The sequence below is a fragment of the Podarcis cretensis genome (assembly GCF_951804945.1).
Source record: "Podarcis cretensis genome assembly, chromosome: 1".
NCBI lineage: Eukaryota > Metazoa > Chordata > Lepidosauria > Squamata > Lacertidae > Podarcis > Podarcis cretensis.
Window position 1 is genome coordinate 12454711 of NC_137170.1, and position 1153433 is coordinate 13608143.

At 45.4% G+C, this 1153433-nt stretch overlaps 15 protein-coding genes and 6 long non-coding RNA genes across 51 annotated transcripts; 15 read left to right on the forward strand and 6 right to left on the reverse strand.

The window, feature by feature from the left end:
- Positions 1–26136: 26136 nt before the first annotated feature.
- Positions 26137–82474, forward strand: NUDT14 (nudix hydrolase 14). The gene is made up of 5 exons (XM_079963207.1): positions 26137–26406; positions 51844–51887; positions 70166–70230; positions 72445–72682; positions 81612–82474. Exons 1-5 carry the CDS (start codon positions 26326–26328, stop codon positions 81853–81855), a joined length of 672 nt encoding a protein of 223 aa, XP_079819333.1. The 5' UTR covers positions 26137–26325; the 3' UTR covers positions 81856–82474.
- An 84359-nt stretch (positions 82475–166833) lies between these two features.
- JAG2 (jagged canonical Notch ligand 2) lies at positions 166834–254121 on the forward strand. Of its 2 annotated transcripts, XM_079984585.1 has the most exons (26): positions 166834–167185; positions 168040–168360; positions 204521–204575; positions 209314–209568; positions 211100–211160; positions 219706–219836; positions 220688–220807; positions 221479–221592; positions 222852–222965; positions 224050–224163; positions 224628–224674; positions 227504–227677; positions 229948–230098; positions 230586–230750; positions 232032–232145; positions 234268–234381; positions 234994–235107; positions 236145–236261; positions 238839–238866; positions 241595–241680; positions 242386–242499; positions 242675–242790; positions 243668–243916; positions 245781–245912; positions 248627–248783; positions 250332–254121. In XM_079984585.1, exons 1-26 carry the CDS (start codon positions 167105–167107, stop codon positions 250802–250804), a joined length of 3717 nt encoding a protein of 1238 aa, XP_079840711.1. In that variant the 5' UTR covers positions 166834–167104; the 3' UTR covers positions 250805–254121. The 2 variants fall into 2 exon arrangements, with proteins under 2 accessions (XP_079840711.1, XP_079840712.1); XM_079984586.1 differs by lacking the exon at positions 224050–224163 and having other exon boundaries at positions 166835–167185.
- On the reverse strand, positions 211274–592012 carry LOC307208969. Of its 3 annotated transcripts, XR_013835277.1 has the most exons (5): positions 591892–592012; positions 578484–578549; positions 576448–576554; positions 303361–303688; positions 211274–211563 (listed from the first exon to the last, which is right to left on the reverse strand). It is a non-coding gene; the product is annotated as an uncharacterized lncRNA (long non-coding RNA). The 3 variants fall into 3 exon arrangements; XR_013835278.1 differs by lacking the exons at positions 211274–211563; positions 303361–303688 and having other exon boundaries at positions 576403–576554; XR_013835279.1 differs by lacking the exons at positions 211274–211563; positions 303361–303688; positions 591892–592012 and adding an exon at positions 578645–579130 and having other exon boundaries at positions 576403–576554.
- Positions 404827–431010, forward strand: GPR132 (G protein-coupled receptor 132). Its single transcript, XM_079957837.1, has 2 exons — positions 404827–405057; positions 429468–431010. Exon 2 carries the CDS (start codon positions 429499–429501, stop codon positions 430498–430500), a length of 1002 nt encoding a protein of 333 aa, XP_079813963.1. The 5' UTR covers positions 404827–405057; positions 429468–429498; the 3' UTR covers positions 430501–431010.
- Positions 449024–460348, forward strand: CDCA4 (cell division cycle associated 4). 5 transcript variants are annotated; one of them, XM_079962412.1, is made up of 4 exons: positions 449055–449151; positions 451039–451082; positions 454503–454587; positions 457141–460348. In XM_079962412.1, the coding sequence occupies exons 3-4, from the start codon at positions 454549–454551 to the stop codon at positions 457888–457890; spliced, it is 789 nt and encodes a 262-aa protein (XP_079818538.1). In that variant the 5' UTR covers positions 449055–449151; positions 451039–451082; positions 454503–454548; the 3' UTR covers positions 457891–460348. The 5 variants fall into 5 exon arrangements, with proteins under 5 accessions (XP_079818537.1, XP_079818538.1, XP_079818541.1 ...); XM_079962411.1 differs by lacking the exon at positions 451039–451082 and having other exon boundaries at positions 449024–449151; XM_079962415.1 differs by lacking the exons at positions 449055–449151; positions 451039–451082 and adding an exon at positions 449253–450185.
- On the forward strand, positions 476097–497971 carry LOC307206937 (SERTA domain-containing protein 2-like). 9 transcript variants are annotated; one of them, XR_013834541.1, is made up of 6 exons: positions 476248–476441; positions 482303–482432; positions 483954–485049; positions 485860–485988; positions 486249–486321; positions 486422–486786. XR_013834541.1 is itself a non-coding variant. In XM_079960444.1 (3 exons), the coding sequence occupies exon 3, from the start codon at positions 494378–494380 to the stop codon at positions 495230–495232; it is 855 nt and encodes a 284-aa protein (XP_079816570.1). In that variant the 5' UTR covers positions 476097–476241; positions 482303–482432; positions 494374–494377; the 3' UTR covers positions 495233–497971. The 9 variants fall into 9 exon arrangements, 2 of the variants coding, with proteins under 2 accessions (XP_079816570.1, XP_079816569.1); XR_013834542.1 differs by lacking the exon at positions 483954–485049 and having other exon boundaries at positions 485886–485988; XR_013834544.1 differs by lacking the exon at positions 483954–485049 and having other exon boundaries at positions 485897–485988.
- On the forward strand, positions 501397–502309 carry LOC307199521. Its single transcript, XR_013831989.1, has 2 exons — positions 501397–501853; positions 501888–502309. It is a non-coding gene; the product is annotated as an uncharacterized lncRNA (long non-coding RNA).
- Positions 502591–520492, reverse strand: CLBA1 (clathrin binding box of aftiphilin containing 1). Of its 2 annotated transcripts, none has more exons than XM_079947448.1 (6): positions 520334–520492; positions 514052–514756; positions 511928–512076; positions 510088–510217; positions 505902–506012; positions 502591–502874 (listed from the first exon to the last, which is right to left on the reverse strand). In XM_079947448.1, the coding sequence occupies exons 2-6, from the start codon at positions 514526–514528 to the stop codon at positions 502707–502709; spliced, it is 1035 nt and encodes a 344-aa protein (XP_079803574.1). In that variant the 5' UTR covers positions 514529–514756; positions 520334–520492; the 3' UTR covers positions 502591–502706. The 2 variants fall into 2 exon arrangements, with proteins under 2 accessions (XP_079803574.1, XP_079803575.1); XM_079947449.1 differs by lacking the exon at positions 520334–520492 and adding an exon at positions 520116–520273.
- On the forward strand, positions 502883–507497 carry LOC307199525. Its single transcript, XR_013831990.1, has 2 exons — positions 502883–505030; positions 506097–507497. It is a non-coding gene; the product is annotated as an uncharacterized lncRNA (long non-coding RNA).
- LOC307200656 (inverted formin-2-like) lies at positions 523305–557575 on the forward strand. The gene is made up of 14 exons (XM_079949372.1): positions 523305–523367; positions 536331–536778; positions 537088–537230; positions 537943–538004; positions 539167–539269; positions 541054–541139; positions 543386–543486; positions 544940–545010; positions 547816–547923; positions 549101–549171; positions 550343–550463; positions 553197–553361; positions 554811–554910; positions 556952–557575. The coding sequence occupies exons 2-13, from the start codon at positions 536343–536345 to the stop codon at positions 554904–554906; spliced, it is 1563 nt and encodes a 520-aa protein (XP_079805498.1). The 5' UTR covers positions 523305–523367; positions 536331–536342; the 3' UTR covers positions 554907–554910; positions 556952–557575.
- Positions 562973–589943, forward strand: ADSS1 (adenylosuccinate synthase 1). Its single transcript, XM_079952244.1, has 13 exons — positions 562973–563253; positions 572472–572574; positions 573522–573584; positions 574971–575021; positions 576048–576114; positions 579299–579406; positions 579769–579850; positions 580807–580933; positions 581722–581876; positions 583320–583444; positions 584349–584446; positions 585087–585236; positions 586176–589943. Exons 1-13 carry the CDS (start codon positions 563053–563055, stop codon positions 586226–586228), a joined length of 1383 nt encoding a protein of 460 aa, XP_079808370.1. The 5' UTR covers positions 562973–563052; the 3' UTR covers positions 586229–589943.
- SIVA1 (SIVA1 apoptosis inducing factor) lies at positions 591974–599416 on the forward strand. Its single transcript, XM_079963393.1, has 4 exons — positions 591974–592230; positions 596746–596934; positions 597638–597794; positions 598906–599416. The coding sequence occupies exons 1-4, from the start codon at positions 592113–592115 to the stop codon at positions 598961–598963; spliced, it is 522 nt and encodes a 173-aa protein (XP_079819519.1). The 5' UTR covers positions 591974–592112; the 3' UTR covers positions 598964–599416.
- Positions 599417–603057: 3641 nt separating this feature from the next.
- On the reverse strand, positions 603058–726241 carry AKT1 (AKT serine/threonine kinase 1). The gene is made up of 14 exons (XM_079951285.1): positions 725809–726241; positions 705731–705893; positions 639515–639643; positions 633210–633321; positions 630382–630529; positions 629230–629361; positions 629014–629079; positions 624338–624406; positions 623062–623187; positions 619335–619463; positions 610335–610549; positions 609025–609112; positions 606214–606316; positions 603058–605180 (listed from the first exon to the last, which is right to left on the reverse strand). The coding sequence occupies exons 2-14, from the start codon at positions 705774–705776 to the stop codon at positions 605101–605103; spliced, it is 1443 nt and encodes a 480-aa protein (XP_079807411.1). The 5' UTR covers positions 705777–705893; positions 725809–726241; the 3' UTR covers positions 603058–605100.
- Positions 726242–757619: 31378 nt separating this feature from the next.
- Positions 757620–768726, forward strand: ZBTB42 (zinc finger and BTB domain containing 42). 3 transcript variants are annotated; one of them, XM_079949986.1, is made up of 2 exons: positions 757620–759024; positions 762445–768726. In XM_079949986.1, exon 2 carries the CDS (start codon positions 762459–762461, stop codon positions 763896–763898), a length of 1440 nt encoding a protein of 479 aa, XP_079806112.1. In that variant the 5' UTR covers positions 757620–759024; positions 762445–762458; the 3' UTR covers positions 763899–768726. The 3 variants fall into 3 exon arrangements, with proteins under 3 accessions (XP_079806112.1, XP_079806111.1, XP_079806110.1); XM_079949985.1 differs by lacking the exon at positions 757620–759024 and adding an exon at positions 760151–760681; XM_079949984.1 differs by lacking the exon at positions 757620–759024 and adding an exon at positions 760709–761766.
- Positions 768727–816638: 47912 nt separating this feature from the next.
- On the forward strand, positions 816639–909874 carry CEP170B (centrosomal protein 170B). 7 transcript variants are annotated; one of them, XR_013840024.1, is made up of 22 exons: positions 816639–816939; positions 822782–822918; positions 834434–834523; positions 840046–840124; positions 850358–850416; positions 853821–853959; positions 868907–869023; positions 869565–870041; positions 870895–871664; positions 872570–872749; positions 874401–874536; positions 875644–877416; positions 884942–885188; positions 889314–889473; positions 893853–893876; positions 895473–895511; positions 898633–898779; positions 900120–900208; positions 901448–901541; positions 902433–902484; positions 903790–906899; positions 906944–909874. XR_013840024.1 is itself a non-coding variant. In XM_079981264.1 (21 exons), the coding sequence occupies exons 2-21, from the start codon at positions 822814–822816 to the stop codon at positions 904026–904028; spliced, it is 5016 nt and encodes a 1671-aa protein (XP_079837390.1). In that variant the 5' UTR covers positions 816639–816939; positions 822782–822813; the 3' UTR covers positions 904029–909874. The 7 variants fall into 7 exon arrangements, 6 of the variants coding, with proteins under 6 accessions (XP_079837390.1, XP_079837395.1, XP_079837393.1 ...); XM_079981264.1 differs by having other exon boundaries at positions 903790–909874; XM_079981269.1 differs by having other exon boundaries at positions 885047–885188; positions 903790–909874.
- On the reverse strand, positions 889370–895466 carry LOC307208995. The gene is made up of 3 exons (XR_013835285.1): positions 895134–895466; positions 893797–893874; positions 889370–889493 (listed from the first exon to the last, which is right to left on the reverse strand). It is a non-coding gene; the product is annotated as an uncharacterized lncRNA (long non-coding RNA).
- Positions 909875–911227: 1353 nt separating the features above from the next.
- Positions 911228–928115, forward strand: PLD4 (phospholipase D family member 4). The gene is made up of 11 exons (XM_079949512.1): positions 911228–911526; positions 912134–912223; positions 914797–914984; positions 917477–917660; positions 918180–918300; positions 919332–919459; positions 921893–922093; positions 922275–922414; positions 922966–923131; positions 924740–924836; positions 925916–928115. Exons 2-11 carry the CDS (start codon positions 912137–912139, stop codon positions 926140–926142), a joined length of 1539 nt encoding a protein of 512 aa, XP_079805638.1. The 5' UTR covers positions 911228–911526; positions 912134–912136; the 3' UTR covers positions 926143–928115.
- A 3589-nt stretch (positions 928116–931704) lies between these two features.
- Positions 931705–1038138, reverse strand: AHNAK2 (AHNAK nucleoprotein 2). Its single transcript, XM_079963686.1, has 10 exons — positions 1038069–1038138; positions 967059–967126; positions 965168–965263; positions 963578–963640; positions 962118–962259; positions 960812–960993; positions 952896–954693; positions 942705–952511; positions 942055–942248; positions 931705–939165 (listed from the first exon to the last, which is right to left on the reverse strand). Exons 1-10 carry the CDS (start codon positions 1038121–1038123, stop codon positions 934243–934245), a joined length of 17328 nt encoding a protein of 5775 aa, XP_079819812.1. The 5' UTR covers positions 1038124–1038138; the 3' UTR covers positions 931705–934242.
- On the forward strand, positions 969323–970398 carry LOC307208798. Its single transcript, XR_013835237.1, has 3 exons — positions 969323–969523; positions 969692–969831; positions 970000–970398. It is a non-coding gene; the product is annotated as an uncharacterized lncRNA (long non-coding RNA).
- LOC307208984 lies at positions 1011607–1025281 on the forward strand. The gene is made up of 2 exons (XR_013835282.1): positions 1011607–1011797; positions 1025077–1025281. It is a non-coding gene; the product is annotated as an uncharacterized lncRNA (long non-coding RNA).
- Positions 1038139–1078442: 40304 nt separating the features above from the next.
- Positions 1078443–1148576, reverse strand: INF2 (inverted formin 2). 7 transcript variants are annotated; one of them, XR_013840667.1, is made up of 25 exons: positions 1148188–1148576; positions 1112229–1112637; positions 1109714–1109829; positions 1108193–1108352; positions 1106129–1106162; positions 1104467–1104608; positions 1103085–1103226; positions 1100798–1101487; positions 1100726–1100761; positions 1100525–1100689; positions 1099594–1099739; positions 1098105–1098166; positions 1097609–1097711; positions 1097406–1097491; positions 1095165–1095265; positions 1092056–1092126; positions 1090894–1091001; positions 1090687–1090757; positions 1089895–1090015; positions 1089614–1089778; positions 1088395–1088497; positions 1086394–1086555; positions 1084942–1085694; positions 1080581–1083465; positions 1078443–1080200 (listed from the first exon to the last, which is right to left on the reverse strand). XR_013840667.1 is itself a non-coding variant. In XM_079983719.1 (23 exons), the coding sequence occupies exons 2-22, from the start codon at positions 1112620–1112622 to the stop codon at positions 1083389–1083391; spliced, it is 4080 nt and encodes a 1359-aa protein (XP_079839845.1). In that variant the 5' UTR covers positions 1112623–1112637; positions 1148188–1148576; the 3' UTR covers positions 1078443–1080055; position 1083388. The 7 variants fall into 7 exon arrangements, 3 of the variants coding, with proteins under 3 accessions (XP_079839845.1, XP_079839846.1, XP_079839847.1); XR_013840670.1 differs by lacking the exon at positions 1100726–1100761 and having other exon boundaries at positions 1148188–1148575; XR_013840668.1 differs by having other exon boundaries at positions 1080581–1083462; positions 1100525–1101487.
- Positions 1148577–1153433: the final 4857 nt, after the last annotated feature.

A 1153433-nucleotide genomic window follows, 5' to 3' on the forward strand; every position in this document is an offset into this window, starting at 1 on the left:
TCTGCCACTGAACTACAACCCTTCTGATCCCTACTGGATCAGACCAAGAGACCAGCATCCCCTCCTCACAGTGGCCAACCACACAGATGCCTTTGTGAAGCCCAGAAGCAGACCTTAGCTGCAACACTGCTTTCCCACTTACGACTATGGAAATTACCATCTCTTGCAACCAGTTGAATATGGGTAAACTGGTTTCCAGGCTAGGAACTGACACATCCCAAAGTAGATGTCAGGGAAGAAGTGGAATTTGACAACCCCAAGGACAAAACCCATGGTGGGACAGATCTTCATGAGACAAGACTGAAGTCTGTTCCATCCTATTTCTGTATGGGAAATGAAGAACATATTCATATACAGTCATACCTCGGGTTGAATGTGCTTCGAGCTGAGCGCGTTCGAGTTGTGCTCCGCCGCAATCCAGAAGTAACAGAGCGCGTTACTACCGGGTTTCGCCGCTTGCGCATGCGCAGATGCTCAAAATGACATCACGCGCATGCGCGGAAGCGGCAAAATGCGTCATGTGCAGACGCACTGTCACGGCTTACGTTGCGTTCAGGAGGCGAACGGGGCTCCGGAAAAGATCCCATTCACATGTCGAGGTACCACTGTAAATACTTTAAAAGCTGGGTGAGGACAAAAGTGGGTGAACCAGGGCTAGTAGAGGGTGCGGTTGGGGAAAGCGGGGTGGCCTGGAAAAAGTCCCAAGGACCAGATAGAGAAGCTTGGAGGGCCACACCTGGCCCCTGGGTCTAAGGTCCCCCCATCCTTGCCTTATTAGGATCTCTTGTTGTTGTTGACATCCGTCTGTCTCAAGAGACACCTCCAGGGATGAAGTTGAATGGCTGTGAGCTCCCTGGGGCACAAGGACAGGCAGTGTGTATGGAGGTCCTGGGCTCCATACACAAGACCCCTCTCTTGGCCTCACTGATGTGGTCCAAAGGAAAGCAGAGCAAGATGTTTGACACCAGCTTGGCTGCAGGAGTTACTGGAAAGAAGAGTTCAAGGTGCCATCCCACTATCTTAGGGACTCCACTCCAGATTTGTGTAGGTTTTACGCCTTAGCCTTTTATTCTCCTGAAGATTTCCCGCAAAGCAGCGGAGGTTTAGGATAAGAGTTTTCTTCCTTCTACTAGATGGGGATGGGCTCCCTTCCCTGGTTGATGAGCCCCATCTGCTTCTGTAATAGTAACAGTCTGAAAAAGGAAGGAAGGAAGGAAGGAAGGAAGGAAGGAAGGAAGGAAAGAATCAAGTATAAAATAACTCTTGTTATTCAAAAAGGTTTTTCTTCCTGTGGTAGAAGTTGTTTGCCACAGGTCAGGTTGCTGTGACCCACATTATTCTTATGATCAACTCTTAAAACCTTTTGAAAAATGACCTTGTCTAGAAGGATGAAAACCAAAGACAGGTTTCTTGGCTTCCGTGTAATAAAGGGACTTCATAAAAGTCAAGGTTTCCTATTACAAAAAAAGTCGACATCACAAAAGGGGGAAATGGCATAACTCAGAAAACAAAGCCTTTGAGATCCAATTGCATGTATTATTCAGAGATTTTACCTGAATTCAGGGATGACTCAGGCTCTGTTGAGCAAGCAGTTAACTAGTTGGGAGTTCTTAACGGATGAAGGTCTCTTAAATGCATTCTTAGATCTTGGTGTGATATTGACACCCTTAGGTGAGGTAGGGCTTGATGGAAACATGTTGGTGTGGTGGTTCTTTAGCAGTATCTAAATTTTGTTAAATAAAATAAAAATGAGTGAAATCTTCAGACAGAGTTATGTATGTTTGAAATATTCTCTACCTGGCATAAATGTTTTTTTGGAGAATTTCCCGTATACTAGATCAAAGCAGTCATTTTTTAAAAAACTGCTAATAGCTTAGCTTTAAATACCATGACTTTTATTAAATGCTTGCCAAATCTACTTGGACAAAGCTATTAACTCGGAACTATTAAGCATTTTAGAGCTTTGTTTCTTTTCATTTTTTTATTTCATCATTTCTTATTTATGAAGTATATGTGCTTAAGGTACAGAAACTATGCAAACAAACAAAGAAACCAAAAGTCCATGCCTCCGGGCTTAGAATTAAAAAATTCCAGTGAACAGCAAAGTTCAGGGCTGTGTGCCATATTGTGTTAGTCAAAATTGCACAACCCAGGAAGGAGTGAGAAATGTTACGAAGGGCTGCCACATGGAAGATGGAGCAAGCTTGTTTTCTGCTGCTTCAGAGGGTAGAATCCAAACCGATGGATTCAAATTACAAGGAAGTAGGTTCCGCCTAAACATCGGGAAGAACTTCCTGACAATAAGAGCTATTCGACAGCAGAATGGACACCTTCGGCAGGTGGCGGACTCTCCTTCCTTGGAGGTTTTCAAGCAGAGTTTGGATGGCCATCTGACATGAATTCTTTAGCTGTGATACCTGTATCGCAGGGAGTTGGACTAGACCAGGGATCAGCAAACTTTTTCAGCAGGGGGCCGGTCCACTGTCACTCAGACCTTGTGGGGGGCCGGACTATATTTTGTTGGGGGGGGGAGGGGGAGAAATGAATGAATTCCTATGCCCCACAAATAACCCAGAGATGCATTTTAAATAAAAGCACACATTCTACTCATGTAAAAACATGCTGATTCCAGACCGTCTACGGGTCAGATTTAGAAGTTGATTTGGCCGGATCTGGTCCCCGGGCCTTAGTTTGTCTGCCCATGGACTAGACCCTTGAAGGTCCTTCGAACTCTGTGATTTTATGATCCAGTTAACCAACGCATCCAGAGTTTTCATGGCTTCTCCTGATTTGGAAGTTATTTATTTTTTTTATTTTATTTCTTAAATTTCTATATAATCCTTCGTCTGAAGATTATAGGGTAGGACGCGGGTGGCGCTGTGGGTTAAACCACAGAGCCTAAAGCTTGCCGATCAGAAGGTCGGCGGCTCAAATCCCCATGACGGGGTGAGCTCCCATTGCTCTGTCCCAGCTCCTGCCAACCTAGCAGTTTGAAAGCACATCAAAGTGCAAGTAGATAAATAGGTACTGCTCCGGTGAGAAGGTAAACGGTGTTTCCGTGCACTGCTCTGATTCGCCAGAAGCGGCTTAGTCATGCTGGCCACATGATCCGGAAGCTGTACGCTGGCTCCCTTGGCCAATAAAGCGAGATGAGAGTAGTACGCGACTGGACCTAATGGTCGTGGTCCCTTTACCTTTACCTTTAGAAAGGCACAAAAATATATAACATAATAACAAACAAACCAACCCTCTTCTGTTTCAAAAGGCCATAGTTTATTTAATTAGCGAAGGGCCTGGGAGAAGCAGAACATTTTCAACTCCTACTATACTCCAGTCAACGCAACTTGTGCACAAGGATAAGAGCAGATATACTTAAAGTACATCAGGATATAACATATACATAAACGTTTCTAACAAACCATTTCACAGCACCTTTTTGAAGTCCACCTCCTCCTTTCCCATTTCAGTGGGGTAGGAGAGCTGAAAATAATACCAATATACTTCACACAACATATGTGTGTTATGGAGAAGTAGAGCTGTTTGGTTGCTGTTGTGTGCTTTATTATTTAAACAGAAGAAGAGGTGGAAATACCCCAAGAAAAGGTCCAGATGAATCATCCGAAGCTGTAAAAGTATCACCGGAAATATCCTGACCATGATGTATTTTAAAGAGAAATAATAATGAACCGATGCCATTAAAAAGAAAAATCCTGTCACCTTGTTCTTTTCCTTCCTCCTGTAAACCATACAAGATGAGTAAGGCACAGTCTAGACAAATAGTAAATCATGATGAAGAAGATCTTCCTTTTCGCCACTGTGAAAACAAGTGCGTGGACTAGAGAGGCCTGATTCAACAAGGCTCTTATGTTCCTGTGTCAAAGTGTACATGTGTGAAAATACCGTACGTTTCTGTGTATAAGACTATGTTAGTTTTATCAAAAATCATGTCCAAAATTAGGGGTCGTCTTATACATGGGTAGTGCGCTTTGGGGCCGTGGGATTGGTTGTTATTGGTGGTGAGAGTCAATGTTGGTCTGGCAGGTGAGCGATTTTTGGCATTTCCCCCTAATAAAAGCTCAACAACTCTGCCTCCTCCCCGCAGAAAGCTCAACAACTTCGTGAAATCTCTCCCCCCCCCCCAATTTTCTAAATTTTGAGTCCCCCAAAATGGGGGGGGGGTGGTATACACTGAAAAGTATGGTAATTGAAAAATGTGTGAGCTCTCTGAAGCTTGTCTCAGATGGACTTGGAAATTAGCTGAGCTTTTCTGGTGGAGATTATTTTTCTTTCTTTTCTTTTGATAGCTCAAATAATTTCTCTGAGCCAGTCCAAGGGCTCAGGGAAATTGCATTAAAAGATCGCAGGAAAAGGCAACAATGGCAGAATCCTATGGAGGTTCCATGGAAGGTGAGCTTCATCCCCACGAGATTTTTGCCCCTAAAGTATCTTCATTTTAATATCATGGAACCGCGTTGTTTTATCACTTTAAGGAGGGAAGTGAGAGGATGCTAAAATGTGACACTGTAGCCTCCAAATTATGTACAGTCGTGCCTTAGAAGCCAAACGGAATCCGTTCTGGAAGTCGGTTCGACTTCCAAAAAGTTCGACATCCAAGGAGCTTCCTGCAGCCAATCAGAAGCTGCAGAAGCTGCGCTAGATGTTCAGCTTCCGAAAACCGTTTGAAAACTAGAACACTCACTTCCGGGTTTCGATCGTTTGGGAGCCAAAACGTTTGACTAGCAAGGCGTTCTGGGATGTGGGTGGCACTGTGGTCTAAACCACAGAGCCTAGGGCTTGCCTATCAGGAGGTCAGCGGTTCGAATCCCTGCGACAGGGTGAGCTCCCGTTTCTCGGTCCCAGTTCCTGCCCACCTAGCAGTTCAAAAGCACGTCAAACTGCAAGTAGACAAATAGGCACCGCGGAAAGGTAAACGGTGTTTCCGTGCACTGCTCTAGTTTCGCCAGAAGCGGCTTAGTCATGCTGGCCACATGACCCGGAAAAACTGTCAGCGGACAAACGTCGGCTCCCTCGGCCAGTAAAGCGAGATGAGCGCCGCAACCCCAGAGTCATTCGTGACTGGACTTAACTGTCAGGGGTCCTTTACCTTTACGTTTTTGGCTTCCAAGGTACAACTGTATTGTGGAATTGCTTTGAGGTGCTTTCAAGGGAGTGATTCATAAATGAAATAAATAAATAATACATTATAATTTCATTTTTTTCTTTTTCTTTTTTGCCTCTCACACTCCCCCTTTCTTTGCCTTTCCACCCCCAAACATTCAATGAATTCAAATTTCGAAAGAAGAATCTTGATGTGGCCTCTGCAACAGCTCTTTCGCCGTCAAGCCCTCATCCAAAGAAGTCATGATTATGGGGGCTCAGAGAAATACATTGTTTTAAAGAAAATTGATATGTGATTTCCCCCCCACCTATTTTATTCCCCCCTCCCAAACCTAAAAAGATGCAGCTCGACTTTCACGAAAACAATTGGCTAATAACTCAGTCAACAATATTCTTATCCCAAACAGTAGTTATCAGCCGAGACAGCTGTTATGATCTTTCACTGGGATACTTTAAAAAGCTAACAGCCCAATTCAATAACTTATTGTTTGGGTAGCCGTGTTTGTTTAGAAGTAAATCACTCATAAATGTGTAATTTCCTGCCCATACGTAATGGCGCTTGGTGACAGGAAGGCATTTGGAGCAGACTGAAAAGCCGAGATATGCCATTCTCAAAACTGACTGCCAAGCCTTGACTCCATCCTCACTGGTACAGACAGCATTTTCTCACCCAAATTTGCACCTAAAGCTGGCACGCTGACAATTTAGGTAGGCCCCTGTTTGTTTCGGGGAAGGGGCTTGGATGCTGGAGCAACATGAGATAAGCAAAGTTCCTGAGCGCGACATCCATCAGCTGCCTTTTGCAACGATGCAAAAAAATAAGCCTCTCTCTTCTTTTTTTAATTCAAAAGTTTTAAGTGATTCCCTCCCAATGTGCAGAGGATAATAAACTCCTTTGCATCACATTCCCTTCCCGACACAAAGGCTAGCGGTAAAAACGAAAATACGCGGTCAAAAAGCGAGCCACATCTCTCCAGCGATGTTTTAAGATGTTTGCAAAAGCTGCGTGAGTGTTTTCCTCTGGAACATGGGACTCAGGCAAGACTGCTCCTGTCGAGAACGCTTACAGGAAGGGAAGGGAAGGTGGCAAGCAGGCCAAGTTTGCAAGACCTGTGACCTCAGGAGATAGCCCCATAAATTCTACGTGCCCCTAGGAGTTGCAGTACGGAAAAGGCCGTCCTGAACCATCCTGAGGTCAGCAGCCAGCCTCCTAATCCTCTCACACACAAAACCCCGCTACCCTCTCCCTTATTTGCATACTTGGAAATTTCCAAACTCTATAAACTGTCCCAAGCTGGGGTTTACAAACTTTATCTCCGGTGGGCAGACATTTTGCTACTTCAGATAACAATGAGCCACAAAGATAAGAGAGTTGGTAGGAATTTGGTAGGAAAAGAAATGGAGTGAATGGCTTTGCATTGCCATTTCCACATGAATAACTGTATCCAAAGAGACAGACTTCCTTACTTTGACTCACCTTATCATAGAATCTTAGAACTGGATGGGACCCCAAGGATCATCCAGTCCAACCCCTATGCAATACTGGAATCTCAGCTACAGCATCCATGACAGATGGCCATCCAACCGCTGCTTAAACACCTCCAAGGAAGGAGAGTACTTCTGATCCTGGTATCTTTTACATTGGGAAAATACCATTCTATCAGGGGTGGGGAACATCTGTGGCCCTGCAGATGTTGCTGGACTACAGTTCCCATTATCCTTGACTATTGACTGTGCTGGCAGGGGCTGATGGGAGTTGTAGTCCAACAACATCTGGAGTTCCTCCTGCTCCCCATCCTTGTGTTATATGGTGGTAACCTGGCTTATTGGGGAACAGGGTATTATTATTTATTAAATTTGTATACTGTTGTTGATCCAAAAATTGAAAACCCCCCACAAAATACATAATAAAAACAAGAAGAAAAACAAACCAATAACCCCCCCCAACTCATTTAAAAAGGTAAAGAGGTAAAGGTAAAGGGACCCCTGACCATTAAGTCCAGTCGCGAACGACTCTGGGGTTGCGGCGCTCATCTCGCTTTACTGGCCGAGGGAGCTGACGTTTGTCCGCAGGCAGTTTTTCTGGATCATGTGGCTAGCATGACTAAGCCGCTTCTGGCGAACCAGAGCAGCGCACGGAAATGCCGTTTACCTTCCCGTTGGAGCGGTCCCTGTTTATCTACTTGCACTTTGACGTGCTTTCAAACTGCTAGGTTGGCGGGAGCTGGGACCGAGCAGTGGGAGCTCACCCCGTTGTGGAGATTCGAACCGCTGACCTTCCGATCGGTAAGCCCTAGGCTCAGTGATTAAGACCACAGCCCACCCGCGTCCCTATTTAAAAAGGTATCAGATGTTAATCAGCGAAAGGCTTGGTTGAAGATGAATGTTTCCACCTGGTACCTAAAGGTGTATAATGAAGGTGCCAGCTGAACTTCCTTGTGGAAGTTCATTCCATAGATGGGGAGCCACAGCAGAAAATCCAATTCTCATGTTGCCACCTTCTGGACCTCTTGTGGAAGAGGCACATGAAGAAGAAGGGCCTCATATGATGATCTCATGATCCAAGTAGGTTCAAACGGGGAGAGGCGGTCCTGATCCATTTAAGGCCTTATAGGACAAAACCAGCATTTTGACAGTTGGGTCAGGATTGGTTTAATAAGTTCAAACAGCCTTGCCCCAGTGAGCAACCTAGGTAGGATTAGCTGGGTTTTTGGTTGCCTTCCTTCTAACTCTGCAAATATTCCATGGAGGTTGAGAGAATAGTGCAACTGAGACGGCTGCTCTTTCCGTGCCAGCTTTTCAAACTGTGCTTCCTTTTCATATTTCCTGAGCAACTCGTGTAAAAGACAGCCTGGTTGTGGCTGTTTTTCAAACTCCCCCACCTCCCCGCTACGGCCAGGAAACCCTCTGACAGCCAGAAGAAAAATAAAATATCCCGGGGCTGCACATTTTTGTGACTTTAGTGTGTTGCTGGCTGCTTAATTTGGATAAAGAATGCCAAACCTTGGCATGGCATTTGCATCATTCCACATTCCAAGTTTGGCATCCGATTTGCCTTGCAATACCAGAACACAGGTTGTGTCCAGGCCCACGGCAGGCAGCCAATTGCTCCTTGCAGGTCAAAGGTGGGACATACAGGTGAGGGAAATCCCTGTTGTTTCCTCTCCCCGCCCCCCAAGACCTGGTAATGATGAGGTCATGGTGGCTTTTTTCTTGTTAACTATCTGAGGGCCGCCTTCCACTATGGGGAACCTTCTGGGGGCCACATGCAAGTCCAGAAGCAGAGTGGGTGGAGCAACTGATGCAGGCTAGCTTCTGCATATACGCAGAGACTCGTCTCTCACCTGCATCCAGGCCAGTTAGAGGAGTTCAAGGACAGAAATGCTCAAGGAGAGCATGAAGCAAGGCCGGTGGGGAGGGGGTGCCCTCGGGATAGAGGGTGTGGCTGGGGCAAGTACCAAGGGCCAGAGAGATATGCCTCGAGGGCAGAATTTGGCCCCTAAGCCAGAGGTACCCCAGCTCTGGAGTACATGAAAAAAAAGGTGTTTACGAAAATAGGAAGGTGCCTTATACCGAGTCTGACCTATCTTCCTAGTTCAGTATTGTCTGCACTGGCTTTGCAGTACAGTGGTACCTCAGATTAAGTACTTAATTCGTTCCGGAGGTCCGTACTTAACCTGAAACTGTTCTTAACCTGAAGCACCAGTTTAGCTAATGGGGCCTCCCGCCGCTGGAGCACAATTTCTGTTTTCATCCTGAAGTAAAGTTCTTAACCCGAGGTACTATTTCTGGGTTAGTGGAGTCTGTAACCTGAAGCGTATGTAACCTGAAGCGTCTGTAACCCAAGGTACCATTGTACAGTGGTACCTCTGGATACGAACGGGATCCTTTCTGGAGCCCTGTTCACACCCTGAAGTAAACACAACCTGTGTCTGCGCGTCTGTGCGGGTCGCAATTCGCCGCTTCCATGCATGCATGATGTCATTTAGACCGTCTGCGCATGCGCGAGCAGTGAAACCCGGAAGTAATGCGCTCCGTTACTTCCGAGTCGCTGTGGAGCGCAATCCGAAAGCGCTCAACCTGAAGCAACTTCAACCCAAGGTATGACTGTAGATCTCCAGGGTTTCAGACAGGGAGATGCCTGGGTTTGAACCTATGACCTTCTGCATTCAAAGAAGACACTCTACCCCTGAGCTACTGCCCTTTCCTTAAGGCACTTGAGTTGCCCATCCAAGTTGAATAGGAATGAAGCAGAGACAATAAGAACATACAAAGATGCTCTCAAATGAATCAGGCTGCCACAGGTCTGTCGCTTGACTTAGTGCTGTCCATTTTGAGCAGCAGTGATCCTCTAATTCTTTTTCATGCCCCGGATCCTTAGCACAGGATCTGCCACAGATTGGAAGTGGAACGTTCTTCATTCAAAGCATAGGCTCGGTCATTAAACTAAGTCTCCCCTGTTCCAGCAGAGTAGCATCTGGAAGTGGGAGGTGTGTGTCACAATCTTTCCTTGGTTGTGTGCTTTTGTACCCAGCACCACTTCCTGTCCTTGCACATGGCAGCTTATCAGAACTTCTTATTTCCTATTTCCCTCCTTCCTCCCCATGCGTATTTTAATTTCCCATCCCCCTCCATCCTCTCCATGCGCTTCCTCTGTCCATCTGTCCTTCTTACCAATGCATTCCCAAATGAAAACTCCATGGGGAAATGGTGCAAATTGCAGAAAACCATGCAAATTTGGGGGTGGGGGAACAACACACAAACGATTCTCACGCAAACACACATTTTTGGGGAGAGCATAGTAAACCCAGACCCCAAGCTGTCATGGCCTATAATAATCAGATCCCCTGGATGACATAGATGGCGATGATGGTTTTTTTTTTTTTTTACGAGTTGCATAGTTCACATCTAAATATATCCCCCTTTTTGTCAGCACTTCCTCTCCGCTGGAGGAAGAGGAGCCTGTCTATTGATTTCCACTTGAGTGATGCTGTTGCTAAAATTAAAAGAAAACTCCTTTTGTATGGGAATCCAGCCCCTCCAGTTGCACTCAGGTGCAGCTCCTTCTCAAACAAAAGAATAATAAAGGAAAGGCATGACTAGTAGGCAACCTTGTCACTCAGGAGCAGAGGAAGAACTACAAGGCAATCACACATTTCCTCTGTTTCCTCAAGGACAAAAAAAAAGGAACATCTGTCAGATTGTAGGTAACAGGATCTCACTCATATTTTCTTAAAGAACAGGCTTATTGGAACGTAGGGAAAGAGTGAAGTGGATAATTGCTTTAGTTATAGAGTGAGTGGGGGAACCTCCACCATGTGGCGCTGAATGTAGCCCTCCATCCCTTTACATCAGGCCCTTGGAACCTCCCCAGGCCACCCACCCCCCACATTAGGTAAAGGTAAAGGGACCCCTGACCATTAGGTCCAGTCGTGGCCGACTCTGGGGTTGCGGCACTCATCTCACTTTATTAGCCGAGGGAGCCGGCGTACAGCTTCCGGGTCATGTGGCCAGCATGACTAAGCTGCTTCTGGCGAACCAGAGCAGCACATGGAAATGCCGTTTACCTTCCCACTGGAGCGGTACCTATTTATCTACTTGCACTTTGACATGCTTTCGAACTGCTAGGTTGACAAGATCAGGGAACGAGCAATGGGAGCTCACCCCGTCGTGGGGATTCGAACCGCCGACCTTCTGATCGACAAGTCCTAGGCTCTGTGGTTTAACCCACAGCGCCACCCGCGTCCCTACCCCCCACATTACACAACTTAAAACAGGCATGGCTTTCTCCAAGGGAACTTGGGAACTTTAGTCTGTTAAGGGTGCTGGGAAATATAGCTCTGGGAGGGGTCTCCTAACAACTGTCAGCACACTTATCAAACTCCAGTTCCCAGGTTCTTTTTGGTGGGGGTGGGGGAATGCTATGACTGCTAAAAGTGACATGAGAGTGCTTTTAACAGTATGGATGCCTACTCTGCTCTGAATTGGGGTAGCTTCCACGGATAGAAGCAACCTTAAGAGATCAGTAGTTTTTGCAAAAAGCATCGCTTGGACTGCAAACTTCACTCTTGGCTGCTCAAGTGATGACTGCGGTTAAACACCCATTATCTAACATCACTGAAGGGGTTTTTTTTCGTTGTTTTTTTTCAAAAAGCAACATGCTTACTGTTGCTCCCCTACAGAGATGGGGACCTCTGTCCACAAGGCCTCCAATGCCGTTCGCAGAACTTTTCCTCTCCTATTTTGGTAAGGGAAAAAACAGTGCTGGAAAAAAATCTAAAATCCAAGGCAGATGAGAGGTGGTAACGTAACTAGTGGTTTTTGCCCCCCCCCCCCCTTTTACCCGCCTGATGCACGAGCCAAGAAGTCTGCCTTTTCCTTTCTTTGCGAATGAGCTAGATAAGAATTTTCTCCAACGCTACCCTCAGTTCTTTTCTCTTCCCAGGATTCTCTTTCTCTCCTCCCTAGAGAATCTTTCTGTCTTTCACACATGGGCTCTGGTTACTGCTGCAGCAACCCCCCCCCCCCCAAGTTGCAGAGGTCCGGATGGGGACTCGTAAAAACGCGTTTACTGTTAGCTGGAGGGCTGCGTTTCTGCACATAGTATGCGTTTTCCAAGAAACCCCTTATTGTTTCCCGCTTAAAGAGTCTCCTGTTTACAGCACGGAGTGCTTAGTTCTTCGTGGAGAAATTTACAGCCTATTGTTGCACATGCCATTGTACCGAGGAGGGAATAATGAAAGGGGTGGGGTGGCGACATGCAGCAAATCTTGGACACCAGCTTTAAACTGCTGGTGGCATAGTGGAGATGCACATGGAAGACTTCTTCTGCCAGGACTTACACCTCCTGCAGGACTTGAGGCAAAGATTCAGCTATACACCAGAAGTGACAATCTTTTTGGCCCACTCTTGGCCAGTCCTTGCTAGCATCGGGCATGGGCAAAAGTAGGTGTAGTCACAACACACTTAAGCCCAATGCAAACACATACAGACATTCAAATTTAAGTTTGCACAGGCCTTCCCTTGATCTCTCGACTTGAGTCTCCTGTTTCATAGGGTTGCGCCTTTTTAATTGCAGGTATTTATATTTCATGATTGCGCAATTGGCTTTTATACCTGTGAACTGCTTAGACACCTATTTTAGCATGAAGCATTATGTATGTTGTTGTTTAGTCGTGTCCGACTCTTCGTGACCCCATGGACCAGAGCACTCCAGGCACTTCTGTCTTCCACTGCCTCTCGTCAAACTCATGCTGGTAGCTTCGAGAACACTATCCAACCATCTCATCCTCTGTCGTCCCCTTCTCCTTGTGCCCTCCATCTTTCCATCTTTCCCAACATCAGGGTCTTTTCCAGTGAGTCTTCTTTTCTCATGAGGTGGCCAAAGTATTGGAGCCTCAGCTTCACGATCTGTCCTTCCAGTGAGCACTCAGGGCTGATTTCCTTAAGAATGGATAGGTTTGATCTTCTTGCAGTCCATGGGACTCTCAAGAGTCCCCTCCAGCACCATAATTCAAAAGCATCAATTCTTTGGTGATCAGCCTTCTTTATGGTCCAGCTTTCACTTCCATTATGTATAAAGGTAAAGGTACCCCTGCCCATACGGGCCAGTCTTGACAGACTCTGGGGTTGTGCGCCCATCTCACTTAAGAGGCCAGGGGCCAGCGCTGTCCGGAGACACTTCCGGGTCACATGGCCAGCGTGACATCGCTGCTCTGGCGAGCCAGAGCCGCACACGGAAACGACGTTTACCTTCCCGCTAGTAAGCGGTCCCTATTTATCTACTTGCACCCGGAGGTGCTTTCGAACTGCTAGGTTGGCAGGCGCTGGGACCGAGCAGCGGGAGCGCACCCCGCCGCAGGGATTCGAACCGCCGACCTTTCGATCGGCAAGTCCTAGGCGCTGAGGCTTTAACCCACAGCGCCACCTGCGTCCCTTCCATTATGTATACAAACAAACAAATAATGCACAAGTATGATGCACATGCAGGGCACACACACAGACACACACACCCATGCCGATCAGTTGAGGAAGCAGCTTTGCACCCCCTCTTCACTCACTAAATGATGGATCTGACAGCTCGGGGGGGGGGGGGTGTTGGAAAATTCCATTCTACCTTTAGTTGCAGACATGGAACTGTTGCATGTCACATGTCTGTTTACATACCAGCACAGCTTGCTGGGAACTTCCGTTGTGTGTATAGCTTTTGCTTTTCCCTGTCTCTCTGAGAAGAAGACAAAGAGGCAGACGACTTGTTTCTTTCTCCTGATTTATGATTAATAAATCCGTAGTTGTAGTATGCTTCCACAAGCCTCACGCCTATTCTGTGTGCACAGTTCGCTCTGATGCCATAGTGTGCCCTGGCTTTGAAGCCTGGGTCGCTGATTTACGTCGGATCAGAGGCCGATGTGTCTTTGCAGCCGGACGGCTGGAAGGAGATGACCCAGCTGCAGCTAGCCTGCTGACCTTGCGACCCTCTGCATGCCGACAACTTGCACCCACATGGGCACACTGGGTTCTGTATGCTTTAGTGCTTTTTTCTGTCTTTTTACCCCAGCTGCCAAAGGTGGTGAGGTCTGCCCTACTCCCCACCGACCCCCCAGATATTGCTTGACATGTGGGCAGATCCCAAACCAAACCTTGACTAGCCCTTCTGTGTGCGCAACACACTCATCTAGCTCAGCCAAGGGAGGCTACTGCCGAGTGACCAGTCAGATGGACACCCTTCAGAGTAGGTTCATAGAGTCACTGGATGGGGAACCTGTGGCACTCTAGGTGTTGCTGAACTCCAACTCCCATCAGCCCTGTCCAGCAGGGCAAGGGATCAGGGATGATAGGAGCTGTGGTCTAACAACATCTGGAGGACCACAAATTCCCTGCCCGTGATCTAAGCAACTCTGGGATTTGCCAAGAGTTTGGGCCTAACACTGCCTCAGCTCTGATAGACATTAGATTGTGATAGGCCTCCAAATCTCTAAGGCAGAGCTGGGTCCTAGGGGGGTTATTTAGTGGTGGTCAGCTGCCATTTAAATTCCCCACAATGCCTTGGAGTAATGCTAGACTAGATGCATTGTGGGAAATTAAAATAGCAGCTCCCAGACCAGTCTTCCCAAGGAAACTGAGGAACATGGTTTGCATTGCATTTAAACTAAGAGATACCATTTTTGTTTTAATCCTTCAGAGAGAATTACTGCCCATCTTAGCTGAAGGGAATAGCCCATTGGCAAGGAAAATTCAAGGCACTGGGGCGGGGGAATGAATTCTCCTATTATAAAATGGGAACTCGATGCATGTTAATTTTAAAGTCCCTCACTGCAACTCTTTCCAATAATTTGAAAGCAGTGAGAATTGTGTAGAAAGAGAGATCTGGGGATTTCTCCAAGCTCTTATATCTAATGTAACAAATTTGATGTTAGATAGCACTGCCTTTTCATTTAAGATATCTTTGAAATTAAGAAAGGAATTAAATTTCTGGGTAATTAAAACTAAACTGTCTTTCAACTTGCCTTTCAGTCATTCCCGCATCCCACTCTTGAGAAGCTTCACATCTGCCAGCGGTTGGAGGTCTAATGTGCAATTTAATACTTTAATTATTTTGTAACTGCAAGATCAAAGGAAGCGAGTTTTTTATTACAGTTATATTTCAGTTTATAAATTAACCACTTAACATCAGGGTTTGTTTACTGCACTGCAGTGATTTTTAAGAATGTATCAGGCATATGTTGTTATGCTGGCTAGGGAGTGGCGTTTAAAATCAGTGATCACTTTAAAGAGAAATCTGTGCAGGACCTGTCAAGTCACTTTTTTCTCATTTTGCTGACATGGACGATGGGTTACAGCCAACTACGGTAAGTTTTACTCAGAGTAGATGCATTGAAAGCAATGAGCCAAAGTTGGGCATGTCCATTGATTCCAATAGGCCAACTGAGTAAATTGGCTACAACCCAGATTTGGGGGGGGGGGCGGGGGGCGGGGGGCGGGGGCAGAGAAGAACTCAGTTTCATTTTAACAACCAATCTCTAGAGCAATAGCTATCAACTTAAAGATTTGCAAAATGTTTCAAGTTCATGTCACACACACACACACTTCTTCTTTGGCGATCACTCGTAGCTGAGTAAGATTGTCTTCCATAAACAAAGTTTTAACAATGAGTCCGAAAGTGACTGTGGAGGCCAATTCTGGACCCACACATCCTTCCACAGTGAGGACATTGGTTCCCAGGCGGGAGTTGATCATGGTGCAGATTTGCCAAGCATGCCTTCCTCTTAGCACGTTTATCCCTTGCGTTCTGAGTTCGAGTGTCTTCAAAGTCCATGACACCTTTGGTAAAGACTGTTCTCCAACTGGAGCGCTCGCAGGCCAGTGTTTCCCAGTTGTCGGTGTTTATACTACATTTTTAAAGATTTGCCTTGAGACAGTCTTTAAACCTCTTTTGTTGACCACCAGCATTATGCTTTCCATTTTTAAGTTCGGAACAGAGTAGTTGCTTTGGAAGACGATAATCAGGCATCTGCACAACATGACCAGTCCAACGAAGTTGATGTTGAAGAATCATTGCTGCAACACTGATGATCTTTGCTTCATCCAGTACACTGATATTAGTTCGCCTGTCTTCCCAAGTGATGTGTAAGATTTTTCGGAGACACTGTTGATGGAATCTTTTGAGAAGTTGCAGATGGAGTTTATAAGTGGTCCATGTTTCACAAGCATATAGTAAGGTTGGAAGTACAATAGCTTTGTAAACAAGCATTTTGGTTTCCCTGCGAATGTCCAGGTCCTCAAACACACAAACACACACACAAACACACACACACCCCACTCCCTGCACTCAGCAGCTCTCCTTCATTTGGCTTTACTTGAAAAAAGAATGTGGCTATATTCTTATGGGAAAGGGCAGACCTCATTCTTTTATACATGAACACAATTGCAGGATACAGGAGGCACCATAGACTATCAAGGACACAATTTTAATCAAATTGCCTAGCACCAAAAATTAACTCCCATGCCAATAGTGCATGACATGTTTGTGTGTTAGTTCCCATCCACATTTTAACGAAGCAAACCAACTGTTCTCTGCGGCTGAACAGGTTTTATAGGTTTAAATCTGCATATGGGCACCAACGAGATTTTTCTCATGACACTCAATATAAATATACTTAAACCTGTGTGGCAAACTGTTGTTGCTATTATCATTAATATTACATTCCATTATATATTATTTATTATCCACCCTTCACTATGAAAACCCAGGGCAGGTCACAAGAATGTAAAATACAACATTAAAAACCGTTTAAAACAAATTACAATCAGAAGTTGCATTACTTTACACAGAAGGCATTTAAACAAAAATGTACAGTGGGACCTATTCAGGCCACTGTATACAAGTCTACCATACAAGTGTACAAGTCCTATACAAGTCTACTCAAAAGCCCTACTGAGCTCAACAGGACCTACTCCCAGGTTATGCAAAGGGTTGCATCCATTCTTAGTACATTTGCAATCTACGCATCTCAAAGCATCATCAGTCCTTCTAGTAGCAAATACAGTTGATAACTCAAGCAGACCCTGTGCGAAAATAGATTTTAAACTCTCCACCTTGCTTGGGGGGCAAGGCTCGCTCAGCGTGGCAACTCTGGGGTGCTCTTGCAAGATCTTGCAGGGACACCTGAGTTCCCACAAGATAGAAAAAGCTTCACCAGTTAGCTTCTGCCTGTCTTGCAACTGCGGCCCTGCAGATACCATTGGATTCGAACTTCCAACAGCTCCAGCCAGCTGTTGTGCCTCCAACAGCCAGAGCAATTTCCCCCTGCGGAATAAGGGTTTATTTTGAGGATATTAAGAAGTTGGCACTGATGGCCACCAACTTGGATGGTTTTAAAAGAGGATTAGACAGATTCATGGAGGAGAAGGCTATCAATGGCTGCTAACTACAATGGTTATGCTCTTCCTCCATGGTCGAAGGCAGTAATCCTTCTGAATACCAGCTGTTGGAAATGGCAGGAGGGGAGACGCTCTTGTGCCCAGGCAGCCCTGCTTGAGGGTTTTCCACAGACATCTGGGTGGCTAATGTGAGAACAGGATGTTGACTAGATGGGACATTAGCCTGGGTCTTCTTATGTCCTTATGTTCCAGCTAGTCGCCTGCAACATTATTGTAAGCACAAGGTTAAAAAAAACCAGGGGTTCCAATCTGAGTGACTACCATGCAGGCAAAAGGTGGTATCTAACCAGATTCTACTCAGAGCAGAACTAACGAAATGACTGGGTCTAATTTAGTCATATCTATTCATTTCAATAAGGGTGGCGCTGTGGGTTAAACCACGGAGCCTAGGACTTTCCGATCAGAAGGTGAGCGGTTCGAATCCCCGCGACTGGGTGAGCTCCCATTGCTCGGTCCCTGCTCCTGCCAACCTAGCAGTTCGAAAGCACGAAGTGCAGGTAGATAAATAGGTACCGCTCAAGCGGGAAGGTAAACGGCGTTTCCGTGCGCTGCTTTGGTTCGTCAGAAGTGGCTTAGTCATGCTGGCCACATGACCCGGAAGCTGTACGCCGGCTCCCTCGGCCAATAAAGCAAGATGAGCACCGCAACCCCAGAGTCGGCCACGACTGGACCTAATGGTCAGGGATCCCTTTACCCTTTACCTTTATTCATTTCAATAGGGACGCTGGTGGCGCAGTGGGTTAAACCACGGAGCCTAGGACTTTCCGATCAGAAGGTAAGCGGTTCGAATCCCTGCGACGGGGTGAGCTCCCGTTGCTCAGTCCCTGCTCCTGCCAACCTAGCAGTTTGGAAGCACGACGTGCAAGTAGATAAATAGGTACCGCTCCAGCGGGAAGGTAAACGGCGTTTCCGTGCGCTGCTCTGGTTCGCCAGAAGCGGTTTAGTCATGCTGGCCACATGACCCGGAAGCTGTACGCCGGCTCCCTCGGCCAATAAAGCGAGATGAGCCCCGCAACCCCAGAGTCGGCCACAACTGGACCTAATGGTCAGGGATCCCTTTACCCTTTACCTTACATTGGATGCAACCCGACGGGTCTCCTCTGGTGTTTGAATCTGACCCATTGAAAGCAAGAGTTTTAGGTTAGTTATAACTTGAGTCCGCTGAGTACGACCCAAAGGAGGTTGCCATCTCTGCAATGGTTGTCCCTGTATGACTTTTGTAGTTAAACAATAAGTCCTACGGGCAATGGTGGCAGTTGTTGTTTTTACCCCTTAAGGAAGCGTGCCTTAAGCAGGAACAGGGAACGAATGATTCAGGCAGCTCTGGTGAAAAGCTGCAGTAGCGGAAGGGAGAAGCGCTGCAAGGGACATTCCTGTGTCCAAGGTAAACACCGGGCTGCTGCCTGAGCAGATGGGCTGGGCTGGGCTGGGCAGGCAGAGGAGGAGGAGGAAGACTGACTCACTGGCTCCACACGCTCACACAGGTGCAGCCAGGAGGGTGTTCACTGCCCTCCACAGCTGCCAGGCACAGGAGCAGGGCTGAGAGAAAGGGCGGCGGCAGCGCTCTCCAGCAGCCAGCCTCCAAAGCCAACAGGAGTTAAAACAAACACTGCTAATCGGCAGGATGACATTCTGGCTTTGGCTGAACACAGAACTGCACAGTGGCAGCTTGTGTGGAGAGAGAGAGGGAAGCAATCTCAATCTTTCTGGCCGGGAGTAAGGAACCCAGAGGCCACATTCCATTCTCGCCAACCTTCTGGGGGCCGCATCCTGCCCGAGGTGTGCGGAGCTGGACACAAATTGGTCCGAGCATGGCAAATGTCACACACTTGCACACACCCTGGGTTGTAGTCACGACTGGTCCTTCTCAAAGTAGGCTCACTGAAATGAATGGATATAAGTTAATCGTGGCTGCTAATTTCAGGGGGGGGGGGACTGGCTTGGGAAGAGTCCCAGGGGCCCCAGAGAGAGGGTGGTGGGGCTGCATTTGGTCCCCGGGGCTTCTAACAAATGATTATCAGGCAACTGCCCCCTTCTTCACGCTGGGAATAGTTTCACCGGTTGCATTTTTGTTTCCCATGTAGTGGATGGAGATGTAGTGGATGGGCAGGTTACTACATTATTATTATTATTATTATTATTATTATTATTATTATTATTATTATTAACACAGTACTGCACAGTGGCAGCTTGTGTGGAGAGAGAAAGGGAAGCAATCTCAATCTTTCTGGCTGGGAGTGAGGAACCCAGGGGCCGCATTCCATTCTCGCCAACCTTCTGGGGGCCACATCCTGCCAGAGGTGTGCGGAGTTGGGCACAAATAGGACCAAGCACGCCAAATGTCACACACTTGCACACACCCTGGGTTGTAGTCACGACTGGTCCTACTCAAAGTAGGCTCACGGAAATGAATGGACCTAAGTTAATCACAGCTGCTAATTTCGGGGGGGGGGACTGGCTTGGGAAGAGTCCTGGAGCCCCAGAGAGAGGGTGGAGCGGCTGCATTTGGCCCCCGGGGCTTCTAACAAACGATTATCAGGCAACGGCCCCCTTCTTCACGCTGGGAAAAGTTTCACCGGTTGCATTTTTGTTTCTCATGTAGTGGACGGAGATGCAGGTACCCCTTTGCTGGTCGGGGTGGGTGATTGTGGTAGCCCTCTCTGGAAGGAATCCAGCACAGTTAGAGAAGTCACTCAATTTTCCATTACAGTGAACACAGAGGCAAGAGTGAAACTTTGCAATGTTGGGAGAAGGGGGTGTTTCTCTTATTAAGGCGAACCTGTGGCCCTCCGTGCCAAAAGCAGCCACGTATGTTGGTGAACTACATACGTTGGCAACCCAGCCAGATGGGCAGGTTACATCATCATCATCATCATCATCATCATTATTATTATTATTATTACACACTTCTTTTCCTGTCACCTTCTTACAACAGCAACAAAAGAGGAGATTGCCAAGCAAGCCACAACATATGGCTGGCTGTTTCATGCATCTTGGTGAGTCACAGGTTGCGCAGACCTGTGTTAAGACCGCACAAAACCCAGATAACTCTGGGATGTAAAGACCTGCTTCACATGCCACTGAAATCCGAGAACGAGCTGTGTTTTAACTACCCCCTATGCCTAAGCCAGCTGCAAGGGTGGGTGACCCATCAACACCTTGTGTTGTTTTGCAGGACAGGGAGAAGAGAAATCTGCCTGGATTCGGAGACCCTAACCTTGACCTAACCTAAACAATAAGGAAAACAGCAAATATCTATAATTCACTGCCATGCTTGAACAAATGGGAAGAAAGAGCCAGTCTTCAGTGGCACTCCCTGCCCCATAAGAGACTTGCGAGCAAAGGAGAATTTTTTTTTACCTTTCCATTGACGTCCCTCTGGCTCACCCACACTGCTTCAAGGGAAAGGAAATTTGTGCAATTATGGGGAGAAGAAATATTTTGTCGGCATTGAATGGCAGATGGATAGTTTCACAGGGGGAATGTCTTTTACAAAAAGGAGTTACCATACCAGTGTTGAGTTAGACATAGAGAGTACTTTAAAGCAAATTTTATGTCTGTATGGGAATTCCTTCTTTAGGCTACGAGTGCATTCAGTTCGATCTGTGGCGAGACCAATTTCAGGGAATTATTTGGATAACTCATCTGCAATATCACCATAACCTTGTTTCTTCAGACCTCCTTCCACTCGTCGAGCCCTCAGATTTGGTCTGCAATATCTGTTTTCCAGCTCCTGGAGGTAGGCATCTATTGAAAGGACAGTCCATTCCATTCCCCCCCCCCAAAAGACTTTTTAAAGAATTCTTGCACATATCAAACACTTCAGAAGCTATCTTAGTTACTCCTTGTATATTTCCTGTCAGCTCTGTCACTTTTCCTTCTGAACATTTTATTGCTTCAGAAAAGTAATCTTTAATTTCTATTTTGAGATCCTGTTTTAATCGAGATATCTGTAAACTGATCTCAAAGACAACCTCTGGGCTATCTTTTGGCTGCTTCTGTTTACCTGCTGCTTTGCCCCTTATACCCAATGCCCAGAGAATTTTTTTTTATCACCTGTTCTTGACTGCCTCTCAGGCCGATCTCCCCCCCCCCCCCCGGAGGTGACAGTCGAGGTCCTAGCTGACAAAGATCTCCAGATTACACACCTGTTAGCCAAATTTGCTCTGACAGCTAAGAAGCTCAGTTCTGGATATGTCAATGCTCTCTATTTTAAAAATGTTATGCTGTAAACTTTTTATAGGGTATGTTGTGCGATTCCAGAGGAAAGCCTTGCCTTGCCCTCTGCTGTTCACTGTAAAGGCCTTTGGCTATGCACTATAAATTGATTGATTGATTGACTGCTTCTGTATTTTGGGTGCCATTGTTAGGTCACTGTCTGAAAATTTTCTGTGAAGCAATCACAGCCCATGAGTTCTTTAGCTTAAAAATACGTATCCAGACTCCTTTCTTTAGATTTTAAATAAGTACCTTGCATGTCCTAGAACAGGCCCACTTGTTTTTGCTCTATTTTCTTTTGGTTTAGTTGGTTTTATTTCATCATTCTGCTGGATCAGGAGAAGAGCTAAGGGATTAAGCTGTCATTTTAGTCAGCACCAGCTCTGCCACCCTTACCAGTTAGAGTAGACAATACTGAGCTAGACGAATGAGTGGTATGATTTGGTATAAGGCACCTTCCTAGGTTCCAATTGCCCCCATTTCTGGTTTCAGTAAGCCACTGGGAGTTGAGATGCTCAGATAGGGCTAACCACTGCTTGCCTCCAAAGAAGAATCAGAATCTACTGTTTGAATTCTTCTGGATTTCAGTTCTGGTTTGGAAGGAAAGGAAAGCCCTGTACTCAAGACAACATGGCAAAATGCCGATTATTCAAACGAGGAAAGGAGGGAGAAAGGAATCTGAGGAGGGAGAAGGTGAGCCTAAAGCCCTTTCACTACATCTCTAAACCCTAAAGGGGGTTACTTTTTATCTCAGTGTAGGTAAAAAGGTAAAGGTACCCCTGCCCGTACGGGCCAGTCTTGACAGACTCTAGGGTTGTGCGCTCATCTCACTCTATAGGCCGGGAGCCAGCGCTGTCCGCAGACACTTCCAGGTCACGTGGCCAGCGTGACAAGCTGCATCTGGCGAGCCAGCGCAGCACACGGAAACGCCATTTACCTTCCTGCTAGTAAGCGGTCCCTATTTATCTACTTGCACCCGGGGGTGCTTTCGAACTGCTAGGTTGGCAGGCGCTGGGACCGAGCGACGGGAGCGCACCCCGCCGCAGGGATTCGAACCACCGACCTTTTGATCGGCAAGTCCTAGGCGCTGAGGCTTTAACCCACAGCGCCACCCGCGTCCTCTCAGTGTAGGTAAATAAAGCAAATACTGCGAAACAGCTATGGGTCTCCTTCTCCAGCGTTCTCTCATTCAAAGGCCACTAAATCCGGTAGCATTGCCTAAATATTTTCAGATTACTCACAATGTGAAATGCAGGGTAATTAATGTCCTTCCTATGGATTACAAAATATCCTTTTGTTGAATAGCTCATGCTTGCAACACCTGGAACGGAAGCAGCAAACAACAAACAACCCTGGCAAAAATGAAACGGAATTTTTTATTACAGTTCTTCTACTATTATCCTCATTTTGCTAAAAAATCTAATCCCTTTATGTGCCTTTAAAAAAAACAAAAAACTGCCCAAACCCAGACTCCCTCTTCTGTAGATCAGATAGCTTGATTGCCTTTTCCTGATACTTGGCTGCCAGTAAGCAAAACGTCTCTCTAACACTCCCTAACACTTGATAGGGCAACATTAGATTCTCGAACAGAAGTTCCAGATTTGTCACAGTCATTTCGTCTCTGGTTTGTATTCACTTTCTAGGCAACAGCAAGACTGATGAACACAAACGCAATTGTTTGCTAATCACTACTTAAGCGAATGTATCGATTGTACTAAAACATTATTCTGAAATTCCGGCCATCTGCTGCTTTGCCTTTTAATGTGATAGTGACATCATCTAATTGGCATTTCAGGTCTTAGTTAAAGATTCACCACCGAGATTACAAGCAAGGCACCCGGTTACCCATATATAAACATAATTATCACATGCAACAGAAGATTTAATACCTATTCTTTTCCTTTTTTAAAAGCCACCTGTGGCTTGTTAAGTCATAGGTTAGGGCAGGGATTCTCAAACCATGGCTTACGAGAGGAGGAATACAGCATGAAATGTTAAGTCATCATGGATGCACTGACTGATTCTATGGCTCCTTTAAGCAGAAAGACCCCGTGTGGTCACGATTCTTCTGCCCCTGACCCGGGCGATATATGGGCAGTGATACAGTCTGGGGTTCGTGAGGGGAAAGCAGCACTCTGGCTAACAGGCATGGAGGAATCTCAAAAATACCACCTTTGTCCACAAAATACTGTTATAGGATTTGGCCGGGACAAGGGTGCAGCAGAATGAGTGTAGCTCTCCTCCTAAACCGTGGTTTTATTTTGGCAAGGTGGGGATTTGTAGAAAGAAAAGCAGCTGAAGAGGACAAGCTAGTCCCTTTGTTAGGATACTGGCTCTGGCCCAGCCTGTTATGTATCCCTTTGCATGACTAAAGAGCAGAAGGGAAGTGGTTGCCACGGAAACAACTAGATGGACATGGTTCCAGAAGAGGATTCCAGTTGTGGAAACCCCTCGCCACCCAGGTGTGTCTGGCACTTTTGTTATGTAGTTTCTGTCATACGATGAAGAGGCACCTCTTTACACCCTGGCCTTTGACCCCTGAAAGAGATATTTTGGGGGCCAGCCCAATTCTCTCGGTTGATTGTACCCCTTCAAAACTTATTTCAATACAGTCATACTCCCGCACGGATCACGTTCGCAACCCGAGCGTCCACTGTACAGTGGTACCTCGAGTTACAGATGCTTCAGGTTACAGACGCTTCAGGTTACAGAATCCACTAACCCAGAAATAGTACCCCAGGTTAAGAACTTCGCTTCAGGATGAGAACAGAAATGGCGTGGCAGCGGCGCAGCAGCAGCGGGAGGCCCCATTAGCTAAAGTGGTACCTCAGGTTAAGAACAGTTTCAGGTTAAGAACGGACCTCCAGAACGAATTAAGTTCTAAACCCGAGGTACCCTACTGTATTTAAATTGCAGCAACCTGCCCTGGGATCCTGCAGTAAAAGGCAGGCAAATAATCAAACAAATAAACAAGTGACGTTGTGCAAAAGTGGAAGTTATGGGAAATGGTTAAATTTACTCAATTTAGAATCACAGAATCATAGAATTGGAAGTGACTCCGAGGGTCATCTAGTCCAACTCCCTGGAATGAAGGAATCTCAGCTGAAGCATCCATGACAGATAGCCATCCAACCTCTGCTCAAAAACCTCCAAGAGAGGAGAACGGCTGCAGAACCCAGCTATTCTTGGTGCATAATTTTAAAGGAATGGAGTTCATCCAGACCCTGGCCGTATAACTACCACATTTCTCTCTCAAACACAGTAGGGCAGTGGTGTTCAACCAGTGTGCTGTAGCACACTGGGGTGCCTTGAATGATGGTCAGGGGCACTGTGGGCAACACTGGCCTCTGTCCCTCTTTCCTTCCCTCCCTCCTCTGATGCCCTCTCATGTCTCTGCCTCCCAAAGGCTTGCACAGCTGTTCGCTGCAACAGTCCTGGCTACAAGCTCCCCAGGCGAATGGTGCCCCTGGGGCTGGCCAGGGGGTGCTTCCCAGGCCCCTGTGGGGCAGTGTGAGGAGGCACCTCTCTTTGGGGTGGGGTGGGGGGCAGTTCAGAGACCAGGGGCGGCAGCAGCAGCGGCTGCCCAGAGGACTCCCAAGGAGAGGAGAGAAGAGACTGAGGGAACCCTCCCCAAGGTAGGGTGTTCAAAAAGGGGTGAGGGGCTGGAGGCAAGGGGTGACCTAACTGGGCTCCTGAGCCCCACAGGGATGCCGCAGACAGAAAGTAGTTGGTCAAGGGAGCCGTGGACCCAAAAAAGGTTGAAAGCCTCTGCAGTAGGCTGCAGACAAACAAATAACCTGTATGGTTCCTGTCAATATATGGTACCTGCAATATATATTGCAGAACTTTGTAAACCAAGAAAATCTTTAATAAAAATACTACACACACACACACACTTACATATATACAGTGGTATCTCTGGTTGCGAACGGGATCCATTCCGGAGCCCTGTTCGCAACATGAGCAGAACGCAACTGCCGTTTCTGTGCATGTGCGTGACGTCATTTTGAGCGTCTGTGCATGCGCAAGCGGTGAAACCCGGAGGTAACCCTTTCCGGTACTTCCAGGTCACCGCAGGACACAACCTGAAAAGCTTTAACCTGAAGCAAACGTAACAAGAGGTATGACTGTATATATATATATACACACACACATACAGTGGATGCTCGGTTTGCGAACGTGATCCGCATGGGAAGCACGTTCACAACCTGCAGCGTTTGCAACCCGCAGTACCGCATCTGCGCACGCGCGGGTTGCGATTCAACACTTCTGCGCAAAGCGCAATTTAGCGATTCTGCGCATGCGCAAGCGCTGAAACCCAGACGTAACCCATTCTGGTACTTCCGGGTGCGGTGCGCAACCCGAAATCACACGACCCGAAACGTCTGTAACCCAAGGTATGACTGTACACACACACACACAGACACACACATATATGATACCTGTCAAGTTTTGCCTGTGATATGCTCACTAGATGTTCTGAGGCTTGCCTACTTGCCTCTTACCTGCAGCACAGAGCTAATATACTGTGCTTATTATATTCTGCTGAGATTGTGCTTATTATATTCTGCTGAGAGCCGCCCAGAGTGGCTTGGGTATAAATAATAAATTATTATTATTGTTCATGTTATTATTATTATTTCAGGAAGGGCGTTTTATGCTCTCTCAGCTGGAAGCCTCCCGGAGAAAACGGGGACTTGCTATATGCCAAGCACTCCGATCTCTTTCTGCAATTCCGTGTGTAGTTTGTGAAGGGTGCTGGGAACTGTAGTTTTCTCTCTCTCGTGTGTGTGAGGGAACCATAGTTTCCAGGATTTCGGGTGGGGGAGAAGAGGGAGAAGCTGGGTGCGTGATTTAGAAGTCTCATGGACACGCAGCCACAGGTGCATATTCCAGTCAGAACACCTCCGGCATATCAATATATATGAGAGAGGCAGCTCACCCGCTCTCCTCTCTCTCTCTCTCTCTCTCCCTCCTCCTCGCTCCCCTCTCCGGCTGCATCTCCGAGGCGAAGGCGCTGCTTCCTCCTCCTTCTCCTCCTCGCCCCCCATGGAATCCATCGAGGACTTAGCGGTGGGGCCCTGCGACCACTCCCAGTATCTGAGGCCTTTTCGCCTCCGCTACCGCCAGGTAAGCCCGGTGAGGAGGGTCTGCGGCCCAGCCTGGAGGAAGCGCCGCCGCCGCCGTTGCCGCCGCTTTCTTTCCGCCCGGACTAGGCCTCGCCGGCCGCCGCCTCCGACGCAAGCCCGGCGCTTCGGAAACGGAGGCTCCGGCGTGAGGGGGCGACTTGCCTCCTCCTTTGCCCCCCTCTCTCCCCTGCCCCAAAAGGTTCCCTGAGGTTCACGTAGAAGTGATGGGGGGGGCGGGGGAAGCACTTTGCACATGGGCAGAGGACGTGGGCTTTTTTCGTGGCTGAGGGGGTTCCTGGTTGCCGAAAGAGATGGGCTGCAGCTCCCTCCCCCCCCAAAAAAAGCATTGTTTTATATATATTATAAACTCGGATGTGCAAATCGTGTAATCGGACTTTGACTTTAATTGCGATGTTCAGCTATCTATCTATCTCTCTCTCTCTCTACTCTCTCTCTCTCTCTCTCTATCTATCTATCTATCTCTCTCTCTCTCTACTCTCTCTCTCTCTCTCTCTATCTATCTATCTCTCTATCTCTCATCTATCTTTGTTGCTTTGTTAACAGTGTTCAATAGGTTGTGGCAGTTTCACGGATGATTTGTGGGGGTTTGATTCCCCCCCCCCCCGTATGATTTACGCTGCTTGTTTTTGTTCTTTATGGTTTGTAAGCCGCTTTGGGGTTCATTTGAAAGAAAAGCGGCGCAGAAATAGAATAAATCGAATCCGCTGAGTGGCTCTGGGCATGTGCAGAGTTCCGTACCTGCAAAAAAGGGGGGATGGGCGGGAGAGACGGCACCATTTTTACTTTAAAAATTATTGTATGTTTATTTTCCCCTGACGGGACTCTAGGCGGCTTGCAGATAAAAATAAGAATCACTAAAAGAATAGGAGGGAAACCAAGCACTGATCAAATTAAAACCATATACATATATATAATCTGTTAAAACCATACCAATAATTACAAGAAAAGGAGCACAGCACCAGCCCTTTAATTAAAAGCAGAAATATAATCATAGAGTTGGAAAGGAGCTTGAGGGTCATTTAGTCCAACCCCCTGCAATAGGGGAATCTCATCTCATTCATATATGGTGGCCATCAGTTTCCAAAAGCTTGTTGGAACAAGAAGGTTTTCACCTGCCAGCAGAAGATCAACATGGAGGGAGCCGGTCTATCTTCTCTAGGGAAGGAGTTTGGGAGCAGCCACCACCGAAAAGGCCCTGTTTCGTGTCTCTACCAAATAGCTAGTGATATTGTGCACCAAGTGATTTTATTTTTGGAAAGGAAATGCTTCCCATTCTGAGACTGCCCACGTGTGCTGTGAGCTTCCATGCCCTGAGCACACACCTTTCTCTCAGCTTTCCTGCTTATGGGTACTCAGCAATGCTGGTGGGGAGCTGTATCCTCTGCCCCACAGCTTCTGGAGCCTGAGGAGTGCCTTGAGGTAAAAAGGCAAGCAGTGACTCCTCTGCTACACACACAACAGATGCAGCCATCTGTGCACAGGCAGCATTGTGTCATCAAACACAACGCACACTCCTAGCAAGAATGGCCCAGCTGGAATTTTCTGTCTGCCTTTGCTGCATTCGTTTCTGGCAACTACCCTAGATGGGAACAGTGAAATTCTGACTATTACTGCCCCATCTGTACTATGCATCCAAAAGTGCATCATACCACTTTAAACAGTTGTGGCTTGCCCCAAAGAATTCTGGGAGCTGTAGTCTGTCAACAGTAATGAGAATTATTAGGAAGACCTTTACAGAGCTACAGGTCTAGAGTTCTCTGGGAAGAGGGATTATCTGTTAAGCCATTCTGAAAAATATAGCTCTGTGAGAGGAATAGGGGTTGCCTAAAAACTCTCAGCAGCGTTAAGAAACTAGACTTCCCAGGATTCTGGCATGCCTTTTTGTTTTGTTTTGCCCAAAGTTGCTGAGTTGTTTTTTGTGTGTTTTTTTGAAAAATCTCAACAAGAATGGAAAAGGAGTTTTTGAGCTACTTTAAATGAAAATCGCCTAAATCTACTACCAACATGGGTTGCCTTAGGTCCGGATTTTCAAAGACATTTCAGCAATTTTCACCGGGACACTGCTTAAGTATGATATGACAACCCTAGTTTTACAACCATGATAGATGGGGGCATTTTTTTATTTGTTATTTTTAAAAATCTGCATAGTGATTGGGAAAATGTGTTGCTGGGGGGGGGGGGAAGGTTGATCAAATCAAGAAGCATATCAAAAGACCTTCACTAACACGCAGACTATAAATAAATAGGTAGACACTATTTAGATACAAAAAAGAAGTCTCATTCATCAGTGAACGTGTTCTTCTTACCAATTAGACATCCCCTTTATAAATAAATAATTATCTCACTGCATTTCGGAATTGCAGATGGGAGCATGGTGCTAAATTATGAATATCATTATAATCAATTAACATTTCAGTAATTTAGTTAATTAGTTATTCTCAATCAATTTTTTTGTTGTTGTTGTTTAGTCGTTTAATCGTGTCCAACTCTTCGTGACCCCATGGACCCGAGCACGCCAGGCAATTTATTATACTTATTTTAAAGACAAGTGTTACTATCCAGAAAGAGGACAGAATCAGCTTGATGCCTCTGGGAAGCCCCCAAATCAAGGCATCATCTCAGCATTATGTGTTCAGATTCCTGCACTGCAGAGGGTTGGATTGGATGACTCTCACGGTCCCTTTCCAACTCTACAGTTCTGTAATTCTATGACTCAGAGGTCTACTGTCCCCGTATGTGGAAGATCGATGGCTAACAGCGCTCTTAAATGTCTTGCACAGTTTTCACAGCTATTGCAATTTCAATATAAAACACCTTGCTGCAGGGTCAGTGTTCTTGCAAATGGAAAAATACAAGCACAGCGCCGGGTTAACACTGGTGGTGGCCACCAGATTTAATAATATATTGTCACTTATTAAATGTTCCCTTCTTCTGAACTGATGAACAATTAAGACATTTTAACAGAAGCTCCCTTTTTACTCATACAGTCTGGGTTTAAAATAGTGTTGACGAAGTTTTCCTCAAATTGCTGGAAATTCAAATGTTCTCAATTTGCTAGGCTGATGATGAGATCTTCTCTGCTGGTGTGTTTGAATGAGCCTAGCTGTCAATTGTCATTATTCCTCATTAGCTTCCAGTGGAGAATAACCGAACATTTTAACATACATTTTTTTAAGGCTGCAGTCTTATTAGCGAACATTCCCCACTGAACTCACTTGGAGGCGTTTTCCAAGTAGACAAGCATAGGATTGGACTGCACATTTATATTACTAGCCTTTAGGCATGGGGCAGGCTTGATATTTCCTTCTCTTTCAAATACTTATAGGAAGTACGGCTCTCCGTGTTTTGGGGATCTGCCAGGAGGAGGAAAAAGGAACAGGTGGATCTCATGGTTTAGAGTTGACTTTTCAATGGTGAATAGTGGTCATGTAGTGCTGCTTCGCAGCTGATTTTTGCCAAGCTGTTGTAATACTTAGACACATTTTTTTAATAGATCCTATTCCTCAAGGCCATTTTTAAAAGGTGGTAAAAGCACAATATGCCCCCCAAATTTTCCTTTAAGAACATCAGAAGAATAGACCAAAGATGAATCTAATCAAGAACCCTCTTTCAGATGCTTCTCATAAGCATCATCGATATCTCTTGGAAGCTAAGGCTTTAAAGCATTGTTGTTGTTGTTTAGTCGTGTCCGACTCTTCGTGACCCCATGGACCAGAACACGCCAGGCACTCCTGTCTTCCACTGCCTCCCGCAGTTTGGTCAGACTCATGTTTGTAGCTTTGAGAACACTGTCCAACCATCTGGTCCTCTGTTGTCCCCTTCTCCTTGTGCCCTCCATCTTTCCCAGCATCAGGGTCTTTTCCAGGGAGTCTTCTCTTCTCATGAGGTGGCCAAAGTATTGGAGCCTCAGCTTCACGATCTGTCCTTCAGTGAGCACTCAGGGCTGATTTCCTTAAGAATGGATAGGTTTGATCTTCTTGCAGTCCATGGGACTCTCAAGAGTCTCCTCCAGCACCATAATTCAAAAGCGTCAATTCTTCGGCGATCAGCCTTCTTGATGGTCCAGCTCTCACTTCCATACATCACTACTGGAAAAACCAGAGCTTTAACTATACGGACCTTTGTTGGTAAGGTAATGTCTCTGCTTTTTAAGATGCTGTCTAGGTTTGCCATCGCCTTTCTCCCAAGGAGCAGGCGTCTTTTAATTTCGTGACTGCTGTCACCATCTGCAGTGATCATGGAGCCCAAGAAAGTAAAATCTCTCACTGCCTCCATTTCTTCCCCTTCTATTTGTCAGGAGGTGATGGGCCCAGTGGCCATGATCTTCGTTTTTTTGATGTTGAGCTTCAGACCATATTTTGCGCCCTCCTCTTTCACCCTCATTAAAAGGTTCTTTAATTCCTCCTCACTTTCTGCCATCAAGGTTGTGTCATCTGCATATCTGAGGTTGTTGATATTTCTACCAGCGATCTTAATTCCGGCTAGGGATTCATCCAGCCCAGCCTTTCGCATGATGAATCCTGCATATAAGTTAAATAAGCAGGGAGACAATATACAGCCTTGCCATACTCCTTTCCCAATTTTGAACCAATCAGTTGTTCCATATCCAGTTCTAACTGTAGCTTCTTGTCCCACATAGAGATTTCTCAGGAGACAGATGAGGTGATCAGGCACTCCCATTTCTTTAAGAACTTGCCACAGTTTGCTGTGGTCGACACACAGTCAAAGGCTTTTGCATAGTCAATGAAGCAGAAGTAGATGTCTTTCTGGAACTCTCTAGCTTTCTCCATAATCCAGCGCATGTTTGCAATTTAGTCTCTGGTTCCTCTGCCTCTTCTAAATCCAGCTTGCACTTCTGGGAGTTCTCGATCCACATACTGCTTAAGCCTGCCTTGTAGAATTTTAAGCATAACCTTGCTAGCGTGTGAAATGAATGCAATTGTGCGGTAGTTGGAGCATTCTTTGGCACTTCCCTTCTTTAAAGCATTAGCCCTCTGTGAATTGTGGATAACATCATGTCTATATGGCTACAAAAAATAGCAGCAGGGGTATACTGGGTGTGAAATGGAGAAGCTGAGATATACAGATATTTTAAGGGAGGGGGCCTTGGCTCCTTCTCATTTCCTGGCTTCTCCAGTTTGAAGGATCTATGAAAGGTCCTGCTTCAAGACCTGGGAGCTGCTACTAGCCAAACGCAATGCTGAGCCAGTGGTTTGTCTTAGCATAGGGCAGCTTCATATGTAATGTTCTCCTGAAGTCAGAGTTTATGCTTCTCTATAAAACACAAAATAAATCAGTGTATTGGTGTGCATTGTAAATTAGCGCAAGGATTAAAATTAATGAAAAGTTATTTGGAGTGAAAAGTTATCTGTGAGCATGTTATTATCTTAAGCTAGTCTAATGTGTGTGTGTGTGTTTGTGTTTTATATATGCATACCCAGCGTCATCAATATTCACTCTTTAGAAAGGAAACAAACCATTCTCTAATTTAAAGTCATCAGCTCCAGGCCCTAAATTGGGATCCTGTACCTTTAAGAGTCAAGGCCTTTTTCTTCATTGCAACACCCTAATGGGAACAGACACACCTGGAAAAACGTTGCCTTCTCAGGGTCTGGACCTGCCGGACGTTAATTTCAGTTATCTGTCATATGAATATTTTTGCGTACATCTCTATGCATTCTCAAACCCTCCTTGTTTAATTTTCCTTTAAATTCCTGTACAAAATGAAAGCAGTTGAGCCGTATCTGATACATACAATGCAATTTGTGCACTTTTCTTTAAAAAAAAAAAGAACTCTCTAAATTGGTGGAGTTAGTATTATACTAAAAAAGAAAAAGAAAAAAAAGGTCAGATACTGAGTGCAAATGGAGTGTATCATCCTAGAAGAGGCTTTTCAGTGCTTCTTAAGAAACAGCAAGCAATCTGCTCAAAATCTTTACAGAGAAGGTTAACTGTCATAGAAGTTAGCATTCCCACCCTGAGAAATCTGAAGGAAGGCATATTTTCTAACAAGAGTTGCAGTTTGCAAAGATCCAGTCCCTGTACTTTCAAGGTTCACAGAGAAGGAGGAAATTTCATCAGGTGTGAGGGTATCAGCCACCATGACAGAGTTTTGATGGTTCCTAAGAACTTTTAAAAATAGATAGGTTCCCCCTGGCTCTGGGAACCACAAGACTTAATTTTGTGCTTTATCCCAGGTGGAAATCCCCCATTTCTATTTTACTTTTACTAGCCTTTCTCCTGTGCAGTTTCAACAGATGAAACTGTTCCCACCATCTGGTCTCCATGCCAGGAAAAGCTTCACCTGCCACAGAGCTTTAAAAACGCACTGCAAAAAAGGTCTGTAAAGAGGGGAGGTGGGAAGCAGCAACCTTCTTGCCTGAGAAGCAGGGGGACACTGAGTTTTTGCAGTGCTGTAGCAATGCATCTTAACCACCTGCTCATGTTTAATGTTCATATTTTACACTTAGCACGAGGAAAGTTCGCTGCTGAACATTTGCTCTGCAGTTCTGCCTTAAAGCTGCAGGTGTGCAAGGAAGTTCTGTCCAAATTGGGAGGCTTATATGCAGATTTGCTTTTCAATTAAAAAGCATCTTCTCACTGCCTTCCTCAAGACCTTGCTTGTCCTCAATCATGTCCCTTAAACATTGACCAGGGTTTCATTAATACATTAACGCCCGAGTTTAAAGCAACTTTTAAAAGTTTACTTTCCTTCATTGGCGGGGCGCTTAATGGCACACCAAAGTCATGAGCGCAGATAGAGATGACATTAATTATTTGCCTCACGTTTTCCTTGCTGGGCCAGAATCCCCTAAAACCATTTCAGATGGAGTCTGGGAGAGAATCTTGGAGCCTGGGACAGAGCAGCTGGCTTGGACATGGGCCGATGCCCCAGTTGACAGGTTGTTGGATTAGAAAGAATATCAAAGGGAGCAAGCGAGATTAGGGATAAGTGAACATCTGACAGCAGTTTCCAGCAGGGGAGAACAGATGATAAACAATGGGAATGGGGTACTTGCTTGGGGAGAGGAGAGGTGAGAAGGCCATGGGAAAAGTGTGGCGGCAATCTCTAAAGCTCCAGGTTGCTGCACCTCATGAATAGAACAGGAAATAGGATTTGCAGGGACAGATGTGATGAGTGGTGATGAATACATTACAGGCAAAAGAAGGACCAAACTCCGCAAGGTGAGTGATGTCCTTTCCTTGAATCTGCTCGGTGTAATTATGGGAAAGTTTCTGCCTTTCAGAAGGTAGAAAGAAATGACACCAATGCTTGCTTGCTTGCTTAATTACATTATTATCAGCGAAATCCTTATATTGCTAAGAGGGTTTTTATCAGGAAGCAATAACCAAAGATGGGTAGGGAAGATTGGTGGGTTTTCATCGGTTGTAGGCTGTGCTTATTTGCAGGTTTACGCATTAAACTGAAACAACAGCAGTGTACAGTCTGAAATAACACAAAACAAGAAAACAGCAGATAACATCTTAAAACAGCTTAAAACTTGCTCAATTAATCTATTTGAGATTTCCACCTCCTGGTTTAAGTGATGCCCAGGAGGCAGATTTTTCCTTTTCTCTTTGCTATCATGGTGTTGTTGCCAAAGGAGCAGTTTCATTTGGTGTATGTTCCCTTCTAAGCAATGCTTAAAGGCATGAAAACCCTCTTGGAGGGCTGCGGACCTTATAGTGGCTTCTGTGCATGCTCAAATAAACATGATGTGGTGTGATATTCATCTGCTGCTTCTGATTCATCTTGATTTGAAAAAACAACACAAAAGAGTTTTCTGCTCATTAATTTATAGCAGGTATAGGCAAACTCGGCCCTCCAGATGTTTTGGGACTACAACTCCCATCATCCCTGACCACTGGTCCTGTTAGCTAGGGATGATGGAAGTTGTAGTCCCAAAACACCCGGAGGGCCGAGTTTGCCTATTCCTGGTTTATAGCTTTTATTTCAGTTTCTTACACATGTCTAAACTACTTAACAAGAACATTATACACTATGGGGTGTGTGGATGGAGAGGCAGAGATATATAAATGCCTTATCTTCCAAGATATCAGAGTGGGCTAGATCCTCAGCCTATATCCCAGGTCTTGATGCATCAGCTTTGTGAAACGAATTTTAGGTCTGGTTAGTGCATGGCTGGCAGGCTGGAGACAGTATGTGTTCTGCCTTGAGTTCCATGGCAGAAAGGAGGAGTGTAAATGAATTGAAAACCAAACCAACACCAGAAGTGCCTGCTGAATCGGAATAGTGGTCTATGTAGTCCATTACAGTGGCGGATGAGATGTCTGCAAGGAGCCTGCAAGCCGGACATGAGTGGTGTGAGAAACTCCGATATATAAGCTTAAACCTAGGTTACGGTCACCACAATGGAATGTCTATTTGCCAGTGGGTTAGACTGGATGATTCTACGACTCTGTGATCTCAACTATATTGTTTGACTGTAGCTTGCTCTTAGAAACCATTCACTTGTCCCAGTACGCAAGAAGGAGAAACCCACACAGTGGAAACGGAAATGGAATAAGGCAGAGGTTTTAAAACCGTGGTTGCCAGCCTGGAGCCCAGAAATCTCCACATAGGTGCCATTGGCCGTGTGCCAGTAGCAAAACGCACCTGGTGCCTGGGGAATTTCAAGCACTGGATGTGAGTGCAACACCCTTTACTGCCAGCAACTGCCAGAGGCACAATCGACATAATGCTTAGGAACTCTCTTCCCCCAGTGCTGTTCCAGGATTCTGCGGAACTGGGAATGTTTGTCATATGAAACAAAAGTCAAGTCTGCTTGCTTGCACCCTTCTCTAGACTCTATGGCACAGTGCCCTTTGTGTGCTAACAAAGATGAGGTGAAACCACTCTCTTGGAATATTCTTACTATTTTATTACAGTGGTAAAGGTAAAGGTAAAGGTACCCCTGCCCGTACGGGCCAGTCTTGACAGACTCTGGGGTTGTGCGCCCATCTCACTTAAGAGGCCAGGGGCCAGCGCTGTCCGGAGACACTTCCGGGTCACGTGGCCAGCGTGACATCGCTGCTCTGGTGAGCCAGAGCCGCACACGGAAACGCCGTTTACCTTCCCGCTGGTAAGCGGTCCCTATTTATCTACTTGCACCCGGAGGTGCTTTCGAACTGCTAGGTTGGCAGGCGCTGGGACCGAGCAGCGGGAGCGCACCCCGCCACAGGGATTCGAACCGCCGACCTGGGTTAAAGGGATGCCACAGAGCCCAGGACTTGCCGATCAGAAGGTCGGCAGTTCAAATCCCCGGGACGGGGTGAGCTCCCGTTGTTTGGTCCCAGCTCCTGTCAACCTAGCAGTTCGAAAGCACATCAAAGTGCAAGTAAATAAATAGGTACCACTCTGGCGGGAAGGTAAACGGCGTTTCTGTGCACTGCTCTGGTTCACCAGAAGCGGCTTAGCTGTACGCCAGCTCCCTTGGCCAATAAAGTGAGATGAACACCGCAACCCCAGTGTCGGCCACGACTGGACCTAATGGTCAGGGGTACCTTTACCTTTACCTTTACCATACCTTGGGTTAAGAACTTAATTTGTTCTGGAGATCCATTCTTAACCTGAAACTGTTCTTAACCTGAAGCACCACGTAAGCTAATGGGGCCTCCTACTGCCACCGCACCACTGCTGCACGATTTCTGTTCTCATCCTGAAGCAAAGTTTTTAGCCCGAGATAATATTTCTGGGTTAGCGGAGTCTGTAACCTGAAGCGTCTGTAACCTGAAGCGTCTAACCCAAGGTACCACTGTATTTGGTAAACTTACCTAAAAAGGCCTCCAAGCAACATCAAAAATAAACAAGCACTGGAAGGGTGCTTCTGTGCTCTCTATTATTAATTGGTTTCTAAAAGTCTTATTTATAGCGACATCAGAGAAACTAGCCCACCAATGTCGGGTTCTCAGATGGGACTTTGCAGCTATCTGTTTTTTTTTTTTAAAAGCTTATTTAGCTTATTTAGCGACGCAGTCACACGGATGGCGAACTCCGTCCAAATATGATATCATCTGGTGCTGCTTTTGATAATACAAGTTTTTGACCCATTGTTTGTGCCCTATCTTAGAACACTGCAGCATTGCCTCTTTTGAACAAGTTTCTTTCAATATTTTTATCCCTTTTGTCTCCTCAACCTATACCTGTCCATACTCGATTGTTGGTTTTCTTTTCTTGTCTTGAATTGCTGGACTACTCTGTTTGTCCTGTTGGTTATACCATTAATATTTTTTATTTTTTTAAAAAAAGAGAAAACAAACAAGCATACATCACAAATAGCTTCTGGCCCAGCTACTGCTTTCAACCTTTTAGTGTCTGGGACCGCCACATCTTTGAGGTTTCCTCTTCCTATATGGCCCCTCCCCTCAAATCAAGAATGCCCTCAAGTTTTCTGCTTTGTTTGCCATCATTGCGGGAGGTAGAGACAAGCAGCGCAAGAAGCAAGGCATTCTCAGTCACTGCCCCAGGGTTGTGGGATAGTCTGCCAGAAGATGTCTGCTGGAGCATTCTCTTGCTAGACTTCAGGGGAGGGCTGCAAAACCCAGCTTTCAAGGAAGGCTTGCAGATGCAGTTGTTGAATAATGTTTCTATTGATGGCTTCTAATCTGCCTGGTGTCTTGCCCTGTTTTGTGGACTTCGTTTATTTGTTGTGAGCAGCTTCGAGCCTGGGTGGGGCTGGGTGGAAAACCCCTAAGTCTGAATGCGCTTACCAACTCCAGGTGGAAGACAAGCCCCTTAGCCTCTGTTGCAAAGTGAGTCTGTGTGATTCAGGTGCACAATTGCCTCCCAATGAGCTGGGCTATCTGTGGCAATTAGCATAGGGAAAATATTGTTGTGAGTTTGTGGGTACCAGACCCCTCTAGTCTCTGGATCAGGCAAGTGTTGGAATTTAATCAAGCCAAGCTATCTTCCCATGGTGAGCCATTAAGGGAGATTAAAGATAAAGGTACCCCTGCCCGTACGGGCCAGTCTTGACAGACTCTGGGGTTGTGCGCCCATCTCACTTAAGAGGCCAGGGGCCAGCGCTGTCCGGAGACACTTCCGGGTCACGTGGCCAGCGTGACATCGCTGCTCTGGCAAGCCAGAGCCACACACGGAAACGCCGTTTACCTTCCCGCTGGTAAGCGGTCCCTATTTATTTACTTGCACCCGGAGGTGCTTTCGAACTGCTAGGTTGGCAGGCGCTGGGACCGAGCAGCGGGAGTGCACCCCGCCGCAGGGATTCGAACCGCCGACCTTTCGATCGGCAAGCCCTAGGCGCTGAGGCTTTAACCCACAATATAAATGTAGAGTTGGCAGGCACCCAAAGGGTTTTCTAACCCAACCCCCTGCAGTTCAGGAATCTCAGCTAAAGCATACATGGCCATCCAGCCTCTGCTTTAAAACCTCTAAGGAAGAAGACTCTACAACAGATTTCCTCAAACTTGGCCCTCCAGATGTTTTTGGCCTACAACTCCCATGATCCCTAGCTAGTAGGACCAGTGGTCAGGGATGATGGAAATTGTAGTCTCAAAACATCTGGAGGGCCTAGTTTGAGGAAACCTGCTTTACAACCTCCTAAGGAAGACTGTTCCACTGTTGAACAGCTCTTACCGTCAGAAAGTCCTTTCTGATGTTTAGTCAGAATGTCTTTCTTGTAACTTGAAGCCAACAAACTGAAAGTCATTCCAGATAAGACTGGGGGAGACTTTGCTTTTTGAAAAAGCTTATTTTTCTCCCCTATGTCACCAGCTGCCTCCTTCTTCTTCTTTCTTCTTCTTTTCACCCTGAGTTCTTCTAAGTCCATGACACCTTTGATTGGAGCGCTCGCAGGCCAGGGTTTTCCAGTTGTCAGTGTTTATACTACATTTTTTTTAGATTTGCCTTGAGAACATCTTTAAACCTCTTTTGTTGTCTGCCAGTACAGTGGTGCCCCGCAAGACGAATGCCTCGCAAGACCGAAAACCCGCTAGACGAAAGGGTTTTCCGTTTTGGAGGTGCTTCGCAAAACGAATTTCCTATGGGCTTGCTTCGCAAGACGAAAATGTCTTGCGAGTTCCTGTGGGTTTTTTTTCCTCCCCCCCCCTTTTTCTAAGCCGCTAAGCCGCTTATCTGCTTATGCGCTAAGCCGATAAGCTGCTAAAAGCCGCTAATAGCACTAATCCGCTAATCCGTCAATGGGCTTGCTTCGCAAGACGAAAAAACCGCTAGACGAAGAGACTCGCGGAACGGATTAATTTCGTCTTGCGAGGCACCACTGTATTTTGCTTTCCATTCTTGAGTTTGGAAAAGAGTAGTTGCTTTGGAAGATGATAATCAGGTATCCAAACAACATGACCAGTCCAACGAAGTTGATGTTGAAGAATCATTGCTTTCCCCCCTATGTAACCCAGCTGCCACCTGAATGCAGGCACACCCCTCCTCCCATGGCGGCCTTTCCCAACTGTGGCTGCCTCCACGTTAGGGTGTGGAGCCCCCCAAAGGGCAGGGCTGAGAGTGGTCACTCTGATGCCCCATTGTGTGGGACAACCCTGGACGACTGACTAAACAATCCATGGCCTTCTAAACTGGGAGGTGGTGTTCTTGTTTGTTACTATGTCATGCATTTTTGTGTTTTTATATTGTAAGATGCCCTGTGATCCTCAAATGAAGGGCAGTGTAGAGATGGAGATGATGATGATGATGATGATGATAGGCTCAGTGCAAGATGGCCAATGGGTGGCGCCCTGTCCCTCAACAGGTAAAGCCAGAGTTTGGAGAAGAGAGTTTTTGGAGCAGTGATGTGACTGAGAAGCACAGCATAAACGGAATCTACACTGGGTGACCAGATTAAGATTACCAGATTTTTTCCCCCCAATGAATCCGGGGACACTTTTCAACTTCAATGGATTTTGTATGGGGACTGATTTGTAAATCCGGGGACTGTCCCTGGGAAACGGGGACGTCTGATAACGTTAGACCAGATGCATGACAGAGAGAGAGAGAGAGAGCAGGGCTCCTGTATCTTTAATAAAAGCATAGAAGAGGGAATTTCAGGAGGTATAGTTTGCAGTGCACCTACTGAAATTCTATCTTCTGCACAACTGTTAAAGGTGCAGCAGCCCTGGCCTGTTGGCCACCTGGTATCCTTAAGCCTACAGATGATTGGAGAGAAACCTAAACCTCATTTAAGCAATGCTGGAAAACGCAAATATCATTACATATGCTTTACCAATGGACTGGCTAGATCTGGCGATTCTGTTCCTTTTAAGAATTGAAAGCGGAATTGCCGTCTCAAATGGGGCTTTTTCTTGCACGTCACTGAAGTGATGAGAGGAAGCACCAAGGGTAGTTCCTCCTTCCGTGTTGCTCTTTGGTGTGGTTCAGACTGACATGCACACTGCACGGCTCCTCAACAGCTAAATGTGGAGACATCACCTGTTCTCCAAGAATTCTCAAAGATAATAGACAAAGGCTCTGAAATTACATCCGCAAGCTCCTTTGGTGCACTTGGATGCAGCTCATCAAGCCCTGGAGATCTGCTGTGCTGGTGTTTTATTGGCAGGGATCTCCTAACATCAGGAAGCGTTCAAAACTGTGAGACACATGCAAAACTCCTTACATTCTAAAGTGATACAGGTCATTCTACCAGCCCAGCAGTCTACCACCCCATTCTTCCTCAGGTGTTGAGATCTAGGTCTGGAAAATGGTGGTGCTTGAGACTGTGAACTCACATGACATTTAATATGTGATGGAACATTTGTGCTTCCCTGCAAATCACGAATGACAGGTCTTCTTAACAGCTGCTAACCATGATAAAACTAATCAGAAGAAATGTTATGCTTCTAAATACAAGTTGCTGGGGGTAGGGATCATATAATCATAGAAGTGCAGAGTTGGAAGGCACCCTGAGGTTCATCTAGTCCAACCCTTGCAATGCAGCTGCATATTGGTGTTATCAGCACCTTCGCACTCTGCTTGTGAACTTCTTATATCTCAGGGTTAGGATCTTTTTTGTTTCGGATATTTATCTCCACCTCACCCATCAGGCCAGCTTTGACTGGTGGGTGGGGCTATACACCTGTCAGTCACCTGGTGTCAGGCGATTGATAGGTGGGAAGTCCTGCCCTTCTGTCAAAGTTCATCTGCAGGTTGGGGGTCAGCTTCAGCAGTGCGTCCCCTGCAGGCAGGGGTCAGCAATCTTTTTCAGCCGTGGGCCGGTCCACCGTCCCTTGGACCGTGTGGTGGTCCAGACTATATTTTGGAAAGAAAAATATGAACAAATTCTGATGCCCTACAAATAACCCAGAGATGCATTTTAAATAAAAGCACACATTCTACTCATGTAAAAACACCAGGCAGGCCCCACAAATAACTCAGAGATGCATTTTAAATAAAAGGACACATTCTACTCATGTAAAAATACACTGATTCTCAGACCGTCTGTGGGCTGGATTGAGAAGGTGATTGGGCCGCATCCGGCCCACGGGCCTTAGGTTGCCTACCCCTGCCTGCAGGCAGCACCCTGCAGGATTCAACTCTACCCATCAGGTGATTTCACCCAGTGATATCAACTAACTGGCAGGGGTGTGTGGCCTGGGGAAATCTGCAATCCCAATTCCAGCCATATCTAGTTAGCTGCTGCAGGAAAACAGGATGCTGCACTAAATGGACCGTTTTAGAGTGATCTAACAGTGTTGCTCTTAAAGGTAAAGGGACCCCAACCATTAGGTCCAGTCGCAGACGACTCTGGGGTTGCGGCACTCATCTCGCTTTACTGGCCAAGGGAGCCGGCGTACAGCTTCCAGGTTATGTGGCCAGCATGACTAAGCCACTTCTGGCGAACCACAGCAGTGCACGGAGATGCCGTTAACCTTCCTGCCGGAGCGGTGCCTATTTATCTACTTGCACTTTGACGTGCTTTCGAACTGCTAGGTTGGCAGGAGCAGGGACCAAGCAACGGGAGCTCACACCGTCGCGGGGATTCGAACCGCTGACCTTCTGATCAGCAAGTCCTAGGCTCTGTGGTTTAACCCACAGCGCCAGCCGCGTCTCCTTACCTGGCCCTTAAGTGATGGGCGTGTGTGAACTGGCTTTCAGTGCAGAAGTATTCTTGTCCTTCGCCCAGCCACTCTATTTATCTTCAATAGGTAATGAAAGTTTACCCGTGAACTATTGTTGTCCATAGCATCCTGTCTACTCCAAGTTTAACACATGCACACGGAAACACCGAAACCCGCCATCCTTTTAAGCATATGTTTTGTAGGTTCACGATTGGAGAGAGGGAGAGGGCCGCTCGCTATGTTATGTAAGACATAATTTAAAATCTGGGGCTTGGTAGCATCTGTCCATTTTGTATTGATTTTTGCAGGGGACTGGAGGGAGGTGAAAGGTCCTCGTGATTTTTGTAAGAAGTTCCTGTGAGAAAGTCTTCGGGGGAAATCTAAAGATTGTGTGTAAGCCTTGCCTTCCATTAACCCCCTGCTGCTGCTGCTCTTCATCAAGTTATTTTAATGACTTTCAAAGCAAGTGAGCGGAAAATGGCTTCTCTGGAACTTTGAGGAGGCTGAGCTACTAAAACGGTTGTTGCTTTCAAAGTGAAACATACCAATGGGAGGATAGCTTGTTAAAAAGACTTTTGTGATTCTGTTTTAAAATACGGAGATATTTTAAATAAGGCATTATAGTTACAAATCCCACAAAAGTGAAAATCCTCACCTGCTAAATGCTCTCTATTAGTGCTTCTCATTCTGGTGGTTCCTTTTTCTCTTTTTAAAAAAGCAAGAAGGCTTGGGAGGTTGCTAGAGAGGAATAATGATCTGACCCTGGCAGTTTCTGTCTTCAGGTTTTAGTGGAGAGGTTGGTTGCATATTCTTCAATTCCCCCAGGTTCCACTGGGGGAGTTAGTATAGAGCTTCTACTTGTCCATTTTCCTCTGCCTTCCCTATAAAATATCATCTCTCTTAGCCATTATTTTGAGTTGTGAATTGCACAGAGTGCTTTGGCGCACCAGTGTAGTAAACATGGCTAAATGGTGTTTATTTTAAGGCCTCTTTCTCCACACTACAGTCACATCGCTGCTTGCTTTCCCCTTCTCGTAGAGGGAAGGGTTGGGCCAAGATTGACTGTGGATGTTTCGGTAGAAAGCTGGCTATTGCTGGAAGATTTTTCCCTTGGGAAATAGAAGTGGGGGACCCAACTCAGTGCATCCTAGTTTACCTGCAACCTCACACAATTATTTTATGAGCATCATTCAGTCTTCATTGTGCGGCATGTAGGAAGTGTTGGACTGTACCCAGAATGCATAGCTGGGGCCTGTCTTTTTTTATTATTTTTTAAGCAAATTAATTATTGGGGAAAGGGCCGTAGCTCAATGGTAGAGCATCTGCGGAAGATCTGTGGCTGAATTCCCCTTCAGAAACCTCGGAGCGCCGCTACCAGCCAGTGTAGATGGCACTCAGCTATGTGGACCAAGTATTCTCACTCTGTGTAAGGCAGCTCCCTATCTGCAATGCACTCTACGTGGGGCTACCTTTGAAGGTGACCCGGAAACTACAACTAATCCAGAATGCGATGGCAAGACTGGTGACTGGGGGCAGCCGCCGAGACCATATAACACCGGTCCTGAAAGACCTACATTGGCTCCCAGGACGTTTCCGAGCACAATTCAAAGTGTTGGTGTTGACCTTTAAAGCCCTAAATGGCCTCGGTCCTGTATACCTGAAGGAGCGTCTCCACCCCCATCGTTCAGCCCAGACACTGAGGTCCTCCTCCAAGAGTCTTCTGCTGGTTCCCTCACTGCGAGAAGCAAAGTTACAGGGAAACAGGCAGAGGGCCTTCTCGGTAGTGGCGCCCGCCCTGTGGAAAGCCCTCCCATCTGATTTCAAGGAAGTAAACAACTATCTGACTTTTAGAAGACAGCTGAAGGCAGCCCTGTTTAGGGAAGTTTCTAACGTTTGATGTTTTATCGTGTTTTTAATATTCTCTTGAGAGCCGCACAAAGTGGCTGGGGAAACCCAGCCAGATGGGCGGGGTATAAATAATATATTTTATTTTTATCATCCCTTATTTAAAAATGAGCCATATAACACTAAGTGGTATAACGTCCATCTTTCAGCTCTTTCTTTTACTGAAGCACCAAGTTGCTCCCCCCCCCCCAAATCAATTTGTGCCAGTTCCAGTTGCCTCACATCTGCATCCCAGGTTATAACCTTAAATGCAGTTGCTGACCTAGCAGTAAACTGAAGGTGGCAGAAAAAGCCGTAGCTTTGACCCCTGAACCTATCAGCTTTCCTAGTGCCGGCGACATATCCTCCCCCCTTTCAGGTATCAAGTTCAGCATACTACTGTCTGCTTGCTTGAGGAAAAGAGTGGGCTTTATAGACAGAATGCGATTGCTTTGGATGACAAAGCAATATACAGTGGTACCTCAGGTTTAGTACTTAATTCATTACGGAGGTCCGTTCTTAACCTGAAACTGTTCTTAACCTGAAGCACCACTTTAGCTAATGGGGCTTCCTGCTCCCGCCATATCGCCGGAGCACGATTTCTGTTCTCATCCTGAATCAAAGTTCTTAACCCGAGGTACTATTTCTGGCTTTGCGGAGTCTGTAACCTGAAGCGTATGTAACCTGAAACGTATGTAACCCGAGGTACCACTGTATAGAGGCATTCTGTGGCTTCCTTCTAAGGCGCTTAAGATGGTATACTTGGTTTCCTTCCTTTCTGTTTTATCTTCACAGCAATCCCATAAGGAAGGTTAACTCAGAGATCGTGCCTGGCTCAAAGGCCACTCGTTTAGCTTTGTGGCTGGGTCAGGGATTTGAACCCAGGTCTCCCTGGCCCAAGCCTGAAACTTTCTCTCCATTTCCACATGCTGGCAGAAATAACTCATCTATTTAAAATTTGGCGGCATTGGTTGCCTCATCACAAAGTAAATCAAGGGTTTATAAATCCTAGGAGTAAAAGCTGTGTCAGTTTGTGCCTACAAATCCACCTTGCGATGCTGTCTTAAAAATAAAGGGAAATTTTGTAGATTTTAGCTTACCTGTCCTCGGAGCTGATGGGTTTGAAATAAACATAGTGGCCTGGCCCCCTGTATCACATGAACAGCTGAAGAATGTTTGTTTTGCCTCCTAATAGGTAAAAACGACACCTTTTGAACAGTAAAACTATACTGCCATCACCATCTGGATGCAGTTTCATTACAGTCTCCTGCCAAAATATAACCCTTGCTTTGAAGACTAAAATGGATACGGTTTGTAAAAATTACAGTGCGACTTTTGGATTGTGTACCATTCTTGGGAGGGCAGGGGGAGATAGTTTCTACTCGTCCCTGGACTGGTTGATTTAAATGTCTTTAGTTCAAGGTAGCCAACTTACAGCTGAGATACAAACAGGATTCATTCTTGGTGCCTGAAGCAGAAAATACCAATTAAACCCTCTTTGGTGGTATAACATTAATACAACAGCAAGTGAAAATAATAATGGCAGCCTTAAATCTGTTTACTGAAGCTGGCTGCCTCAACTTGCCCAACAGTAGAGCCGGCCATGATGCTTACCAACTCAGGTGAGGAGAGAGCTAGATGCAGAGGTGAGTGGGGTTTTTCTTATAGTAGCCTGATTTCATCCATCCCCCCTGAAGTTTGGGGTTGTCCTCAAACACCTCAGAGCTCCCAATGGACACTGGGAAGCGCAGTATCACAGCTGAAGATAACAGTCTCATCCAATTATTCAGTACCAACAGTCATCTGTTTACTGATCACATTCGCATCCCACTCTTCCTCCAAGGAGCTCAGGGTGGTATTATATGGGGATTATCCCATATTGCCCTCATGGAAACCCCGAGAAGTTTAGATTAGGTGGACAGGCAAGGTTGTCAAGAGAGGTAGGCAGATGTTTGAGCGAGGGGCCAAGTCTAGTTCTGTATCTGCCACACCAGACTTCCTCTCCATAGTTTTGGGAAACGTCTTTTGAAAGGGGAGCCATATTTTTCGCCCACTTCAGGGGGTGTTGGAATGCCATTCTTCTTGCAACGGGGCGTAGAAAGGAGCTCAGTTCAGTTTGTTCCGTAGAAATCTGTGCAAGCCCAAACGTGCTGCCTCTGTTTTGCGATGTACAATTTATGTTGATAATTCCGATTTCACAATATCGCATGGAGAATAGACTTGTGTGCTTCCTTTCAAAATCCCCTCCTGGTTTTAAGCGGCAATTGGCACAGAAGGCAAAGCCTTGTTTTCTCTTCCTCGTTAATTCTGTTTACATGAAGGCCATGCTCAAAGTGATGCCCTAAAACAGTGCTAATTGAAACAATGCAGGGGTGGAGGCATGCAGATGGAAATGCACACTAACGAATCGCGCCAAGTTCAGATTGACCTAGAGGTAAAGAGCGTGCCAGGGCATTGCCATAGTCCCTGGAGATGTTAGCTATTGACTTCACATGACAGTAGCCGGCATTAATAATGCAGCTCGCAAAAAGAAAAAGGGAAAATCCAATCCAACAACCCCAAATTATGAAATCTCCCGTCATCTTTTCTTGCAAACCACATGGATGTGAAATCAAGCTAAAATGGAAAATGGATAAACAAAGTGCGAGCGAAAAGTGCAGCAGACAAGGAGATGGTTCATGTTGAGAATGATGGTTAAGCATTTTCCTTTTGTTTTTGTGCAGCTAGCACAGCTTGGCTTAGGGAGAAAGGTTGTCTGCCTTATACTGAGTCAGACCCATTGGTTCATCCAGTCCAGAATGGGGACCCTGTCTGCACTGATAGTAGTCAAAGCTTTCCCAGCCTCCCTACCTGAGAGGTTTTTAACTGGAAATGCCAGGGGTTGAATCTGGGCCCACCTGAATGAAAAGCAAGTGTTTTGCTATTGAGCTTGGAGACAGTACATGTTGCAGATCATTTTCAAATGTAGATAGCTCAGTTTGTTACAGCCTAGTGCTGATAAAACCAAGGTTGCAGAGGTTCCGTCCCCATATGGAACAGCTCCATATTGCTGCATTGCAAGGGGTTAGGTTAGATCATAGAATCATAGAATCATAGAGTTGGAAGAGACCACAAGGGCCATCGAGTCCAACCCCCTGCCAAGCAGGAAACACCATCAGAGCACTCCTGACATATGGTTGTCAAGCCTCTGCTTAAAGACCTCCAAAGAAGGAGACTCCACCACACTCCTTGGCAGCAAATTCCACTGTCAAACAGCTCTTACTGTCAGGAAGTTCTTCCTAATGTTTAGGTGGAATCTTCTTTCTTGTAGTTTGGAACCATTGCTCCGTGTCCGCTTCTCTGGAGCAGCAGAAAACAACCTTTCTCCCTCCTCTATGTGACATCCTTTTATATATTTGAACATGGCTATCATATCACCCCTTAACCTCCTCTTCTCCAGGCTAAACATGCCCAGCTCCCTTAGCCATTCCTCATAAGGCATCGTTTCCAGGCCTTTGACCATTTTGGTTGCCCTCCTCTGGACACGTACCAGTTTGTCAGTGTCCTTCTTGAACTGTGGTGCTCAGAACTGGACACAGTACTCCAGGTGAGGTCTGACCAGAGCAGAATACAGTGGCACTATTATTTCCCTTGATCTAGATGCTATACTCCTATTGATGCAGCCCAGAATTGCATTGGCTTTTTTAGCTGCCGCGTCACACTGTTAGCTCATGTCAAGTTTGTGGTCAACCAAGACTCCTAGATCCTTTTCACATGTACTGCTCTCAAGCCAGGTGTCACCCATCTTGTATTTGTGCCTCTCATTTTTTTTTGCCCAAGTGCAATACTTTACATTTCTCCCTGTTAAAATTCATCTTGTTTGTTTTGGCCCAGTTCTCTAATCTGTCAAGGTCGTTTTGAAGTGTGATCCTGTCCTCTGGGGTGTTAGCCACCCCTCCCAGTTTGGTGTCATCTGCAAATTTGATCAGGATGCCCTTGAGTCCATCATCCAAGTCGTTGATAAAGATGTTGAATAAGACTGGGCCCAAGACAGAACCCTGTGGCACCCCACTAGTCACTCTTCTCCAGGATGAAGAGGAACCATTGATGAGCACCCTTTGGGTTCGGTCAGTCAGCCAGTTACAAATCCACTGAGTGGTAGCATAGTCAAGTCTGCATTTTACCAGCTTCTTTACAAGAATATCATGGGGCACCTTGTCAAATGCCTTGCTGAAATCAAGGTAGGCTACATCCACTGCTATGATCCTCAAGGTCCCTTCCAACTCTGATTCCTTGAACTAAAAACCTGATTGCCATAGAGGGAGCACCTTCATACCTTGCCTTTAAAGATCTAATGGCAAGATCTTTTTCTGAGTTTATGCCGGGCAGTGGTGGTGGGGAGTAGTATTTTGCAGGCTTTTGGAGCAGGGCCTTCTCAGTTGTGGCATCCATGTTATGGCACCCTCTCCCTAAGTAGGCCAACCAGTTTAGCATTGCTTGTGGGTAACAGACAGGTGGAAACATGTTTATTTAAACAGGCCTTTGGAAATGGGTTACTACGAAAGAGATGCTGCCGGAGGCTTTCCGTTGTTTTAGCTATTTGCGCGCCGGGGGGCGGGGAGAGAACGTGCATGCAAAACATGGATCCACTTGATTACATCACATTTAAATGTTCAAATTCACAAACTGGTTGCAGTAAGAGAAATAAACAAGCCTGTTGTTTACTTTGCAAACCCTGAAAAGTCGAGCAGTTCCTAATGAGGGGCTACGTTTTACATTGGTGGAGGCTACTGACACAGAGCAAGCCAGCAGTAAATCACACACTGCTCAAAGTTGGCGCTAACTCTTCATTGGCAAAAACACGATCTTCCCAGACTTGGCTGAGTTTCAGGCCTAATGAGCACAGCTGCCCATCCCCGGCAGGTCTTACTCCCTGAATCAGTTGCCGAGACTGAAAGTCCCCAACTCTCCACAGCCATCTAAGGCCCCTCAACTTTCAGGGCTTTTTTCAGGCAATCAGAGACTGCACCTGCATGCAGCCTGCCACTGCTATGCCCATTTCAGCCCTCTTCTGATTCTGGGAGACATGGGAGAGGGGAGCTTGTCTTAGCAGGAGGGGGAGACCCCCGTGACTCTTACCCAGCCTGATTCATCTCTGCCTCTTGACCTCCCTCTTCCCACTTGCTTGCTTCATATTCTGATTCTGATTCTGGACTTCTCTTCCACAGACTCTCCCAGCTCACTAAGCCCTGTCACCTCTTCAGCTTCCGACATTTCCTCCTCCCAGTCTGCTCCCTCTTCTCCTTCTGACCACTCGTTGTCATCCCACCACCACTCCCCGGCCTCTGAGCCTTCGTCCCTTGATGGTTCCCCAGCTGGTGCCTTTCCACTATTCCTCTATGCCCAGCCAGTCCATGACAGCTACTGACTTGCTCCCCCATAGGTTGAGACACAAGCAAAGGGATCTTAATACTCTCGCTAACATTTCTCAGTTGTTTCTCCCAAGTAGCAGGCAGAGGTTGGGATGCATAATAATGGTTGCAGTAGTTGCAGTTGTAGGGCTATATTAGGGGCCCTACAAGACCCCCACACACACAAACCAGTGGATTCCCATTTGTCCATCTCTTCATCATACTATGAATATGCAGGTTTGTTGAACAGGAGAAAGATAAATCAATGCCACGAACTTGCCCATTTCTTGATAAAAATCACTATAAGCACAGTTGGATTTATTGTTCTGCAAAGTACACAGAGTCATATAACCATTGGCAACTGTTTACCTGGAATTAATAATTAGCAGCCTTCTTAGCAAAGAGCCAGGCATTTGGCACAATAGAAACTCGGCTGCATAGAGCCGAGTTCAAATTGTATTACACAGGGACAATGGCAGCAAATGGCAGTCATTTGAGTTTCTGCCACAGCAAACAATGGGATGCTGGACACTTTCATTTGTTTATTGCATTATTTATTTGGACAGGTGCAAGCTGGCCATGCAAAATTGAATCTTGCTCCTAGATATTCCTTTGCAAAGCTTTGTTGGACCAGTACATAGGGATAAGCGAAAACATGCATATCCTAGCAGACTCTAAATCTATTTATGTCTTCATTATTGTAGATTAAACAGTCCACAAAAGTGGAAAGCTCTGTCTCTGTAGTGTGGTACTAAATGAAACTGTTTGGGCCAGGTACAGTTATGAGTTTTCTGGAAAACTTTCGAATTGGGAATTTTTCTGCAAATTTTTACATTACCTTATGCAAATTTGAATAGGATAATTTACGTTGGAAAGCTTCCAGCTTTCTTCGGAAAATCTTCTGAAGGCCTAGCTTAGTGATCTAATCTAGCACATATATTTTTCTTGTATTTGGTAAAGAAAGATAAGCACTTTGAAATTGTGCCAGGCTTATGTAACACAGCAAGCCTGCAATTTAACACAGGGATTATGTTCCAGGGATCGCACCTAAAGCCAAAATTGCATATAGTGAAAACACATTGGGTTCAATGGCAGGTGGGATTGCCAAAGTCTGTATTTGCACCCAAAAGTAATCTACTTGTGTTTTCTTCGCTGCTGCATGGAATAATGCATGAACCAGACCTTTGGCTTTAGTAAGTAAAGCATTTTTAACTTACTTAAGGTCTGTTCATTGGCAGAGGGATAGAGAGAGGTTGGGGCAAGAGCTTTAAAATAGACTAAACGGGATTTGGAAAACAGTTTAACAACATATATTCCATGCTATACTGTTGCCTAATTCTGAGAGGGTTTTTAACCCTGCTGAGTGCTCTCTCCCACTGGAGAGTGCAAATTCCTGCATTTTGAAAGAAAATACACCCCCCCTACAATTACCTGAAGCCTATTTGGAAGGTTGTGGGGCTTTTGTGAACTACGTGGGATGGGGTGAATCTGTGCAGGGAGTGATCAGGCTTGAACCCCACATTGTTCAGGAGGGACCCCCTGTCTGCCAAAGAGGCTTTTCAGGGGTCACAAGTGATATCTGGGCAAAGGGGGGTGAGGGGGAAGCTTTCCCTCTGTGAATACCCTTAACGTATCTTAGGATCCAAGCCTGCATATTTAACTAAATGCACACACCCCCCCCCCCGTGACATCTCCTTATAGATTTGGTCAGTTTTAACTGCTTTTAGAGCTGCTTACGTTTGAGGAGAGTTTCTCCTAGGATGAGCAACCACTTTGTAATTAGCCCTGTGGAAATGTCATATAAACCAGCCATTGGACAAACAGTCAGTGTCAACAGCAGCAAAAAGCTTATTATCCAAGGCAATGTTGCAGTCGCCTAATCCCCACCAACTGTTCTGTGTTCAGTTGCCCTGACAAATTCCGTATATAAGCCTTCAGGCCTGCCTTTGTTGTGTTGCATCTTCACCCACCCAGCGACTCAGTTTCATCCTTTTTCTTTTTCTCTCACCTGGCTTAAGGTTTTCAACATGCTGCCAAATGAGCCTTGTTCACACATTGCGACAATTTATTTATGTGAAGTATTTCTTAGCTGCTGTTCATCAAAAGATGAACCAGGGCGTTGTGCAAAAGTGTGAATGAAATTCTGCCTATGTACAGATACGATTTTAAACCAACAAATAAACATAACACAATGAAACAAGGAGGCTTTTGCCACCCGAGGCCCTTCTCCCCCGGCTTCCTTTGAGGGAGTTGAGCATGGTGGCAATGCAAGAATAGACCTTTTCGGTGGTGGCTCCCCACTAGTACAGTGCTCTCTCCCAGAAAGCAAGCCTGTTGCTAAATGCTAAAATATTGCTGTAGATTCAGGCCTTTGATCATTAATCTGAAGGGCAGTGAGTGAGTGGGTTTCGGCCTGTTTCGGTGCTCATTTTCCTAAAAGGATTTGCCCTTTCATAATTAATCTTGGATGAGCATGCTTAGCTGTTGTGCTTTATATGGGTTTTTTAAGCTTTATGTTGTAAATTGCTTTGGAAAACTCCTTGGTGTGAAATGGCAAATAAATGAATAAAAACTCAAAGGCTGAAAATAGGTTGTAGCGTAATTCCAGAAAATACAGGGGTAACATGTGACTTATTTCCTTCATTCTCACAAGGACTAGATGGTGAGAAATGAAGCCTAGAGTAGGTACATGTGTTTTATGTGCAACCATGATAAAGTGCAGGAACCTTGCCCTCTCTTGCCATTGGTCATCCAGCTGGGAATTTTTAAAGGAGACCAAGTAGGTCAACAGAAGCTAGGATGGTGGTTCTAGACCCCATGAAGTCCAGTATCTCTCCCCCGGTGGCACCAGTTCCCCACCCTCACCCCCCAGCCCCAGCATTGCTTTCCCTTTACCACCATAGTTGGTAGGCAAAATATTCTAAACTGATCAAATGTATTTATTGTAACACTAGTTCTATGCCACCTTTGTGCCAAATACAAACCGTTTCCAACATAAGCTACAATAGCATTTAAACCATACACATGTATGGAACAATTGATTGATTGATTGATTGATTGATTGATTGATTGAAGACCATCATACTGTACTAATTGTTAGGGATGGCTTTTTTGTTTTGCAGAATGGCATTTCAAAGAAATGGGATTTCATGAGGACACATGACAGGTAAATTTTGCAGCATTTTTTTTCTTTTACATATTCCTTCAACCAATCAATTTTCTCTCTCATCTTATCTGTCTGTCTGTCTGTCTGTCTGTCTGTCTGTCTGTCTGTCTATCCACTTAACAGTCTTATAGCACTTCTGATTGTTCCCATTCATCATTTTTGTATACCAAACCCTCTAAGGTGAGCCGGTTGTCCTATAAGGCCTGGCATAAACTAAGACAAAATAAAAAAATTCCTTCCAGTGCTACAGGAAGGAATTTTTTTATTTTGCTTTGACTATGGCAGACCAATACGGCTACCTATCTGTAACATAAACTAAGAGTTAGAGAGAGAGTATTGCTTAAGGACATTTGGTGAATTCACAGCAGAGGCAAAATTCAAACCAGAGATTTCCTGAATTATAGCTCAGTCTCTTAACCAGTTTGATCTAATCCATGCATCCATTTGGTTGTGTACAAACAGCAAATCTCTCTGAAAGGTCTGGCACTTATACCATCCTCTCAAAGGGGAACAGTGTATCAGGAAGGAGGTTTCAGCTAAACTAGAAGAGATTTATGTGTTTGGGTTTGGGCTGATATGTTGGTTTTAGCCATACAGGGAAATTCAAAACACAGTTATGCATTCAAGCATACCATCCACCACCACCACCCCAAATGTTCGTTCTGACGCAGTACATTTTCTATATGAACCATTCCTCATTCCCCTCCTAATAGTTTGAATTGGCTTTCTGGACCAAATCAGATGTGATATTAATAGACTAATAGATTGGGGCTGCATCACACGGAGAGGGTAAGTTTAACCCTTCCTGGCTGCATTCCTATTGAAACCCCCCACACTGCTGTTAGCCATATACTGTATTGAAAAAAAAGCTTTCCCCTGCCTCCCACGCATCTATTATTAAATTTCAAAAGCCCTGACGTGTTTCCAAGTGATGCATTTAGTGTCACGTCTAGTTTGACCCTTGGTTTAGACTGTTTGTATGCCCACAGAGGAAGGGAGTTACAAGCCAGGGAACACACTTCAAAAACATCACTGTTCAGCTTGGAGAAGAGAGGCCAGTCTCCAGAGGTTTCCTTTGGGGGATTAGAGAGATCAGTGAATTGCTGGAAATGCAGTACCTCGCTACGCCTTGCTGTTCTCGAACATAATAACTTCATAAATTGTTTCTCCAGCATATAACACTTCATAAGTATTGCGGCTATGATACCTAGCAGCCTTTTAAAGGAGGGGGGATTACAGAGAAAAGCTCACTAAATATGTTTTCTAGAAGGGCTGGGTGGGTTTTTGGGTTTTTTTGCAATTATAGTTTTTAAAGGACTTTTTCACAGGACGTTTTTAAAATAGCTGCTTGCTGTTTTACATGATTGTATAAGGTGCACGTGTCACACCAGTCATCTCTGGTCACAAAACATTTGTTGCCTTTGCATGTGCAGCAGCTGTCATCCTGCAACTCTTTTTGTGACTACAGAGCACAGCATTCAACCGTGAGCGTGCCAAGCCATCGTGCTCTGCACTGCAGCCTTTCTACCATCGTAGGAATACAAAGGCTTCTTCACCCCAGGCCCCTAAGCTTGTCATCTGGAACTGCTAATGCAGAGATCAATTTTATTTTGGGGTAGAACTCACTGTGGATGCCTCCTGCGCTGCAAGCCTCTTGCGTTCTTTTTTTATTTATTTCTTGGCTTGACCAGTTTCGTAATCTGCCCTTTCTCAAACGTGCAGCACACATGGGGGGTCGCCCGATTTGCTTATCCTGGCAACATACCCAGATCCTTCAACCGTTCCTCATAAGACTTGGTTTCCAGACGTTTGATCATCTTGGTTGCCCTCCTCTGCACACCTTCCAACTTGTCAACATCCATCTTAAATTGTGGTGCCTGGAACTGGACACAGTATTCCTGGTACGGTCTAACCAAAGTAGAATAGAGTAGGACTATCACTTCCTTAAGGGACGCAGGTGGCGCTGTGGGTTAAAGCCTCAGCGCCTAGGACTTGCCGATCAAAAGGTCGGCGGTTCGAATCCCTGCGGCGGGGTGCGCTCCCGCTGCTCGGTCCCAGCGCCTGCCAACCTAGCAGTTCGAAAGCACCTCCGGGTGCAAGTAGATAAATAGGGACCGCTTACCAGCGGGAAGGTAAACGGCGTTTCCGTGTGCGGCTCTGGCTCACCAGAGCAGCGATGTCACGCTGGCCACGTGACCCGGAAGTGTCTCCGGACAGCGCTGGCCCCTGGCCTCTTAAGTGAGATGGGCGCACAACCCCAGAGTCTGTCAAGACTGGCCCGTACGGGCAGGGGTACCTTTACCTTTACCTTATCACTTCCTTGATCTGGATACTACTGTTGAGGCAACCTAGAATAGCACTAGCTTTTTTTTCTTTTCTTTTCTTTTTGCTGCTGCATCACACTGTTGACTCGTGTTAAGCTTGTGGTCCACTAAGACCACTAGATCCTTTTCTCATGTTGAAAGCAGTCAATTCCAGGCATTAGAGGAAGGATTGTGGGTGACGGGCGAACTGTTCTGGCCTCTAATACAGATGCTCCATGCACTGAACAAGCAACATAACGCTCACATATTAACTCAACTCCCTTGCATTACAAAGCTATACATGCCACCGGCATTGAAAACTCATGTTCATTTCATTGGCACCTATGCAAAAGACGTTGCTCCTCTTGGTCAAATTGGCTGTGGCTAATGATGTTGAGATTTGAATTACTGAAACCATTGTACTACTTTTTTTACAGATTCATTCATTAGTCTTTCCACGTTGTTTACTCCTCTTTTCCTTTCCTTTTTAAAATCACAACTGGAGATCAGTTGCCTTTGCGGTCTCAATTGTGACGCAGTGCGTTAAGCTGTGGGACCATGCTAAAAGAAAGTTTCCTTTTTTAGTAGTGATGCATTAAGATCACAAAATAAGATATTTTGAATGCGCTCATAATATTCTAAATTAAAGTAATCACTAAAGATAACAGGATTCCAAAACTACTTGGCCTTCAATCCCAGGTCCATGCATGTGGTAGAAACTACTGAGCATTTTTTTTAAAGAACCAAGCTCATTAAATTAGCCATTGTGAGCATATACCAGATCAGTCTTTCCCAAGCTGGTGACCTACAAGTGTTTTGGATGAAAACTGCCATCAGTACCAACCAGCACTGCTGTCCTAGATAAATACACCTTTCTAAGATAACATTCATAGGGTAGTTTTAAAGCACATGCCCACCTCTGAAGAATTTACCATATTTTCGCCCTATAGGACGCACTTTTCCCCCTCCAAAAATGAAGGGGAAATGTGTGCGTCCTATGGGGCGAATGCAGGCTTTCGCTGAAGCCTGCAGAGTGAGAGGGGTCGGTGCGTACCGACCCCTCTCGCTCTCCAGGCTTCAGGAAGCTATCTGCAAGCCGTGGGAGAGCTGCGCGAAGTCGTGCAGCTCTCCCACGGCTTGCGGAGAGCTGTCTGTTCTGGGGGCTGGGGTCGGGGGAAGCTCAGGCTTCCCCCGCCCCAGCCCCGCGCCTGGGGGGGAAATAATTTTTTTTTTCTTTATTTCCCCCCCCCCAAAAAAAAACCTAGGTGCGTCCTATGGGCCGGTGCGTCCTATGGGCCAAAAAATACGGTATATTATAAACTGCCCCTTGCTCTGCCCTGTAATAAATAATAATAGTGTTGTTAACTGCAGTTTGTTAAGGGTGCTGGGAGTGGTAGCTCTCTGACAGAGGCTGTGTGTGCACCATAAATTTAAAGCACATGATTATGCCCAAAGAATTCTGGGAATTGTAGTTTATCCTTTACAGAGCTACTCTTTCCCAGCACCCTTTAAATGTATGCAGGTGTGTCTCAAATGCATGTTATATATGCAGCTGAAAAGAAAGAAGTCATAAGATCCTTTTGCAGGTTTGGGAGGTCTGAGTCACACTTATTTCACGTCAGCCCTCAGGCATAGCACCCTTAACCTTTGTGGGCTTAATGATCACGTACAGAAGAGTGCCCGCAAAAACGAGAGGCAAGCCTCAGACTCTGAGGCAAGGTAAAGGGAGTTTTTGCAGAGTCAAAACGAGAGAAAAAAAAACCTGTAACATGTTTCCATAAAAACTTCATGCTTTAAAGAATTATTATAGGAACCTTCCCACATCTTTCAGGAAACCTGTAAACCAGAGCTTCCCAAACTTTATTCATGTTGGTGACACACTTTCTAGGTGAGCAGTTCAGTTTTACTAGCAAACCAGAGGTTAAACTCACTCGTTTTCAGCCCTTGGAGGAGCACGGGGAGCGTTCGCATGACATACCTGCATACTGCAGCCGACACATGTCGCAACACAGTTTGGAAAGCTCAGTTGTAGACCAACATATTTTATGCATCATGTCTGTTTGCTTTTAATTGCGACTTTTTGGATGCTGCCACAAAATACCCATATTTTAACTTTTCGAGTACTAAATTTAAACAACAGCTGCACACAAAGGAAACCTTTTGTTCTGTTTTTGTTACTGACGCTTCTCCTAGATCTCCTGCTGTCATATTGTAAGGCCAAAAGGTTCTGGGTGGCCTCCGAACCCCCACCCACTATTTGCCCAACTGTGTATTATGCAATTCACACAAGACCCTGCAAAATAGCCAGTGCATGTGATAACCCACCTGGGAACTCAATTCATGTTGAAAGCATTGAATACACTGGGCCTGCAACTTGCACTCAGTTTACATATATGTGATCACTACCTTACATGGATGGAGGAATGAATAAATAACAAAAGGAGAGCAGGGGAAGCCTGCCATTCCCTGTTCTCCATTGATTTATTCCCCCCAGCCAGCAGGTTTTCCTTGTTTACTGGGCTCTGGGAAGGTCACTGATAAGCTGCCAGAGCCCTCATGATGCCCTTCCCGGAGCCCTGTAACTGAACAAATCAGGCTTTTCTATCGGACATAGTGGAAGGAACCAGCCGCAGTACCTCTCCATCATGCAGTGGGATTTGGCAGCCCAGTGATTACATGAGCCAAAATGATAAAAAGAGTGGATCTTTAAGTAACGCTAAATATTTTCAACATATTCTGAATTTGCGGGGGGCGGCGGGGCGGGTTGAGTTCAAAGGAGACCAAGCAAACATGCTGAATGAAAACCAAACAAGGGGAATTGTTACAAGAGGGAGGCTTGTTCATACTTGGGCCTCGAAGGCTTACAGGGAGACAAGAGTGCTCTTTATAAACATGTAAAGAGATCTTTAAAAACAGACAGGTATCAATTATCTTCCTTGGCCACCACGAACAGAACAAGTAGACATCTGAAGCTGAAGACAGAACATTTCAGGTTAAACATTAAGGAAAAGCTTTTTGAACAAGCTGCGAAGGGATGTTGTGCAATCAACAGGGTTTGGAAGCTGATCGAGTCTGGACTTGACACCTCTTTATCAAGGACGATGCAGGGAATAATGAATTTCATCCTGCCTTTGTAGAGAGGAATGAGCCAAAGAACCAAATATCTTTCAACTGAGATAACTATCTGATTTGTATGTATCACATGTTCATAATTATCCTTTGGACGGGACCTTAATTGGAACATAGGGAGCTGCCTTAAAATGAATCACATGCGGCTCTTGGGTCTTCTCAGCCTTTGGGCTTCCCCCAAGCCATGCCTCTCCCCAGGCCACACCCCTTTTCCCTAGGCCACACCCCAGCCCTGCCCCACCCCGCCCCACACACTTCTCAAGAGCTTTTTGCCTGTCTGGAATGTGCCCTTGAAACATGATGGTGCCTCTTACTCACCTGAAAGAACGGAGGTGTGCATTTATAGAACCATCTGCTTTTTGTGTGTGGTTGAGACAATGCCTCTTTGACAAAGGTGAGATTCTCATCCATCGCACCACAGGTTGGATGGAGGCTAGCAAGTAACACAGCCTGCTGGGTTGGCCCTCCTATAGCGTATAAATTTATTTTCAATTAGAGTCCAGTCCTAAAAGCCAGGTCCATTGGATTATTACACTACTCTGAAATTCAGGGGAATGGACTTTAAAGGCCAGCCATTGCCAGCATGGCAAGTAACTCTGCAGAGCCATGCTGTTGCCATAGATTTGGTTGGCATCAAAGCACTGGCAATGACCACTCTTGGCAGATGTGGATGTGCAAAATTGTATCATGGCACAAAAATATGGATGGGTGGAAGACTGAAAGATAGGGCAGTGCTTCCAGATTTCTGAAAGCTGAGAAATACCGTATTTTTCGCTCTATAAGACACACTTTTTCCCCTCCTAAAAAAGTAAGGGGAAATGTGTGTGCGTCTTATGCGTGTGCTCTTCGGGGCAGTGGGAGCCTTCATCCCTCTGCCCTGAAGAGGCTTTGCGCGGCTATCCCAGAAGCCAGAACAGCAAGAGGGATCGCTGCACAGAATATTTTTTTTCTTGTTTTCCTCCTCCAAAAACTAGGTGCGTCTTATGGTCTGGCGCGTCTTACAGAGCAAAAAATACGGTACCCTTTTTTTCTGAATTAAAATGGGAAGCTTACTTCTCCTTACTCAAAATTCAAGTAGATGGATCAGGTAGCAGGTGATGTGAAGACCTTGTCTGAGGCACTGAAGAGCCACTTCCAGTCAGAGTAGACAACAGAATAGACAAATGAACAAATAAGGCAACTACCATGTTCCTACTTTTTCATGGCACACTAGCGTGCACAGCTTAGGAATTACTCTTAGAGAGTGTTTAGGGTGTTTTGCCAACAGACCACATGAAAATCATTTCTGCTGAGAGTGTGCAGTGGTTCTTTGTTATCCTGCATAATGAGGCAAACCAAGGTGAATTGAGTAATGATATCATGTTCCTTGGATTGCACCATTAACAGGATGCCGTGAGTGGGATCAGGGACCCTCTAAACTTCCAAGTCACTTTGTGGCCTTGCTTTATCCAGAAAGTTAGATGCACAAAGTTTTCTTCCATCCCTTTTCTGAGAAGTTATACCAGACTCATTAAAGCAGACACTAGCATTCAAAAGGAGACAGAGTAAAGAGGAAAAGAAGGGATCTTTTGCTTTGATGGACTGGTCTAGTTTTTATCTCCAGTGAATTATTGTCCACCCAAATAACACATCTAATTGGAACACCACAGAGCGGATCCAAAACAGACACAAGGTGAATCTTGTGTTCGCGGCACACCCTTAGTTTCTAAAAAGCTGTCTCCACATGCACGGCACAGATTGCAACCAGCAGGCAGGAGACCGGGTCTGCCATTGTGGCAACCAGTGCAAGTTGTTCTGTGTGCCATCACAGTTTTGGATTCCTTCAGGGTTAGGGTGTTAACGTAATGCATTGGGGGGTGGGGATGGCAAGGCAGTTTTTACAAATAATCAAAGGTCATTGCAACACGTGTCACAAGCGACATCCCCCCAAAAAGCTGAGTGAAGCTATAAGCACAATAGACTTCAAATTTTATTTAAATATTCCCTGCGCCTCCGCCTTAAAATGATTTGGAACAGTGAGGTCTCCTTACCTTGCGAATCCTGGGATGTGGGCCAAAGTATCTCACACAGAGAGACAGTATATTGTACTTTAAAATGCTGTGACTGATGCGGTGTATTGTATACAAAATGTTGGCCCGACAGCCCACTTCCCTTTTTTGTTGTTGCTTAATTTCTTACACTCTATATTTTATCCATTATTACACACAAACCCATGTTGCTGAGCGTCTGTTTGTTTTAAAAAATGTCCTTCGGCACCTCATTCTTCTATACGCTGATTAAATAAAACACCGTAGCCAGCTCAAGCCAATGTAATAATCTGTAGCTGTGGTTTATGTTTCAAAGATAGATGCTTCTGGGATTGTTAATACGCCTTAAAAATTATTGCTACTCCTCATTCTCTTGCAAGGCTGATGGTTAAAGGAGCAGGGCTTGTTGCTTGTGACATCACAAGGAATATCTTGCTAAAGGAACTCCCCCCCCCCCCCAATTCAGGCTGTTGTTGTTTTAACCCTGCAGGTGCATAAATATATACATATAAAAAAACAATTTCCTTTTGCTCTTCTTAGTTCATATGTCATGCATGTTTTGTACAATAAAGGGGTTCTGTGGTGTTTCAACACAGATACATGGACACACACGCAATGTGAATGTTTAACTAGAAGAGTTTTGGAATCATTTAGGCTTCAGTTAACATTAATGAGGGGCAGGAAACCACTGTAATTAAGTTATTGCAGGGGTTGCATTAAAAATTTTGATTTGTTTTTGGCATCCGTCTGTCTCTGGAAACACTGCAAGAGTGTGCCTTCAGGGGTGAAGTCAAACAATCGGGAGTGTTAAGAGTGCCTGCTTTGGGAGGAGAGACATGCTTTATTGCAGGTTATATTATAATTTTGATTATAGCATTGCTATTCCTACTGTATGTTGATGCAGGATTTCAGATAAGGAGGTGTTAACGCTTCAGTATTTTTTATTCATGTTTCCAGAAGGTATTTAGTGAAATGGAAAACTGCAGGAGGAAGGTATCAGGAGTCCATGGCCCAACCTGGAAGTGAAATGCAAACTATGCCCCCCCCTTCTTTGCTGGATACAGTGATTTGATATATTGGTTTCTTGAGTAACTATGTTGTGCATAAACCATAGTTTCCTTTATTCAGATTAAAAAACAGGAAACTGTAGCTTGTTCTCTACAAACTGAATGGTTTAAACCAGAGTTTTCCAAACTCTGTGTCGTGATACGTTAGTGTGTCGGCTGTAGTGTGTAGGTGTGTTGCACGAACGCTCCCGGCGCTCCTCCCAGGGCTGGAAGGAGGTTAGTTTAACTTCTGGTTTGTTAGTAAAACCGAATTACTATGTCACAAAATGATGCATGTCTTAAAAGTGTGTCACTAACATGAAAAGTTTGGAAAGCTCTGGTTTAAACTTTCTCCCTTCAAGTGTGGAGAAAGAGGGGGATTTGTTGTTCTGTTTGAATTAGGCCTCTAGTACCCCATATAAATTAAAATTGAGGTCCTTAAGACCCCAAATACCATCACTGTTATAAATTTACTCCTGCACAATAAGCTATAAACCTCAATATAATCTCGTAGCACTTGCATCAAACAGGAGTCATTGCCAAATATATCTGATACTGGATTGTGGTTTAAAAAAGAAAGGAGCCCTTTGACCACAACGTCAGGTTAGTAGTGTTTTGCATCACCGCAGAAAAGTTAAAATGTACTTGCCAAATCTACGATCGTAATGCATTTTTTAAAAATGTACATTGCATGTTGAATTTCTTTTTTTTTGGGGGGGGGGGTGTTGCAAAAACCATTTCTTTAGGGATAGCCTTTTAGACCTCTCTAATTATCTTCCTTTTTGAGGGGGAGAGAGTCCACTTGGCTATTAGTATGAAAGGCTGAGTGTTTTTGTCAAGAGCTTATGGCTTTGCGTCTCTGAGGGGCTGCATCTTAAGTAGCCATTTGGAATGGTATTGGCCTTTGGGGGGGGGGCGAGATGCAGCCTGCTTTGAAGGAGCTCTCAATGAGCCAACGAAAGATTGTGCAGGCGTGCCCACATTTAATCCAGGGCCTGCCTGCATTAATGGTTAAAGCTCTGGGAAAGGAAAGGGGTTGCACCAGAAAATAATCAAAAGGCTGTAGCTTTAGTGCAACTGCCCTGGAGTAGAGTGGCTGTGTTTTCTCTTGCCTAAGCTGCTTAATCTGCCTGCCTGATTAAAGGAGGTTAATGTCACTCCATTTATCACATTGTACGTTTATGGTGTGTTGTTCTTAGTAGCCTTCTTCAAAAACTGTGCATTGGTTGTAGTTGGGAAGTTAGTGAATATCTGTTTTGCTTTTTACCAGTTTCCTTTCCCCCTGGCTTTTCTCCATTTGAGTCGCCACTCAACCAACTCGGTGCTTCTACAATCTCAGCACTTGAGAGTTTGTGTATAGGGCTGTTTTAGCTCTACATCCAGTTTCATCCTAAGGGAGACGAAGGCTGTAGTCCTAACCCCACTAACTTGTGAATAAGCACCATTGAATTCAGTAATACTTGTGAGTTGACGTGGTTAGGACTGTGCTGCAACTGGTCGTCGTCCCCACCACCACCACCAGTAATTCAGTAGCTTATAAAGATACAACTGTCTCATTCAGATTTCTTTTTCTGGCAATGGTTTCTGTTAATGAGATCTGATGTTTGGGTGGAACATTCTCAAGCAGAGGGTAAGAAAATGAAATTCGATGAAACTGTCATACATTGGGTTGCAGGTAACTCCTGGCTGCTGCTGCTGTTGCCAAGAGTGCTTGCAAAATCAAGATCCAAGTCAAGGGAGGAAGTGGGCAAAGTTTGCAGAGTTCTAAAGTGAGAAGCACTGATTCTTCATCTGTGCTGGAAGAGAATGGAGATGAAGTCTGGGCAGCATCAGGTCAATCACAAGGGCCCATCTGAAACTTGCGGGAAGCAATGTCAAAGGCTAGATGAGGTCACGAGCTAATATGGGGGTGCAGGTAGCGCTATGGTCTAAACCATCAAGCCTTTTGGGCTTGCCAGTTGGAAGGTCGGCGGTTTGAATCCCCTCAATGGGGTGAGCTCCCATTGCTCTGTCCCAGCTCCTGCCAGCCTAGCAGTTCGAAAGCATACCAGTGTGAGTAGATAAATGGGTATCACTGCATCAGGAAGGTAAGCAGCGTTTCCGTGCGCTCTGGCACTCGTCACAGTGTTCTGTACGCCAGAAGCAGTTTAGTCATGCTGGCCACAGGATCCGGAAAAGCTGTCTGCGAACAAATGCCGGCTCCCTTGGCCTGAAGCGAGATGAGCTCCCCACCCCTTAGTTGATTTCGACTGAAGCACCCAGGGGTCCTTTACCTTTACCATTACTAGCTAAAAAGGAATCTGCCCACCCATGAGGCTGGAAAGGAGTAAGAATTGAAGAAGGGAACAAAAGTCGAGCATCAGCGATAGGACGCAGACACACAGAGCAAGACGAAGCAGGGAGAGCTGTCCTGCGCCTCTCAGCTGATCAACCCCCAAATGTGCCTCCAAGCTAGTCACCCGAATGCGCCTTCCAAAGCTTCTTAGATCGAGGAACAGAGAGCAGCACTGCGCCCCAAAGCTGACCTGTAAACGCGCCTTGGAATAGGTCGCTCACGGAAGCCGGCAGAGAGGCTGTGAACACCGCCCACTGTACCAAGCCCAGAAGGAACGGCAGCCAACACGGGGAGCAGAAGAGATCCAACGGAGGAGATCCACGAGCAAGGAAAAACAGGAGCTGTTAAATAATTATCAGGCTAATCACAGCTATCGGCCAATCACCCATTCCCACCACCCTTCTGAGTAATACCCCTCCCCACCTTCTCACTATATAGAAGGGTCTGGTGACTTCTGTTTCAGTGTATCTGAAGAAGTGTGCATGCACACGAAAGCTCAGACCAAGAACTAACTTAGTTGGTCTTTAAGGTGCTACTTTAAGGTGGGACGCAGGTGGCGCTGTGGGAGACGCAGGTGGCGCTGTGGGTTAAAGCCTCAGCGCCTAGGACTTGCCGATCGAAAGGTCGGCGGTTCGAATCCCTGCGGCGGGGTGCGCTCCCGCTGCTCGGTCCCAGCGCCTGCCAACCTAGCAGTTCGAAAGCACCTCCGGGTGCAAGTAGATAAATAGGGACTGCTTACCAGCGGGAAGGTAAACGGCGTTTCTGGCCACGTGACCCGGAAGTGTCTCCGGACAGCGCTGGCCCCTGGCCTCTTAAGTGAGATGGGCGCACAACCCCAGAGTCTGTCAAGACTGGCCCGTACGGGCAGGGGTACCTTTACCTTTACTTTAAGGTGCTACTGGAAGGAATTTTTTTCTTTTATTTTGTTTTGACTATGGCAGACCAACACGGCTACCTATCTGTAACTAGGGGATAAGGGTTCATCAAGAAAGACCTGGTTATGTTTAGAATGATACCGCATAGGGAAATGTACCCTGATACCAAGATGAGGGATTCTATGGAATGCATATAGAATTGATAAGAATAATGATCTGTTGTGACCTTGACAGAAGCATACAAAAATGAGCCTTCTTGTGTTTTGGCTCATCTTCCTCTTTTTTTCTTTTTCTCCTCCTCCTCCTTTTTCTTTCCTTTTTCTTTTTTCTTTCCCATAATGGCTTATGTTCTATGCCATGTACTTGGATTTTTTTGTAGTTTTTTAGCTTTTTTCATTATTATTATTATTATTATTATCATTAGTAAGGATTTTTCTTTTGTAATTTTGGTTGTTTATATTTACAGTGGTACCTCGGGTTACATACGCTTCAGGTTACAGACTCTGCTAACCCAGAAATAGTACCTTGGGTTAAGAACTTTGCTTCAGGATGAGAACAGAAATCGTGTTCCAGCAGCGCAGCAGCAGCAGGAGGCCCCATTAGCTAAAGTGGTGCTTCAGGTTAAGAACAGTTTCAGGTTAAGAACGGACCTCCAGAACAAATTAAGTACTTAACCCGAGGTACCACTGTATCTGTATTTGTTTAAAGCAAAATAAAAGTATTTTTTTGTTGTTGTTTTTAAAAAAGGAGCTGGTGAGAGACGAAAGAGGAGATCTCCCGGCTGCGTCCCATTTTAACTGAGCGGGCCACGCCTCCAGACCAACCGGGTTGGTCAGCCTGGGCATGACACAGCCAGAGCCCCCCAATCGCACAGGGCTGACCACACCCCTGAAGGGGTCTTGAGTGCCTGCAACCCCACCTCCTCCTTAAGGCGGAAGTGGCTGTGCTCAGGGGAAAGGACTGCAGGCTACTCCAGAAGTATTACCCTGCTGGGAACTGCTTGGATCAATTGGCTGTCTCACAGGGTGGAGCATTGCAAGATTACAATGCTGTTGTATCAACTCCTTGATGAGCAGCATAGTTTCTGGAGCAAAGTTCCCAGACGAGCAGTCAGTCAGGGTCAAATCTGCTGGTTCAAGCTTTGGGATCCCTGACTCAGTGACTCGAGCAATTGCAGCGCTCCTCTGAGCTCTCTGGTGAAAGCACTGATCTCCTGAGTATGCAGGATTCATTGGGGGGGGGGCGGGGAGGAGATGCCCCGGCCAAAGGGATGAGCTTGGGAATATTCTCTTGACTTGAACGGGCGAGCCTTTGCAAGTGAGGGAGCAGTATATGCAGGTCAGAGGCACCCTCACTTCCCAAGGAGTTTTCTCTTCCCATCGGCTCTTTCTGTCGTCTCTCAGCATCCCAATGGACCCGAAACAAGGTTTTGTTGACTGTATTCTCCAGGGAGGGAGTAAGAACAAAAACAAATTGTATGCATTTCTGGCATGTTTGCACATGAGACCTATTGTTCGGGGCCTTTTGATGTCAATTTCAGATTAAATTCTTGTGTATGCTTCATACATTCCAAGGAGACTCTTTTCCTGCCCTTGTGTTCTGCTTAGGCATTCCCATAACACAACACAGTGGCCGGATCTAATCTTTCATCCATTATGGTGCCAAATATGTTGTCACTACAATACGGGGGGGGGAATATAAAGTCATTTCATTTGTTCAAATAAAGCTTTTAATAACGCTTGTGTGTGCACTTTCCAATGGTGAAAGCCCCCTCCTCGTTATCCGAAGAAATCAAGGACAACTGGAATCCACGTAGCACCAAAATGGTTACTGTGTTGTCAAATAAGGGTTTGACGTCCATTAAAATGCAAACATGCCTCTGCCCCCCCCCAAAAAAAAACAACACTTGGCTGTACAGTATTCCTAATTGGGTGTTGCTCCCTTGGAGCATCTCCCACATCAAAATAACGTTCACACACACACACACACACACACACACAAACTTTCACTACCTAGCCTCGCCCCCCCATGCCTAGTCTTCACTATCCTCCCCAAGCCTCCCTCATTGGGGAGAGAGCAACAGATGCTGAGGTCTCAGTGCCAAACGAGACACAAAATAATTATTATTTATTTATTTATTTATTTATTATACACCGCCCATCTGGCTGGGCCTCCCCAGCCACTCTGAGTGGCTCCCAACGGAATATTAAAAGCTATTAAAAGCACGATAAAACATCAAACATTAAAAACTTCCCTAAACATGGCTGCCTTCAGGTGTCTTCTAAAAGTCAGATAGTTGTTTATTTCCTTGACATCTGATGGGAGGGCTTTCCACAGGGCGGGCGCCACTACCGAGAAGGCCCTCTGCCTCGTTCCCTGTAAGCTTACTTTTCGCAGGGAGGGAACCACCAGAAAGCCCTCGGCGCTGGACCTCAGTGTCCGGGCAGAACGATGGGGGTGGAGACCCTCCTTCAGGCATACTGGGCTGAAGTATTCAACCACAAGGCCAAGGCCCCTCCAAAAAAGTCAATGAAAGCTGGTATGAGCAGGCCCATTACTTATTTCAGCTTGTGTCCCCCCCTCCCCATTTATCTTCTCATTTGTCTGATATTTTGGGCAGCCTAATGAAGTTTCGCTGCAGCTATGTTTGCATATTACGCTATACCATGGTTTAGTGTGATGCGCTTGAGCTGGAATGAGCCCAAGCAAGCGTCAGACTTGTGCAGTCCCCGTGCCTTCCTCTCACATAGCCAGGAGAAGGACTGGGCAGCATTTACCTTCCGTTTCCCTTAAACGCAGCTTGTCATTGTGTGAGAACTGGGGGCAATGGTTTACAATTAGCTGTTTGAACAAGCCAGTTTCCATAAACCATGGTTTGAAGTTGGCCTGGAGTCAGTAGCAAAGCTGCATGCTCTGGCACCAGGGGCAGAGAGCAAGCGGGGGCGTGGCTGGTGCGCGTCCTGGGGGCGTGGTGTGGGGGGTAGCATGTGTTGGGGGCGGCCATGATGGTACCCCCCCCCCGATGGTGCCGGGGGTGGTGTGCTTCCTCCACCAGTGCCTGGAGTTAGTGATAAGCCTCAACCCCCCCAAGTTCACAAGGGCTTGCCACTTTTAAGGGAAACTGAAAGTAAATTATCTGAAGCCTAGTTCTCTCAACCGCCTTAAATATCTGACAGTAAACAAACATTTCTAATTTAGAACAAGAAAACCCCTTTCCTCAGTGTTCAAGGAAGCTAAACTATTAATTGAACTAACAACTAATTTGGCTTTTTGCAGAGACTTTTTGTTAAGTTTCACAAATCTTCCGTGTTTCAACGTTCCCCGTTGTCTCAAGATGGCACAGAAAGGAGACAGTTGTAATGAAAACACTATTCCATTCAAGTTTAATTTGATCTTGTTCCTTAACTTTGACAGCTTGGTTCTGATTGTTCCATCTGTTCTGTGTATGTCTTTAAGTGTCTGAATCGGGCGGGGATGATAATAACCCATTCTTCAGTGAGTTGACACATGCTACTTCGTTTTCAAGTCATCGTTATTCTCTCTTTCGATCTCTTTGTTGGAATATAAATTCTAATTTTGTGAGCCTTTTGAAAATGTATTACTCGTGTAGTATCCAATCATTATGGCCGTGATAAAAAGCAGGAACACATATTAAAAACCCTTGAGAGGCACATAACTCCTTTGTGAGATCAGAAATGCAAAATTTCTGAAAACTATGCAGCCATTTATGGGGAGAGTATAGCCCCTCCCCCCATCTTTGAGAGAAGTTGAAATATTGGCAATAATTTCTTTCTTATAATGCATAAACTTCCTTTATTACTTTGTTTGCTTCCCCTAATCCCAGACTGCACTCCAAGACTTAAAACCTGAAGATCTTCTGCATTCTACAATATTTGGAAATGCTTTTTCCAGCATCGCCTTAAGAGTGTTGCCTGCTTAGCCATCCAGTCGGAAGCAGCAGCAATGTTGCAAAATTTCATTTTAAAAGCCTTCGTTCCTCATTCCGAAAGAGAAAATATTTCATCGGATGGTTTTAACCCTCCCCTCGAAATTTCGCATTTTGCCATTTCTGGCCCGTCTATGTGTGGAAAATATTTTTTCCTAGCTTTTTCTCCGGTTCTGTCATTGGCTTCTCACTGGCCATTGGGGGCAAAACGAGACAGGATGTGCCTCTTGCCATGACAATATTCATGACTTCCTCTTCAAATGTCCTGCATCCCTGAGAGATACTCTGCAGGCTACCTGTTGTGTAGGAAGGCGACATGTTCGTAGGGCAGTTGCCTCTACCCCTGTTTGCACTCTGCAGAATTCAACTAGAATCATAAGCAAGCAAATTGTATTGTTTGTGTTGACACCCATTTAATTCTGGACAGCTTGGGGGGGCCTTTGGGAGACTGAATGGACTGCTGTTATCAGAGACCCTGATTCCTGCATGGTCAGGTCCTTAGGCTATTAGCGATTTGGCTCATAGAAAGCAATACCCCATGTCATAGTGGGGGTTTTTTATAAGGAAAAAACACTGGGGGGGACACCAAAAAAATAGCCTTTGGGAAACAGAAGAGGCAGAAAGGGGGGGAGGGGGGAAGCAGGGGAAACAATATCATTGAAGTACAGTGCTATGGAGGCTGCTTTTTATTTTTTATTAAGGTTGTGGTTAATTTTAATAATATCAAACATAACCACATTTCACATTGTGCAAATCTCGCAGATGAAGTATTAAAAACAAGCTTTCTCAGCACTATGGCATTGTATAACTCCTTGATAATCACCTCTCTCTTTTATGTTCTCCGTAACCCTTCAGTCGCCTTGAACAGATTCCTGGGTCTTTGAAACAGGGCAAGGTATCAATCAAAATTAATATTCGGTAGTCAACAAGTTATCATGGAACTCTAATATATACTTCAATTAACAAATATGCTTGACAGTTAGTTGGCATTAAATCCGGCTAGAAAAACCAGGATAAAATCTCTTCCATATAAAAAGCATGGAAAAAATTTGTAAGAAGCTTTATACCTCCAAATTTCCAAAGGGAAATGAGGAAGAACAGGTTGTGAGCGTGGAATTTCGTCAGCCCTTCATTTTGTCCCATCTGTGCTTGGGGAGGAAAGTCGCTCTGGGCTCAGTGGATCTTACTTTTATGTAGACTTTTATGACTGGGCTGGGTTTTGCATAGATCATGTCACCCTCAGATACACAATTATTTGTCTGCCTTTCAGAAACTGCCATAACTTACACTGAACCCATATTATAGGGAGAGGAAATTGTGTGTGTGTGTGTGTGTGTGTGTGTGTGTGTGTGTGTGTTGCTCACAGCATAATTTGTGTTAAGTGTCGTAGCCTCCAATTCTTAGCCATTTTGCATGTGCAATGCTTTTAGGCCTTTTAGACTACTTGTGGAGGGCTTCTTGAGATTGACAAGATAATTCCAAGGCACTTAGAATTGGTTATGGGATGTTATTTAGAGTCAGTTGGGGAAATGAATTTAGAAAGACGGAGAAAAGGAGAATATTAAAAGCTTTCTATAGCCTCAAATAGTGTATACCTCTTTGAGTTTTCTTACAATCAAGCATTGTGTACATTTTATGAATTTTGATTGTTACTTATTATTAACATGTGATAGGGAACAATTTGATTAATGAGATGAAGCTTCTTGATTATTTAATTTTTCTGTGATTATTTGCAAACCTTTTTGACTACAACTGTCTCTGATGCTTTCTTGTCTCTGATGTAAAATAACTGCCAGAACCACTTGCCCATCTTGATAATAAGTTTCTGTTCACTTCTGTGCGTCAAAGCGACGGCACTTGCTCCAGAGAAGTTTCGCAGAAATCAGCAAAGATGGTCCCAAATGACTAATTGACACGCCAGTCATACACATGCCATTTCTTTTGTTGATGGCAACTGATTCAACATGCCGAAAATGTTGGCGGTTTGGCATATGATGGAAGTCTCAAACAACCAAGCCTCTGTTTCATACCCCATAAGATGTACTGATTGTATAAGAGTTGGGGGCCTTTATGCAGCCAAGAAACGATATCACTAGCAACAAGGGAATTGCAAGGTCTGCAGAAAAAGCATAAAAATATTTAGGAAAAAGAACCAGGGGCAGCTGCTTGGAAAAGCCGCCCCACGAGGACGGAGCATGCTCAGTGAGCATGGAATGCTGGGAGCAGGAAACAGGAAACAGAAAGGCGGAGTCCTGGAAGTGGGTGTGGCTGACCGGAACCCTGGACAGGAGCCACACCATGACATTTTCTTGCAGCCCCACTTAGGGTCATTATAACTATCATTTCCATCTGCCCCCGTACTACTGCATGCCATGTGTCCAGACGACTTTACAGCTTTCTACCTGAGTTGGTGTGCAGAAACATAGAGTCATGCCAGAGACTTATCTCCGAAATTAAATTATGAATTTAACAACTTTGTCCTTGTTTTCTTGTGGCTAGCTCATCCTGCCTTCCAAGGCCAAGCCCCTAAACCCATTAAAGTCTAGGGATGTCTCCTTGCTTGCAAGTGCATTGATCTGTGTTTCCTCCTCCCTTGTACTTTTGTCTCCTTCCTCAGCGTGGCCATCCTGATCTTTAATACTTCTCGGCGGTGCTTTGTTGTGGTGAAGCAGTTCCGTCCAGGTAATCCCCTTTCTTTGCTTTTAGTTCTTGCTCTCCAATGAAGCACAGCTTTTGAGGGGCTTTAGCAGTAAAAAGCAGGTGGCCCTTTGAATACCTGTGGTGTAATATTTTGTGATGGAGATGGGGGAAGATGCACTAGCCTTGCTGGTGAATTGTAGAATCATAGAATTGTAGTATTGGAAGGGGACCCCAAGGGCCATCTACTCCAACCCCCTGCAATGCAGGAATCTTTTGCTCAATGTGCGGCTCGAACCCATGACCCCAAGATTAAGGGCCCCATGCTGTACCAACTGAGCTATCCCAGGCCAATAGGGTGCACTACACTTAGTTACAAACATGCTTTAGAGTCCCAACCATTTAGGCTTTGAAACGTGTGACCCACTAAAGAAAGCAGCTGCCTTTGCAGAGTGCTTGATAGCTCAGTTGGTTAGAGCCTGGTGCTGAGAACGCCAAGGTTGCAGGTTCGATCCCTGTATGGGACAGAGGCATATTCCTGCATTGCAGGGGTTTGGACTAGATGATGATAATTACTTAGTTTGTTTGTTTGTACCCAGCCCATCTGGTTGTGTCTCTCCAGCCACTCTGGGCGGCTTCCAACAAAGATCAAAAATACATTAAAATGTCACACTTTAAAAACTTCCCTAAACAGGGCTGCCTTCAGATGTCTTCTAAAAGTCTGGTAGTTGTTCTCTTTGACATCTGGTGGGAGGGCATTCCGCAGGGTGGGTACCACTACCGAGAAGGCCCTCTGCCTGGTTCCCTGTAGCTTTGCTTCTTGCAGTGAGGGAGCTGCCAGAAGGCCCTCGGCGCTGAACCTCAGTGTCTGGGCAGAACGATGGGGGTGGAGACGCTCCTTCAGGTATACTGGGCCGAGGCTGTTTAGGGCTTTAAAAGTCAGCACCAACACTTTGAATTGTGCTTGGAAACGTGCTGGGAGCCAATGTAGGTATTTCAGGACCAGTGTCATATGGTCTCGGCCGTTCCCAGTCACCAGTCTAGCTGCCACATTCTGGATTAGTTGTAGTTTCCGGGTCACCTTCAAAGGTAGCCCCATGTAGAGTGCATTGCAGTGGTCCAAGGAGGAGATAACTAGAGCAAGCACCACTCTGGCAAGACAATCTGCGGGCAGATAGGGTCTCACCTGCGTACCAGATGGAGCTGGTAGACAGCTGCCCTGGACACAGAATTGACCTGACCATCAGTGGACCTTCCAATTCTAGGAGTTTCCTTTTGCTTTGTTTTTGTTCACCTGGGACACCTCTCCCTCCTCCTCAGCCCCCCTCTTTCTGCACCAACTTTTTAAAAAGGACCCCCACTCTTTGGGCCAACTCCAATCCTTTCATGGCAGCCTACATGTAGGTGTGACCTACCCCTTATCCCCACGGCATGGCAGATTTCATCTGCTTAATTTATATATTACCAAGCTGCTATTAAAGGCTAAGAAGCAAGGCCGATAAAAAAAGGTGGCCTTCCTGAAACAAAGGCTTCTCGTCGCAGCAGCCTGCCTTTTGGCAGTCTGCGCGCCAACATAGACCGGATCAACCGTGCAGAATCCAGCGCTTTGTGTTTCCTTTGATGGTATTACATGGCTCTTAGCATTTCCTTTAGGAGAGTATTACCGCAACAGCTGTTTCTAGATTAATGCAAAAGGTCTTTTGCAAATTCCACTCCGCAATCCACTCTGCACAGGGGGGGGGGGGGGAGTATGTGCTCAAAAGGGGCTTTCTCAAACAAACACGCGTGCTTTTCATAACTCTGCCGAAACAGCAGCTGAGTTGACAGGCTGAAACACTCGTCATTGCACACATAGTACATCATGTACAGCCCAACATCCCAGCGAGTATCAATGAATCCTGTGAAACATTGGCTGGCAGACGGAAGTTGCCTTGAGACAGAAGTTGCTCCCAAAAGTAGAAGTAATGCTGGAGGGAGATGGAGAGAGAAATCTTGCAGGAATCTAAGTTTCTAAAGCATGCGGGGTCTCTCCTGTTCTGCTAATTAGCACTAATTGGATGTCCACACACAAACTTATTTTTAAACAATGCAGCACAGTAAATGCACCAGGGACTTCTAAGTGCAACTGTAATAACATGCATCTTATAATAAATACATAGATGCCGGAGGTGTTTGATTGCTGTGTTGGCTTGACTATCTCTTGTTAAGGTAAGGTGAGTGCCAGTCTTACATTTTACCTTTCCCCTCCCCCCCCTCCAGCTGTCTACATGTGTGAGATGGAGCGGCTCTGCCCTCAAGTCTTTGAACGTGAAAACCAGGGGAGCTGGTGCCCTCTGCCAGGTCACTTGCCTGCTTCAACGGGAGTGACCTATGAGCTCTGCGCTGGCATTGTAGACAAGCCAGAGCTCTCTTTGGAAGAGACAGCTTGCATGGAAGTCCTGGAAGAGTGTGGGTATGAGATCCCTACAGCCAGCCTGAAGAAAATTACTTCGTGCAGGTAAGTCGATCTGGGCTTGGTGGCTTTCGGAGAGCAGCTGGCAGGGTAGACCTGGATGAAATCAGACAAGCCGAACATTACCCGAACATGCTGTTAGTGTGGGAATGTTAGGGATAGTAGGAAAGGATCTACTGAATAAGTACAGTGGTGCCTCGCAAGACGAAAAGAATCCGTTCCGCGATTCTCTTCGTCTAGCGGTTTTTTCGTCTTGCGAAGCAAGCCCATTGACAGCTTAGCGGATTAGCGCTATTAGCGGTCTAGCGGCTTTTAGCGATCAGCTGCTAAGCGGCTTATCAGCGGAGCAGCTGATAAGCGGCTTAGCGGCTTAGGAAAAGGGCAAAAAAAGCGGAAAAAACTCGCAAGACATTTTCGTCTTGCGAAGCAAGCCCATAGGGAAATTCGTTTTGCGAAGTGCCTCCAAAACGGAAAACCCTTTCGTCTAGCGGGTTTTCCGTCTTGCGAGGCGTTCGTCTTGTGGGGCACCACTGTATTATACTTCCTTCACTCACACTAGTAAGTGATGTAGCACAGCAGATTCCCCTCAATGTAGCTGGAAGCTAGTTTGCAGATTCATTTGAATCTCTTAGTTAAGATTCTTTCCTGGTGTCCCCTTTGTGTAAAAGTTTTATTAATTTTCAATACAATATACATTTAATACCATATCAAAAGTTTATCACAAATTATATATTATGGAGTTCCTTCAGCTTTTCTGCCAATCATCTGTAATTAAATCTTAGTTACGCATTTCCTAAATTTAATACTGCCTTTTTATATACCTTCCTAATCTTGTTTTCTTTTTTACAATACTGTTCAACCTTTCACAGAGCTTCTTGAAATCCCATGAACGTTGTTCGTTCATCACATATATTTTGCAGATATTCTACAAATTTTCCCCAGTCCTCAATGAACTTATGGTCTCGTTGATATCTGATCTTCCCAGTTAATTTATCCAGTTCTGCATAGTCCATCATTTTCATTCTCCATTCTTCCAGGGTCGGTAATTACTCCTGTTTCCATCTTTGGGCCATTAATATTCTCGCCGCTGTAACTGCATATTGGAAAAGTTTACAGTCCTTTCTATTTATTTCATTTCCTACTATTCCTAACAGAAGAGCTTCTGGGTTCTTTACAAATGTATATTTCAACATCTTTTTCAATTCATTATATATCATCTCCCATAAACTCTTCACCTTCTTACATTCCCACCACATATGGTAAAATGTCCCTTCTTTTTCTTTACATTTCCAACACTTATTACAGGTTTTATACATTTTCGCTAGTTTGACCGGTGTAATATACCATCTATATATCATTTTCATAACATTTTCCTTTAACGCAGTACATGCTGTAAATTTTATATTTTCTTTCCATACTTTTACCCAATCATCTAGTTGTATATTATATCCAAAATCTCTAGCCCAATGTATCATAACCGACTTGACTTCCTCGTCCTTCGTATGCCATTCCAACAACATTTTTTACATTTTAGATAAAATTTTACAATCATTATTTATAATTTCTATTTGAAATTTTGAATCTTTTTCAACATATACATTTTTTCTAAGATCCTTTTTAAACATTTCATTTACTTAAAAGTAATGCAACCAATCATATACATACTTTTTTACTTGTTCATAAGGTTTCATTTTCCATTTTCCTCCTTCTTTCACTATCAACTCACCATATGTAATCCAATTCCCTCTCATATTGATTTTCTTTACACTCATAACCTCTAACGGGGATAACCAGTGTGGAGCTCTTGGTTCTAATAGGTTTTTATACCTATCCCATATTTCAATTAAAGATCTCCGGAAGATGTGGTTCTCAAAACCTTTATGGTTTTTCTTCTTCTCACACCATAAATACGTGTGCCATCCAAATCTGTTACCAAATCCTTCCAAATCTAACAATTCTGTGTTTTCTAATTTTATCCACTCTTTCAACCAACGAAGACATGATGCTTCATAATATAATTTCAAATCTGGCAGAGCGAAGCCTCCTCTTTCTTTCGCATCTGTTAATAACTTAAATTGAATTCTAGGCTTCTTGCCCTGCCAGATATATCTTGAAATTATTCTTTGCCACTCTTTAAAGATCGCTACCCCCTTAATAATTGGGATAGTCTGAAATAAAAATAACATCTTTGGAAGCACACTCATCTTAATCATTGAAATTCTACCCCAGAAAGATAACTTCATCCTTTCCCACACCTCCAGGTCTTTTTTTATTCCATTCCACATATAATTATTTTGAAACAAGTCAATATTTTTGGGAGTTAGCCATATTCCCAAATATTTCACTTTCTTTGCCACTTCTATCACTGTTTGATGTTGCATTATTTCTGACATACTTTGATCCATATTTTTTACAATTATTTTAGTTTTTTTCTTATTTAATATAAACCCTGCCACCTGCCCAAATTGTTCCATCTCCTCCAAGACTTCTTTTACACTTTTTGTCGGTTCTTCTAATGTTATTACCAGATCATCGGCAAAGGCTTTAACTTTATATTCGTTCTGACCTACTGTCACCCCTTTTATTAATTCATTTTGTCTGATTGACCTTAAAAAAACCTCTAGCACCAGTATAAATAACAATGGCGAAAGAGGACACCCCTGCCTAGTACCCTTAGATATCCTTACTTCTTCCGTAGTCACATTGTTTAGAATCAGCTTTGCTTTCTGTTCTGTATATATTGGCTTTATTCCATTAGAAAAATCTCCTGGTGTCCCCTTTGATCCCTCTTAAAACAATAAAGACCCAAGAGTCTTTCTGAGTAAAGTAACAAAAAGTTTACTCACATTTCAGTTCACGATTTGATCCCTGAAAGGCAGGCTTTACTTAGGAGTTGCACAAAGAAACTGTGAGTTCATCTCATATGGAGACTGAACTCATGTGCTGCTGGCTGAGAACCAGCAGACAGCAAGATTACATTAATAGAACAAAATGGCTGCAGGAGAGCAGCATGGCAGCAAAAGATCACCAAGCAAGTGAAGACAGAACTAGAGACTAAGAAAATGGCTGCATGACTTGGCTCTTTTATGGAGTCAGCCAGAGCCATGCCCTTCTCCCAGGTCACATGCAGGGGGAGGATGCTCCAGACCAGTGGAAGAGGAAGTTACACTGACTGGATGTCCCCCTGCCTGTGTCCACTCTAGGGAAACAAGGAATGTAGCATTTGACTGCACCAATGGATTACATCCCACACTTAGGTACTCTGACAACCCTTTGAGCCAGATCATGGGCTTGTGTTCTTTAATGCTCTCCACCATAATCTCTCAAAGGTCTCTGGCAGAGATCTTTCCTAGCCCTGCTCCTGAGATCTTTCTTTCCCCCTTAATCTGGAGATCTGAAAGACTGAACCCAAGACCTGCAGGCTAACTGTGCTGTGCCCCTTCTCCAGTCAGATAACAGCCATCCTAAGCCCAGCTAAGTCATCAACAACCGCCATAAAACAAACAAAATAGAAAGCTGGAGAAGGCAATAAAAGCTTTGACCCTTCCTCAATAGTAGCCTGACAAGGGAAGCCTTTACCTGCCTTCACCTGTTGCTTCACTTCCTTGGGGGTTGAAGAGGAGGTGGATTGCAGAGGAGAGATAATATCTCTTCCTGCAATTAGTTTGCGGGGAAGTCTAACCATGCCCACCTAAGTTCCGGACAAGTTATTTCCCCTTTTGTTTTTTTCTTCAAAGCTGCACAAAGTTACTCAGGGCTGAACTAAAATGTCACGTTTGACACGGCTCCACCACTGGAAATAATAGCTCCATCTTGTGTCCCCTTGTCCCACTCCCATAGAGCATGAGACTCTTAATCTCAAGGTCACGAGTTCAAGCCCCACTCATGTTGGGCAAAAAGATTCCTGCATTGCAAGATGCAGATGACCCCCGTTCTCAGTAGGTGGGGAAATGATGTGGGGGAAACTACCTGATATGGGGCATTTTTTTGGCACAGACACAATCACACTGTTGGATATATAACAACTATTCTTGTCCCCTTAACATCTGGTCATTTTTTCTATATTATTATTATTATTATTAGCCCAAGACCTCTCCAGTCTTACCTCCTGTCTGAGTGGATTGGAAGAATGCAGTGCCGGAACAACAAATCATGCAGAGACACACCAGGCAGCCTCCTTAGAGAAAGTACACTGAGCGCTTAGGAGAGTTGCATTTTCAATTTGTTTGTTCCGCACAGCCCACCGGTGTGCCCCAGCAGATCATTTAGGAATTACTGGAGTGGATCATTTTTCCAACCCTTGGGACATTACATGCTGATTTAAATCAAAATTATTAGATGCAATTTGGGATACATTTTGTAATCCCAACTATTTTAGAAGGATTTTTTTTTTTTTTTTTTTAAAAGCACATTGAAATTCCACCAGAACATAGAAGGGAAGCCAACTGTGTGTATGCAGAATGCGTCTAGTATTTGGAATTAAGGAAATGTCAAGAATTAAATAATCTAAAATGAAAATGTGTTCAGAGCCTTCTGCCTCCCCAGATTGCAGCTTTGTGGGGGGGGGAAGCATCTGTTCCCCTACTTGGAGATGCATGTCAAAATGTATGGAGAGTTGGGACTTTCAAAGAAAGGAAAACTTTATTTGCTTTTCCTCTTGACAACTCTATTGAAGTGGACACTGACATGCTTTAAGAAAGAAGAAGAAGAAGAAGAGGGGCGGGGGACTGGGAATTAAATTCAGATCCACAGCTGTCAATCCTGGCAAATGTCATTTCCTGCTGGATTAAGGAGCTTTTGCTAGGGGGAGGAGAAGAGGAACAGAGGAGCTGTCTCTTACAACTCCTTGGAGCCAGATTATGCGATTGGTTTCCCAGATGAAAAGGTGCTTTCTTTGGTGTGAAAGACAGGCTGCAATCCTAGGCCTGCTTACATAGGAATAATCCTCACTGGACTCAAGGGGGCTTACTTCTGAGTAAACACGCTGGGAATTGCCCCCCCCCTGCATTTGTATTATCATTCCATCAATGTTATTTGGAGTGGGGGGGGGGATAATTATGGATGCATCTGGGTTTGCTCTTTTGAGGCAAAGAGAAGAACAGGAGGTCCCTACAGAGATTGGGGACAGGCAGAAGAAGCAATACTACACCAGTCACAGCCCCCTCCCCTTTTACATTTGAGTTTTGCCTCCCTCTCTGCCAATACCTTAGGCCTTGGAGGGTCATTTAAACGGCAGTCCATGTTATGTGCTGCGTAGGGATGGCTGAACCGGTCACAGAACCAAAATCACAGATTTGTAGAGTTGGAAGAGGCCACAGGGGTCATCTAGTCCCACCATAGCTGTCAACCGTCCCTTATTTGGCGGGAAAGTCCCTTATCCCAGCGCTGTGTCCCGCTGCTGTCCCTTATTGATGATGTCCCTTAAATTTCCCGGGTTTCAAAGGAAGCAGCTCCTCTCCCTCCCTCCCTGCCGGCCAACTGTGTTGCTTGGCTGCGTTGCTCACCCAATAAGGAGTCTATAAGAATGACTGGGGGGTGGAGCTTGCATGCCTTGTGCCCATCAAATCGGCCACGTTGCCTGGGAACTCGCCTTTGCTCAGCGCTTCCCAGCGGAGAGGTGACGGTGGTTTTCCTTGCTGCATCCCCTTTGCCGGGTTGCTGCGCTGTGGGAACCACTGCTTGAGGCTTCGTTTGGCTGCTGGCTGGGCTTTCTGCCTTTGGCTCGGAGGGGCTCAGAAGTTGAACATACAGTGGTGCCCCGCAAGACGAACGCCTCACAAGACGGAAAACCCGCTAGACGAAGGGGTTTCCGTTTTGGAGGCGCTTCGCAAAACGAATTTCCCTATGGGCTTGCTTCGCAAGACGAAAATGTCTTGCGAGTTCCTGCGGGGTTTTTTCCCTTTTCCCCCCCTTTTCCTAAGCCCTAAGCCGCTTATCAGCTGATCCGCTGATAAGCCGCTTATCAGCTGATCCGCTAAAAGCCGCTAAACCGCTAATCCGCTAAGCTGTCAATGGACTTGCTTCGCAAGACGAAAAAAACGCTATACCAAGCGCCTCACAGAACGGATTAATTTCGTCTTGCGAGGCACCACTGTACCTGTGCTGGGAAAATCCCTTATTTTGGCTGCTGATCTCTTATTTCCGAGGCTGCTGATCCCTTATTTTCAAACCTGTAAGTAGACAGCTATGTCAATGAATCTTTTACCCAGTGTGGGACTCGAACCCACGACTCGGAGATTAAGAGTCTTGTGCTCTAATGGCCGAGTTATCCCTCAGGGTCAGTTCCTCATTTTTCAGATCTTAAAAGTTTTGTTTGAAAGAACATAACATGAAGCGGACGTAACATGAGGTATGACTGTAGTAGTAATAATAATAATAATAGTTTTCATGGAAAGTCATCACCATTTTAGTGCAATTTCCCCTGAGCTAATGTATGTCTGTACACCGTTTTCACTAATATGAGGAATGGCAAGCAGAAAACAGTTTACTATCCAGAAGTTTCTTATCTAGCACATTTCCCAGTACATTTCCAAGCCCATTTCAAAGTGTTGGTGCTGACCTTTAAAGCCCTAAACGGCCTCAGCCCAGTATACCTGAAGGAGCTTCTCCACCCCCATCGTTCTGCCCGGACACTGAGGTCCAGCTCCAAGGGCTTTCTGGCAGTTCCCTCACTGTGAGAAGTGAAGTTACAGGGAACCAGGCAGAGGGCCTTCTCAGCAGTGGCGCCCTCCCTGTGGAAAGCTCTCAAGGAGATTCACAGCTTTTAAAAGACATCTGAAGTTTTCGATGTTTTACATTTTATTATGTTTTTATATGTGCTGGAAACTGGCCAGAGTTGCTGGGGGAACCCAGCCAGATGGGTGGGCTATTATTATTATTATTATTATTATTATTATTATTATTATTTCGGACATATGGTTTCACTTCATTTGTTTTTAATTTTGCCAATGGGGTCTTTTAATGTTTTCCCATAAAAAATACAGTATACTGGCCATACCAGGTAGAGTTAATGTTGTCTCATGCTGTACTCTCCATGGTAATCTTCGCATAAATACAATTTTAACCTTACTGCTCTGGTTAATGGCCACAGTACAATGACATGCTTTGTAATTAGAGGGAATCACCTGCCAGTACACCTGTCTGCAGATAGTATAATATAATATAATTTTGTGTCAATTGCTTCTATTCTTTGTGTGTGTGTTTTTCCTGCACCTGCTACTTATAACCTCAGAACTGTGTAAAGGTCCAAATCAATTACCTTGGGAAATTACCTTAATCGCTCATCAGCTTACCCATTGTGTGTGTGTGCACGGAATTGGCGTGCAGTACAAAGAGCGTCGTGATTTTGGATTTGCTTATAAAAGCAGTATAATACGTTCCTCAGATGCCGCATAGTGCATTTGCTTGAATTTCCTTTTATTAATGAATCGATTTCATAATTTGACTGGAGGGTTTGTATGCTTAAAAGCACAGGATGATCAATAAGTGTCAATTTTTGAACGTCGATTCAGAAATGTAAGAGTAGATTATTTCACTATAATTATTATTTATTTATTATTTATTAAATTTCTATACTGCCCTTCATCTGAAGTTCACAGGGCAGTTCACAACGTAGAAATACAAAATGAGAACACAAAATTAATTGAAATAATGGATGACAAATAAACCTATTGCATCATATATCTGGATGAAGAGAGAGAGAGAAAGAGAGAGAGAGAGAGTGTGTATCTCACTTGGAAGAGTGGCAGAACTGTGATGGATTAATTAGCAGCAACATTTTGAACTGGAAACCCCAAGACTGTGTGTTATATATCAGTTCGGATCAGTTCAAAAGCCCATCTAGTAGCCAGTCTCAGGGGAAGGTCCACAGCAGCACCTCTGCAAATGTTACTGAACCTCTGGCTGGCATGACTAATAATCTTTTGCAGACGTTCCCTCTATGAATTTCTCCCACCCAAGTTGGCGGGCATCGCCTCATCCAGTTACAACAAATTCCATACCTTTAAATCCTGCATTCATTTTGTCTGCCCTGAATCTACTTCAAATTAGTTTTGTTGGAGGAGCCTACATTTCCGGTATTAAGAGCTAGGGAGAAGATTTTTCTCCCTTTCATTCGACACCATGCATAAGTTTATAAAACTTTATCATCTCCTTCTTGGCTCACCAAAAACCCAAAAATAATGTAGCATTTCCCCAGAGGGGATTTCTTCCAACCACCAGATCATTCTGACCACCGTTCTCTGAACCAAGAAGAAACACAGGGCTGCTGTGAGAATGGCAACCGTCTGCCTTAACCCAGCCAGCTGATTTCTTCATACAACTTCATACCTTCATACAACAAGGAGCGTCTCCACCCCCATCGTTCTGCCCAGACACTGAGGTCCAGTGCCGAGGGCCTTTTGGCAGTTCCCTCCCCCCAATAAAATATTTGAGGGGGCCCCCCAACTGATGGGCATTGCCATTCAAATAGTGTGCATGCACTACATCGGTCGATCAATTATGTTGGATGGGGCTTACCTGCCCACCCCCCCCCAAATTTTATTCAAGTTGGCACCCCTGCAAAAGATATTTGGGAACTGACTGTTTTTGAGGAAAGGGCTGGTGCCGTGATGTTTATATTGTTATTGTCTGTGTTTTTAATGGATCTTTTTATGCTATTTCAATTCTCTTAGTGTTTAATTGCATTTTCATGCATTTCTGTGTTTTAGCTTGTTCTAGTATAGCTGTGTAAGCTGGGTGTAAATGTGTAAGCTGGATGGTAATAATAATAATAATAATAATAATAATAATAATAATAATAATAATAATATACAGATTACAGAAGTGCAGGGCTGCCATTCAGCAACACCCTGTGTTTCTCACACTGTGTCGTTCTCCTCTCAGTTGCAGAGTGCCCCTTATTTTGACAGGTGTTCATGTAAGGTTTCCTTAAATATGTACTGGTTTCTCCCCTCTCCCTCTCTCACCCCTAAAGATCTGGTGTTGGTGTGTCGGGATCAAAGCAGACCTTGTTCTACGCCGAGGTAACAGATGAGATGAAAGCCGGCGAAGGTGGAGGCCAACCACAAGAAGGGGAGCTGATTGAGGTGGTGGAAATACCTCTGCAGGACTACATGAATTTTGCATTTGACGAAGCTCTCCCTAAAACCATGGGCTTCATCTTCAGCTTTATGTGGTTCCAGACCAACGTTGTGCCAAAGCTGCTAGAAAAAGAATAACTATTGCTGAGATTTCTGGAGGGGTGAGGTTGGGATTTTTTATTACATTTAAAAAAAACAACAACCATCAAACCATTTATAAGATTTTTTCCCCGTTCTGAATGTATATATTTCAGGAAAGAGTCGCAAAAATAGAAATTAGGAAACTGCTGCTTTCTCCCCCCTCACCCCGGGCAAAGCGGGCGTTAAGCATTTGACATCATTTGCAGCTGCAGACATAAGTCCTCGCCCACCATTGGCAGTGAGTCTTGACAGCCATGAGTTCATTATTGACTGGTTGAACGTAACACTGGACAGCATGGAAGCTGCTAAAGCTGGGAGAGCAGAATCCTAATTTGCTAGGACAGACACGCATTTGCAGCAGCAGCTGTTTGGGGAGGGCAGTTTGGAATGACAAAACGGTGAGGAAGGGAAGGATTAAGCCCTTGCTTCCCCCCCTCCCCTCCCCGCCCCCTGGCCTCTGTTTCATGCACTGCAAGAGGGTCTTTTATTCGTTTTTTTAAAAGGTCCTTTGGATTACTCTACATATACATGCATTTAATGTGTAATTACGCCGTGCAAACCCCGCTGGCGGGAAAAGCATATTAAAGGATAGAGCAATAACCGCCACAGGCACCCCCTTGCACTCCAAAAGTTTGACTTTTGGAGTAAGAATTACTAGCCTTTCAGATGACACATGAAAGCACACACTTCTGCATAAGCCGATGATCTGGCTGTTCCTCCCCATTGGGAGGAGACTGGCGCAGAGCTGTGACTCACGCAGGGATGCAACGAACAGCCCCCACAGAGAGAAGGAATTCTGCTATGTCTCTGCAAAAGGAGGTGAAAGCTCATTGGAAGGAGGCAAGGGCAGAGCACTCTCTGTGGGCTTTGCTTTAAGGTACCAAATGTGTTTTGCCTTCTCATTGATGAGCTCTGGTCCAGTTTGGGAATTGCTGAGTCAAAGTTGGCTGCTGCAGAGGAGACCAGTCAGGGGACCGGATATGGCTGGTGGTCTCTGTTTTGGCCAAGCCACACATACCTGCCATACACCCAACTTCATATATGACATCAGTTAAGGACGGGGCTTTGCTAGCGCCATAGATTGGCATCACACACAACCTCCTCGATCTGTGCTTGCTAACCAGCTGGTCGTTGGTTGCTTTGGAAGCCCGGCACAAGGCTCTCCGCAGCCCCGGGGTGAACACTTCTCAAGCGCCAAGCACAGAACTTGAAGGACATGCTCAGCCCTCTGCAAGTTGTTTCTCGCACACCCTAAAATCAGCTGGTTTTGGGGTGCCTGGGAAACAGTGCACCTTTTGAACTTTGACAGGTGTCAGTCAGCTGGAGTCACAGCGACATCATTTGATTGACAGGCATGTGTTTCCTCCCACCTATCAAAGTTGGCCCACAGGCGTGGGAGAGATAAAATCTGGCCTTTGGACCAAGGAGGTCCAAGGTTCTTCTGTGCCCCTTGGGAGCCTCTCCTGGCACTTATATTGTGTCCTCAAACCTGATTGCAAGTTGCACCGGCTTCTCTGTGACAGCTCTGCCAGCTTACCGTATATTTCACTCCATAAGACGCAACTTTTTCCTCTTAAAATCTAAGGGGAAATGTCTGTGCGTCTTATGGAGCGAATGTGTGGTCCATAGGGCTGGGGGGGGGGGACTGGGCTTCCCCCGCCAGCCCCAACCTGCTCTTTGAGGCTGGCGGTGGGGGAAAGTGCGCTCTCCAGGCTTCCAAAGAACTCCCGCTGCACTCCGGAGGCTTTGGGTTGCCTTCACTGAAGGCGACTGAACGCACCTTGAACACACCTTGTTTTAGAGGGGGAGAACAAGGGAAAAAAATATCCCCCTCTCTGCGCAGCTCCCCTTCAGCGAAGCGGCAGGAGAAATGGAAGGGGCTCCGTTTCTCCTGCCGCTTCGCTGAAGGGGCGCTGCGCAGAGAGGGGGAGAAATTATTTTTCTTGTTCTCCCCCTCTAAAACAAGGTGTGTCCTATGGTTGGGTGCATCCTACAGAGTGAAAAATATGGTAATTGCATATCTGAAATGTCCCCTGCAATGAAATCTTTCTCCTACTCATGAATCTGACTACTTTGGGGCACATCTTTGCTTGATTCCCTCCCAACGAAACTAATTTGTGTTCCACTGTAAGGTTATTATGGGGTGGAGGGTGCATAGTTCATAGAATCATAGAATCATAGAATCATAGATTTGGAAGAGACCACAAGGGCCATCGAGTCCAACCCCCTGCCAAGCAGGAAACACCATCAGAGCACTCCTGACATATGGTTGTCAAGCCTCTGCTTAAAGACCTCCAAAGAAGGAGACTCCACCACACTCCTTGGCAGCAAATTCCACTGTCGAACAGCTCTTACTGTCAGGAAGTTCTTCCTAATGTTTAGGTGGAATCTTCTTTCTTGTAGTTTGGAACCATTGCTCCGTGTCCGCTTCTCTGGAGCAGCAGAAAACAACCTTTCTCCCTCCTCTATGTGACATCCTTTTATATATTTGAACATGGCTATCATATCACCCCTTAACCTCCTCTTCTCCAGGCTAAACATGCCCAGCTCCCTTAGCCGTTCACCTAGGTGAACTTAGTAGTTCACCTAGAAGCGTCACGTAGCAGGTGATAGGGAAGAAGACCCCCTGCCAGAGATCCCAGAGGATCACTGCCAATCAGAGTAGGCAGCATTGGGTTGGATGGGCAGGTTGTTGCTGATGCTGGAAGTGGCTTTGAGCCGTGCTCTGCTTTTCACCATTTTATGTTGTGTACCGATTTGCTGTTTTATGGTCTTTTTAAAACCTTAAGCCTATTTGAGAAATTGATTCACATTGAATATTTCTGTTACCTTGGGCTTCTAAAGCAGGTGTGGGAACCTCTGGCTTCCAGATTTCTCCCTGCCCTTTGGCCATGCTTGGAGGCCCAAAGATTACCCACCTCTGTTCTCATGGGATCTCGTTTTCTGATCCTGCTGCTCTTTTTAGAATTGGTCCGTATCGCTGTCTAAATTTACTTTTTAGTCATCATTTTAATACTTGGTCATGGCGTTTTTAACATTGGTGCTGCTGCTGCCGCTTTAAATTCTGTTGTAAATGGCCTCTGTAACTACAGCTATTATTTTCATTAATAAGACTGCGTAGAAAGGCTTGGAAGATCACAGAAGCTGGAGATCGCTTTAAGAGGCTATTTATCATGTTGTTTTGTATATCAGTTCGATGTTGTTTTAAATCATGTGTTTTTTTAAAAAAAAATCTTAATTTGTTAGCCACTTTGAGAATCTTATTCAGAGGCAAAATCTGTCTAATAAAGAAAAATAAAGTGTGATGAAAGCAAAGTGTTCTGGAGTAGCACATGATTCTGACAAATTAAATTGCATTGCCTGTTCTCATTTCCAAATGAATCCGCATGCCGATACGTAAAAGGCTGCTCCAGCCTTAGAAATGCAGCCTTCAGTAATGCTGTGAAAGATGACTTCACTGTCGATGGAGAGCAAATCAGCCATCCTCCAAAGAGCAGGGAATCTAAAATAGGAAATCTCCCACCGCCACCTTAAATGTGCCGTTCCTCGCAGTGTTAGCATTAATTACCATGGCAATGCTATCTGTGTCAGTGGGGCGATTTAAAATGCATGTTCCGAGGCAGCTAATCTCAGGAGGTGCACACATTCTGCAGCAGTGATGCTGATTTAAAGCCATGCGGATGTGAACATATTTGGGGGCTGATAGTGCTGCTGTGGACGCAGGTGGTGCTGTGGGTAAAACCTCAGCGCCTAGGACTTGCCGATCACATGGTCAGCGGTTCGAATCCCCGCAGTGGGGTGCGCTCCCGTCGTTCGGTCCCAGCGCCTGCCAACCTAGCAGTTCGAAAGCATGTCAAAGTAGATAAATAGGTACCACTCTGGCGGGAAGGTAAACGGCGTTCCATGTGCTGCGCTGGCTCACCAGATGCAGCTTGTCACGCTGGCCACATGACCTGGAAGTGTCTGCGGACAGCGCTGGCTCCCGGCCTATAGAGTGAGATGAGCACACAACCCTAGAGTCTGGCAAGACTGGCCCGTACGGGCAGGGGTACCTTTACCTTTTTAGTGCTGCTGCAGGCAGCGGCTTCACACAGGACTCCCATCGAAGCTCGCCACCGTATGCTGCTGCTGCTGCTGCCCTTGTGTGCGAAGGATGATATAGTTGGGCAAGCTGGCTTCAGTGGACAGAGCAACAAGCTGCAGAAGACCAGATTGCTCCTGAGGTTACCTGGTCCCTGTTGGGCTGAAAGCTGCAGTACCCCCTCTGGCCTAAGGTGGTGGTGGCGCTGCAGCAGCGCCACACAGCTAAGGCTACTGAATTGCCCAGGAAGCAAAAAGGAAGCTGGACAGAGGAAGCAGCTCTCAATGTGAGGGTTTTTTTTTCGGGGGGGGGGTATTGATGTTGGTTTCTGCTCTCTTCACTGTGCAGCGAAATGTTTGTCACAAGACAATGTTTACATTCCACAGTCTGTGCTGTTGGGTTTTTCCACGGGAAAGGAGACTGGATGTGACGTACACTGGTTTTCCTGTTTTTCACTGTTCTCACAGTGTTCTCTCCGTGCTTTAGAGGAGAGAGGATGCTTTCTCTGCTCCGGCAGAGGCAAGGTGTTTTTCTGTAATCTACCAGCTTTGAAGTGTAAATGAAGTAATATAGAGTATGTGGCACGTACTCTTCATCATTCCGCTGTGCTTGGGACACTGCAAATTCAACATTCCTGGTTATGGGCCCAGAAGAAAGACGCAGTCATCTGAATGCCGGCAAAAGGATCGGAATGCAGAGGGACGAATCGGACGGTATCTGCCGTCAAGATGATTGATGAGGTATGTGCTCATGCTCCGGGCAGCCTGCCAGCTTCTAATTAATGGCTTTATGGCTGGACTCTGAACATTTATGGCCATTTTGCCGGGCACAGGCAAAGGCTCAAAGGAACAAGCTCCTATGCTGGGGGAAACCGAAAGTAACTTTTCAAAGTGCTTTTGGAATAAAGCAGCTGCAGAAAACAGTGACACAGCTTGATTTAAGGCAGCAGAGAGAAAGCACTTTTGAATTTGCCTTTGGATTGAGGTTTGAAGCAGCAGAGACGCAGCTTGTATAAAGCAGCTTGTTTAAAGCAGCAGAGATGATGCAGAAGGCTAATGCCAGAGTCATGATGGCTAGCTGCAGAAGGCTGGCTGATGCAAGTAGGGAATCTGATGCCAATCAGCCAATTGCTCAGCTCAGAGTAGCCTGTGATACTGCCATGATTCAGAATGAAGCAGACCGCCAGGGTGATAGCTGAATGGGTAAGGGGGAGTCTTCACAGACGTCATCCCAGAGTGCAGTGGAACCACAGATGGCGCCAAAGCTTTGAAGGCAGTGAAATGCTACTCGTGTGGACGTCTAGGCCATATGAAGAGGGAATGCAGATATCCCAGGGCCAAGACAGAGCAGCGCAGCGAAAGCTCATCGCGTGGAAAAGGCCGAGGCAAAGGCAAAGGTCCGGTGTCCAGGACAACGCAGCACAAGGCAATGGTCTCACGCTTCGCTCCAAAGGTTGCAAAGGTCCAGAAGACGTCTAGATCTTTCTTCGTTGTTGATTCGGCTGCAACGCACCACATGTGCAACGATAAGCGACTGTTCGTGTCTTTTACACCGCAGGAAGGTGCGATTCACCAGGCGGATGACCACACAATCCCCAGTAAAGGCTACGGAACTGTTGTTCTTCACAGTTTGGATTTATCGATACAGGATGTGCTTTATGTGCCGGATGCCAAACATAATCTGCTCAGCGTTGGACAGCTGAATGAGCGGAAAATTGACGTTTCCTTTAAGAACAAAAAGTGCATCATCACAAAGAAAAATGATTATGTATTGCATGCTGAATATGTTGATCGTTTGTATGTTTTGTATTTTGATGGTGATGTGCAGGATGAAACTTTTTGCATTGCAGGTTCTAACAAAAGTTTGCATGCAGAATGTATTCATGATTTTCACCGAAAATTTGGTCATTTGAATTTTGAGGCAGTATCTAAAATGCCTGCCTTGGTTGAAGGTATGACTATTAAACCCTGCAGGTACCACATGAAGTGCAAGGCATGCGCAGCAAACAAGGTGAAAATGGCTGCGAAAGGTAAGGTGTCTAGTAGGCAAGCTACAGAACCATACCAGGTTGTTCATGCTGATTTGGTTGGACCACTAGCGCCCTCTTTGGGTGGAAATAGGTACTTCATGGTTCTCATTGATGCATTTTCCAGATATATTTATGTGTACAATCTCAAGCAGAAATCAGAGGCTTTTCCAAGGTTCAAGGAATTCTGTGCTTGGTTAGAAAATGTGCATGGTAAGAAGATAAAAATTCTTTTCACTGATCGTGGGCGGGAACTCACTTCTCAGCAGTTTGAAGCTTTTCTGACTGAGAAAGGAATTCAACACGATTTGTCTAGTCCTCGCTCGCCATGGCAGAATGGACTGTGCGAGAGGGCAAATCAAACATTGCTTCAAGGGTTAAAAACCTTGCTACATGATGCAAATCTTCCAGAGAGTTATTGGGCCGAATCTCTCGTGTTTTGTTTACAGTTATAATCGCAGGTTATCTTCAGCGATTGGTTGTACCCCCTATGAGAAGATGTTTGGCAAGAAGCCATACATCAAACACATGAAAATTTTTGGTTCTGACATGTGGGTTCACTCACCACAAAACTCCAAGTTAGACAAGCGTGGTTTGCATGGTATATTTCTAGGTTATCAGAAAGGGTCTTACAGAATAATGATGACTGACTCTAAGACAATTAAGCTCACAAGAAGTGTTGAGTACAATGCCAAGTGGGGGGAGAATGTGGGAATTTTCCAATGTTATCCTGATGACAGTGATGAGACTGAGGATAGTCAAAAGCAGCCACAGCAACCCACACCCACTGATGAAGGTTCTGATTCTGAGTCTGAAACTGAATCGGGTGATTCAGAGGATTTCAAGAGTGCGAAAGCCTCTATGCGACCCTCTGAAAGCTCTGATCAAGAATTGGAGGAACCATTGTTCACAATAGGTCACTTTTCTCCTAAGAAGGAAGAGGAGAGTGTTGAAGACTTAAGGCTAATTCGCAGGTCACAAAGAGCAACAAAAGGCAGACCTCCAAAGAGATTTGCTGATGAGTTTGCTAAGATAGCAGTAACAGCTGTTAAAAGCTCCAAGAAGGTATTTGAACCTTCAAGTTTCCAAGAAATCCAGGATTTGGATTCAAAGGAAGCTGAGCCATGGTTAAATGCCATGAAGGCTGAGCTTGATTCCTTAGAAAGGAACAAAACATGGGAACTTGTTCCAGTAGTTCCAGGAATGAAACTGCTTGGAAGCAAATGGGTCTTCAAAGCGAAGACTGATCAAAATGGCAAGATAGTCAGACACAAAGCCAGATTGGTAGCCAGAGGTTTTGCACAGGTACCAGGTGAAGACTATCACGAGACCTACTCACCCACAGTGAGGTATGAGAGCATTAGGCTTATGCTCAAGCTAGCTGCAGAGGAGAATCTACACATTAGTCACCATGATGTGAATACAGCTTTTCTGTACGGATCTCTAGATGAATCACTTTATATGCTTCCACCTGATGGCGTACAGGTAAAACAGGGATTTGTTTGTGCTCTGAAAAAGTCCCTTTATGGTCTCAAACAAAGTGCACGGTGTTGGCACACAAAACTCACTGAAGTATTGTTTTCTCTAGGTTTTAAGCAAGGGAAAGCTGATCCATGTGTATTTGTCAAAGAGGAGGGGCAAAAGAAACTGTATTGTTTGTTTTATGTTGATGATCTTTTATTCTTTTGGGATGATGTCACAATGTACAATAACGCCCTAGCTCAACTGAAAGAACACTTTGACATGAAAGATCTTGGTGAGGTAAACAACTACCTATCTCTGGAAATAGAGAGAGATCAAGATGGTAACATTCTAGTACACCAGTCACAGAAAATTGCTGATGTGTTAAGCAAACTAAACCTGATGGATGCTAACCCTGTAGACACACCGATGACAACAGGTTATCAGGTAGATGACACTGAAGAAGCATTTTCTGACACTACACTGTACAGAAGTGTGCTAGGCAAGCTAAACTTCATTGCCAGATGTTCAAGACCAGACATTGCTGTTAGCTGTAATTTGCTAAGCAGACAAGTCAACAATCCTACTGTTAAGGATTGGAAAGCTCTGAAACGCATAGCGCGGTATTTGAAAGGCACTATGCATTACAGACTGAGATTTAACAATCAGAAGTCTGGTGGTCTTGAGATATTTGCAGATGCAAGTTTTGGAAGTGACACTACAGACAGGAAAAGCACGTCTGGAGTTTGCTACATGTACAATCAGGGTCTATTTGATTGGTCATGCAAGAAGCAAACAACAGTTAGCTTAAGTACTTGTGAAGCTGAACTGAATGCACTGTCTTATTCACTCAAAGATTGTGAATGGTTGTTACAATTGTGCAAAGACATGAAAATTCCTGTCAAATGTCCAATCCAGGTTTACCAGGACAACAAAGCATGTTTGGCTTTGCTGAATTCTGAAGGTTGTAAGCAAAGCACGAAGCACTTGCAATTGAAGTTGCAACATGCTAGGGAACGTATTCAGAAGGGACTCGTAACGGTGTCCTATATGCCAGGTAATGAAATTCCTGCTGATGTATTGTCCAAGATTGTATCAAGGGATCAACACTGTACCTATGTGCAGAAGTTGGGTTTGTACTGATATTGTACGAACACGCTGCCCAGTGATGTTCACAGAAAGGGGGAGGACGTTGGTTTCTGCTCTCTTCACTGTGCAGCGAAATGCTTGTCACAAGACAATGTTTACATTCCACAGTCTGTGCTGTTGGGTTTTCCCACGGGAAAGGAGACTGGATGTGACGTACACTGGTTTTCCTGTTTTTCACTGTTCTCACAGTGTTCTCTCCGTGCTTTAGAGGAGAGAGGATGCTTTCTCTGCTCCGGCAGAGGCAAGGTGTTTTTCTGTAATCTACCAGCTTTGAAGTGTAAATAAAGTAATATAGAGTATGTGGCACGTACTCCTCATCATTCCGCTGTGCTTGGGACACTGCAAATTCAACAATTTCATGATCAAGGGGAGCTTACCTCTAAACATAAATCCAGCTGTGTAGATCAGGCCCTATAATGCTGACTAGGAATTTATTTCGCTCAGTTAATGTGGAGCACAGCTGTGTGTTAAATGGTTGCAGTTCAAAAAGAAGTGGGACCAGTGAATAGATTTGCTCCTTTTGTCTGAGGGGTGAATGGGAAGAATAGACAACTATTACTATTTCCCCTTCATCCGAGTCAGTTATGTTGAATAACAGGTCCTGGTCAATTCCTGTGGTAGTAGTCCACTTTCCCCTTTTCTCCAGGATGGTGAAGAAACATTGGTGAGCATTACAATGGTACCTCGGGTTACAGACGCTTCAGGTTACAGACTCTGCTAACCCAGAAATAGTACTTCGGGTTAAGAACTTTGCTTCAGGATGAGAACAGAAATCATGCTCTGGTGCCACGGCAGCAGCAGGAGGCCCCATTAGCTAAAGTGGTGCTTCAGGTTAAGAACAGTTTCAGGTTAAGTACAGACCTCCGGAACTAATTAAATTCCACATACGTAACCAGGGGTACCACTGTATTTGGGTTCCACCAGTCAACCAGCTACAAATTCACCTAACAGTAGCACTGCGTAGCGCACATAAATTGTGTAATTTTGTTGCAGCAGACAGCAAGATGAGTTACGTACTTTTGGGCAGGAAAAGGACTGCAGCAAAACAGAAACAATACTGCATGCGAGAAATACGGGGCGGAAAAGGATGCCTTCTTACACCCTTATTGGTGGTTATTTCTGGTGCAAAGGAGACACCCGGGAAAGAAGGCCAAGATGAAAACCAGCAAAAGCAGTTCACATCAGCAGCATTTATAACAAGCAAATCAGGGTTGCCGGTTTTGTTGGGGACAGGCAGCAAGAAATCAAGACTAGAAAACAGAGATAGAAGGTGTGATTGTTATTGCTAAATTCCAGAGACCTGTGTTTTGTTAACCGAAAGTGGTGGTTTGGAAAGAGCTCGTTGTTTAAGAAATCAGAGACAAATCACGTTGTGCAAAAGAGGCACTTAGACATCCTTGCACACCGTTGCCTCAAATTAGCATTCTTTTTAGAAAGTGTAATTAGATCTAATTAGATTTGCATCTGCTGGGTTTGGGCAGCAGACCATGATGATCAAGGAGCTCTGTGACTGCAGATCTCCCAAGTCACATCTGTAAATAACTTTCCACCTTGCCTTTCCTTCCACCTGCCACGCATACAGCTTCAAGCTCTAAAGGTTCTTTTAATGCAATAAACCTGTTGGGCAAAATCCTTTGGGGAGCTGGGGCACCATTGAAATGAATGGGAGCTACACCAATGGGGATATAAATGAGTGGGTTGTGCCCATTAGCTATATTCATTACTTTTTTAATTAGTTATTCGAAATCTCCACATTGCACTTTGTTTTGCATATCTAATCTAATCTGCTGATCACACGCCAGCCAGCCACCATTCTTTAATAAGGGCAAATGTTTTTCCCATTCTAATTAGCATCCTAATTGGGCTCATCTTGAACTATGTTTAATATTTATAGCCTTGCCCTTGAAAATATGCTGTCAGGGAACTGCCATCGGAGCCCAAGGAGGAGGGAGGGCTCCAGAGGGATTCCGGAGAGCGTCCCAGGAGGGAGAGAGGCAGCCCATCTTCTGGGGAAGGAAATCAGCGTAGCACCAGTGGAGAAGGGGGGCAGATGGGGGAATCGGCGAGGGGGCTCCATGACTCCTCGCCGGAGACCAGCGGGGAGAGCACGGGTCCTCCGCTGCCCACACCCTCCTTGCGCAGAAGGCTTCCGCACAGGGAGAGTAGGCGGAGACTAGGCGTCAAAGAGCTTCTTTGCTGGAAGAAGTTCAAGAAACGCCCACTGACGGATTCTGCCAGTGATTGAGACAGCCACGGATGAGTGGCTCTCCGGAGAGAAAGGGTTCACCCAGGTAACCCAGCCAAGCGTGGCGCCGATTTACGCACAAGCAACCCTTAGAACCATTACATATGCATAGGCTTTTTTCTGGGCTATATAATCAGGAATTTGGGGTTCAGTCCCAGAGCCCTGTTTCCACACATAGTTCATGGATGTTGCTTCCAGGTTGACTATATAAATTTATCCAGGGTGGCCTGAGTCCTGTTTCACAGATGACTGTCCTCTGTTTGGAGGGCTGTCAGCCATCGTCCTCTGTTTCAGGAGAGCCCTTTATGTGAAAGGCAAACTGGTCCAAGACTGGTTTAAAGACAGTGAACTTTCAGAAAAGAGAGCAGGAGGAGCCTTGAAGTTGCCCGTCAACGGTAAGCAGGTTCCCAGGTCACGCTTCCTCACCATGGTGAGATGCATGGTGTTCTTTCTATTTATATTACAGGAATTGTTTTCCAAATTTCTGCATTTGCACACTAAGTGAGCCTGTGCAAATTTTGTACAAGTTTCTCTCTTTTCCTCGCAATGTGTAAGGTATAATCTCTGTGACACAATACAGTGAATTTGTGCGTGTTGCTCTAATCGCAATCAGTTGACAACCGCTCACACGCAAATCACTTATCGGAATGGGCACAAATGTGGATTTTCCTGCAAGCAAAATAATCCAGGAACAACAGCTCATCACCTATGTCAGCTTTACAAGTGAAGATGAACTGTTTGCACTATTTGTTTCAGCTGTGGAGTGGATAAGCGGCCAATGGCAAGCATGCTCTCCGAGCCTGACAATCACCTATATCTCCTCCTATATCTCCTATATCTCTCTTCTTGGTTGAGAGAGCTAGGCTCCAGGGGCAGCATAAGTCCTTTTCCCACCTTAGGACAAATCAGAATCAGAACAAAATATTGCAACTTGAACATATCACTTGTGGAATTCTGATTTTCCTCCTATAGAGATTTTTTTATATATGTAGGGGCTTCTTTCCTTCTTTTAATGAAAAAGCCACACTATTCCCCCAGGAAATTATGAAGGGTAGCATACCCCCGTCATACTACAACTCCCACCAGCCCTAGGTAGCGGGACCAGTGGCCAGGGATGATGGGAGTTGTAGTCCAAGAACAGCTGGGGACGCAAGTCTGAGAAACGCCGGCATAACCCAACACAGAACTTTCAGCCATGCAAACTCGATCACTTTTACTGACACCCAGGATTCCCACAGCCTGCGCTGCAGACGTTTATGCAAGGGTCAAATGCAAAAGGTGAGGGGGGACTGTTTGGGCCTCCTTTTGCTGTCGTGAAAACGACCAAAAGCACAAATGTGTGTGTACATTCACTTGTGTACGTGCTTCACTGAGTATATTAGTCAGGCACAGATGTTTCGCTCCGTCAAGCTTCAAGAACCCACGATGCAAAGGGTCGACTCCTGGATGACCGTGTATATGTGCAGAACCAGGAAATAATTACATAAATCCATTTAAACTGCAAAGCGGGCCAAAACGGCCCCTTCTTCTTGTTTCCAAATCATTCTCCAACAATGAGGAAGACTGAGAGCCACCTTTGCCACCATTCATGCCAGTCTGGTAAGTGTTGCTAATAATAATAATAATAATAATAATAATAATTTATTATTTGTACCCCGCCCCTCTGGCTGGGTTTCCCCAGCCACTCTGGGCGGCTTCCATAGAACAAAAATACACTAAAATATCACAGATTAAAAACTTCCCTGAACAGGGCTACCTTAAGATGTCTTCTGAATGTCAGGTAGTTATTTATCGCTTTGACATCTGATGGGAGGGCGTTCCACAGGGTGGGCGCCACTACCGAGAAGGCCCTCTGCCTGGTTCCCTGCTGGTTTCTTTAAGGCTTTTGCAAAGGTTTCCAGAGGTTTAGAGGGTGTTCAGATGGTGTTCCCCACCATACACGATTTCACGTATATGTGCACTACCTGGGAGTGTAACCCCAACATAAGTGGGGAGCTTGAAAGCAAAAGAAGACGTCTGTAGTGCAGGGCTTGGGGACCAGTGGACCTGCCTGATGCCATTGGCCTCCAAATTCCATCATCTCTGATGCTTGGCCATGCCAATAATAATAATAATAATAATAATAATAATAATAATGCATTTCTTATTTATATGCCATCCATCTGGCTGGTAAAGCATTAGACCTTAAAATTTTGCCTAAACAGGGCTGCCTTTAAGTGCCTTCTAAAAGTCAGGTAGTTGTTTATTTCCTTGATATCTGATGGGAGGGCGTTCCACAGGGCGGGTGCCACTACCAAGAAGGCCCTCTGCCTGGTTCCCTGCAACCTCACTTCTCGCAGTGAAGGAACCGCCAGAAGGCCCTCGGAGGTGGACCTCAGGGTCCAGGCTGAACATTGGGGGTGGAGACGCTCCTTCAGGTATTCTCAGTGCTTTTTTCTGGGGGGGACGCAGGCGTACACATACCCCTAAACATTTTGTGAATCATTGTACTTCTGTCCATTTACTGTATTTAATTTTCCAGATTTGAAGTATAAAATGGTGATTTTCGTGAGTCAAAATGAGAGTATCCCTAAACATTTTTAAAGAAAAAAAGCAGTGATTATATTGAATTCAGAGAAGTGCGAATATCAGAGGAGAGCTGTGTTCGCATATCGGTCTGAGAAACGCAGATTTTGTAATTCCACACTGAAATGCAGACCAAACAAAATTCTCCCATCTGTAGATTCAGGGCATCTCAAGAACACCACTGATGGAGTCAGATGGGCACTTATAGATTGCCAAAGGGGGGGTGCATCCCTCTCCAAAAAGAAGAAGAAGATGCAGATTTGCATGCACTGACTAATATGTAGCCTTGAAAATTTAGGCGTAATTACTAGAATTTAAATAGAGATAAAACACACCTCACCATAGCAGCAAACCTGCCTGCTCGCTCAGTCTGCAGTCTAGGTGGTGACGGTTAATAGATCTTCCTGCTCTCCTCCTTTATAGCTTGGAACGAACAGGCTTTCAAATAGGGGAAACCTTCACAGAGAGTGGGCTGTCTTCTGATAACCCTTAAAGGAGAGAAGTGCCTTCTGTTAAGGAAGCCCCAGGCCACTCTGATACAGAATCGCCACTGTGGGCTATCACGCCTCCAAAAATACACCCGCGACACACCCAGCAATAAAATCTGTCGAAAACGGCGCACCTGGTGCTGTCTGCAATCTTCCTCCAAACAGTTGGCAGGTGTGAATTGGCCGCTGCAAGGTCATGTTCTGCGTGTCGGTTCCCTGACTTACAATGAAGAATAAACCAGCCTTGCTAAGATACATAGACTGCAGCTTTTCTTCTTTACTTCCCCCCCCCCTTCTTTTTCTAAATTACAGGACAAGGATAGAACTTCTCACTGTAAGTCTGATGGGCCTCTCCATTGGTTGTTTAGAAAAAAAATTATGGCCTGCCTTTCCGTTCCAAATGTCAACCAGGTTTAAAAATTTCAAAAATCAATCAATTGACAATAATAATAAATCCAAGTAAAGCAAACAGAAACAGAGGGTCAGTTGCACAACAGAAGTGGCTTGTAGCGGGGACAACATAATGGGGAGATTCTCTCTGGTTTCTTAAAAAAAATCTGTAGCATCTAGAAAGGGGATCAGGAACGAAACTCTTCAAGATTCCCCATTTATCCTGATTAAAATCAACCCCGTCCCCACACTTGCTATTTGCCCTATGGTGGTGGGGGGAATATCTTATACAGTGGTACCTCGGGTTAAGAACTTAATTCGTTCCGGACGTCCGTTCTTAACCTGAAACTGTCCTTAACCTGAAGCACCACTTTCGCTAATGGGGCCTCCTGCTGCCGCTGCACAATTTCTGTTCTAATCCAGAAGCAAAGTTCTTAACCCGAGGTACTATTTCTGGGTTAGCGGAGTCTGTAACCTGAAGCGTCTGTAACCTGAAGCGTCTGTAACCCAAGGTACCACTATAAATGCCCACATGACAGCTGTAAGCTTTGAACAGCAGCGGAAATGCCAGCTGTTGATTTTAATTGGAAAACACAGAATCGTAGAATTGTAGAATTGGAAGGGACACCAAGGGTCAGGTTGTCCAACCCTCTGCAATGCAGAAATCTCAGGTCATCCATGACTGATGGCCATCCAACCTCTGCTTGAAAACCTCCAAGGAAGGAGAGTCCGCCACCTCTGTTCCACTGTCGAGCAGCTCTTACTGTTAGAAAGTTCTTCCTGATGTTTAGTCAGAATTTCCTTTCTTGCAACTTGAAGCCCTTGGTTGGAGTCCTGACCTTCTGAGCAGGAGAAAACAAGCTTGCTCCCTCTGACTAAACAGCAGGAAGAGTGACTTGGCTTGTTGTTGTTTAGTCGTTTAGTTGTGTCCGACTCTTCGTGACCCCATGGACCAGAGCATGCCAGGCACTCCTGTCTTCCACTGCCTCCCGCAGTTTGGTCAAACTCATGCTGGTAGCTTCGAGAACACTGTCCAACCATCTCGTCCTCTGTCGTCCCCTTGTCCTTGTGCCCTCAATCTTTCCCAACATCAGGGTCTATTCCAGGGAGTCTTCTCTTCTCATGAGGTGGCCAAAGTAGTGGATCTTCAGCTTCACGATCTGTCCTTCCAGTGAGCACTCAGGGCTGATTTCCTTCAGAATGGATAGGTTTGATCTTCTTGCAGTCCATGGGACTCTCAAGAGTCTCCTCCAGCACCATAATTCAAAAGCATCAATTCTTCGGCGATCAGCCTTCTTTATGGTCCAGTTCTCACTTCCATACATCACTACTGGGAAAACCATAGCTTTAACTTTATGGACCTTTGTTGGCAAAGTGCTGTCTCTCCTTTTTAAGATGCTGTCTAGGTTTGTCATCGCTACAGACACCTAATTGGTTCACAAGCCCTGGCCAGAGTTGACCGAGAGCTTCCTGGCCTTCTACGCTTGCTCTAGACCTCATGAGGACTAGCTTCTTTGTGGCTCCTCCCTACTTGCAATGTTGCTTTCCTGCTGGCCCCCCTCAAAACAGGCCTGCAGGCCAATGGGAGGCTGTATTGCTCTTCCTGCCTGCCTCCTGTCCCCCTGCCACCTCACGCCACACAAAAGGCTTCCCAGGTGGGAGGAGCCACCTGCCGCATCCAGAGCAAGCTTTGCCCCTTGACCCCTGAGCAGGTGTGCTGCCATGGCAAACGCCGCTTTTGGCACCCGAGCCAGTTGGGGTTGTTTTTTTTTCCAGTGCTTTGAACCCTAGAGCGGCTGCCATGCCAAATTCTCCCTGGGAAAGGGAGCGTTCCAACTGACTGTCTCTCTCTGCAGAAGCTGCAGCTGTTCCACCTGCTCCTGTGAGGCGAGAGGGATGGGTCCTGAGCTCCAGAGTGGCCCATAGAATTGCAGATGAACTTGGCAGAAGGACACAGCCTCGCAAGATGTAGGCAGCAGCAGCAACAACACATGCTCCAAGCTGGGGGCGATTCAGAGGTTCATCAATGGGGGAAAGGAGCCAAAGGCTTGGGCAGGCCAAGTTCCACCCCTCCAGCCCCTGCCAACACAAACACTTCTCCTCCCATCCCCAGACCACTCGAAATGTCCCTATTTAGGAGTTACTTATACATCAGTCCCCCATTATTATTCCTTAACTATGCATTATGGTTCATAGTACAAACACCCGACCTCTAACAATATCCATGAAAGTAAATGCATCTATTCCAGGGGTCAGCAAGCTTTTTCAGCAGGGGGCCAGTCCACTGTCCCTCAGACCTTGTGGGGGGCCAGACTATATTTTTTTTTTGGGGGGGGAATGAATTCCTATGCCCCACAAATAATCCAGAGATGCATTTACAGATAGGTAGCCGTGTTGGTCTGCCATAGTCAAAACAAAAAATTCCTTCCAGTAGCACCTTAAAGACCAACTAAGTTAGTTCTAGGTATGAGCTTTCGTGTGCATGCACACTTCTTCAGATACACTGAAACAGAAGTCACCAGACCCTTCTATATAGTGAGAAGCATTTTAAATAAATATAGTGAGAGATGAGCAGGTAATAACTTGTGTTAGGAGACTCTCAGGCGTTGAGCTGCAGAGTTCACTGCTAGGTAGACATGGTGTATAATCTGATGATAACTCTTCTCAGTATGTATGGCACATTCTTATTATTTCATACCCTCCAAGTGTCCCTATTTTCCAGTGACAGTCCCGGATTTACAGAAGTCGCCCTGGTTTCTGATTTGATCCCGGATCGCCCCGCTTTCCCTTAGGACGTCCCTATTTTCATTAGGGAAATGTTGGAGGGTCTGGAGTTAAGCAGCCAAGGAGATAAGTAATTATACAACCTTTAGAAGACATCTGAAGGCAGCCCTGTATAGGGAAGTTTATTTTAATGTTCAGTGATTTATTATGTTTTTATATATGTTGGAAGCCACCCAGAGTGGCTGGGGCAACCCTGTCAGATGGGTGGGGTATAAATAATAAAATCACCATCATCATTATGGAATAAGACGTTCCAATTTTCATCAGAGAAATGTTGGAGGCCATGAAAGGATGATAGACCAGATGGACCTTTGGTTTGGTCCAGCCAGCTCTTATGCTCACCTGGGTACCTGACACAGCAGATGAGGAGAGAGAACTTGGGATGGCAGCTGAAGAACCAGTTGGCACCCTTAAAGGTAAAGGGAACCCTGACCGTTAGGTCCAGTCGTGACCGACTCGGGGGTTGCGGTGCTCATCTCGCTTTACTGGCCGAGGGAGCTGGTGTCTGTCCACTTCCGCAGACAGTTTTTCCAGGTCATGTGGCCAGCATGACTAAGCCACTTCTGGCGAACCAGAGCAGCGCACAGAAACGCCATTCACCTTCCCGCTGGAGCAGTACCTATTTATCTACTTGCACTTTGACGTGCTTTCGAACTGCTAGGTTGGCAGGAGCAGGGACCGAGCAACGGGAGCTCACCCCATTGCAGGGATTCGAACCACCGACCTTCTGATTCGCAAGTCCTAGGCTCAGTGGTTTAACCCACAGCGCCACCCCGTTGGCACCCTTAATTCCTGCCAAAAAGTGGAAGAGCTTCATTTCAGATTGCCAATTGCTGGCCTCCACGTTTATGTCTTGCACAGTGTCTGTGGCGGAAAAAGTGAACATTTGTCTATTTTATTCTCCTTTCGTTATTTCTTTTTTTTTTAATGCATTGTTTGGTCTGGCTCCCTTTATTGGCTCTTCTCAGCCTGGCTGCTATTGTTTTTTTAAAGACTCCATCTTGCTTGCGTGGCTGTCAGCCTTGATTCGTAGCAACATTTATTTAATAAGTGGGGGGAATAACAACTGGCCAGGGGAAAGAGGAGATTTAAAGCTGCCCTGCTGCCAGGTGGCGATTCGTGGCTTATCCTGGCGCCTGGCCCTTCGTCCGACCTCAAGATGGATCGGCAAAGCTTTTTAATTCAAGTCTGTAAGCGGGATGATCAGCGGTCTACTTAGTTAGCCTGTGGCTTCCACGGTAGCAGTCTGCCGTGCAGTGAGATATCATCCGAAAGGCCAAACCGTCTTAGGAGAGATAAAGAAATTGAGATGCCAGCATAACCTTCTAATAGCCCTCTGAATCTCTCTCATCTCGCTGTGCATTGTGGCATAGCCCTGGGAGACTACTGCGTGTCATCAGACCTAGGCTGCATAGACACCATGCATTTAAAGCACACCCACATCCCATAAAAGATTGTTGGGAACTGTAGTTTACCTTGGCCCCCCCCAAAGAACTGCAACTCCCAGCACCCTTTGCAAAGTACCATTCCCAGGATTCATTGGGGAATATGACTGTGTGGAAAAATGCTGTAATATACTGCTTACAGGGATGCGGGTGGCGCTGTGGGTAAAACCTCAGCGCCTAGGACTTGCCGATCGCATGGTCGGTGGTTCGAATCCCCGCGGCAGGGTGCGCTCCCGTCGTTCGGTCCCAGCGCCTGCCAACCTAGCAGTTCGAAAGCACCCCCGGTGCAAGTAGATAAATAGGGACCGCTTACCAGCGGGAAGGTAAACGGCGTTCTGTGTGCTGCGCTGGCTCGCCAGATGCAGCTTGTCACGCTGGCCATGTGACCCGGAAGTGTCTGCGGACAGTGCTGGCTCCCGGCCTATAGAGTGAGATGAGCACACAACCCTAGAGTCTGTCAAGACTGGCCCATACGGGCAGGGGTACCTTTACCTTTATACTGCTTACACATGGCTGTGTCCGCCTCTTCTGCTGTGAGAAGATTTATTCGCTTTGCTGATAGAGCGTGCACGGGTCTCTAAACGTATCTGAGGCTCGTGTCGCTGATTGATGCTGTTTCCAAGGGAGACCAGTGATCGTTCGGCTGCCGGCCGGTGGCTGGAGCCAGCTGGGGGCCTGCCTGATGCCCCCGTCTCCCTGGCAGTATCCCAACATATATCACCTCCAATATCAAAATAACTCTGAATACCACTTGGTATCTGCTTGGCCACTGTCAGAGGAGGATGCTAGACCAGATCAACCATTGGTCTGATCCAGCAGCCAGTTTCTTCTGGGGTTCCCATTGTTGAGAGGAATGGCAGGACCTTTGTGTCCCATCCCTCAGCTTCATAGAGTTGTAGAGTTGGAAGGGACCAATGTGTTGCAATGCAGGAATCTTTCATCCAACATGCGGCTTGAACCTACCGCCCTGAGATTTAGAGTCTGTTGCTCTACCAACTGAGCTTGTTGTTGTTTAGTTGTTTAGTCGTGTCTGACTCTTCGTGACCCCATGGACCAGAGCACGCCAGGCACTCTTCCACTGCCTCCCGCAGTTTGGTCAAACTCATGCTGGTAGCTTCGAGAACACTGTCCAACCATCTCGTCCTCTGTCATCCCCTTCTCCTTTGTGCCTCCAATCTTTCCCAACATCAGGGTCTTCTCTTCTCATGAGGTGGCCAAAGTTGGAGCCTCAGCTTCACGATCCATCCTTCCAGTGAGCAACTGAGCTACTGGAACCATTATTGAATTGAAATATTGAAACTGAAATACTTTATTGTCACTTATACAACTTGTATACAGTGAGATTACATGAGCACCCCCAATCAGCTCTCTTAGTCTTAATTCCCCTCATTTACTGACGCACACAATCCCGAAATTCAGTTGCCCTGTTGTTATCTTCTCATTCAGCAGCCTAACAGCCCACAGATAGAAGCTGTTATTTACCCCGTTGGTGTGACTAATCATGCTTCTGTATCTTCTGCCCGAGGGCAGGAGATCAAGAAAGTGCTGGCCAGGGTGTGAATCATACCTGAAAATTTTCCTCACTCTCCTGAGGCAACATTCTCCTGCTATTTCATCCAGCGGATTCACGGGACAGCCCATAATTATCTGAAGCGTGCCACCTCTGGTGGAGATCTCTTCCCCAACGCTCCCTTCTGACCGTGCCCTGTGATTCTGTTCAATGTCATGTCCAGGCCTGGAAAGTGAGTGGGAGTTCTGGGTTCTGAGTATCCCTGCAAATCATCAGCTTCGAGGTTTTAAGCACAATAATCTCATGTGTCACTTATAATTGGCTTAACCTCCATTACATTTTTCTTTTCTTTTCCACTGTCAGTGTTTTCAACAAAGGCAGCAAAGGAAAAGATAGTCGAGGCTCCTTGGCTTCATGAAAGCCGGAGAAGGGAGCACATCTTTGCACAAATCGTTCTTATTTTTTCCCCTGACATCGAAGCGCCTCTTTGTCTCTGCCTCTATGCAGAGGTCTGCCAATAACATTGCCTATGGCTCACATGTACATATAAATTTTAAAAGGACTCTGTAACGTGACTCTGGTTCAGCAGGAATTAGAATCAATGGATGCCATCTGGGCAGGTTAAAGCTGCCTCTCTCCCTCTTTTTGAGCCGACCCTTTTATTTGAGTTCACAAAAGTGTAACAGCCCCTTTGTAGGCAACTTGGGGGAATCCTGATCCATTGCACCTGCAGCAACAGCAGCATCTGATAAAAGCCTTGGCTGGACCAAGGTATTCAGTATCATAAAGTGATACAGTACTTAGCACATCCGCCAGCCATCTGTATGCAGATTAGCAAGGGCTCCTATCAGATTAGCCATTGCAAATATCCTGTAATTTTAGCATGGTTGCATGTACACAGAAAGCAGCATTTCCCAGCTGACATTGATGCACACGTTGGAAATTTGAAGGTGGGATTTGGGGGCGGGGGGGGAGGGACGGCCGGAAATGCATTCCGTGTGAACTGAATCAGCCCTTCTTAATTATGGGTTTTGTCTTTCATCCCTGGCTAATTTTTTGCATCTCCCTTGCAGAATTAAACTGCTAAGATGCTTATGGATTTTATCTGGTCGGCAGTAGCAATGCCAGGCTTGTTTTGCAATATTCCTTTTAAAAAAAAATAAAAATCACGCCTGATCTCAATTCCCTGAAAGTTACCCTCCGCTGACTATTTAATATTTTAGTTTAAATCATCTGTGGGTGATGTGAACTGCCTTTCTTCATTCTGTCTCCCAGAGACCCAAAATGTTCAGTGCTGCATTGCTAAGCGCCAAGAGCATTTCCCATAAATGTGCCTTATTAAACCAGTCTGAATTCTGGTCCTAAGAAAGCTGCTTATCTCTTTCTTGAGGCTTAGACAACTCAAATGCCTTTTAATTATTAAAGGAACTGAATGATTGCTTGCTCGAAACCAAAATAAGTCACCGGGCTGGCGGGGCGGGGGCAGGGGGGGGGCAGGCAGATGAGTGGCAATGTCCTTGGAGCTTTTTCTTTTTGAAACAGATTTAATGTCATAGTGCTGCTCAAAGAGTAAGTTGTTGCTTTCCTCTGGTTGTTGCTGGGCAGAAATAAAAATAGCACTTCTTTAAAATTAATTGGGAGGCGGTGGTAGGGGGTTCCCAACCTTTTTTGGCCCCAGGGGCTAATTTGGAAATTGGAGTGGGGGGGACAGTATTGTGGGCACGACAAAATGCCCATTTCACAGAAGCAATAGGTGATGCTGAGAACCTCCCGTCCCACAAGAAACAACAGGAAAACACCTACAGCAACACTCACCCAAAGGCAACTCCACTCCGCGTTTGTGCAGGGTTTACTCCAGAAATTTAGGACCAGAGTTTTCCTTCTCCTAGATGGGCTACCTTCCCAGGTTGACAAGCCCCATCTGCCCCTCACTTCCTTCTACAGCACGTGCAGAAACAGCCTTCTTGAGAGCCAGTGTGGTGTAGTGGTTAAGAGCGGTAGTCTCGTAATCTGGGGAACCAGGTTCGCATCTCCGCTCCTCCACATGCAGCTGCTGGGTGACCTTGGGCCAGTCACACTTCTCTGAAGTCTCTCAGCCCCACTCACCTCACAGAGTGTTTGTTGTGGGGGAGGAAGGGAAAGGAGAATGTTAGCCGCTTTGAGACTCCTTAAAGGGAGTGAAAGGCGGGATATCAAATCTAAACTCTTCTTCTTCTTCTTGACCGTTGGACCCACAATTGTTCTTGTCTGCTAAATCCGACAGAGTCAGTCTTTGCATGCAGGGCCAGAGGGTTGGAGACCCACCGGAGCCCCTCACCTGGTTTAGCCAGTCAGTCAAAGCCATTCCTGGGTTGTGGCCGTTGTCAGATGCTGCTGCCAGCTTCTAGGAGCCACAGGTGAGAGCTGAGTGCAGAGCGGGGACCAAAGGTGCACAAACTAGGGTTACCAGACGTCCCCGGTTCCCGGGGTCAGTCCCTGGATTTGCAAATTTGTCCCCAGACAAATCCCGTCCCCGGAATGTCCCCAGATTTGCAAATCTGTCCCCAGGAAATGTGGCAGTGGCAGCCTCAGCAGCCCGGAGCCAGCCTGGTAGCGCAGTTGGCTCTGGCTGGCTTCAGGAGCTGCTCGCTGCCGCCGCCACTGCCAAAGGGGAACCAGGGACGTCCGGCGGTACAAATCTCCTGCCCCTTTCCCCATTTCTTTTGACAGATCAGGTGAGGCTCGGGAGTCACAAGCGGGTAGGCACTGCCCAGGAGAGGCACAAGGCGCGTGGTTTCTCTGCCAGGCAAGGTGCAAAGCCCTTCTTTTGCACCCTGTGAAACATAAATGTGCAGAGTTTTTTTTATTTAAAAAAAAACCTGGGCAACAGCTACCCATCCGTGACTCCCAAGCCTCCCTCGATCAGTCAAAACAAAGGGGGAAGGGGGCAGGAGATCAGGGGAGGCTCGAGAGTCACGGGCGGGTGTTGCCCAGTTTTTAAAAAACTCTGTGCATTTATGTTTTACAGGGTGCGAAAGAAGGGCTTTGCACCTTTGTACAATATGCATGTGTGCTTGGGCCCAGGGTCTTTTGCCTCATCATTCCCACTACTGACTCCCTGTTGCTATTCAGCTTCAAAAAAAAAAAGTATACCCAGATTAATTGAAAAGAATCTGGTCACCATAGCACAAACTACGCCAGAAGGAGCACAACGTTTCCCCCACCAGAGGTACGGCCCTTCCCCTAAAACCCCATGCACCCGGAGAACAAGTGAGGGCAACATACGTAATCAGCTAAACATTTTCACGAGAGACACACACACGCAAATCACCGAAAGGGAGAAACGTTTTCATTCCTTGAATTAAAAATTATGTCAGCTCATCTGTCAACATACCTATGCAAATGAAGCGGTGGCGTGACATCACATGAGATGCTGTTGATGAGGAAAAGGATTTGCTTCATTCCCTCGCCCCCAGTTTGCAGACTGAGATTTTACCCAAATTTAATCTGCTTCCCAAATCCGACCTAGTGCGCTAATGTAATCCTGAGGGATCCTGACATCCAAGGCAATCATTTCACTTACAAGCTGGCGTGTTCTTGGAGCCAAGAAGGGTTGGCCTGCCATGTGGCTCTGGGCAGCAGGAAACAACGGAGCGTGCCCTTCTTCATTGCCAGGATTATATAGACATTCGAACTAGGTTTATCCAACCCATCTTATATAAATTTCCTGGGCGTTCAGAACAACACAACATCTTCCTATTACTACAGGACGAGAGCCCAGAAGTCACATATTCAGCCGCCAGATTTTGCGCTACCATGATAGATATCTGACAAAGAATGATCCATGCTACAGCTCAATCCTAAACTGAAGGCACATATTGTTAGATACACACTTCTGAAGCTCACCCCATATAGCTGTGTTAACTGATCTTTTAATTTTTCTTATAAATTTTTAGTCACCCATTATCTACGCTTAAAGGTAAAGGTAAAGGGACCCCTGACCATTAGGTCCAGTCGTGGCCGACTCTGGGGTTGCGGCGCTCATATCGCTTTATTGGCCGAGGGAGCCGGCATACAGCTTCCAGGTCACGTGGCCAGCATGACTAAGCCGCTTCTGGCGAACCAAAGCAGCGCATGGAAATGCCGTTTACCTTCCTGCCAGAGCGGTACCTATTTATCTACTTGCACTTTGACGTGCTTTCGAACTGCCAGGTTGGCAGGAGCAGGGACCAAGCAACGGGAGCTCACCCTGTCACGGGGATTCGAACTGCTGACCTTCTGATCGGCAGGCCCTAGGCTCTGTGGTTTAAACCACAGTGCCACCCGCTTAATTAAGTTTAAATCTACTTTTGGTTCTTGCTCCCATTTATTTAATAATTATTCGCTTAGATACATACTGTTATGCTATTTATTTAGTTGTTTTGGTTATGCTGGTCTATGACCATAATAAAGTAATAAAGTAAAGGGTTGGCCAGGGATTTCCCACCCCACTTCGTTTATTTATTTTTCCCCTCAGGCTAGAAACGATCCGAAGGGAAGCAGGCAACTCCGAGAGGCCTTACGAGACAACCAGGCCCAGGCGGCGTTTGCTGGCAGTGGTGGGTGTTTCTCATCACATCTGCCATCTCAAGTGCTGCGTTTGACAGGAGAAACTGTGGAAGCTCAAAAGTGAAAACCGCAAGAGAGGCTGGCCTGGACTGACTTGACTTTGTTTATTTTGAGGAGGCTGCTGCCGCTGCCATCAATTTCTTATTAGCCCAGAAATCTGATGCAGGAGAGCAGGGGAGTCAAAGTTAGATGGAAGGGGAGGAAAGGAGAGACCAAAATATGGTCTGAAGCTCAACATCAAAAAAACTAAGATCATGGCCACTGGGCCCATCACCTCCTGGCAAATAGAAGGGGACGAAATGGAGGCAGTGAGATTTTACTTTCTTGGGCTCCATGATCACTGCAGATGGGGACAGCAGTCATGAAATTAAAAGATGCCTGCTTCTTGGGAGAAAAGCAATGACAAACCTAGACAGCATCTTAAAAAGCAGAGACATCATCTTGCCAACAAAGATCCATATAGTTAAAGCTCTGGTTTTCCCAGTAATGATGTACGGAAGTGAGAGCTGGACCATATAGAAGGCTGATCGCCGAAGAATGGATGCTTTTGAATTATGGTGCTGGAGGAGACTCTTGAGAGTCCCATGGACTGCAAGAAGATCAAACCTCTCCATTCTGAAGGAAATCAGCCCTGAGTGCTCACTGGAAGGACAGTTTGTGAAGCTGAGACTCCAATACTTTGGACACCTCATGAGAAGAGAAGACTCCCTGGAAAAGCCCCTGATGTTGGGAAAGATGGAGGGCACAAGGAGAATGAAACGACAGAGGACGAGATGGCTGGACAGTGTTCTCGAAGCTTGTTGTTGTTTAGTTGTTTAGTCGTGTCCGACTCTTCGTGACCCCATGGACCAGAGCACGCCAGGCACTTCTGTCTTCCACTGCCTCCCGCAGTTTAGTCAAACTCATCCTGGTAGCTTCGAGAACACTATCCTGGCAGCTTCAGAAGTAGATGTCTTTCTGGAACTCTCTAGCTTTCTCCATAATCCAGCGCATGTTTGCAATTTGGTCTCTGGTTCCTCTGCCCCTTCGAAATCCAGCTTGCACTTCTGGGAGTTCTCGGTCCACATACTGCTTGAGCCTTCCTTGTAGAATTTTTAGCATAACCTTGCTAGCGTGTGAAAAGAGTGCAATTGTGCGGTAGTTGGAGCATTCTTTGGCACTGCCCTTCTTTGGGATTGGGATGTAGACTGATCTTCTCCAATCTTCTGGCCACTGCTGAGTTTTCCAAACTTGCTGGCATATTGAGTGTAGCACCTTAACAGCATCATCTTTTAAAAATTTAAATAGTTCAGCTGGAATACCATCACTTCCATCACTTCCACTGGCCTTGTTATTTGCAGTGCTTTCTAAGGCCCATTTGACTTCACTTTCCAGGATGTCTGGCTCAAGGTCAGCAACCACACTACCTGGGGTGTACGAGCCATCCATATCTTCCTGGTATAATTCCTCTGTGTATTCTTGCCACCTCTTCTTGATGTCTTCTGCTTCTGTTAGGTCCTTATCACTTCTGTCCTTTATTATGGTAATCTTTGTACGAAATGTTCCTTTCATATCTCCAATTTTCTTGAACAGATCTCAGGTTCTTCCCATTCCGTTGTTTTCCTCTGTTTCTTTGCATTGCTCATTTAAGAAGGCCTTCTTGTCTCTCCTTGCTATTTTTTGGAAATCTGCATTCAATTTCCTGTATCTTTCACTATCTCCCTCACATTTTGCTTGCCTTCTCTCCCCCGCTATTTGTTAAGGTTTCATTGGACAGCCACTTTGCTTTCTTGCATTTCTTTTTCATTGGGATGGTTTTCGTTGCTGCCTCCTGTATAATGTTGCGAGCCTCCATCCATAGTTCTTCAGGCACTCTGTCCAGCAAATCTAAATCCTTAAACCTGTTCCTCACTTCCACTGTGTATTCATAAGGGATTTGGTTTAGATTGTATCTTACCGGCCCAGTGGTTTTTCCTACTTTCTTCAGTTTAAGCTTGAATTTTGCTATAAGAAGCTGATGATCTGAGCCACAGTCAGCTCCAGGTCTTGTTTTTGCCGACTGTATAGAGCTTCTCCATCTTTGGCTGCAGAGAATATAATCAATCTGATTTCGATGCTGCCCATCTGGTGATGTCCATGTGTAGTCATCTCCTGTGTTGTTGGAAAAGTGTGTTTGTGATGACCAGCTTGTTCTCTTGACAGAACTCTATTAGCCTTTGCCCTGCTTCATTTTGATCTCCAAGGCCAAACTTGCCTGTTGTTCCTTTTATCTCTTGATTCCCTACTTTAGCATTCCAGTCCCCTATAATGAGAACATCCTTCTTTGGTGTCACTTCTATAAGGTCTTGTAACTGTTCATAAAATTGGTCAATTTCAATTTCTTCAGCACCAGTAGTTGGTGCATAAACTTGGATTACTGTGATGTTAAAAGGTCTGCCTTGGATTCGTATCGAGATCATTCTATCATTTTTGAGATTGCATCCCAGTACAGCTTTCGCCACTCTTTTGTTGACTATGAGGGCCACTCCATTTCTTTTACGGGTTTCTTGCCCACAGTAGTAGATATGATAGTCATCCGAACTGAATTGGCCCATTCCTTTTTTTAAAAAAAATAATATTTATTAAAGTTTCAATTGTTACAAAAAGAGAAAGAAATAATTCCAAGTTAAACAAAAACTTAATAGCACATCACAATAAAGAAAGAAGAGAATAGGAAAAAAAATTATAAAAAACAGAAAAACAGAAAAATAGAAACAATTAAAAAACACAACGAACCTTCCCATAACTTATCTTTCATTTACTTGTTTCCTTGACCTCCTCGCACCTCCCTTTTTTGTATTCTAGTTCGGTTAGCTATTTCAGCAAATCCTTTCCACTGAATTGGCCCATTCCTGTCCATTTTAGTTCACTGATGCCCAGGATGTCAATATTTATTCTTGCCATCTCATTTTTGACCACATCCAACTTACCCAGGTTCATGGTTCTTACATTCCAGGTTCCTATGCAATATTTTTCTTTACAGCATTGGACTTTCCTTTCGCTTCCAGGCATATCTGCAACTAGGCGTCCTTCCGGCTTTGGCCCAGCCGCTTCATCAGCTCTGGATCTACTTGTACTTGTCCTCCGCTCTTCCCCAGTAGCATGTTGGACACCTTCCGACCTGAGGGGCTCATCTTGCAGGGTCATAACTTTTATATGCCTGTTGTCTTTGTCCATGGAGTTTTCTTGGCAGGGATACTGGAGTGGCTTGCCAGTTCCTCCTCCAGGTGGATCACGTTTGGTCAAAACTCTCCACTATGACCTGTTCATCTTGGGTGCTCTGCTCGGCATAGTTCATAGCTTCTCTGAGTTATTCAAGCCCCTTCGCCACGGCAAGGCAGTGATCCATGAAGGGGGTTCTCGAAGCTACTAATACAAATTTGACCAAACTGTGTGAGGCAATAGAAGACAGGAGTGCCTGGCGTGCTCTGGTCCATGGGTCACGAAGAGTCGAACATGACTAAACAACTAAACAACAACAATGCACTTTTGTGAAAATTGCCACATGTCTTTGGTACAGCTGCCATCTTTTTCTTGTTTTCGTTCCTGACAGAGCCCTGTGACGACGCTCCTTTCTTTTTGCCTCTCTTTTAACTTGTGGCAAGGGGGTAGGTTTGAAACAAGCATTTTTTGGCAGGGGAGGTTTAGCAACCCTTGGGATCCGGTGCTGTTACCGAAGGAAAAACTGGGTGTTGGAATGAAATGCATCTTTGAAAGTCAAAGAGAATTCAAAAGGTGCAGTTTTGTCTAGCATGGTAATTGCCCAGCAATAGGGGGATGGATGGATTTCTGCCTGTTTCCAATGTGTCATAGAGAGAGAGGAGCCCTGACAGAAATTTAAGCATTCCCCATATGTTTATTTTTAAAGTATTTGTGGTTATTGCTTTGGGACAGATAAAAGGAAGAACTTCTCCACGCAGTACGTAGTTAAACTTTGGAACTCGCTGCTAGAGGAGGCGGTGACGGCCACCAAAAGGAACAGATTTAAAATAGGGCAAATTCATAGAGGATAACTCTACCAATGGCTACTAGTAGGACTGGCCCAATACATTTTGGTACCTGAGGTGAATCACAAAATGCCTCACCGCAACTAGGAAAGAAGGGGTATGTAAACACATCAGGAACAAGGGGAGGGGGGCAAGCAAGGAATAAAGATAGGGGCGGCCCAAGACCTTTTGGTGCCTGAGGCAAGATGTGCCACTGATGCTTCCTGCCTACTCCCCACTTATCTGGGCCCATGCTCTGGAGGGGGAGGTGTGAGAGAAGCTTGCCACCCGAGGCAGGTTGCCTCAGGTCGCCTTATTGGCGGACTGGCCATGCTAGGGCAAAAGCTAGCTTACGGGATGCAGAGCAGACCACATGGCACACCTTGAAGGTCACTTTCCACCCCTCAGAATTGGCCGCCTGAGGCTGCTGCCTCTGCCTCATGGTAGGGCCGGCCCTGGCCACTAACCAGAATGGCTTTGCTCTGCTTCCAGGGTGAGAGGCAATCATGCTTCTGAATACCAGATGCTGGAAACCAAAGACAGGGGAGGGAATTCTCCTGTGCTTGGATCCTACTTGCTTCTCGTTTAGGTATCTGGTTGGCCACTGTGAAAACAGGGCGGTGGTCTAGATGGGTCTAATCCAGCAGGGCTTTTCTTATGTCCTTATTGTGCACCAAGACTCTCTGGTATATCATGATTCCTGTGCCATACGATGTTCTGTGACAAGCTACGCCCTGGCACCCTGCCACAACCGGGGCAGTTCAAAGTACTTTGATGACAGCATATCAATAAATGATCATCTTCTGTACACGGGTCCTTTCTAGCTAGGGATGCAGGAGAAATTCGGTTCGGTTTGCATTTAAAGGTGAACAGACCCAATTCATGCTTTTTCCAAAAACGACACATGAACCAAAGCACAGCTGTCCTTTGACATCTGCAGTGTTGTGCAATGAAGTCATTTGAACGAAGATGCCCATAAGCGGAGTAAAGTGAGTGTAAAAATGCACATATTGCTTGAAAATAACATGCAAAAAAAATGCATTAGAGTAGGGAAAACTGCTTTGCAAAAATTATTATTATTATTATTATTATTATTATTATTATTATCTGACAGCAGCCCTGTATAGGGAAGTGTTTAATGTTTGATGTTTTACTGTGCTTAATGTTTCAATTTGTTGGAAGCCGCCCAGATGGGTGGCTTATTTATTTAATAATATAAGAATAAGAATAATAAAATTTTATTTATATTCCACCCTCCCCAGCCGAAGCCGGGCTCAGAGCGGCTAGCAACAATAAAAGTAACACAGCATTCTAAAATCAATTCATTTTAAAATCAATTCAAAATCAAATTAATGGAAACCATTGGGCTAGAGTTCTGTGAGGATTACCAAAGGAGGGGATCAGACTGTGCCTCAGCCAAAGGCCTGGTGGAACAGCTCTGTCTTGCAGGCCCTGCGGAAAGATGTCAAGTCCCGCAGGGCCCTAGTCTCTTGTGACAGAGCGTTCCACCAGATCGGAGCCACAGCTGAAAAAGCCCTGGCTCTGGCTGAGGCCGGCCTAACCTCTCTGTGGCCCAGGACCTCCAAGATGTTTTTGTTTGAAGGTCCTCCATGGGACATACCAGGAGAGGTTTTATTATTATTATTATTATTATTATTATTATTATTGAAACTCCATACAAAAATGTGCGTATTAGGATAAATTTGCTGCATTTTTAATGAACATTTTTAACCATCATCACCGCCATTGCAGGTTGATGTGGAAACGAACTCACCTTAAATGAAAAAAATGAGAAAGTTAAATTGACAGATTCTCCCCCCTCTACTTCCAACCCAACCTCCCTCATCACCTCTTCTAAAAGGCACAAATCCGTACTTGGAAGTTGCGGCTTGAGGGCCATTCCAGAGCCTGCGTCCTACTGTTCCTGGAAGACCAGAAGAGGCATTTCCCCCGCGTTTCTTTGAAACATTCTTACTCACCCAGAACAAGGAGCGGACATGCCTTCCACTTCCTGTTCAGACATGCCCTTCAGAAGGCACCCCTTTGCCTGCACAACCTTCCACCCCTTCACATTCCTCGCTGTGAGCGCATGCCAGGAGATGCGCGGACTGACAAGTTTTACTGTCTCCATCCATCCTCTCTAAGTCTCCTTCCTTCCTCCCTCTGCATTCTCCAGCCCTCCTGGGTGAGTCATGTGTTGCAAATGCACTGACATCTCTCTCTCTCCCTACCCATCCCAGTTCGTTCTTCCTTCTCCTCCTTGCAAAGTTTTCAGGGATTCCCACCCTCCCCTTGAGGGGGAAGCGACCTTCACTGCTCTCCTGCATTATGAAAATGGCAGGATGATGGTCAAAATGCATAAGAGAAGGTTAGGTCTGTCCTACCAAGGAACCTAAAGAAAATTATGCTCTACTTAAAAAAACAAAACTAAATAAAATGAAGGAAATGCTGAAAGAGTTGCAGTCCCAAACTTGGTATGCTGGGAGAGAAGACCAGTAAGCAACACTCGGGCAAAGATCACGGCAAGTAAAATCTGAGGTTGCGTCCATCCATTTTAAGCAGATTTAAAACACATGGCTTTCCCCAAAGAGCTCTGTGTGGGGTAAGCTGAATCTGTTAACATCAAACTTAATAAGTCACAGTGTTGCAACTGGAAGATGTTGAGCCCAGAGGTTCTCTCTGCACTCTTAATCAATCAATCAATCAATTAAATTTATATACCGCCTTTCATCTGAAGGTCATAGGATGGTTTACAGTACAAAAATACATAACATAATAGCAAAAACAAGAACTCACCCGCCCAACACATTTGTTATGTACTGAGTTGAATAGGATCCAAAAGGCAGCAGTCTGATTGGTCCTAGAACAATAGGATTCAGAATGCAGCAGCCTGATTGGTCCTAGAGCAATAGGATCCAGAATGCAGCAGTCTGATTGGTCCACAGGAGCTACCCAATCCAGCTCCAGGTGGAAGTGAATCCACAACCTGATTGGCCTACAGGTGAATCCTGGAATGAGTCAATCACGTGGGGCCCATTGTGTCAATAATGTATATAAAGCAGACATCCTGGGGGGAACTTCCATTCCTCCTCACCACTATGAGCTGAATAAAGAGCATGAACGAGTATATTTCAACTTTTATATTAGTTTTATAGCAGTTTAGCTTATTATTAGTATTAATACCCCACCCATCTGGCTGGGTTGCTACCATGACTTACCCCAGAGGATGCTGGGAAATGTAGTTTTAGTGAGAGTGCCGGGTGTCCACACTGAAAGAGCCTTAGCCCTCCACTCACCAGCATTGCCAGATTCAAAGACAGGGGCCATTCGGAAACCTTTAAAGCTCTTGACGCAACAGGCGGCAAGGCAGAGGCAGCTGCTTCTGCCTGTCCCTTGGCCAGACCACTTCCCTGAACTGATGCAAATGATCGAGGCTCCAGATAAACCACAGCACATGGGCAAAAGCCACAGATAACTTATCGGGAGGCGTAAAGGCTCTCCAGGGTTCAGTCTGGTAACCCTACCTTGCACAGGCTTTCGCTTATCAGAAGGATGCTCCCTCAGCTGACCCGTTCCTTCATCCTGATCTGCTTGCACAGAGATTAGACTATATCTGGTCTTCATGGAACATTTGTTCCGATTTGTTGGCAGGGGACGTAAGGCCATCAGAAGAGCCTGCAGGATCAGGCCAACGGCCCGTCTAGTCCAGTGTCCTGGCCTCACAGGGGCCACCCAGATACCTGTGGGAAACCCTCAAAGAGAATCCAAGCTCAAGACCCCTCCTGTGGAGGCAGAACACGGCCATTCTGGTTCGTAACCATCAATTGCCTTCTCCTCCCTGAATTTATCCAGTCCTCTCTTAAAGCCATCCGAGATGTTCGGCAGTGGAACGGTCTCCCTCAGGAGGTTGTGGGCTCTCCTTTCTTGGAGGCCTTTAAACAGAGTTTGGATGGCCATCTGTCACGCATTCTTTCCTTTCTTTCAATATACCGTATTTTTCGCTCTATAAGACGCACCAGACCATAAGACGCACCTAGTTTTTGGAGGAGGAAAACAAGAACAAAAATATTCTGAATCCCAGAAGCCAGAACAGCAAGAGGGATCGCTGCACAGCGAAAGCAGCGATCCCTCTTCCTGTTCTGGCTTCTGGGATAGCTACGCAGCCTGCATTCGCTCCATAAGACACACACACATTTCTCCTTACTTTTTAGGAAGGAAAAAGTGAGTCTTATAGAGCAAAAAATACGGTATGTTTTATTAAAGATTTCTTAGTTTACAAAAAATATGTGCATTGTCTCTTTTTTTCAGTTTATTTGTGGTGTTACATAGAGTGTTAGGAAGAAAAGAGGGGGAGGGGAATGGTGAGTGGGGTGGCAATGCTCCTATTCTTCTATTTAGTGTACAGTGGTACCTCGGGTTAAGTACTTAATTCGTTCCGGAGGTCCGTTCTTAACCTGAAACTGTACTTAACCTGAAGCACCACTTTAGCTAATGGGGCCTCCTGCTGCTGCCGCGCCTCCAGAGCACGATTTCTGTTCTCATCCTGAAGCAAAGTTCTTAACCTGAAGCACTATTTCTGGGTTAGCGGAGTCTGTAACCTGAAGCGTATGTAACCCAAAGCGTATGTAACCTGAGGTACCACTGCATATGTGAGGTTTTGCGTCTGCTGGTTGTGTGGGTTCTCTTTCTATTCACTTGTTGTATTTCCTTAGGGGTGAGAGAGGTTGGGGGTGGCCTAGGGGTGTGGTTGGCTGTCTTTGGTTGGCTGTAGTGAAATTTGTTTTTGTGTGTGAGTCGGGGAGAGTGTTTGGCAGTGTGGGATTTAAATACAGTATAAGCTAAACAAGCTATAGCTTAGGGCCCCACTCTCTTGGGGGCCCCAAAAAAATGTAAAGGGGAAAAAAATCTAGATGTACATTTCCAAAATAAAAGATAAAAAACAAATAAAATAAAACCTACATACAGCAACAGTTTTGTGTTGTGTAGGCTCCTGTGATGTAAGTAATGGGCCCTGCCTGCTAGCCTGCTCCCTGTATACTTCTTCTTAATTGCATTTCAGTTCAACAATTACTTTGATAAAATACATATTTTGTTATGAGCAAATGGCTTTAGATACCTATTAGGTCCATAAATTACCATATAACATATCTTCAACACAAAAAAACAGAGACAACTTCTTGTTGACAAAGGACAGCTGGACATATAAAGGGCCCCATTACCTTCAGTAGCTTAGGGCCTCATCAAACCTAAATCCGGCCCTGTTTTTTGGATCAGGTGAGCCAGATTGATTCGTATGTTGCCGGTGGATTCTTCTTGTTGTCTTGCTGGGCTTTGTATGTGATAAAGAGGAACCATACCAGGGTGAAAGCATCTTCCTCTATCTGTCTTTAGCTGTGATACCTGCAGTGTGGGGGTTGGACTAGATGACCCTGGGTGTCCCGTCCAACTCTACAATTCCATGAGTCACTTGGGTAGCCTTGACCACTTCCTGGAGGAATGAGTTCCATAGTTTCAATATGTGCTGCGTTACAGGGTGGCACTGTGGGTTAAACCACAGAGCCTAGGACTTGTCGATCAGAAGGCCGGCGGTTCGAATCCCCACGACGGGGTGAGCTCCTGTTGCTCGGTCCCTGCTCCTGCCAACCTAGCAGTTCGAAAGCACGTCAAAGTGCAAGTAGATAAATAGATACCACTCCGGCGGGAAGGTAAACGGCGTTTCCGTGCGCTGCTCTGGTTCGCCAGAAGCAGCTTAGTCATGCTGGCCACAAGACCCGGAAGCTGTACGCCGGCTCCCTCGGCTAATAAAGTGAGATGGGCGCCGCAACCCCAGAGTCGGCCACGACTGCACCTAATGGTCAGGGGTCCCTTTACCTTTACCTTTAAGAAGGTCTTTTATCTGTCCATGCCCACAAGTCCTAGTACAGTGGTACCTGGGGTTAAGTACTTAATTCATTCCGGAGGTCCGTACTTAACCTGAAACTGTTCTTAACCTGAAGCACCACTTTAGCTAATGGGGCCTCCTGCTGCTGCCGCGCTGCCGGAGCATGATTTCTGTTCTCATCCTGAAGCAAAGTTCTTAACCTGAAGCACTATTTCTGGGTTAGCGGAGTCTGTAACCTGAAGTGTATGTAACCCGAAGCGTACGTAACCCGAGGTACCACTGTATACTTTAAACATGCCATTTATCAGCTTCTGTCATGTCACTTCATATTGCCTTTTCCCAACTCTACAGGACTTCTCCCCCCCCCCTTTTTACAGTGGTACCTTGGGTTACAGACGCTTCAGGTTACAGACACTGCAGGTTACAGACTCCGCTAACCCAGAAATTGTACCTAGGGTTAAAACCACTGGAACGAATTAAGTACTTAACCCGAGGTACCACTGTACAGTGGTTAGCATTTCCAAATTCATCATACCTGTTGCAGCACAAAGCAGGCAAGCTGTGAGCCCAATTGTTCCCCAGAACTAAATCAAAGCAGTGTGCCTTCGTTTGGTGAAAGGCCACTTGAACACTTGAATGTTTAGCTGAGCCCAACCCGTCCCCACACTCCCTGCGCCAGGCTGTTAGTCGATCAACTTCATTGCACCTGCTGCACAGGGCAGCCTCTGTTTGCTTTAGACCAAGGTCATGGAATGAATTGCCTTCCCCCTGCCAGGTTTGTCTGAAGGCAAGGGAGATGATGAAATGCCCTTTTAAAAAAAGCATTTATCCAAAGTGCACACCGCAACAGCATAAAAGGTCTTTATTTTCAGAAAACATGCCTTCCACCACGAAATGAAAGCGGTTAAAAAGGAAGCTGGGTCTGTAACGTGTGTTTTCCTCGACAGGAGAGAAAAGTCTTTACCCGGTGCTTAAAGATAGAGAGAGGTGGCACCAGGCATGCATTTCTGGGGAGAGCATTCCACAAACGGGGCCACCACTGCAAAGGCCCCTTGTTGTGTTGCCACGTTCCAAATTTCCCATAGATGGGGTACACAAAGAAGGGCATCAGATGATGACCACAGGGTCCAGGTTGGGTCCATGTGTGGAGAGGCGGTCTTCATGCTACAGGAGTCCTGAGCCCTATAAGACTTTATAGGTCAAAACCTGTACTTTGAAACTAACTGGTAGCCAGTGCAGTCATACTAAAATTGGTGATGTATATTTGGACCACTGGAAGGACAGATCGTGAAGCTGAGGCTCCAATACTTTGGCCACCTCATGAGAAGAGAAGACTCCCTGGAAAAGACCCTGATGTTGGGAAAGATGGAGGGCACAAGGAGAAGGGGACGACAGAGGATGAGATGGTTGGACAGTGTCTTCGAAGCTATCAGCATGATTTTGACCAAACTGCGGGAGGCAGTGGAAGACAGGAGTGCCTGGCGTGCTCTGGTCCATGGGGTCACGAAGAGTCGGACACAACTAAACAACAAATATTTGGACCATCCCGCTATCCAATTCTGTGCCAATTGTGGTTTCTGAACCGTCTTCAGAGGCAGTCCAGCTAGTTATCCAATCTAGTTATCCAATCCAGCGGTTATCAGAGCACAGACAACAGAAGTTAAGACAGTTGCAGCCCAGATAGGGGCGCAGCTGGGTCACTAGCCAAAGAGGATGGAAGGTGTGGGAGGCACCAAGGCCACTTGGGCCTATAGTGATACTGATGGATTCAGAAGTGCCCCAAAGCTACATACCTGGCCCTTCTGAGACAGTGCAATCCCATCCAGAGCAAGTCGCATCCATCCATCCAGTCAACTGAGCCAGCAGGGCTTCCGTGGGTTAAGTTTCAGTTCACTGACTCTCCTCTGGCCCATTACTGAGGCAAGACATTGGTCTAGTGCTTCTACTGCCACACCTGCAGATTTAATGGAGGAAATCTTCATCCCAGCAGCATCTCACTGACAGTATACTCAAGAACTCCTGATGACCAACATCAGGAATAAAACTGAACCCTGAAGAAGCTCACATTGCAGGCTCCGTGCACTGAAAATGACCATCCATTAGAAGGCAAAAGACCCTGCGTGAGAAGCAGGGAAGGGAAGATCTCCCAGGCTGGGAGGCTGGGAGAAGAAAGGGAGGCTCCCAGGTGAGGGTTCAGATCTGCCTCTGACAGAGGACTCCCCCCCCCTTGTTCCTCCCCTTTCCCTTTCCCTCCCTCTTCTATGCTGTTGTTTAGTCGTTTAGTCATGTCCGACTCTTCGTGACCCCATGGACAAGAGCTCGCCAGGGTCCATGTTACTTTCTTCTATGTTACTTTCTTTTTTTCATTCAGATTAATTTGTTTTTATTGTATTCTATGCTGAAAAGTTCCAATAAAAATAAACTGAAAAATTAAAATGGCCATCCAGGTAGGACGGGAACAATCACAAAGCAGTACCACCCCACCCCACCCCCAAGTGAGGTTCCAGCCCCAGCAGAATACGATGGTGGGTGGTGTTTGAAAGCCCATGAGAAACCCAGGAGAATTAACAGGGACACACTCCCCACCCCCCCAGTCTCTCTCTCTTTCTCCCATCAAAGGGTGACCAAGGAAGCCTCCCTGCCAAAACAGAACCTAAACCCTGATTGAAACGTTCTAGAAAATCACCAAGCCCAGATATCCATATGGCTTATATCAAAACCACAATAACAATAAACCAAACCATAAAAGACTCCAATGAAACTTCGGCAGTCAAAACAACACAGAAAATTGAAAAAACAATTTGAATTGAAAAAGAAAATAGGACACATCTCCCTAGGGATGGAATATTGCGAGCATGGGGCTGTGTCCAAAATATGGGGCTATGTCCAAAAGTGTCTCTCGCCCCCCCCCCCCAATCGCATTCTCTCTTCCTCTGTCCCCCAGGACTTGTGGGTTTTATTAAGGGCTTCTCACAGCACTCAAGATCTTCAAGAACTGCCCAGACTTTTAGCTAGCAGCTTAAGGGGAGCAGGGCACTGGTCTAGACTGGATCTTCCAGCAAGGGAGTGATTATATTCTTGTTCCACTATATGCTGTTTTGATTTTACAGGGGGCTCTTTTTCTATTTGGCTTGCATGTTAGGTTGAATACGCTCCATAGATGTTGCGGTGTGTGTGTGTGTGTGTGTGTGTGTGTGTGTGTGTGTGCGTTTAGTGCCACTCAATGCATTTAAACACGGCAGAAACCGAAGCCAGTAATGAGAAACTGGTTGCGTTTTACAGAGAGTGTGCCGCTGGAGTGACATTGCATGCCGTGAGAAATCATGTGAAACGGAGCCTCGAGCAAGAATGCTTAGCTGTACTATTTTGGTTTCCTCATCTGTTGCATCACACCTGACCAAGTATTTTATTTCATAGCTGTCATTGTTCATCAGCGGCTGAAATTCATACTGCAATAATACATCTGAGCTTTGCTTCTCCTTCAAGCGCTCTGGGATACTGGTGCAAAATGCATATTTCAGCGTTTATTTTTTTTGCTTGCCTTCTGTAAGCTCAAGATCAACCGAGCAAATGAGAAGTTACCATTTCTCTCCATGGCAGCTTCCATCTACCAGGTTCCTTTCGGCACCCTCAGTCCCAGATTTTAAAAACTTTGAAGCTGAAACAAGAGGAAGGCGGAGAATGATGAATTAGAAAGAAGTTTAAAACTGGACCAGAAGGAAATGGGACGGGGGGTGCCTTCCAACCCCCCACCCCCCGAAGATTACCCTCTTCCCTTCAATCTGGGCATTTTTAGACTGTTACTATTTTGTAGGGGACGCGGGTGGCGCTATGGGTTAAACCACAGAGCCTAGGACTTGCCGATCAGAAGGTTGGCGGTTCGAATCCCCGCAACGGGGTGAGCTCCTGTTGCTCAGTCCCTGCTCCTGCCAACTTAGCAGTTTGAAAGCACGTCAAAGTGCAAAGAGATAAATAGGTACCGCTCCGGCAGGAAGGTAAACAGCGTTTCCGTGCGCTGCTCTGGTTCGCCAGAAGTGGCTTAGTCATGCTGGCCACATGACCCAGAAGCTGTACTCCGGCTCCCTCGGCCAATAAAGCGAAATGAGTGCCACAACCCCAAAGTCGGTCATGACTGGACCTAATGGTCAGGGGTCCCTTTACCTTTACCTTACTATTTTATAGGAGTGGGATGCAGGTGGCACTGTGGTCTAAACTCCCCAGCCTCTTGGGCTTGGTGATTGGAAGGTCGGCGGTTCGAACCCCCACGATGGGGTGAGCTCCCATTGTTCGGTCCCAGCTCCTGCCAACCTAGCAGTTCGAAAGTATGTCAAGTGCAAGTAGATAAATAGGTACTGCTCCAGCGGGAAGGTAAATGGTGTTTCCGTGCGCTGCCCTGGTTTCGCCAGAAGCGGCTTAGTCATGCTGGCCACATGACCAGGAAGCTGTACGCCGGCTCCCTCGGCCAATAAAGCGAGATGAGCACCGCAACCCCAGAGTCAGTCACGACTGGACCTAACGGTCAGGGGTCCCTTTACCTTTATCTTTTATGTCTTATAACATACATTTGCCAAGATAATGAGGCAGAGAGCTTGCAAGGATGGATCACTGTGGGCTGTGGGAGAGCTTCTGCAAGTTTCCAGAAGTTCTCAGAAAAGTAACTTGGAGCAGGACTTCCAGTGTGGCTGCCCCTGTTCTGTGGAACTGCATTCCTGCCCAGACATGGCAGGCAACCTCGATCTTCACTCTGTAGAAACAATTGCTGACATTTCTGTTCAAACACCCCGTCTGGGTGAATAAGTCTCTGCCGTGGGCAGGGCCGGATTTAGGTTTGATGAGGCCCTAAGCTACTGAAGGTAATGGGGCCCTTTATATGTCCAGCTGTCCTTTGTCAACAACAAATTTTCACTGTTTTTTGTGTTGAATATATGCTATATGCAGGGCCCGCTACTTACATCATAGGAGCCTACACAACACAAAACACTGTTGCTGTATGTAGGTTTTATTTTATTTTATTTGTTTTTGATCTTATATTTTGGAAATGTACATCCAGGTGTTTTTTTTTCCTTCAATTTTTTTTTTTTTTTTGGGGGGGGGCAAGAGACTGGGGCCCTAAGCTATAGCTTGTTTAGCTTAAACATAAATCCAGCACTGGCCGTGGGTGTCAGCTTTGCCTTGCTTTTGAAATATATCTGCTTCATGTCATTTTTGACTGTTTTAGCTGTTTTTATTGAATTCTGAACATCTCCTTGAGACACGTGTGAAAGGCAGTAAAATAAACAAAGCAAATGACCAAAAACTAAAGCTTCACTTTAACGGTCTTTTAATCTAATAGCAATGTTTTAAATCTTTCTTTTAAGTGGAGACTGATTTTGACTTTCTAGGAACATACTACTGCAGGGTTAGCCAACCCAGGGCCCTCAAGAGCTTGTCAGATGCTTAGAAAGTTGAGGTAATTTTGTTGAGGTAAGTTAAGGTTAATGTGTCTCAGTTTTCTTGAGAAAGCTGAGGTAAATCTGTTTTAGTATTTTAACTTTTGCATGTTTTAAAGTATGGTTGTGGTCTCTCTCCCCCCCCCCCCCCAATTTCATTTTTTTTGCTTTTCTGGAAACCCCTCTGAGGATTTTGGTTGGTTAGTTTTTTAAAAAAACAATCAAGTGGTGTGTAAATTTTATGAAATAAAATAATTATAACCTCCCAGCAACCCCCAGCAGCAAAGTCTATGGCCGAGGATGATGGGAGTTGTAGTCCATCAACATCTGGAGGGCTCATTGGTTGCCCTTGTACTATGGCAAAGTCTAGCTCTCAGTTGCATAAATGAGTGATTTGCCTGCCATCCTCCTGACTGCTATTTTTTTTTTCTTGAAAGCATGTCAAGACCATTTTGTTTCAACTTTTATCTGAAGTTGATGGAAATCTCCTTTCGCGGAGTTATTCCCTTTCACTCTTGCCTTGCGTGGCATTTTATGGCTGGTGATATGCTTGCTGTTTCATGAACTTTATTGTTTGTTTGGCATTGCTGATTTTTTGTGTGTACTGTGAACATCTCAGAGGGTGTCGTTTTTGAGCTGCTCACAAAAGAAATAAATGATATGAATTTCCTTAATTCCCCCCCTCTCTCTTTGTGTGTGTGTGTGTGTGTGTGTGTGTGTGTGTTGGGTGTGGGTTGCCTTAGCACTCAGTAACCTCTTTCTTTGGAGGCTTTTAAGCAGAGGTTGGATGGCCATCTGTCATGGATGCTTTATCTGAGATGGCTGTATTGCAGAGGGGGTTGGACTCGATGACCCTTGGGGGGGGGTCTCTTCCAACTCTACAATTCTACGATTCTATGAGAAGACTCCCTGGAAAAGACCCTGGTATTGGGAAAGATGGAGGGCACAAGGAGAAGGGGACGACAGAGGACGAGATGGTTGGATAGTGTTCTCGAAGCTGCCAGCATGAGTCTAACCAAACTGCGGGAGGCAGTGGAAGACAGGAGTGCCTGGCATGCTCTGGTCCATGGGGTCACGAAGAGTCGGACATGACTCAATGACTAAACAACAACAATAATGAATGGGAGCCAGACCCAGTGGTGGAGGAAGAGGAGTGCAGGGAGAGGGCACTGCCGCTGGCAGTGCGATCCTGGTGGGGTGCCATCATGGCTGTGCCCCTGCCCATGCTGGGTGCCATGCCCCCGCAGGCGGTGCACCACGCCCCCAGACGGTGTGCCACACCCCTGGGGCAGCTCGACATGACCCCAGGATGCCCGCCATGCCCCCGGGATGCGTGCCAGCCCCGCCCCCACCTGCTCTCCACCCCACCCCCCCGGGGTGGCAGCCCCATCTGATTTCTATTTTGCAGTGTAACTCCCTCTGATCTTTCAACAGGAAGAAAGCTCCGCCCATGTTGACGCATTCCTGCTTAAACTTCCCCATGTCTGGGTTATCTTTCTCTCGCCGCCCTGAACCCCTCCGCCAAATGCGCTTTGCAGAAGCTGCCTGTGCCTGAGCATCAATGCCACCTCTGGCTTAGCCTCATGCTGCATTTGCAACTCCATCTGCAGGCGCCACAGAGCCGGCATCCTGGTGCAAAGCCCTTATCTGGAATATAAATTGAGCAAAAAAAGGCAAGTAAGCTAGTCATTTAAATAGAAATATAAACCCTGTCTCTCTCTCTCTCTCTCCCTCTCTATATGTAAGGCCAGTGAAAGGAGCACTTTAGTGGAAGAAAGAATTATACATATGCATACTGCTGAATTTTTCCAGTAAGCCAACTAATGGAGATTTCATTGATTTCTCCCCCCCCCCTTCCATTTACTGTAAGGTAACTTGGAGCAGGACTGTAACAGGAAACTTACAAATGCTCTTCGCAGGAGCTATATTTAGGCAGACGCACTGACATGATACTGCAGAATAAAATAAACATGCAGGAGATGGCCGCTCCTTAGGGACTCGCTGCTTCGCCCTCGTGACACACGAGGAATGAGCACATTATTCTGCAGCCTCCTGGGTGACCTTTGCTATAGGAATGTAGAGAAGTCAAGGCCGTTGTGCGAACGAGCAGGTAGGCGCCCACCTATTCTGCCCCCTCCCCAAAGGCCTGGGATGAAGGCTAAAGCTGCGTCCGTTTCCGCCGATTGCAATTTAAGGGGATGGCGAGCCAGCTCTAAGAACGCCCGGCCATGCAGGGTTGCCACCGAACAAGGCATTGCCCAGTGAGCTGCGCATGGGATAGGAATGCGCATGGCGGTTGTTGGCATCCGTCTGTCTCAGGAGACAATGGGGGAATGCGCCTTTGGGAGTAAAGTCAAACTGCTGGAAGGTTGCAGTACCTCCCCCTGGCTGTAGAGACTGATACAGGAGAGACATGTTTTGTTGCAGCCAGGGCAGATGAAGGAGTTCGGTTGTGCTTCTGCAGATGAACATGTTTCTTCTCTCTGTGCTCCTCCCAGCACTCGTTTCTCTTCTGGTCACTGCTGTAGACGCACACCCTGACTGCAACGCCCTCCAACATTTCTCTGATGAAAACAGGGACACCCTATTCCAGCCTTTCTCAACCTGTGGGTCCCCAGATGTTGTTGAACTATAACTCCCATCAACCCTAGCTAGCAAGGCCAGAGCTCAGGGATGAGGGGAGCTGTAGTCCAACAACATCTGGGGACCCACAGGTTGAGAACCGCTGCTCCATAATAATAATAACAATAATCATTATATTCTGACTGGGTTGCCTCAGCCACTGTGGGTGGCTTCCAATCTATATAAAAACAAAACAAAACATTAAGCATTAAAAAAAACAACTTCCCTATACAGTGGTACCTCGGGTTAAGAACTTAATTCGTTCTGGAGGTCCATTCTTAACTTGAAATTGTTCTTAACCTGAGGTATCACTTTAGCTAATGGGACCTCCTACTGCTGCCGCACCGCCGCCGATGCACTGCCGCCGCACGATTTCTGTTCTCATCCTGAAGCAAAGTTCTTAACCTGAGGTACTATTTGTGGGTTAGCGGAGTCTGTAACCTAAAGCGTCTGTAACCCGAGGTACCACTGTACAGGGCTGCCTTCAGAAGTCTTCTAAAGGTCGTATGGTTATTCCCTCAGCTCAGGGGTTGCATAACTTCATATCCTCCAACATTTCTCCAGTGAAATTAGGGATGTCCTAAGGGAAAACAGGGCATTCTGGGATCAAATCAGAAACCGGGACGGCTTCTGTAAACCCAGGACTGTCCCTGGAAAATAGGGACACTTGGAGAATCTGTGACCTCCTGTCTCCAGGCCCTGTAGTCGTCTGTAAGGGATTCCCACAGGGTGGGGTTGATGTTACCAGCCTTCTTGTCATGTTTGCAGACATCTTTGTAACACAGAGTTGGTCTGCCACCGGGCCTGGAGCCAGCTCCCCCCAGAGCATAACCTTGGGGGTCCTGCCATCTTCCATTCTGACCGAGCAGTCAAGCATATTTATTGCATACAAAAAGTCTCAGGTTCAGAGATCTCCAGGTGGCTCACACCAGGGTATCTGCTTGGCCACTTTGAGAAAGGGACGCTGGACTAGACAGACTTTTTGTCTGATTCCACAGGGATGCTCTTAAAGGAGTTGAGCCAAGTGTTTGGGGAGGGGCGGGTGGAAATGCAGCAACTGGGCCAGGATTAAATATGGCAATCAGTCAGACCCTCCAGGACCATGGCATTTCCGAGCACAATTCAAAGTGTTGGTGTTGACCTTTAAAGCCCTAAACGGCCTCGGTCCAGTATATCTGAAGGAGCGTCTCCACCCCTACCGTTCTATCCGGTCACTGAGGTCCAGTGCTGAGGGCCTTCTGGCAGTTCTTTTGCTGCGAGAAGCCAAGTTACAGGGAACCAGGCAGAGGGCCTTCTTGGTAGTGGCACCCGTGTTGTGGAACGCCCTCCCACCAGATGTCAAAGAGAAAAACAACTACCAGTCTTTTAGAAGACATCTGAAGGCAGCCCTGTTTAGGGAAGCTTTTAATGTTTGATGCATTACTGTATTTTAATATTTTGTTGAAAGCCATCCAGAGTGACTGGGGAAGCCCAGCCAGATAGGCGGGGTATAAATAATAAATTTTGATGATGATGATGATCATGATGATGCCCCGAGACAGAAGAGTGGCTCTCGAACTCTACATATATCTTCAGCAAATGCACTTATGTAAGCCATGTACCGGGCCGGATTTCAGGCTGTGTGAGCAGGGCACACACACTGGGCACTGAGCCAAGGTGGTACCATCTCAAAGCCAGGTAAATAAGGCATTGAGAAGGAGGCAGGAGGCTTCCCCACCTTTGGCAAAGAGGCAGAAGGGACCTTCTAGGACCCTTTGGGAAGGCAACTCAAGGTCTGGAGAGGGCACCAAACTTTGGCCTCACAAAGGGCACCATAGTACACAAACCTGCCACTGCAAATATGCTGCAGGGGGTTAGATTTTTTTTGGGGGGGTGGAGGACATTTTGGGGGCTTCCTGACCTGCTGGGCCTGGCTGCTGTTGCTCATGTGACCTGAGCCTTCCCAATACCCTCCCACTGTTGAACATCATGTTGGGTCAGGAGCAGTGATGCTGCTGGGCTCCAGCTCCCATCAGCCTCAGCCGGTGTGGCCAATGGCCAGGGATATGATATGAGTTGTAGCCCGAAAAATTTCTGGACAGCGCCAGGCTAGGGGAGACAGGATTGGGGATTTCAGACACCCCAGAACAAAGTTCTCCCCAGACTAGCTGAGGAGCAGCTGGCTTTCCCTCCCACAGCGAGTCTCGTATCTTAAGCTTTCCGAAAAGCTAATGCAGCGAATTAGCATGAGATGTCTAAACAAAATGCCAGACAATTAGATGTGTTTGCTGATACTGCTCCGTCCTTACTATATTTAGCCATCGGAGCACCAGGTGGGCCAACCAAGGACTGGCCCATTAAAAATAATCTAATGAGTGACCTCACTTCACTGCTTCCAGAAGATCTTGCACTCCCTTATGGCCCAACAGCAGGCGTTTGGGCATTGCAGCCCACACTGGGTAGTGACTTGTTGGCGAGCCCTCAGTTTTCCAGCGTTGATTCCAGAAAGGCACACGTAGGTGATCCATGAGGGGGGAGCCAGTTTTCCCTACACTATTCTAACCGCTTTTGAGATGACAGAAAACCGAGCTTTTTTTTTTTTTTCGTCCCCCCCCCCCGCATGCAGCCATTCCATAATATAGAGGGGTGGGAGGGGGAGAGAGGCGTGGGGACCCAGGCGAAGAAGAAGAAGAAGAGTTTGGATTTGATATCCCACCTTATCACTACCCTAAGGAACAAGGGGGGATATAAATGCAATAAATTGCGCGTGCACACCCCACGCATCTAGCTTGCTTTGGGTGAGGGTCCTCAAAAAATCAGTGAAGTGTGGATTTTGAAGCACGGCTGTGTTTCAATGTGGGTTTAGGGCGCTTCACCTTTAAAGGCAACCTGAATCGAATTGTTTTGAGACTTCTGTTTTGAGACACGCCCACAAACCCCACACACATTTGGAGGGTGAATGTGCTAGGTCTCTTTTTTTCCGGGCAGGTAGAAAGCTCATGGCCTCAGCCCCACATCCTCCTTCCCACATCCAGCAGACATGGGCTGGGGAGTGGGGAAGTCCCCCTGCACACCATTTCAGTTTGAGGACCAAGTGTTGGGACCTTGTAGTCCTCCAGGTATTCTTGGACTTCATTTCCCATCAGCCCCAGTCGGCGTGGCCAACGGCCAGAGATGGCAAAACTGTAATTCAACAACCTCTGGAAAGCTGCTGGTTCCCCATCCCTGTTGCAGATTCTGCTGTTTGGCTAGAAATGCAGGTGCTCCTCAGGAGTAATCACATCAATCGATCTGAAACACACATGCACTACTCACCCTTTGCAAATACACCCAAAAGCTTACAAACACTTTCAAAAAATGTTTTCTTTTTAAAACATCAGCTTTAAAGCAGCAGCGCTTTCCTGAGAATTATAAAGGTAAAGGACTCCTGAGCGTTAAGTCCAGTCGTGACTGACTCTGGGGTTGTGGTGCTCATCTCGCTTTATTGGCCGAGGGAGCCGGTGTACAGCTTCCAGGTCATGTGGCCAGCATGACTAAGCCACTTCTGGCAAACCAGAGCAGCGCACAGATTTGCTGTTTACCTTCCCACCTGGCGGTACCTATTTATCTACTTGCATTTTGACGTGCTTTCGAACTGCTAGTGGTTCATAAATGTTAACTTTTTTTGGCTTAAACCTACCCATCTGCAATAGATTGTGGTGCATGCAGTAATTTTGCATTGCACAGCTAATGCCAGCCTCCAATCAGTTAAGAACTACACAACTCAAGAAAGGGTTAATTAATGTCCCAGCTTGTGGAGAAAGGGGGGGGGGGATACGAAGCACAAACCTTCTGTTTAAAATTATAGCTGTAAGCAAAGGGTCCATTGAGCAGGCCATATTAGGCAAAGTGCAATCTTTTCTTGTAAAAAGTCGAGGGAAACGGAGCTCTGCTGTCCCCACTTGCAATCAGCCCACTTGGATATCTGGAATAATGAAAACAAGAAGGGCTGAGCTCCCCACTCTTCTGTGTTGGGAAAGAAGTCCACAAGCCTTCAACAAGAGGGTAACACAGAGTGAGATGCCCTTTGCCCACTGAGGGCTTAATTGGTGCATTCGTTTAACTTAAAGCAAATGCACAAGTTGCCTTTTCAGCTACAGCTTCGCAGTTCTCAAAAGAGACATCAAGGGAAGAAAGTACAGTGGTACCTGGGGTTAAGTACTTAATTCATTCCAGAGGTCCATACTTAACCTGAAACTGTTCTTAACCTGAAGCACCACTTTAGCTAATGGGGCCTCCTGCTGCCACTGCGCCGCCGGAGCACGATTTCTGTTCTCATCCTGAAGCAAAGTTCTTAACCTGAGGTACTATTTCTGGGTTAGTGGAATCTGTAACCTGAAGTGCATGTAACCTAAAGCATATGTAACCTGAAGTGTATGTAACCCGAGGTACCAGTGTATGACCCAGCTTCATGCCGGGTCATGGCACTGAGACTGTGTTAGACGTCCTCATCGATGGCATTCATTGGGAGAGAGATGGAGGGAGGGCCACCCTTTGGGGTTGGAGATAATGTATTTCAGTGGTTCCACTCCCACTTTCAAGGTCTATCCTGCTTGATGGTTTCCCACAGGCATCTGAATCAGGAGAGGCAGTTGGGTGCTAGACCAGTGCTTGGAAGTGGGCGGTGGACGGGAAGCAGGCCAATATATCGATCCTGAATCCTGTTACGACAGGTGTGATGTGCGTTCTGAATTCTTGGGTCCAAGAGGCTGGGAGAAGGCCCATTCTAGACTGCCCTTCACTCCCCTATAAGGAGTTTTGGGATACTCCTGGATCCAACATGGTCACTGGTGGCCTGCTTAGAAGAAGGGATGGAGGAGAAATTAGAGTCAATTCACATGAAAAAATATGGTTCCGGAATTGAAATATTAATAGAGAATGTGTAAAACATGCAGGGGTAAGCAAGAAAATAAAAATAGAATCAACTGAATAATTATTAAATTATAACAACACAACAAATTGGAAGAAGTAAAATATTGAGATCACACATGGGTGAAGGGGAGTGGGGGTATATGGGAACCTATAATATCATTTATAATATAATTTGTTAATTGCGTTGTATTTACATATAGCAAAGGGAAGCCTAGAGCAATTAGATATATTTTAATTTAGGTGATCTATGTAATAGGCTTATGTTAGAAAATGAATATGGATTTTGAATTTGATGTTTGTAATTTTTTTTTGGTTTTGAAATAATTTTTTAAAAATAGAGTCGATTCACATTTAAAGACGAACCTACCTAATTCACATCTGAGAACCGAAACCCCTCCATCCTTTCAAAATTCGCAACTATCTGAGTTTTGTGGCGCAGCTCTCCAACCAAGTAAATGTGCGCAGAAATGCACGACTATGGTGTTGTGTGAAGAAGTTCTGACTCTTCTGAATCTACTACCCCTTTTAAGTTTCTCTGGGAGGATCCTGAATTCCAGCTCCGGAATCAAAGTGTGGAGCACTTATGTGCCTGGGCAGGGGCGTGTCAGCAGTGCACAACCAATAAGTGCACCTCATTGTGCAGAAAAGGTTTGTGTGGAAACACCCGGCCATTCGCACTGGGCTTTCCTTTCTTCCTACCTGCAGAAGGTCCTCCATTCAGAGCCTCACATGCAATGCGTTAAAAGTCTGCTATTGTATAATGGGAATAAACAACGGCCTGCCGCCTGTTCTTCATCCACTCGGCATTCACTCTCAAGTGTGTTCTTCTCCAGCCAGCCTCACATGTACAATTGCACATTAAAAAGTGGCTGCATAAACAAAAAGTAAGCAACCTTCCTCAGGAAGAGGGCGAAAAAACATAAATTACCAGCCCTTTAAACAAATGGTAAAGACTTTCCTTATTAGGCTTTAGGGTCTCATGTCTGCATACGTACACATCCCTTGTTTTTTTTTCCCTTTTCTTAAAAAAACCTTGTCGTTCCAGAGACTGCAGATATGCATTTTTTTATTTTTTAGTGTTCTTCCCTCCCCCCCTTTTGCACAGATCCAAGAGCCTGTTCTAGAAATCCCCAGGACTGCCTGAATTTGAGAGTCAGTTCAAGGTACTACAGTACACGGCAAAGTTATGATCTGGATTGATTCGTGGGGAGAAGGGTTGGGAAGAAATGCTTGGAGACTGAAACTTGTGTAAAATTCCTCAGGTGGGAATGCAGGCATCCACTGAAACCACTACCTTGTGTGTCTCTTGCATTCTTCTATAACCAGGCCTTTGGCTTTTAAATGTGCTTCTGGGAAGGGGGCTATTGGTTTGTTATTGGTTTTTTGCTATGCATTTTGTGTTCTCTTTTTATGCTGTAAATAACCCTGTGATCTGCAGATGAAGGGTGGTATAAAAATCTTAACAACAACACTGTCCCCAGTTCTGGGCACCACAATTTAAGGAGAATGTTGACAAGTTAGAATATGTGCAGAGAAGAGCAACCAGGATGATCAAGGGTCTGGAAACCAAGCCCGATGAGGAACGGTTGAAGGAGCTGGGTATGTTTAGCCTGGAAAAGAGGAGACTAAGAGGAGATATGATAGACATCTTTGAATATCTCAAGGGCTGTCACATGGAAGATGGAGCAAGCTTGCTTTTTCCTGCTCCAGAGATTAGGACTCAAACCAATTGATTCCAAGTTACAAGAAAGGAGATTCTGACTGAACCATCAGGATGAACTTTCTGACTGTAAGAACTGTTTGAAAGTGGAATGGACTCCCTCAGGAGGTGGTGGACTCTCCTTCCTTCAAGGTTTTTAAGCAGAGGTTGGATGGCCATCTGCCATGGATGCTTTAGCTGAGATTCGTGCATTGCAGGGGGTTGGACTAGATGACCCCTAGGGATCCCTTCCAACTCTACAATTCTATGAAAATAATTTGATGACATTCTGAATTTAAGGGCCTATGACTTGGATCATCCTCCCCTGCCGCCAAGATTCAGTGCTTGGCTCTTACCAAAGACGGTGGAGAGATGCTTTATATCTGCATCTTGATCCCTACATAGCAGAAGCTGTGGGAGGAAATTTGGAGAAGGAAAAGATTCAGTACTCCCTTTCCAGGCTGCTAGTTTTCCACTCAAAATTCCAGTCCTATGAATCTGTTTTCCATACAGGGGGGAGGGGGAGAGAACAGGATTTTGTTACGTTCATTTGCCTACAGAGTGTGGCTTGCCCTTAAAGCACTGTAAATATTGAGGTTATGTAGCTTCTAATAATTACTCAAACAAGAGGCAAGGCATTAAGGCAGGCTCCTGATATTGACAGATTAAACATAGCCTTGTTTTATGTCCTAATCGTGGAAAATGTAAACCTTCCTGTGGAGATATTATGACTCCCCTGAGTTGTGGCTGCCTCTGTTGTGCCATGGCATTGCCATCCCTGATCTTAAGCATTCTGCTTTGCATGCCAAAGATCCCAGCATCTCCACATAGGGCTGGGAATGTCCTTTGGCTGAAACCCTGGAGGACTGCTGCCAGTCTGGGTAGACAACAGTGAGCTACATTCAGTAGATGGACCAATGGTCTGACTCAATGTAACATAACCTCCAACATCCTTCAGATGAAAATAGGGACATTTCTCACTCCACCCACCCCAATTGACCCTCCTCGATTCCCCCATTTTTGTCCCTGACCTGCAGAACATTTCCAACCAGAGGAAGGGTCACTTGGGAAGACTGGCAATATCAGTGTACTGGAAGAAGCAAAGATCCCCAGTGTTGAAGCAATGATTCTTCAACATCAACTTCGTTGGACTGGTCATATTGTGCGGATGCCAGATTATCGCCTTCCAAAGCAACTACTCTATTCCAAACTTCAAAATGGAAAGCGTAATGCTGATGGTCAACAAAAGAGGTTCAAAGACTCTCAAGGCAAATCTATAAAAAAAAAGTAGTATAAACACTGAGAACTGGGAAACACTGGCCTGCAGGCGCTCCAATTGGAGAACAGCCTTTACCAAAGGTGTCATGTGTTTTGAAGACACTCAAACTCAGGACACAAGGGAGAAACGTGCTAAGAGGGAGGCACGCTTGGCAAATCCACACCGTGATCAACTCCCGCCCAGAAACCAATGTCCCCACTATGGAAGGACGTGTGGATCCAGAATTGGCCTCCACAGTCACTTACGAACTCATTGTTAAAACCGTGTTTATGGAAGACAACCTTACTCGGCTACAAGTGATCGCCAAGGAGAAGACACATGCCTTATAGGTTTTATTTTGTTCTTTGGTAGATCTACAAAAAGGGGAAACAAATAAATTTTAGAAACGAGCAAGATTAGACGTGGATGCACAAAACAATTTTTTTAAAAATAGAGACTCCTTGCACTCCCAATTTCTTCTTGCAGCCTCTCCTCCTCCTCACCTCCTCTCCAACAGCTGCTGTGAGCTGCCCAAGGGAGGAGGCCAGCGGTTGCGGCCAGGGAGAGGCAAGGAGATGCTCCCTCACAGCCTCTTCCATTGTCATCGCTCGGGATGAGCGCTGAATCTGTCTCCTCCGTGAGTTCGGCTGCGGCAGCCCTGGCAAGGGAAATAGGGACATTCTGGGATCAAATCAGAAGCCAGGATGCCTTTCATAATTCCAGGACTATCCCTGGAAAATGGGGACACTTGCAGGGTATGGTATAGGACACGTTCCTAGGTGGTCGTCTGGGTCTGCCATCTTCTCCCAGCCTGGGCAGCCTTCTGAGAGGAGTGGGGAAATTCTGTGGCCTCTCACTCGGACACCAAAAACATGGTGCTTATAGCTTAACCCTGTCTGCTGACCCTCCTTCCTGCCTGTCAGCCCCTTTGCCCATCCCTTTCCTTCCTCTGTGAAATGCTGCTCATGTCAAATTGATTGCTGCCACGCAGCCTTTGAAGAAACAGGAGACCAGCAAGCAAGAAAGTGGAGAGGAATGACCACAAGGTCTCTCTATACAGTTCTGTTGGCTGACTGCAGGAAACAGCTTAAGCCCTGCAAACACAGAGCTTTATCTAGCTTCCAAATGGTTATTTAGCTAAGTAAGTAAGAGGCACTCGGGGGCTCCCCTTATTGACAGATTAAACATTGTCTTATTTTATGTCTTCCTCTCACCCTGTTGGCAGAATAATACAAATGAACAGCATACAAAGCAGTTAGATGCACAGCTGAACAACACCACACCACCAGCACCACCACAACAACAACATATAGATGCACAGCTGGGCAGAACAGGGTGGTCACTTCTGTATCATCACAAAAAATAAAAGGGACGCAGATCATGGGTGCCCAAAAGATTCTTTAGCAGGGAGGTGGAAAAAGTAAATATTCCAAATATTGGGGGGGGGGGAGACCTGATCCAGCAAGCAGAATGGATCCTTATTGTTTCCTGTCAAACCAAATGCTATAGAAGAATGAAAATCTAATAAGGCCAAAATTTTGCCTTCAGAATTCCCAATATAGTAATACTAGTGTGGAGTGTCTAGCGGCGCCCAGGAGTTTTGAGAAACCCCTATATATTGTGGATAATGTCATTTGTGAGTTTGGACCCATCCTGCCAAAAAGTGAACAAAGTCACGCCAAAGTCACATTTTGGTCAGACACCAGGGCCTAGTGTCAAAACATCAACATGGACTGTACTGCCCCCACCTGAGGAAAACCTCATGCTGAGCTTGGTGGTGGTATCTTGAGAGGCGGATGAACCCATGCCCCCAAATGGGCAAAGTCACACCAAATGACTTTGTTTTGGTCTGCCATCTTGATTCAAAATGGTGGACAGCATCTCTATCAACAAAAAACGCTGCTCCCACCTTGGGAGCCCTCATGCTATGTTTGGTGACAAACTCTCCAGAGAGGGCCAAACCTATAGAAAACAATTTTCCAAAATGTCTAGCAGAATTAGGCCAAATCTGCCCAACCTGCTTTGGTTGCTGTTGCGATTGTCTTTGTTTTATATTTTTAATTCTATTCGTATTTTGCTACATTTTAATGATTTGTCATTTCTATATTTTTAGCTTGTTCCATTTTATCTGTGTAAGCAACCTTGAGTCCCAGACTGGGAAAAGGGCAGGATAACGATAACAACAACAACAACAACAACAACAACAACAACAACAACAACAACAACTGTCCCTCTGAATTCCCCAATTGATCCTCAAAATTACCTTTCTCCTCCAACTAACAGCCGTGGTGATGCAGAGATCCAGCACTTGAAGGACAGGGCTTTTGATAGCGAAAAATGTGGCTGGCACAAATTGAGAAGAGATGCAAGCTCTCTCCATTGATGCAGCTGGAACACCACCAATCTTTGATTCCTCCTCTGCTTCAATTGTGTCCGTCCCATGTAGTCATTGGACAAACTTGTGCCTAAGAACTGGCATCCGAGTTTGCTTATTTCCTCCCCGCTTGCATTCCTTTTTCCTTTTGTGCCGTGTCTTTTTAGACTGTACAACTGGGTTGCAGGGACTATCTCACTTTCATTGATCTGGAAGCCATTCTGTGAGCCTTTATACGTAAGGAAAAAGTTTCAGGGTGAAACCTGGCCTTGAAACCTCTACCAATGTGCGAGACCTATCCCACCGTCAGAACCAGATTTAGGGCAGTGTGGGTGGTTCCCCCACATAGGGTGCCGGAGCCAAGGGGGCAGAAAATGATTATGATGATGATATTTTTTAAAAAAAATACTTAAGTACAGAGGGTACCTCGGATTAAGAACTTAATTCGTTCCGGAGGTCCATTCTTAATCTGAAACTGTTCTTAACCTGAGGTACCACTTTAGCTAATAGGGCCTCCCACTGCTGCCGCCACGCCGCTGCTACATGATTTCTGTTCTCATCCCGAAGCAAAGTTCTTAACCCGAGGAACTATTTCTGGGTTAGCAGAGTCTGTAACCTGAAGCGTCTGTAACCTGAAGCATCTGTAACCCGAGATACCACTGTATTTGTTTGGGGTAACTTGGACCATTTGGTTTCCAACCAGTTGGTCCTGGGTCTCAACAACAACAACCATATTTATAGAGGTACCCTATATGTATACAGGTACCTACTCAAAGTTAGGGGTTGTCAAATTTTGTCCTCACTTGGGGCACCATATTACCAAGGTCTGCTTCTGTCATTCTGTATGCAGCCTACATGCTGGGAAGCCATTCTGAACTGCCCCTAACCTATCAGTGACTCGGGTTATTCCGCCCCAATCTCGCCTTTGTTGGCCTTTGTTGGCAACAAAGGTCCGTATGGTTAAAGCCATGGTTTTCCCAGTAGTGATGTATGGAAGTGAGAGCTGGACCATAAAGAAGGCTGATCGCCGAAGAATTGATGCTTTTGAATTATGGTGCTGGAGGAGACTCTTGAGAGTCCCATGGACTGCAAGAAGATCAAACGCATCCATTCTTAAGGAAATTAGCCCTGAGTGCTCACTGGAAGGACAGATCCTGAAGCTGAGGCTCCAATACTCTGGCCACCTCATGAGAAGAGAAGACTCCCTGGAAAAGACCCTGATGTTGGGAAAGATGGAGGGCACAAGGAGAAGGGACAACAGAGGACCAGATGGTTGGACAATGTTCTCGAAGCTACAAACATGAGTCTGACCAAACTGCGGGAGGCAGTGGAAGACAGGAGTGCCTGGCGGCTCTGGTCCATGGGGTCACGAAGAGTCGGACACGACTAAACAACTAAACAACAACAACAATCTCGCCTTATAAAACCATAGTTGTTCTTGCCATACTTCTTTAGTCTCAACAACTACTCTGCCCACCCAACCACTTCTTCCTCAGCTTCTGGCACATGCACAAGCTCTCCCTCACCTTGCCCCATATCACAGCTCTTGTCCCTATGGCAAGAGCTTGCAAGGAACCCTCCGTTTTGGTGTGTGGGGTTATGGCTGCCAGATCTCAGCCAAGATAGCAAGGTTCGGTGCATCTGCTTATCACATAAGCAGCGATAGTTTGTGAAAGCATCTTTGCCGCGACAGATTTGTCTCTCCCAAAGTAGCGCTGACAAATGCAAATGAGGGCTAATTAATGTTTTCCTGCAGTCATGTTGGCAATGATAGCCCGGTATTCATGTCATTTCATTGCGGGTGACAATGTTGCTAATGGAACTGGGTGCAGATGGGTGGAATTGTGTTGCGAGCCCACATGGTTATCATGGAAAAAAATCATTCCTCCAACAGAGAGCCCAGTTTGTGCGTTGCTGGGAAAGAGGTGCGGTTCACATACAGGAGGTGTGGGGCGGGTGATGGAGAGGGGCGATGGGAGCTAGATTCCGGTAACACAGAGCCTCGTGTGTGCTCTGAGAAACAGGACCCCTGACAAGGCCATGCTCCTTTGCAGAACACCTTTGCCGATGAAACAGAATTCCCCACACAAAATGCCTCTGCCAAACAGAACACCTGCTGCATCAGAAGAGAACACTTTATTGGATCTTTCTGCATCCTCCTCAGTCTGTTCTGTGCTCTGCTGTCACCTAAACCATTGCATTGCTCCATCTTGCACAAGAGAGTTCACCATAGTTCATATTAAGCATCCTCTTAAAATCATATTTGCTATACTGCAGCCTTACCCAGAAAACCATGTTTCTGGATGACCAAAATATTTGTGGTCACCAGGTCATAGAATCATAGAATCATAGAATCATAGAGTTGGAAGAAACCACAAGGGCCATCGACTCCAATCCCCTGCCAAGCAGGAAACACCATCAGAGCACTTCTGACATATGGTTGTCAAGCCTCTGCTTAAAGACCTCCAAAGAAGGAGACTCCACCACACTCCTTGGCAGCAAATTCCACTGTCGAACAGCTCTTACTGTCAGGAAGTTCTTCCTAATGTTTAGGTGGAATCTTTTTTCTTGTAGTTTGGAACCATTGCTCCGTGTCCGCTTCTCTGGAGCAGCAGAAAACAACCTTTCTCCCTCCTCTATGTGACATCCTTTTATATATTTGAACATGGCTATCATATCACCCCTTAACCTCCTCTTCTCCAGGCTAAACATGCCCAGCTCCCTTAGCCGTTCCTCATAAGGCATCGTTTCCAGGCCTTTGACCATTCTGGTTGCCCTCCTCTGGACACGTTCCAGTTTGTCAGTGTCCTTCTTGAACTGTGGTGCCCAGAACTGGACACAGTACTCCAGGTGAGGTCTGACCAGAGCAGAATACAGTGGCACTATTACTTCCCTTGATCTAGATGCTATACTCCTATTGATGCAGCCCAGAATTGCATTGGCTTTTTTAGCTGCCGCGTCACACTGTTGGCTCATGTCAAGTTTGTGGTCAACCAAGACTCCTAGATCCTTTTCACATGTACTGCTCTCAAGCCAGGTGTCACCCATCTTGTATTTGTGCCTCTCATTTTTTTTGCCCAAGTGCAATACTTTACATTTCTCCCTGTTAAAATTCATCTTGTTTGTTTTGGCCCAGTTCTCTAATCTGTCAAGGTCGTTTTGAAGTGTGATCCTGTCCTCTGGGGTGTTAGCCACCCCTCCCAGTTTGGTGTCATCTGCAAATTTGATCAGGATGCCCTTGAGTCCATCATCCAAGTCGTTGATAAAGATGTTGAATAAGACCGGGCCCAAGACAGAACCCTGTGGCACCCCACTAGTCACTCTTCTCCAGGATGAAGAGGAACCATTGATGAACACCCTTTGGGTACGGTCAGTCAGCCAGTTACAAATCCACTGAGTTGTAGCATAGTCAAGATCGCATTTTACCAGCTTCTTTACAAGAATATCATGGGGCACCTTGTCAAATGCCTTGCTGAAATCAAGGTAGGCTACATCCACTGCGTTCCCTTCATCTACCAGGCTTGTAATTCTGTCAAAAAACAAGATCAGGTTAGTCTGGCATGACTTATTTTTCAGAAATCCATGCTGACTATTGGTGATCACAGCATTCCTTTCTAGGTGCTCACAGAATGTTTGCTTAATGATCTGCTCCAGAATCTTCCCTGGTATTGATGTCAGACTGACTGGGCGGTAACTATTTGGGTCCTCTCTTTTCCCCTTTTTGAAAATAGGGACAACATTTGCCCTCCTCCAGTCTGCCGGGACTTCGCCTGTTCTCCAGGAATTCTCAAAGATGACTGCCAGTGGTTCTGAGATCACATCTGCCAGTTCTTTTAATACTCTTGGATGCAGTTCATCTGGCCCTGGAGACTTGAATACATCTAAACTAGCCAAGTATTCTTGTACTATCTCCTTAGTTATTCTGGGCTGTGTTTCCTCTGCTGAATCATTTGCTCCAAATTCTTCAGGTCGGGCCTTGTTTTCTTTATCGGAGAAGACTGAAGCAAAGAAGGCATTGATGAGTTCAGCCCTTTCTGTGCCCCCTGTTTGCATTTTACCATCTTCTCCTCTGAGTGACCCCACTGTTTCTTTGTTCTTCCTTTTGCTAAGAACATACCCATAAAAGCTTTTTTTTGTTGCTTTTAACCTCTCTAGCAAGCCTGAGTTCATTCTGTGCTTTAGCTTTTCTGACTTTGTGTCTACACGTGCTGGCTAATTGTTTGAATTCCTCTTTGGTGGTTTCCCCCCTTTTCCATTTTTTGTACACATCCTTTTTTAATCTTAACTCAGTTAAAAGTTCTTTAGATAGCCACCCTGGCTTCTTTAGGCACCTTCCATGTTTCCATCTCATTGGTATTGCCTGAAGTTGTGCTTTTACTATCTCCCTCTTAACAAACTCCCAGCCATCATGAACTCCCCTTTCCTTTTAGTATTACTGTCCATGGGATCTCACCCAGCACTTCCCTAAGTTTTATGAAGTCGGCTTTCTTAAAGTCAAGAAATTGAGTCCTAGTATGCTTGGCTGCTCCTTTCTGCTGTATAGTAAACTTCAGAAGAGCATGATCACTCGCGCCTAATGATCCTTCCACTTCTACCCCACTAACCAGGTCATCAACACTGGTTAGGACCAGATCTAAAATGGCTGTTCCTCTTGTTGCTTCTCCCACTTTCTGGACAATGAAGTTGTCTGCAAGGCCAGTGAGGAATCTGTTTGACCTTATGCTCTTGGCTGAGTTTGACATCCAACAAATATCCGGGTAATTGAAGTCCCCCATTACTACTATCTCCCTTCCTTTTGCATGCTTGGCCATCTGTTCCAGGAAGGCATCATCTATGTCCTCCGTTTGGCTTGGGGATCTATAGTAAACTCCCACAATGAGGTCACTGTTATTCTTCTCTCCCTTAATTTTGACCCAAATGCTCTCACTTTGGCTTTGAGGTCCACTCTCCTAATCTCATCTCTGACCTCGTGCTTCACTTCCAAAATGCAACTCGACACCGGCGACAAACCCAAGAGTTTGGGGAGTAAGGGGATTGCACCTGGAATTGAAACGAGACCCACAATTCATGTTTTGCTAGATAGGCACATGGTAGAAGCTGAAGCCCAGAGAGCTTTCCTGTAAGTTTGCTAGAGAGAACTCTGTGAGAGACACTCCCACTCCTAGTAAAGGTAAAGGTACCCCTGCCCGTACGGGCCAGTCTTGACAGACTCTGGGGTTGTGCGCCCATCTCACTTAAGAGGCCAGGGGCCAGCGCTGTCCGGAGACACTTCCGGGTCACGTGGCCAGCATGACATCGCTGCTCTGGCGAGCCAGAGCTGCACACGGAAACGCCGTTTACCTTCCCGCCAGTAAGCGGTCCCTATTTATCTACTTGCACCCGGAGGTGCTTTCGAACTGCTAGGTTGGCAGGCGCTGGGACCGAGCAGCGGGAGCGCACCCCGCCGCAGGGATTCGAACCGCCGACCTTTCGATCGGCAAGTCCTAGGCGCTGAGGCTTTAACCCACAGCGCCACCTGCGTCCCACTCCTACAGCATAGCTATACAGTCATAACTCAGGTTAAAGACGCTTCGGGTTAAATCTTTTCAGGTTGCGTCCCGTGGCGACCCGGAGGTACTGGAAAGGGTTACTTCCAGGTTTTGCCACTCGCGCATGCGCAGGCACTCAAAATGATGTCACGCGCATGCGAAGAAGCAGTGAATCACAACCAGCAGACGCGGGTTGCATTCTGTGTTCTGGAACGGATCCAGTTCACAACCAGAGGTACCACTGTATATACAATGGTACCTCGGGTTACATACGCTTCAGACTCCGCTAACCCAGAAATATTACCTCGGGTTAAGAACTTTGCTTCAGGATGAGAACAGAAATTGCGCAGCGGTGGCACAGCAGCAGGAGGAGGCCCCATTAGCTGAAGTGGTGCTTCAGGTTAAGAACAGTTTCAGGTTAAGAACAGACCTCCAGAACAAATTAAGTTCTTAACCCGAGGTACCACTGTATTCTCTTACCTACCTGGGCACATCCTTTCTGTTTCATCACTTTCCACCAAGCAAGCAATGTGAAAATGTGAGTCCGAGCTACATGATGGAGCTCAGACAGCATCTTAAGCTAGTATGTCTTTGTAACTGAATTACCATTTTAAGCCCCCCTGATCAAAGCTGCTGTATCTGTTAATTAAATGTTATATTTACAAGGCTGTTTGTGCAATTATTGTTTTTAGGGGGAGAAAATGGGGAAATACCAGGAAAATCCAGTCTGGCTTAAGGCATCCTGGATAACTTAAACTAAAAGCCTAACACTAACCTATCTAAGCTTCCTTTTAAGCTGCAAATGAATGCACTCTGCCAAACTCACAAACATGAGGTAGGAAGGATAATATCTAATAAATATATCCTCCCCGGGCATCTATTCACATCCCCACATCATTTCTATCTCAACAGTCAGAATCGCCCCTTCCATTGCAATAGGCTACTGAGATTTTCCAAGCCCAGCAGAATTGCAGGGACAACTCCCAATCTGAATAACTACAACTCCCAGAGTTTTAGATGCAAGTATTTCACAGATCTATCTGGAAATGCCAGGATTTGAACCCAGGGCCTCCCAGTTGCAGACTGTATGTTCTACCACTGAACCATGGAACCATCTCCAAATGGGCACTGGTTTTCCGAACACGGAGTTCTTGGGAAGCAAATCAGTGGTTCCTAAATAAGGGGATCCACAATAGTGGGTGGCTTTCATTAAACCACAAACTTGGCCACCACTACAGTATGGTGGATCTTCCCTTACCAGGCAGGGTGTTCAGAGTGTTCTAGAGTACTGGCCTTCCAGTGTGAGAGCCAGTGTGGTGTAGTGGTTAAGAGTGGTAGTCTTGTAATCTGGGGAACCAGGTTCGATTCCCCGCTCCTCCACATGCAGCTGCTGGGGGACCTTGGGCCAGTCACACTTCTCTGAAGTCTCTCAGCCCCACTCACCTCACAGAGTGTTTGTTGTGGGGGAAGAAGGGAAAGGAGAATGTTAGCCGCTTTGAGACTCCTGAAGGGGAGTGAAAGGTGGGATATCAAATCCAAACTCTTCTTCTTCTTCTTCTTCTTCTTCTTCTTCTTCTTCTTCTTCTTCTTCTTCTTCCAGGAGTTGGTTGGGATTCCCAAATGGACCACTCTCTGCCCTAATGGCTCTGTGTCTATTGTGCAACAGATTCGTTCAGTTGAATGAGTTCTTCCACATAATCAACAAGCAGGAAATGCAAAGTCAGTATGTATTGGGAAGGGGGAAACATTTTATAACATTTGCCTCCTGAAGCAAAAAAAAAAAAAAAAAAAACCCTCTAGCCTCTCTCCTTTCCTGGAACAAAGTGGATTGTGCATTAGTCATGGTATATGAATTATTAGACTATTACTGAAACAAGGTTATAGAGGGAGGAGAGTGCAATTTAAGAGGAACCCACTGCTGCTGTAATTTTGTTATGGAGCGTGGTTGCAGTTAAAAGCCTTTTAAAAGTAGGATTCTTTACATCCTTCCTCTTGATGGGAACTTTCTTTGATATCAGGTTGGATCCAAATGGCTGCTTCTAACACATTGGATAATAAAGTCAAGCCACATTATAAGTCTGATCTTTGCCACATTGACTTTCTAAAAGATGTCGAGCATTATTTTTAATTGTATATCTCCCGTGAGAGATTCCTGTGCCGAAAAGGAATACAGAAAGCAAGAAGTATGCTCTGCATCAAGATGACAATGCTGGTACTTTCAGCTTAAAGTAACACATTTCTAATTTATCAAGCTCAGCATAATTTACCATTTTAATCTGCCAGTCATTTATGCTGGGGATGGTTTCCACTTTCCAGTATTGTGCCAACATAATTCTCGCTGCTGTGGTGGCATAGAGGAATATCGTCTTGTCTTCCTTTTTGATTTCTTTGCCCGTCATTCCCAGCAAAAAGGCTTCAGGTCTTTTGGGAAAAGTGTACTTAAGTATTTTTTTAAGCTCATTATAAAGTGATTCCCAAAAGCCTTTCACCTTTTTACATGTCCACCATAAATGATATAGATCACCCTCCACCTTGATAAATTAACAGGTAAAATAAGAGATCAAGATGAACAGAAATATCTGAAAAATTGGAGTAAATACTGGAACTATATTGGAATAAATGTCTAATGTGAACTGGCGGGGTTAGAACAATACTACCAGCGAGTGAATTTAGGATTATAGATTAAAAATCAAATACGTAATGGAAGTAGATATTCGATACTTACCAAAAGGGTGGAAGGGAGTCTAGGGTGTTTTTCTTTTCTTTTCTTTTCTTTTCTTTTCTTTTCTTTTCTTTTCTTTTCTTTTCTTTCTTTCTTTTTTTTTTTTTGCACATTGTAGCTAAATTATTTTCTTTGTATAGTTGGAAAAAGGAAAAAGTTGGCTTGTATATCTCTGTTGTAGTGACCCCTTTTTTGTAATCTTTTCTGTGTATATATATATACAATCCAGTCACCTGTGGATGAGTACAGAAAAAAATAAAAATAAAAATAAAGTAACACATTTCAGTCAACATTTTAGCAAGATGATATTTCCTGTAAATGCATGTAAAAATAATAACACACAGGGCATGTTGTTGTTGTTGTTTAGTCGTTTAGTCGTGTCCGACTCTTCGTGACCCCATGGACCAGAGCACGCCAGGCACTTCTGTCTTCCACTGCCTCCCGCAGTTTGGTCAAACTCATGCAGGTAGCTTCGAGAACACTGTCCAACCATCTCGTCTTCTGTCGTCCCCATCTCCTTGTGCCCTCCATCTTTCCCAACATCAGGGTCTTTTCCAGGCAGTCTTCTCTTCTCATGAGGTGGCCAAAGTATTGGAGCCTCAGCTTCACGATCTGTCCTTCCAGTGAGCACTCAGGGCTAATTTCCTTAAGAATGGATGTGTTTGATCTTCTTGCAGTCCATGGGACTCTCAAGAGTCTCCTCCAGCGCCATAATTCAAAAGAATCAATTCTTCGGCAATCAGCCTTCTTTATGGTCCAGCTCTCAGCCAAATACCCAGTACAAATGATTGAGTAATATCCGAGATACAATCCATAAACGCTTGGTTAAAATAAATTCACAATGAGTTCTACGTCTTCCTTGGATTCTCCTTTCTTCAATTTCATTCTTCCAGCACCCATTTCAATCCTGGATTTTCAGGTCACCTATTTTTCCCCACCTTCTTCTACCTACCCTTTTTCTTGACCAGCTGCCCTAGCAACCCCTTATCCCTCCATCACAACCTTTCCCAACATGATTCCCTACAGATAATAGAACTAATCTAGAATGCGGCAGGTAGACTGTTGACTTTGGGCGGCCGCCAAGACCACATAACACCGGTCTTGAAAGACCTACATTGGCTCCTAGTACATTTCCAAGCACAATTCAAAGTATTGGTGTTGACCTTTCAAGCCCTAAACGGCCTCAGTCCAGTATACCTGAAGGAGCATCTCCACTCCCATCGTTCTGCCCGGACGCTGAGGTCCAGTGCCGAGGGCCTTCTGGCGGTTCCCTCATTGCAAGAAGCAAAGCTACAGGGAACCAGGCAGAGGGCCTTCTCAGTAGTGGCACCCGCCCTGTGGAATGTCCTCCCACCAGATGTCAGAGATAAACAACTACCTGACATTCAGAAGACATCAGGGAAGTTTTTAATGTGTGACATCTTAGTGCATTTTTGGTCCTTGTGGAAGCCGCCCAGAGTGGCTGGGGAAACCCAGCCAGATGGGCGGGGTACAAATAATAAATTTATTATTATTATTATTATTATTATTATTATTATTATTATTATTATTATCATCATCATTATCATCATCATCATCATCATCATAATTATTATTTGGACTGCAACTCTCATCATCCCATGCCACTGACCACATTGGCTGGGGCTGATGGATGTAGGAGACCAGCAACATCTGAAGACTCCTCTCCTCCCGATCTTCTTCCTGTAAAATTTCTTAAGGCACCCTCTCCGAAGGTCCTTTATCTCCTCTTCTCCCATTTTAAAGAAGCCTAATTTTACACCTACCCGCCATTTACTTTCCTCTCTCAGTTAGTTGCCTACCCTGCACTAATGCCTCAGCCTCCTTGCCTCTAAGCAACCTACCCCTTCGCTTTCCAAAGTCCTGGGATCCCATCTCGGATCTCAGCCCCGCCGTGTAAGGCTTCGACCCTGGCAAACTTGACAATTTCCCATTCTCTAGCAGAAGCTGAATTGAAAAGCACATTGTTCCCTGATCAGCTGGGCATTCCATGCCACCACAGCAGCTCAGCCAATCAATGACCGTCAAGGCCCAAGCGGGTCAGAGAGAAAAAGCATTGCCCAAACATGTAAATGGTCAGATTCCAAGGACTAAGATGGCAAGAGGCAGAAAAGATAGTCCAGGACAGGTTGGCCATTGGACACAAATCAAGACGCCTTGACAAGTGGAAAGCCAAGTCTAATAAAGGACCAGTGGACCACCAGATTCTTCTTAGGGAGACTGCATATAGTTTATTCTTCTTGCCATTATCAAGGGAGGATCCTGTGGTGCCGTAAAGCTCTGGTCAGGCAACTGACATCTATAGCTGCCCCTGTGCCACAGAGATTAGAAATGCTAGTCCCTTATTATTATTATTATTATTATTATTATTATTATTTATACCCCGCCCAACTTGCTGGGTTTCCCCAGCCACTCTGGGCAGCTTCCAACCAAATATTAAAAACAATACAGCATCGGACATTAAAAACTTCCCTAAAGAGGGCCGCCTTCAGTTGTCTTTTAAAAGTAAAATAGTTGTTTATTGCCTTGACATCTGCTGGGAGAGTGTTCCACAGGGCAGGTGCCAATACCGAGAAGGCCCTCTGCCTGGTTCCCTGTAAATTGGCTTCTCACAGCGAGGAAACCGCCAGAAGGCCCTCAGAGCTGGACCTCAGTGTCCGGGCAGAAAGATAGGGGTGGAGACGCTCCTTTAGGTATACTGGGCTGAGGCCGTTTAGGGCTTTAAAGGTCAACACCAACATTTTGAATTGTGCTCGGAAACGTACTGGGAGCCAATGAAGATCCTTCAGGACCGGTGTTATATGGTCCCGGCGGCCGCTCCCACTCACCAGTCTAGCTGCCGTGTTCTGGATTAATTGCAGTTTCTGAGTCACCTTCAAAGGTAGCCCCACGTAGAGCGCATTGCAGTAGGCCAAGCGGGAGATAACTAGATCATGCACCACTCTGGTGAGACAGTCCATGGGCAGATAGGGTCTCAGCCTACGTACCAGATGGAGCTGGTAAACAGCTGCCCTGGACACAGGCTGCTCTGTGCCTCCATGGACAGCTGTCTGACAATCCCTACCGCAGGATTCTCTGGTTGGAACCAAGTGGCCCTAACATTAGATAGATGGTGGCCGCAGTGGATGTTGGGAGGAGGCAATGGGTATTATTGTGGGTCTAATTGAGGTTAGACCCACAATACAAAAGCCCTTGACTGTGTTGACCACATCAAACTATGGCAAGTTCTTAAAGAAATGGGAGTGCCTGATCACCTCATCTGTCTCCTGAGAAATCTCTATGTGGGACAAGAAGCTACAGTTAGAACTGGATATGGAACAACTGATTGGTTCAACATTGGGAAAGGAGTACGACAAGGCTGTATATTGTCTCCCTGCTTATTTAACTTATATGCAGAATTCATTACGCGAAAGGCTGGGCTGGATGAATCCCTAGCCGGAATTAAAACTGCCGGAAGAAATATCAACAACCTCAGATATTGACTGATTCTATTTTTATGCCGCTTTTTATTCAAATAAATCCCAAAGCGGTTTACAAACGAAAGATAAAAATAACATAATGGAACATCACAGCATAAATTGTATAGAATACTTTACAAATCGTCAGTAAAACAATCACAAATCTTAAATAAAACAATTACCATCTATGTAACACTATTAACAAAACAACTAAAAAATAAGCTAAACATCACAGTTACACCAAGAATCATATTATAGGATTCACAGAGTATGACAGAGTACGATATCTATAAAACAGTATTAACATTAACAGAACAGCAACAGAACGAATTTGTACATGTGCTCTCCCCTCCTCTATGACTCATAAACTTTCATTCTATTTTATGCATCAAAATACACCTGCACATGATGTTCCTTGCGATGGAGGTGGTCAGCACAAAGACTGTCTCCCCTCACATCCTTTCTGCCACTATGACACTTCCATTTTCATAACTGAAAAATGGAATACCAGAATAAGACTAGGCGCAATTTGGAGGCTAGATATGCAGATGACACAACCTTGATGGCAGAAAGTGAGGAGGAATTAAAGAACCTTTTAATGAGGGTGAAAGAGGAGAGCACAAAATATGGTCTGAAGCTCAACATCAAAAAAATGAAGATCATGGCCACTGGTCCCATCACCACATGTCAAATAGAATGGGAAGAAATGGAGGCAGTGAGAGATTTTACTTTCTTGCGCTCCTTGATAACTGCAGATGGTGACAGCAGCCACAAAATTAAGACGCCTGCTTCTTGGGAGAAAAGCAATGACAAACCTAGACAGCATCTTAAAAAGCAGAAACATCACCCTGCTGACAAAGGTCCGTATAGTTAAAGCTATGATTTTCCCAGTAGTGATGTATGGAAGTGAGAGCTGGACCATAAAGAAGGCTGATCACCGAAGAATTGATGCTTTTGAATTATGGTACTGGAGGAGACTCTTGAGAGTCCCATGGACTGCAAGAAGATCAAACCTATCAATTCTTAAGGAAATCAGCCCTGAGTGCTCACTGGAAGGACAGATCCTGAAGCTGAGGCTCCAATACTTTGGCCAGCTCATGAGAAGAGAAGACTGCCTGGAAAAGACCCTGATGTTGGGAAAGATGGAGGGCACAAGGAGAAGGGGACGACAGAGGATGAGATGGTTGGACAGTGTTCTCGAAACTACCAGCATGAGTTTGACCCAACTGCGGGAGGCAGTGGAAGACAGGAGTGCCTGGCGTGCTCTGGTCCATGGGGTCACGAAGAGTCGGACACTACTAAATGACTAAACAACAACAATTGAGGTTTAAAATGTTGGTGTCTCACAACCAGGCCCAGAGCTCTGCTCAATGGGTTGCTGATGGGCACATGGGAACTGCAGAAAAAAATCTGACAAAGTCCTATCCCAAAATTATCTCGCAGGCACTGTCGAAAGAAACTCTGGAATGCCAGGAGCATTCCAACCGTACCAAGTATAACGGTGTCCCTACTGAGCTGAGCTAGCACAGCTGCTCCTCCAGATCAATGGCAGATCGTTCATTTGGAAAGCTAGGGATTCTGTTCTGCTTCTCGGAGGGACTTCCTTGCATACCAAATGCACATATTGTATGCAGGCTGGAAGGCGGCGGAGAGATAAAGATGATTTGTGAAGGCCTCTGGACAGAGTGAATGGCCCTCGAGGAGCAGAGAGCTTCCCTGACACATATAATCTTCGGAAAAAGAGAGTGGCACCGTGGTTTGAAATGAGGCTGGATGACGCATCCAGCCGTTGTTTGCACACAGCGCTTGTTGCACCAAAACGTGGGCAGATGCAAAGAAGTCAAAAGACCGTGGCAATAGATGCCGTCAGGAACCAAAGTGTTCTGCAAGCAGTTGTAGGTAGGGAAGTACTTCTGAGGAGCCCCAAATAAGAAATACAGTGGGACCTCGGCTTCAGGTTACAGACTCCGCTAACCCAGAAATAGTACCTCAGGTTAAGAAGAAGAAGAAGAGTAGTAGTAGTAGTAGTAGTAGTAGTAGTAGTAGTTTGGATTTGATATCCCGCTTTATCGCTACCCGAAGGAGTCTCAAAGCGGCTAACATTCTCCTTTCCCTTCCTCCCCCATAACAAACACTCTGTGAGGTGAGTGGGGCTGAGAGACTTCAAAGAAGTGTGAAGTGTGGAAGGACACTGGAAGGACAGATCCTGAAGCTGAGACTCCAATACTTTGACCGCCTCATGAGAAGAGAAGACTCCCTGGAGAAGACCCTGATGTTGGGAAAGATGGAGGGCACAAGGAGAAGGGGACGACAGAGGAAAAGATTAGTCTGACCAAACTGCGGGAGACAGTGGATGACAGGAGTGCCTGGCGTGCTCTGGTCCATGGGGTCACGAAGAGTCGGACATGACTAAACGACTAAACAACAACAATCCTTATTTAATCCTTATTTAAACCATACTGGACATGCTAGTCACATAGACAAGAAAAAACCTTCGTTGTCCGATGGACTGTTTTTTTGGTTTGGGTTTTTAGTGAAATACAGCCTTGGGGAGGAGGGAGCTATGAATTCCAATTGCAGCTGCAGCGCTAAGGGATGGCATGCAAAACCCTCTCTCTGCAAGCCAATTCTGCAACCCAGATCACCTCCAAGCTACTTTCTCACCAGTGGGCAGTTTTGATCACATAACTATCCAGCAGAGAAAGGTTTAAGGAGCTTATTTTTCTCCGTGCCGCTGCTATGATCAAACGTGCAGCCCCCCGGAGATGCATTTCAAGAAAGAAGTCTTAGCATTGCACGCCCCAGTCTTTTTTGCTGGGTTATTTATAACGTATTTGCAGCAGCAAGTACTACATTGTGGTCTTACTGGGTTATAGCCCTTGGCATGGTGACACATCTAGGTTGTGTCTAGGGAACCTACTGTGAACTGAATGTGAGTAAACTTATTACTTTTAAAGAAGATTGTTGTGTCTGTATTCTTTATAGGGGAATTTGCCAGGAAAAAACCCCAATCTGGACAAAGCCAGATTGGATTGCTTAAGTAAAGAGATTCAAACGAATCTACCAACTAGCTTCCTTCTATATACTGGGGAATGTACTCTGCTACTGACTCACTAGCGTGAGTGAGGAAGGATAATATTTAATCAATATATCCTCTTCTAGTATCCACAATATTCTCACACCTTGCACCCAGCAGCAACCTTGCAAAGGTCACAGAACCATCGCATCCATAGCTGTCAAGTGTCCCTTATTTGGCGGGAAAGTCCCTTATCCCAGTGCCGTGTCCCGCTGCTGTCCCTTATTGATGATGTCCCTTAAATTTCCTGGGTTTCAAAGGAAGCAGCTCCTCTCCCTCTCTGCCTGTCGGCCAGGGAGGAGGGAGGCTCCAACTGTGTTGCTTGGCTGCGTTGCTCACCCAATAAGGAGTCTAAGAACGACTGGGGGGTGCAGCTTGCATGCCTTGTGCCAATCAAATTGGCCACATTGCCTGGGGACTCATCTTTGCTCAGCGCTTCCCAGCGGAGAGGTGACAGTGGTTTTCCTTGAGGCTTCCTTTGGCTGCTGGCTGGGCTTTCTGCCTTTGGCTCAGAGGGACTCAGAAGTTGAACATAACTGTGCTTGGAAAATCCCTTATTTTGGCTTCTGATCCCTTATTTTCGAGGCTGCTGGTCCCTTATTTTCAAATCTGTAAGTTGACAGCTATGATCGCATCCCATTGCCAGCACCTGGTGCAGTGGTCCAATGCGTGCAACAGCTCTTTCCGACTGGCGTCGCTGCAGCCGGGCTGCAGTAGCAGAGCTGTCTGATGCTGTTCAAGACCTCAGATGTCTGGCCCACAGCCCAGCTCAGAAAGTATCAGGTCTCTCTGCAACACATTTCCCATTATATGCCCCCCCCTCCCACTGCACCCTCCTCTCTCACTGCCAATTTAGATTTTAAAGCATAGCCAGGGTTGCAATACAACCAGCGTTGTTTTTAAGGCCATCTCGTTGATCTTCAAGGGGGGGGGGGAATCCCCAAGATTTATACTAGGACAATGACTTTATCAAGTTAAGCAAAATATCAGAAAATAGTGAGCAAGCTTTGAGTTCCTGAGAACCCTTCATCAGGTTATCAGTGTTTCCCAAACTTTGGTTTCCAGCTGGCTTTGGACTACAACTCCCATCGTCCCTAGCTAGCAGGACCAGTGGTCAGGGATGATGGGAACTGTAGTCCGAAAATGGCTGGAGACCCAAGTTTGGGAAACACTGGGCTAGATGGTAAACAGGGTGATTGTACAGGGGCAAGGAGGGGGAAAAGGTTGGTCTACAGCTCAAAACTGGATTGTAAACCGCCTTTGAAAAATAGGTAGGGTGCAAAGTAAGTAAATAAATAACCGATTGAATGGATGGGTTTGTGTATCACAAGGGCCTTAATATTGTATGCACTTTACTTGGAGAACAAAGTTGTCTGGACTGAGATGTCTGGGTACTGATGTGGTGTACTCCAAGAAAGACCCACTAGACCAGTCTTTCTCAAAATTGGGTCTCCATCTGCTGTTGGACTACAACTCCCATCGTCCTTTGCTGGCATGACTAGTGGTCCTACGTGAAAATAATAATAATAATAATAATAATAATAATAATAATAATGATTTATTTATATCCTGCCCATCTGGCTGAGTTTCTCCAGCCACTCTGGGCTGCTCCCAATCAAATGTTAAAAACAGTACAGCGTTAAATATTAAAAACTTCCCTGAACAGGGCTGCCTTCAGATGTCTTTTAAAGATAGGATAGCTGCTTATTTCCTTCACATCTAAAGGGAGGGTGTTCCACAGGTTGGCGCCACTACTGAAAAGGCCCTCTGTCTGGTTCCCTGTAACCTCACTTCTCGCAATGAGGGAACTGCCAGAAGACCCTCGGCACTGGATCTCAGTGTCCAGGCTGAACGATGGGGGTGGAGATGCTCTTTCAGGTATACAGGACCGAGGCCGTCCTCTTTAAAGGCCATCCAAGTTGGTGTCCATCACTATGTCAAGTGGGAGCAAATGATCCACATTTTGATGGGGGCTTCTGTGGCCTTCCAAATGGTGCTAGACTTCCATCCACCTCCCTCAGTCAGGGATGATGGGAATTGCAGTCTGGAGGGCCACCACCCCTGCAGTAAAGGTAAAGGTAAAGGTACCCCTGCCCGTACGGGCCAGTCTTGACAGACTTTGAGGTTGTGCGCCCATCTCACTCAAGAGGCCAGGGGCCAGCGCTGTCCGGAGACACTTCCGGGTCACGTGGCCAGCGTGACATCGCTGCTCTGGCAAGCCAGAGCCACACACGGAAACGCCGTTTACCTTCCCGCTGGTAAGCGGTCCCTATTTATCTACTTGCACCCGGCCTGCAGTAGAGAGGCCTAAAAGTAACAATACAGTGGTACCTCGGGTTACAGACGCTTCAGGTTACAGACTCCGCTAACCCAGAAATAGTACCTTGGGTTAAGAACTTTGCTTCAGGATGAGAACAGAAATTGCACGGTGGCGGCGCAGCAGCAGTGGGAGGCCCCATTAGCTAAAGTGGTACCTCAGGTTAAGAACAGGTTCAGGTTAAGAACGGACTTTCAGAACAAATTAAGTTCTTAACCCGAGGTACCACTGTACCAGGAAAAAATATTCTGCTTAATAGACATCCAACTATTAAAACTTTGTCATATATTCAAACACAGCGCCTCTTAAAGGATCATCCCTCAGAATGGCTTTTGTTTTGTTTTGTTCCCATATTCCAAGTACTGCAATCTAGCACAGAAAACGCTCACCATAGCAACTACCAACATTGTTAGAATTTTGCCACTTATAAAACACACACACAAAGGGGGGGGGAGACAAAACAACAGAACCCAGGCTGTTTGTTTACCTCTCGGGGATGAAAGAGCAGGCCAAAAATTGCTAGTGGATTGCTGTAAAAATGAAGATTGACAGGCTGACTCTGATACATAAGGCACACAATAATTATTATTGTTTTTGTATTAAAGAGACTGCAGGGTGGCCAAAAAAATATATTTACAGAGGCCAGTGCATCCTCCAAGCCAGTCACTTTTGGCAGGCAATAATAAACAGAGCAAAAAAGGTTTCATGGTTTCATACTGCATGCTATCATGTCTATTGACATAAACACAGAGCAAATGGTGTAGAGCCAAAATGCGAAATATCCCCAACTCTTGCAACATAAAAGCCGCTTATCTTTTCCTTACAAGCAAGGACAAGCTTTCTGCCACACCTTGAATAAAACAGAGATGTCACTGGGGCTTGCGATTGTCCTAGACCCTGTCTCTCTCAGAGGCTCTGTTGCCACCGGCTGCAGACCTGGACCAGGTTCCTGTCTCCAAGCCTGACGCTGTTGATGAAGACCCAACGGAACCGGAGCTAGGACTCCCATGGGTGTCTCCCCTTGGACCCAAAGAACTGAGTGCGTCCCACCCTGTTCTGGCTGGTTCAACAAAGCAGGGAGCACCACAGGCTTGAAGCCATGGAGTGAAGAAGCGGCCATTTTCAGGCCAGAGGACTGGCATTTTAAAGATTATCAGATAGGTGGGAGAGGAGAGGAGAGGCAAACCGGAGGCAGAGGGCCAGACAGCCTCTGTTCATCCTCCAGGCTCCACTGAGGCAAGCTGCTCACCTGGAGAGGTTGTGCAACTGCTGGTATCCCTTGATGCATTGGGCTCCCCTTGAGGATCAGGACGGAGCAGCGGTTAGCTGGCATGGAATTTGTCCAGCTCATAATGCTCAGCTGCATCATGTATATATAAATCTCAACAACAAAATCCTATACTCTGGCTAAAACTCCTATCGACTGCTATGGCCTACATGGCTGCCCCAACATGGCTTTATGATACAATCACATAATTGTAGGATTGGAAGAGACGCCCCCCCCTCCCTTGGGTCAACTAGCCCAACCCCTGCAATGCAGGAATCACAGATAATGAATCTGATTAATTCCTGAAAATTAATCACAAGGGAGACAGGCAAACCTCAACAGTAAGACCATTCCAATATGGGGAACCACAACCAAGAAGACCCTGTAAGAGGTCAATGCCAACAGGGCAGCCTCCAGCAGTGGCACCATCACCAATAAGGCCTCCCCCATAGAGCTGACATGGGGTGTGTGTAAGCAGAGAATTGTCCTCAGACAGCCCTTCAAACAGAAGACTTTGGCCACCCTGTTTGTCAGCAGTGGCAAACCTTGGTAATATGGTGCCCAGAGCAAAGACAAAAAAAAATGGCCCCTTAAGTATTTCTTCTTTCACAATAATTCCTTTAGGGACAGTTGCTTTTTATGGATCTTCTCAGTAGTTATATAGGCTTTTAAATTATTATTGCTATTGTTATTGTTATTAGTGCTTCCTTAGCTTGGCAATTCATATGCTTGCACAGCCTTAAATCCTGCACAACTCACACAAATAGAGGGACAGAATATTTGCAGAGAGGGAGCGAACAAGCACAAGAGGGCTAGTTCATCCCATGGCCATTTAGTCCACCCTGCAAATCACACACAGATACAACCAGCCAAGCTTAATAGGAATTTCAGAGCCTGCTCTGCACAAGCGGTTAAAAATGTGGTCATTTGCAGTGGAGAGTGATCAGGCAGATGAAAAGACATGTGTGTGTAGAAACTAGTCTGGTTTACCAAGGTAAGTAAAGGTAAAGGGACCCCTGACCATCAGGTCCAGTCGTGGCTGACTCTGGGGTTGCGGCGCTCATCTCGCTTTACTGGCCGAGGGAGCCAGCGTACAGCTTCCAGGTCATGTGGCCAGCAGGACTAAGCCGCTTCTGGCGAACCAAAGCAGTGCATGGAAACGCCGTTTACCTTCCCGCCGGAGTGGTACCTATTGATCTACTTGCACTTTGATGTGCTTTCAAACTGCTAGGTTGGCAGGAGCAGGGACTGAGCAACGGGAGCTCACTCCGTCGCGGGGATTCGAACCGCCGACCTTCTGATCAGCAAGTCCTAGGCTCTGTGGTTTAACCCACAGCACCACCCACGTCCCTTTTTACCAAGGTAAAATTAACGCTAATTCCTCTTCCCACTTTTGCCACTGGCATGCGGCCCTCTATAGACTGCAGTGTGGCCCCCAGGCTTATACGCTTCTCTGGCCCTGCTCTTCTCTCTCTGGGATCACACCTCTTCTTCCCTGTGATGTAAGGAGCGCTCAGAGGCGCTCTACTTTTTGCTTTTCCCAAAGAAAACAGTCTGCGCAGACTCTCGAGAGCTTTGTTCAACTCTTTTAGCAACATCTATGAGCAGAAACCCACAGATGCTCCCATTGAGAGCAAAGTACTTCTACATATGGACTGGAAGCTCATATCCAGAGCACAGCTTGCCTTCAGCAAACGACAGAAATCCTTATGCATTGTGGAAATGAATCTAGTATGAATCACTGAATGGTTCCCTCTGCCGCAAGTTGTTATGTTTTTCATCTTGGGCCTCTGCCAGAGATTTATGAAGCCTCATTTTTTTTGTATATTTGGTCTTTGGCAGGTGGAGCGATCTGTTTCTTCCTAAGTGACTGCCTGCTTGTTCCATGGCGCTGCCTGAACCATTAATGTTTTCTCTAACCACATGCTGACATTTTCCCAGCAATCTGGCCTTGTGTAAACACCTTCGCGAGACTGTTATCCCTCTCGCGAAGGAGAAATCATTACAATAGATCAGGCGCAGGTCTCAGCAGCCCTGCTGAGATGTGCAGCCCGATCCTAAGTGCATTGCTTCAGATGTCAACTTGCTAGAGTTCAGCGGAGGTTAGTCTAGGGGGATGAACAGATCCGTTAGATTACGTTTCCAATTTTTCCAATCTTAAGTCCAGTTGACATTTCCACATCAGTTTGTCATTTTTAAGTCATCGCAAAAATCTGCCAGCATTTTAATGAAAATTTCTACTTGCATATTTTTGTATGCATTTTCCCCAAATATAAAGCATAATAATATTAATAATAATAATAATAATAATAATAATAATAATAATAACAACTTTATTTATACCCCACCTATCTGGCTGGGTTTCCCCAGCCCCTCCGGGCAGCTCCCAACAGAATATTAAAAACACAATAAAACATCAAACATTAAAAACTTCCCTAAACAGGGTTGCCTTCAGATGTCTTCTAAAAGTTTATTTCCCTGACATCTGATGGGAGGGTATTCCACATGGTGGGAGCCACTACTGAGAAGGCCCTCTGCCTGGTTCCCTGTAACCTCACTTCTCGCAGTGAGGGAACCACCAGAAGGCTCTAGAAGCTGGACCTCAGTGTCCGGGCTGAACGATGGGCATGGAGACGCTCCTTCAATTATACTGGGCCAAGGCCGTTTAGGGCTTTAAAAGTCAACACCAACACTTTGAATTGTGCTTGGAAACGTACTGGGAGCCAATGTAGGTCTTTCAGGACCAGTGTTATATGGTCTCGGTGGCCGCTCCCAGTTACCAGTCTAGCTGCTGCATTCTGGATTAGTTGTAGTTTCCAAGTCACCTTCAAAGGTAGCCCCAGGTAGAGCACATTGCAGTAGTCCAAACGGGAGATAACTAGAGCATGCACCACTCTGGTGAGACAGTCTGCGGACAGATAGGGTCTCAGCCTGCGCACCAGATGGAGCTGGTAAATAGCTGCCCTGGACACAGAATTGACCTGCACCTCCATGGACAGCTGTGAGTCCAAAATGACTCCCAAGCTGCGCACCTGGTCCTTCAGGGCAGTGGCGGAGCTTCATGCTCCAGCACTGGGGGCACGGGGGGGGGCAGAGAGCAGGAAGGGCTGGCGCACATCTCGGGAGCGTGGCACCCAGTGCAGGCAGGGGGGGGCAGCCGCGATGGCACCCCACTGGGATCACGCTGCTGGGAGCCGTGTGCTCCCCCCACACTCCTCTTCTTTTTCGGCCAGTGCTTCAGGGGCACAGTTACCTCATTCAGGACCAGGGGGTCCTCCACACCTGCCCGCCCCCTTTCCCCCCAAAACAGTACTTCTGTCCTGTCAGGATTCAACCTCAATCTGTTTTGGTATACCTGTGCGTTTTTATCTACTTCCCTGCCCCTAATCTGTGCACTGTTGTACACATCCATATGTAACTGGAAGACTGCACTGCAAAACTTGTAGGAGTGTGTTTCATTTCAGAAATTGTTTCAGGAACTCTGAATTAGATAGGCCTGTGTTAAAAGTGTCAACTGAATCGAACCTTGCCCTCACCCCTGTGTCAGACTACTGATCAGGTATATTTGAATCTTCTTCCACATAAAGAGTTCATTGCAACCAGAACAGCAGGGAGAAGGCTGGCCTTGAATTATAATATGTTATTTATTTATAATTACAAGGCGTTTGTTACCTGGAGGAGAATTCAAAAATGATACCCCACCTGTAGTTTGAAATAATGCCATCTACAAATTCCATTGCCTCAGTCTACCACCTCATCCCCCTGCATGATATAGACCAGGTCTGAGACTTCAGATGACAAGCAAAGCTTCTTCAGGTTGGAAGGCATTCCAATTTATTATCATTCTGCACACATATTGTTTTCAGGTTGCCTCGCTTTGGTTTTACTATGTCAACCTTCTTTTTATAAAATGCTTTAATGCAAGTTGCCTTGAGCAAATGTTCTCTGGAAAGGCTGCTAATACATTCTAAAATCAATAAATAATATTGTGGGAAAGCTTACTGTCAGCCACAAACTTACTTAGAAATCAGATTCCATAGTTGCTGCAGGATGCCTGCAGGAAGCAGTGAACCAGAGGAGGCCCAACAAATTGAAACCCAGCCCTGACAAGATGGCGGTTTAGGGTGCCCCCCCTCACACATTGCCAAAAAAGGAGAAATTACCTCCCACCAAAAGGAGCACAGATTTGCCTGTTTTATACTACAGACTCACATTGCTAATTTATACTACAGGCTCACATTTAGAAAGGTTTATTGTATGAATCAAAAATTTGCAAAAAATAATCAGTGAAAATTGCAGTATGAAAATAAACTATGACTAAATCAACCTGGCTTTGTCTGTGGCTGAGATGCTATGCTTCTGTTTGAAAAAGGTACCCACAGAGAGAATATACATCCCAAGTTCTGTTTTTTTTTAAAAAAAAACAAAAACAAAAACCTTAATACTTGTTTTGTATATCAGGCACTCTGGACAAGCTTAGTACACAGATAGGGGTGTGAAACATTTTGAAAACAAAAATAAAAAACAAAAATAACTGGATCTTCCTTTTTAAACATAGTGCATGCCGCTTTGTGGAGGATTTCTTCAAAAAGTGAGCTAAAAATTGTGGGATAATGATTAAGTCTTTCATATCCCCCACCCCCATTTTTAAATATCCCCCCCCCCCGACACTCGTCACTCACAGGGATGAGGCTGAAAATTATTATGAAGCATCATGCCTCTGTTGGCTAAAGGAATGGACTAAATTGAGGAATGGAGAGTTGTTGGATTTAGAAGGATTTGACAACAGATTTGGGTGGCATGCATATCTATGGTATGAAAAGAGGAAAATTCATAAAGGCTTTGAAAACCACATCTTCCGAAGATCATTGATAGAGGTGTGGGAGAGGTACAAAAATTTGTTGCAACCAAGACTCCCCTATTGGATTTCACCATTTGAAGTGATGAGTGTGAAAAGATAAATATGAGGAGGAGGTGGATAACATGGAGAATTGATAGTAAGAGAGGGGGGGAAATGGAAAATGAAAACTTATGAAGAGGTGAAAGAATTTGTTTATGACTGGTTGCATTACTATCAGATCAATGAAATGTTTAAAAAAGATTGTAAAATGTGTGGATATGAAGGGAAAGAGTCAAAATTTCAAACTGAGGTATTGAACAATGAATATAAAAATTTGTCTAAAATGTATAAAATGTTGCTGGAATGGCATACAAAAGATGAAGAGGTAAAATCGGTAATGATACATTGGGCCAGAGATTTTGGTTATAACATATAATATGATGACTGGATGAAATTATGGAAAGAAAGGTTCAAATTTACAGCGTGTACCGCATTGAAGGAAAATGTAATGAAAGTGGTCTATAGATGGTACATAACGCCAGTAAAATTGGCTAAAATGTATAAAACATGTAACAAGTGTTGGAAATGTAAAGAAAAAGAAGGAACTTTCTATCATATGTGGTGGGAATGTGAAAAGGTGAAAGGCTTCTGGGAAATGATATATAATGAATTGAAAAAGATGTTGAGATATACATTTGTTAAAAAACCAGAGGCCTCCTTATTAGGATTGGTAGGTAATGAAAGTAATAGAAAAGACTGTAAACTTTTCCAATACGCAGTAACAGCAGCAAGAATACTTCTGGCGCAAAGATGGAAGCAGGAAGAAATTCCAACAGTGGAAGAATGGAGAATGAAACTGACTGAATATGCAGAATTGGATAAACTGACTGGGAAGATTCGTTATCAGAAAGACCAAAAGTTTACTGAGGACTGGGGGAGATTTACAGAGTATCTGAAAGGCATATGTGATGTATAATAATAATAATAATAATAATAATAATAATAATAATAATTTATTTGTACCCCGTCCATCTGGCTGGGTTTCCCCAGCCACTCTGGGCGGCTTCCAACAAAGATGAAAGATACAGACAATGCTTGTTGGTTTTGAAGAGTCTCTGTGAAAAATTAAGAAATATTGTAAAAAAGAAGTAAGTGAAAGGTAGAGGAATGGCTAAAGGCAATAGTAACTTTAGAAATGCGTTAACAATAGAAATTTTAACGAAAGATTGGCAGAGAAATTGAGGGAAGTCAAAAATTGATGACTGTGTGATAAAGTATAAGTAGATTGTACAAAAATGTTTGAAAAATGAATAAAAATTATTTTTTTTAAAAAAGAGACTGAAATTTGTTTTGGTCCACCAAGTCTATGAGAAAGTAACTTACTTGCACTTCTTGAATCAATATGCCAAAACAATCATACAAGACTTACTTACAGAAATATAATAGTGGTATAATATCTATGGCAGCATTTGAATGACCCTTGTTTAAAGTAATTGTTAAGAAATAAGGTAATGAGTACAAACTGTTGTAAGAAGGTATTAGAAAATACAGAAAGAGTAAGGTGATAATGTTAAGTACATTCAACACTAGAAAGAAAGTTTACATTGGGAAATGATAGGAAGTCTATTTTATGTTAGTAAAAAGATAGTTTAAATTTATACAATCTCTTTTTTCCTAAGTTTAACTTTTGTGAATCCAAAGAAGAGTATTAGTACATGGATGTTTTCATTTTTGTTGAATTAAGAGTGTGTATATTATGTATGGGACGCAGGTGGCGCTGTGGGTTAAAGCCTCAGCGCCTAGGGCTTGCCGATCGAAAGGTCGGCGGTTCGAATCCCTGCGGCGGGGTGCGCTCCCGCTGCTCGGTCCCAGCGCCTGCCAACCTAGCAGTTCGAAAGCACCTCCGGGTGCAAGTAGATAAATAGGGACCGCTTACCAGCGGGAAGGTAAACGGCGTTTCCGTGTGCGGCTCTGGCTTGCCAGATGCAGCTTTGTCACGCTGGACACGTGACCCGGAAGTGTCTCCGGACAGCGCTGGCCCCTGGCCTCTTAAGTGAGATGGGCGCACAACCCCAGAGTCTGTCAAGACTGGCCCGTACGGGCAGGGGTACCTTTACCTTTACCTATATTATGTATATTTATGTTATTTATGAATTTCAATAAAGTTATGTTTTTTAAAGAAAATCAATACGCCAGCTGTGAAACAGCCACCGTTCGAAACTCATGCTTCTCTGAATTCCACAACAGGTTTCTCCAAGCATTCACAGATTACGGAAGAGCATGCATGTAAACGCCTACGTCTGTGAATTTAACAGTGCACCTTGCAAGACACAAAAAAAGTGAACATTGTTCAAGCTGCATACCAGGAAAAAAAGGTGTTTGTTGGGAGAAAGATGTACTGAAACATGACAGATCTTCCAGAGGATTTACTTTTAAAAAATCACAAACTGCTGTGGAAATGAAATGAAGATTTTGGGGGGGGGGGTTGGAGGGTGATGCAACCAGAATTGACAGATTCCCATCCCCTCTCAGCCCTAAGCTCTAGGCAGCGAAGACCAGCTGCCCCAGAAAAGCACGAAGGTACGGACAGTGGGAAAAGCAAACAGTATATATAGGTATTTAAAACCACACACAATGACAGCAGATATGGTTAAGGTGCTGAGGAAGAAGAACTGCAGCAGCAGCGTGCGAGAAGCTGCCATCGCTGTAGCGGAGGCCTGGGTGAGCAGCTGGGCAGCTGGCTTCCATTTAGCAGCTGCCACGGTCTCAGCTGAGGGAGGGGGCTGCAGCTGCGTGCTGGCCATGAATAGCCAGAGCGGTGTGCCGGCTGGCGAGGCTGGGGTGTCAGGCTGGGCTTCTGAAAAGGAGTGGGGAGGTGGGGCGGGGGGTGGGGGTGGCTGGCTTTGTGAAAGGTTTCCTAGCCCAGCAGGGAAGCTGCAGTCCTTTGACTTCTGGGTTATTTGTTCCCAATGAGGCTTTTCAGTGGGGCATGGGGACGGAAGGGTTAATGGCAAAAGGGGAACGTGGGGGGGGGGCGTCCCATGGCCTAAAAGGTGAGAGCTGAGTTGTAACACACACACACACACACACACCTGTTTGTGTAGATGGCATGGATCAAAGTCGCTGTTTTCTGCTGCTCTGGAGAGGGAAGGAAAAAACCCCACCTCCGAACAGCTGGAGCTAAAGGGTTTTGCTACAGGTGCCTGAGCAGCTTTTGAAGAGGATGCAGATGTCGCTGCCCAACTGATGATTAGGATGGCCAGGTGGAGGAGGAGGAGGAGAAGGGGGCTCTTGCACCTTTTAATGACAGTGCAGAAGAGGGAATTTCAGCAGGTGTACCTGTTTAAATTCCCTCTTCTGCACAGCTATTAACCATTCCTCTTCCACAGCTGCCCCCTCCTCCTTTTGATGATCTCAACAATCACTCCTAACAGCATAGTACCAAAGGGGGGGGGGCTGAAGCAGAACTACTAACAAAATATTAAACTATTCAGACGGAACCCTGAGGTTTGCGCATCTGTAGATGACTGACCCCCCCCTCCAACCCAGAAAAAGACCTTGCTCACAGAGGACTGACCATGCTCCGAGCATCAGTTGGGGCCATCTCTCTGAAGCTCAGTATCCAATGAGCGTTGCGATTCAGCCACAACCGGGAGATGTTCTTGGGATGACAAATGCGTAAGAGGACAGGGCTCCTGCGCTTTTAAGCATTGTGTACTAGATTGAATTCCAGAAGGGGCAGTTTCCCATGCAAGGGACACCTGATGAAATTCCTTCTGGGACACAATTATTAAAGTTGGCAGCAGCCTTGCCTTCATCGGCTTCTGGACCTCAGCTTCCCATCACTAGCACAGTACTGAGCATAAGACCAGGAAAAGCTAGGGTCAGATACCCAGTCAAGTCATTAAGCCAATCACGATCTTTTGGTCTACCCTACCTCACATGTGTAGGGGACGCGAGTGGCGCTGTGGGTTAAACCACAGAGCCTAGGACTTGCCGATCAGAAGGTCGGCGGTTCGAATCCCCACGACGGGGTGAGCTCCCATTGCTTGGTCCCTGCTCCTGCCAACCTAGCAGTTCGAAAGCACGTCAAAGTGCAAGTAGATAAATAGGTACCACTCCGGCGGGAAGGTAAACGGCATTTCCGTGCGCTGCTCTGGTTCGCCAGATGAGGCTTAGTCATGCTGCCACATGACCTGGAAGCTGTACGCCGGCTCCCTCGGCCAATAAAGCGAGATGAGCACCACAACCCCAGAGTCGGCCACGACTGGACCTAATGGTCAGGGGTCCCTTTACCTTTACCTCACATGTGCTCCTTGAATGAAGAAATAAAATATATACATTGATGCATGTGGATGATAGGTGATAAACAGAAACTGAACCAGGACAAGATGGAGGTTAGGAGAGTGATGGACTCTACAATAGGGATTCAGCTTGTTTTGAACAAGATACTGACATTTCCTTTTTAAAATCAGGTGTGTTGTTTTGGAGTACTCTGATCTAGAAGCTGGGACTGTCACTGTGGCCAGCTGGTGTCTTTGCTTGCACCCTGGGACATGTCTTGGTTATGTTGAGACTGGATTACTACAATGCGTTCCTCCCTTCTGAAGACTCTTTGGAAAGGAAAGGATGTTAATGGGCACTCACCCAGGTGATATGTTTATTTCTATTATACAACAGCTCCACTGGGTGCCAAATTGTTTCTGGGTATGGTCCAAAAATTTGACTGGATTAAATATTTGTATGCCACTTTCCCAACGACACAGTTGACCTCAAAACAGCTTGTGACAGCAGCAGAACATTAGAAAGGTACATTGCCATCAATATAATATCACAGCTCCATTACCGGAGAAGCAAAAACAGTTGAATGCCGTTCAATAGAACCACGTAACTCAAAATAGTTTATCAGAAAATGGTCTGAGCACCAGCTGAATTTGATTACCTTTTAAGGTGACCGGTGACTCCCCTTGAAACTGTGAATCAGGGAAGGGCAGAATCAAAGAACTGAGTTCCTCTGAACATGTTCTAAGTCTAGGAATTGATTTTCAGTACCAGAACTGAGCTAAGTCATAGGTAACTAGGAAGCAGCATTATACTGAGCCAGGCCATTGGTCCATCTAGCTTTGGATGGTCTACACAGACTGGCAGTGGTTCTCCAGAACTTCAGAAGGCTCCTCTCTCCCAGCCCTACCTGAAGATGCTGGGGACGGAACGAGGGACCTTCTGCAGTTCAGATGCTCAACCACAGAGCTTCTGCAATCCTTTCACACAGAAGTCCACACCTGGTAACGCCCAGCTTTCTTCATTTTAGCATCCAGTGATCCCTTCCAGACTCCTGAAGGTTGTTGTTGTTTTGCAAGTGTATTATGCAACAGCATCCCATTGACACAAGAATAGTGCATTAGATTTATAGCGGACGGTTTGCACATCATCCTGCTTTAGGAGTTATCCTGCGATGCTTCGCCAATGTTCCCGCAATATTGTCGTCTCAAGGGGAACTCTTACGTTATATAGAGCAAGGAAAGTGGGGCAAAACCACCTCCAAACCATTGGTGGTATAGAAACTTGCAGGATTTCGGCAAAGAGTTACAGAACACGCACTGGTGGGAAACGAAACAGTATGCGCACCCAGAAACTCTTGCAAGTGCAAGCAAACTGGAAGTGGGTTCTCATGTAACCGCCCCGACACCATCATCAGCACAAATAATCATGAATGCAGAATACAAAGGACATCTGGAGGGGTCCTAATTTAAGGAGGAAAAGCCTTGTCAGTCTACATGCAAAAAAACTACCATTCTGACCTGCTTCTGCTCACCCTGCCATAAATGGCTCAGGTGCAAGACACCTGACAGACCATCTCCTCTTGGACCAGGTTGCCCTTTCATAGAATCATAGAATCATAGAGTTGGAAGAGACCACAAGGGCCATCGAGTCCAACCCCCTGCCAAGCAGGAAACACCATCAGAGCACTCCTGACATATGGTTGTCAAGCCTCTGCTTAAAGACCTCCAAAGAAGGAGACTCCACCACACTCCTTGGCAGCAAATTCCACTGTCGAACAGCTCTTACTGTCAGGAAGTTCTTCCTAATGTTTAGGTGGAATCTTCTTTCTTGTAGTTTGGAACCATTGCTCCGTGTCCGCTTCTCTGGAGCAGCAGAAAACAACCTTTCTCCCTCCTCTATGTGACATCCTTTTATATATTTGAACATGGCTATCATATCACCCCTTAACCTCCTCTTCTCCAGGCTAAACATGCCCAGCTCCCTTAGCCGTTCCTCATAAGGCATCGTTTCCAGGCCTTTGACCATTTTGGTTGCCCTCCTCTGGACACATTCCAGTTTGTCAGTGTCCTTCTTGAACTGTGGTGCCCAGAACTGGACACCAGAACTTTCCTGAAGGTGTACTGCAGACCCCTTTCTCTGTGACCCACCTATTGCTGAAGCGTGATTGGTAGAGATGTGCAAGAAAGGAATTCTTGGTGGTTGTGCCCTGATTTTTGGATTACCCTATCCAGCAAGATCTGTTTGGCTCTCACTGTTTTTCTCGGACTGGCTAAGACCTTCCAGTTTTTATCTAAGCCAATCCAAGCCATGCAAGGGCAGATGTTATATGTGGATGGCATTTGACTACTCAGAGCAGACCCACTGAAATTAATGAGCATGACTAAGTTTGGACCATTCCATTTCTATTGGTCTACTCTGATCAAAGCTTAGTTGACCGCTACCCTAAATAAATGCACACTGGAGACTCAAGGGCAGATGTTTTGGACTACAGTAACCATCAGCCTTGGGAAGAGACTTAAAAGGCCTTAAGGTGCATGGGGTATACAGACCAGTGTGTCGGTGCCTGTAGAAATTAGCCTACTGTACAAAGGGACTTCTATCATTGCTTTCTCAATCTGGCCTCTGGCCCCTGCTCACCTCTAGCATGTGGCCCTCAGGAGGCTGCTTAGAAAGAAATGTGGCCCTTCAACTGTAAAAGATGCTCCCCTAAAACAGAATTGATTTGTATGGCTCTTTTGGACTTTTGTGGTCCACCACAGAAGGTTCAGGGTAGGGTCAAATCCTGCTGGATCTGTGTGCCAAATAGTCAAGGAGAACAATGTACGTGCTGAAGACTCCCAGCAGTTGATCACACAGCCTACCTCCTCAAACACGAGCCAGACTTTCACTCTGGTTTAGACTATTCCACCTCTGCACTTTTTTGAAAGGACCAGGCTGCAAACCTGCGTTGACTTACTTGGGAGATGGACCGACGGAACTCTGTGGATGCCTCTCCAGAGTTGGCATCGAGGGTTTGGCACAATGGAGAACCCATATCCCCAGCACACCTGCTCCTCCTCTTTGCCACTGCATTGCAACCTGCCTGCTCCATCTTTCTCCTGCTCTAGCCAGAGGAGATGAGGAAGGTGAGAAAGGGGTACTGGTTGCTACCACCAGCAAATTGCTCATTGGCTCCATCTGGCAAGCAGGCAGATGGAAGCAACAATGCAGTAGAACAGCAGCAGCAGCAGCAGCAGCAGCAGCAGCAGCTGGCAGTCATAACACTGAGAGGGTGGGCTCACTGAGCAAGGAGGGGCCATTAAGGGTGTCTTGCTCAAGCCCCCTCCCCCCCCCCCCCCGCACTAGGACTGGGTTATTACTCACTGCAAGTCAGAGTTACCTCAGGCCATGCACTAAACGTTGCTACACTTTGGTAAGTGGGGGGGGGGGAGGGTATTCCTGTCTCATTAGGATCATTTTCTAATTTATTAGGCCAAGGCCCTCTTAGGAATGATGTGTGTACTTCTGCCAAAAAACTTTGCAGTTTGTTGGGGCTCTAAAATACTTTGTGGGCTTCCTCCACTGACCTTATTTGACACAGTGTGATATTCCTAATTCCCCCGAAAAAGCCCATACTCCGATGCATGCTTACTTGGGAGTAAGCTTTATTATTGTACCAAAGGCCTTTCTTCCAATTCCTACTTTTCCTGCTGGGAGAGTTCCGCTGCTTATTCGAAGGCTCGACACTTAAAAAAACTCAGAGTAACAACAGTGAAACGAGACGTTGGTCGCTGGAGTTCAGAGGGGATCCCGGATCCAAAAATGGATGACCACCGCTTGGTTCGGGAGCCGATCCTAAGGCCCCTAGCGAGAGACGTTCCCACTTGAATAAAATATTGGGGTGGGCGCATAATTGATCACAAGACGTGGCTCAAACATGCCATTTGAATGGCAATGCCCATCAACTTTAGGGGCCCGGCCCAGCCTGCTCAAATACTAGAGTGAACCAAGGGACCACGGCACCTTGTTAGGTATAAAGAAGCTTAGGATCGCGTTGCGCGCGCCACGCAACCATCAGCGCGAAAGGCTCCACCTGCACGCGCGGGAAATGAGAAAAAAAAGAGGGCAGCCCCTTTCCCTTCTTGCTCCCTAGTTCGCGGGCGGCGGCGCGAGCCGACGTGCCCGGCGCAAGAAGGCACACGCCCGATCCGCACCCCCGTGCAGCCGCGCACGTGCTGGGTCGGGCCCGGCCCACGCGCAACAAGTGGCTTGCGCAACAGCCCGCCGCGGGGCGGACGGCGAGCGGCAGGTCGGCGGCTGCGGCGCCTCCGACGGCTCGCTGGGAAGCGCGCACGCTCCGGCGTCCCCGCCTTGGCCCGGCCTTGCCGCTCGCTCGCTCGCTCGCTCGCCCAGCCCTTTCGGGAGCCGCGTGGCCACACCCGCCCGCCGCCGCCGCCTCCTCCTCCTCCCCGGCCCTTCCCCCTCATGAATATGAAGGCCGTGGCGGCGCCGTCTAATGGGCAATGAAGCTGTCACTCCGGCACCTACTTGTTGGCTGTTCGCGCAGCAGAGGCGCACAGAGGAGCGAGCGCAGTGGCGAGGCTGAGCTGCCGGCGGACCCGCGCTTCCCTCTGGCTGCCGCTGCGGCTGCAGGAGCGCGCCAGGCGCCCGCCAGGATCTGCCCTGCCTCGTCCGTCAGCCCGGGGCTTTGGCGATAAGGAGCGGCGGCGATCTGCAGGCTCCGGCCGGAGCTCTCCACCTTGCGCGCGGCGCCCGCCCTGCTGCCCTTCCCGCCGCCGATGCTCCGAGCAGCGGCCGGTCGATGGATTGTCTTCCCTGATCGACGGCGTTCAGCTCGGGGTAGCAGGCATGCTGGATTCTGGCAGGCGGCACTGGGTTCTGCTCGCGGCGGCGCTTAGGCTGTGGCTGCTCCTAACTTTATGGGTGCAGGTAAAACAACGCGCTCTCTGTTTTTTGCGGAGGGGGGTTTGCTGTCTTGCAAATAAAAGGGAACAACGGGAAAGGGATAGGGGAGCGGAGAGGACCTTTATCGCAGTGCGCGCCTTACCTTTCTTCTTCAGCCGCCTGTGCTGCAGCGGGGATTGCCTTTTGGATAATATTTCCCCCCTAAGAGTGTGGCTATCTGGAGCGCACCCTTTTTGCGAAACTTAAGCCCGATCTCGCTTAAGGGGAAGAGAGAGAGGAGAGCGTGGCTTCTGCTGCAGATCTCAGCCAGCCTCCCTTTCCAAACGCGTCGCTTCCAAGCCGGCGTGTTTGCTTTGGAAGAGCGCAGGCAAAGTTGCCGTGTGCAATGTTTGCATGGAGAATTTCGCTCCTCTTCTCTCTCTCCTCCAATTATGATTTATAATCCATTTATCTGCCCACCCGCGGAACGCTTTCCTTTTTTTTTTTTATAACAGAAAACAAAACCGGTTTGCATGGTCTCCCTTACGACTGTATGAATCCCAAACCATTTTATTTGGGAGTTGCTTATTTCAGTTGCAAATGGGAACATTCTGCAGTTCCCTTGCACGGCTTGTGAATATTTTCCCTCTCTCTATTGCCACAGCTAGCCGGAATTGCGGCACCGTGTCCCCGCACCCCCACCCAAATAGCTCTCGATCTCATCTTTTAATAGCACCGTCTAGTTGTAATAGTTTTTTGGAAGGCTTGCTTTGCCGTAGGAAACTCCGGAGTGGCTGCTGCCTTGTAAATCTCCGCGCACTTTTTCTTCCCAAGACACTGTAGTAATGAGGTTGTATGTGTCTGTCACCCCCCCTTCCTTCCCTCTCCCTTATTTTTAGGTGTCCCAGTCCACGGGCTATTTCGAGCTGCAGATTAACTCGGTGAAGAATGTAAACGGAGAATTGTTGAATGGGGAGTGTTGTGATGGCATGAAAAAGCCCCAGAACCTGGACTGCGCGCGGGACGAGTGCGACACTTACGTGAAAGTCTGCTTAAAGGAGTATCAAGCCAAAATCACGACCACTGGAGCATGCAGCTACGGCTCCGGATCTACTCCTGTTCTCGGTGGAAATACTTTTTATCTCAACAACCGCAATTTTCATCAGGGGAAAAGTCACGACATGGGCAGGATTGCTATCCCTTTCCAGTTTGCGTGGCCGGTAGGTCAACTTTCCTTTTAAAAAAAATATATATGTATAAAAATGTGTGCGCGTGTTTGGAGATTTGCTCATCATTAAGCAATAGGCATAAGTGGTTTTGTGCACGGTATATAGGCTATGCGCTGAATGGTGTTTGGTGGGGGGGGGGGCGGAGAATTATTTGAATGACCTTCCCTTTGTGGCTAGCTGCAGTTCTGTAACTTGAGGTGCTTTTCCTTCCGCCCTCTGTGGTTTTATGCGAAGTGCAGGCAGGGACTGGCACAACTTGAATCGCGGTTCATTGCTTGGAAAATGCGAGGCGTTTTATTCTAACTGACAGACGAGAGGCGCGCACTGATCGTTTTCTTTCCGCTTCTCCCCCGGAAAGGAGAAACGAGGAGCGGTTGTTTGTTTCCTGGGGGGTGGGGGTGGGAGAGAGCAGCCCCGATGCCGCTAGGCTTACATTATGGATTTGCAGAGCAGCGACAGACAGTAGCAGACAAGTGACTTGCACCGCGCGGATCTGCAAGGATGTGGCAGCTGTTGGTGCAAATGGATGGTTATTTACTGCGAGCGGGGGAATCGGGCAGTGGAGATTTTTTTTTTTTCAGGGAGCCCCAGGTGTTGGGGATAATGAACTCCTAGCAGCGTGTTGCATGGAAAGTGGGGAGGGGGGGGGGCGATTTTGCCTAATAAAAAAAACCTGGGAAAGGGCACACCCAGAGGCATCTCCTCATAGGGGCGTGCCTGCTCCTCATAGGAGCAACTGCGAGCGGCGGGGAGGAGGAAGTGCGTTGCGTGACAGCCTCCTCCCCGCGCTTTGCAAGATCCAGGTGTGAGCGGCCGAGGCTGTTTAGGGGGGGGGGTACTGTAGATGCGAAGGTGCTGCTGGCTTGCACGAGCTTTGATCCATACCCTTGGGTGTTTGGGGGCACAAGGCGCTGCTTGATTATTTTTGTTTTCTTAAAAAAAAAGGGGGGGGTGGAAATGCTGTAAGCAATTCCCGCCCGCTGTCGTCCCCCCCAAATGGGGCGTGTATTTGCAAAATAAAAATAAAATGAAACGGTACCATCTCCAGCAGGGGGCGCGTGCGGCTAGCCTTGCGCTCGTGCCGTTTAATTGCATAGAATACATGCATATATAAAATGCACAACACCATCCCGCTCTCGGTGCAATGCCTAGAGTACATAGGGCGGGTGTGTGTGTGTGTGTAGAAGTGTGCCGGCAGGGCGTGGAAAGAGGCGGCGGCGGCGGTTTCGCAGTGCAAAGCAGCTGCGCTTTAGCCGCGGGCTACGGGGAAGCGCGGGGCGCGCGTGCTGCTGCTCGCTTAGGGCGCGAGCGGCTTGGCTCCTGGGACCAGACCTGGCGGGGAGGGCGGGGGCGGGGCGGGAAGGGCTCGCCCGCCTGGCGCGCGCCTCGGCAGCGACCGTTGGAGCGGGGAGGGCGCGAGAGGGAACCGCCAGCCTCTCTCCCTCCTCCCTCCCAGGCTCTGGGTTCAAGTAGTGCGCGTTGTCGCAGTAGGGCGCACTTCTCTGAGGGAGGAATTCTGTGGAGAGAGCAAGGCACCTCTTCTCAACTTTTCAAAATGCATCCCTCCATGCCCAGAGTTTAAACTTTTGCCCATGAAAACCACATGCAACTGCCCCTGCCTTCTGATTTTATTTTTTTTAATAGGAGTAACCAGAGAGGCGCGTGCCTAGTGAGGTAGTCATGGCACAGTGTGGTGGCCTACAAATGTATACTTGGGGTGAACCTGTTGACACTGACACGCTACTGACTGACTTAGGGATGTTAATCTCGATGGGTTATTTGTACGCAAGCCCCGTGTCTCTGAGCAAGTGCAGAGTGACTTGTGTCCGATACAAAACGACGCTTTCCTCAGACGTTGGGTGGCAGGTGGAGGATGCAACCTGAGAATTTGTCTGAGGCCACAGGTGTCTTTTTTATGAATCTTAAGCCTGGATTGAATCTGCTTCTAAGTTTATCCATATGCATACAGCGGGGGGGGGGGGGAGAGAGGAAAAAAAAACCCAATTCCTTCCTGTCTTAGGATGACAGAAAACATCCTTAACTCCAACAGCTGCTATTATTGCCACGATGTGTGATTAAGAGAGGTTATTCTGATCCGGTGAACTTTGGCGTTTTGGAATTACCAGAGTTTTGGAGGTAGAAGTTTGGCATACTTCATTTTGTGTTTATAAAATTGTGTCCCCTTTTTGATCTCGACCTGGTCTAAATGGGCAGACCATGTGAAAGCTCATGAGGGTTTGGGTCTGGTCAATACCACATATACACAACCTTGGGTTCCATGATTGAAGGAAAGTGGGGCTAAAATATAAGTAAACGTTCATGTGTTGTAGCCTTATGAGGCTTTGCCCTCGGGTGGGAAAAATATTGCGCCCGGGGTGATTATTGAAGCCTGGGGTGATTTCAGACAGGATTTGGGTATCCTGTCCCTTCAGTGTGACTCAGAGTTTTACTATGTCTTCCCAAAAAAATGCGCACATCAAGTACACAGCAACTGTATGGGTTTTTTAATTGCCATTTTCAGCCTCTCAACAGCTGTGTGATAGTCCATTTCTCATCAGCTGGTGTGCACATGTGTCAGTCAAAGAGACCTATGGAAATACTGGTAGTCATGTAGTTTGGTCTTCTCTTGCTGTGTCCACAGGATGACATCGCAACTCCACAATAGCAGGTAATAGAACAAGGTGTGTCCTGTGTGCTATGAAAAGGAGTTGTCTAAAACACGTTGGTTGATCTTTAGAAGAGCTTTGGAATGGATGCCTCTGGACTCTTATAGTACATAACTGTTAGCAGTAAGCCCAGCTGCCAAAGACAGACTGGTAGATGGTTTTGTATATATTGGAACACATCTTTTTCATGCTTCTAGATAGAAGTATGTTCTGTTACTTAGAGAATTTGCTTTGCAGACTCTGGGGTGGGAGTTAGGCAACTAAGTGTTGTGGAAGAAACTTGATGGCAAGCTGTGTTTGTTCTAATAGTTCTAATTTCTGTTTTAATGGTTAAACTATTTTAATGGGCATATTATATGTTTTAATGATGGATGTTTTATAGGTTTGATGAAGTTGTTTTACTGTGTATCTTGTACATGCTCATTATTATGCATCTTAATTATGGGCGGATGTATTTTTGTGAGTGGCTTTATAGTTTACTTTGCTGTTGGCTTTTTTATGTTTGCGAACCACCTCTGTATTTCTTCTTGAAAAGAAAGATGGTATATAAATTCCAATAGTAATGCTGTTTGTTAGGGGCCAGGCTCTGAGCTTAGAAATCTGAAGAAAGGATTGTGTATTGAGTCGTTTCAGCGCTAACAAGTACAGACCATGCCACCTTCTGTATTCAGCAGAGTGTATGTAGTAACTTGCTCAGTCTTGTGGCAATCCTCTGGACAAACATGCCAGTGGGGCTGATTGAGAGCAGCGCATCCAATATCCGTCTCATACCCAAATATTTGTTGCTGGTATTCATTTTATGGATTGCTAGTCTGATTGCCATAGTCATTCTCTTTAAAGGATACCTGGTTGAATAAGACTTGTGGCTGGCCTTCATATTCTGTCGAATACAGTTGTGTGAATGTGATGAAAACCTGTTAGGTTGCCTGCTACATTAGTAGAATTGCCAAATACACTGTGTGCCATACATGCCCTTATGAATTTTAAGAAGCTGTAGTTCGGTCTAGAGACTGAACGTGTACCCCTCATGCCTCTCATGGGGGAGTTCATGTAGCCAGGGGTGGGGGAAGCAAATAATCCCACCGATAAAGCTTCTTATTCCCCACTCGGCAAAGTCCCATCATGTTGTAAGACAGGCATAGCTTAAGAATTTCTGAGACCATCTTCCTAAGTCTCAGCTCCACCTATCCACACTGTTTATAAGCAATAAACAGGAAGATAGCCATACCTCTACAGCTCTACTATGGAATACCTTTGCACTGCAGTTAGTTTCTGCACCTTCTAAAGAAATATCCCAGAACCTAAGCATACCTGTTGTCTTGCTGATATTCTGTACGTATTAACTGTGTTTGTGCCTTAGAATGCACCATTGCTCTCCTGTAATAGCCCATTGAAGATTAAGCCCAGTAGTGGGCAACAACTGATCCAAGTCAGAAATCTCTGAATGGCCTCAGTGGAAGCCTAAGGCACCCTGGGAAATAGACAGAATAGCCTTTTTGTAGAGCAAGTGATTTGCATTCTCTTGCACCTGCACACTTTTATTATGTAGGTGCCACAGGATGTCATGCTCATCGGGGCTAGGATGAATTTAGCATTGAAAGAGAAGTGTGTTGTTTAGAAGTGTTGTGTCTTTGTAGATATATGTACCTGAATATTTCAAAGTGGTGAAAACAAGTCTTGTTTGTCTGTTCTTAACTTTGCTCCTCCTCTGTGTTTTTGAGGACTTCAACAGAACTATAACTTTTACTGAGACCTCTGGGTATAGGGTAGTATATAAATTCAATAAATAATAATAAGAGTGCCCTAATTCATGATCTCTAACAGCCCCCACCCTGAGTCCTCTTTTGCAAGGTGATTCAGGTGAGGAGAGGTGCTGGCTCATGTTGCTTCTGTTTCAGCCCCACTGAAATGGAAACAAGCCCAGTTTCTCCTCTTCCCAAATTTTCTGATCTGCACAGAGGTAATGGGGTGTGCTTTCACCTCTTGCAGTGCTTTCCAGTAGGCACTAAATGGCATGGATTTCTCTTCTGTCAAGGCTTGGACTGCACCACAAGCCTCATCATCTTCTGCAATGCTGGTATGAAAAGGAAATACCTTTCCCTAGTGCTGTTGAATTCCTGGAGAACTTGCAGGAGGGGATAGCCACTGTTAAGCAGTTTAGGGGTTCCTTAGAGCACTAAACGCAACTGGTTATTGTATTTCCATGCTTGTATCTTACGTTTGTTTATATTAACATTTAGCCATTAAGGTTACGTTTGTCCCTTGGTCTGTGTTGACTGTGACTACAGCTATTGCAGATAAATGAGTATAGAACAGGCAGCTTCTCAGATACCAGAGTCCCAATCTCTTTGGACTAGTCTGGAAAAATTGGTGTATTATTGCAGCTACTGTACTTCTTGTATGATTTCTGAGTTTTGTTCCCTTTCTTCTTTGTAATTCAATAAGAAATATTGAAACTGCCTTTGGGTCTTCTGTTTCCTTGTGCATAATGTTGCAGAAACACTTATTCCTAAACATTTGATGTATACCTTCTACCCTTTGATCTTACCCCTATTTGATTTCAAAGAGACGAGTGCTACATTTATGGTTGTAGGTCTAGTTCTAGTCAACAGAGTGGGATAGAACAGCATTTAATTCTTGCATGGTGCAGCCAGCTACAGAAAATTCCCTTTCTTCAGCTTGGATAGAGCCTACCCTCTGCTCTGATACTAAAACTATGGCAGTTAATCTAAAGTACATGTGTGTTTTTATTTTAATCCTGGCTTGTAAATCACCACTTGCCTGGTCACCTGTGGAAAGTATAGTGCATTCAACCAGGCATATTGCTTGCCAGTTCTTTTCCTTCACCTGTCCTCCAGGCTGTTGGTATGCTACAAAATAATTTACATGGGTATAAGTTGGCAAGACGTCGTTATATTTGTAGGTGAGTAACTCAGTAGACTTACTAATAGGCTTCTATTATGTCTGAAAGGTGTTTGCAATGTTTGGGGCTGTCATTCCATGCAAATTTACTTAAGGATAAGTTCCCAAGTGACACTTCCTTCAGAGATAATACATCAGGGTCAGGCTCCCAAGTTATGCATCTAGAACAGTTAACTCTCAGCTCTTCAGATCGTGTTGTACTTAGAACTTCTACCAGCCCTACCAGCCAGTAGTCAGTGATGATGGCAGATGCAGTCCTGGCTCCTTGCAATTCATTTCTGTTTTACAGCCCTGCACAATCCGGTGCTGTTAGCACCTTGGCTGCCTTGCTGTACAGCTTTAACTTTAGATAATTTATGTGTAAGTTTAAAAGCACATGTCCCAATACTGATCCTTGGGGGACCTAACGTCTTACTTCACTTAAGTTGCAATCCTAAAAAATCCCATGGATTCAGCGGAACTTATAAGTAAGCATTCTTTATGTTGCACTGTCGGTGATGGTGTGCTCTTTTTCTGTTGTCATAAATCCAAAGCCTTTAGCTGTTGAAACATCTTGATCTCTTTAGAAGTGCTTAGACTGCTACCTTGGGGAACATTTTGTAGAAATCTGGTAGAGTGAGTCAGGTGTGGTTTGTATATGCAGCTGTCCTTTCATTACCGCTCTTCCATACTCCTTGCCCTAAACTTCGTTTAAAGTTTTCTTGCTTGAAAAGCTTTAACTTTAATTGACACTTTATTAGCTACTATACAAACACTGCGGACAAACTGTTAGATAAGCAAATGACTAAAACCGGCTCTTAGAACACCACACGGTTGGTTTACTATGGTTTAAATGTAGTTTAAATGTGACTTGATCTAAAATCAAAGCTTTAGTTGCTTTTTAGTTTCTTGGCTTTCATAAACTTTTCAAGTGAAGTTAATGGTCCTGCAAATGGCTTATAGTTTGAAAGCCATCTACATGGCTTCTGGTTTCATAGTTGGCACAGAACTTTACTGAATGGCTACAATGCAGTCTCCTTTTATGTTAGTTCCATACTTGGCAGGCAAAGAGTTTTCTGGGAATTTCTGGACCTCAATTGCTAGGGAATGCATTTTTTAAAAAAATGCTGTCAAGATCTTCACAAATTATACTAGAATAAAAGTTGCTATAGCAACCAGTAAATGACATGCTGCCTGATACCAGCACTTAATTAGGGTTGTTTATCCTTTACTTTGTGTAATTTGGCTTTTAACATCCTTTCTTCCCTATTGAGAGGAACCTCTTAATCTTAAGGGCATGTTGTATTTGGTATTACCTGCATTTGAGTTGATGTCCATAATTCAGGTGGTCTGATATATCACTAATAATTTGAATTACCCCTATCATTAGGTACCCTTTTTGCAAGGGATACATCCCGCATTTGTATTGTTTTCAAGGACAAGTAAAGGGTTGCTCAAGAGAACCCTTGGAGCACTTGGCTTTTACTACTGTAAAATTCCAGGGCTTACTCTTGTAAAGGTCAGAAACGATCTTGTTGTCTTGTTCCATTTAACAGGTTTCTTCAAGCCTGCACATTCCTCTTAGATCATCCATACAATAGAACACATCCTCTGACTCAGGTTAACGTGATGCTAACAGAGTGCAGGAAAGATGAAGGGGCACAAAGCCAGAGGTGCCTAAGGGGCAAGGGATAAGTTTTAACAAAGCCACATGACTCAAGCCAGCAGCATCATGAGCTGCAAAGGGAGCTGGAGGTAGCATTTTACAAGTTGTCAGGCAGTTTGACATGAGAGAGGATGGTGGGGTGAAAAGGGGAACCTTTTCCATTGTGCAAAATGAAGCAGACCGATATTGTGTGTACTACTATAAACAGCTTCACTGGTATTGTTTACAGCAATATTAATTATCGCTATCTTTCCTGATAAAATCTTAAGATTGGATTTACTGTCTTTTATGGCTTTTACTTAACCTCTTTTTGGCCCTCCATTCATGATTGCCTTGTACATTCATTCTGATGAGTAATAACTCTTTTGACAAGTCTTTCCAGATGCATTGGGACGCGGGTGGCGCTGTGGGTAATACCTCAGCGCCTAGGACTTGCCGATCGTCAGGTCGGCGGTTCGAATCCCTGCGGCGGGGTGCGCTCCCGTTGCTCGGTCCCAGCGCCTGCCAGCCTAGCAGTTCGAAAGCACCCCCGGGTGCAAGTAGATAAATAGGGACCGCTTACTAGCGGGAAGGTAAACGGCGTTTCTGTGTGCTGCGCTGGCTCGCCAGATGCAGCTTGTCACGCTGGCCACGTGACCCGGAAGTGTCTTCGGACAGCGCTGGCCCCTGGCCTCTTAAGCGAGATGGGCGCGCAACCCCAGAGTCGGACACGACTGGCCCGTATGGGCAGGGGTACCTTTACCTTACCTCCAGATGCATTGCATTACAGTTAATAGAAATGGGCCATAGAATAGTTTGAGTCTGCACAGCCAGGCCCTAGGTTCCTTCACCTCTCTTGGCTCATTTAGACAAGTGGGCACCTATCAATCACATGATATCACAATGACGACAGGTCACCCAAATTAACATTTTTCCTTAGTGGGTATGATAGAGCCATGCCTGCAAAGGAAGATCCTTTGCATTGCCAGCTTCGGTTCAACATTAAGTGTGGGCAGGTGGACATGGTTTGGGGAAACTACTATGGGCCAGATTGGGACCTGTGCTAGGTCTAATTTGGCTCACAGGCACTGCTATACAGTATAGTATTCATTCTTCTTTTTCTTCCCTTTTTTATTCCTAATGTATTTTCTTCTGGCTGTTACTACCAGTTGGAGGGTGTCTGAGCTGTGAACCTTATTTCTATTTACTTATCTGATGACAAAATCTTCTGATTGCATACTGACTACTGTTTCAAATCTTCTATAAGCCATTGCCCTCTTTTTCTAGCTGTTACAATCTCTCCCCCCCCCTGAAAATTCAAATAGGTGGTGGGGCAGCATTATTCCCTCACCAAATACCCTGTCCCGGATGTGCTTTGGTTGGGTCTCTACTAGTCTGTGAGAAACTTTATGTTCAGAGTCCTTTGACTGCTAGATTTCTCAGTCTTCAAGCTTGTCTAATGTGTCTCGACTACATGGAAACCAAATGTCAAGTTTCTATGCACTTTTGCAGTTCTCTTAAATGAAAGTTGATGGTTGCTTTTCAACTTCAGCACTGCAAAATATTCCATTTGAAATCAAGGGGGAAACAGATAATAGAGCTTTTTAGCCCCCAATTTTAAACTGTTTTAATGCAGCTCTTTGAAAAGACCTTAAATTAAGAAGATAAACATTTGTATTCTGTTCATCACAAAGAGTAGATTTCACCAGCAGAACTGAGTCCTTTTTAAGACTTTAATTTCACATTTGTGGATTCTTCACAGCTTATAGATTCCTAAAAAGTGCATAGAAATTGAAAATATCTGGAGGCTTTAACTTACCTTGTGTGATCACATGTTCATTATCATTTATGTTTAGAACCATCAGAATGAAGATAATGAATTTCAGTGAAGAGAAAGAGCATGAATGCTCCATGTTGCTAACTCTTCCATGACTCATCTCCAAAGATCACTTAATAAGAGATAACCTTTGCACATGGATAGGGCTTGGTTTGAGAGAACCACAGGTCTATGAGAATATGACACACATGGTCTATAAATACGACTTTTACAAGTCATATCCACGTAGTAAAATTCTTGTTGCAGCTTGGAGTAATTGAGGATCCACTGGAGTTGTGTGAATCTGAACACAGAACTCTTTCAGTAAGAGCTCATGTTTAAGTAACAGATTTGCATGTTTTCCCTGGGTGGATGTGGTGGTGATGGTTGTTTATGTAAGCATCTAAATTTATTTAGCTGCCTGGTGGCTTCTTTTCAAAATAGGAACACGTTCTCTCCTTCCAGTAATAAGTAGGGATACCGGTAATTGAGCTTTTCCTAAGTTTTCATTTTCATTGCAGCAGTCAACTCCTCATTGTAACGTGGCAATTGGATATTATATTGTAGTTCTAGAAATTGGAAAATTGACTCTTCTGCATAGGAATGAAAGATGGGGGTACAAAGGAAGGGATTAAATAAATTGCAGTTCTCAACATGGGCGCTAGTGACATCCTTTTAAGTATGGTGTTTATGCTTCTGTCCTCTTGCTGAACTTAGATAGTGGCTTCCAGTATCACAGAAGTTACTTCATTTCCTCCCTGAAGTTTCCCATTTGTTTCTAGATTTCAAGTAGGAGTCTTCTGATGCGTCTTCATTGAAGGACACGTGTAGGGGAGATTTAACCCTCATCCTTGTACTGCTCTCAGGTTTTTGAAAAATGTAGTAACTTTTAAAAGCATACACCAATAAGCTGAATTATGTCAAAAGAGTATGAAGACATTTGCAACACCTTACTAAGATACTTCATAGGATCCAGGTAGGATTGTGTACGTGCAGGAAATCAACACGTTAAAATAAAGAGGTACTGGTAATGATGAAAGAAGGAGCAAGGGTCGGTGGTCACGATGATGAGCATTTGAGACATTAGTACATAAGCAAGGTGAAGTGTGGAAAGGCACATTAAGATACTAAATTATAATGAAAAGAATCTGAGTAAATCAGCATAAGTTGTATAAAGAATAAAGGAAAGTATGGCTGCTTTATTGAAAGATACGCATTGGGGACCCTAAAAGGACCCTAAAAAGCTCAGCATCAAGGACCCTAAAAGCTCAGCATAATTATCATCCAGCCTCTACTTAAAGACCTCCAATGAAAGAGAGTCCACCGCCTCTATTGGGAAGCTGTTCCATTGTCAAACAGCTCTTACCGTTGGAAAGTTCTTCCTGATGTTTAGTTGGAATATCCTTTCTTGTAAATTGAATCCATTAGTTTGAGTCCTTTCCTCCAGAACAAGAGAAAACAAGCTTGTTTCATCTTCCATGTGACAGCCCTTTAGATATTTGAAGATGGCTGTCATATCAGTCTCCTCTTCTCCAGACTAAACTTACTCAATTCCCTCAACTGTTCCTTGGTTTCCAGACCCTTGATCATTTTGGTTTCCCTCCTCTGCACATGTTTCAGCTTGTCAGTATCCTCCTTAAATTGTGGTGCCCAGAACTGAACACAGTATTCCAGGTCTGTCCAAGGCAGAATAGAGCAGTACTATGCCTTCCCTTGATTGTAACAGTAGACTTCTGTTGATGCAGCCTAGAATAGCATTAGCTTTTTTTGCTGCTGCAATTGCACTGTTGACTCATGTTCAGCTTGAGGCCTACTCAGACCTCTAGATCCTTTTCACATGTACTACAGGCAAGCAAGGTGTCCTCCATCTTACATTTCTGCAGCTAGTTCTTCCCACCAGACTTTGCTTAATCTATCACCCAGCATCTCATTACAAGTATTAAACATGCACCTTAATAGACTATATACTATGTGCAAGCACAGTTTAATCATTCCTCTCTGATTGTGTGAAAGGAGGAACAAAACAGGGGGAGCAGTCAGGCAGTGTGTGCAGCACTATTCATCCCAAGGTTCACCACTTGTCATTTTATGCAAATGTGCCCATTTCCTGTAAATGGAGATCTGCTAGGAAGTCAATGCCCCCCTTCCTGCATAAACTCAAGAACATAATAACATGGGAATGTGTGGCATTATGCTTGTATGCTGAATTAATGATGGACACTTCCTGTTGAGTTCGGGTAGCAAAAAAAAAAGGGGGGGGAGAGAGCACCAGTATGCTTTACCTTTTTACAAGTTACTGTTTACCATCAGTTTTGTTCTCGAAGAGTCTAGACTCTGGTGGGTGAACATATTTGCATTTTTAGATCTCCTTCTTTGCTCTATATACACTGGGTTTCTGATATGTGCCACCCCACCTGTGTTTTTACTGACCATACCCTATTTGGATATTTCTGGCTTCATTATTTGCCTTGCCATAGATTTCCCTATAATATATCTTTAAAAAAAGTTGTCTGATATCCGCACTCCTGTAAGATCAAAGGTGTGCTTTATGGCCAGTGTTTGGATTTCTAACTGCTTTTCTTTGTAAAGTTTAGTGAATACAGAAGTACACTATCTACATGTGAATACAAAGCAGGTTCAGTTGGAATTTCTGACTTCAACTTTGTGCTACTGTAAATGAAATAGATAAGGGAGCTGGGCATGTTTAGCCTGGAGAAGAGGAGGTTAAGGGGTGATATGATAGCCATGTTCAAATATATAAAAGGATGTCACATAGAGGAGGGAGAAAGGTTGTTTTCTGCTGCTCCAGAGAAGCGGACACGGAGCAATGGTTCCAAACTACAAGAAAGAAGATTCCACCTAAACATTAGGAAGAACTTCCTGACAGTAAGAGCTGTTCGACAGTGGAATTTACTGCCAAGGAGTGTGGTGGAGTCTCCTTCTTTGGAGGTCTTTAAGCAGAGGCTTGACAACCATATGTCAGGAGTGCTCTGATGGTGTTTCCTGCTTGGCAGGGGGTTGGACTCGATGGCCCTTGTGGTCTCTTCCAACTCTATGATTCTATGATTTCTATGATTCTAAACTGCACCATATAAATATGTGTTAAATCCATGCAACTGTTTGAGTTGTTCTGCATTATATAATGTTTATGTAGTGCCACCTTATGGCATTATACTATCCCGGGGGGTTACAGTCTAAAAATAGATGCAACAGAGAGAAACAGAGGCAGGGGTAAACAGTAGAGAGAACTAATAGTGCATATATATTTGTAGGGTAGGCACCTACAAATATAATAGACATGTGTGTTCATACACTAACAGAGCATTGGTGACTTGTCAAAGGCCACCTGTTGAGTTGATGACAAAGACAAGGGGTGGTATTTAACAAACGTTTTACTATTCAAATTAAAGGACCTCACTTAATCATGTTTTATGATTAATTCAGTGGATTAATTTCAGTGGATCTTTTCTGAACAAAACTTAAGCAGCATTCAATTAAAATTTTGTCTTTGGATTGCCAATGCACCAATATTGCAATGCCATTATACAAATTTATGGTGTGGCTCTATTTGGAGTACTGTATGCAGTTCTGGTAGTCTCACCTTGAAAAGGATATTGTAGAGTTGGGAAAGGTTCAGAAATATGAAAGGGCAACTAAAGTGATCAAGGGAATCGAGCGACTCCGTTATGAAGAAAGGTTGCAGTGCTTGGGACTTTTTAGTTTAGAGAAAAAGCAAGTATGAGGCAACATAATAGAAGTTTATAAAATTATGCCTTACATGGAGAAAGTGAAGAGAGAGAGAAAAAAAAGTCTCCCTTTCTCACAACACTAAAATTCATGGATATCCAGTGAAGTTCAATGTTAGAAGATATGAGATATGTAAAAGAAAGTGCTTCATGCAGCATTTAGTCAAACTATGGTACTCCCCCAGGAAGCAGTGATGATTTAAATGCGTTGGGAATTTAAGGTGGGTTAAATTGATGAAAATAACACACACTTTCACTTTCTAGATTTTGGAAATGCAGCTGGAGAAACTTCCTGAGACCTGTCTTGCTATCAGAGTAGATAGTACAGAGTTAGATGGACCAAAGGTGTGCTACAGTACAAGACAGCATCATGTAGGCGGAAGAAATTGGAGGACTAGGGTCAGATTATGCAAAATGATCTGAAGATGTGTGAAGAGTGATATGCAATAGACTTCCAATTTGTGTGCATTAAACTTGCACAATTGCAACTTTATGTGCTTGGTGGCTGGCCAGATGACATCTCACACATTAAACACATGTAGGGCAGAGAGCTTAAAAGCTCTTTCCATGATGGGTTTTCCCGCCTTGCTTGGTAGGCATGGCCTGCTCAGTGTGTCGGCTACAGAAAGATAGGGATGGTCACGTGAGGGCGGTTCCAGGGTTCTGAGTAGACATGGTTCGGGGTTTATGCTCAGTGCCCCAGAATGTAATGCCTGCACAAGTTGTGAGTCTACTGTACTCAAGTTTGGAAAATGATTCTAGTATTTAGAATAGCAGAACACAAAACAAGACAGGATCCAATTAGAATGGGCACCAAAATAGTGGATGAAGTTAAAATTGAAGTTCTAAGCAGCACATGTTATGGCAAGTAATCCTGGACTCATAATTTGTTTGCAAATTAACAAGTTACTAGAGACAGTTTTCTAGTAGAAAGCTCATTGAGCACTTTTGTCTTTGCATTGCGCATTACTGTAACAGACGCTTCGGGTAGAAATAATTAATTGGAATACTATTACGTGAATCTAATGGCCACTCATATTTAGAATGTTGTTTGCTTTCTTCTTCTCAATGATTAGAACTGTTGTTGATATACTCTCTTCATTAGATGTACAGAGGCCAATTAAGTATCAAAGTATCTGTGTATGGGTAGGATTATAAACTTCACTGGCTTATGAAAGAGGTCCCCCCCCCCCCGAGTTTTTAATGTACATCATGCAATAAAACTCGCCTTCCACACTTTGATTTATTCTCTCGACTTGCTTATTATATAGACCATGGAGAAAACATTACCAGCAGGCCTCCTGGATTACAGTGTCTTGTTTTAGTAAATATCTGCCTTAAATATTCATAGTCTCTGCTATGAAACTTTGAACCTGTAGCCTTGTTTTGGTTGCTAACTTGGAACTTTAATTGTTTGAAAGATGTTCACCCTGTTTTCTGCTGTTGGTTGTATTTTGGAGCTGTTCTAAGACCATGAAGTATGCTTTGAGGCTTTCACTAATTCTTAGCTAGCTGAAATCTATAGGGGTCCGCAGAGTCTGACTTACTATCCTCTCTCCCCATAGTTTTGCATTGTCCTGGAACTTGGCAGGTAGTAGTTCTGGTTGCAGGTATTGCTCTGACTGCATGTGTGACATATTTTAGTATCCAATTTGAATGTTTGCCATCAATATCCAAGTTGGGAATCTACTGTGTCTAACTGAATAGCTCTTATTGAGTCATGGATCATGTGAATGTGGTTGGATTCTGGTCAGCTGCTTGCAGTTAACCCCATAAACCACAGTATATGTGGATAGTACACTTGTATATGAAGAGATATCACTCACTCAATGAGCTGCTGTGGCGAAGAGGTTGCTGCACTGCCACTTAACAGTTCATTAACAGTCATATTTCCATGAAATATTCACTGCATTGTTGCTACTACCCATGCCTAAAACTTATCCTGGGGTTTGTGTATGCACATGTATAATAAATAGTGAAATGGAATATGAATTCGTATAAAGGAATGTGCTTTGAAGGGTTTGTTGGTGCCTGTTAGTATGATTCATCATTAAAATTCTGTAACCTTTTTACTGACCTACTAGCTGCTAGGTATAGGTGCTGGCAATAACCTGACCTCATTCAAACATCACTTGGAAAACTATGTTTTAAATGTGAATGTACAGTGTGTTCATGCACACTGCTGAAATTATGGAAGCTTCACTCAACTGCTACTGGGGAACGAGCTATAATCCAGTTTAGCATTTTGTCTGAATCTCCAAACAAACCCATCATTGGCCAAAGTCTCATATTGGCTTTCCACAAAATAAATCACAAGCCTGGGTTTGGACACAACACTAAACCATACCAGGGCTTGTTTCCAGCCAGGGTCGGGAATGAGTGAAGCACCGGCAATTTTGTACTTTCTGCATGTATGCTGCATGTTCATACTTAAATGACAGTTTAATTGTAACCCTGTGTGAACTAGACCTGTCTTTTTGAGCCTTTGGCTCAGTGAATAAAACTGTTAATACTAAATCTTTTAACTGGAAAGATCATGTTGGAGGACTGATAACTAAATTATAAACTTAGGCTTGCTTCATGGGGAGGTTGCTAAGAAACTGATGAATAGTCTCTAGAGTAACCAGTTATGTGTTGTCTGGCCAGAGGCATGAGCTTGCTCTCTGAAGACTTTAGCTCTCTTGCTGGCTCATAGCTTGCTTCATATCTAAGCACGCGCCTAGCTTTGCATGTTTTAAGTAGCTTTACATATCTTTCTGAAATAGGAACCTCTGTTCCTTAATACTGATTCTGGAGCCTTAGCATTTAATGTTCAGCACTGTTTTTTTTCCCATAACATAACTTGCAAAATCTAAGAAAAGATCTTGCGTTAAGAGCTAGAAATTGAGATGCTAAATTTAAATTTTTTAAATTTCTGCCGATGCAGAAACTACAGAACTGAAATAGTTTCTTTTTTTCCAGTAATGCTCAGTGTTCAATCCTGCACATGCCACTTTCCTGCTGGAAATGATACTTCTGATAGTTTTGGAAAAAGAGACTTTCAGCTGGAAAATGAGATGGAGAACAGTCCTCCCTCCTCTTGCACCATAGTCTTGATCTGTGAGTGGGGGCTGCTCTGATCCATCACTGGGAGGCCCTGTAGAGGAAAATAAATGGGGAATCCAGAGTATGTTCAGGCATGCTATTAAAATGACATTTAGTGGCTCTGCATATTGAAGAATCCCACTGATTTCAGTGGAGCTTATCAAAGTGAGCTTTAGTGTCTGTCCAACTGAACCATGACTTCCGCAGACCAGTTAGGTAGAGTATATGGTTAAAAGGGAGCCAAGTCTTTGCCCTGCAGATTGATAACACTCTTGTCCATCTGAGCCCAGCCTGTGAAAAGCAGACTGTGAGGAGAGAAACTACTGCATGCATGCATACTGGTGTTTTTCTGCAGCAAACAAATGGGAGACACACATCTGCTGTGGGACATAGCTGTGTACATGTAATTTGGCTTGCTGTGGGAAGTGCAAAGTTGCCTTAATCTTCATCTCTTGTAATTTATTCCCTGTGATCTAGAAATATGTACATTCAGCCCCCCTTACCTCTTCTAAATTATTGTGAGATTCTTCCTGGCTTTACGTCATCCTGCCACATACCAAGAAACTACTGACTTCAATTGTCCCATCTGCTTGCTTATCCATTGATTCCCATCCCCTCAGTTAACATCATCTTTTGTCCTTTCTGTTTAGAGCAGGCTCCCTCAACCTCGGCCCTCCAGATGTTTGAGATTACAATTCCCATTATCCCTTACCATTGGTCCTTCTTGCTAGGGATCATAGGAGTTGTAGGCCAAAAACATCTGGAGGGCCAAGGTTGAGGAAGCCTGGTTACCTTATTGGTCCGAATATAAGCCACACCTTTAAAATTGGAGGGGGGGAATACCCAAATATAAGGCACTCCCTTCCTCGCTGCTCCTGGCTACATACTAGGAGGGGGGGAGCCATACGGCATTGCCAACGGCCTTTCCCCATCCTCGCTCTCTTCCCAGCCTTGGGGGAGAGGATGGGGCACTACGCGTGGGGTGGGGTGCCACTTTGCCACGCTCCTGGCGCTGTTTGCCCTGCGCTCCTGGCTGCATACTGTAAGGTTGCGAATATAAGCCACACTTTAACTTTTCATGGTTGGAATTTGGGGGGAAAGTGTGGCTTATATTCAGGCCAATATGGTACATGGAGCCATGCAAGGCACACTGGTCCATCATACAGGGCCAGCCCAAGTTAACTGTTACTTTAATCACTGTAAATTTGGTGTTTTAACACTTCCATATGCACACCCATTATATAGCAATACTACCAGTTGTTGTTGCTGTTTAGTCGTTTAGTCGTGTCCGGCTCTTCTTCACCCCATGGACCAGAGCACGCCAGACACTCCTGTCTTCCACTGCCTTCCACAGCTTGGTCAAACTCATGTTAGTAGCTTCGAGAACACTGTCCAACCATCTCATCCTCTGTCATCCCCTTCTTGTGCCCTCAGTCTTTCAATACCAATTGTAGTTACCCCATTAGAATTGTTTGGAGTTTTCCGTAGTTCACTTGGCGCTTCCTGCAGTGGAGTGGGAATGGAAGGAACTGAGAAACAAAAATCTTATATGACATTAAAATGTGAAAAAAATGTGAAGTGAACATTTGTACCTTCAAAGGTATTGTAGAAGTGAGACAAGAATAGCAGGCATTGGCAGACTAGACTGGAATCCAACCTGCATTCCAGTTCTTTACACTAAGTGAATCCTGATTGAAATGAGCTCTATTGAAATAGAGTAAGTGTGCTTAGGAGTCCACCTTAAATGTGAATTACCAGGAATGGAACATTTTCAAATTCCTACGAGCCGTCAACAAATTTAGGGACTATTGAGACATGTTTTAGAGCCTAAATTTATTTATTTGTTCTAGGAGTAAAATGTTGACACTTGCAGTTTGCCAGTATTTTAATTCTTTTGTACATGCATGCATGTGGTATTTCAGTTCTGTGTTCTGAATGAAGATGTAACTAAGTTAGAACAGCTTATGGTAACGGTAAATGGCATGCGTGTAACTCAATATTCTGGATAGTTCTGCAACTTACATTGGCAGTAACAGATGGCTTCCTTTTTTAAGGTCCCCTAGTTGGAGGCATTAGATTGAAATGATCTTGCAGAATTGTAGAACAAGATTTGTTAGATACAGAAACAGTAGATCTCTATTGTTTCATCCCCTGTCCTGCTGTGCTGCTACTGAAGAACTATCAAATGTTCTGTGCTTCTGTGAATATATTACTGTTTGAGTGACATGTGGCATTATTTCAGTCCTGCAAAGCATTACAGTATATTAAAACGAGTGAATGAAGCCTGGCACTGAACTTTTGTCCATAGTAAAGTAGCTAGGAATGGGGGAGAAATTTTATTGAGTTCACACGTCCATCCTTCAAAATTCACATCTCTGAATTTTGCAATATGATTACCCAGCCAACTAATTGTGTACAAAAATGTATGTACTATGGTGCAGTGTAGATAAAACAATATACAGTAAAAGATAATATACAGAAATGTATTGTATTGGGGAAACTGAATACAAGTGTGTAGATTAGGCAAAATTAGCACTAAAATGCTGGTTAATTTTCACGATGAACACATTTTAAATCTTGAACTTATGTGAAAATGAGCTGAATTTAAGATTGGAAAAATGAAAAACAAATCAACAGTCCCTAAATGTAATGAGTAGCTTAAATATAGTTCTAGACCACACATGCCAAGTCCTTTAAAAAAATTCATTCGTCTCCAGGCATGATGATACTTTGCTGTCTTAGAGATAACCCATCTCAAGCCTGGAATGAACATTTGCTTTGGGAGACGCACTGTGTGTATATGAATGCCCTGTCCCAGCTGCACACAAGGTCTTCTGGGCATATCTAGTCTTGGTGATAATGCCTTTTCCACCCTAAGGTTCTTCCATGAGGAACACTGTGGGGAAGGCTAGCATTTTGTCAGTGAGGAACCAACTATTCCAATAACACATTCTGGATATGGTCTTAGTCAGACCTAGCAATTGAGACTATAACACTGCTTATTCGCTGTATATATTGATAAACTGATAGTACCTTTTGATCTCCAGAAGTCTCTGCAGGGAAGCATGGAACTGTATATTGGAATATGTGTTTTCTTCTCCATTCTCTTCTTTCCCCAATAACTCTGTAGTCAAGGGAACCCTGGGTTTTGTCAGCATAAATTGCTTTCACATTTTGTAATTGCAGTCAGTATAATAACACGGCCTGCTGCTGCATAGCTCACCAACACACATCACACACACACACCAGTGAAGGTGAGGAAAAGAGAAGTGGTGGATGTCAGCAGTGGCAAAGCAGAACTGGGGTGTAGCTGTTGGAAAGTTGGCAGGGAGGTCAGTGAGCTGTTATTACACTGTAGTTTGCAGTGCCACCTGTCAGCAGACATGTGAACTACATGGTGATGACACCCTTAACAATTTTATTATATGTAGTAGGGGACTATTCTCCCCAGACAAGACACTGCTTGCTGAATTGTCCACCCAATCAAGAAAGCTTCCCAGCTTCTCCCTTCTCTTCTGTAGACCCATTTTCATCTTCATTCCCATATCCATGCCGCCTTCTCCCCCACCTCCTTTTTTTGAAACTCTTCTTACATGTAGACCAGAATTGTGATTCCAGAATTGGCCTCCACAGTCACTTATGGACTCATTGTTAAAACCGTGTTTATGGAAGACAATCTTACTTGGCTACAAGTGATTGCCAAAGAAGAAGACACGTAAACCATCAACATCCTACATATTCTTCCTCTCACACATTGTAACTCCTCACCACCCTTTTACCTTTTGCTGAATTATGAAGCTAGTATCCTCTCCTACTCTACAGCCCTCCTGCTTCAGCAGTTAATAGTCAGAGCAACCCTGGAATTGTCCATTTAAGCTCTCCACCTTGCATACCAGGCTCTGGGAAGCATAGGCTCTGGGAGGCTCCATCAGGAGACCTTCCCAGAACCTGGTAAGCAAGCCTGAGAGCTCAAAAGCTCTTTCTGTGGGGGGAAACTTGGTGCATACAGAGCTTTTAATTTGTGCGATGTCAGCTGGCCAGCCACCAAGAGTGTGTAAAGCTGTGATCACACAAGTTAAATGTGCACATGCTGCAAGTCTGCTGTATGTGGGCGCTAGCTTGTTAATAATAACCTGTGTTTTAAATGACTGAATTGAATCTGGAGCTTCATATTGAAGACAATACATGCTAACAGTAGTAAAATAATATTTGGGGGAACTGAGAGGGAAAGGGGCTGGCAGCTGTAAAGGTTTGAGTAGAGCAAGCAGAGGGGAACATTGAGAGGAAAATGTGGTTTAAAACAAGGTTTGAGTACAGCAAGAAGGGAGTTTAGAGTTTGTTGTGCTAGCTTTTTGGAGTTGGCTTCTGTATTGTACCTATCTCTGCTATTGCTCCTTGCAACTTTCTTTTAAAGCACCCCTCAGTGTTCCTCTCTTTCCAGCCTATTCAAACCCTTCTTGTTGTTTTAAACCACCATTTCTCTCCTCTGTGTTCATCCCTTCTTGCTCTCATGTCACATTCACTACTACTGTGCAACTTTCCTTCTCTTTTGCGCACCTTCCCCATCCTGACTTCATGCAAATGCAGGCTTGTGATGTGGCACTACAAAGATTCCAGCGAGGGCTGTGCAGTGATGGACAGAGATAGACAAGCTAGAATGGAAATCATTCAAGGGAGAGGGGAGGCCAATTAAAAGTGGACATCTTTTGCTTCAGTGTCTGTGTCTTCCTTTCTGTAGCCTGATGGAATACTGTAGCTTGTTTTTAAATTGCCTTACTCACCAGCATATCAGATTACTTGTATTGAGGTTCTGATGACAATATGTAAACTTAAAGGATTTTGTTTAATTGCTTTTGTTTACTGTAAACACATTGTAAAAATTGTCAGTGCTATATAAGCCATTTCAGGCTAAATGAATGACCACTGGTTCTATATCATCTGAATAGCTGACCCACTGTTTTTTTGTCGCGATTCTTTGCAAAGATAGGAGTGCATGAGATATGAGCATGCAATGTGATTGGCGTTTCTGTTTGGAAACATTGGGAAGAAGATTGTGTGTGGGCTTGTGTGCGCACACACACAAATAGTTCATTTGATTAACTAATGGTTTTGTTATTTAAGGCATTAGCATTTCTAAGTGGTGTACATAAAATACAGGGGGTAAAAGAAAAAATAATAATCTAAAAAAAGCAGATATTGCCTTAAAATGCTTCCTGGAAAGGGAAGTGTTTGTCAAGTGCCTGAAGTTAAGGAAGAAGGGTACCTATCTAATCTCAGCCGGGAGAGCTTTCCCTAAACTTGGGCCCCACAACACTAGATGTATGGCTTCTGGCAATTAGGAATCACACATCTGAGCCAAGGGTGACTACCAACAGAGACTCCCACTAAGATCTCAGTTGATCAGGCAAGAATATAAGGGAACATGTGGTCTTTATGATATCATGGACCCAAGTTGTTTAGGGCCTAGTAACATATGGGCAGCTAGTGCAAGCTTTTATTCACCACAGTTATGTGCTGGCAGTAATCTATCCCCATCAACTGTCTTTTACCAGCTGCAACAGCTGAACCAGGTGCAAGGATCCAGATGCAAGGGTATCCAGACATATAGAACACATTGTAATAATTCAGTCTTGAGATTACTAGTGCGTGAATCATCATGGCCTGACCAAGAATGGCCATAGCTTGTAAAAGGTGCTGCTAGCCCTGGAGCATGGTTCCAGGAGCACTCCCAAAGTATGAAACTGTTACTTCAGAGGGTTATTAAACCCTATCAAGGATGAGCAAAATTCCTGGACGTGGGACACACACATCCTGGGGCCTCCACCTTCTCAAGCTTCAGACTCAGTTTATTAGTCCTCATCCATTCCACAACTGCACCCAGACATCATTCTATCTAGGCCATGCCCAGTCTCTTCTGACTCAGATGTTTTGAAGAAATTAGCTGTATATTGCCCATGTTAACCTCAAGCAGCAGGGGTTGGTGGAGATGCTGACCAAGGTTTCAGATATTTTAAAAAACCTATTCTACTTTGCATAATATATACAAGTGGTATAATTCTTCTTTTCTTGATGGACACACAGCAAGGTAACCTGAACTGAACTTGATTCTGTATTTGAGGCATCTGAGAGTTCTTCTGTCCATACACAGATTCCTAATGGTGTCATGTGATGAGGATGCAAATTACCTTGAATGCAGGAATGCATATGACACCCCTTTAGTATCAAGAGCACAAACAATCCCAAATGAGTATTAAAAGACCCATATCACTGTCTAATTCTGAAGACTGTTGTGTGTAAAATATTCATACTGCACATGTTGGATGAATAAAACCTTGTTTTTAAAGTGTTTAATTCCAAAGGAGAAAATACTTTATATGGTTTATTTCCCCCAGTGTTTTCCAATTTTTCCAGATTTTCTAATGGGGAAAAATGAATTTTTTTCCAATCCTTCACATTTCTTGTGAAGAGCTGAAAACTATTGTGTTGCACTTTCTTCTTCAAAAGTGGGTCTACTTTATTAACAGGAAAAGAGTTGGTCGTCCTCCACTCCCCTCACATGTTTTACTACACAGGAATCAGTTTGTCAAACTGGTTTCCTACTGTGGGTCTGGGAGGTGAGAGTGATGCTAGTGATAATCTCTGGCCAAGATTTAATAAAGTCTGAAATGGGGGGGGGGAGCCCCACTTCTGAAACCTTGATATAAATTGCTTTCCTTTCCTGACCAGTACAGAATTTATCGGGGTTCAGTTTGTCTCTAAGGTTCTCTACACACTTCAGAGTGCAAAACCTGTACATTCAGGACAATTTCTCCTTCATTCTTCAACTTACATGTGTGTACTGTAATGAGCCGCACATGAGCAGCAGCATTGGGTAGCCTCTTCATTGGTTTACTGGCGAGAGGCTTCAGATGTCACCCACCCTAAACTGTGTTTCCTCCCTTCTCTGATAACTGAGAGACTCACTGCTTGTGTGCAAACATGAATTAAACCAGCAGTATCAATTAATCACTCTTCCATCACCAGTATCTTGCTCAGTTGAACAGAGATGATTCATTCCCAAAAACAAAATGTTAATCTTTGACGATGCATTTATCCATTTATCATAGGAATATCTTTCAAAATATGTTCATTGTAATTTCTGACTCGGGACATACTAACTTACACAAACTTTAAAATCATGAATACTAATAACCTGGTAGTCTGTTTTGTGGTGTTACATCTTAGCAAAGAGAAATGGCTCTGCTGTGGACACACACGTGTTTCAGGCCAGAGGTTAAGTTTCTAGCTCAATATCTCTCTGGAATATTTGTTGGGAGCCATTCAGATGGACCACATGGACTTGTGCAGTTAGGCATTTTGACACACACACAATCTAACACACAAGGCATTATTAAACCTGGCCAGTTTTGTGTTCTATTAACTGGAGTACATGTGGGAGAATAAAAACTTTTGCAATCAGAGCCGTAGCTAGGTGATGTTGTGCCCCTGGCAGAACCGTTCAAATTGCGACCTCCCTAGCCATGGACAAATTAGCTCTTTTTATGCCTTTCTTCCAAATCCCCACCCCACCCATTCAATTCACCCTCTATTTAAAACCTTTTCTCATGAGGCAATAATGGATATTTTACTTGACATTATGGACAGATTTTTGCCAATTTTGTGCCCCCGCCTGTGCCCCTGGCGGGCACCCTCCTCACCACCCCCTAGCTACAGCCCTGTTTGCAGTAGACAATGCAAAGCTTGTGTATTCAGGTTGGTAGCTGGAAGCATGTAGAATACGCTGCAAGTCAATAAATTCCTGGCCTAACATGGTGCTATATATGTCAACTACATATTTATTTACACCGTTCATGGCATGCCATTCTATCCATTTGAGACACTCATTGTGGCTTGCAGTCCTAATTATAAAACCGTATTTGCATTAAAGTGACTGCTTCAGGCTCAGGTTAATGGGGCCGCATCCTGTGGATCCAGACGATGGTGCAATCAGTTTTTCCTGTTTAGGTGTTTGTGGACAAGACCTGAGGAAGTAGTCAGCCCTGATCAGATAGGCCGGCATGTTGTGATGCCAGTGTCGCTTACCTGGAAGATATGAACAGCATTCACATATAAAACAGCTCTAATGACAAGTTAATAAGGTTGAGCAACTAGATGTGCCATTCTTACTTTTCCGGTAGCGTATAGTCCTTGTACTCCTTCGTGTTGCTAGCAGTTACCTAACAAAACAAGTATAAAAATGGCAGTTCTGATAATAGATATACAAACCCCTCACCTTGGTTTAATGGTCAGTGTTGTGTGTTGTGAATATTTTTGTGAGTTTCTTGCAGGAGGCTGAGCTGATACAGACGCTATGCCTGGTATGACTTGGGGGGGGGGGAAGAGAGGAATTGGTCTCATGAGTGCTCTATGGTTCCCCTTCTATGAAATTAGAAACCACAACCAGCAATTCCACATACCCCGCCCCAATATTAATGCTTACTTCATGGCTCCCATGTTGTGCTACTCAGGAGCAGGGATTTTTAGAGTGAGTCCAGGCCTGTGGTAACACAACTGACCTTTTAATCCACTTGACTGATTCTGAAATGATTGGCTTGCTTTCATAATAATACGCTTACAAAATGAGGTACGAGAAGCATTAAAAAAAAAAAGAAATTTAAAGCTCTTCTATCTCTGCTCATCACACACACACACACACACACACACACACACACACAAAACCAATTCCATAGTGGATGACAACTAAAATTTTTATATATGTACAGCAGAAAATTGCAACCAAATAATAAAGCACAACAATTAAATTTGACATTAAACTTCAGTCAATGCCTGTGTAAATAGGCAGGTCTTTTAACAGATGCCAAAAGCTGCCATTTGTTCTAATTGTACCTCAGGAGTTTTAAAGCTGGGGTGCCACCACTGAAAGGTTTGATCTTGATTCTAACATTGCGTTATATTCTAGTGCTTTGTAGTATTTTAAACAGGCTCTTGCCCTCCTGGCTTAGGCCATCTGAATTGTATATGTTTCAGTAAATGTGGGTTGAGTATATCATTGCATAAGCGCGTACAAAGAGTGGGGAAATACATAATGAAAATGTGGACTTTGTTGGATGCTGCCCAGTGTAAGCATCAGAAGAAGAAAAAAATCTGTATTTGGCCAGGGCTGTATGATAGATGTATGTTCACTTGGCGAGACTGATTTCTGTGTTGCACGATAATATTCTAAAATGTGGTTTGAGGTGTGCTTCAATCTTGTGTGGATATTTCATGCCATTATTTGTGACCACTGCTAAAGCTGGCAGATGCAAGAGTCATGGAAAGTCAGCTGTCGAGAAGTTTTGGAGTAGGGACAGCCTCCAATCTCTGCAGTTTTAGCAGAATTCATGAGAGAGGAAGGGGATTTGTTTACTGCTGTGTGTTCTATCCAGGACTGGAGCTTCTGTCAGTGGGCCTGGAGGCTTAGTCTCATCTGATCACCGCATTTGTAGAGCCCTTGATCAAAGGAAGTATTTGTGCAGGGAACCACTACAGTCAGGACTGGTAAAATTCCCTGGGTACCAGAATCAAAGTTCCTAGGCACCTGGGCCTTTGAGCCATTCGGCAGCTCTGGTTGTGTACATTCATTAGTGCTGGTCTTACGACTCAAAACTAGTGCTGCAAGAGCTGCTACACTTTTGGAATTTGTACTTGATCCGGGATGGCTTAGTGCCAATTCAGATGTATGCACTGCTGCGGGGAGCCATTATTCCAAGCATCCAATGAGAAGGGCCAGCATTAGGGGTACTGTAAACATATTTAGAATTCACAGGAATTGCTGCCAACAGATGAGAATACTGTGCATAACCAAATGTTAAAACTCCATATTCCTTTGCAAAGTTGTCTATTATTGTCCCAAATTGTTGTTAGAATGAAGAATAGGGAATGGAATGGGAGAGTAAAAGCAGGTCGTTTCTGCAGCTGATCTGCTACAGCAAGGATTATCCACTATTCTGAGGTGTCAGACCAGTTCGTGGAGGCATTGATAGGCTGGATGTGGGCCAATACATTGAGGTTATATCCTGCATAGCCAAGTATGTCTTGAAGTTGGACGTCTGGGAGGTGGGGAGATTGCCAGTCCTGGACAGGGTTGCACTTGCCTGGAAGGAACAGGTCTGCAGCAGGGGGGTGCTCCTGGGTCTAGCTGGAGACTCAGGTGTCCTTTATATTGAGATGGTGGATTTAGGATGCTTTGATCAGAACCACTTTAGCTACTATGCAAGTCCTGAACATTTTAAATCTGTTGGCTATAACAGCTTATGCAGGCAGAAGATGTGATGTCATTCTCACTGATATTAACTCTCCAAGTGTACTTTGCGAAGTTTGACATCGTAAAGAGCTTTGGGTGGCAGCTTGAACAGTGCTTTAAATGTAATATTTGTATACTATGCAGAGTTGGAATTGTTTAGATTGGTAAAGGGTGTGTAGAGGAGTTTTCATTGGTGGCCATTCTGGAAGCTAACTTAAAATTTACATTTTTATGGTTTTGAGTAGCTTGAAGCTGAATTGCTATTGTGTTGTAAAAGTTGGGTATTACAGAGATTATGTTTTAACAGTGAAAGTTTCAAATTGTGTTGCATACTCCTTTTAGATCTTCACTTTTTTATCTGAAAGAAGGCTTTCCTCCCATTCATCACCATAGCATTTTGTTTTCTAACATACACAGCCTTAACTTTTTAAGGTCTTCTTTTTAAAAAAGGAAAAGAGGAATATTCTTGAAGCTTAGTTTGCAATGTATTTCAGAGGAGGCTGAAAATATAACTAGAATTAGAAGGTGAGAATCGTGATTATTTCAATAAGTAGGAACTACAAAGAGGAGCCATATCTACAACTGTCACTTCTGTGGAGGGAGGGGAAAGTTTATAATCCGAAATTGGCTGTGTTAAATCTCTAGTAGCAAGTTCTGTAAACTAACTGGTCTTAACATCTGTAGAACCCCTATTGCTGAGTCAACTTTGCCATATTTTCCATATGTCTGACAAGGTATAGGTAGAATCTGCAAGACATTTAGTCATTGAATTCCATACATTCCTCAGGCAATAGTCATCTCCCACTTTTGGTTCCCAGCAATTCAAATACATTCTTTATCTGAACCTGGTAGCCATCATGATGTGTAGCCATTTATACTTGAGACTGAGGCCCACCTCCATGCAAGTATATGGAGGGTATCCTTTTTCTGGAAGCTATCATGAAAAAAAGACTGCAGGGAGGATTCTGTTAATGCTCATTTGGGTGCTTGGTATAAAGAGTTAATCTGTTTTAGCAGGAATAGCCAACATATAGTCCCATGATCAAGGATGATGGCTTTGTAGTCTGTAAAATCTGGAGGGCACCAAGTTTGTGGCCACTGCTCTGGACTGCATTGCATGATATGAGGAGCACAATGAGTTCTAGAGGTCTCTTTGATTCTGTATAGGTCCTGTTCAAAATGGGCCTCCAAATAAGATTTAATAGGAAGGAATCCAATATGGGATGGTCTTCTCACTGGTGCTCTCTACTACCACATGGCAGTGGAACTACAGCTGTGTTATATATGTGCATATATAAAAACCCTTTATTATGTGACTTACAGGAATGGGAAGGAAAGTCAGTGTCGTTTCTGTTTAAAACAATAAGCTAGCTGAAGCAGCCATTCACCAAAATTGTTCTCCATTCACCAAAATTATTTGCAGCGCAATTCTCCAGCCAGGTAATATGTACAAAAATGCATATTTTAGGGAACATACAAAAAGGTGTTATATTTGGGGGGGGGTTAAAGCAAAACTAGGCTTTATTTCACCCAGGTCAAAGACCCAGTTGTCACCCCCAAAGTGCATCTGCATACACAAACACACACACACACACACAGGCTGAAAGCCTCAATGGCGCCCCTCTGGAGGCTTCACCTGGGGCAAAAAATTGCTAGCCCCCCTGTAGCTACAGCTTGGGGAGGGGTAGCTTTGCAAAGAATGTGTGTTAGAAATTAGCACTAAAATGCTGGTGGGAAAAAATAATAAACTGATGTGGAAAACTGAATTTAAGATTGAAATAATGAGAAGCAAAAACGAACAGATGTGTCCCTCCCTTAGTGACTTACCTCACCTACTTGAGTTATCTGCTTCAGATTATATGTACTTGTGACACAGCTGTCTCCGATTGTGTTGGGGCTGTAGTGGCCCAAGATCATTTGTGGATGGCATTGCTTGGCAGCAGGAGCTTATGGGCACATGTAGTATTGATAGTGCTCAGCACCATGTACACAAACAGATTTGCAAAGTGCAGGTTTTGGTGAACTCTGGTAATGCAGTAAAAGAAGAAACCTACTAGCCATTTATTCTTGGTAATATTCATCTGCTGTGGCATTTGTCTCTGGCCACCAGTGTGATTGCCTTGTGCATATTGTCACTGCTGTCACGCTTGGTAGAATTGAAAATGGGTAGAATTCCCTTTTCCAGGCAGCAACATCCTTTTCCAATGCAGGGAAGCATGAGGTGACCCAAGCTTTTTCCTTCTTTGTATGGAAGCAAAAATAAAACTTGGAGCAATAGTTTAACTCCACCTCTGTGTCAGCTGCAAAAATAATAACAGTTGTGAATTAAATTTACTTTTCACATCTTCATAAATACTGGTGGGAGAATAAATGTGAATGCTTCTGTCTCCTCAGTAACTTTGTAATAAGCCTTGGGAGGCAACAACAGTGGGTTGAAGTTGTACATTTGTATAGATCTTATTGCTGTTTCAAATGAAAAAGCAGCCTTGATGCCTCACCATGACTTTGTCAGTCAGAACCATTTAAAAACTTGATGTTTCTGTCTGTTCAGACTGTTCAGTGTCACACTTTAAGTTAAAGTTCTATGATGGAGGAACCTTTCCTGGACTTGGAAAACAACTTGTCCATGGCACACTGAACTGTTACCTCTGTGAAGCGAGTTTCCCCATTAAAAAAATACCAGATATTTATAGTGAAACCTGAGAAGGCTGGTTGTTAGTGTGTGAGGCAGGGAGGATTTAGTAACCAGTACAATCTGTGGCATCTTAAATTAGCTCAGCCAACTACTCCGGACGGCCGCCAGTTGCCTGCACCCGTGCCATTCTTCCTCCCCACCCCCATGCTACTATAACAGTTGTGCCAATCTCCACAGCAGGAGAGGGAAGGGACAAATAAAACCGCATGTACTGCCCTCATAGTGTTGCCTTGTTTATAACTCTTCGCCCTCCTTTAGGGTTGTTGGCTCTGAAACGAGAAAGACCAATGAGAACCATGTGTGTACAGTCATACCTCGGGGTTGAGTGTTTTCAGGTTACGCTCCACAGCGACCCGGAAGTAATGGAGCGCTTTACTTCCGGGTTTCGCCACATGCGCAGGCACTCAAAATGACGTCACGTACATGCACGGAAGCGGCAAATCACAACACACGCAGACGCGGGTTGTGTTCGCTTCAGGATGCGAACAGGGCTCCAGAACGGATCCCGTTCGCATCCAGAGGTACCACTATACTTTCATAGAGCTGCCCTGCTTCAGATGGAGCTATGTAATGATCTAACCTGCTGAGGTAGCCTGCTGTTCTCAACAAGCCTGTCACAAATAAGTCTGTAGTGTGCTGCTAAAGGACATACTCACCCCCCTGTTCCTTGTTGCGCATTTTTGTTTGTTATATTTATAAACCTCCAAGGAGTTCAAGATGGCATACACCATTCTCCCTCTCTTCATTTAATCCCCACAACAACAACCTCTTGAGGCAGGTTAGGTTGGGAGGCTCAGTGACTGGCTCAGTGTCGCCCAATGAGTTTCATGGCTGAGTTGTGGGGGGCGGGGCGGGGCTGAACTCTGGTCTTCCAAGTCCTAGTCAGACACTCTCACTTAGGTTGGTTCAACTTTCCATACCAAGTGGGCCACAGTAGACACAGAACCTGTAGGCCACACAATGCTTTGCCAACCAGGGGGGAGTGAGGGCTAAATTTGATGCCCTCCCTTGCCCTTTCATTGCCTTTCCAGAGGGCTTTCCTAGAGCCCTCCCATCTCTTCCCCAAAGCTGGGAAAGTGCTAACTAGGCTTTTGGAAGGACTCTGTCAGAGCCCTCATATCTTCTTCCCAAAGCCCAGCACCTTTTGCTTACCCAGGCTTGGTAAGGTTGTGGCAGGGGGTGTGCGTCAGATGTTGTAGAGTAGGCATGTCCAACAGGTAGATCGTGATCTACCGGTAGATCACTGGACGTCTGTAGTAGATCACCAGTAGAGTAGGCCCCCCCAAGAAGCTCATCAACTTTTGCTCCCCTAAAAAAAAGCTCAAAAACTTTGGTGTATGAGGCTGGCCTTGGAAAGCAGAGGGAAGAAGGGGGGGACATGCCAGCAATTGGGAGCCAATTTTAACAAATCTGGGCTGGGCAACCAGTATTGCTCCTTGTTCGCTTCCTGCCTGCTAGTCCTTAATCAGGCATCCCCAAACTCGGCCCTCACGATGTTTTGGGACTACAACTCCCATCATCCCTAGCTAATAGGACCAGTGGTCACAGATGATGGGAATTGTAGTCCCAAAACATCTGGAGGGCCAAGTTTGGGGATGCCTGTCCTTAATAGTCACTAGCTAGTTATTCACCTCTGGAGCCATCGGTGATGTCTAGCAGGAGCAGCAGCAGCAGCCTTCACCCAAGCTGCATTGCACCAATGCTTCAAACAGTGTCAGAGTCAGCCTGATAGTGCATATACCTGCCGACAGGATCAGCACAGGTGACTATTGAAGCAGATGTGCACTCAGGAGGGCCATCCCTCAGTGGCGGAGTATCTGCTATCATGCAGAAGATTCCAGGTCTGAAACTTTGGAGAGGCTCTGCCAGGCACTGCAGGCGATACTGAGCTCTGATGAGTCTGATGTTGGTGCAAGGCAATTCCCTGTGTTTCCGCACTTTGATAGGAAACGGGGGGCCCATCGAAACTGCAATTCTGGAAGTCTCAACAGCCGTGTTTCAGCAGATCCACTGGTGTATTTAGCTTGAAGCTTTGATGTGATTCTGGGCCACACTGTATGGTGTGTTCAAAGTGGGTGCCCTTGATGGAATAACGTCACAGACATAAAGTGTACTAGGAAGCAGTATGTGACACTCAATTTCATCCTCTAAATGACGTCTCAGGGCAGGGATTAGTGATTACCTGGAAAAATTAAGCAAATTTTGCTGCTTTCCAGGTGATGCCGATATTGCGTTGGCGTTACTAATAGAGAAGTATTTATGCAGTCATTACTGTTTTCCCTGTCACTATGAAGTGGTGATCAAGGTTGGATGTTAGTCATTAATGGGTGGAATCAGGGATGTGGGGTGGAAAAAAATCAAATTATATTTTTCAGGGGGAAATTTATAAAAATGCCTCTTCATAAATGAATGGCTAGTTGCAATACCAGTCAAATCGTGCGGTTTTCACACAGACTTGCAGATTATCCCTATGAAGCACACAGGTGTTGTTGTTTTTAGTTGTGCTTAAATGTATACTAACGCACCCTAAAAGTTATGCATGATGTATCTGTTTTCTATGCATTTGTTTTGCTTAAATTTTAAGCAGTGCAGGGAAGTATATACGTTGCTGCTGCTGCTGCTGCTGCATTTGTCTTGTGTCTTTAAAAAGATACATATTAGCTTTTAGTTTGTTTGAATATAGCATTTAAACCACTGTAAGTGCACTTAATTGATTTTTTTTTAGCACATACTTTAGTTCAGCTCCTCTCAGCATTTTGAACATTTTTATGGATTTATACAGTGCATAAACTGAACATGGTGTACTTTAAACAAAATTAGTATTGGGGGTTTGGAAAACTTATGGGTTCAGTTTTTTAAAGAGAAAAAAATCACTGGGGAAATCAATCCAAAATGGCCTAGCATTCCAACCCTTTTGTTATAGGTACCATCAAACTTTTAGACACTATGATTGATTCTGATACCTTGGGATCTGATCAGAAAGGACTTGAGAGCCTGCAGTGTGCACTCTCTTGCTTTTGTAAACTAAAAGCCAGTGCTTCTGTAGAGGGGGGTCAGCCTGCAACTGTAATTGCCTTTTAATGCCTATGCTAGCTGAAAACCTTTGTTTTTAACTTTTTATGTTTTTACTGTATGGTTTTATGCATTTTGTTATAAAGCGCTGTGATACTTTTCATGAAAAAGCAGTCTATAATTTTTTTAAAAAAGAAAATGCATGAATGAATAATGCAGTCTTTCATTTCTGGAAAGCATATCTGCTTTACTGAATTCATCCTGATCTACTTTTTCCTAGTGAACTTTCGGTTAATGAACTTTCAGAAGAATACCTGGGCCTAGTTACCTTTTATGCATACCATGTGTGTATAAGGAGATTGCTCTTGAAGTCTGAACCCTGATGAAAACTATCTAAAATTGCTTGACAGCCAAGAATGTCTTTATTTGTTCTGGAGTTGTCCTCCAGGTAACAGCTTAACATATTTGTATATACAAAGAGCAAATATTAAAATACTCAACGGGCACTGTAAATTGAAATGAAGCGCTGGCTCCTTTGAAATCCAATAAACTCACAATAGCCAAATCTCTGCATTAAGGTAGCTGAAGCATAAAAAGAAGTTTTGATATGATTTGGGGAAAACTTCAAGACTGAACAAGACACCATAGTTTACTTAAGCAGAACAGTCCTCAGTGAATAAACCAGGCTTTGGGTCATATGTCTTCATTTTATAAGCCTGTGTTGTGTTGTGTTGTGTTGTGTTGTGTTGTGTTGTGTTGTGTTTACGTGCTCTGGGAATGCTTTTATATATTCCCAGTTCGAGAAATATGTAACTTAGCTGTGTGCTTTTCTAGTGTAGCACAAGATTGTTAATGTCAGTCTTGCTGGAAAATGCTCCTAAAATTGATCAGGAGTTATAAAATGTTTTTCTGTTTTAACAGCTGACAGTGCACATATGCTTTTGGGGGGGACATTGTTTACTGTGCGCAGAACATTTTTCAGTGAGTTATGCATGTGCTGTTGCAATGCACGTTATGTTGTATGAGCACCGTGTTTTGAAGCAAGCACTATTTTGCCCCACAGAAGCAGTGGTTGCTAGAACTAAAGCTAATAATATGTTTTTAGTTTTGCAAATGGAATTTTCTAATATTTTGAATAAACTCATACAGTATTCAGCTACGCTTGCCAACAAAAAGATATTCTAAATGTTAGCTTCTTAAAGTTCAGCTTTAAATTAAAAGTGTTTAAATAGTTTTCCTAAATCAACCTTCCTCCCTCGCACCCCAGAAATAAAAATGTTGGAATCCACTCTTTTATTTCTCTGGAAACTATTATATTGTTGCACAGAGACATGTGTGACCCACTTTTTTCAACAGAGTCATTGCATGAAAAATTAGGGCTCATGTCTATCCACACTGTCTCCTAGTTTGATTTTGGCTTGGACGCTAACTCTTAAAACTGGTTTATCCCCTCTGATTCATAACATTCCATCATTAAAATTTTTATTGCACCAACTAAGACAATCGTGAATATGTAACTCAGATATTACACATGTTACATCCTCATATCCGGTCATGTTTGACCACTGAGGACGCAGAATATGAGTGGCTTCAGACGTTGAACAATTGAGGGAAACGGAAAGTGCAAATGAACTTGTGCTTCCTGTTTTTATGCTTCTGTTTTAACACGTAAAGCAGGGGTTCATTCATATCTTCCTCATGAAAATGCATGTTCCGTCTTCATTTGGAGCTCTCACTTGATCCCACAGGGGAAGAGGTGCTAATTCCACTTCAGAAGTTACACAGAATTATGGAAAAACAGAAAGCAAAGCTGGACTCCAGACAGTCCAAAGGAATGAGGACCAGTTACAAGTATACTCTGAGAAGTAATGCAATCCACCCAGACATTTCTGACCCAAACCCTGGTCATTCAATTTGTTTGAAACAAAACTTTAGCCCAAAACATGTACTAAATTCTACATTTCCCTCCTTCTGTCCTCCCCCTGTAAGAAAAGAACGTGTTTTCTTCTTCTTCTAGGAAATATAGGTGCTGGTACTCACCATGAAGTTGTTACAATAAGTGCCACACTTTTAAACGACAAAAAGTGGTGCCGGTACTGCGTACCATTGAGTACCCCCCCCCCCCCCTTTTAAAAAAAGCACAGCCTAGGATCAAGGTAAATGCAGAAACCTGATAGAGCAGGTCTCCATTTCTATACGGTTGTCCCCAAACAAATCTTCTGAGCACTTGTTACATAATGCCTTACTTTGCATGGTTGCCAGCTTTGGTGTGCGGATAGGGTTCAGTTTGGGTTCAAGGGGAGCAGGCTTAAAGTTAGACTGAGTTCCAGTTTACTGTATCTCTGACCTAGCTTTTGAGTTCAACTTTGTGATTACAAGAAGGAACCCAATTCCATGCACTCAGTCTTCTCTCTCTTTCTCTCTCTCTCTCTCTCTCTCTGGGTTTTCTCTCTCTGCACCAGCTGGGAGGGATTGCTGCTCGCGGGATTTGTCCAAATAGCAGAGCAACCCAGGTGCTAAACCAGCTATGTCCATGTCAGCCGTGATATTAACACCCCATTCTGGGAAAGAGGCAACACAGAAGCGATTAGGAGTTACGGCATTTATTTATTTATATTGCCTTCAAGCAATATATAATGATACCATGCTTGGTAGTGTCTTAGATCCTCCTTAGAAACACCTTTCAGGTGAATACCAGTGGCACCATCGAGATAAATAACTTGCTTGAGGCTGCTGTCACTCAAGGAAACTGTTACGCTAAAACTCCTAGGTCCCAATATGTGTGAAGACTTTCTTATGAGCAACTTTGAAATGACTTCACGTAGACAATTCATGCAGTGAATGAATAGTTGTGTGCATTCATTTTTTGCAAAACTGAATATTTGCATTATTTGTGTTTATCTAGTGCACAAAGGTTTTAAAGATTTTTCTTCTCTCCTTGTGTGAAAAGGAGAGACATGTTGTTAGATATTCTCCACTATCCTTTATGGAACCTGCCACTTTTTAATCCACAAGGCCCCCAAGATGATACTTAGTCTGGGGCATTATGAAGGATAGAAAATATAGGCCCAGTTATCAACTCAATTCCTGCAATGGCAGCAAAAAAGTAAAACATTGGGAAGGAAGCAAGGGTTGTGCTGATGTCGCTACTAATGATGAGCCTCACCCCCAATAAATTCTCTCTGGCGAATATTTAGCAAAATGATCCCCCACAAATTGGGTGAAGAATTTGGGAGGCCGTATTTCCTCAGCTTTCCTCCCACTTTTCATTGAAAGGAGCTCGATTAACAACATATATGGGCTTCCAATGTAGTATATCCCGGCCATGACCAGCCCACCTAGACATGGTAAAGGCAAAGGACCCCTGGACAGTTAAGTCCAGTCAAACTTGACTGTGGGGTGTGGCACTCATCTTGCTTCAGGCTGAGGGAGACGCCGTTTGTCCGCAGACAGCTTTCCAGGTCATGTGGCCAGCAGAACTAAACCGCTTCTGGTGCAACGGGATACTGTGATGAGTGCCAGAGCGCACGGAAATGCCGTTTACCTTCCAGCCGCAGCAGTACCTATTTATCTATTTGCACTGGCGTGCTTTCAAACTGCTAGGTTGGCAGGAGCTGGGAGAGAGCAACTCAAACTGCTGACCTTACGATCTGCAAGCCCAAGAGGCTCAGTGGTTTAGACCACAGCGCCACCCGCGTCCCTCTCCCCCCCCACCTCCGCCCAGCAAGGTTGAAACAAGTGGTATGTGCTTTATGGGAAATTTTGAATTGGGAAATTTTCCATTTCAAGTGGCTGACCTGTGGCTCTCCAGATGTTGGTGGACAACTCCCATAATCTGTCACCAATAACATCTGGATGGTCACAAGTTAGCCACTGCCCTCGTAATAATAATAATAATAATAATAATAATAATAATTAATTTAATTTAATTTATTTGTATCCTGCCCATCTGACTGGGTTGCCCCATCAAGGTATTATCTCCTACATGGTTGCAGTGTTAAATAGCTTTCCTTTAAATAGAGTCTTTTTGACCATATGTGACTTGGGTTTCTAAAATATAATAAATTTGGTTACTACACATATCAACACTTAAGTGTAACTGTAAAACTTGCTTTACAGTATGTGAGATTCTTGATGATTGCCTTTTCAAGCTTTTCTTGCACAAATGACTTGTATGTTGTTGGAAGAAGCAAAATAACATTTGTGAAAACAATAGATGCTTCGGCCAAATCAGATTCCTGCCACTTTCAGAATTATAATTTATTTTGTTCCTCTCCAGTAATTAATTTGTGTTTTTGTTTCAGAGATCGTTCACGTTAATAATAGAAGCCTGGGATTGGGATAATGAGACAAAAGCTGGTGAGTATATCATTAAAACGTTAACATTATGAAACGGACAAAAGTAGAAAAACTGCTGCACGCCATTTTTAAAAAGCTTGGGGTGACCAGTTAGATAGCATATGAAGTGAGGGTGTCATTACAGATTAAGCTACAGCACTTATGAATGCATCAATATACTTCCACTATAACTGGAAATGTGTTCTCTAACACATTTGCAAGGGGTTGGACTAGATGACCCTTGGGGTCCCTTCTAACTCAACGATTCTATGACTCTTCGATTCTAAGAGCCAGTGTTCGAAACTCCCATTGTTCTAGGCGCATTTTGCCACAGGGAATTTCATTAGTGTGAGCAGCTTCTGAGCTCTGGGCAGTACAGCGCCTAAGTTTTCAGATTAAAACTGCAGAGTGGAAGGAAAGGAGGACCTTTTTCTGCCTCCCCACTTCCAGCTACTCTCTGAAGACTGGAGAAGAGACTCTCTTAAGAATATTAGAGGGGTGGACAGGGGAAGGACTAGACCATATGAAAAATGAACATAATATTTTAGCTGCAGTTCATTCATTTTCAGCTTTGTATTCTTGTTGTTAAAGAAGCGTGCCTGGACATTCCATTGTTGCGCACATAACCTGGGCTCCAGCTTTCATATCTCAGTTTCTAACACAGCTAAGAGCAGCTGTTGCTCTCAAGCTTGCAGCTTGGTGGATAGTGAGAATGACATTTTGTGTGGGGCTGATTATTTGCCTAATTTTTGTAATTGAAAGTTATGCTGGGAATACTGGTTGGGGCTGAAGACAAGGTGTCAGTTAATGCATGCTGTGTTGCCTTTAGATTTATTCAGTCTGGCCTGTATTGTATAACCAATGTATGATCCCATAAATGTGTGGAGAAACGAAAGTAGATTCTGAAACATCCTTTAGGCCACTGACAGCACTTTCCACTGGTGCTTTGGTTATGGACCTCACTGCATCGGTTTCATTGGTGTATAGATTCATTATCTGTTGGACATATACCTAGAGACATTTGGGACTCATAACATCTTCTGTGAATCAACACGAGTGACGCCTTCAAATATCTGAAAATAGGAAATTTGCCGAGAGGTGTTTTTCCTTAAATTCTTCTTTGCCTGCTAAAGTTATGGCTCAGGACAAGGAAAATCTGGTTGATGCATATATTTATCTAAATGTTAAGCAGCAAAAAAATAGCTGTTCTGGTTTGGAAACTGCTAATCTGATTGATCCTGGTTCTGCAATATTATGGTTCACTTTACTTCCTTAGCATTAAATTGAAACCCCTGCTACTCCTTTCTGTGCTGATTGTCGTTGACTTCTTGTACCTTGGTAAGGATCAAAATAGGAGAATGCATCTCTTCTAGAAAAATGGTTTTTCTTAGGAGTCCTAAAGAACCATAATTACAGTGTGCCTGCTGGTAAAGCTCGCCAAATTTCCAAAATTGTGTGGTAATTCTTCTCTACCAGCTTTTCCTTAATTTCATGCCAGCTTACAAGGTGTATATCTTGGTCAATGTACAATGTAAATGGGATTTCACCTAACAAACCCCACCAGTATAATCCCTGCAAAAGGGCTTCCACTTACACAATGAGGCTATCCTGCAATGCCCTTCCTTTCAAATTGGCTGGGGGGGGGCATCAAGAGAACACCCAGAACAGCAAGTGGGGCGAGGGGGGGGGGAGGGTAATAATCAAGCTTTAAGCATGTGCAAAAAGAATCTTTGTAATTGCACAACGTTGAATTCCACTCAATACATTTTTTTTAAGGCTGGCTCAGTAGTTTCTGAAAAAGTAGTATTCAGAGAAATGGCTTTCTGTAGACAACTTGTTGCCTCCAGTCTCTTTCAGAATTTTGGCTAATACTACTAAAACAGCATACGGCTTTCCCTGTAAAACAATGCTGGTTAATAAATCATTTTTAGTGAGGGCACTTATGTAGCAATGGGGAACCTGGGGTTTTTAATACGGAGGTGAACATCCCATTGAAGACAAAGCAGTGCATCTTTAGTTGGCTGTGCACCTGATTTATGAGCATGGTTCTTTATCGGGCAAGTTATCATATTTGTGTGCTTGGGTGCTCCTCTATTGCTGGCCTTTGGAGAACTGCAGCAATCGCTTGCTTAATATCAAGAACCAATGTTAGCAAAACAACTACTGATCCGTCAAAAGTTAGCTTGTTGTCTATGAACAAAGCCTGTGGCTTAATAGTCAATGGTGACTTGTGGGCTTAAAACACCCCAGAAGGTGTAAGGGGGAAAATTATATAATGCCAGTTGTTCCTCACCCCCAAAGGCACACTCCTCCATTGTCTCCCAAGACAGACGGATATCAGTGAATGTTCCTAGCCAGAGCAAATAAGTGCTTCCTTTGTTTTCTACCAAATTGGCACATGCAGTTTCTGAATCTGAGCTCTTGAAGCAAAGCTTAAGCAGTCCAAGGTGTGGGAGGCATAGGACGCTGACAGTTGTGACGGGGGTGGGGGGTGGGGTAAGTTATGGGCACCTGCGTCCTAGCCAAGATTCATTAGCAGAAGCCTGGTGGATACCTCTATGTGGGGAGAAGTTAATTACCAGTGCCTAGTCATGTATCATTAGAGACGGAAGCAGGGTGATGGGTAGGATGTAAGCAAAAACTAAGGGTAGCAGCAGCGTATGCCAGGCCTTGTGTGTGTGTGTGTGTGTGTGAGAGAGAGAGAGAGAGAGAGAGAGAGAGAGAGAGCACCTCCCAGTCACCCCCGTGCAATTTAGCACCTGCTGGTTCTCCCCCAAGGCTCCTTCTTTCCTTCCCATTCAAGCTGCACAGGTTTCCAGTTTCAGAGCTATGAAATTATTTGCAATAAGAAATCACCAGGCAGGAGAAAGGGTAAGAATTCTCTCTTAAAATGACCATTTACCCCTACATTTCCTTTGAAAACCCAGTGTTTGCTCTTAATGGCTAGTTTTCCCAGTAATGTCTAGGTGGCTGCCTACATCTCTGTGCTTACCTTCACAAACTCATAGAAATCCTCCCTCCAGCAAAGCACTTGTAACAAATGAGGTTCTGGCAAACAGGATGCTGAGTAATATACCTAATAAATATTAAATGAATGGAACCATAATGCTTATCAGAGTACTGCACTTAAAAGCTTGAAGTATGCAGTACCTGGAGTCATCTGGTTTCAACTGCAGGCGAGGCAGTTTCCACGCAGGCTCCTCCACCCATCCCTTTATTAGTTATACATCTGGCTACGGATGTGATTGGAAGTTGTTTTGAACTGTTTTTAATACCGTGCCTAGATGATGGTGACGCACCCTGGGAAGTTAGGGTGAAGGATGGGTTATTAATAATAAAGGTATGAGCTGGGATTTTGATGATAGCCTTATGTGAATCTTCAAAAAAACAAGCATGTATGAGAAGTGCCAGCTCTACAACAAAGCCCATCTGGAAGCACCCTTGCTGAAGGGAGTAGTACCCTAATATGTATTCAGGAGGTATATGCAGAAGGCCTGGTGAGAACCCTGCTAAGCTGTACTGCTCGGAGTAGCAACGATGCTGCCTTTTGCCTTGCATACAAAGGGCTAATTCTAGCTTCCCTTCTCTGCTTGCACAGGTGCTGGGTGGGTTGAAGGGCAAAATGCCAATGCAACAAGAGAAGGTCAAACTGGAATTAACCCTCCTATACTGGAACATGCAGGAATCCTGAAGTTTGGAATTGCAAGAGCATGTCTTAGTACAGTGGATATTTTACAGGGTTTTAAAAAAGGGAAAAAAGCTTGCTCGCTGTAAGCCATTGTTCTTAGATTTTGTGTTTACTGCGTATCTGAGAGAGCAACACAGAGACTTCCTCACTGCTGCCCTTCTGCATTTTTGATTTCAGGATTCCCTTCTCTCTGACACTGTCCAAACTAGCTGCAGCTTCCTGGTTCACAGTACATTTTTAAGCTGGCCCTTTGTAGTGAACAACATGCCTCTTCTTGCATACGGGAGAGAATTTCCTCTCCTCCCTTCCCCCAAACAATCTAAAATAGTTTGAGATGAAATTTGAGTTCAACTCTAGCAGAGGCTAGCAGTGTATTCTCAAGTGGGTGTACTTCTGAGAAACTGGCTACAGGAATGTACCAACTTATTCATGCCTCTGGTATTTTCTCTTTAATGTAAGTAAACCCCGGAGGACTGCAAATGTAAAGGCTAAACTATAGCTGTGACGTTGTTAAATGCATTTAGCCCTTACGTGCATGCATTTAGTTTTGTTTTAAAAGTTGGTTTGGAGGGCAGGAGGTGAACTGGATAGAGACTGCTGTGTGTGTATAGAGGTGTTAAAAATCAAAGCATCATAGAACTATAGAGTTGGAAGCAACTGGGAGAGTCATTTAGTCCAACCCCTTGCAATGCAGGAGTCTTTTGCCCAACATGGGGCTTGAACCCGTGACCGTGAAAGTAAGAGTCTCATGCTCTACCAAATGAGCTATCCCAACATGTCTCATCTGTCCTGGAGCCCTGTGCTTTGAATTCTCATGGGGGGGGGTGTCACACAATGGTATCATATTTAGTTCAGTTTAGCAGCAGCAACATAGCAGGATCGGGATTGTTGATTTGTTAATGTTGTTGATGATTGTGCAAATCACCATTCAGAGTCAACACCTCCTGGTGCAGAGTCCTGCCAACAAGCCACAAGTTGACTTACGCTGACCATTTTGTCCCTATGATAGGAGCTACTCTGTGTCAGAATGGATATGCACACTTTGGATACTGAACTCTCTTTGTTTTTCAGATGAAGAACTGTTAATTGACAGAGTGCCATTTGCTGGTATGATCAACCCGGAAGATCGTTGGAAAGCGCTTCAGTTGAATGGTCATGTTGTTCATTTTGAAGCACAAATACGAGTTAAATGTGATGAAAACTACTATGGCCCCCAGTGCAATAAATTTTGTGGCCCTCGTGATGACTTCGTGGGCCACTACACATGTGACCAAAATGGAAATAAAGCTTGTATGGAAGGCTGGATGGGTGACGAATGTAAACAAGGTACCACACTACTCATTCTTAAAACTGAATATTATGCTCAGATCTTAAAATTCTTGATTCTTTGTTCATGACCTGATCATGCCACAGAACATTGTATAATAATGTTTAAAAGGCCCAGGTTTGCTGTATACAGAGTCAGACCACGGATTTCTCTAGACCAGCCTGACATCTTCCAGATGTTTTGGACAGCATCTCCCATCAGTAGTGCTGGCTATGCTGACAGAACTTGTAGCCCAAAACATCTGGAGGGTGCCTGGTTGGCAAAGGCTGAACTAGTTTACAATTGTCTTCTCCGACAATGACCATCCAAGCTCTTGGAGGACTTATCTGACCCTACAGTCTTATATCGTTTTAAACTGGAAATGCCTGGAATGGAGCCTGCGAAGGTCTGCACACAGCAGAGATTAACTTTCATGTTCATTCAGTGTTCTCCACCAAATCTGAAACTCCTAGATAGGCAAAGAATCCCGGAATTTTGACTGCATGCAGTCCTTCTCTTGAGTTCTTTGCATGCCCATCATCTACCTTCATTAAGCCATTTATTAAATACAGTGGTACCTTGGTACTCGAATGGCTTGGCTCCTGAACGCCTCAAACCCAGAAGTGAGCATTCCAGTTTGCAAACATTTTTCGGAAGACGAAGATCCAATGCAGCTTCCGCTTGAGTGCAGGAAGCTCCTGCAGCCAATCAGAAGCCGCTCCTTGGTTTACGAACGGTTTTGGGAGTTGAACAGGCTCCTGGAACGGATTAAGTTCGAGAACCAAGGTACCACTGTATTTTTATCTCACCTTTCAATTTAAAAAATGCTCAAGGCAGCTTGCAAGGTAACTTCACTCGCCTTGCTGTACCAACGATAATCACTTTGTATTTTTCACATACCCTGGTTGTAGCTGGGAGTTGGGGTTTTTTATCCAAGGACATTCTCCTTTCAACATACTTCAGCCTCAGCTTTAACAACTTGAACACGTAAACTGATGGTCAAATGAGAGGCTGGATTGCTCTACAAGCTTAATCTGAGGGGACAACCTGAAGTCTGACTGTGGTGCAGCAACTTAAGATACTTATGGAATGGATTTTTGTGTAGACAGTTCTGGTTGATTTTTTAAATTTTTTTTAGAGCTATGCATATTTTAAAAGCTGCAGAGCTTCAATATATAATAGTTTGTAGGAGTTCTTATATCATTGAATATGTATCTTTCCAGAATTAGAAAGTGTTCATGGCTGTATAAGAACAGAGATAAATGCCACTTTAGACATGAAACTCCTGTAGAGGAACAGGAAGCACAAGTATCTTGTGCTTCCTTTCCCTCTGCACTTCTTGTTGTGTCTGAAATACAACTTCTGCATCTCTCCTGCCTAGAGAAAACAGCTTTCATATTCAGGAGATGCTGAGAAGTAGTTAAAATGCTTGATAGGTGTGTTATTGAGGTTTGTTCCATGAAGAAAATGCAGTATTCAAAATGAAGCCATTTAACTAAATTTTCTAAAGTGTTGGCATTCACTGATGTTTACCCCTCTTTCTGTTGATAGCTGTATGCAAACAAGGATGTAATTTAGTCCATGGGGGCTGCACTGTACCTGGGGAATGCAAGTAAGTATATACGCAGATTTGGGGTTGGGGGGTGTATTTTTTTAAATCTTACCTTATGCTCCTGAGAAAGATGCAGGATGTAAATGCTTCTAGATTCGGTATATTGGTTACAGGTGGGTCTTTTGTGGTCCGACCAGAAGATGCCAAGGATAGAACATGGACTTTCTGTACTCAAAGTAGGTGCTCAGCTACTGAATTACAGCCTTGTACTAGCACCGTCTGTTGTCTTTGTCCATGGAGTTTTCTTGGCAGGGATACTGGAGTAGCTTGCCAGTTCCTACTCCAGGTGGATCACATTTGGTCAAAACTCTCTACTATGACCTGTCCGTCTTGGGTGGCCCTGCACGGCATAGCTCATAGCTTCTCTGAGTTATTCAAGCCCCTTCACCATGACAAGGCAGCACTGGAAGAAATATCAACAACCTCAGATATGCAGATTGCACAACCTTGATGGCAGAAAGTGAGGAGGAATTAAAGAACCTTTTAATGAGGGTGAAAGAGGAGAGCACAAAATATGGTCTGAAGCTCAACATCAAAAAAAGTTAATGGCCACTGGTCCCATTACCTCCTGGCAAATAGAAGGGGAAGAAATGGAGGCAGTTAGAGATTTTACTTGATTGGGCTCCATGATCACTGCAGATGGTGACAGCAGTAACGAAATTAAAAGATGCCTGGTTCTTGGGAGAAAAGCAATGACAAACCTAGACAGCATCTTAAAAAGCAGATACATCACCTTGCCGACAAAGGTCCGTATAGTTAAAGCTATGGTTTTCCCAGTAGTGATGTATGGAAGTGAGAGCTGGACCATAAAGAAGGCTGATTGGCAAAGAATTGATGCTTTTGAATTATGGTGCTGGAGGAGACTCTTGAGAGTCCCATGGGCTGCAAGAAAATCAAACCTATCCATTCTTAAGGAAATCAGCCCTGAGTGCTCACTGGAAGGACAGATCCTGAAGCTGAGGCTCCAATACTTTGGCCACCTCCTGAGAAGAGAAGACTCCCTGGAAAAGACCCTGATGTTGGGAAAGATTGAGGGCACAAGGAGAAGGGGACGACAGAGGACGAGATGGTTAGACCATGTTCTCGAAGCTATGAACATGAATTTGACCAAACTGCAGGAGGCAGTGGAAGATAGGAGTGCCTGGCGTGCTCTGGTCCATGGGGTCACAAAGAGTCAGACACGACTAAACAACAACAACAACCATCACCATCACCTGCATGTCAGTAAAGGCTTGTCCACACTTCTTGTTCTTTGCTTAGTAGGCACGAGCCCAGGTGGTTTCCCCCTTGCCCTGCTCCTTTCTCAGGGAAAACCTGCTCTTTAGTGCTAAATTGGAGCAAACGTCAATCCATAGGAAACAGGAATTGTCATGACAAGAGGAAATGTGGATTAGCCCTAACTCAATAGTAGTGGCGGTGGTATGTTTTGAACTGGGTGTGTGTTTACCCCTTCCTATGATGCAGTTGGCTTCTGAAATTGAGATATGCACACGCACATCTCCACTAGTACTAGTACTAGTCCTTTCCTGTCTGAAATGTTTTACCTAAATTTTCCAGTGCAAGCATATCTGTAGGAGTTTGCTTTCATTAGGCTGATGGCCGTGGTAGTTCTTTAAAAAAAGATAATGTGCATCGGATGCAGTTGTGTACTTTACAGGTCCACCAGCAGTGTGGAGTATTTCGTAGTTTTTTTTTTCTCGTTTAGCCTCCACCCTATTGAATGCATTATGGCTCTTATTTTATGCTAGAGATGGGGACTCTGTGGCCCTCCAGATGTTGTTGGACTACAGCTCCCATTGAGATCCACCATCATGGCCAGTGGTCGGGCAAGATGGGAGTTGTAGTTCAGCCACATCTAGAGAGCTGCAGGGTCCACCATCCCTGTTTTATGCTGAAGTGCCTTCTCTTCAGAAATCCTTGGATTCATTCTGCTTCTGAAATGTTTTGAATGGAACTCTGGTATATCCGTTCTGATCTTTGAATGGGGATGTTGAAGAATCCTGCTTAGTCAGAGCTCTTAAATGATTCCTAAGGGAATATTATGCAGAAAATCATCATATTAGAAGTTAATTGTATGGTGAAGAAAGCTCTTGAATTCATGAATAGGTGGTTATGTGTCACACACAAACGCACGCACCAAAGTCCAATTGTTTTTTATGACTGCTGGCAAAATAGTTTGGGGCTTTTCAGAGGCAAAGGGGAATTTGTGTGACACTGTATTTGTGGTGCCTTGGTGATACAGACGTTACTCTTTTAATTCTTCATAATAAGGTTCGTAATAAACATTTTGCAGTAGCAGTTTTTATGTAGCCAATCACAGAACAGTCCTATTAGTTCAGCAGTGAATTAAAGCTGCAATGAGCTCAGACTCCCATTTTTCTTTCTCCTTTCTTAGTTTCAGTCATGATGAAGAACTGTTCTCTTTAGACATCCTCTTAATTTTCCCTGTCAACATTTTTATTTTTCAGCAGGTTCTGGGGATGTGTAGTAATTCCTGAACAATTTCACATACAGAAATGAAATTAAGCTGTTCTAGCTTCTATTCATGTTGAATATGACCAGACTTCCTGTTAGGCAGGAAACCTTCAATTTATCCTTCCTTTATAGATGTGACAACTAATCAGCTTGCTGTACATAACCTTTTGACTTGTAAACACTGTGTTCCTTTGGTTAGGCAATCATTTTTACTGGTACAACATTGTAATAGGAAGCTAAGTCTTTTCTTGCAATAGGATCACATGCAGTGGCAAAATTTGGTAGCTACCAAGGGCCCATTGGTGCTGATGCCTTCTCTGGATTGGACCTTGACTTTTCCATCCCCACCTCCAACTTTGGTTTTGTGAGTTGCCTGTGATTTTAAATTTCCCACAGTGCCCACAAGCTGTGCTATGTTGGGGAACTGTGGGGAATTTAAAATTACAGGTGGCTCATGGCCACCTGATTTTAGAAAGACAAGGCACCAGCCCCCTCAAAACCTGGAGCCCCCACCCCAGAATGTATTGTAGGATGCAAGCTCTGCAGATGTTTATGTTCAAAACTAGCTGCTTCTTAAAAGTTGTGATATATATTATGCGCTTACTGCTTTCTTGGTTAGCGTATCAGCCACAGGGGCAGCAATATTTGTTTTTACTTCCTTTTGATAATCGAACTAGGTTGAGAAAATGCATTTTTGTAAAGCAGCAGCATGTTTGGATAACAAGAACCCTTATTTAGCCAAATGCTTTCTAAATTAAAGTAATGGCATTAAACTGAACCAGTTCTGATGTTATAAAGCTAAAAAACCAGGGAGATAGTTGTTTCTGCATTCCCCTCCTAATATATAAATTAGCATAGAAGTGGGCTGTTGTGGAATATTGTGGGATGTGTGACAGTATACCAAATCTGCTGTAGTGGTGAAGTAAACTGAAATATTCCACTTTAATTATATCCTATCTCTTAATTTTCAGCTGTATTAATGTGTATCTTTATCCGCATTTCAGTTACATATTCCTGTGTCTAACTTTCCATTATTTGAGTATGCAAATAATATTAGAGACAGTGGGCTGAGGCAGAGACAATAGCTTGGTCAAAGATACTTAACTGAGTTTATGGCTGACGTGAAATTTGAATCAAGGACTCCCTGGCCCACGGGCACATTTGCATAGTGGCAATTACTTGTTTTTGATACAGGAACATCATTGTGAGGAGTATCTTTGAAGGCATTGAGGAGAGTGGGTGGATGGGGAGAGAAACACAAATTCCCATTTCCCCATACGTCCTCTTGCATTATTTACAGATGTTGCCTTTCTGATGTGTGGGCAGAAAAAGAGTTAGCAGGTGGGAGTCTCCTGAGCAGTTCTGAAATTCTCTGCACGTTGGTGCCAGACCAGCAGTGCAAACTCCCAACCCTTTTCCCATTTTACTTTATACCTTGTGAAGTGTCAGAAATCTGCAAGGTTAATAGATAAAAAGTGTGAAGGGTTTCTGGCATTTGCTTTGATAGCAAATTTAGATACTGACATACACGCTGACAAAAGGGTTGTATTAAGGGGATAGGAAGGGCAGCTCAAGCTTGTGTCCATTACTCCCCCTCCTTTTTTATCTTCACAACAGCCCTGCGAGGTAGGACAAGCTGGGACTTTCTAGTTCAGACACCAAAATGGTGAAATTGCACTTATTTAGATTATTTTTGGCTTGTTATTTATCAGGGTTGGCAAACTTTAGGAAGTGGGTGTTTTGTGGTAAATATCAGGACTATGAAATCTTACAGTTAAAGCTAGAGGGGTTGCTTTCCTCGCTTTGTGCTTGTTTGTTTTTCTTTACATTCATGGCATCATATATTTGTGTTTCGTTTTTCCTCCCAGTAGCTCAAGGTCGCATACATTACCGTATTCTCCCACTTTTAATCTTTGTAACTGTCCTGCAAGATAAACTAGGCTAAGTTAATACATGTACGTAGGCAGCAGTTCTTGGTGGGGATTTGTGGAGGTCCCAATCCACACACAGCCTAAAGGGCCTAGGAAATCCTGTTGGCATCCCTGAAAACAATTCCCATAACTCATCTCCTGATGTTGCAGCATGCAAAAGTTGGTTTCTTTCGAATTCTGGTGTTCCTGACACTACTGCTCTTGCAAGGCCTGTAGCAACTCCAGGAAAATAGCTCCACATGCACAATCAAACTGTCACAAGGCACGGGGATTGTCTCACAGGCCAGGTGGAATGGGGTTCCTGGCTTATCTTGGTGGCTTGAGCCAAGAAGTTTACGGACACTGGGAGAATATGGTGTTAAAAGAGCCTCTGCCTTACTCTTTGTTTGGATGGGCAGCAATGGCAAGGACAAATGAATAGTGAGGGAGAGGCTGTTTTAGCACCCCATTCCCTCTGATCAAATGCCAGGGTTGCAGGTTTGGTCCCCGTATGGGACAGCTGCATATTCCCACATTGCAGGGGGTTGAACTTGGTGGTCCTCAGGGTCCTTTCCAACTCTACAATTCTTGGATCAAGGGAGGGAAAATGCAAGGGGAAGAGACATTCCATCTAGTGCTAAAAGGTAAAGGACCCCTGACAGTTAAGCCCAGTCGCAAACAACTCAGGGGTTGTGGTGCTCATCTCGCTTTACTGGCCGAGGGAGCCGACGTTTGTCCGCTTCTGCAGACAGTTTTTCGGAGTCATGTGGCCAGCATGACTAAGCCGCTTCTGGTGAAACCAGAGCAGCGCACGGAAACACCGTTTACCTTCCCGCCATTTATTTATCTATTTATCTATTTATCTACTTGCACTGGTGTGCTTTCGAACTGCTAGGAGCTGGGACCAAGCAACGGGAGCTCACTTGGTCGTGGGGATTCAAACTGCTGACCTTCCAACCGGCAAGCCCTAGGCTCAGTGGTTTAAATACTTGAAATGATGCCCTAGATCTTCAGTTCCTGGGTGTAGAAACCTCACAAGGCATATTTGCCTGGCTTCCCTCCCTCCATTCACTGTGCCAGTTCATCTTGCACCTGAAGCCTTCAGCCTCAGCAGTCAAGAAGATGCAGCTTCATTCTCCCTTTTCAGCAGTCTCTGTGGGAGGTTGCACTTTGGGAAAACCCGTGCTTTGTTGTTTAGGTTTATGAGGCGCCCAATTATATGCCTGCCTCCCCCACCCACCCACATTTGAGGAAAACCTTCGCAAGGATCCCTTGCTGTTCTAGATTGTAGTCGCAAGGACGCATGCCGCGCTTATACAGCAGGAGCTTTTGTCGTTTAAGCACCTAGCAACCCCTGTTTACCAAAACTCTTTAATTATCCAAATGAACTCGCTGTCCCTTGAAACATGTTGATAGTGCAGCACAAAATCAACTAGATCTTTACAACTTGCACGGTAAGGGAGCATGGAAAATGTGGATACTGTAGATAGTCACGGGCTTATTTATTTGGTTCCTGCAGAAATTCAGCAGTTAAACCATAAGCCTTTTCCATGTGCAGGTAGCTGGTTTGCATGTAGGCAAACAAAATGAATGCAAATGAACCTCTCTCTGGTTTGCTTTGTTCTACTGGGTCTTTAGCTTTATATTGCCACCGGGTAAGTTCCTGATAACAATACCTGTTTCTTAAATGGAAAGACTGTTCCCCAAAGAAATGAGATTCCTCCACGACTCCTCCCACGTGGCTTCATAATGTTCCATTTGCCTTCCACGTTTCAAAGCCAACTGTGCTTTGTGGGATAGACCCATGCAGTATTTTCTCATTCCATTCATGCAATCATTCATGTAATCATTTCCAGTTTGGGGCAGGGGGGGGGGGGAGAGTGCTGTTGTTTACATACAGCCAAAGCAGCACTACCCCTGCACAAGAGGAGTGACATTGGCAGACTTGCAGGAGGAGGAGTGTTTGGAAATCCCAGGAGATTGCACAGAACAAAACTCCAGGATGAAAAGAGGGGTTTTTTTTAAAAAAAAAGCCAGAAAGAAAAACTTGAAGATACATGTTTTGGGGTGGTGGGAGGGAAAGGGAACGAATGAGGCAAGAAGACTGGTCTTGAAAAGCTCCTGTTCATAGCAAAATTGCATGTTAGCTAAGAAGCAGTGTGTTCATTGGGTCTTTCGGGGAGAGGGAGGCTAAAGCAGAAAGGGCAGTACAAGACGTGATAGGGAGAGGAAAGAAAGGAAAGAACGCTGTAAGATAAAGGAAGGAGGAAGGGAAGAACACAGCAGAAGCAAAAAGGAAAGGAATTAAATAGGAGCTACAGCAAGAAACGGAATGACAGAGCGAGCTGTAGCTAGGTGGTCTTGCGCCCCTGGCAGAAGCGTCCAGATTGCGCCCCCTGGCCATGGACAAATCAGCTCTTCTTTCCTCCTCTCCTCCAACCCACCCCCCTTCCACCCATTCAATTCACCCTCTATTTAAAACCATTTCTTATGAGGCAATAATGGATATTTGTGGACATATTTTTAGACAATTTTGCGCTACCCCCCAACGCTTGCGCCCCTGGAGGTGGCCCACCTCGCCACCCCCTAGCTACAGCCCTGGTGACAGGTGGGGGGAAGGGAAGGGAAGCCGGAGACAGAAATGAAAAGTTGCCTGCTTAGCAGCCATACACAACCTAAGCGGGCAGGAGCAAATCCTCATGGGACTCTCTGTGCCCCACATGTAGCTCCACAACTGCCCTCCATCATTCCATTCTTCCCAACTGCTCTTCATGAGCAGATCACTTCATTGGAAGGGGTTCCATGTCACCTTCATTTTCTGTTTTGTGATTGAGTTATTGTTGTGCTCAAGCTCTTGTAGGGGGAGTGAATAGTTTTTTTGACCAAAAAAAAAGGCAAGCTGTAATGAACCAAGTATTCCCGAGACCGGCAGTGCTCAAAACTGGGCCAGGGACTGCTAGTTTTTCTGCTCGCTTTCAGATGCAGCCCATCCCCTCGTCATTCAGTAGCCTTTGGATTAGACAGTCTAGCTGCAGCTCCAAGAGTAATGGTAATAATAAAATGGAAATAGACAGGAAGTGAGTAAGAGATGGGAGCTTCATAAGAGCAAGAATTGAATGTAAAAGGGACAGCAAATATCTGTTACCCTATGCCAGCCTCCCAAGCTTCCGGTTTTAGTGCAAAAGGAGAATGTGAGAAGAAATGAAAGGAGATGGGTAAAAATGCTTTGAGGAGCATGTGATGAGGAAGAAAAACATAAAGCAGAAATCCTTCTCTACTCAGATTCGTAAAATCAATACCTCCAGAACCAATAACGGTATATAGCTTGAGGAAAGCTGAACTACCTGCTACAAGAAAAATTCCAAAAGGGATTAAATAGAAAACAATGCCAGTAATTTCCAGTTGATTAAGCCAATCTCTGCTTCCATCTGCCTCCATTTTATTTTATTTTATTTTATTTTATTTATTTTTTTTACTGCTCTGCCCTTGTACTCCTGTTTTGTGACTGGTTGGCCTAAGCCATTTTTAGGCCTCTCAAATGAGCCCTGGGGTTTGACTATCTTGTAACTTACTGTAAGTAAGCAGGGACGCTGCTGTAAGCTTAAAGAGCGTTGTGACGACAGATTAACGTTACAGTCCTATGCACATGCAAGCCTCATTGAAACTGATGGGATGTATTAAGCAATAAGTATGTTTGGAATTACAGCAAATCTGACACAGTCTATTGAAATGCCATCGAAGTAAATGGAGTTTGAGCATCATAATGGCAACTTAGAGAGCTTTTCATTTTGGGCCATTTCTGGGTCTAAAAAATGAATCGCACATCTTGGTACAAATAAGCTGCTCTTGCCTAAAACAAATTCCGCTTTGTCAGTTGTTTCGGCTGTGGTGGAGCTATATTTCTTTTATATATGGAGGTTTTTCTGGGCAGAAGTCCTTTATTCACCTGGGAACTGCCAGGTTGTTTTTTTAATCCTTGTAGAGTATGGCTAGCACATCATGAGATGCGCATTCTGACAGGGGAACACTATAATACTCCAGTATTCTGTTACATGTGGAACAATTAGCCTGCTTTAAATAATAAATGCAGTGCTCTGAATATGTGTATTATAGATAATTAAGCATCATGTTGCTAACATTTAACATGCACTTATGTCTAGGTGTAATTATGGTTGGGAAGGGCAATTCTGCGATGCGTGTGTCCCCTACCCAGGCTGTGCTCATGGGAGTTGCAACGTCCCCTGGGAATGCAAATGTGAAACCAACTGGGGTGGTCTGCTCTGCAACAAAGGTACTGAATTTCCATTCATAGTTAAAATTTAAATCTCATTACTAACTAGTAACCTGATATTGATTGTTTTTTTCCAAGCATGTGCTCACTACAGAGAGCATCTGTCTTCTAACTCTCTGGTGGCACTTGCCTATTGCATTTAAGCAAGCAGGCAGGTTTTGCCATTTGCAAGCTTGCCCTTGCATGGTTTGCATGTCACGCCATCCCTAACCATGGCTTAACATGAGCATGTGGGCTCCCAGAGAAGAAATGTATCCACTTTGCTCCTCCCCAGTTGTTTTGCTGCCACACTAACAGTGAACTAACCCATGATTTGGCTTACTGTGTCATCCTGGCCCAGCTATGTGGTTTAGCTTTCTCCAGACAAGCCACAAACTCTAACCAAGGTTGTCCCTATGGTTTACAGCTTGTGGATTGTCCAGAAAGCTAAACCACAAGCCAGAGTCAGGACAAACTAAGCCCAAACCATGACTTAGTTCAGTGTAGCACAACACCAAAGCAGCCAGGAAGGAGCAAAGCAGCTGTGATGTCCTCTTCTGGATCCTTCAGTCTCACCCTAAGCCATGGTTTGATTTAGTGCGGTGTGCAAACCAGGCCAGTGTGAGTGTAATGCATTTATTCCTAAGAGATTTGCTTTATCTTGTCTTTTACATCACAGATATTGGTTGAGATGGCAATATACCCAGTGACTGATATGAAGCCAAAATGAATTAAAGGGGGAAAGTGGGCACAGGTGTATGGGTGTTAAAGATACTCTGCCTGCCTCTACCCTTCTCTTGAAAGATCTCCACGTAGTAGTTCTGCATCTTCTTGTGTCAAATAACCCGACTCCACCTTCGCCCTCTGTCTAGATTTAAACTACTGCGGAAATCATCACCCATGTGTGAATGGTGGAACCTGCATGAATACGGAACCAGACGAATACAGCTGTGCTTGCCAAGATGGTTACTCTGGAAAGAACTGTGAAATTGGTACTGACAAACAATTGCATGTCTTTTTGTTGTTGTTGTTGTTGTTGTTGTTCTTGTTCAACTTTCTACGATGACAATAATGTTCCTCCATATACCTTTCATGATTAAATGAAACATAGCTGTTGGTGATTTTGTCATTATTGTCACCCTTGATGACTAATCTAAAATCAGTTTTCTTCAGATGGCTAAATACCAAACCTGTGTGCAGATTGATAAGACTTTGGGCCCCTTTAGATATTAACAAGCCTTGAGGAGCTTTGTTCCTTCCTCTTGTTCCTCTCCCCCATCTCCAGTGCTTGTTTGAAGCAAACCACAGTTTGTTGTTTCATATGGATAGGCAAAGTAGGGTCAGAAGTAGGGAATCACTACCCATAAGTGAGGAGAGCCTAGGAGTGCATGCGCCGAAAGCTTCTGCTTATGCCAAACCAGGATTAGGAATCTGAGTAAGCCCTTTATGTTGCATAAGGAAGTTCTAGTTCAAGTGCAAATAGCTTACAGAAGCAGACAAATTTCAGAGTCTGTAAATGTATTCCAGATAGAGCTTCCAGTAAACTTGGGAAGATGGCAAAGGGCTCTTGTGAAGGAAGGGCAAGGCCTTCGTTACATACTTGTAAATAAAAGTGTTTAAATCTGGATTTGGGTACTAAGGATAAATTTTCTTTTCTTATTAGCTGAGCATGCTTGTGTATCAAATCCCTGTGCTAATGGTGGAGTTTGCCACGAAATTTCATCAGGCTTCAAATGTCAGTGCCCAGCAGGCTGGAGTGGACCAACGTGTGCTATTGGTAGGTACAGCTTGGTTTCAGATATATTATGACTTGTATGTGCACATGAAACAAACTGATTATGCAAACGCCCCTCTTAGGTGCTTGTAACTATAGCAAATGAATGTTCATTGAGTGAACTGAAATCGCACTTCCACTTTGATACAATAACAGGATTGTCACTTAGCTAATAAAATTTTAGTTGTATGAGTTTGTCAGTCGATGGATCAAATCTGCATGATAAAGCAACACATCTGGAGGAGAACATCTTCTACATCTTTAGTCACGCGTGCATGTATGTATCACAGGCGTCACCATCTTAGAAATCGCATTGGTTCTATCATATGTGAGAAGAGCAGAGGCTACTTAAGATGTCGGCTGCCATTGTAGTTTTAAGAATTTTTTTGTGGTTGTCCGGTTATTAACACCTTTCTTGGTCAGTCAGAAGCTTAATTGGTTGATGTAGCAGATTAATAGTTAATCGAGCATTGCACAGTACCTAATGAGTGCAAGTGCTTCAGAGCCTTGCTAACATGCTTATAATCAAAAAGTTCCTGGCAAAGTAACTTTCACTTCAAGTGTTATCTGGGGGCTGTTCTCCTTTTCCTTGTGGCCTCTGCAGCACCACATTTAGGATTACACATGTATAGGATCAAAACAACAGAACTCTCTTGAAAGTTGAGGCAAAAAGCAAACTGTTTGATTTCTTCATGCAGCAGCACATTTGCGTGGAGGTGCGGGAGGAGAGTGGTATATTTTTGGAGGTGATGGGTAGCAAAATAATCAGTAGAGGCGAGTTGTGTTTTTCTGTTTCTGCTGAGGGCTTGCATCGCTATTCCTTGATGTAATACTTTGCTCTCAAAGGCATATGGTAAGGAATTAGGCCCCAAAATGGACTTTGGACATGCTTTGATTAATACCACAAATTGTAAAGATATATTTACACTTAAGCAAATGGTTAGTGAATGAGAGCTGGTTGCCTTTCTTTTTTAAAAAAGAATCGGGATTGTTCTTAGAGTTCTCACGCTTAATATCATGGAAGGTTTAAAACGTGTCTGTTTATGAGTTGCACTGCAGTGGAACTGCTTTAGGATCTTAAAGAGGGATGATCACTTCCTGACGGGGAGCACTTGAGCATAAACACTTCAGATCTTGAGTTGGTGATTTCCAAACTGTCCATGAGATTTGATAGCCTTTTCCTAAAGAGTTATGGTTATGCCCATTTATCTGCATCAAAAACAACATGTACGGTTGTCTCAGACCATTCTTTTCCTCCCCAGATATTGATGAGTGTGCCTCTAACCCATGTGCTAGTGGTGGAACTTGTGTTGATCGCATTAATGGGTTTGAATGCATATGTCCACAGCAGTGGATTGGGGCAACCTGCCAGCTTGGTAAGTCAAGACTGTAAGCTATCTTTAAAATTAGTCGCATTCATTATTGTAAGTATATTGTTGTCATTTTGTGCAAATGGTTCCTTTGATGTTTTAGCTGCTTCTGAGTCATTTTGTATAAATGCTTCCTTTGATGTTTTAGCTACTTCTGAGTTAATCTTGTGAGAATCAGAGTGTGTGATGCTTTTAAATGCCTCTGAGTGCAGGAACAGGCTATGTTGCTGCAAACTTGAGCAACGTATGAAATTGTCTTCAGCATGATAATAGTGGTGGACTTAACTCCTAGGGTGGCTAAAATTAGGGCATGCTTGCACTGTTAAGCTACTACACTTGGCTCCTGTTGCCTCGGGGGGTGTGCTTATCGACTGCTCCCTTATTCCTGCACGTTGCTTGACCCAAAATATTTTTTCCTGTACTACATGCATGCCTCAGGGCTATGCAGAAGCATTTAAGTAGTCTCTGAAGATGAGTGGGCAGGCTAGACCTGTCCGTCACTCCTTCGGCACAATCCACCGTTAAGCACTCCCCCAACCTGGATTGTATTGTGCCCAAGACCCATCAAACCACGAGGGAAGTCACAAGAAATGGGCAAGGACAGCAGGGGAACAAGTCAATGGATGCACAAGTAGAAGCTGCTGGGCCCTCGTGGTAACCAACATGGCAGATTTCCAGTATCATTCTTCCAATCTGCTGCATTTCCTACCACTTCTATACAAATTCCTAGGCATTGTCGATGCTGGATATCATTTACATATTCTCCACACCTGGAAAAACTCCTACGGTAGCCGTCATTGCTCACAGTTCCCCAAACTAGTATTTATTATACTTTTGCTCAAAGACTTGGGGAGCTGGCCTGTTCAGATAATCTCTTTTAGCTCCATAACTGGAGTTTAATAGAACCACAAAGCTTATAATCATTGGTGCTTGCTTTATAGGGAAAATTATGCAGCATGCATGTTGAAAATATCAGCAAACGTGTCACCGTGACGTGTAGCTGATATTTTGGAGGCTCTGCTTTGGTGCAAGGGCAGTCTATTTCTGGGTTTGTTCTTCACTCCCTGCTTTTCTTTCTCTTCTTTCACAGATGCTAATGAGTGTGAAGGGAAACCCTGTCTTAATGCTCATTCTTGCAAAAATCTTATTGGTGGATATTACTGTGACTGCATTCCAGGATGGAAAGGAGTAAATTGTCACATCAGTCAGTATTTAATCTTGCGTGTATATATATATATATATATATCTGACCCTAAAAGAGCTTTTATTTATAGAATATATCAAAACATTCCTAATTCCTAATTTAAGACATCTTTAGAAATGATAAAGATATCTTTAAAGCCTTTCAAAGAACCATGTATGGTGACTCCCTTAGCAGATGTTTCCTTGCATCTAAAGCCTTAACGTTTGAGTTGTGGAATGAACTAACTTGGGGAGTAGCTTCAGTATTCTGGTCTTGGGAAGACTAACTTGACGTTTTTGCTTGAATATTGCCTGGTATTCAAACCTTCATCACCCATACAGCTTGTATTTTCCTTGCCTCTGGAAGACTTCAGATTGCTTATTAAGAATGAACAGACGTTGCTAACTCATCTTCAGTCTATTCGTTGCAATTGAGTTCCAGTCTTTTATTTTTTATTTTTAATGTCATTTGTATTTTATCCCTAGATATTAATGATTGTCATGGGCAGTGTCAAAATGGAGGAACTTGTAAGGTAAGATTAAATGCATTTGTTTTGTTTTCTTGTTTTGAGGTGCTCTGGAGCTGCTGCTCCTTAAAATTCAACCTATGGCCCAGTTCACATGTTAATGCTAATCCAGGCTTCCTCAACTTCAGCCCAGCAGATGTTTTTGGCCTACAACTCCCATGATCCTTAGCTAGCAGGACCCAGTGGTCAGGGTTGATGGGAATTGTAGTCTCAAAACATCTGGAGGGCCAAGGTTGAGGAAGCATGCGCTAAGCCATATGATGGTTTAGTTATATGCTGGAAGTCGATCAAAGTGACTGGGGCAACCAAGTCAGATGGGTGGGGTGCAAATAAAAAAAATATTACTATTATTACTACTGTGAATGAGCAGGTGTGCGGGCTCCTGGAAAGAAAATTGCAGCTGCTTTGCTTCTCCAATTCTGCTGCTGTGCTGAGTGAACTCATGGTTTGGTTTGAAATGTTGCCTTAACCCAGATTCCTGGTTTCACTCCCCCAGACAAACCGCAAGCTATAGCCAAGGTTTATCCTATGGGCTTACAGTTCATGGTTTGTCTGGGAGATTTAAGCCATGAGCCTGGGTTCACACTAAGACAGGCATGGCCAAACTTGGCCCTCCAGCTGTTTTGGGACTACAACTCCCATCATCCCTAGCTAACAGGACCAGTGGTCAGGGATGATGGGAACTGTAGTCCCAAAACAGCTGGAGGGCCAAGTTTGGCTAAGCCCTCACTAAGACAACCCATGGTTTCACTCAGTGCAGCATCAGAACAACTGGAGGAGGAGCTAAGTGACCATGATCTCCCCTCTGGAAGCCCACACGTTGGCTCATCTTTGCCAAGCCATGGTTTAGCTTAGCTCCGCATCTGAATGAGAACACGACAGAGCAGGTAGCACTGGTTGTCAGATTTGGAACTGCCCCTCACCTTCCAGGTGATGTTTCCCTGTAATTCCCCACTCTCCTCTTCTCTCCACAATAACAGCTCCTCAGGAACAGTTTGAGTGTTTGGGAGGTCTGCAATATATTTGAGCTGTTTTTCTTCTGGCAGCATTTAGCCTTGCATTGATTATCACAATATATTTTAAGTTGCTTGTTCATTGCTAGTTTAAAGAGTAAATCAAGCCAGCCTACACAAAACCATATTTGAGGGCAGTGACTTGTCTTTTTTGGAAATTTTGGATAATTTGCATGAGATTTTTTTCAGATGCCAAGATTGTTTTATATCATAATTTGCAGTTAGCAGCCATTCGTTGTTGCTAAAGAACTTGAAAAATGGGGGGAACTTCCATCCCCCGTCACTGAGGACCTCCTTGTATCATGCTGCTTGTTGTGCTTCACATCCCATACACGCATGTTTCTTTTTTGGGAAGTTGAAAATTATGCTGATGAAGGGATAAAAGCCACAAACAATCTAAATAAATGGGATACTATGTAGCCAACCTGAGTGCTTTTGAAGCACAATTGATTTCAGTGGGAGCAATTCATATCCCTTCCATTGAAATCAAACGGACAAATGTCTAAATTTGGTGGATTGTACCTGAGTAGTTATTGAACCGTATGTGCATACTATTTTGGTTCAGACTTGTTTCTTCGAGAGCAGTTAGGTAGAACTCTGTCCACACTGACCCCTTCCCTTTCTGTTAAAAAAAAAAAAGACTGTTGACTTTATGGTACTAAGATTAGGTAGGAATGCTGCTGTTAAATGATTCTTGGAATAATCAAGAACATTTGAAGTATGGTCCACATGTTAGCATTTTGAATAGCAAACGGGAAGAACTGTTCCTCTGAAACGTTCATAGGATGGCTTTGGAGCCAACTGATTAAGTTAGTAGTACTAGGTGGCATTTGTCCAAGAATTCTAAAAATTCAAACATGAAACTGCTGAGCTACTTACTCTGGTATGTTTCTCTGTGTCATCAGTCTCTGTACTACAGGGTTGGAAAGCAACTTTCTTTTAAAAAGGTTCTAGGAATTTATCCTGGAATAATAAGCATGATTTTAAAACTTAGCTTTTTCACTTTTAACCAGAATAGCTATGCTAGGGGGTTTAAAAGTGAGCATAGGTTTGGTAAAAGAAAACACCTAATGTGATTTACATGGATAACCAGTTTGGATATGTAATGAATGTAGCCATTTCATAGGTGCAGTTTTTTGGATGCACTGCAAGTTGTCTTCTCCTGAGAACATAGTTATAAAGAAATGAAATCTAGCAGCGGCTCATCAGTTTGTTAAAAGGCAAGAGGCAGAATGTAGGCCTATAAGCAGTCACTTTTCACAGTGTGGAGAAGTGAACATCCAGCAGGCTCAAAGGAAGCAGGTAGCCCCCATGGGACTAGATTTAATCTCTATTGGAGAATAGCCTCTACCAAAGGCGTCATGGACTTTGACAAAGCACAAACTCAGGACGAAAGGGAGAAACATGCTAAGAGGAAGGCATGTTTGGCAAACCCTCACCTTGATCAACTCCCTCCCGGAAACCTATGTCCCTACTGTGGAAGGATGTATGGATCCAGAATTGGCCTCCACAGTCACTTACGGACTCATTGTTAGCACCATATTCATGGAAGACAATGTTACTCTGCTACGAGTGATCACCAAAGAGAAAGAAAGAGATTAAAAGCTATAGGAGAATGGTCTTAGGAGCCACTCCTTCTGTACTAAAGCATAATTTCGTTGTTAATCCAGATGAATCTTGCCTCTCTTGTTTAAAAAAAATAAAATGAAAATTTGTGGTTCTGAGATTCTAGTTTCATTTTATTTGAAGAAAATGAGATGAAAGTCTGTTCCCAGTACCTTCTGACATAAGTGCTCTCCTTTCGATCTTTCGTTTCCCGTAGGATGTCGTGAATGGTTACCACTGCATGTGCCCCCCTGGTTTCATAGGAAAGAACTGCGAAACAGAAGTTGATGAATGCATGAGCAACCCATGTCAAAATGCAGGACGTTGTGAGAACTTGGTGAATGGATTCCGCTGTCTCTGTCCTCAAGGCTTCTCAGGAGATCTCTGTGAGGTGAAGGATCCTTTGGCCTTCTTAATAGCTTTGATGGATTGAATTCTGGAAAGAGTCCTGTTATAATTTAAGCCCGAGCAACCCATGGCTGTGTAATTAGATAATTGCCACTCAGCTGTTCACTTTACTGTCCCATGTAGACAGACAAACTTCTGCAGTAAAATCCCAGTAGCTATAGTATTTAAGGTCATAATATATTTGGAATAAGCACCTATTAGTTACTGAAAATATCAATGTGATGCTTTTTTATAGGGGTCTGATTTTTACACTATGCGCCTGCCACATTCATAAATGCTAAACTTTCATATGGGCTAGAAATCAGATTCCAAATTTAACGTGGCCAATTTGTGTGCATTCATACTGCTGTGTGAATTTTCTAATGTGTTTGGACAAGTATATTCTATTGTGATATGTTCCAGAGATAAATAGTGTAGCTTATCATATCCTGGGGGAATAACTAACTGCTTCATGTCTGGGTTTCGCTGCAGGAAAATAAATTTTTCATTAAAAGGATACAAATGCCCTTGCAATATTCCCCACTAGGGAGTGTTGAATTTCCCCTCTTTCATATTCCGAAAATGATATGTGATAGTTCTGAAAAAGATAGTTCTAAATCAAGAGTAGGTCAGGGACAACTTCCGATGTCTGCAAAAGGACTTTTCAGGTGGACATAGAATAATAGAATTGTATATTTCATTGAAAGTTTTCATCCAAATTTCAAATCTAGGAACTTTTATCAGATAGGTGCCATGCTTTTTCTATATCTGCCTTGCTGACAGGTAGATGGTGCTTAAAGTAAATGCAGTTGATATTAAGATTAATAATTTCCTTAAAAGGATTTGTCTTTGTAAATGCTTACATGGTGCAAGGCTTGTTTAAGTTTGTCCCTTTTCATCACCATAATAGTAACAAATCAGCTTTAAACCACCTTGCTTAAATGTACACACAGAATTAGAAGAGCGAGCCTTTTTTCTCTCCCTACAATCTGAATCATCTGCTAAAATCTCCCAACGGCTGTGTCGGCACATGCTTTTCAAACATTTTCCCATCTTGCAGAGAAGATGCCAGCCCAGGGGGAAAAAAATTGTTGGGAGATTCTCTGAAAATGATACATGTAATCCCTATCTGTATATTGCACTTTGCATAATACGGGGGGGGGGGGAGAAGTCATTCTTAACGTAGCAATACACCCTCTCATCTTAGCAAAAGTGACACTCCGTAATTTCTGCTTCTGGTGTAAACAAAAACTTGATTTGGACTGGAAAATGCTTTTGCGTGGACAGGCGGAGCCCCCAGATCCCGCACGGTCCCCCCGTCATGTGGAATAACGACTCAAGACAACGTGCTATGGGATTAAATTGGCCACAACTTTATTAAATTTCAAATGTGGGTAGACCTTGGCTCAGGCATTGGGCGTTCTCCCTCCCCAGTCCCCAGCTGGGGATCTAGGGAGCATCAGGGTTATCTAGTGTGTGGGGGGGGGGTGGGCCGGCTCTGGAGAACATATGTTCAAGCAGAGATAGCCGCCTCCGTTACGCCGCTGCAGGGGAGAGCAATGACGACCTTTCAGCGTACGGCCAAAGCCTCCCTTCAAAAACCCCTTTAACGGGGAACCCTGGTATCGCCGCCGCAAAGAGGAAGATGGACTAAAGGATTCCGCCCAAGGCCTGATACCGCCAAAGTTGTGACGTTTTGCTACGGGAAAGGTGAAACCTGCCAATGCAGGGAAATTCCTTTCCGGCCCTTTAACAGCGACCTTAACGTAGCAGCGCCCGCATACCTGTGAAGCAAAATTAACCTGCGAAACCTGTGAAGAAAAGTTAACCTGCAAAATAAGACATTAACTGAGGGTGGGTAGGGTGGGAGAAGCTCTGGAGCCAAGTGAGGATTCCCAGGTAAGATCCTCCCTCTATTGTGTGGGCAGGTAATCCCTCCCCTACCTGGCCTGGTCTCCTTGGCAACACTTCCCCCAGGTGGGATTGGACAACTGACTGAGGTAGGCGGAGACCTCCAGGTATCCCACCTGGGGGAAGGCAAAGCCAAGCCTATGCTGTTGGGGCCGCTCCAGATCCAGGGGCTGCACGCGTCCACGCAAAGGGCGCCCCCTGTTTTAAGCGGGGAGCGGTCATTGTTACTGGAAAGCTACATCCCTTATAATTGTGTGCAACCAATTTGTAAAGACTGAAGTAACTGCAACAATTTTAACATGCAATGTTATGTGTTGGCATACTTTAGGAATGTTAACCCGTGTTGTCTTAAACCTTTTGCAGCTTGATATTGATCTCTGCAAGCCTAGCCCTTGCCAGAATGGAGCTAAATGTTATGATTTGCGAGAAGACTATTATTGTGCTTGCTCCGATGACTATGATGGAAAGAACTGCTCTCACCTTAAGGATCACTGCAAAAATAATTCGTGTAAAGGTATATTTGTCCTGTAAACCTGTTTACTTGGTAGTAGCTAAATACCTACTGTAGAAGCCATATAAAAATGGACATCTTGCAGGAAAGGTGGCTGTTGGTTAAATTCCTTTTTTTCTTAATTAGTGTGACAAGTCTTGCAAGCTTAAAAATGTAAAAGCAAGCAATACAGTTTGATTTTAGCAGTAAAACTAAAACTCTAGGAAGGAAAATAGAACAAGGTACAAAAACTAGAATGTGCCATCCTTCCTATGGAAAATTAAATGAAAGGGGGAAAACATTGCCTTCTTTTAATGTACACTTGTAGGCCCAGCTCTCAAATCTGCTTGTGAATGAAGTTTCTTAGAGCATTCTAAATATGCCTACTAAATATTAGGAAGACTTAGTTTAATGAAATGCTGTGCGGTGCAGGTGAAAAAGCTGCGTTGGAAGGTGGACTGTATGAAGGATTTGTTTTGTTTTATTTAAAAGCCATATGTCTTATTCTTAGTAATAGACAGCTGTACAATAGAGGTCTTCACAAATGCTACCCGGAAAGGCGTCCGATTAATTTCCTCCAGTGTATGTGGACCCCATGGACAATGTGTCAGTCAACCAGGAGGCAATTTTACTTGTGCCTGCGAGAAGGGCTTTACTGGAACATACTGTCATGAAAGTAAGTGGCAGCGGAAAAAAATATTTTATTAAAAACTAAGCTGGTATGTACGTTGTTGCTGTTGCTGCTGCTGTTATTTCAATTTATATGCCAACCTTTATCAAAAGATCTCAGGGCGGTGTACAGCATTAGAAACACATTTGTTTTGAAACCATTTAGAGGGAGAGCTTAGGCTCCTAATGGGATTTAAAGGATTTCATTCCTAGGTCATTGGTTCAAGATTCAAAGCTTGATCATGGCAGACCATTTCTATGAACAGGAAAAAGGCAGGTGTCATACCACAGACAAACATCATTGTAGTGCAAATATTAAATGGCAGCTACTTCCTCTTGAATTCTTGAAGACTGATTGGATAATTAGTCAAACGCCATGGTTCACTGGGTGGTTGTTTCTATTTCTTTAAAACATGCCTGGGTACCATTTCAGCAGTTCACAGCAAAACAATCACCTGTTACATCTACACAGAAGGCATCTTGTAGTCAAACATTGGTTCTATTTGGCCACCACCCTAAAAAAGTGTATTAGTGGGTTAAACCACAGAGCCTAGGACTTGCCGATCAGAAGGTCGGCGGTTCAAATCCACGCAACGGGGTGAGCTCCCATTGCTCGGTCCCTGCTCCTGCCAACCTAGCAGTTCGAAAGCATGTCAAAGTGCAAGTATATAAATAGGTACCGCTCTGGCGGGAAGGTAAACGGCGTTTCCGTGCGCTGCTCTGGTTCGCCAGAAGCAGCTTAGTCATGCTGGCCACATGACCCAGAAGCCGTACTCCGGCTTCCTTGGCCAATAAAGCGAGATGAGCACCGCAACCCCGGAGTCGGCCACGACTGGACCTAATGGTCAGGGGTCCCTTTACCTTAGATCAGAATCTACAGGAAGATCTTGGGGAGATTTGTAGTAGACTAGCAAGGGTTTCCAGCTTTCAAATGTTTAAAAATAGCAACTCCCCCCAAAACCAGCTGAAACAAAGTTTGGAGAGGACTGGAGATTTGTGTGGCAGAACATGGAGGTTAGTTCTGGCATTGAATATATTTTGGACTGAGCATGTGCGCAGAAGCATCCTTTTCCTTTAATTGTGTTCTTTGTTCCCTGATCCACAACTTTACACCTTTCTCCAGTTGAGCTCCTGGTACCTAAAAATTATTCCCATCTCTGTTCTACAAGCTGACACACCTTTTCCAGCTGGAGCAATCATGACTTTCCTCAATAGATGAACACTCTTGTGGTGGCTTGTCACACCAAATAAAATGGTTCCAGTGGTGATTGTGCATTGTCTTTCTTAGATATCAATGACTGCCTTGGAAATCCATGCAAAAATGGTGGGACCTGCATAGATGAAGTTAACGATTTCAGGTGCTTCTGCCAGACAGGCTGGGAAGGAAAACTGTGCGATATAAGTGAGTACAACAAAATGTTTAAATAGCAGATGTAGTCATGAGTAGGGATGAGGCAGAATTTTGTTTTGGTTCACATTTCAATGCAAATCTACTTAATTCACATGTCCTAAAAATGCAAGCTGAAGTACAGCTCTCCTTCAGAATTCACACTTCTCCACATTTTACACACTGCAGTTCTTCAATCAGATAATCTGTGCAAAAATTCATAGTTTAGGGTAGGTGCATAAAATGCCTTTTACTACAAACAAGTGGTGTGTAAATTTTGGTAATTGTAAAAATAAATCTAAAAAATATGTGGGTGAAAGCAGTGGCGTAGCGTGGGGGGTGCAGGGGGGCCAGCTGCACCGGGCGCAACATTTGGGGGGGCGCTCGCACTCGCAGCTCTCTGCCCCTACCTGGCTCACTCACTCTCTTTCACTGCAGTGCTGGCCGTGCGAATCCGATCCGAGCTGCCGGGCTGCCGCCCACTGTGGAGGGGGAGGGTGCCAGGCATGCGTTGTGGTGCGGAGTGGAGAGAGAGCGAGGGAGGGACTATCTGGGGGAGGGACAGTGCAGCGGCCACCCAGCGCAGCGCTGAGCGCGGGAGAGAACCACATCTGACCAGCCCAGGCAGCAGCAAGAAGAAGCTGGCAGCAGCGGCAGGTTAGGGGTTAGGGGCGCAAATTACGTGCCTTGCCCCGGGTTAGGGGGCACAAATTACTTGCCTTGCCCTGGGTTAGGGGGCACAAATTACTTGCCTTGCCCCAGGTTAGGGGGCGCAAATTACTTGCCTTGCCCCGGGTGCTGACAACCCACGCTACGCCGCTGGGTGAAAGTAACAAAAATGCATTAGGATTAATTGCTTGCAAAATGTGTATATCAGGGAACATTAAATATAAAAATGTGCACAATAAAATTCTGATGAATGTTGACTGGAGAACTGAATTTAAGATTGGAAAAGTGAGAAACCTTGAGAAGCCAAAACTGACAACCTTGTCTATGCCTAGCCAGCAGACTCGCCCTTACCTGCAGCCCAAGTTTTACTCAGAAGTTTACTGGAGCTTATTTCAGGAAAATAAGATTATAGCCGTAAACTTGTTTTTCATTTGACCAAGCGTTCCAGAGTGCATGCCTAATTTAAAAACACACACACCCCTAAAGAAAGAGGAAAATGGCTCTACTTATCCACTATAATTCTTAAGAAGAGTTTGTCTCTGTGATCTTGTTTGATAGCTCTCAAAATAGAAAAGGTTAATTCAGAGAAAACATCTCCTAAGTGCTACAGTACAATTTGTATCTTTCTAAATATGAACTGTCCTTTATATTGACTTCTGTTAATTAAACGATATGTTATGACACCATAAACAATTCATTCTGGAGCATATAAAATAATTACCATTTGAGCAGAAGCCTGGGACCTAATTTTTACTGTTCCACTTTAAACACTATAAAGGTGTTGTGTCTAGATCAAACTGATCAGATTCTTTATGGATGTGAGTACATGAAGACACTGCCTTTATATCGAATCAGGTTACTAATCCCTGTTGCCCATTGTTGGCTGCTGACTGGCATTGCCTGTCTACTGTGTCGGGCAGAGTTTCCTTTTCCAGCTCTACAGCATGAGATGCTTTAACTGGAAAGGGCAGGGGTTCTGGATGTGAAGCAAACACTTGTCTTACTGAGCTGTGGTCCTCCCATAGAATTAGCAGGGTTGGGAAAAGGGGGTGATGTAAGGTGCTGAGATTTCAAACGGTGATTTGATTCAAAAGACTTTCTGGTTTGGTGCCCAGGAGTCAAAAGAGCCTAGTCTATGGTTTAAAGTAGGATTTGCCTTCTGATTAAACTATAGTACTATATAAATACTGAGAGTCTTAATCTCAGGGTTGTGGGTTTGAGCCCCACGTTGGGCAAGTGATTGCTGGATTGCAGGGGTTTGGGCTAGATGACACTCCCGTCCAACTCTGCAGTTCCATGATTCTATTAATCTCATCTTGGCTTCGTAGGTCATTTAATACTGAAAACAGTTTCTAATTGCTCCTGCACAAGCCATGTTACTGAGATAGGCATCTCTCTTTTGGTATTCTTTTCAAAAATTAATTTCTGCCTCTTTTGCTAAAGTACTTCTTCCCTTGGAATTTTTCAGATTTCAATGACTGCTTGCCAAATCCATGTCACAATGGAGGCCGATGCATTGATTTAGAGAATGACTTCTATTGTGAATGTACAAGTGGCTGGAAAGGCAAAACATGCCATTCAAGTAAGTATGCTTTAGATGGTATGGTTCAGCTCAAACCCAGAAGTTAAAAGAGGAAAGTATTGTAAAGTAACTGAAGTAGCTTTGAAGGGACTCTAAAGAACTGCAGAAAGGGATTTGATGAAGAGAGTCATGTAGAAACAAGTCCAATCACTGTCTGCTTTTCCCCAAATGAAACCACTAAGTTAAAAAAAATTAAAAATTGGCACACTATATTGAAGCTGAAGAAAGAAAGTTTGGAATCCTGTCATATCAAAATGAAAACTGCAGCTCTGCCCAATGCTTGTGGCATAATTTTATGAAATTAAAACTAATTTCAAACTGTCTTTTGGAGCAATTACTTCCACGGATGAGTGAATCATTTATATATATTTATCTACTCATTTAGGTTTGTTAGCTCCATGCAATCCTGGAACCCCCTGAGTTGTTCCAGTGCATAAAACAAACACCCTAAAGAATAAGCTCTAAACATTTTGGCTCGTAAGATTCCATAGTAGTGTATCTGGCTCTAACAAAACATTCGTCTCTGGTTCCTAAAGCAAAAAACAAAACAAAACAAAACAAAAAACTTAGACATGTGATTAGCTGCTTAAATTTGTTTTCATGGCTTTTTAGGTGAGTACCAGTGTGATGCGAATACTTGCACAAATGGAGGAACATGTTACGACGACGGGGATACTTTCCGGTGTTCTTGTCCTCCGGAATGGAAAGGAAGCACTTGCAACATTGGTAAGTGCTTAATCTGCTCAGGAATATATTCAGATTGGATGTACGTCTGCTTTGCTCAGGAAGCTAACTATAAACAGCCTGTGCTTTTTTTCCCCCTTCCCCAATCTCATTAGTGATCGGGAAAACATGGTTAGAACATATTAGTAAACGGGAACCCTTTCTAGTCTTGCTTTTGCTTAGTGAGCTCTCCTCCGTCACAAAAATCACAGGCGGTTTTGACTATAACTGCACAGGAGAAGTAGAAGAAATGTTTTTCTTCAAGTTGGCTACTCTAGAATCATTTTGAAGCCAGAGCTGTGGGAGGAACCGTCATTTCTCTGAACAGACACAGTATGGGTAAAAACATATTTTGGCAACTTCAAGCTATCGTTGACACATTTAGAATATAGTGGTACCTTGGTTTATGAACTTAATCCGTTCCTGACATCCGTTCTTAAACCGAAGCCGTTCTTAAACTAAGGCACGCTTTTCCTAATGAGGCCTCCCGCCGTTTGTGCCCTTCCACCGTTCGGCTTCCGTTTGTAGACTGAGGTAAAGTTCGCTAACCAGAACACTACTTCTGGTTTTGCAGAGTTTGTAAACCAAGTAGTTCATAAACAGGGCTGTTTGTAAACCGAGGTACCACTGTATATAAGGTTGCAGGTTCAATGCCCATAAGGGATTGCTACATATTCTTCCATTGCAGGGGGTTGGACTGAAACATAGCACACACATGCTTGCAGTCAGAAGTGTGGTTTGTTGGTGCCAAGGGGGGCAGTGCCCAGACTACAGAATTCTTCCTGAGGGAGGCTCGCCTGCCTTTTTTTGATACTGGCTTTTAAATAACCTACAAAAGCTCATTTCATTTTGGCAGACTTTTGCTGACAATTGTAGTGTTAGGTTATTGACTATTTGTATCGATTACTGTTGTAACCATCATTGGGGTCTAAAAACTAAAAGGTGGGATTAAAATACGTTTCATAAGATTGATGCAGTACTAGGACTTTTGGCTTTCATATTTTTAATTTCCTATCTTCTTTTTTTTTTAAACATTAAAGCTAAAAACAGCAGCTGCCTTCCTAACCCTTGTTTAAATGGTGGAACCTGTGTTGGCAGTGGAGATTCCTTTTCTTGCATTTGTAAAGAAGGTTGGGAAGGACGTACGTGCACACAGAGTAAGTGCTTTCCTCTTTTGTGTCAAGACTGACACTTCTAATGGCTGTAGATTATTCCGATTTGGGCCCAGTTCCCAATGGCTTTACTCACAAGGATCACGGGAACATGCAAACCCACTCACCACAACAAGGTGACAATCCAGTGAGTGAGTGGCTTTTACAGATAAAGCCCTAAATGGACTGCGGTATCTCAAGGACCTCCCCCCCCCCCATGCCCAACGTGGACCCTGCAGTAATCATCTGAGGCCCTTCTTTGTGTACTTCCTCTATGAGAGGTCCAGAGGATGACAACATGAGAACCGGCCTTTTCTGTGGTGGCTCCATGTTTGTGGGAGGCTCGCCTGGTAGCTTTGGTACATATTTTTAGGCACCAGGCGAAAGCATTTCTCTAACCAGGCCTTGGGCTGATTCTCTGACCTTTTAAATGTGGGGTTTTGAGGGGGAGGGGCTATTTGGTTTGTTTGTGTTTTTGTTTTGTTATGTATTTTGTGTTCTCACTTTGCATTTTTATGTTGTGAACTGCCCTGTGATCTTTGAATGAAGGGCAGTATACTACTACTACTACTACTAATAATAGTAGTAGTAGTAAAAAGGTAAAAGGTAAAGGTACCCCTGCCCGTACGGGCCAGTCTTGACAGACTCTGGGGTTGTGCGCCCATCTCACTTAAGAGGCCAGGGGCCAGCGCTGTCCGGAGACACTTCCGGGTCACGTGGCCAGCGTGACATCGCTGCTCTGGCGAGCCAGAGCCGCACACGGAAATGCCGTTTACCTTCCCGCTGGTAAGCGGCCCCTATTTATCTACTTGCACCCGGAGGTGCTTTCGAACTGCTAGGTTGGCAGGCGCTGGGACCGAGCAGCGGGAGCGCACCCCGCCGCAGGGATTCGAACCGCCGACCTTTCGATCGGCAAGCCCTAGGCGCTGAGGCTTTAACCCACAGCGCCACCTGCGTCCCTTAGTAGTAATAGTAGTAATAGTAATAATAGTAATAATAGCTCTTGTTCAAAATATCCAGAAAGCTCATTATTGCTTATGATTGGGAGTCCTGCATATCACCAGCTTTTGAGACTGAACTATATAAATCATGTCAGAATATTTTCCTTAGTACTACCTTGGGAGACTTTAACTAGCATGCCAATATGCTGATTTGCTTAGGTGTGGCACAGTTTGACTTTGTGGCTCAAGTCGGAACATGCACAAAATGTTATACCTAGTCAAAAACTTCAACCCTGCATTGAAATTACATTTAATTGCCTCTGTCTTGGTTAAGTTGATAGCCCTCACCACTGTTTATAGTGCATGGAGCTACCATTTATTTATGCCTAAAACAGCTGGCTAGGAGAGAGAGGGAGGCTGTTCTGGTAGTGGCTCCATGTGAGGGAGCAGTCTGTGGTACCTGGAAATGACTTCTTGCTGTTCTTCATTCAGCAGCTATTCTAGAGCTGTTTAAACTGTTTCCTTACGCACTTCACAAGTTGATTAGATAGGAGAGGAAGTTTCCTCAACACACTTCAATCTGGAATTTAGCTGCGTAGTCGAAAGGTCAGTGGGAGGTGGAATCTAGTTGAAAGCAAGAAATGGAATCCTTAATTCAAATATTGTCTTGTGTTAAATGGTCATTACACAAATTACAAGCCCAAAGTTCTAAATATGGGATCCAGCCCTGATTACTTCTACAAGGTGTGGTTTACGCACATAGCCTTATATAGTGGGAAATGACATAAAAGCTGGTACTTGCTCAGCATATCTTGAGACATGAATTCAGAGGTCCCATCCCTCCTCTTAAAAGTACATTTGTTTTCCCTCATTATATTTTGATGGGCCTTACAATACAGTTCTCCTATATTGCTGATAGCCACATTTAAGAGTTGAAGTGGTGCCTTTACTGTCTAAAATATGTCATTTTTGAGGTTGGTAACTGATGTTTGTGTGCCACCTACACCTGCAACAGTCATGTGACATTTCCATAGCGCTGTCATGTGATAAGAGCACATGTAATGACATTGGACACACACAACAGAAAACCATGGTTTAGTGGTACTCAGCAAGCTTCTAGGAGCCCAAGCAAAACCTTGGAGTTGCATGCTCTCCCATTTTCCTCCTGTACATCTTCTCCTTCTACATATGAAAGGAAGACTTCTGAGTTTAGTTTTACTTTTAACAAATCACTGTTTAACGTTTTTAATGTTTGAGGTTTTATTCTGTGTTTAATGTTCTGTTGAAAGCCGCCCAGAGTGGCTGGGGAAACCCAGCCAGAGGGGCAGGGTAGAAATAAATAATAATAATAATAATAATAATAATAATAATAATAATAATATTACTATTACTATTACTATTACTATTACTATTACTATTACTATTACTATTACTATTATTTGTTGTGCTTCTTCTTGTTGTTGTTGTTTATTACAGACCAGGGATTCTGTTTTAAAACTCTATAGTTTCTAAATAAGCCAATAAATTAATACGGGTGGCATGCAAGAAAACTGTGTATACATATACCTGCTAGATCAAGGTACAGTTTTTAACCTGTGTACATAATTCAATGCACTGATTCAGTTTAATTTTCTTTATTCAGATATTAACGACTGCAATCCACATCCATGGTAAGTACTCATGATCATTCTTTTTTCAAAATGTCCTAGTACAATAGCTGAATGCGAATAATCCTGTTAATCAAGGCTACTTAAGCCCTATACTCTAAACTATTGTGCTGGTCTTTCCAATGAACTTCCTGTATTTCTTTGCTAACTGGCAGCTCTGCCAATACATATGCTCCTATGGAGCCTGGTTCCTGCTCCGTAGTGGTAATATGAGATTTGTAGTTTGAAAAGTTCTATAAAATTAGCCTTAAAAATAAATAAATAAATCCCACTAAAGCTATTAGGCTCATTCAGTTATAGGTATTTGGCATTTGTGTCAAGAGTAGGAGTTTAAAGTGGGAAGACGGTAACAAAGCAGAAAGCGCATAAGTGTTAACCGTAATGAATATTGACATGAAAATAATACCAATGGTCTTATAATTGAGCATTTGAGGACACAGTGCATACGAAAGATTCCTGTGCCCATTTTGACTAAATCCTTGCATCTGAAGGACTGAAAAGGACCTCTGCCATCTAGTTGAACTTGTTCTGCCCCACATTTTTAGAAGCCAAGTTGTGAAGGTTTACGTACATGCATACCCATAATTGTCGTCAGTGAGACAGTGTGCTATGGATGGAAGATCTTAGACATATCTGGCTTCAAAAAAATAGTTCATACCATTTCAGATAAGGGTAGAAAGCTGCCTGCTCCGGAAGAAGTCTCAATGGCTAACTAGCTCGGTATCCAGTCTGACCCAATCAGCAGGACTTCCCAGCAGCATATATGAATGGCTAGTTGACCCTTAAGTGTGAAGAACCACCTGCCCATCCTCTTAAAAGCTGCCTTGCAGATGTTAGGGATGAGGAGAGAATCCAGAAAGCTGTATCTCCAAAGTGGACACACCCTACCCAATTACTCTGAAACCCACCCTTGCCAGATTTCTATCCTCCTGCAGATTTGCACATGAGGTGGTCTGACAGCTGCTTGTCTGTCATCAGCTTTCGCTGTTTTTAATTTCAACTGCCTAAGGGTGGCTAGCTAGCACACGGGGCTCCTCTCACCTCTCACTTTGAAATCAATGTAGAAAGCCCACCTGGAAGTAGTTGGTCTCGACAATATGCTGTTGGTCTCAGTTAACTTTATGTTCAATTTCCCCTGAGACTCTATAAGGGGGATTGGATGTAAAATGCACATATAATTTCTCCTGAGAGCCAAGGTGCATCATCAGAACTTCTCTGCTCGGGCGACTTGCTACATTGATTTCAATATAATAATAATAATAATAATAATAATAATAATAATAATAATAATAATAGTATCATCTTTATTGTCATTGCCCCCTCTCAGGGACAATGAAATTTACTACAACGAAATTTACTATGTGAAGCAGTAGGAAGCAGTAGGAGCCTTGCACTGTCACTAGCTTACCTTAGGCTGCCAAAATTATGTTTTTAAAAACAACAGAAGATAGGCAGACCCCTCGTAATCTTTTTATTAATTTGTACATTTAAAAAAATCTGTGCACCGTTTTAGGGATTTATATGGATTTGTCCTCAAAAGCACACCTGGAAATGAAATAGGAGAGACTTTAGTCCCATCCCATTATGAAGCAGACTGACACAGATTTTGGCCCTGTGTCCATCCATGGCTGGGGAATACTGGTCCCGTGTCCACAGTGTTGTCCTCATATCTCTGTCACGCTTGTCTTGAAGCGAAACAGTACAGACATCTAGGGAATGTTCCTGGGAGTGAGCCGCAACTGGCCAGTGCTCACTTCATATGTGAAGTTTTGATGTGTTTGCGTCTCCACTCTTTCCAGTCAAATATTACCAAAAGGATGCATGTTGAGGATGCAAAGGCAACACATGCTTTCCCCTTGTAACGTGCGAAGCAGCCTTCAAATTATTCAGAGAAATAATTTCTATCCCTTCCTTATAGTCCTTATCCAGTCTTTTTTAAAAGTACATTGTTCCTTCCACAATCTCAGGAAAGCTGATTGCTATCTGCTTATTGAGCAGCACAGTTCTCCAATGCCTCTTTCTCTTTCAGTATTCCTGCCCTGTGTATAATAATTCAGACTTTGGTGTACTGTACTTTGTCTACATGTTGCAAAGCTTCCAAGTCTTGTTCCCGGCCCGTGATGGTTGTAGAGTTTCTGGAACCTGCTATAACTGCATTCAGAAGCTCTGCAGTCATAAGAACTTGGAACATGACAACCTTTTTTGATGCAGTAATCTAAATGTAATGAAAGCATGTGGATTTTAAAATGTCAAGTTAGCTTTGGAATGAGTACACATTTCTAAAGCTGTGTCTTTGCTTAAAAAGCAATTGGTCTATGAATTATTCTATATTGCTCCTTGTATTCTTTAAAGCATGTCTGTCCCATTGTCTTTCCATTTTATTAGAAAATATGGGGTTTGAATGAAAACTGATTCAATGCTATCCTTAATATGCTGCTTCTCTGAATGGGAATAGACCCCCTCCTCTGTGCCACTGATTATTTGATTAACAATGTTTAATTGGAGAAGTTAAAACAATGCAGATGGTTTATTAAATGGGCATACATTATGAATTAACTAAGCATCTTGAATCCTGCATGACTGAATAGTGAGACAATGTCTGTTGATACAAATAAAAGAAATTTGCATTTGAACAGGCCATTATGTACACAAACCCAAAGGTTCTTATCTCTCAGCTTGTGAAACTACCCTGACAGCCTTCATTGCAATGATAGGTTTATTATTTTTACAGTTACAATGGAGGCATCTGTGTTGATGGTGTGAATTGGTTTCGTTGTGAATGTGCACCTGGGTTTGCTGGTCCAGACTGCAGAATTAGTAAGTACCTGCGTAAGGAAAGGACCGAGGAGGTCGTGCCGTTGACCTGAACTCTTTGTTGCATTGTACCCTTTGAGTTTCAATGCATTAAGCATTCATCATCTGTATCCCAAATAATGAAGCAGAAGCTAACTGAATTATTCACAGATGCTGACCCTTACCTTGTAAAGAATGGTGACTGCTTTGTTTTGGGACAGAATTCCTTTCTTCATTTGACAAATGCAACTAACAGTGATTTGGTGTAAATTGTATTTAAGCTGTACACCCCAGCCCTTAGTGAAACTTTTCCTTAGACAGTATCCATAAACAAAGCATTGGTATTTTTTGTAATAGGACTTGCCCCTTGAAGTGTATCTTTACATGCATTTCACATGCTAAATATATGCTGCTTGAAAGAAGTAGTAATGTTCTGATATCTTCCTCTAGTAAGAATGCACACTAAAAATGGTGTAACCTATCCTGAATCTTTTAGAGGCAATACAACTCCAGTAGAACATCTTAATTCCTGGAATGCTCAGCAGTGTTGCTAGATCATCGGGACATAAATGTTAGCTAGCACGGGGAAATGCAAACAGAATTATCTGGGGGCATTTTCAGTGCACAGCCACAGGTTACACAGGATACTGACTAGTGCTTCTACAGATGAGTCCTCTTACTTTTTAGCATTCTGTAATACTGTATAAAGCCTGTTTTCTTCCCTTTCAGATATTGATGAATGCCAGTCCTCTCCGTGTGCATACGGTTCTACGTGTATTGATGAAATAAATGGCTACAGGTGCATTTGCCCCCCTGGGCGAGCTGGAACTAGATGCCAAGAAGGTAACTTAATGCTTTAAACTGAGAGCAATAAATATCAAATGCTACTTCGCAGTGTCTTGCACAGCAGCATGTGCTATAGCTTATCTGTAAGGTGAACTTGGTATTCTCTTTTGGCTTGATCCAATACTTAAAATGAAAACTATTCCCTGTTCTTTTTCTCCCCCCCCCCCCCAAGTGATAGGATTTGGAAAGTCTTGCTGGCTTAAAGGAACATCCTTTCCCCATGGCAGCAGATGGGATCAAGAATGCAACAACTGCCACTGTCTGGATGGCCACATTGACTGCACCAAGGTAGTTACATGAAGTTGAATGCTAAATCATTTAAATTGCCTATTCCTTCAAACTTTTCAACCCTCACCGCACTCACGTGTCAGCTTCATTAATTTACTTCTATGACATTTTCAGCACATGGTTGCATTGAGAACTGCTACTCCCCCATCCCTTTGCTCCCTCCAAGTTTCACCTGATATGTACCTGATATCATAAGCATTTAGAAATATTATAACTTAGGCTTGTTATCCATCTTGCTTGGGAGACAGTGGAACAGGGGTCCCCAAACTAAGGCCCACAGACCGGATAAGGCCCGAGGGACTTGTTTATCCGACCCGCGGCGACCCCCACCGCCCACTCTTACCGGCGCTACGCTGCTCAGCTGCCCACTTCCAGGTTGGAGGAGCACCGGAAATAGCTTGTGCGCATGAGCAAGCATTATTTGCACATGCACAAGCATTATTTCCAGTGTACATCTGGGTCGGAGGAGGCCCATGCACATGCGCACAAGCTATTTCCAGTGCTCCAACCCGGAAGTGCGCCAGAAATAGCGTATGGGCACGCACTCTCCAGCCCGCTGCACAATCGGCCCTGGAGACACCGGCCCGAGGCGCGGTAAGTTTGCTGACCCCTGCAGTGGAATAATTCCTGTAATGATTGTATGCACAATGTAAAGAAATCAGTTTGATTTGAGTGGCATTGCTGAGCCTAGAAGTGCAAGTCTCAGTGCTTTGTAATAATCACCTGAGATAGGAAATGAGCATTACAGTCTCCAAAATCTTCTGTGGCTTGGATTAGCTAGAAGAGAAGCCTCCTTGTTTGAACTACAAGCTACTCCATCCCTCACTTTCATGATTGTCCATGTTACACGCTAAAAAACCCCTCTGCTACATTCTAGGTGTGGTGTGGGAGAAAATCTTGTTTGTTGACCAAACATGGGGACCATGCTAGTCACCAATGCTCCAGAGGTCAAGAATGCCAAGAGAAAATGTACACCAAATGTTTCCAACCGCCTTGTGCTGACTGGGGGGAATGCAGTGAATCAGAACCTCTTCCTGTCAACATCAAGTGTCCCCCCAATTCGGGTTACTTGGACAACAGCTGTGCAAGAATCACTCTGATTTTTAACAGAGACAAAGTACCCCAGGTGAGAATTTGAAGTCTTACGAACATCTTGACAGAGTTTCTAAGCAATGCACAACGTTGAAACCTACAAATCTTGCTTGAAAAATGTGCTTCTTTATCACTTCCAACTGCCTCAGTTTTTCAGACATCTGCCATGGAGTTCAGCTGAGTGATCCATAAGAAGGTACCTTAGACTGAGTTGGACCCATTGGTCCATGCAATGGGCTGATAACTGACTGACCCTTGCTTTCTCGGTTTTCAGATAACAATCTTTCCCAGGGATTGAACCTAAGGACGTTCTGCGTGCAAAGCATTTGCTGTACTGCTGAGCCCTTTCCCCTTTGAGCTCCACTGAGCAGAGAAGGAGAAGTGTTGCTTCTAAACACCAGAATTATTCAGCACTAGTTAGTTCTGAAGGGACGCAGGTGGCGCTGTGGGTTAAAGCCTCAGCGCCTAGGACTTGCCAATCGAAAGGTCGGCGGTTCGAATCCCTGCGGCGGGGTGTGCTCCCGCTGCTCGGTCCCAGCGCCTGCCAACCTAGCAGTTCGAAAGCACCTCCGGGTGCAAGTAGATAAATAGGGACCGCTTACCAGCGGGAAGGTAAACGGCGTTTCCGTGTGCGGCTCTGGCTCGCCAGAGCAGCGATGTCACGCTGGCCACGTGACCCGGAAGTGTCTCCGGACAGCGCTGGCCCCTGGCCTCTTAAGTGAGATGGGCGCACAACCCCAGAGTCTGTCAAGACTGGCCCGTATGGGCAGGGGTACCTTTACCTTTAGTTAGTTCTGAAATAAAGGCTTTGTGTGGGTGCAGATTAGGGTGCAGCTGGTTTCCTCCGAGGAAAATCCATTGAGACTCCTGTGTCTTGGTTTGAGTTAGCTTTGGATTTAAAGAAAGGTGTGAATTGTTTGTTTTAAATGCTCTAATGCGTTTCAGTGCACTGCCCCAAAGAACGAACATCAGTGATAGATTGCAGTGTAGAGCTTTCGGAATGATGCAAGGAAGCAAGCCAGTTTTGTGAAGGTTAGGTACAGGTGCTGTGGACCTTGGACTTTTTCCTGTATTTGCTTTTTGAAGCGTCTTTTAAACAAGCCACCAGCTTTCCAGTCTTTCAAAACTTGCCTTGCTTGTTAGGCCCTTATCTGCACTATGGAGTTTTCTGCAGGATGTTGAGTGTCCTCTGACTTGCCAGTGGCATCTTCAGTGGGCTACCATTCCTCCTGCTCCTAGTGAAAAGGAAATGCAGCAATCCCAAAGAGCGAGCACAACTTTAGGAAAGCTTTGGATGCCAGTCCATAGAAATTATTTATTATTGTCCTTTATACTTTCCCATCCATCACCGTCATCAGTCAGTGCAGCAGTTTGGAGTTGAGGTTACTTTGTAAGTAACCAAAAGACCATTTCACATTGGATTGACCTGTAAAGTAAGTCAGTGTTGTGCTTTACCTTTTCTACCTATGAATTCACAAGACAAACACTTTTGTAGTGTCAGATTGTTTCCTCCCAGCCTCGAGAATGAATTATGTGGGGGAGGGAGGTCATCTTGGGAGGTGAACCCCCCCATTCCTTTTGTTCAGGTCTTCATTAATACCGCCTGTGATTTAAGGCTAACTTCAGTTCCCCTCCTATCTTCTCAGAATGCTCCAAGAGAATACAAAATGGTCCAATGAGAATGCTGAACATTGGAGCAGTGCTTCTAATGTTTTAAGTCCCTTGTTTGTGTGCCTGTGTATCAAATGACACTGGGAGATTTGGAGCGAGCCTTTTTTCTACTTTACTGTTATATCAATTTATCATTTCTAAATTGTTCTGAAATTAGTGTGTACTTTAATTTTTATACTCCGGTTTTCTAGAAGAGTTGGTCTTGTTTTTTGTTTTTTTTCTCACAGGGCACTACTGTTGAAAATATTTGCTCAGAAATCAGATATTTACCAGCCACTAGGTCCGTTTCTAGTGAGAGAATGCTACTGGTGTTGTGTGATCTATCGTACTCCATAGAAAACGCCGTGGAAGTTGCTATTGTAAGTATTAAACTTATTTCTAAGTGGGAAAAATGTGTTGTCTGTAGTAGCCTTGATGAAAGCAGGTGTCAGAAAGACTCAAGACCCTGCACTATGAGCTTAATCAGGAAACCAGTTGAAGACTTACTTATTAAAATATTTCTGTACCACCATTTCATAAAATATATCAAGGCAGTATACACTGAAACGAAACATCATTACAAGGTTTCATCGCTTAAAAAAAATAAAATACCAATAGTCAATTCAGGTGACAACTATTCAAAAGCTAAACAGATGTTGAGATGCATTGTTGAAATGCGGCCAAATCTATCAAAGAAACTGGCATAATGACAAGAGCAGAAGGGTTGGATGTGTGAGTGCATGAGGCAGAGGGAGAATAGGGTTGAGACCTTCCTTGGGTGAGAGACAGAGGAGCAGAAGGCCTTCAGTTCACAGTTAATGCAATTATGGAAGAGGGCAGTGGATGTCTTGGGTAGGTAGAAGCCAGGGAAAGACTGGGTTTAACCCGGTAGCCACTATACAAAAAAATTAAAGTATTCCCCTAAGCGATCTTTTGCTGCTACCCTGTACAGATCCAGCCCCAAAACTCCATTGTAACATTGCTGGTTACACTAAGACAACTGCTTGAGCGAAACAAAAAAGCATCAGAGAATGAAGAGAAGTACTTGAGATTTGTCTTCAGCCCAAGAGCTCATCCATACTTTTAACCCATATCTTGATCAGATTGTGTACCAATCAGTTCCCCAGGTACAAGAGCTTTTCTCATCATAGCTGTGCCTTGCAAAAACCCCATCTGATCTGCTCGGTTAAAGCAAAATCTCTCTTCCAATTTTACACACATCTGATACGATCTGATTCAGCAGGTAAGATCTGATTTTTGCAAGGCAAAACAAGGAAAGCTCTCAGATCTTGGGGGGTTAATTGGTACACAATATGGATCAAGTGAAAGTGTGGGTGACTCATGGTACTCTGCTGCTTTTCTTAACTGCCATCAAATTGTTTTATGAATTGTTTTACTGATTGTAACATTAAAGTTGCCATGTATGCCTCTTTTGGTCGTGGAACAATGGGATACATGTTTTGTGTGGTGTTGGTGGTGGTTATTTGTACCTCGTGCATCTGACTTAGCTACTCCATAGAATCATAGAATCATAGAGTTGGAAGAGACCACAAGGGCCATCGAGTCCAACCCCCAACTCCAGGCTGCTTCCAACAAATATACAAACATAATGAAATATAATATATATATATAATGCTAGAGTCAAGCATGAATTGAGAGGAAGGCTGCTACCTTTTCTTTATTTAGAAAGAAAACATTGCAAGTAATGTAACAGGTCCTGGCCCATTGTTTTCCGTGTGGCAAAACAGTTACGATTACAAACACAGCTCTATGTCCTCGCTGTTCCTCTGAAATTGGAAAGTGACTTAGAACCAAAGACTGCTGTTGATGGAGGAGATCCTATTTTGTTTGCGTGTGTGTGTGTATGCACGCACGCACACACACAAGAGAAACACTTAAAATCATGTGTGGAAGTCTCCAGTTTTTTTTATTGCGGCAGTGGTGCCAGGGAAGAAGGCATTTAACCCTTCCTGTAAAGAATTAGCCATAGGGTGAAGAAACTGTGTGAGCCTCTGTTTCTTCCCCCACCCCCGCTTTTGTGGGATTAATAGTAGCTTGTGGGGAGTTTGCACAAGGGAATATCTTCAATTACTCCCTTCCCCCGGTAAAACTGCTCTGACACACATATACACCACAGCTGTTTTCAACAAACAAAAACCAGATGGGATAGCCAAGCACGCATCTCTCGTGCCGCATCTGTTTCAGGATTTGATGAGTAGTTGGTAGGCTCATTGGGAAAGCTACATAGTTGGCCCTCTCAATACATGGAGCTGGTCAGAAAATAACAGATCCTGCTTGTCTCTGTCAGCCCTTAGTGCCTTCATAGGTTGGAGAAGGGAAGAGCAACGATTATAGGATATACACGTGAGCAAGCTAGAGGTTGCCCTCCTAAGCTTGGTTTCTTTCTACTTGCAACATGAATTGCCTAGGAAATAAACAGTTACCTACAATTGTGCAGTTCAGAGTTTGGTTGTAGACTTCCCCTGCTGCACTGCTTCTGTTTAAAAATTGGTTAGTGAAGTCACCATGAAATTGCCTCTGATGCCTCTGGCAGAAAGGTAAGGTGAGTTCAGCTTGGAAGAGGGGAATGAACTTGGATTCCCTAAGGGCGGAAGGCTGTTAGCTGTCACCTTCCTTGTTATTAGGGCAAGGGAAAGAGGTCCTCGCGCCAAAAGGTGTAGTATTGGCCAGATATTCTTAGCTGCTCTGCTACATCTGCAACTAAAGAATACTCTGTGCTATGATGCAAACTGGAAAGCGCACGGTTATATATATCAGATCGTATCATTAGTGTAGATGCCTAGTTGGATACCTTAAAAGCCTCCAAACGATGACTAAGTTTAGCTCAGAGGTGTAAGTAACACGGAAGTTTGTCATGTGTAACTTATACATACTGCTCTTAATGGGCAGGGCGCACAATGCTAGCATAATATTTCTATACTGGCGTCAAACCAGCACTCATCCTTTAGCAGCAAACTGGGATTCTCAGGTTCTCAGACTTGAGTCTGTCCCCTAAATATAAGGTAACATGGCTATTTTTAAAAAAACACTTCATTGTAAACTTAAGTTTCCTGTCTGTCTTCTCTGTTCCCAGTCTTTCATCTCGCATCAAGAGGAGACCGATAACAGCCTTATTCAGAATGCAGCCAACACTATAGTAAACACCATTACAAAGCGACAAAACAGTACAGTTATGCTGGCAGTAACTGAAGTCAAAATAGAGACCATAGTGGTTGGGACTTCTTCATCAGGTGAGTTGTGTGTGCCTTAAGTGTTGGGTTATTTGATGGCATAACTCAAAAGTTAAGCTGTGCATTGCATGCCATTCCACGAGGCTTTTGTGAGACGGTTTTTGTTCCGTTTTTACACAATATAGCTGCTGAGGTTGCAACTTTGAAATGGAAGGCCAGTGGGGAGGAACCTCTTGCATAGTCCCCCCCCCCCGGCGCGCTAAAAATAGTTTCCTGGAGGCTATTTTTACCTCCACTAGGAAAAAGATACCTGTGTCTTTTCCCTATTAGGGGTAAAATTAGCTGAGGGGGGAGATTATCAGCAGGAAAATGGTGCAGGGTTTAAGAAGCACCACTCTCCCCCACTCCAGCTGGTTTTCTACCTCAAATTGAGGGGCTGCATTGTGTAAGTGGTGTGGGCAAGGAAGACCAATAAAGAATCATAACGCATAGCATTATGCTTCGCTTTTATGCAGTGAGCAGTGTTAGATGCAATTTCAGCCCGCTCCCCCTTTCTGGAACAAGGGCCGTGTGATTCAGAAGAGGGCCTGCATAACTCTGCAAGATTATTCTTGCTAGCTGTGCCAAATGTGGCTGACTAGTACAGAAGTACCTTGGAAGTCGAACGGAATCCATTCCGGAAGTCCGTTCGATTTTCAAAACGCTTGGAAACTAAAGCACAGCTTCTGATTGGCTGCAGGAAGCTCCTGCAGCCTAGTGGAAGCCCCGTCAGACGTTCGGCTTCCAAAAATAATTCGCAAACTGGAACAGTCACTTCTGGGTTTGCAGCGTTCGGGAGCCAGCTTAGTTTGAGAACTAAGCTGCTTGAAAACCAAGGTACAACTGTATTTGAAATACTAACAAATTTGATAACTACCGTATTTGGCCTTTCCTCTCCCCCCCCTTTTTTTTAAAAAAAATAGTGTTGAAGTCTAGGCTGGCTATTGAGGGGTTGTTGTTTTTACGTCCATGTCACTTCTATTTCCTACTGGCTAGCAGATACCATTGCTTGGGCATATTGTGTCCATAAAGGTTAGATTTTGTGTTTTAGTAAACTGAGGCAGGCGCTTTACGTGGAAGCAAGTTCCAAATGGGACAGCTGTAGGCACAAGGGGTTTGCGTTGTTGCTTTCTGCTTTCCACACAATGCTCTTGGAGGACCAAAATGGGCAAAACTTAAAGAAAAAACCCAAAACCTCCGGGATCGTCCACACTCCTATTCGTCCTGTGCTTCGAAAGCATGGGTCCAGATCCGAGCAGTTTCCCCCTTGGCCTGCTTCTTTCTCAGGGAAAACCTGCTCTAAATCGGAGCAAACAGTCAATCCAGAGAAAACCCAAATTGCCATTTTTTTGCTCCAATTGAGCGCTAAAGAGAGGTTTCCCCCGGGAGAAAGCAGCAGGACAAGAGGAAGTGTGGAATGAGACTTCAGTTGAACAACAGCTAGATTGTTAATGTCCCCTTGGAGCAGGTATTTATCACGCCTCTTGGAGACTTTATTTGCACATGCTTTCAATTCTGTCTTGCTTAGCAGTTGCTCACTAAGCTGTGTGTTTGGCTTGTGTTTTCTAGATTACCTGGTTCCAATCCTTTGTGTAGTTTTTAGCATTGTGTGGTTAACCTGTATAATTATCTGTGTGTGGTGGACGCGAAAGAGAAGAAAAGAGAGAGAGAGAAATCGCCCATCCATAGAAGAGGCTGCAAATAACCAATGGGCGCCTCTAAATCCCATATGGAATCCTATTGAGAGACCTTGCAACCGCAAAGGCATTCATTATGAACCCAAAAATTTTATAGCTCCTCAAAAAAGAACTTACGACGGAGTAGAGGAGTACACAGAGTATGAGGAGGAGGAGGAGGAAGAAGAGAGAGAGGTCATGGAAATGGACAAATTCCTCTCTCACAAACACTCTAAGCCTTTGTCAGCAAAGGCAATGGACTCCTTAGAGAATAGTCCTATTAAGAAATCTCTTCAGACAACCAAAATGGACAACAGATCTGTAAAAAATGTGAACACAGCAAACCTTGAAGGCGGAAGAGACTAAATCTTTGTTCGGACCATATCCGCGCTGTCAACGTTGAACAGAGTTGGAGAAATTGGCGTCTCCGCTTTGCACCAAGGACTTAATTGTCTGGAGTCAAATGTTCATAGTTACTTTATTTTGAATAAAAAAAAGTTAAAATGATAAAAACTTTATTTTGTTTCTTTTAGCCTTGTATAAATTATTCAATGACTGTCAGATGATAGAGTAATCTTTGATAGTTGCTATTTTTGTAAACCTTACGTGGAGAACACTTGCTGTGTTGGCAGAGGAGGGAAGTTTGTATTTTCAATTTCATAAAAGTTTATCACCCAAGACTCTACACTGTTTACAGAACGTGTTTCTTTTTACCTGTTGTAACAGTAGCTTAAAAACCTCCTGGTTGAGGAAGTTACTGGACTTAAGGGGTAAAAAAAAAACCTCACATGAACTGTTCTTTTGAATCCATACTTAGAAACCACTCCCTGCGCTTAAGTTCTGCAAGTTTCCCCCCACCCCCCCAAAAAAATGCCTTATTTTTTTGGAACAAAAAAATCCTATAGAGATCTTTCAAACTGTGGTTGGAAAAAGTGGCCTTTTTAATTTGACTATGTAAATTTGTTTTAATTACCTTAGGATTGCAGTATTGAAGCACGCATCAAGTGCCTTGAAATTTCAACTTCCTTTTTCTATAGCAACTGTCAAAGGCTGCCATGCCCATCTAAGTTTACCATAAGAGGGTACCATATTTGGTATTCTCAAGACTGACAACAGTTTATTTTCAGATTGCGAGAGTGTGTTTTTGTAAATATGTACATATTTAAATGAATCATTTCTGTATATTTGAGTTAATAACTTAAAATATTTTTGGTCTTTTTTTTTAAACGTCATTCCTTTTTAATTTATGTCACAGAAAGGGAAGTTTTATGGCAGTTTCTAAAAAAAAATGAAAAAAGAATACAAATAAAACTTATTTTGGTATTATGTGCATATTAGTGATGTTAATGCAATCAATGTTGGGAATCTGTTGATCACTTTTTTTTGTACTTTTCCAATGTATCACCATCATTTCACATGTAAATAGATCCAGACTGTTTCCTCCCATCTCAAGAACGCAGAGTAAGTATACTGTACAGTATAAAAACAGGGCAATATTTTTCTTTCTTTCGTGAATGTCTTACATGTGGTATTGCTTTTTTGCATTTTATTTTATTTTTAAATACAGGCCTAATGAAGGGAACAATATTTTTTTTTTCTCATTTCTTGTTTCTGTTTTGCTTATTCACCTCTGTGGAACAAGGCTGGCAAACTCAGATTGGAGCCAGGCATTTTGGCAGATCCCACCGCTGACACCAAAACAGCAGTCCTGGCACCTCTTTTGTCTCCCTCTTTCCTTTGATAGCAAGTCATGTTTTGACATGACAATGCCCCCACCGCGCTGAGTTTCCCTGCCTCTGCTCCACTTCATTGGCTGCTACTAGCCGGGGTTGGGAAACTTGTAGCACATCGTGCCACACCTTTTGTGTATTAGATGTCCGGGGGACTGCTCTTCTTGACCCCATAATGCCCAGGCTTCCACTAACATGGACTCCTGGCTTGGTTATTGTTAAAGGCTTTGTTCCAGAATTCACTGCAGCGCCCGAGCATAGATCAGGTTGCATGATTCAGAAGTCACTGCAGAGCAGGGGCAGAGGAAGGGGGATGCGGTAGGTGTGGGCCGCCCCGGGTATCACCACTGAGGGAGGGGTGACAAAATGCCAGGTGGCACTCACCATGGGGCCTGCAGCGCGCCCAAGCCACGCGTCTCTTTCTCTTTTTTAATATAATTTTTTATAAAGTTTTCCATATTTTATTACATTTCAGTATCAAAAAATAACTTACGATGTTGCTTAAATAAAGCACCGACCTCCTTCCTCCCCTCTAACAGACTTCCATATCTCATTACCAATTTCTCCACATTCCTAAATTCACTTTTTTACGTTAAATCAATCTTTTAACAATCACCTACTTATAAGTAAATCAGCTCCTTAATTTCCCATTACCAAACATTTCAACTTAAACCTACAAACGTATTCAACTGTTTGCAATTTTCTTTCATATAGAGTATAAATTTGCCCCAGTCCTTTTGGAACAAATCATCACAGCGATTCCGAATCTTCCCTGTCAGCTTCGCCAGCTCCACGTATTCGACCATCTTTACTTGCCAATCTTCCAATGTGGGGAGTTCTTGTTGCTTCCATTTCTGGGCCAGGAGCCACGCGTCTCTCTTGGGAGAGACACAGTGGCTTGGATGCCCGCAGCCTCCACGTTCCCCAAACGGTCCTCCCGCTGCCTCCCCCCAGCTGTAGGGCGGCTGAATGGGAGGAGGCAGGCAGACCCTGGCGGCTCCATGGTGCACCCTGCCCCAGGTGCCCGAGCAGCTTCCCCTGCCGCTGCTGCAGAGCTCTAAGCTGTGTGGCTAGGTGTAAGCTAATAGGCCCCAACACTTGAACCACACCCTAGGCTCCGCTTTTGGAGACCGGGCCAGTCATCCACGCGGTTCCTTTCACAAGCCTTGGGTCTGGGCAAGCAAGTGGGGACTCCCGCAAGAAGGCCGAGTCTGCTGCTGCAGATGTTGCCGTGTCCTCGGTGACACAGCTGGTGTGGCCAGCTCTCTGTCCCTTCTCGTCTCAGCTCTCTCCCTGGAGGCAGGCAGTGCTGCCCTGACAGGAGACAGCAGCGGCAGGCAAGTCAGATTGCTCCTTGTGACAGCCAGGGTTATGTGCTCTCACCAAGGCAAGGCCTCCTCTCTCCTAGCCTGCTCTTCTCCCCAACTCCTAGACCAGCGTCTCCCTGGGAACCCCCGTTCTGCCCTCTCATTCCATTCCTCCTCCTCCTCCTCCTCCTGGCCAGTCCTGCCAAGATGTCTCCAACGGGGGCCATGGCACAACATCTGTCAAAATGCCTGTTTCCGTCTCAGAAGGTGGAATGCCTTGCAAGAAATGGTTATTCATAACGGAAGGCTTGTGCATTATTTGTGGGGTGGTTGTTAATGATTTTTTTTTAAAAAAAAAGGAAAAAAAGCTTTATTATTAAAGAAATGAGCTATATCTTTATTTTAATTACTGGGAAAACTTAACCCTACGTTACTTAGCTATCCTATCATTGCAAAGAAAATTGATGTTTCTCTCTCAACGTTTTGGCCACTCAATGTAACCCTGAATGTTTTTTTGAATCCACTTTTATTTTATACAGTACATGAATGCGGGAATTTGCAGGAACTTCTGTGCAGTACATTTTGTTTGACATGTTCTTCGATAGCTTTCGGAAGAAAACTATTTATTAAAGCATTTTATAACAAATGTTGCCAGTTGACACTTTTGTTCCCCCTTACTTGGCTCTTTAAATGTTCAAAATGGTTTTGGGACTATCATCCCATGTGATCTCCCTTCTCATTGGTTATTACTCTACCCCCCCCCCCCAAAAAAAATGCAACTTTGAATGGGAACCATTAAAAAAAAACACATTTCTTGCCCTTGTATAGCAGTGCCACTGCCTTCCAAAACCTAGTAAGATGGTTTCACTGGTGTAACATTTCAAACTGCTTCTCCAATGCTTTCTGCTTTCCTAGTCCCTTGGACCCTGTGGTTGTTCAGAACTGGAAGGCAAGATGTCAAGCTGGCCATGCTAATAGCAACTCAATTCAAATGCTGAGTCCCAAAAAGACATGAATGCACAGGTGCTTGTAACTGCAAATCACTTGAGGGGGGAAACTGTTCTTTACTTAATCCACCCAAAGTGTATCAACAGTGGATTCTGAAAGGGGGGGATTCAATCTGCACCTCCTAATCTGATCATGCAGAACTTTGGGCTGGCACTGCTGCAGCTATTATTATTATTATTATTATTATTATTATTATTATTATTATTATGATTATTATTTATTAATGCAACCTCTTTCACTCACCAAACGCCTCTGATGTTCCAGCACCAATTTATACAGCCTGTAGTTCTTTTGGCCATTTGCCGTTTTCTGTGTTTGTTTGTGTTCTTTCCCCAACCAGGATAATTAACCCTCGGGAGATCAAATAATACTTGAGTGAGACTCCTGCTGCAGAATGAATCTGAGGGAGCTGGCCTGCTCTTACAAGAGGATTCTTGGGGTGTTGTGAACCTCTTGGATTTCCATGTCTTCCCCCATCCCACCCCCCACCTTCAGTGGGTCTCTAGCTTCTGTGCTGTGGGCCTGGAGATCCGTTTCCTAATAGAGAAATCCTGTGAACACTCTTCAAAAGCCAGCAGGGTCCAACCCTTTGCAGAATCTTTGGACTGGGCTTTTAGGGTTGTATTCTGGATACAAAATGGATTTTTCTGTTGCAGCTTGCAAGCAGCCACTTCCTTCTCTCTCTCTCTCTCTCTCTCTCTCTCTCTCTCTCTCTCTCTCTCTCGGCATTTTGCAGGCAAGTCCTGGCAAGATTTGAGTTTAAGGTGGAATCTGGGCCAGGAACAGTAGAGTGCAAAGGCATGCAAGTAGGCCAGAAAGAAGAGAAGCATAGGAGGCAACAGGCAAGTAATGGCAAAGGTCCTATGTAGACACTGTCAGTTAAGCACACACAGAGAGAAAGGATAATCTCTGGCTTCTGCCCCTTCTGCTTTAGGATGTAACTTCCCAGGCCATTGCTGCAGACCATACATGATTATTTGGACCTGTCTGCTGTGTACAGATGCCAAAGGTACAATTTCTTTGCCTTAAGGGAGGAATGACTTGTATGTTGAAATTAGCAGTTGGTCGCCAAACATCTGGTCTTCCAGATGTTGAACTACAGGTCACATCATTCATGACTGCTTTCCATGCTTGCTGGGGCTGAGAGAGGCTAGAGAGACCCCAGACATCTAGAATACCACAAGTTCCCTACCCCGGGTACAATGAGGTGCTCTTCAAAGATGCTGCATTCTCAGTGGTTTACTTGAGATCTATCAAGGAGTGGTAGTTGGAGAAGGATCTTCTCCTAGATCCACTCCTTCTGGAAGAGGGCCTTAATAGAATGCGGGTGACCATATTAATCCCTGGTGTGCATCATTTTTTTAGCTGAGCCAGGGAGAGGTTGATGGGGTGGCAGGTCAGTTGGCAAAAGAGCACATTACTTCAGTGTCGCATATAAGAAGAGGGTGCTTCAGATAAGTGTAAAGTCCTGCACTAGAGCAGTGGTATGGTGTAAAGCAGGGTCTCCAGCTGTTTTTGGACTACAACGCCCATCATGCCTAGCTAGCAGGACCAGTGGTCAGGGATGATGGGAATTGTAGTCCGAAAACAGCTGGGGACCCAAGTTTGGGAAGGTAGCTATACCACCTTAAGTGCCTCTGATTCAGCCCCTTGGCCTGTTTGGGGATCTGGCAGAGTTGGAGAAGGTTTGGAAAAGGGCAAACGAAGTGATCCAGAGGCTGGAGAGAGACCCACCGATGAAGGAAGGTTGCAGCGTTTGGGACTTCATGGTTTATAGAAAATGTGAGTAAATGATGACATGATAGAAGTTCCTAAAATGATACGTGGCATGGAGAAAGTGAATAGAGAAAGGTTTTTCTCCCTCAAACGTCAGAACAGGGGACATCCCGTGAAGCTGAACGTTGGAAGATTTGGGGCAGATAAAAGAAACTCCTTCATGCAGCACATATTTAAAGTTATGAAACTTGCTACCAAAGGAGACAGTCATGGCCACCATTCCCAGATGCCTTTAAAAGAGGATTGGATGACTTCGTGGAGGAGGGGGACTACATTTCTACATTTTCTTTAAAAGGAATTTCTTTCAGCAATTTCGTGAGGATTTCTATTAATAAGCAAAATTGCGTGTATATAACCAACACAATTTTTGCAATGCAATTTCCCCTAACATAATGCATTTGTTATATTATTTTCACTAATATATGCATTTTATAGACACTTTTCTGCAGTGTATGTGTGTGTATTTGTGCACAATACTTGGCTGGAGAACTGCATTGCAAAATCTGAGAAGTGGGTTTTTTGAAGGACACTACAGTTTACATCTTGCTCTGGAAAGTGAGGATTAGGCAACTTCCCTTTAAATGCAAAGTGGGTGGAATCCCTGCGCCCCCCCCCCCCAAATCCCCATTCTGGGATTGCCTGGGCAATGCAGAGTGGTTGAAACTTACTCAAGTAGCAAAATGTCTTGAGCTGGCCTTGACCTGGGCACAGCACAATTAGGTGCATATTTTATGGAGAGCAATCTCTTCTAGCTCCTATTGGTGATTCTGCCTTCCGGTACAGACTTCCTTCTAGCTGAGGGCAGGACAAAGGAGCTGCAGGTGGACCTCAGGGTGGGCTCCTGAGGGTGTCAATCTACAGAAGCTACCTTTCCATTGGTATGTTGCAGGGGCAGCCAATGAGGTGCTCTTCTGATGTTGCTGAAATACAACTCCCATCATCCCCACCCATTGGCCATGGGGACGATGGGTTTGGAATCCATCAACATCTGGAGATCATAGCACTCACTGCCCTTGATATATTTAGTAAAACAGTATGGAATTTGCAAACATACCCACTCGGTAAGTTTTGAGGAACTGACTCAGCAGTTCGGATGGGATGAAATGTTCACCAGCTCAGGTTGTAGATGTTGCATGTGCGCATGCATATGAATATGATAGCATCTTAACGCTCGTTTATCTTGTGCAGTTGAAGTCCAGCCGTCTGAAATTGCACCAATTAAAATGTGCACAAGGCAGAAAGCTTAAGAGCTCTTTTTTTTCTTTTTGCTCTGGGTTTTCCCAGTGTGGGAAGAGTTTTTAAGCACTTACGCCTCGCTTACCTGGCAAGGCCCACTCAGCACACCGGCTCTGGAAGCCTGGGAATGGTCACGCGAAATCTCATGGGAATTTGGAGGGCTCTGCAAAATCTCCCAAGCGCATCCCAGAGCCCATGTACTGAGCAGACCTTGCTTGGGGGTCCAGGACCACTTGTGCACCAGCTGCAGAAGGATAAGGATGCTCATATGAGGGGCACGGTTCTAGTGTATGCATTTTTGCATATACATGGAACCCTTGGAATGCAATGTGTGTGTGTGTGTAGCAAGATTACAAATGACGATGCTCAGTTCCCCCACAAAACCATCCCCATTAAGCTTTTAGGAGGCTCCACTTTACAACCGATTAAACTGCTCTTCATTTATTATGGATTAGTGCTGATGGAGGAAAACGAGTCCCAGCAGAACGGGCAGCGGGAATTGAAGAGGACCTCTGAAAAGGGCAGAGCATTTTCAAGCTGAAGGGCAAACAGAATAGGCTACCTTAACCTTACAGTGTTGTAAGGTAAAGGGACCCCTGACAGTTAGGTCCAGTCGTGGCTGACTCTGGGGTTGCGGCGCTCATCTCGCTTTATTGGCCGAGGGAGCCGGCATACAGCTTCTGGGTCATGTGGCCAGCATGACTAAGCCGCTTCTGGCGAACCAGAGCAGTGCACGGAAATGCCGTTTACCTTCCCGCCAGAGCGGTACTTACTTATCTACTTGCTCTTTGACGTGCTTTCGAACTGCTAGGTTGGCAGGAGCAGGGACCAAGCAACAAGAGCTCACCCCGTCGTGGGGATTCGAACTGCTGACCTTCTGATCGGCAAGTCCTAGGCTCCGTGGTTTAACCCACAGCGCCACCCACATCCCTTTTTTCCAGTGTTGAGTCCACATCCAATTACTATGGTGGGCTGTTCCTTTTTTGAATGGCTGCCCCTGAGGAAATGATGTTCAAACGCTTAGAAGTGGGATCGCATCCATCATGATTGGGTATATTTTGCCAAATTAGTTTAGGGCATCTTCCTTTCCTCTTTTGAGGACTGCATTTAGAATCCAACATTCACCTGTTGGCCTTCTATAACTATGCATGCACAATCTAACATGTCTTCTGGCCTCTCGGAGTGTCGGGGGAAAATATCGCCGTACTCCAGATAGCAATCTGCAAACAATGCAAGAGTCTGGACTTACTTTTCCGGGCATCCAGGAAATTCAGCCGGTTACTCTGAATTATTTCTAAGCGTAACAACAACAAAAACGAATCCTTTTATCACAATCGGCTCTACTAGACATTAAACAGCCTTTTCATTTTCCCTCAGTCCAAAGCTAGGTTGAGAAAGGAAAACCCTTTATTTTGTTTCGGTGAATATGAAAAAAGAGGGGTGTGGGAAGAATAGCTAAATAAAAATAGCCGACAAGACTTCAGGGGATTCAGCAACAATTCGGCTCAAGGCGCTGGGGGGGGGGGAATGTTGTTCCAGCCACGAAGAATGTTAGGCCAAGTTAACAATGGACACAGTTTACATCGAACTGTATGATCTGCTGCCAAGATCATCCCTTGGAAAGGAACTGGGAAGGCAAATCTGCAGAGTGTGGCCGTGGAGATACCCCACAGCATATCCTGCTCCCTGTCTAAGTCTGCCTTTGGAACGGAGTGTGAAATATTTAGCTTACAATAGCTTTAATATCTAAAAGAAACCTAGAGCGGAGGGGGAGGCCCACCCCTTCCAGCAGGTTGCTTAACCCACAAAGAAAGCAGATGGATTTTGTGCTGGGTATACAAGAAAAGGATTCTGCATAACAAAAAACACACCCCCATACCTAGCCTCGCTGGAGTGGGCCTATATAACAGGTATACTGTTTTTTCTAAAGTGACTTCATTGTGGCGCTTCCATGCCACCAGTGGCGTAGTGTGGTTTGCCGGTGCCCGGGGCAGGTGCACACACCAGTGGAGTGGGGTGTGGAGGGTGAACGGGAGCCTGCTGCACAAGCCCTGCCCTTGCCGCCAATGCCCCAGAGCGGTGCCAGCCCCCAGATTCTTTGCAAGGCTGGGAATTGGCTTGGGCCTGGCAGGGCAGGGTGAGAAGGACACAACAGACATGCGCCCTTCGATCCCAACCTCGCCAAACAGGGCTGTCAAGGCGGCGTCACAGCCCTCCCCGAAAAATGCACCCAGGACCATTGCCCCAGCGGAACGTCCCCCCAAACTATCTGTTATATCATCACACAAATGCAATAGAGGGCCTACGAAGGGGGAGAGGAGGCAGAACGAAAACCTGCCACTTAAGAACGGGGGATACTTCTTCACGCAGCATTGTTGAACTGCGGAACTTGCTCACCACGGGAGGCAGTGATGGCCTCCCAACTTGGATGCCTTTAAAAGAGGACTGGAAGGTTTCGTGGAGGAGAAGTGTAGAGGGTGGCTATGCTCTGCCTCCACTGTCAGAGGCCGATGTGGTGTAGTGGTTAAGAGCAGCAGACTCGTAATCTGGTGAACCAGGTTCGCTTCCCCGCTCCTCCACATGCAGCTGCTGGGTGACCTTGGGCTAGTCACACTTCTTTGAAGTCTCTCAGCCCCACTCACCTCACAGAATGTTTGTTGTGGGGGAGGAAGGGAAAGGAGGTTGTTAGCCGCTTTGAGACTCCTTTGGGTAGTGATAAAGCGGGGTATCAAATCCAAATTCCTCCTCTTCTTCTCCTCCTCCTCCTCCTCAATGCCAGGTTCTGGATGTCACAGGCGGTGAGAGGGCTCGCCGGCTCAGACTCTGCCTGAGGGTTTCCCACAGGCGTCTGGTCGGTCACTATGAAAACAGGATGAGCCATTGACCTGATCCAGCAGAATCTTATGTTTTCATGTTCTTGTGAACTTTCTGGCGGGGAGATGCGATGGAGGCGATGGTCCGATACCCATTGCTTGCTTAATTCTCAATGTGACACCAACCAAGATAACCGGTTGCTTTGTAAGGTTATATAGATCCAGACAAATTTCATAGAGCTCTGAAAAACACAAGCTGGTTTGCAACGAAGTTTTGGCCTGTTCAATTTCACTCCTAGGGGAGGAAGGGTGCTGAATAAGAAGGTTATTATTTATATGCCACCCATCTGACCAGACTGCTCTGGGCAGCTCCCAACAGAATATTAAAAACACAATAAAACATTGAACATCAAAAAAACTTCCCTATACAGGGCTTCAGATGTCTTCTAAAAGTCATATAGTTGTTTGTTTCCTTGACATCTGGTGGGAGGGTGTTCCACAGGAAGAGTGCCACTTCTTAGAAGACCCTCTGCCTGGTTCCTGTAGCTTCACGTTTCACAATGAAGGAACCACCCGAAGACCCTTGGAGGTGGACCTCAGTGTCCAGGCTGAACAATAGGACACTGGAATGGTTGTTTTCTTTAAAGGTCTACATGAGCTAAAGGGTGGATAGGAACTGATGGATCAGAACACAATTCTTTCCAATACTTTTTTTAAAAAAATGCATCAGCCATTGGCCTAGTGGGGACATGTTGATCATTGTGGGTAACTGGACCTAGATCTGAAATGACTCTCCCCTGGCAAAATGGCAGCCTCTTCTCCCCTTTAGCCCATAGGAGGCAAATGCACCAAGCCTGACCCAAGCATAGTTGTCGCAATGAAAAACAATGCATTTCTTTTCTTCCACTCCAGTAACACATCTGGAGCACTTTCAACTCTTTGATGTGTTTGTGTGCTTTTAAGTACTTGAAGGAATATGGGCATCCTCTGTGCCATTGAGAGCCAAGATCGGGGACATACCTTGGAAGGACACACATTCCTGAAAATAATGGATTTCTTCCAAAGATGCCCAGGATCACAAGAAGCATTGTTCCGATAGTACTTCAATGTGCCTTTGACAGTTGCCCCTACAAGAAGAGGCAAAGAGGAATGGGTGAAAATTAGGATTCAGTTTCCATTTAAAGGTGAACCAACCTAATTCACTTTCTCTGAAAGCAAATTTCTGAATATTCGCTTTCTGAATGTAATTTCGCTTTCTGAAATTCGGAGAACAGAATTGAAGATTGGAAACGTCAGAAACGGAGAGCGATCAAAATTGACAGCTCCTTCCCTCATTGATGCAGCATGATTTTGTGTGGGTGTTTTGCGGTGAAGGAATATCAACAGGCTAAGGGACATGGGTGGCACTGTGGGTTAAACCACAAAGCCTAGGACTTGCCAATCAGAAGGTCGGCGGTTCATAGAATCATAGAGTTGGAAGAGACCACAAGGGCCATCGAGTCCAACCCCCTGCCAAGCAGGAAACACCATCAGAGCACTCCTGACATATGGTTGTCAAGCCTCTGCTTAAAGACCTCCAAAGAAGGAGACTCCACCACACTCCTTGGCAGCAAATTCCACTGTCGAACAGCTCTTACTGTCAGGAAGTTCTTCCTAATGTTTAGGTGGAATCTTTTTTCTTGTAGTTCGAATCCCTGCATTGCAGGGTTCGAATCCCTGCAATGGGGTGAGCTCCTGTTGCTCGGTCCCTGCTCCTGCCAACCTAGCAGTTTGAAAGCATGAAGTGCAAGTAGATAAATAGGTACCGCTCCAGCAGGAAGGTAAACGGCGTTTCCGTGCGCTGCTCTGGTTCGCCAGAAGCAGCTTAGTCATGCTGGCCACATGACCCAGAAGCTGTATGCCGGCTCCCTTGGCCAGTAAAGCAAGATGAGCGCCGCAACCCCAGAGTCGGCCACGACTGGACCTAATGGTCAGGGGTCCTTTTACCTAATATCAACAGGGGGGCTCTTTCATATATAGAAATTGTCAAAGTGTGTCTTCTGCTGACATGGAATATTTTTGAGCTACTGGGAGAAAGTTTAATTAAAACGAACCAGCCTTTAGCTCTTAAGGCGTTTTGCTTTTTCTCACCAAACACTGGGAAGGCGCCTTTTCTAGCTCCCTCCCAGAACCAAGTGGGAAGGGAAGACAAGAAGAATCTAAGGAGCTGGAACTTCTGTTCCAAGAGCTTTCCCCTTCTTTTTGCACAAAATAGGATTGGCAAAAAGAAACGCAAGAAAGAATATATAACAGGGCTATTTTCCCACCCACCCCCCACCTCTTAAAAAAGAAGAGAGAAATAGCAAGCCCTTTCTCTCTGCTTGAAACCCTGCTACATACCCAAATACCACTCGCAAGAGTGAATGCTGGCTATAATAAAGGAGATAAGATCTCTTCGTGGAGGCATGGCAGCAGGTTAGAGCTCAAGGGAATTGTGCACATCTATCAGGCAGACTGGTTAGCATTCCAGAAAAGAACAGCTCTGCCCCACTGCTTCCTGGGCTAGACCAGACCAGGCACGCTTGCCCAGGGAGGAATGCCCTGTAGTGGCAGCTTGTGTGCTAGAGAAGAAGAATGAAGCTAAGCAAAGAGGGAGGATGGTTATCTCATTTCAGCAGGATTACAAGACGCAAGCTCCCATTGGGCCTCCTTTAGCTTTTGGCGTGTGCTTGGTACGTCCACCATGTGCCAGCGGCTGACTCCTTTAATTAACTTTCTCCTGGTATTTCATAAATACCCCACAATCACCAGGAGGAAAGGGAGGAAACAGTTGCCCATCTTTGGGAAGAGTGAGACGTTCCAGGGAGAGAGGGATGAGGAAGGGTTGCAATGTTTGGGGCTTCTATGTTCAGAGGTGGGTAGGAGGAGACATGGCAAGAGTTTGTGAAATTATTCTTGGCATGGAGAAAGTGGCTAGAGGAAAGGTTTTTCTCCAGCTCTCATAACCCCAGATCTCGTGGACACGCAATGAAGCTGAATGCAGGAGCACTGTGGACAGATAAAATAGAGTCCTCCTTCGCGCTGTGGTCTAAACCACTGAGCCTCTTGGGCTTGCTGATCAGAAGGTTGTTGGTTCAAATCCCCGTGATGGAGTGAGCTCCCAGTGTTCTGTTCCAGCTCCTGCCAACCTCGAAGTTCGAAATCACACCAGTGCAAGTAGATAAATAGGTAGCACTGTGGCAGGAAGGTAAACAGCGTTTCTGCACGCTCTGGTTTCCATCACGGTGTTCTGTTCTGTTCTGTTCTGTTCTGTTCTGCTCCAGAAGCGGTTTAGACCTGCTGGCCACGTGACCCAGAAAGCTGTCTGTGGACAAACGCCAGCTCCCTCGGCCTAAAAAGCAAGATGAGCTCTGCAACCCCATAGTCTCCTTTGACTGGACTTAACCATCCAGGATTCCTTTGCCTTTAGTTTAATGACTGGGGGCAGTGATGGCTACCAACTTGGACATCTTTAAAAGAGAATTAGGGGGAGGGCATGGAGGAGAAGGCTCTGTGACTATTAGCCATGATGGCTATGATCTGCCTCCACAGCTGGAGGAGGTAATGCTTCTGAATGTGAGTTTCTGGAAACCACTGGAGAGGAGAATGCCTTGTGCTCTGGCCCTGCTTGGGGGTTTCTGGTTGGCCACTGTGAGAACAGGATGCTGGACTACATGGGCCATGGGCCTGATTCAGCAGACTCCTCTTACATTGTGGACACTTAGATCTTTTGGCTTCCTTTAGAGGAGAAGGAGCATATCGATATCTATAATCTGAAAACAGGCAATCAGGAGAAGAGAAGGTTTGCTTTGAGCTGAAGACTGAAGGCACCCAGGAATTCTGGAAGTAGCTTGCCAAATGAGGTGGGTTCGCTGTGCCAGCTTCCCTGGTTGCTGTTGCTTTCCAGGAGGAGGGAGGAGGGATGCACGGGTTTGTGTGTAAAGGAACCAGTAGGAGCACCAGTTGGGCTCTACCACTGCATTTGCAGATGCTTTTTGTTGTTTAGTCGTTTAGTCGTGTCCGACTCATGTGACCCCATGGACCAGAGCACGCCAGGCACTCCTGTCTTCCACTGCCTCCCGCAGTTTAGTCAAACTCATGTTAGTAGCTTCGAGAACACTGTCCAACCATCTCGTCCTCTTTCGTCCCCTTCTCCTTGTGCCCTCCATCTTTCCCAACATCAGGGTCTTTTCCAGGGAGTCTTCTCTTCTCATGAGGTGGCCAAAGTATTGGAGCCTTAGCTTCAGGATCTGTCCTTCCAGTGAGCACTCAGGGCTGATTTCCTTCAGAATGGATAGGCTTGATCTTCTTGCAGTCCATGGGACTCTCAAGAGTCTCCTCCAGCAGATGCTTTACAGCAGTCCTTTAAAGGGTGATTAGACAAATTCATGGAGAATAAGGCTTCTCAACAGCTGCTACTTTATATCCTACTTCCATGATCGGACACAGCCTGTCTCTGAAAACCACTGGCTGGGAAGCAGCAGCAAGAGAGGTCTATTGCACTAACATCTGGCTGCCCAAGATGTCAGACTTGAAAAGCCATTGGCCTGATTCAACAGGGCTCATGTCCTCCTCTGGCTCAATTCCAGCTTGTGTGCATTTATCAAGACGCACCCTCTGAAAATATCCCCTCTACTGGGGCTCCCATTTTTGAATACCAGCTTTAGCTCATCGGAAAGGCCAGAGACCCACGGCTCTCATGACAGCCTTTGACTTAGATGGCTGCCGACAGCCTCTCTGCAGGCTGCTGTCATCACACATTCCATGCCTCTTCCTTCCTTGGATAGACTCTGCAGAAAGCATCCTGCAGGAGGATGAAACCTCAGCCTGAAACATACAAGCCCGTTCGTTCCGCACCACTTCCTGGGTGGCTGCCTGCTGACTGGCTGCTGTGTTGGCCTTAGAATGGAAGCGGGATGGAGATGGGAAATGAACCATGCAAGGAATAAAATGATGGAAGGGTACCTGAAGAATGAATGCTTAATTTTGCAAAATGGCATGGTTGCCTCTGCCACTCCTCTTAATCAGAAGGAAAGTCATGTTTCTCCACTGCAGCAAAAGCCCTGACCTGAGAGCAGAGCTGCCACTGGGCGTGAGGGGCCTGGCTCCAATGAAGGAGCCTGTGGGAGTGTGTGCCTGGTCACTGTTGTTGTTGTTGTTTAGTCGTTTATTTGTGTCCGACTCTTCGTGACCCCATGGACCAGAGCACACCAGGCACTCCTGTCATCCACTGCCTCCCACCAGTTTGGTCAAACTCATGCTGGTAGCTTTGAGAACACTATCCAACCATCTCACCCTCTGTCGTCCCCTTCTCCTTGTGCCCTCCATCTTTCCCAACATCAGGGTCTTTTCCAGGGAGTCTTCTCTTCTCATGAGGTAGCCAAAGTACTGGAGCCCCAGCTTCACGATCTGTCCGTCCAATGAGCACTCAGGGCTGATTTGATATTCTCAAGAGTCTCCTCCAACACCATAATTTAAAAGCATCAATTCTTTGGCGATCAGCCTTCTTTATGGTCCAGCTCTCACTTCCATACATCACTACTGGGAAAACCATAGCTTTAACTATACGGACCTTTGTTGGCAAGGTGATGTCTCTGCCCCTCTCAAAAATGTGCCCGGGCCGTTGCATGCCTGCTGGCATGTGTGTGTGACATCAGCACACCACAGGGGGTGCCGACATCAGGTGTGCTGATGTCAGACACCCTTGTACCCATAGTGTGCATAGCCCTGGGCACTCACAGTCCCGGGCCCAAGCCAGCAGGCCTGGTAACCAAAAATGGATGTAGCCCTAAACCAGATCCAGCCAAGGTTTCATTTAAACAGAACATCTTCAGCTGGTGCCCAAAAAAAGACATGAGCGAAGAACGCGAGAACATAAGGCAGGGATGGGGAACCTTTGGCCCTCCAGATGTTTCTGAACTACAACTTCCATCATCCCTGACCGCTGGTAATGTTTGTTGGGGCAGATGGGATTTGTAGTCCGAAACATCTGAAGGGTCCCACATTGGTTCCCTGGCATTAGTGTAAAGGATTTACTTGGAAGCTCATGGGAGTGGCAATGCTTTTAAAAACTGGAGTGGCAGGGAGGCACTGCTTTGGGCAGCAAAATGTCTTCTGCTAACACCAAACCTTTTGGGATGGAAGAATCACGTGCAGTAACTCTCTTTGCCTATTGCAATTCAGAAAACAAAATGTGCTTCAAGGGAAACCTCCGTTTACATTTCCTACTATGGGGAAGGAGTCTCAGGAGCAGAGAGGGAGAGTTGCAGTAGAAAAGCGATGGGAGGGAAATGGGTTAAGCACACTCACCCCTGCTTTTTCTCTGCTGTAAATCCACACACACCCTGGCTCCTTTTTCTCTTAAAAAGAGGCAGAGAGAAAGAGAGAGCAGCCATCTGGGATTTTAAAATGTTTGCATCTAATGTGCCAAGCCTATCAGAGTTTCAGGGGATGCTGAGCTAAGCAGATCAGCCCTGGCCTTGCAAGAACATCCTGTGCCCCACCTGTGTCCTCTGTTCCAGGGTCACTGAAGTGTTCAGCTCCTCTGTGAAGCCAGGCCTGCTCCCTGGCCCCCTGTGTATTCGTGCTGCCATGCCACCAGTCTCCTGCGTTGAGGTGCTGCTATGCTTTCTGGTCTCCTGAGGGCTACGGCTTCCCTGCTGAGCAAATGTAGGCTTGTTTTCTTCCCTCTTCTGTAACAGAGTCTACCCTGGATAACCCCTAATGCGCCTAAATAAATAAGCAAAGGGGGTTGTGCCGGTTGCTTGCTTCAGCACGTTGCTGCGCTCCTGTGCTCAGAATATGCGCCGCCTTCCTGGATGTGTGTTCGGAACAGAGGGGGCCAAGGAGGCTGGACTTGCGGGTGGGGAATCCAGCTTGAGTTAGCAGGAGGGTGGTTGGAAGCAGGTGAATATTGGGATGTTTAGGGCCACCATCAGCCCCAGCAACTGTGCTCTCTATCTATCTATCTATCTATCTATCTATCTATCTATCTATTTATTTATATTAGTATTTTCCACACAACAGCAACAACACAAAAAATACCAATACAGTGGTACCTCTGGTTACATACTTAATTCATTCCGGAGGTCCGTTCTTAACCTGAAACTGTTCTTAATCTGAAGCACCACTTTAGCTAATGGGGCCTCCTGCTGCCGCTGCACCGCTGCTACACGATTTCTGTTCTCATCCTGAAGCAAAGTTCTTAACTTGAAGCACTATTTCTGGGTTAGCGGAGTCTGTAACCTGAAGCACATGTAACCCGAGGTACCACTGTACACAAAACACAAAAACCAACATACAAAAAAACCAAATCCACATTTTAAAGGTAAAGGGACCCCTGACCATTAGGTCCAGTCATGGCCGACTCTGGGGTTGCGGTGCTCATCTCACTTTACTGGCCGAGGAAGCCAGCGTACAACTTCCGGGTCATGTGGCCAGCATGACTAAGCCGCTTCTGGCGAACCAGAGCAGCGCACGGAAACGCCATTTACCTTCCCGCCGGTGCGTTATCTATTTATCTACTTGCACTTTGATGTGCTTTCGAACTGCTAGGTTGGCAGGAGCTGGGACAGAGCAACAGGAGCTCACCCCCTCAAGGGGATTCGAACCGCCAACCTTCTGATCGGCAAGTCCTAGGCTCTGTGGTTTAACCCACAGCGCCACCCATGTCCCCAATCCATATCTTACAATATAAACACTAAAAAGAAAAACATTGACTTCATTCTGGACCATCTGGACCATTCAGGATAAGAAAGACGAATTTATATCTAGATGTTAGGATAGAGACGATAAGGAAAACAGGAAGACACAATGAGAGGTAAAGGAGGTGTTGTGGGATAGGTGGAAGTCAATGCAACTGTGCTCTCTCAGCACATCTGAATGGCACTTTCTTGCAAGCTTCCCAAATAGGCACATGATTGGCCACTGTGAGAACAGGGTGCTGGTCTACATGGACCATTGGCCTGACTCAGGAGGCTGATCTTATATTCTTATGTTCTTAACCCACTCTGGAAGCCAAGAGGTACAATGGATAGAAATATCACCCAGTGTCATTAGGGTCCATCTAGGGTCCATCTAGCCATAGCTGTCAACCGTCCCTTATTTGGCGGGAAAGTCCCTTATCCCAGTGCCGTGGCCTGCTGCTGTCCCTTACTGATGATGTCCCTTAAATTTTCCGGGTTTCAAAGGAAGCAGCTCCTCTCTCTCCCTCCCTGCCGGCCAGGGAGGAGGGAGGCTCCAACTGTGTTGCTTGGCTGCGTTGCTCACCCAATAAGGAGTCTGAGAACAACTGGGGGGTGGACTGGCAGCAGCTCTCCAGGGGTTCATGCAGGGCTCTCTCCAAGCCCTACCTGGAGACACCGGGGATCGAACCTGGGACGTTCTGCATGAGAGGCAGATGCTCTTCCACTGAGCTACAGCCCTAGATGATTTGGAGGTCTGGATGCTTCAACCCCTGGTGCTTGGGCAGCAGCCATGCATGGAGGACTTGCAGTAGGGCTCAGTTCCCTTCTTTCAGCACCGCCAGCATCTCTGCTGCACAAACGCCAAATCATGTCATCTGGGAGGTCAAGGCAGGAGGTTTGTGTGCACGTCCCTCATACCCATCTGGCTTCCCCGCTCTGCATGAGGTAGGTTAACTCAGGCTTGGAGATCGACTCAAGTGTATGCAGGAGAGAGGGAGGGCTGTGTTGAGGATAAGGGAGGCACACAGAGACATCGGACGAGCCAGTGTAAGAATAAGGAGGGCACCAGCTTGATCCAGCAAAGCTCGGCTTATGCTCACTAGCATGATTGCACCCTTCAGTAGTTCTCCAATGAAAATAGGGATGTCTTATTCAATAATAATACAGTGGTACCTCTGGTTGCGAACGGGATCCATTCTGGAGGCCCGTTCGCAACATGAAAAGAGCGCAACCTGTGGTGGCGCATCTGCGCATGCATGGTTTGCAATTTGCCACTTCTGCGCATGTGCGTGACGTCATTTTGCGTTTCTGCACATGCGTGAGCGGCGAAAGCCAGAAGTAACCCTTTCTGGTACTTCTGGGTCACCGTGGGACGTACCCCGAAAGAACGTAACATGAAGTGGTTGTAACATGAGGTATGACTGTAATAATAATTGTTGTTGTTGTACATCAGCCATTGAATGTTACAAAACATCCCTATACAGGGCTGCCTTCAGATGTCTTCTAAAGGTTGTATAGTTACTTTTCTCCAATTCTCGGGGGTCAGATGACTCCATTCCCTCCAACATTTCTCCAGTCAAAATAGGGCCGTCCTGAGGAAGAGCAGAGGGATGTGGGTGGCGCTGTGGGTTAAACCACAGAGCCTAGAACTTGCTGATCAGAAGGTCGGTGGTTCGAATCCCTGCAACGGGGTGAGCTCCCGTTGCTCAGTCTCTGCTCCAGCCAACCTAGCAGTTCAAAAGCACATCAAAGTGCAAGTAGATAAATAGGTACCGCTCCGGCGGGAAGGTAAACAGCGTTTCTGTGTGCTGCTCTGGTTCGCCAGAAGTGGCTTAGTCATGCTGGCCACATGACCCAGAAGCTGTACGCCGGCTCCCTCGGCCAATAAAGCGAGATGAGCACTGCAACCCCAGAGTCGGCCATGGCTGGACCTAATGGTCAGGGGTCCCTTAACCTTTAAGGAAAAGCAGGACATTCTGGGATCAAATCAGAAATTGGGGTGGCTTCTGTAAATCCAGGACTGTCCCTGGAAAATAGGGACGCTTGGGGAGTCTGTCCTCAGTGCTTTATGGTGAGCAATTGTGGGCAACCACAATGGCAGCTGCCCAGGACACATCAGAGCACCAGTAAGGGATGTCCCGGCAGCTGTAGCTTCAGCAGCAGCAGCTGTGGGCCCTTGGCAACTGTTTGTGGATGCAGCTTGCTTCCATACAGAAAGGTCCTAAGCCAACTTTTCACTTGCTGTGTTGTCGCTTTCAATTTACAGGGCATTCTGGGCAGGTATTATTATTATTATACTTTATTCGAAGAATTTCTGGGGAAATAATTATCTGCAAGTAAAACAAAAACTCCCTTCGGTCAACCTAACCCCACCCTTCTCAGATTCTGGGCTGTCCCTTGATCAACTTGGTTTCATTTCCGGGATGGGGAGAACGGGGAGGGCAAAATGGTTGTGTGTTTAACTGAGGTAAAACAAGAGGTTTGAAACTCCCTGCACCACTGCGACAGCCTTCGTTAATTGCACCATCCAGCTCACTAAACATGAAAGACGACCCCAAATCACCGCAAATCACTGTGCCTAATGGTAGGACCGGCTCTAGGGACGGCATCGGCCAGGTAAACAACATTGATCCTGGTGAGCTTTCTGATCCAGTCTATGGACTAACACAATGGACGCTATTCTGATCCGGGTTTTGGTGAGCTGCTTAGCTGGCGCTGCTTTGTGTTACGACTTGTACATAAACACACACACAGACACAGAGAGAGGCATGTTTCGAGTAGACACAGGTTTCCAGAGAGACTATCTTTCTGCTTCCCCTCAAAATGTCAGCCTTAAAGCAGGATGTACCTTGGAATTCCACTCACGCGGGTGCTCTCGCGACACCTCTGCCAATCTGCCCGGGCATTTATATAGTGGCTAACCTGATCCTCTTCCCAGAGCACGCTTATAACTGTCCTAGGGGCGGACGAGGCCTTATCTAATAATCCTCGCATTCCCCCACCATCAATCTAAACTATAAATGGTCAGCAAGGAGTTATTTTAGGGCCAAAAGTTGGGTGGCAGGTTTAAAGGCTTGCCTCCCAACGGGCTCTTTATCTCCTCCCTTAAGTCCCCTTGTCTCTATCCTGCACCCAAAGCGACCAGCCGTGACATATTTGGTGTGGCTGCTGTGGCTTCTCCCTTGTGCTCAGCTGCACGGAGAGCCGTCAAGTGTGCATTGGACACGACAAAGTAGAGACACGAGGGAACAGGTGCCGGCTCCCATCTGCGATGCTCCAGATCCCTGGAGGGTCACAAAAGATGAAGCATGGCCCCAGAGGGATAAAAAGGCTAGGAGCCAGGGGCCTGCCTAGATCCTGGCATCCGGTGTAATTCTACCACCTTGACAGAGCAGAAGGGAAGGCTGGCTGAAGCTCTTTGGCCACAGCAAAGTCCCGGCAGAGGCACCAGATCAGTGCAGGAACTGGGAATGAGATTCCCTCCCCCTTTTAAAACAAGCAAGCAAGCATTTTATTTAGTTAACAAAAATATATGCCGCTTGATTGTGAACAGGCCATCTAAGCAGCTTGCAGAAACAAAACATAAAATTATCAGTGAGAAAGGGTTAAAAAGAGCTCCTCAGAAAGTTTATAAAGTAAAGCAATAAAACAGCAACAGATTACTTTTTTAATTATACTTTTCAAATTTATACATTTCATTAGTTTTACAATCCATGCAAATGGTTCATTGAATATTACAGATAACTTGTAAACAGATAAAAACATTAGCAGGATTGTTGTTAATAACCTGCAGTTGTAGAAGAGTATATATTTACAGTAGATAATTAAATGAGCAAGTTAAATGATTTTGGATATGCAGAAGATATTAAAAAATAAATTTAAGGAGCCGCAGAAAGAGGGGGAAAGGAAGTCAAATTTTGAAATGTTAAATGGATTGTAAAAAACAAAACAAAGAACAGGTGAGAAGACATTTAGACTTCTGCATTTCTGGATAGTTTTGCCTGATCAAAAATGCTTCTTTGCAGAATTATAGTGACAGCATCTGCCTGCGGGTGTCAATAAGCAGGGAGTTCTGAAGCTTCGATGATGACATGCTACAAGATCGATTTCTTACAAGTGCGGAACAAATATAATAACTGCTAATTCTGCAGATCGAAGTTGTCTAGTGAGCACATATGGAGTAAGGCAGTTTCTCAACTAAATTGAGGGCTTTATGTATTAATGGTACCATCACCTAGAATTTGTTATTGTAACAAATAGACAACCAGTGGATTGCCATCTATTAGCGATATCCTGCACACCCACTCTCCCTATTTATCAAGGAAACTCCCTGTTTTGCAGGGGGGGTTCCCTATAGAGCTGCATTAGCACCTTTGTTCCCTGGGCTTTGGCAGTTATGGTATTCTGCTTTGTGGAACCCACCACTTTAGCTGAATTTACGCTGTTCTGTTCTCACCAGAGCTGTTTTGTTTGTTTTTCTATATTTTACTCTTCAATCCCTTTCTGCAATTGTGTTGTAACTGGGGATGGGGCAGAAATCTGATTTTGCTTGCATTGCAATGAGAAACGACCTAATTCACAGTTCTCAAACCCATACGTGAACCGACACCCAGCAATCCTTTGAAATTCACACTTATCTGAATTTTGCAGTGTGTCACCAAGTGAAAAATTTGGAAAGCTCTGTGTTAGGGTGAAATTGTGCATAGAACTCATCTATTCGTGAAAATAACCTGCAAAAATACTGGTAAATTTTCATGAGAAAATTGTATTGTGAATATGTGCATATTGCTCAAAACTTCATCCAAAAATGTGTTTATTGTGAGAAAGCCACATTTAAATGCTCATGAGGATTTTGAGGGTGGAATCCACAGATCGCTGCACAAATGTGCAGAATAGATTCTTAAGACTGGAAAAATGAGAAACATGGTGGAAGACATGGAGAGATCTGTCCATTCCTAGTTGTGACATGCCCTGGGACCTTTGGTGAAGGGCAGGTAAGAAATCTTATAAATGAACAAGTAAAATAACAAATAAATCACATGCCCTATTTACCCCTCCCTCTTTGGAGATTCCTTTTGGTTTAGTGGTCACAGCAAAGTAAGAACTTCAATTGAATCTCCCACAAGTGGCTGGAACCACGCCTGATGCTGAAACAAATAAAAAGGTACATTAGATTAGATGATAGATAGATAGATAAATAGATAGATAGATAGATGATAGATAGATAGATGATAGATAGATAGATAGATAGATAGATAGATAGATAGATAGATGATAGAGTCATACCTCATGTTGCTTCAGGTTACGAGATTTCGGGTTGCGGACCAGAGGATACCCGGAAGTACTGGAACGGGTTACTTCCGGGTTTCGCTGCTCGCACATGTGCAGAAGCCCTAAATCACACTTCACACATGTGCAGAATAATAATAATATAATAATAATTTATTATTTATACCCCGCCCATTTGGCTGAGTTTCCCCAGCCACTCTGGGCGGCTTCCAATCGAGTGTTAAAAACAATACAGCATTAAATATTAAAAACTTCCCTAAACAGGGCTGCCTTCAGATATCTCTTAAAGACAAGATAGCTACTTATTTCCTTCACATCTGAAGGGAGGGCGTTCCACAGGGCAGGTGCCGCTACTGAGAGGGCCCTCTGCCTGGCACTCTGTAACCTCACTTCTCACAATGAGGGAACCACCAGAAGGCCCTCGGCGCTGGATCTCAGTGTCCGGGCTGAACGATGGGGTGAAGAAGCGTCAAATTGTGCCAGCGCCTGCGCAGACGCGGCACTTCAGCTTGTGAATGCTGCGGGTTGCAGACGTGCCTCCATCACAGATTACGTCCACAACCCAAGGTTCCACTGTAGATAGATGATAGATAGATAGATAGATAGATAGATAGATAGATAGATGATAGATAGATAGATAGATAGATAGATAGATAGATAGATAGATAAAACCCAAAATTAGCACCAGGAAAGGGCATTCACTGGTTAGAATCATAGAACTGTAGCATTAGAAGGTACCATGCAGGTCATCTGGACTTCCTGCAATGCAGGAATCTCTTCGTTCGACGTGGGGCTGAAACCCACAACCTTGAGATTAAGAATCTCATGCTCTACCAGCTGAGCTATCAATTGTGGTGCCACAGCCCAAAATACACTCTCTCCAGTTGCAAACTGTTTCACCTGCGGAGGGTGGGTGCCACATGTATGTCCTTCTGGACTCCATTTCCAAAACTTCCAAAAGAGAGAGAAGGAAATCTCAAGAGGAGGGAATACCTGCAACAGGTTGCAACTCAACCCACAGTATCACCCCATGTAACTTTCCCTAACATGAGAACATCAGAGCCTGCTGCATCAGACCAGCGGTCCACCTTGTCCATCACCCTCTTCTCACAGTGGCCAACCAGTTAAAGGTAAGGTAAAGGGACTCCTGACCATTAGGTCCAGTCGTGGCCGACTCTGGAGTTGCGGTGCTCATCTCGCTTTATTGGCCGAGGGAGCCAGAGTACAGCTTCTGGGTCATGTGGCCAGCATGACTAAGCCGCTTCTGGCGAACCAGAGCAGCGCACGGAAACGCCGTTTACCTTCCTGCTGGAGTGGTACCTATTTATCTACTTGCACTTTGACGTGCTTTCAAACTGCTAGGTTGGCAGGAGCAGGGACTGAGCAACGGGAGCTCACCCCGTCACAGGGATTCGAACCGCCGACCTTCTGATCGGCAAGCCCTAGGCTCTGTGGTTTAACCCACAGCGCCAACCAGATGTTGCCCGCCAAAGCCCAATGGTGACTGACTCAGGGGCCATGAAAAGCTGACTGCGATTAAAGACAACAAACTGGAAATCTGGGTGCGATGGAGAATGGAATGGCTTGTCCTGGGGGTGTGCACTGGCCTGAAATACCCCACACTGTGCAGGTCTCGCTTATATATTTAACACAGCTCTTCCATGGTGCCCTTAAAGCAGTGGTCCCCAACCTTTTTTTGGCCATGCCCCACCTAAGCATCTCTAAAATCCTGAAGCCCGCTCCCCCCCCCCATGACAGATAATTCTTATTATTCAAAAAGTGAACTATTCACGTGGAGGAAGCCTAAAAGGCTATTCACTATTGTGGCGATCACACAGGGTCCCCGGACGTTTCACCGTCTATTGATCCCTGTGCCACCACTCAATTTCACGCTGCCACCACCCAGGCCCTACCTGGTACAATACTGAGTCCAGTCAAGGTTAAATTGGAACATATACTTCTGTTTATTTATTGAAGTTTAACAAGCGTGTGGTTTCATAAACGGTCTCGGTCAATTACAGTCATGGGGTGCCTATCCAGACCTATAACTTCTGCTACCTGCTCTTACTCACTAAACCACCTCTCAGATATTTACTTGTCTTCCTAGCCCCTAAGTGTTCTTGACTCAGCTTATTTCATGACACTAACTCAATCTACCCACAGACTCTATCCCAATTCACTCCCACTCCAACCAACCACCCAACTTCCAACAAACTCCTCCCTTCGCCCCTCCCAGAGCTGGTTTTATAGTCCCTCTGACTCCACCCCCCTGGGTTCTGATTGGGTACCTATTTAACTATTTCACCTCCAGCACTCTCATGTGCTAACGTCACAACTGTTAATAACTCATTCTTGTATTGCCCCCCTTAAAAATCATATCGCCCCCCTGTGGGGCATGTACCCCACATTGGGAACCACAACCTTAAAGTCTGCGGGTGGCCTTTTCTTGGGGCACTGACCCCTCTCAGACCTGCTTAGCTTCTGCAGTAGGATAGCTCAGTTGGCAGAGCACAAGACTCTTCAATCTCAGGTTCGTGGGTTTCAGCCCCATGTTGGGTTGAAGATTCCCACATTGGAGGGGGCTGGACTAGATAGTCCTCATGGTCCCTTCCAACACTGCAATTCTATTATTCTGCAAGGTTTGCTGCAACGCTTGCTTTCCAACCACACCCTGGGCTCTGGCAAGGCAGCCGGCTATAGCTCATCAAGATGATCTATTCCCTTTGCCCCAGCCCCCTCCCCAGACCTCTTACGCTGGGATTATGACATGCTTGTAATTTACTATAGTGGGAGACCTCCAAAGCGGCAATGACATGGAAAGAATCCCAGAGTTTCCATCTGTTGGATTCCCAAATGACAGTAACCCGACTCCTGATGGCAGGGACGCGGTCTGTGTTATTATTGGGCCAGCGGATTGAGCTGCCTCGGCTCCGGGTTATGCATTATTAAGTGAGCTCACCAGGAGAGGGGAGAGCTGGAAAGCAGAGACCCTCGCATGGGGGGAGGACAGGAGAGGGAGGAATGTCTGTCACGCTCATCTTTGTGGGGCTGCGTTGAGATGGCGAGGCAGCCATTTTGATCGTCCAAGCTGAGCCTTCCCCTCCTCCTCCTCCTTCCTGGCTGGAAGTGTTGAATCAAAGAGGCTGTTGGGCTCCTGTACACATCACACACACACACACACACACACACAGAGAGAGAGAGCATTTCAACCATTTCTTCTGCCAGATGATGGGCCCTTGCACATGAGTAAAAGACCTGCTAGTAAAATGCACCAATTGCTCCCAGCGAATACTTCTGTTATACCGAGATCAAATATCTGGCATGGGAATGTTTTGCAGTACTGTGCCTGTGCCAGCAAAGGTTGTGTAACCCCATCCTGCAGCAGAAAACCAGCTGCCTGATGGACCAAGTGATCCCCCGAGTGGCGTTTGCCCAGCGCTGGATGGGGAAGGGAAGGGAAGCAGCGAGGGAAGGTTGGAATCTGGTGTCAATCTATCTTCTGTCCTGAGTTAGCACTGTGGGCAGGAGCGTCTGCCCAGGCAGAGTGAGCCACGCCGAGGGCTTCGTGTAGGTCAGGCGTGGGGAACTGTATCCGGATTCCTAAATTGCCCACCCTAGCCAACTCTGAAAGGTGGGCAGGACCACCCACCTGTCAGTCACCTGGCGTCATCATGACATCGGGTGATTGGCACCAGTCAAAGGTCAAAGGAGGTCACTGTCACCATCGGGGAGCTGATCATCAGTTGCAGCAACGTACTTCGGAGACAGGCTTTCAGAATCGACCAGGTGATTGACATTGGGATTTTGCCTTCAAGGCAGCTTGATGGGTCGCATTCTGTATCTTGAGCCCATGGGAATGGTGGAATTTTGGGGGCACACAGCCCTTTGCTGTGCTTGGGGAGCGGATAAATGCCAAATGATCTGTGCCTTCTTAGGATTCCTCCAAATCACCTGTTTATTAGCACTCATCCTGATTTGCTTGCACAAAGTTAATAGTAGTATTAGTAGGATACTGCCATTCTCCCGTAGATCTCAGGGCACAGCATAAAAACACAAGATAAAAACACAAAATGCATAATAAAAGCAAGAACAAGAGCCAAACAAACCAACAACCCCTCTGCCTGCCCCTCACTCAACAACTCCACTCAAAACTAATAACTTTCCACACCCAAAGCTTTTGTGTGCAGAGGTTAGATTATTTCTGGTCTTTATTGATTATTTGTTTTGATGTATTTATGGGTCAGTTATACAACCATGAGCATTCATCCTGATCTGCTTGTGGGGTGTTTTCACATCTACATATTATTCATTCATTCATTCATTCATTCATTCATTCATTCATCACCAGCACCTGGGAGACCAAGGTTCCAATCCCCACTTGGCCACAAAACGTAACCTTGGGCCAATTGCTGCCTCTCAGCCTAACCTCACAGGGTTGCTTTGGGGATTATCAGAGGAAGGAGAGAACCATGTATGCCACCTTGGAGAAACAGTTGAGACATAAATGCAGTAAATAAATAGTCTCCAGCACCAAAGTGAACCCTACGATCTGGAGACAATCTAAACCAGCCTTTCTCAATCTCGAGTCCTCGTATGTTGTTGGACTACAGTTCCCATCATTCCTAGCCAGCATGGTCAGTGATCAGGGGTGATGGGTGTTGTAGCTCCAGAAAATCCGGGGACCCGAGGTTGAGAAAGGCTGGCGTGGCGGGTTGGTCATTCTGGCGCAAAGGCTGAAAAGTGAGTTGAACCCAGAGGACTGCCCTCCAGGACTTCAGAGTGAAACAATTCACAATAGAACTTTATGTGACAATGCCATCCCACTGTGCATTTTCAGCTGACTTCTTATGCTTCTGCTCTGATAGCCCTGCAGACTGCTGCAGGAATTAACAGCGGACAGATCTAACGCAAGGTCAACTTGGCTTTGATTTTCCTTGGTGTCGTTTTCCTTTGGCTGCGAAATGCTTGCTCCTGAATTTTACGGCAGCCGCGATCAAGAGGATTTGGGTGGGGAAGAGAGAGTGGGACTATTGCAATGTGTGTTGCGGGTGGAGTGGGGGGAATTAGGAATTAGTCTTAGTCTAGATCAGCGATGGCCAATGGGCACTTTTATAGCCCTACCACATTTGAAGCAGAGAGCCCTGACTATCTTTCACTTTTATAAGTCTAGGTCAGTTTTGGTTTACTGAATTTACATGTCACTGCCCAGAACAAAAGTCCCTGAGTAATTTATAGCAGCAGTAAAATACAAGAGGGAAAATAAAAAAGCATATGAAAAAGGTACGAGTAAAAACATCCAGTGATTGGTGCTGCCCAAATGTCCAAGGAAACAAAAATGATAATAAAGTTGTTGCCTCCTTGGGGACAGTGGCGTAGTGTGGGTTGTCAGCACCCGGGGCAAGGCAAGTAATTTGCGCCCCCTAACCCGTGGATTTGCGCCCCCTAACCCGTGGATTTGCGCCCCCTACCCCTAACCCCCAGATGTTGCGCCCGGTGCGGCCGGGCCCCCCTGCACCCCCCACGCTACGTCACTGCTTGGGGAAAGCATTTCATAGACAGAGAGCTACTACAGAAAAGGTGTTCAGATTGGTGATTCTCCCAAAAAACTTGAAGTCTTTCTGCAAGCAATAATTGGGGGTTCCAAAGAGGTTGACTAATCTTTTTTATCTCTGCAACAACTGCAGCCAGATCTTATATGTGCAGAAATGGGAAAAGGAAGAGACTTCAACCCAAGAACAACTTAACAAATGAATGGATTTATATTGAAATGGCGAAATTGACTGTAAAACCAAGTGAGTGAAATGATGAACTGTTTATGGAAAACAGGAGAGGCCTTTTGGGGGACTATCTGTCAAAATATTTTAGCAACATGAAATCTCGTGCAGGATTTGAGATACGAGCGGAGCGGGGGGAATGATGTTAAGATGGAGTTGGGGGGGTTGTAACAAGTATAGTGCAGGATTTATGCATAAGAATATAAACATAGGCATGGGAGGGGTGGGGTGGGAGGTCAAAAAGAAAGATATAAGTGAATAATGTATGCGAAGTAAATTTGTTTTAAAAAATTATTATTATTAAAAAAAACCCTAATAAAATTAATTTTTAAAAGGGAGCTACTACAGAAAAGGTCACATGGCGTGGGCCTGATCCCGTGGGGGCACTTCTTATGCTCTAATCCATGAAAGCCTCCACCAGCCATCCTTCAGCCATCCCATCATTTTTGAACCCTGAGTTGCAAAATTCTTGCCCTGGGCAAGGGGATGGACTGCCCGCTGAAAGACCAGCTCCCAGGGTCAGACTGCACACTTTTCCTTTAGCGAGCATTATGCCACACTGGAAAACAGCCAGAGTAAGTAAGACAGAGGCATTCATAGCTAGAACACGTACACATTTCTTTTAAACCCACCCCCCCCCGCCGCCAAAAAAAGGGAGGGTGTGTAAAATAGTTGAGCCCTGGAGCCACCGGTATTTTATATCCAAAGACAAGATCGTACATATAATGCTTAAGCAGTTATTTGTTTGCATGCTCAGTAACAAAAAAACACAGTAGTCATGGTAACGGGGGCTGGCTGCCCCTGTTCCTTCCTATCATTTCCATTAAAATGCTCAGATTCCTCAAATGTCTCCTATAGTGCTTCCCCCCCCCATCCCAAAATCCCTCCAGAGCACATTTTTCCGGTCTTCCGTTCAGTTCTCCATGTTTCCACAACACTTTGCCATATATATTTTTTTAAGACCTCATGAAAATTCATCAGCATTTTGGTGTGAACTTCTCTGAATATTCACATTTTTGCAAAGCAACATTTCCTAATATAATGAATTTTTTTTGGCTATGCCATTACATGGATATAGGCATTTTTATGCATGCTTTGCCCTAGTATATGAATTTTTGCACGCATTCTTTTGCTGGAAAACTGGTGGTTATGAGTGGCTTTAGCCATAGGGACTACTGTGATCCTCCCAAAGGCCTCAGCAATCAGGTGGGTATATAAGGAATCAGGCGGTCCTTAAAGTATCCTGGACCCAACTTATTAAGGGCCTTAGGTTCAACAGAGTTGCTGCATGAACCGGATGAAGGTTGGGAACCCCAAAATAGATTTAAGCGGTGGATGGGGGGGACTCCAGTTGCCTGAGCAGAAATTAATACAAGAACTTTGAATTTACCCTAGTCTCATTTGGGCAGCCTGTGCAAAGTTTTAAGCTCTTGAGATATTATTATTATTAATTATTATTATTATTATTATTATTATTATTTATTAAAATTTGTATGCCACCTTTCATTCAAAGATCTCAGGGCGGTTCACAGAGTTATGAGAAGTTAGTTTTTGACAGTCAAAATCCAGTAATCATTTTTTAGTACAGTGGTACCTCTGGATGCAAACAGGATCCGTTCCAGAGCCCCATTCACACCCAGAACACAACCCGCATCTGTACATGTGCAGGTTGCGATTTGCCACTTCTGCGCATGCGCATGACATCATTTTGAGCATCTGCGCATGCGAGAGCAGCGAAACATGGAAGTAATGCATTCCGTTACTTCCAGGTCATCGCGGAGCATAACCTGAAAACGCTTAACCTGAAGTGACTTTAACCCAAGGTATGATTGTACAGTGGTACCTCTGACTGTGAACGGGATCCGTTCCGGAGGCCCGTTCGCAACCTGAAAGGAATGCAGCCTGCGCATCTGTGCATGCGCGAGTGGCAAAACCTGGAAGTAACCCTTTCCGGTACTTCCGGGTCGCTGCGGGACACAACCTGAAAATGCGCAACCTGAAGCAAACTTAACTTGAGGTATGACTGTATTTAACAACTCTTGCTGAAACTCTAACCGATTGAATTTCATATTCAACAACCAATAAACACAACAACAACAACAACCGGACACTAAAGGGACTGACAATGAGTGTGTAATACTGCATATTGTGACTTTTGAGGTCCAGTTTTGAGATCTTGACAAATTGTGCATGGAATTCTTTCGTTCTCTTAAGCAAAACGGCAGGGCTGCGGCCTTCAAAGTACTCTGTTCTCTCCTCTACACAGATGAGAGACTGAAGGCCAGATTTTGAAATGGTACGAAATTCTGTGTCCGCCCCAAGTATCGATTTACTTGGAGACACTTAATGATGAGCCTCAGTGCCTCATCATTTATTAAACAACAGACAAAGGGTTTTTGCTAACAGTTGCTGCTTTTAGTTACAGATAGGTAGCCGTGTTGGTCTGCCATAGTCAAAACAAAAAAAATTCCTTCCAGTAGCACCTTAAAGACCAACTAAGTTAGTTCTTGGTATGAGCTTTCGTGTGCATGCACACTTCTTCAGATACACTGAAACAGAAGTTTCCAGACCCTTCTATATAGTGAGGTGGGGAGGGGTATTACTCAGAAGGGTGGTGGGAATGGGTGATTGGCAGATAGCTGTGATGAGCCTGTTGACGACTCTTAACGACTGCAATAGGTCTTACAGGAAAAAGCAAGGGGTGAGAAGGTGAAAAATGGCTTTGTCATGTATAATGAGATAAGAATCCAAGGTCTTTGTTCAGACCAGGACTCTCCATGGTTTTAAGTTTGGTGATAAGTTGCAATTCAGCAGCTTCTCTTTCCAGTCTATTTCTGAAATTCCTTTGTAGTAAAACAGCTACTTTGAGATCTTGTATAGAATGTCCTGGGAGATTGAAGTGTTCTCCTACTGGTTTCTCTGTCTTGTGATTCCTGATGTCTGATTTATGTCCGTTTATTCTTTGGCGTAAGGTCTGGCCTGTTTGTCCAATATAGAGAGCTGAAGGACACTGTTGGCATTTGATTGCATACACAATGTTAGACGATGAACAATTAAATAGTCCCGAGATGGTATGTGTGATGTTGTTGGGGCCAGTAATGGTGTTGTCCGGGTGTATGTGGCAGCAAAGTTGGCATCTGGGTTTATTGCAGGCTCTGGTGCCAGTGTCCGTGTTAGGTCTGGTTGTAGTATTATTGTGGGTTAGGAGTTGTTTAAGATTGGGTGGCTGTCTGTAGGCAATGAAAGGTCTTCCTCCCAGAGCTTGAGAAAGAGAACTGTCATTGTCCAGGAGAGGTTGTAGATCTCTGATGAAACAGGAACATAAGATGCTTATACTGAATCGCACCACTGGTCCATCTAGTTCTGCAGTTCACTGATGGTTGAAGTGGGTCTCAAAGACCGTGGGCAGGGAGGGGCCTGCTTCAGACCACGCCAGGCGGGTGCAGAGCCAAGGAGACCCCAGAGAGAAGCTCCTGGCATTTCCTCCCTGGTAGGTGAAGACCACCAGTGCCTTTTATTTACCGAGAGACCACTCTGGAGGGCAATTTCTCGGAGGCCAGATCAGTTGCTCTTGTGGATCCTGCCACCTCACCTTGCTTCAGGGGTGGGCCAGCCCTGCCGGCCACCCAAGGCCATTCATTTCCCCCATGGCGAATGCATTCTGGTCCAAATCACCCAATTCAAGTCCCCCGAACAGTTGTTTCAAGCCAGATCATCATCCCTTACCATTCCTGGTGATGTCATCTGACAGACATGTCTCCAAGCCTCATCAAAGCCTCCTTGGAGATATTATTACTCAGATGAGCTTATGGCCCGGCAGAATAATCAGCTGCCATTGTCCCTTTCAGCTATGTCAGGGTGGGAAGCAGGGGTGGAGGAGAAATCGAATGCAGTTTGCATTGAATGCAAAACACTTTTCGAAACAGGAGGAGAACCAAACCACAGACATCCTTCGAAACGTGTCCATATCTGAATTTTGTGATGTGGTTCTTCAGCCAACCAATGTTTGCAAATACAGTCATACCTCATGTTACATTTGCTTCATGTTGCGGCTTTTCAGGTTACGAACACGGCAAACCCGGAAGTGTTTACTTCCAGGTGCACTGTGTGCACACGCACAGAAGTGATCTGTGCACTTTGCGCATGCGCAGAAGCACTCTACCACACTTCATGCACACGCAGTAGCGGCGCTCTACTTACAGACTTTTGAGGGTGGGAACGGCACCCCAAAACAGATTGAGGACTTCCGGTTCAGCGCGATTCCGACTCAGGCGGGGATTTCTTCACTGCGGAGAATCCCGAGCTTCTCGGAGGGAAATAGGGGTTCCACAGGGCGCAGTGGTCCCCTGAAAAGTATCTGGAGGGCGTGCAGATACACTGGTTCCCGTGGGCCAAATCGCGGACCTCCCGGCCGTCAGGTAACTCCGTTTTCGGAGCGAAGAGTACGGCGGGGGGAGAAGCGGGCTGAGGGAAGCCATTGCTGCCTCCGAGAAAGCGAAGCCCCGAGCCTGAGGGAGAAGCGCTGGATTCTCCAAAAAAAAGTAAATTCGAGCTCAAATAAGGAGGGGATAAGGCGGATTTGATTTAAAGATAATTCGAACAAAAAGGAAGTCAAAGAGAGCTCAACTTTTAGCTGAAATCATTGAAGACGCAGAGATCTAAGCAAAGCGGTGGAAAACGTGAGTGTCGCTAGCGGTCAAACTTCTCTCCCCTTGGAAACTTTCCGGACTATTTGTAACTAAGTAATTGCTAAAAAAGGAAAGTAGAGGGGAGCAAAAAGATACTATATTGCTATCTTTTTTTTTTGTTTTGTTTTTTTTTGATTCCTTCAGCCCTCACTATAACGGTGGGAAAAGAAGGGACGGTAGTTTCACTTTTGAAAGTTCTGCGCAACGGAAGATTCCATTGTGTTAGAGACTCCATTTTTTTTTCCTTCTTTGCTTTTGTGTGCCAGGAAGAAGAAGGAGGAAAGAGGCTGTCTGTTTTGCACGGCGTTTTTATTTTATTTAAACCCAAATATACCCAAATATACTTAAATCCAAATATACTTTAGATACTTAAGGCAACTGTATCACCGGTATCTTTGAGGAACTAAATCTGAAGCTGGGAAACTTTTGTTCTTCCTTTCTTTGGTACTTTCACTTCGCCTTTTTTTTTTTTCTCTCTATTTTTTTTTGTTATCTCTTTTTGCCGGACTGTGGCCTCCTGGTGGCGGAGGAGAGAAATTTTAAGCTGTTTTTTCTTTTGCCTCTCGGGCCTTGGCTGGACTCTTTGGGCTGGCTTGTCGTTATCGAAGGGGGATCTCTGGCTGATAGGAAGGAACTTTAAAGAATTTTAATTTGTCTGAGTGCAGCTCCCGGAATATCCCTTCAGCTTGAGTCTTTATGGGAATTAGCCCAATTGAGGGCAAGAAGATTAAGATTAAGTCTGTTGCTGCATGCAATTTGATATGGAATAGCCTAAATGGTGGCAGGAAGATTTAAGATTTAAGACTAAGGTTCGATCGGGTTTATATATTGGATTTGAAACTAAAGTACCTTATTTGGTGGATTAGCCTAATTGGTGGCAAGAAGAAGCGAAGACATTGAAAATTGAAATTGAAAATTGAAATTGGATATTGGACATTTATTCAAAAGGCCTGCTATAATTATATTAGGACTAAAAATATTTCGAATGTGGATGTATGGAATGTTGTTGAATGGAATGCTGATGGTTTATAGAATCTAAGGGTACAGTGGTGTTGTGGTTTGGGAAATTAATCTGCTCTCCTTTTTGGGGGGGGTTAAATAACTGAAATATTTGAAATAGCGAAAGCAGGCTTGATATTTTAATTAGTGGATTACCAACAAAATTGTGTGAAATGTCGCATGCACAGAAAAAAAGTGGGGAGGGGGGGACTCCGGGAGAAAGAAAGGGGTCTAAGCAAGAATCAGATTTTAGATCTGAAATACTAAGAATGTTTGCAGAAATTAGGCAGAGTGAGAAGAACCTAGAAACAAAAATTGAACAGGTGGATTCAAAGATTGGGAAAATGGATAAGAAGATAGATGAAACAGTAAATGAACTGAAAGGACAAATCAAAGAGGTATCTAAAAGAACTCATGTGTTAGAGGAAGGAATGAAAAAGACAAAACTGGAAATGAGGGAACTGAAACGTGAAGAGGACAAAATTAGGGTTGGTCTCCTGGAAACGAATAAATCACAAGAAGAAATGTGGGACGCCATCTCCATGAATGAACTCCGACAACGGGAGGTTAACCTAAGGCTGAGAGGGATACCAGAAACTCAAAGTGAGAACATTAGACAAAAATTAATAACAGAACTGGCACAATGGTTGGAACTTCAAGAAGGGGAGGTGGCAAATTCAGTACAGAATGCTTTCAGAATGAAGGTAAGAACGACTAAAGCAAAGAAATTTCCTGGAGACTGCCTGATAACCTTCAAAGATAGAGATATGAGAAATTTGGTCCTTCAAAAAAATAGGGAAAAAAGATTGACTATAGATGGCTGCTACATAATTATTTTTAAAGATATACCAATCAGGTTGTTGAAGCGGAGAGACCCCTACAAAACACAGGTACAAATCCTCAAGAAGAATAATATAGAATTCAAATGGGAATTTCCAGAAGGGATCTCCTTTACCTATAAAAACAAGAGACACCGACTGACCAGCCCGGGGGAGATAGGCAAGTTCCAGAGAAAGTATAAAGAATTGACAGCAGAAGAAGAAGAGGAAGTCAAAGGAGCAACCGGAGGTGTGGACGTAAAGACGAAAAATGGAAGACAACTGGATGAAGAGGAGGAAGAAGAAGAAGAAGAGGAAGAAGAAGAGGAAGAAAGATTATAATAACTTAGAAAAATTTTTTATATTTATTAATTGGAAACAACATGGCTCTAAAGATTTGGAATTGGAATGTGAATGGTCTGAACGAAAAGAAAAAACGAAACAAGGTGGAACAATTTTTAAAGAAGAAGAATTTAGATATAATTTGTATGCAGGAGACACACGTGGCAAAAAGACACAGGAAAATTTTGATTAATAAAAGACTTGGAAATGAATTTATATCTTCAGATAAAGAAAAAAAGAGGGGAGTGATTTTGTATGTAAAAAGTAAAATTGAAGCCCAGCAAATTTTTAAGGACGACGAAGGAAGAATCATTGCAGTTCAAATTAATTGGCAAGGCGAAAAAATAATGATTGTCGGGATCTACGCACCTAATGGAAATAAAACTGATTTTTATAAGAATTTAGAAGAAAAGCTGTTGGAATTTGCAGATCAAAAGATAGTTGTGATGGGAGATATGAATGGGGTGGTGTCATCAGAAATGGACAGACTAAGGAACAATGGATCAAAAGAAGGAAAACTACCCAAAACTTTTTTTGAAATGGTCAAAAACTGTAACTTAATAGATATTTGGAGGTTAAGACACCCGTTGGAAAAACAGTTTACATATTATTCAGAACCAAATCAGTCAATGTCCAGAATCGACCAAATTTGGATATCAAATGAATTAACTCCAAGAATTCTTCAAGTGGAAATTCAACCGAGAGTTATCTCAGATCATAGTCCCATTAAATTAGAACTTAAAGGCTTTGAAGAAAGAACATTTAGATGGAGAATGAATGACTATTTACTAGATGACCAAAAAACTGTGCAAGAGGCACAGAAGAAATTGAAAGAATATTTTGAAGATAATTGTAACAGAGGAACGAAGATGAGTACAGTTTGGGATGCAAGCAAGGCGGTGATGAGAGGGTTTTTTATACAACAGAATTCGATCAAAAAGAAAAATAGAGAGAAAGAAAAGAAAGAAATTTTAAAACAAATTATGGAAAATGAACAAAAATTAATCAAGAAACCAAATAACGTAAGAATCAAACAAAGTATTAAGGTTTTACAAACTCAATTTGCAATGATAATAAACAAGGAAGTGGAATGGAACATCAAAAAACTGAGACAAAAGAACTTTGAATTCGCAAATAAATCAGGAAAGTGGCTTGCTTGGCAGATCAAGAAAAGAAAGGAGCAAAACACAATAAATAAAATTGAAATGGGAGGAGAAGAGATAACTAATCCCAAAGATATTAGAAAAGGATTCTTGGACTATTATAGACAACTGTATAAACGAAAAGAGAAGAACAACATGAGAAAAATAGAAAGATATTTAAAAGAGAAAGAGGTGCAAAAGATCCCGACAGAAGTACAAGAAAGGCTGAACACCCCAATTGATACAGAGGAGATGAAGGCGGCGATAAAAAAATTGAAGAATGGAAAAGCCCCAGGACCAGATGGTTTTACAGCAAGGTATTATAAAGAATTGGGGACAACCCTAATGTTACCATTGAGAGAAGTAATGAATAATATATTAAAGGAGAGAGAAATTCCAGAGACGTGGAAAGAAGCATTTATAACCTTTATTCCAAAAGAAGATGCGGATTTAACTCAAGTAAAGAACTACAGACCAATCTCTCTCTTAAACACGGATTACAAAATTTTTGCAGGAATAATTGCAGAAAGATTAAAAAAGGTTCTACAAGAAATCATTCATGAAGATCAAGCGGGTTTCCTTCCTGGCAGACAGATGAGAGACAATGTGAGGAATGTCATAAACATTTTAGAGTATCTGACGGCCAGGAATGAGAAACAAGCAATGTTGATGTTTGTGGATGCCGAAAAGGCATTTGATAACGTATCATGGGACTTTATGTTGAAAAATATTGAACAGAGGGAAATGGGGAATGATTTCTTTAATGGAATAAAGGCAATATATACGGAGCAAAAAGCGAAGTTGATAGTGAATAATATGATAACAGAAGAAATTAAAATCTCTAAAGGTACCAGACAGGGTTGCCCGCTTTCACCATTATTATTCATAATGGTCCTTGAGGTCTTTTTAGATTCAATAAGGAGAAATGAAAGTATAAAGGGGGTGACAATAGGCCAAAACCAATATAAAGTTAAAGCCTTTGCTGACGACTTAGTTTTGATGGTGGAAGAACCGATGGAGACTGCAGCCGAGATACTGGAGGAAATCGAAAAATTTGGAGAGGTGGCAGGTTTTATAATAAACAGGAAGAAAACCAAAATTATAGCCAAAAATATGGAAAAAACAACGATGGAAGTATTGCAACAGCAAACGGGTATTGAAATTGCCAAAAAGGTGAAATATTTGGGAATATGGTTAACTCCAAAAAATATCGATCTGTTCCAAAACAATTACGTCCCGGTGTGGAATGGAATTAAGAAGGACCTGGAAGTATGGAGAAGACTAAAACTATCCCTTTGGGGTAGAATCTCAATGATTAAGATGCTAGTGCTACCAAAGATGTTATTTTTATTTCAGATGATACCAATACTAAAAGGAACGACGATTTTTAAAGATTGGCAAAGGATGATTTCAAGATATGTCTGGCAGGGCAAAAAGCCGAGAATCAAATATAAATTACTAACAGATGCAAAAGAAAGAGGAGGCTTTGCCCTGCCAGATTTGAAGTTATATTATGAAGCATCATGTCTTTGCTGGTTAAAAGAATGGATTAAACTTAAAAATACAAAGCTCCTGGATTTGGAAGGATTCGATAGCAGATTTGGATGGCACGCGCACCTTTGGAAAGAAAAGAAAAAGGGTTATAAATCATTTGAAAATCATATCTTCCGGAGATCGCTATTGGAAGTTTGGGACAGATACAAAAATATATTAGAAATGGGGGTCCCACATTGGTTATCCCCATTAGAGGTTATAGGTGTCAAAAAAATTAATATGAGAAGTGACTGGATCACCTATGGAGACTTGGTGGTGAAGGAAGGGGGGAAGTGGAGACTAAAACCATATGAACAAGTAAAAGAACATGTCTATGATTGGTTGCACTATTATCAAATAAGTGAAATGTTTAAAAAGGATGTGAAAGAAAAAGGGTACAAAGAAAAGGATTCAAAATTTCAAACAGAAATTGTTAATAATGATTGCAAGATAATTTCTAAAATGTATAAAATTTTGTTGGAATGGCATACAATGGATGAGGAAGTAAAAGTGGTTATGATTCAATGGGCCAAAGATTTAGGATATAACATAGAAATAGATGATTGGCAAAGAATATGGAATGAAAATCTGAAGTTTACAGCATGTATCACATTGAAAGAAAATGTAATGAAGATGGTATACAGGTGGTATATGACACCAGTAAAATTAGCAAAAATGTACAAAACTTGTAATAAGTGTTGGAAATGCAAGGAGAAAGAAGGTACATTCATGCATATGTGGTGGGATTGTAAGAAAGTAAGGGGGTTCTGGGAGATGATACATAATGAATTAAAGAAAATGCTAAAATATAGCTTTGTTAAGAAACCAGAAACCTTTTTGCTGGGAATAACAAGAATGGACATAAATAGGAGAGACAGTAAACTTTTTCAGTATGCAATCACCGCAGCAAGAATACTGTTGGCCCAAAAATGGAAACAAGAAGAAGTGCCGACTTTGGAAGAATGGAGGACAAAACTAACAGACTATGCAGAACTGGATAAATTAACTGGGAAAATCAGATTTCAAAAGGATCACAGGTTCTTTGAGGACTGGGGGAAATTTACGGAGTATTTGAAAACTGTTTGTGAGGACTGTACAACGCTAGTGTGTTTTAAAGAAGCTTTGTGAAAATACAAGGAATATTGCTTGTAAGCAAACAAGGTCAGAAATATAGTGTTTAATGGCAATATTAAAATTAAGGAATGTGAAGATAGGATTTGAATTACGAATGATTGTCAGAGAAGTTGAGGGAGGTCCAATAAGCTAAAATATGTGATGTGTAATTTGATATGATTGGAGTTTTTCATGAAAAATTTTATAATAAAAAATAAATATAAAAAAAAACAAAACAGATTGAGTTCGTAAGTAGAGGTACCACTGTATGCACATATTAGGGGCAAATGAAAATGCATTAAACTAAGATAACTTGCTTGCTAAAATGTGTGCATTACTCAGAACCTCGTATAACGAAATTTGCACTAAAATGCTGGTGAATTTTCATGAAATTCATTTCATGAAAATGCATTTAAAAAATGCAAATTGCTGCAGAAATGTGGAGAACCGAATTTAAGGAGAGGAAACCAAGGAACTGAGAAACCCAAAACTGACAGATCCTTCTGTTCCTGGCGGGAAAGTTGGACGACAACATCCTCTGGTCATGGTGGCAGGCTTAATGGCTCTTGAAGTCCAACCACAATCCAGAGGACCATAAGCCTCTCCCCCATCTTGTGCTACACATGTGTTCTCTGGAGGCCTTGCCAGAACCCTGAGGGCTCTCAGCTTGGCTCGGCTCGACTTGAAGGAGACAGGAAACGCCGGTGCTTGCCAGGTATTTTTTGATGGCACCAGACCGCAGGAGAAGATGGGGATGTTGAATCTCTGTGCAAGGCTGGGATATGTGATTTTCTTCTCCAGTATCAGAAGATACTGCCCCTAGGTCCCAGCTCACAGAGGACCAACGCGAGGCTGTCGTTATGTACAAAAGTCTTTATTGAGGTTCAGTTTCCATTTCAAAGCCGCAGCGCGCAGCTCTACGTCTTAAACCCTAGACCGGCGAAGTCCCGTCTGAATCTCCTCCCCTCTGACACCAGTTTAAGATCCTAGCCCTGCTCCACCTTTTCCGCTGCTTTCTCCTCCTCTGGGTCCTCCTGCCCGCTGGGGCATCCCCCTTTCTGGACTCTTCTGACGCTGAGTCGCTTAACTCCTCCCCCTGCCTCCGGCGGGCTTTAGGACCCGGTTCCCAATCCTCATTCTCTGCTGTCCCGCGCTCCTGTACATTTGAACTTGCCTCTCGCGCCAACCCAGTGACCTTCCTCCTGACCGTTACACTACTTCTGTCACTGCTTCCCTCTTCCGGGATACTGGCCGGATCTGACCTCCCCTCCGTTGTCTGACTCTCCGATGGAGGTGTGGTCAGCCCTGCCTTATCTTCTCTCCCTGGTGGGGAATGCACTGGCCCCGATCCTTGGGACTCTTCCCCCCCACTCTGCTCTGGTGGGGAAGCTGGTCCTGATTTCCAACTACTGTTCTGGGAGTCCCTGCTGCCCCCTTGCTCCTGGGGCATTCCCCTTGGGAACCCCTACCCCTGGCCACTGGCGCCCCCTTCTGTGAATCTTCCGATTCGCTGGAGAGGCTCATGGAATCCCTCGGTCCACTGTCCTCTTCTCCTACGCTCCCCTCGGATTCTTCCCCTTCGCTCTCCATCTCCTCTCTTCCCTGTGCCTCTGCTCCTGAGCCCCTGACAGATATAGATATAGAAATGCACACACATGCGCGCATACACTTTTAAGCTGTGTGTTTGCACACTCAGCCCAAGCGTTTTGCCAAGAAACCTAGAATTTCTGCCGTTCCAGGGCACCGCGTCTTCCATTTTCTTCTTAATTACAGGGTTGAACACGCAATTAAACAGCAGCTAAGCCCCTACACGCATGGAATGTAACACAGCATTACTTTGTTTCACCTGAAAGACAACTTGTAAAAGCCACAAATGAGCAATTAAAAGAAAGAAAAGAACAGAAGAAACAGGCTGGAAGGGAGGTAATAAAAGGAGAAGCGAGATAAATGGTTTTCTCCCTCCTTTGTTCCCCCCCCCCACTCCCCCCCAGTCAATAATTAATCTTTTTGCTATTCTGTTAAAAGACAACTATCTCCCCATCAGGAAGTGCTTGTCCCTGAAAACAGCTTCTGCAAAATTCTTAAAATGCGGCTTTTGTGGTCTAAAATGTAATGAATAATTTCCCGTTGGAAGGACTTTTGCTGATGCTGCTGCAGATTCCATAAGAAGGACTTCTGTAAGGCATACAATTAGGAATTATTTGCCATGTTCCTATTTCAACAAGTCCTTTCAAGGTGAGATCTTTCCCGGTCAGCATCTGTATTAGAATAGTTTTAAAGGTGTTTTATTGTTTAATCACATGTTTTTCGCCGCCCTGGGCTCCTTTGGGAGGCGGGGAGGGATGTAGAATCACAGAATCATAGAGTGAGAAGGGACTCCAAGGGTCACTGACCTCCCTGCAAAGCAGGAATCTCAGCTAAAGCATTCATGACGGACCCTTGAATTTAATAAAATAAAATTTCAAACAATTGAAGTTGTTTTTCCCTCCTGTTGTTTTTTTATATATGTTTCTTTCCCAAGTTTGTTCTTTGTTATCTCTTTGAGTTTGTCTTTTTGAAAACAGCAACCAATAATTATATTGCTGGCTGCAATATCAGTCTTTGCTGATTTCTACTAGTTATCGTCCTATTGGAATCAATATTGTATTGTTTTTGTCTTGTGAACTGCCCTGAGATTTACAGATGAAGAGTGCTATACAAATTTAATTAATTTAGTAGTAGTGGTAGTAGTAATATTGTACACATACCTTCACTGAAAATGTAATTATTTAAAAAATATTGCTCTTACCCTGATGTTTTTGTGAATGAACACACGACATGTTTTTTGACAATGAACACACTACATGTTTTTAAGGAACTCTGTAAATAAAGAAAATAAGTGAGATATAAAAGTTGACTGATAAAGGAGCAGGTTACAGCTGGATGGTCTGACACGTGTGTGTGTGTGTGAAATCTCAGGGCAATTCACAACATAAAAACACAAAATACAGTGGTACCTCAGGTTACAGATGCTTCAGGTTACAGACACTTCAGGTTACAGACTCCACTAACCCAGAAATAGTATCTCGGGTTAAGAACTTTGCTTCAGGATGAGAACAGAAATGGTGCCGCAGCAGCAGCAGCGGGAGTCCCCATTAGCTAAAGTGGTGCCTCAGGTTAAGAACAGTTTCAGGTTAAGAATGGACCTCCAAGACAAATTAAGTTCTTAACCTGAGGTACCACTTGTTCTTGGTCGCACCTTGGTTCTTGAACGGAATCTGTTCCAGAAGTCTGTTCGACATCCAAAAATGTTCAAAAACCAAGGCACAGCTTCTGATTGGCTGTAGGAGCTTCCTGCACTCAATCGGAAGCTGTGCCAGATGTTCAGTTTCCAAAAATAGTCACTTATGGGTTTGCGGCGTTCAAGAGCCAAAGCGTTCGAGAACTAAGCTGTTTGAAAACCAAGGTATGACGAAGAAGAAGAAGAAGAAGAAGAAGAAGAAGAAGAACAACAACAACAACAACAACAACAACAACACTGACCATAAATTCAGAGCTTTCCTGCATCCAACTGCACCTTGGAATGGGCAGTCTGGGATGGGCAACGTATGACCTTCTAGATGTGCTTGTTCTAGAGCTCAGCTCTGACCACTGGCCCTGCTGGTCCTGCTGATGGGAGTTGGGAATCCAACAACATCTGGATGGCCACAGGGTCTGCTTTGGGGTGGCCAGAATGCTTGCAAATATTTCCTACAAGGAAGAGGGAAATGGCACTTGGATGCAGTAGGGGAGGAAGAGCAAGAAAGGGAGATGAATATCAGGAAGAGCTAGGAGAGGGGGAACATGAGAGCCGGCTGCTGGGGTAAGACAGAGAGCATCAGAGATGTGGGTAATATCTGGCATTAGTCCCTGGTACCCTTGGGCAACTGCTTTGGCCTCATCACATTGGCAAGCGCCCACCACTAGGCACCTTAATAATATTTTTTTTTCTGGCCTGACACTCCCAAGTAGCACCAGGGAGACGGATCTAGCTGCAATTTCCCACAATGCCCAAGTGTGGTTTCCCTGAGGAATTGTGGTGGATTGTGGTCTAAACCACAGAGCCTAGGGCCTGCCGATCAGAAGGTCAGCGGTTCGAATCCCTGCGGCGGGGTGAGCTCCCGTTGCTCGGTCCCTGCTCCTGCCAACCTAGCAGTTCGAAAGCATGTCAAAGTGCAAGTAGATAAATAGGTACCGCTCTGGCAGGAAGGTAAACGCCGTTTCCGTGCGCTGCTATGGTTCACCAGAAGCGGCTTAGTCATGCTGGCCACATGACCCGGAAGCTGTACGCCGGCTCCCTCGGCCAATAAAGCGAGATGAGCGCCGCAACCCCAGAGTCGTCCGCGACTGGACCTAACAGTCAGGGGTCCCTTTACCTTTACCTTTAAACCCAGCTCTGACTGGGGTGCTGCCCCCCTTCCGTGCCAGGTAAGCCCAGAGAAGGGACCCCACCATAGTCTGCTTTGGCCACAGCCCTGTCAAACTCGGAGCTGGCCCAACATAGGGACTGAAGACAAAGAAGGAGAGCCAGAAGACTTTTGGAGCAGGTAGAAGAGACAGAGTGAAGAGAATAAAAGTCAGAAGGGATGGCACAAGGTGGCTTGCCCTTCTGCCACCTTCCTCCAAAATTCCAAAGGAAGCTACCATCTATCAAATGAGAGTGTGAGTCCATCCACTTCAGTACACAGGCTGGCAGGAGCTGTCCGGGATTTTAGGTGGGGTCTCTCCAAGCCCTACCTGGAGATGCTGAGGTCTGAACCTGAGATCTTCTACACTCAAGGCATATGTTCCATCAGTGCCTTTCCATAATGAACCCTTTGCTGAGGATAATGTTAAATGATCATACTGGCCTTAAGTGACCCTTCTTCCAACTACTCTGACCCATTTCCTGAATGAAGAAGCCCCCAAGCAGTAAATTAAAATCTACCAGCTTCTCTTTAAGGGTATTCTTATGTTTAAAAAGATTCTCACCCCCCCCCCCCCGTTCTAGCAAAGGAAGAATTTCCATCAAAGCTTTGAAGGAGCCGGTATAAAAACGAGCGTGGTCCCTGTACAGAGCATATAATCTTCACTTTAACCTGTAATTTTTCCCCCTACTGGAAGATCAAATTTAGTTCTTTAAGATACAGGCCTAATTAAGTGTTTTTCTTCTGTCTTTCTTCCCTAGTCACCCTCCCCCACTCCTCCCTCAAACGGCAAATTCCTGCATAATAAAACAAGTTATATCACCCTGCAGAATTATTATTTTTTTAGTTGGAACATGCCTGTCATTCCAAACAAATTAGATATAAAAGGGTGGGTTTAGGCACATCTCTGAGCAGTAATAAAACAAAGCACTTTGCAGTATTAAGAGGACAAAGCTGGTTGTTTTCTCCAACCGCGGACCAAGGTGTTAGTTAGGTCTGGGAATTATAGGGCAACTTGAAGAAAGATGTGCTATTTTAAGAGCTGTGGGGTCCCATTTGACCGCAGTCTTGCCAAATTCAATACAAATATAGACTTATTCTGTCCAGGGGAGAGCTCTGAAAAGACAGGATTGCAGGTTCTCAAATCTTGAACCTGGAATAGTTGCCTTTAGAGCTCCTGGTTGTTGTTGGACTAAAACTCCCATCATCGGTGGAACATTGGCCATGTGGCTGGGACTGATGTGAGTGGGAGTCAAACATCTGGAAGGCGCCTATTGGCTAGTACCTGTGGGACACAGAGCTCATCCACACTTCTGCTTCTCCTCTGCCTAGAAAGCATAGGTGTAAGCAGTTTTCCACTTGACCCTTGCTTTTTAGGAATGGGTCCAAGCACTGCTCCTTTCCCATCATGGAAAACCCTCTCATTACAGCTAAATTGGAACAAACATCAATCCAGAGAAAACCCAAATTGCCCTGGATCATCTTTTGGACCCCAGCCGCCTCTAGGCACTCGAGTCGCCAAAAGAAACTCACGTGCTGATTTTTAACATTTGTCGGAAAAATTAACAGTACTTTTGTTGTTGAGGTTTTTGTATGTGTTGTGTGTTTCATTTCTGTTTCTGTCACCACTTGATTCTACTCATCCTAATCCTAGACTTATTTTTATTTTTATTTTTAAAAAGCAAGAAAGCACAGAAGAAGAACCAAAACAACAAGAACATGGAATGATTCTCTTGGCAATTTTGCATTTGATCTCTTTCCTTTCCTTTCTCTTTTCCACCAATGGGTTTTCCTCAACAGATGCTGCATAATTCTTCTGCAGCAACTGACAGATCACTAATCATCTCTTTTAGGGGGGCAGATGTGGAAGATCACACCTTCGAAGGTGTTGATTGAATGACAAGCTGACAAGCAGCCAAAATTTCAGGAGGAAAGGGGGCGGGGGCTCAGCTCCAAAGAGAATCGAAAACAGCTCTGAAGGCCAAAAGATCAAGGTGAACGGTAGAAGGCAACAGATCCCAGGGAACCTTAGGGCCACTCTAGGAAAAAACATATATTCCACAAGGGATGCAAAGTTGCAATACTGAGCTGGGATGCATCTAGCTCATCAACGCTTCAGGATTTCTACGCCACCACAAACAAACAAATAAATAAGTTGCTGTGTTTAACAGAGCAGAGGAGTTTTATTTATTTATTTATTTGTTTGTTTGTTTGTTTACATGGCAGAACATTTCTGCTTCCTCCTTCATCAACTGCTCTGATAAAGATGAAATGACAGCTGTTTCCAAGGTGGCCGTTGTAGAAAACCTTGAGGGTGGAACACTCAGAAGGGCTTCATTTTTGGTGATGCTAAAGCAGTGCTGGCTAGCGGGTCCAATGATCTAAGCACAGAGGGATAACTCCTGGATGCACAAACTGGACACATCATCGCCTGGTCTCAACCTGGATGATAGGCACAATCGTCATTTTTATTTTCAATTTTTTAAATTAAATTTTCCAAATTTATAAGAAATAAAACACACCAATAGAAAAGAAAAAAAACATTACAATACTAAAATGGAAAACAACAAAAACAAACATATAATTACTTAATACCTAATTTAATTTTCATTATTAGCTGACTTCCTCGACTCCCTCCTTACTGAATTTCATTGAAACACTTTTTTAACAGCTTTCCAATATCTTCTTTCTAATCAAATTATACTCCTTTAATTTACAATGTTTTTCTCTTTTCATAATTATCCAAATCCATAATATTTTACAATTTATTCTTACTATAATCCTAAACCCATTTGGTACTTTCAAGTAATTTCTACATACCGTATGTATGGCACCATCGTCATTTAGGCATGCTACAGAAAGCCTAAAGGTTTTCGTATCTCAGGTAGCAGAAACCAGTAAACACCAGCAAGCTTATCTCCGTCACTGAACAATTCTGGGGATCAGCACCTGGCAACCTTGAACAGCTCCCAGTGGCCCAACACTCTTTAGGACACATTGGTGCTACCATTAAAATGGCAGCCCTCAAACACACAACCATGTAAGCCAAAAAGGTCCACTAAACAGAGGAAAAGGCCCGCCAAAGCGCCTTTGAGCCATGAGCCCTTCAAACCTGGAGCTCCCCTGAATGTTCCTCTGCCATTCCCTGCCCTCAACCCCCCCCCCCCATCCCAGCACTGACACACATCTCTACCTTAGAAGCAGCGGTGGGAAACCTTTTCCTGACCAAGGGCCACACTTCCTTCTGGGCAGCCTTTCAGAGGCCACATGCCAGAGGCAAAAGCAAAGGGAGCATTAGATGTCAAGTTCACAATCTAATAAATAAATAAGATTTCTATACTTCCCTCCATCAAAAGATCTCAGGGCAGTTTGCAAGATACAAAACACAAGAAAAAAAGCACAAATAGATACTGCCAGGAGGAAGCCAGAAGCCAATCACACAAAAGCAAGTGGAATTAACTCTTTAGTAGGGAAAGCAGGATCTGCACAGGAGTGCCAGGCACAAGGAGAATAGCAACTCTTATTTGGTAGGTCTTGCAAGTTGGCAAGACTGAAGGGCCCCACCTCCCCACAGTTTACTAAGACCTCTCCTCTTCGGGGTTTTCCCCAAGCAATCTGAGACTGTGCCGGCATGCCTGCCTTTGCTCCTCTCACTTCATGCCTCTTCTGGTTCTGGGAGGCTAGAGACAGGGCCTAAGAGATTATCTAAGCAGGAGGGGGAGACACCCATGACTCTTCCCCAACCTGGATCATCTCTGCCTCTTGGCCTCCCTCTTCGCACCCTCCTGCTTCAGCTTCTGCCTCTGATTCTGGACTTCTTTCTGCCACAGACTCCTCCAGCTCACTAAGCCTTGTTACCTCTTCAGCTTCCAACACCTTCTCTTCCCAGTCTTCTCCCTCTGACCACTCATCACCATCCCACCACCAATGGAGCACTTATAAACAGCATCTCCAACTTCTCCAAGGACTCCATCAATGGTATCTCCAAAAATTTTACATATCACTTGGGAAGACAGGCAGACTAATGTCAGTGTACTGGAAGAAGCAAAGATCACCAGTGTCAAAGCAATGATTCTTCAACATCAACTTCGTTGGACTGGTCAGGTTGTTCTGATGCCTGATTATAGTTTTCCAAAGCAACTACCGTATTCCAACTTAAAAATGGAAAGTGTAATGTTGGTGGTAAACAAAAGAGGTTTTTAGAAGGCATCTGAAGGCAGTCCTGTTTAGGGAAGTTTGGAATGTTTGATTCTATTTTTAATATTAGTTGGAAGCCACCCAGAGTGGCTGGGGAAACCCAGCCAGATGGGTGGGGTATAAATAATAAATTATTATTATTATTAAAGACTCAATCAAGGCAAATCTAAAAAATGCAGTATAAACACTGACAATTCAGAAACCTTGGCCTGCGAGAGAGAAATGAGCTAAGAAGAAGGCACATTTGGCAAACCCTTACTGTGACCAACTCCTGCCCAGAAACCTATGTCCCCACCATGGAAGGACGTGTGGATCCAGAATTGGCCACCACTGTCACTTACAGACTCACTGTTAAAACCGTGTTCATGAAAGACAATCTTACTCGGCTACGAGTGATCGCCAAAGAAGAAGAAAGAAGGCCACCAGTCCCTAAGCTCTAAGCTTTCTTCCCTTGGGGCTTCCCCAGCTGGCTTCTCCCACCATTTCTCTGCATCCAACCAATGCATGACAGCTACTTTCTACACAAGCTCCCATGCTGGCTGGGAAGTCTGGAAGTTGGCATGAGACTGGCAAAGACTGTCATGGTGTTTCATATTCCCTCTTCCCAGCTAACAAGCATGCCGCAGCTGCAGATCCATCCCAGGACCTGATATCATCTTAGCGCAAAATGCTTTGCTGGGAGATCCCAATGCTTGCTGTGAGAACATTCTGCTGTGTCAATCACGCTCTGTCTCCTCTCCCCCCGTCCTTTGGGTTCTCTCACCAAACCCAGGAATTTGTCAGTTCCCCTAAGATATGGGGACACGTCCCACCCACTCTGATAACAGGGTGCACAGCGACTAAGAATAGCTTGTGCCTCGGTTGTCTCCCTCAGACTCGGGAGTGACAAGAGTATCGCCGACTCAGAGGAACAAAAGAATCATGACGGCTATTAACCGCAGCGCCAAGAATATTTCATTTCAAAGAAACTCAGCCCACAACAGCTGGGGGAGCCCAGGCTGCCCTCACGTCCCAAGATCAGAGCTTGTGGAGGATAAGACTATCAACAGCTTCCAGATATGGTGATGGCGTGCTACCTCTCTCAATACTGCTGGCTGGGACTCACAGGTGGGGCGAGGGCTGCTGTGCTCAGGTCCTGCTCATGGACTTCCTAGAGATATCTAGTTGGCCACTGTGAGAACAGGGTGATAGATTTAGCTGGGATAGCTCGGTTGGTAGAGCATGAGACTGTTAATCTCAAGTTTGTGGGTTCAAGCCCCACATTGGGTTGGACTAGATGACTCTCAGGGTGGGTTTGCCATATTTCAAAAAGTGAAAATCCGGAAAGAAAAGTTGTGGAGATTTTTCTGGAAAAGCTGTTGAGCTTCTTTTCTTTCTTTCTTTCTTTCTTTCTTTCTTTCTTTCTTTCTTTCTTTCTTTCGTTTTGACCAAAGTGATTAGGGCTAGATCTAGAGCTAGGACAAGGCTTAGGGCAAGGGTTGGAGGTAGAGTTAGGGTTAAGGTTGGAGGTAGGATTAGGGTTAGGGTTGTGTTCAGGGTTAGGGTTAGAGTTAGGGTTGGGTTTAGTGCTAGGGCTAGGGCTAGGGCTAGGGTTATAGGGTTGGGTCAGGGTTATGGTCAGGGTCAGGGTCAGTGTTACAGTTAGGTTTGGAGGTGGGTTTAGGCCTAGGTTTAGGTTTAGGCTTAGCTTTAGGATTGGGTTTAGGGTTAGTGTTTGTGTTACACTTACATTTCAGGGTAAGGTTGGGTTAGGTTTGGAAGTCTGTTTAGGGTTAGGTTTAGGGTTAGGGTTAGCATTAGGATTAGAGCTAGGGTCAGGGTTAAGGTTAGGCAATGCTTTTCTTCAGGGGGTACTCAATCATACACTGTTCTGGCACCTCTGTAACAACTTCATGGTGCCTACCAGGACCTATTTTTCTACAAAAAACCCCCACTGTTTTCTACCATGGTCCAGTGCACGGAATGATTCCTGCAAGGGAAATGCAGCCCTCCAAACCTTCCCCATCTGACCCTCAGTACTCACACCACCTCCCATCCCTGGGCCACCCCCCTCATGAACCCTGCTTTGCACCCTCCCTTGGTGTTTCTGACTGGCTGGATTCTCAGGATATGGTCCTGCCTATTGCTTGCTTGCATGAAGACCAGAGACATGTGTGTAGAAATTAGCATACTATATACCAGTAATATACATTTCTTGCACTGGGACACAATCTGCCCCCCCCAAAAAAAAAGCAAAAGAAGAAGTCATGACTTCCCAATCATGGCATTCCACCTCCCACTAAGTTCTGGGGCAGGTCTCCTTGGTTCAGTTCCCAACTGGCACCATTTCCCAATTTCTCTAGCACAGGACTGAGGAACATGCTGCCCTCCAGCTCTTGCTGGACTCCAGCTCCCATCAGCCCCAGCTAGCCTAGCCAATAGTCCGGGATGATGGGAGTTGGAGTCAAGCACCTGGAGAGCCACAGGCTGCTCACCTTCACCCCTCCTCTGAGAGATCCTCACTTTTCCCGATATGGAAGTGTTGCCTGATGTCATGGGCAATTCTCAGGAGAGCTTGTGGTGGAGGCAGAGGACCAGGGGAATGACCCAGGAGAGGGGACCAGTGATTTATGGGGTGCAAGGCAGGAGGCATGGACATAGCAAGGTCCTCCAGTGGTGGAAGAAAAAGAGGCTGTTCAGCTGACAGGTGGGTCAGTAGACTCTCCACCTTTCCCTGCCCCACTGAACCAGGGGGGCTCGAAGTTGGAAGAACAGCAGTGATTTCCGTGCAGGAGAAGTCTCAGGTTATGAGCGCACAACCTATCAGAGGAGGGTTTGTAAGCGGGAAGAGGGATGGAGTCTCCCTGTTGTTGCAACTGACCCAGACCTGTGGATACCTGTCTAAAGGTGGGAAGTGTATGGGCACGTGTATTCGGAGCACTGTGGAAGCTGCTGTGTTTCTTTTGACAATAAAGAGTTAACTATCAGATGTGTGCCTTCCTTATATGGGACAGGCCGTGACACCTGACCAGGTTTTTCCAAGCACCAAGCACATCAATTCAGTGTGCATGTCGCTGTCAGCCAATACAGTCATGCCTTGATACTCGGATGCTTTGGCTCCCAAACGCCAAAAACCCGGAAGTAAGTGTTCCGGTTTTCAAACGTTTTCCAGCAGGCGAACATCTGATGCAGTTTCTGCTTGAGTGCAGGAAGCTCCTGAAACCAAACGGAAGCCGTGCCTTGGTTTTCAAACTTTTTGGAAGTCAAACGTATTTCTGGAACAGATTACGTTCGAGAACCAAGATACCAATGTACAATCATTGTGGTGGTGCCATCTTATTCCTGCTGCTCTTGATGGCAGACGGGGAGCTAAGAGGAATTGCACGGGATTTGTCATGAATTGGATCCCTCCAAACCAACCAGCTCTAGATTTCCATGGCAGTTCCAAGAATGAATATACTGTGTTTTTCCGTATAAAAGACACTCCCATGCATAAGACGACCCCTATATTTTTAAACCCAAAAAATATTAAGAAATCAATATTTTAAACATCAAACAGAACAACTCTGAGCTTTTTAAGGGAGATGTTGCCCAAAGCTGTTCAGTTTTTTTGAAGGAAGTTGGCTAAAGTTGGCCCAAACCAGAACCCAAGTGCATTCACCATTCATGTATAAGATGACCCACAATTTTTGACTAATTTATTTTTTTAGCAAAAAATGTTGTCTTATACAGGGAAAAATACAGTACATCATTTTGAGTGGAGGGTGTGTGTGTTCTGTGTCAGCAAACTCGCCGTGTCTTGCTCAAAATGATCTCCTCTCCAGCATCAAGCTCAGGCCAAATCCATTTGCATTTTGACATCAGTAATCAACTGTGCACAGTGTTGGCTGGCTAGCATCTGTGCATCACACACCCGCCATCCCTGGAGCCGCTTTGATACTGTTGAAAAATGATTTCAAAATATGGCTTTCTTTATTCGTTTTGCCTTAATTTTTAACTTTATTTCAAAATTAAATTCTGGGAGTGGAGGGAATAAAGTTTTCAAATAAAGCGATAAGCAGCACTTTAAAACAACTTTCAAAGGCCTTGAAGTAATGTGAAAGGTTCAAGAAGTACAACTGAATCAGCATTTAAATGTCTGGTTGGTGCATCTCTCAGATGTGCTGTGAAGAGAAGGGGCAGCTGGACTCAAAGGGGACAGACGGACGAGCAAATCTTCTTTTAAAATATGTCTTTATGCATGTAATGAGCATGGATGGCTTGAAGAACCAAAAGAGGCAGGCAATCTAAAAATAAAAGAAAAATTCCTTTCCCCTGACGAATATTTTCTGGTCCCTAATGCTCCCCTTCTCCCAAAATACCACTGCCTCAGCCCCCACTTCCCTTCATCTGCAATTGCAGCATGGAAAAGAGCAGCGATAGTTAGCCCCTATCATGCTTTCGCATCATGTTTCCATGCACCTTAGAGTTGCACCATGCGGGCTTGCCCTGTACAAAAACAGGCTCCCGTGCGCCTGTGAAGTGGACCTTACATTAGACAGCCCGGCTCTAAGACATAGTGCCATGCAATGTAATAAAATATACAATACAGCAATCTACGTTGCAAGCCTTTTAAAGCTGCAGTATCCTGCATTGCAAAAGTCGTAGAATAATGGAGTTGTAGGAAGCTGAAGCTGAGGCTCCAATACTTTGGCCACTTCATGAGAAGAGAAGACTCCCTGGAAAAGGCCCTGATGTTGGGAAAGATGGAGGGCACAAGGAGAAAGGGATGACAGAGGACGAGATGGTTGGACAGTGTTCTCGAAGCTACCAGCATGAGTTTGACCAAACTGCGGGAGGCAGGGGAAGACAGGAGTACCTGGCGTGCTCTGGTCCATGGGGTCATGAAGAGTCGGACACGACTAAACGACTAAACAACAACAACAACAAATATAATACTGAACCTGAACAGGTGAAGGAATTCATGATTAAAGAGAGAAGTGAGATTTGGACCATGAAGAAGCCTGATCGCCGAAGAATTGATGCTTTTGAATTATGGTGCTGGAGGAGACTCTTGAGAGTCCCATGGACTGCAAGAAGATCAAACCTATCCATTCTGAAGGAAATCAGCCCTGAGTGCTCACTGGAAGGACAGATCCTGAAGCTGAGGCTCCAGTATTTTGGCCACCTCATGAGAAGAGAAGACTCCCTGGAAAAGACCCTGATGTTGGGAAAGATGGAGGGCACAAGGAGAAGGGGACGGCAGAGGACGAGATGGTTGGACAGTGTTCTCGAAGAGACCAGCATGAGTTTGACCAAACTGCGGGAGGCAGTGGAAGACAGGAGTGCCTGGCGTGCTCTGGTCCAGGGGGTCACGAAGAGTCGGACACGACTAAACGACTAAACAACAACAACAACAGAGTTGGAAGGGAGCTCAATGGTCGTATAGTCCAATGCAGAAACCTCCGTGAAGAGATGGCCATCCGACTTCTGCTTAAACATCTCCAAGGAAGGAGAGCCCACCACCTCCTGAGGGAGACGGTTCCGCCGTCGAACAGCTCTTACTGTCTGCAAGTTCTTCCTGATGTTGAGTCGGAATCTCCTTTCTTGTCATTTGAAGCCATTGGTTCAAGTCCTACCCTCCAGGACAGGAGGAAACAAGCTTATTCCATCTTCTGTGTGGATCTTCCTTGAGATCTTTGAAGATGGCTACCATATCTCCTCTCAGTCTCCTCTTTTCCAGGCTAAACATACCCAGCTCCTTCAACTGTTCCTCATAAGGCTTGGTTTTTCTCCTGCCAGAGGTTTCATGGGGTAAGGTGAGGTAGTACCTAAGCCCATTTAATTACTTACTTAATTAATTAATTCTCTGAGGAACTCAAGCTGATGTATTTGGTTCTCCCACTTCTCATTTAAATCCCACGACAACCCTGGGTGGTAGGTTGGGCTGAGAGGCAGTGGCAGATCTAAGGAGCGTCTCCACCCCCATCGTTCAGCCTGGACAATGAGGTCCAGCTCTGAGGGCCTTCTGGTGGTTCCCTCCCTGCGAGAAGTGAGGTTACAGGGAACCAGGCAGAGGGCCTTCTTGGTAGTGGCACCCACCCTTTGGAACGTCCTCCCACCAGATGTCAAGGAAATAAACAACTATCTGACTTTTAGAAGACATCTAAAGGCAGCCATGTTTAGGGAAGTTTTTATTTTTTTGGTGTTTTTATTGTGTTTTAAATATTCTGTGGGGAGCTGCCCAGAGTGGCTGAGGAAACCCAGCCAGATGGGTGGGGTAGGAATAAATTATTATTATTATTATTATTATTATTATTATTATTATTATTATTACCGAGCGAGCTTTTTGCACAAGTCTCCCAGGTCCTGCTTCAATGTTCTAACCAGCCTACCACACTGTCTCTCCTGGAAATAGACAGGATTGTGGCAGAGCAGGTGGGGTGTGCTGCTGCCAGTCAGTTTCAACAATACAGCTCCCTGTCTGCCTATTTAAATCAGCCCTTTGTTCAGAACCATGAGGGCCAGGACCTCATTATTATTATTTAAGGGCCGTGTCGTGGCTCAGTGACAGAGCATGTAGACGGCAAGCAGGATTTCCCAGGTTCAACCCCCAACACCTCCAGGTAGGGGTTGGGAGAATCCTCCAGCCCCAAACCCTGGAAAGTCGCTGCCAGTCAGTGTAGACAAGTTCTGCGCTAGATGGACCAAGGATCTGACAGCATCCTATGCCCCTATATGCTTTCACTTTGAGATATGACTCTGTGGCTCAGACAGTAGTTGAGTTAAAATGAGAAGAGCCATAAGCATGCATTCTGTTTAAAAAAACAACAAAAAACTCATGCCAGCAACTCACAGGAGCCCATGAGCTGCTCAGGAGGTTCCGAATTGGCTATTTTTGTGTAAATGGCAACACGGCGGCTGGCGTTACAGCTTTCCTTCCCAGCTGTTCTGCAGAGTAAATCTGTTCTATATCGGTTTGTTTACCTAGTCTGCTGTAGGAACAGTTCCCATGACGGTCTCTGTTAGCCGGGAGCCAAGAGAGCAACTTCCCGAAGAGGTGGAAGGACCCTTGTGTGGAGGGATTGTGTGTGTGTGTGTGTGTGTGTGTGTGTGTGTGTGTGTGTTTCAGAGGGCGAACACCAAGATGTCTTTGAATTTTTGCAGCATGTTCTCATTGAGGCTTCAAAAGAGAACGGAACTCTAGCTCTCTCTCTCTCTCTCTCTCTCGGTGTGTGTGTGTGTGTGTGTGTGTGTGTAAATGGAAGTCCAGATCAGGAGCTCTCGGTTTATTGAATTATTTGCACCGAGTACTCGGATGCATCAAATATTTGGAAACTGGCGCATTTGCCTTCCAAGGGTTCTTTGTGGCATAAGAGGACTCACGGCAAGGAATGCCATTTATGCCAAGAGGGTGCTTTGTGGGATCAGAAGCAAAGACAGGACACGGCAGTGGTGGGTGCAACACGTCCCAATATAGCCCCTTCCTTACCTCGTCCCATTTATGAATCACTTCCTAAGGAACACCTCAAAGCGATTTAACAATGGAAGCAGCAATGATGACCAAAGAAGCCTACAGGAAACCATTTCAAATATGAAAATAATTAAAACAATTCCACATATTTTACTTAGTTAACTTTAAGATACTGGTACCTGGTGTTGCTAAGTACTGTACAAAGGATTTAATTGCCCATGATCTATCTGTTAGGACTAAATCTCACTGGCTGGGAACCAGTTTCCCTGGATGGGTGTAGCATAGGAAACCCAATAGGTGGGCACACCCCACGTTCAAGAATCTGCTTCCCTCCCACCTTCCGAAGGTTGCCATCTCACCAAAGTTATATTTAGCCCAGGCATCTGTGGGGACAGTCATTTTTATTTTTTTTAGTATTTAGGAAATGCTAGCGCTGCCTCCTGGTTGGGCGCCAGGTGCTACCAGGAAACATTTGTTGGAATTATTTTGGGAGCTCCCAGACCACGGCGGCTATCAATCACCCATGTGGAAGCCATTCAGATCTGTCTGGGTCGCTTCAGCTTCCCATGCCAATGGTGACAGAGGAAGGAGGGGCAAGGAAATCTCCACCCCCTGTCTAATGGGCGAAGGTGATTGTAACTCCACCATCGTCAATTTTGAGAGTTAAGGACTGCATGTATCAGGGCTCCTTATGTTACATCTGTGTTACAACAGAATAATGGGCTGTAGATTTGAGCCACACTTAAAGGCAAATCTATCTAATTTGCACTTTCTGAAATGATACATGGACCAAAACACAGCCATTCTTCAAAATTTGCACTTCTATGAATTTTGCTCCAGCCAAGTGGACAAAAATGCATATATTAGGGTCACATGCCCATAAAAATCCACATATTGGTAGGGGAAGGGAACATTAAATCCATTGTTTTTTAGGCTGGCAAAATTGCATACAGACATGTGTATATGAGAAGACACTGAATGCTCGTGAATTTTTGTTAAGGCTTTTCTTCAATGCAAACAGATGTGGAAAGGTAGAGAACCGCTGCCCTGAAGATTGAAAAAGAGAAAATTGGAGAGAAATCAAAATGGGCAGATCCACTCACCAAAACACAGATGTTTCATCAAACTTTGGTGTCCCTTGTTGGTTGAAGGCTCAAACAGACCTTAGAACATTAGAAGAGCCTGCTGGACCAGGTCAATGGCCAGTCTAACCCACCATCCTGTTCTCACAGTGGCCAACCAAATGCCTGTGGGAACCCCACAAGGAGGACCTGACAAAAGGAACGCTTGCCCCTCCTACAGTTTCCAGCAGCCAGGATTCAGAAGCATCTGCCTCTGACTGTGGAGGCAGAACATCACCATCGTAGCTAGTAGTCATCGATAGCCCTCTCCTCCACGAATTTGTCCAATCCACTTTTAAAGCCATCTGAGTTGGCGGCCATCACCCGCCTCCACAGAGAGCCTGTTTCCAATACAACCTGAGCTGGAATCCAATAACTGAGCTGAAAGCATTTCTGCTGGTTCTTGGGAACAGCTGAATAGCGATACCTACATTTAGGGAAGCTTTTAATGTTTAATAGATGGTTGTATTTTAATATTCTGTTGTAAGCCACCCAGAGTGGCTGGGGAAACCCAGCCAGATGGGCGGGGTGTTATTATTATTATTATTATTATTATTATTATTATTATTATTTCTGATAAGGGACTGATGCTTCCCCACCTTCCCTTGATATAAGATGGCTCTGTGCACTGGCCTTCTTTTGTTTTGTTTTTGTGTTAAGGATGGGTTTTGGGTATTGGTGAGGTAAGGACTGGTTGGGTTTTGTTTTGTTTTTTTGCATTTAGGAAGCAAATGTAGTAAATAATAGATATGTCTGAAAGGATCCAGAATTGCTGACTCCAATGAAAGCGCTGATTCAATTCTGCAAAGGCCCTTCATATTTTATTCAGCAGATAAAAGCTTTCTCCCACCCACTACACATTAACAGAGTCACAATGGAAAACACTGTGTTACAGAAAGACGGGGGGGGGGGGGCGCCTTAGGAAATAGGAAGCTGCCTTATGCCAAATCCAGTCGTTGGTCCATCAGTTTCAGTGTTGTCCACACAGACCGGCAACAGCTCTCCAGCTCTGCGTGGAGATGCCAAGGTTTGAACCCGCAACCTTTTCCATGCAAAACTTTGTTTTGTTACTTATTTTGTTTCTTATCTGCCTTTTAACATAGAGTGCCAGAGCAGGTTGTGGCTGCGTAAGATGCAATTAAGAAAACAGAGGAAACATTTGCAATTGTAAAAGAAATAAAACGGTTTCAAAAGGAACATTCAGCAAAGGAGTCCCACAGAATAAAGTACTGTGAAAGAGGTGCATCTTTAACATGCAGCTAAAGCTGTAGAATGAAGTTGCTAGAAGCACCTCTGTGAGGAGACAGTGTCATAATTTAGGGACTGTCACCAAGAAAGCCCTCTCTATCGGGCTGTCGTTCCTCATATTTCTGAGGGTAATGGAAGAACCAAGAGAGGCCCCTCTGCAGAACTTAGCACCCAAAAAGGTCAGTGGTGATGAGGAGAACATACCCTCCAACATTTCTCTGAGGAAAATAGGGATGTCTTATTCTATTACAGTGGATGCTCGCGTTGCGAATGTGATCTGTGCAGGATGCACGTCCGCAACCCGCAGCGTCCGCAACCTGCAGCGGCATGCCTGCACACGTGTGGGTTGCGATTCAGTGCTTCTGTGCATGCGCAAAGTGCGATTTAGTACTTCTGCACATGCATAACCGCCAAAACCCGAAAGTTACCCATTCTGGTACTTCCTGGTTTTGGTGGTCCACAACCCCCAAAAAATGTAACCTGAAGCATATGTATGTATGTATGTATGTATGTATGTATGTATGTATTATTATTATTATTATTATTATTATTATTCCTCCCATCTGACTGGGTTGCCCCAGATATTCAGGGAGGCTTCCAACATATATAAAAGCATAAGAAAATATTACACATTAAAAAGTTTTCCAATACAGGGCTACCTTCAGATGTCTTCTAAAGGTTACATAGTTACACATCTTCACGTCTGATGGGAGGGTGTTGAACAGGGTGGGCGCCACTACTGAGAAGGCCCTCTGCCTGCTTCCCTGTAGCTTCGCTTCTCACAGTGAGGGAACTGTCAAAAGGCCCTCAGTGCTGGATATTAGCGTCCGGGCTGAATGATGAGAGAGGAGACGCTCCTTCAGGTATACTGGGCCGAAACCATTTAGGGCTTTGGAGGTCAGCACCAACACTTTGAATTGTGCTCAGAAATGTATTGGGAGCAGTGCTGGATTTATGTATAAGCTAAACAAGCTATAGCTTAAGGCCCTACTCTCTTGGGGGCCCCAAAAAATATACTTCTTAATTGTATTTCACTATTAATATACTTCTTCTTAATTGTATTTCAGTTCAACAATTTGATAAAATACATATTCTGTTATGTGCAAATGGCTTTAGGTCCATAAATTACCATATAGCAGATATTCAACACAATAAACAGCGACAATTTGTTGTTGACAAAGGACAGCTGAACATATAAAGGGCCCCAATACCTTCAGTAGCTTAGGGCTTCATCAGACCTAAATCCAGCCCTGATTGGGAGTCAGTAAAGATCCTTTAGGACTGCTGTTATATGGTCCCGGGGCCACTCCCAGTCATCAGTCTAGCTGCCACATTTTGGATTAGATGTTTCCAAGTTGCCTTCAAGGGTAGCTCCATGTAAACCACATCGCAGTAGTCCAAGAGGGAGATAACCAAAGCATGCACCACTCTCTGTTTTTGGGATTGGAACTGGCTGCCAATCTGCTACTGGGCCAAGTTCAAGGTGCTGGTACTAATATATCAGGCCCTATACAGCTTGGGACTAGGTTACTTGAGAGATGGCCTTAATTATCCCTTCTATCAGAAGTTTTCAACCTTTTTGGGTCCACGGTTCCCTTGACCAACTACACTCTTCCTGCGACAGCCCTGTGGGGCTCAGGAGCCCAGTTAGGTCCCCCTGCCTTGCCCACAGAGCTGGCAGCCCCTCACCCCTTTTCGAACACCCTACCTTGGGGAGGGTTCCCTCAGCCTTCTCAGCTTTCCCCTCTCCTTGGGAGTCCTCTGGGCAGCTGCAGCTGTCGCCCCTGGTCTCTGAACTGCCCCCCACCCCACCCCAAAGAGAGGTGCCTCCTCACACTGCCCCACAGGGGCCTGGGAAGCACCCCCTGGCCAGCCCCAGGGGCACCATTCGCCTGCGGAGCTTGTAGCCAGGACTGCTGCAATAAACAGCTGTGCAAGCCTTTGGGAGGCAGAGATGCGAGAGGGCATCAGAGGAGGGAGGGAAGGAAAGAGGGACAGAGGCCAGGGTTGCCCACGGCACCCCTGACCATCATTCAAGGCACCCCAGGGTGGCACGGCACACTGGTTGAAAACCATTTGGTCTGCGGGAAATCTACTCCTCATTCCACAGTCACTCAGAGCAGGCCTTTTAGTGTATAAGGAACAGCATGTGGCTTGAAAGGCAAGATGCACCCACTGTCTGCGCTTTCCAGAAAACAGTCGAAGACACTTTTGCTTTGACGGGCTCTACCAGCTGGATGGTACCAGCTGGATGGTAGGGACGCGGGTGGCGCTGTGGGTTAAACCACAGAGCCTAGGACTTGCCGATCAGAAGGTTGGCGGTTCCAATTCCCGTGACGGGGTGAGCTCCCGCTGTTCAGTCCCAGCTCCTGCTAACCTAGCAGTTCGAAAGCACATCAAAGTGCAAGTAGATAAATAGGTACCGCTCTGGCGGGAAGGTAAACGGTGTTTCCGTGTGCTGCTCTGGTTCGCCAGAAGCGGCTTAGTCATGCTGACCACATGACCCAGAAGCTGTCTGCGGACAAATGCCAGCTCCCTCGGCCTATAGAGCGAGATGAGCACGCAACCCCAGAGTCGGTCACGACTGGACCTAATGGTCAGGGGTCCCTTTACTTTTACCTTTACCTTTACCTTTACCTTTACCTTTACCAGCTGGATGAATGGGTCTCTGCCATGGGTGTCTACTTTGTGTTGCTTTTTAAATGCATTTGCTCTGAGGGTGCAGATGTGGGTTTCTCAAACCGCTATCAGCTGTTTTTATGGCATCCTTTCGATTGCCTTGAGACCCGTGGGCAAAAGCGGGGCTTAATAAATAAAAAACAGATCCCAGTCTTCGGTCTGCCCATCCTCGGGACAGTTGAACGGTCTGACTCTGCATACGTCAGCTTCGTGCGCTCGTAGGCCCTGCCCCACCTAAATATTTTCCGCTCTGTCTCCCAAATCTCTTCTAGCCTGAGACCCAATTTGGATCTTATCTCTGCTTTGCTCAGTCAGTTTGACCAAGGAGAGCTCTCTTGGTTCAGTTTCTGAGAGTCTTGCCATCATAGAGCCTCCAGGACTAGAACCGAGTCTTCCAGCTCTTTCCAATTTCAAAGCGCTTTCTAAAACAATAATTAATTCCCGCAGCCTCCCCTGTGGGGCAGAGAAAATACTATCATCTCTTTACTTGGAAGAGACTTCCAAGAGACTTGGAAGCTGAAGCGAGGAGTTTGGGGGACTTTCCCAAGAAGGAGAAGACAAACCGAGGTGTGGGGTGGGGGAGGGAAGAATTTTAATTGGGTGGTAATTAAAAAGAAGGATCATTAGAATTAAGAACATTCTCTCCCAGCAGGTTTTTTTAAAAAAACATTTTAGAGTAATGGGCCAAATAACCATCACTGTCTGTCTTCCTTGACATCAGAACATGGCAATATTCTCTGCATTGTTGTCTGGAGGCAAAATGAGGAAATGATGAAAAGACTTTTGGAGGAAGTGGGGGCTAATCTACGCAACAGTTCAGGGCCACTTATTTATTGCTGCTTTCTGCCCACCTCATTTCCCCCCATATATCCTGGCTTGTCTTTTAATTATTGTTTTTAATAAATTGCCTCCCATCTTTCTCCATCTTTCATGGACCCAGAACAAATAACAACTTTCAAGTTGAAAACACCTATGATTCCTTAAAGGCTGTCTTCCTCCTCCTAGTAAATAAATAAATAAATAAATTGTCCAGTAGCACCTTAGAGACCAACTAAGTTTGTTCTGGTTTGTTCTCACGAAAGCTTATACCCAGAAAAAACTTAGTTGGTCTCTAAGGTGCTACTGGACAATTTTATTATTATTTTTGACTGCATCAGACTAACACGGCTGCCTACCTTCCTCCTCCTAAGTGTGTTAGGGACACTCTGGGCAGAAAATGAGAGCATTCCTTTTCCACACTGCCTCCGCTGCTTCTGCAACCGCTCCTCCATTCTGCCTGCCCTGTTTCCTCTGTCATATCTGAGCTATTCAGCCAACAGCAGCCAGAAAACTTTCTGCCCATCCACCTCTCTGTGACACTCAGGTGGCGCAATGGGACAGCACATCTGGCTGCTAACCAGAGGGTTGGTGGTTCGAGCCCACCCAGGGATGACTGTGGGCAAGAGCCGTGCATTGCAGGCATGAAATATACTTGGAGTCCTGTAGTGAGTGATTTCATGCTCTTTATTGCAGCTTGTAAAACAGTGACTGAATTGCCCTCCAAACCTCAGGCTTTTATATACATTACAGTGGTACCTTGGAATGCGAACGGGATCCGTTCCGGAGCCCCATTCACATCCTAAATGGAACATAAGACGCACGTATGCGGGTCACATTTTGCTGCTTCCGCGCATGCACATGACGTCATTTTGAGCGTCTGCGCATGCGCGAGCGGCGAAACCCGAAAGTAACGCGTTCCGTTACTTCCAGGTGGCCGTGGAGCACAACCCGAAAGCGCTCAACCTGAAGCACATTCAACCCGAGGTATGACTGTATTTACATAATGAGTCCTGTCTGATTGGCTGATTCTGCTTCCCTCCTGAAGCCTGATTGGTCTTTTCCTGCAGGTCAATCTGTTGTTGCATTCTAGGATCCTACTTGCCTATTGTTCTAGGATCCAAAGTTAGTACATAACCGGGCGGTTGGACTAGATGACCCTCAGGGTCCCATAAAAACTCAAGAACTGATTCTATGACATCACGGCAGTTCAGCCAATCATGTCAGAGGCTTCATTGCCGTTGTGACTGCTGAATGGCTGATTAGTCCCCTGCAGGATGGGTTAGCTCCAGCAGACGAACGTTAAATAAAAGTAAACATAAATAGGTGCTTAATTGCCAGCCTGAGGGGTAGGGGTGGAGGTTGTGTGTGTTTTAATTTGTGTTTGCGATACTGCTGGGTGACAGTTTTAGCTGGAGACAAGACTCTCGCTTTCATATTCAGCTGGAAATAAAAGGCGAGGAGAAGAAAAGACGTAGCTGGAAGGTGAGGAACAAGGAAGGAAAGCCAGAGGCCACACTTTGAAGCCTTATTATTAAAAAGCAACCTAGCAATTTTTCATGATTCATTCAGTATCGGGAGGAAATATAAGGGCCAATTACTTCAAAAGGAAAGTTTTGCACAGAAAGTGTGAATGCTTTTAAATACCTAATAAACAACAAGTGCTTTTTATTATTATTCTCATAACTTTTCTTTTTTGAGGGGGAGGGGTAACTTATTAAAATAATATATTTGACACATTGATTTCTGATAATCAATCAAAGCACTTGCTGTTCAAACAAAGATCTTCATAAGTTAAAACAGAAGGCAGAAACGTCTTTAAAACGATTTTTTTCAAAAGTAGTATAACTGGAATATGCATACAGTAAGGTAGGAATGGGGAAACTTTTTTCTGTCAAGGGATTCATTTCCTTGGGGGTGATCCTTCAGGAACCACAAGCCACTGTTTGGATAAACCAAAGGCAGTGGGGGGGGGGCAGGAAAAAAAACCTCCAAATGGGTGGGGCACCCTCTGTCTCCTTCTGCCACACCTTCTCTCATCTTCTCTCTGCCCCACCCCCTTTTATGCCTGCGGGGTCCATTTGTACTGGAGAAATGACTCAAGGGGAAGAGGTGAACCACAATCCCAGACTAGCTTAACAATCAATCCATCTTCCCAAGGAATTCTGGGGATTGCAGCTCAGGTAACAGGGGTTTCCTAGCAACTAACACTCTCTCTCTCTCTCTCTCTCTCTCTATATATATATATATATATATATGTTTTTTAACATACCGTATTTTTTGCTCTATAGGACGCACCTGACCATAGGACGCACCTTGTTTTAGAGGGAGAGAACAAGAAAAAAAATTCTCCCCCTCTCTGCTCAGCACCCCTTCAGCAAAGCAGCTGGAGAAACGGAGCCCCTTCCATTTCTCCTCCCGCTCCGCGGAAGGGGCGCTTTTCAGCTCTCCCTCTCTGCTGAAGCCAGAAGAGTCTTGCTCTCCTGGCTTCAGCAAAAGGAACCCAAAGTCTCTGGAGCGCAGAGGGAGCGCTCCCTCCACGCTCCGGAGGCTTCGCGTTGCTTTCGCTGAAGGCAGGAGAGTCTATCCCTGAAGCCTGGAAAGCGGGAGGGGGCGTTGCGCACCGACACCTCTCGTTCTCTAGGCTTCAGCGAAAGCAACGCGAAGCCTCCAGAGCGCAGAGGGAGAGTTCCCTCTGCACTTCGGAGGCTTCACGTTGCTATCGCTGAAGCCAAGGAGCCTGCATTCGCTCCATAAGACGCACACACATTTCCCCTTAATTTTTGGAGGGGGGAAAGTGCGTCCTATAGAGTGAAAAATACGGTATCATTTTCAACAACTATTAAACATACTTTTATATCTTACACAATTTTTTGACTTCCATCAATCACATCTGAAAATTTTCCAATCTTTTCTACTTAATATGCATTTCTTACTTCCACTATTACATTTAAATATCATAACTCATATCTCTCTTCTTTCTCTTCTTTGCAATATTTCATATATTTCTCCTTACAAAACTTATTGTAGTCCTACTAGCGTAATTTGTTGATTACAGTTGCTCTTCAAGGGTTTCCTAGCAACTCTCAGCGCCCTTCACAACCTACCGTTCCCAGGATGCTTTGGGGGAAGCCATAACTGTTTAAAATGGTGGGCTACTGTTGTAGCTGGGGCCAGAGGCCACCACGACAAGGATCGCTATGGGATGCCTTGTGGGAAGCAAGTCATGGATGAAAGAAACAAATAAATAATTGGTAAACAAAGTAGGGTTCCCATATTTCAAAAAGAAAAAACCAGGACACCTTGAAAGTTGCAGAACTTTGTTTTAGACAAACACCAAAGTTTTTCAGCTTTTCTTTTTTCAAAAATGCCAGGGATTTTGCCACTTTTGAAATCCCAGTAATGTCCGGGGGGGAATCCAGAACCCACCACTAACCATCAGTTCAACAGGCAAATGCCCAGTCCCATGTTCTGCATTTTAGGGTCTGAGAACTTGCATACTCCTCAACTGTCCCAATTTAATTGGGACATCCTGTTTTCGGGTGCTGTGCTCTTGCATGACATCATGGTCCTGAAAGATGCATGTTTTCGGGTGCCGTGGTCTCACACGGGTCATGTGACTTGCACAGGAGCACGGCCCCGAAAGATGGGCGTCCCAATTTTCTGCTGGGACATGTTAGGACATGGGACATGTTAGAAGACTAGAGCAAGGCCCCTTGAGGATCTCTCCTAAAATCAACTACCCTTGGAAGGAGGCAGGGGGCGCTGTGTCTTTAGGCAGAAAGTTAATCACTCTGGTTTCACTCTATGTTAGGACTTCCTGGATTTTTTCAGGAAGTAGAAGCTGTAAAACATGGCCGCCATTTGGAAAACAAATATCACAATTGGAGAGAGACCTGTTGGAATGTACGTAATGTAAAAGTGCTGTTTAAAATGTATAAAATATTATTGGAATGGGAGAATAAGGATGAGCAAGTAAAATCCTCAATGATACATTGGGCAATAGATATTGGTCATAACAAAGACGTAGAAGCATGGGAACGATTGTGGAATATGGGTATAAAATTTATGGTCTAAGAGAAAATTATATGAAAATGATATATGATTATATTTAACACCAAGTAAATTGGCAAAAATGTATAAATCTAAATCAAAAAAATAAGTGTTGGAAATACAAAGAGAAAGGTTCTTTTTATCATATGTGATGATCTTGTAGTAAGGTTAAAGCTTACTGGGACATGATATATAATGAATTGAAGAAGATGTTTAAAATATCATTTGTAAAATAAAAAAAAACCCAGAAGCTTTTCTTTTGAGAATTATAGGGACAGAACTAGAAACTTATTCATATTCAGTGGCAAGAAGAAGAAGAAGAAGAAGAGGAGGAGGAGGAGTAGTTTGGATTTGATATCCCGCTTTGGAATATGCAGAAATGGCGAAACTTACTGGAAGAATAAGAAATCATGATAACAAACGTTTTATAAAAGAATGGAAATGATTTATTGAATATTTACAGATAAATTGTAAACAGATAAGAACCTGCAGTCTTATAAGAGTATATATTTAAAGTAGATGAATAAATGAGCAAATTAAGTTAATCTGGATATGCAGAAGAGATTAAAAATAAATTTAAGGAACTGCAGTAAGAGGGGGAAGGAAGTCAAGGTTTGAAATGTTAAAATTATTGTAAAATTATTGAAATGTATAAACCTAAAAAGCATAAATATTTTTTTTAAAAAAATAAAACATGGCCACTGGATTGTTGCTGTTGTTGTTGTTGTTGTTTTAATCATGGCTCTGTAATACGGATCTCCTGAGGAATGTGGAAGCGGATGCGCTCTATAATAAGAGCGATACGGTATCAACGAAGACCGGTGTGCGATGTGTTGGCTGCAGTAAGGACATGAGAAAGTGACACTCGGATCGCTGACACTTTTTATCAGGGCGCCAGAAGTGGTTGCTGCAAATGTGACGCAGTTAAAGGAGCCCAAGTACTTGAGCTTCATTAAAGAGATTTCCATGGCGAGGAATGGAACCTGCCAACCATTTCTCGTGTCACATCTGAGGTGTCCCTGAAGATGCTCGGCATCTGCTTTTGGCTAATCGGAGCTTTGTGATTACTAGAGACCTGACGCTGCGTGTTAACAAGAGGGGCCTCGTCTCTATGGCGTCCCACAATGCTTTGCAGCTGATTGATGTATTGCTGAACCTAAGGACCTGGCGCTTCTAGAAAGGCTTCCTGTTTTGCGAAAAGTTCACATTGGAAGAAACACATTCATTTATTCTTTCATTCGTTCAGCCTATTTTATAGCCTGCGCTTCCTCCCAAAGGGGGACAAGGAAGCCGCGCAAATAATGAAATAAGCCATTAAAACTATATAAACATCAATAAAAACATCATTAAAATGACAGTTACTGTGCAGAGGCCTCACACCCGTTTATGTTCCAAAGACCTGGATACCAGTGAAAAGAATACAAAAATGTGTATGTTTCGTAGAATCAGCGCTTTTTTCCTGGTGGTACTCAAGGGTTCACAGTTCTGGCACCTGTTTTCCAGATGTTAAAAGTGTGGCATTTGGATCATTGTTTCTAAACAGTTTGTTTTTGTTACGTTCTATTTTATCATTGTCGTTTTTAAATGTTGTAAGCCGCCTTGAATCCCAGCCTGGGAGAAAGGTGGGATATAAATTCATTAAGTAATAATAATGATACTAATAATTGGGGGAGCATGTCTGGATGCAGATATGTGCATGAAAGACTCCCCCAGTGTGGACTGATGCCAAATGCATGGACACCGGACGATGTGTCCAATATCCATGAATACCGAGCATCTGAATAAGGTCTGAAAAGGCCCTGAAATCAAAAAACTCGTGCCTGATTCACAGACTTGAGAAGCGGGCCTCATCTCAGCTCTCTGTTACAGGACCCTCATCAAGCCAGCCTTGAAGATAAAGGGGCTGCTTTCTTCTTATCATTTCGACAACAAAGTAGCAGGCTGAGTGCTGACACCATTTCCCAGAGCCCTGGGGGCCATCAAAGAGAACCAGAGGGGATGTTTGTTGTCTCTGAAGAGCTTCTCACTCCCTAGCAAAGAGTAGGGGAGGGGCGCTGGAGGTCATGGCCCTGGGACCATTTTTGAAGGACCACGAACCAGGTGACCCCACACAGGCAACCCCAGCACGGCCCTCTTCTCTGCCCACCAATGGCAGTATCGGCCAGCCGGTCTCCCTCCTGCGAGGGCAGGCAGACAGCTCAGCACAACCCCGTTTTGCTCCAGTGGCGGTGAGGTCACTCTGGCAGGGTCGGTGGTGAAGGCTGGGCAGGGATCCCTCCCTGGCATGCATATCCCCCACCTCATGTGCAAGCACACACCCCACCACTCGCCTATACGGCATGCAAGCAAGCACCCCGGGCAGCAGCAACCCACGCTCTGCCACTGGTTGTGCTAGATGGCTTCAGTCAAGGGAAGCAGCTCTGTACCTCTGAGATGCTCTATTCACCACAGTGATTCTTTCTAGGAGAGGGCTGGCCCTACCATTAGGTAGAGTGAGGCAGCTGCTGTAGGCAGGAAATAATAATAATAATAATAATAATAATAATAATAATAATAATAATAATTTTTTATTTATACCCCACCCTCCCCAGCCAAGACTGGGCTCAGGGCCGCTAACAACCAATAATAAAAACAAGTTGATTAAAATACAATTTAAAAGATTAAGATACAACATTAAAACATTAGGGTGCAATCTCTTCATAGGAGGAGAAAGGAAAAAGAAAGAGGAGGAGGGAATCAAACTGATTCTAAGCCAAAGGCCAGGTGGAACAACTCTGTCTCACAGGCCCTGCGGAAAGAGATCAGATCCCGCAGGGCCCTGGTCTCAAGAGACAGAGCGTTCCACCAGGCCAGAGCCAGTGTTGAAAAGGCCCTGGCTCTGGTTGAGGCTAATCTAACTTCCTTAGGGCCTGGGACCTCTAGGGTGTTGCTATATATGGACCTTGAGGTCCTCAGTGGGGCATACCAGGAGAGGCGGTCCCGTAGGTACAAGGGTCCTAGGCCGTGAAGGGCTTTAAAGGTCAAAACCAGCATCTTAAATCTGACCCTCTACTCCACCGGGAGCCAGTGCAGTTGGTAAAGCACTGGATGAATGCAATCCCATGGCAGAGACCCCGTGAGGAGCCTCGCTGCAGCATTCTGCACCCGCTGGAGTTTCTGGGACAGCTTCAAGGGCAGCCCCACGTAGAGCAAATTACAGTAGTCAAGCCTGGAGGTGACCATCGCATGGATCACTGGGGCCAGGTCGGGGCGGGAAAGGTAAGGTGATGCTGCAGGGGGACAGGACCTGGTCCCAAGGTCATTCACTCCAAGCCATTCCCATCCTCATCTGAGTGACCACCTGATGACAAGGACCCTTACCCCTTGCAATCATGGGCTGGCTGTTTCACCCAGCCACCTTCCCCTAACGCAGAGCTTTCCAAACCGTGTGTCATGAGACGTTAGTGTGTCAACTGCGTTGTATGTTGCACGAATTCTATCCGCACTCCTCCCGGGGCTGGAAGGGGCTTAGTTTAACCTCTGGTTTGCTAGTAAAACTGAATTGCCATGTCGTGAAATGATGCATGTCTAAAAAGTGTGTTGCTGACATGAAAAGTTTGGAAAACTGGACTGCAGTACAGGCACACATTCCCCACTTACATGTGTTTTACCTGCGCACGACTATGTATACGCATGGCGCCAGGAGGTCCAGAAACACATCAATAGGTCAGATTGTTGTTGTTGTTTTAAAAAAGAAATCCTATTGAAACACCCTTCCAAAGCACTCCTGAAGCTTCGGGAAGCACCTGCTTCACTTTGGACTAGACTTGCATTGCTTCAGGGGAGGTCATAGAATATATAACCATAGAATTGTAGAGTTGGAAGGGACCATAAGGGTCATGTAGTACAACTCTCTGCAATGCAGGAATCTAAACTAAAGCACCTCTGAAGCAGCCCTACAGAGTAGGAGCTGGGCTTCCTCCAAAGCAAGTGCACACCCGGCAACTTGTGATGCAAGACGCAAGCAGACAATTTTTCACCAAACGTAGCACTTAACTAGGGTTAACTTGTCATGCCAGCAAAGACTTAGGATTCCTAACTGTGTTGTTACCATCAAAGGACGTTCAGCAGACAGGAGAATTCCAAGCGAGGAGCGACGGTGTGATGGCCTGGGACTCGGAACCAGAGGAGACTCAATCTGTACCGGATCCTTTGCTTCAGGCGGCATCTGAACCAAGTCTGGGGCCTGATTCTGAAGAGCCCCAATCTGCACAGGTTCCCCTGCAACAAGCACCAGCTGGGCCGAGTCAGGGGCCTGAGCCTGCCCTGGCTCCAGATGCGGGGATTACCTCGTTGCCTTCAGCTGGGCAATCACTTACAGCTGCTCCACTACCAGTTGGGTCAGGGGAGGCTGAGGCGGCCTCTGGGTCTGGTAACCCACCGACATCTCCCGAGCTGCAGAGACTGAGGTCTAAGAGGAGAGACCTGAGTACTCGCAGGAGGAGTGCTCACCTTCGGGCGAGACAGGGAGGTGAGTCACCGGGGGATCAGGACCGGCCGTTACTCCGACACAGATAAAAGGCTGTCGGACCCTGCCCTAGGTTGCGAGAGCAACATTGCTGTTTGCTAGAACCTGCCTGAGACCCTGTGCCTGACCTAGCCTGGTTTCCTGCCTTTGTGTCCTGCCTAGGCCCTGTCAGACTCACTCCTCGTGGAACTCTTGGATTCGAGACTAGACCTGGACCACGTTGCTCGGGTTAACCCCCAGGCCCAGCCCAGATGGATTGTTAAACCACTCTGAGAATCGTAGCTCTGTGGGGGGAACCAGACTCTCCCAACCACTCAAGAAACTACAGTTCCCAAGATTCTTTTGAGCAGGGACAGCCATGGCTGTTCAAAGTGGTGTAACAGTGGTTCAAATGTGTAGTCCGCACGGGGTCTGTGAGAGTGGAATGCACCTGCAGAACCGGGAAGGAGAAAATTATTGGAGGTTAATATCCTTCTGGCGCTCCAATTATCTACAAGCCTGGGGGGGGAGGGGGGGAGGATGGGCTATTTTCTGTCACATGCACTCTGCACCTCACCCCAGTTGCTTTCTCTCTTTCCCCCTATCATCTGTTACTGTCTCACCCCGATGCATCTAGTCTGGCGATTTTTAAGCCTTAAGAAAACAATCCCAGGCCACTGTCTTCAGCCGAGGGGGGAGGGAGAGAAGGAGACCCCCGTTTTGTCCCACATAGCTCCTGTGTAACTTGAACTCCACTGCAAGATTAATAAGATTCTTTTTGGGAGGACAGACCTGATAGAGCGAGCGGCAGCAAGCAGGTGTGCCTGTGGCAGGGGAGAAAAGAGAAAGCGTGGATCAAATATAGCCTTTGAACGTGGCTGCTCAGCCGTGTATCAGATATCTGCCAATTCCCTTAAAATCTTTCACTACCCAGCAGTTGTTAGGCAGGGCGAAGTCCGTGGGTCTTAATTAGGCCAGGTGGGGTGACGCCTTTGGGAGAAGAAAGGAAGGAGAAGGGTCTCCGCTAACACCCGGCATTAGCGCACATGTCGCTCGCCCGGAGAATAAAGAGGTGCAGATTGCACAGATGTAACCTTGCTTTGCAAAATGGGACTGCGGAAGGGAGGGGGGAGGATTTCCACACAAGGGAAATGCCTCGCCCATTGTCGATGTTGCCGTCCACCTTGTTGAAGGGGCTTTAGCTTTCTCTCCCCCCACCCCGGTCTCTCACCCCTTTGTTCCCCCTGCATTCAAGTAGTTTCCCCCTACAAAATTGCAAAAATACTCTATTGGCCCGAATATAAGCCACAACTAAATATAAGCCACGGCTTTAAAATTGGGGGGGAGAGAAAAAAATATCTAAGCCACACTTTAACTTTTCATGGTTGGAATCTGGGGGGAAAGCGCAGGTTATATTTGGGCCAATACAGTACAGTGCTACCTCGGGTTAAGAACTTAATTCATTCCGGAGGTCCGTTCTTAACCTGAAAGTGTTCTTAAGCTGAGGTACCACTTTAGCTAATGGGGCCTCCCACTGCTGCCGCACCGCTGGCATGCAATTTCTGTTCTCATCCTGAGGTAAAGTTCTTAACCCGAAGTACTACTTCCGGGTTAGCGGAGTCTGTAACCTGAAGCGTCTGTAACCCGAGGTACCACTGTAGGTTCCTTCCTCCCTGGCCCCTCGACAAACAAGCAAAAGGAAAAACAACCTCCATGTCTAGGGACAGGGAAGAAATTTAAATATTTTATTTATTCACATTTCATAGAACTTATACAGTGGTACCTCGGGTTACATACGCTTCACTTTACAGATGCTTCAGGTTACAGACTCCACTAACCCAGAAATAGTACCTCGGGTTAAGAACTTTGCTTCAGGATGAGAACAGAAATCGTGTGGTGGCGGCGCGGTGGCAGCGGGAGGCCCCATTAGCTAAAGTGGTGCTCCAGGTTAAGAACAGTTTCAGGTTAAGAACGGACCTCCAGAACGAATTAAGTTCTTAACCGGAGGTACCACTGTATATCGCTTGATTGTAAAAAGCAAAAGCAAAACCTTAAACCTCGAGGGAGGAAGAATGGAATGGACTTTCCTAGGAGAGGGCATGGCTGGCTGGTTGGCACCCTAAACAAGAGCACTCCCCATCACAACACTTTGTTTCAGGTTGTACTTGTCCACTTCATGTTTCAGAAAATAGTTTCCACATTCATCAGACTGTTGTTTTTAAGGGCAAGCAAATAGATTCACTGCGGACACTTTCCATCTTCTGTATAGAGAAATATTGTTTTACCTGCACGGGGGGGGGGGGGGATTCATTATGACATCCATCGGTTTGAATGCTTTCCTACCAGCTTGATAATTAATCCTGAAAATTTGTTCGTTGACAGCGAAAGTCAACACTGGCACCCAGCATCAACACAACTCCCATTTACACAGCTGCTATTTGATGGAGAAATTATTTGTCTGTAGAGTGACTAGTGGGGTGCCACAGGGTTCTGTCTTGGGCCCGGTCACAGGCCCAGGGGTCTGTGGAGGGAGGCCTTCTTAGGGTCCCATTGGTGGGCATGAAGGGTGTTATGGGATAGAGTCAACACTGCGGTCCCACGCAAGTTTGTGGGGCCCCATCTCTCTGTCCCTCTCACTGACGGCTTTAGATGTCATAGTAGAACACATCTTTTCTCAAAGGAACTTGGGGAAGTCTGAATAGGCATGGTTATTGTGATGTCTTCTGATGATCTGTTTTATTGGTTCGATGTGATGTTTTAATTGTCTTTCTAATTATTTCTTTTATTGTTTTCTCTTGTGCGGTTACCACACAGGGATCTTACAGGAAGAAGAGCAGCCTGGAAACATCCCGTCATCAGAAAGAAAGAATTTCTGTATTAGAGCTCAGCAAATATTTCTGAAAGAGGTTTGTTCTGAGATCCTTTATGAAGCAAACATCCTTGACTTTGTTCGCAAACCTCTAGAATCATAGAATCATAGAATCATAGAATCATAGAATCATAGAATCATAGAATTGGAAGAGACCACAAGGGCCATCAAGTCCAACCCCCTGCCAAGCAGGAAACACCATCAGAGCACTCCTGACATATGGCTGTCAAGCCTCTGCTTAAAGACCTCCAAAGAAGGAGACTCCACCACACTCCTTGGCAGCAAATTCCACTGTCGAACAGCTCTTACTGTCTGGAAGTTCTTCCTAATGTTTAGGTGGAATCTTCTTTCTTGTAGTTTGGAGCCATTGCTCCGTGTCCGCTTCTCTGGAGCAGCAGAAAACAACCTTTCTCCCTCCTCTATGTGACATCCTTTTATATATTTGAACATGGCTATCATATCACCCCTTAACCTCCTCTTCTCCAGGCTAAACATGCCCAGCTCCCTTAGCTGTTCCTCATAAGGCATCGTTTCCAGGCCTTTGACCATTTTGGTTGCCCTCCTCTGGACACGTTCCAGTTTGTCAGTGTCCTTCTTGAACTGTGGTGCCCAGAATTGGACACAGTACTCCAGGTAAGATCTGACCAGAGCACTATTACTTCCCTTGATCTAGATGCTATACTCCTATTGATGCAGCCCAGAATTCCATTGGCTTTTTTAGCTGCCGCTAAACTGTTGGCTCATGTCAAGTTTGTGGTCAACCAAGACTCCTAGATCCTTTTCACATGTACTGCTCTCAAGCCAGGTGTCACCCATCTTGTATTTGTGCCTCTCATTTTTTTTGCCCAAGTGCAATACTTTACATTTCTCCCTGTTAAAATTCATCTTGTTTGTTTTGGCCCAGTTCTCTAATCTGTCAAGGTTGTTTTGAAGTGTGATCCTGTCCTCTGGGGTGTTAGCCACCCCTCCCAGTTTGGTGTCATCTGCAAATTTGATCAGGATGCCCTTGAGTCCATCATCCAAGTCATTGATAAAGATGTTGAATAAGACCGGGCCCAAGACAGAACCCTGTGGCACCCCACTAGTCACTCTCCTCCAGGATGAAGAGGAACCATTGATGAGCACCCTTTGGGTTCGGTCAGTCAGCCAGTTACAAATCCACTGAGTGGTAGCATAGTCAAGACCGCATTTTACCAGCTTCTTTACAAGAATATCATGGGGCACCTTGTCAAATGCCTTGCTGAAATCAAGGTAGGCTACATCCACTGCGTTCCCTTCATCTACCAGGCTTGTAATTCTGTCAAAAAACGAGATCAGGTTAGTCTGACATGACTTATTTTTCAGAAAACCATGCTGACTATTGGTGATCACAGCATTCCTTTCTAGGTGCTCACAGACTGTTTGCTTAATGATCTGCTCCAGAATCTTCCCTGGTATTGATGTCAGACTGACTGGGCAGTAATTATTTGGGTCCTCTCTTTTCCCCTTTTTGAAAATATGGACAACATTTACCCTCCTCCAGTCTGCCGGGACTTTGCCTGTTCTCCAGGAATTCTCAAAGATGACTGTCAGTGGTTCTGAGATCACATCTGCCAGCTCTTTTAATACTCTTGGATGCAGTTCATCTGGCCCTGGAGACTTGAATACATCTAAACTAGCCAAGTATTCTTGTACTATCTCCTTAGTTATTCTGGGCTGTGTTTCCTCTGCTGAATCATTTGCTCCAAATTCTTCAGGTCGGGCATTGTTTTCTTTATCGGAGAAGACTGAGGCAAAGAAGGCATTGAGGAGTTCAGCCCTTTCTGTGTCCCCTGTTTGCATTTCACCATCTTCTCCTCTGAGTGACCCCACTGTTTCTTTGTTCTTCCTTTTGCTACGAACATACCCATAAAAGCCTTTTTTGTTGCTTTTAACCTCTCTAGCAAGCCTGAGTTCATTCTGTGCTTTAGCTTTTCTGACTTTGTGTCTACACGTGCTGGCTATTTGTTTGAATTCCTCTTTGGTGGTTTCCCCCCTTTTCCATTTTTTGTACACATCCTTTTTTAATCTTAACTCAGTTAAAAGTTCTTTAGATAGCCACCCTGGCTTCTTTAGGCACCTTCCATGTTTCCATCTCATTGGTATTGCCTGAAGTTGTGCTTTTACAATCTCCCTCTTAACAAACTCCCAGCCATCATGAACTCCCTTTCCTTTTAGTATTACTGTCCATGGGATCTCACCCAGCACTTCCCTAAGTTTTATGAAGTCGGCTTCATTTTTGCATTCGTCTAACCAAGACCTCTCCAAACTGGTCTGCCCAGATGTTTTGGACTACAACCCTGTTGTTGTTGTTTAGTCGTTTAGTCGTTTCCGACTCTTCATGACTCCATGGACCAGAGCATGCCAGGCACTCCTGTCTTCCACTGCCTCCTGCAGTTTGGTCAGACTCATGCTGGTAGCTTCGAGAACACTGTCCAACCATCTTGTCCTCTGTTGTCCCCTTCTCCTTGTGCCCTCCATCTTTCCCAACATCAGGGTCTTTTCCAGGGAGTCTTCTCTTCTCACGAGGTGGCCAAAGTACTGGAGCCTCAGCTTCAGGATCTGTCCTTTCAGTGAGCACTCAGGGCTGATTTCCTTCAGAATGGATCAGTTTGATCTTCTCGCAGCCCATGGGACTCTCAAGAGTCTCCTCCAGCACCATAATTCAAAAGCATCAATTCTTCGGCGATCAGCCTTCTTTATGGTCCAGCTCTCACTTCCATACATCACTACTGGGAAAACCATAGCTTTAACTATACAAACCTTAGTTGGCAAGGTGATGTCTCTGCTTTTTAAGATGCTGTCTAGGTTTGACATTGCTTTTCTCCCAAGAACCAGGCGTCTTTTAATTTCATGACTGCTGTCACCATCTGCAGTGATCATGGAGCCCAAGAAAGTAAAATCTCTCACTGCCTCCATTTCTTCCCTTTCTATTTCCCAGGAGGTGATGGGACCAGTGGCCATAATCTTCGTTTTTTTGATGTTGAGCTTCAGACCGTAGACTACAATCATAGCAGTGTGCAATTGTGCCGGTTGCAGAAGAGGGAAGTTGCCCAAAACATTTGGAGGGCACCAGGTTGGGGAAAGCTGATCTAAGCATACTGTGATCCCTCTCGTTTGCTTGATGTTATTGGTGTATGCCTACTTTATTCCAGCAAATGCCAGAGGGATGGGGAAATTGGTGCTTGTGTTTTTGTCTTCACCAGCAGGAAAGAACTCCGTCATCTGGAATCAGTGGGCTTTCATGGGCATGGGAGCCCCTAGAGGTATCTCTCCATGATAGGAACCAGCTCTTCCCGACAACAGGCAGACCAGCTCCCTCCGCTGGAAGAGAAGAGCTCTGGTTCAATGTCAGCACTGCTCAAAGTCAGGCAATGTTCTCTCGGCTCGCGTTTGGCATGTGCCAATGGGCTTGCCTGGCCATGCTTGTATCTTTATCATTTTAATTAAACTCTGGAGGAGGGGGAGAATCCCAAGCAGTTAGTTTGAGATTCATGTCTTTGGTATGTGCTCTTGGCTCCAATCAGGATGTTTTCCCCCTTCCCTCTCTTCATTTCAGGTAAAGGGAAGGAGGCTACAAGAAGGTCCGAAATGGCTCATCCTGGCCTTACTCACTGTGTTTGTGAAAGGCTGGTTGCCTGGGGAGGTCTCTCTCTGCCTGCCTCCCATTAAGGGCCTCCTCGCTTTTGCAACCCTCGTCCAATGAGTTGCCATTTGGGTGAATCAGTGCAATGGATCTCATGGGAGACAGGCATGTGCAGGAGAGTTGGGGAGGCAGGGAAATATTTCTGGAAAAGTCGTGTGACTCTCTGCAAAACTCACAACTTGCATCTCCACGCACACACCCCTGTGGCTGCCTCGTCGCCAGTGTATTATTGTGCAGTGGCCCCATTTGTGTGCCAACAGCAAAGAATAACAGAATTCTAGCGTCAGAAGGGTCCCAGGGGTCATCTAGTCCAACCCCCTGCAACACAGGAATCACAACTAAAGAATCCTTGGCAGGTGACCATCCAAACTCTGTTTTAAAACCTCCAAGGAAGGAGAGTCCACTATGTTTTTATTTATTCGTTCCTGTCCTGCCTTTTGACCAGATATGGGATGGAATGCAACATAGAACTAGAAGAGTTTGGATTAGATATCCCGCTTTATCACAACCCTAAGGAGTCTCCAAGCTGTTAACAATCTCCTTTCCCTTCCTCCCCCACAACAAACACCCTGTGAGGTGAGTGGGGCTGAGAGACTTCAGAGAAGTGTGACTGGCCCAAGGTCACCCAGCAGCTGCATGTGGAGGAGCGGGGAAGCGAACCCAGTTCACCAGATTATGAGTCTACCGCTCTTAACCACTACACCACACTGGCTCTCTAAGGAGGTTGTTCCATCAGCGCAAGGATTTTGTCTGCTTCTTCTCTCCTCCTTCTGTTCTAGGGTTTTCCCCAGCCCTCTGGAACAGATTTTTGGAGGATGCAGGGCACCTGGGGGTGGAGGAGAGGGAGAAAAACAATCTTTTGCACAAGCAGAAATCCTTGCACTGACAGGATGCTTTAGTGGAAAACCACAACATAATAACGATGACAAAATCAATCAACAGATTAAAGAGCAGTTGAAAGCCATTGTGGAATTCAATCCTAGTTAACCAGAATCATTGGAAAATATAAATATACAACCTAAGATATAATACCAGGAAAACAAACAGCATCAGAAAGAATAGTTTTAAAACATGGGCTGCCCCCCAAACCTGAAAGCAAACAGGACAGACTTCACTTAGCACCTAACATTCAATATCGATGACACAGGTGTGCACACTCAGGAAGGAGATCCATTATTCGAGTGCAACCACTGAAAGGGTTCAGAGTTCAATTAATGTCCACACGTGGAGAGGGGCAGGGGGGAAATCCAGAAAAGGACTTCCACGGAGGATCTTGGCTGACAAGAACGTTTGTGAGATATAAGACAATAGCATACAGTGAAGCCTCACAAGTGCCTGTAGTGGCCTCTTTCTGACAGCCACAACTGGCAGCTGTGTGAATGTAGAGCCTCTTTCCTTCCTTCTCCTTGCCTCCATGCTCCCATCAAGGTCACAGGCAAGAGGTTTTTCAGCCCTGCTACCTGTGTTCCTTTCAACTGGAGACGGCTGGGGATTGAAGTTAAGGTCTTCTAGCTCTGTATCCTATGCTCCACTACCAGATCCTAGCCTGTTCCACTCTATTTAGTTATGGCATTTTTACAGTTCCATCCCTTCCCTCCATAGGTGCCTGGGTCTTCCATAAAGATTTCAGAAGCTAGCTAAATCACTTGATTCTGCCATTGTTGACTTTCTGGAAATCACCAGCACAGATCTTTATTTCAGGGCCGTTGTTGAAAACCCCCGCTGTGTTCGGCGCTCTTGATGGTTTCTGCAAAAGGAAGTCCGCTCACCAAAGTCTATTTTTTGTCAACAAAGGGCTGATTAGCTCCAGCCAATGTCTCCTGAACAATAAGTGACAAAAACCAAACTCCAGGTCTGTTGAGATGCTGATAACATATAGCTGCTACGTAGGGGCTGTTGTTGTGGGAGAGTTTGAGGAGGGAGTGCCTGTAATGTTTGTTGCTTTCTGCCTTCTGTGTTCTAAACCGATCTACTGCTAAACAGATTAACTTGCAAAGTCGCAAACAAAAAGGAATTTTGCATGAAACAATAATAAGTTGTTGTGCATGAAAGATGGCTGCTATTTCGGGTCGCATCCTGTCGCGTGTTCCTTTGATTATAAACACGGCTGTGTGCATAAATGAAGTGGGTGTGCACACAAACAAGGATATTGAAAACTCTGGTGCTAGGCAATCTATATCCCTGAGATGAACAGAACGCAGCATCCCACACAAGTTGCACAAATTGAGCAAGCCTTCATTGTTTCTCTTGCACAGTCGCCGGAAGGGGCACAGGGCTTTGCCTCCATCATGGCTTGCAGCCACTGTTGGATCTCCTCACTCCTGCCAGTGTAGCCCATCGGAGGCCCACTTTGCTGAGGGCTCTCTCAAACCTATCTCTACCAGAAGCCACCAGGCACCTCAGCTCAAAGTACCTTACCATAGTAGTTGCACTTAGACCATATGAACCTAAGAAGAGCCTGCAGGATCAGGCCAATGGCCCGTCTAGTCCAGCATCTCACAGGGGTATCATGGCTTGCAGCCATCAATAGACTGGTCCTCCATGAATCTGTCTAATACTTTCTTCTTCTTTTCCCCAAGTGACTTGGTTCACCTTTATTGCATATGTGGCACACACAAAGACACGATTGGCAACCACTCTCCATACAATGACATCTGTGGAAAGGCTGTATAAGATTATTTTTATTATTTATTCAGTTTATAAACTGCCCTGTACCCAGAGGTCTCAGGGTGGTTCACAAACAAGATAAACCCAATGGAAAAAGAGAACAAGGACCATCAACAAAAAAATTTGACTTTTCCCAGTACTACAATATGACAGTCAATCACCCATCTCCTACTACCCTCCTGAGAAAAACCCTCACCCTCCCACTATATACAGTGGTACCTCAGCTTAAGAACTTAATTCGTTCTGGAGGTCCGTTCTTAACCTGAAACTGTTCTTAACCCGAGGTACCACTTTAGCTAATGGGGCCTCCCACGGCCTCCACACGATTTCTGTACTCATCCTAAAGCAAAGTTCTTAACCTGAGGTACTATTTCTGGGTTAGCGAAATCTGTAACCTGAAGCGTCTGTAACCTGAGGTACCACTGTATAAGGGTCTGGTGACTTCTGTTTCAGTGTATCTGAAGAAGTGTGCATGCACATGAAAGCTTATACCCAGAACAAACTTAGTTGGTCTCTCAGGTGCTACTGGACAATTTTTTAAAAATTATTATTTATTTTGACTACAATATGACAGATGCTCTTATCTTTTGTTTCTTTGTAATGTGGTTATGTGCTGTTTTATGTTATACAGTGGTACCTCGGGTTACAGACGCTTCAGGTTACAGACTCCACTAACCCAGAAATATTACCTCGGGTTAAGAACTTTGGTTCAGGATGAGAACAGAAATCGTGTGGCACAGCGGCAGTGGGAGGCCCCATTAGCTAAAGTGGTACCTCAGGTTAAGAACAGTTTCAGGTTAAGAACAGACCTCCAGAACGGATTAAGTTCTTAACCCAAGGTAAAGGTAAAAGGTAAAGGTACCCCTGCCCGTACGGGCCAGTCGTGTCCGACTCTAGGGTTGTGCGCCCATCTCACTCAAGAGGCCGGGAGCCAGCGCTGTCTGCAGACACTTCCGGGTCACGTGGCCAGCGTGACGAAGCTGCTCTGGCGAGCCAGCACCAGCACAGCACACGGAAACGCCGTTTACCTTCCCGCTATAAAGCGGTACCTATTTATCTACTTGCACTTAGGGGTGCTTTCGAACTGCTAGGTGGGCAGGAGCTGGGACCGAAAGATGGGAGCTCACCCCGCCGCAGGGATTCGAACCGCCGACCATACGATCGGCAAGTCCTAGGCACTGAGGTTTTACCCACAACGCCACCCGCGTAACCCGAGGTACCACTGTGCTAATATTTACATACCCAAAATGAAATGAAATATTGGGTAAGGGGTAAGGGGAGTCTAATCCTTTCTTAAAGTCAAGTTGGTGGCCATTGCTACCTCCTGCAGCAGCGAGTTCCACAGTTTAACGATGTGTTGAATGAAAAAGTACTTTTTTATTTTTTAAAAAACTGCCCTGACTCCTCCAACAATCGGCTTCATTGGATGATCGCAAGTGGTACTATATTGCGAGAGGGAGAAAAACTTTTCTCTATCCCCTTTCTCTTCTTCCTTGGGGGTTTTTAAGCAGAGGTGGGGCAGCCATCTGTCACAGATGCTTTAGCTGAGATCCCTGGCATTGCAGAAGGTTGGACTGGATGATGCTTCCAACTCTCAGATTCTGTGCCATGCATAATTTTATGAGTTTCTGTCATGTCACCTCTTACCTGTTTTTTCTCTTTAAAAAACCCCCAAAGTTGCAAACCTTCCCATAGGAGAGTTGCTCCATTCCCTTGATAGTTTTGCTCGCCCTTTTCTGAACCTTCCCCAAATCTACGCTATCCTTTTTGCTCAGCTTGTATTGAAAATACTGCAAAAAAGTTGTTTGAACCACTGTTTGATCCTTGCAAACAAAACAAACCTGTATAAAGGCTGTCTTCCTGAGCTTCCCCACTGCTGTGGGAAGTGGGGTAGGGGACATGACACAAAAAAATTCCACTCTATCTAGCGGATAATCAGTTCACTCAGGTGTAATCTGATTTGCCTTCGGTTTATTGATGCCAATTCCAAACCCACATGCGGTATATGTGAGGAATGCATTCCCTACAGATTAAAATGTCACCAGAAGAGGTGTGGAAAAAGAGCGTCTGCTGATAGCGCTGAGAGGAGCCAAAGCTGTGATGACTTAAAGGCAGACCTTTGCTTCAGCGACTCCTCTTCGAAGCACGTGCACCAGCAGGCAGTCGTTAATGTGCAGAGCTGGGTTGTTGCAGCTGAAACTTTTGAAACGGGCCCAGATCATCAGCTAGGGTCTGAACGCAACCTGCTAGCTCTGAACCTTCAAACTGCTCATTTGCATATACTTAAGCATTCAAATGAATGCAGCTTTAAAACGCTCAGGCTTAATACTCAGACTGTCCACACACACACACAAAGGAGAGGGGTCCCACCCCCAAACAAATATAAGTAAAAACTCATGCTCCTTATAGCAGGTTATTCAATGGAGGAAGAAAGGAGAAACTTTGTCCCTCTCAGTAAGACTCCCCATCTAGGTTGCCATATTTCAAAGAGTGAAAATCCAAACAGAAAAGTTGTTGAGCTCTTCCTTCCTTCCTTCCTTCCTTCCTTCCTTCCTTCCTTCCCAAAGTTGTTGAGTGAAGTTGCAAAATTATTTTGACATTTTTGAGCTATTTTTATGGGAAATCGGCAAAAACAACATGGAAATACATCCAGATTTTACTAGAGTGTTCTGGATTTTACCAGAGTATTCTGAATATGTCCAGGAAATTCCAGGTCTATGGCAGCCCTACATTACCCCTACTCCAGAACCATAGAACATCAGTTCCACTTCACCTATTCTGCTGCCCCCCAATTATATTTTTTAGTAATTGCAAAGTAATTTTTAGTAATTGCAATGATTTTTATTATTAAAAATGATGAACTAAACTCAGGGCATCTCTCCTATACTTAGGCACAGAGCAAGGGCCCAGCCAAACTCACAATTCCCTTTCCTCCCAGAGACGGCACCGTGTGCCACAAAGCTAACTGCAGGCCCATTCACTCTGGTGCACTCGTTTGTTGGTGGATATTCCATCGCACAGCCACTCAATCAATGGGTGGGTGGAAGGACTCTCTCGCTGGAAAGCAGGCTGATAACAGGCAGTTGCCAGCTTTCAGCCTCTTCAATAAATAGCTCCGGTTTAATTCGCATCTTTAGATTCACTTGGGAGGTGGGCATGCCGAAACAGATCCCATTTTTCCACTGCGGCTGGTTGAGTTTCAAAAAACAGCCACCCCAAGAACACCACCTCCGCAGTAGTTCCTTTTCCCAGATTAAACCTAGCACCAGTAGGAAGTGTTTTGTCAGCTACAGAGTGCTGACAGTGGTGTGTGCCCAGAACGAGGCTGGCAGCAGATTGCCCTGCATAGTTTGTGCACTGCTTAAACTTGCTCGCTGACGACTTCTTGCAAAATTACTGGAATCCTGACAATACATTCAAGGTGGTAACCCACGCATTATGCAGGCGCAGATATTTTTAAAGATAGTCATTCCTTTAAACAAAGAGCCATAGGCCATGCTTTGCTTCGCCCTTGTTTTCCAGCTCATTTAGATGGAGCCAGATCCCCCTTTTCTTTATCTTGTGTTTCCTAAGGTTTAATCCAGCTCTTCTCCTGTTCGGATCTCCAGGAGACGGACTGGATTCGCCCCTTTGCATTTGTGCAGTGCTTTCTCTCCATAATCCTTAAAAAAAAAACCCACCTAGAATGTGTGTGGCTCTCTCTCATTGTCCCCATTTTACAGATGTGCGGATGAGAGAAGGAGAGAGAAAGAAAGAGAACATTTGCCTAAAGCCAGCCAGAGAATCTGTGGCTGAGGCGAGATTTAAAAGAGGGACTTCCCACCCCACAGCTTGTTTACGTTAACAACATGCTTACAACATTAATTACATCTGCGTTCCCAGTGTTTAGGAATCTTCTGAATCCCAGACTATAAGATTAATGGGTGGAGCTTGGGAGCTGATGGGAGGTGCCTAGCAGATGAGGGGTGGAGTTTAGGAGCTAAAGGGAGGTGTCCAACAGATCAAGGAGTGGTTGGGCCGGATTAACCGTTAAGCAAAATAAACATGTGTTTGGGGCATCAAGTGAAGGAAGGCATCACAAAAATTTTCCATTGCCAGATTTCCAAGGACCATATGTTGCCGCTGAACCAGGTTCCACAAAAAGGCTCCTATAATAAATGAAAGAATCACATACATATATATACGGCAACAACAATAATAAAAATAATATACTAATAATGAAATAGTAATAATAGAGATTAATGATATACTTTAATCTTGGGAATACAACAAAATTAGAATCTGGTAACTGGTAAACTGCAACAATGCCTTATCTAAAAGCAGATGTGTTACGAAAGATTAGTTTTGAGGATCTGATCAAAGACTTTGCAGTTAGAAAAAGTAGGAGAGAATCTTTCAGATAGAAATAAAGTGGAAGTATACATAAATAAACATCATTTTCAATCTTACAGTTTTGTTTCATTTCGAAAAATAAAAAAAAATATTTTACAGTTTATTACAGTGGTACCTCAGGTTAAGTACTTAATTCGTTCTGGAGGTCTGTTCTTAACCTGAAACTGTTCTTAACCTGAGGTACCACTTTAGCTAATGGGGCCTCCTGCTGCTGCCATGCCGCCGGAGCACAATTTCTGTTCTCATCCTGAAGCAAAGTTCTTAACCTGAAGCACTATTTCTAGGTTAGTGGAGTCTGTAACCTGAAGCGTATGTAACCTGAAGCGTATGTAACCTGAGGTACCACTGTATTGTTTATATTTTGAGTTAGATATATATGGGGGAACTCAGTTCCGGCACCTCTCAGGTGGGTGCCATTGCCATTATAAGACAACAAGGGAAGTATTCATGGTGAGTTGAATACTGGATTGATATTAGATGAAAATTTGAAGTTATAATAGGTGAAGACAAAGAACTAAGAGTAAATAAAGAGGGTATGGATTTGCTGAACTAACTATTAACTGGAATACAAAAAAGGGAGGAGTGAGGAAGTCATGAAAATAAGCAAATGAATGATAAGATATCAGAAAGGGATTTTTATTTTTTCATTTTTTTCTCTATGTTAAATTTTGGTTTATTGTATCCACTTTGTGTGTTTTTTGTTTACTGTGTATTGTTTTGTAACCCTTTTTCTTTTTGTTAAAACTTAATAAATATGATTTAAAAAAACAAAAACAAAATCTTTTAGTGCAGAGTGCCTCTGAAGGTCTTAATTCGGCCCTGAGGAGTGGTTTAGGAGTAAAAGGGTGGTGTTTGACAGACCAGGGTGGTTCCTGATGGTGACCAGGCCTAGAACCTTCTTGACAAAGAGAGGGAAGGGTACAGAATGAATGACAAAACCTCTGAAATCAAAACAGAAAATATCCTGTCTGCCTTGAAGCTGACTCCCCGTCCTGAGATTTTGCACCTTATTCTTATTCTTATTAATTAGTTTTGTATACTGCCCTACACCAGTTGGTCTCAGGGCAGTTCGCAACACAAAGTTGCAATATGCAAAGCACAAAATACATAATTAAAACAATCAAAGCACAAAAGATATAATAAAAATAATCAAAACATAATAAAAGTAGTTAAAACAATTAACAACGCTAATATATACACACTAATAAACAATACACACACACCCCGCAACAAAAGCCCCTAAACAATACAACGAAAAAAATCCAAATTAACATACAGTATTTAACAACAATTTAAAACAACCCCACCTTTGAAATAAAACTACACATACCCAAGTTAAAACCCCATCCCCGTTGAAACAATAATTTTAACACAAGGGGGCTGGCCCACACCCTCATTCCACCCCCCAAAGTGCCACCACTAAAGGGACAACACCCCTTTGGTGTCGTCCCTTTGGGGGCAACCCCGCCCCCAGGGCAGACAGCTTTTCTAGAACTGCCCCAGCAGCTGGTGCACACCTAGCGGAGGCAGCAGGTGTTCCCATGCTGCCTCCTGCCTGCCCAGGGTGTTGATCCCTGCAGCCGTCTCCACAGTCAGCTCAGGTGGAGGGGCGTGCCAGTCCTCAGCCAGCTGCTGCAGAAAGTCATGTGAGGAGTGGGGAGATGCCAGTCTTCAGGCAGTCAACTACAGGTCCAGGTAGACTGAATCCCCCAGGCAGGTGTTGTTGTTTAGTCGTTTAGTCCAGAGCACTGTCTTCCACTGCCTCCCGCAGTTTGGTCAAACTCATGCTGGTAGCTTCAAGAACACTGTCCAACCATCTCGTCCTCTGTCGTCCCCTTCTCCTTGTGCCCTCAACCTTTCCCAACATCAGGGTCTTTTCCAGGGAGTCTTCTCTTCTCATGAGGTGGCCAAAGTATTGGAGCCACAGCTTCAGGATCTGTCCTTCCAGTGAGCACTCAGGGCTGATTTCCTTCAGAATGGAGAGGTTTGATCTTCTTGCAGTCCATGGGACTCTCAAGAGTCTCCTCCAGCACCATAATTCAAAAGCATAAATTCTTCGGCGATCAACCTTCTACATGGTCCAGCTCCCACTTCCATACATCACTACTGGGAAAACCATAGTTTGAACTATATGGACCTTTGTTGGCAGGGTGATGTCTCTGCTTTTTAAGATGCTGTCTAGGTTTGTCATTGCTTTTCTTCCAAGAAGCAGGAGTCTTTTAATTTCATGGCTGCTGTCACCATCTGCAGTGATCATGGAGCCCAAGAAAGTAAAATCTCTCACTGCCTCCATTTCTTCCCTTTCTATTTGCCAGGAGGAGATGGGACCAGTGGCCATGATCTTTGTTTTTTTATGTTGAGCTTCAAACCATATTTTGCATTCTCCTCTTTCACCCTCATTAAAAGGTTGTTTAATTCCTCCTCACTTTCTGCCATCAGTGTTGTGTCATCTGCATATCTGAGGTTGTTGGTCGGCGGGCTTTATAGAGCTGCTCTAGAGACCCCAAAGAAGACTGGAACCTTGGAACTTCAGCTCAACCCTGAAAGCTGTCCAAAGCTCTTTTCCTCTCCTGTGTTCAGTCTTTCAATACCCGCCTTAGTCTGTTCTGAGAGTTAATTAAAACTTGAGAAGCGCATTTCTTTGACAGCACGCATCCTGGCCTTTAGGTGCCATCTTCCTTTTTTTAAAACAAAACAAAACCATCAAGGCAAGTTTCATACAATTGGCTATTCCACTTCCTGTTGAAAGCTGAATTCACCAAGAGCTAGTATTTGAAGCCCTTGCCTCTTGTTTGCAGAACACTTTATGCTCCGGACATGAGGCTACATGTCGATTTCATAAATCACCTAAAGAACAAGGTGAACTTTCCAAATGAAAAGGACAATATTTTCTAGGAAATTCCTTTTCCCCCTCCCCCCCCATAAATGTATTCATTGGCGTAGAAAATTATTTACATATAGTGTGTGCTTTTGGGGGTGGGGTTGTACACCCACATACATTTCACCAAAAAAACATTTCACCAACTAAACAACTCCCCCCCCCCATGCATTCCAATTATAAACTGTTAATCATGCTGCCCTTTTGTGGGCAGAAAGCACACAACTTACAAAAAAAACAAGCCTCCATCGTACTACACAGTCATAATATCAGAAAGGAGACAAACTTGAAAACATAGACCTATTGAATAGTGAACATGAGACAACACTTCTATGTTCTTTTAATTTCAGTAGGCAAGTTTGGAAAGTATTAGCTGGGTGTGTTTAGCCTGGAAAAGAGGAGACTGAGAGGAGATATGATAGCCATCTTCAAATATCTCAAGGGCTGTCACATGGAAGATGGCGCAAGCTTGTTTTCTCCTGCTCTGGAGGGTAGGACTCGAACCCATGGCTTCAAGTTACAAGAAAGGAGATTCCAACTAAAACTTCAGCAAGAACTTTCTGAGGGTCAAAGCTGTTTGACAGTGGAACGGACCCTCTCGGAAGGTGGTTGGCTCTCCTTCCTTGGAGGTTTCGAAGCAGAGGTTGGATGGCCATCTGTCGTGGCTGCCATAGTTGAGATTCCTGCCTTGCAGGGGGTTGGACTAGATGACCCTCAGGGTCCCTTCCAGCTCTACAATTCTATGATTCAAATCTTTACCACTGAAATGAAAAGAACTTCAAGGTGTTGTGGTACGAGCACTTTCCCCCAAAGGATCTCAGGAACTTAGGCTGGGGTAGACCTGTGCCTGAGTCCTGGGAGAAACCTGAGAGAAACCCTCCAGAAGTTTTTGGACTCCAGCTCCAATCAGACCTGGGCAGCAGGGCCAATAGGGATGGAAGGTGCGTGATAAGAGCATCTGGACATAAGAAGAGTCAATGGGATCAGACCAAAGGCACACGGAGTCTAGCATCCTGTTTTTATAATGGCCAATGTTTGTGGGAAAGCCTGAAAGCTGGAGATGAGCAGAACAGCACTCTGCTCACCACATGTGATTCACAGGAACATTGGCTATTCCTGGAGTAGATGATGCTAGTCTTGATGGACCAGGGTTTTGACAAGGTTTTGGCCATGCCATTCCTTGCCTGCATTCCAAAATGGTACTGTGTAAATAGCTATCGCAGTTTCCCACATTCTTTTTATAAGTGGGTAAAGGTAAAGGGACCCCTGACCATTAGGTCCAGTCGTGGCCGACTCTGGGGTTGCGGCGCTCATCTCACTTTATTGGCTGAGGGAGCTGGCTTCCAGGTCATGTGGCCGGCTTCCAGGTCATGTGGCCAGCATGACTAAGCCACTTCTGGTGAACCAGAGCAGCGCACGGAAACGCCGTTTACCTTCCCGCCAGAGCAGTACCTATTTATCTACTTGCACTTTGACGTGCTTTCGAACTGCTAGGTTGGCAGGAGCAGGGACCGAACAATGGGAACTCACCCCATTGTGGGGATTCAAACTGCCGACCTTCTGATCAGCAAGTCCTAGGCTCTGTGGTTTAACCCAAGTGGGTAGGACCAGCCAAAATGGGTTTAAGTACCAGAACAGAGCTGAGCTCAATCATTGGAAACTGGGAAGCTGCCTTATACCGAGTCAGACCATTGGTCCATCTAGCTCAAGAAGGTCTACACAGAAAGGTGGTGTTTCTTCAGGAGGCTCCTCAATCCCAGCCCTACCTGAAGATGCTGGGGACGAACCAGGGGCCTTCTGCATGCCGTTACCCCTAAGCTTCTTCTGCCGTTACCCCTAAGCTTCTTCTGCAATCTTTTCACACAACAGTAACCCGGTAACTTCAAGCTTTCTCAATTGTGGTATCCAAGGGGTCCTTCCAGATTCGGTTTGTTTGTTTTTGCAAGTTTATTCTGCAGTAACGTGCTATTGACACAATAATGGTGCATTCGATTTAGGTAGGACCAGCCATTATTCTTGTTGTTGTTTGGTCATTTAGTCATGTCCAGCTCTTTGTGCCCCATGGACCAGAGCACGCCAGGCACTCCTGTCTTCCACTGCCTCCCGCAGTTTGGTCAAACTCATGGTGGTAGCTTTGAGAACACTGTCCACCAATCTCGTCCCCTGTTGTCCCCTTCTCCTTGTGCCCTCCATCTTTCCCAACATCAGGGTCTTTTCCAGGGAGTCTTCTCTTCTCATGAGGTGGCCAAAGTATTGGAGCCTCAGCTTCAGGATCTGTCCTTCCAGTGAGTACTCAGGGCTGATTTCCTTCAGAATGGAGAGGTTTGATCTTCTTGCAGTCCATGGGACTCTCAAGAGTCTCCTCCAGCACCATAATTCAAAAGCATCAATTCTTTGGCAATCAGCCTTCTTTATGGTCCAGCTTTCACTTCCATACATCACTACTGGGAAAACCATGGCTTTAACTATACTGACCTTTGTTGGCAAGGTGATGTCTCTGCTTTGCTTTTATTCTTAGTGTTGAAAAAAACTGGTCTGTGACTAGTCGGTTGGCCACTTTTGCATGATGAGTTCTTATCAGGAGAAAAGAAGGAAAAGGGGTGAGGGGTGGGGGTGAAGTGGAGAGAGGAGGTGGGGGAAACTCTTCAGCTGCTATCTTTCAAAATGACACATTTCCAAGGTGTGAACATCTTGTTTGAGTGCTTATCTTATCTGGCAAGTCCTTGTCTTTCTCTGTAGAGCCGATCCAGAAGGAGGCAGAACTTGCTTGGTGACGCCAAGTCAAAAAGCTCTTGCGTCCTTCTGCTATTCCCTGGTTCTCCAGGAGACAGAAAGAGCGAAGGAGGAAACAGAGACTGTTCCTTTCCTTCTCACTCACAAGAAAAGTTAGCATATTGGACAGTTGGTGACACTTGGCAAGTTCATCTGGATCAAGTTCTAGGCAATTCAATTCCCAAGAAACGATGTTAGATGTAGACGTTCCCTGAGGCTGTCAAAGTTTAATGAATGGAACCAGGCATGCTTTGGCCTCCATTCATTAGCCTTGTGTGGAATGCAACTTCCCAACAACTATTTTATAAGAGAATTATGACGGCGCTTGGTGTTCGATTCATCGTGCAACAGCTCCCCTACTCTGACAAGTGGTTTCACGACCTGAACGTGCAGCAACGTGCAAGTCAGAAATTTGGGCCAAGAATCCGAGGATGTGACGGCTTCAGGTTTTCAACCACTTCCTTCCGACGTTGGTGTAGCCATGGGTAATGAGCGGGAGGAGGAAAGTAGCTCTTGGCTTGGCTCTTGCATCTCGCAAATGTTGGAAGATCTCTTTTCATCTACACACAACATGGGCTGATAACCAAGGGAAGTCTGTGCATTCTCCCTTGGCTTTGGTCCAGGTTTTTACATGTTCTCACCAGCGAAGAGCCTTACTCAATCTCCCAACCGGGAGGTTTAAAGCTTTGAACAAGGCTGATCTTAAGTCTTCTTAGATTGCGAAAACCAGGAAATAGTGGACTTTATCTGTAGCCACATGGGCAAACTGTCTCTTCACAAGGGATCTAGCATCCTTCAACTATGGCAGAGCACATAGACAGGAGCTGCATAGCTGTAAAGGCTTTTTACTCCATCTGATATTTGTAATGCTTGTTACATCATAAGGGCGAGGAGACTGAATGGGTAGTTTGGAAGCACATCTGGGCACATCTGGGCAAGCAAGAAGGAATACAATCAACACAAAACCCATGCTTTAAAATAGGAAACTTTGTGTAGTGAGATGCCATCTCAAAATCTAATGAACTCAGAATATCCCGAGAAAGGCCATACTTTCAGTGTGGAGTAGCTCTATTGTTTAGACTCTGCATCTCCTTGAAAGCAGAAAGTACTAAAATGGGCCCTATCCGCATTTTTTAACTTCAGCCAATATCTAAAGACAAGGATATGCACTCTGGCCTTCACTGAACAAAGACCAGCTTCCAAATGGAGATTGGAAGACTTGGTTGCTTCAGGGAGCTAAAAAAATGGCACAGGTATTTATCCTGGGGTATTTCCAGATTCCTTTTTTGAGGTGATCCCCATATTTGTGTGCCATAACAGATTTGTGGGATGACTTTGGCTTCAAAAATGTTGAGAGCTAGGGGAAGATTGCAATGGTACTGTTGTCAATTTTATTTTATTTTATTTGGGGGGGGGAGGCATAGATGATTCTCGCCTTTGTTTTTTAAAATCCACCTGCATTCAGTTTTATTTTTACAATCAATGCTCTTATTTCCCCCCGATAAAATGTATACACCGCTTAACTGTAAAAACTGCTCAAAGCAGTTTACAAAAAGAATAAAATTACAAAATTACAAAAACAACTAATGACAACAATTTAAAACATTCAAAAAACTGAAATCAGCAACAAGCTGAAAACTGATTAACACATCAGCATTCTGTACACCTGAGCAGGCTTGTCTAAACACAAGCGTTTTTAACAGTTTTAGGGGTTGCTTGCTAATTGCAGTTGTGTACCTGGCTGTGTGTTGCGTCTATCAATACCGGAGAAGCAATGAATCAATTAAATAAGTGCAAAGGGCAATGGCGTAACAGTTGGCAGGGCTTGGCTTCGAGATGCTACAACATGTGCCCTAGAGGAGGCTTTCATCGCAGTGACATTGCCCAAGACCTGATGCCTTCCTAATTGAAAACACAGCGAAGACAACTCATTTGGAATAGCTCGTTCCCCTGGGAGCAACTCTGCCAGGCCTCCTCCCCATCCCTGCTAAAGGAATGGAGCTGGGTGTGGCAAGCTTGCAGGTATGCGAGGGAGGAGAACCGAAGAGAAGCATAATAAACCTGAAAACATAAGGTGGCATAGATAGATAGCTAGAAAGATAGCTAGAGGTAGCCCCAAGTGTCAGTCAACACTGTTGAGGCAAATGCCGTTCACTGATTGGACGATGGAATGGAGGGCAGACCTGGGCTTGCCCTTCTGAGCCAATTGAGTTCTGTTAGAGTGACTGTGTTGTCCTGCCTTACAGAGGACAGTGGCCTTTATTTGAAGGGCTTTGCGGTCCAAGCCTGGTTTCTAGATGAAACAGGAGAGCATGAAAGTGGTCTTGAAGTTGAGGACATAAGAAGAGCCAGCATCCTATTGTCACACAGTGGTCAATCAGTTGCCAGCTGGTATTGAGGAGAATTACTGCTAATAATAATAATAATAGTAATAGTAATAGTAATTTATTTGTACCCTGCCCATCTGGCTGGGTTTCCCCAGCCACTCTGGGCGGTTCCAACAAAGATTAAAAATACACTAAAATGTCACACATTAAAAATGCCCTGAACAGGGCTGCCCTCAGATGTCTTCTAAATGTCAGGTAGTTGTTTATCTCTTTGACATCTGCTGGAAGGGTGTTCCACAGGACGGGCGCCACTACCAAGAATGCCCTCTGCCTGGTTCCCTGTAGTTTTGCTTCTCGCAATGAGGGAACCGCCAGAAGGCCCTCGGTGCTGGACCTCAGCGTCTGGGCAGAACGATGGGGGTGGAGACGCTCCTTCAGGTATACTGGACTGAGGCTGTTCAGAGCTTTAAAGGTCAGCACCAACACTTTGAATTGTGCTTGGAAACGTACTGGGAGCCAATGTAGGCCAAGACCGGTGTTATGTGGTCCCAGTGGCCACTCCCAGTCACCAGTCTAGCTGCCGCATTCTGGATTAGTTGTAGTTTCCAGGTCACCTTCAAAGGTAGCCCCACGTAGAGCGCATTGCAGTAGTCCAAGCGGGAGATAGCAAGAGCATGCACCACTCTGGCGAGACAGTCTGTGGGCAGGTAGGGTCTCAGCCTGGTACCAGAAAGAGCTGGTAGACAGCTGCCCTGGATACAGAATTGACCTGCGCCTCCAGGGACAGCTCCCAGGCTGCGCACCTGGTCCTTCAGGGGCACAGTTACCCCATTCAGGACCAGGGAGTCCCCCACACCCACCCGCCCCCTGTCCCCTAAGAACAGTACTTCTGTCTTGTCAGGATTCAACCTCAATCCAGTAGCCGCCATCCATCCTCCAACCGCCTCCAAGCACTCGCATAGGACCTTCACCGGTTCTGATTTGAAAGAGAGGTAGAGCTGGGTGTTTGCTTGGTTTTTTGTGTTGTTGTTGTTGTTGTTGTTTTAAAAAAAGGGGATGCCAGAACTGGCCTCTTTCCCCTCCCCCCGCACCTCCTGTGCCCCCTTTTCCCTTCCTTCATCCACCCTGCAAGCCATTCCACCGTGGCCGCGGTGGGCTTCTTGATGGGAGGGTGTGACGGGCAGGGGGAGTGGGCAGGGGCTGCCAAGTCAGAGCCAGCCTCTGAAAGGCTGGGGCACTGGGAGCAAGGGGGAGACGGAGAAAGATCGATGCTCTAAGTCTAAACGGATTTGCAGCATGCAGCTGCTTGCTGATGCTTCCCCCTCCCCCCCCATAAAGGAGTGAAATGAACATTTTCCCTTGGAAAAGACAATACAGAAATGGGTTTGGAGCACCAGTTCTCACAGAACTTGTGTGTGTGTGCTCAGATATTTCCTTCTATTATAATTGACAGTAGAGCCCATATGGCAGAAAGGCCCACGAGCAACGGAGGTGTTTGTGAGTTGTTTTACCATCACAACTCAGTGGGGGAGTCGTTATTCCCATTTTACAGTTGTAGAAATTTGGCATGCCACAGCTTTTAGGGGGTGGTGATGGAATGGCAGAGCCTGAACAAATATATTCTTAAAACAACTGTGGTTGCTATTGGTCGGGAAATCCTTCTAAATCTAAGGAGGCTATAGCAATGCTGTCCATCTGATATAGCCCAGTTGCTAATATGCTAGCTTTGAATCAGGATTCAGAATCAATAAGGGAAAGATAACCAACTCTCTTTCCCTGCCTCCCTCAGACACACACACTTGATATAGGCATATATTTCCAGATTCCAGGAGGCTGAAATTAAGATTTCTGATTAACATCCTTAAGAAGGATGTTGACAAGCCAGAACACGTGCAGAGAAGGTCAACAGAGATGATCAAGGGTCTGGAAACCAAGCCTGATGAGGAATGGTTGAAGGAGCTGGGTATGTTTAGCCTGGAAAAGAGGAGACTGAGAGAAGATCTGAGAGCCACCTTCAAATATCTCAAGGGCTGCCACATGGAAGAGGGAGCAAGCTTGTCTTCTCCTGCTCTGAGGGTTAGAACATGAACCCATGGCTACAAGTTACGAGAAAGGAGTTTCTGACTAAACATCAGGAAGAAATTTCTGAGGGGAAGAGCTGTTCAACAGTGGAACGGGCTCCCTCAGGAGGTGGTGGACTCTCCTTCCTTGGCGGTTTTAAAGCAGGGGTTGCATGGCCATCTTACTGGAGATTCCTGCACTGCAGGGGGTTGGACTAGATGACCCTCGGGGGCCCTTCCAACTCTACAACTCAATTATTCTATGATTACCCATTCCCTCCATTTCAAAACAGAGTACTTGTTTACCCAAGAATATACTCTGACATGAGATAATTCTTCATAGTTTTCATACGTTATCAGTTCCATATATATATATATATATATATATATATATATATATATAGTTTTTTTAACCATTTTCAACAATTATTAAACATACTTTTATATCTTATACAGTTTTTTTGACTTCCATCAATCACATCTGGAAATTTTCCAATCTTTTCCACTTAATTTACATTTCTTACTTTCATTATTACATTTAAATATCATAACTAATATCTCTCTTTTTCTTCTTTGCAATATTTCATATATTCCTCCTTACAAAACTTCTTGTAGTCCTACTAGCGTAAATTGTTGATTACAGTGGCTCTTCAAATAATTCGTATATTTCTTCCAATCTTCTGTGAATCTCTGGTCCCGCAGGTTTCGAATCCTTCCTGTCATTTTATCCAATTCTGCGTAGTCCATTAAGTTCGTCTGCCATTCTTCTTTCGTCAGTATTTCTTCTTGCTTCCATTTCTGGGCCAATAATACTCTTGCTGCTGTTGTTGCATATAAAAACAGTTTAATGTCCTGTCTATTAATGTCATCACTTATATTCATACGTTGTCAGTTCCTATATATCCTCTCGACCAAGTGTAGCACACCTGCAAGTCGTTAGCTATTGCAACTCGTTAGCTGTGATCCATGGAGGGGAAATCCTAAATTGCAATTACTGAGCTTTTCCTCCATTGTGTGTCTCTTTAATTGCACATAGGTGGAGTCGTCTTCTTCAGAAGCTGCTTGCCAGTGAGATAATGTGCGGGGGTAATGATGCTAGTGGAAAAAATTATTCTCAAATGATATGGCCCCTGGCTCTTTAAAGGAGGCCAAGAGAGAGACAGCTAAGGGAAAGCAGGAAGAAGGGAGCATCTTGTGGCCACATGGAAGATGCATGAGGGGCCTGAAGGCCTCTGAAATTTCCCAAGGTCGGTTTTTCCAACATATCATGGGAATGGAATGGAAGAGAAGGAGGAAGGATGGCAGCCTAGCTGTGGAGGTTTTCTGGTTTATGAAGAGCCCCATTGTTCGGGAGATCCCCACTGGGAATTCTCACTGGATGTGATCTCAGCTGTAAGGGAAATGCAATACCTTCTAGCACTAGGAATCAACAAACACAAACACAGCAGTAAAATGAAACCCAACACTTTCGGATTAGAGATGCCCAATTTCTTCTCCCACTCCCTGGTCAGGTCTTAACTGGCAAGGAGCAGGGGAAGTAAAATTCTGGGGGAGGTGGGATTTTGGCTTAACTGTACCGTATATTTCAGACACTGAGCAGCGGCTGAGAGAAGACCGAGCCAAAGGTCTTTTTTATTGTGCATTCATGAATATTTGGGCTCGTGGTGGTATCTGGGTGATTGTACGCAATCTTCCTTTTGATACCCTTTGCATCTGCAAAAGATTTGAGGAAGAAATGTTGCTTTGTTTTCCGTCGGTGCATGTCCTGTAACTTCCTACTGAAATCCTGTAACTTTTCACGTTGCACGTGTTCTGAGCTGCTGCTGTTGTGTTGTCCCACTTTTGTTACAAGAATGCCCCTCCAGCAGTAACTGGGGAAGCATCACAAAACAGAGTGCAGTGAAGAAGAAGAAGAAGAAGAAGAAGAAGAGGAGGAGGAGGAGGAGGAGGAGTAGTTGTAGTAGTAGTAGTAGTAGTAGTAGTTTGGATTTGATATCCCGCTTAACACTACCCGAAGGAGTCTCAAAGCAGCTAACATTCTCCTTTCCCTTCCTCCCCCACAACAAACACTCTGTGAGGTGAGTGGGGCTGAAAGACTTCAGAGAAATGTGACTAGCCCAAGGTCACCCAGCAGCTGCATGTGGAGGAGCGGAGACGCGAACCCGGTTCCCCAGATTACGAGTCTACCACTCTTAACTACTACACCACACTGGCACCACACAGGTAGATGGCCCAGTATCAATCCATCGTTAATGCACTATTATAGCATCAATGACTTGTTGCAGAGGGCACCTGCAAAAAAACCAAAAAATCAGTCTGGAAGGGCCACACTGTGATCATGACACCCTGTTACAGATGTGAGTACGCAATAGTGGCTTCTAAGGTAGACCCACCAAGCTGTTCTGGGATAACCATGTCCACCTTTCCCAGGTCTGATGTCATATATGATGTTAAGCATAAGAAAGCTCAAGTCACAGCTGACAGGAAGAAGAATCAGAAGCATACTCACTGGGGTAAATTCAACATTGCACTAAGGCAATTGTTCCATATGATGTCAACAGGCAGGGGGTTCAAAAATGTTGGTTGATTTCTTACAAATGTGGAATGAGTGACAGAGCCACAGACAGAAGCGGTTGAATGAAGAAGAAGAAGAGGAGGAGGAGGAGTTTGGACTTGATATCCTGCCTTTCACTCCCCTTAAGGAGCCTCAAAGCAGCTAACAATCTCCTTTCCTTTCCTCCCTGACAACAAACACTCTATGATTTTAAGAGGAAAATGTGTTGGCATCTGTCTGTCTCAAGAGACAATGGAGTGCATCTCCTGGGATGAAGTCAAATTGCTGCGTTAGCAACACCCAAATGACCTCTTTGGGGAGCAAGCCTGGGCAGTGTGTATGGAGGTCCTGGGCAGCCCAGATGACAAGACCCCCCTCTCAGCCTCACTGATGGGGTCCAAAGGAAAGCAGAACAAGACTTGGTGCCATCCAATCGCCTGAGGGATTCCATTCCGGATTTGTGTAGGGTTGACTTCTTAGCCTTTTCTTCTTCTGAAGACATCCCACAAAAGCAGTGGAGGTTTAGGATCAGAGTTTTCCTTCTCCTAGAAGGGCTACCTTCCCAGGTGGACGAGCCCCACCTGCCCCTCACTTCCTTCTCAGCACGTGCAGAAACCACCTTCTTGACCACTGGACCCACGATAGGTCTTGTCTGCTCAATCCACCATAGCCTTCCATACAGAGGAAGTCCCTAACTGAGGGTTTGAGACTCATTGGCTGTCCTCACTTGGTTTAGTCAGCCAGTCAAAGCCGTATCCTGGGATTTGGTCTCTACCACGTGCTGACAGCTTCTAGGAGCCACAGGTGAGAGCTGAGTGCAGGGTGGGGGCCAAAGGTTCACAAACTACCCCAGAAGAAGCACAGAGTGGCCCCCACCGGAGGTACTACGCCTCCTTTAACACCCCATACAGCCCAGTCAATGTGTACAGAATTCGTATTTTAGGGGGATGCTACCAGAAAAATGCAAACTATTTGAATGTAATGGTAATTTTCTTTCTTTGTTCTAAATCCACAGAGAACAAGGCACAATGGACTAGAGAAACTGCAGCGGAATGGAAGTAAAAAATTGCAGGACAACATCATTTTTTAAAAATAATATTTTTTATAAGTTTTCAATTACAATAATCCAATAATAGCCTCATTATAACAATGCCAAATTATAATACAGTTACTAATACCAATCATTCAGATGCCAAATTATACAATTTAGGTGCGCGCACCCCCCCCCCCGGGTGCTAGAATTATAGTTTGGTGGTTTACTTTATTTCAGCGTTCTAAAATCTTATTACAGTAGTGCCTCTGGTTATGAACTTAATTCATTCTGGAGGTCCGTTCTTAACCTGAAACCATTCTTAACCTGAGGTACCACTTTAGCTAATGAGGCCTCCCGCTGCCACTGCCGCGCAATTTCTGTTCTCATCCTGGGGCAAAGTTTTTAACCCAAGATACTACTTCCGGGTTAGCGGAGTCTGTAACCCGAAATGTTTGTAACCCGAGGTACCACTGTGATTTCAATTGCACTCCAAATACCAATCCCTTATACAACAACTGAAATATTGATGACTTCCATTCGTATCGACACGATAAATGATTTATAAACCTACAGGTGAAGCATTCAAAATAGAAAGATAAAACTACAAAATATAGAATCAACATAGAAAACAACCACCCAATAAATGCCCCCCCCCCAAAAAAAAAACCACCCACACATTTTTAAAAGGGCATACATAGGATGTCCCTCACCCAGAATTGGAATGCAGAGAGTGACTGAAGATTGCTCAGCAGGAGGGGGAATGAGAAAGGCTTCCTTAACCAAGTTCCCAGAACTGCCTCCTTCTGGAGGCTCAGTGGGCCAAGCCTGTCGCCCAAGGAGACATCTACCCCCCTCGCAACACACTTGGCTGCCGTTAGGAGCCAGGAAGGGCAAGGGTCAAATACACAGGTGGTCACTCCTCATGAAAGCCCACAGTCATCACAGACTGGCTAAATTTGGAACTGCTTCCTTCATTACATTACTGATTCATCTCTTCTGTCTCTCTCTCTCTCACACACACACACACACTTCTTCTTCGTCTAATTTCACGATGGTGCTGCTTTGCAATGTGCGACCAGTTTCTTTACCTCTTATGTGCACAATAATCAGCCTCTTTGGTCAGCGGAAACTTGTCACTTTTAAAGGTGCTGCATAATACCGCAATTGTGGAAACTGATCTTAAAACCCCTTTCTTAAAGCAAGGCTATCCACACATAGAAAGCTGGCACGTGCTGTAATCTTTCACTGTTCATTTTAACTATCTTTAAAATATTTTGACTATACTTTTAATTGATAATTTTAACAATTTTCTCATAAAGCGCTTGGAGGTTTACATTTTCTTAAGTAAATAAAATAAATTTGTTGTTGTTTAGTCGTGTCCAACTCTTCGTGACCCCATGGACCAGAGCACGCCAGGCACTCCTGTCTTCCACTGCCTCCCGCAGTTTGGTCAAACTCATGTTGGTAGCTTTGAGAACACTGTCCAACCATCTTGTCCTCTGTCATCCCCTTCTCCTTGTGCCCTCAATCTTTCCCAACATCAGGGTCTTTTCTCTTCTCAGGAGGTGGCCAAAGTATTGGAGCCTCAGCTTCAGGATCTGTCCTTCCAGTGAGCACTCAGGGCTGATTTCCTTCAGAATGGATCGGTTTGATCTTCTTGCAGTCCATGGGACTCTCAAGAGTCTCCTCCAGCACCATAATTCAAAAGCATCAATTCTTCGGCAATCAGCCTTCTTCATGGTCCAGCTCTCACTTCCATACATCACTACTGGGAAAACCATAGCTTGAACTATATGGTCCTTTGTTGGCAAGGTGATGTCTCTGCTTTTAAAGATGCTGTCTAGGTTTGCCATCTCTTTTCTCCCAAGAAGCATGCGTCTTTTAATTTTGTGACTGCTGTCACCATCTGCAGTGATCATGGAACCCAAGAAAGTAAAATCTCTCACTGCCACCATTTCTTCCCCTTCTATTTGCCAGGATGTGATGGCCCCAGTGGCCATGATCTTCGCTGAGCTTCAGACCATATTTTGCACTCTCCTCTTTTACCCTCATTAAGAGGTTCTTTAATTCCTCCTCACTTTCTGCCGTCAAGGTTGTGTCATCTGCATATCTGAGGTTGTTGATATTTCTTCCGGCAATCTTAATTCCAGTTTGGGATTCATCCAGTCCAGCCTTTCGCATGATGAATTCTGCATATAAATTTGCATCAGCTAAATTCTCCTTTTCTTCAAAATGTTTGTTTGTTCTCTTCTCACTGCTTCCCTCCCCAGCAGGTAGTCTTCACTTCTTCTGAAAGTGAAGGTTCCATCTAGCGGTCACAACTAACAGAAATTGCCAGACCTTGCAATCTCTTCATCTGTCTGATCCCCATAAAAGTTGGAAAGACCTTTTCTCCAGGCCCCCTAGAGACAGATGAACTGTCCTGGAAACCAAATTGTTTGCCCCCATCCCCTGCTAACCCACGAGCTGCGTTATCGTGCTTCCACCATCATGTACTGCAAGTTCCAACAACCGCCTGCATCTTAGAAGAATAACATTTAAGGTGTTGTTTTCCCCGCCGTTATAATGAGCCATAGAATCGGTAATTTAGAACTGGAATGCAAAACAACTCTGCCGCGTTTCAACAGGGCAGCGACTTTCAAGTCCGACGCAAACTAGAACACGGAGACATCCTGCTTTTGTGTGTGTGTGTGTGTGTGTGTGTGCGCGCACACACACACACACACAACCTTTAAAGAGGTGTGGATGTCTCTGAATTAAAAAGTTTGGGATAGGATTTCAGAGGCTGAGACGTCCCTAACTGAATGTGGACTGCAGCTGTTAATATGGTTTCTCTCAAAAGAGACAATTCCATTACACAATAGCTTAAAAAAAAGTTGTGTTTTCTGCTGTGGAATACCTTTTATGCTTGATTTATGGTCTTAAGATTAAGACACTGCTTAAACCTCTGAAATAGGTTTCCTGCATGGCCTTGAGCAAGTCACTTAGCGCCTGGATTTCACCCCCTTTCTGTGATTCTTCTTACTAGGATCCGTTTCAGACTGTCACTATTTTGGAGTGGAATTCAATTACATGGTGGCCAATTCAGGTTCTGCGGTTAAAGCTGATTTGGTCCAGTATTCTAACAAATGTGACTCCTCACCAAAAACAAAAACAAAAATCAGATGAGGAACTAGCAAAAAGTGTGTTGCACAGGAATCCCAGGGCTTTGGGTTTGGCGAAATCCAGTGTAGAAGCCTACTAGTTTTACACAATAGCATGCTGTTCTGCATAATAACATATGGTGGTATCCAAATACAGACAGATATCTTATATAGTGGACAGATGAAGAATCGGAAGCTCCTTATTTTCTGAATCTTATTTTTTTATCTTTCTCTTTTAAACTGTTTTATACTCTTAATTTGTTTCTTTCTCTTTCTATATTTCTTTCTCACTTCTCTTTTTTGTGTTTTTATTGTATCTAGATAAACGTCTTGGTTTGGTTTTAGGAAACGGAAGAGATAGTAAATTTTATATTTTTCTCTGTAAACCTTAATAAAAAATAAAATTGGAAAACAGACAAAAATCCAGTCCCCATTTCGACAACAATCATGCCAACATGGGTTACATTTTCTTCAGATGTGTCCAAATCAGGGCACCTTGGAATTGTTCAGCTTGCCATCTTGATTCAAAAATGGGAACCGACAATATCCAAAGTAAATCAAAATTGCTCCTCCATCTCAGGAACATTCACAGTGAATTGAGTAGCCATATTTGTAGAATCATTCAAATCAGTGCCGTTTAGAACCATCCTGCCTAACTGAGGATCATCACACCAAATTGGGTGACAGTATCTTCACAGGCGTCCAAATGGCCACAGCTTGGAGCCCTCATGCTAAACTGAGTGAAGTAATGCCAAGGTCGCATTTTGGTCAGCCATCTTGATTCAAAATGGCGCCCAGCAGCATCCAACATAGGCAAAAGCAACTGCCTCCGCCGCAGGAACCCTTGTTCCAAGTGGGAGCTGTCGTGCCATCTGGATTCAAAATGGTGCTACATGCCCAAATAGAATTGTAGAGCTGGATGGCAACCCGAGGGTCATCTAGTCCAACCCCCTGCGATGCAGGAATGAGAAAGAGCAGAACAAGCTACATTGAACCCGCAACTGCCGCTTCCACCACAGGAACCCTTGGGTTGAGTTGGAGCCATATATATATCTCTTTCTTTATTTCATGAAATATATATACTGCTTGGTTGCAAGAAAGAAAGAAAAAGCCTCAAAGTGGTTTACAAATAAGTGGTACCTCGGTTTTTGAACGTAATCTGTTCCAGAAGACCGAGTTCTGAAACTTTCGAAAACCGGGGCTCGAAGGGCGGTCTGCAAATTCAGTAGAGAAAATTGGGGGGGGGGGCCTCAATGGAAGCCGTTCGACTTCCAAGGCATGTTCAAAAACGGAAGCATTTACTTCCGGGTTTTCGGCATTCAAAAACCGAAACGTTCAACTTCCGAGACGTTTGGAAACCGAGGCACCACTGAACATATATTTGTTGTTGTTGTTGTTTAGTCGTTTAGTCGTGTCCGACTCTTCGTGACCCCATGGACCAGAGAACGCCAGGCACTCCTGTCCTCCACTGCCCCCCGCAGCTTGGTCAGACTCATGCTGGTAACCTCGAAAACACTATCCAACCATCTCGTCCTCTGTCGCCCCCTTCTCCTTGTGCCCTCCACTGAACATATATACCAAGTTGGAAAAACGAAAAAAATACTCTCTCCCCTTATCTCTGGATACCATATTGTCTTACACTGAATGTAACCAAAAGACTTTATAATCTGAACACGAAAAAGAGACATTGCATGTTCTTTTGTAGTTCATGAAAATCCTAAATATTTTTTTTAAATGGGGTTTATGAAGAGAATAAAACGATAAAATTACCAATTGAAAAACCAGCAGTAAACTAAAAATAGCCTAGAACTAACGTCCACATTCTACATGTTTATATAGGCTTGTCTAACCAAAAATGTTTTTAGCAGGTGCCGCAAAGCGTACGGTGAAAGTCCCTGCCTGCTGTCAATAGGCAGGGAGTTCCAAAGTTGATTTCCTGAAATGCAGAACAGGTATTGTGTGGCGCTTGTAATAGCGCTGTATGGAAGGTTTATACGATCTCTTTTCTATTACATCCTAGTTCACAATATATTTATGCACATGTTTTTCAATGTGAGCCGCTCGGTGGCCTGTCTGGTGGCAAGGGACTAATAAGTTTGATTTTTAAAAAAAAAAAATAAGAATTGCTTCTCCGCATCAGCAGAGCACATTTTGCACAACAGCTTTGCTGCAGAGACCCACATGCCCATCGCCAAGACTCCTCCGAACATCTCGTTCTGGCCTCAAGACAGATTATTTTTCCCTTCCAGCCTCGGGTGGGAGTATTCCGAAGGCCTGTGCTTGGGCCAACTGCTTGTGTCAGGCTGACAGTGACGCACAGTTTGTCTCCAACATCCTTTGTTGGCTATTTTAAGAGGTCCCCATTTCTGGAAAACACAGGAAACGGAAGCCAGTGGATCTTCGGTGCATTAACCAAGAAGGGGATTTGCTGGAACGGGGCCTTTGATCCTGCCTCCGAGATGCCCACCTGCACGTTCAGAATTCCTTGCTATCTTAGGCGAATATCTCTGATAGGTAAGCAGAAACAAATGGGTACCCTATGGGGAGAGGCAGAAGGGGACTCCATATCTGAGCCAAGATCACAGCTTAGCAGTAGAGCATCAGTTGTCTCTGCTTCAAACCTCAGCATCTCCATGTAGGGCTTGGAAGTACCATGTCTGAAACCCTAGAAAGACGCTGTCCATTTTTGTAGACAACATTGATCTAGATGGCCTCATTATAAGTAGGCTTCCTATGTTCCTATGATCCAGATTCACCCCATCCATCTCACCCAGTTCTTTCAGGAATGACAAGGCGTGAAACTACACCAGAAAAAGGGAGCAGGATTCGGAACCAAATTCCTCTACCTTCCTGGTCTCTTTTCCAGCTGAGGCTAAACATCTTTCTACTTTTATGCAAGAAGAAACAGGATATGCATCACCCACACATAGGCAAACACTCAGATGCCTGGGTCAGGCCTCACTGTGAGCAAGCAGCATGAAATTCAGTCCTTTGATAAAGATATATTTATGTATTTATTGAATTTATATACTGTGCTATACCTGGAAGTCTCAGGGCGGTTCACAGAAAAGATCACAATATATAAAATCAAAATAAGAACAATACCACCCCCACACCAAGAGCCACATTTTAAAAGGGTATAGGATGTCAATCAGGTCAACCAAAGGCCTGGTTAAAAAAGAATGTTTTTGCCTGGCGCCTAAAAGTGTATAATGAAGGTGCCAGTCAAACTAAAGTGTTGGTGCTGACCTTTAAAGCCCTAAACAGCCTTGTATATCTGAAGGAGCGTCTCCATCCCCATCGTTCAGCCCGGACACTGAGATCCAGCGCCGAGGGCCTTCTGCAATTCCCTCATTGCAAGAAGTGAGGTTACAGGGAACCAGGCAGAGGGCCTTCTTGGTAGTGGCGCCCACCCTGTGGAATGCCCTCCCTTCAGATCAAAACAAAAAAATTCCTTCCAGTAGCACCTTAAAGACCAACTAAGTCAGTTCTTGGTATGAGCTTTCGTGTGCATGCACACTTCTTCAGATACCTATGCACACGAAAGCTCGTACCAAGAACTGACTTAGTTGGTCTTTAAGGTGCTACTGGAAGGAATTTTTTTGTTTTGACTATGGCAGACCAACACGGCTACCTATCTGTAACTCCCTTCAGATGTGAAGGAAATAAGCAGCTATCCTATCTTTAAAAGACATCTGAAGGCAGCCCTGTTTAGGGAAGTTTTTAATATTTAATGCTGTATTGTTTTTAACACTTGATTGGGAGCCGCCCAAAGTAGCTGGGGAAACTCAGCCAGATGGGCGTGGTATAAATAATAAATTATTATTATTACTATTATTAGTAGTAGTAGTAGTATTATCATCATCATCATCATCATCATCATCACTGGAGAGAGCCTTCCACAGACATGGAGCCACAGCAGATAAGGCCCTGTTCTAATGTTGCCACCCTCCGGACCTCTTGAGGAAGAGGCACAAAAAGAAGGGCCTCAGAAGATGATCTCAGGGTCCAGGTAGGTTCATATGGAAAGAAGTGGTCCTTGAGGTATTGCGGTCCTGAGCCATTTAAGGCTTTATAGGTCCAAACCAGCGCTTTGATTTGGGCCTGAAAACTAATTGGTAGCCAGTGCAGTCAGACCAGGATCAGTGTAATGTGCTCAAACCGTCTTGCTCTAGTGAGCAACGTGGCCGCTAAATTCTGCACTAGCTGAAGTTTCCGAACCGTCTTCAGAGGCAGCAGTAATCTAACCTTGGAGTTACCAGAGCATAGACAACAGTAGTTAGGCTATTCCTGTCCGGATAGGGGCTTAGCTGGGCCACCAACCAACGCTGACAGAAGGTGCTCTGGGCCACTGAGGCCACCTGAGCCTCGAGCGACAGCAAAGGATCCAGGAGTAACCCCCAAGCCGTAAACCTGCTCCTTCAGAGGAAGTGTATCCCCATCAAGAGCAGGCAACCTCCCAGCTACAAGAAGAGTCCTGCTGGATCAGGCCCAAGGCCCATCTGTCCAGCATCCTGTTCTCACAGCCGCCAACCAGATGATGGCCCCTCTCCCTCATCTTTTCTCTAACAACTTGTTAAAGTGGTTGTAACGGTTTTGTGCATGACCCTGGCCCCAGAGCAGGCCGCTTTGCTTAACACTTCCCCAATGTTACAGGTGCTTTGTTTGTTTCCAATGCTCCTGCCGCTTTGGCACAGCTGAATTCTTAAAAGCAGCAGCCAAGCTCTCCCTGAGCTTGTTTTCCTGCACAGGGTGGGCGTGCCATGGAGCCAGAGTGTCTGGGACAGCAGCGGTCAGAGGAAGCCGTTTGCTGCTGCTGCTCTTAGGAGAGGAAGTTGGCGTTCCAAGGCTGAGGCAGGGTTAGTGCTGATTTTTCTTCCTGCAGGCGGGGGGTGGGGAGAGGGAGAGGAGGCTAAGAAATGAGGGAGGAAGGAAGAGGCTCTGAGGCACAGGCCGCTGATGTCACCGCAACAAAGCAGCCTGAGAAATTCTTGAGGATTTTCTCAGAGTGGTGCAGAATGCTCGTTGAGGTAGGGGCAAACGAAGGCGTTGTGACACCCGGGGCGGGGCGTCGCCGCGTAGGGCGCATGTGTGGTGTCGCTACATACGACACATGCGCTGTACATAGCGGTGCCGCACATGCACTGCACATAGCGGTTTGCCGCGGGCGCGGGGATCCTCTGCTTGCGGCTGCAGCCACAAACGGAGGGTCCTCCACATGTGGCTGTGGCTGCGCAATGGCGGCTTGCACCGCCGCGCCTGGGCCAGGGCGGCAGGGCAGGCACCCCACGGGGTGCCGCCTTGTCACCCTCCCAGATGTGGAACCCAGGGTGCACCACCCACCCCACCCCAATGGCGACGCCATTGTGTTGAGGCAGGCAGGATGGTGGCCACAATGGCATAGGCTCCAATATTCTGCCGATAAAAATTGGGGCACAGGCCTCGCACCTCTTTCCCAAAGCCCTGTTAGCTTCTGCCCGGCTTAGGAAGAAGGCGCAATGCTCTGACAGGGTGTGAGAGCCCTCCCGCCTCTTCCATGACACTTGGCAGGTATACACACACACACACTGAGCCCAAAAGAGTGTGTTAGGATGCTGCTAGCATGGCTGCCAGCAGAACAGAAGGCAAGTGGTCCAGGCAAGGGATCGAATAAGCAGGCATGTGGGTGGGTGGCCCAGGAGCTGCTGCTTTACTGCTGCTTCCTTCCTCATACCAATGCCGCCATTTGGGCCTCAGTAGCATTGAAGCCCAAGGAGGACAGAAGCTGGACGGCTGCAACGGAGCCTGTCTCTTTGTGGCTTGTGTGGGGCTTGCTTTGGGTGTGAGCTGTAAGGCAAGGGGAGCAAGGCTCTGGGCAAGCTCCAAAGTTGTCTTTCCTAAGGTTCAAGGGGTGCTGGAGTGCTGAGAAGGTGTTGGGGTGGCAAGGTGTAAAGGAATGGGGGAAGAAGGTTTGGCAAGTTGTAGTGATGCAAAAACCCAGAAAGTTATTCTGCGAAGCTAGCCTCAAATAGCAAAGCATGGCTCCTTAACCCCACTGCTGTGCTGCACAGATGCAGCGTCTGCTGAAATGCATTTTCTCCCTTGTTGTTCTTGGTTTTTCTTTGCATTGTGCCAAAAGTTTGAGGCATTCCCCACCCCCACCCCACTGCCTTTCAGGGCTGCCCTTGCTTCAAGTTGAAACGTGAACCTGGCAGCCTTTTCTTTCAAGCAAGTGATGGCTATTCATGCCGGCAAGTCCCATTTTGACTCCCCAAAATCAATATACTTTATAACCCAACCTTTGCTAACCTGGTGCCTTCCAGATGTGTTGGTTTCAAACTCCCCCACCAGTTGGGGCTGATAAGAAGCAGATTGGCAGGGGCCATGATAACAGGGCATGTGCCTGTGTATATGTTATGTGTTATGTTATGTTATGTTATGTTATGTTATGTTATGTTATGCTTTTGTAGCACAGTCACCCCTGATCACTGCCTTGCTGTGGCGAAGGGGCTTGAATAATTCAGAGAAGCTATGAGCTATGCCGTGCAGGGCCACCCAAGATGGACAGGTCATAGTGGAGAGTTTTGACCAAATGTGACCCACCTGGAGCAGGAACCGGCAAGCCACTCCAGTATCCCTAAAAAAGCAGAGACATCACCTTGCCACCAAAGGTCCGTATAGTTAAAGCCATGGTTTTCCCAGTAGTGATGTATGGAAGTGAGAGCTGGACCATAAAGAAGGCCAAAGAATTGATGCTTTTGAATTATGGTGCTGGAGGAGACTCTTGAGAGTCCCATGGACTGCAAGAAGATCAAACCTATCCATTCTTAAGGAAATCAGCCCTGAGTGCTCACTGGAAGGACAGATCCTGAAGCTGAGGCTCCAATACTTTGGCCACCTCCTGAGAAGAGAAGACTCCCTGGAAAAGATCATGATTTTGGGAAAGATGGAGGGCACAAGGAGAAGGGGACGACAGAGGACGAGATGGTTGGACAGTGTTCCCGAAGCTACCAACATGAGTTTGACCAAACTGCAGGAGGCAGTGGAAGACAGAAGTGCCTGGCGTGCTCTGGTCCATGGGGTCATGAAGAGTCGGACACGATTAAACATTAACAAGCGCAGTCAGTGGAATATTTCACATACAGACCCAGGTTCAAATCCATACCCGGGATGGATCTGAGCTTACTGAATCAACCTGAACCATCATTACCTCTCAGCTAAGCCTACCTCGCAGAGCTGTTGTTAATTATACAGGGGCAAAGAGGGTGAAAATTATGCATGCCACTCTGTCACCCTTGGAAGATGACGAATCCAGAACAGCCCGAAACCACAATTTCTGTGCATCATCTCCATGCACCTGAGTTAAGGGGCGTGTGTGTGAAATGCAATGTGTGTATTGAGAGATGAGAGGTACATTAGCAAGAGAGGGAACCATGCTCAGGACAGGTATGCTATAGAGACGACAACCCGCCCAAGCAGTTTAGCTGCCCTGTTTTGCATTTTCTATATAGCCATATATATATTCAGTGTGTTTTGACTGTCAGCCGCAGAACGTGCACACACAAGCCGATCAGCAGCAGCCATGCACATTGCGTTTTTGTTATAAACGTAGCCTCAGGTAAGGCGGAATCCATGCCAAGCATACATTAGCCCAGCGAAATGAGATTCTCAGCAGGCGGGTCTGGGCTGTGAGCTTCCTTGTGGGCAGAGCCACTCTTTGGCAGGGCTTGCCTCCCTCCTCCTTCGCAAGCGAGGCCGAAGACGCTCCGTGATCCTATCTGAACAGAGAGTGAACTGACGCAGCAAGCCCCAGCTTGTGCCCCTGAGTGAATACAGCGTTGGCGGCGGATGCCAGAGCAGCCTTAAAACAAGCCCTCTCTGCCTCAAAAAAAAAATCTCCCTGCCCCCAGTCCTATTTGAATGGACACAACAGGCTATCGTGCGAGAAATAAGAAGCCCAAATGCTAAAGTGTGGGATAAGGAGGTGCCTAAATTTTGTACACTCATCCATCCATTGCAAGCTCCCTGGCCCTACAAGATTCCCTATTTTCCAGGGACAGTCCCAGATTTACAGAAGCCATCCCAGTTTCTGATTTGATCCCACAATTTTGATCCTACCTTTCCTTAGGATGTTCCTATTTCCAATGAAGAAATGATGGAGGGGATGGAGTTAGGTGACCCCTGAGCCAAGAAGATGAGTAACTACGCAACCTTTGGAAGACATCTGAAGGCAACCCTATGGAAGTTTTTATTTTTTAATGTTTAACATATTATTATGTTTTTATATATGTTGGAAGCCTCCCAGAGTGGCTGGGGCAACCCAGTCAAGTGGGCGGGGTATAAATAATAAAATTATTATTTTTGAACAGGACGTCCCTATTTTCATCGGGGAAATGTAGGAGGGTACAAGCTCCAGTTAATGTGAGCTTCATTCACCCCTAGAAAGCTGGTATATAGCATAGCAGCTGTGGAAATAATTAGGCACCGCAAGGAAGCAGAGGTTACGAACCACATGTTTTTCTTGCTCAGCAAATGTAGCAGTTTGGGCACACAGTTTTCAGTCGAGAACCGGAAGATGGATGTGGGACATTTAATGTGTGGAGGTTGGGTCAGAGACCGCAGTGGAATTATCTCAATCTGCATCTTGCTATGTGCCGAGTGTCCGTTGGGGGTGTCAAGCCGGGGGAGCCGAACAGAACTTCACGGGCAAGATTTTCAATTGTGGTGGGCGCTTTGAAGATGTCAAGGAAAAGCGACCCGACCTGGAGATCCCTTTGGCTCGGCAGTTGAATTTAACGGGAGACTGCTAAATCTCAGCAAAGGTTCTAAAAAGGTTGGGCAAACTGTGATGTTATTAGAGAAACCAGCTAAGGCATATCAAGAGGCTGAACACATTTTAAAATTAGCCGAGAGGGCCAGATGGCATGCACCCTGAGGGGTTTAAGGGAATTAGCTGCAGAAGTCTTAGCCATTATCTATGATATTCATTTGTTCCTGGAGGCCAAGAGGAATCCCCAAAGCCTGATAAAAAGTGGGGTGGGGGGAGTGAGTACAGGCTTTTCCCCCCCTCCCAAGGGGATATTGCAATCCCAATTAGGGGCATGTTCATCTGGGACTGGTGCATCTGAGAAATTATTGGGTGGACATTTTTGGGGGGGGGCGGTTAGAGGAAAATTGCCCACTCATAGACCTAAAAAGCTGAAGGGCACTTTTAAAATAAAATATATGGATCTATATGCATCGTTAAAGGTAAAGGTACCCCTGACCATTAGTTCCAGTCGCGGATGACTCTGGGGTTGCAGCGCTCCTCTCGCTCTATAGGCCAAGGGAGCCAGCGGGTCATGTGGCCAGCATGACTAAGCCACTTCTAGCGAACCAGAGCAGCACACAGAAACACTGTTTACCTTCCCGACAGAGCAGTACCTATTTATCTACTTGCACTTTGACGTGCTTTCAAACTGCTAGGTGGGCAGGAGCAGGGACAGAGCAACGGGAGCTCACGGGGATTCGAACTGTCGACTTTCTGATCGGCAAGTCCTAGGCTCTGTGGTAGGCTCTTGTCCAGTAAAGTGAGATGAGCGCCACAACCCCAGAGTCGTCCGCGACTGGATCTAATGGTCAGGGGTCCCTTTACCATTAGGAGGCCATCTGTCACAGATGCTGCAGTTGCATTCTGAATTGTGGTTCCTGGTTTGAACAGGGGGTTGGGCTAAATGACCTCCTAGTGTACCTTCCAACTCTATGCTTCTATGGTTTCTAGCTTTGTCTACCTAGTCTCCACGCGTAGCAAAATCAGCTGGAAGAAAACTGAAATGGCACAATGGATGTCGTTAAAGGAGGGAACACTCTGTTGTTTCCTTTTTATTTTTTAAATGCTCCTATACTTGACTGTTCTCTTGGTTGTAAGTGCAGTAGTGGGGATCATCCAGTTGGTAAATTAAGGGTTAATTCTGTTAATGTCAGCTAGCCAAGGGAGAGGCAGGTGGAGATGTTGCTTGGCAACCAAGCAGAGTGGCATGATAGTCACAGAGGTATGACATGCCCTGATTGGCTGTGTAGTTCTGAGGTAGTTTTCCAACTGTATGTTTGGTTGAATGTCTTTCTGCTCTCTATAAGGCCTGTCCTAAGAAAGACAAAACCTCTCTGTGTCTTTCTTCTCAAATTATGCACTCTTTATGTTCAGTTTACTCAGTGAGGTGTTACCAGGTTTCTTTTCTCTCTGGGCTCCGTCTGTGTTATTCAACTGGCTTTGTGAACACCCCTCAACTAGAAAACTAGCAGATCAGGAAAGTACTATCAGCACCAATAACAGCTTCTCTCTCCCAGGCCAAAAACCACTGGGGGGGGTATTAATTGGGCAAAAGGATTAAACCCTCCACTCCAAATGCCACAGACCTAATCCTAGTCAGCCCCCACCTTTTGTGAAACTGCTATTAAACACACACAAAGAGAGAGAAGTGTGATCACATAACATTTAATATGGCTCTCAACCACTCGGATGAAGTATATAAAATATCCTGTTTGAAAAATGACTCCAAAAATACAGCTGGGGTTGTGTTGCAGAGAGGAAATTTACATAAACACCATTTTGTTTGGTCACACCGTATTTATCTGGTGTGAGTCCTCCTTGGAGGCTATTTTCAGCAAACCGGTTACCATACTCTCGTTACCATGGAATCTCTGGCAGAGGAGCCATGAATGGTTGCTAACCGGTTGCCAATGTCTTGAGGAAGCCATGTGCTCTCTGGGATTCTGCCAGGGCCACCAGGCCCTGAGTGGAGAGGAGTGAATCCCAAATATTTTGATGGCTGCTGCCTACGAAGGCATTGAAATCGGAAAGCCACCAGCCCACAGACATCCATGACTACGACGAAGCATCTTGACTCGAGTCCAACTGGCAGCCCACGGAGCAAAATACCGGTGGCTGGTTTCACACACCCTCCCTCTCCACTTCCATGTCTAAAAGCATCCTCTGTGTTGTGATGAAAGCCCACTGGTGACTCCTCCACTAGAGATGTAATTGGAACATTTGCAGGGTTCGTTCTTTCTTTCTTCCTTTTTGGAGACAGGGAACTAAAAACCCCAAACCAGATCATTTTTAAAAAAATTGCCAGAATGTTAAAAAGCTTGGAAATCCTTGGGGAATAAACCCAGCTGCAGGAATACCAAGCAATCTCTCCAGGCCAAGCAGTTATCCCTTGCCATAACTCCAGATGCATGGCTTGCAAGCCAATATCTTGATTTGGAGAACATGTTGATTGTTCTAGTAGTAAAAAATGCAGTCATGTTTGCCATTGGTGGATGTTTATTGAAATGTATGACTAGACCTAGGGACGCGGGTGGCACTGTGGGTTAAACCACAGAGGTTAGGACTTGCCGATCAGAAGGTCGGCGGTTTGAATCCCTGCGATAGGGTGAGCTCCCGTTGCTCAGACCCTGCTCCTGCCAACCTAGCAGTTTGAAAGCACGTCAAAGTGCAAGTAGATAAATAGGCACCGCTCCAGCAGTAAGGTAAACGGCGTTTCCGTGTGCTGCTCTGGTTCGCCAGAAGCGGCTTAGTCATGCTGGCCACATGACCCGGAAGCTGTACGCCGGCTCCCTCGGCCAATAAAGCGAGATGAGCGCCGCAACCCCAGAGTTGGCCTTGACTGGACCTAATGGTCAGGGGTCCCTTTACCTTTACAACTAGACCTGCTCGAGCTCACCAAAGGCCCATCAGACCAAAGCTACCCAGAGTTCCTGGGGCAACCCTGTCAGATGGATGGGGTACTGTCAGGGAACTGCCATCGGAGCCTAGGGTGGTGGTAAGGCTCCCCGACGACGCTGGAGAGGGAACCAGCAAGGAGAGAGGGAGAGCTTCCGCTGGGGAAGGAAATAGGCGTGACGCCAGGGAGGAAGGGGAGGCTGAGGGAGCTTCGGAGGGAAGGCTCCAGGACTGTTCCAGCGAGACCAGCGGGGAGAGCACAGGACCTCCCCTTGGGACGCCCACTCTGCGCAGAAAGCTTCCGCGCAGGGAAGCTAGGCGGCGACTTGGTGTCAAGGAACTTTTATGTTGGAGGAAATTCAGGAAACGCCCACTGACGGATTCTGCCAGTGATTGAGACAGCCACGGAGTAAGGGCTGTCCGGCCAGGGAAAGGTTTAACCAAACTACTCAGCTTGGAGCAGTTTGGCGCTTACGCACAAGCAACCCCATATCCCATTACAGGTACATATAATAAAATTATTATTATTATTATTATTATTATTATTATTATTATTATGTCCCAACATCCTGCTTTCAAAGCAGCCAACCTGACTCCCAGGAAAACTGCAAGCAAGACCTGGGGCCAATAACACTCTCTGCACTGGAGACCCCCAGCATTCAGAAGCATACTGCCTATAACATTTGAAACTTCAACTACTTAAGAAAATAGTGTTTTTATTTAAAAGGGGCAACGCAAAATCTTTATAGTTTTAGGATACTGCAGGTCCATGTCCTGCTTCTGTACCTCTTGAAATTGTGTGTCATTATTATTATTATTATTATTATTATTATTATTATTATTAATTTGTACCCTGACCATCTGACTGGGTTGCCCCAGCCACTGGGCTTTTAGACTGTACCCTGCATATATTGCTGTTTCCTTGTCCATTTTTTAAAAATCTCAATAAATAAAGGAGCATTCAAAGAAAAGAAAATATAGTTTTCATCAACCGGAAGAGGGGTGTCCCTGCGCCAAATCCATCCCACTGGGAGCCGCCATCTTGGACCTCAATCGCTAAGCTAGAGACCAAATAAATACTGGCAAAGACGTATCAGTGGGAACAAGACTTGCTAGCTGGCCTCGAGGCGGTTGGATAAGGGGGGAGAGGTTGAAGTATGAGAGATTGACCATCCCTTCCCTCGTTCCCTTTACGAAGCGACCCTTCAGGAAAAGGACCCGGATGGTGATGATGCTGATGATAAAGATAAAAGGGGATACAGACTTAGCAAAGCCAAACAGAATATACATATTTATTTATTTATTTATTTATTTATTTATTTAGCCATATGTTTGGACAGCGCCTTGTTAAGCAACGCAGAGAAGCAAAACGGCCATGCTGAATAAACAAGAGATAAGAAGACTTCAGGTTATTGCTCTGCAGCAAAGGAAAAGATGAAAGGGATTGAAACAAGATGCAATATGGAAAAATGCACACAGGAAGACCGATTATTATGATGACAATGCACACTTTGCCATGCAGTAGGGGAAATGTTCCACCGTACGTCAAGCTTTTGAAAGCCCGGTGCCCTCCAGATGTTTGGGACGCTAACTCCCACAAGCCCCAGCCCCGATCTGGGTCCCCCTATCCATGGGATGTGGGTGGCACTGTGGGTTAAACCACAGAGCCTAGGGCTTGCCGATCAGAAGGTTGGTGGTTCGAATCCCTGCAACGGGGTGAGCTCCCGTTGCTCTGTCCCTGCTCCTGCCAACCTAGCAGTTCGAAAGCATGTCAAAGTGCAAGTAGATAAATAGGTACCACTCTGGCGGGAAGGTAAACGGCGTTTCCGTGCACTGCTCTGGTTCGCCAGAAGCGGCTTAGTCATGCTGGCCACATGACCCGGAAGCTGTATGCCGGCTCCTTCAGCCAATAAAGCGAGATGAGTGCCGCAACCCCAGAGTCGTCTGCGACTGGACCTAATGGTCAGGGGTCCCAGGGCAAGTAATGAGGTGCCTGGATTTGGGATAGAGACACAAGGCTGTAGCAGGGTCCTAGAGCCCTTCCACCACATTCCCAAAGCTGGGAATGCTTTGAGAAGGAGGAAGGAGAACTCTAGGATCCCAACAGAGCCTCACACGGCCTTGCTTACTGGGCTTTGAGATGGCTCCATTTTGGATCAGCATCCAGTGCATGCACCATTCACACAGCCCTAGAACCACCGCTGCCTTATTTCATCTAGGACCTTGGGAAAGCAACTGAGCAGAAGTGGCCTGATAGTCACAGAGGTATGACATGCCCTGAATGGCTGTTCTGAGGGAGTTTTCCAACTGTATGTTTGGCTGAATGTCTTTCTGCTCTCTATAAGGCCTGACCAAAGAAAGACAAGACCTCTCTGTTCCTTTTTCCTCGAATGATACACTATTTTTGTTCCATTTACTCAGGAAGGTGTTACCAGGTTTCTTTTTTGCTCTGGGCTCCATCTGTGTTATTCAACTGGCTTTGTCAACAGCCCTCAACTAGAATACTAGCAGATTGTGAAAGTGCTATCAGCACCAATAACAGCTTCACCATTCGCACAGCCCTAGATCTACCCCTGCATTATTTTGTCTAGGACCTTGGAAAAAGCAGCAGCAACAGATCTGAGCCAAACCTCAAGTCCAGCGGCCTAATAAGAAGCTAGCAGTTCAAGGCCTCCCCACCGCTGGGACTTCCCAGTCTTGCGTTTTTTAAAAAAATAACATTGATCGGTTTAGAGCAGATTTAATAGCGCCTGGAAGCTGGAACTACCCAAGAGATATTATTCCATTCCAGACATATGTGTTAATTCTGTTAGTGTTAAAGTCAACTAGCCAAGAGGCGGGAATGGGTGGAGGTGTTGCTTAGCAACCAGACACAGTGGCATGAATTCTCCTGAGGTAGAACACACTCTCATTGGCCGCCTAGTACTGAGGGAGTATTCCCTCTGTATGTTTGGTGGAATGTCTTTCTGCTAGGAACAAGGCCTGCGGTAAGGAAGACAAAACCTCCTTGTCCATTTCTCCTGAAATTATATGCTGTTTTTGTTCAGGATTTCTTTTCTCTCTGGACTCCATCCTCATCCAGTGACTTTCCTAACAATGAAATGTATGAAGTGTCAGGTTTAAAAATCCCCCTGGCCTTTTTTATTTTATTTTATTAATAAAAGCTCAGATTTGGAGACCTATGCTGCTGAGAAAATGCAAAATTGATTTCAACAATGAGGTTTATCGAGAGAGACAACACTCGCACCGATTTCATGAATTGCGGCTTCGCCGTTCATTCAGTTTAGCTTGTGTAAACATATATTTCGAATCGAGGTACTTGACAGTCAATTGTTTCTGGCTATCAAAGGTTTTCTCTGAGAAACAACACATGGTCCGAGAGCTTGAGGGGTATTGCTTTGTGGTGGTGTCTGTAGTGAGGGGAAAGAGAAGTTTTGATAATGTGAGAAAAATAAACATGAGAGCTAAACATCAGCCAAGAGAAGGAGAAAATAGCAATGGTGTGGTTTAAAATGTGTAATGGGGGATTGTTTTAGCACAGAGAGAAAGGAAAGAGAAGACATTCAATTTATTGTGATTCTGCCCCCCCCCCTTTTGTAAACCACCCACCCCCGGGAATCTGTTGCAGGGCAAAGTATGAATCCCTTTAAATAAAGAAGAAATGATGTAAAAACACACACTTCTAATGAAGCAGAGTAAAAATTAATTAGACCTGCGGGTGATTAATGAAAAAGCTGGGCTATGTTTTTCATCTACGGTGAGAAATTTTGAAACAGCACCAAGAAAAGCAAAATCTCCTCAAACAATATTCCAGATGCCTGTTGGGCACACTAGGCCCAGAATGGTGTAGTGGTTCGAGTGCTCGACTAGGACCTGAGAGTCCTGAGTTTGAATCCCTGCACTCAGTCATGAAGCTCAATGGGTGACCTCGGACCAGTCACTGCCTCCCAGCCTAACCAACCTCACAGGGTCGTTGTGAGGATCAAATGAGGAGCAGAACCATGTACACCACCCTGGGGTTTTTGGAGGAAAAGGTGGGATATACATGCCAATAATTAAAAATAAAAATAAGTAGGCAAGACGAATAAATGTGCAATCGCAATTCATTTGCTTGCTTGTTTTTAAAAACTAAATAGCGGGCATGGGATTGGGGCCACAGTGGGCAGAGTGTAATTAAAATGTGAAGGGCTGGCAGAGGCCAGTCCTCTGTTCAAAGGTGTCCTCTGTTTAAAGGGGTTTGGACGACAGTCTTGTATTTGCATGCACACCAGTGTGATGTAGTGGTTAAGAGTGGTGGACTCGTAATTTGGTGAACCGGGTTTGCTTCCCCACTCCTCCACATGCAGCTGCTGGGTGACCTTGGGCTAGTCACACTTCTCTGAAGTCTCAGCCTCACTCACCTCACAGAGTGTTTGTTTTTGGGGGAGGAAGGGAGAGGAGAATGTTAGCTGCTTTGAGACTCCTTAGGGTAGTGATAAAGCGGGATATCAAATCCAAACTCTTCTTCTTCTTCTCTTCTTCCCTGTTTAAAGGGCTGCATGGTCCAATCCAATTCAAAGAACCAAAAGAAGGCAGATGAGGAGCCTTGAAGGTGCCCATCAACAGACAGGTCACTTGCTCACAAGTCTTCCCCAGTATGTGCTGTATATTTATTTAAGTTAAAGGAATCATAGAGTTGGAAGGGACCCAAGGGTCATCTAGTCCAACCCCCTGCGATGCAAAGCATCCATGGTATATGGCCATCCAACCTCTACTTAAAAACCTCCAAGGAAGGAGAGTCCACACCTCTCCATGGGAGACTGTTCCACTGTCAAACAGCTCTCAACAGGAGTTGTTTCTAATTGTCCACCTATGTCATATTAATTGACTTACTATGCAAATATTCTTACCCCTTCATAGGCCGCAGCCTCTACCTATTCATTGGATGTTTTGTACAGGGTCTTACATGGGAAAGATAAGGAGGGTTCTGCAGCTGAGGTTGCATTTTAATATACTAAACTACATGCATATCTTCATTGACCACCTGTACTGGGCATATGCTGGCTGCCACAGTTAATCACATTGCTATTGTAGCCTAGTAACTGCAATTGGAATTGTGGGTTATTGGTGTGTTTTTTAACTGTGATGGAGGGTTCTTCTCCATCCTATCAACGTTACTTGAATTATTCACTCCTAATTCGTTATCTGGTTGATGTTTAACTTCCTCCCATTCGCGAATTGTACATAAACCGATTCCAACTTCAATAGTTATATTTGTCATTCACAAGCACTCTCCAACCTGTTTTCTCCTCCTACATTCCTGCCCAGTGATCAGCTGCCAGCTGTTCCCCTGTGGCTGTTTATCATTCACCATTCCCTATTTATAGTTATGTACCATGCTCTTGAGCTTCAGGTAAGTTAGCCGGTCTTTTCCTGAACAACAAATGGTTTGGAAGGCACCGGATGAAATGTTATTTTGGCATTTTCAGAGCATGTTCTGTTCTCCTTGGGAAAGAGGCTCTTGGTGCTTCTCAGAATAAATGGCAGTCCCCTGGAATTTTCAACCATGTGCACATTTGATTTTCCAGTGAACACCTTGATTTGGTTAGTAGGCTTACAGAGTTCCATGAAGAATACTAAGTCCAGGTCTAAATTACAGACCCTTTCACATACTATGCTTTTAGTTGGGCAGTACCTTTCCGCAGACTGTCTCGCCAGAGTGGTGCATGCTCTGGTTATCTTCTGCTTGGACTACTACAATGCGCTCTACGTGGAGCTACCTTTGAAGGTGACCTGGAAACTACAACTAATCCAGAATGCGGCAGCTAGACTGGTGACTGGGAGTGGCCGCCGAGACCATATAACACCGGTCCTGAAAGACCTACATTGGGCCCCCAGTACGTTTCCAAGCACAATTCAAAGTGTTGGTGCTGACCTTTAAAGTTCTAAACAGTGTCGGCCCAGTATACCTGAAGGAGCATCTCCACCCCCACTGTTCAGCCTGGACACTGAGATCCAGCACAAAGGGCCTTCTGGTGGTTCCCTCACTGCAAGAAGTAAGGTTACAGGGAACCAGGAAGAGGGCCTTCTCGGTAGTGGCGCCCTCCCATCAGATGTCAAGGAAATAAACAACTATCTGACTTTTAGGAAACATCTGAAGGCAGCCCTGTTTAGGGAAGTTTTTAAAGTCTGATGTTTTATTGTGTTTTTAATATTCTGTTGGAAGCTGCCCAGAGTGGCTGGAGAGGCATGGCCACAAGGGCGGGGTATAAGTTGTTGTTGTTGTTGTTTGTTCACCTAAAAATTAAAGTGACCAACACATGTATCATGCCAGTGGCTTCAACTTGAATAAAATATTGGGGAGGAGGGAACCATGGCAGTTAAATAATTAATAAAAAAAAAACTCAGATAAGTTTGCAATGCAAAATATGCCCTGGCCCTGACATTATATGGAGGGTAAATTTTGGGGACGGGGACCGCACAGCGAGAAAAGCAATAGCTGACGCTAGCAGCTTTGTTGTTGCAACCTTGTTTGTCAATGAGCTTTTTCCATTTTGTGGTTCCCTTGTACCCTGCACTGTTTATAACCATGTTTACACACTTCCCAAAATCTCAAGCAGGCCTTAGAAAAGACAGGCCACCTTTCCCCCCAAAGCCCTGTTGCTGTGGTTCACCCATTAATGAGCAGCTTATGACGAGTTTGATTTGGCCCAAACCCTCCTTTGCTTCCTAATTACCAGTTGGTTTAAATGTTGCCCGTGGATTTGGGGTTGTGCCGCTGTCAGTTTTTTGTTTCGGAAGTCTCAAGTTAAATAGTCCTCCAGAGCTTTTGATCGGGGATGGATTTGGAAGGTTCCTGAAAAGCTCGGAGCGAGATCGCTCCCCACCCCCACAGCTCTTTTCTCTTCTTAAAGCCAGCCCCATTAAACTCTCTCCTTACACACCGGTGAGTATGCAGCATTCAATACTGCGCACTGCCAAAGGCAGCTCGTTGATGGTGTAATTGGTGTCGTGCTACGCTAATCTGACGGCCTGTTTCCAAAGCATCCCCCTAGGTGCTTAGCTCACAGGGCGAATTGATACAGGCACCTATCGAGACTGAAAGGAACCTGAATGGCAGGAGGAGAATCTGTTCCCAGAGCTTCCGTGCAGGACCTTCGTTGCTATGGAAATTACTCCATCTGCCTTGAAGCGTTTTTGTGGGAGGCTGACACTAAGCCATTGTGAAAAAGCTTAAAAACAAAAAGTGATGTTGAGATATTTCCTTAACCTGTAAACCGAAAGTATGTAAATGTAACACTTTCTCTGTTGTCAACAGATGCCTCAGAAGAGTGTTCTTCAACCTTGGTGGGGCTCCAGATCTTTGCTGGACTGCAACTCCCATTATTCCTGACCATTGGCTAAGATGGCTGGGGATGATGGGAGTTGTAGTCCAACAAAAAGGTTGAAAAACCCTGCCTTGGAGTGTGCTGTATGGGGCTTAGAATCATAAAAGACTGGGGGAAATTTGTGGGTTATCTGAAATGTTTTTGTACACATATAAGTTCATTAGCAGGATTAACTTAAACCAAACAGTTAATGTTAAAAACTAACTAGGGAGTAATTATTAATTGGAGTGATGAAGGAGATGGTGTGCTATAAATTTACAGTGGTACCTCAGGTTAAGAACTTTATTCGTTCTGGAGGAGGTCTGTGGTTAACCTGCAACTGTTCTTAACCTGAAGCACCACTTTAGCTAATGGGGCCTCCTGCTGCCGCTGCGCCGCCTTTGCACAATTACTGTTCTCATCCTAAAGCAAAGTTCTTAACCCGAGGTACTATTTCTGGGTTAGTGGAGTCTGTAACCTGAAGCGTATGTAACCTGAAGCATATGTAACCCGAGGTACCACTGTAAAAAAGAAACCACAAAAGGAGTGAGGGAAAGTAAAAACATATATTTTTGTGAGGAATATTGCATTGTATTTAAAATATGGGAGAACTGAAAAATTATATATATAAATCATAGAGTTGGAAGGGACCTCAAGGGTCATCTAGTCCAACCCCATGCAAAGCAGGAATCTTTTGCCCAACGTGGGGCTCAAACCCACAACCCTGAAAGTAAGAGTCTCATGCTTTACTAACTGAGCTATCCCAGGTCTCTGTGTGCATAGGAAGCTGTCTTACCTTGTGCTAGACATTAGGTCCATTTGGCCAGTCTGGCAGTGGTTTCCCAAGGTCTGTGACAGAGGTCTCTTTCCTAGCCTCGAACTAGAGATGCCGGAAACTGAGACCTTATACAGGAAAGCATAACCTCCTTTGGGGGGTGGGAGAGCTGCCACACACACACAAACACCCAGAATGCCCTAGATGTCATGCTATGTAGATTCTGGTGGAAAGGGGGAAGCTACCAATAAAGTAAGAACAGTTTGGCCTGTTTCCATTGGGGTCAATTTTGCATGAGCTTTATCAAGGCTTAAGTTGGGCGTAGGTCAGCAATGAAAAACAACAAACCATCTGAAGTTCAATCTTTATTTAAGGGCACAAACCATAGCTCAGGCCTAGTGGTCTCAACAATTCCAATGATGCAGTTACGAGGACTCAAGGTCCCCCCCTCCCACTCTACAGTTCCTCTTCTCCAGGGTTTCCCCACACACAGTCTCAAAACTGTGTCTGAACACATCTAATCTCAGTTCTGCTCTTTTTGTTTCTCTGTCTGTTCTTGGAGACCAGGGGGGAGGGGAACTGGTTGCAGCAGGAGGGGGGACTCCCTGGATTCTTCAGCAGCCTCCTGACCCCCCCCCCACTCCTCTCCAGCCTCTGCTTCAGCTGCAGAGTCTGAACTGCACTCTGCCACAGACTCTTCCTGCTCACTAAACCCTGTTGCCCCTTCAGGTTCCGACACCTCTTCCCTTCCCAGTCTACCCCTTCTTCTCCCTCTGAGCACTCGTCGTCGTCCCACCACCATTCTCCAGCCCTGAGCCTTCTTCCCCTGGAGGTTCCTTTGGGGGTTCCTTAGCTGGTGCCCCCCTCCTCTGCATCCAGCCAGTCCATGACAACATCTCAGCATGTAGTCTTGGGTGGGGGAACACCAGAACTCCAATCTTAACTCACCCACAGACGTCTTGGGTGGCCTCAGGCTAAGCCCCATAACTTAAGCTGCACCCTTAATCACTGAGCTCTGCAACAATAATAAAGTCCTACCTCTTAGGGCTGCTAGGAGAATGACTAAGATAAGGACTGCAAATCATTTTTGCTCTCCAAAAGATGAACAGAATAGCTTTTTATCTTGCTGACACTCCTGTCATCAGGCAGGGCTTTTCCAGAGGGGGAAATAATAACTGTAGAGATTTCCAGGGATCATTCACTCCATCAATGCAGATTGGTTTCTGGGAATCAACCATTATTTTTGGAGAGGGCAAAGTGTTCCATGGTTAAAGTAAATAATAGAAAACACACCCTCAGGTGTTGTTTTTTAAGCTTCTTCAACTAACTAGACTTGCCCTGCTCTGAAAGAGGAAGAACACTACCCTGTTATTGCCAAGTGCTCAAACTGAAACTCCGAGGATTGATGGCTTTGATTAATTCAGAGGGATCAACTCTGTACAAGAAGGGAGGAGTTTTGGCACAGGAGTGGAGAAGCATCTCTGAATGTTATAATCTATAACTCACGCTTGCTGTTTCTCTAACATGTGCTTTGTCAGGTATGGGGAAGACTTCCTTTTGAGTGCCAAAAGGATTACTAATACGACTAACATTTAAAAAAGAAAGAAGAGGGCTTGAAGCAGACAACCATCAAGGTAGTTGATGGTTGATTTCAGCCGTGCAGCCGCCAGAATTTTCAGTGAGTCTGAGCTTCCTGCAAACTGCTGCCTCTTTTGATTGCTGGAATCAGAAGTGTAAAGAGACAGAGATTTCCATTCCATCCTGCATTTGTCACAATCAGCTCTGTTTCTGTTCTGCTGCAGTTCGGCTTCTGCTAAAACCTACATCAGTCGTCTTGTTGTCTGCTATGGCCAAAACAAACACAATTAATTGCACAGTTAAATGCACAATCAATTTCAATGCATTTCGATGGGAGGGAAATGTCAAAAACAGGGCAGAAAGTAACGCATATGTGTAATGTTTGCAAACTAAAATAAAAAAAAATGATAATGAATACTGCCTGTCTAAAAGAAGGCAGGAACGATTCCTGCCAAATATCTAGTGGCGAGGAGTTCCACAGGGCAGGCTAGCTGACTCTCAGGAGCATGAGAAACCACCAGAAGTGACTCCAACTCCAGGTAATGAGCAACATTCATTGCAATCCTCTCTTTCCCCTGCTTTTTTCACTCATCCTTTGTCAATTGCCTTCCTTGTCTTTCCAGGGCCCTGATTTGCCTTTCCCAACCTCGCCTTCTTTGCTCCTCATACAAAACCCGTGCTACATAATCTTATCTTGTTGGAAGTTCAACAACAGAGATCATCCCATGTGTAACTTAAGGGTTAATCCTGTTGTCTGCAATCCAGTTAACCAAAGGTTGGAGGTGTTGCTTAGCAGCCAAACAGTAGCATGATCCTCACTGAGGTGGAATGCGCTCTGATTAGCCGTACAGTTCTGAGGGAGTTTTCCCTCTGTATGTGCTAATTGAATGTCTCCCTGATATGTACAAGACCTGACCTAAGATAGACAAAACCTCTCTGTCCCTTTCTTGTTAGATTATAGGCTGTTTGTGTTCAGTTTTGCTCAGTAAAGTGTTATCCGGACTTTTCTTAAATTATGCTTGCAATAATTAAGTGACTTTGCTGGCAAATCTAACCTCTCACCGGTTTGGGAATGGAGGCAGGGGCGTAATCTGGTTTGACAGGACCTCGCACTGTGGTTAACGTAGGTGGAATTCCCTTGTTCATTTGGACAAAGGAGCAACTCCCCTGTCTTTCTGTTTGTTCTACTTGGCTAAACCTATTTTATGGAAGGAAAAATCCCATATACGTTTTTTAATGTACTGGCCCATTACATAACTGAAACGGAATTAAGGTGGAGTCGTTCCCCATTCCATTCTGGTTCCCCTCTCTAGGCAAGTATGAGCAGAGGCTGGAAGACTTAAGGAGATGGTCCAATTAGCACTTGGCTAACAAAACAAGCTCCCTTGCAAACATTTCACAATAGTTTACGTAATAATTGCCACTAACATCCATGTGGGACACGCAGCTCCCGCTTGTAGCTACTACCCCAAGTCCTCAATTAACAAACTTTCCATTCTTAAGCGAATATGGCTCAAAGCTACAACTTCCCATTCCTGCTTGCGGAAATTTCAGATTCAGAAAACGCAATGGATGTTGATGAGCCATTGTGAATAATGGGTCCCAGATTCAATGGTGGAGAGTTTTGTATCATTTATTCATCCATACATTTGTGAAGGTTCCTGGATGCTTTCTGGGAAGGATCCAGGAAGTTCTTTTTAAAAATGTTTGACATTTTATTATGTTTTTATGTGTTGGAAGTTGCACAGAGTGGCTGGGGCAACCCAACCAGATGGGTAGGAAATAAATAACAAAAGTGTTGTTGTTGTTGCTGTTGTTGTTGTTGTTGTTGTTGTTCCAGCTGACTTTCCTGAAGCGAGGCCAGAAAAATTATCAAATAAAAATAATTAAAATTGCAGCTGATTTTTAAAAAGGAATAAAAATAGAAAACATTCGCAGAACAAGCAAAAGCAACAACAGCAAATGTAATTTTCTTTGCTTCTTTCCAGAATGCAATAAAAAAAAAGAAGCTGAATGAACAGCCTGTAAAAGTTGAGATGGATGGATCAGTCTATTAATCTATTTAAAAAAAAAAAAAAATGCGTAGAAATCCTTATTTAAATTTGTGTTCTGTCCCACAGTAAATATCTCAATAAATAAGCTCTCTGTGTGAAACGATGTTAATAAAACACACTCTGTTTATATTAAGTAAGGAGCTAGTCCTTTGCTGAATCATAGAATTCTAGAGTAGGAAGGGACCCTGAGGATCATCTAGTCCAACCCCATGCAGGGATCAAACCTGAAACCTTGGCGTTATCAGCACCAGGCTCTAACCAACTGAGCTATGCAGGAGTGAGACTGGCAGGCAAGCTTTTTATTAACTGTTCTCTGGCATCACCATGTCATTGCTGCCTGGAAGGGCACACCAGCACTATGGCGCAACAAAATCAAGACCAACACACACCCCGGAACATTTGTGGAGTGGAATTTTACAGGATTGCTGTGGGAAGTGACAGGAGAAGCCTTGACTGGAAAAAGTACGTCTGCCCTGAAACCTTTGCAGGTGCTAGCAATATGGAAAGCCAGATCATTTAATAACACCAGTGCTTTTGTTTCTGGGTGGGACGCAAGAGTACACATACCCCAAAACATTTTGTGAACCTAGGTTTGGCCTCATTGAGGGGCAGTATTTCAATATGCCCCTTCATGGATCACTGCCTTGCTGTGGCAAAGGGGCTTGAGTAACTCAGAGAAGCTATGAGCTACGCCGTGTAGGGCCACCCAAGATGGACAGGTTATATTGGAAAGTTTTGACCAAACGTGATCCACCTGGAGCAGGAACCAGCGAGAAGATCAAACCTATCCATTCTTAAGGAAATCAACCCTGAGTGCTCACTGGAAGGACAGATCCTGAAGCTGAGGCTCCAATCCTTTGGCCACCTCATGAGAAGAGAAGACTCCCTGGAAAAGACCCTGATGTTGGGAAAGATGGAGTGCACAAGGAGAAGGGGACGACAGAGGACAAGATGGTTGGACAGTGTTCTCAAAGCTACCAACATGAGTTTGACCAAACTGCAGGAGGCAGTGGAAGACAAGAGTGCCTGGCGTGCTCTGGTCCATGGGGTCACAAGGAGTCGGACACGACTAAATGACTAAACAACAATTTCAATATGAGTAGGAAAATGAGAGTACCTCTAAACACTTTTTAGGAGGAAAAAGCACTGAATAACACTATTCCCAGCCCCAACATTTCTCCAGTAGAAATAAGGACATCCTATTCCATACCCTCCAACATTTCTCCAATGAAAATAGGGACGGCCTAAGGAAAAGCGGGAGATTCCGGGATCAGATCAGAAACAGAGGCAGTTTCTGTAAATCTGGGGCTGTCCCTGGGAAATAGGGACACTTGGAGGCTCTGCTATCATGAGCTAAAATCACCTTGACTACACAATGAAAAGGGTGTCTGGAGGGGCCCTTAGTGAGGTTAACAGGTGTGGCTTCCCCCAAAGAATCCTGGGAGCTCTAGTTAGTGAATGGTGTTGGGAATTGCTAGGAGAGCCTTATTCCATTAACAGAACTACACTTCCCATTTGGGGGAAGCCATGTCTGTTTAAAGTGGTGTCGAAGTACTTCAGATGTATGGCATGGATGTGGCCTAATGTGCCAGTGCAGTGGGTTCTTGCCAGTGACGCAGGTGGTGCTGTGGGTTAAAGCCTCAGCGCCTAGGGCTTGCCGATCGAAAGGTCGGCGGTTCAAATCCCTGCGGCGGGGTGCGCTCCCGCTGCTCGGTCCCAGCGCCTGCCAACCTAGCAGTTCGAAAGCACCTCCGGGTGCAAGTAGATAAATAGGGACCGCTTACCAGCGGGAAGGTAAACGGCGTTTCCGTGTGCGGCTCTGGCTCTGGCTCTGGCTCTGGCTCTGGCTCTGGCCAGAGCAGCGATGTCACGCTGGCCACGTGACCCGGAAGTGTCTCCGGACAGCGCTGGCCCCTGGCCTCTTAAGTGAGATGGGCGCACAACCCCAGAGTCTGTCAAGACTGGCCCGTACGGGCAGGGGTACCTTTACCTTACCTATGCCTGTTTAAAGTGGTGTCGAAGTACTTCAGATGTATGGCATGGATGTGGCCTAATGTGCCAGTGCAGTGGGTTCTTGCCAGTGGGCCCCTACTGGGCTGTGGCCCTTAACAGATGACCAACTCTGCAACAGCGGACTTAAGCAGTATACCTGAAAAAGCATCTCCACCCACATCGTTCAGCTGAGGTCCAGCTCTGAGGGCCTTCTGGCGGTTCCCTCACTGCAAGAAACAAAGTTACAGGGAACCAGGCAGAGGGCCTTCTCGGTGGTGGGGCCCACTCTGTGGAACACCCTCCCATCAGATGTCAAGGAAATAAACAACTATCTGACTTTTAGAAGACATCTGAAGGCAGCCCTGTTTAGGGAAGTTTTTAATGTTTAATGTTTTATTCTGTTTAATAGCCTGTTGGGAGCCGGTCAGAGTGGTTGGGGAAACCCAGCCAGATGGGCGGGGTATAAATATATGATGATGATGATGATGATGATCCTGGATCTCGGACCCTCCTGAAGCAAAAGCAATTAAAGAGGGCCATTCGTGTTTATTCTGCAAAATATCCCTAGATAACAGTCAAGCGTTCTAAGGCACTGCAGTCATGATGGATCTTAGACAAAGGGGCACAATGCAAGAAACGAAGGGGAGGAAATCCTTGTTTCTTTTGCTGTAAGCAACACCATTTCCATGCCCTTTGTACCCTGCATCTCAACGCGAAACAATACAGCGGAGTTAAGCAGTTTTGCCTCCATCCACCGACCACATCACACAGCTAAAGGGGCAGCTTGGTTTTTCCCTAGATCAGCAAGGAAGCGATTTATTTGCTGTAGGTACATCCGCCTTGGACTCTCCCACCCTAACCCAGACACTCCCCGGTGCTCTTTTGTTTATGCAAAACGAGAGCTGGGGACACGACGGGTCAAAATCAACGTTGAGAGTTGGAAATCTGTGTTTGCAAATATCTGCCGCTGCAAGTTCCAGGGAGGTGGTGCATCTAAGGGCTTTTCTCTATAGAAATTGGAGGTTTGGCCTACAGAGGGTGTGTGTGGAAACCTGTTTTTGTGTGAGGCTTGAATGTAGCCTTACAAAGGTACAAATCAAAACTGCTGCCCTGCCCGCATTTTGCCCCAGGCCCCACCCACCAATGGCCTCCGCCATTCGAGAGGCTTGCCCACCAACGGATGTGGAAAAATGGAGAACTGAACTTGGCATTGGAGACGCAAGAAACTCAGATAAAGCAAAACTGACAAGTTCACTCATGCCTGCGTTGTTTCCGAGGGTCACCCAATCCTCTGGGAAACGTTTTCAGGAGTCGCAGTTGCGAGGGTGAGTGGGCAAATATAACCTCCCCGTTCCTTCCTTTAGTTAGTGAAACCCTCCACAACCTTCTGCTGCATAAAGAAGGGGAACCACAGGAAACAGCCCTTCGGTCTTCTGCATGCCATGTCAATGTCAGCAACTATATGTGAGGCAGGAAGTGACATCATGTTCCTTGCAAGCCTATGTGAGATAGAGGTCTTTTTCTGAATGATCTGCCTACTGAACATTCATCCTCATTTGTCTGAAGGGAGGTTAGACGGTGCTGCTGCTGAGCATCCATTCTGATTTGTTTGTGGAGAGGTTAGATGACACCCGCTTCAAGCAAATGTTATCCCATGCTTTTCCATGCATTTTCCTTCATGCAAAATGCCCATTCAGGGGAAAGGAAGAAGGTCTGTTGCTCAAGGGCACCAAATCAACGAGAGCTCAGTTGGTAGAGCATGAGAATCTTAATTTCAGGGTCACGGGTTCAAGCCTTATGTTGGGCCAAAGATACCTGCATTGCAGGGGGTTGGACTAGATGACTCATTCGGTCCCTTCCAACTCTACAATTTGATGAATTCTACAACCTGGCACATGGGTGAATCCCACTGGAAAATAGAAATGGCCAGGAAGTGTTTCCAGGAGCCAACACAGGGGTGGCTACCATCTTAGCTCATAACATGACATTTGAGCTTCAGCCAATGTCGCTTAATAGGGGATTGGTTCAGAAAACCACGAAGGGGTTTTGTTGATTAGATTCTGTACAAATCCTAAATACAGTGGTACCTCTGGTTGCAAACGGGATCCGTTCCAGAGGCCCATTCGCAACATGAAAAGAACGCAACCTGCAGCGGCACGGCTGCGCATGTGTGGGTTGCGATTCGCCGCTTCTGCGCATGCGCGTGACGTCAGTTTGTGTGTCTGCGCATGCGCGAGCAGTGAAACCCAGAAGTAACCCTTTCTGGTGCTGCCGGGTCACCACAGGATGTAACCTGAAAGAACGTAACATGAAGCGGACATAACATGAGGTATGACTGTATAACAAAAAAATGATTGTGGCTGATAGCTTAACAGAATCTCCAGGTTCCATAAGGACACATGAAGAGCTGCAGGATGAGGCCAATGGCATATCTAGCCCTGCACCCTGTTCTCACAGGGAGCACCCAGATGCCTGTGAGAAACCTGCAAGCAGAACTAGGGCACAAGAGCTCCCTCCTCTCCAGATGTATGGCAGTCCTATCCCCACCGTTCAGCTCCGAGAGCCTTCTGATGGTTCCCTCACTGTGAGAAGCGAAGCTACAGGGAAGCAGGCAGAGGGCCTTCTCGGTAGTGGCACCCACCCTGTGGAACCCCCTTCCACCAGATGTCAAGGAGATGAGTAGCTATATAACCTTTAGAAAACATTTGAACGCAGCCCTGTACAGTGGTACCTCGGGTTACAGACGCTTCAGGTTACAGACACTTCAGGTTACAGATGCCGCTGACCCAGAAATAGTACCTCGGGTTAAGAACTTTGCTTCAGGATGAGAACAGAAATCGTGCGGCGGCAGTGAGAGGCCCCATTAGCTAAAGTGGTGCTTCAGGTTAAGAACAGTTTCAGGTTAAGAAGGGACCTCCAGAACAAATTAAGTTCTTAACCCGAGGTACCACTTTATAGGAAAGCTTTTCAATGTTTAATGTTTTATTGTGTTTTGTCTCCCAGAGTGCCTGGGGCAACCCAGTCAGATGTACAAATAATAAAGTTGTCGTTGTCATTGTTGTTGTTGTTGTTGTTATAGCACTCATTCACATAAAGGGAACCCTGACCATTAGGTCCAGTTGTGGACGACTCTGGGGTTGCGGCGCTCATCTCGCTTTATTGGCCAAGGGAGCCGGCGTACAGTTTCCGGGTCATGTGGCCAGCATGACTAAGCCGCTTCTGGCGAACCAGAGCAGCACATGGAAACGCCGTTTACCTTCCCGCCAGAGTGGTACCTATTTATCTACTTGCACTTTGACGTGCTTTCAAACTGCTAGGTGGGCAGGAGCAGGGACCGAGCAACAGGAGCTCACTCCGTCGCGGGGATTCGAACTGCCGACCTTCTGATCGGCAAGCCCTAGGCTCTGTGGTTTAACCCACAGCGCCACCCGCATTAAACCATAGCACTCACTCCCGCCAACTAGGAGAGCTTTAAAAGAAGGTTGGACAAAATGAATGGAGATAAAGGCTGCCAATGGCTACCAGCCATGATGGCTGTGCTGAAGTCTCCAAAGTCAGAGGCAGCAACACTTCTCGATACCAGTTGCTGGAAGGAGAAAGGGCTCTTGTATTCGAATCCTGCTTGTGAGTTTCCCACAGGCATCTGGTGAGCAGCTGCTGAGAACAGGATGCTGGACTAAATTGGCCTTTGGCCTGATCCAGCAGGCTCTTCTTATTTATGTTCTAAAAAAAATGTTAAAGTGGATATTAAAGCCTCGAGTGCAGTATTGTGTGTTGGTGTGTGTGTACCTTGCACAAAACCCAAAGGGCTTTTTTTCTCGGTGGTAAAGATATGATCACTAAACTATCTGCTTTGCTGTTTGTTCCCACCGCTGCCCCCAGCCCCTGCCTCATAAGCTAGGGTGCCTCAAGCCTTCCTTAACATGGTTCGTTATACTTCTGAACCATGATGCCTCCTATATATCTGGGAATGTTTTCCCAGGCCGAAAAGCGTGTGTGTGTGTGTGTGTGTGTGTGTGTGGAAAGGCTGGTAAACAAAACGAAAGTGGCTATTGCAACCAGCAAACAACCCAAAGCTCTGTACAGATCGCCCAGTAAATATAAACTGAGGAGAAATTTCTTGTTATAAATTCTTGTTACAAAATTCCTGTTCCTTGCACTATGCTGCCACCTACAGGTCAATGACTCGGTCCTGCCAAAATGTACTGAAAATTCATAAACCCCGTTCTATTTAAACGATCGGGTGTCTTGTCGGGCCAAGGATGGGGAGGGACAAACTAAGAGTAAAAGTACTCTGCCAGCTTCTCCCTTACTGCTGTACAACAGCCCCTCCCTCAGCCCAACCCTCAGTTATTGAAAATACAAAAAAACAGGCTTTACGTGTGCAACTTCACTTTTCAACAAGAAATTGGGGGGGGGGGCGCATGGTTCTTGAAGACTATGCATATTGCCCAGAGAATGTACAAAATGCAGTCTAGGTTTGTATGTTGCCCAGAGCCTATTATAGGGTTGCCATATTTTGAAGAGTAAAAAAGAGGACGCTATGACGACTCTCATTTTAAATACCCCTACTATATGTAGGCTATAGAAGCTGTGGTATATTGCTGAGGGGGGCAGGAGAAAAGAAAAGGAAATCAAGTCTTCAACCACCGGTTATGTCTATGTCTCATCCAGAAAGTATAGCCAGACAGACATTTTGGCAATTTTTTTAAAAAATACACCCGGACAGAAATTTTACCCCTGGAAAAGAGGACCTGTCCTGGAAAAAGAGGACACATGGCAACCCTAAGAGCATACAAAGACCAGTCAATATATGCACACTTCCCAAGCTCTCCTTGGGATTATGTATGTGCAGAAATGTGCAGAGTCACCTTGTCATGGAAGGATTATGTGCACATCCTCCAATAAGGCCCGGCAATTGTGCACATTAACCGCCCAACTTACATTCCCACCCTCTCTCTAATACACCACCAAAGAGGCACAACTGATTTGGCTGGGAGACATTTTCCTGTACTTTCTTCCCCTCTCCATAATGTCCCCCCCCCCCAATAGTTACCCCGGAAACCAGCTAGGCTACCACCAGCGAGACACCATCGAAGATGTTATCATTCCAAGTACAAGGGAAACGCCATGCGTATCCCTAGCATTTTGGCTCAGTCTGAGGCTGAAGGCATCCAACCTCTCTAAGTAAAGAATCTCTTCTATTCCTGTGGAATAACTGCTTGGGCTGCTCGGAAAGTGGACTTGGGGCTTCTCATCAATGCTCTCAAATGAGGACTAATCTTCACCAACAGGCAATTCCATGGTAAAACTGTTATAGGTATAAGGGGCATGTGTGGCAGATCTGAATGTTAGTTCCCCCATAAAAAATAAATAAAAAAAATAAAAGTATCTCTCAGGGATGCTTCCACTTGCCTTTATGTTTTCATTTTTGTTTCTGTGAGATCTCACTCTTGATATTGCACCTCACTTTTCTAGGGTTGGAGATGATTTAGGGTTTTTTATTTTATTTTATTTAACAGGCTAAGGATGGCAATTAATTATACCAGGCAGCAGAGCCTCAAGAAAGAGCTCTACATGAAAGGGCCGTAAGCCAGCCCAGAACGCATTAATTTATAAGGTGTTAACTTCCCCAAAATCTGATCTGTCTGGAATCCGACTTAAGCCTCTCTCCAGAAACCCTACCCCACGATGGCTCCCCTGAAGTTAAAAATAAATTCTGGATTCTAGTGCACACCACCGCCAACTGAGAGCAGAGAAAGTGGGATACAAGCTGTGTGGACAAGCCTAAACAAGGAATAATTAATAGAGAAGCACAAATAAGTGAAAGATGAGCTGAAGATGTGCAGTTCAGCTAATAGCCGCTGAATTTAGCTGAGTTCAGAGAAGGCAAATGGTTCTGGCTTTAAGTTTTTGGTAGACTGATCTGTCGAAAAACAAGGAAGATTTTGAGAACCCACAGGGATTCTGACTGACAGCCCAGCAGCAATCTTGATGAGGGTGGGAGAGCCAAGGGAGGAGAGGGGGAGAGTCCCCACAGGAAAATACTGGACGATATGGGTTGCACTCTCTTCCTTCTTCTGTCCACCCCACAGCCGTTTTCCTGCTTTCCACTTCCTTTTCCCAGTCATTCACAAAGTTTTGTGTCTCCACCACTAGGGATTGGGGCGGGGGACAAATTCAATTCAGTTCACATTCACGGCTGAACTTACCTAATTTGCACTTTTCAAAACAATACACAGATCGAAGCCCAGCCATCCTGCAAAAATTCACACTGCTCTGACTTTTGCAGTGCAATTCTCCAGCAAAATCGCATACATAAAAATCTATATACTAGATTAAAGCGTCCATACAAATGCATATTTTAAAACAAAAAAACCAAACATCAGTTTATTGCAACACATGACAGGATCTGATTTCCTTGCATTATTTTGATTGATGTCATAAGGAGGTCTCCTGGTTTAGGTGAGGATATGTAATAAAAAGAGAGCAGAAAAGTGAAGGAAGAGTGTGTGAGAAAGTCTTTTAACATTCCCCCCCCCCCCATTTTCCTCATGATGACTATCAAATTATTTTTTTTAAGAGAAATTCTCAATTTTGGAGGATGCCCCTGTTGCTAGTGCCCTAAGCACATGCTCAGTCTGTCGTAATCAGCACTGGATTAGAAACAATCTGTGTCCTAATGGGTACCTTAGCTTTTGATCAGCGGCAAAGGAAGGCAGCTTAGCACAGGCCCTTTACCACTCATTTATGTTGCTGTTGGTCTTTAAAGCGAAAGCAACTTTCTCCCCTGAGCTGTTTATGGACTACAACTCCCATCATCCCTAGCTAGCAACACCAGTGGTCAGGGATGGTGGGAATTGTAGTCCCAAAACAGCCGGAGACCCAAGTTTGGGGTACATTGTCTCCAGCTACAATTCCCATCATCCCTGACCACTGGTGTTGCTAGCTAGGGATGATGGGAGTTGTAGTCCATAAACATCTGGAGGGCCGAGGTTGAGAAAGCCTGATCTAGATTCCTATATTCAGAGGAGAACAAAATAAGGGAGTACACACACACACACACACACACACAGAGAGAGAGAGAGAGAGAGAGAGAGAGGAGAGAGAAAGAGAGAGATATGTCTGTCCTTAAAGGCATAGTTTACATATGGCCCATGTATTCCTCTAGAAAGGCAACTTATCAAGTAAAGTCCCTTCATGACTTTTCCAATGACCTGCAACCAATAACCTTTCTTCTTACAGCAAACAATGGCCTCTGGCAGTCTTTCTCAGTTTGTATTTTTCAATGGCTTGTATATATACCTTCTTCTTGTCCTCACAATTAAAATACCCCATTAAGGACAACCGGCAAGCCTGGACTTGCCTGGGCCGATACCGGCTGCTGTAAAAATCCAAACCTTTGGCTAATAAACCAAGGCGGAGAGGAGAGACAGTCTGTTCCTCGAAGCAGAGACTGGCTTTGCTGATCTTATTTCTAACATGAAACTCATAGTTCCAGTTACAGATAGCTCATCACAGCTATCTGCCAATCACCCATTCCCACCACCCTTCTGAGTAATACCCCTCCCCACCTTCTCACTATATAGAAGGGTCTGGAAACTTCTGTTTCAGTGTATCTGAAGAAGTGTGCATGCACACGAAAGCTCATACCAAGCACTGACTTAGTTGGTCTTTAAGGTGCTACTGGAAGGAATTTTTTTGTGATGAAACTCATAGCTTTGTGTTCCTTCTTGGTCAGCTTTCAGATTTCCTAGCGCTGGGTCAAGTTATCTTACGCTGGCGTTTCAAAACTTTCGGTCCCCAAGGGCTGACTTTGCATATTGTGGTTGGTCTGAGTCCAGACTGAACCTACTAACCTTTAAGGTGCTGCAGGACTCTGACACAAGACCAAAGAGCCATTCAGCATCCTAACCACAGGTTCAAAGTAGGACAGCACAGAAGGGGAACAGATGTGGCTTAGTGGTAGAGCATCTATGACTCACCTGCTGATCATAGGTTGCAAGGTGACTGATATTGCGGAAGGCACTCTTTTAGATACTTGAGTCCCAAGACATTTAGGGCTTTATAAAGAAGATTCTGATTAAAGATTAGGAAGAACTTTCTGGTGGTAAGAACTGTTTGACGGTGGAACGGTCTCCCTCAGGAGGTAATGGACTCTCCTTGGAGGTTTTTAAGCAGAGTTGGGTGGCCCTCTGTCACGAGTGCTTTAGCTGAGATTCCTGCATTGCAGAGGTTTGGACAAGATGACCCTGAGGGCCCCTTCTTACTCTTCAATTTTATGATTCTATGATTTATATGCTAGTACTAGCACGGTAGTGTTCTCTCTGTCTACTTCTACCTCTCTCTCTCTCTCACTGTCAGGGCAGGTGTCAGGAGCAGGCCAGGAATAACTCAAAAGGTGTCCGTGAAGTTAACTCTTTATTCAAAGAAACAGCACAGCTCGGGTCTAGTGAGCACAGCAACTCTTCCCAGTAGGGCTTGCCCCAATGAGGCAGTTGTGGGGACGGAAGGTCCCTGCTTTCCCACAGCCCCCTAAGTCTCCTCTTCTCCTAGTTCCTTCCCAAGCAATCTGAGACTCCAATGCCTTGTTTATCTTTGCTTCACTCTCTTCATACCTCTTTTCATCCTGGGAGACCGGCAGGGAGGGGAGCTGGTCGTAGCAGGAGGGGGAGACTCCCTGGCTTCTTCAACAGCCAGTCTCCACTCTTGGCCCCCTTCCTCTCCAGTCTCTGCTTCTGGGCTTCCTTCTGCCACAGCTTCTTCCTGATCACTAAAGCCTGTTGCCTCTTCAGCTTCCGACACCTCCTCCTGCCAGTCTTTTCTCTCTTTTTCCCTTGACCACTCATTGTTGCCCCACCATCACCACCAGTCCCTGGGGTCAGAGCCTTCTCCCTTGTGGAGTTCCCTTGGTGGTTCCCCAGCTGGTGCCTCTCATCACTCCAGCCAATCTCTGAGATCCACGATGTCACATGTGCATGTCGGGGCCACTTCAATCTTGGGGGCAACCCATGGTTGTGTTAGAACAATGTGTACGAATTTTCATGTGCCTTTTTTTTTTCAACTGATGCAGAAACGAGGCAAATGAAAGACCTGAGATACGGAATTGTACAGATTCACCCAGTTCCATTCTTTTGCCATGCTCACAGCTCTGGGAGAAAAGGTTCTCCCTCTCCACCCCCATGTTCAGTTCAGCATGCTTAATATCATGTTCACTTCAGCATGCTTTGGAATACTTGCAATTAGACGGCATTTATTTTGCTTAGGAACAAAGCGAATTCCAGCAACCCTTTGCAGTCCTTACAGAAAGGCGAATCAGATGGGCAACAGAGAGCTTTTGATGGGAACAGCAAGCCCGCCCTGCACAGACTTCGCGATACCCAGCTCTTAAGATACTCTTTGCTATCATGCCTTCAGAAATATGAAAGCCTCCGCTTTCAACAGCCCGTTACATCTGACTCTGATCTTGATTGTGGTGAGAGCCGTGGGGGCAGGAGTCCAGGGAGCTGTATCAGTGGGGTGAAACCTGAGAAAACTGCTCCGAGCATCGGTGGGGGTCTATCGCTGAAACGACGCAGGCAAGATGGAGTGACAGCAATGGGACAGCAAGACCAGCCTTACTCCTTAATTTGCCTGTCTCGTCTCCTTTGCAGAGAGTTTAGGTTACATTTCATTACATGAGAACAGAGACAAAGGGGGAAATTCTTAAGGAAGCAAACTGGAATCGAGAACAATCCCGCTTATCTACAGATCGGTCCACCAACAATTTAATAAGTGTGTGCAAGCTTTTGTGTCCTTCATAAATGGACTGCGCATTTGAAAACGGGCCGTCAAAGCACTTCTCTCTCAAAGCAAAAGACCAAAAGGATTCCATTGATATAGAGATTCTTTGCTGGGTTCTTTAAAAAAACAAAAGCAGAACTGAGGAAACAAGAATGAAATTCACCACTTTCATATTCAGTCTCAATGGCCCTTTCTGTTCCCAAGAGAACATGTACTCAAGGGGCCCTTCCATTCAACGGCAGACTATAGCTATTTGTTCTTTTGATGGCAGCCTCTTACATCAGGAGAGATCGATATTTACTCTGTGAGCATTGAGTGTGGGTGAGGAGGAGCCCTGGCTTAGTGGCGGGACAACTGTGCTGCATGCAGAATGTCCCAGGTTCTATCCTGACATCCCCAGATAAGGCTGGGTGTAGGAACAGAGGAGAAATTCAGTTCTATTCGCGTTTAAAGGTGAATCTACCTAATTCACACTTTCTGGGGGGGGGAATACAATTACAGAAATGCAGCCGTCCTTTGAAATTCACACGTCTCCAGAAAAATGAATGACCCTCATCTTCAGGGAAACAAAACAGGTGAGTGTAACATTAGTTATGAACTCTGGAAACAGGGAAAGGAGAATGGTATAAATTTATCATCTTTCATTAGAGCGATCCTGCACTTGGATGAACAGAAGGAGACCAGAGAAAGAGAATGCCTTGAGCTCAGTTGGTAGAGCATGGAACTCTTAACCTCAGGGGTTCGAGCCCCACGTTGGGTAATAATAATAATAATAATAATAATAATAATAATAATAATAATTTATTATTATTTATACCCCGCCCATCTGGCTGGGCTTCCCCAGCCACTCTGGGCGGCTTCCAACAAAATATTAAAATACAGTAATGCATCAAACATTAAAAGCTTCCCTAAACAGGGCTGCCTTCAGATGTGTTCTAAAAGTCTGGTAGTTGTTGTTCTCTTTGACATCTGGTGGGAGAGCATTCCACAGGGCGGGTGCCACTACCGAGAAGGCCCTCTGCCTGGTTCCCTGTAACTTGGCTTCTTGCAGTGAGGGAACCGCCAGAAGGCCCTCGGCGCTGGACCTCAGTGTCTGGGCAGAACGATGGGGGTGGAGATGCTCCTTCAGATATACTGGACCGAGGCCGTTTAGGGCTTTAAAGGTCAGCACCAACACTTTGAATTGTGCTCGGAAACGTACTGGGAGCCAATGTAGGTCTTTCAAGACCAGTGTTATGTGGTCTTGGCAGCCACTCCCAGTCACCAGTCTAGCTGCCGCATTCTGGATTAGTTGTAGTTTCCGGGGCACCTTCAAAGGTAGCCCCACATAGAGCACATTGCAATAGTCCTGCATCGCAGGGCGTTGGACTAGACATCCTTCCAATACTACAGTTCTATGATTCTATGACCCAAGTTAGGATTGAGATTTCTAGGCCTGAGTTCAGCCAGGCAGGGCCAGCGCACCTATGAGGCAAGGTGAGGCAACCGCCTCAGGTAGCAGGATGTGCAGGGACAGCAGACCCGTCCTCTAAGGGAACGCATCACTCACTGCCACTGCTGCCATGGCAGCAATGGCCGTGGTGCAACTCCTCGGAGGCCGGATCTGCCTCCTCCTCAGCAGAATTTGAACCTCACAGGGTGCATGGGAAGGGGAGCAATGACACAAAAGAAGGAAATAAAAGTTTCAGGGGACACACAAGATGTTAAGTTGTAGGTGAACATATCAGACGACACAGCAATTCTTCAAACAGCTCTTGTTTATTCACAGGCCCAGAACAAAACTGGGCTGAAGGGTTCAGCCAACCAGCTTGTATAGAGCTCAACTACAAAGCAACAGTAACAACTTTCTGTAACTATCCAATCCCTGAACATCACTTTCAATTCCTTATTTGCATATGTGGACCTGAGTGAAAACTACCCTCCTGCTGGCCCAGTGTGAGAACTTCAGTACATAACACAAGAGTTGGTAACTTTCCTGCCAAATGTGCCTAAAGATTGTCATCTAGTGAGATGTCTGGTGTAAATTCCTGCGTTTGGAGTAATCAAGCTTTGTCTTTCTAATTCTAACATGTCGTGAGTTATATCTGGGCTTGACACTTGGTGGAGCCTGTTCTCTGAGGGACGGATAAATTACTGACTGGGGAGCCTTTCCCAATGGTGTTTCTGTTTTGCCAATGTTATCAATATTCGCCTGCTTGCAGTCTCTGGAGTCAGAAAGTCAGGTGCTGCATTCTAGTTCACAAACAAGAGTCACACACTCTCGCACGTCTTTGCAGCTAAGGTGAGCTGAGGCTCCGGTTTTTCATTTAATGTATCACGGACTGCTGCCTTTTGAACTGTGAAGCAAAGAGGCAGGTACTGTGCCTGGCCTTTATTTCTTCCACCAGGGACTAGCAAAAGCTCAAATGCAGAGAGGCCAGAGGTCAAGCAGGACTAACGTGATCCTCTCTGTTTGTTTTATGGCACTTTTCTCCAGCCGTTTCACAACACAAAACTTCGGGCAGCCTGGAGCCATGTAGCTTAGCAACTTGCAACACACATGATACAACCACCACGAATGAGTTTTGTGCTTAATTGGGAACAAACGAGAAACAGCAACAGGGAACTTTCAAGACAACACAGCAGAAAATCTGGTTTTTCTTACAGGGCGTGAGCCTTTCAAAACAATTGTTGAATTATACGGTCATTGTCCCAAAGCATCTACAGTAACCCACTTGCCATTGAGCCCCTAACTGATTAGCCTTTATGGCTGGAGAGCCAGTGTGGTGTAGTGGTTAAGGGCGGTAGTCTCGTAATCTGGGGAACCGGGTTTGCATCTCCGCTCCTCCACATGCAGCTGCTGGGTGACCTTGGGCCAGTCACACTTCTCTGAAGTCTCTCAGCCCCACTCACCTCACAGAGTGTTTGTTGTGGGGGAGGAAGGGAAAGGAGAATGTTAGCCGATTTGAGACTCCTTAAGGGAGTGAAAGGCGGGATATCAAATCCAAACTCTTCTTCTTTATAAACTGGACTGTGATATTTATTTATTTGTTTATTTATTTTGCATATTGCCTTTCATCTGTAGATCTCAGGGTGCTTCACAGCATAAAAATGCAAGATAAAAACAAGAAAAAGAACAAAAGAAAGCAATAATTACCAATACAGTGGACGCTTGGGTTGCAAACGTGATCCGTGCAGGAGGCACATTCACAACCCGCAGCGCCGTGTCTGCACATGCACGGGTTGCGATTCGGCCCTTCTGCGCATGCGCAAAATGAAATTTAGTGCCTCTGCGCATGCGTGTCCACCGGAACCCAGGTTTCGGCGGGTCCGTAACCCAAAAAAACACAACCTGAAGCATCTGTAACCCGAGGTATGACTGTAATCCAATCAGGAGAGTTTATGTTTTAGCTGAAGCACCAGTGAATCTGTTGGAGACACAAGTGCAGTATCAAATGTGGAGCTCAGAGGCTCTTGAACACTTTGGACATTTGTGTCTCCCAAAAGGCTGGGGGGGGGGGGTATCCTACTCCAAAAAAAATATGATCTAGTTCCAGAGTCATGTGATATAGAGACAAGTCTACAGACTGATAGGGCCAGCCCTCACACATTGTCAAGGAGCCGTCAGGTGAGCACAGGTCATCCACAGGGCAGGAAAGAATGCGAGGCAAGAAATGCAACCAGCTTTTATTCACAGAAAGCAAACAACACAGCAGAGTTCCTCTGGCTCTGGAGACATTGCCTTCCCCATCTAGCCTCTCACTCCAGATCACTCCCAAGCAGACGGAGGCTGCAATGAGGGGGTGGACTTGCCCTCTGAGCCCGTCCGGCCCACTGCTCAGCGATGTGCAGGACCCTCCTTGTTCTGGGTGTCTGGGACTGCCCCTATGCATCCCGCAAGATCTCGCGTGATTTCAGGTGAGATCTTGTTAGAGTAAGTGTGAGAGGATCATTCATTTCCAGAAACTGAAAGATTCTTGAAGATTCTTGAAGCATCAAAGTGAAATTTTGTCTGGTCTGCAGCAGCCTATTAATAGCCGTGGAGCACTTATCTGTGGGTATGCGCAATTCTTACAGGGGAGAGACTGTGGCCTGTGTGCAGGCAGCATGGAGGACAGAAATGTGCCTTACTATCTGTGTGGTAATAAAGTTGTAAATTGCCTTTCAAGTAAACAGTGCTTGACTGAGCTTTATTGCTTTCGTGAGTGTTTTATTGACATCGGCCGACAACGCAAAGCTGTGCGATTACTCTGCTAACTAGCACACACACAAGGAAGTATGCTGGACCACCCTCAAGATTTACGGTTGGAGATTGCAAAATCTTCTTCACACCTTGCCCCAAATCAGCACGATTTTGCCCCAAATCGGTACCAGTTGACCATTATCTGCCTCCATCCTTATGGTTTCATGAGCTCATGGTCCCCTAAGCCTACAGATGAGTCGCTTACCAATTCTGACTATAATAATAATGATAATATTATAATAAATTGCTATTTATACCCCATCCATCTGGCTGGGTTTCCCCAGTCACTCTGGGAGGCTTCCAGCAAAATATTAAAATACAATTATTCATCAAATATTAAAAGCTTCCCTAAACAGGGCTGCCTTCAGATGTCTTCTAAAAGTCAGGTAGTTGTTTATTTCTTTGACATCTATAAATCACATTTCATTATGCTATACAAATAAGATCCCTTTTCCAAAAGCCAACAACGTTTAGTCATAAATTCTGAACCCTTCTGGAGTTAGAGAGCTTGTGCGTTACAATGTAAAATTGATCAAGAATTAATGAGCTGGGCTCTCCGTTGCAGCATAGAAAACTTGGCCTCAGGCACAAACAGTTCTCAGCAGGGCTTGTTTGGGTTTGTGTTGTGTTTTTTCCCTAAAACACACTTTTTAATTTGAGTGGGAAAGTGCCCTAAAATGGCAAACTTCAACTTGCAAATGCCTAAAGCTCTAAAGAATTGAAGTAATAAAGAACTGAAGGCCAGAATTCAGCTTATGATGATTAAGTTCCTCCCGTCCTTTCACATTTTCCCCAAAGCCGACAAGGTGCCACGTTGCTCCACAACATTTTTCTGAAGAGAAAATCAAAGCTGCTTTCTACAAAGTATTCAGAGCAGAATACATCAGAGCTTCCCCCATTTCAGCCTTAGTCACAAAAACCCTTTGAGATAATCCTATGTGTTTTGTGGCTTTCTCACTTAAGCACAACACACCATCCCCTGCTCCACACTGGCTTGCTGTCAGATTTCCACTTCCGTTATCATGGCATCACAACGTCCCAAATGATATGTACATTGAAGGAGCGAGGAGCTAAGGCTACAGGAGGTCATTGGCAAACCTTCCAACATTCCTCTGATGAAAATAGGGACGTCCTATTCCATCATCATCATTTTATTATTTATACCCCGCCCACCCGACTGGGTTGCCCCAACTCCTCTGGGTGGCTTCCAACATACAGTGGTACCTCAGATTACATACGCTTCAGGTTACATACGCTTCAGGTTACAGACTCCGCTAACCCAGAAATATTACCTCAGGTTAAGAACTTTGCTTCAGGATGAGAACAGAAATCGTGCTCCGGAGAGCAGAGAGCTCAGAGGCAGAGGGCACATCTCAGCACCCATAGCGATGGTGCATAATGAGAGGGAGGGAGGGGGTGGAGATTCACTCAGAGTAGCGCCTCTATTTCCAAGCCTCTCTCTGTGAATATGGAATAAAAAGCAGTTGGTAAGAACTTTTCCTTGTCTTATCCGTTCCTGGTGACCTGCCGTGGGGGTTGGCTCCTCTGACGCCTGACACTATACAACCTTTAGAAGATATCTGAAGGCAGCCCTGTACAATGAAGTTTTTTTAAAAAAAATGTTTAATGTTTTGTTATGTTTTTATATACAGTGGTACCTCGGGTTAAGTACTTAATTCGTTCCGGAGGTCCGTTCTTAACCTGAAACTGTTCTTAACCTGAAGCATGACTTTAGCTAATGGGGTCTCCCGCTGCCGTCGCTGCACGATTTCTGTTCTCATCCTGAAGCAAAGTTCTTAACCCGAGGTACTATTTCTGGATTAGCGGAGTCTGTAGCCTGAAGCATATGTAACCTGAAGCGTCTGTAACCCGAGGTACCACTGTACTTTATTTTATCAGTCCTCTATCTTCCAACACTCAGCTTCATTGGGTGTCCACAAGTTCTGCTATTAAGACAAAGGGAGAAAACCTTATTATTGCTGTTCTTTGGGGTTTCAGGCAGGGTCTCTCAAGCCCTACCTGGAGATGATGCAGACTGAATCTGGGACCTTTTCAGGAATTGCATTGATCCCTTGATACAATAAGGGACACGGGTGGTGCTGTGGGTTAAACCACAGAGCCTAGGACTTTGCCGATCAGAAGGTTGGCGGTTCAAATCCCCGCGACAGGGTGAGCTCCCATTGCTCGGTCCCTGCTCCTGCCAACCTAGCAGTTCGAAAGCACATCAAAGTGCAAGTAGATAAATAGGTACCACTCCAGTGGAAAGGTAAACGGCGTTTCCGTGCACTGCTCTGGTTTGCCAGAAGTGGCTTAGTCATGCTGGCCACATGACCCAGAAGCTGTATGCCGGCTCCCTCGGCCAATAAAGTGAGATGAGCGCCGCAACCCCAGAGTCGGTCACGACTGGACCTAATGGTCAGGGGTCCCTTTACCTTTACCTTGATACAATAGAAACTACAGATATAAGGCATCAAAAAACACTCGAGATTTTTTGGGTCTGCAGATCTGGCTTCAACCTGTTAGGATCTGCCCCTTCTAGAGATGCTTTGATAAGCTTTCATGCCGCTGAGCAAGTTCAACAGGGGCACAAGCAAGTGACCCAGAAAATAGTATTTCTCCAATTGCATAAGGTTTGAAAGGGATCTCCCGCCCCACCCCCGGCACCCTCCACCCCCACCTCTTTTCTCTTTTTAATCAGTCAATTACCACATCCTTCTGCGCATCACCTGTGGTTTGTCTGCATGAGATAATTCCTGTCAAGTAAGAACAAGAACGAGTCGAGGTCATCCATGCTAACATTCATTATGAAAATAAGGTTTTCAGCAAAACCAGCCAAGGGTGTCACGTACGAGGAGCAGATGAACCCAACTGAACGGAGTCGCTCTACATTCCAGCTGCAGCTGACTCCTAATTCATTTTTGAAAGGGAAACATTAAAAGCCTGACTCATGCTCCATGGGGCTGCATGACGGGACTGCCCTTCTGTGTCACTGGATTCATGTTGCTTACTCCCCCAAAAGTTGGTTAATTGCAGGGTAGCTGGTGGGGGAAACCTGTGCCTTGCCAGCTGTTGCTAGACTACAATTCCCATCAGTCTTAGCTGGCATGGTTAATGGTCAGGGGTGACAGCTGTCAGTGTCCAGCAATTCCAAGGAGGGGCACAGGTTCCCCCTGCCCCCTAGTATAGTGGTTAAAAGTTTCAGGAAACCCCTACATCAGAAATTGAAACTGCAGCAGAGTGTTGCAGCATGGAACATTCTCCTTCTGCAAAATTCTAGGCATTCTATTCCATACCCTCCAACATTTCTCCATGCCTAAGCTTGAGGAAGCTGCCCTGGTCTTTTATTTCCTAGTTGTCCACATCTGCCAAGGCTTCCTTCTGAATTGGACACCAAAACTGGGCACCTGGAGAGGAAGACATGGAAGGAGAAAGGGCTAGGAACCATAGTTTGTTAAAGGTGCCAGGAGCTGTTAGGAGACACATATTCCCCTCACAGAGTTACAATTCCCGGAGTTCCCTATGAAGAGGGATTGATCGTTACACTGCTACAGAATCTGTAGCTCTGAGGGGAAGAGGAGTCTCCTATCAACTCTCGGCGACCTTAACAAACTACAGTTCCCAGGATCCTTTGGGGGAACTCATAACTGTTCAAGTGGCATAAAAGCGCTTCAAATGTACAGGGCAACTATGGTCTGTCATTACTGTAGCAGCCAGCTATGAAGAAAGCTGGAGCGATCTGCTTTTGACAAAGCCAAGTTATGGCCCACTATTGAAAGATGCCATCTAAAAAGATGTTTCAGGGAGATAGGGAAACCAAGAGACTTGTTTTTGATGCTGAAACAATATTTCTGAGAAAAACACTTCCTTCGAACTCATATTGTGAACATCACACAAATCACAGCTCCACCCTTCTGAAACGGAAGATGCAAACTGCATTTTCGGCATTGATTTCCACTTAATCTAGGAGGAGCTCACCCACATCCCACAAAGTGATAAGGGGATTGGTTTAGCTACATGAGAAGTCTGCTGGGTTCAGAGCAAATTTTTCATTTGTCTTCCGTGCCCCAATTTTTGAGGCTTACCAAAAACAAAAAACAGATTGGCCATAGTTGCTTCCACAATAGTATGGAAATGACATCCTTTCATCATCCACTTTCTTTGGAGAATTTGAACAGTGCCACTCCCAATCAGTTTTGTCCTCTCGCCTTTTTCTTAAAACAAAAACAACCAAAAAAAACCAACCTGATTTGCAGTGATTTTTAAAACATAAAAAACAATTGTAACATCCAACTGTCCAGTGACACGATTTATTTATTTGTGGTATTATATACACTGCTTTTCAGGAAGACCTCACAAAGTGGGTTTATATACTATTATAACAAGAAGCATCGCTTTTCAAAAACAAGTTACAGGAAGACAACTGGTTTGTTTACAAAAAGCTGTTATCTCCCCCTTCATATAGTTGCGGGGAGGAAAGGGCCACTTTTGGAGCTGGGTGGTAGAAGTTCCTCAAGCTTCTTCTCCTCTCAAAGGCTCACTCCAATATCGAGTCTTTGGGGGCAACTGTGCGTTTAATTAAAAGCTTCCTTCTTGAAGGTTATCCTATCCCTGTTCCTATTGCTTTAATAGGACCGGGGTAACCCAGTGAGATGGGTGGCATATAAATAATATATTATTATTATGTATTATTATTATTATTATTATTATTATTATTATTATTACGTTTTTATTTCCTTTTTAGTTTTGTGAAATTCTTTTTCTTTCCTTCTTGAAAAATCAAGTTAAGAAAAGCCACCTCCAACTCACAGTGTGTCACAGGTGTGTCTCCCCCTTCCCCTCCCCAGACCACTTTTCTTAGCTTGATCCTTGATCTCCCATAGTGCTGTGGAGATGTTTCGAATGCCTCTTGAAGCTCAGTGTAATATCAGGGGTGCAACCCCACACCTGCCCTGAGCAGCCATCCCCTCCAGATTCGGCAGCCAGACACAATTTGGCATCATCTCCTTACAACGCTGACTAGAGGCGCAGAATTATTCTTCAGATTGCTCCATGTGGATGGACAGAGGCTTCCCTTCTGCGTACATCTTTCATTTGGCTCCCTTTCAGCTCTGGACAAACAGGTGTGTAAGGCTTGTGAGATCATAGAAAAGCCAGCACAACCGGTTTGATCAGGCACAAAAGCAGAAAAAGCAGCAATCCCTCTTCCAAACGGACTCGGCTTCCCAAAACAAAAATGCCTGACTGCCTCCATTGCCGAACCTTGCAATCTGTGTTGCGGCTCTCACCCTCTCCTCCTCCTCGTCTGTTTCCTTTTCCTGTTCTAGACAGCCATGCTGTGCCTGCAAAAGGAACAGACCAGACCATTTGTAAGCAATTGCCACCAACTACTTTATCAGCTTTCAGCAGACCACTTCCTGGCATTTTATTTTTATTTTTATTTTTTTGGGGGGGAGGGTCCATTAGAAAGTCTCCAGAATCTGTAACAATGCCTGGAGACAGTCTATCGTTTATAAGAGAGTTCAAAGCGCTTTGAAAAAGGGGACTTACTTCATTTTCCATGATGCACACACCAATTTCCTTGGCCCCAATTCACCCCAGCTCCAAGAGGTTTTTGCAAGCTTTTAGGAACACCTTCCAAAACTTGATTGCAGTTGGGAAGAGGAATTAGACGTCATCTAGCCTGCCGGCAGCAGTTCCATGCAGGATTTTCAGGGCAGGATGAACGAATACAGCAGTAGTCTCTTGAACCTTTGCAAATCCAGGGACAACCTTTAACTCAAACATGAACTTGGAGACCCATTGCTAAATGTTTACCCTCTATTTGTGTGGTGGTAGTGTCCCTGCTACAAGGGACGTGGGTGGCGCTGTAGGTTAAACCACAGAGCCTAGGACTTGCCAATCAGAAGGTCGGCGGTTCAAATCCCCGCAACGGGGTGAGCTCCCATCGCTCAGTCCCTGCTCCTGCCAACCTAGCTGTTCGAAAGCATGTCAAAGTGCAAGTAGATCAATAGGTACCGCTCTGGCGGGAAGGTAAACGGCATTTCCGTGCACTGCTCTGGTTCGCCAGAAGCGGCTTAGTCATGCTGGCCACATGACCCTGAAGCTGTACACCGGCTCCCTCGGCCAGTAAAGCGAGATGAGCGCCGCAACCCCAAAGTCGGTCACAACTGGACCTAATGGTCAGGGGTCCCTTTACCTTTACCTAGTGTCACTGCTGCTGTGGCACACCTTAGATCAAGCTACTTACTACTTGGTATCAGGCCCTGACCCACCTGTTGTGGATCGGTGAGCCACAGTATCCCAGATAAATGACTGCGTAGCCTCTGCTTAGTACCTTCAGTGAAGGTGTGCTCTAATTCTGGCTCAGATATGGTTTCTGCCAAAACCCTTAACGCTCAAATCAGAAGGCAAGGAAAGAGTTAAGAGGCACAGTCAGCAGGGTAAGAGAGCAAAGACATTGGTCCAGCAATCGACATGACCCCCCCCCCCTTGGCTTTTAAGGAGCAGGGTGGGCACAGTTTTAGTGCAGAAAGTGAGAGGCGTCTTTGTGCTGGGGAGCAAAATGAGCACTTCTTCAATCAGGCTGGGCCTGGGCATTCTGTTTGTGCTTCCAGAAATAGGTGCCAACTCTATGGGGCCCTGGGTGCATGAGCACCCAAAAAATTCCCCACAAATTTCGGCACCAGGGCCATGCACGCTGCATGGCACCCACCGAGTCGTGATGCTAAGTTGGCACTCGTGCTCTCAGATGACCGTTTATTGAGCATTCAGCCTGTGTCTGTGTGTCTTTTTTGCTGGGATATCAGAGGACATTCCCACACACTGTGGTGCACTGTGGTACATTTCCCCACCACTTTCCTTCTTGCAAAAAGTCCAATCTTTGGGGGATGCAGGTGGGTTGTGCAAGGTCTCTCAGCCAACCCTAACTGCACAACCTGAATTTGCTGGCACAGGACTGAATCCCACCTGAAAACAGCAACAGTCTAGAAGCCCCCAAAGCTTATCTGGTAGTTATGTTCTGTCCCAGGGGGTCGCTAACATCCACCTGGGGGCACCACAGTCTACTAACGCTTTTATTGCCCCATAGTGCAGGGCCTCCTGGCTCTGAACTTGCATTTAAAAGAAAAGTAAGTCTCTAGCCTTCTTACAAAGTCATAAAGTAAAATGTACAGGTACCCTTCTAAGCAATTTCGGTAAAATGAGGAAGACTAGCTGCTTCTGCCTATCTGTGTTTTTAGCCAATGAGGAAAGTCAGAGTTGTGACCAATGAAGAATTCCCAGGAAACCCTGGGGTGCTAAAGAGCTTCTGTTTCTGCCTTCTCTTTAATGCCCTCTTCCTGCTTCCGTCTTATTTTTGAGGCAGAAATTCAACAGGTCAAGCCTTTTCTCATATGGAAATACAGCTACGGGGGAAAGCTTCAGCACAGTTGTTCTAAATTTGTGTTATGCCCTGCACCCCATGGCAGCCATTTTGTGACTGGAGCCCCCAGAACCCTCCCAAAATTCAAAATGTGACCTTTGGTCCAAAAAAGTTCTATCTGGCCCCTGTTCTATCTGGTATTTCTGGTATTGAGCATTCACTCAGTTTTGTTTGCAAGATGGTTATACAGTGGTACCTCAGGTTAAGTACTTAATTCGTTCCAGAGGTCCGTTCTTAACCTGAAACTGTTCTTAACCTGAAGCACCACTTTAGCTAATGGGGCCTCCTGCTGCCGCCGCGCCGCCGCCGCGCGATTTCTGTTCTCATCCTGAGGTAAAGTTCTTAACCTGAGATACTATTTCTGTTTTTTTAAAAAAATAATATTTATTAAATTTTTAACAAGAAAAGGGTTACAAAACAGTAAAAGAAAAATACAAAAAAACAAAAAACAAAATTAAACATAAAAAACCAGAGCAGCGCACGAAAATGCTGTTTACCTTCCCGCTGGAGCGGTACCTATTTATCTACTTGCACTGGTGTGCTTTCAAACTGCTAGGTTGGCAGGAGCAGGGACCGAGCAACGGGAGCTCACCCCATCACGGGGATTTGAACTGCCGACCTTCTGATTGGCAAGTCCTAAGCTCTGTGGTTTAACCCACAGCGCCACCCGCGTCTCTTGGTATGAGACATCCCGTCTCTCAAAATACTGGCAGCCTCTGCAGGTCTTTCAGGAGTGGGGCATCCTGGGAGAGAATTCCTGGCTGTCCTCTGGAGCTCCTGCAACGACTCCTTCAAGGAAGCACAGGTCCAAAAATATAGCTGATTATAACTACAGGTAGCATTTGATAATACTGATTTGATGTGTCCCTTTTCATCTGCATCAGCAAAACTTACAGTCCTCATTTCTTTTAACAGGGGTAGGTTTTATGGCTCAGCCTTGCCTGGGCTTCATGATCTCTAGCAAGAAAACTTCATCCTCCAAAAGCTGACAGTTGTTGCTCAGTACTGAAGGTGGAGCTTCGGCCAGTTTCGTTATGGTTGAGCAAGGGTGCTTTTTTCTTCTGAGGCTGAAACCTGAAGGTGGGCTGGGCATGAGGTAGCGTTTCTTAAGCCTTCATAATAATAATAATGATAATAATATATGATTTATACCCTGCCCATCTGGCAGGGTTTCCCCATCCATTCTGGGTGGCTCCCAACAAAATATTAATAATAAGAATCAATAAAGCATCAGGCATTAAAAACATCTGAAGGCAGCCCCATTTAGGGAAGTTTATAATGTTTAATTAAAACATTAAGACCTGCAGGTTTTAATGTAAAACACACAGGTTTCAGGAAGATAATGGGCTACAAGTTAATGTTTTATTGTGTTTTTAATATTCTGTTGGGAGCTGCCCAGAGTGGCTGGGGAAACCCAGCCAGATGGGTGGGGCATAAATTATTTATTTATTTATTTATTTATCATCATCATCATCATCATCATCATCATCATCATTTATTTATTTTGTTGTTGTTGTTGTTGTTGTATCCAACCAGAAGCCTTTGGGGAAATCACAAACAGAACCTGAGCACAATAGCTTTCCCCCATTGCTGGCAAGGGGCAGATGGGAAACGTAGCCTCGCAGTGAGAAGTAGCTGATTCTCTAACGCAAAAAGGCAGATAATCTAGAATCATCGAGTTGGGAAGGGGTCATCTAGTCCAACCCTCTACAATGCAAGGAATCTCAGCTAAAGCATCCATGACAGATAGCCATCCCACCTCTGCTTAAAAACCTCCAATGAAAGAGAGTCCACAAGCTCCTGAGGGAGACTGTTCCACTGTAAAACTACTCTCACTGTCAGAAAGGTTTTCCCTATGTTTAGTCAGAATCTCCTTTCTTGTCATTTGAGTCCTACCCTCCAGAGCAGGAGAAAATAAGCTTGCTCCACCTCCCATGTGACAGCCCTTGAGATATTTGAAAGATGGATTTCATATCTCCTCTCAGTCTCCGCTTCTCCAGGCTAAACATACCCAGCTCCTTCAACCGTTTCCTCATCAGGCTTGGTTTTCCAGACTCTTGATCGTCTTGCTTTCCCTCCTCTGCACACGTTCCAGCTTGTCAATATCTACGGTTGCCCTCGTATATACACTTACTTTGCTTTTGAATTATCGTACTGGAGGAGACTCTTGAGAGTCCCATGGACTGCAAGAAGATCAAATCTCTCCATTCTGAAGGAAATCAGCCCAGAGTGCTCACTGGTAGGACAGATCCTGAAGCTGAGGCTCCAATACTTTGGCCACCTCATGAGAAGAGAAGACTCCCTGGAAAAGACCCTGATGTTGGGAAAGATGGAGGGCACAAGGAGAAAGAGATGACAGAGGATGAGATGGTTGGACAGTGTTCTTGAAGCTACCAACATGAGTTTGACCAAACTGCGGGAGGCAGTGGAAGACAGGAGTGCCTGGCCTGCTCTGGTCCATGGGGTCACGAAGAGTTGGACACGACTAAACAACTAAACAACAACAACAATACACTTACTTGGAAGTAGGTGTCACTGAGCAATGCATCAGCAAGTGGTTAAAGACGCCGCTTCCACACCGTGGTCCAGATCAGTCTTCCTCCACACACACATGCACCGCTGTAGCTGTTACACACACACAAAATCTGTGTAACCCCAAACTACGTGGCAAAAGTCACCTCTAGTTTAGCCCCAAATGAGACTTCCTTTTGACTCGGCATATTCATCTAAGATAGGAGACATCTGAAACCCTTACAAGATTACCATGATGGGGAAATCCTGAGACTCTTGCAACTTTGAAAAGCTTATTTTCTGGTGAGAAATCCAGATGACTCAGCCGGTCGTGAAATGTCCTTTAACGTCTCATGCACCGCCGGCTTGTAACACCCTTTCAGCTAAGGGTTTGAGCAAGAGAATACCCAGTTTGAATCGGCCCTCTTCATTATGAACTCATTAGGCGGGTTTGGGAAGCCACTCACCACTTCCTCCGGACCTGAACCCTCCCCCCTCTCCACCTCTCTGCAAAATGGAAATAAGAAATAGAATCTGCAACAAAATGTTGCAGCGTGGAGTGCTCCTATGCAGGATACTCCATTCCATTCCTGGTTTCCGATTTCACACACTTACACATCAGTGAGCATGCCACGTCCACCAAGAATGCACAGTCCTCGTTGAACTATTTTTTTCTTTCCCGTAAGCATGCCAAGAACGAACTTTGCTTCCACAAACTTGATGTACACTGAGAGTCCCAATTTTGGCTACAGGGAGAACTTGGTACTTTAGAGAACTGAGATCAAGACTGGCATATATGATGACACTGAAGATGCTTCTGGTCTTCCTTGCAGGGTTGGTGTAGAAGTTTCTATGGTAATGTACGTGGAACACACTTGAAAGTTGCCAACAGCGGTCTCCTAAAATAATCAAGTTATACTGATATTATTACCGCCATTCTGCAGTCGACGGTCACTTCCAGACAGCCTGTTAATGAGAATTCGGCCTGATGTGTTTGCAGAGACTGTTGATGACATTGGCTATTTAATGAGGATTTATCCTGATCTCTTAGTGGGAAGATTTTATTATACATTTATTATTTATTTCATAAAATTCATACGCCACTTGGTTGTGGCGGTGGGGGGACAACCTCAGAGCAATTTACAAAGAGAATAAAACAATACAATTATCAGTAAAAAAACAGTATTAAAAAACCATGACTCTTCCAAACATTCCAAAGGTGAAATCAGCAATAAAGAAGAAACCCGAAGCAATGTACACCTGTAGGAATGGTTTTTACCGTTTTTAGAATTTGTAGGAATTGTTTCATCGTCTTTAGAGATCCAGGCCTGTTGCTGGCTCTCAAATTTGTAGCCGATAACGAGAATTCGCTCTGATGATGATTGCCATTTAAAGGAATTTGCATGCCCAGGCCAATGGAGTGGCAGGCGAAGGAGCTGAAATTCTGTGCTCTCAGTTATGCAAATATTCCTTATTTTCTCATTGGTCAGGATCTTTGAAATGAGGCATCGGCTTCCCACTTCCCTTCAGCCTGGCCTAAAAAAGTGAGTCTCCAAATGTATCGCTTGAGGCCTCTCTGTATTAACTTCCGTGTTGTTTTGTGATTTGGTTGCTTGCTTCTCTTCCTTCTCTACTCCTTATTTTTCCCAGCTGCTCTCTTCCCTTGTTTGAACTTAATTTCATCAGACCTTTGGATGAGCAGCCACTTCTCCTTTTTTTTTAAGTAAATTTTTATTAAGATTTTAAAGATTACAGAAAAAACAAGAAAAATAATAACAATCAAAGAAGAAAAAAAGAAAAAACAACACATATAAAAAAGCAAAGAACATCATCTAAAAACAGAAAACAGTAAAAGAAAAACCAATCCAACATCACTTGCTTATATTCACTTATTTCCTTGACCTCCTCACGCCTCCCATTTTTGTATTCTAATTCAATTTGTTATTTCAGCAAATCCTTCCAACCCTATTTTTATCTTAATAATTTATCTTAATATACTTTAATTTAACATTCTCTCTTTCACCAACTCATTTTTACTTAATACTTTATATCATTTCCACTAAAACCACATAATTTTCTTTTCCCAACATCTTTCTAACAGTCCTTAATTTTACAATATTTTTGAAGATAAACTTTAAATTTTTTCCAGTCTTCTTCCACCGACTCTTCTCCTTGGTCCCGGATTCTGCCAGTCATCTCAGCCAGTTCCATGCACTCCATCAGAGCAGCCACTTCTCCTTTTCCTTTCCTTTCCTATCTTTCAAGGTGGATCTGCTCCTCTCCTCTTCTAAAGAGCAAAGGAATGACCCTAAATCAGGGGTGCCCAGACTTTTTTATTTTTTCCCCCTTTTTTCCAAAAAAAATTAAAATTAATTTTTATTAAGTACAAATTAGAAAACATACATATTTACAACAAAAGAAAATACAAAGGAAAAATAAAATACATATAACCGAGGAAAAAAATTAGAGAATACTTTGCCTCTTCATATTTACAGTTATTTATACCTCTATAAAATGCTATTCACAATAAAGGAGTGAAATGAAAGATATCAGAAAAAAGAACAAAGAAAAAATAAAGAAGTAAAAGAAAAGGATCACAAATTTAAAAGTAGATAAGTATTCACTATACATAGCCGTAAATATAAATATAGATGGGAAACGGCCCAAACTTTTTTCAAAGAGGGCCAGATTTGATGACATGAACATGCATGAGGGCCGACCAAAGTTGTTCAGCTTTTTTTTAGGATTGAAGTTGTTCAGCTTTTTTTAGAGTTTTACCCCAGGACATATACTGCCACGGGGGCTGGATTAATTAAATCAACCAGCGGGCCGGATTAGGACCCCGAAACGGACTTTGGATATGCCTGCCTTAAATGATCTGGAGTTGAGGTGAGGAGCCAGTTGCCATGGGGCAGCCCTACCACCAGATGACGAGCAGAGAGACATGGATTGTCTGGGGTGGGAAAGTGGGGCAGTTCCCCATTCCCCCATGTGTGTTTTTCCCTATTTCTTTGTGAAAAATTGGGAGAGGGTTTTTGTTATGTACTGAAGTTCTCACCCTGGGCCAGCAGGGGGGTACTGTAGAGAGTTTTCACTCAGGTCCACATATGCAAATAAGGGATTGAAAGTGATGTTCAGTGATTGGATAGTTACGGAAAATGGTTACTGTTGTGTTCTAGTGGAGCTCTATATAAGCAGGCTGGCTGAACCCTTCAGTTCAGTTCTGTTCTGGCCTGTGAATAAACAAGAGCTGTTTGAAGAATCGCTGCGTCGTCTGATATGTTCACCCACAACTTAACAGTTTTGGAAAATTTGGGAGAAAGCTCCCTGTCTTTCCTCCCAGTTTCCCCCCATGCCTTCACATCCCCTGCCAGGGGGAGCCAGCCTTCCATATGTCTTGGCTAAGACCTCCCACCATCCTGTGTAAGCTGGCACTGATGGGAGTTGTAGTCCACAACATCTGGAATGAAACCGCTGGAGTGAACATCTGGAGTGAAACCGCTGCCTCAGGCAGCAGATTTTTGGTGTCGTGAAAGGGCAGCAACATGTAAGTTATTTTATTTGTTTGCTATTATTGCAACTTTTGGGTAGGTGGCCAAGTTTGCCAATGGCACCAAATTAACCAGGGTTGGTTACAAACGAAAAGGGATTATTGCAAAGAGCTCCGAAAGGACCTTTGGAAACACGGCGAATGAGCATTAAACCGGCCAGTGTGCTTCGATGTAAGTTTGTGTGAAAGTGATGCCTATCAGGGCAAAAGATGTACTGATGCAACCTTTTGGTGCATCTACTATAGCTTGGCACTCTCCACAAATGCACTGCAAAATTTACTTGCTTCTTTAAAAAGCATTTCTAACCCACTTGATATTTAGAAACCTCGGAGTGGAATACAAAAACACAGCATGAAAACAGTAAAACAGTATTCCAAAAACAAATGACGGGCCAATCTTATCGGTCAAGGAAAGACTAGGCAAAAATGTGTGCCATTACAGGGTGACTTGAATTGATGGGCAGTGCATCATGTTGCGTAGAAGGAAGGATAGCAGTAACATTGGCAGAAAATGTTTGTTTTGGGTTCGCCACCCTATGACATTTTATATGGTGCCACGAGGAAAATTTTCCTGCAATATTACATAGGTCCAAACATATCCCTGTGGGATAGCTCAATTGGCAATGTATGAGACTCTTAATCTCCAGGGTTGTGCGGCAGCTAGACTGGTGACTGGGAGTGGCTGCCAAGACCATATAACACCGGTCTTGAAGGACCTACATTGGCTCGCAGTATGTTTCTGAGCACAATTCAAGGTGTTGGTGCTGACCTTTAAAGCCCTAAACGGCCCAGTCCTGGCAACTCTCAGGTGGGTGCCATTGGCATTCTAAGAGAACAAGGGAGGCCTTCGTGGCGAGTTCCAGCACCTCTTTTTCTAGAAAGATAGCTCTGATTGAATGTCCACAAGGCCTTGTTTTAGGAGAGAGGGGGCGGTACTTTTCTCCATCCCCTTTCTCAATGCATCATTTTACAGTGGTACCTTGGGTTAAGTACTTAATTCGTTCTGGAGGTCCGTTCTTAACCTGAAACTGTTCTTAACCTGAACCACCACTTTAGTTACATGGGGCCTTCTGCTGCTGCCACGCCTCCAGAGCACAATTTCTGTTCTCATCCTGAAGCAAAGTTCTTAACCTGAGGTAATATTTCTGGGTTAGCAGAGTCTGTAACCTGAAGCGTATGTAACCTGAGGTACAACTGTATAGAGTTTATCATGTTGCCTCAAACTCGCCTTTTCTCCAAACTAAAAAAAAAAGCACAGTCCTCTCTGTTAGAGATTATACTAACAATTGCAGCATGCAGTTAAGATCCTGGGAAATGCCGCTGTTTTTTAAAATTTATTTCTCACTCCTATTAAGTGGGCAGTGTTGAAACAATTGAGTTAGTTGTGTAGGGTTCTTTCTTTTTCTTCTTCTGTTTCCCCCCCCACCCCTCCCTTTGTTTGGAGCATGAGCTAACACCACAACTGACTGTTACTTCCTGGCCCCGGTTTCATGCATGTTGGGGGAGAGAGACAAGTCGATGCCAGCAGTAGCCGGAGGACCTCAGCTTCTTCTTATACTCCTTCGCGAAAAGAGAGCTCCAAGGCACTTGAGAAGAACCGGGAGCTGCTGATCGCAAAGGTAAGCCATCGCTTGTGTTTTCTGGCACTGGCATTTTTTGACACGGACGCCCCATTCGGTGCTCGACTGGGGTTGCCCATGTGGCGAAACACAGCACCACCCTTTGCAGCTTTACTCAGAAGCCTGCCTTACTGGGTCCAGTGAGATTTACTCCCTCGTAGAGAAAGCAGCTGTAGGATAATGACAGGCAATTATATGCACACATAGATAATACATAGGTAATAGAGAAGCACTGTTGCTCAACATTACCACATGCATCCTCGTGATCACGCTGACCGAGAGGTTTTTTGTGACAGTTCAAATACCTTCATAGCAGAGCACGTGTTTCATTTGAGACTGGGAATGTTTTCTTTGTAATTCCGTTTCACATTGGTTTTGCATGCCAGCTTTTGGGGGGGTGAGGGGAGGAGAAAAGATATATATATAGTGCTATTTCCTAGGAAAAGTGGTGAACTCACCATGAACGCCTCCCTTGTTCTGTTATCGTGGCAATGGCGCCCACCTGAGAAGTGCCAGAACTGAGTTCCGGTGAGTTCCACCTGAAAAAAGCCCTGGGTATACATTTTTGAATACAAATATATAATACAAATATATAATCACGGGTGGAATGCAAGAGTAGGACCTCACAGTTCAAGGTGTTTATCACAGGAAATAATGTCACCTACAATCAGCTCTCATAGAAAGCCACTGCCTGCCTGGAACCAAGAGCTGGTGTAATGTAGCGGTTGGAATTCTCAGGAAAAAGATCTGTGAGACCCAGGTTCACATCCTCACTCTGTCCCAAAACCTGCTGGATGACCTTGGGCCGGTTTCTATCTCTGCCTAGCCTACCTCTCAGGGTTGTTTGTCATGATCAAATAGGTGCATGGTTAGAACATTTATTCAGTACGAATTGTAGTGGCTGCAAAATCCAGATTGGGAGAGTGAGATTGTGATGGCTGGGTTTGTGCATTTGGCTGAGGAGCTGTAGCTCAGCAGGAACTTCCAGACAACGTGTTTGTTGATCGTTCATCCTGATTTTGTTTTGAGGAAGGTTAGATGAAGCTGTGTGGAAGAAAGTGAGAGCCCACACTTTCCAGTGCATTTTTGCGTCACTTTCTTTATTGCAAAAAGTCCGATACTTTGGGGAAGCGGGTTTCTTCTGCAAGACTTCCCAATCAACTTAGACTTGTTTAACCTTAATTTGTCGGCATGTGATTGAATCCCTTACAAAAACAGTGACATCGGTGTCTATTTATTTACATGCACAAGATCCCAAGTTTGATCCCTATTTAAGCATTTTAAGTGTCGGTCTGTGCTGGGATGTTAAAAATCTGCTTAAAGGTAAAGGCAAAGGGACCCCTGACCATTAGGTCCAGTCGTGGCCGACTCTGGGGTTGCGGCGCTCATCTCGCTTTATTGGCCAAGGGAGCCAGCATGACTAAGCCGCTTCTGGTGAACCACAGCAGCTCACGGAAAAGCCATTTACCTTCCCGCTGGAGCGGTATCTATTTATCTACTTGCACTTGACGTGCTTTCAAACTGCTAGGTTGGCAGGAACAGGGACCGAGCAACAGGAGCTCACCCCATCGCGGGGATTCGATCCGCCGACCTTCTGATTGGCAAGTCCTAGGCTCTGTGGTTTAACCCACGTCACCCGCGTCCCCCACATCTGCTTACCAATCAGCAAAGACTGTGCTGGGCTAGATTCAGCAGTTTCAGAAACCCAGTGTAAGTACCTTGGTTTGCGTATCAGACCAGGGAAGTCTAGCTTCAAATTCCCAGTATTCAGATTTATTCAAAAGGCGGCAAGTGATTCAAATTCCCACTCAGCTACGAAACTTACTAGGTCAGCTGAGGCTAGTCATTATCTCTCAGCCTGCCCTACCTGACACGGTTGTTGTAGAAGAGAGTAAAATGTAAGAGAGAAATACATGTGTGCTGCCTCTAGCTGCTTGGAGGAAAGGCAGAAAATTCCTGCAGCAAATAACTAAATCTGTATGCTCACATGTTTTCAGGCACGAGATCTTATAGCCATCTCTGTACTTTGGATATCTGCTTGTTGTTGGGCTTTTGAACGTAAGGTTTGTATGTAACTTGCTCCCCTTTTGACCTGTGACATCAGAGAGCCAGGACGATCTGCTAACGGGACAATGGGTTTCCCACCCACTCCTTTTTTTTCCTGAGGGTGCAGGGAGGTAAAGAGTCTATGGTCACATCCACAGCATACATTTAAAGCACACTTACATCACTTTAGGAGTCATGTTTTCCCCACCCTCAGAAGAATCCTGTGAACTATAGTTTCTTAAGGGTGCTGGGAGTTATAGCTCTGTGAGGGCTCCCTTAGCAACTCAAAGCACGCTTAACAAACGACAGCTCCCAGTATTCTTTGGGGGAAGCTGGCGGCGGGGGGGGGGGTTGTTCAGGGGGTTTCATTGGGGTTTTTTGTTGCTGTTCATGATGTTATTTCTTTGTACCGTTATTTTTAGATCTTACTATGATGGAAACTGTTCAGTTTGGCTGTGTATTTTCGATGTGTTTTATGTATCGTTCTTGACCACTTTCCTTCTGTTTGCAATTATGTGAATCTTTCAATGTGGTAAATGGCCTGGAACGTGGTTTTAACTATGGAAAGGTACAAATAAAATGATGGTGATGACTGTTTGAAGTGGTATAAGAGTGTATCTTGTGGATGTGAGCTTACTGCGGGCTGACCCTGTCTAATTCCAGCTCTGAATTAAGAGTAATAATAATAATAATAATAATAATTTATTTATACCCCACCCTTCCCAGTTCAAAAACTGGGCTCAGGGTGGCTAACAACAAATTTAAAACACTTAATTGTAAAAGCAGCATAAAATACAATATAAAAAACATGAATAATAATAAAATTCAAAATTCAGATGGCTGTGACTTCTCTGGAGCTCAACAACACAGGGATCCTCTTTCGTTGCCTCATCTTTATTTCTTAACCGGGGTTGCTTTGTACATTCCACCCATTCCATTAGCTTTTTAAGAAAATGTGAAATTGAGAGTTGGCAGGAGGCTTTTTCATTCTTCCATCCTCCTCCCAGATGCACCTTGCCTTTCTTCCCTGTGACTTTGCTAAGGGCTCTGGATGATAAAAGCCCAGCACCATGATTATTGCTTCTGTGTCCCACTTCTCATTTGTGGAGGGGCCTTACCCTAGAGGTCAGGGACAAACTTTGCACATCCCTTCCTTGTTGGACGGTTGCCTGTTTCTCTGCTCTGTAAGTTGACTTGCTGCTGCTTCCTTTCCCAGTCCATGGTTGCTGTAAGCTTTGTGTTTTCATTTTAATTTGGGCGTGAGCTAATTTGCACTTCCTTTGGATGATTTAGATCTAGGGACATCCACAATATACACATAAACACAGAGAGAAAGAATTGCCTTTATTCATATATTTTTAAAAAGTGCATATTTACACAGGCATGGCTTCATCCAAAGATTCCTAGAAAATGTAGTTTACCCTTCTTCTTCTTCTTCTTCTTCTTCTTCTTCTTCTTCTTCTTCTTCTTCTTCTTCTTCTTCTATCACTCATAGCCGAGTAAGATTGTCTTCCATAAACACAGTTTTTAAAGTGAGTCCGTAGTAAGTGACTGTGGAGGCCAATTCTGGACCCACACATCCTTCCACAGTGGGGCCATTGGTTTCTGGGCGGGAGTTGATCACGGTGTGGATTTACCAAGCATGCCTTCCTCTTAGCATGCTTCTCCCTTGCGTCCTGAGTTCGAGTGTCTTCAAAGCCCACGAAACCTTTGGTAAAGGCTGTTCTGCAATTGGAGCACTCGCAGGCAAGTGTTTCCCAATTGTTGGTGTTTTATACTACATTTTTTAAGATTTGCCTTGAGACCTCTTTTGTTGACCACCAGCATTACACTTTCCATTTTTAAGTTCAGAATAGAGTACAGTGGTACCTCGGGTTAAGAACTTAATTCATTCTGGAGGTCCATTCTTAACCTGAAACTGTTATTAACCAGAGGTACCACTTTAGCTAATGGGGCCTCCCGCTGCCACCACACAATTTCTGTTCTCATCCTGAAGCAAAGTTCTTAACCCAAGGTACTATTTCTGGGTTAGCAGAGTATGTAACCGGAAGCGTTTGTAACCCAAGGTACCACTGTAGTTGCTTTTGAAGATGATAATCAGGCATCCGCACAACATGACCAGTCCAGCGAAGGTGATGTTGAAGAATCATTGCTTCAACACTGGTGATCTTTGCTTCTTCCAGTACACTGATATTAGTTCGCCTGTCTTCCCAAGTGATGTGTAAAAATTTTCAGAGACACCATTGATGGAATCTTTCGAGGAGTTGGAGATGGCGTAGTCCATGTTTCACAACCATACAGTAAGGTTGGTAGGACAATATCTTTGTAAACAAGCATTTTGTTTTTCTTGTGGATGTCCCGATCCTCAAACACTCTGCACTTCAATCGGGAGGAAGCCACACTTGCAGAGCTCAGGCGGTGCTGGATTTCGGCATCAAACTCTGTTGCAGGGGTGAGGCAGTTCTCCATAGACATTGGTCAGTGTAGCTTAGGTTGTAGCGCCAGGGGCCTAAAGAAGAGATGAAGAACCTATGGCCCTCCAGTCATAGTTAGACTCCAACTCCCATCAACCCCAGCTGGTGTGGCCAATGGTCAAGGATGATGAGAGTTGTAGTCCAACAGCATTTGGAGGGCAACGGATAAGCCTGGCATAACAGGATCTGGCATCAGGGCTGGACCAGGCCTTTGTTGTTGTTGTTTAGTCATTTAGTCATGTCCGACTCTTCATGACCCCATGGACCAGAGCACGCCAGGCACTCCTGTCTTCCACTGCCTCCCGCAGTTTGGTCAGACTCATGCTGGTAGCTTCGTGAACACCGTCCAACCATCTCGCCCTCTGTCGTCCCCTTCTCCTTGTGCCCTCCATTTTTCCAACATCAGGGTCTTTTCCAAGGAGTCTTCTCTTCTCATGAGGTGGCCGAAGTATTGGAGCCTCAGCTTCACGATCTGTCCTTCCAGTGAGCATTCAGGGCTGATTTCCTTCAGAATGGGAATGGCCTTTAGCCAGCCTAAAAGGTCAAGAAGGGGCAGTTTATTCCTTGTTGGCATCCATTTGTCTCAAGGGTCAGTGGGGTGCACCTCCGGGGGTGAAGTCAAACCACTGTGTTAGCAGCACCAAAGTGACCTCTCTGGGGCGCGAGTCTGGGCAGTGTGTCTGAAGGTCCTGGGCTGCCCAGACAATGACACCCCCCTCTTGGCCTTGCTGATGTGCTTCAAGGGAAAGCAGAGCAATACATCTGGCATTAGCTTGGCTGCAGAAGTTGCTGGAAGGAGACATCTAAGACAACCATCTTAGGGACTCCACTCCAGATATTTGTAGGGTTTACTCCAGAGCCTTTTCTTCTCCTGAAGATATCCTGCAAAGCAGCCGGGGTTTAGGGTCAGAGCTTTCCTTTGCCTAGATGGGCTCCCTTCCCAGGTGAATGAGCCCTCTCTGCCCCTCACTTCCTTCTACAGCACATGCAGAAACCGCCTTCTTGACCACTATTGGTCCTGTTTGCTCAATCCCCTGGAGTCTGTCTTCGCATGCAGGGAAAGTCCCTAACTCACCAAGGGTTTGAGACCCATCAGGTAGCCTCTCCTGGTTTAGCCAGCCAGTTTAAGCCCTTTCCCGAGGTGTGGCTACTTTTGCATGCTGACAGCTTCTAGGAGCCACAGGTGAGAGCTGAGTGACCAAAGGTGGTGACCAAAGGTGGACAAACTACCCCAGAAGGGGCATGATGTGTCTGTCCCCCAACAGATGTACTATACTTCCCCTAACCCTTATGTAGTCATCCCTATGTACTCATTCATGTTTTACTTACATTCATTAAGGATAATAATGATCATTATTGCAGTTACCTGTACAGGCTCTGTAGCGGCTGCAGGCCAAGTCAGGGAGCCAGTGTGGTGTAGTGGTCAGAGTGTGAGACTAAGACCTGGGAGACCAGGGTTCAAATCCCCACTGGGCCATGAAACACACTGGACAACCTTAGGCCATTCACTGCCTCTCAGCCTAACCTACGTGACAGAGGATTAAGTGAGGCAAGGGAGAACCACATAGGCCACCTTGAGCTCCTTGGAGGAAAAGTTGGGCTATAAATGCAATTAAATAAAGTAATTAAGTAATTAAAACACTGAAAGGAGCAAGCAGGCCAACCTCACATCTCTCAGGTTCTGTAAATGATAGAAACTTGCTCTTCTTTTATCAAAATGAAAGCTGGGGATCTGGAGAGTATGGTTCATTGGAGAAGGGAGTTGCAATGAATATACTGGCTTCTTTCTAAATTCCCATTTCCCCAAATTTTGCTATGCAGTTCTCCAGCCAAGAACTGTGTACAAAAATGTACCTGCTACAGTAAAGTGTACATATAAATGTGTCCATATTAGTAAAAATGACATATAAAAAATGAATTACATTGTGAGAAACGGCTTGTAAAAAGGTGTCTATTCGGCAAAACTGCCTAGGAAAATTTCAGCCTATAATGTGGATGAATTTTCGCAAGGGACTTTTTTTTAAAGAAATTTGAAAATTGCATTGTGTCAGGTGTGATGAGGGTGAGAACGGGGCTTCAAAGGAACAATCGGAAGCTTAAAATTCCCAGTTGTTCCTTTGATCGAGCAAGGTGAGCTGGTTATTTCCCTGATCGAGCAAGCACACCTCCCAGCATCCACCCAATGTGATTCTCTTTCAAACCTCCACAGTTTAAAAGCAAAACACAGAGGGATTGTTTGAAAGCGCAATCCCACCCCATCTAAGTGCACCTTAACTCAAGTCTTTCAAATACCCCCATCCCAAGCTTTGCAAGCCGATCAGGACAATGCTGAAGGCTTTAAAATGAACCCCCATCCTCAGATGTTTGTAGGAGAAGCACAGAGTAGAGGGCATCTGAAAGCCCTTGATAAACATCACCATGTTATGATGTTCCCCAAGGGCTGTTTGAAAGCCCTGTGATTCCCGACAATGGGGGCTTCAAAGGGAAGCCTCACCTGATGTAATGATGACATTTGGTGATTGACAGATGGGCGGCTCTGCATGCCTGTCAACTTTAGCTCACTGGGATGTGGGTGGGGCTAAAAATCAGGCTTCTCCGGCCAGAACAGGTTCCCTTAGAGCCTCTTCATTAGTTCTTGACATTCCAAAAAGAAGGTGATTCATCCCTTCCACCCACCTTGGTGCATTACTGATGCAGCAAGCTGGGAACTATCTGCTTTCACTTTTGATATGCTCAGCTCTTCTGTCTGTGGGTGGAATGACCACTAGATGTGAAGCAACCGCCATAGCTATGGTTTGTCAGATCAGACATCCCACCTAACCATAGGTGGTGCGCAAGCTACAACTTGCAAAGCCACTTGAAAGCATGGTTTCTAAGTCTGGTTGGAGAGCAAATTACAGAAGCTTCTGAGAACTGCGCACATCTGTCCTGTGTGGCAAACCACTGACCTGCTTGTGGTAGTAGCCTTCTCAGTGAAGGGCATTTAGATCCTCAACTTCCTCTGCCAACGCAAGTTGCCCATTGGATCCTCCTGAGAAGGACAAGGTATAAGAGAACTTCCTGTTCCAGACAAGCCTTTCTTGATCAACAAGGTATGAAGAACATAAGAAGAAGCAATGGCCCATCTAGTCCTGCATCCTGGTCTCACAGTGAACAACCACATGCTCTGATGCTGACCTTTCAAGCCCTAAACAGCCTCGGCCCAGTATACCTGAAGGAGCGTCTCCATCCCCATCTTTCAGCCCGGACACTGAAGTCCATCTCCAAGGGCCTTCTGGTGGTTCCCTCACCACGAGAAGTGAGGTTACAGGGAACCAGGCAGAGGGCCTTCTTGGTGGTGGAACACCCTCCCTGTGGAAAACCCTCCCATCAGATGTCAAGGAAATAAACAACTACAGTGGTACCTCGGGTTACATACACTTGCAGGTTATAGACTCCGCTAACCCAGAAATATTACCTTGGGTTAAGAACTTTGCTTCAGGATGAGAACAGAAATCGCGGTGCGGCAGCAATGGGAGGCCCCATTAGCTAAAGTGGTGCTTCAGGTTAAGAACAGTTTCAGGTTAAGAACGGACCTCCGGAATGAATTAAGTACTTAACCCGAGACACCACTGTATCTGACTTTTAGAAGACATCTGAAGGCAGCCCTGTTTAGGGAAGTTTTTCATGTTTGATGTTTTATTCTGTTTTTATGTATGTTGAAAGAAGCCCAGAGTGGCTAGGGAAACCCAGCCGGATGGGTGGGGTATAAGTAATATATTATTATTATTAGGTAAAGGGTAAAAGGTCCCCTGACCATTACGTCCAGTCGTGACCGACTCTGGGGTTGCAGCGCTCATCTCACTTTATTGTCCGAGGGAGCCAGCGTACGGCTTCCGGGTCATGTGGCCAGCATGACTAAGCCGCTTCTGGCGAACCAGAGCAGCGCATGGAAATGCCATTTACCTTCCCGCCGGAGTGCTACCTATTTATCTACTTGCACTTTGACGTGCTTTCAAACTGCTAGGTGGGCTGGAGCTGGGACCGAGCAACGGGAGCTCATCCTGTCGCAGGGATTTGAACCACCAACCTTCTGATCGGCAAGTCCTAGGCTCTGTGGTTTAGACCACAGTGCCACCCGCGTATTATTATTATTATTATTATTAACCCACAAGCAGGACCGGAACACAAGAGCTCTCTCACCTCCTGTGGTTTCCAGCAACTAGAATTCAGAAGCATTGCTGCCTCTGACCATGGAGGCAGAGTATAGCTATTATGGTTAGTAGCCTTTGCTAGCTCACTCCTCTGTGAAAGCCATCCATGTTGGCGGCTATCACTGCTTCCTGTGGCAGTGAGTTCCATAGTTTAGCTATGTGTTGTATATTGTAAAATGTATTGCTTAATCAGCCCTACTGCATAGCTGTCAAGTGTCCCTTATTTGAAGGGACAGTCCCTTATTCCAGCGCCATGTCCCACTGCTGTCCCTTATTGATGGATGTCCCTTAAATGTCCATTAAATGATGTCCCTTAAATTTCAAAGGAAGCAGCTCCTCTCCCTCCCTCCCTGCCGGCCAGGGAGGAGGGAGGCTCCAACTGTGTTGCTTGGCTGTGTTGCTCACCCAATAAGAAGTCTAAGAACGACTGGGGGTGGAGCTTTCATGCCTTGTGTGTGGCTAGTTAATGCAAGCTGAGGGGGGTTTTGAATGCTGGACGCCATTTTGTTGCACGTGCTGCTGCAAACTTTGCAGTGCAAAGCCAGGCTGGGGAGCCATCTTAAGTTGAGGCTGCATAGGCCTTGTGGTGCATGTGATTCAGATTCTATCCAGTTGAACCTCTGGTTACAAAGTTGGTTGGACAGTGTTCTCGAAGCTACCAGCATGAGTTTGACCAGACTGCAGGAGGACAGGAAGACTGGAGTGCCTGGAACAGGTGAGGTTGCAGGTCCCTTATTTTGGCTGCTGGTCCCTTATTTTCAAGGCTGCTGGTCCCTTATTTTCAAATCTGTAAGTTGACAGCTATGCCCCACTGCCCCCTCCTCTAAGCAGTGTACATAGAATCATAGACTTGGAAGGCACCGCAGATATCATCTAGTCCAGCCCCCTGCAATGCTGGAATCTTTCGCCCCACACGGGGCTCAGATCCCAGGACCTTGAGATTAACATTCTCATTCTCTAGCGACTGAGCTAGCCCTTGTGGAACAGTATCAAATATTCAATAGACAACACTAGTAAAATTAAACTTGGAAACAGATAGACATAATTAAATGCATCGGGGTATAGACAAATAATCAGCAGTTTTAAAAAAACAAACAGTACGATGCAATAATCTTTATTGTCATTGTCCCATACAGAACAATGAAATTGAAAAAATCTACATCAGACATTCAAAAACCAACAAGCCTGCTATCCCAGCTATCCCAGCCTGGTTATCCCCCTAAAAACTCTGATACCCCATCATTAAATACAATATACTCCTATAGAGACTACCTTACACTACGTTTAAAACCAAAATCGCATTTGGATAGAAACTCTTTCTCAGGTGGGTGGGTGGCACTGTGGGTTAAACCACAGAGCCTAGGACTTGCCGATCAGAAGGTTGGCGGTTTGAATCCCTGCAACGGGGTGAGCGCCCGTTGCTCGGTCCCTGCTCCTGCCAACCTAGCAGTTCGAAAGCACGTCAAAGTGCACGTAGATAAATAGGTACTGCTCCGGCGGGAAGGTAAACGGCATTTCCATGCGCTGCTCTGGTTTGCCAGAAGCGGCTTAGTCATGCTGGCCACATGACCTGGAAGCTATACGCCGGCTCCCTCAGCCAATAAAGCGAGATGAGCGCCGCAACCCAGTGTTGGTCACGACTGGACCTAATGGTCAGGGGTCCCTTTACCTTTACCTTACCTCCTTCCAGAAGGCAGAAGATGAAAGAGATCATTTCTGGAGTGTGCACTATCCTGCACTGTCTCTGCAGCTTTCTTGTGACACCTGGAAGCATAGATTTGATCCAAGGTGGGAAGAGTGCACACCTAATAACATTACATTTCTGGGTAGGATCACTTAAACTTTTTAACAGTTGTCAAGAAAAGCACAGCAAAGGCACCAGCCTAATATCAAAAGGCAGGGAGTTTCAGAGAACAAGTGTTGCCGCACTAAAGCACTGGTGGTCTCTGGCAAGTGCAGAGATTTGGATAGAGATTATATGGTGCTTGCAAAAGTACTGGTTCCACAGATCACAGCAGTCAAGTCCTACTCAGAGTAGACCCACTGGAACGAAAGGCTATCTTTGCCGTGTTCATTAACCTATGGGTGTACCCTGCAGAGGATTAAGCATTGGTATCAACCCCCAGATCCTTAAAATACATACTGTTGCCAAGTATTACTTTCCCCTCAAGATGGTAGGCAAATGAGTCCTTCAGCAACTAATATTCTCAGGTACCCTTTAAATGTTACAGAAACTAGACATGACAGGGGTTTGGCGTGGGATGGAACCCATGAGGAAGACTCTCACTCTCAAGGTTCTTTCGCCTTGCTAGCCTGTGGGCAGCGGAACCAAGCTGAAAACACAATTTCTTTGCAACCAATTTGTGGTTGCTGAGCTTTGTGAAGAGGAAAGAAAGAGTTTTGCTAGCTGCCTTGTGGTTTGGTGTCTCCAGGGCCACCCATGTCCAACAGAGTGCAGAATACCACAGGCCATTGTAGAGGTCTAGAAGACATTCAGGTATCTACAGTGGTACCTCGGGTTACATACGCTTCAGGTTACAGACTTCGCTAACCCAGAAATAGTGCTTCAGGTTAAGAACTTTGCTTCAGGATGAGAATAGAAATCATGCTCCGGTGGCGCGGTGGCAGCAGGAGGACCCATTAGCTAAAGTGGTGCTTCAGGTTAAGAACAGTTTCAGGTTAAGTACAGACCTCCGGAACGAATTAAGTACTTAACCCGATGTACCACTGTATCCGTTTTGCTCAGGAACTGGACAGAGACAGCAGAAGGAAGAATAACTGGGTATTACCTTGGAGTGATCATTTCAAATATTTTCAAGAAGTCTTGTATATACAGCTGACAGACAGATAGTTGGATAGTTTTATTCTGTATTCCTCTCTGGTCCTCCCCCCACCCCCCACCCCGGTCCTTTTAAAATTCTTTATACCTCTCTGGTCCTTTTTTCTCCCTGTGTGAGAGGCAGGGAAGGGGAGATCTCCCAGGGTGCGAGGCTGGGGCAAGAAAGGGATGCTCCCAGGTGAGAGCTGGGAGGACACACCTTTTTCTGCATGGGACAAAAGTTAAGATACAGTGGTACCTTGGTTGTTGAACTTAATCCGTTCCAGGAGTCCATTCAATTCCCGGGACTGTTTGAAAACCAAGGCGCAGCTTCCGATTGGCTGCAGGAGCTTCCTGCACTCAATCGGAAGCTGTGTCAGACATACAGCTTTGAAAGAACGTTAAAAAACCGGAACACTTAAGTACAAGTAACAAAGCGTTTGAGAAACAAGGTATGACTGTATATCTGTGAGAGAGGGCTTCACATTTTTCTATCTCTCTTTCTTTAGCTCTCTTTTATTCATTTCTTCTTTGTTTAGATTAGTTTGTTTTTTATTGTACTACACAAAAGTTTTAATAAAACCTCATTTTTTTTAAAAAAGGAACTGGGTAGAGATGGTAGCAAGCAAATGAGAACAATCTAATAACCCTGGAATGTATGCTACTTTGTCATGTTAGTTTCCCCTGTAATTTTCATAGTCAACAAAGATCAAATTAATTCCCCATTGTCATCATCCTGTGTCTATACCATTCTATAGTAAACTACGCTCAAGGCGGATCACAACTCGGGGGGGGCGGAATTTCCCCACAATTCATAATTTACAGAATACAACAAGCTGCTTTCTTTTTGCTTTATGTTTATTTTTATTTAAAAGAAAGAGGGGGAAGTAACTCAGGGTCCCTTCTACAAATCTATGATTTGATTATTCAATGAAATAATTGGTAAGTTAGTGAAAGTCTCTCACCCAAAAATATTCCACAAAATTGAACTATACCCTTAATAAGGTCTAACAACAAAATGCAAAAATAAAAATAATGCATCACCAAAAATTAAATCTTGGTGTCAACAGAAGCCTTGAACACCACACCACCCTGATCACAGAGCAGCTCACAAAATATACTATTACTATAGCGCTTGCCAACCTGGCACTTTCCAGATGTTCTGGACTGCAAATTCCCATTAGCCCCAGCCAGCGATGGTGGGAGTTGGCATCAGAAGGGCACCAGGTTGACAAATGTTGGAAGACGAGGCGGTAAACAACTAAAAACTGGATCAGTTCATAACCCACTAACCTAACAGTAAAGTCAACAGGAAATTTGGTTGCCATTGTTATTTCTTCACACACCCTGTCTGTTTTTATCTGCTCTCCCACCCTGCTTCTCCCACACTGGCAACCCGCGTTACCACGCAGACATGCATGGCCTGGTGTGATTTCCTGCTTGGTTCAGTATCTAAACACCTCCGTTCTTTTCACTTTCCCCTGCAACAACAGGCCTGACTCTAAGTTTGAGCCAAGCTGGCACCCTTACCCAGAGAGGCAACAGGCAGCAGCAACCTAGCCCATGCTAGCCACTGTTTAAATTTCCCACAGTGCCTATATTTCTCAAGAATATTGTGGGAAATTAAAACGGCAGGTTCCAAAGCCCAACTGGGAGGCCCCCATCTTTGTTTCCCACAATGCCCCAGGAAACGTTACGTTAAGGGCATTGTGGGAGATTCCTGGAATTGTACCTGGCTACGACCTTCTGCATGCAAAGGAGATGCCTCACCATTGTGCTACGGTCCCTCCCAATGATTTGGGAATCACTGCCCCTAAGGCGTTAGGAGATAATATCGTTACAAAAGTTGCGTGCCACCCACACCCTCTGCCAAGCTGTAACAAGAGCCCATGGGGTGCCAGGCATTCATTCAGGGTCTGTGTTACTTTGGAGAATTGAGACATGGCAGAAACTGTTGTAGTTTTAAGAAATATGGCTTATTCACCTATTTACACTTCAGTCCAGATCTTACAGCATGGTCATTTCAAGAGGGGCTTGTCCCTCACAGCAAAGCAGCTCTGGAGTCCAAGGCATCTCTCCCAGCCAGCCTTCAGCCAGTCTGCCCAAGATGAATCCCAGTCTTTATTCTCCCTTCTTCTTCCCAGAACACCCTGCTAAAAAGTCTCTTTTCACCTCTCACCCAGTTAACCCTAGGGTTTAGGAATGCCCCCCGTCTATAACAATACAGTGGTACCTCTGGATACGAACGGGATCCGTTCCGGAGCCCCGTTCGCATCCTGAAGTAAATGTAAGATGCAACTGCGTGTCTCCACGGGTCGCGTTTCACCGCTTCCACGACAGCGTGTGACGTCATTTTGAGCGTCTGCATGAGCAGCAAAACCTGGAAGTAACGCACTCCGTTACTTCCATGTCACCACGGAGCGCAACCCGAAAATATTCATCCCGAAGCTACTTCAGCCCGAGGTATGACTGCATTATGCAGTTAAGAACTCTCCCAAAGAGGAGCTTTGGGGCATTTTTGAGTGGGCTTTGAACAGATGTTTCTACTATTTCCACATCCTCTTTCATAGAACGAGATGCCTGTTCTCAGATCCTCTTTTTAAAACTAAACAAAACATAGGATCTGCTTCCTTAACACTGAAGAAAGGAACCCAGACATTGGGTGGAACTGTTGGGACCATGTGACTTTTTAGTCCAGGGAAAAGGCAAGTAAGAGGGGACAAGACAGAAGTCTATAAAAGTCTTGTGAAAGGGAAAGTGGTGGGAAAATGCACATGAAAGTGTGGAATATACCTTGCTTTGACACAGCTCCATTTAACCACTTTGTAAACAAATCAAGATAAATGCTCATCAAATAAGCAACGTTGTATAATCTGCAGACCTATCAGGAGGAATGCTCATAAACAGCCCCACATAAGCAAATCAGGACAAGTGCTCATAGGTGTATAACCTCCCTGCAAGCAAATCAAACAAATATAAGAAATGGAAAAAAGGTGAAATCACAAAGGAGTATACATGAGTAGCCAGTGGTTGCAGGGTGAAGGTTGGGCTGGCTAAAGCTCAGAATGAGCTCGGGCTTGCAAGAGAGGCCAGCAATAATAATAATAATAATAATAATAATAATAATAATAATAATAATAAAGGTTTCATCGGATATGTCCGAAACAAGAGGAGGAAGAGGCAAGTGGTAGGTCGTCTGCGTGAAGAAGATGGAGAAAGGTTGTTGGGTGACAGCGAGAAAGCAGAACTACTCAACACCTATTTTTCCTTTGTCTTCGCCCAAAAGGAAAGCAGTGCCCAACCTGGTGGTAACAAAATAAATGATGGAAGGAGTGAGTGTGACGTTAACATATGAGAGTTCTGGAGGTGAAATAGTTAAACAGGTTACCCAATCAGGACCCAGGGGGTGGAGTCAGAGGGACTATAAAACCAGATCTGGGAGGGGCAAAGAAAGGAGTTTGTTGAGAGTTGGGTGGTTGGTTGGAGTGGGAGTGAATTGGGATAGAGTCTGTGGGTAGGTTGAGTTAGTGTAGTGAAATAAGCTGAGTCAGGAACAGTTAGGGGCTAGGAAGACATGTAAATATCTGAGGTGGTTTAGTGAGTGAGAGCAGGTAGCGCAAGTTATAGGTCTGGATAGGCACCCCATGAATGTAAGTGACTGATACTGTTTATGAAACCACACACGCTTGTTCAACTGCAATGAATAAACAGAAGTTTATGTTCCAATGTAACCCTGACTGGACTCAGTACAGTGGTGCCTCGCAAGACGAATGCCTCGCAAGACGAAAAGCCTGCTAGACGAAAGGGTTTTCTGTTTTCGAGGCGCTTCGCAAGACGAATTTCCCTATGGGCTTGCTTCGCAAGATGAAAACATCTTGCGAGTCTTGCGATTTTTTTCGCTCCCCCCCCCTTTTTCTAAGCCGCTAAGTCGCTAATAGCCGCTAATAGCTGCTAAGCCGCTAATAGCCGCTAATAGCGCTAATCCGCTAAGCCGCTAATAGGGTTGCTTCGCAAGACGAAAAAACCACAAGACGAAGAGACTCGCGGAACGGATTCTTTTCGTCTTGCGAGGCACCACTGTATTGTACCAGGTAGGTCCTGGGTGGTGGCAGCGAAAAATAAAGTGGTGGCACAGGGATCAATAGATGGTGAAACGTCCGGGGACCCTGTGTGATCGCCATAGGGATTTGCAGCCCAAGATAGGAAGAGAGGTGGTAAGGGAACACCCATCTACTTTAAATGAATTCAAATCTCCAAGGCTTGATGAGCAGCACCCAAGGGAACTAAAGGAGCTTGCAGGGGTAATCTCAGAGCCTTTGTCTATGTTCTTTGAGAATTCTTGGAGAACAGGTGAGGTCCCTCCAGACTGGAGGCAGGCAAATGTTGTCCCCATCTTCAAAAAGGGGAGAAAAGAAGACCTGGGTAAATACCAACTGGTGAGCTTGACATCAATATCAGGAAAGGTCCTAGAACAGATAAGTCAACAGTCGGTCTGTGAGTGCTTAGAAAGGGATACTGTGATTACATGGTTTTCTCAATGCCAGGTGAATCTCATTTCTTTTTTTGATGGAGTTACAAGCTTGGTAGATTAGGGGAATGTTGTGGACATAGTGTATCTTCATTTCATTAAGGCTTTTGACAAAGTCCAACTCTATGAGTCTATTATTCTATGAAACACACGCTAAAGACTGACCATAATCTATCCTTCCCGTACACTTTGTTCAAGCAAATCAGGATGAACACCCAATAAATAGGGCAGCTGGAGGAAACCATAGCTGCAAAACCTGGCCATTTCAAAGATGATCCTAGCAAAACTAAATACGTAAACAACAAAAGCATCACAAAGAGGACCCATAGATATGAGTACACGAGTGCCCCCCCCCTTTTAATACCCCTGTTGTTTCAGCAGGCTTGACTATCCTACCCACTCCCTAAAAGCCTACCCAACCCTGTCAACATCCTGTCCTGCACTGGCTTCTGAAGCAAGGTGTGTTAGCAACCTGACCGCAGTCTGAAAAGCAGGTGTTTTATTTCACAATGGATCTGGCTATTCTTAGTATAGAATAACCACAACTTAAAGACGCACAGCAACCGTTGCTTTTTGAACTGGAAGTTCCCGCCAGGGCTAAGAAGAGCAGTAGATGTGCATTCGGTGTCCAGGCGCATTGATCTTACTTTTATTTACTCATAACTTTATTTATATGCCACCTTTCTGATTCTGGTCCAGCCAAAGACGCCCACAATATCGCAAAGAGCACAATGGATGCTGTTGCGAACACCCTCGTCTCCGAGTGGCAAGAGATTCCAGGAGTGCCTGCACATAACCAGGGTTTGGGTTTCCTTGGGGTTTTTCCACAAGTGTTTTTCTAAGGGACTCTGAGCAACTTGCAGAGTTAATGATTAACTCTTTCTCTGCCACCCACTTTTTTTTGTCAAGGGCCACCTGAAATCAGGCCAAGGGCTGGTGTTTGCTCACACCTTGTCTTCCAAGAATGGACTGCCTTGCAGCCAGGCTGCTTAGGACAACTTGATGATAAAGATCATGGGTGGGCAAACTAAGGCCCGGTGGCCGGATCCAGCCCAATTGCCTTCTCTATCTGGCCCACAGATGGTCCAGGAATCAGTGTGTTTTTACATGAGTAGAATGTGCCCTTTTATTTAAAATGCATCTCTGGGTTATTTGTGGGGCCTGCCTGGTCTTCTTACATGAGTAAAATGTGTGCTTTTATTTAAAATGCATCTCAGGGTTATTTGTGGGGCATAGGAATTCGTTCATTACAGTGGTGCCCCGCAAGACGAATGCCTCGCAAAATGGAAAACCCGCTACATGAAAGGGTTTTCCATTTTGGAGGTGCTTCGCAAAACGAATTTCCTATGGGCTTGCTTCGCAAGACGAAAATGTCTTGCGAGTTCCTGCGGGGTTTTTTCCCTCCCCCCCCCTTTTTCTAAGCCGCTAAGCCGCTTAACAGCTGATCCGCTAAGCCGCTTAACAGCTGATCCGCTAAGCCGCTTATCAGCTGATCCGCTAAGCCGCTTAACAGCTGATCCGCTAAGCCGCTTAACAGCTGATCCGCTAAGCCGCTTATCAGCTGATCCGCTAAACCGCTTATCAGCTGATCCGCTAAGCCGCTAAGCCGCTAAGCCGCTAATGGGCTTGCTTCGCAAGACAAAAAAACCGCAAGACGAAGAGACTCGCGGAACAGATTCTTTTCGTCTTGCGAGGCACCACTGTATTATTTTTTCAAAATATAGTCTGGCCCCCCACCAAGGTCTGAGGGACAGTGGGTCAGCCCCCTGCTGAAAAGGTTTGCTGACCCCTGATAAAGATTTTCCAGAGATCCCTGGGATACCTCTGAAAGGTTTTCATTGAGGGATGCTTGAAAACCTTAGGAACATAGGAAGCTGCCCTCCCCTGTGTCAGACAATTTGTCCATCTAACCCAGTATTGTCTACACTGGCTGGCAGCAGCTCCCCAGGGTTTCAGGCAGGAGACATTCCCAGACATACCTGAAGGTGCCAGAGACAGAACTTGGGACCTTCTGCATGCAAGGCAAATGCTCTGGCACTGAATCATCGCCCTTCCTTCAGAAGAAACTCCTTGAACATAGTTTCAAAATCTAGATAATCAAATTGCCCAGAGTGGCTTACCTGAAAGGCAGTACATTCCTAGAGTACTGCAGATTTTAATATTGTTCAGCTTGAAGCAAATGGATGCATAAAAACTGACTCCTCTTCTTGGAATAAAACATTGTCCAGACAATGTACTAAGAAATGCATTAATGTGTTAGGTATTGTTCAAAACTTTACTTGCAGAACTTTCTTCCAAAACAGGTACAAAACAATCAAAGATACATCCAGATAGTTCCATAAGACACATGTCTGTCCAAGGCATACGTTCATCTTCTTCGAAATAAAATAACATAACCAGAGCTGACAAACATAGCTCTCTCTCTCTCTCTCTCTCTCTCTTTCACACACACACACACACATACACAGAGGCTCCATTAGCCTGCATTTGAGCCCAAGACTATAAGCTCCTTGGAGTGAGTAATTTGCACATCCTTCACTCACGGAGCCTGGGAACAAAGAAACAGCCACCAGCCTTCCAAGATGGCGATTTGCAATTGAATACCTTGATTATGTGATCTAAGGTTAAACACTCATATGATAGAGCAGAGAACATTCTCAGTTAAGTGTTAACTTAATCAGAGCTCAGAAAGCTCTTGGTATGCTGCTATGGAAAATCTCCAAAGTCAGCAATACACATTCAAGCATTCTCCATTTTGGTGTCAGTTAAACAATTATACTTAACATGGAGGGTGGGGAGTAGGCAAATTTCAGCCCTCACATGGCCCTTGGTCTAATTTCCTGGGGGTGGCAAAGGGGAACAGCAGGGAGAGAAAGAGAAGGAAGTGAGCACCTCCCCTTCTTTGGATCTGGCTCCTTCCACCACTTCCCTGTAACCCCTGGCAGATAATCCCCAGAAGATATGTCACCCTTAGCAGGAAAAGGTTCCCCAGCCCTACTGTAGGGCAACAGTTAAGTCTGGCCAGTGAATAAGCCCTCTACAACATTCCCCATGATCCTTTGCCTCATGCGAGGGTTCAGTGGATGGTGTGCCAAGCAGAAGGGCTCCTTGTGAGACAAGTTGGTGCAGAAATGCAACAGGCTGCAAAAACTTTCCCTGAAGCTGGAAAGTATCAAAACCACAAGCCCAATGCAAATTCTAATTTGTCCAATCCTCTTTTAAAACCATCCAAATTGGTGACTGTCATGGAGCGAGTTCTCTAGTTATCTATGCATTGCATGAAGAATTTTGTCATCTAGATGCATGGAACTGAAGTGTGGGTAGAGATGGTTTCTCTAATCCTAAACTTACTTCTCCACATTTCCACATCAATCCTTGTGAAAATTCCCCTTCATTTTAGTGTAAATTCCTCCTAATATCCTAATTTTTTATTTTCCTTTTACACGATCTTGCCTAATCCACACATTTTTGCAAAACAGATTCCCCTAAGATAGTGCAATTTTGTATGTTATTTTCGCCAGCATGTGTATTTCTGGAGAACTGCATTGCAAAATTTGGAGAACCACAAATTTTGACAGTGGACATCATTTGGGGGTTTTTTTGCATCATTTTGGGAAGTGTGAATTGGGTAGGTTCACCGTTAAATGTGAACGGCTTCAAACGTTGTGGTGCAGTTCTCCCGCAAAGTAATGTGTAGAAAGTCATGCATAAGTAAAAATAACATACAAAAACATTCCTCTTTGGCTGATTGACATCCAATGCCCTTTTAAAATGTGTTGGGGAAAGGGGGTTTATTGGGTTGTTTTTGTTAGTTATTTCTATTATGTATTTCGTATTTTTATATTGTGGTTTTGAGACCTGTGGGTGTAGGGCAGCATATGAATTTCTTGCACACACAAAAGTATATTAGTCAAAACTTCATGCAAAAATCTGAGTACTAGAATAAATTCAAACCAAATGCTGACAAATTTTCATGAGGCTTATTTTTATTATTATTATTCAAATTTCTGCTGAAAGGTAAAGAACTTGAATTTAAGCCTGGGGGGGGGAATGAAAAACAGGGAACCAAAACAGGCAAATCTGTCCATCCTTAATCTATCAAAACGTGTTGGGTTTGGCCTTTAAGGTGCCACAGAGGGTATTCTCTCTTTCTCTCTCTCTCTTTCTCTCTCTCTCTCTCTCTCTCTCTCTCTCTTTCTTTCTTTCTTTCTTTCTAGCTGGTGCCACTTGCATAATTTCTTACACATAGCGGCACAGGAAATATAAAAGGCAGAAGGAACTGAGAAAAGGGGGCGGGGGCTCGCTGGGAGGGATAGGGCTGTTTACGTTAACTGAGGCCCCAGCCATTTACAACTTTCTCTCGACGGCAAGGCTTGCAGTTGGTTTCTGTGTTAGCTTTGCAAGAGGCGATGGTGAAAGGGCTCTTGCGCCATGCAGACGCTCTCGCTATTGAGCTCCAGTGGGCTTCCAGAAGTGGAGCAAGACCCAGGCAAAATGTCTGCTTTGAAGCAGATCATGAAGCTCGCCAAGGAAGAAAATAAAAGTCCCCACCAGAGAAGAATCCCTGGGACGTGGGTGGCGCTGTGGGTTAAAGCACAGAGCCTAGGATTTGCCAATCAGAAGGTCGGCAGTTCGAATCCCCGTGACGGAGTGAGCTCCTGTTGCTCGGTCCCTGCTCCTGCCAACCTAGCAGTTCGAAAGCACGTCAAAGTGCAAGTAGATAAATAGGTGCCACTCTGGCGGGAAGGTAAATGTCATTTCTGTGCACTGCTCTGGTTCGCCAGAAGTGGCTTAGTCATGCTGGGCACATGACCCGGAAGCTGTACGCCAGCTCCCTCGGCCAATAAAGCAAGATGAGCGCCGCAACCCCAGAGTCGGTCACGACTGTACCTAATAGTCAGGGGTCCCTTTACCTTTACCAGAGAAGAATGGCAGATCAAGTTGATGGATTACGCGGAAATGGCTAAAATGACCGGAAGAATCAGAAATCAGGAAGACCAAATTTTTAATAAGGAATGGGGGGGGGGATTTGTAATTTATCTTAAAAACCATTTTAAACCGTTAAAATCATTAGTGGGATTGAAATAACACTTGTAGTTTAATGGTGAATTTTCGACACAATGGAGAGGTAAAAAGATTTGGATTATTATAAAAGATGCAGGAGGAAATGATTAATAATAGGACCCAGAAAGGGATGGAGGGAAGTCCAGGAGGTTCTTTGGAATCTGGTTTCTATGTTGTATGTTGGATATGGGACTGTATGGGACTGCAAACATTTATTCTGAAAAACCATATATACAGTCATAACTCGGGTTGAAGTTGCTTCAGGTTGAGAGCTTTCGGGTTGCACTCTGCGGCGACCAGGAAGTAACGGACTGCGTTACTTCCGGGTTTTGCCACTCACGCATGTGCAGATGGTCAAAATGATGTCACGCGCATGCGCGGAAGCGGGGAATCGCGACCCGCACACACGCAGATGTGCAGATGCGGGTTGCGTTCACTTCAGGATGTGAACAGGGCTCCGGAACAGATGTCGTTCGTATCCAGAGGTACCACTGTACAACCAAATGCAGACGGGCTGGCCAGGGCGGTTTGCAAATCCACTGCAACCAGGATAGGAAAAGAAGCAATGCAAAGCTGTATTGGGAAATAGGAAAAGAGAAGGGCCATATAGCTCAGCAGCAGAGCATCTGCTTGCATGGAAGGAGTCCCAGGTTTAATCCCCAGACAGGGCTGGAATTTGCCCCCGCCTGAAACCATGGAGAGTCACAGCCAGTCAATGCAAATAATCTTGAGCTAGATGGGCCAGTGGTCGGACACAGCAGAAGACAGCTTCCTGTGTTTCTGTGAAAGATCAAGTGTAGCCTTCATTTGTGGGGTAAACCAGCATCAGAACCACAATGGCAGACAGCTCATCCCTCAGTCTCTTCTTGTTCTCTCTTCGCTTGTTGTTGATGTCAGAGGTTTGAGTCCACGGCTCCCTTGACCAACTGCGTTCTTCCTGTGGTGCTCAGGAGCCCAGTTAGGTCCCCCCCCCCCTTGCCTGCAGAGCTGGCAGCCTCTCACCCTTTTTCAAACACTCCCTTGTGGGGTGTCTCCTCAGTCTCCTCTCCCCTCTCCTTGAGAGTCCTGCAGGCAGATGCTGCTGCCGCCCCTGGTCTCTGAGCTGCCCCACCCCACCCCAAAGAAAGGTGCCTCCTTATACTGCCCCACAGGGGCCTGGAACCTGCCTATCCATTCCCAGCAGCAAGGGCTGGCAGACTGACTGGCTGGGCTCCCTTGTCCGCTTGCTTGCTTGCTTACTCCGAGGCCAACTCAGCTCCTGGCAACCAACGGCGTAGCTACCTGCTTGGGTGCCCGGTGCGGCGCACACGTCCTGCAGGCAGGGGCGGAGCGAGCTGCCCAAGGGGGCGGGGCAAACTGCCCACAGGGGCAGGGTGAGCCAAGGCAGAGTGCACTGTATGGAGCCTCTCTGGAGCGTCCCCCTCAGCTGTAGGGCGGCTGAGGCTGTGGGCAGACAAAAGCCCCACGCTGCTCGAAAAAGTAGCACGGAGTGTGCAGGAGAGATGTGTGGCTCAGGCACACTGCAGGCGCCCAGTGCCCCCCACCTCACCTAGGTATTAGTGGTGTAGGATGGGGGGGGTGGCAGGTGCAGGAGTTATTTTTCCAAAAAAAAAAAAGTGTCGAGAGCCCAATTTTTATTTACTTATTTTAATAACACATATTTTTGCCATTTTGTCACCCCCCTCAGTGATGACACCCGGGGCAGTCCGCACCCACCGCACTCCCCTTCCTACGCCACTGACCAGCACCACCTGACCAGCCACAAAGGCACCATTCACCTGCTGAGCTTGTAGCCAGGGCTGCTGCAACAAACAGCTGTGCAAGCCTTTGGGAGGCAGAGATGCGAGAGGGCAGCAGAGGAGGGAGGGAAGGAAAGAGGGACAGAGGCCAGTGTTGCCGTGGCATCCCTGACCATCATTCAGGGCACACTGGTTGAAAACCACTAGTTTATGTATTTAGTTTTGCTTAGAATCGGTTTATCCAATTATCTGTTGCTTTATTGAAATCGTTTTTAAAAGGCAAGATTACTCTACAACAGGGTTTCCCTAACTATGGTCCATGAACTTCATTCAGATGGTCTGCAAATTATCGTGGGATTTGCAGTTGAAGATGGGAGACAGCACTTCTGTTGCATTTAATATTCATAATGATCTTTAACCACATTTCATTGCTTCTTTTATCTTTTTTATTGTACAACAATTTGCATTCCATTTATCAGACAGCATCTAGCACAGCACTTTGGAATAGCTACAACAAGCAGAAAAATCATTCAGTGGTCTGCCAAGAACCTCAGTGCTCGGGGTGAGGGGAGTTGAGGAACCCCTGCTCTAGGAAATTGGGTTGAGAGGAGAGAAACAAATAGACAGAGATTCTTGGTGACATCACAGGTGCTGGCCAATCAGCACTATACGCAGCCACCATTAAGCTGGACGCAAGATAGGAACAGTATGTTTGGGGTGAGTGCAGTGCATATTGTGCATATTAAATTTGAGACACACCCTTGGCTTGACACTCTGCAAGAATTTTGCAAACCTGAATGTGCTTTTAGCCTCTTGAGTCATTTTCAAAACTAAAAGGTGGAGAGCTAGAAAATTCCCCAGGCATGCTCTGTTTAGGTATTGCATTTATATTCCATACTTGCAGGGTTCAAATAAAAACAAAATCCTTCTCAAGCTGCCAGGCAGCCTCCCTTCCTGCCCCCATTGACTGCTACACATGGGCTTGACTGAGGTGTAGCCCTGTGTTATGTACTGAAGTTCTCACCCTGGGCCAGCAGGGGGATACTGTACATAGTTCAGGTCCACATATGCAAATAAGGGATCGAAAGTGACGTTCAGGGATTGGATAGTTACAGAAAGTTGTTACAGTTACGTTGTACTGGAGCTCTATTTAAGCAGGCTGGCTGAACCCTTCAGTTCAGTTCTGTTCTGGCCTATGAATAAACAAGCGCTATTTGAAGAATCACTGTGTCGTCTGATATGTTCACCCACAACTTAACACCCTGGCTGCCATAAAGGTGGATTGGGGCCTTCTTAAAGGGGCATTCGTGCAAGGCAATCCCTTGCAGATCTTCTCAAGGGGCCCGTCCCAGCCCTACCAGGCAATGCTGGGAATTGAACTTGGTACCTTCTGCATGCAAAGCAGCTGTCCTACCACTGAGCAAGAGCCCTTTCATTAGGGGCTTTGCATAAATGGTGGCTTTCGAGGGGGGCTTGAAGAAAGATTGCAGGCAGCATTGGCCTGTTCCCATTCCTTAGCACATCTAACTTTCTCCGTTTTGCTTCCAGACCTTCCAAAGGCCCAGATGAAGGAGTCCAGATGAGTAACGCCATGTGCAATTCCACGGCCATGCCGTACAAAGACAGCCAGCATCTTCTGGTTGCAGTATACAGCATCGTCTTTATCATAGGCATCCCAACCAACTGCTTAACTGCCTTCTTGACGCTCGTTCAGATTCGCAAGGGAACCATCGCTGCCATCTACCTCTTCGGCCTCTCCCTTTGCGAACTGATGTACCTGTGCACCCTCCCTCTTTGGATCCTCTACGTGCAAAACGGCCGCGATTGGAAGCTGGGGGACCTATCTTGCCAGGTGACCGGATACATCTTTTTCTGCAACATCTACATTAGCATTCTATTACTGTGTTGCATCTCCATCGACCGCTACGTGGCGGTCGTGTACGCGCTGGAAAGTAGAGGGATACGGCGCCAGAGGACGGCTGCGATAGTCACCACCTCCCTCTTTGTCACAGTTGCTGTGATCTATTGCCCCGTTTTTTTCCAGGAAGAAATACAGCAAACGCACAGCAAGATCTGCTTTGAAACGCCGCTCAACCGCCGTATAGCCCTTTACAACGTGGCACGGTTCTTTGTGGGCTTCCTCGTTCCATTCACTCTGCTGCTTTTCATGAACTACCGGATCTTCCGGTGTATCAAGAGCAGCTGCAGCCTCAGCCCACCCCAGAAAACGAAAGTGAAGCACCTGGCAATTGCCATCATTGCCATATTCCTGGTCTGCTTTGCCCCTTACCATGTGGTGCTCCTCATCAGGTCCGGAGTCTACTTTCTCCGCCCAGCGGAGAGCTGCAGTTTCGAGAGAGGCATCTACACGATCTCTGTAGTGTTCCTCTGCTTCTCCACCGCCAACAGTGTGGCCGACCCCTTCATCTACGTGCTGGCTAGCGAGAACGCCAGGCGTGAAATTTGCCGGGCTTTCGCGGCGTGTGGGATTCAGCTGTCCAGCGGCTCCAAGATGGACAGCAGCAAGGCCGACGATTCCCAAAGGCCGACGAAGGAGACAGGAAATAAAGAGGGCAGGTAGCACCACCTCCTCTGCAGGACTTGTGTGTTAAAAAGCAAGTGGGTGGGAGGCAACGCCTTCATCTTCCCCTTGTGTCACTTGGGCTGAGTCACAACTTGCCCACTTTGGGGGATAAGCACTGCCCAGTGCACAGTGCGGTCTCATTTGCATTGTACGCGATGAATAGCCCTTTCAGCAAATCCTGGCTGTTTTGCATATCAGGATGATGTCATGATGTCGTAACTTGCAGCTGAATCTGGGGAATGCTTGTTGATGCACCAGTGAAGGACCCCACAACACTAGGAGACCCTGCTGGTGAGGAAGCTGGCGTCGCTTGTGCATGGTTTCTTATTTATTGTCCCTTGTACCAAGAGGAAAGGGTTGGATTACAGCAGTTCAAGAGAATTCTAAATGCAGAGAGGAAACTATTGCATTACCTCTTTGGGACATCCTTTTTTTGGTGCGATATTGGACCTTGTACAAAAACTCACAAGTTTGTATCTTGAATAAACGACCCACTTCATCACTGCATGCTCCACGTCTAATGTTCACAACAAACGCTGCACGGAAAGCATGTGGCTCTCTCTCTCTGCATGTGGGGGTTAATTGGGGGGGGGGCAGTCACACTAGAGCAAGCGTGGCCAAACGTGGCCCTCCAGCTGTTTTAGGAGTACAATTCCCATCATCCCTGACCACTGGTCCTGTTAGCTAGGGGTGATGGGAGTTGTAGTCCCAAAACAGCCAGAGGGCCAAGTTTGGCCACCACTGCACTAGAGCAACTGTTTCACACAGTTGTTGATGGTGTCGTCATTTAAGATGTCTGTGTCTGCATGGCAAGATCCTCGTTCTGGCTCCCAGTTGCCAAAGAACAAGGAGGATTCTTTCCAAAGACTTTCCAACATTCTTTCCAATGTTTAGATTGCTGCAGTTACATATGCAGATAGCAGGTATCAGGCAATACATATAATCAATCCTAAACACAGCTGCTCTACCTGCCAAAGTGTTGATTTGACACTGTTACCCCTCTTTGCTATCCTATATACAGGGATAGGGCAGGCAAACTTAGATATATAAATAAGTTTGTAGAGAGAGGCTCTGCAGAGCCTATCGCCTTCCCTCCCTCCCGCCTCATGGCTTTCAAAATTAACCTTTATATCATTGCATTTTGTACATTTTCCAGTTCTAATTATACTCATTACAAAATGGCTCAAAATTTATCATTGCAACTCTTTAGACAACCCTGCTAGTGATGTTAATTGTTTACAATAATCTTTCAGATATCATATAAATTTACTCCAGTCCTTTTGGAATACTTGATCATGCTGGTTTCGGATTTTTCCTGTCAGCTTCGCCAGTTCTGCAAAGTCCATCATCTTCATCTGCCACTCTTCTTTCATTGGTATTTCTTGTTTGCATTTTTGGGCTAAAAGAATTCTTGTTGCAGTTGTTGCATACATAAGCAGTCTTTTATCTTCCCTCGGAATCTCTTCACCCACTATACCCAGTAAAAAGGCTTCTGGTTTTTTAACAAAAGTATTTTTAAACATTTTCTTTAACTCATTATAAAGCATTTCCCAGAAAGCCTTTACCTCTTTGCAAGTGGTAGAAGATACCTTCCCTTTCTTTACATTTCCAACACTCATTAGTGTTTTTTTTAATAATATTTATTAGTTTTGAAGCTTACAAAAAAGAAAGAAAAGAAAAAAGAGAGGAGAAAGAAAACAAAAAAGAGAAAAAACAATACAATACAATATATAAACAATACAAAACACAACCTTAACACATTAAACTAAACACAATAAACTAAACAAAACAAAACAAGAACAATTTAAAAGCATACATCATACCTTTTCCATACTCTATCTTTCATTCCCTTGTTTCATCGACTTCCTCTCACCTCCCTTTTTGTATTCCACTTCTATTAATTGTTTCAGCAATTCCTTTCCATCTTTCTCTATTTTCTATCATATAAATGTCTTAACATATTTTTAATCTTATTTCCATTAAAACTAATATACATATTTAAGCTTAACTCCTTATAACATTTCTACTAAGGCCATAAAATTTCATTCCAACATTTTTCTATCACTCATTAATTTTACAGTATTTCTATATACAGACTTTAAATTTTCCAATCCTCTTCCACCATGTCCTCTCCCCGGTCTCGGACTCTGCCAGTCACTTCCGTCAACTCCATACAGTCCATCAACCTGGAGATCTTATGTCCGAGGCTCTTAACTCTTTTCCAAGTCCCTTCTGCAGGTCTTCTTCATATTCTTTGATGCTATAGAGCAGATCTCGGGGAAACTCCAACCTAACAATATTTTTATTCCTTCTCGACAGGTCAGCCAGATTTCCATAGTTAAAGCTAAGATCCATAAAGTATTTCAGGACATGTTTCAAAATTCATCCAAATCCAAAGGCCCCCAGAACTCCAGTCTCCTCCTGACCCAAGTCCATGTCCCAAAAGTCAGTTAATCCCTGCATGGAGGGATCTTTCCAGCTTTCCTTCTCCAGTCCAGGCCGGGCTCCGAACCTCAAAATCTGACTTTTTCTAGATTCAGTCATAAAAGGCCTCAACTTATAGTCCTTAATTTGCCTCTGTAAGGCTGAGGCTCCCACTTGTATTACTTTAGGTTTGACAACAACAACTTTCTCCTCCTCCTTCTCCACAATTTGTTCTGCTGAAGTAGATTCCTGTACCAAATCCTGAATAATTTCTGTATTGGTGCTCACTTTTTGTCCCAAATTAATCGCTTTTTGTCCCAAGTTATCAATTTTAGTAGTCATAACATCGGTCTTCTTGTGAAGCTGTTCCAACAAATAGCTTATCTTACATAATGCAGTCACTAAGGCTTCTCCTGTCGACATTCTTAAATGGTCCAAGGTCAATCCCTGATTCTCACAGTTCTTATCCTGCAGCTGGAGATTCCCCAGCTCCACTCTTGTAACAGTTTCCAAAGTTCCCTCTAGAGGGAAACAGTCTCCACTTGTATCAATCCTTTCAAGCACAGTTCAAAAAGTAAAGTTAGTTTCAATTTTCAGTTACTTTTCCTCCTTTTTAAACGCAGAAGAGGACAATGGAAACAATATATTTCTCTTATTTAACTAACTGTCAACATGTTTTATTCACAGTCAATGAACTATCCCAAAACGTCAATCTACTGGCAGCCCGTTTCCAGGTTCAGAGCAGTGGTAATTTAATTTTTATCACTCTCTCCTGCAGGTTTACACGATCCAAAATTTCCCCCCTCTTCTCCTGCTTCCAAGGGGGGTTTAATTATTTTAATCGATGGAAGTTTAATCCTTTACATAAGGCTTTCCAAGACCTTAGCTTGCAACTTCTTTGCTTCAATCTATTTACAAAAGGGGAAGGCGGACTTCCTGTTTGAAACCTTCCCATTTCGGTACCAAATTAAGACTTTTGTAAATCCAATTTTCCGTTCTACTCACGGGTAGTTGTTTAAAGTCAAATTGTCCACAGGAAAAAGTCAGCACTCTCCGGCAACAGCAATGCGGCTTCACTCCGTGAAAAAAGCAGTCAATTCGAAGCACCGCGCCACTCACCCCACGTCGCTCCGGATCCCCAAAACTGGGTTTCCCCGTGAGCAGGGGAGACGCAAAGGGTGCCAGCTGAATCCCACCTTCACAGGCTTCTCCCGCCTGTGATTTTAGTGGGTCTCCGCCTTCGCCGTGGCGGTCAGACCCTGATTTCCACGGAGCAAATTCCTCCCGATCGGAGGAACTCCGCCATTGCCGGAGGCGCCAACCCGGAAGTCCCAACACTCATTAGTTCTTGTCTTGTACATTTTAGCCAGTTTGTTGTTGTTTAGTCGTTTAGTCGTGTCAGACTCTTCGTGACCCCATGGACCAGAGCACGCCAGGCACTCCTGTCTTCCACTGTCCAACCATCTCGTCCTCTGTTGTCCCCTTCTCCTTGTGCCCTCAATCTTTCCCAACATCAGGGTCTTTTCCAGGGAGTCTTCTCTTCTCATGAGGTGGCCAAAGTATTGGAGCCTCAGCTTCAGGATCTGTCCTTCCAGTGAGCACTCAGGGCTGATTTCCTCCAGAATGGATAGGTTTGATCTTCTTGCAGTCCATAGGACTCTCAAGAGTCTCCTCCAGCACCATAATTCAAAAGCATCAATTCTTCGGCGATCAACCTTCTTTATGGTCCAGCTCTCACTTCCATACATCAGTACTGGGAAAACTATAGCTTTAACTATATGGACCTTTGTTGGCAAGGTGATGTCTCTGCAGTTTAGCTGGTGTTAAATACCATCTGCACATCATTTTCATAACATTTAGGGCAGGCAAACAGTGAGCATTCCTGCAATTTCTCACAGGCTCCTCCTCTACCTTTCTACCTAGGTGAAAGGGAAAGTGTCTCTGCCTCCCCAGAGGCTGCCAGGACTGGCAGAACATTCCCCTGTGGAAAGGCAGAGTAGCTCCCAGCATCTTATGGTGCTAGGGTGGGCGCCATGGACAGGAACCATGGAAGCATCAGAGGGAGACCCCGACAGCAGTGGAGAGGGAGATGGGGGGCTGGAGATGGAAGCAGGGGCCACAACTCTCATTGCACAGACAGTCCTTGGCAAACCCACCATCTGAATTTTCCCGACTCGGCCAGCCCACGATAATAATCATGGTGGTGGTGATGATTATTAATTACATTTGTATACCGTCCTATACCCGCAGTTCTCAGGACGGTTACGACGCAATGAAAAAACACAAAATACATAATAAAAACAAAAACAACCCAGTAAAAACCACTGACCATAGACAGAGCAGGCATTATCTGTGCAAAGTTTCCCAGTGTGGGCAATGGCATTGTTGGCAGCCGTCAAGTCATGATTCCAGTCGCCTGGCTGCTAGTTCTGGACTCGGTTTGTATTAGGGAAAGAATGGAAGTTTCTAATTCATTTACTTGTCTGAGGTGCAGTGTGTGGTTACGATCACTAGAGGGCAGAAAAGGCTAGGCTATTTCAGCAGCTGAAGGGAGAAAAAAATCAACAGTTTAACCACTCACCTTAGTATAAAGGCAAAGGTAAAGGGACCCCTGACCATTAGGTCCAGTCGTGACCAAAACTGGGTTGTGGCGCTCATCTCGCTTTATTGGCCGAGGGAGCCAGCGTACAGCTTCCGGGTCATGTGGCCAGCATGACTAAGCCGCTTCTGGTGAACCAGAGCAGTGCACGGAAACGCTGTTTACCTTCCCGCTGAAGTGGTACCTATTTATCTACTTGCACTTTGACGTGCTTTCAAACTGCTAGGTTGGCAGGAGCAGGGACCGAGCAACGGGAGCTCACCCCGTCACGGGGATTTGAACCACCGACCTTCTGATCGGCAAGTCCTAGGCTCTGTGGTTTAACCCACAGCGCCACCCGTGTCCCTCACCTTAGTATAGTCGTATCTAGAAACATAGAATTGCAGAGTTGGAAGGGACCCAGGGGTCATCTAGTCCAGCCCCCTGAAATGCAGGAATCTCAGCTAAAGCACCCATGAAAGATGGCCCTCCAACATCTGCTTAAAAACCTCCAAGGAAAGAGAGTCTGTCACCTTTCATGGGATTCCGTTCCACTGTCAAACAACTCCTACTGTCAGAAAGTTTTTCCTGATGTTTAGTCAGAATCTCCATTCTTGTAACTTGAAGCCATTGGTTTGAGTTCTGGGCATGGGGACAGTTATTTTTTTGCTTGTTTACTTAAATGGCTTCTTTCTTTTTTGCTTGCTTACTTAAACGACTTCCCACAAAATATCTCAAAGTGATCTCATAGTCAAAACAACCAGCAATTAAAAGAGTTGCACATATATAAAAAAAGCAATTAAAAACAATTTCAAATCCAGTACAGAGGCAGACTGGAATAAAGATGTGCGCTTAAAAGGCTTGTTGAAACAGGAATGAAAAGGATTTCCAAAGGGGGGGGGGTGCCACCATGCTGAAGGCCTTGGGTCTATGCCCACTCCCAGGCTTCTGCCACCCGAGGCAGCTGCCTCACTCTTGTCTAATGGTAGGGTTGGCCCAGCAGTAATACTTCTTCCATTGTTCTCAGTGTAGCAGTGGGGCCATTCATAACTTGTTTTTAAATATGTCCTTTTTGTCCAGCCCTTTCAAGGCGTCAAGAGTGATGTTCATAATCTTCCCCTTCTTTGATTTTTATCCCAAAACCAAACCTGCAAGGTAGGCTGAGAGAGGCCTAGGTTCGGCCAGTAAGCTTCACAATTCTGTGGGGAGCCAAACTCCCCGGTTTTAGTTAGCAACACGCTAAGTGCTGCACTGCAGAGGCAGGCAAGGATTTACGCAGGCAAAAATGGCAGGTTCCAACAAGTGTCTGGCGGGAGTGGGGAATCAAAAGAATGACACTAGATATATAATATGAGGCCCAGCTGCAACTGTCACAAAGCAGGCTGGATGTTAAAGTAGGAAGGGGAAGGGGGGGGATGATTATGTGATTTATTTTATTTCTATGCCACTTTTCATGCAAATAAGTCCCGGAGTCGTTTGCAAACAATACATAATAAGAACATGTCAGAACATAGCAGAACATCACAAATACATCATAAATCATATTTTGTTGGGTGTGATGGAAAAGAGACCCAGTCTGCTCATTGCAACAATCTGGAAGAGCTGCTTTGCAGACAGAATTAGGTTCCTGTTTTTAAAATACCAACCAGAAATCTCAGATTGCAGCAAGGCATGCTGGGTGAAGCAGCCTTTGAAAAACCTAAGAGCTACCAGCATCCACATTAGAGAGCCAGTGTGGTGTAGTGGTTAAGAGCAGTGGACTCATAACGTGCGTTTGTGGGGAGGGCTCTTCCCCCTGCTAGCCCATTCTCCATCTTGGGCTTGGGGACGGGCCCATACTCCACCTCAGCGTGAAGGACTCCAAGGAGGCCCGGGACACTGCTGCTGCCGCTTTGCCGGTGAGTCTTGGGGAGGACCGCTCCCCCTGCAAGCCCATTCTCCACCTTGGGCCTGGGGGCGGGCCCCAGACTCCACCTCAGCATATAAGGCTCCACGGAGGCCTCGGAACATCGCTGCTGCCGCTCTGCCGTGCGTTTGTGGGGAGGGCTCTTGCCCCTGCAGGCCCACTCTCCACCAGGCCAGGGGGCGGGGCCCACGCTCACCACCGACGCAGCCTCGGGGACACTGGTGCTGCTGCAGTGGTTGTTGGAAGTGTTTTTATATGTTTTAAACTGTTTTTATTTTTTTTTGCTTTGTTGTACCACCATAAGCGGTGGTTTTTATCCATGTACTTTTATTTTGTTTTGATTTATTGTGGGTTGGGGTGGGGTGGTTGGGGAGTGGGGTGGGGATTGGTTTTGTTTTTATGTAATTGTTTTTGTTTGCTTGCTTTTATATTCTGTAAATGGAGGCAAATATGAGGCTTGGGATTCCTACTGTGGAGGGGCGAGGGAGGTATGGCGGTGGGGGCAGATGTCATAGGCGAAGGGGATCGAGATACGGATATGCTCGTACCCCTTCCAATCTGCGCCCCATCCCGAGAGACGAGGGTAGGGTGAGCAAGGATTACTCACCTCCGTCACTGGTGTTGTGCAATGCCAGGTCTATAGGCAACAAAACCGCCACCCTGCGAGATTTCTTCACCTCGCAGGGGGTTGACCTGGCATGTGTGACTGAGACCTGGGTGCGCAAAGGGGATACTGTTACCCTACGAGAGATGGCGCCCCCGGGTTTCTCCGTCCTTCACCAGTCGCGGACTGTGGGCCGGGGGGGAGGGGTGGCGTTATTAATCCGGGAAGATTGTTCTTTCAGGGCTCTACCATCGCCATCGATCCCCGGCATTGAATGTGTTGGCCTAGTGTGGGGCTCCGAGGTGAGCTTGGCTGTCTGGCTGGTGTACCGGCCACCTAGCGCACCAGCAGCCACCCTGTCAGGCCTGCTGGAGGCGGTGGCCGGCTGGGCCTTGGAGTTCCCTAACCTATTGGTATTGGGGGACTTCAACATCCATGCTGATGCCACTCCCTCCTCACAGGCTCTGGACCTGGTGTCTTCCATGGCGACACTAGGGCTCTCCCAGTTTGTTTCGGGCCCCACACATCAAGCAGGCCACACGCTGGATTTGATCTTTGGCGTCGGTATAGATGTGATCATGTTTCCTTCGATGAAGGTGCCATGGTCTGATCACTATGCTCTGAAAGCCAGGATTGACGTCCCACCCCCACCCTGCTTGGGTGGCGAGCCAATTTGGGCTCGCCCGCAGAGGCTGATGGACCCTGATAGATTCCGTCAAGCCTTGCGGGACCTTTCTCCCCCTGGCGACTCATTGACTGAGCTTGTTGAGGCCTGGAATACCCAGCTCCTGGCAGCCATCAATGAGATCGCACCTAAGCGCCCTCTGCGACCCCGCAGAAACCGGGCTCCCTGGTTTACCGAGGAGCTCCGGAAAATGAAGCGGGACCTCAGACGGCTAGAGCGAGTATGGCGGGGTGCCCGTGACGGAGCCTCAAGAACATCTTATAGGGTTTTTATGAAAACCTATGAGATGGCAGTGAAGGCCGCTAAAAAGTCCTACTTCTCGGCCTCCATTGCATCCGCTAGCTCTCGCCCGGCACAATTATTTAGTATAATTCGGTCTTTAACGTCCCTCGAAGGACAGCTAAATTTAAATAACAATTTGACACACAGCTGTGAGGCATTTGCGAGCTTTTTTGCGGAGAAGGTCTTGTTGCTCCGCCATGACCTCCCTGCCAATTTGGATACAATAAAGGAACTGGAGGCCCCTCGACTGTCCTCGGGTTCAGTATTGGACCACTTTGACTGGATATCCCCAGCTGATGTAGACAGATTCCTCCGAGCTGGAAAGCCCACCACCTGTCCTCTCGACCCGTGCCCGTCCTGGCTGATTAGAGCGTGTCCAGAAGAGGTGCGGGCCCCCCTGGGGGATATCATCAATCTGTCCCTTGGCACCGGGATATTCCCAGGGGAACTGAAGGAGGCAGTGGTGCGCCCGCTCTTAAAGAAAACATCATTAGATCCCTTAGATCTATCCAATTACCGCCCGGTTTCGAATCTTCCATTCCTGGGTAAGGTGATTGAGAGAGCGGTTGCTGAACAGCTTGGTAGGTTTCTGGATGAAACATCAGCTCTGGATCCATTCCAGTCCGGCTTCCGCGCTGGTCATGGGACCGAGACGGCTCTGGTCGCCCTAACAGATGATCTCCGCAGGCAGCTGGATCGAGGCGGGTCGGGGCTGCTGATTCTTCTAGACCTGTCAGCAGCCTTCGACATGGTCGATCACGAACTCCTGGACCACCGCCTTGCCGACGTGGGGATCCAGGGCACAGTCCTTCAATGGCTACGCTCGTTTCTCTCTGGTCGGGGACAGAGGGTGGCGCTTGGGGGGGAATTGTCATCCCGCCACTCCTTGGTGTGTGGTGTGCCTCAGGGTGCAATACTCTCCCCGATGCTTTTTAACATCTTTATGCGCCCCCTCGCCCAGCTTGTCCGGAGTTTTGGGCTGGGCTGCCATCAGTATGCTGATGACACCCAACTCTATTTGTTGATGGACGGCCACCCGGACTCGGCCCCAGACACACTGATCAGATGCTTGGAGGCTGTGGCTGAATGGTTACGTGGGAGCCGGCTGAAGTTAAATCCTTCGAAGACAGAGGTCCTCTGGCTGGGACGGGACGACATGGGACTGAGGGGGCAACTCCCATCTCTTGCGGGGGTGCAATTAGTGCCAGCACCGTCCGTTAAGAGTTTGGGTGTAATCTTCGATACCTCCCTCTCCATGGAGGCGCAGATTGCAGCTACAACAAAGGCGGCATTTTTTCATCTCCGCCAAGCTAAGCAGTTGGCTCCTTACCTCTCTCGCCCTGACCTAGCCACTGTGATCCACGCGACGGTCACCTCCAGACTGGATTATTGTAACTCGCTCTACGTGGGGCTGCCCTTGAGACTGACCCAGAAACTCCAGCGGGTGCAGAATGCCGCAGCGAGACTCCTTACGGGGTCCTCGCTTAGAGATCACATTCATCCGGTGCTATACCAGCTGCACTGGCTCCCGGTGGAGTACAGGATCAGGTTTAAGGTGCTGGTTTTAACCTTCAAAGCCCTATACGGCCTAGGGCCCTCGTACCTACGGGACCGCCTCTCCTGGTATGCCCCACAGAGGAACTTACGATCTTCAAATAAAAACACCTTGAGGGTCCCAGGCCTCAGAGAGGTTAGGCTGGCCTCAACTAGAGCCAGGGCTTTTTCGGCTGCGGCTCCAACCTGGTGGAACGCTCTGTCACAAGAGACAAGGGCCCTGCAGGACTTGACATCTTTCCGCAGGGCCTGCAAGACAGAGCTGTTCCACCTGGCATTTGGTCAGGGCGCAGCCTGACCCCCTCCTCTGGCAATCTTTACAAAGCTTTAGTTTATGGTTGCCATCAATTTTGATTTTAATTCATTTTTATAATGTTTTATAATGTCACACTGTTTTAATGTTGTTAGCCGCCCTGAGCCCGGCTTCGGCTGGGGAGGGCGAGATATAAATAAAATTTATTATTATTATTATTATTAATCTGGGGAACCAGGTTTGCGTCTCCGCTCCTCCACATGCAGCTGCTGGGTGACCTTGGGCTAGTCACACTTCTCTGAAGTCTCTCAGCCCCACTCACCTCACAGAGTGTTTGTTGTGGGGGAGGAAGGGAAAAGGAGAATGTTAGCCGCTTTGAGACTCCTTCGGGTAGTGATAAAGCGGGATCTCAAATCCAAAAGTCTTCTCCTCTTCTTCTACATCTGCTGTGGGAAACGGCATGCATTTTGTTTGCCTCGCCAGAGAGGTGCATGCTCTGGTTATCTCTCGCTTGGACTACTGCAATGTGCTCTATGTGGGGCTACCTTTGAAGGTGACCCGGAAACTACAACTAATCCAGAATGCGGCAGCTAGACTGGTGACTGGGAGCGGCCACCGAGACCACATAACACCGGTCTTGAAAGACCTACATTGGCTCCCAGTACGTTTCCAAGCACAATTCAAAGTGTTGGTGCTGACCTTTAAAGCCCTAAACGGCCTCGGCCCAGTATACCTGAGGGAGCGTCTCCACCCCCATCGCTCTGCCCTGACACTGAGGTCCAGCGCCGAGGGCCTTCTGGCAGTTTCCTCACTGCGAGAAGCCAAGTTACAGGGAACCAGGCAGAGGGCCTTATCGGTAGTGGCACCCGCCCTGTGGAACTCCCTCCCACCAGATGTCAAAGAGAACAACAACTACCAGACTTTTAGAAGACCTCTGAAGGCAGCCCTGTTTAGGGAAGCTTTTAATGTTTGATGCATTACTGTATTTTAATATTTTGTTGTAAGCTGCCCAGAGTGGCTGGGGAAGCCCAGCCAGATGGGCGGGGTATAAATAATAAAATATTATTATTATTATTATTATTATTATTATTATTATTATTATTACAAGCAAAGGAGGCAGGCAAGGGTGAGGTTCATGGTCCAGACAAAGAACTAAAAACAATGTTTCTTGGGACCAAAGGAGAGGAAGAGAGAAGACACATGTCAGCTGGAGGGAGGAAGCAAAGACCAAAGAATGCAGGGCTAGACTGGCTATGCTGAAAAGCCAGCCAGGAAGGTCTCCTTATTAGGGAGTACATATGGCAGGAAGTGGGCTGTGATTGGCTCTTTTATCAGTCACCTGACTCCTGGGCTCAGAAAGGTTGGTCAGAGCATGAAACTCCTGCAGCTCCATCCTCTGACCAGTGGTGGCAACAGGGAGCAGAGAATCCTCAGCAGGGCTGAAAGGCAGCTGCTCCAAACTCGTGACTCACTTGCAAGATCTGCAAAAAGTTTCCTACAGATCTGGTGGCCTGGAGGAGGAGGCCGGAAGCATTATGTGTTTCCGTTAGCAAACGTGCAAGAGGAAAAGAAGGTTGCAGCTCCCACTAGAGCTATGGGCAAATCTCGAGGAAGTGTCCCTGCCATCTTGAAGTCAGGACACAGAAGGAAAAAGGGTTGAGGAGGGAAGAGGAAGTCAAGCAAATTCAGGCGCTGGTTCTAAAAGGCTGTGTACACATATTTTATTCCAGAAGAGAGAGAAATGGATGGGGGAAAGCAATAGGAGGGGTGGAAGATTCACAGCACGCCACCTTCCTTTAAATTGTTCACTAGCCCTTTGTGGAAGGGCTTTCAGAAACCCTTGAGAGCTGCTGTTATTAAACAGTACTGAGCTGTTGTTGTTTAGTCGTTTAGTCGTGTCTGACTCTTCGTGACCCCATGGACCAGAGCACGCCAGGCACTCCTGTCTTCCACTGCTTCCCGCAGTTTGCTCAAACTCATGCTGGTAGCTTCGAGAACACTGTCCAACCATCTCGTCCTCTATCGTCCCCTTCTCCTTGTGCCCTCCATCTTTCCCAACATCAGGGTCTTTTCCAGGGAGTCTTCTCTTCTCATGAGGTGGCCAAAGTATTGGAGCCTCAGCTTCAGGATCTGTCCTTCCAGCGAGCACTCAGGGCTGATTTCCTTCAGAATGGAGAGGTTTGATCTTCTTGCAGTCCATGGGACTCTCAAGAGTCTCCTCCAACACCATAATTCAAAAGCATCAATTCTTCGGCGATCAGCCTTCTTCATGGTCCACTTCCATACATCACTCCTGGAATACTGAGCTAGAGGGACCATTTTTCTGAACCAGGCTATGTTCACATTACCACTGTGCTCTCGTCGCTGGTGTTTGAAACTGTGTGTAGGGATTATAACTGGCAGGGCTGTGCCCTAGCCTGCACCTTAATGGGGAAACCGCACAAGGCAATTGATTGTCTGTGTGAATAAGGTTACATCCTCACCAGACCTTTAGAGTGCATGGCTTACCTGACTCCCCCCACCCTCCCCCACCCCGCAATTCACACTCATGCAAAGAAACCTTGGAACTGCAGTTTGTTAAAGGCACTGGGAAGCGTTGCCTGTACGAGGGGTAACCATTCGGGCTTCCCACAGGCACCTGGTTGGTTACTGGAAGAAGAGGATGCTGGAATAGATGCTCCACTGTCCCCATCCAGCAGGCTTGCCTTATGCTCTTAAAACCACAGCTCCCAGGATTCTGTTGGAGAGTCATGCGTTTTGCATGCATGGTGTGTGGATGTGATCTAAAAGTCATGATTACCAATGAATATCATTTATCCATTTTGCACGAAGGCATTTCTTGCCTGGTTTGTCTTTGTTTTGTCTCCAACCCTTTTGGCTTAGGTTGAGTGACAATGACACAGAGCCTCCAAGCAAATAAGACTTGCAGCCCCCACCATTCTTGGCTTGCCCAAAAACTTTTTATTTGCACTTAGGCAGCTCAAGGTCCTCTCTGTTGTGTCTCTCCTAGTAGTTGGGCCCTTTGTCTAACCCTGCTGTTCAGAAATCCCTCTGTGTGTGTGTGTGTTTTGCTTCTACAACAATTCTCCTTTCTTCATTTTCTCTTTCCAGGCTCCAGCCCTGCCTTCCCCCCTACCCAGCTCCTTACTTGCCTTGTCTATAAAGATCCTTGTTCTGCAGGAAACTGCAGCTTTGCTACTGCTTCTCTGGCTGCATTTCACTCCTTTCTCCTTTGTCGCCTGGAGCAAACCTGCCTTCTTCCCCTTCCCCCTCTCCTGAAAACTGAAAGGCAGGCAGGCAGCCAGCACCAGTGAGGAGCACCCGAGGCTTTTAGCAGAGCTCAACACAAGGATTGGCAAAGGTGCAAAAACAGGCTAGGCGAGCTGGAAAGCAAGAGAGAGGAAACAAAAAAAAACGGCAAAGAGGGAAGGCATCAGGAATAGCTGGATACGATGTTTGCCAGAAGCGCCTTACTAAAAAGGTTGCCTGTTATATTTGCAGAACCGTCCTGGGCCCAAATAGGTAGGGCTGCCCTCTCCCTCCCCACCCCAGGGGTCAGTTTTGCAGTGCTGCCAAGCTGTACAGCTTGAGCAAAATGGCAAAACCTTGCAGAGTAGCCAGCCCCACTGCTCGCCAGGATTGGTGTTGTTTTTAATTACATTTACATCCCACCTTTCCCTCCACGGAGCTCAGGGTGGTGAACATGCCTCTCCCTCTCCCTATGTTATCCTCACAACAACCCTGTGAGGTAGGTTAGACTCAGAGACAGTGACTGGCCCAAGGCCACCCAGTCTCCCAGGTCTTCGTCCAAACCCCTAATCAAGAGCTTTCCAAGCTGTGTGTCGCGACACGTTAAGTGTGTCGGCTGCAGAGTGTAGATGTGTCGTGCAAACGCTCCCCGCGCTCCTCCCGGGGCTGGAAAGGGGTTAGTTTAACCTTTGGTTTGCTAGTGTCGTGAAATGTGTCGTGAAATGATACGTGTCTAAAAAGTGTGTCAGTGACATGAAGCGTTTGGAAAGCTGACACCTGGCTTGAGAGCAGTACATGTGAAAAGGATCTAGGAGTCTTGGTTGACCACAAACTTGACATGAGCCAACAGTGTGACGCGGCAGCTAAAAAAGCCAATGCAATTCTGGGCTGCATCAATAGGAGTATAGCATCTAGATCAAGGGAAGTAATAGTGCCACTGTATTCTGCTCTGGTCAGACCTCACCTGGAGTACTGTGTCCAGTTCTGGGCACCACAGTTCAAGAAGGACACTGACAAACTGGAACGTGTCCAGAGGAGGGCAACCAAAATGGTCAAAGGCCTGGAAACGATGCCTTATGAGGAACGGCTAAAGGAGCTGGGCATGTTTAGCCTGGAGAAGAGGAGGTTACAGGGTGATATGATAGCCATGTTCAAATATATAAAAGGATGTCACATAGAGGAGGGAGAAAGGTTGTTTTCTGCTGCTCCAGAGAAGCGGACACGGAGCAATGGATCCAAACTACAAGAAAGAAGATTCCACCTAAACATTAGGAAGAACTTCCTGACAGTAAGAGCTGTTCGACAGTGGAATTTGCTGCCAAGGAGTGCGGTGGAGTCTCCTTCTTTGGAGGTCTTTAAGCAGAGGCTTGACAGCCATATGTCAGGAGTGCTCTGATGGTGTTTCCTGCTTGGCAGGGGGTCGGACTCGATGGCCCTTGTGGTCTCTTCCAACTCTAGGATTCTATGATTCTAAGCTCTGCCCTAATCACTACACCCCCACTGGTTCTCGCCAGTGTCTGTGAACGGAGCTCACCTCTCAATAATTTGCTGCCTCATTTCCAGAGCTTCAATAGTAGTTTTGAATCAGAGGTTTGAAAGCAGCACATCAGTCATAGGCACCCATGTGCCTGGAGATGCCTTCTCTGGCACCTTGGACGGCCTTTCTACCTCTGAAACTGGGCTTGGGGGGGGAAGCATTCTCTTGTATTCCAGACTATCAGAGGTAGCAGGCCTTTGAATATCAGCTGTTGGGAGTCACAAGTGGGGCAAGAGTGCAGTACAGTGGTACCTCAGGTTACAGACGCTTCGGGTTACAGACTCTGCTAACCCAGAAATAGGTTAAGAACTTTGCTTCAGGACGAGAACAGAAATCGGGCAGCGGCGGCAGCGAGAGGCCCCATTAGCTAAAGTGGTGCTTCAGGTTAAAAACAGTTTCAGGTTAAGAACGGACCTCCAGAACGAATTAAGTTCTTAACCTAAGGTGCCACTGTATCTCAAAACAGATGGATGCCAATAACATCCTGATTTGCTTACAGGGTGTTAAAACTCTGCCCATTAAATGATTCATTCATCCCACACTTTTCACTGCGTTCCCCCCTCACTTTCCTAACCACAAAAAGTCATGCTTCTTTTGAAAGTGGACTTGTAGCACTGATGTTGTTGTTGAGTCGTTTAGTCGTGTCCGACTCTTCGGGACCCCATGGACCAGAGCACGCCAGGCACTCCTGTCTTCCACCGCCTCCCGCAGTTTGGTCAAACTCATGCTGGTAGCTTCGAGAACACTGTCCAACCATCTTGTCCTCTGTCGTCCCCTTCTCCTTGTGCCCTCCATCTTTCCCAACATCAGGGTCTTTTCCAGGGAGTCTTCTCTTCTCATGAGGTGGCCAAAGTATTGGAGCCTAAGCTTCATGATCTGTCCTTCCAGTGAGCATCAGGGCTGATTTCCTTAAGAATGGATGGCACTAGGGTGTCTTGTGGCACTAGGGTGCCTTTATTCTACTAACCCAGTTTAATTGCATGAACCTAAATTTCTGGTGAGGGGACGCGGGTGGTGCTGTGGTCTAAACCACAGAGCCTCTTGGGCTTGCCGATCAGTTGGTGGTCCTAATCCCTGTGACAGGGTGAGCTCCCGTTGCTCTGTGCCAGCTCCTGCCAACCTAGCAGTTCGAAAGCACGTCAAAGTGCAAGTAGATAAATAGGTACCACTCCAGCGGGAAGGTAAACAGTATTTCCGTGTGCTCCTCTGGTTTTGCCAGAAGTGGCTTAGTCATGCTGGCCACATGACCCGGAAAATGTCTGCAGACAAACGCCGGCTCCCTCGGCCTATAGAACGAGATGAGCGCCACAACCCCAAGTCATCTGCGACTGGACCTAACGGTCAGGGGTACCTTTACCTTTACCTTTAAAGTTCTGGTATGCGCTTGAATACCTCCAGCAAAATACTGGCAGTCTGGAGGTGACCTAAAACATTGCAGCCATTTTCTTCTCTTTTGCTTTCACACTTTACAGAATCCCTTTATATTGAATATACAGGCACTCCACAGGGGAATTAGCATGAAACCAATGTGCAGATCTGAAAACCTCACATGCAGGTTTTGCTACCCTGCTTAGCTTTGCAAATACACTAGCAGTTTTATTGCTGCACCACTAGGATTAACCCTTGATTCTTGTAAACACCCACAGACAAGAGCACAAGGTAATGGATAGCTGATTCTGAAAGCAACCTCTGAGAAGAGGAAACAGAAAATAGGCAGATGAGTTGCACAAAGAAAGTCAGACCACAAAATGACAGTGACATTTTAACAGGTCACCAGCAACGCTGAACACAAACCCCTTGATTCTGCCCCAGTTACTTAACCCCACTGCTTCTTTCTGTACCAGGGCAATTAAAGCTGAAAGGTTGCATGGTCAAAACCAGAAGAGAGCAAGATGAAGATGATTATAATTTGTACACGATTTGTAGCAGAAAACTCATGGCATACAAGCAGTGCTTTTCTTCAGGGGGCACGCAGGGGTACACATACCCCTAAACATTTTGTGAATCTTTGTCCATTTACTGTATTTATTTTCCCCAATTTGAACTATAAAATGGTGATTTTCTTGAGTCAAAATGAGAGTACCACTAAACATTTTTTAGGGGGGGGGGAGCACTGCATACCAGGCCTTCCTCTGTTTCCTATTGAGTGCTAACCATAGCTTGCTATGGCGTTCAACAGGGGTGGGGGGCTTTATTTCACCCTGGTCAAATAAATTTTGGCACCCCCTATGTGCATTTGCACATAGGGACGCAGGTGGCGCTGTGGGTTAAAGCCTCAGCGCCTAGGACTTGCCGATCGAAAGGTCGGCGGTTCGAATCCCTGCGGCGGGGTGCGCTCCCGCTGCTCGGTCCCAGCGCCTGCCAACCTAGCAGTTCGAAAGCACCTCCGGGTGCAAGTAGATAAATAGGGACCGCTTACCAGCGGGAAGGTAAATGGCGTTTCCGTGTGCGGCTCTGGCTCGCCAGAGCAGCGATGTCACGCTGGCCACGTGACCCGGAAGTGTCTCCGGACAGCGCTGGCCCCTGGCCTCTTAAGTGAGATGGGCGCACAACCCCAGAGTCTGTCAAGACTGGCCCGTACGGGCAGGGGTACCTTTACCTTTACCTTTTTGTGCATTTGCGCACACGCACGTGCGCGCGCACACACACACAAAGCTGAGAGCCTCAATGGTGCCCTTCTGGAAGATTCCCCTGGGGGGAAAAAAAACCTGTCTAGCCCACCCCATGGGTCCAGCCAGGATTTTTGTGGGGGGGGGGACAGGCTTCATGTTGGGGGGGCAGAACCTCAGTTAAGTATTTTTACTTGAGGGGGGGCAGCTGCCCCTTGGCTACGCCCATGGCCCCTCCCCGGAGTTACCGTTCTGCATTAACAGCAACTATGGTTAGTACGTGGGCCAAATACGGTAGCCCATGGTATCTGAATTAAACCACAGTTTGCAGGTTCCGGATATCATAGTAAACCAGGGTCAACATTTAAAAGGAATCGAAGAGGGAGTCCACGGAAGTAATGCGTAGGGTTGCAGCCCGAAGTTCGGCGAGGCTTACTCCCATGTAAACGCGCGTGGGATTCCCCTCCGAATCCTGCCCAGCCTTTGGCAAGCGTTTGAAACTTCGCCTGCCTCCCGGCCAGCCACTTACAGCCGAGGGGCGGGGCTGGGTTCCATGGCAACGCCCTGCACCAATGCCCGGCCGAGGGCCCAAGAATGAGAAGGAAAGGCGGCTGGCGGGTGGGCGGGACTAATCTCCGTAGCGATCTCCACTCCCCCTCCACACCAGCGCGAATGATCTCAGCGGAGAGCATCTCCCCCGCTTCCCTCGCGACCCAATGGGAAGGCCGAAGCCTGCGACGGGCGGTGCCGAAGGCCTCCCACGTGCCTCCTCCGCGCCAATAGCAAGGTGAGAGAGGGAAGAAGGAGGCGTAGGCGACCGTTTCTTTGTGGGGTTTGACAATAAGATGGCGCAGGGGGAAGGGGGAGGAGCTCCCGGGACCGTTGGCCCCGCCCCTTTCCTCTCAGGCGCGGAGCTCGTCGAGGCGGGAGCGGGAGCTCGTCAGGGGCAGGCGGCGCGGGCCGGCGGGTAAGAAGAGCCGGGCGGCGGGCTGGACCACGGAGGGGGTCGCTGGCCCCGGGTCGGTGACTCGCAGGAGGTGGGGGGAGGAAGCGGCGGGGCCGGGCCGGCCGAGGAGGAAGAGCCCGCGGAGGGTCACGGAGCCGCGGCTCCAAAATGGCGGCCGAGGAGGAGGAGGAGGAGGACAGGATGAATCATCCCGCCCGCTTCCCCTGGCGCCCCGCAGCAGCAGCAGCAGCAGCAGCAGCCCCGTCGAGTCTTGCCCCACATGCGCTACTGCCCCGTCCGGCTTCTCTCGTCGCCGAGAAGCAGCAGCTTTTGCTATCCTCTCCTTCCACCCGCTTTGGCCCCGCTCCAGCAGCAGCCTCGCTCCCCGGCCGGAACCTGGTTCTACCTCCTTCGCCTCCTTTTCTTCGCCCCCCCCCCCGCCGCCACATCATCCCCGTCTGATCATCAGGAGTGGGGTCGGCGGGGGGGGGGGGTTGGCGGCGGCTGCAGCTCCTGTTTCCCTTCCCCACTCGCGCCCCGAGCCCTTTTGAAACGCGCTCATCCCCCGCTTCCAGGCACATGCACGGGTGTTTCCACACCCACGCGGGTCCCTTTATGTTTCTTACATCTTGCCCACGTTTTCTCTTTTCTGCCCGCCCCCGCTGGAAAACCTCTGCTGCTCCTCTTTTTCTCTTCCTTTTTTCTAGTGGGGGAGGGGGGAGCAAGAGAAACATCATATGCATACACACACATATCTATATCTCTCTCTCTATATATATATCTATATAGATAGATAGATAGATAGATATATCCCCCCTTTCATCCATAGATCTCAGGGCAGCTCGCAACACAATGTTTCTCTTGCTCTCCCCCTCCCCCACTAGGAAAAAAATTGCCCCGATTGAAACCTGGTCTCCTGGTCCCATCAAGCCCCTCTTCCCCGCACCCTGCAAGCGTTATAGCGTGTTCCTTTCCTTTGACACATGCACACGTACATGTGTACCTTTCTTGCAAGCAACCGTGGCATGTCTTCTTCGCCCGCCCATCAGTAATAGGTGGGTCGAAGCTTTGGAGGTGTATGGGTACAAGCAGGAGTCCTTGGAAAGTTGGGTTCTCATATCTCTTAAGACAGCACGGGGGGGGGTCTCTTTTTTGGTAAGAGGCTTAGGTGGTCTTGTATGTGGGATGTGTGTCTGATGATTTAGAATAAAGATGTGTCAGCATTTAACATCATCTACCTGCCTGACTCCTTTATATACCTTGACTGCTGTCCTTCATCTCCACTTTTGCCCTGCACCCTTTCTTGAGTATTGCCTCTCAAAGCAAAGTGTAATATTATCTGTGTTCCTGCCTTTTTATCCCTACCTTTGACTTGAAATTCTTATATCCTCTTCGGCTTTTTCCTCACAGCCATTGCATGCTGTCTTCCCTATTGCCAAAGAATTTTTCCCATAATTACGTCATCATATTTATCCATATATAGTTTTCATCTGAGACTTTCCATCTTTTGGAGCAGTTTCTCACTTCCCCATGAATTCTTCAGTTATCCTGTTCTTTTTGTCCTTTCTGTTACACCATATTTTTGATTCTCTGGTCTACCTGATATTCTGAACTATCTTGAATATTATGCACTGTACTATCCCTTTTACAGAAACAGTTTACAACACAGTTGTAAGAATGCTTATTCTGAAGTCAGTCCAAGGGGATTTGCTTATTAGTAATTGTGTTTAGGAGTACAACTTTAGTTTATTACAATTGTCCAAGGCAGAAGTTTTCAATTATCTAACTTCACAGTATTTCAGTTAATAATTCTGTTCTATTTGCATAGATCTCTTTCAATTGTTCAACCCACATTTCAGTTGTTTTTATAGCCTTATAACATAGGACATTATTATTTCAATAATGCAGATAAGAGCCTGAAGCTGAATTGTTGGTTGCTTAAAGCGACTGAGGTAAGATTTGATATATGGGACTTCTCAGTTTTTAAGCCTGCTAGAAGGTTCAGACCTAAGGCGACTGAGGTAAGATTTGATGTGTGGGACTTCTCAGTTTTTAAGCCTGCTAGAAGGCACAGACTTTGATAAGCCAGAAGAAGCCAGTTTATAGGGAGATGCCTACCGGATCAGATCAGTCCATCTTAGTACAGTGGGCAGTTGGATGCTTCCATTAATCCCACAAGCACAGAACAAAGGCAAAAATACACTGTTTCCATTCCAAGTTAGTGGTATTCAGTGGCATGCTGGCTACTTTTGGATACATTGCCAAAACATGGTTTTTAACATCAGAAGCACAAACCTAGCTGCACCTCTCCTCTGGGGCACCAGTGAAGAGAGAATTGGGTTGTTCTGCTTCTATTCTATATTAACCACAGTAGTGTATAGTCTGAACCCTGACAATGGTTAACTTTAACTATGTTTAATTAAAACAAGTTAGCTGAATAAGCTGTGGCCTGAAGTCGGCATGTTTCCACTAACCATAGTTAAGATTGGCCACAGTTTGTCAGAGTTCAGATAAAATAGCAAGCTGTGGTTAATCCAAAATTAAATGTAAAGTTTCTAAATTCCAAATCAGAATGAAGAGGTATATGCGAGCCTGGGGGAGGCTAGGTTTGTTCTTTTATCTGTAAACTATTGGTTAACATTGTGTCCTAACCAACTATTGATAAGTATTCACCATGAGTTTGTCTAAACCCCTTCTATAGCCATCCTAAACCAATGAGCATCACCCATGTTTTGTGGCAGGGACTTTAATAAAACCATGTTGCATGAAGTACTTTTTGTCTCTCCTACATCTACTACACATCAATTTTTATTAAGTAAAACCTTGGTTTATTAAGGGAGGGATTCTATTTGGTTTCACCACACAGTGCATGATTTAAGCTGTTGCTCTTAGCTGTCTTTTTCTGAACCAAAAAGCTCCACACGTTAGCCTTTCCAAACATTGTCCCTGTACTTAATTTTGCAAGACTCTTCAACAAGCCTCCCTTTTTTGTGTCTTATAAGTTCACTCAGGGCTAGAAAAAGTTCTAGGCATTCAGTTGCCCTAGCACCCAGAAACTTGATCTTGGCAGCCCTATGCATGGCTTGTGCTTAACTTCATCTTAAAAACCTTAAAATAGTTTTCCAGCTGGACCAGCCCTTGCCACGTCACTTTGGTAACTGTGTTATCCACACATCCTACATAATCTAGTAATTTCTTAGCCTCTTGTGTCATCCTCCAATCCTTCTCATCTCAAAATTGGACAGAGTTGTCTTTACCATCCTGTACACAGAAACATTGTTTCCTGATTTTTATCTCTATATCTCACACCAGCATCCCACCCTATCCATGCAACTTACTGCAGTCTGTAAAGTGCCACCTATTTTTCCTTACTGTAGTAACTTGAAAGAAACTAGTCTCTAGTTTTTGATGGTGATTAAGTCCTAGAGACTTTAGCTATCCAGTTTAATGGTGATTACGTCCTAGAGACCTTAGCTATCCAGGCCCCCACAGCCCATCTTGCATTTTATCAAATATCATGTAGCAGATCACAGATAAGTCCTCTCAAATATCTTTCACAGTTACATTTAAATATGGTGACATCACCTTAGCCCTCCTGTAGTTAGCTCTTGAATGAAGCACTTGGTATCCTATGCAGGGCACATTTGTACAGTACTGTGGATTTTCTACTTTGGTAATCATGTTGTCTGCTCGTATTATGTGGGTTACTTGGATTCGATCCACAGCAACTATATCTTTTTTGCAGGAAAAGGGAAATTGTAGAATAGCATCAATAAATATTAATAAAGTAGAGAAGTGCAGATGAGTAAAGGGACAGGTATCTTGGCATGTAAAGAAGCAAATACAGTGGTATATGCTAACCCAGAAATATTACCTCGGGTTAAGAACTTTGCTTCAGGATGAGAACAGAAATTGTGCTCCAGCAGCGCAGCAGCAGAAGGAGGCCCCATTAGCTAAAGTGGTGCTTCAGGTTAAGAACAGTTTCAGGTTAAGAACAGACCTCCAGAACAAATTAAGTTCTTAACCCGAGGTACCACTGTAATAAGCTTTGAAGCACAATAAAATCTGATAAGTAACTGGTTCATACCCCAGGTTTCAGAGATCCATGAACTATACATGAGCAGTAGCTAAAGGGATTAGCTGACTGCATCTAGCTGGTAGATTTTCATTTCCCCATTGAGGGAGAAAGTAATTAGCAATTGTCAGGACATACAGCATATTTCCAAGGGATGCAGGTGGCGCTGTGGTCTAAACCACTTGCCGATTGGAAGGTTGGCGTGATGAGGTGAGCTCCTGTTTTTCGGTCCCAGCTCCTGCCAACCTAGCAGTTTGAAAGAACACCAAAAAGTGCAAGTAGATAAATAGGTACCGCTCCAACGGGAAGGTAAACAGTGTTTCTGTGCGCTGCTCTGGTTTTGCCAGAAGCGGCTTAGTTATGCTGGCCACATGACCCGGAAAAACTGTCTGCTGACAAACGTCAGCTCCCTCGGCCAGTAAAGTGAGATGAGCACCACAACCCCAGAGTCGTTCATGACTAGACTTAACTGTCAGGGATCCTTTACCTTTTTACAACATATTGCCAGTCTCAGCAATATTGGTGAGTGGGCAGGGGGTCACCCAATGAAATTGATGGCAGTAGATTCAGGACTGAAAGTACTGTATTAAAGGCTGTATTTTTAACATGTAATCTATTAATGTTTCACATTCATATGTTCTAACAAGAACATTAAAAAATTGAAAATCTTATTAAAATTAGCAGTAGAAGTGAGTTCCTTTACCCTGGGATACCACAGCTGGAGTTGAGGGCATTGGACAAGAAGTACCAGCCTTGTTGACAATGATACTAGCTGCTAGCTCCTACTGTTGCTATGTGAGACAAACATGAGTGAATTGACAGTTTCTAATTATAAGGTCACCTACCATTGAAGTCCGTGTCTGTATTCAAATCAAGCATTTTGAAATCACATCCCTAATTAATAACAATAGGTGCCCTTAGACAAGTGTGGGCCGCCACCAATGCTTTATCCTTCACCACCACCCATCTAAAATGTGGGAATAATACTGATCTGTCCTGCTGGGTGTTTGCAAGGATTGCAACACTGTAATATATGTGAAATGCTTTGAATGCTTGGAAGCGCTACATAAATGTTTCAAGTTTCATCAGCCATAGCTGCAGGGGCTGATTTGGGAGGTTTACTGCATACTTTCTGCGAGCCTAGTTTTCACTTCACATTATTTTGTCAAATGGGAGAGGGAATGCATATGGGAAGAGAGGAAATAAGTTTGCTTTGAAAATGTTTCTGTCATATTTTCTGTGAATTTTCTTTCTAACTGACGGAATGCATATTTATTTTTTCACCTGCTGCTCTCAGGTAGGTGGTGTTAGAACACTTGCTGTATGGAATCTTGCTCTGTAATATGGGGGAAGAGGAAGGACTGCATCAGACACAATTATTGGTAAGTACGGTAACTTGTGGATTAAAGTTTGTCTGGTAAGCATTACTGGACTTAGTAAGTGCTCTCAAGTCACAAGGTGCAGGGACTCAAGGAAATGGGAATTTAATGGGTTAAATAGTTACTTGTGATAATCTCTGCCACCATATATGTCTTGACTTTAGTAGTCTTGTATTTGAAGTAGCCCTGAATTCAGGTTGGTCATAATGCACTCAGCTCTGACTTGCCCTGGTTTTTCTCTTCTATATAATCTGCATGGAAGTAAATCTTCTTTTTCTGTTTCACTGGAAAAGGAAGACAAGAGAGTATGGTAGGGGTGAAACTAGAAGTCTCCTGTAATGGTAGAATTGGAGGGTGCATATTGCTAAACAAAATCACAATAGTCGCTGGATCCATGTGGTGGCAGAAATCTGTCCATATCTTCCTCATTACAACCAACAGATATGTGGGATGAGTTGATTTTGAGAAAAAGGTAGTGATTATCTTTGGCTCTATGATCTCTCATCTTGCTTGAATCTCAGGCTTGCCAGTTCCCATTTCCCCTATGGTTTTGCAGTTGCCCTTGAACTGGGCAAACTGATTTGTCCAAATTATTTTGCCTTTTTCGGATACACCCTCAAACCCTGGTTTGATTAGTTCATGAAGTCTGATTGAATTGAGCATGTGGGCCTGAGAATTGGGAATGAACAGGCTCTGTGCCACCAACTTTGTATTTTGGTGCACTCATCTGGAACACACTTAACTAGCCTTGCTTTGGATGTATTCCCTCACCTCCAATGTCTGGGGGACATGTCTACTCAGCTATTGTGAGAAGAATAGTTTTGTTGTGGCGCCGTGATGAGCATTCCCTTCCATGGTGGATTTCTGCCAGAACAACCACCATAAGACACAACTTCAAGTCACCAGAGACAAGACCAAGAGGGACGCTGCTTTATTTGTAGCAGCATATTGATATTTAGAGTTGGCAGGAGGAGTTTGAAAGAGAAGAAGAGAAAATCATTGTTTATTAGAATCATAGAATGTAGAGTTGGAAGGGGCCACAAGGGTCATCTAGTCCAATGTCCTGCAATTCAGGATTATTTTGCCCGATGTGAGTCTTGAACCCACAAGCCTGCAATTAAGAGTCTCGTGCTCTACCGACCGAGATGTTTGTAGTTCCTAAGTGGGTCAGAGAGCTGCTTGATCTCTTGCAGTCTTGCTTCTTGTTAAACTAGCAGGAAGATGAAAGCATTCGCACAAGTATTTCTTTCCTACGGAAGGGGCTACAGCTCAGTAATGCTTTGCATGCAGAAAGTCCCAACATCTCCAGCTGTGGCAGAGAGAGATTCGTGTCTGAAAACCTAGAGACTCACTGCCAATCAGTGTACAGAATGCTGAGCTATACCAATGGTCTGTCCATTTCATATGTTTAAAACCTTGCTTGTGTTGAATCACAACGCAATGGTGCTAAATGTGATTGAGACTCATCTTCCTAGCAAATATGCCTGACACATTTAAGAACCTCCTTTTTCCGCATTGCAAACAGCAACAGGAGCTTTTCGACACCTCAGTCACGTAATCCAAGATTATCTGGATGAGGGTTAATAAGGTGAAGCTTAGTCCAGGCTATGGAGATTTTGATGATAAGCAGCACAGAAATCAAGAAATAGGTAGGCTGCCACTTCTAGGAAGAGTCATGCTCCCCCTGAAAAAGCAGACTGGAAACTTGGTTCTGCATCTTGTTGCTGAAATGGCACCACCAGTTTTGGTTGGTCTGCCAACTGCAGACTTCCTTTAAAAATAATTGTCTGACAGCTAGACTATAGCCATTGACCTATGCCTGGCTTGGAGTCCAGGATCCCTTAGGGAGCACTTGAATCTCTCCCCCCACACACACACACCCCCATGGATGTGACAAACTGGATTTAGCTCTGCTCCTTATGGCCATCTTCCTTTCTCAACAGTAGTATCTGTGCTCTGTAGCACTTTCCATCGGCAGACTCACAGGGCTCCTATGGTCTTTAGGAAATCTTTTGAAAACCCCTCTCATTCGGAATTGTAAATATTGTGATGTTGTATGTTGATTCTTTCCATACCAAGAAAAAGGAATATAGAATCAGCTTGTATTAGCTACCCTCTCATGCAGAGATGCTCTGCTCTGGTGCCAGGATGTCTGAACGTACCTTGTAGCTAAATAATTCAGAACATTTATTTACTGGTCCCAGGTTAATTGTCCTGGAATAGAGTGGCTGTGCACAAGCTATCTCATGAAGACAGTACCTATTCTGTATTGATCGAATGTTAGGTGTGTGCGAATCACATTTGAAAATGATTTTAACTCAAGTTTTATTTAGTAAGAGGAACCTGCAGATTATTCACTTGTCAAAAGCTGGTTTCACCTGGGGTGCCATTGATATTACTTTGTGTCAAATGCAGAGTTTAATTTCCAGGGTACAGACTAAAGGAATGCCTTATTAATCTCAGTTTTGTAATAAAGCTGTTTGATTTTAAATATAAAACCTTAGAAGACAAGCTCTGGATTTGTTATCTAATAGCATCTTGCTCTGTTTTCAACAGGACACAATGTTTGTACGTGGACTGAAGAGGAAATGTATTGATGGAGAGGAAGATATTGAAGGAACTTTAGCTGGTTTTAAAGCCATTCCCTCATATAACCTCCAGCGCCAGTCACTACTAGACATGTCTTTGGTTAAACTTCAGCTCTGCCACATGCTTGTTGAACCTAATCTGTATCGTTCAGTACTTATAGCCAATACAGTACGGCAGATTCAAGAGGAAATGACCCAAGACGGAACTTGGCAGATGATAAATGCACAGAGTACAGGACCAACCTCTCTTGATCGGCTGGTTTCAACAGATATTCTCTGTCGGTCTTCGAAGGAGCAAGCTGAAGAAAAGCTTGTTCAAGGTTATAGTGGCTTCTCAAAAGACTTTGAAGACGCACAGTCAGAAGAGAGTTCAGAAATCTTAAGACCTGCTCCACTACAAGCTCCCAGAAACCTGCAGAGTAATGTGTGGGACATGGAGAGCCCTCCAGAAAATAGAGGAAACTTCCACAAGTCATTGGATCAAATATTTGAAACCTTAGAAACAAAAACTCCTGACTCGGTTGAAGATCTCTTTTCAGAAGTTGACAGTTCCTATTACAATCTAGACACAGTATTAACGGGAATGATGGGCAGTACAAAAATGGGACACTGTGATGTACTTGAAACTTTTCCTCAAGCAGCCACAAATTCTAACTCTAACTGTAAATCTGACCTTAATGAGCTTGATCATTTTGTGGAGATTCTTGTTGAATCTTGAGACAAAGAGTGAAGGAGACATCCTTTAAAGAAGCCAGATCCCGAGTAGTGAAACTTCCAAATAGTTTATCTTCTCAAAGCTGCACATGATCTTCCAAAAAAGAAAAAAGAAAAGAAAAAGAAAAGCACTTCATTTTGCAAAGTTGTGTTAATGTCTAAAGTTAACCTGCAACTTGTAGTGTTTGAACTTTACATATTTTCAGCAGCCACAATTCAGGGAGGTATTCTAGGCACATCAACCAGTTGCCAGCCTACTGATTTTGAAACCTTGTGACACCCCTATGCCATGCCACAAACTGCGTTAGGAACTTCCTGGGGTTTCAGTCGTGGCTTCTCATGTCAAAAGACTCCTGGGTGCACAAGGTTAGTCACACCATTTCTCTGTCCTGAACCCATACATTCCCCAGGCTGCCTCCTTGGGGCCCAACACTTCCAACACCAGATCCTTCTAGTATTTAGAAGGAGCTTAAAATGGTGTAGCAAGATTCCTCCTCCCTCGACCATCTCATCCTCCCCTGTAAGGTGCAAATGCAAGATAGATTCCAGCCCTCAGCATGCAAAAGGTGGGCTGTAAGGCCTCTGCTTAAGTTGAAGCCCATATTTTATCTAGGCTGGGAACCTTCCACCAATCCTTTGCATTTGCTTTTGCTGGTTTAATCATATGACTTTAGTGGGACTACTTTTGAAGTAATTGGCCTGAGGACCAAAGGTTTGGTTTACCCTCCCCACTCCTTTATCCCAAGTAAATACTTCAAAGACTTCTTTACATTTATTTGCCGTATAAGCTCTTGGAAGAGCCAAAAAAGCAGCGGTGCCCATTATCCTAGCTAGCTTTCTCTGTCATTCTTTCTTTTCTGTTTTTAAATAGTTAATAGATTTGAAAAAAATGTTTATCAGTATTCAGAACCTTTCAGCTATTTTCTGAAGATATATTTTTGCTATAAATCTTCTGCCAACTGCTTATTTAAAACCTGAAATATTTGCAGTTGTATTTTTTTAAATCACTTTGAAAAAGGGATTTTTTTTTCTCCATACCGTGGGCCTCTCTCCACAGCTCAGCAGAAGTGTGTAAATATCTGACTTCTTAAGGTAGGAGCAGTTGACAGCAATCAGTCTTGGGAATACTATGAAAAGCAGCTTTCTCCAATCTAGTGCTCCCCAGACATTTTTTATTTGCAGGCGTTTTAGATTTTAACTGCCATTAGCCCCAGTCAACACAACCATGTTGGCTGGGGCTAATGGAAGCTGCAGCCCTAAACATCTGGAGAGCACCAAGTTGAAGAAGGTTGGAGTAAAGAGTTAAGTTAGTTTTGACATGTGAACATCAGAGAAGGAGCATTCATCAAGCTGCAGGAGCTCTTGATGCCTAAGTTCAAGCCATGTTTTTGTTACCTTCAAGCATAAATTATGTGGGTTTTATTTATAAGTATTTATATGTTTGTGTCATCAAGTGAATTATTTGGCTGAAGTTTACCATCCTACTTCTCTGTGTCTGGGGGGAAAACACCCCCTTCACTTGCACTAATTACTACAAGACTGTTACAGAGGCCTTTCAAGAGTGTTCTCCAAACTTAACTTGCTCCACTCATGCCAAGTGTGAATAATGCGTTCAGCTGAGTCATGATTAACAGATGTTACCATAGCAGGTTAACATTGAAGAAAAAGATGAAATTGTTTGAGTGCATATGAATTGTCTTAACTCCTAGAAGCGGTTTCCAGTGAGAGGGTGTGTTATATGTGATAACCTTTGCAATACAATTGCCCAACTTTTGCCTTGGTAAACTGGTAATACAGGAAACAATACTGCTTGTGGGAAAATAGAAAGCGTTGTGAGTACTTTGATTATTTTGAAAAAAAAAGTTTCATTTAACAGTTAAAGGAGTATATCTGCCACCTGGCAAAGCAATTTTAGCTACCTTGCATCTGTTTGCATAGCTCAATGGAAATGTTGCTTTTTAAAACTCATTTTGATTTCTGCAGCTGTGACACTGTATGCAAAAGACACATGTCAAAATGTTGGACGCCTTATCTCCCAGCAAAGAGTTGTAATATCTTTGCAATGGGAATTACCATAGCCCTCAAAGCCAATATGGCTGCGCACCATGCACAACCCGAACAACTCTTTCAAAGCATAAAGATCCTTGTCATTGTGTATGTATAGCTAAATGTCTTTGTCTTAGTTTAGGTTGCAATTTGAAACCACTTTGCATAAGTAGCCCCTCCTGAGGTTAATGGGGCTGCTTTCAAGGAAGTGGTTTCATGATTGCGGCCTTAATAATTTAAGTGCTTTTGAAGCACCTGATTTGAAAACAGCAGTGTATGTTTTCCAGACCTGGCAGGTAGATGCCTATTTCTGTAACTCAGTTTTTGTGCCAGATCATGCAGTTTGTAAGGGGAAACTTTCTAATGCATTTGAAAGTGATTAATGTCTTTTTATATTAAAGTTGAATATGAAGTGACTACTTTGCTTAGTAGGTTCTTTTCAATCTGGATAAATTCTGTGCCTGTTGGTAACTTGTACTTAAAGAACTGGACTCATGAAATTGCTTCATCAGTGCTAGCTGAAGGGTCATCTTAAACTGGAAAATCCATCACCATTTATTACAAGTAATCAACCCCCTGCAATGCAGGCATAAACAGATGTCCCATAGGGGTGCAGCTGATCAATGGCAAACAGATTTAATTGGTTGGTCCATAATAGTATGTTTGAAAATGCCAATTTCCAGCATTGCAGGTACCTTCCATTCCCCCTCATAGCCCTACCTTTACTTTAGCCACTGCCTCTTCTCTCGGCACCTGCTCAATATTTCCTTTTACATCTTGATTGTACCTCAGGGATGAGGAATCTACAGGTGTCAGATCATGGATGATGGGAGCTGTGAACTTTCAGATGTGTTGACCTGCAAGTTGTTCATCTAAGTTTTTGCTCTCACTTGAATTTTGGCATGTGCCTGGGAGCCCAACACTTTTATGTGTGAATGCTTGTTTAAGATGACAGCTACCAGGAGGAGTTGGCCATATTTAGTCAGTTGGAATAAAAAACACAGCTCTTGCAGCTGATCAGACTCCAATCAATGAAAGTATATGCCACAATAACTTAAAACAGGCATAGGCAAACTCCAGCTCTCCAGATGTTGTTTGGGACTACAATTCCCATCATCTCTGACCACTGGTCCTGTTAGCTAGGGATGATGGGAATTGTAGTCCCAAACATCTGGAGGGCCGGAGTTTGCCTTTGCCTGACTTAAAAGCTAAGGTGAGACCCCCAACATTTACTTGGTGTGTATACACTTAAAAGTGCATTAAATAGCAGCACTATATAATTTTTGGAAAAGATGGCTAAAGCAACTATGAAAGCAGTAGACTTATGTCATCTGAAAACCAGCCACTCCAACATATCAGAGGAGCTCAATAGTTGTCCTGGGAGAGCAGGAAACTGCTCAAGTGGTGCAAAGGAGGTTTTGATGGTGGTCTGCACTACAAGAGCAGGGCTACTATTCAGGGTCTACCACCAGCCTTGCAAGATACACTGCCACCACTACTGTCCAGCCAGCCTGGGACAGGAGACTCTCAGACCTTAGCAGACACCCCTAAGACTCTAGAGAAATGGCAGTGGCTCTTTACTCCTTGAGCCTCAGGATCACTAACTTAACAGCAAGTGACCAGGAACTTAGGAACTGCGTTCGGTACAAAGGCTTCACCCAAATAGACACACGCCAATTTTAAATGAAGTGGATTAATAAGAAATAACAAAATAAACGATAGCATAAAATGGAATCAAAATTCTCATAAAAACTATAGAGTTAGAAAATCCAGTTGTCAAAGCAGCTTGGAATTGTAAACCAGAACAAAATAGAAAATTTAATTTAGTCTAACTCTATACATATTGCCAAGCATTGAGGCTACCAGATATAATCCATGGCAATTCGCTGGTGTATGGGGTGTTACTAGGGTTTAATAAATCTGGTGGGGGACGGCACATTATCCTCCTCCTGGGGTAGTTTGTCTAGCTGTAGTCCCCATCCTGCGCTCAGCTCTCACCTGTGGCTCCTAGAAGCTATCAGCATGCAACAATGGCCACACCCCAGGAAACATCTTTAACTAGCCAGCTAAACTAGGTAAGGTGGTCTCAAGCCCTTGGTGAATTATGGACTTTCCCTGCATGCCAAGACTGCTAATGTAGTAAAAACAACATGAGAGGCAGCAGCACTTGCGAGTTATAGGTCTCTGAAGCCACAGCAGGCGCAGTGATACTCCAATGGTTTGACTTTGCCCCCCCCCCCCCCGAGGCTCACTCCATTGTTTTTCGAGACGGGTGGATGCCAACAATAGTAAAAAATAAATATATTAAAACTGTGGTGAATGCCCTGAACCCATCAGAAGGCTTCGATGCTAGAATCTCCTGGTACTTTTGTTTTCCTGCAGCAGAAACTATTTCCAAATCACCAAGCCTCTTCTCCTGCCCTTAAAACACAGGAGCTTTAACTTGACAAGATCATTCTAATTGCAAAGAAGCAAATCTCTGTCCGAATGCCACCTTTTACTCAGATGCCTAAGCAAGGGGACAATTGTCTCGACACCCTCTTTTCCCCCCATTACGAATTGCCACCCAACACACTTGAAGCTGATTTTGGGGAGTCATGAAAAGGCAAGGCATGGATAGCTGCCCTTACTGTTGCTGAACTGTTCCTTCCAAAGAAGGGCAAGAGAAAATTGTGAGATTTTTCTATCCCAAATATCAAAATAACTTGGTTGGCCTTTTGCAGTAGGCACCTTGACTTGCACAGCAGGTGGGAGGCAGAGAGGGAGACAGCACACTATTTGCTGCTCTGCCTCCAGCAGCAAAACGCCTTGGTCACACCCTGGTGGCTTTCGCTGCAGGTTTCCAAATGTTTGTTTGCCACCCAGGGTAGGGAGCAGGGAGTGGCTCTGAGGATGATTGGGAGCAGAGAAATGATTGACAGAGAAAGATGAAGCAACTTCTCTGTGCTGCTGTTCTGCTCCAAGTTGCTGTCTCTCCCATGATGCTTTTGCAGCAAAGAAGGAAGCCGCTGGGCTTTTCATAGAATCGTAGAATGATGGAGTTGGAAGGGACCCAAGGGTCATCTAGTCCAACCCACTGCAGTGAAGGAATCTCACCTAAAGCATCCATGACAGATGACCATCCAACCTCTGCCTAAAAACCTCCCAGGAGGGAGAGTCCACCACCTCCCGAGGGAGTCTTTTCCATTGTCGAACAGCTCTTACTGTCAGAAAGATTTTTTCTGTATGTCTAGTTGGAATCTCCTTTCTTGTAACTTGAAGTCATTGGTTCGAGTCCTACCCTCCAGAGCAGGAGAAAACTAGTTAGCTCCATCCTCTCCTATCTCCTCTCAGTCTCTCTTTTCCAGGCTAAACATACCCAGCTCCAACTGATTCTCATAAGGCTTGGTTTCCAGACCCCGGATCATCTTGGTTGCCCTCCTCTACACGCATCCCAGTTTGTCAACATCCTCCTTAAATTGTAGTGCCCAGAACTGGACACAGTACTCCAGATGTGGTCTGACCAAGACTGAATAGAGCGGTGCCATTGCTTCCCTTGACCTCGACACTAGGCTTCTGTGGGTGCAGCTTAGAACAGCATTAGCTTTTTTTTGCTACTGCAAAGCCTGTTGCCCACTAAGACCCCTAGATCCTTTTCACATGTAAGCCAGGTGTTCTGCATCTTATATCTCTGCAGCTGGTTACTCCTGCCTAAGTGCAGAACCTCACAGTACATTTGTCCCAATGGAAATTCATTTTGTTAACTTGCGCCCAGTTCACCAATCTGTTAAGGTCATTTTGAATTGCTTCTGTCTTCTGCAGCATTAGCTACCCCTCCCAGTTTGGTGTCATCTGCAAATTTGATGAGCATCCCCTCAATTCCTTCATCCAAATCGTTCATGAAGATGTTGAACAACAGCGGGCCCAGGAAAGCCCGCGTCACTTTTCCCCGGGATGATGAGGAACCATTAACAAGTATTATTTGGGTTCAGTCAGTCAACCAGCTACAAATCCACCTAACAGTTACCGGTACCTCATTATTACAAGAGTTTTCATGTACCATGTAGCTAAGTTTCTCAGCACCCTTGGCCAGAACCAAGGAATAAGGTTTTGTACTAGACTGCACCATTTAAAAGTGCAGGAGGGAATATACAACACACACACACACATACACACACGGTTATTTATTTAAGTTGTCCCTCTGTACAGAAAATCATTTTTTTGGTATGGGGTGTTCAAAAACACACGTGCACATAGATACCTATGCAGCCTTCAATGGGTACAGCAAAGAGAAAGGCGCTTTTGCTTTTTATATGATCTGGACTTTAAAGCTCTGTGGTGCATAGGAGTGTTTAATGCAAAAGGTTAATTATGAGCAGCTCCCTTTGAGTACGTAAAACTGGAACGACTGTTGCTTAGCAGTGATTTACTCTGAGTCACAGCATTGTTTAATTATTGACTTGACTTATTCTCCACCGATTTCGAAAGTGCACATGCATTTTTTAAAAAACAGGCATAACCATTTTTGCCAGCCTCTTTTGATTGCGTAAGGGAGGCAAGTGCCATTGGGCCACAAACGACCATGGTAAAATTGCTGAAATTTGTAGGTTTGCGCAATACTGCCACCCCCCCCCCACTACCCTGCAGCGTTGCGGGGAGGGGCAAAGCTAGAAGAAGGAACAGAGGACCCCTTTCATACAAAGGATCCCAGGTTCAATGCTTGCCATCTCTAGGTAGGGCTCACCCTCTGAAACCCTGGAGCAGGGGTGTAGCGTGAGAGGGATGCTTGGGCAATCACCCTGGGCACATATGGGGGGGAGTGCGCACAGCTCCTGCCGCCCTCCCTGAGCCAGCCCTGCACCACTTAGCGAGACCACGTGGGGAGAACCGTGTGAGAGGGACGGAGCAACTGTGCACCATTCCATTATAGCCTCACATAAGACTGGGACTGAGGGATCACGGCTGCCTACCAGGTTCCCACACTGCCCTCCCAGCACTGCCTTGCAAGACTTGGATCCGGGCAGGGTGCCAACTGGAGAGCCATGCCACTCAGGACTGGTGTCACTCCAGCAGTGATGGGGGCTGGCAGGCAAATCTAAAGAAAAATGTAGTATAAACACTGACAAATCTTCCGGAAAAACAATCTCTCAAAGGACCTGTTGATGGCATTTTAACATTGTACTGTGGAGAGTGTATTAACTTATGGTCTGTGTGTGTGGTTTGGGAGCTGCACGGCCAGGGGAAAAACAATGCTGTCCAGGGTTGTAAAGACTGCAGAGAGAATAATTGGGTGTACTCTTCCCACCTTAGATCAAATCTATGCTGTCAGGTGCAATAAGATAGCTGCAGAGATAGCGCAGGATAGTACGCACCCTGGAAATTATCTCTTTCAGCTTCTGCCTTCTGGAAGAAGGTATAGGATTATAAAGACCAAGACTAGCCTGAGAAACAGTTTCTACACAAATGCAATTCTGGTTCTAAACGCAGCATAAGGGGTCTCTATAGTATATTGTATTTTAAAATGGCGTTTCAGAGTTTTTAGCGGTTTTTGAATGTCTTATGTAGATTTTCAATGTCATTGTTCTGTATGGAACAATGACAATAAAGATATCATATTTGTATAACTGGGAAACACTGGCCTGCGAGTGCTCCAATTGGAGAACAGTCTTTACCAAAGGTGTCATGAGCTTTGAAGACACTCAAACTCAGATGAAAGGGGAAAACGTGCTAAGAAGAAGGCACATTTGGCAAACCCTCACAGTGATCAACTCCTGCCCGGAAACCTATGTCCCCACCTATGGCCTCCACAGTTACTTACGGACTCATTGTTAAAACTGTGTTCATGGAAGACAATCTTACTCGACTACAAGTGATTGATGAAAATGAAAGGTGGGGGCTGGGCAGGTGCAGTGGGCTCCATTTGTCCTTCACCCCTGGCATGGGTATGCACACACACCCCACCTGAGTGGCATGGAGACATGCTCTGCCGCTGCCCTGGAAAACTGCTGCCTATCAGCGTAAACAATAATGGACTGGATAGACTAGTGCTTTGACTTTGTATAAGGCATCTTCCTGTGTTTTCCCTAGTCAAGGAAGCTTAGCTCCTTGGTACACCCGAGCTTAGGGCAATGACACCAGCTGGGAGATGGCTTGAACGGAAGCAGAGGAAAGCTCCAGTTGAATGCAATCGAACACTGGTGAGGGCTCATTATTGAACCTACTCAGCCGCCCATGTGGTCGTGTTGTGGCCAATGCTACCATTAGGCCAATGAGGCAGCCGGCTCTGGTGCAGACCCTAGAGGGATGCAATGCTGAACTAAGGGAGGCACAGTTCGATACAGATTAGTTTTTGTCATATCTTATGGATTTCTGACAATATGTTACTTTTATATTTTGAAGAATTTTAGCATTTTTGGAGTAATTCGTACATGAGAATTGTTTTCTAGGTATATATAGCAATAGCTTGAAGACTTCCGAAGTCTATGCTGTCACAAGGAGTATACTTCTCTTCATACAACAAAAAAAACTCCTGTATAATTTGCCTAATGTTTCCGTTGCTCTAAGGATCCTTCTCACATTCCGGGGTCAGTGACAAGTGGTGAACGCCGTTTCTCAAAGCTCAAACTTACGCTCAACTATGTTGCAAAAGAAACTAGTTGAACATGACCAAGCATCAATGCTTGACCTGAAGGAATCGGAGACAAAATTTGCAAAGGGAAAGTTACAGATTTTGATGTGCCCGGAATTGAAACTTTAAAGAGACTTAAGTTTTAACATCACAGTTATCAAGATTATTTGAAATGGTTTGCATGCTAAGACTTTTTCTTTTGTATTTGAGAAAGGTGATAAAAGTTTGTTGTATTGCTTATTCTTGTGATGCAAAATAAATTTAGTCACTTCCGTTGTTTAAAAATATGTTGATTGTCTTTTAACTGATTTCATTGAAAGTTGATTTGGTGTCCCCAAAGAAAAGCAGGATCTACTGTATATTCCTTCTGGTTCTGATTTAATGCACTATGGAGCTGGCGCTGAGAGAGAATTGCAGTGCTGTTCTTCCCAAAAGTAAAAGATTAACAGAAAATGTGCTAATGTGGTTGCTCCTGACGTTTTATCTCTTGGCAGCTGTCCTGGCACGTCAAAGGTTCTAGTAAATGGTAGGACACAGCTTGAGGCGGGGGGGGGGGTATTGCAGTCGTTCTTTTAATAGAAAGCCTGAGGAAAGAAGCCCTAGAAACACATATAATACTCACTTACCATACCTGGCATTTGGGTAAAGGGATGGACTGGCAGCCAATGCATGCATGTTTCCTGTGCCACAGCTGGGCAACAACTTTGTCAGAAAAGAAGCTGTCGGCCAACTTCATGCATACGGAAAAGGAGTTGAAATAAACGTGCAGGAAACTGTTCTCGTACACCTATGCAAAAATCATAAATCTACTACAGACAAATTTGCCGCCCAACAGTTGTGGGGATTGAGCAGATGAGGGAGCCCAGAGCAGGCCCGAGCTGTCTGTGAGTGCAACCTACCACCCAAATAATCAACATGTATGTATGCTGTTATTTGGCCCCATATCAACTGGTAATGTGCTGGGCAGGTGCTGGGCACTGGACTTTATTGTGGTGCCACCACAGCTCTGGAACACCCTCCCCAGGGAGACCTATTGCACATGCTATTAAGTGAGTGGTCAACCTTCTTTTTAAGTAGGTGTTTGGTGTGCCTACACTACTTTTTAATAATTTATTAAATCTCCTCACTCCCTCTAGTGTTAGGCAGCATGCTTCCTGAATGTATTTGGGATCTCTGGGTTTGACATAGCAGACGACACAGCGATTTCTCCAAGTAGCTCTTTATTTTGTAAGCTGGAATAGAACTGACTGCAAACAGCTCAGCCGGCCTGCTTTTATAGGCAGCCGGCTGTCAACATTGTAGCAACAACAGCCCAGCGTTTCCCGCCTAAAATAACTGACGTGGACCTGAGTGAAAACTATCTACAGACCTGAGTGAAAACTATATACAGTATCCCCCTGCTGGCCCAGGGTGAAACTTCACTACATAACAATTAAGTGAGTGGTCAACCTTCTTTTTAAGTAGGTGTTTGGTGTGCCTACACTACTTTTTAATAATTTATTAAATCTCCTCACTCCCTCTAGTGTTAGGCAGCATGCTTCCTGAATGTATTTGGGATCTCTGGGTTTTCAACCCTTTTTTTTTTATAATAATTTTTATTAATTTTCCAATTTTAGAACAAAGCAACAACAACAACATAAAAACATCAACAAATACAAACAAACACACAAATATAAGTTCTTAACCTCATTTTCATAAACCTCCTTTCTCGAACTTCCCCATACCTCACCCTTTTTGCATCCTTATTTTACAATTTTTCAGCAACCCTTTTTGCCAATTAAATTTACACTTGTTATCTTTCTCAGTTTCACCTTAAGTTATCAAACAATTTCAGCTGTAATTCTGCATCTTCCTTCCCCTTGACATTTTAGCACTCCTCAATTTTATAACAGTTCTTAAGATATACTTTAAACTTCTTCCAATCTTCCTCCACCGTCTCTTTCTCTTGGTCACGGATTCTGCCAGTCATTTCTGCCAGTCCCATAAATTCAATCACTTTCGTCTGCCATTCTTCCAGTGTGGGTAATTCTTGTGTCTTCCAATACTTTGCTAGAAGAATCCTTGCTGCTGTAGTGGCGTACATAAAAAAAATCTTGTCCCTCCTTGACACCGATTGGCCGACCATGCCCAAGAGAAATGCCTCTGGTTTCTTATGAAAAGTACATTTAAGTACCTTCTTAATTTCATTGTAAATCATTTCCCAAAAGGCTTTAATCTTTGGGCAGGTCCACCAAAGGTGAAAGAAGGTGCCTTCAGTCTCATTACATTTCCAACATTTATTATTGGGCAGATGATAAATCTTCGCAAGTTTGACTGGGGTCATGTACCACCTGTAAATCATTTTCATAATATTTTCTCTTAGGGCATTACATGCCGTGAATTTAATACCGGTGGTCCATAACTGTTCCCAGTCAGCAAACATAATGTCATGACCAATGTCCTGTGCCCATTTAATCATGGCTGATTTAACTGTCTCATCTATTGTATTCCACTTCAGCAACAAATTGTACATTCTTGATACATTCTTAGTATTGGGTTCTAACAGTTCTGTTTCCAATTTCGATTTCTCCACCTGGAAGCCAATTTTCCTGTCTTGTTTAAAAGTTTCCATTATTTGGTAGTAATGGAGCCAATCTCGCACCTTGGGCTTTAATTTCTCAAAACTCTGTAGTTTAAATTCACCGCTTTCTTGTTCTAAAATTTCAGAATATTTTGGCCATTTGGATTCCATGTTAAGTTTCTTCACCTCCTTAGCCTCCATAGGTGATAACCACCTAGGAGTTTTATTTTCCAACAAATCCTTATATCGAATCCAAACATTATATAGTGCTTTCCTAACAATATGGTTTTTAAAACCCTTATGAACTTTAACCTTGTCGTACCATAAATATGCATGCCAGCCAAACCTATTGTCAAATCCTTCCAAATCCAGAATATCTGCATTCTCAAGAAGTAGCCAATCTTTCAACCAGCAGAAAGCTGCCGATTCATAGTACAATCTCAAATCCGGCAGGGCAAACCCCCCTCTTTCTTTTGCATCAGTAAGTATCTTAAATTTTATTCTGGGCTTTTTGCCCTGCCAGATAAATTTAGATATATCTTTCTGCCACTTCTTGAAACAATCTTGTTTATTCACAATTTGTAATGTCTGAAACAAAAATAACATTCTGGGCAATACATTCATTTTGATCACTGCAATTCGGCCTAACAAGGAAAGCTTCAGATTCGACCATATTTCTAAATCTTTCTTTACCTCTGTCCAGCATTTATCATAATTGTCTTTAAATAAATTCACATTTTTAGATGTCATGTTAATCCCCAAATATTTTACTTTCCTTGCCACCATTAACCCAGTTTCGTTTTGGAATCTCTCTCTTTCAACATTTGTTAAGTTTTTTTCCAGAACTTTAGTTTTTTGTTTGTTCAACTTGAATCCTGCCACCTGACCAAAGAATTGAATTAACTCTAAAACTCTTTTTGTACTAGTGTCTGGCTCTTGTAAAGTCAATACTAGGTCATCTGCAAATGCCTTCAATTTATAGTGTTTAGCTCCGACCTGAACTCCTTTTACCAGCTGGTCCCCCCTAATCATGTTCAACAAAACCTCCAGGACTGATATAAAAAGTAATGGGGATATCGGGCACCCCTGCCGTGTCCCTTTTTCTATGGAAAGTTCATCAGTAACCACGTTATTTACAATTAGCTTATTTGTTCAGAATATATTGCACTTATACCATTTTCAAACCTTTGACCTACCCCCATCCCATGGAGATTCTTCTTCATGAACTTCCAAGAGATATTATCAAAGGCTTTCTCCGCGTCCACAAAAATTAGGACTGCCTTCGTATTAATATTTACAGTTAGCAGTTCCATAATGTCAATTATGTTCCTTACATTATCTGATAAGTGTCTTCCTGGGAGAAAGCCTGCCTGATCCTTATGAATCTCCTCCATTAACACCCTCTTCAGTCTTTTTGCTAAAATGTCAGCAAATATTTTGTAATCCACATTAAGTAATGATATAGGGCGGTAGTTCTTGATCTGGTTTTTTTCAGTTTCAGTCTTTGGTATAAGCGTGATGAAAGCTTCTTTCCACGATTCAGGTGCCTTTTTCCCCTCTAATATTTCATTACAAACCTCCTTAAGCGGCTGTATTAACCATTCTTTCAATGCTTTATAATATCTGGAGGTTAGTCCATCTGGTCCTGGAGATTTCCCTAGTTGCATGTTTTGAATGGCACCCTCCACTTCTTGATCTGTTATTTTTCTCATTTAGAATCAACATACTTTGTTGCGAAATTTTTTGTAATCCATATTTCTTAAGAAAATCTTCTATGTCTCCTTCATTTTCCGGCCCTTGTGCATATAATCTCCTGAAATAACTCTGAAAGCAATTGCTAATCTCATTTGGTTTAAAGATGTTCTTTCCATCCACCTCCAAGCTTGTGACTGTATTTAATTTCTGTCTCTTCTTCAATTGCCATGCTAGGAGTTTCCCACATTTGTCCGCTGATTCAAATGTCCTCTGTCTCATTTGCTTAATTTTCCATTCTATCTCCTGGTTCATCAATTCTATATATTGCATTTGATAGAACTTAATTTCTCTCAGAATTTCATGAGACTTTGGTTTAGACCTCAGTTTCTTTTCTCCTTCTTTTATTTTTTCCAGAATCTTATCCTTCCTTTCATTTTGTTTCTTTCTCTTTAAAGAGTTCTGTTGTATCAGAAAACCTCGCATCACGGCCTTGCTTGCGTCCCAAATCACTCTTTTCTCAACCTCTGTCCTCAGATTTATCTCAAAGTAGTCCTTCAAGGTTTTTTGGGCCTTTTTGTAAATCTCCACCTCTCTGAATAGGGTGTCATTCATTCTCCATCTGAAGGATCCAGCTGTTGTTAGTTTCATTTCCATCTTCACTGCGTTATGGTCGGAGCATGTCTTTGGGCAGATTTCCACCTTTTTTATCCTTGGAGTCATTCCACTAGTAATCCATATTTGATCTATTCTTGTCCATGTCATTTGTGCCTCTGAAAAGAATGTTCCCTCTCTCTCAAGAGGGTTTCTTGTTCTCCAGATATCAATCAGGTCTATGTTTTCAGTCATTTCAAAGAAGGTCTTAGGTAGTCTCCCATCCTTAGAGACCACCTGTCTTTGTGCTTTATCCATATTTGTAGAGACCACACCATTCATATCTCCTAATAAAATCACCTTATAGTCCAAATAATCCGCTAATGTCTCATGCAATTTCTTGTAAAATTCTGCCTTCCCTTCATTTGGTGCATAGATGCCAACTATCAGGAGTTTTTCTCCTTGGATTTGTATCTCAATTGCCAAAATTCTTCCATGTTCATCTTTAAAGATCAATTTTGGGGCCAATTTTTCCTTTGCATAGATCACCACTCCTCTTTTCTTAACTTTATCTGATGAGATAAATTCCTGTCCTAGTCTTTTATTTATAAGTAATCTTCTGTGTGCCCTTGTTACGTGGGTTTCTTGTAGACATATCAAATCCAATTGTTCTCTTTTCAAGATGTGGAAGACCTCGCGCCTTTTTCTGGGAAGGTTGAGTCCATTACAGTTCCAGGTTAAAAATTGCAGAGACATTATTAATTAGTTACCTCCAGCTGCTCCCTGCAGCTGTTCTTCTTCCGTTGGTGACTTCAGTCCAAATGTCAAGTTTCCAAGGTCTGTGTCAGAAGTCGAGTCTAGCACTCCTTTCACAAGGTCCTCCTCATTTCTGTCTAGGAATTGTTCTTTATCTTGCACTGTTCTTATTTTGACTTTTTTTCCTTTGAAGTTAAAAGACAAACCTTGTGGAAATTCCCACCTAAAAGGTATGTTATTCTTCTTCAGCAGGTCAACCAGGTTCTTAAAGTAAGTTCTTACCTCCAGAATGTATTTTGGGATGTCCTTGTAGATTTGAACAGAAGCATTTCCAATCTGAAGGGTTCTCTGGTAATGTAAATTTAAAATTTTATCTCTTTCCTCTTTGGATCTCAGAGTTATCAGACAATCCCTTGGGATCTTCCTGCCTTGCCTTCTGCCCAATCTGAAGGCGGTTGTTATCTTAAAATCTTCTTCCTCTGAATTTACCTGCCAAAATTCTGATAATTCTTTTGTGAGAAAGTCCACTAGGTGGTCCCCTTCACTTTCAGGGACCAGCCTAAGTCTCAAATTCTTCTCTTTCCTCTGCATCTCCCACAAAGACAAGGCCGCTTCATGCTGGTCCAACTTCTTACAGACTGGTATTAAACTTTCCTGTGTGGTTTCTGCAGTAACTTTAGCCTCTTCTGCAATTTTTCGAATTGTGGCGTTTTCTTGAACCAATTTGTTTATGGTTTCTGTGTTAGATGTAATGCTTTTTGTATTTAAGTCCAATTTTGTTGTAAGTTCTGTCAGTTGTTTGGTATTCTCCGTGCTCTGCTTAGTCAAATTTTCTAAAGATTCATTTATTTTGAATAATGCTTGAGTCACTGAATCCATGAATACGTTTATTCCTTTCTCCTGTCCAGCTAAGCCTGATATTGAGCCTCTTTTCTTTTGTGCAGCTTTGGCCTTAGATCTTGTTGTTATGTCTTCTGCGGAACCACTCATGTCCCAAGGTCGTTCCCACAGGAACAGCTCTTGAGTGGAAAAATCCAGTGACTTGTTTTTATTTGACAGTCTATGTTACAAACTGTGGCCTTTCAGCCCTCTAGAGGGAGCAGTACATTGTGTCCAATAAGCAGAAGAAACAAAGAAACCAAAAGCCCTCTTGGAGGAAGAAACTTTCAATCTTCCAATTGCAACAGTATTTATTTCTGTAAAGTCCCAAAAATTGTATCTGTAAAGTCCCAAAAATTGTATCTATTTAAGCTCTCCGCTTTGCAGCAGGTTCTATCATACAGTTCCTGTCAAAGAGCTTCACCCAGGCAGTCTGTTCCCAGAGTCAGAGACAGCAGAAATTAATCACTTAAATTTCCTCTCACGCAGGTTAAGCCAAGTTTCCTTTTCTTCCCCCCCTGCTCCTGCTTGCTGGAGGGGTAGTTAAAGTTCAATGCCAAAGTTAAGTAATTCAAAAATTCAAAGTTACTTTTCCTTCAATTGCAGCTTTCCAGTTCCGTTACTTTAAAAGCCATGCAAACCGGGGGAGGCAGACTTCCTTTATTTACCATCCCCGTTTTCAGCCAAATTTCAAATGTTTTTTTTTATAATCCCAGTAGGTTTCCCAATCCTACTTACGGGTATTTCAATTTCAGTCAAGATTTCAGAAAGGAATCAGCGCTCTCCGCTTATGGCGACGTGGCTTCACTTCACGGGCTGCGTAGCGACTCTCAGCACCGCACGATCCCCCGATGCTCCTCCGGAGCCTTTAAAAAGGCTCTTTTGCAGTAAAGGGGGGCACAAAAGGTGCCCACCGAGTCTCCTTGTTCACAGGCTTCCGCGCCTGTGATTTTAGGGGTCCCCGCTTCGCCGTAGTGGTCAGACCCGAACTCGTGAAGCAGCCCTCTCTCCGGAGATCGGGGAGAGAGCCGCCATTAAGTGCTGGCGCCAACCGGAAGTCTCTCTGGGTTTTCAACCCTTTTGCCCCAGGTCTACAGATTAAAGGGAGGATGGCAGGAGGTCAGCTGGACTAATTAAGAATGATACTCTTTTGAGTTACAAGACTACCAATGTTTCTCTTATCCATCCAGAAGATAGGTGCTTCCTGCCAGGTTGTAAAGTGGACAGTGTGAATATTATTCACTTTTGTTGTTGTTTAGTCGTTTAGTCGTGTCCGACTCTTCATGACCCCATGGACCAGAGCATGCCAGGCCCTCCTGTCTTCCACTTGCAGGAGAATAAAAAAATCTTGATTTGGAGTAAGTTCCTAATACAGAGAGTTGGCATGGTTGTTTTAAAAAATACAGGAGTATAATTATGGATCTGTTATTTTATATGCATTCTGGTGTTTGCAATGCATTCATCAAAACATACCCCTGACACCCAGCCTCTTAATAGTGCATTACATATCCTTAATAAGTTTGTATTCCAAGTATCTGAAAGAAGGGAGCAAATATCTTTATTTCCTAAGTTCCATCAAAAGTTATCTCTGAAAAATGTATTTTTTGGCCAGAAAATGAACATGGGACCTAAGGGTTTTCCTGACATAGTTGATTATTACATGACAGCTTTTATCAATTTGGTGCTGACTGGGGCTGATGGGAGTCATAGTCTAAAATATATGGAGGGCACCAAGCTGATGAAGGCCTAGTTGTTATTATTATTAGTTGAAGACTGATTTTTCAAAACCCTTACCCTACCACACAGACAGTGCAATCATATGCATGACGACTCAGAAGTAATCCCCACTGAGTTAAATCACTCCCAAGTGTGTTTAGAATTGCAGCCTAAACCACATATTGCACACTAACCTATATGAATTCCTGTCTCTCTTCCTTTGCCTACCTACCCAACTAATGCACAGGTCCCAAGGAAAAGCCTTACACCAGAGATGGGGAATCCTTGGTGTGGGCAGGGTTGGAAGACCTTCAGTGATGGCCAAACTTGGCCCTCCAGTTGTTTTGGGATTACAACTCCCATCATCCCTAGCTAACAGGACCAGTGGTCAAGGATGATGGGAATTGTAGTCCCAAAACAGCTGGTGGGCCAAGTTTGGCCATAGCCCTTCCTTCAGTTTTGTGGATTCAAAAGCTTTGGCTTTCAGATCGGGTATGATCTCAGGAATCAAAGACACCCTGAAAGGCGGCAGACAAGGCTAATGGGAAGCAAGTCATTAGATTTAGAGTTTGTAAGGAGAAAGGGAAACCGGATTGCATTTAACTCTAATTTGTTCTTCTGTTTCATTGGGAATGTTCTGTGGATTTGTTACCATTCTTACGTAAAACCTCCCCACCCCCCCTTATGAACTGCCTTTTCATCCTTTCTAGTAAACTTGCAATCTTGTTTCACAGAAGGTTTGTGGTCTACATTGATTATCACCTCATATCTATGTTTTTCAGCTGCAAAAAAAAGGAAGTCCTTGGAAATAAAACCCACTGAATTAAACCGGGGGCTTCCGAGGAAGCAGGCGCGCGTGCATTCCCCGCCTGCTACCTTGCGGGCAACAGTTACTCGGCTGCAAACATCATTTAATAAGCCTCGGAACGAATCCGCCCCGCCGCCCTTTCCTTTGCAGGGTTACTCGGCCGCGGATCAGATTCACCTCTCAAGGACTTAACTTCCCAGGAAACACGCGCAAGTCGCGCCAAGTCATTTAGAAACAAGTCTCAAACGAATGAAGGTTCGCTTTCCACTAGAACGGCAGCCCTGCCACGCGCATCCAGCAGCAGTCGCCCTCGCGGACAGACCCTGCGCGAGAAAAGCCTCTTGGCAGAGTTCCAAGAAGGGGGCGGGGAAAAGAACGGAGAAAGAAAGAAGGAAGGAAGGAAGGAAGCAGCGAACGAGCACCTCATTGGACAGCAGCCCCGACGGGCTTCCTCATTGGCCAGCCGGACGAAGCGGACCCCCGCGAGCCCGGCAGCGAGTCAGAAATCGGTTGCCGGGCAGGGTGGGGCGGGGCCGGCCAATGGGCGAGAGGAGAGGTGCAGCGGTGGCGGTTGAAGGCGCTCGCGCAGGCGCGTCCGCGATATGTAGCAACGGCCAAGGAGGAGGAGGAGCCACTGCTCTTGTTGTCGTCGCCGAGATCCGGCGGCGGCGGCGGCGGCGGCCGTGGAGGAGGGCAGGTGGGTGGCGCCTCCTCCTCCTCCGCCTTTTCCCCTCCCAGCGCGCAAGCAGTTGCCCGTCGCCAGCCCCTCTGAGGGAAGCCTGGCTGGCTGGCTGGCTGGCTCGGGAGCCGGCGGCGCGGTGCCCCCAGCTGAGGGAGAGCGGCCGGGGGTGGAGGGTCCCGGTCCTGGCCTCCGCCCTCCTTCAGGAGCCCCAGCAGGTGAGCGAGGCTGCTGCGGCTGAGGGGGAAGCGGGGGCAGCAGGAGGGCACGGCGGCGGGGGGGGGGAGGAGAGAGGGAAGGTGAAGGCCTGAGGAGGGGGCGGCGGGGGAACCCGGGGGGGGGGGCCAGATATATATATATATTTAGGGGGTATATATGTATATATGGGAGGGTTAAAAAGGAGCCAGGGGTGGGTTTTTCTTTTGCTGAGGTGGGGGGCGAAGCCTCCTGACTGGGTCTAACATAGAGGGCTGGATTGGGGCAGGTGGTGGGGAGGAGTGGGGGATTTGGGGTGAGTGCGTAGGATCTACGTAGGGGAATGAAAGGGTCGCGGGTTGGGTGGGGGAAGGTGGCAGCTGCACACACACAAATACACCCCCCCCAATTGTGGGGCTGGGGTGTGGAGGGAAGCAGGACACATATTGGGGATGGGGGGATCTGGTAGGAAGGGGCGGAAGAAACAAGAGTTTTTGGGTGGGTGGGTGATGACTGGGGCTTTGGGTTATAAATCGATAGGGCGGTTAATGTTTAGTTTTTTTTGGGGGGGGGCTGTTAAGATGCGAAGGGAAGAGATGGGCGATGCAAGTAGAGTAGAAGGAATCTGGTCGTTAGGGTGCCCAAGGGGAGGATGGGGTGCTGGCTGGGGCTCAGGGTGTGTGTACCTAGATGTGTGGGGAAATCAGGTTCGTGGTGAGATGTGAACTGAGGAGTTGTGGGGCTGGCAGAGAAGATGAGGGGCTGCAGGCTTATGCCTCCTGGCTGGTCGATGAGTCTTTCTGAATACAGCCCACTGTAGCTGCACCAGTGCATTAAAAGGTAAAGGGACCCCTGACCATTAGGTCCAGTCGTGGCCGACTCTGGGGTTGCAGCGCTCATCTTGCTAGGTTTGGGCTATTAGTGGTGCAGGATATATATATATATATATATATATATGTATAAGCAGTACTGTGTGTAGAGAATGGGATGGCGGGAGAGCAATGGGGAGAAGGGAGGAGATGTTGTTTGTGAGACCTGTCTGCTGGGTGAACACTACTGTTGGGGAATATCAAGAGCAAGTGGGAGGAGGAGAGGTGTTGGGAGCTGACTCACATTAATACCTGGATAATTGGGAGGGGGAGAAGTTGCTTTTAGCAGATTCCCTGTTTGTGGTGGGGTGAGTGGCTGGTGCTCCTTAGACATGAGACTGTATGGGAGGGGGGGAAGGTGAACATTATAGATCAGTAAGAAGTTAGGGGATTGGGGGGAGGTAGGGTATTGGGTAGGGGATTCTGGTGGAAAAGAGAAAACAGCAAGAGTTGAAAAAACTTGTTCAGTTACATTCAGGGTAATACCTGGGTATGGGGAGATTCTGTATTTGAGCTAGCTGAATAAGGCTGAGATGAAAATTTGTGAGAAAAAGATGGGCTATCATTTTATTTACTTATAAAAGTATTTCTGTACTGCCAGTTCATACAATACTATGTGGTGGTTAATGCTGGTACATATGTTTAGAGAGATGATCTGAGGAGGGGATAATAAGTGCTTGGCTGGGGATTGAATTGATTCGGTTTTGAGCAAAGTGTTAGAGGTAAATTGATTAGAATTTATGAGTGGTGCTGAGAGTGACAGCACAATATTGCGTTGTTGAACAGAGGTCATAGGTTTGGGGTGGTGGTCATGGAAAATAAGATAATTGTGTATGGCAAAGGGAGGAATTTAGGAGAACCAGAGTAGGGTCTGTTGTTCTGTAAGGAAGTGAGAGTCTAGATGGGTTATGTAAGAATGCCAGTGTGGTATAGTGGCTAAAGAGCCAGAGTAGAAGCCAGATTCAAATCTGTTCAGCAGTGAACATCACAGGATGATCTGGGGTCAGTCACTCTCTCTCAAACTAAAACAAACAAACACCTCTCAAGTTTGTAGTGAGGATAAAATGGGAATGGGAACCAGGTATGCCACACCGAGCTCTTTGGCAGAATAGCAAAATATAAATGGTGATGAATGAATGTTCTTAAGAATTTGGGAGACAACATTTGGAGTGGGTTGTGAGGGGTATATGGAGTGGTTGATGTTTATGGTAACTGACCTGATTTTGGGAATGAGCTGGGGATAAGGAGAAAGAAGAGATGCATGGAAGAGGAATCATTGGAATAATTTCATGTAGGACGTGAGGAGTTCACTCTGAGAAGTAGAAACTGGATGGTGGCAGGGGAGCTGTCTGTGAATGAAGGAGTATGTTGAAGAGGAGAATTGGGTGAGCAACTGGCACCTAGTTTTAAGAAATTAGGTCTGGCAGCTGCCTGCCTTGGATCAGGCTGGTTGAGTGTAGTCGTTGAGCAAATCTAATAGGCATAGGGATGTGGGGTTGGTCACTGTGGCCAAAAGCAGTATTGGTTGGTTGATTTTTTATTTTATTTTTGTCTGAACTGGTGGGGAATGATTGGCCTCAGTTTTAAACAGATGGCAAGAAGTTACAGACTAGCTAGTGTGGTTGGTAGGACAAAAGAAACCAATTTGGTTTATGTTCTGGAAGGAAAGTGGATGTGGGTACAGGTAGTATGAGTGAAATATTTTTTGGCACTAGTAAGAACAGGATATGGTTGATAGTGTGGAGGAAAATGAGTCTGAATTATCAAGTAAGCTTCATACAAAGGTGATCAGTTAGAAGCTGCACAGAGTGTGGGAGCTAATTGGAAGCTAAATACTGGTAAGGGACTGGTTGGGAATGATGAAATGCACAACTTGAAACAGTCAGAGTTGGGGCATTTAGGAATCCCTAATATTTTTTCAGTTCTCACAAGAATCAGGAAAAGCGGCATTTACTAGAGCAGAATCTTAGAGCTGAAGGGAGGGACATACTGAAGCTGAGTGTAGACTAGAAGGAAGAATTGGTTATTGGGTCCAGTTAATGCCTATGTTTGAGGAGGACATGTAAGGATTGTGCTGCGCAGAAGAAAACACTATGAAATTGCAATTGTTGTGGTAGGAGCTGGATATAGTCAGAAGGATTAAGTTTGGGTGGAGCTTGTTCAAAACAGAGTGCTCTCCTTCCCCCTCCCCCACCTTTGGAGGGCTAAAGATATAGAACTCATTCAGCCTGAGGCTGAATATTGACTCCATGTGAGGCAGCCTGGGAAGGGAGCTATCATTTGGACTGCTCTTAAGTTAAGGGAGAGGCTTGGATATGAGGGGGCTGACTGTGTATGTCACTTAGTATGAGGAGGCATCCAGTGTGAAGAGTGAGAAATGTGTGATTGGATGCAAGAAAGAGCAGGCTAGCTCAGGATTAGACATGTCCAAAGTGTAAGATTGATAGAGGATTTGAGAGTCTCCAAGGACTGCTTGGAATAAGAAGTATTCTTTTGGAAGGTGACAACAGAAGTACCATTTTATGATAATAATAGGTCATATGGACCATATAGCTCAAGTCAGGGTTGGGGAGTTGACTATCTGTGTAGGGATTCCTCTTTGCCAAAAACAGTTTTGTGAGTAATTTAAAATGATTTTCTAACATTGCTGAGTTGTTAAGCTGGGTATAACTAGGTGCTAGGATAACACTGAGCCCTTATAGTGCTGGGTGAAATGTTTAGAGAGAAACTTCCTGTTAACACAGTTGTGAGTATTACAGTACTCCCACTCAGGAACTGGGGAGGCGTGAAAGAGTGCAATGAATTTGGGGCGGGGGCTGTTATTTGGCTACATACCTGAGGTATAGTGTTGCTCTCTGGAGAAGCTGCTTGGCAGCTTGCAGCAGAATTGGGATGAGGTTGTCTTTTTTGTTATAAATAGCCGCTGAAGGGAGAAAGAAGGAGACTGAAGGGAAAACTTCACCATCCAGCGAACACAAATGTTATTGCAAGCTCCTGTCTTGCTACTGTGGGAGGTTCAGGCAGCAGCTTCCAGGAAGTTCTGTCTGGTTTCTTTTTTGCGCACACTATGTGGAGGCTGCCTCCCTTGTGTCTTATTCTTATAGGAAATGAAATGCAAAGGGAGGAGAATCTCTCACTGCTTTAGTACCTTATTTCAGAATTTATGAACACATAACTGCATTAATGCTTGCTTTAAAAGAATACTCTAATTGCAGCTAACACTAAAGTGCTTTATATCTGTGCCATGTGTCTTGAGACTTCCTGAATTTCCTATAAAGAGCTAGGCTTTGATCTGATCTTAATCATTTATGTCTCTCACCAGCTTTGCTAGTAGTAGACATGATCAGTCATTTCTATTCACAAGAGTCATGACATTTATAGGTCTGGCTTTTGACATTAACATAACTCGGTAAAATAAGCTTCAAAATATAGAGGATAGCTCAGCAAAGCAAATACTGTACCTCGGGTTACAGATGCTTCAGGTTACAGACTCTGCTAACCCATAAATAGTACCTCAGGTTAAGAACTTTGCTTCAGGATGAGAACAGAAATTGTGCGGCGGCGGCAGCAGGAGGCCCCATTAGCTAAAGTGTTGCCTCAGGTTAAGAACAGTTTCAGGTTAAGAACGGACCTCCAGAATGAATTAAGTTCTTAACCCGAGGTACCACTGTACAGTCAGCTTTGCCCATTCAGCTCTTGTAACATGGTGTACAATATTTTGGGGTCAGCTCTTCATGCCTTTTGTGAGGATCCATGTGCAGGAAGCCATGGTCACCTTTTTCCTATCTGGTGCCAAGTACTTCAGTGTGGCACACAGGGATTTTCTTGAGTGCTAGCTGTTATAAATTCAATACCATTTTAGGATTTCTGAAAATTGTGGTGTGGGGCTTGGCAGCAAATGATTCTGCAGTTTCCTCATTCGGTGGTTTCCTCATGTGAAGTCATCCGTGTTTCTTTTCTATGTCTCTGTCTGCCTGTCTTTATAATTTTTCTAGACCGAAGTATAGTCTTGGTACAGTTTTCATTTGGTCTGTCATTTCCACTCTCCTATGGAAAGAGAAAATCCAAGAGTCCACAGTTTAGGACTGACTACCTATTTTATTTATAAAAGTATTTGTATAGCACAATCTCAAAAAATATCAGGGTGGTGTCATATAGTAGTGAGCAGCCTTTTGAGTATTGTTGGCTGGAAATAAACAAAATAGCAAGAGGAGTTGAGAGGGAGTCGAGTGGAGGAGCTGGACATTATGGAAGACCCAAAGTCTGCATCAACAGCATGTCCATTTTTCTGTCTTCTCTCCCCCCACTCCTGTATTTTGCTTGACATCCAGCCCGTAAGAGTGTTTTGGAAAACTTGAAAATGGTGATAGTTTAATTGTTGCTAATAAAGGTATTACCCTACTGTGGCTTTTGATGATTTTTCTAAGGGACCAGCACAATTTCCTATGCTTTTTGAATGGGTGAATAGAAAACTACTAGTAAAATTTGATTGTCTGTTGAAGCTTTCAGTTTTTAGAGGCAGAATACTAATAGAAGTTTGTAGATTTCTCCTGGGGCCAATAACCTTTGTTTCCTGGCATTCACCTGAGTGGTACAAGTGTGCACACAGCTACCTTAGTGAAACACAGTACAGAGCTACTGAGGGTGCATGTGCAGCCAGTAGCCTTTTAAGACTTGAAGAAAGTAGTGAGCAACTTGTGCAACTGCCATAGTCTTGTGTTGTGTAAAACTTAATGCAGTACTATAGCAGCTGTGCACATCTTTGATGCCGCTACAGTTACTTGGCTCAGAAAGATACATGGAATCACCCTTGTTAATGGGGATACATTTCGCTTGATAGCTTTTGTGGGGAAGAAGATGCAGAACAAGGGAGGCGCAGTGGTGCAGCAGCCTCTGAGCAATTATATGCAAGTCTTACAAAAATCCATAAAGCAGTAAATTATAATTGGGATGTTGCAGCTAATTATTTGTTACATAATACCATAACCAAATGATTCTCTAATTTTTTCTTGAAGTTGGATCACTTGACTGAAAAAGGATTACTTCAGCTGTTATCAAAGTTGTGCTTAACCTCTGCTTTGAATGAGCCCTCTTCACACCATATCTGGAACATTCTGGCCTGAATTCACTTTTTCATTTTCAAGGGTAAGATTTTCTATATTTTAAAAATATTTTTATATTTAAAAAGCACCTAGTTACTTGGGATTGTCTGACATCACAAGGGATCCATCTTTGCAAACTAAAGGATAGTTCAGATGTTGCAATAAATGGAAGTTGAAATTTAACCAGCTACTCTTTCACTAGGAGAGTAACTTATCTTCTCCTGCTAATGGCCCCAGAACAATACTCTCCCCCCACACTTTTTAATTCCTGCAAACACCAGTGTGAGTCAAGAGAAGGTGGGGAGTGGCTGAAAGCTATCCCTGAAACTAGCAGCATAAAAGAATTCCTCCAGTGTGACTATAAACCAAGAGGTAAGAGAGCAAGGGTTAATAACCAGCTTTTCCCAATTTGTAGCATTACCTGAATAGCTTTTACTTGTTTACCATTACGATTGCAAGGTTTTATGGCACAATAAAGATACAGAAGCTCTCCTTCAGACATTTTCAAATCTCTTCATTCTCGTTAGCCTTTTTTTTTTTAAAAAAAGGTTACATAGCAGTAGCAGCTCTGTTTATTCCATTGTAGTGTTGCCAAAGGGTTGGGAACATTTTAGACAAATTAAAAAACAACAACTGTGTACCAACTGGTTAAATATATTCTGGTTGATTTGAGGAACAATTCCATACCTCAGTTATGCTGGCTGTGAGATGACACATTTTGGCAGAAGCCCTGCTACAGTAGCAGGACATGAAATATACCACTGCCGTGACAGATAATACCAACAGAATGTTCTGCCAGTAAATATATGGTAGTGGGATGGGCAAAACAAAGTGGAGTAGTGAGCAGAGGAAATCCTGGGGGAGTAGTTTGTATTTATGCTGTATCCTGTACTCAGACCACGACTGTGCCCTTGTAATAATAATTTATTATTTATACCCCACCCATCTGGCTGGGTTTCCCCAGCCACTCTGGGTGGCTTCCAACAAAATGTTAAAATACAATGGTCTGTTAAACATGAAAAACTTCCCTAAACAGGGCTGTCTTCAGATGTCTTCTAAAAGTCTGGCTGTTCTTCTGTTTGACATCTGGTGGGAGGGCATTCCACAGGGCGGGTGCCACTACCGAGAAGGCCCTCTGCCTGGTTCCCTGTAACTTGGCTTCTCACAGTGAGGGAAGGCCCTTGGCGCTGGACCTCAGTGTCCGGGCAGAATGATGGGGGTGGAGACGGTCCTTAAGGTATACTGGACTGAGGCTGTTTAGGGCTTTAAAGGTCAGCACCAACACTTTGAATTGTGCTCAAAAACGTACTGGGAGCTAGTGTAGATCTTTCAAGACCGGTGTTATGTGGTCTTGGCGACACAGTCTGCGGGCAGATAGGGTCTCAGCCTGCGTACCAGATGGAGCTGGTAAACAGCTGCCCTGGACACAGAATTGACCTGTGCCTCCATGGACAGCTGTGAGACCAAAATGACTCCCAGGCTGTGTACCTGGTCCTTCAGGGCCACAGTTACCCCATTCAGGACCAGGCCTGCCCCCCCCAAAACGGTACTTCTGTCTTGTCAGGATTCAACCTGTCTGTTAGCTGCCATCCATCCTCCAGCTGCCTCCAGACACTCACACAGGACCTTCACCACCTTCACTGGTTCTGATTTGAAAGAGAGGTAGAGCTGGGTATCATCCGCATACTGATGAACACCCAGCCCAAACCCCCTGATGATCTCTCCCTGCGGCTGCATGTAGGTGTTGAAAAGCATGGGGGAGAGGACAGAACCCTGAGGCACCCCACAAGTGAGAGCCCAGAGATCTGAACACTTGTCCCTCAACACCACTTTCTGAACATGGTCCAGGAGGAAGGAGCGGAACCTCTGTATAACAGTGCCCCCAGCTCCCAGCCCCTCTAGATGGTCCAGAAGGATGTTATGGTCAATGGTATCAAAAGCCTCTGAGAGATCCAGCAGAACTAGGAAACAGCTCTCACCTTTGTCCCTAGCCTGCCGGAGATCATCAACCAGTGTGACCAAGGCAGTTTCAGTCCCATGATGAGGCCTGAATCCCGACTGGAAGGGATCCAAATGCTCCGCTTCTTCCAGGCATGCCTGGAGTTGTTCAGCAACCACTCGCTCAATCACCTTGCCCAAGAATGGAATATTTGAGACTGGGCAATAGTTGGCCATATTGGCCAGGTCTAAAGATATTTTTTTTAGAAGTGGTTTAATGACCGCCTCTTTCAGCAGGTCTGGGAAGGTTCCCTCACAGACAGAAGCATTCACCACCCCGCAAAGCCCATTGCCCAGCCCTTCCCAGCTAGCTTTTATAAGCCAGGATGGGCAAGGATCAAGGAGACAGTTGGTTGGTTGACCATTTGGCTTTACACCACCACCATAACTGGAGCAATTGATCTCCTTCTCTACTAGTGGGGGACAAAGATAGCCATCAATGTTCAGTCCACTCACGTTCCTGCAGCCGAGCAGAAAATATGGTGTAACTTGGTGCCCAACTGCAGCACACCAGTATGGGGAGCCCACAACTTGGATATTAGAGCATGGGGCCTATATCTCTCCAGCCCCATGTTGTACACACTATGGAGGGGGCACTTTAAATAAAATGGCAGCACTTCACAAAAAGCAGCCTGCCTGCAGAACACTCATAGAATCATAGAGTTGGAAGAGACCACAAGGGCCATCGAGTCCAACCCCCTGCCAAGCAGGAAACACCATCAGAGCACTCCTGACATATGGTTGTCAAGCCTCTGCTTAAAGACCTCCAAAGAAGGAGACTCCACCACACTCCTTGGCAGCAAATTCCACTGTCGAACAGCTCTTACTGTCAGGAAGTTCTTCCTAATGTTTAGGTGGAATCTTCTTTCTTGTAGTTTGGATCCATTGCTCCGTGTCCGCTTCTCTGGAGCAGCAGAAAACAACCTTTCTCCCTCCTCTATGTGACATCCTTTTATATATTTGAGCATGGCTATCATATCACCCCTTAACCTCCTCTTCTCCAGGCTAAACATGCCCAGCTCCCTTAGCCGTTCCTCATAAGGCATCGTTTCCAGGCCTTTGACCATTTTGGTTGCCCTCCTCTGGACGTTCCAGTTTGTCAGTGTCCTTCTTGAACTGTGGTGCCCAGAACTGGACACAGTACTCCAGGTGAGGTCTGACCAGAGCAGAATACAGTGGCACTATTACTTCCCTTGATCTAGATGCTATACTATTGATGCAGCCCAGAATTGCATTGGCTTCTTTAGCTGCCGCATCATACTGTTGGCTCATCTCAAGTTTGTGATCAACCAAGACTCCTAGATCCTTTTCACATGTACTGCTCTCAAGCCAGGTGTCACCCATCTTGTATTTGTGCCTCTCATTTTTTTTTGCCCAAGTGCAATACTTTACATTTCTCCCTGTTAAAATTCATCTTGTTTGTTCTGGCCCAGTTCTCTAATCTGTCAAGGTCGTTTTGAAGTGTGATTGAGCACGTTGCAGTAATATTTCTGTCTAGAATCCCTACAGGTACCTTGCCATGGGACTTCACATGCAAACACTGCAACAGCAATTGTCATTCCACTCCAACTGGGAATACCAGGATAGAGTACCCAACACAGGTAAGCAAAGGAAAGGGGGAATCATGCTACATTGTCTTAATTGCTTAAACTCTCACCCATGCCCACACACTTTGTAATATGGGAATACTATGTCTTATCTAAGCTATATTTTTCTAATGTGTCCCTCACAACAGTGGGAAGCCATATAGACAAGGGTGGTACTCATTGCCACACACAAGTTATCTATTGACAGAGGCAAGGCACTACACTTTAGCTATTACTATTGTTGGTCAAATACTCATGAACACTCTTGTCTTGAGGGTCACAGTTCAGTTGCATGGAGTAAATCAAGCTGTCACTATAGACACTGAGTTTCACAGCAATTCTAAATGGGTGTGTATATTCACAAGTACTGCACACACATTCAGGAAATATGTGCTCCAATTGCTGACTTTTCCTTATTGCTTTCTGTGTCTTCTCTTACTTTCCACAGGACAGTCTCCCACGTACAGGATCCATCCCGCTCCCTGCTGTTTGCAGGCCATTAGAGACGTCCATCTCATGAGCAACAGCTATGACCAGACTCCTGGTTTTTCCTCTGTAAGGTTGTTACAATCTACTTGCCCCAGAGAGGCTCCTGCATCACTGTAAGCTGACATACAGTTATGCAACAAGTGAAGAAGCTTCTAGCTTGGAGCTGGTGCCATAAGCAACAGTGTACTTCCTACCCTAACTGTCTGTTGAGCCAATTTCCAAGACCCAGGGGCCCTACTGGATTGACACCCCTACACTTGAATTTTTCTCCTTCAGGATTTCGTCTATTCTGGATGCTATTCAATAAAAGCTATGACTTTGTGACGAGTGGCGTTTTATTGTTGCTAGTGAGTAGGAGATAGGGATCACTTTGCCTTTCGTAGTATGACTGCTTCAGCTGACCTCAGAACATGACTCATGGGCGTGAGCATTTGATGGGCTTTCAGGGGCAGTGGTCCTCTATCCACTGCTTGCTGACTCTGGTCTGGACTACAAGAGGCACACAAATGGAATGACTGCTGCTGTCAGAGTGTATGAGGCAGTCTCCTATTATGTCTGAGTGGTTAGGACAGTGTTCTATGTTGCTTGCAGTGTGGGTGCAAGTCTCTGGAGCTCCTCTCTTGCCCTTGACATGGCTGGCTTTGGGAGGCATTCCCCCTTCTCCACAGTGTGTCCTGAACATCCACCACCTGCTTCCCAACTTCATGCCACTTGCAATGAACGACTGGAAGTTGCTGCCTTCTGTATGGCTGTACTTGTGTGTCCAGTGTCCTCTTTTTGATGGCTAGGCAAAGGGTGTTTTCTTCCATGGGTTGTCTGTTGTCTTCAGTTCTGAGCTCCCTATCAGCGAACTATGTACCTTCTTTTCCTCTGTGCATATGTATTGTGCCAGTATCTGTGGACATCCTTGGAAGTGGCACTATTTATGTATTGCCCAATAGTGGGTTCTCCGATGACTTAAATACAAAACAAGATAATTAAAACTATTACAGCAGGAAATAAAATAGTCATGACAAAACTCAGTGCAGCACCAAAGTTACATATCTTGTAACACTCCACAAATACCCCAAAGATCTTTATTAAGACTCAATAGCCTGGGAAAAATCAGGGTCATTGGTAACTTTGTGACTGGGCATGCTATGGAATCATTTTGTGTGTTGTGAAGTAGGGGTGTATTTCAGGGCCTTTTCTTAATATTGTGAGCTCATTGGCTGTTGCAGAGTGTAGATAACATGTGAGTATTATCTCTGGCACATTTCCCGATTGGGTGAGCCTCTATTTGTCCATAGAGCTAACCATTTGTTGTCATCTACCACACTGCTAAAGTCTTTTCAGAATCATTTTTTAAACTCATCAGATGTCCAGTTGTGATATTCACCAACTCACCACCATTCCCTTTCCATTTGAGCCAATAGTGAAAATTATTCTTCATCACTTGCAAGGGGCTGAGTGGCCTGGGCATGTATGTGAGGCCCATTCAAAAGGTGGAAAACCTGATAGAAGATTCAACCATCCTCTTTCAAGACTTCTGGGACTCACCCATAGTTGTTCCAGAGACACTGGTTTGTTTTTAAAAGTCTCATTTGGAAATAACCTTTGGTCTGTCATTTCAGTAGGATCCCAAGAAGTGTTGGGTCTGACCCTGATGGCATAAAAGTACTGTAATAGTAGTTCTTAGTATTAAACATTCTTCAATGCACCTCTCACCTAAGGCTTCAAGGAAAACATCCTCCCTGCATATGCAGGACTCGTTAATTGTTTACCTGTGACTTGAAATAAATCTTCTGCATCTTCTGCTTCAGATGGGCTGTTTCCTGTTGAACTCAAGATCTTGTAAACAACTTATGAGCACAGCATATTGAAAGGGACAAAGCATAGAAATGGCATTCTGTGTTTTGATTGTATCCCTGACCATAGGCCAGAATAAGGAAACCTAAATGCTTATTGCTGCTACATTTAGTACCAATCATAGGTTTTCCAAACCAGTAACGTGGGTAACTTTCTTAAACCTACAACTACATTTTTTTTAATAGGAGGAAATTATGGTTGAGCCACAAACTAGCCTATCCAGTAGTATGCACTTACTATTCATCCCTTGATACTGAAAATGTGTCTGATCCATGCAGGCGTCTTTAGAAATTCTGAAGAAGGTGAGTGTTGGAGCTAGAGAGTAAGCTTCAACCAGAATTTTCCTAAGCCATTTAAAGCAAATATTTCAGTCTCAGTTATCCTATGGCTAATACGGCGAGAATTCTGACCTACAGAATTGTTGTGGATAAGTGATCTAAAGTAGTAAATGGGAACCTGTGGCCCTCTAGAGGTTGGCTCCATTTCCACTCTTAGCCTCAGCAAGTATGACCAGTAGTCAGGCATGACAGGAGTTGTGTCCCTCCAGATGTTACTGGACAACAGCACCCAGATCTAATTCACCATATGACCTGAATAATGTAGTTCTGTTTCTGTGTGAGGTGGATAAAGTAGGCTCCCGTAGTGTTTATAGGCTGAGAGAGAGATTACACACAAAAATGGTATTCACACTCCTTAGACTGTGGTGCTATTTCTTTGTCAAGTTGATTATTTGGATTTTAAATGTGGGGAAATTATAATTAAAATTAAAAATCTGAAATAAGACATTGGGTAGCTCTGTCTGACTGTTACAAACAATTGCTTGTAAATACTTCGGGAATTTGAAAATAATTTGAAATGTCTATTCATACTAACAAAGAATACTTATAACTAACCTGGAAGCTGCTGGTGTTGATCTCCTGGCTTGCCAAACCTGTATAGTTTAGTAGAGTTGCATACATATTACTTAGAGTAACAAGCTTACTTATCCAGAGTTACTGGCTGCTTTTGGGGATGAATTTAAACAGTCAGGGGAAGTTTGTAATGTCTTGTAGTAACAAGAGAAAGCAAGGAATCTGAGTCCCCCATTGTGCTGAACATGGCAGGCTTTTCATTTCAGTTTGTATCCAAAGTTCAGAAACAGCAATTTGCTTTTCCAGCCAAGAATTAGCTTTGAACAGAGCCACGGGCAAGTGAAGCTGATTCTCTCCAGTCCCTCTTCCTTTATTGAAGTCTTGCAAGATGTTGGTTTTAGAAGTGGATGCTTACTTTCCTTAGTGATCAGCTGAGAGCTGAATGACCAAAGTAAACACCTGTGATCAGCTACAACTGTGCCTGGAAAATAGAACAAGGAAGCAGTTTAGGAGCAGTGGTTCTTGGGGAAGTGCTTCATGAAAACGAGAGAGAATGAGGCCCTTAAAAAAAAGGGTAACAAAGTGCTTTTGCTTTAAGTGCTTTCTTCTGCATGAAGAGTCGCCTTTGTCCTTGCTTCATGTGTTGGGAGAGGCAGCTGTTTCTCTGCAACAGTTGGTGCCTGTGTCAGGTGTCTATCTCCCTTGAAGATGGTGGCTCAGGAATTGCATTGCTGCCACTTCATAGTGAGGGGCTTAAGATTAGCACTTCCAGTGGTTTAGAATGTTTCCAGTCCTGACAACATTCACTGGCTCTCTTGAGCTCCTGTGCACAGATGGAGCTTTAGCCGTCAAAGGATGGACTTCCAATACCAGGCTGCCTTGAACGTCCCATCAGTTGCAAGTACTGCAGCTTGCCAGTCAGAATGTTTCCTTTTCTTCCAGGGGTTCTTCTGACACCCCGCTGAGCCAATTTTGGAGGCCATGTGGGGGGGGGGGGAACCCCACTGTGCAAGCGGAAGCTCTCATACAGGTTTTGCACTGAAAGGACTTGTTAGGGGGATCCTACCCGAAGTCTTTCACTTAACAACCATTCCATTTGTTAATAAGTGCTGTGCTCACATGAAAAGATCTGCATTAACCAATTCACACAGTTGTGGTTACCATGCATGCTCCCTAAATCTGTTGTGTCTGTACCAGACCAGTGTGTATCTTGTACACTTGCTACCCCCCAATCTACATGTCCTGTGGTCTCCAAGGTGCTTCTGGTTTCTTTCTTGTGCCTTCTGCAAAAAGGGACAATTATGTAGTCAAGATGGTCAGGATTTATGGTATTGGGATGCATTTTGTGAGGTTTTAAGTGGTCTTTATGTGGCACTTTTGTGGAAAGATAGGGGAGCATCTCAGTAGATCAGTGCTGCATCTGAGCATCCTCAGATCTTGTTGAAGCTGCAGTGTTAGGGGAGGGTGTGTCTGCTTATTTTCCAAGCTGGACAAAACAGTAATTCAACATTTGTAATCTTAATAAGTTGTGCAAATATCCATGTACTTACTTACCTTTGCATATTTCTGCATTTGTTGGGAAGGGCACAGATCTGTGCAGAGGAGAGCAGCAGAACGTAATATTGTATGTATTTCAGGGAGGGAGAAGGGGTCCACTCGGTCATAGGAAAATCTTCATGTGGTCCTCTTTAGTTTAGAAAATTTGCCTGGCCTGAACTGCAATGTGGAGCTGGCAACCACTACTGTCAGCTGAACAGCTGTTGGCTGAACTGAGACGAAAAGGAAGTTGGGAGGCCCTCTGCAGTGTGCAGGGTCTACAACATTCTTACGTTCCAGCCTTAATGTGCCTTTCAATCTTAAATTTATGCATCCCCAACACCACCCCTTTCTGTGTGTGTGTTGAAGCATCTCCAAACGGTCACCTATCAAAAGCAGCTTTGCAAAGCCCAGATTTCTATCTGCAGTAGTCAAATGCCCAGTTAACTTGTTTTGGTGTTTCTGGATTCTCTCTTCTCTCCAGTACCAAACAAGGACATAATCCTTTTTCTGGACCCCATGCCCCAAATTGTGGGAGGCTTGAGCACCACTCAGACCTTATTATTTCTAAAGCAGTTTTAAGCACTATCCAGAAAAGGGGATGCATTAATAAGATTGCCAATTACTCATTTACATATTGACACATCAAATGATATTTCATACCAGTTGATGAGATTATCCATGAAACTTCATGCCACAGTAAACTTAGCCTTCAGTGTGCTCTCTCACTAAGGCCAACTGCTTCTGCGTGAGAAACCTACAGGCAGATGGTTTGGGATAGTAAGTGTTGTGAAACCCACATTGGTATGGATTTAGTGGTAGAAAAACAACTCAGCTAGTGCAGTGGAGGTTTCCTGGTGCCTCCCTCACATTACAGCCCCTTCACCCCTTGAAAAGCCACTCCTGAGGGGGCTGTAGCAGGATGGGGAAATTAGGAGAATTTAGTGGGGGGGCTGCCTAATTGAAGTGCTTTTCTGCTTATGCAAAACATTTCTGGATTCAAACCATTATCTTCAGCTGCAGAAAGCAACGTTTTTGTTCACTTTGAAGACTATATGATGCAGTGTGGCATAAGCTTTTATGGACTAAAGTCTGGGGTCTCAACAAATATTTCTTTAACATACCACAACACACTTTGTTGTTTTGGTGCAACATAGCTACCTTTCTCAAATTTGCCATTTGCCTTAGGTACTTCAAAACCACATCCAAGTACGCCAGTGTGTGATCACAACATAAAATGATCTGCATGTGAATTGCAGGTTTCTTTCACAAAAGTGTTTTCTGTGTAGAAAAACCTTAATTGCTGCTCCCTTTTGGTATGGCACTTAAACTGAGAGTGTCCTAAGGAAGTTGGCTTGAGGAATCATGCTTTAGGTTTTTATCGTTATGAAGTACAAATTCTGTGTTAGGTTTTGAGATACCCTCTTTACCCAGCTACATGCCCACAACCTCCCAATTCTTCCAAGATTGGAAGGGATCCTGATTAGAGTACTGTTTAAAGAGTCTTGCCTATGCTATTTTTTTCTCATTTTCATTTTAAAAAGCTCTTGTGCCAGATCTCCACACTACTACTGAAACTTGGCAATGTAAGAGTTCTGTGGGAACAGCTGTCAAGGGGGAAACACTGAGGAATTTAGTTACAAGGGTGGCTGGTGTGCACACCCCTTGCTGGACTTTGATCTACGATTGCTGTAAGAACTGCTGTTTCCTGCCTGACTTCATTTGGGAAGATTTGGCAAGATCATTCCTCTCTCTCTCCCACCCAGCTTTCCTCGTTCTGAAGGACTTTCTTCTTACGAGCCAAGAGTTCTGCTTAAAAAGTCTCTCCCAAGCACCTCATTGTCTGGAATTTTGAGCAAAAGCACTTCTGCTTTGAAATACATTACCGTATTTTTCGCTCTATAGGACGCACTTTTTCCCCTTCAAAAATGAAGGGGAAATGTGTGTATGTCCTATGGAGCGAAGACGCCATAGCCCCGCGACCCTCTCCCGGCTGGAGAGGTGACGCGCAGCTATGGCTGGAGCCTCTATAGCCGCGCGTCACCTCTCCAGCCGGGAGAGCGCACGCGGGGAAAAAGAAGCCCCCCGCGACCCTCTCCCGGCTGGAGAGGTGATGCGCGGCTATGGCAGGATCCTCTTTAGCCGCACGCCACCTCTCCAGCTGGGGGAGCGTGTGCGGGGCTAAAGAAGCCATAGCCCCGCAACCCTCTCCCACCTGGAGAGGTGACGCGCGACTATGGCAGCAGCCTCTCCGCTGCGCCTTTCCGCTGCTCCCCGACCTGCTCTTTGGGGCTGGTGGTGGGCTTCCCCCCGCCAGCCCCAAAGAGCAGGTCGAAAGGAACCTGAAGCCTGGAGAGTGAGAGGGGTCGGTGCACACCGACCGCTCTCCAGGCTTCCAAGGTAGCTGCTGCCTGAACGCACCTTAAACGGCACCTTGTTTTAGAGCGGGAAAACAAGAGGGGGAAAATTCTCCCCCTCTCTGCGCAGCGCCTCCTGCCGCTTCGCTGAAGGGGCGCTGGGCAGAGAGGGGGAGAATTGTTTTTTCTTGTTCTCCCCCCTCTAAAACAAGGTGCGTCCTATTGTCCGGTGCGTCCTATGGTGCGAAAAATACAGTACGTTGTTTATAGCCATAGAGAAGCTGTTGAGTTTGTAACAGGAGCAGAGTAGCAAGTCTCCAACAGCTTCTCTGAGAGCTTTTTTCTTTGTTTGCCAAGACTAAAAGTCTATCTTCCAAGTTGGGAGGAAAGAGGAGAGAGTATGGTCAAAATCAAAAAAATTATTGGGAGAACCCAGCTTTCCTTCAGCGCTCAAACCAGCTTTTAGATCAAGCAGCCTAAAGTGAATACTGAAATCTCAATGTTTAAACCATTTTTTGCGTGATTCGGGGGGGGGGGGGTTATTGAGAAAGAATCTTTAGTCTCTGAATGTTGCCACTGAAAACTCAACAAATCAAAATTCTCTGACCTGTTAAGATTAAGCAAATGAGTGTTTTTCTTATTTACCTAATTTAATATGTAGTGTTTGCTCTGCTGGTTTGGGGGAGGAATAAGCAGCAACATGGCCACTGTAGCCCCTCACTCTGATATCCGAATCATTAACTTGGGCTTCTAGAATTGCACTAGACATTGCCCACATGCTTCCAAGCATATATCGGCAACTGTAAGGGCTAGAAAACTTTTGTTTACAAAATTAAAGCTGGGCTTCTTGGGAAGTTGAGGTCAGCAGCTTTCTTCATGCTTCATGTTTGTGGCTATCCTTGCATTTCCACCTCCTGTCCAGTCATTGGCCAGTTTGGAGCAGATTCCTTTCCACCTCCAAATACAGCAATCCGTTAGCTCTATGAAGGCAGTGATGGCCAAACTTGGCCCTCCAGCTGTTTTGGGACTACTATTCCCATCATCCCTGACTACTGGTCCTGTTAGCTAAGGATGATGGGAGTTGTAGTCCCAAAACAGCTGGAGGGCCAAGTTTGGCCATCACTGGTATGAAGAGACCTGCCATAGCACCCTTGTTGAACACAAGTCTGACTTACATCTGGAAACTCTACTATAACACCTGGACTTTCATGGTAAAAAAGGATATATAACACATAAAACCTAGGAGTGTTGTTACAGCCGTATACTTGACTGTGTTATACCGCTCCGCAGTTTTATCATTTGTTTATGCTCTGTTTCAGGTTCATGTTGGGAAGAGGTCTGAAACGCAAGCTGAGTGATTATGAAGAGAACATGGCAGGTGTGTCAAGTGCCTTTGATTCCAGCCGAAACCTGCCATATCCACTCAAGAGGCAGCTGGTGCTTAATGTGTGCCTCACCAAACTACAGACCTACAAGATGCTGGCAGAGCCAAACCTGCACCGCTCTGTCCTTATCGCCAACACAGTCAGGCAAATCCAGGAGGAGATGAGGCAAGAAAACAGCCAGCAGTTCATTCATATGTGCAGTGGCTTCAGCACCAGCCCTTCCAGTTACCTGGGCTTGGATTTGTTTGGAATGCCATCACACATTTTCCCAGGCGTTCATCAGCAGGAGTCCAACGGTCATGAGCCACGGCCTGTGGAAGGCCCAATTGAAAACAACTTGCTGGTGGTTTCAGATAATGACATGTCATCTGCCATTTCATCTATTCTGAAAGACTTGGACTTCATGGAGGATGTGAGCCCACCTTCGTACCTGGCTGGATCTGGAGATGATCAGTTTAAGACTTCTGAAACTTCAGGCTTTCGGTTGGAAGATGACAGACAAGACTTGAAGGGAGTGGAATGTGCATTTGGTTCCTTTGAAATTTCAAGCTCAACTAGCTACTTGAAAGACTTGGCTATCGATGACATTTTTGAAGATATTGACACTTCGATGTACGATTCAGACTTTGACTGCCCCTCACTAACTCCTCCAAGAGCATCGCCTGTGGCACCCACAGAAGAGATATTGAAAACCTTCTCTTCTTGCAATTCCTCCTCAGCAAGCAACATCCCAATATGTAGAAGTGATCTCAGTGATTTGGACCATATCATGGAGATTCTTGTAGGGTCTTGATACTTTTTTAAAATCCAAAGATACTTTTTCCTGTGCTACCACCCTATGCTGGTTTGAAGAAAAAGCCACACAGAGAGAGGGATTGAACTGCAAAGTGTTATGTTGGAATGGTAGTTAGACATTGTCCTTAAGTGGTTCTCAAAACCTCTCCAAAACTTATATATAAACCAAAAAAAGTGGCAAGCTGTTATATAAAATGGAGTATTTATTAAACCAATTGTGCAATTTTTTTATCCTAGGGTAAATGCAAGGAATATGTCTCTTGCACCTTTCCCTAGTCCCACAAATCTCACTTTTTTAAATGTGCAATTTTTAATCTGTCTGAAAAATTTGCATAACAGTAATTTCCATAAGGGGAAAACATCTTCTAGAGTCTAATGATTTTATTTTTAATATAAAATGAGACGCTTTGTTGACATTCACTGGAGTTGCATACTTGGATTTGCAACCTCGGTAAATACAAATATATTTTTAAAGTATTTAAAGGACTACAGGCCTCTTCCCTTTTGTTGAAGGAGCTTCAAGATGCTTGGCAGCAAAATGCCTTGCATTTTGTAAAGCATTTGAAACTATTTATTTTTGTAAAATTTTATAGTCTTTTTACATTTTACTACATTGCTCCATCATAGTTTAGAGATAACAAAAGAGGCACGGCAAAGCACTGATCTGGTTGGACGGAGCTGGCACTACCTCTCTAAGCAGCAATGCTGTAACTCTTTCCAGTGCTTTGTCTAAAACTGCAGATTTTTTGTTTTCTTGGATGGTGTTTGTGGCTGTATAAACAAGAAACTTCTCAGCGTCATGGCTGGCTTCGGAAATTTTATGGTATTTAATTATACACATTTACAAATGTAATTTATATGTAGATTATCCAATTTTAAACTTTGTCAGTATTATGTGCTTCAATTTGGGAGTAATATGGGTTTTTTAAAAATTTATTATTTACTGTACAGGTAGAACTATTTTAACTCTTTGGAGAATATTGTATCTCTGCAACACGATTTCTAGATTTTATGTGCAATATACATCACTTAAGCAGAACATTTTTGCACACCTTGTATTCTTAAAGAAGTGCATCAAATCCAAATGGCAGGCACCAATTCAAGATACTAGAGGTGTCTGAAGTGTACTGTGTGCACTCTATCTCCTGGCAACTTGGTCCTGTAGGAGTGGGGCAGGACATGTCTGAGAGCACAGCTGTGGCCTAGCAAGATTCCTTTTTGTGGGAGGAGGGGTGTTGCTTTGTTCAAAATGCTAATCATAGATTGTATGCCTTTCATGATGGTTTTTTCTTCTTCTTTTTTTTTGCATGAAAAATGCTAATAGTCTGCACTGTGTAGATCTTAGGATCACCCTATCAGAAGTTTAGGAATTTGCACAGCAGTGATTCCTACAAATTGCAGAAGCGTATTTTGTCATATTGTAACATAGGCCTGCCATCAGCATCCAGTATGCATGAATGTGTCAGGATGCATGCACCCCCAGCAATGCCCACCAGGACTAAAGCCTCTTCCAGCTTTTCTTTGGTGCCACTGAGCAGGCCTTTCCTGCAGTAGTGTTGTTGATTGATTATGGAAATTCATCAGATATCTGTACCCACCTCAATTTCTGCCCACTCCACCCATTCATCATACCTATCTAAGAACAGATGGCGTCAAAGTATCAAAAGCCAAAACCGGCCATCCTGTTTGTCATAGCTTCCAGACACATTTCTAAAGGCAGAGCAGATTGTATTAGAATTGGAAGACATGCCCCTCCCCCACAAGAACTCTCAAATGTAATAGGTAATTCCTATTACATTTTTAGGAAACGGAGGCTGACAGCCCTCTAGCACTGGTTGGAGCTGAGCTGCCACTTGGTTCCAGTAGGAGGTGCACAAGCACCACAGGGAAAAGCAGGCCAAAGCCAACATCAGTTCCTTGCCCTATTGTTCTAACCACACTTGACTTGCTGGAATCATTGCTTCTCCCCTTCCCACCCAACTCCCATTGATGTTTTCCTAACCCCAGTATTGATATGACAATGGAAGAAGGTTTGTTCTGAGAGCATACTGCTCAACAATGATGCATTTTGGGGATGAAAGGCTCCAGACTGGGGCAAGAACGTGGTTGTTAGTTATGGAACAATCAGCATCACGGTATGTCCTTAGCATAAATGCATGAGGTAGTTCCACAGGTGATGTGGAGAAAATTATCCAGATGTGTCTCTATCAGTAATATTGCTATTGTCAACCTTGTTTTCTAACTATTTATTTTAACTCTATTTTATTTTCTTGTTCATGAGGAATCCATCAAGCTTCAGATTTTTTAATAATGGAAACAGAACCTTGTTTAATCTGAAAATAATTTAAATACTCTATCTTGGGTTCCAAATATTGGGCTATTTATTTAGTCCTGACTCTACTAATAATGGAACCAGATCCTGCAACTAATGCAGAATGAATCCTGTTTTGTTGCCCTAGTGCACAGCTTGGCAAGCAAAGTGTGTTTACATGCACAACCCATGCAAATAGATCTATACCACAGCAGCAGAACCTTCAGCAAAATGCTGTCCATCTTTGATGTAAAGGGATTTGGGTATAAAGAATGTACACAGATTGTGCAGAAATGCTTCTTTGTATGTATAAATATGAATCTTGAAAATGGTAAGGGCCTTCTGCACTGTGATGAAGCAGAATTGTGGTTAAAAGAATATTTTTTAAAATTTCTGTGATAATAAATATTTCATTCTAAGTTCTCATCTACGGAAGTAATTCTTGGTTAATTTGAATATTTGTGTGTACTTACAACTGTACTCCTGTTTGCCCTTAGTTTTCTACTGATACATAATGCCGGTAGGGCAAATGACCTGACTTGGGCATGAGAGGTCCCATTCCTAACCAAGAGATACTGACTTGCACTGTGAGCAGCACATTTTGTGGGTCTAACTACACGTTACAGATGTGTGAAGAAAGCGCTGTTTCATAAAGAAACATGGCACTGAGGAGAGGACCACTACCTTTTATCTGCTCCAGTTACCTCCAGCCGCTTTTCCAGAGAAGGTTTTAGAGGTGCGTTAAACACACCACAAACTTCACAGAGAAAGCAGTTAGCTGGGCAGCAGTTTGGAGCACAGAAATGTCAGGTGGGTGGATAAGTATTGACTCTGCTGGTTCTCTGTGGGGCCCAGAGGGCTAAGTTGCTGTGTTGGCATGGAATGTTTATGAACATTCCATATGCTTGGCCCACAACCCGTCAGGATGTTTATAGTTCTTTGAGACACGGGTTAGTTGTCTGGCTGGGATTAGAACCTCACATTGGCCCTTAAAACAGAGTTTTTTTGTGTGGCTGAGGAAAGGAGGCAGGGAAACTCTGAGCCCAGAAGTGAGGTGGTTGGAAGAAAGGTACAGAATAAGCAATGAACAGGAAAGAATTGCAAGGGAGGAAAAGATGTGCAGAAGCTTGCCTGAAAACCTGATACATTAGCAAATATTTATGAGCAGGTGTTCAACTGATGGTAGCAATGGTGCCAGCTGTACTTTTATGGGTGATCTCAAGACACTGGGAGAGCTGCAGTTCACCAGGTAATTTGTCTGAAGCTGGGTTTCCAGTGACAATGCTCATTCCAAGACCTCGCCACCAAGCTAAATTTATAGTCTTTCAAGGGGAGTGCAACCCATTTTGTACACCCAATTGCTGGACATGAGAACCAACTCCATGTTGTCAGATGCTTCAGCTTACTAGCTTACATCCAGCCCACTTTGCAAAACCAGGCACTGGCCTGAGCAGCCTCATGCTGCCATGTTACTACAAACACTTTGATAGCCTCACCCAGCAGCTTCTTATAAAATATTTTAACTCGGATGGACTAAGGTAATGGGTGGTATACAAATACAATTCATCATGTGGACAGGATGGGACCCTGTAGCATTCAGAAGCATGGGCAGAAACCCTCCAATGCTTTCTCAAAGTGACCCTGTATATTGAGGGAGGGGAGGGAAAGAAGCATTTTTAAGTCCACTGATGGCCATGGCTAAAGGCAAAAGTATGCAGAGCTGTAAATGTGCATTTTATGCCCCCCCCCCCTTTTTTACATTAGGCTGGTTCTTTCATACTGACACTTCCCTCCCTATCCTCTATCCAGACAAGGAAGAAGCATTGTCAGAGTTCAAGGATACATCCCAGCCAAGCAAAACAACTCAAGGGTGGTGTAAAACCATGTGGGTAAGAGGTCTGGCTTAGGGAAAAAGCGTTGTATTTGTGATAAATGTCTATGCCTGGATGAGGCTTCAATCCCATGCAGCTGGCCTCAGCAGGATACTTCCCACCCAACTGCTATAGAACCAACTCCTAGAATCTGAGGGAGACTACTGGGTCATAAACGCCTACTCAACAAAGACAATTAGAATGGGGCCGTTTATTGCATAATAGAGTCGCAGGTCAGTCAGTTCCAGGTTCATGTAGCAGGTGATGGGAAAGGCTCTGGGGTCTCTTGAGAGCCGCTAACAAACTTGTATAGACAGGGAAAGCTAGTTAGGTATGTCTAACATGGTATAAGGCAGTTTCTGAAGTACTTTAAATTCCACCCAAACATCTGAGTGAATAGCTTGTAGGGCAGCGTTAGAAGAAAACATTTAACAGCAAAACCTCTATATTGTGAATAGTTTATTAAAGGCAGAGTTACAAAACATATCAGTGCGGATTTGTTCTTTATCAACTGGCCTGTAAGAGGCGTAATTTTTCCAACTTTGAGCTTTGTCATGTTACGGGCCCTCATGCCATGCTAACTGGGTGCACATGTTCTGCTCCACTCATTGTTAAGCAGCTTTAAACAAAGGCAACTGGACACTGAATTTGACCTATTGCTATTAAAGTAAGGAGGACACATACACAAAAAAGTTTCTCCTAAACTGATAATAGTGCCCACTGAGTTTTATTTCAGAACTGAGAACACAACCTATAACATGTTCTATAAGCTACACTTACATGTAAATTATGCTTTGTTCATACTGGCATGGACTGCAGTGCTGGGATAGAGCCTTACCCGTCATCACTTGCCCTGACCCTTCAAGAGAAAATTCAGGACCAGCACCCATAATTAATGCCAGTGGATATGACAATAAGGCCTTCTAACATCTCATGGTTGTAAAACAGTTTCAGAATTTAAAATACGCTCAGTATAAAATAGAAGGAAGTAAACTTTCTCTTTCCGTGACAGAATGTTAAAAGTGTTTCATAACTGCATGGGACAGAAGCAAGGTGAGCAATTGCTCTCGCTCTCTCTGCTCCCCACCCTGCCTTTTAGTCAGAGACAGACTCTCAAGTGCAATGCTTTCCAAAGTGGGGGTGCTGGAAGAAGTTACTCTTGACCTAATGTGGGACTGATGCTGCTAGGATGTAAATTATAAAGCATAGAGTGACACAGCGTAGCTAAGTGAGGGGAATGTTACAAGTAATATCAAGGTGGGGGCATAAAATATCTAATTTAGGTTAAAAGAGGGCTGTTTCTTGAAGTTTGAGAAGTACTTCCTAGTTCCTGGACTCCTTTGTTCTAGTGCAGCACTGTTCAAACCATTGGAGGTTTCTCAGAGAGGTACAGTGGTACCTCGGGTCACAGACTCTTTAGGTTACAAACTCTGCTAACCCGGTAGTACCTCAGGTTGAGAACTTTACCTCAGGATGAGAACGCAAATCGTGCGCTGGCAGTGTGGTGGCCCCATTAGCTAAAATGGTACCTCAGGTTAAGAACAGTTTCAGGTTAAGAGTGGACCTCTGGAACAAATTAAGTTCTTAACCCAAGGTACCAGTCTATACCGGGACGCAGGTGGCGCTGTGGGTTAAAGCCTCAGCGCCTAGGACTTGCCGATCGAAAGGTCGGCGGTTCGAATCCCTGCGGCGGGGTGCGCTCCCGCTGCTCGGTCCCAGGGCCTGCCAACCTAGCAGTTTGAAAGCACCTCCGGGTGCAAGTAGATAAATAGGGACCGCTTACCAGCGGGAAGGTAAACGGCGTTTCCGTGTGCGGCTCTGGCTCTGGCCAGAGCAGCGATGTCACGCTGGCCACGTGACCCGGAAGTGTCTCCGGACAGCGCTGGCCCCTGGCCTCTTAAGTGAGATGGGCGCACAACCCCAGAGTCTGTCAAGACTGGCCCGTATGGGCAGGGGTACCTTTACCTTTACCTTTTACCAGTGTATACCAAACCAGAAGACAAACTTCTCCCTTTGACATTAAAGCCACACTATTTCTGCAATGTGCAAGTGAAGGAGACTTTGAGGGTTGTATGCAATCATGCTGTTGATGTGCACACAAAACAATTTCCGCTCCCATAGCAGGGCCCCATATCTATCTTCTCCTTAACTTCTGCTCTGGAGAGGTGCCCCTCCGAGCAAATTTTGGGGGTGTATAGGGAATACAGGTGGGAGTATAGGAAGGTGATGGAAGTTCCACCTGTGTAATAATTGAATTCCACACCAAATATGCTCTAAGTTGTTCGGCTCAAAAAAGGGCAACTATGCAACTCACATGGAGTGAGTGCAGTCTCTGAAACACTCCCAACCAGACTGTGTTGGGAGTGACTAATCAAAGCCTAAAGTCACTGCTTTAGTGTATGCTCCTTTTAAGATGCATTGCAGAATTCTAGCAGAGGCCAGAATACAAGACCAAGCCTTTCTTGAGAGAGGCCATAACATTTAAGGAGTTGAAAGGCCCTTAAAGGTTATTGATGCAATGCTATTATTAGAGGCCCATTCAACAAATATATTCAGGACTCAACCATTTTGGTTCATTCGTATCATGCAGAAGTATCCTGTCTTGGCATAGACGTTCAAGGACATATTTATCTCTAATCCTAAAGGATAAGGGTCAAGAGGGAAGGACAGTTGTTCAACAGTCTTCTGATGAGTTGCACAACAGGATGGTTCAGATGCAAAGCAAGCAATATAGAGAAGTGTGGCTGATACTCAAGTTTGCCCATCTCCTCCAAAAGGCAATTCATAAACCAGTTATACTAGTGGAGGCACAGGACTGCAAGTAGGGATAAATAAGAGAGAAGTTAGGACAACCTGTACAGTCTTGAGTTAACCACAGAAATAGTGAGCTGGAGAAACAAAGGTTAAAAGGCACACAAACAACACACATTTTAATTTGGGGGCATAGTTAAAAAGTTTGACAAATGCCATTAATGCTTAAAAGATAATGGCAGGATTGAGTTAGCAAAGCACAACCCATCCTTTGTTTATAACAGCTCAATTCTAGCTAGTTTACCATAAGATGTGACATGATTTGCCTGCAGTTCCTGGCAAAGGGACATATAATCATAGAATTCTAGAGTTGGAAGGGACTAACCCAGTTCATTTACTCACATCCCTGATGGTAGACTGAAATTAAATACACAGCTTAAGGTTTTATTTTCTTCCTCCTGAAGCTCTTCATTTTAAATTAATAATACAATATAAGCTTTTTTTAAAAAATGATCAAAACAACAGAAATATGTTGGTTATTAGCAAACATTGCTGCTGAACATTTTCATCTTTAGGCTTCGTGTAGTAAAAATCCTCTTCTTCTGTGGAACTGTGATATATTGCATATTTCCACCATATGGGGTCTTCTTCAAGAAAAGGTTATAGGAAAAGAGATGGCTCTGTTTTGGAGCAGGAGATACAGAAAGCTGTGTCAAAAAACAAAGGAAAAAAGTAATGTGAGGGCCATTCATACATGACATGGGGGTGCAAACTTGGGTTGGCCAAAGGTGTATGGCAAGGTTTTGCAGCTAATTCAGGCTTATGTATATCAAGCAGATGGCATTTCGCTTATTTTGTCTTTCACAATTTCTACAATGGCAGTCTCAAGAATGCAAGAAGTAGCTGGCTAGCAATAGTGGTATCCTAAAATTTTCAAGAAAACGGACACAAATGTTAAGCAAGCCAGCTTCATAGTCCATAAGCAGCATCTCTTATACAAAAGAAAGGGAAAAATACTAGCAGTGCACACACAAACATTCAGCAGACTGGATTCTTCAGATCTGTAGAAGGGTAAGAGCTACAGATTTGGAATCTGAAACATTTCCCAAGTGACCCCTTTCTCATCTCCCCACTGTATTTGCCTTGTGGTTGGAGACAGGGGACCACAATTTCTGGCTGGTGAAGCCAAACATCAAGGTTCTCATCTCTCCCACCCACCTCATCTCCCCTGGCAAGCATATCACTCCTGCAAGCATGCAAATTTGGGTGGAGCCTTTGCTGAGTGGTGCCCAATAATCTTGCTCTGCCCTTCTGCAAGGGAAGGGCCAGTGGGGAGTGTACCAGGTTAGGTGCCACTGCAGAAGATGCTCTGAACACCTTACAGCAGTGACATGAAACACCCAAATCCTTTTGTGAAGAAGCACCAACAGAAAGACTGGCTGTTCGAAGGTGTGTGTTTCTGCACCTTCCAGGAGTGGTGGCCAGTCTTCCCCACCTTTTCTGTCCCAGAGCAGGAAGGGTTGGCAAGCATTTGTTTTATATTTTTGGTGGCTTGGCCCTGTGTGACCAACACTCTCCTAGCAACTTAGAAACAAACCACAACTTTCTTCCCAACTTCAGAGCTAGGACTGTGGTAGGGACTACTGCACCACTGCTGGGGTGATCCTTGCCTCTGCCACTTCCAGGTTCTGAGGGAGGCTGGCAGCAAAATATTTGAGAACTGGTTATGGGTTATGGGCTTGCCATAATTTCATGGGAGTGCTGAGAACCCGCAAAATGTGGTACTGGGTGCAGAATTCATCCTCCTGAAGATTTAAGCTTTCTTTTTTCCCATTTTTTAAAAAAATTTAAAAGCTGCTGATCCACATTAGCATGAAGATGCTTGTAAGTGTATAGACAGGGCCTAGGGACAAGTAAACAAGATTTGTGGAATGTTTGATTTCTCAGGGCCTTGCAGGTCTTCCTATGCCTAGCAAAAACTACAGGGAGGAAAACATAGAATAATTGTACAGATCATAGAATTTAGAGTTTTAGGGTGCAGAATATGAATATTTGTAGTATGGTGTGGACACATGTATTGGTTTCATATGAATTGGAACAGGGAACGTTTTGAGATTTCCTCCAAAGCAGCATCTACACACCAGAAAAATAGGCTACAAGACCCACCATTCAAGAAAAAGAAAAAGAAGAACTCCTCCACAAAATATAACTAGAACGGAGTTTTTTACAGTGTCTTTGCCTTACATTTGTTCTTTAATGCCATTTTGCCTTCCTTCATGTCAACCAATGTTCCTTCAATCTCATGTCATAAAGAGCCCTGACACTGCTATCTTTGTGACATCTTTTTCCAGTAATGTACAACCCAAACCTCTGAATCACCAGCTGCTTGAAAGACCGGTTTGACACAATTACTCAATCCATAGCTCTTATGGCATCTGTTCCCTTCATGCTGTTTCACTATATACTGTTGGTATCTGACAGTTATTTCCCTTTTTCCAAGGTGTTTGTCAATGCCTTTTAAATTAGCAATTGGTCCTCTTTAGTTGGCAAAGGACCATTTCTGAGGCCAGCAAGCCACAACATTGTAGTTCTGATAAAGGGTAGCTCAAATTGCCTAGCCAAGTTCACAGATCTTGTCAGGTTGCACTTGTACAACTACCCCTGTCTTCTGCTATGTGATTACTTAAAACTGAATGATCTGAAGCTCAGACCATCTCACTCCTAAAACAACATGATAACTGTGCGTCGCACCTAGATTAAAGCAAGTAACAAGATAATGCAGCATGGCATGCTCTGATTCAGGGTTCTAGCCAGCCATGCCTTCTTGCAGGATATGCCATTTCATCCCTCCCCGCTTCCAATGGTGAGTCAGCATCCCAGGGCCAATCAAAATGCTCAGTCCTCATTGGGCTGTTCCCCCACTTCTCAAAAATTGTTCCTTGGAGCTTACTAACACCTCCTCTCTCGTGCATGGTTGGTGGCATTTTGGCTACACACACTGATAATGAGTTTTGTTAGTATATAGGAACATCCCCAGAAATTTGCAAAACCAGACAGAGTTGAGAGACAAAGCTAAGCAGGTTGAATTAGAAAGTCACGGTATATGGGCACAGGAAGATACATTACTAATCATGAGCTGTAAGTGAACAGAACAGTTGGGAAGATGACAGCGGGCTGGAAAGTTTCTTAAAATGACCTCTATCATACTAGTTGCAGCTCTACTTATTTATTCCACCTGGCATTTTGCTAGACTTTCTACTAGGTTTGGTGCATCACCACACTGCAATTTGGTATGTGTTGGTCCAACAAGTAAGGATAACTACAGTCAGTGTGGCACAGCATGAATTGTGTTGGGCTTGGAATGAGCACATGTGGATTCCAATTACCATTAAGTCTATAAAGTTCCCCAGATAGCTTTGGAAATGTCGCTCCCCTCAACCTATCCTATACAGCTTTGCAAAGATACAAAGGGCAACCTGCATACACTGGCCAGGGCTCTTTAGAAGGATGGAATATGAATGGGATAACTGAAATATGTGTAGTCCTGAACTAAGGAAAACTCTTGGACCATAATATAGGCAAGCAAAACACCAACAGGCGGGTGACTGATTGCATGGAACTTGTGCCAATTGCAAGGAGAGAGAGAAACATTGAAGATTACAGATACTTATTTGCAGTACACAAAACAGACTATACAAACAAATAAGAGTAATAGGATTATTTTCTATTCTCACCTTGGTTTGAATTAGTGCTTTACAAGTGCTAATGTTGAACTTGTCAACATTGGAATCTTCATTTTCGCTAATGCTAGTCTCCAAAATATCATTCTTGCCTTCTGGAACAGCCTAGTAAACAGAAATCACATGAAATGCTTACAAGTAATCCAGATTCTGCAAACCTATTTAGGAATGTTAACTTTTTCTTTACAGATCAACATCTTTTCTATAGGATCAAGCTGAAACTAAATAGATGCAATTGGAAGCCCCCCAGACCTGGAGCCCAAAGTAATCTGATGCAGCAGAGACTGCTGCAAAACAAAAACGAAACAGCAAGTGAGTCTTAACTTCTGTCTGTCACTTTGTACTGCTTAGATGACCTTATCCAAGTTATAACACCATCACTCTCTGTAGATCCTCACTCTCTTGCTAGCAACAGCCAAGGATGTAAAGTGGTGACAGGGAAAACACAGAACATCAAGATAGGGAAAACCTCCACTGTAAAGAAGGTGAATTCCATGTTATATAAATCCACTGTGCACTTGGAATACTGTGGACAATTCTGATTTCCAAAAAAAGATACTGTAAAGCTGGAAAAGGTTCAGAAAAGGGTAATCAGAATGATAAAAGGGATAGAGCAACTCACCTATGTGGAAAGGTTACATTTGGAGCTATTTAGTTTAGAAAGAAGGCGAGTACAGAGAGACATGTTCAGATGTGGCGGCACATTTTCAGATTACGCATTGTGTGGAGAAAGTGGATAGGGAGTAGACTGGGACACTAGAACCCAATGAAGTTGAATGTTGGAAGATTCAGGGAGGACAAAATATTTTTTTTCAAACAGCGAATAGTTAAACTCTGGAATTTGCTCCTACAAGAGGCAGCGATGGTCACCAACTTCAATGGCTTTAAAAAAGGATTAAACAAATTCATGGAGGATACATTTGTCATGGCTACTAGCTTGGAAGTCGAATGGAATCCTTTCCGGAAGTCCGTTTGACTTCCAAAACCTTCAAGAAGCCAAAGCATGGCTTCCAATTGGCTGCAGGAAGTTCCTCCAGCCAATGGGAAGACACGGAAGCCCCATCAGACGTTCAGCTTCCAAAAATAGTTCGCAAACTAGAACAGTCACTTCTGGGTTTGCGACATTCGGGAGTCAAAATGTTCAGGAACTAAGCTATTCGACCTCCAAGGTATGACTGTATTACCCATCACTTTCTGAGGCAGTATGCTCCTGTATAGTAGCTGAAGGGAACTGCAAGCAGATCCTGCTTGAGGGCTTCCCATAGGCACCTGGTTGTCCAATGCAAGAACAAAATTATGGACTACATGAACCTTTGGTCTGATCCAGCAGGACACTTCTTCGACTCTCTCCTTGGCCAAACCCTCACAGGACACATTTTAGCTTGTATTCCTCACTTCTCCATTTGATGCTTGGGAAATGGAATCATTACGTTCCTGCTGTTTGAGCCAGTGCAAATGCTGCACTAATGAAAAGTTTTCTGGGGTTTTTATATATAGCACTTGGAAAGGACCTGGGATTGAGCCTAATTTCTACAAATTATATGTGAAAACCTGCACTAAAAACGGATTTGCTCTTCCTCATTTTAGAAACCAAGCTGCCTAGCACTTTCTTTGTTTAATGTTTCAAATGTGCCAGGATCCAAAGAGCCTCATGTGCTTTTGTACATTGACATGGAGAGGTTCACTAACTCCTCACCCCGCTCCCAGCTGTTGCCTCCATGCCACATTATACACTCTTTGGAGAGTCTCCAAATCTCTAGGAGTGGCATCTCAGAAGATGGAAGACACAATGGACTGTTAAAGGGAAGAGAAAGTCCTGCAAAGCCCAAGCAAACACACAGTCCACCACATCTAGCCCTTTGGATCCTGGCCTCATTTGCCAAGGGGCCAAAACTGCTTAGGGACACCATGATTTCTGGAAGAAATGTAAAGCCTCCCCTAATAATAGAGTCACTACTAATAATACAGATTCTGAACGAAAAAGGTGGTTTCATACTGCCCCCCCAGCCCACCCTTGCAGTTCATATTTACAGTTCACAGTTCATAACAGCAACAAATACAATCTTTTCCGTTGTTCTTAAAACATGCAGGGGTAAGCAACAAATTCAGAGCACCTCTGATGTCACTCATCTATGGCAGTCAGCGATGGTGAGAGGCCAGAATTGTGGAATGGGCATGGATGGAAGGTGGGGTCAGATGCCCAGAGAAGGAACTGGGGGGAGAACTGGACTGCTTAATGGGCAGCGTGCAGAAGCAAAAGTTGGGAGAGGAGGGAGTAGGCTGGGGAAAGAGGCAGGCCAGATATCTGAGGGGTCATTCATTACCTGTAGCTCAGAGCCCCCAAAAATGCAGGCCTTGTGTCAGCTTAACTGAGAGCAGGCCCAAATAAGTACTGCTGGCATCTCAGAAAAGGAAAAATAAAGTAAATTAAAAGTGACCCAAGTTCTTCTTATACAGATTAACGCATACTTAAGATGGTATAATGCTTTTTAAAATTTTGTTTTTAAACATATTTCTCTAATTTTGAAAAGCGGATATTCCAAAAAGGCATGGCAATATCTTTCGTATGGACTGAACCAGTGCTCATTTAAATCAGCAAAAAACCTCTACACTTGACTCACAACTAGAACCCTTGCATACAAGTTCTGCTAACCACTCCATCATGAACATACAGTACATAGTCAAGGTATTTTCTAACATTATCAGTTAAAATATCAAGGTGCAATTTAAAGTGGCCAGTTATGCCACACAGTACTTAATATTCATTGTGTAATATTTTTTATCATCTCTACAGCTAGTCAAATGTTTTCAGTAGAGTAACTCAATAGCAAGCAACAGTTAATAGCATGGCTTCACAAATATACTTGCCAGATTACCAGTGGTGTCCACTCCTCCCTCCCTCAAATTATGCAAAGAACTTGGGGTGGGAGTGTGGGGCTCATCTTACACTTTGCAGTGGCTCTGCAGAAAGCAGAAGCAGCATGAAAGATTTGTGCTACTTCTGCCAAAGAGAGAAAGCAGGACCACCCAAGACATTTAGGTACCTGAGGCAAATTAGGAAATCTCCCCGTGAATCATCATTTGTTAAGGACCCCATATAGATATACAGTGGTACCTCAGGTTACATACGCTTCAGGTTACAGATTCCGCTAACCCAGAAATAGAACCTCGGATTAAGAACTTTGCTTCAGGATGAGAACAGAAATCATGCAGTGGCGGTGCAGCGGCAGCAGGAGGCCGCATTAGCTAAAGTGGTGCTTCATGTTAAGAACAGTTTCAGGTTAAGAACAGACCTCCAAAACGAATTAAGTTCTTAACCCGAGGTACCACTGTGTGTATGTACACACCCTCTTCCCCCTCTCTGCATATTGCCTTCTTTTTTTCACATCTATTTTTGCACATTGCCTCCACTCTGTCCTTTTTGGAACAGACAATAGGGTTCCCAGGAAGGGGAGAAGAGGGGGAACTTGTCAGGTAGCTTCCCCTCCCCACTGCCTCACTCCCCAGGTAATGTTAGAAAATCACCCCAGCCTGCAGCAGTTTCTCCAAGCCATGGCCAACACCACCTAAGTCACCCAGGCAAGTAAATGGGGTCCTGGTAGCTGCCCTGCATTGTGTGAGTAGCTGTTCTTAGCTCCATAGGCTATCACTAGTTCTCCTACTAGCTCTTACCTAAGGAAACTACAATATCAAGAAGCCATTGCAAAAGGCTCATCAGGGATTCTGAGAGTTGCTGGTGGTTCTCTGATTGGTTGCAAACAAGGAGCTGGCCTTAAAGGCATAGATGTGCTTTGTTTAATGAATGTTTTACTCAGGATGGGAGGGAGCTAGGTGAGTGGCACCCTGATCCAAGTCTGGGTGGGTAGCAGGGGGTGAATCTGCTGTCCCTCTCAGCTCTCCAGACCTTGCTGCCCTGAAGTAATGGCCTCACGCTGCTACATGGGTGGACTGACTCTGAGAGACAAGATACCTTAACTTCTCCATCCACTGGCACACACGAAGGGAGCAGAGGGAATCAGTTGCAAACACAAATCATGGCAAATAAGGAAAACCAAAATTTGTAGATTCCCAAGTTTGGGAAATGCTATTTTTGTTTTCTCTGGCAACCTTAAGACCATAATATCTGTTAATCTTAAAAACAAAATGCCATGGTATTCTAGAAAAAATTTCAGAAGAGTACCTTTTGATGAGCATCTATTCCAAGCACAGCTAGAAGGTTTTCGTGGTAATGAGATTTGTTCCAAGGACGTCTTAAACTGGAAGGGTTAGTGGATTGAGTAAGAGTTTTCCATAAGTTCCCAGAGTCAGTGCTTTAAAAGGAAATGAAATTCAGATTAATCCAAGATAACAAAACACATGCCTCATAGAAAACCACGTTTTCTGCTTACAATTCAAAAGCACTTCAAGTACAGCTGAAGAGGACATGCTAAACCTTTGTCACCCTATCAGAAGGATGGCACATATGCACTCATTCATATATAAATATATATATATATATATATATGGTAGCATATAATTTTTATGTATACTGCTTAGACACTTGGGTAGTTAAGTGGTATATAAATACCTTAAATTAATAATATATTCCTAATCTTCCAATCACCATAGCAAGCTTTAGGCAGTTCTTTGCCCTGTACTCCATCTATAAAGTGGTAGCATTTTGTTCCAATAAAGGCAGATGTTCTTTAGCCTAAAGCAGATTTCACATATTTGTCTGAATAGTCTGTTCAAGGCCATTTGACAATTACATGCCTTTTGGCGGCTTCACATACATGTTTTAAATTAATCATTATGACTGCAGCAGCAAGTGGTGACTTACATGTGTGAATGAGTTTAACATATCCTTTCAGTGGAGTCAGTTTACACATTCAGCTATCAAGCATTGCTTCCCTCAGAGTGACGTGAATCAAGTACAGTACTGTATATGCATGTGTTTGCCAAATCTCAACATTAACTGTCCCAAAGGCCCCAAAGGGCTCATCTTTCAGACAGGAAATTGAAGAGTATTAGTGACTCTCTAAAGCAGAGTATACTACCGAACTGGAATCTGAACTCAGATTTATTTATTTTTTAAATTATATCCTGCAGTTCTAGAAGTTCTGACGTTCAAATCAGTGCAAAGCATGAATTAAAAAACAGTCTGAAAAAAAGATGAAAATATAACATCCAACCTGCAACCCCACAAAACAAATACCAAATGAGACACTCCAGACATCTTAAAATAATCCAAAGCAAATGTCAAGGCACAAAATAGTTCCAAGTCCATCCCCAATGCTCAACTCCCAGGATTTGACTGAAGGCAATTGATTCAGTTGTCCAGCTGAGCCACTGATTATAGAACCACAGGAATCTAAGCAGCTACAGTAGCACAGGAACCGTTACTCATTCTACTTTGCAGCTAAAATGCATGCAGATGAATTCAGTAAATTGAATTTCTATTCCACTTACTGATTGTCAGCTTTTGGATGATGTATTTTAGTCCCATGATCAGTATGGTTAGTCAAAGCATAGGAGACTTTAAGATTACTACACTTCAAGGAAAGGAGGGTGAAAGTGGTGAATGGGGTGGAGGGGACAAGACTATTGGTCTTGTCCGCTCAATCCACTGCAGCCTATCTTTGCATGCATTATTGTGTATTTTGCAAATAAATGATTATGCTGAAATTATATTGATTCAATAAATGGTACATATGTAAGTTATTCTAACATTAAAATTGAAAGAATCCCACAGAAGTTGCTCTCTCTCGAGGCATTAGGGAGAATCGACACAGTGAGCAGGGAGCTGTTACTGCCAAAACCAAAATAAGACATGTAGGAATAGGAAGCAATGAGGCAGTCAACAGGAATCCTGTTTTATCAAATGAACTCCCACTATTCCAAGCTACCAAAGTTCTAAATTTATGGTATATTCTTGTACCATCACCACATTTTCCAGCAACTTCGGAAGCCTTTCTGCCTTCCAGATACCAGCACAGCCCAAATCCTTGCACTAGATACAAGAACAATTATTAAACAGTTACCAAAGTTGTTTCGTTGTACATTCAGGAATGTTTGTGTCTTCTGTTTTTGTATAAAGTACTTGATCCAAGCTGCTAATTTTCTCCAAGAACTGTGGTACAGCAACTTCTGGAAAACTCAGTTTAATAATATCTTCAGAGCTGAGGACAGCCTGGAGAAAGCAAGGTAATGATTGAGGACAATGGTTTGCTGTTTTATACAATGACATACAGCATAATTTCCTGCAACCTCTGAAATATTCCTCCTTACTTCCTACCAGAGAGCTAAGTCACAAGAGGATTTCAGATACACTTGGACAACTCAACACTACACAATCTCAGGCCCAATCTATTATCCAGGATAGGGACAATACTGTGATACTCTATTAGAGGGTAGCCAATGTAGTGCCTTCCAGATGGGAGGGGTTTCCAAAAAAAATTGTTTTTGTTTTAGTGCTTAACTTTTTTGTGGAAAAGTTTCCATTTCATAAGTTTACTAGTGTTGGAAGCACCACACAGGCTACCCCAACTCTAATGTACTGAACAAACCCATGCAAGACTGGAGGCTCCCACCTCTGTGTAACTATTCGGGTCTTACAGTCATTCTTATAATGCTGTAGAAAAACTTAAGAAGTTTCAGTCTTATCTAGTTATCACCTCTGTGCACAACATCCTCAACTCATTGCACCATCTTGGAGGTCCCCCATCTTTTGTACAGACATCTATGGTGATTTTTGTTAATCAACATGTCTATGTACTCAATTAATCACTGCCATTTTATTATTTTGATTCTTTAATAATAGACAATACAAAGGAGGAAAAATGTGTTGGAATGACAATTAGAGGAGGGGAAGCTACAAATATCTCATTTGAAATGTATCGGTTTTGGGTGTTAACACACTGTCATTTAATTCACTGATGACTCTACATCCAATGGGATGATATAATGGTTGCCCAAACAAAAATCCCAGAGGCCACCACAATCAATAAGATTAAACAGCCACTGGGCAAGTAAGTTAGAGGGCTACATGGGTAATGGAGAAGCAAAAGTGCTCCAGGAAGCAGAAGCAGCTGCCACCAAGGAAACAAAACCGAACAGCAATCATAGGCAAGGAGAGAATTGGTGGGGGAGGTTGCCAAATGAACAGTAAATATTAAAACCGAGGACTATTCAACAGAAGTCTACTTATAACAGCAGTTGTAATGTCACAAGGGAAAAATGTGTGACAGCTGAAGGTATGCGCTCCTTACTCACTTGCATGACTCTTACTCATGTAAGTAAGCTCATTGGAATTCACACAGTGCCTTATTCTTCTTAAAAGGGTACCTGTGTGACTAAGGATTAGGTAATCACAAATAGGAGCTGCAACAAACAGAATGCTGCTGTTTAGGATGCCAGCTATGTCTTATTCTAGAATTCTCCATTCCACCTCCAGTCTGCTAGCTTTTCATGGCCACTGAGCAAGCTCAGTTTTCACTGGGCCATTTTGGGGGTTTTCCCCTGACTTAGGCCTTTTCTGCCCATACATTTTCGTTTATTGGCACTTCTGCAAACTTTTGGGCTTTCCCAAGCCTGCTGGTATATTGCACTTGTATTGTGATGGTGTTCTTTTAGCTACGTAACAGCTTCAGCATAAAAAATGGAGGGGATGGTAGTTTTGTTGAATATCAAAATGGTTTCCATTATATGAAGATCTATTTAATATTTAAAAGTTCTTAACATTTTGAGTTGCAACAAAATACTAAACAAGAGTCAATTTCACAAGTTTCATTCACAGTTAGACCAAGAATGCAAAATTCTACAGACCAAAACTGATTGTTGCACAGACACATAATGCTTGCACTGGGAGATGGTAGCAACAAAACAGGAAAAGGGAGCCATTTGAAGAATGCATCTGTTTAAAATATATTTCTACCTTTATCATATTCAGTTGTGCTATGTTTACCATATAGCAAAATAAAAAAGGAAGTGAATTGATGTGGCCATCAGTTCCTTACTGCATTTAATGAAGCAATGTGTTTTAGTTCCGTGTTGCCAAATATTTAAAGGTGACACCATGGAAACTAACAAAATGTATAGCATTCTTAGACAGGAAAGAACAGGACTCTGAAGAGGAGGTGGATCATTCTTAACTTATTAAAACATACCTTCACTGAAGTGTTAGCAAATGTTTCTTTTCTGTTGTGTCCAGTTGTTTTGGAAAAGACCTGTCTGCATGAGGTAGTGAGGCAGCTGTCACTGACATCCGCATCATTTGTGTAAGTTTGTTTTCCATTTGGCTTCTCCAAAGACTCCAAGGTGTTGCTTACATTTTCCTGCTTGACCTCACTGAAACCTTCAAAGTCACCCCAAGTACTGCTGGATTCCACCAAGCTGGTGTCAGGACTCTCCAGCGATGCTTCATAAACCCTTTTGTCACCACACTCGACAGGAAGGCTTTTCTGAATCATTTCCAGTTCTGAGCTTTCATCAAAATTTCCATTTTGGTTTAGACAACGTACATCAGTTCCACTGCTGTTTTCACTGAGAGAGGTGGCACCCGACTCTGTTGACAGAGGTTTCAAAATTGACTGGCTTGAAACTTCCGCACCACTATGTATTTCCACTAAATTCTGGTCTTGCATTTTTCTGTTATCACAACAATAAAATTCATGAATATCAACCAAAAAACATGGCTGATAGCAAAAGACAAAACCGTTAATATTTCAAAAACATAATGGGTACTTCATTGTGCCTTGAATAGCTTGCAAAAATGTAGCTTAGCAAAACAGTGTGTCCTTCAAGGTCTCCCTAAGTCATCAATGCAGTGCTTGTTTTTCAGTCTTAACTTGCTTCTCAATCCAGATTTCAGGCTGCAGAAAAAGGGTTATAAATACCTTTCTGATAATGCTGTGTGTAAGGCTTACAAAAGATAAACGATTAGGCAAGAAAAATGTTCATGCTTGGACAAATACATTCCAATGCAATGCAGTGAATTCTTGCAAGAACAGAAACATAACAAAAAGATTAGCCCGGCTGAATTTTTACCTACAGCGACTGGGATTTGTGTTTCTCCAATAGCAGCCTCTTGTGTGACATGGTGAGCTGCTTTCAAAACTGCGGTCTTTCAACACACTTTGTACCATGTGATTCACTGAGCCACCTATGAACACTACAAATCCGAAGGGGCTTAATCATATTTCCATCTCTGCAGGAAACACTGGAAATGTAGTGGAGGGAGATAAGAATCTCTAACATAACTGTGAGCACCTTAAACTATAATTTCCTGGATTTTTGGGAGGAGGGGGAGAAACAATTGTTAGAACATGTTATAAAACTGATATGTTTGAATGAAAAATACACCTGTCATCAATAATTTTTCATTATTCAAGTAAAAAACATATGCTCCTAAAGATATTTTAAACTAGCTTAAGAAACCTGCATAGGAAAGATGCACAGGGCAAACCTATACATGTTTACTCAGAAATAAGCCCCCCCATACTCAGTGGGATTTACTTCAGATAAGTGTATACAGGATTGGACCCCAAGCCACAGCACAATAGGCTATTTTCCTGCCTAAAGATATTCCCATATCTCACTAAATAAACCTTGTAAAACAGATTCTCTACAGCCTTACGCTACTTAAAAGCTAGCCTTCCTCAAATAAAACCCCTCTAACAAGTTGGGAAACATTGTTGAGTAAGGTGCACCCAACAGGGGAACTGCTTGGTGTTTAAAAATATAATTCTAGGCTAGCAAGTGATAAAATAAGGTGACTGAAATCTGCAGAACTAGCAGCATACTCTTTGGCAGATGTGGTTTTTAATGTCAATGCTTTGGGGTTTTTGGTTCCTCTTTGTATTTGAAATAAATGTTGGGGAAAGACCCCCCCCACTCCCAACCCAAGAAGCAATATGCTGGGGACCATTATGTTCTCTTTGCATGAATAAGAGCATTCAGCTATACTGTGGAGTTAGGTTGTCTCACTGTGGAACTAGGGTTTTTTTCTCTTGTTGGTGAAACTATTCTTGTTTCTGAGACCGATATTTACAACTCATAATTCAGAAAAAGTTACCACAAGTTGCAAGTAGGTGACTTCTCCCCTTTCTCCACTGATAGAGCAAGCAGACATTATTATTAGAAGATGATGTCACCTTTTCCCAGCCGTACCCTGAATAATTTGTAGTGGAATCTATGGGATAATTTGATTCCAATCTGTGCAGGCTTATCACTGTATTTTTGGTCTACTGTAGATATCACTATTCTCCTGTTGCTGACAGAATGAGAAATGGAGGGAATGAGATGCTAACCTATAGAATCAGCTTAAATGGCTAACACAATTCAAGCTTCCAAGTCACCTCTGATTTCAGAAAATTGTGGGGAGGAGCTCAGTGTTGCAGCACCTATTTATAATTGGTGATGCCGGAGATCAAGGCTAACAACCTTTTGCAAGAGAAGTATTTCCAGTAGAGCTGAGCTGAAATTTTCTCTCAGAAAATCTGAGAATCTTTTATTTTTTGCCTGGGGGGGGGGGGCTGAAGAAAAAGAACAGAGCGCCATTTTGCCAAATATTCTCCACCATTTTCCTTCCAGAATGCCCTACAATGACACTTGATCTTGGGATCAGTGGAGAATGCAAAATGGTTGCCTGGCTGCCGACACAGTTGCTCCTGGCAGCAGTACCAAAAAGAACCTTAGGTAAAAAGAAAAAAAAGTCATGTCACTACTAACTGTTGGAGAAGTTCTCTTCTGCCCTTGAATATTCAGCAAAATTATTCCCCCATCCCCTCACCCCCATTTCACCACCCATGAATAGGGTACAGATTTTAGAAGGCCATTGTTGCTCAGCTCTAATTTCAGGAATCAAGCTTGTGGAAGAACTCTCTGCAAAACCGTGGAGAGCCTTTGCCAGTGAGGAGTAGACTGTAAGGCTAGATGAACTAACTTAAAGGGAGATTTGAGGGTTCATAGAGTTTAGTGCACAAGGCTGGAAATTAATAGGCATAGTCAACCAGCTTGTTAACAATGAATGTATGCAGACTCCTAGGAATTTGAAAGATTGTTTCCAACCTAGGTGTTAAACATTCCTGTTTGTTGCCTTTAACTGCAGGAAGCAACACATTACATTTTGAGGCAAGACTTTCTGGCATTTATATTTGGAGGTGCTAACAACAGCGGATTAAATAAAATAGGGCATCCTGCATGCACAGAGCTGTATCAAAAACCACTAAAAGACAACTTCCACTGCCAGTCACAACAGCTGCATGCATTCTTGGGGCAGATTCTCACCATACATATTAAATTACATATGGGGAATTATTTTCCAGTAAAAACATGGATTGCCTTGGGGTTGTCTTTGAGTGGGGCTATCTCTCTCTCACTGCCACCCCCATTTCCCCTCTCCCACTCATCCCTGCCCACACACCCCTTTTCTCTTCTTCACCAGAGTCTATCTGCACAAATTAGGCCTGAGGCTGCTCTAGGAAGGCCACCTCTAGTTTCAATTTCTAGTGAAGTTGTTACTTTGAGTTGCTTTTTTTAAAAGCTCCCACTCCCAGTCTCATTTGGCATCACACACCATCGTTGTCACCTCAGTTTTACACTAGGAGATGAACTGAGAAAATGATACATATTGAATTACCATACAGTATTTATTCAAATCTAACGCTCACCTTTTTTTGTTTCAAAAATTAAGGTGTGCATTAGATTCGATAGCACATTTACATTCACCAGCAAATACTATTTTGGTTTCAAGGTTCTGAAAACTGAGGTGTGCATTAGATTAGATGGTGCATTAGACTCAAGTAAATACAGTATCTGTACTCTTAACTTCTGTTAACTTCTTCACCGTATTGTAATGAGTTTTAAAGTTTTAAAGAAGCCAGTGGTTGAATAATTGAAGCATGGCAATGGGATGTTAGGATAGGTAACTTTCTAAGCAAACCATCAAATGTCAAAGAGAACATGTGGAAAGCATTTTTAAAAATTCATTTATATAATGGGGATTTATCTGTTTGAAGTACAGAAAGATCTGATACATAGCAGTTGCAAAAATGAGCTGTCCATTCCCCCCACAATGATAAGCTCTCTAAGGCAGCAACCTTGTAATTTTTGAGTACTAACATTTGCTAGAGGTTTTTAAAAACCTTTTAGAAGCTATTGTAAATAAACAAACCTGCACACTGTTTTGAGATCAGTTATTAGGACATGCAATAACTATTCACCATGACACATTTCCCTAGTGAAAAGGTACTTGTTAAATAGATCAAGTCTTATTAATGATCCATTTTGACACATATCTGAACAAGTTAAAAAAAAAGTAATGTTCTTTGGGCGATAAACCTGTACACATTCACTGAGGCAGAAGTCTGATGAAGAAAGTAGGACATGCTACAGAATTAGGCTGGTGCTGCTCTCCTCAGCTTCAAGCTACTGTCTGCAGTAGAGTTTAACAACAACACCATTCTACCTCACACTTTTTCGGTGAGAACTGTCAGACAATATATACAAAGTGACCTGAAACACTTAGGAAAAACACTATAAATCAGGGGTGGGGAACCCATGGCCCTCCAGATGTTGTTGGACTTCAGCTCCCATAAGCCCCAAATAGTGTAGCCAATGATCAGGAATGATGGAAGTTGGAGTCCAATAGGTTCCCCATCACTGAAAGATAGATAGATAAGATATATTTTAATGTGATGCTAAACTTTTATTTATGCCAACTGTATACTGCTCAGGCACCCACACTTTCATTAAATCATTAAAAAAAATACAAGAAACAATTTCCATTTTCATCTGGGGTTGTTTTTTATAAAATTAACTGCTGAGCTTTGGATTATTTTTATACATTTATTTACACCCCACCTTTCCCCCTGTCTCGTAATCTGGGGAACCGGGTTCGCGTCTCCGCTCCTCCACATGCAGCTGCTGGGTGACCTTGGGCCAGTCACACTTCTTTGAAGTCTCTCAGCCCCACTCACCTCACAGAGTGTTTGTTGTGGGGGAGGAAGGGAAAGGAGAATGTTAGCCGCTTTGAGACTCCTTAAAGGGAGTGAAAGGCGGGATATCAAATCCAAACTCCTCCTCTTCGTTCAGTTCAAGGGGTGTGTGTGTGTTTCTAGCTCTCCATTTTAAAACTTAATGGTTTGTACATGGGTTTACAGTGGTACCTCGGGTTACATGCACTTCAGGTTACATACGCTTCAGGTTACAGACTCCGCTAACCCAGAAATAGTACATCGGGTTAAGAACTTTACCTCAGGATGAGAACAGAAATCGCGCGGCAGTGGGAGGCCCCATTAGCTAAAGTGGTGCTTCAGGTTAAGAACAGTTTCAGGTTAAGAACGGACCTCCGGAACGAATTAAGTACTTAACCAGAGGTACCACTGTATGTTCAATTTCACAGTGGCAAACCTCCTCAGGGGCGCTTTTACATCCTGAAAGGCAGCTCAGAAGAAATATCTTATAGCAAGTAGGCTCAGCTAGGTAGAGCACGAGACTCTTAATCTCAGGGCCCTGGGTTCAAGCCCGCACTGTGGGCAAGCAGGGATTAGACTAGATGACCCCCAACTCTGGCAATCCTATGAAGTATTAACAAACCATTCAGCTTTAAGGCGCACCTATATTTTGAAATATAGGGACGCAGGTGGCGCTGTGGGTTAAAGCCTCAGCGCCTAGGACTTGCCGATCGAAAGGTCGGCGGTTCGAATCCCTGCGGCGGGGTGCGCTCCCGCTGCTCGGTCCCAGCGCCTGCCAACCTAGCAGTTCAAAAGCACCTCCGGGTGCAAGTAGATAAATAGGGACCGCTTACCAGCGGGAAGGTAAACGGCGTTTCCGTGTGCGGCTCTGGCTCGCCAGAGCAGCGATGTCACGCTGGCCACGTGACCCGGAAGTGTCTCCGGACAGCGCTGGCCCCTGGCCTCTTAAGTGAGATGGGCGCACAACCCCAGAGTCTGTCAAGACTGGCCCGTACGGGCAGGGGTACCTTTACCTTTACCTTTATATTTTGAAACCGAAGGCTTTTGTATATGGCAATTTTTTTATTTTTTATAAAGAGAATTAAAGAATTCATAGGCACGCTTTTAAATTCTGAGAGGCAGAACAAAATAATACTTAATTTGAGGAATAACATTTTAAAAACCAGTTAAGTTTTACAAGAACAATGCGGCGTTATCATTGGGAAGCCTTAAAATCTGCACTGCCTGCTGAACAGCGGTTATTTAGGCTGCCTACCTGCTGTCTGCCCACCTCCTCCACCTTCCCTTTCGCCCCCTGCTCGGCGGAAAGGAGCTCGAGCACCTCGGCCTGAGGAGGAGGAGGCGGTGGCTGAGCCCCAGAAGGCCCGCGCGGTGAGGGAATAGGGAGCCAAGTGAGTGGCCGTTAAAGAGGCCAGTGACGAAAAACGGGGAGAGAGCGCGCGCGCGCGCGTTGAGGAGGGGGGGGTCGCTTACCTGCTCCACCTCGCGCACCTTCCTCCCTCAGCCGACAACGGCTCTCTGACAGCTCCTGGGAAAGAGGCGGGGGGGCGGGGCAGGACGCAGGTGCCGGCCTGCGCGCGTCAGAGAGGCGGACCCGATTGGCTGGGTTCGCCGGACGGGGGGCGGAGCTTGAGCCTGGCACAGCGCGTTCTGCGGGCGCGGGGGCGGGGCATAGGAAGCCGACAAACACACAAACACCGCACGCAGGCACGCGGGGGCGTGGCCTGAAGTGTCGTTAGGGAGGATGGAACCCGCGGGGGGGGGCGGGACGCAGGTGCCGGCCTGCGCGTCAGAGAGGCGGACCCGATTGGCCGGGGTTCGACTGACGGATAGGGGAGGGTGGAGCTTGAGCTCGGCACAGCGCGGAGGCGGGGAATGCAAAGAAGCACGCACAGACGACGCACGCACGCGGGGGCGTGGCCTAAGGTGGTGCTGTGTGGGAAGGGTAGCCGCGCCGCGCGTGCTAAGGCATTTTAACCATAGAGATAGGAAGCGGGAAAAACTGTAGAGTTGCACGCTGCCTAAAACTTCTATTTCTGCAGAATAAGATATAATAAGTGGGAGAAAGCAGCACTGGCCATTGGGCCAGATTTCCCCCTGTGTCTTCCTTAATGAGGCAGGGTTTCCTCAGCCTTCGAAAGGCGTATAACGGCCGGAGCATAGGGCGCTATCTCAAAAGGTATTTCTAAAAATGAAGACGGACACTTTGGAACTCCCTGCCTCTTGATAAAAAGCAGAGACATCACCTTGCCAACAAAGGTCCGATTAGTTAAAGCTCTGGTTTTCCCAGTAGTGATGTATGGAAGTGAGAGCTGGACCATAAAGAAGGCTGATCGACGAAGAATTGATGCTTTTGAATTATGGTGCTGGAGGAGACTCTTGAGAGTCCCATGGACTGCAAGAAGATCAAACCTCTCCATTCTTCAGGAAATCAGCCCTGAGTGCTCATTGGAAGGACAGATCCTGAAGCTGAGGCTCCAATACTTTGGCCACCTCATGAGAAGAGAAGACTCTCTGGAAAAGACCCTGATACTGGGAAAGATGGAGGGCACAAGGAGAAGGGGACGACAGAGGACGAGATGGTGGGACAGTGTTCTCGAAGCTACCAGCATGAGTTTGACCAAACAGCGGGAGGCAGTGGAAGACAGGAGTGCCTGGCGTGCTCTGGTCCATGGGGTCATGAAGAGTCGGACACAACTAAACAACTAAACAACAACAGGCCTCTTGATATCAGGCAGGCACCTTCCCTGTACAGTGGTGCCTCGCAAGACGAAAAGAATCCGTTCCGCGAGTCTCTTCATCTTGCGGTTTTTTCGTCTTGCGAAGCAACCCTATTAGCGGATTAGCGCTATTAGCGGCTTAGCGGCTTAGAAAAGGGGAGAAAAAAACATCACACCTTCAATTCTGCAATTCTAGGCCTGGCTACTCAGAAGTGTGTGTAAACGACCACAGCATATATGTGTGTGTGCATCAAAACCACCGCATTTCTTTTTACTCGAAATAAGTTCAGAGAACACCATATCCCATTTGCCTACCGCCTTTTGTTTCTGGTTGGACACACTGCCCCTGCCCAATCACAGCTATGCTGAAATTCTAGATTTCCCCGTTGTCTTCTGTGAGCAGCTGTTACTTCTGCTTCAGAGGAGCCGGAAAAAAGAAGAAACCAGGAAATTCCACCTTCAGACCACAGATTCTATGACTCATCCTCCTCAAACCCCTTGCTTTGTGCAACAGTTTCGCCTGATGAAGAGGGATGCAGATTTCGATCGATCCCTTTCTGTCTCAAGAACGTCCCACTCTGAAGGCCTTGACCTCAGCTTGTAGTCAGAGAGCTGTACCATCATGAGCCCAAGTTTGGATGACCAGCTTCGCTTGTGAAATATACTTGGAGTCAAGAGTGGATTTCATGCTCTTTATTCAGCTCATAGTGGTGAGGAGGAATGGAAGTTCCTGCAGAGTGTCTGCTTTATATACATTATTTACACAATGGGCCCCATGTGATTGGCTAATTTCGGGATTCTCCTGTAGGCCAATCAGGTTGCGGATTCACTTCCACCTAGAGCTGGATTGGGTGGCTCCTATGGACCAATCAGTCTGCTGCATTCTGGATCCTATTGTTCTCGGACCAATTAGACTGCTGCATTCTGCATCCTATTATTCTAGGCCCAATCAAGCTGCTGCATTTTGGATCCTATTCAACTCAGTACATAGCAGCTTCACTCAGTGTGGCCTGGGAGAGGGATAAACAGCAGAAGTTTATCTCCAGGAAGCATAAGAGGAGCCTTCTACATAATTCTAGTCCAGCATCTTGTTCTTACGGGGGCCAACCAGATGCATGCAGGAAACCCGAAAGCAGGACCTGAGCACAAGCGCTGTCTCCCTTCTTGTGGTTTCCAGCAACTTGTGCTCAAAAACATCACTGCCTCCAACTCTGAAGTCTGAGCATAACCATTGTTGCTAGTAGCCACTGCACGTCTTATGCCTCTGACTTGTCCTCCTGCCTTGCTCTCCTATTCACAGGACAGCAACTGAACTTATAACCATCAGAGAAGGCAGAGTCGTTGATAGGCATGCCTGGGCAAAGATCTTGCCAGACCAGTTCCTGTGCTCACGCTAATTCTAGATCATTCACCATCAGGACCATATCCAGACTGTCACTAGTTTGCAGGTGGAGTTATGTGACCCCAGAGCCAGCCCTGTATAGGAAAGCTTTTTTAAATATTTAATGTTTTCTTATGTTTTTTTATATGTTGGAAGCCACCCAGAGTGGCTGGGACAACCCGGTCAGATGGGCAGGGTATAAATAATAAAATTATTATGGAATAGGATGTCCCTGTTTCCATCGGAGAAATGTTGGAGGGTATGGTACGCTACCTATGACCAGCTGCCATGGGAAATTGTCCTGAAACAGGGTGAGGGACTATGGCCCCTGCCACAACACCTGGAGGTTTCCTCTCCTAAAAGAAACAGTCGTTTTGAACCTTGGTCTTCAGGACAGAATGATGCAGTAAGCCTTTTCCCAGAGAGAAAGCAGATTTTTTAAAGCTGCAATGCTAACATGCTTACTAATAGGAAGCAATGCTGAAGTTTACATGTTGCTAGGGAGTACATCTTAGTACACAGTACTACTACCTAGTACAGTGGTACAGTAGTACCTCAGGTTAAGTACTTAATTCGTTCCAGAGGTCTGTACTTAACCTGAAGCACCACTTTAGCTAATGAGGCCTCCTGCTGCTGCTGCGCCGCCAGAGCCCGATTTCTGTTCTCATCCTGAAGCAAAGTTCTTAACCTGAAGCACTATTTCTGGGTTAGCGGAGTCTGTAACCTGAAGCGTATGTAACCTGAAGCATATGTAACTTGAGGTACCACTGTACCTTGGGTTAAGAACTTAATTTGTTCTGGAAGTCCGTTTTTAACCTGAAACTGTTCTTAACCTGAGGTATCACTTTAGCAAATGGGGCCTCGCTCAGCTGCCGGAGCACGATTTCTGTTCTCATCCTGAAGCAAAGTTCTTAACCCAAGGTACTTTTTCTGGGTTAGTGGAGTCTGTAACCTGAAGCGTCTGTAACCCGAAGTACCACTGTACACAGCACGGATGGCGCTATGGTCTAAACCACAGAGCCTAGGGCTTGCCAATCAAAAGGTCGGAGTTTCGAATCCCTGCAACAGAGTGAGCTCCCATTGCTTGGTCCCTGCTCCTGCCAACCTAGAGAATCGAAAGCACGTCAAAGTGCAAGTAGATAAATAGGTACCACTCTGGCGGGAAGGTAACCGGCATTTACTTGCGCTGCTCTGGTTCGTCAGAAGCGGCTTAGTCATGCTGGCCACATGACCCAGGAGCTGTATGCTGGCTCCCTCAGCCAGTAAAGCGAGATGAGCGCCACAACCCCAGAGTCGTCCTTGACTGGAGCTAACCGTCAGGGGTCCCTTTACCTTTACATCCTATTAGATGCAGTGGGCTGACACCCAAGGAAGCATGTAAGAGTTTGTCATTGTGCTTTTCATAAATCTACGCTCTGGCCACAGGCTTAGAAAAACAGGCTTCAGCTGCTTCATGTTTCTGTGAGACTAAGGTGGAGGAGGGGAGGCTCGCAGCTCCAGGCAACTTGCCAACCTACTGTGGCAGTATGCACAGAAGCAGGAACAATAGCTCTCTGCCCAGGGTCAGTCCCCCGGGAGAGGGAGACTGCCTCTGCTGCAGCCACAGTACAAACAAAGCAAAGCCAAACTAGGGAAACAGAGGAAGGATATAAACAGAAAAACAGACAAACTGCCATTCATGAGTCTGTGTGCTTATAATTTTGTGGGGTGGACCTAGAAAAATATGAAAAGGGCAGATTTGTGCACCAGAAGAAGCTACAGGAAACTTTGTCTCTTAAGTTTATCTAAAGCAGATCCGGTTGAACAAAACTGGACAGTAAAACAATTCCTCTACAGTGGCACCTCGGGTTAAGTACTTAATTCGTTCCGGAGCTCCGTTCTTAACCTGAAACTGTTCTTAACCTGAAGCACCACTTTAGCTAATGGAGCCTCCTGCTGCTGCTGCTGCGCCGCCAGAGTACAATTTCTGTTCTCATCCTGAAGCAAAGTTCTTAACCCGAGGCAATATTTCTGGGTTAGCGGAGTCTGTAACCTAAAGCGTATGTAACCTGAGGTACCACTGTATTAGGATCAACCAAAGTTCACAGAGCAGTATATGCGAAGTTTCAAGTTCCGCAGAACTGTTCCCTGGATTCATTATATTTTATGAGCAACTGATGAGCAACTTTTGAACACAAAGGAGACCTTTATTATTATTTAGGACACTTACATCCTAGCCATCATGGAACGTAAAGGAGTACATGCATAAGGGCAGTGCTTTTTTTCTGGGGGGACACATTTTGTGAATCTCAGTTTGGCCTCATTGAGGGTCAGTATTTCAATATGAGTAGGAAAATGAGAGTACCACTAAATATATATATTTTTAAGAAAAAAAGCACCGCATAAGGGCCACTCCAAACAACCTTTTTAATTGTGCATTCATGATTATTTGTGCTCATGACATTATCAGGATGGTTATACTCAATGCCATTTTCAATGCTGCTTGCACATGAAAAAGTTCCAGGGTGGACATACTACAACCAGTCAACATTCTGCAGCTTCCTTTTGATATCCTGTAACAGGTGGCGCTGTGGGTTAAAGCCTCAGCGCCTAGGACTTGCCGATCGAAAGGTCGGCGGTTCGAATCCCTGCGGCGGGGTGCGCTCCCGCTGCTCGGTCCCAGCGCCTGCCAACCTAGCAGTTCGAAAGCACCTCCGGGTGCAAGTAGATAAATAGGGACCGCTTACCAGCGGGAAGGTAAACGGCGTTTCCGTGTGCGGCTCTGGCTCGCCAGAGCAGCGATGTCACGCTGGCCACGTGACCCGGAAGTGTCTCCGGACAGCGCTGGCCCCTGGCTTCTTAAGTGAGATGGGCGCACAACCCCCAGAGTCTGTCAAGACTGGCCCGTATGGGCAGGGGTACCTTTACCTTTACCTTTTAACATTTCTTAGCACAAATGCCCAGTATTTCCCATTTTGTTCTGCCTTTGTTATGCTATGGCGCACATCTGCACCACGGCTGAAAATAGACATTTTCCAAATCTGCTTTGTCTGCTGAAGCACTCCATGGTTCCACAACTCTCCTAAAAAGGTAAAGGTAAAGGACGCCTGACAATTAAGTCCAGTCGCGAATGACTCTGGGTTGCGGCGCTCATCTCGCTTTACTGGCTGAGGGAGCCGGCATTTGCCCGCAGGCAGTTTTTCCAGGTCATGTGGCCAGCATGACTAAGCCGCTTCTGGCGAAACTAGAGCAGCGCACGGAAACACCCTTTACTTGCACTTTGATGTGCTTTCGAACTGCTAGGGTGGCAGGAGCTGGGACCGAGCAACAGGAGCTCACCCCATCTCGGGGATTTGAACCACTGACCTTCCGATTGGCAAGCCCAAGAGGCTCAGTGGTTTAGACCATAGCACCACCCGCATCCCCCCACACCTCTCTTATTTTTGCTATTTCCAAATATTTTTGTGGAAGAACCACACTTATCTTCCTATTTGTATTAAAAAAGGTTTAAAGACTCTCTCAAGGTAAATCTAAAAAAATGCAGTATAAACACGACAATTGGGAAATACTGGCCTGCGAGCACTCCAACTGGAGAACAACCTTTACCAAGGGTGTCATGGACTTTGAAGATAATCGACCTCAGGACGAAAGTGACAAACGTGCTAGGAGGAAGACACATTTGGCCAACCCTCACCGTGATCAACTCCTGCCCAGAAGCCTATGTACTCACTGTGGAAGATCGTGTGGCTCCTAGTGATCACCCAAGAAGAATTTCAGATATAGAGTCATAATCCTCATTTAAAGCCCATGGACACACATGTAGGCAGGCCTACATATAACGTGTTGTGGTAATCTAACCTAGAGGTTACCAGAGCATAGACAGCAATAGTTAAGTCTGTCCTTGGGCACAGGAGCAGCTCTGGGACGTGGAAGTAATTAAGAGGCTTGACAACCATATTTCAGGAGTGCTCTGATGGTGTTTCCTGCTTGGCAGGGGGTTGGACTCGATGGCCCTTGTGGTCTCTTCCAACTCTATGATTCTAAGTAATTATTCCTTGCTGTGTCCAACACAGCCAGATGCAACAAAACTAGCATGGACCTGATTTCTTCGTGGTGCTTTGTTTTTTTCTGAAACTCTTCTCCCTTTGCCCCCACTCCCCCCTTCTCCTGGCTCAGGAAAAGCAGCCAAGCAAATATCTTTCTGGAAAGGCTCGCACATTTCTGATTCAGACCAGTTGCATAACAAAGCCATTTATGTACAGCTGCTGCATTGTGTGTGTCTGGTGGAATGGGTAACCCTTGCGAAGCAGAACGGCGCCCTCACTGGTCCCTGGGTTTCCCAGGTGACCAAGAATTGTCACCCAATGGGAAAGGACATAGGGTTGCCCAGCTTCTGAAGGAAGGACTGCCTAATGAGCGTGCACCATCTAGTGGGGGAAAGATGTTCTTTCCATCTTTCTCCAGGCTGGTCTCCACAATGCGCTGCTTTGCATGAGTTATTAGCACAACGGTTCTCAAGCTTCCTACCTCCAGAGCCTCTTTTCCCTGTGCTTTAACAGGCAACCAACTGGGAACTGTAGCAGGTGGTGCTGTGGGTTAAACCACAGAGCCTAGGACTTGCTGATCAGAAGGTCGGCGGTTCGAATCCCCGCGATGGGGTGAGCTCCCGTTGCTTGGTCCCTGCTCCTGCCAACCTAGCAGTTCGAAAGCACGTCATAGTGCAAGTAGATAAATAGGTACCACTCCAGCAGGAAGGTAAACGGCGTTTCCGTGCGCTGCTCTGGTTCGCCCGAAGCGGCTTAGTCATGCTGGTCACATGACCCGGAAGCTGTACGCCAGCTCCCTCTCCACTAAAGCGAGATGAGCGCCACAACCCCAGAGTCGATCACGACTGGACCTAATGGTCAGGGGTCCCTTTACCTTTACCTTTAATGCTCAAAACCCTGAACAAACTACAGCTCCCAGAATTCTTTTGGGGGAAGCCATGACTGCTTAAAGTGGTATCACAGTGCTTTAAGCATACAGTGTGAATGTGACCCACCTGTGTCTCAGGTGTAAGTGTTTGAGGTAGGATTGGTTAATTAGGATGAGTTGACAAATTTACTGCTGTTTGTTAGCTGCAAGTCATACACTTGGGTTTTTTGCTTTAAAGTCAACTGAGTCAGTTGTCTTGAATATTTAACCAACAAAGTAAGGTAAAGTTCTCTTTATATACAGGGATAACACAACTCGTTTTTTACAGGCAGTAGTTTTATAGTATGTTTCAAAAAGTGGTGTACTTCTCTGTAAATTCCTTTATCACCTAGAGTAATCTACTGAAGAAAGGTTATTTTACATCTTAACTGGATTACATTAAAAACGCAGTGAGCATCTGTAGGAGTTTCATATTGTTATTTCTAAGTTTGGAAATATTTATTTTTTGCAATTTAATTTTAGTCTAAATGTTTTCATTACGGGGTGGGTTGTTATTTTTCTCCTGCAACATAAGTCTATTGTTTAAACATATATGGTGGGTAAAACTACTAACAGGTACCTTTTAAACTCCACAGTTGTTACCCCATATGTTACTTGGATCACCTTAATTATTTGGGTAATATGCGGTGCAATGTCTTTCAGCTTTGAAAGAGTGCAAATATCAGCATAAAGACTTTTATCAGAAACTCAAGTCAAATACCTGCATTAGGTATATATGCATCCTGAGAGTTTAATAATGTCTGGATAATGGAAGTGGGATCTGCGACGAAATGTTGCAGCGTGAAACCCTCTAGCTATGCATTCGCTCCCATGACTCTCCATTCCATTCCATTCCATTCCCTACCCCACCTTGTTTTCTGTCTATCTGAAATATACTCATATACTCAGAGTCGCAAAGTGATTTCATGCTCTTTATTCAGCTCATAGTGGTGAGGAGGAATGAATGTCCCCTCAAAGTATCTGCTTTATATACATTATTTACACAATGGGCTGCACATGATTGGCTAATTCCGGAATTCTACTGTAAGCCAATCAGGTTGTGGATTCACTTCAATCTGGAGCATGACTGGGTGGTTCCTGCCAACCAATCATACTGCTGCATTGTTCTAGGACCAATCAGACTGCTGCATTCTGAATCCTATTGTTCTAGGACCAATCAGACTGCTGCCTTTTGGATCCTATTGTTCTAGGACCAATCAGACTGCTGCAGTTTGGATCCTATTTGACTCAGTACATAACACCCCTCCCCTCTAAGTTCCAGTCCTGCCCGGGAGGTCGCATTCATAGTCCTCAAGGTACGCTGGCGGCCTACGTGTGCGTTGCGGCCTGGGGTGTTCCCTGGTCCGGGGTTCAGGTTCTGGCTCGTGTTCCAAGGATGCTGGCTGTGATGGGGCTGTTTGGTCTGGCGCAACCGGCTCGCTCAGTCGTGGTTCTGGTTCCGGTGTCCTTTCAGCCTCACGGGTCCTCTCTGTATTTACTGATTCTGCCTCTCCTGCTGGCCCCTGCTGCTCTATGGGCCTCACTGCCCCACTGTTCCCTTGGGACTCCTCTGACCTGTCCTCCTCCTCCTGGTTTTCTCCCGGGAATCGTCGGCGTATCTGGTCGCAGTGGCGGCGCCAGCATTGCCCCCCATCTGTTAGCACCTCGTACGACACGGGGCCAGTGACCCTGGTGACTGTGGCGGGTACCCATGCAGGGCCTGCTCCAAAATTCTTTGCGTACACTGGGTCCTGGGCCTCGAAGGTCCGAGGGTTCCTGCCTTCCCCCACCACTACCTCATCCTGAGCTCTATCGGGGTGAAGGCGGTCCAATCTGATTGCAAGGCGCCGACCCATTAGTAGTTCAGCGGGGCTCCTGCCAGTTGTTGAGCTGGGGGTGCTGTGCTGTGCTAGAAGGAATGTGGCAAGGCGGTACTCCCAATCCCCTTGCGTCATGTGGCGAAGGGTTTCCTTGGTGGTCCGCACCATGCGTTCTGCTTGGCCATTGGTGGCAGGGTGGAATGGCGCCGAACGGATGTGGCGGATGGCGTTCTGCGCTGTGAAGGTTTGGAATTCTCCTGACGTAAATGCAGTCCCGTTGTCTGAGACGAGAGTGTCAGGGAGCCCGTGGGTAGCAAACAGCCTGCGTAGTACCCGGATGGCTGCGGACGTAGAAGTGGACGGTACCAGTGCGACTTCCAGCCATTTGGTGTAGGAGTCCACCACTATGAAGAATGTTTTCCCCTGAAAGGGGCCAGCGAAGTCCACATGCAGTCGTGACCATGGTGCTCGGGCGGACTCCCAGGACTGGACTGGGGCCCTTGGGGGATCTGGGCGGGATTCTTGGCAGGCCTGGCAGTGTTTGACCCAGGCCTCTATCTCTCCGTCAATCCCCGGCCACCACACATAACTCCTGGCAAGGGCCTTCATTCTTACTACCCCAGGGTGTGTCTCGTGTAGGGCTGTGAGGACCCTTTTTCGGAGGGGCTGGGGAACAACGACCCTGCTTCCCCATAACAGGCACCCCTTGTGGGCCGACAGTTCATGTTTGCGGGTTGTGTAGCCGGCGAATTCTGGCCCGGGGCTGCTGCTGGGCCATCCCCTCCACACCCAGTCCAGGACCCGGGAGATGACCCTATCTTTCTTGGAATGGTGTGCAACTTCTTGTGCCTGAATGGGGCGGTCAGGAAGCAGCTCCAGGCTCATAACCTCTTGTGCAGGTGCTGGGTCAGGGCCTGTTTCCGGTAGTGGCAGCCTGCTGAGGGCGTCCGCATGGCCCATCGCCTTCCCAGGGCGGTGAATCAGTGCATACTGGTAGCTGGTAAGGAAAATTGACCACCTGAGGACGCGAGGAGACAGCACTTGGGGGGTCTGCTTTTCGGGGGCAAACAAGCCAAGCAATGGTTTGTGGTCAGTCACCACGGTGAAGGGCCGCCCGTACAAGAAATCATGGAATTTTTTAACTCCCTTCACGATTGCCAGACCCTCCTTGTCAATTTGTGAGTAGTTCCGCTCAGTTGCGTTGAGTGTCTGGGAAAAGTATGCCACCGGTACCTCTCTTCCATCTGGGAGTTGGTGTCCCAGGACAGCGCCAATGCCATAGGGTGAGGCGTCGCATGCTAGCACCACCGGCAGCCTCTCGTCGAAGTGTGCCAAGACCGAGTTTGAGACAAGCAAGTCCTTGACTGCCTGGAATGCGGCCTCCTGGCGCTGGCCCCACACCCAAGGGGCCCGCTTGTCCAGGAGTCTGTGTAGGGGCTCCGCTACCGCCGCCTTGTGGGGAAGGAAGGAATGGTAAAAGTTCAATAGTCCCAAGAAGGCCTGAAGTTCAGTCTTGTTCTTGGGCGCTGGGGCATCACAAATGGCCCGTACCTTGTCCCCAGTCGGGTGGACCCCTTCTGCGTCCACCATAAATCCCAGAAAGTCCACCTGGGGCACTCCTAGTAGACATTTTTCCCGCTTCACCTTGAGACCTGCTGTCTGGAAACGGTGCAGAACGGTGCGGAGGCGGTCCTCAAACTCCTCTGGTGTGGGCCCGGCAATCAACACATCATCGAAGAAGGGGGTGACGCCAGGAATCCCTTTAAGGAGAGAGTCCATTAGATTCTGGAATATGCCTGGTGCCACGCTGACACCGAATTGCAGCCGCTTTACCCTGAATGCTCCTCTGTGCGTCACAATCGTCTGTGCCTCTGCTGTGGCCTCATCTACTGGCAGCTGTTGATATGCTTGGGCCAAGTCCAGCTTGCCAAAAATTTTCGACCCAGCCAGGGTGGCAAGGACATGGCTGACCACTGGCACTGGGTATGCATGGGCCGTGAGGGCCTTGTTTATAGTACATTTGTAGTCTGCGCAGATGCGGACTGAACCATTAGGCTTGACAGGTGTGACGATTGGGGTTTCCCAGGGGGCATTAGGCACCGGTTCCAGCACTCCTTGCTCCATGAGCCGGTCCAATTCCTCATCTATACGGGGTTTCAGGGCGAACGGGACCCGGCGGGCCTTGAGCCTGACCGGTCGTACTGCGGGGTCAAGCTGTAGAGCAATGGGGGGGCCCGTATACTGTCCCAATTTCCCATCGAAAACCCCCGGAAATTCCTTGCATATGGCGTCCACGTCCACTTGTAAGCTAGTGTGGTTCACCCCGGTGACAGCTAGCCCCAGTGGTCCAAACCATGACAATCCCAGTAGGCTAATGTAGGGGCCCTTGACCACAAGTAAGTCCAGTTGCCGCGTCCGCCCTCGGTATTGCACCCTGAAGGTCCCCACCCCCATTGTGGGGACCTTACGTTTCTGGAAGTCCCGGAGGGTGAATGGGGCCGGCCTGAGTTTGGGACCCCCAGTAGGACACAGTTTCCTTAAGGTCCTTGCCGAGATTATGGATAGAGTTGAACCCGTGTCAAGCTCCATGCGGCATGGGGCCCCCTCTATCTGTACCTCTACATAAATTTTTTCTACGTTGGGGTGGGGCAACTGGTATACCTGGAAGTCCGTGAGCTCCGTCGAGTTGCCTTGGTGCGTTGGGCCCCGGGACCTGGGGTTCTTGGATTGGTCATCTGATGCCTGGCATCGGGTGGGCCGAGCCCGACACACCCGGGCGATGTGTCCCACTTTTCTGCACTGCCTGCACTCTGCGTTGCGGAAACGGCAGGTCCTCCTCTCGTGACTTTCCCCACAGCTTGCGCAGTTCCCTCCTTCTCGTCGAGGCAGCTGTGGTATGTGGGCTGCTTGAGTGCGCTGCTGTACTCGGTGCACCTCCTCCCTGTCAGATCCTGAGTCGTCAGTGAGGTCTTCGTGGTGGACCCTCGGTTGGGATGGCTGGCTCGGCCGTGCCTCTTGCGTCGACCTCTCGGCAGCTTCCGTTGCCAGGGCCTCCTCCAGAGCGACCTGGAACGTTAGGTTCTTCTTAGCGTAGAGGCGTCGTTGCAGCTTCTCATCCCTCAGGCCACCGACGAGGCGGTCACGAAGCATGTTCTCCAGCTCTGAGAAGTTGCAGAACCGGGCGGCTTGGCGGAGAGAGGTCACAAACCCAGTTATGGTTTCCCCAGGGGCTTGCCGCTTTGCATAGAAGGCATTTCGACGAGCTACCACTGAGGGCTGTGGCGAAAAGTGCCCCTTCAGCTGTTCCATTATTGTTTTGTATGGAACAGTAGCAACGTCTTCAGGCGCAAGGAGAGCCCGGGCGATTTCAAATGTCTCCTCTCCGGAAACGCTGAAGAATATTGCCCTCTTCTTGGCGTCTTCTTCATCGGTGACCCCTTTGGCTTCTAGGAGGAAGGTGAAACGGGAGGCGTACGCTTCCCAGTCTCCGGATGCTGGGTTGAACGGCGAGAAGCTGCTGTCGGTTGCCATTCTGAGTTCCTTGTGTCCCGGAGCTGAAGCCTGGATACACGGTGCGAGGCAGCGGTGCGGCAGGTGGCGGTGCTGCGGTGCTGTGTGTGGCAGTCAGCTCAGCGGGATCCCACCTTCGTCGCCAGTGAAATATACTCAGAGTCGCAAAGTGATTTCATGCTCTTTATTCAGCTCATAGTGGTGAGGAGGAATGAATGTCCCCTCAAAGTATCTGCTTTATATACATTATTTACACAATGGGCTGCACATGATTGGCTAATTCCGGAATTCTACTGTAAGCCAATCAGGTTGTGGATTCACTTCAATCTGGAGCATGACTGGGTGGTTCCTGCCAACCAATCATACTGCTGCATTGTTCTAGGACCAATCAGACTGCTGCATTCTGAATCCTATTGTTCTAGGACCAATCAGACTGCTGCCTTTTGGATCCTATTGTTCTAGGACCAATCAGACTGCTGCAGTTTGGATCCTATTTGACTCAGTACATAACACTATCCTACCCCTAAAAGCCAGTCACTGTTCACTGAGCATGCTCAGTCCCCACTGGGCTGGTTGACCTTGTGACTGTGCTCCTTTGGGCAGGTAGGGAGTTTCAGTACCTTGGCTCCTCATTTCTAAAGATTTTTTTTGTGCTTCTGCAAATCTTTGGGACCCCCTGAACCTGGGGCAGGGCTGTAAGTCGGCAACAGAGCAGCTGCTTTGCCCATGCAGGGCTTCTTAGCAGGATTTGTGTGTCAAGATCCAGAGGCAGGCTTCAAAGTGGGATTAAGGCAAACAAACACCAATTACTGGCTGGGGCAATTAGGTTTTGGTATCAGAATCCAAGAATGGAAACAGAATTTATTCTGGTGCAAACCGAATATTTCTTTAAGATCTCTCTGCTGCTGAAATGTCACTTGGCGGAGATGCTAAACGGACAAAGGGCTGCCCAGTCCCCTTCTTTAGTTTCTCTTCTAAAATGTAAAAGGAGTTGGGCAGAGCCATCTGTTGGCAAAACTGATTAATCTAACCCAGCGGTCAGCAAACTTTTTCAGCAGGGGGCCGGTCCACTGTCCCTCAGACCTTGTATTTCTTATGTATTTTTTGTATTTATCCTGCATTTTATAATAATAAAAATAATAATACATAAAGTCCCAGATTCAGCCTCTGGTGTCACCAGGTAGGAGCTGCAAGTGTCCCCTTTCTTGAAATACCAGAGAGCTGCTGCCAGTCAGAGTAGATACTACTGAACTAGATGGGCCCAAGGGTCTGATTCAGCATAGAGCATCTTCCTCTGATACATCCCTCTTGTTTGCGGTTGGTGCTGTTTTGGCTACGTAAGGAACTAAGTGTACTTGGAGAACTGAAAAAAAATTCCTTCCAGTAGCACCTTAAAGACCAACTAAGTTAGTTCTTGGTATGAGCTTTCGTGTGCATGCACACTTCTTCAGATACACTGAATCTGTATCTGAAGAAGTGTGCATGCACACGAAAGCTCATACCAAGAACTAACTTAGTTGGTCTTTAAGGTGCTACTGGAAGGAATTTTTTTTGTTTTGACTATGGCAGACCAACACGGCTACCTATCTGTAATTGGAGAACTGAGTTGGCTATCAGATTAATAATAATAATAATAATAATAATAATAATAATAATAATTTATTATTTGTACCCCGCCCATCTGGCTGGGTTTCCCCAGCCACTCTGGGCGGCTTCTGCAGAGACAAAAAATACACAAAAATGTCACACATTAAAAACTTCCCTGAACAGGGCTGCCTTAAGATGTCTTCTGAATGTCAGGTAGTTGTTTATCGCTTTGACATCTGATGGGAGGGCGTTCCACAGGGCGGGCGCCACTACCGAGAAGGCCCTCTGCCTGGTTCCCTGCAGCTTTGCTTCTTGCAGTGAGGGAACCGCCAGAAGGCCCTCGGTGCTGGACCTCAGCTTTCATTTTTTTAAAGGGCAAAGATAGCTTGAAAGCAGTTGCATATAAGTTATGTTGTGTCAGAGTATGGGTCCCTCAGCTCAATATTATCTTAAACTGGAAATGGCTCTCTCAAGATTGCAGCCATTCTCCGCCTCACCTGGAGACACCAAGGAATGAACCTGGTGCCTTCTGTATGCAAGGCAGGTGGACTACCACGAAACTATGGTCCTTCCCCAGAACACGAGGGCTAGAACTCAACTTGAGTTTTTCTTTTGAGAAGAAAAAATGTATTTGGGGCACAAGTGTCTGTGCCAGAAGCACCGGTTTTGTAAACTACCGTATTTTTCACTCCATAAGACGCACCTGACAATAAGACGCACCTAGTTTTTAGAGGGGGAATGCAAGGGAAAAATATTTTTAAAGGGAGTGCTGAGCAGAGCCTGTATGCATCCCAGGCTCTGCTCAGCGCTCCCTTTCACAAGTTGCGTGGAGCTCCACACGGCTCGTGAAAGGGAGCACAGCTCTTGGGGGCTTTTCCGGGAGCTGGGGAAAGGGACTGAGGGGCTGCCCTCTGTCCCTTTCCCCACCTCCCACAAAAGCCAGCAAGAGCCGCACGCTCTTTAAAGGGAGCACAGCTCTTGCGGGCTTTTCTATGAGGTGGGAGAAGGACAGCCCGTCAGTGACAGTGGAGCATGTGTGCGGCTCTTGGGGGCTTTTCCCGCCTGCCTCCCGCCTGCATTCGCTCCATAAGATGCACACACATTTCCCCTTACTTTTTAGGAGGGAAAAGTGTGTCTTATGGAGCGAAAAATACTGTGCCGTACAGGGTTCCATATACAGCTCTATCTGTAATTCGAGATAAAATAGACACATGCCCAAAATGTTGTGATTCCATTACTCAGTGCAAATCATAGAGTTGTAGAGTTAAAATGGGCTCTGAGGATCACCTAGTCCAGGAATGTGCAGCTGTCCCATACGGGAATCAAACCCATAACCTTGATTTTTTTGGTACTGGTTTCAGTGTCCTTGCTTATGATTTCAAATATGGCAGATTCAACACAATCATCACCGATGTTTTCAGAATCACTCTTAGATACACTGTGGATGGAAATGCTCTTGCTTGATCCCAGTTTTGAAAATAAATGTCTCCATTCTCTTTTGGGGGGTTTTGGAATGAAAGAAAGAAAAAGCCATGATGGAGCAACCTCTGAGCTGCAAAGAATGTTTTGCGAAAAGCCACATGGGTGCAAAACACCTTACCAAGAAAACAAGTAAGTGCATTCAGGTGGACATGGACTTGGAAGAAGAACCCTCAAGCGGAAAGAGAAGCTCTCAATATATACTTGACTCAATGGAAGCCACAACACCACCTCCATCCTCTGAGAACTTGCAGTCTTGCCAGCTTCCAACTGCACATGCCACGACCAGAGAGTTCCCGTCTCTGCCTATGCTGCGACTTCCGCTTTCACCTCTGCCACCCCCTCCTTCCCCTCCTTTGATGAAGGCCACATCTCTGTGCAACAAGGCCCTGCCGTCCTGCAGTGTTGAAGGCTCCACGAAGGCTCAGAGGCCAATGCTGAAAATGAAACCGTTCAACTGGCAAACACTTCCCTTGGATGCTACGAAAAGTGAGTACGCTGGCTGTGTTCTACCTCTGCTGCCCACTGTGTAGGGAGAGTGCCATTGCATTCAGGTTCTGGTTGTGGGCTTCCCATGGGCATCTGAGAACAAGCCAACCCAGCCTGATGGGGCTTAAATAATAAAATTATCATTATTAAGATGCTGGACTGGATTGGTCTTTGGTCTGGCTCCAGCAGGGCTGTTTTCAAGTGTGTTCTGTAATAAACCAGGGGTGGCTAACCTGTGGCACTGCAGATGTCCATAGAATCATAGCATTGTAGAGCTGGAAACGCTCCATCATTGTGCATCTTTTCCAGGTGGCCGTTCTCTCTGGACTTCAGCGGTGACCAATGGTGATGAAGATATAGAGCCTGATTATATTAGCATAGAGCGACTTTTCTGTGTGCCTCAGGCAAGCCATCAGGAGAAAAGAGAACTCAGACTGAAGAAGCCAAAGGAGGTACAATAGCTGAGTGTCATTCCCCATAATTTGATGGGTTTTAAGCACTTGTGGTCTCTTTTAGCAGGGCAGGATATCCAGTGCTGGATTTTGGGCCGGGAGAGGGGGGTGGTTCCCTCGCACAGGATGGCAAGCTAAGAGGGAGCAAAAATTGAGAAGATCCATTTGAGGGCACCAAATTTTGGGCTTGCCATGTTACAAAAGATTACCAAAGTCAGCCCCTTGGCATCTCTTAAGACCTGTCTTTTGTTTGTACAAATGTGTTTTTAGGATGTGCCTTTTCTGACTGGTTTTTTGTGTTTATACTGTGTTAGTAAGTTGCTTTGGGTCAATTTTGTGAGGAAAGCAGATTATAACATAACATAAAACATAAGATAACATAAAATAACATAAGATAACATAAGATAAAATAACAACATAAAACATAACATATAACATAACATATAAAACATAACATAACATAACATAACATAACATAACATAACATAACATAACATAACATAACATATAACATAAAACATAACATAACATCATAACATAAAACATAACACAACATAAAGCACTATAAAAATGCTAGGAAGTGGGAGATGGTGAGGAATCTGAAAACCACTGCACATTCTCTGTGTCTCAGAGCTTTGTTCAAAGAAAGTAGGCGAGCAGTATTAACTTGTTCCTGCTACTAATTTTTTTTAACCACCCCCATCTTAAACAGATTTCCTTCGTAGATCGAAAGAAAAGTCTCCATCTGAACATAGTGCTAAAGCAATTTAAATGGTGAGAGTTACTTGGTCAATGAAATGTGTTGGGTGGGGTGAGGGGAAGCGATGACTAAACCTGGCCCCCAGCAACATAGGCAGAATTTCAGCATGAGCAAATATGAAGCCTGGTAGGGCATCAGATCGTTGGCGCATCTATTGTCTAGTCTGACTGGCACTGGCTCTCCAAGGTCTCAAGGCAGAGGTCTTTCCGAGATCCATTTTAGCAGAAGATGCCACTGAGATGATCTCTCTACTTCCAGTTTGTTTCCTCTCTACCACCAGTAAGAGCATATAAGTATGACAAAAGTTTTTAAGAGGGACCAAGCTGGCTGAACACAGCATGGGAAACCAAAGGAGATGACTACATAAGCCCAGAGCTTTCCAAACTTTTCATGTTGGTGACACACTTTTTAGACTTGCGTCTTTTCGCGACACGGTAATTCAGTTTTACTAGCAAACCAGAGGTTAAACTATCCCCTTTCCAGTTCCCAGGGGAGGAACGCGGGGAGTGTTTGCACGACACACTTACACACTGCAGCTGACACACTAATGTGTCGCGACACGCAGTTTGGAAAGTTCTGATGCAAGCCATCTGCCAAGGGATTTGTGCTGTGATTTCACTTTGCATGGGTCCTTCAGTAATAAAGCATGTGAACTGGATCCAAGCGGTCAACAACCCTGCCAACAACTCTCCCATTTACAGGCACCCCCCCATACACTACTGACTTTTGCACAACTGCGTATAGGTGCGTCGCCAGGAAATAAGTAAATAATTCAATTAAAACCTGGAAATTACGGAGAGAGCTGATGAGTCCTTGTGGCTTGCAAGCAGACACTTCCTGTAGCCTAAAGAGGAGGTCAGTGAGGGTGGAGGAAGCCCCAAAGAGACATGAGGTGCAGTGGGGCTTTGTTTACACTGCTCAGCCTCCCCACATGTCCTCTCGCCTCCTCCAGATTTTCAATTCTAGCTGTGGATATTTTTGGATCCAGTACTTTTGATTGAAGAGCGTGTTTAAAGGGTGTTTAGAGGGTGCTCCCCACTTGATGTGATTTCACTTATGCACGCGGGAGCCCGAAACGTAACTCCCACGTAAGTTGGGGGGATGGGGCGCCTGTGCTGAGATTTCTTCCTAGCTTTTATGTTTGTGCATCTTAATCATTCCATTTCTTTCCTGTAGCTCGAATCAGCAAATAGCCGACATGATTTGGAAAGGAGACAGGAGCATGTTTGATGAAGAGGCCCTGAAAAACCTAATGAAGCTTCTGCCCAAAAACCATGAGGTATGAATATGGGCTCCCCCCCCCATATTAATTTTAGATGTCCTTATTAGTGCACCAAGAAAGTTGTCGTAATTTCCCTGAGCCTGTAACAGCTGAGGGTGTTATGCATGGCTTAATTACATGCAGATGGGAAGGTCGGAGGAGGGAGAGAGAAAGGGGGGGGGAGTGGCCCTGTCCCGCCTACTTTTGCCTGTGGCCCCACCTACCACTGGCCCACAGAAGAACCCCCAGGAGAATGCAACCCCCAAATTGGGAGTGAAGGTTCTCCACTCCCCACTGTCATCACTGCACCAGACTAGCTTTCTTTCATTCATAGAACCGGAACCTATGCCTGATCATAGAATCATAGAATCATAGAGTTGGAAGAGACCACAAGGGCCATCGAGTCCAACCCCCTGCCAAGCAGGAAACACCATCAGAGCACTCCTGACATATGGTTGTCAAGCCTCTGCTTAAAGACCTCCAAAGAAGGAGACTCCACCACACCCCTTGGCAGCAAATTCCACTGTCGAACAGCTCTTACTGTCAGGAAGTTCTTCCTAATGTTTAGGTGGAATCTTCTTTCTTGTAGTTTGGAACCATTGCTCCGTGTCCGCTTCTCTGCAGCAGCAGAAAACAACCTTTCTCCCTCCTCTATGTGACATCCTTTAGATGTCTTGCTATTTCTGAAGGTTAAGTTAAGAAATAACTTGAGAGTTGTCTCAAAGCCATTAGTCATGCTCTGCAACTATTAAGAGAGCATATTTGGAAGTTGCTAGGCAATCACAAGTGGTGCTCCTGACCTCCCTGGAGCTGGCAAGGCACGTGAATGCATGCATACCATAAGACGAGCCTGCTTTGGTCAGGCCAATGGCCGATGCAGCCCTGTTCTCAGAGTTGCCACCCAGTCTGCAAAGCTGGGCATAAGCACCACAGCACTCTGCCCACCTGCAATTCCCAGCAAGTGCCTCTGACATTTAAATAATAATAATAATAATAATAATAATAATAATAATAATAATAATAATAATAAATTGATCATTTATCCCCCACCCATCTGACTGGGTCCCCCCAGCCACTTTGGGCGGCTTCCAACCAAATATCAAAAACAATACAGCACCAGACATTAAAAACTTCCCTAAACAGGGCTGCCTTCAGGTGTCTTTTAAAAGTAAAATAGTTGTTTATTGCCTTGACATCTGGTGGGAGGGCGTTCCACAGGGCAGGTGCCACTACCGAGAAAGCCCTCTGTCTGGTTCCCTGTAACTTGGCTTCTCGCAGTGAGGGAACCACCAGAAGGACCTCGGCGCTGGATCTCAGTGTCCAGGCTGGATGATGGGGTGGAGACGCTCCTTCAGGTATACAGGACCGAGGCTTTTTAGGGCTTTAAAGGTCAACACCAACACTTTGAATTGTGTCCGGAAGCGTACTGGGAGCCAATGTTGGTCTTTCAGGACGGGTGTTATGTGGTCCCAGCGGCCACTCACAGTCACCAGTCTAGCTGCCACATTCTGGATTAATTGCAGTTTCCAAGTCACCTTCAAAGGTAGCCCCACATAGAGCACATTGCAGTAGTCCAAGTGGGAGATAACTAGAGCATGCATCCCCCACAGAGCTCTGGGAACTGTAGTCCTCTTCTTAAAATTTATTTCTTAATTGATAAAATGCTTGTTGCTTCATACAGTTAAAGGGGGGAGAACACACACTTTAAGTGGTTTACAAAAAAAAACCACAATGTAATTTGTCTGGGTATCGCTGCTTACAGTTCAGAGCTGGTAGTGACGAGTCTTCCTCTCTTTTGTCAGATTGAGAGAATGAAAGCATTCAAGGGTGAAAAAGCCAAGCTAGGAAATGTAGATCAGTTTTATCTGTGTCTCATTGAAGTTCCCAGGTAAGAGCCGTCTTTTACTCCCCCTTGCCTACAAGTTCTGCATGACTAGCATAGGCGTTTGCAGGGCTGGTTCTACCATTAGGTAGAGTGATGTGGCTACCTCAGGCAGCAGTTTCTTGTGGGGTGGCGCCGGTGGCAGAGGACTGACAGCAGGGGATTGTGAGTGAAATATTTGTGTTGCCAAAGTCTGCATCTCTATTGGAATTACTATATTTTTAACAGTTTGGCTGTGTGGAATTGTTTTTAAAATGTTTGTATTGTTTTTACATACGGAACTGTTTTTACCCTTTTCTTGTTTTTACATTTGTAAGCCTTTCCTTCACCAACAGAATGCTGAGGAAGGATTTGTCCAGTACAGTGGTGCCCCGCAAGACGAATGCCTCGCAAGACGAAAAACCCGCCAGACGAAAGGGTTTTCCGTTTTTCAAGGCGCTTCGCAAGACGAATTTCCCTATGGACTTGCTTCGCAAGACGAAAACGTCTTGCGAGTCTTGTGAGTTTTTCCCCTCCCCCCCCCTTTTTCTAAGCTGCTAAGCTGCTAATAGCCACTTAGCCGCTAATAGCCGCTAATCCGCTAAGCCGCTAATAGGGATGCTTCGCAAGACGAAAAAACCGCTAGACGAAGAGACTCGCGGAACGGATTATTTTCGTCTTGCGAGGCACCACTGTATTTCTCCCCCCCCACCCCTATTTTTCATTTTGAACCATATCCTGTGAACAATTAAGAGATCATACAATATATTATTGTCTTTTTCTTTGCCTTGATTTTGGAGCGACTTGCCTTTTGAGGGCCCAGTTTCATTGCTGTATCCTGGCCTTGCTATAAAGGGAAGGGAAGAAATCTAAATTTTTTAAAAATATATTTCAGAAAATAAAAATAAGTAAGTTTGCTACCCCCAACTGCTGTGCTAGAGGCCATTGTCCTGCCACCAGTGTGACAACTGCCAATCAAGTCAGCTTCTAGAAGTGGATTTTGTTTTGGGGTTCTTGGGTTTTTTTGCACCTGGGCACCATCTTTCAGCAGAGGGTCTCTTGCCCTAGCCCTGGGTGTTTGCCAGGGCAGAGCTGTAGGCAGCTCTCCAAGGTGAGCCAGGAATTGAATCAGAGCCAAGAAGCAAGGAGGAATTGGAACCGAGAAGCACACTAGGGTTAGAGAGAACCAGGAAGGAGGACCTTGGAAATGAGGGACAAACAGGAGCTGGGTTGGAAAGGGAATGCGGAGCTATACTAGCACCAATAAGGCCTTGTTACTCAGGCAACATCCCAGTTGAAACATGAAGTCTTTCATAGACCTTCTTGTCCAGGAGGGTCCAATGGCTGGCTTGGGTATAAGCAGGACCAGTTGAGAACTTGAGAGTCCATCGCTGCCAGGAAGATGCTTGAATCGCAGCTCCAGACAAATCTTATTTACTCCTTTGCACCAGCTTATCCGTGGATGCTAGACAGGGGCAAAGTCTATTGTCTCCTGGAAATACAGCTAGAACAAAGGCATGTAAGGTTCATGCTAAATAAGGAATGCTCTGGCTTTTAGAGAAAGCACACATAGGTTAGAAATTACATTTTCAGCTGCTAAGGATAAGAAAATTCTGAAATGCGCTAGTCTTCAGAGATTGGGAGAAGCTACAATGGAGGTGGATGCGGGTGGTGCTGTGGGTTAAACCACAGAGCCTAGGATGTGCCAATCAGAAGGTCGGTGGTTCGAATCCCTGCGATGGGGTGAGCTCCCCTGCTCCTGCCCACCTAGCAGTTTGAAAGCACACCAGTGCAAGTAGATAAATAGGTACCGCTCCGGTGGGAAGGTAAACAGCGTTTCCGTGCGCTGCTCTGGTTTGCCAGAAGCAGCTTAGTCATGCTGGCCACATGACCCAGAAGCTGTACGCTGGCTCCCTTGGCCAATAAAGCGAGATGAGCGCCGCAACCCCAGAGTTGGCCACGACTGGACCTAATGGTCAGGGTGTCCCTTTACCTTTTACAATGGAGGTTGGGGTAGTAATGCCAGTGGAAGAAGCAGAGTTTCAGAAAGGTCTTTTGGAGAAGGTGGAGAACGAAATCAAATTGGGGAGCATTGCTGGGATGGAAAAGTGACACACTGTTATGTTAATATTTTTGTGAACTATTCCATACTTTGAGCTGAATGTTCTAACGAGATCCTAGTGCGGTTTTTAATTGCCTCGTCCATGGCTCAATTTACTAGGTCTGATGATGATTATTGTTTTTAAATAAAAAATACTGATTTCTCTTCGTAGTTACCACTTGAGGATTGAAGGCATGCTGATATGTACGGAGACCAACATTATGCTGGATCTGCTTTGGCCCAAAGCAAAATTGGTCAGAGCAGCTGCTGAGAGTAAGTGGACTGCAAAATTTAGGAACAAATGAAACAGATTCACACCATTGGTCTGTCTTACTTAGTATTGTTGTCATTGACTTGCGGCACCTTGTTGGTTATTTTGCAGACTAGTTGCGCTGCAGAAGGCGTGCTGGGGAGACCACACATTCAGGAAACGCAAAACCAACTTTTGCTAGGTTTTAATAAGAAAAACAAAAACTCCTTTTACACTAAATTACAATATATCAATAAGCATGACCCATCCACCAGGGTACTGAGAGAGCTACATGCTGCTCTTTATATACCATGCCCAACAGCTTAATTACCACAACTTAACAGCACCTGCTATACTGCTTCACAGCTGTAAAACTAGGTCACGTCATTTGCTCTGGCCTTTAAAGAAATACACATCTTGTGGAACAATAATGAACCTTCAAATTTAAAGAGACTATTCAACATACCTCCCATCCGCATGATCTGTAAATTCCCTTGAAAAACCGCAATCCCAAGCTTCCAATTTTATTTTGAGTTTTGCATCTAGTACCAAATGCTGCTCTTGCCCAGGCTAAGGGTGGAATGGCAGCATGAGATCAGACCAAAGACCCATCTATCTTCTTCTCACAGTGGCCAACCAGATGCTCTCAAAAGCCCACAAACAGGAGCACAGTAGGACCCTCAGCCTGCTTGTGATTCCCAGCATACTGCCTTCGGCAATGGAGGTAGAACTTAGCCATTGTGACCAGAAACCATTGACGATCCAGATTAAATAAATTAATTTGCTCAAGTCACCCAAACAGGTGAAAATAACGCTAGCCGAAAACTCTAATGTCTTTTTGGAGATGCTTTGATTTTTATTTGCATTTTTTATAGGACTCACATACTTCATAGTTCTGTGTAGCTTTATATTTTATCAGTGACTTAATTGGATACCCCCAGTTACTCATCATTTAAAGAAACTAACAATTCAATTCAATTCAATTCTAAACCACTTGCCGATCAGAAGGTCGGTGGTTCGAATCCCCGTGACGGGGTGAGCTCCCGTTGCTCTGTCCCTGCTCCTGCCAACCTAGCAGTTCGAAAGCACACCAAAAAAGGGGGGCAAGTAAATAAATAGGTACCACTCCGGCGGGAAGGTAAACGGCGTTTCTGTGCGCTGCTCTGGTTCACCAGAAGTGGCTTAGTCATGCTGGCCACATGACCCAGAAGCTGTACGCCGGCTCCCTCGGCCAGTAAAGCGAGATGAGCGCCGCAACCCCAGAGTCGTCCGCAACTGGATTTAACGGTCAGGGTCTCTTTACCTTTAACAATTCAATACAAGAGTACTCAGAAGAACTGCCCACTGAGTTCAGTTTTCAATTGCAACCTAAATATTATTTTCTTCCCGAATTTAAATGCAAGATATGGAGCAGCAGGGGTGGTTTTTTTGTGCAAACTCCAAGTAAAACGACATTTGCATTATTCTCTTTTTCAGCGCTTCTTACAAACCGGCGTCTGCCATTGTTCTGCCAGTTGATTCTGAAAGTTGGAAACTTCTTAAATTATGTAAGAAGGTGGGGAGAGTGGGGCAATACCTACCTGTCTCACCTTTTTATCTCTTCTTTCCTAACCCTTTCCTCCAGGGAACTTTAGACTGGTGTATATGGTCCTCTTCTGCCCCTGGTTTATCTTTGCAACAACCCTGCAAAGTAGGCTAGGCTGAGACAGGGCTGAGGAACCTGTTTCACCCCAAGGCGACCCTTGGGGGAGCCCTATGTCGGCAGTGGGTGGGGCCGGGGCAAAAGTGAGTGGAGCAATCAACGTAAACTTTTGCCTTTGTACAGTAGGCTAGTTTATACACACACGTGCTTAACCCCTTTCTATTGTCCACGCGGGTGGCGCTGTGGGTAAAAGCCTCAGCGCCTAGGGCTTGCCGATCGAAAGGTCGGCGGTTCGAATCCCTGCAGCGGGGTGCGCTCCCGCTGCTCGGTCCCAGCGCCTGCCAACCTAGCAGTTCGAAAGCACCCCCGGGTGCAAGTAGATAAATAGGGACCACTTACTGGTGGGAAGGTAAACGGCGTTTCCGTGTGCTGCGCTGGCTCGCCAGATGCAGCTTTGTCACGCTGGCCACGTGACCCGGAAGTGTCTCCGGACAGCGCTGGCCCCCGGCCTCTTGAGTGAGATGGGCGCACAACCCCAGAGTCTGTCAAGACTGGCCCGTACGGGCAGGGGTACCTTTACCTTTACCTTTTTATTGTCCATCCAGACAGGGAAGAAAGAGGCATTAGGGGGAATTCAAGGATGCCTTCTGGCCAGGCAAAAAGACTTGGGCCACTGAAAGTTGTAGCCTGGGGTGGCTTCCCTGGGCCACATAGAGAGGCCTGGAGGACTGCATTTTGTACACCCACCGCACCTCAGGCTTGATGTTCCCTATCCCTGGGGTAAAAGGTGCTGATAGTGCCAAGGTCACCCAGGAAATTTCATGGCTGAACAGGCATATCTTTGGGTGTTGTTCGTGTACAGTGGTATCTCGGGTTACAGATGCTTCAGGTTACAGATGCTTCAGGTTACAGACGCTTCAGGTTACAGACTCTGCTAACCCAGAAATAGTACCTCGGGTTAAGAACTTTGCTTCAGGATGAAAACAGAAATCGCAGGGCGGCAGCAGGAGGCCCCATTAGCTAAAGTGGTGCTTCAGGTTAAGAACAGTTTCAGGTTAAGAAGAGACCTCGAGAACAAATTTAAGTTCTTAACCCAAGGTACCACTGTACTAGACTCCTCAGCGACTATTTTTATTATTAATTTATTTGTATACCATCCTATACCTGCAGGTCTCAGGGCGGTGCATGGCATAAAATGGCCATTAAAAACCACAAAATACAGTCATACCTCGGGTTACAGATGCTTCAGGTTGTGTTTTCAGGTTGCGCACCACACCGAACCCAGAAGTACCAGAATTGGTTACTTCCAGGTTTCGGCACTCACGCATGCGCAGAACCACTAAATCACGCTATGCGCCGAAGCGGCGCTGCGAGTTACGAACGTGCCTCCCGCATGGATCACATTCACAACCCGAGCGTCCACTGTACATAATACAAACGAAGACAACCCAATAACCCCCTCTCCCAACACATTTTAAAAGTGCATTGGATTCAATCAGCCAAAGGCCTAGTTGAAGAGGAATGTTTTTTGCCCAGCGCCTTAAAGGTGTATAATGAAGGTGCCAGGCGAACTTCCCTGGGCAGAGCACTCCACAGATGGGGAGCCACTGCAGAGAAGGCCCCGTTCTCATGTTGCCACCCTCCGGACCTCTTGAGGAGGAGGCACACGAAGAAGGGCCTCAGAAGGTGATCTCAGGGTCCGGGTAGGTTCATATGGTAAGAGGCGGTCTTTAAGGTACAGTGGTATCTCATGTTACATACGCTTCAGGTTACAGACTCCGCAAATCCAGAAATAGTACCTCGGGTTAAGAACTTTGCTTCAGGATGAGAACAGAAGAGGCCCCATTAGGTAAAGTGGTACCTCAGGTTAAGAACAGTTTCAGGTTAAGAACAGACCTCTGGAACAAATTAAGTTCTTAACCCGAGGTGCTACTGTATTGCAGTCTGAGCCGTTTAATTAGCCTTGGAGATTAGTCCAAGGTCACCCAGTAAGCTTTGTGCATGGCTGGGTTTTCATTTTTGCTGTTGCTCAAGTACGATGAGATTCCTCACTGATCTTTTATGGATCCTTTAGGGATGGGGAACCTGTGGCCCTCCAGGTGCTTTTGGATCCTGTAATCCCTGAATCCTGGTTAGGCCAGCCCAGGGCTGATGGGAACTAGAGTCCAACATCTGAAGGACCACTGGTTCTCCATACCATACATTATTGGGCCCTTTCATCCCTTCGTCTTGCATGCTTAGTTTGGTGTTGGTCTGGTGGCTTCTCAAGATATCTAAATGTCTGTGTATCTATTACAGTTGCTGAAATATACTCAGAGTCGCAAAGTGATTTCATGCTCTTTATTCAGCTCATAGTGAATGAAAGTCCCCTCAAAGTATCTGCTTTATATACATTATTTACACAATGGGCTGCACATGATTGGCTAATTCTGGAATTTTACTGTAAGCCAATCAGGTTGTGCATTCACTTATATCTGGAGCATGATTGGGTGGTTCCTGCCAACCAATCATACTGCTGCATTGTTCTAGGACCAATCAGACTGCTGCAATTTGGATCCTATTGTTCTAGGACCAATCAGACTGCTGCAGTTTGGATCCTATTCAACTCAGTACATAACAGTTGCCATCAGCTGTGATGACAAAGGGGCAGGTTGGGTGTGCCATTTTCTTGGAAGTGTGTGGTTGGCTCATCTCACATCTGATCTTTCAGGGGCGTCACAGTGGGAATGCTGGAGGCTTCAGAATCAGCACGTTGCTCAAACTAACAGAGACAAGAGCAAATAAAAACAGCATTACTCTGCTCCATCACATCCTGGAGGTACGGATGCATTTTCTGCTTCTTTCTTGCGCTTGACTTTGATTCTGAGAATACATTAGGAGCAGTATTGTTTTAAGACAAGACAAAACTCGAACTCCCTTATGAGAACTGATTGCACTTTTTAAAACATCAATTTTATGATTATAAATATGCTAGGGGCTGCTGCCTTTCCTTGCTCTACTCACCAACCTGGCCAGGCCCTCCCTTTACACCTGACCGCCCCCCCCCCTCTACTGAATTGAAATTTCAGCCTTCACGACATAGGAAAATGGCCAAGTAAATAGCTATTTTCGTGGAGGAGGATCAAGATATTAACAGATATGCATGAAATTTCAGATATAGCTATATAATCCCTAGTGTTGTAAGATAAGACATTTGGAGCAGGCATTTTCAAAAAGAAAGTATTTTATGAACTGCCCTACTGAATACCCAACGAAGAAAAAAGAAGAAAACTCCCTGGAAGCTGTTTGGCTTCTGAAAATTGTTCGAAAACTGGATCAGTTACTTCTGGGTTTTCAGCATTCGGGACCAAAATGTACGATAATGGAGGCTTTCGGGAACCAAGATTTGACTGTACACACATTTTAATAAACAAATTCCCCTAATGCAGAAGGTCCCAGGTCCAATCTCTAATATCTCCAGGTAGAGATAACACTTCCTCAAATCCTGGAGCAGGCCATGACAATGTTGAGCTATGAACCCAATGGCCTGACTCAGTATAAGGCTGCTTCCTGTTTTCTAGGGACGCGGGTTAAACCACAGAGCCTAGGACTTGCCGATCAGAAGGTCGGCAGTTCGCATCCCCGCGACGGAGTGAGCTCCCATTGCTCGGTCCCTGCTCCTGCCCACCTAGTTTGAAAGCATGAAGTACAAGTAGATAAATAGGTACCACTCCGGCGGGAAGGTAAACGGCGTTTCCGTGTGCTGCTCTGGTTTGTCAGAAGTGGCTTAGTCATGCTGGCCACATGACCCGGAAGCTGTACGCCGGCTCCCTTGGCCAATAAAGCGAGATGAGCGCCACAACCCCAGAATCGATCACGATTGGACCTAATGGTCAGGGGTCCTTTTACCCTTTACTACCTGTTTTCTAGCACTTCTAATAATTGGTTGATGCTTTCTACAGATGCAAATACATGATTGTTACTTTTTTCCTGCGTTTTGTTTTGTTTTGTTTTAGGAGGTTGAAAAAAAACACAGAGACCTTTTACAGCTTCCCCATGACCTGGAGTGCGTTTCAAAGGCAGCTGGGTAAACTCTCCTCCCTTCTAACATTTGAAATAAAAAGGTTAATGTGTGTTTGTTAAAGCAGAATTAGAATACAGTCATACCTCGGGTTACAGAGGCTTCGGGTTGTGTGATTTTGCGTTGCGCACCGTGCAGAACCCGGAAGTACCGAAACGGGTTACTTCCAGGTTTTGGCGCTTGTGCGTGTGCAGAAGCGCTGAATCGCAACTCGCGCGTGCGCAGCGCTACAGGTTGCGAACGCTGCGGGTTGCAAATGTGCTTCCCGCACGGATCACGTTCACAACCCAAGTGCCCACTGTATGAGCAAGTGGAGAATTCTGTGGCATGGGGACCGGGGTGGCGGGGGGGGACACACAGAACACAATGTCTAACCAGTTGCGCAGTGGCAAATTCAGAAGTACAGGGTCCCTTCGTGATAGTCACAGCTGTGCCCCTCACAGCCGCACCCCTTCTAAGATTGCACAATAATATTATACAGTTGTGTCATAATAATAATAATAATTAATGGATGCACTGCAACTGTTAATGCTGGTGTTGCCTTTCAGATAGATCCGCTGTTTTCTGTGCAGGTACATGAGCAAATGACTTGGAGTGCTCTGATTCCGTCTGTGTTTTCCATGAAGCTCTGCTGTACGTTGCAGAACTTGCACACCGTTCCCTTGAAACGGAAGCCCCTTGTGCAGGCATAGGCAAACTCGGCCTTCCAGATGTTTTGAGACTACAGTTCCCATCATCCCTGACCACTGGTCCTGTTAGCTAGGGATGATGGGAGTTGTAGTCCCAAAACATCTAAAGGGCCGAGTTTGCCTATGCCTGCCCTTGTGTTTTCAGCATTCCTAAATGCTTAGCTTTGGAGCATCCTGTGTATGAAAAGCTCCCCTTTCGTGCTGGATGGGGTAGCTGTAGGGCACTGGGGACAAGGACTCTGCAGGGACCCGGCTGCAGAAATGTGATTCCTGTATCCACATTCCACTCAGGTAGAGGACCATTGATAAGACTCCTTCCTTTGTCTTGCATACCTCATCTCTCTCGCCACAAAAACTCTCCTTCTGTGTTTCCCATTGAGAGATATGTGGGGGTGGGGGTGGGGTGCTGAGGAAGGGACGCTTCCCCAATGGGTTTGCCTATAGCTGCTGCTTGCCATTTTTTTTTTTTTTTACTAAACCTCTTCCAGAATCAATGTAAAAGAGATGCAAGTGGAAGTGGAAGGCCTTCTAAAGAAATTGTTGGAAATCGAGCAAAAGATATTTTCATCCAAGGATGATGTGAAAGTCCAGTTTGGGAAATCTATTAAAGTAAGTTACGTGGATTTAATAATGGTACTCAAGCTTCCTTTTATTCCAGAATGTTTCTTAGTTGTGTCTGCTAAATGGGTTTCACAGGTCCTTGCTCTCTTTAAGAGTCATGGGTCACATCCACAACATGCATTTATTGTACATGTCTCCCCCCCAAAAAACCCCACATAAATGGGAACTGTAGCTTACCCCTGATGGAGCTACAATTCCCAGTACCCTTAAACTACAGTTCTAAGGATTAAGGGAAGCCATGCTCTAAATGTGAACATGCAATGTGGATGTGTGACTATGGTTTTCCACAAAGAATCCTGGGAACTGTAGTTTGTTACGGGTCTCCTAAGCCACTGATGGCCAAGCTTGGCCCTCCAGCTCTTTTGGGACTACAATTCCTATCATCTCTGATTACTGGTCCTGTTAGCTAGGGATGATGGGAGTTGTAGTCCCAAAACAGGTGGAGGGCCATGTTTGGCCATCACTGTCCTAAGCTCTCTGCACCATTAACAAACTACAGTTCCCAGGATTCTGTGGGGGAAGCCATGACTGATACAACTACTTTAAATGTACGGTGTGAATGTGAGTCAGATCAATGGTCCATATAGCTCAGTATTGTACCCTCTCTCCATGACCCTCTGAAGGTCCCAGGGATCGAACCTGAGATCTTTTTGCATGCAAGCCATGGAGCTGTGGGGACGCGGGTGGCGCTGTGGGTTAAACCACAGAGCCTAGGACTTGCTGATCAAAAGGTTGGCGGTTCGAATCCCCGCAACGGGGTGAGCTCCCGTTGCTCGGTCCCTGCTCCTGCCAATCTAGCAGTTTGAAAGCACGTCAAAGTGCAAGTAGATAAATAGGTACCGCACTGGTGGGAAGGTAAACGGCGTTTCCGTGCACTGCTTTGGTTCGCCAGAAGCGGCATAGTCATGCTAGCCACATGACCCGGAAGCTGTACTCCGGCTCCCTCAGCCAATAAAGCAAGATGAGCGCCGCAACCCCAGAGTCGGCCACGACTGGACCTAATGGTCAGGGGTCCCTTTACCTTTACCTTTACCTTTACCATGGAGCTATGACCCCTTTGAAATGAAAGAAGATGGAGTGGCCCCTAACATGGCTCTGCATGCATGTGCTGGAGCACCTGTGGCTTTTCTTAGGACCATAGAACTGGAGAGTTGGAGGGGCCCTTGAGGATCAACTATTACCACTCCCTGCAGTGCAGGAATATGCAGCTGCCCCATACAGGGATCGAACCTGCAACCTTGGCGTTAACAGCACCCCGCTCTAACCAGCTGAGCTATCCAGTGGTGCAACGTGTGGAATAACATTTAGGAGAGACCATTGGTGCGTGGTGGTGCAGGGCGAGACTAGCCGTTTGTTTTTAATTTGTCACCCTACATTTATTTTTATATTATCTTTCTTCCATCATGGAACTGGCAGCATACATGTGGTTCTCATGCAGTGGCTCATTCTGACACTGTCCAGACCCCGGGTGCCTTGGTTTTTGCAAAGTGGGGGCTCGTGTGCCTGGGATGCAAACCAGGTTGCTCCCCTCCACCCCATTAAGAGACGAGATGAATGCACGTTATCTTCAGCTGGCTGAAAAGAACAAATAGACTTGCCTGGTTAATTTAGGCAGCCTGTCAAGCAAAATTCTGAAAGCAAGGCCCCTTGCTGCCAAGAGATTGTGTGCACGAGAGAGTGAGAGATTGACAAGATGTTTGCCCGCATTGTGCCTAAAAACCAGTTGGTTCTGTCTGCAGTAGAGTCGTCTTCTCCTTCAGTTGATAGGTTTGCCAATTTGCACAAGCATATTCCAGACAGTACAGTAGATTGCAGGAGTCTGGCTAGCTGGAGACAGATTCCTCGCAATAATGTGTTGTGAACTGAATGGTGCGAAACAGGAGATCCATCCAAAATAAAAAGTGCTTCCTTGAGGAAGAAGTTGGGATCCCAGGCAACAACTGAGAAAAGAAGCTTGTTTTCTCCTGCTCTCAGTGGCGTAGCGTGGGGGGTGGAGGGGAGGCCGGCCGCACCGGGCGCAACATCTGGGGGTTAGGGTTAGGGGGTGCAAATCCACGGGTTAGGGGGCACAAATCCATGGGTTAGGGGGCGCAAATTACTTGCCTTGCCCCGGGTGCTGACAACCCATGCTACGCCACTGCCTGCTCTGAAGGGTAGGACTTGAACCAGTGGCTTCAAGTTAGAAGAAAGGAGATTCCGACTCAACACCAGGAAGATCTTTCTGACAGTAAGAGCTGCTTGGCAGTGGAACGAACTCCCTTGGAAGGTTGTGGACTCTTTTTCCTTGGAGGTTTTTAAGCAGAGGTTGGATGGCCATCTGCCATGGATGCTTTAGCTGAGATTCCTTCATTTCAGGGGGTTGGACTAGATGACCCTTGGTTCTATGATCCTACGATTTACTAGACTAAAAGATGATTGGCTAGAAAGGGCTTTATTCCATTTCTTTCAGAAAGTTGCTCACAAGCTGCTAGAGAGCTCTTTTAGACTATTTTCACATACCCCCCCTTGATTCTGTTTTGTTTTTTAAAAAATGTATAGCTTACCTTACAATTACTATTATTTTCTGTGGATGCTTATGATAATATTAGTAAGTAATGGTTAAGCAGAGCATTAAGACCAACAAAATACAGACTGTAAAAAAACAGTCAAACAAACCCGCACCAGGTGCAATGTTATTTTGAACAATGTTTTCTAACATGTGCAAATTGTGCTTGCAAGTAGGATAGCATAAATGCTTCCAAGGAACTGGGTGAGGAAATGAATGCCCTTGTGGAAAAGAAAGCTGAGCTTGCTGATTATCTCTGCGAAGATCGAAACACACACTCATTAGATGATCTTTTTAACACTATGAAGACCTTCAGGGATCTCTTCATCAAAGCTCTCAAGGTTTGCAATAATAAACAAGGTTTGATAATGACAAGTGGGACCTGCAACAAAATTTTACTATGTGGAATGTTCCCATTCAGGGTTCCTGCCAGCCATGCCCTTTCACAATATATTCCATTCCACCCAGTTTTAATTTCCTCTACCCAGGAGCCAGCAATTTTTTTGGGGGGGGGGTGAACTGCTCACATTTTGTTCTCATTGGGCCGTATATTGTGATTTCCCCCTCTTATCTCCCTGCCCCTGCGATCATTTTTCTATTGCTGCAAAACTTGGGGTTCCCCTAAACTTACTGGTTCTTCCCTCATGTTTGTGGGTGAATCTGTTTTGGCTACATAAGTAAAGGCACTTACAGCCTGAAAATCAGAAATAAGGGGAATATATTAAAGCTACCAATTAGCGTCAGAAATGAGTGAAACTACCATTGTGGGAATAAAAAATTATTGGACTTCACAAAACTGCATGCTGGTAGAAGGAACCACCAGCTACTCCTTAGTCTTTGCTAGAACTGAATATAATTCTCAGATCTCTAGCTTGCATGCTTCTTGTGGGCATTTTGATACCAAGGAATTATGTGTGAATACAGCAGCGTGTTTGACTTTCACACACTTGTGCATGCACAGAGGCACCAGCGCAAGCCCTTTCCCCTAGACTTGCTGATAGCAAGCCACTTCTGAAATTCGAAAGAGGGAGCTGCAAGAATAAGTTTCAGTGTTGTGTGAGGGGCTTTGGTTTGGAAAGAGGACATAAAGAACCCTGTTGAGAGAGTCTTTACATCTACCCAGAACTCTGCTTTGTAGCCTTTGTCTGGTATGAGCAGCTAAAGTAGATAACATGGTTATAATAAAGCACACGCTACTTCTCTACACATGGGTTAAGATGCATGGAGCGTGCAGCAAGCTGCTTTGACTCTTTTTAATAACAAATGGAGTTGTACAATTGCTGCTGAATTTAGTAACTGGTTGTATGTTGCAATTACCGTATTTTTTCGTATAGTTTAAAATTGGGGCTCGTCTTATAGATGGGTATTGCTGAGAGGTGTTTTCTTAATTTGGAGTCCCCCAAAATAAGGGGCGTCTTATACATGGGGGTGTCTTATACACGGAAAAATGCGGTGTATCCCTGCTCATTTTGTGGCTGTGAATCCCAAACATTAATTCGTAGTTTCATGAAGCAGTATTTTCCTCCTTGCATGTCCTGAGCCCACTGCCAGTCAAATTAATTCAAATTGCATGCCATTGACTGCCCTAATCTCATACTATAGCATGGTTTCCGCCCCAGTGCACAGTGATTTACTGTGGTGGTTTGTAAATTAATTCAAGGAATGTGTTGTTGTTTTGTTTAAAAAGTGGGCTACAATTTTCAAACTAGGTGGGTTTATTATCCATGTGGATTTTTATTTTTTTTGTCAGGCTTCTATTGAATTTTAGATTTTTGTGTGTTGGAATGTAGGAAAATCAGGACAGAAGGGAACAAGGGGTAAAGGCAGAAAAGAGGAAGAAATTGCTTGAAGAAGGAGAAGCAGCTAAGCGTCGGAAGCATTGTTAAAGAGGTATAACCTTTGGAAATAAGTTTTCCTCTGTTCCCCCACTTTTCATTTATTATCACAACCAGTTTGGGTATTCCTTTTTAAAATTTGATTTTGTAACACTGGGTCCATGTACGGGTTTACCTAGATGCAGGGTCTAAACCACTGAGCCTCTTGAGTTTGCCGATCGGAAGGTTGGCAGTTCTAATCCACTCAATGAGGTGAGCTCCCGTTGTTCTGTCCCAGCTCCTGCCAACCTAGCAGTTCGAAAGCACGCCAGTGCAAGTAGAAAAATAGGTACCACTGTGGCAGGAAGGTAAATGGTGTTTCCACTGACTCTGGCTTCCATCACAGTGTCCCATTGTGCCAGAAGTGATTTAGTCATGCTGGCCGCATGACATGGAAAGCTGTCTGTGGACAAACGCCGGCCTGAAAAGCGAGATGAGCGCCGCACTCCATAGTCGCCTTTAACCGAACTTTACGTTTTTACCTACCTAGATGCCTTCTTGATTTCAACAGCTAACGCTGGTTATTAATTATTTACTGCTCCATAAGTCTGTGATGCTGTGGCCTAAAATGCCCATCATTTTCCTTTTTATAGCAAACGTAGGGTTTTTTTGGGGGAGGAGGGGAGAAACGGGGAGAGGCTGATTACAAAGGAGGAAGTTAAAAACAAATAAACCTAAAAATGGTTCCATGTTCCACATTGGGACTAGTGGTGGTTGGGTCCCGGGTTCCAAAAAGATTGAAGGTTTGGTAGATGCTGAACTTATGTTAAGATGGTTAAAGTAAAGGTAAAGGGACCTCCTACCATTAGGTCCAGTCATGACCGACACTGGGGTTGCGGCGCTCATTGCGTTTTATTGGCTGAGGGAGCCGGCGTACAGCTTCCGGGTCGTGTGGCCAGCATGACTAAGCCGCTTCTGGCGAACCAGAGCAGCACACGGAAACGCCATTTACCTTCCCGCCAGAGTGGTACCTATTTATCTATTTGCACTTTGACGAGCTTTCGAACTGCTAGGTTGGCAGGAGCAGGGACTGAGCAACAGGAGCTCACCCCGTCGCGGGGATTCGAACCGCCGACCTTCTGATCAGCAAGTCCTAGGCTCTGTGGTTTAACCCACAGCGCCACCCACGTCCCTCAGTTAAGAAGGTTAAGATGGGTTTATTTTCCTTTATTGTCTCAATTTGGCCTCCTTTTTTTTAGTGAACATTCCCATATTAGGAGAAGTAGCTTGTTGAGAGGTGGGGAGGGACAGGCAAGGGGATTGTGATGGAAGAGGGGCCCTCCAAAGAGCAGCTCCAGATGAGGAGCTCCCTGTACAGCCTTCTTGACCCCATAGATCCCTTAGGAACCCTGATAGAGCCCCCACACTGGGTGACAACAGCAGATACCAGTTCCGACAGCTGCCACTGTCACCTGCAGAAATCCCCCTACCAGCATGACAGCTTGTTCCTGTTCACTCAATGTTTTGCTCCCTGCTTCTTGATTTGGGGATGTAGTTAAAGGCACCTGAGTGAGCAGCATTGAGAAGGGAGCACTTAAGAACTTTCTGCAGAACTTGGAGACTTCACCAAGACGTTTTAGGGCTCCTTCACGGATCATATTTATGGTCCTAATCTAGAGGCCGGGAACCTTTGGGGCCAGATCTCCACTTGGAGAGATGGGCAGGACTTTTCATCTGTCAGTGCATCCTGACATCATGATGATGCCAGGTGACTGATAAGCGAGCAGTCCTACCCACATGTCAGAGTTGACTGGCAGGATGGGGTAGGCTGGTAAAACATGCTGAATAGTAAAGCCCAGCAGGATTGAACCCTCTGCCTGCCAGCTGATGAACAAAAGGTTTAGTCCTGCTGGCTGCAGGGGTCTGGTTAGCCAGTGTATTGTCTGCAGGGAACAAGCTGGCAGGCCAGCAGGACTGAACCCTCTGCTGATGTACATAGACTCGGGCTATTAGTCATTCTGTTTTTTAATTCAAAGGTGCTGGTATGTATTGGCATGATTTCACTGCATATAAATGTGAGACATGCTCTCTCTCTCTCTCTCTCTCTCTCTGCATAGCTTGAAAATGAGCTGCAACGAAGGAAGCTGGCATCTTTGGTGCTTTGTCGGGGAAAGGCTTTCAGTTGTGGGAAAAACCATCAATTCCTGGAAACTCTATGCAGGAGCTGTCTTAAAAGAAAGAAAGAAAGAAAAAGAATCCTGCTCTTTTTTTGGGGGGGGGCTTGTACTTCAGTTTACTTTCTTAACTGGAAATAATACTACTTCATGTCCAAGCAGTTATTTCCCCCTCCCCAACTTATCAAGTGAGAAAATTGAATTATTATTATTTTATATAAAAAAGAGGAACTTGATAGTGGATGCTTGTTTAGATTTCTGTGCTTTACTTAATAACATATTTATTAATTTATTATTTCCATTGTGTCAGTTTTGGTAAGAACAATGCCTTTATTAATTACTAAGCTGAACAGCCTATGGAAGAAAATAAAAAGCTATAATATGACTCCTTGTGGAAATTTTGATGTAAATTACCTGTCTATTGTACATAAAAGGAGGGAAAGGAATGGAGTTAGGTAACAGGGTACAGAAATCCCACTTCTTATTGAAATTTCTTGAATTGCATGGGCACTGATTTAAACTGGTACAAAGTGTTCCCTGTTAGGGAAAAATGCAGGATATAAATGTGCAACAACAACAATTCAAATTGGCCTATTTAAAGTTACTGTAGGAAAATGTGTTGGTGCCCCCCCCCCATTTTTTTCTTGTAACTCTCTGCCCACCCCAAAACATTTTTTTTAAAGTTCCTGCTTAGTGTTTAAAACATAATATTGTGTACTCTTTTAATTACAGGACTAGAGCACATATCTATTTGTTTTTTATTCAAACTTTATATAAAGTACAACTTTCGCCCCTGCAGCACCCACTACTGGGGAGACTGAATGTTACACTATTCTGGCATTGGTTTGAGGCTGGCGGTGTAATATTAAGATGCAGTCAATTTTATTTAAATAACTGAAAAGCCAGAAATGAAATAATGTAATGGTTTGGAGCAAAGCAAATATTTGAGAGCCAGCATGCTGGGCTTGGAGCGGGTGGCCGAAAGGGTTCAAATCACTGCTCAGGCATACGGCTGACCTTGGGCTGGTCATGCTTTTGGGTTAACTGCTTTCCTGACAGGTTTGTTGCACAGCAGATAAAATGGGACAACGCCTGTGTGCATTCTGAGTGCCTTGCTGGTTGCACAATATGTCATCTGTCCCTCCACCCCACAATGGCTCTATTTCTAAAGGAAAGGGATAGCAGTGTTGTGGCAAATGTCACCACCTCCGCTTCAGGGGGGGGGGGGGAATGTCAGCCAGCCGCTCATTTCCCTATAAAGCATGCCTGCTCCTCCAGAGAGGGGAACATGCTCTGCTTAAGTAGCATGCCTGCCAGCTGTCTGCTGCTAAGTCAACTTCGCCTGTCTAGCCTTTTGCTTGTTATTCCTTCTATGCTGTCATCCCTGTGCTCTGTGGAGTGGCAGAAATAGGCAGAAATAGTCGTGAATTTGACATGAGGATTTGCCTAATTCTTTCCAGTTTTTTTGCCTTGAAACTGTAGAGCATGGGGAACCTGTGGCCTGCTAGGTGGGTGTCGCTGTGTGGTTGTGCATCTGCTTTCCAAGCTACCAAGGTTCAGTCCCCAGGAGATCCAGGTAGGGCTAGGAGAGCCTGTCTGGAGCTGCCAATCAGTGCAGACAGTAATAAGCTAGGTGGACCAGCGGTCGGATTCTGCGTAAGGAAGCTTTCTGTGTTCTGTGGACTACAATACCCATCGTCCCTGACCAGCCTCAGACAGCATGGCCAATGGTGGGAATTGGTCAACAACAGCTGGAGCACCACTGGATCCTCACCCCTGATTCAGATGAAAGGACTTGCAAATTGTTGTTTCTTTAAAATCAAAAGCAACTTGCATGCATCAATGCAGGACTGTATATGCATTTATTTAAATATATATATAAAAGTGAAAAATTTATTTGCTTTCTCTCCTTAAACTCCTCTGTCTCACTACAGTTTCATGGTAAAGAAGGTATTCACAAAAGTAGCCCCCTCACCACTAAACCAGATGATCTAATGCCACTAAATATGTTCTTACCTGAAAGGATTGTTCCACAATTGTGATGGAAGGTCTAAAAATACTTAAAAACGAACTTCTTTAAAAAGTAGAATGATACTTGGGAGAAAATGGTAATGTAATTCTCTGGATTTTGGAAATGAATTATTGGCAAGAAACAATTGTTTGACATTTTGCCACATTGATGGACAATGAAAAACATTGTAGATATAAGATATACTATTCCTTCCTTCCTTCCTTCCTTCCTTCCTTCCTTCCTTCCTTCCTAAATTTTTCTGCCGTCTTCCCTCCCAAAGGAGCCCAGGGTGGCAAACAGCAAAGTGGTAAACCAATACAATTAATTGATGTGTTTATTTTAAAACAGCCACATCCCATCATAGGTAACAATTTCAAGGTTACCAGGCACATTATCTTTCAGCCATTAAGTACCTGGGTAAATGAATATTTCTAAGTTGCTCTTGAATTATTTTTTTCAGGGGGGAAGGGTCCCCTTAAGTCTGGCACCAGCCCTGCATGCCTGTACCATAAGATTAACCTTCTCTCAGTTGCCATGTGCCTCTGTCATGCTTTGTCTCCCTCAACCTTCTCAAAATTGTGCATACCACAGACCATCTCATGCATCTCTGGCTGTAAATGGGGTAGTTGAGGGAGTAGAGCTCTGGAACTTTTCTCAGGACAGAAGTGATGCACTAGCATGTTCCAAAGTTCCAGGCTAATTGATGGACCCTCCTTGTTTTGGCCAGTGAGGTGATAATGAGGCCTTCAAGTTTGTGGCAATTAGCATAGAGGAAGTCAGAGAACGAGGAAAATAAATCAAGCAGAGGCTGGATCCTTCTTTCCTTCCTTTGATGGGAGTCCCTAAACTTTATAAACGGTAATGCTTCTTTGCAAGACTACATTTCCAATGAAAAGATAAAAGGTTGCATTTCGGTTGACTGCTGAGCAGTGGGTGGACTCTTGCAGTCAGAAATAAACACCGCTGAATTCACTGGAGCTTACTCCGAGGGAACTGTGCATAGGAATGCAATCAAGCTGATGTTAATAAACTGGGTTTTATACAATACACCTTTGCTCTTTGGGGTACATGGCACAAAAATGCTGCTGGCATTTTTGGACTCTCCTTGGACACGTGGCTATGAAGGGCAAACCATGGTAGCTCCTGCCATTTATATGTCACCACGGCACTCTAGTTTTCCTGCGATGCAGGCCAGTGTAGCTCTCTTCGTATTGAGGCCGGGCAGGCCCACAGATGAGATAACTGCCTCAAGCGTCAGAAGCCCCAAAGGCAGCACCAGTGCTGCCCACCCCACCACCTCTCCAGCTGTACTGGTTTCCAGTGCTTTGTGGGTGCTGCCACGCTGAGGCATCTAATCATAAGCTTGCATTTTTATTAAAGCTTATATGTTTAATCAGGGCTTGTATTTTAAGAATGAGCTTAAAAATGTTCTGTTTCATGCCAGGCAGAAGACCAGCTGCCTAACAACCTTGGCAATGTTTTACTCCTAGACAAGGGGGCCCCCTGATTTATAGCAGAAAACAATGCTCAAAGTCGTAAAAAGGGAATTACAGGCTGACAGCCAAGGTTACACTGACCCTACAAATTAAGGGTGGATAAATAGTAAAATGAGCCATATCTTCTTCCTAAGGTTAAGAAGGTCAAGAGCAGTGAAAAAGCATCTAGCTGGCAGAAAGAGAACATTTTGGGAAGTCTTTTCTAAAGCTGTTTCTTTCTTAAACTAAGATCCTTTTAAGATTTCTTTTCCTTTTAAAAGGTTATTTATGTATTAAATATATTAGCTTAAATATAATTATGCAAAGGATTTAAGAAATGCTAGATTCTTATTTCATATAGTTGTAAGAGTTGTAACTATCCTGAAATTAAGTCAGCCACCAGCCCCCCTTGCCAGACAGAAGACGCCAATCGAGCACTCCTGATATATGGTTGTCAGGCCTTTTGTTTAGAAACCTTCAAATGAAGGAGATCTCTCAATGTTGATGTGAACTCAATCCTTGACATATGCATAAGATAAAAATTCAAGATTAATTATCTGTTTTGGAAGGCAATAGGGCAAGGAGGGCAAGAGGTGAGCTGGTAATTAAGATTCCTTGTTGAGACACATGTAAGATATATTACTACTTATTTGTCATTTATAGATAGAAGAATATATAGCTTTTTGATTTCCATAAAAGGCAAGAGGAGATGGGTGTATCTTTTGTGATTGGTTCTAGCAAACAGCCAATAGGAATTTTAACCAGGCTGATTGGACAGAGGCAGCCACAGGAGGAGCAAGGGGGCTGGATTAAGGAAATATAAGTGCTGGCCAGAATGGCAAGAGGCCAGGCCAGAGCTTGGTAACCATATACCACTGTGCCTCATATTTATTTGTCTGACAAATAAATTACTATTTTAATTTCTCTATTGCTGCGTTGAATATTTCATTCCAGCTAAGCGTTAACCACAAGCAGGGTGCTACAACGCCACACAGGTAAAAGAGGTGGGGTGGCATCAGGGCTTGTGGCAGGTTGCTGTTTCGAGATGTGCTGCTCCTGGGTCAGAGAGTGTGTGCATGTGAACATGTGACGCTAACAAACTGGCTTCCCTTAGGTCACTTCCACACCATACATTCAAAGCACACGACTCCCCAGAGAATCCTGGGAGCCAATGGTTAGTGTTGGATAATGACCAGTGCTATTTTTCTAGAAAATGAGGTGCCGGCGCTCACCAGGAACTTCTCCTTTGCTGTCTTAGAATGGCAATGACACCCACCTGAAAAAAAGCCCCAACTGTGACCTGGGAGACCAGGGTTCGAACCCCGACAGCTCACTGGGTGACCCTGGTCCGGTCACTGCCTTGTGGCCTAACCTACCTCACAGGGTGGTTGTGAAGATGAAGTGGGGAGGAAGAGAACCACGTGCTCCTTGGAAGATAAAGGTGGTATTTAAATGTAATAAACAAACAAGCAAGCAAGCAAGCAGTCATTTACTCGTCACAGAACTGTGATTCCCAGCACCCTTAATAACCTATAGTTCACATCAGGGATTATTTTGGAGAATCCATGGTGTGTGGTTGTGTCCCATTGGCCTGAGGTAAAATTCAAGCCAGGACTGTCTTGACTTCAGTGTGCTATATGAACTTTCATACACAGAAATTTATTTAAAAGTTTTCATCTAGGTTTATGTAACATTGGCAAGATATGTTTACATTCTTCAGGGGAGCGAACTCTTAGGTAACAAAATGCATGGTTTTAATAGTTATTTCAAATGCGTCATGTGTTTTGCGTCACATTTTGGTTTTTCGGTAGATGCACAAATAATATTTACATTAACCATTATTTGATAGGCATCCTATGCCCTTTTAAAGTACAGGTGTGGTAGGTTATTGGGTTGTTGTTGTTTTTATTTTTATTATGTAATTTGTGGTTTTATATTCTGATTTTATTTTGTGAACCACCCTGAGCCTGCGGGTATAGGGCGGTATATAAATTCTAATTCTTTAATAGTAATAACAAAAACAATAATAAACACCTTTCTATTTAAAAGTAAATAAATAATCTTGATTTCAGTGTGCAGATTTTTATTCCTTTTTTATTTTTTAAGTTTTCGTCTTGCGTTTATTTAACACTCGCTCGATAGGGTTACATTCTTAAGGGGAGAGAACTCTCAGCTGACGGAATGCTCGGTTTGAATAGTTATTTCAAATGCGTAATGAATTTCATTTCAATTTTTGTTTTTTGGGGGGGAGGGTAACGGCTTCTAAGCCCCCGCCTCCGGCTTCGTCTGAGGAGAACCGCCCTTTCCCCTCAGGAACGCTTCGCGCGCCCTTTGGCGACGCCCGTAGGCCCGCCCCCAACTGCTTCCCCCGCACCACCTCCTGCTCTCAGACACCCAACCCCGCTCCTCCCCTTGTCTAACGTCACTGCTCCGACCGCCGCGATTGGCCGAGGGCCGGCACAAAAAGGCGAAGAGCGGGCGAACGGGCATTCGAGGTGGGCTCGTGCGAGCAGAAGGAATTCCTCTCAGGCCGCCGACAGAGCCGTCCAGTCAGCGTCATGTCGGGCACCCGGGCGGCGACGGCCGCGTCCAATGACCGCGCCCCTCACCCAGCCGGCGCCGGTGGCCTGAAGCGGCTGCGGAGCGAACCGGGCGGCAACCGGGTGACGGTGGTGCTGGGCTCGCAGTGGGGGGACGAAGGCAAAGGCAAGGTGGTGGACCTGCTGGCTACGGAGGCCGACGTCGTCTGCAGGTGCCAGGTGGGTGGTGGCACTTCAGCCCTTTTGAAGTCTTGCATGAAAGGCTCGCTGCCGCTTTTTCTGTTGCTCTTGCATTTGTGACCTTTCTCTCCTGTCCCGCTTATAAGTGGCTTATATGGTGGCGATGGTAGTTGCCGCCGTTTCAAATCCTTCCATTCTCCCTTTCAAAACTTTAGCCTTTCCCCGGGGTTTCCACCCTCTTTTTATCCGCACAAAATAAAAAAAATTCCTTCCAGTAGCACCTTAAAGACCAACTAAGTTAGTTCTTGGTATGAGCTTTCTTCAGATTCGGTATCTGAAGAAGTGTGCATGCACACGAAAGCTCATACCAAGAACTAACTTAGTTGGTCTTTAAGGTGCTACTGGAAGGAATTTTTTTATTTTGTTTTGACTATGGCAGACCAACACGGCTACCTATCTTTATCCGCACAGCAACCCTGTGGTGTAGGCTAGGCTGAGAGAAGCAGGACTGGCCCAAGGTCACGGCCACTGACTGAGTTTCATGGCTGCGTTGAGATTTTAACCTAGGTCATATTCATCCTCTCATCTCCTCTCCCTTCCCACTTATTTACTGTTATTAATATTATTAGCTGCTGTAAATCTCCAGTGGTTTGACCTTACCCCAGATGATGCATTCTTCCCTTGTCTCTTGAGACAGATGGATGCCAGCAAGGAATTATTATTATTATTATTATTATTATTGAGTTGGTTAGAGCGTGGTGATGTTCATGCCGAGGTTGCAGGTTTGTTCCCGGCATGGGATAGCTGTCTATTCCTGCCTTGCAGGTGGTTGGAGATGATCCTCAGGGTCCCTGCCAACTCTACAGTTCTATGATTTTGGTGCATTAACCCTTATTATCCCCCCTACACACCATATTTCTCCTTCTTCACTTTCTTCCCACCCACCTTACTTTGTGTCCTCCCTCGCTGCTACAGCACAGAGGAGGGTGGCTTGCTGCAGACTGAATGCCGCTTGGGAAGAGGAAAGTAAGCCTGCACGCCTTGAGCTACAAATAGAAGTAGCTGACCCTTGGCGATAAATGACATAATATCCCGAGATCTAGACAAGCATGGTCTCAGTGCCAGAACCTGTGTGTCTGGACAGTAGTGAATCTGCTGGGGGCGGGTATTTGCAGCAGGTGTCAGGTGACGGCCTTCTGCAAGGGAAGGTTGCTGAAGGTGACTAGTGCAGCCCAACACTCACACATAGTATGCTATCCGTGCATTATCATGGGCCAAGCTAAATGTGACGAAGTTAGCAGCGTTTCTTTATTCTGCCTGCCTGCCTTCTCCAGTCACATATTAAGAGTCTAAGGGTCTAGAGTCGAGGGTGGCAGCGGTAGTATAGATTTAGGATTGAGGAGAAAGGGGTTCATAGCCATTATGCCAATTGGAGTAGTCACATTTTCTGTCTAGCCTGTTTCACAGGGTGGTTGTGATGATAAAATGAGCTGTGTGTGTGTGTGCACTCACTTGAGGAATGGTGAAATAAACCAGATATATGAAATGCAGTTGTGTATTGTCCAGTTCTTTCCACTATCAGTCTTGTGGGGTTTGTGAAAATGTCACTCTGAGACTCGGGAACATCTTTCAACTGCAGTTAGTAATCATCTAGTGGCTTCTCTCTGAACAAGCACCTCCTCCAGCCAGGTTCGAGGTGTTATCGTTGGCATATAAAACCCTTAATGGCTAGGAGCCAGTATACTTGTGGGATCGCCTTACCCCATGTATGCACTCTCGACTGCTTTGGTCTGTGGAACTGTCACTGTTACAGGCACCACAAAATACATGTTTTGCAGCTGTAAGAAATCAATCTAATAAAATGTAGGCAGTCTCTGCACTTCAGAACTCCCTGCCTCTTGACATCAGGTGCCTTTATTGTACTCTTTTCAAGGTCTCCTGAAAACCTTTTTGTTGAAGGAAACCTATCCAGGCACGTCACTGTTGAAATGTTTTGCTCCCTTTTACTACTAATTTTATTTATTTTTAAATGCTTTGAATCATTTTGAAGTGGGATTTATTTATAATTTTAATATTTCATGTGAACCACTTAGAGGTTTTATTACAGTCAGGCGGTTTTATAAATTTTGTTAAATGCAAAAAAATCTGTAGACGGGTCCTCTCCATGGCACTAAAGAAATTATTCTGAGAAATTCATGTTGCTATCAGTTAATAGTTTTCTGCCTGGGCATACTTTCTAACTAACCAGAGCACTTCATCAGTTTATTTAAAATATCTGTCTAGTGCTTTTCATAACATATCACAAGGTGGTTTGCAAAAACCATGAAGTACAAATAAAAGATAAGATCATCAACATAACTGGTCAGGGAAAAGGCCTCAGAGAACAGATGGCTCTTTAGCAGGCATTGAAATGGCAGCCTTCCTTTCTTTTCGAGAGGAGGTTGTTCCACCACAATGGTAACATCTGCAAGTTGTGCCATGACCTGGGAAGGCTCAGTAGAAGAGCTTAGTGATTGGGCAAGTCTGTATGGATAAGACATAGTTGGGTCAGACTATTGGCCCACCAAGTCTAGCACAGTGGCTGGACCTATGGGAAGCCCCACAAGCAGAAATTAGTGGAGCAGCACTCTTCCCACTTGTGATTCCCAACAACTTTTATTCAAAGGCATATTTTCTCCCAACAGTGGAACTAGTATATAGCTTTCATGGCTACTAACCATTGACAGCCTTATGCTCCATTAATTTACCTACCCCACTTTTAAAGCTGGTTTTGCCAACTGTTTCATCTCGTGGCAGTGGATTTCTTTGTGCGCTGTGTTAAGAAATACTTCCTTCTGTCTAAAACCTTCCAACATTCAGGTTCTAATTGTATGAGAAAGGGAGAAAAACATACCTGCTTTCTCTTCGCCACACGTCATTTTATACACCTCTGTCATAACCGCCCTGTTCACCTTTTTTCTGAACTAAAAAGTTCCAAATGTTGTAACCTTTCTTATGGGGAAGTTCCACTCCTGATTTTGGTTGCCTTTTTGCAACATTGTGTAGCTACAGTAACCTTTTGACATGTGGCGACAGTTCAGACTCTGTATTATATAGGATTTATTTTTTTGTTTCAGTGTGCATCGCTTTGCACTCGTTTACAGTGAATTGCAGTTGACATTTCAGTGCCCATTCACCTAGCTTTGGGAGATCCTTTTGGAGGTGGTCCCAAGTTGTTTAGGTTTAGGGCTTTGTAGGTTAGTATTGAAACATTAAACCTGGCCAAGAAGCTGATTGACAGCTAATGCCTTGCTTTTAAGAGCAGTGTTACAGGTTCGTGGTAAGAACCTTGGCACCTAGTGTTCACCACATCCTGTATCAGCTGGACCAAGAACAGTGCCATATAGAACACACCTGCAGTAGTTCACTCTTGAGTTTATCAACACATGTGTCACTGTATCCAGAAAGTGTTGCAGCTGTCATACCACCTGAAGCTCTTAAAGGTGCTTCCAGCCACACAGCTGCTTGTGTCTTCATCGACAAAGATGTATCAAGGAGCACCCCTAAACTACATGTCACGTGCTTCAGGGGAAGTGCAACTCTTTCCAAATTGCACAGCTCCCGGAATGGTGGACAGTCTAGCCACAAGATCTCCAACTTACCAAGATTCAGCCTCAGTATGTTGGGCATCATTCTGTAGCATCCAGACACTTATCTAGAATTTGCATGGCCACGCCTGTTGCAAATGCAACTGAGAAATAATGCTGGGTATGAATACTGATTATACCGTGCTTGAAATCCCTTAGTGTCTACTCTCAGTGGCTTCATATTAAGGTTGGAGGGAAGTTGATACCATAGCAAGGACTCTCAGGTTATCTCTTTACATTTTTTAAAAGCTCAGGTTCTGCTTGCATGCTTCCTATAAACATCTGGTTGATCACTGTGAGAACAGGATGGGTCACTGGCCTGATCCAGCTTGCTCTTATGATCTCACTTTTAAATCTTATGATAGTTTTTCAATGGTAAAACTGTTAGTAATGATGTGGAATTTTTAAATAGTTCATTTTCTGTCAGTGAATTTAAATTTCTCTGTGTTTTTCATACTTCTCTCCCCCACCCCACTTTATTTTTACACATTTTTCAAATTACATAAAACATATGCGGGTGGCGCTGTGGGTAAAACCTCAGCGCCTAGGACTTGCCAATCGTCAGGTCGGCGGTTCGAATCCCCGCGGCGGGGTGCACTCCCATTGCTTGGTCCCAGCGCCTGCCAACCTAGCAGTTCGAAAGCACCCCCGGGTGCAAGTAGATAAATAGGGACCGCTTACTAGCGGGAAGGTAAATGGCGTTTCCATGTGCTGCGCTGGCTCGCCAGATGCAGCTTGTCACGCTGCCCGCGTGACCCGGAAGTGTCTTCGGACAGCGCTGGCCCCCGGCCTCTTAAGCGAGATGGGCGCGCAATCCCAGAGTCGGACACGACTGGCCCGCACGGGCAGGGGTACCTTTACCTTTATATTACAGTACATCCATTCATCACCTTATAGTAAGTAAAGACTTCCCGACTTATCTTTCATTGGCACCCTAGTCTATATTCTTTAGTTTGCTACATCTCCTTATGTTTTTATCCTGTCCCTTTCTCCATCCTTTCTAATCCCTTGTCTAGTCAACTACTGATCATAAGCTTATCCCACTCGCCAGTTAACCCTGATACCTCATTTTAAAAAATATTCTCCCAAATATTCCCACTCCTTGTTTTCTTTTCATAGTTCTCAATTTGTTTAGATCTTTTTTCAGTACAGTCAAGGCTTTTATTGGGTCATCATCTGTTTAGCACACAGTATTAAATCCTCAGGAAGTTAAGGTACATTCTTACACATTTCATCTCGAAAGAGGAAGCAGAAAATATATCTTCAGGATTCATGGAGGTTATTTAAAACCACAATAATAGAGGCTCAGATAGAATCTATACCACAGATTATGAAATTGAAGCGGATGCCAGCTGCTTTATGAGCAAAATCAAGGAAATCATGAAAGGCAAGAATACTTCCTTTAAAAAGAGAAAGTCTTGCCCAACTGAGAACAGAAGGAGCACAAACTGGGCTAAACAAGCAAACCAACTGAACAATGTGTTCAGCAACATGCATCTTAAAAAATTCTTTTAAGGTGAACAATTAAAATTTCTTTGAATAAGAGGCACTTGGACAGTTAGATGGAAGGGCAGGGGAGAGAGAAGCTGAATATATTATTTGTCTTCCCTGTGGAAAATGTTGGGCACATCCTCATGTCAGAATGAGGTGTTGGGGTGGGGTGGGAAGGTAACTGAAGAATGACATCAAAGAGAGATGTTAAGAAATAAAAAATGAGAGGTCTCACTAATACACCCAAGCATTTTAACAGCACAGTTCTGAGTTCAGAAATATGTCCGAGTTCAGTAAATCTGAGTTCACTGGTGCTTACTCTCAAACAGGTTTGTGCCAGTTTGCCTCTCAAGAGTACTCAAATGTGAGTTGATAATTTTAACAAAAATCTTCATATTCCCACTAATAAATACCTCTTTAACTAGAGGTTTGAAAGGTAGTCAGCATAATCCCATTTAAAAACAAAAACAAAACAAAAAAAAACAGGATTAAGAGCAGAGCCAGATTTCTGGCTTTTAATACCACAGAGTTATCTATGAAAATGAAGGCTAGTATGCTGTCATACATTTTCTCAAGTGATGGGGATAGCTTTAAATTAAGAATGAGGGCAAGTGTCTATACTTTATGTAGTGTTAAACAAAATCTGAACTCCCAAGTCTTATGGGTTAAATTATTTATATAGCCCAACACTGGTGTTTTACTGGGGTGATCTGATACATTTTGGTGCCAGAAAATCTAAGTAGCAGCACCCATGGTGGTAAAAAAAATCTCTTTCTCTCTCTCTTTGGCGATCCCTCATAGCTCAGTAAGATTGTCTTCAATAAACACAGTTTTAACAATGAGTCTGTAAGTGACTGTGGAGGCCAATTCTGGACCCACACGTCCTTTCACAGTGGGGATCTTGGTTCCCAGGCAGGAGTTGATCATGGTGTGGATTTGCCAAGCATGCCTTCCTCTTAGCGCATTTCTCCCTTTTGTCCTGAGAGCGTCTTCAAAACACATGACACCTTTGGTAAAGGCTGTTCTCCAATTGGAGCGCCTGCAAGCCAGTGTTTCTTAGTTCTCGGTGTTTATACAACGTACTTTTTTAAAAAAAGATTTGCCTTGAGAGTCTTTGAACCTCTTTTGTTGACCACCAGCATTACGCTTACCATTTTTAAGTTCGGAGTAGAGTAGTTTCTTTGGAAGACTATAATCAGGCATCCGCACCACATGACCAGTCCAACGAAGTTGATGTTGAAGAATCATTGCTTCAACACTGGTGATCTTTGCATCATCCAGTACACTGATATTAGTTTGCCTGTCTACTGTATGCTTGTGAAACATGGACCACTTACAAACACCATCTCCAACTTGAAAGATTCCATCAACGGTGGTAAAAAATAAGCAGCCAGTGGTAGGGTAGCTGTGCTCTCCTGGCTGCAGGTCAGTCACTGCTGCTCACTGGGAAGTAGATGAGGAGAAATGTCTTGTCCCCTTGCACCTCTTCTTGCATCAGCTGGTATGCAGCAGTGATGTGTCTGATCGGAGGCCAGGTGTTTCTGTCCCACTGCACTGTTCCCTACTGAAATAAGCTAAAGCCACAATCATGCACTTACCTGGACATAAACTTTCGTGAACACAGTGGGGCTGCCTTCTGAGTATGCGTGCATCCCCTTTGATACAAATAACAACCTTTATTGACATCCTTTTAATGCTATCCCATTATCGTTAAATGGTCTCCCTCAGGAGGTTGTGAACTCTCCATCCTTGGAAGATTTTAAGCAGAGTTGGATGGTCATCTGTCATGGATGCTTTAGCTGAGATTCCTGCAATGCGGGGGTGGGGGCCGATTTGGACCAGTTGGGGGTCCCTTCCAACTCTGATTCTATGAATATCTGCCACTTTAAAACTGGCCCTTTCATTACCCAGAGTGAGGCAGCCTGTCTAGTAACATAAGCAAAGAAAAACAAAGCAAAAACCCCATGAGTCCTGAGGAAGCTTGCTTCTGACAGCGTGAAAGACAGAGAAAATAAAATGAGTAGTGAGGGGAGATGCAAATATGTAGAATCATAGAGTTAGAAGGGACCCTGAGGATCAACTAGTCCAACTCCCTGTAATGCAGGAATATTCAGCTGGCCCTTAACAGGGATTGAGCCTGCAACCTTGGTATTAATCAGCATCACGCTCTAACCAACTGGAATATGATAGTTCCATGATTGGTTTTGTTCCAGTCTCTTTCTTAGGTTTTGAATGTGGGTATCTTAATTTATTTTTACATCTCAAAAGACTAGAAAGGTTGTTCGTTAATACATTTCAGAGGCAACCTTGTTTATGCTTCTTTGTTTATTATATCTATCTCCCGGGCATCTGTTTGCATCTGAAGAAAGAGCCTCACTTATGGGAGTCCTTACATCTGTGGAGGATTTAAAACTACATGGTGACATTGCTATTTTAAACTTGGGCTTCTCCTTTGGGTACTGATAAAATCGCTCCAGGATCACCCGTATTATATGAGAAGGTCAAGTTTAAAGTTACCAAAGCTCTGTAAGAAAACAAGGCTGGCTTGCAGTGCCCTCATCAAAATCTTAGGTTTATTATCCTGGGTAACAATCAAGTCAGTAACTGAAAATTAAGTTCAAATGATACTTGTTTTATCTTCTTTGTTGTTTGAATTTATGATACTTGCAGGCAAGTTAATAGCAAAGCTCACTTCCTTATATAACTTGCCTGGGTGAGTGGGGTGTTAATACTATATTTCTATAATTTGATGAAAGGGAACAGAGGCAGTTTTACTGTCTAATGCCTTTTAATCTAGACTTTTAATCACTGCAGTCTTTTTTTATAATTGTAGACACAGAAAATACAAAGGGCATCTTATGAAATTTGTCTACATAATCATAAAAAGACCTCTTGGGCTACTTGTGTACAAAGCACATGCTGCACAGCTCAGTAAATATGTTTTGCTCTTTTCCCTCTTAAAAGTCACATCTATTCCCACATCACCTTGATGATTGTGTGCATACGCATTGCAAGTGTTTCTAATTTGAAATGGAGAAGGCACCTTTAATTAGAATTAAGGTGTCTTGTGAAAAGGCTAACAGCTGTAAGAGAAGAGTAGGAAAAACAAACTTTGCATAGTTTTTTTGTATAGTTACTGAGTAAGAGTAAATAGATAAGAGAGATTCAGTAATAACAGCTGGACTCACTTCTACAGTAAGTGCATTCCAGATCCTAATGGTGTCAAAATGCAAAATGTCCATGGATATTTTTCAGAGAGGAGAATCTTACAAGAAACTATATTTTGGTTACATTAATGTAATTTTGTTTTGCTTGGTAAGTAAAATGTACATAAAGTTTTGTGTGTGTGTGTGTGTGTGTGTGTGTGTGTGTCGCACATTACCTGACATTTACAGAAGGTAAAATAAAAATTCTTTGGTTTTCTAAAAGCAAGATTACGTAGCCTTATCAATCTAAATGTTGCCCGGTAGTCACAAAAATAGCAGATTTGAATTTCTCACACCCAAGCATATATTTTTTAGGACCCCCTCAATGAAGAAATTTGCGAAAATTAAGTTTCAGTTAGCAGCTACAGCTGAAAGATTTCAAGGAGCAGAGGAGCCAAAAGTTAGTGTTCTTGCAGTAGAGTTGATGAAGCCATGTAGTCCAGTTTTTCTCTGATGGAATGGTTGATGTGGATAACAGTTGTAGGAGGAGCCTGGCAGAGCTGGTCTTAACAACAGAGCAGATGGAAAAGCTCTGCAGTCTGTTTTATGTGACCTACCTTAGTACAGTAAAAGGCAAAAAATGAATATTGAAGTACAGTAAATGAATTACAGTAAATCAGTTACAGAGTAATCCTAAGTGGTAGTAGTGGAAGTAAAGTGACTTGGGGGGCACTGGTGCTGTTTTTCTTCATCTTTTGTCTTGGCAGATCTCCATTGTGTGACACCCTCCTCCCCACCCCCTCTGAAGCAGATGAGCAGTGAATAACAATATTAGTTCAAATCCTTAATATAGTTAGGCTGAAATTCAGTTAACTATGAATGCGATTAAAAAACATGAACACATATTTTCAGTCCAAATCAATAGCCTTCTTTGCTTATAGTAAAAACAGGTTAACATTATTTAAGTAATCATTTTTTGTATTGGTTTTGGCAGGGTGGAAATAATGCAGGCCATACCGTGGTTGTTGATGGGAAGGAATATGATTTTCACCTCTTCCCTAGTGGTATAATTAATCCCAAGGCAATTTCTCTAATTGGTAAGTATAAATGTCTTGTTTGGAGACTTGAGATTCAAGTTGGGGAAATTCAGCTATAAATGGATTCTTTATTGCGTGAGCAATAACATTTATTGTTTCCACTACTGCGGCTTGAATCAGGTTAAGTTTAAACAGAAAGACAAGATTAAACACTCAGCTTTTTCTTTCCTCCTTTGATATCACAGATGACCTATTGACTGTCACTAGTATGGAAAATAAGAAATTTCCAGAAGATTCAAAGAGAAGCAATTGCATAGTGGGGTTTTTTGTCAGGGTGGGGGGTGGGGAGTGTTATTGGGAACAAAAGGAACAGCTGTTACCATCCCTCCACATTTCTAATCCTCCTGTATCTTCAGCATGATTGCCATTGCTCCTGGAATTTAATTAGCAGCTTTATAAAAAGTAATAGGAATTCACGTATCAAAGCAGCTGCTTAGAGCTGAGTCTATAGAAGATCTACTAAGTTTGGACTTGTATGCTTGTTTGAATGGTCCATTCAGTAGCATTCCAAGTTAATGCATTGAATTGATACAGATCAGGCATAGGCAAACTCGGCCCTCTGGATGTTTTGGGACTACAACTCCCATCATCCCTAGCTAACAGGACCAGTGGTCAGGGATGACGGGAGTTGTAGTCCCAAAACATCTGGAGGGCCGAGTTTGCCTATGCCTGGATACAGATCTTATGTTTTTATATGTGTTAAGCCACCCAGAGTGGCTGGGGCAACCCAGCCAGATGGGCAGAGTATTGTGGTGGTGGTGGTGGTCATGATGACTGATTACTTCAGTTAATGGAGTTGGGAAAGCGTTTTTGACCCAGTCCATTGTCAGCTGGTCTGACTTAAGCATTAGGACAACTGCTAGTACCCTAATGCTTTGTGCATTACTTTGAAAGATGACTGTTTAATGGTTTGCTGTCACAATTACACATTTCTATGTCTTTTTTAGGGAATGGGGTAGTCATACATTTGCCAGGCTTATTTGAAGAAGCTGAAAAAAATGAGAAAAAAGGTTTGTATGTAATGTTTTGATTTTCTTTAAAAGCAGTGTATTTTTCCCATTGCAGGTAATTTCACATTTATCAGGGAAATTTACAGGTCATGGTTATAGTATGCCTAAGCCTACATGCATTCAAATAATAAGATGCTTTAGACATACTGTTATTTGAACATGACATCCAAATCACAAGTAAATAAACAGATGGTATGAAAGTTGCTAGAATGTTCACCTGATAAGGAGCTCCTGAAATTTGTTCCACACATTGCCTGCCACAGCAATATCCAGAGGAGGCTCCTCTTAATGTAGCATATCCTCATTTGCAAATCACAATTGAGTAAATATGCTGTCACAAAATTGAGATCCTTGAATGCAAGGAGGAGTAATTAATGTTACAAACAAACAAACAAACAAACAAACAAAACTGCTTCCTATCTTTGCATTTTACAACCCCTACTATGAAAGGTTTAAATTAAATTAAATTAAATTAAAAGATGCCTTCTCCTTGGGAGAAAGGCGATGGCAAACCTAGACAGCATCTTAAAAAGCAGAGACCTCACCTTGCCAACAAAGGTCCGTATAGTTAAAGCCATGGTTTTCCCAGTAGTGATGTGTGGAAGTGAGAGCTGGACCATAAAGAAGGCTGATCGCCGAAGAATTGATGCTTTTGAATTATGGTGCTGGAGGAGACTCTGGAGAGTCCCATGGACTGCAAGAAGATCAAACCTATCCATTCTTAAGGAAATCAGCCCTGAGCACTCACTGGAAGGACAGATCCTGAAGCTGAGGCTCCAATACTTTGGCCACCTCATGAGAAGAGAAGACTCCCTGGAAAAGACCCTGATGCTGGGAAAGATTGAGGGTACAAGGAGAAGGGGACGACAGAGGATGAGATGATTGGACAGTGTTCTCGAAGCCACAAACATGAGTCTGACCAAACTGCGGGAGGCAGTGGAAGACAGGAGTGCCTGGCGTGCTCTGGTCCATGGGGTCACAAAGAGTCGGACACGACTAAATGACTAAACAACAACAACTATGAAAGGAGGTAAAAGTCACTCCTGGAAGCCAGAGCATGGCTGTATTTTTGTGCTTTAGTTAGCTGAATATAGCTGTGGAGGGAGTTGTGTGTAAAAAAACAACAACAACCCAACAATCTTGGGGGCTCCTTACTATGTGAACTTTGCCCTCTTAACAAAAACCACTCCATAAGGAGCACATATTGATTTGGTTTTGGTTTTGCTCACAATACATTACATGCGTATTTGCTGCATTTGACGTGTCTGCGTTTCTTTTCTTTAAATAAATAATTTTAAACTGATGGGACAACTGAATAAACTCGTATCTCAGTGTTGTAGCCTCTTGGGAACAGAAACCTAACTGGCACCGCATTTCTTCTGACAGGTTTAAGAGACTGGGAGAAAAGACTCATCATATCAGACAGGGCACACATTGGTAAGTGGCAGTCTGGTAGAGAAAGTCTTTATATACAAACAAATTATAGGCACTTTGCATTTCCAGGATCTTTGTTGGCCATCCAAACCCATTATTTGCACTGAGGAGAGTTTGTGTTTCATAACACAGATGGCGAGTAATCTCTATTTGAATATGCTCAGTGCGATAATTAAGAATTTAAAAAACCCCACCTCCCCCTGCTTAATATGTACGGGGTTGGATCAATACTTCCCATGAGTTGAGTTGACCGGAGGTGGGGAGGTGATTCTTGCCAATTACTCCTTGCTCCTGAAGCTCCCTGAAAACCTGTTACGGGTTTTTGAAGCAGGGGGGAAACTGCAGGGGGGAGATGGGCTCTGCAAAATTTGCCTTCTTCCCTTCCTCCAGCAGGCACCTCTGTTGAACTAGTCCCTTATGTGAATGCCAATATTGTGATTAAGTTCATTATACAACAAAATTAATACTAATAAATATATATGTGTATATATTTAGCATAAGTTGCTAACTGCTAGATATCAGTAGTACTATGTATTGATAATATAACAACATCCTTTTATATGCATCAATTTCTTGTTAATAACTTTCAGTATTAAAATGCCAAGTGTGGTGCAAAAGCCTATTAATTTTAATAGAACTAGGAGGGAGCATTTACTTGTACCTTCCAGTAGTAGAAATTATTTTTTATTAAGATACATTTAAAAGTTGCTGGCAGTTTAGTATTTAGCATTTAATGCTGCTGTTTCTGGAAAATAAACCCCAGATATTGTCCAAAGTATAAATAGCTTACAATGTTAACAAGGTAACAAAACAAATGTAGACACAGAGGCAGTTGGAGCAGGCACTCCATAAACATCACGGATCCAATGTCTGGATCCGATCCAGTTGCTTGACTCTCAGAAATGATGTTACTGAGAATCACAAAGGCTTATTTAACTTGGTCTCTTTGCTACTCAAATAATGTGTGCGTGATACTTGAAAGCCAAACTGTTTTTTTGTCTCCTTTGATTCTTCTCCTGTGCTGTACAGTGTTTGATTTTCACCAGGCAGTGGATGGACTTCAAGAAGTGCAGCGGCAAGCGCAAGAAGGGAAAAAGTAATTATGCATCTTGGTATACCTGAATTCTGCTACATAGATATGGCTTAAGTCTGTAAGAATAGGGTGCCCTGTATTTGATCTCCTCAGCATATTAATTAATAAATAAAAATGATAAATACATATTGACTTCCAAGAGAGCTCTGCATGACCAAACTCTGGATTTACAGGGACCACAGGCAACATGACAGCACCCTTTGAATTCCTGGATGGAGTAAAAATTATGCTGTGGGATGTTGAAGAGAGTAATAGGGGCCCAGACATAATGGAAGCTCCTGCTCAGAAAAGTCTGATCCAGCAAACTTTTAGTTTTAATTGTCCTTAAGTAATTACCAAAATATCAAGGGTGTAGTATATGTGGTGCTGATCTCACAAGAAGTCTGGTTGTTTCTGCTCTAGGCTACTTCAGTGCTGCCAAGGCAGTGGTCTTTCACAATCACCTGGAAGCAGAATTAAAACAGTAGTTCCACATGACAATATTGTGCTTTATTTCCCATAAAAATCCCACAAAGCCTGTTGCTTAGTATGTTTTAATTGAAAGTAAGTCTTGCTCAACAGTGGTTCCACTTACTCACTCTTAGCCCTTTAATTGTTTTCACATCAGCCATGGTATTTCTGAATTGAACTTTCAGTTCTTGGTACCTACTGGCATATAATTGTTGTTTTTTTTTTTTTTAAATAAACAATTTATCTGGCTTAACAGAATAAATAAGTCAAGGATCAGTTCAGGAAAACATAGAATCATAGAGTTGGAAAAGACTTCAAAGGCCATCTGCCATTGCATGAAATCAGCATCAATGATAGGTGCCCCAAAAGATTGGGGATGTTGCAAAAAAAAATGGAACGAGGCATTTTGACATCAGGGTCATCTAGAGTCTATAAAAAAAGAACAAATTATTTCTGTTCTGGATAAAATAGCTGGTTTGTTAGCAATGCTCATGAGCTTGGTTAGGCTGAGGATGGTGGCTGTCCCTGGGTCAATAGCCACTCTTCTCATTAGCTCTTCCACCTCCATGCAAGATGTTCTGCTACAAGTCCTGCATCTTAGAACATGGTGGCTCTTCCTTCGTAACACTACACAGAAATGGCAACATGTTGCTTCCTAGTTATGAGAAATTTGGGCACTATTGATATCCTGTACAACTTGGACATAAAAAGACATTAAGTTGTCCGGAGGCAGATATAATGGTGTTGGAATACCAGTCTGATTCTCTATGTGAGCTATATATTAGAGGTAACAAAATTGATGTATGGCAGTCTCTCCTTCTGCACTGCCCCTTTGTTCAAGAGGTTTCCCTTAATAATGAAGTTGACTAGACCAAAAGATATTTGCAGTCTGGTCTAGTCAAATTCAACACTCTTTGATTGATTGGTTTAGGGCTTGGAGAAGCAACTGCAATAGGGAAAAGAGCAGCTGGGATTTTCCCCTCTCCTCCATTATATTTGTAGAGTTACTGAAGCTACTGCTAATCCTGGATCAGATAAGGTGTAGCAATATGTGGGAATCTGCCCTCATGGTTCTATGGAAATAATGTTGCATACACACCCTGAGACTTGATAAAAAATGCAGCAAGTAGCCCAGCTCATAGCTAGTCTCAGCCCACCCAGGCAGGCCACAGAAGGAGATGCATTCTTTTCTGTAGTTGGAATCTGATGCAACAGTGTTCCCTAGGCATATCTCCTTCATGAAGCTTTGCAGCAGTTTATCTTCCAGATAGGTTGTATGTATGCCAGAATCCCACAGTGTCTGAACAGCATGTGGTAGGGAAAAATTCAGCTTCAAGTAAAAGTGAATTCCTCATTATTAGGAGCAAAACCCGTCTTCCACTCATGATGGATGGCAAAGGTTTCCAGTATTTTACCAGGCTGTGCTTGCAGTCATGCTTCTCTTCCTCCCAGTCCACCCCTGTCATGCCCCCGTAATGGCTGTTATAGTAGATAGGTCAGTGAGCTGGAAAGTGATACCTTGTCGACCTATTTAGAACAGCTCTGAAAGATTTGGCAGTGCAGTAATGAAAACAAGCAAGCCTACTGGAGCGTAGGAAGTTGGCATATACAGTTTGGCATGAAAAGTCAGTTTTATGTACCCTGCTTTCTGGTCCTGTGCATTGTTTGTTGTGCAGTAGTGTAAACTTTGTTAATAATGCCCTTGCTGAAAGAAATCACACTTAACAGTATGTAACTGAAGCACAGACTCAAAGAAGGGTGACTGACCCCTAGTGGATGTGAAGTCCAGAGAAGGAAGATTGGGAGCATATTGGAAATTAACTGTGATTTAACTGGGTTTCCCCACAGCACCACAAATCTGGTTAGCAAGTATGTGACGGAATAGCAACATAGAACTGGAGGTCAGGGAACTTATATCTTACCCATTATGCTTATCGTTTATATTTCTGTGTCACCTTTTGTCAAAAGGGCTCCAGAATAAGAGTGCCCTGTAAGAGAAAACAGACAGGGTGATAGATAGAAAGGGCAGAGCTGCCATTTGGGTACTTTGAAAGTGAGTAATTACTTCTGCCACTGCTCCCACTACTGTTTCATCCACGTAGTCAGGCTTCAGGAGTGCTTGGTCTCAGTTCAGTGTGCCATTGGTCTTCAACTAGTGAGTCAGGCGCTAACTTAAGAAGTGGGGGGTTGCATCTGTGGTACTGCCACTATTTTCTTTATTTGAAATGGAGAAACAAGAAAGAGAGTGTGATCAGACACAAAGGACAGCATTCATTTATCTTTAGTAATTGTATAGAAGGTTGTATTTTTGTGTGTGCATGGCCAGCTTCTTTGGGGAAAATACTGTGTTTTTCTGTGTATAAGACTACATTTTTTCCCTTTAAAAGGTCAAAAATTAGGGGGCGTCTTATACACGGATACATCTCCCCCCATTTTCTTAAATCTGAGTCCCCCCAAATAGGGGGTGTCTTATACATGGGGGCGTCTTATAGACAGAAAAATACAGTAAATCTTAATGACTATTAAAAATACAGGAGCCCCACATTCCTTTACATCTCAGCCAAAATAACAGAAACCGGCAAATAAATGGAGGAGGGTCTTTTTTAATGGTTTTGGTCATCAAGCAGAAAGTATACTTTCAACCAATTCCTACTCTAATGCATTCTAAAAATGTATGTGTCTCCGTAAGTCTTCTTAGTTCAAGACTTGATACCACTCATTTGTCTTCTTTCACTAGTATTGGCACAACAAAGAAAGGGATTGGACCAACCTATTCTTCCAAAGCGGCACGGACAGGACTTCGGATATGTGATCTTCTTTCAGACTTTGATGAATTTTCTTCAAGGTATCCTACTGAAGCACACAGCAAGAAGTGGGTGGGGATTTTTGCTTAACGTGAAATCTTTTTCTTACTGCTTCTATACCCCTTAAACACAGGTAGGGGGAATTGGGAAGCTATAAGGAATAGAGGTATAAATATTGTCATTTGTGATTTCAGACAAACTGGTGCCTGGACAAGAGGTCTCTAGTTGGCTTTAACAGGGTACTGCTCAGTCCATCTTCAAAGGTTGAAAATGGGTCTCCCGTATCTTTTTTAGATAATCCTTTCATTTTGTGGCATTCTGTGTGACCTATAGACAAAGGTCGTTATATAATAAGACCCAACTTTAAAAATATGTGTGCTAGTAAATTGTTGATATTTTACAGATTTAAGAATCTTGCTCACCAGTACAAGTCGATGTTTCCTTCTTTAGAAGTTGACACAGAAGGACAACTAAAAAAACTAAAGGTAAAGTAGTAATACTTCAGTGTTTAAGACAATAAAGCAAGGTTATATAACTAAATTATATAACTGATTTTTATTTTCTATAAATAACAAAGACTATGAAATAGAAAAGTTTGAAATGGAAATTTGAAACTGATAGAGTATAGTGTGTGTGGAATGCAGTATATTGCTTTTCATTGATCTCAAGAGTATTTAAATATTTTACCTAGAAAAGATTGAAATCTTTCACTGTTAAAATACCCAGGACCAGCTTGCTTGTTGTACAATACCTGTAGTCACAATCCACTAGGAACTTTTCCTGCGCAACCCCACAAAATGGGAGTTGCATAAGAACACTTTGGAGAGACTGTGAGAGGACACTTCCTAGGCATTACGGTTTGGCTGAAAGTTTGGTTTGGGACCATTTGCCTCTGTAGCGATGTATGTGGCCTGAATTGTCCTGCCTATACTTGGGCTTAGGGATACTTGGCAGAGGGCATAACAGTGAATGACAGTTGTTGGCGTTCATGAATCTTGACTGTTACGGGGCTCCAAGGAGCTTTCTGCATATGTGCCAGCTAGGGTTTTAAGGCACAGTAGAAAGGAATATGCATCTGTTTGATGGATATGTGGGATTATGTCTGGCATTTAAATTTCCGAAGATGAAAGTACACGAGTTTCACCAGATATAATGTTGACAGTATGAGTTCCATTGAAAATGATTTGGGAACGCAGAAGACCACTTTCCATACTTCTGTCGGTATAGCAGTTTGGGCATTAGCCTGAAAACGTGTGACTGTCCTGGGTAAAGTGAAACATACAGGAAACTACCCTGATTTTATTCTTTATAGATCTCTCCTAGTTAACAGTTTAGAAATGGTTATTTTACGGTTTGGCTTTTGGTATGCTTTTATTCTTGATTTGCAGCCAATCTTCTAGAAACATTTGATTTACCCTTGTGTACGTGTTGGATCTTGCAGGGCTATGCTGAAAAAATAAGACCAATGGTCCGAGATGGTGTTTATTTTATGTATGAAGCGCTGCACGGCTCTCCAAAGAAAATTCTTGTAGAGGGTGCCAACGCAGCACTGCTCGACATTGATTTCGGTACGTCTCCCTGTACAACATAATACTTTTCCGCCTCCGTAAGATCTCCTATGTGTTCAGAGGTAGGAAAGGTTATATACCTATTTCTCAGGTAAGGTATACACCTGGTGAGACGAAACTTTATATACCTTCACTGAAATCTGGCTGGCCAGTGTCAGAAACAAGATGCTGAACCTGATAGGCAGAGCTCTTCTTCCATACGCACACCTGCTTATTTGTGACACCTGCATGAATCTTCAGGCATATTAGAAGATGTCTGAGATGTGACATAATTTTTGTGTTGGCTTGAGAGGAGTGCACCAAGTCAGAACTTAATAAAATTTGAGCGAGTTAAGATACTTTACACTGCTAAAGGTACAGCTTCTTATCAGTCAACTAAACCACCTGTTCAGCCTCTCCCATTCTGTAACAGGGTATAGTGCAAGGGCAAGGGTTACCTGTGTCTCTCCAAAAATGTTAAGAATCTACCTTTCATCACTCCTTGCCAGCCTGCGCATTGGTCCAGAATGTTTGGAGTTGTAATCCAACAACATCTGGAGGGCCACAGGTTCTCCATCCCTGGTGTATGTCCTTTTCTGCCAGCGTATATATGTGGAATTTTGCTCGTGCTTCATCTTCTGTGCTGTGCATTCCTTCATCTTCCTTGATATGACCAGGAGTCCCTTATCCCCATATTTTAAAGCACCTTGAAGTAGCTAACAATGTACATGAGAAGCCATCTTGAAATAGAATAAGCAAAAGTCATTTGTTTCCCCCCATGCGTAATTCATCTTTCTTTCATTTGGCAGGCACATATCCCTTTGTGACATCCTCCAACTGCACCGTGGGCGGTGTGTGCACCGGGCTTGGTATTCCTCCCCAGTATATTGGAGAAGTGTATGGTGTAGTGAAGGCCTACACAACAAGAGTGGGAATTGGAGCCTTTCCCACTGAACAGATAAATGTAGGTTTAGTGTTACCAAAGGCAAAGACATAAGGTCAGTGGGATAAAATGTCGTAACAAGATGATGGTCTCCTGCTAATGCACACATGTCTAGACTATGCCAAGGGGCCGTATTTTATCTTGGGGCCGCAGTAGATTCAACACAAATCTCAAGCTTCGTTCCAAAGTAAGAAATGCACCTATGTGATAACTTTACTCTTCTGGCTGCTTTAATTTTCTTATATATACTGCTTATGTACTCTCATAATTCTGCTGTTTTAGGTATCCCTGTTGCCAGGGTCATCCTTGATCTGAATCTAAAGTGATCTGTCAGTATCCTTGCAGAATCAGTATTTCTTTCAATTTGGAATTTTTGTTCTGTAGGATTTGTCTGCTTCTGCAGCTACTAGTTGGTGGATGCAATAGCGCTGGGGGGGGGAGAGCCCCCTCCCCCCAAAAAACCATATTTGGAGCCAACTGTATCAAAGGCAACTGATTAAAATGAGCTGCTAAAAACAGAATCATTACACAGTGGTACCTTGGTTCTCGAACTTAATCCGTTCTGGAAGTCTGTTCGAATCCTGAAACGTTCAAAAATCAAGGCGTGGCTTCTGATTGGCGCAGGCACCCTGGAAACAATAGCCGACAACCACATTGGACATTTGACTTCCAAAAAACGTTCGAAAACTGGAACACTTCCGGGTTTTTGGCGTTCGGGAGCCAATTTGTTCATCAACTAAGCCAGTTGAGAACCAAGGTTCCACTGTATAAGCTCAGATACTCTCAAACTGGTGATTTGGTAGATGGTGAACAAGGTGACCTCTTTCCCATTCCTCTGCTCTTACATGCAGTGTTCCTCTGTTTCCTGTGATGTGCAAACTGGCAGAAACTGTACTTTCAAAAGGGTTTGTGACTCTGGTTTGGAGGGCAAATGCTACTATGACCTGCTCAAAGAATTTATGTTAATGGTGTGGAAGACATATAATAAAAATAAATAAGAATAAGTGATTGGTGAAAGAATATTTTTGAGGATCAGTTCCTTGTGTACTTCTGGCACTCAGAAAATAATTTTACATATCAATTCTTAATGTTGCCTTTCAACGCTGTATGTAGTGTTTCTCCATCTTTTCTGTTCACATTCTTGTGAAACCCTGGTAGGCAAACATGCAGTGATGTCCATCAGATTTCTCCTTCCTGGACCAAAATTCAGGCATCTCATACAGTCCAACATCCTAATTTGTATTGTTCAGTTAAGCAGAAGTGCTTTTTCTGAGTTGGCGATAAAATACACAATTTATAATTCAGAGTAAAAATGTGTAATTAGTATGGAAATTAGAATTCTACTTCTGGTTTTTAGTACATCACACACCTGTTGAGTTTTAAATAAAACAAATATGTTACATTGATCACCCGATGCTTAGGATAATGTTGCAGAAATCTCACCTAAATATTTGTCTCTGGCAGGAAATGGGAGATCTCTTACAGTCCCGAGGCCATGAATGGGGAGTGACCACAGGCAGAAAAAGGCGCTGTGGCTGGCTTGACCTTGTCATATTGAGATACGCCCATATGATCAACGGATTCACTGCGTAAGCATCACAGATTTTGAGCTACACTTGGAACTCATAACTTTTTATCCCGTGGAGTACAAATATGTAGGTAACATTAAGATAAGATTAGCTTAGCAAAGTGTTATGTTTTGTGCATTGATAAGAGCCAATTGCTCCAGGTGTCATAAGGATGATAATATCCGTCTATATGGAATTGCTGACAGGATTGCAATATACACTGCTCACAATGTTTAGGAGGAGTGAAGCAGTCGATAAGAGCCAGGCAAAAGGAAACCGTGTTCATGGCCAGGTGAACATGGAGTTGCTTGGCAGTTTGGCAAGATTAAGGGAGGGGATACAACACTCTGCACTGCACAGTTTAGCTAAGCTGGAACAGCAATTAGCATTAACCAAGGTTCATAGGCTGCTGACCTAACCGAAAAACATGGTGGTGAGAATGCTTGCTTGAGAGAGGAGGGTTTTGAAGCAAGAGGGCATGCAGTTCCATGGTCTGCCCCTAACCCCTTAGCCCAAGGGTCAAGTTGCATTTGCACTGGCCCAATGAGCATGTAGAAGTGGTTTCCTAGTCCGCTCTTGAGGTTCCAAATTTGGGTTGGTTCCAGCAGATCAATAAGAAATTTAAAAAATCACCCCCACACTGCATTCAGGTTTTTAAAATGCATTTGATACTTACAAATCGTACCTAATCTTTAAAATACATGCATGTAATGCTTGACTTCATATTCTGCAAAGTTTCTGAACATGTTTATTAATGTACCTATAATATGCCTATTTATTATTTATTCCGTGATTACTCGTGTTCATATTTATTCATTCAGTTTGGCCGAATGAATTCAGATGAAGACAGATGGAGGGGATTAAAGAAGGTGTTGAGTGAGGATTTGTTTTACATGTAATTTTACCTCATGTTTCTTTTGGGCAGCCTGGCATTAACAAAACTGGATATTCTGGATGTATTTGATGAAATCAAAATTGGTGTAGCTTACAAGCTGGGTGGCAAAAGAATTCCATATTTTCCAGGTATGTATCGATTGCTTAAATAGTTTCTTAATATCAGGCTTCCTCCCCTTCCTCCTTTTAACTGCTACATTACAAGTGTATGCACACAGCTCTGCTGGTAGAGCATGAGATTCTTAATCTCAGGGTTGTGGGTTCGAGCCCCACCTTGGGCAGAAAGATTCCTGCCTTGCAGGGGGTTGGACTAGATGACCCTTGGGGTCCCTCCCAACTCTACAAATCTACGATTAGTGTTGTTGCTTGTGTCAACAGGTCTCTAGAGTTGACTTCATATTTGTTTTAAAAAGTGGCAGAATTTGGTAAACAGAACCAAATGCCCTCTCCATTATTCCCTATGTACATAGGAAGTTGTCCTTATATAAAGACAGACCATTGGTCCATCTAGCTCAGCACAATTGACACTGACTGGCAGTTGCTCTCCAGGGTTTCAGGTTGGAGTCTTTCCCAGCCCTCCTTAGAGACTTCAGAAATTGAACCTAGGAATCTTTTTGTTTGCAAAGCACATGCTGTACCTCTGAGCTGCCAGACATGTCTCATGCTATCTAGTTTAAATTTAGCCAATTACACTTTGAATTTTGTTCATGCCAGTTGATTGCAACCATTGAGCTCATAGAAACATCCTCACTTTGTCTCATTTTTGAAGCTAACCAGGAAATACTGCAGAAAGTGGAGGTGGAGTATGAAACGATGCCAGGGTGGAAAACCGACACAACAAGTGCCAGAAAATGGGAGGAACTTCCACCTAAGGCACAAAATTACATTCGGTTTGTGGAGAACCACGTTGGGGTGGCAGGTACATATTGTTTTGGCACTCTTCCTAGGAGGCATTCCATGTGTCCACCAAACCATGCAAAATTATTTCCAGTTGGGCAGAAAAGTTGTTCCAGCTCTGGGGGGATATGACTAGATCAGCAGTTCCCAAGCACTGTTTGCAGTACTCTAGAAAAACCTTGTAGTGATTGACCCCTCTCCTATGCTTCCCTATTCAATATTTAGAGCCATCCATGCTGAAGTCCTGCATTGGACTGTGCCCCCCAATCCAAAAGGCACCTGCCCCACAACATGTAAAAAGTAAATAAATCCCTGTGCCAGCTTTGAATATTTACAGGATCTGAACTGGCAGTCACTGACCAGGAACAATATATATTCAAGGCACAGGGGATACCTCCATGAAGATGTCAACCCATTGTCCAGCTGTGAAAAATGTGAATTCCATGTTAGGAGTCATTAGGAAGAAGACTGAAAACAAAACTACCAATATCGTAATGCTGTTGTGCAAATATGTGGTATTGCCACCTTTGAAATATTGTGTGTAATTCTGGTACTCTCTCAAGAAGGATACTGTAGAATTGGGGGGGGGGTTCAGAAAGGTAAACCAAAATAATCAACGGGAGGGAGCAACCCCATTTGAGGAAAGGTTACAGCATTTGGGGCTTTTTAGTTTAGAAGAGCTGAGATGTATAACATTTGCATGGTGGGGGGGAGTGGGCAGGGAGAAGCTTTTTGTGTGCCTTTTAAAAAATGAAGTAGGTCTGTGTAACTTCAGAGGCAAATCACAAGAATAAATTGTTAAATGTTAAAATGTCTATCTGCTACTACACTGCAGTTCTGAGTTCATTTGCTCTTGAAGACTCTGGTCTACACATTAGGATTACATCATAAAATAGATTTCATTATGTTGTTTACTCCCCAAGTAATTGTTCTAATATTTTTTTATTTCTCTCCTCTTCAGTGAAATGGGTTGGAGTTGGAAAATCAAGGGAATCGATGATCCAGCTCTTTTAAACACACAAAGAACATATGTGCCAAGAAGCAGTTTATTGTACATCTGTTCCTTTCTGTACCCAAACCGAGATGAAGATGCTGTTCTTCCTAGACTATGATTAGACATGCCTTGTACTTGTCATATTCTCAAGTAAATGTATCTAAAAATTAGGAACACAGAATAAGAACAGAAATTTTGGGGAGGGGAATCTTAAGGTCACATTTAAAAAGTGCCAAACCTGCACTGAATTATTTCTTCAACTTGCTACCAGTAGTGAAGTTTATTCCAGATTGCAGAAGGTGTAAGGAGGAGGTTCCATTTCCTATGTCAGGAAGCAATAATATGGCAGTGTTCAATGTATGTGGCATTTAAAATTGTGCTGGTTATGGATGGAGCACTGCACTTGTGTAAAAGCCAGCACAATTCAGTAATTCTCTTTCAAGCCCAGCAGTCAAAGCAACTACTTGTTTTAGAAATAAAAGCTCTTCAGATATAAAGGGTGAAGAGATGCAAAAGAAGTTATGTCATGGGAGGAAGGAAGGCAATAGCTTAAGTCCTTTTTTTTGGCAGTGGGTCAAACTGACCTAAGGGATAAAGAGCTTCCCTTGAAATATTTCCCAATAGGCACTCCACATGAAGTCCTTCAGAGATGGTGCTCTCTTGTGCCATTGTGCAGTAGGCACAAGGACAAAGAAACCACAGCAAAGTAAAAAAATGACCGGGGAAGCCAATCTTTGCAACATCCTGAAGTGCATCACTACACGGACAAGGTGTGGCTTCACTACATCCTTCATTACAGCCAAGTAGATCCCTGGTCTTGGACCCTATGTTGCCAAGCCATAGCATGGATTCCCTTCCACCAACATTACTTGCCACTGCGCTGCTTGATCACCAACAGAATAAATAGGTAGATTTAAAAGAGGATTAGATAGATTAATGGAGGATATCTATCTATCATCATGTACTAACCCTCATGGCTGTGTTCTGTCTCCACATCTGAATACCAGTTCTGGAGTGGAAAGTGTCTGTTGTACTTGGGTCCTGCTTGTGTGATTCCTGTAGGGACCTGGTTGGCCACTGTAAGAACAGGATGCTGGACTGGATGGGTCACTTGCTTCAGCCAGGGGGCTCTTCTTATGTTCTTAAAACAAGTTAACTAGAGCGGCTCCTCATCAGCCTTTCAAATAATGAGTACAGAATGATAATGCTTTTTTCTATGGAGCTGTGCTATTATGGACTGTGGAGCAATTCTTTTAAATACAACGAATGTCTCCAATCCCAGCAAAATAAGCAGTGTGTATGAAGGAGGAATCCTTTTGGTTCATGCAGAATAGCAGTGTGGTGTTTTGTTTTGTTTTATTCTGTGTAGTTATCCATGTGAAGAAGAGGGCCTAGGGCTTGGATCTGTTGCTACTTGCCTCCATTTTTTTAAAAAAATGATTAATTGTGCCATTGCAACCACATGTTCCCCATGAATATGAGTGTGTTGTGGGGCAATGAAGTGCCAAGCTGGAATGACATAATGGTGAATGTTGGTCTGGATACACTTTTAAGGTCACTGCTTCCAGTAGCAAAGGTTGTGTCAGCCTCTGTCCATCCATCCGTACCACAGAGGATACTTGCCTTACAAGGTTGTTTGAAGGATTAAAACTAGATATTGCCTGTGAAGTGCCTTGAACCTTAGAAAGGGCTATACAGATCCTAAATATTGTGATTCTGACCTTATTGAGGCCAGAAGGTCTACCATTACGCAATGAACAAGTTTTAAAAGAAAGCAGCCAAGTTGTGTTGCAACTGGGTGCTCCTGAACTGCTTTTATTGTGGGGGATTGTGGCTCCTGCCCCTTGCAATACCATTGCCTTGGACAGCTTGGAAATGGAGGTTATAGTTTAGTTATTCATAACTAATAGAAACTCAGGAACAGAGAGCACTGCATTGACTCTCACTGCCTTCTGCTTATTAGTTAATGGTTACAATTCAACACTGAACTAAGCACGCCTAAGCCCAGTGAAAACCAATGAGCTTTGGTGGGTTGGACTGTGACCAATGCCTTTCCTGGGATCCAGAGTAGTGTGTGCGCTTGCACAAAGGTGTCTCTTAATTTTTCCTTTTGGTAGCATCCTCTCACGGAGGCTGCTGCCAGGAGAGCTGAAAAACCTTGTGGACAGTCTTTTACAACTCTGGATCCTAGTCCTTATCTCTGCCTTAGTTTTGCCAGTTGTAAGATGGCAGGTAATACTTGCTTACCTACCTCATGTCGACAAAGTAGCCTCTAGCCCGCACTCAATGATACACTTGTTAGTCTTTAAGGTGCCAAGGGGTTCTTTGTGTTTACTGCAACAGACTGCTCTGGAATAATTTTTGTATGTTTTTATGAGAATCACGGTGGGCCTCACCCTTTTGAGAAGACTAACTTTCTGACTCACAGATTATGTTGACTTCACTTTGAGACTTAAATGTTTTGTTAAATAATTTGTAAAAGCGCTTTTAATTGACAGGAGGACCACTGCCAAGTCAGTTTTCGTTGCTGTCACAAATAGCCCAAGAATTCTTCCCTCAAGCCATGGTGCCTTGGCATATATGCATTTGGACATAGTCCACCAAATTGGCCTTTTGCCTTGCAGTTATCAAGCTTTGCTCTATAATCACTTAGGAGTGACTGGCTTACTGCACCTTGTGGCTTGCTTACTGCTTTGTAATTTGAAATGGCACTGTTGTCCATTATCTTTGCCCATGTGACATATTTTTTTTACACTACTAACATGATGCATACAGAATTGTAAGAGGAGGAGGGGTCTTTGTAGGCCATCTTGTCCAATCTCCTGATTGCAATAGACTATCCAGAGCTAGTACATCCTCAATAGATGACTATTTGTTATATGGAAAGCCGGCTGCAGAAGAAAGCTGCTGCAGTCTTGCAATATAGGATGCTTAAACTCTTTCCAAAGTTTGTGTCACTTGAGCAGCCTAACCTGGGGCAACATGAACCACAGCCTACTGGGAAGTGTTCCCATGCAACATCCAGTGAAATTAATGTGAGCTCTGCAAGAACTTTGATAAATCACATTCACTTCAGTGGAGCTGGCATGGAAGAACTTACTAGCACCATCATGCCCAATGACATCAGGCTTTTTAGTTTGCACTAAATCACAGTTGACCTTTTGTTCTGTAGCCTTATTCTGTTTTAACTAATCTATGAAGAATGTTATTAAGTTATTTTAATTGCAATCTGTTCTCAGTAAGTAATAGCACTGAATAAAATTCAATTTATTTTTATTTATTAGAGAATCATGTTACAGTCCACAGTGATTCAAACCAGCATAAGAAATGTGTTTCTATACAATGCATGCTTCTCTCTTGATGGTATCCTGTTTAATATTATATTGAACATTGACTTGAAATTTGTTTATAATTAGTTTCACAGGTTACATTTAATATTCATAACCTGAAGCCAATTGGTATGGTTGAATTAATAGGGTTGAGGACAGCGTGGCAAGACAGTGAAAATGTCTTAATTGTGCATCACAGCAAGGACTACAGTAAAAAGGTCAGGTCCCATGCATAACACTTTTATGATGCTCTATATCACACTTGCTGATACTAGCTGGGTGCACACAGTTCAACAGATGCACTAGAAGTGTTCTCTTGATTTATTTTTGTATATGGTCAATAGGGCTGTACACTTTCATCTTACAGCTCTTTCCTTTGCTTTATAAAGCCTTACAAGAGTAAGAATTTGGTCTCTTGAGTCTTCTTTTGCATTCACAGAAAACCCTGATCAATATTCCACTGCTGTTCATGAGAATCTGTGGCAAATTAGCTAATGTATGTCCAAGGGGTAGTTCTGGTTTTTACATCAACTTGGTTTGTGTGTGTGGTAGAAGAAAGAGGTCAGTGAAACTCTTTTAACCTGGTCCCAAAAGCTCAGCTGAAACCTCTTTGGGGAAAGGGTTCTACAGCTGGGGCAAATCCACAGCAAAGGCCCTTAATCTCTGAAGGAGATCTTAATGACTGGGCAGGTCCATATTTTTTTACTCAAGTTTCTTAGATCCTGGCCTTCCTCCCATCTTGAGTTCAGGGTAACTAGTAACCAATAAACAATCATGCAAAACAACACATAATATAAATCACAATATTGTAACAGTGACAACTAAGCAGCATAAAATATCAGTAAAACTACACCTGAAAATAGTATACAAATGCCTCGCCAGTATAAAAATATATGTGCTACAGCCTGTAATGTGGAGCAGATAGTCCTTGATCTAATCTACTACCTACTGTGTTTTAGAAAAAAAAACAGTATCCTGAATTGTACCTTAAACAGATGGGAGATCTGTTAACAGTGGTTAACATTGGTAAAATATATGTTCCATGTTGCTGGTTTCATTAAATAATCTTGGCGCCAGCCTTTTAGAACCCAAGGGCATATTTGGAAAACTAAGAATGTCAAAATGTCTGCCATCAGGTTAGTAGTGATTGGCGTTTGTGGTAGACAGCCAAAAGAAGACAGCGGAGGAAGAGGATCTAGGAAGACAAAAAATAATGGGAAGGCAGAGCGGCGCAATCCTCCTACAATCATTAGAGCAGCATATCTGGGGATTCTGTCCTCAGCGCTCTAAAGTTCCTGCCATGATAATTCTGCTCCTGCAAAATAAAGCCATTGAACTCCAGAAACTTCAGGAGCAGCAGGATGCCAGAGAATGTGAAGTGGCTGCCACCTGGCGCACCTCCACTGCCCATCATAGCGAATGCTTTGCAGGTGAAGACTAACAACCTGACTCAATACCTGGTTATGTTGTGCTACCCGCACCCCTCAAGCTCACCAGTCAGTACCTTTTCCAAGAGGAAGGCAAAGCACCAGCCTCAAGTCCCGTCTCACCCCGCACCCCCCCCCCCGGTTTCCTAAGAAATATGCCACTGGGCCCATGTGTTCCCTGCTGAGTTCCCCAAGATATAAGAAAAAAGCCCAGCAAAATTTGTAAAATAAATGAAGACTGCCAGATCTGAGGAGAACTTTGCCCCTCCCAGAAATTCCAGATTTAGCTACTGTGCCTTGCACCAGTTGGCGTTTCTGTATAGTTTTCAAAGGTGTACAATTTACTGGCCAGTTACCCCTGCCCTGGTATGCATGTTCAAGAAGGGGTTGCAAATGGAACATCAATCTAGGTTCTTAATTTGAAAGAAAGGAGGGGCAGTTAGAAACCACTCTGTGCCCGTGTGAGCTCATGAGCACACAAAGAGATAAGTGCAGGAGAAGATGGTTTAAGGAGGAAGCCGCGTTTGGGAATAGTTACTTTATTGCTGCAACATTTTGGAGAGCAAGCTCCTTGGTGAGGTTCTTCTCAGCTGTGCGCAGCTGCGCCCTTTAATTAATTGAACATCTCACGAAATCAGCGACGCAGCAAGCCAAGCCCAATGAGATAGAAACTTTTATTTTATTTTTCATTTTATTAATGAAATAGAAATTTTTATTTCATAAGCATTCATTCAGCGTTTGATTGTTAGAAAAGCCAGAAAACGGTTTACAAAATTATATATATAGCAGCAGTACGACTTACCTACACGGAAGAGCCTCGGCACCACCCCCTAGCGGCGTCATCAGGGCTACGGTTCCTGTGGTAGGAGGGCCCCTGCTTCGAGCCCCGCCCACACTCCCAGAAATCACGCCCACTGCCCCGCCTACCTATGCTTTCAACGCCGCTCTGCGTCCATCCTTATTGGCTGACATGCCCCGTGACGTTGTAGCAGGCGGGGTGCGTGGCGGCGAGATCCGAAAGAAGTTTGTTTTGCGTCGCCGCCGCCGCTATTTTCCCGCGCGGGAGGGCCCAGACAGCTACATAAAAAGCAAGGCGTCGTCTTTTGCTTCCGCTGGTCTCCTTGGGCGCGTGGCGTGAGGGGAAGGAGATGCCGAAGCGCTCCTGCCCGTTCGGGGACTCTTCCCCGGTGCAGCTGAAGACCCGCGTGAGGCTGAGGGAGCTGAGCCAGGGCGTCCAGGGCGAGCGCTACCGGCGCGAGGTCTTCGGTGAGGAGGAGGCGGCGGCGGCGGCGGTTGGGCGCGAGGGAGGGTCTCGGAGCCGTGTTCTCGCGAGGATGAAACTTTGGTCAAGGACGCCGTTGCTTGACCAGTGTTTCACTCTCGCGAGAACTGAGTTCATACTCTCGCGAGAACTGGACGCTTCAGTGGGATGGGGGAAGGAGCAGAATGGAGCAAAAGCCCCTTTGAATCTGGAAGGGGGAGTTGTGTGAAGAGAGTCCTCCGTCTCCACATCTCCCAGCCTTTGCTAAGCACGCAGCTCAAGCCTGTCTGGTGTTTGTTTCCTCTGAAGGGAAAACACTCTGCACATGCCCAGGGGCAGTGGTTCTTTCCTGGAGGGCGTTGTTTGAAGAGATTTCCTCCCTCTCCTCTGCACCTCTCAGCCTTTCCCTGCTAAGCGCACAGCCGAACTAAGCCTGCCTGGTCTTTATTTCTGCACATGTCCAGGGATCACTGGGTTCTCTCTTGAAGCGGAGACACCCCCCCTTGCCCTGCCTCCCAGCATGTCTAAGCATAGAGGTGCTTGACCTCGAACCTGCCTGCTTTTTCTTACAAAAGGAGAGACTCTGCACATGCCCAGGAATTAGTGGTAATAATGATGATGATGATGATGATAATAATAATAATAATAATAATAATAATAATAATAATAATTATAATAATAATAAATTATTTATAACCCGCCCTCCCCAGCCAAGGCCGGGCTCAGGGCAGCTAACAACCAATAATAAAACGAGCTGAATGAATACAACTTAAAAACAAGATTAAAATGCAACATTAAAACAATTAAAATGCAGCCTCATCACAGGAGGAGAAAGGAAAAAGAGTGGGAGGGAATCAAATTGACTCCAAGCCAAAGGCCAGGCGGAACAACTCTGTCTTACAGGCCCTGCAGAAAGAAATCAGATCCTGCAGGGGCCTGGTCTCATGAGACAGAGCGTTCCACCAGGCCGGAGTGAGTGTTGAAAAGGCCCTGGCTCTGGTTGAGGCTAATCTAACTTCCTTAGCGCCCGGGACCTCTAGGGTGTTGCTATTTATGGACCTTAAGGTCCTCCGCAGGGCATACAGGGAGAGGCGGTCCTGTAGGTACGAGGGTCAAAAGCAGTACATTGAACCTGACCCTGTACTCCACTGGGAACCAGTGCAGCTGGAAAAGCACTGGGTGAATATGCTCCCATGTCAGAGACCCCGTGAGGAGCCTCACTGCAGCATTCTGCACCCGCTGAAGTTTCTGGGACAGCTTCAAGGGCAGCCCTGTGTAGAGCGAATTACAGTAGTCAAGCCTGGAGGTGACCGTCGCATGGATCACTGTGGCCAGGTCGGGGCGGGAAAGGTAAGGGACCAACTGCTTGATGCAGCAACTGGTACAATTCAGTGATTTTTACACTCCAGACTTCTCTTAACTGCCTTCGACTCTTTAGGATAGGAATGGGCATCGTGTGATGAAACACATGGCAGACCAGCTCTGTTGTGTTTTGGGAGGAAGATTCCTGATTATGCTGCCTTACTGCTCTGGACTTCTACCCCAAAATCCTCCCTTGGGGGCACTAGCACTAGCCTCCCTTGGGGGCACTGTGCTGCTTGCATCTTATGTGGATGCTGAATCGGGTTCTGAAAACAGGGCCTTTTTACAAGAGGGAAATAGGATTAAAGTACAGTGGTGCCCCGCAAGACGAACGCCTCGCAAGACGGAAAACACGCTAGACGAAAGGGTTTTCCATTTTGGAGGCGCTTTGCAAAACAAATTTCCCTATGGGCTTGCTTCACAAGACGAAAATGTCTGGCGAGTTCCTGCGGGTTTCCCCCCCTTTCCCCCCCCCCTTTTCCTAAGCCGCTAATCCGCTTATCAGCTGATCCGCTGATAAGCCACTTAACAGCTGATCACTAAAAGCCGCTAAACCGCTAATAGCGCTAATCCACTAAGCTGTCAATGGGCTTGCTTCGCAAGACGAAATAACCGCTATACGAAGAGCCTCACGGAACGGATTAATTTCGTCTTGCGAGGCACCACTGTACTACTCAGCAAAGGGGCAGAGATATATTTTTTTCTCTCTTTTACCTGTCAAGGAAGCACAAGCAGTTGCTGGGGAGGCTGTGACAGCCCAGTTCCCCTTGCTTTGGAAACCACATGCAAATTGAAATGGATAGAAATAAACATTTCCGTAAAGCTGTGGTTGCCGCTCCACTTTGAAGTTAGGCTTGAAATGAGCATTCTATTTTAACCAATAGAATAAGTTGTGTACTTGATTGCAAGTGTGTGTGTGTGTGTGTGTGTGTGTGTGGTGCCCAAGGTCACCCCAAAGTTGGTGACTCCTGCTGCAGAGCCACCCTGCACTGCACTCTCTAACTTTAATCCTGGTTATATTCTGCAGTGTGATCTCTCCTGGTAGATTCTGCAATGTGATTTTAAGATTTCCAGCTCCTTGCTAATGAATTTGGTTTGATCTCCATCGTAACTCACTTTCTTTTTATTTGTATGTTTATTCATGCGTCTTTATCTACATCGCACATTGGTGTGCTTTTGTGTGTGAAACCACACAGCTTTGCTTTTGTGCACATGAATGCATGGCCATGCATCTGGTGGAAGGTGCATATATCCTCCCGCCCTCCCTGTACACAAATATTCTGTCTCTGCCCCTCATTTTCACCCTACGCCGCATTTCCTATGCCCTAATTTTGCCACAGTGTTCTTTGTGCCACAACTAACACAGCTGCAGGGATCTGTGCAACATAAAAACCTTTAAATGTCAAAGCTGGTATATCTATTACACGTTTAAATCTAAGAATGCAATGCATGTTGGGAAATCAGGTTCTTATTACTGCATAAGCTGTTGCTTGGACATAAAAAAAAACAACCCTTGACTTTAATTAACAACTGGTGGTCGTAAGAGTTTGTGGTATAATAAGTTGATAAAATACAAAGTGCAGATGAGTTGCATATGTTTGTTTTTGTTCCTGTGTGAGAGGAATCTGGGGTCAGTGCTTTATCCTGTGAGTAATGAGCAGTGACTGAAATGTGGACTGGTGTTCTCATAATGGGAGATTGAACTCTGATGGGGATACGGTATTGGGAAAATAGGGTCTGTTACTTGGGTTGTTGCCATCTGGGCAAGTTGTGAGCTACTTCACATTCTCGGAACCTAGCAAGGGATCTGTAGGTAGCATAAAGAATCAGCCTTCCTTTCCTCCTATGATGTGGTCATAGAATTTTAAAGTCCCCTGCAATGCAAGACACTTTTGCTCAGTGTTGGACTTGAATTTACGACTCTGCAAGTGCTCCAATTGGAGAACAGCCTTTAAATAATAATAATAATAATAATGATAATAATAATAATAATAATAATAATAATAATACCCTGCCCTCCCTGGCCAGAACTGTGCTCAGAGTGTCTAGCACCAATAAAATTTCAGTAAAAACATAATAAGAAAAAAGAAATAGAACAATTTAAAATACAGGTTAAAATGCAATTCAAAACGCAGCCTCATTTTAAAAGTCAAAACCACAAAGGGGAGGGAAACATAAGGGTCAGACTGAGTCCAAACCAAAGGCCAGGCAGAACAGCTCTGTCTTGCAGGCCCTGCGGAAAGATGTCAAGTCCTGCAGGGCCCTAGTCTCTTGTGACAGAGCATTCCACCAAGTTGGGGCCAGTACTGAAAAGGCCCTGGCCCTAGTTAAGACCAACCTAACCACCTTGTGACTTGGGACCTCAAAAATGTTGTCATTTGTGGACCTTAAGGTCCTCCGTGGGGCATACCAGGAGAGGCGGTCCCGTAGGTACGTGGGTCCTAGGCCACATAGAGCTTTAAAGGTCAAAACCAAAGGTGTCATGGGCTTTGAAGACACTCAAACTCAGGATGAAAGGGAGAAACGTGCTAAGAGGAAGGCATACTTTGCAAACCCTCACCATGATCAACTCCCGCCCGGAAACCTATGTCCCCACTGTGGAAGAATGTGTGGATCCACAACTGGCCTCCACAGTCACTTATGGACTCACTGCCAAAACCCTGCTTTGGAAGACAATCTTACTTGGCTACGAGTGGCCGCCAAAGAAGAATGCAGGACACTTTTGCCGAATGTTGGGCTCAAACCTACGACCCTGTGATCAAGAGTCTCAATGCTCTCCTGACAGAACTAAAAACTGTTGCTGAATTGCTTTGGGGGAGGGGATGGAAATGTTTTAAGAAATTTGGGAGAAGATCCTTACTGCTGGTAGTTATTACTTGCTTGGATTATCATCACGCATGACTGTGACATCTAAGAACATGCCAGGTTCTGGATTCAGTCCTTGGTGTCTGGGAAACTCCCATAAACTTTGCTGAACTAGATGGGCAGCTTTGTTCTTTGCTTTCCTCTGAAATGGAAGCCCATTTCTGGGTAGGAGAGCATGTCATAATTTGATACAGCAGACTTCTTTCTTTCTTGGGGGAGATGATATTCAGTGGAGTGGGAAACCAGTTCGAGATAGTTTTCCATTACCATTCCCACCTTGTCCTTTTTTGCAGAGAAAACGAAACAGCTGCTCTTCAGGGGTGCCCAGGCATACATGGATAACACATGGAATGGTAGCACGGTGGCAGCACAGTCTCCAGAGCTGCTTGCAAGACCAGAAGCTTGCTCTCGGCTTAGTTGCAGCGGACAAATGTTAATTGGGCAGGATGGAAAACTTCTACAGCCCTGTGCAAGAGAAACAGGTAAGTAAATATAGCCGGCTGTCAAGTACCTGTGCAGCGGATTCTTTTTCTGTTTGCTTTTCTTCTCTTGGTTTGCAATGTTAAGTTTGGTGTAACTGTGATATGCATGTACAGTGGTACCTCGGGTTACATACGCTTCAGGTTACAGACTCCGCTAACCCAGAAATATTACCTCAGGTTAAGAACTTTGCTTCAGGATGAGAACAGAAATCGTGCTCCGGCGGCATGGCAGCAGCAGGAGGCCCCATTAGCTAAAGTGGTGCTTCAGGTTAAGAACAGTTTCAGGTTAAGTACGCACCTCCGGAATGAATTAAGTACTTAACCCGAGGTACCACTGTATAGAGCAATTGACTTGCTCCAGTTGGGCTTCTCTGAAGGGAGGAACTGTAAGCCTTGATATTTGTGTGGCGTAGGGAGCAAACTGAGGCTCACAGGGCATATTCAGGTGGTCTGCGGCATTTCTGTGAAGAACAGCAGGCACAATTCCTCCCTTCAGAGCAGCTCAATAGGATTCCATATGTACCATCTAGTTTAGATTTTGGCATCGCAGAACCTTGGACTTGATGATCCTCAGGGTCCCTTACAACTCTACAATTCTACGTAGATGGCTTGAAGATTGCCATCTGCTTTCTGAAATGGGTGCTTTTTCTGACACTTGATGCTGAAATCTATTCTAACATACAATCTGTATGTTTCTACACAGCTCTGCCGGAATGCGTTTCCACGGCCTGCTCCTCATGCGTAAGAACAGTTGACGTCAAAGAAACTTGCTCTCAGTGCGATCGGCACATATGCCACAATTGCAGTAAACTCTGCAGCTGTTGCCATGTAGTTGCTTGCTCCTTGTGTTCTGTTACAGAGTAAGTGTCCGTGCGGACTAGGCATGAGTTAAAACTTCCCTCAGTTGGTTTGGGACACACTGCATGCTGAATGTAGCAAACTGGTTAGTAATAGCATTCCCCGCAAAATTGGTTTGGAGTGGGACATATGCCAAAAGCTGTAAGGAAGCATTGGCCCATTGTGTCATAAATGCAGTGGCCTTTGAACCTTGGATTGTAGTTTGAACCTAGGTAATTAAGAAAATTGAGGAGAGGGAAAGGCAGTCTAGCTTAGCAGAACTCCCTGCAAATATTGGCATCAGAAATTTTCTCATGCCCTGGAGCGGGGCTGGAAAAACACTTCCAACCACCAGTGAGCCAAGTCCCCAGCCCTTCCAGGCTATTTTAACAGTGTGGCAAATCAAACTTGCGAGCAAAGGCACAGGCCGTTGCAAGCACTGACAACCAGCTGATTAGCACTGTGTGCAAAATCCACTTCTGCCAGGCAGCAAGCCTTTACCTGGCCCACAGGTAAAGGGCAAGAGATGGGCTTGGCTTTGGCATCAACAGCCTCGTGGGCCGAATAGGGAGGCTTCTCAGCCTGGGCTGCTTTGGGAGGAAAAGAATATACATAAAGAAGCTCCCCTGCAGCCAACATGAAATTGAACCATGAGTAAGCATGAATTAGTTTGAATGATTTCCCCCCACCTCCAAATACACACACACTATCTGTTCCTGCTGTTGCTGATCTCCCTGGAACTAAGCAGGGGAGGAGTGAAGCAGGCTTATGATGTTCCTATGAGTATCCACATACTTTGTTTAGCCATGCCTAGCCATTGTATGGCTTAGCATTGCATGAGAACTGTGCCATTGTTTAATTTGTTGCAGTTGTTCACGGTTACACCTGCCCACCTACATCTCTTAAAGCAGTTTCCCACTGTAGCTAAATACATCCTGCGTGTACAGGTTATTCTGGTGTGGGCCTCGATTTAATCCAGCGAGGTGATTCTTTGGTTTTTCGGCTTCCCCCACAGCTTAATTTATTCAGCCTCACGACTTCCTTGCATGTGGTAGAGGTGGAGTTGGTGTTCTCTTCCTAAACTGTACAGAACCGAAAGATGCACTGAATTGCCTGTTACCTTCTTTCTTCTAGGTCCAATGACGTTGGCGAGCGAATACTTTGCAATGGCTGCTCCATGTTTGAGGACTAAAATGCTTGAAATGACGAAGTTTTAAGGACATAATTATCTCCAGGATCTGTAAAGGAACTTGTTTGTTTAAATAGCCGGACAATTCCCGCCCCACCCTCCCGTCTTGCTACTGTGACATTGTGGTGCCGCTTTATAAATAGTGTATATTTCTATAACTAATTTTAATAGAATAAACTTTTTATATTATCTCTCTTGGAGCGTGCATTTGGGTAGCCTTGCTGGCATCTGTTCTGATAAGGTGGAAGAGTTTTATTCAATTCCTTAGAAAAGCAACGTAATAGAAGGCTGAAACTCGAGGGAGAGCTCATTCTTCAGATGCGGAGTCTGGTTTGATCCGTTGCTTCTTTAGATAGGGCTGAGACAAATGGACAACTGTTGCCACACAGTGTAGACAAAAGTGAACTACAGGGGCCAGTAATGTGACTGAATAAAGCATCTTCCCGTGCCCCTAAACTTTGATGTGGTCAGAATTTGATTCAAACTATTCACTACAAAACCTCCTTTTTCGGTGGCTTGAATCATTTAAGCATCTCGTGTTTGCAGCATCCAATACTACTTCTAAACAGACTGTCCAGATTCAGTTTGTTTGTCTCTACTCCCCAGTTCTTAAATAACACTTTGTTAGCAGTAAAGAAATGAGCCATCTAAATTGTTTTATATATATTTTTATAAACCTACTCATATGACTTACAGTGGTGCCTCGCAAGACGAAAAGAATCCGTTCTGCGAGTCTCTTCGTCTTGCGGTTTTTTCGTCTTGCGAAGCAAGCCCATTAGTGGATTAGTGCTATTAGCGGATTAGCACTATTAGCGGCTTAGCGGTTTAGGGGCTTAGCGGAACAGCTGATAAGCGGCTGAGCGGATCAGCTGATAAGCGGCTGAGCGGATCAGCTGATAAGCGGCTGAGCGGATCAGCTGATAAGCGGCTGAGCGGCTTAGAAAAAGGGGGGGAGGGGGGAAAATCCGCAGGAACTCGCAAGACATTTTCGTCTTGCGAAGCCCGCCCATAGGAAATTCGTTTTGCGAAGCACCTCCAAAACGGAAAACCCTTTCGTCTAGCGGGTTTTCCGTCTTGTGAGGCATTCGTCTTGCGGGGCACCACTGTATTTTAACTCTCTTCCTTCCAAGTAAGAGTTTTTGGGTATGCATGAAAAGCTGAAACAACCCGGCTCACATAACCTTCAAAGAGACTCAACCACAAACCTGTAGACTCTCCTGATACTAGACTAAGTGGTCACTAATATCATAAATGATACCAAGTGGTTGTTCATGACACCAGTTGCATTACATAGGGAACAGGTAAGTAGGAAACTTTAGGTACTTTGAACTTTTAAAGATCAGTTTCACATTGGACACCCATCAGGAAAAAGTCATAGAATCATAGAGTTGGAAGAGACCACAAGGGCCATCGAGTCCAACCCCCTGCCAAGCAGGAAACACCATCAGAGCACTCCTGACATATGGTTGTCAAGCCTCTGCTTAAAGACCTCCAAATAAGGAGACTCCACCACACTCCTTGGCAGCAAATTCCACTATCGAACAGCTCTTACTGTCAGGAAGTTCTTCCTAATGTTTAGGTGGAATCTTTTTTCTTGTAGTTTGGAACCATTGCTCCGTGTCCGCTTCTCTGGAGCAGCAGAAAACAACCTTTCTCCCTCCTCCATGTGACATCCTTTTATATATTTGAACATGGCTATCATATCACCCCTTAACCTCCTCTTCTCCAGGCTAAACATGCCCAGCTCCCTTAGCCGTTCCTCATAAGGCATCGTTTCCAGGCCTTTGGCCATTTTGGTTGCCCTCCTCTGGACACGTTCCAGTTTGTCAGTGTCCTTCTTGAACTGTGGTGCCCAGAACTGGACACAGTACTCCAGGTGAGGTCTGACCAGAGCAGAATACAGTGGCACTATTACTTCCCTTGATCTAGATGCTATACTCCTATTGATGCAGCCCAGAATTGCATTGGCTTTTTAAGCTGCCGCGTCACACTGTTGGCTCATGTCAAGTTTGTGGTCAACCAAGACTCCTAGATCCTTTTCACATGTACTGCTCTCAAGCCAGGTGTCACCCATCTTGTATTTGTGCCTCTCATTTTTTTTTGCCCAAGTGCAATACTTTACATTTCTCCCTGTTAAAATTCATCTTGTTTGTTTTGGCCCAGTTCTCTAATCTGTCAAGGTCGTTTTGAAGTGTGATCCTGTCCTCTGGGGTGTTAGCCACCCCTCCCAGTTTGGTGTCATCTGCAAATTTGATCAGGATGCCCTTGAGTTCGTCATCCAAGTCGTTGATAAAGATGTTGAATAAGACCAGGCCCAAGACAGAACCCTGTGGCACCCCACAAGTCACTCTTCTCCAGGATGAAGAGGAACCATTGATGAGCACCCTTTGGGTTCGGTCAGTCAGCCAGTTACAAATCCACTGAGTGGTAGCATAGTCAAGACCGCATTTTACCAGCTTCTTTACAAGAATATCATGGGGCACCTTCTCAAATGCCTTGCTGAAATCAAGGTAGGCTACATGCACTGTGTTCCCTTCATCTACCAGGGTTGTAATTCTGTCAAAAAATGAGATCAGGTTAGTCTGGCATGACTTATTTTTCAGAAATCCATGCTGACTATTGGTGATCACAGCATTCCTTTCTAGGTGCTCACAGACTGTTTGCTTAATGATCTGCTCCAGAATCTTCCCTGGTATTGATGTCAGACTGACTGGGCGGTAATTATTTGGGTCCTCTCTTTTCCCCTTTTTGAAAATATGGACAACATTTGCCCTCCTCCAGTCTGCCGGGACTTCGCCTGTTCTCCAGGAATTCTCAAAGATGACTGCCAGTGGTTCTGAGATCACATCTGCCAGTTCTTTTAATACTCTTGGATGCAGTTCATCTGGCCCTGGAGACTTGAATACATCTAAACTAGCCAAGTATTCTTGTACTATCTCCTTAGTTATTCTGGGCTGTGTTTCCTCTGCTGAATCATTTGCTCCAAATTCTTCAGGTCGGGCATTGTTTTCTTTATCGGAGAAGACTGAGGCAAAGAAGGCATTGAGGAGTTCCGCCCTTTCTGTGTCCCCTGTTTGCATTTCACCATCTTCTCCTCTGAGTGACCCCACTGTTCCTTTGTTCTTTGTCGAGACAGAAAATGCTGAGAGAGAGCAAGTTATAGCAGGCTGCATTTTGGGATTGGTTAATTATCAGAGTATCTTTATTTCAAGCTAGAGTGGCCACATTTATGTCCAAGTAGTAAAAATCCACTGTTGTAAAGCAGGTTTTGGATCTGAAAGCTTGCCGTGTGTGTTTAAAAAACCCTATATGCTGCTCTCAGCCAGATTTTATTGCACAAGTGAACCCTTTGTAGCAGCTTTTTCTTTGGAGAGACTTCAGTTTCCCCTGACCTGCTTTCCCCCTTCCCTCCCTCCTTTCACACTCACTCGCTTGAGCTCAGCAGCATGACTTCTTGCGCATCTCTGTACCAAGCCTGATCAGTCTCCCAGTTGTGGGATCTTTGTGACAAAGACCTGCTAATGAGACGCTCCTTAAACACTTCCCATTTTGTATTTGCTGGAAATGAAGTTCTCATTATGGTCGAGCTCTCGCCTCCCCCCCCCCCGACTTTTATGGCAGGTATATATATTTTACTTATAATGTAAAATCAAACACACACCTCCGTCTGCTCCTTTTTCTACTGTACAGTGGTACCTCGGGTTACATATGCTTCAGGTTACATACGCTTCAGGTTACAGACTCCACTAACCCAGAAATAGTGCTTCAGGTTAAGAACTTTGCTTCAGGATGAGAACAGAAATTGTGTTCCGGCGGCGCAGCAGCAGCAGGAGGCCCCATTAGCTAAAGTGGTGCTTCAGGTTAAGAACAGTTTCAGATTAAGTACGGACCTCCGGAACAAATTAAGTACTTAACCCGAGGTACCACTGTAGTTTCTTGGCAACAGCTTGTGTGCCCCACCTTCTTATAGCAGGCTGATAATTCAGCCTTTAGCAAGGCTCTCCCCAATCCATTTCACAGCAGGCAGAGAGAAAAAGGTGCATCGAGTTTTGCTCTTTCAAAAGTCTGCATTGTTCCACCAAAGGCAAGGCCCGAGCTAACTTGTTAAAGCACATTTTATTGAAGTATTTTGAGGGAAACTTTCATATCATAAGTAAAAATACTAGAGTTGAATGTTGTAAAAAACAAACAAAAAAGAACACACAAAATGATGGGATTTCATGTAGAGGGAAAACTTGAGGGTACATTCCCTTTCAAATTAAAAAAAAAAAAAAGGTGTTAAGGAACTGCAGTATATTCAATCAACTTTTTTGCACAGATAAGAGAACAGAAACAAAAGCATATCTAAAAAGAACATAAAGCCACAACTGAATAAACTCATTCGCAGCACAAGCGAGCGTTCAGAAATCCTGGCCCGTGTCAAAAGGCAAAGAGACAATTTAGTTACAAACGTCCGGCAGATTCAAAATGAGGTGGCTTCTGTGAAAATGCAAAACGAAGTGATAATAAAGGGCAGGGCATGGGGGAAGAGAGAGCTCGCTTTTCAAACGTGTGAAGTTTCACCCAATTTTTCTTTTTTCACACTCATCCGCAACTGCAAAAGGCAGAGCTTCCTCCTCACCAGGGACGGGGAACTTGCAGACGCATGGATGTTGTTGGATCGCAATGCTCATCGGCCCCCGAGAGCGAGCACAGCAGTGCTCCAAAGGGCCACACATTCCCCACCCCTGGATCCAAGTGCTGGTGTTGCCACTGAGCTTTCCTCCCCACCCCCCTAAAAATAATCATTAAAAATGTACACTGAAGCGAGTGACGGAACACATGGATGTAGTAATATCAACGTGCATTTCACGTCCCCATTTTTAGAACTGCCTTTTATAAATATACGAACAAAGCTATGGCTTCGGTGCCTGAAATTTGACTTGTCAACTCGTTTGGCAAGGTGTTTCGTCGCTTAAGAATATTGTGCGGTTGCTGTCGGCATTCCCCCCCCCCTTTCCTTTTGTCATTTAATATACAGGCATGCCTGCCCACCCCTCTCTCTGCTGGTCAATTCTGCAACTAAGAAGCGTTTGGGTTTGGGTGTTTTTCCCCAGTTGAAGTTGGTAAAACTGGCTCATTTCTCCAAGGCACTAGTAGGAAACTGGGATGAGAATATAGTCTGGGAAGATGAGTGCAGAAAGACCCTTGTACGACTTCTGCTGGTTTCAACGTGGCCCATGGCAAGAGAAAATGCCCGTGGATATCTGTTGGTATTCAGCAAGATTAAACCTAGATAAATACACTCAGATGGAATAATTAACTCACTGCCTTTAGTAGACTACCCCCCAGTGCACTGCAAAATATGGATAAAGTTCCATACAGCTCCATTTGATATGTAACTATGTACTGTCTTTTAAGAAGGCGTGGTAGCATAACTATCGGTTCTGATTTTACCTCATTGAGGCCGTTAGTGCCATTCCTATAATTAGTATCTTAACTTTGCTGACATTTTTTTGTTTCATTTCTGTCCAAATAGCGGCTGAACCTATTGTTATCTCCAGAGTTTGTTCCGGCTATTTTTGCATTGTTGCTTGTATTGCACTACCTAAATCTGTCTCTCATCCTAAATATATCTAATTATTCAGAGTGCAGGTTCACTACTTACATAATGAAATGGTATGCAATAAATTAAAAAAAGAGGTTTTCTCAAATGGTCACTGCTGCTGCTGCTGCTAGGTTGAAAACCTTAAACTTCTTCTTTTTTAACTTTTTAATAAAGTTTTCCACAAAAAAACCCCGAAACCAAATAATAATGGAAAATCTGAAACTGCTAGAAAGAAAACAGTTTTGGTGCATATTCTTAAAAACCAAAAAAGGTCGTTTTTCAGAAGAAAAAGCCTTTTTCTTACATTTTTAATTGCGCTCTATGAGTGGATCCTTTGTCTTCCTTCCTCAAAATTGCTTCAGAGATTCCGATTCAAAAATGCATCAGGATTGTTTTAAATACACAACCTGTGAGGCTTTCTACAAATTCAACTAAACTGTAGTACAAACATAGTTTGCAAATCATGTATCGTAGAGAGATCTCTAGTGTCCGTCGAAATTATAAGTCCCCAAAATGCAGTCTGATTGGTTCCTGTGAATGGATAAATGAAACACTAAGCCGTTCCGCTGGCCGAGTAAGAGAACTGAGGGAAGTGCGGTCGTCGCTCGCTATCGACGTAATCCATATTGTCATCTGGAAGCAGAAAGAAAGCATTCTGTTAATCTGCCAAGATACCAATGCGTGCAATGCTTTACAAGCAAGGCTTTAAAGACTTCAGGCTTGTCGGGTCTACTTTGTTTTAGTTTGTTTTGGTTACCCAAAACGTACTAACCAGAGCTAGATGCAAAAAGATGTGTTGTGTTACAATTAAAAAACAGGGTCCTCTGAGCATATTCCGAGCTGGGAATCATTGAACTAAACTGAGCTCACAGTCCTTTCACACAGGAGTTAGCTCCGGGTTAGGGGCTTTATGCATAAAAGTCCCAGGTCCAATCTGTGCCATACTCAGGAGAGACCCCTTGCCTGAAAGCTGAGAGAGATGCTGCCATTCAGTGTACACAACACTGAGGAAGATGGACCAATGTTTTGACTTGGTCCAAGGCAGCCTCCTATGTTCCTAACCTTTCTTTACCTTAGTAGCCTAATAAAGTTGCAAAAAGGAGTTTTGTGGTTGCAATTGTTAGGATTCAGAAACGCTTGTCCGTCTACTTCGAACATCCCAGTGATCTCCAAGTAGCTCTTGTTCTATCTTGTGTCCACTCCTAGTTTACCGGGTAACTTCAAAACACACACTGTGGCTCCCTGTCTCAAGAAGCTAAGTCTACACAGGTTGTCTAGCCAACGAAGGGGAAAGAGAGAGGCAAGAATAATGGAAGGAATGGGGAACTGGGGACCCGCCCAGGGCACTTCCATCATCCATGGCTCTTGGCCATGCTGGCTGGAGCAGATGGGAGTTGGGAACAGGCAAGTGAAGCCAAACGAAGTCTAAAGAAGGGAGCCTGCAGAACGACTTTCAACCTCATGGACCCCCTGGTGGGCTGAAATTGGCCTACAAGCCAGAGGTTCCCAACCCTTTCGATAAAACTACAGAGAACTAGATTTAAGTCTTTGCTTTCTGGGAGATACCGGCTGAATCCTTGTCAGTGCAGGCAATCCTTTCATTAAGACAAACCTGGTGATATAGAGTGATGTAAGTCTTTAGACTGACAACCGCAGCAGTTTTTACCTTGATCAGGAGGGGTGATAGTGATCATCTGTGCTGTGAATTCTTCATCAAAGTAGCGCGTGTCCGTTTCAGATGTCACCTGCGGTTTAAATGGTGGTATGAGCTGGAAGAAAGGAAGAGGGAAAAAACCATCAAAATTTACCACCCTACCATCGGCGGGTGTGTGTGTGTGTGGTTTCACTCCTTTAAAAATGGCTAACTGCTGATTTCACTTAGCATAATGTAGTTCTGGCACCTGATCTGGCTTTTCACCCACTTTCTAAATGATTGCCTGGTGTACTGAAATTGAGAGAATGGGTGGGTCGTTTAAGAGCTCAAGACCCCACAGAAAAGACAAATGGACCTTAAAGCATGATGCTGACCGATTTAAATACGTCTATGTTGTTTTACCTTTTTTGTTTAAATTCACAATCTGAAGCGATGGGAAACAAGGTTATGATGCGCACGATTTAGGGGCAAAAAGGCAAGTGATTATACTGCCAGTTTTAGAAAACAGCGGAACTAGTTTATATATAACCACCCGCTCACATAACATTGCTATGTCCCAGCGCAGGCCACACGGATCCATTTATGGCATAATGCTAAGCCAAGAGTAGCCAATGTGGTGCCTTCCGGACTACAACTCCCATCATCCCTGACCACTGGCCATGTTGGCAGGGGCTGATGGGAGCTGGAGTCAAACAACATTGTGCCTCTCCAGTGGTAGTACCGCCTAGGGCTAGTGGGGGCTGGCAGGGATGGAGAACCTGTGGCCCTCCAGCATTGCCGTGCTACAACCCCCATCCTCTCTTGAGCACTAGCCATGCTGGCTGGGGCTGATGGGAGTTGTAGTTCAGTGACGTCCGGAGGGCCACTGGTCAGCCACCCCATGATCAAAACAGTATTGCCCATTGGCATCAGATGGGCAAAAAGAGAAGAAGCCTATGCAGAAGAAGATAAAGCTGGAGCACAACTATTATGTGTTAAGAAAAGGTCAATGGGGGGGGGGGTTCTTGGGGGGCGGGAGAGGGAATTCTGCCATTATAATTCTGTTGATTGTGCATGCCTGCATGGAATAAGAGTACTTTCCGTACTCATAAAAATGCTGGACCACTTCCCAACACAACCTGAGAGCCAGCAAGGCTTGATCTGAATTCATAATGACGAGGCATCAACCAGGAAGACAGCTGAAATTTTGGTTCCATGGTGCGTAGCAGGTTACCTACACAGGAGACTACTGGCGCCCAGGAAGTTGAGCAAAGGCCTTTCCAAAGTGCAAGCAATGCAGCTGCACTCCTAGGAGTTTTTGTGTGAACGTGGAGTTGGGGGTGGCGGCAGCGGAGGGAACAGTCCATCACAAAACTATTCTGGTTTGCTAGAATGGTCTGCTGCGAAAAATATTAAGGCTTCAACCTGAAGCATGCTATGTAAAGATGCACGAAGATTGGTCTTTTAACACTACGGCACCGCAGTGTGAAAACTCCTGCAGGGCAGCGACCAGGGGAAATAGTAGATAGACTTAAGCTATTAAAGTGTTCAAATTCCATGTGAAACATTCAAAAAATGCAACAAGACATGGAGCCAGTTTTTTAAAAGAGATGCATAGTGGAAATGGAGGTAAATGAGGGCATGGCTGGCACTCACTGAACCTGTCTCACCCCTTCTGTTTTTCTCTGCAAGAAGCTTGGAGACAAGGGAAGCAGGATAAGCTCTGGGAAGTTTTATGGGCTCTGAAGAGGGACAGGAGGAAGATGCTGACACACAGGGGGCAAATGCAACTGTAAACCATCTTTCCCATCTGATTGCACAAGGCCTTTTTAATTAACCTGAATGGCATGATACTTGGAAACGTCCATGCTGACAGCAACGTTCAGTGAAATGTTAATCAAGGAACCATCCTCAAGGCCACTGAATCCAACAGCCGTCACTAGATGAGCCAAAAAAGCCCATTTGTGAGCCAAAAAAGAGCCCATTTTGATTGGCTAACAGACAGCCACACCAGCTATAAACTTGTGTGGGTCTTGAACACAAAAAAAGCCAAAAAAGAAAAGAAAAAGCCAATGCAATTCTGGGCTGAGTCAATAGGAGTATAGCATCTAGATCAAGGGTAGTAATAGTGCCATTATATTCTGCTCTGGTCAGACCTCACCTGGAGTACTGTGTCCAGTTCTGGGCACCACAGTTCAAGAAGGACACTGACAAACTGGAACGTGTCCAGAGGAGGGCAACCAAAATGGTCAAAGGCCTGGAAACGATGCCTTATGAGGAACGGCTAAGGGAGCTGGGCATGTTTAGCCTGGAGAAGAGGAGGTTAAGGGGTGATATGATAGCCATGTTCAAATATATAAAAGGATGTCACATAGAGGAGGGAGAAAGGTTGTTTTCTGCTGCTGCAGAGAAGCGGACACAGAGCAATGGCTCCAAACTACAAGAAAGAAGATTCCACCTAAACATTAGGAAGAACTTCCTGACAGTAAGAGCTGTTCGACAGTGGAATTTGCTGCCAAGGAGTGTGGTGGAGTCTCCTTCTTTGGAGGTCTTTAAGCAGAGGCTTGACAACCATATGTCAGGAGTGCTCTGATGGTGTTTCCTGCTTGGCAGGGGGTTGGACTCGATGGCCCTTGTGGTCTCTTCCAACTCTATGATTCTATGATTCTATGATTCACTAGAGGGTGGCAGAGAGCCACACTAGCAAAGCCATGGGTTATGAGGAAAGGGGGGGGGGGGACACCGTCCTGCGGTTCCCAATCCCTGGTTTACTGGTTTACATTACTGCCTCCAGCTGTGAAGCGCCAAGAAATCACATCTTCCAACATGCAGAACTCTGAATACCTTTTTTTCATACACATCTTGCCATACGATGCCAGCAAAAAATTTGTGTTGCATAATCTCCTTGGCATCATCCTGTCCACCACCTAACCTGTGGGGAGAAAAATACCAGCGCCACTTTAGCACGGTGCAAATGTCTTGTGTTTATACGCGGTTTTATAATGGTGCTCATTTGGCCTTTGCGAAAACGACTCGTTGCTAAGTGACGATGCAGAAGTGTGTGGATGGGGATGGTGCCTCTACCAAGTAGGCCCTGTGTGACCTTGCATGCTGATTGCGCCACTTATTTATTTAACAAAATTTATATACCACCTCTGAATAACCCTCTAGCAAGCCTCTAATAAAAAAGCCTGTAATAAAAACTTCTAAACAGTTTAAACGATGTTATTAAAATTATCAGTTAAAAGCAATTCAAATGCATTTAAAAAGAATTAAAATTAACAGCGAGAAAGGATAAAACACATCAACAACTACATGCCTGGACAGGCTTCCCTAAACAAAAAAAAAACCTTAAGCATGCATTTCACAGAAAAGCATTCAACAGCTTTGAAACCAGGTCAAATAATCACCCTGAACTGCAGTGTAGTCTCCAGATTGGAAATTTGGGTGGGTGGGGGGAAAGGAAGAAACGCTTTGTAATCTTTACTTGCTCTGTGATGTTCCATTTTCCCACATTCGGACACTGGGATGACGCACAAGGCGTTTCACTGCTCATTTTAGAGGGTGCTCTAGGCACAAAGGGGAACTCTGACTTAAACAAGCCAGGAAATTACAGCACTAGAACAGACTGACAGCAGGAGAGCACAGGAGAACAAAGAGCACAATGGCCCATCTAGTACGGCTGGGCGGTATCTGGTTTTCAGCATCACGACATATCAACAGCTAAACAGTGTGATCCACCCTGAAGTCTGAAATAAGGATGGAGCTATGAAGGGGCATCGGCTGGCTTCACGGTTTTCCCCGCACTGTGATTTTTGCTGGTGCCTGCTCTAGTGATTTGCTGCCCCCTGCATGAGGCCGGGGAGAGCTGAGCTGGCGGAGTTAACAGGGGCTACAGGAATCGAGAGAGGCATCATCAGCTGGCTTCACAGTTTCCCCCACACTGTGATTTTTGCATAGCACACCCACCATGTGATTCGCGATACATCGCCATGTCAGAAATTACAATGCCGATATCACGATATGGACTTCAAACCAGTTTGGGATGATACCGTATTTTTCGCTCTATAAGACGCACCAGACCATAAGACGCACCTAGTTTACGGGGTTTAGGAGTCGCCTGCATCGGAAGACCAGGAATGTCAAAGCCTCACCTTTGCTTCGGATCCTTCTTCAGCAAGCCCGACAGAAGCGACTTTGCTTCGGGCGATAGCGTGCGTGGGAACCGGATCTCTTCGCTGAGAATGAGCTCGAAGAGCTTCTCGTGGTCCTGGTTGTAGAAAGGGAGCCGACCGCACATCATTTCATACATGACGACTCCTAAGCCCCACCAATCCACCGCACGGCCGTAGTCGTTGTCCTCCAGCACCTGCAAGAAGGCCAGAGCTTTATGTCAATGGCGAGTCTAACTCATCCATGGGTCAGATAAGCAGAAGGAAGGAATTCCTGTCCTGTAACAGCCTGCTGGCCTTTTGTTTCCTGCACAGCATCCAATTAGGCCAGGGATGAGGAACCTTCTCCCCATATCCCATGGGGTCTTAGTAAGACACAAGCTTAACCTGAGTCCACAGGGTGAGGCAGCAGCAAAAAAGGGCTAGTGCTATTCTAGTGTTCAGATCAAGGGAAGCAATAGTACCATTCTATTCTACCTTGGTCAGGTACCACACTTGGAATACCGTGTCCAATTCTGGGCACCACAATTTAAGGAGGATGTTGACAAGCAGAGGAGGGCAACCAAGATGACCAAGGGTCTGGAAACCAAGCCTTCTAAGGATTGGTTGGGCATGTTTAGCCTGGGAAAAGAGGAGACGTGATAGCCATCTTCAAATATCTAAAGGGCTGTCACATGGAAGATGGAGCAGGCTTGTTTTTTTCCTGCTCTGGAGGGTAGGATCTGAACCAATGGCTTCAGATGACAAGAAAGGAGATTCCGACTAAACATCAGGAATAACTTTTTTATGGGAAAGAGCTGTTTGACAGTGGAAAGGTCTCCCTTGGGATGTGGCGGACTCTCCTTCCTTGGAGGTTTTTAAGCAGAGGTTGGATGGCCATCTGCCATGGATGCTTTAATTGAGATTCCTACATTGCAAGGGGTTGGGCTAGACGACCCTTGGGATCCCTTCTAACTCTAGAATTCTATGATTCTATGAGCTTCCATCATTCCTGATCTCTGGACATGCTGCTTGGGAGTAACGGGAGTTTGAGGCCAACAGCATCTATAGGGGCGTAAAAGAAACCTGGTACCCAAGGCAGTCCGTATGTTTACGCATATGCAAAAAGAGGTTATTCTAATGGGACAAGAAATGGATGAAAGGGTTTATCATGATGGACCATGAAGCCAGTATTTAAAATATGGGTAGATGCACAGGAATACGTATAGAAATGGAGATTGTTTTGCATCCAATGAAGGGATTTACTGTTGCCATCATACAAAAGAATTACTGAAGTACAGTGGTATCTCGGGTTAAGTACTTAATTCATTCCGGAGGTCCGTACTTAACCTGAAACTGTTCTTAACCTGAAGCACTACTTTAGCTAATGGGGCCTCCTGCTGCTGCCGCGCCGCCGGCGCCCAATTTCTGTTCTTATCCTGAAGCAAAGTTCTTAACCTGAAGCACTTTTTCTGGGTTAGCGGAGTGTGTAACCTGAAGCGTATGTAACCTGAAGCGTATGTAACCCAAGGTACCACTGTACTTCAAAGCCGTGACAAATTCCATCATCATAATGGCACTTGAGAGCATTTTAACCCAACTGGCCAGAGATGTGAAAGCTCTCCAAAACTCCCCCAGACCTTTAACTATTCTGTTGACAGTTGTGCCCCCCCACAACTGGGAACTCTTAACGGGTTTGTTTGTTTTTAAATGCAGGCTAAGAACTTCGTTAGAAATTGTCTTGCAAATTCTACCCATCTGAAACATAAACAAAAATCTATGAGGTTTCAACATTGGGGGCGGGGCGGGGGGGGGACCACAAATACAGTTACAATACCCAGCATAAAAAAACAACATCTCACAGCAGAGTTAGGAAAAGTACCCCTCTCCCCTACCCCACACAAAGAGAGACATGCGGATGATCAAAAACAAACAAACAGAAGAGATCAAGTGTTATGAAGATCAGTTTAAAAACTTTGTGTGTTTAGCTGGGGGAGGAATTACAGGGGATGGGATGAGCACAGTGGGGTGTGCAGTGAAACAACAGAGGGTGCAAACTCACAACATGCTCCCAACCCCCTAAGAACGACTCCCTTATTGTTATTGCTACCGATATGCACCGTGCAATACATTACGCAGCAGGATTGCTGCAGAGGTTTTTTACAGTTCTAACACTCTTGCTGTTAAGGCAATTCATGCTCCTCTGTTTAAAAGGCTGGCCAAGAACAACCGCAATTTGGCTCCCTCACCCAGAAGCGGTTCTGCTATGAGCCTTTCCACCAGGCTGCATCTCAAAAGAGAGTCAGTGAGGATCACTCCATCGACTCAGTGCCACTTGGTTCGCCCTCCTTGTACCTGGACATTTTAACCATCATGTAATTTTATGGAATACCTCTTTCTTTTAAACCACCTTGAGAGCACTGGCAGAAGGTGATTTATGAATGTAAAAACCAAGTACAAATAGTCATGTAGACGGATGGAATTAGTCATCTAGTCCAACCTCCCCACAACATGAGAATTACAAATAATACAATACAGTGGTACCTCTGGTTACGAACTTAATTCGTTCCGGAGGTCCGTTCTTAACCTGAGGTACCACTTTAGCTAATGGGGCCTCCTGTTGCCGTCGTGCTGCTGGCGCGCAATTTCTGTTCTCATCCTGAGGTAAAGTTCTTAACCCGAGGTACTACTTCTAAGTTAGCGGAGTCTGCAACCTGAGGTGCCACTGTATAAAAATAAAGGAAGCCTATTTTTTCAATGCCCTCTTCATATCGGCGGTAGTAGAATAGTGCCATTTTAAAATGTCTGGGGTGAGGAACCTTCGGTCCTCCAGATGTTGCCCCAGCCGGCGGCCAGTAATGATGGGAGTTGTAGTTCAGCAATTTCTGGAGGGCCTCAGGTTCTCCTTCCCTGGGTTAGAGAGTGTTGGACCTGCGAATTCAATTCTCAACTTGGCCGTGATGTTCACTGGGTGAGACCCTGGGTCTGTCACTGCCTCTCAGCTGGAGCCTACCTCTCAGGGTTGTTGTGGAGATAAAATGGGAAGGACCAACCACGCTGAGCTCCTAAGAGGAAAAGTCGGACAGGAGTGCAATAAACAAACCGACACACAGAACTACTTAAAAGCAAGAGGGTTAGAAGCTTTAAACCTCTGCAGCAATCCAAATTATTCTGCCCTGCTTTATGGAACTAGCCTTACAACTCAGAAAGGCAAGCTGATCATGCCTAAGGCCTACTGAAGTACAGTGGTGCCCTGCAAGACGAACGCCTCGCAAGACGGAAAACCCGCTAGACGAAAGGGTTTTCCGTTTTGGAGGCGCTTCGCAAAACGAATTTCCCTATGGGCTTGCTTCGCAAGACGAAAATGTCTTGCGAGTTCCTGCAGGGTTTTTTCCCTCCTCCCCCCCCTTTCCTAAGCCCTAAGCCGCTTATCAGCTGATCCGCTAAAAGCCGCTAAACCGCTAATAGCGCTAATCCGCTAAGCTGTCAATGGGCTTGCTTCGCAAGACGAAAAAACCGCTATACGAAGAGCCTCACGGAACGGATTAATTTCGTCTTGCAAGGCACCACTGTACCTTCCTTAAGCACAGAGATCGTGGAGAGAGCTGAACGATGATGAAGAGAGAGAGAAAAACCGAACATCAGGGAGTTTGCTCTTCTCCCTGCTTGCCCATCCCTTTAGACTCGCAGGCATGTCCAAAGTCCATTTCGGGGGCCTAACGTGGCCCGCCGGTCGGTTCATCCCAGCCCCTGTGGCAGTTTATTTCCTGGGGTTAAATCCTTAAAATAAAAAATCTCAGCAACTGTAAGGGGAAAAGCCCCCCCCCCGAAAAGCTCAACAATTTCAATCCTAAAAAAAAGCTCAGCAACTCTGAGGTAAACTCGTAAAGAAACCTCAATCCTAAAAAAAGTCTCAACAGCTCTGGTCGGCCCTCACGCATGTTCACTTCATCAAATCTGGCCCTCTTTGGAAAAAGTGTGGACACCCCTGCGAGTCTAGAGCCTGCTAACTGCTTAGTCCTCTGCTCTGAGGAGGGGTGGGGGTGGGGGTAGGACACTGGAAGCTGGAAGTCGGCCTGCAGCAAAAAGCCAGAGGCTGCCAGGTATTGGATTACCCCACGCAGGTCTATTTACAGCCTGCCTCTTGCCTTATGATTCGCACCAAGCGACAGCTGGCTCTGCAGCTGCCCCCATATATGTAGAAGACCAACACAGCTGCCTCGTCTGCCAGGATTCCAGGAGCCAGCCTCATCATCCTTTACGAGCAACCGGGACAAGGGCGGGGGCACGGGGGGGGGCCCGCTTTGGGGAGGCTTCGCACGCGGGACTGTGTGACAATGCAGAGGTGCCCTTTCCTGACAGCACTTTCTGTTCCCACTTCTCAAGGCCCCCTTGGAGCAGCTGCAAACAAGAGCAGAGACTTTGCTATCGCGGGATATTCACAGAATCGTAGAATTGAAAAGCTGGAAGGGAGCACGAGGGTCATCTAGTCCATCCCCGTGCAAAGCAGGAATCTTTTGTCCAGTGTGGGACTCGAACCCACAACCCTGAGATTAAGAGCCTCATGCTCTACCCACTGAGCTATCCCAGCTCATCCGTGCAGGAATCATTTGCCCATTGTCGGGCTCGGACCCCTGACCCCGAGATGAAGAGTCTCATGGTCTACCAACTGAGCTGTGCAGAAGAGGAGAAGGAGACTGCTCTCTTTTGGTGAGGCCCAAGAAGAGCTCTTGCAAGGCCTATGCCCAGGGTTCCCGAGATGCTGCCATTGCAGCAGGGACAAAAAGAATAATTGCACTGACACCTCCCCTCCCATTGCTGTTGGGTTAAAAAGGTAAAGGGCCATTAGGTCCAGTCATGGCCAACTCTGGGGTTGTGGCGCTCATCTCACTTTAGTGGCCGAGGGAGCCGGTGTACAGCTTCCGGGTCATGTGGCCAGCATGACTAAGCCGCTTCTGGCAAACCAGAGCAGCGCACGGAAACGCCGTTTACCTTCCCGCCGAAGCGGTATCTATTTATCTACTTGCACTTTGATGTGCTTTCGAACTGCTAGGTTGGCAGGAGAAGGGACCGAGCGACGGGAGCTCACCCCGTCGTGGGGATTCGAACCGCCGACCTTCTGATTGGCAAGTCCTAGGCTCTGTGGTTTAACCCACAGCACCACCCGCGTCCTTGCTGTCGGGTTAGTGGGAAAGAAAAGAGAGGTTTGGAAGCGCATCTAGACCCTGCTGCACTCCCAGTGGTGTCCTCAGAAGTGTGTCAGGGCCACTACTGGACTCAGAAAGGAGAGAAAAAGCAATCAAGTTGTTTTTTTAAAAAAATATATATTCTGCTTGCTGAACCCAATTCCAAATCAAGTGAAGGGGCTCTGGGAGGAGGTGAGCAAAACTACTTTGAGGAGGCAGGCTTTTGAAAAGGAAGATAAATTCAACAAAAGCTAGTGGGCACCCCCCAGGGCGGTGGTGATAAATGGACTCCACGGTGCCTTGGCTAGTTCAGAGAGATTTTGGCGACTTGAAGACAATGCCTCTGCGAGGCAGTCAATGCAGGTGTGTCCTGTGGTGTCTTCCTTCTGGCAAGATCTTATTGTTCGCATTAACTTTCTTTTGGAACAATCCTTTTTGTCTGTGGATGCTCATGCACTTCTTTAATTGTAATTCCTGCGATGTGGGGGCTAACAGAGGGACGGCAAACGTGGGCCCTCCAAGCTGTTATGATTGCAAAGACACTTCGAGGTGGGAAGGAGAAATGCCCATCTTTTGCTACTCAGTGGGTCTGAAGCTCTCACAAATCCTTTCTGTGTTGAACGCACAACTTGTAGTCATCAATCACACTTGTACTTGGGAAATATGGATCACCTACTTTAATATGTTTAAAGTTACAACTGCATTCTATTCTATTGCTAAGGTGCGCTAACAATGCTGCTGTTTTCTTTTGGCGCGTCTGCAAAATGAAGTTTTGAAATGCACGAAGTAGATTTCGTTGCCTTTATTTTTTACTTGTGCCCAAATTATACCGGCTAGGATATTTTACGACAGCTTCTTCCGTCAGGAGGGCCAGAGTCTCTCTGGTAAAGCTGATTTACTCGTAAAGGATTGCAGTAGCCACTTACAGGGAGAGAGCTATTGTCCTGCGTTCTTAAGAGAATCTGCAGGACCTCCAGGGTGGGGAAGGAATAAAAGACACCCCTAGAACGAAAGCCAGTGTGGTGTAATGGTTAGAGGACCTGGGAAACCAGGGTTCAAGTTTTTCCAGCCATGGAGTTCACCGGGTGAACTTGGGTCAGTCACTCACTCTCAGGCTAACCTACCTAACAGGGCTGTTGTGAAGATACAAGGAAGAGGAGGAGGAGAACTATATATACAACTTTAATATTGTATTTTAATCTTGTTTTTAAGTTGTATTTTAATTAATTGTTTTTATACCTGGTGTTAGCCGCCCTGAGTCCGGTCTTGGGGAGGGCGAGGTATAAATAAAATATTATTATTATTATTATTATTATTATTATTATTATTATTATTATTATTATCATCCACCCTGAGCTCCTTGGAGGAAAGGTGGTATATAAATGCAATAAATAACAAAAGGAGAAGGAGGAAAGTTTCTGATCACAGAGATCACGCCATATAAAAATGCTATTTATTCTACACGTTAAAAAATTTGGTGTTGAACCAAAGCTGAGATGTTAGGAAGCTCTGCAAACACCAACTTGGTAGTCAAGAGAACCCCACAATTAGCTGGTAGTTGTTGCAGCAGTGGACTCTCATATATCTACATTCATTTGCTTTGATGTAAGCAAATTGGTTTGAGTTGCTGTTAAATGCTTATCTGTGGGCTTTGGGTGCTGGGCTCTAAGCCCAGAAAGGGGAGCTATCTGTTAAGACTTGGGTATCTGCCACCTATGCCCTCATCTGGGCAGGTGAAGGGATGGGAAGTCTCAAGACAAATTGACGTGTGCTGCTATACAGGACAGGCCATCTCCTTGCTGCAGTCTCCGTCCCGGGTCTGTAAAGGTTGGGAGACCTGGCAGGCTGCTTTGCTGCAAGTCTACGCCTTCTTTAATAAAGAGCTAGAACTGGCCCTTCTGATGTTTTTAACATCCTTCTTTGGTATCCCTGTGGTTCAGAACGTCTGTATTTGGAGTGTATCTGCAGCAGCACCACTGGGTGCTTCCATCTGCCCCTGCTGCAACAAAACATGTCTCCCCCCTATCAGCCTCTACATTCACAGCAGGCATTGCAACCGCCCAACAGTTTGACTTCACCTGCAAAGGTGCACTCCTGCAATGTCTCCTGAGACCAGGGCTTTTCCCCCCAGCCAGAACTCACTGAAACCGAGTTCTGGCACCTCTGAAGCATAGTGGGGCCATTCCCCAGATGCCCTCATCTGCCCCACTGAAATATGTCTCTCCCATAGCGGTCTCTGCAGCCACAGAAGTCGCTGCAACCCCACAATGGCTTGACTTCACCCCCCAAAGGCTCACTCCTCCATTGTCTCCGGAGTCAGATGGATGCCACCACCATCAAAAACAACATCTTTCTATTCGTATTTAAGGAATTATTTTCCAGCCACAATTTATAATAGTAGGTGGGGGTGAGCAGAAGGCCAGAGGATAAAAAAGGTCATTTCACTTAAAATAAGTGGCTAGTCAGGTTGGGAGCCAACAGCTCTGAACAGCTGCACGGGTGGAATTTACAAGAGAAGGCACAACAGCTGTAAACACCTCGGCGACCGACGCACCAGGAACATCAAAGCCGGCGCTGCCATCTATGTCCCAAATTCCAGCGTGACCCTAAAACAACTATGCAGCAACTGTACAAACAGGCTCCGAGGCCGGGCTCCGATTACAAACAGATGACCGGGATGCCAGCAGCGCTGCTTCTTTTCTCTTTTAAGAAAGGGCGAGCAGCTTCACGGACGCAGGGAACTCGCTCACGCACGGACGCTCTCCGGATTGCTCAAATGCTAAACCGCCCCACTGGGTGGCAAAAAGGACCGCGCAGAACCTGACACACATGCACGCACTGCAAACCGGAGGACAAAGACTGCGTCCGAGACGGAAAGCAACAACCGTCCCTAGCACTCTCGAGATAGCTCAAGTCACTTCCCGTACATCTCAGTCATTGTCTCAACACCCCCACGTTGTGTTTCTGCCCTCATTGCAGGTTTAGGGAACCAGTGAAATGGTCAGGGTGTTGGGTTATGGCAGGAGTAGGCAACCTAAGGCCCGGGGGCCGGATGTGGCCCAATTGCCTTCTTAATCCGGCCCACGGACAGTCCGGGAATTAGCGTGTTTTTACACGAGTAGAATGTGTCCTTTTATTTAAAATGCATCTCTGGGTTATTTGTGGGGTCCGCCTGGTGTTTTTACATGACTGGAATGTGTGCTTTTATTTAAAATGCATCTCTGGGTTATTTGTGGGGCATAGGAATTCGTTCATATCCCCCCCCCCCAAAAAAAAATAGTCCGACCCAAGGCTGAAAAAGGTTGCTGACTTCTGGGTTATGGGGAACATACTGTGGGGAACATTTTTGGCTTCACGGGCCAGATCCTTATCAGGATCATTATGACACCCTATGATTGACAGGTGAGTGGCCTGCTAAAATGGGGGGGGGTGTTTGTGCTTCAGCAAGTGGTTTGCTAGCATTGGCCAACACTCTCTATTATTAATTATTATTATTATTACTACTACTACTATTATTTACATTGCTATACAGCCCTTTATCCAAAGATCACAGTTCACAACACAAAAATACGTATCATAATAGCAACAAAAACAATCCCTTCCCTGTTTAAAAGGCCATAGATTGCTTAATTAGCCAAAGACCTGGGAGAAGAGGAATGTTTTAGCCTGTTGCCCAAAGATAGGTACCAGGAGAGCCTCCCTGGGGATAGCATCCCATAAACAAGGGACCCCCACATGATGCCTTATGAACTGCTCTATTTTCTGTTACAGGAAGCGTTGCTTGTGATGATACAATCAAGGGCTGCATGAAGAGTACCTCTGGCGCAAGGTATTCCGGGGTGCCACAGAAAGTCTTCATCGTTGCTCCATCTTTGATCCCTTCTTTGCAGAGCCCAAAGTCTGTTATTTTTATGTGCCCGTCTTTATCCAGCATCAAGTTTTCCAACTTAAATGAAAATCAAATTTAGAGAGAGAGAGAGAGAGAGAGAGAGAGAGAGGGGAACAAGTCAATCATTTGAATAGTCAGTGCAGAATCTTCTTCTTTTTTTTACAGAATTGCCCATTTTTTAAAAAAAGAAGTTTCTCCCTTCTCAATGCCTCCCCATTGTTGTTTGTTTATTTATTTAAAGCATGATCACCCTGCTCTTCAGCTGAAAAGGCTCCCAAAATGGCTTACACAACAAGTTAGCTCCTGCCCTGAGGATTACAATCAAAAAGACACAACACAAAAGGAAAAAGGGATGGGGAGGGAGAAAGAAAACAAGCGGACCTGGGCATCTGTTATGGCTCCCTTTGATCTGAGCTGAATAGGCTTTTGAGCTAATAACAATAATAGTAATAATGAGGATTTCTGAAGTTATTTTTGAGTGTTCAGTGTGGTGCACAACACATTATTGAGAAAATCCATGTAACAGCCTTGTCAGGTAGCCCGTAAAATTTCTCATTATTGTTGACAGCTGGGAGCCCAAGGCAGAGAGAATAGTGGCAGCATGGGGAAGGTCAGCTGAAGCCTGTGGGTGAGCCGGTCTGGACCAGGAGGCTCCTAGCTTACACTTTTAGGGACAAACTTGACAGGCAAAGGAGACCTCTCCTCTCTCTGAATCTCTGCAAAAAGCAGACACAGAGTTACCCAGCTTAATTTAGGACTAAAGCAGAGAGAGAGAGGAGACGGACTAATGCTTTGGCCCTACATCCTTTTCTCAACATAGATCAGTCTCCAAAACTGCTCTTTGCCCCACTGGAAAAATATACATGATATACCGTATTTTTCGCTCTGTAAGACGCGCCAGACCATAAAACGCACCTAGTTTTTGGAGGAGGAAAACAAGGAAAAAAATATTCTGAATCCCAGGAGCCAGAACAGCAAGAGGGATCGCTGCTTTCGCTGCGCAGCGATCCCTCTCGCTGTTCTGGCTTCTGGGATAGCTGCGCGGTCTGCATTCGCACCATAAGGCGCGCACACATTTCCCCTTACATTTTAGGAGGGGGAAAGTGCGTCTTATAGAGCGAAAAATACGGCACTTGTTTTCTCTTATGGGGAGAATGCCAGTGATTGGGAGGAAAAGGGGATTATCCACAGGAAAACAGCACGGGAGAGGCGAGAGTCACACACAGACACCCCTATCAGGCCACAGGCTCATCTAGTCCACAGTGGCCAAACAGATGGCCCAACACAAGGCCCTATAGAAGGACCGGAGCACATCCGCTGCCCAGGGTGGGTGGGTCCTGGGCCTGCAACCTTCTGCATGCAGAACAGATGTCCTGCCACTGGGCTATGGATGCTTCTACCTGCTTCTTGATCATTCTGCCTGCAGGACAGGAGCTAGGGGTTTTCTGTATGCAAAGCAACGAGCTTCACCACTGAACTCTGTTTGCTCCTGTGCAGCCGGCAGAGAGACCGTGTTGTGCATTAAACCAGGGGAACTGCCACAGGGGTTGCTTGCACACCTCCATCCTCCTGGGCAGTCCCAGCACCTGAGAGTGGTTAGATGGCAGGGGTACGGAGAAGGGAAAGTGGGGAGAACAGCAGCAGGGCAAGCAGAGCGGCGAGTGGGCCTGCCTCCTCTTCAGCGCTTATTTCCAAAGCTGGCGAAAAGTATCCATGGCAGCCACCAATGGCAATGCATGAATAACTCAGGTGTTATCTGTCTTCCAGGAAAAAATTTGCACAACGTTACCAGGTGGGAAACAAACACACACACAGAAAAGGAAGGCAGCTGGGAGGGTGGGGAAGAGAAGAGAGGGACCCTTTTAATTCATTTATTTAAGCAGGCAATATATATATATATATTCATGCCCCCAATTAGCACATGTTATTCAGGACTGTCAAGAACAGCGGTACTTCGGTTAAGTCATTTTTAAAATCCAACCTGAACCTTCCAATGTTCGCCCAGTGTAATTAAGTACATCGATTCAGCGCAAGCATGAATGACTAACTAACAGCCATTTTGCCACGCAGCCCTGTTTGTCCATCTAGCTCAGAACTGCCTACTCTGACTGGCAGTGGCTCCCCAGGGTCTCAGGCAAAGGAGCTCTCCATCATCACCTACTACCTGATGTTTTAAAGTGGAAATGCCAGGGGCTGAACTTGCTGCCTTCTGCATGCCAAGCAGGTGGTTGGCCACTGATTTATGACCCATCCCCACCTCTAATCCATGTGTCTGTTTTAACACGCTGCAGAGCACCTGATAAAAAAATAAGGGCCGCAAGCTTTTAAGCACAGGAGTGTGGAGCAAGCTACCAGGGGCTCATCCAGGAGCTTTAAGAGCACACCAGTTAATTTTATTCTGAGCCCAACTTTGAAACTGGTGGGTTACTGTAATACAAAGTGAAAAGGAAAAAAAACATTGCCTTCTGCTACTGAATATATTTTAAAAAATTATTAAGCTATTACAACACCTTTCCTTCAAATGCACGGAAAGGCGCCTCTATTTAAATATCACTGACCTTTAAATCAGTTAGAGAGAGAGGCAGGTAAAAAGAAATTATATAAGAAATATGTAACTGTGCGGTATAAAGTAATGGATAGATAAAGTACAGTGAGATTAATTGGAAGTCAGTTTTAAATTTCTTCTCTATAAGTTTTATAATTGTGTTCAGTATCAGGAGTATATATGATGATAATTATATTAATCTTCTTGTATCTTATAGTGTGGTGGTTTGTTTGATTTTTCTGTTATTTGTTTGACTATGTTTACTTGTATGTACGTCTGTTTTCTCATAAATGTATTTATTTTAAATTAATAAAGATATATTTAAAAAGAGAGAGAGGGAGGCAGGCGATTAAACAACTAAAAAAACTTTAATTGGAGAATTGCCTGAATGAAAACCAACAGGATTCCAAAACGTCTCAGCCACCTAACCCCTTCCTGTTTGCTACAGTGGGTGACTCTGCCCATGCAGGGATTTAACAGGGCTGCTGCTCATTTGCATATGTTAATTTGAGGAGCTATAAATTTTAAAAGCTGCTGCTTAACTAGAGGCAAGGTGAAGAAAAGAACAAAACAAGTATATCCCCAACATCTGGAGGGGGTGAGGGAAGAGAGCAATCAACCCCCTCGCATGCTGGATTGGACTTTACCACTGAATTGTGTTGCTGGGTGGGTTTTTACTGCTGAGCTGTTGCACCTGCCTGTTCTGATTTTGTTTAACGCCACCACCATGTGCCATCTAGAAAATGTGTCTTTTCCCCCCAGCAGGGACTCAGTTCTGCCACCTCTCCAGTGGGCTCCAATGCTATTCTAAGAGAATAAGGGAGGCGTTCACTGTGAGTTCCAGCACCTCTTTTTCTAGAAAAATAGCGCTGAAAACGAGGCTGGGGGACCTCACGCCCCTGAGGGCCGAATGCTGCCTTCGATTTTTGTGTCCAGATTTTCACTTCTTGAAATATGGCACTCCTAAGCAAGACAAAGTTCCAAACGGATATACCCCGCCAATACTCCAAATGAGATTTAGCACCACGAATCTGCTCCAGAAACACCCTTTTCTTGAGATAAACGAGAAAAAGGCTGGCCTCCCAAACTCACCGGCTTCTGCTCACCTACCTTTAAATCTCTATAAACCACGTTCTTCTCTGAGTGCAGGTAGTCTAGAGCCGATACAATCTCAGCCCCATAGAACCGGGCCCGGTCTTCAGAAAAGACGCGCTCTCTCGATAGGTGGAAGAACAGCTGGGAGGGAAAAGCACTTGTTAGCCTAAATTGGCACACCGCAGCGTTTATTGGAGACCTGTAATTAGGGAGGGACCACGGCTTAGTGCTGGAGCACATGGTTTGGATGCAGGTTCAATCCCGGACATCTCTTCATTAGGAAGGTCTGGCAGCAGATAAGGGGGAAAGGAAATACTGGACGAGGCAGGCAAACAGACTCACTGGTATACCTCTGGGTCAACAAATTTGGCTCACCAGGTCATTTTGATTTAGACTGAGAGGACCATCTGTAGCCACTTTGGCAAGCCAGGAAAGCGTCGGTCTCTATGCTGCTTTCATAGCACCGGGGAGCAAGGAAGAGGCCCAGTGGGAACCAACAGCTACTTCCCCACCCCATTCAGAGGACAATAGGACTTTCTTCCTGGCACGGACTACAACCTCTGTGATTCTTGAGCTGCATACCCCTTTCCTCACCTGAAGTCACTTAATGCAGAGTCAGGCTATCAGTCCACCTAACCAGCATTGTCCATAATCTAGGGCAGCCTTTCTCAACCTGTCGGTCCCCAGATGTTGAACTACAACTCCCATCACCCCTAGCTAGCAAGGCCAAAGCTCAGGGATGATGGGAGTTGTAGTCCAACAACATCTGGGGACCCACAGGTTGAGAACCGCTGATCTAGGGGATTAGCAGTCCTCCTGCACCTCAGGTCTTTCCCTGCCCCACGGCCTGAGATTTATGAAATTATTAATACTAGGACTGGTTCTGAGAACTTCTACATGCCAACCATGCCCTCTACGACTGAGATATGCCATGTCCTTAGGACGCTCTCAGAAGGTTGCTGTGACAAACTTTGAAGATTCTCAACGCACCAAATGTCAGACTCCACGCCAAAGGTGTCTCTCCAAAGATGTCCACAACCCTCACCCAAATTTACTTCGCACCCACTTTCAGCGCTTCCCCCGGCTGAAGTTCATCACTGTAATGTCTGGATGGAGAATGGAGAGGTTTGTGTGAGTGCAGAACCCAGGGACTCGTGTGCGGCTGAAACGCAGCCCAGTGAAGTCATATCTATTCATCGTCTTCCTTTTCCCTCTAAACCCAGCCGCCACTGGAATGTGGCCCTCAGAAAGCACACCATTAACATTCGACCGAGGTGAACGCGATCCTTACCTCCCCTCCATTAGCGTACTCCATAACAAAGCACAAGCGGTCATGCGTCTGGAAGGAATACTTCAAAGCCTACAAAGAGCGAATCACATGTGAGCAAAATGTGGTTTTATTTAACATGCAGTTCTTGAACCGCTTCCAAATTGACGTAGCAGAGCAAGTTACTAACACAGTTTTTTTTTTTAGCTGCTATCGTTTCTACACTATGATTGGGGTATTAAGGTGAAGCCAAGACCAATCTTTTATCATAGTGGTTTTAAAACACTCTGTCCCACCCACATTGACTTGTACTGTTTTAATCTGCTGTCGAATTGTCTTGAATACCACCTGATTGAAAGACAGCATCTACAATCTTCGAAACACACACACACACACACACACACACACACACACACACACACACACACTTTGCAACCTGGAATCTGCCTTTTGAGGATCATCCACACCCTGCTTCCATCAGTGGGAGGTGTGATATGGATAGTACCGCAAGACAGGGCATTCTTGGTGGTAGCCCCACATTTATGGAACTCCATGTCAACCAGCTGAAATCAGGCCATGTTTAGGTGAACTCCTAAAACCTATTTGCCATTTAACAAAGTGTGTGTGCTGTTCCAGACTTGGCTGTGTTACAGGGGTTGGACTAGATGACTTTTTGGTTCCCTTCCCACTCTGCAATTCTGTGATTCTATGTATTTATATCGCCTTATGTTGTAAGCTGCTCTGCGCTCCCTTGTGAGAGGGAGGGAAACAAATGCGATAAAATAATAAAAGCCATGAAATTATCTTGGGACATCTCATCTCATCCCCTACCCTTACTCCTAACTCAAGCTTATATATATATATATATATATATATATATATATATATATATATAAAATTTTTATTATGCATTTTATAAATTTCCATCCAATTATTCATTTAATCCCGCATACAACAAATTATGACTGTTTTTGACTTCCTTCAGCGTCTCTGACAATCATCCATATTTATACCTTTAATACACATTCCCTTCTTTCGTATTGCCATTATTCCTCCTTACTCCCATTGTTTCTAATAAACAATACTTATTTTTATTTACAGTGCCTCTTTAAATCCCACTAGCGTTGTATTTACACCACATATATTTTTCAGATAATCCACAAATTTTCCCCAGTCCTCGATGAACTTTTGGTCTTTAGTATATCTGATTTTCCCAGTTAATTTATCCAGTTCTGCATAGTCTATCACTTTTGATCTCCATTCTTCTATCGTCGGTATCTCCTCTTGTTTCCACTTCTGGGCCAACAGGATTCTGGCTGCCGTTACAGCATATTGGAAAAGCTTACAGTCCTTTCTTCCTATGTCCTTTCCTACAATACCTAAAAGAAATACCTCTGGTTTCTCTTCAGATCGTATAAATCTTTCACCTTTTACTCCTAACTCAAGCTTCAAAAAGATATTGGGTTTCATCTACAGAGGAATACTGACACCCAATTCCTGATCCAGAAGCCGGATGGGAAAAGCCTGAGATGTAGCTGGCTGGATTTGCTACAGCGGAGGTGGGGAAATGGATCTGGCTAGAAGAGCGGAGCCTGGGTCCCCTTAATCCTGGTAGGCCACGTTTCTGGGGAACTAAACCCAGCAGGCTTGTAGTCACTGCCTAAGTGTTGACGGGCAGCAAAACGAAGCCTCCCTTCCCAATCCACAATTGGGAGGACTTGTAGAACACAAGTCATTGTGGCTAGCAGCCATGGACAGCCTTATCCTCCAGTCATTTATCCAATCCTCTTTCGAAGCCGTACAAGATGGCGGCCATTGCAAATATCTTGTGGGAGTTCTGCAGTTCCGTGCTATGCACCGTGTGAACAACTGTTTCCTTTCGCCTGTCCTGAATCTTCCAAGGTTCAGATTTGTTATGTTTCCCCTCCAGAGAGCAGGAGTTAGGACCCAGGATGAGCCGAGAGATGTACCAGCCACAACCCATGGTGAGGAAGATGGGTATTTTCAGCCTAAACGGCCAGGACAGAGATTTCCAATCTGAATGCCCAGTGTCTTAGGAGGCTGGGAGGGGTGTTGGACCATGTGACTTTGGCCCCTACCTTAAAAAGGTAAAGGAACCCCTGACCATTAGGTCCAGTCATGGCCGACTCTGGGGTTGCGGCACTTATCTGGCTTTACTGGCTGAGGGATCCGGCATACAGTTTCCAGGTCATGTGGCCAGCATGACTAAGCCGCTTCTGGCAAACCAGAGAAGCGCACGGAAATGCTGTTTACCTTCCCGCTGGAGCGGTACCTATTTATCTACTTGCACTTTGACGTGCTTTCGAACTGCTAGGTTGGCAGGAGCAGGGACCGAGCAACAGGAGCTCACCCCGTCGCAGGGATTCAAATCGCCGACCTTCTGATCGGCAAGTCCTAGGCTCTGTGGTTTAGACCACTGCGCCACTGCGCCACCCTTACCACCTACCTTAGGGATATTTAAAACTGATGCACGGCCATGACTTAGGGCTGTTTTGAATCTGAATGGCCTGCAACATAAGGGGATGAAGGACCCAGATTGAGCCTAGAGACAAAGTGTGTACAGTTCAGCCTGAGAAATGGGGGTCTTTCCACAGACAACCCTATGATGTGTGGCGGCACTTGGTCAACGCAGGAAATCCTCTGCGGCTCACTGTGAAATTCGCCGCTCTCATCCAGAAATTATCATCATTGTCCAGCTCTTTGCTGCAGTTCCATGGAGGGCAGCTGCCCAGCTGAGGCATTCCATCCACATAAATCCGCTCTCAAGTCACTAACTTGGAAGGTGAAAGAGGGATTGGGGAGGGGGCATCTCTCTCCCCCTCGTTCGTCCTCCCCTCCCCACTCCACTCACAAGGCCTGGTGCCCTTCCCTCACGTCACACGCATTCCTACATCATGAGAACCGCCAGCTTGGTTTGACGTACAGTCCATTTTGTTTTGCTTGGGCTGCAGCCCAGAAGTTACAGCTGGGGTTTCAGAGCCAGAGAGAGTGTCACTGCTTTGGCTTTAGATAAAAATAAACATCTCCATAAATAATAACGGGTTTTACAGGCACCATTTTTTGGGGATACGTAACAAGACTTAAATATATCTGCCTATCTATCTATCTATCTATCTATCTATCTATCTATCATCTATCTATCTATCATCTATCTATCTATCTATCTATCTATCTATCTATCTATCTATCTATCTATCATCTATCTATCTATCTATCATCTATCTATCTATCTATCATCTATCTATCATCTATCTATCTATCTATCTATCTATCTATCTATCTATCAATCTATCATCTATCGTTATCTATCTCTGGCCCTGAGATCTGCTAGTTCAGGGGCAGTCAGTTTGTGGTGGGTCACATGTGGATCTTAGAGCATTTCATGTGGCACTTGCCTTAACTTCATGCATGTGGCAAGGAGGAGGAACATCAAGGGGGAAAGGGGTGGCAGAGAGAGTGGGGGTTTGCTAAGTAGGTAAGTGGTGCCTTCTTGGATCAGGCCAGCATCCTGGTCTTACATTGGCCAACCAGACGCCTGTGGGAAGTAGGGATGGGCGATATCTGGTTTTCAACCCTGCGATATATCACCAGCTAAACATCACAATATACTGATATATCACAATGTCTGAAATAAGGATGGAGTGATGTTGAGACACTGGCTAGCTTCACATTGTGATTCCTGCATATCTCTCTCTCTCTCTCTCTCTCTCTCTCTCACACACACACACACACACACACACACACAATGATTCACAATAAAGGAGCAATAAAATGAGAATTAAAAACCATGGAGCGTCTAGTACAGTGCACCATAACAGGCTGTCACAGCAGGCAGAAAAAAACATTAAGGCAAAATCCCAATTTTCAAGTGGTCAATGGGGGGGGGGGGGTGAGTTTAGGAGCTGCTGTTCTACTGTGTGCATGTGAAGTACAACAGGCAAACACACACTCTTAAAAATAAACAAGAGTGGTCAAAGTGCTGGTTGGCTGTAACCAACAGGACCGTCACGGCCATCTTTGGAAGATCAAACCTTGGCTTAATATACTGAGATATAAACAAGTTTTTCGGCCAGGCGTGCAACCCATTTAGTGCCGTCATGAAGGGAGGCACGAGCAAGCCAGGAAATCCTACTTTAGCTCTACTTCCCAGTTTTGTACAAACTGGGAAACTACAGTAAACGAGTCTGAAACAAGCCAGAATATTTAGCTGCAATCTGAAGTTGACAATATCCTGACTTATCCATCGTTTCCCAGTTCAGATGAAACTGGAAACTGTGGTTAATAGAAGGCTTCATGGTTCACCTGTTCTTGCTATAAAGGGAGGAACAAAGGGGCTGAATGGTTGGGGGAGGGGGAGGCAAGATAATAACTCAAGATTCCTATGCCAAGATTTGGTTGCCTGAATGAGGCCTGTGTGTTTAAGAAAAGGCATCTTCCCCTTCACATTTGGGTGTTTAGTAGAGGGAAATATCCATGCAGCTGTGCTATGCGCAAAGCAGTTCTGAATCCCATTACAATCAATGGGGAAATGGCTGGCATGCCATCAAGTACTCAAATCTACCATTCTCTGATTTGGAAAAACATATGGCTCCAAGGTTCCTATTAATTAAAACGACCAAGGCACGCACACGCACACCCATCTCACAGATTATGGGCTGCCCTTAAGAGAGAACACATACCGTTAAGAAAGGATGTCTAGAGTTCTGCAAAACACGGTTTTCTGTCAGCGTATGAGCCACTTCATCCTGAAGAACAACCCAGTAAGTTGTGAGTGAACAACAGCTATTGGACTGATATTACTTTGATGAATATACAGATGAAACCTGTTACTGTTATAGCCCTCCCCCAAAAACCTTACAAAATTAAACATTTAAAAAAAACCACAAAGCGCTTACCTTTGCGACAATGACTTCCTTCTTCAGAATTTTCATGGCGTAATATCTCCCGGTTGCTTTTTCTTTTACCAGGATCACCTTTCCAAAGGTACCTTTCCCCAGAAGCTTAAGATACTCAAATTCAGTCATAGTCTGTTGAAGACACGTTTGAAAGGTGGTTAAGAGGCTTACAGGCCCGAAATATTTGAACAAAGCAAAATGAATGACAACATTGAGGAATCCTTTATTTATATACGTATGTGTGTATATACAGGCAAGTCCCCGTTTACACGCATTTGAGCCGCTCGCAACCACGCATGCGCACATTGCCGCAAACCTAGAAGCGGCACTTGAAGGGGCAAAAACGGCCCCCAAGAGCGTGAGAATGACAAAAATAGCATGAAAAAAGTGTCTGACAATCCCACGAGCCTTTGCTAGCGCAATCCCAGGAGTGCTGCTGGTTTTTCAAAGGGTTTATCAACAGTTTCCCAGAGGTTTAGAAGGTGCTTGCAGGTTTCCCCAATACGGCTCCCAATATATGCGATTTCGCTTAAACACGTGATGCCTCGGAACATAACCCTCATTTAAATGGGGAGTTGCCGGTATGTTTGTGTGGAGACTTAAAGGAGAGTCTTTGCCAACCACCATCGAGAAGACACAGATAAATGATGGCCCTCTCACGAAACAGTGGGATCAGCTTGAGAAAGAACTCAATTCATGGAGACAAATAAAATTGCGTCTTAACTCTGAATGATTACGGCGCTGTGTGTGGCGCTGTCTCTGAAGATTGTTCACACACACACACACACACACACACACACACGTATGTAAAAAAATTCAGCAGCCAGGGGCTGGGGCAAGAAGGTTTGAGCATATTACACCGATCCTGGCCTGACTACACTGGCTGCTGACTAGTTTCCAGGCCCAATTCAAAGTGCTGGTTTTGACCTATAAAAATCCCTAAACTGCTCAGGACTGCAATACCTCAAGGACTGCCTTCTCATATGAACCGACCTGTGCCCCCTCCACAAGAGAATGGGTCTTTTCTTCAGTTGTTTCCTGACCACTAGGCCATGCTAGCCAGGGATGATGAGAGTTGGGAGTCCAGCAACATTTGGCCATAGGGAATGTTAATGCTTGGGCGATAAAACCCACCTCAACCCCAATACTTACTACTTTGTGTTTTGGCTTTGTCATAGAAATTTCCATTTCTTCGGCGCCTGAATTATCGCTGGGCGAACCAGATCGAAAATCCATTATTTCCTCTTCTTGTTTCTTAAGGCTGTCTGCTACGGTTTGGATGGCTTTTGTCCATTCATCCCTAAACAAACAAGCAGTCACGACTGAGATTCCTGCCCACCACAAGCATATCCCATCACTGCTTAAAAAGCTGCTAAAACACAGGTGGGTTCCAGGTATTTTGGAAAAGAATGCTGGCATAAACACAAACTCATGAACCTGCAGTTCGGCAACATCTGGGGGGCCAATGGTTCCCACACCTGGCTTAGATCTACACTGGGGTTCCCCAGTTCTCCCTAGTTGGGGCAGTTTTCATGCCCCCATTCCTGACATGATGTCAGGAATGAGGCAGGTAAGGATGGAACTTAAAGCTCCTGGCTATTCCTTTATTTATTACATTTATATATCATCTTTTTTCTTCCAAGGATCTCAAAGTGGTGTACATGGTTCTCCCCCTTCCAATTTCATCCTCCCAAGAACCCTGTGAGGTAGAGGTTGTTAGGCTATTGATGTTCGGTTTCACCTAAACAGATGTGTGGAGCTGTTGTATGTCACATGTCTGTTTACATTCCAGCACAGCTTGCTGGGAACTTCTGTTAGTGTATAGCTTTTGCTTATGCTTCCTCTCTTGGACATGAAAGAGAGCAGACATGTTTTCTTTGTCCTGATCTATGCCGAATAAACTGCTTGTAAATATGCTTTACATATGCCTCTGTCCGGCCTTCTGTCGCGAAGAGTTTGTTATCTCTGCTGGCTTGCGTGCTCAGCTTCTGAAAGCTCTGAGTCGCACTTTTGATGCAGAACCGAGGACTGGAGTTTGACCGGCTACCGGCCGGTGGGCTGGAGCCAGCTGGGGGTCTGGCAATTGCCCCCATTCCCTTGGACGCATCACAACAGAGGTTAGGTGAAGAGATGGTGACTGGCCCAGGGTCACCCATTGAGTTTCGCGGCTGAGTGGGAATTTGAACCCTGTGCTCCCAAGTCATAGTCCAACATTCTAACCATTATACCACACAGACTATCCCACCCATCTATCAGACAATGGGGGTGGGGGGGTGGGAGCACCCCTTATTCAAGGCTTTGAAATAATTCTGGTACTTAAGTTAAAAACAGAAAGTATAAGGGATAATAAAAAACTAAAAAGGAGACAGTTTACCAAAAATTGAAGGGAACTATTTTGAGGATGAGGGAAGTCAATTGGAATAAAAGAAGAGTTGAAATATGGCACAGTGGTACTTCGGGTTAAGTACTTAATTTGTTCCGGAGGTCCGTTCTTAACCTGAAACTGTTCTTAACCTGAAGCACCACTTTAGCTAATGGGGCCTCCTGCTGCCGCCGCGCCGCCGGAGCACGATTTCTGTTCTCATCCTGAAGCAAAGTTCTTAACCTGAAGCACTATTTTTGGGTTAGCGGAGTCTGTAACTTCAAGCGTATGTAACCTGAAGCGTATGTAACCCGAGGTACCATTGTATATATATTTTGTGGTCGAGTTGTTTTGCGTAAGTTTCCATATGTTTTTAAGTCCCCCCCCCCTTTTTTTTTTGTTCTGCTGTGGTTTTTTTGTTTGTTTTTTATTGGACATTATTATTTTTATATAAATAACTATATAACTTATAACACTTTTATAAGTGTATATGTGTTGTAAAATAAACTAAAAATGAAATGAAATGAAAGGCATCTTGCTCTCTTCTCTGCATTTCTCCTTCAAACCTCTGCAGAGGTACAGATGGGGAGAATTTGAAGAATTGCTCCCACCTGCCCATTACCTGATAGAATCAGAGAACTGCAGAATTAGAAGGGGCCCCTGTGGGTTATCTAGTCCAACCCCTGCCTCCCATGCAGGGACATCATCTATGGCTCCCCGTTTGTGGAATGCTCTCCCCAGGAAGGCTCAGCTGGTGCCTTCATTCTATACTTTTAGGTGCGAGGTGAAAACATTCCTCTTTAGCCAGACCTTTGGCTCATGAACGTCTGATGCCCTTTTAAATGTGCTGTGGAAGAGGGGGTTATTGGTTTGCTTCTGTTCTTAATTTTAGCATGGATCCTGTGCTTTTTATATTGAAGCGTTAACGTTGTGAACCGCTCCGATATCTACGAGTATAGGGCGGTATAAAAATTTAATACAGTGGTACCTCGGGTTACAGACGCTTCAGGTTACAGATGCTTCAGGTTACAGACTCTGCTAACCCCAAAATATTACCTCGAGTTAAGAACTTTACCTCAGGATGTGAACAGAAATTGCACGCCAGCGGTGCGGCGGCAGCGGGAGGCCCTGTTAGCTAAAGTGGTACCTCAGGTTAAGAACAGTTTCAGGTTAAGAACGGACCTCCAGAACGAATTAAATTCTTAACCCAAGGTACCACTGTATATAGTAATAATAATAAATAGCTCAAGTGCCCACGACAGGTGGCCACCCAACCTCTGTTTAAAAACCTCCAAGGAAGGAGAGTCCACCACCTTCTGAGGGAGCCAAACAGATGGGCCTGGAGGGGAGAGCATTTCTGGATTCCTTCCCCAGTTCATCTCCAAATTTGTGTGCATGTGTGTACACACACACCCCACCCCCCCAATCAGTTCCTTCTGCAAGAACCTCTAATCCGCCCCCACCCAAGTGGGAAATGAGACTCTTAAAACCCACAGCACCAGAGCTCGTCATAAACAAAGCAAAGCTCTGGAGAAGAAGGCGCGCTCTTAATAATGCTGAACGTTTACATCTGCTTTTTTGCAAGTTGCCTTTGTATTTAAGTCTGAACGAGACATACCGCTCCTCCGGAGTCTCCACATGAAACGTTCTTTCAATTACTGTAGTCCACTGCAGGCACCGAATGATGAATGTGTTTGGTTTGGGTCTCTCTGTCTTCATCAACTGGCACTCTAGCACAGATCGAGGGAGGGAAGTCATGGTACGTAAGCAGGTTTAAATAATCATTTGTCTTTATTCTTATCTAACAAACTGTTGTGATTAATCAGGCGTGGAAATCTCCGCAAGTAGCTCTTCGGGAGAGGGGCAGCCGCCGGCTGAGAAGAGCAAACAGAACAGCCGGGTGGATAGGATGCCTTCAAGGATGCTGCACTCTTGACAGTGCAGAATACGGCCGCTGGAAATTCTGCCCGGCCAAAGATTAAGTTTGGCTGGTGTCGTGCGTTTTCCGCAATCTGCAGGACAAAAGTTTAGCACGACGCAGAGGAAGTACCCCAGATTTCTGCGAAGATTTAACGCCTGTTCGCGTGCCATGCTTTAACCTCAACACACACACCACCACCACAAAAAAAGAATTCTGTGCTCACAAAACTGAAATTCTGCACCAAGAAAAACTGGATTCTGCGACTTGCATAAAATGAGCTGGCACAATCTTTCCTGGGTCTACCCACCAGGAGGCAGGGATACAAAAAATTACGTTATTCATTAAATAACAATAATTTTATTATTTATACCCTGCACATCTGGCTGGGTTTCCCCAGCCCCTCTGGGTGACTTCCAGCACATATAAAAACATAATAAAACATCGACCCTTAAAAATGTCTACCTCCAATGGAGACTTTTTTCAAAGCCACCCACCCGGCGTCTGACATTTCGGCCAGGTACTGCCCAGGCACTTTCACACATACCCTTGGTGTGTGGCCTTTGGAAGGCTGCCCAGCCGAGAACGTGGCCCTTGAGTTGAGTGTCTTTTGTGCCATTCATTTTTCTTGCATCCCGCTTTGTGAGAGAGTGGCCCCCAAAAGCAGGTTTTAAAACATTTCTGAAGTTCCCTACCCTCCCTCTTGTAGTGTGCAGTGATTATTTTTTTAAAAAAAGTGTGAGATCTCCAAGTTGTGCATTGTGCCTATGTCACTGGCAGCCAACAAGAGATTTGTTGTTGTTGTTTAAAAAAACTAAACAATTCCCCCACCCATTTCATTTTAATACCACACGCTGAATTGACTTTTGCTCCAGCAAAGCACTCTTGCTTACACAGGGTGCTTGAAACCTCAGAGTATTCATGAAGATATGAACACAAATCCACTATCAAGAGAATATAACTCACTCAACTTGCAAACCACTAGCTCTTTGGATATGTGCCATGCGCATACTCTGGCCAAGGGTGGTTCTATTAGTGTGGCAACTTAAAGAGCACACCTGCTTTTAAAACTAAAAGCTTTTAATTTGCACACTTACAGCTAGATTAAATATTTATTGCCATTGGCTGAGTTTTCTCCACAACCCACCCTCCGCCCTTTCATCCTCCTTTAGATGCTGCATTTTGGACCGTATAGTTTATGCCTCATTTGCTGCTGAAATTGTGAAGCTTCTCAACGAGTACTTTTTTTTAATGGCAAGATCATCTAGTTTTTCATTCACGGCACACCAAGGTTACATGGCGTCCTACTAAAGCGAGTGCAATTAGGTTTTAAAAGTGCATTAAATGAGTAATGAAGAATGAAAGGCGCGCTTTAGTGAGATCAGCACACAAATGCCCTAATTCTGCTAAATCTGGGAGTGTTAAAAACTGGAAATGCAGGAAGAGCCAGAGGCGCTGTCATCACCTGTGCTTTTTTTCAGCGTGTCAGAACCAGCACCTCTTAGGTGGGCGCCATTATAAGAGAATAAGGGAGGTGTTCTGGCACCTTTTTCCCTAGAAAAATAGCATTGCATTTAACTGACCTGCACCAGAACCAGGGGCACCAGCATCTGTTCAGGGCTGCCCCAGCGACTTACTGTAACAACCTCATGGTGAGTTCCGGCACTTACTTTTCTTGGGAAAAAGCACTGGCCATCACAAGTCTGCAGTCGTGGGTGTCACCTCACCCACTCAACAGGGATGCATACAAATCTCCTTCCAGGGTTTTCTTGACTCTGGACCAGTGGTTTTCAACCAGAGTGCCGTGCCACCCTGGACTGCCTTGAATGATGGTCAGGGATGCTGTGGGCAACACTGGCCTCTGTCCCTCTTTCCTTCCCTCCCTCCTCTGCTGCCCTCTCGTATCTCTGCCTCCCAAAGGCTTGCACAGCTGTTTGTTGCAGCAGCCCTGGCTACAAGCTCTGCAGGTGAATGGTGCCTCTGAGAAACAGCTCTCTTTGGGGCAGGCGGCAGCAGCTGCCCGGAGGACTCTCAAGGAGAGGGGAAAGGAGGGGAGGCTGAGGGAACACCCCACAAGGGAGTGTTCGAAAAGGGGTGAAAGGTTGCCAGCTCTGTAGGCAAGGGGTGGCATAACTGGGCTCCTGAGCCCCACAGGGGGGGCTACAGGAAGGATGTAGTTGGTCAAGGGAGCTGTGGACTCAAAAAGGTTGAAAACCTCTGCTTAGAATGTCGGTCCATTTACAGCCAGCTTGGGGTTCTCAATGCCCCAAGTCTACTACTGCCCAATCAGGGCTTGGGAGAATTCTGCCACGAACCAATCCCTTGCGTTTGTTTTCTTCCTTGGCTTGATGGAGAAACGAGGCGGCCATTTTCCCAGGTGCAAAGACAGATGGCACCTGCTAGGGCAGCGTTCGGCAGCTCTGGTTTAGACTACAACTCCCATCAGCCACAGGCAGAACAGCTGTAGTCCAAAATATCTGAAGAGCACCAGAGCTAGCAAAGGCAACTGTGGACACAAGACACTAGGCACTTCCACCCCCTGCTATTTGGCATTTGGCGGCGGGGGGGGGGGGGAGAGACACAAAAGCCAAGATTAATCAGCCACTGCCGATCCCAGCTTGGACTAAAACATGTGCTGGCAAAAGTGTGGAGAGCAAGACAGGAGGAGGAAAATGCGGCAGCAGTCGAAATTATTCTGACCTCAAGTATGACACCCTATTATTGCTTTTCGATACAAGGAAAGGAATGAGGCCATTTAGAATCGACACGTTTCCTCTAAATCAGCGCTGCCCCGTAGATATTTGCTAAGCTTGCTGATCCAGCAGTCCTTAAAAGCACACAGCAAGATGAATAATAGAGATTTGTCAGTTAATAACCACTATAATTCAAGTATGTCACGCAGAAATGTTTTGTTTAGTGAACAATATGCTGTCTAATTACCCTGCTCAATCATTACAGAACGCATCAAGAAGGGGAGAAAGCTTCGTTTGAAAACTTGCACGGTACTTTAAAAGAAAAAAAGGGGATGGGGTGGAATTATGCCACTTTGTTGTGCTTCTTGAACTACAGCCTCACCCCACCCAATTAAACATCTTAAGCGCACTGGCAGTAAGGAAACTTGCACTGCGTTGGGGATTCCGAAGGATGGCTGTGTTGCTTCTGGAAGTGTGGATTAGGACAGGCCTGCGTTAAGACACCAAATGAACCTTCTCCTGGGCTGCACATTGGAATCCAGTGGGCCACAGTGAGAACAGGATACTGGATTAGGTGGGCCCTTGGCCTGATCAGCAGGGCTCTTTCCAATGTTCCTGGGATGATGCTACATCGGGCATTCCGAGACATGGTGGGATTTTATTTTTAAATAGCTAGCAGCTTTCCAGCTGAAGTTGCCAGGTAAGGCTACAGCTTGGGACACCAGGACGAGAAGGGGACTGTTTCAATGCACCAACTACCTGAATGCCAACAGCCGCTAAGGATGGCGTATACTGATGCCAGGATTCTTGTTCCCAGCATGCTCTTTGCAGTGCAGTTGTGTTACGTTTGCAAGCGCAATTCAAAGTGTTGGTGCTGACCTTTAAAGCCCCAAATGGCCTCGGCCCTGTATACCTGAAGGTGCATCTCCACCCCCATCGTTCAGCCCAGACACTGAGGTCCAGCGCCGAGGGCCTTCTGGCGGTTCCCTCCCTGTGAGAAGTGAGGTTACAGGGAACCAGGCAGAGGGCCTTCTTGGTAGTGGCGCCCGCCCTGTGGAATGCCCTCCCATCAGATGTCAAGGAAATAAACAACTACAGTGGTGCCTCGCAAGACGAAAAGAATCCGTTCCGCGATTCTCTTCGTCTAGCGGTTTTTTCGTCTTGCGAAGCAAGCCCATTGACGGCTTAGCGGATTAGCGCTATTAGCGGCTTAGCGACTTTTAGCGGCTTATCGGATCAGCTGATAAGCGGCTTAGCGGCTTAGAAAAAGGGGGGGAGGGGAAAAAAACCCCGCAGGAACTCACAAGACATTTTCGTCTTGCGAAGCAAGCCCATAGGGAAATTCGTTTTGTGAAGCGCCTCCAAAACGGAAAACCCTTTCGTCTTGCGAGGCGTTCGTCTTGCGGGGCACCACTGTATCTGCCTTTTAGAAGACATTTGAAAAAAACCCTATATAGGGTAATTTTTAATGTTTGATGTTTTATTATGCTTTTCCTATTTGCTGGAAGCCACACAGAGTGGCTGACGCACCCCAGTCAGAAGGGCGACATATACATAATTATGATGATGGTGGTGGTGTTTTTTTCAGTACATCTAGATACAAATTACGCCACTTTTCTTAAGGGACCAGTTTGGTCCATATTGCCTATTCTGAAGAAAAAAAACCAGAAACAAAAAACAAAAAAACACCAACCCAAACCCACCCCTATTCCTACCTGCCATTTCCCCATGGAAAGGAGTTAAATGTTAAAACTATGACTTGTTTGTGTTGGTTGGATCTTTGAAGGGTAGGTTGGACGGTGCAAAGTGTTGCTGATGCGAACAGACAACCGGGCATTCATATGCAAATTGTTGTTGTGAGGGTAACAGGCGCCAGGCATTATACAAGCGACTTCCTAGAATGTCAAAATATTTACTCTGCCTCCAAACACTTAAAATGAAAGGAGGAGAGAGAGAGAGAAACTTTTCATGCAGTGGAGGTGGCAAACTGGCTCCCCCTTTGATGACACTGAGATCAGAATGTATTTTAATTAATTGATTTTGATTTTATGTAAATTGTGTTACTTTTACTGTTGTTAGCTGCTCTGAGCCTGGCTTCAGCTTGGGGAGAGCGGGATATAAATATATTATTATTATTATTATTATTAGCAGCGAGAAAGGATCCTTCACTCTCCTGTTTGTCACTAGAGGGTTTTCTAAGGCAACCGGAGGAGATGCAAGAGTGATGTAGAGAAGGCAGTTGGGACACCAGGCTGCTTTCAGAAGAACAAAATAATGGGCAAAATCCCAGGACTACCAGCCACGCTGCTTTATTAATTATATTTCCTTCTGGATTCAGGTGCAGTTTGGGTTGCCCTGGTGGATGGCCTGCATCAAGAGCAGGACAGTGACTTCATATGGATCTTAAACAGCACTGGGGACAAGATGACACCCTTTCTAGTAGCCTGTTTGGTTTCTATGATGAGCACACAGCGCTCCATTTCTCTGCCACCAGCCAGTTCATACACATGCATGAAATACCTGGTCACCTATAGCTACCAGAAAAGCCATATAGGCGACCAGGAATTCCACGTAGGAGACTGAAATAAAAGGAAGGTTTTGTTGCAGTGAAACGAAGAGATTGATAGTCATATGATTCCTGGTCCTACGATCAATGAGTGGCCTTGTGGATTTTTTAAATCAGATTTTATTTTTCAACAGGTCGTCTGGAAGGAGTTTTGTTATGTCTCTCTTGACTTTTTGGTTTGTCATCTGGAAAGAAGCCCATGCTCACTGGTGTGTATGTTTTGTTTTGTTTTAAAAAAAGAAATTAAAAATAATAATTCATAAAATTTATATACCACTTGATTGTGAAACAACAACAACCCTCAAAGCAGCAACTGAGAGATAACACAGTCCCAATATGTGGGGTGACAAATACAGTGGTAGGTACCTTGGAAGTCGAACATAATTCATTCCGGAAGTCCGTTAGACTTCCAAAACATTCAGAAACCAAGGCGCGGCTTCTGATTGGCTGCAGGAAGCTCCTGTAGTAGCCACTCAGAAGCCGTGTCAGACGTTCGGGTTCCAAAGAACATTTGCAAACTGGAACACTCACTTCCGAGTTTGCGGCGTTTGGGAGCCAAAACGTTCGACTCACAAGGCATTTGGCATCCAAGGTACGACTGTATAACTAAATAAATTAAATATGCCCATGGAACCAAGTCTGCAACAAACCCCACAGGCCATTGAATCAGATAAATTATGCTTCAAATAAGTTTTAGTTAAGCAAGCAAGAAACACTAAAAGGATGGTTGTTGAGAAAATACTCACGAGCCACAGAAAAGTTATTTAAGGGGGATTCTCTCTGGTCCACATCTTGCGGCCGCTCCTTGTAGCCGATGAACGTTCCATCATTTTTCAACAGGAAATACCTTGGCCTCCATGTTTTAATGTACTCCCCTGGAAAGGGTGATGTGAAGAAAAACAAAACAGCGCCCAGTAAATGTGGATAATTGTATTCGTTTCAACCTTTTCTACACCACTTGGCACCACAGTTTTTAAGCAGTGCATAAGGATGAGGTTGCAATGGAGACTCGTAAGATAAAACTGGTTAAAATGAACTATGGAAATCAGATAATCTAATTTAAAATGCCCAGTGAAATAAATAAATACTTCGCTGAAGCCAAAAGGCTTGCTGCAGGTGAACAGCGTGTGTTGCACCAACCAAAGTTCAATTCTGAGTAGACCTGTGAAATGATACCAAGTTAGCCACATGCAGAAATTTCAAATAGTCCACCCTACACAGGGGCTAACGGTGGATGCAAACCAGCTGCCCTGTGTTGAAAAGCAGAATATAAACCTACTAAGAAAGGAAAACAAACACCACCAACTTGACGGTGAATCCAGACTACGCTACGTAACTTAATAATTCAATTATCCTTTAGTTCACTTATCCTGTTGTTTTGGGGCGAGAGCTATATTAAGGTGACCAGATTTTTTCCAATGAATCCAGGGACACTTTTCAACTTCAGTAGGAATGATAGAATTTCGTATGGGGACTGATTTGTAAATCCGGGGACTGTCCCTGGGAAACGGGGACATCTGGTAACCTTAAGCTATATCCCCAAATGCAGCAGGGAATTGCAGCGAAAAATGCACCCCAAGCTTATCTAGCACACTGAGTGACTCTGCTCATGCCAACAGGAAACCTGCAGTTGTGTGCAATGACGCAGTGTGACCCATAGGGGGCCTCCCTCCACACAGTCACAGAGCGTTTTGCTAGAAAGCATTTTTGATGCATTACTGTATTTTAATATTTTGTTGGAAGCCACCCAAAGTGGCTGGGGAAGCCCAGCCAGATGGGCGGGGTATAAATAAATAAATTATTATTATCATTATTACTACTACTACTACTACTACTACTACAAAGGCAGGTACAGCACAAGGAATAATCTTGCGGCATATTAAAAGGCCAACCCGTTTTTATAATGGGATAAGCTTTCACGGACTTCTTCTGCAAGCTGCAAATGCACCTGCAGTTAGCTTTTCTTCTGCAGCTGCATAACGTGATGCCTGTTTCGTTTCTTATATTAACAATTATGGGAATGGGGAGGTGGAGGTGGAGGACTTGTAAAGCAGCGAGAAAAACAAGGATTTGTTGACAACTCCCCAAGTTTTCAGAATGCAGAACCATTTCAACATCCCCCTCCCTTTAATCATTTGGGAATCACAAATCACAGCAATCACAACTTGTCCTAAAACTGTTCAGAGCTTCTAGAGATTCACTTTCCAAGCAGAGAGGAAAGCTGTGTGCGCATTTTCCCCCACACAGCATCAAAGCCCATAATAATAAATGCAATAAGTCACCTATTTCATCCCCTAATTGCGACGCTTGACTTGAAAGAGATGGCATGCTCCCCATGGTCCTTTCCTAACACCGAAAAGTAATCTTTACTCTCAGTGTTCTTGATCACAGGCCATGCTTATTTTCCAAAACTCAGATCTCTATTTAAAGCATCTTATTTTTTTTTTAAAAGTACTACTGCTAAAACTACTGTGAGTTATTGCAAAAAAACCCTTTAAGCAGTGAGGCACCGGACAAAGAGAAAAGAAATAAAACAGCTGCTATGTTTAAATGTGTTTTTTTAATGCAATTTCAACAAAAATGGAAAGAAACGACGCTTACTTTGTGCAATTAAAAATGAAAGTATTTAACCACCTTGGAGTCCAGACAACTGGACTAGAAACCAGATTCCAAGAGAAATTCTACCCATACACCAATTGTTGCTGGAATCTGTCTGTCTCGAGAGACAATGGAGCGCGCCTCTTCGGGGGTGTGTGTGTGTGTGTGTGTTAAATAATAATAATAATAATAATAATTTATTATTTATACCCCGCCCATTTGGCTGGGTTTCCCCAGCCACTCTGGGCGGCTTCCAACGAAAAACTAAAATACAATAACCTATTAAACATTAAAAGCTTCCCTAAAGTCTAACTGCTGCATTAGCAGCACCAAAGTGACCTCCCTGGGGTGCAAGCCCGGGCAGTATGTGTGTATGGAGGGTCCTGGGCTGCGCAGCCAACAAGACCCCCCTCTCCACCTCACTGATGTGGTCCAAAGGAAAGCAGGGCAATACGTTTGGCGCCAGCTTGGCTGCAGGAGTTGCCGGAAGGAGACGTACAAGGCGCCACCCAACAGTCTTAGGAACGTCACTCTGGATTTGTGTAGGTTTTAGCCTTTTCTTCTCCCAAGGCAGCAGAGTTTTAGGACCAGGGTTTTCCTTCTCCTAGGCAGGCAACCTTCCCAGGTTGATGAGCCCCATCTGCCCCTCACTTCCCTCTACAGCACGTGCAGAAACCGCCTTCTTGACCGTTGAACCCACTATTGGTCTCGTTCGTTCAATCCCCTGGAGCCTGCCTTTGCACACAGAGGAAGTCCCTAACTCACCAAGAGTTTGAGACACATTAGCCACCCTCACTTGGCTTAGTTGGTCGGTTGAAGACGACCCCAGGGTGTGACCTCTGTCGCACACTGACAACTTCTAGGAGCCACAAGGGAGAGCTGAGTGCAGGGTGGGGACAGGGCCGACTTAAGCATATCCGGCGCCATGGTGCAAATCTCTCTCCGATGCCCCCACCCCTTTCCCATAATTTTTTAGGGAAGACGGCACTGCTGGTGGGGCTGGAGGAGGCGGGCAGTAGCTGGAGGGCGGCTCCTCCGGTGGGGAAGAGGTGGAGGCTGGACGTGGTGCCTCCCGGCTCGGCTGGCCGCTTCGTGCCACGGTGGCTACAGCAGACGGAAGCTCCAGGCACGGCGCTGCTTCGGTGAGGCATGGCAGAGGCGGGCGAGAGCAGCGAGCTGATGCCATGTCCGGCCTCCGCCTCTTCCCTGGTGCCCTCCAGAACTTGGCGCCCTGGCACCCCGCGCCACTAGCCTCTATGGGTAAGACGCCCCTGGGTGGGGACCAAAGGTGGACAAACTACAGTCTGGATGCTAACGGGATCCATTCCAGAGCCCTGTTCGCATCGTGAGTAGAACACAACCCGCGATGGCGCATCTGTGTGTGCGCGGGTCGCGCTTCGCCATTTCTGCGCATGTGTGTGACATCATTTTGAGCATCTGCGCATGCGCGAGTGGCGGAACCCGGAAGTAACTTGTTCCGTTACTTCCGGATCGCTGTGGAGCGTAACCTGAAAACGCTCAACCTGAAGCATATTTAACCCAAGGTATGGTGGCGCTGTGGGTTAAACCACAGAACCTAGGGCTTGCCGATCAGAAGGTCGGCAGTTCGAATCCCTGCGACGAGGTGAGCTCCCATTGCTCAGTCCCTGCTCCTGCCAACCGAGCAGTTTGAAAGCACGTCAAAGTGCCAGTAGATAAATAGGTACCGCTCTGGCAGGAAGGTAAACGGCATTTCCGTGTGCTGCTCTGGTTCACCAGAAGCGGCTTAGTCATGTATGCCGGCTGTATGCGGCTTAGCTGTATGCCGGCTCCTTCGGCCAATAAAGCGAGATGAGCGCCGCAACCCCAGAGTAAGCCATGACTGGAACTAATGGTCAGGGGTCCCTTTACCTTTACTATGACTGTACTCCAGAAGGAGCATGATGTGTCCCCCATCAGAGGTACTACCCCTCCCATAACACTCCATACAATCCCCTAAACCAGGGGTGGCCAACTTCCAGGAGACTGCGATCTACTCACAGAGTTAAAAACTGGAAGTGATCTACCCCCCTTTTATTGGGGTTCAGGTCAAAAAGTTGTTGAGCTTTTTTTTTAGAGAGGAGCAGTGCTCCATTTTATGCCCCATTTTATTGGGATCTGCCTTACAGCAGAAACTCCCGTCTTCTGTTCCAGAGATCAGGAGAAAATGCAGGGAGGGGAGATGGGCCGGGGCCGGGCGCTCTTAGGCAAAAGCAAAGGAAAAGGAGCCCACGATCGACCTGTTGGACATCCCTGCCCTATACCAATAGTGAACTCACGTTCCAAGTATGTGTCCCTAATGGGGCCACCCTCAAACAAGGGGCTGGGGGTAGTATCAGGTCTGGGGAAAACCTCAAAGTGCAGAAACTGATAGGGTGGAGAGTCCAAAAAGACCACATGTGGTGGGGTCGCAAAAAATTAAATAAAGAGCCTCTGAGAACTTATATACAATGAATTTTTTAAAAACTGTTCAAAATGATGTTGAATAAAAAACTTGAAGCTTTCCTATTAGGCATAATGGCACCAGATATCCCAAGGGAGAAAATAAGGATGTTTTTGCATGCAACAACGGCAGCGAGGATTCTGATTGCCAGGGGATGGAAAGGAGATAGAACTCCATCGAAAGAGGAATGGCAAGTAAAAATGCTTGAATACATGGAACTAGCATAGATGTTGGAAAGATCAGAGATGATTCAACCCCAAAGTTCAAAAGGGAATGGGAAATGTATAGACAATATTTAAAAGAACAGTGTCGCCGTATAAAAACTTTAGAATGCTTTGAATAACTCTCGGAACTGATTGTGGTATACAGTGGTACCTCGGGATGTGAACAGGATCCATTCTGGAGCCCCGTTCACATCCTGAATGGAACGTATGACGAGACGGCGCGTCTGTGCGTGCATGGGTCACGTTTTTCCACTTCCGCGCATGACGTCATTTTGAGCGTCTGTGCATGCGCAAGCGGTGAAACCCAGAAGTAACACGCTCAAGCTGAAAGCGCTCAAGCTGAAGCACATTCAACCCGAGGTATGACTGTAATGAAGTCAAATAAGATTTAATAAGGATAAAGTTTAATTGAAAAATAGAGGCAAGTAATTAAGAAAACAAAGAACTCATATCAAGAAAGTTGGAAGTTGATGGAACATTTTTGTGAATTTGTGACATATTGTTCTATTGGTTTTTTGTTTGTATTGTGCTTTTGTATCGTTTTTCTCTTCTCAAGCTTTTGTTGTGTGTGTAAGTGTTGATTTAAACCAATAAAGATTAACTTTTTTTAAAAAAAAACAACAGCTCAGTGAGAACTGAGCATGCTCAGTGGTTGCAGAAAGCTTGGTGACTGCTTTGGGGAAATGAAATGCTTGAGGAAGAAGGGGTAATGGAACGGAGTATCCTGGGAAAAGGCAGAGCTTGCTAGCTGGAATCCTGAACAGCGAACATTCCACACTGCAAACCTTTCGTTGCAAGTGCCACTAGTGTACCCCGAACCACAAGAATATAGGAATGAAAACAATGATCTCTGAACTGAAGGTGAGCAGTACCTGGAGAGCTTTTTTTGTGCCTGTATTCCTCACCTGATAGAAAATTATTTATGCAAAGTGGTGCTGCAATTATATTTTCTAGGTTGACCCAACTAGTGGGGCTCTGAGTGCTTGGCCAGATAATCAGTAACAGCAATAGTGCTGAACTGTGTTTGGGGTTTGGAAGTGGGAGGAGGAACTATGGATTTTCTCCTCCTTATTCCCTTCACAAACAGGCGACCAGCACTTCCAGCAAGGATGCAACTGGCTTATGCACAATAGATATGGCCAGTACAATAGCTGCGAACTCCCCTTGAAGCGGTGCTTGGTATGAACGCAGCAAACTAAAATCCAGAAATGCCAAAGACAGAATCACTTTAGCGTTTCTTTCCAATGCTCGGGTACCTGGCATTTGCAACCTGTGATTTTGCACAGAATGTTCACATTGAAACTAACAAGAGATTCTTTTTTAAAAAACTGTTCCCATATGTCAGGTAAGGTTTTAGACCTTTTACACATGGTGCTAACTACCAAAATAGATCCCATTAAAAAAAATGTTAAAACAGCTCCGTTTTTATTCTTGACCAGCTTGCAATTTAACTTTTGAATTCTACCATCATTTGCCTGGAGTGCATTTTAAAACCCTGCCTTCGGAAGAAAAGAAAAAAGAAAAGGGGGGGGGACCACAGCAGATGTCCTACATATTATTTTTCTGCTATTGTCATTTTTCATAGTGACAAGTGGAGGTTTTTTTTTCCATTTACATTTTGCAGTGCAAGTGTTTTAAAACAATGGTTTGTTTCACTAATTAGCCTGCTGTTTTCTCAAACTAACAGTTGGCTTTAAACAACACACCAACCTGACCTTCCAGGGCCTGGCTAACACACTATACTAAGCACCCTTTTTAAAAGAACATGCTTTTAATATGGGTCGCACACTCCTTTTTGTAGAAGGAAGGTCCTTCCATGTCCCAGAATCAGCCCCTGGCTATGTGCTCCCCAAAGGTGTTATTTACTGTAAACAGCAGAAGCAGAAAGAACAGTTGAGGAAGCAGATGTTGAGCAGGAAGCTGCTGAAGGGGGAAAAGAGGTAAATATACTCTCCCCATGAACCGTGCTCCAGGTCTGGATTATACTTATTTTCCTTGAAAAATATAGTGACCAAAGTTCAGCATGATTTTTCTTAATGTAATGTGCAGTTTGCCTCCTCCCCGCCCCATTTCAGAGCATCACTGTTGCTCCGTAAAGCAAGGCTCCTCAAACCTGGGTGGCAGCTGTGGTTGGACTACAACTTCCATCATCCCTAGCTAGCAGGACCAGCGGTCAGGGATGATGGGAATTGTAGTCCAACAACAGCTACAGACCCAAGTTTGAGAAATGCTGCTTTAAATCAGGCATAGGCAAACTCGGCCCTCCAGATGTTTTGGGACTACAACTCCCATCATCCCTAGCTAACAGGACCAGTGGTCAGGGATGATGGGAATTGTAGTCCCAAAACATCTGGAGGGCCGAGTTTGCCTATGCCTGCCTTAAATTATCTGATGGTGGAGCACAGTAGATCTGGCACTGGCAGGATGCTGCCTCTTGGTGTTCTGCCGCCTGAAGCAGCTGCCTCAGCCTGCCTCATGGTCTGGCTGGCTCTGATGCTCAGGTCCCGCTTGCAGGCTTCCCATTGTGGCATCTGACTGGCCGCTGTGAGAATGGGATGGTGGACTTAGACGGACCCCTGGCCTGAGCCAAACCAAAGAAGCCAAGAAGAAGCAAAGCAACAAAAAAAACCCCCCAGAATTCTACAAATATTCAAAATACTAGGAACAGAATGAAGAAAACACACAAAATAGCAAACTTTGCATATATCTATCTATCCATATATGCATGAGCATGCAGATTATCTTTATTTAACTTATTAAAGAGTAATTACTAGGACAGGTCATGGTGCCTGGCGTGCTCTGGTCCATGGGGTCACGAAGAGTCAGACATGATAAACGACTAAACAACAACACCACTAGGACAGGAATTGGGGTTCAGTTTCTGTACTCCTTGTATAAAACGTAGGACATTTTTAAGAAGTAAAGTCTGAGATCAGTTGTCATTTTTAGAATGCTTTCAGAATGTCCATTATTAGCTGTTGTTATTATTACTTAAGGCCAATAATAATAATAATAATAATAATAATAATAATAATAATAATAATTTATTATTTAACATGGCTTTCTCTAAGGCAGCATTTCCCGCACAGGAACAAATGAGCAGCAACCATGTATTCATCCATGGGCAAACGCTTCACACATGGATGAAACCAACTGACAGCAACTTTGCTTTCTCGGGAGTTAAGTTGCCAGGGACTCTTCCGAGCCGTTGGAAAGTCCCCCAAAGTTTACTTCCCCACCCAAAACTTTTTCGATTCCTCTCTTGCCAACTCTGGGCGAGGTGGGTCCTTTCAGAGGGAACACCTTGGGAGAAAGAAGATATTTAGGTGCTTTTTGAAGAGCAACTTGTAAAGGAAGAAGAGCAATAACTCTTCTTACAGAGCGTCGTTTCCCCAAGAGTCCGTTCCCTTTCGCGCTGGAAACAGGAAAGGGGAACACGCATGGAGAAAGGACATAAGAGCATTGTTGGCCCATCTAGACATAGAATTGTAGACTTGGAAGGGACCCCAAGGGTCATCTAGTCCAACCCCCTGTAATGCAGGAATAACTAGCCCAGCATCCTGTTTTCACAGTGACTAACTAGATCACAAGCGGGACCCAAGCACAAGCAAACTCTCTTCTCCTGTGGTTTCCAGCAACTGGCATTCAGAGGCGTTTACTGGTACTGCCTCTGACACTGGAGGCTGAATGTGGCCATCCTGGTCCAGTAACTGTTGATAAGCTTTGTCCTCCATGAATTTGCCCATTTAAAGCCATCTAAATCGGTGGCCATCGTTGCCTCCTGGGGAAGTGAGTTCCACAAATTAACCATGCACTGTGTGAAGAAGTGCTTTCTATTATCTTCTGAACGTCCAGCATTGCTGGATATCAAACAAGTCCTGGCGTAAAAAGAACAGTGTTAGAAATTAGCCAGGTGTGTTTTGCGACTGGCATGGGTCCAATGGCGACCATGTGGAGATCTCTGGGTGTCAGGGTTGGTGACTAACATCTCCATCTGGCTGTCCACTCCTGCTTCTTAAGCAGGTAAGTATTAGAGATTATTTACTGCATTTATATCCCACCCTTTTCTTCAAGGATTACTGTACAGTGGTACCTCTGGTTAAGAACTTAATTTGTTCCGGAGGTCCGTTCTTAACCTGAAACTGTTCTTAACCTGAGGTACCACTTTAGCTAATGGGGCCTCCCGCTGCTGCTGCACCACTGCCACACGATTTCTGTTCTCATCCTGAGGTAAAGTTCTTAACCCGAGGTACTATTTCTGGGTTAGTGGAGTCTGTAACCTGAAGCGTCTGTAACCTGAAGCGTCTGTAACCCAAGATACCACTGTACAGTGGTGCCCCGCAAGACGAACGCAAGACGGAAAACCCGCTAGACGAAAGGGTTTTCCGTTTTGGAGGTGCTTCGCAAAACGAATTTCCTATGGGCTTGCTTCGCAAGATGAAAATGTCTTACGAGTTCCTGTGGGGGTTTTTTTCCTCCCCCCCCTTTTCTAAGCCGCTAAGCTGCTTATCAGCTGATCCGCTAAGCCGCTTATCAGCTGATCCGCTAAGCCGCTTAACAGCTGATCCGCTAAGCCGCTTATCAGCTGATCCGCTAAGCCGCTAAACAGCTGATCCGTTAAGCCGCTTATCAGCTGATCCGCTAAGCCGCTTATCAGCTGATCCGCTAAGCCCCTAAGAGCGCTAATGCGCTAATGGGCTTGCTTCGCAAGACAAAAAAAACGCAAGACGAAGAGACTCGCGGAACGGATTCTTTTCGTCTTGCGAGGCACCACTGTACATGGTTTACCTCCCTCCTCAGTGAATCCCTACAACAGCCCTGTGAGGTAAGTTAAGGGGCTGCGACTGTCCCAAGGTCCCCCAGTGAGCTTCATGACTGAGTGGGGATTTTGAACCCTGATCTCCCAGGTCCTAGTCCGACACTAACCACTACACCACACTGGCTTCCTAGATCACTTCTGCTATGGGGCAGCTCTATACATTAGTAGGTAAATAAATAGGGGGGAAGTAGAATGTCACTTCGAGAAGGATCTGAAATATTTTCTGTGAAGCTTGAATTTGTTTAATTCTGGATTGATTTTTTAATGCCTTGTAAACCGCTTTGAGTTTTTTCTTTAAGATACAGAGGTACAAAAATGAAAATAATAATAATAATTCCACCAATAATAAAAAAGCGCCTAGGCAGTCCATTGTGGCGACCGTAATCTAGGTTTACGGCGCCATTTGGCGATGAGCTTATATCTCTGAGTTTCTAGCACTGCGAGAGAACTTTCCTCTATTCCCTTTCTGCATGCCCAATGTAATTTTATAAACTTCCGTCATGTCACTGTTCGCTTGCCTTTTTTCTCTATCTGCAACAAAACCCACAGAAGACATATATATCTGCAGTGGGGGTGGGGATCGATCCCACGACACGGCCCAGGTGAGGTCTATCCATGTCTATCTTCCTTTAAAAACCAGTAGAAAAAAAGATGCAAAAAAAAATTAAAATTAAAAGAAGGGGAGCAACGTGTCTGCCATTTACTGTGTGGAAGAGCTATCCATTAAAGGTATCCACACACGAATTCGAAAACGATCCCCTGTACTTAGCAGACAGAACTTCCAAAGCGCTTCTCTCCTCCCTTATGCCTTGCCCACTCCAGCTGTTCTATCCTCTTCCAAGAAATGTCTCCCCTGAGAACGTGGACCCTGCCCCGGACACTCCCCTACAGATGGTGCTCCTCCGTCCCCCCCCCTTCCCACAGACCTCCCCTCCCTCTGTTGGAGCCGCCTGCCACCAATTCTCCCACCTGCCGAAAGGCAGTTTTGCTCCTCATCAGCGCTGACCCTCCTTCTCCCTGCTCAACGCACGGAACCAGCTGGCTTCCCTAGGCTCACTCGGGTATCACAACATTAGTTTTGCTTCTGAATTTTTAAAAAAGAGAAATAGCCACTGCAAGCGTTTCTCTTCCCTGTGTCTTTGGGGGAAGGGAGTGAACGGAGCACCAAAAATGGGGGGGGGGGCTGTAAACAAAAGAAGATACACCACGTTTATTTCTGGTTGCTTTTAATTCTTCTTAGTAAGTCCAGCTTCTGCTGGGAAAAGGATGTCTTGGAAGGAAACGAAACAGAAGGCTGGGATGGGCAAACAGCAAATTTGGGCACGTAGGAAAGAATGAAGATAGAGGGGTGGTTCTTGCAAGGGGCAGGTGCTGCAAGGGGCATTTCCAAAAGTCCAATACAAAACATTTTCCTGTTAGTTTGCTGCAGCAAAAGCAACACAGTCTTGTGGCAGCTTTTTTTTTTAAAAAAAAACAAACCACAAAGTTATTAGGGCATAAGGCACAACAGCTTAACACCATAATAAAGCTGCTTGTTTTGAGTCCCACAAATTCTACACAGAGGTAAGTTCCACTGTATTCAATGGGGCTTGCTTCCAAGTAAGGGTGTTTAGAACTGCAGGCCAACAGGGGAACAGATTGCAAACTTGTGTCTCTCACAAGGAGATCCTCAGCGGTCCATGACTTTCACAGAACCCTAATCCAGAGGTTCCTAAAGTCCATAGACCACCAGTCTTCATTCAGGTGCTCTACGGCATGTCCACATTGAACATCCACTTGGATTGTAAATTGCATTTTACTTGCTTCTGTGATTTCTTCCATTGTACCTTAATGTACAATGTAAGAAATGTGAAGCTGAGGCTCCAATACTTTGGCCACCTCATGAGAAGAGAAGACTCCCTGGAAAAGACCCTGATGCTGGGAAAGATGGAGGGCACAGGGAGAAGGGGACAACAGAGGACGAGATGGTTGGACAGTGTTCTCGAAGCTACAAACATGAGTCTGACCAAACTGCGGGAGGCAATGGAAGACAGGAGGGCCTGGTGTGCTCTGGTCCATGGGTTCACGAAGAGTCGGACACGACTAAACGACTAAACAACAACAACCTTAATGTACAGTACAGGCGGCAACCATTTTGCACGAGGGTTCCATTGCTGCAAATAGTAATAACAAAATGCAAATTGCAGTAACAAAAAAGTAGAAAGTAAGAGGTGGGGGGAAGCAATAAAAATACAGCTAAAAATCATGCAGCACCTAGCACAGTGTATGACAATTGCTAGCAAAAATCAAGCAGTCCACTATGACAATGAGCAATTTTCAAGCGGTCTGTGGGGAAAAGTTTGGGAACCACCGCCCTAGGCTTCCCCATCTGCTTCTGCTCTCCAGAGAAATAACCAGCCTTCCCAAACTTGATGCGTTCCAAATGCTTTGCACTACAATTCCCATCTGTCCCTGCCAGGACAATGGACGGCGGCGCTATTTTCTACCAATCCCTTTGGAGCACAAGTTGGACGTGTAAAAGCTTCATCAAAATATCCAATGAAACCAACAGCCACACAATTCGGAGGTGCAAAATTCAAATCGAGATTGGAAATTATGACGGGACCACAACTCAGTGGCGGAGTAACGAGTGCTGCATGTAAAGGTCCCAGGTTCAAGTCCTGACATCTCTAACTAAAGTAGATCAGGTAGCAGGGGATACGGAACCACATTCTCCCTGAGCGTTTGTGGACAGCTGCTGCCAGTCAAGAGTAGGTAATTCTGAGCTAGGTGAACAAATAGGTATACAGGACAGCCTCCTTATCTTTCTAGATAAGGAGAATCATGAGCACCTTAATGCAACAAATATTCTAGGGTTTTGAAGGGGTGCACAGGAATCTACCTTTGCCATCCTCACATACTAGTGATCTATGGGTCATATCCTATTGAACAGAACTGCACGTGCAAGGACTTCCATACGTGCAATGGAACTTCTCCCTCTCCTCTCCCCACTGCAGCCTCCCCAAATCTGCTCTGGAGGATTGGGGGGAACGGCTAGAGCAGATTTGGGGGTGTGCAAGAATAGGAAAGGGAGAAGTTCCACTGCACAAGCAGATATCTATGCGTTAGTTCAGGGGTCAGCAAACTTTTTCAGCAGGGGACCGGTCCACTGTCCCTCAGACCTTGTGGGGGGCCGGGCTATATTGTGGGGGGGATGAACAAATTCCTATGCCCCACAAATAACCCAGAGATGCATTTTAAATAAAAGCACACATTCTACTCATGTAAAAACATGCTGATTCCCGGACCATCCACAGGCCAGATTTAGAAGGCGATTGGGCCGGATCCTATGTACCACAGGATAGTAAAAGGTAAAGGGACCCCTGACCATTAGGTCCAGTCGTGAACAACTCTGGGGTTGCGGCACTCATCTCGCTTTATTGGCGAAGAGAGCCAGCGTACAGCTTCCGGGTCATGTGGCCAGCATGACTAAGCCGCTTCTGGCAAACCAGAGCAGTGCATGGAAACGCTGTTTACCTTCCTGCTGGAGCGGTACCTATTTATCTACTTGCACTTGACGTGCTTTCAAACTGCTAGGTTGGCAGGAGACCACAGGATAGACATACTGGTAAATTGCCAGAGCAAAGTTTATAAGTACACTCCAAAAAATCAAACTGGGCACCCAAAACCCTCCATAGGTAAAGCATTGGGGGTCTTCTTTAAATTAAACCTAAGTTATTTGCTTTATATTGCACTGTTCGGCTATGGAACTCAAGGCGGCACAGGAAGTCTTAAGTAAAGGTAAAACCTTGGTCAGATCATGCCCTGCTCAGCTATATCGTAGGTCTCTATGCACAAGTCTGTTCTGCACCCTTTCTGCATCAGTCTGTGAATTACGATTATTATTTAAATATCTCTACAAAATGTAGTATTTACATGTGTGGTGGGTTTTTGTTTGTTTTTTTTACTTACCTCAACAGACATTTTCAACTCAACGCACACATTTCCAAATACAGATTATCCCCCCACCCAAAAAAGTGCATCATTAACTACTGTTTGGGCAGAGCGCTGTATTGGAAAATTTGGAGCAATGCAAAATGCAAAGGAAAACTGCGTCCCCGCCCATCTAAAACTCCAGGTGGAGGGTATCTGGTTAGTTCCCTTAAAAATACAAAGCAAAGGAAACTCATCCCTTTCTCCTACAGCTCCGTAGATCATGCATGCCCAGAGACCCACCAATAATCTGTTTGGAGCGATGTGGAAAGACTTAGTGGCTAGAACTTTTTGGCTCTTTAAAAAAGCAAGACTGACTATTTAAAGCAGGAAAATCTCTGTACTAGAAAATAAATAGGCTACCAATAATAGGGGGAAACTGCTGCTTTTTGCTCATGCTCACTCCAGAAAGCACCTTCAACCAATGCTTACATTAATGTGCTATGCAGCCAAATCAGCAGTGCCTGCCATTGTACTTACAAAAGTTGATCAGTTTAGCCAACCTTGCAAAACAGAGTGCTTCCATCCAGTCAGCGGTGGTAGATAAAGATATATCATAGAATCATAGTATCGTAGAGTTGTAAAGGACCACGAGGATCCTCAAGTCCAACCCTTTGCAATGCAGCAATCTTTAGCCCAACGTAGGGCTCGTATTTGTGTGTGAGTGTAACACATACGCACACACGCACCACACACAAAGGCAGCATAAAGGATTAACCCTGCTATCACTGTGCCCAGCCACAACACATCAACCCCTAATTTTATATTGCACTGACTTGCATCATCTTTTAAATTGGTGTAGAAATTCCCTATAATATTCTCTACCCCCCACCTCCACAATCTGCTGGATGAAAAACAGGCAAGGCCGTTTGGGTAATCTGGCAAAAAAAAAGGGGGGGAGAGAGAGAAGAATAGCCCCATGCACGTGACAAGATGGGGCAGCTGCCCCACCCCAACCCCACAGTTCTGACTCTACTTCTGCTTAAACCACATCACACATCACATAAGAGCCTTGGGCACAGGAGATTTAGATGAGCCGGTTGCAGACAGCAGAGAAAGGGCCAGGCAGTATTGAACAAAGACTGGAAGCATCCATGAGGTTTGAGACGAAAGGGAGGACCGAGAGCTGTGCTTCCAGTTACTGGGGTGCAGCGCAGGAGAATGTGGGTGGGAGAAGAGGGGAACGAACGGAATGGGAGAGTGGAGGGGTTCATAATAAGGAAGGCCTCGTGCTTATATTTTATTTGCTTCCCTGTTGCCTTGCCTTCATGAGCGGTAGAAGCTTGTACACCAGGACTGGTAAGAACACAAGAATGTGCATCCAGAATGCACATAGGCTATGATGAGCTGCAAACTGGCCACTCAAGGAAGGGCACACAGCTCCAGCATCAAAAACACAAAAGCGAGGATGGCATTCAGTTTGGGCAATGTGGGAAGGACCAGGGCTGGACGGTACCACTGAGCAAACACGAAATGCAAACATAGCCATTAAGTTCCTCTTCTAGTTGTAAACAGGTTCAGAGGGGAAAAAGGAAGTGGGAAGCCCTCTTTAATAACTATCACATTCGCAAGAAAAAAACAGGTTTTAAATTTGAATGTTAAGCAATCCACTTCTGCCTTGTTTTGTAACTGTGCTGCTACGCTTCAAGTTTTTTTTGATGCAATCCATCATAAAGGATGACTTATTGAAATCAATATTGCAATGTTACTTCCATAGCAGAAGCTGAAATTTAGCACACGCCCTGGCAGGACAAAACAAACACTAGAAGTGTCTGAAGTCAAGGCCACAGCACAAAAGTCTTTCTTTCACGTGTTGCACTTAACACAGGTACAAGCCGTCTCTACACACACCCAAAGTGTTTGTGTGAATGAGTATATACTTGCTGATTTGTACAGATCAGTTAACGTGCATTCAGACTGTACAGCTGTCAAATGTTATGTGTGAACAACTGTACGAATCTACAGCTCAACTCTTTGTGTACACAAGATTGTACACTTGCTGAGTGGAAATGTGTGAAGACACCTACAGTGTATTGTATCACACTCCAGCACATAACTGCCCAACCCACAGCTGTAATGAGAGACTAGACAAATGTGAGAGTATCCCTTTCACAGAGGAAAGGATCTGCAATAGATAGCCAGAACGAGTGGCGCTGTGGGTTAAACCACAGAGCCTAGGGCTTGCTGATCAGAAGGTTGGCAGTTCGAATCACCGCGACGGAGTGAGCTCCCATTGCTCGGTAACAGAATCACAGAATTGTAGAGTTGGAAGGGATCCCAAGAGTCATCTAATCCAAACTCCTGATATGTAGGAATCTCAACCAAAGCATCCATGACAGATTGCCATCCAACCTCTGCTTAAGAACCTCCAAGGAAGGAGAGTCCGCCACTTCCTGAGAGAGGCCATTCCACGGTGGAGCAGCTCTTACCGTCACAACGTTCTTCCTGACGTTTAGTCAGAATCTCCTTTCTTGTAACTTGAAGGCATTGGGTTTGAGTCCTACCCTCCAGAGCAGGAGAAAACAAGCTTGCTGCATCTTCCATGTGACAGCCCTTGAGATATTTGAAGATGGCTATCATATCTCCTCTAAGTCTCCTCTTTTCCAGGCTAAACATGCCCAACCAATCCTCATAAGGCTTAGTTTCCAGACCCTTGTTCATCTTGCCCGCTTGTCAATATTTTCCAGGCTAAACATACCCACCTCCCTCAACCGTTCCTCGTAAGTCTTGGTTGCCCTCCTCTGCACATGTTCCAGCTTGTCAATATCCTTCGTGAATTGTGGTGCATGATTCAAAGCCCTCACATTTTCCCTTCGCAAAGACTTCTCTTCTTTGCAAATTTATCCTATGGATCTGAGACAGAATGCCTAGAAGAGTTTGTTTCCGATATAATACTATAGCTGGTATGCATGACAGGTGGGATTGATGAAAAGCTTTGTGCCTGAGAACCTTAAGGACCATCTTCTTCCATATAAGAATGTAGGAACCACTTGTTGGACCAATCCAAAAGCTCATTTCGGCCAGCATCCTTGTCTCACAGTAGCCATCAGGGGAAGCCCACAAGCACAACCTGAGTGCAACATCACTTTCCCCGCTTGTGATCCCTGCAATTGGTACTCAGAGGCATACGTCCTCAAGCAATGGAGGCAGAACATAGCCATTGTGGCTAGTGGTCACTGGTAATCTTTTCCTCTGTAAAAGTTTCCGTCGGGGGGGGGGGGACTTTGGCAATCCCATTTGCCATTGCACCCAATGTGTTTTCACTTTATACAATTTCAGCTTTATGAGCTGTTCCTGCTTAAGGCGAGAGTCTCCTGCAGTTGTTTCACTGGATTGGACCCTTCAAGCTCTTATGGTTTCCACAAAAAGCCATTTCTTCATATATTTCGAGAACTGTATCCAATTCCCACCTTATTTTCTCAAAAAGGAACTGAGGGAGACTAGGAAAACAGGAGCCATCCCACAGTATTTAAAAGCTAAGCATCACAGCCACTTCTCCCAGTTTCTGGGAACAGCAGTGAAAACAGAAACAGCATTTAAACAAACCAGAAAGTCAGGAAATCAAGATTTACGACACAAGCTCTTTTTTGTTTTTAAGATCCAAGTATCTAAATTATTAAATAAGTGGGGAGCTGGTGGATCTCAGTTGGGAGGGCGTTCCACAGGGTGGGTGGGGGGCCTCTACAGAAAAAGTCCTACTTATGGATGCCTGCCATCCCTAGGCCCACTTCCCTGGGAGGAAGCCCCAGGTACTGCCCATAGCTGGAAAGGGTAGAATTTGGCTTTTTGTTTCCTTCCTCTTCTTTTAAAATGAGCACTGAGGTTCTGGGAATGCTGGAACACGCACAGACCTGGCTCTTATGAGCTAGAACTCATAAGGGCTTTTTTCCCCAATTTCTATTAAGATGTATGCTGAGATGGTCAGGGTGCTGAAATCTGGGTGGCAATGCGACTCCTGAACCACAGAACTTCACCTACTGGGCTCCTCCCAACACTTTTATTACATCTTCCCTTAACCTCCTCTACTCCAAGCTAAATACACCCAACTGCTTCAACCTTTCTTTAGAGGGTTTGGTTTCCTTGCTGGTCCAGTCTCCCTCTAATCTTCCCTTCCTCTAATCTTCTTCCTCACCAGTTCTTGCCTTTGTATGCCAGCAAATGTCTTTATTTCCTGCCCCCCTCCCCAAATGAGCATCAGTTGCACCTATGGGCGCTGCTGCTTTAATGCACGCCACCAAAAGAGGCAACAACACAAACCAGAACCAGGTCATTTTGGCCGCAGCTGCACTGCAGGATAACTCAGTTCCATTTGATGCAGCACTGCGCCTGCTACAAGCCTGTACTCAGAGACACGACGACGTTGCAGCAAAAAACATACATAAGCCTTCGCACTCTGCTTGCTGTTTTCAATACAAGCAGTCTCACTACTGAAGGGGGGGGAGGGGAGAGACCGCAACATTACTTTTAAAGCCAACATTTTAATTGCACGAGTAATTTATCTTTTATTATATGTTACTACATTTTTTAATCTCGTCTTTTTTCCAGGAAGTTCAGGAAGGAGTAGCTGTTTCTCCTGTTCCCACCCAACCCGTTATAGCATCCAAACAAATTTGTGAGCATGGTGTCTGCACCCCATGAACCACAATCCCATTTTTCATTTTTAAACCTCCTAGCATTAGAGATACCTGAGATATGAGACAGAATGTGCAGACACCATTGTTCCCACTAGTCAGAAACTAGCCTGCTCCTTGCTTTCAGTGTCTTCCTTTGCTGCCCCCCCAAAGAAAAACCTGGGTAAAAGTCCTGCAGATGCCCATGTTTGTGCTGTGAGATAGTGACTGGCCCAAGGCCAACTCACGAGAGCGCCATGGTTGAGTGAGGATTTGAACTCTTACCTTCCTGGTCCCAGTCCAACACTCTAACCACAACGCCACACTGGCCTTGCATGTGCCATCTCTGGATTGTGGCCACTGCATTGCAGCTGTTGCTGCAATTGTGGCAGTTTCAGGTCTGCCCGCCCTCCATCCCCTCTGATAATCTCATAAGATGACTTCCCTCTTGCAACGTATATGAGTTGCTTTGTCGTCTCGAGTCTCAACATGGTACTTCTGACCTCCTGGAGAAATGGTTCTAAGCTGAGCTTGCATTATTAAACAAAAAACACAACTCGGTACTGTAATAAAGAGGAAATATATTTTTGCATGGAGAAGATTCCAGGTTTGACCCCTGGTATCTCTAGGAATATAAAAGGATCAGAGAGCAAGTGATGCGGAAGACCTGCGGCTAAGATCCTGGAGAGCAGTCAGCTAGAGCAAACCAGGCTACTGACAAGCATTTCATGGATCTATTCTTGGCTCATTTTCAGAATTAAAACACTAACAACCATGTAAAGGAAATTAACCACCCATCCCCCCCAAAAAAAACCCTACAAATGAGATGAGGTTTTTTAGGTTGTAAAATGCTGTTTGAAATCTACTCCGCTTCCAACTTGCCTGCTTTTAAACAGAAGATTTAAAATCTCCACCGACAGCAGCAGTTGCCCCAAAGCAATTTTCGCACCACTGTTTCCACGAATGCACGCCCGTGCAAAGCACAAAAAAGAGATTTAGTTTCCACTCTTTCTCCTACCCCACATGCACACAGCACATTAAAATTCTCTGTACATACTTACTGCCAGACTTGCTATGCCAAAAAGAGAATGTGCTACCCCCATCAATTAAGTGTATACATACACTTAAATATTTCAGAACAGGAAACTCTTTCTGTTTCATGAAAAGTTAATTCTGCAGAGAATTGGACAATAAAATGCAGGGCTGTGTTGTGTTCCCTTCCACCCAACTTTACACCACAGTGTATTAACCAAATTGGGGAGCTGTCTACAACTGATGGAGTGCTGAACATCAGAAACAGCTGCCACTCCCTGGGAAGTAAGTAGAGAATAATGAACAGCAAAGCACCAGCAGAACAAAAGGAAATCCATCTTTATTTACCAACTGCTGCAAAGCTTGTTGCTGCATCAAGCCGATTTCAAAGCCAAAACCGCGCCCTCCAATTCACAGCAGAGTACATTTGAGCAACAGTCACTTAACAATGATTTTACCATTATCTTGAATATAGGATCCTTTTTCCTTCTTTTTACTCTGCAGAAATATAGAGCAACCAATAAAATCACCAATTATTCCATTACTTCCATTACTGCACTGGTCTGACCTAGCACACTTCAGTAGAGCAGGTGGAAAATCAGTGGTGAAGAGCATGAGTTGTTGTTGTTGTTGTTGTTGTTGTTGTTGTTGTTGTTGTTGTTGTAGTAGTAGTAAAATCAGTGGTGAAGAGCATGAGTTGTTGTTGTTGTTGTTTTGCCTGTTGCAATTTTAATACTGGCTGCCCTTGGTTAAAGGCATTTCTTCATTCCCAGCCTTGCCTTTTAGGTATGCTGGAAAGAATATTTCGTTCTGTAATTGTTTGACTCCCACACGATCGAGATTTAGGCTAGAATTCAATATACACAGTTACCTGGCAGGAAATGCCACTGAACTCAACAGGATTTAACAGATTGCACTGTTCCAAGGGGACGCAGGTGGCGCTGTGGGTTAAAGCCTCAGCGCCTAGGGCTTGCCGATCGAAAGGTCGGCGGTTCGAATCCCTGCGGCGGGGTGCGCTCCCGCTGCTCGGTCCCAGCGCCTGCCAACCTAGCAGTTCGAAAGCACCTCCGGGTGCAAGTAGATAAATAGGGACCGCTTACCAGCGGGAAGGTAAACGGCGTTTCCGTGTGCGGCTCTGGCTCTGGCTCTGGCCAGAGCAGCGATGTCACGCTGGCCACGTGACCCGGAAGTGTCTCCGGACAGCGCTGGCCCCTGGCCTCTTAAGTGAGATGGGCGCACAACCCCAGAGTCTGTCAAGACTGGCCCGTACGGGCAGGGGTACCTTTACCTTTACCTTTACTGTTCCACCTTATTCATCTCATTACAAGTGACATTTAAAAGTTCAGCTAATGTAAAGACCGATACACAAAGCTCACAAGGTTATGCTTTAAACATTTCCCTTATTAACAAACAACAACAACAATGTCCTTTGGGGTTTCAAATTGTCTAATGCAGTGGGACCTCGGTTTACGAACTTAATCCGTTCCGGAAATCCGTTCTTAAACCGAAACCGTTCTTAAACTGAGGTGCACTTTCCCTAATGAGGCCTCCTGCTGCCAGTGCCCTTCCACTATTCGGCTTCCATTCTTAGACCGAGGTAAAGGTCGCTAACCAGAACACTACTTCCGGTTCATATACCGAATAGTTCGTAAACAGGGCTGTTCTTAAACCGAGGTACCACTATATGTCCTGCATAGTTCACTAGGTTATTCTACCAATCTTCTTTTATCTTCTTTGGCGGTGGCTTCTTCCTTCTATAGGGATGGGCTGGTCTTGGCCTGGTATCCACTCTCAGGTGCAGGAACAAAGTCTTTCTCCCAGTACAGTGGTGCCCCGCAAGACGAACGCCTCGCAAGACGGAAAACCCGCTAGACGAAAGGGTTTTCCGTTTTGGAGGCACTTCGCAAAACAAATTTCCCTATGGGCTTGCTTCGCAAGACGAAAATGTCTTGCGAGTTCCTACGGGGTTTTTTCCCTTCCCCCCCCCCTTTTCCTAAGCCACTAAGCCGCTTATCAGCTGATCCGCTGATAAGCCGCTTAACAGCTGATCGCTAAAAGCCGCTAAACCGTTAATAGCGCTAAGCTGTCAATGGGCTTGCTTCGCAAGACGAAAAAACTGCTATACGAAGAGCCTCACGGAACGGATTAATTTCGTCTTGCGAGGCACCACTGTACATCCATTAAGTCCTGTACCTTTCAAAATGATAGCTTCTATTTTTTGTTTTTACAAAAGTCATTTTCAACATTCTCTTCAAATCTTTATACAGTGGATGCTCGGGTTGCGAACATGATCTGTGCAGGATGCACATTCGCAACCTGCAGCGTCGTGTCTGCGCACGCGTGGGTTGCGATTCAGCGCTTATTGCGCATGCACAACCGCCAAAACCCGGAAGTAAACTGTTCCGGTACTTGCGGGTTTCGGCAAGTACCACAACCTGAAAAAACGCAACTTGAATCATCTGTAACCCGATGTATGACTGTATGTTGCCTCCCAGGCCTTCTTAATAATTTTACATTGCTACCACATATGGTAACCCCTCATACGTCTTGCCCTCCCTTTCTGTTTCTTCTCCATCACAGTCAAGGCCTCCCAAATAGTTTCACACGGGGTACAATTTTTATCTGTCAAAGCCTCCCAGATCAATTCACATACAGTGCCACTTTTACCATGAAGCACCTTTACTTTCGCTTGCATTTCCCTCACGCCTCCCACCTCTACCTTTCCCACCGCAGTGGTTTGTATGTTCACCTCTTTGAGTCGTTCCACAGCCTCTGAAAGTAAATTAGTATTTTCCCGAATTTGAGAGGCTGCCTTATCAGCATTTTCCTTTATCTTGGACAATTCTCTTTTAAATTCTGACAGCAAATCGTATAGTTGGTCTTTTATATTCCTTTGATTTACAGCCTTGCTGGTTTGTTTCAGCAGTGGGATTTTTTTCTTCTACCATTTCTAATTTAAATTGGAAGAGCACGAGCTTTCACCAGGGAAGACCGCAGTTCAAATGTCAGTTCATCCAAGAAGTTAATCAAATGGTCTTAAGCAAGCAACCCATCATCTTTCTTTAATACAAGCCTGACAGTAATGGTCTACCTTACAGGGCTGCTCTTAAGAATCACTTAGGGAACATCTGCAAAGCGCTTTCAGCACTTAGAAAGATTGCTACATGAATGCTAAGTACAAATGCAGAGCTGAAAAAGTGCTCTCTGCAGTGTGTGCTCTGTGTATGCTCCCTTTCACAATACTATTAGCAAACTACTCCTTCGCTCACAGGGATATCTCTTAATGATAGTCTAATAGTTGACTTTGGTTGCAAAATCACTGCTTTTTTTCCTTCTCCATTCCCCACCACTATCTAGGATCTGTGGGCTGATAATTATTAAAGCTTCTTAGCACCCCACGGGACGCAGGTGGCGCTGTGGGTTAAACCACAGAGCCTAGGACTTGCCGATCAGAAGGTCAGCAGTTCGAATCCCCGCAACGGGGTGAGCTCCCATTGCTCGGTCCCTGCTCCTGCCAACCTAGCAGTTAGAAAGCACGTCAAAGTGCAAGTAGATAAAGAGGCACCACTCCGGCGGGAAGGTAAACGGCGTTTCCGTGCGCTGCTGTGGTTCGCCAGAAGCGGCTTTGTCATGCTGGCCACATGACCCAGAAGCTGTACGCTGGCTCCCTCGGCCAATAAAGCAAGATGAGCGTCACAACCCCAGAGTCGGTCACGACTGGACCTAATGGTCAGGGGTCCCTTTACCTTTACCACCCCACACGTATGTTTCTGCTACAGGCTGGCATAAAGTTGCATATATATCTGAATCTGGACCCCATCTTTGCTATATACAAGTCAACAGCGTGCTACATTCTGAGCCAATCCTCGGCTTATCAAACTGCACAAGTTGGGGATCTCCCAAAGAGGACTTTCAGTCACTTTGCTCCTCCCTGGTCCTTTTCACTGCCATGCCACAGTGAAATCAAGGTCTGGCTTTGCATGTCATCCAAACCATCACCCGAGGTTAGGAACAAACCTTGGTTATGTACATAACTAGTGAGGAGAAAAGGGATGCGGGTGGGGCTGTGGTCTAAACCACAGAGCCTAGGACTTGCCGATTAGAAGGTCGGAAGTTTGAATCCCCGCAACAGGGTGAGCTCCCTTTGCTTGGTCCCTGCTCCTGCCAACCTAGCAGTTCAAACGCACATCAAAGTGCAAGTAGATAAACAGGGACCGCTCTGGTGGGAAGGTAAACAGCGTTTCCATGCACTCCTCCGGTTCGCCAGAAGCGGTATAGTCATGCTGGCCACATGACCGGGAAGCTGTACGCCAGCTCCCTCAGCCAATAAAGCGAGATGAGCGCCGCAACCCCAGAGTCGGTCGCGACTGGACCTAATAGTCAGGGGTCCCTTTACCTAGTAAGGAGAGAGCTTAACCATGAGCCACACTTTGGACAAGTTTAGCTTGACACAGCAGTGAAAAAGCACCAAAGAAGCTATGAGCTCTTCTCCAAGAGCCATGGCCAGTCCTTTCTTACTGTGTTGTGCAAACCAGGCAAACAGGTCTTGCTCATTTTGAGTTGTAATGGCTATGCTCTCCCTCCAATGTTGGAGGCAGCATGCCTCTGAATACCAGTTCCTGGGAACCACAAGTAGGGAAAGTGTTGGTACGCGCAGGTCCTGCTTCCGGGTTTTCCATAGGCATTTTGTTGGTCAATGTGGCAAGAGGATGCTGGACTAGGTGGGTCACTGGCCTGATCCAATGGGTTGGTCTTACGTTCTTTTTTTTAAAAAAAATGGTTCTACTAAAGAAACGTAACTGCTTGAGCGAGGGTACGCAGAACTTAATTACATTTCAATCCTTGCATGTAATTTCTACCAACAGGACCCCAAGAAATCTTTTTAAGACTACTGATGAACCCATATTTGTTATTATTAAAGGTTAGAAAATAACACCAGTTTAATAAAACAAAAAAAAAACGTCTTTTATATTGCATCTTGAACATTCAAAATGTTTCAAACACACTGTCACTGCAATTCCTGCAGAGGTAAGAAAGGTCTGTATTATTGTTCTCACATTGCAAATTGAAGAAAAGATGACATTAGAGATAAATTGCAGCTGTCCACACTCCAATACTGTCCACAGCAGCTTTCCAGGGTTTCGGGAAAAGGACATTCCCACCCCTACCTGGAGATTGTACTTGGGATGCTCTGTATACACTACCACTAAGCAATGGCCCTTCCCCAAATTGACTTCCTCCCTACCTTCACATATAAAAAAAGCACAGCCCCATCAGCTTGATGTCTAGCTTGGCCTTTCATTCAAAGCAGAGGTAGGACTTGAACGGGGGATTCCCTAGTTCCCAGCTAAAGGTTTCTTCAACCACATTGGTAGAAAGAAAACAACAACAACAAAAACTACAGGAATTCCTCCTTGCCTTCAAATTTACACTGCTATTTTGCACTTCTGGAGAACAGAAGGGCATGCCTGCGTTTCCTCCTAGGCAGTACAGGAGTATCTGGAAGGAAAGGGAGAAATTTGCAGCACTATTTTGCTCAGGTGGCTGGAAACAGGGAGGGGGGCGGGGGCGGCTGGGGGGGGGGAAGGGAACGAGCAATGCACAAAATATGCTAATGCTACTCCAAATATGCTGCCGGAAAAATGAAGAGTCCTGGGCTCACCTATTCACAGAGGCGCACACACACACACACAAAAGTGACAGTTGTATGATTCCACCTCCCCCTTTCCTCCTCCCCCCCTCACTCACAGCCCCCTTTTCGGGCCTGTTCACCCCCTCTGGATTCTCGCTGAGACTTTGCCTCCAGCGGACAGCTGCGGACGCCTGGGCTGTGCTCCGCATTTCAATGAGCCCACCGAGACTGCTGTGGAGGGCGCTCCCCAATAGAGGAGGTCAGGCTGGAGTCAGCAGACTGTCTGCACCCGGAGCCGGTCCTTCCCCAGGCTTAGACGGCCTCTTTTGCCTTTCTGGGAAGCAAACACAGGAGCCTGCTGTAATACCAGGCTAACTTGGGGGGCAAGGCCAAATTTATACATGTGTTTGTGTCTGTATGTGTTGCTTTCCTTTCGTTTTATTTGATGCATTTTCCCATAATGCTGGATAAGGGCTAGAGACGAACCACCCTGACCGCATGTGCCTTAACTCCCCCCCCCCCCGATTCCAGCCCGCACAGCAATGATTGACAGGAACGGCAACAGGTTAAGAAGAATGGCCCTCCAACCTCACGGGCGGCACCGACTCTTCTTCTGAACCGACTGCTGTTTCTCACGGCCCGTGGAAAGCTAACAATATACACGGCACCTGCTTCATTATCATATCTTCAGGGAATTTGCAGGCGGGGGCGAAGGGGGAAAGAGGGATGTTAGGGGTAGAGAGTGATTAAAAGCAGGCTCATGTTCAGAGCAACGTTGTTTATAAAGGGGGCAGATGGGGGCGGGCTTTTTACACTGTATTCAGAAGCAAGCTCATGAAGAAGAGGAGGAGGAAGAAGAAGAGGAGGACAAAACCCATCTGGCTCCAGCACACATCTGCATCTAAGAAGATGGTAATTACCCTGGCTGGGTCGGGCAAAAGAAAAGGAATGAATGAAAGAACCATCTACTCCAGCATTCCGGTTTTCAACTGTTGACGCTAGGCATGGTCCGATTTGTCCCTTTCACTTCTCTCAGTTTCTCTCAGTTTCTCATTTTTCCAGTCTTGAATTCAGTTCTCCACTTATACTGCAGCAATCTGCAATATTTCTTCACGAAAATTCATTAGCGTTTAAGTGTGAATTTACGCATGCAGTTCTGACCAATGCACAAATTTTTGCAAGCAATTCCCCTAACACAATGTATTTTTCTACACTACATTCAGTTTCTTTGCATTTTAGAAAGGGGGGGGGGTTTACAACCATTGACTGGAGTATGGAATCACAAAATTCAGAGGTGTGCAAATTTCAAAGAGCAGCTGTGTTTCGGTTCTCAAATTGTTCTGAAAAGTGTGGGTTAAGTAGCTTCACCTTTAAATGTGATCTTAATCAAATTTCATCCTCATTCTTAGTTGCCACTTGGATCTTTCCACAAAAGGAAAAGGTCCCCTCTACTGTTGTTGGACTGAGCAGGTGGTATTCAGATATGTTGTTGTTGTTTAGTCGTTTAGCTGTGTCCGACTCTTTGTGACCCCATGGACCAGAGCACACCAGGCACTCCTGTCTTCCACTGCCTCCCGCAGTTTGGTCAAACTCATGCTGGTAGCTTCAAGAACACTATCCAACCATCTCGTCTTCTGTCGTCCCCTTCTCCTTGTGCCCTCCATCTTTCCCAATATCAGGGTCTTTTCCAGGGAGTCTTCTCTTCTCATGAGGTAGCCAAAGTACTGGAGCCTCAGCTTCAGGATCTGTCTTTCCAGTGAGCACTCAGGGCTGATTTCCTTCAGAATGGATAGGTTTGATCTTCTTGTAGTCCATGGGGCTCTCAAGAGTCTCCTCCAGCACCACAATTCAAAAGCACCAATTCTTTGGCGATAAGCCTTCTTTATGGTCCAGCTCTCACTTCCATACATCACTACTGGGAAAACCATAGCTTTAACTATACGGACCTTTGTCAGCAAGGTGATGTCTCTGCTTTTTAAGATGCTGTCTAGGTTTGTCATTGCTTTTCTCCCAAGAAGCACAGTGATCATGGAACCCAAGAAAGTAAATCTCTCACGGACACGACTAAATGACTAAACAACAACAATGAGGTAGTACTCAAAGGAGAGAGGCCAGGTGGTAGTCAAATTACTCCCACTCAGAGTAGACCTATTGAAACCAATAGACAAGTATTTTGTTTATATGCCACTATTCACACACAAAATACCCCAGTGGTTTACAGCAAATGCACGCAAAAACCTTTTATTCTGGCTTCTTCTTATAACTATTGCATCTTGTTGTTATAATTATTGCATTTAAAGTGGTGGTCCATGACTATAATAAAATGATTGATGGGTTGGCAATAAAAACAGAGATCAGCTAACTATTACAGAAGGATGGCTGCATAGATAATAGCAAAGTTTTCAGCAGGCATTTAAAAGTTGAAGCAGGGGCACTCACTGAATTTCTACTAGCAGTGAATTCCAGACGGCTGGGCCAACAGCACTAAAGGCCCAGTTTCTTGCTGTTGCCCAAATAGGCCTCGCCAACAGTTTTAACGCCACTCATTTCATAGTGTTTTTAACTTTGAGCATGGCTCTGTTGGATTCCGTCCTGTGCCTGTGGCAGACCGTGACTTCTTTCTGAAAAGGCTAAGCCACATCCTTCACTTCAGTTATCGCCCCCAAACAATCCTTCCTGATGGGTGGAGGCAAAAACCATTTGGCCACTGTACCAAGGGCAACCCTGATGACTGGCGCTCCCTCGCCATGTCAGAAGGAAACAACTTGGCTTTCCCAACCACAAGTTAAGCACAGGCATGGGCTCTCTCCCCCAATAGAAGTGGTTTGCCTTGCAGCGTTTATGCCAGCAATTGGCAGCTGCCCTGTTGCCCCTCATGTTTGTGGTGGGGCGGTGGCAGACTTGCCTACGGCTATATCATCTTGCCCAGGCTTAGGCAAACTCGGCCCTCCAGATGTTTTGGGACTACAACTCCCATCACCCCTAGCTAACAGGACCAGTGGTCAGGGATGATGGGAATTGTAGTCCCAAAACATCTGGAGGGCCAAGTTTGCCTATGCCTGCTCTTGCTTGAAGTGCCACTGAAAGGAACTGTGAGCATCTACAGAAATATTTTTCAGGGTAGGCAAAAGCTGAGGGGAAGGTAAAAAACACTGAAAGGGGTGAGCAAGCTGGTTTCTGACCCAAAAATTAAAACGTAAGAATAGGACCTGTATTTTTAAGGTTCTACAAGGGCTAGAGAGGTGGGGTTTTAAAATAAAATAAAAGTTGTGGAGGATAGGGTTGATCAAGGGAAAGCAATTTATTGATCGATCGATGGTATTTATATCCTGCTTTTTCTTCCAAGGTGCTCAAGGAGGCATACGTGATTCTTCCCCCTCATTTAATCCCCACAACCAGCTTGTGAGGTAGGTTAGGCTGAGAGGCAGCAAGTGGTTTAAGGCTAACCTTCAAGGCGGAATGGAGATTTGAACCCTGGTCTCCCAGGTCCTAGTTCAATACTCTTAACTGGTACCTGACACTAGCTCCCCCCCCCACACACCTTTAAAAGCACCCATGGAAGAAACACCACTCAGGTGATCTACTAATTACTGATCCAAAGTCATCTTTTGAAATCGGGCCAGCGGCTTCTGGGGCCAGAAATCAGCAGAATTACCATTTCATTATTTCAAAACACATGTGCATACTGCATCACCCATAAACATGGCATCTTAAGGAGTTGCACAGGCAGCATAAGGCAGATCTCTGTCCCCAAGCCTAAGAATGCAGTTCTAAAATAGGCAGTGGTGAAGCAACAGAAAGGAAGGAACAGACAGATAAGCGAGTGGGGAGGGGTGAAGGCAAGCAAATGCCCTTACATGTTCTTAGAAGTTTCGTCACGGCTGGGAATGAGAATTAAGACAATAAACAGAATGTCAAATGCTCTGTGTGTCTGTGTGTGGTGCAATGCTTTTGAAGGTGGCCTATCTTCTACAATAATAATAATAATAATAATAATAATAATAATAATAATAATAATAATAATAATTACTAGACTGCCACATATATGTGCACTGCAGGGTGATGAGCCAGCATTGATAGGCTTGTGTATGGCTGACCACTTGGTCATTTCTGGGGAGTAAGAATCGCTTCCTGGCAAGCGGAGTGGAAGTTGGTTCTTTATAACTTTGTTTAGTCCAGCCTTGCAAATAAGCCCACGGAAGTTACTAGCCTGCTGAGGGCTAGTAGAACGCAATGAAAAGTAGTCCGCCTCCTGAAGCAGCACACTGTCAGGCCGGGCGATATATTGAAATATCATCCAAAATGAGTTTGAAGTCCATATCGTGATCTCGGTTTCATGATTTTTGACCTGGCATTATATTCCGAATCATGGTGTGTGTGTGTGTGTTATGCGAAAGTCACAATGTGGGGAAAACCGTGAAGCCAGTCAATGCCTCTACGTAGCTCCATCTTTATTTCAGACATCGTGATATACAGTGGTACCTCGGTTTAAGAACAGCCCTGTTTACGAACTATTCGGTTTATGAACTCCACAAAACCGGATGTAGTGTCCCGGTTTGCCTCGGTCTAAGAACAGAATCTGAACGGTGGAAGGGCACCAGCAGCGGGAGGCCTCATTAGGGAAAGCACGCCTTGGTTTAGGAACGGTTTCGGTTTAAGAACGGGCTTCCAGAACAGATTAAGTTCGTAAACTGAGGTACCACTGAATCAGTATCCTGTACCATTTAGCTGGTGATACATCATGATGTTGAAAATCAGCTATTGCCCAGCTCTAGCACACTGCTCCTTTCCTCTGGTGCATATTCAGGGAGGAAACTGTGTGTGATCTAATGCCCTGTCCAGAACAAACAAGTAAACTGAACAATCTAGTAGCTGCGGCAATTTCTGAGCAGGAAGAGTGGGACTGGGCCATGAACCAAGGGTCTTTGGATCGATCCCTGCGCAAGAAAGGCCAGCAGTACATCTAGGCACTGCCATTTTTAAAACATGCCATTCTACATTTTTTGTCTGTTGGTTTTGGTTCCAGTGGATCTTATGCTGACAGTCTCCCTGGACACCCTTTTGGGGAGGAAGGGTGGGGTATAAATTAAATAAGTAAATATGATTTCCCACAAGTGTGTGTGTGTGTGTGTGTGTGTGTGTGTGTATTCAGGAGGAGGAGAGGGAGGAAACACCGCCCAAAGCTGTGCCAATTCTTGCCATTCAATCCCGAGTCACCTTGTCTTAATCGAGTCTAATCACGCTGTTTCAAAAGCAAATAAAACAGATCTGAGGGCGTGTACATGGGTTGCTGTGTTGTGTTGCTGTTTTCTGCAGTGCTTTGGTTTAGAAGGTCAAACAAACAACAACCGCTGCCATATTGCTTACAGCAATCAATTCTCACCAATGCGAGATATTCCCAAAGGGAGTGAAAGGGAATTAAATCAGCATATAGAACTCCTGACGTTTCCCTTTGGCAGAGCTTACGCAGACTAGTCCTTAACCTACAGCTGCCTCTGGTGGGAAAAAATGCAAATGAAGAAGCCTCATTAAGCACTAAGATCTTTACAAGTTGTTCTTCCCTTTTCCTTTTTTTTTTTTTTAACAGGATAGCTGTGGGTCTTAAAAACAACAACATTTTTCTCCTTTTAAAAAAGTAAGCCTGGGTGTCAGTTTCGCTTCTGAATAACATTGTGGCTGGAAGAATCACAAAAGACTACTATAATAACACAAACACACACAAGGAATCACCGCACAACCTGAGCCGCTGCGACCGACTCTACAAGTCTGTGCATAAATTAAAGTTTCCAAAAAAACAACAAAACTCATCCCTTTCCTGTCTAGTTTTTTTAATGGGTAGAATGCCTCTGAATGTGCATTGTCTTTTAAGGTTATGCATTATTTTTTTGTTTCTGCTTTTACATGAAAATCACACGCGGAAGCAAGACCCTCTTTTTTCTCTCTGCACCCAGACACACAAATGCATCACGCAGGGTTTTGCACTAAATTTAGATGCATGTCTTGAACCTTTGGTGGACCTGCATCCGAAATAGGCAGTCAGTATAAGTAAATGTACCCCTACCCATGATTTTCTGCACATATTTATTAAGACATATGTAAGAACCCTCTTTTGAATTATGCTTTTGAATTATGGTGCTGGAGGAGACTCTTGAGAGTCCCATGGACTGCAAGAAGATCAAACCTCTCCATTCTGAAGGAAATCAGCCCTGAGTGCTCACTGGAAGGACAGATTGTGAAGCTGAGGCTCCAGTACTTTGGCCACCTCATGAGAAGAGAAGACTCCCTGGAGAAGACCCTGATGTTGGGAAAGATGGAGGGCACAAGGAGAAGGGGGCGACAGAGGACGAGATGGTTGGATAGTGTTTTCGAGGTTACCAGCATGAGTCTGACCAAGCTGCGGGGGGCAGTGGAGGACAGGAGTGCCTGGCGTTCTCTGGTCCATGGGGTCACGAAGAGTCGGACACGACTAAACGACTAAACAACAACAACAAGAACCCTCTTACAAAGTGTTTCGTCTTCTGTCCTTTTTTCCTTCTCGACAGACAGGGATGCCTGCTAATCTCCTTCTTGTCTCCTAGGGACTTCTAATGCTATTATTGCAGTTCTACCTGCCATCATATCTTCTTTAGAAAAAGGTGACTGAATATGTTCTTCTTCACTTTAGCCTAATGGTTGCCATCAATTTGATTTGAATTAATTTTATAATGGAATGTTGTACTATTTTATTGTTGTTAGCCGCCCTGAGCCCGGCTTCAACTGGGGAGGGCGGGATATACCGTATGTTTTGCTCTATAAGACTCACTTTTTCCCTCCTAAAAAGAAAGGGGAAATGTGTGTGCATCTTATGGAGCGAATGCAGGCTGCGCAGCTATCCCAGAAGCCAGAACAGCAAGAGGGATCGCTGCTTTCACTGCGCAGCGATCCCTCTTGCTGTTCTGGCTTCTGGGATTCAGAATTTTTTTTTCTTGTTTTCCTCCTCCAAAAACTAGGTGTGTCTTATGGGCTGGTGGGTCTTATAGAGCGAAAAATATGGTAAATAAAAATTATTATTATTATTATTATTATTATTATTATTATTATTATTATTATTCAGCAGCTTCCACAGCATACAGTAATGTGGAATCTATGCAATTAGATGCGTGGTCAATCGCTTTTCAAATAAAAAACTCTACTGCGACTGTTGATTTGCATGAATGCACATCAAGAATGCAAAAAGTTTTCTTAGGCTGAGCCAATCCATTGGTGTGCCTAAGCTCAGTACTGTCCACACTGGCTGGTAGCAGCTCTCCAGGAGTTCAGCAAGGGGACATTATTGGATGCCAGGGAGCGAAACCTAGGAGCTTCTGCAATGCTTTGGGCCTTCCCATTAGCGGATGCTGAAAGTGGGGAGAAGGTAGCAGAAGCCATCTGTATTATTTTGCAAATATTCCTATGATTTTGATAGACTCCACAGGTGTTTCTCCAAGGCAGTTTCAGTTTTGTTTTGTTTTTTAAGGAAAGTGGGGCGCCAAAAACTATTGGCGCTGCTTGCAATAAGTAACAGTACAGTGGTACCTCGGGTTACATACGCTTCAGGTTACATACGCTTCAGGTTACAGACTCCGCTAACCCAGAAATAGTGCTTCAGGTTAAGAACTTTGCTTCAGGATGAAAACAGAAATTGTGCTCCAGTGGCGCAGTGGCAGCAGCAGGAGGCCCCATTAGCCAAAGTGGTGCTTCAGGTTAAGAACAGTTTCAGGTTAAGTATGGACCTCTGGAACGAATTAAGTACTTAACCCGAGGTACCACTGTAATTCCAAAAAGGGGTGCAAGAGAAGCTCACATGGCTATGACAACCAAAGAGGAAAAACTATTATCTCATAGAATCATAGAATCATAGAGTTGGAAGAGACCACAAGGGCCATCGAGTCCAACCCCCTGCCAAGCAGGAAACACCATCAGAGCACTCCTGACATATGGTTGTCAAGCCTCTGCTTAAAGACCTCCAAAGAAGGAGACTCCACCACACTCCTTGGCAGCAAATTCCACTGTCGAACAGCTCTTACTGTCAGGAAGTTCTCCCTAATGTTTAGGTGGAATCTTTTTTCTTGTAGTTTGGAACCATTGCTCCGTGTCCGCTTCTCTGGAGCAGCAGAAAACAACCTTTCTCCCTCCTCCATGTGACATCCTTTTATATATTTGAACATGGCTATCATATCACCCCTTAACCTCCTCTTCTCCAGGCTAAACATGCCCAGCTCCCTTAGCCGTTCTTCATAAGGCATCGTTTCCAGGCCTTTGACCATTTTGGTTGCCCTCCTCTGGACACGTTCCAGTTTGTCAGTGTCCTTCTTGAACTGTGGTGCCCAGAACTGGACACAGTACTCCAGGTGAGGTCTGACCAGAGCAGAATACAGTGGCACTATTACTTCCCTTGATCTAGATGCTATACTCCTATTGATGCAGCCCAGAATTGCATTGGCTTTTTTAGCTGCCGCGTCACACTGTTGGCTCATGTCAAGTTTGTGGTCAACCAAGACTCCTAGATCCTTTTCACATGTACTGCTCTCAAGCCAGGTGTCACCCATCTTGTATTTGTGCCTCTCACTTTTTTTGCCCAAGTGCAATACTTTACATTTCTCCCTGTTAAAATTCATCTTATTTGTTTTGGCCCAGTTCTCTAATCTGTCAAGGTCGTTTTGAAGTGTGATCCTGTCCTCTGGGGTGTTAGCCACCCCTCCCAGTTTGGTGTCATCTGCAAATTTGATCAGGATGCCCTCGAGTCCATCATCCAAGTCGTTGATAAAGATGTTGAATAAGACCGGGCCCAAGACAGAACCCTGTGGCACCCCACTAGTCACTCTTCTCCAGGATGAAGAGGAACCATTGATGAGCACCCTTTGGGTTCGGTCAGTCAGCCAGTTACAAATCCACTGAGTGGTAGCATAGTCAAGACCGCATTTTACCAGCTTCTTTACAAGAATAGCATGGGGCACCTTGTCAAATGCCTTGCTGAAATCAAGGTAGGCTACATCCACTGCGTTCCCTTCATCTACCAGGCTTGTAATTCTGTCAAAATTGTAATTCTGCCTGAACTACATAGCATAGCTCAACCTTCGCCAACTTGGCACCTTACAGGGGTTTCAGGCTACGAAAGAGGGGAAAAGAAACACAGAATCATAGAATTGCAGAGCTGGAAGGGATCACGAGGGTCCCTTTAATGCAGGTATCTTTTGCCCAATATGGGGCTTGAACTCATGACCCTGAGATTTAAGAGGGCTCAGTTCTTCAGACACAAAACATTCCCTTCTTATTGCTCTGGGTCCATTTTCTCCCCATCTTTCTCTCCCCCCCCCACCTCCCGCTGCTGCAGGTGCTCAAGGTTTTGCTGCTGGCACTGCATGGGTCAAGCTGACAGAGGCCACCCTGAATAATTCTGCTGGTGCCAGCGACTTCGAGGGAGGGAGGTAACACGCAACGAGAAAGAGTAAAATTTGCTGCTGCTGCTGCTGCTTCCCCAGCTGCAATCGGCTGCACCAGAATTCTTGCTTCCACTGCTGGAAAAAACAAACAGGGGGCAGCTGTAAGGAGAAAACCAACCCCCACCCTCACAGACAAATGGCTATTTCTGCTGCTCCCCTTGCAGGGATGATGCCGCAGCAGCCGTTGCTATGAGTGGAAGCTGGGAATATGTTGTCTGGCCCTCCTAAGTCATCCACTTCCAACAACATGAAAGTCTAACCCTCTAGATTGGGGGTTGAGAAGTCTTTTTCCTATTTGAGGTCCACATCCTTTTCTTGGGGGCCACATGCCAATGGTGGGGAAGGGCCAGAGGCGAAAGCGAGCAAATAATGCAAATTTTACCTAGGCTAGCTTCTACAAACACTAAAGCAGCCTCAAGAACGTAAGAGCCTGCGGGATCAGGCCAATGACCCATTGAGGCCAGCATCCTGCTCTCACAGTGGCCACCCAGGTGCCTGCGGGAAACACGCAAGCAACACGAGCAATCTTCTCTCCTGTAAAGGTAAAGGGACCCTTGACCATTAGGACAACTCTGCAGTTGTGGCGCTCATCTCGCTTTATTGGCCGAGGAAGCCGGCGTACAGCTTCCGGGTTATGTGGCCATCATGACTAAGCCGCTTCTGGCGAACCAGAGCAGCGCACAGAAACGCCGTTTACCTTCCCGCCGGAGCAGTACCTATTTATCTACTTGCACTTTGATGTGCTTTCAAACTGCTAGGTTGGCAGAAGCAGGGACCGAGCAACGGGAGCTCACCCTGTTGTGGGGATTCAAACTGCCGACCTTCTGATCGGCAAGTCCTAGGCTCTGTGGTTTAACCCACAGCGCCACCCACATCTTCTCTCCTGTGCTTTCCAGCAATTGGCACTCAGAAGCGTTGCTGCTTCCGATGATGGAGACAGACCACAGCCATCATGGCTGGTAGCCACTGCTAGACTTCTCCCCCAGGAATTTGTCCACCGAGCCGGTGGCCAGCGCAAGGAATTTTGGCTTTGCAACAGAACTCCCCCCCCCCCCCCGGAAAAAACCCTGCACGCTTCCCCAATGTTCTCCAGAGGTCATGAACACCCCCCAAACAGATTTAAAGGACGCATGAGGAGAGGAGTTGGAGAAGTCCACTGCACACCCATAAATCATTGCACTGGCAGAATGAGTGCACCAAGTACTGACCGTTGTTTTTACAGTGATAGGAGACTTTGATCAGCAATGTGGGAGGGAAGCAAAGGAGCCCCAAAGGTTCATTTCACGCAAGCATGCAGTGACATACCTGAATTTATCCCTAAATGTTCCCGCAGCACAGGAACAATCCAGCCAATTGCAGCTCCCTAACAGATTTATGCACGTAGTACACAAGTTCCTGCAAACACAAGCTTATCCACACTTGACATTTCCCAGTGTGGGCTTAAGACATCTTAGGTGCACACCTAAAGGAGAGTGATCTGTAAAACAGCTCTTAATTAGATTATAAACAGGCTACGCTGGTAAGCTTTCAACCAGCACAAAACTACACTGAGTCGGGAGGTGGGGAGAGAGTATTTGAAGAATGGAAGAAAATCTCCCACTGGAAGATTACCCCCAGAAACATGGTAATGCTGGCATAATTTGAATCTCAAAAGGTTCCCTATAACAGGCAGAGAACAGGGCAGAAGAAATAAAAAAAAGCAGCCAGTTAATATACTAGCAAAGCTGGTGTTTACATCTGAAGGCAGGCAGGCAGGCAAGCAGGCCACAGAGCCCATCGGAAACCAGCTGGACACTATTGTCAAGGATTTAGACAGCTTGGTGTCACATACCGTATTTTTCGCCCTATAGAACGCACTTTTTCCCCTCCAAAAATGAAGGGGAAATGTGTGTGCGTCCTATGGGGCGAATGCAGGCTTTCGCTGAAGCCTGGAGAGCGAGAGGGGTCGGTGCGCACCGACCCCTCTCGCTCTCCAGGCTTCAGGAGAGCCGCAGCGCCAGTCCCACAAGGTCGGGGGACAGCGGGGAGGCAGAACGCCGCCATCCCGTTGTCTCCCGATGTGGTTTGGATGCGTCCTCCCACTGTCCCCGGACCTGATCTGCAGGCGGGCGGCGGGGAGAAGAGCGCTTCTCCCCGCTGCTTGCCCTGCAAGCTCCAGGGACAGTTGGGAGGCGCAGCGCGTCCTCCCGCTGTCCCCGGACCTGGTCTGTAGGCGGGCTGCGGGGAGAAGAGCGCTTCTCCCCGCTGCCGGCCCCACAAGCGCCTGGGGGGGAAATAAAATTTTTTTTCTTTATTTCCTCCCCAAAAAACTTGGTGCGTCCTATGGGCTGGTGCGTCCTATGGGGCGAAAAATACGGTAGTTTTGAGAATAAAATTTCCAAACCCATGCAAGGTGAATCATGCCAGTCTACCTCTAGGCCAGGGATGGGGAAAACTGTGGCCCTCCATATGTTGTTAGACTACAACTCCCATCATCCTTGACCAGTGGCCATGCCAGTTGGCACCGAGGTGAGCTGGGAAGGCAACGACTGCAAAGAACGCAGGTTTCCCACCCTGAGACAAGGGCCACATCTGCACAAAACATTTTAAGCACGCTTGTGCCCAAAGGAACCTCGGAACTGCAGTTTGTTATGGGTGCAGAGTTGCTAGGAGACCCTTACTTGTCTCACAGAGCTACACCTATCAGAGTTCTTTGTCGACCAATCTCTCCTCCCAAGGAGGCTCTAGAAATTGTAGCTCTGGGATCGTCCACACTTTTGCGTGTCCTGTGTTTTCTAAGCACAGATCCGACGAGCTTTTCATTTGTCTCCTGCCTCCAGAGTGGTTTTCCCTTTGGTCCGCCACTTTCCCTCTGAAAATCTACTGCTTACTGAATCAGAGCAGATGTCAACCTGAAGAAAACCGGATTAAAGGTAGTTCCGATTCAGGGGTAAATACCAGCTTTCCCAGGGCAAAAGGGCAAAAACAAGCGGAAGCACCGACAAGCCCTCTGAGACCTCATAAGCAGCATTCAAAATTTGCAAGGCACCAGGCACACCAGACTCCTGACCATTAGGTCCAGTCGCAGACGACTCTGGGTTTGCGGCGCTCATCTCACTTTATTGGCCAAGGGAGCCGGCGTACAGCTTCCAGGTCATGTGGCCAGCATGACTAAGCTGGCGAACCAAAGCAGCACACGGAAACGGCGTTTACCTTCCTGCCGGAGCGGTCCCTGTTTATCTACTTGCACTTTGATGTGCTTTTGAACTGCTAGATTGGCAGGAGCAGGGAGCGAGCAATGGGAGCTCACCCTGTTGCGGGGATTCGAACCGCGACTTTCTGATCGGCAAGTCCTAGGCTCTGTGGTTTAACCCACAGCACCACCCATGTCCCATTTAAGTGTTATAGTGATGCTTTAAATGCATGGGGCAGATGTGGCCAAGGACCATGAGCAACTGCAGTCGATGGAGGTCACTTTTCCGACCAAATTGGAACCCAAATCACTGCCGTTTGCCCACAAAGGAGGATGAGAACGGGACAGCCTTCTGCTTTTTCCTGGCAAATATTACAATATTGAGACAATAAACCTGGGTGAGGAAAAGAGGAAGAGAGGAAGAGAGAGAGAGAGAAGGTTATGATCTGTTTGAATGAAGGTTTGGCAATAAAAGAACAGCCAAAAAGAATGTGTGTGTGTGTGTGTGTGTTGTACTGCGACAAGAGTTTTTTGATGGCTCGTTTAAAAAACAGACAGGAGACACACAAATAAGCAAATAAAAAACCTAGCAAACAGCCATTGCTCCAATCCCTCCTTCTTCCTTATGGGAAGTTTAATACACATTATCATGGAGCTACCAGTGTTAAGAAAATTGCTGGGTGAACACTTGTGCTAAACCCGGCAGAATGGCTCCGCGCCAACCGTAATGCCAAACTTCCACAGTTGCGAAATGAGCTGTTTTTACACAGCAAAGTAACCACGCAGCAGGCCTGTGGAGTCTGAAGACAGCTGACAGAGATGACTGTGGCTGTCCCCCTGTCGAACAGACATCCATCCAAATATCAACATCTGCTGCACTACAATTTACTTTCTACACAACATTTAGCAAAACAGCGCCTCTCGACTGCAGCGTCGTTAAGAAGGAAGGAACAACAAATAAATCGCTAAGATGCGGGTCCCATCAGACAACCGCAAAATTAAAGAGTAGCTCTTCTTGTGTGAGCTGAGCTTCGGTTCCAGATTTATTTGACTTCTGAAGTCATGAGCAAAGGAATCTATTTTATTATTAAAAAGGGAAGAGACCTGAAGTGTTTGGGGTTTTTTTTTGGAGGGGGGGGTTGAGAGAGAGAAAAGCAGGAAGGAGAAACCAAACGCACAAGCCAGATTCCTCTCCACCATGACAAACATAATCCATCATTACAGTGAAAATTACAGTTTGGAAGAGAACAGGGTTGATGCAATAGGCAGCAAAAGCAGATGTCGCCGAGGCACCCCAGCCGGCCCCAGCACCAAAACGATGAAAAAAAGATTACATTATGCCTTGAAGCATTTTTATTTTGGGAGGTGGGGTGGGGAGAGAGAGACAATAGCATTTAAATGTCTATCCTTCTTCTAAAGCAATCCAAATGTTTGTGCAGTAAGAAATCAGTATATTAAGGCCAGAGAGAACTCTGAGCTTGTGCACATCCTCCGCACATGCTCCAAGACATGCGCTCCTGTGTGCATTAGAGTCAGTTGTGTGTATATCCTTAGCATCAATGCCAAGCAGCCGCATTTTACTTTTTGCACGCATGAACTGGCAGAAACAAATCGGGCACCTGAAGAGGAAAATCCAGCAGGGGGGTGTGCATGCATGTCCCTTCTTCTCCCCCATCCCCACCAAAAACAGAGATGTGGTGTGGGTCCACAAAAATTGTGGTGCACAGAAATATTGGGGGTTTGAGCATTGCAATTCTAACTTCAGATACACCCAAAATTAAAACCAAACAAGCAGTTCTGTGCAGGCTGATAAATCAACTTGGTCGCCCTGTGATGCCGGGACCCCATTTTTATCAATATGTCATATCACTGGGACAATGAAAATTAAGGGCATTGAAAAGTAAACTGGTTTGGGTGAAGATGGTGTGAGTGGACGTTTAGGCATCAATTCTCCACAGGCAGCCCTAGAACATGTCAAAGTTGAGGGTGCCTCTGAATATTGTCTTTCCATATCCAGAATCCATTCCTTTGCATTTCTCTAGATTTCTTTATTACTTTTTTTTAATACCCAATATCAGAACTTCCTGGCTTGCAGCAAGTCACATCTAAACTAGGGAACTGTTGTTGGCGGGGCAAGCCGAAGTCACAGTCTGTCTGCTGGTTTGGGTGTAGTAGCAAATTACGGTTTGCTGAAAACCAGGAAACAATGGTTCAGCATTCCATGTGAACCCAGCAAGAAAAAACTGAACAATATTATTGAGGAAGACTCTAAAGGAGTCAAGAGAAGAAAAAGAAAGGATTTTGATACTCAAACCATCTTGGAAAATTATCTTCAAGTAATTTGGGGGGGGGGGATCAGGTTAGAAAACACATACATGATGGGAGCTCGGACGATCATATCTTGGTTTGGTAAGCCAAGATATGAATGAGCATTTAGGGCATATGCTCATCAGCTTTTGCTTTTTCCTTTGCACAAAACAACAAACAACCCAGGAAGCCCTTTATTAGCTAGTTTCCCAGGGAACTGTGGTTAACAGTTTCAGAACAAGCAAGAGTATTAACTCCATTTCAAGCCACAACTTCTTAACTTGCTCCGAAGGCGTTAACCAAAGTTTCTTGGTATGAATAAAAACAAGAAAACTGGTTAGTGGAAGACTTCCTGGTTTCCTAGTATGCTTGAGCAAAGCGGTTGCATATCCCGTCAAAAGGCGCGCTCATATCTTGATTCAGTAAGACTTGACTCGGGGCTGCTCTCAGCCCCAGAGCCTATTTTCCCATAATATCTTGGGATATTACTACGTGCAAGGAAGTTTGTTCTGATTTATCTGCTGATGCAAATGTGATTATGAACTACACATTTCTGGTTTTAATGCATTTTGGTGATTCACCAAGGAAGGAGAGTCCACAACCTCCCCAGGGAGTTGGTTCCACAGCCACAAAGCTCTTAAAAAAGGGTAAAGGGACCCCTGACCATTAGGTCCAGTCGTGACCGACTCTGGGGTTGTGGTGCTCATCTCGCTTTATTGGCCGAGGGAGCCGGCGTTTGTCTGCAGACAGCTTCTGGGTCATGTGACCAGCATGACTAAGCCACTTCTGGCGAACCAGAGTAGCGCACGGAAACGCCGTATACCTTCCCGCCGGAGCGGTACCTATTTATCTACTTGCACTTTGATGTGCTTTCGAACTGTTAGGTTGGCAGGAGAAGGGACTGAACAAAGGGAGCTCACCCTGTCGCGGGGATTCGAACCGCCGACCTTCTGATTGGCAAGTCCTAGGCTCTGTGGTTTAACCCACAGTGCCACCAACAAAGCTCTTAAACTGTCAGAAAGTTCTTCCTGGTATTTAATTTCAGGAAACTTGAAGGTCTTTCTACTACAACCACCACATTGCTCTCTCACCCACTCCCAATCCAAATACAACCGTTTGAAATGAAATTGTTCATCCCTGTGACGATGTGCTCAAAAACACTTACAGACTAACAGAGTTGTTCCCAGACTTTTGCTGCTCACCTGTGGGCTGCTTGAATCTCACTGACGGTCATGGTGGACCACTTAATGATTTATTTATTTATTTTGCTTTTTGCACTGCACTGTGGTAGGTGCTGTGTATCTTTTAATTGCATTTTAATTGCTTCTTTTATTTCTCATATATGGTATTTCAACTCTATTTTAATTGCTTTTTTAGTTATTATATATTGTAAAAGGTAAAGGTAAAGGTACCCCTGCCCGTACGGGCCAGTCTTGACAGACTCTGGGGTTGTGCGCCCATCTCACTTAAGAGGCCAGGGGCCAGCGCTGTCCGGAGACACTTCCGGGTCACGTGGCCAGCGTGACATCGCTGCTCTGGCGAGCCAGAGCCGCACACGGAAACGCCGTTTACCTTCCCGCTGGTAAGCGGTCCCTATTTATCTACTTGCACCCGGAGGTGCTTTCGAACTGCTAGGTTGGCAGGCGCTGGGACCGAGCAGCGGGAGCGCACCCCGCCGCAGGGATTCGAACCGCCGACCTTTCGATCGGCAAGCCCTAGGCGCTGAGGCTTTAACCCACAGCGCCACCTGCGTCCCACAATTATATATTGTACAGCTATTCAATTGTATTTGTATATGGAATTCGATTTGTAATACAACTGTCCAACATTCAGCTTACTTATAGATACACATGCATGCAAGTAGATTCCATCACAAGAATAAAAGCACTTTTAAAAAATTTTTTTTAAAAAGCTTCTTTCAAGACTGCATCTCATGGCTGGAGGCAGGGATCAGCATCCTGGGAAGAACAACAAACCCCCTCACCTGCCACTGTAAAGACTCCTCTTGCCAGGAGAGTTTGAGCCAGGAGATCAGTAGAAGCTGTGTAGATACGGTCTACTTGGGTCTCATTCCAATCAGGAGGGGTGAGATCTTCTAGGAAAAGAAGATTCTCAAACCAGTTAAAAGGGGTGTGGTGACCCCCAAGGTCTGTTATACTATTGGGAAATACCTCAGGAGTGGGAATGTTAAGTGGTTGGGTAACTGACAAAAAGTGCCCCTTGCTCATGAACCAAAGCTGTGAAGGAAGCTGTGCTGTGTCGAAAGTATTTTAACTGTGACATCTGTCATTAACTAAGTAAAGGAATTGAGAGCGAAGTGACAGAAACTGAGTTAAGCGTTTTGCCACCAATTGTAGAAACCTGAACATCAACTGAAGGGTAACAATCAATTTCCCCTTTCCTGCTGGGTTGCAGCCCCTGGAAAGTTGGCCCAGGAGGGAATGAAGACCGTAGAACCAAAATTATTGGAGAGCCCTGGTTTAGACAACTGCTGCTTATACAGTGGTACCTCGGGTTACAAACGCTTCAGATTACAGACTCCACTAACCTAAAAGTAGTACCTTGGGTTAAGTACTTTACCTCAGGATGAGAACAGAAATTGCATGGCGGCGGCGAGAGGCCCCATTAGCTAAAGTGGTACCTCAGGTTAAGAACGGTTGCAGGTTAAGAACAAACCTCCGGAACAAATTAAGTTTGTAACCAGAGGTACCACTGTACAGTGAATGCATGCAGTAGAGTACAGGATCAAGGCAGAAAGCACAGCTACGTTGTGCATAGCTTGCAAAGGACAGAGCCTTTTCTGCAATGGCTCCCTATCAATAGGATTCTCTCCCCAGACAGTCATTTAGACACCAGCTGGAAACATTTATTTAGCAAAGAAGAAGAAGAAGAGTTTGGATTTGATATCCCGCCTTTCACTCCCTTTAAGGAGTCTCAAAGCGGCTAACATTCTCCTTTCCCTTCCTCCCCCACAACAAACACTCTGTGAGGTGAGTGGAGCTGAGAGACTTCAGAGAAGTGTGACTGGCCCAAGGTCACCCAGCAGCTGCATGTGGAGGAGCGGAGACGCGAACCTGGTTCCCCAGATTATGAGACTACCGCTCTTAACCACTACACCGCACTGGCTCTTTTAGCTTTTTGAGTTTTTAAATATAGCGTTTGGGGGGGGGTTGTTGTTGACAATCTCATATAGTTTCTTTCTTATTAGCTGTGGTGATGATGATGATGATGATGATGATTACTAGTGGTGACAAGAGTATGATAATACTTGTACTGATTTAAACAAATTGTGGTAAACTGCCTTGAGGACGAACCGGTCCAGAAGGCAGGATTTAAAGGTGCTAAGATTAAAACAAAACGACAGGCAGGGAAAGAATTACAGTGGGCAAAAGCGACAAGCTGCTCCGCTTCTTGCAGATGTTCGGCACAAAGGCAGCTGCCACCGGTGGAGCAAGCTGAAGCAGACTGCCCTTGCCCATACCCGGAGAAACTACAGAAGAGGGTTTTTTGTTCTTCAGCAAAGCTCCCCACCCAAGTTTCACAGGCCCACGCTTGCTCTGCTCTTCCAGTGACAGCAGCGGCTCGTATTCTGAAGGGTGCAGGAAGTCCAAAGGATTTACCCTGCAGGGCAAAGACCAACAACAGTATGTTTATGACCAAACTAGCTGCATCATGTGAATGGCCGGTTTCGTTTTAGACATGAATGTTTGCCTTGTCCGTTGGCTGGGTACTTTCTGTGTTTTTTTTAAAAAAAGGAAAAAGAAAAATAAGCTATTCTACTCTCGTGTGCTTTTAATGCTGGAAAAAGTTGTAACAGAGGACGGAACTGTTCCAGAAGCCAGAAAACCTACAAAATTCTTACCATAACTTTGGCACAGCACACTTTTCTAGTGTCACAAAAGACCATTATACTGCAGGGTTACTTCATTTCCCTGCTCCCAGTAAGTTCTGCATTTAATTATTAAGCTAGAATGTGGGGTGGGGGGGGGGAGAGAATGTGGAAGACCCACTTCTCACTGAGCAATAATGCTCACTGGGTTGCCAGTGGCAGGCTGCTATCTAAACAACTTTTAAAAAGTGGAACTGAATTATAAGACATTACTAGAAGCGGGATCCTGGTTGAGGTTTATTTGCAGATAAAAGTGTCAACACTTGCTTCATTCCACGAATCTGGAAAATATGAATACAACAGCAATTACAGAGCTAACTCCTAGGCACTGGCAATTCAGCTTAGGAACGTTTTGTAGAATTCAGCTCTAAATCTGTATCAGGCCTGGTTCCTTATTTGATGTTATTGTGTCACTGAACAGCCTCTTGACCTAGTGCAAGGGGATCCCCCGGTAAAGTCCCCAAATCTCCTTTGAAGGGAAACCCAGAACAGATTTAGGGATCTATGAAAGGAGGAGAAGGTTTCATCATGCAAGAAAAAAATCATTGCACCAACAGATCCAATGTTTAGCCTTAGCACGACCAATGTTTTAGATCACTGGTTGTGCTCCATCCAATAAAAAAAAAATCTACATTTACTTTAGTTCATATTTGGCTATTTTTTCATAAAAGCTTTTTATCTTGGGGTGGGCTTAAGAGGGTCTGCAGCTGGGCCAAAGAGATAGAGTGGGGATGCCATTGGTCTATTGACCACCCTTATTGCCCGGCATGGCCCACTCTCAAGAGAGCAATGGAACCTGACATGTTCCTGAATGCTCAGGGGGCATTTTTTAGTTACACAGTTCTCCTCATTTTGCCCTTACAACAACCCTGTGAGGTAGGTTAGGTTGACAGGCCGCGAATGGCCCAAGGTCACCCAGTGAGCTTCATCGCCAAGTGGGGATTTTCAAACAAGATGAAAACACACCTGTTGTTTAAAACATGGAAATCTGGCCAGCAAGAATGTTCAGTATTTTTGTTTTCCAATGCATTTCTCATCAATTAAAAAATCCGTTGTGGCACTAGCAAATTTTTGTTCTGAAAATGTGGCCCAGAGAACTGCTGCCACAGTTGACATGGTTGCTCCTGTATTCTGGGGAGATTCTGACTATGGAGCAAGTCAGATGAAGACTAGAAGTAGTTCAAGTCTCACACAGAAGCCAACTGACCATGGGTTAGCACATATATTTGTGCCTAAGATAGTTTACCCACCTCTAGCTACTTTCCACTGCAATACTCAGGAAAATAATACACTGACTTTTATACAGAATCAGACCAATGGTGCCCTTCAAGCTCAGTATTGTCTATGGTCATTAGCAACACCACCTCTCCAGAATTTCAGAAAGAGGACAACTCCCATCCCCAAAACAAGCAGGTCTCTATCCAGGGAATGTGGAAATGTAGAAAGCTACTTGTATACAGAGTCCGATGACTGGGCCATTCCCATCTCTACCTGGTGACGCTGGAGATTGAACCATGGACCTTCAAACCCATGCAAATGCTCTTTGTCGCTCAGCTACAAAACACAAAAAGGTGTTGGGAGTGTTCTATGGTGTATGCATGGCAACAACTAGGAGCAACAGGCAGAGCCAGTTCTCCCAGGTGAACCTCGGGGGGTACCCCTGGGGCATGCCACAGAAGCATCAGCAAAAGCACTGGGAAGGTGGAGTGGGCGGGGGCACTCTTTGTACTCCATATGCCAAGGGGACTAGCTACCAATGGTGTAAGAGCTGGCAAACCAGGGTCCGAATACACACTTAGCCAAGATGCTCCCTGGGCCACATTGGACTAGTGAGACTAACCCACCTCACAAGGTAGTTGTGATGATAAAATGAGGGACCTAAAGGCCCCCCAAAAAGAGCTGTGGTCTGCCCTGTGATCTCTTTCTAAACTGAGAGAGAACTAACTGTGCATCTTCCCTGTACAATAGATAAGAACTTTGTAGAACCAGGAGTAAGGGCTGCTGCTGAAGGTTTTTCACGTTCCTTGCTGGCTAGGAAAAGCATGAGCCAAGACCTGTATCTGACTGTACAATGATGTTTTTATTCAGGAAAAGAGAAAGGTCGGGGTTATCCTGCTTTAAAAAAAGAAAAGAAAAGAAAGTTGTACATTTGTCCCCCAATCCAGAGCTCGCCAGTACCCAAACAATGATACCATATAATCTCAAGAACTGTCCCGTTGCCTCTGGGTTAGCAGCAGCCAGAACTGAAAATCTCTACTGCAGGCCCTACTGAACCACTATCCCTAGGGTCTACTCCAATACATGGCCTTGTTTAGATATTTGTTTTCTCTTTTTATTTATTTAAAAACTGCATCTCTGCATTTATCAGAATTTTTTCAACAGTGTCTGTGCATAAAAACCTTTTAGTATTTTCGTTTCTGATCTTGTTCAGTTGGTTATGGTCCTTTTTTTTTTTTTTTTGCTTTTGTTACATTTTTGATTAGTTATATTTGATATGCAACTTAGGAAAATGATAAAAAGTATTTTTTTAAAAAAAGCAAATAAACCAGATTAAGCCACCCACTGAGTTGCAGATATGAGGCAATCCTTGTGAAAACTGGAGAAGCCCAGAGTTAGCTACAAGTGATTTGAACTTTGCCTAGTCAAAATAAGAAATAGTATCTTCACCTTTACAGGCTGCTAATGATAAAATATCTGAAATGCAGAAATCCTCCTGAACGTAGGTCTTGCTTGGTCTCTGTCAGAACTAGCAGTAGTTCAGATCCAGATGACAACAAGGATTTAGCAGATAAACCAGCCACAAAGACATTGTGCACTGGTGACAAGGGCCCAAAATGCACATACGATATAATCTTATCTAAAGTTTGGTTTCGTTCACGCTGGTTCAGAAGATCGAGCTAAAACACCACAATGTGTACTTTGTTAAGAAGTGCTGGCTAAGGTTAGTAGGAAACCCTCAAAGCTGATACAACACCAGAAAACCAAGCGCAGTGAACCCAAAACAAAACCAACTAAGTTTTCCCAGCAGACATGACCGACCTAATGGATAGCAGCAAGCAATCGCTTGTGAAAATGGCTCCAATAAATTTTGCAGTACTAAAAGGATATTTGGAGGTAGCTCTACCTACAGGAAAGGGACGCGGGTGGCGCTATGGGTTAAACCACAGAGCCTAGGACTTGCCGATCAGAAGATTGGTGGTTCGAATCCCCGCGACGGGGTGAGCTCCTGTTGCTCGGTCCCTGCTCCTGCCAACCTAGCAGTTCGAAAGCATGTCAAAGTGCAAGTAGATAAATAGGTACCGCTCCAGCGGGAAGGTAAACGCCGTTTCCATGTGCTGCTCTGGTTCGCCAGAAGCGGCTTAGTCATGCTGGCCACATGACCCGGAGAGCTGTATGCCGGCTCCCTCGGCCAATAAAGCGAGATGAGCACCGCAACCCCAGAGTCGTCCGCGACTGGACCTAATGGTCAGGGGACCCTTTACCTTTTACTACTTACAGGAAGAGTGAAGAAGCCACACACTACAGCCAAAGTGCTTATTTTGCCATCTGCTGCAGACACTGTTGAAAACAAGTGAGAATCCTGCACTGCAGGGAATTGGACAAAATGACCCTTGGGATCCCTTCCAACTCTACAATTCTATGATTCTAAGTCTTAGGAGAGCACATGGTGAGCAAGACGCATGTCATTCCTCTTTCGAATAATGCCAGCAGTCATCGAATTTCTGCAATGCCAGATACAGTCATACCTCAGGTTACAGACGCTTCAGGTTGTGTTTTTTCGGACTGCTGAAATCTGCAAGTACCGGAAAGGATTACTTCCGGGTTTCGGCAATAGCTCATGCGCAGAAGTGCTAAATCGCGCTTTGCGCATGCGCAGAAGCACCGAATCGCAACCCACGCATGCGCAGATGTGAGTTGTGAACCCTGCGGGTTGCGAACGTGCATTCCGCACGGATCACGTTTGCAACCCGAGCATCCACTGTACTGTGAATGAACAGTTAATCAATATATGTTGAAAACTACTTTGCAATACAGTTGAGATGACTCAGCTGATGTTGCAAATTGCTCAACACTTATGATTTAGTTACGCTTTGTTAATCCCGTCAATGCGGTTATTGAGGAAGCAAGTTTCAGAGGTGCCAACACAAACCACGGAAGAAAAATTCTCAATTGTTAAGAGACGTTTGCAACTGAAAGTGGTTTGGACTAGTTTAAGTGTGTTGGTGCCACCACAGATGGAGTGGCAGCAAAGGCAAGTCAACATTTAGCGTTAGTACGGCGAGTTATAAATGTAGATCCCGATGCTGTATCTTATCACTGCTTCATAAATTGTGAAGCATCGGCAGCCAAAGATCTAGATGCAGTACTTCATGCAGGACATAAAAAGGCGTTGGCAAGTATAAACTTTATCAAAGCCAGTTCGCTTCAATGCACTTTTACGTGACATCTTACTTTCAGAGATGGGTTCCGAATGTGTATGCTTATTGTTTCACACAGAGGTTTTCTGGCTGTCAGGGGGGTCAGAGACTCATTCTGAGTCTTTGGTCAACACCAGTATACCTTGCCAACACATTTGGTTAAGCTGGATCAGTTGACGAGGCAAGGACGGAAACCTCTTTACTCGCGTAGCAGAAGTTGGGAGTTTTCATGATTAAAATGGAGCTCTGGGCAGTTTGGGTTTGAAAGGGAACAACAGATAACTTTCCCATGCGGGACAGAACTTCATGTTTCACAGGAAGATAAACCGTATGAGATTAAAAGCTAGCATTAAGCAAACAAGCATTAAGCAAACAACCATCAGCCACTTGGGATTTACTACATGGGAAATTTGCCTACTGGTTTCTGAGCGAGTGCAAGCAAAACCCAATTGCAACTGATGTCATGAAGTTGTCTTTGTCTGCAAAAAAAGAAGGAACTCTGAATTGTCGTGCAGTAAGACCTACAAAGATAAATTTTTGGAAATGCGGTTACCAAATTTTAGCGGCTACCACTGAGTATCAGAAGCTTGCTGATGGAGCAGTATCTGTGCTGCTGACGTTTGATAGTACTGTACATAATTTTACAAAAACAGGTCTTCCAGCATTGACTGCTACAAAGACAAAATACAGCAGCAGCAGCAGCAGCAGCAGCAGCAGCAGCAGCAGCAAGAAGAAGAAGAAGAAGAAGAAGAAGAAGAAGAAGAAGAAGAAGAAGAAGAACAACAACAACAACAACAACAACAACAGAGTGCATCTGACAACAATCTGCCCTAAGGTAACAACAACAACAACAACAACAACAACAACAACAACAACAACAACAACAACAGAGTGCATCTGACAACAATCTGCCCTAAGGTAAAAAGGTAAAGGTAAAGGGACCCCTGACCATTAGGTCCAGTCGTGACCGACTCCGGGGTTGCAGCGCTCATCTCGCTTTATTGGCCGAGGGAGCCGGCGTACAGCTTCCGGGTCATGTGGCCAGCATGACTAAGCCGCTTCTGGCGAACCAGCAGCGCACGGAAATGCCGTTTACCTTCCCGCCAGAGCGGTCCCTATTTATCTACTTGCACTTTGACATGCTTTCGAAACTGCTAGGTGGGCAGGAGCAGGGACCGAGCAACAGGAGCTCACCCCGTCATGGGGATTCGAACCACCGACCTTCTGATCGGCAAGCCCTAGGCTCTGTGGTTTAACCCACAGCGCCACCCGTGTCCCTCTGCCCTAAGGTACTCGTTGGCAAAATACAATCTCAGCCATTCAAATGACACTTGCCAAAATAGACTTTATCAATAATAAAGATGTTTAAACTGTTAATAGCTCATTATATTTAACACTGCCTAAATGCATGTTTTTAGAATAAATCTGTAACTTATTTATTTATTGCATTTATATCAAACCTTTTCCTCCAAGGAGCTCAAGGTTATATACATGGCTCTCCCCCTCCTCATTTAATTTCCACAACAACACAATTTAAGAAGGAATATCCTGCATTCAGGTGGTTGCTGTTCTCACATTTTGAGAAACGGAACTGTGAATAATTCTGTAAGCGCATATTAACAGGGGTACTAAGAAAGTTTTTGCTTTGAAGGCTCAAGTGACAGTTATAAAATAGGGCCAACTAGAAGTGAAAGGCTGGGCTGGATGCGAAAGGCTGGGCTGGATGAATCTCTAGCCGGAATTAAGATTGCTGGAAGAAATATCAACATCCTCAGATATGCAGATGACACAACCTTGATGGCAGAAAGTGGGGAGGAATTAAAGAACCTTTTATTGAGGATAAAAGAGGAGAGCGCAAAATATGGTCTGAAGATCAACATCAAAAAACGAAGATCACGGCCACTGGTCCCATCACCTCCTGGCAAATAGAAGGGGAAGAAATGGAGGTAGTGAGAGATTTTACTTTCTTGGGCTCCATGATCACTGCAGATGGTGACAGCAGCCACGAAATTAAAAGACGCCTGCTTCTTGGGAGAAAAGCAATGACAAACCTAGACAGCATCTTAAAAAGCAGAGACATCACCCTGCCAACAAAGGTCCGTATAGTAAAAGCCATGGTTTTCCCAGTAGTGATGGATGGAAGTGAAAGCTAGACCATAAAGAACGCAGATCGCCGAAGAATTGATGCTTTTGAATTATGGTGCTGGAGGAGACTCTTGAGAGTCCCATGGACTGCAAGAAGATCAAACCTATCCATTCTGAAGGAAATCAGCCCAGAGTGCTCACTGGTAGGACAGATCCTGAAGCTGAGGCTCCAATACTTTGGCCACCTCATGAGAAGAGAAGACTCCCTGGAAAAGACCCTGATGTTGGGAAAGATGGAGGGCCCAAGGAGAAGGGGACAACAGAGGACGAGGTGGTTGGACAGTGTTCTCGAAGCTACCAGCATGAGTTTGACTAAACTGTGGGAGGCAGTGGAAGACAGGAGTGCCTGGCGTGCTCTGGTCCATGGGATCACGAAGAGTCGGACACAACTAAATGACTAAACAACAACTACTTTAAAAAATACCAGAGCCCCGCCTGATTCTGCATCCACCCATCTTAATCCCAAAATTCTTCTCTGTGAAGAAAAATAATATCCGACTACACTCCATAGCTTTTGACAGCTGCTGGACTAAACAACAACAGCAGAAGTGAAAACACACCAAACACAGCTGCTGAAGACCTAAGGTCCACAATTCACGTGGCAATAATCTGACGAGTCATCATAACAAGCAAATTTGGATTTGTAGGTTGCCAGACCAAAAAGGTTGAGAATGAGCACTTGCCTAGAGCAGCCTTCACCAACCTGGTGCCCTCTGGATGTTTTGAACTACAACTCCCATCATCCCCAGCTCAAAACATCTGTAGAGCACCAGGTTGACGAAGACTACTCTGGAGTTTCTTCCAGAACCAATCTATAATCCTGTTTTAAAGGAAGAGGTAAGACTACATAGAATCACATAGTTGGAAGGGACCATGAGGATAAACTATTCTAGCCAAACCTGATGCAATGAAGGAATCTTTCGCCCAAGGTGGGGCTTTAATTCACGACCCTGAGATTCAGAGTCTAATGCTCTTCCAACTGAGCTATCCTCTCCTTGGCAAGGCACATTCCAATTCTGCACCCCAAAAGGAGAAATTGTCAAAAGCTGGAAATTAAGTTTGGAATTCAACGTCACGTACAAATGCTTTGCCTGTGCAAGCTTATCAGGTTGCCAGACAGAAGAATCTCCCCTCCCCTTCCCTGTGCACTGTCCTGGGGGTTTTATTGACTCCCAAGAGCCATATTCTGACCCCCATATTTATTGAGCCCCAAGAACAAATTCTGTAGGGGAGGTGCATGAAGGGAGGGAAATGGGGGGGGGGGAGCCCAGTAGCGCAAGCAGAAGCCCTTGCGCAGGGCTTCCACTGACAAAATTAGTTAGGTGAATCCCTCCCCAAGTATGTTTTCCCTATTAAATCTGCTTTTCACTAGCTTAGCTCCCCATTACCTGCCTGCCTACCTAGTGATGTATGGAAGTGAGAGCTGGACCATAAAGAAGGTCGATCGCTGAAGAATTGATGCTTTTGAATTATGGTGCTGGAGGAGACTCTTGAGAGTCCCATGAACTGCAAGAAGATCAAACCTAACCATTCTTAAGGAAATCAGCCCTGAGTGCTCACTGGAAGGACAGATCCTGAAGCTGAGGTTCCAATATTTTGGCCACCTCATGAGAAGAGAAGACTCCCTGGAAAAGACCCTGATGTTGGGAAAGATGGAGGGCACAAGGAGAAGGGGACAACAGAGGACGAGATGGTTGGACAGTGTTCTCAAAGCTACCAGCATGAGTTTGACCAAACTGCAGGAGGCAGTGGAAGACAGGAGTGCCTGGCTTGCTCTGGTCCATGGGGTCACAAAGAGTCGGAGACGACTAAATGACTAAACAACAACCTGCCTGCCACTTTCTGACAGGGACTGTATCCTTTAACTTAAAAAGAAAACCCACGACAGTTTCACAGCATTCATATTCTGCCCATCCATGATGGAGTGTAGAGTCGAGTCCCAGTTGATCTGCCACCCAGATGCTAACATGACCCTGGCCTACTTAGTTTCAGTAGGGCAGCTGCACTGTGTATCTTCAGAAAATATTCTAGGGCCTTTTGACCACTGCTTCACTCTCAAGCACTGGAAATGTTGTTGTTGTTGTTGTTAGCAACCAAATGTATTCAGCTAAACTCATCCTTCGGTTTCCAAACATGCTGGCCGCTCTTTATTTTCCTACTGCAGTGATGGCCAAACTTGGCCCTCCAGCTGCTTTGGGACTACAGTTCCCAACATCCCTGACCACTGGTCCTGTTAGCTAGGGATGATGGGAGTTCTAGTCTGGCCATCACTGCTCTAGTGACTGCCACTACCCAAACATTTACCATTAAATACATTCTGCAAAAAACAAAACCCATTAGCATGTTAAAAAACAACAAATAGGTAGAGCAACTACTACCATACTTGTAGTATAGTTGTATAATAATCCTGTTTTCAGATTATACAATGCATAGATGCAAAGGAGTCCTATCACACAACATGAGGTAGAAAGTTTACCAGCAACTGCGAATAAAATATTAGGCAATATTGGCAGTTTCAAAGTTGTACTTAATATTTCTCAGGTAATCATGCCTAGCATTGTCTTTAAACGTTCAGAAGCATTCTAATAAAATTGCCTGCGCAATTTAACATTTAAACCATATTAAGCGCGCCTTTATGCCCCCCCCCAAAAATTCATATGCTTTGTGCCATGTTGGTGCATTTAAAAACAAATATAAATTAAGATGGTGTGCTTTATTTTTAACTTTGTTTACCAAATAAAAGTAAAACAAACATGCTAAATTAGTTCACTCTCTAAGGCAGCAGAAAATTTTCCAATGCAAACAGAAAACCTTCCAATGCAAATTAGCCTAATTTGCACAAGAAAATATTCCAATCCCATTTTGTTTCTGTTTGTTTTTTAAAAAAACCAAACCTCACATGACTACACAGGCAAACAGAACTAGGCAATTTATTCCTTCTCTTCACCACCCCTGCCCCTTCCAGTTAAGGGCACGTGAGCAGGAAAGTGCTATCGTATTCATGTCTTGTCTACAAGCTTTCTGTAAGTATCTGCTTGGCCACTGGAAACAAGATGCAGGGCTAGAAAGGCCTTGTGGTCCAGTCTTGCCATCAAGAGATTTCTCCTTGCATTCAACCAAGATCTACCCCTCCTGCAGCTTAAGCCCATCAGATGTAGTCCTGCGCTCTGGAACAGCAAAGAAGAGGTCTTTGTCCTCTTCTATGTGAACGTTCACTAGGTTGTCTCTGTGTTGCCATGCCCAACATGCCTAGGAAGCTGTCAGACCGTTGAACAATCTAGTTCAGTTTTGTCTACACTGATTGGCCAGCGGCTCTCCAGGATTTCAGACAGAGATCTCTCCCAGCTCGGCCGGGACCGGGGAGGGGAGACGGAGGAAAGAAATTGGGAATTTAAAGTGTATATAAGGAATTTTTTAAAAAAATAAAATAATGAGAAATGGAAAAATCGTGGAATGAAATTTTTATGACCCTAGGGGAAATGTCTTAAGAGATTAAGTTCAATATATTAGTTTTAATGAGAAATAAGATTAAATAAAGTAAAAATGGATGATTAATTGGTGAAAGAAGAGAATGCTAAACTACAGTATATTAAGATAAATTATTAGGATAAAAACAAGGATGAAGGATTTGCTGGAATATCTAACTGAATCAGAATACAAAGAGGGGAGGTGTGAGGAGGTCAAGGAAATAAGTTAAAGAAGGAAAGTTATGTAAAGGTTTGATTTGTTCTTTTCTTTTCTCTTTTTTCTTTTTCTCTTGGTTCTATGCATTATTTTTTTGCTTGTTTTTTGTCTGTTTTCCATTTTTTATCTTTTTCTTTTGATGTGACTTGTTTTTATGTATTGCTTTCTTTTTTGGTTTAATTGGGTGTGTTTTTTTGTTGTTACTTATGTAACCTTTAAAATTTTAATAAAAATCTTTAAAAAAACAAAAAAAGAGAGATCTCTCCCAGCCCACTGAGCTACAGCTCTTCCAGACTGTTAACTATTCACACAAAGCTCTTGACATTTGCTGCATTAAAAGAAGTGCAGTGTGCTAAGAGGAAGGCACGCTTGGCAAATCCACACCGTGATCAACTCCTGCCCGGCAGCCGATGTCCCCACTGTGGAAGGACGCATGGATCCAGAATTGGCCTCCACAGTCACTTATGGACTCATTGTTAAAACCGTGTTTATGAAAGACAATCTTACTCGGCTACGAGTAATCGCCAAAGAAGATTACCTCAGTGCGTAACCCTACCAATCAGCAAAGGTTTGATCAGTGTTGGAAACTCAGATATTATATAAGCTGGGCGCCAAATGGCTCCTTAAACCAAGGTTACAGTCGCCGAAAAAGAACGTCTAGTTGTCATTTTGGGGCAGGACAACTCTAAAGTCCTATTTTAAGACTGAGTGTGATTGATTCTCAGTTAACCATCTGGCTAGTTCAGATGCCAACCTTAAACTAGGTTAAGAGCTTTGAGAACTTAAAGAAGAAAAGTCACTTGATCCAAGGACAGTCCACATACTTATTGGCCGATTCCGATCTCTTTTTTCTTAATGGTGACACAAGACCGTTCATAACGTTAAGGATATTCTTCACAACTGTGAGCAAGGCAGTGGAGTGAAGACAAGCGACAACTATAACGTTGCTCACCGCTCTTTTTCAAGCTGCACAGGAAAAGCATTTTGGTACCTGAAATTCATTCCGATTGTGCAGATAAAATATTACTGATAGAAATCTACAGGATGTGGTATTCGTGTGTGAAAACAGTCCTGGGTCCAATGATCCCCAGACATGCACCTCCAGATGGTGGAGATGTCCTAGCACCCAGGAATCTTCACTTGGTCGCAAGTGGTCGATAAGCAGGTGCAAAATGCGCCTGGCTAATTTCAAACACTGAGTGAAGTGTAGTGCCTTATGTTAGTGCGTAACCCTACCGGTCAGCAATGGTTAGGATAGGATGTGCTGGTAGATCTCTGGGTGGCTTGCATTGGATCAGCAAGGGTTTCTGACTCCAAAGCAAAATAACTCGCCCCTCTGAACATTTGTTTATTACAATCACTCATCTACTGCCAGTCACGCAAGTGTCCCCAGATGGTGTACAATAACAAGATATACCAAATAAAAAATACAGGACGATTAAAATCAGAGGACATCCAGCAGTCATAAGGACAAAGGAACATAGGAAGAGCCCTGCTGGATCAGACCAAAGACCCACCTCTTCCAGCATCCTGTTCTCACAGGGGCCCATCAGATGCCAATGGGTAGTCTGCAAGGAAGGAGACTTGAAACCATAAACCGTTCTTAAAGACAAAAGCTAAGCTGGAACAGGCTTCTGTGAGAAAGGACAGCGAGCTGAATTCTCTTCTGACACTGAAAACAAAACCCTAGGATCAGAATGCATTTGAAGGCAACCTGTTCCTTAATTCTAACTCTCCAGCTTTTGCACCTGGGGTTGGTAAATCTTGGGGTTCTAGAAAAAGGCAGAGAAAATCCAACATGTCTGAAGTGTACCCATCCCTGCCCTTAGTGCCTCAACACTGAGTCCAAAACCTTTTGTCTCAGAATTGAGGAAGACAGTGTCTATTGATGGCTGTCCTTCATCTCCCTCTGCGTCCAGTATTAAATGTTACCCTCAGCATCAGTTATTTCGTGACTTAACTTGCTCATTTAAGCCTTAACCTATCTGACTGTCGTCGTCTTCTTCTTCTTCTTCTTCTTCCTCTTCTTTGAAACTATTACTTAAATGCAGTTGCAAAACACAAATGTTTATGTGGTGTGTTTTTTTACAAAAGCTCTATTCACATGACTGTTTAGGAATAGTATTGTGCCTTTAAATGGTGGTCTTCATGATGTAGAGCCAGCTGTTTTTGAACTACAATTCCCATCATCCCCAGCCAACAGTCCTGCTAGCTAGGAATGATGGGAGTTGTAGTCCAAAAAACAGCAGGAAACCCTGATGTACAGGGTGTATACTTTCTTTGGCCCATGACATGACATAGTACCAGCCAACTGGAGTTGGAAGGAAGGAATTACGGCAAAACAGATAAAAGAGAAAGATCCATTGGCTCAGGTCATAAGACAGGGATAGGGAACCAGATGTTGTTGGGAATCTAACTCCCTACATGCCTCAGCCAGCATGGCCAACAGTCAAGAGATTATGGGATTTGTAACTCAACAACATCTTGAGGGCCAGAGGTTCTCCATCCCTGGTGCAGATATTACTGGCACCATATGCTACTGTGGTCCTCCAGATGTTGGACAACTCTCACCACCCTGATCACTAAGGGCCAATGGTTACCCACCCCTTCCATTAGGGGTATTCATAAAGACAGGAGTCAAGGTGTGTCCTTGCCAACATCGACTACCTCCAATGGTTAAGCAGAAGTTTTTGACAAGAGTTACCCTTCAGTACAAAACCTGATGCATCAAGCCAAGCCATGACCAGAGCATTCTGTGATCTTGCCCTCAGTTGATAACTCCCAGCATCCTGCCCACCACCAAAAGGTCGATTTGACGGTTGAAACAGAAGAGCAACAAAGCCACAAGTTCAAAGTATTCTACTGCATTCAGCGCAACTCTTCTTCCACCCACACTGACAGGTTCTCTGCCCCACATACTGACTGAAGAATGACCTCCCCACCACCCCAAGGGTCCCACCCACCCGTGAGAGTCAGTGTTGCTACAAGGAGATCTTGGGGTGATGAAATCAGCTTATCATGGTTCCCTTGCATTTGCCACAACCCTAACTGTTGCATTTCATTATATAATTCCCAACGCGAGCTGTTAATCCCAGGTCTTTGCTTTGTTAAAAGATGGCATGGGCATTTTCACTTAAACTCAACTTTGATGTCTCAGTGCCAGACTAGCACATGGTCGCCAACCTTTCTGGACCAATGGGCACGTTTTGAATTTTGAGAGTGTTCTGGAAGTGCCAGTCATAAAATAGCTGCTATGCAGCTGGGAGGGCGGGGGCAATAACACAAAATGACTGCTATAGGAAGTGTGTCATAACACAACATGAGACACACATCCACCCCATCAACCTTATGCTTACCATGGTAAGTCAACTATGTCCTGCTGGTTCTGATTGTGGAGATCACACAATATTGATTTTGCACATTCTCACAAACACATGGAGAGATGCTGTTGCTAATAGCAACAAGGAGAATTCTTCAGCATCAGGATTAGACCCAGATTCTAATCACCACTCTAATGAAGGCCCAGCCACTATCACTCAGTCTTGCCTAGCCTACCTTGCAGGGGTGTTGTCAGAACAAAAATGGCCAGAGGGACCATGTTTACCAGCTTGAGCTCCTTGGAGTAAAGGTGGGATATAATCTAATGAATGCTGCTTTTGTTTTTGTTTTGTTTTGTCTTCTTACTATCACACAGTATAAAAACCTTATGAAATAAATAATGCATTCAGCCTCCCATTACCACCTTTAAACTTTTCCTCAAAACATTCTGCACCTACCATTCCCCACCACCATCAAGCATTTGCCTAATTTTTTACTGAACTATGTTTTTGATTTGCAGAGAGTTTACATTCGAAGAGTGTGTCTTGCTTGTTAATTAAATTGTAGCCCACCTTACGAAAAATGCTTCCAATGCACTTTTTAAAATGCTTAAAACAAAAACCCAACACTAATATGGAGTGAAGACTGTTGGTTGATCTAGTTCTGTACTATTTACACTGACTGAGTTCAGCTCTCCAGAATTTTCATCCCTACTTGGCAATGCTGGAGATTGAACCAGCAGCTTCTGCCCACACCAGGGGCAGCACCAGGGGCAGCAGGAAAAGGAAGCCGAGAACTTATCCAGGGAAAACGTTCCAACATTTTGGTGCCATCTCAAAATATGACATTGGGATACACAGGACTGTAAAATCAAACGCAGCACCTCAAACCATCACCACACCTCCCTCTTACCGCGGGCATTATTTTAGGTAATATGCACATAGTGACACAGAGAAATGTTTTCCCTGCAACTTGTGGTCATGACAAGGAAGAGCTATTGCCCAGTTGCAGAGCAGGCCCTTTGCACACAGAGGCTCACAGGTTTAATCCCTGGAGAGCATCTGCCAGTCAGTGTAGGTAAATACAGATAATTTTTTTTTGCAGATAAAATCACTCAGATTCGGGAAGAAGTAGACTACACCTTGGGAGCAAGGCCGAGGCGGGAGAGTGCTAGAGTTCTGTCTAGTCAAGTTGAATGGGATCAATTCCAATCTGTTACCTCTGAGGATGTGGACAGGCTGCTTGGACGAGTGAAGCCAACCACCTGTCTCCTTGATCCTTGCCCATCCTGGCTTATAAAAGCTAGCCGGGAAGGACTGGGCGATGGGCTTCGTGGGGTGGTGAATGCTTCCCTCCGTGAGGGAGCCTTCCCAGACCCGCTGAAAGAGGCGGTTATTAAACCGCTTCTTAAAAAACCATCTTTAGATGCGGCCACGATGGCCAACTATCGCCCAGTTTCAAATCTTCCATTCTTGGGCAAGGTGATTGAGCGAGCAGTGGCCGAACAACTCCAGGCACGCCTGGAAGAAGCGGACCATTTGGATCCCTTCCAGTCGGGATTCAGGCCTCATCATGGGACTGAAACTGCCTTGGTCGCATTGGTTGATGATCTTCGGCGGGCTAGGGACAAAGGTGAGAGCTGTTTCCTAGTTCTGCCGGATCTCTCAGCGGCGTTTGATACCATCAACCATAACATCCTTCTGGACCGTCTTGAGGGGCTGGGAGCTAGGGGCACTGTCATACAGTGGTTCCGCTCCTTCCTCCTGGGCCGTGTTCAGAAAGTGGTGGTGGGGGATGAGTGTTCAGACCCCTGGGCTCTCACTTGTGGGGTGCCTCAGGGTTCTGTCCTCTCCCCCATGCTTTTCAACATTTACATGCAGCCGCTGGGAGAGATCATCAGGAGGTTTGGGCTGGGTGTTCATCAGTATGCGGATGATACCCAGCTCTACCTCTCTTTTAAATCAGAACCAGTGAAGGCGGTGAAGGTCCTGTGTGAGTGTCTGGAGGCGGTTGGAGGATGGATGGCGGCTAACAGATTGAGGTTGAATCCTGACAAGACAGAAGTGCTGTTTTTGGGGGACAGGAGGCGGGCAGGTGTGGAGGATTCCCTGGTCCTGAATGGGGTAACTGTGCCCCTGAAGGACCAGGTGCGCAGCCTGGGAGTCATTCTGGACTCACAGCTGTCCATGGAGGCACAGGTCAAATCTGTGTCCAGGGCAGCTGTTTACCAGCTCCATCTGGTACGTAGGCTGAGACCCTATCTGCCTGCGGACTGTCTCGCCAGAGTGGTGCATGCTCTGGTTATCTCCCGCTTGGACTACTGCAATGCACTCTACGTGGGGCTACCTTTGAAGGTGACTCGGAAACTACAACTAATCCAGAATGCGGCAGCTAGACTGGTGACTGGGGGCGGCCGCCGAGACCATATAACACCGGTCTTGAAAGACCTACATTGGCTCCCAGTACGTTTCCGAGCACAATTCAAAGTGTTGGTGCTGACCTTTAAAGCCCTAAACGGCCTCGGTCCAGTATACCTGAAGGAGCGTCTCCACCCCCATCATTCTGCCCGGACGCTGAGGTCCAGCGCTGAGGGCCTTCTGGCGGTTCCCTCATTGCGAGAAGTAAAGCTACAGGGAACCAGGCAGAGGGCCTTCTCGGTAGTGGCGCCCGCCCTGTGGAACGCCCTTCCAGCAGATGTCAAAGCGATAAACAACTACCTGACATTCAGAAGACATCTGAAGGCAGCCCTGTTCAGGGAAGTTTTTAACATGTGATATTTTATTGTATTTTTGCTTTCTATGGAAGCCGCCCAGAGTGGCTGGGGAGGCCCAGCCAGATGGGCGGGGTATAAATAATAAATTATTATTATTATATTATTACTGAGCTAAATGGCCCTGTACAAGACAACATCCTATGCTCCTGGCCATGCTGACCCTCCCTTCCCCTTGTCACAGCTTCTGCTATGCGCTTTTCTTGCGCTCTGCATTCCCCAAGAGAGACAAAGGAAGTTATTGGTAATAGCTGCTGCCGTATTTGCAGATGACTAAACCCCGGGCTATTGCAATTAGGGTCACAGGGCTACTCAACACCCATTGAAAGCTGAAGAGTTCATTCATGAGATCTGCAAGCTTCTGGCTTGAGGTCAGGGAGATGACTGGTCTTTCCACAAACGAAACATCTGCTGTCCTGGAAGTAGCACTTCCTTTAAGTGACTGACTCATGCCTCTGCCAGGAACTACCAAGACAGACATAGAGGAAGGAGTCTCATTTCATTTCTCCATTTAGTGCAGGGGAAAAGTACATGGGAGGCCGCAGTGGAAACCTCTTAATACGGCTGTGCTCCGAAATATAATTCTGCAATGTACTTAGAGGTACACAGCCACTGCATTCCTGAGCTCAGATATGAAATTCACATGGCCGATCAATCTTCTGGCAGAAGCCAAGTTGTCCGATGAGTTTTCAACTTACTAACTTGAATAGTTACTAACCAGTGGGTATGAGCAGCCCCCTCTCACGAAAGCTTAGAAAATAAAAAAGTTAGATTTTACAGCACAAACAAATATCCTTCCAGCGTACTATCCTCGATTTTTGAAGTACAGTGGTACCTCAGGTTAAGTACTTAATTCGTTCCGGAGGTCTGTACTTAACCTGAAACTGTTCTTAACCTGAAGCACCACTTTAGCTAATGGGGTCTCCTGCTGCCGCCGCGCCGCCGAAGCACGATTTCTGTTCTCATCCTGAAGCAAAGTTCTTAACCTGAAGCATTATTTCTGGGTTAGTGGAGTCTGTAACCTGAAACGTATGTAACCTGAAGCGTATGTAACCTGAGGTACCACTGTAACTTGCACAACAATGAGAACTAGAAACTTGATGAGGCTCCAGAGAGGAGCTTGGGAAACAGTTTGGTCCTGAAGCTTGTATGTCTTTGAGCCACATACTAAAAAGTAATTTTTTAAAAAAGTGAGTTCCGCATTCTAGTCCATTAAGTACCAACACTCATGTGGGGAACATTTCGCCCTCCAAATGTTGCTGAACCAGAACACAGGTTGTACAATGACAATAAAGATATTACTATTAACTGCCATCAACCCATGCTGGCAAAGCCAATGGCCAGGGATGATGAGAATTGTAGTTTGGCAACATCTGGAGGCCTCAAGGTTCCCCACATCTGCCCTATATACAAAAAGCTTAAGTGCCTCCCATTCACAAGAGTTCCAAAGCATTTTGCAACCCGAATTGTAAACCGTAGCAGCTCTCTAAATATAGCTGTAACTGGATGAAGAACTCAATTAAAACAGCAAATACGCTATACTGTTCAGATGAGGGCATCTTAAAAAAATGAAACACAAGTGGCTCAGTTCACTGGTTTGTTTTCCTTTCAAAGGGAGATAATTTTAACAAACATACAAGAGTTGCAGCCAAGTAAGTTCTACCCATTAATTCTAATGGAACCGAGTTAGCCTTGTCCATTCATTTCAAGCGGTCTACTCTAAGCATGACTAACACTGAATACAACCCACAGTTCATAATCTGTATTTTCTTTCTGTAAGCTTTCCTTGTTGTAATTATAGCCTGAGCATGTTTCACAAGCTCAAAATATCAGACACTGGTTTTGGAAACATCCTGTGGTCGGTGCACTTGAAAACCTTGATGCTCTTTTCAAAAGCCAGCCAGGTTCTTGTTTTTGTTTTTTTGCACTCCAAGTATATTTTTACACAGCCATTGTTGTGAACGGAAAGCCGCTATTAAAAAGGCACACTCAGAAAAACAGCCGAAAAAAACAAAACAAAAGGTAAACGCAGGCCACAATTCCTGACGGTGTTAGCACAAAATTTAGAAATTGTATTGCAAGACAAGTTGTTGCTGAAACCAGGAATAAGAGTTAAGGGAGCATGTGCCGTCTCTAAGGCAAAGTTTGGGGGAAAGCCGAAGAGCATAATACTGAGAGTGCGCTAGATCAGGACTTGGAAAAACTGGATTCAAATCCCATCCTAAAGTTCATTAACTCTCAGAATAACAGCTCACCACGGGGGTTGATAGCCATCTATGACTTAATGTTGGGTTTTCCATAAACATGCGGTGTTAGAAACTGAGATATATAAGCTAGGTGCCAAACAGCACCTTAAACGTGGGTTACGGTGACCACAACGGAATGCCTATTCGCCAGAGGGTTAGACTAGATGACTGCTGGGGTCCTTTTTTCAACGCTACGATTCTACGATTCCATAATCTCAACTACATTGCTTGACTGTAGCTTGCTCCTGCAACAATTCAGTATGCAAGGAGAAACACAGTGGAAATGGAAATGGTATTAACGACGACTAAGGCAGAGATTTTTAAACTGTGGCCACCAACCTGGCGCCCAGAAATCTCCACGTAGCCACAGGTGGACTTGTGCCAGTAGCAAAATGCGCCTGGGGAATTTTGAACACTGGGTGTTCTGTGGGCAGGAGGCGGGCCCCTTTCCGAGACAGACGACGCTCCATAGGGCTAGTCAACCCAGCTATCTGAGGCCAACCAAGGCTCCTTGACACCCAAAACCAGAGTAAAGCACACGTCCACATTCTACATATCAAGCAGTTGGTCTCTTACCTTTCTCGCCCTGATATTGCCACAGTGATACATGTGACGGTCATGGCTTGACTACTGTAACTCGCTCTACGTGGGGCTGCCCTTGAAGCTGACCCAGAAACTCCAGCGGGTGCAGAATGCTGCAGCGAGGCTTCTTACAGGGTCCTTGCCACGGGATCACATTCATCCTGTGCTTTACCAGCTGCACTGGCTCCCGGTGGAGTACAGGGTCAGGTTTAAAGTGCTGGTTTTGACCTTTAAAGCCCTATGCGGCCTAGGACCCTCGTACCTACAGGACCGCCTCTCCTGGTATGCCCCGCAGAGGACCTTAAGGTCCACAAATAACAACACTTTGGAGGTCCCAAGCCACAAGGTGGTTAGATTGGTCTCAACTTGGGCCAGGGCTTTTTCGGCTACGGCTCAAATCTGGTGGAACGCTCTGTCACAAGAGACTAGGGCCCTGCGGGACGTGACATCTTTCCACAGCGCCTGCAAGACAGAGCTGTTCCGCCTGGCCTTTGGTTTGGTCTCAGTCTGACCCTTATGCTTCCCTCCCCTTATGGTTTTGATTTATGGGCTACTATTAAAATGGGGCTGCATTTTAAATTGTATTTTAACCCGTATTTTAATAAATTGGGGTTTTTTGTTTGTTCCCCCCCCCCATTATGTTTTATTGTAATTTTATTGGTGTTAGCCGCCCTGAACCTGGCTCTGGCCGGTGAGGGCGGGGTATAAATAAAAAAATATTTTTTTATTATTATTATTATTATTATTATTATTATTATTATTATTATTATTATCATGTCTGGATGGGCTTGCCTAATACAAAAATGTTTTAGCAGGCACCATAAAGTGCACAGAGGGTGGTGCCTGTCTGATGTCAACAGGAATGGATCTCCAAAGCATAGGCTCTGCTACACTAAAAGATTGATTTCCTACAAGTTAGGAATGCGTGTTATGTGGCATCTGTTTACAGTGCCAGTTCTGCAGATCAAAGTGGTCACTCTTCCCCATGCTACTCATTTGTAAGTCCCTGACTACTGCTTGCTCTGTGTCTTGGGGCCATCCAAACTGTTCCCCTTCTGAACTTTCTTGTTCACCAACGGTTTCACACTAGACAATGGACAGGGAGCTAGTGGATTCTGATGGGACTACAATTCCCATCATCTGTGACCATTGGCTATGCTGGCTGCGACTGATGGGATTTGTAGTCTAGCAACATATGGAGGGCCTCAGGTTCTCCACTCCTACTCTAGGTAAAATTACAATTAACACCCCTAGTGTTTGTTCTCCCGGATCAAAAAGGCCAGGCTGAGACTTTAAAAAATAAAAACAGCAGTAAAAGAGAAATATAGACATGAGGCACAAACCTCCTGTTATTCATCTGCGGTTGCCAGTACTTATAAATGCGCCTGATTTACTGAAGGAAAAGTAATAGAGCTTCTCCAACATGTAAGAAAAAAACTTTCCCTTTTCTTTCATTCCAGCTGCTTTTAGCTAGCTAAGGTGTCATTTGTATGAACGACTTCAGCAATAAACTATTCAGGCTAGTAAAGACTGACTTTTTGCTGGGTTTACTGGGTTAGTAGAATGTAGTTTGGCAATATGATTTAATAGATTTTAGATAAAAACAAAAGATTTCACTCGTTTACTGATTCAAGACCCTACACATTCTGTAAAGTGCCTTGGGTATCATGTGATGGGAGATGCAGGTTAAGAATTAACATTTTCATAAGAGATAAAATCGCTCACTTCCCTTAATCATCAGCACAAATTGTATCAGGAGTCAACCAATCGACAAAATTCATTTACAAACCAAAATTTTTAAAGCGTTTTTTTCTTGTTAGAACATTCCTCATCAACTCAACAAAACTGTCTATTTTTCTTTCATCATCACAGGTATTATTTTGTACAAAAACCTACTAATCTGGGCTTTGAAGTGACCAAGACCCCCCAACTGCACCTGCAAATGTTTGCAAACATCCTGGGTCTTTCCTATCGCTTGTGGTCATTCTTAATCAAGGACCTTTACATGACCGCTTTTTCTCCCAGGAAGAACTTTGCAAAATGTGCTGCTGAAATGTGCCCTCAACACTTCCAGCACTAGATATGAGCTTCCTTCAAAAGAATCAACTAAGTCCTCATAATGGGTTATTGACTGCAGCACAGAACTATGTATGAAAGACAGAAAAGCATCTCTCCCGGTGCACAGTCTGTCAGATACGTTTACCAATGTTCCTCCACAATGCTTTGTGCCAAAGGAGACATGCTACAACGGATGAACGATTAGCACCGTTCAAAAGAAGGTGTTATTCAAACTCACAAATGCACAACCTAAAATTCTGGGTGTGATGCATTTCACATGTCAGTTTTCTATTAAAAAAAACCCAACAACAACCTGTAACCATTACATACAGAACCAGAAACATCCATCTCTTGGTGAGCTCCCTTCACACAAGCATTTGGAAGCCTCAAAGGTTGAGCTGCCATATGTTCAGAATTCCCCAGACATATCCGGAATACTGCAGTCGCAAGCAGAGTCTGGGCAGAAATCGCCAAAATGACCGCATGTCCGAAGTCTAGAGCTTGACGAATGTTTATAAAAATAGCTCAAAAAGCTGCATTATTATTTTTTTGCGCTTTTGCAGAAAAAGCCCAACAACTTTGTTGTCTGTTCCCCTTTTCTACTGTCTATTTCAGATTTTAACTTTTTGAAATATGGCAACCCTATTTGAAGGCCCCATCCACATTGCACATTTAAAGCAATATCATACCCCTTTAAACAGCCCCAAAGGATCTTGGGAACCACAGTTGGTTAAGGGAGTTACTAGGGGAGTGCTCACACAGCTACAATTCTCAAGAGTGGTTTAACAATCAATCCTTCTTCCCAGGGAACTCTGGGAAATGGGTTCCCCATACAACTCGCAGCACCCGTAACAAAAAACAGTACAACTAGAATTCTCTGGGGGAAGCCATGACTGTTTTAAATGCATAGCGGGGCCTACACTGGGTGGCTCAGATAGACCATGTTTCTCCCGATTTTATTAATTTACCGTATTTTTTGCTCCATAAGACGCACTTTTTCCCTCCTAAAAAGTAAGGGGAAATGTGTGGAGCGAATGCAGGCTGCGCAGCTATCCCAGAAGTCTGAAAAGCAAGAGGGATCGCTGCGCAGCGCTCCCTCTCGCTGTTCTAGCTTCTGGCTTAGCCCCTCAGTCCCTTCCCCCACCTCCCGGAAAAGCCCCCAAGAGCCACGCTCCCTTTAAAGAGCCATGCTGACTGTGTGTGCGGCACTTGGGGGCTTTTCCCTCCTCAAGGAAAAGCCTGCAAGCGCCGCACACACGCTCGACGCGGCTCATGAAAGGGAGCGCTGAGCAGAGCCTGGGATGCATACAGGCTCTGCTCAGCGCTCCCTTTAAAGAATATTTTTTTTTCTTGCATTCCCCCTCTAAAAACTAGGTGCGTCTTATGGAGCGAAAAATACAGTATTTCTTGCACTGATGTCTCAATTTCCTATCATCACACACCTCAACCAAAGAACCCAAGGCAGCTTACTTGCGACTTTCATAAGTTATCCCTCATCCAAGCTCTGACCCCAAACTACTCAGCTTCAGCAAAGGTGGAGAAGGGGAGAGGGGACAGCACTTACCTCGTTTGTGGAGCCAGCCCTCTTTCACTATTGCAACTTCATTCATAATGGCAAATTCCCCCTCGACCTAGCGATGGAAGCCAGACAGACGTTTGCCCACAGCAGTGCACAGAAATTGAGTTCTTTCCTCCCCGTCTTCCTCTTTCCCCTTTCTCAGCTATTCCTGAAAGATAAGGTGGGGGGTGGGTGAATAACAACACAACGTTGATTAATCCAAACAGGTTATAAAAGATGCAAAGACCATTATAAATACAGAGCCAGGGCCAAAGCTCTTTTGGTTAAACAAACACAAACAGGCGCACGCACACACACACGATGCAATGGAAAATACACATGAAAACAGAGAAGGAGAACAGCCCCAATGCAAACAGGGGAAGCTGACATAATTGTTTGGGGATTCCTGCGTGTTCAAGCAGTCAGGCAAAATACAGAAGCAGCCTCGATACGAGCACAGACAGTATCAGCCAGAGAGAGGAGAGACCTCCGGAATTAAGACCTTGTGCTGGAAAAAGTGCAGATTTCCCTAGGAACGAATTTTAACATTGGCCCAGCATTTAAACTTTGCCAAAGCAAATGAGAAATGGTCAGTAATGCTTGCTCAAGGCTAGACCCCTCACTCACCCAACAGGGCCATCAACTGCCCTGCTGGAAGGATCCCGGTGTGTTTTAAATCACAGAACCCTAAGAGATGGAAGGGACGCAAGGGTCATCTAGTCCAACCCCTGCAATGCAGGAATCTCAACTACTGGTGGATGCCAATGAAGTGCCCTTTGGAGACCCATAGATTACAGAGTGGGGCAAATCAGGCGGAAGGGCACTTGCCTAACCTTGCACCCACCAATTCTAGTCTTTCACAAAGCAAGGATTTGCAGGGAGAAGCATTCAGACCTGAAGCATCTCCTCTCCCCTCCCCACCCCCGTGGGTTAAACCACAGAGCCTAGGACTTGCCAATCAGAAGGTTGGCGGTTCGAATCCCCGCAACGGGGTGAGCTCCCGTTGCTCGGTCCCTGCTCCTGCCAACCTAGCAGTTCAAAAGCGCATCAAAGTGCAAGTAGATAAATAGGTACCACTCCGGTGGGAAGGTAAACGGCGTTTCCGTGCGCTGCTCTGGTTCGCCAGAAGCGGCTTAGTCATGCTGGCCACATGACCCGGAAGCTGTACGCCGGCTCCCTCGGCCAATAAAGCAAAATGAGCGCCGCAACCCCAGAGTCGGTCACGAGTGGACCTAATGGTCAGGGGTCCATTTACCTTTACTCCCCCCCAAAAAAACAGAAAACACAACGTGTAAGTCTCTTTGGAGAAATGAATGCTACCTGCTGGCAAAAATGTTAGTTTAGAATCCGTCTCCCCGATGCGTTTCAGCTGCCAGGGTATGGCAGAAGGAGATAGGATCTGCCCGTGTGATGCCCACCTGGTGGAAACTCTATCTCACATGGCCCTTACATGTAAAATGTATGATGATTTCTGCCAACAATTTCTAGACCATCTATGTATTCCAACATGGAAACCAGAGACAGAGGTTATACGCTTCTTATTACTTGGTGACCAGGAGCTCACCAAGACAGTAGCTAAGTTCCTCTATTTGATTTTTTGTCACTGAAGTATGCTACAGGATCCTGCCCTTGCTGGAGACCCACAGAGATGAAATAGATTGCTCGCCTCTTCTTCCCTTTGGCAAATGACTGTACTGTTGAAACGGTGACGAGATCGCACTGGCCTATTTATTCTGAATGTTTGTATGTGGTGCCAATAAAGGTTTGATGATGATGACGATATCTTCTCTCAGCCTCCTCTTTTCTACCGGGAAGCAGCCCAGTCCCAACATGACTACGATGCAACATTATTCTTTCTGTACTTGGAAATAAGGAGGTAAAACAATGCCATTGAAGTTTCAGCATCCGTTGTCAGCTTGTAATCTTATCCATTAGGTGCTGCAAAGCTGTCAACAGTCACAAAAACATTGTTTTCAGAAATCGGCTTAAGAAACAAAACAAAACCCAGAACCCTCACCTGCCATTCAAAGCCACACAAAAACCAAGCAATGAGTCACTTGGCACATTAGATAGCATATGTTTAAGCACAGCAGGACTGCTTGGACTCTGTATCAATAGAGCCCAGAAACATGAAGATTAAACTAGCATATGTTTACTTTCGGCACATTGGCAACACACACACACACACACACACACACACACCAATGAGATTCCAAAGTCAAATGATTTGTCTTTTTCCCCTCTGGGATGGAATTGAGGAACAGATCCGGAGAGGTGAATCGGCACAGATACTGGGAACGGGCCGGGGTGGGGAGGAAGGTGTGGACAGTGGAGACTTTGAAGAACACCCAGATTTGTGTACAAATGTGCACTACACATCGTTAAAAATACACTAGGAAAGCTGGGACTCTGCAACCTGTTTGAATGTGCAATGATTCCCATATGCTTGCACAAATTTAATATGCTATTATGACTAATTTAATATTTTATCCACTGAGGTTTTTTCTAATTTTTACCTAACCCACTTAGAAATTTGGTTGATAACCACTTAGAAAGATGATAAAGCAGTATAAAGTTTGTGTGTGTGTGTGTGTGTGTTTGTGTGTGTGTAGGCACACAGCATCTCCCTTGCAAGCAGACAATCCAGGGTCCAACTCTGGCATCTCCAGAGAGAACCTGGATGGTGGTCTGCCTTAAATTCTGAAGAGCTGCTGCCAGTTGGTGTAGACAGTACTAAGCTGGGATGGACCAAAGGTCTGACTCAATGTTAAGGTAGTTTCCTACGTTCCTATAAATAGTTGAAATAAATAAATAAATAAATAAAAATTCTACTGTGGTTCATGGGGAAGGGCAGGAAGCTATGGTAGCTCCCAAAACACCACGCCCTGACCACCAGAGTCCCTGCTCAGCTGTTTCCCACCCCACTCTTTTTGGTTTCTGAGATTCCACCAGGAACTGTCCCCGTAATTTTAAGTCTAAGTACAAAGGCTTAAAGCAGGCAAAGCCACATCCATCTCCTCTGATTTGTGAGAAAATCATTACTGTACTGAGAGAGTTGTTTTCTAAAACTGCTTAAGGCTATGCTCTTCTCCCATATATAAAAATGTGTGACATTTTAGTGTATTTTGGGGCTTTGTTGGAAGCTGCCCAGAGTGGCTGGGGAAACCAGCCAGATGGGAGGGTACAAATAATAAATTATTATTATTATTATTATTATTAACCTTCGCATTCATGGTTCTCCAACACAGAAGTGTTATGGGCACTAAATCCATCCTAGCTAGGATTGTCTTCAACATCTAACAGAGCCTTGCCAGTGGTGGCACCCTTATTCCCATACTGCCGATGGAGATCAGAGGAAAAGTGGAGCTGGTTTGCCCTGGACAGAGATAGGGAACATGTGGCACTCTGGATACTACAACTTCCCTAAGCCCGAGTCTGCATGGTCAGTGGTCAACTGCCAGAGATGATGGGAGCTGGACTTCAACAACACCTGGAGGGCCACAGCTGACCATCGCTAGTCTACGGTCACTGATAAATTCAGAAACCCCGAGAGGCTGGATTCAGCCTTGTCAATTTAGGCTGGTATCCAATCAGTTCAATTATACCTTGGCTGAACATTTTCTGAAACAGAAACTTTTCTAGTGGTGCTTTATTTTTCCACTGGCAATTTTCCCATTTCGTAAGTTCATTGGTGACAATGCATGGATGCCACCCGCAAAAAAATATTAAGAGAGTTTGGCGGTTTCAAAACTTTTAAGTTTTTTTTAAGCTAAGTAAGATAGACATGCTAAATTACATCATCGTATGCCACCAGAAAGCTATCCAATACACACAAAATACCAGTAACTGTTTCTGCAGCAAACAGCTCTAATTCACACAGGAAAATTTCCCAACTCAAAATTTCCTAGGAAATCCCCATCACTGCTTAACAACCAGAAATGTGAAGAATCTTGCGTCTACACATACAGCCCCTTCCCCTCCCCAAGTGTGCTGCAATTAACCTAGAAAATTTACAATCAACCAGAGTTTCCCATTGTGTTAGAACTGAGAAACTGTGGTTACCAGATTCAGAAGCAAGCCAGATTTTTAACCAAATTTAAACACTGGTTTAAGATGTTCTGGGAAACTACAGTTAAGACTTCCCAACTTTTTGCGGCACTCCAAAAAAGGGAAGGAGGAAATGGGTTGGAGGCAGATGAAGCACATGACAGATGAAGCACCATGCCAAGGTACGATAATCAGAAACGGCCACAGTCTATAAAAGGTACTGGATTTTGCAGATGGTACTGGACTGGTTGCTTTCATTTTCTGCTGCAGGCAATTGTGAACTGCTTGTTGTTATTACAGTGCTACCTCTAGTTGCGGACTTAATCCGTTTCGGGGTGCCGTTCGCACCCCGAAAAGTCCGCAACTAGAGCGCCTCTTCTGCGCATGTGCATAGCGTGATCGAGCACTTCTGCACATGCACAAAGCATGCAAATCACTTCTGCGCATGCGCAAAGCATGCAAATCACTTCCGCGCACACGCAGGCTGTGAACCCGGAAGTAAACACTTCCAGGTTTGCCACATTCATAAGTTGAAAGTCCGTAACAAGAGCGGAACGCAACATGAGGTATGACTGTACTGGTGTTTTTAATGATTGGTTCCAATTTGTATGCAACATTTACGATTAAAAGTGAGTGCAGTTTAGAACACAGCCAGAACAGAGAAAGAGGATCCTTTCCCCATAGTTACTAAGTCAAAATGACGATTCAAAACAAAACAAAGCACACATAACAGCACCTTAGCAACTCCCAATTCCTGGCTCTAGCTGTAGCTGTAGCAAATTTTCCTATAAGGAAAGTTGGCACAAGTGAATGCAAATGTATGCAAATTGATTGAGGAAGAAAAACAAAGTCTGTTAGGAAGGCAGAAAATGCACGCACACCCCTACAGAGAATTTCAAACTGCTTTTCACTCTTTCCAAGCTTATTCTAAGTACCATTCCCCCCACATTTTTTTCATTGCACTGGTTCACCCACATGGCAATGTGTTCACCGTCTGAAGACACAACAACAGGTCCCATTTGCAAAAACAAGCCGTGACTTTCACGCAAGCTATTATCAACCAAATCCACTTGGATACAAGTAAATTCAAGTGATGCATTCAAACACTAGGGCTGGTAGCCATAGGCAAAAAGGAATTCCATGCAGGCCACTTAGCAAGTAAACTCTCCGTCCCGAGCCACTGAGGCTACCTGACCAAGATGGACCCAAAACCTATTCTTTCAGAGGGAGACCAACCCCATCCAGAACAGGCAACTGGCCAATCTCCCAGGTGCAGGCACCCCAAACCCATAGTGCCTTCCCCTTTCCAAGGTTCAAGCTCAAGTTGATTGGTCCTCATCTAGCCCAACACTGTGCCCTAGTCAAAACCCACAGCATTTTCATGCCAGTCACAGTCCTTCCTAAAAGCTAGAACCAGCAACCTGTCTCTCCTGTGCAAGTGGCCATTCAAGCTACTCAGACCAGGGATGGAGGAACCTGGGGCCTTCCAGATGTTGCTGAACTACAGTCCATGCTGATAGGAAGGTGGAGTCCAGCAACATCAGGAGGGTGGCAGGTTGGAGGAAGCTGTTCCTAGTCGCTTTTAAAAGCCATCAGTGGTCACCATCACATCCCAAAAGCCTGCGGGGCCAGAGCAAAGGCCCACAAGTCCAACATCCTGTTGTCACATTGGCCAACCGGACTAAACACACCAGCAGGGTCAGCTCAGACACAAATGGCAGAGGTGTGGGGTACAAAAAGTTCCAGGGCTTTTATTTGGTGGGGGGTGATTCCCCCCCCCCCCACACACAAATGTCATGAGCTAATTAGTAACTGTGAACCTACTGCCAATGCAGTATTAGGAAATCACTGCCATTTCAAAGCTTTTGGAAAATATATGCAAAATAAACATGCTAAAATAGATTTCTTGCAAGGGCAGTAGTCCACCTTTATAGACCCACCTTCAACCAAAACATACCGTTATTTTCTCGTGTATAAGACACCCTCGTGTATAAGACGACCCCTATTTTTTAGAAGCCAACATTAAGAAAATAATATTTTTTCTGAACTTTTTTGGGGGGAGATATCCCTTGAGTGCTTTGAGGGGGGGTCGCCACCGCCAATCGCTCACTCACCCCCCCTCTGCATTCACTATCCATGTATAAGACAACCTCCAATTTCTGCCTACATTTTAAAAGCAAAAAAACACAGAAAAATACGGTTACTTTGGGGGATCCACTTCTCTCTTCTTCTTTTATCCCATATTTGTACAAAATAAAAAAATTCCTTCCAGTAGCACCTTAAAGACCAACTAAGTTAATTCTTGGTATGAGCTTTCGTGTGCATGCACACTTCTTCAGATACTTCTTCAGGTATCTGAAGAAGTGTGCATGCACATGAAAGCTCATACCAAGAACTAACTTAGTTGGTCTTTAAGGTGCTACTGGAAGGAATTTTTTTATTTTGTTTTGACTATGGCAGACCAACACGGCTACCTATCTGTAACCCATATTTGTACGTTGGTAGTGCTGCTGTTGCGACCCACCTCAAATCCTAACCCACCAGCCAAAGGCCAATCAAGGACATCAGAAGAATTTCCAATGAAAGTTACTCTGGTATGCGTGGGAATTCTTTCCTCCAGGAAATGTTTCAATTCAACATTTCCTGAGAAGCCCACATCACAGGGTTGGACCGGCACAGCGGTTGAGAGACGGCAAGATTTGGAAAGCAAAAAGAGATAGAAAGCAGGAATGAGATGATAATAACCACCTGTTTCGAAGAAGCCAGGGCAAAGAGAAATCATCTCTTGAGTTCCACCCGACCTGTGAGTCCATGTCACAGCTGCACTAAATTGCAATTTAGTAGGACGGCTCTCTGCCACCAAGAGACCATCAGACTCAAGACAAAGACAAGGCAGCCAATGAGACGGTTCTCCAAGAAGTTCCCCCCAAAAATCAAGGAAAATATTTACTTTGAGATAACATTGGCTTGTGTCTCCCGCCAAGATTCTGACTGTTCCCAAGAGAAAACAATGTGGTTTGAAAAGCAAGGAGGCAGGAAGGGTAAGCGGTCTAGCTAGGCTACAGAGCAGGCATAGGCAAACTCGGCCCTCCAGATGTTTTGGGACTACAACTCCCATCATCGCTAGCTAACAGGATCAGTGGTCAGGGGCTGATGGGAATTGTAGTCTCAAAACATTGGAAGGGCTGAGTTTGCCTACAGAGGAAACCTTGGCCCCACATCGCATCCATGGGGCTTGATGAACAAGTGACATGGGGTATTCCAGAGAGTCAAATAATAACCAAATGCCTGAACCAACTGGTGCCCAATTATAGGAAGGTGCCCAATTATAGGAAGCAGACTTTCTGATGGGCTTTAGTTGTAATTCTGAAAAGGTGACCTCGTTAAGGGCAAGGCTGGGCAGAAGAGACATTGAATGTTAGTTCAAAGGCCAAGTCGTTACAAGTTTCAAGACTAGCTTCATACAGCGTTCAGTGGCAAAATCGTCCATGAAAGGCCTTGGGCCATTCGGAACTTACAGCCTGAGACATCCTCTGTGCAGAAAAAAAAAGGAAGGCGTTTCACAGGAATTGAAGATTCAGCCTTAGTCCAATTACTGGCAGAAGGTGACTGCCTTGTTGTTACAGCCCAGTTAGTCAATGCTAAACAAGGACATCTACTTGCATTAGGTTGTAGCAGAGCTTCCAAGAATTAATTAGGCTTCACTCGCAGGATCCATCATTGCAGGGAAATCCCCCTATACAACAGGTAGTATGGAAGGGCTACAGTGGTACCTCGGGTTACATACGCTTCAGGTTACATACGCTTCAGGTTATAGACTCCGCTAACCCAGAAATCGTGCTCCAGGTTAAGAACTTTGCTTCAGGATGAGAACAGAAATCGTGCTCCGGCGGCACGGCAGCCGCAGGAGGCCCCATTAGCTAAAGTGGTCTAATGTTTCAGGTTAAGTACGGACCTCCGGAACGAATTAAGTACTTAACCTGAGGTACCACTGTATTTGGCAAGAGCTTCCCAATGGGATAAAGTGAAAGTAAGCTCCCAGTCTGCAGAGTCCCATTTGCACCAGGCTTTTTGGTGGCAAATGGTTAACTAGAATCTTACTTCATTGACTTCTATGGGATAGATTCTATGGATACCAAGTTCTGTGGCCACTGTCGAGTTTTCCGCTACCGCAGGATTCACGCAGCCTAACCCAACCTTAAGGCTGCAGTCTTGTATACACAAGTTTAACTGGGTGCAGCAGGTCTCAGTTCAGAGTACCACTGCTAATCTGTTTGCATCAGAAATCACGGTTCTAGGCGAGAAAGAGAAAACACATTTCTAAGAACCCCCTGCTCCCAATAAAATAGTTTACGAGGGTCAAAGCAGTTCACGGTTGAGAATGAACAGCTTTAGAGCAACAATGCTGCGGAATCAAAGCAGCGTGCCAGCCAAGAGCCATTCCTTATCCTGAAAAGACCGCATAAAAGGACAGTATGTTAATGCGCTACTATGCAAAATCTAAGCCTGGCCTTGCAGCGCACGATGCATTTCCCACACTGCTTGAGAAAAAAGTTCTCACCCCTACAGTCATTTATGTAGAAAGAAAGGCGAGCGCCTTTGCCGGACGAATGGAGGGGCAAATTATAAAAATAAAATGAACAAATAAAACCGGGCTGGAGAGTGACTTCACTTGGGAGCAGTTCCTAGAGTTACAGTGAATAGGGGTCACCCGAGGTGGCTGTGGCCTGCTTGTCTAGCCACTGACCACATGACTGAGCTGTGCCAAAGATATAGAAGTAAATCAAAATCAAAACGCGCAGATATAAAACTCCTCCTAGTTTACTCAGCACCAAAAAAATGCAACCACTGTCTCCCCTAGTCTCGCAGCTCAATAAAGAACAGTCAAGAAACTAAGCGGTGCTTATGCCTCACTGCAGTTTATACTGTGCTAATTTATTCATGCGCTGACCAAAGCATTCAAGCTGCGAATACACCACGGAGTGTTATTTTGAAGAGACAATCCGGACTGCAGAATCTCAGTCTAACCATTGCAATGCAGAGAGAGAGAGAGAGAGAAAGTTTGCTTAACCACCACCAATCTGTCTACTCAAGCAGGGGTGCAGCTGGTTGCACTCCAAAAGGTAGCAGTTTTTGTTTTTAAACCTCTTTTTGGGGGGGTTCTCTCCAATATGCTGATATGCTCAGCAGCACACTTTCCCAACCTTTAGCAGAAATGCATGGCAGAGACACGGGAGGTGTAACAGGAAGAGAAATGCCAGAAATTGCACCTGGCAAACTTTTCTGGGTCAGAACTGTAGTGTCCGTTTCACTTGAACCTGCAAGAACAAACTTTCTCTTCTTTGTTCTAACGAAAGTTTTTATTAATGTAAAATCAAAATATAAGCTGGGGGGTGGGGAGTTACAAAGCACAGGAGCAGCGCAGAGGTTGCATTAAATAAATAAAAAACCCAGAGAGCAGATTAGGTAGAAAATTAAAAGCAGCAAAACAGATAATAAAATCCATGAAGGAGGAGAACATCTGGCCCCCAGGACTCTTCCCTTGGTTACTCCACCCACTGCTCCCTCTGACCCATATCCATCTCCTGTGCTGAGCTACAGTCCTTCTCCATTTGATAGCTGCTAAAAAATACCTGTGGATTGCTATAGCTCTGTCCTCCAATGGCTTGACTTCACCCCTGAAGGTGCCCTCCTCAACTGTCTCCCGAGACAAACAGATGCCAGTCCTACCTGGAGATGCCGGGATTTGAACCCAGAACCTTCTGCAAGCAAAAAAGTCATATCGCTTATTTACCAAGTTGATCCCTGCACTCTGCGGCCAAGGGCAGGTACAATCTTGTTCCACACAATCTAGGAATCAGAGGCCTTTTCTAGTGTTGCAGCACCTGCCCCTTTGGAACACCCTCTCCCATTCTAAATATTAGGCAGGTGCCATCTCTTGTTGTCTTTTCAGTGCCTCCCAGTATGTTTCCGAGCACAATTCAAAGTGTTGGTGCTGACCTTTAAAGCCCTAAACGGCCTCGGCCCAGTATACCTAAAGAAGCATCTCCACCCTCATCGTTCAGCCCGGACACTGAGGTCCAGCGCCGAGGGCCTTCTGGCAGTTCCCTCGCTACAAGACGTGAGGTTACAGGGCCTTGTTGGTAGTAGTGCCTGCCCTGTGGAACGCCCTCCCAGCAGATGGCAAGGCAATAAACAACTATTTTACTTCTAAAAGACAATTGAAGGCAGCCCGGTTTAGGGAAGTTTTTAATGTCTGACGCTGTATTGTTTTTAATATTCAGTTGGAAGCCAGCCAGAGTGGCTGGGAAAACTCAGTCAGATGGGCGGGGTATAAATAATAAATTATTATTATTATTATTATTATTATTATTACTACTACTACTACTACTACTTGAAGACCCTTCTCCCAACAAACCTTTTAAGCTGAGATTTCTTTCCCAATCTGCATCTGTAGGTGGAATTGTTCTTACGCAGTGTTCGGCAACCTAAGGCCCATGGGTCACATGCGGCCCACGGGGGTCATTTAACCAGCCCACGAGCCGCCCCCGAACTGAACTGCCCACTTGCCGAGTCCCCGTGCGCTGCACTAAACCAGCACAGCGCGGGGACTTGCTTCCGTGGCACCAGAAATCGTGTCTGCGCAGACACAGACGTCGGAAATTGCGATCTGGCCCACAGAGGGCTCTCCGCTGGAGTGAACTGGCGCAGGCGAGGTAAACCTTGCTGACCCCTGTTCTTATTGTTTTTGTTCAATTTTGTCACCTCTTGTTTTTGACACCCTGGTCTTTTTTGGGACAAAGCGCAGGATGCAAATTTAATAAACAAACACACACACAACGCATTTTGAAAGGGTATGCGGAGCCCTCGCTAAGTACAGTGGTGCCCCGCAAGACGAAAGCCTCGCAAGACGGAAAACCCGCTAGACGAAAGGGTTTTCCGTTTTGGAGGCGCTTCGCAAAACAAATTTCCTATGGGCTTGCTTCGCAAGAGGAAATGTCTTGCGAGTTCCTGCGGGTTTTCCCCCTTTTTCCCCCCTTTTCCTAAGCCGCTAAGCCGCTTATCAGCTGATCCACTTAAAGCCGCTAAACCGCTAATAGCGCTAATCCACTAAGCTGTCAATGGGCTTGCTTCGCAAAACGAAAAAACCGCTATATGAAGAGCCTCACGGGACGGATTAATTTCGTCTTGCGAGGCACCACTGTACATGCCAGGAATATTCATATTGCATGAATGCGAGAGTGAGTGCAACCAGGGGATGAGTTGGGAGGAGACTTGATTCTCACTGCTCAGCTTAGCAAATAATTAATAATAATAATACTCCACCCATCTGACTAGATTGCCCCAGCCACCCTAGGTTTCCAGGGTAGAACATTATGAAAGGAAAGGAAGTCCTTTCCTCTCCTCTCCTCAGCACTGTGGAATTTGGTTCCACGGCTGAGTAGGTATTAATCAACAGGCGCAATAGCTCCTGTTCATGCATCATATATGAGCCTCAAGGGGCCTGCTTTCGAGAGAAAAACCACGCTTAATTGAAACCACCGGATTGTTCCTAGGCTCATTCCAGCTATCAAAATCCCATCAATTAAAACGTGGCAATTAATGTAATTTCCTAGCTGCCTAGCCACCACTGCCAAAATAAAGCCCACAGCCACCGCTCTTTACACCTATGCCACTCTTGCTTCTGGTCTGGCAATGGATGAGGCCAGTTCTTGCTTACCTTATGGCCAGGTTTGGCTTGGGGGCATCCAGCTGCTAATCAAGGACGGTAACCCAGCTCCCCCTTCTCATCAGCGCAAGGGTTCCTGCCTGCACAACGGAACATGCTCCCACTCCTCTCCCCAGGCTTGCCCTGCACCCTCTCAAAATCTGCTCCAGAGAATTGGGAAAACCCCCACACCAAGAACAGATTGGGGGGGTTCACTGTGCAAGCAGAAAACCACATGCTGACAGCAGAAGAAAGTTAGCGCTACACTGGATTCCACCCTTTGTGATCTGGGAAGACTTCAATAACTGAATTTGGGGAGGGTGGAGCTTAATGAAGCCCGTTCCCTGAACTTCACTACCGTTTTATTTTTTATTTTTATTATTAGTTTTCACATATTACATTACAATACCGATGCACCAAAGCCAGCACCATTTCCTCCCCATCTCCCCCATACATTTAATATGCCTAGATTAAAATGTGAAGTACTGGATGGAATAAAAATTAGTAAGGAAAGATAATAAGAATATATAGATGATTTGAGAAGATTGTAGAATGCAAAGATTATTGTATATGCGGAGGAAATCAAGTGAGGGCGGAGGGAAGTGGGAGGAAGGAGAAAAGAATAATATGATGGACTGAACTTCACTACTGTTGACTTTATTTCCCAAATTGTGCAGACTTCTAAGAACGGTGGCTATACGGCAGGTCATGAAGGGAGAGGGAGAGTGGATCCTGCGGTCACCTGTAATCTGAGCACTGGAAGACATTGGATGCTTTCAAGGAGAAATCAAGCTCGCCAGATAGAGCAAGAAGGAAGTTTGCATGTGGATGTGACACAAGTTCAGAATAGAAGACTCAGGTATGGATCAAAAGCTCCTGTTCGTCTCCTCTCCTCTCCCTGTAGCCCCATGTGCACTCTCAAGGCTGAGGGACCCTCCAGAGCAGATCTGGGGGAGGGAAGGTGTGCAGAGCAAGGAGAGGATGTCCCATGGCACAAGCGAAGCTCAACTGATCTGGACGCAACCCTATGAAATGGAGCTGTTTCCGAAAACCAGAGATACTTCACAGGGTTAGGAGGTGCCTGTATTGTGCAATTGTGCCAGGCCAGCAAAAGCCAGACTCCTTTGCATATTTATGCTGCTGCTGCTGCTACTTAAGAGCCAATTCACAAGACCTGGTTTAAATACCAAGTTGGACCAAACAAAGAAAGTATCATCCATATGGGGCACCACACCTGCCGGCATGATCAATCAGACGGGGAAGTGCTTCACAGGTAGAGCGTTTGCTTTGCTTGCAAAAGGTCCCGGGTTGTGCAATCTGCAGCATTTCCAGGTAAGGCTGAAACCCTGGAGAGCGTCCGCCATTCAGTGCAGACAGTTCTGAGGCAGATGGACCAAGGGCCTGACTCTGCATTCAAGGCAGCTCCCTGTGTTCTTCCTAACATGTTTTAATGTTAACAAACTCGGGGATGGGAAGCCAAGGACGATGCTACGTGCACAGGCTTCTACACCCTGGCTGAAACAACCAGGACACTTATTTATTTGTATTTATTCAGCAATATTTATAAACTGGTTAATTAAAGAGCTCGCAAAAAAGCGGGTGTAATAGGATGGAGAAAGAAAGCTAAAATCCATGAAGCGACTAAAAACCAAGCCATCATCAATGATACACAGATACAAAATCAATACACCTCTAAAAATGAATCCAGGTAATTCCAATAAATGGTGACTAACGGGCCCAAGAAGAGAAAGGCCACAGGGCTGGGAGTGTTGAAAGCCTGGAAAGCCACTGCCAAACAGTGCAGACAATACAACTAGATGGACCTAATGGTTTGACTCAGTGTAAGTCAGCTTCCTATCAGTGTTAGAAATTCCCCAGGCTCCAGGTGTGTCTTGCGACTGGCACAGGTCCAATTGCGACCATGTGGAGATATCTGGATGCCAGGTTGATGACTGACATCTGCACCTGGCTGGCCCCTCCAGCTTTCTTAAGCAGATAAGCAGAAGAGCTAATTTATTGCATTTATATCCCACCTTTTTCTCCCAAGGAGTCCATGGTTTAGCTGCCTCCCTACAACGAACCTGTGCGGTAGGTCAAGAGACTACGATTTGCCCAAGGTTACCCAGTGAACGTCATGACTGAGTGGAGATTTGAACCCTGATCTCCCAAGGTCTTAGTCCGACACTCTAACCACTACACCACATGGGTTTCCTAGAACACTTCTGCTATGGGGCAGCTATATCAATTAAGTAAATAAATAGGGGGAAAGCAAAATGTCCCTTAGAGAAGGATCTGAAGTTTTATTCTGGATTGCTTTATTTGATGTTTTAATGCGTTGCAAACCGCTTTGAGATTTGTTCTTTAAAATATAAATAAGTACAGAAATGATATGCATAATAATAAATTTCACTGGAAAATAAAAAAAGGCGCCTAGGCAATCTGTTGTGACGACTACAATCTAGGTTTAAGGCACCACTGGCGATTAGTTTGTATATCCAAGTTTCTAAAACTGCCTAGTAAAATATGATGATTAGTAAGAATGTAGGAGGATTCTGGACTTGCCATCAGGATTTATTCTGAATGCTTCTGCTGGTAAGGAAAAATCTCCCCGCATATAGAAAAGTAGCACATCAGGAAGGAAGTTTGAGCACCGGTCTCTCCCCTATATGCTAGATTACCACAAACAGGGGTCTTTTTTATATGGAATGTATTTGTATTTACAGACAGGATGGCCCTCTATGCCTGTTGTTTGATAGAACAGCCTCCGCTGTATAAACAGCCTTTCTGCTGCCTGCATAGGCTGAGTCTTGCAGAACAAGCCTTCACACGGCCCCAGATAGCCAAGAATGAAGACCATACAGACCAACAATGAACAATAAAGACAGCAACAGACAAGTCAGAAGAGCAGAGATGGTGCAAGGGTAAAGCCAGAACGGCCTAGGAATAAGAAGAGGGACTTGGATGCGAAAAACTGTTCTGACAATAATAAAAGGGAGAACGGGTCCCAGACACTGGAGGCAAAATAGGCAGCGCATACATCTATGGGCAAGAATATTCTGTTGACTTTGCTGGTGCTATCTTGTGCTGTAGGGATTCCCCCTGCATCCACAGCATGCGCACGCAAAGCACTGAGCATAGCAAGTGCTGCTCTAGCATATCACAAATCACGGCACCACGCCAGCACTGCAGCGGCCCAGTGGAGGTGTCGCAGATACACACCAGGGCAGATTTTCAGAAAACCGCTGTTGTAGATCTGCTCTCTCAAAAACACACACATTTGAGCGGTGGAAGTTAAGCCTAAAGGAGCTTCCAGGAAGTTGTGTTGAGTAGGACCACTGGCCTGCCTAGCTCAATACTGTCTACACGGACTGGCAGCAGCTCTCCTGGGTTTCAGGTGCAAGGAGCCTTTCCCAGCCCCCTACCTGGAATCGCGGGGAACTGAGACTGGATCTTGTCCATGCACAGAAGGTACAGAGGGACTCACATCTGGTGCTCCAGGCTAGGGCTGGAAGATTTTTCCAGCCTGAGGGCCACATTTTGCTTCTGGGCAAGCTTTTGGGGGCCACATGCCAGTGCTGGGCTGGTCCAAGGGTAAAGGTGGCTGGAAGTAAAAAGTGAATTTTACAAATGTGCATTTTCTGCACATACCTCTCTCCACCCTCCACCCAGGCAAGCAAAGAGGCACTGTGAGAATTTAAGGGCACATTCCAGCCAGACCAAAAACACACAGAATGCAAAGCCGAGTCCAGTGAGGGTCCAGTGGCTTAGGGACAAGAAAGGAGATTCCGGCTACACATCAGGAAGACCTTTCTGGTGGTAAGAGCTGTTCCAACAGTGGAACGTTCTCCCTGGGGAAGTGGTGGACTCTCCTTCCTTGGAAGTTTTGAAGCAGAGGTTAGATGGCCCTCTGTCCTGGATGCTTTAGCTGAGATTCCTGACTACATAACCCTTGGAGTCCCTTCCAACTCTATGACTTTCTTAAAGTTCCAAGGGCTAGGTAGAAAAGGCTTGGAGGGCTATATTTGGCGGCCAGGCCTGAAGCTCCCCATGCTTGCTCTGAGTTGTGGAGGGCTTCGTTTTTTTGAAAAAGACAAGTGATGCTGGAATAGCAAAGAGGTGTTTTTGCTCAATTTTCCAGCTGGAAGGAGGGGAAAATAACTTTCCTAAACTCTGCAAAACTTCTTGTATAGATGAGTTGCTGTAATACAAACATAGGAATTCCACTACACATAGTGAGGTCATTCGGAGCCCAATAACAGCTACTCCCACCGGCTGTAGCTCTTAAGACAGTGATGGCCAAACTTGGCCCTCCAGCTGTTTGGGGACTACAATTCCCATCATCGCTGACCACTGGTCCTGATAGTTAGGGATGATGGGAGTTGTAGTCCCAAAATAGCTGAAGGGCCAAGTTTGGCCATTACTGTTTTAAGAGGTCCCAGGCAAAAGTCTTGATCTATGCTAGCAAGTAATCTTTTAACTGAAGGTGCAAGGGATTTAACTTGGCATCTTCTACAGAGCGAACATGTGCTTTACCACCAAGTTGTGATGCCTTTCCTAAGAAGTATACCTCTGTGCTGTTTGTGGGTATCGGGACTTCCCTAAATCTCCTCCATGTGTTGGGGAAGACTCGTTGCTCACCTAATGCGAAATCCCCACACTGTCTTCCTTGACCATTCTCCTTCACCGAGGAGGGTAGGCTAGCCTATGTGTATATGGGGCTTTTGAGTCACACGGGCGGCATGCAGAACTATTTAATTAAAATCATATGCTTTTTATTTACTCGGGCAGGATGAAAGACAAATCTTTTTAATCCCAAAATTACTCCTAGAGAAAGTAATTTAGTCCTAGTAAAACCATACTCTCCCTAGCCTGAGAACGTAGAGGGCTGGGTGCGCACTTTTAATTTTTTGAACTCATGTTAAGTATGCAACTTTTAAACAACAAGGCAGGTTGCAAACGGCACATTACATTGCTGGTTCTCTCCAGCACTTTTTGTAGCTTCCGCACATATGGCTGTGAAGTTTGGGGATCTTAAAGCGTCCCGTTCACAAGCGATGGTGCCATGCTTCTATTTTACCACTTAAAACTCTGGTTTTTCCTCGCACACCAGCTGAATATGTATGCTATAAAATAAACCAACACTTAAAGAGATTTAGCTGCCTCAACCTGGGTAAGTGAGGTGGCTCATTCAGGTCAGCGTGGAGGTTTTTTTGCACATTCCCAAACAAATAAAGGGAGAAAGCTTAATCATGCCAGGTAAACCATCTGCATGTGAGACAGCAATGTGGTACAATGGATAATGCAGTGGACTTGGACTATGGGAAAACTCAGGATCAAGCCCCTGCTTGGATATGAAGCTCACTTTGGGACCTTGAGCCAATTACACTGTTTCTTCCTGCCCAAAATCACATCTAGATAGATCAGACTTGACCTCCTTAGAGTTAATATGCCTTTGCCCCCACCTTACACCTAACTCCTTATACAGTGGTATAATTCATTCCGGAGGTCCGTTCTTAACCTGAAACTGTTCTTAACCTGAAGTACCACTTTAGCTAATGGGGCCTCCCGCTGCCAGAGCCCGATTTCTGTTCTCATCCTGAAACAAAGTTCTTAACCCGAGGTACTATTTCTGGGTTAGCAGAGTCTGTAACCTGAAGCGTATGTAACCTGAAGCGTATGTAACCTGAAGCGTATGTAACCCAAGGTACCACTGTATTGCCGCTGCAGAAATTCACCTACTCCAAAAGCAGTAATTCCTGGCACAAAGGTTTTTATACATTCAAAGGCCCGAGATAATTAAATCAAACTATTGTGGGTTTGAAGATGGATGTTAAACAGCTACATTATACTGGCAACACAGCCTATTGAGCACATTTACCTGTAAACAAATGCAATGGCGATAATTAACCTGGCCAGGCCTTTAAAAAAAGAAGAAAAAAAGAAGGGAAAAGATCCTGACTTTTAAATACTACATGATTACACAAACACGCAGAATGCAATAAGGGGTCCATCCTTTTGTTTTCTCATGCCAGAGAAAAGACAAAGGGGGGGGGACTACCTAAAAGTATTAACAATGCTACCCTAGAAAGTGTTAACAATGCTACCCTACCCTCACTGGGAAGCGGGTCCCATCAAGTTCTGAAGGGCTCACTCTCCTAAGTAAGTGGGTACAGGATTGCCACTTACAAAAAATCTAGACACAGTCATAGTCTGTTCACACAGCAAGGTTTTTCTCCAGATAAGTAGAGGCCTGTCCCTGGCCTTTCTTTGGAGTATGCGTTCGCATGGGAAAATGTAACTTTATTACTTATTTTTTTTATTCGGCCCTTCCTCCAAGAAACTTGGGGCAGAACTGGCAGCCCATCACACCACCGCCACCCGCATAAGGCAGGCAAGATCAGGCCAGTGGCCCACAAGCCACAAGCAGGACCTGAACACAACAACGCTCTCCCATTCCTGCAGTTTCCAGCAACTGGTACTCAAGAGGCACTGATCTCTGTCTAATTCTCCTTAAAAAGCCATCCAGGACAGTGGGCATCCCTGCCTCTTTGGGGAGCAATTTCCGATTTATCCTCATTAACAACCCTGAGAAGGAGGTTAGCTTGAGAGAGGCACCTAGCGTTGCTGTCCCATGCCGAGTGAGAATTTGAACCCGTGTCCCTCTGCTGCTACTCCAACACCACGCTATCCCACAACACTTCAAGTTCTCTCATGTCCAACAGGCAGCTCCATGGAAATGCAGCAGTATTCCCTGCTACGACTGTTGAGCTTCAGCCACATTCATGTGAGACCGCCAAGTCTGCGCATTACGTTTGTCCGCACAAAGTAGTACCTAGAAGCTGTCAGGACTGCCCGAGTGGACAGAAGAACACAGGACTATGAACAAGCTCTAGAAACAAAACCACAGATCTTACAGAGTTACACCCAAGTGGATTGTGTGAAACTCACTTGGGCCTATTAGTACCTCGGGTATAAGGTGCCCAGGGCAGGTATTATGAAGCTTCTAGATATTGCAGAAGGATAGTAAACAAAACCTATATAGCATCCGCTGCAAGCAATCCAGCTTAAGCGAGGGAGAGAACCCCCACGAAACTCCATTTAGAACAAGTTAGCCAAAAATCTAAAGTCCTTCATACTTTTTGTTTTGTTTTGTTTTAAGAGAGAAAACCAGCTATTTTCATTACCTCCAAAAGCTAATTAGGAGGCTACAGTGGTCCAAAGACCTGGGGGTGTGCAACCGAATTGCGCACCTCACAAGGAGCCACAGCCAACGTGGGGGCGCGGGTGGGGTTCTTCTGTCAATCGTGTCCCCCCCCCCAAGTGATTCGCCGTTTTGACTCATCCGCTCGTTACTTTTTTTAGGTGTACAGGAAAAATAAAATAAAGTAATGTGTGAATCAGCCCTGCATGTTTCACATAAAAGATTCGGTTGGCGAATGAGAAGGTGGGGATGGCAAAGGCCTGTTTTGTATGGCACTGGGTTTGTGAGGATGGGGGGGGGGGGGCCTGTTATAAGAAATATAAAAGAACCCAACGCCTGGAAAGTGTATACATTGCTGGTGGGTAGGGCAGGAGACCCAGTTATCTCAGACGTGGAAGAAGGAGGGACCTGAAAACCTCCTTCCTCCTCCAACAGCTGTGGGCAGCAATGGAGAAGCCTGAGGTAAACAAACACCGCATAGAGGAAAGAGGGGGGGGGCGGGATAGAGAGAGTAAAGCAAATGGAGGGTGCAAACCCAGGACCCACCACAAGACCCCTCACCCACCTGACACCCCACAACGCAGCGGTCCCAAAAGGAAAAAAGAGGGTTGGGAAAGGTGCAAGTTTTTTTCTACAGGGGGAGAAGCCCCCCCCCCAGCGCGCACCCCACCCCAAAGGCACGCACAAAGAGCCCATTCCCCTCCTTCCTCTCTTCTCCCACCCCTCTCGCTTTTGGGGAGCAGGCGTTTCCAAAGCCCAGGCGCATCTGCAGGCAGGAGCAAAAGGGAGCCGCCGCCGCCGCCGCCACTGCAATGCACAAAAAAAAAAGGATATTTCAAGATATTATTTAGAGAGAAAACACACACACATCTCATGCAAGGCCTGCAAAGGAGGGTGACTTTTGCAGCGGGAGGTTTGCAAGCAAACAAGCCGCCTCGGAGAAAGGGCGAGAGCGCCGCGCCGCTCCGAACAGGCGCTCTAGACAATGCACCAAAAAAAAGGGGGCGCCCCCCCAAAAAAAACCCCCCCACGCGCGCGCGCGCACGCACGCAAGCCAAAGGGGGCTGAGCAAGGCCCCGCGGCTGCTCCCTGCCCATCCGAGGCCCGGGGACGCCGGCGGCCACTTACATGCCTGGGAGGGTGCAAGCGGAGCGGCTGGCCGGAGCCGAGGCCTAGGCGGGCTGCGGTTGCTGTTGCTGCTGCCGGGCGCCGCCGCCGCCGCCGCCGCCTCCTTGCTGGTCTCGCAGGGAATCAGCCCATTGAGCTCCCGCCTGCGAGGGCTATGAATGGGGAGGCGGCCGGCGGCTCCTGGTTTCTCCTGCGGGGCTTCCTCGGAGCTGCCCGGGCGTCGCGAGCTCGACGCGTTGCCCTTGCGGCCGCCGCTGCTGCTGCTGCTTTTGCTGCTGCTCCCAGTTCCTCCAGCCTCCCTTCCTTTCCCCTCTTTGAGTCACTCGCGCGCGCACTCACACGCTCACGCGCACAAACACACACACGCCGGCTCTCGCCCGCGGGGTCCTACTGCCCGGCATGCTCCACTCCCAGTTTCCATGCAATGTTTCCTCCCCCCCCCCCCCCAGGACGCTGGAAAGACGCCCGCGCGTTGCATGCATGCTCTTCCTCGGGCAATTCAGCGCACGCGACACAACAGCGCGCGCACCCGCTCAGCACGATCTCAACCCACCCACCCCCAACATGCACACGCGGCACACGCATGCACTTAGCACACTGCCGCATCCAGCACACGCTGAACACTTCACACGTGCCTCCAAACTCAGACGCTTGCTCAGCAAAACCAGCTCTCGAAACGTGCACTCTCTCGCACGCAACACGCCCAAAGCACACGCGTGCACCTATTCAGCACACTGACACATTCAGCACACACGCATGCGCTTACTCAGCATTCTCATGCACTCAAAACAGGCGCAGTGCTCGCACACTCAAAACATACATAAGCTTTACTCAGCAGCTTCACACACAGCACACTCAAGACATACACATGCGCTTGCTCTGAGTTCTCACATACACAGAGCACTCGATACACTCGCATGCATTTACTCAGAGCATACACACACAATCCTCCTTCACTCAAAAGCGAATTGTGCTTCTCCCCCCACCTCTGGCCAGAGGGGAGAAGAGTCTGGACTTCATCTTAAGAGGCACCCAGGACTTGGTTAGAGATTTAAAGTGTTGCTGGCCTCACTGGGGACACTAAGCACAGCCGTAAATTGTAATTCAACATACATGTTAAATGGGCTGCGGCTAAGAAAGACCCCCGCACAGTCATACTGGACTTGAAAAAAGGAAAGTTCCCCAAAATGAGCAGGGCTGGTGAAAAGGAAGCTGAAAGATGGGAAAGTCAAGGGTAGCAGGATGAGGGAACTGGACCAAGTTTGACAGATGGGAGGGGCTGCCCGCCTGTCAATCATTTCATGTCAACAATGATGTCAGCAGACCTTTCTTGCCCAGCAGTGTGAAATCGGGTGATGATCAGTATTTGCATAACCCAGTGCACACGAAACACCATTAGGCCCAGCTATGTCTTTACCTGCTGCATAAATGAGGTCCGGTGTAGTAGTAGTAGTAGTAATTTATTTATTTATACCCCGCCCATCTGGCTGAGAGCCAGTGTGGTGTAGTGGTTAAGAGCGGTAGTCTCGTAATCTGGGGAACTGGGTTCGATTCCCCGCTCCTCCACATGCAGCTGCTGGGTGACCTTGGGCCAGTCACACTTCTTTGAAGTCTCTCAGCCCCACTCACCTCACAGAGTGTTTGTTGTGGGGGAGGAAGGGAAAGGAGAATGTTAGCCACTTTGAGACTCCTTAAAGGGAGTGAAAGGCGGGATATCAAATCCAAACTCTTCTTCTTCTTCTTGGGTTTCCCCAGTCGCTCTGGGCAGCTTACAACATATAGCAAACATAATAAAAACATCAATCCTTAAAAACTTTCCTAAACAGGGCTGCCTTCAGATGTCTTCTAAAAGCCAAATAGTTGTTTTGTCCTTGACATCTGAAGAGAGGGTGTTCCACAAGGAGGGCACCACTACCAAGAAGACCCTCTGCCTGGTTCCCTGTAATTTTGCTTCTCACAGTGAGGGAACCAGCAGAAGACCCTCAGAGCTGGACCTCAGTGTCTGGGCTGAACGATGGAGGTAGAGCCGCTCCTCCAGGTATACTGGGCCGAGGCCATTTAGGGCTTTAAAGGTCAGCACCAACACTTTGAATTGTGCTCGGAAACGTACTGGGAGCCAATGTAGGTCTTTCAAGACCAGTGTTATATGATCCCGGCAGCCACTCCCAGTCACCAGTCTAGCTGCCACATTCTGGATTAGTTGTAGTTTCCAAGTCACCTTCAAAGGTAGCCCCACATAGAGCGCATTGCAGTAGTCCAAGCGGGAGATAACTAGGCCATGCACCAACTCTGGCAAGACAGTCTGCGGGCAGGTAGGGTCTCAGCCTGCGTACCAGATGGAGCTGGTAAACAGCTGCCCTGGACATAGAATTGACCTGCGTCTCCATGGACAGCTGTAAGTCAAATATGATTCCCATGCTGTGCACCTGGTCTAGGTGGGCACAGTTTGACTTGACTGAAACAGCCTTTTGGCCTAATTAGGCCCACCAGCCAGAGCTTCCCCTTACTGATCGAAAGGGTCAAATCTTTCTAAAATGCTTGGGGAAGCTGTTCAAAATTACACTAACAGAAGCCCAGTGAGTATGTATAGTACTACAGACCAGGGAAGTTACTGGCAAGAGGATGCTGGCGTGGTTAACAAGTAGAGTCAAGGAAGTTTATCGCAGAACGGTTTTCTTTAGAAAACAGAAGTCTTGCCCATACAAGGAGAACGAAAAGAAACACACACCTTTTGCAAAAGAAATGAGGCAAATAGAAAGATTTCATGAAGCACACTACAAAAAACAAGAAGACCACCAGCAACAACAGCTTTAATTATATTAGAAATTGACTAGGGAGGTGACTAGATGTTTGGATGACAGGGGGGGGTATTGGTTTGTTTTTGCTTTCTTGTGTATTTTGTGTTCTAATTTTGTATTTTTATGTTGTGAACCACCCTGTGATCTGCGGATGAAGGGCGCTATACAAATTCAGTAAATAGTAATAATAATAATAATGACGACGAGCCAAAAGAGAAATAGGAGACTGAAGAAAAGCTGAATGATCAGGGAAAGATCCGTGTACCTAAACTGATTTTCCCAGGAAAGGAATTTGAGGGACTGAGGCAAATAGTGGTGACAAGGCACAAAGTTCTAGGCCTTTGTGACAAATTAAAAATGAACAACTCACAGGGTCTGGATGGCACCCACCAAGAGCTTTTAAAGAACTCAGATATGAAACTGAATTTCTTCTAACAAAACTATGTACTGTAATGCGACCTTAAGCTCAGCATCCATATCCGAGGACCGGCAAGTGGCCAAGGAAACACCAGTTTTTAAAAACATTGAGAGGGAGGGAAAGAAAATTGCAGATTGGTTAGCTTTATGACTTTCCTGGGAAACCTGGTAGAAATAATTATTCAAATTAGAATTTTCAAGCATTTAAAAGCACAACTGTTTCTGAAGCATAGCCAACATGGCTTCTGCAATAGTAAGTCGGGTCTAACTTACTGTTTTAGAGTTCTTTTAGAGTACCAATGAGCATAGGAATGGGGGTGATGCTATAGAGGATTATAGCAATATGCACAATGTACATAAACTGCAATCTGTATGGAGAGAAAGAGCTGATGTCAACGGCATATTGGTGACACCTCGCTGCATATCTCCAAATGATCTCCCCCACTGGCTTCATATAGATCAGTGGTTCTCAAACTTTTTTCCCTGGGCCACACTTTCAGAAATTTTCTCATGCCACGCCGTACATATTATTGATAAGAAATACATTGGAAAACCAAAAGAAGCAATTCCTAGCGGTGCTTGGTTTATAACACAGAACACAACTACCTTATAATATGATCGTGGGACATTCAGGAAGTGTACAACAATGCAGTTTAATAAGCAAATTAATCATTCCCGAAATATAAATGAGCCTCTTATATGTATCTTAAGTATGTCTACAAAATCAATGAGAGGTATGAGCTTGCCTTTGCCAGGGAATTTCATTTATATTAGGTTGAATTTGAGACAAACCCTCATCTCATCAACACAAAGAAGCCTTTCTCCTTTCCGATTTTTCAGAGTTGAAAATCCCTGTTCCATATCTATCCATATTCTGCAAAAAAAAAAAAACAACACCTTTAATACTCTACTATACTACACTGAAATGTTCAAATGTTTCATTGCCCTTGAACCTTCCTGCCATGCTTGCCATCTTCTCCTGCCACACCTGTGTGGAGCGCCACACCCTTTGAGAACCACTGAACAGATGTTAACAAGCATGGGCAATAAGGTGAGACCATGGGGGACCCCACAGCACAAACACTGTGGGGAAAAGCAGAACTCCCCAAATGCTACTCTATGCAAATGGTCTTGCAGTGTTGCCATCTCCCACCTTGCAAAGCCACGCTAGGAGGTTGATGGTATCCAAAGCCCTCAAGACATGTAGGAGAATCTAGAGTCATACTCCCTCTCTCTTGGTGTAGGTGATCAACGAGGATGACAAAGCTTGCTTCAGTGCTGAACTTAGGCCTATAGCCCAACTGAAAAGCGGTCTAGATAATTCATTTCTTCCAAGCATGACCGAAGCTGTCCAAGCCACCACACTCTTCACTACTTTAGGCAAAAAGTGATATTTGCCACTGGGCTGCAGTTGTCATTAGGGATGGGTAACTGTGTCAATTCCTATTTCTTTCAGTTCCTCGTTTTTCCAATCAGAAGTTGAGTTCTCCACATCAACGTGTGGCTATTTCCCCCATGAAAGTTTACATACATTTTAATGTGCAATGTAGGGACGCAGGTGGCGCTGTGGGTTAAAGCCTCAGCGCCTAGGGCTTGCCGATCGAAAGGTCGGCGGTTCGAATCCCTGCGGCGGGGTGCGCTCCCGCTGCTCGGTCCCAGCGCCTGCCAACCTAGCAGTTCGAAAGCACCTCCGGGTGCAAGTAGATAAATAGGGACCGCTTACTAGCGGGAAGGTAAACGGCGTTTCCGTGTGCGGCTCTGGCTCGCCAGAGCAGCGATGTCACGCTGGCCACGTGACCCGGAAGTGTCTTCGGACAGCGCTGGCCCCTGGCCTCTTAAGTGAGATGGGCGCACAACCCCAGAGTCTGTCAAGACTGGCCCGTACGGGCAGGGGTACCTTTACCTTTACCTATCTCAGGCAACCTCTCAAGGTCCTGGCCACCTCCTAGACTATAGAATATTTTCCCACAATGCTGGGGGGAGGGAGTGAATCTTCTCCATTGCTTCTCTGTGAAAATATTCCTTGTTGCTAATGTTCAAGGATGCAGTGCCCCAGTTTTCCTTCCTTCCTTCCTCCCTTCCCTCCTTCCTTCTTTCTTTGTATTCCCTTTTACAGTTTTGTAGAGGCCTCACTGCTGTTTCCTTCATTACTTTATTGCTGCAGTATTGTCTTGTTGCTGGGCCCTTTCTAGACCCTATCATGAAATGTTTATTTATTTTATTTATTGTCCCCAAGGAGCTCAAGGTGGCACACATAGTTGTCCTCCTCACAACAACAACAACCCTATGAGGTAGGATAGGCTGAGAGTTAGTGACTAGCCCAAGGTCAGCCAGTGAGATCTATGGCTGAGTGTGGATTTGAACCCTGGTCTCCCAGGTCCTAGTCTGACACTTTAATCACTACACCACACTGATGTATATTTCCCCACAGTAGTACGGTTATACCAAGCCCAGATCATCCCTAGATGCACAATTACTGTTCCTTGCGTAATGAATAGCAGCAGTGGCGTAGCGTAGGTTGTCAGCACCCGGGGCAAGGCAAGTAATTTGCACCCCCTAACCCATGGATTTGCGCCCCCTAACCCGTGGATTTGCACCCCCTAACCCTAACCCCCAGATGTTGCGCCCGGTGCGGCTGGCCCCCCCTGCACCCCCCACGCTACGCCACTGAATAGCAGAGGACAGACAAGCAACTTTTGTTTTCCTTCCTCGTATGGCTCCAATGATTTAAAAAGTCGAGCAAACAGCAGATATTTATCAAACGGCACTTTTCTCTTGACTTGCATTGGCAAAACGCTGACAAAAGCATCACCTGATGAAAAGTACAGTAGTCCTACTAGCAAAAAATGTCTGGTAATTCTAGGTAACCTGTCTGTAGCAGGAGAGAGTATATTCTGCTCCTTTTTAAAAGGTCAGGCTAAAATGTGTACACCTGTGTAGGGCAGAGGGAGCACACATTGCTCAAAGAACAGAAGCAAACAAAAAATGTTATGTGAAAGATTAATAACAATCTTATTGGTCTTTGCCATTCGTTCACCAAGTGTGCGGTTCAGTGTATCTCTATTCAGAAGCGAGCACCACTGAGTTCATCGGGTGTTATTAAAAACACAAAGCAGTATTCAGCTAAATAATTGAACAAGCAGAACGGCTTTCACTTGCATAATAGGACTTTCCCTTCCTCTCCCCCTTGCATTCCACACTGTCCCCAGATCTGCTCCAGAGTTGGGGGAACCCCTGGAACAGATTTAGGGGGCTGCAGGGGAAAGAGATGAGGAGGGAAAGTCCCTTTGTGCAAGCAGAAGCCATTATGTTTGTGCAAGTTGCTGCTTTGTGTTACTTGGAATGCAACAGATAAGATGCATTTGAGATGACCTGCTGACTGAGCATTCATCCTGATTAGTTTGCAGGGAGATTATATGATGGTGGTTAATTAAGGAGTGTTTGTCATGAGTCCCATGGAAGTGTCCTGGAGGTGATGATCAGATGCTCGGGGAAGGGAGGGAGGGAGGAGCTCAGAGAGTTGGAGCTGGAGGACTCTGAGAAGGGCCCTAGGCAGGGTGTGGGAGTTGGAATCGGTACCCCTAAAAGTGTATGATGCACTTTTGGTTTTTTGCTTATTTAAATAACAGCTAAGGGAAAACCTAATTAGCCAGAGGAATCTGGCAGGGATATAAAGCTTAACTCTTTATCTCCCTGCCATGATCCTGACTAAAAATGGCCACTTGGAATTTGCTATTTACAGCTCTGAGGAGAAGGCCTTCAAAGCTCAAAGCAACTTTGGGCACGCATCAAAGCACACGTGAGGGATCATGGCTGAGTCAAGCGTCCTCACACTCTTCTCTCTTAATAATCTTTTGGATGTCCAAAGCTGTATCCTGGCATCCGCTGGAGGTTCATGTGTGTGGAGATAATGACTGCCTTTATGGTGTGTTCGCTCCCTTTTGTCATTGAAAGATTTATTTCCCTGCATTTTTTTTAAAAAAACACACCCTTGATTTGTTTGCCAGAGATCGATCTGAAGCTTGCACCTGCGTTCAAGGTCAACTGCATTTGGGGGGGGGGCACTAGGTGACGCATCGGAAGATGGCTGACAATAACATCTCTCCGACCCACACGAGGTAATTTGGAGGCTATGATGGGGGTAATTAGCCTCCTTAACCCCCCCCCCCAGGATTATGGGGGGGACGGCCCTTGCCTGCTGTGCCCTATACCACCCCCGAATTTGTGGGGGTGGGGGCACTAGGCACAAAGCCCTCCTGTGGGATTTTCGGCACTCCTCGACGCCGTCCCCGATTCGCGCCGCTGGTTGCAATGATCTTTAAAAGAAACAATTCGGACGTGATTAATTGCACATACATCAAGGAAAATGGGGAGTAAATACTGCTGACAGAAGAGATCTCTGATAATAAGACAACAATAAAATACGAGAAGAACGTGAAGATACGGTATGATAAATGACTGAGGGGGGAGGGGGGGAAAACCTGCCTCTACCTTTTTATGTGATTTAACAAGAATCCCCTCCCCTAATGAGTCAGAAATTAAGGACTTAAGCTGTGGATTTAAGGCTGTGTGGAGATAAACTTTCGATCCAAAGCAATGTTTCAAGATGAAGCTGGAAAGCTAAGAGTTTTGGAGTGTCGCACTTAGAAAAAAATACCATCGCCATTTTGTGAGGCATTGTGGGAGCTCTTGGGTCTGGGAGGAGAAAGAGAGAAATAGAGCTGTTTACATATCGTGAATCAACTCCTCGGTGGGACTTAAGAGCGACAAATGCCAAAATTTACGATGGAAAAAGTGATGTTATCTACAAAGGAGATATATGGAAACCATCTGGACTTAGTGGAGGAACGGGAAATCCACACAGGATTATTATACTTGCTATCGGCTTAAGGAGACTAACAGAAGAGATCGTAAAGGAAAAAGAGAAATTATACGAACAAGATATGATGTGGCAACACCAAGATAAGACTGGATAGAATTATGAACTTTGTTTGGACTGATTGGGACTGATTTGGACATTAACGCAGTAATAAGAAGATGATTTGAATTCCCCTTTGGATCTTGAAGTATGGGTTCCCCCAACAAAATTTAAAAATTTGGCTTTGTAATTCGGAATTTATATGATGTGATTTAATTTGATGTGATTGGCCAGTTAATAAAAATTATTTAAAAAAAAAAAAAAAAGGTCAACTGCATTTGGCAGGGCCTTCTCTGTCGCAACAAGCTCAGCCCGGGAGAAAAGTTCAGTGCACTTTGCCCTATTAAAATAAGCTTTCCCTGTATGCAGCCCAACCTTTCCAGTCCAAAGCTCTGTATGACTTCCAGCCTGTTGGCAGAGGTCGGCTCTGCTCTTCATTTAAGCTGGCTTTACGCAGCGGGATTAGCCTTTAACGCACACTTTTAAGTAAATACAGGTAACTGGTCAGTGGAAAGATGGAAGACTATATGACAGAGGTGGCAAACTCCCAGATCGAGTAGGGGGCTTAACCCACCAGCGTCCCCCAAGATATCCCCTCCGTGCCCCTCCATGTCACTGTAAATGAAGGAGCAAACTGCAGCATGTTCCTTGCCCTCCCCCAGAGTAAAAGCTTAGCTGCTGCCTTTGGTCAAAGCACAAGCCCTTGCTAAGTAATACAAGGTTTCTTTAACTCTCCCCTGACTCATCTTTCACTCCCAACATTTTTACTACATGCACAAATGCAGACCTTATACATTCCTCTTGGAAATAATAACAGTGTGTTTCTGGGAATCTAGCGGCTGTCATCAAACTGCAGAGTCAGGAAGGGGGGGGGGGTTGCGGGGTAGGGAGATACCAAAGATCTTAGATCACTGTGCTGAGTCACTCCTTAGCTAAAACTTTCAAATTTCTCCAGTGATTGTGCAAAATGGCCAGTCACTACAGCTCTGCAATAATGGAAAACGCTGAAGTTTTCTTTCTTTGTTTAAAAACAACAATTTTTACAGGCAGGCACGCACACATGCACAATCCTCCCCTTCTTTCTCTTTTGCAAAACCCTGTGTGGGATTCCAACTGCATCTCTTCCATCATTGCGGAATCATTTCACTGAATTAGCCTCCCTGAATTATGGGATGCCTGGGAATTCCCCACCCCCCACCCACCCAACCCCACTTCATACATTGCCTTGGAAAGCTCATCAACATTCTGGTCCTGCTCTTCCAAGTGCTGAGAAAGGCAGATTTCACAACACCACAACTCCCCAGCAAGGCTATATCTAACTGTCAGTAACTAATGGAAGCAGCCCACTCTAAAGGCATGCAGAGAAAATGGCAGGCATTGGAGCTGGCTAGTTTTTGAAACACAAAGCGCAGAATAACTACTGAAATTCAACAGGTCAATCCTTCCCTGCCATGCTGGTTAAAGCTGCACAGCTTGGGATTTCTGCATGTCCAGCAGCTGTCAAAAGCAATGGAGTGTAGTCGGATATTATTTTTCTTCACAGAGAAGAATTTTGGGATTAAGATGGGTGGATGCAGAATCAGGCGGGGCTCTGGCATTTTTTGAAGTAGTTGTTGTTTAGTCATTTAGTTGTGTCCGACTCTTCATGACCCCCTGGACCAGAGCATGCCAGGCACTCCTGTCTTCCACTGCCTCCCGCAGTTTGGTCAAACTCATGCTGGTAGCTTCAAGAACACAGTCCAGCCATCTCGTCCTCTGTCGTCCCCTTCTCCTTGTGCCCTCCATCTTTCCCAACATCAGGGTCTTTTCCAGGGAGTCTTCTCTTCTCATGAGGTGGCCAAAGTATTGGAGTCTCAGCTTCACGATCTGTCCTTCCAGTGAGCACTCCGGGCTGATTTCCTTCAGAATGGATAGGTTTGATCTTCTTGCAGTCCATGGGACTCTCAAGAGTCTCCTCCAGCACCAGAATTCAAAAGCATCAATTCTTTGAGTAGTTGTGCGGAAGGGGAAATTTTGCGTTCATTAAAAAGCCAAAGGCGATTAAAGGCAGACCTTACAATTCTCTCTATTTTCTAGGGAGATCCCTGATTTAGAGAACCCATCCTGGTTTCTGATTTGATCCCGGAATGTCCTGCTTTTCCTTAGGATGTCCCCATTTTCATTGGAGAAATGATGGAGGGTATGGAGTTATCCGACCCCCAAGCCGCCTGAAGGCAATCCTGTATAGGGAAGTGTTTTTATTTTAAAAAAATGTTTAATGTTTTCTTATGTTTTTTATATATGTTGGAAGCTGCCCAGAGTGGCTGGCGCAACCCAGTAAGATGCGTGGGGGATAAATAAATTGTCTGAATTATCAATGACTGACCAGGAAAAGAAATCTTGGTGTTGAGGTAAATAGCTCAGTGAAGATGTTACCTCAGCCTGTGGAAGCTGGGGGGGAGGCAGATTGCGTGTTAGGAATCATTAGGATACGGGACTGCTTGCCTCATAAATTCACATCTATGGTGTGTGGCCAACCACGAGAGTACTGTATTTATTTGCTTTACCTTTACCCCACACTTCAAAATAGATATTGTTAGAGCTGGAAAAGAGAAACTAAAATGAACATGGGGATGGAATAACTCCCTTATGTAGGATTAGGAACATTTCCGTAACTTGCTTTAGAGAAAGTGGGGGGACATGATAGAGGCATATAAAATTTTGCATTCTACGAAGAAAGTCAACAGAGAGAAGATGTGTTCTTCTTGTCATACTAGAACTCAGAATCATGTGAGAAGCTAAATGTTCAGGACAGGCAGAATGAAGTATTTCTCCACAAAGTGTGTGTAGTTAAACTATGAGATTCACTGCCGCAATATGCAGTCATGGCCCCTGAGGAAAAACCAAAATTTTATGAGGTAAACTTTAAGTAAGAACACTGTTGTCAGCTAAACAGTGTTTAATATGTAAATATAGCAAACTGTGGAAAGCAGGAAATCCTTGTCTTTTACTCTTGCCTAGAGCCAGAGAAGAGATACATGGCATATGAGTTCTGCTGGCATTCTGCCACACGACTGTCTAAACTGCCCCAGTTGCTCACAGTTGCTTAGTTGATGGTGAGGCACATACGAGATTTAAACTTTTATGTTCAGGGCATACAAAATGGTTGGTTTATTCAGTGTTCATTTAGTAGACATTACATTGAAACCTACTGGTCCATAATAATTGCTAGTCTCCCTCAGTGCCAAGTTTTTTCTAGAAAAAGAGGTTCCAGAGCTAACCACCCAACAATTCCAACGTTCTCTTACAATGGCAATGCCGCCCACCTGAAAGGTTCCAGCAAGTTCTGGTTGGGGGGGGAGCCTTGGTCTGCCTCACGATTAATTTTTAATCCCCCCATACTGCAGGGGTGGGGGGACCGATTAGATCAGTTGTTGCCCCCCCTGCCCCCCACAGAGGCTGATGGATTCTGAGGGATTTCCAAATGCTCTGGGGGATTTTCCAGTTGGCGTGGCAGGTGCTCCTGTTGAAGCTCTAGCTCAGGGATCAGCAAGGTTTACCAGCCATGGGCTGGATCACTCCCATGGAGATCGTCTGTGGGCCAGACTGGCGCAGCGCGATGCTGGAGATCGCGTCTGCGCATGTCCACAGCGCCGGAAATTGCTTCTGCGCATGCCCAGATGCCAAAAATTGCACCTGCCCAGAAGCAATTTTTGGCATCTGGACATGCGCAGATGTGATTTCTGGTATCTGCACATGCGCAGATGCGATTTCTGGTATGTGCACATGCGCAGATGCGATTTCCGGCACCGCTCGGTGAGTCACCGCGCCGCAGTGGCGTAGCGTGGGGGTGCAGGGGGGCGGCCGCACCGGGCGCAACATCTGGGGGTTAGGGTTAGGGGGCGCAAATCCACGGGTTAGGGGGCGCAAATTACTTGCCTTGCCCCGGATGCTGACAATCCACGCTACGCGTGGGGCAGGATGAAACTGTCCTTTTGGGGCAGAATTTCTACGATAAGGATGAGTGTGCTTCCAAAGATGCTATTTTTATTTCAGACTATCCCCATTATAAAGGGGATAGGGATTTTCAAAGAGTGGCAAAAAGTGATTTCAAGGTATATCTGGCAGGGCAAGAAGCCAAGAATAAAATATAAGTTATTAACAGATGTGAAAGAAAGAGGAGGCTTCGCCCTGCCAGATATGAAATTATATTATGAAGCAGCATGTCTTTGCTGGTTAAAAGAATGGATAAAATTAGATAATAAGGAATTATTAGATCTTGAAGGTTTTGATAACAGATTTGGATGGCATGCTTACCTATGGTGTGATAAGAAGAAAATTCACAAAGGTTTTGGGAACTACATCTTCAGGAATTCGTTGATAGAGGTATGGGACAGGTACAAAAATTTACTAGAACCAAGATTTTTTTTTACTATTTATACCCCACACATCTTAATGGGTTGCCCCAGCCACTCTGGGCAGCTTTCAACATATATAAAAACATAATAAAACATTAAACATTTTTTTAAAAAAAAACTTTTCAACACAGGATTGCCTTCAGGAGGCTCAAGGGGTCGGATAACTCCATACCCTCCAACATTTCTCCGTGAAAATAGGGACATCCTAAGGAAAAAGTGGGGACATCCCAGGATCAAATCAGAAACCGGGATGGCTTCTCAAAATCAGGGACATCCCTGGAAAATAGGGACACTTGGAGGGGCTGGAAGGGTGGAAATACTTTGGAGAATATTTATCGAGGAACAACAACCACCTAAGTTTCCAAGTAAGGATACATAATGTGAGCAACAGTAAATAACACTTAGGATATTGTATAGAATCAAAATGGGTGGTATAAACAGATATGCAGCATATCAAGGATCAAGTAGAAAGCCATGGAGGGTTGGGTGGGGAAGTCTGGAGAAATGAGACAAATGAAGAGAATTGAAAGTTGTATGTATTAAAATTTGGAAAATGCATCTGAAGGCAGCCCTGTTTAGGGAAGTTTTTAATATTTGGTGTTGTATTGTTTTTAACACTCAATTGGAAGCCGCCCAGAGTGGCTGGGGAAACTCAGCCAGATGGGCGGGGTATAAATAATAAATTATTATTATTATTATATTATTATTATTATATATATATATATTAGGGTGGCACTGTGGTCTAAACCACAGAGCCTAGGGCTTGCCAATCAGAAGGTCGTCAAAGTGCAAGTAGATCAATAGGTACCGCTCAGGTGGGAAGGTAAATGGCATTTTTGTGTGCTGCTCTGGTTTCGCCAGAAGCAGCTTAGTCATGCTGGCCACATGACCCAGAAGCTGTACGCCGGCTCCCTCGGCCAATAAAGCGAGATGAACGCCGCAACTCCAGAGACTGGACCTAACAGTCAGGGGCCCCTTTACCTTTACCTTTACTTCAGAGTAATCCAGCATAGGCTTGTACTGCCAATCACCTTTAGTGTGCAATGTTTTGTATTTTAATGAGTTGCTTCCTTTCAGTTTTTAGCAATTCACTGTCATGAAGTGTTGCTGCCTGTTCAGGATGGAAACAGTTAAAATACTACATTAATAACGATATATTAACTATAAATAAAGGGTTACAACTTCCCCCTAGCCCTCCCCTTTTATTACTGACAGATGTTTCGACTCGATTCTGCCGGAGCTGGAACTGCATCCATCAGATGTTTCGCCAGATGTTTGTATGGAGTCTGAAAACATAAACGAAGCTACTCTGAATGCAGTCAGACCTTCTCGAACCACGGGTGATCGTAGCAAAGGTCTATTCCTTCCTCGTTGCTGATGAGCCAGAGAGCGTTTTAAATCACTGCGTTATACCCCTGGCTGCGAACACTATTTTCAGAACAAAAAATGGCAACTGGAGCCACTCGGTTCACAGCAGAGGCCGTGGAATGACCCCATGGCGGTTACAGGATGGATGGAGAGCTATATTCCCACAGGCAGTCACAGGACTCCGTCCATCTGGCAATTGCACTCGCTGGAATATTGCCCTGGTTCTGCAACAAGGTCACAACTTGTGTCTGTTTCTGACATTAATCTTAACGTCAGAGAAATCATTCAGTGACCCGAAGATAGCTCCCTGGGGGGTGACCAGATGAGAACACCTCTAGTACTTATATTGAGAAAAGCAGCTGGGCGAAAACATCTGGGCAGGTACATCTTGCCACACAGCGCTGAAAAAAAGCAGACCTAGATAATAAAAAAGTTTTCGGAAGAAGGAGAAGAAGAAGAAGAAGAAGAAGAAGAAGAAGAAGAAGAAGAAGAAGAAGAAGAAGAAGCTGCAGCAGCATCTATAAAAATTTGTCCTGCTATTACAGGTACCACTGCCTCTGCCTTGTACACTTCCAACACTTACCATTTGAAGATGGGGTTTCATTCTTTGATGGTACGTTTCCTCCAACTGCCTGGCAAAACTACCCAATACGGCTTTGTTCTTTCTTTCTTTCTTTTTTTGTCAAATTATTTTTTTACTGAATTTGTGATTTTATACAGCTTGCAGTCATAACTAATAGAACAATATAAAGAAAATTTGCAACAGTCACAACTGGGGAACAATTAACAAATTAAAATAAATGTGAAACTTGCTGAGTCAACATCCGTACATATTGTTAGGAGTTTTAGAGGGGAGGAAGCAGGCTGTGTGCAAGATCCTTTTACAATGGTACCTCAGGTTACATACGCTTCAGGTTACACACTCCACTAACCCAGAAATAGTGGTTCAGGTTAAGAACTTTGCTTCAGGATAAGAACAGAAATCGGGCTTCGGCGGCGCGGCAGCAGCAGGAGGCCCCATTAGCTAAAGTGGTGCTTCAGGTTAAGAATAGTTTCAGGTTAAGAACAGACCTCCGGAACAAATTAAGTACTTAACCCAAGGTACCACTGTATATAAGGCAGGCTAGCTTCCCATGTTGAGGTGATCACATGGGTGATGGGCCATTAAGAGAGCAAAGGAAAGAGGGCTCTGTGCCAGATTATAAATGGGTAGGGCTCCTCCTTCAACTCATAAATTGTTAGAAGGACTAAGCCTAAGTTTAGAGGTGAGTTGCAATGATATGACCTTAGAAGCAAAGCAGGAAGCTGGAGAGTCTGAGCAAAGTTTGAGAGCAGTGTTCGATTTCTGCGGCTATGGGAGAAACAAGACCCTATTGGGGTGTTAATGATGTGAACCCCTCCATTGTAGGCTCAGGTTGTATATATGTGTCAATAAACCATATATTATAAAGACACCACAATCTCTGCTGTGCATCATTCCCAAAGTAAACACGAACCCCGGGTAAACTCCCGGAAACCCTTGTGCCGCCCGGAGACCAGGGGTAGTGTGCAACAATTATCATCAATGGGAAGTTTTGTGGCCTGTGACTGCACATTAATGGGCAGTCCATTATAAGGTCAGTCTGAAAGCAAGAGGGCCAAACAAAGCAAATGAATTCTTTGTAGTATAGTTCGATTTTATTCAGTATGGAAAAGAAGGTTCACACAACCTGGTTGATTTGACAAAGTACAAACAACATCCCTGTACTCCTCCTCTCTCTCTCCCCATCCCCCAATGTGCTCTCCATATAGGTAAAGGTAAAGGTACCCCTGCCCGAATGGGCCGGTCGTGTCCGACTCTAGGGTTGTGCGCCCATCTCACTCAAGAGGCTGGGGGCCAGCGCTGTCCAGAGACACTTCCGGGTCAAGTGGCCAGCGTGACGAAGCTGCTCTGGCGAGCCGGCACCAGCACAGCACACGGAAACGCCGTTTACCTTCCCGCTATAAAGCGGTACCTATTTATCTACTTGCACTTAGGGGTGCTTTCAAACCGCTAGGTGGGCATGAGCGGGGACCAAACGACGGGATCTCACCCCGCCGCGGGGATTCGAACCGCCGACCATACGATCGGCAAGTCCTAGGCACTGAGGTTTTACCCACAGCGCCACCCGCGTCCCGCTCTCCATATACACCAATGTATAAGCTCAAAACATGACTCTTTATCCTCCTTTTTACTATTACAAAACATAAAAAACATGCCCCCAATGCTACCCTCCCTGCCCCCATCCCTTGTTTTACTGTTTCTGCTTATCCTGTTGCATATCTCTGTATCTTACATTCTGGAACAAAGTGCCTTTTCAGAATGGGGCCTCCTGCTGCCGCCGTGCCACTGGAGCACGATTTCTATTCTCATCCTGAAGCAAAGTTCTTAACCTGAGGTACTATTTCTGGGTTAGCAGAGTCTGTAACCTGAAGCGTATGTGTCAGGGCTGCCTCCAGGTCCCAGCTCACAGAGGACCAACGCTAGGCTGTAGTTATGTACAAAAGTCTTTATTGAGGTTCAGTTTCCATTTTAAAGCCACAGCGTGCAGCTCTACGTCTCGACCTTAGACCGGCGAAGTCCCGTCTGAGTCTCCTCCCCTTCCACACCAGTTTAAGACTCTCGCCTTGCTCCACTTCTTCCTAAGTTCCTTTCTCCTCTGGGCCCTCCTGCCCGCTAGGGTTTCATCCTTCCTGGACTCCTCTGACGCTGACCCTGACGATTCTTGCCCCTCCTTCCGGCGGGCTTTAGGACCTGGTTCCCTATCCGGGCTACCTTCTGTGCCGCTCGCCTGTACCTTTGAACTGGGCGCGCGCGCCCAGCCTGCAACTTTCCTCTTGACCGTTAACTCGCTCTCCGATGGAGGCGTGGTCAACCCTGACTCATCTTCTCTCGCTGGTGGTGCATATGTGGGCTCTGACACCTGGGACTCCTCCCCCCCACTACGCTCTGGTGGGGAAGCTGGTCCTGATTTCCAACTGCTGCTCTGGGAGTCCCCGCTGGCCCCTTGCTTCTGGGGTGTCCCCCTTGGGTCGCCCCTTGCCCTGCCCATCGGCGCCCCCTTCTGTGAATCTTCCGATTCGCTGGAGAGGCTCATGGAATCTATCGGGCTGCTGTCATATTCTCCTACGCTGCCCTCGGATTGCTCCCCCTCGCTCTCCATCTCCTCTCCTCCCTGCGCTCCCGCTGAGTCCCTGACAGTATGTAACCCAAGGTACCACTGTATTTGGAAGCATTCCTGCCTCTGTAGAAGTTGTTAAGTTGTGGGTGAACACATCAGACGACACAGCGATTCTTCAAACAGCTCTTGTTTATTCACAGGCCAGAACAGAACTGAACTGAAGGGTTCAGCCAGCCTGCTTATATAGAGCTCCAGTACAATGTAACTGTAACAACTTTCTGTAACTATCCAATCACTGAACGTCACTTTCGATCCCTTATTTGCATATGTGGACCTGAACTATCTACAGTATCCCCCTGCTGGCCCAGGGTGAGAACTTCAGTACATATCAGAAGTGTTCCTAGGATCCCCACACCCAAGGAGCTGTATCGGCAGTGGTGCCCCCAAAGCTGAAAAAAAACACTTTACCGCAACAGCCACATTATAAATTACTACATTTTATGCTACCCAAGTACTCAAAGTGTCTGGAGAAAGGGCAAGGTGAATAGGAAGGGTGAAAAAAATCGCATGCCTTTGTGCTGTGGTGTGAGAAGGACGGGAATCTTCTCCTGCCTTGGATCTCACTGTGACCGTGGCAGCACGTTCCCCCACCCCAAACACATACCGCATTTTTTGCTCTATAAGACTCACTTTTTCCCTCCTAAAAAGTAAGGGGAGATTTGTGTGCGTCTTATGGAGCGAATGCAGGCTGTGCAGCTATCCCAGAAGTCAGAACAGCAAGAGGGATTGCTGCTTTCATTGCGCAGTGATCCCTCTTGCTGTTGTGGCTTCTGAGATTCAGAATATTTTTTTTCTTGTTTTCCTCTTCCAAAAACTAGGTGCGTCCTGTGGTCTGGAGCGTCTTATAGAGCGAAAAATACGGTATATGTCACACGCTCCACAGCCTGATAGATTTTTTTTGCACCCCTCCTGGGCCTGCACCCCCAATGGAAGCTCGTTTTGCCAACCCCTTTGTACCATCTAATAAAATTGGTTTATTGTGCATAGCAAATCTTAACAGTTTGGTCCTGTGCATGCCCACTTTGTAGTAATTTCCTTTGAATTCGGTGGGGTTTACTTCTGGGTTATTATCACACTTGTCTGGGTGTCAGTCCCTCTGACCTCACTGGAATTTACTTCAGATTAGGCTCTGTGAATGGTCTGTTTTGAAGCGTTCTTATTTCTTGAAGGTAAGCTCCTTTGATTGTCATGAAAACCAAACCCTGAAAAGAGATGGCTGATTTGTTCAGCCCTTGGCAGTGTATTCCAGTTTTTGCCTATGATGGTCAAAGTACAAAAATGGTCCACGTCGTTTGCAGAGATCAGCCTTCTGCTGAGCTATCTTTTCTATATCGTCTGAAATAATTACTTCTGAAGCCTTCTGAATAATTACAGTCCAAAGGCGTCCCTCCTGGTTGGTCTTCGTTCTCCTTGGTTTTGTTTCTTTACAATGCCATGGGAAAGGTTAATGGGTCTCCGATGTTTCCCATCTCCTTGAGTCCTGTTTTAAACTACGGCATTAATTTCTAGCTCATCAGCCATCCTCTGGTCGATTTAGCAAGACACTTGGACTCTTTGTCTTTAACCCTAATAAAGAAGATTGAAAATAAGGTCAAATGGTCTCCAACTGCTTGACTTTAGGGTTCGGTTCTCAGAGCTCATTATCTTCATTTAACTTAATTTCAGGAATGTCTTGTATGGCATCTGTCATTTAGGAAGTCAAACGGCATGCTTCGGCAAAGTAATATCCAGCGGTTTTACACTCACCTAATGAACTCTACTCAGCCAATTATGCCATTCTAACCTTTATTTGCCTTTCTCTTAATTAATCCATCATATTTGTTTAAAGGCCTCTTCCCTTCATATTTTTTCAAATAATATTATTATAAGCAAGACAACCCCTCTTCAGACAGAAGTTTTTCCAAACATTGCGGCCGTCCTTTGGGTAGAATTTTAGGAGGATATTTGTACACTCAGGGTTTTGAAAACCAGAAAGGGGATTTCCTTGGAGACTCAGTGGGCTTGAAACTTCAAATGCAAATTTTGGTGAAAGACCAGTTAATCATAATTTTCCAGGTTGTTGATACGACTTTTATTTTTCATATTTGCCCAATAGCTAGAAGATACATCTAGGTATTTGAAGGCACAAGCCTATATTCAATATCCACTGGATGAGGGACTCTAGAGAGCCAGCATGGTATAGTGGTTAAGAGCGGTGGACTCGTAATCTGGTGAACCGGGTTCGCTTCCCCGCTCCTCCACATGCAGCTGCTGGGTGACCTTGGGCTAGTCACACTTCTTTGAAGTCTCTCAGCCCCACTCGCCTCACAGAGTGTTTGGGAAGGGAAAGGAGAATGTTAGCTGCTTTGAGACTCCTTCGGGTAGTGATAAAGCGGGATATCAAATCCAAATCTAAACTCTTCTAGGGAGTGGAGGAAGTCCTGCGTTAATTCACAGAAATTTATACATGAATTATACATGTCATATTATAATGGCCATTGATCAACAACAACAGCTACTACTACAGCAAACTTTGCAATGTTAAGCTGATTGTTTTTCACGGCTGTATAAAACTGTAACCTCAAAAGGTACAACGAAGGAAGAGTGGCTTTCGAAAGTAATGGACTACGCGGAAATGGCAAAGCTGACAGCGAAATTAAGAGATAAAAATGATGGACTTTTCATAGAAGAATAGAAGCCTGTTGTGGATTTTTTTTTAAAAAAAAATACTATACCCAAATGATGAAATAACTGTAATAGATAATTTTTTTGTAATAGATAAAGATACAATGCAGTAGAAAAGGTTTGAGTAAAAACACTATGAAAGTGGAGGTGAGAAGTCAATTTATGAAACAATGTAATTATTTGATATTAAGATTATTGTAAACATGTTTGGAAAATGTAATAAACAATTTATGCTATAAAAAGGTGCAATATTTCTGGTGTAAATTATCATTCAAAAATGATCAAAAATTCCAATTTGATGCCATTAACCTCTTCCCAGCTTTCTCAAACCTAGCAGTTGTTTTCCATACCTGTCCAGGATTAAAAGACATGGACTCAGAGCAGATTTGAGCAGCAGAACATCTCATCTGACATCTACTCTCTCTCTCTCTCTCTCTCTATTTGGTGGTTTCTAAATATTATCATAAAATAAATAAATAAATAAATAAATAAATGAAGCATTGTAAAACAGTTCCACATTTTCCGGGAGGGAAGCCACATTAGGTCTGTCATACGATTTCCAAAACAACCTAAATTAGGGAATTAAGCTTGGTTTAATTATCATCCCTTCTCTTTTGAGATCCTAAAATGGTCATGTGGGGTTGGAGGCAAAGGCAAAGAATCCCTAACAGGATTCTCTGCATCCTCACAAAACCACAATTTCCCAAGATTCTTTTGGGAGAAATCATGAATGCTAAATTCACGGCTTTTTTTCAGCCAGAACTCACCAGAACTCAGTTCTGGCACCTCTCAGGTAGGTGCCTTAGTGATCGTTTCTGTGAAAACCTCCGCTCTTCTCACGCACACAGACTTTGTTGCTCCCTCTGTTAAGTTGTGGGTGAGCATATCAGACAACACAGCGATTCTTCAAACAGCTCTTGTTTATTCACAGGCCAGAACAGAACTGAACTGAAGGGTTCAGCCAGCCTGCTTATACAGAGCTCCACTAGAACGCAACAGTAACAACTTTCTGTAACTATCCAATCACTGAACAATCAAATTCCTTATTTGCATATGTGGACCTAAGTGAAAACTATCTACAGTATCCCCCTGCTGGCCCAGGGTGAGAACTTCAGTACATAATACCCTCCATCATTCACACCTTGGCATGTGCAACTGGTTCTTGCATCCTTCGAAGGAGACCTGTGGAGAAAAACACTTTTGCCCAGCTCTGTTTTAAAACTGCTCTCTTGATGGCTTCCTCCTTTTGTTAATTTCCATTATTGGTGCTCAGTTCTCCTCACAGCTGCCTCCTGTGCCCTTTTCATGAAGTGTCCTGCCAATTTTTTTTTTTAATTTGTTTTTTTTTTGGGGGGGGGGGGAAATCTAAGTAGTTTTAAAATATTTGCCAGAATAGCTCTTTTGGATAACACCAATGGAAGGACAAGCAGGAAGGTGGGGACATAATCATTGAATTTTTTTGTTCTTTTCCATGTATAAAAGTGAAAACCTCACTTTCTCCTGAGCTTAGCTCAGTCAGGGAAATGATGGCCCAGTGCTAACCCTAGGCTAGTCGCCAAAACAACTCATAGGAGTTTGCCATGGTAATTGTTTACTTAGGAAAAGAGACTTCCCTCTGCTGACAGAGAAAATACATTTCCCTCCTGGCCCAAACAGTTATTTATTAATAGTCTTCATGAATTGACTTTCTGCTCATGAGGCAATATAAAAACAACCATAATTTTAAAATAAAAATATAAAAATAAGCACCAACTGTCTCCAAGCTTGACGGCAAAATGCTTGACGGCTTAATGTTTTATTATGTTTTTATATACGTTGAAAACTGCCCAGAGTGCTGGGGCAACCCAGAAAGACGTGTGGGGTATAAATAGTAAAATTAGCGTTATGGAATGGGGCGTCCCTATTTTCACCGGATAAATGTTGGAGGGGGTGATAGAACTGGGGGAACCTTGGGAAAATCTTGCTTTGTTTTGTTTTGAAAAGTGTTTATACTAGCTTTATTGTCAGCTACGTTGTGGAGGCTGTTTGCCTCGAAAAGTAAATAGCCAAAATAAACAAACAACAGTTAAAGTCACAGTGACATTGCAGGTCATTTCTATCTGGGCCAGTCATTTGACTACCTTGCCCTCTGCTTTGTCTTCATGCCAGGAAAAACTTCCCCCGATAAATAACTGCAGCTGCTGTTTGAAAAGCACAGAAACAGGGTGTTTTTTTTTTTAAAAAATGAAAGGAATAACAAGCAGGAGACCTCTAATTGGTTCCTTGGTGTCATTTTTGACCTTGGAAAATCTGACACCTGCCCTTGTAACTACTGTTTACGTCTCTGTTGTAGCCGGTGCTTTTTAATCTTTGAAACCCAAATGACTAAATAACGAAAACAGAGGTCTCATTTTCCAACCTGGGGGGGGGGGGGGCAGGAGGAAGACGCAACACCCAATGAAAGCACAGCATAGAATAAATCAATAAGCAAAGAGAAAGAAAAACAAGGAAGAAAGCTTCTCTCTTGGCAGGTGGTTCCCAAGTGAAAAAAGTTATAAGGAGCCCTGCTTTCATTTTCAGAACTTTGAATGAATGGTGTCTTGATGGGTTTACCTGAACAGGAAGGGAGCATACATGCAGAAACTCCCAGGTTCAGTTCCTGGCACCTGCAGTTAAAAGGATCAGGGAGATTTGAGACAATTATATTAATACAGTGGTACCTCGGGTAAAGTACTTAATTCGTTCTGGAGGTCCGTTCTTAAACTGAAACTGTTCTTAACCTGAAGCACCACTTTAGCTAATGGGGCCTCCTGCCGCCACCGCGCCACTGGAGCACGATTTCTGTTCTCATCCTGAAGCAAAATTCTTAACCTGAAGCACTATTTCTGGGTTAGCGGAGTCTGTAACCTGAAGTGAATGTAACCTGAAGCATATGTAACCTGAGGTACCACTGTGGTTATATTTCCACAGACTGGATATTATATATTTGAACTTTTCAATTTTGGGTGTGGGGGTGGGACCATTCAAAGGTTTCCAAAAGAACAGAGAACCCAAAAACATTTTATGCTACACAGTAGGGCTTTATACCCTACAATTCTGCACCTTATCCGTGCCAGCGTATGAAATTTGGTTGTCTTAATGGTTCCTTCTGAGAAAAGTCTATTATACTGTATAGCCTTTGTATTGTGATGTAACTCCTGTGGTCTTTAATTGAAATGTTTTGTTTGATGGTTCAATTCTTTTGTTGCAATCCAAATTCTAAAAAATAAGTTTGTTCAAAGTAGGTGTTGGGGAAAATGTCTGCCTGAGACCCTAGAGAACTGCTGCCAGTCAGAGTAGACATTATTGGCACAGATGGACAGATAGTCTGTGGGTTCATGGCAGCTCAGTGGGTAGAGCACATGCTCTGAAGGTCCCATGATCAAGCCTTGGCCATCACTTTAAAAATCAAATCAAAGATGATGGGAGGTGTTTCTGTGGAGAGCTGCTGCCAGACATAACTGGAGATTAATAATAATAATAATAATAATAATAATAATAATAATAATAATTTATTATTTATACCTCGCCCATCTGGCTGGGTTTCCCCAGCCACTCTGGGCGGCTTCCAACAAAGTATTAAAATACAGTGGTCTGTTAAACATTAAAAGCTTCCCTAAACAGGGCTGCCTTCAGATGTCTTCTAAATGTCAGGTAGTTGTTCTTCTCTTTGACATCTGGTGGGAGGGCTTTCCACAGCGCGGGTGCCACTACTGAGAAGGCCTTCTGCCTGGTTCCCTGTAACTTGGCTTCTCACAGTGAGGGAACTACCAGAAGGCCCTCAGCGCTGGACCTCAGTGTCAGGGCAGAACGATGGAGTGGAAACGCTCCTTCAGGTATACTGGACCGAGGCTGTTTAGGGCTTTAAAGGTCAACACCAACATTTTGAATTGTGCTCAGAAACATACTGGGAGCCAATGTAGGTCTTTCAAGACCGGTGTTATGTGGTCTCAGCAGCCGCTCCCAGTCACCAATCTAGCTGCTGCATTCTGGATTAGTTGTAGTTTCCGGGTCACCTTCAAAGGTAGGCCACATAGAGCACATTACAGTCATCCAAGCGAGAGATAACCAGAGCATGCACCACTCTGGCGAGACAGTCCGTAGGCAGGTAGGGTCTCAGCCTGAGTACCAGATGGAGCTGGTAAACAGCTGCCCTGGACACAGAATTGACCTGCGCCTCCATGGACAGCTGTGAGTCCAAAACGACTCACAGGCTGCACACCTGGTCCTTCAGGGGCACAGTTACCCCATTCAGGACCAGGGAGTCCTCCACACCTGCCCGCCTTCTGTCCCCCCAAAACAGTACTTCTGTCTTGTCAAGATTCAATCTCAATCTGTTAGCTGCCATCCATCCTCCAGCTGCCTCCAGACACTCACACAGGACCTTCACTGCCTTCACTGGTTCTGATTTGAAAGAGAGGTAGAGCTGGGTATCATCCTCACCCAATGAGCACCCAATCCAAACCCCCTGATGATCTCTCTGCACTAAGGGCTTGATGCAGTGGAAGGCCACTTCCTATGCTCCTGTACTGCGAAGACGAAAACAGGAATTGGTAGATATCATTGTGTAAGTTGCACCACCATTAACCCCGCCCCCCATTACATTTACTGATCCTTAGCAGGTTTTAACTCCGGGAAGCATTTTAAAAAATGGGATTCTGCCCTTGCAGTTTAAATGTCACAGTCCATTTGACCACATCAGGATTCTGCTGCCTTATGTATAATAGATCCAGGCTGAGCCTACGAGAGGGTTTTCAAAGGGCAGGGCGGTCTCAGCATCCGCACCAGGCAACTTCAAAGCATGCACCTCTCAAAAGATCATGTCATTCTCCAACGGCAAAACACTTACTGACAGCTGAACTGCTCTGCATACACCTTCACGTATTCCATCCAGCCTGATTCTTAAAGAACGCCTCCCGGGAATTGTTAACTTGGTGCATTATGCAATTCTTTTAAATATAGCAACACCGGTTTAAGAGCTCGTCTTTCAACAGAATGCGCTCCTCGTGTCTGTTTTTATTACATAGCTGATCCACACATGTTATGGCTGTATAATGTAAAGAGGCCTTTGATCGCAATGTTTCTGGCTTGAGATGGCAATTGTTATTGGAAGCTTCAGCCACTGCAGAATGCGGCCGCCTGCTTGGTAGCAGCTACTGCTGCATTGTGGCTAATAGCACAATCTTATTGTTATGTACCACCCCAATATATGTGTGGTAAAGGGACTACAGGGGTTCCTGGAGCTTATCCAGAGTTTGGTTTCCTTGGAATGAGAGGACCATGGTGTCTTCAGGATATATGGTTTTATTTACACATATATACAACCTGAGCAAAGGGACGCGGGTGGCGCTGTGGGATAAACCACAGAGCCTATGACTTGCCGATCAGAAGGACGGCAGTTCGAATCCCCACGACGGGGTGAGCTCCCGTTGTTCAGTCCCTGCTCCTGCCAACCTAGCAGTTCAAAAGCACAAAGTGCAAGTAGATAAATAGGTACCGCTCCAGCGGGAAGGTAAATGGCGTTTCCGTGTGCTGCTCTGGTTCGCCAGAAGCGGCTTAGTCATGCTGGCCACATGACCCGGAAGCTGTCTGCGGACAAACGCCGGCTCCCTCGGCCAGTAAAGCAAGATGAGCACCCACAGTCGGTCATGACTGGACCTAATGGTCAGGGGTCCCTTTACCTTTACAACCTGAGCATAAGATGTAGACACTCACAGCATTCACACCCTGGCAGATATTGCTTCTTCTTTTGCCATGGTTTTGGATCCAGCACAGGACAAGCATGTCTGTCTCCAGCTTCCAGGCTGCTTTCAGCTCAGCTCTCACATACTACCCTGGCTATTGTTCTCCTACCTACCAAGAGGGAGGCATGGAGAGGCTTGGGGGAGCCCCTGTGGTTGCAAAAGTAAAAACAACAACACACAGTACAGGGGATCCTCAGGCAGGAACAGCCCAATGAGATCTGAACGTGCAAAGCTATAGTGGTACCTTGGTTCTCAAAGGCCTTGGTACTCAAAACAACTTGGAACCCAAACACTGCAAACCTGGAAATATGTTGTCAGAGCTGCCTCTAGGTCCCAGCTCACAGAGGATCAACGCTAGGCTGTCGTAATGTACAAAAGTCTTTATTGAAGTTCAATTTCCATTTCAAAGCCGCAGCGCGCAGCCCTACATCTTAAACCCTAGATCGGCGAAGTCCTGTCTGAGTCCCCTCCCCTTTGACACCAGTTTAAGATCCTAGCCCTGCTCCACCTTTTCCGCTGCTCTCTCCTCTTCTGGGTCCTCCTGCCCGCTGGGGCATTGCCCTTTCTGGACTCTTCCGACACAGAGTCGCTTAGCTCCTCCCCCTGCCTCCTGCGGGCTTTAGGACCCGGTTCCCAATCCTCATTCTCTGCTGTCCCACGCTCCTGTACATTTGAACTTGCCTCTCGCGCCAACCCAGTGACCTTTCTCCTAACCGTTACACTACTTCGGTCACTGCTTCCCTCTTCCGGGATACTGGCCGGATCTGACCTCCCCTCCGTTGTCCGACTTTCTGATGGAGGCGTGGTCAGCCCTGCCTCATCTTCTCTCCCTGGTGGGGAATGCACTGGCCCCGATCCTTGGGACTCTTCCCCCCCACTCTGCTCTGGTGGGGAAGCTGGTCCTGATTTCCAACTACTGCTCTGGGAGTCCCTGCTGCCCCCTTGCTCCTGGGGCGTTCCCCTTGGGAACCCCCTACCCCTGGCCACTGGCGCCCCCTTTCTGTGAATCTTCCGATTCGCTGGAGAGGCTCATGGAATCCCTCGGTCCACTGTCCTCTTCTCCTACGCTCCCCTCGGATTCTTCCCCTTCGCTCTCCATCTCCTCTCTTCCCTGTGCCTCTGCTCCTGAGCCCCTGACATATGTATTCCGGTTTGCGAACTTTTTTTGGAAGCTGAACATGCTCCATTTTGAGTGTTACACTTCCGATGTGAGTGCCACACTTCCGTTTTGAGTGTTACGCTGAGGTCTGTTTTTGCTATTTATTTTGAGTTTTTGTGGTTCTTTTTGTTTTGTTTTTGTGACTTTGTGGAGCCTGGTTCAGTTACTGAATGATTGATTGATTGATTGTGTGACTGCAGTACATTGTTTATTGCTTTCATTTTATGGCTCAATGGTGTCGTTAAATAGTAAAATTCATGTGAAATCGATGTTTTAGGGGTGGTTGTTTTTTAAAAGTCTGGAACGGATTAATGCATTTTGCATTACTTTCTATGGGAAAGCATGCCTTGGTTTTGGAATGCTTTGGTTTTGGAACGGAGTTCTGGAATGGATTAAGTTTGAGAACCAAGGTACCACTGTATGGGGGGGGGGGAGAATGTAATCCTGAGTGGCTGCAGTCCATGCTGCAACTTTTTACTGCAGATATCCCCTGCCAACAGTAAAGACCTAAGCAGCCCTGGGTTCTGTAGATGTTCACTCTGCCATTGCCTGCTTCATGAAATAATGCTGGGAGAGCAGCCTGCACTGGGTCCCAGCCAGGGCTGGTGTTGGGGGTCGGTTTCACTGAGCATTTGCTGCCAAACCCCCAAATGCTGCTCCCGCCTGCTCCCCTCCCCTCCCCAAGTGAGCGACCCACGAAAACAGCAAGGGGGAGCAGCAGCCTCTGCTTTGCCTTGCCCTTCCCCTCTTGACAGTGGAGCAGACGAGGACCCAGAGGAAGAGGACAGTTGTATGAGCAGCAGGAACAGAAACGAGGTGGGGTTACTCAGTGAGGACTTGGCAAAAAAATTTTTTGCTCCTTGGTTGAATGGTGCCCTAAGATTGTTTTGCCCTGCTATGAATCACTTCTTTACATTTAATTGCATTTCTCATTTGGCTGCCCATTCACTTGGTTTGGAGATATCCCTTGTGGAGCTCTTCAAAATCTCTACATTTGTGCTCTGAGGCTATTGGCCAATGAAATATACTCGGAGTCGAGAGTGGATTTCATGCTCTTTATTCAGCTCATAGTGGTGAGGAGGAATGGAAATTCCCCCAGAATGTCTGCTTTATATACATTATTTACACAATGGGCCCCACATGATTGGCTAATTCTGGGATTCACCTGTAGGCCAATCAGGTTGCGGACCTGGAGCTGGATTGGGTGGCTCCTGTGGACCAATCAGACTGCTGCATTCAAGATCCTATTGTTCTAGGACCAATCAGACTGCTGCATTCTGAATCCTATTGTTCTAGGACCAATCAGACTGCTGCATTCTGAATCCTATTGTTCTAGGGCCAATCAGACTACTGCATTTTGGATCCTATTCAACTCAGTACATAACAGCCAGGAATGCAATTACCATAATAAATAAACATGAGGGAAGGAGGCAACCCTCTTTAGTTCCTCGATATAACGTGAGATGCGTGGAAATTTAGATTTTTTTCTTATGTTGGAAGTAGAAGGGGAATAACGGTAAAGATAAAGGACCCCTGGACAGTTAAGTCCAGTCAAAGGCGACTATGGGGTTGTGGTGCTCATCTCACACTCAGGCCAAGGGAGCCGGCATTGTCCGCAGACAGCTTTCCGGGTCAAGTGGCCAGCATGACTAAACCGCTTCTGGCGCAATGGAACACTATGACGGAAACCACAGCACACGAAAACGCAATTTACCTTCCCGCCGCAGTGGTACCTATTTATCTACTTGCACTGGTGTGCTTTCGAACTGCTATGTAGGCAGGAGCTGGGACAGAGCAACAGGAGCTCTTCCTGTCGTGCAGATTTGAACCGCCAACCTTCTGATCGGCAAGCCCAAGAGGCTCAGTGGTTTAGACCACAGCACCACCCACATCCCTTAGAACAGGAATACGTAGCTCTCAAGGCGTTTATAAATTTAGGGTCAAATTCACAAAGTGAATTAGTTTTAGTAAAAACTGCCAACTGGCGTAATCAAAAGCCTTAAATAAATCTGGAGAAAGTTAGGAAAGACCTTGTCACTCTGCTGCATTTCTGTGTAACATAGCAGTGTGTGTATTACAACAGTGTAATACGTTCTTGTTTACTTCCACTTTTGCTTTCTATTTATACTCACCCATGAAGCGGTTCCACAGAAGGGCGGAGCAGGTCCCCAGGCAACAACATGTTTATGTATTTAGTACTAATTAACAGGGTTGCAATGCATTAAGGAAGACAACTGTTTTCTTTTAAGTAATATCTGTGGTTTGACCAGTAAATTATGTTCAGTGTAGCAATTTCTTGCTTAGTTCCACTTCAGTATTCTCTTTATATACTCATGTAGTTTATACAGAAATGAGTGGAATAGAGCCTCAGACAAAAACATGTTTATGGATTTCAGATTCTGGAAGTTATCAATATTATTTCTCTACCGAAACGTCAAGTGCTGCCCTACTATTTTTTGTTCTAATTTAGAATTTTTTTCTAGTTTATAATTTTTTTTCTAGTTTAGAAATATTCCCCCCCCCCAATAGTTTAGAAATCCAGTAGAAATTTGTCCAGAATTCTCATTTTTGACCAAAAATAACATTTTTAAAAATAGGATTTCCCGCCCAAAAAAAACCACTTCCTCTTTTGGGTGTCTAAAGGAAGTCTTATATGAAATGCACATTTAAAACAGCATAATTAGCAGGATAATAAAATATTTTCATAAGTACAGAACATATCAGCTGCTGTTGCTGCCAATATTGCCAGCTGTGGTTCATTGCGAGCAGTGGCTGTGGAACACTCCAGGACCTAGCACTGAACTAAGAGGCAGCAAACAAGGTCTCTGAACTCGTCAGCAGCTTTTGTTTTTGAAGCTGGAGTCAGTCACGGTCCAGCAGTGGCGTAGCGTGGGAGGTGCAGGGGGGGCCGGCCACACCGGGCGCAACTTCTGGGGGTTAGGGTTAGGGATAGGGTTAGGGGGCGCAAATCCAGGGTTAGGGGTCGCAAATTACTTGCCTTGCCCCGGGTGCTGACAACCCACGCTACGCCACTGCGGTCCGGCCATCCCTGGCCGGGTGGGAAAAGGCCTGCAAGGCAGGGAGCAGGTCTTCCAGGTTATCATAGCCAAGATCGGGATTATCAAATTTTTACGTCAGGGATAGTAATAGAATCATAGAATTCTAGAGTTAGAAGGGACCCCCAGTCATCTAGTCCAACCCCTTACAATGCAGGAATCGTAACCAGAGCACCCAGAACAGATGGCCATCCAACCTCTGCTTGACAGCCTTCAAGGAAGGAGAGTCCACCACCTTCAGAGGGAGTCCGTTCCACTGTCAAACAGCTCTTGCCATCAGAAAATTCTTCCAGATGTTTAGCAGGAATCTCCGTTCCTAAAAAATAGGAATAAAATATTTTATACACTAACTTATGGCCCCAGACCCATTTCCTTTACCATATTCACCTGTAAACTGAAGCTCCAGAGAGACCTTCCCAGAACAATCCTGAAATGCATTTTAATTTTATAAAAAATTGAATTTGCAACTTTATGGATTTTCAGCTCAAATTGGATGGAGTCCCAGCCTTGTGTGTTTGCTTCCCTCCTCTCCCCAGCTCTAAGAAACAGATGTTTATTATTCACTTATTGGTTCATTATTGCTGTTTGTTCACGTTATCTATGCACTTCATTAGCTATTCACTTGAGCCGTTCCCTGGTGTTAAATCAGCAAAATGTTGATTGCTTAATCCGAGTTGCATGGTGAAGGGTAAGGTAAAGGTAAAGGGACCCCTGACCATTAGGTCCAGTCGTGACCAACTCTGGGGTTGCGGCGCTCATCTCGTTTTACTGGCTGAGGGAGCCGGCGTACAGCTTCCGGCTCATGTGGCCAGCATGACTAAGCCGCTTCTGGCGAACCAGAGCAGCACACGGAAACGCCGTTTACCTTCCCGCCGGAGCGGTACCTATTTATCTACTTGTACTTTGACGTGCTTTCAAACTGCTAGGTTGGCAGGAGCAGGGACCGAGCGACGGGAGCTCACCCCATCGAAGGGATTTGAACCGTCAACCTTCTGATCGGTAAGTCCTAGGCTCTGTGGTTTAACCCACAGCGCCACCCGCGTCCCTTATGGTGAAGGGTAAATAAGCCAAAAGCCCAGCTCTCAACAGGTGGAGTTTTAAAAGGCCCACTCCTTTTAATACTTAATCATTCTTTTTTTAAAAAACCCCTAAAAGTAAAGGCTGTTCATCCGACTTTTATTTTGTATGCTAACCTTACCAAAAGAGACAGCAGCCTTTATCTTTCATTTCAGCCCTCCCATTCACTGGAGCTGCCCTAATTTTATGGTCTCTTGGGAATTTCACTGCAGGATTAGCTGAAACTTGATGCTTCAAAACACGGAGGAGTTCCCCCAACTTTCTGATTCAAGGAAGTTATCAGCTGATAAATGCCAGGTGCCTAGGGAATTTGTGCAGACATGACCTTTTTGAAGATAATTTGACTTTCAGATCCACTGTAGTCCTATGAAAAGGATGGACTCATTCACACATTCATTTGGGGTTTTTTTGAGTCCTCATTATGCATATAAGTGAATGTGTGAAATACTATTTTTTTTACTGTGCTTCCAACTTCATGCAACAAGTACGGTAGTCTACAGGGGGTCTGCATGGAAGGTACTCAACCTGCATTTCTCCAGGTGTAGCATTTACCATAAGGTGCAGTGTGGTTTTCCTCCAAACGGTCAGAATTTTGTCAGGATTCAATTGAATACCAGACATTCAGTGCAATTAATGTGCTCTGTGGCCCTGGCACAATACAGCCACTTTGGAGGGGGGGGGGGCGGAATCCTAACTTTTTGTAGTTAGGAAAGTGATGGAGAAAATGTGGGATGAACAGGTTAATGGGGAGGTATCTAACCACTTTGCAAGCCAATCAGGATGACTGTTCCATATAACCTCTTTGCAAGCCAAACAGAACACACCAGCTACACCTGTTGAATTTCCAGTTTTAGAAACACTCTTAAAAGGGGTCTGCTTTTGCATCTGTCCAGCTGCCTTACAGGCATACGATCAAATGCACCTACAGTAGCTTTATTATGCGGCAAATGCATAAAATACGCAGGCAAAGGAAACCCACCGCGATGAGCTCATCCTTGCGTCATGCTTATTCTCGGGCGCACATGCAGGCGAGCTGGCCCTAGTCCCAGCCACGTGGCCCGTTACAGATTTGAGGGCTGGCTGGGGCGCGTCTTCGTTCCCAGCCGAGGCGCCTGCACAGTTTAGCCTCGCCGGGGCCAAAAAAAGCACGGCTCTCCTGGGTCCTGACGAACATCCACGAGGGAGACGAAGGAGGGGAAATGCGAGCAGGGCTGGGCGGGCCAATGGCGCTTGCTTGGTAGTCTCGCTCCTGTTTCCTCGGCGGGAGGACACAATGGAAGTGGCCCAACTTGGCACGTTGCAAAGTTGTTGCGTCTCGCAGATCTGCGCGCACCCGGTGGAGAGACCCTTGCAAAGCTCTCGCTATCCGGCTGCATAACGTGCGGGCGCGTGTGTATGTGACACTTTAACACTCTGCAGCGGGATCCGAAGAATGCTTATTCGAGAGTAAGCCCCGATGAAGTGAATGGCGATGACTCTTGAGCAAGTGAACATTAGGATTGCAGCGGGCGCAGCAAGACGCAACGCGTGTTTCGTTGAGAAGCAAATCGTGCCGCATTGAAGCGGCAAGCACACCTAACCTCACTATTCTGGGGTGGGGAGAGTCTCGTGGGGGTTTACTCCCGAGTAAATGTCCCTAGGATCGTGCTGTACGCATAAGGATTGCAGTCTAGCCGCGATTTCACACACGTTTCCTAGGAAACAATAGTCAAACCCCTGAAAAAATAATCACCCAACAGGAGTGCCAACTTGGCTCCACAACTGGGTGTCCCGTGGCCATGGGTGCCATGTAGCGAAATCTGTGGGTGCCCACAAATTTGTGGGTGCCTTCATGGGGAATTTTGTGAGTGTTCGGGTACCAAGGAAGTTGGCACCTATGCCACCAAGTGAACGGGCGATTCAAATTCAGACGAGTTGTTGGAAGTATTTACAAATAATTATTTTTGTGGGAAATTATTGAACCATAAAGCTAACCTCTTATTAACTTTCTCTCTATTAACCAGCATTAAAGCCCGTAAATTGGTTTATCTTTTCTTGCTAGATTTCGCAGTTTGTCTACTCGGAAGTAAAGCCCATTTTCAGTGGGACTTACTCCCAAGAAAGCGCGTTCCAGGTCGCAGCTTAACGCAACTTTTCACCAACGCAAGCCGGATCGGGCATTACGCAAGGCTTTTATATATGTATTCCGGAATACTTCCAAGCAGACACGCATCGGATCGGGTCCCCGCCTCACATAAGCTCCCATCGTTGCAGCGCGACCCGATGTATGTTTACTCGGAAGTAAGTCCCGTTGTGTCGGATGGGGGCGGGGCTTGCTTAGCTAAGTGTGCACAGAATTGGGACCTCGTAGTGCAGTCGTAGCAAGCAGCTCCCACCGTGATCAACGAGGCGTGTTTCCAGGTAAGTATACACAGGGTTGTAGTCATAAAAAACCTTAATTTTGCAGCATGCCTGATTTCGGTAAAGTTTACTTGTCCAAGCAAGCAAAGTCCGTCCCCGGACTCGTTGGCAAAGACCATCCTCGTTTGTTTAGTGACCACTTGAAAAGGAGAAAAACCAACTGAAACCAGAAAAGTGCATTTCTGGGCAAGGCGACCCCTCGAGCATCTTTTCCCAGAGGCAAGCCCCACATTGACTTCCCGGAGATTGCCCTGCAGGATCACAGCCCTGGAGCCATTAGGCACCTCCCTTGCATGAGAAGCCGACTCGCGAGTAAGCGCACCTAGCGCCTTGCCAAAACAAAACACAGCCTCCCGCGCGCAACGGCTCCGCAACTGGTTCCCCAAGAAGCGAAAAACCGATGGAAAGCAACGCGCCCAAGGAGAATCCCAAGGCTCAAATTCATATCGCCGGCCTGTGTTACTTCGCCGCACGTTTTCTTGCGGTTGCTTGCTAACGCGGGAGCGTGTAAGAGTCGTCTTAGCAGTTGTTTCCCCTCATTCGCGCTTGCAAACAAGCGACGCCCGCTTTCCTTCCAAAGTCTCTGCGAGTCCAGTCCCGCCCCACTTTTTTTAAAGTCCGGACAGTGTTGCAAAAACAAATAATTTGCATACTGCAAAAAAAATCTTTTTTTGCATGCTTAAAGAGGCCTCTTCGGTGTTTTTTCTTTCCAAAACATTGCCGAGGGACTCCTCGCTGTATTTTCTTTCCAACCCTCCCCACCTCCTTTTCTTCAAACTCTTCCCCCCCCCCCTTTTTTATTTTTGCTAAGCTATAGCAGAGAGTTTGCATTAAGAGAGAGCGCCGCTGGATTTCTGGACGCGCCGTAGCCGCAAGGACACAGCAAGCACTTTCCTCCTCCAAGCCTCTGCTGCAGCAGCTGGAGAGTTGGGATCGGGACGCGGGGGGGGGGGTAAAGGGTAAAGGGAAGGAAAAACAAGGGAGGGGAGAAGAGAGCGAGCGAGAGAGGAGGATTTACAAATGCAAAGCAGCAGCTGAGGACGCAACAGCAGCTGCGGTTGCCGCTGCCCAGAACAGAAGCCCTGGCAGTCTGGCGACTAAGGCGGGGGGAGGGAGGGAGTGGAGTGGCTGGGTGGGGGTTGGTTTTTTTTTTAATGTATTTTTTTCCGGGTTGCGAGCAGCAGACAGCGGCGTCCACGGGGCGCGGAGGCGTCAGTCGTTGCAGCCGCCGCCGCCAGAGTGCTATTGTGTGTGAACTGGGGGGAAGAGAGAGAGAGAAAAAAAGAGCGCACAGAGCTAAAGGGAAAAAGAGAGAGACATATGCACACACCAGCATGCACACAGACACACACACTCCCCCATATGCAGGGAAAGTATCGCGAGAGCGCTCTGGCTAACAACCTGCTTCGCAACACACACAGGAGCGCTGCACCGCTGCTGGGTTGCCAGCAACAAGAAACAGCGCGCGGAGCAACCCGGACGGTGGGGAGGCGAGGCGCGCGCACACATACAGGCGCGCGCGCGCAGACACACACATCTGGGGGGAGAGGCTCGGAGTTTGGGGAGCGGAGTTGTCGGGGTGGGGAAGAGCAAGAGGGAGAGAGCGGCGCACATGCAGATCTCCAGCGGCACCCCTGAGCAACACCCAGCCAGGCTGGTGAGTAAAACGCTTGCTCTGCTCTGCTCGTGTGTTGTGTTGTGGTTGCTGCACGTTCTCCATTGCTTTTAAAGGCCGGGGGGGGGGGAGCCTGCGGCGGTGCTGGTGGGTGGCTCGAGATTTCTCTCTCGCCCCCCCTTCCTCCGCGCATTCCACCTTTTCAAAGCTAAGCAGCCCCCGCCCAGCTCTTCCTGGCAGCTTGGATTGCACGCGGATCTTTGCGCTTTGGGGCTGCGCTTCGGAGCACAAAGGGGGCCGAGAGCTCAGCGGGTTGGCTTTAAAAAGTTGCAAAGAAGTCTGGCGGCGGCGGCTATGGGGAGAGCAGCCGAAGGAATTCCGAATCTAAGATATATATGTGTGTGTGTGTGGTTTGCCCCCCCCCTTGACCACCCCCCCCCGAAAAAGTTTTCAAACTGCAAGTGCCGAACTTTCAGCTCCTCGGGCTGCTGCGCCCCGCACCTCTCCAAAGGTCAAGCGGTTATGTCCTCCATTTCGAGTAATACGATTTGTTATTTAAGTAACTTTTCCCGGGGTGGTGGAGGAGCAGGGTAGTGGCGGCGGCAGGATTTTGAAGGAGGGAAGGACTCGCTCAGTTTAAGTTTGAGATTTAATAGATGGCTATAATTGGGGGGGGGCGGTTGTTGGAACTTTAAAAGGCAGCAAGCTGTGGTTGGCTGGTAGTTAGATTTGAAGTAACATATGGCATTAAAAGGGGCACAGCTGGAGGTTGCATTTCCATCGCAGTGAAGTCAGAGCAGCTGACTTTCCAGCTTGCGGTGTAATTAGCAAACGGAGCACTCCCTCCCATTCGCTCCTCGCTCCTCTCTTCTCCCCCCCCCCATTCTTTTTTCACACACATACAAGCTTTCTTCCGTTACTGGCTAGCAGAAAACCCCTGATCTTCCCAATCCCTTGGGTGATCACCCACTTGGAAAGGCAAGGAGGGGAAAAAACAAAACAGAAACCCAAACGAGCTTGAGTTCTTCCATAACTCTTTTTGGGGGGACGTGGGGGGAGAGAGAAAGGAGACTGCATTTTCTTTCTCCAAATGAGCCCTTCAACCCCCTGCTCAGCAGCTGTTCAAGGTAAGGTGTCTTAAGAAACTACCTACCAACTTAAAGGAGTCTTACTGCAGTTTGTTTGGGTTGTGTGTAGGTGCCTTTTGCTTTTAATAACTTCCAGTGCAATCTATAGATAGATATGAAATGCTGGTGTGTGTTGTTGTTTTTTTAAAGTGGGAAGATCGGCTTTTTGTTGTTGTTTTTTTAAAAAAGACAGTATGTGTAGTATTTGCGGGGGGGGGGGGTGGAGGGTGCAAAATGCACTTGTTTTTGTAAAACTGTGTGTGTGTGTGTGTGTGCGCGCGCAATACACACTTTTAATATATAAAATAGCTACGGAGGGGTGTCCCAAAGTTAAGATTTCCAGGAATGCACAAAAAAGCAAAGTCTTCTCTCCCTTCCTCTAAAGCTGATTGCTGTTAAGACAAAGGTTGGGGGCGTTACTTCCTTTAGAAGCTTTGGTTTACTTAAGAGTCAAGTTTTTCCTGTTTTTGAAGCAGGTGTTCTGGTGTGGGAGGCATCTCACTCTCTCTTTTTAAGCAATTCAAACAGAAATGATAGACGATGAACAGTTGAACTGTTATCTCCAAGGCTCCAGTTTACCCCCCACCCCTCCAGCCACTCTTGTTTGTTTGTTAACAGCTGCTTCAGGAGGCCTGTGGCTTTTATAGTAGCATTCAAGTTTTTCCTGTTTTTGAACAGGTTATGAAGGAAGAATGGAGTTTCCAGACCATAGCCGGCAGTTGCTGCAGTGTCTGAGTCAGCAGCGTCACCAGGGCTTCCTGTGTGACTGCACTGTTTTAGTTGGAGACGCTCAGTTCCGAGCCCACAGAGCGGTCCTCGCCTCTTGCAGCATGTACTTCCATCTTTTCTACAGGGACCAGCTAGACAAAAGGGACATTGTGCATCTGAACAGTGACATCGTCACCGCCCCGGCCTTCGGCTTGCTCCTCGAATTCATGTACCAAGGCAAGCTGGAGTTCAGCAGCCTCCCGGTCGAGGATGTGCTTGCCGCAGCCAGCTATCTACACATGTACGACATTGTGAAAGTCTGCAAGGGCAAGCTGAAAGATAAGGAATTGTGCGTGGACGAGAAGACAAACGGCAGCAGCGGGCCCCATTCGGAGAAGGACTCCCGGGTCCTGGATGATGGAGTACCCTTGGGGCACAGCGAGTTCAGCCCCGGAGAGAAATACAAAATGATTGCTGCAGAATACGAACGTTCTGCTGGAAAGGATAAGGGCAGCAGTTACCCAGGCTGGTCTCCCGATCTCATCGGCTCTGTGTTAGGCGAGGCAGAATTGGACACCGTGGCAGCTGAAAAAACAAGGGCAAACGTCAGCAGTTCGGCGGGACCTGTGTCCCAAAGACCTCCTCGCCACCCCTTGGCTTTGAGGGAGGCCGAGTGTGCTTTAGACCTGTCTTTCAAGCCGGTGGCAGGGCAAGGTGGCTTCCAGCCTTCCTACATCTTCGGGCAGCTGGCTGCTGACGGGCCACCGCGGCAGGGGAGTGAGCCCTTTGTCAAAGACGAAGAAGAGTCTCTGTCGGACGGGGAAGACGGCGAGGAGAGGGGCCTAGAAAGCCAGGGCTTTGGAAATTCTGGCCAAAGCCTGGCCCTAGGGCTGGGGACCATGTTTGTTGCCAGCAGTGGGGACGCTCCCGTGACCCCGGAGGAAGACGTCGACCAGGAGCGGGAGGCGAGTGAGGACGACATGGCCTCTTCCGACGTCTCGTCCTCGGGGGTCGTGGTGCCAACCGGGCACATTTGCATCTGCCCGCTCTGCAGCAAAGTCTTCCCCAGCCCACACGTCCTGCAGCTCCACCTCAGCTCCCACTTCCGAGACAAGGACGGCTCTCGGACCAGGCTCTCTCCGGACGGGTCGGTGCCCACCTGTACTCTGTGCGGCAAGACCTTCTCCTGCATGTACACGCTGAAGAGGCACGAGAGGACTCACTCCGGGGAGAAGCCGTACACCTGTGGCCAGTGCGGCAAGAGCTTCCAGTACTCCCATAACCTCAGCCGCCACGCAGTGGTGCACACGAGAGAGAAGCCGCACGGCTGCAAGTGGTGCGAGAGACGCTTCACGCAGTCCGGGGATTTGTACAGACACATCCGCAAATTTCATTGTGGCCTTGTAAAGTCGCTGGTGGTTTGAGGGAAGTTGTTGTCGTTTCAAAAGACACCCGTCTGCTCTTCATGCCGGTTCGCTTTGGGTAAATGATACGGGGAAGGAGGGTGGAGAATAATGTAGGTCTACATTTCATTGCCGGGGGGTGGGGGGGGGAGAGAGGCAACATTGGTTCTACCCCTCCCACCCTGGCCCTCCTTAGGCCGGCGGCGGTGGCAACACTTAACGTTCTGTTGTTGTTTTTCTGTGTGTGGCAGGTAAAATGAATCTTAATCTGTAGATAGCTTAATCCAAAATCCTTTGGATAGAAGCTGATTTAATCCAGTTGATTGGCCTAATTGGTCTGTGCCAAGTGGGTTGTTCTGATGCTACAGGTATGTTTTGCCCTGCTGGTTTTGAGGGTGCGCTCTTGCACCCTCTGCAAGTTTAAAAGGAATTGGAGAGAGAATGAGAGAGGTCTGAACTTTGATCCCAAACGGCAGTTTAGGTAGGACAGAGTGTGCTGCCTATATAGGAGCCGCCTTCTCCGCCCCCCCCCCAAAAAAAATTATCATTCATCTCTCTGTTGCAGGTGCATCAAGTAGGCAGTTTTGGAACACATTGGCCTGAGTTTCTCTCCCACTCTGGATGTAACTTTTTTGATTCAACCGTTTTAATATACTCCAGACTAATAGAACTTCAGGCAGTGTGAAAGTGATAGCTGGGACAAAGGCTTGTTCTTCATGGGGACTATCTAGAATCCTTAGACTAACTTGGCTCTGGAATAACAACAACAACAACAACAACAATTTTATTACTTACTTACATGCCACCTATCCAACTGGGTAGCAGAAGCCACTCTGGGCGGCTCTCAACGTACTAAAAACACAGTAGAACAACAGTGGAAATCAATGTAGGGCCATCCTGCAATATCTCTTGACTATTACAGCAAAAGTGTTCTGTATTTGGAAACTGGTCCTACTAACTTAAGCTCTCACTTTGCTGCTCTTTTCCCCCCTTCCATTTTTTTTAGGGGGGAGGTTTGCAATTCTAGTGAATGGTGCTGAAATATTTCAACCTGTGGGGCGTCATCTCTCAGGCCTGGTTCACAAATGACCCCAGCGTGGAGTGGGTGTGCCCTATGGCTAGGTGGTCTGGAGGGAAAGGATTTGGAGCTCTTGTGCCTTTAATAGTTGCATGCCTCTGAAATTCCCCCTTCTACCCAACTATTAAAGGAGACCCTCTCCTCCTTTGCATCTTGTTAACCCTACCTGTCGCTCACCTTGTGCAGAACTGCGTTGCCTCCATGCAGAGAAGCCATTTTTGTGCTACGAAAAAGGAACAGGCAGGTGTTTGGCTGGGGGCTGCCTGCAAAGGCCTCGATTCATGAAGTTTTGATGTGCCGTGGGAGAAGATACTTAGTGAGGTGCAGACATCCTAACCGTGCCACCTTAGTAAAAACCGCATCCCTCTATTAATAAGAGCTCTCCAGTTTTTGCTTCTAACAAAAGCTGCTTTCTTGCAAGTAAATGCCCTCTTGGATCAGGCCTTGAGAAATAGGATGTTGTTCCCCTTCCTGGGTGCCCATTGGTCAGAGGCACCAGTCCACCAAAAGACTCCATCTTCTCCATTCCTTGGTGAATAGCAGGCATGGTTTGTGTAAGGGAGAAAGATGGGGAGCTGAACAGCCAAGGTGCTATTGAGCTTTCCCCATTCTGTGATGGTGGCATCTTCTTGTGAAAGTAGGTAGGGATACCTGAATTTCCACCCATTTCTGCTTGCAGTTGCACCTGCCTTCCCTTGGGGCATAAGTTGGGGGTGCCACCTGTGAACCATGCCTCCCCATGTAGCTGCCTCATACACCTGTAGTTTCTCCTACAGCTGTTAGCACATCCTTGGCCAACTGGGCACCCTCCAGATGTTTAGGCCTGCAGTATCCATCAGCCCCAGACAGGAGTGGTGGTCCGAAACATAGGTGTGTCAATTTAGCCAAGAGTGCATTATTAGCTGGTACCATTTAACTCCTGCCACGAAGGATGAATTAGCAGTTGCTAATGTTTAGCCCATGCATTTCAGACTTATGGTTAAAGGCATAGGAACAGAACCGGTCGTTCTGTTTTTAATTATTATTATTATTATTTTCGTGGTTCACTTGCCCCTTTTCCAGTTTTGAGCAGCAAGCTAAGCCGGTGAATGTACTGCCCTGCACACTTAATTGTTCGCATGCGTGCAAATGCTCCTGTTGAATGCACAGAGGCATGTATATTTGTTCTTGTGTGCCCCCCCCTCTCTCTCTCTCCCTCTCTCTCTCTCTCTCTCTCTCTCTCTCTGCTTTCTCCCTTTCTTTTAGCATGGGGGCTTGGCTCCTTTAAGAGCATCTGCAAGTCAGAAATAGGACACTGATCAGGAAACAGAGCTCTGCTTTTTATTTCTTGGTTTTCTTTTCATCCCTCCACCCCGCGCCCTTGAACTCACCGGGCCTCGCTTGACCCTTGTAGAGAACACATCTGGTCAGAACAGCTGGTGGGGGGAAGCGTGGGGAGAAAGGGTGGGCTCAAATGGGGCCCAGAGGAAGTTTGAATCAGGGGGTCGGAGTAAGGGAAGGTGCCATCACTATCATTTTTTCAAGGGGGGTGGGAATGCTATTTAAGGGTGGGTGGTTTGTTTTTTTTTGCACAGTGCAGGCAGTTTGAAGGACCGTTTCTTGAAAAAGAAACGTTCAGCATTTCAAAACTACTAGGATTCTGCCTTGTTCTGGAGAAGCCTTTTTGTGTGATGTATGTTCTTGTTCCATAGAGTTGGAAATGGCTTACACTCAATTAAGGATTTACACTATGTTGAAAGTTTTAAATCTCCCCAATGTTTTTTCTTACATTGCTTTTTGTTTTGCTCCTGGTGATATTAACTATTTGTCTCCGTAGGGTCAGATTTAGCCAAGTTCCACTTGGCCATTCACATGGTTCACTCCAGACAAGCAAAGCTTTGTCACATTGTTTTGGGAGTGCGGGTTCCTTTTTCCTTTAGTTAAGAGAGATTGAAACGCTGTAGAGTTGGAACAAATCTGGGGTGTTACTTCAACATATTTCTGCCTAATTCCAGAATGTCTTTCTAGTAACGTCATTACATATCAGGCTATGCCTTCTTAAATCCATTCAATGTATATTTTTGCCTACGCGAAACTTTGAAAAAAAGAAAGAAGAAAGATTGCACTTGAATGTAATTCTGTGGCATTGGCATCTAGTGAATGGGACTTTAGAAGGATTGCCAAGTCAAATTTACGGATGTTTTCGGATTCTCTTAAAGTGAAAACCATCTCATTTGGAATTTTCATGGGTTTTCTTTAATATTATGGAAGCACTGAAATAATTTGCCCTAAAGGGCATGTTATGTTATCCTGCAGAATGAGACAACATAGTCCTGCATTTCTGATTACTGAGAAACCACCACCCCTGCCCAGAGGGGACGACGCCACGGGAGGGGATGAGGTGCTCACCCAAAGCCTTCTTTGATTTTTGCCACAAAAGTTCTCACTACTGAAGAGACAACCCTCTGAGATTTAAAAAGAGACTTGTCTCTTCAACTACCAGAACAGATGCATAGCTCTGAGCGTGTGGTTTTCTTTCTCCTGTACACATGTCTTCCCTGTTAGTTCCTATCCAATGTATTTAGGAAGTTATGCTATGAAGGAGCAATATTAATATCATTATAGAAACACTATTTGAGGTAGCGTGGTGGTGGAATTGTGAGGGAAGCAACTCCCTTTTCTTCAGATAAAAACTGACAGGTTGCAGTTCCTTTCCTATTCCTCTCTTAAATTACGAGCGCACATATAATGTGAATTTTTACTTCTATTTATAAAACGTCTAAATGGAATTCATTTGTTACTGTACAAATATTCTTGCTAACGTATGTGAGGCATGTCAGAGCAGTACATGCCTGAGATATGTGACTATGGTACTGTGGTCTTACTTCATGTTCCCCCTTCCCCCCCCCCCAAAAAAAAAACTTGGATTGGAAATAGCACTGAACAAAACTTTCAAAAATTAAGTTATTTCTTTTCTGTTTTAAACTTTTAAGTTATATAAATATATTTTTCTTCCTCCTGATGATACTTGATACGGTATTTATTAGATTTTTTTTAATGGAATGCTTACTTTGAGCTTCTTTTTTTCAGAATAACAGGCTTGAAATCTCTGTGTAAATTTAATTTTATTTCTTTACATGTTTAAGAAGCGAGAACGTGTGAATCGGTGCGTAGAATGTAGGGCTGTTCATTTCCTCATCCCAGTGAGAATTCCAGCGTGCACATGGAATCTTTGTTAACTGTAGTAGCCAGCCTGCTGCTCTGCAAAAATTTTGGACTAGTTGCAGTCCTAAACACCTGTCGGCCGAGGTGAGATGCTTCTTCCAAGTGGATCTCCACCTCCTGTTGTAATGAACAGAGCAGCAGTGAATGTGCCTAGGTCTCTGGATTGGGGTACATGTTTGCTTCTTCCTCCTCCTGGTATTTTTGTAGAAGGATTTTAATTTTAATTTTTTTAGAAGTGCCATATGACACCATTGGAGTCTGCTGGTGTATGAGAGGGTTGAAATGAGTTTGCATCTGAGTGTTGTCTAGGAATCTTGAACTTTTTAGCAAGGGGCATGCATTGGGCTGCAGCAGGGAGGGGATAAAGGTGACAGGTGTGCCCACCTTAAATGAATTGTTGAAGCATTGTCTTTTTTTATTGTTCTCTCTCCCAACTTTTCTGGGTTGGTGTTTTATTTGTTTTGTTTTTTTAAAAAAAGAAGTTTGCACTTTTGAGATTACTTCTGTTTGTTCTTTGGGTTGGTTTTTTTTAAGGTTGCAATAGTTCTGAGCATGTTTGTTTGTTTGTTTGAAAAAAAGGTTCCTTACTCTACAGGAAAGTACTAAAACCTTGCACATTGAGGTGTCTTCATTATTATGCAGCAGCTGTTCTGCCTTGCAAAGAGCATAATTGGAAAGTCCTTTTCAAATCCCATTCTCGGTTTTGATTTCATCCTGAGTCAGGATTTTACCACGATAAACTGCTTTACTTAAACAAAACACTGGATTTGTCTTATGCTCCAAACCGATACTGTGAAGAAAAAAAAATGTTTTGAAAGAAGGAAAAGAGAGAAAGATAAATCAGTTATTTTTAATTGCTTTTAATTTTGATGCAGTTCAGAGTCAAATATGTATATTTAAAGACACTAATTTTTTGTGGGAGAGTTTTTTATAGTATACAGTATGTAGAAAAGCTATTGGAATGAGCTATATTTTATATAAAAAAAGTTCTTTCACTGTTTTATAGTGAACTATTTCCCCCATCCTACTCCCAGTGTTAGGTCTATGCTGTGTTTAGCTTAGGTTCGACAATCGCATATATATACAAAAAAAGGCGTTGACAGTTTTCCCTTCATGTTTAGTTTCCGTGTGGAGTTTTTCTCTCAAGTTTTTTTTTGCAATTGTGTGTTGATATGTGCTGTTTTAAGAAAAGGAAAAGAAACTGTGACAATCGTGATTAGAACTGCTGTCTTTATTAAATAAAACATGTTAGAGTTACAAAAGAAATCCTTTTCTTCTTGTTCTAAAAATTCATGGCGGAGAAGAAATTATGTTGGAAGGCACTTGGGATTTAACCATTATTTCCCCCCCCCTTACTTTCCCCACTGAGGATCTATTTCAACTTTGGGTCCCCGGATACTGTCGGACTACAACTCCCATCATCCCTGACCACTGATCCTCCTATCAAGGGATGATGGGAGTTGTAGTCCAACAAATATCTGGGGACCCTAAGGTTGAAAGAGGCTAATCTGTGTGTTTAACCTCCCCTCAAACAATATGTAAAGATGGAGCATTTCACATATTATGCAGAGGCAAGGCTAGGTTTGTTCCTGAGGTTGTGGGTTCGAGTCCCATGTTGGGCAAAAGATTCCTGCACTGCAGGGGGTTGAACTAGATGACCCTCATGGTACCTTCCAACTCTGATTCTAAGAAGTAAGAGCCACCTGCAGCTCCCTGAATGGTTGCCTTTATGATACATGTGATTGCAAAATTGCCCCCTCTCTCATTCTTGATGCATGTGTACAGCTAAAGAGATGGGTGAAGCGATGCCCTTTATCTTGTTCCTTTCTGCAAACAAAACAAACCTTGAACCTTTTGAGCCTGCCTTATTCCTCCATTAAAAAAAATTCACATTGGTGGTGCCGTTGGTATGAAATCCATCCTGGGTCACATCTGGGGTTGTAATAACCATTTGAAGGCGAATGGGCTTTTGTGTCTCATGGCAGACTTTCCTTTTGTTTACCTGTCTGGTTCAATAGAATGATGCCCTAAATTCCTCCCCTTTGTCAAACGAAATTCCAGCCACAAGTTACATAGCTTCAGTTTCGTTACCTTCAGCGAGTGATTTAATACTGTGGTTACTTTCCTCAGGGCCAGAAGTTTTCACAATAATAAAATTAATATGCAAAGTACAGTGGTACCTCTGGTTACGTACTTAATTCGTTCCGGAGGTCTGTTCTTAACCTGAAACTGTTCTTAACCTGAGGTACCACTTTAGCTAAAGGGGCCTCCCGCTGCTGCTGCGCCGCCGGAGCACAATTTCTGTTCTCATCCTGAAGCAAAGTTCTTTACCTGAGGTACTGTTTCTGGGTTAGTGGAGTCTGTAACCTGAAGCGTATGTAACCTGAAGCGTATGTAACCTGAGGTATCACTGTAAAATAGAAACAGTTCATAAAATCAATTACAGTTTTAAAGCAAGTAAAAGAAAAAAAGGTAAAGGATCCCTGGACGGTTAAGTCCAGCCAAAGGCAACGGGGGTTGCGGTGCTCCATCTTGCTTTCAGGCCAATGGAGCCGGAGTTCGTCCACAGACAGCTTTCCAGGTCATGCGGCCAGCATGACTAAACCACTACTGACGCAACAGGACACCGTGACGGAAACCAGAGCACATGCTTTCGAACTGCGAGGTTGGCAGGAGCTGGGACAGAGCAACCAGGAGCTCACCCCATCGCGGAGATTCGAACCGCCGGCCTTCCGATCGGCAAGCCCAAGAGGCTCAGTGGTTTAGATCCCAGCGCCACCCGCGTCCCTGCATGTAACACCCCATGCACACACAAACAGGAGTGTCCCGATGCCAAACCCACAGCTGGTTATGCTGCAAAGATGTGTAACTGCTGGAGTTATGCCCTGCTATAATAAGTTCCATATTGTTTGTACTGCTGCACATTGAGTGGCCTTTGGATACAGTTTGTTAGACGCTACCATTAACAAAACACAAGGGCGAGGCTCCTAATTTGGCAGTGACCTATAAAGCCCTACCCAGCATGGAAGCGGGCTACCTTTCTCCGGTTGAACCTGTTCATGCACTTGAGATAATCTTCTAAGGCCCCTCTGGCAACACTTTCTGCAGTAGGGAGTTACAGGTAGGTCGCCGTGTTGGTCTGCTGTAGTTGAAACAAAATAAAAAAAATCCTTCCAGTAGCACCTTAGAGACCTACTAAGTATCTGAAGAAGTGTGCATGCACATGAAAGCTCATACCAATAACAAACTTTGTTGGTCTCTAAGGTGCTACTGGGAGGAATTTTTAAATTTTGCAGTAGGGAGAACTGTCTTGTCACTGGTGAAATGCTCTCCACAAGGAGCCTTTCCTACGGCCCTCTGTGATGTCAGTTCCACATTTTAAAAGATTCCTCTGGAAATGCTTTGGAGTCGTTTGCTTTTATTTCCTGCTTTGACACCTTATTGTTGGGGTCCTATTCAGAGTGTGCGTTGGCCACAAACTTCATCTTTGACCCGGGTTTGCCACCTCAGAAAACAACTTGATTCGCTTGGGGGAGGGGGCTGCACAGTCCAGGGAAAAAGCAAAGCTTTCTGCTTCCCTGTTGACTATCGTGGAAATCAAGTGGCTATAACATTGTTTTAAATAACGGTCTCTATAATGTTTCTTCTTGGCAGGAATGGATGAAATTTGCAGGCATGGTATCACTTTGAAGAGGAAGAATACTGCCAAAACTCAAAAGGGCAGCTACGGTGTTTCTCCTGCAAGGACCCCCTTTTCCATTTGGGGGTGATTAAAAAAGTATTCATTTTATCTGCGATGTTTTGTGTGCAACTTGTATGAAAATAACATACGGTGACCCTTGATAAGAAAGTTGCCAAATTTCAGAAGATGCAAGGTGTATGTTTGCTGCCCATTTTGAAAGTTTATTGCAGGGGGTGAGTCTGAAAAGGATTGGCTTCTCTCCCTGTAATTTTGTGGGCAATAATTTCAGTAAAATTAAAAGTATATGTACGTTGTAGAGTTTCTTCTAGTGAAGTAACTTGCAGAATTTCAGGAGAATAGTTGCAAGGGCTATGGAGTTACAGTGAATGGGGTGGGAGCTGCTTCAGGCTTACGTCCTGCAGAATTGGTGCCAAAAGTCACAGAAATCTGAGTGCAAAGCTGACTTGACAAAGAGTAGATGTTCGGGCACGTGGTACGGAAACAGAAGGAAGTGGATGCCCTGCATTTTCTAAGCAAGCATCACTAACTGAACTAGCACAAAATCAGACAAGAACAAGGGGATAAATTACTTCCCTCCTCCAAAGCACCGCGATTGGAGAGCCCTGATACTCTTGTTTCTTCTGCAAAAGAAAAGAAAAGAAAAGAGAGCGCTATTGGTTACAAAACGAAATATGCACACCAAAGCCAGCTACCCTCCCCTCTCCTCCAACCTTGGTATTTTCCTCACAACCTTGGGGGAAAATGTTTCAATATTTTGGAGCCAAACTCTGCAATAATTGATTTGTTTTGGTCCTCACCGCACCCCCCGCCATTCCAAACCGCTCACAATGTTTTGAGTGGCCCCAGGCTCAGTTTGGGGCGATTCAGAGGGAGGCCAGTTTGGCTAGGACAAGGCCCAAACTTCTCTGAATCGGTCAGGGATTCATTTGTATCTAATGCACACCCCTAATCTTCACTGCTTCTGTTCTTGTAAGCAGCCCCTGGGGAAGCCACTCTGAGGGGCAGGGATAAATGTTTAAAATAAATGATGCCTTCGTTCACCCAGTTCCTCCTTCTTCTTCTCCCACAGGTCTTTCCTGCACATTGTCTTTCCCCTCAGCATTTTTGGCTTCCCCTCAGCTGTCACCACAATTTCCCTCCCTCTCCCCCCGTTGATCTTTCCCGCCATTTTGAGCATCTTCCTTTCTGAGCCACGTTGTCACTGACTTAGGCCCAGGGATGGGCAGATCAAGATCTACTGACAATCTGGAGTCGATCAGCAAGGGTTTCCAATTCGCATTTTTCTTTTTTTTTATCAAGGAAAATAGCAAAATGAGTCCCCCCTACCCCTGAGAGTTGTTAAGATACCCAACTGTTTCCCACAGAGAGCCGCAATTCCCACAGTTTGCTGGGAAGGAAATTAATTGTTCAACCACTCTGAAAACTAGCTCTGTGAGGGGAATCTCCTAGCATCTCTCAGCACCCTTAAACTACAGTTCCCGGGATTCTTTGGAGGAAGCACTATTCAAACTGCTTTAAGCATATAGCAAGGGTGAGGCCTAAGTCTTTCTCTAGCTGGTGGATTGTGGGGCTTTATTAAATAAACCCAAAACTAAAGCAGACCCCATGATCCTGACGTCTCCTCATCCCTGTCAGAGGCACGAGGAATAATTAAATATGGTTTGACTGGGGTCCGTTTATAGGGAGATGGGAAAAGGTAGCTAGTAACTTCCTCCACCTGTTCATCCCTCATTCCCTTGGCTTAATGATGAAAACATGAAGTTAAGAACCCTGCCTTTTCCTTGCAGAGGTGAAGGCAGATGGGGCACATAGACCTCTAAAGAAAATGCATGAAAGGGAACTGGGCAATGTGCAAACGGCTTCTTGCCACCGCCGTGAGGCAAGCACCACTTATGTGGTCTGTCGGTTGAGTCTGAGAAACCAGCAGGAAGCTGTGATTCAGTAGTGAGAAAAGCAGCACTCTGCACATGTTCAGAGCACCCCTGCCCCCTGCTTTCACTGCGTCTTCCAGAACTTACCCCTGCCCATACAAATGGGCTCAGAGCTAAACCCCAGAGAAGCTTTGCCTGGATCTGTCGAAGCCCCGGAGGCCTAAAAACTCCTTTTATTATCTCGGAATATCGGGGTGGTTCGGCACTGCCCCCCAAATCCTGAACACTCCACCGCTCACCGCCCTGCAGCCAGACAAAGGTCTCCTCAAGCGACTGACTGGCTTCTTTCATCCCACATTAAAAATATTTGCTAACCCGGTTTTAATTGAGGCGGGCAAAACAATTTGCTTATTGTAATCTTTTCCCCTCCCTGTTTGGCTCTTCCACCCCTCCTGTAGCACAGCTGCACACTTCTGCACACACAGCTGGCGCTTGTGTCCTTTCAGAGTGATTTGCCCTAGAAAATTAAGACTTGCCAACCTGGTTTGAACAAAACAACAACAAAGAAACCCATTAATATTCTCCGGGCCTTTTGTGTGCTTGCATGTGACAGCTTCTGCAATATCTCCATAAGAGGAGGCTGGCACAGTCCAGAGGAGGAGGAGGAGGAAAATCTGAGGCCGGGCCAGATTCCAGCCAAAAACAATTTCTGCTCGCCAGAGCTGTGACAACACTTGCAAAGGGTAAGGGGGTCACTTGCGACAAAGTTAACATTCAGCCACCTGCTTGAATTCACAGTGGGCCTCTTCTCCTCTTGCCCGGCGCTGTGTGGCTACTTTTTTCTTCTTCCACTGCTCGATTGTTCTCATTTCTCCGGAGTCTCCGGTTTGTGAAGCAAAGTTTGAGCAGCGTTCCTCCCCTTATTTCTTCCTCCTTTCCATTCCAGACTTTCCACTTTTCTTTGCACTTGGGTTGTTAGCACGGTAATGAAAGTTAAACAAACGTCGTGCAAGACATGTGTATCGGAATGCCTTGGGAGACATCAGAAATGGCTCGTCGTGGATGCCAAGTCGCTTTCTCTTTTTTTTCTTCATTTTTAAAATTTATTTTCCAAAAAAAATTAAACAAACATAAATCTCAACTGCATTTAAACCAATCTTAGTAACATTGTTAAGTGGCTTCCTCGAATCCCCCTAGCTGAATTTCAGTGTATATCATTATAACAGTTTTCCAAAACTATTTTTCTCATAAAATTAACTTAATCACTTAACATCTTTCTTTCTTTCTTTCTATTTTAAGTTTAAACATATTAATCTCTAACATTACATATTTAAATCCTAAGCCTATCTGGAATTTGCAAGTTTTTCCAATTAAATTATCTTAACATATTTAACTAAATAGTCCTTGAATTTCATCCATTCCTCCTGGTACTCATCCTTCTGGTCGCGGACTCTTCCAGTCAGGTTGGCTAGCTCCGAAAAATCCATCATCTTCATCTGCCATTCCTCCACTGTAGGGACTTCTTGTGTTTTCCAATTCTTCGCTAACAAAATTCTTGCTGCAGTTGTGGCATACAAAAACAGTTTCTAGGGCAATTCCAAACCTGTTATTCCAAGAAGAAAGGCCTCTGGTTTCTCAATAAATGTGTATTTCAACATTTTTTTCATTTCATTATAAATCTTCTTCCAGAAGTCTTTCACTTTGGGGCAGGTCCACCACATATGATGAAAGGTACCCTCCTTTTCTTTACATTTCCAGCATAGATTATCACTGTAATGATAAATCTTTGCTAATTTTACAGGGGTTAAGTACCATCTATACATCATTTTCATAATATTTTCCTTTAACACCATACATGCAGTGAACTTGACCCCTTTCCTCCACAATCTTTCCCAGTCTTCAAACATTATCTTGTGTTCCGCATCTCTTGCCCAATCTATCATCACTGATTTAATTTGCTCATCTTTTGTATGCCATTCCAACAATAAATTATATATTTTAGACATAAATTATACATTTTAGATCCAAGGTGGATTTTGGGCAGTGTGACCTGTTCTGCCACACTTGGCACTGAGCTGGGGGGAGGCGCTACAGGGGAGCCCAACTATGATATAGCGAGTTGAGCAAAATGAAAGGCAAGAGGCTGGGGGTGGGCGATGAATTTTGGCCTCTGAAATTTGAAAGACCGAAGTCTGCTCCTGCACCCGCCCCCCTTTCAGGGAAGAAAGGAAGTTTCAGAGCTTAAGCCCTGTCCAGTGAACCCACCAATCTAGCCTAATATGTTTGTGGGAAATAAAGGAGAGCTGCCTCAGGTGTCTTCCTATCCCTTGACCACCTTCCCTTTAAAACTTCCACAGAAAGCAGAACCTGAAGCCCTCTCCATTTTGTTGAACTACCACCCTCCCATCGTCCCCAAGAGTCCTGCCATTGGCCAGGTGGGAGCTGGGAGTCCCAACAACAGCAAAAAAGAACCCCAGGTTCTTTGTCCCTCTGGTGGGAGTGAGTTCCCCGTCCCTGGTGTAGGCAGTAGCATTGAGGCGAAGGACTGCTGTTCTTAAAAAGAGTCCATGTTTCTGAAGAAGTCTGCAGGTTTGATTGCCGTTTTATTTATAAACCGCATGTTCCACAAGTAAATCTGTGCTCAAGGTGGTTTACAGAAAAATCAAAAACAAGATGCAATAACAATGCACAATCCATGTATATCAATGAAATGTAAAAAAGTAAATAAAAAATCAGCAATTAACAATGTGTTAATACCTGGTGCTTATAATTAAATGGTTTGGGGAGCAGGTGATGGCGGACCCTTCCAAATCTACAATACTATGATTCTTTGAGCTCTTAGTCTGTCTGATGATGCTGATGCTACAAATCAGAGAAGCCAATGTTGAGCTACATACGCTCACAAACCGGCCTGGTGGAGGGCAGCTTCCCATTTCTCTCTCCCCCTGTGATCCTGTTGACTACTAAACTGGCCGTAAGGGTGTACTGTGTGTTTCCTTGGCCTTCCCTGGTTCTCCTTTATGAATAAGCCCTTTAAACCACAGAGCTGCTCTATTCCAGTTCCCTAAGAAGTGCTGGCATCTGGACAGATTGCATTCCTTTGGACCCTGTGATGGAAAGAATGAGGCTCAGGAACAAAGAGTCAAATGCTTAGATCTGTACCCAGAAATCGGATATTCAAGAAAGGGTTAGCCGGGTACTTGGGTCTGCTTTGAATAGGCAGACCTTAACTTTTAAAAGATAAGGATGACATATATGACACCAACATCCTTCTCCAAACAGTCTGTGTGGTGCCCAGATCCTTTGGACAGTATCGAACAAGCCAGTTTGTTGATTCTGTTATTTTCCTTTAAATGAGAAAAGGGCTAAATATTCTCCAGTTTTGATTTTAGGGTAGAGGTTGTTAACTCACACTATGAATTCTAGCTCGGTGTGGGGAAAAGGGGTTCCCTAATAACAACACTCTATACCATTAACCTTACCAACAAAGGTCCGTATAGTTAAAGCCATGGTTTTCCCAGTAGTGATGTATGGAAGTGAGAGCTGGACCATAAAGAAGGCTGATCGCCGAAGAATTGATGCTTTTGAATTATGGTGCTAGAGGAGACTCTTGAGAGTCCCATGGACTGCAAGAAGATCAAACGCATCCATTCTTAAGGAAATCAGCCCTGAGTGGTCACTGGAAGGACAGATCGTGAAGCTGAGGCTCCAATACTTTGGCCACCTCATGAGAAGAGAAGACTCCCTGGAAAAGACCCTGATGTTGGGAAAGATGGAGGGCACAAGGAGAAGGGGATGACAGAGGACGAGATGGTTGGACAATGTTCTCGAAGCCATAAACATGAGTCTGACCAAACTGCAGGAGGCAGTGGAAGGCAGGAGTGCCTGGCTTGCTCTGGTCCATGGGGTCACAAAGAGTCAGACATGACTAAACGACTAAACAACAACAACACCATTAACCAGCAACAGTTCCCAGGATTCTTAAAGTGGTATGATGCAGATTTAAATGTTTAGTGCTGATGATCCCCAAGTTTGGTTACTGCATCTCTTTTTTTATATATATATGAAAAAGTGCAGCTTTTACATTTCCTTAGGCTCTGGAATCCCTTTTGTCATCACAGATTCTGAGCTGCCTTGTATTTATGCAGGTGGAGGATTAAGGAGTCACCTGTAACACTTGTTTGTCCTTAAACAAAGCCATGCCTGGGAATGGCAACCTGCCATTGATTTCCTTTGCACAGCTATCCCTTTATGTTCCAGCTGGGCTCTTAATTTTTGTTTCCCCGCCCAGTGGCTGGAGTTACTATCACGGCAGTTTAATAGGTTCAAACACCAGAGAAAGTCTCGTGAGATAGCATGTCTTTTGTATACTTTCCTGGGTTAACAAATGCAGTGTGTGTTTTGCAACATGCATGTAATGTCGAAAACAAAGTTGACTTCTTCAACTCCAGCTCAGTTCTAGCAACTGCAGAGAAGCCTAATAGGAAGATTGAAAGGGCCTGCTTGGGCAGCACAGTTTTCCTCTTTACTCCCCATTCCCTTTTCCTTTTGTGTTGTGTCTTCTTGGATTGTAAGCCTGAGGGCAGGGGCTGTCATTTTAATTGATTTGTAAGCCACTTGGGGAGTTTTTGCAGCTGATGAGTGGGGCTTAAATACTTTGAATAATAAATAAAAGCACAATGATGGCTTTGAATAGGCCCATATCTATCTATCTATCTATCTGTCATCCATCCATTTAGTTATCCATCCTTTGTATTAGTCGCATTCTTTATACAGTGGAACCTCGGTTGCCGAACATAATCTGTTCTGGAAGACTGTTCGACTTCCGAAACTTTCGACAACTGAGGCGCAAAGGAAGAATCTCAATTTTGATGGTGAAAATAAAAAACATGCAGCGGAAGCCGTTTGACTTCTGAGGCGCATTCGAAAACAGAAGCATTTACTTCCGGGTTTTCGGCATTTGGATTCTGAAACGTTTGTCAACAGAGACGTTCGAGAACCGAATTCTGTATATAGAATTCCTGAAGTGATTCAAAACCTATAACACTGAAACCATAGCATCATTCTTCAATAAATCATTCAACTGGAAAATAAGATCAGAATTCAGTGAATGTAATGAAAGATCCATCTCTGCACAAACCCCTTTCCCTCTCCTCTTAAGAAACTTTCAGTGCCCAGAAGCACATCATAATCTAGGAGAGAACAAGTTTGTATCCAGTGCTTGGCATCAACCATGCAAAGGAATGTTTTCCTCCTGTTTGGCTAAGCAAAATAAAAGCAGGTGTTTTGTTTTGGGTTCTTTAAAAAAAAAACTAGCTTTTTAAACATTAAGAATCATAGAATCATAGAATCATAGAGTTGGAAGAGACCACAAGGGCCATCGAGTCCAACCCCCTGCCAAGCAGGAAACACCATCAGAGCACTCCTGACATATGGTTGTCAAGCCTCTGCTTAAAGACCTCCAAAGAAGGAGACTCCACCACACTCCTTGGCAGCAAATTCCACTGTCGAACAGCTCTTACTGTCAGGAAGTTCTTCCTAATGTTTAGGTGGAATCTTCTTTCTTGAACATATGAAGAGAACATATGAAGAACATATGAAGAGCCTGGTAGATCAGACCAAAGGCCTATCTAGTTCACTGCCCTGTTTCAACCAGATGTTGCTGGCCAGCCTCATTGGCACAAGACCTGGGAAGAATCGTGGTGACCGCTATGCTTTGATTTCCTTGAATAAAGAGTTAACTTTGGATGTTTTATAGCCGACTCCAACTCCTGACACTTAGCCCATGGGGCGGTGGGGTGGTTGGGAAAGATAAAAGTAGATTCAAGTCCACAAGCACCACCAGTTTGAGCAACTTAGAGGACGAACAGAAAATGAATTACAAAGAGCCCTTCCAAGCTTCTCTGCTAATGTGTGTTGGCGATGCTTTGTGCTCACTATGGTATCCGGGCGGTTATACAAATCCCACTGTTTGCACCTGTGAAAGGTTTGGGGCAAACGTACCATACTGCTTTGCTTCCAACCAGTGCTTGTCCTGTAACTTCCTGCTGGAAGTCTGTAAACGTTTCAAACCACACAGGTTTGACCCAAGCAGGAAGTGGTATGCGTGTCCATGGCTCGCCTTTATTGCGCTGTACCTCCAGAGTGCCCCTCCAGATGGCAATAAGGCAGCAATATTTGGGAAGCGTCTCATAACAAACTAAAGCAGGACGATGTGTGGATGGTCCAGTATAAATCTGCCTTGCCAACAAAGGTCTGTATAGTTAAAGCCATGATTTACCCAGTAGTGATGTATGGAAGTGAGAGCTGGACCATAAAGAAGGCTGATCGCCGAAGAATTGATGCTTTTGAATTATGGTGCTGGAGGAGACTCTTGAGAGTCTCCCGTGGACTGCAAGAAGATCAAACCTATTCATTCTTAAGGAAATCAGCCCTGAGTGCTAACTAGAAGGACAAATAGTGAAGCTGAGGCTCCAATACTTTGGCCACCTCATGAGAAGAGAAGACTCCCTGGAAAAGACCCTGATGTTGGGAAAGATGGAGGGCACAAAGAGAAGGGGACAACAGAGGACGAGATGGTTGGACAGTGTTCTCGAAGCTACGAACATGAGTTTGACCAAATTGTGGGAGGCTGTAGAAGACAGGAGTGCCTGGTGTGCTCTGGTCCATGGGGTCACAAAGAGTCAGACCTGACTAAATGACTAAACAACAACAACGCGCTATGACTGCATCAATGTCATGCTGCAAATTACACCTGCGAAAACTCCCAACCACCCACCAGTCTGCTGGGGACCCTCCATCGCTTGGTGTCTTTTTCCTGGCTGGCTGACATAAGACAAGATCTGAAGTCATTTAACCTTGAGTATAACCATTAGTTAAAGCAATTAAAAGAAGCAAAGGGTGAGTTAATGGGCAGTGTCAAGCATCCTGAGAAACATCTGGCATAATAAAAGTCTGCATTTTCACTTAATGAATAATTGATTCCCCCTTTATTTGAAGAGAGGTTAGTGCACAAGTGGAGACAGGTGGACACGGAGTGCCCCCCCCCCCCCGCTCTCTCTGCTGTCATCGTTCTCCTAAGGGATGTAAATTCTGCTTGAATCAGGCAGAAAATGTAACTTACTGAGCTTGAGGTGGGGAACATACTCCCAGTGCTGGTTTTCTAGAAAAAGAGGTGCCTGAGTTCACCACGAACACCTCACTTATTCTCTTCGAATGCCAATGGTGCCGACCTAAGAGGTGCCAGAACTGATTTCCCTAAAGTTCTCGGTGGGGAAAATAGCCCTGGTTGCTCCTGTTTGTTCTGCTTCCAGTATCCTCCTGGTTTGCAAAGCTGCGTACTTGCAATGGCTTCATCCGCACTGTCATTTAATGTGGATTGTATCCTTCCTGTGTCTCCATCAATTCTCTGCTGCCCCTATGATGTCCTCATCTACATCACCGCATTCCCACACTCTCCCCTTCCTCCGTTCCGATTTTCTGGCAAGTTTTTTCTTTTCTGGTCTCCTCACTTCCAGCAACAGGAAAGGGAATCCAACGAAGAGCAGGCAAAAGGACTGTGCGTCTCGGAAAGGTGAAATGGTAAGGTAAGGGGAAAGGTTAAGGACCCCCCTGGACAGTTAAGTCCAGTCAAAGGCAACGATGGGGATGTGGCACTCATCTCACTTTCAGGCTGAGGGGGCCTGCGTTTGTCCACAGACAGCCAGGGCTGGATTTAGGTTTGATGAGGCCCTAAGCTACTGAAGGTAATGTTCAGCTGTCCTTTGTCAACAACAAATTGTCGCTGTTTTTTGTGTTGAATATATGCTGTATGGTAATTTATGCACCTAACAGTTATCTAAAGCCATTTGCACATAACAAATAGGAGCCAATACAACACAAAACACTGTTTTTATTTTATTTGTTTTTTCTCTTATATTTTGGAAATGAACATCCAGGTTTTTTTCCTTAAAAAAATTTTTTGGGGGCCCCCAAGAGAGTGGGGCCCTAAACTATAGCTTGTTTAGCTTATACATAAATCCGGCACTGCAGACAGCTTTCTGGGTCATGTGGCCAGCATGACTAAACCGCTTCTGGCACAACGGAACACCATGACGGAAACCAGAGTGCATAGAAACGCCGTTTACCTTCCCGCTGCAGCGGTACCTATTTATCTACTTACACTGGTATGCTTTTGAACTGCTAGGTTGGCAGGAGCCGGGACAGAGCAACGGGAGCTCACTCCATCATGGGGATTCGAACCGCTGACCTTCTGCTCAGCAAGCCCAAGAGGCTCAGTGGTTTAGACTACCGTCCTACAATCAGAGGCCAAGGGCCAAGCCTGACATGTGCATATTACCAAGCCCACACTCATCGGATATAAAGTGAGGGTTGTGCTGTATGGAATCAAAGAACTGTAGAGTTGGAAGGGACCCCAAAAGTCATCCAAGACCCTGTGGAATGCCCTCCCACCAGATGTCAAAGAGAAAAACAACTACCAGACTTTTAGAAGACATCTGAAGGCAGCCTTGTTTAGGGAAGCTTTTAATGTTTAATAGGTTATTGTATTTTAATATTCTGTTGGAAGCCGCCCAGTGTGGCTGGAGAAACCTAGCCAGATGGGCGGGGTATAAATTATTATTATTACAGTGGTGCCTCGCAAGACGAAATTAATCCGTTCCGTGAGGCTCTTCGTATAGCGGTTTTTTCGTCTTGTGAAGCAAGCCCATTGACAGTTTAGCGGATTAGCGCTATTAGCGGTTTAGCGGCTTTTAGCGGATCAGCTGATAAGTGGCTTATCAGCGGATCAGCTGATAAGCGGCTTAGCGGCTTAGGAAAAGGGAAAAAAGGGGGGGGGCCCGCAGGAACTTGCAAGACATTTCGTCTTGCGAAGCAAGCCCATAGGGAAATTCGTTTTGCGAAGCGCCTCCAAAACGGAAAACCCTTCTGTCCGCGGGTTTTCCGTCTTGCGAGGCATTCGTCTTGCGGGGCACCACTGTATTATTATTATTATTATTATTATTATTATTATTATTATTATTATCATTTCCAACCCTCTGCAATGCAATGTAGCTCAGTGGTAGAGCGTTTGCCTTGCTTGCATCGCCAGGTGGGGCTGAGACCTGTGTCTGAAAGCCCAGAGAGCCTCTGCCAATCAGAGTAGACAGTGCTGAGCTAGATGGACCAATACCTTTGACTCGGTATGCAGCACTGGATTTAGGGTGGTGGGGGCGGTTTCCCGCGCACCAGGCACTAAGGCGAAGGGCAGCAAAATTGAGAAGATCCCTTTGGGACGCCCAATTTTGGCCTCATGCAGGGCACCGTATTATGAAAGATTACCAAAGTTTGCCCCTGCAGTATGAGGCAGCTTGCTAAATTCCTAAAAAGCTTTCAACACAGGAAGGAGGGGAGCCATGCTCTCGGTGCCTTTACTTCCCTTTGTTCCTCTGCTATAAGATTTTTTCTTTCAGCACTTGAAACAGGCTAAATCTTGGAACAAGAGGGAGATAAATTGAAATTGCAGAGTTTTGAGAAACTAAAAAGTAAAGTACAAGACTGGCTTCATTATTACCAGATAATGGATGTTTACAAACTGGATAAGAAAATTGGATTCCAGGTGGAAAAATCGAAATTAGAAACAGAATTGTTAGAACCCAAAACTAAGGTTTTGTCAAAGATATATAACTTGCTGCTGAAATGGAACACTCAGGATGAAACGGTGAAGTCTGTTATGATTAAGTGGGCACAGGATGTTGGACACAACATTATGTTTGCTGACTGGGAACAGTTATGGACCACCGGTTTGAAATTTACGGCATGTAATGCCTTAAGAGAGAATATTATGAAAATGATTTATAGGTGGTACATGACCCCAGTCAAGCTTGCAAAAATTTATCATTTGCCCGATAACAAATGTTGGAAATGTAAAGAGACTGAAGGTACATTCTTTCACCTTTGGTGGACGTGCCCAAGGATTAAGGCCTTCTGGGAAATGATTTATAATGAATTGAAAACGGTACTTAAGTACACCTTCTTGAAAAAAACAGAGGCCTTTCTCCTGGGCATGGTTGGCCAATTGGTGCCAAAGAAGGATATAGTAGAACATTTTTCATGTACGCAGCAACGGCAGCAAGAATTCTTATCGCAAAATATTGGAAGACACAAGATTTACCCACTCTGGAGGAATGGCAGATGAAGCTGATCGATTATATGGGATTGGCAGAAATGACCGGCAGAATCCGAGACCAGGGAAAAGAGTCGGCGGAAGAGGATTGGAGGAAATTTAAAGACTATTTAAGAAATACTGCAAAATTAATGAATGTTAAAAAGATGTTGGACTGAAATTAAATGGTTACCAGCTGTAATGTAAAAGCTGAACAATAAGTTAAAATAAGTTATATTAAGTTATAATAAGGATTTGCTGAATTAAGAATCTGAATTGGAATACAAAAGGGGGAGGTGAGAGGAGGTCCGGGATATAAGGTAATGGAAATAAGAAATGGGAACTATACTTCTTTTGTTTTGTTTGTTTTAATTGTGTATTTTTGCTTTTTTTTGTCTGTTGCTTTTTCTTTTGTATTAAATTGAAAAATTTTAATAAATATTTTTTTTTAAAAAAAAGAAACAGGCTAAATCATCTGAAATATACTCGGAGTCGAGTGAGGATTTCATGCTCTTTATTCAGCTCATAGTAGTGAGGAATGAGAGTTCCCCCAAAATATCTGCTTTATATACATTATTTACACAATGAGACGCACGTGATTGGCTAATTCTGGGATTCTCCTGTAGGCCAATCAGGTTGCGGATTCACTTCCACCTGGAGCTGGATTGGGTAGCTCCTGCGGACAAATCAGACTGCTGCATTCTGAATCCTATTGTTCTAGGACCAATCAGACTGCTGCATTTTGGATCCTATGCAACTCAGTACATAACATCATCTGAAAGGCCACAGGGAGGTAAAGCAGAGAAGAGAGCTTTCGCTCCTTCCCACATGTTCCTTTTGCTATTAAAAGATCTCTCTCTCTCTCTCTCTCTCTCTCTCTCACACACACACACACACCTTCACCTTCATACACACAGCAGTCCTAACTGTGTCTGTTGAGATGCAAGTCCCATTCAGCCATCAGAAATAGTGTCCAGGTGGAAACTGCTTCATTTGTTTGAGATTTTTCAACCCTACCCAAAATGGAATGTAGCCCTTGGTTTCCCTTGTAATGGAGAATACTAAATCCCAGGGAGGGGTTGGGTTGTTTATGAACTCCATGTGAGCAAGTCATGTTAACTCTTTTTATTTGCATAGCATTAGGAACTGGTTTTTCTTTCTTTTTTGCTTTAAAAAAAAAAGCTGAGTCACTCTCCTGGCTGCTGCGCATTATAAGGTATTGGAGTGCCGAATGCCAAATCATGCTCATGACTCAAATTAAATCACTGAGCAGAATGAACAGAGTGGAAAGTTTGGCTGCCGGTACATGATGCCGACAAACAGCTTCCGTAATGCATTGAAAGGAACTCTGTAAATATCGACAGGAAGTGAGTCACAGAGATGATTTGAGAGACCATTTGTCCGAGGACTGCAAAACTCAGTAAGAGTCAAGCTTACACAGTCTGCTTTCTTTCTTTCTTTCTTTCTTTCTTCAAAATTTCTGCATCGGTAGTAGTGCAGAAGCAGGTTGATTATACAACCTTCTAAGAATGTACAATAATTTTATAATTATGCAATAATAATTAGGGATGCAATCATCAGTGCAGATCTCTGCGTGTTGCCTTTCAGCTAGATCTACTATTTTCTGTGCACGTGATTGGATCAAGTTGAATATTCACCATGTCAAACTGGGGACTTGAGCATCTCACACATGGAAAGTTCAGACACTCATATCGTGGCTGAATAAACAGTTCCCTGACTGTAAGAGGTGAGGTTACAGGGAACCAGGCAGAGGGTCTTCCCATCAGATGTCAAGGGGATAACCAACTATACAACCTTAAGAAGACATATGAAGACAGCCCTGTATAGGGAAGTTTTTTTTAATGTTTAATGTTTTATTACGTTTTTGTTTGAGACTCCAATTGAGTCTCCAATACTTTGGCCACCTCATGAGAAGAGAAGACTCCCTGGAAAGGACCCTGATGTTGGGAAAGATGGAGGGCACAAGGAGAAGGGGACGACAGAGGACGAGATGGTGGGACAGTGTTCTCAAAGCTACAAACATGAGTCTGACCAAACTGCAGGAGGCAGTGGAAGACAGGAGTGACTGGCGTGCTCATGTCCATGGGGTCACGAAGAGTCGGACATGACTAAACGACTAAACAACAAATGTTTTTGTTTATGCTGGAAGCCTTCCGGAGTGGCTGGGGCAAGCCGGAGTGGCTGATGGGCGGGGTATGATGATGATGATGGTGGTGTTGGTGGTGGTGATGATGATGAACGAGCTTGTTGGACATTCCTTCAGTAAGTACCTCCCTGCACAAAGAACAATAGCAAAATACTCCAAGACCGTTTCTCAGAGCCGTCTTTCCCATTGGCTTAGTGGTGCGTTGCGCCAGGGCGCTGGCCTCTCAGCGCCCCAGCGAGTGAGGGAGCTGTGTGGCTTTGCCAGCGGCCTCCCCTTTCCTTGCACGCCTGCCAGCTGCGCCCCGCCAACCATATGGCTGGTGGGCATGCAGCTTGCTTCCCAAGCCTCCATGGGAGGAGAGCGATCCCCACAGAGGTTAGCATATATCACCCGTGCTCAGAGATCTGCTCTGTTTGCCAATGTGCTACTATTAGTATATAAAGCTCTTAACAACTTGGGGCCGGTTTACCCATGAGATAACAATCCTATATGCACCCACACAACCGCAGCGATCGGCAGAACCGGCACTCCTACAGGTGCCACATAATACCTGTTCTGTATTTCTAAGAACCTGATCGTTTAATTCATCTGTGATGCAGGATGCGGGACACCTGCTGGGACATGGGTAGCGCTGTGGTCTAAACCACTGAGCCTCTTGGGCTTGCCAATTGGAGGGTCAGCGGTTCAAATCCCCATGACGGGGTGAGCTCCCTAACCCTAACGCTGTCAGTAGATTCCCCCCCCCCCCATTAGACGCAAGGATTTTACATTTCGAGGAAAGTGAAGAGAAGGAACAGGAAGAATGCAGGAGAAGCAGCATGTGAGGCTGAAATCTTACAGCTGCTTACTTAGAATCATAGAATCATAGAATTGGAAGAGACCACAAGGGCCATCGAGTCCAACCCCCTGCCAAGCAGGAAACACCATCAGAGCACTCCTGACATATGGTTGTCAAGCCTCTGCTTAAAGACCTCCAAAGAAGGAGACTCCACCACACTCCTTGGCAGCAAATTCCACTGTTGAACAGCTCTTACTGTCAGGAAGTTCTTCCTAATGTTTAGGTGGAATCTTCTTTCTTGTAGTTTGGATCCATTGCTCCGTGTCTGCTTCTCTGGAGCAGCAGAAAACAACCTTTCTCCCTCCTCTATGTGACATCCTTTTATATATTTGAACATGGCTATCATATCACCCCTTAACCTCCTCTTCTCCAGGCTAAACATGCCCAGCTCCCTTAGCCGTTCTTCATAAGGCATCGTTTCCAGGCCTTTGACCATTTTGGTTGCCCTCCTCTGGACACGTTCCAGTTTGTCAGTGTCCTTCTTGAACTGTGGTGCCCAGAACTGGACACAGTACTCCAGGTGAGGTCTGACCAGAGCAGAATACAGTGGCACTATTACTTCCCTTGATCTAGATGCTATACTCCTATTGATGCAGCCCAGAATTGCATTGGCTTTTTTAGCTGCCGCGTCACACTGTTGGCTCATGTCAAGTTTGTGGTCAACCAAGACTCCTAGATCCTTTTCACATGTACTGCTCTCAAGCCAGGTGTCACCCATCTTGTATTTGTGCCTCTCATTTTTTTTGCCCAAGTGCAATACTTTACATTTCTCCCTGTTAAAATTCATCTTGTTTGTTTTGGCCCAGTTCTCTAATCTGTCAAGGTCGTTTTGAAGTGTGATCCTGTCCTCTGGGATGTTAGCCACCCCTCCCAGTTTGGTGTCATCTGCAAATTTGATCAGGATGCCCTTGAGTCCATCATCCAAGTCGTTGATAAAAATGTTGAATAAGACCGGGCACAAGACAGAACCCTGTGGCACCCCACAAGTCACTCTTCTCCAGGATGAAGAGGAACCATTGATGAGCACCCTTTGGGTTCGGTCAGTCAGCCAGTTACAAATCCACTGACTGGTAGCATAGTCAAGAACACATTTTACCAGCTTCTTTACAAGAATATCATGGGGCACCTTCTCAAATGCCTTGCTGAAATCAAGGTAGGCTACATCCACTGCGTTCCCTTCATCTACCAGGCTTGTAATTCTGTCAAAAAATGAGATCAGGTTAGTCTGACATGACTTATTTTTCAAAAATCCATGCTGACTATTGGTGATCACAGCATTCCTTTCTAGGTGCTCACAAACTGTTTGCTTAATGATCTGCTCCAGAATCTTCCCTGGTATTGATGTCAGACTGACTGGGCGGTAATTATTTGGGTCCTCTCTTTTCCCCTTTTTGAAAATAGGGACAACATTTGCCCTCCTCCAGTCTGCCAGGGCTTCGTCTGTTCTCCAGGAATTCTCAAAGATGACTGCCAGTGGTTCTGAGATCACATCTGCCAGTTCTTTTAATACTCTTGGAGAAGACTGAGGCAAAGAAGGCATTGAGGAGTTCAGCCCTTTCTGTGTCCCCTGTTTGCATTTCACCATCTTCTCCTCTGAGTGACCCCACTGTTTCTTTGTTCTTCCTTTTGCTACGAACATACCCATAAAAGCCTTTTTTGTTGCTTTTAACCTCTCTAGCAAGCCTGAGTTCATTCTGTGCTTTAGCTTTTCTGACTTTGTGTCTACACGTGCTGGCTATTTGTTTGAATTCCTCTTTGGTGGTTTCCCCCCTTTTCCATTTTTTGTACACATCCTTTTTTAATCTTAACTCAGTTAAAAGTTCTTTAGATAGCCACCCTGGCTTCTTTAGGAACCTTCCATGTTTCCGTCTCATTGGTATTGCCTGAAGTTGTGCTTTTACTATCTCCCTCTTAACAAACTCCCAGCCATCATGAACTCCCTTTCCTTTTAGTATTACTGTCCATGGGATCACACCCAGCACTTCCCTAAGTTTTATGAAGTCGGCTTTCTTAAAGTCAAGAAATTGAGTCCTAGTATGCTTGGCTGCTCCTTTCCGCTGTATAGTAAACTTCAGAAGAGCATGATCACTCGCGCCTAATGATCCTTCCACTTCTACCCCACTAACCAGGTCATCAACATTGGTTAGGACCAGATCTAAAATGGCTGTTCCTCTTGTTGCTTCTCCCACTTTTTGGACAATGAAGTTGTCTGCAAGGCCAGTGAGGAATCTGTTTGACCTTATGCTCTTGGCAGAGTTTGACATCCAACAAATATCCGGGTAATTGAAGTCCCCCATTACTACTATCTCCCTTCCTTTTGCATGCTTGGCCATCTGTTCCAATAAGGCATCATCTATGTCCTCCGTTTGGCTTGGGGATCTATAGTAAACTCCCACAATGAGGTCACTGTTATTCTTCTCTCCCTTAATTTTGACCCAAATGCTCTCACTTTGGCTTTGAGGTTCTAAATCTTGGATCTCTTCACAGGTATACACATCCCTGACATATAACGCCACTCCTCCTCCTTTCTTGTCTGGTCTGTTTCTCTGAAATAGATTGTATCCCTCCATTATTACATTCCAATCGTGGGACTTATCCCACCAGGTTTCAGTGATGCCTATTATGTCATATTTAGTTTGCTGTACCAAGAGCTCAAGCTCATCTTGTTTATTTCCCATGCTTTGCGCATTAGTGTACAGACATTGAAGTCCATTAATCATTCCCCCGTGTCTCTTATTTAAGGATTTTTTCCTCTCACCACTAGGTCTGCATGCTGTTTGCTTCCTTTGGTCTATGACATTTGGATGATCATCTTCATCAATTGATAGACTCCTACCTTCAGGAGCACTGTCTCCCTCCCCCACATTAGTCAGTTCAAAGCCCTCCTGATGAGGTTTCTGATATTTTTGGCAAAAACATTCCTCCCAACCGTTGTGAGGTGCAGCCCATCGCTTGCCAGAAGTCCATCTTCAAGAAACTGCAGTCCATGATCTAAGAATCCAAACCGTTCCTGTTTACACCATTTGCGAAGCCAGCTGTTGACTTCCACTATTTTTCCCTCTCTCCCTGGGCCACGTCGTTCAACTGGGAGGACAGATGAGATGACAATTTGTGCATTTAATTGCTTCAATTTCCTGCCCAGAGCCTCATAGTCTCTTTTGATCTTCTGGAGGCTATTGCTTGGGAGTAAGTCCAGTGGTTCTACTCCTTAAAAAAGGTTGACAACTATGGGAAACGGGGGGAGGGGGGAGCCGGAGGGATCTTTGCACCACGGCACTGGATATGCTTAAGATGGCCCTGCCTCTTTTAATGTATAAGCAGCAGCAATCAACATTTACAAGCATGGCCCATGGAAGTTAATTACCACCATCGCTATATTAAATATGTTCATAGCCTTCTTTTCTCCCAAGCTGGAATTTGAGGTGGCTTGTAACATTTTAAAAAACATGATAAATGCAAAGTAATAAAAACAAACTAGTGAAAAACAATAATTAAAATGCATCAGAACACCTTTAGAACCAGCCATTAAAATACAGTTTGCCTTGACAGGAAGCTAGCGGTCACCACTGTCTGCTCTTTCGTTTTCAAAGGCCTGTCTGAAGAGGAAGCTTTGGACCTGCTGGCAGAAGAATAACAAAAAGGGAGGGAATTCCATAATATAAGCAAGAATTGGACTAGAAATGTCTTTAAGGTCCTTTTGAAGACTTAGCAATGATGGAGCCATGTAGATCTTCCTACATGGTGTGTCTGGGTTTTTGTTATTTTATATTTTTATTGCATTTATTTATTGTGCTCTGGTATTTATATTTACTGTATTGTAGGTTTTTTGTATTTTCTTTTGCCTTAATCCAGTGGTTCTCAAACTTTTTCCCCTGGGCACCTCAAACATGTGGTCACCATTGCTGGACTACAAGACCTGGACTGCAGCATTTTTCAATTACAGCTACCATTTATTATGGTGTGGACAGACCATTCTCTTATGTGAAGGAATGGGGCAATAAATTGCACAGTCAAGAGAAGACGGCGGGTTCTGAAAACGTCCTCGGAGCCAAAGGCCGAAGAGATAAAGCAGAGCCTCTTCAGCCCAAGAGGGAATGTGCATAATGAAGTTGTCAGAGGCACCCATGTGGGGCAGGAATTCTACAGCTCACTTCCAGACTGCCATTGCCCCAAACTTCTGAGAGCAATAGACCACCAAGAGGGCCCTCTCTGCCAGTCTTAACAACCAAGAAGACTTGCAGGCATGAAGATGGTATTTCTCAGACCTAAGAAGAAGAAGAAGAAGAGAAGAGTTTGGATTTGATATCCCGCCTTTCACTCCCTTTAAGGAGTCTCAAAGCGGCTAACATTCTCCTTTCCCTTCCTCCCCCACAACAAACACTCTGTGAGGTGAGTGGGGCTGAGAGACTTCAAAGAAGTGTGACTGGCCCAAGGTCACCCAGCAGCTGCATGTGGAGGAGCGGAGACGCGAACCCGGTTCCCCAGATTACAAGACTACCGCTCTTAACCACTACACCACACTGGCTCTCAAGTTATTGAGCGCGGGTGGCGCTGTGGATTAAACCACAGAGCCTAGGGCTTGCCAATCAGAAGGTTGGCGGTTCGAATTCCCGCGACAGGGTGAGCTCCCGTTGCTCGGTCCCTGCTCCTGCCAACCTAGCAGTTCAAAAGTAAGTCAAAGTGCAAGTAGATAAATAGGTACTGCTCCAGCAGGAAGGTAAACAGTGTTTCTGTGCACTGCTCTGGTTCGCCAGAAGCGGCTTAGTCATGCTGGCCACATGACCCGGAAGCTGTACGCCGGCTCCCTTGGCCAGTAAAGCGAGATGAGCACCGCAACCCCAGAGTCATCCGGGACTGGACCTAATGGTCAGGGGTCCCTTTACCTTTACCTTTAAGTCATTGAGGGCTTTGAACACTAGAACTGAACCCAGAATATACACCAGTGTTGCTGTCCAACTTTAATATCAAAGGAATACGCAACAGTACATCTAGAAATAATATTTTGTTCAATTCTTTTTGTGTAATCCCAATCAACCATAAGCCTAGGCATTTGCAGAGGAATATCCCACAAAGACCAAAGCTTCCCTCATCTCATAATTACATCAGATTTGATACGAAGTTTGATCCCATGTTCAGGTAACTTGCAACCCAAGCCATCTCTGGCTACATCGTCCAGACCCTGCAGTGTTAACGTTTTAAAGGCAGACTCTAAAGCAGCTTCCCTGAGTTAACCTGGTGACCCCCAGATGTTTTGGATTCCAAATCCCGTCAGTCCCAGCCGGCACAGGCTGGGGTTTATGGGGGTTAGAATTCAAAACATCTGGAAGGCACCAGGATGGGGGAAGGCTGCAAAAACGTAGCTGGATTTTGTTGGCAAACATCAAACTAATATCGTTTAAGCTGCAAGGATGCGCTTGTCGGAACCCTTCATTATTTTCACATTATGCATTTGCTTGACTGTAAATGCATCTGATTCTATTAATCTCTCTCTTGGAAGCACGTGCAATTTGAGCAGCCTGAACAGGATCTTTGTGGCTTAATGGCGACTCAAGAGCACCCTCTTGTGTCTTTTTGTTGCCATTAAAAAAGATCCTCAACCGTGTCAAAACTGATCACATTTTGCACCGCAGCGTACTCTCAAAAACTCCTGATATGTCAGAGAAAACGTATAGGAAATCAGACCATTCCATCTGGTTTGGTCTGGGGCAGGGGTAAACAACATGGTTTCTCCAGATGTTGTTGGAGCAGCAACATCTGGAGGTAACTTGGTTATTCCTGGATAGCTGCAATCGCTTCTGGGTCACAGGCAGAGCTGGGCTCTTGCTTTTACCTGATCCTGTCGACTGGAGGTGCCAGCAGGAACCAAACTTGTGTCCTTCTGTATACATAGTATACACATGGATAGTCTTGTCCCCCATGAATTTCTCTAATCGTCTTTAAAAACCATCCAAGTTGGTGGCCATCACTGCGTCTTATGGAAGTGAGTTCCATCGCAGGTGGCGCTGTGGGTTAAACCACAGAGCCTAGGACTTGCTGATCAGAAGAAGGTCAGCGGTTCGAATCCCTGCGACGGGGTGAGCTCCCATTGCTTGGTCGCTGCTCCTGCCAACCTAGCAGTTCGAAAGCATGTCAAAGTGCAAGTAGATAAATAGGTACCGCTCCAGCAGGAAGGTAAACGGCATTTCCGTGCGCTGCTCTGGTTCGCCAGAAGCGGTTTAGTCATGCTGGCCACATGACCCGGAAGCTGTATGCTGGCTTCCTCGGCCAATAAAGCGAGATGAGCGCCGCAACCCCAGAGTCGGCCATGACTGGACCTAATGGTCAGGGGTCCCTTTACCCTTTACCTTTTTACATGAAGAAGGACGTTATTTCATCTCTCCCGAATCTTCCAATATTCAGCTTCACTGGATGTCCATGACTTCTAGTCTTGCATTAAAAGGCTGCATATAAACATTACAGCATGGATAGTTCAGTTGGTTAGAGCTTGGTGTCGATAATGCCAAGGTTGTGGCTGCATGTTTCTGCATTACAGAGGGTTGGACTAGATCAGTGTTTCCCAACCTTGTGCCTCCAGCTGTTTTTGGACTACAATTCCCATCATCCCTTGCCACTGGTCTTGCTAATCAGGGATGATGGGAGTTGTAGTTCAAAAACAGCTGGAGGCACAAGGTTGGGAAACACTGGACTAGATGATCCCCAGGGTTCCTTCCAACTCTGTGATCTGTCTCTTGGCCACTGCATCCAGGGAAGCTCCTCTCCATTTCACAATTGAAGAATGGTTCCCAGCATATGTATTTATCAGCTGATGATTTAACAGTATTGAAGGATGACTTGTGTGTTTGTGAATGGTTCATCCTGGACAGAACTTTCCTTTGACCTCAGGCCACCCAGAGTTTAACCTAAGGCTCCTCCAGATGTCAAGATTATTCAGCATTCGTCCTGATTTGCTTGCACAGTGGAGGCTAGATTATATTGCGGTTTCATTTCATTTGCGGAGCGGTTATATGACAACAAACATCTGCTCTGATTTGTTTCTGGGGTGTTCCACGACTTCCCAGGAACAATTTGTTCATCTCACGCTTTACAATGCAATTCCTAATCACTTTCCAAACCTCAAAATGCCGTAGTGATTTTATTCAAAAAAGTGGATTTGTTGTTCTAGGTCATGGGTAGGCAAACTAAGGCCCAGGGGCTAGATCCGTCCAAATCGCCTTCTAAATCCGGCCCGCAGACCGTCCAGAAATCAGAGTGTTTTTACATGAGTAGAATGTGTGCTTTTATTTAAAATGCATCTCTGGGTTATTTGTGGGGCAAAGGAATTCATTCATTTTCCCCTCCAAAATATAGTCTGGCCTCCCACAAGGTCTGAGGGACAGTGGACCGGCCCCCTGCTGAAAAAGTTTGCTGACCCCTGCACTAGGTTCTCTTCGCTGCCACCCGATGGTGACCGGCACTCATTGGCACAGCTGGCTGGAAGGCAGAGAGGGGGAGACGGAGCCAATGGCAGGTCAAGCCAACTAATTTTAAGTTAGAATCCATGGGGAATTTAGAAAAACCAGCGAAATTGTCACAGCTAAAATGGCCGGTATTTCTTTCATGCTTAAAAAGCTGGGTCAGCATGAGTCAGTGGCCTGCACCGGGTTGTATATATAGAGTGAGAAATGTTAGTTTGGTGTTGGGTTGGTTGGTTGGTTAGTGAAAGCTGGTAGTGTTGATGTGTGTACAGTTGGTTAGTCGCTTTTGCAGAAAGACTTTTAAGAATAAAAGCAGAAAGTACTCTGCAAGGATACTTTTCTCGTGGACTCTTTTATGCCGATAAGGGTCCGAGGACCAGGCTGAGGCAACAAAGGGAGGTCAGAACCCTTTCCTTTTTTTTACAAACACTAACAGGTTATGGGCCCAGTGTTTCTGAGCATGTGCAGAGTGCAAAACGACTGACAGCATCTCAGCAGGGAGCTGTTGAGTTCTGGTGGTTCATGGAGGCAATGGCTGTGCATTTGAGCAGTTGGTGGCAAGCTGTAACTGTCTGCAGTGATGCTGGAGCGGCTAGGATCTGAGGATCGGGAAAGCACTCAGCGTCGGCTACTGGAACAGTTTGAACTGCTACAGGACCACAGTAGGTGACTCACAGAGCGGCTACACCAGTTGCAGAGTCCGGGATTTTGCCAACAGAACCGGGAAGTGTTTGAGTATCAACAACTTTAGTGTCTGGATTTTTTACTTCTACCTGCAATGCACAAACCCAGTGCTCTCCCCCCCAAAATATTTCAGGCTACTCTCATTTTCCTACTCATATTGAAATACCGCCCCTCAATGAGGCCAAACTTAGATTCACAAAATGTTTAGGGGTATGTATACCCCTGCGTCCCACCAGAAAAAAAGCACTTCATGAATCTTTTGCACAACTTGGGTCTCGAACCCACAACCCTGAGAATAGGAATCTCATGCTCTACTGACTGAGCTATCCCAGCTATAATCCTGATGGGTCATGCAAATTTCATTACAGATAATAATAATAATAATAATAATAATAATAATAATTTATACCCTGCCCATCTGGCTGGGTTTCCCCAGCTACTCTGGGCGGCTCCCAAGAGAATATTAAAAACATGATAAAACATCAAACATTAGAAACTTCCTTAAACAGGGCTGCCTTCAGGTGTCGTCTAAAAGTCAGATAGTTGTTTATTTCCTTGACATCTGATGGGAGGGGAGGGCTTTCCACAGGGTGGGCGCCACCACCGAGAAGGCCCTCTGCCTGGTTCCCTGTAACCTCACTTCCTGCAGTGAGGGAACCACCAGAAGGCCCTCGGCACAGGACCTCAGTGTCTGGACTGGATGATGGAGGTGGAGACACTCTTTCAGGTATACTGGGCTAAGGCCATTTAAAGGTCAGCACCAACACTTTGAATTGTGCTCGGAAACGTACTGGGAGCCAATGGAGGTCTTTCAAGGACTGGAGTTATATGTTCTCGGAGGCCGCTCCCAGTCACCAGTCTAGCTGCTGCATTCTGGATTAGTTGTAGTTTCCAGGTCACCTTCAAAGGTAGCCCCACGGAGAGCACATTGCAGTAGTCCAAGCGGGAGATAGCAAGAGCATGCACCACTCTGGCGAGACAGTCCGCGGGCAGGTAGAGTCTCAGCCAGCATACCTTTCACTACCACCTCTGGCCAATTTATTTATTTATTAGTGTCAATATACTTTTAAATCCCTAAAAGGCACACACACACAAAACAACAGAGAACAGTACGTTAGGAACAGTAAAACAGCATTATAAAACCAAAAACGGGTAAAACTAGGAATTCTGAAATAACGGGGTCTTTATAGGTCAGGGAACTCCTGGGCAAAAAGCTAGTGCTTCCTTTCACAGCTGAGATGGAGTGAGGACAAAAGAAAGGAATATAGTGCAGAACTCTGCACACAGAATCACACCGTGGGTAAGAATAGCCTTTTCACCTTAGGTAGCTGATTTTGGGTCTTGCGAACAGGTCTCAGAGGCTAGGTCTGCTACCCAGTGGATGTGATGAAAGGTGAACAAATGGCCATTTGGTTTCTTATTATTGCACCTTGACTGCCAGGGAGCAGGTGGATTTTCTGCTTCAGGTACCAAAATGACTTGATTGGGCTTGGTTACTGCACATTGAATATATTGACTTTTTATTTTTCGTACTTTTATGGGTGGAGTGCCTGATTGTACCCAAAAAAGAATGTTATACAGCTGCCAGTCCCCACCTTTATATAACCGCAAGAGAAGACAGACACAAAATGTCCTTTAATGCTTTATTCTGAATTTCGCTGATTAATGCAGTTCTTGTAAGCAAGGCTTCGTGTTGGTGCGTACAGTGTGCACAGCATTTTTTTAAAAAATCTGTTTTGCTTTTCTTCTTAAAGGTTAAGCAACTCATATACAACAAACGAAACCCTCTCCTCTTAGTAATTATGATGCACCACTTACGCTACACATAAAAGAGAAGAAACAGCATTCTTCTTCTTTGGCGATCACTCATAGTCATGTAAAATTGTCTTTCATTAACATGATTTTAACAGTGAGTCCATAGGTGACTGTGGAGGCCAATTCTGGATCCACACATCTTTCCACAGTGGGGACATAGGTTTCCAGGTGGGAGTTGGTCACGGTGAGGGTTTGCCAAACGCGCCTTCCTCTTAGCACATTTATCCTTTTCACTCTGATTTTGTGCTTTTTTAATATATGTTTTTATTAATTTTTAGCATACAAAATTATTAAAGACATACCACACAAGTTATTTTTTTTTTAAATTAATTTTTATTGGTTTTTCAAACAAGAAATAAAAACTCAACAGAACAAACAAAAGAAAAACAAAAAACAGACAAGGCACATAACAATTAAACCCATGTAACTTTAAATTCCTCATTTCATACCCTTCTTTCTTTTGACTTCCCCATACCTCCCCTTCCTTGCATCCTTGTTTAATGATTCTTTAGCAACCCTTAGGTCCATTGTCTTAATTCCCTTTCATAAAGTTTCCTTTAATTTTTTAGTTACTGCTGCAATTCTTTACCTCTTACCCCCTGACATCTTAACATTCCTCAATTTTACAATTGTTTTTAAGATATATTTTAAATTTCTTCCAGTCCTCTTCCACTGTCTCTTTCCCCTGGTCACGGATTCTGCCCGTCATCTCGGCCAGTCCCATAAAGTCGATCACCTTTGTTTGCCATTCTTCCAGAGTAGGTAGTTCTTGCATCTTCCAATACTTTGCCAGTAGAATTCTTGCTGCTGTAGTGGCATACATAAAGAAAATCCTGTCCTTCTTTAGCACCAATTGGCCAACCATGCCCAAGAGAAAAGCCTCTGGTTTCTTAGGAAAAGTCCACTTAAGGACCTTCTTAATTTCATTATAGATCATTTCCCAGAAAGCTTTAACCTTTGGGCAGGTCCACCAAAGGTGGTAAAAAGTGCCTTCAGTCTCATTACATTTCCAACACTTATTGTTAGGCAAGTGGTAAATTTTTGCAAGCTTGACTGGGGTCATGTACCACCGATAGATCATTTTCATAATATTTTCTTTTAAAGCATTACATGCAGTAAATTTAATACCGGTGGTCCATAACTGTTCCCAGTCAGCAAACATAATATCATGACCAATATCTTGTGCCCATTTAATCATTGCTGATTTCACCGTTTCATCCTGTGTATTCCATTTCAACAGCAAGTTATACATTTTCGATAAATTCTTAGTATTGGATTCCAACAATTCTGTTTCTAATTTTGACCTCTCTTTCTGGAATCCTATTTTCCTGTCCTGTTTAAATGTCTCATTTATCTGATGATAGTGCAACCAATCTCGAACTTTGGGCTTTAGTTTCTCATAACTCTGAAGTTTAACCCTTTCACCATCATATTCTAGGATTTCATAATATTTTGGCCATTTAGAGTCCATATTAAGCTTTTTTACTTCCCTAGCTTCCATTGGTGACACCCACCTAGGGGTTTTACTTTCCAACAAATCTTTGTATCTAATCCAAACATTATACAATGCTTTCCTTACGATATGGTTTTTAAAGCCTTTATACACCTTTGCCTTGTCGTACCATAAATATGCATGCCAACCAAAGCTATTGTCATACCCTTCCAGATCCAAAATGTCGGTGTTCTCAAGAAGTAGCCAGTGTTTCAACCAGCAGAAAGCTGCCGATTCATAATAGAGTCTTAAGTCCGGCAGGGCAAACCCCCCTCTATCCTTTGCATCAGTTAAAATCTTAAATTTAATTCTGGGCTTTTTGCCCTGCCAGACAAATTTTGATATGTCTTTCTGCCACTTCTTGAAACAGTCCATCTTGTCCAAAATCTGCAACGTCTGGAATAAAAACAGCATTCTAGGCAATACATTCATCTTAATAGTAGCAATTCGGCCTAACAAGGAAAGTTTCAACCTTGACCATATTTCCAGATCCTTCTTTACTTCTGACCAACTTTTTTCATAATTATCCTTAAATAAGTTCACATTCTTGGATGTTAAATTTATCCCCAGGTATTTTACCCTTTTTGTTATTTCCAAGCCTGTTTCATTCTGAAAACTCTCTCTTTCTTCCATTGTTAAATTTTTCTCCAACACTTTCGTTTTTTGTTTGTTCAATTTAAAACCTGCTACTCGACCAAATATTTCAATTAATTCTAATACTCTTTTAGTACTAGTGTCTGGCTGTTGCAAGGTCAATACTAGGTCATCTGCAAATGCTCTTAGTTTGTAATGTCTAACTCCGACCTGAACTCCTTTAACCAACTGGTCCTTTCTAATCATATTTAACAAAACCTCCAGGACTGATATAAAAAGCAAAGGGGATATTGGGCATCCCTGCCGTGTACCTTTTTCTATGGATATTTCTTCTGTTACCACATTGTTTACAATTAACTTAGCTTTTTGTTTAGAATATATTGCACCTATACCGTTTTCAAAACCTTGGCCTACCCCCATCCCTTGGAGATTCTTTTTCATAAAAGTCCAACAGATATTGTCAAAGGCTTTCTCCGCGTCCACAAAAATCAAAACTGCCTTCCTATTAATGTCAACGTCTAACAACTCCAAAATGTCTATAATGTTCCTCACATTGTCTGACATGTGTCTCCCTGGGAGAAAGCCTGTTTGATCCTTATGAATCTCCTCTATCAGCACTCTTTTCAATCTTTTTGCCAAAATGTCTGCAAAAATTTTGTAATCCACATTAAGTAAAGATATAGGGCGGTAGTTTCTGACCTGGTTCTTCTCAGTCTCTGTTTTCGGTATAAGTGAGATGAAAGCCTCTTTCCACGATTCAGGTGCCTTTTTCCCCATCAGAATTTCATTGCAAACTTCCTTCAGTGGTTGTATCAACCATTCTTTCAGCATTTTGTAGTATTTAGCCGTCAGGCCATCTGGTCCTGGTGATTTTCCCAATTTCATATTTTGAATGGCACCCTCTATTTCTTGTTCTGTTATTTCCTCATTTAAGATCCTTTTACTTTGTTCTGGAATTTTTGGTAAACCGTATTTTCTGATGAATTCTTCTATTTCTTGTTCATTAATTGGCCCTTGTGCATACAATTTCTTGAAAAAACTTTGAAAACAATTATTTATCTCATTAGGTTTGTGGATAATTTTTCCGTCCATTTCTAGACTTGTCACGGTGTTCATTTTCTGCCTTTTTTTCAATTGCCATGACAGAAGTTTCCCACATTTATCCGCTGATTCAAAAGTTCTTTGTCTCATTTGCTTTATCTTCCATTCTATCTGTTGGTTCATGACATACCACACAAGTTATTACAGACATATCCTTATTTGGACTTCCCTCAGCACCTCTGATAATCCTCCGTCTTAATTATTTCTCCTGCAATTCTTAACTTAATATTGCCTTTACATTTTCTAACAAATCATTTCTCTGTTTCCATTTTTACAATATTTCTTAAATTACTCCTCACAGAACTTCTTGTAATCCTACTTTACTTGTAATCCTACTTTGTGCTTTTTCAAAGTCCATGACACCTTTGGTAAAGGCTGTTCTCCAATTGGAGCACTTGCAGGCCAGTGTTTCTGAGTTGTCAGTGTTTATACTACATTTTTTTTTTTTTTACCTTGAGAGAGTCTTAAAACTTCTTTTGTTGACCATTAGCATTATTCTTTCCATTTTTAAGTTTGAATAGAATAGTTGCTTTGGAAGACGATAATCAGGCATCCAAACAACATGACCAGCCCAGTGAAGTTGATGTTGAAGAATCATTGCTTTAACACTGGTGATCTTTGCTTTTTCCAGTACACTGGCATTAGTTCACCTGTCTTCCCAAGTGATGTGTAAAATTTTTCGTAGACACTGTTGATTGAATCTTTCGAGGAGCTGGAGAGGGCATTTATAAGTGATCCATGTTTCACAAGCATTCAGTAAGGTTGGTAGTACAATAGCTTTGTAAACGAGCATTTTGGTTTCCATGTGAATGTCTTGGTTCTCAAACACTCTGCACTTCAATTGGGAGAAAGCTGCACTCGCAGAGCTCAGGCAGTGTGGGTTTTTGGCATCAATGTCGGCCGCTGTGGAAATAACTGCCCAGGTAGCAGAAGTGATCAACACTTTCCAATGTTACACATTGAGTTGGATTTGTGGCACTGCAGAAGGGTTGTTTTGTGCTTGGTGCAGCACTTTGGTTTTTTGGCTGTTGAACAATAGGCCAAGCTTTTCATAAGCTTCTGCAAAGATATTTATGGTGGTTTGGAGGTCATCCTCTGAGGGTGCACAACACTACCTTGTCATCAGCATACTGAAGCTCTCAAACCAGCCAGAAGGTTTTAAATGCTAGGAGGACCCCTGTAGTCTGTCTTCATATTTATATTAAACAGTACCAGTTTTTAAGCAGAGGTTGGATGACCATCTGTCATGGATGATTTAGCTGAGATTCCTGCATTGCAGGGGGTTGAACTAGATGACCCTTGGTGTCCCTTCCAACTCTACAATTCTATGATTCAATTACTCATTCTGCCATAAACTTGTCTGTGATTTTTTTCTTTCCCCTCCCTTGCCATTTTTAGCTTATTTGTAAATTGTCCATTTAAAGAAATCTGCCACGTCATTTGCTGTCACCATGTTGTGAGAGTTGCCCCTTCCAAAAACTGCCAACCACAAACCTGGCCGCAACCAGTAAATATCCAATTAATGGTTTAAAGTGAACATGCAGATTTTCACCTTGAAATAAATTCAACAGGGCTAGCTCATTGGTTTTCTGAAGGCGTTGGGCTTTGATTTCACAAATCTCTGCGAAGATGAAATCCCCAGGAGACTTTGTCGCATTGCCACCACATGTGGAGGAAGGTTCCCTTAATTTTGCTCCTGCTGCAACACAGTGGGGCATTGGATTAATATGCTGCAGGCATAAGATGCCATTTCTGAATAGTTTTCAGTGCAATTTCTTTGCATGAAACTGAGATTGCTTTGTAGACGGGGTTTTGTCCACATGCACACAGCATCATTCTAATAATCTAACGGTTCTTTGACTTGGGCAGAGGGCAGGAGAAATGTTGGTTGCTGCTCTGCTTCAGGCAGCAAAATGTCTTGGGCTGTTCCTGACTACTGGCCTATTCATCCTGTGTCTACTCTACCTCTCTGGCTGCTCGACACCCTTGTTTAAATTGGAGGATGCCAAGAATCAAACCTAGGATCTTTCACATGCCGAGTACGCACTCCTCGTCAGCGACTGCCTTTCCCCATCACAATGCAAATGGTAAATTATAAGCAGTGACTTCAGGCTGCATTTGCATCCATCTTTCCAAGCTATCTTTTCGTTCTAGGCACTAAATAAGCAACTAAATTGCATACCGATGGCTTTTTCAGCGGAATGGATTCTACTTTTGCTAGCTTCAGCAGCAATCAAAAGTGCTTCGGCTTCCTGAGCTGTCTGCATGGCTGCATAAGTAACTTGTATTATACAAGGTCAGGCAAGTTGCCCCCTCCCCAAGCAAACTGCTGGGGAATCTGTGGCACTCCAGGGCCAAGACCCCCAACAGCCAGCATGGCGAAAGGTGATGGGTGTGCCAGGGCACATTCAAATCATACATTCAAAGCACTATGATATACTCTAAGCAGTCAAGGTTTTCCCCAAAGAATTATGGGAGCTGTAGTTTGTTAAGGATGCCAAGAGTTGGCCAGAGACTCCTATTGCTTACTCAGAGTTAGAATTTCCTGAGCAGCTTAACAAGCCATCTCTCTTCCCAGGGAACTCTGGGAATTGTAGTGTTGTGAGAGGAATAGGGACCTTTTAAAAAGCCATTTACATTGGTAGCCATTACTCCTTCCAGTGGCAGCGAGTTCCATAGTTTAACTATGTGTTGTGTAGGTCTGAGCGATTTCTGATTTTCAACATTGCAACAAATTTCAACAAATTTCTTGCCTTGCCCCGGGTTAGGGGGCGCAAATTACTTGCCTTGCCCCAGGTGCTGACAACCCACGCTACGCCGCTGGCCAAATGCAGCAAGGCAGGAAACGTGTTGCTGTGGCAAAGAACCGAAGGGAAATGCTGACCTTATATCCCTTCTCAGCTCTTGCCACCAGGTGCTGTGAGTTACCAATCGGCCTCACCTGTGTGGCCACGCCTTGCCTCTTCAGAACAAACTTAGGAATGCCCCAGTCCTGCAAGGTCCTATTGGTCTCAGGGCCTGGCTCCTGCATGCACTCCTGACACCCACCATGATTCGTGATATATTGCCAGGTCAAAAATTATGAAACCAATATCACTATATGGACTGCAAACCGGTTTTGGATGTTATATCAGTATATTGTCCAGCCCCAGGGCTCTGTGTAGAAGTACTTTAGCTGTCCTGCATGAGTTTGACCAAACTGCGGGAGGCAGTGGAAGACAGGAGTGCCTGGCGTGCTCTGGTCCATGGGGTCGCGAAGAGTCGGACACGACTAAACAACAACAACATACACTTTCTGCATGCCACGCATAATTATATATACTTCTAGCATGTCACCTTTTACCTGCCTTCTCTCTAAAGTCCCAAACACTGCAAGCTTTCCCTATAGGAAAGTTTAAAGCTCGTTCAGGGGTTTCACTTGTCATTGGCTCTGGCGCCACCTACTGTTGGCCTCCTTGATTTTTGTCCCGCTAGCTCCAAAGAGCACCAGCCGTCGTCACCTGCGGGTTGGGCAAGATGCGCCCTGGATTTGAAACAGGCTTGGACTTACGACCAGGGTCACCCAGAATCCTGCCAGCAAGTGAACCAGGGTTCTCAGATGCTCGACGTCTTTGCAAGGCAGCTTGGGAGAGGCGGATGGGTCCTGACAGATAGCGGAAGAGCGTATGTCGAGCATGACCCATTTTCCAAAGACGCCTGCGCTGGGTATCTATGGTACAATGAGCGACTGACGGAACAGAGAGTGACACGGACCTTTAGCAGCTAGGAGCTCAAGCTCTCACTCGAGGGCAGAGCGTATGCAAAATGAAACACTGTCAGAAAGAGTAGCAGAAGAAGGGAGAGAGAAAAAGATTCACGGAACAGGATTTAGAGGGGAAAGCCTTGCCTGTCTGCCTGCCTGCTACTCCTGCAAAAGTGCTTAGCTCTTTATGGTGTCACCCTAGAAAAGTCTGTATGAGACTCTTAATCTCAGGGTTGCGGGTTCAAGCCCCACATTGGGCAAAAGGTTCCTGCATTGCGGGGGGTTGGACTAGATGACCCTCGTGGTCCCTTTCAACATTACAATTCTAAACTGCTATCTCAAGGCAATTGATTTATTCATTCATTTCATAAAATTATATACCGTACTGCTTGATTGTAAGAAACATCAAATGCCGTCATTCTAGATATCTGAGTAGGATAAGGCAATCTCTCTCTCTCTCTCTCTCTCTCTCTCTCTCTCTTTTAAGGCAATCTCATGTAAGAGAATAAAAAACTTAAAAGCAACTCTGTGCCCATAGAACTAGTAGGCTCCTTACTGATGGTGGCGCCATTAGTGATCTCTCAGCAATGGAAGAACCAGACTGAAATGCCCCTGAACATACATATGGGAAAATAATATTTGGGATACAGCAATGTATGGAAGTGAGAGCTGGACCATAAAGAAGGCTGATCGCCGAAGAATTGATGCTTTTGAATTATGGCGCTGGAGGAGACTCTTGAGAGTCCCATGGACTGCAAGAAGATCAAACCTATCCATTCTGAAGGAAATCAGCTCTGAGTGCTCACTGGAAGGACAGATCCTGAAGCTGAGGCTCCAATACTTTGGCCACCTCATGAGAAGAGAAGACTCCCTGAAAAAGACCCTGATGCTGGGAAATATTGAGGGCACAAGGAGAAGGGGACGACAGAGGACGAGATGGTTGGACAGTGTTCGCGAAGCTACAAACATGAGTCTGACCAAACTGCGGGAGGCAGCGGAAGACAGGAGTGCCTGGCATGCTCTGGTCCATGGGGTCACGAAGAGTTGGACACCACTAAACGACTAAACAACAACAACAATGTCTGAGCGTCTCACCAGACACAGGAGGGCAATTAAAGGCATAATGAATACAGACACCTTTCTGAGAAACGTGGACCCCTTTCTTTAAGTATGTTAATGGCCAAAATCAAGACTTTCCTATTCCAACCGCTCAGTATTCTCAGTGGAGAGGTTATGTTAAGTAATATGTTTGAATGTTGACTGTGTATGTCTAGAGATAATGGATAAAACAAACACCATTATTGCTGCTGCTGGATAAGTGTTTAATGGGCTTCTGAGATCTTTGGATGACAGCCACCATGATGTGGGGTTCTCCTATGCCCCACCGTGACTTCATTTGGGGGAACGCTTTTCGTGCTAAAGTGCCAAAGTTGTGGTTAAAGCCTTCCTGGGAACGTCTGAGCCACAGGGAAGAAATATCAGCCGGTTTTCTTTCTGGGCTTGGCTACCTGGTGCCCTGCAGCCCAGTGGGTGGATCAGGACTGCATGATTCTCCCAGCTGTGTTTTTCCATGACACAAACCAGCCTGCTTGCTTCTGTTATGTAAATGAGGCTCTTGTACTTACAGAGGCCTGGTCTTTGGTCTCCTCCCAGCTTCTCACAAAGTATGAGTCATCTTCCAGCTGAGGACACTGTTACTTGTTCCCAGCCAAAGTTCAAGGTGCTCTTTTTGATCTTCATGAAGTTAGGTGGGGGGGGGGGAATCTTTTTCAGATTGAGGTCTGCATTCCCTTCTGGGCAGTTTCTGAGGGTCACATACCAGTGGTGGACAGGGCCAGACCCTAAAGTGGGATTACATTTTACTTTTTGTACAGTGAGCTACTTGCTACTAGCACTGAAATTTTTTACACATCACTTGGGAAAACAGGCAAACTAATCCCTGTGTACCGGAAGAAGCAAAGATCACCAGTGTTGAAGCAATGATTCTTCAACATCAACCTCGCTGGGCTGGTCATGTTGTTTGGATGCCTGATTATCGTCTTCCAAAGTAGTAGTAGTAGTAGTAGTAATAATAATAATAATAATAATAATAATAATAATAATAATTATTTATAATTTATACCCTGCCCATCTGGCTGGGTTTCCCCAGCCACTCTGGACGGCTTCCAGCAGAATATTAAAAAACAATGATTCATCCAGTATTAAAAGCTTCACTAAACAGGGCTGCCTTAGATGTCTTCTAAAAGTCCGATAGTTGTTTATTTCTCCGGCATCTGATGGGAGGGTGTTCCACAGGGTGGGCACCACTGCTGCAACTACTCTATTCTCAACTTAAGAATGGAAATCAAAATACTGGTGGACAACAAAAGAGGTTTAAAGACGTTCTCAAGGCAAATCTTATAAAATGTAATATAACCAGAGATAACTGGGAAACACTGGCCTGCGAGTGCTCCAGTTGGAGAAAAGCCTTTACCAAAGGTGTTGGGGTCTTTGAAGAAGTACAAACTCAGGGCAAAAAGGAGAAGCAAGCTAAGAGGAAGGCACGTTTGGCAAACCCTTACCGTTATCAGCTCCTGCCCGGAAACCTCTGTCCCCACTGTGGAAGGACATGTGAATCCAGAACTGGCCTCCACAGTCACTTATGGACTCACTGTTAAAATCGTTTTCACGGAAGACAATCTTACTCGGCTACGAGCGATCGCCACAGAAGAAAGAAGAACTAGGACTGTGCAACAAATCTGTCTGAAGAGGCTGGTGTCTGGGGATGGAAGGTGGCTGAAATTCACCTTCAGAAGCCGGTTGACAGAAGCCGGTAGAAATTTGTGGGTAGAAGCCTGGGAATACCGGTAAATGTGAATAGAGGTTTTGAATGTGGCAGAGGCAAAATGTGTGTGCCTGAGCATGGAAGGGATATGCGAAGCGAAATTGGTTGATATTCCTGAATAGATCACCATCTTTAATTTATGTACCACTCACATGCCCAAATGGCTTTTAAGCTGCTTATATGAATAATATTGGTTGTATGTGTGAGCTCTTGGGGTTCTTTTCTTCCTCTCAGAAGAGTTACTCAGAAAGTCTTCCTACATCTTCACAGCAACAGCAGCAGTCCACTCCTCTCTTGGTGGATTCCCATGACAGGAATAACCACCTCACTCATCCAATTTTTTCTCTAAAGTCTTTATTATTTACATTACAAGTTGCATAACAGTAGTGGCCTGAAGAGCTATGTACATATCTCTGCTCCCTTCGGCCATCTGGCCAGAGAGAGACAGAATCACAGGCTTATTATGGCACACACTGACCAACCCTGACTGCTTCACAATTCATGGTATCTCCTCCAGATATGCCCTGATAAAGACGCCTGTGGCTGGGGAGAATTCTCATAGCTAAGCGGATGTTTTAGGCGTGCTTCAAGGCTCGTTTCAAGTTTATTTTGGCAATACACCAACAGTATGAAACCCTGTGGAAGTTGGCTGGCAGAAGTTAGTGGGTGAAACCACTGGGCAGAAGGTGAGGTTTTCTGAAGACCACTCGAGAAAGCAATTAAGACAGCTGTGCTGGTTAAGCAAGGCAGCTTATATTTCTCAATAAATGTCTCTCCATAGACATCCACCTTTGGTATCCATTATTTTTTTTCCAAAGATAGGTAATAGAAGCTAGCATCAGTACATAGGGCTGCCAAACGTTCAGATTTTCCTGGACATTACAACTTTCTGGGTGTCCCAGTTTTTACTTTTTGAAATATGGCAACCCTATCATTATATAAAGGGATGTGGGTGGTGCTGTGGGTTAAACCACAGAGCCTAGGACTTGCCAATCAGAAGGTCGGTGGTTTGAATCCCTGCGACGGGATGAGCTCCCATTGCTTGGTCCCAGCTCCTGCCAACCTAGCAGTTCGAAAGCACGCCAGTGCAAGTAGATAAATAGGTACTGCTCTGGCGGGAAGGTAAACGGCATTTCCGTGCGTTGCTCTGGTTCGGCAGAAGCGGCTTAGTCATGCTGGCCACATGACCCGGAAGCTGTACGCTGACTCCCTTTATCATTATATAAAATGTACATACCACTTGATTGGGGGGGGGGGTCAAAGCAGGTTACAAAAATGATATGCCACCTCTTTTGCTAAATTGATGCCCTTCTCTTCCACTTGGAACAGCTTTTGTGTGCTTTATTGTTGGAATTATATATATAATGCATAAAATAAATAAATAATGCAGTTTTACAAGCAGGCCACAAGAGGCCAGGACGACCCCAGGGAGTGTGCTCAGGAACACCAGATGACTGTCAAACACCGGTCTACTGCTCCTTGAAAAGAAAAGAAAAAGCAGCTACTGTATGATAAACCCTCAGCATCCTCCAGCTGCGTCCAAAACGATGCATGCAAAGCAGAATGCATTTTTAAAATCAGGCTCGCCCATGAACTTTTGATATTGTAAATCCCACTCATTATCCTCAAGAAAAGTAAGTAAATAAATAAAAAAGTATGTGTGTGTTGGGGGGTGGAGCTGTTGTTTCTTGGGTGTGTGTGTGTAATTACCCTAGGGAAGGGATGATATACCTGTATTGAAGGGCTAGACAATAAATAATGAATATTACTCAGTAGCCTCATCCTGGTTTGCACAGACGGCCTTGTCCTGAGTGATTATGACCCTCGGATGTACATGCATGATTAATGATCTCGTTCCCTACAGGCAACCATAACAGGAGGAGGACGATGTCAAACCTGTTTTAAACAAAAGCCAGGCGTCACTCTTCAGCAGATTCTAGGATTACCGCCCACAAAATGGCTAACCTTCCAGCTGGGTTTTTACACGGCAAGTGGGATCTGCAACAAAATGTTGCAGCATGGAGTGTTCTCCGATCAGAGTTGCTGTCTCTCCATCCCATCCCCTGCTTTTTATTTTCCTTTTCCTTGCTGACATTCCATGCCCACTGAAGCTGGTCCAAAGGCTCAGGAGCAGGCGACTTAACTTCAGGAATAGCTCAGTTGGTAGAGCACGAGACTCTTAATCTCAGGGTGTTGGGTTCGAATCCCACATTTGGCAGAAGAATCCTGCACTGCAGGGGGCAGGGCTAGATGACCCTCGTGGTCCCTTCCAACTCTACAAATCTATCATTCTGGCAGCACCTACACCTCCTTTGCTTCAGAGGATCACCACCAAATAGCCCTCGTTGTTCAGGTTGCACCTGAAGCAGATACACGCTTCCTTCTAAAAATATTTATTGGTGCTGAAACTTCTACACTGGCCAGAGTTGTATTATTACACTTAATGTAATAATGCAAATTTATTCTTGGAAATTTTATTTTGGGGGGGCGGGTATGAAGAAACGAAAACAGTAAATCGATCAAAATAAACAAACCCCTCTGGTGCTTTTCCAGTTTCTATTCTATCCGTCAATTCCAATTTGAAACTGCCCATTGCTTGCAGAGTTATGAGAAACTTAAAGATAAGGTGCGAGATTGGTTACACTATTTTCAAATAAGAGAAGCATATAACCAGGATAAGAAAGTAGGCTTCCAGGTGGAAAAATCAAAGTTAGAGACAGAATTGTTAGAACCCAATGCTAAGGTATTATCAAAAATGTATAATTTGCTGTTGAAATGGAATACGGAGGAAGAAACGGTAAAATCAGCCATGATAAAATGGGCACAAGATATAGGATACAATATTATGTTTGCTGACTGGGAGAAGTTATGGACCACCGGGATTAAATTTACGGCATGTAATGCCTTGAAAGAAAATATTATGAAAATGATATACAGGTGGTACATGACCCCAGTCAAGCTTGCAAAGATATACCATGTGTCTGATAATAAATGTTGGAAGTGAAACAAGCTGAAGGAACATTCTTTCACCTCTGGTGGACTTGCCCTAGAGTGAAGGTTTTCTGGGAAATGATTTACAATGAATTGAAAAAGGTATTTAAGTATACCTTCCCTAAGAAACCAGAGGCCTTTCTCTTGGGCATTGTTGGTCAGAGTGTGCAAAAGAAGGATCGAACCTTTTTTATGTACGCTACAACAGCAGCAAGGATACTCATCGCTAAAAGCTGGAAAACTCAAGAATTACCCACAATGGAAGAATGGCAGATGCAACTGATAGACTATATGGAATTGGCGGAGATGACGGGCAGAATCCGAGACCTGGGAGAAGAACTGGTGGAGGAGGACTGGAAGAAATTCAAGGACTATCTACAAAAATATTGTAAATTGCATGATTGTTAAGAAAGATGTAAGATTAGCAAAAACATGGCTTCAACAAACTAGCTATAAAGAATATAAATTTAAATTCAACTGGAAGATGAAAAGATAAATCTGGGATAAGTAATATTTTATGAGTAAGCTTCAATAAGTGTATGTTAAATCCCAAAATTTGAGATATTAAATATTGGAAAATTATATAATATGAATTAAATCAAGTTAATAATTTGCTGGTAAAACTTATGTTTAGAAAGCAGGAACAAGAGATGTGAGGAAGTCCAAAGTTGAGAATGAAATCTGGATAATGGAAAATATTATGTTACTATGTATAGGTGGTACATGACCCCAGTCAAGCTTGCAAAAATTTATCATTTGCCCGACAATAAATGTTGGAAATGTAAAGAAACTGAAGGTACATTCTTTCACCTTTGGTGGACGTGCCCAAGGCTTAAGGCTTTCTGGGAGATGATATATAATGAACTAAAAAAGGTACTTAAGTACACTTTCCCTAAGAAACCAGAGGCTTTTCTCCTGGGCATAGTCGGCCAATTGGTGCCAAAGGAGGATAGAACTTTTTTTATGTACGCAACAGCAGCAGCAAGAATTCTCATCGCAAAGCATTGGAAGACACAAGATCTACCCACTCTGGAAGATTGGCAGATGCAATTGATGGAGTATATGGAGATGGCGGAAATGACTGGCAGAATCCGAGATCAGGGAGAAGAGTCGGTGGAAGAAGACTGGAAGAAATTTAAGATGTATTTACAGAAACATCGCAAAATTTTTGAATGCGAATGATGTTGGAATGAAATGAAGTAGTTCTAGCAATATGATTAGAAGATAAAATTCGTGAGGATAATTAACTAAGGGTAAAATTAAGAAGATATGAATTTGCTATTTAAATTTTTTAATGGGATACAAAAAAGGGAGATGTGAGGAAGTCATGAAAATAAGTTAAGGAATGGTATAATATCTGAAAGAGGGATTTTTAAATTTTTCTTTTTAAGTTTTGGTTTTGTTTCTTTTCTGTGTGTGTATGTGTATTTTTCTGTTTTTGTGAATTCTTTTTCTGTAAAACTCAATAAATATTATTATAAATAAAAAAAAATGAAACTGCCCATTGCTGAGTGAGAAGACTAAATTAAGCTCAGCTGGGTGGCAAAGTCTGTTTAAATCCAGTTAAGTTTCAAGCGAAGTGGCTCCAATGTTGGATAAAGGGAAACTGCAATGGACATCCATAGAAAATGATGTAGTTCGTGGTGTACTAATGTAATAGCGAGTTACTACAACATCATCATCATGGCTCACAGGGAACTGGGTGGTTAATGAAAGGTCTGAGAAATGGAGAGTGTGACAGGCAGGTCAGTGACTCAGGACAGAGGGGGTAGTCAGCAGTATCTTGGGAGATCTGGAGGAAGTGTTAAGGCCAATGAAAGATGTCTGGGAGCTGGAGCAGCAAAAAGCAGGGCAGGCTCTATTAGGCCGAGTGAGGTTGGTGCCACAGGTCCTGGGCATCTGGCAGGGACGGCACTGCTGAGTCTACAAACTTAGCCTTCTCTCCCTAGAGAGACTTGCCTGGCTCCCACACTGCAATCCTTTAACGCCAGGTGAAAACATTTTTGTCCTTCACATTCAAAGTGCATTTCTCCTCTCAAAGAATTCCAGGCACTGTAGTGTGTTAAGGTTTGTGGGTAACTATAACTGCAAGTAAACTGCAATGCCCAGAATTCTTTGAGGGGAAGAAGAATGTGTTTTGAACGTGCTCTAAAAGTATAGTGTGCGCACTGCCTTAGCTGGTCAGCCAGGTATCTCCTTTCTGAATGTAGAGGAATTTTTTAGGCTGGGGGAAAACAACAACCTTGGTTCATGAATGTTAGGAGCAAGCCAGCAATAAATCACACAGAGTACGAAAAGTACATTCTTAATTAGAAGAAACAAGGTCTGTTCAGGAGTGCCTAATGAGCAACTCTTCTCTGGTAGGTCCCGCCCCTTTGAGGCAGTTGTGGAGGCTGAAGGTCCCCACCTTAACACAGGGGCCTAAATCTGTTCCCCCGAAGTCCTTCCCAAGTAATCTGAGACTACGCTGGCACACCTGCCTTTGCTCCTCCCACTTCATACCTCTCCTGGTCCTGGGAGACCAGGCGTGAGGGTAGCTGGTCGCAGCAGGAGGGGGAGACACCCATGCTTCTTCACCAGCCTGACTCATCTCTGCCTTTTGGCTTCCCTCCGTCAGCTTCTGCCTCTGATTCTTGACTTCTCTCTGCCACAGGGGCGTAGGAAGGGGGGGGGGCATTCTGTCCCAGTGCCATCATGGTTTTTTTCTTTTGACAACTTATCAAGGAACAATTACTGCCCTACTAGGGCGGTTCATCGGACGCAGGTGGCGCTGTGGGTTAAACCACAGAACCTAGGACTTGCCGATCAGAAGGTCGGCAGTTCGAATCCCCACAATGGGGTGAGCTCCCATTGCTCAGTCCCTGCTCCTGCCAACCTAGCAGTTTGAAAGCACATCAAAGTACAAGTAGATAAATAGGTACCGCTCTGGCGGGAAGGTAAACGGCGTTCACGTGCGCTGCTCTAGTTCGCCAGAAGCGGCTTAGTCATGCTGGCTACATGACCCAGAAGCTGTATGCCGGCTCCCTTGGCCAATAAAGCGAGATGAGCGCTGCAACCCCAGAGTCGGCCACGACTGGACCTAATGGTCAGGGGTCCCTTTACCTTTACCTTAGGGTGGTTCATAAAAAACCTTTTTTTAAAAATGCCTGCTCCAAAGGTCTTATTTTACTACACTAGGGATTATATAGCTATATCTGAAATTTCATGCATATCAATTAATATCTTGATGCTCCTCCATGAAAATAACTGTTTACTTGGCCGTTTTCATATGTCACAAAGGCTGAAATTTCAATTCAGTGGAGCCAAAACACAATCCATCCTGTAGATTTAAGTATCTGTCCACAGTCGCCTACTTGTTATCAGGGGCCCAGAATCCACATCCCTTTGTAAGAAAATATGAAATGACGTAAAACCATTTTTGCAGGCCAAAACCCCCACAATGTGTGTGTGTGTGTGTGGGGGGGTGACAAGAAATTTTCCGCACCAGGTACCACCTGACCTTCCTACGCCTCTGCTCTGCCATAGACTCTTCCGGCTCACTAAACCCTGTTACCTCTTCAGCTTCCAACACCTCCTTCCTGGGTTCTGAGCCTTTCCCCCTCTGTATCCAGTCAATCCGTGACAATGAAGCAGAATTTCTTTTCAAATGTATGCAACCCCAAGGACAGAAAATTACAAATCTTGTTTATGTAGTGGTGTTAATGAACGCCAGCGATGCTGTCATGCATATCACAGGGAATGAACAGAAGAGGTGGCCCTTTTTTTTGGGGGGGGGGGGAGACCAGATTTCAGTTGCCTTTAGCGCTTCTCTGAGCTTCCCTGACAAACTGCACTACATGACAATGAGAGATTTGGTAGGTCAGTTTTACCATCCACAGACCTGAGATCTTCTGGTATCAAATGACCATCTTCTTTATCCTTCACCTCCCATCAGCCAACACAATCTCCTCAACATGCAATCTCCTCAACAAAGGATTTATTGACTAGCCACTTAAACAGCATTAAGGAAGCAATAATTTGATGATACGCCTTGATGTTCAATGGGGTTTGGCAAACCAGAAAACTGCAGAAGACTACTCTAGTGACTGCCTATTCATTCTTAAAGCAGGGGTGCTAAACCCAGACCCTGAGAGACATTCTCTAGTATGAAGGGTGCTTCCAGACAGGTATTTATTATGGGATTATTAGGATGCGGGTGGCACTTGTTGTGGGGATCAAATGAGGAGGAGGACAACCATGTGTGCCACTTTGAGCTCCTTGGAGAAAACAGTGGGATATAATTGCAATCAACAAATTTTCAACAAACACCATCAGAAACTAAAAATAATAATAATGCACACAAACAAATGAGTTACTTACAACTATTCCCTTTGTTATAAACATGGCATCTTTTGTTAACAAAGTATTTGCATAGAATTGCAAATCCCAAAGATTAGCCCAATCCCTCCTTGATCGCTGTTAAATACATTCCATCAAGGAGTATCATTCCAAGTGATTCTGTCACAGGGCTCGGCTAAGTAACTTGATTTGGGAGGAACTCCAACCTGCTCAGCTAATCCCTGCACCAGATCACTGGGCCCCAAAATATTCTCCTAATTAGCTGGATGGCAGCAACATCAAGGCTGCCTACCTGGTAGCACTACGGCACTAAAGGAGATCAAGGCACTGCGATAGTCAGCAAAGGCCCCTCTGAATGGAAAGGTGATGTGAAAGCAAAGTGCACAATCTCCAATAGAAAAGTCAATTATCTAAGCTATCTGATTTGGCTGTGGCTCATACGAAGCTGGAACTGAAGATGCCAGGGTGTTAGGTAAAGGTAAAGGGACCCCTGACCATTAGGTCCAGTCGTGGCCGACTCTGGGGTTGCGGCGCTCATCTCACTTTATTGGCCGAGGGAGCCAGCGTACAGTTTCCGGGTCATATAGCCAGTATGACTAAACCGCTTCTGGCGAACCAGAGCAATGCACAGAAAAGCTGTTTACCTTCTCACTGGAGCGGTACCTATTTATCTACTTGCACTTTGACTTGCTTTTGAACTGCTAGGTTGGCAGGAGCAGAGACCGAGCAACGGGAGCTCATCCCGTCATGGGGATTCGAACCACCGACCTTCTGATCGGCAAGTCCTAGGCTCAGTGGTTTAACCCACAGCGCCACCCGCCAGGGTGTTAGGTGCATGGAAATACTTGAAACCACTTTTCTTCGATTTCTTCAGACCCTAAAAAGCTCACTGGGTAACCTTGGGCTATTCACTACTTCAGCCTCAACTACCTCACACGGTTGTTGCAGAGTTCCAGTGAGGAAGGGGAAAGCCGTCTATGCCACCTTCAGCTCCTTGGGTCTCCCTCGGGAGGTGGTGGACTATCCTTCATTGGAGGTTTCTAAGCAGAGGTCGGATGGCCACCTGTCATGGATGCTAGATGACCCTTGGAGTCCCTTCCAACTCTATGATTCCACGCATGCATTTTAAGGAATGATTAACCACCCTAGCTGATCCATAGATCTTTTCGCACCAACTTTTTCTGGGTCACAATACCAACTGCAATGGTAGGGTGGTGCTGTGGTCTAAATCACCAAACCTCTTGGGCTTGCTGATTAGAAGGTCCCCTGCGACAGGGGTGAGCTCCCGTTGCTCTGTCCCAGCTTCTGCAAATCTAGCAGTTCGAAAGCACACCAGTGCAAGTAGATAAATAGGTACCGCTGCGGTGGGAAAGTAAACAGCATTAACATGCGCTCTGGCTTCCGTCATGGTGTTCTGTTGCGCCAGAAGCAGTTTAGTCATGCTGGCCACATGACCTGGAAAGCTGTCTGTGGACAAACACCGGCTCCCTTGGCCTGAAAAGCAAGATAAGCGCCTCAAGTCAGTGGCGTAGCGTGGGTTGTCAGCACCCGGGGCAAGGCAAGTAATTTGGCCCCCTAACCCGTGGATTTGTGCCCCCTAACCCTAACCCCCAGATGTTGCACCCGGTGCGGCTGGCCCCCCCTGTACCCCCCACGCTATGCCACTGCCTCAAGTCGCCTTTCACTGGACTTAACTGCCCAGAGGTCTTTTACTTTTACTTTACCAAGTGCAACACAAAGCGGTGTGTAGAATTATTAACAGGTAGAAAGCTTTCATTACTTGGCCAAGAGAAGAGAAAATTCTTAGCAGTGTTCAAAGGTGAGAACTACACCAGCCCTATTTATGATGGTGACCCACCACAACCCATGCATGTATGGGGAACAAAAAAAAAAAACCTTAAGATGAACTGCTGGATTATTCCCGCACACCCTTTCACTGACCTGATCATCCTCCAGTTTTCTGGTGACTAGCCAAGGGGGTCGCATCCTGGTTTTCATAATAGATAGATAGATAGACAGAGTGCCAAATTGACTCCACGATCGTGGGTACCCAGCCCCTTCATGGGGAATTTTGTGGGTACCCAGAGCCCCGGCACCTATGATAGATAGATAGATAGATAGATAGATAGATAGATAGATAGATAGATAGGAGCCAACGACTAGGGGCTGAGGTCCCTTCGCTCTCACTCCACCCATTAAAATATTTGAGGGGCTGGGTTCCCCCAAAGTTAATGGCCAGGCCTATTGCCATTCAAATAGTGTGGGAGTGCGGTGACATGTGGTTGATTATGCGCGGGAGCGGGGGGACAGAATAATATTTTATTCAAGTTGGCGCTCCTGGAAAGCAAGAAATGGCACCTCTCCTCTCCCCCCAAGCTTCTCGTCTGGCCGCTTAGGGCTCAAAGGAGCAAAAGTAACGCGGCCGCGTACTCCTCCTCGCCGAGCCCGCCCCCGGGGTGCTCGGCTCCGCTCCGCCCGCCCTGCCGTCGCAACCAAACTCCTCACCAGCCAAGGGAGGGAGAGGGAGAGACGGGGAAGCCGCCTCCGCCGCCGCCGCCGCCGCCACCCTCGCCAAGCCGCCGAGGGCGCACGGGCGCGCACGACGCTTGTGCCCCGGAGAAGCCTCGACGGCGTCACCTGATCTAACCTGGCGGCTTGGCTGTCGGAGGAGGCAGCCCGAGAGGGAAGGGCAGGGCTGGGCTGGGCTGGGAGTACCGGGAGGGGTGGAGGGAAGGGAGAGAGAGAAGAGGAGGAGGAGGGCGAGGGAAGCGAAGAGCCGCCTCCTGACGTCTGGAACCTGCTGTGCAAGTGAGCGCAGGCGGCGGCGGCGGCGGCGGCGCTCCTTGTGTCCTCCTCCCCGGGGCGAGAGAAAGGGCGATCCCTCGGTGCGCGGCCATGGCAGAAGCCCAGCAGCGCCGGATCCGGAGAGGCTAGGGGAGGCTGACGGTGCGCCCTGGGGCTTGGATCGGGCGCCCCGCACCTGGCGCAGCGCTGGAGGGCGGAGAGCCGGGGGCCGCCACGCCGGGTAAGGCTGCGCCGAGTCAGGGGTGGCGGTGGTGGTCGGGGCAGGCGGAGCCCACCCTCGGGGAAGGCGGGCAGGCCGGCGCGCAGGTCCGCCCCGCAGACAGGAAACAGCTGATCGCGCCTGCTGGGCTTTGGCCTGCGGCCTCCGGAGGCGCAGGGAGCACCTGGCCGCGTTGCGATGCGCCTTGCCAGCCCGGCCGGGTCAAGGGCCTGCCTGTCTGCGGGGTGGGAGAGCCGGGCATGCGGGGACTGCACAGGAGGAGGAGCAGGAGGGATCTGCTGCAGGATCGGGGCTGGGGAGAGGAGGTGGGCATGGAGAGCAGACCTCTTGGAAGGTGATTGTTATTATTATTATTATTATTATTATTATTATTATTTTGAGGGGGGTGTATAGAATTAGTGGAGCTTGGCCAGGCCCTCCCTCCCCATCTTTCTCAGACACAAAAGGAGGTGGGCTCGCTGCTGCTGCTGCTGCTGCTACTAAGGCCAGATTTTGAATGGGAGCGGGTGCATCTATGGGGACAGAGGGGGGGGAGCATCTCAGATGGGGGAGGTGTCATTGAGAGATGGCCGCTGGTGCCGCAAGTACAGAGCCCAGCCCAGGTAAGGGAAGGGGAGGCCAAGCGAGGAGCTTGTGGGTGGATTGTGGCCAAGTCCTCTCCCAAATGGGGTCCCTGGAGCCTTGGGGGGGGGTCTCAGCTGTTGGATAATGGGGGGGGGGAAATGTCAGTGCATCCAGCCTGGCAGGTAGGAGGTTCCCTTTATCTCTCAACGACGAGAGAGGTATATAAAAGAGGAGAAGGCCACTTTGGGCAGGGACTGGCGGTGAGCTGGAGGTTTCCTCTTCCTCCTCCCGGATTCTGCTGCTGCCTGCTAGCTTCCTACCAAAATAATACCAGCCCCCCTTCCCAGGGATTCACACCGCTCGCCAGCTTGGATTCCTGCTGCAGACTTCTTCCTAAACAAAGAGACGAAGGGTCCCTCCAGTCGACTTATCTATCCACAACCCCCTGGAGGTTTGAATGCTCCCCCACCCCTGGAAAGAGAGACAGATTTATCCGGCTGGCTGGCTGGCGGCTTTATTGTTGCACCTTGGGTAGGGCTGGTGGCGAAGCTTCGGATTCTCCCCCCCCCCCAATCCTTTCCTTGGGTGTGGATAGCTGCTGGCAGTCGCTTTGTAATGGTGGCAAGATCTGGGAGGAATTGCCTGGCTCAGCCAGTTGAACTGGCATCTGGTAGCACCAGGCAACCAAATGCTAACCATCTTTTGGAGCTGGTTTTTCTCCCTCTTGCTTGTTATATGTGCTCTCATTCTCCTTCTCTTGTAATGCTTTCCCCCCCAACCATGCACTTCATTTAACTCCTTTCCTCTTCTCACCCCTTCCTCTTCCTCCTCTTCTTTTTTTAAAGCCTGCAACAAAAAGAAAACAAAAAAAACAATCAGGTGGCTTATGGTGGGCTCGATCTGTGGGCCTGGCTTGTGTGTTTTCCTTTAAATCTTCCCCTCCTGCTGGCAAAATGTCCATAATAAGCATTAGTTGTGGCAGAATCTGCTGCTAAGGGTTAGGGCGAGCTGATTAAAGCTACAGCCGCCGAGCAAAAGAAAAATGAAAAACGTTGGGGGGGGGGGAGAGAATAGAGTTGCAGGCTTCAGTCGCTGCTCTGACTTGTGTCTGCTTTTGTGGGCCAATGGGGGCTCTTGCCCAGAGTGTTTATTCCCTTCCTCCTAGCAACAGATGCCAACATGCCCCTGCAGCTCCTAGCATGCACTGGAAGAGGGAGTGGGAAAATGCAGCGTCAAAAGGAGGAAAGTGTGAGGCCTGGGTTTCAGCAGTTTCCCAGGAAAGGGCTATATAGCTCAGGGGCAGTACATCTGATTAGCATGCAGGAGGACCCAGCACCCATCCCTGGCATCTTCAGGTGAGGCTAGGAGAGACCCTGCCAGTCAATTTAGGCAGTGAGTTAGATGGACCAGTGGCATAAGGCAGCTTCTTAGGTTTATACTTAGCTTTCGCATAGTGCTTTGTGAATGTTCAAAGCACTTACAGTTGCATGAAAAATCCAGCATTGTAGGGGTTAGGCTAGGTGTCCCTTCCAACTCTACATTTCTGTGAAAATGTAGTGCTAAGGCTAACCTTGCATCAGTGCAAGCATTTGTCCTTGTGCAACAGGATGGCCCCCTTTTCTCTCTCTCCTTTGTGCACCATAAATTTGCTCCGGTGGTTCCCTGTGATTTTGCAACAGTGTGGGGTGTGAAAGTCCTGTTCTGCAGGTGCAATAATTTAGTTCACTTCAGCCCTTGATAGGTAGTAGGGGAAGTTAGCAGATAGATCCAGCACCTTAAGACAGCAATAGCTGGATAGCCTACAAACAAGAGTACTTATTCAAAAGTGTACTTATTTCAGTCCTCAGACATTGCATGGTATGCGGATGGAGGCATGGGAGGGGAGCTACTTTGAATTAAGTGAGGCGCAAAGGGAGCAAATTTACAAGTGAAATCTTTCATGCAGGAGAACCTTCCTTCCTCTATCAGCTCAGTGGTGAGGCAGCCTTTTCCCTTGATATGTTAAATTTCTTTTTTTAAAAATAATATTTATTAAAAATTTTAAGGGATTACAAAAAGCAAAAGTAATAACACCATATTAAACAAAAACAAAACAACACATCACAATAAGGAAAAAAGAAGAAAAGAAAAAAACACAAAACACAACTAATCTTCCCATAACTTATCTTTCATTTGCTTGTTTCCTTGACCTCCTCACACCTCCCTTTTTTTGTATTCTAATTCGGTTAACTATTTCAGCAAATCCTTTCCATCTTTTCCAATTTTTGTTCTGTAATTTATCTCAATATGATGTAACTTTCCTTTCCCTCCTTTCACCAATTAACAGTCTATTTTTTCCTAAACCCTTATAACATTTCTGCTAAAACCACATAACTTCATTCCAACATCCTTCTAACATTCATTAAGATATGTTAAATTTCCTGCCCCACCTCTTACAGGGGGGATTTGTAAAAACTAGGAAGTTGGAACATAATAGGCTTGACACTTATTTCCCTGCCCCCCACTTTCACAGCAGCCTAACACAGAGAAACATCTATTTATTACCTTTTAAAATAAGCATCACCCGTCAATTGCTTTGGACGTCTTGCACATAAAATATTATGTTTGCTTTTCCCTGACCCATAAGATTGGACCAGATGTCTGTCTTTCATCTCTGTTTTTATGACGCTTTAGAAATTGCTTTTGTATGTTTGGAGTTTTGTGCACTACATACTTAGAGGTTTTGAATATCCCGCAGTTTGTAAGTGCTTTGAAATAAACAAATGGGGTTTATTTTAAGCCTAGACCTCTGCACCCCAAGTTGCTCAGGACAGCACACAGGGTCTCTCTTCCCCCAGCCATAGAATCTGAAGGGACCACGGGGATCATCTAGTCCAACCCTCTGTCTGCAACGCAGGAATCTTTTGCCCAACATGGAGATTAAGAGGAGTCTCGTGCTCTACCAGCTGAGCCATCATTTATAAGCCGGAACATTGGAAGCTGGTTTATAGTGAGTCAGAACACTGGTCCACACTGGTCCCACACTGCCACCAGCTCTCTGGGGTTTCAGACTGAGACCATTCCTACCTGGAGATGCCAGGGATTGAACCTTCAACCTTCTGGATGCAAAGCAAATGCTCAGCCACTGAGCCACGGCCTTTCCCCAGGTCATAGGTTAGGCTAAGAGCTAGTGACAACTCCAGGTCACCTAATGAGCTCCATGACTGAGTGGGGGTTTGAGCCCAGCTCCCTCCAGTCAGTCCAACAGTCTTCACCAAGAATGAGATGGGTTGGCGCTCCAGAGAACAGACTACAGCTCCCATTACCCCTACCTGTTGGCTGTGCTGGCTGGGGCTGGTAGGACCTGCAGTCCAACAACAGCACCTGGAGATCACAGGTGCTCCACAGGTGTGGAGATAAGGAGTGGGAAGAGTGCTGAATTCCTATGTGTCAGTCTGCTGTTAAAGGTGTAGGATCAGGTTATAGGTCAAAACTTGAAATGCCTCTCTGTACTTTGGTCTTGCCTAGAGCATCAGGTGGGCCTTCCAGGTGAGGCACAGGTGGTAACCAGGAAGGAAGGCACTCAACTCTAATCTATCCCAGACATAGACTGGCTTGTTCCGTATGACCTGCTCTGCCTGTTTCCGTGTGTGGATGTTGTGCACGGAATTCTGTGAGCATTCTGTGTTTTCCTTGCCTCCTTTCTCCTTTTGTGTTCAGCTTTTTGAATGCTTTGTGCATGTAAATCCTCCTAGCACTGAAAGTTCAGCGTGACCAAGAGAAAGGATGCTTTTTAAAAAGTCTATAAGGCAGAGGTTTTCAACCTTTTTGAGTCCATGCCTCCCTTGACTAACTACATTTTTTTCTGTGGTACCCCTGTGGGGCTCGGGAGCCCAGTTACATCGTTCCTTGCCTGGGGAGTCAGCAGCCCCTTGCCCCTTTTCGAACACCCTCCCTTGGGGAGTGATCCCTCGGCCTCCTCTTTTCTCCTGGGGAGTCCTCTGGGCAGTCGCAGCTGTTGCCCCTGGTCTCTGAGCTGCTCCCCCTGCCCCAAAGAGAGGTGCCTCCTCAAATTGCCCCACAGGAGCTTGGGAAGGTACCATTCGCATGCGGAGCTTGTAGCCAGGGCTGATGCAACAAACAGCTGTGCAAGCCTTTGGGAGGCAGAGACATGAGAGGGCATCAGAGGAGGGAGGGAAGGAAAGAGGGACAGAGGCCAGGGTTGCCCGTGGTACCCCTGATCATCATTCAAGGCACACTGGTTGAAAACGACTGCTATAAGGTATTCGAGACCCAAGCTCAAGTGCTTTAAGCATGATTTCTGGCTTTGGCTCATACCGAATCTCCTGGGCTTTTGAGATTGTCATCAGAAGCCCTTTTTCATGTGTCACCTCTGAGGATGGTGATGAAAGAAGGCGCCATTTCTGCCCACCACTGATACTCTCCTTGGAGAGGCCCTCCTGGTGCCAACCTTGCCATGTTTCAACGCCAGGCAAAGTCTGTTTTTGTTTTCCTCGGCAATTGGACATCACCAGTGAGTGGATCTTTTTGTTCTGTGTTTTTCAGGACTTTTTGTTGTGGGAAGTGGTTTGTAAATTCAGCAAACCTAACCAAACCTTTGCTTGTCTTCCTGGTTGGCGTTGGGTGGATATTTTCTCCATTTCCCTTTTATAATAACTCTGTGAACTACCAGTTGGGAGGCTCCCTGGCTCAGTGGTAGAACATTTGCTTTGCCCACAGAAAGTCCCAGGTTCCTTCTCGATCATGTCCAGGTTGGGAAACTCCCTGGTCTGAAACCCTGGAGAGCTGGTTTTGGGGAACATCTGGACCTCCAAATGTTGCCGAACAACAGCTCCAAATTTCTGCACACCTGCACCTGGGGGACCAGAGGTGGGCAAAGGGTGCATTAGGATCTGCACTGTTGGTGCATCTCTGGGTGATTTTGAAGTAGATCCACAGGGATTTCTGACTCCCAGTTATTTAACAATGGCAATATCAAAATATCTAACCAGGAGCGGGTTTTTGTGACTGTGAGCTCGGTTCACTTTTGGAACCCAGAACAAATTCCTGGGCTCAGGATGCTTTAGTCCTAAATGCATGCTGTTAGCTCCTGACTCCGTAGTTGATAGATATTTGCGTATTAGTAAAAAGCAAAGTAGGTCTTGAAATCTGCCCTCATATGCGGTGGTAAAGGAATTAGTGGTCATGCTTTTTGTGTTCCTGACAGATGACATGGTTTGTTTGCCTTTGTTGGTCCACATTTTTTTTTCTGGAACTTTTTTCTCTCTCTCTCATCTAGGATGGTGAAAAGTTGAAGTGCCAAACACCAAAATGAGTGTGACATCATGGTTTCTGGTGAGCAGTGCAGGCATTCGCCACCGGCTCCCTCGGGAGATGATCTTTGTTGGCAGAGAAGACTGTGAGCTGATGCTCCAGGTAAGTGATTATGCCTTTGTTCTCATTATTAGCACAACTTGGGTTTCATCTCTGAAAAAGAGCAAGGACACACACACACACCCCTTATACATTTAGAACTCTTGTAGTACACACTTTTTAACAGTTGTGGAGATCTTGGGAACTTTAGTTTGCTAAGGGTCCTGACTTTACTGTTGAAGTAGTGTGAGTGCTTCAAATACGGATTTTTCTTGAGACTCCAAATGCAATAGTACAACTTAGCATGTGCCCCCAAACAGAAAACATTATGGGTCTATGTACAGAGCGTATCTGGGTGCTCAAAATTTGGTGGTATTCGTAGTTGCTCAATTGCTATGCAGACAAAGACTTTTTGCATGGTGACACCAGTGATTTGTTCCTGTTGGGATTAGTTTGGCACCTACAATCCTGGCATTTTATCACTTGCTGAAAATGTTTTTTTCTTTCTTTTCATTTCTTTGAGAGTTTTTACAGAATTGATCATAGAGTGGCAGTTTGCTCTGTATTTTTTAATTTATTTATTTTTTATTTTGATGGTTTTGTTGTATAGCACCACAATACGTACATACATACATACATATATACATATGTGTGTGTGTGTGTGTGAGAGAGAGAGAGAGAGAGAGCTGGAGGTTTATAAATTTTCTTACAAAAAAAAAAATTAAACATTATTCCTGTATTTCAGGAGGGGATAAATAGTAAGACTGATTGACTAGGAATCTGCCTGAGGCACCTTAGTAAAACTCATGAGTTAGATTAGCGAAAGGTGTTGTTGTTTAGTCGTTTAGTCGTGTCTGACTCTTCGCGACCCCATAGACCAGAGCACGCCAGGCACTTCTGTCTTCCACTGCCTCCCGCAGTTTGGTCAGACTTATGTTTGTAGCTTCGAAGACACTATCCAACCATCTCATCCTCTGTCGTCCCCTTCTCCTTGTGCCCTCCATCTTTCCCAACATCAGGGTCTTTTCCAGGGAGTCTTCTCTTCTCATGAGGTGGCCAAAGTATTGGAGCCTCAGCTTCAGGATCTGTCCTTCCAGTGAGCACTCAGGGCTGACTTCCTTCAGAATGGATACGTTTGATCTTCTTGCAGTCCATGGGACTCTCAAGAGTCTCCTCCAGCACCAGAATTCAAAAGCATCAATTCTTCGGCAATCAGCCTTCTTTATGGTCCAGCTCTCACTTCCATACATCACTACTGGAAAAACCATAGCTTTTAGTATACGGACCTTTGTTGGCAAGGTGATGTCTCTACTTTTTAAGATGCTGTCTAGGTTTGTCATTGCTTTCCTCCCAAGAAGCAGGCGTCTCTTAATTTCGTGGCTGCTGTCACCATCTGCAGTGATCATGGAGCCCAAGAAAGTAAAATCTCTCACTGCCTCCATTTCTTCTCCTTCTATTTGCCAGGAGGTGATGGGACCAGTGGCCATGATCTTCGTTTTTTTGATGTTGAGCTTCAGACCATATTTTGCGCTCTCCTCTTTTACCCTCAATAAAAGGTTCTTTAATTCCTCCTCACTTTCTGCCATCAAGGTTGTGCATATCTGAGGTTGTTGATATTTCTTCCAGCAATCTTAATTCCGGCTAGGGATTCATCCAGCCCAGCCTTTCGCATGATGAATTCTGCATATAAGTTAAATAAGCAGGGAGACAAAATACAGCCTTGTCGTACTCCTTTCCCAATTTTGAACCAATCAGTTGTTCCATATCCAGTTCTAACTGTAGCTTCTTGTCCCACATAGAGATTTCTCAGGAGACAGATGAGGTGATCAGGCACTCCCATTTCTTTAAGAACTTGCCATAGTTTGCTGTGGTCGACACAGTCAAAGGCTTTTGCATAGTCAATGAAGCAGAAGTAGATGTCTTTCTGGAACTCTCTAGCTTTCTCCATAATCCAGCGCATGTTTGCAATTTGGTCTCTGGTTCCTCTGCCTCTTCTAAATCCAGCTTGCACTTCTGGGAGTTCTCGGTCCACATACTGCTTCAGCCTTCCTTGTAGAATTTTAAGCATAACCTTGCTAGCGTGAGAAATTAGTGCAATTGTGCGGTAGTTGGAGCATTCTTTAGCACTGCCCTTCTTTGGGATTGGGATGTAGACTGATCTTCTCCAATCCTCTGGCCACTGCTGAGTTTTCCAAACTTGCTGGCATATTGAGTGTAGCATCTTAACAGCATCATCTTTTAAAATTTTAAATAGTTCAGCAGGAATACCATCACTTCCACTGGCCTTGTTATTTGCAGTGCTTTCTAAGGCCCATTTGACTTCACTCTCCAGGATGTCTGGCTCAAGGTCAGCAACCACACTACCTGGGGTATATGAGACATCCATATCTTTCTGGTATAATTCCTCTGTGTATTCTTGCCACCTCTTCTTGATGTCTTCTGCTTCTGTTAGGTCCTTACCACTTTTGTCCTTTATTATGGTAATCTTTGAACGAAATGTTCCTTTCATATCTCCAATTTTCTTGAACAGATCTCTGGTTCTTCCCATTCTGTTGTTTTCCTCTGTTGTTTGTATTGCTCGTTTAAGAAGGCCTTCTTATCTCTCCTTGCTATTTTTTGGAAATCTGCATTCAATTTCCTGTATCTTTCACTATCTCCCTTGCATTTTGCTTGCCTTCTCTCCCCCGCTATTTGTAAGGCCTCATTGGACAGCCACTTTGCTTTCTTGCATTTCCTTTTCATTGGGATGGTTTTCGTTGCTGCCTCCTGTATAATGTTACGAGCCTCCATCCATAGTTCTTCAGGCACTCTGTCCAGCAAATCTAAATCCTTAAACCTGTTCCTCACTTCCACTGTGTTTTCATAAGGGATTTGATTTAGATTGTATCTTACCGGCCCAGTGGTTTTTCCTACTTTCTTCAGTTTAAGCTTGAATTTTGCTATAAGAAGCTGATGATCTAAGCCACAGTCAGCTCCAGGTCTTGTTTTTGCTGACTGTATTGAGCTTCTCCATCTTTGGCTGCAGAGAATATAATCAATCTGATTTCGATGCTGCCCATCTGGTGATGTCTACGTGTAGAGTCGTCTCTTGTGTTGTTGGAAAAGCGTGTTTGTGATGACCAGCTTGTTCTCTTGACAGAACTCTATTAGCCTTTGCCCTGCTTCATTTTGCTCTCCAAGGCCAAACTTGCCAGTTGTTCCTTTTATCTTTTGATTCCTTACTTTAGCATTCCAATCCCCTATAATGAGAAGAACATCCTTCTATAAGGTGTTGTAAGTCTTCATAGAATTGGTCAATTTCAGTGTTTTCAGTTCCAGTAGTTGGTGCATAAACTTGGATTACTGTGATGTTAAAAGGTCTGCCTTGGATTCGTATCGAGATCATTCTATCATTTTTGAGATTGCATCCCAGTACTGCTTTCGCCACTCTTTTGTTGACTATGAGGGCCACTCCATTTCTTTTGCGGGTTTCTTGCCCACAGTAGTAGATATGATGGTCATCCGAACTGAATTCGCCCATTCCCATCCATTTTAGTTCACTGATGCCCAGGATGTCAATATTTATTCTTGCCATCTCATTTTTGACCACATCCAACTTACCCAGGTTCATGGTTCTTACATTCCAGGTTCCTATGCAATATTTTTCTTTACAGCATTTCCTTTCGCTTCCAGGCATATCTGCAACTAGGCGTCCTTTTGGCTTTGGCCCAGCCGCTTCATCAGCTCTGGATCTACTTGTACTTGCCCTCCGCTCTTCCCCAGTAGCATGTTGGACGCCTTCCGACCTGAGGGGCTCATCTTCCAGCGTCATTACTTTTATATGCCTGTTGTCTTTGTCTATGGAGTTTTCTTGGCAGGGATACTGGAGTGGCTTGCCGGTTCCTCCTCCAGGTGGATCACGTTTGGTTAAAACTCTCCACTATGACCTGTTCATCTTGGGTGCCCTGCTCGGCATAGTTCATAGCTTCTCTGAGTTCTTCAAGCCCCTTCGCCACGGCAAGGCAGTGATCCATGAAGGGGTAGCGAAAGGTAGATTAGGATTTATGGGTAGATCTCTGGGCAACCAGAAGTAGATTGGCAAGGATTTGTGACTCGATGGTTCAACAGTGGTAGCAAAATACCTCCCCCCCCGCAGGTGACGGTTCTTCTTATGAATATTTCAGTTCTGTGTTTGTTTAAATCACTGGTTCTTTATCCTTTTTCATACCCCGCCCCTGGGCTCTGTTGGAGGATGGGTGAGATTCATAAATACAATAAATAATAAATTAGGACAAATTATGCTGAGCACCAGGAAGAACCAACTAGATCAGGCTGATGGCATATCATCCAATTCTCACGTGGCCAACCAGGTGCCTATATGGGAAGCTCAAAACGAAGGAAGCTGCGGGGAAGGTAGAGATTGTAACCAGACATGGATTTTTGTGCAGCAGGACTGGGGCTGGGCGATAGCTGGTTTTCAGCATCGCGATATATCACCAGCTAAACACAGCTGTGTACTGACCCTTGAGGTGCCTTCTAATTATTTTCCCAGTGATCAAAACTGCTGGCAAAAAAACCTTGGGGGAAACCTTATGTGAATCAGCAGTGAAACAGTACAGAAATTGTGATTTCTGGCGTGATGTGGTGGTTTCTTGGAATTGTGGGGGAGGGCAGCCAAGTTCAAATCCCCTCTCAGATGCTCAACTTATTATGTGATGTTGGGCTGCTTGCTGTCATTCAGCCTAATGTACCCCATAGGTTTGTTAGGATAAATTCTCTGTGTGTGTTGAAGAAGGGCCTTTGATGAGCTCCTTTGGAAGACGGGACAGTATAAGAATGAATGGATTAACACCATTCAGTCGATTCAGCACTTCTTCATTCATCTTTATAACTGTTCCATTCATCCAAGCAAGCATCCCAACTGCATGTGTAGGTTTTTTTCTTTTTTTTAAAAAAAAGCATTTGTAAGTGGGTGCTCAGCATAATTCTTCTGCACACATTCTGTATTTAGCCCTTGTTTGCTTTGGTTTCACCCATGAATTTAGATAGGTCACTGGGGGAAATATGGAGCCTGGAGAGGGTGGTAGTCTTGAAGCTTGGGTATTTAAATAAATTTTGCTGTTGGGGGAAAAAAGCTTAATCTTTCAGGAAACCTGTGCCTATTTTACGGCTTGGAAATACTTAAAATATTTGTGAGGATTAAGAAGCATGTATTGCTGAATTTCAGGTTGCGATTAGAATATTTAGCGGAAAACTGAGCATGCATTTGCTCTTTTCCTGGGGGAGGGGAGTTAAGTTAGATGCTTAGCGCCTGTTGCAGGCTAAATTCTGCCACTCTTTGTGTGCCAGAAATGCAGTGGGGTGTCTTCTTTGAGTGTTGTATTTAGATCTGGAAATGCTCCCAGACTTGCAGAGATCGCTCATGCCCACTCAGTGCTCCAGGCTTGTGTGCTTGCGCCAAAAGATCAAGTCATGGGTGCCAGAAGTTCTGTGGAGGGGATAGGCAGGTCTCCCTCAAATTGTCTGTAGGTGCCATAGGCGGCAACCCTAAACAGGCTTACTAGGGAGTAAGCCTCATTGAAACCAATGGAACTGCACAGGATTGGAGCTGCACGTCTTGCATTTATTAGGGATCCAGTTAACAAGAGTATAATGATGCCCAAAATCTGTGTGTGTGGAAATGTTTGTATGCTGCAAGAGGAATTGAAGGTTAGATGCATGTTAGAAGCCGCTTAACAAATGGGTTGTTTTATGTCCTGCTTCTGTTTTTGTGTTTTCGTTTTGCAAATTTGTTTTAATGGCTATTTGGATTTTGAAATTGGCGAGCTGCCTTGGAGATTTTGCTGTTGTTCCAAAGGCAGGATACTTTTGATGCAGAAGTTAAGTATTCAGGTAAGGACTTTATACAGTGATACCTCAGGTTACAAATGCTTCAGGTTACCGTATTTTTCGCCCTATAGGACGCACTTTTCCCCCTCCAAAAATGAAGGGGAAATGCGTGTGCGTCCTATGGGGCGAATGCAGGCTTTCGCTGAAGCCTGAAGAGCGAGAGGGGTCGGTGCGCACCGACCCCTCTCGCTCTCCAGGCTTCAGGAGAGCTGCAGCGCCAGTCCCACAAGGTCGGGGGACAGCGGGGAGGCGGAACGCCGCCATCCCGCTGTCTCCCGATGTGGTTTGGAGGCTGACGGCGGGGAGACGCGTGCTTCTCCCCGCTGCCTGCCCCGCAAGCTCCGGGGACAGCTGGGAGGCGCAGCGCGTCTTCCCGCTGTCCCCGGCACTGGTCTGCAGGCGGGCTGCGGGGAGAAGAGCGCTTCTCCCCGCTGCCGGCCCCACAAGCGCGTGGGGGGAAAATAAATTTTTTCCCCTTTATTTCCCCCCCAAAAAACTTGGTGCGTCCTATGGGCCGGTGCGTCCTATGGTGCGAAAAATATGGTACATACGCTTCAGGTTACAGACTCTGCTAACCCAGAAATAGTGCTTCAGGTTAAGAACTTTGTTTCAGGATGAGAACAGAAATCGTGCTCTGGTGGCGCGGCGGCAGCAGAAGGCCCCATTAGCTAAAGTGGTGCTTCAGGTTAAGAACAGTTTCAGGTTAAGAATGGACCGGAGATTAAAGTTTAAAAGATTCCAAAGATTAAAATTACCCAAATGCGCTAGGATGCTTTGATGGCACCTGTGCTGCAGCTGACAGGTATAGGAGCATCCCAGTGTCATTGGTTAGGGCCTCGGACTGGAAGACCAGGGTTCAAATCCCCCACTCGGCCATGGTGCTCGCTGAGTGACCTCAGGGCAGTCCCTGCCTCTCAGCCTAACCAACCTCTCAGGGTTGTTGTGGAGGATTAAATGAGGAGGTGGAAGGGGAACCGTGTGAACCACCTTGAACTCCTTGGAGTAAAAGGTGGGATAGAAATGACATGGCATGACATGGCATGAAATGAATAAATAAATAAAAATGCCCCCAAAGCCCTTATCCTATCCATGAGCCATGATTGACAGCACAAAGTGGGAAAAGGAGCAATATAAGTGGGATTTTATGCAGTGGACAACCTGTTGCCTGAAATATGTCTGCATATATGTATATTTTTTTGAGCATGAGGGAACTGTGCCCCCCCCCCCACTTTTCACCCAGAAAAACAACCTGTGCCATTGTACGTAAAAAAATTTATTTCTTTCAAATTATTGCCTGTCATTCTCGCTCTAAAGTTTCAAGGCAGGTTGCGGCAATTTGAGACGCTACACCCACCTCCTTGCTTTGCTTCCTTGTTTATGTTTGGAATAGCACATACCATGCAATTAATTGCCCAATGAAATATAGATAACTTACCCCTTAAGCAGTAGATTTGGAGGGGATGCAATTCATCAAATGCCACATCCATTTCTAAATGAATGCAGCGCCTTCTTGAGAAGCGCCAGCTGGCTTGAAATGATAGCTTTGTATTTGGTTTTATATATTTTGTCAAGTGTTAGTGCTCTTGCAGCACAGTCCTAACCAGGCCTACTCAGAAGTAAGTCCCCAGTTGAAGGACCGTGGAGCATGTGAAAGACATCTCCCTGTGACCTTTGAGAACCAGGACTCAATACTGAGGGATCCTGACCTGGAGGGACAAGTACAGAGGTGCCTCGCAAGATGAAAAGAATCCGTTCCGCGAGTCTCTTCGTCTAGCGGTTTTTTCGTCTTGCGAAGCAAGCCCATTGACGGCTTAGCGGATTAGCGCTATTAGCGGCTTTTAGCGGCTTATCGGCTTAGCGGATAAGCAGATAAGCGGCTTAGCGGCTTAGAAAAAGGGGGGGAAAGGAAAAAAACCCCGCAGGAACTCGCCAGACATTTTCGTCTTGCGAAGCAAGCCCATAGTAAATTCGTTTTGCGAAGCACCTCCAAAACGGAAAACCCTTTCGTCTAGCGGGTTTTCCGTCTTGCGAGGCATTCGTCTTGCGGGCCACCACTGTAGTATTTCCTGGTCTAAGGCAGCTCCTTCCATTTCTATGAATTGCACAAGAAACCAAGGCTACGAGTCAGTGTAAAATCATATCCATTCATGTCAGCACATTCCCCTCAGCTTCTCCTTCGGGAAAAATCGTAGGGTTTTGACACCCACTGTCCATAATGCACACTTTCTGCCTTCAAGGTGTAGTTTTTTCAGCTGATAGTAGCTTTCTTTTGATGGTGAAGATAACTCACGACAATTACAGAAGGGTGTAAAATGTGTGTAGAGAAAGAGGACAGAGGGGCATTCCTCTCCCTCTCTCGTAATTCTACAGCTCTCAGCCGTCCGGAATGGCGGGAGGTTCAGAACAACAAACCCCTGTGTTGCAAACTTGACGCAACAAGCAATACAATTAACACGAAGACCAGTATACTAGATAGCACTGCAATTCTTATTGCATGATATACATGTTTTAGTACAACAAGAACACAATGTGTACACTTGTAAATTCTCTAATATATTTGAAATAAATGAACACACGTCTGTCAATCTTTGAAAGTCCATAGAAGTATAATAAGTCTATGGTTGAAACAAAATAATAGATGCTATCCTGTGGGCTAAACGGTAAAACTTTTTTTAGGCGTTCATGGTGCTGAAGTAGTAAGTGAATAACAACGTAGGACAGTGATCCTGGATAATCTGACTGTTTCGCTGGAACCTTCTTCAGCACAACCCATAGATTAGAAAAATGCACATGGAGCAGTGGTCATGAGGATATGTAGAGAATTTACAAGTGTACACATTGTGTTTTTGTTGTACTAAATCATGTATATCATGCAATAAGAATTGCAGTGCTATCTAGTATACTGGTCTTCGTGTTGCTTGTATTGTTTGTTGTGGCTGGAGGTTCAGGACAGGTGAGGAACGGCTTCTTCACACAGCGCATAGTTAAACTGTGGAGTTTGCTACCACCATAGGCACCAACTTGAACAAAATAGGTCACCCCTTGCCTGCAGAGCTGGCAGCCCCTCACCCCTTTTCGAACACCCTCCCTTGGGAGTCCTCTGGGCAGCAGCAGCGGCTGCTGCCCCTGGTCTCTGACCTGCACCCCCCTTCCCCTCCACATACTGCCCCACAGGGGCCTGGGTATCACCCCCCAGCCAGCCCCAGAGGCTCCATTCACCTGCGGAGCTTACAGCCAGGGCTGCTGCAGTAAACAGCTGTGCAAGCCTTTGGGAGGCAGAGATACGAGAGGGTATCAGAGGAGGGAGGGAAGGAAAGAGGGACAGAGGCCAGGGTTGCCCACAGTGCCCCTGACCATCATTCAAGGCAGCCCAGGGTGGCACGGCACTCTTGTTGAAAACCACTGTCAAAGCGGTTGACAACACATTAAAACATCAAATAGAACAGTCCAGAATAAAACAAATTCAAACTTCAAGGAAAATAATTCAGATCCTCCTCCCCTGGTGACTTTTGTTTTCCCCAGTTGCCAGCCTGGCATCCAGAGATCTCCACTTGGTCGCAGTTGGACCTGTGCCTGTCACAAAAACGTGCCTGGCACCTAGCTAATTTCTAATGCTGGCCAAATAGGGGCCTGGAGGGACACAGTTGGCACCTACACCTGTGCTTCCCTGCCCATGCCACTGTAGCAGCATGCTGGATGAGACAGATAGCTAGGCTACAGGGCAGACAGTGCCCCATAATGGTCCTGTATACATGAAGGAGCGTCTCCACCCCCATCGTTCTGCCCGGACACTGAGATCCAGCTCCGAGGGCCTTCTGGCGGTTCCCCTGCTGCGAGAAGTGAGGTTACGGGGAACCAGGCAGAGGGCCTTTTCGGTAGTGGCACCTGCCCTGTGGAACACCCTCCCAGCAGATGTCAGGGCAATAAACAACTATTTTACTTTTAAAAGACACCTGAAGGTGGCCCTGTTTAGGGAAGTTTTTAATGTCTGGCGCTGTATTGTTTTTGATATTTGGTTGGAAGCCGCCCAGAGTGGCTGGGGAGACCCAGTCAGATGGGCGGGGTATAAATAATAAATTGGTTCTGTCCAGTGATTTCACTCAGTGATTTCGCTCTGTGATTCAGCTCAGTGATTCAGCTCAGTTCAGAGGCTGGCCGCATCTGGCTGTGCTCTGATGTCCATCGATCCCACCTTCGTCGCCAGTGTTAAGTTGTGGGTTGACATAGCAGACGACACAGCGATTTCTCCAAGTAGCTCTTTATTTTTGTAAGCTGGAATAGAACTGCCTGCAAACAGCTCAGCCGGCCTGCTTTTATAGGCAGCCGGCTGTCAACATTGTAACAACAACAGCCCCGAGTTCCCGCCTAAAATAACTGACGTGGACCTGAGGGAAAACTATCTACAGACCTGAGTGAAAACTATATACAGTATCCCCCTGCTGGCCCAGGGTGAAACTTCACTACATAACAATTATTATTATTATTATTATTATTATTATTATTATTATTATTATTATTATTATTGAAAGGAGCTCTCCATCACTTAACGACTTCTGTTGGAGGCATTGTGGCTCCAAATACCAGTTTCTGGGAATTGCAAGTGGGGAGAGTGTGGTTGTGTCTACCTTGCAGGCTTTTCACAGGCACCTCCTTGGCTGTTGTGAGAACAGGATCCTGGCAGACCAGATGGGCCATTGGCCTGATCCAGCAGGCACTTCTTATGTTCCTGTATTCAGGGCTCTTGCATTCCTAACAAACCTTCCTTGCATCCATTTTTTCCCATCCTGCCAGTTTGCAGGGTGGTGGCCTTGGTCCTGCTTCTGGGTCGCGGCAGGGAAATAGAAACACTTGCTCAGCATCTGTGAAGCTTTAATTGCACATTCAAGGAGTGCCCTATTAGAAGAAAACATGCATGGCGGCTTTGCTAGCTTCCTGTTTCTGTCCATTTATTTAGAGAGGGTTGGCAGGGTGCAGATTGTGTCAATGTTTACCCTGCGCAAATTAGAAGCTGCAAATTCTCATGTTAGGAATTTATACAAAGTCCTTTGTGTGCATCGAGGGGGCTGCTATGTGCTGTGAAGTGTGAAGTCCCACTAAAACACACAATTAAGTAACATGGCTCTGCTTTTTGACATTTGTTTTGGTGTAGCCTTGTTCTTAGACAGATGCAGATGAGGTGTTAAAACTCTGGACTAGGGATGTTGTCAACGGGAGCAGAAATTACCTGTGCTCTCTTGTTTGCCCTTTGTCCAGAATGGATGCAGCGAATTGGCATTTGCTGTTGTTGTTTTCCAGTCTGAAAATGATAATGCAATTGATGATTGTACCCCCTTCCGCTAGGGGTGAACCAATAGAGGAAAAAATGGAAAAATATAATCTTAAAATATCTAACTGTGAAGATACATAAAATGAAAGGGTTTAAGGTCAGTGAGAAGGAGGAGCATTGGTTTGAGAAGATACTGAATTATTTGGGTAGGTTTGAACAATTTGGGGCAATTAAAATGTTAAAAGTTAAATAAACCTTGTGGAGGGAGGAGTGTTAAAGGTATATAGAATTGTACATATGGTTGATTTGAATATGTTATTATTGATTATGTATACCCAATGTATAAGACACCTGGGGGGGGGGGTTTCACTGTTTGTGTTTTGGTTGTTGGTAAAAAAATAAAAAATAAAGTATTAAAACAAAACTCTGCCTTCCTTCCCCCAGTCTCGCAGTGTGGATAAGCAACATGCCGTCATCAACTATGACAAGGAGAAAGATGAGCACTGGGTGAAGGATTTGGGAAGCTTAAATGGGGTAAGTAAGGAAGTCGGCTGCTGGATGGGATGGCTTCATTCCTGCTGGTGTTTGGCTGTGCGTTTCCATTTTGCTTTGCTAGGAGCGCTCCAGAGACCTGTGTGCTGAAGGCGATTGAAGCATCTCAACGCGAAGTCAGTAGGGTTGATGCTAATCGTGGAAGGATATTGTTGTTGTTTAGTCGTTTAGTCGTGTCTGACTCTTCGTGACCCCATGGACCAGAGCATGCCAGGCACTCCTGTCTTCCACTGCCTCCCGCAGTTTGGTCAAACTCATGCTGGTAGCTTCGACAACACTGTCCAACCATCTCGTCCTCTGTCGTCCCCTTCTCCTTGTGCCCTCCATCTTTCCCAACATCAGGGTCTTTTCCAGGGAGTCTTCTCTTCTCATGAGGTGGCCAAAGTATTTTGGTGGAACCCCTGGGTATAATGGATAGGCCAGCCCCAGCTGTACCTCCATAGATGCTTCATAGTGTTTGGCTAGATCTGCCAGACATTCACTTTTTCTCCTCCTCCTCCTCATGTTATGGAAGGTCCACAAAGGCCTGAAAGACATTTTGACTGGTAGCAATGCTGGCAAGGGTTGTTCTGCTTTCTCGTGGATTGAAACAAGACTTCCGAGTTGTGTCTTCTGCTGTAGAACAGAACTTGCTGGATCAGGTCCAAGGACCATATGTATGCAGGCTTCTTATAGGCATCTGGTTGACCACAGTGAAAACAGGATACTGCCCTTCAACTGATCCAGCAGAGCTCTTCTTCTTATGTTCCCAATTGACGTATTTCAGATATTTCTGTTGTTCAAATTAAATTCTATCTATCCGTATTACGACTTGCCTTGTATTAAGGTATTTGGCCTTACCGGCAGCTTCATTTGTAATTTTAGTAGAAAGTTTAGTAGAAAGTTTTGCCCTCCCTCTGTTCCCCTTGTATGCAGCCTAAATATGTCCTAGGTTTACTCACAACCCTCTGGAGCAGATGTCATTGCACAAGCCCTAAAAGTAGCACAATAAGTTAATTGAATACTGCTTATTGCTTTCTATGTGCATAGTTTTCTATGGAGTATTTGCGCCTGCTGGTAAGCAATAAACCAGGCATAGGCAAACTCCGGCCCTCCAGATGTTTGGGACTACAATTCCCATCATCCCTAGCTAACAGGACCAGTGGTCGGGGATGATGGGAATTGTAGTCCCAAACATCTGGAGGGCTGGAGTTTGCCTGCAATAAAATAAACAGCAGCATTTTTTTAAAAAATGGACTGTTAGAAAGGGAGTAATTCCATCAGAAAACATTTGGAAGTTTTTATCGCTAAAGAAATAAGACCTTACCTCTGAAATAAAAGAAGACAACTTTTCAGAGAAACCATGGCTAAATCAGAGGTATTGTTGGTGGTAAAGTATATAAACTTTTGAAAGCTAAATAAACACATGTTTTAAAAAAAGCTTTTCGGAGAAATGAGCTTTGAAAAGTTTTCAATGGCATGAAATGAAAGAACTGAGGGCTGAGCTTCTTGCTGAGAAGGAATGTGACTTTACAGATCCTGTAAGGAAGAGGAACTCTCAGTCAATGTGACTGTCTACTGGAAATACAAGTATTTCATATAGAGAGATACATGCAGAACCACTGACTCATGCATGACTATCTCCCAGGTTGACAATCTCCCAGCTACTCTGCCCCTGTATTCTACTGCATGTACAGATCTGGACATCAATGGCATCCCCATAATCGGTTGGGGTCCAACAACATCTGGAAGGCTGGAAGTTCCCCATCCCTGGGGTAGACCTTGTTGCCGGGGCTAGATGAATATGGCAGCTCTTTAACTTGGGTCTCCAGCTTTTTTTTTGGACTACAACTCCCATCATCCCTAGCTGGCAGGACCTGTGGTCAGGAATGATGGGAGTTGTAGTCCAATAACAGCTGGAGCTGGCCTAACACTTCTAAAGCAGAAATCCACTTCTGAAGCATTGTTTCAAGTTGAGATTGGGAGCACAACCGTGGTTATAGCAAAACCACGCTGCACCATGGTTAGCTTCAAGAATGAAAAGGGATGGGGTGGAAAGTAGAAAGAGAGGAAGGAAGCAGGACAGAGTGTTTGAGCCCATGAGATCTCCTTGCTGTAGGTAAGGGACCCACCCAACAGAGTTACTGATGTCTGCAACAGGCCTTAGCTTGCATAAAAGATGTACCTTGCGCAAGGCGCATAGTGAAATGATTTTAAATGATTTCAGATATGTCCTGGTGCACAGAGCTCTCTCTTTTGGCTCCCCAAACCCCCTTCATAGAATCATAGAAGAGTTGGAAGAGACCACAAGGGCCATCGAGTCCAACCCCCTGCCAAGCAGGAAACACCATCAGAGCACTCCTGACATATGGTTGTCAAGCCTCTGCTTAAAGACCTCTAAAGAAGGAGACTCCACCACACTCCTTGGCAGCAAATTCCACTGTCAAACAGCTCTTACTGTCAGGAAGTTCTTCCTAATGTTTAGGTGGAATCTTCTTTCTTGTAGTTTGGAACCATTGCTCCGTGTCCACTTCTCTGGAGCAGCAGAAAATAACCTTTCTCCCTCCTCTATGTGACATCCTTTTATATATTTGAACATGGCTATCATATCACCCCTTAACCTCCTCTTCTCCAGGCTAAACATGCCCAGCTCCCTTAGCCGCTCCTCATAAGGCATCGTTTCCAGGCCTTTGACCATTTTGGTTGCCCTCCTCTGGACACGTTCCAGTTTGTCAGTGTCCTTCTTGAACTGTGGTGCCCAGAACTGGACACAGTACTCCAGGTGAGGTCTGACCAGAGCAGAATACAGTGGCACTATTACTTCCCTTGATCTAGATGCTATACTCCTATTGATGCAGCCCCTTCTTAACCTTGTGTGAGCCCCACTGTTTTACATCTGTGCTGTCGCTGTGGCAACATACGGCGACACATAATTTCCTGTCTCTGTTTGCTGTGCAAGTCCCATCTGCAAAAGATTGCTTGTGCTCTGGATTTCCAAATCCAAGTGCAGCTGTACGTGGCTTGGCTTTCCCAGCGTGCCAGCACATGTTTGCAACGTATTTGCAATTTAAGGGTGGAGAGAAGGCATTTGTTTCTTTGCACGTGCACACCCTTGAATGAGCAGAGCGGCTTTGTAGTTTAGGCTCAGGGCAGGCGCTCAGAAGCTGTCTTTGCAGCAGACCTCCAGTAGTGCGTTGGGTGAAAAAAACTCAGGGGTCAAATGTGGCTCTCTAGGCTTCTCCATCTGGCCCTTGGGATGGGAGACAAAAGCAGAGCAACTCAGACCTGTCTCTGTGCCCTCTTTGCACCCCCAACTAATCCAGCAGCCACAAGCTGCCGCTGCGTGAAAATGGCAAGGGAAAGAAATCTGAATTCCGCAAGCTTTTACAAGCTAGGCAAAGCAGAGGAGGAGGAGGATCTTATCCAGCCCAAGGAACTGCCCAGCTTCCTCTGTGCTTCTCCTTCAAAAGTGCAGGCCATAACTTTCTCTCTACAAGACATTTGCACAACGGAGCTTAGGTACTCCTGGGAATTTGGCACCCTGGGCGGTTGCCAGGTTTGCTCCAGTTAGTTGGCCTTGGCTAGCGGCAGATCCATTTGGCTGGCCTAATTGGAAAGGGCTATGTCGAGGATACAAAACAGAGCTGCATGTCTGATCCCCAGAATGCAGTCTGTGTGATTTCATTCTGGTCCACACAGCAGGCAGGGACCACGGTTAGACCAGTGCCGATGGTTGAATTTGCCCTCCGAGCCAAAGGCAGAAAGCCCAGCCAGCAGCCAAACAAAGCCTCAAGCGGTGGTTCCCACAGCGCAGCAACCCAGCAAAGGGGATGCAGCAAGGAAAAACACCGTCAGCTCTCTGCTGGGAAGCGCTGAGCAAAGGCGAGTCCCCAGGCAACGCGGCCGATTTGATGGGCACAAGGCATGCAAGCTCCACCCCCCAGTCATTCTTAGACTCCTTATTGGGTGAGCAGTGCAGCCAAGCAACACAGTTGGAGCCTCCCTCCTCCCTGGCCGGCAGGGAGGGAGGGAGAGGAGCTGCTTCCTTTGAAACCCGTGAAATTTAAGGGACATCATCAATAAGGGACAGCAGCAGGACACAGCGCTGGGATAAGGGACTTTCCCACCAAATAAGGAACGGTTGACAGCTATGGCTATGCTTTATTACAGATCTTATGGCCTTTCCCCATTTTCCTGTGTTGCCCACCTTTGGGCTTAGAACAAACATAGGTCTTCCCAGCTGAACTGTCTGTGTTAGCTGCATTGTCGTTGTTATCTCCGTGGGGCCTCAAATAGGTTTTATTTCAAAAGCCCAAGGTCTTGACTTATGAAAGCTCACCAGGCCGACGTCTGAGAACACTCTGCTCTAAAGTGCAGAGCAAACACATTTACTGGACGGCGGCTGCTCTCTAGCATCGCCCGCTTATCAAATTTCAGAGTCTCTTCCTTGCTGTGATGCCAAGGAAGGCGAAACCACTTTGAGATTCCGTGGGCTGCCTGCAGATGTGTAGAATTCGTACTCTGCTTGGGTGAATAGTCCGAAAGCCTCTCTGCACATGGGTTGTTCAATAAATACGGCAAAAACCAATTGCATCTCTCTGAATCTTTCTCAAGGTGGATAAAGAGTGTGTGTGTGTGTGTGTGTGTGTGTGTGTGTGTGTGTGTGTGATTGCAGCAATCGCAGTAAAGGGTGTCTGTTGCATTGCCTGGGCAGGGTTAGTCAGTGTGGTGTTCGGTTAACCAGGTATTGTTCAGTTCCAGTCAGCACAGCCAGTGGTCAGGGATGATGGGATTTGTAGTCCATAACATCTGAAGGATGCCTCGTAGGCTGCCAGTTAATTTCCAGGCCCAATCCAAAAGGCTGCTGTTGACCTATAAAGTCTTAAATGGCTCAGGACAACCATACCCCAAGGACCGCCTCTCCGCAATTGAACCGACCCAAACCCTGCAATCATCATCTGAGAGGTCTGGAGGATGGCAACATGAGAAAGGGCTTTTTCCTGCAGTGGCCCCCCGTTTGTGGAATGATCTCTCCAAAGAGGCTTGCCTGGCACCTTCCTTGCATATATTTAGATGCTAGGTGAAAATGTTTGTCTGCCCCCACGCATTCAACTTATTAGCATTCTATGGATTTTTAATTACCGTATTGGCCCGGATATAAGCCGCACCTGAATATAAGACACACCCTTAAAATTCTGCAGGCACTCACACCTGTTTCGTTTTACTGTAGGTCTGTTTCAGCAGCAATATCGTAAAAGCCTTTTTTTGTAAGGTCATGAATTTAAGCCGCACTTTTAACTTTTCATTGTTGGAATTTGGGGGGGGGGGAGTGAGACTTATATTCAGGCCGACAAATGTTTGTAGGAGGGAGGTTATTGGTTTGTTACTGGTTTTGTTTTATGTATTTTGTCTCATTTTGTATTTTGTATTTTTCTGTTGTGAACTGCCCTGTGATGCAGGGTGGTATACAAATTTTAACAACAACAACAGTCTTTTAAATGACGTTTTGCCCTTCTTCTCCACAGACTTTTGTGAATGATGTGCGGATTCCAGACCAGAAATACATCACGCTAAGGCTGAACGATGTGATCCGTTTCGGCTATGATATCCTTTATGGGCGTGCTCTATGGGCAGAATTTTGTGGGACCCTTAGCAACGTCCTTCCTTCCCACTGTGAGCCAATCCTGACTTCATGGGGCACTGTCCTCTCCTGAAAGTCCACCATAATAATAATAATAATAATAATAATAATAATAATAATAATAATACCATTATTGTCAATGTACTACCTGTGTACAATGAAATTAATGCACTCCTTAATGAAATTTATGCTTATTGCACTCTCTTGCAGCCTCATTTTGGAGAGGCAGTGTGGTATAGTGGTTAAAATGTTGGACTAGGACTGAGAAGACCCAGGTTGAGACTTCCATTCATCTGTGAAACTCAAGGGGTGACCCTGAGGCCTATTGCTAGCACTCAGCCTAACCTACCGTACTTTTCTGTACTTTTCTGTACCGTACTTTTTCCATGGCGACACTAGGGCTCTCCCAGTTTGTTTCGGGCCCCACACACCAAGCAGGCCACACGCTGGATCTGATCTTTGGTGTCGGTATAGATGTGATCATGTTTCCTTCGATGAAGGTGCCTTGGTCTGATCACTACGCTCTGAAAGCCAGGGTTGACGTTCCACCCCCACCCTGCTTGGGTGGCGAGCCAATTTGGGCTCGCCCGCAGAGGCTGATGGACCCTGATAGATTCCGTCAAGCCTTGCAGGACCTTTCTCCCCCTGGCGACTCATTGACTGAGCTTGTTGAGGCCTGGAATACCCAGCTCCTGGCAGCCATCAATGAGATCGCACCTAAGCGCCCTCTGCGACCCCGCAGAAACCGGGCTCCCTGGTTTACCGAGGAGCTTCGGAAAATGAAGTGGGACCTCAGACGGCTAGAGCGAGTATGGCGGGGTGCCCGTGACGGAGCTTCAAGAACATCCTATAGGGTTTTTATGAAAACCTACGAGATGGCAGTGAAGGCCGCTAAGAAGTCCTATCTCGGCCTCCATTGCATCCACTAGCTCTCGCCCGGCGCAATTATTTAGTATAATTCGGTCTTTAATGTCCCTCGAAGGACAGCCAAATTTAAATAATAATTTGACACACAGCTGTGAGGCATTTGCGAGCTTTTTTGCGGAGAAGGTCCTGTTGCTCTGCCATGACCTCCCTGCCAATTTGGATACAATAAAGGAACTGGAGGCCCCTCGACTGTCCTCGGGTCCAGTATTGGACCACTTCAACCGGATATCCCCAGCCAATGTGGACAGACTCCTCCGAGCTGGAAAGCCCACCACCTGTCCTCTCGAACCGTGCCCGTCTTGGCTGATTAGAGCATGTCCAGACGAGGTGCGGGCCCTCCTGGGGGATATCATCAATTTGTCCCTTGGCACCGGGACATTCCCAGGGGAACTGAAGGAGGCAGTGGTGCGTCTGCTCTTAAAGAAAACATCATTAGATCCCTTAGATCTATCCAATTACCGCCCGGTTTCCAATCTTCCATTCCTGGGTAAGGTGATTGAGAGAGCGGTTGCTGAACAGCTTGGTAGGTTTCTGGATGAAACATCGGCTCTGGATCCATTCCAGTCCAGCTTCTGCGCTGGTCATGGGACCGAGACGGCTCTGGTTGCCCTAACAGATGATCTTCGTAGACAGCTGGATCGAGGCGGGTCGGGGCTGCTGATTCTTCTAGATCTGTCAGCAGCCTTCGACATGGTCGATCACAAACTCCTGGACCACCGCCTTGCCGACGTGGGGATCCAGGGCACAGTCCTTCAATGGCTGCGCTCGTTTCTCTCTGGTCGGGGACAGAGGGTGGCGCTTGGGGGGGAATTGTCATCGCGTCACTCCTTGGTGTGTGGAGTGCCTCAGGGTGCGATTCTCTCCCCGATGCTTTTTAACATCTTTATGTGCCCCCTTGCCCAGCTTGTCCGGAGTTTTGGGCTGGGCTGCCATCAGTATGCTGATGACACCCAACTCTATCTGTTGATGGATGGCCATCCTGACTCGGCCCCAGACACACTGATCAGATGCTTGGAAGCTGTGGCTGGATGGTTATGTGGGAGCCGGTTGAAGTTAAATCCTTCAAAGACAGAGGTCCTCTGGCTGGGACAGGACGATATGGGATTGAGGGGGCAACTCCCATCTCTTGCGGGGGTGCAATTAGTGCCAGCACCGTCCGTTAAGAGTTTGGGTGTAATCTTCGATACCTCCCTCTCCATGGAGGCGCAGATTGCAGCTATTACAAAGGCGGCATTTTTTCATCTCCGCCAAGCTAAGCAGTTGGCTCCTTACCTCTCTCGCCCTGACCTAGCCACTGTGATCCACGCGACGGTCACCTCCAGACTGGATTATTGTAACTCGCTCTATGTGGGGCTGCCCTTGAGACTGACCCAAAAACTCCAGCGGGTGCAGAATGCCGCAGCGAGACTCCTTACGGGGTCTTCGCTGCGAGATCACATTCATCCGGTGCTATACCAGCTGCACTGGCTCCCGGTGGAGTATAGGATCAGGTTTAAGGTGCTGGTTTTAACCTTCAAAGCCCTATACGGCCTAGGACCCTCGCACCTACGGGACCGCCTCTCCTGGTATGCCCCACAGAGGAACTTACGGTCTTCAAATAAAAACATCTTGAAGGTCCCAGGTCACAGAGAGGTTAGGCTGGCCTCAACTAGAGCCAGGGCTTTTTTGGCTGCGGCTCCAACCTGGTGGAATGCTCTGTCACAAGAGACTAGGGCCCTGCAGGATTTGACATCTTTCCGCAGGGCCTGCAAGACAGCTGTTCCGCCAGGCCTTTGGTCAGGGCGCAGCCTGACTCCCTCCTTTGGCAATCTTTACAAAACTTTAGTTTATGGTTGCCATCAATTTTGATTTTAATTAATTTTTATAATGTTTTTATAATGTTGCACTATTTCAGTGTTGTTAGCCGCCCTGAGCCCGGTTTCGGCTGGGGAGGGCGGGATATAAATAAAATTTATTATTATTATTATTATAACTTGCATATTTATTTGCAGAATTTGTAACTCGGTTCATTTATTAATTTGCAGCATTTGTAGCCAGTAAGTAGTAGTAGTAGCTCGCAAACCACTGTCCTAAGACGATCCCTGCCCTCAGCCTCACGATCTAAAACATCGGTTCTCAACCTGTGGGTACCCAGATGATGTTGGACTACAACTCCCATCATCCCTAGCTAGCAAGGTCGGAGCTCAGGGATGATGGGAGTTGTAGTCCAACAACATCTAGGGACCCACCGGTTGAGAACTGCTGATCTAAAAGGACACAACACACATGGAAAAGGAAATGGGAGGGAGGAGGGGATACTAAGGCAGTTTGAATCCTCATGGTGGTGTGTGTGTGTGGGTGTGTTTGCACGTGCCTTGAGGGAGTTATCCTGCCCCCTCGCCAATGCCTGTGGTGGTTTGTATTTGGACAGTGAGTTAATATAGGTCACTCTGAGGATATGAAATGCAGGATATGAAAGCAAAGTTCTTTCCCTGAGACTCTCGTGGAAGAGCTTGCTTTAGATTTCACCCTCCGTCTCTTGGAGGTTTTTGGACATTTGGCACATGAAAAAATGTTTGCATCCTGGCCTTGAGCAAAGCCAAACAGTGGATTTTGTTGGCTTCAGTGGGGAATTCCCTCTGGATCCCCCTAAATTGGCAACAACAGCACTCTTGCTTTCCATCCCTGCCTCCCGAACAGTTGAAAAAACTTTCACTTGGCATCAGCTCCAGAGGGAAAGAATGCAATTGCTTAACTCTTTTGGAAACATCTGTGAGATGGAGCTGCAGAAGCTTTTGAGGCTGGGCTTTTAACCTCTTCATCAGAGCATCGTCTCCCAGTTGTCTGGTATCTTCAGCCAGTTACCAGTGTTGCGATCGCTTTCTGTGTGTGTTCTAGGTTCCCCAGGCCAGGATTTTTAATAACAATTGGCAGGTGGACGGACCATTTCCTCTGTGATAGAACACTTGATTTGCGTGAAGAAGGTTCCAGGTTAAATCCTGCACACCTGAGGTTAGCAGGTGCCAGGAGAGATCTCTTGCCTGACATCCAGGCAGCTGCTGTCAGCTGGAGTAGACCAGGCTTGTAAATAAGCCCCCAGAGGTTACTAGCCTGCAGCAATGACTACTAGTGCGCTAGGCCCCGTGTTAGAAATTAGCCGGGTGTGTTTTGCGACCATGTGGACCTCTATGGATGCCAGGTTGGCAACTGGGGAAAGCAAAACGTTACTTGGAAGAGTAGGATCTGAAATATTTTCCTTGACTTGGTTTAATTCTGGATCGTTTGATGTTTTAAGGTATTGTAACCTGCTTTGAGATTTGTTCTTTAAAATATAAAGCGGTATAGACATGAAAGTAATAATAACAATAACAATTCCCATTGGGAAAAAAGCACCTGGATGTTCCATGGTGGCAACTGCAATTCAGGTTTAAGGTGCCATTTGGTGAGTTCATGACGCCTGAGATTCTTTTGGTCCATGCCCTTTTCCTTTTATGATTTGTTTGCCATGTTGTGGGTTTGAGGGACGTATGACCACAGGGGAAAAACCATCTGGTCTGTATTGATATACAGTGGTGCCCCGCAGGACGAATGCCTCGCAAGACGAAAAACTCGCTAGACGAAAGAGTTTTCCGTTTTGGAGGTGCTTCGCAAAACGAATTTCCTATGGGCTTGCTTCGCAAGACGAAAATGTCTTGTGAGTTCCTGTGGGTTTTTTTTCCTCCCCCCCCCTTTTCCGAAGCCCTAAGCCGCTTATCCGCTAAGCCGCTAAAAGCCGCTAAACTGCTAATAGCGCTAATCCGCTAAGCCGTCAATGGGCTTGCTTCGCAAGACGAAAAAACCGCTAGACGAAGAGCCTCACGGAACGGATTCTTTTCGTCTTGCGAGGCACCAATGTAAATATATGAAATATAAATATATGAATTTATATTATTATAAATTTAATAAAATAGTAAAATAATAATATGCTGGTACTGAGAGTAAATGGGGTGTGTGCACTAAACTTTGCTTATCCTGCGAGATGTACGATGAATGGTGGTGTTGGAGAACAGCTCTCTGGTGTGACTTGTGCCTCCAGCCTATTCCCACCCCCCCCCTAATTTATATCGACCTCCTTTCATTAAACAGCCTTGATGCTAAAATCAGGTCAATGGGGAAAAAAATCCTGATTAGCAAGGCATTGATTTTTAAGCAGGTTCCTGAATTACCCCATGGTCCATACCCACTTCTGGCTTTTTAATTTTTTCTTAAATTCATCTAAATTTCAACACTGTGTTTTCTGTCGAGTGCTAAAACGGGCATTATTCCGCTTTAACGTGCTTTGTGGACAAGCAAGGTTCTCTCTCCCAAATAGTGTGGCGGGGCTGGCATTTCAGTGCATCTTGGCAGCAGACACGGGTCTCTCTGCAGGCCTTGGCGTTTGTTTGGATCCTTGTGGTGTGTTTGTGTCAGAGGGAGAGAGACAGAGAAAGGGCAGTGGTGGTTGCAGGGCTAGGGAGAACCTTTTGCTGAAATGGAATCTTTTGCAGATGAAATTGCATGCCTAATTCCTGCGACCTGGTGCAATTTACTCTGGTCCCTCCCTACCATCTGATGGGCATTTTCCAAAAAAGCATTCTGCCTGTCCCCTTCTAGTTCAGCTCTTTATAGCTCGCATTGCCTGAGTCAGCAGTGTTCTCATGCAGAAGGCGACGCATCTGCCGGCCGCGACAAAAACTGGCCGGTTTCCCCAACTGTGCCCTTGTCCTTGGTCTGTTCCCCTCTCTCTAAAAGCAACATGCACAATCCTTTCTTGTGGTTCCAAACATTCCCAAACAACCTTCCACCCTCCTCTGTCGCTGAAGTGCAAGCCCGCTATTCTGTGCAGCTGTAATGTGAGCTGTGTCAACGTTGCCCGTTTAAAACAGTTCATTGTGCTTTTGACGGGGCAATCTTTTGTGCTGCGTCTATACTTATTGCTCTGGAGGCAGAGTCTGGTGTCTGGGTGTGGCAGATGCATTTTTGCACAATGCTGCTTTATTTGTGTGCCTGCCTTGCCTTCCCATTGCTCTCCAACCCAGGTGTTCCACCGTCTACCTGCACACAAAGCTCCCAGGATACAGTCCTATGTTCCATTTTAAGCTGGAGCCTATCTGGGCAATGGGCACCAAATTCATGGTGGAGCTCTGAACTTTCATTTTCATTTTAGCCTGCTCTTGATTGTGACAAACAGGGAAGCCTTTCCTTTCTTCTTTAAAAATAAAAAAATACAGATTTTCTTGAGTAACAAAAGTGCTTATAGCATCTCCGCTTTCAGTTCATAGAGCCCTTTCTACAGATCAGTTACATTCAATGGGACTACAGTGGTACCTCAGTTCTCAAACGCCTTGGTACACAAATGCCTTGGTTCTCAAACGCCAAAAACCCAGAAGTAAGTGTTCTGGTTTCTGAACATTTTTCGGAAGCCGAACGGCCGATGCGGCTGTCGGCTATTGTTTCTGGGGCGCCTGCACCAATCAGAAGCTGCTCCCTTGGTTTTCGAACATTTTGGAAGTCAAACAGACTTCTGGAATGGATTAAGTTTGGTGCTTTTGTTTTTGCTATTTAATTTGCATTTTTGAGGCTTTTCCGGTTAATTTGTTTTTGTGACTGTATGGAACCCAGTTCAGCTACTGATTGATTGATTGTGTGACTGCGGAAATGGATAAAAAAAGCCCCCCATCCAAACAATGAATATCATCAGTGCAGGTAAGAATTTTTTTTTAATTTTTATTTTTATCATCTACAATACTGTCTTATTTACTTTATAGTACAGTACATTGATTATTGCTTTCATTTTATGGTTCAATGGTCTCGTTAGATAGTAAAATCCATGTTAAATTGCTGTTTTAAGGGTTGTTTATAAAAGTCGGGAATGGATTAATCCATTTTGCTTTACTTTCTATGGGAAGATGCGCCTTGGTTTTGGAACGCTTTGGTTTTGGAACGGACTTCCGGAACAGTTTAAGTTTGAGAACCAAGGTACCACTGTAAAGTTACAGACAGTATGAGGCTGGAGGAGGAGGAGAGAGAAAGGGGGCAGATAGCAAACTCTGGTATTTTTACATGGTGTGTGCATGAGGTTTTGGTGTCAGCGTCACATGGGTAGGTTCTTTATCTATTACTTTATTAGTTTTTGTTGGCGATGTGAGAGCTTGAGGGGCCCAGGACATGGCTGGAAAGCCTTTTTGTCACCTGAGCAAACTTGGACCACCTGCAGCTGGGTTTCTCAAACACATAGCTGTCAACTTACAGATTTGAAAATAAGGGACCAGCAGCCTTGAAAATAAGGGATCAGCAGCCAAAATAAGGAATTTTCGGAGCGCAGGTATGTTCAATTTCTGAGCCCCTCCGAGCCAAAGGCAGAAAGCCCAGCCAGCAGCCAAACAAAGCCTCAAGTGGTGGTTCCCACAGTGCAGCAACCCGGCAAAGGGGATGCAGCAAGGAAAAACACCGTCACCTCTCTGCTGGGAAGCGCTGAGCAAAGGCGAGTCCCCAGGGAACGCGGCTGATTTGTTCGGAACAAGGCATGCAAGCTCCACCCCTCCCCAGTCGTTCTTAGACTCCTTATTGGGTGAGCAATGCAGCCAAGCAACACAGTTGGAGCCTCCCTCCTCCCTGGCCGGCAGGGAGGGAGGGAGAGGAGCTGCTTCCTTTGAAACCCGGGAAATTTAAGGGGCATCATCAATAAGGGACATCAGTGGGACACGGCACTGGGATAAGGGAGTTTCCCGCATAATGAGGGACGGTTGACAGCTATGCTCAAACACCCCCCTCTCCCCCTCTTTGCTCTTAAGGGTGCTGCCTTTCACCTGCACAGAGTGGAACAGGCCCAGCCAAGGATTCCTCTGGCAGCGAATCTGCCCTACCCATGTGATTCTGGAAGCTGGACAGCTCAGCGTCTGTGTGCCACAGTGTCTGGCAACATGGCGATCAAGGGGGCGGAAGGGGATGTGCACTTTCTAGCTGCCTCTGCTGAGCAGTGACCAAGCAGGGACGTATGGCCTGTGCAGCAGCGTTTGAAACTCCCATTGTTCTAGGCCAGGCACCCCCAAACTCGGCCCTCCAGCTGTTTTGGGACTACAACTCCCATCACTCCTAGCTAACAGGACCAGTGGTCAGGGATGATGGGAATTGTAGTCCCAAAACAGCTGGAGGGCCGAGTTCGGGGATGCCTGTTCTAGGCACATTTTGCGATAGGGAGTTTCATTAGCGTGAGCGTTTTCTGAGCTCTGGGCGCAGTACTGTGCCTAGGATTTCAAGATAAAAATTGTAGAGTGGAAGGAAAGGAGGACCTTTTTCTGCCTCCCCGCTTCCAGCTACTCTCCAAAGACTGGAGAAGAAGACAAGAATATTACGGGGGGTGGGTGGGGGAAGGACTAAACAAATGTAATATTTTAGCTGCTGTTCATTCATTTTCAGCTTTGTATTCTTGTTATTTAAAAGGCACGCCTAGACATTCCGTTGTTGCAGCCATAACCTGGGTTTAAGGTGCCACATTTATGTCTGTGAAGAGGCCTGCGCGACAGCATTGGTTTTTTTCAACTCTGTGCAGTAGTGATGACCATTGACTTGGATGGCCTAACACTGTGAGCACCGAATGCTGGACTAGGTGTGCCTTTGGTCTGATCCAGCAGGGATTTTCCTAGGTGGTTTTTCTCCTCCTCCTCCTCCTCCTCCTCCTCCTCTTCCTCCTCCTCCTCTTCCTCTTCCTCTTCCTCCTCCTCCTCCTCCTCCTCCTCCTTCTTCTAAAAATCTTTTAGTGTGAGCAACCCTTCATAGGAGAACTTATTTGAAATGAATGGAATGCACTCTGTTTGTTGCAAGGGCATGCCCTGGATTGGTGCAGCCATTCAGGGACTCTCAAGTGTTCTCCTTGCCAATTGAAGTATAGCTTAATTTAATTGCAGCTGGATGGATAGGTGTAAGAGGACTTGGCAGGAAGGGTGGGGGTGGGGGGGAGAGGCAGGCAGGGAGAAAGGAATGATGTCATCGCATAAACTTTCTCCACCTGTGATTCTGAATCACCTGTTTTTCCTCTCTTGACCACCTGAGGTTTTTTTTTTTTTACTTCCTTGTAGAAATGATGTAAGTTTTGGCTGCGAGGTGATCCTAGCTGGTGTGCTGTGTATTTTTTCTTTTGAAGATGCAGTGACTTCCTTTTCTTCATTGGTTTGTAGAATTTTTTTTTCTCTCTCTCTTTATGCAAATCATGATCGTCAGATATAAGCCAGTGTGGTGCAGTGGTTAAGACTCGTAATCTGGTGAACCGGGTTCACCAGACTCGTAATCTGGTGAACCGGGTTCGCGTCTCCGCTCCTCCATATGCGGCTGCTGGGTGACCTTGGGCCAGTCACACTTCTTTGAAGTCTCTTAGCCCCACTCACCTCACAGAGTGTTTGTTGTGGGGGAGGAAGGGAAAGGAGAATGTTAGCCGCTTTGAGACTCCCTAGGGTAGTGATAAAGCGGGATATCAAATCCAAACTCTTCTTCTTCTATATCCTTTCATGTACATATACAACAATAACAAATGACACTTTCTAAAAACTAAGCAGAAACAGAATAAAACTGTATTGTAAGTAAAACTGGGCAGTGTCCGATTGAAAGTTGAGAATTGGAGAGCTTGAAATATTGCGTAAACTTCTTAAAGAGGCATCTAAAGCTGGCGTCTGTCTCTGCCTCTCAAAACAACCAGGGGGACAGTATTCTAAAGATGGGAGCTACAACCCAGAAGCCCTGCTTCCTCATCAATAAGTGATAATCTGCTGGTCATGGGATGACTATCAGGATCTCCTCGGAAGATCTTAAAGCTCTGTTGGGCCTGTGCTGAGACAGCCAGGGATCTGCTGGATCCCAAGCTGTTGCATCACTGCATCGGGCCTGATCTGGGGCTGATCATCCTGCTCTGCAACTTCCACCCCAGCTGTCAGGAACAGCAGGCCTGCAGATGTTTTGATAGCTCCCCACTGGCGGGAGAGGGAAAATTTGGAATGCACTTCAATTATAGCAGCAAAGTTCAGTTTTGACATATGCACTGCATCGCAAACCAGTCTTGTCACAGATGGTGAATCTGCATCCCCTTACACACTTTCCCTTTCCAGCCGCTGTACGATGAATGTTTATTTATGGCTGCTTTGAAATCATCTGACATGACCGTGTTGGGAGAGGAGTTGCCGTCGGCTTCTAATAATGTTACAGTTGGCTTCTAATAATGTTACAGTAGATAAGTCCTGCAAAAAAAACACCTCTGCCTCTTTCCTTAACGTGTTCTCTACATGCCAACATGTATGTGCTTGAACACATCCAACACAAGGTCCCAGAAGAAGCACTAAAGGTGAGCATTTGCATTCCTTTTTGTGTTTGTTTGTGGGGGGCAGGTGGGATGAGAATAAGGGGGGCTATTTATGACACGCTTCTTGCACTAGTGAACTATTCCTACGGCTCAGGGAGATTGTATGAGTGGCTCGACACCATTTTCTTTCTGCTGCTTAGCCTGCAAAATCCCCCAAAACGGGCGTCGGGGAAATGGGATTTCCCAGATTCATAGGAGGCATGGGATCTGATGCCTCTGATAGCTCTCCTAGCAGTAGAAATGAGGGGCTGCGTGGCTCAGTGGTGGGATGCATGCTCTGCATGTTTCCATGGATAACGAGATCAGCTGATATTGGGAAGGTCATTTCTGTGCCTGTAGAGAGTGTCAGGGAATTCTACTCAATATTGATCCAGAGCAGATTCCAACGTAGAGTTAGCAGAGTAAAAACTTAAACACGTTGCAGGATTCCCCAAAAATAGACCAGAGGCAATCAATATTTCATCCAGCAGAGCTTTACTGCTACTGAAGGCAAATGAGCATAATGGTCACAAATCTAATACATTCAGGATTGACACTGTCCATAAGAAATCAAGTTGCAGCAGACTTAACTTAAATTTACAATAACTTATAATAAGACTAAACCTTAACGCTAAGCATACAGTCATACCTTGGGTTACAGCCACTTCAAGTTGTGTCTTTTCAGGTTGCGGACTGCCAAAACCCAGACGTAACCCTTTCCGGTACTTCTGAAACCCGGAGATACCGGAACGGGTTACTTCCGGGTTTTGGCTAAATCACGCTTTGTGCATGCGCTGCGGGTTGCGAACGTGCATCTCACACGGATCACGTTTGCAACCTGAGCGTCCAATGTACTATGTACAGAACACCACACCAGAAGAAAGAGAAACAGAAAGAGAAAGTGAAGCCCAGGCTCCTTCTGGCCTTACTTTCATGGTCAGCATGACCTTGACTGAAAGAGATGGCAGAACCAGTTTAAACCAGCTGCACTCAGCTTCTCGGAAGGAATAACCCAAACACCACGAACCTTCTGCTTGTTTCTTTCACACAGAGAAGCTTCCAATTGAATCAGCTGGAATAGGAAAGATCTGTACACATCAGATCAATACTTTCTGCACTAAGAAATGCAAATGGACTCTCCCCCTGCATCCGGGTAGATAGTATTGGCTTAAGCTTAAGTGTGGGGAACATTTGGCTCTCCAGATGTTCATAGAATTGTAGGGTTGGGAGGGCCCCCCAAGGGTCATCCAGTCCAACCCCCTGGAATGCAGGAATCTCAGCTAGATCATACAGGACTGATGGTCATCTAACCTCTGCTTAGAAACCCCTAGTGGAGGAGAGTGAGTGTGGCGTGCAAAATTCATTCTGAGCTTCTCATTCAGCCTTGTTGATGAGAACAGGTGTTGTGCAAAAAGCACAGATGCACCTTTGCACCACCACTCCCATTTATTTCAGAGCTTTCCCATGAGAAACACCCAGTGCAGTATGCTGAAACAATCTTAGTTCAGAGTTAATCCCCACCTGGCAGTTCCATGTTTTGCCAAGACTGGTACTTTGCTGATTATTATGTATCTCTGCCTGTTCCATAGGATAGGCTGCCTTCACCTTGTCAAGGTTTCGGCCCTTAGTCATGAGCGCTAGCAATTTCACTTACTTTTTCTTTTAAAGCCAGCCAGTGACAAGGTTCTTGTGAAAGTCCATGGCTCAGGCAAAGTTGTCGGGCAGGATTCGGGCCATGTTTTGGCTGCCCGAGCCTGAGAAAATAATATGCACATCGTAAGAAAGAAACACAACAGTGCAGATTGGAGATCTTGTGTGAATTCTGTGGCAGGGCAAAAGAGCTTCTACAAAAGATCGGGGGGGGGGGTGTATTTGGAAACAGTGGCTTGTTTCAGCAACGGGTTATAAGAAATGTCTCCAGCCTTCTTAGAAATCCAGGAAGCTGCCATGGACACACAAACACAGCCCATTTCACAGAAAGAAACACTAGTGATGATCGCCTTTCCGAACAACAGGCAGAACATCTACAACCCCCACAAAAAAATAAAACACGCACACACACAACTAGGCAGGCTCCCCAAGCAGGCAGACCACCTCAAAAGTCCAACCCCATCAGTTTTTTAAAAAATATTAAAAATAAGGGGTCTGAGGGTGCCATGGTGTCTATATGCACTGCCCCGGGACTTTGAAGAAGCCCCTTTTCTCCTCAAGCTTCTTGCCTTTGTGCACCCCCCCCCCCCCCCGCAAAATACTACCAAAATGTTTTGTGTTTCCCCGTCCCTATTTAATCCTCACACTGTAACAATGACAAATTATTAATTTCAGTTACAAGGTTCCTGCATTGCAGGGGGTTGATGTTCCTTTCCAATTCTACAATTCTATGATTCTGGGTGTGTTCCCCCCCCCCCATGGGCCAGGCAGTCCCACCCAAGCACTGACTAGGCCCAGAGATGCTTTGCTTTGCATTCAGACCCATGCCCTGAGCGTTCACATCAACCGTTCATGTCAACCGTTCCTCTGTGTCCACACACACTCCCAAGTCGCACCTCTCGCCATCCCTGACTTGTTTTTGCCTGGCTGGAATGTGTCCTTGAACAGTGCCAGATTTACGTATAAGCTAAACAAGCTATAGCTTAGGGCCCCACTCTCTTGGGCCACCCCAAAAAACCCCTGAATGTACATTTCCAGAATATAAGATAAAAAACAAATAAAATAAAATCTACATACAGCAACAGTGTTTTGCGTTGTCTAGGCTCCTATGATGTAAGTACAGTGGTGCCCCGCAAGACGAATGCCTCGCAAGACGAAAAACCCGCTAGAGAAAAGGGTTTTCCGTTTTTCGAGGTGCTTCGCAAGACGAATTTCCCTATGGGCTTGCTACCCAAGACAAAAACGTCTTGCGAGTTTTGCGAGTTTTCCCCCTTCCCCCCCCTTTTTCTAAGCCGCTAATAGCCGCTTAGCCGCTAAGCCGCTAATAGCCGCTAAGCCGCTAATAACGCTAATCTGCTAAGACGCTAATAGGGATGCTTCGCAAGACGAAAAAACCACTAGACGAAGAGACTCGCGGAACGGATTATTTTCGTCTTGCGAGGCACCACTGTAATGGGCCCTGCCTGCTAGCCTGCTCCCTAAAATATCACATATAAAGGGCCCCATTAGCTTAGGACCTCATCAAATCTAAATCCAGCCCTGTCCTTGAACTCCGACAATACTTCTTGCTTGCCTGGATAGTGTATGAATAAGCTTGCCTGTGAATAAACTTAACACTTATTTTGCTCTACCCAAAAATTGTCTCGTGGCCCCCGAAGGCTTGCTCAGACAGGGAGTGTTGCCCTTGGGCTGGGAGAGGTTTTTCCCACCCCACCCTTGCGCTATAGACGTTTGTGTGTCTCTCTTTTGCCCTTCAGCATGAGAAATACACCAGCCAACTTCAGATGAGCTTCAAAAGCGCAGTCATGAAAAGGGTAGAGCAGCCTTTGGAGCACGGCGGAGAGACCGAGTCGCCCCAAGCGAAGCTGGAGAAAGGCGAGAAGAAAGCAATTACAGGTACCTGTACGGGAAAACCAGTTGGCCGGGCACCGAAACAAGCCTGCCTCTCTCTCTCTCTCTCTCTCTCTCTCTCTCTCTCTCTCTCTGTTGCAAGTCTTGATTTTGCTGGTGATTAGGAGTTAGCCATTCAGCAGGAGTGTGGGGTTGCCATCGTGGATCTGGCGCAATGTAACCTTGCCTCTCCTTAAAAGGTAAAGGGACCCCTGACCATTAGGTCCAGTCGTGACCGACTCTGGGGTTGCAGCGCTCATCTGGCTTTATTGGCCGAGGGATCCGGCGTACAGCTTCCGGGTCATCTGGCCAGCATGACTAAGCCGCTTCCGGCAACCAGAGCAGCGCACGGAAACACTGTTTACCTTCCCGCCGGAGCGGTACCTATTTATCTACTTGCACTTTGACATGCTTTTGAACTGCTAGGTTGGCAGGAGCAGGGACTGAGCAACGGGAGCTCACCTTGCCATGGGGATTCGAACCACCGACCTTCTGATCGGCAAGCCCTAGGCTCTGTGGTTTAGACCACAGCGCCACCCGTGTCCCAGATTGCCTCTCTTTACCCATGCCAAAATGAGATCTGCGTGAGATTTGAACTCGCTCCCACAGGAGGCAGTGATGGGCTTGGGTGGCATTAAAAGAGAATTTTGGCAGATTCGCAGGGGGAAAAGTTATAAGTGGCTACCAGCCAGAATGGTTTTGTTCTGCCTCCATGGACGGAGGTAGGAAAACTTAAACTGTGGGTTTTTAAAAATTGTTTTCATTCATTATTATGGTATGTATTTTTGCGGTTTTATATTGTAAACCTCCCTGTGATGGGTGGATGAAGGGCAGTATAATAATAACAACAACAACAACAACAACAACAACAACAACAACAACAACAATAATAATAATAATCTAGCGAATAGCAGTTCCTGGAAGCCGGAGAGGTGATTGCTCTTGTGATAAAATCCTGCTTGCAGCTTTCCCACAGATATCCGATTGGCCACTGTGAGAACAGGATGCTGGACTAGATGGGCCCTTGGCAGCCCTTGCTCTTCATATTACTATTCTTAAGAGGGTCTTCTTTGATTACTTTTTATCTGGATATACAGGCATGATGTTTAAGGCAGCATTTTAGCTGTTCTGCGTTGTCTCGCCGTTTTGCTTCTTACGTCGACGCTTTTATCAAACCCACCTATATACAGAGCATTCTTAAAAGGTGCAGTATAAAGAAATAATAAAAGGAATAAATAATAAAGTTGCATTCGGTGCTGGTCACACTGAGAGTCGACCCGTAAATGGACTTAGGTTAGTCGTATCTGTTCCTTTTCAGTGTGACTACAACCCTAAATTTCTGATAAATGGGGGGCAACCAGCACTGCATCAAATACAAGGCAGGTTCTTCCTTCCCCTCCCCCGTTTTCCTCATGTTTCTCTATTTCAGGGTTAAGCAAAAATCTCACTTTCAAATAAACGCGAGTCCTCTTGATTCCAGGCGTTTCGTCCTCTGGGGATTAGCCCGTAAGCCAAATATTTCACCCAGTTTCATCATGCGCTGAGATGAGAAGAAAGGCTTCTCTCTGGCATCACTCGAGAGGCCGCCATCTTGAGTGGCAGGTGCCCTCTGGTTTCTGCTGGACTCCAGCTCCTATTAGTCCTGCTCAGTATGGCCAGTGGTAAGGGATGGTGGAAATTCCAGTCTAGCCCCATGTTTCCTGGCCATCTGCTAGACCCTTCTCACGTTCTTATTGGAGGGCCGCAGTTTGGGGCGAGGCTGGTGTGGAGAAGAGAATAAATAGAATAAATGCCTGGAAAGGGTCTGAGGAGAACTAGGCCAAGGAGTATAGCTCAGCATAGTTGCACTTTAATTGAATTAATTATATTTTAAGAATGCGCACACCTCAGTAAAGCTTAAGTAATATTCCAAAAGGTATGGTACAGGGGTGGTGAAACCTGAAGAGACCGACCGACCCCTTCCTCTCCCCTCAACCATGTATTATTAGCGTTGTCTTGAAGGCCAGTTGTTGCCCTGGCAACCCCTTGTGCGTTAGAAGGAAGGAAGGCAGCCTTGCACAGGGAAGTTTTGATGCTTTATTCTGCTTTATATTTGCTGGAAGCCGCTCCAGAGTGGTTGGGGCAACCCAGTCAGATGGGCGGGGTGCAAGTAATGCAATTATTGTTGTGATTAAGACTGACAGGAGTCTCCTTTCAGTTCGCCCTTAAAGCTCCTCTCAGTTGCAAAGGGAAGGGAAAGGGATCCTTTGCTGGACTTATGGAGGCTGGTCTCAGTGACAGCAGTTTCTCGTGACCTTAATTTTCCATGCGGGCGTATTTGTCCTTGCAAAAATCCTCTCTAAGCTGGGATCAGGTATTAGAGCCATCCTTTCCCTGTCGGTTCTTTATTTGAGCTGAGAGAGAGTGAGTTCACAGACATGCGTCTACTTCTTTTTCATTCATGTGTTGTGTTCAAAAGGCACACCTCCTCCTTTTCGGGGCTTGTCTCCATTTACCTCTCCTCCGTTTGTTCCAGGCACAGTCTATGATTTGAAGCTCCAGGTCCGAGAGCCCTTTTTTGCCTTGAGCTTTCCCTGCCAACCGCCCCCCCCCAGCTCTTTTTAAAGCTCGATTGGAGCAAACCATCAGTCCAGGAAAAACCCAGATTGATGTTTGCTCGGATTCAGCTTAAAAGAGCTGGTTTCTGTGGGGAAAGTTCGGGGCAAAAACAAATATAAATACAGATGCTTGGACATTGAGCTTTAAATCGAGGAAAGAGAGGGGCAAAATATAAGGGTGAGCAAGCCCTGTGTGGCTGGTGGCTGTCAGTTTTACCTGTGACGTCTCCAGCAGACATGACAAGCTCCGTTTTGCATTGCTCGGAGCGAGCCAGGAGTTTGCGTTCAGCAGGAGCCGCTTCCCGTGATGAGCTGCGACAGCAGACAAAGGCGAAAGGAAGCGACTGTCTTCTCAGCCTCGAAGGAAACTTCCCGGTGGCAACAGCTGTCATGCGAGCCAGACCCTTGCCGTGCCGTTGTAAAGCACAACCGCTCTCCCGTGTCAATCCCCAGAGTAATTAATTCGCATCCCTTGCCCTTCTTATCTTGTCGGCTGCTGGAGATTACACAAGTTCGCCTACATCTGGGGCAGCCAATGTGCCATCATCCAGATTCTGGACTGCAGCTGCCATCATCCCTAACCATTGGCCATGCTAGCTGGGGGTGATAGAAGTCTCAGCCCAGGACCATGTGGAAAGCTGCCATGTTGACTATGCACCATATGGACCAGCTCCTTGCAAACTAACATTTGCAGTAGGTTGAAAATTGGTGGGAAGTTTAGGCATGCTCAGAGTTCTGTTAGAACCCAGCTTTACAGGTCTGCAGGCCATCCTGCTGCTTTTGAGCCTGTTGGCTGTGCGCATCCATTGCCTGCACATTTGCAAAGCTAAACAGGGTCTGGTATGGTTTCAGATTGGATGGGGGACTGCGTGTTGAGATTCCTGCATTGCAGGGGGTTGGGCATGATGACCCTGGGAGTCCCTTCCAGCCCTACAATTCTATGGTTCTATGTTTAGCATTACTAAGAAGAGGATCTAAGTGTGTACAGTTGCATTGCTGCAGCACCTGTGGGTGCCCGGGGTGTGGCCAGTTGGGTGCTAGGTGTTTGAAGCCATGGCCAATAGATGTGGTCTTGCCTTCCCTGCCATGCATTTGGTGTATGGGCAGATGTCTGTCCATACCACCTGTCTGGGCAAGTAGTAGTAGTAGTAGTAATAATAATAATTAATAATAATAATATATTTATACCCTGCCCATCTGACCGGGCCTCCCCAGCCACTCTGGGCGGCTTCCAACAAAATATTAAAATACAGTAATGCATCACACATTAAAAGCTTCCCTAAACAAGGCTGCCTTCAGATGTCTTCTAAAAGTCTGGTAGTTTTTCTTCTCTTTGACATCTGATGGGAGGGCATTCCGCAGGGCGGGCACCACTACCGAGATGGCCCTCTGCCTGGTTCCCTGTAACTTGGCTTCTCACAGTGAGGGAACCGCCAGAAGACCCTAGGTGCTGGACCTCAGAATGATGGGGGTGGAGACGCTCCTTCAGAAATACCGAGGCCGTAGCTGTATCAAAATCCAGATCTGGAAGTGTGTGTTCTAAAAGTCATGAGAAGTACCTTGGGGAATGGCAGTTCGTTAAGGGTGCAGAGTAGAGGTAACCAATGTGGGGCTTCCAGATGTTGTTAGACTACAACTCCCATCATCCACTGCTGGCTGAGGCTGATGGGAGTTGTAGTCCAACCATACCTGATGCTGATTGCCCCTGCTGGAGAGCACTATTGCGCCAATTTAACACTCATGGCTCCCCCCAAAGCATCACTGGAGCTCTGCAAAGAGTGCAGAGAGTTGTCAGGAGATGCCTATTCGCTTTACAGAGCTACAATTCCCAGAGTTCCTTGACTGTTAAACCACTCTGAGAATTGTAGCTCTGAGTGGGGAATAGGGGTTGCCTGTCAACTCTCAGCACCTTTAGCAAACTGCAGTTCCCTGGATTCTTAGGGGAAGCCGTGGCTGTTTAAAGTGGTGTCATGCTGCTTTTAAGTGTATTGTACGGATGTCGTCCCACCAGAGTAAGGACTTCAACGGGAGCCCTGCAGTGCAGGTGGAACATGGTAGACTGACCGGGCAAAGGGAAAAGGTGAGGCCCCTGTTATTTCTCGCTAATGCAGAGGCTTCATAATATCTGCCAATTACAACACCTGATGTTGCACATCCCCATTCACTTCTGAGGCGGAACAGGGCTCCAGGGCTTGAGCACTCACTTGTCCCAGGTCACTCACAAATTTAGATACCAGGCTCAGGCACAGTCTATGTTCTGGAATCCTTTGGTCTAAAATTGCTTGCTTTCCACAGGCAGGGAATCTCTTTTTGAGGAAAGGCGAGAGGAAGGAAGGAAGGAAGGAAGGAAGGAAGGAAGGAATAATCATTTACAGATTTAGTAGTCTGGGAAAATACGAAAAAGGTCTTCAGTGCCAGAAAAGCTAGCAGAGTAGTCCCAAGGTGAGCCTCCCCTAGAGAGAGCATTCCATAATTGTGGGGCCACCACTGAGAAGGCACCTGCCTCATTTCTGATGCTCACCTGGAGAAAGGCCTCTTGCAAAGGGGTTTCTTTAGTTGCCGTGGTCCTGAACTGTACAGGGCTTTATGTGGCGGATGCACTTGATCATGTTCAGGGCTGTGAACCACCCTAAGGTATTTGTATGAAGCGTACAAATTTAAACAATAAATAGTTGATCAGTTTTGCTGGGTTGATTATTCAACCGATTAGTTTTAATGGGGTTTTGAATAAATGTTCAGTTAATTGCCACTGCTATGAATTCCATTGTGTTATTGTGAGACTCTTAATCTGAGGGTTGTGGGTTTGAATCTCATGTTGGGCAAAAGATTCTTGCATTGCAGGGGGTTGGTCTAAATGATCCTTGTGGTCCCTCTCAACTCTGATTCTATGCTTCTATCTTATCCCTTCTTAATTATTCTGAAGGAGTACGACGATCCCACAAGGGCTGTGTTGCACTCTTCTCAACGCATTGATCCGTTAATGAAAGTCTCGTGCAACAGGTGTATGGTTTTGCGTTACACCACCAATCCTGCTCTTGTAGACCCTTTTAGTCGGCCCCCTCCCTAAGTTTGAGGATTGGAAGTGGGTTTAAATCATTAATGGAATAAAGAACATAATACCTTTAGCAGAAAAGTGGGCTTACTCAGTCATGGTGGAAAAGAAGCTTTGGAAGGAAAACTGCTGGGTTAAGCCTATAGGTATTTAGTAATTTGCTTCTAGCAAATTGAAGCAAGCTCTGAGGTGAGCAAATTTCATTTGTTTGTTTTCCTTCTGTTAGAAGTTGAGAGTCCAGGAGAACCGAGCTAGGAATCCAAACAAGTAAAGCCTCTTTCATTCCCTCTCGTTGCCTCCAATACGTTTTTGTAAAATGTTGAAAAAGCAACACAGTGAAAGTTTGTATGAGATGATGATGATTATTTTGCTACCTTTTCTCAATACATCGCAGAAGCCAGCTTCAGCAAGCGTCATTCCACGGCCCTGAGAACTTTTATTGAGACCCAAGTCTGTTTCAGTTGCCTATCGTCAGTTGCCTGTGCTTTGCAATATTTTGTTTTCATTTCATAAAAACAGATTGGAAAAGAGAGCTCTGTCCTCTTGCAATTTAGGAATTAGCTGATCCCCCTGATTAGATTAGGAAGGAGTATAGCACATGATTTGCCCCTGGGCTCATCCTGCAGCTCTGAAGTCATCTTCCTTCTCGCCTGAGCCCCAGGTAGGCTTTACCATTTGTTTTCCTTCATGCATGGAAGCTGGCTGCAAATTTGCGTCTTTTGGAAGTGATTTGTGGAACAGCACAGGACTTTGGCAGTCGGTGTTGTGGATACTTTGCAGGTATGAAGTGATTTAGTTCTCTTGGTCAGCCCAAAATACTGTTTTAAACCCCGGTGCGACCCTAAGTATATCTACTGTGAAATAGCCTCACTCTGTTCCATGGGGCTAAATTTGCTTAGCATTAACAATGATCTCCCCCTACTTTTTTTTGAGAAATGAATGTGGTTTTCAAAGAGATGTGCTCTTATTGTGTTATCTATATCATCTATCTATCTATCATCTATCTATCTATCTATCTATCATCTATCTATCTATCTATCTATCTATCTATCTATCATCTATCATCTATATCTATCTATCTATCTATCATCTATCTATCTATCTATCTATCATCTATCTATCTATCTATCTATATCTATCTATCTATCTATCTATCTATCTATCTATCTATCTATCTATCATCTATCTATATCTATCTATCTATCTATCTATCTATCATCTATCTATCTATCTATCTATCTATCATCTATCTATCTATCATCTATCTATCTATCTATCTATCTATCATCTATCTATCTATCTATCTATCTATCATCTATGTATCATCTATCTGTCTATCTATCTATCTATCTATCTATCATCTATCTATCTATCTATCTATCTATATCTATCTATCATCTATCATCTTTCTATCATCTATCATCTATCTATCTCTATATCTATCTATCTCTATCTATCTATCTATCTATCATCTATCATCTATCATCTATCTATCTATCTATCTATCTATCTATCTATCATCATCTTTCTATCATCTCTATCATCTATCTATCTATCTATCTATCTATCTAACTATCATCTATCTATCTATCTATCTATCTATCATCTATCATCTATCATCTATCATCATCTATCTATCATCTATCTATCTATCTATCTATCTGTCATCTATATCTATCTATCATCTCCTGTTCTTCCTTCTGCTAAGAAGGCTTTGGTATTGTTTAAAAAACCCTGCAATACCTGTTTTGCCTGGGCGCAAAGGATGTGTGGCTGGTACATTGTGGCCGGTAGGACAGATCTCTGATTTAATCCCTGAAGTTCAAGATGCAGTTCCTCTCCTACCAGTGAGAGTGATGTGTGCCTGAAAATATGTGAATGAGCATATCTCTGTGTGTGACCAGGCCCTCGGAGGGGGTGACTGGACGCCCCCTGAGCTGTAAAAGATTAACTGCCCCTCTAATTCTTGAGGGACAGGTGGGGAGGGGGAAGGCTTGAGCATCTCCTTTTCCCCCTCACCATGTTCTGAACCCTGCAGCAGCTGCCATGATGGAAACTGCCAGGCAACCAAGCTTCCTCACCGCAGCTTCTGCTCACTCCAGGGGAAGTCTAGAAAGCCATAGAAATAGGCCAGAAAGTGATCCCTTCTCCATGCAGAGCTTCGTCACTCTAGGCATAGCAATAGGAAAATGGGGGCAGTGGTTGGCCGGAAATACATAGCTGCCGAAAAGCCCTGCTCTTTAAGCTGGATAGCTCAGTTGGTTAGAGCGTGGTGCTGGTCATGCCAAGATTGCAGGTTTGATCCCCGTAAGGGACAGCTGCATATTCCTGCATTTCAAGGGGGTTGGACTAGATCAGGCATAGGCAAACTCGGCCCTCCAGATGTTTTGGGACTACAGCTCCCATCATCCCTAGCTAATAGGACCAGTGGTCAGGGATGATGGGAATTGTAGTCCCAAAACATCTGGAGGTCCGAGTTTGCCTAAGCCTGGACTAGACGAACACAAGGTCCTCTTCCAGCTCTACAATTCTATGATACTTCTTCTTCTTTGTTGATCACTCATAGCCGAATAAGATTGTCTTCCATGAACATGGTTTCCACTGTAAGTCCGTAAGTGACTGTGGAGGCCAATTCTGAATCCACATATCCTTCCATGGTGGGGACATAGGTGTTGATCATGGTGAGGGTTTGCCAAGTGTGCCTTCCTCTTAGCGTGTTTCTCCCTTTTGTCCTGAGTTCGAGTGTCTTCAAAGTCCATCCAGTAGCACCTTAAAGACCAACTAAGTTAGTTCTTGGTATGAGCTTTCGTGTGCATGCACACTTCTTCAGATACCATGATAGGTAGCCGTGTTGGTCTGCCATAGTCAAAACAAAAAAAATTCCTTCCAGTAGCACCTTAAAGACCAACTAAGTTAGTTCTTGGTATGAGCTTTCGTGTGCATGCACACTTCTTCAGATACACGAAAGCTCATACCAAGAACTAACTTAGTTGGTCTTTAAGGTGCTACTGGAAGGAATTTTTTTTGTTTTGACTATGGCAGACCAACACGGCTACCTATCTGTAATTCAAAGTCCATGACACCTTTGGTAAAGGCTGTTCTCCAACTGGAGCTCTCGCAGGCCAGTGTTTCCCAGTTGTCGGTGTTTATACTACATTTTTTTTAGATTTGCCTTGAGAGAGTCTTTAAACCTCTTTTGTTGACCACCGGCATTACGCTTTCCATTTTTAAGTTTGGAATAGAGTAGCTGCTTTGGAATATGATAATCAGGCATCCGAACAACATGACCAACCCAGCGAAGTTGATGTTGAATCATTGCTTTGACACTGGTGACCTTTGCTTCTTCCAATACACTGACATTAGTTTGCCTGTCTTCCCAAGTGATGTGCAAAATTTTTTGGAGACACCGTTGAGGGAATCTTTCAAGGAGTTGGAGATGGCGTTTATAAGTGGTCCATGTTTCACAAGCACTTGCAGTACACATGGAAACTGAATGAGTGTCTCATCAGAAGAACATGCCCTGGCCAGGACACCATGCGTAGTGCTCCTTTGGTCCAGTTGGCCTTCGCTGGAGTCCAACATGACAGCATCCGCTTGGTGTTGTGACACCATGATCCACCTTTAGCTCCCGACCCCTTCGTTGAAGACCTTTGATTTAAACCACCAAAGATTCAATCAGATTCCCCACCCTGCTTTTCTGCTATTTCCCCCCTTCACTGCCAGTCCATTCGTTATCTGTGTCTGCTGGAGATGGAAGCTGTTAATAATGAATGGGGAAAAGGCTAGACTGCAGTGGTATGGATTTTCATTTTGAGAGAGATGCCTTTGTTACAATCCGCCACTTTTTCTTTGTCTCTCTGAAGGATGCTTTTCCTTTCTTTGGGGTGTGTGTGGGGGGGAGAGGGGTCACTTAAAAACTTCCATTGGCAGCCTAGGCACTCGTATGTGTGTGTGTTTGTGTGCTACTTTTGTGGGGGGAAAATGTGCAGAAATATTTTGGTTCCAAAGAAAATAGAGTGAGCCGCTGCCATGATCAAAGCTGCAGGAACCATCAATTAAAAGCCATCTCTTGGGACAACTGCCCTTATTCCAATGCGTGGTTCTCCTTCCTCTGATCTGCCCAGACGGTATTTTTAGATCAGCGCTCAAGTTCATTGTCTGCAGAGAGCTGGTGCAGTGCCCTCTTTGCAATCGCTCATTTTATTTTTATTGACTTTTTAGTGGGACAGAGAGGGGGTTGGGTGCCGTGCTGCTTCTCCTAACGCACTGCTGGGTTGATTTAATGTGGCTCTTGGCCTCCCGTCCCACTTATGGCTAATGGCTCCCTCTTCCCACCTCTCTTTTTCTTTACCACTTTCTGCCACATCTGCTGGGGAATTCCAAACTCTGCAGAACTTGCACGCCAGAGATCTAAAGCGCATCCAACACGTCGTGCCCTTTCAAGTGTGTGATGCGCCCTGTGGTTGCCGTCACCCACTCAGGTCCCAAAAACCACAGTTTGCTGCCTTTGTGCATTAACCCTGCTGTCGCCCTCCTGCAATCAGCTCGTACTATGGATTTGTTAGCACTGTTTTACCCAGTACTCCCATTGGCCCTCAAATTCCTTCTCCCGTGAGCTTGAACAAAAGAGTTCAATCCAAAGAACTGAACAGGGCATCCCGGAAATTCAGGAGTACCAGGATTGGGAAGGACTCTTCCCCCCGCCCCCTTGTGACTCGAGGGAGGTGGGTTCAAGAGATGCTGCCAGTCAGTGCTGGCAGTGCCAGGAAGAAACCGTCCGTGGCTCAGGTGAGGCAGCAGTGTTCATTCGTGTTTGTTCAGCCAAAGGCCTGGTTGTAGAGCAACGTTGTTGCCTGGCTGCTAAAGATATGCAGTGAAGGTGCCAGGCAAGCCTCCCCGGGAGAGCTTTCCACAAACAAGGAGCCACCGCAGAAAAGGCCCGTTCTCATATTGCTGCCCTCCTGACTTCTCGTGGGAGAAACATGCAAAGAAGGGCCATGGAAGAGGATCGCAGGGTCCGGGTTGGTTCTTATGGGGAGAGGAAGTCCTTGAGTGTCTTGAGCTGTGAGTGATGGCAAATGGGACCTGCAGCCAAATTTTGCAGAGTGCAAGCTAGTCCTGCCTCCCCCCCCAGTATATTCCATCTCTCTCTCCGCCACCAGATTTCCACTGAACACACACACACAGTCTTATGGATTCTCCCATCTCAAGCCTTGATTCTACCACCCAAATTTTCTTGTTGTATTTCTGCAAATGTTGAGATTCTCCCCCATCATTCTCTTGTCCCTTCCTTGGCTACCTAATAATTGGCTCCTGGAGAATTAAGTTCGTTATTAGTATATACATGATGGATGACACCTTGTTCTGGAACTCCCATAATGCTTTGCTGGGTTAAATACAGTCCACTGGAACTTGATAATTTTGATTGGCGGTGCTCTGTTGGTCTTCCTTTTCATCTTTTTTCCTTGCCCATTTTTATCTTGTTAATCCCACTCTCACTCTCTCCCCACCCCCAAATGTCGGTGGTGTTTGTAGTATTGCTGCTGCCACCCAACAGTTCAATATTTATCTAGACTAGTGACCTCGATCCTGTCATTTAAAGGGATGCTGTTCCCCACTTCGCCCTCCCTGGGCTGTCTGGCTGGATTGATGAGCCAAGAAAAGTGCCTGAATGAATTGGAGCCATCTGGACAGGCTGGCATAAAAAGTTGTGGCAGAGGGTTGGGGTGGCGGATGGGTGCTTAATGAGCCAGGCTCTGAGACACTGACTCTAATACAATTAGGACGACAGAACTGTTTAGTTACTTTTCACTGAAGCTTCAGGCACTGCTGGTTGACTCTTTATGTAGGCTTCTTCTGAGCTGTGGGTTAGGGGGTTTAGGCTGTAACCTTTGGCTCCAGGTCATGGCTTCAGCCTCAGCAGGTCCAGGTGAGATCAGTGCTTGGGATAGGAAACTTCCCGGAAACCCTATTGCAGTGGTACAATTCGGTGGTTTTAGAATCTGGACGTGATGGTCTTATCACAGCAGTGGAGAACCTCTAGCCCATGGGCCCATTCAGTCATTCAGTTTGTACTCCAGCCTTCATTTGAGGATCACAGGGTGGTTTACAATATAAAAGCACAAATTGTTGTTGTTAAAATTTCTGTAACACCGTTCACCCAAGGATCACAGTATAAAAACAGCTCCAGCTAACATGGTCAGTGGTCAGGGATGATGGGAATTGGGAGTCCACAAGTGAGAGCCAGTGTGGTGTAGTGGTTAAGAGCGGTGGACTCGTAACCTGGTGAACCAGGTTCGCTTCCCCGCTCCTCCACATGCAGCTGCTGGGGGACCTTGGGCCAGTCACACTTCTCTGAAGTCTCTCAGCCCCACTCACCTCACAGAGAGTTTGTTGTGGGGGAGGAAGGGAAAGGAGAATGTTAGCTGCTTTGAGACTCCTTAGGGTAGTGATAAAGCGGGATATCAAATCCAAACTCCTCCTCTTCCTCCTCACAAACATCTGGAGCAGGGGTCATCAACCTTTTTCCGCCATGGGCCGGTCCACCGTCCTTCAGACCATGTGGGGGGCCGGACTATATTTCGAAAAAAATATATGAACGAATTCTTATGCCCCACAAATAACCCAGAGATGCATTTTAAACAAAAGCACACATTCTACTCATGTCAAAACACCAGGCAGGCCCCACAATTAACCCAGAGATTCATTTTAAATAAAAGGACACATTCTACTCATGTAAAAACACGCTGATTCCTGGACTGTCCATGGGCAGGATTGAGAAGGCGATTGGGCCGCATCTGGCCCCCGGCACCTTAGGTTGCCTACCCCTGATCTGGAGGCACCATATTGCCTGTCCCCAGTGTAGAGTAAATTCTAACCTGACCCTTCCCGCCCCCGCCCCCAGTCTCCATAAGAAGAGCCCTGCTGTATTGGACCAAAAGATTTATCTAGTCCAGCATGGTGTTCTCCTGGTGGCCAACCTCCTGCTTCTGGGAAGCCCACCAGCAGAATATGAGCATAATGGCCCTCTCCCTATCTGTGAAATGGGTATAATAATGACCTACCTCAAAGCAATGGTTTAAGACCACGATGGGGAACCCTGGAGCCCAGCAGATGTTGTCGGACTGCAAGTCTCATCGTCCTTGATCACATCTGGAGGGCCAGAGCTTCCCCATCCCTGATTTATGGCAAAACAGTAGAGTACAGCAGTCTTCTGTGAGATAAAAGTGCTACAAAAAGCATTGCTTTTATTAATAATGATGGAAGAAGGATGGGCAAGTCGGTACACATCATGGAAAGAGATTTCAGGGGAGGCATCCAGAAAGAGAGCAGTAATTATGCGTTTCAAGTTCTTGCTTGCTTTATCCTCGACTCTTGGGGTGTGAATTATAATTTTAAAAGGGTACATAGCATGTCCAGGGCTGGATTTAGGTCTGATGAGGCCTTAAGCTACTGAAGGTAATGGGGCCTTTTATATGTCCAGCTGTCTTTTGTCAACAACAAATTGTCGCTGTTTTTAGTGTTGAATATATGCTGTATGGTAATTTATGGACCTAATAGGTATCTAAAGACATTTGCACATAACAAAATAGGTATTTTATCAAAGTAATTGTTGAACTGAAATACAATTAAGAAGTATATTAATAGTGAAATAATTATTAAGCTCTAACTGTGTGTAGGTTTTATTTTGTTTGTTTTTTATCTTATATTTTGGAAATGTACATGCAGTTTTTTCCCCTTTAATTTTTTGGGGGGCCCCCAAGAGAGTGGGGCCCTAAGCTATAGCTTGTTTAGCTTATAAGTAAATCCAGCACTGAGCATGTCAGGCTGAAGCAGAACCCCTGTGTGGAAGATTTCAGCCCCCTTTTAAAGCACTTATGCCAGTCCCCACAAACCAACCTCGGTCTTCTGAAGATAAAGTTCAGGGATTGGTGGGTTACTAGGGAGGCCAGTCACCCAGAGCGAATGTCTTTGTGCAGCCTGAATTTGCTGCACAAAGGAAGCAGTTGTAAGAGTACCTTTTTGCTTGTTGGGATGCGGAGGTGATTCTGCACGGCTCTCCCAATATGACAATAAGTGCTTGTGTGTATTTTTAGTGGGGTGTGTTATGATGACTGGAAGCCCAAGGAACCTGTCTTTCCTGTTCCCCTTGCTTATTTCTGCATGGGAAATGGCTCTCAGGTAGCTGAAGCTGTTTATTTAAGTGCCCATGTGCCCATTTGCATGCATGGTACTGACTTTAAGCTACTATCTCCCTGGCTGGTGTGAACTGGCAGGGTTTTGGATGTGATGCTAGATCGACCATGCTACTCCTCTCCTGACCCCACTTAGCATTGCTCTGCCTGTGCTGTAAGAAGTCTGTGGATGGGTAAAAGAATACTTGTAAGCCTTCTGAGGGTTTAAAACTACAGTGGTACCTTGGGTTATAGACGCTTCAGGTTACAGACTCCACTAACCCAGAAATAGTACCTTGGGTTGAGAACTTTACCTCAGGATGAGAACGGAAATCGTGCGCCGGCAGTGTGGTGGCAGCGAGAGGCCCCATTAGCTAAAGTGGTACCTCAGGTTAAGAACAGTTTCAGGTTATGAACGGACCTCTGGAATGAATTAAGTTCTTAACCCGAGGTACCACTGTATATATTTGTCTCTTATTGGTAATACATTCTTAGCATCAGGACTTGTCAACAGCCCGGTTTTAGAAAGACTTGGAAGGGGCGTCCTTATTGAACTGGCTTAACAAAGTTTGGCAATTGGCCCTGACAGAGAAATTGACCAAACAAAGTACCACTAGCTGGAGTACAGAGATGCAGAGACTCATTTAAAACTCACCGGTACTGTTTTAATGAGTAACAATAAAGAACTTCTGCAGGCAATCGAGACTTTTTTGGTTGGTCTAGGTTAAATAATAGTCCACATTTTAGACTTCTGACTGCGTGTTATGCTGTGTTTTCGGTATATGCCTTGCAATGATTTTTTTTTAAAAAATAAATAATAAAAATCAAGTTACATACGTGTCTTCAAGTGAACCATGATTTAGCTTGCCAGGTATTCCAAATAACCAATATTTGGAACCAAGGTTTGCATTTGGCCAAGTAGCACCATTTAAAAGCCAGTCTGACTACTTCAGAAGCCTAAGCGGTGAGCAGTTGGTTTATGGAACACTTTTCATTAAATATTGTTGCCCTTAGTTTTCTAAAAGGTGTCCTTTGGAGTAGGTGTCCCTTTGCCACCATCTTGAACTTGATAGCAATAGCTGCCAGCAAACTAATGCTGCCTTGTGTGTGTGTGTGTTGTCTACCTCCAGAGACGACAACTACTTACCGCACACCCCTTTACGGCCAGCCATCATGGTGGGGGGAAGATGATGAAAACAATAAGTTGGAGTCAGCAGATGACAGAAGGCAAGACGAGCCGTATCCAGGTAAATATACCTGTTGCTTCTCTTTTCAACAGTTAAGGGTGAATAGTGTGAATAGAAACTTTACATAACTGTGACTTTATTGAATCGCATTAATTCATTTTGAGTAATTTGCTGGTGTTGTGTGCTTTAACTGTATGCTACTGTGTTTGGTTCATTTTATTTATTTCAAACAATTTATATACCGTTTGATTGTAGGGGGGGACTTCAAGGCAGTTTACAAAAAAGATAAAGCAATAAAATGATCACTAAAAGATTTGCAACCATATTTTAAAACCTACAGAAAGTTAAAACTGCAATAGAATAGACTGAAACAGATTCAAACTCGTAGAAACTTTCAAAACTTCTACGTAGACTTTGATTTTGATATTGTGATGTTTGCTGTTGGGTTTTTAAATTTTTTTTGTGTTGTGATTGTTGTGAGCTGCTTTCTGCTCCGTGTTTGTTGTTGGAAAAGTGGAAGGCAAGTATTAAATAAAATAAAAATAAAAAGTTTTGATGTCAAATTAAAAGAATAAATAATACTTCCCCCTTTACCCCGCAGAGAGAACCAAAGACATAGGTCAGCACGGAGAGGAAATCAATGGGAACATCACCGGCTACAGCGATCCTCAAGGCGACTCTGTCTACGCCTTCCGAAGGGAGCCTAGTTACTTTGAAATCCCAACGAAAGAATTCCAGCAGCCGGTGAAAACTCCAGAGGCCCAAGTCCACGAAATCCCCACCAAAGACGTTGACGCGGTGGCGCTGCCCGTCGTGCAGAGCCACGCCTCTTTCACCATAGAGTTTGACGACTGCACCCCGGGTAAAATAAAGATAAAAGATCACGTCACCAAATTTTCACTCAGGCAGAGAAGGAACCTCGGCAAAGAAGCCGGACACGCGGAAATGATCTCGGCAGAGAGCAAAGTGGCCGACTGGCTGGTGCAGAACGACCCGAGTCTCATGAGGAGGCCGTCCCCGGGAGAGGACGTGTACAGTACAAAAAGCGACCTCCCAGTTCACGTCAGAACTCTGAAAGGTAAATGCCAGTTTTGCTAGAGTTGCTAGCTGTGGCCCAGGGCATTCGTTGGCTATAGATGCCTTCCTTATTCTTCTTTGAAGGGATGGGGAGCATTTGAAATTACAGACGTTTGGAATGTGAACTTGCACAGTTTGGAAATCCCCGCTGCATTGTGAACTTGAGTTTCATTCTCTGCATTAGGCCCTTGTTCGTCATGGGGTTTGTCCTGCTACCAGCCATCTTTCTGTTCCATTTCTCCCATCCTTCCAAGGATACTCTTCCCAAAGCGAGGGAGGAGTTTCTTGGAGCTGGGTGCGCAAGAAATCTTGCAGGTCTGCTTATGCTAGTGAGCATGCTCGGGAGCATCATCCCGCCAGGGTTCATAGGATTTGTCCTGTGCATAGCTGTCAACCGTCCCTTATTTGACGGGAAACTCCCTTATCCCAGCGCCATGTCCTGCTGCTGTCCCTTATTGATGATGTCCCTTAAATTTCCCGGGTTTCAAAGGAAGCAGCTCCTCTCCCTCCCTCCCTGCCGGCCAGGGAGGAGGGAGGCTCCAACTGTGTTGCTTGGCTGCGTTGCTCACCCAATAAGGAGTCTAAGAACGACTGGGGGATGGAGCTTGCATGCCTTGTGCCGATCAAATCGGCTGCCTTGCCTGGGGACTCGCCTTTGCTCAGCGCTTCCCAGCGGAGAGGCAGTATTCCTGCAAATCCAAGTTGCTGGGAACTGCAAATGGAGAGAAAGTGCTTTCGCCACCCAGGCCCTGCTTGCAGGATTAGATGGGCTCCTCTGTTGATGTTTGGGGCAGTGGCACAGCAGTAAGTACTCTCTGTCCCAGGACAACTCTAATTGCATATCCACTTTGCAGGGAATAGGCATGAAGATGGAACTCAGAGCGACTCTGAAGACCCAGTAGCCCCCAAAGAGGATGAGACTCCTAGTAAAGAACATCTGGCTGAGCAAGCCCGGCTCCAGCGCCAGATCCGCCGCGACCCCCAGGAGATGCTCCACAACCAGCAGGCCTTCGTCATCGAGTTCTTCGACGACGACACGCCTCGGAAGAAGAGGTCGCAGTCCTTCACGCACAGCGGCCAGTCCAACCAGAACGACGTGGACCCCGCCTTGAAGACCAAGATTGAGAAGCGCAAGATTACCGTCCCCGCAGAGAAACCGGGGAGCTCTGTGCTCTCACCCCATCTGCCTGCGGCGGGAACCAAGGGGCCAAGCAACTCTTTCACAGCCCCCAGAGCCGGATCCTTTAAGCGGGAGAAGACGGAGGAGCGGATCAGCTCATCGTCGTCGTCAAGGACCTCTGGAAAGAACCATGGCAGTGTGGGGAGAAAGTCGAAGATCGCTCAGGAGTTTGCTGCCGAGTGTTTAAGGGAGAGCTCTCAAGCTGCGAAGGCCAGCGTTGAGAAGCCAGCCCTGACACCAGCCCCGCTCACCCCGCAGGTTGTAGTGCCGCCGCTGCCACCACCAGCACCCGAAATAGTCCCTGAGCCAGTGGCTGCCGATCCTAAGTTGGTCAAAGCGAGGAAGCAAGAGGAAGATGACAGCTTGAGTGAAACAGGCACGTATACCATTGAGACGGAGTCGCAAGATAAAGAAGTCGAAGAGGCTCGGAAAATGATCGATCAGGTGAGCCTGCTGTTCTTCGGAAAATTGAACTTTGTGTTGTTTGGCCCCCTTGATAGTTGCAGCAATTGGTGTAAACAGAGCAAGGCCCAGGGCAAATGTAATCATCATCATCATCATCATCATCATCATAATTTTTATTTATACCCCGCCCTCCCCAGCCAAGGCCGGGCTCAGGGCAGCTAACAAGCAATAATAAAAATAATTTGAATGAATACAACTTTAAAACAAAATTAAAATACAACATTAAAATATTGAAACATTAAAATATTAAAATGTGGCCTCATCGCAGGAGGAGAAAGGAAAAGAAAAAAGAAAGAGAGGGAGGAATCAAATTGGCTCCAAGCCAAAGGCCAGGCGGAACAACTCTGTCTTACAGGCCCTGCGGAAAGAAATCCTGCAGGGCCCTGGTCTCATGAGGCAGAGCGTTCCACCAGGCCGGAGCCAGTGTTGAAAAGGCCCTGGCTCTGGTTGAAGCTAATCTAACTTCCTTAGGGCCCGGGACCACTAGGGTGTTGCTATTTATGGACCTTGAGGCTCTCCGTGGGGCATACTGGGAGAGACGGTCCCGTAGGTACAAGGGTCCTAGGCCGTGAAGGGCTTTAAAGGTCAAAAGCAGCACCTTAAATCTGACCCTGTACTCCACCGGGAGCCAGTGCAGCTGGAAAAGCACTGGGTGAATATGTTCCCATGGCAGAGACCCCATGAGGAGCCTCGCTGCAGCATTCTGCACCCGCTGAAGTTTCTGGGGCAGCTTCAAGGGCAGCCCCGCGTAATTACAGTAGTCAAGCCTGGAGGTGACCGTCGCATGGATCATGCATCACAAATCTAATGCTTGTTGACCTCGTGGATAGGTTATTCACTGTTTTGTTCTAAGCTGCCTCTCCCCCATCTCTTGGGTTTATCAGGTGTTTGGCGTTTTGGAGTCTCCGGTATTTTCCAGAATTTCCCCTGCCTTCAGGCCCGTTATAAAAGGTGAGAAGGAAGAGCTGGCTCACTTGATGGGCGAAAATGGCTCAAGTCCCAAGGTTACCATGATGCAGGTCATCGCTTCCAAAGTTGCCAGTGAGCATCACGCGGAGATGCAGGTACAGTGAATGTGTGAAGGGCCCAGCTCTCACTTTGACTTTCCTTGCACTTGTGGGCAACTCGCATGCCTATTTCTGGCCCTCGTGGCCTATGAAAGTTTTGTTTTGTTATTTACCAAACGAAATTGTAGACCTCATTGACTGGTCCTCAAACAAAAGACCCCTAAGCGATTTAGAAAAAAAACTTGTTAAAAATACCTATAGAAGCAAACCTTTAAAAACAAGTTACATGAAAAAAAAACCTAGCAGTTTTATTAGAGGTGAAAGTAAGTGAGCGAGACTTTGCTAGTAACAATCACTATTTGTTCCCAAGTATTGTGCGGTGAATAATGCGGAAGCCCTGCCTGCAGGCTTGCAACCTAATGGAACTGTAAATCTTGCTAAATCGCCCAAGGCAGTTTGGCGATGGTGCAGGCTTTGCAGAAGAGATCAGGGAGCAAGACTTCAGTGCCCTTCATAGCTTGCTACTCTTCTCCATGCTTTGCAGGAATAGAATAAATTATGTGAAATAAGCAGATATATTTGCATCATTTATACGGGTAGCAGAGTTTAGCTCTTTTCTGAGCCTAGGTGGAACAGAGGGCACACACAAGCCCTGCCTGCATGTTGAAACCTTAATAATTTAAAATTGCCAAACAACAGTTAATTAGCTTGCTTTCGGCACCTGCTAAAAACTTATTTGTTCAGCATGCCTGCCCAGGCATGCAATTTGATTATACATCTGTATCTATGTTCTAAAGCTATTGATTTTGCTTATATTTTGATATAATTTTATGTCAATTTGATTTTATCAGCATTTTCAACCAATATTTTATATTGTCCTGTATCCGGGTTTCCCAAACTTTGTTCCCCAGCTGTTTTTAGACCACAACTCCCATCTTCCCTAGCTAGCTGGACCACAATGGTCAGGGATGATGGGAATTGTAGTCCCCCAAAAACCCCCAAAACAGATGCAGATCTAAGTTTGGGAAACCCTGCTCTACCTAAACCACTAAGAGCCTTTTGTTGAGTTAATCAGTGTATAGATCTTTTCCAATAAATGAAATAAATAAGTGAATATAATCCTGTTGAATCCAAATTTGGCTTACGTCTGAGTAGGCACGTAGGGTTGAATTCAGCATTGCACATTAGCATCATTCCATTGGCTCAAGAATTTTCGCGTGCCAAATCTCCCCTCCCCTCCATCTGTGCACTGTTCTGCACATTCTCCCACCCACCCTAAGCCAGTTCGGAGGGGAAGATCGGGGAGGGGGAAAAGCCCCATTGTGATAGCAGAACTTCTGCCAGCTCATGCTAGCGCAAATAATTACTTGAGTCTTGCCCCATAATGTATGCTTGTTTTCTGTAGACATCCTCAGGCAATGATGGGTTGTATCCAATTGTACACTGCCCTGGGATCTTTTTTAATGAAGGGTGATTTTGAGTTTTTCAAAATAAACCAAACAGACAAATAGCGCCCCTCTGGTTACAGAAGGCTAGTGGATCCAGGTATCAGTTCTCTTCAAGGATTATATATTGGCATAGCATAGCATTTCCTGCTAGGAATTGAGCCATAGCAAATGTTGCCAAAAACAAAATGGCCAAATACTGTGCATTATGGTGAGAGTTTGTATGAACGGTGTGGGATTTCCCCTCCTCTCTCTATTTGCAGTTACCATTGGCATCTCAAGGTGGTCAGAAATGGGTATCGAGATGGGCAAGCCTTGCAGATAGCTATACAGACTCAGGATCTGCTCCTGGAGTTGGGGATGCTCACCTGCAGGGACCCCTCTCTCAGGCTGGCATAGGTAAGTACAGCACCTGGCGTCATTTTCACATTGCCAAAGGACTTTACCTAAAAAGGGACAGGTGACAAGCGCCCCTGGTTCTGTTTCCTCCTTCTGCTGCTGGATGCTCAATGTTCTGTTCTGAAAGGTCTGGAGGCGGCAACATGAGAACGGGCCTTTTCTGCAGTGGCTCCCTGTTTGTGGAATGCTCTCCCCAGGGAGGTTCAGCTGTTGCCTTCATTATATACCTTTAGGCGCCAGGTGAAAACATTCTTCTTCAACCAGACCTTTGGTTGATTGACATCCAATGCCCTTTGTTGGGTGAGGCAATTATTGGTTTGTTTTTGTTCTTATTTTTATTGTGTACAGTGGTACCTTGGTTTTTGAACAGAATGCGTCCAGGAGTCCGTTTGACTCCCGGAACCATTTGAAAACCAAAGTGTGGCTTCCAGTTGGCTGCAGGTGCATTCTGCAGCCAATCAGAAGCTGCGCCGGACGTTCGGCTTCTGAAAATTGTTTGAAAACCAGAACACTCACTTCTGGGTTTTGATCGTTTGGGAACCAATTTGTTCGGGAGCCAAGGCGTTTGGCTTCCAAGGTATGACTGTATTTTGTGTTTTTTGTATTGTAATTTTATGTTGTAAACTGCCCTGAGATCTTTTGATGAAAGGTGGTATATCATCATCATCACCATCATCATCATTACTAAACTTCCTTTTTTGTTGTATTTTCTTTTTTTATATATATTTTTATTGGGGCTTTTTTTAACGTATCATTTCCAACAATCATATAACATGACTTCTTATCTTATACAATGTTTTAGACTTCTGTCAACACCTCTGATTATTTTTCGTTCTTTATCACTTATTCTGCATTTCTTAATTTCTCTATTACTCTTAGTTATTATTAACTAATAATTCTCCTCATAGTCTTTCTTGCAGTATTTCAGATAATCCTCCTTACAAAACTTCTTGCAGTCCTACTAGCGTAATCTGTTCATTACTTTTCAAATAGTTCGTATATTTACTCCAGTCTTCTAAGAATCTCTGATCCCGCAGATTTCGAACCCTTCCTGTTAATTTATCTAGTTCTGCGTAGTCTCAGTAAATGTATTTTCATTCCCCTTAGAAAAGGACTGCGGTCCCAGAGTGGCAGAGTCTGAGAGCTCCCTGGCGTTACGGACGAGGCGTCTTCTTCCTCAGCTCCCTCCTGGTGACAAGCCGGAAAGCCCTACGCCAACCATTTTGATTTGTCCAGAGGCATATTCTGACGTTTCACCAAGGAACGCCGCTAACAGCCACGTAGCAGAAATGTTTGTGGATCCTGCCAGCCGACTGGCGGTTCGGGAAGATTTGGATCCCGATAGCCTTAGTGACGCCAGCAAATCTGACGACGGATTTGGCTTGGAAAAACGCAGGAAGAGCCACAACAGCACCAAAACATTGGAGCAGAACCAGGGAAAGGCGGAAAACGTGAAAGCCAAAAACCACCAGCACACGGTGCCAAAACTTTCAGGTCTGAGAGCTTCCAGCGACCCGCTGTCGACATCTTTCTATATTGGCGACGAGGAAGAGGAAGTTGGGGTTCCTTCGAAACTTCCTTCCAGCATTTCTCCTTCTCAGGCAGAAAAAGAAGAGGCTCTTTTCAAGTGTGGGAAGCCGGCGGCCAAAGGTGTCAGCAATACCTATGTCAGCTCCAACGGGAAAATGGTGATTTCGTTGCACCAGGGGCTTCCGCTTCCGGAGCAAGAAGTCGTGGCTGCGAAAGAAGCGTCATCCTTCGTCCGGCAGGAAAGCTTTACCAAAGAGAAATCGAGCAGCAATGTTCCTCAAAACCGGCTGCCGCATATCTCAAGCCACCCTCTGCTCAAAGATCTCGATGTCACCCGAGCAAATCGCATGGACTATAACCCAGACACCCACCTCCTCCTTAAAGATACAGAAACTGCCCTGGCAGCCCTGGAAGCCAAAATTCTCTGCCAAACCAACCAGCTTGACACCCTGGAGAATTCGCCAGGGCAGTTGGAAGACTCCTTGTCCGGAGAATCTGACGTGGACACGGCTAGCACCGTCAGCTTGGTGAGTGGCAAAAACTTACCCAGCCACTCGCCAAAGGGCAAACCCGTGACAACCTTGCCAAAAGAGAAGCCTTCTTCCACGCCTTCTGCCCAAGATCAGAGTCTTCAACCCAGCGCAAGGGAGAGGCTTTCAGAGAAGCGGAAAACTCTTCCGCTTGAGGCGGGGAGCAAAGGCGAAAACGCGAGACGCTTCCAAGTTAAGCGTAGCCCAGGGACCGGGGGCTCCCTGGACTATACAGATGACGAACGAAGTAGCAGCCTCCCATATCTGCCAGCGAATGAAATCGCCTCATCTGACCATGAGCAATCCACCTCGAGGCCTATCTCCAGGAAGAAGCCCTTCTCGCAGTCCACCAAAGAGGAGCACAGCAAAGTGACGCCCACGGTGCAAAAGATCCAGCAGGTTCTCACCAGGTCCAATAGTTTGTCTACCCCGAGGCCCACCAGAGCCTCCAAACTTCGCCGGGCCCGGCTGGGGGACACCTCGGACAACGAGAGCGCCGATACCGAGAAAGCGACGCCTCACCACGAAGGAACGGTGGCGCCTTCCAAGCAGCCGGCGGAGGCCAAGAAGCTGTCGAGGCTCGACATCCTGGCCATGCCGAGGAAACGGGCGGGGTCTTTCACCGTGCCGAGCGACTCGGAGAGCGCGCCAGCCAGGCCGACATTCTCCGGGCGCAGCGCAGAGTCGTATTATTCTACCCGGAAGCCCCCCGTGTCGGAAGCCAGGAACGCTGCTAGGAAAACGGCGGCGGCAGTCGCTGCTTCGAAGCAGCTTTTCAGCAGGACACGCTCCAGCAGTGTCAAATACTCCTCTTCTTCTAGTGAGTAACTGTGTGTGTGTGTGAAGTGCTTGATCCTGCCATTGCTTGGAGGTAGAGCATCTGTTTTGCATGCAGAAGGTCCCCAGGTTTGATCCCCAGCATCTCCAGGTAGGGCTGGGGGAAAGTCGCCTGTCTGAAACGGCGGAGGCCTGCTGCCTGTCAGTGTAAAAAAGGTAAAGGTAAAGGTACCCCTGCCCGTACGGGCCAGTCTTGACAGACTCTGGGGTTGTGCGCCCATCTCACTTAAGAGGCCAGGGGCCAGCGCTGTCCGGAGACACTTCCGGGTCACGTGGCCAGCGTGACATAGCTGCTCTGGCGAGCCAGAGCCGCACACGGAAACGCCGTTTACCTTCCCGCTGGTAAGCGGTCCCCATTTATCTACTTGCACCCGGAGGTGCTTTCGAACTGCTAGGTTGGCAGGCGCTGGGACCAAGCAGCGGGAGCGCACCCCGCCGCAGGGATTCGAACCGCCGACCTTTCGATTGGCAAGTCCTAGGCGCTGAGGCTTTAACCCACAGCGCCACCTGCGTCCCTGCCTGTCAGTGTAGACACCACTAAACTACATGCACCCAAGAGTCTGACTGCGCAGGGGTTCCCAAACTTGGGCTTCCAGCTGATTCTGGACCACAACTCCCAGGGATTGTGGGAACTGGTAGTCCAAAAACAGCTGGAGACCCAAGTTTGGGAAACCCTGGACTATGCTATCAGGCAACTTCCTATGTTTCCACATGTGTTGTTAGGATTTTTAAATTCCAATTAAAATTCCAATCCAGAAGAAAACAATTTGGAAATAAATCCGCAGCCCTTTGCAACAGATACAGAACCCCGTACTTTTAAAATATTAAGCACTGGGATTTTATGACCCAAAGAGAGTTCCCTTCTCCCTTGGTTTGTATCTGTGGCGAACGTTGGCTGCCATTGCAATGCAGAAGCTCTGATGACCCAACATCTGGTAATTCTGTAGCATAACCCTGCTTGATAGCTTCCTGAATCATCTGGTGGTATAGACAGAAAACACTGAACTAGGGTGGACTCTTGGCTTGTTGCAATACGGTAATTATTATATACTCTCAGTGCCCTTGCTTTGAATTGTTCTGTGACCTCTGAATACTCACTAGCTGCTTGTTCTTACGTCAGACTTGCCTCGTCGCCTGCGGTGAGTACAGACCTTCTCCTGGCAACCAGACAGGGGAACTTGTGGAATTGCAGGAAGGTTAGAGTTTGAAACTTTTCAGCCAGCAATGTTCTAATCAGTCACAAGCATTGCTTAGGCTAGTAAAATACTTCTGGACCAGCAATTTTTGCAGAACTTTCTTTTCACAAGGCTATCTTCAGTAGGTTATTTTTTTTGCTCTACGTAAAGTCAGATCTTCAGAGGAAAATGTTTTGGATGTCTGTTTTGGGTGGGTGGGACGCAATATATGTAATCATTAGGATTATAACTTTTTGACCCCCCCCCCAAAAAAAAACACAATTTCCTGTATCATAAAGGGATGAACTTTTGCTTAGAAACACTGAAAAAGGGACTATTTTTTCTCAGGTAAAAAAAAAAGGGGGGGTCACCCCGAAATGAAAAGTTGGGCTCACCATATATGTAACTGTTACTACTCATATTAGTATTAGCACTTTTAAAAAGTGTATGGAAATTTGTAGAATTTTTACAGCTGCCTGGAACTTCCTAAAACTGTGTTGGCGAATCACTGGAAGCAGGAGCCATCCATGCTCCAGATACCACGAAATAATCAGTGTGCAGAATGTGCAGTCAAAGTGATGCGGGAACATTATGGTGCTTGCAACGAAAACAAAGGCAAACTGCAACCTTGCTTGATTCTAAGCAATAATGTACACTGTACAAAACATTGTACAAGTATTAGAAAGTTTTCAAGCCCTATTCTTCCAGTGTACATGCTATGTATATAACATAATACCGTGTACAGTTACATATACAAATAATGATTTATTGATTTTGGGGTGAGCTTTCTTTTCAAAAGATTTGGAAATGACAGATCATTCCTTTGTTTTTAGGGGAAAGTTCATCTAACTAATCTACAGGAACACGAGGTTGTAAAAAAAGGGTATAACCCTAGTAATCATATGTCTTGTCAGACGTTTGCAAGCCGCAGGAGTCACCCTGCATTAATTCCCCATCCATCTGCATTGAACATGAGGGAAATAGTCCATCTGATGTAGAGCACAGCTGGGGAATGTCTGGCCCTCCAGGTGTTCTCGGGACACAGCTTCAAACAACCCTGTCCATTGGCCATGCTGGCTGAGGCTGATAGGAATGGGACTCCCAACAGCATCCTGCAAACTGACCTCCCCCTCTTCCTAGGAGTTAATTCCTATTACTTTTCATTCAGCACAAGCACAAACTGAGATTGCGGGACGTTCCTTTGACCTGATGCACTCCTAGCGGCTGAGCCCTGGGTGATGCAGTTCCTTTTAATTTATGAGTAGCTGCTGTTTGTTGCTGGATAATGCTTAAGCCGTTCACCACTACAAAGATTTAAACTTTGCAGATGACACTGTGATTTAATGGTGCTGTGTGCATAATAACAAAGCGGGGATTGCAGTGTGCATTGTTGGTACTGCAGAGCTGAAGTGGTTTAATCACCATGACTTCCCTCGAGGAACCCTGCGACTCACCGCCTGCCTGGCGACACCGCCGAGTCGCTTTGCTGAGAGATGACGGCCCATCCTAACCGTGCCTAATCTTGTTCCAAATGAATTGGTTTTTGTCTTCCATTTCCTTTGCCCCAACGGCTAACCGGGTTTTAGTGTCAAATTAACCTTGGGAGTTACTACGCATCAGTATACGACTAACACGACTAACCTACTAATTCCACAGGGGTTATGGACCTTGTGCAGGTGTTATGCTTTGTTCTCGTGTCATATATGGTGCCAGGTGTGGGACACATAAGGGCAGGCCCTGGCGGAAAGGCAGTGCCTGCAAAACCCTTTGGGCAGCACATCCAAAGTACCGACAATTAGCTTGTTTGGGGGCAGTGCAGAAGCGCTTTGCAAGCCCTGTGCTTGTCACTTGGGGAGCACTGAGCATGGGGCTTGCAAAGTGATCCATGCTTGCAAAGCCCCTTTGGGCCAAGCCTCGTCCTTACCTTTCCCATGCCTGATGTCATATAAAATATCAGAGGTGGAGCATGTTGGCTGTGGTTTGGCTGAAACAGCCTTTCGGGCCAAATGGGGAGGGCTGGCGGGCCCAATTTGGCTCATGGGCTGGAGGTTCCCCACTGTTTACACACACACTCAGAGTCTGGGGGAGGAGATTGTGGCCACTTTGCTCCTCGCTGCTTGTCCCATTGTTGAGCTGAGCTATTCCACACTTTGCCTTAGCATGCCTTCCAAAGCCAGGCTTGTGGATTAGCTCTCTCCAGGCTCTCTCAGGGGTAGAACATCTGCTTTGTACACAGGAGATCCTTGGTTCAATCCTGGCATCACCAGGAGAGAACCCTGCCTCAGTTCTTGGAGACTCAGTCGGTGTAGACAATAATGAGCTAGGTAAAGGTAAAGGTACCCCTGCCCATACGGGCCAGTCTTGACAGACTCTGGGGTTGTGCGCCCATCTCACTTAAGAGGCCAGGGGCCAGCGCTGTCCGGAGACACTTCCGGGTCACGTGGCCAGCGTGACATCGCTGCTCTGGCGAGCCAGAGCCGCACACGGAAACGCCGTTTACCTTCCCGCTGGTAAGCGGTCCCTATTTATCTACTTGCACCCGGAGGTGCTTTCGAACTGCTAGGTTGGCAGGCGCTGGGACCGAGCAGCGGGAGCGCACCCCGCCGCAGGGATTCGAACCGCCGACCTTTCGATTGGCAAGTCCTAGGCGCTGAGGCTTTAACCCACAGCGCCACCTGCGTCCCCAATAATGAGCTAGATTGACTCAAATGGTCTGATTCAGTTTAAGGCAGTTTCATATGTTCTTGTGGGCTCTGTGCAGCAGCCGAATGACCAGGGGTGAGCAAAGCGGTCGCAATCACCTCTACCAGAGCCTGTGCAAGAGCACTAAGCCAAGGTTTGGTGTGGTGTGATGTGCAAAACAGACCACAGTGTTCCAGCTTCCCAGTTATGTGTCTTTTTTCTCATGAGCAAATGGATAAGAGAAAAAAAGTCAACGTGGAGAAATGTAAACACCACACTGTTGCTGCAAAAGCACCTGATAATCACTTATCAGAATTGGTGCACTCTGATAAAGCACAATAACTTTGAAGAGCCCCATGCTCTTTTCCGTGGCCTGGGAAAAGAATTTCCAGGGAAACAAAATGAGTGGTTTCTCTCCCCTTGACCAGGGACATCTGTTTTGGGTGTAAAAGGGTGTTGCCTGTAAACTGCAGCCAAATGCGGCATGTAAATGCTGCAGGGCAAACCCAGGGATCTCATGGAAATAATTATGACCATGAACATGATGTGAGCAATCTCCAAATGGGGCTGCCCTTCTGGTTGAAGTTTCCTCTTTCACTTGGCTGAGCTTGTTTACACAGTCAGTAATCCCGAGGCAATTAATACTCATGGAGTTGTTAAATGGTGTGCATGAAGCAAGTCAAAAGTAAGGGAAGATCTCTCTGGAACCACCAGGCCTCTGAATTTGCCACTGTTCTATCTCGAAGCAAATAACCGCATATAGTAACTTAGCATGGCTGTTTCGTTGGGTGTCAAGAGATGCGGCGGGAGTTCAGGGGGAAGGCCCCTAGTTCAGTGGTAGAGCACCTGTTTGGCATGCAGAACGTCCCAGGTTCTATCCGCAGCAAGAGGGCTAGGAAAGACCCCTGTCTCCTGAAGCCCTGAAGAGCAGCTTCCAGTCAGAGTTGACAATAATAGATGGGCCAGTGATCTGGCTTGCTGGAAGGCAGCTTATGACAGTGTTTCCCAACCTTGGGCCTCCAGCTGTTTTTGAACTACAATTCCCATCATCCCTGACCACTGGTCTTGCTAGCTAGGGATGATGGGAGTTGTAGTCCAAAAACAGCTGGAGGCCCAAGGTTGGGAAACACTGGCTTATGATATGTGGAAAGAACCTTCTCCAACGTGGTGCCTTCCTCATATTTTGGGCTACCCCAGCCAGCATTGTGCAAATTTCAATCAGGAGATCTTTTATGGAACAGACTCATAGAATGGTAGAGTTGGAAGTGAACCTCCTGCAATGCAGGAATCTCGGCTAAAGCATCCATGGCAGATGGCCATCCAACCACGCTTGGGAGGTTGTGGATTCTCCTTCCTTGGAGGTTTCTAAGCAGAGGTTGGACGGCTGCCTGTCATGGATGCTTTAGTTGAGATTCCTGCATTGCAGGGGTTGGACCAGATGACCCTTGTGGTCCCTTCCAACTCTGCCATTCTATGACTTTATGATGCCTTCAGTGCTGATGGGAGTTGTTGTCCAAAACATCTGAAGGGTACCAGGTTCAGGAAGGCTTTTTTGGAATGTAAGTAAGCAGGCCGTGAGTGGTATGATGGTGCTCCAGTTTTAGGGACCCTGGCCTAAAAGTGGGGAACCTGCCGAGAAGGGAAATAGCCCAGTGGCGTAGAACATCTGCATTGCATGCAGAAGGTCCTAGGTTCAATTTCTGGGCTCTTCAGTTAGAGCTAGAAGAAACTCCTTGCCAGGAACCCTGCCAGTCAGTGAAGACAACTGTGAGATAGATGGACCAAATGTACTCACTTGTACACATCTTCATCTGTTTATTGGGAGGAAAGTGTATTTGGGTGTACCTGAAGCAAGCAACTCACCCCCTCTACTCCCCACCCTTCATACCATTTGTGCCCATCACTAAATTTGAGAACCACTGGATTAAGGATGACAACACTGGATCTCTGTAAACAGACCAGGGGTTTCCTGAGTGTGTAAACAAGCCGGCTGTTTCTGCTCTCCATCTTGGAAGTCCTTAACCTGTGTGGAAATGAAGTCACCTGAACTGGTGGTTTGCTGAGGGGGGACACCTGGAAGTCTAACCTGCCTGACGGTTCCTCCTGGGGCCTCCTGTGCATTTGGCAATTCAGGACCACACCCCACCCTGGAAAATCCCTCCAGTGGAAGGCGCTTCCATACAGGGATTCACGCGAGGTGCCTTCCACGCAGGAAATTTGTAACATGAACATATACATTTTGCCACCATAGAATTGCAGCAACCTTCTCTGTTGTGACTGGTTAATTTGTGAAAGTGGAGGGCGGGTACAAATGGCCATTTTGCCAAAAAAATTATCACACGTCTGCACCTGATCTGTGGTAAAAAAATTCTCCTTACTATTTGACTGGCTGGTGGAAATAGCCCTCCGCTGTTGCTGAGACCACAGGGTAAGCTCTCTCTCCCTGGTTGTTGTGTGGCTGCCTTTATCTTCCTTGCCTTATTCATGTGCCAGAGAAACAAAACTTTAATGTCTGAATAAGAGAGTGATGGGGCTTCACCCTAGACACCTCCCTCAGTATCACCTGCCCGCTCGGCTTCACCCCTCCAAACGTCCACCAGTCAGGCAGAAATTTGAAGGTGGAGCCAGCTGTCCTCATATAGGTTCCTTGACGGGATCCAAATGGGCATGTGGTATCATATTCTCACTCGTCTCCCTGCTAATGCTCTTAAGGCAGCAGGATCTGGCCAATGGGACCAAGTCTGACAGGTTTGTGGGGGAAGCCTGAGAGGTCCAGGTTAGACCCTCAGGTTGCCCCTATGCTACAAATGAGCTCCTGTCAAGGGAGCCACATATTTTATTATTTATCTGTTTAAGCAACTTATATGCTGCTTAACTGCAGTACAGTGGTGCCTCGCAAGACGAAAAGAATCCGTTCCGCGATTCTCTTCGTCTAGCGGTTTTTTCGTCTTGCGAAGCAAGCCCATTGACAGCTTAGCGGATTAGCGCTATTAGCGGTCTAGCGGCTTTTAGCGATCAGCTGTTAAGCGGCTTATCAGTGGAACAACTGATAAGCGGCTTAGCGGCTTAGGAAAGGGGGGGGGGAAGCGAAAAAAACCCACGGGAACTCGCAAGATTTTTTCGTCTTGCGAAGCAACCCCATAGAGAAATTCGTTTAGCAAAGCGCCTCCAAAACCGAAAACCCTTTCGTCTAGCGGGTTTTCCGTCTTGCGAGGCGTTCGTCTTGCGGGGCACCATTGTACTCCCTTAATCGGTTTGCAAAGGGTGAAAGAAATGAAAACCTGTTAAATCTATAAAATTCCAACGTCAGTTAGAATGCCAGTCAATTAAAGATCAGGTGCAGAAGTGCGATAACGTTATATAGTTGTTGTTTTTTTAAAAAAAAGGTGGCATCTGTATTTGCCCACAGTAAAAATGCAAACAATTCCATCTTTTTATTCCTCCAAAGTTCTCTGCATTTGGTGGGATGCACAGGAGTTTCCTAGTTCACCTTCCTGCTCCTCCTGCTCCTTGGGCTGTTTTTGCATTCACGTTTTTTTGTTTGTTTCTTAACCTTTTGAAGCCCGTCTCAAAAGTCTTTTTCTTTGCCTTCTCTCCTTCCTATTCTTCTTCCCCACCACCACCGCCCGAAACCAATTCATTTCTTATAAGCTTCAAGGCGGCGGCCGCAGGGCTCAGATTACACTTCCACTTCCGAAGAGGAGTATGGCTCAAACCACAGCTCCCCTAAACACAAACGCTCCCATACTTCAACAGCCACCCAGACGCCCAGGACCCGGGGCTCCGGACTGAATAAGCAGAAGCACAGCAACAGCAGGGAGACGGAAGACGAAGACTACGACGATCACGACCCCTACAACTTCATGGCGCAGACGGCGGAGATTGCCGAAATCGCCAGGTGAGGGACGGGTTGCGGCGGCATGTTGAGCCGTTGGAACCTAAACCATTGGTGGCACGCTGTGGGTCAGGTGAGAAGAGAAGGTAGGAATGAAAGGGGGGGGGGAATATTGGTTGTGTAGTGTTATGCAAGGTAGAAAGAGCTGGGCCCAGGGGTTGGCAAACTTTTTCAGCAGGGGGCCGGTCCACTGTCCCTCAGACCTTGTGGGGGGCCAGACTATATCATGAAAAAACTAAAATAAAAAATGAACGAATTCCTATGCACACTGCACATGTTTTATTATATTATTACGGCCACAGACCAGTTCCGGCTCACTTACAATATCAGGAAAATCAAAAAACACAATAGGAATACATTGAATTGCAATTGGGTATGACAGAGACAAATCAGATATAGCGGCAGTTAAAAATATATATTAAATCTTGATCACTGCACATATTGTATTTGAAGTGCACAAAACAGGAAAAAAATACAAATAACCCAGAGATGCATTTTAAATAAAAGGACACAGCATGCAAGAGCAACAGGCAGGCCCCACAAATATCCCAGAGATGCATTTTAAATGGACACAGCCATCCCCCCCTCCCACGACTCTCCCCTCCCTTCTCCACAGCACCGGATAACCCCCGGTGACTGCTTACCTGTGTCTTGTGAGTGGCAGGGGCTGGTGGCGGCAGAGGGATGATGAGCAGCATGTGAAAGGGCTCTGGAGAGGGGCTGCTTTAAATGGCTGCTCAAGCGCCCACGCTGCTGCTGCTGGCACCAACAAAGCCCTGCCCCTTCCTCTCAGCTCTAGGCAGAGTGAGGAGAAGCCAGGAGGAGGGATGGAGGAGGCTCCGCCATGGTGTGTGTGAGGAAGGGGGGGGGGCGGATGGCGCAGCCCGAACGATCAGATCCATTCAGCAATTCCCGGACCATCCACGGGCCGAATCCAGAAGGCAACTGGGCCGGATCCAGTCCCTGGGCCTTAGTTTGCCGACCCAAGAGCTGGGCTCATCTGCACTATGCTGTTCCAAAAGTTGGGTGCCTCCCCCGTTCTTTGCCAAGCTGTGGCAAAAGCCCATGGGGTCCCAGGCTCTGTGGTCCTTTGGAGAATTGAAACACCGCAGAGACTGCTGTAGCTTTAAGAAACATGGTTTATTCACCTATTTACACCTTCAGTCTGCATGGAGGAAGTCCAGATCTTACAGTGCGGTCATTTCAAGAGGGATTTATCTCCCACAGCAGTGCAAACCGCCTCCAGACAGCCTGCCCAAGATGGACACACACACCCTTGTCCTTCTTGCTTCTTCCCAGCAACCCTTGCTCAAAACTCTCTTTTTCTGTCACCTCACACCCAGTTGCCCTGGCCGACTTACAAAGCTCCAGTCTCTGTTCACAGCTAACAGCAGGACAGTTCTCTTGCATTGACAATGGCTCTCAACGGCCCTGTATTGCTTCTTAATGGCCTTCGCTTGGGCAGGTCATTTTGCATATTCTAGCCCAGGAATTCCTCTGTAGTTTGTATTTCGCCCTCCACACCCCAAATCATCAAAATCCTACCATTTATTAATGTCTTGGCTTTAGCCCTGCCCCCCAAATCTATAACAATACATTTAAAGCAGTATCACCCCACTTCTAACAGTCGTGGCTCCCCCCCCCAAAGAATTATGGGAGCTGTAGTTTGTTAAGGGTGCTGAGAGTTGTTAGGAGACCCCTGTTCCTCTCACAGAGCCACAATTCCCAGTGTTTCCTGGAGAGGAATTTGTGGACTCTCCTTCCTTGGAGGTTCTTAAGCAGAGGCTGGATGGCCATCTGTCATGGATGCTTTAGCTGAGATTCCTGCATTGCAGAGGGGTTGGACTAGATGACCCTCGAGGTCCCTTCCAAGTCTACAATTCTAGGATTCTGTGATTGATAACCACTCTGGGAATTGTAGGTCTGGGAGGACAATAGGTTTTGACTCAACCCACTGTGGATATGACAGCAACCATGGTTTTGCCATTCCACTGAACTGGGAAACCATGGTTAATTAGAAGCCTGGTTGCTCATGATGCAAAGGGAGGAATGAAGGGTTTTGTGTGCTTGAGCAAAAGGGCCAGTTCTCCAAACTCTTACTGTCCAAACTATTCATTTGGCACCTTAAGAACTAGCAGATTTATTGTAGCGTAAGCATCAATCTAGGCTGACTCAGTGTAAGGCAACTTTCTTGGTTGCTGCAAGGCTTACTGAGATAATGATAATCCCCCTCAACACTATAATAAGGTTAAGTATTATATTATTAGCATTCTCCTTTTAAAAAATCATATGTGTCAAAAAAAGCGTAGGAAAAGTTCAGGTTGCACAGTTGTTAACGGGGAAGCCTTGTGGGAAGGTTGCGTCACACAATCTTGCCGTTGTAGTTGCTGAATAAATCTGGCGGTCGGCTCATTCTGGTGCGGTACATTGTCTTCTTGATAATGGCACAGCTGGGTGTTTAAGGGATGGCAGCTCTTCAGGAACTTAGGCATTACACAGCTCTCTGTGTTCTATAAATACTTTCTGCTTAAGAAGCCAGCTCTCACAGATTGCAGAAGCTAAGGCTGCATGCTTGCCTGTGATCCGTCTGGCGTCAGGGGCAGAAAGTGCTCTGCCGGATTTTGCAAGAAGGCTGCCCCGTAATTGCAGTCTTTGCCTCCCGCCTCTGCTGCGGCTTCTGAATCAACAGGGAGGCACAGTCTAGAATAGCAAGTGAGGGTTCAAAGGGAAATTAGTCCCCCTTGTTTACACTGGGCTTAATCACGTAATTGAGGACTCAGAAGAAACTGCTTTGGCCCCAGACAAACCTAGCCACTCAATTAGTCATGCAGTTCTGAATATTACTCTATTTTAGCTCACTTGTGCCTTTTTGTTTCCAAGGAAACAGCTGAAAGGTACCGTATTTCTATAACCTTGCATGTTTCTGCGGAATTTTATTCACTGGATAGAAAACAGGACTGCAGACTTCAATCTCTTTAGCTGGTAAATTAATCAACTAAAGTTTTAGCTGATAAATTTTTCAGGAGGCCAGTTTTCATCAGTGAAGCTGAACATTCAGAGCACACTTGCCTAGTTTGTGAGATTATCTTTATTCTGCTTTATTGCACCAATCAGGAATTTTAAAAAGAAAATGTTAACAGTTGACATTTCCATGTAATGATAGGTGATAGTTTTGATCAAATTGTGACTTAACTCAATAGCTTCATTTAGTATCGCAGAAAGGTGTTGGGAAATTCCAATTTATTTACATATCATTGATTAATCAGTCATTTGGTTAGAAACAAACGATGATCAATTAACTCCGCCCCCCCAAAGACAACAGAAGAGATAATGCAAGAACCAGATTTTAATGTATTGTCCCAAGGTAGCAAAATAGATGTTTTGCAATTTCATAATTTAATAAGTGTAACTGCAATTTGTGAAGCTGAGGCTCCAATACTTTGGCCACCTCATGAGAAGAGAAGACTCCCTGGAAAAGACCCTGATGTTGGGAAAGATGGAGGGCACAAGGAGAAGGGGACGACAGAGGACGAGATGGTTGGATAGTGTCTTCGAAGCTACAAACATGAGTCTGACCAAACTGCGGGAGGCAGTGGAAGACAGGAGGGCCTGGCGTGCTCTGGTCCATGGGGTCACGAAGAGTCGGACACGACTAAACGACTAAACAACAACAACAACAACTGCAAAACTAATTTGGGTTGTGCATTTTTCAAGGGCAAGGATCTTTCCCTTTGTGTATGTGAGAGAGTGAGTGAGTGAGAGAGAATTATAGTTTCAGTTTTTTCTTGAGTACAGTGGTACCTCGGGTTAAGTACTTAATCCATTCTGGAGGTCCATTCTTAACCTGAAACTGTTCTTAACCTGAAGCACCACTTTAGCTAATGGGGCTTCCCGCTGCTGCCGTGCCACCGGAGCACGATTTCTGTTCTCATCCTGAAGCAAAGTTCTTAACCTGAAGCACTATTTCTGGGTTAGCGGAGTCTGTAACCTGAAGCGTATGTAACCTGAAGCGTATGTAACCCGAGGTACCACTGTATATCCCCTGTCTAGATAAGATGTAGACAAGAGCATGATGGCTTTGTAGCTGAACGTTCCTCAGTCCTTAAGTTCTCCATGCTGTTCCTCCAGATTGAGCCAGACCTTGGTGAAGGACGTAGCGATCCTTGCTCGAGAGATTCATGACGTTGCTGGAGATGGAGATTCCCAGAGCTCATCGGGAACAGGGCCAAGCACCTCCCACAGTTCTGTGCCTAACACCCCTGCCTCTACCATATCAGCAAGGGAAGAGGTAAGATGGCGGCTTAAGACCTATGCGGTAGTGATTGCAACCAAAATACAAAGGTTAGAGGAAGCTTCATTAGGTCAGAGCAGCGTTTCCCAAACGTGGGTCTCCAGCTGGTTTTGGACTACAATTCCCATCACCCCTGACCACTGGTCCTGCTAGCTAGGGATGATGGGAGTTGTAGTCCAACAACAGCTGGAGACCCAAGTTTGGGAAAAGCTGAGCCAGAGGCTCCCAGTCGACCCCATCCCTGTTTCAGAAATTCTGTACCTGCTAAGGCCCATCTACCTTCCCCTTGATTTCCTCTCCTTCTTGGGAGCAGGGGAAGAAAAACACACGCCACACTCTCAAGCCCTCTCAATTTAGTAAAATTAACTTTAGCGCACCCCACCTATGCCCTTTTTGCTAGTTCTTTCTTTTGCAGCAAAATGAGGTCAAAAGCTGTTGGGACACAAAACCAGTTCTCCCCAAAACGTTTAGTTACAGAGACTCCTGCCGTATTTCCGCAACTCTCTCAGCAGCTTCCAATAATGGGGACCAGGAATAGGGACTGTGATGGGATGCCAGGCGTGGGGTGGTGATAACGGCAGTCCCGTGCCCAGTTCTTCCTCTTCTCCAAGTGATACTTGGTTCCTGAAATGTGTGACCTGTCTTCATCACACCCTGTGTTTCTTCTCCCACTCCTTGTGGCTGGTTACTGGTTGCTGTTAGATTGGGCTAGGAACATGCACAATGCCGTGATGTTACGCCTTGTTCCCAAGTTTCCCCTTTACAAAGAATTCTGATGCTCGATATTGGAAATCTGCTGTATTCAAGGTCAGCTCTCCCCACTGAAAGTCAAGCCTTCATTTTGGGATTTTTGTTAAGTTGTGGGTGAACATATCAGACGACACAGCGATTCTTCAAACAGTTCTTGTTTATTCACAGGCCAGAACAGAACTGAACTGAAGGGTTCAGTCAGCCTACTTATATAGAGCTCCAGTACAACGTAACTGTAACAATTTTCTAAAACTATCCAATCACTGAACGTCACTTTCGATCCCTTATTTGCATAACTATCTACAGTATCCCCCTGCTGGCCCAGGGTGAGAACTTCAGTACATAACAATTTTTATATGACATGGTGCACTCCCCACAAACACACCCCCTTTCTCACTAAGATTCAGTAACTGGGTAGCTTTTCTACATTGCATCCAAGTTTTATACTCCATGATCATTCATTTTGCATGTACATTCATATGTAAAGCTGCAACATGTATCTTTTCAGTTAAGGAGGGAGTAAGAGCTACTTCTTTTTTTTTTTTTTATAATATTTTTATTAAATTTTCACATTTTATAGAGACAAACATACACACACAAAGACAAGGACAACACGTATGAAATTTCATAACCTTACTTTCCTAACCCCAGTTCTTGACCTCCCCCCACCCCCCCTTCATACATCCCAGTTCAATTACATTAACTCAGCAAATTCAAATCTCTCATCCATTGCATATTATTACTATATCTATATATATATGTTTTTTCTTTTTTTCTTTTTTTTTTTAAAATCATTTACTTGGCCAGATTTTACTTATCCAATTTTCTTATAAAACATTAAAACCTTTTCTAAGGTCATCTCGAGTTCCTTCCACGAATTTCCCTTTAATCTTAAAAATAGGTCATAATAATCAAACACAAAAGTCATCAAGATTTAAAAACAAGTTCTCCTCCCCCCCCCCCCAGCCCCGGTTTCTGTCCCTTCCAAATGTCCCCCCATCCATAACAACAGTTTTTAGCCTGGGTTCCTCACATCTGAGGCCTTTAAGTCCTTGTCAGTCTCTCTTTGCCGATCTTGTTGGTAACCCTCCTCATTGGTCCTCAGGTTTCGGGGAAATTTCGGCTCAGTCTCATCAGGATTTCTTCCATCCAAAGTACTTGACACCAGCTGCTGCAGAAGATCAACCAGTCCATACTCAAATAGGAAGCCCCAGTCATATTTCTTATTTCTTTTAAAATCAGGTATTCCAGATGTTCCAGGGGCTTCCTCCCTCCTCTTTCGCATCTTTCGCAGATTTGTAATCCAAGGGTCTTCTTCTTTGTATTCTAACAATGTAGGCTTGTGGTTGGTAGTCTCCATCTGTGCTAGCCCTTGCTCGCTCTCCCCCTGTTCCGAAGTTATCTCTTCTGATTCAGCTGCAGATTTTTCCCCGGTCAAATCCATTGTACCCTCAGCAGAGTCATTTATTTTAGAGTTCAAGGTTATGAGTTGTTTACTCATGACCGTGGTCTGCTCCTCCAGTTTTCCCACAAGAAAAAACATTCTTTCTAGCTCTGCCTGTAGTTTTCCAGCTGCAGCCATTGCAATGTTTCAATGTTTCCCCTAGGGGGATTCTAGTTACTTAGTAATCTTTTCCAATAGTCCTTTACTTTGTTATTTCCCTACTTTACTTCCAACCACTTTAGTTCAAATGTAACAAATTAAGTCCAAAAAGTGTTAAATAATAGAGTTTTTCACTTTCGCTGCCCGTTTGACAGCTCCTTTGACAGCTGTCAAACTCCTCGTTCCTTATTCTCCAGCTCACATAAAAGGACACCCCCGGGTCTGGGGGGGTTCAAACAAAAACTTCTAAAAAATCACTCTTACTCTCCAGCACACATCTTCTTCTGTCAAATTCATGCAAATCTTATCTTTTACAGAACACCAAGGAAAGAACTCTCCACCTTAGTTCTCCGATCTTTGCTTTAAATTTTCTGTAGGCAGGGGGGGTGCGGACTTCCCTTTAGCACATCCCCCGATCGTGCCGAATTCAAGGATAAGCTTTTTAGAGTCCAAATTCCAATCTACTCACGGATTAATTAGAGTCCGAATTTCAGGGAAGAAAGTCAGCGGTCTCCGGCCATGGCTCGCGGCTTCGCTCCACTGCAGTAGCGGTCTACTCACAGCACCACGCCACTCCCCGTACCCTCTCCGCAGCCTTTAAAAAGGCTCTTCGTGGGTCGGGGGGGGCGCTTTAGGTGCCCGCCGAGTCACCAGGTCCGCAGGCTTCCGCGCCTGCGGTTTCTAAGGGTCCCCGCGTCGCCGTCGCGGTGAGACCCGTTTGCAATGGAGCCGATTCCCTCCGGAGCTCGGAGGGAATCCGCCATTACTCGGATCGCGCTAACCCGGAAGCCCGTAAGAGCTACTTCTTTCTGGTTGGACTCTCTGTCATAGTGCCATTATCGTGCATGGCACTTTACAGAGTTCGAGCGAATCGGTCCCTTCCTCCTGGAGTTTATAACCAGAAATTCAACACAGGAGGAAGTGAGAGAGGAGACAGGGAGGGAAGGGGTAACAGACTCCTGTTCTTGAAAACAAAAGTACTAAAACTCTTGGCGCATGTAACTGTGGTTAATAGGGACTGGGGCGAGATCAAGGCATTACATCAATGTTTCATCACCTTCAATGGCTTCTAGCCAATTCAGAGTACAGGGATTAATGTCTAAAGCCCTAAATGGCTTGAGGTCAGGATACCAGAAGGATCGCCTCCCCTGTACATACCTGCCAGGACTATAAGAGCCTCACTGGAGACCCTTTTTCCAGGTTCCCCACCTAGTGAAGTGAGTTGGATGGATACTAGGGATAGGACCTTCTCAGTGGTGGTGCCCTGTTCCTGGAATGCTCTCCCCAGAGAGGTTGGCCTGGAGTTTGCATTGGGAATTTTCAGTGATAGCAGGGAGACCATTTCATGTTTTTAGTTCTTGCAACTACTTTGTTTCCCCCCTGGTCGGTTGTTAGTGTTGTTGCATTGACTTTCTGCTGCTTTGTTCGCTGGTTTTTGCTCATTTTATGTAGGTGCTGCTTTTATATTGATTGTTTTCGTGATTGTATTTAAATTCAATGAAATGCAATTTCTGGACTGCCCAGAGGACATGGTTAACCGGGAGGTATTAAACGTGATTGCTTTGCAACTGAAATCTCTTTCGCTTGCACAGCCCTGCATCTCTCTAATTTGAAACCTCCGTCTGGTGGTTGCCCCCTGCAGTTCCTGAGCAGGAGGAGCCTGTTCTGCCAAGGCAGTTTTGAGAAGAGCAAGACCCAGGAGATGAGAGTTCGAATCTCTACTCAGCCATGAAGCCTGCTCAATGACCTTAGGGTAGAAATATAATCATATGTGTGTACATTGTGTCTTGGCCTCCTCACACTGGACTTAGAACCCCTACTGTAAACCATCGGAAAAGCCTTAGTTCTGTTGTTATGTTCTTCTGGTGGTTGTATATTATGATTTACCAAGGCAGAGCCCGGGGCACTCAGTTGGGAGGGCGATATTTTCCCAACAGAGAATGGGTAACATTGGGTTATTAAATTACTTGCAGATCTTGTCGTTTGAAGCTGCCAAATAACCATTCTCCCTCTTATCTCTCAGTTTCATATGGACTTTTTATTGCCTGTAAGTAAAATATTAATAGAAATAGATTAGTATAGAGAAGTCTTCGTGTGTGTGTGTGTGTGTGTGTGTGTGTGGTGTTTTGTAGACCTGCTGTACTTCCCCACCTTTAAAATCTGGTTGAAATAGCAGTGATTTGCAGGTGGAACGGAAATCCTGTAGCTCCCACTCTCATACAAGCAAGCTTGGCTTAGATGCATGTGGTGGTTTGCAAACTATGGGACTTGATCTTGTGTCTATAAATAAGGATACCTGCTGGAAAGGCTGGAGAACTAAGGTGTTAAAGTTCAGAGGAAAACGCCATTAAAATATGATAACCCCAACCTGAACGTTTTGTTTGTTTGAGCTATAGGTGCAATCCTAATCCCAACTAATGGAGATGGTGCAGCAATTGGGTCTGGATTGAACCCAATGCCGTCCTGTGATGGTGGGTGGGGCCAGCTCAGCCACTTTCCACCCCCATGTTGGGGCTTTTGGCTGGCAGCCCCTAGCAACAGGGAACCTGCCAACAGCACTGGCCCCCCTTCCTGCACATTTGGTGGGCACAATGGGGAATTTTATGCCAGCGGAGTGCCTCTGTGCAATCCAGCCTCCCCAACCTGGCACAAAGTGGGTTTGGATTCCACCCTGGGACCTGAAAGGGGGACACCCCCCGCCCAGAATAAAGGCTGTCTCCTTCCCATCACCAACCCGGAGACAAGAGGTCATGGTTGACGCTGTCAGTCTACTTGGAGTGATATCCCGCTTTATCACTACCCTAAGGGAGTCTCAAAGCGGCCAACAACCTCCTTTCCCTTCCTCCCCCACAACAAACACTCTGTGAGGTGAGTGGGGCTGAGAGACTTCAGAGAAGTATGATTAGCCCAAGGTGTCACCCAGCAGCTGCATGTGGAGGAGTGGGGAAGCGAACCCGGTTCACCAGATTACGAGTCCACCGCTCTTAACCACTACACCACACTGGCTCTTGGGGAGTTGGGGAGATTTGTTCCTCCCTCCCTTAATGCTAGTTTTTAGCAGCACTTCAAGGGCTTTTCTCTGTTGCTTTGGGACATCTGCTAGTGTCTCTCTCTGTGCTCCGGTCCAGTTTTGGTGTCTAAACGCAGCTCTTGAAAAGCAACCAAGAGTCCCTGCCATCTTAAAGCCATACCTTGCACAATTTTCTATTTTCCATAATTTTTCAGAAGGATACCTTAATCTGCATACATTCATGATGATTATTTTTTTCCTGAAGAATACCTTGATTAGTAAATCTTGACTCACCATAGTGTCATTTCCTGTTAAACGATCTTGGGTACCAGGGCTGGGAAGGAGCCACCATCAGTTCAGGAACCTCTGCCAATCAGAACAGACAATTCTGGACAACATGGATCCTAACTCAATAGGAGGCAGTTTTGCATGCTTGAATGCTATGTTTGAACTTTCTATGATAACATTGCCGCTTCTTTGATTTGCCTTTTGCTTTCTCAGTTACATTATTCTGTACTTTTGCCTTTTGGCTCACCCTCTCTGTATATGTGTGTGCAGATTCTGTTGCTCTTATGATCAACATTGATCTCTCTCTTTCTATCTCTTCTTTTTCTTTTTCTTTTTTAAATGCAGATTGCTCATTCATCTTTGCGGGCAGCAATTCCATCTCAGGTGCATTTTCCATCCCACTTATTTCTACTTTTTAAAGCGCTCTTAAAGTTGCTTTTTTTATATAAAAAAACCCCCCTCATTTAAATTAATATGTTTTAAGCTAGGGATGTAGGGTTTTTTTTTTAATTAAAAAAACTATTATTATTTGGCTAATCTTTATGGCATCACCGTTCTCTGCCTTTGTTTTCCTTCCCTGAATTTTCTAGCATTGCATTAATTGCATTTCTTTGATCTGGTTATGTTATATATTTATTAAAGATGAAGTTCAGTTAGGAAAAGATGCAATCGGGAGCCGATTATTCCTCCTCGCTCCTGCCCCAACTTTCCCCACCCGTGCCCCGAGTATGTTTGACACAACATTTACATGGCATGTATGCACTTAGAGTTCTGTTCACCTGTGCCAGGCCTGTGACATATTTGCCCTTTGATTTTTGGGCTTTTCAAAACGCTGGTTTGTGGAAGTAAACTTGATAGCCCCATTCCCAAAGAAAACGTGCCACCCCCTGCCCCAATTTCTGCTTGTTTGGTGGAAGTTCCGAACTGAAAGCCTGCATGCATATAACTGTTTACCCAGGGCTACTTCAAGCCATTTCACTGCATGAAACAAAGGACAATTTCCATATAGAGAAGCTGCCTGGACTGACAGCTGAATTGTACTGAATTGGCCCGAATATAAGCCGTACCTGCAAATAAGCCACACCTTTACAATTTGGCGGCTTGGGGGAGGCTTGGGAGCAGTAGGCGGGCTAGACGCTGTTGCCCCATGCTTCTGGGTTGCTTCCTGGGGGGAGTGGAAGAGAGCTGCACCGCTTTGCCGGTGGCATATGGTTGCGACTATAAGCCGCACTTTAACTTTTCACGATTGGAATTTGGAAAACAAAAGTGCGGCTTATATTCAGGCCAATACGGTACTTCAGCGCTGGGGACTAGATAGTGTCCATCGCTGCACCTAAGCTCTACAGGCCAGATTAGGGCAGACTGTGTGGTCACAGAGCTGTGTCTTTCATCCCCTCACCACATACACACACACTGGCCCCAGCATCTGCCACTTGAGGCAGCTCTACCTAATGGTAGAGCTGGCTGTTTGTATGCGCATAGTTTCCTCCATACGGCTGGCAACCTTGCACAATACGGATCCCAAACTGCTCTGAGGAACCTAGCACTGCACCCATGTAGGCCTCTCGTTCAGACCTCCCACCAAACACGCAGAGATTTGGAGGCAGAGCCTGTGGTCCCTGGGTGCAGCCTCCTTCCCTCTTCTGCATGTTCCTGCATCACAAAATTGTATAGTTGGGAGGGGCCCCAAAGGCCATCCAGTCCAACCCCCTGCAATGCAGTGAAAGTGGGAAGGGCATTTTTTAAAAAAAGGGTAAGGATTGTATGTTACTTGGGTTTATGCACATGGTAACCTAAGCTGATATGCGCTATTAATACATGACAGCAAGCATGTGCAGACTGGGAGCATGCTTGCCTGCCACATGGCTGGCTTCGCCCAGTTCAGCTGTGATGTAGGGATGTGCAGATCAGTTTGTTTTGGTTTCTCTCTGTTTCTCATTTGTCAATTCACTTATCCCCATTTTCACATCAGTTTACATTTTTTTTTAAAAAAAACCACATGAAAATTTGTAGGCTTTTTTGTGTCCCTTTCACCCCATGTACACATTTTTCCTATGCAATTTTGCCTAATATACACTTTTCTTGTTTGCAAGCGCACCCCCCCCCCCAATTTGATGCTCTCTTGTGCACTGATAGAACCATTTTGTCACCTTGCTTTCCCCAATGTACACTTCTTTAAGAAAGCATTTTTTGCTGGTGGGAGAGCTGCACCGCAAAATTCGGTGAACGGCTGGTTGTCACGTTTTGCGTATTTGCGTGGAAAGGGCGAGTTGGGTAGCTCCATGTTAAATTGCGAACTGAACACATTTTTTTACTTCCATCCCTGGAGAGATGCAAACAAACGTAAGAACTGCCTGGAAAACAGGTTAACTGAGCAGTGAGCTGAATAGAAAAAGGTGTGCAGAATGCCTTGTGCTGTTTTGATAGTTTCCCTGTGAAATTTTGACTAAACCTAATGGGGGCCTCGGGAAAAGGCCTCAAGATTTTGGAATGGCTAAGGCTGAAAAGACGCATGACACAGGAATGCTGTTGAAAGTGTCGCTGCATCGATAATCTGTTCTTCCCTACTCAACCTGTGATGGGACACCATCACGTCATGAGTTTTTCTTGCGGTTGTAGCTGGTGTTGTCGAACTGGGGCAGGAAAACAGGCTGTGCGATGTCATCAAGTCACATGGAGGGCACCCGTATGCATTAAAGAGGGAAATAACTAGAGGTGGGGCTGCCATTTTCAGGCATGTCCCTGGGATACATGTAACATGTAGTTCGGCCTAGATGAAGCAGGGCGTAGTGTTCACCTGTGTCAGGCATACCCAAAGTCTGTTCTGGGGGCTTAAGGCTGCCCGCTGGATGGTTTAATTCGCCCCCGTGGCAGTTTATTTCCAGGGGGTAAAATCCAAAAAATTGTTAGGGAAGATGGTGCCCAGTACACTTCTGCTGCGCCAATGGACGTCCGTGCCGATAGAAAACGTAAGCTCCCTTAGCTCTCTTAGCATAGTCCTTAGCAGAGTTCAGCAGTGGGAGAAACTGTTGCCTTGCGTGTGGATAATAAATCAGACTGAATGCAGGCTTCTTGCTAATCTCAAACAGTCTTTTAATGAGTAGAAAAACATTGTAACTTAGCCCGGCGAGAGAGCGGACATCCTTTCGCCTCTCAGCCAAAAACGAAAGAGAACAAACACACAAAGAAAGATTCCCGTATGTGAATATAACCATGCCTCAGAATGTGAGACGTCACACAGAACTGTTTAACCCTGTAAGTTCTGATTCTCCTCACAAAAATACCCTCTACAAGTTCAATCCTAAGCTCAACAACTTTGGGGTAAAATCATAAAAAAGGTCAACAACTCATGGGGACCTCATGGCCCTTCACTTCATCAAATCTGGCCCTCTTTGAAAAAAGTTTGGACATCACTGATCTATGTGCTTTACCCTACAGTTTTATTCCTCTGTCCCGAACGGCGATATACAATAAATTCTCTCGTCGTTTGTTATGTATTTCAAAGCTGGTGCAGCACATACCAGAAGCAAGCCTGAACTACCAGAAGGTGCCTCCTGGCTCAACGGGATTCCACGATTATGACCAAAATATGAATGACAGCCGAGAAGAGGATCTCACAAGGAAAACAAGGATGATGAGAAACAGGGAAGAGGTAAGTTCTTGTCAAGTGTGCTCACAAGCCACACAGCAGATAGTTTAACACCAGGTTGTCAAAGTTGGCAGTTACAGGGCCGCCCACCTGTCAGTCACCTGACTAGGCAAGCTGATCAGCTGATCCCCAGGGCATGTAGGGAAGGTGGGTGTGGCTCAGGCAAATGGGAAGGTCTTTCGTTCTAATCAGGCCCATGGACCTGGAGGTTTCCAACTGCTGTTGTAGACAGTCATTTGGGAGCAGGACATTAGTATTAAAAATGATAGCTCTTCAAAAATAAACAAATTGTGCCTCATTTATCAGGAGCTTGCTTTAATTCACGATTGGGGTTATCTGTGACTTTCTGGATCCTGGACTCTAATAATAATAATAATAATTTATTGTTTATACCCAGCCCATCTGGCTGGGTTTCCCTAGCCGCTATGGGCGACTTCCAACAAAAGATTAAAAATACATTAAAACATCAGTCATTAAAAACTCCCCTAAAGAGGGCCGCCTTCAGTTGTCTTTTAAAAGTAAAATAGTTGTTTATTGCCTTGACATCTGATGGGAGGGTGTTCCACAGGGCAGGCGCCACTACCAAGCAGGCCCTCTGCCTGGTTCCCTGTAACCTCAGTTCTCACAGTGAGAAAACTGCCAGAAGGCCCTCAGAGCTGGACCTCAGGGTCTGGGCTGAATGATGGGAGTGGAGATGCTCCTTCAGGTATACCATCAAGCCCAGTCAACATGATCCAGTGGTCAGGGATCAGGGTAGTTGCAATCTAGCATAATCTAGAAGGCCACAGGTTTCCCATTCCTGTTTCAGTTTAGCTGATCAAGCAGTAGCCTTTTTGTGATTATTTTTTAAAATTGTTTTTAAAATCATGGAAGGACTTCAGGAAGCTTCAGCAGATTAAAACCAGCTTGTGTGAAAAAAGTACATTGTCTAGGATCCTATGGAATTCTAAATGTATACACCAAGCTTCCCATGCAACCATTTGTATTCAGCCTATTGGCACTTATCATATCAGGTTATAATCTGCCAGTGAAGTTCTACAACAGCCTTTCTCAAGATGTTGTTGAACTACAACTCCCATCACCCCTAGCTAGCAAGGCCAGAGCTCAGGGATGATGGAAGTTGTAGTCCAACAACATCTGGAGACCCACAGGTTGAGAACCACAGTTCTACAAGAAGACCTGATCCCTTCCCTGTTGTCAGTAACACAAAACATTGTTTCCTTTGGGAAAACACCATGAATATATCCTCCCAACGCAGGGGTCTAATCCTGTTGTAGAATCACTTCTGATAAACACCAGCTTCTGCTGAAAGGAATGTTGCTGTTTGTGGTGTTGCGTTTCAGGTAATCTTTGACAACTTGATGCTGAATCCAGTGTCCCAGTTATCCCACACCATCCGGGAACACACAGAGAACCTGGCGGAGAAAATGAAGTGAGTGGATGCCCTCAGTCTAAACTTCACAGTGGTGAAGCTGTGGAGGAACCCTGTTGCACGCTAAACCAGACTCCTGGGTCCGGAGGAGATGAATGATTCAAATAGCGAGGTTTTTTTCTGCCAAGATCTGCACATTTCCCAAGGCCTGTTGGAGATAATGTACTGTATATTGACAGGGAAATGTGGACAATTCGAGAGCCAGTGTGGTGTGGTGGTTAAGAGCGGTGGACTCGTAATCTGGTGAACCGGGTTCGCTTCCCCGCTCCTCCACGTGCAGCTGCTGGGTGACCTTGGGCTAGTCACACTTCTCTGAAGTCTCTCAGCCTCCCTCCCTCACTTCACAGAGTGTTTGTTGTGGGGGAGGAAGGGAAAGGAGGTTGTTAGCCGCTTTGAGACTCCTTAAGGGGAGAGAAAGGTGGGATATCAAGTCCAAACTCCTCCTCCTCCTCCTCTTCTTCTTCTTTTTGGAAATATTATGTGCACATTCTCCATGAGGCCTTCTGAATGTGCACTGTAGCAGGTCGTTATACATGTTAATCCCTCCCTCTCTTTATAATACAGTTTCTGAGGGCTCATTTAGAAGCCTAAATTGGAACTGCTGCCTCCCTCCCAATGCCCCTGACTTCAGAATGCAGGGGAGTTCAGAGAACGGTCTTTGATAGAATTATAGAATTGGAAGGGACCCCAAGAGTTATCTAGTCCAACCCCCTGCAGTGCAGGATTCTCAATAGATCACACATGACAGATGGCCATCCAACCTCTGATAAAAACTTCCAAGGAAGGAGAGTCCACCACCTCCCGAGGGAGACCATTCCACTGGCGAACAGCTCTTAACCACCAGAAAGTTCTTCGTGATGTTTCATTGAAATCTCCTTTCTCATAACTAAGGATGATCTTAATGCATCGACAGGCAGATCTATAAGCCAGGGGCGGGGGAATCTGTGGTTGTCCAGTTGTTGTTGGACTACAACTCCCATCACCCCCATCATCAGCTTGGGCCTGATGGGAATTTAATTTAATTTAATTTTTAATTTATTAAATGTGTAGACCATCCTTCACCCAAAGATCTCAGGGCGATTCACAGCATACAAATACAAAAAGAAGAAGATAAAATACATAATAAAAGAGAGAGAGAGTGGAGACCACAAGGGCCACAGGTTCTCCACCCTAGTTTATTACTGTATTCCTGAGCGTGTTTCTTTTTTTGACAAAATATTGTCTTATGTTGTGTGTCAGAATTCTGTTCCAGAATACTGAGCGGACATGGGAGGAGATGGAGGCCAAGATTAACTCTGAAAATGAAGTGCCAATTCTAAAGACCTCAAACAAGGTGGGGAATGTTTGTCCTGAACTGTGTGCTTGGTTTTACAAGAAGTCTTTATCGATCTGCAACCCTTAGACTTACATGCACAAACCTACCTTCCTTCTTTTATTTATTTATGGCACAGTTGAGATGAATGCAGGGCACTAGAATGAGTACAGGGGGGGGGGCGGCATGATAGAGGTGTATAAAATTATGCGAGAATTCAGGGACAACCAGCAAAACAACGCTGAATTTTGGAAAGTTCAGGACAAACAGAATAAAGCAATTTCTTAATGGAGCACATTGTTAAACTATGGAAAGTGCTTCCACTAGATGTAGTAATAACCACCAACTTGAATGACTTCATAAGAGGATTATGCCTCTGATTATCAGTTACTGGAAATCACAATTGGAGAAAGTGCTGTCACTTTCAAGATCTTCCCCTAAGCATCTTTTCGGCCACTGTGAGAATATGATGTTGGACTAGGCAGCCTCTTCTTCTGTTACGTTCATTGAAATGTGCATCTGAAGCAGAAATCTCGAAACCTGGCACGTTACAGATTTTGGTTCTTAATTTTGTCTCCTTCCCCCCCCCCTTTTTTTTTTTGAAAGGGCACTGGTACATGGCTTCTCTTAAATGTTAGCAGCAATATCTGCACATTTGTAAGGTCAAAATACTGAGTTTTACTGCTACTAGAGGGCAGGTGGGGTGAAGCTTTCAAAAACCAAATGTGACTTTTAAAACCTTTAAATAGAAAAAAATAGAGGCAAATTTAGAAACTTTGCCCCAGTTTATGTTTTAATATGGGAAGTTGAACAGATCTGGAGCTAAACAGAAATTGCTTTCACTGATAGAATAAACGCGTTCTCAGTCCCTTGAGCGTTTGAATTACTAAACATATCGTTCTTTATTACTAGGAAATCAGCTCTATTTTGAAGGAGCTCCGCAGAGTCCAGAAACAACTAGAAGGTTTGCCTTATTTTGACTTCCCTGTTTCTCTTTGATTTGCGATAAATGCAGTTTATTGTACTAAGAGCTGGGCTGGATCTACACTCACCTTTTTAAACGTCATTAGAACAATATTGCCTATGCTGTTCTAAAACGTCACAGGGCATACTGCAAAAATTACATTCATTACCTTACAGTGGTGCCTCGCAAGACGAAATTAATCCGCTCCGTGAGGCTCTTCGTCTAGCGGGTTTTCCGTCTTGCGAGGCGTTCGTCTTGCAGGGCACCACTGTATTGTTATTCCTCTGTAACAGCAGTTCCCCTTACTGCCCGGTTCCTGGTTGCTCTGCAGCGCCCTCTGGTGTCACATTTACTAACACTTTATTAACCTTAGCAAAACGTAATGTGACCCTTATGTTTTGGAAATCATCCCTTAACTCTTTCTTAAAGTTATAAACCATGAGTGTAGATCCACCCACAGATAAAAGGGAAAGAAGAACATATGTACGTTTCCAAGCACAATTCAAAGTGTTGGTGCTGACCTTTAAAGCCCTAAACGCCTCGGTCCAGTATACCTGAAGGAGCGTCTCCACCCCTATCATTCAACTGGGACACTGAGGTCCAGCTCCGAGGGCCTTCTGGCAGTTCCCTCACTGCGAGAAGCAAAGTTACAGGGAACCAGGCAGAGGGGCCTTCTTGGTAGTGGCGCCCGCCCTGTGGAATGCTCTCCCATCAGATCAGAAGGAAATAAACAACTATCTGACTTTTAGAAAACATCTGAAGGCAGCCCTATTTAGGGAAGTTTTTAATGTTTGCTGTTTTATTGCTTTTTATTTATTATTATCATTAATATTTTGTTGGGAGCCACCCAGAGGGGCTGGGGAAACCCAGCCAGGTAGGTGGGGTACAAATAATAAATTATTATTATATTATTATAGTGCCACCTGCTGCCCAGCTCCCTGCATTCCAGGTTTTATATCACCTGGCATTGTTTTGGAGATGATGATGATAATGATGATGATGATAATAATAATAATAATATTTATACCCTGCTCTTCTGGTTGGGCCTCCCCAGCCACTCTGGGCGGCTCCCAACAGAATATTATTATTAATAATAAAGCGATAAAACAGATAATACTTAAGAAACAAAATAAAATAGAAGCCTTTCATCTGCTTGACTGCCAGCCATCAAGTGTGAAGTAACTGGGTTTTAGCATTGAGTGGAGAGAGAGAGGGAGAGAGAGAGAATGAGAATGTGTAGCCAGCCCTGTAGCCCTATAAATCCATCTTAAGTCTGACTTGGCTTTCTCCCCCTCTTTTCTGCAGTTATAAATGCCATCATTGACCCAAGTGGAAACTTGGATGTGCTTGCCAATAACAAAATGTCTTCTGCTACAACACAGTCTGTGGCGGCGAAAATCAGGACTGCTAACAACAGTTCCGGGTCCATGTTGGAGGCGTTGTCTCCTGTCAAGAAGAGAAATTACGTGCAGAAATCAAACTTTGGCTCTGCTAGCCTGCAGGATGCTACGTTTGTTCCGGATGGGGAGAAATACGTGATCTAGCAAGAAAGTTTTCTATCGCTTTTCCTCTTGTATGTAATTTGCCGTGGTGTTAGTATTGTGTACGAGTGGTTGTGGGCAAGTCCGTGTGGAGCAGTTGTTTAGATTGCTAACACATTGCACAAAAGAAAAGAAAACGAAAAGGTACAATCTGCTGTGTGAGCATGAGTGGAAGGCCTATGTATACACCTTTTGGAAGGGGAAAAAATGGACTGTGGAACAGCACATACTCAGCACAGAGGCAGACTCTGATTTTATTTTATTTTTAAACAGAAAGCAAGTGATGCATAATTTCTCCAATGTGCCATAGCAAACAGGCTTTGCGTATTCTTCACTCTGTACTGCCGAAGCTCTGATATGTTATTGTATTTAGCCTGTTTATAGCTGTCTGTTTTAGTTGTATAGAGGCTCCGTTTTGAAAATGTACCTTTTGGGGGCACTGGCTGGCTGTTGCTGTATATTTAATTTTAAATACAAATCGTTAAATGGTTCAGCCAAAACTGATTCCCCCCCCCCCCTCACACTTGTCAGCTGAGCAATGCACCGTGGAAGTCTTTTTTCCCCCTTTTCCTTTCAGAGATCCAAGAGCAGTTAACTTGCAAACATCTCCAAAAAGGAAACCAAGATGACATTGAATCATTCCGCTTCCAATCACACAGCTTTTACGATTCCACTGGGAATGAGTAATAAAGAGTACAGATGATGGAGAGGCAGTGATTAAGTTTGCATTTTTGATTTCCTTATTGTAATCAGTAAAAGAGGGAGGGGGGGAGAAATTCAGGTGTAGAGGAGGCGGCAAATTAGTCACAAGGTCAGGATTTTGTATAGTGAAGTTGCCAAGTTTGTACTATTTCATGGCAGTTGTTTCATAACTAAGTTTTCGGGTGGTCAAAATGTGTTTTTAATGCAGTCCACAAAGTCTCCTGTTTATGGCATAGAATTCTGAAGGCGCTAAAGAATTGAGTATTCCATGTGTGAGCAATTAAGATTTTGATCATAACTCACCATCCTGTGCTTCTAAACCTCATTGACATGCATAGGAAGTTTAAGAGCATAAGAGTTGAGCTGCTTTTTGCACTCACAGGAATCCTGTCTTGAGCCTCGTTCCTCACCCTGCGAGGCATGCTAAATGGAGGCCTCCTTAATAGAGCTTGAGGGGTGCAAATTGAGAATTGTCTCGTGCTGCCTCCAAGTTCCTTGGGTGCTCTTATGCAGCTCTGTTGAGCCAGCAAGACCCTGGGCTCCTCTTTTGTGCTCTAGCAAATGGCCAGCTTGTCAATCATTTGGCAGCGAGATCACCGATCGCAGGCACGGCACCTTCTGCAATTCCCCTGGTCTCCCCAAAATTCAGGCTGGCAATAATGAAAGTTGCCACAAATCGTGGTGAGATTCCAACTTTTACTGCCTTATGTTGATCGCATGAATGTGGATTTCGGGAGTCCATCTTAGAAGCATCCCACCTGGGGTTTCCATAGATGGGTTCAGAGTTCACCCTCGTGTTGTCTCTGTTACCTTATTTGGTCCCATTTTGTATGTTGTGTCAAGCATTCCTACCAAGATGAATGGGGAATTTGAGCTGGCAAATCCGGGCAAACTGTAATGGTGAATGTATTGCTCTCGTTCTCTCCCTGCAACACGCACAAACAGCTGGAACCTCAGTTTACTTCAAGCACTGTGGCCACCCTGCGACTGTTGAATCCAGATATGTGAGCCCTTCCGGCTAGTAAGAATTAAGTGAGTGAAGTGGGTGGCTTTTAAATACAGTATTATTGAAATGATCTTATACTTCCACCAATACAATCTCGGATAAGGCCAAGGATAGTTTTGCAGCAATTCTGAGGTGTATGCTAATAAAAACACAATTTTTAAAATAATAATAATAATTTTAAAAATTCATTATTTCCCACTCCCACTTGCCAAATTAGTGCTTGCTGACTGGGAGGGGGCTGCACTTATTGAGATGCTAGTGAATTTTTTTCTATTACAAAATTCCTCTTTTGCCTAAGTAGCTAAAAAAAATAAAATAAGGAACGTGCGTCTTTGTTGTGAAAAAGACAGTACTGAACTAGCTTGGCCTTTCCCAACCCAATGCTCTGCAGACATTTTGTGTTACAACTCCTGGGGGTTGATGGGTGTTTTAGACCAAAACATCTGGAAGTCTGGGGAAGGCTAAGCTAGGTGGACTAACGATGCAAACCAGCACCGTCTATGATTTCTGGTGGTAGAAAGATAATTCTTTTTAGAACTGACTTCTGTAGTCTCGGGTTCTCCCCCAGTTATGTATACTTAACCCCCATCTCTTATGGGACTTATGTGGGTAAGGAGAGAAGACAGGAAATCTAAGCAATTACAGTTAGAATATCTTGGGCATTTGCAAAGAGGTAATGCTCTTTATCCTAACGACTATTTGCTAGGTTACTTTGTTGTGCTGCTTGGTTAACAAACAGGTTATCTGCATGGCCCTGGCAGTCGACAAGGAGAATTTCACTACTCTCCTGTCTTGTTGGGTTCCTGACAAGGTGCAAATGTGGAGTCAAATTCCCTTCATCACTTGCCAGAGTGATACAGAGGACTGTACATACAGCCCTGCAATAGCCATTTATGAAGCAGTAGGTTCCATGTATTCATCCTAAGTCTGTGAAATTGTACGCAAAATGTCTTAACGCTGCCGGGGTGGATCTTCTGTCCATCTTTTTGAAAATGAATGAAACTGAATGATTTTCTGGGGGAGGGGCGCTGTTAGTCTGATGATCCCCAGTTGCCGTAGATGGGGGTTAGGAAAGGGGGTGGTGGCTGTTGTTGTTGTTGTAGGTGGGAACCTACTGGTAATGTGGGCCTGGGGATAGTGGCTGTATTCAGTAGAGAAGACGGCTAGTCTATTAAATGGAATTTGTTTAAAACAATGCAGGAGATGGCAGGAAGCAAAGTGGTCTGGCAAGTGAACAACATATGCAGCCTCCTTGTGTTTCTCTAACGGCTTGTGGAAGACCCATGATGTCTAACTGGTTTTAGTTTTATAGCATGCGTCTTTGTTAGATAAGTTGGTTGTGTAACTTAGAATGCTGCCATTGCTGTAGAGACACAGCAGTAAAGGTTTCCAAAGCTCTTCCTATTTACAGAAGGACCCAGCAAGTTACACATTCAGTTATTTAGGTCAAATCCGCACCATACATTTAAAGGGCAATTCCGCCAAAGAGTCCTGGGAACTGTAGTTTTAGCCTTTCCAGAGGCACGATTCCCATCAAACTGCAGTTCCCAGGATTCTTTGGGAGAAGCCATGTGCTTTGAATATGTGGTGTGGATCGGACCTTCAGTTCCACACGGGGGAGTGGTGGTGCTTGCCAACTCAGCTTAGGGTGCATCCAGCCACGTTGAGGAGATGTCAACTGTTGATCTTGGCATGTGGTCAGCCGATTTGTTCCTGTCTGTGAAATCAGTAAACCACATGGGAATGGTGGAGCACATCAAATTCACCTAAAGACCTACTTCAGACTGGGTTGTCCCACAAGAGACTGAGAAGAGGCTGTAACCTGGGCAATGCTTGCCTGTGTCCACTTGGTTTTTTAGGCTGAGATATTATTATTTTTGCCTCCCCCTTGATCAAGTTATTCAGTAATATATTCCAGGACATTATTCCAGGACTTTGAAATAATGAGCAAAGCCAGAGGAGGTGGCTGGATCACACCATCGTTTGACTTCCCCAGTTCTTCCCCATGATCAAATAGAGATGCAACACAACTCTTGTGTTTGCCAACACCAAGTCTAAATTTGATTCTCTTTTAATATAATGCTGTATTTTTTTTTAGCACAGGCTTAGTTTGAACAAGCTTAGAACACTCTTAGGGAAGGATAGTATCTGTCAACCTTTTGGATAATCCCACATAGGTTGTAATGCTTTCGTAGGGTCTACAGATGTAGACCCAAACTACACTGTAGTTTACCTTTTTAAAAAAAATAAAATTTGGGCAGTGGTCCTGTCATTCAGGTCTAAATGTGAGGTATTTTGTGTGCACACATGCTAGGCAGATACTACATTTACATGTGGATATTCCCTGTACTCTAGCATCTGGGTGGCAAAGGGTGGTCCAGTGTGTTTTCCTACTGCACATTGCATTATAGGTTGATCCAAACAGGGCCTGCAGTCTGGGCTGTATTAAATTGTCACATGTAGTTATGCCAAAGAGGAAACCTTATGACTCTAGCTTTGGGTCCCTCTGACATACACATACGTAAATCCCCAGTTTTATGCTGCATACTCTTTGTTAAGTCTTCGTCCTGATACTTCTTGAATAGTCCAGATCCTATTTACTTTAGGGTTTCAACTTTTGTGGTTTCTTTCTTTCCTAGAGTGTCTCGGGGTTAATCCATTGGCTCAATGACCCCTTCCTGTTTTCACGTGTATCGTCATGCTCTGTTTTTTTCTTCTTCAAATGTTTGTGCTAAACATCTATCTTTGTCTTGTAAGTTTTCAGAGAAATAAAAAGCCCATATCCCGTTGAAATTAAGTGGTGAGGTGGGTATCAGTTTGCCTCAGGATTCTTTCTGAAAACTGAGCTTGGTTCTATATGTTGGGGGGGGGGAGTGAGTTTTATTTGGGGTATGTTAACATGTTACATTCTTCTTGTTCATAATGATGGAATGGATGTATATATCTGAGAGTGAGCGCACCTGGTTGCATTGAGCATATAATGTGTCGCCTATCACTCTCATGCTGTTGATGACAACAAAGCTGAATTAAGTGGCAATTCGCAGGACCATTTTTAACCAGGTCAAAGTCTTTGCAAAAGTTCGAAACACTCTCTTCCAACAATTCGGCATGTGCCTAGATGATGAGCCCAAGATGTTTAAGATTCACTCACCCTGCAGGGTTCCACCCCCAGGATACATTCAGGAGCTTTGTTCACAGGTTCAGTGACCAAACATGTCCATTTGGGGGAGGTTGGAAGTGGAATTGGCTTGTGTTGATGAACCTGAGAAAACTTGACCTGCCAATCAGCCGGGTGGGGTGGGGTGGGGAATCTTCACACATTACAGGCAAAATAAGGTTTGTCACGGGAGCGTGCACTGATTGTATTAGCATGGTACACCTATTCTCCTCTTTTCCTCTCGCACACTTTGTTATTTTGGGATGCACTTAACAGGTCTTAGGTGTACACCTAAAACCCATAATGTGTGAATGGCCCCCAACCTCATCCTTCAATGAGTTAAAGAAAACGTTTACAGATGACCTACTTTAAAAATAAAAATAAAAGTGTATGAGTGCAAAGATGCTACTGATATTGGTAAACTGATGCGAGGTCTTTCTCTTTTATTTTGAATCCAGCAACTGTATACATTGCAGCTGTAAAATGTACATTAACTACCTGTTCACTTTCTGATGTGCCCCTTGCTGAATTGTGCCTAACTATATGCTGTTGTTATGCTGCTGAAATCATTTTCTGCTGTTCAGAAACACACACAAACTGTTCATGGAGTCATTCATTCCATCTGCATGCGACACAAATGCAAGCTGGGCTGTATAGCAGAAATTCAACTTTGTATAATTCAAAACTGTTTCAGTGACTTGTCTTTTCTTTCGTTTCCACACCCTCTCTTGAAATACTCTGTATAATTTTAATCTGGAATACCCCCCCGTCAATTCGTACATAGTGGGGCATTTCCCATCCTCCCTTATTTTTTCTTTTTTTAAAAAAAATATGGTAATTTATTTCATTTGGTTGATAGGCAACTTATCTGTATATTTTTGTTCCAAGGTGATGTTGTGGATGTCTTTAAAAACAAAATAAATTGTTATTTTATATAATTTTATCATAAATTTGCTATAATAAATCATTCTTTTTTGTTTTCCACGAGAGGTTTTCTTTCATCTCCAAAAATGTTTTCTCCAGACTTTTAAGACTTAATTTTAATAAATTGAAATACAGTGGTACCTCGGGTTAAGAACTTAATTTGTTCCAGAGGTCCGTTCTTAACCTGAAACTGTTCTTAACCTGAAGCACCACTTTAGCTAATGGGGCCTCCCGCTGTCGCCGCACCGCCGCTGCATGATTTCTGTTCTCATCCTGAAGCAAAGTTCTTAACCCGAGGTAATATTTCTGGGTTAGCGGAGTCTGTAACCTGAAGCGTATGTAACCTGAAGCGTTTGTAACCCGAGGTACCACTGTAAACGTCAGGTAAAGGATGATAAAGGGGGAAAAAATATATACACCTCAGTTTTGGGAGCACAGCCAACCTGGATCAAATGTAAATTTGGGGGAAGGCTTAGATGACTATGATGGCTAGTGGCCTTATCCTTTGATACAAGAGTGGAGAACCTCAGGTTCAGGGAACAAGCACAGTACTCCAGGCCTCCCTAACTGGTCCCCAGGGCTTTCTCCAAGCTTTACATCCTCTCCCCAAGCTGCCACACTCCTGACTGGCCCTGCTCCACAACCTTGAGGGCTTCCCAAGAGGACGGTTGCAGAATTATGATGAAGTTGGGGATGAAAAGCGATGGACGGGGGAGAGAAAAATCAGTTTGAAGAGAACAGAGCATCCTCAGTGTTCACATGTCGATGGGGCGGGGGGGCAGGCAATCTGAGGGTGAGGCACAATGGAATGGAGTATTCTTGAAAGGGGGATGGATGGCTGGGACCCTGAACAGAAGAAGTATTCCACACTGCAACATTTTGTTGCAGGTCCTACTTGTTGAACTCTTCCCCCTGACTACTGCAATCTCCTTTCTAGCCTTCTATTGTGTCATTTCTATTCATCACCCTGCTGCCCAATTCCTTCCCCACTCCTTAAACTCCTACACTGGCTTTATGCTCTCTTCCAGATCGAGCACTGATTTGGGATCTTGCTTAAAACCAGCCACGACATGAAACGTGGGCATTGCAAAGGGGTGCCTCAAGAGGAAAATTACGTCCTCCCGACCAGCCCCTGTCTGTGCAAAGTGCTATGATTTGCTTGTGGTGTTTATTCTCATCCCACAACATACTCTGGCAAGCAGGTTTTTGCAGCCTTTCAGAAACCTGCTGAAAATAATATACTGCATTTTAACATTTTGTTGGAAGCCACCCAGAGTGGCTGGGGAATCCCAGGCAGATGGGCGGGGTATAAATAAAATAATAATAATAATAATAATAATAATAATAATAATAATAATAATATAATATTATAACCCTGTTTGACCAGAGATGACAATAGTATATACACTTAAGGGCAGTGATCCCTCTACAATGGTCCTGACATTTTTGGAGAGATTTAATGCGAAACTATTCACTTCTTGAGGCAGTGTGTGTAGCACAGATAGCCTTTACCAGACAGTCTCTATTATTCAAATCTAGCAGCTGTGAAATTCTGGTTTGAAAGGGGAAGTTCCGCTTGTGGCACTGTGGGGGAGGAAAAGCAACACGCACAGCATGTGGCCAGTTCAATAAACCCCGCTCAAGCAGTAGCAGAGTGTTACTTGCTCCTCTGAAGGAGGTAGAAAGACTTCTAGCTGGAACGACCTAAAACGGTGAGCATTTTTGAATGATTAGGAGACAATTTACTTAAATGCACTAGTGAAGGTAAGAGATGGTTTGGGTTGGGATGCTCAGTAACAGAGGGCATGTCTTTGTGTGCAGAAAATCAGTCCCTAGTCTCTTAATGAAGGGGGTCTTAGATAGCAGGTCCGGGGAAAGACCCCCAGCATGAGACCTTGGAGAACTGTTGACAGCTGAGGTAGATCTGGTGGAGAACCTGTGGTGTATCATAGAATCATAGAATCATAGAGTTGGAAGAGACCACAAGGGCCATCGAGTCCAACCCCCTGCCAAGTGTGTTGAACCTTGCAGAGGTTGCTAGATTCCAGCTGCTATTGTCCCTGAACATTGGTCATATTGTCCTGGGACAATTCCCTGGGACATTCCCATTGTCCTTGAACATTGGTCATATTGTCTGTGGGCTGATGGGTGTTGGGGTCCAACAACACCTGGATGACCACAGATCCCCCATCCCTGGGCTAAATGGAGCAACTATCTGACTCTGCATAAGGCAATTTCATCTGTAGTAGACTTTCTGGGAGCACTGAAGCCATTCACTCTATTTCTTCCAGTTCCTTGCCATGCGTTTCTGTGTTATAGATCATGAAACACGCCCCAATGAACCCACTGAGGACAAACAGGCCCTTTTATTTGAAATTGCACCCAAGCAAGCAAACGTGCATTAATGTGGTAAGTACCTGAATAAAACCAAGTTGCACCTACTGGGCGGTGAATAAATGTCTCTCTGAATTAGCTTGACTAAGACAGAATCTTAGTCCTGTGGTAGAAGAATAGAACCCTCCGTGTCAAGTCTTTAGGAGGGTTGTACTTCAAAACTGGTTCCTTCACCCCAGTCATCAGCCAGCAGAGAAGGGTGGTCAGAGAGGGGTGGGAATAGGTTGGTGAATGTCTCCTCCAGTCTTTCAGTGTCAGGTTCCTCTTGGACTCTTGACCATCATTCAAGGACAATCCTGTTACTGAGTTGTCATAGAACAGGATGAAGCAACCTTCAGGCTACACAGTGAAGGGTGTCAAGAATGAGTCAGCAATAAAACACACGGAGTGAGTGAAGTCAACGCTTTACTAGAAGAAACAAGGTTGCTCAGGAGTGCCCAGTCTAATGAGCACAGCAACTCTTCCTCATAAGTCTTGCCCCTATGAAGCAGTTATGGAGACTGAAGGTCCTCACCTTTCCATAGCTGCCTAAGCCGCCTCCTCTCCCGGGTCCTTCCCAAGCAATCTGAGACTCCGCCGGCACGTCTGCCTCTGTTCCTCCCTCTTCATACCTTTTCTGGTTCTGGGAGACCCAAGGGGAGGGGAGCTTGTCACAGCAGGAGGGGGACAACACCTTGGCTTCATCACTGGCCTGACTCATCTCTGCCTATTGACCTCCCTCCTCTCCTGCTTCTGATTCTGGACTTTGATCTGACACAGACTCTCCCTGCTCACTACGCCCCGTGACCTCTTCAGCTTCTGACGCCTCTTCCTCCAGCTCTTCTCCCTCTGCACACCCATCGTCCCACCACCAACCCCTGGGCTCTGAGTCTTCTTCCCTTGGGGGTTCCCCAGCTGGTGCCTCATTCCTCTGCATCCAGCCAGTACATGACAAAGGGGGTATATATTATCTGATGTCAGGAATTGATGTCTGAATAGTACAGCAAATGTTAGCCCAAACAGGGCCCATGATGAAATGTTGAAGAAATTAAGGGTGTTTAACCTGGGGTCTAAATGTTGCCTCACGGAGATCAGTAATGGTTGATGACCTCCCCAAAAGAGATTACTTCTACTGCAACTACTGCTACTACTTAGAAGGGCTGTAGGTCAGTGGAGAAGGGCCATACCCCAGTGCTGGAGTCTGTGTCTGAAAGCTGCTGCCAGTCAGTGTAGACAATACTGACCAGTGGTATAAGGCAGCTTCCTATGTACTACTACTATGTATCAAGCATTTAACATTTTTTTAAATACAGTCCCTGCCCACAGGCTCCCAGTCTAGCTAGCATAATACAAAAGGGAAAGGAATGGAGGCGCAAGCAAATTTAGAGACCAAGCAGAATCATCTGATCTGGGTGGCAGGGCCACCTCTGCCACTGGTCGCTGTGAAGTGGCCTGGCTGCCTCAGGTTGCCTATTCTGGTTGTTTAATGAAAGCCCAGCAAATTGTTAGTTATTTAATTTATTTTTTACTTCCCGGGAGAGGTGCTTGTAGAGTTTTCTGCCTCAGGTGCCAAAATAACCCACCTAACCTTGAGTACCATACACTTTGGTTTGCGCTGAGGGGGCACTGTTTGCTGGTCCTCCTTAGGCAGCAAAATGTTTTGCTTCCAGCCCTGCAGGTGGGCTGCACTGACATTTCCCTGTACTTTATTATAACCGCACTGTGATGAAAATATAAAGAGGAAGTCTCATCCACCTGCTATATGACACAGGCGGATGGTTAGCAGAGTTTCACTCTGTTTAATAAATGAAACTGGTTTTGAGCTTGAGAACTGAAATGAGACTTAAATCCATTCCCTCCCTCCCCAAATTGCAAATGTGGTAAAAGGATGGATTATGTGTGTACCAAAGGAATAGAATCAAAATCCTGAATTTGATATACTTAACTATATAAAACCTATGAAGGAACAGATTCACACTCTAACCTTCTTATGGGCTAATAGACATTGCCAAAAGGCTACTCAGTCTCAGGAGCTGGTGTGGTTAAGAGCAGATCCCTGATTTAAATCTCAGCAGTACCAGAATGTTATTGGGCTGTTCAAGGCAAGGCTCTTTTGTCCCTCCTCCATCTTTCATTTGTTGTTGTCATTGTTTAGTCGTGTCCGACTCTTCGTGACCCTATGGACCAGAGCACGCCAGGCACCTCCTGTCTTCCACTGCCTCCCGCAGTTTGGTCAAACTCATGTTGGTAGCTTCAAGAACACTGTCCAACCATCTCATACTCTGTCGTCCCCTTCTCCTTGGGCCCTCCATCTTTCCCAACATCAGGGTCTTTTCCAGGGAGTCTTCTCTTCTCATGAGGTGGCCAAAGTATTGGAGCCTCAGCTTCAGGATCTGTCCTTCCAGTGAGCACTCAAGGCTGATTTCCTTCAGAATGGAGAGGTTTGATCCATGGGACTCTCAAGAGTCTCCTCCAGCATCATAATTCAAAAGCATCAATTCTTCGGCGATCAGCCTTCTTTATGGTCCAGCTCTCACTTCCATACATCACTACTGGCTCAGAGGAGTGCTGCCAGACAACATTTCATGCGTCTTCTTTCCATGTTCCAGGTGTTTGGACTGCTTGCAGCGTCTGGGCTTCTGTTTGTGATAAGAATTCATGTCATGAAACCCTCCACTGCAGTTTCTCCGGGAGAGGAAGACGGGGTTCTCAACACCCACAATAATGACGACCGAAACACAGAAAGAGACAGAGTGATTGAGACAGACAGCAGCCCTAGATGCAATGATTCATGCAAGTAAGACAAGCAAAGAGGGGTTTTTTTTTCTGGTGTGTGTGTGTGTGTGTGTGTGTGTGTTTCCAGTGCCTTTTTTGGTCCTAGCATAAGAAGTGCCCCTGCAGGATGAGGCCAGTGGCCTATTTAGTCCAGCATCCTGTTCTCACAGTGGCCAACCAGATGCCTATGGGAAGCTCCCTATTTGCAGTTCCCACCCACTGGCAGTCAGAGCCACACTGCCTTTGAGCGTGGAATAATAATAATAATAATAATAATAATAATAATAATAATAATATATTATTTATACCCCGCCCATCTGGCTGAGTTTCCCCAGCCACTCTGGGCGGCTTCCAATCGAGTGTTAAAAACAGTACAGCATTAAATATTAAAAACTTCCCTAAACAGGGCTGCCTTCAGATGTCTTTTAAAGATAAGATAGCTGCTTATTTCCTTCACCTCTGAAGGGAGGACGTTCCACAGGGCGGGTGCCACTACCAAGAAGGCCCTTGGTAGTAACCTGTAACCTCACTTCTCTCAATGAGGGAACTGCCAGAAGGCCCTTGGCGCTGGATCTCAGAGTCTGGGCTGAACGATGGGGGTGGAGACGCTCCTTCAGATATACTGGGCCAAGGCTGTTTAGGGCTTTAAAGGTCATCACCAAAACTGAATTGTGCTTGGAAACGTACTGGGAGCCAATGCAGATCTCTCAGGACTGGTGTTATGTGGTCCCGGCGGCCACTCCCACACTTGCTGTGACTAGTAGCCGCCATCTTTCTCTTTTTAAAATGTAAGTGTTGTGAATGTGCCTGATACAGCATGTAATATTACTTCATTTTATTTTTTTTAATTGGCGCGTTTATTTACGTATTTGCATATTGACTTTCATAGAACATCCCAAGGTGGTGCACAAAAGAAATCGTAATTGTTCATTAAACACATTAAAGCAGTGTTAAAATCTTTGACAACTAAGATACAACAGTGATTAATGGCAAAAGCAGTATAATTCCACCCACATAGGGTTGCCATAGTTCAAAAAGTAAAAAACAGGACACCCCGAAAGTTGTTGAACTTTTTAAAAATAAAAACACGCCCAAAAAATCCCATGATCTTTCGATTGACTTGCCTGAGATTCAGGACAAAGCGCCACCTTTTGGAAATCCACAGAAAGGGGGCCACCACAGAGAAGGTCCTCTTCTCCTAGTCAATACAAAATCAATACCAATCTATAATAGAGATACTGCCCTAAACACACACACACACACACACACACACTCATTATAGAGAAAAGTGTATGTGATTGAATAAAGGAACTGATCAAAATTACAGCTGTCACCTATTTTGGAATGAATTTGTTTTACATACTCCTTCCTTCTCTAATTTGGATGTGATAGGTTAATTTTGGCATAATTGCAAAGGCTGGAACATAGGAAGCTACCCTATACGGAGTCAGATCATCGGTTCATCTAGCTCAGTCTACACTGACAATGGAAGTGGCTCTCCAGGGTTTTAGATGAGAACATCATTCCTAGCCCTACCTGGAGGTACTAGTGGTTGAGTCTGGAATCTTCTATGCGCCAAGCAGATCCTCTGCCACTGGGCCTCAGCCCTTGTCCTGTGTGTGAGCAGCCAGAAACTGTCTGACACAAGCGGAACAACACATTTCTTTCAATCTGAGGCAGCAGACAGCATGTCTGTTACTAAGCCAAAGGGCATCTTTTCTATATTATCCCGTTCATTTGTAAATTACCCTGGAAGAAATGTTTACAGAGGGTGGTATGCAAATTCCTTCAGTCAAGGGTGGCCAAGCCTTTTCAGCCTGAGGGATGTTTTGAGGGTTAGCCACCTCTCTGATGGCTGTGTGCCAAAGATGGCCTCCGCCAACCCACTGATGTGCACACTAACTCTTGCTATGCTTATGACACACGAAAATTGGCAGGCAGGCACACAAACATCCAGGCAGGCAGAAAGCCTGGAAACACACACACACACACACACACACAGCAGAGGGATGGCTGGACAAGGGTGGAGAACCTCAGCTCAGGGGCAGAATATGGCCCTCCAAGCCTGCCTATCTGGCCCTTGAGACACTCCCCAGGCCACCCCCCCTTTCTGCAGCCCTCTAACCTTGTTCTGCTCCCTCCCTGAGTGGCTGGAATGCATCACTGAACTCCTGAACTGGCTCTTTAGCACACATTTAGCACACCAAGCATGCACACGCTAGAAGGCTGATTCTAACTTCCACTACTGCTTTTTTTGTTTTAAGGCAGCTAAAAGTAAAATATAATCTGGCAAGGGGACTCGACATCTTGCCTTTTACACAAGCCAGTTTGAAAACAATCTGGAAGGCTGGTTGGTCTGACATTATTATGCAGAGGTGGCTAATTCAGGAAAAAATGTTACTAAGCTTTTCTCTCACCCTGAAGTCTACCCTGTGAACTGGGGACTTAGCTCAGGTTGTCTTGGCGGCAACTGTTTTGACTGCGAAGTATTCTGCTACCCTTTCCCTCTTGCAGTTTCCAGCTAGTGGAAAGCCTTCCTTGGGACATGCCTTATGGACCAAACAGCAGTGCTGCAAAGCCTTTATACCAAGCATGGATGGAGTTGTTAAATATAACCCAGGAAAGCATTCACGTGGCTTCTTATTATTGGAGCTTGACTGGAGAAGACCTTGGAGTAAATGACACATCGTCTAAGCAGGTGAGATAAGAAAGGGTTGTTTTTAATAATACTGTATTTTTCGCCTGATAGGGCGCACCTAGTTTTTTTTTGGGGGGAAATAAATTAATTTTCTTTTATTTCCCCCCCGAGCTTCCCCCGACCCCAGAACAGGCTGCTATCCGCAAGCCTAGGGAGCCCGGCGGGAAGTCGCGCCGGTCTCCCCAGGCTTGCAGATATCTGCCCGAAGCCCAGGGTGCACTGACCCCTCTCACTCTCCAGGCTTCAGCAAAAGCCTGCATTCGCCCCATAGGACGCACACACATTTCCCCTTCATTTTTGGAGGGGAAAAAGTGCGTCCTGTAGGTCAAAAAATGCGGTAATAATAATAAGATCAGCAGCTGTGTGTAGGCAGCATTTTAAAGGATGGGAAGACTTTACCACCATGTTGTTGACAAACCAACCAGTCTCGCATCCCCTGATCTGGAGGGATATTTCCCATGCAGAATTTGGCATGTGCCGCCCCTCGTTCGATACAAGTAAGTGATTTGCCTTCTGTAGGGTGAAGATGTTCTCAAGAAATTTGAAAGCCTGCTTCTGAAGAATGTGTCTGTGTTTATTGCAACAAGTGTGCCATCTAAGGCTAAACATTCAACTGATCTTGAAGCCCTGGAGAAAAGAGGTAACTGTTTATTAAAATACTTCTGTTCTGCCTTTTGGCAGAGCAGCCCCCCCCCCCCCCCGAGCAAACAACATGAAAACAGTCACTGAAACAACATAAAATCCAGCAACTAAAAATCTTACACAAGAATTAATACACAAGTGTTAAACTGCAGGGCCTCTTAAAACTGCCATATCTTTGTTGCACACCAAAAGGTGAGCAAAGAGGGAACTAAATGAAGCTTCCTAGTCATGATGACTCTGAATGCTAGTTGCTGTTTTGTTATTATATTTCATAGAATCGTGGAAACATATAATTGTAGAGTTGGAAGGGACCACGAAGGTCATCTAGTTCAACCCTCTACAGGAGCTGTTTGACAGTGGAATTTGCTGCCAAGGAGTGTGGTGGAGTCTCCTTCTTTGGAGGTCTTTAAGCAGAGGCTTGACAACCATATGTCAGGAGTGCTCTGATGGTGTTTCCTGCTTGGCAGGGGGTTGGACTCGATGGCCCTTGTGGTCTCTTCCAACTCTATGATTCTATGATTCTAGGAATCTCAACTAGATCATACATGGCAGATGGCCATCCAACATCTGCTTAAAAACCTCCAAGGAAGCAGAGTACACCCCGCAAGGGAGTCCGTTTCTCTGTCCAACCGCTCTTACTATCAGATAGTTCTTCGTGATGTTTAGTCAGAATCTCTCTTGAATCCATTGGTTCAAGTCCTAACATCTGGAGCAGGAGAAAACAAGCTTGCTCCATCCTCCATGTGGCTGCCCTTGAGATATTTGAAGATCACCATCATAGCTCCTCTCAGTGTCTTCTTCTCCAGGCTAAACATACCCAACTCCCTCAACTGTTCCTCATAAGGCTTGGTTTCCAGATCCTTCTGAGTTCAACAGTCTTACTACGTGCCTCAGTCCCACAACTCTGTAGGGGGTATTTAGTGAATTTGCATAAGGGCTTCCAGTGAAGTAAATGTGTGTTACAGCTTGAGAGCATCTCAAGAAACAGTTCTTTAATCTCTTAAAAAACAACAACATTTTTTTCCATAGGAGCCCACATAAAAAGGATTAATTTTGGACAACTCACCCAAGGTGTCATGCACACCAAATTCTGGATTGTAGACATGAAACATGTATTTCTTGGTAGTGCCAACATAGACTGGAGAGCCCTGACTCAGGTGAGAGATTTAAGGCTATTAAGCTGAAGCGGCACAGGGGTGGGAGTGGGGAGACTGAGTTCACAATACTTAATAAGAAGACAAAATTTGCGCGGAAACATCCTGAGAACCAGTTGTGTTAAGACAGGTGATTTTATTTGGGGAGAACATAAAAACTTATTAGCTGGCCAAGCTCAGTTGTCTTCTTTCCTTCCAGCTGTCAGAACATTTCGTTAGTGTCAGAGCTGCCTCCAGGTCCCAGCTCACAGAGGACCAACGCTAGGCTGTAGTTATGTACAAAAGTCTTTATTGAGATTCAGTCTCCATTTCAAAGCCGCAGCGTGCAGCTCTACGTCCCGAGCTTAGACCGGCGAAGTCCTGTCTGAGTCTCCTCCCCCTCCACACCAGTTTAAGACTCTCGCTTTGCTCCACCTCTTCCTAAATTCCTTTCTCCTCTGGGCCCTCCTGCCCGCTAGGGTCTCATCCTTCCTCGACTCCTCTGACGCTGACCCTGACGATTCTTGCCCCTCCTTCCGGCGGGCTTTAGGACCTGGTTCCCTATCCGGGCTACCTTCTGTGCCGCTCGCCTGTACCTTTGAACTTGGCGCGCGCGCCCAGCCTGCAACTTTCCTCTTAACCGTTAACTCGCTCTCCGATGGAGGCGTGGTCCACCCTGACTCATCTTCTCTCGCTGGTGGTGCATATGTGGGCTCTGACACCTGGGACTCCTCCCCCCCACTACGCTCTGGTGGGGAAGCTGGTCCTGATTTGCAACTGGTGCTCTGGGAGTCCCCGCTGGCCCCTTGCTTCTGGGGTGTCCCCCTTGGGTCGCCCCTTGCCCTGCCCATCGGCGCCCCCTTCTGTGAATCTTCCGATTCGCTGGAGAGGCTCATGGAATCTATCGGGCTGCTGTCATATTCTCCTACGCTGCCCTCGGATTGCTCCCCCTCGCTTTCCATCTCCTCTCCTCCCTGCGCTCCCGCTGAGTCCCTGACAGTTAGTCTTATACTATCTATCTAAAGATGCAAACGAGCTTGTCCTACATTTGTGTTTCTAACCATAGCCACTCAAGTTGTTACGCTACATCAGTAGTTTTCAGATTTTTCTGCCGTGAGGGGACTCTTTCCATGTTGCCTGCCAAAGCACTGCTCCAGCTTGGCTGTGTGTTGAACAGGATTCTGGGTACACACTCCATTCACACATGGTATTGCTATGGTTCTTGGGCCACTGTCATCCTGTGCCAACTAAGAGCCAAACTTGACATGATGTGGTAGATCTGCAAATTGAATTTTTAAAGTGCTACTAGTTGCAGGGTAGTTTGGATTGGGAGTATGGCATTGAGGGAAAACTGCCTAATCCCTTCCCCTGCATTATTTCCCCATACCGTATGGTTAACTCTCCTTTCCCAAATGCTCTGGTCCTCCCAGATCTCCAATGTCACACCCACTTGGGACGTCAGATTGCACCTTTGCAGCAGAGGCGCTTGGTGCAGTTGCACCGGGCGCTGCCCTGCAGATGGGCACCAAAACAATGCTGTAGAACAGAGTACGAGAGGTGGGGTGGTGGGTGGACACTGAATTATAGTGTCGAACAGGGCACTGCTGAAATCTGAGAGCCCAATTCTGCCGCTGTTTGGAGACACCCAACATCCCTCTATGGTTGCATGTTATGGAGAAAGATCAGTTTTAGTGGGCAGGTTTATCCTTCAGGAAAGCTAGTCCATTGTTACTGCTCTTTCCGTGAAGATGGAGTGATTAGGTAAAGAGAGAGAGAGAGCACAGGTGTTCTTTAATAGTTTTATAGAAGAGGGAATTTCAGCAGGCCTAGCTTCTCAGGCAACTATCAAGTGTACAAGAGAGCTCTTTGGTATTTGGGGTTACCCTACTTGGATGACTCCTGACAAGTTCCTGAGAACTCAAGAGTTCTAATATTCCACACACATTATCATAGAAAGCTGCCTTGTGGTCAGGCTGGTTGCCCGTATAGCACAGTATTGCCTACTCAGACTGGCAGCAGCTCTCCAAGTTACGATCCCCAGAACCCAGGTTGTGCTATGTGACTGCAGAGGTGTTGAACTGCTGAGCTCCGAAGCACTTGTAAAAGGGCATTTCCGCTTTCTGTATTTTGCTCTATGATTTCATTCAAACTTATGCCCTTGCTAGATATATTACCACACCAGTACAAAGAAAGAGTGAAAGCAACAATTTCCGCACCCCCTTCTCAACAGGTGGGTGGGATTTGCGACACCGAGGAGGCTTACCTGGTCTGGTGCCTCCCAGCTGGGTCAGGGTGGCTATCGTCCCGCCTCCGGCCTGGGAGAACAATGGACGGCCAGCTGGGGGTGGGGCGAAGGCCAAGGGAAAGAGGCCGACCCCTTTGGCCAAACCTCACTTTGTTTCTTCCTCTTCCAGGTTTGGTTTGGAATATTGGTCTCCAGTTTCTCTCTTTCTGCAGGTGAAAGAAGTGGGGGTTTTGATCAGCAACTGCAGCTGCTTAGCTAAGGATCTCTGGAAAACCTTCAAAACCTACTGGGATCTTGGGGAAGCAAACGCCACTATCCCATCTCCATGGCCGAGCAATTATTCTACCAATATCAACAGCTACAGTCCTTTGGAAGTGCAGTTAAATGGAACAAGCACTGAAGCTTATTTTTCTGTAAGCAGACAGTTCCTAAGCATGTTTTCCTCAGATTAACCCTACTGAATTCAGTGGGATTTACTCTCTAGTAAGTGTGCATAGGATTACAATGAAACCTTCTGTAGGAAATGTTTATTCTCACTGAAAAAACATGGGGATCAATAGATGATGTAGTAATTAAAGTTCTCCTTTGCTCTAGGCTTCTCCTGCTTCCTTTTGTCCAGGGGGTCGCACCTTTGATCTCGTGGCAGTTCTCGACGTTATCTACGATGCAGAAAAATTTGTCTATGTTTCCATGATGGATTATTTCCCTACGAGCCGCTTCAGACACCCACCAAGGTATGAAGTGAAACCTGAATATATGTGCACCCTTTTATATTCTTAGCTAAATGCTAATTAGTTGTTTCACTGCTCCCTGCACCATGCGCTCTAAATTACACAGGTTTTGGGGTGTCACACTGTAAAAGCAATGCAGGTCAGCCTGGGCTTCATGGGAAAATAATGTAGTGAAAGACAGCTAGCTAGCACCAGAAGCTGTTACTTCTCTGCTTTAGTAGGAAGCCCAAAACTGAATAGTTCTTGTGTCTATAAATCTCCCCGTTGATTGTTTTACAAGTGTTTGTGGCTGCTGTTCACATGGACTGGTGAGGTGTAAGGCATGAGGCCTACAGTAGGTAGAGCCAGAGCCAATGAATTATAGTTTCCTTCCCATCCTCCTCCCAAGTTCTACAAGGGCAACTGAGACGGAGGAAGCTAACAGCTAGTACCACCCTCTGGTTTGGTTGTAAGCAAGAAGGCAGGCAGGTGGGGGGCTGAAACTGAGGTTAATGGGGCAGTACCCATTTGCCCTTATGGTCCAACCTTCACTAATTACAATGTTGTTTTTGTAGATACTGGCCACCCATCGACAATGCTCTGAGAAGTGTGGCGTTACACCAAAATATACACATACGGCTTTTAATCAACTGCTGGGTCCATACTGATTCTTCCATGTTTCGTTTCTTGGAGTCACTGAGTGTCCTTAGTGATCAACATGCCAACATCACAATCGAAGTGGTAAAAGAAGCATGCTTTTGGGCCATGGGCTCCTTACAGATGCACATGTGTCATGTTCCTGGTATTGACAGTGACTTATGTAGCTTGTACACCAAGTTTTAAGAGTCTTTTCTGGGTCATAGTGTCAAATGTGAACATGACAACCCTCAGACTCTGTTGCTTTTTCTGTACCTGCAATGCCAACTTTTTAAAAATCTACACTGGCTAGAACTGGACTGCAGTTTTAAAATGCTTTTCTTCTGTTTCCTATCCATATAGGATCTCTTCCCATAGGAATAGTGGGAGCGATGCTCAAATGCACCTTTTGTGTTCTGTGTGCTGCTAATGCCACAAGAAGGAAAGAGGAAGTGTTACATTGCTGGATAGGAAAAAATCTCAGGATGAAATGGGCTGAAAAGTTATTTCTCCCTACTGTAAAAACTGTAAACTTAGGTATCAGCAATGATGTTGGGCACATGTCAACAATCCAATTAATAAATTTTAAAATGTAAACAAACTTATAGATTGCTAAACTGAAAGTGTGCTCTCCCCCCAAGTAGGAAATAAACCACAATTTAATAAACAAAAATTTCTTCTCACAGCCAGGAAGAAAAAATAAATTTTGGTTAAAATTAGTAATATGGATCGTTTTCCATTTCTCCTCATGTAGCAGAGCCAGAATGATTAAAAAAAAAAAAAAGAGCTTAAAGCACATTGGTACTGTAGTACATCCAGGTTAAAAAGCTGTGTTGATATGGGTTTTCACTGTGTTGATATAAATGGCAATTTTACCACATGATGTGCAGTAAAATCTTTCTTGCTCTTTGACAGGATGATACAGATAGTGACTACAGACAGTGTCTCTGCACATCGTATATTTTAGCCTAACATTATCTTTTTTGTAAACCACCTTGAGGCTTTTTTTCTATAATCAAGTGGTATATCAATTTTATGAAATAAATACATTCTCTTTCGTTAGCCATGCTACCATGGGAGTTGCAGTGGAGGGCCCCACGTTGCCTACCTCTGCTCTACACTACAAATGACCAATTCAGTCATGGCCACCTGATCTGTGGCAAAAAAACCTCTTTACCGCTTGACAGGACAACCATCTTGGTTTGGCCACTGACAGAATCAGAGAGTGGCAGAAGGTCTTGTTGGCCATCCATTTAGTCCTCTGGTAGCTCAAGCCCATTAGATGAAGTCCTGCCATCTGCGATAGCAGAGAACAAGTACTGGTATTTGCCATCGTTTATGTGACAGCTCTTTTTATGTTTGAAGAGTGCTTCTCCAGGCTGAATACAACAAAGTCTTCCACACTTTCCTCATAGGTCTTCTTTCCCATACAGTTGACCATCTTCGTTGTCCTCCTCATCTGTGCCAATTGAGATGATGTGCACCCAAAAGGCACTATTAAATGCAAAGCTCTCTTATAATTTTTAGCAGTGGGTTTTTCCTTTTCCTTTTACTGGCAAATGGAAGTGGAAAGTCTACTCTAGCTTAGCCAAAAGCTATTCCTATTTTATTTCCATTACTTGGAAAAGGCAGGCAATTGTTGGAAACTCATAAAGTCATCTGTGTTTAATTCCCACTCATTGTAGACATGTTTTTATATTTACATCTTACCAGAAAATCTTCACTGTTCCAGTTGGAAATCACACAAACATCCCCTTTGCAAGGCTGAATCACAGCAAATATATGGTGACTGACAAGGCAGTCTATATTGGTAAGTGTTGTGGCCTGGTAGAGATTGTGGTCCATGTAGAAGCCAGCTATGCAGCTGCAAACATAACATTTCAAGTGCATTATACAGTGCTTTAAAAAAATATGTTTAGGGGTACTGTCATTTTCCTACTCATATTGAAATACTGCCCCTCAATGAGGCCACACTTAGATTCACAAATGTTTAGGGGTATGTGTACCCCTTGTTAGTTTCTGTTTGCCACTGAGCAGCTGCTTTTGGAGTCACAGGACTCTGTTTACATTCCAGGGATTCCAGGCTATTGGAAGTCTCATGGGAGAAGGGAGACGGATGTGACGTACTGGTTTCTCTGTTCTTTTGTTCCTTTGTTCAGTTGCTCTCTGTCTTTCATAGAGAGAGGATGTATATTTCTTTGCTGTCTGCGTAGTAAGAAATAAAGCATAGTGATGTAGCCATAAATCTCATCACTTCTGCTGCTTTGAAGCTCTGCTGAATGGGGGAACGTGCCTGAGGCCTTATCAAAGGCTCAGGTTGTTAATTATTCATCGGAGGGCGATTCCGAAGGACTCGGAGGAAAATGAGCTTTATCAGTTTGGCCGAGAGGAGATTCCGACATCCCTGTGTACCCCCAGAAAAAAGCACTGTACAAATGTGACACTAGATGGCAATGGTGAGCTCATGGCAAATTCAATATATTTAATTTTTTTTTTTTAAAAAAAACATTTTCACAGCATTTTAAAATATGTGTTTAGATTCCACCCTAGAGCACATTGCAATAATCAAGTCTTGAGGTTACTGGGGCATGAATCACCACGTCCAAGAATAGCCATAAGCTGATAAAAAGCACTCCTAGTAATTCACATTAGTTTTGGGTTTTTCTTGACACTGGATCCTGCCTGTTTCAGTCTCTTTCCTCTCCCTCTTCCTTGAGCTCTGCAGCTTTTGCTTCAAGTGAATATTCTAGCAATAGTGCTTTCAATTGTTTGAAACCAGAAATCTTATACGTTTGCCATAACAGGGAAATTTGAGCTTTTTTTGGGGGGGGGGTGACTAGATAAATTAAAATTGCACCCTTATATACACTGCATTTTATACATCTCAAGGAACATCTAACTGGTCAGAAGAGTACTTCAGCATCACTGCAGGTGTGGGACTGGTTGCCAAGCAGTCTTCAACAGACGCCACAAAGAAAAACCCTACAATACAGGAGCAACTGGGGGCTCTTTTTGAACGAGACTGGAATTCCAAATATTCGGTAAAAATGGAAGACCTGCCTGGGCAGAAAGACTGTGCTTGGGAAGATGGATTTAAAAGTTCTTTTAAAAGCTAAATTATTCTTATTTTTTATTGCTAATGGGAATTCAGTTACGAGCTTTCTGCGTGTGAAATCTAGGATTGTTGTGGATTTGCCAGATGATGAATGTTTTGGTTCAGGATGTCTCAAACCTTGATCACGGAGTAGTCCTGTTCACAAATTTCATTTTTGTGGAATCGTATAGCTGCAAGGGAACTTGGATGTCATTTAATTCAATACACTGCTCAGTGCAGGATCTACAATGCAAAATGCAACCGCAGTGTCCCTGGAAGGTGACCACTTAAATGCACTCAGTGAATGATAGCCTATTGCCTCCCAAGAAAGTCTGTTCCTAACAGTAAGAGCTATATGACATGGAAGTTTTGCCTAATGTTTAGCTGAAACATGCTTCTCTGCAATTTCTATTCACTGGTTATATAGTGGTACCTCTGGTTACGAACTTAATTTGTTCCGGAGGTCCGTTCTTAAGCTGAAACCGTTTTTATCCTGAGGCATGCTTTCGCTAATGGGGCCTCCCGCTGCACGTGCGCCTCTGGGGCACGATTGCCATTCACATCCTGGGGCAAAGTTCACAACCAGGAGCAGCTACTTCTGGGTTAGCGGAGCTCGTAACCTGAAGCGTTCATAACCAGAGGTACCACTGTAGTCATGTTGCTATAAAGCAACAGAGAACCTGTCTGCTCCATCTTCTGCATGGCAGTCCTTCAGCTATTTGAAGACCACTATAATGACTCCTCTTAAATCTTATCCTCTCCAGGCTATGCATATCTGCAGCTTTGATCCAATATTGTGTATTGTGGAATGGCTAGGTTAGAAAATGTATTATAAGAGGGTACATGAGAATTGGCCATCACTTGTCGACACTTGATCCTTATCCTTATTAATACCTTGACAACTAATGCTATTCTATGGTGTGGTGTGCCTTTTAGTCTGCACCCTTTGAAAAGCAATTTCAAGCCAACACACTCAAAAAAATAAACCCCAAGAAGGGAAAGTTAATTCTTTAGTTGTACTGCGCTGAAATTGTGCAAATACTCATTGGTTGTACAATTTCAAAGTGCAGCCCAGAGATCAAAAGAGAGTTATGCAACCGGGCAATTGTTGCACTTGCAAAATTCCACAAGGTGGCAATATTTGAGAAAATTATGGCCTGCTTTACTCTGCTCCCCCACCCCACACCCATTAAAAGCTGTGCTTCATAAACCACTAACATTCTGTTTCTCAGTTCAGAACTGACTTCAGCAGCACTGCTCCAGAAAGGTTTGAAGACTGTACCTTCAATTCTGCCTGAAAAAGGCAACTGCAGAATAGCAATTTTAAAAAGCTTTGTCCGCTGTTGCCAGCAAGAGTTGCTTATTAAATTAGATTTCTATGGCCTTCTGTATTACTGTTCCTTGAATTTCAAGGTGGCTACTAATATTAATTGTTATATCTGCCTTGTATTGGAAGTCATTTCTATTTTGCTTTTAAAAATAGGGAACTGAGGCTACCAAGTGAATTGACCCAGGCCTGCCTAGTAAATCTGTGTCCAAGTTGGTTATGGGCTTGAATATGGAAATTTTATTATGTTTTCTGTATACATTACTATGGGATATAATTATGTAAATATAGCTATATAAACATTTTGGTGTGGGTGATGTGCATATTTATATTGTCACCAACTACTTAAAGGCCGCTTTACACCTATTTTCTCCACATGGAAAAATAGGACATATATACCTGTGTTCAGCTTTCTGTGTTGAAATCATATGAATATATATTTTGCTTTGATGATTTGTGTTTGGGAGGACCACTGCAGAATGAGCCTCAACTAAACAGACGTGTTTTCGATCACATGATCCATCTTCCTATTGCTCCAGATGTATAAACTATGGCCAGAGTGAATCCATCTTCTTGTTTCCTCATTTGAATGGTTACTCTCTAGTTCTTTACTTGGCATGGGCATATGTGGACATCATATCTCGGGATTTGCAGATGCTAGAAACTTATGTTTTCGAAATAAATAAACAAATAAATAAAATCCAGATATCTGGGGATTATGGTATGTCTACATAGGGTGGAATGGAGGGAAGCGGGTGGCGCTGTGGTCTAAACCACAGAGCCTAGGGCTTGCCGATCAGAAGGTTGGTGGTTCGAATCCCCGCGACGGGGTGAGCTCCCGTTGCTCAGTCCCTGCTCCTGCCAACCTAGCAGTTCGAAAGCATGTCAAAGTGCAAGTAGATAAATAGGTACCACTCCGGCAGGAAGGTAAACAGCATTTCTGTGCGCTGCTTTGGTTCATCAGAAGCAGCTTAGTCATGCTGGCCACATGAGAAGAGGAGGTTAAGGGGTGATATGATAGCCATGTTCAAATATATAGAAGGATGTCACATAGAGGAGGGAGAAAGGTTGTTTTCTGCTGCTCCAGAGAAGCGGACACGGAGCAATGGATCCAAACTACAAGAAAGAAGATTCCACCTAAACATTAGGAAGAACTTCCAGACAGTAAGAGCTGTTTGACAGTGGAATTTGCTGCCTAGGAGTGTGGTGGAGTCTCCTTCTTTGGAGGTCTTTAAGCAGAGGCTTGACAACCATATGTCAGGAGTGCTCTGATGGTGTTTCCTGCTTGGCAGGGGGTTGGACTCGATGGCCCTTGTGGTCTCTTCCAACTATGATTCTATGATTCTATGACCCGGAAGCTGAGTGTCTGTTGACTCCCACTTCCCTTTCCCGGGCGCAATATTTTTCCCACCCGAGGGCAAAGCCTCATAAGGCTACAGTACCCCCCTCAAAAAAACCATTTAGCTTATACCTCAGGTTAAGTACTTAATTTGTTCCGGAGGTTCGTTCTTAACCTGAAACTGTTCTTAACCTGAAGCACCACTTTAGCTAATGGGGCCTCCTGCTGCTGCCGCGCCGCCAGAGCACAATTTCTGTTCTCATCCTGAAGCAAAGTTCTTAAACTGAGGTAATATTTCTGGGTTAACGGAGTATGTAACCTGAAGCATATGTAACCTGAAGCATATGTAACCTGAGGTACCACTGTACGTAAATCCGGCATTGCTTGGAGGCCAACAAGTGGCACAACTTCCCTCACCGTGAAACGACCACAATGTCTACCATGTGTGGAATATCCAAGGAGAATAAGGATATTGATTTGCGCACATCGTGAAGCTATAATAAAAATGCATAAAGGCCTAATGGAAATTTGACTGCTGGGCTCTGACGGTGAAAGACCCATGGCAAATTTTGTTAACTGTGAACTCAGCATGCCGAAAATATGTTTATTCTTCCTTTGTCTTAACTGTGCTTGCAGAGTTGGTGTGGACATTTGTGCTAAATGAATGGGTATTTATTTAAAAAATGGAGGAAGGGTACAACTGATAAGGAAAGCTGAACCAGACCCGCTTCTGCCTCTCTGTAATTCTTAGCCGGGAAGCAATAGGCATAGCATTATATATAAAAAAGTGACAATATACTGCTTCTACTAGGCCTAGGGTAACTTTTTCCAGGAGTAAATTGTGTAGATGGGACAGGTTGAAATCAGAGAAGCTCCTTCAAATAATCTAGTCCCAAGTCATTTTGCACTGTTTTGATAATTACCAGCACTTTGAATGTTATCTGGAAATGAACTAGAGCCCAGTGTAGCTGAAAAGCCGAACGCTCAAGTCCCTTTAAAAAAAAACCTGCTTTGACTAACCTCCTGGTGTGGCATTATATTATTTTAAACTGACTTGCTTTTACACTTTCTACTTTTGTGGTTTTAAAGGCTTTTTTTTAAAAAAACAAAAACAAAAATTGTTGCACGGATTGCATTACTTTTAAAAAAATTAGATATCTGTGTTTTTAATTTGGAGGCTGCCTTGAGGACCCTGCGAGGGCTAAAAGCCAGGGTGGAACCATACTGAATACATAATTGGTTACATGCTTTCATGTCCATCAACACCACAGGGCAGGGGTCAGCAAACGAAGGCCCGGGGGCCGGATCAGGCCCAATTGCCTTCAGGATCTGTCTGGCGGACTCTCTGTGAATCGGCATGGGGCTTCTGTTTGTTCAGGCTGTGCCATTCCCCCCCCCCTGCACCATTCCATTTCCCCCTCTGCCTCTCACAAACTGGCTGGTTGAGTGCCATTTTAAGCAGCCCCTCTTCCCGCCGCTGCCCTGGTGCTCCTGTGGACCAGAGAGCAGAGCGAACAAGCTCCCTCTGCCTACCCACGAGAAGCAGCAGTGGCGGCAGCCCCTGGGAAGGTAAGCACAGCAGCTGGGGCTTTGGAGGACTACTTGCCCCCCTTGCCTATTCTTGCAGCCCCCCCCCCAGTGCCGCTTCTCCAGCCCGCCACAAGGTCTGAGGGACAGTGGACCGGACCGTGGCTAAAATTTTTGCCAACCCCTGCCCACAGGGCAACCCAGTCAGAAGGTTGGCATATAATTAAATTACTAAGGCCCTAATTTCGTGGGGGAGTTCACCAATGGCCTGAGCTGCCACGGTGCAGCAACAACAACCACCCCCGTCACTTGCCCACCCTTGTGGGTAGGGCAATTTGACTCCCTCTAGCTTCTCAGTGGGACGCGGGTGGCGCTGTGGGTAAAAGCCTCAGCGCCTAGGGCTTGCCGATCGGAAGGTCGGCGGTTCGAATCCCCGCGGCGGGGTGCGCTCCCGCTGCTCGGTCCCAGCGCCTGCCAACCTAGCAGTTCGAAAGCACCCCCGGGTGCAAGTAGATAAATAGAGACCGCTTACTGGCGGGAAGGTAAATGGCGTTTCCGTGTGTTGCGCTGGCTCACCAGATGCAGCTTTGTCACGCTGGCCACGTGACCCGGAAGTGTCTCCGGACAGCGCTGGCCCCCGGCTTCTTGAGTGAGATGGGCGCACCAACCCCAGAGTCTTTCAAGACTGGCCCGTACGGGCAGGGGTACCTTTACCTTTACCTAGCTTCTCAGTGCCACACTGACTTTTGCGGAGGAAAAGTTGACGTATTGCCATGGACTCTCTAAACCCGGAAAATGACCCTGCAATCTAGCACTGATGGCTAGCGATCATTCGCTTATTTACGTCACAAGATTTACATGTGGCTTGGTTGTAACAAACACATAAATAACCTCAAAGCAGTTATCATTAAAATCTATGGCACAAAGTAAATGGGCTGTAACTGGCAAGAGTATAGAGGACTGACAAATTACCCACCGAACCCAGGTTTTGTTGTTCTCAGGTATTTTCTGACATCTGCAGTTCACATGGCACAGTAGTAGTTTCACCTACTACTTTGGAAATTGTCCCAGGTCCCCCTGCAGACTTTATCTACAGTACAGGCTTAACAGTCATTGTCAGACTGCTAAACTTGAATGCAAGAGAAGATAATTTCCAGATTTGCAGATAATTCCCAAATCTGCAGATGGAAGGGAAGGAGTTCCATCTCAGGGACATTCTCTCAGGGACATTCCAGGGTTTTGTTGTATTTGTTTTTGCAAATGAACTCAGAATCCTAGTCCTAACAACCAGAGATTCCCCAATCCCCAACTTTCCCAGACATTTTAGATAGCCACATCGGCATGTTAGCATGGATAGTATTTCTTCAGAATCAGAATGACGATCACAATACTAATGGTACTACTTTTATTTCTGTATCAGGAGGAGCATAGCCAGGATACAATCAACATTATTGCCGTACATAAGCACAATGTTTCACAGGCATGTGTGTACCATCTTGTTGGCTGCATACGTGTAGCAAGCATTCATATAATCCAAAAGGCAAACAATAACTATTTACAACCTATATCCTTAGGAAAGTTAAAGCCACTTACATATGCTCCCTTCCATCTTATCCAAGCACTAAACTCCTGACTATTAAGTTTTATTTCTGAAGTCACTTGAACGCCAGTTTACAATCCAGTCACACTGAAGTACACACCTTAAACCACTTCAGCCCCCATTCTGTAGGGGTACTGTTGTGGTCAGAAGGTTCTCTTTATCAAAACAGTTGGATCTTATGACCCTTGTCTTAAGATTGGAGTCAACGAATGCCGCTTTTGAATGGTTAGATGGATTAATGAATGTGACGGCTTTGGTCTGCCCAACACATGTCTTTGGACTGAGAGTGATTACTGGTGATCATGTGGTTACATATCTGTACCTGGCCTGTGGGGGGTTTGTTTTTACTGCTCAGCAGAAGGGTACAAAACAACACTGGGGTGAATGAGTCACCCTGGGGTGAATAAGTGTCAACAAATGAATACAGATTATGGTTGACAAGTCATAATTTATGATGTAGGCATTTTCACGTCAACTGTAACCCCCTTCATGCCTCATATGGCTGAAGTGTGGATGACCCCATGGACCTTACCCCACCCAGTCTGTCATGACCTGGCAACTGACACCATTGTCCTCCACGTTTAGCAAAATACTTCAGCGCCAGGGATCCTTCTGAATCCCTTGCACAAGTTAGAACACTGGTGAATCCGATGCTCTAAATCACACGGGCAGCCTAAAAGTGTACAGGAAGGTCCCTAAGGTTGGCTCTGCCATTAGGCAGAGTGGAGCGATTGCCTCAGGCAGATACTAGGTGGTGGAGACAAGCAGCAAGGTGTTGGGAGGACAGAGCTGTGTGTGCCACAATATTGCCCTGTGTCCCTGTAGGTGAGCCCTCTGCCCTCAGATGCACTGTTCTACCTGCTGGCAGTGTTGCAGTAAGGTTCAGTCGGCAGTCTGCTTGGCTTCTGTATGAGGAATAGGGGAATGGGGGGGCATCTTGTCTTTCACCTTAGGTAGCATGTCTTGAGCTGGCTCTCCCCCATCACACAATAATGAGGGAAGAACAACAGAAGAGGCTTGTTTTGTCTTGCAAAATTGCATGAGGAATTCTGCCGCATTTCTCTACCTGATTAGAAATGTGAGGAAGTGTGGGTCAAACTCTCGCCGCTTGGCAGGACAAAACAGACACCAATTAAATATGCACCATGGCAAGTTTTCACATAGTAAGTCATTTGTATCCATCCTGTATCCACCATACAGCTACAGCCTGTATCTGCTCAGGTAATCAGTTACAGGCATGGTAGCCACAGGAATGTTGTGTGTGTTGGCCTCCAATCGGTAGGAAACTGGCTGTGTTCATCATGTACCAGGTTCAACTTTTGACTCCCCAGTGCAAAGGTTTGAAAAAATATTTGCAGGGGCATAGTTAAAACTGCTTCTTCTGTACAGTGGCAAATGCATTTACCCAACTTGCCACAGGACAAGCATGAAGGCAAGCAATATTTTTCTTATAGCTACTTTTCACCCAGGTGACCATATATTTTACATATATAAAACTTCAAAAGGCACGCTAACACATATCTTAAGACACTGGTGCTAAGATTTTGTGTCATTAAAAAGAAATTTCAGAAGTAACATTTATATATGCTGTTCTGCAAAATGTTTAGGACTGATATGCAATGTCTTTTAGGTGCCGATACTTCAGTTTAACTGATAGTCTTGAAAACTGGCAAGATGCTTTGTGACTGGAAAGGAAGAATAAGCATTGTAACATTTACAGTATTATTTCCATTTGGTCTATGTTTCAAAACGATCCTGAAATATGCCTATTGCTCAAAGATAATGAAAATATATTTATATATACTTTTCATAAGATAGCAGCAGAAATACAGTTAAAAAAATAAAATCTAAAAAAGAAAATGTCTCCTAATTCTCCCAGCACTAGCTTCCTAATACTCTGCAAATAATCTAGAACAAAATCATTGCTGTGATTTGATTCTCAAATGATTATATTTAAACTTTTGTCCAGTCTTTATTCCTCTAAGTAGGTCTGAAGAAGGAACACTTGTGGAAATTAATAGAAAGGGTCTTTGTTGGTTTCATTAGAACTACGGATGTCTCTTGTCAGTAGCTTCCTTTGTCTAATTTGTTTCCTTATGTCCCATGCAACAAGTGTTTTTGTTAAGAACTATTTTTCTATATTTCAATGAGCTTGAAAACAGTACTGTAATTTTAATCAAAACATTTCTTCGATCCTTTTAAGGTAATGTTTTATTTTCTTTTGCTGGAAAGAAGGCAATGTGTTTTCTAATTCTCCCCTGCCTAGAAAAGTGTTTCATCACATTTTTAGGTATGCTTGAATTTTGAAGGAAAAGAAACCATCTTAATTTTATGCCTCTTCAGGAACGCTTTGGGTTGGAGCTTTCCCTTTCTCTAGCAGTATCAATTCAGTTCTTGCAGAAGATGAAACAATGGGTGTGGTCTCTGAGGTTTCACTCTCTGCGACTGTTTCATTAGGTGGCAAGGATTCTTGTGCATCAAAAAAAGTTTCTGATTTTTCTGTTGGACTTTCCTCATCCTGAGGTTTTTCTTCTTTTGGATCTGTCTCTTCTACTTTATCAGTTTCCCTTCCCTTTTTTGTTGGAGATGAAAAACCTAACTTAGGGAATCTAAACCACCCAGCTTTTTCAGTTTGTTTGGCAGTGTCACTGTCTGATGTGGATGGGGCATCGACTTGTGTCTCTTCTTGAAATGGTTTTTGAACTTCAGGTTTGGAATCTGTGCCTGTGTCATCAACAGAGGAAGAAAACCCAAGACTTGGAAGCCAAAATTTAAACCTGCCAGAAGATCTCTTACTATCAGATTTTTCCTTTGGATCTGTTGTTGACTCTTCTTCAGCCCTTGCAACTTCAGTTTCTTCGGTAATTTCTACAGCAGATTCAGGCATCATTGAACTGTCTGCAAACTCATCGGAAGATTGTACTTCAACTGCAAATGCTTTCAGCTTTGTCAGCTTAGTAGTAGAAGATGCTTCTTCAGTAAGTTCTTGGCCTTTGTCTGATACTTTCAGTTCAGCAAAGCTGGTCTTTTGTGTTGTTTCTCTTGCCTTTTCACCTGAAGGTTGGTGATCTTTACTCTCAAACATTTCATTCGTATATTCTGTAGAAGACAGTTTGACTGGCATATCCAAGTTCACAAGTGATTCCTGAATTTTCACTTTTAAAAGAGAAAACCCATAGGTGGCAGTTTGAACTTCTGATGGAGGAATCTCTGATTCTCTCACTATCTGAGTTGAGAAAGATTCCTGACTTTCAGAATCACAGGAGTCAAACGCAGATTTACCTTGTAGCTGTTTTCCGTTTCCTTCAAAGTATGGTCCTTCAATGTGCAGTGATGAACTTTGAATAAATGTCTCAGTAGATGGGAGTTTACACTCAAGTTGTGTTGTCTGAATATCTGGTTCTGTCAGTGTTGTAATTTTAGCTACTGATTTTTGGACTTTACCGTTCATGGTGTCTATTTTTTCTGTAGGAAATTTAATGTTGAATTCCACTGGCCTCTGTATGAGTGTTGTTGTCTCCTCAAAAGAACGATCTGTAGATGGCAGTTTAGTTTCCACTTGTGTTCTTTGGATGTCAGACAATGTTGTAATTCTGACTGTTGATTTCTGGATATTACAACCAATGTCTTCTACCTTCTTATCGAGGAATGTAGTTCTGAATTCTTGTTGAGGGGCACCATCACCATCTGTATCAGTAGCAGCACATTTCATGTGTGTTGTGTCTTCTGAAGTCAACACTTGTCCTTCAGCTACAGATGTGCTGTATGTGAACTTGGGTATTTTAAGTTTGTGAATATGGAAATTTATCTCTGAATCTTCAAAAACTTGTTTGCCCGTGGTGTCTCCTGGTTTCTCTGCAAAGTCGAGTTTTCTACTTTTCATGTCAACAAACTCTTCTGCTTTTTGAGTCTGGATTCCAAATATCTGTCCTTCAGTTTTATCTAGTGACACCTCAGCCTCTGTTTTTGGTGGGTCAGCATCAACTTCTGCACTTTGTGATTTGGTACGTAAGCTGCCAAACTTTGGCATCTTGAATTTTGATGATTTTGTTTTACTCGAGCCATCTGTCCCTTCTGCTTTCACTTCTTCCACGGGCAAATCTTTTTCAAAGCCTTCTATTGGGTACTCTATTATTTCAAAGTCTTCATCAGTGACTGAAACATCCATTCTAACTTCTGGTGGTCTAACATCAGGCTCTTGCAAGTCAGATGTAGCATCATCAACTTTCTTGGTGGTTTTTGTGGTTGACCATCCAAAAGAACTGAACTTTGGCATTTTGAATATGCTTTCTTTTCCTTGAATATCCTTTTTGGGTGATTTTATTTGGCTCTCCTTTTCAGCCTTTGCATCAGGGCTTTGCTCAGCGACGTTTGCCTCTGTAATGATAGCACCAACTTTTTCCTCTGTTCCAGCCACAGTAATTTTAGTGGCATGTGTCTCAGCCACTGTCATGTCAATATCCACATTTGGTACACTGATTTCTGATGTGGGGGCAGTGGATGAAGTTTTATGTACCTGTACAATCTGTCCTTCAGCACCATGCTTAACTACATCAGCATATGTTTTAGATCCCAGGGGACTTATTGTATCGTCAGCTTTTCCTGAGGCCTGTGAAAAACTGCCTTCCCCCATTAATAGGCCAGTTCTGAAGTCCTTTTCCTTCTGTATTGAAACTCCATCTTTTGTAATGTCCTCCTGAGGAAACATGACTTTGCCTTCTAAAATGTCCTGTCCAAAATACAATTCACTAACCACATGGGGAGACTGGGTTGCCAATTCAGGAGCTTTTATTTCTACTTCAGCAAGAGGACCTTTTCCTGTACTGCCATCTCCTTCAGCATCACCTTTTTTCCCCTTTGAAGATGATCGGCCAAATGAAGGCATCCTAAACTTTGGCATTTTAAACCAACCTGGAGACTCCTCAGTTTGACTCTCTCCAGACTTTGCTTCATGTTCTCCTTGCTCTTTTGCATCCTGCTCAGCAGGGCTGCGAACAGATATGCCAGATACTTCGATGTCAACTCCGGGCATTTGTATTTCTCCAGCTGACACCTTTATTTCTGCATCAGCGGGTTCAGCTTTTACTTCCAAGGTTGGAGCTTCTCCGCAAAGTCTCTCAAAGTCTTTTGTTGCTTGTAGATGAGAAACTTCAGTTTCCATTTCGGGTAAGGCGACCCCAGTTTCTGGCAATTTTCCTTCTGGAACTGAAATTCCAAACTTTGGCATTTGGAGTTTTAGCATTCTAATTGTGCCCTCTGCAACATCAATTTTCATACTTCCACTATCCACATTGATTTCACTTTCAGATCCTATTTCTGCACTTTTCAGTTCAACTGAACTATCTGTGGTGGGCTCCTTAATATCAACTTTAATATCGGTATCTACTTGGGGAGCTTTGATTTCCACTTTTGATGTGCCCTTTGGCATTTTTATGCATATTTCGGTTTCTTCTTCTTTCTGTGTGGTAAAACTGCTCTCTATATCAGGTATGTGTACCAAAGCCCCATCTCTTTCCACAGTAATATCTGCCTCCACTTTTGGCAGGCTACCCTGCGATTTCGGTAGCTTTGGCCTGTGAAGGGAGATTTTGGGCATATTAAAATGTGGCCTTTTCATCTGACCTTTTTTTGTAGCTATTTCAGCATCTAGCTCCATGTGGACTTCTTGGTCTTCTGACAGAACTGCTGTTAGTTCTGCATCTGTATCATCTGATAAGATAGTCAATTTAGGTTCTTCCAGAGGTTCCTTTGCAGTAGTTTTAAGACTTGCTTCCTTTTTAGGTGACCAATTAAATGATGGCAATTTGAATTTTGGCATTTTGAAATGCCCTTCTTTTTCTTCTGCATCTATACTTCCAGTCTTTATATCTCCCTCAAATTTAGCATCTTTTGCTGTAGCAACCAAATCTTGAGCCTCCGTCTCTGGCTGTGCCACAGAAAGACCCACTGATGGTAATTTTATGTCTATTGCTGGAATCTTCACATCAGCTCTAGGGATTGGGGGCATTTTAATTTTCCCTTCGGGGCCGGTTTTTCCTGAACCAGCTAAGTCACCTTCTCCTTCAAGTGTTGGAGCCTCTACTGCAATATCTGCAATATCTGCAGTCGTTTTCAACTGAGGAACTTTTGCATCTTCAGATGGTAAACTAATCTCGGTGTCTGGAGTTTTTCCTTTAGAGAATGAGATTCCAAACTTAGGCCTTTGGAATTTAGGCCTTTTCATCTTCCCATCCATTCCTTCAGTTTTTATCTCTGTTCCATCTACAGAGATATCAGTGGACGGTCCTTCAACTCCTACTTCTAGGCCTTTCACCACAGGGACTTTAATTTCTGCCATTGTTTTACTAACATTATCACCAACATCAAGTGATTTTAATTCTGCTTCAGAAAGACTGGCATCAGGTATAGGAAGTTTGACATCACTTTCAGGTAAGCTGATTTCCATGTCCATTTTTGGAACTTTAAGTTCTGGTTTGGAAAGTTCTAGGCTTGGAAGCTTAACTTCGGGCATTTTAATGCCTTTTCTAGAATCACTACCACTGATATCTGTATCCCGCATTTGTAGTGACATCTTTCCTTCATCCTCTATCGTAGATACTGTCATGTCAGCATGCAGCTGTGGTACAGATATTTCTGCTTTATGACTTTTCATTTTTGGAAGGGATATCTTTGGCATGCTAAAATGAGGCCTTCTGATTTTGGTTTTCTCGCTGTCTTTATCAAAAGATATATGTCCCTCTAGGTCTTCAATGTGGACTTCACCTTCCTCTACAGTGAGTGTTAATTCAGATTCAATATCACCTGTTGGAACTGGAACTGAGGGATCTTCTAAATTTGCATAAATATCAGTAGAAACACTTGCTTCTTTCTTTGGAGACCAGCTAAATGATGGAAGCTTGAATTTTGGCATTTTAAATTTGCTTTCTTTTTCAACAATTTCTTTTTCATAGCTTTCACGTTTAATATTTTTGCCTTCTGAATCTGGTCCTTGGATGTCAGCATCTGATTTTGGAACAGAAATATCCACAGATGGAAAAGTGGTCTCCTCGTCTGCACCTTTCGCTTTGGGAAGCGAAATTCCAAATTTGGGTGCTTGGAGCTTTGGCATCTTAAATTTACTGTCTAGGCCCTCCATCTTTGCCTCAGCACCATCCAGAGTAATCTCAGCAGAAGGTACCTCTATTTGTAGGTCTGCAGCTCTCAGTTCCAAGGAAGTCTCCCCCTTTGGAATATTCACATCAGGTGCGGAGAACTTGATATCTGCTGAAATGTCCCCTGCCTTCATCTCAGGCTTGGTTACACTGACGTCCGGAAGAGCAATGTCAACCTTGGGTGCGCTGACGTCCACATCAACTTTGGGACCTTTGATCTCTGGTTTGGAGAAACCCATGCTCGGCATCTTGAACTTTGGCATGTGTATTTTCATCCCGCCACCATCAATACTGCCTTCTGCATCAGGCACCTTAACAGAGACCTCTGCCTCTGGAACTTCCACTTTTGCTTTGGGAAGGGAGATGTCTGCTTCAACCTTTGGCAGCGAGACTCCCACTTGAGGAGTCTTCAGCTTGGGAACTTTGACACTTGGCATTTTGACAACAGGCTTTTTGATTTTGCCCTTCTCAGCGACCTCCAACTCCACACTAGGCGCCTTTATTTCAGCTCCAGGCAATTTCCCTTCAGTCTCGATGCCCACAGAGGGCAGGGTCACTTCCCCTTTGAGTTCTGGTTTGGAAACATCCACTTCCACAGAAGGTAGGGTGATTTCTCCCTCTACAGCGGCTTTCCCCTTGGGAAGTGACATTCCAAACTTGGGCATTTGGAATTTTGGCATCTTAAATTTACTGTCCGTGCCCTCCAGCTTCGCTTCAACTCCACCTAGAGTGACATCTGCTGATGGTGCCTCAACGTTTAGGTCTGGAGCCTTCAGTTCCAAGGAAGCCTCTCCTTCTGGAAACTTCATGTCAGGTGCTGAAAGGCTGGTGACTGCTGAAATGTCGCCTGCTTTGATCTCAGGCTTGGTTACACTGACGTCTGGAAGAGCAATGTCAACCTTGGGTGCGCTGATGTTCACATCGACTTTCGGACCTTTGATCTCTGGTTTGGAGAAACCCATGCTGGGCATCTTGAACTTTGGCATGTGTACTTTCATCCCACCACTCTCAATGCTGCCTTCTGCATCAGGCACTTTAACAGAGACCTCTGCCTCTGGAATTTCCACTTTTGCTTTGGGAACAGAGATGTCTGCCTCAACCTTGGGCAGTGAGACTCCCACTTGAGGAGTCTTCATTTTGGGAACCTTGACGCTTGGCATTTTGACATCAGGCATTTTGATCTTGCCCTTCTCAGTGACTTCCAACTCAACACTAGGTGCCTTCATTTCAGCTCCGGGCAATTTCACGTCAGTCTCGATGCCCACAGAGGGTAGGGTCACTTCCCCTTTCAGTTCTGGTTTTGAGATATCCACTTCCACAGAAGGTAAGGTGATTTCTCCCTCTACAGCGGCTTTCCCCTTGGGAAGTGACATTCCAAACTTGGGCATTTGGAATTTTGGCATCTTAAATTTAGTGTCCGTGCCCTCCAGCTTCGCTTCAACTCCACCTAGAGTAACATCTGCTGATGGTGCCTCAACGTTTAGGTCTGGAGCCTTCAGTTCCAAGGAAGTCTCTCCTTTTGGAAACTTCATGTCAGGTGCTGGAAGGCTGATGTCTGCTGAAATGTCGCCTGCTTTGATCTCAGGCTTGGTTACACTGACGTCTGGAAGATCAATGTCAACTTTGGGTGCGCTGATGTCCACATCGACATTCGGAAATTTGATTTCTGGTTTGGAGAAACCTATGCTGGGCATCTTGAACTTTGGCATGTGTATTTTCATTCCGCCACCCTCGATGCTGCCTTCTGCATCAGGCACTTTAACAGAGACCTCTGCCTCTGGAATTTCCACTTTTGCTTTGGGAACAGAGATGTCTGCTTCAACCTTCGGCAGCAAGACTCCCACCTGAGGAGTCTTCAGATCAGGGACCTTCATACTTGGCATTTTGACGTCAGGCATTTTGATTTTGCCCTTCTCAGAGACCTCCAACTCCACACTTGGTGCCTTCATTTCAGCTCTGGGCAATTTCACATCAGTCTCGATGCCCAACGAGGGCAGGGTCACTTCCCCTTTCAGTTCTGGTTTTGAGATATCCACTTCCACAGGTAAGGTGATTTCTCCCTCTGCAGTGGCTTTCCTCTTGGGAAGTGACATTCCAAACTTGGGCATTTGGAATTTTGGCATCTTAAATTTAGTGTCAGTGCCCTCCAGCTTCGCTTCAACTCCACAAGGAGCGACATCTGCTGATGGTGCCTCAACCTTCAAGTCTGGAGCCTTCAGTTCCAAGGAAGCTTCCCCCTTTGGAATCTTTATGTCAGGTGCTCTGAACTTCATGTCTGCTGAAATGTCACCTGCTTTGATTTCAGGCTTGGTTACACTGACGTCTGGAAGAGCAATGTCAACCTTTGGTACGCTGACGTCCACATCGACTTTAGGACCTTTGATCTCTGGTTTGGAGAATCCCATGCTGGGCATCTTGAACTTTGGCATGTGTATTTTCATCCCGCCACTCTTAATGCTACTTTCTGCATGAGGCACATTGACAGATGCGGAAGCCTCTGGATTCTCCATTGCTGCTGTGGGAAGAGAGATGTCTGCTTGGACTTTTGGCAGTGAGACTCCCACCTGAGGAGTCCTCATTTTGGGGACCTTGACGCTTGGCATTTTGACATCGGGCACTTTGATTTTTCCTTTCTCAGAGATCTCCAATTCCGCACTAGGTGCCCGTATTTCAGCTCCTTGCAATTTCAAATCTGTCTCAATGCTCATAGAGGGCAGGGTCACTTCGCCTTTCTGTTCTGGTATGGACACATCTACTTCCACAGAAGGTAGGGTGCCCATGCCATCTACACTGGCTTTACCTTTGGGAAATGAAATTCCAAACTTGGGCATTTGGAATTTAGGCCTTTTAAATTTACTGTCCATGCCTTCCACCTTTGTCTCAACACCTCCCAAATCAACATCAACTAGTGGTGCCTCAACCTTTACGTCTGGAGCCTTCAGTTCCAAGGAAGCCTCCCCTTTTGGAAACTGTACGTCAGGTGCTGTGAACTTCATGTCTGCTGAAATGTCTCCTGCTTTGATTTCAGGCTTGATTACACTGACGTCTGGAAGAGCAATGTCAACCTTGGGTGCGCTGACGTCCACATCGACTTTGGAACCTTTGATCTCTGGTTTGGAGAAACCCATGCTGGGCATCTTGAACTTTGGCATGTGTATTTTCATTCCGCCACCTTCGATGTTCCCTTCGGCATCAGGCACCTTAACAGAGACCTCTGCCTCTGGAATTTCCACTTTTGCTTTGGGAACAGAGATGTCTGCCTCAACCTTGGGCAGTGAGACTCCCACTTGAGGAGTCTTCATTTTGGGCATTTTGACATCGGGCATTTTGATTTTGCCCTTCTTAGCAACCTCCAACTCCACACTAGGTACCTTCATTTCAGCTCCGGGCAATTTCCCGTCAGTCTCAATGCCCACAGAGGGCAGGGTCACTTCCCCTTTCAGTTCTGGTTTGGAAACATCCACTTCCACAGAAGGTAACGTGATTTGTCCCTCTGCAACAGCTTTCCCCTTGGGAAGTGACATTCCAAACTTGGGCATATGGAATTTGGGCATCTTAAATTTACTGTCCGTACCCTCCAGCTTTGCTTCAACTCCACCTAGAGTGAAATCCGCTGATGGTGCCTCAACCTCAATGCTGCCTTCTGCTTCAGGCACCTTAACAGAGACCTCTGCCTCTGGAATTTCCACTTTTGCTTTGGGAAGGGAGATGTCCGCTTTAACCTGGGGCAGCGAGACTCCCACTTGAGGAGTCTTCATTTTGGGAACCTCGACGCTTGGCATTTTGACACCAGGCATTTTGATTTTGCCCTTCTCAGCGACCTCCAACTCCACACTAGGTGCCTTTATTTCAGCTCCGGGCAACTTCACATCAGTCTTGATGCCCACAGAGGGCAGGGTCACTTCCCCTTTCAGTTCTGGTTTGGAAACATCCACTTCCACAGAAGGTAAGGTGATTTCTCCCTCTGCAGTGGCATTCCCTTTGGGAAGTGACATTCCAAACTTGGGCATTTGGAATTTTGGCATCTTAAATTTAGTGTCGGTGCCCTCCAGCTTCGCTTCAACTCCACCTAGAGCGACATCTGCCGATGGTGCCTCAAGCTTTAGGTCTGGAGCCTTCAGTTCCAGGGAAGCCTCTCCTTTTGGAAACTTCACGTCAGGTGCTGAAAGGCTGATGTCTGCTGAAATGTCACCTGCTTTGATTTCAGGCTTGGTTACACTTACGTCCGGAAGAGAAATGTCAACCTTGGGGGCGCTGACGTCCACATCGACTTTGGGACCTTTGATTTCTGGTTTGGAGAAACCAATGCTGGGCATCTTGAACTTTGGCATGTGTATTTTCATCCCGCCACCCTCGATCCTGCCTTCTGCATGAGGCACCTTAACAGAGACCTCTGCCTCTGGAATTTCCACTTTTGCTTTGGGAACAGGGATGTCTGCTTCAACCTTCGGCAGCGAGACTCCCACCTGAGGAGTCTTCAGATCAGGGACCTTCATACTTGGCATTTTGACGTCAGGCATTTTGATTTTGCCCTTCTCAGAGACATCCAACTCCACACTTGGTGCCTTCATTTCACCTCCGGGAAATTTCATATCAGTCTCGATGCCCACAGAGGGCAGGGTCACTTCCCCTTTCAATTCTGGTTTTGAGATATCCACTTCCACAGGTAAGGTAATTTCTCCCTCTGCAGTGGCTTTCCCCTTGGGAAGTGACATTCCAAACTTCGGCATTTGGAGTTTTGGCATCTTAAATTTACTGTCCGTGCCCTCCACCTTCGCTTCAATGCCACCTACATCAATATCAGCCGATGGTGCCTCAAGCTTTAGGTCTGGAGCCTTCAGTTCCAAGGAGGCTTCCCCCTTTGGAATCTTTATGTCCGGTGCTGTGAACTTCATGTCTGCTGAAATGTCACCTGCTTTGATTTCAGGCTTGGTTACACTGACATCAGGAAGAGTAATGTCAACCTTGGGTGCGCTGACGTCCACATCGACTTTGGGACCTTTGATCTCTGGTTTGGGGAAACCCATGCTGGGCATCTTGAACTTTGGCATGTGTATTTTCATTCCGCCACCCTCGATGCTCCCTTCTGTATCAGGCACCTTAACAGAGACCTCTGCCTCTGGAATTTCCACTTTTGCTTTGGGAACAGAGATGTCTGCTTCAACCTTCGGCAGCGAGACTCCCACTTGAGGAGTCTTGAGATCAGGGACCTTCATACTTGGCATTTTGACGTCAGGCATTTTGATTTTGCCCTTCTCAGAGACATCCAACTCCACACTAGGTGCCTTCATTTCAGCTCCAGGCAATTTCACATCAGTCTTGATGCCCACAGAGGGCAGGGTCACTTCCCCTTTCAGTTCTGGTTTTGAGATATCCACTTCCAAAGAAGGTAAGGTAATTTCTCTCTCTGCAGTGGCTTTCCCCTTGGGAAGTGACATTCCAAACTTCGGCATTTGGAATTTTGGCATCTTAAATTTAGTGTCGGTGCCCTCCAGCTTCGCTTCAACTCCACCTAGAGCGACATCTGCCGATGGTGCCTCAAGCTTTAGGTCTGGAGCCTTCAGTTCCAGGGAAGCCTCTCCTTTTGGAAACTTCACGTCAGGTGCTGAAAGGCTGATGTCTGCTGAAATGTCACCTGCTTTGATCTCAGGCTTGGTTACACTTACGTCCGGAAGAGAAATGTCAACCTTGGGGGCGCTGACGTCCACATCGACTTTGGGACCTTTGATCTCTGGTTTGGAGAAACCCATGCTGGGCATCTTGAACTTTGGCATGTGTATTTTCATTCCGGCACCCTCGATGCTGCCTTCTGTATCAGGCACCTTAACAGAGACCTCTGCCTCTGGAATTTCCACTTTTGCTTTGGGAACAGAGATGTCTGCCTCAACCTTGGGCAGTGAGACTCCCACTTGAGGAGTCTTCATTTTGGGCATTTTGACATCGGGCATTTTGATTTTGCCCTTCTTAGCAACCTCCAACTCCACACTAGGTACCTTCATTTCAGCTCCGGGCAATTTCCCGTCAGTCTCGATGCCCACAGAGGGCAGGGTGACTTCCCCTTTGAGTTCTGGTTTGGAGATATCCCCTTCCACAGAAGGTAAGGTGATTTCTCCCTCTGCAGTGGCTTTCCCCTTGGGAAGTGACATTCCGAACTTGAGCATATGGAATTTTGGCATCTTAAATTTACTGTCCGTACCCTCCAGCTTCGCTTCAACTCCACCTAGAGCGAATTCCGCTGATGGTGCCTCAACCTTTAGGTCTGGAGCCTTCAGTTCCAAGGAAGCCTCCCCCTTTGGAAACTGTACGTCAGTTCCTATGAACTTCATGTCTGCTGAAATGTCACCTACTTTGATCTCAGGCTTGGTTACACTGACATCTGGAAGAGCGATGTCAACCTTGGGTGCGCTGACGTCCACATCGACTTTTTGACCTTTGATCTCTGATTTGGATAATCCCATGCTGGGCATCTTGAACTTTGGCATGTGTATTTTCATCCCACCCCCCTCAATGCTGCCTTCTGCATCAGGCACCTTAACAGAGACCTCTGCTTCTGGAATTTCTACTTTTGCTTTGGGAACAGAGATGTCTGCTTCAACCTTCGGCAGCGAGACTCCCACCTGAGGAGTCTTCAGATCAGGGACCTTCATACTTGGCATTTTGACGGCAGGCATTTTGATTTTGCCCTTCTCAGCGACCTCCAACTCCACACTAGGCGCCTTTATTTCAGCTCCAGGCAATTTCCCTTCAGTCTCGATGCCCACAGAGGGCAGGGTCACTTCCCCTTTCAGTTCTGGTTTTGAGATATCCACTTCCACAGAAGGTAATGTAATTTCTCCCTCTGCAGTGGCTTTCCCCTTGGGAAGTGACATTCCAAACTTGGGCATTTGGAATTTTGGCATCTTAAATTTAGTGTCAGTGCCCTCCAGCTTCGCTTCAACTCCACCTAGAATGACATCTGCCGATGGTGCCTCAACGTTTAGGTCTGGAGCCTTCAGCTCCAAGGAAGCCTCTCCTTTTGGAAACTTCACGTCAGGTGCTGAAAGGCTGATGTCTGCTGAAATGTCACCTGCTTTCATTTCAGGCTTGGTTATACTGACATCAGGAAGAGTAATGTCAACCTTGGGCGCGCTGACGTCCACATCGACTTTGGGACCTTTGATTTCTGGTTTGGAGAATCCCATGCTGGGCATCTTGAACTTTGGCATGTGTACTTTCATTCCGCTACCCTCAATGCTGCCTTCTACATCAGGCACCTTAACAGAGACCTCTGCTTCTGGAATTTCCACTTTTGCTTTGGGAACAGAGATGTCTGCCTCAACCTTGGGCAGCGAGACTCCCACTTCAGGGCTTTTTATTTTTGGTACCTTGACGCTTGGCATTTTGACATCAGGCATTTTGATTTTGCCCTTCTCAGCGACCTCCAACTCCACACTAGGTGCCTTTATTTCAGCTCGGGGCAATTTCCCATCAGTCTTGATGCCCACAGAGGGCAGGGTCACTTCCCCTTTCAGTTCTGGTTTTGAGATATCCACTTCCACAGAAGGTAAGGTAATTTCTCCCTCTGCAGTGGCTTTCCCCTTGGGAAGTGACATTCCAAACTTGGGCATTTGGAATTTTGGCATCTTAAATTTACTGTCCGTACCCTCCAGCTTCGCTTCAACTCCACCTAGAGCGACATCTGCCGATGGTGCCTCAAGCATTAGGTCTGGAGCCTTCAGTTCCAAGGAAGCCTCTCCTTTTGGAAACTTCACGTCAGGTGCTGAAAGGCTGATGTCTGCTGAAATGTCACCTTCTTTGATTTCAGGCGTGGTTATACTGACATCAGGAAGAGTAATGTCAACCTTGGGTGCGCTGACGTCCACATCGAATTTGGGACCTTTGATTTCTGGTTTGGAGAATCCCATGCTGGGCATCTTGAACTTTGGCATGTGTATTTTCATTCCGCCACCCTCAGTGCTGCCTTCTGCATCAGGCACCTTAACAGAGACCTCTGCTTCTGGAATTTCCACTTTTGCTTTGGGAACAGAGATGTCTCCCTCAACCTTAGGCAGCGATACTCCCACTTGAGGAGTCTTCAGCTTGGGAACCTTGACGCTTGGCATTTTGACATCAGGCATTTTGATTTTGCCCTTCTCAGTGACCTCCAACTCCACACTAGGTGCCTTCATTTCAGCTCCAGGCAATTTCACATCGGTCTCGATGCCCACAGAGGGCAGGGTCACTTCCCCTTTCAGTTCTGGTTTGGAGATATCCACTTCCACAGAAGGTAAGGTGATTTCTCCCTCTGCAGCGGCTTTCCCCTTGGGAAGTGACATTCCAAACTTGGGCATTTGGAGTTTTGGCATCTTAAATTTACTGTCCGTGCCCTCCACCTTCGCTTCAATGCCACCTACATCAATATCAGCCGATGGTGCCTCAACCTTCAAGTCTGGAGCCTTCAGTTCCAAGGAAGCTTCTCCCTTTGGAATCTTCACGTCGGGTGCTGTGAACTTGATATCTGCTGAAATGTCACCTGCTTTGATTTCAGGCTTGGTTACACTGACATCAGGAAGAGTGATGTCAACCTTGGGTGCGCTGACGTCCACATCGACTTTGGGACCTTTGATCTCTGGTTTGGAGAAACCCATGCTGGGCATCTTGATCTTTGGAATGTGTATTTTCATCCCGCCACCATCAATTCTGCCTTCTGCATCAGGCACCTTAACAGACACCTCTGCCTCTGGAATTTCCACTTTTGCTTTAGGAACAGAGATGTCTGCCTCAACCTTGGGCAGTGAGACTCCCACTTGATGAGTCTTCATTTTGGGCATTTTGACTTCAGGCGTTTTGATTTTGCCCTTCTCAGCGACCTCCAACTCCACACTTGGAGCCTTCATTTCAGCTCCAGGCAATTTCCCGTCAGTCTCGATGCCCACAGAGGGCAGGGTCACTTCCCCTTTCAGTTCTGGTTTTGAGATATCCACTTCCACAGAAGGTAAGGTAATTTCTCCCTCTGCAGTGGCTTTCCCCTTGGGAAGTGACATTCCAAACTTCGGCATTTGGAGTTTTGGCATCTTAAATTTACTGTCTGTACCCTCTAGCTTCGCTTCACCTCCACCTAGAGCGACATCTGCCGATGGTGCCTCAAGCTTTAGGTCTGGAGCCTTCAGTTCCAAGGAAGCCTCTCCTTTTGGAAATTTCACGTCAGGTGCTGAAAGGCTGATGTCTGCTGAAATGTCACCTGCTTTCATTTCAGGTTTGGTTATACTGACATCAGGAGGAGCAATGTCAACCTTGGTTGCGCTGACGTCCACATCGACTTTGGGACCTTTGATTTCTGGTTTGGGGAAACCCATGCTCGGCATCTTGACCTTTGGCATGTGTATTTTCATTCCGCCACCCTCAGTGCTGCCTTCTGCATCAGGCACCTTAATAGAGACCTCTGCTTCTGGAATTTCCACTTTTGCTTTGGGAACAGAGATGTCTGCCTCAACCTTGGGCAGCGATACTCCCACTTGAGGAGTCTTCAGCTTGGGAACCTTGACGCTTGGCATTTTGACACCAGGCATTTTGATTTTGCCCTTCTCAGCGACCTCCAACTCCACACTAGGTACCTTCATTTCAGCTCGGGGCAATTTCCTTTCAGTCTCGATGCCCACAGAGGTCAGTGTCACTTCCCCTTTCAGTTCTGGTTTGGAAACATCCACTTCCACAGAAGGTAAGGTGATTTCTCCCTCTGCAGCGTCTTTCCCTGTGGGAAGTGACCTTCCAAACTTGGGCATTTGGAGTTTTGGCATCTTAAATTTACTGTCCGTACTATCCAGCTTCGCTTCAACTGCACCTAGAGCGACATCCGCCGATGGTGCCTCCACCTTAAAGTCTGGAGCCTTCAGTTCCAAGGAAGCTTCCCCCTTTGGAATCTTTATGTCAGGTGCTGTGAACTTGATATCTGCTGAAATGTCACCTGCTTTGATCTCAGGCTTGGTTACACTGACATCAGGAAGAGTGATGTCAACCTTGGGTGCGCTGACGTCCACATCGACTTTGGGACCTTTGATTTCTGGTTTGGAGAATCCCATGCTGGGCATCTTGAACTTTGGCATGAGTATTTTCATCCCACCCCCCTCAATGCTGCCTTCTACATCAGGCACCTTAACAGAGACCTCTGCTTCTGGAATTTCCACTTTTGCTTTGGGAACAGAGATGTCTGCCTCAACCTCTGGCAGCGAGACTCCCACTTGAGGAGTCTTTATTTTCGGAACCTTGACGCTTGGCATTTTGACACCAGGCATTTTGATTTTGCCCTTCTCAGCGACCTCCAACTCCACACTAGGTACCTTCATTTCAGCTCGGGGCAATTTCCTGTCAGTCTCGATGCCCACAGAGGGCAGGGCCACTTCCCCTTTCAGTTCTGGTTTGGAGATTTCCACGTCCACAGAAGGTAAGGTGATTTCTCCCTCTGCAGCATCTTTCCCTGTGGGAAGTGACATTCCAAACTTGGGCATTTGGAGTTTTGGCATCTTAAATTTAGTGTCCGTACTATCCAGCTTCGCTTCAACTGCACCTAGAGCGACATCTGCCGATGGTGCCTCCACCTTAAAGTCTGGAGCCTTCAGTTCCAAGGAAGCTTCCCCCTTTGGAATCTTTATGCCAGGTGCTGTGAACTTGATATCTGCTGAAATGTCACCTGCTTTGATCTCAGGCTTGGTTACACTGACATCAGGAAGAGCGATGTCAACCTTGGGTGCGCTGACGTCCACATCGACTTTGGGACCTTTGACCTCTGGTTTGGAGAAACCCATGCTGGGCATCTTGAACTTTGGCATGTGTATTTTCATTCCGCCACCCTCAATGCTGCCTTCTGCTTCAGGCACTTTAACAGAGACCTCTGCCTCTGGAATTTCCACTTTTGCTTTGGGAAGGGAGGTGTCGGCTTTGACCTGGGGCAGCGAGACTCCCACTTGAGGAGTCTTCATTTTGGGAACCTCGACGCTTGGCATTTTGACGTCAGGCATTTTTATTTTGCCCTTCTCAGCGACCTCCAACTCCACACTAGGTGCCTTCATTTCAGCTCCGGGCAATTTCACATCAGTCTCGATGCCCACAGAGGGCAGGGTCACTTCCCCTTTCAGTTCTGGTTTTGAGATATCCACTTCCACAGAAGGTAAGGCGATTTCTCCCTCTGCAGTGGCTTTCCCCTTGGGAAGTGACATTCCAAACTTGGGCATTTGGAATTTTGGCATCTTAAATTTAGTGTCCGTGCCCTCCAGCTTTGCTTCAACTCCACCTAGAGCGACATCTGCCGATGGTGCCTCAAGCTTTAGGTCTGGAGCCTTCAGTTCCAAGGAAGCCTCTCCCTTAGGAAACTGTACGTCAGGTGCTGTGAAGTTCATGTCTGCTGAAATGTCACCTGCTTTGACCTCAGGCTTGGTTACACTGACATCAGGAAGAGTAATGTCAACCTTGGGTGCGCTGACGTCCACATCGACTTTGGGACCTTTGATTTCTGGTTTGGAGAAACCCATGCTCGGCATCTTGAACTTTGGCATGTGTATTTTCATCCCTCCACTCTCGATTCTCCCTTCTGCATCAGGCACCTTAACAGAGACCTCTGCTTCTGGAATTTCCACTTTTGCTTTGGGAACAGAGATGTCTGCCTCAACCTCTGGCAGCGAGACTCCCACTTGAGGAGTCTTTATATTCGGAACCTTGACGCTTGGCATTTTGACACCAGGCATTTTGATTTTGCCCTTCTCAGCGACCTCGAACTCCACACTAGGTTCCTTCATTTCAGTTCTGGGCAATTTCCCATCAGTCTTGATGCCCACAGAGGGCAGGGTCACTTCCCCTTTCAGTTCTGGTTTGGAAACATCCACTTCCACAGAAGGTAAGGTAATTTCTCCCTCTGCAGTGGCTTTCCCTTTGGGAAGTGACATTCCAAACTTGGGCATTTGGAATTTTGGCATCTTAAATTTACTGTCCGTACTATCCAGCTTCGCTTCAATGCCACCTACATTAATATCAGCCGATGGTGCCTCAACCTTCAAGTCTGCAGCCTTCAGTTCCAAGGAAGCTTCCCCCTTTGGAATCTTTATGTCAGGTGCTGTGAACTTGATATCTGCTGAAATGTCACCTGCTTTGACTTCAGGCTTGGTTACACTGACATCAGGAAGAGTAATGTCAACCTTGGGTGCGCTGACGTCCACATCGACTTTGGGACCTTTGATTTCTGGTTTGGAGAAACCCATGCTGGGCATCTTGAACTTTGGCATGTGTATTTTCATCCCTCCACTCTCGATTCTCCCTTCTGCATCAGGCACCTTAACAGAGACCTCTGCCTCTGGAATTTCCACTTTTGCTTTGGGAACAGAGATGTCTGCCTCAACCTCTGGCAGCGAGACTCCCACTTGAGGAGTCTTTATTTTCGGAACCTTGACGCTTGGCATTTTGACATCAGGCATTTTGATTTTGCCCTTCTCAGCGACCTCCAACTCCACACTAGGTGCCTTCATTTCAGCTCCGGGCAATTTCACATCAGTCTCGATGCCCACAGAGGGCAGGGCCACTTCCCCTTTCAGTTCTGGTTTGGAGATTTCCACGTCCACAGAAGGTAAGGTGATTTCTCCCTCTGCAGCGTATTTCCCTGTGGGAAGTGACATTCCAAATTTGGGCATTTGGAGTTTTGGCATCTTAAATTTACTGTCCGTACTATCTAGCTTCGCTCCAACTGCACCTAGAGCGACATCCGCCGATGGTGCCTCCACCTTAAAGTCTGGAGCCTTCAGTTCCAAGGAAGCCTCCCCCTTTGGAAACTGTACGTCAGTTCCTATGAACTTCATGTCTGCTGAAATGTCACCTGCTTTGATCTCAGGCTTGGTTACACTGACATCTGGAAGAGCGATGTCAACCTTGGGTGCGCTGACGTCCACATCGACTTTGGGACCTTTGATCTCTGGTTTGGAGAAACCCATGCTGGGCATCTTGACCTTTGGCATGTGTATTTTCATTCCGCCACCCTCAATGCTGCCTTCTGCATCAGGCACTTTAACAGAGACCTCTGCCTCTGGAATTTCCACTTTTGCTTTGGGAAGGGAGATGTCCGCTTTAACCTGGGGCAGCGAGACTCCCACTTGAGGAGTCTTCATTTTGGGAACCTCGACGCTTGGCATTTTGACGTCAGGCATTTTTATTTTGCCCTTCTCAGCGACCTCCAACTCCACACTACGTGCCTTCATTTCAGCTCCGGGCAATTTCAAATCAGTCTCGATGCCCACAGAGGGCAGGGTCACTTCCCCTTTCAGTTCTGGTTTTGAGATATCCACTTCCACAGAAGGTAAGGTAATTTCTCCCTCTGCAGCGGCTTTCCCCTTGGGAAGTGACATTCCAAACTTCGGCATTTGGAGTTTTGGCATCTTAAATTTAGTGTCCGTGCCCTCCAGCTTCGCTTCAACTCCACAAGGAGCGACATCTGCCGATGGTGCCTCAAGCTTTAGGTCTGGAGCCTTCAGTTCCAAGGAAGCCTCTCCCTTAGGAAACTGTACGTCAGGTGCTGTGAAGTTCATGTCTGCTGAAATGTCACCTGCTTTGACCTCAGGCTTGGTTACACTGACATCAGGAAGAGTAATGTCAACCTTGGGTGCGCTGACGTCCACATCGACTTTGGGACCTTTGATTTCTGGTTTGGAGAAACCCATGCTCGGCATCTTGAACTTTGGCATGTGTATTTTCATCCCTCCACTCTCGATTCTCCCTTCTGCATCAGGCACCTTAACAGAGACCTCTGCTTCTGGAATTTCCACTTTTGGCATCTTAAATTTACTGTCCGTACTATCCAGCTTCGCTTCAATGCCACCTACATTAATATCAGCCGATGGTGCCTCAACCTTCAAGTCTGCAGCCTTCAGTTCCAAGGAAGCTTCCCCCTTTGGAATCTTTATGTCAGGTGCTGTGAACTTGATATCTGCTGAAATGTCACCTGCTTTGATCTCAGGCTTGGTTACACTGACATCTGGAAGAGCGATGTCAACCTTGGGTGCGCTGACGTCCACATCGACTTTGGGACCTTTGATCTCTGGTTTGGAGAAACCCATGCTGGGCATCTTGAACTTTGGCATGTGTATTTTCATCCCTCCACTCTCGATTCTCCCTTCTGCATCAGGCACCTTAACAGAGACCTCTGCCTCTGGAATTTCCACTTTTGCTTTGGGAACAGAGATGTCTGCTTCAACCTTGGGCAGTGAGACTCCCACTTGAGGAGCCTTTTTTTCCGGAACCTTGACGCTTGGCATTTTGACATCAAGTGTTTTGATTTTGCCCTTCTCAGCGACCTCCAACTCCACGCTAGGTTCCTTCATTTCAGCTCCGGGCAATTTCCTGTCAGTCTCGATGCCCACAGAGGGCAGGGCCACTTCCCCTTTCAGTTCTGGTTTGGAGATTTCCACGTCCACAGAAGGTAAGGTGATTTCTCCCTCTGCAGCGAGTTTCCCTGTGGGAAGTGACATTCCAAACTTGGGCATTTGGAGTTTTGGCATCGTAAATTTACTGCCGGTGCCCTCCAGATTAGCTTCAACTCCACCTACTGCAATATCAGTCGATTGTGCCTCAATCTTTAGGTCTGGAGCTTTCAGTTCTGTTCCAAATTTGGGCATTTGGAATTTTGGCATTTTAAACGTAGTGTCCATGCCCTCCTTCTTAATCTCAGCAGCACCCAGAGACATATCAGTTGATGGTGTCTCTAGTTGTATGTGTGGAGTTTTAAGTTCCAAAGAAGCTTTGGCTGTCGGCATACGTATGTCAGTTGTTGCTATCATGACGTTTGAATCTTCTTCATTTTGATTAATTACTCCTTTGATGCCATCCATGTCTTTTTTTTCTTTTTCTGTTTGTTCATTGTCCATTTGTAATTTTGTATACATTTTTTCTGTGGATCCCTTTTGCTTCTTTTTTCGTTGTTTTGGTGGTGTTAACTGTTTTATTTGTACATCTTGTATTTCACCTGTTTGCAATATAGGTTTTGTTATCTGTGTTGTTATCACTGTCGTTTCTGATTTTTTTGTGATGGCTTTGGATTTTGATTTCTTTTCTTTTGTTTTTTTAATTGTTAATTCAACTTCAGGGTATTTACCTGTATGGTATGGCAGTTCAAATTTTGTTTCCCTAACATCTTTTCTGGGTTCCTGTATTTCCTCCAATTTTTTCTCTTTAGCCCGTGAAGTAGAATATTGCACTGTTATTAATTCTGGGATTTCCTGCGCAGTATCATTTTCATAGTCTGTGAGAGGTTTGACTTCGTATTTTGTCCTCTCCTCTGGTTCTTGTTTAGTTCTGTGCATCTTGAATCCAATACTGGGGAATCTTAGTTTCTTTTGACTTCCTCTTTTAACTTTTGCATGAATTTCTTCTGGCTGAAATTGTGATTCTGTGTCTGTGCTTGTTGGGGAAATATCCGGAATCGCATGTTCGTATGCATCTGACGTGCTACGAGATCTCCTTTGCCCCAGTATCTTTTTACCTTTTAATGACTGGAATTTTGGCCAGGAAAGTCTGTCCTTTTTGGATCTTTTTGGTCTTCCAACTCTTTGTTTTACAATTAAGTCTGCTTTATCTTCTTCTGTGAATGTCTTTTCTGATGTTTCCAGTGCTTCCTTCCCCTGAGAAATAGAATTTCCAAAATAAATGGTTGTAGTACTTAATACGTATGTATTTAATCCCCACCCCTTTGCATCTTCAAAATTGTTGAAAGCAATGTACATCAGAATGTTTACATGAATAAATAGCAACAAGAAACCCCAAAACGTTAAAACATACTAAATTAACAGAGAGACTTCGGCTGTGTGCACATTACCAGCTTAAAACACAGTGGGATAATTTCCCTCTGCTTCATTTGGACATCATCGGACACATCAGCATGGTTGGGTGTATTTCCCTTTAATAATAATAATAATTTTTATTAAAGCTTTTTCATAATAAAGGTAAAAGATAAAGGGACCCCTGACCATTATGTCCAGTCGTGACTGACTCTGGGGTTGCGGCACTCATCTCGCTTTACTGGTCGAGGGAGCCGGCGTACAGCTTCCGGGTCATGTGGCCAGCATGACTAAGCCACTTCTGGCGAACCAGAGCAGAGCACGGAAACGCCGTTTACCTTCCCGCCAGAGCGGTTCCTATTTATCTACTTGCACTTTTGACGTGCTTTCGAACTGCTAGGTTGGCAGGAGCAGGGACCGAGCAACGGAAGGTCACCCCGTGGCGGGGATTCAAACCACTGACCTCCTGATCGGCGAGTCCTAGGCTCTGTGGTTTAACCCACCGCGCCACTTGCGTCCCTTTTTTTCATAATACAATGAGATAAAAGGTTGGATGTTTTTCCAAGTCTCCCATTGCCTGTCCACATCAGTGGGTGGAGAGGGGCATGGATGTCATCATATGGCTTACATTTTCAAATCAGACTGAAGCTGGTTATGGAGAAAACACATAAAAATGCAGTATTTCTCAAGGAACTACAGGATAGATGTGACTTGCAGCCAACGTTGTGCATGCACGGCTTCACAAACCAGTGCTGGGAGCTCACTGGAAGCAGAACAAACATGAGTCTCCAAAACAACTGATTCACATTCCATAAAAGCCTCATGCTTCCGGGAATGTAAAAAGGTAGAATCATAGAATTGGAAGAAACCACAAGGGCCATTGAGTCCAACCCCCTGCCAAGCAGGAAACACCATCAGAGCACTCCTGACATATGGTTGTCAAGCCTCTGCTTAAAGACCTCCAAAGAAGGAGACTCCACCACACTCCTTGGCAGCAAATTCCACTGCCGAACAGCTCTTACTGTCAGGAAGTTCTTCCTAATGTTTAGGTGGAATCTTCTTTCTTGTAGTTTGGAACCATTGCTCCGTGTCTGCTTCTCTGGAGCAGCAGAAAACAACCTTTCTCCCTCCTCTATGTGACATCCTTTTATATATTTGAACATGGCTATCATATCACCCCTTAACCTCCTCTTCTCCAGGCTAAACATGCCCAGCTCCCTGACCATTAGGTCCCTCTAGCAATTCAAGGTGACAAACACTTGCTGAAAAATATAATGTAGATAATACAACTTACTCAATTTTGCAGTCTTTTCCCATTCCCCAGTGATGTACCCCTCCTGAAACCTAGATGCAATGTTCCTAGCCGCTACGACACAGTGTGAAGCTGTTAATAAGAGAAGGTGTACTCCCTTGTGAAAAATACTTGAAACAAAGCATGTTTTCTATCTTACTCGTAATCCTGTACTCAAAACAAACACGAAAAATGAGTTGGTCATAATGGTGTCGGAAGCCTGCAGCCAATAGAAGGAATAATGTGCTCGCCACAATATACTGAGGTTCTACGAAAGAGAGTTATTGCAGAGCTGGGAAAAAACGTATCCTGATGGTACTGGGATATTGCAGCAGGACTTAGCCCCCTGTCACACACTGAAAGTGATGAAGAAAATCATGACAGAGCAGCAAATACAGGTACTTTATTGGCCAGGGAATTCCACGGGCGTAAATCCCATTGAGAACTTGTGGGCTATATGCAAAAGTCGCCTCCGTGCTGTAGACTGTACAACTATGGAGAAGCTCATTCAGGCGCTGATTCAAGTGTGGTACAGGGATCCAAAAATCCACAGTGACTGTTCAAAACTAGTAGACTCCATGCCAGACCGTGTTCAAATGATGCTTAAAAATAGTGGAGGTAATATCCATTACTAATGTGAGTTTTCTACATGTATATGTGAGTTTTGTACAATAAACTACATTGTTTGTTTCAATTAATTTGCACAAGGGTGTATAATAAGCCTGTCCTGTGTAAGAGGACCTTGGTCTTGTATCCTCGCATCTCGCAACTGGAGTGTGCATTGTGTTCCGTAGGTCACCACAACCTATATTTATAGGAGACCTGCTCTGCTCCAGAGGAAGAACTGAGGGGGGGGGAGAGACTTTCTGCAGGCAATGGCTTTTCCACCTGCCTTGTCGCAACCTCCATCCCCAAGAGCCTTTCCCAGACCATGACTGTGAGAACAGCAAAAGCAGCTGGGCAGAGAGTAGTTCAGGGATAGTTTTTAAAAACTGACTTGTGTGTCCTTGTTTCTCAGTTTGACCCTTTTTCATGGTTTTGTGCGTTTGCTGTTATTTTATGCATTGCGATTTGCTGTTACTTTTTTTGATTATAGATTAGTAATTCTTTATTGGAATTGATAAGTGTAAACCGTTAAATTATTATTTGCTGATGTTTAATTTTACCGTTTACTATTGGATTATTGAATAGTGCTTTATCTGATATAAATTTCTTATTTTAAAATTATTGTGACTTTTTTTTATGTACTATAGGATCTGATTGTTACTATTAATGTTTGATGTTTTATTATTATTTATTCGTGTGTTGGAAGCCACCCAGAGTGCCTGAGGCAACGTGGGGTGGGGTATAAATAAAAATATTACTATTATATATTATTATATATATATAGGCCATCTGCATATTCCTGCACTGCAGGGGGTTGGACAGGATAACCCCGGGGGTCCCTTCCAGCTCTACAATTCTATGTTTCTAAGACAATCATATTAGGATGTCTGCTCTGCACAATGTCAGAAATACGCCCTTAGTGTGGCAGCATGGAACTTCCTCTAGTTATCAGATAGGTCTGGTTTTTATTGTCTTTTTTTGTGCCAGCTGAAGGGCTTTCCTCTTTCCGCAAGCCTTCTAAAAGTGGAGGTTTTCATCCCAATTGGTATTTGAATTTATTTGGAATCGCTTTCTATGTGCAGTTGTTTAAATTGATTTTATATAAGCAATTGTTTCAACTGTCTTTATGTAACCAGCTGTTTCGTTTGTGGTTTTTATCGTATCGTGAAATTGCTTTGAGATGCTTCATAGGAAGCGATTAATTCGGGGGGGGGATTCTTCTGCTCCAAGAAAGTGTCCTTAGGCACCATACTAATATGCCAGTAGTCTTCAGCTTGTCAAGTGCTGTGATTCACCTGAAACGTGAAGCTGCAGACAGGAGGCCTGCTTCTCAGAACCCATTAACCTGGGGATTGGGCCTAGCATTACAGCAGCCGACCACACGAAAACAGAACAGGAGGAGGCACTTTCTCCTCAGAAAACAAAATGCTGTCAGCAGCACTGCTGAGACCAGGGCTCCACTCCACTTTGGAGCAAAAGGCTAAGAAGTTGGATAATGCGAGTTGGTGTGGCTGAAATGCCTTTACTCGCATGCAACAGCAAAAGGTTGATGCTAGACTGGGGACTCAGCTAAAAAGGTAAAGGTAAAGGTACCCCTGCCCATACGGGCCAGTCTTGACAGACTCTGGGGTTGTGCGCCCATCTCACTCAAGAGGCCAGGGGCCAGCGCTGTCCGGAGACACTTCTGGGTCACGTGGCCAGCGTGACATCGCTGCTCTGGCCAGAGCCAGAGCCAGAGCCGCACACGGAAACGCCGTCTACCTTCCCGCTGGTAAGCGGTCCCTATTTATCTACTTGCACCCAGAGGTGCTTTCGAACTGCTAGGTTGGCAGGCGCTGGGACCGAGCAGTGGGAGCGCACCCCGCCGCAGGGATTCGAACCGCCGACCTTTCGATCGGCAAGCCCTAGGCGCTGAGGCTTTAACCCACAGCACCACCTGCGTCCCAGGGACTCAGCTATACAGCTGCAAATAAAACATTTTAAGTGCACTATACAAATGTGACACTAGATGGAGACAGTGAGCTATGGCAAGTTCAATGTATTTTTCAAAACTTTTTTTTAAACAACAACAAACATTTTCACAGCATTTTTTAAATACGTGTGCAGATTCCACCTGGCTTTCGGCATCATTCTTGCCCTCCGGTTACAATATTCCTCTGCAATTTCATCGTAGCAACTATTGCAGAGTCTTCTGCAATTTATTTCCTCTCATTGGTTCCAGAAACGCAGCCACCAATTCTATTTTAACAAATTACATGTGCAGCAAACATTATACAGACTGTATTTTGAAACTTTTTCATATTCTCCCACCCAGTGTACTACCCTTGCCGTTGTGGCGGCATGGGGTTGCCATTCTGTGATTGGACTTACGTTACTTGTTGAACAGTTCATTTATCCAGTCTGTATAACGCTTACGTTGTTAAGATAGAGTTGTACATTTATCCACTCCATGTTTACAGTATCTCCAGGCTTTGTCTTGCACACGGCACCTTAGTATGTTTGTTGTTTGAATGGTTACAAGTCTATCTCTAGTCTAGCTATTATTCCAGTAAATTTGGTTTTATACTTATAAGCCAATTTCTGGTGTTGTTGTTTTCTTCTATTATTATTACTGTCACCACATTTGATACTTTGGATAAAAATGCAACCAGCTAAACAAAGAGCCATGTTCCTCATCAAAGTATGTCTATGGCCGCCCCCACTTTTACCTCAGGCCCTCTCTACTGCTGGCCTGTGTCCCTCAGGAAGTTGTTCATGAAGGGAAGTTGTTCTTGGGCTTAAAAATACCCCCTTTATGTATCTGTTTTATTTATAAAAGTATTTACATACTACCCTCCCATGAACAGTGTACAGCAATATAAACACATTTTTAAAAAGTAGTAATCCCCCCCCCCCAAAAAAAAAACGTTTAAATGACTGGCTGCTCGAGAAACATGTAAACAGCTGCATGGGCCTGTTGGCATTAAAAAGTCTCCAAGACATTAACTAGGCCTTTGGTTCATCTGACACATCCTATTCCCTTTTAAAATGTGGGTTTTTTGTGTGTATGGGGGGGGTATTGGGTTGTTTTTATTTTTACTATGTATTTTGTGGTTTTATATCTTGATTTTATTCTGCAAACTGCCCTGAGGACCACCTCCCCCCAGGTATAAAAAGGTAAAGGTACCCCTGCCCGTACGGGCCAGTCTTGACAGACTCTGGGGTTGTGCGCCCATCTCACTTAAGAGGCCAGGGGCCAGCGCTGTCCGGAGACACTTCCGGGTCACGTGGCCAGCGTGACATCGCTGCTCTGGCCAGAGCCAGAGCCGCACACGGAAACGCCGTTTACCTTCCCGCTGGTAAGCGGTCCCTATTTATCTACTTGCACCCGGAGGTGCTTTCGAACTGCTAGGTTGGCAGGCGCTGGGACCGAGCAGCGGGAGCGCACCCCGCTGCAGGGATTCGAACCACCGACCTTTCGATCGGCAAGTCCTAGGCATTGAGGCTTTAACCCACAGCGCCACCTGCGTCCCTCCCCCCAGGTATAGGACGGTATAAAATTAAATAAATTATAATAAAAAGATGCCCGACAACCCAATGTTATACACACACACACACACACACACACACACACACACACACACGGAGAAAGAGAGATTGCACCCTATTCTGAGAGGCTTTCTGCATTCTTACAGAAACTGAAGAACACACAGAAAAAGGGCTTCAATAATTCAATGCCTCAAAGGCTACTTCCCCTCAAATTTCACTTCCACTAAAAAAAAAACCACCTGAAGGTTGGATCCAAAGACAGATGAGTGGGTGTTAGTTTGCATGATGGAGGTTTCTTGGCTCACTGTTGGAGCAATGTGTGGTGTAGCAAGGGAGTGGAGAGGCACTGTAGTGGGGTTGAAAAAAGTGTGATAATTTGACAGGGCTACCTTGGTCTAGCAGAAATCCCTTTCTGTTTGCTCAATATATCGCCGGATCTAGACTACTGTCCTAAAATTACACGAGCAATGGTCAAGTTAATACCTCCCCCAAGATCCATGTCTTGATCTGAAGTGTAATTTTATAGCTGTGCATTACCTGACTCATTTTTTCTTTTTGGGATTGCGTTGCAAAATGCATTGTTTCAAGATCTTCCTTCCTGGCGAGCTTTCTTTTGAGGTTGAACTGTACTTTGTATGGCTCGGAATACTGCAGAATCTTGAGTGCATCTTCATATTTGATATTATCGAAAAAGATCGTGGCACTTAGAAGCTGATCACCTGTGAAAAGAGGCAGCAAAAACTAATTGGGTGTCAAAAGATTGGACTCGTTAATTAGATGCCTTGTTTATGCAAAGACATCTATCAACAACAGCAAACACCCCACCCATGTCGGCCATAGCTGTCAACTTTTCCCTTTTCTTGCAAGGAATCATATTCAGAATAAGGGAATTTCCCTTTAAAAAAAGGGAACGTTGACAGCTATGATATGGCCATTTCTAAATCCGTTGAAAAGGAGTCTGTTGTACCATTAAAAAACACATATTCTAGTGTCTTGATTCAACAACTGGCTCATGAAAATATTTACACCTATCTCCCAGAATTAAACACTAGTATTGACATCTTGCATAGAATTTCCAGTTATAGTAATTCTGCATGGACACCGGAGCTCTCCTTCCTGCAAGAAATCAGGTCATATGATGGAAATAACAAGCATCCCAAACTTGTGCATGCAGAATTGTGGCCAAGCTGGTTTTCAGAGAGATTTTCAGATAATCCTGCAACATGGGCACTTTATGAATGCATTCACAAAACCAGGTTGTAAGTGACCATCTAACAGGTTGTTGTCTCAGGTGTGTGTGGGGATCACCCTGGAGTACAAAACTGCTGTATCTGATCATTTGAATTGTCCCTTAGGTTGTGTGAGCATTCACACAAGCAGGATTTTATTTGTACAGTTATTTTTTTACAGATTCTAAGCCCTCCAGCTACAGCTGGCTATCCGTCAAGATAATTTTAGATCATAGCCAGTTGACTAAGACTGCAGTCCTATACCACCTTGCCTGGGAGTAAGGCCTATTGAATGCAATAGGGCTTACTTCTAAGTAGACATTTATAGGATTGCACTGTAAGTAGGTTAGTCCCGGCCCTTCTACTGTTATTTGTTCAGCCATTTGTTTAAAAAAGAGAAAGCCCACTTTCTCCTCCTCTATAGATTGTCCAATGTGCTTTTTAAAAAAAGTTTGCATAAATTTGACCAACATTTTAATTAACCTTTTAATAATAATAATAATAATAATAATAATAATAATAATAATAATTTATTTATACCCCACCCATCTGGCCAGGTTTCACTTTCGTAGCTAATTTTACTAAAATAAATGTGACATAAGACTTTACTGTACCTTCTCTCAGACTGAATAACTTCGATGCTGGGGACTCTTTGAGAACTTGCTTCACAAATAATCCTTCGGTTCCTCCACCAGCCACACTAAAACCACTTGCACCAGATTCGACTTCCGTTTGTAAGGTAACCTCCATAGATTCCTAGTTGGACCAAAAAGTACATTATCAAAACTTATTTCATTGAAGACTTCAACCCATTCCTGTCATGACATCAGTAAACATCAGCTGATGGGTGGTTGCATCGAAGGCGCACTTCTGCACATTGTGTAGATTTACAAAAGCTTCTAGAATGTTCTAGCCCCTGAAAGGCTAAAAAGTTTCCTTATCCAGGTTTTAAACCAAAACAGAACTCTAACTGCATCTCAAGTAAGTAGTCTCTCATCCAGAGACAGTAGCATGACTATTACAATGCTTTGAATATTATTAAATTCGGCTCCTTTTGAAAAACGAATGTTCACTTAGGTGTACAATGGGTATATTCAATATCGTTCTTCGCAGCTCCAGCCACCTGCATATCCTGTTTCATTTCACAGGTGTGGCTGCTCTACAGCAAATTAATTGAACCCCAAGGTAACTTGGGTAAACAGTTTGATTGTGAAAAATCTACGTGGAGATCTTCCCACACAATTTGGTTTCAACCTGACATTATACTGAATAGTTGAAACCCTTGGCATCCAGAAAGCAGCAAACTGCACTGACAACAGTGGAACTGCTGGGCTTATTTGCACATACTCAGAGTCAACATAAAGGTTTTCTGGGTAGAGTGTTTTCCAGTTTCAGATGACTTCCAAGTGGGGAAGTGGCCATGTCTCTTCCCATCCCATTACAAGCAACACCAAAATGAACTATGCAGAAAAGAAAACATTGTAGAATAAATAATGCAAATATTGTTGCAGAATCCATCATTGTTTGGATGTCCTGGACACAGATATTTAATTATTATTCTTAGCATAGAGTACAACAGAGCCCTGGATATGTATACGTAGAATCTTCAGTGCTGTGACAAGTGAGAATCTGTGGGTGGGGACTTTGGTCTATCACAAGCTCCCTTGAAAGACTGGGGAAACATTTCAGAAAGCCTATAGGCTGGTTCACACAGGCAGTGAGGCTTGAATACATATTTCAGGCACACACCCACATGCGCCCACACCATGTGTAGACCGAGTTGTGTGAGTGTGTACCTATCTGTGGGGATCTGTACATGCATATTTTCCAAACATACAACTTACACACACCCAAGACTTGCATGGACTGGCCCTCTGTGGCTTCGCAAACTGGAACCAGTTTGGGAAGTATTCTTTGGCAAGTAACAGTTAAAGCTTGTATTTGTAAATCTGTGGTTGCATTCCCGTCCAGGGACAGGTATCAATGAGAAGATCATTCAGTTTGAAGAGCTCCGAAACAATGCTCTTCTGTACAGAAGGGCGTACCTAGTGTTTATCAGACACCTTAAGCTCACCTGTGAATCACTCATTTTGATAGAAGAATCCCGTCTTTGTCTGTTCTCTATATCTTGCTGAAGCTGCAAACAGAGGTGTAATTTTTAAGTTAGCTGAAATGGATTTGCACAGATCATGCCAAACTTCTCACACATCTGTCATTCTGTAGTCATTAGCTATTTTTCTGTGGTGGGAGTGGCACTGAAGTTAACAATAGCTGGACAATAGCTGTACACACACACACACACAGGGACCAGGAAAAAAACCTATTTATTCACATTTATATACTGCATTTCATTCAAGGATCATAGGGCGGTTTACAGTATAAGAACACAAAAATATATGACATAATAGCACGGAAAACACTAAGTTTAGTTTAAAAGGCCCTACATTGTTTAATTAGCCAAAGATTTGGGTGGGTGAAGAGGCACATGGTGCCTAAAGATATACAATGAAGGTGTAATTAAGCAGTATATGAATTGTCAAAAATAAATAGTACATAAAATGCAAATAAACTATAGGGCCATTTTGTCACCAGGCAAATACAGTGGTGCCCCGCAAGACGAACGCCTCGCAAGACGGAAAACCCGCTAGACGAAAGGGTTTTCCGTTTTGGAGGCGCTTCGCAAAACGAATTTCCCTATGGGCTTCCTTTGCAAGACGAAAGCCCATAGGGAAATCTCCGGGACAGCGGAGAAGCGCAGTGCATCTTCCCCACTGTCCTCGGACCTCCTCCGAAGGCTGCCGGTGGGGCAGAGAGACCTCCTCCCGCCGCCAGCCTTGGGATGGCTGCTCCGAAGGCTGGCGGTGGGGCGGAGAGACCTCCTCCCGCCGCCAGCCTTTGGATGGCTGTCCTGAAGACTTGCGGTGGGAGGAGGGTTTTCCTTCCCACCGCCAACTTTCAGAATGCTGTTCTGAATGTTGGCGTGGGGAGGAAAAACCCTCCTCCCACCGCAAGCCCCGGGAACAGAGGAGAAGCGCTGCGCGCCTTCCCCTCTGTTCCCGTACCTGTCCTGAAGGCTTGCGGTGGGGAGAAAAGCCCTTCTCCGCACCGCCAGCCTGGCAAGCGGTCTCCATAGGAACGCATTAATTGATTTTCAATGCATTCCTATGGGAAACCGTGCTTCGCAGGACGAAAAACTCACAAGAAGAAAAAACTTGCGGAACGAATTAATTTCGTCTTGCGAGGCACCACTGTACACTTTTATTTGCTCAGATGTTCCAGCTGGCCATATATGCTTGGTTTCAATGGTTTTATCTAGGGCAGGGCCAAAGTACTCAGCCAAGTATTCGGCCAAGTGAGAGATGGCTTATCTTTATAATCATGGCGATTATAAAGCATCACCACTCGTTCCTTGCAGGGCTTAGCTGCCTTAATGGTCCATTGGCTTTCCCTCTAGAATTTGGGACAACACTATGTCATTATGTAGTGTCTTGAATGGGGCATTTTGGGGGGAAAGAACAGGTGGTTCTCTCCACGGCCAACTGATGCCAGTTTTGCCTGTAACTTCAAAGGGCTAAGGAGGCCATTGTCTTGATGGTCCAAAAGAACTGAGAATTTGACACTAGCGAAACAGTGAAAGACAAAATCCCATTGTGTCACATCTTGCCTTTTTGTTAAAATATTCATCTTCTATGCAATACTCATAAACAGGAGAGGATCCTTGTGGTCTTGGTCGTATGTTTTCACTTGTCACTTCGTCGACCTGTAGGAGTGGAACAACAACAGAATTTAGCATAGAATTGTAGAGTTGGAAAGGAACCCAATGCAGGAATCTCAACTGAAGCATCCATGACAGATGGCCATCCAACCTCTGCTTAAAAACCCCCAACGAAGGGAGGAAGTCTCAAGGGAGCCCCTTCCACCATCGACAGGTACCCCCTGATGAACAATGAACGCTGCCAGTTTGAAGAGTTTAAATCAGGGCCAAGGATCTGGTGCATGGTAGGTTTTTGTCTAGCCTGTATCCCTTCCTTCCCAGTCTCGGTTTCTCCTCCAAGCCTCTAACCCCAAGGTCACTCTATTGCTCCTCTGACAGCCCACTGTGTTTTTGCAATGGGTGCTGAGGAAGACGAGCCTCTTTCTTGGTGCCCAGCACAGAAGCCAGACATTTCCAGAGAAGAGGTGGCAAAAAGAGAGCTTAAGGTATCCCTACTCACTTTTGGCTGCAGCTCTGCCCACCCTTAGCTCTCTCCCTCCCCCACATTTCCCCCCCCCCCACTTTTCCTGATGGAATGTGACCACTGGCTTGAAAAATGTTCCCCATCCCTAATTTAAGCAGAGGAAGCAGCAGAGGAAGGGAATCCTTTGAAATAATTGCATCACCTTCCCCCCCAGCGAAATGTGACAAAACTAAAAAAAGAGTTAGATGTGTATCCGTAAAGGAGCGGCAGTAAAACCAGGATCAAAGGTGGTATGCCTGTGCATGACATTTCCTGGGGGCAAACAGTGGGAGAGGCCATATGCCTTCATACCAGGGCTTTGAGTTTTTAAGAGTCATTTGCTCGGCCACTGACATAACAGTGGATTCTTCAGCTGATCCAGCAGGACTCTTCGGACATACCTAACTTCTTTTTCCCCACAGCCAAAATGTTTAAATCAACTATGCAAACCATTATTTATTACATATAACTGGGGCTGCTGCCTCTGTTCGCCAACCCCACCTACTCACCAATCCCTTTGCCAGCCCCACATTTATCTCACATCACTCCTCCTTTACAAGTGACAAAAAAACCTTTATTTTACACCTCATCCAACCCTTTGTCTATCCCTTCCCTTTTAAGCAGGTGCGCTGTATGATGCAGCACAGGTAAGATCCCATCAGCCATCTTCATTTGCCCAGAGGCAAATATGTGCCATGGGCTTTAGCCCCGAGTATTTTTAAGTACAAAAAGGGACGCGGGTGGCACTGTGGGTTAAACCACAGAGCCTAGGACTTGCCGATCAGAAGGCCGGCAGTTCGAATCCCCGCAACGGGGTGAGCTCCCGTTGCTCGGTCCCAGCTCCTGCCCACCTAGCAGTTCAAAAGCACATCAAAGTGCAAGTAGATAAATAGGTACCACTCCGGCGGGAAGGTAAGCAGCATTTCTGTGCGCTGCTCTGGTTCACCAGAAGCTGCTTAGTCATTCTGGCCACATGACCCGGAAGCTGTACGCCGGCTCCCTCAGCCAGTAAAGCAAGATGAACACCGCAACCCCAGAGTCAGCCATGACTGGACCTAATGGTCAGGGGTCCCTTTACCTTTACTATTTTTAAGTACCAGGCAGTCATCTCCCAATTTTTAGGTTTCTGCTCTGGGTTACATTTAATATGGACTGGAGACTTTGAAATAAAATTGCATTTTGTATTCCAGTTCTGGGCGTAAAAGGGAGTCAGTATGGTTTGTGAATTAAACTCAGGCTTTAGTTTGATCTTCTTAGCTCCTGTCGTCAAGGAAAAGATGCTAAGCAATCTCTGAATTAAAACCAGTGGTGGCTGCAAAACTGTTGGGTGTTACTCACAGACTCATCTTCTGCATCAGCCTCTCCGTCAGCCTCAGTGTCTTCTGGTCTGAGTTGTCTCCCCGAAGCTGGAATGATCAAACAAGCCATCAAACAATTGTCCCACCCACAGCAGTGAAAAACAAAGGTTATTAACCTCATGATAGATATGGGATTGAAATATGCCCCAAACCCAAAGCAATATGGTCTTGATCCACCTGCGGGCACCATGGGCAACTACTCAAGCATAATACCAGGTGCCCCTCATACACTCGTTGAATGCAACATGTGAACACCCCCTTCTTTCTGAACGGTGCCTGCTTTTTAAAAATCATAATCATAATCATAATCTTTTATTTATATCCTGCCCTCCCGGCCAAAGTCAGGCTCAGGGCGGCTAACATCAGATATATAACATTGGTATAAAATCAAACAATAACTAAATTACCTCCTAAAAACAGGTCAAAATCAAATTAAAGTCTAATTAGATGGCTTTCCGCAGGGTTAGGGTTGGGAACAGTAAGCACTCAATTAAATATAAAATTAAATGAACAATTAAAAAAAATGAAGTTGAGAAATGTTGACTTTTCAGGTAGTTAACCCGTTCACACCCGGCCAGACATAAACCCAAGATTGGACATTTCTGTTCTCCTGGGCAGCGTCAAGTGAGAACAGAGGAGAAAAACGACAGACCATCCCATCTGGAAGAGCTCACTTTAAATCCAGTTCCAGGGATTTACAGAGTCATTCGGGTCCACAGATAAGGATTTCTCTGAAGTGCAATGCCTGGGAGAATTTAGAGGGTTATGTCAATTTGGTTCCCCCCCCCTTTTGTTTCTTTTAAAAAGAATTTATAAAAAGCTTAATTAAAAAACCACTAACTGTTGTACATAAAATGATATAACATATATTTTATGCCCGGATGCTGAGGTCCTGCGCCGAGGGCCTTCTGGCGGTTCCCTCACTGCGAGAAGCAAAACTACAGGGAACCAGGCAGAGGGCCTTCTTGGTAGTGGCGCCCGCCCTGTGGAACGCCCTCCCATCAGATGTCAAAGAGAAAAACAACTGCCAGACTTTTAGAAGACATCTGAAGGCAGCCCTGTTTAGGGAAGTTTTTAATGTATAACATATTAGTGTATTTTTGGTCTTTGTGGCTGGGGAAGCCCAGCGAGATGGGCGGGGTACAAATAATAAATTATTATTATTATTATTATTATTATTATTATTATTATTATTATTATTATTATTATTATTATTATTTAGATGCCCTTTTGTGTTGAGATTCGTAGAGACACCACTGATCCTTTGCTGAAGAGGCTCACCAATCTTTCAGACAAGTCTAAACTTAATTCTCTCCTCTTAGGCAAAGATCATAAGACAATCTGGCTGGTAGCCAGATTCTGCGCCCAAATTTGTAGGCACAGACCATCATCTAGAATAAAATAGCTTACTAGGAAAATGCTGAAGTTGCCCTTTGGGACGCCTCAGGGTCAATTTTTTACAGTAGCCCAAATCTCAGTTGTACAGGTATATGTATACCGGTATATCTCAATTTTAACTCATGAGCTATTGCTGCAATCTGCTCCAATTGTATATTTTATCTTTATGAACACTGTTTTTATTATGTTATGTGAGCTGGTCTTTGATGGTAATAAATTATCTATCTACATAAAATGATATAAAACAATTACCAATGACATACAAATAAATTTAACAAAATAAAAACAAATCTATGTAACTAGTTTATATGTGCTCCTGATAGGTTGGCTGAAACAAATGACTTCTTGCTGAAAAACAGTCAACGCAAGGAACAAAGGCACATACAGCTTCCTGTATTGTATCAATGGTTTAGGTTGGTGCATTCTGGAAGACTCAAGGTATATACCGTATTTTTCCTTCTATAACACGCAGATTTTTTCTCCGAAAAAGGAAGGGGAAATGTCTGTGCGTGTTATTGAGCGAATGTGTGGTCCCTGGAGCCAAATGGCGCGAGGGGAGGCAAAAAAAATCAGGCAAAAATCAAATCGCGCGTCTCCTAGAAGGGAAACCTGAAAAGAGGAAGCAGCTGCTTTCCTGCATTCTGCCTCAGGGTCTTACTGCCCACCCACCTATGTTTCCTTGCTGTGTTTGCTCAAACGGAACAAAGAGCGGGGAAAGCCCCTCCCCTCCAGGCAAGCAGAGGGGAAAGCAGAGTGTCGTGCTGCTGAAAACATGCAGAAGGGAGAGAGAGAGAGAGAGTGCGCGAGCTGGCTGGGTTGGGTGGGTAGGTGAGAGAAAACTTTTGCCTTCCTTTCCTCCCTCCCGTTATACCCCTCTCCTGCATTCTTAGCCAGCTGCTTTTCTGCACACCCCTCTTGTGCTCCTTGTCCCTTCTGTGTTTTTCCTTCCCTCCCCACTTAAAATGTGGTTAAAAAGCATGGATCCACATGGATCCTCAGGATCTTTGCATTGGGTCAGCCCAAATTCACCATCAGATCACATAGCATGTCCATGGCTACAGCCTGCCCCCCAAAAATCACGCACCCACTGTTGCCTGGGGCTGCAATGGTGCAAAAACGTGGTTAAAAAGCATGGATCTACATGGATCCTCAGGATCTTTGCATTCGGTCACCCCAAATTCACCATCAGATCACATAGCATGTCCATGGCTACAGCCTGCCCCCCAAAAATCACACACCCACTGTTGCCTGGGGCTGCAATGGTGCAAAAACGTGGTTAAAAAGCATGGATCTACATGGATCCTCAGGATCTTTGCATTGGGTCACCCCAAATTCACCATCAGATCACGTAGCATGTCCATGGCTACAGCCTGCCCCCCAGAAATCATGCACCCACTGTTACCTGGGGCTGCAATGGTGCAAAAACGTGGTTAAAAAGCATGGATCTACATGGATCCTCAGGATCTTTGCATTGGGTCAACCCAAATTCACCATCAGAGCACATAGCATGTCCATGGCTACAGCCTGCCCCCCCAAAATCACGCACCCACTGTTGCCTGGGGCTGCAATGGTGCAAAAACGTGGTTACAAAGATGGATCCACAGGGATTCTCAGGATTTTTGCATTGGGTCACCCCAAATTCACCATCAGATCACATGTCTGTGGCCACAGCATGAAGCACAAAAATGATACATCCACTGTTTCATTCAGAATGTTTTTTCCCTTGTTTTCCTCCTCTAAAAACGATGTGCGTGTTATGGTCAGGTGCGTGTTATAGAGCAAAAAATACGGTACTTGTTGGAAAGTGAGAAAACAAATGGAAGGGACTGCCCATTCGGGGTTGACTTGCTCTCTGAGAACCACTGACTGAAGCAAGCCTGCGCACCTCGGGGAATGCAGCTCTTCAGCGTGAACATGTTGAACTTCTTTGCTGTTTCCCTTGGATTGCAAAATCAGGAGATTTGACACGGGTGGCGCTATGGGTTAAACCACAGAGCCTAGGGCTTGCCAATCAGAAGGTCGGTGGTTCGAATCCCCGCAACAGGGTGAGCTCCTGTTGCTCTATCCCAGCTCCTGCCAACCAAGCAGTTCAAAGGCATGTCAAAATGCAAGTAGATAAATAGGTACCGCTCCAGTGGGAAGGTAAACGGCATTTCCGTGTGCTGCTCTGGTTCGCCAGAAGCGGCTTAGTCATGCTGGCCACATGACCCAGAAGCTGTACGCCGGCTTCCTCGGCCAATAAAGCGAGATGAGAGCCGCAACCCCAGAGTCGACCACGACTGAATCTAATGGTCAGGGGTCCCTTTACCTTTACACAAGACAGGGATGGGGAAGGTTAGGTCCACATGTCTCTCTATCTGTTCCTAGCCACAGCCCTGCTTTGAACCCCCCTTGAGTAATTTAGCCGCACTACTATAGGAGCTTGATCTCTGATTATGCTTTTTACTTGCCGGGATGAAGGGCAGAGAAGCATGTGAGTGAAGAAGAAACTAGCCTGCTGCCCAAAGGTGAAACTCACATTTGTTGCTCAGCCCACTTTTCCCTCTGGCCCCTTCCACCAGCAGCATGTGGCCCCTGGGATGTTGCCCAGAACGGTTCCCTGTCTGCACCGTAGCTCAAGATACAAGGCTGGTGTGCTCTGGCTGGATCACAAATGGCACGGATTTGAGCTACTGATGAAACATCGCATGGGCTATCTACTCAGTGCCCAGCCATACTGCTGTTTAACGTGGGTAGTAAGCTTACTGACCTCTGGATTTTTTCATCCTAGAGATACTTTGAAAAGGACAGGGTATGAGAAAATATGGATTGAGAAAGGGGCAAATGTGGGAAGGCAGTGATTTGGAGGAGAAAGTAATATGGTCAACAGAGAACTGGGAATCTTACAATCCACATGAAATGAACGGTATGGATGAATCTGTGGCATTTTCTTCCTGGTGAGTGGCTTTGCAGGGTTTATACGGGACTGAATATGAATTGTTTTTCTCTATCAGCTGTGCTGTTCTGTGACTAAGCAGCCTCACACCACAAGGGGCTCAAAAACAGGCTTCCGGAAATCAGAACGAACGAACCACACATTGAGCAAATCTCGTTTCTTTTCCTATATACAGAATTACATGTAAAAACTCTCACTCTGGTTAGTCACTTTTCAATGCAGCCAACATTTCCAGAGTTTTCACTCCTTACATAAATCTCTGACAAATGATGCTTTGTGTCAACCTCCTTCTGAGAGGCATTGATGGAATTTGTGGCTGTAACTATTTCCAGTAGCCACTGGACTGCTTTCAAAACAAGGGAATAGTTTTGAAAGAAGTATGTAGGCGTTAAGACAGATCAGAAGAACATTTAAATATCATAAGACTATCACACACGCACACCCACCGATCCATACACACACACACAGAGAGAGAGAGAGAGAGAGAGAGAAGACAAAAGAGGACGTGTGTATATGCAGTATTTAAATGTTATCTCTTATTTAGATTGGGGTTGGGCAACCTGTAGCCCTCCAGATTTTTTATTTTGGACTACAAATCCTATAATCTCTGACCATTTACAATGTTTTCTGGGGCTGATGGGAACTGGAGTCCAACAACATCTGCAGGGCCACTTTGCAGAACTGAATGGCGAGCGAGATGTATGAATGTATATAATTGCTTTCTTTTCCCCAAGTGCATCATCTGGGATGAGCAATCTTTGGCTCTCTGTCTGCTAAATGTGCTGTCTCTGTGGTATGAAGAACACAAAAATATTTTTCTCACTTGATGTCATCAACATCAGTTTATTTCAATATCTTCTGCTTTCCCCAGAGTTCAGGGTCTTCAGCTCCAATTACAAATGGAAGTAGCAACCTAATGCTATATTAAAATAGCACAAAATGCAACATTTTCATGAGCTCTTAGATCTTCAGTTACCAAAGCAAACCGCAATGGACTTGCTTTCTGAAACTACAGTGTTCAAGAGACACCATTTAGAACATGTGATTCAGCTTATGCTAAACCATAATAAAAGGATATTATAGTCTGGCAGCGACTTCAATGACCACCTTTCCCCAGCAGTCATAACCTCGGACCCTTCTGTGTCCTTCCTCCATGACAGGTCTGGATGGTGACAATATAAGTGGCTCCCCATTTGTGGCATGCTCTCCCAAAGGAGGCTTGTCTGGCACCTTCATGATACATCTTTAGGAGCCAGACAAAAACATTCCCCTTCAACCAGACCTTTGGCTGATTAACAGACTATGTCCTTTAAAATGTGTTCATGGAAGGGATGGTATAATGGGTTTGTTTTGTTCTTGTTTTTATTATGTCCTTTGTGTTTTTATTTTGTATTTTTTTATGCTGTGTTTTGTATTTTTTTATTGCCATAAGCAATTTCATGGGTACCCAAAAGAGCTTTGGCAGGACATATAAAGTTTCACAGAGGGGCTTCTGTGCATCCCTTAGCTGTTGCCTGATTTCATCAAAAGTGAAAATCAGCTTGACTTTGGAGGCTGTCACCATACAGCAGGTGTGGGGAACATCTGGCTTTCCAGATGTTACTGAGATGAGACTCCCATCATTGCCAACCATTGAGGGGATAGTCCAGAAACATCTGGAGGGCCAAGGTTCCCCCCCTCCATCCTGTATAGATCACATTTTGCTATACAATGGTACCTCAGGTTAAGTACTTAATTAGTTCCGGAGGTCCGTTCTTAACCTGAAACTGTTCTTAACCTGAAGACCACTTTAGCTAATGGGGCCTCCTGCTGCCGCCGCGCTGCCGGAGCACGATTTCTGTTCTCATCCTGAAGCAAAGTTCTTAACCCAAAGCTCTATTTCTGGGTTAGCGGAGTCTGTAACCTGAAGCGTATGTAACCTGAAGCGTATGTAACCCGAGGTACCACTGTATAGGTATCCCAAGGAACAGGGGTGTGGAACCTCAATCCCAGAACCAAATGTGATCTTCCATGCTCTCTATCTGGCCATTGGGACTCTCACACAACCACACCTATTTCCAGGCCACATCTCTTCACTGGCCCCAATCCATGTCCTCTCAAACATTTTACTAGAATTTGTCTTTGAGCAATGATAATGCTTCAGCTGAGGATGGAGAAGTGTGTATGTGAGTAGAGACCTCTGAATTTTGTGTGGCTGAATCACAGCCTTTTGTACAGGGATACAGTCACATCCATTGTTCCATGCACTTTTGCCTCTGGCCCCACAAAAAGAGGGGAATGTGGACCCCAGGCTGAAAAAATACTCCCTACTCCTGTTCTAGAAGCTTTGCAACAGTTGCTGGTAATTTGTTATTCAGAATTTGCTTTGCCTCTTTCCATCCTGTCATATTCCCAATGTATTAGCTGCACACTTGTGCCCATTGTTAATGGGGAAATGTCAAACAATTACTTATGACTGGATTTGTCCCATGAGGGAACTGATATCACACTTGGTCAGATGAAATCCTCACTAAAAAAAGCGCTTTTTAAATGACTCATGGGTGTTCTGTTGAATGATCATTTCTATGCCAATGTATTCCATCTCTGAAGGCCAAACAAGAGTTTGCTGACTAATAAATATGCCAATTAGATGTGGTTGATCATTTTATTCCCTATCCTTTAGCATGGGTGTGGGTGGAGCCTTATTGTTTCGGGACGAACCCCGTGGACCATATTTAACAACCTGCCAATCACATGACATCATTATGTCATCACAGGATTGAAAAGTGGACAGGGATGTGCACACCTGCCAAATGTGCAGTTTAAAGCCTTTTGCAAAAGTGCTGTTTGAAGCATCTGCCCCCTTCTCCTTTACATGAAAGATGTGTGTGGCTGTTTCAAACAGCACTTTTGAGAAGCGCTTTAAGACAGCCCTCGTGCTTCTGTTTCAGCTAGAGTCTAGTACAGGGGTGGAGGTGGGACCTTTTCCTGCCTGATTGAAGTATCTCCTTGGGTGCAACCTTCAGGGGTGCCCACATGTGAATGGTGGGCATGGCCAAAACACAGTGGGAATTCCCAGAGGTAAAAATGTGTGATGCAACCAATGGGCTACCCTTGTGCAAGAGGCCACATTCCAGCTACACGGAAGCCAGCAGTTTCTAAGTGTACACCCTCTTCATCAAAGCGAGCAAGAGGCACTGTTACAGCTCAAGGACAGCTGGGTAAACACACCCATCTGCCACAGCACATTTAAAGCAGTATCATGCCTCTTTAACCATTCAGGCCCTCCCCCAAAGAATCCTGGGAATTGTAGTCTCTGAGCGTTGTTAGGAGACCCCTATACCCTTCACAAAGCTACAATTCTCAGAGTTCCCTGAGAAGGAGTATGGATTGTTAAAGCACTCTGAAAATTATAGCTCTGTGCATTTTGGCACATTCAACTATATTTTGGCACCTTAAAGATGCAACCAACTTTATTATGGCACAATATTTTCATGGAACAGTGTTTATGAAAGCTTACGGCTTTGTTCTCCCTCCCAGGTCCATTCCTCCCTGTCCTAAGAGGTGCCTTTTATTTTAGACCAGACCAACAATTTGTTATTGGCCACGCTGAGAGGAACCCTGACAAGATCAGAGAAATCAGGCGGTTGGGGGAGTTATATACTTCTGTAAATTTAGAAGTTGTCATGAGTCTGTTGGTTTTATCGGTGATGTTTCTAGAGAAGAAACATCTAGCCTCTGTGTAAAAATCACCATAAATGGCATGACTGCTTGCAAAAAAACAAAACGAAAACCCTGACACTTGCTTGGCAATGAGAGCCAGGCATTTAATAAGGAAGCTTGGAGACAAGGTATTTATGGGAATCATGAGTTTAGACAATTGGTAGAATCAGCCCTTTAATTTATAGAGAAAAGGAGCTACCAGAGTTCAAATCTGTCCTTGAATAGAAATAAAAGTCCTATTTGTCTGGAAAACTTTCTCTCTGGTGCTGTGTGTGTGTGTGTGTGTTCTCTGTAGTGACTCACTGCTGACAGAAGCACACTTTGCAATTGCTCATGAGTAGATGGGGTTGCAAGCTGACCTGAAAAAAATCACCTTGGCCTAGCCTTGTGACCCGCAGAAATTGAAAGAGGAAGCTTTGTACTGCATGAAGAGGTGCTTCTAGTTGCATCCCTCATGGCCTGCTGATTTAGGTGCTGATGGGTGGCACTGTGAGTTAAACCACAGAGCCTAGGACTTGCCGATATAATGAACTTTTGCATGTTTTATGCATGAATATAGGGGACGCAGGTGGCGCTGTGGGTTAAAGCCTCAGCGCCTAGGGCTTGCCGATCGAAAGGTCGGCGGTTCGAATCCCTGCGGCGGGGTGCGCTCCCGCTGCTCGGTCCCAGCGCCTGCCAACCTAGCAGTTCGAAAGCACCTCCGGGTGCAAGTAGATAAATAGGGACCGCTTACCAGCGGGAAGGTAAACGGCGTTTCTGTGTGCGGCTCTGGCTCTGGCTCTGGCCAGAGCAGCGATGTCACGCTGGCCACGTGACCCGGAAGTGTCTCCGGACAGCGCTGGCCCCTGGCCTCTTAAGTGAGATGGGCGCACAACCCCAGAGTCTGTCAAGACTGGCCCGTACGGGCAGGGGTACCTTTACCTTTACCTTTATGCATGAATATATACAGTTATATGCACACACTTTACCCTAGTACAGTGGTACCTCGGGTTACATATGCTTCAGGTTACAGACTCCGCTAACTCAGAAATAGTACGTCAGGTTAATAAAAAATAATAATAATAAACTTTATTTATATCCCGCCCTCCCCAGCCGAAGCTGGGCTCAGGGCGGCTAACAACAAGAACTTTGCTTCAGGATGATAACAGAAATCACACAGCAGCGGTGCAGCGGCAGCGGGAGGCCCCATTAGCTCAAGTGGTGCTTCAGGTTAAGAACAGTTTCAGGTTAAGAACGGACCTCCAGAATGAATTAAGTTCTTAACCCGAGGTACCACCGTACAGTGGTACCTTGGTTTAAGAACAGCTTAGTTTATGAACAACTTGGATTAAAAACGCTGCAAACCTGGAAGTAGGTGTTTTGGTTTGTGAACTTTGCCTTGGAAGCAGAACATGTTCTGCTTCCTGTTGAGTGTGTTCCATTTGTAAACTGAGTCCCTCGCTGCTATGGGAAAGCACACCTTGGTTTAAGAACGCTTTGGTTGAAGAATGGACTTCCAAAATGGATTAAGTTTGTAAACCAAGGTACCACTAAGTGCTGTTGCACTGAGGCCCTAAATGCGGGCTTCCCACAGGCATCTGGCTGGCCACTGTAAGAAGAGGATGTTGGGGAAACAAATATCAGAACTGGAGAGAGAGCTGTTGGAATGTAATGTAAAATTGTTGTCTCAAATGTATAAGATATTATTGGAATTGGAGACAAAGGATGAGCAAGTAAAATCCTCAATGATACACTGGACAATAGATATTGGCCATAATATAGATATGGAGGCATGGGAACGATTGTGGAATATGGATATAAAATTTACAGCATGTTACGGTCTAAGAGAAAATTATATGAAAATGATATATCGATGGTACCTAACACTGAGTACCGTATTTTTCACCCTATAGGACGCACTTTTTCCCCTCCAAAAATGAAGGGGAAATCTGGGTGCGTCCTACGGGGCGAATGCAGGCTTTCGCTGAAACTTGGAGAGCGAGAGGGGTCGGTGCGCACCGACCCCTCTCGCTCTCCAGGCTTCGGGAACACATCCGCAGCCTAGGCAGCCCTGCGGGAGTTCCCACAGGGCTGTCTAGGCTGCGGATAGTAGCCTGCTTCCCGGAGCGCCGGGTGCGCTGAAAGCAGAGCGCCCCGCGCTTCCGGAACACATCCGCAGCCTAGGCGGATAGCAGCCTGCCGCCCGGCGTGCAGGGCACCCTGAATCAGAGCGCCCCGCGCGCTGGACAGATATCCGCAGCGTGAGGAGCCCTGAAGGAGTTCCCTGCAGGGCTCCCCACACTGCGGATAGCAGCCTGCCGCCCGGTGGGCGGGGCACCCTGAAGCAGAGCGCCCCTCGCGCCAGCCGACATCGGCCAGCCCCACAAGCTCGGGGGACAGCAGGGAGGTGCAGCGCCGCCATCCCGCTGTTCCTCGACCTGGTTCGGTTTCCCCGACCTGCTTTGGGGGGGGAAATAAAGGGGAAAAAACACTAGAGCGCCCCTCGCGCCAGCCGACATCGGCCAGCCCCACAAGCTCGGGGGACAGCAGGGAGGTGCAGCGCCGCCATCCCGCTGTTCCTCGACCTGGTTCGGTTTCCCCGACCTGCTTTTGGGGGGGAAATAAAGGGGAAAAAACACTAGAGCGCCCCTCGCGCCAGCCGACATCGGCCAGCCCCACAAGCTCGGGGGACAGCAGGGAGGTGCAGCGCCGCCATCCCGCTGTTCCTCGACCTGGTTCGGTTTCCCCGACCTGCTTTTGGGGGGGAAATAAAGGGGAAAAAACACTAGGTGCGTCCTATGGGACGGAGCGTCCTATGGAACGAAAAATACGGTACATTGGCAAAAATGTATAAATCCAAACCAAATAAGTGTTGGAAATGTAAAGAGAAAGAAGGTTCTTTTTATCATATGTGGTGGTCTTGTACTAAGGTTAAAGCTTACTGGGAAATGATATATAATGAATTGAAAAAGATGTTTAAAAATAAAGTTTGTAAAACAACAACAACAGCAACAACCCAGAAGCTTTCCTTTTGGGAATTATAGGGACAGACCTACCCAAACTGTATAGAAATTTATTCATATATGCGACTACAGCAGCAAGAATGTTACTTGCCCCAAAATGGAAAGAAGAAGAAATCCCAGCAAAAGAAGAATGGATACAAAAACTTATGGGATATACAGAAATGGCGAAACTTACCCGATAAATAAGAAATCAAGATAACAAACTTTTTGTAAAAGAATGTAAATGGTTTATGGACTATTTACAAACAAACTGTAAACAGATAAGAACATTGGCAGGATTATTGTAATAACCTGCAGTTTCATAAGAGTATATATTTAAAGAAGATGAATAAATGAGCAAATTAAGCTAATTTGGATATGCAGAAAATATCAAAAATAAATTTAAGGAACCGCAGAAAGAGGGGGAAGGAAGTCGAGTTTTGAAATGTTAAAATGATTATAAAATTATTGAAAAGTATAAAACTGAAAATCATAAATGAAATATAAAAAATGATGAAGAAGATGCTGCTGGATTAGATGGGACTATGGCCTGATCCAGCAGAGCTCTTCATATGCTCTTATTTTAGTTTATGATTCTCATTCATAGTCTGCAATTGAATTCTGAGTTTTGGCTTCTGTATTTACACAAAACATTGGCAGAATGTCTGAAAGCAAGTTTTGACATTTTCCGAGGCATGTTCCTAAGCAAGCTGGGCCAGAAGTGCTTTTGCTTAAGCATGTGATGCAGGAAAACAAACAAACAAAAAACATTCTTTATGTTCCAGAAATGTTCAACAACAGTCAGTCATGTTGCCCAGAGTGAACTAATCATATTCAAGTGACCAAGAAGAACATTTAGGGATTGTGAGATATAATCTCATCAGTGATGAAAACACATGTAACATTTGCCCAAGACCAGTGGTTTCTGAACTTTTTGGGGCCGCTGCACCCTTGGTTGCATATATTCATCCCCAGTGCCCCCTACCCTGCTCTATAAAAAAGCATGACTCAGAATAGTGGTTTGCCTGACACACTAAGGAAGATAATAACACAATAAAATTCAAAACAGCCACAATTAATTGCACATTTATCCAAAATCCAATTAAAACTATTTACAGGCAGCAGTCATTTTGCATGGGGTTCTTTGCCAGTGAAGGAAGTATGATGACCACATGCACTTCCTTGTGGCAGAGAGTTCCAGAGATAAATTGCTACTACAGAGATCTCTATCTGCCAAACATTGAGTTGCTAAATCAAGCTTTCCTCGCAACATCCAAACCACAAAACTGTGATTTTGTTGCGGGCACAGGAAAGGGGGAAAGATAGAGCTCTTGAAGCCTGATTTTGTTCCTGCTCTAACATACTGTTAAGTTGTGGGTGAACATATCAGACGACACAGCGATTCTTCAAACAGCTCTTGTTTATTCACAGACCAGAACAGAACTGAACTGAAGGGTTCAGTCAGTCTGCTTATATAAAGCTCCAGTACAACGTAACTGTAACAATTTTCTAAAATTATCCAATCACTGAACGTCACTTTCGAACCCTTATTTGCATAACTATCTACAGTATCCCCCTGCTGGCCCAGGGTGAGAACTTCAGTACATAACACATACCCTCCAACATTTCTCCAATGAAAATAGGGACGTCCCATTCCATAATGATAACTTTACTATTTATACCCCACACATCTTACTGGGTTGCCCCAGCCACTCTGGGCAACTTCCAACATATAAAAAAAATAATACAACATTAAACATTAAAAAAAACCTTCCCTATACAGGATTGCCTTCAGACAGCTTGGGGGTCAGATAACTCCACACCCTCCAACATTTCTCCAATGAAAATAGGGACGTCCTAAGGAAAAGTGGTGCTTTTGAATTATGGTGCTGGAGGAGACTCTTGAGAGTCCCATAGACTGCAAGAATATCAAACCTATCCATTCTGAAGGAAATCAGCCCTGAGTGCTCACTGGAAGGACAGATCCTGAAGCTGAGGCTCCAAGACTTTGGCCACTTCATGAGAAGAGAAGACTCCCTGGAAAAGACCCTGATGTTGGGAAAGATGGAGGGCACAAGGAGAAGGGGATATCAGAGGACGAGATGGTTGGACAGTATTCTCAAAGCTACCAGCATGAGTTTGACCAAACTGCGGGAGGCAGTGGAAGACAGGAATGCCTGGCGTGCTCGAGTCCATGGGGTCACAAAGAGTCGGACACAACTAAACAACTAAACAACAACAACAAGGAAAAGCGGGACATTTTGGGATCAAATCAGAAAGTGGGATGGCTTCTTTAAATCAGGGACGTCCATGGAAAATAGGGACATTTGGAGGATCTGCTCTAACATGTGAGCTGTTGGATCTAGAACTTTGCATCTGGACCAGGCCAGTGGCTAACCGAAGGTACCTATGTGATTTTCCTACCTAGGTTGGCTGGATGCCATGCAAGTAAATTATTAAAGGTGCAGGAATCCTGTCCCCTTTTGCATCTGGCTCCTCTGTTCCTAATTTCCAGGAGTTGGGGGCAGGAGGTGGGATGGGGTGAGGAAGAAGAACCGAACCTGTTTTTCAATCATTCAAATGCAACACAAAATTAAAATGTTGCTGACATGGCGTCTGCAAATTTTCTGATGGGGGACTCTGGAGAACTTTAACAATTGCATGACAGAATGAAATTCGGCAGGCTCAGCTTCCCCCTCCCCTTGGGGATGGAGGGCCGAGAAAAAGGAGTGTACTTCTGTTAGGAACTCATAGCAGATATCAGGGGCAACTTCATTTTCTACAGCAGGACTCAGCAGCATGCCACAGAAATTAAGAAAACGCTGGGCAATGTCTGGGGCGGGGGGGGGGGCGGGGACGGACAACGTGTTTATAGCTCTATGCCAGTTTCTGACTCACGGTTTTGTTTGTTGCTATAGAGAACCACACATGAATCCACCAGCTGAAAACATGTTTATGAGCAACGTTGTGTCTCCGAGGGCTGAAAAATGGGAACCGAGGAAACAATATAAGGAGGCCTGGGAAAGGAAACACCCTTTGGGGCACCAAATCTTTATGAGCGTAGAAAAAAGGAGAAGGATGCAGAAACAGAGAACATTTTTTTTTAATGACCAAAAGAAAGGGTAAAGGTAAAGGGACCCCTGACCATTAGGTCCAGTCACGGACGACTCTGGGGTTGCGGCGCTCATCTCGCTTTATTGGCCGAGGGAGCCGGCATACAGTGTCCGGGTTATGTGGCCAGCATGACTAAGCCACTTCTGGCGAACAAGAGCAGCACACAGAAAGGCTGTTTACCTTCCCGCTGGAGTGGTACCTATTTATCTACTTGCACTTTGATGTGCTTTTGAACTGCTAGGTTGGCAGGAGCAGGGACTGAGCAACGGGAGCTCACCCCGTCACGGGGATTCGAACCGCCGACCTTCTGCTTGACAAGCCCTAGGCTCTGTGGTTTAACCCTCAGCGCCACCAGCGTCCCAGTATACAAGAGTTTAAGTGGGGGCAAACAGTGGCCACTCCAACGAAGCAATGGGAGCAGGGACCGAGCAATGGGAGCTCACCCCATTGCGGGGATTCAAACCGCTGACCTTCTGATCGGCAAGTCCTAGGCTCTGTGGTTTAATCCACAGTGCCACCTGTGTCCCTTAAAAGAAAGGGACAGCCCACTAAATTATGATTTTTAAAAAGAGGTAAAGAGGGGTTTATTTATAATAATTCGAGAACCTGGGAGTGCCCAGGAATCTCAACGTTCTCTGGAGGTCTGCCAGAGCTTTCCTGAAGCAGAATCTGAGCACCAGAGCGCTCTTTCCTATTGTGATTTCAGAAGCTTTGCTGCCTCCTGAGTATTACTAGCCCAGAAATGGAAGCAAGATGAAGTGCCAACGAAAGAGGAGTGGCAAGCAAAACTGATGGACCATGCGGAGATGGCGAAACTGAGGGGAAAGATCCGAAACCAGGAAGACCAAGCATTTGAAAAGGACTGGAACAGATTTGTACTTATATTTAAAAGATCACTGCAAAAATTTAAAGGCACTGGCAGGAATGTGAAGATACTTGTAATATGAAATTCTACTATATTCTACTATTGATTGACACAATGATTTAGAAAACGTAAAAGATGCCGTTAATTATGGGATAAAGAAAGAACCCATGGAGGGGCTGGAGGGAAGTTCAAAGGTTCAAAAGAACCTAATAAGTAGAGACGAAAAATGAATATTGTGAGTATGTGGGAAATCAATAAAATATTATTATAAAAAAGAAGCTTTGTTGACTCTAATCCTGGAGGCACAGCATAGTCATCACGGCTAATAGCCATTGACAGTCTTATTCTCCATGAATCTGTCCAGTCCTCTTTTAGGGCCATTTGTGTTGGTGACCATCACAACTGTCTCTTGTGGAAGTGAGTTCCACAGTTCAGTTCCACACTGCGTGAAGAAGTTCTTCCATCTGTCTTGAATCTTCTAACATTTGAATCTTCGAGTGTTATGAGAGAGGGAGAAAAGCCTTCCTCGATCCGCTTTCTCCATGTCATGAATGATTTTACAAAGTCTATCATGCCCCCTCCTCGCTTGCCTTTTCTCGAAACCAGAAAGTTCCAAAAACTGCAACCTTTCCTCGTAGAGAAGTTGCTCCACCCGCTTGGTCGTGTTGGCTTGCCCTTTTCTGAACCTTTTCCCACTCTATCATGAGATAACCAAGTGCTGTGGGAATCGAACTCCCATCAGCTTCTGCTGGATTGACCAGCCATTAAGGTTGGTGTGACTTTTGGTCCTGTAGCATCTGAAGGGCAGCTCCTTGCTACCTCTGATGTAGAGTGTTCAAAGGAAGCCAATTTAATGCTTTACTGCAACCTTCCCTTCTAGGAGGATGGCTATCTGTCATGGATGATTCAGCTGAGATTTCTGCATTGCAAGGGGTTGGACTAGATGACCCTTAGGTTCCCTTCCCAACTCTACAATTCTATAATTCAATGTTTTGGCCTATAATTCACATCAGTCAATATTGGACTATATGGACTTTGTTGTCATTCTGCCACGGAATTCTTACGTTCTTAAAACCATTTTACAGCATACAGAAAATATTACTTTTAAACAATCCTACATCCAAGGAAAACAATGAAAGTTTGCTAGTTCCGAGAAAGAAAGGAAAAGCATCTGGCTACGTCTGATCGAGGACCTAATTCGGTGAAATCTAAGAAAACATGATTAAGCAATTTCTGCATCTGGAATCATTCCCCGCTAGATACACATTCTGCAACATGAGATCAGTTTTTAACTGTAGTTTCGGTTTTTGAAAGAAAACTTTCCAAAGGCATTGTCTCATCCGTAGGAAAAACCAACAGCTCCTTGTTGACATTAGCTGCTTGGTCCCCCGTTTTCTCACTAACCTCTATTCACAAATTAACCTCTGTCCTCTCCCAAAGGTTTGCAGCATGTACAATGCTCCTGAGGACAGGGCTTTTATCAGGACTGTGTTTTGTCAGCATTTTGACCTTGGAGGTCTCCTGGCTTTGAGGTCAGCTTGGATAATGGCATTTTAAAAAGCCTCCCTCCCTCCCTTTTCTTTAGAAAATAACAAAGGATTCATGGGATAGAGAAGCAAAAAGGGAAAAAGGGGGGAAGCATTTAAAGGCAGTGGAGGAGTAGGTCTTGATTGTGCCTGGGGTGACGCCAGCCCCTACAATGGTTGAGTTGGAAGGGACCCCACAGATCATCTAGTCCAACCCCCCGCCAGGCAGGAATATTTGGCTTAAGGCAGGACTCGAACCCACAACGCTGAGAGTTTACTCCAAGGATTGAACCTGAGACTTTTTGTGCATTTAGCATGTCACTGTCAGTCTGCAACACTTTCCAAATACAAATGATTCCCTCTGTGGAAAATAGAATAACACATAGCTAGAAACTAGCATCTCAGGGAGATTAATTTTGCTTGTGGTTGATTACCATCAATTCACTTTACACTCAGAGGTGCTCGTCTTTTTCAGCACTTCACACACCCCAGGGTGAAGTCCTAGTGCTGAGAACAGATTCTTTGGAGCCTGTGCCCTGGGACAAATTGAACTCCACGCAGCTTAACTCTGTGCTGACAACACTCCTAGCTGTTCCCATTGCATGAATGCTGCTCAAACAGGTGTTGGGCTAAAGCACATTCCAGGGGAAAGGAGAGTCCATAAATAACAGGACAGGGCCGTTTCCCTGATGCTTTCCTGTTTTTTCCGCAGTGAAAGTGTTTCTTTTAAAAAAACTTGTACAACCTGCTTTTAGAAATGAAAAAAATCAAGAAATGCCAGAAATGCAAGCTTTGTGGGCCTGTTGGAATTCCACTGCTGGGAGCTTTTTCAGCCGGAGGTGAACAATATTTCACAGAAGCTGTTCTGTTGTCAAAAGAACAAGGAAATGCAGACAGTGGGTGTTTTATTACCTCCTTACTGTGAAGATGGCTTAACGTATTTTCAGCTTCGCAGCAGGTGGCTCATAGTATCTTCTGGGCTTCTGGCAGAAGCCCTGTTGACATGAATGTGGCTTTGGGGCTTGTTCTCGCCCAGGGCTAGTGGTCTCCGACTTCACTTTGGAGCAGGCCTGAAAAAACACTGACTCCCCTAAGATGAACATGACAAGCTGCTTCTGACTGTCTGCACTGACTGGCAACCGCTCTCCAGGATTTTAGATCGGGAACATTCCCAACCCTACCTGGAGATTTCAGAAGTTTAACCTGAGACCTGGTTCGCATTCCCTGCCTTTAATACACTCATAAGGTTTGGCAATGCCTGAGCTGGCAGAAGCCCCCAAAAGGGAAGATTTGGGGGCATAAGCAAAATTAAAAAATTCCTTCCAGTAGCACCTTAGAGACCAACTAAGTTTGTTATTGGTATGAGCTTTCCTGTGCATGTACACTTCTTCAGATACAAACTTAGTTGGTCTCTAAGGTGCTACTGGATTTTTTATTTATTTTGTTTTGACAACGGCAGACCAACACGGCTACCTACCTGTAACTGGGAATATACAATACTGTACATGCATTTTCATGTCTCTCAGCTGCCGTCACCCAAAGCTGGCTTTCAATTCTGTAACAAGCTGAACATTGCAATTCAAGCAGATTAGGTAACGTAAATAAAGGTGTCTTTATTTCATGACATCTTACTATTTTTGTGCCTGCCATTTGCCTCTTCCTGGCTGAAAGGCATCTAAATTCCAGAAGCTGAAGTTTGCCACTGCAAAGAGGCTTGGAGAGGAGAATGATTTACACTCTGAGACGTCTTAGATGAGCACTGCCAGAGCTCCACCCCAGCCAGGAGAGAGTCGCAATGACTGGAAATTACTCTTGAGTTCTTGGAGGAGATGAGAGCGAAAGAAATCAAAACACAAGCTGGGGGGAAGATTCTTTGCTCTGTGCATTTTGTCATCTGCCAACCGTTTGCTAACACATTCTCCTTGCTTTCCCTGCTCTGTGGCAAGGCCTGAAACACCTGGCTCTTGTAGATTTCCTTGTTCTTTTCTAGGCTGGGGGAATGTAGGTTCTTTCCAGAGGAAGAAGGAGTTGGATTTTATCTTAAGTACTTTGGATTGCCAGGTCTATGGTACCTTCACATTGGCTGCTCTGATCACATTTGCCTCTGGCTCTGTTGACACTCCAAGTGTCTCTATTTTCCAGGGACAGTCCCAGATTTACAGAAGCCACCAGTACAGTGGTACCTCGGGTTACATACACTTCAGGTTACATATGCTTCAGGTTACAGACCCCGCTAACCCAGAAATAGTACCTCGGGTTAAGAACAGGATGAGAACAGAAATAGCGCGGCAGCAGCGGGAGGCCCCATTAGCTAAAGTGGTGCTTCAGGTTAAGAACAGTTTCAGGTTAAGAACAGACTTCCAGAACGAATTAAGTATGTAACCAGAGGTACCATTGTATCTGATTTGATCCTGGAATGACCCACTTTTCTTTAGGGCGTCCCTATTTTCATCAGAGAAATGTTGGAGGCTATGGAGTTATGTGATCCCCAAGCCAAGGAGATAAGCAACTATACAACCTTTGGAAAACATCTGAAGGCAGCCCTAAATGTTTCTAAATGTTTTATCAGGGCTTGTTTTGTCAGCCGGAACTCAGTTCTGGCACCTCTCAGGCAGTGGCGGAGGAACCCTCTCCGGTACCCGGGGCAGGACACCAAGGAACGGGGCAAATGGCCTGGTGACACACATGCGATGTCCCTATGGACTGCGCATGTGCAGCATCCCATATGGTTGCCATGCGAGAGTGGGTGCCCGTATGGACAGCACACGAGGCTGCTTGCAAAAGGGCTTTCAAAGAGCCCCATGCTGCACTTTGAAGAACCACTATTTGGGGCTTCAAAGGGCAGCATCACTTGATGTCATAGTAATGCCAGGTGTCGAGGTAATGTCAAATTTGGCCCATCGTGGGGTTTGTTGGGGAGATATGGATCTGGCTTGCTGGCCACAAAAGGTTCCTCACCTCTGCATAGTGAATACTGAATGTATGAATTGGGGCAGCAGCTTCAGAGCCAGATACTCCCCGAATCACAACATTTCCTCAACAGCCAACATTTGAACTCTCAGTCACTGGGCACACCTGCATTATTGTGATCTTTGCTTCTAGCAGTAGAGAAGGAGACCTCTCCTGTGGAACCTGACATACTGGTATGTGAATTAGTGGGCGATTCTGCTGAATCAGGCTCAGCAGAATTCTCAAGGTGAGAAGGCTGAAAGGAACAATGGGAGGGCAAAGCCTTTCTTAGGAACACAAAACATCCCCTTATGTGTGGCCAGTAAGCCCTGAAGAGAACGGCTGCCAGCATTCAAATCAGCTGCTGAAGGAAGTCCTTTCTTTAGAAACAAATAAAGGTTGCGCAAACACCATACACTTAAGTCATGATAAAGGCACACTGATTCCCCCAAACAATCCTGGGAACCGTAGTTTTCCCCTCACAGCGCTGCAATTTCCAGCACCCTTAAACTACAGTTCCCATGATTGGTTTTTTTTTTTTTTGGGGGGGGGCTTTAAATGGACAGTGTGTTTGCAGCCAAACACGCACAATAAGTAAATCCTTGTGGGTTTTCCCACAGCATCAATCAGCATACTTAAAAGGTAGACCCCTACCTAATATCATGCCTTGCCTGAGAGCTAACAGCTTACAAAAAGAAGTGCAGTGGTGCCCCGCAAGACGAACGCCTCGCAAGACGGAAAACCCGCTAGACGAAAGGGTTTTCCGTTTTGGAGGCGCTTCACAAAACGAATTTCCCTATGGGCTTGCTTCGCAAGACGAAAATGTCTTGCGAGTTCCTGCGGTTCCCCCCCCCTTTTTCCCTCTTTTCCTAAGCCGCTAAGCCGCTTATCTGCTGATAAGCCACTTAACAGCTGATCGCTAAAAGCCGCTAAACCGCTAATAGCGCTAATCCGCTAAACTGTCAATGGGCTTGCTTCGCAAGACGAAAAAACCGCTATACGAAGAGCCTCACGGAATGGATTAATTTCGTCTTGCGAGGCACCACTGTAAACAGCATTTGGCAAATAAATTATAGCCATATAATATATTCACATATATTAAAGCATTTATAGTTTCCTTCCCTAACTCAGAGTTTTGCACACTTTATCAGACCAGGCCCCCTCCCCTCAAACTTACTAAAGCCCTGCTCGGGCATTTTTTTTAAAATGTATGATTACTCAAACTGTGTAGGGGTGCATGCCCCAGCCCCCAAATTGCCTGTGCACACCAGCCCCAGCCCTTTTTTGCCTTTTACATATTGAACATGAAGATCTATTCTATGGAGAGATTCTAGCTACCGTATTTTTTGCTCTATAAGGCGCACCAGACCACAAGACGCATCTAGTTTTTGGAGGAGGAAAACAAGAAAAAAAATAGTCTGAATATCAGAAGCCAGAACAGCAAGAGGGATTGCTGTGCAGTGAAAGCAGCAATCCCTCTTGCTGTTCTGGCTTCTGGGATAGCTGCGCAGCCTGCATTCGCTCCATAAGACGCACACACATTTCCCCTTACTTTTTAGGAGGGAAAAAGTGAGTCTTATAGAGCAAATGTATAGAGCAAGAGGTATCTTCAGTTGAATTCCTGAAAGGTTTTTTGAGGGTGGGGGACAAGGCTGGTGCATGTGTCCCCAGACCTCTTAGGGATGGGCCGATTTGTCAGTTTCAGGTGTTTCTCTCCTCTCCTCCCCTCCCCCAGTTTCTCATTTTTCCAACCTTACATTCAATTCTTCCCATTTCCACATCGGTTTGTGAGGTGTTTTTTTAAAGAAGTCCTCATGTAAATTCATCAGCTAACTTTAGCACAGATTTATTCTAACATTTTCCCATGCAATCTTGCCCAAGTCACACATTTTTTTGCAAAGCAGTTTCCCCAAATATAATACATATTTGCAGATATGTTATTTTCACTAAAATGTGCATTTATTTGCACAATTTACACTGGTGTATGCATCTTAGTACACATTACTTGGCTGGAGGACTGCACAGCAAAATTCTGAGGGGAGGCAAATTTCAAAGGGCGTTTTGTGTTTTGTTTTGCATCTTCTTTCATAATTTGTGAATTAGGTATCCGAAGAAGTGTGCATGCACACGAAGGCTCATACCAGTAACTAACTTAGTTGGTCTGTAAGGTGCGACTGGAAGGAATTTTTTTTTAAATTAGAGATGTATGCCTTCAAATGCAAACAGAATCACATGTCTACTCCATCCCTAGGGCCCCTGAAGCGTTTGAGCCCTCCTGTGTTATCCATGCCTGGAGAGGGCCTGCTCCTTTGGTTCCTTCCCTCCGACACTGCATGTTTCTACACCGGAGGTTCTCAACCTTTTTGAGTCCACGGCTCCCTTGACCAACTGCATTCTTTCTGCTGCACCCCTGTGGGGCTCAGGAACCCAGTTGTGTCACCCCTTGCCTGCAGAGCCGGCAGCCCCTCACCCTTTTTCAAACACCCTCCCTTGTGGAGTGTTCCCTCAGCCTCCTCTCCTCCCCCCTCTCTTTCAGAGTCCTGGTCTCTGAGCTTTCCACCCCACCTCCCAGCCCCAAAGAACTGTGCCTTCTCACACTGCCCCACAGGGGCCTGGGATTTGTCTGTCTATTCCTGACAGCAAGGGCTGGTGGACTGGTTCCCTGGGCTCCCTTGTCTGCTTGCTTGCTTACTCTGAGGCCCCCCTCAGCTCCTGGTAGCCAGTACCCCTTAGCCAGCCCCCGAGGCTCCATTCGCTTGGGGAGCTTGTAGCCAGGGCTGCTGCAGTAAACAGCTGTGCAAGCCTATGGCAGGCAGAGATGTGAGAGGGCATCGGAGGAGGGAGGGAAGGAAAGAGGGACAGAGGCCAGTGTTGCCCATGGCATCCCTGCCCATCATTCACCCCAGGGTGCTACAGCACACTGGTTAAAAACCACTGCTCTACACAGCTCCCACACAGTTAAAGTGCCGTTCGTTCCCTACTACATTACAGTGGACGCTCGGGTTGCGAACGTGATCCATGCGGGAGGCACATTGGCAACCCGCAGCGTTCGCAACCCGCAGCTCCGCATCTGCGCATGCGCGGGTCATGATTCAGCACTTCTGCGCATGCGCAAAGCGCAATTTAGTGCTTCTGCGCATGCGCCAAAACCTGGAAGTAACCTGTTCGGGTACTTCTGGGTTTGGTGCAGTGCGAAACCCGAAAACACGCAACTTGAAGCGTCTGTAACCTGAGGTATGACTGTATCAGTATTGACACTTTTGCTGTACAGATAAAAGGACTGTGAAAGGCCCCCACCTGCCTTTCAGAATAGACAGCAATTGGCAGAGTAGACAGCAATAGTCTGATCTGACAGAAGGCAATTTTCAATGCATATATTGTACTCTAATTATTCATAGCAATGGATAGATAAAGCTAATTCCAGATTGTAACAGCTTTGCACGTGCTCATTCATAAGTCTGTGTCATTCTGTTTCTGCATTACTTTGTGATTTTTTAAAATAAAAAAGCACAGAAATTATATTTAAATACACGTTTTCTCGCAAAAATATGCATTTGCAAATATATATTTTCTCTCATGTTATGCATTTCTAGCTGTAATTTATCCCAAAATGCAGATTTTTAAAATAAAAAAGGGGACAGTTTTTGAGCAGATATCTGTCACGATATCTGGAGGAATGTAGTGCACTCCTTAGTCCTGGAGCCGCAGATCAGGTTGGTCTGTCTAGGAATTTGCAAAGAATGAATTCCTCAAGAATTCCTGAAGCACAGATTCTGTAATTACACATATTTGCTTGCGCAATGATGACACAATTGTTTGCTTTCAAGGAAGCCTGAACTGTTGATGTTTACATGCATAATTCCAGGGTTCATAAATCTCATAAAGAGCTCAGTTTAATGGCTAGAATTAGCTCCTCTGGAATAATGGAAACAGTTCTATTAAAATAATACACTGACCATCTTTTTCCTGTACTACAGGGAACAACACACATTCCAACCTTGCCTTTCTTTCCAAAATGCCAGGCTTATTTTTTGTGTATCGCTGGGCCTTCTGCATTGGGCTGATATTAGAAACAGGAAATGCTCTTCTGCTAGGAACAGGAAATATTGGCAGTCACATGGAAATGGTATCTCTTTTGGAGCACAGTGATAGATTTTAATCTCTCAGAAGTCCTTGTTTAAAACTGTATTATGTGGCAGACAGTGCCATTGTTTGTTTTCACTGGCACCCAAACCCCATGATCTCTAGCCTATGAGTTTTAGCATAGAAAGGAATAAGGACTGGCGTTATACAGCCTTGCAAATAACACTCAAAAGTTACTAGCCTGGTAAGAGGCTGGTAGGCTACATTTCCATGTTCTTGGGATTTTTTAAAGGACCACGCCCCTGCACACCTTTTTTTTCAGTAATTCAAGAACACTGGGCTTAACATATACAAAGGCCACATGTAGGCATCACACAATGAGCTTGTTGTTGTTTAGTCGTTTAGTTGTGTCTGACTCTTCGTCACCCCATGGACCAGAGCACGCCAGGCACTCCTGTCTTCCACTGCCTCCCGCTGTTTGGTCAAACTCATGCTGGTAGCTTCAAGAACACTGTCCAACCATCTCGTCCTCTGTCGTCCCCTTCTCCTTGTGCCCTCAATCTTTCCCAATATCAGGGTCTTTTCCAGGGAGTCTTCTCTTCTCATGAGGTGGCCAAAGTATTGGAGTCTCAGCTTCAGGATCTGTCCTTCCAGTGGACATTCAGGGCTGATTTCCTTCAGAATGGATAGGTTTGATCTTCTTGCAGTCCATGTTGTTCACAATGAGCTTAGCACACCCCAATCATATAGCATGGTTTAACTGTAGAAAGATGACCTCAGGGTTCCTTCCAACTCTACAATTCCATGAATATGAATTCAGCAAGTATGAGGAACCTGTGGAACTCCAGACACCGTTGGACGGGAACTCCCATCAGCCCCAGCCAGTGAGGCCAATGGTCAGGGATGATGGGAGCTGTAGTCCATCAGCTGTTGTTCATCACAGGCAGAAACTTCATCACACCTTGTTCCCAATGTTTGGTCCCATCTGCACCATACATTTAAAGCACTCTTATACCACTTTAACAGTAATGGCATCCCCCAAATAATCCTGGGAACCCCAGCTTCTTAAGGGTGCTGGAAGTTGTTATGAGACTCCTCAAAATGCTATAGTTCCTGGCACCTTTAACAATGTACACTTCCCAGGTTTTTTGGGAGAAAGCCATGGCAAACCGGAGGCCTTCTGCATACACCTCCTGGGCTATGGCCTTCCCTGATGGGTTGAATTTCATACAGACGCTGCTTCCTTGTTTGAGTGAATCCACTCTAAGCAGGTCAAATGGTGCTTTTAAAAGTAACGTGAGGCTCATGCCTTATTGTCTGTGTTTCATGTTAACAATGAAGGCATTACCAAAAACCAACCAAGTTAAATGGTGCGGAGACAGCATCCATTGAACCGCATCAAGAGCAAAGCAGAGTTACTATTTGCCTGGGAGAGAATAGCTGTTCTTGCAATGTTGCCCCAGCGTTCTACTGAATGCCTGTTGACAGATTGGGAAATCCTGTCGTTGAATCAGAGAGCTGTAGAGTTGGAAGGGACCCGGAGGATCATCTAGTCTAACCAACCCTCTGCAATGCAGGAATGAATACGCAGCTGCCCTATGTGGGGATCGAACCTGCAACCTTGCTGTTATTAGCACCACGTTCTAACTGAAATAAAAAAATTAAGGTCATATATATAATATATATATATATAATAAATGTTCATAAACGTACCATTTTGAACATATATCTTATATCTATCCCACTTTCCCATAACGTTTCCCCATAAATCTTTTCCAGGCTAAACATACTCAATTCCTTCAACTGTTCCTCATCAGGCTTGCTTTTGAATGGCTTTAAAAGAGGAATGGGCGAATTCAAGGAGGAGAGGACTACCAATGGCTACTTAGCCAGGTGGCTATGTTCTACTTTCACTGTTGCTTCTGAATACTAGTTGCAGAAAACCCAGGAATGGACACTCAGGTCCTGCTTGCAAGGTTTCAATGGACACTTGGTTGGCAACTGTGATAGCAAGATGCTGAAATAGATGAGCAAGGCTCTTCTTATTTTCTCGCAGCCTGTAAGGCAGTTGTCAAGGACTTATATATCCACAATTCCTGAACTGCATGAAACTGCGTGAACTATAAGTTGCTCTACCCTGCCCTGTATGCTAATTCCAATCACCGGGCCTTAATATATTTCACCGTATCATCCCCTGATCGCTGGACTTGATTATGGTGATTAACAGCAAACCTGGCCAAAGATAACTAAAGGCACACTGACCTCATAGCTGGGAATGAAAACTGACCTAACAAGATGATGAATACTATAACTTAAAAATATTCCCTATCACCAGGGCCCAGAAGAATATCCCCAAAGAGAACTTTTGCCAGCACTCTTTCCAGACTGGGGAAAAAATATATATACCCTTGATGCATTTTGCATGAAAAACAGTTGTACTGCAGACTGGAATGCAGCCATCTTCAGCGAACTGCTTTTAAGTGGTGGCTGAGATCATCTTTAACACACTTGCCCCAAATAAGATTTATATAAGCCTCCCATCCACAGGGCTGAGTTTACTTTAGGAAAGTGCTATACCAAAAACAGTAAAAGAAAAGAAAAGAGGTAAACACAGAAAGATCAAAGGAAGCTGGCTTACTCTCTGTATCAACTACCAAACCTGCACTAACATACAGCTGAATGGGAATGCCAGGATAAATAGGGCTTGTGGAGAATGAAAGAGTCAAGCTCACCTGATTCCCTCCCACGGCAGCCTACGATAAAATTAAGTAAAATCTGGCCATTAAGGATGGAATGAGACATTCTGCAGAGAATCTGGTTCTCTGCAGAACAGCTGAAAAGCAGAGTGGGGAGGGCATGATTTGAAGCAGAGAAGCAGTGAGCGGAATGGGGTGCTTAACCCTTCCCCACCCACCACTTTCTCCCTGCAAAACCCTGCCCCGCCACAGCTAAGTTTCTGGACATGCTGTTTTGCAGGGAAATCCTAGAGTTGAAGGGGTCCCTGAAGGCCATAGAGTCTAGCCCACTGCTTGATACACAGAATTCCAACCCAGAGCATTCCAAAGAGAAGACCTGCAGAAAGGGAGACGCTACCACTGCAAGGTTGCTTCCATGGGTGAACTGCTCTTCCATTAAACATTGGGGTGTCTCCTAATGTTCAACCAAAATCACCCTTCTTGAAACGGCTTTAGATCCAGTCCACTGGTGGAGGAAGGGAGTGTAGTTGGTGCAGCCTACCCCAGGTGTCATCCCTGAGGGGGGTGACATCGCTGCACCGCCCCCTGGGCCGATCGCTGTGGGCGGCACCCCCCGGGCTGCTCACCACTCGCTGTGGGTGGTGCCCCCACGGCATCTAGCCCCACCCTCATGGCAGCTAGCCCCTCCCCCAGGTGCACAGCATGTGCACCGCTCCAGGGGCCGGAGCAGATAGCTCAGCCCCTGATCCAGTCCTGCCTTGGCAGGAAGCAGGTAAGAAGTCTTTGCCCTCTTCTATGGTGGCGCTGTGGGTTAAACCACAGAGCCTAGGACTTGCCGATCAGAAGGTCGGCGGTTTGAATCCCCACGACGGCGTGAGCTCCCATTGCTCGGTCCCTGCTCCTGCCAACCTAGCAGTTCGAAAGCACATCAAAGTGCAAGTAGATAAATAGGTACCGCTCCAGCGGGAAGGTAAACGGCGTTTCCGTGCGCTGCTCTGGTTCGCCAGAAGCAGCTTAGTCATGCTGGCCACATGACCTGGAAGCTGTACGCCGGCTCCCTCGGCCAATAAAGCGAGATGAGCGCCACAACCCCAGAGTCGGCCACGACTGGAGCTAATGGTCAGGGGTCCCTTTACCTTTACTTGGACTACTACAACACACTCTACGTGGGGCTACCTTTGAAGGTGACCCAGAAACTGCAATTAATCCAGAATGCGGCAGCTAGACTGGTGACTGGGAGTGGCCGCCGGGACCGCATAACACCGGTTCTGAGAGATCTGCATTGGCTCCCAGTATGTTTCCGAGCACAATTCTAAGTGTTGGTGTTGACCTTTAAAGCCCTAAACAGCCTCGGTCCTGTATACCTGAAGGAGTATCTTCACCCCCATCGTTCAGCCCGGACACTGAGATCCAGCGCCGAGGGCCTTCTGGCGGTTCCGTCATTGCGAGAAGTAAGGTTACAGGGAACGAGACAGAGGGCCTTCTCGGTAGTGGCGCCCACCCTGTGGAACACCCTCCCTTCAGATGTGAAGGAAATAAGTAGCTATCCTATCTTTAAAAGACATCTGAAGGCAGCCCTGTTCAGGGAAGTTTTTAACATTTAACGCTGTATTATTTTTAATACTTGATTGGGAGCCGCCCAGAGTGACTGGGGAAACTCAGCCAGATGGGTGGGGTATAAATAAGAAATTATTATTATTATTATTATTATTATTATTATTATTATTATTATTTACCTATGTAGCAACCCTTTGGGTATTTGAAGAGGGTTTAGCCTGTTCTTTCTCAGCCTTCTCCAAAGTGAAGATCCTCAGTTGCTTCCACCTTTCCTTACAGGACTTGCTTTCCAGATTAATGGACAGCGTGTTTGCAGCCAATCACGCACAATAAGTAAATCCTTGTGGGTTTTCCCACAGCATCAATCAGCATACTTAAAAGGTAGACCCCTACCTAATATCATGCCTTGCCTGAGAGCTAACAGCTTACAAAAAGAAGTAAACAGCATTTGGCAAATAAATTATAGCCATATAATATATTCACATATATTAAGGCATTTATAGTTTCCTTCCCTAACTCAGAGTTTTGCACACTTTATCAGACCAGGCCCCCTCCCCTCAAGCAAAATGCTCGGGCATTTTTTAAAAAATGTATGATTACTCAAACTGTGTAGGGGTGCATGCCCCAGCCCCCAAATTGCCTGTGCACACCAGCCCCAGCCCTTTTTGCCTTTTACATATTGAACATGAAGATCTATTCTATGGAGAGATTCTAGCTACCGTATTTTTCGCTCTATAAGGCGCACCAGACCACAAGACGCATCTAGTTTTACTAACCATATTTGTTCTGCTCTGGCAATTAGGCAGCAGGGAGAAGGGGACACAGGAGGAAAACGGCAGGCAGGCAGGGGAAGGGTTATGCATCGCCACCTGCCTGCAGCTTCTCGACTTAAAACTGTACCTGCCTACCAACTCTTGGCAGCTGTTTGGCAAAGATCCACCAAGGTTCCCTTCTGTTACACTCAACCATTCCTGCCCCACCCATCAAAATAGAACCACCAGAATGACAAGCTGGGGGAGGGAGCCAGACATCGCATTGGGAGCCGCCCATAACCTAAAATCTCGGTCTTCTAAATCCTTGGAGAGATGAGAGCTTGGAAAGCCTCCCCAAGGTGGGTATTCCATAAAAAAGTGCCACAGTGGTGAAAGCTCTGCTCATATTAGCTGTGATCACGGCCGTCTTTACCAGGGGGTGCAAGGGGTGTAGGGCACCTGGGCGTTTAATTCTGGGGGGTGCCCGGCGCCTGCCGCTGAAGTCGCCTAAGCTCTTAACTATCTACCTGTTACGAAATAATAAATCATTTTGACCAAGCTAGAAAAGCAAAATGTATACCTACTGTTTCACTAAAGGACTTTCGACTTCGTGCGCTCATTTACCAAAGACACGGCGCACTGGCAGCGGCGCTTGTCATTCACAGCGGCGGCGCTTGTCAGACTTGGGCGCGCTGGGCGGATCTTTGCACCCCGGTAGCACATATGCTAAAGACTCCCCTGGCTGTGATTCCTGCACTGCAAAGCGGTTGGACCAGATGACCCCCAGAACCCTTCCAATTATGGAAATCCACTTGCCTTCAGGAATGAACAGAATCCTCTCCTGTGGACCCCAGGTGGAGATTTTTGCCTACAGGGCTGCAGCCTTCAAGGTTCCAGACCCATCCATCTTGAATAGCTCAGTCAGTAGAACATGAGACTCTTGGTCTCATGGTCATGGGTTTGAATCCTATTTTGGGCAAAAGTTTCCTGCGTTGCAGGACCAGATGACTCTCGTGTTTCCTTCCAACCTTACAATTCTGTGGTCTACGATTTCTTTTAAAAGGAGTGTCCTCTACAGCCCCGGCACAGCTTTGCTTGATCAGAGCACCAATACCAGACTTCCGCCTTGTGCCAGGGCCCTGCTGGCCAGATCCTGACAGTCTGCTAGCTGCCTGCGCATCTAGAGAGGGTAAAACACAGGTTTGGTCAACTGACTGGAAAGGAGACTCCAGGGGAGCTTGCAGGCAGTGGCGGAGCTTCACGCATGTCCTCGGGGTGTGGCGTGCTACCCGCAGGGGTGTGGCGTGCATCCTGGGGGCATGGCACACCTCCCACAAGGGCCTGGCACCCAGTATGGGCAGGGGGGCAGCAGTGATGGGAACCCACCAGGATTGCACTGCTGGGGGCGGTGCGCTCCCCCCGAACTCCTCTTCCTCTGCCAAGGCTTGCAGCTTCAGAGCTGAGCCAGATAGGATTCCACCAGCTGGCTGAGCAACACCAATTGTGAGCTGTGGCTGCCCCAGAACCGGGGGGGGGTGACTTTCTCAACTTGGGGGCCATATTGCCTCCCCGGCAAGCTTCCAGGGGCCACATGCCAGTGGCGGGCAGGGCCAGAGGCAAAAGCAGGGTGGGGTGCCAGGTGTGACTCTTACCTTTGTACAGTAGGCTACATTTCAGAGGTTTCCACCCACAGCCCTCTTGCATCTCTCCATCCATCGTCCATGCAAGCAAGAGAGATTTCAAGCACACATCCTGGTCAAAGGCAGTCAAGGAAGGCATGGAGCACAGCAGCTGAGAGGCTCAGAGTAGTGAGCCAAGAACAAACCTTGGTTTGTGTGCGGAGAAGAAGCACATCTAGATCCCAGGTTTGGACCCCCACCAACGCAGCTCTTTCCGTGCTGTAAATCCTACCCTATCCTTGCACGCAACTTGCTCAGGGCAGACCCATATTTGAAGACCCAAATCTGAGGACATGACAGCCAGACCAAAAGTTAACCTAACTTTTGAGGGTTGGGGAACTTTAGCAGGCTAGTTTCTGCATGCACACAAGCATGGTCCCCTCTATTCTCCATCCAAACAAGGGGCATTGGGAGAGTTCAGGGTCACGTTCCAACTGCACAAAAAGATCTGGGAAGCAGAGCAGGTCCAGTGAGGGGTGTGATCTGCGGGAGAGTTCTAAGGGCCAGACAGAGTGTTTCAGAGGGCCACATTTGGACCAAGGCCCTGAGGTTCCCCATGCCAGGACTAGCATACCCCCAAAATCCCTTCCAACCACGAATGGAAGGATCTGCCAATTTCACTTCTCTCAGTTGCTCGTTTTTCCAGTCTTATATTCAGTATTTCACATTTCTGCAGTAATTCATGTTTTTTAAGGAAAAAAAAAACATCACAAGCATCCATCAGTGTTTTTGTGTAATTTTATCGCAATACACACATTTCTGCATGTGGTTTTGACCAACGCACACATTTTTTGCAAACCTGATAGAATGCCATTTTGTATGTGGTTTTCACTGACAGTTTCAGTTTAATGCACACTTTCTCCTAACGTATGCATTTCTGTACACATCGGTTGGAAACCGGCATTGAAAAATTCAGACAGGTGCGAATTTCAGTTTCAGTTTGTGTGCTGCTTCTGAGAGTGTACGTTTAATAATTTCGACTCTAAATGTGCACTGAACCTATCCCTGCTCCCAACTCTGCTTTTATGAACTTGCAGACTGGCCCCTGCAGCTGTCCTTTCACTAGTCATGTAAAGTGCAGCAAGGAAGAGGTTAAAATAATAGCTTCTCCTGGCGAACTCATGGCTGTAGCTCCAGCTGCACAGGAGCAGGCCGGGCTGGGTTTGTCTGGCCTGCCATTCCTACATGGAAACCAGAAGTTGTTGTTTCATGCTCTGATGGAATCTGCAATACTGATAGGCACCTGGAAGCCCTGGGGTCAAATCTGGCTTCCAAAGGCTTTGAAACCTCCCAAGCTGGCTCAGAGCAGAGCCTTCAATCCTGCGTTTCACCCCCTTCTGTTAAACAAATATACACCTCAGCCAATATACAAATATATAGCCAAATATACAACTCCCCTCAAGCTGAGGGCCGAGCAAAACGACTCTCTTCCTCCAGTACAAACAGCGACAGAAACTCTGCAAGAGTCCTCTAGTTATTTAATCTTAAGTATCTCTAAGCCACCTTTCCGGGCCAAAAAGCCCTCTTAAGGTGGCTTACATAAAACTATTCAGCTATAAAACATACACAAGCACAATATCAACCAAAGGCCCATCATTTGAAACAGTAGCTAGGGAAGTCCAGCCAAGAGACCTGTAACATTACGATTGAGAACACACTTGAAAACAGCTGCAGGAGAGCCCCTGGGATAAGTCAAAACTCGTCCAAGTGATTCGCCAGAAGACAAGGCAGCTAAAAGCAACAATTGCTGCAAAGCCCACTTAAAATCCAGAACTGAAGGGCCAACTGTTCGCCCACTGGGAAGGACTCCCACAGATGAGAGACCACCACGGAGAAGGCCCTATCTTTAGCATCTGCAAATTCTGGAGGTTTATATCTGCTTGCTTCTTTTTATCTTGCGTTTCTAGAAAAGTATTCAGGGGAACATGCAAAAAGAAAAACGAAGCACTGAAATCGAAACATGGTTTAGGCAGTAAATCCACAATGCACCAAAAAGTACAAACACCCGCCTTACTGACTTTGGGGACAGGCCAGAGAGGAGGGACTTTGTAAGTCTGCAGTTCTAAGTACATTTACTAGGGAATGCATCCCAGTTAACTCACTTGTGAGCCTACATGTGTAGGATGAGGCCACACAAATCTTTAATTTTGAATGGACCAGCCCCAGAAATCTAACATTTCTTTTGCACGTATTTTTCATAGTTTCCCCCCTTTCTTTTTAAAATGGGGCCTGCGAGGAGATGCAATGGTCATTTAATTTCCCTACAGACTGATGCAGAGAGCAGAAGCACAGAATAGAAGCCAACCAAACCTGATCTTATAGAAATAACAGAAATGTAGAGTTGGAAGGGACCCTGTGGATCATCTAGTCCAACCGCCTGGAATGCAGGGATATGCAGCTGTCCCATACGGAGATCGAACCTGCAACCTTGGCATGATCAGCACCAGACTCTAACCAACTGAGCTATCCAGGCTTCTAAGCCTACGGCACCCAGTATTCCCAGGCAGGGTCCCATCCACGTACTGACCAGGCTTGACCCTGCTTAGCTTCTGAGACTGGACAAGATCGGGCATGTTCAGGGCAGGAGGAAACCTTTGGGGAGTCCGTGCTTGTGGCAACTCTATAAGGGAAGGCTGCAATGTTACCCCCTCCCGTTGAAAGCTTGCTGGGTGCATAGGGAAGGCTTGGTTGTTGTAAGGATCTGTACAGGCAGCATGTCCTTGTGGAAGGACCCAAAGCTCAGTGGGAGCACTTTGCTCGAAGGAAGTCCGGAGTTCGAGTCCTGCCATCTCCAGGTAGGGCAGGGAGCGATGGTTGTCTGAAACTCTACTACTACTACTGCCACTCAGTGTAAAACAGCCCTAAACTGACTCGCTGCAAGGCAGCAGTGTTCTAGATACAGAGGGACACGCCTTCCTCTCCCACATGCAGTGCTTGTTTTGCCTTCCACGCATGGTCTCAAAAGGCAGTGGTCAGAATGGCTGAATGGCAACTACTCATTTGCATGGTGTAACTTGTAGACCCGGCTGAGCAAGTGGGTGGGGCTAAGTCTGCAGCAGGCCCCTCACCCCCAGCCATTGACAAGCAAGACCACTCCTGCTCATTCTCAAATATTTTAGGGTGTATGTGTGCTGGCTGTGCCTATTTGCTCTGGGCATATGGAGACTAGGGATCAAAGGATTTGCCAGTTCCCATCCTCTCATTTTCCCAAATTTTAAATTTGGTTCTCCGCATATGTGCTGCAATTTGCAATCCTCTCCACCCCCTCCACCAATCATCTTGCAAATTATCCAGCATTTTAGTTTGACTTTCTCCTGATATATGCAACTTTGTCTACTTTTTTTACAAGCAATTTCTCCTAATATAATCCATTTTTGTATGCTGCTTCCAGCAATGCATTCCTATTTAGGCACACTTTCCTTAAATATATGCATTTTTTGCAAACCTTATTTGGTTGGAGAACTGCCTCAGAAAATTAAGATAAATGCAGATTTTGAAGGTGCTTTGGTTCTCACTGTTTTGAATTTTGATAGATTCACCTTTATATGTAAAAACTGAACCAAAGGCATTGGAGCTCAACTTCCACATTGAGCCAGTATGCTCTCCTGATACACATAAGTCTTTACTGCCAGCATACAACCCTGTGAACACGCCCCTGGAAGAAGTTGATGGGACTCTGCTTCTGAATCTAACATGCACAGGTTTGAGCAGAAAACTTTTAACTGCATACCTTACTGATACAGATCTCATTCACCTGTGAGAGTTGTCCCTTATCTCTGAACTCATAAAGCAATCTGTTGAGTCATCACTGTTTGCTATACTTTTGATCAAAAGCCCCTCACCTCAAAGTTACCCAAAAGCCCAATTCCACAACCTCTGAGGTGTTCATTTCTGGGTTTTTTTTACTTCTGCAACACAGCAAGACTTGATGGTGGGCGCACAGCATACTCTCCGCACCTTTTCCTCATCACATCCCTGGAGCACTGTTCAGCTTGACATGCAATCTTTACGCTCTCTCTTTAGATCGCAGGGCATGCAGACAGTGAACCATCCCGGAACCAAAAAGCTCATGTCTGGGTTTGCAGTCTGGTGCTGCAAGCCCACATAACCCAACAAAACAGGAGGAAGAAGGTGGGAAGAAAAAAGACTTACCAAAACAGAGAAACAAAAGTTCTCAGAAATGGCTCTGTAGTTCAAACAGATAAAGCGTGCAAGTGCGGGATCAGCTCCTCCAAGCAGCCCTCTGCAAAGTGAGGCACGCAGAACTTCAGCAAAACAAACGGGTTGTTGCTGTTGCTGAATCTCAGAAGTCAGGCTGAGCAGGGAGTTCCTCCCATCAGGTTAGGAAGATAGCTGCCTCGTAGTCTCCGCCAGGAGTCCTCCTGGCCTGCCCCACTCCAAGCTCAGTGGTGCAGTTGCAGCTCAGGCAGCCTGTGATATCCAGCTCCGACCCCCCTACTCCACCCCTACAGGAAGGCAACAGCTGGACTGCTTCATTCAGGGCTGGAGCAACTCTCCATGCCTTTTGCCGAGTCTGTGACTCACCCTCAGGCATGGAGGGAGAAGACTGGGGCGGGTGGATTTCAATACGGACTCTGCCTCTAAGCCTACATTTGCAAGCACCAATGTGGATGCAGGGGTGGAGAAAGAGAGAGAGAGAGAGAGAGCAGAAGTTTCCCTGTGGCTGCAAATGCATTGGGAACGAAAGCGCACATAACAAAACATCTCTCTTCCTGAGATTCATTTCCAATCTGGCCTCAGGGCAATGAGTCACGGTGCTCACCAAACACACACGTAGCCAAGAACACACACAAGCACACATGCAAGGGCCATAGTTAAATATCTTGCCACCAATGGTGTCCTTTAGACATCCTTTTTCAGGCTGATCCAGCAAATTTATTGCAACCCTGCTATTTTAGCACCAGTGGACTCAGGATACAGGATCGCTGCCTAATCACACAGTCTCTTGCCAGATTTGCATACCTGTTGTGGCCACGTGTGCAGGTGTGTGTATGTGCGTGTATGAGTCATCATCACATTGCCTGGTGCTATGCAAGGATTGAAGGACAGATTGTGAAGCTGAGGCTCCAGTACTTTGGCCACCTCATGAGAAGAGAAGACTCCCTGGAGAAGACCCTGATGTTGGGAAAGATGGAGGGCACAAGGAGAAGGGGGCGACAGAGGACGAGATGGTTGGATAGTGTTTTCGAGGTTACCAGCATGAGTCTGACCAAGCTGCGGGGGGCAGTGGAGGACAGGAGTGCCTGGCGTTCTCTGGTCCATGGGGTCACGAAGAGTCGGACACGACTAAACGACTAAACAACAACAACATGCAAGGATCACACACCTGCGGGCCTGCGATGGTGGAGCGCCCAAGTTTTTGGGGTGTGGCCGCGTAGGATCAGCATATAGATTGGCAATATGTGTCTTTCAGATTTTCCTTACCATCGCACTATTGGGGCCAGGACAGTACAAAAACACACATTCTAGCTGAGATCCAGCTCAGCCATGATGAAATCCTGTTGAAGCCACTGGGACAGGTTCACTAGTTGTTGTTGATAGCACCTGTAAATTGAGCTATGATCCTATGCACACCTAAACTAAGATGCGGCTGGCGCTGTAGTCTAAATCACTGAACCTCTTCGGCTTGCCGATCAGAAGGTCGGCGGTTCGAATCCATGTGACGGGGTGAGCTCCTGTTGCTCTGCCCCAGCTCCTGCCAACCTAGCAGTTCAAAAGCACGCCCGTGCAAGTAAATAAATAGGTACCACTGTGACAGGAAGGTAAATGGCGTTTCCGTGCACTCTGGTTCCCATCACAGTGTTCTGTTGCACCAGAAGCAGTTTAGTCATGCTGGCCACATGACCAAGAAAGCTGTCTGTCAACAAACGCCAGCTCCCTCAGCCTGAAAGCAAGATGACCGCTGCAACCCCATACAGTCATTCCTCGGGTTAAGGTTGCTTCAGGTTAAATCTTTTCAGGTTGCATCCTGCGGTGACCCGGAAGTAACGGAACGGGTTACTTCTGGGTTTCGCCGCTCATGCATGCACAGACGCTCAGAATGATGTCACGCATATGCACAGAAGTGGCGAATCGCGACCCATGCACGCGCAGACGTGGGTTGCGTTCTGCTCATGATGCGAACAGGGCTCCGGAACGGATCCTGTTTGCACCCAGAGGTACCACTGTAGTTGCTTTTGACTGGACTTAACTGTCCAGGGCTTTTACCTTTACCTTTTAACCTAAGAGTATGCCCCACTGGCCACATGACCCAGAAGCTGTATGTCGGCTCCCTCGGCCAATAAAGTGAGATGAGCGCCACAACCCCAGAGTCGGTCATGACTGAACCTAATGGTCAGGGGTCCCTTTACCTTTACCTTTACGCCTCACTGATCTCAATGGGACATTGAGCAGAGATGGGAAGGATTGCACCGTGAGCAGGATTGTGTGAAGATCCTACCCTGATGGGCGGGTCCTCTGTAATGTTGGTTAATCCCCCCTTTAAGCCTGTCTAATAACAGCTTCCCACCAATCGTATGCGTGTGTTTTTTTCTGAAGCAAGGCCCATTATGCTAATTCCTCTTGTTGCACAATGGGGCAGTGTGTTTGGCTGTTAACCAGAAGGTTGGTGGTTCGAGCTCACCCAGGGAAAGCTCCCTTCCAATTCTATGATTCTATGGTGAATGGGGCTAACTCCTAGGAAACTATGCAAGGGATTGCCTTAATTCTGTGCCTCCTGCAGTTTTTTAACACTTTGAGGACTTAAAAACCTACGGCTGTGGAATATTCATGTTCAATTAACACTGGGAGCCGGCAGCCAGGCATATGCATTCGCTTGGAATATTATTGCAAGCCTAGGTCAGGGTGTGTTGGTTCTGCATCCAAGATACTCATAAGCGAGAAATGTTGCTTAGCATTTGGTAGAAAACTGGTTTGTTCAAGTTTCGTTCCGGCCCTCCTCCAGTGCAGCGGGTGGGGGGGAAGAAACAGGAGATCAACTCCTTTGATAAAATGCCAGAACAAACCTCAGGATCATCATCTCAAAGGAAGCACAGTGGCTCAGCCTTTTTGTCCCACCCGAAGCTCAGATTGGAACCAGAGCAAATATTGCTGAACACACACTAGAAATGCAAGAGTTTGGAGCGATCTACCAGCATGTTATGACAGCAGAGCAAAAGGCCGCAAGATACGATAGCAAGTATATGCCCATGCATGCTGCTCGTTTGTGGCAAAATATGGCATGATTCCCCGGAATTCTAGGATTTAAATCCCAAACCTGCTTACATTTGGCTTTGCTGAATACTTCAGGCGAATCGTAGAACTGTAGATTGGAAGGGACCACAAGGGTCATCCAGTCCAACCCCCCGCAATGCGGGAATCTTTTGCTCAATGTCGGGCTCAAACCCACAACCCTGAGATTAAGTGTCTCATGCTCTACCAACTGAGCTATCTTGCTGAACTTCTCCATGCACAGAAATCAATGAGCCACAAACCACAGTCAAATGTTGGTTCTGTTGATGCGGAGTTCTACTTTTCAGGAACACCTCATGGAAAGGAGTTGGTTCCCCCCTTCTTCTTTGATACTATACAGGCCTTTACCACTTCCAACAGAATTTGGGGAGGATTACCTGAGTGCATACAGCCCTGTCATCTAAAGAAATTGAGCACACTTAAAATTAGAACAGAGACATCACCTTGCCAACAAAGGTCCGTATAGTAAAAGCTATGGTTTTCCCAGTAGTGATGCATGGAAGTGAGAGCTGGACCATAAAGAAGACTGATTCATGGAATTGTAGAGTTGGAAGGAACCCTGAGGTCATCTATCTACAGTTAAACCATGCTATATGATTGGGGTGTGCTAAGCTCATTGTGAACAACATGGACTGCAAGAAGATCAAACCTATCCATTCTGAAGGAAATCAGCCCTGAATGTCCACTGGAAGGACAGATCCTGAAGCTGAGACTCCAATACTTTGGCCACCTCATGAGAAGAGAAGACTCCCTGGAAAAGACCCTGATGTTGGGGAAGATGGAGGGCACAAGGAGAAGGGTACAACAGAGGACGAGATGGTTGGACAGTGTTCTCAAAGCTACCAGCATGAGTTTGACCAAACTGCAGGAGGCAGTGGAAGACAGAAGTGCCTGGCGTGCTCTGGTCCATGAGGTCACGAAGAGTCGGACACGACTAAACGATTAAACAACAACAAACAAAATTAGCACACTTTTCTTTTTTCTATTCAAAGCAGTGAATAGTCTGTAAACTACTAGAATCATGATACTTAAACATCTCCCTAAAGCAAACAGCATCTTAGCCATCTTCAGATATCTAAAGGGCTATCCCATGGAAGAGGGAACAAGGTTGCCTTTTCCTGCTCTGGAGGGTAGGACTCGAACCCATGGCTTCAAGTTACAAGGAGATTCCGAATAAATATCAGGAAGAACTTTCTGATAGGAAGAGCTGCTCTACAGTGGAATGGAGGTGGGAGACTCTCTTTCCTTGACAGAGGTTGAATCTGTCCTTATAGAGAAGTTTCTCCCTTTTCTGAACCAGTTCCAAGTCTACAATATCAAGAGATAACCAAGTGCTGTGGGACTTGTGATAAGAATTTTAAGGTCTTAGATATATAATAAATGTTCATAAATGCACCAACCAATCACGTACATAGATCAGCACAGGAAGATCAACCTGAAACCATTTTTTATTCCCAAACTGATCAAATGTTTCTCTGCAAGGAGGGAGGGGGGGTCAGGGAGCTGGTCAGGGAACCTTCCCATTGTCTCAGGAACTGAGTAATCAGCATTTCAATGGGTGACAGAATATCAGGAAAGGCAATCAGATAAGGCATTATCAGATAACCTGGCAGACAGGAAAAACAACATTCATATTTCTGTTTTAGACCACCCACCTTTTCTGTGTGGTAGGTTTCTGATGATAAAATGATAGATAAAAGTTTGGCCTCTGTTATTTTCTCCTACCAATAGGGAACCTACGTAAGGACTCTATATGGGCTCTTGGATACCCCATAAGGGAAAAAGGGCAGATTTTTGTTTACAACGGAAGGCACCCATTGGTCATCTAGCCCAACCCCCCTGTAATGCAGGAATCTCAGCTATAGCATCCACGGCAGATGGCCATCCATAGATGCTTCTTCCTTGCTTGGATGGAGGAGAGAGAGAAGGGCGTGGGGAGGTGTAGGTATCTGTTTGGAGAAACTAGCCTGCTGCACAAAACTTATAATTACGGCTCTGCCCACTTTGGCCTCTGGGTGCAGCCGTCACTGTCATGTGACTCTTGGAAGGTTTTCCATAAGAGAATGTGGCCCCTGGGATGAAAAAGACTCCCCCTCCCCTCCGAATGAAAAGGTCCGGTGCTGCCACCATCAAAACGGAAAAGGGGCCTGCTGGAATGAATGGAGGACCAGGTGGATCCGACTCGTTCCAGTTCGTGCCACTTTTGGATGTGTTCGTCATTAAGGCTGTTCCATTTCATTTCCAAATCAGCGAGCATTTTCATGAAGGAACAGCATGGAAGTTCTTGTTGAAACACACGCAGTGTGAGAAGCTGGTCCCATGGCTGCCTTTAAGAGCCGCTCCAAGCAGCTAGGAAGCCTGGCTTGTGTGCGCGCATTCGGAGTTTGACGTTGGAATGGTCTCCCTCGGGAACCTTCATTGGAGGTTTTTAAGCGGAGATTGGATGGCCAGCTGTCATGGAGTCCTGCAGTGCAGGGGGTTGGACCCTCAAGCTTCCTTGAAACTCTACAATTCTGTGACACTGCATTGTGAAATGGTGCAATTCAACAATATATAACAACATATAATTTGTTCTTGTTGCTGTTGTCATTACAACTTTTGTTCTGACATTCTCAGACCATAGAATCATAGAATCATAGAGTTGGAAGAGACCACAAGGGCCATCGAGTCCAACCCCCTGCCAAGCAGGAAACACCATCAGAGCACTCCTGACATATGGTTGTCAAGCCTCTGCTTAAAGACCTCCAAAGAAGGAGACTCCACCACACTCCTTGGCAGCAAATTCCACTGTCGAACAGCTCTTACTGTCAGGAAGTTCTTCCTAATGTTTAGGTGGAATCTTCTTTCTAGAGACCGTTTGAAGTGTCTCTATTTTCCAGTGACAGTCCCAGATTTACAGAAGACATCCCAGTTTCTGATTTGATCCTGGAATGCTTCTTGGGAGAAAAGCAATGACAAACCTAGACAGCATCTTAAAAAGCAGAGATATAACCTTGCCAACAAAGGTCCGTATAGTTAAAGCTATGGTTTTCCCAGTAGTGATGGATGGAAGTGAGAGCTGGACCATAAAGAAGGCTGATCGACGAAGAATTGATGCTTTTGAATTATGGTGCTGGAGGAGACTCTTGAGAGTCCCATGGACTGCAAGAAGATCAAAACTATCTATTCTTAAGGAAATCAGCCCTGAGTGCTCACTGGAAGGACAGATCCTGAAGCTGAGGCTCCAATACTTTGGCCACCTCATGAGAAGAGAAGACTCCCTGGAAAAGACCCTGATGCTGGGAAAGATGGAGGGCACAAGGAGAAGGGGACGACAGAGGACGAGATGGCTGGACAGTGTTCCCAAAGCTACGAACATGAGTTTGACCAAACTGCGGGAGGCAGTGGAAGATAGGAGTGCCTGGCGTGCTCTGGTCCATGGGGTCACGAAGAGTCGGACACGACTAAACAACTAAACAACAACAACAACAAATACATTTCAGAGCAATGTTTGCTGCGAGTTTCTGCAAATTGGGTGCCTGCAGGTTTATTACTGTTTTGCTTCTCTCCTATCTGCCAGGATACCTGATAATGCCTTATCTGATTGCCTTTTCTGGGTAGCCTGGCCATTCCTTTGAGATGGTAAACGCTTTAGTTCCTGAATCTCTTAGGCATATTCATAGTTTGCCCAGGTTAACAGATACTTGCCAGACTGTATTTGAAAAGGGATGTGTAAGCCCCTACAGTCCAAAGACAATTGGAGAGCTTTTCCCATTTCCTTCCTCCTTGAGGAGAAATATTTGAGGTCAATTTGGGACAGTCAAAATGGCTTCAGGATTGTTCTCCTGTACTATTTCAGACACGCGGTTTATATAGTTATGTATGTGTTTGCCTGGTACATTTATGAATGTTCATTTTATATCTTAGACCTTATAATTCTCATAAGATTACTCATCCCACCCAGCCTTCATTTTGGAAATTCGGATGCAGTCCTTCCAGGTTTGCCACCGGCTATTATACATTCCAGGGCACTTGGCAACCTGCAATGAAAACTTGTTTGCTCGCCTTTGCATATGCAGAGCTGAGCGCCCTGGGTTCAACAGCAGTGGAGGCAAAGTCAATGTGGAGCCAGAGTAATTGAAGTACTATTTAACATTCCACCTTCAGGAGGCAGGGCGGGATATAAATTCAATAAATAAAAACAAAAACTAGAAACAAGGCGGCATTGGCAGGGACATAGGCCCTGCTCACAACACAGGAAATGGTAAGGTGCTTGACACCACTTAATCAAAATTTGGAATCAAGGTGAAACACTGCAGCAGGAATGTTTGCTGACAACCCTCTGAAGCCAAATAATACACTATACAGTGGTACCTCAGGTTACATACGCTTCAGGTTACATACTGTTGTGACATGGGGTTTGTGATTTCAGCTCTCTTGACATAATATGCTGGAGACAGTTCTCTAGTAACACTCCTTTATTAAAGCAACAAGACTGGGGCCTGAGGAGGGGAAAGATACATTTATAGGGACAGGGAACTAGCTAGAAAGGATACATTTTGGAGGGAACAATATCAGGCAATCACAGTCCTGCCTTTTGGAGGAAACCAATAAGACAGAGGATCCAAATACAGCAGCTTAAATGAACCAATAGTAGCTGTACCCTCTGGAACCAAAAGGCAGTTACTTTACCCTAATGCAAATACAGACAATAATAATACAGATATAAAATCCTTTGACTCAATACACAACACCCCTCCCCCCCCCCTAGTGAGCACAGCAGACGTAATCTCTCAGGTACTGTGGGGTCCTACAACTTCTACTTGATCTCCTGACAACAGGTGTTGCTGGTTCTGGATTGGGTGTCACCTGTGGTAGGGGGGCTGCTATAGGGGTTTCGTCAGGAACAGATGGAGTCCCAGACATCTCAGGGTCCCCTACCTGTACCTCGTCATCCTGAGGACTAGCAGACCCTGGTTCATTTGCTGAAGCCCCTGGTGATTGCACCTCTGGGCCATTTTCACTCTGGTCTTGCAGCTCTGCGTCGTTAGCCAGGGATGAATTATCAGACTCCTCCCTGCTGAGCGCCCGGCGCCTAAGCTGATCTATATGACTCTTCCAAACTTGCCCATTTTCCAAGGTCACATAATAGGACACAGGTCCACTAGTCCGGGTGACCACACCACCCACCCACCGCGAACCTCGTGAATAGTTCCTCACCCAGACCAGATCTTCAGGGGCGAAATACCTTGTTGTGTCAGTCTCAGCCTGGGGGTTTGCTCTTGAATTACGGTTTGGCATTTTATCCGGGTGGACATAATCCAGCACCGTTACCAATCTTGTACCCAAGAGCAGCTCAGCTGGCGACTTGCCCGTCGCAGTACACGGTGTCGCATGCTGCAAAAATAACATTCGCGCGATGCGAGCTGACCAGTTACCCTCCATTAAGCGCGCAATGGATTCTTTGGCTGTTCTTACCATGCGCTCCGCCTGCCCATTGGAGGATGGGTGGAAGGGCGCGGATGTGACCCCTCTTATGAAGTTATCAGCCAAGAATGCCCTGAATTCTTGGGATACAAAAGCTGCCCCATTATCTGATACAATGGTCTCAGGTAACCCGTGGGTTGCAAACAGCTGCCTCAACACCTTGATTACGGGAGCTGATGCCATGCTAGGGACCATCGCCACTTCTAACCATTTGGAATATGCATCGACGATAACAAAAAAGACCTTCCCCTGGAATGGCCCAGCAAAATCTAAGTGCAGCCGGCTCCAGGGAGTTCTGGACTGCTCCCACCAGTGAACTGGTGCTCTGGCCACTTCTGGCCGCACCTCTTGGCATGCCTTGCATGTTCGTACCCATTGTTCTATGTTCTGGTCCATTCCAGGCCACCACACATAACATCGGGCTAGCGACTTCATCCTGACCATTCCCGGGTGTCCCATGTGAAGCGTCTCAAGAACCCTGTTTCTCAGTGGTGCTGGGATGATCACCCTATCTCCCCACTGGAGACAACCCTTATGCATGGATAACTCGTGCTGCCTTGTCGCATAAGGCCTGAATTTGTCTTCATGCGGACCACCTGGCCACCCCCTCCCCACCCAAGTGAGCACACGGGAGAGAACAGCATCTTTCCTCATTTTCTCAGCAGAAGGCCCCATTAGCTAAAGTGGTGCTTCAGGTTAAGAACAGTTTCAGGTTAAGTATGGATCTCTGGAACAAATTAAGTACTTAACCTGAGGTACCACTGTACATCAAAAGAAGAATTATACTGCTCAGCAGTCATGGCTTCCTCCAAAGGATCCTGAAAACTGTAGTTGGTTGTGGGTGCTGAGAATGGTTTGGAGGCCCTGATTCACCAGCTGTACAGTGGTCCCTCGGGTTACAGATACTTCGGGTTACAGATGCTTCAGGTTACACACTCTGCTAACCCAGAAATAGTACTTTGGGTTAAGAACTTTGCTTCAGGATGAGAACAGAAAGCGTGCGGCGGCAGCAGGAGGCGCCATTAGCTAAAGTGGTCCCTCAGGTTAAGAACAGTTTCAGGTTAAGAATGGACCTCCGGAACGAATTAGGTTCTTAACCTGAGGTACCATTGTAATTACCAGAGTTTCCTCAGAAGAGGGACTGATTGTTAAACCACTATGAGGGTGTAAGGGGGTGGGGGGTGTCTCCTAACCGTTCTCAGCATCTTTAACAAACTACATTTCCCAGGAATCCCTGGGGGAAGCCATGAGTGTTAAAAATGGAATGATGCTGCTTCAGAACCATAGTGCAGATGTGGCCTAAGTTTGAGAAGCATTAGTTTCGGGATAAAGACAGGAGACCTAGGAAGCTACTGTGTTATGGCAGTTAAGCTCTTTGTTCACTCTGTCTGGCAGCGGTTATGAGGTCTTTCTGCTAGCACTTCCTCTAAGGCAGCCCACCTCAACCTGCTGCCCTCTGGAAGTTTTGGATTGTGTGATAGGAATTTTGAGGTCTTAGATATATGTTAAATGTTCATAAGTGTACCAACCAAGCACGTACATAGATCATCACAGGACTAAACAACAACAAGATATGAATAGGGTGTGAGGCTGTGACCTGGCTCAGGAACTAAGTATTTATCTTTACAAAAGACTGGCCAGGCTCCCCAGGAAATCCAATCAAGTGACCATTAAACAGGTAACCTGGCAGACAGGAGGTAAACAAACCACTCAGATTTCTGCTGTAAACCGCCCTTTCTGTGGTGTAGGTATGATGTATCTGGGGGTGGTGGTCTTGAGCTACACCCCTTCTGTGATGTATGTTTCTGGGGGTGGTCTTGATCTACAGGGTGGCAATTTCAAAAGTCTATATATGGGCTTGCACATCATTGTTCTGGGTTCCTCCTCCCTCCTGCGTGTGGTGAGTGAGGACCCTGTTGCAACAGATCAATAAAGATCAAGCTTATGAGCTGCTTTGCTTCTCAGTATTCTCTGGTTGGCCTCTGTTATTTTCTCCTACCAATAGTGAACCTACATAAGAACTCTATATGGGCTCTTGGATACCCCATAAGGGAAAAAGGGCAGATTTTTGTTTACAACAATTGCAACTCCCATCAGCCAAAGCCAGTATGGCTGTGCTGGTTTGGGCTGATGGGAGTTGTAGTCCAAAACATCTGGAAAACACCGGGAAATGCTGCTTTAATGTGAAAATGCCAGTGACTGAACCTGGGAGGAATGACCCCTCGCTTTTGCCCCCAATCTCTCAGCTCACACCCATACTGTACATTTAAAGCACATTCAATACACATTTAAAGAACATGGCAGCCCCCAAAGGAATCTTGGCAACTGCAGATTTCTGAGGATACTGGGAATTGTAGTTCTGGAAACTACAGTTCCCAGGATTCTTTTTTTGGGGGGGACCATGTGCTTGTGGGTTGAATGTGCTTTAAATGTGTGGTGTGGATGTGGAGATGGTCATTTGAGGAAGCACAGAGATGGTGGCAAATGTGTGTCCCCGAAAAGAATGTCCTGGGAGCTACCAATTGCTGCCCCCCTGGACCGATTTGTCAGAGAGGTACTCATGCCTCCCGATTATTGCTTTGAGAGCAGAGAAGCCCGATTTAAAATCAAGCGGTGTTTCAACTCGCAGAGCCAACAGAAACGGCTCTTTCAACAAATCACTTTGTTAATCTAATCAAGGACACATGTGGGCCGAACGTTGGTTAGTTGGCAGAATTCCTCCCTTTATGAGAACGACATTAAAAGAACTTGACAGCTTGTTGCATGCAAAGCTGGGAAACCTTATACCGCTCAGTATTTATATAGTACCAGCAGAATGAAATAAAGCAAAAGGAAATACTTCTGGCTCGGGAAGATTGCAATCGAATTTAGATAGTGGGGAGGTGCGGGGGGCTTATGAGAAATGATTGTGAGCAAATGCAGTTATGCATAATTTAGCTTTAGTTCAGTTGCCAGAGGAGGAGGAGAGGTTAGATTCAGGGATGTAAGAAGGAGATAGTTTTCTTTTCTGCCCTGTATTTTCGCACACAGTCCTGTTTCCCTTCTGCTGCAGTTTGCCTTCTGCCCAGAACTACTGCCTTCTGCTATTTGTTTCACTGGCTGCTGCAGCAGTTGTGTAATTACGTTATTCTACCCCATTCATTAAAAGGGGGGGGAACCAGTGTGAATGGGGGGGATATAATAGATTACCCATCATTGGCAGATTGAAAGTAACACCGATGACAGATACCAATCATATTCACTGGGCTGATTTCCATTCTGGACATAGGAAGAATAAGGGAATGTTGGCAATCTCTGCTCCCATTTCCATTTTGTCTGAATTGCCCAACATCCCCAGCAAAGACTTCCTGGCAGAGGGGAGTTGTGGGATGTGGCATCACATGCAGCCAGCCACTTTCACATTGCCCCAAGAGAGGAAACGCATCACCACAACAAATGGACTACTATTGGCATACAATTTGCCTATGCCAATTTTATATGCATACATGCAGATTTAGAAATGATTACTATAATTCTGGAATAGCCAACGTGGTGCCTTCCAGGTGTTTTTCCTGAAATCAGCCTCGGTCAGTGTGGCTGCAACAATTCCCAAAAGATCCATGGGAAAAGATGGTTAAATCACTCTGGGAATTGTAGCTTAGTGACGGGAATAGTTCTCAGCCCATTAACAAACTACAATTCCCAGGATTCCATGGGGGGGGGGGGGGGGAAGAAAAACGACAACTATTTAAAGTGGTATCTAAAGCTAAAGTTAAATGACCCCTAGAAGGTTAAGTCCAGTCAAAGGTGACTATGGGGTGTGGAGCTCATCTCGCTTCAGGCTGAGGGAGCTGGTGTTTGTCCACAGACAACTTTTTGTGTCATGTGCCAGCAAGACTAAACTCGGAAGCCAGAGCCCACGAAAACGCCGTTTACCTTCCTGCCGCAGCGGTACCTATTTATCTATGTTGCACTGGTGTGCTTTCAGAGCCATCTTACCCATAGGCGCTAGGGGTGCGGGGCACCCAGGTGCCAGGCTCTCAGGGGCACCAGGCTGAGAGTCCAGGGCCCAAGAGTTGAGTCCAGGAAAGAGCCCGTCCGTCAGTCAGAGCACCGCAGCAGGCTCTTCTGCTGCGGGTGGTTCTGTGCCACGAGTTTGGGTGCTGACCGAGCCAGCGAGATGCTGAGGCAGCCGGCTGGCTCCGCCCTCCTGCACGCCTGGGACTGGGCAACCTGGGGGGGGGGTGCTGGGCAGATCTTTGCACCCCGGCACGCTGCATATGCTTAAGACAGCCCTGTGTGCTTTCAAACTATATTGCACTGGTGTGCTTTTGAACTGCTAGGTTGGCAGGAGCTGGGAAAGAGCAACGGGAGCTCACCCCGTTGCAGGGATTTGAACCACCAACCTTCCGATCAGCAAGCCCAAGAGACTCAGTGGTTTTGACCACAGCACCACCCACATCCCTAAAGTGGTATGATACAGCTTTAAATGCACCGTGCAGCACATTGCTCCTCTGACGCACAGTGAACATAATCATAGAATCCTAATATCCCTTCATAGTCCTAATATCCCTTCTGAATATTCAGAATAGTCTGAAGCAAAGTGTTCTCTGCCAGGACTTCTTTGCGGACTTGAGTGTCTTCACTGCTTGCACATGGCGTGGTAGGCTGGTTGTTATATCGGAAGGAATATACAAGCATCTTAATGTGCTCCTTTCCTTATGCTGCAATCCTATGCATGTTTGCATGGGAGTAAATCCCATTGAATGCAATGGGACTTACTTCTGAATAAACATGACAAATCAGTGTCTTTTTGTCTGTTGGCACAAACTATGATTGATGAAGGAGGACCCACATTTTGTGTGGGTGTGGACACGATCCTCTTGGGTGGTGAAACAACATTGCCCATTGTTCTTTTCGGGGCCCCAGGAAGGATTTAACATAATGGAGCCATAATGATTGTTTGTAACCATTAAGCTGTGCATGAAGCAAGCCACGTCGCCTACCGTGTGCAGCAATGGTGTTTCTTGGGTGCTGGAAGAAGGACTTATATCCCAAGAGGTTAAAAACTCCCGCTGCAAAATGTTCTGCTGCACAATGACTGGAAAAAGCTACCTGGCTTTAGCCACAGTAACCGGGGACATCTTACCCATAGAAGCTAGTGGCACTGGGTGCCAGGGCACAAAGTTCTGGAGGGCGCCAGGGAAGAGGCGGAGGGTGGATGCGGCGCCTCCCAGCATCAGCTCGCTGCCCTCGCCCACCTCTGCCATGCCATGCCAAAGCAGTGCCACGCCTGGAGCCTCTACCTGCTGTGGCTACCATGGCATGAAGCGGCCAGCTGAGCCGGGAGCTGCTGTGTCCAGCCTCCCTTCTTCCCTGCCCTCCAGCCACTGCCCACCTCCTCCAGCCCTGCAAAGCTGGGGGCGTCGCCGGCAGCACCGTCCTCCCCAAAAAGGTTGGCAACTCTGGGGAACTGGGGGGGGGGGCGGGGCGGCAGGATCTTTGCACCATGGCGCCGGATATGCTTAAGACAGCCCTGACAGTAACCACAGTACTTTCTGATCAGATGCATAGATGCACATTCAGATGTACCATGATTATACAGTGGTACCTCGGGATGCGAATGGGATCCGTTCCGGAGCCCCGTTCACATCCCAAAGCGAACGTAACCCATGTCCGCACGACTGCGTGTGCGCGGGTCACATTTCGGTGCTTCTGCACATGCGCGCGATGTCATTTTGATGGTCTGCGCATGCATGCGCGGCGAAACCCAGAAGTAACGTGCTCCGTTACTTCCGGGTCACCGCAGAGCGCAACCTGAAAATGCTTAACCCGAAGCGTATTCATCCCGAGGTATGACTGTATCTTCTTCCACCCATATATGTCAAAGCGATGCACAAAACATAATTGGGGAAAAACCACCCCACCTCCCCCAAACACTTAAAAACAGCACAAAAAAACCCCACAATATGAATTTAGAATGAATACAAGGTAGAAAACTATGGCAGAGACCTGTTGGAACACAAAGGTCTTCATTTGTTTCTGCAAAGTATGGAGAGCAGGTGCTTGTTGTATCATGGCAGGAATGTTGTTCCACAGAACAGGGGCAGCCACACTGAAAGCCCAGCTCCAAGTTGTTGTGGATCAGGCTTCTGGGAACTCTGGAATTTGCTAGAGAAGCTCTGCTGTAGACCACAGTTGGCTTCCTTGGCTATATAAGGAATTAGGGGCCACCTGAACCCTTATGTCCCAGCTCAATCACTGAGATCTACTGCAGGAGTGTCATTGGATGTCTCCTGAGTTAGTGAAATAGAGCCTTTAGTGTCATAGAGTCATAGAATTGTATAGCTGGAAGGGACCATGAGGGTCATTTAGTCCAACCCCCTGCAAGGCAGGAATTTGCCCAACATGGGGCTCGAACCCACAACCCTGCAGTTAAGAGTCTCATGCTCTACCGACTGAGCTATTAAGAATCTCATCAATCCAGTCCTGTGGAAAGCTCTGCCAACAGAGACTGAGCACCCACCTTCTTGTTTTAGCCTTAAAATCCCTGCTGAAAACTTTTTCTATTTCACCAGCCTCACTCAGGAAATTAAGAAAACACCTTTCCATAAAACTTAATGGATGGTCTCTTAAATAGTTACAGGATTTTGTTATACGTAGATATTACTGAGAACTGATTTGTTATTTTGTATCGTAGAGCAGTATATAAATATTCTGATGAATAAAATAAGGCAATCGCCGCCTTAGTATGTCACTGGCGGCATGCCACCCAGACTATGAGCGGGCAGCGAACGACAGCAGAGGACTTTATGCCCTCTTGTGGACTTCCTGGAGACACCTGCTTTGGGAAGCAGAATGCCAGACTAGATGGGGCTTGGGTCTGACCCACCAGGGGTGCCCAGAGATGCAAGGTGTCTGCATTTCATTTACTGCAGGAAATTAATGAGTAGAACCACAAGATGGGGGAGATCCCAAAGGTCTTCTTCTCCAACCTCATGTCAATGCAGAAAATAAATTGCCAGAGTAGGTAACAGTCAGTCTCGCTTCCCAAAGAACACTCAGAATTGTAGGCCTAGGAGGGCAATAGGGGGGTCTCCTAGCAACTCTCAACACCCCAAAGAAACTATATTTCCCAGGCTTTTTTGAGGGGGCATGATGGTTAAAGAATGCTGTAAGTTACGGTGTGGGTGTGCCCTGCTCTCAGGCCAGTGCTCCAACTTTAATCTATACTCATTTTTCAGCAGCTGAATATCTGGCCCAATTTGCTCCTCTGCTGATAAGCACTTCTCATTGTTACGTAAACTATATTTTACGACTGACCGCGTCACAGGGATATGGATTCGGTGTCCATGTTTGGTTCACCTAGTCCCTTAAACTGAAACTGGTGCATATGCCAAAAGCATGGCGGTCACACCCACCTTGAAATGTTACAGCATCCCTTTTGAACACAGTAGCTCTCTACAATATAATTAGACTGCTCACCAGGTATGTCCCTCAAGTGGTCAAAAAGAGGCATGAAACAGTGAGAGAAGTCAGACAAAACACAAATTCTGCACTGAGTTAACTCAAATTCTGCAACTTCAAATTCACAAATTCATACCTGGATTTCGACTCATTCCACAGTTTTAACTTTTGCATAACTTTGTTAAATTTGTGGACAGCAGTAAGGAGCAAAAGAAAAGAATAAAGTTCCACCTTTTTTAAGCACGAGGAAGTTTACCCAGTAAGTCCTTTGGCTATGGAGGTTCGCCAAACTTTGCTCAAGATATATCTACCCACGTATAACCATAAGGCAGCCATACAGAGCTTTCCAGATGTTGATAGACTCCAGCCAGCCAGTATTCTGAGGCATTCTGCCTCCAACAGTGGAAGTAAGAACATAGTCACTGTGTTAAGTATAGTAATTTAATTTCTGAAATTGTAAGTGCTTGTGTGCATTACTATGTGTTTAAATCTGACTGCTTTTGGTAGCTGAATTCTAGAGAGTTCTCTAGTAATTCTCATGTGATTGGCTAACGTTGGTCACATGGGAGGTATCCAGTGAAGGACAGATTCCATTTTGTGTGTGGCAAGATGACTATGTTTTAGAATCCACTGTGAACACTACTAAGTTGAATAGAGTGTTGGAGCACTTGGAAGAAAGAGAGCAAAACTGCAGGAGAAGGTGAAAGTGGGAATCTCATAGGAGCTGCTAGGCATAACCTTAACAGGGATACAGAAGGCTGAAAGTGCTGAGCTCTGGAAAGCAAGGAAAAGACAGTTGTTTGGAAGTTAGAAGAAGAAAGCCCATGCTTGGAGAAGCATGTGACTTTAAATATTATGTTTTAATTCATCTATAAGTATCTGCATGTAAAGTTTTTCAATGTGAAAGTCTGGACATTGGTTTAATTATCAAAGAAGGGTATCAGTTATATGCATGATTTGAGCTTCTTAGCTGTGTTTTTGCCCCTCTGCTGTTAGCAAATTGCTGTTAGCAAATTGAGCCACAGAGATTCACCCACCACCAGTGGCAGTGCATGCTCTCATGTTGCACTCTCATAGTCTTGGAAACTTTACTCCATCTCCACTCCCTGAAGCTGGCTCCTCTCCAAAGTGACATGACTGCAACTCCTGATTTTCCCCACCCCTATTAATCAAGAGCATTTTGATCTACCAGCTCGTTACAGAAACAATGCCACAGGATCACAAGCAAGAGATCACTCCTCTCGGCCTCCACCTTCTCCTTCTTGGGTTTCAGCAGAAAGAACAAGAACGCTGGCTGTCATCACCCAGCAGTTACGTAATAATAGCTTTCTATTTATCCCCAGATAATCCAAGCTGGAAAGTATGCAAATAGTATCTGTGAACCAGTGGGAAGAACAGGCATTCAAATCAGTTACAAATCATGCTCTGCCTTTCTCGGTTAAAAATGCACCCTGACTTGAATGGAAGTGCAGCAACAACCGTAGTTTGATGCTGGGTTGAGGGACTCTGTGTCCTTCCTGATGTTGCTGGACTCCAGCTCCCATCAGCCCCAGCCAGCATGATCAAGAGTCAGTGATGATGGGATCTGTAGTCCAACAACATCTGGAGTGCCATGCTTCCCCCATCCCTCTTCTATAGTGGAGACAAGGAAGGGTTCTTCAGCTTATAAAGACCCACTTTATTTAGAAATAATGCAAGGGTTGTGCCAGAGCTTGGGAAGGGGGGAAATCCGGATACCAGTTTACTGGAATCCTCTGGGATCAAACCCAAATAAGTGACAGTCTCGAAAAAAGGGGTGGCACTCAACTGCATAGGCGCTGACTCCATGGGGCCTGAGGGGGCCCGAGCCCCCTCAAAAATTCGGTTGGGGGGGCTCTGCCCCCCCAATAATTTAAGAAAATTATTACCGTAAATTTCGCTCTATAACACGCAGATTTTTTCTCCTAAAAAGTAAGGGGAAATGTCTGTGCGTGTTATTGAGCGAATGTGTGGTCCCTGGAGCTGACTCGCCGGAGCGCAGGGGCAAAAATCAGGCAAAAATAAGATGGGGGGGGGGCGGGCGGAGGGAAGGCGGAAGCTGCTGCTTTCCTGCATTCTGCCTCAGGGTCTTACTGCCCACCCGCTTCTGTTGCTGCCTTTGCTCAAACTCAACAAAGAGCAGGGAATCCCCTGCCCTCCTGGCAAGCAGAGAGTTAAGGAAAGGATCGAGTCCTTCCTTCTAATTCTTTCCTAGTCACACTGCGTGCAGGCTCCAGCCCACCACCTCCTCCTCTCCGTGCTCTAGGGACTCGCAGGCAGCCGAAAAACATGCAGGTGGGAGAGAGAGAGAGGGCTGGCTTGGGGGGGGGACTTTTGCCGTCCTTTCCTCCCCCCCCACCCCGTTAAACTCCTCCCCTGCATTCTTAGCCAGCTGCTTCTCCGCACACCCCTCTTGTGCTTCTTGTCCCTTCTGTGTTTTTCCTTCCCTCCCCATTTAAAACGTGGTGACAAAGCACGGATCCACATGGATCCTCAGGATTTTTGCATTGGGTCACCCCAAATTCACCATCAGATCACATTACATGTCCATGGCTACAGTCTGTACCAAAAAAATCACGCACCCACTGTTGCCTGGGGCTGCAATGGTGCAAAAACGTGGTTACAAAGCATGGATCCACAGGATCTTTGCACTGGGTCACCCCAAATTCACCATCAGATAACATAGCATGTCCATGGCTACAGCCTGCACCAAAAAATTCACGCACCCACTGTGGCCTGGGGCCACAATGGTGCAAAAACGTGGTTACAAAGCACGGATCCACATGGATCCTCAGGATTTTTGCATTGGGTCACCCCAAATTCACCATCAGATCACATAGCATGTTCATGGCTACATCTTGCACCAAAAAAATCACGCACCCACTGTTGCCTAGGGTCACAGTGGTGCAAAAACGTGGTTACAAAGCACGGATCCACATGGATCCTCAGGATTTTTGCATTGGGCTACTCCAAACTCACTGTCAGATATTAAAAATCTTTATAAAATAGAGAATTAAATACATAAAAGGTAAAGGTACCCCTGCCCATACGGGCCAGTCTTGACAGACTCTGGGGTTGTGCGCCCATCTCACTTAAGAGGCCAGGGGCCAGCGCTGTCCGGAGACACTTCCGGGTCACGTGGCCAGCGTGACATCGCTGCTCTGGCGAGCCAGAGCCGCACACGGAAACGCCGTTTACCTTCCCGCTGGTAAGCGGTCCCTATTTATCTACTTGCACCCGGAGGTGCTTTCGAACTGCTAGGTTGGCAGGCGCTGGGACCGAGCAGCGGGAGCGCACCCCGCCGCAGGGATTCGAACCGCCGACCTTTCGATCGGCAAGCCCTAGGCGCTGAGGCTTTAACCCACAGCGCCACCTGCGTCCCTCTTCCCGCTGGTAAGCGGTCCCTATTTATCTACTTGCACGCGGAGGTGCTTTCGAATACAGAATGTTAAATTTTCAGTTTCGAAATAATAGTACTAGTTTAGTACTGTATTTCTATATTACTATAGTACTGTATTAGTTATTTTCAAATACTTAAATATTTTTAGGGTGTAAGACCCAATTAAAGCCGGTTATTTACATACAGTATTACAGTATTTACATACAGTATTAGGCATACTGTATTAACTTTATTAACTGTATTAAAGCATTAACTTTGAGATATTATTTTTATTTAATGAACCCTCAGCCTTATTCAAAGTAAGCTTAAATTAGCTATTTCACTTATTAATCAAAGTGCTATTACTGTGCGACAGCAATATTTTATGTTTTATTCTTTTAATGATAGTTTAGGATTTATTTAAATATCATTTCAGTCTTTTCAGAGCTATATATTCACTGCTCTGTAATAGTCTATAAGCATAATTGTTACTGTAAATTAAATTAGCTTTTTACGAAAATACCGTGCGTGTTTATGTTTTGTTTCTTTTTTCAAAGCCAAAAAGTGTTTCAGGCTTGTCGAGTTTCCCGGAGTGTGGAGTTATAGAGAGTCGAGTTTTCGGGGTTCTAATGTTGATCATATGACTCTAAAATACTTTTAAAAAACTTTAAAACTCACTAATTTTCATCTAAAATTTAGAAAACTTCCTGGGGCAGGACCCCGGTATGGGCCCCCCCAATATTTTTTATAAGTCGGCGCCCCTGCTCAACTGTCATGTCCCATCAGTGTGAGCATCCCCACTTGTGTAATTGTGATTGTGCAGCTTTGTCACGCTGGCCACGTGACCCGGAAGTGTCTCCGGACAGCGCTGGCCCCCGGCCTCTTGAGTGAGATGGGTGCACCAACCCCAGAGTCTGTCAAGACTGGCCCGTACGGGCAGGGGTACCTTTACCTTTACCTTTTAATCCCCGTTGGACACCCTTTGCACGTCCTCAGAACCTCCCAAATCTGGGTCTGGAAACCAAGCCTTATGAGGAATGGTTGAAGGAATTGGGTATGTTTAGAGCGTTAAAATCGAGATGTGGAAATATGGAAGTAACGATGAAAGGCAGGATTGAGATTTGGAGATATGCTTCAAGGACCAGACTATGGGAAGCCCCGAAAATTAAAAATTATAGTTTGGAAGATCATTTGATCTTATTTTATTTTATTTTTATTGGATTATGATTTGATATGTTAATTGGAAGTTTTTTATTGGAAAATTAATAAAAATGATTTAACAAAAAAGAAGAAGGAGGAATTGGGTATGTTTAGCCTAGAAAAGTGGGATGCGGGTGGCACTGTGGGTTAAACCACAGAGCCTAGGACTTGCCAATCAGAAGGTCGGCGGTTCGAATCCCCACGACAGGGTGAGCTCCCGTTGCTTGGTCCCTGCTCCTGCCAACCTAGCAGTTCGAAAGGACGTCAAAGTAGATAAATAGGTACCGCTCCAGCGGGAAGGTAAACGGCATTTCCGTGCGCTGTACTGGTTCGCCAGAAGCGGCTTAGTCATGCTGGCCACATGTCCCAGAAGCTGTACGCCGGCTCCCTCGGCCAATAAAGTGAGATGAGCACCACAACCCCAGAGTCATCCACGACTGGACCTAATGGTCAGGGGTCCCTTTACCTTTACCTTTAGCCTAGAAAAGAGGCGACTGATATGACTGCCATCTTGAAATATCTGAAGGGCTATCCCTTGGAAGAGGGAACAAGCCTGTTTTCTCCTGTTCTGGAGGGTCGGACTCGAACCAGCGGCTTCAAGTTATAAGAAAGGAGTGTCTGGCTAAACATCAGGAAAAACTTTCTGACGGTAAGATCCGTTTGACCCTGGAACGGTCTCCCTCGGGAGGTTGTGGACTCTTCTTCCTGCGGTTTTAAATCAGAGAATGGATGGCTATCTGTCATGGATGCTTTACCTGAGATTCTTGCATTGCAAGGGGTTGGACTGGATGACCCTGGGGGGTCCCACTCTACAATTCTACGATTCTATAAAATCTGTTGCAGAGGATTGGGAGAGCATTCAGAATAGATTAAGGTAAAGGGACCCCTGACCATTAGGTCCAGTCGTGGCTGACTCTGGGGTTGCGGAACTCATCTTGCTTTATTGGCCAAGGGAGCCAGTGTACAGCTTCCGGGTCATGTGGCCAGCATGACTAAGCCACTTCTGGTGGACCAGAGCAGCACACGGAAATACCGTTTACCTATTTATCTACTTGCACTTTGACGTGTTTTTGAACTGCTAGGTTGGCAGGAGCAGGGACTGAGCAATGGGAGCTCACCCCGTCGCGAGGATTCGAACCGCCGACCTTTTGATCGGCAAGTCCTAGGCTCTGTGGTTTAACCCACAGTGCCACCCGCATCCCACTTTTCTAGGCTAAACATACCCACAGCGCCACCCATGTCCCTCAGAATAGATTAAGGGTGTGCAAAAGAAGAAGAGAAGGGAGAATGTCCTGTTGTGCAGCAGAAATACTTGCACTGATGGAGTGAGAGAATTTGCACAACACCGACTCGCACCCGTGGTTTCATCAAAAGACATCAGCGCCTTGGACCAATTTGAAGCCCTCACCTAGTAGTGCAAGGGAGGTCCTATCTGGTTATACACTGTGCGACTTCTATAACATTTGTACGTTACATGCTACATTACTTTCTGCTGGCTCTGATCTCCTCCACACCCCATGTTTTCTCTTTGCAACATGACATTTCCCAGTTGATGCTCCCTTTTACTGGAAGCCCCTCCTCTTTGTTATCTTACGCATGGCTATTTCTTGACTCGCTTTAGACAAAAAACTCCTTCAAATGTCTCTCACTTCCCACAAATGATGCTTTTAGCACTTGTGGTCTGCCGCCTCTCTCTTTTTTAACAACCGGTGTCCCAGCCTCCTGAAGGCTGTAAACCTGAAGGTGGAGACTGTCTTTTATCTTATCTCAGTACACTGCCCAGCTATTTTAGGCACTTAAAATATTTATTATTAATAATAATACAGCTTAGCTCTCATACAGAGCATTGTAAGTCCTCAGAGTGCTTCACATACTCCCTGAAACCATAGCAAGAGCTCTCGGATGCCAGAGCTGGGTCTAAACAGGTTTGCCGGTCAGAATGCAAATCCTGAGGATTTTATGCGCTTCTCTGCGTTTTGTTTGTGTGCAAAAATGTGCACCAAAAATATGTATTTTACGTAAAGGATTAGATGGGCCTTGCTAAATGAACATGCAAATTTGTTTTGAAAACTCTTATCTATGTTTTGATCATCTGTTTATATCATGGCTTTTAAGGTCTTGTTCTTTGGTAGATTTACAAAAGGAAACACAGTAAGAAATATATTTTAGAAGGGGCAAGATTAGATGCAAATGCACAAAGCATTTTTTAAAATAAAAAATCAAGACTCCTTGCACAAAGCATTTTTTTTATAGAAACAAATGCACAAAGTGCTCTACTCTGCTACCCCTTTTTTCCAGCCCAGGGGGGCCCTGCCCTCTACCTGTACCTCAGAGCTTGCATGTCACACGGGGGTGAGCCTTGGTGGCCAAGGGAGGAGGCCAGTGGCCCTGGAGATAACCTGGAGAGGCAACAAGAAGCTCCCTCGCAGCCACTGATACTCAGAAGTGCTTGCTCATCATCCTGGTGGGAGAAATAAGGGCATTCTGGGATCAAATTGAAAAGCCAGGATGGCTTTTCTAATTCCAGGACTGTCCCTGGAAAATAGGGGCATTTGGATGGTATGCATGTTGTCAACCCTAAGAAGCACAAACACTAGGGCCTGTTTGTGTATTTGGCAACCTGGTGTGATAGGAATTTTATGGTCTTAGATATATGGTAATGTTCATAAGTGTACCAACCAAGCACATACATAGATCAGCACAGGAAGACCAACCTGGAACCATTTTGATTCCTATACTGAGCAAATGTTTTCTCTGTAAGGTCAAAGTGGGAAACCTCCCCATTGTCTCTTTCCTCACAAATCCTGTCTTAAGGGTATGTCTGTGCTTGAATAGGGTGTGAGCCTGTGACATGGCCCAGGAACTAAGTTTTCATCATTACAAAAGACTAGCCAGGCTCTCCAGGCAATCCAGTCAAGTAACCTGCCAGACAGGAGAAAAACAACATTCAAATTTCTGTTTTAGACTGCCTTTTCTGTGATGTAGGTATGATGTATCTGAGGGGTGGTCTTAGGTTACACCCCTTCTGTGATGTATGTATGAGGTTTCTGGGGGTTGTCTTGATCTACAGGGTGGCAATTTCAAAAGTCTTTATAAGGCCTTGCACACCATTTTTCTGGGTTCCCCCTCCTCTCCTGCATGTGAGGGGAGCACCCTGTTGCAACAGATCAATAAAGATCAAGCTTACTAGCTGCTTTGCTTCTCAATATTCTCTGGTTGGCCTCTGTTATTATCTCCTACCAATAGGGAACCTATGTAAGGACTCTATATGGGCTCTTGGATACCCCCATAAGGGAAAAGGGCAATTTTTGTTTACAACACTGGGTACCACAAAAAGATGGAAAATATTCAGAGAAAATTCTCAAAAGTACTCTTCTTTTTCTAAGAAAAATCTCAACAGTGCAAGTCGCAACAGTGCCCAGAACTCTTGCTGCAAGTTACCTTTGCAGAACTGCCGGGTTCCCTGCCCATCAGAATGGGATAAATATGACATTATCTCCTCTCCCTACTCACATCTGGGTTCAGCTCCAGGCCAGAGTGTATTTAAAAAAGAGCTGGATAAAGGAAACCAACCAGTTCGCTGCCAGATTCTGTTCCCTACCTGTCCTCTAGCTTAATCCTCATCCAGAGAGCACATCTGCAGTGCTGCTCACACACCACTGCCAAAGCCTGTTTAAACGACTTTATTAAAAAAGAAAAAGAAAAAGTTTGGAAATCTTCCCAGATTGTACAGCTTGTCTGCCATCCCTTCTGATTTATATTATAGGGGATGTGAAGGTGACTGGCCATTGGTTGTTTTGCATTAAGGCTGGAGACAGATTACATTTTTTTTACCAGAGCTTGAGGCAGGATGCTGTGTCAGGCAGCTCAAGCCAACATGCGCAGACCTGCCACCAAATGTCCTCTCAACCAATTCCCAGTTTTTCTGACAAGCAGGTGGGTGGTGCACGCTGCCTCCTCCTCTCAGCCCTCCCCAGCTTGTCACAGTCATGCTTTGCACTTTGAGGAGCATGTCTGCAAAGTGTTAGGGGACCACACACAAGATACTGAGCGGCTTTGATCCTTCACGCCGGCTGTTGACTTTGAGCACGGTTGTAACCCTGGAAAGGCGACATACAAATAAAACGAGGACGACGACGATTTCAAGAGTCTGCATTTCCTTTCTTATAGGTGAACTCCTTCAATGGAAGGCCTATCACTCACACGTCAGCTGAGGCTGCACGCACACTAACCCCTTTGCAGCACAAAAATGTAGTTTTTCTCAGCCTGGAATCATTCGTGCTCATCTTCAACACGCTTCTTTCATAGAATCATACAAGTTGGAAGGGTGCCTTAGGGTCATCAAGTCCAACCCCCTATGATGCAGGAATGTCAACGAAAGCACCCATATAATAATAATAATAATAATAATAATAATAATAATAATAATAATAATTTATTATTTATACCCCACCCATCTGGCTGGGTTTCCCCAGCCACTCTGGGCGGCTTCCAACCGAATATTAAAAACAATACAGCATCAGACATTAAAAACTTCCCTAAACAGGGCTGTCTTCAGTTGTCTTTTAAAGTAAAATAGTTGTTCTTCTCTTTGACATCTGCTGGGAGGGCATTCCACAAGGTGGGTGCCACTACTGAGAAGGTCCTCTGCCTGGTTCCCTGCAACCTCACTTCTCACAGGGAGGGAACCGCCAGAAGGCCCTCAGCGCTAGATCTCAGTGTCTGGGCTGAATGATGGGGTGGAGACGCTCCTTCAGGTATACTGGGCCGAGGCTGTTTAGGGCTTGAAAGGTCAGCACCAACACTTTGAATTGCGCTCAGAAACGTACTGGGAGCCATTCAGTCTAGTTTGAATATAGATCCTGCCATCCACAGGGATGGATGCAGTTACTTGGTGCACACTGGAAAAACTTCTCCCTTATTAGGTTATCCATGTTTTTCCCTCCCTGCAGATGCCTCACGTAAATGTTGGTGGGACCATCTGTGTCAGTGGCGTAGCTTCATGCTCCGGCACTGGGGGGTGCTGGTGGGCAGAGAGCAGGTGGGGTGGGCCTGGCGCTCGTCCTGGGGGCAGGGCGCACAGCCCTGGCGGGGGGGGGGGGAGCCATGACAGCACCCCACTGGGATCGCGCTGCCGGGGCGATGCGCACCTCCCGTACTCCTCTTCCTCCGCCAGTGATCTGTATCTGTTTTCATCTGCTTTCAAATCGTCACACTGTAGGGCAAAGTGGAATCCATGTGCAACAAGGCTTTTATTTTCATAACGAAACCAGTTTCTCAAGCTTCCCATAAGCACTCAGGCTTGAAACTGGTGTCAGCTTCTTTCATACTCCCACAACTGGAGGGCTGTCTGCTTTGTTTTCATACTTAATTCTAGCAAGGCGCTTCCCTTTTGCTGGCATATTTGCTTCTGAATAAACACTTCGCTTTATATTGGTTGGCAAGGGTTTTGATCTCGCTTTTATTTGTTCATAATCTGGCTCTGGCAAAATATTAACTCAGGATCCATCTTAAATGCAGCTGCTGCTCCATGAAACTTCTTCACTGGGAGCTGATTACTTTCTGGTCTAATTGAAATGTTGAGGGCCATTGACACTGAAATATACTCGGAGCCGAGAGTGGATTTCATGCTCTTTATTCAGCTCATAGTGGTGAGGAGGAATCGAAGTTCCCCCAGAATGTCTGCTTTATATACATTATTTACACAATAGGCCCCACGTAATTGGCTATTTCCGGGATTCTCCTGTAGGCCAATCAGGGTGAGGATTCACTTCCACCAGGAGCTGGATTGGCTGGCTCCTGTGGGCCAATCATACTGCTGCATTCTGGATCCTATTTTTCTAGGACCAATCATACTGCTGCATTCTGAATCCTATTGTTCTAGGACCAATCAGACTGCTGCATTTTGGACCCTATTCAACTCAGTACATAACAGACACAATCACTCTTAAGCAGTATAAGAGGACTCCTGGATTCCAACCTATCGCTGGAGTCTCGTGCCTTCATGGATGGAAGTGCTTACGCCCATTTTAGGCTGATTTGCCAGCTACAGCTAGACTGGAATAGCTGGGCCTCAGTTGCCCATACTCTGGTCCTGTCTGGACTACTGTAATGCACTATATGTGGGGCTGCCCTTGAAGATAGTCTGGAGGTCACAGCTACCGCAGGATGTAGCTTCTAGGTCAGTAAATGGGGCGGCCTAATGGGATTAAGTGTCAGTGGCTCTGGAAGTGCTGCATTGGCTGCCACTGAGCTGTGGGGCAAACAGTTAGGGACCCAATTCCGTAAAGGAGCATCTCTTCCAACATTAGCCATATGTGACCCTACAATAAGCAGGGGAGGTCCCATCAGTGCTGCTGACATCAGTTCAATTGCCAAACAGGTTGGATTCTGCGCATGGAATGGAGGGCACCAGCTTGTCCTTTGCCCCAAGACCAGGAAGCAACATTCCTGGCTTTTGTTTATCTGGGGTAACTATAGCATTGTGCAAACTCATTATTCATACGACAAACCTTTCCAAATGCTGCGTACTATTTAAAGCTGTATTGCGTTCCACGCCAGCTATGAGCATTTTTCCTTGTTCTCTCTCTCTCTCTCTTGTCGCATTTATAGCAGAAAATCTCATAGTCTGAGTCAACTTTCTTGGGCTGCATTGCTTTCTGTCTTGCGCACAGACCACACCTCGGGTCCATTCAATTTCTTGGCATGAAGCTTGGCTGCTGCTGCCCTGCAGATCCCTGCAGAGTCTCTCGTCTATATTGTGGCAAATAATTCTGTCTCTAATGGTCAGGTCCTTATCGGAGGCTGGATCTGTAGGTATCTTGCTCCTAGCCTTCTCAGGGCAGAGGGAGCACATCTGGTACAGACCAGATGTTGTTGGATTCCAGCTCCCATGTGACCCACCCAACATGTCCAATGGTCTGAGATGATGGGAGTCAGAATCGAACATCTGGAGGAACATAATCTGTCTCCTCCATCCCGATTTAGGACTTCAAAGGTAAGAACCATCGCCTTGAACTGTGGCCAGAAAGAAACTAGGGAACCCAGAGAACTGGGGAAATACCATTTGAAACTGGGGAAATACCCACTGAAATCTTCTACCCACTTACCTGGGAATAAGCCTCAATAAACGCAGAGGGAATTAGGTACTTCTGAAAAGGCATGTAAACCACCCAGAGAACTTAGTTATGCATAGGATTGCATTGTGCAGCAGGACAAATGCTGCTCTGCTCTGTGCAGATCCTCTGGCAAAGTGCAGTAGACCAGGGGCAGCCAACAGCCAGATGTGAACTACAACTACCATAATCCTTGACCATTGGCTATGCTGCCTGGAGCTGATGGGAGTTGTAGTCCCAAACATCTAACATGCACCACATTGGCTAAAAAGGTAAAGGGACCCCTGATCATTAGGTCCAGTCGTGGCCAACTCTGGGGTTGCGGCGCTCATCTTGCTTTACTGGCCGAGGGAGCCGGTGTACAGCTTCCGGGTCATGTGGCCAGCATGACTAAGCTGCTTCTGGCAAACCAGAGCAGCGCACGGAAATGCCGTTTACCTTCCCGCCAGAGCAGTACCTATTTATCTACTTGCACTTTGACATGCTTTCAAACTGCTAGGTTGGCAGGAGCAGAGACAGAGCAACGGGAGCTCACCCCATCGCGGGGATTCGAACTGCCGACCTTCTGATCGGCAAGCCCTAGGCTCTATGGTTTAACGCACAGCGCCACCCGCGCCCCTAATTTATTATTGATTTATTATTATTATTGAGACAGGCGATGACTTGCATAGCACATGATGCAAATATTCAGTTTAATTACTAGTCTTTGGACTTTTCCAAGTGTTCCTGATATACATTGCACTCTGTTATCATAGAACCATATAGCTGGAAGAGACCATGAGTGTCATCTAGTGCAACTGCCCAACGTGGGATTCGAACCCACAGCCCTGAGATGAGGAGTCTCATGATTTGCCAACTGAGCTATCCCAAAGTACATAATTCGTTATTATGAAGTCTTTGTCTTTTAAAAAGAAGTGGCAGCTTCTCAGCTCGATCCCACCCATGTTTTACTCAGAAGGAAGTGGCATCAGGTTCCAGAGGCTTTCATCTGAGTAAAGGTTCAAATGCGCAAAAGACTGCAGCTTATATTTGCCTCACGCTTTCTCAATACCTGTAATGAGGACCCATACCAAGATTTTGGCAATAAATTTATGAATGAATTCTTTGGGTTTAAAAAAGGCAGCACTTTTCTTTCTCTCTACTAAACGACCTACTAAGAGAACACAAATACTCTTTTTGGGGCAGCTTGGAATCATTACTAAGTCATGATGCCCACTTCCCTACTGAATCATAACTCTTGGCAACCGCAATGCATCTTTCCACCAAAAAGCACATCTCCTTATTTTGACCAATTAAGTATAAAACAAGCATGTTGCTCTGCCCAAGTGATGAATAAAAAGAGCGCTTGTTGACTACAGTGCTCTGTAACACTGAGGTTTATTGCATACATTACACAATGTGCAGACAAGCTTATTCACACTAAAATGGAAATGCAGATATAGGGAAGCTACAGGGAAGGCCTTGGGCTTTGAGGGGTATATCCACCTCAGGTGGCTTATTCAATGGCCTCCCTTGCCAAGCAGCCTAGCATCATTCCATCAGGAGACAAAGCAGAATCTCAGCTCCTGCTGGAACACAGTTGTTTTGGTATCACAGTGAATATGAGCTGGTTGCTAACGGGGGGTGGGGGGGGGGGTGGGGGGGGACTTGTGGGCTTGCTTTACCCCACATATGCCTTCTTGACCGCTTCAATCTGTGGAACAGGCATTGTTGCAAGTGCTACTTATCACCTGTCACACACTTGTTAGAAATCAAACTTTTAGTGTGGCAGCACCTATGGAACTCCTCGCCTCTTGACATCAGGCAGGCGCCTTTGCTGTATTATTTGGGCAAGCCTGTCTAGACATGTATAATTATTTCATCTCTTTTGCCTCTTGTGTGTTTTTAGCTACTGATGATTTCAATAGTCTTTTGAATGCTTTTAAATGCCTGTTTTAAACTATTTTTTAATTGACAATTTTTTTATTGAGAATGTTTAAGTTTTATTTTATATTTCTGTGAACTGCTTAGAGCTTTCTTCTTCAATCAAGCCGTATTTATATTTTGCTAGATAGATAGATAAATAAATAAATAAAGGCAAGCAGGTGGGCAGGGTTTGGGATTTGATTGCATACATTTTACCTCTCAAGTGCTAAATAGTTGGAAGTATGCCAAGAGTAGCCAATGCGGTATGATCTGGATGTTGCGGACTACATATCCCATCAGTGGACAGGGTTGATGGGATCTGTAGTCCAACAATATCTGGAGAGCTGCATGTTGGCTATCCCTGAACTATAGACTGCGAGAAGCGAAGTTACAGGGAACCAGGCAAAAGGGCCTTCTCGGTGGTGGCACCCTCCCTGTGTAACGCCCTCCCATCAGATGTCAAGGAAATAAACAACTATCTGACTTTTAGAAGACATTTGAAGGCAGCCCTGTTTAGGAAAGTTTTAAATTTTTGATTTTATTTTTAATATTCTGTTGGAAGCCACCCAGAGTGGCTGGGGAAACCCAGCCAGATGGGTGGGGTATCAATAATAAATTATTATTATATTATTGACTGAAAAAAGCAATGGGGCAGTCCACCCATAATAAACCTGGATTTCTCAGCATCTCCCTCAGATGAATGGATATGAAGTGATTCTACTTAGGAGCATTATGTTTGGGGTGCAAGTTTATTTTATTTTATTTAAAATCTGCTTTCTGCTTTCATCTTGCTCTTCCTCCCTAGGGAGATCAGAGCATCCTACAAGGGAAATAACCCAAAAACATAATATTCACAACCCTCCTTTCACAATTTCCGCCCTCCCTTCCCTACAGGTGGGCGGGGTTTGCGGCACTGAGCGGGGGCTCACCGAGACGGGTGCCTCCCACCTGCTTGGGTTGGCCTTTGACTTGCACTCGGCCAAGGAGGTCACTGGACAGCTGGCCGGGGGTGGGGCTAAGGCCAAAGAAAAAAGGCTGACCCTTTTGTCCAAGCCTCACTTGGTTTTCTCCCTTCCATGATCACCCACCCACCCTCCCTCAAATTAATAATTTCTTGCCTCCAAATAATTTCATCCTAGGTCAGTGGTCGTCAAGTTAACAATACTTTTTCCTTACAGACTAATATTTTGCATTCCAGGTCAGCTGGAATGCTGCTGTGGTTGTAAGATGGTTGCTGTATTCAGAACCAGGAAGGAATTTTCCCTACATTGGCAGGTTTCGCCTTCCCTGTAGCATTTCGTCACAACTTTGGTGGTTTTAGGTCTTGGCAAGGTATCCTTTAGTCTATCATCAAGTCGGGGGTGGGGTGCATTCATGCTCCCTTCCCATGCAGCGGCGCTTTTGCAGGGCCTGTTAAAGGGCAAAACCGGGAGTCCCTGGCCCTAGAGCGTAGGCATGTAGGTCAAACTCCTGGGACGAGGTTAGTAGAAGGGCATGCTGTGTAAGTTTGTGCTTTACAGTCCCCCCTCACTGCACCTCATCAACCTACATATCCTCAGCCAGAGGGGCTGAGAGGGTTACCTGCCAAGGCCTGTGCCAAGTTTCCCACTTCTGAAGCTCAATAAAGTTGTGGCCAATTTGAACCCATACTCTGGTCTCTTGTCTCATTCTTTGGGGGGAAAGGGTAGGCACCACAGACAGGGTTTAGCGCATGTGCCTGCAATTCTAACTTGCTTAAGGTGCTCTACCTTTTAGAAGTAATTTGTAACTCATCCTAAGCAATAATAGGTTTCTATCAGCAAAGCCTTGACTCCTTGGTATGCATTAGGTGCAAGAGAGGTCAATTATTAGCAAATCGCTGTGGGTTAAACCACAGAGCCTAGGACTTGCCGATCAGAAGGTTGGCGGTTTGAATCCCCGCGATGGGGTGAGCTCCCGTTGCTCGGTCCCTGCTCCTGCCAACCTAGCAGTTCGAAAGCACATCAAAGTGCAAGTAGATAAATAGGTACCACTCCGGTGGGAAGGTAAACGGCGTTTCCTTGCGCTGCTCTGGTTCGCCAGAAGCGGCTTAGTCATTGAAACGGTTAAATCAGCCATGATTAAGTGGGCGCAAGATATTGGACATAACATTATGTTTGCTGACTGGGAAAGGTTGTGGACCACCGGTATGAAATTCACGGCATGTAATGCCTTAAGAGAGAATATTATGAAAATGATTTATAGGTGGTACATGACCCCAGTCAAGCTTGCAAAAATTTACCACTTATCAGACAACAAATGTTGGAAATGTAAAGAAAATGAAGGTACATTCTTTCACCTGTGGTGGACATGCCCAAGGATTAAGGCTTTCTGGGAAATGATATATAATGAAATGAAAAAGGTATTTAAATATACCTTCTTGAAGAAACCAGAGGCCTTTCTCCTGGGTATGGTTAGCCATGTGGTGTTAAAGAAGGACAGAACTTTTTTTATGTATGCTACAACAGCAGCAAGGATACTCATTGCAAAGTATTGGAAGACACAAGATCTACCCACCCTGGAAGAGTGGCAGATGAAGATGGTAGATTACATGGGACTGGCAGAGATGACCGGCAGAATCCGGGACCAGGAGAAAGAGACAGTGGAAGAAGATTGGGAGAAATTTAAAGACTATCTTAACAAATATTGTAAAATTAATGAAGGCTAGAATGACATGGGTTTAAAAATTAATGGTTTTCAGCGGTGTTTATTAAGGAAAAGAAAATGAAAGATCAAAAACTATGGGAAATAAGGGAGAGGATTTGCTGATTGGATAATGAAATTATAATACAGAAGGGGGAGGTATGAGGAGGTCGGGGAAATAAGGTTTAAGAAAAAAAAAGGATTGAAATTATACTTGTTTTTGTTTGTGTATGTTTATATGTTTGTGATGTTGTTTGTTTTTATGTGCATTATTGGAAACTTTAATAAATATCATTTTAAAAACAACAACACAGAAGCGGCTTAGTCATGCTGGCCACATGACCTGGAAGCTGTATGCCGGCTCCCTCGGCCAATAAAGCGTCACGACTGGACCTAATGGTCAGGGGTCCCTTTATCTTTACCTATCAGCAAAGCCTTGACTCCTTGGTATGCATCAGGTGCAAGAGAGGTCAATTATTAGCAAATCAGCAGCAGATCTCTTAGGTTTTCTCGGCTCCTTGGCACTGGACAAGCTGTTAATCTCTGCTTCAAAGGAAACCTACAAAAACATGGCAACTTAACTTATTGCAAGACCTTGCACCTGCTGCTCAGGCAGCCTGATCTGTAATTCAATTAAGCCACAAATGCTTGGAATTAAGATGAAGCCTCTGATCCTGCAGTCTGCAGTGAAAGATGCAAAATGGATAGGACTGGTGCAAGAGGGGTCCTGCTACTAGGGAGCTATCATGACTCACACCGTTGTATTTGTGTAAAGATACACGCCACCTTTCCCATCGATCAAGATTGGCACAACTGAACCAGTGCATGTAGGAATGTTAACTCTTATTATTATTATTATTAATTTATCTGTCGCCTTCTATGCAATCGTCTTAAGGTGATGTACGATAAAAATAAATAAAACACAGTTAAAAAGCACAAGGCAACAAATAAATGTAAAACAAAACTAACACCATACAAAATATGTGTGGCAAAGTTTCATTTATCCAGCTACGACAGCCTGCCAGAAGAAAAATGTTTTCAGTTGTTTCGGAAAAATGGAGGCCGTGGGTGCCTGTCATATCTTGAAATATCGATCCAACGAGCTCAGTACTCTCTGAACTGGCTAGCGGTATCTCTCTGGGGTTTTAGCCCTGGACAAGCCAAGTTTTGAACCTGGGACCGTCTCCCACTGAGCCACGGCCCTTCCCTGCAACCAGACCTTAGCTGAGGGTTCTGGCAAGTGTAGATTGGAGGCAATGGCAGAAGCCGAACAGAAACACATTTCTGCTCAAATCACAGCACCAGGCACTGTGTAACCACATAATGGGAGGAAACAACAGGCTGTGAATTCACCATACATTTAAAACACATGACTTCCCCTCCCACAAGAATCCTGGGAACTGTAGTTCACCCAGCATAGAGCCACAATTCCCACACTTAAGAGACCAGGATTTTTTGGGGGGAAGTTACGTGCTTTGATTGTGTTTGAATTGTGAGGTGTGTACATAGCTTCGGAAACATCAATGCCTACATCCAGAAAAAAAAACATAACTTCTCATGGGTAGTCAGACTTTGGCTCCATTTCTGCTATACAGTGGTGCCTTGCAAGACGAAAAGAATCCGTTCTGCGACTCTCTTCGTCTAGCGCGTTTTTTCGTCTTGCGAAGCAAGCCCATTGACGGCTTAGCGGATTAGCGCTATTAGCAGTTTAGCGGCTTTTAGCGGCTGAGCGGCTTAGAAAAAGGGGGGGGGGAAGGGGGGGAAACCCGCAGGAACTCGCAAGACATTTTCGTCTTGTGAAGCAAGCCCATAGGGAAATTTGTTTTGCAAAGCACCTCCAAAACAGAAAACTCTTTCGTCTAGCGAGTTTTCCGTCTTGCGAGGCATTCGTCTTGCGGGGCACCACTGTACTTTTAAAGCTGTATCATACCACTTTAAACAGTCATGGCTCCTCAAGGAGAATCCTGGGAACTGTGGTTTATTATGGATGCTGAGAGTTTGTATTCCCCTCAAAGAGAGATAATTCTCAGAATGGTATAACAATCAATCCCGCTTCTCACCAGGAACTCTGGAAATTGGAGCTCTGAGAGGGGAACAGGGGTCTTATAACAACTCTCAACATCTTTAACAAGTTCCTACAGTTTCCATGACTTGGAGGGGAGGAGGGCATGGAACCATGACGGCTTAAGGTGGCATGATACCGTTTTAAAACGAATAGTGTGGGTGAGAACTCTACAATAACCGTGGGACACCCCCTAGCAGTTAAGAGGCTTCCCAAGTATAAGGCATATGTGCTCAGAAGAAATGAAACCATCACTTGTGGTGGGAGCCTCAGGAATAAATGTTCTCAGAGAGAGAAAGAGAAGCAGAGTCCCTCCTTACATCCAGAGTAAACAAGAAAAGACAGCAATACAATAGAGTTTTATGAAACACAGATGGAGTCGCTCCTATTGCACCAGAGTGAAACTATGAGCAAGGCCTTTTATCACAGCTTGATCAAAATGTGGTGGGGTCTCTGGGGCCCCCGGATAAAGTTGCTCCAGGAGTCAAATCCAGCCCTCAGGTTGCCAAACGGCCATCCCTGTTGTAAAATGCGAAGCTGGAAAATATTATTGTTCGGATGATGCTCATCTAATCAAAATATTATCCTGGGGTCAGGGGAAAGAGCTAAAGCTCTGTTTTTCTCTTGCGGAAAAATAGCCCCCAGCTCCGTGGAGTCGTAATCAGTAAAAGTTACTACTCTGCATGAGAATGAAGAGGAGATAAAGCCAGCCCCATAAATTCCAACGCATTAGGAAACAGGATTATAAGAGACTTGTAGAAAAACAAAAAAAAAAACCAGGCATTATAACAAGCCATGTATTCAATACACACACCCTTAAGATCACTCCACCCCACCTTCCTCAGAAAGCTTTTCACAAGTTGCAGTCTTTCAAAAGGCATGTCTTCTTGTGTGTGCACACACTTTGAATCACTAAAAGGATAACATAAGATGAGACACCAGGAAAAGATTTGATGTTCGCTTTGATCTTGCAAGAAATAAATATCTCACTTATCGGGCACTCTAATTTGATACCGACCTTCTCTGTCTATTCACTACACACTTGCAATATATCAAACACATGGCAGCCAGCCAGCCAGCCAGCCAGCCTGCCTCCCAGACAATTGCGCTTGTTTCTGAAAAGTTGCCTTTGGGATGAATCAGCCAATCGCAGTTGCCTCCCCCTTTTTCTTTTTTTTTTTCTCGGAGATGCCACACTGGGTGATGGTTATCATGCAAAAATAACAAGATCTACTTTGCCTTTTGGGAGAGGGGGAACAAGTCAAGAGCCACTGTTGCTTGTCAGAAAATAAACAGGAAAATAAAACTCTAGCCAGCTCTCTGTTCGTCATGCTCTTAAACATTTCTCTCTAAACTCCACCTGCTAACCTGCTTCCACCATCATTCTTCAGCAATATTGCTCTTTATAGAAAAACACATGAAGGAATATGAAATGAAGAAGAGCGGCTTGAGGCACGCACAGAGTGCATTCTGGTCACTATTGGGCCCCTGTACCCTCCCCCCCAATACTGAGGATTTAGGAGCACGGCTTCCAGACAAGACTGAATCCTGAAACCTCCTTTTAAAAAAGAAAAGAAAAAAAGCTTAAAACAATTCCACTTCCTTCCTCAAGAGGATTATGGGAACACAGTCTGAAATTATTTATGAAACTTTAAAAGCTTATGGTGGCATTACTGTAACTCTGCTGGACCTTATGCCGTGCCTGAAAATACCATTAACTTTCACCGCGATCACTCATAAACTCTTGACAGTAAGCATGAGAAATGTTGAGAACTACACATTCAAAGCGTGTATCACATATTTTCAGTTGGAGTCAAAAGCCAGCTTTGTCTTGCGGTTCTTTTTAGAACATGCCGTGCCCATGCACAGTGCTCCAGCATCCTCACTGCTAAAGGAAGGGGTGGGGAGTGAAACTGAAGGCATGCAGTCTGAGTTTAAAAAACCTGACATATTCTGACAGGAACCACAAAAAGAGCACTTGACTTAATTGTACATATTGCAGGAGATTTCAGAGGTGACTTTGTCGGGTTGTAAGAAGGCAAAAGAAAGTTTTGCCCCTCTGAATATTTACAGGCTTGCTCTGAAACTCTGATGCATGCAGTTATCTGGTCAAAGCCACACCCTAAGGCTGCAGGGAGAGGAGAATATCAGAGAGGGAGGGTTCGCAGCTAGCAAAGGCATTTCAAAACAGCAGCGGCAGCAGCAGCAGCAGAGGCGCAGAAGGAAAGTAGAAAAAACAGTTAAGCCCACCACTGCCTGGCGATCCCGGCCAGTTTGGAAGTACTAGATGAAAGCAGTCACACATCTTGCTGTGTTGGCTTGGCTCAGCAGTGAGAGAGAGAGGAGGAGAGACAGAGAGGAGAGAAAGAGAGAGAAAGAGGAAAGCAGCCTCCTGTCTGCTGTAGGCTCAGTCCCAGCGCAGAAGATGGAAGGTTTTTGAGACGCAGGAAAAAGTGGCTCGAGGTGGGAGCAAACTGCTGGCACTCTCCGCCGGTCACCAGAGACTACTAGACGGTCCGGGTCTGCCCTGCGTTGCAATCCTGCTCCATCGCAGCAGCCTTGCAGAGCTGGTGCTTTAGGTCATTGCAGAGGAAGGGAGTGGTGGTGAGGGGTGGAGACGCCGCCGCCGCCGCCTTGCAGGGACCGAAAAGACTCCCAGCGAAATGGGCTGAGGATGCCCAGCTGCATGCGCTCACCTGATTGGCTGCGGCTCTCCTATTAAACCAGAAGCTGAGCGAGCGAACTGGCGCACTGGGAGAGGATGCGATTGTTGTTCTCTCTCTCTCTCTCGCCAAGATCAGACGACAGTGTAGGGTCATCCCATCGCCAGAGATGCACAGCGAGATGGGAAACTCGAATCCCTGAGATGCCAAAGCTTCCTAAATGCGGGTTTGCTTATGCTCAGTCCCGAATTATGGAAATTTTTTACAACAGATTAAAGGGGAAAAGGGGGAAACGGAAAAACAGAAGAAGAAAGCAAGGAAGAAACCAGTACTGGATTTACATATAAGCTAAACAAGCTATAGTTTAGGGCCCCACTCTCTTGCCCCCGCCCCCAAATATAGGTAAAGGTAAAGGGACCCCTGACCATTAGGTCCAGTCGTGACCGACTCTGGGGTTACTATAATAATAATTTATTATTTGTACCCCGCCCATCTGGCTGGGCCTCCCCAGCCACTCTGGGCGGCTTCCAACAGAGATGAAAAATACACACTCATCTCGCTTTATTGGCCAAGGAAGCCGGCGTACAGCTTCTGGGTCATGTGGCCAGCATGACCAAGCTGCTTCTCGCGAACTAGAGCAGCGCACGGAAACACTGTTTACCTTCCCGCTGGAGCGGTACCTATTTATCTACTTGCACTTTGACGTACTTTCAAACTGCTAGGTTAGCAGGAGCAGGGACCGAGCAACGGGAGCTCACCCCGTCACGGGGATTTGAACTGCCAACCTTCAGATCAGCAAGTCCTAGGCTCTGTAGTTTAACCCACAGTGCCACCCGCATCCCTTACCCCCAAATATGCTTCTTCTTAATTGTATTAATATACTTCTTCTTAATTGTATTTCAGTTCAACAATTACTTTGATAAAATGCATATTTTGTTACATGCAAATGGCTTTAGATACCTGTTAGGTCCATAAATTACCATATAGCATATACAGTGGTACCTTGGGTTACAGACACTTCAGGTTATAAACTCTGCTAACCCAGAAATAGTACCTCGGGCTAAGAACTTTGCTTCAGAATGAGAACAGAAATCGTGCACTGGCGGCGCAGCGGCAGCAGGAGACCCCATTAGCTAAAGTAATACCTCAGGTTAAGAACAGTTTCAGGTTAAGAACAAACCTCCAGAACAAATTAAGTTCTTAACCCAAGGCACCACTGTATTCAACACAAAAAAAACAGTGACAATTTGTTGTTGGCAAAGGACAGCTAGACATATAAAGGGCCCCATTACCTTCAGTAGCTTACGGCCTCATCAAACCTAAATCTGGCCCTGATAACAACAACAATAATGAAATACCATTAAAATGTAATTTTAGAATTGTAGAATTGGGGTAGACCGCAAGTCATCTATTCCAACCCCCTGCAGTATCTTATCGTAATAATAATAATAATAATAATAATAATAATAATAATAATATATTAATATATCTTATAATAATATAAAATAGACTTATTATGTCCCTTGTGTATACACCCATTCATGAGTCACTATGCTTCCAATAAATAATTTCCAAATGTCATTACATTTGTCCATATGTAATTTTCATAGGTTGCAAGAGTTGTCATGTTGTCTATCCATGGATCAAAGGAAGCCTCCCCCTCCCCCCAGCCAATGTATCCACATTAATCTTTTTTGCAGGTGTAAGGGCTCAGAGAATCCATTTGCGTTGACCATTTGCCAAGCCCCCTAAATTAGATATATAGTTTAAGATGATGTTATCTTCTGAAGCCAAGAACAAGATGGCAGCCTCCAGTCCATGAGCAGAATCTGACTGGACTGGCATATGAAACAGGTGATGGGATGGCAGCCCCCAAAGCACCCAAGGGCATCAGGCTGTTGTAGCAGGTGCATACCAGGCCACCTATCACACACGGTCCTGTCTTGTCCCACATCTACCACCTGAGGCCATTTCCTCACTCTGCCCAATGGGAGAGCCGGCCCTGCGTTCCATGTGATGCCGGCCTTGCTGATAAGGTGATTGCAGTGAGTAGCTAAGCAATGTGAAGACTTCTATGTCATCCAAGAGAAACAGCTGAGTATTGCCTGCAGGAGACGGACCACTGAGAATCGCCATTCAGTTTGTGTTTAAAGTCACCTGATTCGTGTTCTGACTGATACATCAGTTCCTGGTCAGTTTGTTCCCATTCTATTGTCTCTTCTGAGTGGCAAACACCGTAAAACAATGGCAAGGTGGCCAGTGTTTTCTTTAAATTCTTATTTTAAAATGCAGGTGTCACATCCATCAACTTGCAGTCCAGCCATGAAATGCAAAGAGTAATTGTTTTGCCAAACTCTTGTTTAAGTTAAGAAAATCCCAGGAGAGAATTGGCAGTCAGAAGCCTATATCCTTAGTGTGACAAGTCACCTTTCCACGAGAATTGCTTCAGCTGAGTCATCATTTTCCACTGCATTTTATTTTATTTATTTATTGCATTTCTCCAAAGAATTCAAGGCGATACACATGGTTCTCCATCTCCTTGTTCAATGTCCACAACGACCCTGTGAGGTAGGTTAAAGTGATTGGCAGTGATTGGCCCAAGATCATCCAGTGAGGTTCATGGCATTACATAATGAGTATTATATGGGTTAGGTTGATGCTGCAGGTAAACCGTAGGATTCATATACCTTTTAACATTTTTCATAATAAAATGAAAGTTAGAAATACATTATTGAAGTCCAGTCATTTCGGCCAATAATCAGCAATTAATCAGGGCAGCTGTTTAAGGTATGGGAGCAGAAGTCTAATAATAATAATAATAATAATAATAATAATAATAATAATAATAATGGAAACCCTAATATGAACTGAACTTTACAGTTCTGCCCCGATAGCTCTATGGTCTGGTGCTGCTCACCACTCAAGTGTGGTTTCAAGTTGGCTGCTCTTGCTGGTTTATCACTAAGAGAAAAGGCAGCACTGCACCCATCACAACTTGTGGTTGCATATCGCATGCAGTCTCACTCTCAAAGCCACACAACTGTCCTTGGTTTCCACCAATCTGTAGCAAACAGTTGCTTGGAAGAGAATTGTGTGAATTGAAAGGGGGTGGGGAAAACAAGAAAAAAAGATTTGGATTGCCCTTTGGGAATGCATCCAGACCCTCCAACATTTATCTGATGAAAATAGGGATGTCAATAATGATGATGATGATGATGATGATGATAATAATAATAATAATAATACTTCACCCATCTTACCGGGTTTCTCCAGACACTCTGGGCTGCTTCCAACATATATTAAAACATAATAAAACATTAAACATTTTAAAAAAAACCCTTCCCCATATAGGGCTGCCTTCAGATGTCTTGAGGGTCAGATAACTCCATACCCTCCAACATTTCTCTGATGAAAATAGGGACGTCCTAAGGAAAAGCAGAACATTCTGGGATCAAATCAGAAACAGGGATGGCTTTTGTAAATCCAGGACTGTCCTGGAAAAATAGAGACACTTGGAGGGTCTGTGCATCCTTCCCCCTTTTTTCGCAGGCATGCAAAAATAAACCCTGGGCACATGCAAAAAGAGGTCCCAATGCCCACCCGTGTGAACAGAAACATGGCTGTGCCAAAAGCTGGAGAAGAGGGCTGAAGCTAGAGGAAGAAATGTGAGTGGAGGGGTGACATTTTATTGTATTTTTAATATTTTGTTGGAAGCTGCACAGAGTGGCTGGGGAAACCTAGCCAGATGGGTGGGGTATAAATAATAAATTATTATTATATTATATTATTTTTCCTTTCTGAGGACCCTCCGGGAAACTCACCAAACCTGCTGTACCTGAGGAAGACTTGATATATTGCTTTTCACTCCCCTTAAGGAGTCTCAAAGTGGCTAACAATCTCCTTTGCCTTCCTCCCCCACAACAAACACTCTGTGAAGTGAGTGAGGCTGAGAGACTTCAGAGAAGTGTGACTGGCCCAGGGTCACCCAGCAGCTGCATGTGGAGGAGCGGGGAAACGAACCCGGTTCACCAGATTACGAGTCCACCGCTCTTAACCACTACACCACCTGGAAGTGGGTGGGGCGAGTGTAGCTGACTGCTGGGTGGTACACAGCTCTGGGCAGCCTGAGGACTCTCCATCTGCCTGAATCCCTGTCCTTCCAAAACCAAGCCTAGTGTGGGAGACCTGGGTGATGTCAGCAGGTTCCAGGAACCCTCCTCATTCTCAGGTTTTTATGGGTGAGCTGTGAATTTGTTTGGGCCCTGGCTGAGAGTCCTGGATGGATGGGTGGAATCCTGGCTGGGGGCCAGGATGCTGAGAGGGAAGGATGCAGAAGGAGAAGGAATCAATGTTGAGTTAATGCATTAGTAATTTGATACTGATGTGACAGTTTTATGCAACTGTGTTTTTGTGACATTTATCAGTGTTTAAGTTGTCTGTTGCTGCTGTTTTAGTTTTCCGCACACCACTTAGAGATAACTTGGTATGTTAAGGGGTACAGAAATGATCTATATAACTGCAAAATACAATAGAAAGACGCCCAAAGGCATCTTCATTCCATTCCATGCCCCCTCTCCTACCCCACAATAAAAGTCACTTGGGCACAAATCACCCCCAGAACATTAAGGGAATTAAGAGGAGAGCAGGCACGATGCTCCCTTGCCACCACAAGGTGTCCAACAAGGCAACAATCTCTTCTCCTATTTTTTGTTCTTCTTCAAATGATGTTGCTGCTGCAGCAGCAGCAAAGGATGCATTTCTCTGCAATTCCCGAGAGGGGCATTTGGCTGGGCTGTCATAGGTGCTCAGTGCTTGCGCTCTCTTGCCCACAAGCTGAATCATGTTCCCACCGGGACACTTCTGCCAACGGGGGTTTGACATGCCAGCTGGTTCCATGTGTCCTGCCAAAGAACCCGTTCGTTAACTTTCTGTTTCTGATTTGTTAAATTTTGGGATCACAGGGCAGTTCACGACATAATGATACAAAACGAGAAGACAAGATACATAATGAAAACAAGGAACAAGAACGAACACAAACCATGCACTGTCTCAAGGCTGTGCAACCTCACAGATGTTGCTTGACTCCAACTACATCCACCCTGATTGTCAGCCATGCTGACTGGGGTTGGTGGGAGTTGGAGTCTAGCAACAGCTCGAGTGCCTCAGCTCCCTCAACTCTGTTCTGGCTTCCATTTGGCTTTTGTGTCATACAGTGTAGGACAGTGATTAAGCCGGTTAGAACATCAGCACGATGTGCGAGATCATTGTTTACAGCAGTTAGCTGGCTTTTGGCATTCTTGGGTACTTAGGCAACGTTATTTGCTTTATTCATTATTACTGGAATTTCCTTTGAGCAAAACCGTCTCGCCTCCCCCTTTTTCCTATCTGAGGAAATCTCAGCAAACACACCAACCTGCCATGCCTTGCTTGCTTAGATGAGAAAACTGTTTTCCAGAGTTTTCCTTTGATAACCATCATATGGGGTGTGTGGGTGTGTTAGATGATGATATATAAACTTGCTTCCCCTTCAATTAGGAGGGCTTTTTAATTACTTTTCTGCTTGCGGTTATATATTGGGGAGGCATAAAATAGACCCAGGTGAACATCTCAAAAATTGCCTTTTGTAACCCCCTCCCCCAGTAAAAAAAGATTGCAAGTAATTTATATAGCAAAGCCTTGGCCGGGAAATGCTTTGGAATTCTTATCTCATTCTTCATCCCAACAGCCCCATCAGCTATTTTCATTTTAACAAGAAGAGGATTAAAAAATAAACAAATCCTGCATGATAAGAGGTTTGCTGAAAGCCACCCGCTAAGTTTAGGGTTGGGCTATGATTTGAATTATAGCTGTGCTGAATAGCAGCGGCGTAGCGTGGGTTGTCAGCACCCGGGGCAAGGCAAGTAATTTGCGCCCCCTAACCCGGGGCAAGGCAAGTAATTTGCGCCCCCTAACCTGGGGCAAGGCAAGTAATTTGCGCCCCTAACCCCTAACCTGCCGCCGCTGCCAGCTTCTTCTTGCTGCTGCCTGGGCTGGGGTATTTACGGTAAGGTAGCCACGGTGGCGGCAGCGGGTCCGTGTCAGGTGATCTGAGGCGAGTTGCCGCTGGCGCTGCCACCCAAACGACGCCGCTTGCCCGGAGGAGGAGGATGGCAGAGAGGCGAGGAAAATGCAACATGACCCAGCAGCTGCAGCAGCAGCGGCGGCGGCGGGGCTGTGAGGAGGGACTGCCTGGCGCGCCCTCCGCGGCCCTGACGCGCGGGGACCGCGGCGAGCGCTGAGAGCCGCTGCCTGCCGGACGCCTTCAGCCCGGATGTGCGCACAGCTCGTCGGTACCACGAGACATGGGGCTCTGCTACAGCCTGCACCCAAGGCTCTTCGGCGACTCCGGAGGCGGCGAGCGTGCCCCCCCAGATGTTGCGCCCGGTGCGGCCGGCCCCCCTGCACACCCCACGCTATGCCACTGCTGAATAGTACCTAGTTTCCAACTGGAGGAAGAAAGAAACTTAGCAGTTTCAGTGGAAAAGAATCCTGCCACTGATAAGTACAGATATCAATGAATATACATATATTTTCCTCTCCCTGTTCAGTGCCATTGCCTCCTCCAGCTATTAAGACTTCCTCTCCCCTAAATTAGTTATATGGGTGGTTCCACCCACGCAGGGTAAATCAATGAATGTTATGACATCACAATAATGCACAGCCAATTGCTGGAAATGGCAGGTGGGGAGAAAGCTCTTCTGCTCAGGTCCTCCTTGCGGAATTCCCACGGGAATCTGATTGGACATCATGAGAATAGGATGCTGGATATTGATTGATTGCATTGCATTTATACACCACCCTTCATCATAAGATCTCAGGGTAGTTCACGGAATAAAATACAGGAGAAATACAAATAAATAAGTAAAACAAAACAGCAAAACAATATTTTTATATTTTATAATATTTATTAAGCTTTCAAATTTAATTATCCAATAAAAACCACATTAAAACATTCCAAATCACAACACAATTTTTTTAAAAAAAGCCAAATTTTATATCTTTGGGTGACTTCCCATGCTCTGAATTTCGTGAAGTGCTGATCATCTAATATCACATTGCATTTCTTAGTTAATCAATAAACCGTTCCGATGTTAATACTTCATATAATTTCCCTTTACTTTTACAACCACTGGCCTGTTCAACTTTCACCTTCTTAATTCTGCGTGAAATGTTTTCCCCTGATGTTTTCCACAGTCCAGCAATTCCATTTTCAGTTTCTGCTCACAGGAGCCATAATATGCCACATCCCAAACAAAGAGACGCCATTAGCCCCGGGCAGACAAAACAGCAAAACAATAATCCCCCCTCCCACAAACACATTGAAAAGACTGTGGAATAGTAATCAGCCCAAACTGGCCTGGTTGAAGAGGAATGTTTTCGTTTGGCGCCTGACGGTGACCCACTACAGAGAAGGCCCTGTTCTCATGTTGCCACCCTCTGGACCTCATGTGGAGGAGGCACACGAAGAAGAAGGGCCTCAGATGAAGAAGTCTGGGGTGGTTTATATGGGGAGAGGCAGTTCTTCAGGTACTGTGGTCCTGATCAGATGGGGCACTGGCCTGATCCAGCAGGCTCTCATTGTTTTCTTTGTCCTCACAGATGTATAACCATGCTGCAAAGAGATGGGAGCAAATCAAAACCAGACCTTGTCTAACCTCCACATAGGCTTTGTGCAAGCAGCTCAGGATGAATGGTCAACAAACAGGTTCCAAAGCACCCAGGTACATTTCGTACCTTGGGCCACTGATTGTGTGGCTATTCCCTCCCCCCCACAGGTGGAATAAATGAAGACAACGGACACAGAGTTTTAGGTTAATGGGCGAAAATGGCCACAACTTTATTGATTACAGGAAAGAAGGGTATTGGCTTTAGGCATTGGCCCTAACCGACTATCCGGTCTGACCGGGAAGGGTTAAACACCAACAGGGGGAGCCACCCGAGATGCATATCCCTAGGCGCTCCCCGAGGGGTTACCGCTCGGGGGCGCGCTTTAGGCCCTAGCCTCCGTAGGTTTCGGACGAGGCGTCACCCCTCGGAGTCCTTTAACAAACTACCCTTCAAGCATTGGGGGAGGTGATGGCGTTCCTCCCCCCCAACCTCATCTGCATAATACCCCGGCCAATGCCTACCGCCAAACCGAGGGAGTTGTGACGATTTGCTACGAGGTAGGCGAAAAAACCAAGTGGCTCACAAAACCAGCCAATTAGCCAAATGGAAAAACTCCTACCAGGCCCCTTGCGGCGACCAGCCGAAGCCCATAGCAAGGTCAGTGGCAAAACCTAAAGGGCGGGTGGGTGGGAAACTGCGTCGTCTCCAGGGAAGAAAGGGGGCGAGCCAGGGGCTGCCCTGACCTTAAGTGGCCCTACGAAGGCCCGCCCCTGCCGCCAGCCAATTGGCTGGCGCCACAGGGTATGCTAATTGGGTGAATCCCTGTCTCCTGCGAGGCTGACGCCAGCCTCGCGAGAGTGAGCGTGGGCGGGGTCGTGATCCCACAACCCCCCCTCCTCCTGAAGATCGGAAGGGGCATTCTGCAGGCTCTTAACAGTGTTCACAGCTGCTCTTTATCAGCAGACTGCTCACCTCCTGTCACGCAAAAGCTCTTTCTGACTGATGTTTGCTGCTCCATAAACAGCTGGCTGCCCCAATCTAAAGCCCGAATTGCAGAGACACTTATCATTTCCTGACTGGGTCAGTTTTTATAGCCACTACTTCATGCTGTTCACGTTCAGCATCTAAATCTCTACAGGAAATATGCTGTGGAAAAACATGCCTGAGTTGCCAAGATGTGCATCTATGGTCCCTCAAGGCGCCAGGGCATGATGGTTTAATCAGCTACATCGGAGAGATCGTGTGACAACAAGGTGCTTCTCCCTGAGCCTCAGAGCGGAGTGTGGCCCTGCATTACCCACCGACCTTTGTTTCGTTTTGAGCCGGAGCCAAGAAGGCTGCTCCATTAGCAGTTTGCCGTTTTAGTAGAACCGAAGTTTGCTAAGGATGCTGGGAGTTGTAGCTCCATGAGTGGGAGAGAGTGCGCAGAATTCTTTGTGGAAAGTACAGTGGTACCTCTGGTTGCGAACAGGATCCGTTCCGGAGGCCCGTTCGCAGCATGAGCAGAACGCAACCTGTGTCTGCGCATGCGCGGGTTGCAATTTGCTGCTTCTGCGCATGCACATGATGTCATTTTGTGCATCTGCACTTGTGTGAGTGGCGAAACCCGGAAGTAACCCTTTCCGGTACTTCTGGGTCACTGCGGGACGCAACCTGAAAACGCTCAACCTGAAGCAAACGTAGCATGACTGTAAGGTAAAGGGACCCCTGACCATTAGGTCCAGTTGTGACCAACTCTGGGGTTGCAGTGCTCATCTCGCTTTATTGGCCGAGGGAGCAGGCATACATCTTCCAGGTCATGTGGCCAGCAGGACTAAGCCACTTCTGGCGAACCAGAGCAGTACACAGAAACACCGTTTACCTTCCCATCGGAGCGGTACCTATTTATCTAATTGCACTTTGACGTGCTTTCGAACTGCTAGGTGGGGAGGAGCAGGGACCGAGCAACGGGAGCTCACCCCATCGTCATGGGGATTCGAACCACCGACCTTCTGATTGGCAAGTCATAGGCTCTGTGGTTTAACCCACAGCGCCACCCATGTCCCAGGTATGACTGTAATGGGCTTTAAATGTCTGTTGAATGGGCTTTAAGTGTATCATGTGGATCTGCCCCAATTCTTATTTTAGGGAAGGGAGCATAACTAGCTTGGAGGCCAGATCCTTACCACCCTCATCACTCATGGGCCAAGATTGACAGGCCAAGTTTGACAGGTAGGTGGGGGCACAAAATCCCACCTACGCCCACCAGTGAGGAGCCCAGCCAGGCAAATTTCCCTGATTCTGGCCAGGCAGCCAAGGGGGCTGGGGACACGGCAGCTAGGCCAAGCCGGGCTCTGGGACTCAGAGACCTCCAGCAGCAGGCAAGGCAGGATGGCGACCCCTGGGGTGTGTGCACCTGGTTCTTGCCCTCTAAAAATTGTGTGCACCCCCGCCTGCCCACGCTATGCCCTTGCTCATTGTGGGCACTGACAATCTGCTGATGAGATGTGCTCCGAAAGCCCTGTTCTTTTGCGACAGCTTTCCCAGGACAGGACCACACATGCCACCTTTTCCCAGGATGATGAGGAACCATTAGCAAGCATTCTGGTCTCAACTAGGGCCAGGGCCTTTTCAGTACTGGCCCCAGCTTGGTGGAATGCTCTCTCACAAGAGACCAGGGCCCTGCGGGATTTGACATCTTTCCACAGGGCCTGCAAGACAGAGCTGTTCCGCCTGGCCTTTGGTTTGGACTTAGTCTGACCCTTATGTTTCCCTCCCCTTATGGTGACAGCAGCCACGAAATTAAAAGACGCCTGCTTCTTGGGAGAAAAGCAATGACAAATCTAGACAGCATCTGAAAAAGCAGACACATCACCTTGCCAACAAAGGTCCTCCATATAGTAAAAGCTATGGTTTTCCCAGGAGTGATGTATGGAAGTGAGAGCTGGACCATAAAGAAGGCTGATCGCCAAAGAATTGATGCTTTTGAATTATGGTGCTGGAGGAGACCCTTGAGAGTCCCATGGACTGCAAGAAGATCAAACCTCTCCATTCTGAAGGAAATCAGCCCTGAGTGCTCACTGGAAGGACAGATCGTGAAGCTGAGGCTCCAATACTTTGGCCACCTCATGAGAAGAGAAGACTCCCTGGAAAAGACCCTGATGTTGGGAAAGATAGAGGACGAGATGGTTGGATAGTGTTCTCAAAGCTACCAACATGAGTTTGACCAAACTGCGTGAGGCAGTGGAAGACAGGAGTGCCTGGTATGCTCTGGTCCATGGGGTCACGAAGAGTCGGACACGACTAAACGACTAAACAACAACATGGTTTTGATCTATGGGCTGCATTTTAAATTGTATTTTAACCCGTATTTTAATAAATTGGTGGGGGTGGTTTTTTGTGTGGTCCCCCCCATTATGTTTTTATTGTAATTTTACTGGTGTTAGCCGCCTTGAGGCTGGCTCTGGCCGAGGAGGGCGGGGTATAAATAAAAATTCATTATTATTATATAATTATTTGGCTTTGGTCCATCAACCAGCTACAAATTCAACCAACATCATCTAGCTCACATTTTACCAGCTTCTCTGCAAGAATACCACAGTGCTTGAAAGCCAGTGGCTTTTGTGTTTCCGTCTCGGCTGGGATGGACACGGTTAACAGCGTCTCTTCTGTACTGTATCCTGTATTTTATGCCAAGGCTGCCCTGCTAGTAGTACGTGCAGCACTGGGAAAGCGCTGTGATTGCCCCCAGGAGATCCTCATCTAAATTCGGCACGCAGGCAGCGAACAAACGTTAATTTTGCCGGATGGCATAAACCTCTAATCATTCAGAGCCGTCCTTCCCTCGCCAACTCCCACAGCCTCTGAAGGAGATTCCAGCATTGCAGGGAGCAAGAACCTTTATTGCTGAGACATGCTTTGCGCTGCCAGTGCGCCTTAGGGGTGGGAATGGGAGGGGAGCTATATGGAGGTGCGTTTCCGCTTGGTTCGTTAACTCCTCTCCAGGTTACCTATATCATTCTCGTGGGCTTGGGTGTGGAACCAGGGATGTTAGATTTAAACTGCTGGCCAGCGAAAGAGAATCATAGAATCATAGAATCATAGAGTTGGAAGAGACCACAAGGGCCATCGAGTCCAACCCCCTGCCAAGCAGAGAAACAGCCCAAGGCAGTCTGAAGACAATGTCATTTGACACATTAAAGTGGAGCAGAAGCCTTCCTCCTTTGTGACGGTGCGGTTTAAGTCGTTCATACCTATACAGTGGTACCTCGGGTTACATACGCTTCAGGTTACAGACTCCGCTAACCCAGAAATAGTGCTTCAGGTTAAGAACTTCAGAAATTGGGCTCCAGTGGTAAGGAGGCAGCAGGAGGCAACATTAGCTAAAGTGGTGCTTCAGGTTAAGAACAGTTTCAGGTTAAGAACAAAATAAAAAAATTCCTTCCAGTAGCACCTTAAAGACCAACTAAGTAAGGTGCTACTGGAAGGAATATTTTTATTTTGTTTTGACTATGGCAGACCAACACGGCTACCTATCTGTAACAGGTTAAGAACAGACCTCCAGAACGAATTAAGTTCTTAACCCGAGGTACCACTGTAACTGCAAGAGGCTTCCTAGTGCAGGAGGGGCCTGGCGCACACAGCTGCAGCAGGGAGTGAGGCTTCTAGCCTGCCTGTCTTGCCCTGTTCCAGGATCCTCCATTCCCTTCTCCCTCCCCTCCCTTGGCTTTCTGTCCTCTTGCCAGCAGTCAGTTGGCTTTTAAGAACCGAAGAAGAGCTTACTGGCCCATCTAGTCCAGCATCCTGTTCTCACAGTGGCCAAACAGAAGCCCGTGGGAAATCTTGAAGTGTGACCTAAGCACAAGCACAGTCTCTTCTCTTGCGGTTTCTAGCAATGGGTATTCAGAAGCATTTCTGCCTCCGACTGTGGAGGCAGAACCTAGCTAGGAGCCATTGATTGCCATCAGTCTGACTCATCTCTGCCTTTTGGCCTCCCTCCTCTCCTGGCTCCAGCTTCTGCCTCTGATTCTGGACTGCTCTCTGCCACAGACTCTCCCTGCTCACTAAGCCCTGTGACCTCTACAGCTTCAGACACCTCCTCCTCCCAGTCTTTTTCTTTTTGCATATAATTTTTATTGAATTTTCTTTTTTGCAGTTTAAAGTACTCCTTTTTACATCCTCAAAATATCAGTGACTTCCCATCTTCTCTTTCCACGGTTCATTTTACATATCACAAATCCCTGCATATTTTACAGAAACCATTCAGTATTCCATTATTACATTCATCATAACTTATTTACACTGTTGAATTCATCTTAATGCTGCCAACATTTTCAGCTGTACACAGTTATTTCCCATATATTCAGTAAATGTTTCCCAATCTTCTCTAAACGTATGTTCTTCTTGTTCTCTTATTCTATATGTTAGGTCTGCAAGCTGTGCATATTGTGTCACCTTAGGTTGCCATTCTTCTTTGGCTGGGACCTCACTTGTTTTCCATTTTGGGGCTAGCAAAACATGGGCCACAGTACAGTAAAGGGACCCCTGACCGTTAGGTCCAGTCGCACATCTTGCTTTATTGACTCTGGGGTTGCGGCGCACATCTTGCTTTATTGGCTGAGGGAGCCGGCGTGCAGCTTCTGGGTCATGTGGCCAGCATGACTAAGCCACTTCTGGCGAACCAGAGCAGTGCACGGAAATGCCGTTTATCTTCCTGCCGGAGCGGTACCTATTTATCTACTTGCACCTTGTGCTTTCGAACTGCTAGGTTGGCAGGAGCAGGGACCGAGCAATGGGAGCTCACCCCGTCACGGGGATTCAAACCACCGACCTTCTGATCGGCAAGTCCTAGGCTCTGTGTTTTAACCCACAGTGCCACCCGCATCCCTACAGTACAGTAGTGGCATACTTAAATAATCCTTTTGACTGCTGAAAATTTCAGTCTGAGTTATCCCCAGCAGAAAGGACTCTGGTTTTTAAAAAATATTTTCTCCAATTTGTTATGGATCATTTCCCAATACCCTTTTACAGATCCACCACATACAAAAGAACATTCCCTCAACCTCAGTGCATCTCCAGCGCTTATCTGATTCAGTCTTATACATCTTACCACTCATTATCGTCCACCGGTACCTGAGCCTTCTTCCCTTGGGAGTTCATCAGCTGGTGCCTCCCCCTATTCCTTTGCATCTAACCAGTCCATGACAGCAACATCAAAAAGGAAATTAGGACGTTGTCTTATACCGAGTCAGAACATTGGTCTACATAACTCAGTGCTGTCTACACTGATTCATAGCAGTTCTCCAGTGTTTCAGACAGGGGCTATTCCCCATCTTACTGGGAGATGTCAAGAATTTAACCTGGAACCTTTTAAGAGCAAGGTAGATGTAGCATCCCTGCAAGGCACTAATGTGTAGCCACATGGGTTGTGAATGTGGTTGCTTTCGCTTTTCTCTGTGATGCCTCCATGATACACGAACATGTATCTTTTTTTTTTAAAAAAGTTTTCATTTATACTTTTCAAGTTTATACATTTCATTATTTTTTCAATCATTTTAACATTTCAGAGTGTGACTTCCTTCCCCCTCTTTCTGCGGTTCCTTAAATTTATTTTTTAATATCTCCTGCATGCCCAAATTCATTTAATTTGCTCATTTATTCATCTACTTTAAATATATACTCTTATGAAACTGCAGGTTATTACTATAATCCTGCCAATGTTCTTATCTGTTTTATCCCTGTGGAACGCCCTTCCATCAGATGTCAAAGAAATAAACAACTATCTGACGTTTAGAAGACATCTGAAGGCAGCCCTGTTTAGGGAAGTTTTTAATGATTGATGTTTCAATGTATTTTTAATCTTTTGTTAGAAGCTGCCCAGAGTGGCTGGGAAAACCCAGCCAGATGGGCGGGGTATAAATAATAAATTATTATTATTATTATTATTATTATTATTATTATTATTACAGTGGTACCTCGGGTTAAGTACTTAATTTGTTCCGGAGGTCCGTTCTTAACCTGAAACTGTTCTTAACCTGAAGCACCACTTTAGCTAACGCGGCCTCCTGTTGCCGCTGAGCTGCTGTTTTAGCACGATTTCTGTTCTCATCCTGAAGCAAAGTTCTTAACCCAAGGTACTATTTCTGGGTTAGCAGAGTCTGTAACCTGAAGCATATGTAACCCGAGGTACCACTGTATTTGCAATTTATCCATAAATATTCCATTAACCATTTCCATTCTTTTATAAAAAGTTTGTTATCTTGAGTTCTTATTCTTCCGGTAAGTTTCTCCCTTTCTGCATATTCCACAAGTTCTTGTATCCATTCTTCCTTTGCTGGGACTTCTGCTTCTTTCCATTTTTGGGTGAGTAACATTCTTGTGGCTGTAGTAGCATACATAAATAAATTTCTATACACTTTAGGTATTATTCCCCCAAAAAAATCTTCTGGGTTTTTTTTGGGTTTTTTTAAACAAAGGTTATTTTGAACATCCTTTTCCATTCGTTATATATCATTTCCCAGTAAGCTTTAACCTTACTACAAGTCCACCACATAGGATAAAAAGAACCTTCTTTCTCTTTACACTTCCAGCACTTGTTTGATTTAGATTTATACATTTTTTTGCCAGTTTACTTGGTGTTAGGTACCAACGATATAGGTAAAAGGTAAAGGTACCCCTGCCCGTACGGGCCAGTCTTGACAGACTCTGGGGTTGTGCGCCCATCTCACTTAAGAGGCCAGGGGCCAGCGCTGTCCGGAGACACTTCCGGGTCACGTGGCCAGCGTGACATCGCTGCTCTGGCGAGCCAGAGCCGCACACGGAAACGCCGTTTACCTTCCCGCTGGTAAGCGGTCCCTATTTATCTACTTGCACCCGGAGGTGCTTTCAAACTGCTAGGTTGGCAGGCGCTGGGACCGAGCAGCGGGAGCGCACCCCGCCGCAGGGATTCGAACCGCCGACCTTTCGATCGGCAAGCCCTAGGCGCTGAGGCTTTAACCCACAGCGCCACCTGCGTCCCCTAACGATATATCATTTTTCAAATAATTTCCTCTTCAACCATAACATACACAAACATGTATCAGTAGGGTTTCCAACCAGCCTTGAAAGAGGAATTTCTTGAGTAATTCATTTTGCCTGGTTAACTCGACACTATGTAACCCCCATCCTCGTGACTCAGCACACATTGGCTATGGAAGCATCAAATGACCGGGGGAGTCATCTGATTTACAGAAGCCTCCCTTATTAAGAGTTTGGCAAATGGCCAGCGATAGATTCTCCAAACCAGATGATGGAAAAAGAACCTGAAAACAGGCAGATTCTTGGAAAGGTTTCTCTCTTCCTCACTCCAGCGCAAAGGAGCTAAGTTGTTGGAAAAGACCACTGGGCAGCTTTTGGTTCCATCTCTATGGCTACACTTAGGAAACCATTCCCGGGACCAGCCTGTTCCGGAAGTTGGCGGCAACAATTAAGACCCACACCTAAGGACGTCCTTGGTAAAAAACTCTTTAAGCAAGGAAATTGGCTTGATGCTGAGCTGCAGAAGTAAAAGTTTCCATGAAAACAGACGGAGAGTGCAGAAGGTAAACATCCCTTGGACCAGGGACAGACTTCAGGCCCTCATCCTGTTTTTCAGTTGTTCACAATGTGGGCAATCGAGAAGAGGGAGGGGGAAGGTCTGCTCAAATCCAGCGTAGCCAGTTTGGCTTCAGTAGCTAGGCTGCAATTTTGTGCACACTTTCGGGAGAGTAAGGTCTATACTAGAAAATATGGGCAATTTACATGTCCTCACCCCCAATCACACTTTCAAAGCAACCTTGGATTGGGAACACATTGTTTGGGGAAGATTTCTCCTCCTTCTCCTTCTTCTTCTTAAAAAACTTTTCTCTCCATTGCATTTGTTATGTACTGAGTTGAATAGGATCCAAAATGCAGCAGTCTGACTGATCCTAGAACAATAGGATCCAAAATACAGCAGTCTGATTGGTCCTAGAACAATAGGATCCAGAATGCAGCAGTCTGATTGGTCCGCAGGAGCCACCCAATCCAGCTCCAGGTGGAAGTGAATCCGCAACCTGATTGGCCTACAGGTGAATCCCAGAATTAGCCAATCATGTGGGGCCCATTGTGTAAATAATGTATATAAATCAGACATTTAGGGGGAACTTGCATTCCTCACCACTATGAGCTGAATAAAGAGCATGAAATCCACACTCGACTCCGAGTATATTTCAGCATTTTTGTGATCAAAAGCTGCCGCCCCTCCCCACAGCCGCCAATGAAAGCTATTTGCCCTGCTTGTACCCACGGGTACAAACTGGAGACCAAAAGACAACTATTTTGGGGGGGGGGCGCACGCTGCAATTTAGATTGGGAATATGGTGCAGGGGACATGTTCTACACCCTTCTCAGCATTTTGGTCCTGATCCAATTCTTCACATACATTCTCCTTCCAGCTGCATTTTTTAAAAAAAGGAAAACATTGTAGGATCTGACTATAGATCTCTCCCATGTCTTGTCTATTTTCCCACTGAATTCACAAGGATTTACTTTTGAGTCACAAAAGTTTTCCTACTGAACTCTGGCTGCATCACTCTGGGCCTTAGGCACTTAACTCTAAGGGGCTCCTGGTTGAAGTACAATCTGCTCAGCGTTTCGCAGATCACCAAGAAGGGACTAAAACTGTCCTATGATGATAACTGTGAAATCTACAAAGATGGAGAGTTGTATCTTTCTGCCAAAGAGAAAGATGGACTGTATTTGTTGACTTTTGATCAAAGTGATTACATGAATTGTAATTCTAACATGATCTCTTTTGCAGGTGTAGCCAAGAAGGACGCCAAGCAGGTCACCTCGAGGGTCAACAGGGCATTTCAGCGGGTGTATGCTGATGTGATTGGTCCTCTAGCACCTTCTAGAGGCAATGCAAAATATTACCTAATATGTGTTGATTCTTTCACAGGTTTTGTCTGGATTTATCTTTTGAAGAGACCAAAAGACGCCTTAGAAAGGTTTAAAGAGTTTTGTGACAAAGTTAAAAATATGCATGATGCTGACATAGAATGTCTTTGCACAGATGAGAAGCCAATTTTTCTCTTACAGGATTTCCAGAGGTTCCTGAAGAAGAAAGGGATAAGACACAAAATTGCTAGTTCCGAAGAAGCTTGGAAGAGATGTGTCTGTGTTAGGGTGAACAAAGAATTGCAAAAGGGAATGCATGCGCAATTGCTAAGTTCACATCTGCCACATGAGTACTGGGCTGAGTCGCTAATGTCATTTTGTTATACGTGGTTGAGAAAGTTTTCAAAAGAGTTGGGATGTTCTCCTTTTGAGAAACTGTTCCGCAGAAAACCTTCAGTTGCCCATTTCAAGGTTTTTGGGTCTCATGTGAGAACAGAAGCTCCGGGTGGAGTAAAGAATGCCAGAGGCATTTTTGTGGGTTATGAAAAGGGTCTCTACAGAGTAATTTTGTCTGAATCTGGTCAGGTGATTCTCACAAAATTTCTAGAGAGTGCTCCTGAACAGGAGAGAGTGATTGTTCACACATTTCCCACAGGAGATGATGATGATTCTGATGATTCTGATGAGTTTGATCTTATTGAGTTCAGTAGTACTGATGATGACAGCGATAGCTCAGACAGCTCAGTTGTCACAGTCATTGAGAGGAAAGCTCACGTAATGACTAGACCCTCAGAAGAGGAAGATGAACCACTGATTAAGCTTAGTACTGGTTCTCCAGAGAGTTCAGAGGCTGAACCAGAAAGCAGAGAAGAGCAGCACCTCTTACATAGGTCTGAGAGAGCAACGAAGGGTGTACCACCCAAGAGGTATGCAAAGGAGTTTGCTAACCTAGCTATTGCATGTGTTGCTGTTGTAAACGACCAAGGTCAAATTGAAGCTGTGTCTGAGTCAGAGACAAAGGCACAACAGAAAGTTGCTAACCAAGGTAATGCAGATGCACTCATTCCTTGGAAGTCACACAACCAGAGAGGTACATTGGTAAAACCAGTGGCGGGTAGTTCCAAGGGTGGAACTGAAACAACAGGGGGATGTTATAAGTATAACAACTGTTTGTTTTCTTCTCTGGATGACGCTTTGCTCGCTGCACGCATTGATACTTTAGGGGGAGTATGTTATTCTAAAGCAGCAATGCAGCAGCAAGCAAAGGATCTAGCAGCTCAGTCAGCTGCTTGTGGCTGGAAAGCCAAACAGGAAGTTTGTGACTGTTGCCATGGAAACAAAGGGGCAGTACATTCTCCTTATTGAGCACCGGATGTGAGCTCAGTGTGTGTATCATATGACCCGTACTGGAAGTACATGGGTGGAGTTTATTCTTACTGCTGTTGAGTGCAGACATGTTTTCTCTATACTGATGTGAAAGACAGAAATAAAAGATGTAAATAGATTTCTGTCTGCTTCTTTCCCCTCCCTGGGGGAACCCAGGGGAGAGAGGAAGGAACGGTGTGTTTTTCTCACAGCCTGAGAAAAATCGCTGAGACCTCGCCAGCTTATCTGCTGGGAGTAGCAGCCGGGAGGTCGCCAAGGAATATCTGCCGGTGCCTACGCTGCGGCACATTCCTCTGACCCAGGCAGAATTCCAACAGAATTCCAAGCTGTGTGGTTTCTTTTTCCTTGACTGAAAAGGGGGAGCCTGGTTTTTGCTGGGAAAGGGGCTTATTCAGGGGTCGGCAAGGTTTACCAGCCATGGGCTGGATCACTCCCACAGAGATTGTCCGTGGGCCAGACTGGAGCAGCATGACACCGGAAATCGCGTCTGCGCTTGTCCGCGGTGCCGGAAATTGCTTCTGCGCATGCCCAGACGTCAAAAATCGCACCTGCACAGAAGCAATTTTCGGTGTCTGGACATGCACAGACACGATTTCCGGTATCTGCGCATGCGCAGACGTGATTTCCGGTGTGCTCGGCAAGTCCCCGTGCCACGCTGTGCTGGTTTAGGGCAGTGCGCGGGGAACTTGCCAAGTGGGCGGCTCGGTTTAGGGGTGGCTCGTGGGCCGGTAAAACAGTCTTTGTGGGCTGCATCTGGCTCATGGGCCTCAAGTTGCTGACCCCTGGGCTTATCTCTTCACTCCCCAATGAGATCAGAATGAAGACAAACCTTTGAAGGGCCTTTGAAAAGCACATTGGCTTATCAGCAGCTGCCAGTCATTCTGACGACACCAGAGGCAATATGCCTCTGAATTCTCCTTGCTGGCGGTCATGAATGGGCAGATGCTATTGCTCTCATATCCTAACTGGCCAATGAGAGAAGGGAATGCTGGACTGCGGGCCTGGCTCCAGTAGTCAGCCAGTTTTGGCGCTGGCCGGGGGCCTCCGTGGCTCGGGAGTGCCCCTCGCCAGCCTCACCCTGCTGTGCCACTCTACTCAACATGCGCCTGGGTGGCTGTGTTTTTGCTGCTGCCACCACAGCATCAGTGCAGCTGCACTTGGTGTTCACATGTTGGGGGATCGTTATCAGCATAAAAGACCACTCTAAAATAGAAAACGTTTATGGACACTTAAGGCAGCAGCATTAAAGAAAAAGATATCCAGCAAGCAAGATAATGATGTGCAGGAAATTGGGTAATGTGCACTTATCACTAGCCTCACATATATGGGAGAAATTCAAGGCGGTGGCGGTGGGGATTGATAATCGTTACAAAGAATAGCATTTGGTGGGTGAGACAAAGGTCTCTTGCTCCCTCTTGTGTGGGATGCCATCGTTTTTCACATGACAAAGTCATGTGCTGATGTAGCACAAAGTCCCACTGAAGACTCAGGAATGTGGGTACCACTTTTTGTGGGGTGTTATTAGCAGGGGGAATTGGTGTGCTTGGATAACTGGGGCAGTGCCGTCCTAGAAACCTAAGGGCCCCCAACCCCCAAGGCCAGTCTCTTTCCCAGCCTTGCTAAAGTTCCCTGGCAAGAGGCATGGAGGGCCATAGGGATTTCCGAAAGACTCTCATACAAAACACAGTTCCCAAATTTCTTTGGGAGAATAATAATAATAATAATAATAATAATAATAGCATGATGCTGCTTTTAAATGTATAGTGCATATGGAGGTTCTTTCTTACATTCTACATAGTTCCACATAGTTCAATGAGGCAAAAGGCAGAGAGAAAGGGGGGGGGGAGGACTGAGATAGAGAATAAAATACATATTAAAGTGTTGCAGTAAAGTCCCATATTGTGTTGCAGATACCATGGTTCAAGATCAGGGGCCAGCAAACTTTTTCAGCAGGGGGCTGGTCCACTGTCCCTCAGACCATGTGGTGGGCCAGACTATATTTTTTTGGGGGAAATGAACAAATTCTTATGCCCCACAAATAACCCAGAGATGCATTATAAAAATCTACATATTGCTGTAGAAATCCAAAGAATTGAATTTAGGATTGGAAAAAATGAGAAATGGAGAGAAACCAAAATTGGAAGATTCGCCCATCTCTAGTCTGCATCAAGCTATTTTTCGGGTTTTCCCCCTCTTTTGTATTTCAGCAAACCTTGGGGTTCTCTCAAGCCTTCAAAGATCTTTCTCTTGTGCATTTGGGGAACGTAAGGACAATGTTTAGGAGAATCGAGATTGCTGTTAGTATTGTGCAAATTAATTGAAACAAAGCATGTTTTCTATCTTACTCGTAATCCTGTACTCAAAACAAACACGAAAATTCAGTTGATCATTATGGTGTCGGAAGCCTGCAGCCAACGGAAGGAATGATGTGCTCGCCACAATGTATTGAGGTTCTACGAAAGAGAGTTATTTCATTTTTTAAAAAAATAATTTTTATTAACTGGCCAATCACATCAAATTAAATCACATCATATAAATTCCGAATTACAAAGCCAAATTTTTAAATTTTGTTGGGGGAACCCATACTTCAAGATCCAAAGGGGAATTCAGATCATCTTCTTATTACTGCGTTAATGTCCAAATCAGTCCCAATCAGTCCAAACAAAGTTCATAATTCTATCCAGTCTTATCTTGGTGTTGCCACATCATATCTTGTTCGTATAATTTCTCTTTTTCCTTTACGATCTCTTCTGTTAGTCTCCTTAAGCCGATAGCAAGTGTAATAATCCTGTGTGGATTTCCCGTTCCTCCACTAAGTCCAGATGGTTTCCATATATCTCCTTCGTAGATAACATCACTTTATCCATCGTAAATTTTGGTATTTGTCGCTCTTAAGTCCCACCAAGGAGTTGATTCACGATATGTAAACAACTCTATTTCTCTCTTTCTCCTCCCAGACCCAAGAGCTCCCACAATGCCTCACAAAATGGCGAACGGCATTTTTTCCTGACTGCGTCACTCCAAAACTCTTAGCTTTCCAGCTTCATCTTGAAACATTGCTTTGGATCGAAAGTTTATCTCCACACAGCCTTAAATCCACAGCTTAAGTCCTTAATTTCTGACTCATTAGGGGAGGGGGATTCTTGTTAAATCACATAAAAAGGTAGAGGCAGGTTTTTCCCCCCCTCCCCCCTCAGTCATTACCGTATCTTGACGTTCTTCTCGTATTTTATTGTTGTCTTGTTATCAGAGATCTCCTCTGTCAGCAGTATTTACTCCCCATTTTCCTTGATGTATGTGCAATTAATCATGTCCAAATTATTTCTTTTAAAGATCATTGCAACCAGCGGCGCGAATCGGGGACGGCGTCGAGGAGTGCCAATAATTCCACAGGAGGGCTTTGTGCCTAGTGCCCCCACCCCCACAAATTCGGGGGTGGTATAGGGCACAGCAGGCAAGGGCTGTCCCCCCCATAATCCTGGGGGGGTTAAGAAGGCTAATTACCCCCATCATAGCCTCCAAATTACCTCGTGTGGGTCGGAGAGATGTTATTGTCAGCCATCTTCCGATGCGCCACCTAGTGGCCCCCCGAAAGAGAGTTATTTCAGAGCTGGAAAAGAAGAAGAGGAGGAGGAGGAGGAGGAGTAGTAGTTTGGATTTGATATCCCGCTTTATCACTACGCGAAGGAGTCTCAAGGTGGCTAACATTCTCCTTCTCCTTCCTCCCCCACAATAAACACTCTGTGAGGTGAGTGGGGCTGAGAGACTTCAGAGAAGTGTGACTGGCCCAAGGTCACCCAGCGGCTGCATGTGGAGGAGCGGAGACGTGAACCCGGTTCCCCAGATTACGAGTCTACCGCTCTTAACCACTACACCACACTGGCTCTCTGTATCCTGACAGTACTGGGATATTGCAGCAGGACCTAGCCCCCTGTCACACATCGAAAGTGGTGAAGAAATTCATGACAGAGCAGCAAATACAGGTACTTGATTGGCCAGGGAATTCCCCAGACGTCAATCCCATTGAGAATTTGTGGCCTATATGCAAAAGTTGCCTCCGTGATGTAGACTGTACGACTCTGGAGAAGCTCATTCAGGTGCTGATTCAAGTGTGATACAGGGATCCGAAAATCAACATTGACTGTTCGAAACTAGTAGACTCCATGCCAAACCATGTTCAAATGCTGCTTAAAAACAGTGGAGGTCATATCCGTTACTAATGTGAGTTTTCTACATGTATATGTGAGTTTTGTACAATAAACTACATTGTTTGTTTTAATTAATTTGCACAAGGGTGTCTGATGTTGCAGGCTGAGAGTCAAGGTGGGCCCTGGATCGGGAAGGATTGGGAGGGGGGAAGAGGGTGAGTCTTAGCTCCCAATTTTCACCCAACGTTTCTGGAGAAAAGAGTTGCTTTCATCCCTGGCAAGGGTCCAGGTGGCTTGGCACACCATCATTTAACATGATGAAGTGCTTGGAGCAAGGCCTTCTGATGTTCCATCAGATCTTTCAGGATCAAAGAAGCCGAGCAAACCTAAGAAAATTGTTGTTATCATTAATTCCTAAAGGTGTATCGGGTTTCCTGTGTGAGAAGGAGGGTGGGGGAAAGAGATATAATTTGAGAATTCAGTTTATAACTAGAGGAGGCTGGTGCCACGAAAGATCGTTTATTCTTGTCCTTAATTATTATCTACACAGAGGAAAGCAGCATGAAACCCCCCTCCGGAGAAGCAGAAATGGGGTAATATGATTCTCTCATCTGTTGAATGAGAAAGAGCCTCACACAGTGAGCTGCTGATGAAAGCGAGTCAGCGGCAAATTAACATTCCTTATTGGGGAGGTTAACAAAAGCAAACGCTCTTAGCACAGGGCCAACTGCCTGCGCCTCCTCCTTCTCAGAGGTTTCAGCTAGTGTGCTCCTCTTCTTATCTTTTGAGCCATCTCCTTCTTTACTGTTGTAACTGATTTCCTTTCAACAGACCTTGCACACCTCCCTACGAATTTATAGCCAAAAGCAGCAGGCAAGGCCTCTTGGAACATCTTGTTATGAAGCAAACATAATTCCAAAAAGGGAGAAAATTGGCATGGGTGAATCCATGTATTTCAGTTTTTCTCGGTTTCTCATTTTTCCAAACTTAAGTTCAGTTCTCCACATTTTCACATCAGATTGTGATTTCTTTTCTTTTTCTTTTAGTCACCACAAAAATTCACCATGGAATTACTCCCAATATATCCATTTTTCTATGCAATCTCCCCTAATATACACATCTTTGCACAGCAGTTTCTCCTAATGCCGTGCATTTTTTGTATGTTATTTGCACGGAAATATGCACTTTTATGCACACTTTACCCTAGCAAATGGATTTTTGTATGCATTGCTTGGCTGGAGAGGTGCATTGCAAAATGCAGAGAAGTCCACATTTCAAAAGGTTGCTGCCTTTCAGTTTGTGATATCCTGTTGTCTATACCATGACTTCTTGGTTTACCTTACTCCCACATTTGTTGTGCTATAGCCCCTCTGGAAAGCACTAATGTGGTAGCCTTGGGAAACATCGCAGAAGACACAAAAACAGAATAAATCCACCATTCATGCTCTATTATTGGGTCAAGGAACCACCAGATTAAAGCACCAATCTGCTGGGGCCCATAACATGCTTCCCTCTCACTTGAAACTCTTTCTAGGCTAAATGCAACCAGAAGCTATTCCTCATATGACTTGACTCCTGTCTGCCATCGTATAATTGCAGGCACCTGAGATATATTTACTGACTCATCAGCAGAAGATAGTTGCTGCTGCAGCTTTGGAAAACTGTCTTTGCAACGGCTGGAATGACTCAGCACGGAGGAAGGCCAACTGGATACGGGCAGATTGCTATCACCCCTCCCAGCTTAAAAAAGTGTCATTTGGAAGATACCACTGACATGCCAATACAAAGCAGGACACCGCCTCTTAAAGTTGGTGGATCTTGTGGTTTGCTCGGGACAGGCCTCTGCAGGAAAACACTGTCACACCATGTTGTCGAGTTTTCATGGGCCTTAACAGCCTTGCTTGTTTGGCATCAATGCAGCTTCACACCTTCGCTGAGGTTTCGCAGTTCCTGCCCAGGGGTTGTACAGCCAAGTGTTAGATCAGTGATGAAGTGGCTTCTATAGCAAAGGTTTCCATGATCCCCAGAAAGAAGGGAGGGGAGAGGAGTGCTAGATATGAGTCACACGAAGATGGGAGGAGTCAGGCATGGCTCCCTGGGGAATTCTCGGTTCCTATAGCTGTGCTCCGTTAAAGCCAATAACATTGACACTCTGTGCAATACTGCCTCTAACAAATGCTCCTTTGGCATTTAATCGAGGCAAGGCAATGGAAGGTGTGTAGGACAAAATGTCTGAACTGGAGCTCACTTGCTCTACATCACAGGAACATAGGAAGCTGCCCTATAGCAACAAAGAAGCTGGTTGGCTTCTCGAGGGTTTCAGGTAGGGAACCTCTCCGACCCTCTGCACATACTGGGGGTTGAATCATAGAATTGTAGAGTTGGGAGGGGCCCCAAGAGTCATCCAGTCCAACCCACTGCAATGCACGAATCTCAGCTAAAGCATCTATGACAGATGGCCATCCAACCTCTGCTTAAAAACCTCCAAGGAAGGAAAGTCCACAACCTCCTGAGGAAGACCGTTCCACTGACAAACAGCTCTTACTCTCAGAAATTTCTTCCTGGTGTGTAGTCAGAATCTACCTTCTTGTAACTTGAAGCCATGGCTCTCAAGAGCAGGAGAAAACAAGCTTGTTCCCTCTTCCATGTGACAGTCCCTAGGATATTTGGAGAGGGCTATCATATCTCCACTCAGTCTCACCTTCTCCAGGCTAAACATACTCAGCTTCTTCAACCATTCCTCATAAGGCTTGGCTTCAAGAGCCTTGATCATCTTGGTTGCCCTCCTCTGCTTGTCAAATATCCTACTTAAACTGTGGTGCCCAGAACTGGACACAGTATTCCAGGTGTGGTCTGACCAAGGCAGAATAGAGTCATCTTAAAAAAGCAGAGACATCACCTTGCCAACAAAGGTCCGCATTGTAAAAGCTATGGTTTTCCCAGTAGTGATGTATGGAAGTGAGAGCTGGACCATAAAGAAGGCTGATCGCCAAAGAATTGATGCTTTTGAATTATGGTGCTGGAGGAAACTCTTGAGAGTCCCATGGACTGCAAGAAGATCAAACCTATCCATTCTTCAGGAAATCAGCCCTGAGTGCTCACTGGAAGGACAGTTCCTGAAGCTGAGACTCCAATACTTTGGCCACCTCATGAGAAGAGAAGACTCCCTGGAAAAGACCCTGATGTTGGGGAAGATGGAGGGCACAAGGAGAAGGGGACGACAGAGGACGAGATGGTTGGATAGTGTTCTTGAAGCTACCAGCATGAGTTTGACCAAACTGCGGGAGGCAGTGGAAGACAGAAGTGCCTGGCATGCTCTGGTCCATGGGGTCACGAAGAGTCGGACACGACTAAATGTCTAAACAACAACAAATTGCTTCCCTTCATCTGGAAACTAAACTTCTGTTGATGCAGCCTAGAATGGCATTTGCTTTTTATACTGCTGCATCACACTGCTGACTCATGTAAAACTTGTGGTCCACCAAGCCCACAACCAGTGACGTTCTGCATCCAAGGCAGACTCTTTACCACTTCCCCATTCAAGATCCTGAGATTAATATCTTGTTTTGATCTCCACCAGTCATGCTCTGTGGTTCTTTCTCCCCTGATTTGTTAGAAATGGCTGAGTAGTCAAGGCGACTATTATATATGCCAAAAACCAAAGCTCTCTTGAAACAAGCAAATGAAAACACCCACTGAGAAACCTTTTCAGCAATTGCCTTAATGTCCATTCTGTTGCAAACACTCGTTTTTCTTCTATTCCCAGAATCCAATTAATATGAAATAATAATCGGATAGAGGACGGTGTGTCATTTTGTCAGGTCGAAGGTGATCACCAGCATAATAAAATGATGTCTCTTGGACTATTGAATAAGATGAGAAATCAAGACAGATGCTTCCTTTCCTCCAAATAGCCTTCTGTGCAAAGTAAATGGGACAGAAGTGTTCAGAATAGCCAGTAAAAGCAGATTTTGAATGGAGGGAGTGGAAAGTAGATGCCAAGATAAATAAGTGGTTTGCGATTTGCTTCAGAACTCGGCAAATGTTAGAAAAAGTGATGCCCCAAAAGTGTCCCTAAAGAATGCAGTGATTCGAAAATGGTCTATACTCATTATTCTGTAGAGGTTATTTCATGTGAACATTGAAATGTACAACCCAGGATGTTCAGAGCACAAGAAACCAAGACTAATGATGAGTGGTTGAAGGAGCTGGGTATGTTTAGCCTGGAAAAATGTTTTTACGAATTGGTTGGATGGCCATCTGCCATGGATGCTTTAGTTGAGATTCTTGCATTGAAGAGGGTTGGACTAGATGACCCTTAGGGTCCCTTCCAACTGCCATTCTATGATTCTAAGAAGAGCCCTGCTTGTTCAGGCCAAAGACCATATAGTCCAGCAGTCTGTTCTCCCAATATCTAATCAGATGCTGTGATGGGAAGCTGGAAAGCAGGACATGAGAACAATAGCACTCTCCCAACTTGCAGTTCCCAGCAACGGATATTCAAAGCCATACGGCCTCTAGTTGTGGAGGCAGAACACATCCACTACAGCTAGTTGCCCTTGATAGCTGTATCCTCAATGAATTCATCTAATCCCCTTTCCAGGCCCTCCAGGTTGGTGGCCATCGTAACGTCAGATTTGCTCATGTCGTGAGGCCAAATCAGAGGGAGAGCAGGAAGCACTTCCCTCATTCTGAACAGGCACCACTGCAATGTCAGGTTTTGCAACTTGAGAAGAGCCCATCTTGTACAGATTCCTCTTCTCACAGTTGCCAGCCAGATACCTATGGGAAGTTCGTGAGCAGAAGCTGAGTGGTACAGCGTCCTCGCCGTTTGTGTTTTCCAGCAACTGGCATTCCGTGGAGTACTGATTCCGACGGTGGAGTTAGAACATCACCACCGTTTTCGAGGCTACTGATCCCTTATTTTCAAATCTGAAAGTTGACAGATATGGCACCAAAGACTTTTGCCGTTTCTGCAATATTTTGCTTGGTTTACAATTATACAAGAGTTAAAAGATAAAGGGACCCCTGACCATTAGGTCCAGTCGTGGACGACTCTGGGGTTACGGCGCTCATCTCGCTTTACTGGCCGAGGAAGCCGGCATACAGCTTCCGGGTCATGTGGCCAGCAGGACTAAGCCGCTTCTGGCAAAACCAGAGCAGCGCATGGAAACGCCGTTTACCTTCCCGCCAGAGCGGTACCTATTTATCTACTTGCACTTTGACGTGATTTCGAACTGCTAGGTTGGCAGGAGCAGGGACTGAGCAACGGGAGCTCACCCCATTGCGGGGATTCGAACCACCGACCTTCTGATTGGCAAGCCCTAGGCTCTGTGGTTTAACTCACAGCGCCACCAGCGTCCCAGTATACAAGAGTTTAAGTGGGGGCAAACAGCGGCCACTCCAACGAAGTTGATGGTGTCTTCAGAATCCTGTAGCTTGCTCCTCTGCCAAAATTAGAGAAAGGAGACTTTGAACATAGTACTGCAGAATCATGTGATGGACTCATGGCTCTGTTCTTCAGTTCTCCCATGTGGTACTGATTTGAGGATCAGCCTGGGTACCAACAATTGACGATTCACCTTAGACATTATGCCATGTGAAATAACTGTTCTAAAGATAATAAGGCAGGGGAGCTTACTTCTCTTCCCTCCCTCACCTGCCCAAGTTGAATTTTGCTGCATTTAAAAAAAAAAAAAGGGGGGGGGAGCAGTTGTTCCTGTCAGAGCAAAGTGACTTTGATGTATTGACCACATATAATTTGATGGTTAATGATCACTTCTCGAAATCTTGACTCAAGGAAAATATAACTTCACAAGCTAACTGAGTCAGGAAACCGGAGATTCCATTATAAGCTCCAATGGGGGAAAACTATATGAGCTTGTCAAATATGAAAGGAAAGCAGATGTGAATTCATCGTAAAACAGGAGCCCATCAGTGGTTTCATATTATTTATTAATAAATAGGTGCACATTTTGCTGTCTCCTTAAGGCAGCCTTTCATTCAGGAACTTTGCCACCACGTAGTTGTTCCGTGTCTCTGGCCTGAAATAAACCAGGACCTTTAAAATCAGGATTTGAAAATAAAATAAAGAAAATAAACATTCCTTTTTGCATAGACTCATTATTTGACAAATGGGAAGAATCCTATTTATCTAAGCAGAGGTAGCTACTACCCGTTATGGGCAACAGGGCAGAAAGTGGGGAGACCAGCCGTAGGTCGAGACCTGATGTTGATTCCCAACTCTCTATGAAGCGAACCATGTCACCCTGTGGGGCACCCTTGGACTTCACCAGGGCCAGGGCCTTCTCAGTGATGGCTCCAACCTGGTGGAATGCTCTGTCCCATTAGACCAGGGCCATGCAGGATTTAACTTCCTTCCGCAGGGCCTGTAAGACAGAGCTATTCCGCCTGGCTTGCAATTTGAACTTAGTCTGATCTTTTATTCCCCTTCCTTCCTTCCTCTCCCCTTTTTATGAAGATTAGCTGCTCTGGATCCCACAGGTAATTCTCCCCTGGTCTCCCCGCTGGCCCAAATAGGACTAATTTAGCCACCTAGCCCTGGTGATCATCTATTGTTTATTGGATGGATTTTCCCCCTAAATTGATTTTTGAATTCTGAATTTATTGTTACTCCTATTTTATACTGTATTTTATGCTGTTTTTGTTGCATCAATTAAGTGTTTTAAATTTGTTGTTAGCTGCCCTGAGCCCGGTTTTCTGAACCAGGAATGGCGGGGTATATTTATTTATTTATTTAGCAGTGTTGTCATGAGGCTTGGAACTGTGCTTTCTAGGCATGGGATGAGCGCAAGCCCGGATGAGCCCTACGGCGCTCTGATGGAGCAGGGCCCCAAACAGCTGAGTGTAAAACTCTTTCTCTACATACCTATATTAGATGCTGCCAAGAGCCTGATCTCAGCAGAATTCAGTCACGATGAAAATACAAGCAGACTGGTTTACTGGAAGATGTTGGCTGCCCTGCTCCATTATTTATAGCGTGGCATTTTGTGGCTAAGCGCCAGGGAACAGCAAGAGCTGTAGCGGCAGCATCAATGCGCTCGGGAAAACGTGAGCAGAGTGCGCCCAGAATAAACATGGGTACCTGGTCTGACAACCCAGCAAAGCAGATACACAGAGCAGCAGAACAAGGGCTGTCAAACAGACCACACGGAGCAAGTTTGAAAGGCTGATTTCTATCTCGAAAAAGAAAGACTAAACAATTGGAGAGGCAGGTGTGCTCCTGGGTACTGTAAAGTTTACCCTGGAATGCTCTTCTGTTTGTTATGGCTGGAGGGATTGGCTTTGTCCAGAGGAACTTTTAGGCTCCTGCCCAAATATGGTGCCAGTTTCTGAGCTCCCCATCTGTGCCTAGCAGGGGAAGGAAGGAAGGAAGGAAGGAAGGAAGGAAAGAAAGAAAGAAAGAAAGAAAGAAAGAAAGAAAGAAAGAAAGAAAGAGGAAAGAACTTGCCAGAGGTGACACCCAACACAGCTTTCTTGCGTTATTTGTGTACATCTGTGGATGTCGTTAAAATTGGATCAAAAGGGAAAGGCAGCCATTGGTATCATACTTGATTGGCAGATGTCGGAAATGCAGGCGATTTAACCGTCAGTGAAAATGGCCCCGGGGGGAAGAATGCTCCAGAATGATCTTCTATACTGAGATTGTCTTTGGATGCGATCTCACTGCACATGCGAGATGGACATAAGAAGAGCCTGCTGGATCAGGCTAATGGCCCAACTAGCCCAATATCCTGTTCCCACAGTGGCCAACCAGATGCCCTTGGGAAAGCCGCAAGCAGGATTTGAGCAAAAGAGCCCTGCCCCTTCCTCTAGTTTTCAGCAACTGCTTTCAGAAGCATGGTTGCCTCCAACTGTAGTGGCAGAGCAGAGCCATCATGGGTAGTAACCTTCATTAGCCATCGCCTCCATGAATTTGTCTAATCTTCTTTCAAAGCCATCAAGGTTGGGGAGCCTGTAGCCCTCCATAGGCTGTTGAACTACAGCTCCCATCTATCTCTGGCTGCTGCTTTTGCTGGCTGGGGATGTTGAGAGTTGGAAATCAATAGGACTTCAGTTGGCCTCATGGAGTCCAGTGGGTCTAAAGGACATCTAACACACCCACATGGTACATTTAAAGGCCTATGGCTTCCCCATAAGAATCCTGGGAACTTTACTTCCATAAGGGTGCTAGGAATTTTAGATTTGTGAACTACAGTTCCTGGGATTCTTTGGGAGAAGCTATGTGCTGTACAGTCATACTTCATGTTACGTCCGCTTCATGTTACGTTCTTTCAGGATACGTCCTGTGGCGACCCAGAAGTACCGGAAAGGGTTACTTCCAGGTTTCGCCACTCGCACATGTGCAGACACGCAAAATGCCATCACGCGCATGCGCAATCGCAGCCAGCACGAATGCAGATGCGCTGCTGCAGGTTGCGCTCTTTTCATGTTGCAAACAGGCCTTCGGAACGGATCCCATTCACAACCAGAGGTACCACTGTAAATGTATGGTGTGGTTGTGATCTTCGAGCCCAACCTTATATACATCTTCTCAGAAATGAGTCCACTTGGGTTCAATGTGGCTTACTTCCTGGTAAGTGGTCTGGATGCAATACCGTATGCAACATTGCTTTTCACATTCAAAAGACAAAGATGGACCATGAGATTTCTTCAACAACAAACAAGATGTTGACCACAGAAGATTGAAATGACAACCCTACTGTAGTTCAGATGTTTTAGTTTTGTAAGGCCAGTCCCATGACACACACACATTTTCAATTCTATTCTGGGGACGGACAACAATCACCACCCACTAATCATGACATGTGAAGAAATTTGGCATGAGGTTTACTTTTATGGAGAGAGAACATCTTTCTCTCTCTCTTCTTAGTATAGTTTTGAAAAAGCTGACTTTATTTAATGCCATACAATGTCCATGATTGTTTGAGCATCAACATTCTCTCCTCTTGTAAAGATCTTTCATGCTTTTCTTAGAGAATAAAGATCTTCAGTTGGATATCCAACAGCTTTCATGGCATTTCTATCTACTAGTGAAATGACAGGACTATTTCCTGCATTTTTGTAGAGCTGAAAGGGATCCGGAGGGTCATCTAGTCCAGTGTTTCCCAACCTTGGGCCTCCAGATGTTTTTGGCCTACAACTCCCATCATCCCTAGCTATCAAGACCAGTGGTCAGGGATGATGGGAATTGTAGTTCAAAAACAGCTGGAGGCCCAAGGTTGGGAAACACTGATCTAGTCCATCCCCTTACAATGAAGGAATCACAGCTAAAGCATTCATGACAGATGGCCATCCAACCTCTGCTTAAAAACCTCCAAGGAAGGGAAGTCCGCCTCCCCCCAAGGGAGACCGTTTCACTGTTGAACATCTCTTACTGTCATAAAATTCTTCCTGATGTTTAGTCAGAATCTCCTTGTAACTTGAAGCTATTGTTTTGAGTCCTACCCTCAAGAGCAGGAGAAAACAAGTTAGCTCCCTCTTCCATGTGACAGCCCTTAGGATAGTTGAAGATGGCTATCCTATCTCCTCTCAGTCTCCTCCTTTCCAGGATAAACATACCCAGAACCTTCAACTGTTCCTTATAAGGCTTGGTTTCCAGACCCTTGATGATCTTGGTTGCCCTCTTCTGCACACATTTCAGTAGAGGGCAGAAGCAAGGTCAGGGCAGTGTAGACACACCAGCAGAAACAATGGATGAGCTCTACCAGTGCATCCCCACAGCCCTGATCCCTGCTGCCACACTGCCTCCCCCCCCCCTTGTTGCCATTACGGATGGCTGGACTAGCATCCTAAATGGCTGTGGTCCTAAATGGCATCCTAAATGGCTGAAGGAGCGTCTCCACCCCCATTGTTCTGCCCAGAAACTGAGGTCCATCTCTGAGGGCCTTCTGGCGGTTCCCTTGCTGCGAGAAGCCAAGTTACAGGGAACCAGGCAGAGGGCCTTTTCGGTAGTGGCACCCGCCCTGTGGAACGCCCTCCCACCAGATGTCAAAGAGAAAAACAACTAGCAGACTTTTAGAAGACAACTGAAGGCAGCCCTGTTTAGGGAAGCTTTTAATGTTTAATAGGTTATTGTATTTTAATATTCTGCTGAAAGCTGCCCAGAGTGGCTGGGGAAACCCAGCCAGATGGACAGGGTATAAATTAATAATAATAATAATAATAATAATAATAATAATAATAATAATCTGACCTCAGTACCAGAGACAGGACAGCATCCCGACATCTCACCGCTCTAGCTAGTGCCTGCTTGCTACTCACCCAAATACCACTCATGGCATCCCATCAGCAGAGTGACACATGTGCATGCTGTAAGCTGAAGTATGTGGCCTGTGTCTTCTGCCTCCTTGTTGGCTGATAGATGCCTGGCAGGCAGGTGACCAGGCTAGCCCAGGCCAGCAAAAAGCAAGCATTGCAGACTGGGGGAGAAATTGGCTCGACTTCACCTTTTAACATGAGTCTTCCTCATCTGCAATGCCCTAAACACTGTGGGAATTGAATTGCAGAAACCTGCACTTCTCTGAGTTTTGCAGTGCCATTCCCCAACCAAAAGAAAATGTGTTCAGAATGTACCTATTAGGGGGGAAAGTGTCCATTAAATGCATATATTAGTGAAAATGACATTGCATATCTTATATCCATTTCGGAGAACTGTGTTTCAATATGTGATATTTGACAGTTTGTTCTCTGCGGCGCTTGACCACAGGCAAAATACGAAATGACATTTAGAGCCGACAGCTGAGATGCAGCCATATTTAATGGACCTGACAATTACTGATGCAACATTTTGCAACATTCTTAATATTTTGTAGCTGAAATGCTAAGGCATTTTAACAGGATTTGACAACTGACAGCTTATTATATTTCATACTTGGCACCTGCCAGCATCAAAGCAAGAAATGCTAACAAGTCTAAAGCACTAACGTTTCCAAGTTCCAGGTAGAATTTTACCCCCAATTCTGCATGCAAACTCTTCATAGCAAAATTTGAAATGTGTTCATTTCAACTTGCTGTTGGGTCATAACACGGGGGGGGGGGGGGAGATCTGGATCAGCCTTGTTGTTAATATCGTTATTTTATTATTTATACCCTGCCCATCTTAATGTGAACCAAAGTCATTTGCACTTCTGGAAATAATATGCAAAATGAAACACAAATACCCTTCAAATTTTTCACTTCTCCAAAGTTTGTGAGGCTCTTCTCCAGCCATATGTATATTAGGGGACACAGTGTGTGTAAAATGCATATATTTGTGAAAATAACCACATAGAAGTTATACGTTAGATTAGTGAAAAATCTAAAAATGCATTTTGGGGGAAATGGCTTGTCAAATTTTGCAACAAATTCTTGTTGTTGTTTTTTTAAAGGAAATTGGAACGTCGCTTTGCTCCTCTCCCCCATGAACTGTCCACTGGTCACTTAAGTAGGAAGGTGCTGATGCAGAAACCTCGCACAGAGAGAGGAAAAATGGGGAGGATTGTCTTGCAAAGGGTGAGCATTAGGCCAAAATTTCATTTCAGCCAGTGTGGTGTTGAGACGCAGCACAGAGCAGTTTAACTAAGACGGGGGGATTTTTTTTTTAAAGGTAAAGGACCCCTGACCGTTAAGTCCAGTCACAGACGACTCTGGGGTTGCGGTGCTCATCTTGCTTTACTGGCCGAGGGAGCTGGCATTTGTCTGCAGACAGCTTCCGGGTCATGTGGCCAGCATGACAAAGCCGCTTCTGGCAAAACCAGAGCAGCGCACAGAAACACTATTTACCTTCCCGCCGGAGTGGTACCTATTTATCTGCTTGCATTTTTGGCGTGCTTTCAAACTGCTAGGTTGGCAGGAGCTGGGACAGAGCAACGGGTGTTCACCCCATCGTGGGGATTCAAACCACCGACCATCCGATTGGCAAGCCCAAGAGGCTCAGCAACGAGCTGATCGCTGCAAGTTCCATATTCTGGCAGAGTCCCCTTTTTTAAATTATGCAGCGATCAGCTCGTTGCTGACTCATCTGAGTCTTACTATTAAAGATTCCTTCCTGGTAAAATCCCTTCTAATCCCTCTTAAAACGAATAAACACAAGAATCTGATTAACGTTAATATAAAAGTAGTTTACTTACAGATTCATCACCGAAGAATTGATGCTTTCGAATTATGGTGCTGGAGGAGACTCCTGAGAGTCCCATGGGCTGCAAGAAGATCAAACCTATCCATTCTTAAGGTAATCAGCAATGAGTGCTCACTGGAAGGACAGATCGTGAAGCTGAGGCTCCAATACTTTGGCCAACTCATGAGAAGAGAAGACTTCCTGGAAAAGACCCTGATGTTGGGAAAGATGGAGGGCACAAGGAGAAGGGGATGACAGAGGACGAGATGGTTGGACAGTGTTCCTGAAGCTACTAGCATGAATTTGACCAAACTGCAGGAGGCAGTGGAAGACCTGGCGTGCTCTGGTCCATGGGGTCACGAAGAATCAGACACTACTAAACGACTAAACAACAACAACATTCCTTAAAGAAGTTAATCCCAAGTGACTGTGACTAAGCAGTCACTTCTCCAAACACACAGCAACATACAAAATGGAGAACACACACTGATCAGAACATGGAGGCCATGTGCTCCTCCATGCTGGTACAACAGACCACACCCTCTTCAAGTCTGTCCCAGCTCAGCAGGAAACAGGAAGTCTTCTCCTGAGTGGTACAAAACATCCCCTAACATGTCGACTGAAGGAATGTTGTACTTGACTGCAGTTTTACATCCCACAAAATCCCCACTTGGCCATGATGCTTCTCTGGGGTGACCTTGGGGCTAGTCACTGTCTCTCAGCATGACCTACCTCAAAGGGTTGTTGTGAGGAGAAAATGGGCGGAGGGGGAAGAACCACATATGCTGTCTTGAAAGCGAGCTATAAATACAGTAAATGCATTAATTGATCCATACATAAGTAAAACTCCATTTATGTTGACTTGCGGGGAAAAAAAACAACCACCGTCAGCTGCTCACTCGAGGGAAGATGGAGCCACCTGCTGGGCAAATTGTATTATCTGTATAACATACTTCATATATAAGTGCCTGGTTTTCTTTCAGATGTTTGTTCTCCTGTTGGTTAATTGTGGCGGTGGCAGCGGCCGGGGGGGGGGGGGGGAGGGGAGGAAAGCTGAACTAAATTAAACACCTGAATCTCCAGAGGCTGCATAATCTTCATTCAGAGATTTATAAATGAAGCTACATTATGGATACAAATGAGGTGGTGGTTGGAGGAGAGCTGAATCGAAAAGCTTACCAAAAAAATGTAGTGTGATAAAGCCATGGATTTCGCAATTAAATTGAGCATGTCTCTCGAAACGTTGCAGACTTTGGATCAGCAGAGGAACATTCACCTGGAATTGCTGAATTTTGCGCTAGGAGAATGGATGCTATGTTGAACGCTCTAGAACCTAAGATGCCTCAAACTTGCCCGTTGTTCAGATCATTTTCCTGCTCTCCAGGGCCTAAGTGTTGGACCTGTATATACTGACAGGCATCCTCTTTGACCCAGGGCCAGAAATACAGTTGTTAGTGTGGGGGTCCACACCCTCCAGAGAGCCACCTACAGCCTAGGCAACCCCCTTGACTCCACTGCCCATGAGCTAGGAATGGGCTGACCTTTTCTTGAAGACATGGGCTGAGTCTTACCTGAAATTTATGAGATGGCTGAGGGTTTGTTTGTTTTTGCTCTGCTTTTTAACATCTCTGGCACCCTCCCAGAAGTGATGTGATATCATATTGCATGATGCCGCTCTGAAGACCTTCTGAGGTGTGTGTCTCTGTGTGTATAGAATTTGCTTTCTGGCTTCTAACAGTGATATATCTACAGTTTCACTTACAAACTGCTTAGTGTGTGGTTTGAGTCAGCAGCATGGAAACATTCTGTGTAAAAAACAAACCAGTGCGTTGTGGTGATCAGAGCGCTGTTCTAGGATGTGGGAGACCTGGGTTCAAACTTTCACTCAGCCGTGAAGCTCACCTTGGGACAGTCACTGCTTCTCAACCTAACCTACCTCAAAGGGGTGTTGTGAGGCTAATATGGAGAGGGGGAAGAATCCTTATCATGCCACCTTATCATAGAATTGTAGAGTTGGAGGGGATCCTGAGGGTCATCTAGCCCAACCCCATGCAACGCAGGAATCTCAACCATCGCATCCATGACAGATGGCAATCCAACCTCTGCTCATTGGAGGAAAAGGTCAGATATAATCACAAAAATAAATAAAATAACATTGTGTCACTGGCATAGAGGGTGGGTTAGGCACTTTATTGTACGTCTTTCCTAATGTAAAGGTAAAGGGACCCCTGACCATTAGGTCTAGTCGTGGACGACTCTGGGGTTGCGGCGCTCATCTCGCTTTATTGGCCGAGGGAGCCGGCGTACAGCTTCTGGCTCATGTGGCCAGCATGACTAAGCTGCTTCTGGTGAACCAGAGCAGCGCACGGAAACGCCGTTTACCTTCCCGCCGGAGCGGTACCTATTACTCTACTTGTACTTTGACGTGCTTTCGAACTGCTAAGTTGGCAGGAGCAGGGACCGAGCAATGGGAGCTCACCCCGTCGCAGGGATTCGAACTGCCGACCTTCTGATCAGCAAGTCCTAGGCTCTGTGGTTTAACCCACAGTGCCACCTGTGTCTCTCTCCTAGTGTACACATTTTAAATTTAGTATTTCTGCAAATGCCACATGGGTTTTGACACACTTTAAGCAAAAATCTCAATCTCACGAATTCGGAAGCAAGTAGCTCTGAATGCAAATGGGCCTTACTCCCAAGATGCAGGACTCCAACCATGAAGAGAAGAAGCCACGTTGTGAGTGGTGTTTGATGGACCTGGAGGGGTTGGCAGGAGATCGCAATTCTGCACATTCTAGCACTTTTCATATTTTCATTTTTGTGTGTGCCACTTTGGGTTCCATTTTGGGGAACCCTAAAATATAACAAACCATCATTCTCATGCAACTTTTTTTCACTTAAAAAAAGAGGCAGACTTAGAGGTGTATATTTAATATAAGCCAGTTTATTGCACTCAGGAAGTAGGCATATACACAGAGTTGGAGAAGTTACGTTGTGAAATCATCATTAGTCCATCCAGAGTTGGACAAGGCTGCCCTCTTCCTTAAAAAACCAAGGCTTTCTACCAAAGTCCCACTGAATTCCTGCTTCTTCCATCTTGGGTTGGTGGAGGGACAGTAACACTGTACAGAAACAGGAAGTGTGCAACCTGGAACGCAGGGATGTTTGACTGCAGCTACACTCTGTTCCACTCAGTTGAAGGTACAGGAGTCCATCCCTCTTTGAATCTGGTTACCCTAGAGGAGAGCAGCAGCGGCGAAACCCACTACCTTATATTGAACCAGACCATTCATCCATCTAGCTCAGTATTGTCTTCTTGGACTGACAGTGGCTTTTCAGGGGTCTCTGGCAGGTGACACTCCCAACTCTACTTGGAGAGGCTGGGAACGAACCTAGAAACCTCTGCATGCCAGACAGATGGTCTACCACTGAGCATCGGTCTTCCCTCAATCCAGCCCCATAGCTCCCTATTGTCTATGCATTTGTTTGGTCCATGAGTTTGGTCTGGTGCTCTGTTGTTTGCTGAAATGTGTCCCTTTCTGCTCACTATGCCTTGCAGAGATCAAGCCCTGACCTACTTTTTGGGGTTTTGCCTAGGTGGTTAGCCACAGGGAGATAAATGCCTAGCTGTTCCAAGGCTAGGTCAGGGCTAGATAACAGGACTTGGCAAACAAAACCATCTCAAAATATGACATGCACAACCAGTTTTAAGGTGCCCTAAGTATTCTCGTGATCTTTTCGACAAAATGAAATCCTGTGATCACCAAAAAAGAAATGGTCAGAACTGGCTGCCCTCCGAGTCAGTGTTAGGCAAAATAAGCCACTATACGACATCCATCTCAGTTCAGCAGAGCGCCTAGCCTCTTGTAAGTCATTAACAAGAATGTGTGCAATTAATATTGTTACTAAGCTCAGCATATAAAATTATTTCTATACTTTCAACGTAATATTTCAATGTCATCTGGGTAAAATATACAGAAGGGGGCAGCTATGTACATATCCAACAGAAATAAACAATGACGTAAATCACTTCTTAGGATAGATTATGTAAGGTTCCAATTAGTGAACACCAAAAGGTTTTAAGTTCATTAAAGCCACATAGCCTGTACAGAATCCCTCGAGTTCAGGCAGTGAAAAACAAGAACAACCCCAACCCTCTTGTGCCACATTTTAATAGGTAAAGGTAAAGGTACTCCTGCCCGTACGGGCCAGTCTTGACAGACTCTGGGGTTGTGCGCCCATCTCACTTAAGAGGCCAGGGGCCAGCGCTGTCCGGAGACACTTCCGGGTCACGTGGCCAGCGTGACAAAGCTGCATCTGGCGAGCCAGAGCTGCACACGGAAACGCTGTTTACCTTCCCGCTGGTAAGCGGTCCCTATTTATCTACTTGCACCCGGAGGTGCTTTCGAACTGCTAGGTTGGCAGGCGCTGGGACCGAGCAGCGGGAGCGCACCCCGCCGCAGGGATTCGAACCGCCGACCTTTCAATCGGCAAGTCCTAGGCGCTGAGGCTTTAACCCACAGCGCCACCTGCGTCCGAATGTTAAAAGTAGGATGCAATGTGTCCATCTGTGTTATGAAAACCCTTCCTTAACTTTATAAACCATGAGTTTAGATCCATCCTGTGTGAGGCAGAATCGACTATTACCACTTCAGGCTGCAGGAAGGGGGTGGTCGTAGCTTTTGAACGGACTTCAGTTTATAGCAACTAGCTTATCTAGAGAAAAGGGCTTTAGCCGGGTCTGTTGTGTTAGCTTCCGACTTTCAGGGATTTCTCTCTTTTTAAAAATAATAATAATAATCCAAGCCTGCATTCAAAACTGCCACTCCCCAGGGGGAAGGAGATTTAGCCCAGCCAGCTGTGCTAGTTTTCTACTGCCAGGGATTTTAAAAATAAAAAATATACATAAGGCAGCATCCGAAAACATCACCTCGTTCTGACGTCATGCCAGCCCCATTTTATCTCTTTAGAACCTGACCACTTCATTCAGAGGCCTGCGTAGACTGGGCTTTTTGTCTGAAGTAACTGGAACATAGGAACCTAAGAAGATCCTTGCCTGATCAGACTAAGCCCAGGATCCTGCTCTCACAGCGGCCAACATGACGCTGATGGGAAACCCGCAAGCAGGCCTTGAGAACAGCTCTCTCCCTGCTTGTGATTCCCAGCAACAGTGGAGGCAGAAGATAGCCATTGTGCCTAGTAGCCATTGATGGACTTATTGTCCATGGAGATGGAACACTATGTCGGGATTTGGTGGAGCTAGTATGTCTCTGTGCAGCTGTCGTGTTGGAAGCAGGCTATCAAAGCCACATACTGGAGTATATTCCTGGCAGTAAAGTATTCTTAAGACTCTGGACTGGTCCTGCCCATCCAGGCTGTGCACAGAAGGGCTATAAATGGTTTCCTGTTTGAGCTGATTGAACAACAAGGTCTTCCTGGCTCTAAAGTGTTTCTGTGCATTCTTGGGCTTCAACTCCCTGCTGACCTGTGGCAGCTGCCCATGGCTCATCATTGACACAGCAGATTATGTGCTTGATGCATAAATGCTGGGAGTTTATGCAGAATAGGTCTGCATGGATAGTGTCATTCTAAAGTTTAGTCACTAGGTGGCACTAGATCTAGTTGTATCTGAGTGGAGTCAGGCACTTCCTTTTGCTGTTCTGTTCTTGCTTAAGCATCAATGAAGTTCTTGTTTAGCTTCCTGACTGTTGGGTTCTCATATATCAGTGCTATTACCTAAGATGGGAACTGTGTATTATTTGGTACGTTTACAAGTTTGAAAGAGTAAACTTTGATAAAAAGATCTTGGGATTTCCTGTTCGCCTTCCTGCACAACTTGCTTGCTTGAGTCTGGTGAGGCCAAATTTGCCAAATTTGTTATTTCAGTTGGAACAGGAGCGTGGGTCTTTGTAGGAACAGACACAGCAGAGCATTTGCATTTCATGTAACAACAGTAACAAACAACAAACAACAACACAACCTTGGTCCCGCATATCTTTCAATGGCCAGCACCCATTTATACAGTCATTTAATGGAAGCACTTCCAATAGGAAGTTGACAGTGTTGGCTTAAATTATCCCTGCCATTGGGTTCTAGAGGCACCATTTAGGCCACATCTTCGATCTGTGAGTTACCCAGAGTGGTTCATCCAGTGTGACACTGACCAGAGGCCTGTCGCAACAGCATGAAACCGGGAGGGAGTTTGTATAGAATTAGAACGTCGCATAAGGCACATATGTTTGGAAATCTCTTGCATCTGGGTGCTACCTATTACATACCCACCGTCACCCTAGGAGAAAAAAAAAACAACCCCACCTCTACCCCCATTACCATGGCTACCTTCCATAGCATATGTTACTGAAGAATGTGCTTCTTTTTATTTTTTCTGTCTCGCTGCGCCACCTGTAAAGGAAAGGAAAACATCAATTTCCTTAGTGTCATTTTGAAGCAAAGGGGTTGCTTAATTTAGAGCATCATGTATGATCTCTGTCCGTGCTGCAAACTGTTTAGCTCTAACACTGCTGCAGCTTCATGTGCCATATTTTTCCTGGGGAGATGGCCGAGAGTTTTAAAGGTAAAGGTAAAGGTACCCCTGCCCGTACGGGCCAGTCTTGACAGACTCTGGGGTTGTGCGCCCATCTCACTTAAGAGGCCAGGGGCCAGCGCTGTCCGGAGACACTTCCGGGTCACGTGGCCAGCGTGACATCGCTGCTCTGGCCAGAGCCAGAGCCGCACACGGAAACGCCGTTTACCTTCCCGCTGGTAAGCGGTCCCTATTTATCTACTTGCACCCGGAGGTGCTTTTGAACTGCTAGGTTGGCAGGCGCTGGGACTGAGCAGCGGGAGCGCACCCCGCCGCAGGGATTCGAACCGCCGACCTTTCGATCGGCAAGCCCTAGGCGCTGAGGCTTTAACCCACAGCGCCACCTGCGTCCCCTGGCCGAGAGTTTTAGCAGTCTACAAACCTCCCAAGCTGAAAGGGATAATGAAATTTGAGAGTTCCACTTTGGTTCTATGGTGGGGGAGAGGGAGCAGTTTATAAATATTGCGGATAAATGATTTTTTGCCTTGACTTGTGTTTTCAAGTGAATGCATTACTGGGAGGGGTGGAATGAAAATGTCTACAACAGCCTCCAACAGAAACAGTTTGCATGTTCACCAAAGTCGCTATGCGTATAAAGGCTATATTGACAAGCATAGCTATTAAGATGAACATTTTATAACTTCTTTTAAAAACTGTACTTGAGCTTCTTGGTTTTTGTTCATCTTCACGCACCGATTGGAATATTTTCCTTTTTTGCGGGGTGTGTGATTGAGAATAGGCAACTCTGAATAGAATATTTACTGAACGAAGAGCTCTTATGGAAAAAGACTGCCCATTTGTGGACAATTATTGGGATCTCTTGGGAGAGATGTTCCATATCGTTTCCAGGATGGGTATTTACAGAGTTAGCTGGGTAAGGGTGTGGGAATGGAAGGCCTGGTAAAACAAACAGACTGGTCATGTAACAAGGCGTTTAGAGATCACATGTCATTGATTCATTGGGTTATGTTATGGTGGCTTGCAATCAGAAGGCAAAGGAGGAGTAACTATGCAATTTCAGGATATTCTTCTTCTTGCTTCTCGACACTTTGTCCTCCCCAAACTTCTACCCTCCAGGCATGTTGGACTACAACATCCATTGTGCCTGACAACAGACCATGCTTGCTGGGAGTGATGGGACTTGGAGTGCGGCAACATCTAAAAGGCCACAGATGGGGGGGAACGCCTGCTTTACACCACCGAAGGCAAAATCTGAGTGGAGTCTCAGTGAGCAATGGAAGAACTCAAGAGTCCTTTGGATATCCAACAACAGCGCAAACCCACCATCAGATTATCAGGACTTTGATCCAGATTTATGTCACAGCTCCAGTGAACAGAGGAGTCTTTGGTGGTGGTGGGTTGGTGACTCACAGATACGCCCAGTGCTTTTTTTCTGGGGGCGACGCAGGGGTACGCATACCCCTAAACATTTTGTGAATCTTTGTACTTTTGTCCATTTATCCTTGGTTTTCAAACGGCCTAGTTCTCAAACGTTTTGGCTCCCGAACGCCGCAAACCTGGAAGTGACTGTTCCGGTTTGCAAACTATTTTTGGAACCCGAACTTCCGATGGGGCTTCCGCGGCGTCCGATCGGCTACAGGAGCTTCCTGCAGCCAATCAGAAGCCGCACTTTAGTTGCTGAACGTTTTGAAAATTGAACGGACTTCTGGAACGGATTCCATTCAACTTCCAAGGTACGTCTGTACTGTATTTATTTTTCCTAGCTTGAACTATAAAATGATGATTTTCTTGAGTCAAAATGAGAGTACCACTAAACATATATATATATTTTTTAAAGAAAAAAGCACTGGATACGCCTGTCTGTGCACTGTGACCCTGCTGTCTGGAATAGGGTGGCCATGTGTCGTCTTTCACAGAGGACAGTCCTCTATTTTAAAGACCGGTTTAAATGCAACCCTAAGAAGGCAGAGCAGGTGGCCCATGAAGTTGCTCCTCAAAAACAACTTGTAAACCTGTGGGTAAGGACTGTTTTGTTTTGATTCACCCATACGTCTAATATTGTACTTAATGTATATATCCTATTGTGTTTTATGTGTTCTGTTTTCTTCCTACCTTCTCTACTGGCTAATGACCAATGTGTGCTTTTAATTAGGAATCTTGAGTTTGAGATAACCACATCGGCCCAAGTTAAGGGGTTGTGGTAAGGACTGCAAACATGAGAAGTGGTTTCAACCTGCCAAAGCACTGTGCAAACAATAAAAGTTATATTATTAAAGGTGAAGGACCCCTGGATGGTTAAGGACTATGGGGTTGTGGCGCTCATCTCGCTTTTAGGCTGAGGGAGCCAGAGTTTGTCCACAGACAGCTTTCTGGGTCATGTGGCCAGCAGGACTAAACCGCTTTTGGTGCAATGGAACACTGCGACGGAAACCAGAGCACATGGAAACACCGTTCACTTTCCCGCCGGAGTGGTACCTATTTATCTACTTGGTGTGCTTTTGAACTGCTAGGTTGGCAGGAACTGGGACACAGCAACGGGAGCTCACTCTGTTGCAGGGATTCGAACCGCCAACCTTTGGATCGGCAAGTCCAAGAGGCTCAGTGGTTGAGACCACAGCGCCACCCGTGTCCCTATATTACTAGAGTTATATTACTAGAGTGTTTCAACAACGGAATGGGCCCAGTGCGCAGAACGGTTTGGGCTGAAATCTTCACTGAAATCTCTATTTTGCCATGAAGTTCAATGGATGGCTGTGGGAAAGCTTCAGTTTCATTCTACTGTTGCAAAGAAGGAGAATATAACTGAAATTGCATTTTTACAGGATTTTAAGGTATGGAAAACAGAAATCAAGACGAAAAGGACACCCGTAATCCCCACACGCCTGACAACATTAAACAATTCAACAGGAGACGAAAATTTTCCTGTGAGGAAACGATGATTGGCTTGACACAAAAAAAGGTAAGACCTTGGACCCAATCCTGAGCAACTAGGAGTCTTGGTAGTGACTCCAGTAGCTACAGAGATTGGACCCGGATGGCAAAATTACACACACGAAAAGAATATAGCGCATATAATTAGCCATTACAGATGCAGAAGCACAGCTTTACGTGGCAATGATCATTAGGCATGGGAAGTCCCAAACGCGACGGTTAGTTCACACAGAGAAGCTGCCCCCGGTGGTTTACATACCTCACTGCAACTCACAACCTCTTTTTGCTTTATTATCTCCAGTATCAACCATCGCTTTTAAATCAGTGTCAACCACTGCTTTCAAATAAAAGAGAGACGCTGAATGTAGCCAGGTGATTAGCAATACCAAAACTGTTAACAACATGGCCGTTCGGGCCGAAAGTCAGCGGGATGTCACAAAGAAGTCGCTTGATTAAAGACGTCTTAGCCGGTTTACCTCGGGAGCTTTAGTTGATCAGTTGTAATTAATTAACTGATGGCGCTTGCATACAAGTTAAGCAAGAGCTCTGAAGCAGAAAGGCAGACATCCATCTTTTCTTTTCTTTTTTGTAGGATGGATGTGTGCATTTGCAAGGAATGAAAATGCAGAAGTCCAGCTGCAGGACATTGTAATTATTCTCTTGGAGGTTCAATAACTATTGTCAATGCCTACCAGCTGCAATAGTTATGATCTGCATCCATTGGCAGAAGCAGAATGACACTGAGTATGAGTTGCTGGGAATCACAACCAAGGAGAGTGCTGTTGCACTGTTTGTGGGCTTCCCATGGGCATCTAATTGGTAGATTAGATGGGGGTGGGTAGAAATAATCAAATTTAGGTATACAGTGGTACCTTGGTACTCAAATGGCTTGGCTCTAGAACAAATCAGCTCCCAAACACTGCAAACCCGGAAGTGAGGCTTCTGGTTTCTGAACGTTTTTCAGAAGCCGAACGTTTGACGTGGCTTCCGATTGAGTGCAGGAAGCTCCTGCAGCCAATCGGAAGCCGCGCCTTGGTTTTTGAACTGTTTTGGGAGTCAAATGGACTCCTGGAACAGATTAAGTTTGAGAACCTAGGTACCACTGTAAATAAGCTTCAGCTTCCTGTCCATTATATAAAAGTATACCTCCAATAACACTTAGCCAACAATTCTCAGATATTCTGTTTCGAAACGGGATTTGGTGGAGATGGGAAGATGTTCTCACAAGCATTCAGATTTCTCACCACTTATTTACTGGACCAGTGTGAACCTGTTGTTGTTTTTTTCTTTTTTACCCTCAAGATGCCAGAGGGAGGGCAGACAGAACCCTCGGAGCTGGCTACAAACATCACCAGGCGGCCACATCTCATTGGCTGTGTCACAAAGTCAAATCAGAGTAAGGGAACAGAAGCGTCGCCCTCGGTCGGAGTTGACTTCGCAAGGACATTACGTAGCCAATCGGATTTGGCTATGCGATGGCGACATCTGAAGCTACCTCAGACTAATGCCAGTCCTTGCTGCCCATGGTTTTTTATCTTGAAGTTGCGAACCGCCCTGAGATCTATGGATAACGGGCGGCACAAAAACGAAATAAATAAATAAATAAATAAATAAATAAATAAATAAATGTGCCAGGCAGAAGTTGGGAGTGTGGCTGCCATTCCCAAAGGGGATGAACGCTTTGCCCTTTTTACCCATCCCTGAAAATCTCCAAAAGAGAGAGGGCAGGTCTGCCTGAATGAAGCCCATGAGCAAGCTAGCTAAGTTCGGCTCAGTCTTGACCTCCAGCAATTACAATTCAAAAAGGGCTTACTTGAGTTGCTCTTGCTGTGCCTTTTCTTCTTCTTTCGCTTTGAGGAGCCCCTTTGGCCCTCCTTGTCGGCAAGGGCTTGCTCCGGAGGGACCGCCGCAGAGCAGGAAGAATCTGTCACCGGCTCCTCCAAGAAGGACTTCTCCTGAGAGATGTCCACCAGAGAGTCTATAGAAGGTTCTTTGTTTTCCTTGATCGCTTCTTTCGGCGCCTCCGGGGTTAGTAGCTCTGTGGTATGTCCAGGATCTTCCTCCTTTCTGCCGCTTTTCCTGACGGCGCCGCTCACCTGGTCATTCGGATTTAAGCCGTTCTGCGAACAAACCAGTTCTGTTCCGCCAGCTGGGTCTTCAGACCGTAATGAAATAGTTTCGCTTCCAAGGCCTGAGGTGCTGCTCCCAAACTTGATGAAGGAGGTCGACTGGGACAACACCAAGTCATGGAAGTCCACGTTGTCCTGGGCGCTACAAGGGACGGCCCTCTCTTGCATGTTTGTGCCATTTCCTGATTTTCCGCCTCCCTCCAGTGGAAACGAATTCAAAGAATTCGTCTCAGGCCGGGTTGGAGAACATCTCCCACTCCCCACTCTGGGAACGGGCTTGTCAGAAGCCACGGGGTCAGCGACAGCCTCCTGTGTCTTAACTGGGGTTACGACATCCGAAGCTGTTTTTTCTACTTGATTCTGGAGCTTAGTTTGCGCAACCACATCCTTTCCCCCTTCCTCCTTCGCTGGGTCTTTGGCAGGCTGGACACTTTGGCCTGAAAAAAATTGACAAAATACACAAGGATCAGATCCATCTCTGAGGGTTTTTTGTGAATGAGAAAAAAACACGCTGTCGGGCAAACGTTCAGGCTGTTCCTGAGTTTCCCTAGCGCCAGCCCCCAACAAGACTTTCTGGTTTCTCTCCCTCTCTTTCTTAAAGGTAAAGGTAAAGGGACCGTGACCATTAGGTCCAGTCGTGACCGACTCTGGGGTTGCGGTGCTCATCTCGCTTTATTGGCCGAGGGAGCCGGCGTACAGCTTCCGGGTCATGTGTCCAGCATGACAAAGCAGCTTCTGGCGAACTAGAGCAGCACACGGTTTTAATGTTTTATTTGATCTTGCCCTGGGATATCAGGGTAAAGGGTGGGGAATAACATGTTAGTTATCACAACAGAAGCAGCAGCAGCAGAAACAGCAAAATTGCTACTACAGTCATACCTTGGAAATCGAACGGAATCCTTTCCAGAAGTCCATTCAACTTCCAAAATGTTCGCAAAATCGCGGTTTCCGATTGGCTGCAGCCAATTGGAAGCCATGGAAGCCCTGTTGGACGTTCGGCTTCCAAAAATAGTTTGCAAACCGGAACAGTCACTTCCGGGTTTGCAGCGTTCAGGAGCCAAAACGTCCGAGAACTAGGCTGTTCGAAAACCAAGATGCGACTGTACTACTACGACTTTTAGATTTCCTCTTCTTACCATTTTCTTTCCCTTTCTGCGGTTGACTGGGTGATGTTTTTGTGGGCGTGTCTGTATCGGCTTTGTTCCTGGCTGTTTTCCGCAGCTGGAACCCCTTCCTGATGTCAGCCAGCAAAGCATCGATAACACACACTTCATCTTGCTTCACAGCCCCTTTCTTAACTGTAGTTGGAAATAGAGGAGAGAGTTAGCTGGACAATCAGTGTGATGGGCTGCTGACATGCTGGGGCTTCTGAATTTGTAAAAGAAGGTACTTCTATTTAAGCTCCCACGAGATGTAGTGATGGCTGCCATCTTGGATGGTTTTAAGAAAGGATTAGACAAAATCGAAGAGGATAATGCTATTAATTGTTGTTGCCTAAAACATCTGGAGAGCAAGAAGAATACAGTGGCACCTCGGTTCTTGAACATAATCCGTTATGGAAGACCATTCAAGTTCCAAAGCATTCAAAAACCGAGGCGCAAAGGGCTGCCTGCAAATTCAGCTGAGAAAATTGAAAAACACGCAGTGGAAGCTGTTCGACTTCTGAGGCACGTTTGAAAACAGAAGCATTTACTTCTGGGTTTTCAGTGTTTGGGTTCCGAAATGTTCGTCAACGGAGACGTTTGAGAACCGAGGTACCACTGTAGTTTAATTGAAACTTTTTGCTTAATTTCCTTCCATGCAGTGTGCTGCCCACTGGCAGGGTACACCATTATTCTTTCCCTAGCAGTATGGCTACATGATCCCAAAATCCATCACATTGGTATCCTGAGAAACAGAACGAGAAAAAGCCATTAACATCTATTTCACTTGTACTCCAGGTTTCCTGTAAAAATACAATGTCATAATCTTGGATGAATTTAACAAAGGACGGGTCAGCTCCCTTTTTAGGCCAGCCTGCAATATTCCATGTTAGAAAGCTAAAGTTGGCTTTGGCTTTGCTGGAGTCTAATCTTTGTCAATTGTCTTCCGAAAAACTTTTGGAGTTTGCCATTTTTTGTGGCAACTGAATCCACCATATTGTGTTGCACTAGAAGCAGTGGTTCTCAAAGGGTGTGGTGGGAAGCTTCAAAGAAACATTTTAACATTTTAGTGTAGTACAGTATAGTACAGTATACAGTATACATTACAGTATGTATGTACAGTACAGTATACATTATTATTATTATTTTTTGCAGAATATGGTTGGATATCTTTTCAAAGCAGAGACATCACCTTGCCAACAAAGGTCCGTATAGTTATGGTTTTCCCAGTAGTGATGTATGGAAGTGAGAGCTGGACCATAAAGAAGGCTGCCCATAAAGAAGGCATAATTGATGCTTTTGAATTGTGGTGCTGGAAGAGACTCTTGAGAGTCCCGTGGACTGCAAGAAGATCAAACCTATCCATTCTGAAGGAAATCAGCCCTGAGTGCTCATTGGAAGGACAGATCCTGAAGCTGAGACTCCAATACTTTGGCCACCTCATGAGAAGAGAAGACTCCCTGGAAAAGACCCTGATGTTGGGAAAGATGGAGGGCACAAGGAGAAGGGACGACAGAGGATGAGATGGTTGGACAGTGTTCTCGAAGCTACCAGCATGAGTTTGACCAAGCTGCGGGAGGCAGTGGAAGACAGGAGTGCCTGGCGTGCTCTGGTCCATGGGGTCACGAAGAGTCGGACACGACTAAATGACTAACAACAACAATCTTTTCAAAACGAGAGCAAGAGCAACAAGTGATACTCTTATAAACAAAGCACTGCTAGGAGTTGTTTCTTTTTGTTTTCCAATGCATTTGTTATCAATAATAAAAATAATGAGTGTGGCACAAGCAAATTTTAATTCTGAAAGTGTGGCCCAAAGAAAAAAAAAGTCTGAGAAACCACTGCACTAGTGAGTACTGGAACAGATTTTCCTGATCCATGTTTGTAAAAATCACCTGGGAAGACAGCAAGGCACTGAGCAGAACTTCCATGACCAAGAGCACTCTTGCTCAAATACCTACTGCATTACGTCAACAAGCCCATTGAGCTACTCACTGATCTTTCCATTTTCTCCTTTCTGCCTCTTCGCCTCTTCTTCCTCCAGCTGCTTCTTCCGTTTCTCAGCTCTTGCCGCTTGCTCCTTTCGGTCCTTGTTCTCCTGTGGGTAGGAGACACTGGCATGTAAAGGGCATATCAAAGGTTTGCTTTAGTTTTATTTGCAAATTATTTTTATTGATTTTCCTTTAAAAAAACAAAAACAAATTGCCACCAAATTAATACAAATTTAATACAAACTTAAAAACTGACTTCCCACCCCCCTGATGTTCCTTCTTTTTCCATCCTTCCATTGTTGCTCCAAATACATTAAAGGCAAAGGTAAAGGTACCCCTGCCCGTACGGGCCAGTCTTGACAGACTCTGGGGTTGTGCGCCCATCTCACTTAAGAGGCCAGGGGCCAGCGCTGTCCGGAGACACTTCCGGGTCACGTGGCCAGCGTGACATCACTGCTCTGGCGAGCCAGAGCCGCACACGGAAACGCCGTTTACCTTCCCGCTGGTAAGCGGTCCCTATTTATCTACTTGCACCCGGAGGTGCTTTCGAACTGCTAGGTTGGCAGGCGCTGGGACCGAGCAGCGGGAGCGCACCCCGCCGCAGGGATTCGAACCGCCGACCTTTCGATCGGCAAGCCCTAGGCGCTGAGGCTTTAACCCACAGCGCCACCTGCGTCCCAATACAAATACATTAGATTTCCCAATTTTCATTTCAATATTCAATTAAATTCAACGTAATTATGTTACAATACTTCATCTCCTCTCCCTGCACATTGGTTGTACAAGTACTAATTTCTGCTGAGACTTTTATATATTATTACAACATATCCACAAAATAATCAGGTAGAGTAAATCTCTTTTATCTGTCTATAATAATGATTACGGTAACTTTAAATCATTTTCCTCTGATACCACTTGGGTAGAGCTTTGCCTTAGAAAAACAAGCCCTACTTCTTTTTTCTAAAAAAACAAAAACACGAAAACAAAGGTTTGCTTTATTATCAGGCTGCCACAGCAGCTACTAACCACGAGGGCTAAATTCTATCTCCACTGCCAGAAGCATTATCTGATTTTTCCTGCGCTTCATTTTCTGTACATATTGTAATCCTACATGCTAAATGATGATGCTGATGCTGATGTTGCAGTTCACAAACAGATTCCCCACCTTATCTCCTATTCCTTACAGTATTTAGGATCCCACTATTTCATTCTCAAATTCAAACCTTTAACGCTTTGATGTAGAGATCCCGGAAAGTTTTCATGGTGTTAAACATATCTTCCAAAGACAACTTGTTTGGGTCCTCGCAGAGGTAGTTGGCAAGCTTTACTTTCTTCGTTTCAATGACTTCGAACTCGGCCTCCAACTTCTTGTTAGCGCTGATGCTCTCCTGAAAGACATTGGATTTAGGTCAGAATTTAAAAAACAAACCAACAAACACAGCAGCAGACTGCCCTGGCAAAATGGCGGAGGCCTCTAAGCGCAGTGAGCCTGTTGCAGACCTACCTGGATGGCTTTTCCATACTGGGCTCTCATGTCTTCCGTTGATGACGACAATTTCTGTTCAAGAACCTGCAGCTTTTTCAGATTGGAACTGGATTCAGAATGTATCACATCAAGGTTGATCCTGAAAAGGAACAGGCCACAAGTTCTGGGGTCTGGATCTGCTAATCCTGGGTAGGAACTAGGAGTTATGTGGGATAAAATTCCCATTGGAAGTTTATTTATTGATAGGAGATATTTGCACCCCAAAATCCCAAGGCAAAATATAGTGTGTGTGTGTGTGTGTGTGTGTCTATCTATATAACAGAAATATATCACAGCGGTTTACTATGCAAAAACATGAAACCATACAGTAATTTTTTTAAAAAAAAAATTAAAAGCAAAATAATTGAAAATAAAGAAACCCAGCACCAACAAGTTGTACATGAAGGCCCTTGCCAATTTTACATAAAAGCTCTTTCCAGAGATCAGGGTCAGGCAACTGTAGGGGCAGAGGATTAAAAACTATGAGGAAGTTCACTACAGTACATTTGGAAACAGGAACAGGGGACCTCTAGCCAAATTTTGGACTACAGTCTCCATCACCCTTGACAATTGGCTATGCTGTCTGGGGCTGACGTGACCTGGCAGTTCAACAACATCTGTAGGGGGTTGCAAGTTCCCCACTCCAGCTCTGAAGTATGACATTCAAAGACCAAAGCCCTGACAGTCTCATTTTTTCCTTGGCAACAATTTTACATTTTTTAAAACACACCCGCCCACATGCATGCATGCACACACACAATGTGTTCCTACCCTGCTGCCTTTGAAACATATTCAATGTCTTTGGGAAGCTGCAGCAAGTCTGTGTGATTTTTTTCTACTTCCTAAGGAAAAAAAGAAAACATTTATCATCATCATCATCATCATTATTTAAATTTGTATATTGCCTTTTGTCCGCAGATCTCAGGGCGGTTCACACAACATAAAATTACATAAAACCCACGAAATTTCAGGAAATACCTCCAAAATATGGTGGAGCAGCGTAATGCGAGTCTGGTTTGCTTTAGTTTCTGTTAGCTTGAGCAAAGTGCCAATTTTAAAGCCGTCGGCATCTCCCGTGTGACTTCCCTGCGGAAAAAAGAAAAACACACCAAAAGAGACCATAAGAAGAGCCTTGCTGATTCAAGCAAAAGGCCCATCTAGACAAGCATCCTGTTCCCACATTAAGCAGATTATGGGATGTCTGCAAGCAGGTTCTGGAACTCTTCCCACAAGGAATTGCTAGCAACTGGCATTTAGAGAAATGCTGTCTCCGACGGTCAATAGGGACAGGTGAATCTGCCCATTTCGGTTTCTGCCAGTTTCTCATTTTTCCAATCTTTATGTTCCATTCACCAAATTTCTGCATCAGTTTGTGCGTTTCTTAAATAAAAAACTCACGGAAAAATTGCCTAAAATACCGTGTTGGCCCGAATATAAGCCGCACCTGAATATAAGCTGCACCTTTAAAATTGGAGGGGGGGGGAAAGAAAAAAAGAAGAAAAAATACCCAAATATAAGGTGCTCCATTCCTCGCTGCTCCTGACTGCATACTTGGGTGGGGGGCGTTTAGCTGTGCTGTGTTTTGGCAGCCTTTCCCCTTCCTCGCTCTCTCCCTTCCAGACCTTGGGGGAGAGGACGGGGGACTATGCGTAAGATGGACGGTGCTTTGCTGCACTCGTGGCGCTGTTTGCCCTGCACTCCTGGCTGCATACTGTAAGGTCGCGAATATAATCCGCACCTTAACTTTTCATGGTCGGAATTTGGGGAAAAACTGAGGCTTATATTCAGGCCAATATGGTACATGTTTTGTTTTGTTTTTTGCAAACGATTTCCCCAGATAGAATGGGTTTTTTTTGTATGTTATCATTTTAAATATTATTAATAACGAATTTTTACACACACTTTGGCCTAGGGTGTGCCTTTTCTGTGAACATTACCCAACTGAAGAACTGCATAGCAAAATTCAGAGGAGTGCGAATTTTGAGGGCTAACTATGTTTTGGTTTGCAGAAGTACAAATCTCTGTAGGTTTGCCTTTAAAACTGAACTGAAACAAATTTCTTTCCCATCCCTAAACTGCAGGGAAAGGAAGAGAAAGACTAAGGCCACTTCTAAAGTGCATGTTTTAAACTATCACTTACGTAGTTCAAGAAGTTTCCAACTTTCAGGATCAACTGACAGAAAACAGGCAACCGTTGGCTGGTGAGGAGATCTGGGGGAGGAAAAAAATTAATTGGTACAAAGCCTGAAAACAAGACCTTAGGGCAACAGCCCTCTCCCCATCTGTGATTCCAAGCAACTGGTTTTTAGAGAAATGCTGCCTCTGAGAGTGGATAGCTTAGCTAGTTAGAGCATGGTGCTGATATTGCCAAAGTTGCAGGTTCGATCCCCGTATGAGACACCTGCATTGCAGAGGGTTGGACTAGATGATCCTCAGGGTCCCTTCCAACGACCATTCTATGATTGTGGCTAGTAGCCATTGATCACCCTCTCCTTCATGAATTTGCCCAGTCCTCTTTTAAAGACATTCAAGTTGGTGTCAATCACTGCCTCCTGCAGCCGTGAGTTCCACAGTTTGTTTGTTTTTTTAAAATAATTTTTATTCAATTTTCCATATATATTTTTTAACAAATAAAACAAAACAACAAAAAAACAATAAAATGCAACATGTATAATTTCCTGCTCTTAATTTCATATTTCTTACTCTCCCGACTTCCTCGTACCTCCCCTTTCTGCATTCTCATGTCAAATTAATTAATTAACAAATCCCTCCCTTACTTTCAGATTTATTATAAAAACATTCATTTTCTTCCACTTAATCATTATCGCTGTTAACCCCTATTTTTCTTATTCAACATCAATCTAGCATTCACTAATTTTGGAATATTTCTTTAAATAGTCTTTAAATTTTTTCCAATCTTCTTCCGCCGTTGCTCTTCCCTGGTCTCGGATTCTGCTCGTCATCTCTGCCAGGCCCATGTAGTCAATCACTTTCATCTGCCACTCTTCCACGGTGGGTAGGTCTTGTGTCTTCCAGTACTTTGCTATAAGAATTCTTGCTGCTGTTGTAGCATACATAAAAAAAGTTCTATCCTTCTTTACAACCAATTGGCCGACCATGCCCAGGAGAAAGGCCTCTGGTTTCTTAGGAAAAGTGTACCTAAGTACCTTTTTCAGTTCATTATAGATCAGTTCCCGAGTTCCACAGTTTGTATCGTGTGGAAAAGTGCCATATTTTTCGCTCTATAGGACGCTCACAACCATAGGACGAACCTTTTTTTAGAGGGGGAGAACAAGAAAAAAAATTCTCCCCCTCTCTGCTCAGCGCCCCTTCAGCGAAGCGGCAGGAGAAACGGAGCCCCTTCCATTTCTCCTCCCGCTTGGCTGAAGGGGCGCTGCACAGCTCTCCCTCTCTGCTGAAGCCAGGAGAGTCTTGCGGCTATCCCTGAAGCCTTCGGAGCACAGCGCGAGTTCCTGCTGCGCTCTGGAGGCTTCGGGTTCCTTTCGCTGAATCCAGGAGAGTCTTGCGGCTATCCCTGAAACCTTTGGAGCACAGCGCGAGTTCCTGCTGCGCTCTGGAGGCTTCGGGTTCCTTTCGCTGAATCCAGGAGAATCTTGCGGCTATCCCTGAAGCCTTCGGAGCACAGTGCGAGTTCCCACTGCGCTCTGGAGGCTTCGGGTTCCTTTCGCTGAATCCAGGAGAGTCTTGCGGCTATCCCTGAAGCCTTCGGAGCACAGTGCGAGTTCCCGCTGTGCTCTGGAGGCTTCGGGTTCCTTTTGCTGAAGCCGGGAGAGCAAGACTCTCCTGGCTTCAGTGAAAGGAACCTGAAGCCAGTGGAGCGCAGCAGGAACTTGCGCTGTGCTCCGAAGGCTTCAGGCGGCTATCCCTGAAGCCTGGAGAGCGAGAGGGGTCAGTATGCACCAACGCCTCTCGCTCTCCAGGCTTCAGCGAAAGCAACGCGAAGCCAAGGAGCGCGGAGGGAGCACTCCCTCTGCGCTTCAGAGGCTTCGCATTGCTATCGCTGAAGCCAAGGAGCCTGCATTCGCTCTATAGGACGCACACACATTTCCCCTTAATTTTTGGTGGGGAAAAAGTGCGTCCTATAGAGCGAAAAATACGGTACTTTCTTTTGTGCATAGCCATGGAAGATTCCTTATCAGATTTAGAACCAGGAGTCTAGGAAGCTGCCTTATGACAAGTAAATACCACTGGTCCATTTAGCTCAGTGCAGTTTACCCTGACTGGCAGCAGATCCCCAGGGTTTCATTGAACCTGAGACCTTCTGCTTGCAAAGCACATGCTCTGCTACTGAGCTACAGCCCTTCACAAATAAAGGTTAGGAAACATACAGAGAGGTGAGGCCTGCCATCGTGCCCCCAGTCCTCCCTTGCAGAGTTATCTTTGCGTGAGTAAGCAAAATGCCTTAATTTGGGGGGTATGGAGGAGAACAGATTTCTAACCCAGGAAGCTGGCTTTCAAGTGAAGGGCAGCAGCACCTACAGCTCATTTATGGGCTGAGGTTTCTTTGGAAACTGTTGCTATGCAGATGGGATTAGTACACTGCATGCCGAATGGATTGTGGCTCCATTCCATTCACCATCACTCAGCTGATCTGTGCTAGCCTAATCTGGAGGCACCGAGTATATAAGACAGCTAAAGTTTGCATTTCCTGCACAAACGCAGATCTGTGCATTGGGGCAGCGTATGACCTGGTTTCTCATTAAAAAAGCCAGTTCTTGCATTTGACCAAGTCCTACCTATAACTGAACCCAAGTTAGTCATTAACTTCAGTGGGTCTACTCTATATAGGACTGCCGTAGTACACCTCCCGGGGAGTTTGATTTCTTTGAACATCTCCATCTGAGATGGGATGTCTAAACATTGGGGAGCACAAAAGATCTCCTCTTCTTTGGTGATCACTCGTAGCCATCTTCCATAAACACGGTTTTAACAATGAGTTTGTAAGTGACTGTGGAAGCCAATTCTGGATCCACACGTCCTTCCACAGTGGGGATATTGGTTCCCGGGCGGGAGTTGATCACGGTGTGGATTTGCCAAGCGTGCCTTCCTCTTAGCACTTTTCTCCCTTGTGTCCTGAGTTCGAGTGTCTTCAAAGCCCACAACACCTTTGGTAAAGGCTGTTCTCCAACTGGTGCGCTCGTAGGCCAGTGTTTCCCAGTTGTCAGTGTTTATACTACATTTTTAAAGAACTGACACAAGATCTACCTAGGGGTTAAGCCCTTGTTTACCTTCACAGGCCCTCCTGATAGTTTCGGCTTTGGGCTGCAGCATCTCCAGCAGAACGGCCGTCTCTTCACACATGAGCATGCACTCGATCCGCAGCTGGTAGCTGGAACAGAAACAGTGACGCTGGCACAAAAACATTGCACATACACTATGCTGAAAGGATGAAAGTGCACTGCCCCCTTCTCTTCCCTGCTCTCTCTTCTCCCCCAACTTTATACAGTGGTACCTCAGGTTAAGTACTTAATTCGTTCTGGAGGTCTGTTCTTAACCTGAAACTGTTCTTAACCTGAAGCACCATTTTAGCTAATGGGGCCTTCTGCTGCTGCCGCACCACTGGAGCACAATTTCTGTTCTCATCCTGAAGCAAAGTTCTTAACCTGAGGTAATATTTATGGGTTAGCGGAGTCTGTAACCTGAAGTGTATGTAACCTGAAGCATATGTAACCCGAGGTACCACTGTACTGTAAACGGCATTAAAGTCTCACATCAACTAGAACTGATCTGTAAAAAGGACTTTATGATCTGAAAATAGAGAAAGATGTATCGTACTTTTCTGTGTATAACACGACCCCATGTATAAGACGACCCCTATTTTTGGGAGCCCTCAACAGTTGTTGAACTTCTTTGGTAAGTTCGCTGAGCTGTTGAGCAGCTTTTCGACGATCTCCTGCTTTGGCTGGCAGAACTGGTGCTGTAATACACCACATACCGGCACTCACCAAATACTCTCCCTAAGCTGGGAAGAGCAGGTAAGCAGCCTCTCCAACATTTACCTGCTACCACTGGGACACCGGCCCTCACTTACTTAGCATATTAATCTGTTTATAAGACAACCTTCAATATATCACATGGAATTATACATGGAAATTATACATGGAAAAATATGGTATGTACTTTTGTAACTCAAGAAAATATTTAATAAAAACAACAACAACAACAATAACTTATTATTTATACCCCAGCCATTCTGGGCGGCTTCCAACAAAGCAGTAAAAATACATTAAAACATCAGTCATTAAAAACGTCCCTAAACAGGGCTGCCTTCAAATGCCTTCTAAACATCAGATAGTTGTTTATTTCCTTGACATCTGATGGGAGGGTGTTCCACAGGGCGGGCACCACTACCGAGAAGGCCCTCTGCCTGGTTCCCTGTAACTTCGCTTCTTGCAGTGAGGGAACCGGGTTGAATGACAGTGTCCGGGTTGAATGACAATAATAATAAATAGATAACCAGTGTTAAATGCTGTGCATTTAATCAGAACTAAGAGTTGATATTATTTTAGGCTAGCTCTTGCTGAGGAGGAGCTTGGTCAAAGCTATGTTATGTTGATCTAAGTGGCCCAGCTTCCCTGCAGGCACCTCTAGATAGCTGAATTCTCAGGCACATTAACAGAGACAGGTTTTTTCACAGCTACTGGCCACCAGAGGCAGGTGGAACCTCCAAATCTGAAAGCAGTATACCTGATGTAGGCTGAACATATGTCACTGTCTTATACTGAACCATGTGACTGGCCTATTTAGCTCAAGATCATTTTACTCTAGAGGGAGCCAATGTGGGGACCCCAGGGGCTCTGGAGTACAACTCTAATCAGTCTTACCCAGCATGGTCAATGGTAGGAGATGATGGGAGTTGTAGTCAAACAATATATAGAGTATACAACACTAGTGGAACAACAAATGGCACCGCTATCTGAGGCAGCCCTGTTTAGGGATGTTTTTAATGTTTGATGTTTTATCGCTTTTTGTTATTATTAATATTCTGTTGGGAGCCGCCCAGAGTGGCTGGGGAAACCTAGCCAGATAGGCGGGTTATAAATAATAATAAATTATTTGTTGTTGTTGTTGTTGTTGTTGTTGTTGTTTTCAAATATCTCAAGGGCTGTTACATGGAAGATGGAGCAAGCTTGTTTTCTCCTGCTCTGGAGGATAGGACTCAAACTAATGGCTTCAAGTTACAAGAGAAAAGATTCTGAATAAACATCCTTTATGGTACTACACATAAAATGCCTCCACTTCCCAAAAACTAATAAAACGCAGGCAGGACAACCCCCCCCCCAACCTTCCCTCAAAACAGACAACTCCTCACTAAGCAACAAAAGCCAAAAACTCTCAATTAAAACAAATAAATTGGGAGGTGAACCTTGATGCCCACAGATACAATGTTAGGGCCTCTGTTAATCTGTTAGAACATAGGATTAATTTCCTTAACAGCCCCTGTTAAAAGATGTGAGGCTTTCCATTACCTAGGAACCCCAAGGAGCAGAAGATAGAACTGGTCTGCATTTGCTAATTTGTCCTTTTCTTCTCTGAAGGATTTCAGGTTTTCTATCTGAGAAGAAAGCAGAAGGGTTAAGTTCCAAGAACATCACTGCATTTACATACTCACTGCAACACAGAGAAGAACTGAAATAAGACTTTGCTTATGTGTGTTTAGGGCACAGCTTACTTCATGCTTTTCAGGTAGGAGTTTCAGCAGCTGCTTGAGAACCTCCACGTCAAACTTTGTTCGGTCGCCCTTCTGGATCATGTCAACCACCTCCACATTTGGGCTATCGATCAAAGAGATTGTTGGTTAGATGCAACTACTGCCCTGCAGGGACAGGGGATTATGAACTGGGAGTGGAGGCAGGGAGATCTGGGCTGAATACTTCAGCTAAAAACTAGTCAAAATCTGCCATTATTGTTATTTAAATGAATCAAGATGGCTGCTTCTGGGAATTATTTGCGTGCACGTATGAGGTTCTGGATTCAGGGCAAAATTTGCACAAATTTACAGGTTACAATCTTTTGGACAACCACACTTCCTTAAATCCTATTGAATTACATGAATAACCCCCCCCCCCCACAGGATTGCAGCATCTACTAGGATTGCTAAGGAGTGCTAATTTTTCATCAACATTTGACCTTAATGCTCTTTTTACAATTGTGAAACGAGATCTCACCACTTGAATTGCTTCAAAAAGATGTTCAAATTGAGACTCTTCTTGGACTCCAGAAACGTGATCTATTTCGGAAAAGGAAAACATTTTTGGTCATTCTTACAAAGAAGCGCACAAAGTTATTCGGCCACTTTTTCTTAATGGTTAGACCATTGGTCCGTTTGGCACAGTACTGCCTACACGAATTGGCAACAGCTCTCCAAGGTTACAGGAACGCGGGTGGCGCTGTGGGTTAAACCACAGAGCCTAGGACTTGCCGATCAGAAGGTCAGCGGTTCGAATCCCTGCAACGGGATGAGCTCCCGTTGCTTGGTCCCTGCTCCTGCCACCCTAGCAGTTCGAAAGCACGTCAAAGTGCAAGTAGATAAATAGGTACCACTCGGGCGGAAAGGTAAATGGCGTTTCTGTGCGCTGCTCTGGTTTGCCAGAAGTGGCTTAGTCATGCTGGCCACATGACCTGGAAGCTGTACGCTGGCTCCCTCAGCCAATAAAGTGAGATGAGCGCCGTAACCCCAGAGTTGGTCACGACTGGACCTAATGGTCAGGGATCCTTTACCTTTTACCTCCAAGGTTAGAGTCAGGGGTTTCTTTTCCCAGCCCTACCTAGAGATGATGGGATTTGAACCTGGGACCTCCTTCATGCAAGACAGATGCTCTACCACTGAGCTATGGCCCTTGCGCAAGAAAAGAAGAGGATTAGACAAATTTTAATGGACTTAAAAGAGGATCAAACAATTTCATGGCTACTAGCCACGATGGCTCTGTCCTGCAGCGATAGCTGGAGGCAGCTAAGCTTCTGAACACCAGTTGCTGGAAATCACAGGAGGGGAGTGTTCTTGTGCTGGGGTCCTGTTTGCAAGCTTCCTATTGAAACATTCAGTTGCCCCTGTGAGAACAGGATGCTGGACTAGATGGGCTGTTGGCCCGGTTTCCTTACGGACGAAAAGGCTGAAGGAGCTGGTTTGTTTAGTCTGAAAAAGAGGAGACTGAAAGGAGTTATGATAGCCATCTTCAAATATCTCAAGGGCTGTCACATGGAGGATGGAGCGAGCTTGTTTTCTCCTGCTCTGGAGGGTAGGACTCGAACCAATGGCTTCAAGTTACAAGGAAGGAGATTCCGACTCAACACCAGGAAGAAATTTCTGAGAGTAAGAGCTGTTTGTCAGTGGAACGGTCTCCCTCAGGAGATGGTGGACTCTCCTTCTTTGGAGGTTTTGAAGCAGAGGTTAGATGGCCATCTGTCAGGGACGCTTTAGTTCATATTCCTGCTTTGTAGGGGGTTGGGCTAGATGACCCTTGGGTCCCTTCCAACTCTATAATTCTATCATTCTATGATAGAACAGAAGCACCATTCCTCCCCAACTTCAAGCTTCCTTGCCTGGTCTTCTAAAGGAGATTCTCCATCATCACAGGCGAATGGCTATCTGCAAGGCAGTCTTATTGGTATGACTGGGACAGACTGCGCAGTTATCCAGATGGATCATTGTCTTACCTCCTTCGGTTCCACCTTCACCGGGGCTGCCTGTTTCTCCTTGGGCTTCGTTTGTGGGAAGCAAAACAATTGCTCTATGCTCGTGTAGTCCGGCTCAATGGTCTCCTCGCTACTGCTTGTCACGGAAGCCCACATAGAGTGTCCGTCTACAAGACACAAGGCATTATGGCAGCTGGCACACAACAATTTCTCCTTGCATATATCCCCTTGAAATGATGCACTGCAGGAAAATTATTAGATATTGGATGCAAAAAAGAAAAAGAAAATAGGACAGTAGAAAATGAAAAAGTTGATGGCATTGAAGTCTTTAAGATGCCACAGGACTAGTGTAAAGTTGGACTGGATTACGGAGGCCCTCTCCAGGTGTCCTTTCTATCGTGCATCAATGATAAGCTGTACTCTTTATAGTCTTGGGTGGCAGTTATTTGCTGCCCCATGTTCAATACTGTTTGGGGGAAAACGTTCTCAGAAAGAATCTGCATGGCCGTGGCTGCAATCCATCAATTTGCATTAAAAAGAAATCTCAGCAGGAGAGCCAACGATACTAAAATTGATGACGAGATATGAAAAAGAGACAGCCAAATACTTTTTTTTTTTTTTACAAACACGTCAAAATAGCAGCATTCTAGAGCATATAAATAAATATACCAAGTTCAAGCCAGGCATCATGGCAGCTCGAAATCCTATCAGGACAAGGTGGCCACATGCAGCTGTCGAAATGACAGGGAGGAAAGTGAGGCATACATCTTTGGGGAGAGAGTTCCATAGCACTGGGGCCACCACTGAGAAGACCCTACTGGCTATGCTTCAGAAGGAGCTGGCGTGTGGAAAAGGACCTGCAAGGAGGACCTTAACTTGAAGGTAGGCTTGCATGGGGAGAGAATTTGCGCTGGCGACAAAGCGAAGGGGACGTGGCGTTGGCACAACTTACCTCTCACCACGTTGGAGGGCAGCTTCTGCCAGTTCAGCTTCTTCATCCTTAGCGTCGGAGTCTTCACCCTCTTGTGGAAGGGCCTGTTGTACCCAAGCGGGACCTCGACACGGGCAACCACAATTTCATCCACGTTGCCTGCGAGGGGTGGAGGCGGTGGCACACCTCCCATGCCAGGGAGCGGAGGAGGGGGCGGCACACCTCCCATGCCAGGGAGCGGGGGAGGGGGCGGCACACCTCCCATGCCAGGGAGCGGAGGAGGGGGCAGCACACCTCCCATGCCAGGGAGCGGGGGAGGGGGTGGCACACCTCCTATGCCAGGGAGCGGGGGCGGTGGAGGAATCCCAGTCATACCAGGCAGAGGGGGTGGAGGAGGTGGCATGCCTGGGAGTGGGGGCGGTGGCGGGATGGCTGTCATGCCAGGCAGAGGGGGAGGAGGGGGAGGGACCCCTGCCATGCCAGGCAGAGGGGGAGCTGGAGGTGGCGCGTTTATCATGCCTGGGAGTGGGGGTGGTGGAGGAATCGCTGCCATGCCAGGCAGAGGCGGAGGAGGGGGAGGGACCCCCGCCATGCCAGGCAGAGGGGGAGCTGGAGGTGGCGGTGGTGGCAGCTGTTGTGATGCCATGCTGGCTGTTCCAGGAAGCGGAGGGGGAGGTGGTGGCAGTAGAGGGACACTCGATGGAGCAGAGTTTTGCCCAGGCAATGCCGAGCAGGTCAGTAACTGGGATGGTGTAACACTCTCAGACACATTTGGAGCCTCTGGGTTGGGTGGGCCACCGGAAGAGCAAGTCGTGGGAAGAGGACATTTCTGGCAGGCGTTTGGAAGACCCTCAGAAGCTTCATTGGTCTGAGTGCTCTCATTCACTTTGTTGGGGCCTCGCCGGGAGTCTGGACTTCTTTTCTTTGGCCTCTTCTTGACGGACAGCAGCCTCTCCATGACTTCTTCCACGGTGTTGCCTTGTACTGCAATGAAGGGGAGAAGATCTGAGGCATCCTTAGAACCAGTTCAAAGCCTCTTTCTGCACAAACAGCAACTATTACTACTACGCCTACTATTGCAGAACAAGGGATACCCAGTCCAATGGCTGATAGAGGGAACTTTTGGGGTGGCTGTAGAAAACCACTCTATCAAAAATGATGGACAGGTCCCCTGGCTTTATTAGAGGTGCTTTGGGTTGGTGGTTTCCAAATGATGATGTTACCCTGCACCCTGCCGGAAGCTCTGCCATTCCTTCATGAGAATATAAATGATGGGTATCACAGGGGTTTGTTAGATGCACTTTCTGTTCAGATGACAGCTAGACACAACTTTCTTTGCCATGGAATGTAGGAAGGCAGACCAATAGATAGTCTGCCTCCTTGTTGCCCTTCTGCTGGCTTTGGGGAAGTGACTGCTTTCTAACAAAAGGGCTGATACCCTGTCATTCTTATTGTAATTATCTGCATGTGTCACATTTATAGAATTAAAACTATATATGAATACAATATATATATTAATTTTAATAATAATAATAAATAATAATAATAATAAATTTTATTTATATCCTGCCCTCCCCAGCCAAAGCTGGGCTCAGGGCAGCCAACAACACTAAGAAAGTGCAACATAAAAACATTATAAAAATTAATTAAAATCAAAATTGATGACAACCATAAACTAAAGTTTTGTAAAGATTGCCAAAGGAGGGAGTCAGGCTGCGCCCTGACCAAAAGCCTGGTGGAACAGCTCTGTCTTGCAGGCCCTGCGGAAAGATGTCAATTTTGTATTTATATACAGTTTTAATTCTATAATTAAAAAAAAAAAAATGATTTCCCTACCACCACCATTTTTTAAAGCTGTTTCTATTTTATCTGTAAGCTGTCTTTAGCCTCTGTTAGGGAAAAGGACATTATAAATATAAATATGCAGGGAAATGTTTCCCCTGTAGAATGTTTCCCTTTGTAGAATATCCTTTTTAAAATAGAAATAGTCCTAAACCAGAAACAATATTCTCAACATTCCCAGTGTCGAAGCAGTGATTCTTCAACATCAACTTTGTTGGGCTGGTCATGTTGTTCGGATGCCTGATTATCGTCTTCCAAAGCAACTACTTATTCACAGCTCAAGAATGGAAAGCAAAATACCGGTGGACAACAAAAGAGGTTTAAAGATGCTCTCAAGGCAAATGTAAAAAAAGGTAGTATAAACACCAAAAACTGGGAAACACTGGCCTGTGAGCTCTCCAATTGGAGAACAGCCTTTACCAAAGGTGTCATGGACTTTGAAGAAGCACAAACTCAGGGCAAAAGGGAGAAATGTGCCAAGAGAAAGGCATGTTTGGCAAACCCTCACCGTGACCAACTCCTGCCCAGAAACCATGTCCCCACCATGGAAGGACGTGTGGATCCAGAATTGGCCTCCACAGTCACTTACGGACTCAGTGTTAAAACTGTGTTCATGGAAGACAATCTTATTCAACTATGAGTGATCGCCAAAGAATAAGAAGAAGATGACGACGACGATGACAACAACACAAAGACAGTACTGAGGCTGCATCATAGGTTACAGTGAGCTTCCACTTACTGTCATTTGCAAGCAAGATGGCTCTGCTTACTAGGATTTCTAAGGATTCCCACAGCAACAGGCTGGAGCGATGGGAAGGTTCGAGATGCAAGAGGCTCTGGAGAATGGACAGCAGTTGGATGGAGGCTGGAAAACTGCTCACCTGAAACAAAAAGCAGCCACCACAAGTTAAGCTTTCCAGATCGTAAGTCATTGTTACATGGCAGGGGTGCCCATCCGGCCATTAAAACCTATGGTGTTGTAAGCCCAGGGTTGTCAAGTTATTCCTTGCTGGTGCTGGATATAAGGGCCGAGCCAAATTTCCCAGCTGTGGAAGCAGGCACAGGATACGTGCGGGCAAATTCTTGTGTGCATGTATGACAGAGGGCATCTCTGCACGAGGGATGTATAAACCTCAGGATAAATGGGCACCTTGCTCACAAACCTCCATGGTGCAGTGTGACTGTGAATGAAACCAAGGATCGCATTCTATATCACATCCAATATTCATGGAGGACAAGGCTAGATGGTTACCTGCCACCTTCAGGATCTGAAGCACCATGCATAATGGTGGCAGAAGACTGTTGCTCTCACACCTTGTTTGTACGCTTCCCAAAGGCATCTGGCTGTCCACTGTGGCAAGGGGATGCTGGGCTCCACAGCCCCTAGGTTTGGCCCAGCATGACTCGTTGCATCTTCTAACTTCTGTTGCAGCTGTTTCTGTTTTGACTAAGCTTCCCCTCTCCTGGCTCTTTCATTGCATATATTTAGGCATCAGGCAAAAACATTCCTCTTCTCCCAGTCCTTTGGCTAATTAAACAATCTATGGCCTTTTAAACAGTTTGTGTGGGGGGGTCATTTGTCTGTTATTATGGCGTGCATTTTTGTGTTTTTATATTGCAAACTGCCCCATGATCCTCAGATGAAGGGCAGTATAGATATTTAATAATAATAATAACAGTAATAATTGATATGGTTGTTTTAATGGGTTTCATTTGTTTATTGCTTATTGCTTTATATCCGATATTTATTAGGTTTAATGGATACTTGTTATAGCGGTACCTCTAGATGCGAACGGGATCCGTTCCAGAGCCCCGTTCGCATCTAGAAGCAAACGTAACCAGCGACAGCACGTCTGCGCACGCATGCGTCGCTTTTCGCCACTTCTGCGCATGCACATGACATCATTTTGAGCATCTGCGCATGCGCAAGCAGCAAAACCCAGAAGTAACGCGCTCCGTTACTTACAGGTTGCCACGGAGAACAACTGGAATGCACTCATCCTGAAGCACATTCAACCCAAGGTATGACTGTATTAGCTATTTGGAAAAGGGGGGGGGGGACAGAACAGGAATGTTCTAAAAATGTTTAAAGCTGCATTTAAAAATAAGACCCCCACTCACTTTGTTAAACAGGGATGAGAAAACCTCTTGATGGTTGCTCATGTCAATCCCATCGCATATCCTCAGCAATTCCTCGTCGTCCTCGGACTTGGCCTCCTCAAACGTTTCACACTGGATAAGCAAGTCCTCATCCTCTATATCTCTGTAGAGACCCGCAACAGTAGATATTTGCAAAACCCTCTGTTAAAAAAACTGAGCTCATTTTGAGTTACATACAGGTATGAGAGGGTGTCCCCAAATCTCAACCAGTTCCTGCTCTCCTTAATACAAGCATCTATACTGAGAAGGTGAAATACACATATTTAGGGAAACCTCTTTATATTTTAAGTCTCCTGAAACATTTTTTGAGGGCGGGTCAATTTGCAAATCAGAGAATCCTGTGGCTTTTCTTAGTAGCAGTGCCCTTGGTTGGGGCCATAGCTGTCAACTTTCAGATTTGAAAATAAGGGATCAGCAGCCTCACCTGTCCCGGGGACAGTCTATGGGATATCTAACAATCCAGGATAGCAGCGGGAAATGGCACTGGAATAAGGGAATTTCGCGCAAAAAAAGGGAAGGTTGACAGCTATGGTTGGGGCACAGCTACCCTCCAGACACCAGCATCACTGGTATTTACCTGGATGGGAATGCAGGTGGTGGTAAGGTTGGGGCCAATGCAGCTATGCTGGCAGGACTGCCACTGCCAATCCATCTCTCCACCCAGTGCAGCTGTATGACTCTGACCTCATCACTGCCCTGTTTCAACCCAGTTCTGGTAAGCCATTGCTACACTAGGGTCAGGAGGGCAAACCCATGGCTCTGCCTCATTACAAGTGCCGCTAGTGTCCTTTTCCATTAAAATGCACCCATGGACCAAAAATAAATGAGAAGAAGGAATAAATGGGGGTTTCCTACTGGTGGGTGTAGCTAGAGACATTTATGGATCAAATCCTGGCTCAATAACCTTGGATACTGTTAACTACTGATTCTCATTATGTATGAACTGGGAACTGCAGTTAATGGCTTCCAAACGAGCTAGAATTTGAACTGGGAACTGCAGTTAATGGCTTCCAAACGAGCTAGAATTTGGAAGTAGTTTATTAAGCCAGTGCTTCATCATGAAAACTGGGCCACCCGCCTAGAGAAATTGTCTCAACCTAGGTCAGCTGGGACTGGAGTTGCTTGGCTGGAGTATGAAGAAATCCTAGGTGGTCACAGGAGAATCTGATGGGTTTGGAAAAAGCATGCTTCTAGACCTCATGGTAGCAAAAATCAAACTGAAAATGCATACCTATATTGTCATTATTTGCAAGGAAAAGATTGAGGGGTCTTAGAAAAATGATGGAGATGGTAAAAATCTCCAACACGCTCCAGTGTTATTAGTCATTTTGACTAGGGGGGAAATTCCTTCCGGGATCTAAATACGGCGATCCATCAGTCCCTAAATGTGAGCACAGCACAGCTGTTTCAAAGGAAATGTAATGGTGGTACAAGTCTATTCAAGCCCGAATCTCTTGATGCATAGGTCTGTCATGCAAAGTGGTTGGAGCTAGACAGAAATAACCGCAGACATAATGGCTGGCCTGAAGATTTGTACCGACAAGGGAATGATCATCCTGAAATGATGTGCTGCTGCAAAATAAATCTCAATGGATATAGTCAGAAAGGTAATAAATGACTCACCTCAGCTTGGTTAAAATATCCAGCAACTGAAGACCTGGAAGGAGCGAATTAAAAATGTGTTGAAGAGTGGTCTAATGGACCCAAGATTTCACTGACATAAAAGAACACAATCACTAGCAAATAGGGCTGGGCGATATATCAATATATTGTCCAAATCCAGTTTGAAGTCCATATTGTGATATTGGTTTCATAATATTTGACCTTGCAGTATATTGCGAATCTTTTTTTTTTTTAATTATATATATTTTTTATCACCATTTCCAAAATCAAATTCAAATATACATTTCCACTATTAATATCTTTCTTTATAATAAAACATTCAATGATTTCCCTTCTTCCCCTTCCCTGGTTCCTTTGATTTTTCCCATTATTCCTGCATATTCTTATACAGTATATCCATTTAGTTTGATTTCTCCCCTTATTCTTCCTTTATTACATATTTTACTGTTGAATTTACCTTAATACTGCTGGCGTTTTCACATGTTTACAGTTATTTTCTAAATACGCCACAATTTTCCCCACTCTACTTTTATACTTGATCTACTTGCTCCCTTATTTTACTTGTTAGGCCTGCAAACTTTGAATATTCTATCATTTTTTATCGCCAATCCTCCTTATTAGGGACCTCACTCACAGACACGTGACTGTGTGCTATGCATAAATAAAGATAAGGGACAAACCACAAAGCCAGCCAATGCCTTAACATGGCTATTTCCTTATTTCAGACATTGTGATAGACCAGTATATTGCAATGTTTAGATGGTGATATATCATGATGTTAAAACCAGGTTGTGCCCAGCCCTACTAACAAACTTATTCTATTTATTTAAATCTCACCCTTCCTCACAAAGGAGCCCAGTGTAGCAAACAGCAAGAATAAAAGGTAAAGGTAAAGGGACCCCTGACCATTAGGTCCAGTCGTGACCTAAAAGGCAGGAGCCGGAACACTGAAGACCTGATTCCTAACACTATGCGGAATGCGTCTCCTGGTCCCAACCTGTTTATGCGCCAAAACCAGAACCTTGAACATAGTCTGGTAGCTAATTACAGTCAAACCTCAGAACTCAAAAGGCTCTGGCGCTGAACATTTCAGTTCTCGAACACCAAAAACCCGGAAGTAAACATTCTGATTTCTGAACGTTCCTCAGAACTCGAACGTCTGACGTGGCTTCCGCTTGAGTGCAAGAAGCTCTTGCAAGCAATCGGAAGCCGTGCCTTGGAACTCGAACATTTCAGAAGTTGAACGATCTTCCGGAACAGGTTACGTTCGAGTTCCGAGGTTTGATTGTATCAGATGATGGAAGAGGGTAAGGGGAGCCTTTTCTGAAACAGCCATGCCCTAGAAACTGCCATGCAACATACAGAAAGAAAATCACAAACTAGAAGTTAAACAAGGGGGTGGGGGCTCAGTTCTCACTGAGAGCCAGGGTGGTTCAGTAGAGGAAAGGTGCACCAAGGCATGTGCCTCAACATTCAAATGCTCAAAAGGCAGATGGCGACAGGGATGCACATGGAAGGCTCCACTCTAAATGTCAGAGTATTTTCCTTGCTCACAGTTACACATAGAATCAGCTATATATCTTGGGTATATGACTAAAAAGGTAAAGGGACCCCTGACTGTTAGGTCCAGTCGCGGACGACTCTGGGGTTGTGGCGCTTATCTTGCTTTTACTGGTCGAGGGAGCCGGCGTACAGCTTCGGGTCATGTGGCCAGCATAACTAAGCTGCTTCTGGTGAACCAGAGCAGTGCACGAAAACGCCGTTTACCTTCCTGCCGGAGTGGTAACTGTTTATCTACTTGCACTTCGTGCTTTCAAACTGCTAGGTTGGCAGGAGCTGGGACTGAGCAACGGGAGCTCACCCTGTCGTGGGGATTCGAACTGCCGATCTTCTGATTGGCCCTAGGCTCTGTGGTTTAACCCACAGCACTACCTGCGTCCCTTCTGTATATGACTAGTCTATATATACCTAGACCACAGCATCCTAGAACGCCAGTCTGGATCAAGGAATGGCTCTGTCATTGACGTTGCATCATGTTCTAGGTTTCCAGATTGCCATCCTTACCAATGAACTCATTGCGGAGCTGCATCCGAGCTCTCAGTTCTTCCGTCCCCAGGATGACCGCATTGATGGCACTTAAGAGGGTTATCATGTAGGGCACATTGTCGGTGGTCGAGAGCTCATTCATGATGACGCTGAAGCGGTACTGTTGGTTCTTCACCGTCTGTGACATAGAAATCGCTTCAAAATCAAGAGCAACACGGGAAGCTGCTTGCATCAAAACTGCCCAGACCCTTTGGACATCAAGCCCAGAACCACCTACTTTTGACTGTCAAGGGCTCTCCAGAATCACAGAAGGGTTTTCTTCCCCATCAACTGCCCTTCATGGAGATGCTAATGACCAACTGTGGGATTTCCCCCTTGCAGAGTAAGTGCTTTACAACTTAGCTATAGTCTCTTAATAAAACAGCTGAACACAGGAAGCTGCTTTAAACTGAGTCAGGCAATTGGTTCTTTCTAGCTCAAAACTGTCAACTGTACACTGGCTGGCAGTGGCTCTCCAGCAGGCAGGAGATAAGTAACTATACAGCCTTTGGAAGACACCTGAAGGCAGCCCTGTATAGGGAACTTCTTAACATTTAATGCTTTACAGTGGAACCTCGGAAGCCAAACACCTGTATACTTCAAAGGTTTTGGCTCCTGAATGATCAGAAACCGGAAGTGACTGTTCCAGTTTTCAAATTATTTCCGGAAGCCGAACATCCGGCGCAGCTTCTGCAGCTTCCGATTGGCTGCAGGACGTTCCTGCAGCCAATCGGAAGCCGCGCCTTGGAAGTCAAATGTTTTGGAAGTCGAATGGACTTCTCGAACGGATTCCGTTCAAATTCTAAGGTACATCTGTATTATGTTTTTGTACATGCTGCCTGGGGAAACCAAGTCGGCTGGGTTAATATTAACATTAATATCAACACTGATATTGATATTGATATTGATATTAATATTAATATTGAACCTCTGCATGCAAAGCATATGCCCTACTAGATAAGCTACAGCTCTCCCCATATTGTTCTATATGAAGAGCCTACATATGTAGATACACAGGCAGCTGCCTTATACAGAGTCAGACCATTGGTCCATCTCATTGCTGCCTACACTGACAGGCACCAGCTCTCCAGGGTTTTGGGCAGGAGATATTCCAGGGTTTTGGGCAGTAGATATTCCCAGCCTTACCTGGTGGTGCTGGAGATTGAAGCTGGGACCTTATGCATGCAAGGGGTGCTACAGCCCTTCCCCTACTACTACTACTACTACTACTACTACTACCACCACCACTACTACTATTACTACTACTTTCCCACTACTAAATCTCATTATTATTATTTATTTACATTTGCCAGGTAAGCCACTTTCAAAGCGGCCAATCCACCCATCCCTATGAGATGCTGCGGAATTCCTGGAGGCCTCCAGTTAGTCGCTGTGGGAAACAAAACACTAGAGTAGATAACCTTTGATCTGATTCAGCAGAGCATTTTCATACATGTGTGTACATTGTGTCCTTAACAATACATCTGACTTTCTGCTTGCCTTGTAATGATCCAGGGCGTCCAACGCCAGAGCATGACCATCCACTGAGTAAATGCAGAGAGCAGCCAGGAGTTCAAACGCTTGTTTCTTGACCATGACGTTCGAGGTGTCAAGTGCTGCAGAGACAGAGGGACCGAGGTCAGCAATGAGGGTACTTCTAACCTATGGTGACCAGATTTTTTTCAATGAATCCGGGGACACTTTTTTTTTTTTTTTAAGTTGAATAGCAACAGGGAGTCAGTAGTGGGAACGATAAGGCAAAAGACCCTGGGCCCAAGCACACATGCATATTGTATAAAGGTGCAAAGCCCTTCTTTCGCACCCTGTAAAACATAAATGCACAGAGTTTTTTAAAAACTGGGCAATGGTGCGCCGCCCACCCACGACTCCCGAGCCTTCCCTGATCTCCTGCCCCCTTCCTCCTTTGTTTTGACTGATCGGGGGAGGCTCGCGAGTCACGTGCGGGTGGCAGTTGCCTGGTTTTCTAAAAAAACTCTGCACATTTACGTTTCACAGGCTGCAAAAGAAGGGCTTTGTACCTTGCCTGGCAGAGAAACCACGTGCCTTGTGCCCCTTCTGGGCAGCGCCCGCCCACCCGTGACTCCCAAGCCTCCCCTGATCTGTCAAAACAAAAGGGGCAGGAGATCTGTACCACCGGACGTCCCTGGTTCCCCTTCGGCAGTGGTGGCGGCAGCGAGCAGCTCCTAAGCCAGCCAGAGCCAACTGCGCTACCAGGCTGGCTCCGGGCTGCTGAGGCTGCCACTGCCACGTTTCCCGGGGACAGATTTGCAAATCTGGGGACATTCCAGGGACGGAGTTTGTCCAAGGACAGGTTTGCAAATCCGGGGACTGTCCCCGGGAATCGGGGATGTCTGGTAACCCTAGTCTAACCTCGAGACAACCACTTAGGAAATGGCTTGGTTCAGGAAGGCACAAATCCCACCTGCTTGTGCCCCTGCTCAGTTTGGTTGCATACTTCCAGTGCTTTTTTTTCTGGGGGTGCCCCTAAACATGCATGCCCCTAAACATTTTGTGAATCTAACGGGAAAATAAACTAAAAAAATTAAAATTCTAAGTTTCTTCTCTAGCACGGTGAACCGTCAGTTCCGTTGCTACCCCCAATGGCGGCCTCATTTCCCCTCACAGTGTTTCCTGAGTCTCAGACGGAAGCGAGTGTTTAATGTGTGGAGCAGTGTGGAATGTGGATGCATGGTGTTTTACGGATGAAAGTTGGGCCTCATTGAAGGGCAGTATTTCAATATGAGTAGGAAAATTACTATAATGGAGATTTTCTTGAGTAAAGAAAGTCCAGTAAACCTGAAGGAGCGTCTCCACCCCCATCGTTCTGCCCAGACACTGAGGTCCAGCTCCGAGGGCCTTCTGGCAGTTCCCTAACTGCGAGAAGTGAGGTTACAGGGAACCAGGCAGAGGGCCTTCTTGGTAGTGGCGCCTGCCCTGTGGTACGCCCTCCCATCAGATGTTAAAGAAATAAACAACCATCTGACGTTTAGAAGACGTCTGAAGGCAGCCCTGTTTAGGGAAGTTTTTAATGACTTATGTTTTATTGTATTTTTTATCTTTTGTTGGAAGCCACCCAGAGTGGTTGGGGAAACCCAGCCAGATGGGCGGGGTATAAATAAATAAATTATGATTATTAAAATGAGAGTACCCCTAAACATTTTTTTTAAAGAAAAAATCACTGCGTATTTCTAAATATTTTATTTATTGTCTAGGTCAGGGGTCAGCAAACTTTTTCAGCAGGGGGCCGGTCAACAGTCCTTCAGACCTAGTGGGGGACCGGACTATATTTTGAAGGGAAAAAATTTAACAAATTCCTATGCCCCACAAATAACCCAGAGATGCATTTTAAATAAAAGCACGCGTTCTACTCATGTAAAAACACCAGGCAGGCCCCACAAATAACCCAGAGATGCATTTTAAATAAAAGGACACATTCTACTCATGTAAAAACACGCAGATTCCCAGACCGTCCGTGGGGCAGATTTAGAATGTGATTGGGCCGGATCAGGCCCCCGGGCCTTAGTTTGTCCTACCCATGGTCTAGGTCTACTTTTGTTGCATTGCAACGACATGTTTTAGGTAAAGGGTAAAGGGACCCCTGACCATTAGGTCCAGTCATGACCGACTCTAGGGTTGCGGCGCTCATCTCGCTTTATTGGCTGAGGGAGCCGGCGTACAGCTTCTGGGTCATGTGGCCAGCATGACTAAGCCACTTCTGGCGAACCAGAGCAGCGCACGGAAACGCCGTTTACCTTCCCGCCAGCGCGGTACCTATTTATCTACTTGCACGTTGACGTGCTTTCGAACTGCTAGGTTGGCAGGAGCAGGGACCGAGCAATGGGAGCTCACCCTGTCGTGGGGATTCGAACTGCCGACCTTCTGATCGGCAAGTCCTAGGCTCTGTGGTTTAACCCACAGTGCCACCCGCGTCCCACTACATGTTTTGTGTGCCTGCAAACACTGTGTGGAATGAACGAGGGAAACATTCTCTCACCTTGGGAGAGTTTCCTGACGTAGCCTTCATTGCTCACGATGTACTCAATGCCCTTCTGAGAGTTCATGACTGCTCGCACGCAGTTGATGCAAGTTAGCTGCAACAGGGCATCCGAGATCCTGGAGACCCCCCTCCCGGAAAGCCTGTCCAGGGCCTCAAGCAGGAGATCCAGTCCGCAGAGCTCCAGGAACTGGACCATCCAGCCATCGTCGCTGCTCTCCAGCCGCTTCTTGAGCCCTGAGTAGTTCACCACGGATGGGATCTGCAGGAGGCGAATGCACAGCTCCGGCTCTGCGTTTTCCAGGTTGGCCTCCGTCTGATCGGAGTCCTGAGAACCCAGCTTCTCCTTCAAGGCAGCCCATTTCTTCTGCACACCTTCCTTCTTGAGAGACATGTTGGCTGGTGACTCCTAAAAGTGGGAGAAAGGGAGAAGCTCAGGCATTTACCATATTTATTGTTGGTTTATTTACCGTATTTTTCGTTCCATAGGACGCTTTGCCTCATAGGACGCACCTACTTTTTTTTGGGGGGGGGGAAATAAAGGAAATTTCCCCCCCTTTATTTCCCCCCCAAAACCAGGTCGGGGAACAGTGGGATGGCAGCGCTGCGCCTCCCCGCTGTCCCCTGAGCTTGTGGGGCTGGCCGATGTGTGTCCGGCGCACGGGGCACTCTGCTTCAGGGCGCCACGCGCGCCGGGCGGCAGGCTGCTATCCGCAGCGTGGGGAGCCCTGTGGGGAACTCCTGCAGGGCTCCCCACGCTGCGGATGTCTGTCCGGCGCGCGGGGCGCTCTGCTTCAGGGTGCCTCGCCTGCCGGGCGGCAGGCTGCTATCCGCAGCGTGGGGAGCCCTGTGGGGAACTTGCGGACACCTGCGCGAAGCACGGGGCGTCCTCCAAAGGGCGCCCCTTGCTCCGCGCTGCAGGCTGCCGCCCGCAAGCCTTGCGCTCCCGGGGGCAGTTCCCCCGGGCACACAAGGCTTGTGGATAGCTTCCTGGAGCCTGGAGAGCGAGAGGTGTCGGTGCGCACCTATGCCTCTCGCTCTCCAGGCTTCAGCGAAAGCCTGCATTCGCCCCATAGGACGCACACACATTTCCCCTTCATTTTTGGAGGGGAAAAAGTGCGTCCTATAGGGCGAAAAATACGGTACTTAAATATCCATAAACTGCACTTCTATATAACTCATCTCAAGGCGGCACCACAGACTATAAAACACCGCATTACAATAAGGGATTGGATGGCCATTGGCCATGGAAGCTTTAGATTCCTGCATTGCAGAAGGGGTTGGACTAGATGACCCATGGGGTCCCCCTTCCAACTCTACAATTCTAAAAATGTCAGACACATCAGCAAGAGATGGTTGGCAAAGAATCTCAGGTGCAAAAAGCCAGTCTGAATAATAACAGTTCTTGGAATACGAGTAGAGATGGCTGCTGCTGAACCTCTAGTGGCAAGGAGTTCCACAGGGCAGGTGCTGTCCCGCTGGAGGTTCAGCCCCTGATGACGCTCAGCCAAACCTCAGGGGCATGGGGGAACCGCAAAAAGTGCCTCAACTTTCAAAACGTTGACAGCTTTCAGATAAAACTCAGCGGCTGCTGCAAAAGCCTCTCCCCTACAACACAGACGTGTCACCACAAAGGAATGTGCTGGACTTCCAGTTTCTCTCTGCAGAGCCTTATCCATGCGATCAAGCTCCTGTACTGCAGCCAACACACTTCAAATCCACCGACTGGGTTACCAAACAACTCAACAGAAGTCTTCAAAAAGTGCCTGGGGTGTGTGTGGAGGGGGGGGCGGGCCAGAAACTCCCTATTTGTGCAGCAAGCACTACGTGGAATGCAGTGGTGCAATCCTCAGGCACACCTACTGGCTGCGATGTCAAATGAGCAACAAATGAGTCTAGGACAGGGGTCAGCAAACTTTTTCAGTAGGGGGCCGGTCCACTGTCCCTCAGACCTTGTGGGGGGCCGGACTATGTTTTGAAGGGGGGGGGGGAAATGAACAAATTCCTATGCTCCACAAATCACCCAAAGACACATTTTAAATAAAAGCACACATTCTACTCATGTAAAAAGACGCTGTCTGAGGGTCAGATTTAGAAGGTGATTGGGCTGGATCTGGCCCCCGGGCCTTAGTTTGCCTATCCATGGTCTAGGGTCTTGAACTCCCATTAGCTCCCAGCTAGCATCGTCAATTGGGAGATGAAGACTCACAGAACTGTAGAAGTGGAAGGTACTTCCAACCCCCAACCCTAAGGCGCACCGGCCCATAGGGCGCACCTAGTTTTTTGGGGGGAGAAATAAAGAAAAAAAAAATTATCCCCCCCCCCCAGGCGCGAGGCTGGGGCGGGAAGCTGTCCCCCGAGCTTGTGGGGCTGGCGGTGGGGAGAAGCAGGCTCCTCCCCGCCGCCAGCCTTCAAACCAGGTCAGGGGACAGTTGGAAAGCTGTGCTGCGCCTCTCCCGCTGTCCCCCGAGCTTGCAGGGCTGGCGACGGGGAGGAGCAGGCTTCTCCCGCCGCCAGCCTTCTAACCAAGTCGGGGGACAGCAGGAAAGGCGTGCTGCACCTCTCCTGCTGTCCCCCGAGCTTGCGTGGTGTAGTGGTTAAGAGCGATAGACTTGTAACCTGGTGAACTGGGTTCGCTTCCCCGCTCCTCCACATGCAGCTGCTGGGTGACCTTGGGCCAGTCACACTTCTCTGAAGTCTCTCAGCCCCACTCACCTCACAGAGTGTTTGTTGTGGGGGAGGAAGGGAAAAGGAGAATGTTAGCCGCTTTGAGACTCCTTCGGGTAGTGATAAAGCGGGATATCAAATCCAAACTCTTCTTCTTCTTCTTCTTCAAACCAGGTTGGGGGACAGCGGGATGGCGGCGTTCCGTCTCCCCGCTATCCCCCGAGCTTGTGGGGCTGGTGGTGGGGCTCTCCTGAAGCCTGGAGAGTGAGAGGGGTCAGTGCGCACCGACCCCTCTCGCTCTCCAGGCTTCAGCGAAAGCCTGCATTCGCCCCATAGGACGCACACACATTTCCCCTTCATTTTTGGAGGGGGAAAAGTGTGTCCTATAGGGCGAAAAATACGGTAATCGCTCATGGATGGCCATCCCATGAAGGAGAGTCCACCATGTTCCAAGGAAGGCTGTTTTATTGTTGAACAGCTCTTGGAGGCTGCAGTCGGAGGCCAATGAGATCTGAAGATCCTCCCCACCCCCGTCAAAAACCCCACCCAACCACTGGGTGAGCTTGGGCCTGTCAGTCCCTCTAATCTACCTCACAGGGTTGTTGTTAAGATAAAATGGGTTGGAGGGGGAGAGCCATACATGCAGGGAAGAGTGGACAACACTGAGCCAGATGGACAATTGGTCTGGCTTGGTCCAAGGCAGTTTCCTATGTTGCTGGCATCAAATTCCTTGCAGGAAAAGGGTGGGATGAGAATGTCCAATAAGTGAAAACAGGGGTTAAGCATCAGGCTCTTTGTTTTTCGCCTTCTCTGCCACTCTTGAATTCCAAATAGCTTGGACAACAGCCCAGCTGCTAAACCACTCTGGTGGCTAACAAAAAAGAAAAAGAAAAAGAAAAGAAAGCAGGGCAGCATTGCTGGAAAATGTGAAACAGTGAATAAGCTTTTTGTGCGCGTACCGTGAAGCTTAGGAGGACAAAATGCACATGGCAAATAAAATCACCAGGGAGCAAAGGATATGTTGAGGAGCAACTATTTCCAGCAGAAGAACTCCTTGGCTTCTTCCAAGGAGCTCTGGAAACAACCCCTTCTCCTGACCCCTTCTGAGCCAAGCCCTTCTGGCCTTGGCAGAGAAGAGGGATGAGGAATTTGTGGGGGCAGAGGAGATAAATCTGTCTTCTGCTTCCTCAAGCCTGAATGCTAAGCAGTGACTAAAAGGCTTCTTTAACATTTCCAAGCTGCCTCTTCTGACAAACCCTTTAGACTGAGAGAGAAAATGCTGAGAGAAATAAAATCAAATGTCTTGTAATCTTCACTTTCCCGAGTGGGAGGATATTCTAGGGCAGCTTTGCAGGATGAATTTCTGGTCAACTAACAAATACTGTAGCTGTCATTTGATACTTAGAGCAAAGAATAATTTAATAAAATTAACCAAGAGCCTGAAACAATGAAATTAGCTTTATCCTTTTACACACACACACACACACACAAAACATGTTTCAAAAGTTTCTAGCTCCTCACAGGAGTTTTAAACAGAGCAGAGAAGTACATTCTAAGGCACAGTCTTGATCAGGACAGGCCCAAGCCATTTTGTTGCCTGAGGCGAAGGAAAAGATGGCTGCTTCCATGGGCAGAAGGCAGCTGGTCTGGCAGTCAAATTGTACTTCATGCACAACATTTCTCCACCGCACCTGAAGCTAGCTTAAGGAGCAAACGGCAGGCTGCATGGTTACACACAGCTCCATCCTCCAAACCTACCCCACAGCTCACCATCCCTTAACATTTGCCGCCTAAGGCAGCTACTTCATATGCTAGGGCAGGCCCTGTTCTTCATTCACAGCAATGTGACCTAACATTATTGGAATAGTTCTTCACACAGCACAGAGTTAAACTACAGGAGGCTCTGGTGGCCACCAATATGGATAGCTCCAAAAGAGGGTTGGAGAAATCGATGGAGAAGAAGGAAATCAATGGCTCTGAGCCTCCAGGGGAGAGTGCTCTTGGGATCGGGCCCTGCTTGTGGGTTTCCTCCATACATCTGGTTGGCCATGATGAGAACAAGATGATGGACTAAATGGGACAGTGGCTTGAACCAGCAGACTCTTCTTACATTCTTAACATGCCTACATGAGCCAAACACGAACCAGCCACAACATGGTTCCTAATTCTCTGCCCGGTGCTCACCGTTTCCTCAACAGGTCAGTCAGGGGCTGCTTCCTGACAACCTGTTTAATGCACAAACTTTAGGTGGTTTTAAGATGAAACTGCCTCTTTATGGAGCGTTCGGTCTGATGGCAGGGATGTTAGACAACATCGAGCAATTTGTTACCCCACACACTTTCTGGCCTGTTTTCCTGCCATTTTAGTGATCGCAAAAGGTATTGATTTTGAGAAGAAGTGAGCTTATTGTGGAAGAGCACCAAATTCACTTCAATTGCACAACCTGAATTTGCCAGTATGTATGTGATTGAATCCCACCAGAAAAAAAAATCTACTGTCTGGAAGAATAATAGTGTGTCAAAAGAAAGAAAGAAAGAAAAAAGCATTCCCTGAAGGCCTAAAAGGTTTGAAAGCCTCTGCTTTAAAACCACAAATGACAGCAAGCTTATCTGTTCAATTGGCATTAACACACAGCTTTGAGGGGAGATTCTTCAGGAGAATAATAAAAACCGAGTCTCTTGAAGGCAAGGTTATCACAGCTGAAAGTAAACCAAACAATGAAACACAGTTATGTCTGCTATTTGAAACGCTCACCACTTAATACTCATCCAGGAATGGAGAAACCAAGCTATGAAACGAGGCATGCAGTGACACAGCCTTCTTGTTTTCACTTGGTTATAATGAAGACAGGCTTGTAAGACAATACAAGATTCCCCGTCACACAAAACTGAAAATAAATGATGCTGTCATTCTTGTTGATTTAACATGTCTATGCAGGGTTAGTACCAAAGTAAAGCAGGAAATCCTGGACTTGGTTTCCTGTTTGTCACTTTTCTTTAAGTAATAACATTGAGTTAAGCGTTTCCTCTCCACCTGTGTCTAAAAGACCTCGGTGTAGGCAGCTCTTTGGAATAAATCCAGGTGGACACGTGTGGAACTAAGAAAGCCTATGACTGTTGTTGTATCACAAAGTGGGGTGGGGTAGAGATCTAGGCTGAGCTTATTTCGTAATGCAAACAGCTATCACCATCACCACCATAACATTCATAGCACTTTTCCTAATGAGCAAAGATGTTCTTTTAATTGTGGTTTCTCTCAGCTTCTCATTTTTCCAAAATCCATATTGCAAAAATCAGAGAAATGTGAATTTTGAAGGATAACTGTGTTTCTGTTCCCCTACTGGCCCGAAAAGTGTGCCTTGGGTAGTTTCTTATTAAAATGCAAACAACAGTGAATTTCTCCATTGTTCCTACCCACTTCCCCTCTGTCCCACTGACAGTTTGCAGGAATGGGATGTGCTATGAGGTGAGAGTTGAGGAAAAGGAGCTGTATCGGGAACTGCAGAAAAAAAAGGTAAAGGGTAAAGGGACCCCTGACCATTAGGTCCAGTCGTGACCGACTCTGGGGTTGCGGCGCTCATCTCGCTTTATTGGCCGAGGGAGCTGGCGTTTGTCCGCAGACAGCTTCTGGGTCATGTGGCCAGCATGACAAAGCCGCTTCTGGCGAACCAGAGCAGCACACAGAAACGCTGTTTACCTTCCCGCCGGAGCGGTACCTATTTATCTACTTGCACTTTGATGTGCTTTCGAACTGCTAGGTGGGCAGGAGCAGGGACCGAGCAATGGGAGCTCACCCCGTCATAGGGATTCGAACCGCCGACCTTCTGATCAGCAAGTCCTAGGCTCTGTGGTTTAACCCACAGTGCCACCCACGTCCCAACTGCAGAATAAATAGGTCCAAATTGAAATGTGAATCAAAATCTCTCCCCAATCTCCACTGACAGTTATGTCAGCAGAATCCCATCACTTACTCCTGTGGGAGTGAGTCATATATTTTATCTATGTGCAGTGTAGTTTCATCTGTCCTGAATCTTCCAACATTTGGCTTCAATGGATGTCCACAAGTTCTGGTGTTGCGAAAGAGGGAGCAAAAGGTTTCTCTTTATTTCCTCCAGCTACCATGGCCAGTTGCCAGAAAGGATGGAAGCTGCAGTTTCACAACATCTGGCGGGCCAAAATGTCCCCATTTCAGCATGAGAGTGAGAAGGTGTGATACTGCCACAATTTGGCTACAACCCCCCCCCCAAACCACCAGCAGTTCTTGCAACCTATTTAACACCAGTCTCCTTTTAATCGCTTTTAAGCTGACCACAAGGAGAGTTTAACTGGTAAATGACTCAGTCAATGGGTTGGGAATAATGGGGCATTAGTAGGTAATGAGCACTTTGCAAACTATTGAAAGAATTAAAACTAGCAGTGGTATGTTTGCTAACTGTTCTTTTGCTTTTGTATGCAATAGAGAGTTTAATTCTGCCTTTGGAATGAGAACAGAGATCAGCTGTATCCATTTTCTCTCTCTCTCCTTCACACACAGCAGCTGGAATGAGGTAAGCATCAAATAAAGACATCAAGGAGGATTAGATTTAAGAAATTAGCTGCATGGTTCCAAAGTTTCACAGAAACACCTGTTTAATAGTTCAATAATATACAATATTTCTAGTTACAGATAGGTAGCCGTGTTGGTCTGCGGTAGTCAAAAAATAATAAAAATAAAAAAATTCCTTCCAGTAGGACCTTAGAGACCAACTAAGTTTGTCATTGGTAAGAGCTTTCAGGTGCATGCACACTTCTTCAGATACACAATATTTTGCATTTTAATTATGCTACTTTCAGCTTTTCCTGTCAGTTGATTTTTGCACTTTGCACTTACTCCCAGGATCTACCTTTTCAGTTAAAAGCAAAGAAAAACAAGACATTTTCAGTGCAGATTAAGGGGTGTGTGCATGTGTGTGTGTGTAGGTGTGTATTGTGGCTTTGCACACAGTGGAGAGGAAATATGTGAACAGATCTAGTTGACTTTCCCTTCCCCCTTGAAAATAGAGTTTTTAAATTGGAAAAGAAAAAGATCAACCTTTTGGATTGCCTCCCACTGGGATGGCTTTAAAAAAAGGATTAGGCAAAATTCATGGAGGGTACTGCTTCCAGTGGCCACTAGCCACAATGATAACATTTTCCCTCCATTGTTGGAAGCGGAACCGTCTCTGAATACCAGGGGTTGGGGACTGCAAATAGGGAGAGCACTTTTGCACTCAGGTTCTGCTGGCAGACTTCCATTCACATCTGATCGGCCACTGTGAGAACAAAGGATGCTGGACTAAATGGACCTTTGGGCTCTTGCTATGTTTACTCTCGTGTTGGGACAGTGATGCATCGCCTCCTCACTCAAAATTACACGTTGATGGTTCCCAAGGAAGGGGTGTGATTATGAGAGCAGCGAGTGGCTAGGAAGCCCAGCTAGGACCACGAAGTCTCTGGTTCAAATCTCCACCCGCAGTGGCATTGGAACCTGGATTCAAGGCCAACACGTTAGCCACTGGCAGTGCGGTCCTATGCACGTCACCTCAAAAGGAAGCCTTCTTAAATTCAGTGGGGCTTGTTGTTGTTTAGTCGCTTAGTCGTGTCCAACCATTTCATCCTCTGTCGTCCCTTTCTCCTTGTGCCCTCTATCTTTCCCAACATCAGGGTCTTTTCCAGGGAGTCTTCTCTTCTCATGAGATGGCCAAAGTATTGGAGCCTCAGCTTCACAATCTGTCCTTCCAGTGAACACTCAGGGCTGATTTCCTTCAGAATGGATAGGTTTGATCTTCTTGCAGTCCATGGGACTCTCAAGAGTCTCCTCCAGCACCATAATTCAAAAGCATCAATTCTTCGTCAATCAGCCTTCTTTATGGTCCAGCTCCCCAACAAGTCTACAGCGTTGCCACCTGAATGGGGCTGGATTTAGGTTTGATGAGGCCCTAAGCTACTGTAGGTAATGGGGCCCTTTATCCTCTGTCAACAACAAATTGTCGCTTTTGTGTGTGTTGAATATATGCCATATGGTAATTTATGGACCCAAGAGGTATCTAAAGCCATTTGCCACTGTTGTTGTATGTAGGTTTTATTTTATTTGTTTTTTTATCTTATATTTTGGAAATGTACATCCAGTTTTTTCCCCTTTAATATTTTTGGGGGCCTCCAAGAGAGTGGGGACCTAAGCTATAGCTTGTTTATCTTATACGTAAATCCGGCACTACACCTGAATCAGGCAGACTCATAATATGTGCAGTGGCACAGTTCTTTTCTGCTTTAATCGCATGTCCTCATCCAAAAGGGTGTTTTTATGACTTTGCAGGACTCTCTCTGCTTCTGACATCCTGACATGCTCTCCTCAGTAATGAGCTGTGACTGAAAAGCAGCTTATTGATTCTTTATGGGAATTGGCAAGAGGACTGGATGCTGGGTAAATGCATTAATTCTCCCCAAATTAGGGGGGGGGAGCGCCTTGCATTTCTGTTACTTCATTCTGCATCTCAGGGCAAAAGTAGGTGTGACGTTAATTGCACAAATACAATTAACATGCATGCTTTCTTGCTTCCCAAATAGCAGCTCAGGGGCAGGTCGAGCAAGTTTGATACCGATACTGCCATGTGTTGGGAAGGAAGAATTTAATTGTCTGTCTCTAAGCAATGAACTCACAGAGTTCATAATTTAATTGTCTGTCTCTAAGCAATGAACTCGGGACGCAGGTGGCGCTGTGGGTTAAAGCCTCAGCGCCTAGGACTTGCCGATCGAAAGGTCGGCGGTTCGAATCCCTGTGGCGGGGTGTGCTCCCGCTGCTCGGTCCCAGCGCCTGCCAACCTAGCAGTTCGAAAGCACCTCCGGGTGCAAGTAGATAAATAGGGACCGCTTACCAGCGGGAAGGTAAACGGCGTTTCCGTGTGCGGCTCTGGCTTGCCAGAGCAGCGATGTCACGCTGGTCACGTGACCCGGAAGTGTCTCCGGACAGCGCTGGCCCCTGGCCTCTTAAGTGAGATGGGCGCACAACCCCAGAGTCTGTCAAGACTGGCCCGTACAGGCAGGGGTACCTTTACCTTTTTTAAGCAATGAACTCTGACAAAAAACAAAACACCCCTCTTTGAATTTGCTATTTGCATTTCAAGGAAAACCTCCATGGATGCCAATGGGGGCTATCTCTTGAAATGTGATAAGCTGCTTTGGAGAGGGGATTTTAAGTATCATGGTAGGGAAGGAAAGACTTAAAGCCTACCCACAGCAGCTGATCCTTTTGGGGGGGGGGAGGAGAATCCCCACTGAAGCTGCTGTTTACATTTCAAGGAAATGCAAAAAGTAGCTGTGGAGCAAGCTTTCGTTTGATCTGGTACCATGGCAGGGAAGGAAAGGGTTACATTCTACCTCCTCACCCTTCTCAGGAATCTGCTCAAGCTTCCTCAAGGCTGCTATATACATAACAAGAAATGGCACGTTAATTGCATCATTGCACCTAACATCACATTTAAGAATATTGGAGGAACAAAGTTAAGTTGCCTTATACTGAACCATTATTTTATCATTATTTATATAGTGCCATCAATTTGCACATTATTTTGCAGTATAAGGAGTCCTTGCCCCAATAAAGATTCCCCCCAAAAGAAAGCATTGAAAAACAAACACCCCTTTTTATTAGACTAGAGAGAGCAACAATGGCAGGAAATTATTTGTCATAGAATCAAAGAATTGTAGAGTTGGAAGGGACCCAGAGGATTATTTAATCCAACCCTCTGCAATGCTGGAATATGCAGCTGTCCCATATGGGGATCGAACCTGCAACCTTGGTGTTATCAGCACCAACTGAGCTATCAACGCAGAGAAGATGTTGGATCAGGGAAAGTTGAGCTGGATCAAAGTTAAGAGCTGCAGATTTAAGCTGGATAAAATTCAGCGGTAAAGGGATTCTGTCGCCAGAAAAGCTGGATTCTGGAATCAGTCTAAATTAGTTATATTGGGAACCTTTGATGCTCCAGGTTGTGCTGAACTAGAGTTCTCATCTGCCCCAGCAAGCCTGGCCAATGGTCAGGGGTGATGGGAGTTATAATTCAGCAACACCTGGTAGTGATGTATGGAAGTGAGAGCTGGACCGTAAAGAAGGCTGATCGCCAAAGAATTGATGCTTTTGAATTATGGTGCTGGAGGAGACTCTTGAGAGTCCCATGGACTGCAAGAAGATCAAACCTCTCCATTCTGAAGGAAATCAGCCCTGAGTGCTCACTGGAAGGACAGATCCTGAAGCTGAGGCTCCAATACTTTGGCCACCTCATGAGAAGAGAAGACTCCCTGGAAAAGACCCTGATGTTGGAAAAGATGGATGGCACAAGGAGAAGGGGACGACATAGGAAGAGATGGTTGGACAGTGTTCTCGAAGCTACAAACATGAGTTTGACCTAACTGCAGGAGGCAGTGGAAGACAGGAGTGCCTGGCGTGCTCTGGTCCATGGGGTCATGAAGAGTCGGACACGACTAAACGACTAACAACAACAACACCTGGAGGGAGAACGGTTCCCCACACCTGGTCTAAATTGAACATATTTGCTGACTGAACTTGCTCTGCACACAGTTCATCACACGGAGGGGGTCAAGGACTATGTAAGTTTGAAGCTCTCTCTCAAGTATTTTTCCACTTTCCAGCGTCAACATAAGCTCTGAAAAACCCTGAAGCGAAAGCTTGCATTCACTTTCCGGCTGAAATCAGTTCAATAATAGCTCTCACCATCCCTATTTTGTTTCCCTGCTAGGATATGTACAGTATGTACTCAGTACACTTCGTTTTTCTTTTCTTCTGGTCCTGTTTAATATCAATGTTCATCCGGATTCAGGAAACATTCCCAAGACCATCTGTTTTACAGCAAGGAGACCAGAAGGAGAGCCCTGCTGGAGCACACCAAAAAAATGTCCATCGAGTCCAGGATCCTGTCCCTGCACCATGGCCAACCAGATCGCTCTTGGAAGCCCATAAGGAGGTCATCAAGGCAACAGTACTAGGAGTTGGGAAACTATGGTCCTTCAGATGCTGTTGGGCCTGTAGCTCCTATCATCTCTGACCATGGGCCATGCTGGCTGGGGCTGATGGGATTTGGAGTCCAACAATATCTGGAGAGTCACAGCTTGTCTACCCTTGATATCTATGCCCGCTGTTGCTCCCCAGTATTTGGCACTACAGCCACATTCACACCCCTACTGCTGGGGATAGCTCAGCTGGTAGAACCAGAGACCTAGGAAACTGCCTTACACCAATCAGAACATTGGTCCATCTAGCTCAGTATTGTCCACATTGACTTGTAGCATCCCCAAATGGTTCAGACAGGGATTTTCCCCAGGTCTACAGGGAGAAGAGGCCAGGGACTGAACCTGGGACCTTCTGAGTGCAAAGCAGATGTAAGCTATGGTCCCAAGATGTGTACATCTGTGTACAGCTCAGCTAATTGTGCACACAGCCTTCACTCCTTGAACACCAGAGTCACATAACTGCATGAGTGTACTGCTCAACTATTTCCATGCACAGGATTGTACACATGTTGAATGTAACATGTGTGAACACCCTTAGAGTACCTAGCGGTTGCTGCAGAATATTCTTTTTAGCAGCTTCTCCTTCTCTGGCTGATGGATGTGCCCAACTCAGTTCTTTGTGGGAGGCAGTAGGGAACAGTGGAGGCCAGAGTATGCTGCCCTTTGGCTCTGATGTACTAAAATGAGCATGTGAACAATTTTCGGTCCTGCCTCAGTTTTTTCAGATGTAATCAGGGTACAAGAAATATATGGCTATTTGGTTGTCCTGCCTTAAGAATAGTAAGGAACATTTCTATCATCTATCTGTCTCTCAATGTTCAAGTAAAGCTTTAAATTTGTTTGAATACATTTAGACCAGTGTTTCCCAAAATTGTGTCTCCAGCTGTTTTGGGACTACAAGTCCCATCCTCCCTAGCTAGCAAGACCAGTGAGCAGGGATGATGGGAATTGTAGTCCCAAAACAGCTGGAGACACTAGTTTGGGAAACCCTGATTTGGACCATATTAAGTGGGTTCTATTTATTTATTTTCTTAATAAAATATATCAGTTCAACCACTATTTTTGGGGGGCGAGGGGAACTTTCAGTATATGTATACAGCTCATGGAGTTTTATGCAATACAGACCTCATGTTGCGTAACCTCCAGGTTACAGAATCTTTGGATTATGGCCGCGTCAAACTTGGAAGTGTATACTTCTGGGTTTCACCGCGCGTGCATGTGCAGAAGCACTCAATTGCGCCGCGTGTGTGCGCAGAAGGGCACCTCTGGTTACGAAGTTTTCGGGATATGGCCGGGCTTCCAGAACAGATCCCGTTCGTAACTGGAGGTACCACTCTACTATTTCTACTCAAGAGTAGACTCATTGCAAGCAGTCTAATTTAGGACTATTGATTTTGATGGGTCTACTCATAGTAAGGCTAACATTGCTCAAAAGGCATGTTATTATTATGTAACGGAAGCCTGTGCTATAATTTTTTTAAAAAATACATTGCTTAACCCACTTTGAATCCATTAAACTGGACGCATTCAATGGGAAAAGGGGGGGATACAAAGGGAGTCAGCAAAACCACTCCAAGAAGCTGCATTAGTTTGCTGCAGCTTGAAAGGAATCCCGGGGCGGCTTAAAGAGTAACAAATATGTTGTGAGTCATCGGCTTATTTCCTTAGAAATTCCATCAAACGTTCACCTAAACCATGAAAACTTGCACAACAGTGAACCTGTTAGCTTTCAAGGAGCCATAGGACCTTCTGCTGTTTTTAAATGAATAATGAGAAGTCAGGAACAGCCCAGAGGATGGCTTGGCAACTGGGATATCAATGGTTACTTCAAGGAGGCAGCATAGCTCAATGGCAAATGCCCACAGAAAGTTCCAGATGCAATAGTTGATGTCTCCCCTTAAAGCAGCGGTGGGGAACTGGACTTGGGGGGAGCTACCCACCTGTCAATCACCCAATTGCCAGCACTTTTTGCCTGCAAAGCACTGATGATCCTAGAATCACGGAATTGTAGACTTGGAAGGGACCACGAGGCTCATCCAATTCCAACCCCTGCAATGCAGGAATCTTTTGCTCAGTGTGTCTCATTGTCTACCAACTGAGCTATCAGCTGACTGTCGGGTTGTGTGAAGGGAGGGGCACAGTGCTTCCCAAAGGGTTTTGCAAGGTTTTGCTCGCAGGCCTTCTTCTGGCCCAGCTACGGCTCTTCCAGCTTGGCTGGATGGAGGGCCCTGGCAGACCTAATGGGGACCACGGACAGCAGGTTTCCCCACCGCTGCCTTAGTATTAGGTGTAGGGAACCTCTGGCCCTTCAGATGTCGCTGAACTACAACTCCCATCATCCCTGGCCATTGGCCATACTTGCTGGGGCTGATGGGTGTTGTGGTTCAGCATAATAATAATAATAATAATAATAATAATAATAATAATAATTTATTATTTATACCCCGCCCATCTAGCTGGGTTTCCCTAGGCAATCTGGGCGGCTTCCAACCGAATATTAAAAACAACACAGCACCTACTGGAAGGCTACAGGTTTGCCTTAAATGACCAGGTAGCGAGTGATGGGAACATCGTATGCCTGAGAGTCTAGATTTAAAGGTTAAGGTAAAGGACCACTGACAGTTAAGTCCAGTCGCAGACAACTCTGGAGTTGCGGCGCTCATCTCGCTTTACAGGCCGAAGGAGCTGGCGTTTGTCTGCAGACAGTTTTTCTGGGTCATGTGGCCAGCATGACTAAGCCGCTTCTGGCGCAACAGAACGCCGAAACCAGAGCAGCGCATGGAAACGCCGTTCACCTTCCCACCGGAGTGGTACCTATTTATCTACTTGCATTGGTGTGCTTTCAAACTGCTAGGTTGGCAGGAGCTGGGATCGAGCAACAGGAGCTCACCCCGTTGCAGGGATTTGAACTGCCAACCTTCTGATCGGCAAGCCCAAGAGGCTCAGTGGTTTAGACCACAGCGCTAGAAAGCCACTGCCAATTAGAATACACAGCATTGGCCTTGGCTGGGACTGATGGGAAATGTAGCCCAAAACAAATGGAAAGAATCACATTGGGGAAGACTGGGCTAGAGAGACCAACTGTTAGTCTTAAGAAAAGATGGCTTCATATGCTCATTGCCCAATAACAGGGCGGGCACAGCACTTGATGAGCTGGTTAAAGGGATGTGGCAGTTCCAAACTTTACTCCATCTCAGGCATTGAGGCTAACAGTGCAATCCTGTACTTTGTTCTCAGAGGTAAGCTCCATTGAATTGAATGAGGATTACTCCCAGATAAGCAAAAATACAGGATTGAGGTGTTAATTTATTGGACTGTTCACAGTAGATTCTCCCCCCCCCCCCGGCTGCTGAGGAAAACCACGAGACTAAAATAGCAGTGTAATGTTGCACTTCCATCATTTTTATTGCTCTGCAATGAGGGACTGCTTGCTAAAAAAAATGAGGATGGAGGAAGGAAAGAAGGCTTTTAAATCCATTATCCTGTCAATGAATTGTGCTGTATCAGAAAGCTTAACAGGATGTCAGTGCGAACATTATATAAACATCAGTCTTAAAAAGTCTCTGGAGAGAGAAAACGGGTGCTTGTCATACAGAGTGGGCTCTTCCTCTCACTCCTGCCTCCTATGCCCCCTCAAAGCTGCTCCTGAGGGTAGAAGGAGCCCCTGGACTGGGGTGTGGTGCTGTACAGATGGCTGCAGTGGGGCTGGGGAATGGGGAAAATTCAGCTAGGCTGCCTTCAGCAACTGATTGTGAGGATTCAATAGATTCAAAGAGGATAAGGCTATCCATAGCATAGGCATGAGGGGGTGGCGTGCCCAGGCACTCCCTAATGCTTTAAAAAATAATAACAGGAACAATGGAAAGCAGTCAGACAGAGATGCGGGCAGAATAAAAAGGCTGGAATGGATCTGGAATGGACCTGCAGCTTCTGTCTGCATCTCTCTGTGTCTGGGAGTGGCAGTGGGGTTACTGGCTCCAGCAATGGCAGTAAGGGAGAAGTGACCCCTCCATCACAGACAGAAGTTGCAGGTCCATTCCAACCTTTTTCTTCTGCCTTATGGCACCATCTCTGTCTGAGCTCCACTTACCACCTTCGTGGACAGATCTGTGGGGTTGGGGGGGGGGGCTTCTTGGTAGTGGTGCCCCCCCCCCGTGGAACGCCCACCCATCAGATGTCAAGGAAATTAAACAAATACCAGACTTTAAGAAGTCATCTGAAGGCTACTTCTGAAAGTGACTCAGAAACAACAATTAATCCAGAATGCGGTAGCAAGACTGGTGATTAGGAGTGGCTGCCAGGACCATATAACACTGGTCCTAAAAGACCTATATTAGCTCCTAGTACGTTTCTGAGCACAATTCAAAGTGTTGGTACTGACCTTTAAAGCCCTATACCTGAAGGAGCTTCTACACTTCCATCATTCAGCCCAGACACTGAAGTCTTCCTCCAAGGGTCTTCTGCTGGTTCTCTCACTGCGAGAAGTGAAGTTACAAGGAACCAGGCAGAAGGCCTTCTTAGTAGTGGTGCCCTCCCTGTGGAATGCCCTCCCGTCAGATGTCAATGAGAGAAATAATTACACAACCTTCCATAGAGATCTGAAGGCAACCCTGTATCAGGAAGCTTTTAAAGTGTGATGTTCTGTTGTGTTTTTGTATATTCTGTTGGAAGCCGCCCAGAGTGGCTGGGGCAACCCAGTCAGATGGGTGGGGGTGCAGAAACATATTATTAAATGTAGTTCTGAGTAGAAAAGAGTTTGCCTGGGTCAAATCCACGTCATACATTGAAAGCACATGGTTTACCTCAAAGAATCCTGGGATCTGTAGTTTTGCAGGGTGTTGGACAAGATGAACCTATGGAATCCCTTCCAACTCTACAATTCTATCGATGTTTTGGGTAAAGTTGTGCACTTTTCAAATACAGTGGTACCTCGGGTTAAGTACTTAATTTGTTCCAGAGGTCTGTACTTAACCTGAAACTGTTCTTAACCTGAAGCACCACTTTAGCTAATGGGGCCTCCTGCTGCTGCCACGCCGCCGGAGCACGATTTCTGTTGTCATCCTGAAGCAAAGTTCTTAACCTGAAGCACTATTTCTGGGTTAGCGGAGTCTGTAACCTGAAGCGTATGTAACCTGAAGCATATGTAACCCGAGGTACCACTGTATACGGTATGATTGTAATGTCTATGCACGGAATAATGCTGGTTTACATCAGCAAAGAATGAGGGCCAGTGGACTTCTATCATTGCCTTGCTCTCCCCAGGGCTGAATGCCCTCCACCTGGCCTTTCCATATAGACACAGAGCTTCATCCTGACAGATGGCTGTGTTCACTGTTCTGGGAAATGAGACACCCTCCCCAAAAAACGTTATCTCCCAATCCACTTTCTCCAACGAAGGAAGGAGACTGAAGTGCTCTTTCTGTAATACAGGAGACATCATAATTTGTTATGGATTTCACATTTCTAACAGCGTTTTCTGTTAGGCTTATTTTCGGAGGCGCAATCCATAAATCCTCATAAGAGTTTGCTGCTGGGCTTCGCTCTTAGAACAAATAATCATTCACTTCACAGGACACCATCAATGGACAACAGCAAAGGATGCACAAGACAGAACGTCGATATTGCAGACTTCATTATAGGAAGAAACTCAGAGAGGTCACGGAAAACCTGCAAATTATCCTTTTATTGCCGGAGTGGCAGGAACATATGTAGCATATTACTTATACCAAAAGAGATTAGCCAGTCTAATCCAATGAAACTAGCCTGTCTTTTTCACTGATATTAATAACTGACAGTAATAATAATTTTTCATTGTAATTATCAAGAACTTAGGAAGCTGCCTTATATTGATTTAGACTACTGGTCCATCAAGCTAAGTACTGTTTGCACTGACTGGCAGCAGCTCTTACCCAACCCTACCCGGTGGAGATGCCAGGGACTGATGTTCTATCACTAACCTGTGGACTACCCCCAAGTGGGCCCATTTGCTCCCCCAAGTGGGCCCATTTGCTCCATTGTTAAGTCTGGACACTGAGGTCCAGCCCTGAGGGCCTTCTAGCGGTTCCCTCACGGCGAGAGGTGAGGTTACAGGGAACCAGGCAGAAGGCCTTCTTGGCAGTGGCACCTGCCCTGTGGAATGCCCTCCCATCAGATGTCAAGGCAATAAGCAACTATCTTATTTTTAAAAGACATCTGAAGGTAGTCCTCTTTAGGGAAGCTTTTAATGTTTAATGCTGTATTGTGTTTTTAATATTTTGTTGGAAGCCGCCCAGAGTGGCTGGGGAAACCCAGCCAGATAGGCGTGGTATAAATAAATTATTATTATTATTATTATTATTATTATTATTATTATTAGCACAAAGAAAAGTGCTTAGCATTCCTTAGAGCAGAGATGGTTCCCTATGGCAGGCAGGCCGCATGTGGGTTTATTTGCGGTACCCAAGATCAAATTTCTCATCTTTAATTTTTTTACTCCTCCTGAGGTTCCTCTAATGTGATGCCATGATGCCAAAAGGTTTTTGTGACACCCCTCCCAAGACCCCCCGAAATGTCTTTTTCTTTTGGGGTAAAAGAAAGAGAAAAAAATTAAGAAATTGGCCAGGCCCACTTTTACACTTTGGCAAGGATCGTTTTACACGCAGCCCTGCAGGGATGCTCATAGGCCCTCAAGATCAAAAAAGTTAGTCACCCATGGCTTAGAAACAGCTGCATCACAGGTGAAGGGTTAGAGAAGAAGCAGGCACTGGGGGATGAAGTTTGGGAGTGACAATGTTAGTTCAGCCTTTATGGATGAGCAGCAAGATTTTCCCCAGGGTGTCTGTACTAAGGAAGTAGCTGTGAGCCTGAGAGCGACTACCAAGGGAAGGAGAAACAGCAGTGTCTGAGTTCAATGGGGATTTGGGTACATTGCTCTTGGGTTCAGAATCAGAAGCGCGGCCACAGCTGATCTATTATTTACACAGCCTGCCTTGCAGAATGCAAACTCGCTTTTCCATCTGGATGCACCAACAGATGATGCAAATGCAACGCAAGGTTGGAGGAGGTGGGAGAACACGTCCTTTCCTGGGCTGGCAATGCATGACTTAGCAGAGGGGGAATTGGCTTCCCAGAGAGATAAGCAGGAAGCAGCCCGCAAGATGACTTCCGCCAGCACAAAGCAAAGGTCCACAGAGAAGGAAAGAGCCCCGTTTCACTTGCTAAAAATAATTCGCCGTAACTGACAGCAACCTGGTTGTTTCCCACTATCGTGGCAAACAGACACAGCTGAGTCAACTTAATATGTGTGGTGTCTCATAATGTGCCGTCTCCAGGGGTTTGCCCACACCAGAGAGGGAAGGCATGCAGATTAAAAGACAGGCTAATATAAGCACCCATGAAATGGCCAGAAGAAAAAAAAACACAACCAAAGCCAAAGGCCAACACCATTATTTAATCGTGTTAAAGTCACTGCATGGTGAGTTTTCTCTTTTGTGCTTGCATTTTCAAATTCTTGTTCAAATGGGCCATGTGGAAGAAATGGAAACAAGAAGAAATACCGACGAAAGAAGAATGGCAGACGAAAATAATGGACTATGCAGAATTGGACAAAATGACAGGAAGGATTCAAAACAGAAGATTGGAAGAAGTATATGAACAATTTGAAAAGCAATTGTAACCAACAGGACTGCAAGAAGTTTTGAAAGGAGAAATACAAAGTAGATAAAGAATAGAGATATTGGTTATGAGATTTAAATGTAACAGGGAAAACAACAAATGTATACTAAGAGATTAGATTGGAAAATTTTCAGACAGGACTGTTGGAAGTCAAAAAAATTGAATAAGATGTAAAAATATGTTTCATTACAGTTGAAAATGGTATGGTAAAAAAAACCCCTAATAAAAGTTACATAAAAAACAACAACAAATGGGCCATGTGGAAGGGAGATCTACTTATCCTTTATTTACTTCATTTGTAGCCCATGTTTTTATCCAAGGAGCTCAAGGCCATACACCTAGTTCTCCTCCCCATTTTATCCTGAAAAGAACCCTGGAAGTCAGGTTAGGCTAAGAGGCAGTGACTGGCCCAAAATCACCCAGTAAGTATTGTGGCTGAGTGGGGATTTGAACCCTGGTCTCCTGGGTCCTAGTCTGACATTCTAATCATTACACCACACTGGCCACTCCAATGAGCAGAAATACCAAAGCTATATCTACATGCAAGGTCCGTATAGCTATGGTCCGTATAGTTAAAGCTATGGTTTTCCCAGTAGTGATGTATGGAAGTGAGAGCTGGACCATAAAGAAGGCTGATCGCCGAAGAATTGATGCTTTTGAATTATGGTGCTGGAGGAGACTCTTGAGAGCCCCATGGACTGCAAGAAGATCAAACCTATTGTCAGGGAACTACCATCAGAGCTAGAGGCGGAGGGAAGGCTCCAGAGGGATGCCGGAGAGGGTCCCAGTAGGGAGAGAGGCAGCCCATCTGCTGGGGAAGGAAATCAGCGTAACACCAGTGGAGAAGGGGGGCAGATAGGGGATTCGGAGAGGAGGCTCCAAGACTCTTCGCCAGAAACCAGCGGGGAGAGCACGGGTACTCCGCTGCCCACTCCCTCCCTGCGCAGAAGACTTCCACGCAGGGAGAGTAGGAGGAGACTTGGCGTCAAAGAACTTCTTTGCTGGAAGAAGTTCAAGAAACGCCCACTGACGGATTTTGCCAGTGACTGAGACAGCCACGCAGTGAAGGGCTGTCCAGACAGAAAGGGTTCAACCAGGCAACCAAGCCAAGAGTGGCGGCAACTTACACACAAGCAACCCCTAGAATCATTACACCTATCCATTCTGAAGGAAATCAGCCCTGAGTGCTCACTGGAAGGACAGATCATGAAGCTGAGGCTCCAATACTTTGGCCACCTCATGAAAAGAGAAGACTCCCTGGAAAAGACCCTGATGTTGGGAAAGATGGAGGGCACAAGGAGAAGGGGACGACAGAGGACGAGATGGTTGGACAGTGTTCTCAAAGCTACCAGCATGAGTTTGACCAAACTGCGGGAGGCAGTGGAAGACAGGAGTGCCTGGCGTGCTCTGGTCCATGGGGTCATGAAAAGTCGGACATGACTAAATGACTAAACAACAAATATCTACATGCAGGTGCATTTCCACCTCTGAAATAAAGGACCGGCACCTCAAAACAATGCCAGCTTATGGGTGGTCAGATTTGGCACCCATCTCCGAGTTTGTATTTAAGAGAAGTATGAAGGGAACTGCTATCCAGCTGTAACCTTGGCATTGTAAAACAAAACTAAAAACCTGTTTGCTTGAATTGAACAAGAGTTTTGAATAACGCCACCAAGCATTGCCCACTCAAGCCGCTGTCTATCTTTGTAACCGCAGCAGCTATAGTAGAAACTTGTGGTTTTCTCAACGACCGGGCACCTGTGGCTTTCCAAATGCTGATGGATTTCAGCACCCACCAGCCTTAGCCAACATAGCAAATGGTCAGGGATGAAAGAAGTTGTGGTTCAACAGGCACATACCTCCACATGCGGTGGGAATGTCCTAAAATCCAACTCTTCTGGACATCAATCATACAAGAAATATGCAAAATAACTAAGCAAGTATTAGAAGTCACCCCAGAACTGGCCCTACTAAACGTCTTCCAAGACAATGATGCCCACTCACAACACAAAGAGCTCATAACCCACCTACTCTCAGGAGCTAGAAACATCATAGCCAGACACTGGAGAGACCTGTCAGGAGTAAGCATGGCCCAATGGTATCAAATAGTATGGGAAACAGCCTTATTAGAAAAATTAACCAACAACTGAAACTGACACGGGGACAAATAAAAGAAGATGCCTTCACCCCGGTATGGTTCCCATTTATCACATACACAGCCCAACAAGACAACAACAAGAACCCGCCAACAGCATTCAAATCAATCTGGCTAACCTGAACCAAACACACACACACCACTCTCACACAAAAACAAGTTTCACTACAGCTAATTAAAGACAACCAACCACCCCCTAGGCCACCCCCAACCTCTCTCACCACCAAATAAATAAAACAAGAGAATAGTAAAGAGAACCCAAACACGTGGCGCTGACGCAAAACCCCACACATACACTAAGTAGAAGAATAGAAGCATTGCCACCCGACCCCACCCCACTCACCATTCCCCCTTCCTTTCCCCCTTTTCTTCCTAACCTAAACACACACACACACACACACACACACACACACATTGTACTATGGAGAATTCTATTTGGATTTCATTTATTACTAAGGCTTCCAGTGTGTAAATCAGTTTTACTTGTGTAAATGAATAAAGTATGTCAAAGTGGAAAACAACAACAACAACAACAACAACAACAACAACAGGAAGACAGTGGGTTCCTCATCCTGCTTTAAAGCAGGGGTTGGGGACCTTTTTCAGCCTGAGGGGCACATTCCATTCCATTCTGTGCAGCCCTTTAAGTGTCATACACCAGCAATGGGCAAGGTGTGAGGCAAAAGCACTGCAGTAAGCTTTTTACCTTTCTGCAGTAAGCTAATTCAGCCCCTACCTTCCACCCAGACAAGCAAGAGGCATTCTCAGAGTTTAAGAACAGAGTAGCATGAGGTGGCATTTGCCATAGCTCTTTACGTCCCTCAATGGACCATATACCGTATTTTTCGTCCCATAGGATGCACTGGCCCATAGGACGCACCTAGTTTTTTTGGGGGGAAATAAAGGGAAAAAAAATTCCCCTTTATTTCCCCCCCCCCCAAAACCAGGTTAGGGAATCCAAACCAGGTCAGGGAACAGTGGGATGGCGGCGCTGCACCTCCCCGCTGTCCCCCGAGCTTGTGGGGCTGCCCGATGTCTGCCCGAAGCGTGGGGCGCTCTGCTTCAGCGCTCCCCACGCTCCGTGCAGCAGGCTGCTATCCGCAGTCTAGGGAGCCCTGTTGGAACTCCCGCAGGGCTCCCTAGGCTGCGGATGTCTTCCCGAAGCGCAGGGTGCTCTGCTTTCAGTGCGCCCCGCGCTCCAGGAAGCAGGCTGCTATCCGCAGCCTAGGGAGCCCTGCGGGAACTCCCGCAGGCTCCCCAGGCTTGCTGATAGCTTCCTGAAGCCTGGAGAGTGAGAGGGGTCGGTGCGCACCAACCCCTCTCGCTCTCCAAGCTTCAGCGAAAGCCTGCATTCGCCCCATAGGATGCACACAGATTTCCCCTTCATTTTTGGAGGGGAAAAAGTGCGTCCTATAGGGCGAAAAATACGGTAAGTGCAAAGCAATCCTGAGGGGGAAAAGTACATGAGTTGTAAAATGTATCAGCCAGTCTTCTCCAACCTAGTGCCTTCCACTTGAGAGCCAGTGTGGTGTAGTGGTTAAGAGCGGTAGTCACGTAATCTGGGGAACCGGGTTCGCGTCTCCGCTCCTCCACATGCAGCTGCTGGGTGACCTTGGGCCAGTCACGCTTCTCTGAAGTCTCTCAGCCCCACTCACCTCACAGAGTGTTTGTTGTGGGGGAGGAAGGGAAAGGAGAATGTTAGCCGCATTGAGACTCCTGAAGGGGAGTGAAAGGCGGGATATCAAATCCAAACTCTTCCTCTTCTCTTCTTCCAGTACAAGTGAGATCATTGACACAAATGGCGACAACATTCATGAAACATATCACTGCTGATCAGGTGGTCTTGAACTAGAGGAAGGGGTCAACGTGAGAGAACTCTCACACCTTTGACTACCAAGGGGTCTGGCCTGACAACATATTTGCAGAACCTTGCATGGCATCCTAAGCCCCACACAAACTTGTCAGGGTGTGTGTTTGTGTGTGTGTGTGTGTGTGTTTGACCCTTAATTCACAATGGACCTGAGAATGATGTGTCAGGCAAATTTGTTTTCAGAACCGCATAATTGCAAACACAGGCGACACCTCTACGCAAAATATGGGTTACCTTTGGTGTAGTTTTCTTTTTTCTTCCAATATAGAGTGCATGCAACTCCAGATACTGTTTCGGAGGGCAGAGGGGTTGCATTCAGCTCTTGGAGACTTTGGCAGTCAAGAAATCTTTTCAATATGTCACGGAAGCTGTTTGGCAAGTGTAGGCGCAGTGCTGATCTCATCTCGGAGGTAAGCCACCAACCAAGAACCTTCCCTGACTTTCATTCCCCCACCGCACCCCCAGAAGAAAAAGGACAAGGCTGCCAATTTGCAGCGCAGGCTCGTTAAACCACGTTTCCAATTACACTCCACGGCAAGCGCTCTTGCGCTTGCATATGCTAGGATGACTCAACAGTGGGCGAGCAGACATATGCCCATGCGCGCTCAGAAACTCCCTTTTTTATTCCTGTTTCTATAGCCGTTTCCCATCAAATCGGCTACCCGTCTACAGACACCGGCATCTGGAAACCATTACAGAGAAAGTCTGCAACGCACAAGTCATTTCTTTTACGGCTTCAAGCGCTTTGTCAATGGGATAAAAATTACCCAAATCCTGCTGTGCCCTCCTGTTGCAACAACAACAACAACAACATTCCTGCACATTGTCACCTAAACGAGAATGGGGAAAAGGTTGCCAGACGGCCACACCCAACTCACAGCAGCACCGCTGGGGGAAAAGCCAGCTCAATGAACTTCAAAAAGAGGGGGAAATAAGGATGCTAAACTTGGGAGAAGGTTCAACTTTGACCTAGCTTTCTTTTTCTGAGCCAATCTTCTGTATACTTTCCTGCCGCCGCCCCCCCCCCCCGGCACTGCAATGGCATAAGAGCCTCCAAACAATTCAGAAGATGTTTGCAATTCCACCGCTCTCTCGTGAACTCTGGCAGGCAGCAAAGCCCAAAGGTTTTAAAATCCTTAAAAATAATGAAACCAGCAAATGTCTGCTGCCCCTAGAGCGCCGCATGGTTGTTGGATGCTTCATGCCTGTGCTCAAAAATGTACTGCGTGAACTCAGTAAACATGCGATGGGCTGCAGCTCCCTGTGGAACATACTGAGACAGGGGTAAAACCAGGTCATATGAGAAACAGATTTTTATCTGTTCCTTGCATAGGGAACTCATTTGACCCAGTACGCCGGCGGAAGGGAACTTGAGGGTTGGGGACTGAATGTGGCCCTCCGGGCCTCTCCATGTGGCCCTCAGAAGTCTCCCCAGACCACAACAATGTGGTCCTGCTCCACACCCAAAGTGGTTTTGCGTGGCTGGAAAGGGTCCTTGAATCTTGACGGTGCCTCTTGGCTAGAGAGGAGAGTGTTGCAACACAGGTCTCTCCCTGACCCTCAAGTCGTGTCCAGCCCTTCACATTGTGTGTGCAAGGTTTCCGGGAGTAGGGACGGCAGAATCTGTCAATTGCAGCATCTTTCCATTTCCCATTTCTCCAGTCTTAAGCTCTGTTCTCCACATGCCCACTCTAGTTTGTGATTATTATTATTTACAGTGTCCTTGTGAAAATTCATCAGCACCATGGTGTGAATTTCTCCTAATCTACAGTCATACCTCGGATTACAGATGCTTCAGGTTTTGTTTTTTCAGGTTACGGACCCGCAGAAACCCGGAAGTACCGGAATGGGTTACTTCCAGGTTTGGGGGGTCACGCATGCACGCTAAATCGCGCTTTGCGCAGAATAATAATAATAAATTTTATTTATATCCCGCCCTCCCCAGCCGAAGCTGGGCTCAGGGCGGCTAACAACAATCAAAATAATCCAACGATTCTAAAAACATTTCATTATAAAAATTAATTAAAACCAAATTGATGGCAACCATTAAGCAAAATTCTGTGCAGATTGCCAGAGGAGGGGGGTCAGGCTGCGCCCTGACCAAAGGCCTGGTGGAACAGCTCTGTCTTGCAGGCCCTGCGGAAAGATGTCAAGTCCTGCAGGGCCCTTGTCTCTTGTGACAGAGCGTTCCACCAGATTGGAGCCGCGGCCGAGAAGGCCCTAGCTCTAGTTGAGGCCAGCCTAACCTCTCTGAGGCCTGGGACCTTCAGGATGTTTTTATTTGCAGACCGTAAGTTCCTCTGTGGGACATACCAGGAGAGGCAGTCCCGTAGGTACGAGGGTCCTAGGCCGTATAGGGCTTTAAAGGTTAAAACCAGCACCTTAAACCTGATCCTGTACTCCACCGGGAGCCAGTGCAGCTAGTATAGTACCGGATGAATGTGATCTCGCAGCGAAGACCCCATAAGGAGTCTCGCCGCAGCATTCTGCACCCGCTGGAGTTTCTGGGTCAGTCTCAAGGGTAGCCCCACGTAGAGCGAGTTACAATAATCCAGTCTGGAGGTGACCGTCGCGTAGATCACAGTGGCTAGGTCACTGAATCGCAATGAATCGCAACCCGTGCGTGTGCAGATGCGCCGCTGCGGATTGCGAACATGCATCCCGCATGAATCACGTTCACAACCCGAGCATCCACTGTATTTGCTTGCTGGTTCCCCTAATATAATGAACTTTTGCATGTTTTATGCATGGATATATACAGTTATATGCACACACTTTACCCTAGTATATGCATTTTTTTCTATTTTGCACACATTTCTTTACCAGAGAACTGCATTTACAGGCAACCTTACCAAATCTGCACTTTCTGAAAAAGCACACGAGCAAATTTTGAAGGATTTTGTTTCAGCAAACAGCAGTTTCCTCTGGTTGCCACCCAGAGCTTCAGTACTGTATATTTAAAGAAATATTCCTGCAGAGCCTCACCCACCTAGAAAGCCAGTGTAATTTCTCAGAGGTTTCCATGCCTAAGGCACCCCTCAAAGATTTCACTGCCCTACCATTTTCGAGGCCAAGATCTGAACTGTCAAGAGTCAGCCCCTCATATCTAGACAAGTTCGCCAAGCAGATGGTGCAACAATTTCATAATGCATGTTAAACTAGGATTTATGAGCCTCTGTAAGAGGGGAAGGTTGCAACCCCTCCAAGGTCAGCTTAATTGTCTTTCTGACAACCATGTTTACTTAAGGTGCCCTGAGTCACTGAACTGATTCTGCAAAGCTTGATCCCCACACAGGTTCATCTGGGAGTAAGTTCCATTGAGTTCAATAGAACTTCCAAGTTAAACAGAAGCTTAGTTTTCTTTTGGGGTGGGTTAAGGGTGTTTGGAAGTGTATGGAAGTGAGAGCTGGACCATAAAAAAGGCTGATCGCCGAAGAATGATGCTTTTGAATTATGGTGCTGGAGGAGACTCTTGAGAGTCCCATGGACTGCAAGAAGATCAAACGCATCCATTCTGAAGGAAATCAGCCCTGAGTGCTCACTGGAAGGACAGATCATGAAGCTGAGACTCCAGTACTTTGGCCACCTCATGAGAAGAGAAGACTCCCTGGAAAAGACGCTGATGCTGGGAAAGATGGAGGGCACAAGGAGAAGGGGACGACAGAGAACGAGATGGTTGGACAGTGTTCTCGAAGCTACTAACGTGAGTTTGACCAAACCGCAGGAGAAAGGGGAAGACAGGAGTGCCTGGCGTGCTTTGGTCCATGGGGTCACAAAGAGTTGGACAGGAATAAACGACTAAACAACAACAAAGGGTGTTTGGATGACTCCATGGTGAAAGAACATGGAGCAAGCCCTGTTCCACACCCACAGCCTCTATGTGTTTTGGGGAAGTATACACGCTTAGAGCCCTTTCTGTTGTGCTTTTAACGCAGAGATGGTGGAGGCAGGTCCACCGCGCATGTCTGCACAGCTCCACAACCTGCCTCACAAGTTCTTCCAATATTGGGAAGGGGGGAGGTTGCAGTAGAAGTTATCTGACCACCTCTGCCCCAAATGCATCAACTGAAGATAAAATATGGTTTGAGCTGCAATGCGAAGTTGCTATGTTTTATCCTGCAAAGCTTTGGGGGGGTGTCTCAAAATATGACTTCATTTCCCTTGCCCTGATCACCTTTTGGGGGGCACTCCATTACAGCTGAAAGCAAGGGTGGCACAGGAGAATGTTGTTGTTGTTTAGTCGTTTAGTCGTGTCCGATCCTTCATGACCCCATGGACCAGAGCACGCCAGGCACTCCTGTCTTCCACTGCCTCCCACAGTTTGGTCAGACTCATGCTGGTAGCTTCGAGAACACTGTCCAACCATCTCGTCCTCTGTCGTCCCCTTCTCCTTGTGCCCTCCATCTTTCCCAACATCAGGGTCTTTTCCAGGCACAGGAGATGCTGCAAATGTCAAACCAGGTTTTTAAAAAACCATTTATTTGAGGCCGCCTTCACCCAACATTCCTTCATTGTTACAAAAGCTATTCAACTTAAAATAGCTCTTTTATGACAGCAGGAATGGTATATTGCTCTTTTATTTGATCTAATTGGCCTTTTTAGATCGCTATGTAAATGCAGCTGTCAGACTTTTTTTAAAAAATATTCTTGCATGCACTCATTGACTGATTGCATTTATATCCACCTTTTGCTGCAATAAGCTGAAATACATGATTCTACCAGATCCTAGTCCAACACTCTAACCACTACACCACACTGTTTTTACAGCTCCCCATGGTCTCAGGAATGGGGAGATATTTCCATTTTTGAGCTGGAGATGCCATGGGTTGTAGTTTGGACCTTCTGTGTGCAAAGAATTTGCTCCGCCATTGTCTCGGTGACTTATAACAAAGAATCGCACAAATTGCAGAGTTGGAAGGGACCATGAGGGTCACCCAGTCCAACCCCCTGAAATGCAAGGGTCTTTTGCCCCACATGGTGCTCAGACCCACAACCCTGAGATTAAGAGTCTCGTGCTCTTCCGATGACAGAGCTATCTCGGTAATGCAATTAAAGCAAATACAAAGCACACAATTACCATATATCAAAACAGTAAGAAAACACACAGAGAAACTAAGTGCTAAAAATGGGAACGATACTAAAACCATCCATACTTGCAAGAAGAAAATTAAAACAACTCAAATACCTGGTAAAATAAAAATATATTAACTGTTCACCCAACAGGTAAAGAGAGAGGGAGCTAATGGTGGGGGCGCTACTGGGTTGTTGTTTTCGTTTTTATTATGTATTTTGAGGTATTTTGTGTTGTATTTTGTATTATTTTAAATTTTATTATGTATTTATTTTGGTATTTTGTGGTTTTATTTTGTGAACCGCCCTGAGATCCCTGGGTATAGGGCGGTATATAAATTCAAATAATAATAATAGTAATAACAGTAATAATAACAACTGGGCATTATGGAGAAGGGTGTTCCACAATTGTGGCACCCCTACTCACAAGGCTCTGCCTTGCATCCCAGCCAGCCACCCCTCTGAAGGCGAAGTGGAACGAAGGCCTCAAATAACCTTCATTAAAGTGGGAGAATGAGATTTTCAAGCAGATGTTGGGTGGCCATCTTGTCATGGAAGTTTTCATTGAGAGTCCTACACTTCAGGGGGTTTGACTGGATGAGCCTCGACACCCCCCTTCCTCTTCTACAATTCTACCATTCTATCTGAGATCCAAGAGAGCAAGTAATCTGTAATTCTCTGAATAAGAGAGATGAATACTTTGCCCATCCCACATCAAGCGGGGGGTGGGGGGTGAGGGGGAGAGAGCATTGGCTTTGCATCCAGCAGGTCGTGAGTTCAGTTCCTAGTGTCTCCAGGTAGGGCTCCAATGCTGGAAAGCCACTGCCGGTCAGTGCAGACAATACTGAGATAGATGAACTGCCTGACTCAATATCTTCCTGTGCTCCCATGATAGACCACTCTGTGGAGGGACTGTAGCTAAATTACAAAGTCCTGGGTGGGTGGGTGTGGAAATCCCAGTCCTCAGCATCTCCATGGATGACAAAATCAGGGGGCAGAGGATGGAGAAGACCAGAGCTTCCCCTCCCCAGCTGGAACTCACTGGAACTCACCTGTCAGGTGGGCGCCATTGACATGGCAAGAAAGCAAGGGAGGCATTCATCGTGGCGAGTTCTTTTTCTAGAAAAATAGCCCTGGGGAAGACCCCCCTCTCCCTGGGACCCCAGAGAGCCCACAACAGTCAAAGCAGACAATTCTGGGCTAGGTATCTAAAGAGCCCAGTCGGATATGATACAGCTTTCTGCATTTCTCGTCAAGCTTGCTTTTGAGGAATAATAGCCTTTGATTGCAGACGTCTGTGATTTCTCCTCTGTGTCACAGATGGTGCAGAACCAACAGTGCTGGCTGACCTGTTATTAATACAGGGCTGTCACGCTGCTCTGAAATTACATGACGGGGAAGGGCAGAGTGGGGATCTGTCTTCGGACCCAACCAACTCCCCACACCCTGTGGCCTTCCTCTCTACCTGGGGAAGGCCCTGACGCACAGCTGTAAAGCTTGCAATTTTCTTTGGCCTACATTCCTCCCACCTTAGCATTATCTCTCCTTTTCCTCCCTCTGTTATTTTCCACACTGCCTGTTTTTTTTCGTGTGTGTGACTTGGGAGCACCTTGGGGGCAGGTACTTCTCTAGGCCAGTGGGGTGTGTGTGTAATTTCTTTCTGTTCATCAAAACGAAAACTTTGCAACGTTCATCACGTACAACTTTAGGAGGAAGATTTGACCAGTTTGTTTAACACAGTTATTATTATCATTAGGGCTTTTTTCCCCCTGCCAAAACTCGCCGGAACTCAATTCCAACACCTCTCAGGTGGGTGCTATTGTCATTCTAAGAGAACCAGGTGGTGTTCATAGAGAGTTCCGGCACCTCTTTTTCTAGAGAAATAGCACTGGTTATTATAGATCTCAGGGAAGTTAAACACGGTTTGCCATTCAGGTACACAGTGCATAAACAAACATTTCCACATCTGTGAGTCCAAATGGGGAAATCGAGATATGTAGTTCTGCAGTCCAGGTATCCTGCTGTATTCTGGACTACATTCTGTTATTCACATTTCTGTTCATATACAGAATAAAGATATACCAATCTGCAGTAAATGTCTCCATGTTTCCTTCCTTTTAACGTGCAAAACTTGAGGTGTGTGTGTAAGTTTTTCAGTCAGAGTAACTGGGCATACTTTTGTACAATGGTAGTCCATGTTTTCACCTTTAAAAAACTTTCCAGTAATTCCCCCACCTTACGCAACTCTGTACTGTGCCATGTTCTCTGATGGGATGGCACAAACAATGCCTTTACACGCTGTTAATTTCACTGCTCTTACTGGTCCCTCCCTAGTCCACCAACGGGATGTTGACAAGTCATCTCTCACTTGCCAGAGGCAACTGGGTGTGTAGCTACTTATAACTTAAGCCTTAACCGCCACCACTGCAGCTGCCACAAGAGAAAATCCTGGGCAACCAGCCCCATGACTTGCATTTTCCCTTTCCTATTTATTTCCTGCCTCAGATTTTCACAGAATCATAAAGTTGGAAGGGAACCCCAATGGTCATCTAGTCCAACCCCCTTGCAATGCAGGAATCTCAACTAAACCATCCATGACAGAGGACCATCCAGTTGTTGTACTTGGCATCCGAGAGACAATGGAGTGCGCCTCCAGTGGTGAAGTCAAGCCACTGCGTGAGGAGCACCGGAATGGCCTCCCTGGGGCGCAAACCTGGAGATCGAACCTGCAACCTTGGTGTTAACAGCACCAGGCAGCGGTTCTCAACCTGTGGGTCCCCATCATCCCTGGCCACTGGCCATGCTGGCTAGGAATGATGGGAGTTGTAGTGCAACATCTGTGGACCCACAGGTTGAGAAACACTGCGTCTAACCCAATGTGGCAAGGCTACCATATTGACAAACCGTAATATGGGTGATGGCCCATCATACGGAGGAGCTGTTCTTGCTGGTTTTGATCTTCTATCTTACAAGCTACTTTTAGAACACAGGAAGTGCTTTTTTTAGGAAAGCAGCCCAACCCCATTTTCCATGAGAAAGTACAAATATATATTTTAGCTTATTCGTTTCCCAGCTATATTTACAATCACCAGCCATTGAAACCCTCCAAGCAGCTGCTTCCATTCCTTCTGAATGGATGGGTGATAGAAGGGGGAGAAGCTTGTTCCTGACATCCTATAATATGACTGGACTATGTTGGCTTTGGAACTTGATGTGCATGGACGCTTCGTGTTCATATTTTGTGATCATGTTGGATGGGTATATTTCTCCATTCGTCCTATTTATATCCTGCCTCTTCTCTGAGGAGATGAAGGCTGTATGCATGGTTCCCCTTCCATGACAGGTGTGTATAAAATAATGCACAATGCAGAGAAAGGCAATCAAGGGCAAACCTCATCTCCTTATACAGAACTAGAAACCGGAGCCATCCAGTGAAATGGAAGCTTAGAGGATTCCTGGAATTCATAGAACGGTAGAGTTGGAAGGGACCCTGATGGTCATTGGGAATGATTGCAGGAATCTCAACACACGACCCCCCCATCCAATTTGAAACCAGACCAGACCCTGCTTAGCTTTGCAAATGTGCTGGCAGTTTTATTGCTGCATCACTAGGAGGATTGAGAACAGATTATCAATCCCCAAACCTTCTGCGTACAAAGGCCTTTTCAGTAGTTGCACCCGCCCTGTGGAATGCCCTCACGGCAGATGTCAGTGAGTTAAATAACGGGGGGGGGGGGGGGGGATTGTAGATATTTGAAGGCAGCCCTGTTTCAGGAAGCTTTTAACGTTTGATGCTGTTGGTTTTCCTGTATTTTTGTTAGAAGCTACCCCATGTGGCTGGGGCAACCCAGTCAGATGGGTGTATTATTATTATTATTATTATTATTATTAATGCTCTACCCCTGAGCTACAGCCCTTCCCTATGGTCTCAGGGACCCTTTGGCCACTTACATTGATAAGATTCCACTTAGGGTTGCTTCACGCCTGTATGTACATTGCTTGATATTTCTTCGTTTGATGACAGGCAGATAAATAGCCAAACTGCCTCCGCTGAAACACATGGTTAATCTTATGTAACTGTGCGGCATAAATTAATGGATAGATAAAGTACAGTGAGATTAACTGGAAGTCAGTTTTAAATTTCTTCTCTATAAGTTTTATAATTGTGTTCAGAATCAGGAGTATATATGATGATAATTATATTAATCTTCTTGTAGCTTATAGTGTGTGGTTTGTTTGATTTTTCTGTTATTTGTTTGATTGTATGTTTGTTTACTTGTATGTACGTCTGTTTTCTCATAAATGTATATATTTTAAATTAATAAAGATATATTTTTTAAAAAGAAACACATGGTTTATCTGTGACAATACAAGAGGGCATGCCCTCTCTATGGGGTTACATCTGTGGTGAACCATTCACATGTGCACATTGCTAAGAGATGCTGCTGCCATCAAGGGTGGAATGTGCAGACAAAAGCCACCCCTCTGTCCGGCCACTGCTGCCCCCCACTTGGCCTGCAAGCAAGCGTGCGAGGCCTCGGGGAAGCAAGTCAGGGTAGTGGAGAAGCCTAGGTGTTCAACAGCACAAGTTTTGGAACTGCCCTGGGCAAGGGCCTTGCACTAGAGTCTCTCTACCTTTTGTTGCCTTGCATGGTAGATTCTGGGGTCAGGCTGTGTGTTTTTAGGGGCAGCTGTGGGGAGGAGGAAGGGGAGGGAAGCAGCTATCAAATTGCAGCGTAAACAACTTTGCAAAAATAAAAGCTAATCATAAAAATCTCGGGTTTATATTTCTGGCTTAAATAAAAGCTAACGGATGTAATTTGGTACATGTACTGAAGTACGGATCATATTCAGAGGAAAACAAACTGAAAGGGGATGCGAGCTTTTATTCAGGGACAAGTGTGCGAAGCAGAGAGGAGATAGATGCGTCAGCCGAAATTGGAAGGAGGAGATAACACTCTTCTTAGATTTCAATTGCATCGGTCAGAAACAGAGATGGTTGGGTGAAAAAAACTTGCTGAGGCAGCTCGTAATTTCGGAGAGGGTGTACTATTAATTGCACCTGTGCAACTTCATACAAACGTCCTATCACCATTGCAGCATTGCTCTGATATGGGGCAACAAGACGGAGCAAAGGTTTAGGATTGGGGTGCCGGTCACTGCTACCAGAGGGAAGTGGTTGGAATGACCATCTAGTTCCTAATATGCAGTGACATTACAAATTATGCAAATCAAAACATAATAGTCATCATAGCACAGCAGCGTTGGGTTTAGAGCAAGGGATCCAAGTTCAAATAAAATTAGGAGAAGATTTACAACTCCGTGATAGATCATATGATCTGTTTGCACAAAGTCCTGTGTTTAATCCTAGACACCTCTATTCTCTCTCTCTCACTCTGGTCAAGGATGATGGGAATTGTAGTCCAAAAACTGCTGGAGACTCAAGTTTGGAAAACTAAACTCTGGGCTAGATTGACCAATGGTCTGGCTCAATCTATGCCAGCCTCAACTCAGTTTTATTATGCAGATTCAACGAAACTGTGAAGGATAAGCCTATCAGCTATCTTATTTGAACCTCCATATTCAAGGGCAGGATACCTCCAAATATCAGTTGCTCGGGGAGGGCTGATACCTCCATGCTCTGTGGGCTTCTCTGGTTAGCTGGAAACAGGATGCAGGTCTCAATGGACTCATCTTCTGACCCAGCAAGGCTCCTCTTATGTTCTTATCCCCACAAAGCTCGCTGGATTGTGGATACTCTTAAGTCACTGTCTCTGAGGCACAAGGGTCACTGTCTGTCACACGACTGTCACTGTCACTGTCCCATGACAGCCCCACACTGAATGTTCTTCCTCTGTTTGTTCAGCTTGCAAAAATCAGTGTTTCCTCTCCTTTTAACTGATACTGTTATCCTCCACTCCATAAATATGAGGCAATGCCACTGCCTATTTAACTACATCTTATGCTTGTTTCAGTTGCACTGTGATTTATTTTAAAAACAACAACTGTTAGCTGCCTTGCAAATCAGACCTGATGAAGGGGAGAGGTATCCATGTTTTAAAATAAATAAATAGCTCCGGGTCACAGCTGCAATTTCTGCCCATGTGATTTGGGGCAGATCACAGAGTTACTTACCTGACACACTAGCAACCCATCCTTCCAACGACGCATCATGTGTACCCAGCCACACATTTTGCCCTGACCAGGTGGGCAGAAGTTGCAGGTGTTATTAGGAGTAGTCTGGGAGCAATCAGAGGGCAGTGAGTGGTAAACCACACCTCTCCCAATAGCATAGGAGCAAGGCCTCAGCCTAAGCGCTTTTTCATGCAGCTGTTTCAAAGATAAAGTTATTCAGAGATATATTTGCATAACCTGCCCTAAAGCGAAGGTGGGAAAGGATTTGAAGGCTGTAATTCTGAGAGGGAGTAGCCACGCTGAAGTGAGTGATACTTTCAAGTAAATACACATACATTAAGTTTATGCATGTGGGAGAAAGTACATATTCACTGGAACCATACGCATGAGATTATAGCCTTGAGGGCAAATGAATGGACAGTAACTAAGCAAATATCCTCTACAGGTTGCCTACTGATCGTCACTTAACCAACAGAACGCCCATGAATGAGAAGAAGAAAAATGTGCCACCTCTCTCTCACTCTCTGCACTTCTAGGCTGTCACAAATTTCGGGTGGGAATCAATCCCATGCCAGCAAATTCCTGTTGCACAATGAAAGCTGATTCGGAAGTCTTGCATGTCAAACCCGATTCCACAAAAAGATAAGAGTTTTGAGGCTAAAGAAAATGACAAGGAGACACACTGCAAAGTAAGGGACAACACCTTGCTTGACACGACACCATCTAACTTCCTCGCATAGGAATCAGAATGAATGCTCAATAAACAGTACGTCTCTACACAAACACACAAGTGAATATATCAAGGGCAATTGTGCAGCCCTCAAGATGCTGTCAGAGTCCAGTTCCCATCATCCCTAGTCAGCACAGCCAATGGGTCATGGATGATGGGAGTTGTAGTTCTACAGCACCCTGGAGGGCAGCCACAGATTTTCCCATGCTTGCACTAAGGCACAACTAAATCAAAGTCAAGGGAACTCCAGTTGGCAGCAGCCCAAGTGATGGAGTTGCTTTGGGAAAACCAGCCCTTCCATGATCGTTCAGAACTAGGAGTGAGTTAAAGAAGTCGCAGCAAAGGGAAGGAGACACAGCTGGTCAAGTGAGTTCTAGTTCAGGGGAGCTTATTCCGCAAATAAATCTGTTACAAAGAGTACTGAAGAGAGGGAGAACAGCAACAACGAGAGGAATTAAGACACTGAGTATTTGCTGCGAGGCAAAAGAAAAAAAAAAGGCTCCTTTGATCTATTCTCTATCATTATTTAATAATTTGCAAATTGCTATATAGTCGATAAACACAACCTTCGTACGTCCAGCATTCCTCCCACCCAAAGGCTCCCTTTTCAACCCCTGGGAAACCGAGTGGGATCTTACCCGGGTGGAGACAGCACCACTCCCCTCCTTCGTTTCTCCTTCCTCCGCTTCTTACTTCTTCGATCCAGCCGGGGATGGCAGCCACATCCTTCGCCGCCGGCTCCTCCTCGACTCCTTCGCGGACCGAGCGCGAAAAGCTCAGGGGGAAATAACAAGCCGAGGGCGGGGGGAAAGGGGATCCAGCGGATCCCCCCGCAGACAGGCTTCCAGGATGGACGAAGTCAAGACGCTGCTGCTGCCGCCAGCCAGTCAAGCTCCGCTGCGTCTCCACCCTGCAAGAAACTCGCTGGGAGCCGGAGAACCCTGCCCGCGCTCCCACGTGGAAGGCGCGGGGGAAGAGGAGGGCTGGGCGCCCGGCGGCAGCGCCCGCAAGGCGGGGCCTGGAGCTGCCTGGCAGCCGGTTACGAGGCAGGCAGGCAGGCAGGCAGGCAGGCTCGGCGGCTGCACCGGAGGTGACTTGTCCTGCCTGCTACAGAGAAGGGAAAGGCGCGTTCCGGAGGCGACTCCGGGGAAGGAAGGTCTTTCCTGGACTCCTACGCAGGGAGGGCGCAGAGGGTCGCTTCACACGTGGCGGCTGACACGCGGGTTGCTCTTGAAAGGAACGCCTCCCCTCGGAAGTGGATTTATTTTTTGCCAAGCTGCCCGAATGTCACCTTTTTTCTTCCCACCCCGCACAACACGCCCCGTTCTTTTTAGTTATGGGGAAATCGCTGGCGCGGACGTGTTCCCACGGCGCGACCCATATTGGGATGGGAGGAGACTTTATTTGGCTGCAGCGCAAGGGTTTAGGTAGTCGGAAGTCAGTGGGGCAGCGATGAAACCGCTTGCACGTTAGCAAAACTAAGCAGGGTCTGATATGGTTTGAAATTGGTTGGGGGAACCGCTTGTTGACATTCCTGCAAGACCAGAGCAACACACGGAAACACTGTTTACCTTCCTGCCGGAGCGGTACCTATTTATCTACTTGCACTTTCATGTTCTTTCAAACTGCTAGGTTGGCAGGAGCAGGGACCGAGCTGGGGATTTGAGCCGCCAACCTTCTGATCGGCAAGTCCTAGGCTCTGTGGTTTAACCCACAACACCACCCGCGTCCCTTGCAGTATACAGAGCTATGTCCCAAAAAACCACATATTGATGGGAGCAACCACGAAGCCTACCATTCTGTTGGCATCTGTCTGTGTTGAGAGACAATGGGGTGCACCTCTGGGCGTGAAGTCAAACCACTGTGTGAGTGGCACCCAAGGCACCTTCCTGTGGTCAAGTCTGGGCAGTGTGTATGGAGGTCGTGGGCTGGTCAGATGACAAGAACCCCCCCCCCCACACACACTTTGGCCTGGCTGATGTGGTCCAAAGGAAAGCAGAGCAATATGTTTCACTCCAACTTGGTTTCAGGAGATGCTGGAGAGAGACATACATACAAGGCACCTCCCAAGGGCCCCCACTCCAGATTTGTGTAGGGTTGACTCCTTAGCGTTTTCCTCTCCCAAAGATTAGGGTTAGGGACTCATCCACGTAATCTGCTGCAGCCTGTCTTTGACTGCAGGGAAAGTCCCTAACCCACCGAGGGTTTGAGACCCATTGGCTGTCCACACTTGTTTCAGCCAGCCAGTCGAAGCCATTTCCTGTGTAGCCGCTGTCGCATGCTGACACTGTATTATCGCCACAACATTGTTTGATTTGGTGAGAGCACTGTTTTACTGCTTGTTTACCGTGAGGGTGGCCATTAGGACTGAAAGTTTCCATTCCAGGATTTCGTTAGGATTCAGCCCTGGAAAATGTTTTTGGGCAAATGTAACCTATCCATTCTGAAGGAAATCAGCCCTGAGTGCTCACTGGAAGGACAGATCCTGAAGCTGAGACTCCAATACTTTGGCCACCTCATGAGAAGAGAAGACTTCCTGGAAAAACCCCTGATGGTGGGAAAGATGGAGGGCCCAAGGAGAAGGGGACGACAGAGGATGAGATGGTTGGATAGTGTTCTCAAAGCTACCAGCATGAGTTTGACTAAACTACGGGAGGCAGTGGAAGACAGAAGTGCCTAGCGTGTTCTGGTTCATGGGGTCACGAAGAGTCAGACAGGACTAAACAACAACAACAAGGGCCTGGGTGAGGTCTGGGATGGGAAACCTGTTGCCCTTCAGATCTTGCTGGACTCCAACTCCCATTAGCTGTCATGGCCAGAGGTCATGGGTGATGGAGGCCATAGTCCAATAAGATCGAGGGGGCTGCAAATCTCCACCACCCCCACCCCGGCAGAGCTGCTGCGAGCATTTCTTTTTTCTTTTTTAGCTTTTCTTTTTTTATTAAAGATTTTATTGACTTACAAAAGTGTGTGCAATATCTCTCTCTTGTATTCCCCCCCCCCCATGTAAGATTTTTACAAATCAGTTTCATTTGTTATTGTTCCCCTGAATGAGCCCAAATGGCTCTTAAACACAGAACAATGGATTGTAGGAGAAAGTCATAGAATCTTAGACTTAAAGGTGTTGACCTTTAAAGCCCTAAATGGCCTCAGCCAAATATACCTGAAGGAGCATCTCCACCCCCATCGTTCAGCCCGGACACTGAGATCCAGCGCTGAGGGCCTTCTGGCAGTTCCCTTGCTGCGAGAAGTGAGGTTACAGGGAACCAGGCAGAGGGCCTTCTCAGTAGTGGCGCCCACCCTGTGGAACCCCCTCCCATCAGATGTCAAAGAGATAAACAACTACCTGACATTTAGAAGACATCTGAAGACAGCCCTGTTTAGGGAAGTTTTTACTGTGTGACATTTTAATGTATTTTTTATCTTTGTTGGGGAGTGGCTGGGGAAACCCAGCCAGATGGGCGGGCTACAAATAATAAATAATAATAATAATTATTATTATTAAAGGGTCATCTAGGCCAAACTCCTTCAGTGCAGGGAAAGTAAGAAAGTTCAGAGGTGCTGCGTAGGAGTTTTGAACCACACATGATCAGGGAGAGGGGAGAATGAAAGCCCTTCCAGTTCCTACACAACGTAACTGCCCCACTGACAGCGATGCCCTGTGCACCACTACAGAATAAGGCTGTCTTAGCTGAACCTATATCAGGCTCTCTGCCTTGCCTTGCCATTCTGCCTCCTATGGAACTCTGCTACTAGATATGTCCTTAAAAGGGGATTGGACCAATTCGTTGTCTAAATGGGAGAACATTTCACAATAGTACTTCTCACCTCCTTTGCGAAGTGTCTGCAGTCTACTGTCGCAGGTTTCTGCCCCCTCATTCCGCTGCGTGCATAATAAACCAGGAGCCGTCTTCTAGTTTGACTTTACCATCCAAGTCACGTTATCTTCTTCCCTTGTTATCTGATTCAGAGATACACCATTTCTCCCTGCTCCCTCTAATTAGCTGAACGTGGCCGAACCCTCTTTGTTGACATTCTTAAAGCTGCATGCAGCTGCACCATCACACACCCCGTCCCCGGTGTCTGCAACAAAATTCCTGCCCCAAAATAAGCACTTTTAAACTTGCTTGGCTTTCCTTTCCAGCATGTCCATGGTGGCGGTCCATGATATATCAACAGGCCAGGCGCGTGTTTGAACGCACGTGGTTGTCAAATCCAGTTTGAGCCTAGGATAAGTCATCATTGCCTCCTTTAAATGTGGGGTACTGTGCCTTGAATGCTAATTATAGCTGCCCCCTTGGAATTCTTCTGCTGGAGGCAGCCCGTGAATGAAGGGGGGGCGGGGATGAAACTCAGGAAAGCTGAAGGGAGAGGGAGAATTGTGCTCTGCTGGTGATTTCCTTCAGAAGCTTCCAGCCCTGTCCTTTGTGTGGGCAGACACACACCTCCCCGTTCCTTGCTTGAGTGTTTTGTTGCTTCGTTCTTGATGCTTTTCAAGGCTCCTGCCTTCTAATCCACTATTGAAATCCGGCCAAAAAAAAAAGCAATAATAAAGGGGCCGGGAACTATTCAGAGTCACCATACTCCCCAGGCGTTCTTAATAGGAACAAGCAGAAGCCTAATTTACAATAATTATCAACGCTATGGGGATCCATCTACCATTTTACCTGCACAACTTCAAGTTCCCTAAAAAAAAAAAAAGCATTAAACTGAACACCCGCCTCCGTGACTTAGGAACCTAATGATTAAGCCTTCTTTGCAAATAGTAAAGAAGCTGAAATATTAAAGTAGTGCTCAAAGTTTTTCAGGTTGTGGACTCTCCTTCCTTGCAGGTTTTTAAGCAGAGGTTGAATGGTCACCTGTTATGGATGCTTTAGCTGAGAGTCCTGCATTGCAAGGGGCTGGACTGTATGATTTTATGAAAAGGTGCCTGAGCTTGCTTATCTCTTCTTCCCTCCTCATCCCCTTTTCCTTTTGTGTTGTGTCTTCTAGAAAACAAACAAACACATCTACACAGATAAAAAGACAGGTGTAGCAGATCCTACCCCATTGGTAACAAATACTTAAAAACCCTTCAGACCGAGGATGTTCACTAACAATATGCATTTATAGGTGTACTTTGCCCTACTTTATCAGTTTTAGTGTATGCAAGTGAGCACATTCCTCTGCCTGAGAACGGCATTGCAGAATTACGAGAACTGCAGTTTTAGAATTATGGCTGTGTTTCAGTTTGTGACATGCTTCAGAAACTGCAGATTAGGTAGGTTCATCTTTAAAAGCGAGCCAGATCAAATCTCTACCTCATCCCTATTACAAATGTGTGCCATTTGGAAGTGAGAGAAAAAAGCGTTTTCTGGGTTTTAGGAGAATGAAGGCTTAGAAGTTTACATTGCCAAAATTCTCTGGATTGGCATCTCTCCAGACACCTTGGCGCTGGTTTACTCATTTGGATTTCTTTCCACAGGCTAGTTCTCATAGTGGCATAGTTAATTTAATTGGTGGTGTATGGAAATGTGTGTGTGTGTGTGTATCAATTTTAACAAACAAATTATCAATCAATATAACCATTTACATTCCCCCCTTTTTTCTCCCTCCCCCCCCCCTGCAAGGACTTCCCTTAGCTCCCCTCTCTGGTTTCTTTGCACATATTGTTCTCTGCATATTATAAAACTGTACATATCATTGCCTTATCTATCATGTATTCAACTAATAAATTTGTGGACATTTATTCAAAACCTGCCAAGGAGTCCAAATCATTTTGTTGTCTTTTTAGATGATTTATAAAAAGTTCCCATTCTTCCTTGAAGTCACGATTGTCCTTGTCACGCAGTTTATATGTCAACTTAGCCAATTCTGCACAGCTCATCTGTTTTTCTTGCCACTG

What these genes read in the sequence shown, in the direction of transcription:
- AKT1 (XM_079951285.1), bottom strand. Translation starts at nt 705,776, where the DNA reads ATGAATGAAGTTGCAATAGTGAAAGAGGGCTGGCTCCACAAACGAG. An exon ending in AAATAACTTTTCTGTGGCTC is followed by an intron (nt 633,322 to 639,514) that starts GTGAGTATTTTC and finishes GATCTGTGCTAG; the next exon opens with AGTGCCAGTTGATGAAGACA. An exon ending in CTAGACATCCTTTCTTAACG is followed by an intron (nt 624,407 to 629,013) that starts GTATGTGTTCTC and finishes CGCTCTTTGTAG; the next exon opens with GCTTTGAAGTATTCCTTCCA.
- JAG2 (XM_079984585.1), top strand. Translation starts at nt 167,105, where the DNA reads ATGCTGGATTCTGGCAGGCGGCACTGGGTTCTGCTCGCGGCGGCGCTT. An exon ending in CTTTCCAGTTTGCGTGGCCG is followed by an intron (nt 168,361 to 204,520) that starts GTAGGTCAACTT and finishes TTTTTGTTTCAG; the next exon opens with AGATCGTTCACGTTAATAAT. An exon ending in ACTGTACCTGGGGAATGCAA is followed by an intron (nt 211,161 to 219,705) that starts GTAAGTATATAC and finishes ACTTATGTCTAG; the next exon opens with GTGTAATTATGGTTGGGAAG.
- AHNAK2 (XM_079963686.1), bottom strand. Translation starts at nt 1,038,123, where the DNA reads ATGTGTGACTGCTTTCATCTAGTACTTCCAAACTGGCCGGGATCGCCA. An exon ending in TCAAAATGAGTGATTCACAG is followed by an intron (nt 962,260 to 963,577) that starts GTGAGCTTAAGG and finishes TGGTCCAACTAG; the next exon opens with GAATCTATGGAGGTTACCTT. An exon ending in TAAGGTGCCTGAAGCAGAAG is followed by an intron (nt 942,249 to 942,704) that starts GCAGCATTGAGG and finishes CTGATGCCGAAG; the next exon opens with GGAACATCGAAGGTGGCGGA.
- SIVA1 (XM_079963393.1), top strand. Translation starts at nt 592,113, where the DNA reads ATGCCGAAGCGCTCCTGCCCGTTCGGGGACTCTTCCCCGGTGCAGCTG. An exon ending in CTACCGGCGCGAGGTCTTCG is followed by an intron (nt 592,231 to 596,745) that starts GTGAGGAGGAGG and finishes CCTTTTTTGCAG; the next exon opens with AGAAAACGAAACAGCTGCTC. An exon ending in GCCCTGTGCAAGAGAAACAG is followed by an intron (nt 596,935 to 597,637) that starts GTAAGTAAATAT and finishes GTTTCTACACAG; the next exon opens with CTCTGCCGGAATGCGTTTCC.
- ZBTB42 (XM_079949984.1), top strand. Translation starts at nt 761,730, where the DNA reads ATGAGCCCTTCAACCCCCTGCTCAGCAGCTGTTCAAG. An exon ending in CTGCTCAGCAGCTGTTCAAG is followed by an intron (nt 761,767 to 762,444) that starts GTAAGGTGTCTT and finishes GTTTTTGAACAG; the next exon opens with GTTATGAAGGAAGAATGGAG.
- ADSS1 (XM_079952244.1), top strand. Translation starts at nt 563,053, where the DNA reads ATGTCGGGCACCCGGGCGGCGACGGCCGCGTCCAATGACCGCGCCCCT. An exon ending in TTTGATGAATTTTCTTCAAG is followed by an intron (nt 579,407 to 579,768) that starts GTATCCTACTGA and finishes GATATTTTACAG; the next exon opens with ATTTAAGAATCTTGCTCACC. An exon ending in GACAACTAAAAAAACTAAAG is followed by an intron (nt 579,851 to 580,806) that starts GTAAAGTAGTAA and finishes TGGATCTTGCAG; the next exon opens with GGCTATGCTGAAAAAATAAG.
- LOC307206937 (XM_079960444.1), top strand. Translation starts at nt 494,378, where the DNA reads ATGTTGGGAAGAGGTCTGAAACGCAAGCTGAGTGATTATGAAGAGAAC.
- CLBA1 (XM_079947448.1), bottom strand. Translation starts at nt 514,528, where the DNA reads ATGCAAGACCAGAATTTAGTGGAAATACATAGTGGTGCGGAAGTTTCA. An exon ending in TTGCTAACACTTCAGTGAAG is followed by an intron (nt 512,077 to 514,051) that starts GTATGTTTTAAT and finishes TGCTTTCTCCAG; the next exon opens with GCTGTCCTCAGCTCTGAAGA. An exon ending in AAGCACTAATTCAAACCAAG is followed by an intron (nt 502,875 to 505,901) that starts GTGAGAATAGAA and finishes TTTTTGACACAG; the next exon opens with CTTTCTGTATCTCCTGCTCC.
- PLD4 (XM_079949512.1), top strand. Translation starts at nt 912,137, where the DNA reads ATGAAACACGCCCCAATGAACCCACTGAGGACAAACAGGCCCTTTTAT. An exon ending in AGCAAACGTGCATTAATGTG is followed by an intron (nt 912,224 to 914,796) that starts GTAAGTACCTGA and finishes TCCATGTTCCAG; the next exon opens with GTGTTTGGACTGCTTGCAGC. An exon ending in CCAACATCACAATCGAAGTG is followed by an intron (nt 923,132 to 924,739) that starts GTAAAAGAAGCA and finishes ACATCTTACCAG; the next exon opens with AAAATCTTCACTGTTCCAGT.
- INF2 (XM_079983719.1), bottom strand. Translation starts at nt 1,112,622, where the DNA reads ATGTCTCTCAAGAAGGAAGGTGTGCAGAAGAAATGGGCTGCCTTGAAG. An exon ending in CTGCTCCTTGGGGTTCCTAG is followed by an intron (nt 1,095,266 to 1,097,405) that starts GTAATGGAAAGC and finishes TTTCTGTTCCAG; the next exon opens with CTACCAGCTGCGGATCGAGT. An exon ending in TATGTTTCAAAGGCAGCAGG is followed by an intron (nt 1,090,016 to 1,090,686) that starts GTAGGAACACAT and finishes GTTCCTTTTCAG; the next exon opens with GATCAACCTTGATGTGATAC.
- LOC307200656 (XM_079949372.1), top strand. Translation starts at nt 536,343, where the DNA reads ATGATGGAGCAACCTCTGAGCTGCAAAGAATGTTTTGCGAAAAGCCAC. An exon ending in GTGCTAAAGCAATTTAAATG is followed by an intron (nt 538,005 to 539,166) that starts GTGAGAGTTACT and finishes TCTTTCCTGTAG; the next exon opens with CTCGAATCAGCAAATAGCCG. An exon ending in AGTTTGGGAAATCTATTAAA is followed by an intron (nt 550,464 to 553,196) that starts GTAAGTTACGTG and finishes GCTTGCAAGTAG; the next exon opens with GATAGCATAAATGCTTCCAA.
- GPR132 (XM_079957837.1), top strand. Translation starts at nt 429,499, where the DNA reads ATGAGTAACGCCATGTGCAATTCCACGGCCATGCCGTACAAAGACAGC.
- NUDT14 (XM_079963207.1), top strand. Translation starts at nt 26,326, where the DNA reads ATGGAATCCATCGAGGACTTAGCGGTGGGGCCCTGCGACCACTCCCAG. An exon ending in TTCATGAGGACACATGACAG is followed by an intron (nt 51,888 to 70,165) that starts GTAAATTTTGCA and finishes CTCCTTCCTCAG; the next exon opens with CGTGGCCATCCTGATCTTTA. An exon ending in AAGAAAATTACTTCGTGCAG is followed by an intron (nt 72,683 to 81,611) that starts GTAAGTCGATCT and finishes TCACCCCTAAAG; the next exon opens with ATCTGGTGTTGGTGTGTCGG.
- CEP170B (XM_079981264.1), top strand. Translation starts at nt 822,814, where the DNA reads ATGAGTGTGACATCATGGTTTCTGGTGAGCAGTGCAGGCATTCGCCAC. An exon ending in ACTGTGAGCTGATGCTCCAG is followed by an intron (nt 822,919 to 834,433) that starts GTAAGTGATTAT and finishes TCCTTCCCCCAG; the next exon opens with TCTCGCAGTGTGGATAAGCA. An exon ending in AACCTGGCGGAGAAAATGAA is followed by an intron (nt 900,209 to 901,447) that starts GTGAGTGGATGC and finishes GTTGTGTGTCAG; the next exon opens with AATTCTGTTCCAGAATACTG.
- CDCA4 (XM_079962411.1), top strand. Translation starts at nt 454,549, where the DNA reads ATGGGGGAAGAGGAAGGACTGCATCAGACACAATTATTG. An exon ending in TGCATCAGACACAATTATTG is followed by an intron (nt 454,588 to 457,140) that starts GTAAGTACGGTA and finishes TGTTTTCAACAG; the next exon opens with GACACAATGTTTGTACGTGG.